Consider the following 1153433-nt stretch of genomic DNA (forward strand, 5'->3'; position numbering starts at 1 on the left):
TCATGTTATGTCAACCTCCTTTGGTAATTATAGGAGCATCCGCTACACCTCTGGCAATCCTGTGAACAGAGGCTTCGATATACATCTTAGGAGAAGTGCTTCCTTGATAGAAAATATTGATTACAGAAAGTGGAAGGATAGGGATGGCAGTCTTGGTGGAGAAGAAAGAAAGGAAAAGATGGAGTAGGAACGTAAGAGCCTAGGAAACCAAGAAAGAAGATACCTGTTGCACCTGCCACCACACAGATTGCTGCCGGGAGGTTCGTCACCAATGGATCTGAGAATGAAGATGTCCACTGATTCTACAAAATGAACTCGATCAACTCCCCTTCACCTGGCACCGAAAAGTGGTTCAAACGTCTACTATCAGTGCCTAGTGGTGATGGTAGTGACACGACACAGTATTGCCCATTTTATCGGTAAACTAAACAATTAAAACGAAAACAGTTAAATAGACTAAATCAGCCAAATCGCCCCTAAAATACTTATAAATCCAACAACGTAGTTCCACGTATCCATAGAAGGTACAAACTTTCCCTGTATCAAACACTTAACAAATAGACTTCTTATTCATTGCACTCTCTACAAAATAGTGAAAGAACCTTCCACAGCCAAGCTCAAAGAACTGGTTACTGTCTGGTCATGGAACCCAAATTTTTCAGCTAGTTATCAGGAAATACAGTCAAGAAGGTAAGGAATGACTGGGGATCAAACCAAAGACCTTTGGGTTTTTAGTCTTGCACTTTACCACCAAGCCACAACACGTAAGTGTAAGTTTGCTGTATTTTCATTATACTGTGGCTCAGCCATTATCTAGAGGAGTCTCATGCTGGGCACAACTTGCAGTGGTTTTGTTGATGAAAGAATTTTCATTATTTATCTAACATTACTTGCACCATGGTTTTCTTACAGCTCACAGATACTTGACCTTAGTATTCAATCATCAAAATTATCTACAAATTCAGGCAAGTTTTCTCTACCTGTCATATATTGACAACATAATCACTTGTATGATGTTATGCTGTTGGGAGTCATCAAGGATACTACAAGATCAGAGATACAGTGCAGAGATCTGGCAAAAGTTGTAGCGTTTAGGTTATCAGAGCTAAATAGTAACAAGAGAGCCCTGTGAATTGAGACGCTATGGGCAGAGGTCCCAGGGGAGAAGTTTTGCTTCGGAGAATTAACTGGTAACGCCATCCACCATCTAGACCTGTTGTGAGGTGTCACAGTAGAAGATGGCCATGAAAAGGCACATCTCAGTAGAGATAGCATGTTTGATACTTGCTTCAGAGAGCTGCAACCTCAGTGGGTTTACACAGATTACAGTACTACTACAGCTCAGAAAAAGACTAAGGGCAGGGCCAAGTGCAGTTGTTGCTGGCAATAACAGGAGGGGCAGTGGCGTTTAGCTTCCAGCTGGACATTAACATGGAGTCCATTAATGTAAAGTCCAGAAGCATCCCTACCTACCTGCCAAGTAGGAGAAGGGGAGGAATCTAAATCTGCTCGGCCAGAGGTGCGCTGGAGGTGCAGAGCGCCTTGTCAGATTGGCTGAAGCTTGTTAAGTGCTGGCAGATTGTTAGGTCAACTCTATGAAGGGAGATACAGTGTCTGTGTATCCAGAGACAGTTCTTAGTCAGATCGATGGGGCACCGATTCAGTGTCACTCATGTCCAGCCTTGGTAAGCTCTAAAATGTCTGTTTTTCCCACTTGGAGTGCTGCTCTCAAGTTTGGCTTAACATGCTGCTAATGTCCACTACTTCTGTTAGTGCCCACCCCCTTGGATTCATACACTGACTTCTTTTGTGCAACCAGTTGCCTCCTTTGCTTTTTCTAATGTTGAGAATTAGCCTTAGTGTAATAGTTAGTCTAATCACTAATAAATCAGACTCCTGAATTCCAAGAGTCTCCTGCTACAAAAATCCTGTCGAGTCATAAAATCTGCACCTCTCGTATGTGCCCTGTGGCACTGATCCAAGTCATCAATCTGCCTTCACTGGGAATTTGTCTTTCTCCATTTGCTCCTCACTGCTTGGAAATTGCAGGCTGACTTCAAACTCCCTGTCTATCCTCTATACTCTTTAAGACATGACATGTCTTACAACTTGGGAGTAAGCCTCAAATTCAATGGCATCCTTCCAATACACACACACAGTGTGAATCACTAAAAATTTGCATTGCAAATATTGCAGAAATGAAATGTGCTATTGACGTGCAGAAGTAGGGTAAATTTAAATGACAGTGAAGTTTGCTGCAGGATTCTAGTGCAAGTGGTTTACGATGTATTTTGAGAAGTACACACACTGACACTTCTACAATAGCTCTGGCATCACACACTAATGAACAAAAATGTGTGTGTGTGTGTGTGTGTGTGTGTGTGTGTGTGTAAGTACAATCTCACTTCTGCACCATTAGAGTGCAGTAATGTGTTCATTGTAAATAAGTATTATAGTAGTTGTATTACACATTTATTACCTTATAAATAAATAAAAAACTTTTTTATTTTAATTCAGTGCATTAGTATTTGCAAAATGACTCTTTCATATAGTGTTCATTAAGAAATGATCGTTCCACTTGGGACCTGTGGAATGGTACGTTAGCTTATTTGTTTTTAGTTGTAAATATTTGTCATGTATTGTTGTTTTTCTGACATGTTCTACATCCTGGAGGACGGATCAATTGGAATGAAAGTAAATCTAATCTAATCTAATCTGTGCATATACTAGTAATGTGGATTCTGACCAGTAACAAAACAATTGACCATCACAGGTTGTGTTCAAAATGACCACCAGCAGTGGCAGTACATGCGTCCGGTCTGGTGTGGAACGACCGCTGCACAGGTACTAGCATTTCAGTTTAGATGTCCGAGCAAGCTGCAGTAATACATCATTCCATATCATATGTAGTTGGCACGTCCTTGCAGAGCACCTTTCCACACAGAAAGAAGCCTACAGGTGTCAAATCTGGGGAATGAGTTGGCCAAGGTACAGATCCGCTCCGTCATGTCCAACAGTTTGGAAACAATCCACAAAGATGTCCTATAGTTCTTCGTGCATTATGAGTTTGACAGACATCATGTTGATACCACAGGTCCCTCCTAGCCTGCAGAGGAATGACTTCTAGCATCTGTGGAAGACGGTCTGTTAGGAGGCCGCTATACTTGTGCAAATTCTGTGTTCCATCTGTGCAAAAGGAGTCTATGAGCTGATGCTTCAGTATACCACACCATAGGTATACACTCCAAGGATGCTGACATTTCACCTGACAATGCCAACAGGTATTTTCAACAGAGCAATAGTGCATATTCTGGCAGTTTATCTGGCCATGATCGATAAATGTGCTTCATTACTAAACAAGCCTCTGGAGTATCCTGTCCTAATGTCCATGTACAGAAGTGAATATGATTCTCATAATTGTTTCCAGGCAGCTCTTGATGGAGTAAGATGTGAAAGGGATGGAATCTATGTTGTTGTAGAATGTGTACGAGTCTTGCCCAATTCATTTATTCCTCATGCAATTGCGCAAGAGCTAACATGCGGAACAACTGCAACAGCAACAAGAATATTAATTTCTCCTTCTTCTGTCATCTCTTTTGTTTCCTTCTGTTATATTGTCCAGGTGTTATACTACCACTTTCACATAACTGGTTGAAGAGATTGATAAATAATTGCCAAGACGGTTGTCATCTATTGGGATATCTTGACGCATACACTGTACAAGAATGAACGGCATTCTTCTTACACTCTCTGTAGACCATGAGCATTTTGGCTTTTTCTGCATTAGTAGATCCCATTGTCCACTCACAAATTACTGCTTGGACTGTCACACACTGCAAGTTGCAATACACTCAAGGAACACACAAGCACACTCTAAGCAAACATAAGAACATCATATCTGGAAACTACACAGGTTGAATGGCACAAACCAGTGTCAGTGTGGAAACTTCTCAAAATACGATATCTTGCAAATGACTTGCAACAGAAAACAAACACTGCTGACATTCTAATTTAACCTATTTTTAATTTTTCTAAGTATTATTTCAATCTGTTTACCAGCTAACAATATGATCTCCTGACTACCAATTTATTCTGTGGAACCGCACATCAATAGCAGTTTCCATTTCTGCAATATTTGTGGAGCATGTTTTACGGGATTCACCCTTTATATGAGTTCTGAATCTTGGTCAAGATGAGGCATGTTTTTACGTTCTTCTTCCAAACACCTACTTTTGTGAGGCAGTTCCCTCTTTTTAATACTTAAAACTGTACCTGAATTCTGAGCTTTGAAAACAACCACTTCTGAACTGTACATCCGTTATTGGATTCATAATCCCCATTTATTACTATTATTAGTTTACATACAATGTGTTTGCTGCAAATATCCCTATATATCGTAGCACCAGATGTAGGCTGCATGTTAGTGTGTCATTGCTCATATCTGTAGTGGGTGATTCGATGATGAGTTAAAAACTTTCACGGTTGATGGGGAAGGGTAAATATATCAATTTGATGTTAAATATCCTGATCCGGAAATGTCTTGAGTTGAAAGCTATACACGTAAAACATTCTCATATCACTGATAGTGGAATACATTCACCAGTTATGGTGTTGCTAAGATTGTAGGACAGGCAGCTTTTAGAGGCAGTAATACAGACCAAAATAAGAAAAATTACCCAGTAAATATGGGTTCTAAATTGCATAGCTTAAGAGCTATGAGCACTTATTTATCTTTACTACTGTGAAACACATCCCTGCTACTGAAGACATGCCCATACCTCTTATGACATTGCATTTTAGAGCCCATGTTTACCAGATTTTTTGACTTGTTTTGGTCTGTACTACCAACTCTGAAAGTTGCCTACCCTACAGCCTTAGCAAATAATGGTAGCAGTGCATGTATTCCATTGTCAGAAGTATCAGAACAATTTCCCCATATAACTTTTGACTCTGTCATTTCCAGACCAGAGTCCCTGATCTCAGATTAACACATTTACCCTTTTTTATCGTCCCAGAAAGTTTGTAACATCATCGAGGAATCACCCTGAATTTGGGTTTCCAACAATATTTTCCCCCATCAAACGTGACAATGTATCCCCTACTTTTGGCTAGTGAAACAAGAAAAGTTAAGGTCTCCAATTGTAAATCTTTTTTTCAGTGTGTTTCCTATTCTAAGCAGGTTGTGGTTAGAATTTTATTTGTTCATAAAATTCAATTGTGAGGAAGCGTTCATATCAGTAATAAGTCAGGTTCAAGAGTAACACCCCTCCCCCTCTCTATCTATCTCATCTGTCTTTATCTATCTTCTTTTGTTCGGTAGCTTTATTGTATATGCTAATATAATAATAAAACAATGGAAAATCCAGGATGGAATGTAACAATATTATGAGAAGGAAAGTTGCTACCCACCATATAGTGGAGATGCTGAGTCACAGATTGCCACAACAAAAAGATTTTCACACGTAAAGCTTTTGGCGAATGGCCTTTGTCAACAATAGGCACACATACGCACACACACACACACACACACACACTCACACAAACACAACTCACACACACGACTGCGGTCTCCGTGGTTGCCTGAGACTGCAGTCGTGTGTGTGAGTTGTGTTTATGTGAGAGTGTGTGTATGCATGTGTGTGACTATTGTTGACAAAGGCCATTTGCCAAAAGCTTTAAGTGTGAAAATCTTTTTGTTGTGCCTATCTGCGACTCAGCATCTCCACGACACGGTGAGTAGCAACTTTCCTTCTCATAATATTGCTAATATAATAATAGTTATTTTTCTCCTCTACCTTCACTGGACTAAAATCTATATTATTCATACACTTGGAATATACTATCTCGTGTGCATACTGTTGCCTCTACCGTAATCCCCACACTATAGGTACTAAACTTACATTTGTAAAAAATAATTGTCCCTAAGTTTCAGGTCCTCACTTAAGACAATGGATTGGTCTCTGCAAATTAATGTGCTCTAGGTATGCACAACTTATGAGAAACTTAACCAATAAATCGGATTTTTACTGTTGTTTATTCATCTGGCTGGAAAAAAGAGAGCAGACTTCACAAAAAAAATTTGTTCATTTATCACATTATCTTATGAGCTCTACATTTTCAGTCCCTTTTCTTTTCCATCAACTGGGTCCATCAGAAAGACTACTTTCAGATGTGGTATACTAGCTATTTTATACAGTCCCTCATATCAATGAAAGAATTTACTAGTCTTTGGCTTTTATATCTGAATGTAGATGGTATGCTCATTCCTCTAGGTGAAAATTCAGTGCTGTTCCTTTTTCATTATGTTCTTGCACTCTGCATGTGGCTTGCTTTCTCAATTGTTTGTTGACATACTGCTTCACATTGCCCACATCTGCTCTTTCTCCTACCAGACAATGGGAAACTTTTAACAAGGGTTCACCAATAAACTTCTTAACTAATACTTCCATGTGGTAATTCATTTAATATAACTTGAAATTTTGGCATTAAATGAGCACTGGTGGTATGTCTGCTAGAACTATATGTTCTACATAACCTATCAATCTCTTCCATTACCATATCAGAGGGGCTGGAGTGTGAGTGATATTTTCAAATAGTGACACACGTTACACCTTGTTATGTTAAAAATTCTTTAAAGTTATGACTTCTAAATTGAGACCCCATTGTCAGTAAGTAACCAATTTGGTTTTCCAACCTACATGTTAAAAATTCTTGAAAGTCATTTCTTATAATTTGTGATCCTTTGTCAGTAAGTGACCAATTTGTTTTTCCCACAGCCTCACAATATTCTTTTAAGTAACAGATGATGATTTAAGTGGTTACTGACTTTATTCAATAAAATATACATTTTTTAACCAGCATTCTAATAACTCCAGATTACAGATAACACCAGCTCTATCTTTTGGCAGATGGCCATAACATTCTGCAGCTGTTAAATCGTGCAGTGCTTTAGGTATAACAGGGTGCAACATACATCTTAAATGGCTATTGTGTCTTTCTGGCAAGCCATATGTTAGCAAAATTTTCTTACCAATAAAACCTAAGCTTTTCAAATAATGTTTTAATGATCCCAGACTGAAATTTTCACTTTGCAACAGAGTGTGTGCCGATATGAAACTTCTTGGCAGATTAAAAGTTTGTGCCAGACCAAGACTGAGGCTCAGGGCCTTTGCCTTCTGTGGGCAATCCCTTTACCGATTGAGCTACCCGAGCACAGCTTGTGACCCTTCCTCACAGCTTTACAGCCACCAGTAATAAGCTTTAATAATGTCTTTAATGCACTTCTGTATATAGGAGTATCCATACCTCTTATGTAGGAACCAGATTAGGTCTTCCACAACAGTCTGTGAAATGCATCTGAGGGTGTGCTGAAAAGTAATTCCTCCCAAATTTTTATTCTCTTCCCAATATCAGTTGACGAGTTACATTTCATGCGTATTACTCAGTCAACTTTCTCACTTTGCTGACAAAAGCTGCAACTCTCTGCCACTAGAGGGCTCTGGATTGTGGCATGTAACATGATGGTGTGTAGCATAACTGTGTTGATGAATGTGCAACAGCATCCCATATTCAAGTTTCTAAGTGCAACAGAGTTTGTTTGTACATAGAACATCCTCTCCTTCTGACCACACAAAAGCACTTCACACCTGCAACAATCTGATGCCTCGGGTTGACTGTGAGTGACGATCCTCGACACAGTCCCGACTAGGCCCCATCCAGCTTTCATTTGTTTCCAAATCTTAAAAAACACTGTCGAGGACCTCACTTTGATACTGATGAAATGGTGCAAGCAGAGGTCAGGTTGTGGTCATTTCTACAGTGACAATATCAACAAACTGACCTCCATGCCTCCATTGGGAGAACTGTGTGGGTGACAATGTTGAGAAATGAATATATAGACATGAAAAACAAAGATGTAGAATGTTAATGAAGTCTGTTTTAGTTAAAAATCTTCAAGATTTCTTACAATAACAATTTGCTTTTCAGTATGCCATTGTAGTTTTCAATACTGTAAATCCAGATCTCAGTCATCATAACAAGACACCTTAATATATATTAACAATTTGTTCTTTAGAATGAGATTTTCACTCTGCAGCAGAGTGTGCGCTGAAATGGAACTTCCTGGCACATTAAAACTGTGTGCCAGACCGAGACTCGAACTCGGGACCTTTGCATTAAGGCACACAGTTTTAATCTGCCAGGAAGTTTCAATTTGTTCTTTCCTTCTCAGATAATGTATCTTGTTCACATGAGGTAAATATGTTTGAAATTAATTGTCTGTCTTCATTCTTTCTTTAATTTTTCCTGCTAGGGTGACTATTGACAGAAAATTAATTGTGAATCTAACCCTGGGACTTTCAATTCAGGTCATTAAATTCATACCTAATGGTAGGTAACCTGGATATAGCATCTGGCCACTACATTCTGCAAATACTTCTCACAGTTTATCCCCATTTGAAATAAAGATGTACCTTAATAGCCACCCCTAAAAATCTGAATTTAACGATTAAGAGTGTGGCAAGTAGTAGTGGGCAATGTAAAGCGTAATGACTAGTAGTGTCATGCTGTAAGCAGCTCCCTGCCATTGCAGTACGGGTGACTATTCTATATGAAAAATAACAAAGTAAATGTTAAGCTACCAACAGAGACAAACAACAGTTATTTACTATTATTCAGGATGTAGCAGTATTTTGAAAAATAGTAGCTGTGCTTCTAGTTTACTAGGCTACATTTAACTAACACTACCTTTTCAGCCATATATATAGTGTATGTATTTGTAGCAAATTTAGTCCTGCAGTTCCATCTCAACCATGATGAAACTTCTAATTCTTCCTTGGTAAGAAGTGCACAAAAAGTTTTAGATAAAGGTTTATGTGTCAAAATGGAAGATACACATTTTACAGTTGTTATGAGCTTTGAACATTGTTGAGAAAATGCTTTGATACTGAGGAAACCATGTACAAATGAGAGAATAATGGCCCTGAAGGTGTTGAGAGTGGTGGCAGACAGGTGTCCACAGGGGAGTAGCACACAGCCGAATGAGCGAGGTGGCGCAGTGGTTAGCACTCTGGACTCTCATTCGGGAGGATGACAGTTCATACCCGTCTCCAGCCATCCCGATTTAGGTTTTCCGTGATTCCCCTAAATCGTTTCAGGCAAATGTTGGAATGGTCCCTTTGAAAGGGCATGGCCGATTTCCTTCCCAATGTTTCCGTAATCCGAGCTCATGCTCTGTCTCTAACGGCTTCATTGTCGACGGGACGTTAAACACTAATCTCCCCTTCATCCTCCTCTTCCTCCACACAACCAAAACCTCACCTTAATAGACAGCGCTTACGTACTTGATCCACTTCACCTGTCACTCTTCTTTTATTTTTGCTGTAATATGTGCTTGGATCATAATGATCCTCTTGAAATTACTGCAAGCGGGTAACTGGTTGCAATAATTTCAAGAAACTTTTATTCGGCACAATTGCAGTGCTCCCTATCCATAATGGATAAAAGTGTTATAATGATCCTCATTTCATTATTCATTTCCTTATCCCTTGTAAGTAACATTCATGCCGAAACTTCCGGGGAGATTAAAACTGTGTGCCGGACTGAGACTCGAACTCGGGACCTTTGCCTTACGCGGGCAAGTGTTCTACCAACTGAGCTACCCAAGCACGACTCACAGCTTTACTTCTGCCAGTACCTCGTCTCCTACCTTCCAAACTTAACAGAAGCTCTCCCGGAAACATTCATGCCGTACCTCAGATTCACCAGCCTGCAATATGATGGCATGCTCCCTGATTCCTTGTAAGTAGTTTTCATGAAGGCATGTTAACGTGTCTGGCATTTAGCCAGATATCACCACATCTGTGCACAGTATTTGACAATCTCATCATTGTCTTCAGCAGGTGCTATCTGAGACTGCTACTTGAGTGGAATGGGTCAAGTGTTGGTGGCTGTTACCTCCCGCTCTGTCTGTGGGGCACTCTCACAAATGTGTTGAGACATTCCATCCTCAGCCTGCTGCACCTGGCCACAAATTGGCATTCTGTTTTCAGTTCAGTGTGCTTGACAGCAATCTGGGGTTCTGACATCGGCACATGCACTGTCTGGGGTTTGTTCCCCACATACACAGTCTCAGTTCCTATTTTTGTCAAGTTCTAATGCCGCTCCCACTGTGTCTTTGCCTTTCTAGCAACTGCAGTGCAGGATCCCCGGTTCTGCTGAGTGTCACAATTCGTGAGGTTTCCTGCCACCTTTATCTCTCAGCTTTCTTGAAACACTGTAACACTAACTGGGAACCTGTGCTAGAACCCATGTTTTATCATATATTGCCACACGATTAAGTTCCGGATAGTGCTCAGTGATGGCCAGTTTAATTTTCTGCCCCAGATGAATGTGCTTCTAATGCTCAGTGTCTGATGCTTATGTCTCAGTTGTTTGGCTGATGTACAATATGCCACACTGGCAAAGTATATTATACATTCCTGGTTTTCATAAGCCCAGGTCATCTTTAACTTGTCCCAGTAGTACTGTTATTTTGGTAGGTGGACAGAACACACTCGATGTTATGCTGATGTTGCTCTTTTCTCTGACGTGTAAAAGAGTAGCTGGCTGGAAGGCCTTCTGAGTCTGTTTGCCTCTGTATCCATTTTTACAGAAGACAGCATAAATACATATTTCTGACGTGAAACAATCTTGGTGTGATAAGGTGTGTGCCCCGTGGAACAATGTCTTCAGTACTCCATTCTCCTGTGCTGTGTGATGAAAGCTGCTAGCTTGCAGGTATAAATCAGTGTGCACTGGAGAAACATGTAAGTTTGTGTCTAACCATCTCTGATACTTGCTCCTCAAATTTCTCCCAGATGGCAGCCACTGGAGACAAGAGGTGGCCCACAGTTTCTCTTCGTGTGCTCGTAATATCGGGCGAATGCAGAATATATGGTGAATCAGTATATGCCTGAAAAAATCCATCATATCATCACATTTGTCTGTAATCAGTTCCTGTGAGTCTTTGGGTGGTACCTTGGTAGACAGGGAGACAATATCAAAACTGACCATTAGAGCAATACTGCAAAACGGGACAGACAGTGTGGGCTTAGGAAAACCATGAATTTTTTATATATCTTGCCATTTTGGCAGGTTATATGTTGGCCAAATAATTAGGACACTGGACATCAGATACCAGAACATCAGTGGCACACCCGGCTGAGACAGACAACTTAATCAGCCACTGCCGAGCATTGTCAGTGTCTTAATCGATATGTGAACTGTGAAGAATCGAGGATTCTGGCACAGACCCCCGGATATTTGACAATGTTATAAGAGAGTCAATGGAGATAAAGGTGGTGGAAAATCTCTTGAAAAATGGGGAGTGGGGGGAAGAGCTGCAGCAGACCTCAACATAAGGAAGAATTGAGAATGTGGGCACGACATGGGGAGCGAACCCCAGACAGACTGCCAGCTCCATGTACTGAGAACAAAACCCCAGATCGCAATCTGGAGCACTGGACCAAAGACAGAATGTCTCAGGATTCTTCTAGTTGGAGCTGTCCACATACGGAATTCCCGGAACTAACTGTGATGGGCAACTGTCAAAATTGCTCGACCTGTTCCTGAGTTATGTCACATTTCTGAGTCCCCTCCCCTCCCACCACAGTTTTTCTTTCCAGAGAGTAAGTGATATGTCTACCAAGCTTGATAGAAATCGATCCAATTGTTGTGAAATGTATATACATACAATTTTTTTTCTTTTTTTTTTTTAAATGTAGAGAATATAGGCACCGTATAGAGAGAGAGATTATTTTCAGTACAGTTTCTACCAAAAAGTTGTCCTAAGCCTGAAGGTGAGTTGATGAAACATATACACTAAAACAAAACTGGTCTCCATATGCATAAGCATATGCATATATGTATTAGCAGTTTATCCTTGGTCGCAGCTGTGGCTTGTTATAGTGGTGTTTGCAGCATGTGTCTTATTGTACTTTCATTAATTTGTAGTTTGTCACTGAGTTGATGCCTGTGTACGGGAAATCAAAAACAGTATCTTGATGAATGCTTTTAATTTTGTTTTTTGCAGATTTATCTTCTTATGTTCTTATTCTATAGGTAGGAATCGTTTGAAACTATGCCAAGTTTTCAACTCATGTTTTGATGAGAAAGTAGTTAACTTGATTGTGACTGAGACCAATAGATGTGGTGTAGAGTTTTGAAATAAATAGGAAATATGTATGTAAAATTGTACAGATGAAGTGTTAAACTAACTGTGAAGTTTGTAATTTTTTTAACATTATTATGTACATTGGACTGATAATGAATCCAGCAATAGAATATTGTTGGAGCACAAATTCTCTGTTCAAATTTAACACTTTGTCTAAAATAATAAGCAGAAATCGCATTCACTTATTGCTCCATTGCATTCATTTTCCAGACAATAAACCACCTAAGAACATGATAAAACCAATACGTTCAGGCAACTATGAAATATATTGGACAGAAAAATTTTCCCAGAATATATATCAGATGAAGCCATTATTATAAATTAAAGCATGGCATCAACTGAGGATGACTTTTGTTTTTACAGTATATTCCAGAGAAAAGTCATAAATGTGGTATTAAGATTTTTTAAATTATGTGGTAGTATTGGATATACTTGCGCATTTATAAAAAGAATGCACAAACATTGTGTCTCAAATCCTGGTAGAAAGTACCATCCTGGAGCTTCTCAGTAATGTTTTGGAGAGGACCAACCAGTCCTTACAAATAACTATTACACATTTACTCCTCTTGCGAACTGCTGTACAGAAAAAATTTGGTGGGGACAATGAGAAAGAGTATAAGGCATTGTTCACCAATTATGAAAGAGGGTAAAGTGGTAGTTATCATCTTATGGTGCCGTAGTTGGAAAATCAAAGGACAGAAGGCAAATGGTTTTTTTTCTTTCAGCAGAACACGTGTTAGATATCATTCCATCAGGCAAAGATTGCACTCTCAGGCAGTGTGGTTTCAGTTCCCTGAGACTGCAGTCAAGTGTATGAGTTTCATTTGTGTGTGTGTGTGTGTGTGTGTGTGTGTGTGTGTGTGTGTGTGTGTGCGCGCGCGCGCGGAGTTTTCCAGTCACATCAATTTGAATTGATGCGGCTGGAAAACAGAGAACATTTCATTCATGTATGCCGTCTCAAAAGACACCGACTCGCATTCGGGAGGACGACGGTTCAATCCCGCGTCCGGCCATCCTGATTTAGGTTTTCCGTGATTTCCCTAAATCACTCCAGGCAAATGCCGGGACGGTTCCTCTGAAAGGGCACGGCTGACTTCCTTCCCCATTCTTCCCTAATCCGATGAGACCGATGACAACGCTGTCTGGTCTCCTTCCCCAAACCAACCAACCAACCATCAAAAGACACCGAGGACACGTGTGTCTATTGTTGACAAAGGCCTTAATGACTGAAAGCTATAATTGTGAGAGTCTGTTTGTTGTGCCCATCTGCGACTCAGCATCTTCACTATATGGTGAGTAGCAAGTTTCCTTCTCATAATATTGTTACATTCCATCCTGGATTTTCCATTGTTTAATTAACATTTAACTTACTTTAGCAAGGTAATACATTGGATAAAGAGGGAGAGGACATTTAAGTAGAGACTTTGGTTGTGTCTTCATTAATTTTATTTTATTAAATACCAGAATTTCTGGTGTCATATACACTATATTCTTTCAAGTTTCATTTATTAGGTATCCTAGACAAAACATTATTCTCTATGAAATGCGACTTAACTAATTTTGTACAAAAATCTACATATTAATCATGAGCTATACACATAGTTTAACTGAAACATAAAGGGCCATTCATGACATTCTCACACAAAACATTGCCATCTAATGAATCTTTGAAAAGGCTACTCAACCAATCCCTAAGCATAATTTGACTGCTATGAAATAATTCTTGACTTAAAAGTATTAACTTTTTTTTCCCCATTTCAATTGTCAAATGGATTTTTCAGAGAGAACGCTTTTCAATTTATGTGCTAAAAACCAATAAGTGTATTTGTGAATAATATGAAGCTGGCTGAATATTGCTTTATTTTGGGACCTTTGTTATAAAATTCTGTAGCATGAATATAACAAACATGTAGGTATTATATTCATATCAGTCTTGTCCCCTCTTATTAACCTATTTATAACAAGTGAGCTTTATCTGCATGTGGATATACAAACATTTATTTTATTGTAGTCACAATGTTATTTGATATTATCCACAAATACAGGAATATGGAGCAATCTTTTCCTTTTTTTTAGAAAAGATGTAATGGGATAATGATACAAGCATTCAACTTGGACACTTTCAAACAACAACATTATCAGCTGTATTACTGGATGTATTTCAACCAGGTTTGTTATTTCAGTTGAAGAAACATGACGACAAAAACAAATTATTAGACGAGTTCCAAAATTATTAAGAGAAGTCAGTTAGTAGTGGCCAACTTTAATATTCAGGGTACCAGATTAATTACAGTTTCTTCTTCCTCTTCTCCTTCTTGTTCTTTCTTCCCAAGAACAGTATCACAGTATTGGAAAGAAATGATTTCAACGCAAAAGGTGTACCTGAATTCATCACTCATTTAAAAGAAACATTCCAGCAGTTTGAGATTCTGTTGTCTGAAACCCCATTTACTATGAAAGAAATAAGTAAACAAAAGACCTGATTGAGAAAAAATAGGACCTCAATTTCCAATGTGAACCAGTGAATACTTAAAGTTCTGAAAGATGATGCACCATCAAACTTCTCTGTCTTGCAACTACACAAATTGTTTATGAGGTTATTTCACAACTTTTTGCAGTCGTTTTTATGTGTTACACTGCAAGGCACTACTGACGGTAAATTTTTAAATTTCAATTAACTTCCTTTTACTTAGTCTTCATGCAAAATATTGTTTAATAGGGGGTGTTCTTAAAGTGAGAGTAAAACATGCTATCAGTTATAGCATTTGTCATTTATTTCTTCTACCATAATTATGGGATGACTTATCTCTCTATTCTTCGACATACAACTTTTTCCTCAGCAGAAACTACACTTTGCACTTTTTCAAGGGAACTTGATCACTTTTATGGTTATCTTTAAAGCTAATTTAGTTGCTAATAAACAACTAGCAAATTATTTTACATTAATTAGTGTGTGGGAAAAGACATATGCACAAACCAGTCAAAAAAATTTTGTCAGCCTTTTTCATATTGCCAAGAACAAGGCATTGTCGCAGTAGCATAGGACTTTTGCCCCTCGGAGTTCTCCTTCTTTTTCTTAAATACGGCCATTAAAATTAAATAAATGATAATGTCAAGTGAATAAAATTTGTATCTTTAAGCAGTTGTACAAACTACAACTACTGATCTCTTTCAGGTTTGTGGAACTCAAAAGTTATTAAGTTCACGCACACTCACATTTAATAAAATGGAATAGAACCTACCCCACAACTTCATTAATAATCATTTATGTTTGATAAAAAATTAAATTCTTATCATGTATGGACAGTTTCAGCTATGTCCCAAAGACATATAAGATTACTCCATATCACACATTTTTAGTTCAAATTTTAAATGAGGTAAACAATGCTTTTGGATGAGCTCTACCAGTTCAGCTTATGAACAGTGACAGCTGAGCTATAAAACAACGTCAGTTTGGAATTTTTTTATTCCTACACTAGGAACTTAAGCACAAATGTACATTCACTGATTTAATCCTTGCCGCTTCTCTTCTTCAAGCATAGCATCCAATTCATCAGTTAAATTGGCGAGCATATTTCCAATATCATTCAAAACATCAGCAGGTTCTTGTGATGCTGATCTGTAATCACAACAATAATTAAAAAGATGTCATAGAAATAAATATACAAAGTACAGCAATATATAACAGAGAAACCTGTAGCAGTTGTGTATGAGTCACTGGGTAATATGACAATATGCGATGGAATAAAATTGTGTGTGTGTTTTACATTGCAGTGACATATTATAAATAATAACTCCTCAGTATATCATAGTACATGCCACAAGCTTCATATGAATTCATATCTCACTAGTCATTATTTGTTACAGGGTTCATGTTAAGAGAATTTCCTGTCTGATACATGTCTGCCTGCTACATTGAAGAAGTAGTTTTAAGTTCACCAGATGTCTGTATAGATACATACTTTGCAGGATTCAAAACCCCTGTTAACTTTTATATTTCCAGTTCTACTGCTGGTACTTTCAGAGTCTGTTCATTGATGTCCCTACACTACTCTCATTGCCATCACTCATTTATCACTGTTAAGTAAACTCACTGTTAAGTAGCTCCTAATGAACTATGTTATATATGCAAGATTGTCACCAAACTTTCTATACTAGCGATGATCTGTCAACAGTGTGACAAACAATGTAAATTTGAAGTGTGTGCAAGCTGCAAATTCAACATCAGAATTCCATGTCAGTTATTCACAACATACTTGAATCCTATGTTAAGCTTACATCATTTTTTTATGATCATATGGTAAAGCTAAAAGATATCGGAAATAAATTGAGTAGGAGTTTAACAAAGTGTGTGAATGTCCTGTTTAACTGACATATTTTTACAAAAATGAAATAAAATTCTTCAAAGTCTGCAGTGCTTACCGGTCTCTTAGTGCCTTCTGACTAGCTGCTAGATCACTTTGTGGATTTTGGACCCTCTTAGAAGGAGTAAACTCTGAAAATTACACAATTTTTTAATGTATCAGTTAACTTCATGAACAAATAAAAAGGAATATATTACAGTCAGTAGATGAATTTGGGTGGGCTATAATGGTTCAAATGGCTCTGAGCACTATGGGACTCAACTGCTGAGGTCATTAGTCCCCTAGAACTTAGAACTAGTTAAACCTAACTAACCTAAGGACATCACAAACATCCATGCCCGAGGCAGGATTCGAACCTGCGACCGTAGCGGTCTTGCGGTTCCAGACTGCAGCGCCTTTAACCGCACGGCCACTTCGGCCGGCGGGTGGGCTATAAGAAGAGGATACAGAGTCACCAGTGGATCAGACAATACAAGAGGACACTGAAGATCTTGGAAACAGAGAGTGAGAGATGAAGAGAGAGGATGAAGAAGATATGGACGAAAAGAAAATGCTCTCCTCGAAAGGTCTACTGGTCGTCGTATAGAAGTCGTAATAGAAGAAGAAAAGGAGGAGGCTAAGATGAAGATGAAAAAGAAGAGGGTTTGGAGTTTTTCATAGCATTACCATACTTAAAAATAATTAACTGATGCAATGCATTCCAAAATGTTACAAAAAACTGAACTGAACTTGAACTCTTTGATCAGGAAAGAAAGGAAGAGGGAAAGATAAGGGATGTTCAACGGTTGTAGAAGAAAGATTAAAGCTTAACACTCCATTGACAGCTAAGTAATCAGAGGTGAAGCACAACTTGTGAACTGGGAAAGTAATTGCCTGTGCCCTTTCCACGGAGCCATCCGTAATCTACACGGTAAACGGCATTTTTGATCTTATTTGTTGTGTGGGCATCTGGGAGTCACTTCAGATCTTATCACATTTGTGTCAATAGTTCAGTTATTTTAAGCACAGCAAATGTAATACTGAACTATTTCAGCACACCAAATGTAAAACGACATTTCTGAAATGAAAATAGTGATTGGAGGATGACACACAGAAAATCTAAACATGACAACAATTTCAAATAAATGAATGGTTCTGGCTGACATTGAGCTTCTTTAGATAATAACTGCATGCCACAGTTCACTATCTCAAACGTGGAATCCAGACTGTTATTGTGGCCTTTATTTGAAATTATTGTGATTGTGCCAGTCAATAAACTATTTTCATAACAGTCAATTACTGTACATCTTCAGCTCAACCAAAATGTCATTTTTTCCTAAACATGTCAGCCTTTATTTGTCAGCAGGTACTAATTACAAAGAAATTTTGATAACAGGACACAATGCAGCCTAGCACAAACATTTGTGCACTTCACAGTGACACAGCTGCTGCATATCTGAGGAACATCCCTGTGCGCTGTATGACCACTATGCACACTCTCCACAAAGTCAATTGACATGATGACTTATGGGGGTAGGATACCAACTGGCAGACAGGTTCCTCGTCAGTCGACGTAGCTTGCCTTTATTAGCAGACATCGCTAAATTTAGAATGTCACCTGCGTCTGTATGTGAAATGCATAGTGTTCACTGTATCTTAAGCTGCCACATCACTCATTCCTACCATAACTCAAAATCCACTAATATGCAATATAACATGAAACAATACACAGCATGGCAAAGACAACACAATATGGTGACAATAATGATAGTATACAGGGCTACGCTTAGTAGTGGTAGTGACTTAAAACGAGTGAATCTTTTGACTTGAAGTAGGACTGTTGATAAGGCATCAATATAGCTGTATTTTTCCCAAAAAATATCTATATCCATAGGCAGTATTTTTTCCCCCAATAAAATTGAAATCAAAATGTCAATACTGAGTGCCGATATTTTTGTTTTATATTACTTTTTTTCATGATTTTTGGTAAATATTTGACGTTCATTTAAAATTCCAGTAGAATATAATTTTACTTTCATTGTCTGAAGGCGCTTTCATCATGTTCAATCTTTCTTTTTGACTGTGTGAAGCAAGTACATGTGGCACATAAGAAGAAGTCTGACTGCACTAGCGGGTGGTGATGCAAATGGAATAACAAGATTTGTGATGTGAAGAAGCAGCACACCAGTTGCATTAAATAATAATTTTTAACACAACTAGTGTGCTATTTCTTCACATCAGAAAATGATGAACAAAAATCTAAATGACAAGATTGTGAGGGGAAACGCTGACGTAATCGGCACTCGGTGCTACCGACAGAAACTGCAACGTTTAGCTTCACCACGCAATTTTGACACTACAACTGCTAGGTCTCTGGTATTAGAAGAAATGAAAAAACCAGGGAAGTCAACATTAAGTGTTTTCGAGAAATCCAATATGTGATGAAATTGAATGACAGACCCGTCGAACACCTTTTATTGTGCCACTTACATGCAGTTACCATTGTAAGCAAAGTGGTTATTGCCAAGCGTAAATGTGCATCGTTTTCATGTCAGTTCTTGCTCTAAGGGGGATAGGCAGGCTGCTAGCTTGTTGATGTACAGAATATCTAATAATAAATCAATACTTAAATAACAGGCTGTACATTTACAATGTGCAGCCAATATTTTTATAAGCAGGTATGTTGATATTTTTTCCGTCAATATACAGATACTTTTCTTTGATATACTGAAGGCCGACAATAATATACTTTTTTTAAATATCGATTATTGGATTTCTGATATTTGTAGAAATATAAACAGTCCCAGTTTGAAGGCAGACCACCATGACACTCTGGTCTACTCTGCCACTAACATGAGCCACTGCATGACTGCTGTGTCTTTGTGGAGTGTGCAAAGTAATTAACTATCTAGTGAAATACTTATTTTTGCTTGAGTGCAAAAATGACAGCTGGTTTTTAAAAAAAAAACAGTACATCCATTAAGTCACTTACCTTGTTTGGGATAATCCATTGTCGTAAGTGTCGGATGCGGTCTTGTCACCCTTTGCTTTATAGTTCCTGCATTCTCATTAGCAAAAGGGAGGGAATCTGATTCTGTGCTTGAACTTGACTGTAAAATGAAAATATTTTTTTTAAATCTTGGCCTTTCCCATCTGCAGATAAATTAAATATACAGAGAAATAAGATTAAAAGCTCAGAACATATGATGTAATAAGAAGCAGTCACAAAGTATTTGACAGTTGAGACAGTAAATGACAACCTAGTTTCAGCCAAATAGTGACTGCACAACAACGAGATGACGAAGTAAAAAAAAATTCTGTCTAAAGATGACAATTTTTCTGTCATTAACAGAGCACAGACTGTGATGACGAGCTCCGACTGCGTGCTCGATTCGGATTTGCACCGGATCGCTGCCCGCACGCCTCACTGACTGACCAGAAGTTTTCTCGTAAAAGTTTTCTCATAAAAGATGTCCAGGTCAGAGGATGAGAGGTGTGTACAGATCATGCAGCTCCCATGAAATGTAGCAATCCAGATGTCAGTCACAGTCAAGTGCAGAATTTCAACCTTTCAAAAATCTTTTATTTTCATCCAGATTTTGCCTTCTTGTCTAAGATTCAAACTGGGATTTTATGTTTTGGTGTGGGGGTCGTTAATAAGTTCCACTCTGATATGATGCAAAAACTGAAAATCACTATAAATTCAAAAATAATTTAAAAGCACCCCACATTAGCCACTCCCAAAAATTATCCAGATTCAAGAACTGAATATATCTGTTACCTGTGAGAGAAGTAACAACACCTATTATAAACAGGCCTCTGTTAATACAACACACAGATAATTATTTCTGAATCAGTGTGAGTGAGACAAGCAGCAGAGGATAGTAGCAGCAGCCCAGAACTCGACGTGTACCTTTACAGTGAGTAGCAATTTATTCTTTTCATAATTGTTCATTTTTGTAGTTCATAGACATAACTGGCCATGGCTTTGAGTGAGGTACCACTGCAGTATTCACCTGAGAAGTTTGAAACATCATGGATAGCTTAAGTGAGGATTGTGGGACTCAGAATTGAAGCCTGATCCTACCAGCATAAACGCAACAACCCAATCATTTTAAGATACCTGCCCATCTATTTGTGAACAAGAGGGAGTACTGTTTAGCACTACTAAGTACTGCTAAGTGGTGCAACATTCATCCTTTAGTTTGAAAAGTAGTTCCTGTTAATTTAAACTGGACTAGTTTTACTGTGGAGGGCCAACAGTGTTTATTAAACTCTCAGAAATGAACGAGTTGATCGAACTGCCAATACCGACCAGCATCCCAAACTATGACCTGCAGACACTATCGTAAAGTGACTAGTCATGAAAGCAAAAATGAACTGTATAAGTGGGCAGCCATTCTAATATCACCAACAGAAACTGATATAAAGGGATATGTGTGACTGTTTGGTTGGACCTTCCTTAGAGGATAAAAGAGCTGTGTGTGCTCTGATATAGAATTATGGCTCCTCTGATGTATGGAGATGACACAAACTGTATAATACCACATTATACAGTTTTTAAAAGAATGAGGAATGGGGTGCTTTATGTCGCCTCTTAGAAAGATTTCCAACTGTCCACTAAAAATAAACAATCTGTAAAATTCTGTACTAAGGCAAGTGATGACAGACACCGATTGACATCACCATGGATATACAGCATGCAGCACTGCACAAACTCCCCCCCCCCCCCTCCCCCCCAAAAAAGAAAAAAAACTCTTCATAGATCAGCTTTGTAAATTAGTATGTCTGTAGGACATTTTATTTGATTTCACAATTTATTTTCAGTTCCCTATTACACACAACATTATTCAGTTAGAACTAAAGAAAGCACATCAATTTGCTGATTTTTTATTGCGTATATCAGTTTCCATTATTTCTTTTATTTATGATAAACAATGTTCTAAAATTATTTCCTTCAACCATCCTAAAGTGTGAGCAGCTCCATGCTCTTATGCAGTCATTTAATTTCACTACCAAGATAGGACTACTTAGAGCTTATTTTGCATTACAAAGAATGGTGATGGTCAACAGTGATGGTCACGTTCTCTCTCTCTCTCTCTCTCTCTCTCTCTCTCTCTCTCACACACACACACACACATATACACACTTCTATGGCGAAGTGATAAAACTGTTAAAAGCAGTTAACTTAATGACATGGTAAGCATCCACATTCAGGAACAGACTTGTACTTATTTCTGTTCATCTCTACCATTTGTAGAAAGAAAACCCTGCCACTCAAATTGCTGCAAAGGCAGTACAATAATCAAATACCGAAATTGTGCAGTGCCATGTGTCACTCTTTATCTGCAGTTTCACGTATTGCAACTATTTTTGCGGTATAAAAATGAGAAATGTTTGAGGCACATCATTTTAAATAGTTCAGTAGCAGTTGTCTAGTCCGTAACTTAACACAGATATTACAGATGTAATAGTTGTTATGAAAATAGAGAAGGCATTAAACATTCAGTAGAGCTCAGAGTCTTACTTTAAAACTGGCATCAGAGCCGTTACGCCCCTGCTGCATCGCGAGACTGGCTATAAGCTCCTGCTCGACACTGGCAGCGTGTGCTTCAGAAGTTGTAGGCATGTTACTCCAGGATCGACTCATGGTCGACAACTCTCGCAGCCCCGGTGGTGAGGGCGGGGCTGGCGGAGGTGGGAGGGGCAGGTCGGGCTCTGCCAGATCGTCGCCAGTCCCGCTCGGGTATGCCGGCAGTGACAAGGGTGACACTGACGTACCCCGGTCGGTCGAATGGAGATCCACAGTTACTACAGTAGTTCGTCCACCACTACCAGGAACATCTGCAGTAGCTCTCGGCACTGGCCCACTACAGTCTATTACGACGTCCGCTTCTCCGGTCCTCGACGACTGCCTCTTCGGCGGTGACGGTGGCCGTTTCTTTTGCGCCATCCTCGGGCTTTCGTTGCCGGTGCCACCCGAATACCGATCCAGGTCATACTTGCTAACATCTATGAGGTCTCTCGGTAAGCTTTTGTAGTACGTGCTGCCGGGCTTCTCAAAATCGGGGACGGCAAATGTCGACCCGTCGTTACGTGTCTTTGCGACTATTTTTGCGACGGGTCTCGGACGGACCAGTCCCCTGGGTCTCGGCAGTGTGCCACCTCCCTCGTGCAGGGCAACGGCTTCATTTGTCGGAGTAATATCTCCGTCGTCATAACTGCGTGGTCGCCATCCTCCGGGCCCGTGGACGGCGTGCTGGTAGTAGAAAGTCTGTGTGTTATCTGCACTAAATGTGTGGTGAGTCCTCTCACTGCCATCTTCTAAACTTTCCAGTGACTTTCCTCGACCGCCACGAATCTGTAAACAATACAGATTGATATGTCGATATTAACAAATCGTCTATAACCTGATGAACTTGAACATTTAATAAACTTTACTCATTATGGGAAAAGGTAAGTTAACATTTTGTTTTGTGCTATCTAAAATCCAAAAAACACTCAAAATGTAGTCTATTCTGAACAACAGATCAGTGAAATCAACACAAAGACACTAATTTTGTTTTTCTCATTGCTCTAGCTCCTTTATCATATTTCCTATTAATCATGCACAGTTAAAAGCATGCATATGTTATGATAAATATGACAAATCTCACTTAATTTATGAAATAAGAACTTAAAACATACACAGCCTTTTCTATGCACATATGTTTAAGCACAGTTAGCAGTAACATCATATTAATATGCAAAAAGGCTCACAAACAGGAATTGTGCGATTCTAAGAACATGTGCAGTTGGGTGTGGCATAACACATTTTGTGCTGAAAATGACACATTAATTTATCTATAGGAAAGTAAAGAGTCTGGATAAAATACACACAAAACTGACCTCTTTGGTGTTCCCTTAGCTGTTAGAGTACGCTTTCCTTATTGTAGTATTAGGTGTTTCTCCTGTGCTATTTGATAGTTATTGCTTTTACTGAAATGTCCTGTATAACAATTTGATTCGGGTAGATGAGGCATAGAGCAGCAGACAGGCACCTTTAAAAGTAGACAGTTGGAAAAGACCAGCTTCTGGACAAAGTCCTCCATCTTTTGAGAGACAAACACAAACATATTCACATCTCACACGGGCATGGCTTCTATCAACTCCAGCACAGTGTGTGTGTGTGTGTGTGTGTGTGTGTGTGTGTGTGAGAGAGAGAGAGAGAGAGAGAGAGAGAGAGAGAGAGAGAGAGAGAGAGAGAGAGAGCCTCATCCGATAAAGGGGTTTCTCATAAAGCCGATATTTACCAGTAGTCTATTTTTAAATGTGTCTGCCTGGCACTTAACGGCTTCTCTATGTGGTTAGCAGCAATCCATCTAAGATTGATGTTTTATAGAAACTCTGTCTGAGAATCTAGCACAAAATCTGAACAAATTCCAGTCATATGTTAAGTGCACGAGCAGCAACACACAACTTCATTGTGTGATAGTGATGGTAATGTTACTTATGACAGTGCCACTAAAGCTGAGTAACTGCAAGTGGTTTCCAGAAATTTCTTCACCAGCAAAGGTGCAGTAAATATTCCAGAATTCAAATTGAAAACTGCTGTCAATATGAGAAACTTATAAATAGATACCATCAGTGTAATGAAGCAACTTAAGCCACTTAATAAGGCAAGTCTTTCAGTTCAGATTGTATACCAATTAAGTTCCTTTCAGAATATGCTGATGTAATAGCTCCATATTTAACTATCATATACAACTGCTCACGCAGCTAAAGATCCATTCCTAAAGATTGAAAAGTTGCACAGGTCACATCAATATTCTAGAAAGGAAACAGGGTAATCCTCTGAATTATAGACCAACATAAGATTCTGGAACATATACGGTGTTTTAACATTATGAAATATCTCAAAGAAAATTGTCTATTGATGCATAGTCAGCATGGATTCAGAAAATATCATTCTTGTGAAACACGACTGGCCCTTTATTCACACGAAGTAGTGAGTTCTGTTGACAGGGGATCTCAAGTTATTTCTTTACTTCGAGAAGGCATCTCACATTGTCCATTACAAGCAGCTCATAGTCAAATTGCAAATCTATGAAATATCATCTCAGTTATGCAACTAGATCCACGATTTCTTGTCTGAAATGACGCAGTTCATAGTAATTAATGGGAAGCCATCAAGTGAAATATGAATGATACCTGACATTCGACAAGGAAGTGTTATAGGCCCACTGATCTATATAAACTATTTGGGAGGCAAAGTGAACAGTTGTCTCAGATTGTTTGCAGATGATCCTGTCATTTACCACTGAGTAAAGTCATCAGAAGACCAGTACAAATTAAAAAAAAAATACTTATACAAGATATCTGTACAGTGCGAAATGTGACAGGTTACCCTGAACAATAAAAAGTGTGAGGTCACTCACATGAGTACTAAATAGAATCCATTAAAATTTGGTTACATGATGAACAACACAAATTTGAAGGTTGTCCATTCAACTAAATATCTAGGAATCGCAATTACAAACAACTTAAATTGAAACTGTGAAACAGATAATGCTGAGGGGAAGGTGAACCAAAGACTGTTTTATTAGCAGAACTCTCAGAAGATGCAACAAGATTACTGAATAGACTGCCTACTCTACACTTGCTAGAGCACTGCTGTCAGTATTGGATCCTTACTGGATAGGACCGTGGAGGACATCAAAAAAGGTTCAGAGAAGGGCAAATGAGGAGAGAGACTGTCCAAGATACCATAGGCGAGCTGGGGTGGCAATTATTAAAACAAAAGGCATCTTTCTTTGTGAGATCTTTTCACAAAATTCAACCACAAAATTTCTCCCCAAATGCTGAAAAGATTTTGTGAACTCCCACCTACATAAGAAGAAATTACCACTGTAGTAGAATCAGAGCTCACACCGAGCGAGGTGGTGCATTGGTTAGCACACTGGACTTGCATTCGGGAGGACAACAGTTCAAACGTGCTTCCGGCCATCCCGATTTAGGTTTTCCACGATTTCCATAAATTGCTTCATGCAGATGCTGGGATGATTCCTTTGAAAACTTCCTTTCCCATCCTTCCCTCACCCAAGGGGACTGATGACCTAGCTGTCCTCCTCCGAATCGATCAACCGACCAAACAACCAGAGCTTGCACAGAAAGATTTAGGTGTTCATTTTTCCTGTGTACTTTAGCGGAGAGTGTAATGGTCAAGAAACAGTCTGAAAGTGGTTCTGTGAACACCCTACCAAGGACTCGTATGTAAATTGCAGAGTATGCACTCGGATGTAAATTGAGGAGTATTGACATAGATGTGAATCACAGATTGCACTAATAGTTTTCTGTTGAGGGCAACTGCATATTTCTGAAACAAACCGAAGGAAGGAGAGGGACTTAACCTTCTCAAAATAAAATACTGTTACTAGCAGAAAGCAGGGCATCATAGCTCAGATTGACCAGTTGTGAAACTGACATGTTGAAAGGACGTAAAGTGGTGTACGGCAACACTCCAATCACCTCGCAGGGAAGTTTGAGAAGGCTGAGTCACCCTCCTTCCTGTATATTTTACTGACAAATGTACATCTGAAGATGTAATCTGAAATAATGAAACCTGTCATGTTCCTGTAAAAGTTCATACACAGCTGAAAGCGGTTTAATTCAGAAACATAAATCAGATCATACTGTTATTCCATTCTAGATTTTCCGTTGTTTCTTCTGTTTTGTTCATACGCTGTTTTGGATTAAGAAATTTTGTAAATTTGTAAACTGGAAACAAACTGAACTTTTGTGCATTTTGCAGACAAAAGACTATGAGGTGCTCCATCACAGAATTTTAACAGATCATGAGGGCCCCTCCAGATTTTCCACAGAAATAATTTCCATATAGTATTATTATATAGAGAATGTTTAATGAAGCATGAACATGAAGGTAATAAATAAAGAGAAGATAGAAGTCATACCAGTTCTTCGAAACAAGACATTCAAAATGGAACTTATCTTCAAAGTCATATTTATCTTAGCGTGTTCATGAAAGCCTATTAGTGTAGACTGTTTGTGATAACATTTTTCCTAGATGCTCCCATTGTAAATGCCAGTGAACTCCCCCTGTGCACATACCAGTGTGGTCTGTCCTAACTACATTCACAGTTTTTCTGTCTCCATGCACAATTCCTCTTCCATATCATCAACATCCATATCACTGCATACCACTGTTGGCTGTCAGGTTCCAGCATGCAAGAGAGCAGGGGGAGGGGGTGGGGCTCCTCACTCGGGATTTAGAGCATTCTCGAAGAATGGTTGTTCCCGTGTAGGAAGCAGAGCGGTAAACACGTGCCAGCACCCTAAACAATGGAAGTAGTTTTACATGTTGCCCTGCTTTCAATTTTGTACAATTTTTATGTGATTGGATAATAATAAGTGGCAGTGGATGAGTGCATGCACCAGCTTCTGTAACAACAAATATACAACATTAATCGCAGGGCCACATGTGAAACAATTCACGTGATTTGTCAGCTGGTGGGTTCAGTGCACAGCATTCTGTACAACTATTACTACCAACAAACTTGCAGAACACACAAATTAGCTTATTATTTACTTATATACTCTCCACACCTCCCACTTCTCCCACCCACAACCAATCACCTTTTGTTTCTTCTCTGTCTCTACCTGTTGTTCTGTCTATTTTGCTCTCATTCCTTCTATTCCTTAATTTCTTTATTATTTTTACTTGTAATTGTCTCTTCCTTTTCTAATTTCACATAAAATCCACAATTCTGTGGATCAAGGCAATCAGGTAGATGTAGAATTTCTCAACTGCCTAAGAGCATTTGACCGAATATTGCACTGAAGCTTGTTAACAGAAGTATGTTTGTATGAGGTACCAAACAAATTTTTATGAGTAGGCTGAGGATTTCTTGGTAAGGAGAGTACAGTGTCATATCTTGGGTGGGAGAGCCATTAACATATATAAAAGTAACTTGAGGTGTGCCTAAGGGAAGTGTACTGGGACACTTTTATTCTGCTGTATATCAGTGACCTGGGAGGCCACATTTACAGTAACCTCAGGCTTTTTGAAGATGATGCAGTTCTCTGTAATGAAGCACTATCGGAAAAAGGTTGCAAAAATACTGCCTCATATCTCAGCAAGATTTCAAAGTGCTGAAAAGAACAGCAACTTACTTTAAAATGTTTAGAAATATAAAATTCAGCACCTCACAAAAGACAGAAACACAGTAGCATAAAATATCGAGTAACAGTCAGAAACAGTCAACTCACACAAATACCTGGTTGTTACAATTTGTGGAGACTTCAAATTGAATAATCACATAGGCCCAGGGGCAGGTAAAGCAGATCCCAAACTTTAGTTCGTCAGTAGGATACTGGGAGAATATAGTAAGTCAACAAAGGAGACTGATACACAATATGCCACAGTACATTGCTCGAGCGTGTGGGACCATTGTCAGTAGAACTAAACGGGAATATTGAACATGTACAAATGAGGGTGCAGTGACACAGAAAAGCTGAAAAACTCGATACAGCAGATTCGCAAAGACGGATGCTGGCTATGCCTACCCTACAAAAGCCTACTGAAGTAGTATTGAGAACCGTTATTATGTGAGGAGTGTATGAATATGGTACAGTCTCCTATGTATTTCTCCCAAAATGACCGAAAAGAGACAGTTGATCTAATTACTGTGCACACAGAGACATTTTAGGTGTAATTCTTCCTGCAAGCCATATGTGAATGGAATAGAATGTGGAAAAATGGGAAGTACCCTCTGAGATGCACCACAACAATTTTCAGAACACGAATGTACAGTAGACAACTACTCACTTTTTCTCTTCTATCACACACGAACTAAATGTGGCACCAGCTCACTAATGTATTATCTTTGATGTGTTACTTTCTCTGCGACAGCTTCTCCTTCAGCTTTCAGTCCCTTCCTTGTCATAACAAATTGGTCCTTCATAATCTAGGACTAAGTGATTTTCTCCCCCCCCCCCCCCCTACCATCCTGCCACTTTCCAATCCACCACAATAAATTCCTCTTTCTTCCCAGAAGAAGGACCTACGGTTCTAAAAGCTACAAGTTTTGTGTTCAATACCATCAGTATCAGGAGTTGCACCTCCTGAAGGTACGTCCTGGCTCTTTGTGAAAGTAATAGTTCCTTAAATTTATACGCCCTCCCTGTTACTAGTTTCCTTGCTGGTTTGCTATTCTGTCTCTCCCTTGCATTCCTGTTCCAACTTACTCTATTTCCATCTTCTCCACTTTCTCTCTCTCCCTCCCTTTCTTCCCCCCCCCCCCCCCCCATCCCCCCCCACCACTACTGATACTTTAATATTTACACACTTTTCCTAGACACCCCTCATTATTTCGAGTGAGTTTGGACCAGTCATCAGCATAGTGCACAGAGGGACTCACATCACCTTCCTCATTTTACCTTTCTACCTCCTTGGTCATTTGTCACATTTTTTAAAACTATTTTTCTGTCATCAGTACCCCCAGAAGTTTCCTCCTCCCCTCACTTCACCTGATGTTTACCTCACTTTAGAGACCGATGACCTCGCAGTTTGGTCTCCTCCCCCAACACAACCAACCAACCAACCTCACTTTAAATTGCAGAAGTAGGGAACTATGAAGGAATGTGTCCACAATCCAAATTCATACAATACTTTTCCAACTTGAAATAAGTTGTGGGGTTAAAAAACAAAGCAATCAATAGTTACATAATTTTACACGTATGTACCTTTCTTTGGAAAATTTATTCAGGTCATTTGGTTGGAATGTGAGGATGTAGAAATGCAAAACAAAAAACAATTGTAGTCAGCGACTAGTGAAAAAAAGGAAAAGACTGAAAAACAAGTAGCTCACCATAAGATATTGTTAATAGGCTGGCAGAAATTAAAATCACAAAATATGTTTAAAAACAATGGATTACAAAACATTATTACATCAAGTATTTTACTGACGAAGTTTTATTTATGAATCTAAACAACTTGACACAGTTCTTGGAATCGCACAAACACTGTCGTTAATTGAGGTCAAGGTTAACTGAGTGCATGACTACCTTAATGGGGACAATATCTGGACAGTACATGGGTTGGAAGTACGGTGTTGTGATTGTGCTAAACATGAGATGGCTGCCCTCAATCTCCCAGGGCTGATGAAATGTGTGGAACGTCCTGTGCACGCCAGGCGGGTAACAATCACCCTCGTCCGGAGAATGCAAGCCGCTGGGCGATCCGATCAACACCTCCTTGAAGAATCGGGACAAAAACAAAATCGCAACACGTGCAGAAGAAACTAAAAAAATAACATGTAAAGTTGCCTCCTAACAGCATGGCAGGACAATTATGCATCTCAGCTGTGGTGCAAAAAAGATATTGAGCATGTTTACTTCAATTGGTAGAACTGTTTGTCTACAGCAATCGTCTACAATAACTGTGAAATCTCTTGACACTTTTTGTCTTTACCTTAACGACATATTAATTGTGATACTTTTTAGTCTTTGCACCAGCTGAAGACTATGGAAATAAGACATGCATAATCAGTCTGTCAGTGAGGTGTATCTAAAGGCTATACAATAAACAAAAATTAATCTGTTAACATTCATTAACATATGAGTTTATGTCTATGAGGAAAGAACTTCAAATAACACATAAAACATAAGCAACGAATAGGCAAGCATACTGTGCAAAAAAATTAATGACAGATAAAAAGTTTGGGAGTCACATGCATGTTAACATACTTGCCATCTACGATGCAAAACAGCTTCTTTACAATTCAAGTGTGGGTTATAAAACAGAATACAATATACTAAGTTAATGCTGACTGTTTAATGGATTTTTCAACTTTTAGTTCCACAGCTAATATTATTACGGATTCTCTAATTTTTTCTATAATATGAATGAAGCCACATCTTCAACATTTTCTTTATAGTACATGTCTGTTACATATTTATGAGGATCCATCAATAATTTTCTTGATCTTTTTACAGGCAAAGTCTTCATAACTTTTCTTCTCTGAATGTGCAAAGCAGCTAAAAGTAGCAGCTATAATTAGAACTGTTTAATGTGTCTTAATCCATATTATCCATATTTCTCATTGCAATATTAAAAATAACATCTGTGAAAAATTTTTCACTTCATCATTGCATAATCAGAGATTCGTAGGATTTTAGTTGAGAAGGGGCTGTCCTCAAGCAGGTCATTACGAACACCACAGTGCTTTACTAGGAGTGGTTCTGTTGCAAGTGGTATGCCGTTGCTTCCTCTGGCCTTCGGAATGAGGCCTTCGGAATGATTTATTTAGTCTGTACTAGCTTTAGTGTGGACTCAGCATACTACTAGTAATAAAAGAATTTGTTACATTGTTTATGATTACTACAGTATGTCTGTAGATTTTTGCATGGAAGGGTGCGGATCTTTGCTCAATCCCTTATTCTTCTTCTGAAACTTTATATTGTGAACAATCTAATAGTAAGCAGAAACTAAATCTTGAGTGGCATACATTTGTAGTTATCTAACTAGTTTCACCACTGAAGCACTCTATGTGTAACTGCTAGACAGCATTCTTTACTTTATAATCATAATGATTTAAAATGCAGTGAAAAACTTAAATATTAATGAACAGATACACAGTGAAAAGCTTTGCTCTCAACACTAGTTCCTAGTAGACTCTCCCTACCTGGGATGGCCCAGCAAGGGATGGCTGTGGAGGAAATCTCTTTCCAGCTCTTATGTCCTTCACACGTTTAATTGCCAGGAGAATCTTCTTTTGGTGACCCAGTTTCACAATGCCGATGTCCTCCAGGTCCTCCCATGTGAGTTGAGTGACATCTTCAACAGTTTTATAACACTGTTGATGCAGTGCCGGACCATATTCTTCCAAACGTAGCAGTCGCAACCATTCGTCTAGTGAACCCTACAGTTAACACCGAGATAGAGCATTAGTGTTTCTTTGGTTGACATGAAAGCGTACTGAATAGATTCAATATCAATGAATAATATTTTAAAACATGGTTGCAACTGATAAATGAGAGACGAGATATAAAACTTGAGAAAAAGAAAAAAGGAACACCAGAGTAAATACAAAATAAGCAAAGAAAAAAACGGAAAGTCATATTTCAGGAAATAAGGCTGAAAAAAAGGAAAGAGCATAGAATGTCGTGTAAGAGGGTCGAGATGGCAAAAACCCTGAAGATGTGTCAACTTTTGTGATTTTGCCACATATTTTGAACAAAACTCTGTTTTATATGGTCCCTGCTTAAAAGTTTACATCAGTTACAGAGTTACGACTACCACTCTGCTTCTTGCTAAGTTGCACTAACAAATGTCCATTCTATAATTGTTTTGAGATTGCAAGAATCATATCACGTATACTTTAAAAAATCAAAACTAAATCGAAAGGATCAAAAGGATGAAAATGTCAAACATATCCATAAATAATGATTTTCTTTAGTTTCTGCCTTCAGCCTGAATCAAAAACAGCCCAAATTGCTATTTTCTGCTGCTAGAGGAGCCGACACAGATGTAAAAAACCACACTGAGGGTGCGAGAAGGAAGCAGCGCCACTGGAGACAATTGTGCCCGAGCTACAGTTACGGCACGATTTGACGAGAAAAAGAATCACACCAGCAATACGAGATGAGTACGGCAACCGTCTGGTACGGTACCAACACCACTAAGTACATGCACATTACATAATCTAACTGTATTAATTGTGAATAACTTACAGGAATATAGTCTGGCAGTCCATCAGAAATATTAAGTTGAGCAATTTCAGCCTTTAGTTTCTTCCTATGGTTTGGTTTCTTGATTCCAATGGCCGTGAGATCCTATAAAAAGGCAAACATCATTCATTTTTCATTCTTCTTATATAATATCTTTAGTTTCAACAAAATTAATTAGGGGAGATTGCTAGCTGTCATACAAAGGAGATGTCGATTGGGAGACAGGTACATTTAAGAGTAGACTAACGTCTCAGACACAGTCCTCCACTTTCATACACGTCTAACTGCACACTTTGTGTCCTCTGTCATCTCTCAACTGAGGTGAGTAGTGATGTCCGCCGGGACAGGTAGTGAGGGTGCGTGTGAGGCTGGGAAGGAGATAGGAGCAGGTGGAGGGCCCCTGTTTCCACCCCATCTCACTCGTTTCCTGTCCCCCTGTGCACCTGAATAGACCTTTCCCCTTTTCTTCTCCTCCCCTCTCCACCAGCAGAACTGCACCTAGCAGCCAACCGTCTCATATTCTCCCGGAAAGCACTTCGGTGTCTGTCCCCCACCGATACTCTGCTGTCCGTCACCTTCCCCACCGCACTTCTAGTGTACCCTCTGCTACGAAATCTGGCAGAGATTGTCACTCACGTCAGTGGGGCCTTGCTGCCCGGTGATGACAGAGGTAAATGTGCAAGTTGCAGATGTATGAATGCGTGTTTTTGCTAAATCTGAAAGACTCTATCAAACAGCTTAGTCTACTTTTAAATATACCTGTCTGCCACTCGGCACCTCCTCAGTGTGGTGGTATCAACTCATCCCACTTCATATCACTGTTATTCCATCCGGGGTTTTCTGTTGTTCTTAGTTTCAAAACTTACAAACAAAATTTTATGAAGATTCATAAGTACTCACACAAGTAATGATTCCACACCACTATGACAATAACTGACAAATAGAACTGGCAAAGCATTACCAAATATCTTATACTACATAAAAATATAGAAAAATTATTTTCTCCAGCATTTGCTGTTAAGAATTATTGTAGCTGTAACCCAATATTATGGTGTTCACATACAAAAAAAGAAGTAAAATGTACGGATTAAGCAACTCGCAACAACAAAAATAATCAATTTTTGACAGTATAAGATCTACTCACTGAGTGGTGGCAGGAGAGCACTTATAAAAAAAGAGGTTTTACGTATTCAAGCTTTTGGAGCCAGTGGCCACTTCTTCTGGCAGAGGGGTTGAAGGGAAAGGAAGAGGGGTGAAGGAAAAGGACTGAAGAGATTTAGAAAAAGGGGAAGAGTTTGGAAAAGTCAGCCAGAATCCCAGGTCAGGGGAGACTTATCGGACAGGACGTAAGTACTGTAAGCCTCCCGTGACCTGGGGTTCCGGGTCACATTTCTGGAATGTGCCCCTTTTCCTAAACCTCTTTAGTCCTTTTCATTCTCCACTCTTCCTTTCGTTTCAACCTTTCTACCAGAAGAAGGAGTCACTGGTTCCAAAGGCTTACATGTGTAAAACATCTTTTTTGTTTATATTTGTGCTCTCCTGCCATTACTTGGTGAGTAGACTTTTTTATCTATGCAATTAAATTGCAGAGTAAGCAGCTTATATCTCTAGAAATCCTGTCTGATGCTGAATATTATGTTATATCAAAGAGCTACTACATTAATTATACTGACTATATCCCCACACAAATAAAACTTCTTTGAAAAATGTGTGCTTTTATTTCCGAGAAGCCGAATAATGGACTGTTAACCAATTTTGAAATCACATTGTCAGTCTCGGAACCTGATTATGTGATTGTATTCATCATCGGTTATATGACACACGACGTGTGTGAGACTGGCGACACTGCAAGTGTTCTGGCGATGCTGTGCTGTTCTACTCGTGCTTCAGAGTGCTCGGCCTGAGTTTCACCTACATACAGCCGTCGTGAGATTTTTACAAATTCAGAGCAATATTATTGCCACCAGGGTTTGTGTAAAGCTTGAGGAATCTGCACGTATGACCTTTAAAAATTGAAACAGGCATACAGGGAATATTTCTCATCAATAGCACAGATTCATCCCAAGTGAATTTTGCATCATCACAATGCCCCATCTCACATGGCCATTCCCATTACAGAATTTTTGTCCTCAAAAGGCATTTCTGTTGTCTCACAGTTCCCCTGTTCACCTGATCTTAATCCTTGTGACTTTTCTTTTTCGTTTGAAAAATGTTTTAAAAGTTCAGCATTTTTGGACTCTGGAGAACATTCGAAAGAATGTGACCTACATGTTAAAGGCCCTACCAGTTGTAGTCTTTCAGCACTGTCACCAAGGCTGGGAATGATGACTCTGTTGGTGTAAGGGAACTACCATGTAGTGGACAATATTTTAGTTTGAAAAAAAATAAATAAATAAATAAAAAATAAAAAAAGCTTTGGTAGATAAAAAATCAGTCTCGTTACTTTTCTCACATATCTCAAAAACATTCTTGACATCCACCAACTGCATCTAATCCAGAATGAATATTTGCCCCTTCCCACAGCAAATTACCCGTACTTATACCAAAGTGTCACATACCAGACAGTCACAAAACTATTGATGTGTAATATGGTCCTTGTAACTTGTCTGTAATAATTCAACTTACTCTCTGTACAGGCATTTTAACCACACCAACACACACCGCTATTCTCTATTAACAGTTTACTTCAAACTTACCTCTGGTGTCATTTTGCATATTGTGGGCATATCATAACCAGCTGAAGCAAACAGGGGAAAATATTCTTCAAAATGAAGATCCATAAGCCAAGCATGTAGGACATCCTGATCCTGCAGTGCACAAAAAGGGTATTATCATTATTCCAATAATGATCTTGAACAAATGACAGAATAATGCATTGCCTCAGCCTAGAGAACAATTGTATCCTATAAACAAAAATTCATAAGAAAGTAGAATTTGTTCACAAATTTTATTATTCAACAGAATTAGGCATCAGAAACAGTTTCGTTAGGTAGGTTTAGGTGTTGTTTCTTAACAATATTACTTCTGCTTATGCTGTACGAGTGAAGCACATGGGTTTCTCTAGATTTATATCCATTTTCTCCTAATCAGGATCACAAACATTAAATTTAATTTTTGTGCCTAGTTTCAATTCTCTTCAAAAACTGTCATCAAATCTTGTAGCTCTTGTATCAAGTGAATTTATACTAAAGGTTTAGTTTTGAAATAAAACATTAATTTAACAGTTCACAATAGAACATGCCACGAGAGCTGATAACGGCTTCTGAAGAGAACAGAACCTGTTTCGTGTTTCGAGTGGTGTAGAAACTGATACAAATTATAAAGATTGTGGGTCCCCAGACACTATGCCACAGTTTTACAAAATCTCTATAGTAAGTGTAGGCCTGCACAACAAGAAAATTATCATTCTTAGCTTTACACAATGATATCAAAGTCTTTACAGCCTGCAGAATTGAACAGTTTTTACTGAAGCAGTTTTGGATTAAGCAAATAAATAGATCTTTCTTACATGCTGCACTTACGAAAGTGGGTAAAAATACAGGGTGGTCCATCTGAAGTTTCGGATGAGATTATCTCGAAAACTATACATCAGGTAAAAATAGTGGGCAAGATAAGTTTGTAAGCTCAAAGGGGGACATCAAATGATTCTACACATGACCACCACCCCCACCCCCTTGGGTGGGGGGCTCAACTTTTAAATCTTAAATGGAAACACCCATTTTTATTGCAGATTCGGATTCTCCGTAAAAAAGTAATTAAGTTTTGTCTGAAACATTTTTAAACCATAGACAGATGGTGCGGAAGTCGAGAAGAAAGTAAAATTAGGAAAGAACTCGGATTTATTTAGAACTATGTAAGACACATGAAATTGATAAAAAATTTGACCCATTCTTTTGTTACATCAAATTAAGCTATTTTTGTACAAAATGTACTGTATCCTATTTTTAGCGTCACCCAGGAACAACGACATGTACGTAGTAGAAAGATGTTCCCATGGTGTGGTTCATTAGTGAGAGTCCCCGTGCCTCTCACATGATGGGGTGCTTCATTAGTGTGAGTCCCCTTGCCTCTCACAATTTGGGGTGCTTAATTAATGAAATTAGCCATGAATAAATTGTTCAAAATTATCCTCATTTGTTTCAATGCTTTAAGTCAATCATCTGCAAAAGTTGTCCACAGTTTTGAGCAGCACATCCTGCGGTATGGCTGCACACACTCTTTGAATGTGTTGCTCCATATTGTTTCGAGTTGTGGGCTGTCTCTTATAAATAATATTTTTTAAATAACCCCACAAGAAAAAATCAGGAGATGTTAGGTCTGGTGAACGTGGAGGCCACTGAATTGCTCCACCATGTCCTGTTCACCGACCAGGGTACTGTAAATTTAAAACGTTCCGCACATTTTTAGCAGAATGGGGAGCTACTCCATCCAGTTGGAACCACATTCATTGTCTGGTTTCTAAATCAACATCTTCCATTAGTTCCAACAAATCATCATGGAGAAGTTGTAAATAAGATTCCCCAGTAACATTTCAGTCAAAAAGATACGGTCCTATCAAGTAAGCATTTAAAATTCCACGCCAGACCATTAACAACCATTTGTGTTGATTGTCAATGGGTCTGTGCCAGAGTGGATTAACAGGGGACCAATGACAATCATGACTATTTAATTCACCATTGTTTTTGTGTGTGGCTTCATTGGTGAACATAATGTATCTAAAAAAAAATCCTTGTTATCTCTTATCATTTCCAAGGCCCATTGGCAGAAATGCACGCTGTAACTTTGCGAGTAAGTATGCAATAGCATTTTATTGCAGTAAGCTACTCTGAAGTACAGGCTCGTAGCTTTGGAGCTGTTGATGGTGGCAATATACAGCCGCTGGTATCTTAGCATGACTCTCTCGCACCTGTCACTAGCCTAGCTGTGGGAAGCGCAACCTATGTTAGTTCGACAACAGAATATTCAAGCCTCCAAGAATGTAAATAAACAGTATTAAATATTACTCAATTTTGTTAATAGTCAATATACAGCCCTTTGTTATTAAAAGGAAGGTTGTGTTAAAATCTCATATGCCTAGCTGAGATACTTCCAGATTTAGAGACAGTTAACTAAAACACCCCCCCCCCCCCACCCCATGAACCATGGACCTTGCGGTTGGTGGGGAGGCTTGCGTGCCTCAGCGATACAGATGGCCGTACCGTAGGTGCAACCACAACGGAGGGGTATCTGTTGAGAGGCCAGACAAACATGTGGTTCCTGAAGAGGGGCAGCAGCCTTTTCAGTAGTTGCAGGGGCAACAGTCTGGATGATTGACTGATCTGGCCTTGTAACATTAACCAAAACGGCCTTGCTGTGCTGGTACTGCGAACGGCTGAAAGCAAGGGGAAACTACAGCCGTAATTTTTCCCGAGGACATGCAGCTTTACTGTATGATTAAATGATGATGGCGTCCTCTTGGGTAAAATATTCCGGAGGTAAAATAGTCCCCCATTCGGATCTCCGGGCGGGGACTACTCAAGAGGACGTCGTTATCAGGAGAAAGAAAACTGGCGTTCTACGGATCGGAGCGTGGAATGTCAGATCCCTTAATCGGGCAGGTAGGTTAGAAAATTTAAAAAGGGAACTGGATAGGTTAAAGTTAGATATAGTGGGAATTAGTGAAGTTCGGTGGCAGGAGGAACAAGACTTTTGGTCAGGTGATTACAGGGTTATAAATACAAAATCAAATAGAGGTAATGCAGGAGTAGGTTTAATAATGAATAAAAAAATAGGAGTGCGGGTTAGCTACTACAAACAGCATAGTGAATGCATTATTGTGGCCAAGATAGACACAAAGCCCATGCCTACTACAGTAGTACAAGTTTATATGCCAACTAGCTCTGCACATGATGAAGAAATTGATGAAATGTATAACGAGATAAAAGAAATTATTCAGGTAGTGAAGGGAGACGAAATTTTAATAGTCATGGGTGACTGGAATTCGTCAGTAGGAAAAGGGGGAGAAGGAAACATAGTAGGTGAATATGGATTGGGGGGAAGAAATGAAAGAGGAAGCCGCCTTGTAGAATTTTGCACAGAGCATAACTTAATCATGGCTAACACTTGGTTCAAGAATCATAAAAGAAGGTTGTATACCTGGAAGAATCCTGGAGATACTAAAAGGTATCAGACAGATTATATAATGGTAAGACAGAGATTTAGGAACCAGGTTTTAAATTGGAAGACATTTCCAGGGGCAGATATGGATTCTGACCACAATCTCTTGGTTATGAACTGCAGATTGAAACTGAAGAAACTACAAAAAGGTGGGAATTTAAGGAGATGGGACCTGGATAAACTGAAAGAACGAGAGGTTGTAGAGAGTTTCAGGGAGAGCATAAGGGCACAATTGTCAGGAATGGGGGAAAGAAATACAGTAGAAGAAGAACGGGTAGCTCTGAGGGATGAAGTAGTGAAAGCAGCAGAAGATCAAGTAGGTAAAAAGACGAGGGCTAATAGAAATCCTTGGGTAACAGAAGAAATATTGAATTTAATTGATGAAAGGAGAAAATATAAAAATGCAGTAAATGAAGCAGGCATAAAGGAATACAAACGTCTCAAAAATGAGATCGACAGGAAGTGCAAAATGGCTAAGCAGGGACAGCTAGAGGACAAATGTAAGGATGTAGAGGCTTGTCTCACTAAGAGTAAGATAGATACTGCCTACAGGAAAATTAAAGAGACCTTTGGAGAAAAGAGAACCACTTGTATGAATATCAAGAGCTCAGATGGCAACCCAGTTCTAAGCAAAGAAGGGAAGGCAGAAAGGTGGAAGGAGTATATAGAGGGTTTATAGAAGGGCGATGTACTTGAGGACAATATTATGGAAATGGAAGAGGATGTAGATGAAGATGAAATGGGAGATATGATACTGCGTGAAGAGTCTGACAGAGCACTGAAAGACCTGAGTCAAAACAAGGCCCCGGGAGTAGACAACATTCCATTGGAACTACTGACGGCCTTGGGAGAGCCAGTCCTGACAAAACTCTACCATCTGGTGAGCAAGATGTATGAGACAGGTGAAATACCCTCAGACTTCAAGAAGAATATAATAATTCCAATCCCAAAGAAAGCAGGTGTTGACAGATGTGAAAATTACTGAACTATCAGTTTAATAAGTCACAGCTGCAAAATACTAACGCAAATTCTTTACAGACGAATGGAAAAACTGGTAGAAGCGGACCTCGGGGAAGATCAGTTTGGATTCCGTAGAAATGTTGGAACACGTGTGGCAATACTAACCTTACGACTTATCTTAGAAGAAACATTAAGAAAAGGCAAACCTACGTTTCTAGCATTTGTAGACTTAGAGAAAACTTTTGACAATGTTGACTGGAATACTCTCTTTCACATTCTAAAGGTGGCAGGGGTAAAATACCGGGAGCGAAAGGCTATTTACAATTTGTACAGAAACCAGATGGCAGTTATAAGAGTCGAGGGGCATGAAAGGGAAGCAGTGGTTGGGAAAGGAGTGAGACAGGGTTGTAGCCTCTCCCCGACGTTATTCAATCTGTATATTGAGCAAGCAGTAAAGGAAACAAAAGAAAAATTCAGAGTAGGTATTAAAATTCATGGAGAAGAAGTAAAAACTTTGAGGTTCGCCGATGACATTGTAATTCTGTCAGAGACAGCAAAGGACTTGGAAGAGCAGCTGAACGGAATGGACAGGGTCTTGAAAGGAGGGTATAAGATGAACATCAACAAAAGCAAAATGAGGATAATGGAATGTAGTCGAATTAAGTCGGGTGATGCTGAGGGAATTAGATTAGGAAATGAGACACTTAAAGCAGTAAAGGAGTTTTGCTATTCAGGGAGTAAAATAACTGATGATGGTCGAAGTAGAGAGGATATAAAATGTAGACTGGCAATGGCAAGGAAATCGTTTCTGAAGAATAGAAATTTGTTAACATCGAGTATAGATTTAAGTGGCAGGAAGTCGTTTCTGAAAGTATTTGTATGGAGTGTAGCCATGTATGGAAGTGAAACATGGACGATAACTAGTATGGACAAGAAGAGAATAGAAGCTTTCTAAATGTGGTGCTACAGAAGAATGCTGAAGATAAGGTGGGTAGATCACATAACTAATGAGGAGGTATTGAATAGGATTGGGGAGAAGAGAAGTTTGTGGCACAACTTGACTAGAAGAAGGGATTGGTTGGTAGGACATGTTTTGAGGCATCAAGGGATCACAAATTTAGCATTGGTGGGCAGCGTGGAGGGTAAAAATCGTAGAGGGAGACCAAGAGATGAATACACTAAGCAGATTCAGAAGGATGTAGGTTGCAGCAGGTACTGGGAGATGAGGAAGCTTGCACAGGATAGAGTAGCATGGAGAGCTGCATCAAACGAGTCTCTGGACTGAAGACTACAACAACAACAACAACTACTAAAACACCAAAAACCAACACTTATTTGATTAAAGTCAGTTAGGATTCATAGCAGTTTGTCTTTTAGTATCATTTGGAATTATTTTTCATTTTTGTAACATAGAATTCAGAAAGGGTTAATATTTATTTAATAGCTATTTGTTTTGGTTGTGTGAATAAATGAGAGTGAGTGAGAGTCTGTATGTGGGATATACATAAAGATTCAATATTATCTGATGTTAAACATTATGTAACTATGTCACGGGAAAGTGTGAAGCAAGCAGTTGCAATGAAAGCTGTAATTTCCCTACCTTGCTGATGACTTATGTCCAAGTGCACTTGCTTTTGTAAGAAGGCAGCCAGAATAGCCATTTGCAGAGTAATGATTTTCTAAAGTCAATTCAAGATTAGTTTTCTTTTCGTTTGGTTTTGTTAAACAATTCATTAAGATTTGCATGATGAAGTGACGTAAATGCATCTGTGAATATTGATTGGCATAGGACAGTTTTGGTGCGAGAAGAACTCGAATGATTGTTTTGATTGGCTGGTCATTTTGAACTACTAATCAGAGTTAAGCATTTCCAGGGCTTATCAAGTAGTTATAGGCCCTGGAAGGAGCGGCAGGTGGTGAGTCGTTGGCTAGCTATCGGACGCACAGATCATGTTGGACGTATCCGTCTACATTATGAGTAAAATGAAGAAGTTACTGGTATTTCGCGTCCAGATGGTATTGCCGAGAAAGCAGGTGCATTTACGGAGCTTTGTGAATTGTTTAGTTGGAAAGATAAACACGTATGAACTTTCGGTCTTTGTAGAATTCTGCTTGGCATGTTTTATATTCATCGATGGAACAGTTGGCGAGCAGTTTCTTTATTAGAAATCCACTAAAAATAAGACCAAATATGAAACTCACAAATTGTAGCAGAGCATCGACTGTAGGTCACGTAATAATTCGGGTTGGACTTAAGTATATTTCTGGCTGTCTTGCTTGTATACTGGGTTGTATGAACTGTTAGATGAGGACAGACTAATGACCTCAGCAGTTAAGTCCCATAGTGCTCAGAGCCAGATGAGGACATTTAAATAAATACGGGCTGATGACTAATTCTTTAATTTTGAGCCTAAAGAAATAAAGAACGTGTTGCGGAATTTTGACATTTTTTCTAAAAGAATGAAGCAGTCGTCCTCCACCCGAAAATCGTTATTTTACAGGATAGCTTCCTACCAGGGTTTAGGCGGACTTTGCAAACGTAAGTATTGACGATGTTTCTCTTCAACGCGGCTTTTAACATCGTCTGAACGGTATCTACGCATGCAGGGAATCGGGTTGGTGACCAGACGCTGTACTGAGGTAGGTGGAACTTATTGTAGTGCACAGTACGACGAAAGACAGTGGTCAAACAATTACGCAACGAAGGGCAACTTTTAACTCGCCCCGCCGCAACGCATATCTTTCAGCGTTAATGCCTGTGTCAGTGTGATATAACACGCATGATATTTATGTGCCTTCAAAATCCTCTAAACAGTTGATTTTGGTATTCCAGTTTGTCTCCGAGTCATTTGGGAGGGTACGAGCGTCATTTTCATTGTATTCGCGATGGCGAGGTGGATGGTGCATGTATCCATTTCGAGCTCGTTGAGTGCAATTTAGAATAATGTTTTCGCTTGGATGTCGTCTGTTTGGGAAACGATCCGCATGCAGTTGCGCAGCTGCAGCGTAATAATTATGGCATTCACCTAAAATTAACATCATATCAACAATCTCTGTACGAGGACAGTGAGCCATATTTCGCTACAGAATAATTTACTTTCGTCAATTCAAGTTTACGTTCACAATCTGAAAGTGAAGTGACGTCTGATCGCATTGCACCGACCTTTATACTGAGCCATAGTTCGCAGTTTGGCCACAGTAGCGCCCCAGTCGGGTGAGTAATGCAATTGTGAAGAGTACCCTAACGAGATTTTAATACCATTCCGCCTCCCTCCATCAAAAACTGTAGCAGGTAGGATACATTCTACAAAAAAAAAAAAAAAAAAAAAAAAATAGCTTAATTTCGCGTAATGGAAGAATCGGTGCACATTTTGTATCGATTTGATGCGACCTTTCTCGGATCATTCTAAATAAATCGGAGTTCTAATCCAATTTTAATTTTTCTCGATTTCAGCGTCACGTGTCAATGGTTTAAAAAAATGTTTCAGGCAAAACTTGATTACTTTTTTATGGAGAATCCGAATCTACAATAACAAATGGGAGTTTCCATTTAAGATTTAAAAGTTGCCCCCCACCCCACCCAAGGGGGCGGGGGCTGCGGGTCACGTGTAGTATCATTTGATGTCCCCCTTTGAGCTTATGAACTTGTCATATCCACTATTTTTACCGGATGTATAGTTTTCGAGAATCTCATCCGAAACTTCAGATGGACCACCCTGTATTGTGCATTTCAGGGAGTACCCTTTGCACCAATGAATAGTAGCAAACGACCAAACACAGACAATAACAGAAGTAGTGTGTGTGTGTGTGTGTGTGTGTGTGTGTGAGAGACAATACCTTCTTTAGGTACCTAATGGCCAGAAATTCTGTCTCATAATTTTATAGTTAGTTAGTTTCATGTTCCGTGGATCATTTTGCGCAATGAATTGTAATGATGTTAAATGAGTCATTATACGGTCACATGACAAATTAATTTGTAAATATGGCTTACATGCTGAACATTTGTAATATTTTATTTTTAACATACAGATGTGCGTTAATAATTCCTACCCATCACATTTTACAAGTTAAAATAATATAAATTCTTCTATGGAACAGTAAGAGTTGTCAAGGAGAAACTTTTTGGTTTCTTTTCAAATTTTACTTTGCAGTGTGTCAAGACATTTTATATCACTGAGTAAATGATCAAAGATTGTTGTTCCAACCTTTTTTACTGTGAAGTAGTAGTTAGGACTTCTTCAAAGATGCCTACAAGAAGAGCTTTGGTGAGCATCACATATCATTATTACAGCACATTTTTCAGCAATAAAGACCTTCCTTCTTAAAAATGAGTTACCCCAAAATATTATTCCATATCACATTATTGAAAGAAAATATGAAGAACATATCAGCTTACTGATTTGTCTCTCCCAAAGATTTGCAGCGATTCTAAATGCAAATGTGTCTGAATTAAGTTGTTTTAGGAGTTCCAAAATGTGCTTTCTCCAGTTTAAATTCTCATTGATACACACACTTAAGAATTTTGAAGTTTCCACCCTACACGTTATTTCCTCATCATGTGTTACACTTATCATTGGTTTAGTAAACCTAGGTGTGCATGCTGTGACTTCTTAAAATTGAGGATGAGACTACTTGCAAAAAACTAGTTAATGATATTTTTAAGAACACTGTTTACCATTTTCTTCTGCTTCTATATGTATGCTTGGACTGATTACAACACTTGTGTCATCTGCAGAAAGTTGTAATTCTGCTTTGGTGAAAATATTTCCCCTCCGCTGTGAGGACTTTGCTTGTGTAGAAGTGATCTGCAGGTAGTACATTTTCGCTAGGCGACGGAATACAGCGTATTGAGTGAAAGTGTTTTGAGTGAAATGGTGAATTACAAGATCCTATTCACTAAAGAGTATTCATGTATGATTCATTCACATGTGCTGGATAAGGACGTGCAGTAATGAGATTATTTTGAGAGGAATTTCCTGATGTTCGTGTTCCTAATCAGAGTACGATTCATAGATTGAAAAATAAATTTCGTGAAATGGGAAGTGTTCTTGACAGGAAATGTAGACAACCACATCCAGTACTCATAGAAGTGACACTTGATAACATTGGGCATACTCTGGAAAGGTCTCCTAGAAAATGAGTTTGATTCTTTCTCAGCAAATGGGAATTTCCTATGGCTCTGTTGAAAGAGGAACAAGTTACAGCCCAATAAAATAACTGCAGTGCAAGAACTTAAACAGGGTGACTCTACAAAAATGTTGCAGTTTTCTGAACAGAGTTTGAATAGGGCGCATGACAGAGAAATTGACCCCTCCTTTTTCAGACGAATCACGGTTCTACCTAAGTGGCTACATTAGTTCACAAAATAATCATTACTGGCGTTTTGAAAAGCCTAACAAAAGGCATGAGGCACCTGTGCACGATCAGAAAATAGGAATTTGGTGTGCTATTAGTGGTGAGAGACTAACAGACCTATTTTTTTTTCCTCGAAAAAATATTTTGGCCAATTAACTGAGGGGAAACATGTTTTCATGACCTTTCAACAGGACCCTGCAATGGCACATATACAGGAGATTCACGACGTGTTTCAAGATAGAATTATCACGAACAACATATGGCCTCCTCATTACTCTCATTTAATACTGTGATTTTTATCTCTGGGTCAGGAGCACTAAAAAGTGTACAAATCAAATCCACACACTTTAGATGAACTTGAAACTAGCAACTGCCTTCAGTTTGTATTTGTATATTTATTGATCCACTCAATCATTCAGTGTACAGAAGTGTACAACATGATATGGGAGAAGTCAAACACATGATATGAGAAGATATGAATATAATAGAGGGAAACATTCCACGTGGGAAAAATATATCTAAACACAAAGATGATGTAATCCAGAATGAGATTTTCGCTCTGCAGTGGAGTGTGCGCTGATATGAATCTTCCTGGCAGATTAAAACTGTGTGCCCGACCGAGACTCGAACTTGGCACCATTGCCTTTCGTGGCTCTCCTGCGAACCTTGCAGAACTAGCACTCCTGAAAGAAAGGATACAGCGGAGACATGGCTTAGCCACAGCCTGGGGGATGTTTCCAGAATGAGATTTTCACTCTGCAGCAGAGTGTGCGCTGATATGAAACTTCCTGGCAGATGAAAACTGTGTGCCCAACCGAGACTCAAACTCGGGACCTTTGCCTTTCGCGGGCAAGTGCTCTACCAACTGAGCTACCGAAGCACGACTCACGCCCGGTACTCACAGCTTTACTTCTGCCAGTATCTCGTCTTCAGGAGAGCTTCTGTAAAGTTTGGAAGGTAGGAGAGCTTCTGTAAAGTTTGGAAGGTAGGAGACGTGATACTGGCAGAAGTAAAGCTGTGAGTACCGGGCGTGAGTCGTGCTTCGGTAGCTCAGTTGGTAGAGCACTTGCCCGCGAAAGGCAAAGGTCCCGAGTTCGAGTCTCGGTCGGGCACACAGTTTTAATCTGCCAGGAAGTTTCAAAGATGATGTAACTTACCAAACGAAAGCATTGGTATGTTGATAGACACACAAATAGACACAAACACACACACAAAATTCAAGCTTTCACAACCAACGGTTGCTTCATCAGGAAAGAGGGAAGGAGAGGGAAACACCAAAGGATGTGGGTTTTTAGGGAGAGGGTAAGGAGTCACCTTCCCTTTTTACTGTAATCTACCATACAATTTTATCCTGCCTATATAAATGACTCCTTACCCTCTCCCTTAAAACCCACATCCTTTCGTCATTCCCTCTCCTTCCCTCTTTCCTGATGAAGCAACCGTGGGTTGCGAAAGCTTGAATTTTGTGTGTGTGTTTGTGTTTATTTGTGTGTCTATCAACATACCAATGCTTTCGTTTGGTACGTTACATCATCTTTGTTCTAAAAACAAAGATGATGTGACTTACCAAACGAAAGCGCTGGCACGTCGATGGACACACAAGCAAACACAAACATACACACAAAATTCAAGCTTTCACAACAAACTGTTGCCTCATCAGGAAAGAGGGAAGGAGAGGGAAAGACGAAAGGAAGTGGGTTTTAAGGGGGAGGGTAAGAAGTCATTCCAATCCTGGGAGCGGAAAGACTTACCTTAGGGGGAAAAAAGGACGGGTATACACTCGCACACACACACATGTCCATCCACACATATACCAAGTATTCGTCTTTCCCTCTCCTTCCCTCTTTCCTGATGAGGCAGCAGTTTGTTGCGAAAGCTTGAATTTTGTGTGTGTGTTTGTGTTTGCTTGTGTGTCTATCGACGTGCCAGCGCTTTCGTTTGGTAAGTCACATCATCTTTGTTTTTAGATATATTTTTCCCATGTGGAATGTTTCCCTCTATTAATTTACATCATCTTTGTTTTTAGATATAAATGATATGAGAACATATATAGATATAGCACTGTTTCTTGTTGTGTATATCTCAGTGAAGATATATTACCTATGTATTCATAGTAATACCAGAGTAAGAATAAGTTCAAATAATAATGTTGGTCATAATGAAAAAGCAAAAGTTCATTAAGGACTGTAGGTTATTTCTAATGAAAGAGTTTACTTTTTAAACATAATAAATATAAGACAAGATGGTGTCACATATTGGTTAGTGGTAAATCACTCCAGTTCAAATTACGAAAATAATGGTGTTAAGTGTTATGTATGTGGAGAAAATGTAACACAGGGACTCCGTATGTGTGAAGAAGCTCAACAGTGGGTTCATCCAAATTGTGTTGTCGCAGTCAGTTTAAGTTACACTCCAATCAATAAAATGTGTTTGTGTAGTGATCAGTGCAACGCCATTAACAAACTTTTCGTGGCATACGATGCAGGAGAGGGAAACACCAAAGGATGTGGGTTTTAAGGGAGAGGGTAAGGAGTCACCTTCCCTTTTTACTGTAATCTACCATACAATTTTATCCTGTCTATATAAATGACTCCTTACCCTCTCCCTTAAAACCCACACCCTTTCGTCATTCCCTCTCCTTCCCTCTTTCCTGATGAAGCAACCGTGGGTTGCGAAAGCTTGAATTTTGTGTGTGTGTGTTTGTGTTTATTTGTGTGTCTATCAACATACCAATGCTTTCGTTTGGTACGTTACATCATCTTTGTTCTAAAAACAAAGATGATGTGACTTACCAAACGAAAGCGCTGGCACGTCGATAGACACACAAGCAAACACAAACATACACACAAAATTCAAGCTTTCACAACAAACTGTTGCCTCATCAGGAAAGAGGGAAGGAGAGGGAAAGATGAAAGGAAGTGGGTTTTAAGGGGGAGGGTAAGAAGTCATTCCAATCCTGGGAGCGGAAAGACTTACCTTAGGGGGAAAAAAGGACGGGTATACACTCGCACACACACACATGTCCATCCACACATATACCAAGTATTCGTCTTTCCCTCTCCTTCCCTCTTTCCTGATGAGGCAACAGTTTGTTGCGAAAGCTTGAATTTTGTGTGTATGTTTGTGTTTGTTTGTGTGTCTATCGACGTGCCAGCGCTTTCGTTTGGTAAGTCACATCATCTTTGTTTTTAGATATATTTTTCCCATGTGGAATGTTTCCCTCTATTAATTTACATCATCTTTGTTTTTAGATATAAATGATATGAGAACATATATAGATATAGCACTGTTTCTTGTTGTGTATATCTCAGTGAAGATATATTACCTATGTATTCATAGTAATACCAGAGTAAGAATAAGTTCAAATAATAATGTTGGTCATAATGAAAAAGCAAAATTTCATTAAGGACTGTAGGTTATTTCTAATGAAACAGTTTACTTTTTAAACATAATAAATATAAGACAAGATGGTGTCACATATTGGTTAGTGGTAAATCACTCCAGTTCAAATTACGAAAATAATGGTGTTAAGTGTTATGTATGTGGAGAAAATGTAACACAGGGACTCCGTATGTGTGAAGAAGCTCAACAGTGGGTTCATCCAAATTGTGTTGTCGCAGTCAGTTTAAGTTACACTCCAATCAATAAAATGTGTTTGTGTAGTGATCAGTGCAGCGCCATTAACAAACTTTTCGTGGCATACGATACAGGCATTGAACAATGTGTTGTTACAACATTAATGAATGATGTGTGCTGGCTAAAATCTGAAGTAAACAAACTAAAAAATGCCTTCTCAGTAGAAAAAAACCAAGTCAGCGAACGTAAAAGCAGCAGACACTCACTTTGACCTACTTTGTAACATGTCCTACACACCTAAAAAGGCTGATCAGGCAAAAGTTTCTACAGATAATTTTCATATCAAATTAAGTAATAGATATCAGGTATTATCAGACAGTACTGTAGTGCAAAAAGAGAAGTCATTGCGAATTCTCATGAATACCTTACAGCAAAAGGTCTCAATGAGAAACATTTAACTCATTCTGGCAGCAAAAAAAGTACTAATAGATTATATATTAGAAACAAATGTGATGATAAGGTGAACACTTTATTGCTGGGGAAAAATAACAGGGCTGAAAATCGGAAAGTAAATCGAGAAAATATTTACTTATTCTCATACAGTCATGGAAGAGGGCTAGCTGAAACACTGAAAGAAAAAATGGAAAAGGTAAATGTTATGGGTCTAGTGAAACAAGTTGCGCCTCTGTATTTTGTTATGAAAGATATCCACAAATACAAAGACTCGGGTTCAAATAACTCATTTATAATAATAGCTGGAGCAAATGATGTTTACAAAAATGAAGCGAAACATGCAATAAGAGATCTGAAGAAAATGCTTCAGTGTGTGCCAGCACTCAAAATAACTATCGTCAGTGTTCCTGAGCGACATGACCTAACAAAAACATCTTGTGTAAATAAATAAATAGAAATTATAAATCGTAAAATTGAGAACGTGTGCAAACTGTTCTGCAACATTAGCTTTCTTAAAGCTGCCAATCTAAGAGAAGACTTCACAACGCATGGAATGCACAGGAACAGCAGTGGCAAATCTAGATTGTGTGACTTAATACTGGAAAACCTACATCAATTCAATGAATCGCAGTATCCACCAATAGCAGTAAGTACGGTGGAGCCTAATCTAGGATCACAGAGTGGTACAACTGCAGTGACTTCGGATAAACTGAGAAACAATTCAAGTAAAGAAATTGACATAGATGATTTGTCAAGCTCAGCTTCTACTACATCAACTGTCCCGTCAACAGTGCAAGTGTCATTAACTCCAGCTACAGCGACTACAGCACCGGAAACATTAACATTAACTGCAGCAGGATCAACAACTAGACCACAGTGCTCCATCAAAGCTACTGTAGTGTCACCAAGGCCTGCTGCAGTCTGCAATCAAAAGAGTGCAAGTGTCAACAACTCAGTGAAAGTGTCATCAATCAAAGGAGTGGAAGTGTCATCAACTTCAGATACTTCAACTACAGCACCTGAAACATTAACTGCAGCAGGATCAACAATTAGATCACAGTGTTCCATCAAAACTACTGTAGTGTCACCACGGACTGCAGCAGTCTACAATCAAAAGAGGAGCTCGAGGCCTACAAAACTTGCTCTACTAAACAAGATTTTTTATGGTTTCGCAACAAAAAGGGGAAAACCGTGACTTAGGTAAGTCAGTTAGAAATGACACTCAGCAAAAGATCAATTATCTAACGAGCGTGTGCAAAAACTCGCCCATCTTGAAACCTAGCAAGTAAACTAGAACTGTTGACAATGAATATTAGTGACAGTAATACTATTGGTAATGCCGATATCCTTTGTTTTACTGAACACCGTGAAAGGAGTGTATCAATATGCTGAATCTAGATGGCTGTCGTATTGCCTCTCACTTTTGTAGAAACAGTGTGCAGAAGGGTGGTGTATTAATATATGTAAAAAAGAATATAATGTATAGATCTCTAGAGCTCACAAGGTACTGTTTTGATCAGCATTTTGAAGCTTGTGGCATAGAAATTAGCACCAATTACATTATAGTAACAGTGTATAGCGACACATCAGGGGGAAAATGTATGTTCTTTAAGCAACTCGAATCTCTTCTATCTTATATATATTCAGAAAATAAAAATACTGTAGTCTTAGGAGACTTTAACATTAACTTTCCAGATTACGATAGTAGTGTGCACACTGTTTCTACATATAATGAACACATACAACCTCACACCCAGGGTAGACTTCCCCACAAGGGTTACGAACTACTGTTCAAATCTTATAGATAATATTTTCATTGATGAGAATAGAAACACCAATGCAACAGTAAAACAAGTCCTAAATGGTCTTTCAGACCGTGACGGCCGATTGCTAACTATCAATGATATATGCCCACATGAGAAGGACAAAGTCTGTAAAAGGTCATTTAGGGTACTTAATAATGAAAATCTCATGATCTTCAACAGTTATCTTCAACTCATTGACTGGAGCCCAATTTATAGAGCACTGAAAGTCTATGACAAATTTAACCTATTGACAAATTTAACCTATTTATAAATGAATTTATGTGGCACTTTGAAGGTGTCTTCCCTCTAAGAACTGCAGAGAACAAGTACCAGAGCCATATCAGCAAACAGGAATAAAGACATCATGTAGGACTAAAAGACTGCTTTATGTTTCTCTCAGAAATACAAATGATCCTGAAAAGGAGCTCATTATAAAAGGTACTGCAGGATCTTAAATGAAGTTCTGATAAAGGCAAAAAGTATGTTCATCAAATCAGAAATAGATAATTCTGGCAACAAAATAAAAACCATCTGGGGTATTATTAAAAGAGAAACTGCTAGTTATTCGAACAATGCAGGAAATATTGAAGTTAGACATAATGGGAATATCACTGATAAAGGTGAAAATGTTGCAAAAATTTTCAACAAGCATTTTTTGACTGCAGCGCATAAGATAGGGTGTAAAGGTTCTATAAATGACCCTCTGAATCTTTTACAAAGAAGTGGACTTAGTGCAACACCGGAAATTAGCATGCCTCCTGTCACTGTTGAGGAAATTGGCTCTGAGCACTATGGGACTTAACAGCTACGGTCATCAGTCTGAGGAAATTAAGAAGATAATAAGGACAATGAAAAACAAAAACTCAACTGCTATTGATGGTATTTGCTCAAAGTGTTGAAACACACACACATTTTCATTTGTGAAGTCCTGTGCCACATCTTTAACGAATCACTGACACTAGGAATTGTCCCTGATAGACTTACATATGCAGTTGTGAAACCATTGTACAAGAAGGGTGACAGAAATGAAGCAACCAATTATCATCCTATGTAACTCTTAACTTGTTTCTCCAAGATTCTCGAGAAACTTGTACACAGAAGGATTCTTGAAAATCTTAGTAAATACGATTTTCTCAATAAAACTCAATTTGGTTTCCAGAAAAACATCTCAACAGAAGATGCAATATATTCTTTCACCAATGCAATTCTTGACTCAATCAATAGTAAAATGTCTGCATCTGGAATTTTTTGTGACTTTTCTAAGGCGTTCGATTGCGTGAACCGTGAGATTTTTCTGAGAAAGGCAGAATTTTATGGGTTAACTGGCGAAGCAGGGACATGGCTTGCCTCCTATTTAAAGGATCGGAAACAGAAAGTCATGGTAAACGACACTAATGGGGAACCAGTGTCCTCTACTTGGGGCACAATAAACTGTGGAGTCCCACAGGGCTCTATTCTGGGTCCTCTACTTTTCCTTATTTTCATAAATGACCTTCCAGTGTGTACAAGGGCTAAGGTAAAATTTCCTTTGTTTGCCGATGACATGACAATTCTGGTACACAATTCAACAAATACTAATCTTGAGATCACTGTAAATGCAATTTTTCAGGAGACCTTTAACTGGTTTACCTCTAATGGACTATCACTAAATTTTGAAAAAACTCAATTGATTCAATTCCATGTGTTGTTGTTGTTGTGGTCTTCAGTCCTGAGACTCATTTGATGCAGCTCTCCATGCTACTCTATCCTGTGCAAGCTTCTTCATCTCCCAAAACTTACTGCAACCTACATCCTGAATCTGCTTAGTGTATTCATCTCTTGGTCTCCCTCTACGATTTTTACCCTCCACGCTGTCCTCCAATGCTAAATTTGTGATCCCCTGATGCCTCAGAACATGTCCTACCAACTGGTCCCTTCTTCTGGTCAAGTTGAGCCACAAACTCCTCCCCAATTCTATTCAATACCTCCTCATTAGTTACATGATTTAGCCATCTAATCTTCAGCATTCTTCTGTAGCACCACATTTCGAAAGCTCCTATTCTCTTCTTGTCTAAACTGTTTATCATCCATGTTTCACTTCCATACATGGCTACACTCCATACAAATACTTTCAGAAGTGACTTCCTGACACTTAAATCTATACTCGATGTTAACAAATTTCTTTTCGGGGAAGCATTTTCCTTGCCATTATTGCTAGTCTACATTTTATATCCTCTCTACTTCGACCATCATCAGTTATTTTGCTCCCCAAATAGCAAAACTCCTTCACTACTTTAACTGTCCCATTTCCTAATCTAATTCCCTCAGCATCACCCGACTTAATTCGACTACATTCCATTATCCTTGTTTTGCTTTTGTAGATGTTCATCTTATATCCTCCTTTCAAGACACTGTCCATTCCGTTCAGCTGCTCTTCCAAGTCCTTTGCTGTCTCTGACAGAATTACAATGTCATCGGCGAACCTCAAAGTTTTTACTTCTTCTCCATGAATTTTAATACCTACTCTGAATTTTTCTTTTGTTTCCTTTACTGCTTGCTCAATATACAGATTGAATAACGTCGGGGAGAGGCTACAACCCTGTCTCACTCCCTTCCCAACCACTGCTTCCCTTTCATGCCCCTCGACTCTTACAATTGCCATCTGGTTTCTGAACAAATTGTAAATACCCTTTTGCTCCCTGAATTTTACCCCTGCCACCTTTAGAATTTGAAAGAGAATATTCCAGTCAAAAGCTTTCTCTAAGTCTACAAATGCTAGAAATGTAGGTTTGCCTTTCCTTAATCTTTCTTCTAAGATAAGTCGTAGAGTCAGTATTGCCTCATGTGTTCCAATATTTCTACGGAATCCAAACTGATCTTCGCCAAGGTCCGCTTCTACCAGTTTTTCCATTCGTCTGTAAAGAATTTGCGTCAGTATTTTGCAGCTGTGACTTATTAAACTGTTAGTTCGGTAATTTTCACATCTGTCAACACCTACTTTCTTTGGGATTGGAATTATTATATTCTTCTTGAAGTCTGAGGGTATTTCGCCTGTCTCATACATCTTGCTCACAAGATGGTAGAGTTTTGTCAGGCCGTCAGTAGTTCTAATGGAATGTTGTCTACTCCCGGGGCCTTGTTTCGACTCAGGTCTTTCAGAGCTCTGTCAGACTCTTCACGCAGTATCGTATCTCCCATTTCATCTGCATCTACATCCTCTTCCATTTCCATAATATTGTCCTCAAGTACATCACCTTTGTATAGACCCTCTATATACTCCCTCCACCTTTCTGCTTTCCCTTCTATGCTTAGAACTGGGTTTCCATCTGAGCTCGATATTCATACAAGTGGTTCTATTTTCTCCAAAGGTCTCTTTAATTTTCCTGTAGGCAGTATCTATCTTACCCCTCGTGAAATAAGCCTCTACATCCTTACATTTGTCCTCTAACCATGCCTCCTTAGCTATTTTGCACTTCCTGTCGATCACAGTTTTGAGACTTTTGTATTCCTTTTTGCCTGCTTCATTTACTGCATTTTTATATTTTCTCCTTTCATCAATGAAATTCAATATTTCTTCTGTTACCCAAGGATTTCTACTAGCCCTCGTCTTTTTACCTACTTGATCGTCTGCTGCCTTCACTACTTCATCCCTCAGAGTTACCCACTCTTCTTCTACAGTATTTCTTTCCCCCATTCGTGACAATTGTTCCCTTATGGTCTCCCTGAACCTCTGTACAGCCTCTGATTTAGTCAGTTTATCAAGGTCCCATCTCCTTAAATTCCCACCTTTTTGCAGTTTCTTCAGTTTTAATCTACAGTTCCTGGAAATGTCTTACAATTTAATACCTGGTTCCTAAATCTCTGTCTTACCATTATATAATCTATCTGATACATTCTAGTATCAATTCCATACAAGCCACAATATCAAAGGTGAGATTAATGTTAAATATAATGATGGGAATTTAGCAAGAGTGGTGTCAACAAAGTTCTTGGGTCTGCTTGTTAATAGCAATCTAAACAGGTCCTTACACGTTCCTTACCTGTATAAAAAACTAAGCTCAGCAATTTATGCTATTCGTGTGATTGCTTCCTTCAGTGATTTAAATACTTTGACAGCTACGTATTTTGGTTATTTTCATGCCCTGATGACCTATGGAATGATATTCTGGGGAAACCAGTGAAAGGCAAACAAAATCAATCCTCTTAGCCCAGAAAAGAGTCAGGATTCTGTATGGTGTCAATTACAGACATTCCTGCAGGAAACTGTTCCAAGAGCTGAGAATACTCACAACAGTATCTCAATACATTTTCTCTATCATGTGTTTCTTGTGTAAAAACCATTCCCTTTTTGAAATGAACAGCATGTATCATAACTATGACACTAGGGTAAAAAATGATCTACATCTTGCACAAAAGAATCCAAGTATGGTACAAAAAGGAGTACACTACTCTTGCATAAAAATATTTAATGCTCTCCCTCAGGCAATAAAAATGTCAGTTACCGATCCACCTACTTTTAAAGATCAACTTAAACAATATCTTCTAAGTTATACCATTTACTCACTGGACGAATTTATGTATAAGAGTATGTGAATTGATTTTGATCTATTGTAAGTATGTTCAACGTAATTTGTAACTTTTTACAAAAAACAATTCTTGTAAACATTTTTTCTATGAAATATATTATTCATTGTACAGTCTATTACTATAAACAAATGTCTATAAATCTATGTACACAACATGTTCTACATCAAAGCGATTTATCGCTAATGGGTCTACAGAACACGAATGAAATAAATAAATAAATTTCTGAGAGGGTACTGAAGAGTGTAATGAACAATTTCCTATGCAGGTGTTAGAAATGCTTGAACAATGCATGGAGGCAGTTCCAGGATCTTCTTGCTTAGTATAAATGAGCAATTTACTTCTTTATTATTTTAGAAATAAGTTACGCACGAAACCATACTGTACTTCCTGCAGGCCTCCTGCCATCTGTGCCGAGGGCACAGCGACTGGCCTCGCCAGCACCGCACGCTGCATTCGCAACTGATCGCCCTGTACGAGGAACAGTAGTGAACCTAAGAATGAGCCTTGGGGACCCCATATGTGACTTCTCCCCTTTCAGAATAATGTCCCTAGGCTACATTGTTTGAATTACTAAGTACAATGTTCTGCATTCTTTTGGTTAGACATGGCATTATCCACAGGTTGGCTGTACCATCAATCCCATAAAACTTCAATTTCTCTATAGGAATACTGTGATTCACAGTCAAATGCCTTAGGTAGGTCACAGAAAATACCAATTGTATTATTTTATTATTTAATGTTTGTAAAATTTGACGAGTGAATGTGTAAACTGCATTTTCAGTAGAGCATGTCCTCTGAAACTCAAACTGTGATTTTCTGATGATATTAGTGTTTCTCAGGTGAGATACTAATTTAAAATATATCACCTTCTCAAAAATTATGGAAAATGATGGCGGTAGTGAAACAGGTTAGTAGTTATTGACATCTCTCCTATCACCTTTGTTACATAGGGGTTTGACAATGACATATTTCAGTTTCTCTGGAAAAATGCCTCGAGTAGTGATGCATTAAGTATTTCATATAAGACTGGGCTTATTGTATGGGAACTAATCTGCATTTTTCTATTGTAAATACCGTAAAAAACAGATGAGCTTTTACTTCTGAAAGAATGTATAATTTTCTTAATTACAAAAGAGAAGTTGGTGATACAATCATATGATTAAGTTTTATGGTTGTTGCTTTTTCTATTGAACTGATGGTCCCTATAATTTCTACTAGATTTTTGAAATGACTATTGAATATATTTACTAGCTATGACTCATAATTTATAGCCCATATATTCAATTCAACAGTGGTGTTATTCTTTTTCGTGGCTGACTGTCCTGTCTCTCATTTCACTACAGTCCACATAGGCTTAAATCTATTGTTGGAAGTATCAATTTGTGGCATTACGAGTAAGTGCACGTTCCTTGACTTTTTAATAATTTTTCGTAGAAATTTTGAATAGTTTTTGTAGTGTGTGGCTACCTCAGGATCTCTATTTGTTGTTGCCAACAGACATATTTTCCCTTTTTCTTTCACAAGTTACTTTACTCCCTTTAGTGATCCACCTGGCCGTTTAATGTCCTCTGCGATTAGCTTATGCGGAAAGCTATTTTCAAATAATGATATGAATTTGTAATGGAATAGATTAAATTTTATGTTAGCATTTGGTTCATCCCAGGGCATCTCTTGTAAACTATTCCTAAAAACTGGAGTCATTAATTATTCTAACTGATTTCCACTAATGAGTATCCAAACAATAAAGCACTATGTTATTTATCCTAACTAACTGTTGATCACGATCAGAGAGAGCATCTGAATAAACAGTTACTGTCTCGCTTTGTGATTAAATGTGCATCATGATCAGAGAGAGTATTTGTTACTGAGTAAACATTTATTTTCTTGCTTTCAGCCAATAAAACATTATGAGTTAGGATTCAGTTGTTAATTACTGAGATCAAATTGTAGGTTCCAAATAATTTTTGCTTTATAAAACGTACAGTAAAGTCGCCATAGACCGATTGCTGCTCTCAGACACAAAGCACGGTAAGGAATGCAGATTCGTTAAAAACACATCAAACTTTCCCTTCAGGGATCTGTTGCAGTTACAATTAAAAATGAACTATTTTTCAGTATTAATTCACAAACACACAATTCTATGTGCTTACTTATCACTACAAAATCTGCTCATCTCAATGTTTTTGAGCTCGTGTACTGTCTTAATATGTGTAACAGTTTCTACATTTCCCATATCAGTTCTGCACGAGCAAGCTGCTAGAGTGTAATCTTTTCTATCAAAGTTGTCTAACCCAGTGGCTACTCGATGCTCAGATAGGCACAGGTAGTCTATCCCTTCAGAGCTCTCAAAATTTTCCAGATGTATAAGATGCTCTTCTACCTGACGATTCAGTTCTCTAATACTTTGACGGAATAAGCTAGCCTTATTTTTCTGTGCATTTTTAAGCATTTTGTGTATTTCTTCCGTATTTTTTCTTATTTCAAAATAGTGTGCTCAAATTACAATTCTAAGCTAAAAACCCATAATACTTCAATTTATCTAGCAGAATACTGTGATTCACACAGTCAAATGCCTTAGGTAGATCACAGAAAAGCCCTCCTGTATATTTTCTGCAAGACGTTCAGCCAGCCTGTCTTTCTCCATCTCTCAATTGCAGCAACAGGCACTGCACTCACATTAGATTTTATTTCAGTCAGCAACAGCCTCCTCAACTCAGTGTTCACACAGCTCACAGCCTAAAGACAGTGTTAACCCAGAGCTGGTCGTGACACTGTACAAACTCAAACTTTTGTGTGCAGCTCATCTCTGTCTTCATGCAGGCTGTTTCCTTTTAATAATTCTGATAATCACTTTAATGGCTGCTTTCTGAAAGTTTAGACCTGCAGTTTATATTTCAGTGTTAAACAAACCTTACTACCATAACTGAAAAATGCACTGAGCAATGTTGAATACCCGTGATGGAAGGATGTGAGGTAAGTAAATGAGGTTTTTTTATAATATTAGAAAATATTTCTTTTAATATATAAGTGGCTTATGAACAAAGGAAACAAGAATGTGTTTCCAAATGTTTTGCATATTCCTGACACAAAAGTGACTGGTGTCCATTTTTATGTAAGCAGAGTAGGTCGAGGTTTCTCGAGTAGTGGAAACTTGTGAGTTACAAACGTGAATAAAGCATAAAATATTAAAGCTGTGAGTCCAACATGCTATTTCTTGATCACTCCTTTATGCTAATTCTCTACCGTTTTCAGATGAAGTATTAGTAGTGTCCTGCTTGACCCAGTCAAGTCATTTAAATACCTGGGCATCATGTTTCAAAGTGATATGAAATGAAACAAGCATGTGAGAACTGTGGTAGGAAAGGTGAATGGACAGTTTAAGTTTACTGGCAGAATTTTAGGAAAATGTGGTTCACATTTAAAGGAGACTGCCAGAAGAAGCAGCCACTGGCTCCGAAAGCTTGCGTAAGTAAAAACCCATTTTTATGTGGGTGTTCTCTTGCTGTCGCTTGGTGGGTATATTTTTTTTATCTATCCCGTTACACTGTATTATACAAATCAGTAGTTAAAGATAATAATTAAAGTTAAACATTCAAAATGCTGTACAAATAACACCACTGGTCAGAATGACATCAAATTGCAACGGAATATTATCAGAGACGGGGGGGAAAAGTATGGCGGAAGAAAACAAATAGTGTGAAAATTGATCAATAGATGGTGCTGTGTGTGTCAGAATATGTAAATGAAAATGCCTGTCACACGGGCCATTGAAGTTGGTACAAAAATGCCGGGTACACGGCTTTTCCTCCTTTCGCATCTGCATCGTCTGCCATGACTGCCTCAATGCAGGATCGCGCTCTGCTTGTAAAGCTGTATTACAAGAATGATGACTGTGCACATGTTGCTCTGCAGAAATTCCGGACACTGAAGTGTTTGAAAAAAGGCATTGGTCCAATGACTGCCATGGATCTGGAGAAAATGAAATTGGAAAAGATTGGTAGAGGTAGGAAACAAACTGATTCGACATCCGTGGGAGCAGTGGCCACAGCAGTACAGGAGTATAGTGCACGGAGAATTGCCTGAACACTGGACATACCCGTGAGCACGGTGTGGAAAATACTACGAAGCATCTTTCTTTGTTATTCATTCAAAATTACCCATATGCGTGAGTTGCTTCCTGTTGACCTGCCAGCAAGGGAGACGTTTGCTTTAGAATTTCTTGTGCTCACAGAAGTGGACAATGACTGACCGTGGAAGATTTTGTGGACAGACGAAGCCCTGACAGGATATGTCAATACACAGAATTGTAGAATATGCGCAATGGAAAATCCACACGCATATCAACCGGTACCACATCATCCTGAAATGGTCACTGTATGGTGAGGGTTTACGGCATCACTTATCGTAGTGCCATATTTTTTTGAAGAGACAGGTGCTTCGGGTCCTGTTACCTGTACCGTCACTGGTAAGCGCTACAAGTGTCCTTTGTGCAACCACGTCATTCCAGCTCTCCGACGGCACGGACGTGCGGATGGGATCACTTTTATGCAAGATAGCGCACCTCTGCACATTGCAAATCCAGTTAAGCAGCTGCTGAAGTGCCATTTCAGAAATGCTAGAATTATCAGCCACCACTTCCCTACAGCCTGGCCGTCCCGATCACCTGACCTTAATCTGTGTGACATCTGGCTGTGGGGCTATCTGAAAGACGTTGTGTTCAGTATTCCGATTGCAAACATGGATCCACTGAAGGCACACATTGTGCAACACATTCTGAACATGACCCCAGAAACATTTCGATCGATTGGGGAACGTGCTCTTTCTCAATTTCAACTTTTTGCAGAAAACTGTGGACAGCGTAGTGAACATGTTTTGTGCCAGTCACACGGAAATTAATAATCTGATCTGATTTTGATTGATGCTTTTTATGTGGCTTTAGGACTCAGGATAATTAAAAACCAATGTGATTGACGCTTTTTACACAGTTTTTCGCCTCAGGACAATTAAAAACCAATGTGAGTAATGTTTTTTATGAGGTTTTTGGCCTCAGGCCAATTAAAAATCGATTTTCCCATCCAATGTGATACAACCTTGCCGTGGTGAATCTTGTCGTAACTAACAGTATCACACCTGTACACCCATGCACACTGGGTAGTACAGTTTGTTTAACATCAAACATACACCTCAGGCATCGTTGTATGATTCATTTATTATCTGTAGTCGACCACTACTAATTTTGAAGCTTACAGCACCATTTATTGCTACATTTTGTAGCTATTTATTTTTCTTGTAACATACGTTTTCCCCCTTCTCCGATAATATTCCGTTTCAATTTGACATCATTCTGACCAGTGTTGTTATTTCTACAGTGGTTTGAAAGTTTAACTTTAATTATCATCACCCTGTATTTTCCAGTGCGAAAAGTCTACAAGAATCAGTTGTGAAGATTAGAGAGACATGATCAAATATAATAAATAAAGCTAGCCCAATGTTCTCCCTCTCTCTTTCTCTCCATGTGTGTGTGTGTGTGTGTGTGTGTGTGTGTGTGTGTGTGTGTGTGTGTGTGTTTGAATTATACAAGACTGAGGAAAAAAACAACAAATCAGGTATACCAACACCAAAACTTTCCATTACCATATCTGTGCGTGCAAAAATTTAAATCCAGATTTAGGAACTTCACTGTCTCCCCTTCCCTCCTTCAAAAATAGACCACTTCAAATCAATGTTGGGACCATTCTTTCAACATCACTACAGTTGAGTTCTACCATTATCACCATCATCGTCGTCATTATAACAATAATATTTCACTGTTCAAGGACATCAGTGTACACAAGAGAGTGTCACACAAGTAAAGTATATTAAAACTAATACAGTTCCTACTGTGAGGCAAGAATGAATGACAATGAGGAGAGAGTTCTCTAGGCACAGTGTGCGCCTCGGCACTCACCGGCACTCCCTGCTGCAGCAGCCTCTCGGCTCGGGCAGCGGGACCGCCTAGCTCCGAGGAGGCGAGCGAGGACGAGGAGAGGGAGCACCGCGGGCTGGACGAGAGCGGCCCCGGCCCCCGCACTCCCGTACCGCCGCTGCTCGGCCCCAGCAGGTGGTAGCCGGATGCCCGCCCGCTGTCCAGGCTCGCAGTGCTGTGGCGCGACCCGGAGCCCGACCCGGAACCCGAAGAACCCGGACTGTCTCTCCCGGGACTCTGCAACGTGTGCTCCAAATTACCATTCTCCGAACAGCACGACACTACTTATATATTTAGGTTAACACCCTAGGAGGCTCATTAAGAGTAGCTCTACATAATTTCTCTGTATTCTAATAAAAACATTTCATTGTTTTCCTCTAATTTTTTAAAAGAAATTGCCAAATTTACCAAGCCAAGTTAGCCTCCTCCTCCTCATTATTACTACTATTATTATTTTAAAAAGAAGAAAATGATTCATTCGTAGGAATTGCAGTCTTTATCTTACCTGTGTCATATCAATTCCTTGATCTTCCTGAAGAGACATCTGGTGGTAGTAGGCTGCACTCTTGCCAGAATGCATTAACTGTGTGTACTGAACACCCTGCAGATGTCACAAAAAACACAACTACAGTCATATTTGTCGAAATTTCAGCAAATGAAACAGTACAATTTAATGATACCTTTGAAGTAAATAATTGGTTGTCATATGCTCTGAATTATTCATGAAAGTGAATACTGAGCTGTGAATAAGCTGTTACATGATATTTGTGTGTTCTACTTCTCTCTCAACAACAGCAGTATAACATTTTTATACTGTCATAAGTGTACTTTGGCACATAAATATATATCATTTAACTTCAGCTGCAATCTGCTCTCATGAAACGTTGTTGGTCAGAAATGTAAATGTGTTGGAACTAGTTTATATCAAATGTGACTCACCTGTGGACCTGGGAATGTGAAGGCGGGGTACGAGAACTGTGCTCCGGGTGATTTTCCTGTCAGTTCGTATACTTCACTATGGTCACATGCCTCTGAAAATAAAGATTCTAATTAGAAACAGTTAAACTTAATTAGAAATAGCTATCGGTACATCGAAATAAAATCATCTGAAACACACTGGGTGAAAGAGTAGTGACACACACGAAAAATACTGTTCAGTCATTAAATTTTTGATTAAGATACCCACACTGTGGTTGTTTTCAAGTTTAATGAAGTCAGAGACTGTCACAAATAAATCTTTGTCAAAAATATACACACACACACACACACACAGAGCTCATTTTGTGTGTTAGAGTGTGTGTGTGTGTGTGTGTGTGTGTGTGTGTGTGTGTGTCATCTATCTTTGATGAAGGCCTTACTGGTTAAAAGCTTTATTTGTGACAGTCTTTTTGTAGTGCCTATCTGCGATTCAGCATATGGTGACTGGCAACTTTCCTTTTCATAATACTGCTACATTCCATCCTGGATTTTCCATTGATTAAATGAACTTTGAAGAATACTAATACTGTGGCTTACACATGTGAGCAAATAATGTTTCATTTCATAAAGGAACAATTATTATTTTTGGTAATGGCTAACTATGGAAAACACCTCATCTACACGACAGTTCACTGAATGATTTCTTCCTGCAGAATGTGTTGTGACTGCTTGCACATTCGTCAATGTGGGGAACCTGAAGTACTTCCTCTCATTATTTATTCAAACATACGCATTACATCTACATAAATACTCCTTTTAAGTACTGTGAAGTGCACGGCAGTGAGTACCAGTTATTAGAGCTTTTTCCTGTTACATTCACATATGGAATACAGGGGGAATCATTGCTTAAACTGCTCTGTGTGTGCTATAATTAATTTAATTTTTTCTTTGCTTTCGCTACGGGAGTGATGCGTAGGGAGGTTGTGGTATATTCCTGGATTCGTCATTTAAAACCACCTTCTTTGCATATGTTCAATATCTCTTGTTAGGCCTATTTGTTATGTAAGCAATCTCCTCTGCACCCTGACTGCAACTGGTTAACTGAAGACTGCCATCCATTTACCTGTAACAGCGTCTATCCGAATAGTCAATTTTATATCCCTCATAATTCATTGATAATGTAGCCATAAGATACTACATTTTTTGGTTTTACGAAGTACACAATTTTACATTTTTGAACATTTAAAACAAGTTGCCAATCTTTTCACCACTTCCAAGTTTTATGAAGATCTGACTGAATATTTGTGCAGTTTTTTAAGACAGTGGTTCATTATAAATGACAGATTCATGTGTAAAAAGTCTGAGGTTGCTATTATTGTTGTTTGGAAGGCCATTAATATTTGAGAACATAAATAGCAAGGGTCTTAACATATTTTCCTACGGCACATCTCAAGTTGCTTCTACGTGTGCCAACGAGTCTCCGTGCTTGATAACAGAGTGTGTCCTATTTCCTTTGTGACTGGAAATCCTTAGTCCAGTGATTTGACTCACCATATGATCGTACTTTTGACAATAAGCGTAGGTGTGGTACTGAGTCAAATGCATTTTGGAAGTTAAAAAATACTGCATTTATTCAGCTGCCTTGATCTGTGGCTTTCTTATCATTTGAAAAAAAAGTACAAGTGGGTTTCAAACTATCAGTGTTTTCAGAATCCATGCTGGTTGGCATAGAGGAAGTCTTCTGTTTGAGACACCTCAGGATTTTACAAGAAACAGATGTACAGGTAGTTTTGTGAATCGTGCCTGGTACTCTTCTTGTAGACGGCTGTAACCTGTGCTTCCTTCCAACAACTGGGAGCTGCTTTATCTTTGAGAGATATATAGAATATTATTGTTAAAGACAGGGCTAATTCAACCGCAAATCCGTTGTGAAATCTGATAGGGATACCATCGGGTCCTGGAACCTTGTTCAGTTTTAGTGATTTCAGCTGTTTCTCAACACCACTGACACTAATATCTATACCACTGATCTTTGGAGTGATGCGAGAATTAAAAAGGAAGAATACTTTTGAATTTCCTTTTGTAAAGGAACATTTGAAAACAGAGTTAAGCATTCCTGCTTTTGTTTTGCTGCCCTCAATTTCAGTTCCTGTCTCGTCCATGAGAGTTCGACAACTAACTTAGCTGCCACTAACAGCCTTTATATATGACCATTATTTTTTAAGTTTTCTGAGAGATCTGGATAATATTAGTCACTGAAGGTTTCATGCATTGCCCTCTTGACAACCAAATGTGTTTAATTCAGCATATCTCTATGCGTAGTAGTATGTTTTGTGCAGTAGTCTTCATTTATTAAGCATTTGCTTTACCGTGACTGTATACAGGGTGGTCCATTGATCGTGACCGGGTCAAATATCTCACGAAATAAGCGTCAAACGAAAAAACTACAAAGAACGATACTTGTCTAGCTTGAAGGGGGGAAACCAGATGGCGCTATGGTTGGCCCGCTAGATGGCGCTGTCATAGGTCACACGGATATCAACTGCGTTTTTTAAAATAGGAACCCCCATTTTTATTACATATTTGTGTAGTACGTAAAGAAATATGAATGTTTCAGTTGGACCACTTTTTTCGCTTTGTGATAGATGGCGCTGTAATAGTCACAAACATATGGCTCACAATTTTAGACGAACAGTTGGTAACAGGTAGGTTTTTTAAATTAAAGTACAGAACGTAGGTACGTTTGAATATTTTATTTCGGTTGTTCCAATGTGATATATCATATCATTTCTGAAAACGCATGCTGTTATAGCGTGATTACCTGTAAATACCACATTAATACAATAAATGCTCAAAATGATGTCCGTCAACCTCAATGCATTTGGCAATACGTGTAACGACATTCCTCTCAACAGCGAGTAGTTCGCCTTCCGTAATGTTCGCACATACATTGACAATGCGCTGACGCATGTTGTCAGGCGTTGTCAGTGGATCACGATAGCAAATATCCTTCAACTTTCCCCACAGAAAGAAATCCGGGGACGTCAGATCCGGTGAACGTGCGGGCCATAGCATGGGGCTTCGACGACCAATCCACCTGTCACGAAATATGCTATTCAATACCGCTTTAACCGCACGCGACCGAGCGAGGTGGCGCAGTGGTTAGACACTGGACTCGCATTCGGGAGGACGACGGTTCAAGCCCGCGTCCGGCCATCCTGATTTACGTTTTCCGTGATTTCCCTAAATCACTCCAGGGAAATGCCGGGATGGTTCCTCTGAAAGGGCACAGCCGACTTCCTTCCCTAATCCGGTGAGACCGATGACTTCGCTGTCTGGTCTCTTTCCCCCAAACAACCCAACCCAACCGCACGCGAGCTATGAGCCGGACATCCATCATGTTGGAAGTACATCGCCATTCTGTCATGGAGTGAAACATCTAGTAGTAACATCGGTAGGACATTACGTAGGAAATCAGTATACATTGCACCATTTAGATTGCCATTGATAAAATGGGGGCCAATTATCCTTCCTCCCATAATACCGCACCATACGTTAACCCGCCAAGGTCGCCGATGTTCCACTTGTCGCAGCCATCGTGGATTTTCCGTTGCCCAATAGCGCATATTATGCCGATTTACGTTACCGCTGTTGGTGAATGACGCTTCGTCGCTAAATAGAGCGCGGGCAAAAAATCTGTCATCGTCCCGTAATTTCTCTTGTGCCCAGTGGCAGAACTGTACACGAAGTTCAAAGTCATCGCCATGCAATTCCTGGTGCATAGAAATACGGTACGGGTGCAATCGATGTTGATGTAGCATTCTCAACACCGACGTTTTTGAGATTCCCGATTCTGGCGCAATTTGTCTGCTACCGATGTGCGGATTAGCCACGACAGCAGCTGAAACACCTACTTGGGCATCATCATTTGTTGCAGGTTGTGGTTGATGTTTCACATGTGGCTGAACACTTCCTGTTTCCTTAAATAACACAACTATCCGGCGAACGGTCCGGACACTTGGATGATGTCGTCCAGGATACCGTGCAGCAAACACAGCACACGGCCGTTGGGCATTTTGATCAGAATTGCCATACATCAACACGATATCGATGCTTACCGCAATTGGTAAACGGTCCATTTTAACACGAAGCAAATACCGTCCGCACTGATGGAATGTTACGTGATACCACGTACTTATACGTTTGTGAGTATTACAGCGCCATCTATCACAAAGCGAAAAAAGTGGTCCAACTAAAACATTCATATTTCTTTACGTACTACACGAATACGTAATAAAAAAATGGGAGCTCCTACTTAAAAAAAAAAAAAAAACACAGTTGATATCCGTTTGACCTATTGCAGCGCCACCTAGCGGGCCAACCATAGCGCCATCTGGTTTCCCCCTTCAAGCTAGACGAGTTTCGTTCTTTGTAGTTTTTTCGTTTGACGCTTATTTCGTGAGATATTTTGGCCCGGTCACGGTCAATGGACCACCCTGTATAATGGAGGATCCCTCGGATCATGACCTGTTCTACTGCATACATATCAATCAGCTTCATGTTCAAATAGTCTTTCGAACTTCTTTCATTCTTCTACTTTCTCCTGTCCTGAGCTAAATGTATCAAGTTCCAAACTAAGATATTACATCTTGATTATCCAGTATGCCGAACATTTGGATCCTTCTGCTTGTTTTAGTTGCCATTTGCACTTTGGTAATCAGTTACTAGAAGTGCATCATTTGTCGCTGATACCATTTTGAATGAGAACATTCAAAAAGAGGTCACATCTATTCCGGCGTAAATGCAAAAGCCGGCACGGCAGGCGAGAAGGTTAGAGCAGAGTGGGCTGTGAAGAAGCCGACAGCCAACTGCACGCGGAAAACCTGACGGCAGCGCCCGCGCCCTCCACACGAAGAGCACGTAAAAGCCACCGCCTACAGTAGTTGAAGGCGACTTCCTCAGCGGCATCAAGAATGGGCACTAGTATAGCAGCGACCTACCAACTGTATTCCTTCACTTGTACTGGATTTGTATATACTGAAGGGATTTCTTGTTTGTCCGTCGCCCTTTGCTCGCGACATATCTGTATATCACTGGGATCATTTCCTTTTGTAATAAACTTCATTAATACGATTTGCTCGAATTGTTGTCTGGCGATCCGAGAAAGCAGAATCACCAGTAAAGAGAGGGCGGCCATTCGTGATCTTACCGGCTGACAAAGGCAATCCTACAGTTCTTGTCTCCTATAAGGACTACACTGATAAGATGCAGAGCCTGCTAAATGACGATTCCTACCAGAAGATCAACGTTGACCCTACAAAGAAGGTGGAGAACAAGACGAGGTCGTTTCTCAAGGACGCAGATTTACCGGAGGGCGACGCTAAGAAATTGTTACACCAAGTTCCGGTACCGCCTAGACTATATGGACTACCGAAGGTTCACAAAGACAGGGTACCATTACGCCCCATTGTCAGCAACATCAGGGCACCTACATATTTGTTCGCCAAATACCTGACGGGAATATTAAGTCCTTATGTGGGTAAATGCCCTCATCACATCCGTAATTCCGTGGATTTTGTTCAACGCCCTGACAGCTTCAGGTTGGATGAGTCAGATATCATGGTGAGTTTTGACGTCGTTTCCTTGCTTATGAGGGTACCCCTGCGAGTGTCACTAGAATTGATTAGTCAGAAGTTTGACGAGAAGACCACTGAACTTTTTAGGCATGTCTTGACTTCCACGTATTTTCTATTTAATGGAGAATACTACGAACAAACGGAGGGAGTCACCACGGGTAGCCCACTCTCACCGGTGGTAGCGAATTTGTACATGGAGAACTTCGACGAGGAAGCCCTCTCGTCATCCGAATGGAAACCTTCTTGCTTTTTCCGTTACGTGGACGACACGTTCGTCATCTGGCCACATGGTATGGATAAACTCCTTCACTTCCTTACACATCTAAACTCCATACACCCCAACATCAAATTCACTATGGAGACTGAAACGGAGGGTAAATTACCTTTCCTTGACGTCTTGGTCAAGAGAAGGGCCGACGGCACCCTAGGTCATGGGGTGTATCGGAAGACAACGCACACTGATCTGTATTTGCACGCAGACAGCTGCCACCACCCTTCACAGAGAAATGGGGTACTTAAAACTCTAATACATAGGGCGCGCACTATCTCTGACGCTGAGAGTCTACCCCAGGAATTGGAACATCTGAGAACTGTATTCCGAAAAAATGGGTACTCAGAGTGGCAGATTCAACGTGCTCTCCGCCCAACCACTGCAGCACAACCTGTTGAGATGGATGAAGTCACGAGGGAGGAGGTAGGCACTGCGTTTATTCCATATACAGGCGCACTCTCGGGGAATATCGCCCGCATGTTGAAGAAACACCTGGTCGGAACTGTGTTTTGTCCTCCGAATAAAACTCGTGCGCTGGTGGGGAGCGCCAAAGATGACCTCGGTTTGAGGAAGGCCGGCGTGTACCAGATTCCGTGTCAATGTAGCAAGTCGTATATTGGTCAGACGATGCGTACCGTCGAGGATCGATGCCGGGAACACCAGAGGTACACTCGACTGATGTATCCGAGCAAGTCGGCGGTCGCTGAACATTGTTTGTCGGAAAATCACGCTATGGAGTATGAACGCACGAAGATTCTGGTACAGACGTCGAGATACTGGGACAGGGTTGTTAGAGAGGCCATCGAAATTCGCGCCAATGACGACCTCATAAACCGTGACTGTGGCTATAACCTTAGCGAGGCTTGGGACCCAGCGATTTCGTTAATCGAGAGTAAATCGAGCAAACTTATAGTTGTGACGACCACGGCGGACAGAGCCATCACACCGACGTCATCTCAGACGGCGTCGCAATCTGCTCCACCGCGCGACCGTGGCGCGGGGCGCGGGGCGCGGATGGCGGAGGGAGTGCGCCGTGGGCGGAGGGTATTTAAATCGGCCGCCGCCGCGACCGAACCCAGTTCCCCCTGAGCAGCCATAGCGTACGGATCTCCCTACCGGCACGTTCACAGGAGCTCAGTCCGTCAGTTCACCTGATGATGGCGACATGTATGATCGCCGAAATATTGTGCCCGTTGGACACTGCAGACCGGCAGTACACCCGTGGATATTTTGAAGATCTTGTTGTATCCTGCCTACTCGTCAAATATGGGGTGCCTAGGAAACTTGCTTTCTCGGATCGCTAGACTACAATTCAAGCAAATCGTATTAATGAAGTTTATTACAAAAGGTTCAAATGGCTCTGAGCACTATGGGACTCAACTGCTGAGGTCATTAGTCCCCTAGAACTTAGAACTAGTTAAACCTAACTAACCTAAGGACATCACAAACATCCATGCCCGAGGCAGGATTCGAACCTGCGACCGTAGCGGTCTTGCGGTTCCAGACTGCAGCGCCTTTAACCGCACGGTATTACAAAAGGAAATGATCCCAGTGATATACAGATATGTCGCGAGCAAAGGGCGACGGACAAACAAGAAATCCCTTCAGTATATACAACTCCAATACAAGTGAAGGAATACAGTTCGTAGGTCGCTGCTATACTCAAAAATCACACAACAAGAACTATTTGTTGCCTTTAGATCCAATGTGCGAGTATTTCCATCGTTAGTGGGGTCCCAAATTATCTGTTGTAGGTGGTTTCGAGAAGGCATTCAGCGAAGTGGCACGGGGCGTTTTCTCACGCTCACTACTTACGATTGTCGGGTGCTTAAGGCCGCCTCCGATGATGACATGTCATGTACTAGCACACATGTTACTGAAACTTCCTGGCAGATTAAAACTGTGTGCCCGACCGAGACTCGAACTCGGGACCTTTGCCTTGCGCCGGCAAGTGCTCTACCAACTGAGCTACCGAAGCACGACTCACGCCCGGTACTCACAGCTTTACTTCTGCCAGTATCTCGTCTCCAGGAGAGCTTCTGTAAAGTTTGGAAGGTAGGAGACGAGATACTGGCAGAAGTAAAGCTGTGAGTACCGGGCGTGAGTCGTGCTTCGGTAGCTCAGTACTCAGTCAGCCTTCGGCGGCGCAGCGGTTCGGACGGTGTTTACGTCCCTGCCGCACGTCTGCGCGAGAGGTGTTTACGTTACGTGTGTAGCGGTGTGTCGCGGTAATACATAGAACGAATCATGGCCTTGTCCTTCCGCAAATCGACACTGAAATTTAGTTTTGTTAACGAATATGCTCGACCGAAGGCTTACGAGATCAAACGTTATTTACGGGACGAGGTGAAAATCGAACCTGACGTTCTAGTTGGAATCCACTTATCTATAGTCAGCAGCGTGGTTTATGTCAAGCTTATAAATGAAGCGGCATGTGACGAACTACTACTTCGACACAGACAAGGACTTCGTTTCTGTCATTCGGACGGGAATGTTGGAGCGGTAACAGTTGAACACGCCGGCATGGGACTCAGAACGATCCGCGTCTTTGAGCTTCCATTCGAAGTGCCAGAAGAATTGGTGACAGACGCCCTGCGTCCTTACGGAACGGTCCTATCCCACGTGGCTGAAAAATGGGCGAGCTTCAAGACGTATCCTGTCCTCAATGGCGTCAGACAAATACGCATTGAACTCCGAAAACACGTCCCGTCATACTTGTACATCGCCGGTTGTAGGGCGATTGTCATTTACGACGGACAACCAAGGACGTGCTCTGGATGTGGGAAGGAGGGACACATACGTTCTGAGTGTGCTCAACGAAGGTTATTACAGCTGCCACGGGATGATCCACCCCTCACGCCGCATCCGACTGTGCTCCCCATGACTTACGTCGCCGCATTACGCGATGACGTGGGCCGCGAGACAGACGCGTACCAGAACACACAGACAGCGGCGGACCGTGGCGAGCCACAGAAAGACGACGTTGCGCTGGACCGCCTGCAGCAGTCACAGGACGCCCTCTCTTCGGTGCCGCTTGAGGCCCCTTCAGATAAGGCACTTGGAGACGTCGAAAATACGATGGCGCACGATTCTGACGTCCCCCACGAACAACTGGAGACCATGCTGACCTCTGATTCCGAGGCCCGGCAACGTAAACAGCGCTCACCAAAACGCCGGAAGAAGCGCCGCCTCACGGTGGAGAACGATCACTCTGATCTAGTAGATAATTGTGAGAAGTTTACGGGTACAGAACAGACGACCATGGATACAGAAGAACTACCTCGCGTGGATGCAACGGTGGCCAGCGGGACGGCGGCACGACCTACTGCTGACGATGCTCCAGACACAGCGAAGGAGCTCGATAGACGGCAACAGGCTACTGAGGAGGCTACGGCGCCTGCATCGCACGACAACGATGGGACACTAGGGGACTGGTCAGAAGAGCCACCCCCTTGGGGAACAGATGATGCCGGAGGAACTGCTCCCACGCACTCTCCCGGTGTAAGACCGGCAGGGTGCACGGAATAATGGCAGACTATATGAGGGGACGGCGGGGGACGTTAGTCCGACAGCAGCCTATGTACGGCAAAATTAGCGACCGCACAGTACCCTATCTACGTTGACCGCCATGCACCAAGCTTATAGGATAGGGTCTGTTAACATCAATCGCATTGGGACGCCGGTGAAAATCAAGATGCTCAGTGACATGATAAAGGCTGCGGATTTAGACATCGCACTATTACAAGAAGTTCGGGTACTTCCCCCCTCGGACTTTTACGGTTACGACATTTACTGTTCCCCGTGTGACGAGAGAGGCGTTGGTACAGCTATACTATTAAAGGAAGGGATACGTGCAGACGAAGTAGAGTATTTGCCTTCTGCCCGTGGTACGGCCGTGACCATAGGAGGAATACGTTTGATCAACATATACGCACCGTCAGGTTCGGATAAGAGAAGGGACAGAGCAGATTTTTACGCTCATGAGGTTGCACCGTTGTTCCAGGGACGATACGATGGTTGCATACTCGGCGGAGATTTTAATTGTGTGCTTGACAGAAAGGACCAACAACCTAACTATACTACTAGCCAAGAACTTAGGGAGCTGGTCAACGGGATGGAATTAGTCGATACATGGGACCTGAAGTATCGCAACCAACCAGGATATACATTTTTTACTAGCCACTCCGCGGGCCGTTTGGATCGAATCTACGTTTCAAGGGCGTTAGCAGTGTTGACGGTAGACGCAGAAATATGGCCGACAGCGTTTACAGACCACGAGGCATATATTTGTACAGTTAACCTTGATAGACAGCAGGTGTGGAGACGGAGGGGTAATTGGAAGATGAACGTCTCACACCTGCGAGATGCAGAATGCCGACGCATGGTGGAGGACGCGTGGCATGGCTGCCTCCGTCGACGAAATTCTTTCGGTTCTATCCTGCAGTGGTGGATCGAGTGCGCGAAGCCAGCTTTACGGAGGACGTTAATAGGTTATGGGAAGGAGGTTTCTCAATGGCAGCGCACGACCACTGAGTTTTACTTTACGGCTCTCCGGGAACTGTTAGCTCAACCACCTACACCAGAACGCCAGACGGCCGTCCACCGAGTTAAGGCGAAGCTGGTACAACTTGCGACGCAGAGGATGGCAGGTACGATGATACGCGCGAGGTCGCAGGATTTCCTGCCCAACGAGGTTCCCTCGATGCATTACGTGATAAAGGAAAGACGAAGAAGACGCAGGAATTTAATACATGAGATCGATCTCGGCGATGGACGTCGTTATACAACACAAAGGGGCATAGCACAGGCGTTCACGGATCATTTTAGCAGATTCTATGCGAGCATCGGGGAGGGTCAGAGGGAGCAGGGGAACGTCCTGGAAGAGATCCCTGACGCGACGACTGTGAACGGGGAAGCAGACGGGTTATCCGAAATTACGTGTGAAGAGCTGGAAGAAGCGATTACACGAGGTGCTTGCAACAAGTCCCCAGGTCCAGATGGATTCCCGTTGGAATTTTACCGTGCCTTCGTGACCATTATGACACCGATGTGGCTATGTATGTTTAATGAGCTTCTGCGGCAAGAAGTACCGGTTCACATTCAGTTCACGGAAGGACTCATGATACCGATACCGAAGCCCCGTGGTGGCAAACGGCCTTGTGATTATCGCCCCTTGACCCTCCTTAATAGTGACTACAAGATCTTCATGCGCATCCTGGGAAGTCGTATCAAAAAGTCGCTGAAGCATCGAATACATGCCGATCAGACTTGTCTTGGCGGCATCAGTAATATCCACACAGCCTTGGGAGACTATCGTGACGTCGTCGCCCTCGCGGCTGCATGCCGCCTCCGGGGGGCGATGGTTGCTGTAGATTTCGATCATGCTTTTGATCGCGTGGATCATGTGTACCTCGCGGCGGTGATGAACAGGATGGGTGTCTCGCCATTACTGACAAATGCTGTGATGCGGCTGTTGCACGGCGCCAGATCAGCGATGGTGGTCAACGGAGGAAGAACTGAGTATTTTAAGATCTTAAGATCAGTGAGACAGGGTTGCCCCTCGTCGATCCTCCTTTATGCGATTGCCTTAGAACCGTGCCTCGCAGGCCTTCGCCGCCGTCTTACCGGGATCTCCCTACGGCATTTATCATTCAAATGCAGAGCATATGCGGATGATATTGTGTTCCTCGTACGGAATGAGAGGGAGACTCAAACAGCACTGGATTGGCTACAGACGTATGGGATGGCAGCTGGAAGTGTGGTCAACTACCGAAAATCACAATCCATGCATGTGGGGCGTGGCCTAGAACCGGGAACGGAAGGACCCTTACCTGCGGTGGAAACCCTTCGCTGTTTGGGTATCACCTTTCATAAAGAGACAGCGGGAACGGCTGCGGACAACTATCGAAGATTGTTACTCAGAGTCCGCACGGCAGTACGACTAAACGCCCTACGGTCGATGGATATGCTGCAGCGAGTGTTACTCGTCAACCTTTATCTCGCGCCCATGATGTGCCACCTGACACACCTTCTCCCCTTGACGCGTACGATGGCTATGAGGATTCAGGCGGCTTTTGGGTACTATGTGTGCCTGGGACAACTCTTTAAGGTACAGTACAACACGCTTACCCTCCCAGCGCGAGAGGGGGGCGTTGGTTTAGTGAACGTGCACGAGAAGGCGCGTGCCATGTTTATTAATACTATGCTCAAACGGTGGCGCAACAGGAACCACTCGCTTACGGGGACGATCATCGAAGAACTCGTACCAACATCGCATCTTCCTCCAGTCAGTGTCGGCCATATATCGCCCCCTTTAACGTATGTGCGCACGTTCATCGTGGAACACAGTTACGTACGAGAGCGTTTACCGACGACCCGACAGTCGACATCGAAGGACGTGTACCATCTGCTCCTCCGACAGATCGCCCGGAATAGGGTGGAACGCAAACATCCAGCTGTTAATTGGCACGTGGTGTGGCGCACGGTCCACCACCCCCACCTACCTACATCAGTCAGATCAACATGGTACCTTGTCGTCAACCGAAAATACCCTACAAATGATAAAAAGTACGCAATACATTTGGCGGATTCGCCCTTGTGTCAGCAATGCGGCGTGCTGGATACGGACGACCATCGGCTGGTCTGCGGCGAGGCATTGGCTGTCTGGACTCTCGCAAGAAAGATAATAGCGTTCATGCGGCGCACTATCTATACAGAAGTCTCTTCTGACATAGTATTTTTTCCAGAGGAAACGTATTTTCCGCGTCATAAGACGAACGCGGTGGCGTGGATCACAGGTATGACGGTCCATTACATCTATAGAGACACACGTACGAACTTACTGAACGTCCTGGATTACTGGCAATACTTGCAAGATGGACACACAAAACTATTACGGCTACAAAAGTACAAGGATTGGTATGCCAATTTCCTAGTAACGGTTTTTGCGGACCCGCCATATACCTGGGGTGTGCCGGGTGCGCAAAGATGAGCGGCGGTGCTGTCTTGTGAAACCGACCAAGTTAAAGTGATCGACTAAGAACACTATGCGAGTATGCGACTTGCGAAAAACTCACGCTTGAACAGTTTTCAAATGGATGTATTTCAAATTTTGTTTTCATATCCAAAATACTTTTCTTTAGGGTGCCGGAGGTGGCCCCACTTCGATTTTGTTGTTATTCATGCTGCATGGTAGGACGGCAGCAAGGATCCTTCCAGAACAGTTATCATGTGACAGGACGTACTATGTTTCTTTTGTGAATAATAAAGGTTTCTGTTTCTCCTACCTTCCTTCATATAAATAAATTAAAAAAAAAAATCCTCACTCAAAAAAAAAAAAAAAAAAGGCGGTAAAAAAAATAGTTGGTAGAGCACTTGCCCGCGAAAGGCAAAGGTCCCGAGTTCGAGTCTCGGTCGGGCACACAGTTTTAATCTGCCAGGAAGTTTCATATCAGCGCACACTCCGCTGCAGAGTGAAAATCTCATTCTGGACACATGTTACTGCAAAGCCCTACTTTATGGAAAACAGGTTTTTCTGGTTTACAACTACAATTAAAATTTTTTCGTTTGCATCTGCTGCATATGAGTTTGCTATTCAACAAGTTTTTACAACTACAGCCACTTCATATAATAATAAAAACAGTAATAACAACAATAATGAAATGTATAACTTATCTGAAAAAAGCAAGAATTGTTTTGTGCAATTTTGATGTTTTGCACATAATTAAGTACAGTTTAGGGCAATATCAAAATAATGTGTAAGGTTTTGCAACTTTCCGTTTCACAGTTTTGTGTGAGTGGGACTTTTCGTGCTTTTCCATTTTTTTCGGACGGATGTATAAGATCCCTAACACACGTATTAGATCACGGATTTAATTCCGTGCTGAAAATCAGATAGCTATTCTTAAGCTGCATCCATACAACTTGTTCTAACTGTAAACTTCCTTGTTAAATGTTCGCTTATAGTCACCCTTATTTGATTTTGTCACTCTCTCAATCAAAGGATCTGTTCCAGCAGGCCCCAGTTCCTTTGCGGCTAACGTTTCCTGGTAAATTACGTTTCTGTTTGCAGCATGAGATTTTCACTCTGCAGCGGAGCGTGCGCTGAAATGAAACCACCTGGCAGGTTAAAGCTGTGTGTCGGACCGAGACTCGAACGCGGGACCTTTCCCTATCGCGGGCAAGCGCTGTCCCGACTGAGCTACCCAAGCACGACTTACGCTCCGACCTCGCAGCTTTACTTTTTTGTTAGCATTTAAAATAGCTTCAACACTGCACAGGAAAGCCGATACTGAACAGTAAACAACCAACTCCAAACACAAAGTGCCGTTGGTGGAAATGGTTAAACTCACTTAATAATGCCTACCAACAAGGTCAGTTGACTAGAATACAAATGAGGCGCTGAGATCCACGAGGGCCTAACACACACCACCGTCGATCTCACATTTGAAAGAATATCAGAGAAACCATTGCTACAGCTTTTCGTGAATTTTCATATATGCAATGTGGGCCTATAGTACAGATAAACCTGACTCACCATAAGAACAACAGATTTCAAAAGCACGAATAAACGCTACAGCCTCCCGATCGACGGTGATGTGCCTCATGCCCCTTATGATTCTTAGCGCCACAAATGAATTACTGCATGATAAAATTCGTAACTTAATATACTACGGTTCATTCAGAAATCTACAAAATAGGTTTACTGTCAGTACAACTTTAACATATACTGACGTCCCATCTGATTTTACTAGAGTATATAGTGAGTGAATTAGCATATCTAAGGAGTGTGCTTATCCTCGAGCACGATTTATGCCGAACGAACGGGAATAAAAGTGTGCCGCCAGCTGGTGGCACTGACGTAAATTTCTTGCTGAATGGCACATGCACATCGCGAGCCGTGCACAATGTTTATCAAGTGCCGTATCTTTCCCATTGCAGATTACGTTTAACAGCGTTCAAAGAAAAATAACGAATAAATCCGCAAGGTGTCGAAAGTTAGGGTGCTCTTTACACAGCAGCCGCCACTGCTCGTTTGTTTATTCAAACAATACAACTCAAAATGATGAAGGCGAAATATTTCATATTGAATGCTGTTTATCAGTATTTATTCGATTGTGAAAACGCTCTCAGATTGTGGCTCTGTTACCTTCTGCGATGTCGTTTCCCGCTGTCCGACACAATATGCTGGAGGGCCTTTGTCGAATTTGGAAAATAGAGTAGATGTAGAGGCATCTTGAAACCATAAGTACGTCCAGATGCGGCTGGATTTTTCAGCTGATAAGAACACTGACTAACAACTGTTAAACAGTATGTACGAGTCTAGGCACAAAAGATGCATCTGTAGCACTTTTACATTTTTGATTGCTTTGCATATTTTCTCCTGAACTTATCATGCCGCTGTACTTACACGATGTGTAAATTATACGCCACATGTAACGAAGAGTTCAATGCGCTTGCCTGCTCTTTTAGACGAATTTGGATATGAAATCAGAAACCTTAAATACAATTTTCGCGTGTGAAGTGCACTTTCAGTTGACGAATGTAGCACATACGTCTCGATCAATATTGTTGCATAGTGTTAAACAGTTCTGTTAGTATTTATACTGCGAAAGTTTCAGATCAGGATAACTCCTCTTACGTCCCTCGAAGTTGGCAGATTAAAACAGTACGCCGTACGGAGACTCGAGCTCGGGACCTTTATCAAGTGTTATACCAACTGAGCTACCCACGCACCACTCACGACCCGTCATTACAGCTTTACTTCCGCCAGTACCTCGTCTCTTACCTTCCGACTTCTCCCTAAGTTGTAGGTATATTTGTCTGCCAATCAAATCACATTCGCAAACTAAATTACACGATTCTTGCAGAAAAAATTACGCTTTTAATTTCATTTTTTGAAGGAAAAGCGTCAAAATGTGCCACACTAGCATTCCAAAGTGCCCTCCCGCACATGTGAGCTGCCTTCTCCAATGACGATGTAAGACTTCCAACTAAGGAACCGAAGAGGGAGGAAAAATACTGCGGAGGTAAGGACCGGCTAGGTCGTTAATCAGTGCGTCCGCCCGCCGGAGGGATGCCGCGGTTTCCGAGAGCAAACTAAAATATGGGCGCAGCACAGGGCGCTTCAGGAGGGATGTGGAGGGAGAGGGGCAGGGAGAGGGGGGACGAATGTGGGCGCCGCAGCTCACCGACCACTTCCACCGCCTCCCACAAATATGCGAGTACTTCCTCAGTTGTCAACAATAGGAAACGAATTTCTGTATCCTTGACTGCAGCAAATGACCGTAGAATGTAAGTGGCCACTGCAGCACAGTTCACGAAGCCTGCCTGTGACAGCCAGCATTACGAGACACGCTTTGTCCACGAACCACTTACTTACTGGGGTGCTGCGTTTCTCGATGAGTACGGCGTAAGTGTTGGTCGAGTTCTCCGGCGCAGAGGAGTGGCATCGAGGAACGTGGTAACGGTATCGAGGAGAAGCGGAGTCTAAATCTTCTTCTGGTCAGCCTGTTCCTTTTTATTATTTTTTGCACGTTGTTTCCCTACATGCGTTAGGGTGAATGCACGGATGGATCGCCTTTAACGGGTACAGCCGATGCCTCTACCCGTCCTCTTCCAATCGGAGCTCGTGTCCAGGTCCAAATGACCACGTCGTCGACGGAAAATTAAACCTTATCTTCCTTTCTTCCTCAAAGTATTCGTCGTGACTGTCTCCGAGCATTCATTTTTTCGCCAAGTTCAGCAGGACAAGGATTCACAGGGTTTATGACTAATAAAAGACGGCGAAAGTGTAACTTTCACACCGAAAATTTATGTGGAAGACAAAAAAAATATAATCTACATGTGTGGGAATTTCTTGCAACTCATAATGTCAATTTTTAACTGGAAACGCTGAAACTGATGAAAGGGACAGTATACTTGCGAACTGTAAGAACAATGTTAGCTGTAAAATTGAAAAACTAATATTGACCGCCAACAAGTATACCGTGGTCTGAGAGAACATCTGAATTGTAAACTACTGTTTAGGAAACCTACAGTTGTGATGTACGAAGTCTTAGAGGCCGGCGCTGAAACGTGGATATTAACGAAATTCAATGACAAGCAGTATTCCATATTTGAAACAAAGATGTCGAGATAAATTCTTGGGGCTGCGGAAGAATATGGTACTGGTGGAAGGTGTTCAACTACGAATTATATACTCAATATAATTTACTAGACACGGTTACATTAGGATTAAAAGGCTGAAATGGGAAGGAGATATACTGAGACCTAAATGATTCAGAAGATATTCAACGCAGTACCTGAAGGGACGAGGAGAGTTGGAAGACCAAAGCTGAGGTGGAAGGAAGATGTTAGGGAGGACGTAAGGAAAATTGGAATTCAGAATTGTAGGAGTTTGGCAGTAAACGGCAAAGAACTGAATACTGTTCTACAGAGGGGTAGGGCTCTTCAAAGATGATGATGGTAACGAATGGACAGAGCAGAGCCGTGCTTCCCGGTAGGAGCCCACGCTGCGGCGTTGCCATCAAGAGAAACAGCGAACGGTGACGAGAGAGGCCACCGCGGCAGCTGTATGAATTAATAAACACAGCGACTAGCGAGGATGCGTCAGCTGACCTCCACAGGAGTAAATGCCGCTGTGCAATGCTGCCAACTCTAAAATATATTTTATGCCAAATCTACGTTTAGAAAATGCCAATAATATGCTGAAGTTTACGGAATATGCTAACACAAATACCTTGGAAAACGGAAATGATGTTCCACGCTTCTTGACAGAGCTTAGGGCAACGATGCGGGAGACCCGCACCGCTGTACTAGTCGAGGTACTAATGAGGCGGTTTGCCGTTGCCTTCCTCCGACATATACCTTATCTACTGAAAAATAAGTGAGCCAGTACATAATTCTACCGAATGTTACTACAGTCCATAAACATCTCTACCATTCACAGGCCCTACCGAATGCAAACTCGAACGTAACTATGCATCTCTTCCATGAATATAACTACCATTTCACAAGCCTATCATTAATGGTAGCATGCTTTGCCCGGACTGGATTTCATTTGCACGAACACGATCTTTGACGAGGGCAGAGATTTTGTACTATCGCGAAATAGGGGAAGATACGTGAATTGCGGTGGTAATCGTTAAAACGAAGGCATTCTTTGCTGTTGCAGGATCTTCTCATCAAGTTTCAATCGCCAACTTTCTCCTCCGATTGCGAAAATATTTTGTTGGCGCCCACCTACACAGGGAGAATAATCGTCACAATGAAATAAGGTAAATCAGAGCTCACACAGAAACACTGAAGTGCTCATTTTTCCGTGCGCCGTTAACTGAGTGGAACGGTAGAGAAATAACATACGTAGATTTGATGATAATTGGATCTTCGTGAAGTTTTTAAATGAATGCATTCCGCTTTTGGCTTTATTTATGGAACTGATATTTCCACACTTTGTCATTTTCAACCATTCTCACACCAATCAGTCGTCAAATGTAATAAACGTAATCATAATTTTTTCGAAATTTTTTTCGACATCCACTTCTTTCATTTTCCATTGCTGAATTATGTCATTTTTGTTCTTCTAATTCTTTATCATAATTTTTCTTGTTTATTACTGCATTTGTGACTGCTGAAGACCCACCAGAAAGGGTTTCTAGTAGTTGCTAGATATGTTAGTGCAGCTAATAGTAATGGTAAAAATCCACCTTCATATTTTGTTAATTCAGTACCTTCTTTCCTTTTTGTTAGATATTCGATAATCTTTTTCACAATGGGAATACCTAATGTAACAAATTAATTTCCACCAGTTTTTTATGTCTCTTTCTTTATTGTGTCAGTTAAAAATTGGTCAATACTATGTAACCGTTCATTAAATAATTTAATTTTAATTGATTTTGGTTTAGTATTGAAACTTGGTAGCAAAGTACAATCAATACTAAAGTTATTGATTTATATAGATTAAGTATTTAAAATAGAAATAACTTTTTAAAGGATTTTGTTTTACACTGTTGAAATTTTTATAAACCCCAACCATTTTCATCAACAGCTAAACATATCCCTAATTTACATTTCCCATACATTATTCCTCTAACTGCAGTTGCAACTACTTCCCCACCTGATGAAGCATCACTTTCATGCATTCTTTCTTTCACAGCTAATTGAAGTTCTTTATCAGCTTGATGTCTGGATTCTAAATATTTATGATCAAAGTAGGCGATGTCATGTTGTTTACAAGCTTCATCTCGTGGATTAATTCCTTTATCTCCATGTGTTAGACTTTCTTCAAGCTTAGTGAATGGTCCACAATAATTATATCCTAGTAGATGCATCTGTAGCATTGATAAATTATTTAAAGCCCAATTTACTAGATCTTTTCCATGTTTTACACTTGTCCAAAATGTCTGAGGAAAATTATTCAAAATGGTTCAAATGGCTCTGAGCACTATGGGACTTAACTTCTAAGGTCATCAGTCCCCTAGAACTTAGACCTACTTAAACCTAACTAACCTAAGGACGTCACACACAACCATGCCCGAGGCAGGATTCGAACCTGCAACCGTAGCGGTCACCCAGCTCCAGACTGTAGCGCCTAGAACCGCACGGCCATTCCGGCCGGCAGAAAAGGTCTGGCCTTTGAGATAGTCTTGTCGGCCTTCATTAGGTAATATTTTAGAAATTTCAAGAGACATTTACCCGACTGTGTCGTTTCCAGAGAACAACACGAGGACGTAGTCTCTTTCTGTCCCCCACAAAATTTACAGTATTTGCAAGATTGCCAATTATTGCATTGAACTACTTTTAAATATTTAAAAATTTTTAAATGATTCTGACGTTTTCTTTGTCATTGTAACTTCTGTGCGTAGGCCACAGAAGTCAGAAATGATTTTAAGTTCCCATTGTTTCGTCAGTCTTCAGTGCTGACTTTTTTCCTTCTTTTCCGATGAAAGATTTAAATTAGCCATCAAAACTGGTGGCTGTGGTGTTCTGCATCTTCATGAATATTTTCACTAATGAGTAAACAGTCACATGAACTTTTGATAGTAACGTGTTTATTCTTCGGTTGCATCCTCCTGAGGCGCTGCTACTGTGATGCCACCTTCCAATGCAGTTCCACAGCTCTCTTAGCAAATGTTCGTTATTGAGCCACTGGTCCAAAAAATAGTTACAAAAGTCCTGAAGCTTTTCTTTTTCAGGTGTGCTCTCCTGAATACAAAGTCCGCAATCTTTCAACATATCCAGGGAAGATGTGCTAGAGCAGACCACATTCTTATGTGAAGGCGTATTTCCTCGTTTTCCTTATCCCTGGAACGAGGCAGCGACACTGAACGTGTTTTCACAAACATGAAATAGAACAACAATTGCAACCAGTAGTCTCTGTTCCAGGAACGAACTGTTAGCTGCTTGAGCGATGACAATTTCAAAGTCTCACAAGCTGCGACATGGTCGCGAACTGAACAGCGACCCAAAACTGCAGAATAAATTTCTCGTATTTCACGCCTATGGTCACAAACCTGTAGTTCCTCATAGCACCGGTCTCGGTCATTAATGACCATCTTCAAATCTGCAGAAAAATACGGGAAAATACACAGATACAACTAGCAGTCTGTCTACAGCGTAAAACAGTAAAACAGGCCATGATGAAAAGTATTACTGACACACATGTGCATTTAAGCGCTTTAAATATGATGAGGCACACCTGTTTTATAAAAACGCGTCCTAATGCACTGGAGCCGTAGTAGCATCTTCAAACGATAAACACAAAATCAGTGCCAGCTTCGTCACACAAATATACACATATAGTATACACAATAGTCGTCTCGTCAGCAGCACTGCTGTTCAAAACAAACTGCCGCACGTACAGTAGCCACAAAGTGTTTTGTTTTGCAAGTTCGTCAGATGTCGCTACTGTAGGTGTACAAATATATTCAGTGATAATTGTACGATGTAAAATAAAAAGACGAAAACAATCATTAAAGTCTGCTGTGTGCGAATAAGGTATACCTTTTTTCTTTCTTTTTTCCTTTATTGAGTTTCGATTGCCCCGAAGGGGGCCTACAGAATTTTTTTTAAAAAGATGAAGATAATAAATAATAAAAGCTGGCGATAAAATTGGTGACTTAAATGGTAAAATGGCGGAAAATTGTGGAACTTAAAACTTAAAACAAAGGGTTAATGAGGCTAATAAAATACACTGGAAGCAGAAAAATAATAGACAATTAAAAAACTCTGCTACAGTCTGGTATCTGTTCGCAAGAGATATCAAATTCACACCCAGCGACAGCACGATTTCTGTTCACAACACTTTGGAAAGACACACAACAATGAACACTCACTTGAACACTGCACTAAAAACCTGGCGCAAATATGAGATACCACAGCCGAGAGCAGGTGGGGGGAACATGGACAGATGATGGCAAAGAAAAGGGGGGGGGAAGGAGAGGAAGAAACGAAGTGCGGGGGAGGGGGGAAGGAGGGGGGCAGACAGGACAGAGAGTGGGGAAAGGCAGAGGAGGGGAATGCAAAAGGACTCGAGGGGGGGGAGGGGGGCAGAGACAGGTTAGGTGGGGAGAAGACAGGATGGAAGGGGGGCAAGAGGGAGCCCAGGGAAAGGACAGAGGAAAAGAGGGGGAGATGAGGATCAGAGTTGATAGGAGGGATAAATGGAGGGAAAGAGGGCATCATCCAGGAGGGGCAGTTGACAGAAGCCACCTTGGGAAAGGAGATGTAGGGTGTAGAGATGGAGGGTAGGGGGGACATAACAGCGAAGGTGTTGGGAGAGGGGTTGGGGGAGGAGAGGAGCAACCACGGGGTGAGGGAGATCGAGGCAGTGGGAGGTGTAGAGATTGCGGATATGTTCGAGGAACAGCAGCAAATGGGGTAAAGGATCCGTGTGGGGGACGGGAGGCGTATATGGAGGGACTTATAGAATTTGGGGGAGGGATATGCTATTTTTTTTTCTTTATTGTCATTTTAACACCTGAACAATCAGGTAGGCTGGCAGCGGCATGCTACGCCGCTCTTCAGCCATAGTGTTGACAATAACAGTACAATAATGGAGAATTAAAATAAACACAGTGACGGGCAAAAAATAGTGGTCACAGATACACAAAAAACACGGAGCCGTTCACACTCGACGATAACGACACTGAAAATACGTTGACACGGCGCACGTAACACTGATGAATCCGACGGCACAAGTGAACATAGAAGCGTGACGGCGGACACTAAAAACACAAAATGACGTCACACACACGAGATACTGATGGCGATGATCTCCGGCGCGCGAAAGTCCACGTGGCGTGTGCGAGTCCGGGGACCTGCCAAGAGGGGAAGAAGGGTGAGGGGGGTGGAGAGGGAAAAACAAAGATGCCAATGGCTGAGGAGATGGGGGGAGGAGTAGAGGGACAGAGGAGGGGAGGCCCAGGGGAGGAGTGAGGAGAAGGGGAGGAGGGACGGAGGGTGCCCAAAGGAACAGACACAGGAAGAGGGAGGGAGGATCAAAGTTGGTAGGAGGGGTAGATGGAGGGGAGGAGGACATCATCAGGGAGGGGGAGCTGGCGGAAGCCACCTTGGGAGAGGGTAAGGAGGGTGGAGAGATGGAGACCGGGTGGGACGTGGGAATACAGGCGCGGCTGCGGGCGGGGGTGGGAGAGGACGGGTGAGACAAGCGGGTGAGGAGGATCGAGTTTGCGGGAGATGTACAGGATCCGTATCCTTTCAAGGAAAAGGAGGAGGTGGGGGAAGGGGATGAGATCGTACAGGATCCGTGTGGGGGAGGGGAGACGGATGCGATAGGTGAGGCGGAGAGCATGGCGTTCAAGGATTTGTAGGGATTTATAAAAGGTAGGGGGGGGGGCGGAGATCCAGGCCGGATGGGCGTAACAAAGGATAGGGCGGATGAGGGATTTATAGGTGTGGAGGAGCTTGAGGAGACGGATAGGAGCTTGAGGAGACGGAGTCGGGAGCGTACCTCGGCTTGGATTGTCCGGAGATGGGGAGTCCAGGAGAGGCGACGGTCGAGGGTGACGCCAAGGTACTTAAGGGTGGGAGTGAGGGCGATAGGACGGCCATAGATGATGAGATAGAAATCAAGGAGGCGGAAGGAAGGGGTGGTTTTGCCTACAATGATCGCCTGGGTTTTGGAGGGATTGACCTTGAGGAACCACTGGCTGCACCAAGCGGTGAACCGGTCAAGATGGGATTGGAGAAGGTGTTGGGAGCGCTGCAGGGTGGGGGCAAGGGCAAGGAAGGCGGTGTCATCGGCAAACTGGAGGAGGTGAACGGGGGGTGACGGCGGCGGCATGTCCGCCGTGTACAAAGGGTACAGAAGGGGGGAGAGGACGGACCCTTGGGGCACACCGGCGGAGGGGAAAAAGGTGTAGGAATCCGTGTAATGGATGGTGACGTAGGAAGGACGGTGGGAGAGAAAGGAACCGATCAGACGGACGTAGTTAATGGGAAGGGCGAAGGTTTGGAGCTTGAAGAGGAGATATATGGTATAATAGTCATTACAGTAATTAAGTGCAATGAAGTAAAACATGACGAAAGTGAGATGGTTGAAAAGGAAAAAGTTAAGAGACGGTAATTGAGATACGCTCGAGTCCCGATATTTTACATAACGACATAAATAAAAAACAGCTTTCAGAGTACGCAGAAAAATATAAAAATTACAAATCAAATACGTAAAGAAGCCCAATGCATGAAAACAAGACTGTCGCACATAATCAGCGCCCTCTGTTGGCGTTAACGCCAGAATGCCGCATAGGCGAGAAGTGGTTAGAGGAATGTGACTGCCAGGGGCCCCGTTCCAACAAAGGAATGATAAAACCCCGTGCCAGAGCATGAGTGAGAGTATCTAGTAAATAAAGTACATTATATAAACAGAAAAGCGACAAGAAAACGAAGTAATTATGTAAATCACTCTATACTAGTTGAAACTATAAGCAAGATATATAAAACAGAGGTGTCCATTGATTAAGGTTGAACATTGTCAAACAAAGCAAAGAAAGCATTGGGCACAAAATCGCTGTGCCAATTAAGTACTTCTGCTGGCTCTTGTTTCTTCGCTTTACAAACTTCAAACTCTACTAACAAGTTAAGAGCACGGCCTCGTTCCACACTGTGGACGATACACGCACTATTCTCAATCATAGCTATAGAATGACAAGTTTCCGATAAATGCTGTCTCAAAGCAGTTTTGTTACGTGGCTGTGAAAGTCCCTTAAACCTTACGTTAAATGAGTGGTCACTTTGACCGACATAATATTTGTCTCAGTTAATACAATCGATCATGTATACTGCAGAGCCATCAAATTTGTCATATGTCATACGTCCTGAAAAGTTTATGTTTTACTCGCAGTTCGAGAGTGTTGTTAACCTGAAAGCCATATCTAACGTCAGATTTCCTTAAACACTTTTCTATTTCCAGGGACATTTTACCATTAAAATTCACACAAATGGTTTTCGATCTTTCTTTTCTCTAGGTTAGTATCTGTCTGACTGCTGTTTATTGTACATTTCTTTAGCCTAATGCACCGGCGCGTGACGACATTTACAGAAATGCCGTAGGCTACTGCAATCCGTTTTAAAATGCTGAGTTCTTTACGTAATCAGCTTTTGGCCAACGGTTTTCATTTTTTTGGCTTTTTCAGATATTTGTTTTGTAATTCTTATATTATTCCGCGTAATGGGGGAGCTTTTTATTATTTATGTCATTATCTAAAATATCTTCACTTGAGAGTCTCCTGACTTTTTCCTGTTTAACAATCTAACTTCGGCGTGTTGTACTTCATTGCAGTTTGCTACTGCAGTTATTATTATACCTTTTAAGCCCACTACAGACTTTACAGATTGTATAACTCTTTTTGTTTTACATCGTACATTAATCACTGAAGAATATTTGAACGCCTACAGTAGCGACATCTGGCGAACTTGCAACACAAAACGCTTTGTGGCTGCTGTACGTGCGGCAGTTTGTTTTGAACAGCAGTGCTGCTGACGAGACGACTATTGTGTATACTATATGTGTATATATATGTGTGTGTGTGTGACGATGCTGGCGCTGATTTTATGCTTAGCATTTGACGATGCCACTACCACTCCAGTATATTACGGCGTGTTTTTATAAAAGAGGTGTGCCTTATCATATTTATAGCACTTAAATGCATATGTATGTCAGTAATACTTTTCACCATGGCCTGTTTTACTGTTTTAAGCTGCAGTCAGTCTGCTAGTTGTATCTGAGTATTTTCCCACATTTTTCTGCAGATCTGAAGATGGTCATTGATGACTGAGACCGATGCTATGAGGAACTACAAGTTTGTGACCGTAGGCGTGAAACACAAGAAATTTCGAAAAGATGCAGCGTTCCATCCGGGCACGTTAGTTGCAATAGCTTTAAAAAACGATCATATATTTCTCGCTTTTCAATTGGGAACAAAGCGTGAACGACTGGAATGAAGGTTTTTTTTCCCACTCTCCCAAGAACTATTGAGGTTGGCGTGGAGTATAAACAACTGTCCAGACTGCTTGGTCGAACTCACGAACGCTTCATTAACAGAGAACGATCTGTAGGTGGGTAAACACACGTTCCCCTTTTCGCTGGCAAACACTAGTATTCTGTCATTCGGTTCCCTGTTACCACCTGCAAGTAAAACATTGCTGCCATCATTCGTCAGTAAATTATTTTCTTGTTAAGAATATGCCTCCAAAATGGGAGGGATCTTGTGCTGTTCCCATATATTTTCACCTAATGCGACGTAACGGTTGTTTCGCATTTCTGTGTGATGGTAATGATGTTATGAAGCCTCAGCCTCGACTGAAGAGCTCCCTTTGTCTACAACATGAACTGAAGAACGTGTAGCGTCTGTTTCTTTTGCTCGCTTTTTTGCGCTGACAATAAGTTTTCACAGTTATTTGTCGGTTCATCTGGAATACAAACACGGCTATCTTCCCCTAAAACTATGTTATTTATTGTGGATAACCTTCGTTTGCACTTAGTCTTTTTAAAGTTTACACAACGGCAGTGAGTGTTTTCTTGTTTGTTAGCATAGTCCACTATACCGGGTGGTCCACTGCTCGTGACCGTGCCAAATATCTCACGAAATACGCGTCAAACTAAAAAACTACAAAGAACGAAACTCGTCTAGCTTGAAGGGGGAAACCAGATGGCGCTATGGTTGACTCGCTAGATGGCGCTGCCATAGGTCAAACGGATTTCAACTGCGTTTTTTTTTAAAATAGGAACCCCCATTTTTTATTACATATTTGTGTACTTCGTGAAGAAATATGAATGTTTCAGTTGGACCACTTTTTTCGCTTTGTGATAGTTGGCGCTGTAATAGTTGTAAACATATGGCTCACAATTTTAGACGAACACTTGGTAACAGGTAGTTTTTTTAAATTAAAATACAGAACGTAGGTACGTTTCAACATTTTATTTCGGTTGTTCCAATGTGATACACGTACCTTTGTGAACTTATCATTTCTGAGAACGCATGATGTTACAGCGTGATTACCTGTAAATAGCGCCGGCCGCGGTGGTCTAGCGGTTCTAGGCGCGCAGTCCGGAACCGCACGAGGGCTACGATCGCAGGTTCGAATCCTGCCTCGGGCATGGATGTGTGTGATGTCCTTAGGTTAGTTAGGTTTAAGTAGTTCTAAGTTCTAGGGGACTGATGCTCAGAGCCATTTGAACCATTTTTTTGTAAATAGCACATTAATGCAATAAATGCTCAAAATGATGTCCGTCAACCTCAGTGCATTTGGCAATACGTGTAACGACATTCCTCTCAACAGCGAGTAGTTCGCCTTCCGTAATGTTCGCACATACATTGACAATGCGCTGACGCATGTTGTCAGGCGTTGTCGGTGGATCACGATAGCAAATATCCTCCAACTTTCCCCACAGAAAGAAATCCGGGGACGTCAGATCCGGTGAACGTGCGGGCCACGGCAAGGTGCTTCGACGACCAGTCCACCTGTCACGAAATATGCTATTCAATACCGCTTTAACCGCACGCGAGCTATGTGCCGGACATCCATCATATTGGAAGTACATCGCCATTGTGTCATGCAGTGAAACATCTTATAGTAACATAGGTAGGACATTACGTAGGAAATCAGCATATATTGCACCATTTAGATTGCCATCGATAAAATGGGGGCCAGTTATCCTTCCTCCCATAATTCCGCACGATACATTAACCCGCCAAGGTCGCTGATGTTCCACTTGTCGCACTGGCGGGATGTTACGTGATACAACGTACTTGTACGTTTGTGACTATTACAGCGCCATCTATCACAAAGCGAAAAAAAGTGGTCCAACTAAAACATTCATATTTCTTTACGTACTACACAAATATGTAATAAAAACTAGGGGTTCCTATTTTTAAAAACGCCGCTGATATCCGTTTGACCTATGGCAGCGCCATCTAGCCGGGCAACCATAGCGCCATCTGGTTTCCCCCTTCAAGCTAGACGAGTTTCGTGCTTTGTAGTTTTTTCGCCCGATGCTTATTTCGTGAGATATTTGGCCCGGTCACTATCAATGGACCACCCTGTATACGGATGCCCGTTGCAAATCAGTGAGTTTGTACTCTCGGTGAGCTCGATCAGCTCAGCACTAAAGTACGGGACACTGCTCGCCAGTCAGATGTCAGCTGAAAGCCAGGCACACTACGGACTGATGCGCGGACAGGCAATTTTGTGCAGAAATGGGGCCCTGCGGAATGGCTGCGCGGTTAAAGGCGTCATGCGGCCATTCCCACCGGAGGTTCGAGTCCTCGCTCGGGCACGGGTGTGTGTGTTGTTCTTAGAGTAAGTTGGTTTAAGTAGTGTGTAAGTCTAGGGACCGATGACCTCTGAAGTTTGGTCCCTTAGGATTTCATACACATGTGAACATTTGCAGAAATGGGCTTTTGTCTTCACCCGAATACGTCTACGGTAGCGGCGGACAGGCCGGTATATCGCTGTGCACTACCTACGGTACAGTGTCCTGGGCTCCGTGAAAATGTCAACACACTGCCTGCACGTACAAGTGGCACTCCGCGCAAGCGTCACAAATTCGTGGCAGTCAGCCCGGAAAGCTGCACACCGCAGCCAGGGAGCCGCGAAGACGAGTCACGTTTCCTCGCCGAACCATTAGTGCGTGTTGTCACCGCTGCACAACGACGCGCATTCGGGGCGACAGACGCCGAAAGAGCGTTCTGGCTGGTACTGTACGCACAGTGTACAGCTGATCTGTCCCGCAAGTCTCACCCCCGAGACAACGAGAGCATTACGGAGAGCTGTTTTCTCACAGCTTGCTGAGAAGCTGCCCACGGAATCGCCGTGACGTGTGCTGGATCACTGAAGAAAGCTGCACAAATATCGGCGCAGATCTCGAGAAACACTCGGAAAGATGCAAAGGTTTCAAACTCGCTTTCAATCTACAGTATTCAGAAATGCTTGTGCAGTTCATAAAACGTGAAAACGTACTATCCCATGACTGCGATGTCAACGAGTCACAAGTGGAACGGGCTATTTCGTACAAGCACTCGGTTGTGACGTCTGTTGATGTGGAAGCACACAGGCTCAGTAAGTAGGCAATGCAAGCTACATTAACACATTAGCGGGAAGCCGGGAGAACGCAGTCAATTCTAGAAAGCGATCGCACGCGCCTTCCCTTACGACGTTGCCGGAGCGTGTGCGACCCATACCGAACAGGAGGTTATTTGGTATAAGGTCCGCCTGTTGCGCAAAACACTGTTTTTTCAAGTGACCCAAACACGTTTCGGCACCTCTGAGCCTTCACCAGAGGGTTTTCCTCATTCAAATCTGTGAAATACGAACATATTTTAAATAATAATTACTCTACGAAAATTAGGCCTAAAACAGTTTTTGCTTTATACGTTATCGTGTACAGGTAGTCCGTCACGTGCAAGCATACGACGTCGGTGAGAGTTAACACGCGTAATTTTGTCGTGTCAATATATTTCGCACATACAGCTGCTACTACTTACGTTTTGCTGCGGCGCGTCCTTTTTCTTTTGCGTTCTCACGAGTTATTGAGACCCACACACAAATACTATTTTGCAGACTTTTATTTGTGACGAACAAAATGGCTCTGAGCACTATGGGACTCAACTGCTGTGGTCATAAGTCCCCTAGAACTTAGAACTACTTAAACCTAACTAACCTAAGGACATCACACACATCCATGCCCGAGGCAGGATTCGAACCTGCGACCGTAGTGTGACGAACACTTTTTCATTTCGCCGAAAGACAGTGTAGACGTTGTTACTGTGTATCCCACATTAATAGCAAATATATGCTCGAAATACCTCGATAGGACAAAATCACGTTTAAACTTGATATAATGTGTTAACTCGCCAACTAAATTCACATTAACATCGTTTCGTTCCAGATGACAAGCTACACGATAATGTACAAATGGTACCGCATAGCTGTATAATGTGAAATGAAAGTAACGTCAAAAACACCCAAAAAGTGTTCATAATTTTCGTACAGTAGTAACCACTGATAATATGCTCATATTTCACACATTTGAATAAAGACCCGCTAATGATGGCACAGAGGTGCTGACACGTGTATACGTGTGGGTGTGTAGTGGAGCTGGCTGGGTTGCATAAAATACTATACGTCAGGTGAAGTAGGACTCGATAAAGAACAGTGTTTTGCATAACAGGATGACCTTATGTCCAATAATTCTATCTGCTAACACGGCAAATACAAGAGCAACCAGTCCAAATGACAAGCGAGAGATACTGAATTTGTACAAGGAATGGCAACACGAAAAATCACAACCGTGTCCGACTCACGCAAGAGCGTCACAGAGCTGAACTGGCAGGTCCCAGGAAGGCCTGCTTACGGAGCTTCGAGACGCAGCGTCAAGTGGAAAATAGCGCAGCGTCCTGCAAATCGCTCCGTAGACGAGAGGAACTAGTCAGAGCGCGCAGTCCTCCTTGCCAGGCAGTCCAGACATTTTCTAGCGCTCGTTCTCGGCCGACTGTGCACGGATACGTCGGTCTGTCAGCAAACCGAAAGGCGAACAGCGCGCTGCCCCTGCCGGAAAAACGCAACAGCAGCGGCGTACGGTCATTTACGTTCATTCTCCTCGTGTTCGTTTCTTTCGTATGTTATAGCAGAATAACGTAACTAACGCCTTCGTTCGACGTTAACGTGCGATAATCATCCTCAGACGGCAGGTGGCAGGGTATACAGGGTGTTAACAAAAAGGTACGGCCAAACTTTCAGGAAACATTCCTCACACACAAATAAAGAAAAGATGTTATCTGGACATGTGTCCGGAAACGCTTAATTTCCATGTTAGAGCTCATTTTAGTTTCGTCAGTATGTACTGTTCTTCCTCGATTCACCGCCAGTTGGCCCAATTGAAGGAAGGTAATGTTGACTTCGGTGCTTGTGTTGACATGCGACTCATTGCTCTACAGTACTAGCATCAAGCACATCAGTACGTAGCATCAACAGGTTAGTGTTCATCACGAACGTGGTTTTGCAGTCAGTGCAATGTTCACAAATGCGGAGTTGGCAGATGCCCATTTGATGTATGGATTAGCACGGGGCAATAGCCGTGGCGCGGTACGTTTGTATCGAGACAGATTTCCAGAACGAAGGTGTCCCGACAGGAAGACGTTCGAAGCAATTGATCGGCGTCTTAGGGAGCACGGAACATTCCAGCCTATGACTCGCGACTGGGGAAGACCTACAACGACGAGGACACCTGCAATGGACGAGGCAATTGTTCGTGCAGTTGACGATAACCCTAATGTCAGCGTCAGAGAAGTTGCAGCTGTAGAAGGTAACGTTGACCACATCACTGTATGGAGAGTGCTACGGGAGAACCAGTTGTTTCCCTACCATGTACAGCGTGTGCAGGCACTATCAGCAGCTGATTGGCCTAAACGAGTACACTTCTGCGAATGGTTCATCCAACAATATGTCAATCCTCATTTCAGTGCAAATGTTCTCTTTACGGATGAGGCTTCATTCCAACGTGATCAAATTGTAAATTTTCACAATCAACACGTGTGGGCTGACGAGAATCCGGACGTAATTGTGCAATCACGTCATCAACACAGATTTTCTCTGAACGTTTGGGCAGGCATTGTTTGTGATGTCTTGATTGGGCCCCGTGTTCTTCCACCTACGCTCAATGGAGCACGTTATCGTGATTTCATACGGGATACTCTACCTGTGCTACTAGAACATGTGCCTTTACAAGTACGACACAACATGTGGTTCATGCACGATGGAGCTCCTGCACATTTCAGTCGAAGCGTTCGTACGCTTCTCAACAACAGATTCGGTGACCGACGGATTGGTAGAGGCGGACCAATTCCATGGCCTCCACGCTCTCCTGACCTCAACCCTCTTGACTTTCATTTATGGGGGCATTTGAAAGCTCTTGTCTACGCAACCCCGGTACCAAATGTAGAGACTCTTCGTGCTCGTATTGTGGACGACTGTGATACAATACGCCATTCTCCAGGGCTGCATCAGCGCATCAGGGATTCCATCCGACGAAGGGTGGACGCATGTACCCTCGCTAACGGAGGACATTTTGAACATTTTCTGTAACAAAGTGTTTGAAGTCACGCTGGTACGTTCTGTTGCTGTGTGTTTCCATTCCACGATTAATGTGATTTGAAGAGAAGTAATAAAATGAGCTCTAACATGGAAAGTAAGCGTTTGCGGACACATGTCCACATGACATATTTTCTTCCTTTGTGTGTGAGGAATGTTTCCTGAAAGTTTGGCCGTACCTTTTTGTAACACCCTGTATAAAGCATGTCGTGGGGACGCGGCTAGCTGTGTAGTCGCTGCCGTAATGCGGAAATGATGCGGTGTACCTGACGTCCAAAAGTCACCACCATTGGCTTTCTAGCGAGCACTCGATAAATTTCCGAAACGGCTAAGTTTGTCAAGTGTTGGCGTGCCGCCGTGGTTAAAGTACACCGTGCAGGGCAAAACGGCTCTATCCGAGGCGACTGCGACGTGACAGACGTGCAACTGCTGACCAACTGACCCGAAGGACTACCGACACTGTTTCCTCGGCGAACGTCGCTGCATTTGAGCCTCCACAACAGGTGCCTCGTTCGTAAAGCCAACCTGACTGCTGCCGCAGCTGGGCGGCAGGTGACCCTGTCAAATGAATCGCGTTTTACGCTACATCGTTCAGACGGCCGTCGGTGTGTATTGCCCCGCAACAATCGTCGTAAGGGTCTGGCAAAGGGAGACAGCGTTACGGTGTGGGGAATGGTTTCGTGGCATTATCCGGTCGATATCGTCATTCTGGAATGCACACCGGATCGACACAAGTACTCATCTGGCGCTGGCAGCCACGTGCACCCCTGCACGAACTTTGTCGTTCTCTCGGCACGAGGTCGCAGCGAACGCGCGCGGTTCGAAGAGCAGGCGGTCGAGTCTACGGTACTCCCCCGGCCAATTAACTCCCCGATTTAAACTCGGTCGAAATGTGGCCCAGTGTAGGTGCACGTGGGTGGGGCCCCTCGACAGCACTGCAGTCGGCACACGTCTTCACATCCCTGTCGGCAGGTCGCGCGCTGCAGGGGGTGGCTACTCGGGCTTCTCACGACTCGTCGCATTAATGTGACTGTACCGCGTGATTACTACTTCTGTAGTTTGCGCTGTGTGAAGCCATGTACTGGAAAACAAATGCCCTTGGCGCGTGTCTGCGCTCTGCGTCGCCATCGATTCAAAATGCGCGCTACGGAAGCGTAGGTGCTCCCGTGGCCGACGGACCGTGGACCCGCCTGCAGACAGGAGTCAACATCACTCTAGTCGTCTGGTAGCGTGGCAGGCTGCATCGCCGTGCTGCTCAGTTTTCACGTTCGGTGTAAGACTTTTTCGTTGAAGTACTCTCCTGCCCTTACAGCTAATTTACTTTAACTGGAACTGCCTCGTACCTCCGGCCCTCGGCTGCTGGCACAGTGTTCGGCTTGGTCGCCGCCAGGCTCGGCTCGCTCTTCCCCCTCGGCCGCTATCTTTAGAGCTGTTGCCAGCCTGTTTTTGTAAATCACGACACGCCGCACACACCACGTGTCTGACAGAGCGAACATTTGGATGTAACGCGCTGTGTATACAGCCCCTCGAGACGGGGTTTCGCGTTTTGTTAGCGCTAGCCGTGTATAAACAGACGGCGCCGAGATCTATTCGTGGCAGCAGTCTCGGTCTCGGTGTCAGCAGCGCGCCACACCGCTCCAGTCGCTGGCACGTCACTCCGGTTTCCGGAACCATTCCGAGACCAGTTGGCGACGTCACAGTGCAGTCCGAGGGCTGCCACAGGCAGCTGGTACAGGGCGTGCGAGTTAATTCTTTCGCACTCTACAGTGGACCGGCCGTCGAGAAAAAACCAAATGAACCTGCGGAGCGGCGGTGTCGGCACGCTCGTTCTGCACGCCCTTCGCGGAGTCGGGTTCATTATGCATGTTGTTACGTTGCACGGTTTATGTTGTGGGCATCTTGTACATTTTGACTTGTAAAACTCTGGCCTCTGGCGGTTCCCCTTCGCTCCAGCTAGCAATTTGCGTCTTCTTAATACTCGTAAAATGTAAGCCGGTTTGGCGGCTGCGCATCAGGGCACGAATATACACTCCTGGAAATGGAAAAAAGAACACATTGACACCGGTGTGTCAGACCCACCATACTTGCTCCGGACACTGCGAGAGGGCTGTACAAGCAATGATCACACGCACGGCACAGCGGACACACCAGGAACCGCGGTGTTGGCCGTCGAATGGCGCTAGCTGCGCAGCATTTGTGCACCGCCGCCGTCAGTGTCAGCCAGTTTGCCGTGGCATACGGAGCTCCATCGCAGTCTTTAACACTGGTAGCATGCCGCGACAGCGTGGACGTGAACAGTATGTGCAGTTGACGGACTTTGAGCGAGGGCGTATAGTGGGCATGCGGGAGGCCGGGTGGACGTACCGCCGAATTGCTCAACACGTGGGGCGTGAGGTCTCCACAGTACATCGATGTTGTCGCCAGTGGTCGGCGGAAGGTGCACGTGCCCGTCGACCTGGGACCGGACCGCAGCGACGCACGGATGCACGCCAAGACCGTAGGATCCTACGCAGTGCCGTAGGGGACCGCACCGCCACTTCCCAGCAAATTAGGGACACTGTTGCTCCTGGGATATCGGCGAGGACCATTCGCAACCGTCTCCATGAAGCTGGGCTACGGTCCCGCACACCGTTAGGCCGTCTTCCGCTCACGCCCCAACATCGTGCAGCCCGCCTCCAGTGGTGTCGCGACAGGCGTGAATGGAGGGACGAATGGAGACGTGTCGTCTTCAGCGATGAGAGTCGCTTCTGCCTTGGTGCCAATGATGGTCGTATGCGTGTTTGGCGCCGTGCAGGTGAGCGCCACAATCAGGACTGCATACGACCGAGGCACACAGGGTCAACACCCGGCATCATGGTGTGGGGAGCGATCTCCTACACTGGCCGTACACCACTGGTGATCGTCGAGGGGACACTGAACAGTGCACGGTACATCCAAACCGTCATCGAACCCATCGTTCTACCATTCCTAGACCGGCAAGGGAACTTGCTGTTCCAACAGGACAATGCACGTCCGCATGTATCCCGTGCCACCCAACGTGCTCTAGAAGGTGTAAGTCAACTACCCTGGCCAGCAAGATCTCCGGATCTGTCCCCCATTGAGCATGTTTGGGACTGGATGAAGCGTCGTCTCACGCGGTCTGCACGTCCAGCACGAACGCTGGTCCAACTGAGGCGCCAGGTGGAAATGGCATGGCAAGCCGTTCCACAGGACTACATCCAGCATCTCTACGATCGTCTCCATGGGAGAATAGCAGCCTGCATTGCTGCGAAAGGTGGATATACACTGTACTAGTGCCGACATTGTGCATGCTCTGTTGCCTGTGTCTATGTGCCTGTGGTTCTGTCAGTGTGATCATGTGATGTATCTGACCCCAGGAATGTGTCAATAAAGTTTCCCCTTCCTGGGACAATGAATTCACGGTGTTCTTATTTCAATTTCCAGGAGTGTATTTTGATTTCTCACTTTGTATCGCATTTTAGCTGTCACATAGAAAAATATTTTACCAATGTTTCCTACAAAATATTTTAGTTGCGCACTGTAACGTGTTTCACAGTCGAGCGGCCCATGACGGTACACTTGGTACCCCGTAGACACTGTTCCTTAGACAAAACACTACACTAAACCAAACAAATGTTTATTCTGCTGTGCTTGTCCCGAATACGTGGAACAGTAGCGTCTGCACACAGACACACACACACACACACACACACACACACACACACACACACACCGTGCGGTCACACACACACACACACAGCCGCACACACACACACACACACACACACACACACACACACCGTGCGGTCCGCTTATACACAGTCAAGTTCGTTCGAAATAAAAGCAGAATATTGAGAAAAAACGTTATTCCTAAAACCCAATCAGTCACTAACACCTTGTGCGATAGATGACGTGACTCACACCAGATGAACAGAATTTTGTCGTGGGACAAAATCTAAACAATAGACTTAACCTTGTCTTTCCGTGCACTCTTCAGTCGCAAACTGCATAGTCCAAACTTTCAGCTGAATCTGTCCGAGGTGCGTTTCTACGGTGATAATGGAAAACCTCCCAGTCTCTATCAACAGCGCGCACGACGACAGAAATGTCTGTAGCGAACGGCGCAAATTGTGTGAAACTGTGAATGACGATGTGCGACAGCCTCGAAGAGGTTCCGATTCTCTGTGTCGGATGTTCACTTCTGCGATGATAATCGTAAACGTGACAGAGAATCGCATCCTCTGCAAACTTATCTATGCCGGTATTCAGGTTATCCGTACAACGTTTTCACCTAGGGCTTTTAAGTTTCGATGTTGCTTCAGATTTATTTTCTTTCTCGGACGTTCCCTCGGCAATCTTCAGAACAGCGTTTTCGGCTGTACCGAAAGCTGCGGCAGTCCGTCGATTACACCAGTAACGGAGAGCGACGGCTGCCCGTCGAGTGCTTCACTCTCGCGTCAGAGCGTCCACGTAACGTGCAGACCGTCTGCAATCTCCTGCCGGAGAAAACGTCGTCCAACTTTTCCACTCACAACTTTCGACCAACTTCCTACAGACGTTGCCCAGTAGCACACAGGAGATAGCAGTAACTACGAGTCAAACAAATGCTCTTACAACCGGGAAAAGGGACACAAACAGAGTCGTGCGGTGCAAAAGTCTCACGGGACAGCGAGCCCACTGGAAGTGAAGCATAGTGCCGGCGGGAAGCGTAGTGAGGTGGTGCGCTGGGGTGGAGTGAAGGTTCGGCAAGTTGTGTGGTTTGCCGCGCGGGACTGTGCTTCTCGCGTGGCCTTTAGCCCCCACTAATCACGTCGCAGCTGTCAGCGCTGCTAAGTAATGCCGAACAGACGACAGCAGAGAGACGACAGAGCTGCGAAACCCTGTGGAGACCAGTGAAGGTGGAGTGGCGGTGGCTGGGGTCGGCGCTGCCGGTCGCCGCGCACCGCAGCCCCACAGCACAGCCGTACCCCGCTCCGCGACCAGCCTCGTGTGCCAGCTGTTACTTCTATAATGTCACAGTGTTTCTAGTCTGTGCGCTGAAACGTGGTTGTCCGAGGTTTTCTAAGCACTTCCCCGCGACGTGCTCGGCGACTTTTCTCCTAACGATGGCCGCTTACGACTAAGTGTTCATTATCTGGCATTTTCATTTAATCGGATCGATTATTCCACAAATCGTTACGTTATGTATTTCTGGGTCTAAACTGAATACCCCAAAAACTATTTTTTTATTAAAAAAATCGATGCTACCACACTTTCTATGATTAACAACACATGCTCAATTTTATGAAATACATTACAACACTGGTTAACAGAATTAAAGGGGGGAAGCTATTTCCGATTTAACATGTACTACAGCATTTTGCACCGTATTTTTGTACAGTATTTTGTACCCTAATTACAGTATGTAATTTTTAAAACTTTTGAAGGTGAAACGAATTCCGAAATCTCTTTGTAGCCTGCACGTATGTTATTTATCAAAGTTAAAATTACTTTTGTTGCCGGCCGCGGTGGTCGAGCGGTTCTAGCCGCTTCGCGACTGCAACGGTCGCAGGTTCGAATCCTGCTTCGGGCATGGGTGTGTGTGTTGGCCTTAGGTTTAAGTAGTTCTAAGTCTAGGGGACTGATGACCTTAGATGTTAAGTCCCATAGTGCTCAGAGCCATTTTTGCTTTGTTTTTTCAGAAAGCAAAGGATTTTGTAGGCAACATCTCGAAATTAACTCCTGTTTCATCGGCACTGTAAGTTTGGTCTTTAGTGTACCCTCGGGCGCAATCTTCAAACTCTGTTTCGAAAACATCAACTGCGTCTAGGACTGCAGACAACTATTCTCCGGCCGGCCGCGGTGGTCTAGCGGTTCAGGCGTTCAGTCCGGAACCGCGCGACTGCTACGGTCGCAGGTTCGAATCCTGCCTCGGGCATGGATGTGTGTGATGTCCTTAGGTTGGTTAGGTTTAAGTAGTTCTAAGTTCTAGGGGACTGATGACCACAGATGTTAAGTCCCATACTGCTCAGAGCCACAACTTTTCTCCACATACATTCAGTTGCTGAATGTCGTATTTGTTTCTGAACCTGTGTACCCCCCTCCTCGCCCGAGCTTGGAAAAAAATATTTTCCTTCCTCACCTAATAACTGAGCGAACATTTTATCTTTCTCTTGCAGCAATGCGGCATTCAGATGCACTCCTTTTCTCGCTGTTGGTGAACCACAGATGAGAGCTTCGCCAACTTTTTCAAACTCGGACGTTTTCACTGTTCTTTATGAGCATTCTTCGTAGTTTCATAGCTTCATAGTTTAGATTTCGACTTGACCCATTCTGAAACGGTAGGAACACGAATTCCGTAACTAGCCGCAACAGTTTCCTTTTTCAACTTCATTGATAACAGCTACTTTATCAGTGACAGTAGTCACAACAGGTTACGCTTAGACGCCATAGCACAAAAATCCGCACGCAACAGAAAGAAGTAAGTCGAACGCACTACTGCTAACAGAGTAGCCTTGTGCACGCTAGTGAGTCCGTGGATCGAGAAACAACTTAAATGGTATGCGTACGTCTCTCCCTCCTCACCGCAGCCAAAACACACCCTAGCCAAGGATTATTTCCGCGATTTTTCCTTTTTTTGTTTTTTGGTATTGCGTTTTTCGGAAGACCCAGATCTCGGTTGACCCGCATTCGGATAACTGGGTTTTACTCTATGTAGATAATCACCATTTTTTATTTTTTGCAGAAATATATACCTATTTAACATTTATTAGTAAACCTAAGGTCATTGTTTTTGACAGAGATACCGAGTGAATATGCTTGTGAAACCAAAATTTTTCAGTAACTGCCCTTAGGAAGACTCTCGGGCTCTCTCCTTGTACCAATCAGCAACTGCGGTACAGACTACGACAGAAGGAACAAGGTTTCGTTACAGCCCATTCTACAGGCGTTCATGTTCAGACACACTTGTAACGTCAGCTATTTCTGAACTGACACACAGTACAGAATTATCTACGTCTCCTGGCATCGGCGTTTGCAATTAATCGCCGAAAATCCCGCGCGTCCACACGGCGGAGTTCCGGTCTACTGAATATTCGCATCTTCCCGTCATCATTTGCGAATAATTTCGCCAGTCTTCGGGTTTGCCGTACAACTCACTAAGTAAATTAATACCTTACGTGAAAATACCGTCGCTTAAGGAGCAGCGGCTCCCTTCATTATTTAGATCGTTATTTCCGTCTCTGACGCTTTGTTAGCTTTTTTTAAGCCTAGTTGCCAACACAGCCCGTAGCAGACTTCGTGTCCTGATGTGAAGTATCCTTTGCGTGAGGGTAGTCGGTCGCCGCAGTCGAGCTTTGCGGGGACGTGTCGCACGCGCAGGCGTCTGCGCAGTCGCGTGGACTGCAACTGCTGGGGCTGGGGCGCTGACGTCGACACCAAATCTTTCGACTTTTCCTTGTCGTAATACACAGAAAGTCACACTCACTAGGCTTTACTTAAAATAGAACATAAGAAACTGAATAAAGATAAGCGGTTGTTGCCAGAACGATGACGATTAATCGATTAACTGCGATTAATGGTCCATCGCTAATTTCTACGGATGCCTCCCGCAGCAGAGATGTGTCAGTATTTCCCCAGGTGACAAGGTGACAAGGCCCTCGGTTGCACATGCTGCCAGTTCAACGCCGCTGCCGTGGCCTGGGAGCTGTAAGGACTGTCGTAACTAACGTTCTGTAAATACAAGTGTTGCGTATGTGAACTCTTTTGCAGATAACCGCAGTTTCTCGCTATCTGCCTGTGACCCACTTATCCTGTAGTCGAAGGATACCTCGGTTTTACACCTCGTCAGGTCCACAATTTTGCACTTCCTAAGAGCTTTAAGAGCTACTGCAGTCGCCAGTGTTCGCACCAGGTTTTTCTCTATTCGTGGAGTACACGGATATTACTGCAACTTTTACCGGATACAATTTACACGCCGGTTACTGTACCGGCTGCGAAAAGTCCGAGATTGCCACTGATACTGTCCATTAAGCCTTTACGTATGACTAGGATTTATTTGGATCTGGTGAAATGTCTTTGAATAACATTCTGTTACGGTAAGTCGTGGAAGGCTTAACGCACTGCCTTTTTCATAGACGAATGCGTTTTGATCAGTATCTCTCATGTGTGACAAACTTTTTTTTCACACCTCGTGTGCAATTTTATACAGTTCTTCAGAACTTTCTTTACAGAAAAAGTGAATACCGTGGAGGGTCCCTCCCATAAGGAACAGTGATATCCTGTACATATGTACAGAGCACTTGGTGATAAATTGTTTTTCTAAAACTGAGTCAAAGTTACTCCTCACGATCCTGTCCAGAGCTAAACATTTCGAGTTCATCCTCGAGATACACCACTTCTTCCTGTTTTTATAGTTTACCGAGCATATATAACTTCCTACTTGCTATAATATAGTGCTCTGTTCTTTGGTAATCGTTGTCGATTCAACTGCCTCACTGTCAGAGATGGGGCTCGTGACGTGACAGCAATCAGAAACAAGCTCGACTGCGCTTCAAAAACTTTTTTCATTCAGTATCACCTAGATGCGTTCTTAAGAAAACACTTCCCTATGAGACATCTAACCCGGTTGGCGTCTCGATCGAAATTTTCCTGGTACGCATGACGCAGAACCTTATAACAAACCGACAGTGGTGTGTAAACACTGAAATTACGTCTCGTATTCCCCGTCGGACTCTAGTAGGGTCGTAGCCGTACGAAATCGATTTGCTTTGGAAACACTCTTGCGACCCGTCGTAGAATATTGCTGAAGCGTATGAGGTCCACGCTGAATAGTAAATACTGAACGCAGCAGCAAAGGCGACAGGTCAGACGAGAGCGTCACAGAAACCTCGAGGGCCCGCAGTTCCGCAAAAGTCCAGCTGCGTGTCGCTATCGTAGAGGCAGTGAAGAACAGATTAGACCAAGTCCAGCGCGCACGTCGTCACTTAACCTGCCATTGGACACGCTCTAATACGACAGCTATACGCGTCCACGTTACTAGGTTGTATTTTTTTTTCCGGGACTATATTTCCTGTACTGACTGCATGTACGAAGCTTAACGAAGTTTGAGATGACTCATGTTGGCCATTTATGTAAAGAAATAAGTTTAGCATTATTTTAACGTAAAACATCACATGGAGATTTTGTATGGTATTTATAAATGTAGGTTCACTTGTAACGAAAGTACAGTAAGGCAGTAAAAAATGTTCTACACTGGAGAAACGTTGTAAACAGCACCTATTTCGCGTATGGTCAATAGGGCAGTAAAACATCTTTGAAACGACGACACGCTACAGTAGAGGGATGTGTCACTATGAGTAACATCCGATAACTTGACCCTTTAGATTTTTTATGAATTGATTAATCTCCAGAATGAGATTTTCACTCTGCAGTGGAGTGTGCGCTGATATGAAACTTCCTGGCAGATTAAAACTGTGTGCCCAACCGAGACTCGAACTCGGGACCTTTGCCTTTCGCGGGCAAGTGCTCTACCAACTGAGCTACCGAAGCACGACTCACGCCCGGTACTCACAGCTTTACTTCTGCCAGTACCTCGTCTCCTACCTTCCAAACTTTACAGAAGCTCTCCTGCGAACCTTGCAGAAGGTAGGAGACGAGGTACTGGCAGAAGTAAAGCTGTGAGTACCGGGCGTGAGTCCTGCTTCGGTAGCTCAGTTGGTAGAGCACTTGCCCGCGAAAGGCAAAGGTCCCGAGTTTGAGTCTCGGTCGGGCACACAGTTTTAATCTGCCAGGAAGTTTCATATCAGCGCACACTCCGCTGCAGAGTGAAAATCTCATTCTAGAAACATCCCCCAGGCTGTGGCTAAGCCATGTCTCCGCAGTATCCTTTCTTTCAGGAGTGCTAGTTCTGCAAGGTTCGCAGGAGAGCTTCTGTAAAGTTTGGAACGTAGGAGACGAGGTACTGACAGAAGTACAGCTGTGAGGACAGGGCGAGAGTCGTGCTTAGGTAGCTCAGTTGGTAGAGCACTTGCCCGCGAAAGGCAAAGGTCCCGAGTTCGAGTCTCGGTCGGGCACACAGTTTTAATCTGCCAGGAAGTTTCATATCAGCGCACACTCCACTGCAGAGTGAAAATCTCATTCTGGAAACATCCCCCAGGCTGTGGCTAAGCCATGTCTCCGCAGTATCCTTTCTTTCAGGAGTGCTAGTTCTGCAAGGTTCGCAGGAGAGCTTCTGTAAAGTTTGGAAGGTAGGAGACGAGATACTGGCATAAGTAAAGCTGTGAGTACCGGGTGTGAGTCGTGCTTCGGTAGCTCAGTTGGTAGAGCACTTGCCCGCGAAAAGCAAAGGTCCCGAGTTCGAGTCTCGGTCGGGCACACAGTTTTAATCTGCCAGGAAGTTTCATATCAGCGCACACTCCGCTGCAGAGTGAAAATCTCATTCTGGAAACATCCTCCAGGCTGTGGCTAAGCCATGTCTCCGCAGTATCCTTTCTTTCAGGAGTGCTAGTTCTGCAAGGTTCGCAGGAGAGCTTCTGTAAAGTTTGGAAGGTAGGAGACGAGGTACTGGCAGAAGTAAAGCTGTGAGTACCGGGCGTGAGTCGTGCTTAGGTAGCTCAGTTGGTAGAGCACTTGCCCGCGAAAGGCAAAGGTCCCGAGTTCGAGTCTCGGTCGGGCACACAGTTTTAATCTGCCAGGAAGTTTCATATCAGCGCACACTCCACTGCAGAGTGAAAATCTCATTCTGGAAACATCCCCCAGGCTGTGGCTAAGCCATGTCTCCGCAGTATCCTTTCTTTCAGGAGTGCTAGTTCTGCAAGGTTCGCAGGAGAGCTTCTGTAAAGTTTGGAAGGTAGGAGACGAGATACTGGCATAAGTAAAGCTGTGAGTACCGGGTGTGAGTCGTGCTTCGGTAGCTCAGTTGGTAGAGCACTTGCCCGCGAAAAGCAAAGGTCCCGAGTTCGAGTCTCGGTCGGGCACACAGTTTTAATCTGCCAGGAAGTTTCATATCAGCGCACACTCCGCTGCAGAGTGAAAATCTCATTCTGGAAACATCCTCCAGGCTGTGGCTAAGCCATGTCTCCGCAGTATCCTTTCTTTCAGGAGTGCTAGTTCTGCAAGGTTCGCAGGAGAGCTTCTGTAAAGTTTGGAAGGTAGGAGACGAGGTACTGGCAGAAGTAAAGCTGTGAGTACCGGGCGTGAGTCGTGCTTCGGTAGCTCAGATGGTAGAGCACTTGCCCGCGAAAGGCAAAGGTCCCGAGTTCGAGTCTCGCTCGGGCACACAGTTTTAATCTGCCAGGAGGTTTTTTACGGCCGCAATTTTTCTATGGTATGCTTAAATGGTGATGAAGTAAAATATTCCGGAGTACCCCGTCCGGATCTCAATGGTCACGGGGACGTCGTTATCAGCAGAAACAAAACTGGCGTTCTACGGATCGGAGCGTGGAATGTCAGATCCCTTAACCGGGCAGGTATGTCATAAAATTTAAAAAGGTAAATAGATACGATGAAATTAGAAATAGTGGGAATTAGTGAAGTCCGGTGAAAGGATGAACAGGACTTCAGGGCGGATGAATACAGGGTTATAAATACAAAATCAAATAGGGGTGATGCAGGAATAGGTTTAATAATGAATAAAAAAATAGGAATCAGGTTAAGCAACTCTGAACAGTATAGCGAGGGAATAATCGTAGGCAACAGAGACACGAAGCCCACACCTACCACAGCAGTGAACGTTTGTAAGCCAATTAGCTCCGATGATGATGGTGAAATTGCGGAAATATGCGATGGGATAAAAGAAATAATCAGATGGTTAAGGCGGACGAAATTTACTTCTGATGAGCGACTGTTATTCCATAGTAGGAAAAGGAAGAGAAGGAAAAATAGGTGAATATGGACTGGGGAAAAGGAAAGAAAGAGGAAGCCGCCTGATAGAACTTCGCACAGAGCGTAATTTAATCATCCCTACGATTTGGTTTAAGAACAATGGCATAATTTAATCATCGCTAACATTTGGTTTAAGAAGCAAGAAAGAGGACTGTATACCTGGAAGAAACCTGGAGACACTGGAAGCTTTCAGAGTGATTATGTAATAGAAAGACAGAGATTTCGGGACCATATTTTAAATTGTGAGGCTTTCCGAGGGCAGATGTAGATTCTGGCCACAATTTATTGCTTATGAACTGTAAACTGACACTAAAGAAATTGCTCAAAGGTAGGAAATTAAGGAGATGGGAGCTGAATAATTTGAAACAACCAGAGGTTGTTGACAACTGGAGAGGGAGAAGTAAGCGACAGTTGACTGCAACCGTGGAAAAGAATACAGTAGGAGACGAATGCGTACGATGTAATAGTGAAGGCAGCACAGGATTAAATAGGTAAAAAGGCAAGGCCAATTAGAAATCCTTGGATAACACAGGAGATATCGAAATTAACTGACGAAAGGAGTACATATAAAAACGCAGCAAATGAAGCAGGCAAAAGGCAATAGAAACATCTAAAAAATGAAATTGACAGGAAGTGCAAAACAGTTAAACAGGAATGGCTAGGGGACAAATATAAGGATTTAAATGGATGTTTCTCTAGTGGAAAGATACTGCCTACGGGAAAGCTAAAAAGGTATCTGCAGAAAAGAGAAGCAGCTGCACGAACATGAAGAGCTCAGATGGAGGAGGAGACAGATTTGAAGGCAATATTGTGGGAGTAGGTGAAGATGAGATGGGAGAGAAGAATTCGACAGAGCACTGAAAGATCCAAGTCGAAAAAAGGCTCCGTCAGGGAGTAGACGACATTCCCTCAGAAGTACTGACAGCCTTGGAGAGTCAGTATTGACCAAAGCTCTTCCACCTGCTGTACAAGATGTATGGCAAAGGCGAAATACCCTCAGAATTCAAGAAGAATGTAACAATTCCCATTCCAGAGGAACTTTGTGCTGACAGGCGTGAATATTACCGGTTAAATAAGTCACGGTTCAAAAATACTAACACGAAATCCTTACAGAAGAATAGAAAAATTGGTAGAAGCTGACTTTGGGGAAGTTCAGTTTGGATTCCGGAGAAATGCAGGAACTCACGAGACAACATTGACCCAATTACTTATCTTAGAAGAAAGGTTAAGGAAAGGCAAAAGCGCGTTTATAGCATTTGTAAACGTAGAGAAAGCTTTTGACAAGATTGACAGGAATACTCTCTTTACAATTCTGAAGGTATAAGGGATAAAAATATAGGGAGCCGAAGGCTATTTACAACTTGTCCAGAAACGAGACCGCAATTATAACAGTCGAGGGCGATGAAAGGGAGGAATGAGTGAGAATGGAGTGAGACCGGGTTGTAGCCTATTCCTGGCGTTAATCAATCTGTACATTGAGCAAGCAGTAAAGGAAACAAAAGAAAAGTGTGGAGCAAGAATTAAAGTTCAGTGATAAGAAATCAAAACTTTGAGGTTTGCCGACGACGCTGTAATTCTATCAAGAGACAGCAAAGGCCCTGGAAGGGCAGTTGAACAGAATGGACAGTGTCTTGAAAGGAGGGTATAAGATGAACATCGACAAAAGCGGAAAAGGATAATGCAATGCAGTCAAATTAAATCTGATGATGCTGAGGAAATTAGATCAGGAAAAGAGACACTTAAAGTTGTAGATCAGTTTTGCTATTTGGGCATCAAAATAACTGACAGTGGTGAATTAGTGAGGATAAAATGTAGAATGGCAATGGCGAGAAAAGCGTTTTTGAAGAAGAGGAATTTGTTAACATCAGATATAGACCTAAGTGTTAGGATGTCTTTTCTGAAGGTATCTGTGTGGACTGTAGCTGTGTAGTGAAATATACACGATAAAAAAATTTAGATACGACGAAACTGCAAACTTTTGCACTTTTTTTGATGCTACAGAATACTGAAGATTAGAAGTGTAGATAACGTAACTAATGAGGAGGTACTGAATAGAATTAGGAGACAAGAAATTTGTTGCAAAACTTGATTACAATAAGGTATCGATCGATTTGACACATTCTGAGACATCTAGGGATCGCCAATTTGGTATTGGAGGAAAGTGTGGGGCTGCGGGCAAAAATCGTAGATGGAGACCGAGAGATAAATACAGTACGCAGATTCAGAAGGATGGAGGGGGCAGTAGTTATTCGGCGGCGGCGAGCCTCGTAGCGGGAAGAATACAAGCACGGAGAGCTGCATCGCGCTCAAGGCCACAACAACACTGCGACGTGGTGCTGAGCACGTGTAAACGGGGAGTATCGAGCAGGTGGTCTGCGTGCAGCTGACGCCTACACCATTACTCGAGGGGCGGGCACGGATTTGTTCGTTAACGAAGCAAGAGGCGCTGCAAAATCTTTTTACGTGTCGACAGATTTTGTAACGTGCTGGAAGCTACTATACCTTATTTAGGTCCGATTCAGTTTTGTAGGCTGACGACTCACAAACTCGGTACTCATTTCAACCGAAAATATGGTGCTTTAAATGAACTTCACCTGTGTCTTTGTTTACGTGTAATATTTTACCTGAGACTAAAATGTATTACTCCATACTGAATTGTAATCACATAGCTACCCGCTCAAAATAATATTGCATAGTTGCATTGCAGCTTGCAAGCTGTACAGTGGAATTAGAACATTTTTTTCGCCCCCTACATTGCACTGTTGTAATTAATTGAGCATAGAAATCGAATACCACTCATTGTGCTGATACGAATGTCAGATCACGTGTAAGTCGGTGTTGTGAATCGGCGCTGTTGTTTTATTTTCGTACGTTTTTGTGTAGTTCTATAACGACGATTTTTCTGCCTGGGTCAGCATAGGAGGCTCGCACTGGATAGAGCAGCTCGGAGAGCGTACGTGGAACACAGTTTACGACAGCTCGTGCGGTCGGTTCTGAGGTAAACGACAACAGTGAGAGTATCATAGAAATGAGCTTATACAGTAGCAACATCGTCTCGAGCCAGAACAACAATCGAATCGAAATCAGAAACGTAGCTCAGGCAGGGTGGAACGTCGAACTGTGGGAAGGCGCACAGTAGAGGGCTCGCCGGACTGGGAGCGGCGGGGCGGCGGCAGCCGACGCGTCGCTCCTGCCGACATTCGGGCCAGGGTGCGGAGGCGACGGCCAGGGCCACAATCTGTCTGGTAACACCCGATAGACAACTTTTGTTTATCTGGGTGAGAACTAGGAGAATGAAGTGTGTGCCGCTCCACTCCGACGACTGGAATTTTCGGCGATAGCTGACTACGTGTGGTTTTGCAGCAGCTCTCGCCTGCTGCTCATCGGTGAGGCCTCTTTGAAAGGTCGGATTAATAAAAGGCACAGAAAAGAAACGAGCGACAGCGGCGCACTCGATAACGGCAGCGCTCAGCTTAGTCGAGGCGAGAGCGGGCGTGCGTCGCGTAACACGGTAAGCGTACTTTCCGGTTCAAATGGCTCTGAGCACTATGGGACTTAACATCTGTGGTCATCAGTCCCCTAGCACTTAGAATTACTTAAACCTAACTAACCCAAGGACATCACACACATCCATGCCCGAGGCAGGATTCGAACTTGCGACCGTAGCGGTCTAGAACCGCACGGCCACACCGGCCGGCGTACTTTCCGGGAAGAGTCGGCAACGTATTACTCACTTCCACACGTGTCGGGAAATGACCACGATGAGAAAATGGGAGTTTTATAGAGAGCCGTTGTTGCAGGAAGCACACACCGTACGGTGCAGGCGCCACGCAGGCTGGATGGCGTACTCACGCTGCGCGGCCTGCTGCTGGGGCGTGACGTCGGCGGGCGTGAGCAGCCCGTCGTCCGAGCTGGAGGAGTAGCCGGCCGAGCCGAAGGAGGAGCCGGACAGGCGGTACTGCTGGCCCTGCTGCTGCTGCTGCTGCTGCGCCTGGTACTGGTCGGGCACCGCGGGCGGCGCCACCTTCTTCACCTGCGGCGCCGGCTTGGGCGGCCGGCTCATACCGCCCACTGCCAACACAACAACGTCGCCGCGTCAGGCGCCGCTCTGCCCCGCACAACAGCGCAAAAACTACAACGTGCACACAAAAATGATGTATTTCAGTGGACAGAGCATATCAGCAACTTTCTATTCGTAATATGAGCCGTGGCATAGCCAGTGCATGTCTGTGTGTGTGTGTGTGTGTGAGGGCCCGCGCGTGCCAGAAAGTGTAAACAATCCATCAAGTCCGCACTGTTGCACAGAAGTGGTCTGCACCTGCAGATAGGCAACACAGTTAACAGACTTGCCAAGTGGGCTGCCGCAGACGCGACCTCTTCTGGCCGTACTCGCGCTCCGTACGTCACAAACGCTGCACAGACTCGACACCTGCAATGTGAGCGGAGACTGCTCTGTCCTCTGACGTCTGTCTCTACTCTGTATATCTCGCGAAACCCCGGAGCTGCCTGCGAATGACCCCGTACGGTGTATTCGGGAATTCCCCGTACGAACTTCTGAGATCTGTAGAGAGGAGTGAGTACGTAATATTTCGAAAACGAACCCAGAGGATATGAACTGTACGTTTACTACATCGACACAGTAGGTGGTGATATATTGCTGGGTCGGAGATCGGTATCCCGCTCTAATATACGAGGTGCACAGCAGTGTAATTGAGTAAGAGTGTTTCCGTTTTTGGCGACCTGTAGGCTACTTTGCAAGGTTTAATTGTTGGTGCACATGCTGCTGCTTGAACGTAAAGGTACTGTGGCTTATGTTCTGACATACGTTTGTGGGAAGTAGTGAAACTACTATTCACGTAAAAAAACAAAAAAAAATTATTTATATCTAGTCGTAATGGAAGGATAGATTGGACGCAGTGAATTGTGATTTCAATGCAGAGGACTATATCCGAATGTAAGTGGTGACAGATTCATTTCGAGAACACAGCTGCAAAATATGGCAATGCGAGTCTTCAGTTGGACCTGCTATAGTGTACAAACAGGATGGGCAATATGGCCGTAACAATACGTAACAATACGTTCCCTCATCGGCACCCCTAAGTGTACCCTCACATGTTCCTTGTTCTATCAACAGTGATGTCGATTACAGTACACGAACTCACGTCGGTGATGTCTTTCCGAGCATTGCGTCTGTGGGTGCGGTATTCGTTATCGCATAGTACCGGATGCCTGTCCTTCGTAACACTTGTTTGAGAGAATCTTGGAAGGACGCAGCACCTTCCAGAAGCGCTGATTCGAAGACTATGTCGACAATTTCCTAAGGCTGAGGAGAATCGAGACATATAGGCAGTGTGAGTATAGGTAACCCATAACTTCTGTAGATATACCATAACTTTTTCGGGCATTGTACAGATAACTGCACTGTTTGTGTAAAAAGTGTGTATATTGTAGTGTAATGTTACTGTGGCTTATTTCTTACACAACCAGAGAAAAAGAGTGTATGTCCTATCGTGATGGACACATAGATTCACCACAACGATAACCGTGGGGGTATGAGAGACATTTCTACGTGGAAAATTGTGTGTGCCACAGATACTGAGATTCATTCCAGAACCACAGCCGTCAATAGGAGACATTACACGTACATCGATCGGTGTCAGACTGAAGCAGCAATCGTAATATTTAATTGTTGTTACACTGGTAAATATGTTCCTGGCTCCCAATATTATTGTGAATCTTGTATGTATTTGATGATCTGTAGACAACTTTTGCGGGGTTTAACTGCCACTGCAATATGGCGATGTGTACAAAATAGTTTTTGCCACTGAAAGTGTCATCTGCAGAAAACAATGGCGGACAGTGCTCCCACACTGACAGCAGCAGCAGTTTGGCGGGTAAATTCAGTGACAGATGGGCTGTCCCGTTAGGATTGCTATTCTGAGAAGCATTGGAACATCTCTCTCGGCACTGGACCCGCACCGCAGCTATGCATCATCGCGCCAGCAAAGGTGCCCAGCTGAACACGTATTTCGACAGGAATTTCGCGGGCGTCATGTACGAAAGAGATGCCACTGGCTGATGTTTGTGGGACCCGAACGGACACCTACGCAGAGTCGGCGGCGTTGGCGTCGGGCGTCGATTGGCGGGATGTGTTTTTTTATTAGCGATCTTTTGTTTAAACAGTATTCCATCGATTTCACCGACCAATCGGATGCTGCAAATTGAAAAGAAACTACCGCATACAAGTGAAGAATATCGAATTAATTAATTTGCATAAATTTTTTATATCAAAGTGGTGTTAGTGGTACAAAAGTTTACGGGAGGGTGTGCGTAAGTGGGTGACATGAAGCAGAACAGGATGTTAAGTACAGAACACTACGTCAATTTTCATAATTTTTATGTAAAACGCAGTGAATAGTTTAAGGGGGTGGGTGACAAAGAAGAATGCGCGAGAAATGGCATTCAAAAGCATGTAGAATTCGAAAAGTGTACCAGAAAATGGTGGGAGGACATAACTAATTACCTGATTTGGTATCACAGGCGGTACAATAAGAAAATGGGGGAAACGTGGAAAACCACTAAATACAACTATAGGTTAAGTGCCGACAAGGGGCCGAACATTAGGTTAGGCAACATGTTTGCCCCATGTAATTACTTGTTACAAGAACGTTTCCAAACAGCAGAGAATGATGAGCAAGAGAAATTCAGCTCCCACAAACCGATTTTATAAACAATATATCTTTGAATTTCCTGTTATGAGATCATCACTCTGCACCGATTTTCATATATTCCGTACATAGCAATCGATTTCTGGACAAATTTTTTAACTAAATAAATAAACTATATTCCATTCACTGCCATAAATAAGCACACAATATTCTATACAGTGTTTAAACAATATTCCACACACTGCAACCGAATTCCCTCCAAATGACCGATCGACTGAGTCTTTTCCTGCCAATTTCTGGGAGAGAGGATGGGAGGAGAGGGGGTTTACCATAGGGGGAGACATTAAATAATTGATCAATTTCATTAAGTAGTGAATCAAAGGGTGAGTGGGGCTATCCAATAACTCAGACCTGAAAGTGCACCTGTAGCCATGAGGTGAGAGGTTTCCTGAGGGGGCATGGGAGCAATACGTTGAGTGCTTCTCAATCAAAAGGAAGGATCCTTTTAGCAGAACAATAGGTTAAGGACCTGTCAATGGGAGGATAACAATAGGTTAAGCACGTGTCAATCAAAATAGTCAATAGATTTGGCCCTGAGTGCATACCTGCCCCTGATGTAGGCAACCCTAACTAACAAAATGGACTGGTGCCCCCCTTGTCCCATTACTGATGCTTGTACAGCTGTTAGGTTGCAATTGGGAAGAAAACAGTAGGAAACATCCATTTATCAGATAAACACATTTGTTTGTATAACACATAAAGCATTACATGTTTACATTGTTCCAAAACAAAAAAGAGCCCAGCATACTATTAGTACAGAACAGTACTGATCCAGTACAATGGCGTCTATATTGGGCGACGACAAACGTTATCACATACACTGCACCTACGAAGTGTGTTCTGGTGCACACTCTCCAGCCCACCCGGTGTCTCTTCAGTTTCTAGTGCAGTGGGCAGAACTCTTCTGTCTGCATAGGAATCTCTTAAATCAAACTTAGGTGAGATCGGCTGATCGTCTTACGTCCTACACGCCATCCTGTCTACCCTACTGCGTGCAACTGTGCGACTCTTCTCTTTCCCTGAGCAGACGTGGACGCATTACGCATCTGATTTGAAACTGTCGCACAATGGGAACGGTACGTTACCGGACACGGGTTCGTGTTCAATATACTATGTACTCACTTCGCTCTACAGGTCCTATAAGTTTGTAATGGGAACTTCTGAACATCTTATATATTAAATGAATCAGGGCTCCACGTTAGCCAAGTTTTTCATATACTCAATGTAAAAAAGAACTGCACACTCAAAGTTTTACAGTATTTACACGAGAAAAAACAAACATTGTTTTATCTGATAAAAATATAACAGATGCACCATTTTCCGGCTAGAGGTCCACTGTTGTAAATGGGTAACTTTGCAGCAACATTTCAAAAAATCTAAATCAATGTTCATCACGCGGCCGTTTGGACACCGTTGTCGAACGTGAATTGCGTCAGAGCTTCGGTGAACCCCAAGCGGGGAAGCGACGCACGTGTGACATTTTAGTGCCTCTTTGTATCTCATCTACACACTCTGAGTTACTGCGTGCGCGGCTCTGTCCACACCGCGTGTGTGGCCGCCGGCGACACGGGGCAGCCGCTGCCCTTCTCTCACTCTGTCCTTGTGTACTCTGTTCAGAAGTTTACTGCCAATGTTAAGAATAATTTACAGTTTAGTATTCCAGCGGACGCCCAAGTGCAAATAAGGCATAGGGATCGATCGACGGATTTTTGTTTGGATTGGGCGACATCTCGGTCATTACCACCACAACTATTCATCTACCGTGCCGGTATCGTTGGACAATATTACACGATTCAGACGTACAAGTGCAGGTGCACATCCAGCTGCTAAACAGTATATGAAGACTACGCGTTGTTTAAACACCTTGTAAGTGTAAAAAAAAAAAAATCAAAAGTGCAAAGAAAAATCTAAAATATATTCACCGTTTATGGGTGTGTATTAGTGTGAAACACCTAAAGACATAAAAGTATTCCAATTGTTGGTAATTGAGTAAGAGTCCACATAAGATGCAAACCTTTAAGCGTTATTGCACAGGTAGGAACAGGTGGTAGGCACATGCGGGCTCTCTTTTCTGTGTGTAATTCAATCAGCCGATACGTGGCGCACATAAGCCGACCATTATCTGTTGTAGTGGGGCGGCGGGGTTGGGCGAGGGGTCTCGCACAGTTCCTTGAGAGTCGAAGCTATTGGAAAACCGCGTTTACTGATCGCTTTACAACGCTACCTAGCTCGGGGAGCATTGGTTGTATGCGAAAACGTCGGTTCGGCCCTTGTCGCTAGTTTTCACGGAGCCGTGTAAGAGCACAGGGAATGACGACCACTCTACGGAGCGCCTCTTCCTCGGTTTGGATATTGCTCGTTTCTGCCACGTCTGAACTGATTTTAACAGTCCGATCCCGGCTCTGCGAAACACGATCGTCGTTTTGTTTCTTTGTCGCTCTCTCCTGTGTAACTCACGAACGACCGCGGGTACACAGAATCGTCCACCGCCTCCAGATGCTGTAAGCATCCTACGACGTGGATTTGTTCCACACCTCGGCGATTAACAACCACTTGCTTTTTTTTTTTTAATTTCCTTCACGTTTATCTCTAGACCGAAACATAAAAGGTGTGGAGAGCAGATCGCTAAACATCCGCTCACATTGCGAAATGAATGACCGCCGCCGCGTTACCGTGGCGCAGTGCACAGAGCGATGACCGGACGAGAAAGGACGCGGCACTTTTCCAACTAGCACCACCACCTAGTCGTATTCTCGCCGATCACCAACATATCGCTATGCTCAAAATGTGATTCTTCGACTCTTTTATGCTCGAGAGGTAGCGACGGATTTGTTTTTGCGGTACCTCAGTCATCGCCGAATGTGAATGGTGCTTCCTGAAAACGCTACAATTCAGAATGACCTGGAGTGGATGGACGAAGTGGAGACTGGCAGTTGAGATGTAGCTGGTAACGTCCGTTATCGTTTGATTACACGACTGTCGAATAATTAGTGGAAAAAGTCACACGTGTTAAATACTTACCAGTAAGCGTACAGAGCGATTTAAAGTGGGACGATCGCATAAAATCGATGGCAGCGGGAGCAGGTATAGTGAATGGCAGGCGCTATAAGACAGCCGTTGTGGGCCACTGTACGGTATACTGTCAGAATTCAGAGCGTACGTTCCAACACTCTCCTCCCCGCTACCGACATCTCGCGACGAGCCCGAGGAGGTCAAACTGTAGAGGTGTGAGCCAGCACCGGGCATCTGAGGGCCGTTGCTTTCCACGATCGTACAAGAGTTAACGATCTGCTCGTCACGAATCGTCGACAGAATCAGCAAAAAGAACCGAAGACGTTGCATCATTCTTCTTCATTCGACAGTACGTAAAACAATTTTTTGACGGAGATAAATGTGGAAAAAACGTATCGTCGCTCCTACCACGGCACTTGCTGCCTGACGATTTCATTTTGTTCCCTAAACATACTGAGTTCGCGGCGACTTTGATCGACCCGTTAAGCTGACGAATGTTTCTAAAATCAGTTTTTAAAGACCCTCCCACCATCAGAGCGGAGAAAATGTTACCTGTACGAACTTCCGTGTGTCTAATTTTTTCGATTGTCTTCCAGAGAGGTCGAAAAATTAAAAACGTCCACTCGTGGCAGCACTGGCCGCTACTGCTCAGCACGCGCGCCTCACGGCAAACGCAGGCGCCGCGCACAAGACGCGACGGGCTCGCACGCGTGGTCGCGTCAACCCGTAGAGAGCGGTCCATTCGGCGAGCTTCTCACGCAGTGGTCAGCACAGGTCAAACAGCGTCGGATGCGCGGCGGCAAAGCACAACGGGCGCACCAGTCCGCCGTCCGATTCTGGAAGCGACGCTGGAAAGAGAGTGGGACAGAGTGTGTGGTAGGGGGGCAGCCGGCCTCGCCCACTCGGCGCCCGCGGACTGCCGTGTGTGACTCAGCTGCTTCCAGCAGGAGCTACTGGCCTCCGCGGAGGTCACTTCTGGTTCCGGAGAAACGTACAAACACGCGACCCAAAACTGACAATACGTGTACATTTGCAGCATTCGTAGATCGAGAGAAAGCTTTTCCCAATGTTAACTGGAATAAAATCTTTGAAATTCTTGAAGCAGCAGAAATTAATCAGAGCGACAAGTTATCCGCAGATGGTACAGAAACCACACTGTACTTGCAAGGGCATCGAAGGGAAAGACGTGAGACACGGTTATAAACTACCCTCCCCTCTCCAGCCACATGTTACTAGACGCCATTGATCAGTCAGTAAAGGAAGGCAAATAATAAAAACAGTGAGTGATCCTTCAGTTGTTTTGTAGCCGTCGCAGCTGACGGCACCTCAGCAGTACTGGGACAACATATGTATCGGGTCACTCTGCATTGTTGCCAGACGTATTCAAATGGCGGAGATGACGTCATCCGAGATGGCATTGTGTAGACTTGGCAGCATCGCATGATGCCATCCGAGATGGTGGCCGTGACATCATTCAAGATGGCTGATTTTGGCGGGAATGTGTCACACCCTCCTCCCCTCACCCGGAAAAATGGCGCGAAGTTGAAATTCCGGCACAATAATGGACCACACCACGATTATCTCTACTAAGCAATGAAAATGGCTGGAAGAAAGGTCACATCCTCCTACGAACTGGCGCTAAGTTTGAATTCCAACAGAATAATGCACCACCACACAACAGTTATCTGTACTAAGCAAAGAAAATTCCTGGAAGATATCTCACTAACCTTCTCTAACCTAAGTTAACCGACCGCCACTTCATCCTACGAACTTGCGCCAAGTTTGAATTTTGGTGGGAAGATAGGTCACTCGGGGTTCGCTGCTGGTGCAAAAGAAAGGACACGTGTACTAACCTCAGTCGACTCCTCCACCTAAGGATTCGTCGGGAAAAAGGACTTGTCTCTATTGTTTAACCAATTTCATGCAGGTGTGTTCGCTACTGTGTCTGGACTCCAAATGGCTTAGTTCAGTTCGTCGCCACAAGATGGCACTACCGTGACATCAGGTGGTGACGAAAGTACCGTTATTCGAGATGGCTGAATACATTTTCTTCAGCATGTGCTCTAGGACACACACAGCCACTGCTTGGTCCCAAGATCGTCTGCTCCTGCTCTCTCTCTCTCTCTGTCTCTCTGTCTCTCTCTCTGTCTCACGTGTTTATAACTGCATACGCGTCGCGTCAGCAGTCCGACAGCGCACGACCTCTGACGCCACAGCCTCCAGCCTGCACCTTCATACTCGTGCCGGAGATAGTCTTCTGTAAATATCCTAATTAAATTAACATCCATATCGCTCATCTAACGTATCAATTACCTAAGTACTTCATTCCATTCCAATTTTAATGTACCACCTGGATATTCAATGAACAAATGAGACATTTCACATTTTCCCACTAGGGGTGCAGTGTTCCTTCATGACTTAGCACACCCCACCCCTAGAATGCTGCTCTCCTATTGGCTACTCCAATAGTCACTTGACTCTACGTCATTGAACCTATATAAACCAAACCACAACCCAGCTCACCCTCACTCTGCTCCTGTGCTCGGTGCAGTACGTGTGTGCGTGTCGTCGTGGTCGTCGGTGTACTTTCGTTCAATATGAAGCGTACAGGCAGCTCCAACCAACAGCAGCGGCAGTGCCAGTTGACTACTGCACCCTTTAAGTGGTTGCACTTGTACTACAGAGATTTTCTTCCATACTCGATATTATACTCAGCCTTTTTCATCTTTCTAGATGACATCCCACAAATGCTGGAAGAGCTTGATCAGCAGCTAGAGTTCGCGATGGCTCAAGCACAGCTCGAATGTAAGTACAATAGTAATAAAAACGTAGTTCTTAGATGAAATAATATATAATCGTTTTCCAACTATCTAGATTGAGCTTTCTCAGACATATTCTTTTCTTTTCCTTCTAGATGACGATCATTCCGCGCATAGGGAGGGGGGGGGGGTGCAGTGCACCGAGGACGGCGTGCGAGGCGGGGGCGAAAGGGCGGCCGATGCAGGGAGCTCCATCTGCCTGAGTGAGTGCGAGACCTGACCGAATGTGGCAATTAATTGCTCAAACCGTGGGGCCAGAGCAGAGAAGGTGAACAGTTTTGAATATTATTATTACAGCAAGTAATTACCATTATTTGGTCTTATTGTTATTAATATTTATTGCTGTTTTAAGTCTACATCATTAAACTCATATTTTTCTTATTTATGTTACAGGTATATGACACGGCATATGCCATATACCTAGAGAGGTGGTTTCGGGGACAGGAATCCGGTGCACACAGCCACAGAGACACGCTCCGCCGCGTGTAGCCGCCATCAGAGCAGCGTGGGCGACAGAAGACGCCCGCGCACCAGGCAGACCCTCTGGCGACCACGGGCAATGCAGGAAGAACAGCACGACCGACAGTCTGCCGCCCCACCGGCCAGTAGCGGGGGCATCGCACCCCAGGGGCCGTCGCCGCAGCCCGGTCCATCCAGTCAGCTATCACCGCCTCCACCTCCTCCTCAGGCACTTCACCCCCACCGCCAACGCAAGGTTCGTGTGCCTACCCGCATACCCCTCCCTCCAGATGACGCACCATCGCCAGCCCCATCTTCGACCGGCTGGACCCCTAGTTGTAGTGCCAATAGTAATAGTGATTATCCTGTGGCTAGTGGTACAGCTCTCCCCTGTCCTATTCATACTGAATTGGATCAGAATAATGGCGCAATGACCTCCCTAGAATACTCAGCAGTTGCTAGGGCTTTTGAGGGCGCATCTCTTTCACCAGAATTGAGAATCCGGGAGGGAGGTACCGCGACCCTGTCCAGTTTTTAGAGGCGTGCCTCCCTGCCTTGGAGACTGACCTCTTCAAAGTCCTAGAGGATCCTAGATTTAACGCCATTAACTGCAGTACAATATTATTCTACGAATTGAATCTTCCCCCCCCCCCCCCCCTAAACATCAAAGTGACGCAGAGACAACGAGTCTGCACTATATATGGGGTGATAATCACGTTATTTCTCGGAGCACATCCATTGCTGAGTGGTATCGAGAATCCACCCGATTTTCCGAGATGGAAGTACGCGGGTCCGCTAAAGCGCTCAGCTGTATACCACACCTCGATATCCATATACGTGTCTATGATCCAATAAATGTAGGGTCCAGTTATATTAAACTCCCTAAGGATATTGAGAACAAGCGGGCATGCATTGATGTCCAAAATAGAAAAGATCAAGCTTGCTTTGCATGGTCAGTCCTACCTTATAAGAGAAATTACAATTACAAAGATAGTCCTAGATGTCCAGGCAGTTACAAAGTCAGTGATGTTGAGACATATTAAAACTTTGACGGTATAGAGTCCCCCGTCAAGATCCAGGACATAGCTAAATTTGAGGTGCAGAATACCGGAATATCGGTTCACGTTTATGGCCTGGAGAAGAAGAAGAATAACGACAAGTCAGCTGAGCAAGACAAGCACACCGTTGTGGGTCCCCTCCCTTTCTCAAAATTGGCAGGTGAGCGAGAGCTGCACGTAAACATGCTGCTCTCCTCTGAAGGTGATAATTGTCACTATGTCTGGATCAGAGATAAGTCCCATCTCCTTTGCTCCCAGTTAAGTAACAAGCGATGTAAACAGCAAATTTGTTTAAGGTCTCATCTGAAGAGTTGTACATCTATTAGATTGTGCTTCCAAGGACCCGGTACATGTCATGTGTTGTGTATGCCGAATTTGAATGCCTGCTGGCCCATACTACTCTTTGTGAAGGGAATCCCTTAGCCTCACATACGGCTTTCACACAAAAACACGTACCTTATGCGGCAGCATTCCAACTTGTATGTGCATATGATTCTAAACTTAACCGCTAACAGTGTTATGTAGGGGACGATCCTGCAGTTTGGCTCCTCACTGAGCTTGAAAAACTTTCATGGCAAGTTCATCGGCTCTACAGCACCAACATTCCCATGACCAAATCAAAGGAAGATGATGAATTGTATGAAAAGGCGGTTAATTGTCATATTTGCGGGCTATCCTTAGAGACAAAAGCGGAGACTCCTAGTAGAGAACACTGTCATCTTAAGCGTAAGTTCCACAGTGCAGCTCACAACGCATGCAATTTGAAGTACCAGTTACCTAGACACATGATGATAAAAAGAGTCATTTGTGAGGATGGGGTGGAAACCATCCCATACTCACACTATTTACTTGAATTGAAAGTAGGGGTGGGAGACTCTGGTTGATTGATAGAGAGAGAATGAGCGTGTGAATGCGGTGATGGGGGGTTCTGCATCGAATAGTATGGCTCTTTTGTTGTTGTTGTCGTGGTCTTCAGTCCTGACACTGGTTTGATGCAGCTCTCCACGCTACTCTATCCTGTGCAAGCTTCTTCATCTCCCAGTACCTACTGCAACCTACATCCTTCTGAATCTGCTTAGTGTATTGATCTCTTGGTCTCCCCCTACGATTTTTACCCTCCACGCTGCCCTCCAATACTAAATTGGTGATCCCTTGATGCCTCAGAACATGTCCTACCAACCGATCCCTTCTTCTGGTCAAGTTGTGCCACAAACTCCTCTTCTCCCCAATCCTATTCAGTACCTCCTCATTAGTTACGTGATCTACCCATCTAATCTTCAGCATTCTTCTGTAGCACCACATTTCGAAAGCTTCTATTCTCTTCTTGTCCAAACTATTTACCGTTCACGTTTCACTTCCATACGTGGCTACACTCCATACAAATACTTTCAGAAACGACTTCCTGACATTTAAATCTATACCCTATGTTAGCAAATTTTTCTTCTTCAGAAACGCTTTCCTTGCCATTGGCAGTCTACATTTTATATCCTCTCTACTTCGACCATCATCACTTATTTTGCTCCCCAAATAGCAAAACTCCTTTACTACTTCAAGTGTCTCATTTCCTAATCTAATATCCTCAACATCACCCGACTTAATTCGACTACATTCCATTATCCTCGTTTTGCTTTTGTTGATGTTCATTTTATATCCTCCCTTCAAGACACCATCCATTCCGTTCAACTGCTCTTCCAAGTCCTTTGATGTCTCCGACAGAATTACAATGTCATCGGCGAACCTCAAAGTTTTTATTTCTTCTCCATGGGTTTTAATACCTACTCCGAACTTTTCTGTTGTTTCCTTTACTGCTTGCTCAATATACAGATTGAATAACATCGGGGAGAGGCTACAACCCTGTCTTACTCCCTTCCCAACCACTGCTTCCCTTTCATGTCCCTCGACTCTTGTAACTGCCATCTGGTTTCTGTATAAATTGTAAATAGCCTTTCGCTCCCTGTATTTTACCCCTGCCACCTTTAGAATTTGAAAGAGACTATTCCAGTCAACATTGTCAAAAGCTTTCTCTATGTCTACAAATGCTAGAAACGTAGGTTTGCCTTTCCTTAATCTTTCTTCTAAGATAAGTCGTAAGGTCAGTATTGCCTCACGTGTTCCAACATTTCTACGGAATCCAAACTGATCTTCTCCGAGGTCGGCTTCTACAAGTTTTTCCATTCGTCTGTAAAGAATTCGTGTTAGTATTTTCCAGCTGTGGCTTATTAAACTGATTGTTCGGTAATTCTCACATCTGTCAACACCTGCTTTCTTTGGGATTGGAATTATTATATTCTTCTTGAAGTCTGAGGGTATTTCGCCTGTTTCATACATCTTGCTCACCAGATGGTAGAGTTTTGTCAGGACTGGCTCTCCCAAGGCCGTCAGTAGTTCCAATGGAATGTTGTCTACTCCGGGGGCCTTGTTTCGACTCATGTCTTTCAGTGCTCTGTCAAACTATTCACGCAGTATCGTATCTCCCATTTCATCTTCATCTACATCCTCTTCCATTTCCATAATATTGTCCTCAAGTACATCGACCTTGTATATACCCTCTATACACTCCCTCCACCCTTCTGCTTTCCCTTCTTTGCTTAGAACTGGGTTTCCATCTGAGCTCTTGATGTTCATACAAGTGGTTCTCTTATCTCCAAAGGTCTCTAATTTTCCTGTAGGCAGTATCTATCTTACCGCTAGTGAGATAAGCCTCTACATCCTTACATTTGTCCTCTAGCCATCCCTGCTTAGCCATTTTGCACTTCCTGTCGATCTCATTTTTGAGACGTTTGTATTCCTTTTTGCCTGCTTCATTTACTGCATTTTTACATTTTCTCCTTTCATCAATCAAATTCAATATTTCTTCTGTTACCGTCCATTCTTCTTCTACTGTATTTCTTTCCCCCCATTCCTGTGAACTGTTCCCTTATGCTCTCCCTGAAACTCTGTACAACCTCTGGTTCTTTCAGGTCCCATCTCCTTAAATTCCCACCTTTTTGCAGTTTCTTCAGTTTTAATCTACAGGTCATAACCAATAGATTGTGGTCAGTCCACATCTGCCCCTGGATATGTGTTACAATTTAAAACCTAGTTCCTAAATCTCTGTCTTACCAATATATAATCTATCTGATACCTTTTAGTATCTCCAGGGTCTTTTATCATAGTGTAAATATTGGATGAGTGTGTTGCGTGGTATGTATGAGCCTGTGTGCTTCCGTGTATGTCTGAGTATGCGAATGAGTGCCTGTGGTAAGTGTATATCTGTGTAAATATATATTCATTATTTTGCCAAAGAAAATGATAAAAACGCAAAAAATCTTGAAACTCAAAAATTATTTAGAAAAGCATGTAATTTGTCCGTCTGCAGAAAGTGGCAGGCATTGCTCGCACACAGGCAGCAGCAGTTTTCCAGGTAAATTCAGTAACAACCAATCAGAATGCTCTATTCACAACAAGTTCCATGACGTCTGATAGCCACAAGACATTCTTTGTTTGGGGCATAGGAGCCTCTACAGACTGGTCGGAACAAAACAGGGGTGGCATCTGAGAGTGACGTGACGTCTTCTTTGTTGGACTGTTCAGAGCAGACCAGCCACCAGCCTCCTGTGGTTCACGCTGCCCCCCCCCCCCCCCCCTCATCACACCAAACTTTGTCGCTTTAGAGCAGGGCTTAACAACTGGCCGGGTATGAGCGCGAGTACTCGCGTCTGCTCAGGCACGTGCTCGTGAGCAGGTGCAAGGTCCCGGAGTAGGGTGGGAGGGGAAATGATGTGCGCACACGTTTGAATGTGATCTCGCGTTCTTAGCAGATTTAACTAGCCATCTGAAGGCTTTGAACATTTTACTACAAGGTAAAGATCTGCTAAGTGCTCATTTTATAGATCGAATACGAGCTTTTAAAATGAAATTGACACTTTGGGTGAGTCAGCTGGAAACAGAAAACCTAGCTCAAAAAAAATGGTTCAAATGGCTCTGAGCACTATGGGACTCAACTGCTGTGGTCATAAGTCCCCTAGAACTTAGAACTAGTTAAACCTAACTAACCTAAGGACAGCACACAACACCCAGCCATCACGAGGCAGAGAAAATCTCTAACCCCGCCGGGAATCGAACCCGGGAACCCGGGCGTGGGAAGCGAGAACGCTACCGCACGACCACGAGATGCGGGCAAAACCTAGCTCATTTTCCTAAATTATCATCCATGCAAGATGTTCACAAAGACGGTGAACGTTATTCACATAGTTTAGTTGATCAGCGCTTTCAAGATTTGACAGCACTAGACAGTGATTTTGATCTGTTCTCTCCATATTCAGCGAATATTTAAGAGATTCGTCCTGAGCTGCAGCAAGAAATTATTGACCTGCAGTGTGACAGAGAATACAGAGACAAATTTCAGAACAAGAAAAACATTTTGGAATTCTACAGACACTTCCCTCAGGATAGATTTCCTCGTTTGCACAAACTGGCGGCTACAATAATATCACTGTTCGGTTCCACGTATGTTTGTGAACAACTGTTCTCTGCAATGAAATGTAACAAGACGCGCCTGAGAAACGCATTGTCTGATCGAAATTTAAACTGCTGAAATGCACAAGAACAATTACCCCGAACATAGACGCAATTGTAAAGTGCAAGAAGTACAAGATAACCGAGAATCCCACACTTCAGTGACACCTTTTATTGTGTTACAGTTCACAAATTAATGCGAATGTAGAGGCATACACTAAGCTAATAAAACTATGTGGCATGAGTACGTTCTCCTTTATTTGTTTCATTTGTCGCAGTAATAATTCGTGAGTGATATCCCTGCAGGTGGCCGCGGGTTTACATTGACTGGCGGCAGCTGTTGTGTGCCCCACGTGACTCTCCCCACTCTCCGCTCTGGTCCGGTAGTGGGGGTAGCGTGCTCGCGCTGCTCCGTGCTCGCGCCTTGCTGCTCACAGCTTGCTCCGCGAGCACCAAGGTCCGTAAAAAAATAAGGTTGAGCAGTAAGCGTTCTGTCCTGCCATTGGCTGAGGCTGTGACGTCACGAAGGAACCGCCGCTGCCTCTGAACAGCGCTACAAGACGCAGTCCGCGCATTTAAGCGAAGTATTTGTGAAATGTTTCAGTTTCTACAGAAATAGTAAAAGGTAAATTGTTATTCTGCTATTTCTAGAAAGTTACTGCTATATTCTGTAACTTGTCCAGCTTTTAAACAGACACTGCTGAGTGGTGACTTTAATAAAATCAAGCGTCTATAGATCAAACTATACAAAAATAAGTGCAAAGTACAGTCTGTTTTGCAGTTCTCTACGAAGTAAACGTTCGAAATGAGCATTTGATTTTCTAACTTTGGCTCTGGGAAAAGTGTTAACTTGTAGACAAGCTCTATGTAACGCTCATTTATATTCTGTTTACATCATGTCTACAAAAACACTTTCATTTTCACTCAAGAAATTATGCAATTGCCTTATTTGTAGGAAGCATTTGAATTACCTACCTGAACTGACACACACACACACACACACACACACACACACACACACACACACACGCGCGCGCGCGCGCGCGCGCGCGCGCGCGCGCGCATACACACATTCTTAATTTTCTCACACCTCAAACCTTGGCTTATATTTTTATCAAGGTGGCTGTATAATGTTTGCCCTAGTTGTTAAAATTCACTTATATAAAAGAGCATTGAATCAAAAAAAGTGCTGCAAAATACGATTTACAGGAAATAGTGGTAAATTAACTTACCGAGTCCGCCGTTCAGCAAAGTTGGTATGTAGTGTGGGAAACAATAAGCCAATCCTTGACACTGTCAGTGTAGAGTCTTGCTTGTTGTGAAACACACAGTCAGAGGACCTTCACTTCTATCACTAAGTTTATATATTATTTAACTTTCACAAATAATGTTTATTTCCATTCTAAAGCGATGACAAATACCACTTCCTTGCTTTCCGTTGCTGAGCGGCAACTGCTTTCTTCGACTTGTCCTTTGCAGACAGCCAACGCAGTCGGATAAAGGTTCTCGTCCTAGCATAAATCTTAATGATTTCTGGGTGAATAGTGGGGAATCGCTCGGTAAGTATAGCACACAGGTTCTTGATGACACCAGTTTCCCTGGACAAACTGTCGTGTCCATGGATCTGGGCAAAAATTAACTCAAATCTGCTAATTGTTTCGAGCCACGTTTCTGAAGGCACAAGCAAACCCCCACGAGAAACCATGCCCAGCCATCCTCTCGATGTCTCCTCAGGCAGTGTCAGTAACTCTCCAGTGGGTGTGGCCAGTGATCTGTCATACTGTCTGCATCGATAAGCTACATATCCAGCAAGATATTTAAATCCTTCAGTGCTGCAATCAGAAGCCAGTGACATTGGAGGCACATCGGATTCTCCTACTCCAAAATCTAAATCTTCTATCTCCTTCTCTCCTTCAACCATTGGCAACGCCTCAGACATATCAGGCAGGATATTGCCAAAAACAGTTGCAGTCACGAATCTTCCTTCTTCATCTGGCTCAACAGACGATGCATTTGAAAGTGGAATATCATGAGCGTTTGCTCCCAACAACAACAGTCTTATTCGGCTCTTTACTTCGACTGGCGATGGGTGATCATAAAAACGTCCAAGGCCTCTTATAAGAGAAAAAAAGTTCTCCAAGCAGTCTTGATTTAATCTTGCTGTAAGAATATATTCAATATTATAAACAGCTAAGTCACTGAACAGACCCAAAAGTGACCGAACAGTTTTCAAAAATCCTTTCTGGAAGGGTAGGAGATGTTTTGAGTTGCCAACACGCATCTTCTCACAACACTTCGAAAATTTACGTAGGCACTGTTCTTGGGCTTGAAAATTGACACCAAATCCACAGGCTAGTGATTTATTACTTTCTTTTGTCCTTGAATTAAGTGCATCGAAAGTCTCATCCACCATCTGTATGAAATCACTGGCGTGTTCTTCTTCAGGCATCAAATACCGAATCGCCTGTGCAGTTGTATTTGATAGCAGCTGAGCTGCTAAGCGTACTCGCTGTCGCTCTCTGCCCTTCACTATAATGTGTTGCTGAGATAACTTGGGACATATTTTCATCTCGCCACTGTCCAGAACTAACAGTTTCTCGAACACAGTTTTTGTCACAGCCTTGTTTTCCAACATTATTCCTTGATCCAGCACGTGGTTCCTTAAGAGTTTGAGCAAATGGGGAACGTCAGCAAACACCCACACACGTCTCAGAGAATCACACGGGTGTGGAAAACAAGTATTTTCATGAGTAATGCCAAGCTCCTTCCAGACAGAACTATTCTTTGCACCCATGTCTGCTACTGCAGCCACAACATTGTAGCAAATGCTGGCCAGGGAAACAATTACTTCGTTCAAGAGTGCTGCTGTCATCTGAACGTCAAAATTGAAATAGATAGGTTGCTTCCACGTTGCAAACAAGCCTCGGACCATGACAACAAGGACATTACTGTGAGGTCCAAGAATCCTGTCATCTTGCTGATCGTAACAAATTCTACTGTCAATGTTCATTTCATCAAATGACAAAACGCAAATACGTTCCCTGTCAGTCAGTGTTGCAGCCTGCATTTTCATCATCACTAAAACATCCTTCAAAATTCCTGGTTGGCAACTGAAACTGCGATTAACCCAAGAACGCAAGGTTGACACTGCAGGTAGAGGATATCCGAGTTTTTCTCTGAGGAAATTGTAACTCTTCTGCGACAGAGCACGTAAAGTAATAGACCTACAAATGTCCTCTCTGCCCCATCGAACCCGTTTTGAGCCATGCAACAAGCTTCTAATTTGATTGGGTGAAAATATTTTGCCCAGTATTTGATTAGTTTCACGAGACACAAGTTCCTTTTTATTAAATTCTTCTTCGTGCAGACGTCGTTTCATTGAGGACAGCTGACCTCTAAGATATTTATTACGTGCTCGCAATTTCATGCACATGTTCCTTAGATGAGCATTTCTCTGTAGTGACGCTACAGAATTCTGTAAAGTGACTTTATGTGGATCACTACAAAGAACTTCATCTGTAAATGTATACTTGTCAACATTCCTCTTCAATGGTGAGAGCTTCTTTAAAGTCTCTAGGCTTCTTCTACGAATTTCACGTTTGTTAAAACGTTCTTTCCTTTCTTCTATTGCAATCGGTGTGTTATCACTGGCGTTACTACCACAAGGCAAATTGCAAGACGGATACGCATCACTCTTAAGGATCAGTTTCCGCGGTAAATTTAACAGCTCTGAACGTAAGTCCCGGATATAATCCGTTTCCTTGAAATGACGAGAGCATATTCTAGCGTTCCCTACGTTCACAGGATCTTTCCTAAAGCATTTTGAAAGCCAAACCTTTTGCAGACTTTCATCACGTGGGAAACAATGCAACACTATTTCAGTCCCTTTTGTATTGCGATTGTGAGAGTTACAGCCAACAACAGCACAACCTGGCATTGCTTCCACACACTCTAATACTTCGGACAAACACTCACTGCACAAAGATAACCAAACGGAAACGACAACACGCACGAAACACAACACGAACGAATCACGGCAACACAAAGCTCAGACGTACACTTCGCGCGCGCCAAGAGCTGTTCCTTAGTGACGTCATGCGCAGAACGTCAGAAATGGGTTTGCTTCTGCGCAGCAGTTACTGCTCCCTCGTGCGCGAGCACTATGTCGTGAAGCCCTGCTTTAGAGCATCTCCAGACTAGGAATAGGACATCGCAAAACTCGCCGACAATTACGGCCATTTTTCTCGTCTGTAGGACAGCGCTTCGAATTCTGTTTGTGTTTCTTTTTTTCACGAGCTATTCTGGGTTTCGAAATAACTTTTAGGTATGTAATTGTTCTGATTTTCCTGTCTGTGCTTAGACACCAGAGAGGATAATAAAAACTAAGAGCCGTAACATCCCAGATTCCAGTAGCAAATATAAACTATGGCCACTCACCATTCCAGAAAAGTAATGAACCCCACAGTAATGAACGATGGCAAAGTGACTGGAATTTGAAAGAGTAGGAAAAGGGAGAGAAGGAAACATAGTAGGTGAATATGGATTGGGGCTAACAAGGGAACCTCCCCATCGCACCCCCCTCAGATTTAGTTATAAGTTGGCACAGTGGGTAGGCCTTGAAAAACTGAACACAGATCAATCGAGAAAACAGGAAGAAGTTGTGTGGAACTACGAAAAAAATTAGTAAAATATACAAACTGAGCAGTCCATGCGAAGGTAAGCAACATCAAGGTAGACGTTGGCTTCGGAGCGCCGTGGTCCCGTGGTTAGCGTGAATAACTGCGGAACGAGAGGTCCTTGGTTCAAGTCTTCCCTCCGCTGAAAATTTTACTTTCTTTATTTTCGCAAAGTTATGATCTGTCCGTTTGTTCATTGATGTCTCTGTTCACTGTAATAAGTTTAGTGTCTGTGTTTTTCGACCGCACCGCAAAACCGTGCGATTAGTAGACGAAAGGACGCGCCTATCCAATGGGAACCGAAAACATTTGATCGCAAGGTCATAGGTCAACCGATTCATCCACAGGAAAACACGTCTGATATATTCTATACGACACTGTGACGGCATGTGCGTCACATGACAGGAATATGTTGTCGACCCTCCTAACTTGTACACTTAGCGAATGGGTAAAAAGATTCTTCTACCTTGTCCGATTTAGGTTTTCTTGTGGATGTGATAATCACTCCAAAAAAAGTGATGTAAACATAAGAGTTTGTCACATAAACTGAAAACAAAAAATTAAACTTTTCACTCGAGGGAAGACTTGAACCTAGGACCTCTCGTTCCGCAGCTGCTCTCGCTAACCACGGGACCACGGCACTCCTTGACACGCGTTCTCCTTGATGTTGCCTATGTCGCCCATGGACTACTCAGTTTGTATATTTAGCTTATTTTTTCACAGTTCCACACAACTTCTTCCTGTTTTCTCAATTGATCTGTGTTCAGTTTATCAAGGCCTATCCACTGTGCCAACTTATAACTAAATCTGAGGGGGGTGCGATTGGGAGGTTCCCTTGTAAGAAATGAAAGAGGAAGCCGCCTGGTAGAATTTTGCGCAGAGCATAACTTACTCATAGCTAACACTTGGTTCAAGAATCATGAAAGAAGGTTGTATACATGGAAGAACCCTGGAGATACCAAAAGGTATCAGATAGATTATATAATGGTAAGACAGAGATTTAGGAACCAGGTTTTAAATTATAAGACATTTCCAGGGGCAGATGTGGACCCTGACCACAATCTATTGGTTATGACCTGTAGATTAAAAGTGAAGAAACTGCAAAAAGGTGGGATTTAAGGATATGGGACCTGGATAAACTGAAAGAACCAGGGGTTGTAGAGAGCTTCAGGGAGAGCATTAGGGAACGATTGACAAGAATGGGGGAAGGAAATAGAGTAGAAGAAGAATGAGTAGCTTTGAGGGATTAAATAGTGAAGGCAGCAAAGGATAAAGTACGTAAAAAGATAAGGGCTGCTACAAATCCTTCGGTAACAAAAGAGATAATGAAGTTGATTGATGAAAGGAGAAAATACAAAAATGCAGTAAATGAAGCAGGCAAAAAAGAATACAAACGTCTCAAAAATGAGATCGACAGGAAGTGCAAAACTGCTGAGCAGGGATGGCTAGAGGACAAATGTAAGGATGTAGAGGCATTTCTCACCAGGGGTAAGATAGATACTGCCTACAGGAAAATTAAAGAGACCTTTGGAGAAAAGAGAACCACTTGTATGAATATCAAGAGCTTTGATGGAAACCCAGTTCTAACCAAAGAAGGGAAAGCAGAAAGGTGGAAGGAGTACATAGAGGGCCTACACAAGGGCGATGTTGTTGAGACCAATATTATGGAAATGGAAGAGGATGTAGATGAAGATGAAATGGGAGATACGATACTGCGTGAAGAGTTTGACAGAGCACTGAAAGACCTGAGTCGAAACAAGGCCCCCGGAGTAGACACCATTCCATTAGAACTACTGATGGCCTCGGGAAAGCCAGTCATGACAAAGCTCTACCATCTGGTGAGGAAGATGTATGAGACAGGCGAAGTGCCCTCAGACTTCAAGAAGGATATAATAATTCCAATCTCAAAGAAAGCAGGTGTTGACAGATGTGAGAATTACCGAACAATCAGTTTAATAAGCCACAGCTGGAAAATACTAACACGAATTCTTTACAGACGAATGGAAAAACTGATAGAAGCCGACCTCGGGGAAGATCAGTTTCGATTCCGTAGAAATGTTGGAACACGTGAGGCAATACTGACCCTATGACTTATCTTAGAAAATAGATTAAGGAAAGGCAAACCTACGTTTCTAGCATTTGTAGACTTAGAGAAAGATTTTGACAATGTTGACTGGAATACTCTCTTTCAGATTCTGAAGGTGGCAGGGGTAAAATACAGGGAGCAAAACGCTATTTACAATTTGTACAGAAACCAGATGGCAGTTGTAAGAGTCGAGGGGTATGAAAGGAAGCAGTGGTTGGGAAGGGAGTGAGACAGGGTTGTAGCCTATCCCCGATGTTATTAAATTTGTATATTGAGTAAGCAATAAAGAAAACAAAAGAAAAGTTCGGAGTAGGTATTAAAATCCAGGGAGAAGATATAAAAACTATGAGGTTCGCAGATGACACTGTAATTCTGTCAGAGACATCAAAGGACTTGGAAGAGCAGCTGAACGGAATGGACAGTGTCTTGAAAGGAGGGTATAAGATGAACATCAACAAAAGCAAAACGAGGATAATGGAATGTAGTCGAATTAAGTCGGGTGATGCTGAGGGTATTAGATTAGGAAATGAGACACTTGAAGTAGTAAAGGAGTTTTGTTATTTGGGGAGCAAAATAACTGATGATGGTCGAAGTAGAGAGGATATAAAATGTAGACTGCCAATGGCAAGGAAAGCGTTTCTGAAGAAGAAAAATTTGCTGACATAGGGTATAGATTTAAATGTCAGGAAGTCGTTTCTGAAAGTATTTGTATGGAGTGTAGCCACGTATGGAAGTGAAACGTGGACGATAAATAGTTTAGACAAGAAGAGAATAGAAGCTTTCGAAATGTGGAGCTACAGAAGAATGCTGCAGATTAGATGGGTAGATCACATAACTAATGAGGAGGTATTGAATAGAATTGGGGAGAAGAGGAGCTTGTGGCACAACTTGACTAGAAGAAGGGACCGGTTGGTAGGACATGTTCTGAGACATCGAGGGATCACCAATTGAGTATTGGAGGGCAGCGTGGAGGGTATAAATCGTAGAGGGAGACTAAGAGATGACTACACTAAGCAGATTAAGAAGGATGCAGGCTGCAGTAGGTCCTGGGAGATGAAGAAGCTTGCACAGGATGGAGTAGCATTGAGAGCTGCATCAAACCAGTCTCAGGACTGAAGACCACAACAACAACAACAACAACAACGACGACGTCATTTCAATTCCTCCGCGACAGTGCTGATTACAACACCCACACTCTTGATGAAAACAACATTTCCACGTAATGGGTGGAATCCAGTGTACCACGCCACACGAAGGTAAGCCATATTTCACTTTGTTCTTATTACAGATTCCCTTTGTGAAATCTCATGACCTCAATACTGTAACAAACACCGAACATTATTTTCAGCTCTAATTATTTTCCTATTATCTGGTATGAACTAAAATGTAAATGTCGTGTGACTAGGACCTCCCGCCAGGCACACCGTTCGCCGTGCAAGCCTTTCAATTTGACGCCACTTCGGCGACTTGCGCGTCAGTGGGGATGAAATGATGATGATTGGGACAACACAACACCCAGTCCCTGAGCGGAGAAAATCTCCGACCCAGCCGGGATTCAAAGTTAGGATTGACATTCTGTGGCGCTGCCACTCAGCTACCGGGGGCGGGGAGGTATGAACTGATTTTAGTCGTTTTATTATCTTACCTAGCTGCACTATAGCTATATACGCTATGTAATCAAAAGTATCCGGACGCCCACACAAACATACGTTATTCATATTAGGTGCATTGTGCTGACACCAACTGCCAGGTTATCAGCGACCTCAGTAGTCAGTAGACATCGTGAGAACGGAGATTGGTTAATGGAGCGATCCGCGTAACTCACGGACTTCGAACGTGGTCAGGTGACTGGGTGTCACTTGCGTCATACGTCTGTACGCGAGATTTCCATACTCCGAAAAATCCCTAGGTCCACTGTTTCCGATGTGATAGTGAAGTGGAAACGTACAGGCCGACCTCGCCTGTTGACTGACAAAAACCGCCGCAAGCTGAAAACGGTCGTACAGTGTAATAGGCAGACATCCATCCAGACCATCACACAGGAATTCCGAAACTGCATCAGGATCCACTGCAAGTACTATGACAGACGGGAGGTGAGAAAACTTGGATGTCATGGTCGAGCGGCTGCTCTTACGCCACACATCACGCCGGTAAATCCCAAACGACGCCTCGCTTGGTGTAAGGAGCGTAAACACCGGACGATTGAATAGTGAAAAAACGTTGTGCGGAGTGACGAATCACGGTACACAATGTGTCGATCGATGGCAGCGTGTGGATATGGCGAATGCCCGGTGAACGTCATCTGCCAGCGTGTGTAGTGCCAACAGTAAAATTCGGAGGCGGTGGTGTTATGGCGTGGTCGTGTTTTCCATGGAGGGGGCTTGCAGCCCTTGTCCTTTTGCGTGGAACTATCACAGCACAGGCCTATACTGATGTTTTATGCACCTTCTTGCTTCCCACTGTTGAAGAGCAATTTGGGGATGGCGATTGCATCTTTCAACACGATCGAGCACCTGTTCATTATGCACGACCTGTGGCGGAGTGGTTACACGACAATAACATCACTGTAATGGACTGGCCTGCACAGAGTCCTGGCCTGAATCCGATAGAATACCTTTGCGATGTTTTGGAACACCGACTTCGTGCCAGGCCTCACCGACCGATATCGGTACCTCTCCTCAGTGCAGCACTCTGTGAAGAATGGGCCGCCATTCCCCAACAACCCTTCTAGCACCTAATGCAACGTATGCCTACGAGAGTGGGAGCTGTCATCAAGGCTAAGGGTGTGCCAACACCATATTGAATCCGAGCATCACCAATGGAGGGCGCCACGAACTAGTAAGTCATTTTCAGCCAGGTGTCCGGATACTTTTGATCACATAGCGTATATTGTCGTTTTTATGTCGGATCAAGAGGCAGTCGTACAGGAACCGCGTAGGGGAAGAAATTTCTTTGAAATTTCTTTAAAATTATTATTTTAATAATATAATGTTACGATGATTATTATTATTGTTGTTGTTGCGAAATGCAGACTAAAGCATAATCATTTTGTCTTTTAAATGAGTTATTTGAACACTTTTTAACTGTGGAAGTGGTGAAAGCTTTGACTTTGCTGTTTCAATGAACATCATAGCACGCTTAGAGATGAGGAATTGGGTTAGGCAATGTTCGTTAGTACATGCTTGCTTGTCTAGCCACGGAGCGTGCTCGGACGTAAAGCGACAAACGGGGTTTGAGTGCCGGCCGGGTACAGATTTTCTCTGTCGTCATTCCATGATACAACTGACGGTTACATTTCATGCACGAGATACGGTTAGTCTGACGAGAAATGGCACGGGAACCTATTCTGTCGAGAACTGTACACCCTTTAGTTTCGTTTCGGAGATACTAGCGGAAACCTTAAAAAGGCCGATTTTTTCTTATTTTTACGTTTTGGACCCCCATCCGGACCGAAACTGTATTTGGACTTTACCAATTAGGATTCAGGACCCTCTACAAACATATTGTACAAAACTTTCCTCTAAGAATCAGCATTTGACTGGTCAAATGGGACATTTGAAAAAAAAAAAGAAGGGACACGTTATCTGAACAGTGTAGGAAGGTCTAAAATGTCCGACCCACGAGCTCCTCTCTCCGTTTATATAGATCACATGCCACATATTAGACTACAACCGAATGTCAGTCCCGGTTGTACTCGTAGAACTGGAAATCACGGCAGTGCGACATCAGCCACGTTAATGCGCCCACCCCCACGCAGAATGTAGCCGGCAGAGCGCCGCTTGCGGCGGCCGCAGCAGCTCGCCGGCGGGGCCCGCCCCTCCCCTGCCAGCTGCTAGAATGACTGACCACGTTCACAAACATAGCGAACGAAAGCCCGCTTGCTCCAGGTGTGGGGCCGAAGACCGTACAAGGAAAACCTGCGGCAGAACTGGGATACGTATCCCATGCACGCGGAGAGGCGAGAAAAGCTGCAACAGCACGGGAAGAAACTGCCATACCTACAGGATGCTAGAGCAAAGGCTCATCGCAAGAGCTGATTATGGCTGAGGCCATATCTGTACACAGCAAGCCTAAGAGAAAGTCCCCGATCTAACGCTTGAGGGATGCACTGAGAGTCAGCAGAGTTAGGGAATTCGTACAAAAGTTCACAGAGATGCAAACTGAAAAAATGGAAATGAGAGATGCATGTATGCAAACGGAACCTTGTGGTCAGAAAGATGCTCCCTCTCCTTCAAGCCGGGGGCTAAGGTCGCCTGAAGATCACGAACAACCGAAAGGGCATCCTGTGGCAGGGAGTCTTCCGATGGCAAAACACAAGATACGGTCACTGAAGAGAGAGTCCGGGTGAACACTGTGAGCAGTACGAGTTCGCCTATATATGCATCTTTCCAGGGAGGTTTGGGTGTAGACCCCGAACATAGAACACGCAATGCAATTAGCACGCCTGGAGGAGCCGGCTGTCCTCACTACAGCTCTGAGACTCGTGGTGCGTGTCGGTCACGAGTGCAAGAGGGACGCCACCTTCTCGGTGACGGAGGCTGTGGGGAGGGTACAGCTGAAGACGATGAATCTCCCCACCGACTACGGAGCCCTGCGAGACTTAGTTAAAAAACGTTTTGAAAGACGAAACGAAAAATCTGATTTAGATGAGTTGTACAATCAATCTGTTATCACAAATGGGAGACTAGCGCACGACTGGAGCAAGAACAGGCCGGAATACCAGATTAGAACATATCTTCCACGTGAGCCTTTTAAACGTAGGACAGATAAACGCACATAATAGTAAACTGGTCATGCAGGAACTCCGAATAGTGGTGGACGAGAGGAGACTGTATGTCCTGTGTCTGCAGGAACTATACTCCCAAGCTGGGCGAATCGCCTTCGCAGCAGCAACACCCAGTGAAGTAGAATCGAGAGCTGCAGTTTTGGTCACCAACAGGGCGCTGAGAGCTACGGTTCGTGCACAGTTTTAATTACAGTCACCTGTCGGAGTGCCGTACATTATCAACACGTACTTCCAGTACGGTACAGGAATTGACGAATTTTTGGTCAAATTAACTCAAGGGGCGCGTATCTGTCGTCACAGCAGATATAAACGCCAGGTCCCCCCTCGGTTCAGCGGCAGCCGAGACGACCGAGGAGAAAAATCCGAAGATACCCCCATGGCATTACAACTAATGGTCGCCAATAAGCAAGGGCAGCCACCTACCTACACAGACACAGGTGGTGGGGCTGAAGGCACGCCTGATCTCGTAACCGAGGTGACACGATGGATGGTCTGGGATCGCATCGTGACCAGCGACCACAATCTAATTACATTCTCACTGGGAGACAGGGAGTGCCGCTGGGACATGGGGTTGAAAGTACAGTTTAACTATAACAAGACTGACTGGGATCGCTTGGCCAGGGAGTGTGACATACCGACATTGGCAGAAGGTGATGAGAATTTGGAGGAATACGCCGAGGAACTCGTAAAAGCAGTCGTCAGGGCGGTGAAAGCAGCTGCACCGTCCAGGAGGGGAGCCGCCGCGGCTTCCCCGTCACCGTGGTCAGCCGAATTGGGACAGTGGGGCAAAAGAACAGTTTCAGCAGGAGCTAAGGACAGCAAGGCTGGAAAGCTGCGAGAAGTACGTTCAAAGCCAATTGGCTACGGACGCATGGGGCATCCCGTACAAGCTAGTACGGGAAAAGATAAGATGACCTACGGTGTTGTCTACCGTCAGGGACGGGGGCTGGATGACGGAAACGTGGCAGGATACTGCCGAGGTCCTCCTCCGGGTCCTGTTGCCTGACACAGAGAGGAAGATGATTCAGAAGTACAACAACGAATCAGAAGAGAAGACCAACAGGACTGAAGAGGAGGTGGGCGCCCAGGTAAAGGCAAAGCTCCTGGCTCAGACGTCATTACAGTGGAAGTGGTGCAATTGCTGCCCCAGTTGGTAGCACCTCTCACTAAGTTATACAATGAGTGCCTAAGGCTCGGGAAATTCCGCTCCATTTGAAAAAAGGCAAACTTAAGGGACAACTCGTAAGGAACCCACCAGTAAGAATAGACGGCTCACCAGATCTTCGGCGCCGTGAGGCCCGACATGTAGGTGTAGTCGTCGATGAGAGGTGCAACTATACACCACGTACTGACACTGTGATAGACGTTTCCAACTGCCACCAGACTTGATAAAATTATACCATAATAGTATTCTGAGATCATTTGTAGGATACGGGTCAGGAGTCTGAGCTCATAGGCCATGCCCGCCACGGCCGTAAGAAGAGTGCAGCGAAATACGCTCTTGCGTTCTGCAGGGGGAACATTACTAGTACTAATGTGACTCTGTCCTCTTGAGATAAAAATCAGAGAACAGGCGGCACAGTACTCGGTAAAAAAAGGAGGAGAGGGACAAAATAGTCGAACTAATGGGGATTCCCATAGGGAATAAGTGTGAAATTAAACGTAAGGGGGACGAGCTATGGCAGGAACAGAGGGTTAGTGACGAAACGGGTCGTAGAAGACACGAATTGCTGCCTAACATTACGGAGCGATTACAGCTCAAATACTTCAAGGCACCGCGAGGACTGCTGCACTTTCTTACCGGACACGGACCCTACCCGGCGTACACCAAGCGGGAAGCGGGCTACACCACGTGTGGCTGTGGGGGCACACAGGGCACCCCACACCGTGTGGTGGACGGGCGCACCTCTTGGACGATGTAGCGGCACAACCAAGACACCAACTACGAAATCACGACACGTACCACCTGCTCAGGCAAGAAGACCATTTTCAAATCCTAAATAAACTTGCCAATGAAAGAATTCTTAAGGAACAGCCAATAACAGGTGAAGCCCGATTTAGACTCCATGCACCTGTCCCGTTCTGCCGAGGCGTGGACTCGGCCAGCCGCTTCACGGCAGGGATCCGCCACTTGCCGGACTAGGGGGACGGTGCACATTTAAACTGATCGAGACACTCACCAGATATCACAGTAGGAATTAGTATGAGGTTGGACGGAGGATAATGCCATTAGCACAAAACTGCAGTGATTCAAATACTGTGGGCCAGCCCGGTGCCAGGGGACGCCCACTGCGATTAGCTCGGTGGGCACGGCCGACAACGTAGCTTTATAACACGCTGCAGGTAGACTAGATTAGTTAATGAAGCAAGGCATCAGTAACTCTAAGAACATGGCAATAAAAGAAACCTGTACAACAACACACCAGTACAACTTAGAAATGCCCATAGTGAAATAGAAGTAACGCTAACATTCTGAAAAAAAAAAAAGATCCGTCTGCAGATTGCCGAAATTTGCGACCTGCAATAAACAGCATCCGACGGTATTATGTTGGCTATTTAGAGTTATTGCGGCGGAACGTAGACGTGGCCTGGCCTGGCCTGGCTGCGGTGTGTTGGGACAGACTACAACAAATTGTTCAAAATGAGAATATATACAACATACAGGGAAGCGTGGACTACAGAGCACACAAACTGACACAAATCATCCAAACAGCACAAGAAACAGCAATACCTACGCACACACACAGCAAACAACGGGAAACACCATGGTCAGACGAATTAACCAGACTCAAACGTGACATGACAAGGAAACGAAAACTATACCAGAGGACATGGATACAAAGAGACAAACTACTGAGACTAGCTGCATATAGGGAAGCCAAAGAACTCTTCAAAAAGACATTATTTCAGACCAGGAAACAACATTGGGAGAGCTACTTGACCACACACACACAACAGAATATCTGGGGGGAACAATACAAGATCCTGACAGAAAAAATAAAGACCCCATTGGCATTAAGCACGCTACGGCAGGAAGACGGCACAATGACAGTGGGATGGAGAAACACAGCACAATATCTGCTGAACAAACTCCTCCCGGAAGATGCCACAGACTCAGACACACAGGAACAGATCACACTCAGACAAGAACTTCATGAACAGTATAACACCGACGCCGTCACCTGTCCCTTTGCGCACGAGGAAGTTGCGGTAGCGATAAGAGAGCTAAAGAATAAAAAAGCACCTGGACCCGACAGGATCCATGCAGAAGTGCTTAAGAGGCTAGCACCACAGATCACCCCATACTTAACAGAACTACTAAACGACGCCTTAAGGCTAGGCCGTGTACCGACAGTCTGGAAAACCTCAAATGCAGTCATCATACGAAAATCATCAGACAGAGACCAATCAGATCCGAAATCCTACAGACCAATATGCCTCATAAACACCATGGCAAAAATCCAAGAGAGGCTACTGTGTGACCGCTTGCAGGCTCACAGAACCCTACTTGGAATGAATCCCCACCAGTTTGGATTTCGGAAAGGGAAAAGCATCGATGATGCAATAAACAGAGCTTTAGAAATCACACAAAACACAGATAAAACATACTCTTTGGCAATCATGATAGACATCGCAGGAGCATTTGACAACCTGTGGTGGCCAGCACTGTTTCTGAGGTTACGCCAGATGGAAGTACCCGCAGCCCTATACAACAGTCTTTTAGACTACTGCAGAGACAGAATAGTGGAATGGCGCGTGGGCAACCGGAAGGTAATAAGGAAAATTACCAAGGGATGTCCGCAGGGATCGATCTGTGGACCCATCTTCTGGGACATAATTTTTGAACCTCTCCTGCAACTGCTGGAGGAGGATATGAGGACAGACGGTGCTGTCGCCTATGCAGATGACCTACTGGTGGTCATCTCAGCAAATACAAGAGCCCAGCTAGAGGAGAAGGCGAGTGGCACACTGCAGACAATAACACAATGGTGCAACACAAACAAACTCAAGATAGCGGGCAACAAAACAACATACACACTGCTCAAAGGGCAACTCAGACGCAATCCATCTATTAAAATACAGAACAACAACATAAAGAGAATGACGGTAACCCGCTACTTGGGCGTATACATAGATGAGAAGCTGAACTTCCATGAACATATCAGAATAACAACAAACAAGGCAGAAAAATTACTACATAAACTGGCAAGGATTAATTCAGGACAATACAGACTTCCTCTGTCAGTCACACGAACTTACCACTGCGCACTCTTCGAATCAGTGCTAAGCTTTGCGGCCAGTACATGGGCGCACAGACTCAACCTCGTCACAAACAGAACAGCGGTTAGGCGAGGGCAGAGAAGCGTCCTTCTGCGACTATCGGGAGCCTTCGGCACTACATCAGTTGAAGCACTGTGTGTCGTGCTAGGAATTTTCCCGATAGATATCACAATCAAATATCGGGCCGCTCTGTACTGGTTAAAGATGGGTAGACTAGACCAGGTCAACATATTGACTGGTTCCTCGCTGAACAATAAGCGGGACCTCAAAAAATGGAAAATCGACACATGGCAACAGGAATGGGGCACAAGTGATAAGGGACGGAGAGTCTATACATTTTTTCCGAACATAACGGAAAGATTAAGAATGAAACATGCCGATCCTAGCCGCGGCATGGTGCATTTCTTGACTGGCCACGGACCTTATCCCACGCACTTAAATCGCGTGAGTCTTAGAGACACATCAACGTGTACATGTGGAGGTATGGGAACCCCCGAACACACAATCCTATTCTGCGGGAAATACAGACAGCACAGGAACACACCTGGGATACAACACTTACAGACAGAGGAACACATATACGACGCGATCAGAACACCTGAACTTTGGGACATACTGAACGCACTAACAGACAAAATTTCTGACGAATGCCACAAAGAATACAGGAACAGAAGACCACACAGACAATAAACCTATATGCAGCACCCAGACAGACACCATAGTGTGGAAGAACTAAACTAAGTCTCAATATAAAACAACTGACATGCAATAGACTTACATAAGTAGACCTAAAACTGACAATAGATTAATGTATAAAATTAGACATAAACAGTGTCGGCGCACCGTCGCAATTGCCATCAGCTACCACGGCACTCTAAACCTGTATACAAGTAACCAGATAGAACATAAATAGAGATATCAAACGCCACAACTAGAATAGAATAGAACTTCCTAGGCTAAGGTTAGGGGACTGAGGATCAGAGGCTTGAAGATAAATCCCAAGACGCTCATCCTCAGTCCCCTACGGTGGTGGGACTATCATCTCTTCCTTTCCTATCGTCTTTTCTCCTCTTCAGACTAAACTATTCCTTGTATTTCCTTCTTCCAATTCAAAATTAATTTTTGTAAAATTTTTGTTAAATCGGTTTTGGGAAAGCTGCCAAAGTAAAGAAAAAAAAAAAGAAAAAAAAAAAAAAAAAAAAAAAAGCACAGACCCGCCTCCACGTGGCGGGACACGGGCAACGGTGCGACCGGATGCGGGAACTGGTGTGAGTTTCATCAACTACATCAGAGTCCGCACACCGGTCGTAGCGGCCAAGTGGTCAAAATAGACCCACCTTAAGCACTTAGGTGGTGGGTCGTAAAATCAGGGCGGCAAGTGAAAAAAAAAAAAAAAAAAAAAAAAAAAAAAAAAAAAAAAAAAGTGTCTGGCGTGTCCCTGCCGGCGGACTCCACGGGTGCTGCTGTGGACAGCGCCGCGGACCAGGCCGCTGCCGCTCGCCCTCGGCTGCACAGCCCGACACACGTCAGCTGTGGTCACAAAAGGCCGAGTTCCAGCCAGCTGCCAACCCACGACGACGGAGCGCTCTGCTCGCAGCGGGGCCCGACTCGCTTGGCGGCGTTTCCATTGTCCTACCGGACTTTTTCCCTTTATTATGTGGCCCCCATATTCGGTTCGTTACTTAGCATCGGAGTTGTCGATCGCGCACTAAACGAAGTGAAGAAATTCTGCTGCCTAAGTAAAATAAGGGGGGCGGGGGGCGGACAAAGCTGGAAGGATATAAGGAGCAAACGCGGAGAGGCGAAGATGACATTCTTCGCTACAATAAACTTGCTTTCATGAAACACGAGCCTCCACACGAGTGAGAAAGTCGCCGCAGCCTCTGCTGCTGACAGCTGCGCCGCGGTTTGCCAGGCTGCTGCCTTATTACTACCTTATCCAGTTCCACACACGTTACGTCATTCGAGTTCTCTTCGAAGGCTCATTCCAATGCTAAGAGGGAAGTATAAGAACCCACTGAAACGAGATAAAGCCGACGTCGCAGTTGGGCAGTTACTGACTCGCTGACGTGGCGAGGTCCGCCGCGCCGCACTGCCCTCTACAATTTAGTGGAAGCTGTAGCTGCAGCCACCCGTCCTGTCGCGGCTGCCACCGTACAGTGAGCCGGTAGGCCCCGAATCTCGGTGCGTCGTGGTGGTCGCTGCCGGTTCGCCTCGCCTTGCCAGCCCTCTCCCTCCATACACATATACACACACCTCCAGCAGATATGCCCGCCCCCTCACCGGGCTGTTTGCCTTCCGAAGAGCCACTCTGGCGGCGCGATCCGCTGTTTGCAGGTAAACACGGCGCAGGCCGGCCGGATAAGGCCACGAACGCCGCTGATAAGTGCGCCCGGGCGGAGAGCATTCCGCTGTAGCCGCAGCCCCTGGCCTGGCGGGGCACGGACGGCCTTCTCTGGTCCGGCAGTGGCTGCAGAGTAACATATACACAGAGAGCAAGCTCCCCCTAAACCACTGTCCCGGGGCTGTGCTCGTAGTTCCGTTAGACGGCATGCTTGGTTTCGAGGGATCACACTAGAGGCGCTTCGGCAATGGCCTCCCTGACGACGGAGGGCGGCGTGCTGGGGTGACACAGGGGCGAGACCGAGAGAGCGTGGCCGCATCGGTACAGGCACCAACAAGGCTATTACATAGAAAATTCGGGCCAAAGCGTTCGGCAGCGAGCGCTTCCGCGTCACGTCACTGTCGAGAAGAGACGAATTTTCACGTTTGCGTTTGGCAGTATTCTTCTTAAGCCACCATTAATTTACGAATCTGAAGGGCGATGTAATGAGTTCCATTGAAGCTTACCTACACAGGGACTTAACGTTACTGCTTCCTACGGCAATGAAACTCTCGTATTGTCTTTCTACTAATGACAGATGTATAACTACGTATTATGGATCATCTTGACATATACATTCTATTATTCAACATTTTCTACGTGATAAGTTATAACTTGGCATCCTTCAGTCGTTATTATTACACATTTTTAATAGTACAGATAACGCAACAATCATAAGAGCTTCCAGTTGCTAAACGCAATATCTTCGTCACAATCGGCAATAGTGTATAACATTTTTTTCGTGCAACTATTAAGTAGGAAGGAAACGCTATAATTTCATTTACTTGTTGAGCCGTAGTAAAATTTGCTGTTTTGAAGAGCGCGCCGCAGCGCGTAGTGTAAAGCAGTCGCCTTCCGTTTCTGGCGGTGGCGCCGCTGTGGCAATCGCAGCTTTGGTGTCTCCCTCTGGTGGGAAAGGGGAAAAGTTACTTGTTGACGTGTATTTAAGGGGCGCTATGAGCTCGCCAGTCGGAGAGTCTTAGTCACTCAGTCGGAGGCAGTCGGTCAGCCAGACCAGTCAGTCAGTCTGAGAAGTGTCTGGTTAGTTGGTCAGCCGGATCAGTGTGGGGCAGTCGGTGTCTGTCGGTTGTCCGGAGTGCTGGTATGTTTTAGGCCGCCAGTCTGCTCGAGTTGTTCAGGGCAATGGTCATTGGCGGTCGGATCGCTCGGTTGGTCGGTGGCGCACTGAGACACAGCATCACTTGTCCGTCTCGAGCGTCGGCCCATGTGAGGTCCCCACGTCAGTCCAGTGGGCCGCGCCGTATAGAAAGGGGTAGTGGCTTCGCGGCCGACCAGAGCAACAGGAGTCAACCCACGACGTCGGTCTGGCCGGGCCGAGCTGCGGCGCCGTGAGACGGGAGATCGGCGCGCCTTCCTGCGCCCGTTGAAGCGGCTGGCAGCGGACAGTTCGGGAGAGCGTTTTGGGGGTGCTGCGCCAGGTCTTCGCCAGAAATCGCAGTTTCTTAGAAGTTAAGTGATCCGTGATATGCTGTTTCAGTCACTTGTTAAATTCTACTTGTTTTCTTGGTCAGTCTCTCGTCCCCAGCTTGCTCCTATTGTTAGGCAGTTAGTGTCTATCTATCTGTCTGTCTGTCTGTCGGTCTGCCGTACGTTAATAGCTGCCTCTGTCATGTTTGTCGGATTCGGTGTTAACGAATTTATAGAATCAAGGTAAGGGCCGAATTCCTGTCTTGCCTATCATCTTGCGAGGCGGTATATGTGTAATGTAGAGCATGTTGTACACTTTATGTAAGTGTGAATTTCATGGGTTTTATTTAAACACTTATTTTTATAAATTTGCCACCCTTCCACCGTAAGAGCCCTTTTAAAAACAAATTGCACTTTTGGTGGAAAATAATTTCTTAGTGTGAGTGTCTGTACCATTTCCATCCCTCTTACGGGGTGCATAGTTAATGTGTTTGTGTGACTTGTTAAAATTTTTTAGTTTAAGGTAATCTGGTGTGTTGCAGATTTGCACCAGTGTAGTCTTTCAGAGGTCGTTGTGAGCGGTCGTGACTACGGTCGTGTTGAAAGGGCGCGGAAGCTTCTCAGCCCGACGGCTCCTACTGAAACAAAAAAAAATTTTATTCTGCCTCTGAATAATTGTAACTTGATATTTCGAGGGTGCTTTTCTGCTTATAATTTTAAAACTGTTTTGAAAAAGCTTTTAGGAATAAAATTCGCGTCTGTTAAATTGTAACTTGATATTTCGAGGCTGCTTTTCTGCTTATAAATTTTAAATCTGTTTTTGAAAAGGCTTTATGAATAAAATTTCCATTACAAAATTGTTAAGGCTTTCGTGGCCACATATTGACAAACTGCCTGTTGGCTTCTGTCTCGGGTTCTTCGGCCGACGTTCGTCTAATGATTTTTCTGACGTTTCGCCAGCACGAGTGGCTGGCACTGACAAAGCTTCACCCTCCATTGCCGGTGGTGAACTGGAGCCGAGCTCGCTGGCGCAGACTATATGTACCTGGCGCGCCAACGTCCGAGGACTCCTCCGCGGTCATTTCCGGTGCGGTTCTCCTCTTGCTACCTGCAACAGTCAACTGACTGACACTGGCAACTAAGATCCCACGAACAGAAGCGACGTATATCACTGCACGCCGAACTACACCGCGAGACAGGTAACGGGCAACTGCTTTTGGGTGGCCCTGTAGGCCAGCGGCAGGGTTCTTCCGGGAGAGGACACTTCCCCCACCAGAAGCGCCGCTCGCTCTTGAGTTTACAGACAGACTGTGCCTGCTGCCCGCTGTCCGGCCAGTTTCCCACCTCAGCGTCATCTGACAGAACTGCTGTAAACACCCCGTCCCCCGTCGACAGGCCCCTACGGAGGTTGCCCGTCTGTGACAGCGGCTTCCAGCACGGACGGAGCTGGCAGACGCGAACGCACTACAGCGCAGCGAGGCATTCGAACCTCGGCAGTCGGACCGAGGCAGACTGACGCTGCCAGAGCCGCAAACTAATACGTGAGGTCAAATCTCCCCCACAATTCGAACGAGACCGACACGTCAAAACCTCTCGTCGCGAACGGTTCGCCGGACGTCGTCCCTGCCGAGGTTATTTTCTCAAAACGTTTGGCACGGGAGACTGTGGAGCACGAGCGGAGAGCGAAGCGGCCCGGCCAAAGGAGCACTCGCGGAACGAATACGCCAACTCGAGATAACCACCAAACGTCACTAACAACCTACACTAAAAGAAATGTCTTTCGCACGACGTCAGCTTACGTCGTTACGCAACGGATGTTACAGCGAGGAAACCGAAACTTCCGAGATAACAGAATTCCTTCACTCCGTTTAGTGTGTGATCGCAAATTTGGATGGTAAGTAAGAAGCCGAATACGGGAGTCACATATTGAGCACTGTACAAAGGGAGAAAGTGCACCAGGAAAACCGGAAACGCCGGCAGATGTTAATCACTCAAATATGTAACGTAGATAAACGTATTGGCGAAATTTCATTTCTCTACATTAATAATATCTCGGTGTTACGATTTTTTCGTCAGTTTATATCGATTATTCGAGTGAACGCGGAGGCAAGAACAGAGCTTTCGTGACGTAAATTCGCCTCAAGCTGAAAACCGAAAAAACAGAATTCAGAAACGCGCAGAGTCAAGCTACACGCTGGACAGGATAGGAAAAGTGACGAGAATGTCACATGGCAGACGACGCAAAGAGACTACGGTGAGGGTGTGCCGTACGGAGAAGGAAAAATGACGAAATGAAGTGAGAACGCGCGGCCGACCGTAGCGGGAGCTTCCGAAGGCACCTGGGAGGCGTACGCGGCTTCACAGTGTGCTACGCCGCTGCAGGGTCTGCTGGGTTCCACGCGTGACCCGGGACAAGCGCTCACCAGTCGGAGGGCGGAGGGAGGGAAATGGCCCGACAACAAAAACAAAAGTTTCGGAATTAGCGCAATGTTAATAAAAGTGATTGTGGCTGCTACTAGTGGACAAGCGTCCCTCGGCTGTACAGTGGCTGCGCTGGGGCTGGAGCTGGAGGGCCCGCTAATACCTGCTGCCGGGGACGGAGGCTGACGGCGCAGGCGCAGCGAGCGCAGGTCGCCGACCTCGCGCGTCTCTCTCTCTCTCTCTCTCTCTCTCTCTCCCCCTAGCCCGCGTCGCTCCACATGGCCTGCAGCGCCGCCAGCTGCGTGTCTCCGCAAGTTGCCCTGCGCTTCATCGGGGAACCTTCACAATGAATTTCAAATCCGTCATTAAGCTGAATATTTCATCTTACTTTGCGAGGCGTAGCCAATCCTAAAAGCAAAGTGGTCTTTTATGCCCTTCACTCTCCGGAGATATCTGATGCGGTTTAAAAACAAACACAGGAAAGAGGAAGATGGTGACGATTACTAGAAAGGAAAATAGGGACCAAAAAATACGTAAAATGTAGAACAGTGGAGGAAGTGTTTTCCCGTTTACGGAAACGGACGCAAGAGGGATACCGACAGTAGGCTGGCACAGACGGAGAAACGTTTCTCCGGCAAAAGAAGGCGCGGGAGCCTGGGAAGCCGTGGCACTCACCATCTGCTGGAGAGCGGACCGACGCTTGCCGACCCACTGGCCGCCGAGCACACGGAGCAAATAGTTTTGGGTCATCAGTACTCTTAACTGGTTCGATGCGGCCCGCCAACAACTTCCCTCCTGTGGCAACCTCTTCATCTCAGAGTAACACTAGCAGCCTACGTCTTCAGTTATCTGCTGGATGTATTCCGATCTCTGTCTTCCTCTACGGTTTCTACCCTCTACAGCTCCCTCTAGTACCGAGTGAGTCATTCGCTGATGTCGTAACAGACGTACAATCATCCTATCCCTTCTCTTTGTCACGGTTTTCCACACATTCCATTCCTCTCCAGTTCTGCACAGAACCTTCTGATTCCTTGCCTTCTCAGTTTCAACATTCGTCTGTAGCACCCCATCTCAGATGATTAAATTCCCTTCTGCTCCGGTTTTCCCATACTCCATGTTTTACTACCATACTCCAAACGTACATTCTCAGAAATTTCTTCCTCAAATTAAGACCCGTGTTTGATACTAGTAGACTTCTCTTGGCCAGGAATGCCCTTTTTCCCAGTGCTAGTCTGCTTTTCATGTCGTCCTTTCTCCGTCCGTCATTGGTTATTTTGCTGCCTCGGCAGCAGAATTCCTTAACTTCATCTACTTCGTGACCGTCTCAATACTTTCGTCTTTCTTGGATTTACTCTCAGTCCGTATTCTGTACCCGTTAGACTGTTCGTTCCACTCGGTAGGTCCTGTAATTATTCTTCACTTTGACTCAGGATAGCATTATCATCAGCGAATCGTATCATCGATATCGTTTCATCTTGTACTTTAATCCCGCTTGAACCATTCTTTTAGTTCCATAATTGCTTCTTCGATGCACAGACTGAACAATAGGGGCGAAAAACTACATCCCAGTCTTACACCCTTCTTAATCCGAGCACTTCGTTTTAGGTCGCCCACTGTCATTGTTCCCTTGTATGTTATCCGTCTCTCCCTATAGCTTACCCCTGTTTCTCTCAGAATTGCGAACATCTTGCACCATTTTACATTGTCGAACGCCTTTTCCAGGTCGACGACTCGTGTCTTGATTTTTCTTTAGTCTTGCTTCCATTATCAACCGCAACGTCACAATTGCCTCTCAGGTGCCTTTACCTTTCCTAAAGCCAAACTGATCGTCATGTAACTCGTCCTCAATTTTCTTTTCCATTCTTCTGTATATTATTATCAGCAACTTGGGATGCATGAGCTGTTAAGCTCGTACTTGTCAGCTGTTTCAGTCTTCGGAATTGTGTGGATGATATTTTTCCGAAAGTCAGATGCTATGTCGCCAGACTCATACATTCTACACATCAACGTCAATAGCCGTTTTCTTGCCACTTCTCCCGAGGACTAAAAATTCAGAATGTTATCTACCTCTTCTGCCTTATTTGATCTTAAATCCTCCAAAGCTCTTTTAAATTCTGATTCTATTACTGGAAGCCCTATCTTTTCGAAATAGAGTCCTGTTTCTTCTTCTATCACGTCGGACAGATCTTCCCTCTCGTAGAGAACTTCAATGTACTCTTTCCACTTATCGGTCTCTCCTCTGCATTTAACAGCGGAATTCCCATTGCACTCTTAATGTTACCACCCTTGCTTCTAATTTCACCGAAGATAGTTTTGATTTTTCTATAAGCTGAGTCAGTCCTTGTGAAGAAATCGAAAAAGAAATGATTGTCTTAAGGACAATCATTTCTTTTTCGATTTCTTCGCGTTTTTTGCAGCCATTTTGTGTTAGCTTCCCTGCACTTCCTATTTCTTTATTTCCTAAGTGACTTGTAGTTCTATATTCCTGAATTTCCCTAAACATTTTTGTACTTTCTTCTTTGTTCTATCGACTGAAGTATTTCTTCTGTTATCCACGATTTCTTCGGAGTTACCATCTTTGTACCTACGTTTTTCTTTCCACCGGCCGGCCGAAGTGGCCGCGCGGTTCTGGCGCTGCAGTCTGGAGCCGCGAGACCGCTTCGGTCGCAGGTTCGAATCCTGCCTCGGGCATGGATGTGTGTGATGTCCTTAGGTTAGTTAGGTTTAACTAGTTCTAAGTTCTAGGGGACTAATGACCTCAGCAGTTGAGTCCCATAGTGCTCAGAGCCATTTGCATCATTTGAGCCATTTTCTTTCCACCTTTTGTGATTGCCCTTTTCAGAGATGAGCATTCCTCTTCAACTGTACTGACTGCTGAGCTATTTATAGCTTTAGAGATCTTCAAGGGTGCCTCGTCATTCCTTAGCAGTTCTGTATCCCACTTCTTTGCGTATTAATTCTTCCTGACTAATCTCTTAAACTTGAGGCTACTCTTCATCACTACTACATTGTAATCCGAGCCTATATCTGCACCTGGCTACGTCTTGCAACCAGTATCTGATTTCGGAATCTCTGTCTGACCACGATGTAATGTAACTGAAATCTTCCCGTAGCACCCGGCCTTTTCCAAGTATACCTTCTCCTCTTGTGGTTCTTGAACAGAGTATTCGCTATTACTAGCTGAAATTTACTGCAGAACTCAGTCTTTCTCCTCTCTCACTGCTTGTCGCAACCCCATGTTCTCGTGTAACCGTTTCTTCTGATCCTTCCGCTGGAACTGCATTGCAGCCCCAATGACTATTAAATTTTCGTGTCCGTTTAGCCTTTCAATATTCTCATATACTTTCTCTCTCTTCACCGTCCGCGTGCGATATAGGCAAGTATACTTGAGCCATCATTGTCAATGTTGGCTTGGTGTCGATTTTCATAAGAAGAACCTATCACTCTTCACAGCAACACATTCTCTGCCCTACTTTGCTATTCGTAATGAATCTTATTGCCTAGAAAAGAAAGCCGGCCGCTGTGGCCGAGCGCTTCTGGACGCTTCAGTCCGGAACCGCGCTGCAGCGACGGTCGCAGGTTCGAATCCTGCCTCCGGCACGGATGTGTGTGATGTCCTTAGGTTAGTTAGGTTTAAGTACTAAGTCTAGGGGACTGATGACCTCAGATGTTAAGTCCCATAGTGCTCAGAGCCATTTTGTAAAAGGAAATTTGTTCTCGCCGGGCGGAAGGCAGGGCACTGGTGTGTCGTTCTGCTTGCAAAGAAGGGCGGTCCAGCAGATGGTCGACGGCACGGTACGCAGAAGGCAGCCGGTGAGCCTACGGACACGTAGAAAGGGAGGCATAACGACGGGAAATGAAGGCAGCGAGGAACCGGCGTAAGGCACCGATACGCCTGCGAGGAAGAAGTACGTCTAGAGTGCAGGACTGCACGGCAGCGAACCGTCGACCGTCGCTGGAGAGTGGACCGCCACCGCCACAGGAAGACGCGGCGCTGTCTGCGAGGGACGGGCCGGGGCCAGAGCACTTGACTGCTTACTGCCCAACTCAACGAAGTTGATAGATACGTAGCAGGAAGAAGTAGAATGAAATGCAGCTACTCTCCACCGAGTCCCAGAGACCACGCATCGCCCGTACCAAAACACTCACAAAAACTCCGTCAACGACCGCCGATATCGGGTCGGTGGAGCTGCAGAAAATACTGGGTGTAATCGTCACTCATGGGTGAAGTGATTAGCGAAAGGTGGACACCACTAAACCCGCCGAAACGCCTGCCGATAAATTAAAAAAGAAAGAGAGAGAGAGAGAGAGAGAGAGAGAGAGAGAGAGAGAGAGAGAACTGAAGCTCGCTTTGTGCCATGGTAGCGGCCAGCTATATTTAGGGAATGGAGTGTGTAGTGTTGTGAGTAAGAGGAGAGGAGACTTCCGCGGCCTGCCTTTGTGTCGCGGCGCGCGCCGCCGGCTGCCGGCGCACAAACAAACGGCGAGCGCAGAATAACCACAGCTCCGAAGTGCACAGTCCTGGAGCTACGGGCAGAAAACGACAGCCAATCGGCGGCGAGCGATTACAAGTTTGTGGATTCGAACAGACTTGCCGCAGCTAACAGCTCTTAACGCTGAAGAGCTCAGCTGGTAAATGAATTACCTGTTTCAGCTGCACAGTCAAAGCTACGCAACCGCATAACATCTACCCACGGCTGGCTACGTCGGACGCCGAGTTTCTGCGGTACAAATTACCAAATGGAAAGTCGGAATCGCTCTCGTCCGAGTCCGCAGCCAGAGTTCACATTAGCGCAGCAACAACGTGGCCCAGCAGACGACTCCCCTTCCGTGGGGCTGCATCCCCACTGGCTCCGCCGACTCCGCCGGTACGACTGGTGCATCTACTGTGGCGCCGCCGCTCTCAGCACTCTGAAGTACGCCGCGCGTCTGACACCACCGTACGAACGCACACCACAACAGAGTTAACAGGTTGCAGCTCGACTACTGAATCAGCTACTCTAAACACACCGATGTGCCATAGATTTCTTAAGGTAGTAAACTGAACTGCAGAAAGAGCACAGCACTGAGACAGTCGACATGTACTACTGAAAGGTGTCATGTTATTAAGACGTTCCATCCGAAACTTTCCTTCCTCGGCGTCCGCAGGCCGTACTGGGTCGAACAACGACATATTACATAAATTGTTCCAAGTTTTTGCTGCTTTTTTATTGACACGTTATTAATTCCCTACATGCCTATCACGACAAACTCGTTTCCGCATTTCTGCGTTGTCGATTGATCCTACAATGATGGCACACTTTTTGTAAAAATGAATCATAAAATTATGTTGTTTACTTGTATAGTATAATACAGAATTATACATGTTGAATCACCACGGTCTAAGGCGATGCAGTCATGGACAGTGCCGCTGGTCCCGACGGAGGTTCGAGTCCTCCCTCGGGCATGGGTGTGTGCGTTTGTCCTTAGGATAATTTATGTTAAGTAGTGAGTAAGCTTAGGGACTGATGACCTTAACAGTTAAGTCCCATAAGATTTCACACACATTTGAATCGCTAGTAAATAAAGTAAATTCTTTAAGAAAAGATTTTGAAAGTAAATTTTCAACGGTTCATTAATGATAGCAGAGCGTGGTTAGCGTTCGTGCTACTACTCTTTGAGTAACTGATGGAATCGTACTTATTTTATAATTTAGTAATATTTCGCTTTGGCCAAGTGACTGTTTAGTGGCACGTTTCAGGTTCTCATGGGGGCCAGAGAATTTCCAGGATTCGGCCTGTTGTGCTGTGTGTTCGTAATATAAACTAACAAGGCACTTCCTGAGTTGCTTGCGGATTTAAAAGATGCCTTGCTCAATCCGATCCAAATTTCCCCGAGGTGAGCTGTATAAAATAGTCTGCGTGAAAATACGACCACCAACAGTCTTATCCACTCTCAGAAGGAACGATGCGACGTTAACAGAAAGCTGGGAACAGTAAGCTGCCCTGCTTGTGGAAACACTTCCTGGCGATGTAGAAGAAGGCGAGACGGATGACCAGCGTAGGTTATTCGGAGAACATAGCAACAATAAACTTGTGTAGTCCTTCGCACAAGAAGAAATTATGCATGCAATTTTAAGACTGAAAAAGAAATAATCTCCAGGACCGGACGTGATCCCTGCCGAAGTAATACAAGCCTAATATGACCAATTAGTAGTTACTTTTGCGATCTGCATCTCGCGCTGGAAGGGCCCCTGCACTGTGCAAGAACGCTGAGGTGGTAATAATTAGGAAAGATAAAGGTCGAATGATACCCAAATTCTACAGACCAATTTGTCTTTTAAACGTTCTCGTCAAGACATTTGAAAAACTATTATGCAAAAGATTACAAGATCACAGACTGCTACACGGGATGAGGCCTCACCAGTACGGGTCTAGAAGAGGCAAGTCAACTGAAGGCGAAACTAATCAGGCGATTTCGCTAGCGACAGACAGGTGCTCATCCCGCGTACGCAGGCTCTAGCGATGGTGACTGATATTGCTGGCGCTTTCGACAACCTATGGTGGCCGTCTTTTCTTTGGTCGCCTTAGGGATTTGCAGTGTACAGAAGCCCTGTGTAATTGCCTGAGAGATTACTGTCAAGGGCGACAGTCTTCTTTAACATGCCCAGGAAAGAAAATAACGAAGACAATAACAAAAGGCTGTTCGCAGATATCGGTGTGTGGTCCGGAGTTTTAGAATGTACCACTGGAGTCCATACTACAGAAGTTACGTGACAGCGGTAACATAAGCGGACTGGTGGCATTTGCGGATGACGTGCGGTTCGTTGTAAGTGGTGACTCGAGAAGATTTATAGAAAACAAATGTAATTCTCACTAGCACCTCACGAAAGAATGTACCTAATAAGAAGCCCTAAAATAAAATTAAATGATGTAACGATTACGAGAAGCGAGTAACGAGATATCTCGGGGTATTTGTGGACGAACGTTGTAACTTTGCACATCATACAGCAGGTAGCGTGATGAATGAAGTTACAACCATTGCAGATAGAACATTTCGGCTTCCCTCGAAGACAATCAGATTATATCAGCAATCTATATTAGCGTAAGACGTAGGGTACGGTGCGAGAGTCTGGGCTCATAGACTGCAGCTAGTGCAGCCAGCCTCAACAGGGAGAAGAGTTCAACGAGGCGTGCTACTAAGATTGACGGGCGCCTACCGCACTACCCCGAATGGTCCTTTGTTTGTAATTCTAGGAATATGCCCACGGGACTTGGAAATAAGGAGAAGGGGAGCCTTTTACTGGTTAAAGAAAGGCTATCAAATGGAAGCAAACAGGGTGCTCGGAACTGAGGCAAAAAAAGATCTCACGCTACAACTCTGGCAAAATGAATGGGACACTTCCGGCACAGGCAGGAGAACATACGAATTTCTCCCTAACATCAGGGAGAGATTAAAAATGAGATTTCTTAATCCATCGAGTGGACCTGATACAATAGCTGACTGGCTATGGCCCTTATACCACATATCTGTACAAAATCAGAAGACAGATGAATGACAGCTGCGCCTGTAGCAGTGTGGGCACACCAGAAGACAGTGTGGGACTGCACGCTGTATGATGATGCTGCGGGTAATGGACGTCGCGTATTAAGGATGCTGCATCCCAAAGCAGCGCTAAGGAGCGAGTCGACCTGGCGCATCTTGGACGACCCTGCAGAGGCAGTGTCCAGAACCGGCCGCTGTGGCCGAGCGGTTCTAGGCGCTTCAGACCGGAACAGCGCTGCTGCTACGGTCGCAGGTTAGAATCCTGCCTCGGACATGGATGTGCGTGATGTCCTTACGGTAGGTTTAAGTAGTTCTAAGTCTAGGGCACTGGTGACCTCAGATGTTAAGTCCCGCAGTGCTTAGAGCCAGTTGAGCAGGATCCAGGAAGGCCAAGGAAGACTTCAAGAGGCATTCAGCCGTTAGCCATCAAGCTTGCGTCCAGGCTAGACAGCACACTTTGCAGATGGAGAGAAGATAACTGAGGTCGGCGACCACCGAATCAAATACTGTCCCAAGAATCTACAATTCGCTGGTGCAAGCCATCACGGAAAAGTGGTCATTAAGGAGTAACACTGCAGTGGAAACGCTGCTGGCGCCCGAGGAATCCAGCAGGCTACGGCTGTCGACCGGGATAGTACGAGGGCCGATCTAGTAGCGGAAACAGCCGTCTACAACTTAAATGAGGAACAGAGAACGAATTCTATAGTGTTTGCAGTAGATCAGTGGATAGGTAATTGGTTAATGTTTTTCGTGTAGTTTTCTTACAGTAGAAGTATTTGTAGTATCTCTTATCTCTTTTCCTTCTTTTAAATTAAGTATTGGAAATAAATAAATAATACATAATTTATAACTATCCAAGGAAATGTGATTTGTAGGGCCTATTTTACCTTTCCAGATAATAGGCTGTAATTACGAAGAATAAATAAATAAATGCGTCGCATACAGTCTGTACAGGGTTTCCAGTAAACGGATGTCGCGATACTAGGAGCAGGGTGTTACCCGTGTGTAGTCTCACTTTCCCCTTCAAAGGTCCCAATAAATACAGTCGACGGTAGCTTTCAGTGGCCACGAGTGCGACAGCCTGCATCGGTTAAAGCAGAAAAACCTGGACATGTGTCGTACTGCAGTAGATCAGTGGCTAGGTAATTGGTTTAGGTTTTTCGTGTAGTTTTGTTACAGTAGAAGTATTTGTAAAATACAGACGTCAATGACACCAACACGTAAACATGTCCGCCGAAGACGCGGTCGTACTGTCGATGCGTCGTGTGTCCGTTTATTACGGCATAACGTCGAGACTCGTCGCAATGGCGCATGGCGCAGTCCGTCAGTCAGATACACCGTCCACACACTCCGGACTCGAATAGGACGCCGAAGCCAGCGAATGAAACCGGAACGAAAAGCGACACGTGTAATGGCCGCGTAGATGTAAACACGGACGAGAAGGGGACGTGGCTCATTGTGTTGTGTGGCAGGTGGAGGAACGCCCGAGTGGCGTGGGTGGCGGCGCCGCCGCGCTCCTGCCTCGCACGCACGCACGCACGCACGCACGCCGTGCCACGCCCTTCCCGAAACTCGGCGTCCGTGCCGAGCGGCGGTCACGCGACCCCGCGCACACACCCACAGACACACACACACACACACACACACACACACACACACACAACACGCGGTGGGATTCCGGATGACTCGACCACGATTCGCAACAGGCGCGGTGGACGGTAGCACCCTGTAAGTGTCAAAAAAATGCCGATGAGCAGAAGACACATTCCTGAAACATTCGGAAACTCTGTCGACTCAGGAATGACGCTCTGACACAGTCACACGGATAATGTACCTCGGCATAGCGGTCCGGAAATACGTGAAATAGAAGAATCGCGTAATGTCGATTGTTGGGAACGTGGAGGGCCGAATACAGCAGTCGGTAGAGTTTAGCGAATCTACACTGTCCGATAAAAACTACGAGACAGGCCTGCGGGATGCGGAATTAACGAGTAGGTGCTACGAGTGGCGGAGGAGACCAAGTACTGTGTCGTCAGCAGAGGTAACGGTAGGCTGGACCGGCTGGGAGACTCGACGAATTCCAACGCGGACTAGACTAGGCCGTCAGCTGAGTAACAAATCTAGAGCGACAGTCGGACCTTCCTACAGCCGTTCGAGTCGAGTCCTGGTGATGTGACTGTGAACTGGAAATGAGAAGGAATCATCACAGCTAAACCGAAATCGGGGAGATCTCAGGTATTGACGGACGAAAAGTAGTTGTTAAATAGCCGTATTGCTACCGGCATTCCAGCTAGCACAACGCGTATGCGTACGGAATTACAGAGAATGGGGCATCGCCAGTGGACAGAGGATGACCGGAAACGATGAACTACACGCTGTAGTCCGTGCCAGGCCGACGGGAGGGTCTCGGTCTGTCGCAAATGCCTGGACAACGCTGCCGGCCGACCGTCACGTGTAGTACAGCAGTGAAGTACGGAAGAGGTGTGGGGCTGGCCGGCCCCTGTCGTGCGTTAAATGCTAAATGATAGGAACACGTTTTCCAGCACTGCGTGCCGCGTACAGTGGCGGTGACGACAGCGACGATAATATTCCGTGTCACATAGGAGCAACTGCAAAGGGAGGGTTTGTGGAGAATAACTTCCGTCAAACAGAATGCGTTGCCCAGAGTCCTGACCTCAACCCAGTGGGATAGCTTTGAAAATAGTTCGAATGTCGACCCCAGCGCAAAACATCACCACATTCCCCGGTTTCGCCTCTCGACAATGAGTAGCCTAAACATATATTCGGACACCTCACCGAACGTATCCCCAGCAGAGTTAGGCCCGTTACGAAGCCCGAGGGTGGACAGACCACTAACGCGTGCGCCAATGCTTTCGATCAGCTAGTGTACGAAGCAGACCGCGCGGAGAGCGTTCTTAAGGAGCTATCAAAGTAATTAAGAAGCCTACTGATAGATGTCTTACCCGCCAGTTCGCTGAGTACAGGGAGGGAATGCTTTTGAAGGTAAATCGATTTAGGCAAAGCACAGAACGGTTCGGACTCGAACGGCTGCTCTGTCGAATGTGACACCGTTGACCGCCTTCTCACTGCGCCACCGCGCCCGCTGTCAAGTTGCAGAGAAGCAAACCACCTACGCTTGCTACTGTGTATGTCAGTGAGTGTTACCGAAATGCTCCGTGTGCCTAGATGCCATTCGTCGGACTGAAAAGACACACATTTTCTAAAAGAAGGATACTCGCGATGTTTAGAGAACCAGGATTTGAGACATACTGCAGAATGATTCTGCTGCCTGCGAAGTTCATCTCGCGTCAGCAGCGCGAGGACACGACGAGTGAGTTTAGGACCGGTTCACAGGCACGCAGCCGGCCGCGGTGGTCTAGCGGTTCTGGCGCTGCACTCCGGAACCGCGGGACTGCTACGGTCGCAGGTTCGAATCCTGCCTGTGTGATGTCCTTAGGTTAGTTAGGTTTAAGTAGTTCTAAGTTCTAGGGGACTTATGACCTAAGATGTTGAGTCCCATAGTGCTCAGAGCCATTTGAACCATTTTGAACAGGCACGCAGGAAGTCACTTCCCTCGCTCGCATTGCGCAGTGACAGAGGAAAGTGAACGACCCCCCACGACACACCGTACAAGATGGACGGAGGTCTGGATAACTTGTAAATCTAGGAACAAGGTGCACTTCGTCGTGCGCTTTTACGAGCTTTTCTTGTAAATGTAGCTGCGTAACAATTATGCGCTTCTTTTACTGCTAAATACAGCTCTGTATCACGTAACGTGTATCCACAGGACATGTGGCCTGTAATTGAAGAAGTGTCATGATGATCTCTCCATTGGCAAAAGATTCCGGAATAGTCCCCCATTCGGATCTCCGGGAGGGGACAGCCAAGGCGGAGGTTACCATGAGAAAAAGATTGAATAATCAACGAAAGGATAACGTTCTACGAGTCGGGGCGTGGAATGTCAGAAGCTTGAACGTGGTATGGAAACTAGAAAATTTGAAAAGGGAAATGCAAAGGCTCAATCTAGATATAGTAGGGATCAGTGAAGTGAAGTGGAAGGAAGACAAGGATTTCTGGTCAGATGAGTATCGAGTAATATCAACAGCAGCAGAAAATGGTATAACAGGTGTAGGATTCGTTATGAATAGGAAGGTAGGGCAGAGGGTGTGTTACTGTGAACAGTTCAGTGACCGGTTTGTTCTAATCAGAATCGACAGCAGACCAACACCGACAACGATAGTTCAGGTATACATGCTGACGTCGCAAGCTGAAGATGAACAGATAGAGAAAGTGTATGAGGGTATTGAAAGGGTAATGCAGTATGTAAAGGGGGACGAAAATCTAATAGTCATGGGCGACTGGAATGCAGTTGTAGGGGAAGGGGTAGAAGTAAAGCTTACAGGAGAATATGGGCTTGGGACAAGGAAGGAAAGAGGAGAAAGACTAATTGAGTTCTGTAACAAGTTTCAGCTAGTAATAGCGAATACCCTGTTCAAGAATCACAAGAGGAGGAGGTATACTTGGAAAAGGCCGGGAGATAAGGGAAGATTTCAATTAGATTACATCATGACAGAGATTCCGAAATCAGATACAGGATTGTGAGGCGTACCCAGGAGCAGATATAGACTCAGATCGCAATATAGTAGTGATGAAGAGTAGGCTGAACTTCAAGACATTAGTCAGGAAGAATCAATACGCAAAGAAGTGGGATACGGAAGTACTAAGGAATGACGAGATACGTTTGAAGTTCTCTAACGCTATAGATACAGCAATAAGGAATAGCGCAGTAGGCAGTACAGTTGAAGAGGAATGGACATTCTAAAAAGGCCCATCACAGAAGTTGGGAAGGAAAACATAGGAACAAAGAAGGTAGCTGCGAAGAAACCATGGGTAACAGAAGAAATACTTCAGTTGATTGATGAAAGGAGGAAGTACAAATATGTTCCGGGAAAATCAGGAATACAGAAATACAAGTCGCTGAGGAATGAAATAAATAGGAAGTGCAGGGAAGCTAAGACGAAATGGCTGCAGGAAAAATGTGAAGACATCGAAAAAGATATGATTGTCGGAAGGACAGACTCAGCATACAGGAAAGTCAAAACAACCTTTGGTGACATTAAAAGCAGCGGTGGTAACATTAAGAGTGCAACGGGAATTCCACTGTTAAATGCAGAGGAGAGAGCAGATAGGTGGAAAGAATACATTGAAATCCTCTATGAGGGTGAAGATTTGTCTGATGTGATAGAAGAAGAAACAGGAGTCGATTTAGAAGAGATAGGGGATCCAGTATTAGAATCGGAATTTAAAAGAGCTTTGGAGGACTTACGGTCAAATAAGGCTGAAGGGATAGATAACATCCCATCAGAATTTCTAAAATCATTGGGGGAAGTGGCAACAAAACGACTATTCGCGTTGGTGTGTAGAATATATGAGTCTAGCGACATACCATCTGACTTTCAGAAAAGCATCACCCACACAATTCCGAAGACGGTAAGAGCTGACAAGTGCGAGAATTATCGCACAATCAGCTTAACAGCTCATGCTTCGAAGCTGCTTACAAGAATAATATACAGAAGAATGGAAAAGAAAATTGAGAATGCGCTAGGTGACGATCAGTTTGGCTTTAGGAAAAGTAAAGGGACGAGAGAGGCAATTCTGACGTTACGGCTAATAATGGAAGCAAGACTAAAGAAAAATCAGGATACTTTCATAGGATTTGTCGACCTGGAAAAAGCGTTCGACAGTATAAAATGGTGCAAGCTGTTCGAGATTCTGAAAAAAGTAGGGGTAAGCTATAGGGAGAGACGGGTCATATACAATATGTACAACAACCAAGAGGGAATAATAAGAGTGGATGATCAAGAACGAAGTGCTCGTATTAAGAAGGGTGTAAGACAAGGCTGTAGCCTTTCGCCCCTACTCTTCAATCTGTACATAGAGGAAGCAATGATGGAAATAAAAGAAAGGTTCAGGAGTGGAATTAAAATACAAGGTGAAAGGATATCAATGATACGATTCGCTGATGACATTGCTATCCTGAGTGAAAGTGAAGAAGAATTAAATGATCTGCTGAACGGAATGAACAGTCTAATAAGTACACAGTATGGTTTGAGAATAAATCGGAGAAAGACGAAGGTAATGAGAAGTAGTAGAAATGAGAACAGCGAGAAACTTAACATCAGGATTGATGGTCACCAAGTCAATGAAGTTAAGGAATTCTGCTACCTAGGCAGTAAAATAACCAATGACGGACGGAGCAAGGAGGGCATCAAAAGCAGACTCGCTATGGCAAAAAAGGCATTTCTGGCCAAGAGAAGTCTACTAATATCAAATACCGGCCTTAATTTGAGGAAGAAATTTCTGAGGATGTACGTCTGGAATACAGCATTGTATGGTAGTGAAACATGGACTGTGGGAAAACCGGAACAGAAGAGAATCGAAGCATTTGAGATGTGGTGCTATAGACGAATGTTGAAAATTAGGTGGACTGATAACGTGAGGAATGAGGAGGTTCTACGCAGAATCGGAGAGGAAAGGAATATGTGGAAAACACTGGTAAGGAGAAGGTACCGCATGATAGGACATCTGCTAAGACATGAGGGAATGACTTCCATGGTACTAGAGGGAGCTGTAGAGGGCAAAAACTGTAGAGGAAGATAGAGATTGGAATACGTCAAGCAAATAATTGAGGACGTAGGTTGCAAGTGCTACTCTAAGTTGAAGAGGTTGGCAGAGGAGAGGAATTCGTGGCGGGCCGCATCAAACCAGTCAGTAGACTGATGACCCAAAAAAAAAAAAAAAAAAAAAAAAAAAAAAAAAAAAAAAAAAAAAAAAAAAAAAGAGTGAATTCCGAACGTGGCATTCTTTTATATGTCAAACTTTGCGAAGAACTTGGTCACCTTAGGCAGACGTCGAGACAGGAAATATCGCCGATTACGGAGACCGGGAGAGGCAATCTGGGCCGTGCCGCCTGCAGCTGTCCTCGCGTGGGACGGAGCAGGGGGAGGGGGGGGGGGGGCTCTGATCCGGCCCGCGACGCCGCTAAAGACACGTGCGACCAACACGAAATCAGGTCCGTAACAAGAATCCGATGCTGGCGGCCAGTGGGTACGGAACACGGCGCCGACTGGGTGGAGGACCATTAGCCTCTTCCGTCCCCGCCTACTGGGACTCTCTTCACGGAGGAGGTGGGCGTGCACCGCAGAGAAACGGATTCTGCGGCGATGTTGCGCCGCCGCGCCGCCGCGCCGCACGCAGTGAACTCGCTCACTCCCTGCACATGTCGTCTCGCCACAGCCGCACATCAAGACGAGCACTCGCCTCGTTAGAACATTGTGCAGACTCCCCGGCACCACGCGCCCCAGGACCGTTCGGGCGTTTATCGAGTCTGCAAAGCCTCAAATACCGCAGCGGAACTTAGTCTGAAGCCGTTTTGTTTGGCTCTCACATTTTCTGCTTGTTTTATTTTACCTCTAACAGATGTTTATACAACACTCTCGTTTTATGTTTGCTCTGTTACCATAAAATCTGCGAAACGCCTAACGCTGATCGACAAGTAAAACCAGGGAAGACTGACGAATGTCTTAAATGTCTCAGATATAAAGAGCAACAATGTCCGACAGGAGAGAAGGCCAGCTGTTTGCGGCGAAAATGGGTACGGCCTAAATTTCGCATATTTATTTTCAGCTGCACAGTGGACACTTAGTTACAGCATTCCTTTCAGACAAGAGGATGGGCACACGGAACGAGGCTGACGAAGAGCAGATGCCGAAAGGCGAAGGCCAGCGCGGTGACACGCTGCGACCGAGTCAGTGGCGCAGAGAGAGAGAGAGAGAGAGAGAGAGAGAGAGAGAGAGCAGGGTAGCCGCGTGCCTTTCCGCCGCGTGGGACGGCGTCGCGCCACTCACTCCTCCAGAGCAAAAGCGGGCTGCAGGGGAAACACGCCACAAGCCACACACCAAACTCTTCCCACTGCCTCAGGATCGAGCGCCAGGCCTGAGCACCTCGCACAAGTAATCCCTAGCCCTACACACGCATTGGCTCTGAGCACTATGGGACTTAACGTCTATGGTCATCAGTCCCCTAGAACTCACAACTACTTAAACCTAACTAACCTAAGGACATCACACAACACCCAGTCATCACGAGGCAGAGAAAATCCCTGACCCCGCCGGGAATAGAACCCGGGCGCGGGAAGCGAGAACGCTACCGCACGACCACGAGCTGCGGACTACACACGCATTCTATGTACCTGAAGATGAACCGTGAAAATGCAGATTAACGTTTTCCGTTTCAACAGCAACGAGCTTAAACGTGCACTGGAACTGTGCCCAACTTGCACTAAACCAAACTCGTGGCTTTCTCACGTGGCGATCTATGGATAAAGTCAGTCACACAGATTTTTCGATATCTTAAAAACACTGTTATACGCCTACATGTACAAAGATAGTCCGCAAGGCACAGTACGCGGGGCTGGAGGGTACCCTGTAACACTACTACTCATTTTCTTTCCTGTTCCACTCGCAAACATAGCGAGCGAAAGACGTCACCGTATCAGCCTTACTTTCTCGTATCTTATTTTCGTGGTCCTTACGCGCAATGTATGTTGACCGCAGTAGAATCGTTCGACAGTCGTCTTCAAATGCCGGTTCTCTAAATTTCCTTAATAGTTTTTCTCGAAAAGCATTTCCCATTTGAGTTCCCCAAGTACCTCCGTAACGCTTACGTGTTGTTCGGACCTACCGGTAACAAATCTAGCAGCCCGCCTCTGAATAGCTTCGATGTCCTGCAATCCGACCTCGTACGGTTCCCAAACACTAGAGCAGTACCCGGCACTAGGTCGCACCAACGCCCTATATGCACTTACAGGTGAACCACTCCGTCGTAAAATTCTTCCAATAAAGCCGAGTCGACTATTCGCTCTCCGTACCACAGCTCTGACACGCTCGTTCCATCTCACATCGCTTTGCACCGACTCGACTGTGTCAAGCAGGACTTTATTTAGTAACACTGTACCCGAACATTGCACGTTTCCTCTTCCTACTGATCCTCATTAACTGTAGGGTTAGCTACCTGAGCCGCACTTCGTGTCAGGCTAGTAGGCGCTTCGTTGGCTAGCGCCCTGTGGCTCGCGGGGCAGTGGGGAGCCTAGGTCTGGGCAGTGACGGACACTCGGCTGGCAACAGGACAGGGGCTGCTGAGCCAAGGCGGCGCACGGGCCACTGAGAGCAGTCGGTCGGCGCGAGGCGGCGGGCGCAACTGCACTGCGGACACACACACCGGTCGACATAGGCTCTGTTTAAGAGACGTGTCCGTCTCCAATCCTGAGGAGTTTACCCTGGCGTGCATGTTAACGGCCAGCTCCCGGACTAACTTTAAATGGTGAGCCATTTTGTGGTGGATCTTTGGGATGGCATTGCGGCGTGTAGCCACCTCGATTTCGCTACTTATTCCTTAAATCACTTGGACCTGGGTCGGGGATGCTCGGTATTCCAAGTCCTTGTAAGTGCTCTGTGTCCCTGTTCTGTTGCATTACAAGTGTGACCGAAATTCTGCGATTCCTTTTTGATTGTTATTGTCAATATGTTAAAAAAAGTTTATTCTCTGTATAAAACTTCAGCCGCCAATTTAAATTGGAATAGCCAACGTCATTTCGGTTTGCAACTATAATAGTAAAAATTTTGCGCCGTCATATAGTGCTTTGGTATTTAAGATTGTGTGCGTATTGTCTGGTCATTATCACATTGAACCTGTTGTGGTTTATAAATGTATCGAGTGAAATTTCACGTCATTCGAGATTGTGTAATGAACTACTGCTTTAATAGTAACTGCGGTTGTCACACTAGAACGTGTAACATGTCTTCCTGCATTTAGCGCTACCCAGTGTTTGGTTGTTGGTTTTAGCGAACTGTGTACTAATAGTGGGTTTGTGTTTCTAGAAGCAGTTATTGGTGTGCGCAGGCCCTCCTGCCTGTTGTTGTCACTTGAGCTCTCCAGTAAGGAATTTAGACCCGCGGGCGATGTGAACGCCAAACGTCGAGAATTTGCTGATTGCTGTGTAGATCTTCCAGGCTATCGTAACATCATATTTACGAATGTTTTCCATAATAGTTAATTTACGTATTTACGAGATCTCGCTATCTGAGTATTTTTGTAAACCTACTAGCTTTTACAAATTGTTATTTTTCTTATTCACAGGGCCTGATAATTGACTAGTGAGCTCACATCTCTACTTACGTTAAAGCTGTATTCGTGTAAAGTAATTTTTTATTAATTTAAAGTCGGGGCCATACGCTGTTTTTCATTCAAAATTTCATCTGAATTAACTTGTAGTTTTCCTAAATTCATTATTATTATTATTATTATTACTATTGTTTTGTTTAGTGAGTAAAAATAGTCATACAGTAGGATTTTTTAGCAATTCGCCCACTTAGGATTTTACGTTGGGGCGATTTATGAGCTAGCGATTCCGTCGTGCAATCAAAACTTTATGTCGCGTCTTAAGGGGCAAGTGACGGAGTGCGGGCAGTTGCAACACTCCTGCCGTGGGAGCCCGCTTACAGAGCCGGCCGGCGTTAAGGGTGCGCCCACACTCGAGTTTTTTGAAGCTGGACGCTCAGCGTCAAAGGACGGCACAATTATAGGCAGGCTGGAGAGGGCCGGTAGTGGCCGGCCGCACACGGCGTCTCTTTCTGCCAACGTCCGACGGGAGCGCGCATCCTCGAGGGCACACGCCAGTCGGGTGGGCCGGGGCGGGGCCCATTCCCTGCGTCAAAAGACGCTTCTCACATTGCGTTCCCACGTGGACTCGGGGGTAACTTTGCAGTATGTCGACACAAAGTAGCGTGTGCAGTCAAGTGTTTTTTACAGTCTCTTCGATGTGTGAGATGGAAAAACTTCAACTTGACAGCGAACGTCTTATTTTGCAAGTTTTTTATACGACATTCAAAATGCGGATTATAAAAGCAGATAAAAAAGAAGAGATAGTTGGCTAGCTGTGACATCTAATGTTGTTGGAGAAGGTTGGGACAACATGGACAAAGAAACAAAAGAAGCCTTAGGTAAGTGTAGTAGAAACATTTAATTTGGGAAGTATAAAAGATCAAAAATACAATAAAATAGTTAAAATTTTTGGAAGGCATCTGGTGAATTACATTTGTTAAATTAAGTAAGTACAACAAGTCACAATATATTAGAGGTGTCTTGTTATGCCAGCTGTCTTTTTCACTCAGCACTGTTTGCGTATCGCTTTTGCCAGGGTACAGAACCTGCGGTAGAACAGAAATATTCAGCAAACTGATCTCTTGTGTGTATTCCTTTCACGGTCCCTCTTGTCCCCTGGGCCGGAATGCTGCCCAAAGGACACGATAACGTGTCTTCAAAGTTGTGCCCATCGTTTTCCCTCACAAAGTTGTGCAGTACACGAGTGGCTTTAACAATGACGTCAACCAAATCGATACTGAAGTCAATCGGACGGTGGAATATACGCCGTTTACCGGCTAAAATACCTAATGCACATTCGACGGCCGGCCGGGGTGGCTGAGCGGTTCTAGGCGCTACAGTCTGGAACCGCGCTACTGCTACGGTCTCAGGTTCGAATCCTGCTTCGGGCGTGGATGTGTGTGATGTCGTGTGTGTGTGTGTGTGTGTGTGTGTGTGTTTTCTTAATGTTGTGTTTGCTTTGTATGTGGGTATGATATTTTTGTTGATGTCTTTCTAGGCGAGCTTCGGTTCTTTTAGGAAGTTCCCGTGTGGTAAGTTCAGTTTCCCATTATTTTCTTTGTATGTGGGTATGATATTTTTGTTGATGTCTTTCTAGGCGAGCTTCGGTTCTTTTAGGAAGTTCCCGTGTGGTAAGTTCAGTTTCCCATTATTTTCTTTTACTGCATTTCACTATTTTGATGTATTTGATTGTTGTAGTACGCCAGTACGTATGTTTTCGTGTACTCCAGTACGTAACAGAAATTTCGCACCTGTCGTTCTTCTTTCGTTTCCCAGCACTAGTATCAGTACGATTTTTTCGAATCTGTGCTAGCAATATTGAAGGCGAAACAGCCGACACAACTGAAATTTGTATCCCATCCTTCAGTTGACTTTTACAGTGACACTACCTATTCGAAAAGTATGACATACGTAACATTGGTGAGATTTACCTATGTATGTCAACTGGAGAGCAGCGTGCCCGACAATATTTTACCCGAGCCAGGCACGTAGGGTAACAGAAATGCACAGACACGCAGGCTTCGTTTCTTCTGCACATACTATATTTGGTTGTAGAGCTACAGCGAAATGAAACGCACTGGCCGGCGCCGTCGTAAAAAGGGCAGCGAACAAAAGCCTTCCCTCCGCTGTCCTGGCGCATTCACGGCAGCGACCGCCTGACGTGAAAGCGGAAGACAAACGAATCCGACGCCGCGTAACGACTGCTTACTCGTTTGATGTCTTCCGCTCAGGCCTGCCACCGTATTGTGCGGCGTTCACTGTGATACAGAGGCTGGCCGTCACTACTGTCCCGCCCCTGTTTCTGGTAAAAGCTACCTCCAGCGACTCACCTGTTAACACTCGACTAATAGGTTTCTCGGGCAGTGTACAAATTCGTGTTTGTGCGAGAGACTGCCATCTTATTTAATTACACATCCCGCTGCTCTGAGTTTCTCTTCTGAAAGTATAATCGGAAATATTTCCTTAGTATGCTCTCACTGGTAGGTGAGAAATTAAAATCATAACTGCAAACTAATTGTTTGCCTGTACTAGCGACAAATGACAGCAACAGAGAACAGTGGAGGCCCGCTACCGCCGCTCTCTTTCTACCTTTCTACACCTATCTAAATTTCCTATAACAACCGTAGAATGTCTCCCGGCCGCTGTGGCCGAGCGGTCCTTGGCGCTCCAATCCGGAACGGCGCTGGTGTTACGGTCGCAGGTTCGAAACCTGCCTCGGGCATGGGTGTGTGTGATGTCCCAGGTTAGTTAGGTTTAAGTAGTTCTACGTCTAGAGGACTGATGACCTCAGATGTTAAGTCCCATAGTGTTTAGAGCCATTTGAACCATTTTTTTCGTAGAATGTTTGCTTCTGCGTTCCGTGCGTTTAAGGTAGTTCAGAAAGACGATTTGGCAATGTCCCTTGTTAACACAGAAGCGAGGAGGATCTGAGAAGCAGAGGTGAGGAGAGTATCGCTCGCTATAAGAAGACGTATCAAATGTCGGCCTTCGTACGTCTTGAGCACAGGAAAACTGATACTCGGGGAAAAGACAGAGGCTGGAATATATCCGACAAACGATCGAGGACGCCTGGAAGAAGTGCAGCCTGAGACGATTAGGTTGGGCGCAGGAGGGGAATCGTTGCCGAGCGCTTGGAACTAGTCATCCCTTGCGACTAGCGTAAGCAGACGAAATACGAATCAGTGTCGTTCACTCTGGAACTGTATCTGTGGCGGCGCCAGCAATAAATGTCGTCGTTGTCTTTGTTAAACTAGTGGTGGCCAGCGGGCAGCCAGCGCTCCGCAGCGCCGCGGTCCAGGGGTAAGGGGGGGGGGGGGGGCAGACACTCCCTACAATGTCGCTGAGTAGCTCGTGTTCACTTCCATACGTCACGGTCACGTCTCATTCACTTTTGCTTATTGTTAATATTATCGATCACCGACGACGAGCCGGCCGTTGTGGTCGTGCGGTTCTAGGCGCTTCAGTCCGGGACGGCGCTGCTGCTACGGTCGCAGCTCCGAATCCTGCCTCGGGCACTGATGTGTGTCATGTCTTTAGGTTAGTTAGGTTTAAGTAGTTCTAAATCTAGGGGACTGATGACCGCGCAGCAGTATTCCGGCAGAGGATGGACAAGTGTAATGTATGGTCTCTTTAGTGGGTTTGGCGCATAGTGGATTTGGCCCATCTTCTAAGTGTTCTGCCAACAAAGCGCAGTCTTTGTTTCGCCTTCCTCACAATATTATCTATGTGGTCTTTCCAATTTAAGTTGCTTGTAATTGTAATTCCTAGGTATTTAGTCGAATTGACAGCCCTCAGATTTGTGCGATTTATCGTATAAACCACAATTTATCGGACTACCCATGTTCATGACCCCGCACTTTTCGTTGTTTAGTGCCAATTGCCACTTTTCGCACCATACAGAAATTCTCTCAGATCATTTTGTAATTGGAATTTCTCGTCTGATGATTTTACTAGACGGTAAATTACAGCATCATCTGCTAACAATCTAAGGGGGCTGCTCAGATTATCACAAAGATCATTTATATAAATCAGGAACAGCAGAGGGCCTATGAGATTACCTTGCGGAACGCCAGATATCACTTTTATTCTACTCGATGATTTACCGTCTATCACTACGATCTGTGACTTCTCTGACAGGAAATCACGAATCCAGTCACACAACTGAGACGATACTCCATATGCACGCAATTTGATTAATAGTCGCTTGTTAGGAACAGTATCAAAAGCCTTCTGGAAATCTAGGAATATGGAATGGATGTGGGATCCCTTGTCGACAGCACTCACTACTTCGCGGGGGTAGAGACCTAGCTGTGTTGCACAAGAACGATATTTTCTGAATCCGTGTTGGTTATGTATCAATAAGTCATTTTCTTCAACGTGATTCACAATGTTCGAGTACAGTATATGCTCCAAATTCCTACTGCAAATTGAGGTCAGTGATATGGGTCTGTAATTCAATGGGTTACTCCTATTTCCTTCCTCGAATATTGGTGTAACCTGTGCTACTTTAGTCTTTAGGAACAGACCTTTCGTCAAGTGAGCGGTTTTATATGATTGCTAAGAAAGGCGCTATTGTGTCTGCACGCACACTGAAAGGAAGCTGATTGGTATACCATCTGGAGCGGAAGACTCGCCTTTCTTAAGTGATTTGAATTTTTTCGCAACACCTAACATATCTACTTTTATTTTGTCACTCGTGCTAACAGCTGTTCTGGTTTCGAATTCTGGAATATTTACTTCATCTTCTTTCTCGAAGGAATTACGGAAAACTGTATTTAGTAACTCCGCTTTAGTGGCACCATCATCGGTAACATTTCCATCGCTATCGCGGAGTGACGGTACTGAGTGTTTTTTGCCACTGGTGTACTTTACATGCGACCCGAATCTCTTTGGGTTTTCTACCATATTTTGAGACAATGTTTCATTGAGGAAACTATTAAAAGCATCTCGCATTAACGTCCGCACTAAATTTCAATCTTCAGTGAAACTTAGCCAGTCTTAGGGATTTTGCGTTCTTCTTAATTTGGTATGCTTTTTTCGTTGCTTCTGCAAGAGTGTTCTGACGTGTTTTGTGTACCATGGTGGATCAGTCCCGTCTCTTATTAACTGGGAATCTCTCTATTGCTGTCAATACTGTATCTTTGAATCTGAGACATAATTAGCTTGGAAGGAATGGAGACTCTCTCTTAGGAAGGTACCAAGCGAATTTTTATCTGCTGTTTTAAGTAGATTTTCCGTTTATTTTTAGTGGCTTTGTTTGAGATGGTTTCGAGCCTCGCTACAGTGACAATAACGCTGTCCTCAGTCCAGACAAATGTTTGAGCGGCACAGTACTTTACTGCAGGTGCGTGGTTCTGCCGTAGTGTTCATCCTACATGTGCGCTGAATTACGCTCGTGGGCTGCGGACCGAGATAGAATTTTTGGTTTTTCGCGAATACGCGTTGCTGCTAGAGGTGAAAGGAGCGGTAAGCGACAGTAAAAGTTTTAGGGGTGTCGCAATCGGCCAGGCTGCGCACGTCTCCCACTGTGGCTCTCGAGTGTGCCACACGCAACACGCCGTGTGGGGCGCAGCGCCCTCTGCCAGCCGGTCTCGTCCTCAGATACGCATTTCTGCGACTGCGAAGAGTGTGTCTCGTGCATCGCGTGCAGGTCCTGTGATCGAATACTAGTTGAGTTTCTGAGCGTCAGTTTTAATTCGCCACCTTCTCTCTTTATTGATACGATAATGCAGCTCATCCACGGTCAGTACACGACACAAGGAAGTTGTTCCATTGGCCTACAAGACCGAGCTTCCCTTCTTTCCTGTCCACATTTCAGTTCTACAACACAGGAGAGGGGGCTCCACGCCATGCTACATCTGCCTCTGTGAAAAATGGTTCGGAGAGGGCTCCATTCACACGTATCCCAGATAGTGAGCTGTCCAGGGGGACTGTGCTAAAGACATCTGGGTGTAACTTCCATGATACTAGAGACAGTTGTAGAGGGTAAAAAACTGAATGGGAAGACAGGGATCAGAGTACGATACGTCCACTGAACAAGAAGATTTCGAACGACCGACTCGCCGTCGCACGCCGCACGCCGCCGCTGCCGGCGCCCACCGCGCGGTAACGCCCTCCTGTACGGTGGGTGCCTCTCTCTGAGCTAATGGCACTTACAGCTGACAAGCATGCCCCCGTAACTTGGAACGCTCCATATAAACTGATAGCACACTTCTCGAGGCAGGCAGGGGAGGGGAGGGTGCGAGGCGGGAGTGGGTGTTTAAGGGCCTCTTTTTTTCTCCAATAACTCGAAAACCGGGGGTGCTAGCGAAAATTTACCCCTAAAAATGTCCCATCATAATAGGACGCGTTGCAGTGGATGAAACTTCTTGGCAGATTAAAACTGTGTACCTTACCCGAGACCTGAACTCGGACCTTTGCCAGGCAAGTGCTCTACTAGCTGTGAGGGCGGGTCGTGACTCGTGCTCCGGTAGCTCAGATAGTAGACTTGCCCGCGAAAGGCAAAGGTCCCGAGTTCGGGTCTCGATCCGGCACACAGTTTTAACCTGCCAGGAAGTTTTATATTAGCCCACACTCCGCTGCAGAGTAAAAATTTCATTCTGGAAGTAAAAGTCCCGTTTCAGTGCTATACAGTTACTCTTCACTGTTAAATGAAGCAAGTTAAGAACAAATACTAACGTTTGTACCGCGCCTAAGAGCGGTAAAACGCAGTGAAGGATAAATTGTGTTCCAGGGGTGAACTGTGTCGGTGCACTCCCCTCCTCAACAGGTCTGCAAACTGAAGAGCAGCAGCCGATTCCACACTGTGCCTACCCCACTACGTCACAACAAGCAACTAGAGGCTTGTCGTCCGCAGCTCGTGGTCGTGCGGTAGCGTTCTCGCTTCCCACGCCCGGTTTCCCGGGGTCGATTCCCGGCGGTGTCAGGGATTTTCTCTGCCTCGTGATGACTGGGTGTTGTGTCATGTCCTTAGGTTAGTCAGGTTTCAGTAGTTGTAAGTTCTAGGGACTGATGACCGTAGATGTTAAGTCCCATAGTGCTCAGAGCCATTTAAACCATTTTGCACCAAAGGCTTGTCTTAGCAAACCTTCCTTCTGCAGCTCGCCTTGCGAATGACTCACGCCCGCTCTGTGTTAACACGACACGTCACTCTGAAATGACTTACTATACTAATGGTGCTGAAGCAAGAAAAGTATATGGGCGGATCCTACGTAAATCTGTGCACACTGTGAGAGGGGAGACAGACGGTAGGTGTCGCATTGTTCCGGTGAAGGCGGCTGTGCAGACCGCGAGCGCCCCTCGCTTCTCACTTTGCAGACACGCTACATCTCACCAGTATTTCCTGTCCAGCGCACTTACACGAGTGGAGCACGTATTTATAAAGTGCACTTGTTGTTACTTTATTGAGTATGTATTCGCAGTTGATCTTTTACGTAAAATACGTTCCTACAAACGATGGCTGGGACGTGTTTATGTGTGCTGTGGTGGGTGACTTACGTAGTTTTGGTGGGACTGTATCGGTAATTGTGATACCTTTCTGCTGCCTATCGTTGACAGGGTACCGTACACTCGTGTAATTGTCTTGCAGTCATTTGGTGCTGAATTAATGAGTGACCAGAAAGCTAATGCACTTCTCTTGTGTTACTGGTAGTCTACATAAATCTTTTCCATTCAGATATTGGTGGGACTTGTACGGTGGGCTGCACTGGGCGCTCCGTCCAGGACACAGTAAGCATTCCACGTTGGGTGCCAATGCTATGTCTAATGCAGTGAGACTGCTTGTATTCAGATCTACAGTAGTAATCTGCTGTAATGCAGTGCTGAAATATATCAAATACCACAAGACATACGTGACCAACTTATGTTGCCGAGGGAGAAAACTTAAGCCTCCGAGCCTGTTCATACGTCGCGACAGAGCCGGAGACCTCTCATGCTCTGACAAGTATTCCGGACAGTGATAGTGGAGACAATGAAGTCAACACTGTCAGTAATAGGTCGTACTGCGCTTTCCCAAAAACAACCTCTGCAAACCTTACGTCGAGTTTGCGGACGACCTGGCGATACTTACAGAGGAAGAAGAGATTGCGTTCTAACCGGTCGAGATACCAAAAAATGTGCTGAAAAAAGAGTGATACAAATCTCATTCGAGAAAATTGAAATCTTATGTTCAAAGAACAGAAATGGCGAGTCTGAAAACAAAGTAAGGTGAAATCAGCAGGGGCTCGTACTTTAAAATACGTCGGAGATTTCATCGAAGTGACTGCTCTCGAAAAAAAGTGTCACAGCAAAATCGCCTCCAAAAAGTAAGGGTCGGTCCTAAACTTCTCCAACAAAAAATACGTGCCAAGAGAGACAAAAATTTGGCACTTCAACCCAGTCACGAAAGCGACAGTCCTCTACGGGAGCGAAAACCTGACACTTAACAGAAAACACGAGCTTGCGGACTCGAAGAAATCAAAAAACACGAGCTTGCGGACTCGAAGAAATCAAAAAAAAAGGAGTGAGAAGATCATTAGCAAAATTTTAGGAGGAAGACACACCCCAGACCGTTACAGCCTACAGTTAATCAGAACAACAGAAAAGTCTTCAAACATCGAAACTGACATTGGGAAAACGCGACTGAAATTCTTTTTCATGACCTCAACAGACTACCAGAAAAGCGAATGACAAAAATAGACTACGGAACATCACTTAGGAACCCAAAACCCTGGCTGGACGAAATTGGAAAGGACCTCAAAAACGCAAACATATGACCAAGTGACATTTTACACAGACACATACACGTTTAGACACAAAGAGACGAAAGGCAACCTGCACCAGAGCAACCAAAACAAAAACGGTAGAGACCAAAGGGATGGCCTTCCACGCGCTCAGCCTTGTGGCCACCGCTTCCTGCTCACGCGGCTCGCAAGGCTGTGCTGCGCTGCGCTGCGCTGCAAGGTCGCACCGCACACCGCTACTGCCACTGCTACTGCTACTGGTACTGGTACTGGTAGTGGTAACGGCCCTGCCCTGGCTACACGGTCGCGTTAAACAGCGTTTTGGTTTCAGGATGGAAGCAACAAAAGGGCACTGCTAGGAAACTGGTGAGGTGCGGCAAGGCCTGCAGAGGACGGCCGGTGCGGGCAGCGGCTGACAGTCGCCCCTGGACGAGGGTGAGTGCAACGAGCTAGCGGCCACTGGCGACAGATCGCTGCAAACGAACGTAACCTCGTTACGTAATTCCGACTAACCGTTCGGCGCGACCTAAGGTGGCGGGACAGCATAAAAATACTTGTACGTGAAGGAGATGGGAAAACTCTCGAGGAAATGTAGTTCACCCACGAGACTAGTGTGGGGCTGATATCAGGCTGTAAGACTAGAAGAGACAGAGCGGACTGAGCGAAGAGCATCGTGTTTCGTCACGAAAAAAAGAAAGAAAGAACATTAGAGTTTCGACAACGAGGTCACTGGAGACGGATGACACGCTCTGTTCAGCTAAGTAAGGACGGCAGACGCTACAAGAGAGGCGCCGTGCGTCAGAGAAGCGGTTACTGCTGAGATTCCCACAGCGGGCAGCACGCTACCTCTTCCCAGATGCGTCTCGCGAAACGACCACGACGCCGAGATCAGATGACGCGGAACTATGCCGGCAGTCATTCTTCCCGCGAGGCATCCGCGAATGGAGAAGGGGCGGGAGTAGCAGAAGTAATGTCCTCCACACACCTTAAGATGGCTGCCGGCTTACAGGGATACGTGAAAACACTCAATAGAAGCCGAACCGAGCAAAAATCTGGGAGTGCAAGCTGTCTAGCCTTAGACAATGCGAGGTCAGGTCGGAAGTTGACGCCGATTTGGCGAGCGATTGCGTCTGAAATACACCAGATCAGTAAGCTGCAACATACACAATACCTGAGTGGCGGTAACAAGAGTTGAACGCTGTCGAGAACGGTGTGAAGGCAGGGTTGCAGTTTATCACAGCTCTCTCTTGTCGGGTGTTGCGAGAAAATTTCCGAAGGGAAATCGCAGTGCTAGGCTAGCAGATATACACCTCCTGGACAGATTAAGACACTTACGGAAAGGGACGTAGGACTTACTTAAGCACGCAGTGCGACTTTAGGACCAACGAAGCAAAGCCGAAGACGGTGGAGAGTAGCAGAGTGGCGAACAGGGACTCGTTTAATATCGAGGCTGGGACAACTGAAGTGAAAGGAGTCTCCAGTCCAGGAAATGAGACCACTCGGGGTGGGTCGCCGAAGCGAGGAAGTAGAAACAGTCCTCCCACAAACCGGCACTGACAGTAGCACACATCGATGCGCGAATCGGGGAGTTGCCGAGTGCGCACCCCTGCAGCACGGCACTGTACTGGAGTGAAACGCAGGTCTTCAGGAGAAGAAAATTGAAGCATTTGAGATCTGATGCTATAGAAAATTGTCAAAAATTAAGCACAAAGTGAACAAGTTTTAAAAGTAATGCTCGAGGAGAGACATGTGTAGGAGACGTTTGAGATAAGGAAGGACAGTATGTACTGCGACTTGCCAGGAGTTGCCGACATGGCGCTGGACCGAGCTGCGGAGGGGTGACAGAGTACAGTAGCGAAATACCGCCACACAAAACCTCAACGTTTCCCTCGCAACTTTTCGATTAGATAGCTGTTGCGATGGTTAACGCGGAAGGGAACGACAGCGGCCGTCGCGCAGCACTCGACAACGTCATCTGTAAATATGTTTTTTTTGTGAAAATGTTAATATTGTTATTAATCTGTATATATCACTGTACACAAATAGTATTTAGAATTCGCGATAGATAATTTACAGAAATTGTGGACGGCTGCATCGTGACGAAACCAAAAGCTGATGACAGACAGGAAAGAGATGTGATACACGCCTACGCTGTATGGGACAGCTATCGAGCAGCCCAGTTTGCGGGCACGTCCGACGCCGTCTGAGGTGACGGCAAGCTCTGGGGCCCGTAGCGAAGCCTATAGCAGTCGGTAGTAGGAGTCGCAGAGATGTGCCGAATACAAAGCAGTGACGGCTGATGTGGCCTTCCGCTCGACAGTAAACATTACGACCGCGGTCTCTCATTAACAGGTCACGCGCACGTATATCGTACGCATCGTTCGGGCAGTCTATCCGCGCCATTTGCGTATCTTGCCGGATCAGGTCGGCTTAACGAAATAAGACGCATTACTTCCCGATTATGGGCTACACTTGGAACATCGGTCAGGTAGCACAAGTGTTTCACAGTAGCTGAGATGTGCTTATTCGGAAATAAATATGGATGGAGAAACGCGTGACGCTGTTGCCGACTCGCCGTCGGTTCCGGCACAGCCTGCCGGCCTGCCTCTGCCCACGGCCAGGTGGTCGCTGCCAGCGGCCGCCGCCTGCGCGCACACCTAAACACATCTCGTGAACCACACTCCACTTCACGACACCGACTGAAAACCTAGCTACAACCTTACAAAACACGTTTCTTGAGGACCGCGTGCGTGCGAGAAACCCCACGTCCTGTTCCTCGTCACACGATCTCACGTTATACGGCGCTACCGCGGCTAGCGTTCGACATGGCCTGCGTGTTCTGACCACCTCCACAGCGAATCGGAGCGCCTGCTCGGTCGGGAGCGGCAGGTAGAACTGCCTCTGCCCGCCCCTCGCTGGGTACGCCCCACAAGTTACCACGCTCATCTACCGAGGTACTGCACACTCACCGAACAGGAACTTCAGAAGCACAGTGGGAGAAGAATTTTAACAGCCGATAGTGAGAAACAAAATTACGTAAAACTGCGCTGCTGTTCGAGTCCGCGATCTCGACAGCTCCCTACGCCTGTCCATCTCGTGGAAGCCTCTTCGTCTCTGCGCAACTACTCGAGCCTAAACTGCGCAGTGTATTCCTGCTATGGCCTCCCTCTCCTCACTCGCCAGCAACTACTTCCTGGTGGCTGGCAAGTCTCCACTTAGTTAGCTTTAGCCATAGAACTCGTTTCTTTTCGATCGATTTAGCAACATTTCACTCGCTATCAAAATAACCTTCAGCGTTCTTCTGTAACAATGTGTTTCGTAAGCTTCTACTTCTCGCCTCTACTATTTATCGCCCACCTACCACTATCTTTTGACACAATAAACCGAAAAACGGCATTTCACGAAAATGTCCTACCTTTAAATTTATATTAAACGTTAATAAATTTCTCTCCGTTTCTTTTCTTTTTGATCTGTCTTTGCAAACAACGCGAAACAAATTATGTAAAATTGAGCTGTCTCCATCACTTCGCTTACTAGCCTCCGACTAGTGGTGTTTACCTGGTACAGTGACGGGGCGATGACGTAAGCGACGGACGTGGGTGTCGCCTGACACACTCGCCCGCGTAACATCACTCAGCACGGTGGCCGTCGCCGATGACGTGACGTTAGTGCGCAAACGTGAGCGACGGCCGAGTCTGAGCACGCGGGTCGCGCATCAGAAACACGGTGGGCGACTAAACGGTAGCGACACCTCAGCGAGAGACTACTTCTGAGGTCGAAAAATTTCTCTACTTCGAAAGAAAAATACACAGAGTAGGAAGGTGCAGGATACGCAGCGATAGCGGGCACTGCACGAGGCAGGACGACTTTCTCTAAAAAAGGTAACAACTGCAAACTTCCATAAATGTACGGCTACAGACGAGAGAAGGCTTCTTAAAAGGACGGCTCTGTATCTCAAACACAGCACGTGGACAGTGGAAAACGCACAAGTCGTCTCATCATACGATTTTTAAAAATAGGGTGTCACGCGAGACAGTCGAATATCAGAAGTTGTTCAATTCAGGAGAGAAGAAATCAACGCAGCGAGAACAAAAGTCTAAAAATGAACCGAAAGAGAAGAGCGGAGGCAATGGCTGGACACACATTACGACACGAATCGTCGCTCAGAAACCGTAGTCGAAGGCAGGGGAAGTACCTTGTGGCCGGCGAGGCATCTCAAGTGAAGGGAACAGCAGCAAGCCGCGCAAATGGACGCTCGTATCAAACTTACTTCACGGATGATAACCAAAACAGCATCAACGACTACGAAGTACATGGAGTCTAAATTTTATACTTCGGACAGTCCTCTTGATAGATTTCCAGAGTGGATCGTCAACGACTAAATTTTTTGCCTGTCGGTGTTACAACTGTCTTGGGAATGGTCCAGTCCAACATGTCGAAACCTGCCCTGAAATATTTTATACAGCAAGAATACGCAGATTGAAACACAATGTCAAAATTTTACAATGCTGGTAGTTTTTAAAGAATGTTAAAAATAGTCAAATTCGCATCCCTCCAGGCGACTGGAGAACTGTACACCCGTGCCGTAGCTGTAGCAGATAGCGCATGCGCAACAGGGCAGCCACATACCCTTCGTTGACGGCACATCGGCAAACAGACAGCACAACGCCACCGTAATTTGTAAAGTGAATTTCGGTTTCCCTTGATAGTTTCCTGACACAATAAATTTTTCACTGTTACTATTCGCTCTAATGTGCAACGCATTTAATTTGCAGTATCGCTAAGTCTTAACTATGGAGATAAAACTGAATGACCGTTGTTTGTGTCTTCTTCCTCAGTATGCAGAAATGCAGACCATTACGTAAGTGACAATATAGTGGGGAAAATAAGCTGGAAATGTGAATTTGCGTTGGGGGGGGGGGGGGGGGGGGCATTCGACTTGGGTAGCTCGTGCAGCAATGTCGACCATAATGCTGGGGTCAGCATTTTTACCTCGTAAATAAGGAGACCTAGGTTGAAGTCCCCGGCGGTGGCAGAAATTTTAATTCATTTCTTCAGCATCCATCACTGTCGCGGTTTTCAGTTTCGTTACACGAAGGAGAGAGAAACATACGTAGTGTGTTTTGTTTCGTAAAATCTGACCAAGAATTGTATTAATGGAAGAAAGATTTACACGAAGTGCGAAATATGCACCAAAATTAAACTCACGGAAATGTGAAAGATACACTATTGGAAACGTTAGAACTGCTCGTGAAAGTCAGTGCACTGAAGTATCTACGAGACTGGACACTCTAGAATCCAAGAGATACGACGATTACCAATTTCCAGGCTTGTTCGACCTTATTACAAAGATTCAGGTAATTATACGGAAAAGGAAGCCGAAAAATTACGAAGCGTACCTAAAGAAAACCTGTAGAGGCGATGTCATTACTAGGTAATACTGTAAAGAGATTCTTAACTGACGTGAAGAGGAAGCTTCTTGTTATTCTGTAAAATGTTGTGTATAAAGCGAATCAGTCAGGTTTTGTGTACGAACTGTGTGCAAAACGCACTTTTATCATTTCCAACGATAAAAAGGGCAGAGTCGCTTGTGCAGTCGAAGAATGCTATGACACTCTCTTATACCACAGTGCCAGTGATAAGTATCCGCACGTTTATGCCTGTCTTGAAGAGCAACAGTCCGAATTAAGATTAAAAAGATCTGTGGAAACTGCAAAGAATAATTTTCAGCGGTACAATGGAGAACAATGTTCACAACCATTTCTTACAGCTTTCCAGTTGTGTATCAATAAAACTACCAATTACTGAGAAGTGCCCGATCGAATTGACATTTTGTCAGATGTGCCTGGTGCAAAAACGAATCGTCATCCAAAAGACACTTCACATTTTTGCGACGATTACAGGGAATAAACAAGAAAATATTTGATTGTCAGCAAAATGTACATTATTCAAAAATTATCATAAGAACTGTGCTACAGAATTCTTATAAAATATTTAATGTCAACAAATTAAAGTCGCAATTGATGGAAGACATCTGTAACGTAACTTTATAAAATGCCTCGATTGTGTTTCCTCTGTGAGTCACTTCTGTTATAATTACATGTGCAACAGTTTCGCTGTTATTAAAAAACTACTGATTCGAGACATTTTGGGGCAGTTTAAGTGATTAAAATTCGTGTGTGGACTTTGGATTTCGCGTTACGTGGCGCTACGTTTGCTTGTCACGGATGCATCCGCTTAATTCGCCGACTCGAGCAATAGGCAGAGAGTGCTGTACGAACCGCTGTTGCAAGCGGCTGAAGTGAGTAACTTCAACATAAAAAAAAAAAAAAAAAATACTTGCAGTGCACCTTGGCAGCTAAAATTTTTTGATAATGCCTTTCTTTCGGAGCATTCTTCGAGTGTGAAAAATTTCATGGCAGGTTTCCACATGCCTGGACTATTCCTCTGTATGAAGTCGCCTGAGGGACATACTCACCGCGCCGCCCACCCTTACAAAGCCTGAAGAAGGTCGGTCGAGGGTCTGAGATAGGTGCTCATTGCCCAGGGAGGCAAGAGTGCTGATTTCATCTTATCACACACGATCAACACCGAAGCCAAGTTGGATGTTTCTTTACTGTATTGCCTTTTGGGTGTAAGGCAGTCAGAATGGATGCCTCGGCTGGCGACCGCTGGGAAATCAAGCGCGGCCGTGTTTGTGCGTGACACGCGGCCTTTGAGCGCCCGCAGCTGCATCGCGCGCTCACCTCCCGCAGCCCGCACTGCGACGCTTGCTGCGCGGCTGCTGCCCGTACTCACCTGCAACAAAAGAAAACACACCACGTGTAGCCGTCGCACACAACACGTACAGCGCTGCAACTGGGCAACCGGTAAAGCGAGAAACGGCACGTAACGCGTTATACGAGCCAACCACGAGCCGCATCTTCCGACATCGAGACGTCATATCCCAGTGTCGGGGTGGACAGGACAGAAGTACTTATCTAGGGCCGGTACGAGCACAGGTAAACATTGGGCGCCGCATCACTTCCAGTGAGTGACGATCAGCAGGATAGCACGGCCAGTTCAATGACACATAACGAAATGCACATCACTCGGTCTCTAGCTCAAATGGTTCAAATGGCTCTGAGCACTATGGGACTTAACTTCTGAGGTCATCAGTCGCCTAGAACTTACAATTAGAACTAATTAAACCTAGATAACCTAAGGACATCACACACATCCATGCCCGAGGCAGGATTCGAACCTGCGACCGTAGCGGTCGCTCGGTTCCAGACTGTAGCGCCTAGAACCGCACGGCCACTACGGCCGGCGCCCGAGGCAGGATTCCAACCGACGACCGTAGCGGTAGCGCGGTTCCAGACTGTAGCGCCTAGAACCGCTCGGTCACTCCGGCCGGCGGTCTTTAGCTATAATTAGTGTTAGCCAGGAAGTAAAAGATGAACTCCCAGAGCAATCTCCGCTAGAAGATTTGCACGAAGCTGGCCGCGGTGGCCAAGCGGTCCCAGGCGCTTCAGTCCGGAACCACGTGAGTGCTACGGTCGCAGGTTCGAATCCTGCCTCGGGCATGGATGTGCGTGACATCCTTAGCTTAGTTAGGCGTAAGTAGTTCTAAGTTCTAGGGGACTGATGACCTCGGATGATAAGTCCCATAGTGCTCAGAGCCATTTGCACGAACGAACGGAACTAATTCAAAATGGTTCAAATGGCTCTGAGCACTATGGGACTCAACTGCTGTGGTCATAAGTCCCCTAGAACTTAGAACTACTTAAACCTAACTAACCTAAGGACAGCACACAACACCCAGCCATCACGAGGCAGAGAAAATCCCTGACCCCGCCGGGAATCGAACCCGGGAACCCGGGCGTGGGAAGCGAGAACGCTACCGCACGACCACGAGATGCGGGCACGGAACTAATTGTGAAAGCCGTAAAATGTACATTTTACAACAAAAAATTAGATGCACATAGGAATTCGAGAATATAAATTCTTCGTACGTGACAAGTTCCAGGATGTAGAAGGAATTTGAAGATTACAATTATAAGCCAAAATTAAGCCGCATGTTATTGGAACTAAATCAAACAAACAGAAAGAAAGGGTTGTTTCCCGTGTGTAAATATGAATGTAGAAATTAACAAAATTTTGTACGAGTGTTTTCTTGTCTTATTTGCCGTCGTACTAAACATCCTAAGTATTTCCCTGTGTACGATGATCTACGTCCATGAACCCAAGCGATTACTAAACGGTTGCGAAAACACACTTGACCTCATAGCAACAAATAATCCTGAGCTAATAACGAACATCAAGAAGTATACAGGGATTGCTGAGCACTGGATGTCGTAGCGAGACTGAATATTGTAACCCCCAAATCCTCCAAAAATAAACGAAAAATATAACTAATCAAAAAAGCAGATAAAAATTCACTTGATGCCTTCCTGAGAATCGTTTAAAATTAATAATATAAGTGTAACCAGGTGTGGCTTGAATTCAAGGAAACAGTATCTGCAGCAACTGAGAGATTTGTACCAAATAAATTAACAAACGACGTGGCTAATCTCCCGTCGTGCACAAAACGGGTCAGAACACTGTTGCAGAGACAGAAACAAACATGCCACATTTAAACAGGCACAAAATCCTCAAGTTCTTTCAGAGAAGCTCGAAATTTAGCGCGGATGCGAGATGCTTATAAATGGTAAAAAATCCCAAGAGATTCCGGTCACATATGAAGTATGCTAGGCTAGCAGCAAGACACAGTCAATGCCTTCTCTGCGTGATAGCAATGGAGATACTATCGAAGACAGTGCTGTCAAAGCAGAGTTACTAAACACAGCCTTCCGAAATACCTTCACAAAAGAAGACGAAGTAAATATTCCAGAATGCGAATCAAGAGCAGCTACCAACATGAGTAACGTAGAAGTGAATATCCTTGGAATATTCAAGCACCTTAAATCACTAAGCAAGTCTTCTGGTTCAGACTGTATGCCAGTTACGTTCCTTCCAGGGTATGCTGATGCATTAGCTCCATACTTAAGAATCATATACAACCGTTCGTTCGACGTAAGACCCGTACCTAAATACTGGAAAGTTGCACAAGTCACACCAATTCACACCAATATTCAAGAAAGGTAGTAGGAGTAACCACTAAATTACGGCCCATATAGTTGACGTCGATATGCAGCAGGATTTTTGAACATATATTGACGCAAACCAACGTTTCTAGCTTTTGACAATGTTGACTGGAATACTCTGTTACAAATTCTGAAGGTGGGAGGCGTCTAACACAGGGAGCGAAAGGCTATTTACAATTTGTACGGAAACCAGATGGCAGTTATAAGAGTCGAGGGGCATGAAAGGGAAGCAGGGGTTGGGAAGGGAGTGAGACTGGGTTGTAGCCTATCCCCGATGTTCTTCAACCTGTATACTGAGCAAGCAGTAAAGGAAACAAAAGAAAAATTCGGAGTAGGAATTAAAATCCATGGAGAAGAAATTAAAACTTCGAGGTTTGCCGATGACATTGTAATTCTGTCAGAGACAGCAAAACACCTGGAACAGCAGTTGAACGGAATGGACAGGGTCTTCAAAGGAGGATGTAAGATGAACATCAACAAAAACAAAACAAGGATAATGGAATGTAGTCGAATTAAATCGTGTGATGCAGTGGGAATTAGATTAGGAAATAAGTCACTTAAAGTAGTAGATGAGTTTTGCTATTTGGGGAGCAAAATAACTGATGATTGTCGAAGAAGGGAGGATATAAAATGTAGACTGGCAATGGCAAGGAACGCGTTTCTGAAGAAGAGAAATTTGTTAACATCGAGTATAGATTTAAGCGTCAGGAAGTCTCTTCTGGAAGTATGTGTATGGAGTGTAGCCATGTATGGAAGTGAAATATGGACGATAAATAGTTTAGACAAAAAGAGAATAGAAGCTTTCGAAATGTGGTGCTACAGAAGAATGCTGAAGATTAGATGGGTAGATCACATAACTAATGAGGAGGTACTGAATAGAATTGGGGGAGAAGAGGAATTTGTGGAACAAGTTGACTAGAAGAGGGGATCGGTTGGTAGAACATGTTTGAGGCATCAAGGGATCACCAATTTAGTATTGGAGGGCAGCGTGGAGGGTAAAAATCGTAGAGGGAAATCAAGAGATGAATACACTAAGCAGATTCAGAAGGATGTAGGTTGCAGTAGTTACTTGGCGATGAAGAAGCTTGCGCAGGATAGAGTAGCATCGAGAGCTGCATCAAACCAGTCTGTGGACTGAAGACAACAACAACAACACTGAGTTCGAACATTATGAATTACCTCGAAGAAAACGGTCTATTGACACACAGTCAACATGGGTTTAGAAAACATCGTTCTAGTGAAACACAACTTGCTCTTTCTATGTATTGCGAATACATAGAAAGAAGGATCCTTTATTGTGTGATTATATGATAGCGGAACAAACACTGGCAGCAGTTACTTCTGTAAAATATCTGGGAGTATGCGTGCGAAACGATTTGAAGTGGAATGATCATATAAAATTAATTGTTGGTAAGGCTGGTACCAGGTTGAGATACATTGGGAGAGTCCTTAGAAAATGTAGGTGGCTTACAAAACACTCGTTCGACCTATACTTGAGTATTGCTCATCAGTGTGGGATCCGTGCCAGATCGGGTTGACGGAGGAGATAGAGAAGATCCAAAGAAGAGCGGCGCGTTTCGTCACAGGGTTATTTGGTAACCGTGATAGCGTTACGGAGATGTTTAACAAACTCAAGTGGCAGACTCTGCAAGAGAGGCGCTCTGCATCGCGGTGTAGCTTGCTCGCCAGGTTTCGAGAGGGTGCGTTTCTGGATGAGGTATCGAATATATTGCTTCCCCCTACTTATACCTCCCGAGGAGATCACGAATGTAAAATTAGAGAGATTAGAGCGCGCACGGAGGCATTCAGATAGTCGTTCTTCCCGCGAACCATACGCGACTGGAACAGGAAAGGGAGGTAATGACAGTGGCACGTAAAGTGCCCTCCGCCACACACCGTTGGGTGGCTTGCGGAGTATAAATGTAGATGTAGATGTAGATTCGCATGAAGTGTTGAGTGCTATTGATAAGGGATTTCAGATCGATTCCGTATATCGGGATTTCCGGAAGGTTTTTGACACTGTACTACACAAGCGGCTCGTAGTGAAATTGCGTTCGTATGCGTGGTCTCAGTTATGTGACTGGATTTGAGATTTCCTGTGAGAGAGGTAACAGTTCGTAGTTAACTGACGGAAAGTCATCGAGTAAAACAGAAGTGATTTCTGGCGTTCCCCAAGGTAGTGTTATAGGGCCTTTGCAGTTCCTTATCTACATAAACGATTTGGGAGACAATCTGAGCAGCCGTCTTAGGTTGTCTGCAGATGACGCTGTCGTTTATCGACTAATAAAGTCATCAGAAGATCAAAACAAATTGCAAAACGATTTAGAAAAGATATCTGAATGGTGTGTAAATTGGCAGTCGACCCTAAATAACGAAAAGTGTGAGGTGATCCACATGAGTGCTAAAAGAAATCGTTACACGATAAATCAGTCAAATGTAAAGGCCATCGTTTCGTGTAGCCCTTACCCTGGCTGTGACCTTAAGATAAAATCGTCAGCTGTCTGTGAACCGGCCGTGCTACCCTACTGCGTATTAGTTGCGGTGTCGCCGGAAGCAGGGCGTCGCTCGATGTCGGGGCAGGAGGGGGCTCTGCAGGCACGGGGTGTCTGGCCGACGACTGCACTTCATACTCCGCTTGGGGCCGCGCGTGTCCGAGAACAACTTCCTGTCCTGGCGGCTCCTGCTGCGGAAGTCCGCGTCGGTAAAGAGCAGCCTCACAACCACATCACTTCCGTCGAGTGAACTTGGCAACAGCGTGTGAGGTTCGCAAAACGTTCCTTTCTATTGCGTTTCCCAGTGCATCGGAATCTGCTTATGCACTTTGCGGCTGTTTCAACTCTAAAAAAAAATTGGTTCAAATGGCTCTGAGCACTATGGGGCTTAACATCCGAGGTCATCAGTCCCCTAGAACTTAGAACTACTTAAACACACACCCGTGGCCTAGGCAGGATTCGAATCTGCGACCGTAGCGGTCGCGCGGTTCCAGACTGAAGCGCCTAGAACCGCTCGACCACAGCGGCCGGCAGAACTCTAAAAATGCCGGCACAATCTTCCCCGCTCGAAGCCCCGGTCGCGGGTTGGAGAGGCCTGCACGTGTCTGTACCGACTGCTTATTACACCGGCGTAAATTTGTGATTTTCTGTAATTAAGACACACTGATTTTTTCACCTTCACTTACTCTGGTTTAAGTTACCGCATTTATTGCTGGGAGTGGCTTTTATGCTTGCGAAGTTAACTTGTTAATCTTGGTAGCAAAGCGTTCGTGCCAATTTCTTGATGTTTACGATACTTTCTGCTAATGTAATTAACGGTGGATGCCGACCGCGTGCATCCATTCAAATCTTGCTTATCCTCCGTCCCGCGTGGCGGCCCCTTGCTACCATTACGCCCTTGGGTGTTTTTGAAACTAAACTGCGGTTAGCGGACGAATCTTCTTATCTCCTTGTTGAGATTTTGGTGTGTGTTCAGTAATAAGGGCCGACTGTTTTTATGCTGTTAATACTGGAGGGCTCGGTGTCTGCCAGTTGAGTGATGTGTTGGTATGCAATTACGCTCATAGCCATGTTTGTGTTCAGTTCCATGACTGAGGAGTAAAGGTGCTTAATGATTTGATAATTTGTTGAACTTGAAGATCCTTTTCCTTCGCAGGTAATACCAGCAGTTACCAGCGCCATGGCCAGAACTGTCTTTGTTATCCGGCAGATTTCTACATCCGCCCTACGCACAGTGCAGCCGCTTGTATTCCGAGGTCGCGGGTCGCGGGCTGCCCTGCCTCTCGATCGCTAGCACCCGCGCGGCCGAGAAAATTGCTTCACGCAACACTATACCTCTATTAGTTTGTTTTAATTATATATTTTTGGAAATGTGTGTGTCCTTTTGGGAAACTGATTGTAAATTTTCAGGTCATTGTTTTAGTAAGTTTTCATTCCTTTGGTCAGTAATGTTGTGGAACACTCTGTGATACCAAGCAACTGTAAATCAGTAAACAGCCTATCAGAAAATACGACAAGGTGAATTGCCAATTTGATTGTGACACAAATTCTTCTTGTTGTAGCTGTCGGTTTGAAACAGATACTTTATCAAATTTTTTCATCGCACTTCCGTGACGTAAAACTGTACTAAAAATTTTCTTTGTCTTAATAATTACCTCATTACAGGAATTCTCGACGAAGTGTAAGAAATATCTTTGGCTCTATGATGTGGGTTGTTGAAAGCATTTGCTTGCGTAACTGTGATAGTTAAGTGCGAAGCTCGTCTTTTAATACATGTGTACAACATTTTGGGTTTCCTATGTTTTTAACAGTGTAATGCGGGTCAGTGTGACAGTGTATTAAAGTGTTACTCGAATGCAAAGTATGCAATGCAGCACATGTTCGGGAATGTGCACATCTATGAAACTGAATCACCTTCGACACTTTTTGTTATTGTTCTTAACGCGTTTTTAATTAACTGCCGAAAACTTGCAAGTAATATTTATTCATAGGTTTGATTGATCTTATAAGCATACGTTGTTCAGTAAATATTTTGGTCACGAGAAGATGTTCAGCCCTTAATCTCCCTCCCACACAACCGACTGATGACATCGCCGTTTAGTCCCGTTAACCCCCCACCCCACAATCAATATGTCCCAGACAACCCTACGCAGTAGCTGTGTACCATTTGGAATGCTTGTAGAAAGGAACATACTCCGCGAGTGACTGTTTCCTTTAGTACGAAGAAGAAGGCATTACGAGACAGCAGTGAAAGTTTCTGACAACTAAGTCGATTGGTGAGGCGGAGAATCCGAGCTGTGAGGAACGCTGGCAGCGCCGTGCTGCACGCCGACGTTCGCAGGAATGTCTAGCTCAGGCTAATGCCTGCGTCTGATAACTCTGGGTTTCGTCTAGCGAGGAGTGTCCTCGCTGCCTGTGCGAGTCTGCACGCGAGACGGCCCACGCTCCGCCCATAACGCGACCCGGCGGTTGCGCAACCACGGCGCTCCTTCCCCTCTGCGCTTAACTGGCGCCAATTGCCTCAATCGTCCGGCTTCGAGTTTCGTTTCTGACTCTGCTCTGGATTCCGAGAAACGAGCTCGGACGGCGGCTAAAAGTAGCACCGCCGCTCATTACTTGCTCTTCTTCTTCGCGTGACCGGCCACCCGACAACATCCGACACATTCGTTTTAAAAGCGACTAACATTCGGATATCCAACAACCGGTATCTTTTTTCTCATCTGCATAAAACGTTCTTGCACTTATTCTATTGGTTTACCGCCTTCGCGAGTAAAGTACGAAATTATTAGCGACGTCCTCCGCAGTAACAGTCGTACGACACTTGATAAGTTGTTTTGATACCGACCCTTAAGAGTAGCGGGACAAAGTACGTGTCACCCCACTCTCCATTGTTGCCAGATGTAACCACGATGGCGGCGATGACTTCATCCAAAATAGTGGCATGTAGACTTGGCATCAGTGCATGACGTCATCCAAGATAGCGGCCGTGACGTCATCCAAGATGGCGGATTTTGGCGGGAAGACAGGTCAATTAGGCTACCTCCACCAACCTATCCCTCTCCTCACCCCCCACCAGAAAAATGGCGAGAAGTTCAAATTCCATCAGCACAATCCAACACACCTCTACCAACCTAACAAAATGGCGGAAAGGAAGGTAACCTCCACTAACCTAACCCCTTCCCCTCCCACAGGAAAATAACGGGAAGTTCAAATTCCATCAGGACAATGCAACACACCTCTACTACCCTAACAAAATTCCTGGAAAGAAAGGTCACCTCCACTAACTAGTCACGCGACTGCCACGTCCACCAAAAAATGGCAGGAAGATCAAATTCCAACAGGATACTGCATCACACCATGGTTACATCTACTAACCTAAGAAAATAGCGGGAAGATAGGTCACTTGGACTACCCCCACTAACCTAAGTAACCCAACCGCCATCTCATCCTAGGAAATGGCTGGGAGAGGACTCAACCTGTGCTGGGCTGCTGGAGAGAGGATGGAATGTACTTTATTTACTTATTTTCCAACAATTTATTTAGGGATGGAGCATATTTATCACAGTGATACCGAACACTCGCTCCGACACGCTTGGGGTCACAGCACACAGACCTGCAAACTACTCCTAAATAAACCATGTATAATACTCTGCACAGGCGCTAATCGTAAACACCCAAAATAATGCATTGCACAGCCTGCTACACAAAATGCTGAAGATTATATGGGTAGGTCACGTAACTAATGAGCAGATACTGAACAGGACTGGGAAGACAAGAAATTTGTGGCACCACTTGACGAAAAGAAGGAATCAGTTGGTAGGACACATTCTGAGACATCGAGGAATCAGCAGTTTAGTACTGGAGGGAAGTGTGTGTGTGTGTGTGTGTGTGTGTGTGTGTGTGTGTGTGGCGAGGGGGGTGTGTGTAAAAATTGCGGAGGGATACCCAAGAGATGAACACAGTAAGCAGATTCAAAAGGCTGTAGGCTGCAGTAGTTATTCGGAGATGAAGGAGGTCGCACAGAAGAGAGTAGCATGGAGAGTTGCATCAAACGAGAACAACAACAACATAGAATAATGGAGAAGATTATACGAACAGATCGAATAACGAATTGGGTGGTGCTGAACCGAACTGCGGAGAAAAGAAATGCGCGGCATGACTTGACTAAACATTGTAGAGAGAGAGAGAGAGAGAGAGAGAGAGAGAGAGAGAGCGCAAGCTTGGAATACAGTGACGGGGCTGAAGAGGATATGGTCTGCAGAGGCGATGTGGCTCGCACGGCATGGAAAGATGCATCAGCTGGAGGGCACGACTGTAACGGCTGTCTTCTCCTGTATATAGACAATACTGTGTATTTGTTTACGTCGTGGGTGAACTGCAATCCCGGCGACGGAAGTGCAGGTTATTTTCGCTACAGTGGTCTGGCTTTGCAGCCCTACTTCCCTTGTTCCCGTTAGGACGACGTTTAGCGGGGCCTAGAAAGTCCCGCATCGAGTCACAAATCCGGTGCGATACTCGGGAAGATGGTATGCCGGTCACTGGATAGCCGAGACATGCGGTGTTGAGTATAGGACGGCTGCAGGTCGTGTGCACAGGGTGTGTAGCGACCGTGTGACTGGCTTTGCCGGCTATCTGGGCCGGCTGGCCGCGGGCACAGGGGCGCTCTGTGTGCGGCCTCAGGAGGAGGGGGAGGAGGCGGCGGCCTCATTTCCTCTCCCGACACCGCCGCAGAGAGACGACGTGGTCCACACAGGCCGCAGCTGGTAAGCACGTTTCACTAAACCGCGTACACCACCTGTGAAAATATTCCGCCGTCTAGACGGAGGGACAGGTAATACGACATCAGAAAGAAACATCTGCGGCACTAGAGGGCAGAGATTGGTTTACGTGCAACAAATAACCGAGGGCGCTAGTCGCAAACGTAGTCCGGCGATAGGGCGCGCTACCCGGAAGAGGCACTGCAGGACTGGGCTCTTTCCAGCCGTGTCCCGACGGGAGACTGCCAGTTCGTGACGAGAGACGGAAGGTAGGTGGGGCGTGGCGAGGCCCTCAGCCTCTCCGGACACCGACCACTCGCACGGGGCGGTCCGCCAGAGGGTAAACGGCTGCCGCGTCCGTCGTCCGTCAGTGCTTCGTGATCGTCGATTCCCACGTATTTGCTGCGTCGTTTTAAAGGATTCTGTGCACTGTCCCGCTGCAGAAGTAACGTGGAACGTTCCGTCACTCGATTAGGACGACGTGCAGTAACTTGGGATTCGGGAAATGAAGATTACGGCAACAGCATCGAAAAACGAAAAGATTGTTGCCGACTTGGAAAATACAATACTTTCGTCGACGTCAGTGTGTTCTTTTCAATAAGAAAACGAAAAGCAATATTTACGCATCCGAACACATGGCGTAACTGGCTGGCACAAGGGCGCGCGGTCGAGTTGCCTGGCCGGCGGCGGCGCAGTCGGGGCAGCCAGAGGCGGGCACGCGACCACGTGCCTCCACCAGCTCCGGGAGCCCACGACCGCCGTCCTCAGTTACCGGGGAGTGCGTGGGACGGGATCGGCAATCCCTGCATTTGTCTTTTCCCCCTGAAAATCGTGATCCGAATTAGGGAACTGCCGGACTACTTTTTGATAACTCTAGAACAATGTGAAGGCCTATAAAGCCTCTACAGCGCGCGCGCTCGTGTGTTTGTGTGTATGAGGCAATACAGTTGACAACTTGGTCAACACTGGAGAGGCACCTACCGTCACAGGTATCTTTTACATCTCCAGTTTTCTCGCAATCGTCGTCGATTGACGTGAGTAATTATTCGACGACACTCCCACTGTGGTTATTTAAAAAGATAATACGCGTGTCGAAAAGTGACCCGGCAGAGGTTCGCCAAACCGGCGGCCTTGCTCCTGTCCACGCCCTGCCTGTGCGTCGGCCTCCTTCGGTCCGCTCCGCCAGCTACTCGCACCGCGTGCCGCCGTAACGTCGGTCGGCTGTGCGAACGAACTCGTCTGCTCGTGCAAAAAGCTAACAGCACGTAGAAACGGATGCAAACTCCTCCAGTGAAACCCAATGTACACGCGGCATTCCACAAGCGACTTTGCTGCAATCTTTGCTGTTCTGGTTGTGTGTAAGTTATTTAGGAGACAACCGGAGCACCCCTCCTAGTTAACGACACTGTCGTTTAGCAAAGTGAACAGATGTTGAAACAAAATTCTAAATGATTTCAACAGCGTATCTTAATAAAAAGTGTAAAGCCCACCACACGGCTACTACGCGGATTCCACTGAATTTAAATAACACGACGAACGACACAATTTTGAATTTGTGTTACACGATTCGTCACGCAATATTAGCGATCGACGGTTCGTCTAAATATCTCGAGATTACAGTTAGGAACAACTTACTTTGGCCGGCCGTGGTGGCCAAGCGGTTAAAGGCGCTACAGTCTGGAACCGCGCGGCCGCTACGGTCGCAGGTTCGAATCCTGCCTCGGGCATGGATGTGTGTGATGTCCTTAGGTTAGTTAGGTTTAAGTAGTTCTAAGTTCTAGGGGACTGATGACCTTAGAAGTTAAGTCCAATAGTGCTCAGAGCCATTTGAACCATTTGAACTTACTTTGGCGGACGGTAAGGCGAAGCAAAGGCTGCGACTGACTGCCACAGCAAATGCGAGGTACAACAAACACGTTGGAGGGACCGGCCGTACTAGGCCTCTCTGTCCTGCTGTAAGGTACTGCTGCGCGCGTAGCACTGGCAGACGACGTCGGAAGGGCCAAATAAGAGCGAGTTATTATGCCTTACCACGACAGAGTAGACAGTGTCACGGGTACGATAAGCGAATGCTGATGGGAACCATTAAAACAGAGGCGTTTGTCGTCGCATAGAAATATTTACACGAAATTTCAGTCGACAACTTGCTCTTCCAATTGGAGGAACCACGCGGTACTCGAGAGTGGAAGGGCGTCCTCAGCGGTGGCCAGCCGCCTCTGCTGCCCCGTAGGTGCAAATGCTGACGTACCAACCGACCACAACCACATCACTATAACGAACGCGTGAAAACTTTGAGGCTAGACCAACTGACACCAGCGAACGAGTGTGCAGAACCGGAAAAGTAGGTGGTGGGCGCGAACAGCACGGCAAACCGCAGCCGTGCCCCCTCGTCCCGGAATCCGGCTCCAGTCGACGCAGCTGTCGAGTGGTTAGACGGATGAGCTTCGGTAATGACCAGCACGTCGACGGAATGCAAACGTCGGAAGCAAAAATGAAGCAGATGCTGTAGTGAGAACGAAGCTAAAAACTGGGGAGGAGAAACACGAGACGGAGAGTGGGGCACGGATGCGAGCGAAGAGCGCGGGGTCGCGGGTGACGTCAGCCGCGCGCACAAACATGCGGCGCGCGCCCCGCCCGCAAAAACGGCGCGCTCCCACGCGACAGCGGCCCGGCTCCACGGCGTCTCCACCGCTGCAGCGATGTTCACACGGCGCGCCGGGCACAAACGAACTGTGTCGACATTCGGCACGGGCTCTGCCGCCGACACGGAAATGTCGGCAGCCGCCGCCACCGGCTACTGACGCAGCGGCTTCCCCGCTGCTCCGCCGCCACGCTCACACGACGCGCAGAACCCCTCTTCAGACCAAAGCGTAACGCTGTAGAGTCTGAGTGACTCGTAAACAGCGTACGTCGCGACAGACGTAACGCCTCAAACAGAGTTGCAGGTGGCGGTACGCGCAGATGCACGACATTTTGTTACACGGTCAACTTTGTTGAGACTTGCATTAAATGTATTCGCAGTTGCGAATATGGACAATCATCAGCTGTATAATGGAATGACGATGTTGAACATTTGTGCCCGACCGGGCCTCGAACCCCGATTTTCCGCTTATCCTGAGCGTTCGTCATTTCGCTACCCGAGCACGACTCACGGCCCGACGCAAACTTCTGTATATCGTCGGTTATGCATCTACGACTTGTACAATTCCCGTACAGGGGAGACAGTTTACTTCTGAGTGTACGAATGTACGTCGCAAGAACCCTGCATCGTAAATCGGAATAACACAGACACTGCGTTTCTAGCCGCTACAGTCTGGAACCGTGAGACCGCTACGATCGCAGGTTCGAATCCTGCCTCAGGCATGGATGTGTGTGTGATGTTCTTAGGTTAGTTAGGTTTAAGTAGTTCTAAGTTCTAGGGGACTGATGACCTCAGCAGTTAAGTCCCATAGTGCTCAGAGCCATTTGAACCATTTGAGCCATACCGTATTTATCCGCCGACACGAGGCGAGCGACTTTCAAATACAGTGTCTGCCCTATACGGGAATATACATAATGCATGTACGAGTACGGGGTGTAGACACACGGTTGACGACATACGGAAGTATGCGTCCGCTAGGATAGCCAAATGGTAAGGCGATCGCCCGCGATAAGCGGAGAACCCGGCTCGGAGTCCCGGTCCGGCACACATTTGCGCTGTCATCATTCCATGGTACAGCTGACGGTAGTCCATACTCGCAACTGCGGACGCATTTCACGTATTTCGTGCATGCATATCCGAAGGAACTTTGCATCGTAAATCGGACTAGCACGGGCAGCGCAATCTGCTATCGTATTGTTGAGGCTTGTCCAGTACGGTATTCCTGCAAAGTTGCTCGTAACAGCCAGGCTGTCTCTCGGTGCTGAGCTGCTGTCGTGGACAGTCGAATGGGTCGCCGGCACTTGCCACGTGGCAGCGCTTCTGATCTGCCTGCCGCGCCGCGCCTTACAAGACGCGCAGACGCCGTACTCCTTGACATAGCGGCATGCTTCCTCGGCGAAACTGGACGTTTGGAAAATAAATAAGAGATAACTGTTTAAGAAGGAGCTGCATACGTTTACTGAGCATTTGAAATTAGACGCCGGCCGCGGTGGTCTAGCGGTTCTGGCGCTGCAGTCCGGAACCGCGGGACTGCTGCGGTCGCAGGTTCGAATCCTGCCTCGGGCATGGGTGTGTGTGGTGTCCTTAGGTTAGTTAGGTTTAAGTAGTTCTAAGTTATGACCTAAGATGTTGAGTCCCATAGTGCTCAGAGCCACTTGAACCATTTTTTGAAATTAGACAGTTATTTCATAGCAAGAGCAGAAATACAGGGCGTCGAACAGTTCGCAACGTTAACGCGGAGGATGGCCTTCAGTGTCGCGTCCTGAAGAAAAGACCGTTCCTTTGTTTTTATTCTTTTCATTGCTGAAAAAAGCTGCTGTTAAGAATACAGAGATCCAAACTTGCACACGACCTGCGCGGCAGTTTTGTGGAGCTTGGGAAATGTTTCTTGCTGTAGTGAACGATACCACCGTGGCAAGTTAAGCGTACTGTAGTATCTGTCTTTCAGCAAATTTGAATTTTTCAAATGAACAATTTTCAACTAGAATGGCGATGGGAAATCATCGGTTGAAACCGAGAAACGAGAGCTGAACAATTGCACTTCCATTTCAGTAAAGGCGGCCCCTCTGAATCTTGTTTCAAAAGATACGATGAGCTGCATTATCTTCGCTCGATAATCGCCGAAACTGATATGTTCAGGCAATTTGGAAGGTGCCAGACGATTGAAGAATGCCAACATTCCATCACCCATCTGCCTCTCAAACTAAATGTAACCTTTCCACGGTCGCTCTGATTTAGTCGTGCATGTCAACTATTAGCTGCTCCTTGTCCTCCAACGTCATTTAAATTATTCACATGCATAGTTACATCAGATAAGAACGTTAGGTCCAATGTTCATTTAAAATCTTTCAGACAACGCATTTCTTGCCCTTTCATTTCGAGAAAGAGAGTTATTTCCTCGTGAATGACAAAGAAAACATCAACAATTTTCCCCGACTAAGCGAACGAACAGCGCTATGGTAAGGTATGTACCCATGCTCCACTTCCAATATTTCACGAATCCTTTGAGATGACGGTGATTCATATCGTGCCGCCTCACAAAAGTCACGCACTTGACCACAGCTTTCAGTTCATCACCCAGTTTCACTGTTTCAGCACTCAGTGAGTGTTGGTGAATGAAAAACATGAACAGCCAAAGTGTCTTCCCCGAATTCTTTCATTAATTTATTTTTTAAAAACAGAAACCTCGATGACGTCGAATCATTTGTGGTGCACCATCTGTATCTACAGAAATGAGATTATCCCACGGTAAATTCAAATTGTCCACTGGTTCACAAACAGCTTCAAAAACATCAAGTCCTGTAGCGGTGTAATCGAACGGTACCACACTCAAAGAGTTCCTCAGATAATTCCAGCTCCATAGCGACACCACACACAACTACCTAAAGTTGAGGACAGTCACATTTATCTGTGCTTTCGTCAAGTACTAAGGAAAATCCAAGAGACCTCTCGACCTCTTTCCTGAGCTCTGTCTCTAAATCCGTTTCGACGTCCAGGATTCGACGAGACACTGTTTACTTCGAAAGGCAAAGCCTTTCAATTGCCTGTAGGTCCCTAGGGTACGAACATTATGCAACTGTCACACTGCACGATTTTACGAGAAGTCCCAAAGAAAATGGCTTGCCACTCGTCCCTATAATGTGAGCAACTTTGTAGCTCGCTCGAATTGTTGCTTCAGTTCCGTTTTCTTCACTGTCATTCACCTGAAAAGTATAAACGCATTACAGTAGAGGAACTGTGCTGCATATTTCTGTAACTTGTGTCCTAAGAATTCTTTTCTAAACTAACGTCCCGCGGTTCGTCGCTACACCGTGCCTCAGAGCCACAAACCACGAACTCTTGGCGACGTACGGCGCTCGAGACGGATTACGCCACGTACTGCCCGCGGGTTTCACGGAAAACGCCCCTGGAGGACCGTCGTAAGTTCTCTGCAGTGGTACACACGCAAAATCAGTTTAAGTTAGGACCACCAGCCACGCTGTAATCCGTGAGCCAGGGGCAAACATCTCGCAACTTGAAAGTTAGTAGTTAAAAGCCCTACCAGCAACTCCCGTCGATATTCATCACGAGAACGTAACAGGAATATAGTTCAAATCCAGTTGGGAAAAGTCGTTCAAAACATCGCTCTCGAGGATTTACCGGTACGAATTACCCCTGGACAAATCCGCCAGTTAACAGGTGCACGTTCTGCCGTCAGCGCTGCATATTTACCGAACAAGTAAAGTAAACGGCCGCTGACAAACACGGACTGGTACCTGAGCAGAATACCACGCCGCGCCTTTCGGATCGCAATGAGTGGCTCGCTTCACCAGAAAACTCCCCAGAGCGCACGCCGCTTCCACATCCTAACACGGTTCTCAGCCGACTCACTCATTTCCTCAGCCCACAAAGTGCTCCACTGAATTATTCGACGTGTAGACCCAAAGCTAGTCAGAGTCAGAAGCAGCGCTTCTCTTACCTGCTGTCTCCTGTTGGACGCAAGGACTTCTTTCTTTCTTTTTTTTTAAACTGAGACGCATGTTGAAAACAGAGGCCGTCATTAATAAACAAATGTCCTATGATCCAGCCGTGTAGGTTCCAGTCGCGACCCATCGCTTCCACGCTTAAAAAGCCTCTTTCCTCCAGAACCCGACCCTCTCGTACGCAGTGGTCAAAGGGGGCTCACACAGGGCGACCGGAAAATGACATATTACATACTTTTATTTACGACATTGGCAAGGTCCTGAAAACCCAAGTACAATAATGTAACACTTAGTAATATTGTCGCTGACGTATCAAAGAGGCGAGGCGACCCCGTAAGCGCACACGTGCCGGACTACTAGATTAGACAGTGCGCCTCTGATACGCTGGGCGAGTACCCCTGTGGTATAGTATAAAGTGGGACGTAGGGCAGGGTTAGAGGTCATTCGGGCTACCTGCAAGCGGCTCTGCCGGCAGCCACCTATAGCGCTCGCTGTCGCGTGTTTCGGCAGCACGGCGTCTTCAGGAGAGCAGAACACTGGCCGGGGCTGCCGAATTACTTGTGCAGTATGTTACGAAAAACTGACACGCAGCCGTCTTTCCTCCTACAGTTTAATGCCGACGCTTTACGAAGACACGGGAAGACGTGCCGGCTTCACATAAATCCGAAATCGATTGTGACCACTCAGTACATTCTAAATCGATACCTTCTGATAAAAACTGCTTTCTTCTTCGTGAGTAAATTTCTGTGTAATAAATGTTTCCTCGCCTTTTCATATCGACGTTTTTACTCGGATTTACTTTAGCAGATTGAAGGTTTACGTTTTAGATCTTTAGTTTGTCGTTTAGAAATTGTTCTGAGCTTCACTCACACATACGTAATCCAGCAACAAATCTTGCGAATCGGGACACGAGTACGGTGCTCACCTTAATGCGACACTTATCGTTTACGAGAGGCTTTTGAAGCGAGTGGTCGAAGGGCGTCAAAATACCTCTCTTCTGATCACTAACTTCACTTAAAAAACGATGTTTTAATTCTTGTTAGTTATTTACATCTATAAAGACATATAAATGAATTTTATGCGACTTTGTCTAGTGATTATAGTATTTTTTATGTTTTTAGCCCTTTGGTTCCGGTTCAGTCGAAACACAATCTGCGTACGGGCAGAACCGCCAATGTCAGCGTCATTAGGATGCAATGAAATATCTACGTAATTAGCCATCAATGTAACACAATACTTTAAGTCACAATTCACATTGTGATTCACAGGTCTTGTCTGCCTCCATGGGGTTGGCGTCAATACCGAGCAAAATAAGTGTAGGAAGGAGGACGCGGGGGAAAGGGGAGGGGGGGGCTACGCCGCCGTCTCCGTCTGTCTTCCGTCCAGCACCTCCCTCTGCACACGTTGGCTGCCCTGGTTAGCTGGCGCTGCATTCGGCTTCTGACTCTGCGTAGGGAAACTCTGAAGCTCGGACAACTAGCGCTGTCGCTTTTTAACGTGATACTTGCGTTCGTCTTACGCCACCCACAACGAACGCTACAGTGACTACGTAGCCCCATCGTATCTAAAAAGACGTGAAAACACGGGCAAAGTTTAAACGGGGTGTAAATCGTGCTCTGGACAACTATGTGCCTAGTAAGTGGATTAAGTACGGAAAACCACCGTAGTGTAACAGCGAAATTCGGAAAATGCTGAGTAAGCAAAGGCTGTTGCACTCTCGGTTCAAAAGAGAACGTGCAAATGACGATAGGCAGAGGTTAGCAGTGATTCGTGCATCTGTGAAAAGATGGATGCGCGAAGCCTATAATTAGAGCGTCTTACCTTAGGAAAGGATCTGCCTGAGAGCATCAGGTTACTCCTGTATATAAGAAAGGTAAAAGAACGACGCAGCAAAATTAAAGACCAACGTCGTTAATATGGGAGTGCTGCAGAATTCTAGGAGGGGAGGAGATTAGTGTTTAACGTCCCGTTGACAACGAGGGCATTAGAGACGGAGCAAAGTTCGAATTAGGGAAGGATGGGGAAGGAAATCGGCCGTGCCCTTTCGAAGGAACCATCCCGGCATTTGCCTGAAGTGATCTAGGGAAATCACGGAAAACCTAAATCAGGATGGCCGGACGCGGGATTGAACCGTCGTCCTCCCGAATGCGAGTCCAGCGTGCTAACCACTGCGCCACCTCGCTCGATGCAGAATTCTAGAATATGCCTTGAGTTCGGATAAAATAAATTTCCTAGAATCTAGATGGTTTTTGAAAGCATCGCTCGTGCGAAACTCAGCTCGCCCTTTTGCCATACATTTTCTCACATGATTTATTATGAACTACGGGTGATGGGCAACAGGCAGATTGCATATTCCTACATTTCCGAAAAGCATTTGACACGGTGCGAGCATAGCGAATAGATTGCAGATATGACAGTGGATCTAAGATTTCTTAAGTAATGAAAGCGAGTGTTTATCAACGTCAAGGGTTGCGTGAGGAGTGTGATAGCACCGCTGTTATTTCTATATACATACATGATGACAGAGAGAAATGTGACATTAGGATTAATAGTCACAAAGAACACGAAGTTAAAGATTTCTGCTGCCTAGGCAGCAAACTAATCAACGAGGCACGGTGCAAGGACGACATCAAAAGCAGACTAGCACTGGCAAAGAGGGCATTCCTGGCCAAGAGAAGTCTCCTAGTATCAAACATAGGCCTCAATTTGAGGAAGGCATTTCTGAGAATGTACGTTTTCAGCACATCATTCTATGGTAGTGAAACATGGAGTGTGGGAATACTGGAACAGACGAGAATCGAAGCATTTGAGATGTGGTGTTGCAGACGAATGGTGAAAATTAGGTGGAGGGATAAGGTAACGAATGAGGAGGTTCTGCGCAGAATCGGGGAGTAAAGGGATATGTGGAAAACACTGGCAAGGATAAGGGACAGAATGATAGGGCATCTGTTAAGGCATGAGGGAGTGACTTCCATGGTACTAGAGGGAGCTGCAGAGGGCAAAAACTGTAGAGGAAGACAGAGCTTGGAATACATCCAGCAAATAATTGAGGACGTCGGTTGCAAGTGCTACTCTGAGATGAAGAGGTTGGCACACTAGAGGAATTCTTGGCGGGCCGCATCAAACCAGTCCTGGTGATTGGGAGAAAAAAAAAAAAAAAAAAAAAAAAGGCGTCGGCGGACTGGGTGTGCAGGCATCAGTCTACGATGCTGTGGTGTACAAGATGAGTGGCCGTAGGAAGGCACAAGGCGACTCGGACAACGTTTCTAAATGCTGTGATGGACGGTAGTCAGCTCTAAACGTGGGAAAAACCCGTCGTGTTCGGATACAGCACTGGTAGTGTACTGATCGACACTGTCAAGTCGTTTAAATATCTGGGCGCAACGTTGCGAAGCGATATGAGGTGCAACGAACGTGTGAGAACTGTGGTAGGGAGGGCGGATGACTGGCTTCCTTTTGCTGGGGGAATTTTAGGAAAGAGTGGTTCTTCTAAAAAGGATACCGCGTATAGGACGCCAGTGCGACCTAGTCTTCAGTAATGCTCGAGGCTTTGGGATCCGTACCCGGTCGGATTGAAGAAAGACATCGAAGCAATTCAGAGGCGGGCTCTTAGATTTGTTATCGGTAAGTTCGAACAACACGCAAGTGTTACGGAGATGCTTTCAAATGGCTCTAAGCACTACGGAACTTAACATATGGGGTCATCAGTTCCCTGGGCTTAGAACTACTTAAACCTAACCAACGTAAGGACGTCACACACATCCGTACCCGAGGCAGGATTCGAACCTGCGACCGTAGCAGCAGCGCGGTTCCGGACTGAAGCGGCTAGAGCCGCTTGACCACGGCGGCCGGCTGGAGACGCTTTGGAAAGTCAAATAGGAATCCCTGGAGGAATGGCGACGGACGCTATTGAGAGAATTAGAGAACCGGAATTTCAAGCTGACTGCCGAACGATTCTACTGCCACCGACGTAGATTTCGCGTAGGGATCACGAAGATCAGACACGAGAAACTTGGGCTCGTACAGAGCCAGACAGATAATCGTTTTCTCTCGCCTTACTTGCCAAAATGGTTCAAATGGCTCTGAGCACTATGCGACTTAACTTCTGAGGTCATCAGTCGCCTAGAACTTAGAACTAATTAAACCTAACTAACCTAAGGACATCACACACATCCATGCCCGAGGCAGGATTCGAACCTGCGACCGTAGCGGTCGCTCGGTTCCAGACTGTAGCGCCTAGAACCGCACGGGCCTTACTTGCCAGTGGAACTGGAAAAGAAATTAGTGGTAGTGCCATGGGCGGCACGGTTGCTCGTGGAGCATGTATGTATGCAGATGTAGACGTAGATGTGAAGCCGGCGCTGCGCACTGGCTGACGCGTGGTGTCGTGGCCGTGGACCACCCCTCTGCTATGCCCCGTCCAGTGGTGCACGGAGTATGTACTAAAACACGGTAGGTGTTGACCAGTACGGCTTTACGATACCGCAGCAATGTGAGTGTTTCAAAGCGGCGCCTCAAGTGGTGTGTAGGTGCGAGGGGAGGAACAGAGAGCGGACTGCCGGCCGTGCAGGGCACGAACGCCCAGCTAAACGAGCGCCGCAGAGCGCTTCGGCTGGACGTTTAGAGCTGCCACCGCCGACGGGAAGGACTCCGGCGATAAAGCCACGTAACGAGGCTGTTCGCCGTCTCGAAGGAAAAGTTTTTGTCACGAACGCCGACGTAACTGCTCGTTATAGGCAGGTTTTGTTTAGTCAGCGATTCCTCCACACAGCAATCTAGTCGGACGTGCTGCTCAATGCGAGAAATCAAATTGTATGTGCAGCAACTTTTCAAACGTTACTCCTGTGCTTTCTTCCCTTCCACTAAAAGTTTTTCCTCACACGCAAAAATATAAAGAAGTAGTACAATAGCTGCGTAGCGGTTAGTCATTACACACACACACACACACACACACACACACACACACACACACACACAACCTCTCCTGCGTCAAATCTCGTAACTGGGGATGTTCGTCACTTTGCGAATACGCCCTGGTCTGTTTTCTGTGAGTTTAGCAAAGCAACACGAAGGAAGAGGCATTCGACATTGATGTGAAGTGGTACCCTTCTACAGAAATTCAGTCTGTTAATTTAATTACTAGAAAGTGACTGAAACTGAAAACAGTGCGTAACATCTTCTAATTTCTGAAACAGTCACGGAAACCTCCACTTCAAGAACGTAGAACGTTAAAAAAGTTGCCAGCAGCTCGCACTTTTCTTGTGCCCACAATCGTTACAGCTCATCGTCTTCATTATCACCATTACTTACTTTATTTTATTTTACTTTCGTCGGTATCTTTAGCGCGTGTCTCTCTCCCGTCTCTTACCGGTTTGATAGTACAGTGACGTTCTAGCCGCTAGCACCAAATCGATTGTGCCCGCATGACGGAGAACAATCCTAAATTGCTTTACAGCTGAGTATATCAGTACGTACACATTATGATTCAGCTGCTGCACTTCTTATTAGAGCTCTTTTTCAGGGAGCTAGAGCCGGCCGGAGTGGCCGTGCGGTTCTAGGCGCTGCAGTCTGGAGCCGAGCGACCGCTACGGTCGCAGGTTCGAATCCTGCCTCGGGCATGGATGTGTGTGATGTCCTTAGGTTAGTTAGGTTTAATTAGTTCTAAGTTCTAGGCGACTGATGACCTCAGAAGTTAAGTCGCATAGAACCAACCGGGAGCTAGTTGCAAAACAGAAAGGGACTACGTTTGAAGACGAGCACCTAGCAGGAAGCCCCGGGGCAGTACCGACGTGACGCGACCGGCGTAACGACTGCTCCTCGTTCAAGCATTTCGTCCCGCAGTAAGACTGGCACAGTTTGGTTTCTCGGTTGTTGTTACAGTCGTAGGCCTATCTACAGGATAGTTAGTGGAAGTCGCGTTAAATATGTAGGGCACGGTACAATTGTAAAATACGTAACAGGCGAGTAAAGTTAGCTGCAAAAAGGGGAGATGGCCTTCCAAAAATTAGTAAAAGTTTGGAAACTGTTTAAATCACTCGAGTAGGGCTCTAATATAAATAATCTTAGTTTGCCCCGATTTCTTAGTGGATGAAAAGAAAACCACAGAGCTTTTAGTTTTTCCCTGAGGTTCTTTTTTCAAACTCCTCCGAAACTAACCGTTTTATCGAAAAAGACAATGTTAACAAAAATATAGAGCATTACATCTTTGCTATAAAGCGTGTTGCATCTGAGAATTGACCAATCTGAAGCCAAATTTTGTAGGAGAAAAGTTGTAGACCACCAAAAAATCAAAGAGAGACACACAAAACCTAGCTGCTAAGTACATATCGCCATTAATGAGTTGCACGTAAATCACATGATTTATCACTAACATCGACGTTCTACTTTCCATGCAATGAAAGTTAACATCCACTTGTTTTAACTCTCTTCTGCTACACAATCACTATTATATACATTACCAAGATAATAGTTTTTAAGACTGTACGTAATTAATAGAATAATCTTCGGTAAAGGGCAAAAAATTGTGTTACGAGGGTATTAAAGGGAAAGAAAGATTTCTTACTGTTTTATTATGAATAAAGAACTTAATTGAATTAACAATAAATTGAATTAGATATGGTTCTATTAAACTGCGTTAATGTAATACAATAAAGAAGTTATTTTCAGAGAGAGTAAAAGATTAATGTATGGCTAGGCAATGGTTTCTCTTAATTTTACAGTATTACTCCTTTACGCGCTTGGATGATGAGAGTCCAAGGAAGACTATCTCTAATTCTTCAGTATTCACATGCTCAGTGGGATTTCTTCTTCCTTTTTCCAAATTTCATTATCTGTGTCACAGTCATAAATGTAAATTTCAGCTGGATGATTGGTGCAGGATTAGGCTTAGCGTGGTTTGCAAACGGTGGTACACTTAATGTTGTTTTCTCCGCCGGAACGATTTCCACGGCTCACTGAACTGCACGTGCAGTAACTCGAAATGTTTTACAACAGTTCCGCGAGGTCTTTAGTAGAGGGACATGGCAAGAGGTCAAATTCTGGAGCCTTCCAACCCCACTGCAGTGGATCTGGTTGGTTGTTTTTACGAACCTCCACTTGTAGAGAATGCTTTCGGGCAGATACTTCTTAGGAGGCAAAGACGTGAGGTGCGACAATGTCTCTGATGTACAGTTTTCAAAGATTTGATAGCGAAGCTCATTTAATGGCATTGTTTCTTTCATCTTGGCTTTACGTGGCTGCTATAAGTTTACGTCTGAAGGCCGTACAGCCCGGAGTCGGTGTACCAGTGAGGCGTCGAGGCAGCCGTACCACCGACAGCCCAGGTGTGACGCACCCGTCTGGTACAAGGCCGTGTCCCGTTGCCTGACTGCCTGCTACCTCGTCCGACACCGAGGCCTCTTTTAAAGGACCGGGCAAGAAAAGAATAACAGCGCGTCGGTCTGGTTGGGAAGCATTTGGAAACAACGTCGATACAGATCACGCTTCCGCATTCGCCACACTGCGCGTGGCGGAGGGCAGCCTGTACCACTGCCAGCCACTTCCCTCCCTGTTCCACTCGCGAACAGAGCGAGGGAAAGACGACTGTCCGCGTGCCGCCGTATGAGATCTAATTTCTCGTATCTTACGTCGGTGGTCCTCAAGCGCAACGTATGTTCGCAGCAGTTGCAGTCAGCTTCAAATGACGGTTCTCTAAATTTTCTCCACTGTGTTCTTCAAAAAGAACGTCGCCTTCACTCCAGGGATTCCCATTTGAGTTCGCGAAGCGTCACCGTAACATTTGCGGCTCTAGATTGCTTCGATGTCCTCCTTCAATCCGACCTGGTACGGATCCCAAACGCTCGAGCAGTATTCGAGAATAGGTCGCACTAGCGTCCTACATGCGACCTCCCTTACAGGTGAATCACACTTTCCTAAACTTCTTCCAGTAAGTCCAAGTTGACCATTTGCCTTCACTACCACAGTTGTCACGTGCTCGTTCCACTTGGTACCGCTTTGCAACGTTACGTCCAGCTACCTAAACGACCTGACCGTGTCAAGCAGTACGCTACTAACGCTGTATCCAACATTACGCCTTTGTTTTCCCCACTCACCGGCATTAACTTACATTTACCCACATTTCATCACACCAACTATAATACTTGTCTAAGTATCTGCTACAGTGGCGTAGCGTGAGAAGAGACTTGGATACTTAGTCTCCCCTGTATTCGTGCTTAAAAAAGATGCAATAGTAAGTCATAACAAAACTATAAACAAGTTTCTACTAAGAGCACTAAATGTAGCCCGCGCCGCCGCAGCCTGAGTATTGGTGTATCTGCCTGCTGTCAGCGTCTGCCTCCCTCCCTTACCTGGCATTCTCGGCTCCCCTCCACTTCCCCTCCTCCCAGGAAGGCCGGTGCGCTGCACTTGCCAGCAGGTATCGAGACTAGTCCCTGCCGCTTCTATGCTGGCTTTCAACACGGAAGTGGACAGTCGCGCGGTTTGTGTTCGTAGTCATTCTTGTGTGATTTTAGTGCATATTTTCGTAGTGTCGCCAACATGAGTGAGCTAGCAACTGAACACCTTATAGAATTTTTATTAAAAACGCCTTTTTCTACATTAACGTACGAAAAAAATTGCGAATTGAAGGACAAACGACCTACTCCTATACTGAGTGTAGTTTTAAGTGAAGCCAAACAAAAACGCACTTTTCAGACAGCCTGGTACGAAAAGTATGCTTGGCTGACTGCGATTGCAGGTAATAACACATTATATTGTTATATACCACATGTCTTTCGTTTGGTGGTGAAAAGGAATGATGCAATTAGGGCATTTGTACAATAAAGAACTTTGACAGGAAAGCAGAAAAGCATCAGATATCAAAACGTCACCTGCAGAACAAAGAATGATTTCAGTTATTGGGCAAAAGTAGAATTGAGCACGCCCTTTCTGAAGCTGCTCGTCTGACAGCAATAAAATACAACAAACAAGTTGCATCCAGCAGGAGAGTATTGGCTCGTCTTATTCAGGCAATTCTATTTCTTTGTAAACAAGAACCAGCCTTTCGCGGCCATCGAGAAGACGAATCCTCCAGCAACAAAGGTAACTATCTGGAATCGTTGGATTCTGCTCAAGGAGAGCAGTTATTCCGAGACCATCTGTCATCATCTTCAACTTTTAAAGGAACTTCTCCATATATACAGAATGATTTAATAGAAATGACAACTCTGGTAGTTAACGAGAAAATAAAATATGAAATTCAGAACTGCAATTTCATTTAGATTCAGGCTGATGAAACTTTAGACGTGTCATGCAAGAGTCAAATGAGTATAATATTCAGGTACTGTATTGCAGACAAAATTGAGGAAAGATTCGTTGGATTTTACGACGTTCCTGGAGATAAAACTGCTGAAGGTTTGTCAAACATTATTAATGCAGTATTGAAAGAATGGAATGTGGAAGGAAAAGTGGTTAGTCAAACATATGATGGCGCTTCAGTAATGGCGGGCAGAGAAAGAGGACCACAACAATTGCTGCAGCAGTTCTGTCTCTATGCGCTGTTTATTCATTGTTAACGCACACCAACTGAATTTGGTACTGTTACATGCCTCCAAAATTATACGACAAGTACGCATGTTTGTAAGTGATCTTACTGCATTCCATTCGTTTTTCAGCAAATCATCAAAACGAACTGTATTGCTAACTGGGAAAGGATTTAAACTGCCACATTCAAGCAACACTCGCTGGAACTTTCTTTCCAGTGCAGTTTAACCACATCTAGTCATTTCTCAGGGCTATATAGTGTTTTTAAATGGATGAGCCTACGTTTGTTTACTTGCTTTGTTTCTACCGAGGGTGCTTTGTTTACGTTGATCATCTCTTTAATGTTCTTTAGTCGAAATCTGTCAGTGTAACTACTTGCCACGACGAAATAGGAAGTGTTTTGAGAAACTTATGACAGTTAAGAACGGAACATTCGTTGATGAATGCATTAAATGCAGCTTGTGTTTGAATGGCAACTTATCATTCTGCGTCAGTCAAAAGACATCTCTCAGGGCACTAACTTACGCGATACTCGATTTGCAAATTGTTCAGATGGAAAGAAGGTTTCAAGACTTTCCCCAAATTCAGTTTGTTGAACTTTTGAACGAAAAGTGTTTCCCGAGCTATCAAAAAGAATTCCCGAAGTTGAAACTGCTAAAATTATTAGAACAGTACCCTCTTTTCAAACAAGAACAACTTGAAAATGAACTGTGTAACATATACGCTGATGAGAAAAAATACTTATCTCCAAGAATCCTCTTAAAGTACATTGTCAACAATGATTTAGACTCCGTTTACGAAGAAACAACGAAGTTCCTGCGTTTGGTGGTGGTGGTGGTGGTTAGTGTTTAACGTCCCGTCGAGAACGAGGTCATTAGAGACGGAGCGCAAGCTCGGGTTAGGGAAGGATTGGGAAGGAAATCGGCCGTGTCCTTTCAAAGGAACCATCCCGGCATTTGCCTGAAACGATTTAGGGAAATCACGGAAAACCTAAATCAGGATGGCCGGAGACGGGATTGAACCGTCGTCCTCCCGAATGCGAGTCCAGTGTGCTAACCACTGCGCCACCTCGCTCGGTCCTGCGTTTGGTTTTGACCCTACCCGCAACTACAGCAAGCAGTAAACGAAGCATGAGTCATCTAAAACGAGTGAAGAATTATTTAAGGAATTCAGTGTCCAACATCCGGCTGTCGTGTTTGAGCACGTTAGCAATAGAAAAGACACTACTTGGAGAGCTATCCAGTGATCAGATCTTTGTAGACCGAGTTATAGACTTATTCGTGGAAAGAAAAGACAGCATTGCACTTGTGTACAAGAAAATATAAGTGCTTCTTCTCTTGCTGCTGGAGTTCTACAAATTTGTCATCGTTTCTTGAACTAGTTAGTTATTATTATTATTGCTTTACTTTCTCAGACGTTAAGTCTGGTTAAAAATGGAAAGTGACGTGGACCTTGATCATGCGTCACTTCCTTTTAACTGTATGGTATGTCTTATATTGCATTTAGGAACTTTCGGGTAGCTGAACATGTATCAATAATTACAGATTTCTGTAGTTGTACATATAAGTTTGGATGTAGCTGTATTGCATTGATGTACTGGTGGATATTGTGTGGTATGACTCCTGTAGTTGATAGTATAATTGGTATAATGTCAACTTTATCCTGATGCCACATGTCCTTGACTTCCTCAGCCAGTTCGATGTATTTTTCAATTTTTTCTCCTGTTTTCTTTTGTATATTTGTTGTATTGGGTATGGATATTTCGATTAGTTGTGTTGATTTCTTCATTTTATTGGTGAGTATGATGTCAGGTTTGTTATACGGTGTTGTTTTATCTGTTATAATGGTTCTGTTCCAGTATAATTTGTATTCATCATTCTCCAGTACACTTTGTGGTGCATACTTGTATGTGGGAACATGTTGTTTTATAAGTTTATGTTGTAAGGCAAGCTGTTGATGTATTATTTTTGCTACATTGCCATGTCTTCTGGGGTATTCTGTATTTGCTAGTATTGTACATCCGCTTGTTATGTGATCTACTGTTTCTATTTGTTGTATGCAAAGTCTGCATTTATTTGTTGTGGTATTGGGATCTTTAATAATATGCTTGCTGTAATATCTGGTGTTTATTGTTTGATCCTGTATTGCAATCATGAATCCTTCCGTCTCACTGTATATATTGCCTTTTCTTAGCCATGTGTTTGATGCATCTTGATCGATGTGAGGCTGTGTTAGATGATACGGGTGCTTGCCATGTAGTGTTTTCTTTTTCCAATTTACTTTCTCTGTATCTGTTGATGTTATGTGATCTAAAGGGTTGTAGAAGTGGTTATGAAATTGCAGTGGTGTAGCCGATGTATTTATATGAGTGATTGCTTTGTGTATTTTGCTAGTTTCTGCTCGTTCTACAAAGAATTTTCTTAAATTGTCTACCTGTTCATAATGTAGGTTTTTTATATCGATAAATCCCCTCCCTCCTTCCTTTCTGCTTAATGTGAATCTTTCTGTTGCTGAATGTATGTGATGTATTCTATATTTGTGGCATTGTGATCGTGTAAGTGTATTGAGTGCTTCTAGGTCTGTGTTACTCCATTTCACTACTCCAAATAAGTAGGTCAGTATTGGAATAGCGTAAGTATTTATAGCTTTTGTCTTGTTTCTTGCTGTCAATTCTGTTTTCAGTATTGTTGTTAGTCTTTGTCTATATTTTTATTTTAGTTCTTCTTTAATATTTGTATTATCTATTCCTATTTTTTGTCTCTATCCTAGATATTTATAGGCATCTGTTTTTTCCATCGATTCTATGCAGTTGCTGTGTTTATCCAATATGTAATCTTCTTGTTTAGTGTGTTTTCCCTTGACAATGCTGTTTTTCTTACATTTGTCTGTTCCAAAAGCCATATTTATAACATTGCTGAATTTTTCTGTTATCTTTAGTAATTGGTTGAGTTGTTGATTTGTTGCTGCCAGTAGTTTTAGATCATCCATGTATAGCAAATGTGTGATTTTGTGTTGGTATGTTCCAGTAATATTGTATCCATAATTTGTATTATTTAGCATGTTGGATAGTGGGTTCAGAGCAAGGCAGAACCAGAAAGGACTTAATGAGTCTCCTTGGTATATTCCACGCCTAATCTGTATTGGTTGTGATGTGATATTATTTGAATTTGCTTGGGTATTAAGTGTGGTTTTCCAATTTTTCATTACTATGTTTAGGAACTGTATCAATTTAGGATCTACTTTGTATATTTCCAATATTTGTAGTAACTATGAGTGGGGTACACTATCAAATGCTTTTTGGTAATCAATGTATGCGTAGTGTAGCGACCTTTGTTTAGTTTTAGCTTGATATGTCACTTCTCCATCTATTATCAGTTGATCTTTACATCCTCGTGCTCCTTTGCAACAGGCTTTTTGTTCTTCATTATTATTATTATTATTATTATTAGTGGCGGTGGTAGTGGTAGTAGTAGTAGTTGTTGTTGTTGTATCTGATGCATTTTCTTTCATTTGTTTAAATTATTGTTTATTGCACTACTTTGTCTCCCTATAATAACTGCTATCTTACTGTAGTCAGTCAACTTCGACACCTTTTTAAAAAAAAAAAAAAAAAAAAAAAAAAAAAACACACAGATTGCTGCCCACCCCGTCCGCCTGATCACTTACGTATACAGAAAATAACAGCCTTCCCCACTTTCCTCGGGCACTCCTTACGATAGCCTTGTCTGGTTGCATTGTATAATGCCACACTAATCCCTTGTACGAGCTTCGGTGCTTATATACCCGTATCGAAGTCGCACGCTGCAACAAAGCCCTCAAACGGAGACTTTCTGACGAGCCCAGCCCACTCGTGTGCAGCGCCATCTGCCTTAGCAGCGGCGCCGTGACTGCTCAACACCCGCGTCTCTGTCGCTTTCTGCAGGGTCTAGCTGGTCTCCAGTGCCGCGACGAGTTCCAGATTTCCTTCGCCGGAACTGACCGAGAAGCTGGAGGCACGCGGGCGACTGGAACTGCGGGGGGCCGCCTCGCCCCTCTCTGACAGCCCCGGCAGCGAAATGGGGTCAGCCGGTCACAACCAGAGCGACGTCGGCCTCCCTCCGTCACATTCAGAGGGCTGGACAATGTCAGCAGCATTGCTACTGACGGCAGCGCTGCTAAACGAGCTTCCGAAATTCCTTTACTAAAGAAGACCAAGTAAAAATTCCAGAATTCGTTCGAGAACAGCTGTCGACATGAGTAACTTAGAAGCACATATCCTCGGTGTAGAAAACCAGCTTAAAATACCACCAGTCGAACATCGGCACCTGGGCACGAGTGATGTCGGTACCAGAGAAAGGAAACTGGAGTAATCCTTTGAATTAAAGTTCGATTTGCAGTACAGTTTTGGAACGTATGCTGTGTTCGAACATTTATCATTTGCCTCGAAGAAAACTGTTTATTTACAAACACCCAACACGGATTCAGAAAATAACGTTCCCGTGAAACTCAACTAGCTCTCTACTCTCACGAAGAGTTCTGTCGACAGCGGGCGTCAAACATTTCCAGAAGCACTCGATAGCTTTCGTCATAAGCTGCTTCTAATCAAACTGCGTGCCTGTGGACTACCGTTTCAACTGAGCGACTCGATTCGTGATTTCCCGTCAGAAAGGTCACAGTTCGTAGCAACTGACGAAAAGGAGGAAGTTCTGTAGCTCCTCTGCTGTTCCTGCTCAACATAAACGATTCTGCGACAATCTGTGCAGCTCTCTTAGACTGATTTCAGATGATGCTGTCATTTACCGTCTTGTAAACTTTTCAGATGATCAAAATCAATTGCAAAAGATTTAGCCAACATATGTACGTGGTACAAAATGTGGCAATTGAATGACAGCAGTGAAAAGTGTGAGGTCATCCACACGGATAATACACTGAGGCGCCAAAGAAACTGGTACGGGCTTGCTAATTCAAATGCAAATGTATGCAAACAGGCATAATACGGCGCTGCTGTCGGCAACGCCTATATAAGACGACAAGTGTCTGGCGCAGTTGCTAGATCGGCAGCTGCTGCTACGACGGCTCGTTATCAAGATGTTAAGTGAGTCTGGATGTGGCGTTATAGTCGGCGCACGATCGATGGGGCACAGCATCTCCGAGGAAGCGATGAAGTGGGGATTTTCCCGTACGAACATTCCAAGAGTGTACCGTGAATATCACGAATCCGGTAAAACGTCAAATTTCCGACATCGCTGCGGCTGGAAAGAGATCTGCAAGAACGAGATCAACGACGACTGAAGAGACTCGTTGAACCCTTCTGCAAATTGCTGCGAATTTCAAGGCTGGACCATCAACAGGTGTCAGCGTGCGAACCGTTCAGCGTAACACCATCGATAGGGGCTTTCGGAGCCTTGGCTTTTTCACTAAAACGCTTAGTTTCGGAAGAAACTGAAAAAAGTCCATAATTTTGGTGGTTTTTTTTACATCCACTCAGAAATCGGGGCGAACTCAGATTATTCATATCAGAAGCTTACACGAGTGATTCCCCGAATTCCACTAATTTCTGGAAGGCAGAACTTTACCTTTCTAGGCCTATGGGAACGACCGTCCGAATGACCTACAATGCAAAGATCACATAAAGCTAGTTCTACGAATCGCAGAAACGGGGCTGAGCACTATTAGGAGAATGCCACGGAAATGGTATTCATCGCACAGAAGACTCGCTCGACCAATTCTTGAATGCTGCCCGCTATTGTAAGTCGCATCTCGGGTCGTTAATAGAGGGTGCTCGGAGACAGAGCCAAGAGTTGTGTGATTCGTGACGGGTTCATTCAGAGTGCACATTTCAAGAACAGTCAGGCGACGTGTCACTTCCTCTGACGTACCACGAAGGGAAAATCTTGCTCACAAGGACTGCCACTCAGTCGTGAAAGGAACGGGAAATTGCGGCAGCGCCGCAACACTCCGTCAGCTGCCGTTGTGGTATAAGTAAGTTCTGAGGACTCGGCGCCCTCAGCTGCTTTAGTGCGCGGACCCCGGCCGGCCCCGCTCTCTGCAGGCTGTGTCACGTGACTGCCGCGTCCTTCGACTGCTGCCACTCGGCAGTTCCTGCCTGCCCTGAACCAAGGGACGGACCGGCGCCCCCTAATGCAGCTGTAAGACCTGGGCTGGACTGTCCGCCACGTTTCCCCCACACTACAGGATATTCATACTTGTTTGTATACGAGTCACGATGCGAGTGGAGATTTCTAATTAAATGTATTGAAGAATTCGCCGTAAATATGGGTGGCCGCTCAGCTGTGAACAGAACTAACCACTGCAGAAATGGTTTTGGTTGTGTTTGGATTTCCAAGCGACCCCGAATATTGGCCACAAACTGCCGGAGAGGCGACTGGGAACCAGGAGCTGGCGCTCAGCTGTGTAGTGTACGTACACGTTAGCAGAAGCAGTTGTAAACACGAGACCAGTTGCATACATCTCCGTTTCATTCCCCAGTCGAAAACTATACTCAAGCAGTTCATCTCAAAAGTTTTCGATTCCTCAGATATTTTCGCAGTTGGGAAAGTGGAGATGAATATTTATGATCCAAAACTTACATACACACGCTGAACAATACGGGGTACGACGAGAGATAATTAAGATATTTTTATAGCGAATTGTTGATTTTGAGGGATCCTGCACGGGTCACATTACCTTCAAACAATAAAGATTTTTACCACAACTCAATAAACAACAAACCTCTAACCAAGTTCAAAAAATGAAGACCGATTTCATAATGGATGCAACTATCAGTAAAAATTCGTTTCGCTGTAACATGGAACTATATACTCTTCCCCCGTGTGTACAATGCTTGTGATTAAGAAATAAACACCACTTTTACAAGTCCCTATATAAAATAAACACCACTTTTTTGTGTCTTCATATGGGCAAAACTAATAAATAAGCAGAGGTTGTTACTGCATAACACCCATATTTGAAGACATTAGTACCGAGTTCTGAACATTTAATATTTACGAACTACCACACAAGTTCCGAGTTTACTTTTCCATAATCACGTAACACTACATTTGAATCATTCTGTTATATGAAAAGAGCATTCTAAATATCTCTACACACATTAATTACTGTTCAGAATTCATCATACGTGCAATATAAAATATTTTATAAGAAATATTGCAGAAATCAGCGTGGATAGGTTAATGGCGGACGATTCAGCCTATTATACAGGTTGTTCCTGTTAACTGAATACACTGAAATATCTCAAAAACTACACATCGGACCAAAAATGTTATAATTCCAGTTTCTTTGTCACGCAGGTAGACATCCAACGATACGACACGCGACCCGGCATCCAACCTCATGCGTGGGTGGCGGCGGCAACTTTGAACTTCAATGGGAACCCCCGTTTTTTTATTGCAGATTTCGACTCTACGGTACAATTTACATACGTATTGTCTGGAGCATTTTATTTTGTTTCACCACAGGCGGCGCTGTAATCGGGGGAATAGAAATTGGTACACAATCGTATTTTACGACATGCTACTCAACGATTCTCGAATGTCCAATAGCACGTGGGAGGCCAGCTCTAAGTTACACGGATAGGACACTCCAGTATTTCCTAACTTGTAGTTGGGGACCTCATTCACATAGTTGTAACGCTGCGGCTCTAAACATTACAATACTTGCTCAATCCTTACTGCCTGCACACCTACCTATCATTTGGAAAACAGCCGTGCAAGTGGACGATGAATGATGCAACCACAGAAGAAAAATTTGAAATGATCGTGAGTTACGGATAATGTAGGAGAAATGTTGAGGCTGGTGTTGTATACCGAGCGTTTTCCAGAGAAACCTCGCTCTACTTCGTCCTTTTACAAGATTGTGAACGCCTTTATGTCCGAGGGCAGCGTACGAACCGGCAAAAGGAAAGAAACCAAAACGTGTTACAGGAGAAATTGATGGAATAGCAGTACTAGCGGCAGAGCACCACACGCCACGGGTAGGCGGCATTCCGGTATGTACGTACGTAGTATTGTGACAGTGCTGCATCGTCAAAAGTACCGTCCATACCACGTGTCACTGCAGCAAGAACTTCAGGACGCCGACTTCCATAACCGAGTAGTGTTTTGAAAATGGTACGTCTAGAAATGAAATCGACCCCCACGTCCTTTGCTGAGTCTACGTCCAGAAACCACGGTAGCGTTAGCCGGCATAAGATGTGTAGACAGCCTCCACTGGTTACGGCAAGTCGACCGTCGACGTCTTTGGCCGGTTAACGCATCGTGAGGAGCAAACTGATTGGTCTGTATGTTATCGACGACACATTGAATGGACGCAAATATCGAACGTTTTTGGGACAGGAACTTCCCGTACTAGTGCAGGATGTTGCCCTCGACGTTCGACAGCGTACGTGGTTTCAGCATGACGATCGCTTATCGCATTATGCTACTGAAGCACGGGACGTATCAGACCGTGTTTACTCTGGTCAGTGGATTTGCAGAGGAGGCACTGTTAACTGGCCCGCTACGTCACGGATTTCCTTCCGTGGGGACATTTAAAAGGTAAGGTCTACCAGCCATTGCCGGCAGCTGGTGTGAAGACACGGTCGACCGCTTCAGAAACGCCTGCGCCGACATTCTCGTGGAAATGCTTCTGTCCTGTGTACGGTCATTTGAAACACTAAGTGTATTGAAGTTGGGAGTACTACGTTTGAACATTATTCTACTTGGAAAAGTAGAGTAACGTTCGCTTCGAGCCACGGTCTCAGTGGTGCGTCCAGTAGTCCCCTGTTCAATATGTCTGCGGAATACAACACTGCGAATGGGGTTTCCAATTAGAAGTTTTGAAATACTGGCATGTGCTACCCTCGCAGCACGGAGGTGGGGTTCCACGTGCCACTGGATGGTCGAGGGCCATTGAGAAGCATGTCGCAAATTACGATTGAGTATCCATTTCTATTCCTCCGATAACAGCGCCATCTGTCGCAAAACGGAGAAATTTCTTCGGACAAAACTTGCGTAGATTTTGCTGTGGAATCGTAATCTGCAACAAAAATGAGGGGTTCCAACAGAAGATTTCAAAGTTGACCCTCGCCACGGACGGACGGGCTGAGGTGGAGTGAAGGAGGCTCGAGTATGGTATCGTCGGAGGCAAACAAACTGGAATTATTACTTTTTTTGGTCCGATTTGTAGTATTCGAGATATTTCAATGCCTTCAGTTAAAATGAACGCCTTGGGTTTGAGCTCTACCGTAGGCAGTCAATAATATTGCGCAATATTTCCCGAAGCGCAATAACACTGAAAGTGTACGAGTGAAATCGACAGATTGCGGAGCAATATCGAGAACGTTAATAACTTTTGAACTATTTTGCGGTGCCCGGAAATACTGTGGCGTCTGTGGGCAGTACTGTGCAATATCCTTGACAGTATCTTCCACGTTATATAAACCCTTTGGACATTTTCTTATTCTAAGCTTAATGTTCTTGTCAACTTGGCTGAGCGGGGGAATCTGAAATGTGTGCGAAGCACGACGAGCAGCATTTTTATTGCAATTCGCAGAGCTGTTACCCCGCACTGTAAGACGAAAAAGCAGACTGTCACAGCCGATCTTCAGTGAAGTTATTTTGTCTTTTCACGCAATGGATGTACAGCGTGTCCGTAAATTGAAAGGCGAGCAGCGCTCGTGGTGGAGGAATTTGGCTCTCCGGCAAGAAAGCTGTGGCTGAGGTGCAGGACCGCTGAGGATCAGCGCCGCCTCTAGCAGCGCACGTGTGAGCGCCGCGTCGCCGGCGATTCGTGAGGCGCGCTGCAACTTTGTAAAACACCCTGGAGTCGCATCTTGTGACGTAGTAGGGCGCGGAAGGTAGAGTGGGGAACCAGCCCACACCTGTGGACGTCCACAGTCCATCCACCTGCCTTCCCCCGCACTTCTACCCCCTCCAGCCTGCTACACCCCAAGAACACAACTTATCCGATATTACGGCTGTACTGCACTATGGCGTCGTACGCACGTTTAATATTTGTTCTTAACCCACTTCATTTAGCAGTGATCACTATACCACTAAAACACTGCTTTTAATAGTTGTGCTTTTCCACCTCCACTAGTCCTAGAGAAAAAAAATGAATGGGACTTTTTCTTAGGAAATTTAATGGAGTTTAATTTTCTCCACCGGAGGAGATTTTTAGTACGCTGTTGACGACACTCCCCTCTACCAACGCACAAAAATTTGCGACTGCACGATTTTTTCCGCTATTCGACCTGTTTCGGTGTTCGTTGACAGGGCTAGCAGGGGAGGGCGTGTCTTCTTATGTCTAATAACATACTGCGCAAAAAAATCGAGTTTTCATTACAAATATAAATTCGTAATTGTCAGTCTTTTATAAAAGATTGTTTCAGTGTTGCATCGAACTGTTTATGGAGTATCGATGTCTGAGTTCTGAACTTCACTTACCACAAATATTTTTAAAAAAACGTAAAAATGCGATTGCATTCTGTGATCTCCTTGTAAGTAAATGGGACACCCACTCATGAGCTGACTAATTCAGTAAGTAAGTCAGTATGCACAAATATGCTGGTAACTAATACCACTGCGACAGGAAACGCAAAGGAAGAAAATCTACACAACTTGCAGCATGCTGCACTGCACAGTCAAACGCGAAACTAATTCTTTGTGTTCCTGTACGGTAGTCAAAGGGGGCCAGAACAGCCACTTAAAATCCCTCGTGTGGTTCTGCCACGTACATGACGCCTTTAGAAAACATCAAGTACGTGAAGATGTTTGGGCAAATCGCAGATCTCGGCACGAAACCACCGCAACGAACGGCACGGCTCAACTGCGCGTAGAACAGCGTGCGCTGTAATCCGTTCATCACAGGAATAAGCCGGGTGTAAACAAAGACAAACGCGACCACTGGTCACAAGCCGTCAAAAATGGGTCAAATGGCTCTGAGCACTATGGGACTCAACTGCTGAGGTCATTAGTCCCCTAGAACTTAGAACTACTTAAACCTAACTAACCTAAGGACATCACAAACATCCATGCCCGAGGCAGGATTCGAACCTGCGACCGTAGCGGTCTTGCGGATCCAGACTGCAGCGCCTTTAACCGCACGGCCACTTCGGCCGGCCACAAGCCGTACACTGGTGTTGTTAAGTAAGCTCTTGGAAATAGGTCCTACTTATGTATTAGATAGGTGTTATTACTAATTTACATTAAATGAAACGTTAAGTTATTCAGATGTATTAACAGCCATCGATGTTTTTTCTTAATCGAGCTTTAGTTCCGTAGTTTTTATTTCAAAAATCGTGTACAGTCATAGCCTCTGCAGCGTTGTGCTCTGATTGTCGCGCTGTTAATGCGCAGTATGAAAATGGCTGAGGCTGCTTTCTGTTCAGTAGTGGAACACGCGCGTGGAACACGGTTAAAAAGTGCCCTGAAACAGGCTGTTCTTCATGTTTTTCATACATTTGCGGAGATAATCGGCTTTAAAGATTTCCGAGGGACTGTATCTTTAATAGAATGGTAACCAAATACAGTTAATGGTTCGTTGGTTCAAATCTACCCAGTACTGTTTTTTTTCTCGTTTCATTTGAGATACGCACATCTCGTAATTATAAAACTCATCGTCATTTATTATGAATAATGCACGTCTTCTTGTTTCTAATTACACATTGGACGCGAAATTCGTGTTTGTATTTCAAATACAAATCCTTAATTATCGATGTTTTATGAAAGACTATTCATAAAAGTTACTTAAATTAAGAAAACATAAGAATTTAATTTTTAAGGCAAAAATGAGAAACCCAATCCTCTTTATTTGGACTATGTGCATCGTTTTATACCACAGAGGTAGGTAAGTATCGTAGAAACATTAAAAATCATTTTCACAGCATCGAGCACATCATACAAATGCTGCAATTTTACATTTGCTATTGCACCATTACAATATGAACCCAACAGAGCTGATCTGGAGCCAATTTAAGGGATTTGGCCCGAGAAGTAACAGGACTGTTCAGCTGCCAGTCGTACTGGAACTGACGCACGCAGCTTTTTCACGTGTCACTGCCGAAAGCTGGCGGGGTATAGAATGGCTCGTCATAAAAGAAGAAGACAAAATGCGGCGCCTGGTTTGCTTCGTGGATTCTGTTGTTGGCAGGCTCTTTATCAAGGTAGCACATGACACTTCCAGAACTTAAATGTATTTCTCGGATTCGGATAAGGAAGGAGCCAAGAGATTGCCAGACGACTGACTAATTAATACCTCCAGTGGCTTCAGTATTCAACAGTACGGTGAAATAAGTGCACTATGCTCTTGCATTACACACAACTCTGTCTGAAAAATTGCCTTATGTTTAAATTAGAAATATTCATCACTCTTGTTTGTAATTAGAACACCTGTGTCAGCTGAGAACGAGTGCATTTTATGCTTTCCGTCTGGTCCCCTAAGAAGCGCGCGGTGGTCCTGGAGTTTCTCCGAATACTATTTCATTCTCTTTAAAAATTAAATGGCATTCGAAGCTATGTTCTTTCTTTGCTCGTCTCTTTTTACGTCTGAACTCCAACTGCTCACATCATTGCAGGTTAGTTGGGCCACTGGCTGGACAGCGTTGTCCAAGTTTAGTGCGCCGGTAAACCTGTTGTCCCGCATTATTGCTCAGTCTATGTGCGTGTGACACAGCATAAAACGTATCTTTATCATCGTACTTGACTGTACTGGTCACTGCTTGGCTTCCGCTCCACGTGAAACGAAATCCAACGAGAATGAAGCAAACGCGGAACCGTACACGGCGTAATGTTTACATCAGGTTTATTCTTACGGTGCGCGCGCTGTCTGCAGCTCTGCTGTCTGCTCTCATCTGAAGCGAGCATATTCCAGCTGCGTATGAGCCAGCCGCGGCAGAAAGCGAGAGAAACGCGCTTTTTCGCGGCGGACGTCCCGTAGCAAGAAAGGTACTCGGACGCAGCTGACACGTCCCTCCAGCGAGAGAGCCGCCCGTGGCTCGCCGGTACGTAAATCCCAAAGTAACGCCGCTCAGTCCTCCTGTCGTCCTTAAGGTTTCACCTGTCAGCTGTTGTTGCTTAGTTTGCTCACCTGCTACCTAGCGAGGTGTGCCGTGGATGGGATTCCGTGTGCAAGTGCAGGTCAGCTGGCTCTGAAGATCCGTCGAAGGGGCCGACGCGCCTACTGCTGTGTTTGTTTTACACGTACACAGTGTCTCCGAAGAGGTGAACGTATCGATACAGGACATAAGAAAACCTTGCTCACCGACTGGGTACCAGCTCTGCAAATGTACTATAATAGTCTGTTAAGTATCCATTCAGCCGGCAACAACTATCGCTGAGCAAATTTAATAAATAAATCAAATGAGTTTAGCTACGCAAATTTACGCGGTAAATACGGCTACCAAAAACGCTCGGACTAAACGACTGTATACTGTGAATCGGCTCGCTTGCACACGTTCCACCACGCCGACGTTCAGTACGACTCGCCGTGGTAAGGCGAGTACTGAAGGCGAGCCCGGAACAGATTTTCGTTTGAACTGGATTTGGATCGTAGTACTGGCGCGCAGTCTGTCTGGAGCGGGTGCTGAACGTACGCAAGATTTGTCGGTTTCGGCCCCGGCAGTAGAAAACTGAGCCCAGCTTACCACAGCAGCTTACCACTCGGCAGCTGCAGCGCCTACGCTTTCTGTGACGAGTGTGTGCTCTGGTAGAGACACGTGGCCGCGGAGTGCAGCTGGGGTGCAGGCGGGCGGCCAGCTGCCGGTGGTGGTGAACACTCCCACACCAGGCTTTCGTCTCTCGAGTTACAAGTAGTTCCCATCGGCCCGTGCGGACCGAGGTTTTCGGCACGTTCCCTTCATTGTACGCTGGGATAAACCTTACGGACTCGGACCTGCATTTTCCACTACCGTGTCCCCTAGAATTTCGCTGCACAGTAAAGCACTGCGTGAGAGTTCCTATTTCTCTCATCGTTCCGCCACGGTCAATTATTAGTTTGTGGACGAAGTAATATCTCTCACTCTCTCTCGTCATCCAACAACGAGAAGGTCGCTGCAGACCACTATAGGTGTCAACACCAGACATTAATAGCAGAGCTTATAGAGAATATGAGTCCTTTCTTTCGTTTTAGTTAATTAGACGTGACACACAAAAAGTTCTTAAAGTTTTAGCAGGTTGGAAGTGCTTTCGATTTCTGACGGCACTGTGCCGGAACCTTGACAAGATTCTCTTTGTGTATTCTCTACATGAAAATTCGATGGAATTAAGTTCCAACCACATAACAGGCAGAATAGAGAAAATTGTAGCTGAACCTCTGGCCTGAGTCAATCAGACGTGGAACTGCCCGCTGCGCGGCTCGTCTTCCCGCCATCATGTATTTTACACCCTGTTTTTAACGTACTTCCACCTCGCTACGTTAATTTAAATTACTGCTGCCACTGAGTTGCTGCTTTGCCTGACCGTGAGCGGCGCTAGCAGCGCGTATCGATATATCCCCTCTCGTAGTATCTCTGCGCGACGACTTCCCGGTCGTTGTCTGTCGTAAGCCAGTTCGGGTCGCGAGTTCGGGTGGCCAGTCAGTTGGAACGCGTCTGGAGCTCAGTCCGGACCTGCCAGTCGGGGAGTTGCAATGCAGACTAGTGCAGTCGGGTTGGATCTGTGAGGTCTGCGTCGACGTGGCTCGCCCGACCACTGCCGCCGCGCATCACTTGAGCCGGGCCACGGTCTTGGATCGTCGGTCGGTCGTCCAACTGGATGACGAGTTTTGGCTCCCCGATCGTTCGTGAGTCGGCTGTGTGTGTGTGTGTGTGTGTGTGTGTGTGGGCGCGCATCGATTTGTCTTCATGTGTGCTTGGTTGCTGTTGTATCGTTCAGGTCTTCGTGCAAGTGTTTGTCAGGTTGTGTGTGTTCAAATGGTTCAAATGGCTCTGAGCACTATGGGACTCAACTGCTGTGGTCATAAGTCCCCTAGAACTTAGAACTACTTAAACCTAACTAACCTAAGGACAGCACACAACACCCAGCCATCACGAGGCAGAGAAAATCCCTGACCCCGCCGGGAATCGAACCCGGGAACCCGGGCGTGGGAAGCGAGAACGCTACCGCACGACCACGAGATGCGGGCGGTTGTGTGTGTAGTTGGCGTTAGTTCCACTGACGATTATTTTAAATGTTGTCGGCGTACTGGCTCTGAGAGGTCGGCCGTCTCATCGGGTGACGTGTAAACTGGTGCTCTGAGCGCTCCTGGGCCCCTCCAGTTACCATCTTGTGGAACTTGGGTCGGTCCTTTCCCGGTGCAGGGATGTCGCTTAGCCAATTGGCGTGTTTCCCCTGCACCATTGGGTTCGAGCCAGTGTTTCCGCCGTCTGGGAGAGGCACCAGCAGTGCAGCCGCGACGGAGCAGCAGTCGCCAACGGACCAGTTGGTCGGCTGGTGCGGACCAGGGAGGATATCTCCGCGCGGTGCAGTCGCTGGGTCCGCTGCCTGTCCTTGCGCAGTGTCGGAGTGTGTGTGGAGTTGGTCGATCGCTACGAGCTTCGTGGTTCACCGACCCAGGACGTCAAAGTTGAGTGCTGTTTTAAGTGCCCAAGCCTCGTCCATTCGTGTTTGTGCTTCTTTTCGGCGGTTCGCTGTTGGGGATGTTTTCCTGTGAGCAACACCGAGTGTTTGTACATATTTGATTGTGGATAATTACGTCCGTAACATTTGGTGTTTGAGTTCTCATGTACCGATTGGTGGCAAGAAAGTCCCCGGTCGGTCCGTGGCTGTCCCCTGGTTGGGTTCCCACGGATCAGGTGTAGTTGGGCTCACCACCTGTCTCACCTAAGTGAACGAGGGCAGACCGACCTCCCTGGAGGCTTCTGAGTGCCGTTTTCTTTATTGTTCTTCTCACCGGCGTTTAATTGTCTGTTTATAATCTATCACAGCCAACGATTTAAAAAAAATTTCTTAGTCTTACTCTGTTTTATGTAAAAAGGTTTGAATTCCGGAAAGTGAATATTTCCTTAAAGGTTATTGCCGTTGTGTTGTCTTTCTTTTAGTCCGGTTTCAGCTACTTAAAACTTAAGGCTTATGGTTGCATTGTTTTAAAATTTTTGGAAAATATATTGCGGGCCTTCAGCCGTTTGTATTGCGCCTTGCGTATGTTTGTTCTATCTACTTTTTCTTTTAGGCTTTTTGTATTTTAATTATTTTATTTGCTATTTTAACTGCATTTTAATCTTGTTGACTTTTAAGATTTTTTGTTTGGAGGCCTTCAGCCGTGAAAGATTTGCATTTTGAATCTCGTAGTTGTAAAGGTTCGGCTATGTGCCTCTTTGTTTCTAAATGTTTAATTAGATTATAATAAATTACAATTTTAAAGTGAAATTGACCCCAACCTTATTTGGCCCTTTCCACAATCCTAGTCACCTGTTCTGGCCAGAGGGTTTAGCGGGCGTCTCATCGCCACAGTGAAACGGATTGTAATCAAACGTGAAACAGCCTGCCACAGTGAAATGGATCGTAGTCAGCCGTGGAACTGGCCACCAGGTGCAAACCCGTTGTAATCAGACCACGGTCTAACCGACTGTGCAATCCGAAGTCTGCTTCATAGCTCGTTTGGAAGTTCGAGGCAGGGCAGGGCGTCTACATACGCGGTTTCTGATGTATCACTGGAACAGTAATACTCCGTACGAGAATACATACACTACGTGATCAAAAGTATCGAGAACCCCCCAATAACATACGTTTTTCGTATTAAGTACGTTGCGCTGCCACCTACTGCCAGATGCTTCATATCAGCGACCTCAGTAGTCATTAGACATCGAGAGAGAGCACAATGGGGCGCTCCATGGAACTCACGGACTTCGAACGTGGTCAGGTGATTGGGTGTCACTTGTGTCGTACGCCTGTACGCGACATTTCCACACTCCTCAACATCCCTAGGTCCACTGTTTCCGATGTGAAAATAAAGAGTAAACGTGAAGGGACACCTATAGCACAAAAGCGTACAGGCCGACCTCGTCTGTTGACAGACAGAGACCGCCGACAGTTGAAGAGGGTCGTAATGTGTAATAGGCAGACATCTATCCAGACCATCACACAGGAATTCCAAACTGCGTCAGGGTGCACGGGAAGTACAATGACCGTTAGGCGGGAGGTGGCAAAACTTGGGAGTTAATGGTTGAGCGGCTGCTCATAAGCCACACATCACGCTGGTAAACGGAAACGATGTCTCGCTTGGTGTAAGAAGCGTAAATATTGGACGATTGAACAGTGGATAAACGTTGTGCCGAGTGACGAATCACGGTAGACAAAGTGGAGATGCGATGCGAGGGTGTGGGTATGGCGAATGTCCGGTGAACGTCATCCGCCAACGTGTGTAGTGCCAACAGTAAAATTCGGAGGCGGTGGTGTTATGGAGTGGTCGTGTTTTTCATGGAGAGGGTTTGAAAACCTTGTTGTTTTGCGTGGCACTATCACAGCACAGGCCTATACTGATGTTTTAAGCACCTTCTTGCTTCCCACTGTTGGAGAGCAATTCGGGGATGGCGATTGCATCTTTCAACACGATCGAGCACCTCCTCATAATGCACGGCCCGTGGCGGAGTGGTTACACGACAATAACGTCACTGTAATGGACTGGCCTCCTCAGAGTCCTGACCTGAATCCTACAGAACACCTTTGGGATGGTTTAGAACGCCGGCTTCATCCCAGGCCTCACCGACAGACATGGATACCTGTCCTAAGTGCAGCACTCCGTTAACTATGGGCTGCCATTCCCCAAGAAACATTCCAGCACCAGATTGAACGTATGACTGCGAGAGTCATCAAGGTTAAGGGTGGGACAACACCATACTGAAATCCAGCATTACGGATGGAGGACGCCACGAACTTGTCAGTCATTTTCAGCCAGGTGTCCGGATACTTTTGATCACATGGTGTATAACGCAGTCATATTTATGTAGCACCAAGACCTGCTGACAAAATCGATACCTATTTCCTCCCTGCGTGAATCGAAACAACTTTCAGCAGGGAACCTGTTGAGCACCTAAAAAGAACATATTGAAATTTCCTAGCCAAATCTGATACACCATCCTACAAATCTATTTCCCACCGAAATTGCACTGGCTACGTGTCAAACGATTCATAAACAGTAAAGTTCATACACCATCGTGAACGGCAGTAAATCGTATGAAATCGCAGTCATTTCCACACGTTTAGCACCTACGCGTGGGTAAAAACTAGAAAAGAAGTTTTTAGAGGGAAATTAGTTGCGCAGAGCCCGTTACACACAGGCTGGGGGACTGCGCTTGTAGATGAGCCGCAGCGGCCGGGGGGTCGACGGTGAGCTGCCTACCGTGCCGAGCGTGCAGCTCTCATATCTCGAACACGCTGCAAGTCTCTTTCTCGTCGCCTGCTGACATCGCAAGCGAAGTCGCTCTCGCCGAGATGGCTGCCGTTACAGTAACGCATACTGTACTGTTTTCATTTCGCATTCTTAATTTTGTCGTTTGCTTTGTTTTCTTGATACATTCCAAAGCTTGCTCGGCGGCCTGGTATTTTCGTACCAGTCTTCTCTCGAGAGAGAGAGAGAGAGAGAGAGAGACGGAATATTTGATAATCACAACGTGTCCTATTTACTTTTTGAAATATAGTGGCAGAAAAAGTATGTACCGTACAAAAATAACAAATTAAATACACTCCTGGAAATGGAAAAAAGAACACATTGACACCGGTGTGTCAGACCCACCATACCTGCTCCGGACACTGCGAAAGGGCTGTACAAGCAATGATCACACGCACGGCACAGCGGACACACCAGGAACCGCGGTGTTGGCCGTCGAATGGCGCTAGCTGCGCAGCATTTGTGCACAGCCGCCGTCAGTGTCAGCCAGTTTGCCGTGGCATACGGAGCTCCATCGCAGTCTTTAACACTGGTAGCATGCCGCGACAGCGTGGACGTGAACCGTATGTGCAGCTGACGGACTTTGAGCGAGGGCGTATAGTGGGCATGCGGAAGGCCGGGTGGACGTACCGCCGAATTGCTCAACACGTGGAGCGTGAGGTCTCCACAGTACATCGATGTTGTCGCCAGTGGTCGGCGGAAGGTGCACGTGCCCGTCGACCTGGGACCGGACCGCAGTGACGCACGGATCCACGCCAAGACCGTAGGATCCTACACAGTGCCGTAGGGGACCGCACCGCCACTTCCCAGCAAATTAGGGACACTGTTGCTCCTGGGGTATCGGCGAGGACCATTCGCAACCGTCTCCATGAAGCTGGGCTACGGTCCCGCACACCGTTAGGCCGTCTTCCGCTCAGGCCCCAACATCGTGCAGCCCGCCTCCAGTGGTGTCGCGACAGGCGTGAATGGAGGGACGAATGGAGACGTGTCGTCTTCAGCGATGAGAGTCGCTTCTGCCTTGGTGCCAATGATGGTCGTATGCGTGTTTGGCGCCGTGCAGGTGAGCGCCACAATCAGGACTGCATACCACCGAGGCACACAGGGCCAACACCCGGTATCATGGTGTGGGGAGCGATCTCCTACACTGGCCGTACACCACTGGTGATCGTCGAGGGGACACTGAATAGTGCACGGTACATCCAAACCGTCATCGAACCCATCGTTCTACCATTCCTAGACCGGCAAGGGAACTTGCTGTTCCAACAGGACAATGCACGTCCGCATGTATCCCGTGCCACCCAACGTGCTCTAGAAGGTGTAAGTCAACTACCCTGGCCAGCAAGATCTCCGGATCTGTTCCCCATTAAGCATGTTTGGGACTGGATGAAGCGTCGTCTCACGCGGTCTGCACGTCCAGCACGAACGCTGGTCCAACTGAGGCGCCAGGTGGAAATGGCATGGCAAGCCGTTCCACAGGACTACATCCAGCATCTCTACGATCGTCTCCATGGGAGAATAGCAGCCTGCATTGCTGCGAAAGGTGGATATACACTGTACTAGTGCCGACATTGTGCATGCTCTGTTGCCTGTGTCTATGTGCCTGTGGTTCTGTCAGTGTGATCATGTGATGTATCTGACCCCAGGAATGTGTCAATAAAGTTTCCCCTTCCTGGGACAATGAATTCACGGTGTTCTTATTTCAATTTCCAGGAGTGTATTTTTAATAGAAATTGTTTCGACCATGAAATAAATCCGATCTATGTAATGAAAACGTTATTTTCAGTGTTGTCTGACACTTGGAAAGAGAGAGGACACAGTCAATAAAGTAAAAGACCTCTATTTATTGCGTTGTAAATATTGTTCGATAGGGGTAATGCAGAAGTAGGTTTAATAATGAATAGGAAAATAGAAAAGCGGGTAAACTACTACAAACAGCATAGTGAACACAATATTGCGGCCAAGATAGATACGAAGCCCATGTCTACCACAGTAGTACAAGTTTATATGGCATCTAGCTCCGCAGATCAGGAAGAGACTGATGAAATGTGTGATGAGATAAAAGAAATTATTCAGATAGTGAAGGGAGACGAAAATTTAATAGTCATGGGTGACTCGATATGGATTGGGGGAAGAAATGAAAGAGGAAGCCGCCTGGTAGAATTTTGCACTGAGCATAACTTAATCATAGCTAACACTTGGTTCAAGAATCATAAAAGAAGGTTGTATACATGGAAGGAGCCAGGAGATACTAAAAGGTATCAGCTAGATTATATAATGGTAAGACAGAGATTTAGGAACCAGGTTTTAAATTGTAAGACATTTCCAGGGGCAGATGTGGACTCTGACCACAATCTATTGGTTATGAACTGTGGACTAAACTGAAGAAACTGCAAAAAGGTGGGATTTAAGCATATGGGACCTGGATAAACTGAAAGAACCAGAGGTTATAGAGAGCTTCGGGGAGAGCATTAGGGAACGATTGACAAGAATGGGGGAAGGAAATAGAGTAGAAGAAGAATGGGTAGCTTTGAGAGACGAAATAGTGAAGGTAGCACAGGATCAAGAGGGATATTAGAAATCCTTGGGTAACAGAAGAGATACTGAAATTAATTGATGAAAGGAGAAAATATAAAAATGCAGTAAATGGAGCAGGCAGAAAGGAATACCAACGTCTCAAAAATGAGATTGACAGAAAGTGGAAAATGGCAAAGCAGGGATGGCTAGAGGACAAATGTAAGGATGTAGAGGCCTATATCACTAGGGGTAAGACAAATACTGCCTACAGGAAAATTAAAGAGACCTTTGGAGAAAAGAAAACCACTTGCATGAATATCAAGAGCTCAGATGGAAACCCAGTTCTAAGCAAAGAAGGGATACCACAAAGGTGGAAGGAGTATATAGAGGGTCCATACAAGGGCGATGTTCTTAAGGACTATATTATAGAAATTGAAGAGAATGTAGATAAAGATGAAATGGGAAATACGATACCGTGTGAAGAGTTTGACAGAGCATTGAAAGAATTAAGTCGAATGAAGGCCCCGAGAGTAGACAACATTCCATTAGAACTGCTGACGGTCTTGGGAGAGCCAGTCCTGACAAAACTCTACCATCTGGTGAGCATGATGTATGAGACATGCGAAATACCCTCAGACTTCAAGAAGAATATAATAAATCCAATCCCAAAGAAAGCAGGTGTTGACAGATGTGAAAATTACCGACCTATCAGTTTAATAAGCCACTGCTGCAAAATACTAACACGAATTCTTTACAGACAAGTGGAAAAACTGGTAGAAGCCGACCTCGGGAAAGATCAGTTTCGATTTCGTAGAAATGTTGGAACACGTGAGGCAGTACTGACCCTACTGTTTATCTTAGAAAATAGATTAAGGAAAGGCAAACCTATGTTTATAGTATTTGTAGACTTAGAGAAAGCTTTTGACAATGTTGACTGGAATACTCTCTCTCAAATTCTGAAGGTGGCAGGGGTAAAATACAGGGAGCGAAAGGCTATTTACAATTTGTACACAAACCAGATGGCAGTTATAAGAGTCGAGGGACATGAAAGGGAAGCAGTGGTTGGGAAGGGAGTGAGACATGGTTGTAGCCTCTCCCCGATGTTATTCAATCTGTATATTGAGCAAATAGTAAAGGAAACAAAAGAAAAATTTGTAGTAGGAATTAAAATCCATGGAGAAGAAATAAAAACTTTGAAGTTCGCCGATGACATTGTAATTCTGTCAGAGACAGCAAAGGACCTGGAAGAGCAGCTGAACGGAATGAACATTATTTTGAAAGGAGGTATAAGATGAACAAGAAAAAAAAAATACTAGGATAATGGAATGTAGTCGAATTAAATCAGGTGATTGTGAGGGAATTAGATTAGGAAATGAGACACTTAAAGTAGTAAAGGAGTTTTGCTATTTGGGGAGTAAAATAACTGATGATGGTCGGAGTAGAGAGGATATAAAATGTAGACTGGCAATGGCAAGGAAAGCATTTCTGAAGAAGAGAAATTTGTTAACATCAAGTGTAGATTTTAGTGTGAGGAAGTCGTTTCTGAAACCCATGTATGGAAGTGAAACATGGACGATAAATAGTTTAGACAAAAAGAGAACAGAAGGTTTCGAAATGTGGTGCTACAGAAGAATGCTGAAGACTAGATGGGTAGATCGGATAACTAATGAGGAGGTATTGAAAAGAATTGGATAGAAGAGAAATTTGTGGCACAACTTGACGAGAAGAAGGGATCGGTTGGTAGGGCATGTTCTGAGGCATCAAGGGATCACCAATTTACTATTGGGGGGGCAGTGTAGAGGGTAAAAATCGCAGAGGGAGACCAAGAGATGAATAGACTAAACAGATTCACAAGGATGTCGGTTGCAGTAGGTACTGGGAGATGAAGAAGCTTGCACAGGATAGCGTGGAGAGCTGCATCAAACCAGTCTCTGGAGTGAAGACCACAAAAATAACATATCTCTAATCACTTATTTTTTCGAGTCAGTAATCGTCAATGCTTTGGAATGTTTGGAAGATGATTTCCCTTTTGTTCCGAGTTGTCTGGGACATGGAGACTTTAGCACACGACTTTTGTCAATAACGTCGACCATCGGTTTTGCTCTGCTCGTTAATAAACTCAACTATAATTGCTCGTTCCTACATTCTGTAATTACATTTAGATTTTTTTGCAAAATATGTAGTACATCATAGCGCTTCGCCGTCGAGGTACCACACACGCACATTTCAGAATACCCGCAACTTTGGCGGTGACGTGGCATGCGGGACTGTATACGGGAATAAAACGCTAGGAGGAAGTCGCTCTCGTAAATGTGACTCGACTGAGAGGGTTTGTTGGCAAAGATAGGGCGCAACTGGGGCTGTCCGCGGCAGGCGGCACACTCACGTTGCAGGAGGTTCTTCCAGCTGTTGCCGAGCAGCCGCAGGCACCTGCCGAGGCGGCCGGGCCGCGGCGGCGGCGCGCGCAGGTTGCCGTCCGACGCGCTGCGGCTCAGCAGCGACAGCGGGATGGCCGCGTCGTCGCCGTCGTCGTCGGCGCGCTGCAGCGGCCGGCTGAGCGAACCGTAGCCGTAGCCGCCGCCGCGGCCGCGCCGTTCCCGCTCGCGCTCCTGCTCCTTGAAGCTGAGGTAGGCGCTGGCCTGCCGGCGCCGCCGCGACGACGACGTGGACGGCGCCTGCGGGAGGCCCGGCCCCGGGCCCGGCCCCAGGCACGCGCCCGACATGGCTGCGCGTCGCGCCCCTCACTCGTTGCTAGTAGCTCGCTGCGCCCGCCACCTCTCTGGCATTTGTCAGTACACCACGTCTCCGGCGAGAGTCACGACCTTCGACGGCTGTTCTACGAGATAGTGTTTCGCACTGTTCACAGACGTATCACAAAACACTGGTCGGCTTTGCAGTTTCGAGTGGCTGGCAGCGGCTGCCCGTCGGGCGTACGTCGGCCACAGCCGAGAGGCACGGCTCTCGTAGGCGACGCGTGTGCCGCTTTCGCTGCGTGACCTGCCACCCGTCGTTCGGTGGGCAATAAAGGCGGTGCCCGTAAAGAGCGCTACACGCGAACGCCGCGGCAACGGCCTAGAAGCGAGTCCACGGTAGACGGCTCCGCCCTGTCGCGGGGTCAGCTGCGGAAGAACCGACTGAGTGCGCGCGCGACGCAGACGCCACTGGCCGGAAGGACTCGACCCGACAAATTACAGCCCAGGCGGCGGCAGTGGTGGGGGGCGCGGCCCGCGGGTGGGGGCAGCGGCGGCGGCGGCGCAGCCACTCTGCTCTCCACTGCAGCCTATCCGGCCAGCTGTGCCCGTGTCTGTGTCTGGAGACAGCGCTATTCAGTGCAACACACGTCACCACCACCCGTCCTCGATACAGAAAATCAAAACACTGTAACGACATCGAATGGCAAAAGCACTATTAACAGTGCACAATTTTGACTTGCTCGAGGAAACGTATGCATTTATATACATTGAACAATGAAAATCTTAATAATAAAATCCACTTTCCTGTCTCACCAAAAGCTCTCTCGTTTCGCAAATGCGCATTTCCGAAGACACTTTCCTCATAAGAAAGGCGCTTGTTGTGGGACGACATTCACTGCCGTGTCAACGCGGGATATGCGCGAAAATTGGAGAAGTGAAAACAATACCGACAAAAAAGAAGACGGATTTTGCTAGTGAGATCTCTATTGATTTTGGTCTCTCCGTTTCGCCAGGAGTAGCCGTTATGACAACCGTGTGATCAAACAATATTTAAGAGGCACTAGACATCGCCTTTCTGCTTTATCCTTTCCGTCTCGATTTCTTTCCAAGTGCCAAATAGTATCCGAAATAATTTTTCTCCATCGACAGGCTACACTTCCTCACAGACGAATAATTTTTATCGACTAAGCTGCTTCAGCTCACAGCGCAGGTTTTATATTTGTCCAGGTATTTTATAATATAGACAACTTCCATTTTTGGACATGTGGGCTATCTTGTGGCAAAATATCTCTAGGTAAAACTCCAAATCGTCACGCAACATTTGCCAAACGTCACGAAAATTTTAAAATAAAAACGTTGACATGTGTGTGAATTCGTAAGGGACCAAACTGCTGAGGTCATCGGTCCCTAGACTTACACACTGCCTTAAACTGAATTATGCTAAGAACAGCGGACACTGCCACGCCCGAAGGAGGACTAGAACCTCCGGCAGTCCGTGACATTGCGCCTCAAACCGCGTGGCAACAAATTAAAGATTAAGATGATACAGATGAATAAAATCGATTATATTAAGTCGTCCTTCACAGAACGTGAAAACGATTCTGGATACATTGCCAAGCGTGGAAGGAAGAACATTCTGTGCCTCGTGCAGCGTCGGCTTCCCCCCACGAGCACAGCTCTGGAGACGCCACACTGTATGGGGCCGACACGGAGTTGAATTACGCCACAGGTGGTTCATTTGTTGCAACGTAAGTGCTAGTAATGTAAGCTGTTTAACAGCACCGGCACACGGAGGATCTCTGGCAAACACGTCGTTTCCGTTGCGATTTGCTACAATAAAATGACGGCTAACTAATCTACGTACCGGCACTCGTGTGACTACAGCCTTCAGACGTTTCTGTCAGTTATATAGCAAGTAGGTCAATTACCACGGACGTATTAAAAGCATAACGTGATTGGTAGCGTTGCAAACTGCCAGGCGAAAGTTAGTAGGTCCACGTCTGCCTGGCGACATTTAGTTTTCCCCGACTTATCTTCTCTAATTGATATGTTCTTATTAATTTAATGCAAGTATTATCTGCTATACTCCATGTTATTTATTACGAGTAATGCATTTTCTCCAATTCCCGATGCATAAACGACCGACTGGATTTTCTGCCCAGTGGCCAGAAATCTTTAACGTGACTGCCAGTAGGTCAGAAAGAAACCAAAACTCACACACTACAAGTTTTTGCTATTACGAAAGTGTCTGTAAAAACTGTATACCTATCTGTTGGTTTTCTTCTATGTTCTCGTATTTATATGTCGTCGCTAAATATTTTTTCTGTGGTGGTCAGTATCTTGGGAAAAAAACTCCTCTTCCATTCGAATGAAATTACGAAACGGATGTCGATGTGGAAACCTGTGTGACGAGGTGAGTGGGTGACTCGCCTGTGACGCCGTGGTCAGCGTGGCGTCGAGGATGTGGCTGAGCCACCTGGAACTACTCATGTGCGGTTTTCGCGGAATGGATTGTTAGTCAGGCGCTCGTGGCTGTGCTGTTAGCCAATCAAGAGATAATAATATTCAGGAAATGTATCTTCTGTGCAAACATACACATTTCTGAATCGAACAATACCTATCGATATTAACAAACTAAAAGTAGGGTAAATCAGGATGTCAGCTGGTGTTCTTTGTTTCTGGATTCAACCTGCATAGTTGCTAGATACGATGTTTTTATGTTCCTTAGAGTGCGCTTCTGTCTTCCTCGAGTGCAACGCGGGTTGCTAGTCAGTCTCCTAACAGATCATCTTCCAATAATGGCAGAAGACTAGGAAGAATGTGGGCACGAACATGACGGTAGTCCAGCCCACAGCGCAAGTGGTACAGCACGTCTTCACGAGTTGTTCGCAAGCCGTTGGATGGGATGGAGAGGACCTGTACCTCGGTCGGCCCGTTCCCTGGATTTGACACACGCGGAGTTTTTTCTGTGGAGAAAGCTGAAAGACACTGCCTACAATGGCATACCGACTGCAGCCGGTCATATGCAAAGACGCACTACTAGGACTTTCCCGCAGAAATGCTAGCACGTGTGCGGCATTCGTTCCGTACGAGAGTGGGGGCGTGTACTGGCGCTGCCGGCGGTCATCGTGCGACGGCCAGTCGCCTAGTGTAGTGTGTGTGTGTGTGTGCCGGTTCTTCAGTGTGTAGCTATTGTAGGGGTGTCGGTGAGCGCGACGTTTTGAAAAGACCATATTTCCTAAATTACTTACACTAGAATCCTGCAACAAACTGCACCTTCTTTGTAGTTTACCCTACTTTTAGTTTGTTAATGTCAATAGGTATTGTTCCATTAAAAAGTGTGTGTGTGTACACTTTCTTAGTATTACTACAATCTGTTTGTCGACTAACAATAAGAGCCCCTGAATACCAATCCATTCTGTGAAAACCGCAGATCAATAGCACTTTCGATTTCCGCAATATTTGCGGTGGAAGTATTTAGTGATTCATCCTGCATGTGCGGAAATTGACACTGAGACACTATAGCTTAACTGTACTCAATTGCAAACTGAAAATGTAATGGGGATTCAACTGAGCTGGCGAGTAAAACCTCTACTGGTAGTTATCTCAGATCGTTGTATACCATATCTACATCTACATCTACATCGATACACTGAAAATCACATTTAAGTGCCTGGCAGAGGGTTCATGGAACCACCTTTACAATTCTATATTATTCCAATCTCGTATAGCGCGCGGGAAGAATGAATGTAGTGTTCCTCAAGAGCAATTAACAGGTCGAGCTGTCGACGAGTCCAGAATCTTCCTCTCAATTTTCTCCGCCCTTCTTCGACGAACGGTAACAGAGTTGAAGTAACTGTATCTCGCGCGTCCATTTTCGTGTAGAAATTGTGTGATTAGTGCGGCAGGTGCAGTAGAGTGCCCCAGGAGCCGGAGCGTCCCCAGGTTGTGCGCTCGGGCGGTGCCTCGCTTTCAGTGGGCACTGCCAAGTGCCGCTGGGCTCAGTGAGGTGAGTGTGGACGTGGGCAGCGCGCCGCCCACCGCAGCCGCACTGCAGGCGAGTTTAAAGAGCGCGCCGCGCCCTTCCCCTGGCCGGCGAACTGGCAACCGCTGGCCACAGCCGCCGCCACCGCCGCCGCCGCCGCCTCACGCCAGCAGTCACAACGCTGTCGAGGCGGGCAGCTGGGGAGGGGAGGGGAGGGGACGCGCCTGCCCGTCCGCGGGACGTCCGCGCCAGCCAACACAACACAAGGGCGCGCAAGAATTATTAGGAGGAGGAGGAGGAGGAGGGAAGGGCGTGGCCCGGGACGCAGGCGTCGGCGCTTTACGGCCCCAGATTTAGGGCGAGACGGCTGCCGGCAGCGGCGGCCACGGCGCTGGACTGACCGCGAGCCAGCGGCGGCAGCCCGCTTGCACGGCTCGCCCTCCGTGTTGGCAGCAGCGCCGCAGCAGTTGCTGGAGGCGGAAGCCAGGCTGAGGAGGCTGGCCGGCGGCACGCGGGCCTCCTACGTTAAGAAGAACGAGGCCGAGGCGCCGAGTAACGCACACACAGCCACACGCGCGCCGCCCCTCACACTATTACGTTCCTAGTAGTCCTGAGGTTCACACAGGACCAGCCGGAAGAGCTTCGTGAAAATCGGCAACGTCTCGCAGACGAGTTCATTCTGGGCAAAACACAAATTGCGGCCTCGGCCTTCAGAAAATGCGTATACACTGTAGCCGTAGCTGCCAGCGAGAACGCCACGCACTCACCCAGCGCGGAGGCAGGCCTAGCCCAGGAGGCCACAGGGCTGTCCGGCAGGAATGCCGGACATTCGCCACACTTGTCCCTTCGCCAGGTAGCTTGAGCAGCGATCCCTCAGGTAAGGGACGCCCTTCCCCGTACTACTCCTGTCCGCTTTCAGACCGCCGTCTCCACATCTTACTCGATACAACCAGTACGTAAGGGACCTTCTTCTTCTACATCTTGCCGAAATACAGAGCTTCTTTTCCGAAATCGAAATATTTATAACTTTTGGGAAACGAAAGCAATACCGACGATTATGTCAGTATGTAATTAGTCCTGCCAAGTATAAATATAGATTCCTCTGTCTGTACGGTAGCTTCCTTTCACGCTTACTGATTGCGATAGAAACAGTCCAGCGGCATGGGAGCAACAAGAAAGGAACGATGTAAAGAGAATGCGAATGTAAGCTAATCATTTCTTTTTTATCACTGCATTTGTGCCTACTTTAATTACTACAACTGCATGCCCAAAAGACAAGGAAAGAAGAAATTGGAATGGAAATGTTTGAAAAGAAGAACGACATACTGCATATTAATTTACTCTCTAAAATCCGATATCCCTTGCGGCGAAACATTAGTTAATAAAGTGTAGCGTGACAATGTTCAAAACATGACTGAAAATACGTTCACTTAATAGACATAAGAACATATATGATTGACATGTCATCTAAAGTCGACGTACAATTTCAAAATGTTAGAAATAGGGAAATGAAGTATACAGAATGCTATGCTTGTAACGTACGTTGTTGTTCTACATTGTTTAGCTCTGCTGTTTACAGGGTCACAGAGAAACCATCCTAGGTTTTGGAGGGAAAAGCCGTAATTGTAATTATCTGCACTACAACAGAAAAAAGGACAACTTAAGGAAAAAATAACGTAATGTGTGTTTCAGCTCACAAGTGACACTCAAGCAGATAGTTCCTGTGATTTAGTATGGGTCGACATTATATTCGACAACCGGAATAAATTAATAAAAAATGGTTCAAATGGCTCTGAGCACTATTGGACTCAACATCTTAGGTCATAAGTCCCCTAGAACTTAGAACTACTTAAACCTAACTAACCTAAGGACATCACACACACCCATGCCCGAGGCAGGATTCGAACCTGCGACCGTAGCAGTCCCGCGGTTCCGGACTGCAGCGCCAGAACCGCTAGACCACCGCGACCGGCAATAAATTAATAACTGGCTCCTTTTACTGACCCTGGGTCTCAGATCAAACAGTTTCTGAACAGTTCAAAGAAAAGAAAACTTGAGTCTCATCACAAATAGGTACTCTACTCATACAATTATAGTTGGTAGTGACTTCAATCTACCTTCCGTATGTTGACAAAAGCACATTTTCAGACCCTATTGTAGATAGAAAACAACTTCCGTAATTGTTCTAAATGCTTTTTCTAAAATTATTTTGAACAGTTAATTCACGAGGCCATTCAAATTGTAAATGGTTACGAAAACACACTTGACCTCTTAGCCACAAATAATCCTGAGTATCACGACGGATATAGGGATTCGTGAACACACAGTCGAGCGAGGCTCAATTCCGTAACAAAGAAATTCACCAAACCTAAACGAGAAAGCTATATATTTATAAAAGCAGCTAAAAAATCGGTTGGCGTCTTTCTAAGACACAGTCTCCAATCCTTCCAAACTATGTAAGTGAAGGCCATATGTGGCTTAAGTTCAAAGAAATAGTATCAAGAGCGCTCCAGAGATTCATAGCAAATAAATTAATAACAGACGAAACTGATACCCCACGGTACACAAAACACGGCAGAAAGCTGCTGCAGGAGCACCGAAAAAGGCACGTATAATTTAGACGAACGGAAAATCTCCAAGATTGGCGAAGTTTTACTAAGGCTCTTAATTTGGAGCGGATTTCAATGCGAGATGCATTTAATAGTTTCCACAACGAAATTCTCTCTAAAAAAGTGGCAGAAAACCCAAAGAGATTCTGGTCCTATGTTAAGTAAACCAGCGGAAAGGCTCAGTAAGTAACTTTACTGCACGACAGCGATGAGGAGGAGGAGGGGCAGACAAGGGACACAACCCTTCGGGGCAGGTAAGGTCGTGGCAAGTGTCCGCAAACCGTCCGCCAGTTTAATCCCCTCCACACGGCCACTTTAACTCACTCGTGTTTTGTAAATTCCTTTTCGTGTTTCTTTTGGTTCAAATGGCTCTGAGCACTATGGGACTCAACTGCTGAGGTCATTAGTCCCCTAGAACTTAGAACTAGTTAAACCTAACTAACCTAAGGACATCACAAACATCCATGCCCGAGGCAGGATTCGAACCTGCGACCGTAGCGGTCTTGCGGTTCCAGACTGCAGCGCCTTTAACCGCACGGCCACTTCGGCCGGCGGTGTTTCTTTTAACCGATGCTTCTGAAGCGTACAGAAAACAGACGGCCCACTTATTACGGTACTTGCTGGTTCCCTAGTAGTGCAGTAATGTCGTGCTGGAACCTCACTGCACCCTTGTTAATATGTTTTGGTGGGGGAATCTACACACTTAGGATCGGCTCTCACCAGACTGTCGTTCTCCACGTTACGCACATGTCGCGTCGGCAGCGGACTTTGGGCACTAGCACGATGTATTCGGAAGACGGTTCGCAAAGTGTTTTCGCAAAGTTCCGGCTTAGTGGTGGGAAATTCTTTCACGTCTCTCTTATCCGTAACCCTTTCTATTCTAATGATGTATCTTTCGAAAAGCTGTTTCGGTGTGACGAAGCGAGACCATTCGCCGACAGACGTGAACTGATAACCAAAATGCTCTTCTTTTTTAACTTTGCGAGTCGTAATTGGGAACAAAATCTGACAACGCTACTTCCGTGTCACATTTTACACTTCACCAAACTTACAACACAAAATAATTAACGCCTTACCTCCAAGTATCCGTCACATTGAACTCCTAAACGTCCGTACTTGACGGTAGAAAATGCGCTGCTGCTGGAAAATCGTTCTAAAATATGGATTCTAGAGTCTACGCACCCTGCTCACAGAAGTTCAGGACGAAAATCGAGAAGCCAGTAACGACGATGTATATAAAGAGGTAAATGCTACACAACTTTCTTTAAGATACACAACACGAAAATCTGTTAGACACGCACGGACGAGATGTGTGGGTGGGTGAGTGCTCAGTCAGACATCCGGAAGGCGGCAGACGCGGCTCTGCTCCGCTCTGCGGCTCGGCCAACGAGACAACAAATTACCGGAGAGGGCAGCAGCTGCGCTGCGACTGCGCACGGGACGCGACCCGTCATTCTAGGCGGCAGGCAGCTGCGGGAACACCTCGGAGGTAGGAAGCGCCGCACGCACCGCGGCATGTCGAAGGAATGTAGTTGCATCAACGGCTGATACCAGGCCGAGGCCAACTGGACGGAACTACAGTTCACGCACAAAAGAGAAGGCTGACAAAACGTCCACGCCGCCGATACTCGAGTAGTGCTCACCAGCCAGCGGTCTTCACTGCCGGCTGTGTGGACAGCTGGTGGGCGACATACGACGACGTGCGCTTCTTTTGGTCAGACGCCAGTGGCAGACCAGCACAGGGTTTGCGTATCATCGAGAGCGTAACTGGTAAAACTCCTTCCCAGCGACTGCTTCTTTTCCTCGCACGACTTTCATTAGGGCCCGGCTGTTGACGACATGTCAGCTTTTCTCCTGATCTTTACGGTTAACTTTACAACAATTTATGCACGAATCTAGGCATTGCAGTGTAGAAACTGTATTGCTATTGTGCCTATAAAGTCATATTTACCCTTTTTTTTTTAGTAATAAGCATATTTTTGCTGAAAGTGCGTGTAATTCTCGTATCTTTAAAGGCGCAAGAATAAAAACATCAAAATGTTACTTACGTGACAATGTTTCAGGTGATATTGTCACTAATAAACACAACATTTACTACAAAGCTCTACTTATGAGGACCATAACACACACTAATCAAATGGTTCTGAGGCCATCAGTCCCCTAGAACTTACAACTACTTAAACCTAACTAACCTAAGGACATCAACACACACCCAAGCCCGAGGCAGGATTCGAACCTGCGACCGTAGCGGTCACGCGGTTCCAGACTGTAGCGCCTAGAACCGCTCGGCCACCCCGGCCGGCGGAAAACAACATTACTTACAGAAAATGTTGGCAGGGCCCTAGCGTTGATGGCATTATGGACAATGTTAGCGGAAGCAATAGGATTATAGTGGCCAATATTGGAACAAATCTCTAATCTACTTTTATACAAAACAAATAATAGTTGATGCTACCAAAACACATATAACCTTTTTGACAGCTGACAACAAGGTAATATCCAATATGCAAAATATGCACAGATACTTTTCAGACATTTTTACGAAGACAGTGACAAAAAAAGCAGTGCAAATGGAACTAATACAACACACGAAATTATAAATTTCTGGCTATTTTTTAAACACTGTTCGTGTTGCAACAATTGTTAAGTTTCAATGCAGCCCTTTAAAGAAAAGTTCCACCTTTTAGTAGAAACACAAAGTAAAAACAAGCCTTGAATTCTACAGATTGATTGCACTATACAGGGTGTTACAAAAAGGTACGGCCAAACTTTCAGGAAACATTCCTCACACACAAGGAAAGAAAATATGTTATGTGGACATGTGTCCGGAAATGCTTACTTTCCATGTTAAAGCTCATTTTATTACTTCTCTTCAAATCACATTAATCGTGGAATGGAAACACACAGCAACAGAACGTACCAGCGTGATTTCAAACACTTTGTTACAGGAAATGTTCAAAATTTCCTCCGTTAGCGAGGATACATGCATCCACCCTCCGTCGCATGGAATCCCTGATGCGCTGATGAGGCCCTGGAGAATGGCGTATTGTATCACAGCCGTCCACAATACGAGCACGAAGGGTCTCTTCATTTGATACCGGGTTTGCGTAGACAAGAGCTTTCAAATGCCCCCATAAATGAAAGTCAAGAGGGTTGAGGTCAGGAGAGCGTGGAGGCCATGGAATTGGTCCGCCTCTACTAATCCATCAGTCACCGAATCTGTTGTTGAGAAGCGTACGAACATTTCGACTGAAATGTGCAGGAGCTCCATCGTGCATGAAGTACATGTTGTGTCATACTTGTAAAGGCACATGTTCTAGCAGCACAGGTATGAAATCATGATAACGTGCTCCATTGAGGGTAGGTGGAAGAACATGGGGCCCAATCAAGACATCACCAACAATGCCTGCCCAAACGTTCACAGAAAATCTGTGTTGATGACGTGACTGCACAATTGCGTGCGGATTCTCGTCAGCCCACACATGTTGTTTGTGAAAATTTACAATTTGATCACGTTGGAATGAAGCTTCATACGTAAAGAGAACATTTGCACTGAAATGAGGCTTGACACATTGTTGGAGGAACCATTCGCAGAAGTGTACCCTTGGAGGCCTATCAGCTGCTGATAGTGCCTGCACACGCTGTACATGGTAGGGAAACAACTGGTTCTCCCGTAGCACTCTCCAACGTTACCTTCTACAGCTGCAACTTCTCTGACGCTGACATTAGGGTTATCGTCAACTGCACGAAGAATTGCCTCGTCCATTGCACGTGTCCTCGTCGTTCTAGGTCTTCCCCAGTCGCGAGTCATAGGCTGGAATGTTCCGTGCTCCCTAAGACGCCGATCAATTGCTTCGAACGTCTTCCTGTCGGGACACCTTCATTCTGGAAATCTGTCTCGATACAAACGTACCGCGCCACGGCTATTGCCCCGTGCTAATCCATACATCAAACGGGCATCTGCCAACTCCGCATTTGTAAACATTGCACTGACTGCAAAACCACGTTCGTGATGAACGCTAACCTGTTGATGCTACGTACTGATGTGCTTGATGCTAGTACTGTAGAGCAATGAGTCGCATGTCAACACAAGCACCGAAGTCAACATTACCTTCTTTCGATTGGGCCAACTAGCGGTGAATCGAGGAAGTACAGTACATACTGACGAAACTAAAATGAGCTCTAACATGGAAATTAAGCGTTTCCGGACACATGTCCAGATAACATCTTTTCTTTATTTGTGTGTGAGGAATGTTTTCTGAAAGTTTGGCCGTACCTTTTTGTAAGACCCTGTATATGGTTCGTCTTACGAATAGAGGAACATACATTCACATGAATAGACATTCGGTTCTACGTTTGTAGTAGAATCCTGACTTCCGTTCTTATGTAAATAATATCACTCTATTGTGTTTTGTTTCGAAGACGCTATCGTCTTTTGTTTTCCTTATACTCTTAACGCATTTGTCTAAAAATAAAGGCAGCCGCGACGTATCTGTACACGGCGGCGCGGGGCGCGGCAGGGCCGCTACTACGTTGTGAAACAGCCTGTAGAAGCGCCCTGTGACGTACCAAGGTAGGCAGAGTGGGGACTCGCTTGCTCGCTCTTCACTTTATCACAAGCTACGCTGCCAGCCGAGTCGGCCACTGCAAGTCTGTCAGGCGCTGAAAGTTTCGAGTGGGCACAAACGTGACGCGGGGCCGGTGCGCCACTTGTGCCACTCGCAGTGCCTTCGTTTGCGGCCACAAAACGCGACACGCAGCATACTCGTGCTGCGGCACACGACACAAGGCGAGACATAAATAGTTCCAATTCCGTGGTCCAGTTGACGTTAACGGCGGGTTTTCCTTGGGTGGCAGGCGAGTTTGGGCCCCGGAAAGCCGCTGTCATTAATCCCCCTCCCTCTGCCCCACCAACAAGGCGCCCGGTATTTGGCTCGAAACTACCTGACTCGAGAATGTTCCATAGCCCGCTCTACTTACATGAGAAAAATCAGTTAAAAATACTTAAGCAGTCTCTCGGTATCAATGCATTGGCGAGTGTGTAGTCCGTATTGTTTGTGGTTAACACAAAAGTCGCAAACACGTGGAACCCTGAAGCTACGACTCTCCCTCTGAAGACGTGAGATTTTTCCGATTTTGTTCGGCGGTCGATGTGACGGCCATTTAGTGAGACGAGTTTGTCCGCTGGCGCCGCCGTCACCTCTGGCCGCAGCGCTCGCAGCCTACATGCCGGTCATTACGGTACTCGGTCCGCAGTGGGCTGCTTTCCTGACGAAGGCGATGCCGGAATCTAGTCGGAAGCGCGGATTTTCACAGAGAAAGGACCGCCGACAGCTGACAGACAGTGACCGGCGCGGCGGCCTCCTGCAGGCTCGCCTCGAGGTGGCCAGCGAGGCAGCTGTGGGCGGCGTCCGGCGCGTGGGCCGGCGGCCGTGGGCGGCGGGCAGCCGCTTCCTCTGCCCTGGCACAGCTACGCGCCCACGGCCAGCGCCACCAGGCTGGTGCAGCGCCATGTCTCAGAGGCGCTGCGGTCCCTGACGTCGGCACCACATCGCAAATGTCGGCCTCCACAACCTCCTCAAAAGTTCCTTCGGACAGTGAAGTATAGAGGTGCAAGTAGCTTCGTGCGTGCCCCGAGGCACTGTGACGGTACCCTGTCACACTGCAATAATAGTATCTTCAGACTTTTTCGAGATGATACAGTAATGCCGTAAGCTGCACAGGTATCCCATCAGATCCTGACAAAATTTAAAACTGGCGCAGAGGCTGGCAGCTTACTTTGCACGTACAGATGTGTATCACTGTGCACTTCAGGCAACTTGGAACAGTAATATCCTGTGGCCTCAATACCAGCGAGTCACGACTGGAATCAGTTAAATTAAACAAATAAACGGGAGTGACAATTCGTGGACGTAAGAAATGGAATGATCACACAGGCTCGGTCGTAGGAAATTTACTGGCAGACTTGGCTTTTTGGGAGGATAGACACATGCTATAAAACCTTGCAAAACATTTTGCGGCCCACCTTACAATACGGCTCTAGTGTGCAGAATCTTTACCAAATACAAGTGACTATACAAAGACGGACAGCGCTAATGATCGTTAGTTTCACTGAAACACAAGTAACCCAAACAGAAATGCTGACAAACGTTTACTGGCAGACGCTTCAGACGGCAGCCGTAACGCGAAAGCCTTCGTATAAAGTTTGCAAACAAAACTTGTAACGTGTTACAGCCGAGTACTCACAGTTCTGTAAGGCCTGCCCAGACAAATTACAGTGCGCACCGACATATTTCACTTGTCACTATTGCCGCATAGTGCAGTGCACTATGTCACGCGTATCACACAGTGTATAGCAGTGTGAATCCAGAGAGGCCGTGAGCTACGTATGACGTTAGCTCAGCAAACACTGAGGTTACACGAGTGTGTTTGTTGGCCGACAGTGCGTGTATGCGTCTCTAGTCGACCGGCATCCAGCGCTGCACTCGAGTGCCGGAGGCATTCGCCAGTCGCAGTACTGTCTCCTCCGGCGCCACGCAGAACGAGCCACTTGTAAGTACGACACCAACTCTGCGTCCCGACACTGCAATCTTGCCACTCACGAAAATCATTTTATTCCGGCAACACTCCAGGGTCAACGCAGCACAGAAGGTACTGGGGATCACCTATCTTCCCGTACTGCTCAGCTCACTGGGGCCTCGTTGCAGGAATTCGCACCGCTTTACTCGTCCAGATCTCGTAATCTCAACACGACACATCGCTCTTACGGCGGTGAGATCGGAGAGTTTGAAACGAGGGCGTGTTACGGTGAGTATGTTCACGAAACCATCTAGCAAATCAGTGATTTGCGACAGGTGGATGCCAGATGGCAGCTCTAGGAAACTGTGGCCGACTGGCAACTCCGTGTGTTCCTACGACGTTGTGGCCAAAACATAATTCGGCGGAGTGTCTACGTCCTGCCGCTGCTGCAGCCGACAGCTTAACAGGCTCAGAAAACTCACCTCGGCCACGCTCCAGCCTCGTGCGTCGTGTCGACCGTGGACTGCTGCGCTCTGGCAGCTCAGTACCCCAGCTTCGGCAACCTCAGGGCTGACATCCCGTTCCAGACTATGTTGTTGATTTGCTCGTCGGTTACCTCCCATACCGCGACGGAAGCAGAAGCAGCCTCGCACCACGGCACTATTCGTCTACATCCACGCTACCCATACTCGCCATTTTGTGATCTAGCGTACTGAGCGAAGCTAAAATGACTGCCTACCGGCCTCACTGTGTCTCTCTTGTCTCATTCTCACAATCCATACGCGAGGAAGACTACACCGGCGGCACAACTGTCACACAGGTCTCCTAGAATGCAGAATTTATCCGACAGGGTCACGTGCATTCCAGAGAATGCCATCCAAGTTAACGAACATCTTTAACTTTCTTGTGGGTTACGCCCACTTGCTATGATGGAAATTCGTGTTTTCTGCCACGATGGCCACTTAATAATGACTCCAAACACTGGAACGGTGCTCTAGAATTGATCGCATAGGCGTCTCGTATGCGATTTCCTTCACTGACACACTGAACGTTGTCAGAATAATTCCAAAAAACCTGAGTCTGCTATTTGCCTTCCATACCACGGATTTTACAGGCTCGTATCAGTTCATCTCTCTTTTTACAAGGAACGCCTCGAGTGCCAAGTCGCAAGAGACCGATGTTTACGGCATTTGACACTTTGCTTATTGTCCACCAGGCGACCACAATATTTGTCTGCTAACGGCAACAGCGGACTGGACTGAAGGTGTCCACCGGTGTGCTCAGCGTGACGCTGTGGACCGTCGTTGAACTCCGACTCACAACAGTGCTACAGATCTAGAGCAGAGCAATGACAGCGATTAACAAAGCAAGCATGGCATTATATCTACAACGCAGTTGCCGAAGTTGCCATTTCGCCAGAAAGGAACCCGAGGAATTTCGCAAGCGAGAAACAAGTGACAGATGAAATATTGGCGTTTCTGCAAGATGAGTCAGTGGTACGTGCGGTGTCGTATACGCTCGACTGTGCGGGCAACGAACATGTGTTTGTAAGTGATACTAAAGCAGGTGTCGAGCAATGGCGCACAGGGAGCCACAAATCCCTTTTGCTGTCAAACATAGCCTTTTGGCTTCTGTCTCGGGTTCTTCGGCCGACGTACATCTGATGATTTTACTGACGTTTCCCCAGCACGAGGGGCTGGCATTGTCGAAGCTCCACCCTCCATTGCCGGTGGTGAACTGGAGCCGAGCTCGCTGGCGCAGACTATATGTACCTGGCGCGCCAACGTCCGAGGGCTTCTCCGCGGTCATTTCCGGTGCGGTTCTCCTCTTGCTACCTGCGACTGTCGTTCGCTGCAGTACGGGAAGCCAGGATCCGTTTACCTTAAGGCTTTCCTCTTTCTTGTTGAAGCTGTTGGCGTGTTTTTGTATTTCTACAGCTTCTCTGAAGAAGCGGGTGTGATAATGCTTTTCTACTGCCAGAACTTCCGTGTGGGCGAATTTTATTACGTGCTCGGTCTCACTCAGTGCGTGCTCTGCCACGGCCGATTTCTCCACCTACCTCGACCTGAAATGTCGCTTACGTTCTGTGATCCTGGTGTTGATTGATCGTCCAGTCATTCCGACATAAACTTTTCCGCACGTGCATGGTATATGGTATATTCCCGACATTGGAAGTGGGTCCCTTTTCTCCATTACCTATCTAAGACACTCTTTGATCTTCCTTGTCGGTTGGAAAATCGTCTTTACGCCGTGTTTGCGCAATATACGGCCGATTCTGTCCGTCACTCTGGGAATGTAGGGCAGAAAGGCCGTACCCGACATTTCTTATTCTGATTCCTTACTTAGTCGAGTGTTTGGCTCTGTTACACTCCTAATATAATTTGTGGAGCAGCTATTGCTCCTCATAACCCTTTCCAGGTGTTGCATTTCGCGTCTGAGGTGCTGAGCCTCACATATTCGTCCTGCTCGCGCTACGAGCGTACTAATCGTGCCTCTTCTCTGGCTCGGGTGTTGGTTTGATACTTTGTGCAGGTATCGGTCAGTGTATTTAGATACACGCTGTGTCCCAGGTTTTCGCCATCCCTTGTGACCAGCACATCTACAAATGGCATTTTTTGTCCTTTTCTACTTCGATGGTTAATTTTATGTTGGCGTCGAGGCTGTTCAAGTGTCTTAGGAAGTCACCGAGCTGTTCTTCCCCACGGCTCGGACGTCGGCGCGCCAGGTACATACTGTATAGTCTGCGGCCGCGAGCTCGGCTCCAGTTCACCACCGGCAATGGAGGGTGAAGCTTTGGCAATGCCAGCCACTCGTGCTGGCGAAGCGTCAGTAAAATCATCAGGTGAACGTCGGCCGAAGAACCCGAGCCAGAAGCCAATAGGCAGTTTGTCAACAAGTGGCCACGAAAACCTTAACAATTTTGTATAGTAAAGGACAATTGTTGTCCAAGGAGCGGGTACTTAACATAATTACGTACACGGAAGATCTTGTGCAGCATAGTAAAAAGACCATTATCAACGGATTCCGGATAAGCCGACAGCAACGTGACCGAATGGTGCATATGAAAAACTAAGGATGTTGAAAGGAGAAGGCACTTTTTTATATAGAAAAACTGGCGTTTGCGTGTTTCGAGAAGGCTCGATAAATCTGAAGGACGTGCACGGCGGTGGCCCGCTACGTTATGCACACCAAACTGCGCGTGGCTTAGATTACAGGGGAAGCAGCGGATGGCTGCACAAGTTCAAACAGTGCTACAGAATTGGAAGACGTAAGATAACGAAATCTGAAACAAAGCGTCAACTTGACGATGCAAACTGCGGAATCGGCCAGTAAATTAGTAGATTAGATAAAGAAACTTATCCCATCGTTCAGTAAGCGATTTATTTTGAGCTCCGACCAATCGGGATTTGAAGCGTAATTGCATGTGAAAGAAACTCTGGAAAGGTAGGAAGAGAGCTGTATCAAAATCAACTAACATCAGTGCCTCAACGCACTCGTATACAATTATGCTGACAGTTAATTGGGATGGTAAACTGACTGGTAAGTTAGTTATTGTCTTCCGAGAAGCGGAAGGTGCTCTGCCCCCTTCACATCTTTCTCTTGTGCATAATAATGCAACGACGGTAGCGACTATTTACGTCACAATAAGCAAGAATGGGAAAATGGGCGTAACAGAACTATAACTATGGTATGAGCAATGCTTTTAGGCAATAGCATTTTCTTGATTCCTGTTCTGCATGTAAATAATGATACTCCTTTAGAGCAAACTATTCCTGCTGAGAAATGTGTCACATTGTAGTTCATACCACCTACAACCACTGGACAAATTCAGCCTCTGGATGTTTGTTTTTTCTGTGCCTATAAAACACATTACCGCACTAACTGCAGCTACGCCTTAACGGATAGCCAGTTTCACCAGAGATACGCTCCACGACAGACTGTTTCGCATTCGGTTGCAAGCCGCCACATTCCATCAGTTCTCATCACTCCGTTACACCAGTACGATTTTGTATGCAATGTTTGAGAGTGGACACCTAGCTGAACGAACTGCACTGTAACTCCCAAGGAGTTCTCCTTAAATGTGGATGGTGCGAACCTTTGAGGTCACTGTGGCGCGCCTTCATACGGTGTTCGCGGTGCAAGTTGATGGTTTGTTCTTAACATTTCTCGAATGTCGACGGTGCCCATTTAGTGAAGAGTAATACATGGATCGCATAGGAGGCTGATCTCTGCACCATCCGGACACTCATTTTCCGCCGTGCTAACAATGCACATGGTGAGTCATCAGCAAGTATTATTTTTCCTGTCGTAATTGTTAAGAGTTTCAAATGAATCTTACTAAAGATTGAACTCACGACGTCGCACTCAGCGGGTTCCTCGTTAGTATACTGCTAAATATTTGAACGACACGTGGAGCTCCAAATGTTCTAATCGCATAGTCGTTGTTTCTTTTTGTTGTGACTATTATGTTACCTTTGCTCGTTTCTACACAAAGCTATTCTTCAGTACAACGAGTGTAAATTTCGTGTAAGTCTTTCTGCAATTCCTTACGATTGGCCAATTACTACACCCCTGCAGCGAACGGCATCGTCTGCTGAAGTGATGTAGTAACAGAGGTTATTTTACGTTTCCTTACGGCACATCGAAGAAGTTAGGTGTTTTTCGAACGTTCGCAGCACAGTATAATCTCGAGGCTTGTCGTAGTCAAGAATTGTTTGCGCCAACCGCATACCTGTGGAGACACCACGTGCGGTCGCGCTCGGCTTCCTGCCAGCCGGATGGCCACGCGCCTGCGCAGGTTCGGGGCCTGCGGCCTCGCTAAAGGGATTAATTAACGGCGCCCCTCGACCCGAGCCAGCGGATCCAGCCGCCTGGCCGCCTCTACACTCATTACCGTCTTTGCTTTCGCTGTGCGCGCCTCATCTTTAATTACGGCGCAGACGAAACACAACAGACCCGCGAGCATCAAGAGAGAGAGAGAGAGAGAGAGAGAGAGAGAGAGAGAGGCGCCTGAGCTAGCTGGGCAAAGCTTGGAGCGCGCCGCCGCCTCCGCTAGCAGGTAAGCACACGGGCCATTCCGGTCGCCCCTCGAGCACTGGGCGACTGCCTTCCTCCCTCTCTGTCCTCTCCCGTCCTCCACGGATGGCCCGCTATGCCAGTCTGGCTCGTTCGTGAGGCCTCCGAAAGTGTAGACTCCGGGCGAAAACGAATTTGCTCGAAAAGGTGGCAAATACAACACACCGTGAGATGCAGTTATGGGATGGATCGTAATTAAATTCACGAAAAGGAGAAGCTCCTCGCTGCACTGTCGGACTAAGGCGTGCATACAGCAACAGAGTCGCAGTAATGGCGACTTGGAAACGCCAATACTGGAGCGGCGTCGTGACCATGTGGTGTAGCTGCTGGCTGGGAAACCGCCAACTCTCTAGGAAGAAGACGACCGAGTCGATCAGGTGGTGGCGCTCCTTTGCTCGAGAGCTGAGCTGCAGGGACAGCCGAATGGCGTCCTCTCCGGGGTGCAACGGTGTTGCGCAGAACAAATTAACCACACCCTCACAGAAACTACATATATAATCCTATAAGGTCAGCTTTCACTGCGTACAAATCCTTGTTAAATTACAAAACATCTCCATCACCAAACAAGCACACAGAATGAAGTTTTTCTTTCGCTTCCGGGAATGGAGTACAAGCTGTCCCTCAAAACATGTCTTGCACCTCAGCTGCAAGTTCATACAGATTTATGCATATGAAGCCTCTATAAGTAGTCAGTTGTGGTTTCTTTCTTTCATATGTTTGCCAGGTACGAATTACTCTCTTTAGGGATTTCGCTGGAAATGTATATCTGAGAGTGTGACTGCTGGTCGTGTGACGGATAGGCGCAAGCTGCAGTAGCGTCAGATTTTAAGAAAAAAGCATACCATTCCACAATGAAGCGACTGTCGTGTAGAAAATTTTACTTGGTGTCACCACAGATAACTATATGCTCGCATGTTGATTCGAGACTTGAAAAGGCAGTTTCAGTACAGGCCGAGCCGCCAACTTTAGGAGGTTTATAGAGGACACACAGTCGACAGGTCCTGTTAGGGGCTGAGATCTGTACGAACACATATTCCAGTCGTTTTTCTTCGTTCAGATGGTATGTCCGTCCCTACTTCATCGCTTCGTTTGTTACATTTGTCGTGTCTTGGAAAGATATACCCGTCAATATTTATGGAACTGGTGGGAATGCTTGTACTAAGCCAGGTGTCCCACAGAAGCATTGCACGGATGTCTTTGTCTCGAAATATATGACGGAAGTCGTCGAGATGAGCCGGTAGGAAATGGCAATTTGCGTGTGCAGCGTGGAGCTTGGTGCAGTCAGGTGTAGCACTGTGAGAATATCGTTGGTACAGGGAATCCACTCGGTAGACATTACAGTAAGTCAATACTTTAGAATTGATAGCGCAGTTGATTAAGTAAAATGCTTCAAACTCTGTCCGCCTGGGGCTCCATCATGCATAAAAACCAACTATTTCTTCTTCTTCTTAACTGTCTGCTGTTACATCACGACATTTTAATGTCTACTACTAGGGGCACACAACTCCTCGACATGGACATATGGAGAAACCTTGTGCACCAGGATGGGTACCGTGAGCACTTGCCGACTCGGCTCGCTCTAGTTCTTCGCAAGACCCAGAGCGACTTCCATCCGCACAGTGAAAGATCGTAAAATACGCACTATGATCCAACTGCTAGAAATATGTAGATCTGTCTGGTATACTTTGATGTATATGTTCAAGAATTAACAATGGATCGTCGTACTGCAGAGTCATCTTTCTACATTCACAATCAAGTATACGGTCCCTGTAAAGTAGTGGGGGGGCACTTTACTGATGATAAAGAAATTTGAAATTACAATAAAATTGCTAAAATTGATCACACTATCAACTGTGATGCTTATTATTACAGCACATCGATGGCATCTTTTCCATTTCATCCATCTACAGGTACACTATTGATTACGACATAATGAGTGACTGACATCACTTGTTGGAGATGGAGAAGCCGGCCGCTGTGGCCGAGCGGTTCCTGGCGCTTCAGTCAGGAACTGCGCTGCCTCTACGGTCGCAGGTTCGAATCCTGCCTCGGGAATGATTGTGTGTGATGTGCTTAGGTTTGTTAGGTTTAAGTAGTTTTAAGTCTAGGGGACTGACGATCTCAGGTGTTAAGACCCATAGTGCTCAGAGCCATTTGAACCATTTTTGAGATGGAGAAAGAGTCTCGGAGGAGAGGCAACAGCTTCCGAGGATGGCTAGCACCGAAACAGTGATCGCATATATGACTGCTGTATGAGGATTAAATCGAAACTGACCATTGAACCATCAGCCATTCCGTCACTGTGAAAGGTGAGTTTAAATGTAGAGGCAATCAGTCACCACAAAGCCGCAAAACTCTTCCAGTTTCCATATGTTGTGACTGTCTTTTATTTAAAATCATCCAGTGTGTGTGTTGTGCAGCAGGGAGTGGCCACGCGGTTTGAGGCGCCACGTCACAGATTGCACGGCCCCTCCCGCAGGATGTTCGACCCCTGCCTCGGGCATGGGTGTAGTAGCAGCAACAAGATAATCTGCACCATTTGATGTTCAGTTTCTGTGAGGGCCAGTGGGTTAGTTTAGTACCTCACACAGACTTCGAAGTCATGGTGGAAAAAACATATAATGTATGGTGGTGCACAAAGCTGCGTCATTCGCAGATTGGACGTGTTACAGCAGAAAAAAACACTGACAGAGGGAGTCTCTCTTGCGACTGACAGTATAGCCTGTGGTATACGGTCCTCCCCCCACAATACCTTTACACTGGTCTGTGCAGGCGACTGAGTGGATCAATACCCGTATACTTAATGGGAGTCGGCGCATATGCTCGGTGGCAGCACATACACGGTATTTGTTTCTGATAGATGTACTGAGTTCTCTGTCCTGTCGCACGTAGTTAGCGGAACTTTTATGGTTCATAGTTTTTTTCCTCTGTTAGGTGGTACACGATAGAGAGAATGTTTGAATGACAGACGTGGATGCACCCTAAGAAATGTAGATCTCCTTCGGACTGCAGTACCTGTATGTAGTTTGGAGGCACACTGCAATGCAACAGAAAAATCGTCGTCCTCCTCGCAGTTATTGCAACTGCTTGTACTGTCCTTTATACTACCTCGTGTTGCAGGAGCAGGTTTCGTCTGGCGCTGACCTTACACATCGTACACGGTTAGCAGAACTACATCAACATGTTCCCATTCCCACCGAGTGGTCAAAATACGGCCCTGTCGCTTTACTTCAGCTCGACGTGTTTATGCACGGTTTGCAGAAGGTGGTAGATACAAGGCTCTCCGACTTCTGCTCAGTTCCGATTAAAATTGGATCACATGAACAAAGCTGTAGGGAGGACAGAGTCTGAGGAACAGCTACAGGACACATGGGGACTGTGTAGAACCACATTGGTATTTTACTGTAGGAGATAGGTTACAAAATGGTGAATTGTTTCGAGACACGAGAATACCAGAGGACAGTGCTTCGAATTCTGTTGGTATAATTGTTCTGGTTTTCCCATCTGTGCTTAGACAGTGCTTCGAGAAACGAGGATAAACCAATGTCCCTGACTGCAGTAGCCGCAGCAAATATAAACTAAGCCCGCTCCACGTTTCAGAAAAGTGATGCCCACCACAGCAGCTGTAGGACTCAAGAAATTTTTGTCTCTCTCTCGCAGCGCCTCGAAACAAGCAGCTAAAACTCGAAAAGTGGAGAGCGCCCTGTTTAGAGTTACAGGGATATTTTTGGTGCGTAAAGTCACTACTGCAGCTGATGGTTTCGGGATCTGTTTCCCACAAAAGTGTGTGAAATGTCTCAGAGAGGTTTCACAAGTGTGCAGCGACCTTTTATAGAGTCAGTGTTGAAGTGTGGCGGTATACATTTCAAAATTGAGGCAAACAACTGTGCAGCGGTCTTTTCGAAAATGCGTTTAGAGACATATTCCATTGGATTTAGTAGTTCCTGAAGTAGTTCGTGCTCGAAGACAAGGCTATTCCCAAAAAAGCGCGCCAAGTGTCTCTGGGACGGATTCATAACTGTGTCGCAATCTTTTCCTTATACAGGGCGCGGGTGGCGGTATTCCCCGGAATGAAATGTGTAAGTGTTTAAATATTCTCGTGTCATCAGCAAAGTTCTCTCTGTCTCTGTCTCTGTGTCTCTTGGTGCAGTGGTACATTTAGTTCCTGTGAGATCTTCAAGTTGTTTACGTGAAGATATTGAGCAACACCAGTTGTAGTAACTCGTGAAGCAGTTCCTGTTGAACGACAAAGGGTACCCGTGAGCCGGGGATGTGGAGGAGGATGGCCGAGGGTGTTTGCAACACGACGGAAAGTGCTGAGCGGCTACCGCGTGCCTGCGCTGTAAGCTGGCGCGGCCCGATGCCTCTCTCTGAGCGGGGCGCGGAGACCCTGGGCTCAAGGTTCTCACTTACTGGACTGTCATCGAATGATCTACGCTTAAAGGACACACATTTACCAGCATGAGTTGCGAAGTGTAACTTAGCCCCATTTGCATTATTTTATGAAGTGGGTTCGTCTTCACCAAACATCATTGCTATCGACACCGTCTTCAGATACTAATATACTCCTCCTTGTCCGGCACTCACATCTTGTCCAATGAACACAGTAAACAATTACCTTTGTTCTCCAAGTCCAGCACCTAACTTAGACTGAGTGCTTCTCTCGCCATATTCCCCCCCCCCCCAGGCCACCATCTTGGGTTGCGTTACGGGGGGGAGGGGGGGAGTGTGGGAGGGACGCCAGCGCACTCTGGTGCCGTACTGTGGACTGGCTCAGTTGGACTCCAGACCTCACGGCGAACACAGTGCCTACGACAACTCAAATTGTTTAGACAAACAAAGCATACAAAATAGAGACTTACGTCCATTCTATCTGGGAGCTGAGCACGGACTGAGTCTTTTTCCCGCGAATTTCCAGATGGATGAGGAAGGGGGGGGGGGGGGGAGAGAGGAGGCGTTAGGTTAGTTGAGGTAGCGCAACTGAACTATTTCCTCGCCAAAATTTGAACTTCCCGCCATGACGTCACTGCGACGTTGCCGCATCTATGGACGTCATCTCGAATACATGTGGCAACAATCCAACATCGGACGATGGCGCCCTTGTTTGGCCATTTTGTCTACACGATGTAACTTTAGTATCTTCCAGTCTGCTCTTTACAGAAATCCGAACCTCGTTGTCTTCATTACGAATGTGGTGAGCCCATGTGCCTGCTGTAGTCGAGTGTACAAACCTACTTTCTGCTTCCCGGAGTCCCGTGTTTTATTTTCGTGTGTGAGTCCAACACTCCGCCCTGTGAACGGTTGTAGCAGCTGCCGAAGTTGTATAATGGGAAGCCGGACGCTGGCTGTCAGAAGCCGGTACACAGTGGGCAGAGAGAGAGGAGCGTCACGAGCTCAGAACAGCGGCATGGGCGGGACGCGGCGGGGGCGTCTGCCGGAATCTTGTAGGGGCGCAAAAATTAAAAATGGGACGAGCGAAGCGATTGCAGGGCGCAACGTGGGGGCGGGCGACACGGCACTGCTGGACACTGGCAGCGGAGCGGCGCTCGTGCACACACAGACTCCGGCTGCCTCTGAAGGCCGCGGGGGAGAGCGGCGGCGGCGGCGGCGGCGGCGGCGGCAGGTCGCGTTGCAGGGCGGGGCTGCGGCGGCTGGCGGCCGTGTCGGGTTGCGCGTCACGCCGGATAGTTTTGCGCGTCCTTGTGTCGCGAAACTGATAGAGCCGGCCACCACTCTCCACACAGGCACACCTCTGCACTCGTCACGGTCGAAAAGTAGGCACTGCTGAGAGCGGAAAACGAAAGAACAAGTCCGTCTGTGACGCCACTGCCCCAGTCTCCGATCCAGAGGCAGCAAGTCAAACGCTGAGTAAAATGTGTCGAATAAAGCCATCCCATACTACAACAGCGTCTCCCTATTCATCAACATTTACTCGTATTTAACACTCATGTGCACACGAAAATAAAGCAACCCTGTTTTGACACTTGACGATTCGAACGTTGCAGAAGGAAGCCCGCCGGGAAAAATCAAAGCTGGCGTACACGATCTGTTCCCTAAACATTAGACAAGAGAGAGAGAGAGAGAGAGAGAGAGAGAGAGAGAGAGAGTCATTTCAACCGAACTTGCTACATTTACGACCTACTACCTAGAAAACGTGTCAAAGGGTCACACGTAACAGTAACCGACCCGTGTCTGCTGTGTACCGCTGTCGAATCCGTAGTTTTCCGACGTTGCTCTACCTATTTAGTCGTATTTACGACTTTTGCATTGACTGTTTTATCGTGTAACCCAACTTTAACGGATTCCTTTCAGCACTCATGTGGACGACCTCGCACTTTTCATTATTTAGAGTCAGTTAACAATTTTCGCATCATACAGACATCTTTTCTATATCGGTTTGCAGTATGTTTTGATTTTCTCTTGACTTTACTAGTCGATAAACGACAGCATCATCTGCAAAACGACCTAAGACGACTGCTCAGATCATTTATATAGATAAGGATCAGCAGAGGGCCTATAACATTATCTTGGGGAACGCCAGGAATCACTTTAGTTTCACTCGATGACTTTCCGTCAATTATTTCGAACTGTGACCTCTCTTACTGTGTTCCAAAATCCTGCTGCATATCGACGTCACTAATGTGGGCGTGTAATTTAGTGGATTCCTCCTACCATATTTCTTGAATATTCGTGTGACCTGTGCAACTCTCCAGTCTTTGAGTCGGATCTTTTCTCCAGCGAGCGGTTCTGTACGACTGACAAGCATACTCTGAAAGGAACCCAACTGGTATACAGTGTGGATCGGAAGAGCAGCTTTTATTATGTGATTTAACCAGCTTCACTACTGCCAGGTTACTTACTTTGATCGGTAGTAGGCACGATTGTCTCGGTGCACCAAGTTACTCAACACGTGGGCCTTCTGCCCGGCGAGTCGCTTCCGTTAGGCGCCGGCACTTCCGTGGAAGAGCTTCTTCAAGTTCGCCGCGCATATTGGGAATCATCAATTGCTGAGTTCCATAACTCACTTGCCACTGTAAGAGCCATGTAACGGCAGATTGAAAACTGGGCCGAGCAGACTGTCCGGTGTAATTTGCTCCCTTTCGGGAACCTATGTGTGTGCGGAAGTAGACTTCCCAGGTCCTTTACGCGCGCAGGTAAGCTGGTCGGCCGTTGTAAGGGACCAGCAGGTAAAAATGGTTCAAATGGCTCTGAGCGCTATGGGACTCAACTGCTGTGGTCATAAGTCCCCTAGAACTTAGAACTACTTAAACCTAACTAACCTAAGGACATCACACACATCCATGCCCGAGGCAGGATTCGAACCTGCGACCGTAGCGGTCGTGCGGTTCCAGACTGTAGCGCCTTTAACCGCTCGGCCACTCCGGCCGGCACCAGCAGGTAACACGGAGACTCTGCAGCGAGCAGACGTATACTATCTGATCAAAAGTATCCGGACACCTGGATAAAAATGACTTACAAGTTCGTGCCGCTCTCCACGGATCATGCTGGAATTCAGTATGGTGTTGGCTCACCCTTAGCCTTGATGACAGCTACCTCTCTCGCAGTCATACGTTCAATCGGGTGCTGGAATGTTTCTTGGGGAACGACAGTCCATTCTTCACGGAGTTCTGCACTTAGGACAGGTATCGATGACTGTCGGTGAGGCCTGGGATGAAGTCGGCGTTCCAAAACATCCCAAAGGTGTTCTATAGGATTCAGGTCAGGACTCTGTACAGGCCAGTCCATTACAGCGATGTTATAGTCTTGTAACCACTGCCTCACAGGCCGTGCATTATGAAGAGGTGCTCGAACGTGTTGAAAGATGCAATCGCCATCCCCGAATTGTTATTCAACAGTGGAAAGCAAAAAGATGCTTAAAACATCAACGTAGGCCTGTGCTGTTATACTGCCGCGCAAAACAACAAGGGGTGCAAGCCCCCTCCACGAAAAACACGAGCACGCCACAACACCGCCGCCTCCGATTTTACTGTCGGCACTACACGTGCTGGCAGATGACGTCCACCGGGCATTCGCCATACCGACACCCTGGCATCGCATCTCCACTTTGTGTACCGTGATTCGTCACTCCACACAACGTTTATGCACTGTTCAATCGTCCAATATTTACGCTCCTTACACCAAGCGAGGCATCGTTTCGCATTTACCGGCGTGGTGTGTTGCTTATGAGCAGCTGCTTGACTATGAAATCCAAGTTTTTTCACCTTCCGCCTAACTGTGATAGTATTCGGAGTGGATCCTGACTCAGTTTGGAATTCGTGAGTGATGCTCTGTGAGCCAAGCTTACTTGGAACTATGCGTTTCCTTGAACTTGGCTGTCTATCTGTGTTTGGTTTCCACCCATTTTTGCGGTTATGCCGTGGTTCTTACTCCTCCTACGTGTGGCAGAAGCGATGTGTATCGATATTTGCACCGTGTACCATCTTTGGTCCTGTGCACATAGTTTCCGGCTAGGGGGCATGCCGGCAGTCGGTCGGCTGGTGCGGACCAGGGAGGATGTCTCCGTGCGGCGCAGTCGGCTGGGTCCGCTGGCGGTCCCTGCGCAGTGTCTCAGCGTGTGTGCATGTGGAGCTGTCCGATCGCTACGTGTTTCGTGGCTCACCGACCCACGACGCCAAAGTTGAGTGGTGTCTTAAGTACCCAAGCCACGTGTGTTCATGTTGTGTCGTTCGTTTTGGTTGTTCGCTGTTGGGGAGCTTTTCATGTGAGCAACACCGAGTGTTTGTAGTGGTGAAATCGAGCCGCCGTGCGGTGGAATTAACTGTATCGGTTCACTACAATGCAAGTGGACCAACGAAATTTTCTGCCTTGTGGCCGTTAGTGTTCTGGTTACCTGCCCTGGACACTGACGTAAATTCAGGCAGTGTTCTTGTTGAGTTACCTTATTTCAAATTCAAGTGTACCGGCGGAATTTTCTGCCTTGTGGCCGCCACTGTTCCTGTTAGCTGCCATGGCCACTAACGTAATTTCAGGCAGCGTCCTGTCCTCACCTGTTGTCGCTGTCCAACACGGTCTGTAGTTTTGACAGTTTAATATATATTTCATTGTGAATAATCACGTCCGTAACAGTTTAGTGTTTGAGTTTTCATGTACCGATCGGTGGCTAGCAAGTCTGGTTGGTCGGTCCGTGACTGTCTCTTGGTTGGGTTACCGACGGATCGAGTGTGGATGGGCCCACCACCTGTCTCACCTAAGTGAACGTTAATGTTTCGAGGGCACCGCCCCCCCCCCTCCCCCCCCCCCCCCCCGGAGGCGTCCGAGTGCCGTTGTGTATATTGTCCATTTCATGGTTGGTAATCTATTATAGGCAATGCTTTAAAGGAAACAAAAATTATTCTGTTTTATGTAAACCAAGGGCCTTCAGCTCGTATAAGTAAGTTGAATTCTGGCAAGTGGATATTTTGCTGAAAGTTACTGTTGTGTGCTATCTTTACATTTAGTGCGCTGTCAGCCACTTAAAACTTTAAGGTTTAAGGTATTTTGAATTTTTGGAAAATCAGTTGTGGGCCTTCAGGTGCTTAAAACGTTACTCTTAAATTTAGTTATTGTCGTTGCTTTGCTTTTTCATTTAGTGTGCTTTCGGCCACTTAAAACTTGAAGGTTTAAGCTATTTTTTGAATTTTTGGAAAATCAACTGTGGGCCTTCAGCCACATAAAGCCTTATTCTTAATTTTCCTCTTAAAAGATTATGGTAATATATTTTAAAATTTTGAAATTTAATTGTGGCCTTCAGCCGTTGGTATTGCAACTTGTTTATGTTTGTTCTATCCGCTTTTCCCTTGAGGCTTTCAGCCTAGCTGTGATATAAACATATATTTTATTTGCAATTTTAACTGCGTGTCTTCAGTCACTTGAAATTTATCTTGTTGATTTTTAAGATTTCTTGTTTGGAGGCCTTCAGCCGTGAAAGAATTGGATTTTGAAACTCGTAGTTGTAAAGGTTCGGCTATGCGCCGTTTTGGTTTAAATGTGTTATTAAATTACAATAAATTAAAATTTTGAAGTGAAACTGACCGCCACCTTATTTGGCCCTTTCCACAATCCTAATCACATGTTGTGCCCTGCGGGTTTAGCGGGCGTCTCAGTGTGGGTAGATGTCTGCCTATTACACATTACGTACGACCTTCCTCAAGTGTCGACGGCCTATGTTAGTCGAGAGACGAAGTCGGCCAGTACGCTTTTCTGCTGTACGTGTCCCTTCACGTTCCCGCATCACTATCACATCGGAAACAGTGGTGCTAGGGATGTTGTGGAGTGTGGAAATCTCGCGTACAGGCGTACGACGCAAGTGACACCCGATCACCTGACCACGCTCGAAGTTCGTGAATTCCACGGAGCGCCCCATTCTTCTCTCTCACGGTGTCTAATGACTACTGAGGTCGCTGATTACCTGGCAGTAGGTGGCAGCACAATGCACCTAATATGAAGAACGTAGATTTTTGGCGGTGTCCGGATACTTTTGATCACACAGTGTATGTGTCGTCCAGCCCGCGGGCACATCGTGCACTCGTTAGCACGTGTAAAGTAATACGGAATAAAACGTTTATACATCACAGAGGTTGTCTTCCGCCTAACTATTGTGAGTGGAAACGAGGGGAGGACAGTGAGTCCTCTCGCTATGCACGCTCAAACCTTAAATGTGCTAACGCAGGACCAGTGAACTGCGTACACCGGCCTTCGCGGGGAAATTACTTGTCCTTCAAATCTCGTAATCGGCTACGAGAACGGTGCATTTCGGAGGATTAGGGAAAGGCCAGCCCAGCAACTTACGACCGAAGGAAAACCCCGCCGTCCACGAGCTGAACCTGGACTACGCGACTACGGTAACGAACAGGACTAGCACACAGGAGTCGCGGGCGAACGATACAAACGTGCAGAGAATGTGGAAAGGAAGAAAACAAAAAGCTCACTGACGCTAGCGAGTTGTTAGTGAAACTAGCTTGTGAACGACAAACACTGCGTCCTTCGTTGTCCTGCAAAGTGAGGACAGAGTTTTAATGCGTGACGGGTGCGCGCGCACTGCTGGCTGGCACGGCAGAGGCGTGCGGCCGACGGCCGACCGGCCAGCCTGCCAGGCGGCGGTTTCGCAAGCAGCTGGCAGCAGCGGGCCCCCCAGCAAGCCGGCCGTAAACCGCTTCCCACAGACACTTGCAGCAAGGCGCCACCACATCACCTTCCTCTCTCGATACCTGCCGACACCCACAACATTCCGCAGCCACGCGCCGCACCTCCGCGTGAGCACACACTGCGACCCCACAAACAGCTGGCCGCCTCTCAAGCGCACGCATGCTGATCGCCGAGACGGGCCCGGCCGCCAAACCGTTGTTTACGACCGCGAGACCTGCGAGCGTGCGTCGCTGTCAGCGACGTTCGGACCACACCACACCGACCTACTGTGCACGCGATGTGCCGTGCACTACGAGGTAGCCAGCCATCTAAACCGTGAAACGTACCGACTGGCTACCGTGCAGACACCCTTATTGTTAAGAATTGAAGTATTAGAAACAGAATTAGTACTGATTGTGGAAGGCGTAGACATCACGAAATTAATGATGGTATTTGCACCGACAACTACACAGCTCTCAAAACTTGCACAGGCACCCGACGATACACGCAAAACGCACACATAAGAAAAAGCACCGCGACACAACAGGGCATACAACACCGAAAAGTGCAAAACCTACATCAAACCAGTGACGTTCATCTCAGGGGGGTTCACACATACAAATAATACAGCGCACAGTATCAGATGAGGAACAGCTGGATGGACAAAAGGTGATTCCAAAAGAACACAAACGAACAGAAAACCCAACACGGCTTCAACCACATTAACGAGAATACGACACAAAACAGGAACTATACACACCCACAACACACTCGCGGCCCGAGCAGACGGCTACAGAACCATCAGACCGAGACAAAGAACGCAGAACTTTGAGAACAGACGACATTTTAAACCTGGAAGAAAATGTACGGCTTTCGAGTGTACAAAACAGAGACACCTTTCGAACAGCACTGGGACTCGTGACTAGAATCGGCAACTCAAAAGCTGCCACAATCTGCTGTCCGACCACCTAGCAGACAAACGGACTTTTGCTGAAATCGGGTGATATACCGACTGCGCTGCTACTCAAAACCTGCACTAGAAGGGGCAAAAAGCTCATTCTAGAAAATGTACACAAAGACCTTGGCGGATCCCACGGACGAGTGTACTTGGATTACAATGAAGAGGGATCTAAATGTTTTTTACATGCCCGGCATCCATGAAACTCTAACAACTGAATGGAAACAACCAGACGCTAATTAATACGGACCTAATGGATGAAGTGCACGCAGAACGTGGTCTACTCGCAGGAACGACAAGCCAGTTGGTTTTGACCACAAACAAAGCATCGTAACAGGTACGTCCAATGCTATGGCTCCGATCGTTGTCCCAAATCGAATCTCGACAGTTACAAAGATATGTCACTAATGTACCGAACACCTCGCAACGGGGGAAATAGTGCACGATCGCAAGAAGTAGATTATTGCGTCGTTATACGTGCAGTACTGGCACGACAGAGTCGATGTCGAATACGCCGATAACAGAAACTTAGGAATAGCTGCAGACGTAAATGCTAGGTCGACTGTGTGGCACTGTGACACAACGGACAACCGAGTCCACGAGGTGATAACCGAACACAACCTGTACAACGTCAACACCCCGAATGAGCCACCGCCAGGCAGCACCACCATCGATACGACAATTGCAAATGCGAATGCACTGCCGCGTAGTCACAGCGACCACAACGCTATCATCTTCAACACCGACACACAGGACACACATCAGAGATTATTTCACAAGGCGAACTGGGCAAAACAGACAGATGACTCTTCCGCATTCCACAGTGCTGTGAGATAATGCAAATGGCCGGATCTATACGGATTGCAATGCTCGAAAGGCACAGTGATTATTACTATAGAATAGAAGAACGAGTTGACTGTTGCCGAACGTAATTCGTTTATTTGGAAAACGCGTTTCGGAGGCAGGACGAAAGAAAAAGAAGCCTCCCAAAATGCGCCGTGCAAATAAATAACTTGTGGCCCATAAACAGTCGACGTGTTGTGTACCGATGGCTGGCACTAGTGCAAACTACAGCGGCTGTGCGAAAGATATCGCGAGGCCGGTTGGCCTCTTTGACACGTTATCTGAAGGGCGTGAACCGACGGACAGCCGGCGAAAGACGTTGAACGTTCTGTGTGTGTGTGTGTGTGTGTGTGTGTGTGAGTTCTTCAGGGACCAAGCTGCAGAGGTCATCGGTCCCTAGGCTTACACACTTCAACTAACCCATGCTAAGAACAACACACACACCCATGACCGAGGGAGGAGCCGAGCCTCCGGCGGGCCATGGCGCCTCTAACCGCGCGGCCGCTCCGCTCGGCAAGGTGAACGCTCCGCTTAGGCGGAAACGCTGCCGAGGGCAGGCCGGCAGCTCTCGGGGGACGGCTCAAGGTTGCTGCACCTCCGCGTTCAGCTGCCAGCCCTCTCCCGATTCACATTCGCTGGTGTTGCAGCGGCGCTCCAGCGCTGTCAGAGCGGGAGCAACACTTTCCAGACAGGCACCGAGTCTGGCTGTATAGGTGCGTTCACGACGAAGTAACGGCCGCATTCGACAATCAGTGGTGTGCTGCAGACTCTCTCACGTCGTGCTCCTAGGGCCACTTCGTAATTGGACAGTGTTATGACGTTGGGCCCGGGTTCGGAGGCTGTTTTATGGTTCTTTATGGTCACGTTATTATGATTTGTTTGAACTATTCATCCTCACCTTCAAAGATTTTGTCACCTTTCCGGACGTGATTTAAAAGTTACTGTCGCGCAGAAAGCGCTAGTTTTAGTTCTCGATTGTGTACGATCTACCGTTAGCCTGTGTCCAAAGTATGCACGTTTCAGAAACGTGCTCAGAGGCGAAGCTGGGTTACGTCACGTCAATAGCCGTACTGGTAGTTAGGTGTTGCCCGGCACAGGTGAAACGTACGACGCAAACCGTGGTGCGTCTTCGACACATCACATACCTTCCGACCAGCCCGCTTTTTTGTAAACTTGTTATTCTTTCACCACACGGTTTTGTGTTTCTATTAACAGGATTAAACGGTCTTTACCTAATATGTTTGAATTTTTAAGTAATAGTTTTATGCTTATTGTTTTACTACTTGTGTTGCCAGTCTGTACTAATTATATTCGGGGAAACTGTTTTAATGATGCTGCTGTGAACTGCAGTGTTACACTGACGTTAAAAACTTTTCGGTTCGATATTGTGTGAGTAATGTTTTTGTATTCTGAAGAATATACAGATGTTTGTTAATCTGGAAGGGCGTTTGCTTTTGGAATGAATAAAGTATTTGATATACATGTCAAATAAAATGGATTCTACGAGTGACTTTTGATTATATTTGCGTCCCAACGTCCAGATGGGGCGCGGTAATTTGGACAGGGTCCTTAAATTGACAAACGGCACAGTTGTTTCTCTGGTTATCGGTAACAGCCACGGTGACGGCTGAGCAAACAGCGCGCTAGCGTTGCTTCCGTGGGACGAGTGAGCCGGCAGCCTTCTTTGTCTGGGGGCCGCACAAGGCCGGCCGGCAGGGCAGAGTGGAGGCGCGGTGGGCGGCGCCGCCCTCGCGTGGGCCCAAGGCGATCCGCCAGCCGGCCACCGGCAGCGGCAGCGGCGCCGGGCCTTTAACACCGGCGCTCCAGCTCGCGACAACAGCGCCGCCACGCAGCCGGACGTACGCCTACCGATGACGTAAGGAACACGTTTTGCTCCGACAAATGATGTCCTTTTCTGGAAAAGCTCTCTTCGTCCGTGAGAGCCACTTAACTGTCAGCACGGTGTCCTTCGACTTGCGGAACGCAATCGACGCAGTTGCAGGCTGCCGTTTAGCGTCCAAACGCGAGGTTACCGAGGTTTCATCTTTCTTTTCTTTTAGAAAAAATTTGTGGTAAGGTCTTACGGGACCAGACTACTGAGCTCATCGGTCCCAAGTTTGTGGTAAGATGACTATACACGTTTAAACGAGGAATTAAATTCGACTTGTCGCTGTTACCGCTTTTCGCGAAAGTTCCTCGATGTGGTGGTACGCATAAGAAAAACGATGTGAAGAGAAGAACTACTGTTTATCTGCGACAGTAGACGGTTCCAGAGTTGGCCGTCGGGTAAGGCGGGACGCGTGCGTCGCACCCGCATCGAGCGTGCCGCGGGGAGAACAGCTCCGAGGGCAAGTCCCGCAGTGCTGCCAACATCACCCTCAAAAACTGGTACAGCGATACTTCGTGTCTAGCGGCACCTTAATGCTGGCAGCACTCGCAGACTAACGAATATTTTTCAACTAGTGCCAATTTTCTCCGCTTCTGGCAGCTCTAGTAAAATCGTCAAATTATCGTGGACAGTTTCTTATATTAGACAGTACTTTCAGTTCGTCGTTAGGTCGAATTACAGTAAACTAATCCTTTTCCTGACATTATTTCTTTGCTGTAACAATAAGGAACTTTTGCGACAATGAGAAGCGGGCAACATTGGTTGTACACTATTGTTCAGAAAAGAACAACGACTAGAGATTGGACGTTCATATTCCCAGAAATTGGACATTAGTGCGTTCTGCAGAAATGAGTAGCATTTCAGTCACCTCGGTGCAGCATATGCCCTGTCGCCTACTGGGCACAGTGTCCGTCAGACGACCGGACCACTTGTTCTGTGCGCGACGGAATAGACGCGTGTAAGGCGCGAATAGCACCCTCTGCATTCACCTGTTCACGTGTGGTGGCTGGCACTGTGACAGCGCTTCACCCGTCGTCACGCCGCATCCCACACATTTCCGATTGGCGACAAGTCTGGTGATATGGCGGACCAGGGCAACAGGCCGACACCCTGTGAAACCGAGAAGGCACGTGTTCGTGCAACGACATACGGCCGTGCATTGTCTTGCTGCAAACTGGCGTCCTGGAGGTGGTGCAGGAAGAGTACGGCTACGGGTGGCAGGGCGTCCCCGTCACACAGGTAGCACTGCCCTGCACACGCAGCGGCCCCCCCTAGCAGCCCACACCGCGAGCTCTCGTGCAGGTGCACTCACTGTCATACCGCTAACCTTGTCTGCGGCCATCATTTCTAAACAAACAGGACCTGGGCTCGTCCTAAAACAGTGTCTGACGCCATTCTTGTCGCCAGTAACGTTTTCCCATTCACCACTGCCGCCGAGCAACTTTCTGCAAATTTGTCAAAGGTAGGGAAGAAACGGACGACGCGCACGTAAAACATGGCGTAATAAACGGCGGCGGACTGCCGCCCCTGATGCAGTACGATGTGTTACGCTGTTCCACTGTTGCGCCACAGCCGAGCAGGGCGCACACCTGTCCTGCAGTGCCATTCGGATGAACTTCCGACCTTCTCTCTCGCGGTCCTCTTTCAAGCTCACTGATTTGGCTGTACAGTTTGCGTATACGTCTGTGAGGTATTCTGCACAAGTCACACTGACCCATTACCTTCGGTTTATAGAGACAACAAGAGCCGTAGGCACATTTTATCGGTAGGTGGTGTTGCGTCGTGATCTTGATGTTGACCTTGAATCTACGAGACGACATGGGCCAAATGCTAACCATTTCTGCAGAACATACTAATCTATATGTCCTGTGAATATGAACGTCGTATTTCTAGCTGTTCAAGGTGTTGAGTTTTTTTTCTGAACACGAATGTACACCCCTAGGCATATATCTTTGGAACCTGTGTTCTTAATAAACTGCAACATTGTCAGTGGCTTGTTCCTGTTTAAACTTTTTGCAAGAATCATCGTAATTTGTCTTAACTAATGAACTTATATGTTGTCAAATTGTAACACTTCATTTTGTATGCACAATCACGTAACAAGATGACAAGTCAGTTATAGCTGCGATGACAGAGAGAGAGAGAGAGAGAGAGAGAGCAATGTGAACATGGTACGTGATTTTGTAAACGGACTCGCTGGCACGAAAACAAGCATTAGCCGGCATTAGTCTCCATTAGGAGGACCCGGCTGCACGAGCATTAACAGGCTGTCATTTGTCCATTTGTGCCGGCTGCTGCTCCCCTGCACACGTGGCGCTGTTGTTCTTTTGTCGCTGCGGCCATGTGTCTCCGTTACGCTCAGAGTAAATCACACAGTTACGGCCTGTTGGCTTCTTCTCACTCCTGCGTCCGTTGCACGTAGCGGCGATATTAAGGCACGATGTAGGCACGACGCCGCGCCGTCTGCTGGCGCCAGCGACTGCGGCCCTGCAGCGGTGCGGCGCCGCTCCGGCACACGCCGCCGCCAGATCCCGCAGTGCAGCGTTCGGAAACACCAGCCACGACGAAACTGTAAATCGGGCCAGCTCCAACAGAGGCGGCTTCTCCCCTGGCCATGGCCAGGGACCGGGTTCGAGTCCTGATCAGGCATAGATTCTGAGTCGTCTCAGAGGAGACGAGAACTGCGCTGATTCGCGAGGAGTAGCGGCTGGAGGGGCCTTCTGGCAGCCTCAGGCACGGTGTCGAGGGGGAGCTCACAGGTCGTAAATCTGTCCTCGGACGCTTCTCTTGCAGATTACAGGCTAGCCTCTGTGGAAGTGTTCAGACGTACATGACTTTACTTGCCGAAAAAAAGCTGAAAGTGTCTATCCTCATTTTCCTTGTTGCTTTTGCGTGCCTTACTTTTCACTGCGTTCCAAACAGTTGTTACCCCTTTACTGGAGAGGTCCAGGTTCTGTCGGAAATTCGTACAGTTCGATTCTATGACGATGCCGTTTACAACTGTGCAAAGTGCTTTGTGATGTAATTTAACGTTCAATGCACCTAACCAATTACAAAGTTACTGACTGACATATTTTTCATTAATGCCGAATGCACGGTATACAATTTTCTACTTTGTATTTCGGGAATATACCTTAAACTCGTTAGTTCCTTTCTCATGTGTTAATATTATGGTCCTGCAGGCAGCTTTGCGATCTCAATGTGTCTATAAAAATGCTACGAACAGCAGAACTAGTGGCTACTACAAATCTTGTACATTGTGCGAAGGGGAGCTCAGATTATTGTATGAAATGCGAAGTGAATTATAGTTCTAGACTACCTAGACACGTCATAAAAATTTAAACTAAATTCTCAGCTCCTTTTACAGGCTAAAATATTTAATCGTGCTTTCACGTTATTTCATCAGCGACACAAAATAATTAATTGAAGCCTAGCGTATTGTGACTATTACAGTATTAAGTGAGGAATCTGCGTATGGCGATGGCGAAGACGAGATTAGACTAATTGCTGCAGTCGTTCTTGCCGCGTGCCACACTCGATGAGCGCGAAGCCCCCGCCGTGCACTCGGACGTCGTTTACCGACAGACTGCGCGTGCAGGGGTACACCTTCCCAGAGGATGTAGAACTCCCCGTGAACATTACTTCCACTGCACCAACTTTAAAATATTGCTCGCAGTGAAACCGAACAGTACGAATCTTTTTCGATGTGTATTCCTTTTCAACAGAAAAGAGAACGCCTCCTTCGACTTCATTTTTTTGAGTCGTTCGTGCCTACCGAATAACTATACATTCTAACACCGAGTCCTCACTACGCGTGGCCACAGCAAAAGGAAACACAACTACAGATTTACGGCTGGCATATAGACAGAAACGTGGCAGCCACTAATCTCTGTCGGTTCGGGCGATTCGTCGCTTGCGATTCATCGAACTGCTCGGAAATTCCCATCGATTGGCACGTGTGGTACGCGAACAGATACGGACCTTTTACGTTCGTCGACTGCACGCAGGAGACGCTCAAACAAAGGAATGCGCGTAAGAAGAACGGCAACGGAGTGTGACGAGTGAGGGACCTGCCGAACACGCAGCGCATGCCTAACGACGGTACAGTGCACGTCTATCTGTCGCTAAGGACACTGGCGGAACAGGCAGTCGCTAGCAGCCCACACAGCGGCTGAGCCAGCGCCGGTCCAAGCCGTTTTTGTTGGCGACCCTGCGGCCGGCGAGTTGCGGACAGGTGGCAGCAGTGCTGGCAGTGGGAGCGAGGCTCGCTGGCTGGAAGGTCGACACGTTCACAACTCGGAGCTCGCCGGGAAGGGTCGGGCTGGGAGGCGTGTCGCCGATCCGGTGTCGTTCAATCAGTGCTGGATAAAGTTATTCTGTCGGTACTGAAAGCTTCGGAGAGTTCGCACACGCCTCCTCGTGCGGGGGTGTGGAAATTCCGTAGTTCCAATTTTCCGGAGTATTGTATTTTCGGTTGGAACGAGTCAACTAAGAAGTAGTGGAATGTTTAGCTTGTTGGAAGAGATGTTTGCTAAAAGAAACGGCTTGCCGATGTTTCTGTGAAATATATTTGTACGAGACTTGTTTCCCCGGCGATTTTGCCGCGCTGTTTCCCTGTTTTATGTTTGTTACAAGCCGCCAGTATCCCGAAGCCGACGGTGTACCCTTTCTACCCTAGTGGTCAAATCTCGGGATGTTTCTGAAACTAGTTAGATAAGTGAAGGGCCTTTGCAGCTGTGGTAAGTGCGGTCCAGTCACGTGCTGTTAACGCGAGGCTGACAGGGAGTTTGTGGACGCCGGTCCGACGTCTGCAGTGGCTCAATGGTGCCGCGTACTGTTCTTCCGCCTACCGTCTTTTCCCTGACAGCTCACTTGCTCATCAGCGGTCCCTGGACCGTAATAGGCGTCGGACTTGTTCTCTCTGCAGGTGTTTCCTCGCCTGATTCGTAGCTTCTTTAATGGCAAAATCAGAGCGGGAAAGTTACAGAACGCGAGAGGTTCAAATGGTTCAAATGGCTCTGAGCACTATGGGACTTAACTTCTGAGGTCATCAGTCCCCTAGAATTTAGAACTGCTTAAACCTAACTAACCTGAAGACATCACACACATCCATGCCCGAGTCAGGATTCGAACCTGCGACCGTAGCGTCGCGCGCTTCCAGACTGAAGCACCTAGAACCGCTCGGCCACACCGGCCGGCTCGCGAGAGGCAGTAAACACTTTTAAAATAGGCATATACGGCGTGTCCCAGAAGGAAGTCTACATTTGAAGAATCTGTCTGAGTGCACGCGAGAAACCGGAGGGGGACAGCCTTCGTCCGTTGCCTCGCTTAGCCTCTAGGAACTGAGCCGAGATGGAGCGCTTCTGGGCAGCGGACTGCGCGTTGTGCGTGGAAGAGTTTTACAAGAACGGTTATTCGGCGACGGCAGCACGCAGGAAATTTTGCACTGATCGTGCATCGCATAACGTAAGTGATCCTCCAGGTGTTCCCCTTATCCGGGAATGGAGGAAAACGTTTGAGGAGTCCGGTTCGACGCAGGCTGAGCCGAAACCCAGGCAACGGAGGTGACCGAGAACGGGCGAATCCGGTCTGTTCGTGAAAATCTTGACTATTCGTAAGCGTGCGAGTTCTTTAAATGTGTCGGAGGTCACCAGTACAACACTACACAATACAAATGGCGCACGAGTTAAAGCCTCCGGGTGCCAGAATTGGGCTGCAGTTCCTTAAGGACGTCACTCAGTGCCCTTCTTTAACACCCTTCATTTAACAACATCCCGACCCGACCTGTCACGGCCGGCGGATGTGGCCGAGCGCTTCTAGGCGCTACAGTCTGGAACCGCGCGACCGATACGGCCTCAGGTTCGAATCCTGCCTCGGGCATGGATGTGTGTGATGTCCTTACGTTAGTTAGGTTTAAGTAGTTCTAAGTTCTAGGGGACTGATGATCACAGCAATTAAGTCCCATAGTGCTCAGAGCCATTTGAGCAATTTTGACCTGTCATGTCACTAAGCAACTACTGTTTGGTTCGACGAATAATTGGCCCGTACTTTTACGAGCACGAGAGCAGTCGAGCAGTTACATGGAATTCGGGTTATGTGACGATGTTAAATGACTCGTTGGTTCCTAAATTGTAAATTTTTTGTGGTTTTAAGCAAAGGCCGCGCGGGATTAGCCGAGCGATGAGAGGCGCTGCAGTCATGGACTGTGCGGCTGGTCCCCGCGGAGGTTGGAGTCCTGCCTCGGGCATGGGTGTTTGTCCTTAGGATAATTTAGGTTAACTAGTGTGTAAGCTTAGGGACTGATGACCTTAGCAGTTAAGTCCCATAAGATTTCACACACATTTGAACATTTAACCAAAGAATTCGGTTTCGTCGAGACGGGGTCACAGCACTCAGGTCCAAAGAATCTGTAACGGCCAGATGGTAAAATCTTCCCTGACAAACTGTTTTCCAGAAGGGTGACAGATAGATTGGCCGTCACGCAGTCCAGATTTGAGGCTGGCGGATTTTTTTTTCTTACGGAGACATGTCAAATCTAAAGTATATGCGAATAATGCGACTGCTGTGTAGCAGCTGAGAGAAAACGTCTGTAGCGCAGCGGCAGCCGTCCCAGTGTCTATGTGCCGAGCAGACACGAAACATTTTGTTTATCGTTTAAGTCAGTGGCGCAGACGCGCTGGATTGCATTTAACTGAATTATCTTCGAAAAGGAAATTCCTAACCTGTATATTTCAATAATGAGTAAAGATTTTGTCGATAGACTTAAGCTCTGTTTCACCTCGACACATCAAATTCGAACTTTGTTTCGAGATCTCCTGTTGCAGTAAAACAGACGAATGTGAGATAGCCCTATCAAAATTTTTATGACGTGCACTCACAAATGGCACTTGCTTGGCAGGAAGCTACCTTAAAACAAGAAAATTCGTGAAAACGTATCGAAGTTGAACGAAATTACGTCCGGTGGCTAGACAGCGAGGAAGAGTTGGACGAGAGTTGGATAAGACCCCAGCCACCAGAGCGGGAGCAGCGGCCCAACGACGGAGCTGGCCGCGGCGGCGGCTGCCGTCGCTGCGCCGCACCGGCCTGGCGCACGACCACCGCGGTGGCGGGCGGGGGCGGGCGGCAGCACCGAAGCGTCACGGCCGGCAACTGGCGAGGAAATGCGTCACTTTCTGCATTTTCTCCATGACGTATGACGTCACTTCAACGTTTTTTTTAAAAAGTTAAGGACTATTTCCTAATTTTAAGCTACAGCTGGGACTATGGATGAATATCGGATCACTTTCGTAACACATTTTACGCCAGTCACATGGAAGAAGACGATTTCTCAATTTGCGCGTTCCTTTCCGACATTCTCACTGCCTAGCTGCCGGCGCCACCTCGGTTTACCTGAGAGCCCGCGGCGCACCGAACGTAGGCTGGGGTGACGAAGCACGCTTCTGACGTTTGAGCTAAGTACAGCTATTGACATCGTACACACGTACCGTTTATTTTACATTTTATGCGAGTATTTTGCCCTTTTGGGCGTTGTGTATTAATGTTGGACTATGGCTCTTTGGGCAGTTTGTTTTAGTGCGTTCCGAAGAAGGCGTGGTTATCCGCGCCGAAACCTAGGTCAACACCCGGTTTCTACTTGCAGTCGAGGCGGATTCTTTATAATCATTAATGTCTTTCTGGTGTCGGTGATTCTACAGTTGTGGCCGAGTCCCTTACATCGCCACCACTTCAGACGTTAGGTGAGTCCGTGGCACGTCGTGGTGCCGCTCTTCTGCACGCTCGCGGGGGCTCTACACGTTGTGAGATTGTTTATACACTGTTCTACGTCCATTCTTAATAAGCAGTTGATTTTTTTAAATAACACACCTGCCAGTGTATAAAAAGGCTTCAGACTTCCGGTTAGTGTGCAGATGAGTTAATATGTTAAATATTCGACGCTAAGCGTGTAAGCGGAAATAATTTGGGCTAAGCGCTCTGACGCCTGCCCTCTCCATTTGATACTCCTCCACGTATGCAATCATTCGGTGATGTCTCCAGAATGAGATTTTCACTCTGCAGCGGAGTCTGCGCTGATACGAAACTTCCTTTGAAGTCTGGAAGGTAGGAGACGAGGTACTGGCAGAAGTAAAGCTGTGAGAGGACGGGGCGTGAGTCATGCTTGGGTAGCTCGTCGGCAGAGCACTTTCCTGCGAAAGGCAAAGCTCCCGAGTTCGAGTCTCGGTCCGGCACACACTTTCAATCTGCCAGGAAGTTTCATTCGGTGATGTCGTCGGCTGCGGAAAATTATTGTAATTACATAAAATGACCGATTTAGTTTTGTGATTACAGATCCGTCCGGTCTCAGACTGTTTCCGATGAGTTTGAAATTTTGTAGGCAACTGGAATCTGCGGTCGCATTTGTTACGTTAAATGTATGTGGGTCTCTCTGTTTGCGATGGGAAGTGGCCGGTAGCGCCCTCGGCGTGGTATGCCCTCAGCGTGACGAGCGCACTCGTGCAGTAGCGCAGAGGAACCACCTCTCGCGGTCGGCCCGTCGAGAAGAATGGGTGGAGCCTGGCTGCGACCACGACCACGACCACGACCCACACCTGGCGCACGGCGGCGGCAGGGAGGGAGGGAGGGAGGAGGTTGCCGCGCAGTTACTCCTCCTCACCAGTACTTTTTCTACGTCTCAATCAACCCCAGCGAAACAGGAACAACGATAAGAGGACGACGAAAAAGCGCGTTCGATTCGCGTTAAGTCGCCAACGCTGCCTCCTCGAGAAATATACAGGGTGGTTATAATCAAAACTTTCGCAACTCGAGCCAGTCTAGACGGAAAATTATTTACCGTATTCCTACCGAACTTTGTAGGAATGATGTTCAGACTGTAGGCTACAGAATTTGCGTTTTTGATAGTGTTAACGTCGCGACTTGCCGTTAGGCGCCGGTACCGGTTCGGCGACGGAGGGCCGAAAGACATCGCTGTGCATCACAGCTGCAGACTGTCGGAGCGGCTCTCGAAGAGGCGAGCACCGCCTTACCCCTGAAGCTATTTTATCGAAACAACAACAACAGTGGGGCCGCTCTTCGCGGGGATTGGGGCAGCAACCCAATACGGAGAGGTCATTTTCCTCAGCGGGGTTGAAGGAGACGAATCGAGAATAAGAATTAACTGGCGACTTGGGGATTGCCCCTCGGAGAGGCCGACGACTAATTGTGCCACAAAGTGTGGAAGAAGTCAGTGCCGCCGGCGCCGCGGTGTGTGACCTCGGAGCAGGGTGCGCGCTGTGTCGCGACGGTCGCAGGCTCTCGACGACGCAAGTACGGAGCGTAAAGGTGTCAGCAAGCTGTTTACAAATATTAATTAGCCTCTCGTGTGGAAAAGAAAATGTGTCCTTTAAGCGCTTTATTCGTTATTTCGCTTCGGCACGACTTTACGAGTCTTCCCACGAAGTTTCATTGTCCTACGATCACTCGATTCTCACGGAGTCCTAATTACAGCCAGCCTCCAAAAGTTTTAGGGCTCTCGTGGCCACTTGTTGACAAACTGCCTGCTGCTTTCTGTGTCGGGTTCTCTGCCCGACGTTTGCCGAACGATTTTTCTGACGTTACGGCACCACGAGTGGCTGGCATTGTCACAGCTTCACACTGCACTGCTGTTCAAAATGGTTCAAATGGCTCTGAGCACTATGGGACTTAACATCTGAGGTCATCAGTCCCCTAGAACTTAGAACTACTTCAACCTACGTGCGGTAGCGTTCTCGCTTCCCGCGCCCGGGTTCCCGGGTTCGATCCCGGCGGGGTCAGGGAGTTTCTCTGCCTCGTGATGACTGGGTGTTGTGTGATGTCCTTAGGTTAGTTAGGTTTAAGTAGTTCTAAGTTCTAGGGGACTGATGACCATAGATGCTAAGTGCCATAGTGCTCAGAGCCATTTGAACCATTTGAACTTAAACCTAACTGACCTAAGGACATCACACACATCCATGCCCGAGGCAGGATTCTAAGGTGCGACCGTAGCGGTGGCGCGGTTCCAGACTGAAGCGCCTAGAACCGCTCGGCCACACCGGGCGGCGTGCACTGCTGTGCTGGACTGGAGTGTAGCGCGCGGCCGCAGAATACACGGCAGACGCATCTGGTGCGCCGCGTGCGACGGCTTTTCCGCGGCCATTTCCGGCGCGCTGCTGCCCTCGCTACGTGGGCACAGGGCCGGGGGCGACTGCAGCGCGGCACTCGCCGCCTCCGCAAGGGCAGTGTGACGGAGTGCGGCCGTCGAGTTGGGCAGCGCCGGCTAGGCGCAGCAGCGGCAGGGGGTGCCGGCCCGCGCCGCCAGCTGCCAGCCGCCATCCGTGACACACACACTTGCCGCCTGCGCGGCCACGTCCGGCCACGCGGACGCCAGAGAGCTCCCGCTCTCATTCAGCTCATTTCGTCTTCCATTCGCGAATGCTGCGTGCCAACGGCGCCTGCTCGTATGCTCGTATGCTCAGCTCTTCCGATTTAGGCGCCGTTCCTTACAAAGACTACTTTGAAAGTTTAAAACCTTTCGTTTCAAAGTAATCACGCGATAAAATCAAGTCCTGCTAGTAACCGACACAATAATAAGGCGAAACTCGGCACCGGGAGATGGGACGCACAAAATAAAAGGCCAGCAGCGGGAACCTCCAGCGTGTTCGTAAGTCAGACCACACGTCGTTCCTGGAGGAAAACGAGCTTCTCTCAAACTCGAGCAGACATTCGGGAAAAACTGTCCGCGTGTAGCGAGGCTGGGATATCCAGGAATCGGCGACACGGTTCCGCTAATACACAGCCCCACCGCGCCCACTGCAATCGTAATCCACGGTGCCGCGGGACGACACGGCCATCGTCCAGTGCGGAGTCGCGACGTGCGCCGCCGCACAGCCCACCGCACTGCACACAGCGGGCCGACCTCCGACACGAGGCGCGGCCGTCCTCGAACCCCTTGCCGCCCGCCCTGCCGGCGCCCCCGGAATGATCCCGCACTCGCCCCTGGCCGCCTCCTCTGCATCCCCCGCCATAATCCGGCCGTGGCTCCTCGCACCGTTCCGGCACTTCCACAAGGCACTGCATAACGGGTGAGCTATTTCAGACTTTCGTCAGCAAGACACAGAAAGACCCACAGTGATTCTCGTCGCAGACTACGTCGCTCACGAACAGCTACATTTTCGAAAGGGCAGCCGACTGCAAACCTTTTTTTGTCGCCACGTATCGCAGGTAATTTCGACCTACAACGGTCGACGTCTGCTGTACAGTGGCCGCCGCTGGGCCAGAACGGGGCAGTGGCTACGGGTTTACGCACGCACTGTCACTGCCATTTGTTATCGTTGCACCGTGTTCCGTAGGTGATTTCACGAATAATTATTTACTTTATACGCAGACAGAGAATACTACTTGGTTTGTGACACCTTTCTCTAGCTGTTGCAATTATAAGTTGAAATCTGGGAACTGACTTGCAGCGCCCAAGGCCCACTGCTGCCGGTTTCTGGTAGTAACTTGCTAGAAGTTTTGTCGAGCTTCTACGAAGCCATCGTGCACCCATGAATCGATGGTACAATATTTATCAAATTTATAAGTTTATGGTGGAAGCTGAATAACTCAATTAAAATTTGTGCCACGGCTAGGACTCGAACCTGGGTCTCCTCGCTCGGCATTTAGGGGGACAATAAGCCGAAGGTACGAACTGAAGCTTGTGTTGGGGAGGGCACTCGATTTGGGTAGTCCGTGCGGCAATATTAGACATAGTGCTGCGGTGGTGTAATGGTCAGCATTTCTGTCTAGTAAGCAAGGACACCTGGGTTCGAGACCCGGCCGTGGCAAAAATATTAATACGTTTATTCAGATTCCACCATTATCGCACGGTACTAAAACTGCTGCAAGTACGCGTTAACTATGTGACGTTTAACGTACGGATGAGGCCGCTTACTAAGAGTTGCACGATTTCGCATGTGCTGCACGAAATGTACTGCCAACCGTTCCAGCACTGCTAACAGGAATTTCTTACGTTTTAATGTCTAATAGAGGGTACACACACACACACACACACTCAGATAGTACGAAGAGAATATCTGCCTACACGAAGCGTTCATCACGTACGACAGAGCGCACGATACGAAACGAATACCTTTCATTCGGAGCGACATTCACTTTGTCAGTATAGCTGAGATAGCTACCTACGATTATACATAGCGGGCAGCTGCGCAACATACGCGTTGCCCGCATAGAGGTGTTTACGTCCTAGTCTCGCCGTTCATCGTCAGAACACGGACTTTAGGGGAAGTTAGTGTCTGATCTGGAATACTTATCTGCAGATGTGAGTGAGAGGTAACAGGTGCTTCCCGTACTCGATGTCCCAGCAGAATTCGTCGTTTCCAAGGAAACCAATCGAGCGAATATCCCAGGACCTGGTTGCCGGTGCGCTAGCTAACGGCTTTCGCGAGCAACAGCGATTTCGTTTTCACGGAGAAAGAGAAAGTGCGACGTCAGCTGCTATTTGGCTCTAAAATAAATCAAACGGCGACAAGTGAAAATTTGTGCCGGATCGGGACGTTCCCCCTAGTGCGAGTGGTGGCCGCGTGCACACGGTCCTCCCTGCGCGGAGGTCTCACTAAGGCACATACGTGTGCCGTCTATTCTTTCGGATAATTCCGACGTGTAAATTTCATTTCGAACGTTTCGCGTAATTATTGACCGAATTAAAAAATTTTAAATGCTGACATAATCGAGTCACTAAGAGGTCTAATCTTACGTCAAATGTTAGACATAGTAAGACAAGTTTTGCACTTACGAACTGTGTTTACTTCAGGCTGCGTGATTTACCACGGGCGGATACCGAGACCACATTCATCCAGCATTTGAGAATCAGAGCGCTTAGCCCAAATTATTCCCGCTTACACGTTTAGCGTCGAATATTTAACATATTAGCTCATCTGTACACTAACCGGAAGTCTGAAGCCTTTTTATACACTGGCAGGTGTGTTATTTTAAAAAATCAACTGCTTATTAAGAATGGACGTAGAACAGTGTATAAACAATCTCACAACGTGTAGAGCCCCCGCGAGCGTGCAGAAGAGCGGCACCACGGACTCGCCTAACGTCTGAAGTGATGGCGATGTAAGGGACTCGGCCACAACTGTAGAATCACCGACACCAGAAAGACATTAATGATTATAAAGAATCCGCCTCGACTGCAAGTAGAAACCGGGTGTTGACCTAGGTTTCGGCGCGGATAACCACGCCTTCTTCGGAACGCACTAAAACTACAAACTGCCTGAAGAGGCACGGTCCAACATTAATACACAACGCCCAAAAGGGCAAAATACTCGCATAAAATGTAAAATAAACGGTACGTGTGTACGATGTCAATAGCTCAAACGTCAGAAGCGTGTTTCCTCACCCCAGCCGCGGGCTCTCAGGTAAACCGAGGTGGCGCCGGCAGCTAGGCTGTGAGAATATCAGAAAGGAACGCGCTACGGTCAAAAATGGTTCAAATGGCTCTGAGCACTACGGGACTTAACATCTGTGGTCATCAGTCCCCTAGAACTTAGAACTATTTAAACCTAACTAACATAAGGACATCACACACATCCATGCCCGAGGCAGGATTCGAAACTGCGACCGTAGCGGTCGCACGGTTCCAAACTGAAGCGCCTAGAACAGCACGGCCACACCGGCCGGCCACGCTGCGGTCGGCAATCCCTATACAAGACAAGTGACTGTCGCCCTTGGCCGGCCGAAGTGGCCGTGCGGTTAAAGGCGCTGCAGTCTGGAACCGCAAGACCGCTACGGTCGCAGGTTCGAATCCTGCCTCGGGCAAGGATGTTTGTGATGTCCTTAGGTTAGTTAGGTTTAACTAGTTCTATGTTCTAGGGGACTGATGACCTCAGCAGTTGAGTCCCATAGTGCTCAGAACCATTTGAACTGTCGCCCTTGTTAGGTTACTACTGCTACAATGGCAGCTTATTAAGATTTAAGTGAGTCTGAACGTGGTGTTGTAGTGGGCGCACGACCGATGGGACACAGCATCTCCGAGGTAGCGATGAAGTGGGGATTTTCCCGTACGACCATTCGACGAGTGTACCGTGAATATCAGGAATCTGGTTAAATATCAAATCTCCGTCATCGCTGCAACCGGAAAAAGATCCTGGAAGGATGGCACCAACGACGACTGAAAAGAATCGTTCAATGTGTCAGAAGTGCAGGCCTTCCGCAAATTGCTGCAGATTTCAATGCTGCACCATCAAAAAGTGTCAGCGTGCGAACCTTTCAACGAAGTATCATCGATGTGGGCTATCGGAGCCGAAGGTCCACTCGCGTACCCTCGATGACTGCACGACACAAAGCTTTACTCCTCGCCTGGGCCCGTCAAGACCGACACTGGACTGTTGATGAGTCGAAATATGTTGCCTGGTCGGACGAGTCTCGTTTCAAATTGTGTCGGGCGGATGCACGTGTACCGGTATGGAGACAGCCTCATGAATCCACGGACCTTGCATGTCAGCAGGGGAGGCTGGTGGAGGCTCTGTAAAGGTGTGGGGCGTGTGCAGTTAGACTGATATGGGACCCCTGATACGTCTAAGTACGACTCTGACACGTGACACCTAAGTAAACCTCCTGTCTGATCACCTGCATCAACTGATGTCCATTGTGCATTCCAACGGACTTGAGAAATTCCAGTAGGACAATGCCGGAATCTGGATAGCAATTATCTGAAACTGGTGTCTTCACATCATAAATCTGTTTTTATGTGTATCAGCAATTGCTTCGTGTCCTAAATCCCGAGTAAAACCGCTATTAATATTTACGTTGGAACAAGATTTCGAGGGAACAAGACATTTTGCAACGGACGGCGCGTTTGTGTCTTTCGGATCCTCATCACACGGCAGTGAAAAAGTTTTTAATTTTCCTATATGAGGTAAGTTTGGAAAAAATTGGAAATGAACGTGTGGCGTCGTTGGCCGGGAGACCCCATCCGGGAAAGTTGGGCCGCCAAGCGCCGGTATTATGGAGACTTGGAGGAATGGCGTAGCTGTGTTGCTGGTGTAGCCGGTGGGTCATTTCTCGCGCGTTGCGTAACTGACGACACCTGGACGTGTCTCGTTGAGGAGCGATCCCTTAAGCGCCGTACCGAGGCTGTGTAGCTGGAAAATGGAGATTACGCATTCCGTGCACTGTCACAAACTGGTATCATTCTATGCGGAAAATCAAACAAAGGAAAATCCGGGCTGGAATGTAAGAATATTATGAAAAGGAAAGATACTACTGACCATATAGGGGAGATGCTGAGTCGCAGATAGGCACAACAGAAAGACCGTCACAATATAAGCTTTCAGCCAGTAAGGTCTTCGTCAAAAATAGATACAGACACAAACACACACAGGCGTGCGCGCGCGCGAACGCAGCTCACTTATACATGACTGCACTCACTGGCAACTCAAGCGAATTGACGAAGGCCTTACTGGCCGAAAGCTTATTTGTGACAGTCTTTTTGTTGTGCCTACGCGAAACTCCGCGTCTCCGCTCTATGCGAAAACTTGCAGATATGTTACTCCTCTGCGGTTTAAATTAATCGAAGGCGTACAGCGAGCAGCCAGTTTCTACGTAGGCGTGTCTGTCTTTTCTTACGTCAAGACACGTTTCGGGATTACATTAATGTTCAGTTGGCGAAATACGTACCCTTATATGCAGAACATTTTTACGCATTGCATTTTGAACACTGCAACTGCCTTTTGTTCTGTAACACGTAGTAATCTCCTCGAATTTGTACACTGGTCACACATTCTTTTAACTTGAATGATGTAACGCAGCATTCCATTTGATACAGTTTTTCGCCCAATTACAAGGTACAGATAATGACGCCCCGTAGTGTAAAGTCACGAACGGTAGTAACAGCAACACGTAAAATGAATTTTCTTCATAATCCGAAAAATTTACGAATGACATAACATTTTTTATTCTACAAACGATCTTCAGTGTAATTTGTGAAGCGGAATTAGCGCGTAGTGAAACCCTGTCCATAAGTTTCTGTGGAAACCATCCTCATATTAAGACAACGCGTAAGAAAAGACTGTCGCAAACAGAGTCTAATTCGTACGCGTGCGCCGACGTTGGAGGAGCGCGTCGACGCCGTTTAAGCGAGCATTACGGCGCTACCCGCAGCCCGCTTCCGAAGAGTTCTGCGCACCATTTTCTTTACGTCAGGTCTTCCGTCAGTGGTGCCGTAGCCACGACAAAGTGGCACGCTGTCTTCCAGCGTCCCCCCGTCGGCAATACACACACTAACGACACGCCAGCCGAACCTCACGATCGCGAGCTGATATTGTACACAGTTCGTTCAGAAGATACACATTCCGCGAATAATGTCATTTGCAGTGAAAGAACCGACGTAGCGGAAAGGTGAACGTATTTTTCGGCACGCCTTCGTGCCAGGACGCGATGTACTGCGGCGGGCCCAGAGGGGGAGAGAGGCGCGGTCTGGGGGCAGCGGCCGCGCGTACAGTGGAGGCGCGATCAATATAGGCCGGGCGCGGCGCGCGGGGGCCAGCAACCACAGCACAGCCTGGCCGGCGCGCTTCTGGAGGAAAGGCCGCGGACACAGAGCGAACGTTCGTCTACAAGTCTCAACTGAAACCGGCCTCCAGCCACAAGACACAGAACAAAGAGTTGTGCCACATAAAAATGAAAGTTGGTAGGCGTGTTTCTACATCTGAAACATTCAGACTTGGAACCAGTCGTATAAAATGATGCTAGTACCGTCACCGTGAGGACGCAAATCAGGTTTTCTTTAAATAGACGCTGGAACGGTCGTGAGCGTCAGTTACCTTTGAGACTGGTCGTGGTGAGCGGATGTTAGTCAAGAATGCCTTTAATGCGACAAAGATGCCGTTATCAACCCCTCACTGATTTGGAGAAGCTGTGTGTCCTTTCTGCGATACTGCAGGAATGTCGGGTCTCCGAACGGCCATGCGCTTCTCTCGAGAGGGAAGACCATCGCGTACTATGTCTGCAACAGCACTTGGCCTCACAGAGATACGACCAACTGTTACAAACCGTTACTTCGAGGACAGCTCCAAGCCAGACGCCCTGTAGCCTGGATTCCAGCGGCTCAAAACCACTGCCATTTGGGACCCACTGAAGGGCAGGGTCAAGGCCTGTCATGTTTCCTGGTGAAAGCTGGCCCTGCCAACTGCGAGTGGTTACAAGGAAGCACGTTCAGGGCCTGCTGGAGTTCCGGTCTGGCGTGCGGTTTCGTATGAACAGGAGGCCCCGACACACCTTCACTGCAAATTTGTAAGTCAGTCTGGTGATTCGACCTGTTGTCCTGCCATTCGTGGATGCTAATCCCAGCGAGTGTTTTGGCGCAGGATAACGCCCGCCCACACGCTCGACGTGTTCTACACGAGCCTCGGCCTGCTCCATCAGCACATGTGTCTCCAGTCGAGTACACACGGCACAACACGCAGAGGACCCCATCTCACGAACTGAAACCCCCCACATTGCATGCTCGCATTTAACATTCTGCTGGCTACAGAGGGTATTAATGTACCAGCATTTCACACGTGCAATGCCTCATCTCGCCATCTTGCACTGTTAATCACTTAATTATGCTACACAGACAAACATATTTCCTAAATTTCATTACTCTATATTAATCAATTTTTGGTGCTGCCACCTTTTCCTCACCAGTGTATAAGTAGAACAACGTCAAAAGAAGGCAGCGATTCAAAAGCGAGTGACACAGAGATTTGTACAAACCCCAAGTTACTCATCTGCACAAAGCGTAAGCTGTAATGGGAACCGAGAAGAAATGCGGAAACGAGTTAAATGTCAGGCAGATGAAATAGTTTGCCGATGACAGTGTAATTCTGATACACACGACACCCTTCCACCCGTGCACTGCCACGTACAGTGACTCCAGATCTGTTTTGAAAGTTTCATTCGGTTAAGCGGGTTACCTTTTTTTAGTGGGATCAATATTCTGTTCCGCATTCCTCGAATTACATATCCCATCGGAATTTCTAACAATGAGATACCCGCTAATACCACAAAACAGATGATGCGGAAAATATAAGAAAAGATTAATTTGCAAATGCATCGAATATGTTAACTTTGACAGTCAAATGACTTCTACTTAACATATTTTGCGCGATCGTCTCCAGAGTTTCGACGCGGTGTATTTGCATTCGTTTATTTTAGCGTAGTATTTTTTTGAGTGTCTTTTGCCGCAATGTATTGCCGTTGCACGTGTACCTGGGGAGACAGTGCAGTGTTTTGCGGGCTAGCGTATTTCAAACAAATTGTTTAAAGCAACATTTGCAAATGTATTGAGACTTTACCTAATTTGTTTGCGTAGGTAAATGATAAGGAGTAGTGGACGAAGACTGAAAGGTTTCACAAGTGTGCCACAATCATTTTTTAGAGTCAGTGGCGGTACACATAGGAAAATTGACTCAAGCTACTGTGCAGCGATAATTTTGAAAATGCGTTTGGAGCCATATTCAGTTGGATTTTGTAGCTCCTGAAGAAGGTCGTGCTCGTAGGCAAGGGGATTTAACGCAAAAGCGCGCGAATTGTCTCAGGAACGGTTTCACAAATGTGTCGCAATCTTTTCTTTGAGAGTGTGTGTTCAAGTGTGGCGGTGGAAGTATTCCTGGGAATTTTTTAAATATTCTCACATCACTTGCGAAGCTCTCTCTCTCTCTCTCTCTCTCTCTCTCTCTCTCTCTCTCTCTCTCTGTGTGTGTGTGTGTGTGTGTGTGTGTGTGTCTCTCTCGCTGTTTGTGCAGTGGTACATTTAATTCCTGTGCTATATTCAAGTTGTGTGTGACGGTATCCCGCAACACCGGATGTAATAACTGCCGAATCATTTAGTGAAATGCAACGCAAGAAAGTGCAGCAGGATGGCTGGGGCAGTTTAGAGCCCATGGCGGAATCCATTCTCAGCCAGGATTTTTTCTCGGAAGGAAGGCACCTCGCATGTGTCGGTATTCCGCAGGGGTTTTCCGTGTAAACGCTGCTTCGCTTGCAGTTCGGTCTGAGTGCGAGCGACGGCGTGTGCAGGCCCGACAAACACGAGGAGAAACAGAGAAAGAGCACGCGTTTCGACAGGAATTTGTCGGATGCTTCTGTTCGGGGATTAGCGCGACATCCGGTTTGTCAGTGGCGGGCCACGGGGGCGGCTGCGCGTGGCGCGTCGCTCTGCGGAACCCGAGCGAGCTGCGTTGCGGTGGTGCGCGCCGGCAGCGCGGTCCACTGGCCAGGGAGCGGCGGGTAGTGCGTCCTTCGCGATGGATAATCAGGTGTGACGGGTGTTTCATGACGGTATTACTTCCCCGATCGGAACATAAAAAGAGCGATCGATGTAATTACTTCTTTACAGAACCTGCATCTTCCCAAACAGCAGAGAATGATGAGCAACAGAAATCTAACCTCTGCAAACTGAATTTTTGGTGAATAAACAATATACCCTGTGCTATGCAATTGAATTTCCTATCATGAGATCCTGCCTCTCCACCATAGAGGCGCCAATTTCCAGGTAGGGTGGGGAGGGGGGGGTGAGGGTTGGGGGATTTACTAGAGAGGGTGGGGTTAGTTAATTAATCAATTTAATTAAGTAGTCAATAAAACTGATAAGAGAGGAGGCTCTCCGAATAACTCAGGACTGCAAGTGTACCTGTATCAGAGAGTGGGAGGGGAGAGGGTTGGAGGTTTCCTGAGGGGTTAGGAGGAGGAGGAGGAGGACGGGGGGGGGGGGGGGGGGAGAGCAATAGGTTACGGACCTGTCAATCTAAAGGAAGCATTATCCCGAGGGTATCACAACTTGTCAATCAAAAGGGAACAATAGCTTTTCTCCTAATTGCATACTTGCCCCTGATATAAGCAACGCACACGAACAGACTGTCTGAGAACATACTTTGCCTTACTACTTCCGCCCTCCCGGACACGAGTGTGAGACGTGCCTCTTGCTAGGGAAGAGCGTCGAAAATACGCGTTATGGCGTTACCTAATGTGTATTAAAGCGAATGTAGAGACGGTTCCTTCGTCACTTTGTCGCTAAGAAAAGACAGAAATAACGAAGGAAGAATCGTGAGGCACTGCTCACTTTTAGACGATGACGGATCGGTTCAGCCACCTCGTCGGAAAGGCCACGCTGACCTCTCGCGAGTCGTGTGAAGTGTGTGTGTGTGTGTGGGGGGGGGGGGGGGGGGGGTGTAGGTGCCTGTAACAAGGGTGTGTGGCGTCCTGCTGGCGAGAGAACACAGCGGGGGACCGCCGAGCTGAACGCACGCACCTGTCCGGCGTGCCGGCCCCCTTAGACAGCGCCACGTCTCCTCATTCTGTGACGCTCTGCGGACGGGGTTTTGCATTAATCCGAGACATTGGTTCGATGTCTCGTTGTCAGAAACTTCACGTCACCCTCTCTGCTCCCGATGCCCGCGAAATAGAGTCGGTGAAAGTGACTTCCACTGCCAGCATTCAAACCAGCTCGGCTCCGAGTACAGTGGAATCCCAGAGGCATGCGAGTTGCTACTAAGTGTCGGACGGCGATCGGGCGCACACTGAGTATGTTTTGCTCGCGTGCGGAGGGTGGGAGAGTGTGCCACAACACGCTCGCTCGCTGCCTGACGGGCAGGCTCCACTGCCGGCTGTGCGGTCGAGATTTTGTGGGGGACGTGCGGCGACGGCGGCGGCAGCTAATTACGGGCGCATCGACCGCGCGTCGCCACGGCGACGCCCCTGCGGCGCTGGGGCTGGGGCTGGGGCTGGGGTAGGTGGCGCGCGCGCCCGCGGCCGCGGCCGCTCCTCGGCAGTCCTGCTCGCCTCGGGACAAGTGCCGGTGCTCGGGTCCAGGCCACGACAGAGCCGTCTACACAGTGTTCACGACGAGGAAATGGAGCGGTCTACAGTCGAAGCTTAAATATTCCGTTAACATCTTGCCCACATCGCACGTTTCAGTTCCACCTGCGAAAACAGAGTCGATTATTTTTACGCGTCGATCTCTTACTGTATTGCCAACCATCTTTCTATTTCCCGACTAAAGAAACAGCCGTTTTGTTTTACTGACGTGGGGCTCCGCGTGAGACGCATTTTTATCTTTAGCGCACGTACCTCAGTCTTTCCCGTAGTGTTCCAATTACTCTGTTTAATGCTACGTAGCTTAAATGTCACTTACACCACGCGTGAGCAGCAATAGAAAGACAAGAGGAACAAATGGCAAAACCCTTAATACGTCAGGCAAACGTGGTCAAACGGCAAGTACCAGCTACGATTTTGCAAAGAGATGTTGCCTGACAGAACGGGGAATGAGTTCGAGAGTAGGGCGAGTGGAGCTCGGGCCGCCCCGGAGAGACTGGGCTGGGAAGAAATGGCCGCCCCTACCCGGGATCGAACTCGGCACGTCCGGGGCCTCAGCCCCGTGCTCCACCCGCTGCACCGGCACGGGGACAAGTTCCGAGCGCTTGACAATTTTCGTTCACTGTGCGCACCTTACGTCAGCACAGCTGGTCATTCGCGCTGCCTCCAGCAGGACTCGGAAGACAGAAATCGCAAACAGGCGCCACAGAGCCGAGTGTCAGCGATACGTCGGGCAGTGGAGCTGCAGGCAGCAGCACAGACCTCAAAACGGTTCTACTCAAACTACGCCTGCACCACTCTGCACTGTAACAAATTTTCCCAACATATGACTAACCGTATTTCTTGTCAAAGTTCTTTTCTTACGTAGACCTGAAAATCTTAAGCAGTGTACAGACTTGTCGATATAACAATAAGTCTGTACAGATATTTTTGTGTATTGTGAAACATAGTTTTTAAAGTAATATGAAAGTGAAATGTACGGCTTTGAGAAAAAATAGCTGCGTATTTTAGTCTACAAATTAGTAACTCTGTATATTTATTCTTATCACGCAATTTGCGTAAAAATGAAACATAGACGTATAGATTTTGTATAAAAATGAAACTTAAACATGTAGTGTTGCACCCCAGGTACAAACTACCAAACGGAAAGTCGGAATTAATCACTAGTTACAAAATGTATACTGAAAACAAGACGAAACGTAAGTCGGCGTGATCAGTAGTGTCCAGACCCGCAGCCAAGGTTGATCTCCCGTAAACACTGCCACCGTAGCGGAACACAGAGGAGACTTGCTGCGTGCGCCAGCCGACTCTGCTTGCGGGTCCCGGAATGGCGTGTGGCTGCCACCTCACTGGCTGCATCTGCTGTGTCAGCCGCGCCGCTCACACCGGAGCTGGACACGGCGGCGGCCGCTGCCAACCATCACCTGCTACTTTGTCAACTGACTGCTTGTGGATTGAATGATGGCTACACAGGCTAATGCGGCAGCTGCAGACTCGAGACCACGTTGGCAGAAGTTTAACACCAGTCTGAGCACGCTGGCCGTTCTTCTCGGATTGGCCACCCCCCCCCCCTCCCTCCGCCCCCGTCTTTATACTTCCAGTGTTCCTCCTCCATGTGTCGTCGGTCTTCATCGACAGACCGGCGCCATGCTTGCCGATTTGTCGTGTAGCCTCCCAATTTTCAATACCGATCGTGCATTTTCGCGTTTCAAGTCGGCTTTATGCCGTATTCGTTACCCTCCTTGCGATGTTAAGCATTCACTATTTCTTTGGGGAGATGCGAGTCTCTGTAGGGAACGATACCGAAAGTTCATCGAACCTGATGTCACATTATTGTCGTCCCTATGCTACTGTCAGTAGCTTCATAGAAGCTATTTTATTCGAAATATCCTCCTCAGGCCACGATGTTAAAGGCACTGCAGAGTCCGACGCGTTACCAAAGCCCAATCATAGTTGGACGGTGGCCGCGACAGGGCGGCGGGCGTCGCCGTCGGCGCGGCGCGGCGCGGCCTCACGGAGCGGCTGTGGCCCGGCCGCCAGCAGGCCAGCAGGCGTTCACGCTCGGTTCCAGTGTATCGTCGTCCGCCCTGGTCGTTTTTCCAGCACCTTCTGTTTCGGACCGCAATGGTATTACAACTACTTCTGCACAAGTGGCACGGAAGTGACCGTTAACGCACGCCTCGGACTGTTCTAGTTTCTCCAGACCTTACGCAAGACGACGCCGGACTGACAGGATGGAAGTACGTCCGGACCTGCCCCGACAGACGGCTCACCGAATCGAAACAAATTTGCACACTTTAGCAAAGTTGAGCGGAAAGTACCTTTTTGGGATGTGTCTTAAATGGTTCTTTTCTTAAATGGTTAATACCTTTCGTAACTCAAAAAAATCTTGTTCCTTCCTTAACTGAAAGCAATTATAAGATTCTTTTAGGTATGGTGGACACAACGAGCCCAAAGTTTTAAAAGAAAATTATATACATTTCGAAAGGTGGGTTGAACGCACATTTTCGAGATTTTCTTATATGATTGGTCTCTTAAACGGTTAATACCTTTAAAAAAATTCCCGTTGCTTGTTTAACTCAGAGAAATATGTAACATTTTGCTAAATATTGTGGACTTATTGGGAATTTAATATCTTAAAGGATTTGATGCATATTAGCAAAGTTGAACTGAAAACACACTATTGGGGTCTCTCTTAATTTGTTTTGTATTTTAAACGATTAATGCTTCCTCTAAAAATTGGGTAATAGTAAATCCTCCTCCAACGCAGGAGTAGGACTGTAGTTTACGCTACGTGTTTCTTTAATTAAATGCTTTAAACTTTTTTGTTATATTTCTTAAAACACCGGCGATATTTCCTTATTAAAAATTTTTGGTTTTGTTTAAATACAATTTGTAAACTAAAGGCGTAAACTAAACGGCGAAAGATGTTTTCCCTGAATCTTGCCTAGCCGTTGCAGGCTCCCTCGGCCTTGTTTCTAAAACTGTTCTTACGTTTTGGAAAAGAAAAAAGAAAAAAAAACCATAGAAAGACATTATCAGCCCTAAGACGGGGCAGAAAAATCATTGCCATTCAGAACGGCCTCCAGTCATCTCGCAATGATACGTGTCGTCGTCACTGTGGTCTCCAGCCCGAAGACTGGTTCCAAGCAGCTCTCCACGTTGCTCTACCCTACCCTGTGCGAGCTTCTTCATCTCCCAGTATGTACTGCAACCTACATCCTTCTGAATTCGCCGATGACACTCTAATTCTGTCAGAGACAGCAAAGAACCTGGAAGAGGAACTGAACGGGATGGGCAGTCTCTTGAAAGGAGGATACAAGATGAACATCAACAAAAGCAAGACGAGGATAATGGAATGTAGTCGAATTAAGTCTGGTGATGCTGAGGGAATTAGATTAGGAAATGAGACACTTAAAGTAGTAAAGGACTTCTGCTATTTAGGGAGTAAAATAACTGATGATGGTCGAAGTAGAAAGGATATAAAATGTAGACTGGCAATGGCAAGGAAAGCGTTTCTGAAGAAGAGAAATTTGTTAACATCGAGCATAGATTTAAGTGTCAGGAAGTCGTTTATGAAAGTATTTGTTTGGAGTGTAGCCATGTATGGAAGTGAAACGTGGACGATAAATAGTTTGGACAAGAAGAGAATAGAAGCTTTCGAATAGAAGCTACAGAAGAATGCTGAAGATTAGATGGATAGATCACACAACTAATGAGGAGGTATCGAATAGAATTGGTGAGAAGAGGAGTTTGTGGCACTACTTGACAAGGAGAAGGGACCGGTTGGTAGGACATGTTCTGAGGCATCAAGGGATCACAAATTTAGCATTGGAGGGCAGTGTGGAGGGCAAAAAATCGTAGAGGGAGACCAAGAGATGAATACACTAAGCAAATTCAGAAGGATGTAGGTTGCAGTAGGTACTGGGAGATGAAGGAGCTTGCACAGGATAGAGTAGCATGGAGAGCTCCATCATACCAGTCTCAGGACTGAGGACCAGAACAACAACAACAATGTTCAGAAATTCAGATACGGTTTTCATGGCAATTTTGTACCATTCTTCGCTCAAAATAGTCGTTATTTGTAGGTAACGATGAAGTAGGTGGATAGCGATCACGCAACCTTGCCTTCAAAGTACACCACAAAAGCTCAATAACATTGTGAGTGCTGACTGCGGTGGCCGAGGGAGGCGCGAGCTCAAAGAGCCGGCCGCGCCGGCGAAAGCGAGGAGAGGAGCGAGCACTGCACCGTGGCGTAGTAGCGATCCTCGGCAGTTATGCGATCTCGCAGAGTAAACACGGAGACTGCGGGGTACCACGAGGCCGTCCAAATCAGCACCGAACGCCCGTCAAGTTCCACTCTTGAGACGTAAACTCGTGCTCGTCCAGAAGTTGGAAAGACTGTCAGACGAGACTGATCCAACCAAACGACTTTGTTCAGTTGTTCCATTACTCACATATTACGGCTTAGGCATCAAATTTTCCTGTTACGTGTGTTTCCATCAGTGACGAGTGGCTCTGGAGTTCCAGCTCACCCTGCAAGACGCTGCTTCTGGAGCTGCCTTCGTGCTGTTTTGGTACTGCCGGGGTTCGCTGGTTGTGTATTCAGTTCGCAGTGACTTTTGCAGTTGTCGTCCGCTCAGTGGTCGACAGTCGCGCACTCGACACACACTTTTATCCGCGTTGCGACTTATGGAATGATGTTTTCCCGGTATCCACGTATACGGTACGTATCTTCGATACGGCGCCTCTCGAAACGCCAAAGAGTTGGGCCACGTTTGTTACAGAATCGGCCACCACACGAGCACCAACAGTTTGCCCACGTTCGAACTCACCGAGCTCCGTCATACGAAATGCACTCAGAACCGGACAGTACGGAGGGCGCTGCACAGGTGCCACGCCCGCTCAAATACATCTACATCTACATCCATACACCGCGAGCCACCTGACAGTGTGTGGCGAAGGGTACCTTGAGTACCTCTATCGGTTCTCCGTTCTATTCCAGTCTCGTATTGTTCGTGAAAAGAAGGATTGTCGGTATGCCTCTGTGGTGGGCTCTAATCTCTCTGATGTTATCCTCATGGTCTCTTCGCGAGATATACGTAGGAGGGAGCAATATACTGGTTGACTCCTCGGTGAAGGTATGTTCTCGAAACTTTAACAAAAGCCTGTACCGAGCTACAGAGCGTCTCTCCTGCAGAGTCTTCCACTGGAGTTTATCTATCATCTCCGTAACGCTTTCGCGATTACTAAATGATCCTGTAACGAAGCGCGCTGCTCTCCGTTGGATCTTCTCTATATCTTCTATCAACCCTATCTGGTACGGATCCCACACTGCTGAGCATTACTCAAGCAGTGGGCGAACAAGCGTACTGTAACCTATTTCCTTTGTTTTTGGGTTGCATTTCCTTAGGATTCTACCAATGAATCTCAGTCTGGCATCTGCTTCACCGACGATCAACTTTATATGATCATTCCATTTTAAATCACTCCTAATGCGTACTGCCAGATAATTTATGGAATTAACTGCTTCGAGTTGCTGACCTGCTATATTGTAGCTAAATGATAAAGGATCTTTCTTTCTATGTATTCGCAGCACATTACACTTGTTTACATTGAGATTCATTTGCCATTCCCTGCACCATGCGTCAATTCGCTGCAGATCCTCCTGCATTTCAGTACAATTTTCCATCGTTACAACCTCTCGGTATACCACAGCATCATCCGCAAAAAGCCTCAGTGAACTTCCGATGTTATCCACAAGGTCATTTATATATACTGTGAGGAGCAACGGTCCTACGACACTCCCCTGCGGCACACCTGAAATCACTCTTACTTCGGAAGACTTCTCTCCATTGAGAATGACATGCTGCGTTCTGTCGGCTAGCGTCTGCATTTACGTTCGAAGATGCATTTCTCGCGATGTTCTGATGTTTTCGGCCAACCTCTGTAGGTGGTTCAAATTTCACTATGGTAGGTTAGGCTCGGTTTTACAGTGGAATGTTTGGTAAGAGAGCTGTTGCTGTAGTTATGGAAAACCCTTTCCGTTCTCCGAGAGGGCAATACACTTTGTGTCAAAGACACTGTCGTCACGAGTTCTTGGGGTGAAAAATATAAACGAAATGTAAACAGACCCAGATATAATTTGTAATTAAAAGAGACATTACTTCCCAAGAACTATGAGAGGCTGGCATTCCTATAACTATGCTGAAGAAGAGCGACACATTATCGCAGCTCGCAGATCAGAGGTATAGCCGGCGACTACTCGCGACAGAGGGCTGGGAGCTGCTGCGTGCCGATTGGCTGCCTCGGCGCCTCACGTTCAACTTACGGAGCCTATTGCGTTTACTATGGCACGCAACTTCCCGTGGCGGCAGAGGCGCCGAGTGCCGAAGCGTTGTTCGCTGCGCGGGCTGTGAAACGGCGTAACTGCAGCGGCAGAGGGAACACTAAAGCACAGCGCGGGCTGGCCGAGCTGCTGCTGCTGCTGCTGCTGCGACCCGCCAGCCCAGCCTAGCCTAGTTGTGCCGGCTGCGGCTTACCGCCCACCAGCGGCCAGCCCCCGCAACTTTCCACCGCGCACCTACCAGCAACACAAACAACACACCGCCACGCTCTCTCCGAGGCCGTCTACTCGGCGAAACGTCAAGATCCCTCTAAGAATATAAGAGGCTGTCTATTTTAAAACACTACACTTCTTCTAAACGTCTGTAACATTTCACTTCCTGGAGGCGTACATGCGGGAGATTTTCTCCAGACTGGAGGTGACGGGCTGGTCTTTCGGTAATCGTCCTAAACGGGTTGTGCCGGAGGCCGGCTCCAGGGCGAACCAGCTTCCCAAGTTGGCAGCTGTTTCCCAGCACCTGCTCAACATGAACTTTTGAAGCGACAGGACGGAAAGCACAATCTTTCAGCGCGAGGTCGGACTCGAGAAGGGAAGTGCCTGGCTGCAGCTGCCGGGTCTGATCGGCCGAATGTCCAGAGCGTATACAAAGAGTTGGAGTCGCTGGCAGCTCGCGCGGCCCAGGCGGGGCTGCTGGCTTAACGTGGCTAAACGAAGACGTCAAAATAAAGTTGCTAAAACGTAAAGTAAAAAAAGACTGCAAAACTCCTAAGGTGTTTCTGTGCGCGAGCGTCGAATTCTGGTTAGTACTTTCCGAGCTCCTAGGCGAGTGTTACACGAACGTGCTCCATAGTACGACATGTCGATATCTCTGAGAGCAGTGTCGAGCCGTTCCCTAGCTCCAAGTAGTGCTCACTGAACGAAGCAAACATAGTGAGGCAAAAACATCCCACCTCTTACTGTGGATATTAGAGTGCGGTGTTTTTGTGTGAGACTCTGAACCGTATTTCTGTTTTGTTGTTGTGGAGATATTGGCGAATGTAGCAAGAAACCAGCTGGAGGCAGTGTATGAACTGTCAGCGGCTTACATGTACCAGCCGTGTACTGGTCGCATCTCTGAAACTTCCTGAAGGTAGTTAACACTGCCGAAAAGTGACAAGTTCGAATTGATCGCTGGGGGGGGGGGGGGGGGGGGGGCATCGATTTTTCCACGAAGTAACGGTGAATTTTACAACAATTTATGCACGAATTCGAGTATTGTGGTGTAGAATAATGTGTTTTCATTGCGCAAATGAAGTCATATTTACAACTTTCTTAGTAACAGGTCATATTTCGGCCAAGTTTTGCCAAAAATGTACTTATTGGGCGCATCTTTAAGGTCACAAGAATAAAAAAATGAAAATGATTGCCACACGACAATGTTTCAAGTGATGTTGTCACAAATAAACAACAATTATTACAAAGCTTCATTTATCGTTACTGTAGTGGACAAGCTGCGTCACACGCCAGTCGGCTCGCGGACGAGACATTGTTGCGCGGGGTCGACAGAAGGCTCTCGAAGCCGACAGGGGTGGCTTCCGGCGTAATTTGCGTCGCACACGTGGCCACAGAATTCAGTCTGAATTCAAACGCAATATGATTCAACATGCCCAAACCAAAGTGCTCCAAAACCACGAAGTTGTGAGGTTTTGCCCGTCGTTTTGAAGACTGGTCTGCGGTACTGACGTGGAAATATTACTTTGTAAACTACGTAAAGCTAAACTTAGTGCAAAAAAGCGCTTTAATGTGCAACGACAGCGTAATACCACTAAAGACAGCAATTGTGTGAAGACAAGTTCTGAAAATGAAACGAGACTTGAGAAGGCAAGTCCATCTTCAACTGTGCAGGCACTTGTCTGAGACGATGGTGTCTTGCAACATGTCATAGGAGAAGCTGACGAATCCAGCCTTCAAACAGTTCTTGCACGCAACACATTCAGTTCCAAATGAATCTACAGTGAGAAAGAATAATTTATCCCTGTGCTACGAGGAGGTGCTCAACAAGACACGAATTAGTGTTCCTGACAAAATGTTCATAGAAGAAACCACCCATGTAGGTGGCCGTTATGTTGCAAATGTTGTTATAAAAGTTGACGCGTGAAGAAATGTTGCTCCTAACGTGTGAAGTTCTGGAGAGAGTAAAAAGCTCTACGTAGCTACTGTGACCAGATGGTGTGAGCAGACGGTGTTTCATACGTGGCTTAAGCAGTCGAGAGCATCTCCATTGCCCGTTCTCCTCCACCTGATCTTACACGGTGGCGTTTCTGAGTATTACTGCACCAAATACATCAAAGTAAAGACAGTTTGTGAACTTGATCAAGTGCTATCAAAACTCGTCTAGAGACTTGGCATATATCGACGACAACTTTTCTACGGCATCAGAACCCACAACAGGACTGGAAGCTACAGCTACTCAAGTGTGTGCCGCCCTGGATATGACATCGTGCAACATAAAGTCGAGCTCGTGGTCATGTGGCTCAAAAAGCCAACTTCAGAGTCCTACAATGTTTCGGCTGCCGTCGAGTCAGCACCCACAGGAACAAGGAAGGAGAGAAATTGCGCTGAATCTGTATATTAAACCTTAAGATTAATATACCACTTTATTTCTAAAACGGAAGCAAACGTAACTTCTGTTTATGAAGTGGCTTCATGTGCCTCCTATTTGCAAGTACCACTCGCTAAGTATTGTCTTCCTATCACTCAGTACTGATGCTCTCCAAGTCTGTGACCGAACGAGGACCGACCAGCAACGGGCGGCTGGTTAAATCAGCGTTGACAGGGGGCTCTGAACACTATCGATGCTTTAGTACTGCACAAAATTAGTGACAGTCTTTCTGGGAGTAGCACAACGTTCGAAGACAATGCACCGAACCTGGCCTGCAGTGACCTCGCCACCTTAAAATACTACCCTGTGACGTCCTGTGATGTGGAGAGGAGTTTTAGCAGGTACAAAATTATCCCCAGTGTCAAAAGTAGATATTTGAAATTGGAAAACCCGAAAATGCAGCTTGTGATCGAGTGCGACTTTGCACGAACTGAAGATTTAAAGGATTATTCTAACTCTTCAAACAAGTAGTGTACAGTATTAAAAACATGGTTTCATTATTTGGATAGGTATTATTGTTTTCACTGTCCTTCGTGTTTTTTTTTTTTCAGATATGTAGACAAATTTGAAAAGTAACTGCTAGCTATTCTCAAACACTGTGAAAAAGTAAGTACTATACTCCCAGTTTGTTCAAAAGTGAATTTTGTGTTGCATGGCATGTAAAAAAATCAACGAGAATGTTCTTAAAGAAACTTACATGAAGCCATATTTTATTTTTGAGTTTAGATTTATGTCTGATTTAGGTTATAAATGCTCGCAAACTTAACTGTTTTTTAGGTCATTAAAATTCGGACCGTACTCATTGCGTAGGTGAAGTACTCCATCGCCTACGTCTGTCCTCTTGTTATTCTCTTTGTAAATAAGCTGCACTTGAATCAAACTTTGCACAGGTTTAGCGCACAATACGCATACGCATGCCTTTTTATCATCAGCAGCTGCTTTTTGTGGATTTTTCGTTCAGGTTAGAAAAAAAGTCTGATGAGTTTTTTGGAAACGTCAGGTACAGCTAGATTAGGGTCACCTATAAAATCAGTTTCCATTGTTCGACTAAATAGCTGCATTGTCATGAAATTTATTTCAAATTTACGAACGTATTAGCGGTCTTTTTCAGTGACGTCTTTCGCTACTTTGTGATATGTCTCTTTTGGTGGTACGCCTCTGAAAGTGACACTGGCAGGTTGTTTCACAGTGATAGTTTGTAATGCAGTGTGACAACTTGCTCATCCTTTTATACTCGATTACAGAGAGATTCCTAAAAGTCAGCGCTGTGCACGGTATTCCTGTTCTTCTGTATTTCTGATGTTCTTGCGTAGCCCTCCACACAAGTTGTACAGTAATCCAGTAAGAGCTGCACACTGCAGTTATACCCACTGATAATAGTCAGTTTTGAAACTTCTCTGCAGTATTTGTGTGTAATGAGGCACTACGTTACAATTTTGGGGCACTATGTTGCGATTCTGGGGCAATTTCTTAGTTCGGGGGGAATTTGTTGCACTTTGGAGGCAGTATTTTATAGTTTGGAAGCTAATTTGTTGTAGTTTGGGGTAATCTGTTGCAGTTTTTGGGCAATTTATTACAATTTTTCTGTAAGATGTACACGTGTGCGGTAAGTGTTATGAAGTGACCAATGTGCAGCCACAAATTGTTCAAATTCCCACCATGTTTCCGTGTGTCCACAATCTACACACGTTATTGTACAGAAGCTGCACGGTGATGAATGGTATCGGCCACTGCAGATCGCCGTCTCGTCACGATACCATATCAGCCGTCTCGGATCGCCACCTCGAATTTTTTGAATTACACACCAACAGGTCAATGCAAGATCTCGGATTTTTAAAATTTCGTGGCAATTTGTATTTAGGACAACAGCCGTACTTCCACATTTATGTTACGAGGATGTGCACCATTCGGACTATTTTGTATTTGATACCACGTTTCGAATTTCTCGCCATTTTATGCGTGCGGAAATTGGAAGAAATCTGTCAACAGTGCACTTTGTCCAGAACTCGTCCATCTGCCTTTCTCAGTTCCGATTTTACACGATATTCCCATTTCATATCACTTACGGTGCTTTGAACTCACCATACTCACCTTCGACTTTGCATCAGTACTACAAGGATACTTTTTTTTTGTCACGAACATTATCTCACATATAACTACATTTAGTGAGAGAAGGTGGAAATTTTTGTCGACGATTTTTTTACATGTGACTATGGCCGACCAAAGACGGAACATTCTTGTGGACGACAGCATCGACAGGTGCCAAACTCGTAGGGAACGCCCCGTCGGAGCGCGGGCAGGGCCGCGCTCTCCTAACAGGGCGCGGACACGGGTACGCGAGGGGAACGTGTTCCGACGGTGGAGGCAGGCTGCCGTCGCACAAATTTGCGTAGCTCTAGTTTGAGTGGACGGCTAATATTTTGGAGGTAGCGGGCGGCGACGGCCGACTGGCAGTGTCCGGCAGGTGGGCGGCGCCAGTTTGCGGCTCGTCCGCCTGCGCTGCCTTCCTCGGTGGCGACCACTCCGTCTGGGAGGCGCAGAGAGCGCACGCGAGCGCTAGCAGGGTGGCGGCAGCCAGTGGCCGCCGTACGGCTGCTCGCTGCCGGCACGCCGCTGCACTCGCCGTACGCCTGACCAGCACTCCGAGTCCTGTGTCCGAGGAGGATCATTCGGAAAATCACGTCACCACGTAAGGTACACCTCACTTTTCCAGCCTCCTGCGCACACAGTGGCGACCAGCTCTGTCTTCCCGTACCCGTCCGAATTTGTGTGACTCGCTTGCTGAAGGGTGACGCGACACAGTGGACTGGCTGAGGCGCAGAGCGACCGAGTCTCGTCTGCCAGAGGCTGCCGGCCGCCCCCCCCCCCACCCCCACCCACCCCCGCTCCTCGGCAGCACGCTCATCCACAGCAGCTGCCTACCACCCAGTGCCGCCGACCAACTGGAAAATGACTAGTGCCCCAGTACAGAGTCCACTGACCAACCTACACAGGCCGGAGACCATATATGACAATACCTGCCGAACATAATATTGAGGGCCGCGAGTTGCTGTACATTGTAAACAGCACGCGCTTGCCATTTACTTCCAGTTGGAGTACTTCCGTGGCAGATAGGGAAGTCGGAAGGCAGGCTTAGAGAACGCAACACACACACACACACACACACGGTGCGAGTGTGAGTGGAAGTGAATGAGGGCAGGTGCTACGTGCAGCAGACAGACTCGAGGCTGTGGCCGTCACCTCCTCCGCGTCGAGACGTGGCACCGGCGGCCACGGCCAGTGTGGCGGCTGCTACGTCGACGTTCACGTCACTGCTAATAACGCGTTAAGCGGCAGTTTCTTTTTTTTACTGTAGCGATAGTATTAATGTACGACAGCGGTTTCTCTGGTTATAAGATACGAGCAACGTAAAGTACGTAGTACTTAGACACCGTTCACGAATAACGCCGATACCGGTGGCAGTACAAGTACTCATTCCAAACCATATGCTATCGCTGCTACTAGGACTACGAATCATCAGAGTTGTGTAGCTTAGCCTTATTTTCCTTTACGGTGGAATTTCTTTTTATTGTCCAATTTGATTTTCTGTTTTTGTTTCTCGATTCCGTTTTGTTAATCCTTAACACAACAAGGTGTTTACAGACGTGTAAACTGATTAAAAGGACATTCACACAACCGGGAAAGCCCCTGTTACCGTACTTGCCGGGCGACTGGTCTATTTTTTTTTTTTTAAGAACAGCACGCTCAGCCGCGCTCCTCGACGAATGGAACGCCCTGCTGCAGGCTTGCCATCACACACGCTGCGAAAAACCGTCACCCACCCGTCCAGGGCAACATCGTCAATCGCAATGACTTAAATGTAATTATTTTGTTTTAATACACGTGGCTTTTCCGATCGTCCCATTGCCTATTTGTACCGTACTGTACTATAGGACTTTTTCTATGTATGTATACTGGCTATCTTCCTTGGCAGTAACACAAGATGCGGAAGTAGACAGATAAGAGCCATTCCCACTTTGACAGACCACAGGTGGGACAATTGTCGCCATCACTACGAGTACAAAGGCCGGTTGTCGGCTACACAGAACGGCTGCACTTCTCACAAATCTTTCATTTTGTAAGCCGAATAAGGTGGTGAAGTGCTGGACTCAAATTCGTTTGGACCAGGGTTGAAGTCGCCGTAAACGCATCTGAAAGCAGATATACAGGGTCGTTTTTCCACCGTGCACAAACTCTAGGGACTGATCGATGAGAGGTTGCGGAACGAAAAAGCTCTAATGAACATTTATTGAGTCATACTTTGTTACGCAGACTGCGGCCTAATTTTACAGAAACCACGGTTTCCTCCTACAGGGTGGTACGGTTCCTAGCGGCCTCTCCTGCCACAGTAATTGGTAATGTCGTGTCCGATTCAGTCCTCTTGCCGACTCACCTTGTACTGGACGTCATACAGTGTTGTACACAATGGTTCGGTATTCCAATCGAGAGCTTACCGAGGTGGTGTTTAGTTACGGAAGGGCAAATGGCAGCGGGCGGCGGGCAGCCAGGAGACCTATCCCCGTCGCTAACAACCACAGCATTCAATGTTTGCTAAAGTGTTTCGGCGTTTGTCTCAAACAGGAAATCGTGAAACACGGACCAGAAATGTTCGGTCTCCAGACTTGGAGGAAAATGTGTTTAACACATTGGAAGGTGACCGCCGTGTCAGTGGCGGGCAGTTGGCCAGCCAGTACAGGTAACATTCCCCACGACAGTTGTTACTACCCTTATTACTTACAGCGTGTGCAGGGCTTACTGGCGACAAACTTTCCACATCCGGAGCAGTCTTGTCACTGGATTCGTCACCAGGCAATCACGATTCTGGGACTTGTCTCATCCGTCCTATTCACAGATGAGGCGGAGTGATTTCTTTTAACTTTCGTCGGTGCAGCCGGAATGTGTGGGTCGGGATATTTGGCGACCGTATTTTGGCACCAGTCTTCCTTCCACGTCGCCTAACAGGCCGCAACTATCGGCGATTCTTGCCGGTGACTTTTGCCTTCCCTCCTGGAAGAAGTGCCGTTGATGATTCGAAGGGTTATCTGGCTGCTGCTGCAGCCCACTTTTCCCGTAACGTCCGGACGCATCTCAATCGTGTCTTCCTGGTCGACAAATCGGACGAGGTGGTCCAGTTGCATGGCCTGCTCGTTCACCGGGTCTGAACCCTCAAGATTTTCGGTTGTGGGGCCGTGTCAAAAGTATCGTGTATGCGGAGTTTATTCCAGATGTGGAGCCACTGGCGGCAGCGTATTCGTGCTGCCTTTGACACTGTTCAGATGCAGCCCGGGCGATGTGAACGTGTCAGACAGAACATACTACGACGCTGACACGAATTTTGTTGAGGCACGTGGAAATCATTTTCAACACATACTGTAACTGTGAGTGTATGGTATAGCGCTTATTAGACTGCAGTCTCTGTAACAATGTATGATTGAATAAATGATCTTCAGCATGGAAACCTAGATTTTTCTTGTTCCGTATCCTGTCATTGAGAATCCCTAGAGTTGCTACACCATAGAAAAATCACCCCGCAGATCAAGTGTGCTTTCCCCACATCGTTCGCCTAAAGAAGTCGCGGCGTATGCTCTTCTCCACCTGTGTCCAGCGCGACCGCCGATTCCGTCTCTAATAGGGCTGCTCTATCTTCCTTTCCCGCTTTCTGCAGCCGGATCTTCGTTCTCATCAAAGAACGTTGTCCTGCGTGACTTATACCGGGATATAAAGGCAGAAGAGCTGCTGCTGAAATAGGGAATGAGATGCTCATAAAAAGGACGAAGATTTGTGGAACTTATATGCCGGTCTCTTGACAATCTCGACTTGTGACTTTACAACACGACTACGTCGTAAGAAGCCGTAAGGAGGCCTGTTTCGCTTCTGAAGTGCACTTCGCACCTGCTCGCTGGTCTTAACAATTGAGAAAGTACGACGCGACGTGAACGTCCTTTTTATACTAACTCAGACAAACCAGCTCTCATTTTATTTTTCTCTTCCGAGGACGCAACATTTGCATGCGGCACGTGCGGAAGTCAAATGCACTCTTATCTTCATGTGTGGAAATACATTCAGATTTTAGAAAACCTTTGCTTATATATAATGGACCCTTTTTCAAAAAGTTAAACTTTTTCTTCTCTAGACGCAGGAATGTGGTGATTAAGCCGAACAGTGGGTCTGAATCGTTCAGTTAATAGAAAGAAAGGTTACCCCTTACAAGGCCATGAAAGTCCCACAACGAAACGCCTCATAGAAATCTTTGTGTCATGTGTGTTGAACTGTGAAACAGGAACGCTGACTCCAATAAAATGTGAAGAAACTGAAGCTCGATCGTACTATCCTTCTAAGGACGAGTGTGCGTTGCCTCTAACTACGGATAAGAAACTCATCGTAGAGAGTGGTGCTAGCTGGAAAGAAAGAGCGGTCAGGAATTCGCGTCCCGTCGGCGACAGTGTCGCCAGAGACTGAAGACGCGTGTGCTCGGGTAGAGAGGACAGGGACGACTGCACTCGATGATTGGAGCCGGGGGCTGCTCACCTCTGCCACAGCCCGCGAACAGCTGGAAGCGAGAATTCCTTAGTACAGCGAGAACAGAAATGTGTACTTACTGGTAATTTGCCGTAGATATGATTTCTCTAGTTTAAAACGGACGATGTATCGAATGAATTTGGTTTTAAAGCAGTAGAATAACGACAAAGTCTTAGATGACGCTTTTGCTGTATTACATGTCCTCGGTGCACTTGCCACGTCAATTTGTTAGACAAGTTCGAGATTTCGGCAACATCAAACACTGTATGGGTCAAACAGGCCACCGACTGATCTTGTGCTGTGTTCAACAACGGCTGGCTTTTTTACTTTTGTGTAGTCGGATGTGTCGCTACAAACCACTACGACTCACTCACCTCAGAGGCTGATTAAACCGCTGGAGGCTGTACAGCCTCTGGTCGAAGAGGACGGAGTTTACGGTAGTAGCGGGGAGATGGGGTTCCGAGCGCAGTTGTCACATCAAATTAATATACAAATTAATTAAACTTATCAATTAATTACCCCCACCTCCCCCAGATGATGTCATGTGCTTTCTCCAGCGGGTACATGTGTCCCCACGGCCTCTGTCTCTCCATACCCATTCCCCACCCCCGTCTAACCTCCAAATTTCCAACTTTGGAGGGAATTGCGAATTTTGGTGGAAATTTCAAAAATGGTGGGAATTTCTTTATTGCAGGACTGTGTCGACGTCCCACCCTATCCCCTCCCACAGAAATAGCCTGGGATTTTTTTTTTCACCGCTCACGTGACCAGAATTGGTGGGAGAGGTTCAGTCTATGTTGAGCTGTCATTGTGGAAGCATCGCAATGTGTTCAGTCAATGAGGTGAATCTGAAGGGTAGAGCGGCTTTCCATAGCTGTATTACATACACGCATTCGGAGGAGGACCGTACCCACAGTTCACTACACAGGGAACTGAACACTATGATAATGGAAGGATGTAGGAGAAAGCAGCAAAAGAAATCCGTTCAGCAGATTATGACAATGCAGAGGGAAGGAGCCAAGTTGCACGTTGCAGCCGATAAGCGGTCACGTGCGAGCGAAAACTGCCGAGATATTCCACATTAACCACTCACTTTTCCAAAACAGAGGAGGCAGCCAGTTGATGCTAATTCGCTTCAGTGGAAGCATATTCCCATACGTGATATACACCACTGAAGAGCTGCGACTGCTCATTCCATCCACTTCACCCTCCACCAACCCATCGTCTCATCCCGTCATCAGTTGCTCGTGATCCTCGGTGCCGTGTGGACTGTGTTCTATTGAAGACCTGTCGGTGTCCAACCAGGAGTAGTTTAACAGGTGTGTTGCCCGTAAGAAAACGGCCGAGGACTTTGCCCTTAGCCTCCTACATGCATAACGCAAAGGAGTTACACTGGATGGGTACCTGAAGAAGAAAACGAATACTGTCCAGCAGATAATGACTATGCAGCAGGATGTATTCTGCAAGTCAGGCAGACCGATGCTTTTCTTATAACTGCCTGCCACTTTTGAAATTCAGTTTTCCAGGACACAAGAGACGACATCCTCCGATCCAGAGGACCAAGAAAAAATGGTTCAAATGGCTCTGAGCACTATGGGATTTAACATTTGAGATCATCAGTCCCCTAAAACTTAGAACTACGTAAACCTAACTAACGTAAGGACATCACACACATCCATGCCCGAGGCAGGATTCGAACCTGCGACCGTAGCCGTCGCGCGGTTCCGGACTGAAGCGCCTAGAACCGCTCGGTCACAGCGGCCGGCAGAGGACCAAGAAACTGGTCTAGTTCACAATCGTGCCACCAGACGCGCTAGAAATTGGCAGCAGCCAATAGGAACGCAGCACCTGATCACGGCGGGCCCAGCAGCTCTGCAGTCAGCACGAAACGCCAGCCGGCATGGTCCAGCGCTGCGCAGCCGCAGCCGCAGCAGAACAGGGAGAAGCCACGCAAGAGTTAAGTTCCCCCTGCTTAATGCCTGTGTTTACTGTCGTATGAGGAAGACCAAGTATTCGTGCTGCTGTCATCGCTTGTAACGGTTTTTCTTGTTTGCTCATCAGTGGATGCGACGTCCTGCAGGCTGTCGGAGTCTGCAGCAGCGACGTGTCCCTGCACATCGGGACCCGCAGCAGCGGCTGCATCCTGGGACCCTATCGCACACCTGGTCACCTTGTCGGAGCAGGACAGTCAGCTGTTGTTGTCAGCTGAAGACACACAGCCAGCCCCTGATGCGCAGAAGTGCACCGGGGGCCCTAATCTGCAAGACGCAGGTCGGTACTGGGCCCAATCGTACGGCCCACTGCACAATATTCCAGTGACACTGCGTGGACAAAAGGGGGATATAGTGGATGAGAAGATACCAATTAAACCGTGTGCGCCACTACTGTTCGCTTCAGTGTATAATTTAAACGATAGTGATTCGAAGCGTTTACGTATTGGTATAGGAGCAATGTCGGCCCCGGTAGCTGAGTGGTCAGCGTGACGGATTGCCGTCCTACGGGCCCGGGTTCGATTGCCGGCTCGGTCGGGGATTTTCTCCGCTCAGGAACTGGGTGTTGTGTTGTGTTCATCATCATTTCATCCCCACCCGGCGGGCAGGTCGCCCAGTGTGGCGTCGGATGAAATAAGGCCTGCACCGAGGCGGCCGGGCCTGCCCCGCGAGGGGCCCGCCGGCCAATCACGCCAAACGCTCATTTCCATTTCTCCACAGAAGCAATCACAGGCAGAGAGTGGCGTACTGTCATAGAGATCGAGAATGCAGCTAAGAGTGCCAAAGTGCGGTTTACGCAGATGGAATGGGATGGACTCTGTCGTGCAAAAGCCTTCACCGAGCAGCAGGTGACCGCCGAGTATCACCCGAGCCGTCCTCCTCCGGACATTTACTGTGCTGCTCCAACTCTGTCCGTCACAACAGTGCGGGTGACACATCCGTTTTTCTACAGCACTCCACCGTTACAGACTTCTTCGGTCTATCCATTGTCTTGGAAAGACTGAACAGATGGCTGCCTTGTGTTAAAGCTGTGCATAGGGGCACTGCAGAGTCTCTTAGTATGAACAGTGCACATGTAGACGACTTCCAGCAGTGAATCAATATGGTGCCAACGGAAACTAATGTACTGACAATACGTCTGACAGAAAAACGTGCTCAATTCAGTGCTTACAAGAAGGCTTTATTTCCCGTATCCTGTACTGGTGTTAAGATAAAGAAAGAACCTGTTGATGTAGTGCACCCCCTGTATAATGTATTTTATCTCTTACCTCTCATTATATTGCAAGAACTAAATCTATTGCTACCAGCATTTTCACTACAAACGTACAACAGTAGAAAAATATGTCATTTAACTAAATTCTCTGCAAAAGCCCATTGCACGCCAGTGCCATACATAATCGATACGATGGCAAGGCATAGAGTTCATTATTTTCTATAAAACACCATTACACACCAATACGTGACGTAGCAGGTATTATGACAGGGTGGGTACAGTATCGAGACTGTGTTGTAAGCGACTGGAGTCGTGATGGCGTGCAAGAAGACCGGCATAATCGTTCCTGACAATACACGTGCAATAATTGTATGTGCACCCAACTGCGGCAAGATGAATGTTCTCATGTCGCTGCTAACACATCCGGATGGTACTCGCTTTGACCGAGCACGTGTGTTTTCATAAACACAGTCGCTGTGAGCCGGCCGCTCGCAGGTCGGCGAAAGGGCCCGCTTCCGGTGAACTACTGCGACACGGATACGTACCGTGTCTTCGTGCTGCACATATTGCTGTCTCATATGAGCCTCACTGAAACTTCACACTGGCACAAACCTGACGAGTGACGAAGGAAGGTGCGGCAGGGACCAGTGCGAATGGTAAGTAAAGCACTGGAACAGTTTCAGCCAAATGTAGTACAAAGGACAAAATGCTGCGGGCTGAAACACTCCAAGCACGGACAGCAATGGAGGACAGGGCGGGACGGAGGCGACACGAAAAAGAAAACGGGCAACCTCATTTGCGTCAGAGCAAAGATGTCGATGTTTGTAGGCTGATTGGTGACGCTCGTGATGTCAGTTCATGCCTCCTGGAGTAAAGCAGAGGTATGTAAAAATAATCGGAAGAGAGTATGTGTAAGATTTGTACAGACAGTCGCGGCTGGTCTTGGTGTGAGGTGCAGCTGACTGCTGTGCAGTGAGCGACAGGTGATCGAGAATAAAGCAGGTGCTTACTTAACCAGTACAAAATCACCTTGTAATGGGACACCCTCCTCTAACATTACCTTTTTGTCATAGAAACAACCGATACAATTTATACTATCGATTCTTGTATTGGTGAACATTATCTCAGTTCTTTGCTAAAATAATTTCATATGATTCTCTATAAGATGTATTATATTTCAGGCTGAAACATCTAACAAGAAATTAATGTGTTACAATCGATATGTACTAACAGTTAAAATTACTCTTCTTTTAAAAGTATTTGAAATTAAGAAATATCTGGCATACTTAAAATTCTTATTGTTTATTTCACTATCTCACGATAATTATAAAATTTAATTCTGGCTCATTTACAAAATAATGATATTTTTAGCGATGATTCTTGTTTTGTCAAGAAAGTTTGTAAACTCTTTTGCTTTGTAAACGCTTTGGAATATTGTGAGTACCGCAGGATGTAAGTAGTAGTGCGCACGCCTATGATGAAATTTTTATGTTATGCTGTAACACTGTCAATTTGAGTCTTCAAGTGGAAATTGTAAAGACGGTGTGTTACGGAAAAATGTGACAAAGAATAAAATTGAAGAGTAGTACAAGTAAATCTACAACATTTATTTAATCATCGGGAACCCTCTACGTCAAAATTTCAGGCGCAAGAATGTATCCCTAGACGCAAGAACTGAAGCCAACAAGAACAAGAGAAAATGATAAGTAAAATGTTTTTCTTTTGTATATCTTACGTCTCACGAAGCTTTCAAAATTTGTGCAGAGACAGAGAATTTTAGTAGTGATGTGTAGGAGAGTAAGATTGCAACCTCCACGAGCTACACAGACAGAAAGCAGTACCCAATGAGGGACCCACGCTGCAAAATTTTTCTACTACTATTACTTAAAAAAATGCGTCCTGATTACCCTCTAGTCTAGTCATTTAATACTTTGAGCTCTATTTTTAAATCTTGTTAGGATGAAGTATTGTAATAGTTATAACGAAGTTTTCGTGTTAAAGTGATAGATCCCATCTTCCCTCTTCAATCTCGAGAAAGTGGATGGAGTTGAAAACTCCAGGACCTGTCGGAGAATACTTGAATACGTTATTTATAGTAACAGTAATTTCAGACGTTTCGTTCGACACAAATAGGCCTGCATATTGCCGTAGCAGCACTAACATCAGTAGTAATACCAAGTGCGATGACAAAATCGAGGGCAAAATTAAGGAAGACTGATTTACCTCCGCAGTTGCACTGTCCCTTTCACGTAACAATTTCCCTTTTGCAAAGCACATTTGAGGTGTCGGTATGTGAAACTATACCAAAACGAATTATAGCGTTTAGGGAAATAATGTGTGGACGATTGTAAAAAACTGAAAGTGGTGTGGAATTTTGTAGCCAGAAGGAGCAGAGGGAAAAGTCTCCTCCTTCCATCAAAAGCGGTGGTAGCGCGTGCGGACAGTCGGGCACACACGTGCCGCCCACACGTGTCGCGCACCCCATATGCTGCTCCCGCGGGGTCACGCGCTGCAGAGGCTGCCGGAATGTGCGGACCGGCCTCGCCGAGTACGGCGCGGCGGCGTGGTGACGTCAGCCGGCGCGCCAGCAAGCAGTGCTCGCGGCCGCCGACACCTGTGGACGAGTGCGGCGCACCGTGTACCGGCAGCTGCCTGACCAACCCGCGTTTCCCGGGCATCCGTGTGGCCAACTTTCTATTACAGGCGAAAACAAAAAATCACCTTCTTTGTAGTGAAGTGTCGAACAAATTCCATTTCCACGTATTCGAGAGAACACCTCTGAAATTATGAAACAGTCGTACAAATGTATACGTGCCGTGTCCAAATGATGAAACACGATCCCGGACAGGCGCAGCGCCTTCGCGCCTCTACAACCTGATTCTGCCAACACGTCTGAGGCCACGCGTCTTCGCGGCTCTGCAGACGGCTACTGTTTCCGTTTGCGCTCGGCAGCTGAAAGCTGTCAAAAGCGCTGCTGCCGGGTGTCAGAGATTTCCTTAAGTTGACTTAGCTGTGGGAGTGTCTCAGTAGTAAAGAATAAATCCATTAAAACTTGGTGCATCATTCAGCATTTTTTCACGCATCTCTGTATTTATGACGTCAGAAATCTCTCGAACTATGTGTCGTAAAATTATGTATTTGTGTAAATACATTCAGCGGCACATATTGCGAATAAAGGTAGTACCGCGAAGTAATACATTTAAACGTCACGCATGATGCAGCTGCTTTTCCCGCGTCTCATTGTTACTGACAGCATATCTCGTGAACTATGTTAGGTAGGTGGTTCTTATCCCCATTGCGATTGTTGCCCGACAGTAATGGACGTGTCTAGCAAGTGGCTTAGGAGGAGATGTGGAACCACCACACACACACACACACACACACACACACACACACAAAGAGAAAATGTCAAAAAAATTCAGATTCGGCGATAAACTCACTCGTGGACAAATTAACACTGAATGGGCTGGGACACACGTGTGTTTTGGTGAAGTGCAAAGTGCTCTTACGACCATATTTGCGAAAATGTGTGTTATATTTACGTGTGCTTCACAACACTTTATGAAGATGCTGAGAAAAAAGAGCTTGCCAGAAAAAACTTAAGTAAAACAAATATAGGCGCGAAATATCGCGGCAAACTAAATTACGTTTTATAGCATAAAATGACAGGTTAATTCCCAACAAAATTTCACATCAACATTGTTTCGTTGCAGATGACATGCTACCTGTAATAAATAATACACTAGTGGTCTTGAAAACCCATGCAAACCGAGTATAAAGATATTAACTAAAAGAAAGAAATTGTTGTTTGAGCTATATATTCCCGTGGTTTTGTAATAATTTAGTAAAACAGAAGCCCACTGATGATGGCACGGAGGTGCCGAAACCTGTTTGGGAACTTGGAAACCGCCGTGTTTTGCATAACTGGCGGACCTTACATCCAACAATAATAACGATAGATTTTCCGATTGTGGTAGACCTTCGCGAAATTCACCGCTAGCGGAAGGACGACCGTGACGAAATTATGCGAACCATTTGTAAACAGTCCGTGCTGGAGGTAGTGGTTCGACAAAAGATGTACGATTAGATTAACCCTGTCTATAGCAAGTGCCATTAATCAATTAGTATAAGCTGCTTGTTTAAGTATAGTACTTGGACCCACTAATTATATAAGGTGGTGAGTTAGTGTGTATAATACAATGTTTGTTGTTTATGAATCATCTGTATCACAATACTTGTTTTTCAATCGTGTTATAATCTTGTTGTATCAATAAAGATTTTTTTTTTAAAAAAAAAGGATGTACGAAGCGGTTCGAGGGTTGGTTGTTGAGTTACGGTCATCCGAAAATCGTAACACCAAAAAAAAAAAAAAAAAAAAAAAAGCTTTGTTTGAAATTTCCTTTCTTTCGCGACACCGCTTCTTTAAATACTCAAACTAGACAAACCGTACCGCTAAACAGTCATTATTTTAACAGTAACAAATGACAAATTATGAAACAGTAGTAACGTCAGTACGCCAACGTTGCCATCGAGTGGGCGTCTGCAAGGACGGCTGTCGTACGTGCGCAACGTTTCCGAACAGTCAAGTTTACGCTAGTGCGCTATCGTCAGCTTACCTGCCAGCAAGTGCAGGAAGTTTGCAAATCCCGCGAGAGTGCGTTTCGAGCGCCCGCCTCGGCCTGCAGTGACCTGCTGGGCACGCGCACGCACACGCGGAAGCACGCGGCGCTCGCTCACCGCGTGCTGGCCTAGGTGGCGCGCGGCTGACACGCGTGCTGTGACAGGCCAGCGGTGCGACACGTGGCGCGCCAGACACGTGGCACTGGCGCGTCACGCTCGTCCCTCGACGTTGGTAGAGGTCAGTACAGTCAGGTGGCAGCGCGCCTCCTTGGGACGGTCTGGTTTCCCTGGCTTCAGTCACAGCAACAGATGTCCAAAATACGTTCTTACGTTTAATAGTTTTATTGACATTGGCGATTTTTGTGGCTGCAACAGTGATTGGGAAGTATTAGAAGAGACCGTTGTGAGCCTGTATTACGGTATCAGTTACGAAAATATGACGCACCAGCTGGAAAGGTGTAATATAAAAAGACACAACGTGTTTTGGAAAGACTTGACACCACTATCAGGTTCTTAAAAATGTTATGCCATGTTATAATTATAGCGCAATCATGTTTTCCGAAACGTGTTTTTTTTTAATTAAATACAGTACACATTTGAACAACTTGTGCGTCATTTTCTTCATACTGATAAAGTTCTTTCGGTAAAGTGTCACGTTGTGTTCCCGTTGCTCTATTCAGCAGTGCTGTGAGCGTGAACACATTAGAATCCTCCACAACATCTCCTCCGTACAGCGCCGGCCGGTAGGGTCACGTGAGTGCGGCAGGCGCTGCCCCTTTAGACCGAGTGCGTGCGTGACAGAGACTGCTGCGAAACTGAAGTTGCACTGTCCATAACTGGGCTTGACCAACTGCAGACAGCTGGACAGATCGGTCGAGAAATTTAAACAAACAACTTGAAGAACATAATTACAGATTACTTTCTGAGTCAGTCGGGTCCTTAAACTGGCAGCTTTGTAAAACATAAGTATATAACAGATCCTATAGGGAAAAAATTTTTTAATAAATCAAGGCGAGAGACAAAGGTTACTTTATTGCTTACTCTCTTTTGATAATTGTGTAGGCGAAGCCATCCGCAAATGGTGAAGAAAGAGCGCCATAAGGGGTGCACATGAGAATAATAAATAATTAATATGGTATGATATTCCGATAATTCTGATAACGGCAAATTCGGAAGACGAACTAGAAAACTTAATCATTGTTTTAAACTTTATTGGAAAGCATTATAATTTTAAGTTGGCGCTAAATAAAACTGAGACACTGGTATTCCACGGGAAATACCCAGTACGAAATAGAATTGTAACTGAAGATGATATTTAAGTTCAATACAGCAGTTACCTGGCGAGCTACATCACTTGAACGAAGATAATGGTGTGGATGTTAAATTAGAGATATGACAGCGGGTGTGGCGCTACAAGCAAAGCATTAAAAAAAATATACAAAGCACCACAAAAATTACAACCTGTAAATTGATCGCTGTGCACGTTCTACCCTATGGCAGTGAAACCAGGGACATGGAGGGGAAAAATTCTAAGCAGGATGAGGCGGCTGAAATGAAATTCTTAGAGCAGTCAAAGGTTGCCGTAAGTGGGGCAGGATTCCTAATGAAAACGTAAGACAAGAACGTAGCAGCAGCTGAAGGGCACAGAAGTCGCGGCAGGTCACGGGCCAGTCTGACCTGTCGAAGCATGGCCTGAAATTTTTTATACACGAAGAATACACCAAAACAAATACAGTGCCCGAATCTTAGCTGCTAAGAAGCACTGCAAAAACTTTTTATTTAATGCTGAAAATTGCCAAATTCTCGGGGCATCAGATGGCTGCAGAAACGCAGATCGGTACCGGTGCTGTAGCAGCCCACGGTTGATGGCGCACAGCGGTAAACGGATGACACGACTAACTGCAAGCGCAATTTGTAAAGCGAATTTCAGTTTTCGTTCATATTTTCTCTGCAATAAGTTTCCGCAGTTACTGTTCGCTGAAATTTGCAACTCATTTGCTATTAATAAAATCATCAGACGTTTTTGCAGTATCACGAGCGTTAACAATAGAGTTTGTATTGAATTAATATTCATTGTGTTTAATGCTAACGCTAAACAGTGTGCGAACCCGGTTTTGCTTCGCAATATCTGAATGTGTACTGCATAAATGGAAGAAGTATTCACACAAAGTAATAAACATACGACAAGATGGAACTCACAAAAAGGTGAAAGAAAAACCTTTCGAAAGATGTACAAATGTCGTGAGAGGCAATGCACCGTCGCCGATGGGGGTCTACGAGATGTGGCCCTCCTAATGGCAAGTGAGACGAACCGTTCCGACTGCGAGGCTTCTTCGACCCGGTTAAACAGATTCAAGAAATCAGAAATTAAAGGAAGTCGCAGAACTACTAAGTTTCCTGCAAGTAAACGTGCAGAGGAGATGGCAGTAACTGCGAGATAGCACGAACAAGTTTGCTATTACCCCTGCATCGTCTGTGTCTAATGCCGACGAATCACGTTTCGTGAAGTAACTGCGAAAAAAACCGCACTTTATCATTTCTGAGCGAAAAAAAGGCAGTCGCTGGTGCGGCCGCTTCGTGCTACGACACGTTCGTGTACAGTACAAAGATGTCATTGGTGCGTGTGAGTGGATCACTGTTTCTGCGGTTTTATATCTGTTTCGTAGACGTCAGGGCAAATTATGATCAAAAATATAAAAGGGACAGTTTCGTGGCAAAAAAATTATAATCGAAATATCTAAATCTGGAACAATGGCAAAAGAACTATTTTTTCGACAGTGGAAATTATTTTTAAGCAAACTGGCGGACAATATAATTTCCGATATCTCTTTGTCATTCGAGGATTGTCAGGAGAACGGTATTCTTAAACGTCACTGATTTTTGCATTAGCAGTTTGCCGTGGCACGTTTTATGAATTACATTAAGTATGCCTGGTATGCAGAACTATAAGCGGAAGAACAGCCGGGACCATTCCTCGCACCATTCCAATTATTCCTAAATTACACTAGTAGTTACTGTGAAGTCGCTAACTTTTCGTTTCTAAGGTGTGCCTGATGTAAGGAAACTGTTTTGTCATTCAAATGACACTCGGCTCTACTGTGACGACTGTGGGCGATAAACAAAGAACTATTTCACTGTCAGTAAAACATACGTTATTCAAAAATTATCGTAGAAAATGTGCCAGAGAAGTTGTTAAAAATGATATATGTGTATGAAATATTTCATTTCAAATCCACACTGATGAAAGTCCTCTGTACTTATTTATTTTTCTCTGCTAGTTATCTTTGAAAGGACTTCATAACAACAGTTTAGCTGTCGATACCTATTGCTTCTCAGTCAAAATCTTGATGATACGCGACATTTTGTGTACGGTTTCTAAGTCCACGCTCTCTTGCCGCGGCCGATTCCCGCGCTAGGGGGGAAGAGCTGTGCGGACTGCTGTCACAAAGGGTTCTTCGTGCGGTACAAAGGAGGAACTTCAGCAATTTAAAAAAAGTGCAAAGCATCTTAGCAACTAAAATTTGGACAGTGCACTCCTTTCAGGGTGGCTGTCGTCGTGTCAACCTGGATCAATCCACGAAGGCTTTAGCGACCGGATGTTTCAGCTGCTGAGAATTTTTCCGGGTTGTATGGCCGTGGTCCACGGAACTCTGCAATCCCTGACGTGTCGTCCAAGGCTACATTGCACATTTTCAGAAATACTGCCGGTTGTGCTGAGTCGGCGGACTCCGTAATCTGAGCTCTCATTGTCTCACTTCCAATTTTCCCACCGTATCCGTCATCATTTCACAACACAGACCTGTTTTGGCAAATACGACTTGTGCGTACGGCTACAATCGAAGGTATAAAGGCATATTTTACGTAGCTTAAGAAGCCAATGACGGCCGACAATACGGTCTTTGGGGGCGCTATAGCCGCCATGACGTCACCCCCTCCCGCGGCAGACGGAGCCGTGGCGTCCGCGCAGCCTAGGTCTGTATACGAGTTACGCTGTACTAGCTGCAAACCCAGCACTGCACCCGTATCTACTCGTTCCAGTCTTCTATTAGTCCATCTGCTCCTTCCCCCCTTTCTCTGTCCATCGCCTCCACCTCCTCTCTCTCTTCTCTCTCCCCCCCCCCCCCCCACCTTCTCCATCCTCTTTCACTCTCCCCCTTCTGTCCCCATGTTATCATTGCCATTCCGACAGCAGATTGGTTCCAGAATGAGATTTCCGCTCTGCAGCGGAGTGTGCGCTGATATGAAACTTCCTGGCAGATTAAAACTGTGTGCCGGACCGAGACTCGAACTCGGGACCTTTGCCTATCGCGGGCAAGTGCTCTACCAACTGAGCTACCCGAGCACGTCTCACGCCCCGTCCTCACAGCCTTACTTCTGCCAGTACCTCGTCTCCTACCTTCCAAACTTTACAGAAGCTCTCCCGCGAACCTGTCCTGAGTTCGAGTCTCGGTCCGGCCAGGAAGTTTCATATCAGCGCACACTCCGCTGCAGAGTGAAAATCTCATTCTGGAAACATCCCCCAGGCTGTGGCGAAGCCATGTCTCCGCAATATCCTTTCTTTCAGGAGTGCTAGTTCTGCAAGGCTCGCAAGAGAGCTTCTGTAAAGTTTGGAAGGTAGGAGACGAGGTACTGGCAGAAGTAAGGCTGTAAGGAGGGGGCGTGAGTCGTGCTTGGGTAGCTCAGTCGGTAGAGCACTTGCCCGCGAAAGGCAAAGGTTCCGAGTTCGAGTCTCGATCCGGCACACAGTTTTAATCTGCCAGGAAGTTTCAGCAGATTGGTTGTTTTAACCCCCACAGTATTTCTTTCCAGACTGTAAGTAATATGTGTGTCAAATTTGTTTCAAATCGTGTCATGGGTTTCGTATGAGCCTTCTGACCTGTGGTTTGGCCCACGTATACACATATCAAATATTGCACACGTATTTGTACACATATTTCACCTGTATTCTAGCGAATTTCGCCCTGCAATTTCATTCACACACATCTCAGAGTTTTTGACGCTGTATCTCCTGAACTAAGAGTTGTTCAATGATACAATTTTTGTGGTGCATTTAGTAGTATATGTGAATACTGACTACAAAACGTGTCGTAAATACAGTTAGTAATACAGAATTAAGAAACTTAAACTTAACGTTTCAAGTGGCAGTTTTACTGCACGAACAGCGAAAATGTAGTGATTGATAAATATTTTCCCTTTTCTTCATTTTGTAGGGATCGTCGGTGAAAAAAATTTTCTTAAGGATTTGAAATAATGTGTGAAGCTGGTTGCAAGTTTCTAAGCGCTCTCATTCTCAAATACTCGACGGCTAAAGTATGTGTGTTTTCGTGGGCTACGCTGCTTTTTCGCGCCACCGACACCCCTTTTGACAGGTAGGTGTCTCTTACCCCCCAAAGTGACATGTGTACCACGTTTTGTTGAAATTGGTCCAGTGGTTTAGCAAGAGACGTGGAACATACATACATACATACATATGTATACACGTACATCGATTTTTCTAATATGCGTACATTATAATTATCAATCATTAGCAATGTCACTATTTTCAGCGGTGGGCGCACAACAGGATATTCATTGCTACAGCCATGTACTACATGCAAAAAGTGTCAGAGAAGCTGTTTATAGAAGTGAAGCACAGAAACAGCCGGGGATAAGTTGCACGCTGCGTCACGAGTCAGAACGCTGTGAAGGCGACGATAATTCGACGTACTGGCGGCGTGCTGGCGCCTCGTCTGTCCCAGCACCGTGCTGCACTCGCCCCGAACTCCGCAACATTCGGGCGTCACACAAAGCACATCCTCAAATGGGACGTTCCCGACCACGACTTTTCAGTTTATAGCATTATTAATGCACAGAGCCGTGATAGATGACCCGACCCGTGTGCTGACTTCAGTTTTGTGTGTCTCTGCGGTAGTTTGGTAAGCCACGGTGGTCGACGACCACCATCGCCGGTAAATTAATGTTAATAATTCAATTTGACGCACTCTCTAGGGAGGCGCTAACGCAAACTATGATAATAAGTAAGGCGGTCAAACTGTGACGAGCCTGTGCTTGTAACGATGACACGTTCCTTAGTTTGCCATGGGTAATGTATTACAGAGGTGTATCACTTTCTTTTTACATGTTCTACACTGTCACAGTATCGAACACTCTCACGACTGAGTTACTGTTAGGGGCGCAGCGTTGTACTTAACAGTTAATGTCCCGCTGCTCAAGTTGTTCGGCAAAAGCTTCCAGAGAATGTAGAGCTCGCGAAATTCCCGAGCATTCCGACGTGAAATGTTCGTGGAGAGAATGCGACCCAGGTTTTCGGCAGGTCGCTCGACCATAATTTGGGCGCGGGTACGCGCCACATTCCAGCCTTCCCCGCGCATACCCCCCGTACGAACGGTCGCGGATAAATAGGAAGGCGAACCGTCGTACGTGAAGCCACGGCAGACACCCCGAATTACTGCGGCAGTGCGGACACCCTGGTGCCGAACGACGGCGCGCTAGACGATTCGCGAGGCCCGCCTGCCTCGCTAGATTCCTCTGTCCAGAGTCTGCGACGCAAAGAATTCGCAAAATAAGGCACAGCAAGGGAACGAAGATTAGAGTGCAAGATCATCAGAGACGAAGCAGAAGCTCATGTTGAACACGGATGGGAAAGAAAACAGAGCGTAACCTTTCCAGAGGAACCACCTACACGTTTTCCTAATACGAATGGGTTGTCAGTCCTAAATCTGTGTGAAAGAACCGGGTTCGAATCTCGCTCCAACCGAAGGGGAGTACAGCCTGTCGGTGTTGGTGGAAAAGACGCAGTGTCAGCTGCTGCGACACATTTGTTAGTTAGTGCAGATTTACACTAAAGTGCACGAGATGTGGCGGGAGAGTCGGGGTAGTGGACGCAGTTCAGACCTCCGGATTTAGCACTTCCGTGATTTCCCCGTGAGTGTCGGGCTGGGTCATCTGGAGGTGAAGCCCGCTCAGCCCTCCTCTGCTCCTCTTCTCCAGCGAAGTGACAGCGCGTGCATACTGGCAGACGCCCCCCCGCCCCCGGTGCATCCCCATTACGAAATCTTCTCGACATTTCAGTGAGCCTAACTCTCATCATCTCCCGACCGTGTCAGACGTTTCCCATAAACAAAATCCTCCAATATCCGTTGCGCAGACTGGATACAACACGGCCACGTCTATACTTTACGGACGTAAAATCGGTGATAATGATACGCCGGAGTCATCAGATGCCACGTGTGGCCCAGTTATAAAGTAATAGAACCTTCGCCGCCTGCGCCACAACTAATCGTGTCGACTACTGGAGCTGGAATGCGTCGTTCGTGGAGAGCGCGACAAGTCGGAGACGTTTCCGGGAGCAGCAGACCCGCAGGCCGTTTAGCGTCCGTGCCACACGGGCCGCCACCTGCGCTGTCCTGGCGATACCGAGTACCTACCACGTGATCCACGTCTACACGTTAGCTTCCTCACCCAGCACACATTACAGTTGTCAACAAATCGGCTGGCTTTTCAGGTCACCTCCGTGGTGAGCGAGGTCCGCGTAAACAGTTTATCATTTTTTAAAGACGTCACTCGCGTATGGCGGCCTCTGAAGACGCACAGTGAATCTTATATGCGAGACACTAACTTTCCTAATTTGTTTACTACAAGTCAAAATACGCCGGTCGAGAAAGTTTTAAAATTACGATCAAAAAGCAATTTTCTCTGTCGAGTCACAGAAATACTTTTCTTATTTCCTCGGGCATCACATCCGAGGAGGAGGGTATTTTCCAGAAACCACCTCTTAAATGTTGATAACCTGGTTCTAGGACAAAAGTTACTCACGAAATATTGAAGCTGCGGCCCATACAGATTCGCCAGGGCAAGTGGCAAGCTGCTCAATGAAATCGTTACACCTAGAAATTTTTACCAAAAAACTCATTTTAATAGTGAATCACGGATATTATACTCATATGATGGAAGGAATCAGAGACTTAACAGCGCAAAACTGTATAGTTAGTAAAGAAGCCGTTTCACAGTCCGCTCATAAATACCTAATACTCATAACAAACAAAAAACAGATTACTTATTTACCTGTGGAAATGGCTGTAACTACAAATCTTTTTCCTCAAAAAATGTCGAAATAGGAAATAGGAAATGCTATAGCATGATGCTACCATTTTTTGATAATGCCCACGAGGTCACGACGCGTATGTTTAGGCTCATAGCTATATCAAAAACAGAAAATATAGCAAACTAAGAATGTCCTTTCATAGTTGGTCTTGGTAAAAAACTATTTCACCTTTCTAGCCGCCCGCCTTCCGTATATAGAAAACGAACTACCTTTTGGCAATGGTGTAAATATGTCCGACGTCATGTAGACTTCCGTAGGAAGCCCTCTAATTGTACTATTTAATTAAAATTATTTCAGTAAAAACGGTGGACCGCGGGTCAAAGTATGTGGCGTGGGGAAAGACGAGAAATGTGATTGGAGGAGTTGATATGGCAGTCCATATTCAGCTATGACTGGGACAGCTAAATGCTGTGACAAGGCACTTCACTTACAAGCTGTCTGCTTGGCCTACTCACAAAAAAGTAAATAGAAACGGGGAGAAGGGCTAAAAAGGGCGCAAGGAAGGGGGAGGGCTTTACTAAGGGAGGGAGGGGATACGGAGGGGTGAGAGGCGAGGAACGAGAGGGGAGGGAAAGGGGTGACGGGGATAGCGGGAAGTCCAAAGTCAGATTTCATCCAAAATGACTGCCGCTCTCCTCCCACGGAGGCCTCCTGCATATTCCTGTTCTCATCTTGAACCACGCGTTTCCCTTCGGCTTTACTCGTTCCGCTGTTGATCACTAACAGGTACTTCTACCACACCAGCCGTCGTTATGTCAGTGTAATTCGCGTATGTAGCTGCGTATTAGATTAAAATATGCATGCCGCAAAAGGAATGCAGACGACCGGAGAGCGTGGTCTCACTCCAGAAGCGAAAAGAGAACACCTGAGATGGCGTGGATTCAAGTGACAGTATCCCCCTTTAATGTCTCTTACTTTCTGTATAAATCTACAGCGCTGCTACAAAGTGCACTAAACGTCACACTCTTCCGTAGAGCGCAACATTTTTGTAAGAGAGACGTGCTCATCTAAGGAAAGCCGATGCCTGCCAACACACGAGCCCCTGTGCGAGGAGGCAACCCGCCTTATACATGTGCTCTGCGGGCAGCACACGCTGACTTGCCGTTGCTAACACTCGCATTGCACTAGATATGGCCAATCGTCTTTCATAGTGCCACGTGACAGAAAATTCTTGGCGGTGTGCTTTTATCACATGACGGTTTGCTTGTGTCGCACATTTCATAAAAGTTCGAGGGTAATTCCATCTTTTACGGAAGATTCGTCAAAGACCGGTGTAACAGGACCCTAACGCACCATTTTCCGTATCACAGATCAGTCACAGGAAACTGCAGTCAGTTAACAAAAATGCCGCGATGCCATTTGACGCAGAACAGTCATTAGTGCGTGAAAGCAACGACAATGGTGCCAGCTGCACAAGTACCCTCCCTTGTGATGCTTTTCCAGAAATCTCGCACAAATTTCACGGTTTTCTGACTTTCGAGGCACGTCTTTGAAGGGTATCTGTCACTTTTGTAATGAGTCGAAACTAGTACGTATTCAGGACGGTAGGGCGCGAACCTACAACCAGATAGGTCGCGGGACCCAATGCCGGCCGAACCACAGGTTTTTTCGTCTGCCTGTTAACGTAGTATCCACCTCTCCACGATGTAGAGGTTCGCCAGAAAAGGGATTAGGATCCACTTTGAAGTGTAGGGAAAGGTTAGTCGGCCGAGTGGCGTCCGATTTGCACCGGAGCACTGCGCCACACGAGGTGGTTGTTGCCCTACTGCTGACAGCTGCAGGTGGCGTGTTGCGGCGCTCGTCTTTGTCAGCATCGAGTCCGCACGTTGCAGGCGAGGAGCGCAGGGTGTCCATCCTTATTGGATGCTTGGCTGTTCCCACAGCGATCTGGAGACGTTTACCACTGCGCCACTGATACCTCAGTAGCTGTAAGTTTTAATTTTTGAAATAATAAAGCCAGTATAACACTTTTCCTCCAGTTCCACGACAGTTAATAAGCTACATAAATTGCAGTCTTCCTCCGACTTAATCTGTGCAGATCTCGATCCAGCACAGGTGAGTTGCCAGGTTACATGTGCGAGCAGTCACTACCCAATTCGGTTGGCCTTGTCACTGTTTCACACTTTAAGCAGGCGACACAGTCGTTCCTACTAGAAATGTGAGCTGCTTTTGCTGTACGTTATCAACGTCGACATGTCCGCCCCCGGTAGCTGAGTGGTCGGCGCGACAGAATGTCGATCCTCAGGGCCCGGGTTCGATTCCCGGCAGGGTCGGAGATTTTCTCCGCTCAGGGACTGGGTGTCGTCCTAATCATCATCATTTCATCCCCATCGACGCGCAAGTCGCCGAAGTGGCGTCAAATCTTGCAGCTGGCGAACGGTCTACCCGACGGGAGGCCCTAGTCACAAGGCATTTACATTCCACCGTCGAGATGATATTGCGTGGCGTCGAGCTGCCGCGTCCCGTTCCCTGGAGGCGCGCCGCGCCGCACCGCCTCCAGCTCCAGGCGGGGACGTGCTGCCTCTCGTGTCGAGGCCACCTTCTGGTTGCGGCTAAGCCGTCTACTTATAACCTATAGTCGAATGCAACAAAATGAAGAAAACGTGTGACATTTATTTTAACGCTAAAACACCTTTGCCGTGTACAAATTACGAATAAAATCTGTCACCGTGTCCTTAATCGAATACTCTGATACGTCGCAATAGGGATTAACTCGAGAAAACCGCAGTATTCGACGACTCCATCACGTGCAAATGAAGTTCCGTATATCGGCCCCTCGTACGGAATACCGCAAAAGCGATCCGCGAGAACAGCGCCGCCCGTTAAGCGAGCACAGCCGGCGGCGGCGGCGTCGCACGTGGAGGCGGCCTCGTGACTCGCGGCAGCCGCCTAGCCGCGGGCGTGCGCGGCTGCCGCTCTCCGCTCTGTTGGTACAGTGATAGGTATGGGCAGTTCTCACTGTGACAGGTAAGGTCAGACAAAAGTCTTGTCTTCAGTGAGGGGGACACGGGATGAGCACTTTACACACACTCCACCGTCTCCCGGGCAATGGTTGAAATTTCCCTCAACCGTTCTTTCCAATACAGAAGGTCTTCCTGAAGACCAAATTTGACGATAATGACCATAAACACTCAAGGCTCATCAGCCAGGTAAGAATAACTTCTACAAACTACGTGCAACATATTAATTGTGATGTTTTGTGCATGCGAGAAACGCACACAGGTATTATTCGACCCGAGAGCAAAAATAGCAGGCATGCAGATTGCCACTGAGACACCGCACAGCCAGTACGGTAGTGCCATTTATGTGAGGCCCAGTCTAGCAGTGCTCTGTTTCTCTAACAGCTGAGAAAAATAATGAAATCTTAATAACTGAGCTGAGCAGTTGTACGAGCCTCATGGTCAAAAATTTAACTTCAGCCCCCAGTGGGCTACCTCGACAGCCACAGTAGCGCCTGGGATACGGGGATGATGACGAGGAAGTGAACTGGGCTGACTGCGGAAGATTAACTCTCTTGCACGACTGCAAGTTACCACCTTCATTTAACAGCAGCCGCTGGAAAAGGGGATGTAACCCCGACCTCCTTTTTGTCAGCGACACCGTTTCGCACCATTGTGTGACACAGACCAGCCTTCCGTCAGGTGTTTGCAGTCATCAAAACACAAGTGATCCCGTTCCGCAGGCGGTTTAACTTTAAGAAGGCCAAATGCAGCAGTTTTACGGAAACTCTGGGTGAGGCAATACTGAGCATCGAACTCGTGCCAGACTCCTACTATCGTTCTGTAGATCCTGTGAGGAGGTAATCTCACGCTTCGATTCGCAGAAGCTGCCGTATAACACGTATTCCGCATATAAATTAAGAATTAACGTCAGAACTGCAAGAATAACTTACACTGATGACCATCCGTTCACTATGGACACAAGAAAATAACGACAGACACTGCCCCAGGAACTGGCGAAAGCCGCACAAAATCGACGGATTGAAACAGTAGAGTATTGATGTGTCTTAAGAGTAGCAGAAAAGCTTAGCAGCTGCTCAAACGACACAATAATGACTCTACCACAACCAAACTAAGACTCAACGTTATCCCAAACGAAGTCGCCCACCAGGTGCTGCTGAATGAGAAAACTGAAGGAAGAAAGAAACAAATAGTGGTAACCCAGCAATATCCAGAAAGTGCTGTTCGCCAAGTTTACTTTGGAAGGACTGAAAGCACCTATTAAAAAGTGTAAATCGGGCAAGGCGCCAGGACTTGACGATTTACTGGTAACCCAGCAATATCCAGAAAGTGCTGTGCGCCAAGTTTACTTTGGAAGGACTGAAAGCACCTATTAAAAAGTGTAAATCCGGCAAGGCGCCAGGACTTGACGATTTACTGGTGCAGCAGATGAAGCGTTTTGGGTCTACCACAATGGGTTGGGTAGTGCAACTATGTAACAAGCGCCTAACAGGATGGCAAATTCACAAAATCTGGAGAAAGACAAGGATCATCGCCGTACTGAAACTCGGCAAGCCAGCTTGCGATGCCAACAACTTTCACCCTGTATCTCTTTTGTGCCGTCTTTACAAAATCATCGAAATAGTGTTGCTTAATCACTTCTGTCACGAAGCCACAACTGATCCCACAGAAAGATCCTCAGTCTGCCGCAGAACACTGAGGATGGATTTGAGCGGGTTTTGGTTACAGGAGCAGTATTCGTGGATCTCTCCACAGCTTCTGATACCGTGCACCACAACATCGCGCTGCACAAACTATAACAACTAACGAGACATTGTGGCTTTACCACCTTCGCAGGAAGTCTCATACAGAACTGTAGATTTTACGTCGAACTAGACAGCAAGAAAAGCAGATGGGGAATACAAAAAAGTGGCCTGCCCCAAGCACCTATAGGAACGATCAGCCACCTCTGAACACAAAAAACTTCATCTGTGCTAATATCTCAAGCCAAATACTTCGAAACAGTAGAGAGACATTTAGAAATGGACTTGACACTGTCGCGCCATACAGCCAAAGCAACTACCTGAAACCGAACGCGAGCAAAACTCAAGTATACGCTGTTCATCTACCAAACAAAGACGCCAACAGAAAATTTAAAGTCGTATGGGATGGCACGGAGCTGGAGCGGTATCATAATCCAAAGTATCGGGGGTCTCTGACATTTAGGGAGCACTGCCTAAATACAAAACAAAAAGTATCCGACCGCAGTAACATCATCAGAAATCTCACAAGTGGCGGGTGGCGACCGTACTCTGGAGATCGGTCACTCTGCCGCTGAACGCGCCTGGCCTGTTTGGTGCAGTTCTGTACATGCCAGGCACGCGGATGTTGACCTCAGCGAGACACGTCGAATAACATCAGGTTGCCTGAGGGCAGCGCCTACTTACAAACTCTACAGCATGGGGGGGTGGAGGGTGGGGGGCTGATAGCCCCACCAGATATAAGGTGGCAAGTTGCCGCGAGCACAAAGTGGAACCAAACGCTGCTCACCCTTTACGTTGACGCCAACCTCCGGTAAGCAGGCTGGAATCCGTGAAGAGCTTTCTAGAAACTTTCGCCAATGACAGTACATCACCGTCAATGGCACGACTAAACCCGTGGACAACCGAAAACGCAGATATCGCACTATGCAGCCCACCATCGGAGGCCATGCCCCCAGGGGAAAACCTGCCATGAAAAACGTGAAAGTCCGCCCACAGACTAAGAAGTGTGTGTGTGTGTGGGGGGGGGGGGGGGGGATGGTTTATAACAAAGGATAACATGGTCAAATGGAACTATCTTGGAAACACGTAGCCGGCCGCTGTGGCCGGGCGGTTCTAGGCGCTTTAGTCTGGAGCCGCGCTGTTATTACGGTCGCACGTTCGAATCCTGCCTCGGGCATGGATGTGTGTGATGTCCTTAGGTTAGTTAGGTTTAAGTAGTTCTAAGTCTTCGGGGCTGATGACCTCAACAATGAAAATGTGGAGCCGAACCAGCTGCCCTCAGTTCCCAGCTTCCTGCACGGGGCTGGAGGGCGTATTGTGGGGCAGGGACAATGCCGTGCGAGGTCGCTAATTTTTGGTCCGATTACATTCAGAGTTTTAGTCTCTTTATTTATAAGTGTTATTGTATGCCTGAAATTGCGTCACATTGTGTCTAAATTTCCTTCGCATGTACTAATTTAATATATTGAATCTGTTTTTCTCTTTTTGTCTATTTTCTATGCACCGCTTTTGCCACGAAGAAACAGAATCTTTAATGAGTTATTTGGTACAATAGAGAGGATACATTCGGTGGCGATTTACTGTAGCCGCCGTCAGTTGGTGCCACCTTATATGCAGTTCGCATAGAGGATTCAGTTTTTAGCCATTTACTTGTATTTCAAACAAATATTTACGTATCCTTTCTGTTCTCCTCCTGAGAATGTGTACTGGCTTCACCGAGATGTGGCAGCCACCTATATTTCTCTGGCCGTCTAAACGGAGAAATGTTACATCATGTGCAGGTCAGCTGTAACGGTCAATGTGACCAAGTGCCTTTTCGCTTTGCTCTTACGAGTCAACAGCATATGGAGGTGAAAGGAAGACTGAGGAACTAATACAAGATGTGATAACTGCAAACAGTCACTATGCCATGTAGCCTTGCTTTGAAAAACATCATAGATATTCATTTTTAAGGAGTTTAAGCTTACTGACACATCACCGCTGCTATATTCTTCACAAAATGTTTCTCTAAATTTATTCAAGCTAGACTCTAGCAGGACATACAGGGCCGACTTAAAGAAACGACACAGTTATAGATTTTTGTGCCGAACTACAAAGATTAGCTCCCTTACTAGTATCAGAAATGAGTTCCACCGCAGCCGGCGGCCGGACACGAGACGCACGGCAGCTGAAGCACAGCGCCAGCCAGCTCCCACTCACCTGCAACAACAGAAAACCAAGCTTACTCTAGGCAGCCGGCCACCTTCACAGCCCTTTCATCAATCGTAAATTGCCAAAATGTCGCAACTTTTACAGGGTTCTTTCTGTCAAGGATTACTTCGTTTTCAAACATAGCATTCTACATAAAAAAATAAAAACAAAAATAAAAGAGGTAGAGAGAGAGAGAGAGAGAGAGAGAGAGAGAGAGACGTAAACTCCGTAAGTAGGTCATAACATATCAGCAAAATCAGTGACACACTACTTGTACATCGAGCTCCCTACTGGTTTATAATGGAACTTCCCACACTGTAACATGTACTAACGGACCAGCTTAATGTACAAAAAAAACTGTTGCAATGAAAATTAATCAGGCATTCATCAAAACAATTACTAGCATACGGGGACCTTAGAATTGCGGTATGATACAACAACACTTTTAACAGCAGTTTTCAGACACAGAAATGCATACGGCATACGCTAAATTTTGTAGCACTAATTTACACAAAAGTAATTTCGAGCTAGTACGAAAATTTAAAGCAACTATTTTCTGCACCAATTTGATTTTTTGATCACATTGAGCAATTTACAAACGACATCACATTTAATAATTTCACTCGTGTCTATAAACACTATAATTATTAATATTAACTCGAATAAATATCGACGGATCAGGTGACACAACCGCGATACAGTTTACGTGAGTTAGTTCAGTGCTGTTCTCGTTACATATCAACATCGAATTTTACAAGTATATCGACACACTGCAATGAAACGAGCAGTCCATGCAGTGAGACAAGTCTAAGTACTCTGGAGATGTACGCTTGCGGTGATGATACTGACAACTATTGTGCAGCTGTGGCTTTTGGTACGAATTGCTCAGTTAAATTTCTTCTCGTCAATGTCGGGCATTTCAGAGCACTCCACATTATGCCGTGTCGTGATACGCTGAAACCACTTGCAGTTTTACGACAATGTGGAAGTAAGTTTGCTTCATTTCCCACTCCAGGATGTTCACACTTCGGCGGCGAGCTACTGACTGCGATGTTCATGGAAATTGAAGAAACGCACTGAAATTTGTGCGACAGCTGGGACCCGAACCCAGGTCTGCTCCCCTACTAGACAGGAAATGAGAGCTGTTACACCACCGCTGAAGGCACCGGAGTTGGGCAGTCGGTGCAGCGCTGTGGTGGCCTCGACGGCCGGCAGCCGGCTGTGGGCCGCGCTCGCGTGCGCACCGGCTCCGCGCGCCCGACAGCGCACCGCGCTTGTCCAACTTGCACGTCGCGCTACTTGGTGTTGTGTTGTGTTGCGTCCAACACTCCTGCACCTCGTGGCGCGCGCTGTCACCGCCGAGTGACATTCCAGCCCGAACGTGCACGGCCACGCGCTTATGACATTCAACAATCCATTCGCGAAGAGCTACGTCTAGACCCCCAGGAAGTGATAGGTATTCACTTCTCTATCTCTGGCACTATCGTCTATATTAAAATGACGACGGAGGAAGCATGTGCTAAGGTAGTTCGACAACACGCACACGGACTCGAGTTCAAGAATTCTGACGGGTATATTGGAGAGCTAACAGTAGATGACGCTGGTTTCGGTCTTCCAACAATTCGGGTCTTTGAGCTCCCTTTCAAAGTGCCACAAGACGCAGTCCTCGAAGCCTTCCGACCCTACGCCAATGCTGTGGCGCACATCGCAGAAAAATGGCAGACGTTCACGACATACCACGTGTCGAATGGTGTCCACCAAATCATAATCGAACTCTCCAAACATGTACCATCCTATCCTCTGATAGGTGGCGTGCGAGCCTTCGTTATGTACGATGGCCAGCCGCGAACGTGTGCCGGTTGCGGACAATGGGGCCATCTCGGGTCAAACTGCCTCCGTCGACGTTTGCTCCAGGTCCCGACCAGTGACTCAGCTCACAAAGCGACGGTCACTTCTTTACCAGACAGCTGCGCCCCGATGCCTCACTTCAGGGAGCGCCTGTTCTCCCCCCGGCACGCCCTCACCGGCACCGGCACCATCTGCTCCGACAGCTACGAGACCACAACCTCTCCAGAGCTCGATGGCAAGCCCGCCCGCTGCGAGGGACAGCGTCCACATTCTGATACAGAACAGCACTTCCGAAAGCAGCGGTCGCCCCGAAAGCGGAAGAACTCAAGACGCCATCCGACGACACACTTCTTCGTGTGGCATCACAAGCAGTGGAGCGGATACGAGCCAGTGATCTCCCTTCGAGCACCCTGCCGACAGGACTGGCCGCTCCTGATGGAACGGTCCCACCCGACAACGATGGATCCCGTGGAGGGAGAGACCCTGGAGCCCGCTTCAGCACAGCCACCACAACTCGCCTTCGATGAGTGCGACAGTAGGTTGCCACCTGTTCGAGTCTCCTGGGCTGATGATGTCGACGGTGGGGCAGATCGCGATGGTGGCCCTCCCGTCAAGCAGTGCCCCTTGGAGTGCGTCCGATGTTACACGCCGGCCGGGCATCTCTGCCGGAACATCTGTGCCGGAACATCTGTGCCGGAACATCTGTGCCAATGGTGGGAGCTCGCCCACAACACTACTGCATCGCGACGATGAATCTGTCCACCATTCGGGTTTATCACAAACTGGCAATGTTCCGAGAGCCCATTTACGCTGGTGATGTCGACATCGCCCTCCTCCAAGAAGTGATCGTCGCTGATTTCTACTCCCCCACGGCACACATCTCCCATGCTTCTGTCAACGGTAGTGGAGTCGCCATCCTCCTGCGTCCTGGACTCCCTGATGAAGATGTAGTGTACCTTCTTTGCTGACGAGGTAAGGCCGCTTTCTGGGGGTGCTCTGGATGAAATGGTCCTCGGTGGCGATTTCAACTCCACACAAGGGCCTGATGACCAACTTCCACATCACTCACAATGTGCAGCCCTCTCTGTCATCGTCGACAGACTTCAGCTTCTTGACTCATTGACAAAGGTTCATGGCACCCGTGCAGGTTTTACATACTATACGGCGCATTAGTCCAGTTGCCTAGACTGTATATACTTCACACCTTCCCTTGCTGCCGAAGTATGGCCTCTGGCTTTCTCTGACCACGACGCCTACACTGCTATGTCGTCCTCGCCCGCCAACAGGTGTGGCACAGCCATGGCCTGTGGAAATTAAACGTTTCCCAGCTGACTGTCCCCGATTGCCGACGGATCGTTGAGGATACGTGGGCCGTCTGTCGTCGACGTCGCCCCCCATACACATCCACCTTATCCTGGTGGCTATCCTGCGCGAAACCGTCTCTACGCAGGGCACTGATGGGATATCGCAAGGACTTCAAAGCTTGGCAAGCGAGCACCGTGGACTTTTATTACGCGGTGCTTCGTGACTGCACTTCGATGGCATTCTCTCCTATCCGTCAGACGATAGTGCATCGTGCTAAAACGCAGATCACTTCACTCGCGCGACGACGCTTGGAAGGGGCCTTTGTCAGATCCTGCACCTGTTACCATATGCCTCACGAAACGCCATCGGTGTACCACCTCTTCCGAGAACGCCGACGTCGTCATCGAGCTCACCGATGCGGAAGGACGACGATAGACTATGCAATGCGCCATTGGTCCCGCTTTCTATTCTCATTTCCGCCGGCTCTACGCTGACGTCCCACATCCCCTCACCTTAATTGCGGGGGTAGCACCACTGGCTGTCAACACCAGGCCAGAGGATATAGCTCAAGAACTTCAGGAACAAGTGACCTCCGATAAAGTCCTAGATGCTATCAAGGTGGGAGCTGCCAGCAACTCCCCTGGACCTGACGGCCGCCCCCTCGAATTTTACAACTGTTTTAGTTATCTTTTGGTACCTACTTGGACGTCCATCAGTCGTGAAGTGATGTCAGCCACGACGACGATCCCAGCCACCTTCCTCGATGGGGTCACCATCGTGGTCCCTACGCTACATGGGGGATCACAGATCTCAGGTTACCGGCCCATCACTCTGCTCAACAGTGACATGAAACTTTTTACCCGTTTGTTGGCCTCTCGACTCAAGAAGGCAGCAAGATACGTCACCTCCCTCGATCAGACTTCGCTGGCCGGTGACAACAACATGCATACGGCCCTTTGCCGTTACAGAGACACGATCGCGATCGTGCGGTCGCAACATTTACCTGGCGCATTAGCATCGCTTGATTTCAGTCAGGCATTCGACCGTGTCAACGATACCTTTCTGAAATCGGTCCTCCAACACATTGGCTTTCCGGCTCGTACAGTAACAGTGGTAATACGACTCTTGAGCGGCGCGACTGCAAGAATACTCTGTAATGATAGTAATGACCTTACCGCACCTCTAGCGATCGAGCGCTCTGTCCGATAAGGTTGGCCACTTTCCACGATACTGTATGCTTTGGCATCAGAGCCGCTAGTCCAGGGGCTTTGCCAACGCCTGGTTGGCCTCACGCTGCACGGGCACCGCTTCTGGTACAGCCTATGCTGACGATCTAGTCCTCTACCTCCGCAATGAAGACGATGTTCGCGTGGCTCTTACTTGGGTGGCAACATATGGGGAGGCATTGGGCAGTTCTCCTAACATTTACAAATCGAAGGTTCTTCTCATTGGTGAGGGTCTACGCGAGAGATATGTCGCTCCTCTAAATGTGGCCACCAGCGTCCGCTGTCTGGGCACTGATTTTATGAGTGACCTCCGTCGTTCAGCGGCAACCGACGGTAGACGTCTCCTCCAAACGATCAGGGCTGGCCTTGTGGAGCACCGGCTTAGATCCCTCGACAGTGTACAGCGTGCGCAATACGTGAATGTTTACCAAGCCTCGCGCATCTCCCGTGTGGCACAAGTGTTCCCGGTCCCGATTACCCTCGCACCTCTTATGTTGATGGCGATGGGATGCTTCGTCTGTACCGGGATGTTATTTAAAGTTCAGTAATCCTCCGTTGCTCTCCCGCGGGAGCGTGCTGGAGTGCGCCTATTCCACGTGCCAGGCAGAGCTACGGTGCTTCTTGTCGGCTCCCGACTGAAAGTCTGGCGTGGCTGCCCGGCGAGCCTGAGAGCACTGCTTCTACGCGCCAGTCTCCGAGTCAGCCCCAGTCTTGTCATCAGACATTCCACCCCTTTTTTATGACTTTAGGCACTTCTTTCTTGAAATAAGTTACATCCTGCACTCCTTACCCCTTCCACGTATATTCCGGACAAAAACGTGCATGACACATTACAAATGATTCGAACCCACAACCCCATAGAGCACGAGTTTCCCCAGATCATATGGCGTCGCGTGTGGAAAGCGGTGCGTGCTGGTTATCTCGACACCAGCGTCCAGTCCACCTGGTGTATCACCGTCAGTGGCAAACAGGCCAACTAGTTTCGTTTGCCCCGCCTCCGCCTCGCTGGCACACCCCTCTGTGTTCACCTTGGTGTAGAGGACACGGACGCTCACCGATTCTCATGTGGTCCGTCGTCTGACGTCTGGAGGCCCGCGCAGCATACCTTGGCTTTCGTTACCCGACAGACACCTGCTCAGATCACTTTCCAGGCGCTTTTATTCCCAGATGTGATTCATTACCCAGCAACAAAAAGTAACGCTGTGAATTGGACACGCGGTCATACGGTCCGCTACCTTTTTGGCCCCGACGAGGAATCAGAACTAAGCTATTGGACGCACCTTGACGATCGACACTGTGGACTTGTTCGCAACCCCAGATACAAGCAATTCTTTTTCAGTTTTCTACGAAACGCCTTTCGTGACCCGACTTCCAGCTCGAACGTCCAAGATGATACTTTTTATGCCCTCATAATTTTCTGAACGCACTACAAACGGAATCTCCATTAAATTTTCGAGAAGACGTTTTTGGATGTTCTGCCAATCGGAAGGCGCTAGCGACTCCTGGAATTCTGGTAGATAGACTAATTTAAATGAAAAATTTAAAAAAATAAAAGAATATAAAACTATATATAGGAAAACGCAAAAAAATACAATAAAAAAGTAAAAGAAGAAAGCCCATTCACAAGTATTTTAATTTTCATCGCTATTCTCTATGTTCTTCCAACCTACATTCTTCCTTTCCCAACCCTTCTAGTAATAGGTTAGTTGTTTTGGGATAGGCCTAGATAGGCGCCAACGCCTGAAGATGTGCATTTATTTTTTTGTTAGGACACAAGTGGCGGTGGCAAGTAGATTTTTTTATTGTAGTTTTTCCTACCATGTCCATGGGCAGAAAAAACAAGTAGTAGAGGAGAAAACCTCTCGCGACAGGAAAAAAAAGAAAAAAGAAGAAAAGTGGAGATGGAGACCTGTGTTCGAGCCCTCGCTGTGGCATAAATTTTGGATTCATTTCTTCACCTTCCATCGTTATTGTAATAAAGATGAGACTCGAATGTTACGAGAACAATGTAATTATAAGGTCAATAGATAAGCTGCTGACTGGCTGAAGCCTCTGGACGTGCCAGCTACCCGCCCCCGCGCCTTCTCCTTTGGCGCTCTAACTCCTCCCGTTACTATTCGAAAATATGGACTTCGTTTCCACGAATCAACGAAATGAAATTTTTTACATATGAGTTATAAAAGAAATATACTTCTTAATTACATTCAATTAAAACAGTACACGCATTAGAAAACGGACAGTAGTAATAATCCGTAGTAATATTATAAATAGGAAAGTGTGTTGTAAGATTCGACCCATTTAGGGTCGCAACCTTTTTTGCTACACCGAGTAATCGGATCAGTTTGGAAGAACAAAAACTGAACGCTAAGCTAATCGGCGTTTGCCTTGCTGCGAGACAGACACCGGTGAGCTGCGTGCTCGGCACTACGGAAGTCCGTCCCCGCAGTCCGCAGAGGCAGAAGGTGCTATCACCGGCCACATCACGCCACGGTCTGCCGCGCCGGCGGCTAGCGACTGCCCCCCCCCCCCCCCCGCCCTCCCACACACACACCAGAATCTCGGGTCGCCGCTGCCGTACGCTACGCGTGATAGGTCGAAGACGGCCCGTACACAAATTCGGCGCTGTGGCCGCCACAGAAAGCAAACTGTCGGACGTCTTTTTCACAACGGCAGCAACCTTTCGTGCTCCCCGCGCCCTGCCGCGACGAAGGGAGTGACGGTCGCGCAGCTGGTCGAGTCTGCCGACCGGGAAGTGCAGGTCAGAGGAGATCCCCTCTGTACGTCAAGTGCAGAGGCGCGTGGACAGCGCTGTTCGACTCGACGGCGAGCTGGAAAGAGCGCGAGGTGGCCTACGGGTGTGTGGAGCGGATTCAGGCGCGACGACGTGCGTGGGGCAGGGAACGGGGCCGACCGCGGCCGATCGACAACGCAGTGGCCGCCCGTACTGCCGGCGCGAGGGGAGACCACTGCTGCGAGGCGCGCGAGGACTGCTGCGCGTAGGGCTCCTAACGCGGCTGTACGGCTGCGTGGCAACAGGAGGCCGCCGCTGTCGCGCGCCGCAGTGCGAGCGGTCGACTGCGCTAGCGGCGCCTTCTCGTCGCGGAAAGAGTCGGCCTTCCCTGCGACGACAGAGCCTTTCCCGTCCGACACAGAGTGTGAGGGCGAGGACGACGTAGCGAAGCAGCGCGGAGCCCCGAGCTCACGCCGACCTGTGCCCGGTGCGGCCAGCCGTCCGCCTTTATCGAGCCCAAGCTGGGCCGAAAGCGACGTGGCGCCCGCGGCGGCCGCACCGAGGCAGCGGAGGAGGAGGAGGAGGAGGAGAGGGTGAGAGCGCGGAGGACAACAGCGGGGACGCAGGAGAGCGCGCCGTCGTGGCAGCAGGAGGGCCGACCTGGCTGCGGTGGGGGAAGGGGAGGGGGAGGAGGCTGGAGGCAACCGCGTGCAGTCCTGCGGTCAGCTGCAGGGCTCCGTACCGCGGCGAAAGCTCCCGCATCCCCGCAGAGGAGCAGAAGGTTGCAAGGTTGCCTGCCGCGCCACGGAGACGTCCACCGCAAAGCCGAAAGCCGCGGGGGTGACCGGCGTCCAGACGGAAGGAAAGGAGGCAGCGGGAGAGACCTGCCTGCAGCTCTCCCAAGAATCGCCAGCGCAGCTCGTCGAGCGATCACAACTGCTCGAGAATCGACTACAGAAAAACTGCGCCGCACGACAGCGAGCTGCCGCCGTTCCGCCTCAGTCACGGCACAGCAGAAGCTTCACAGCAGCGCACTGGTTCGCTCTCACTGTAACCTTTGACGCGGTCTCGATGCGTGCTACCCACTTCTAACAAACAGTCCCTTGCATGACCTGTCGCAGACAGCAAGAAATCCGCTATTGCTCTCACCACCCGTCTACGCTCTCGCAGAGGCAATTTTCCCTCGGCTCCAGCTCCTCCCTTTGCACTTTTTTTCCTCTGCCCTTCGAAACGCTACCTTTCGTTAATTTTCGACCCAATCCTATTAATGGTTAATCACAACCAGACGTACGCAGACATCAAACTAGCCACATCCTCCATACACCTCACTTCGTGAACTCTTACGCAGAGATGGCGGTAGACCCGCAGTCCTCTTGTAGCAACTGCCTTTTGTGCCAAGGGGGTTAACAGGTCCAGTCGGCCGGAGTGGCCTTGCGGTTCTAGGCGCTACAGTCTGGAGTCGAGCGTCCGCTACGGTCGCAGGTTCGAATCCTGCCTCAGGCATGGATGTGTGTGATGTCCTTAGTTAGGTTTAATTAGTTCTAAGTTCTAGGCGACTGATGACCTCAGGAGTTAAGTCCCATAGTGCTCAGAGCCATTTTTAACAGGCACACATAAAATGGTTCCACACATTGTCAAATATCTCCAGTTTCAGCGATTGACTCAGTCGCACACCGACGCTTACTACGGAAAGAACGATCGATCTGTTATCGAAAGTCATCTACATATAAACAAGTAACTCTAGATGCGCCCCAGGGAAGGGTGTCGGGGCCCTAGCTGCCCATATCGTATGTTAACGACCACTATTAACGGTAAGCTCAGACTTTTGCGAGATAAGGCAGTAATATCTAAATAGATCAACACAAATATTTAGTCACATATCGTTAAGATTTCAACACGATGCAAACATGGGCGACTTGCCATATATGTTGAAAAATGTAAAATTGATCACTTGACAACACACGGAAACATACAATCACATAAATACACTACCAATTGGTCACAAATTAAATCAATTAACTTAAACAATACCTGCGTATAATAATTCGTCAGGATATGAAATGGAATGATTACATAAGCTTCATCACATGTAAACCAAGCGGGAGACTTTAGTTCATTCATAGGATACGGGACAAATTCAATCAGTCTACACAGGAGATCGTTTATAAAACACTCGTGCGACTCATCCTAGAATACTGACAAAGTATGTGGAACACACAACACGTACGCCTAGCAGGGAATACTAGAGAATACTGAATGTATCCGAGGGACGGCAGCACGAGGGGTCACGGGATTCTCTGAGTTGTTCGAGATCGAACAGGAAATTTTTAAAATCACGAGTTGCCAGCGGTTGAAGATTAAAACCAAAAGCACCCAATGCTATGTACTACAAAGTGGTTTGTGCAGTACAATTGTATGAAAGTAGGTTAGTACATATGCTCTGGTACTCTCCATAAACAATAAGTCGTACGGTAGGGAACGATTTAAAAGCGAACTACCGGACCACACACTATGTTTCCGTCGGCTGCGAGTCAGGTTAGAAATTGCAGGAACGAAACGTGTCCTTTGTCACTTGATTTACGGCGGGATTTCCAACAGTAACTTCACCACGATATTTTGACCAAGCAGTTTCCGTTACACTGTTTTTATGGCGCCGTATGCATTAGGCTCGTATTAAATTCAGTAGTCGGTTTTGTGACGGTGGTCCTCTCAATAAATGCGACGATCCTCTTGGAAGCCGTCCTGCCTCCGCAACTGACTTTAGTACTCATTTCCCTATTGTGTTTAGCACATAAAATTTGGACGCGTTTACTTCGCGATAAAACTCAATACAAAAATCAACAAGAATAGCATTTCATTCTCTCTGGATCGTCACTCACATGTACGCCAATGCCTGCAGTGTATGCAACCCATCGCTCTCTCGGACTTCGCGGATTGCATACAATGAGGCCGGCAGGCGCTCGCTGGTTCCCGCACTAGCAACTACATCGACGCAAGCTGTACTACATCGACGCAAGCTGTACGTTACCGAAATAACTCGTGTTCTTGTGTTTTTCGTGAAGCACACGACATTTCCACACTTCCCAACTACTAAAAATACTTTGCTTTGCCATTATTATATTTTGGAAGTGAAAGACAAGGGGAAGATTCACGGTTGTCATGAAAACGCGAGGGTCGTGAGAGGCGTATCTCAACCTCCCGCAGGACAGAGAAACAAATCGTCCGCGAGCTTTCTTAAAGGAACCTACCGCGCATTCGCCTCAATAGATTTAGGAAATTCTAAACCTGTTTGGCGTTGTGGATGCTTATGCTCGTGGTCGTCGTCTTCCGGCTCCTCTGTGCTTTCTCCTGACAAGTTTACCGTCCACTGTATCCTCGGTCGACCCATATCCAATCTTTCTGATGACAGGTCAAGATATCGTCGTCAGAATGAGATTTTCACTCTGCATCGGAGTGTGCGCTGATGTGAAACTTCCTGGCAGGTTAAAACCGTGTGCCGGACCGAGACTCGAAGTCGGGTCCTTTGCCTTTCGCGGGCAAGTGCTCTACCAGCTGAGCTACCCGAGCACGACTCACGCCTGGTACTCACAGCTTTACTTCTGCCAGTTCGTCGTCTCCTACCTTCCAGGAGTGCTAGTTTTGCAAGGTTTGCTGGAGAGCTTCTGTAAAGTTTGGAAGAAGTGAAAAACTGGTGAGGCTTTTTGCAGATCAATCGCGAAATTAAAACGGAGTGAAAAATACCGCGGAGTGACCGGATGCAGAGACCTGAACTGTAATGAGCGCACAGAAGTACTTTTAGGAGAAGTTTATACTGGGCTGAGATTGTATGGTAAAATCTTAAGGAAATGTAAAATAATTCACAAAAGAAGTCGCTTAAAAACGCTTGTTGGGCAAATTATTAAGTACTGCTCATCAACTTGGGACAGTTACCAGGTTAGATTAATTGGAGAGAGAGAAAGAGAGAGAGAGAGAGAGAGAGAGAGTCCGACGAAGGGCGGCGCGTTTTCCACCGGGTCGTTTAATCCACGCGAGACCGCATGGGAATTGTCGAGAAGCTGCCGTGGCAGACGCTCGTCCCTTATGAGAGATTTACGTGTGCGCATGTTGCACGAAGAGTCCCTGAACGTAAGTCTCGCGAAATTAGCGCAACGGTAAGAATGAAAGAAATTTCAGCTCAAAACGGAGATTATCAGAAATCGTTCTCACCAAGAGCATTCGCGAAGGAACAAGAAAGGGCGGGGGGGGGGGGGAGGGGGAGGAAAGGATAGGGGGAAGGGGAGGGGTGATGCAGAAGTAAGCGTAGGAGGGAAGAGTGTTGCGGGCGGCTGCTCCGGCGGCGGCGCGGCTCGGTACCTGCGACCGGACAAAGGGCACGCCACACACGTGGGTCGGGGGCGGGGGGGCGGGGGGGGGGGGGGGGGGGGAGCAGAGCGGCCTAGCGCGCGGCCGGCCGCGGCTCCAGCCTCTCCAGCTACTCCGAGCGCTGCTGTCAGTCGTCTGCCAACCGGCTCGTCCAGTTCTGCTACCCAAGTCCGGATGTGAGAACGCTAACTCGTCCTCTAACTGCGCTCCTCCTCCTCGAACCGGAAGCTGGTATACACCTCAACAGCCGCTGCGGGTGTTGACGTCAGGCTCAGCGGACGCGACGTGACGCCGTTGCCCAGGTAATAACACCAGTAGCGAGCCGGATTCCCCCAGCGGTTCCCACAGCAACGGCAGCGGTAAGCGTTTCCCGCTTTGTCGCGCCGGCTCGCCGAATTGGCGTTCCCATCTGGAAGCGGCAGACGCTAGCGGTGGCCAATGACTGACCGACACTGAGGTACGGGGCGGGACCCACCGAAACGCCCGGTGCGTTTGATTAACTATATTTTACACCTACAGGAAGGAAAGACGAAGCTAGGCGAAGATACGGCAATTTTTAATTTTTCTTACGATGTCCTCTTTCATATATTTCGTTACTCGTGTTTTCCTATTTCACCTTCAACAGATTTTATGACTACCGTACATGATTGTTCACTATCTCATTTTAAAAACCGATCGCTCCAAAACAGAATAAGCTTTTAGTATGGCAAATTGCAGTACCTAAGCGCAGTTTACTATAATGATAGTACATTACCTGTTATCCGATAGTCACTTTTTTATAACTCAAAATGTATGACAGTTGCTATGTTAAGATCATGTATTTTAACCACTCTGTGAGTGTTAGCTATCGAAACTATCAATGAACTAGTATCACAACACTCAGCTCCATCTGTAAACTGCCATTAATATTATAGATTACCAAGATAGACAAAACGCTAACACAAACACCACAGTTTACATGCCTACCTTCACCACAGGTGATGAACAGATTGAAACAATGTACGATAAAAGAGATTATTCAGATAGTTAAGCGAGACAAAAATTTAAAATGTGATGAGAGCTTAGCCGAGCTGTCTAAGGCGCTGCAGTCATGGACTGTGCGGCTGATCCCGGCGGTGGTTCGAGTCCTCCCTCGGGCATCGGTGTGTGTGTGTGTTTGATCTTAGGATTATTTAGGTTAAGTAGTGTGTAAGCTTAGGGACTGATGAACTCAGCAGTTATGTCCCATAAGATTTCACACACATTTGAACATTTTTTTGTGATGAGAGCCTGAAATACGGTAGCAGGTATAGGAAGAGAAAATGTAGGAAAACATAGGCTTGGGGGAAGTGATGAAAGGGAAAGCCATCGGATCGAATTTTGCACAGAGCATAATTAATCAACGCTAACTCGTTCCTTAAGAATCGTGAAAGAATAGTACATATTTGGAACTGAGTTTTCTAAACCAGATTTTAAACTGTAAGACATTTCCCGATGCAGACGTAGGCCGACAATAATTTATTGGTTACGAACTGCAGTTTACAACTAAAGGGTCAGGAAACGGCAGCAAATTAAGGAGATGGAACCTGAATAAGTTAAGACCCAGAGTTTTCCGATAATCTTAAAGGTACCGTGAGGCGACGACTGACAAACAGAGGAAGGAATCCGCTACAATACGAATGAATATGTTTGAGAATGCAGCACAGGATGTAAATGCGAAAGAGGTACAGTAGAAATCCTTGTACAAAACATGATATATTACTTTTAATTCACAACGAGGGAAAATATAAAAATCCAGCAAATAAAGTAGGCAATCGGCAATAGAGATGTATAAAATGGACGTTTACAGAGTGTCCAAAATCGCAACAGTTATTTTGCTCTTGGGAAACATAGGTGCCGACGTTAAATAAGAAAGGAAACTCTGTTCAAAGGAGAAGCAATTGTCAAGAGTTCATTTGGCAAGCAAGAACTAAGCAAATAAGAGAAGGCTAGAAGATGGAAGGAATATGTAGAGAGGAGAAGGGGACCAGCTATACAAACTAACATGAGCACTATGTTAGAGTCCTGTGAAATGTGAGAACACGCAAGGCTGTACTGATTCTAGCAATTAGATAAGCAGACTGACTGAAGAAAGGCAATCCTGTGTTTATAGCACTTGCATTTGGAGAAAGGTTTTGACAATCCTGACTGAAAGACATTCCTTCAAGTTCTGGAGGCATCAGCGATAAAACGCAGGGACACAAGATTATCAACAAATGTAAAGAAGCCACACTGCAGTTCTAAGACTTCAATGACTTAAAAGGGAAGCAGTAATTGAGAAGGCAGAAGTAGAGAGGATATAAAATGCAGACTGTCAATAGCAACAAAAGCATTTCCGAAAAAGAAAATTTGTTCACATCGATTGGTTGGGTAGTATTTCACAAGGGTGTTTGTGTGGAGTGTAGCCTTGTATGTAACTGAAACGTGGACGATGAACAGTTCTGTCAAGAAGACAATGGACGCTTTCAAAAGGTGGTGCTAAAGTAGAATGCTGAAGATTAGATACGAAGATTGTGTAACTAAAGGAGAGGTACTGAATTAAATAGAGGAGGAAGAGGAAATTATGGCACAACTTGTCTAAAAGAGCGGTTAGTTGACAGGACACATTATGATGCACCAAGGAATCGTCAGCCTGGCAATGGAGGCTAAATTGTAGAGACACATCAAGGTTTGCCAGCGGTAAGCAGATTGGATGTAGGCTGCAGTAGTTACGTAGAGATGAAGAGGCCTACTGAGGATATATTGCTGTGGAACAAATTTAAATTTGTGTTAAGGACTGTGGGACCAAAATGGCTTACACAATAATCAAATTAATGTAAACTAACTTACGCCAAGGACAACATGGCCGAGGCAGGACTCGAACGTCCGACGGGGCGAGCCGTGCGAACCGTGGCAAGGCGCCGAAGACCGCACGGCTACCCCGCGCGGCAACTGTGTCAACACACAGACCAACTGCATTTCTTGTTAATGCAGCCCAGCAGCAAATAACATCACTTTTCATTTGGTAGGTCAGTTGCGTATTTATTACCACAATATTTGTTTAATATTGACTGAGATTTTCACCCTGCAGCGGAGTGTGCGCTGATATGAAACTTCCTGGCAGATTAAAACTGTGTGCCGGACCGAGACTCGAACGCGTGCAAATGCTCCACCTGCCTTTTTTTTTTTTTTTTTTTTTAAATGTGTAGTAGAAGAAGGGGCTGAGTGGGCAGGGGTCGTACTTGGAAGCCCGGCCACGGTGTCCTTGTGTCCTGACAGGTTAAGGGAGAGGCAGCAGGAAGGAAACATTGTACATGTATGTAATTCTTTTTTTATTATTCCCAATATAATTTTTTTATTTATTTAATTTTAATGTCCCAGATGAAAAATCATATATGAAAAAGAAAGGAAAGAAATATAGGGCCGAAGTGACATCGTCACTTGACTGTGAGTAATATCCTATCCCTCGAAACAACGTAAACCTGAGACTCCCCACTGCTTCGGGGTGTCATCAAACATGCTGCATAGAAAGTTCGCAAAGTGCGTTTTATATTTAGAGTGGCGTCGGATGATTTTGTTTTGTTCTAGTAGATAATGCCAATAGTCCATGCCCGATATCAAGGTCCGCGACAGCACGCAGTGCGATGCGTGTCCTCCGATCCAGCGGATTGCCGATGTTTTATGCGAGGGGAAAAAGACAGCGTCATAAAGCGTCCGTCGTGATCGAGGATTCGTCGGTGCGTCGGAGTAGTGACATGATGCGTTGCGTCAGCCGCCAAACATCCTTTGCTCACCGCACTGCAGAGAATGTTCGTCGGTGTCCTGCATGCCACATATAAGGCAGAGCGGGGAATCTACCATGCGAATGTCGTACAATCGTTGTCGGTTGATTAATGTATACCATGACGATCTCGCTGTCGCGCAGAGGAGAGGCGTACGGACAGCTCGCCGAAGCTGTCGCCAGTCTCGCGTTGGGTATTTAAGTTCGACAGCATTGCTGCCATGATGACGCTGCAAGTAGCGATATATCTCACGGGCAGTGGGGATTCTTGTAGAAGGTATCTGTAACTGAACATAACTAGAATCAACAAAGAATCGCACCACCGGCGGTTCAAAGGAGGGGGCAAGAAGCACATCCAGGACTGCCGACGTGATGGCGTGTTGCCGTTGGTTCTAAGTTCGTAGCGTCGCTCGCAGGTATAGAGCCAGAGCCTTGTTCCGCACATTCGTGAGATTAGGTCCTCCAGAATGGCGTGGGAGAGTTAAAGTCTCGTATTTGATCTTAAACAACATTCCTTGGCTGACGTAGTATCCAAAGGCCGCCATCAATCGGTCAGCAATACCATGTGGCATTGGCAGCACCTGTGACAGGTGCGGCAGTCGCATGAACATTAGTATACTCCACCTTTTGGAGCAGGTCGTGCGTTCGGGGTGAACAGTTGAGTATGTGCAGCCGGACGTGCTGGAGGAGACGTCGATAGCTCGCCGCCGTTGATTGCCGTAGCAATCGGCTGAACAATACAACTAAGCATCGCAAGATGTCCACCGTCGTAAACGGACTGTGCACAGCGTCCAGCCCTCGTCCGATGTGCATAATCTTGGTTTTATTCATGTTGACCCTGCTTCCCGCAGCTACTCCGTACTTCGTTCTCCGACCGGACGAGTATCATCCATATGCACGGCACATGAAGGAGCTCGCACGGAGTCTGACGCCTGTTAGAGGCCGTCTAAGAGCCTGTATCAATGGTTCGAGCGCTATTGCAAACAGCATCATCGACAAGGGACATCCTTGCCTGACAGCTGCAAACAGGAATCGTTCCTACCCCCCTGCCATTGACTCTCGCCGTGGAAGAAGCGCCGCGGAGGAGGCGCATCAGGACGGTCGAGTCAAGGAAATCACGGTTGATCCTGTCAAAGCCACGATCAAAATCCACCGATACGAATGCCGCTCGCATGCGACAAGCTTCCGTCACGGAAATTGTCACAGTATTCGCCTAGGATAGAATGGATGTTGCTCCGAACCCCTAGACAAGCCTGGTCTGGCGGTATTGTCTTGGATATTACAGTCTTGAACCTTGCCGCCAACATTCGCGTAAAGATCTTATAGTCAGTATTGAGCATTGTGAGCGGTCTAAATTGATGGGCGCTGACACTCGCTGTCGATTTCGGTATTGGTATAAGCAGTCCCGCCACGAACTGCGACAGATACAGCTTTAATCTGCCAGGAAGTTTCATATCAGCGTACACTCTGCTACCGAGTGAAAATCTCATTGTGGACCATGTCTCCACAGTATCCTTTCTTCCAGGAGCGTTAGTTCTGCAAGGTTCGCAGGACATCTTCTATGAAGTTTGGAAAGTAGGAGACGAGGTACTGGCGGAAGTAAAGCTGTGAGAACGGGGCGTGAGTCGTGCTTGGGTAGCTCAGATGGTAGAGCACTTGCCCGCGAAAGGCAAAGGTCCCGAGTTCGAGTCTCGGTCCGGCACACAGTTTTAATCTGCCAGGAAGTTTCACATATATTTGTGATGTATTTGTGTATACATCTCTATTAGTCTCTACAAACAGCCTTATATTAGGGAAAAGTTACAACTTGAATGCAGTTTTCTTATGGTGACTGTCACCAAACGATGAAGTTTAATTACTGTTATGGCCACTCTGCCATTTGTATCATTTTCCATAAGACATGTATTCCTTCATTAAACAACAACCAAGGACCAGTTTCGTATTATCCATGAATTTCGAATGCACTGGCAGTTCTCAAACTGTGTAGAAGTTATCAGTGGCAAATGTATCGTTATGCTCTTTTACATATGCCGCCATACTTTTTTGTGCAGTGGAGGCTTTTCCGCTGACTTCAGGTATCATGTGACCATTCTCAGGCATATTAAAGAATGCACTAACGACGTACGAAACTATTTTGAATTACCCTTTGTGTCGGGAAAAGCAGTGTAATCAAAAAATCAATACAGCATTTTGGCAACCAAATATGGAATCGGCAATTGGATTATAACGCCTAAAGTGGTAACTGTGAAACCAATTATTAGGACTCGTCCTACTAGCAAGACTGGGATCAGTGAGACTTTATGGATATTGAAGACGATTCACTCAGTATTATATTTGGTACTTCATGCAAAGATTCGATCAGGGATGTAAAATCTTTTGGTAAAAGAAATCGACTTATTAAAGGCTACATATCCTGCTTGTTAAGACTGTTTCAGAGGTGGTGGAAAGAGTAATTGGCAATCTGGTGCTATTACATGTAATTATAAAGTACTCTAAACGTTGCAGTGTCTTAAGGTAAAACGAGATAATTAATAAGAAGTTTGTTTACGTGGCCATCACCTGCAGCAAGCACGGAAATATTCGTTTCGTAAATAGTAAACGCCATTTTCCTGCTGTGATGCATTGTATTTGTTCTAGACGCTTTTCGCCTTTTGCTTTCCAGTGGAATCTTTCCGATATTTGTAGATTGTAAAACAGTTCACGTCTTATTTTTTTTACGTGAATAAGTGACTACTTACAGATAATCGAGTATTTGTCTGGCATCTGCGCTTCCTTTCATTTGGTCGTGGCTGTAGGTCGCACTGTAACTTCACTTACGACACGGCACATAAACACATTTTCACATTAGAAACTTTTTCTTCACAATTTTCCTGTTCTTTGCGCTAATTGGCCTGGCCACCAAGAGCTGTTGCAGGTCGATTGATTCACGGATCCAGTTATATGGCTCCTTCCGTGTATAGCGATTTTACGACTATGACGAGTGGGGCCTGACGGTAGCATCAATGTAATGCCGAAACTGGTAGCACATAGAAGTTCATAAAATAAAATAAACTTCTACAGATCATAGCGCTGTTGGTAAATTATTGCATCAAGAAACTGAGTAAGTATCCCAGAGCTTCGAACGATTATTCGAGAACTCTCGGGTCTAGCCTTTTGTGAACGATCTCTGCCGTACTCGGCTTACGCGTCCTTAACGTAAATTTGAACTTGGTATCGGCTTTTCTGAAGGACAAATTTGTGTTCGTTCCGCGTTTATAAATTTCTCACGACAGAAACTCCCCGACAGTTGAGGATTGCGACCGATTTCAGTGTTCGATCGGCGACCGCCTAGTCTTACAATACGAGACCTTTCCGACTGTGTGCGCGCATCGCATTACCTTTGTGTTAAATTTACGGTCAGCTGTCAGTTTTCGTTCCAGCAACTCATCACCTATGCGCGTCTCTGTGCATGTTCTCACGAGTTGCTATCGGCATTACGTGACACGACTGGCGTACACCGAACCAAAGTCACCTCCGCTCGCGACGACACGATCGGGTTGTCCCCTGCCTGTTTCGCGAGGCGCTGCACGCGTATTGTTTTCCGGACGGGACTGTGTGAGAGGCTTCCGGGAAGTGGCCTTCCGTACGTTACACGGGTGTACCCTCGCAGCTGACGGAGACTTAATGGCCCGTCTTACACGAGGTGATTAAGCTGCCCCTAACCGTGGCGTTTTATACAATCCGTACTGCGCCTGTGTCAGGACCGCTACCTAGGGCTTTGGGCGACTGCTAGCAAACGGAGTCGTACCGAATTTTTTGACCAAGGTATACCTTATTTCTCCCATACTTAGCCTAGTGTCTCCAATCTTTCTTTATGTTACTAGCGATGTAATCATATAGGTTTCGAATGTCTGCTTGTGGTACTTAACCTTCTTTACTTCTTCCATACTTATCCAATCATCTTCAATATTTCTTTTTTCGATCAGCAGTGTATTCGTACAGGTTGTGGATGTGTCTGTAAGTTTATTCCGCTTGTTCTTTCGTAAATGATTCAGAAACACTGCCTTATGTGTTTCGCGATGAGAAACAACGAAATTAACAGCAGGTATCAAAATGGGAAAGGTTGAAGAAAACAACTTTCCGGTATACAAACCAACGAAAAGATTAATAACTGATTCGCCGCATTAATATGCTAAAGTAGTTTCATAATAATTTGTGCGACAAGTCCAAGATGTTCAAAATGGCTCTGAGCACTATGCGACTTAACTTCTGAGGTCATCAGTCGCCTAGAACTTAGAACTAATTAAACCTAACTAACCTAAGGACATCACACACATCCATGCCCGAGGCAGGATTCGAACCTGCGACCGTAGCGGTCACGCGGTTCCAGACTGGTCCAAGATGTCTTCGCATACTTTACCAGTTACTGTGTCACAGTTTGGCAATGTGCTTCACATCTCTGAGGCGAACTAGTCAACAACATTATTTTCTTATGTGGGGTTGCGTAAAAGGAATCGGCAGGGGCAGCTGAATGACCCCGTGTAACAGACAACTGCCGAGCGAACGGAACACTTTTGTGCATCTTAGCAACTGTGAAGACACCAGGCAGCAGTACACAACAGTGCCGTCCCTCTGTTAGCTTTATCCTCTTTATTACTTGTGTTGTCGATGGTAAAAGGCTGTATGATCGCGTCTGACTACATGTTTTAAACCCTACGCTCTGGCGCTTAGTGGGCTTCCGCTGTCGCCCTCTAAAGTATTGCTGTGGTTACTGTAGCGGGGCGTCCGCTCAGGAATACTTTATTTGGCAACAGTCGTGAGCTGCTGGCGGCTTAAACGATTGCTCTGCAGCTGTCACAACGCCAGAGTTACAAGATGGAACAGAACCTAGGCAGTATCCCGCTGCCGTATACAATATGTGATCAAAATTAATTAGATTCCCTTCTCTAAAGCGGAATTTACCACGATATGTGACGAGGGTGCGGCCAGCCAGTACAAAAGGAGACGGGGACTACTGCGTTGTCAGAAAGGACGCGCTGCCGGCAGAATGGATCTGTCAGGACCTGGACGTGGAGCAGTCAGTACATATCACTTCGTCCTTATAAAGCTGCCCAGTTAGACTGCCGGTGATGAGAATTAATGTGTTGTGAAGGAAGGAGCACAGCTGAAGAGATATCTTTTCCGATTCTTCTCGAAAAGTACTCTCTCGGAATTTCAACAGTAAACTACTGTGCGATGCACGATTCCACTTTTGTAGCATCTGCAACTGGCGTTTGTCGAGCACGCTCTTGTGCCGACTAAATGACCCTCTGACGAAACACAGTGCTCCTTTGTCGGGTCTTCCGTACCTCTTCTGTCCCAAATTGCCGAACAATACTCCAGAATCGGTGAAACAAGCGCTCTTCTACGGATGAGTTACGCTTCCCTCGTAGCTCTGGCCAGTCAGTCCTACACATTTTACGGTGTTTAGTGTTTCCACAAAATTGTCATCAAAAATGTTGTCGTACAGCATTGCATTTCTTTTACTACGTACACGCAGTATGTTACATTTCCTTACGTTCAGGCTAAATTGCCAGAGTCTGCGCCATTCGTGCATCCTCTGTCGGTTCTTCCGCTAAGTGTTACTCTTTTCACGGATCGCTACCCTCTTGTAGACAAGCGCGTCATCTGCGAAGAGCGTTAAAAGAGCTTCCGACTCATTCTGTTAGATTATTTATATACGTCTGAAACAATTAACGGTCCTATCTCAGTTTCTCTGGGTACTCCCCAAATTACCCTTACACCTGTCAATTTGTTCCCCTAGTACCTGCACAGGAGTCACACCGACGCTACACTATACTGTCGGCGTTGGTACTTGGTAGGGTGGCGGTGGTTCGATCGTAACCGGGGAACAGAGTGAGAGCAAACGACGCTCGGCGTGTGAGCCAGTCTACGAGAAGCAGAAAATACGGAACGACGTCTGCCCGGCCGCCCCCCGCGGCACGTTTCCTGAGTAGGCTACACCGCTGCTCGTCTGCCTCCGCTGGCGGGGATAGTCAAGTTGCTCTAAGAGCGACGCTTTGAGGTCTATCTGCTAGGGTGCCTCAAATCCAGTGGCAAATCTGGTCCGATACTCGGTAAGGTCGTGTTTATTTATTCTTTCACTAAAAGGCACTGCCAAAGCCTCCTTTCGAGGACACGGCGTCAGCCTCAGAGCCGATGTCCACTGCACTGTGGACGTTACGGAGGAACGGAGCGATCTGAATTTCGCAATATCTCTGTTTGCGTAATCCTAATTAAATGGAGACCAGGTAGATGTCGTACGCTGACGGACACGGTTGCTGTAACAAAGTCGCACGAAATCGGCGGAAGGAACGACTCGCGGATGATGACTAGAAAGGAGCGATTTGGAGTGACTCACCTGCCCTGCCCTGTGGCAATCAGACGGATGTGTTTCCGTTTGGCGAACGCCGTCAGAACGTTACCTGCCTTCGTGTATTGAGCCAACAGTGAAATACCTAGGAGGTGGTTTTAGGGTATGTTGGTTCTTTTCTTGCTTAAGGTGCGGTCGTCTTTCAGAGTTTAAGAAAACACTAGACGCGAAAGGATAGGAGCACAGCACTGTGTACCGTGGACAGTAGAGCAACAGTGAGGAGACGGCGGCTGTCTGCACCAGCAGGGCAGCGCACCGTGAATCTGGGAGGCAACACTCACCTGCAGCCGATGGAACATCATCGGGACGAAATGAGCGCCGACGTCCCTGCAGACCGATGCGACGTAACATTCTGCCTTCTGTGTTTCCCGCTCTCGAAGAACAATGGATTGCCGTTACTTCACACATTCAGACACCGTACTGGAAGTGACCTCGAGTGAGTTCAAACCGTCATAAAGTCGATGTGTGGACACGTCTCATACTGGATGTCCGACACTTACCATCAGGATGTCTAAAGAGAGGCTGCCCGCAGGTGGGCCGTAATCGGAGACCTCATCACGTCTTGTTCTCATGTCAACTCACACCATAAGCAGAATGCAGCAGACGCATCAGAAATTTTGTTGCGATTGTCAGCTATCAAGAAAGGAACATTGCTGACCGATTCTGTGGCTGCCTTCTCGAAGGATTTGTGAAGATTCTTAGTAGTCTGGCCCAACCGCGCACGAGGGAGGCCTTACGGCTCGGATTCACTCGGACAAATATGAGCAGAACGGCAAAGAATGGTAGACACCGTCCAAAGCTTGAGGTGTGTGGGTGCGGTAGACAGCAGCAGCAGGTGGCGGACCAGACTGCGCACACGTGGCCGCCAGATGTCGCGCCGCCTCCGCACGCCGCACATCGCCTCACAACTGACTCATCTCTCACACACACACAGCTGCCTGCGCTCGTCCGCTTTCTCGTACCATTTTGAAGCACATTTTCTTTCAGCTTGGTGTTCTGGTAGTACCTAGACGGTTTGTCATATAGTCAGCAGGAAAGGACCGTCGCTGTACGAGTTTTTAAGGAAATACAAAAAGACAATTTGCACCTGCTACAGTGTTCAATGCGGATGATACAATACAATCTCGATAACAGAGAGGAGGAACCCGATAGTAAATATGTAGTACGCGCATCGTGTAAATGATTAGCAGTGATAGTAGGAAGCCTAATGATACTGGAGGAAGGGAAGGTGAATCGGACACAAGGAATTGTTGCAAGGGTCGTAGCAAAATTGAAAGAAATTCGCGAACGAGACCCTAGTGCGACCAACTGTACTGAACAACGGCGTCCTTACCGAGGAGTCTTGACGGCGGAAACCGTACGACTCCAGGGCGGCGATGCTACGATCGTCAGTGTAGTGTTGTGACCACTGGAAGGAAGGAGGCGGCGCTCTCGCTGCAGGCCACAGAATACGATGGAGCGGAACACCGAACCGTAGTGCGCCACGTGTAAGGCCTGAGGGAACGAGGCGGCAGGCACTGCGGCTCGCGGTAAGCAATGCACGCGAGTGCGAGGGGGCAGCGAGTCGCTAACACTGCTGCCAAGTGTGCTGCACCGAGCACTTGCAACAGTTTACCCTGTGTGTTACGTAAATGTGGTGCATCGTACACGTTAGCGAACCGTTCACAAGGAGCAGGTGAAGAGGAACGTGTGGTACGACCAGTAATGATACGAATCCCCTGACCGCACTGGACAGCTGTGAACCGCGGTGTCGGGCGACGGCGCCTCCGTGCTGCTCGCCGAAGCAGCTGTGCGCAGTACCGACGGACGAGCAGCCGGCGTCTCTCAGGCTGTGGTCCGCCACTCCGACCTCAGGCGGATCTAACTCGGAGCAGCCGCAAACGACGGACACTGGCCTCGAAGGGGTGTCAGCTAGTGTCTGTCGAATTTCACTGTGCTGCCGCTCCGAGTAGGCGCACTGTATACGGAGGTGCTTCCTCAGACGCACTACTCTCCAGGGGTGCAGGTGGACTGCGGTCTGAAACTGTGGCCGCACACAGAGCAACGTTACGTGGTCGTCGCATCCTTCTGACCGGTAGCTCTGTAAATGTTACAAGAGGCACGGCCGCGATTTTGAAAACTTCTGCCGTTCTTTTTCTTGTTGCCGGAAAGACGGATTATTTACGGCCCGCATATTACTCGACGTAAAAGCGAGTCGATATCTGTTCGGTTTTTCTATTGCGGAGAGTGGCCGACTGCTCCCTTCGTCGGCGGCTATGCAGACCGCGCTGGCACAACCTGTTCGGCCGCACCCTGCCGGTACGAGCGCGCCGCAGCGGCGTCACGCCAGCTTCACACTCGTTCGTCCCTCGCCAGCGTCGGCAGCGTCGGCGCTGCCCAGTTAGCCAGACGGAACGCGACGGCTGCCGGAGTGGTCGGGTGGCAGCGCGCGACGCCGGAGAGGGCGAGCGGAGCGACCGGCAGGCGCTGCAGAGCGGCGAGGCCGGACACCCTGCCACGTCCCCGCTGTGGCGCCTCTCGGGCTCAGGGGCCTGTGCGGACTAATTAACGTGCACCTCTTCTAGCACTCGGTCGAGACATTCTGAGATCATCTGGAGCAGCTGTTCGATTTTCTTGTTGTAATATGCACTCACTGGGAAAGCTCCCAACACCAAAAAATAATGAACTTCCGGGACTACATTTGTCTAGGTAACGTATTTCTGATTAACTTTGCAAGTTCGTAGGTTAATGAAGCGCGAGAATAGCCGTTGCAAAAGTGCTGCTACGTTAATAACCTGCGTAATCGCCAGGCAGGCAAGTGCGTGGTGTACAGGTGGCTGGTATCAGTTCCGTGCTCGCTGCACTCGGGCGGCCAACACGGGGCAGTTAACGCTCTCTGAGGGTGACGTTGCAGCCGCCGTCCGACGATGTCGAGTATGTGCCCGACTGACAGCAGGCCAGAGTGACATTTCGACACGTCGGCTTACAACAGCGACACGTGGGCGAGCGTTACCTGTCGGAAAACGACCCCTGGAACGCTGTTCGCAGACGACAGCACAGCAGGTCGAATCACCAGACTGACGTACAGTTTTGCAGTTACGGTGCGCGGGACGACTACGAGAGTGCTGCCGCGGTCCTACGAATTCGCGCCCCAGACCACCACTGCAGGTCCAGCGTGCCCGGCACACAATCAGATCGGTTGCAGGTCTTCAAGCGGCCTCCTCCTAGCCGATAAGCAGCCACCGCCGGCATCGACGCACAACCAGTTTTGGTCAGAAAAAACGACAGATCGACACTCGGCCCTCCAGCGACCTCCCGCTCGACATCACTGGAACAGAAAAGGCCGTTGCTTTGGAGTCGGTGGAATGCACGTTGCAGGGCGTGTGGCTCGGTGCTGCCCTCGAAGCGACCGACTCTTTGACTGACTACGATGCCTTTTTGCAATAACACGGAAGGTCATCCACATTCTCGTAGCCACGTTACACGACTCGGTTCAAGCTCAGTGACTTGTCGATAACGGAGTCTCGGTCGTCTTCGAGGCATTCTGGGTTCACGACGTCCGGTCTCAGAGGTGACTGACGCCAACACCGACTCACAGGAAGGCCTCGGCGCTTGTTGGCGACGTCACGTCAGCTAGGCACGGCGAACGCCAGCTCTGTTGCAGGCATACTCATAATGGTGGTGTCTCCCTCTCTGACACAGGAAAATGTGAAACTATTGGTGGTAGTCGACCAAAACACATTGTTCTGAGAGATTTCTGCAATCAATTAATTCTGCAATTGATTACACAAATAGGGTACTCCTGAACTTAAATTTCCACCTGTTTTAAGGATTGACATACAAAAACAGCCTCACGGTCCAGCAGCAACAGAATTCCTGCTTCTTTACCTTATTTGTAAATCTGAGGAAGTTACGTTTGTACTGGGTTGCATTTACAAGAAATTGTGAACATATTGGTGCTCTTCTTTAGGTATCTTGGTTGACTATGGGGTGAGGAGCACTGAATGTTAATGAAATATCTTGCGATTGTACACGTTGGGGGAGGGGGTGGGGGACAGAAGAAGAGGCAAAAGAGAGATACTTGTTTTGTCAAATAAAATTTTTTTATCTCATAAAGTTTCTCCTTTCAATTGCAAGACGGGAATATTTATTTTCTCTAATGTGCATGTTTAAAAAGTTTAAGCTCGGCAGTATTTTCGATGTATGAAGCTATTTTGCTTCCTGTTTAGAATTCCTTTCGTTGAAAACGACTGTAATCTAATGACTGGTAACAGTTGGACATTTATACATGTAAATTAGTTCACATTTCCAGTGACGATCTCAAACTAAAATAAATAAATAAAAGAAACGAGTTCATTGTTAGGGGGTTGCGGTAAGTTTGGATAACGAAATGGATCAAGTAAATATAGTTTGTTGAATGTAAAATTTCCGAAGCTTGCAATGGGGCAAAGCATCTTCTCATATTGATCTACGTTTGTTTCGACAGGATTCAGTAATACAGAACTATGATCTTCATTTGTAGCTTTACGATAGTAAGAAAATCTTTCATCTAAATAAAACTGCAGAATCCAAAACAATACCAAACAGTTTGTCCAAAAATAAGAGATTTGTTGTGATAAGCACGCCCAGGCGTTTCTGCCTGCAACAGACCTGGAGTTCGCCGTTCCTAGCGTCATCAACAAGCGCCGAGGTCTTCCTTTGAGTCGGTGTTGCTGACGGTCGCGGCCGTTGCAGTCTGTGTTTAAACAGACGCGGTTTGGATGCTCACGGTAGCACTTACGCGACCGACGCGTAATTTGAACTTACGTCATCATTCAGATGCAGGCACGCGCCTGCCAAGTTTCGTTTATCTCGTACAACTCCCTCTCGGTGTTAGGATTTCGTTTTTCCAGCAGTGTAGGTGGGTCCACGTTATCCGCTTTTTCTTTACGTCTGTTCCCTACTCTACAAATTTGATCTCTGTCAGTCTAGCGTAGTGTATCTGGCGCTCAAAGGGAATTATACGGCAGACGGGAAGTGAGGGTGACGACACAACCTGGCGCGCAGCAGAGCCCACCACCGCCGTGCACTCCGGTTGCCGGCACCTCTGCTGCACTTTTTTGCGAGGAAAATAATGACGCGCTGTACGCCCTGCCCTCGTTTACAAACGTGTCAAACCCCGTGTCAGTCCGACCGCATATAGATTCCACATTGTTCATCAGAATTACAGGATGCGTCGTGCAGCCGAGGGTAAATGTTTCCCGTAGTGAAGAGACAGCTTTCCAGTAATGGTATAAGGTACAACTGTCGCCAATCTGAAGGTCGGTTTCGAGACAGCAGTTGTTTATTATTCACGGTTTACGCACTAAGTGACAGACGTTTGAACGTGATCGGATGGACCTTCCGATTCGTGATGCGACACTCAAAAACTGAGATGCTACCGGCAGATCAAAGAGCAGCGTCCATTTTCCGCAACTCGGGAAACTAGCGTGGAGGAGACGCCGCGGACTGGCGGGGGGTGCGGCCGGTGGCGGCGCGGGCTGACAGCAGAAGCACGGGGCTGGGTCCAGGGCACGCCCACTGGGGCGCCTGCCTCGCAACTCAGTCTCACCCACCGACAGCTGGACCCCACCGACAGCTACAGCGCCACCTAATCCTACTTACTTGACACTCAGTCTTCAGCATTCTGACAGCCGAGCACCGCTGCGGACTAACTGGCGTTCCGAAGCCTGCACAAGCATTGTACCAAATGGTTCAAATGGCTCTGAGCACTATGGGACTCAACTGCTGAGGTCATTAGTCCCCTAGAACTTAGAACTAGTTAAACCTAACTAACCTAAGGACATCACAAACATCCATGCCCGAGGCAGGATTCGAACCTGCCACCGTAGCGGTCTTGCGGTTCCAGACTGCAGCGCCTTTAACCGCACGGCCACTTCGGCCGGTCCAAGCATTGTACCAGACACACACACACACGAACACTGGAATCCGCATCTGCATCTACATCCACACTCTGCAAACCACTCTGGAGTAAACGACAGGGGGTGATTCCCATTGTACAACTAATTTGACAATTTTCCCGATCCAATCACATGTGATTCCTGACAAAAAAAGTCCGCTTAAGACGCCGCTGTGCGTGGTGTAATTATTCTTGCTTCCGGCATTCCTAGGCGGGCAGTGCGTCAGGATTCTTGTGTACTTCTCGATTCCTCACTTAATACTGGTTGTTCTGTCTGCAGAAGTAAAGTGTTCTTACCGTAACTGAACCCTCTACTTTGTACTCACCTCCAGCTCATTTTGCTAGGGGATTTGCATACCGCACAAAACGTCTCACATCCGCGTGAGTCACTTTCTGGAGCCTTTCCAGTTATTGGGGTGCAACCTAGTATCTTTAAATGAGAAGCGCTGAACCGTAAGAAGTAGACCTGAATATCTGTAGCAAACACCACCAACGAAATGAGCGAACAGGGAAAAAAGAGCTAGTACAACGGTATCGTTTCCACTGTTACTCGAACAACGCTGCGGACGATTCGAGTGATGAAGAAAAGATTGTAACAACGAACGTAGTGACGCGTGCTTATTGGCGCCGGCGGCCGCTAGTGGGGCCGTGAGAGCGGCGCGCACAATGGGGCGGCGCCGCTGCACGGTCCCACGACGCCGCCGCCAGCACTTCCCCACACTCGGCGGTCTGGCCGCCACTCGGTCGCTGCCATTACTTCACCGTAGGAGCTGTCTAGCTGCGGACACTCCTAATCATTTAGCCTCCCAAAGAAAATTAAAAATAAAGACAATAAAGGGGGATCCGGTTTTATCGCACAACCCCGGTGATGTTGTCGGCTTCTGCGCGCTACAACGGTAAATGCAGCAAGATGTTGCTTCGAGATTTGGAGTGTTGTGTGGAAAAAACAGCAGGGTACCCATCGAACAACAGTAGATCCGAAGCTCACGTCTGACTAGCTGAGACACACCGGCCAGCTTATGGCGACAGCCGGCGACATGAGTATACTCTGCAACAATTCGACTCTCCGGCACGAGTGAGACTGTTACTGCGTCGAGTAACACCTAATTCTGCACCCATCAAAACCACCATTCATGTGACTGTACTTTTACTTTAGCTACAGTCGGAAACTTTAAGCTCTACCGCTTTGACTTGTACGAGTCTTTCGTGTCAATTTCTGATTCGTTTTGCAGTTCGCTTTTCTTATAGGTGACCTTTTTCTCGCAGTACAGCAGTATAACCGTTTTTCCTTTCAGAGTACAGACTAGAATTAACAGTCTGCGACGCTTACGAAGTACGCGAATAGTCTGCTGAAGACGCTATTGAGATAGGAAACATTTCGGGAAGGGTTACGATCACCTAAGCTACGGAGATTGTCGTATCTCCCTTTCCTGACACAAACTGCTCGTGGAAAGAACCAGCTCAGTCATCATATGTTAACCGCAGCGTCAGTCACCTTCAAAAACATCGCTGCTGTTTCATTTATAAAATGAGAAAGCAGTTCACCACCATGGAATATACGAAACATCGAGGGGAAAAAATACAAAATTAATTTCTGCACATGATCCGCTCTGTCTAGACACGACAAGCTTTTTTTCTGCCTATCCTCTGTACAAATTCACGTAACCGTCTGACGAGAATTTTGCAGAAACCGAGAGCTTCTAGGGAGGAGTACGTTGTGCGCCGTTGCTTACAGACGACTGGCTCAGATCTGGACGGAGGCAACTAAGCAGGTGGAACGCCTTAACGTGTCGCCGCTCCGGCCCATCCCACCGTTCTGCTCGTACACCCGCCACCTACAACGCGTTTTGCTACTCTTTTAACACAGTTTCAAGACGTGACGCCGCACGAAGCTTTTATGTCCTCTTCAGTACTGAATGTCGAATAACAAATGAAAACCATGTGCGAGAGAAACTTTTATACGGTGTACTTTTGCGGCCTTTCGGCGAGTGTAAAAAGAAAACCAGTATTCTGTATGTAGCTGTGCACAGAAGAAACGAGAGCGAGTTCAACATTTAAAAAAATGAAGGGAACGCTCCAAAATTGGCCGAAGTACAAGCTTCCCCGCGAGCAAGTTTAATGCGCTGCGAAAGCCCACATTAGTTGGAAGGTTTAGCACATCACAGTGATGGGAGTTTATGTGCAGCCTGCTAACCACGATTACATCAGTAACACCACTGGCAGCTCCGCTGACTCGAAGTATTACCTCACCCTTTCTACGTTCATCTTGGCTGGAACACCTCGCTTATCGATGAGCTGAGTTTCCCGGCTGGAACTGCCATCTGTAAGCACCGAAGAGATTGTATACGTTTTCACCTACATAAATCAAAATGCTTTCAAAACGCATTGGCGTAGTCCTGAACCGTTCTACGTTATAGTTTCCCGTTTGCATCGCAAACAGAGGCGTTAGTTTATCCAAGTTCCACCCTTTACATCCGACTCCAGATCGGCCGATCCACAGTCTCCGGTGTGAAGCAAACGGCTGCTGGACGCTACTTTGGGATTATTTCCAGAGCCGTTATTTTTACAATCAGGATACTGCTGTGTGAGAGAAACTGGCCTATGTCTTAGTGCGTAATATTTGCTACCGACAAAATTACGCCCAAGTTTTGGTACGATATTTTGCACCGTCACATCGAACAGTGTGATGTAGTGACTAGGAAAGAGTTTAACCATTTCCTGTTAATGGAAGCTCGTGTTTCTTTTATTGTGGTGCTCGATATTAGCGGCCCTGTAGCGAACAAATGACTCCGCTACCCTATCAGCAGTGCAAGCACTGCCACGTGCACCGTGCTGGAGGCAGAGCGACTAGGGTTCCGAACAAGGATAGGCAGCCAACACAGGGCCACGTAGGCCTACTTTAAAAGAAGCTACTACACTGTTAATTTGTTTTTGTTTTGTAGGCCCAGTACCACAAAACTAATGGCATTATTATTAGAAAGACTCACCAGTACAGCTGCTTATCGTAATTAATCTCTGTTAGCGACAGACTGTTTTGGCATTTATCTGCATTGCCGAGTACGTGCAGAATGATGTGACGGCCATGTCACATGACTAGTGTACTACCTTGTACATATAACGTTCTAAGAAAAGAACTGTACAACTACTGTCAAACCATAACTGACGTTTAATTTTCAGTTATGTCACTTACCACCTAATCAAAACACTGACAGTTAAGAGACACTTCATTAGCGAAGTAATACGAACGTGACATTCTTCTCAACGTTCTGGACAACGGCGATAAAAACCGAAAGAGTCTGTCGTGAATAAGGATTAATTATTATGAGCGCAACTCTGTCATCGCACTTTTGGTGTGGTTTATGCTGCACAGATCTGCGTGACGCGAGGGAGCACGCGCAGGCACCTGCCGGCTGGACTCCAGCCACTGTGGCGCCGCCCACGCCCACGCCCACGCCCACACGCTGCACAGCAGCCGGTGCTCTGCCAGAAGCCCGCCCCCACCTCCCGCGACAGCTGCGGTGTGGTCGCACGCAACCCGCGCCTTCACAACGACCGTTTCGCTTACGGACACCAAAACGGACCAACGAAGCCTCGTTTGCGGTTCCGTCTGGTGGCGGTAACGTCAAAGCGTCGGTACTTCTCCCCTGGAAACAAATATGCACGACGTGGAGAAGAAAAGGGAGTCTCTGTTGACATTTTTTCATCGTGAACTAAACAGAGAAAAAAATCAAAAAGGGAGTGATCAATAATCTTTCTGCTACACGAGCACCTCTTCTAAGAGTAGCGTCTCTTTGGAAATTTTAGGGCCTACACAAGCCAATAACAGTTTGAAATCTGTAGCTTTCATTCGGAGAAAATTATGACACAGCTCATATTCTAATACTGCTTTAAGGTAGACACTAATTTTGTCCCACCACACAGCTCCCTATTTTTCTTCTTTTCCTGGTGATCAGCTTTCTGCAGCGAAATAAATGTCGCACATGCGACTATCGCTAAATCCTATTCTTCACTCAAAACATCCGCCGGTGAAACCATAATTAAACCACTGCTTACAACAAAAACAACGGCAGCACGTCGGCAAGTTATCAGAGCCAGCTGCGATACCACACGGCCGAATCCCTTGGCCGCCAGCGCTTCGTTTCGTGAGGATGACAAGCGGAGCGAGCGGAAATGCATTTACGAGCGACGTTCGGCCGAATCGAATGTCTGTCGTTCGCTGGCTTACGAATAACCCATTGAGTGCGAGGCGACAAGTTCATCTTTAGTAAGGCTCATATGAAACTGCTGTGGTCACAATTATCACACAAAAAATAATTATCTACTAATGAGTCAACGTGTGCATGACAAGGGCGACAGAAAATGAGTGACTGGGAGGTACAGAGATCAGCCTCCTATGCGATCCATGTATTACTCTTCACTAAATGGGCATCGTCGACATTCGAGAAATGTTAAAAAGAAACCATCAACTTGCACCGCGCCACAGTGACCTCAAAAGTTCGCACCATCCAGATTTAAGGAGAACTCCTTAGGAGTTACAAACAGTGGAGGGCGTTCAGCTAGGTGCCCACTCTTAAGGGATGCATACAAAATCGTACTGACGTAACGGAGTGATGAGAACTGATGGAATGTGACGGCTTGCAACCGAATGCGAAATAGTCTGTCGTGGAGCTTATCTGTCGTGAAACTGGCTATCCGTTATGGGGTAGCTGGAAATGGTGCGATAACACACTATGTGATCAAAAGTATCCGGACACCCCCAAAAACATACGTTTTTCATATTAGCTGCATAGTTCTGAAACCTACCCCAGGTACTCCATATCAGCGACCCCAGTAGTCATTTGATTTCGTGAGAGAGCAGAATGGAGTGCACCACAGAACTCACGGACTTCCGACGTGGTCAAATGATTGGGTGTCATTTGTGTCATACGTCTGTACACGAGATTAACACACTGCTAAACATCCCTAGGTCCACTGTTGCCGATGTGTTAGTGAAGTGGAAACGTGAAGGGACAGGTACAGCACAAAAGCGTACAGGCCGACCTCGTCTGTTGACTGACAGAGACCGCCGACAGTTGAAGAGGCTCGTAATACGTAATAGGCAGACATCTATCCAGACCATCATACAGGAATTCCAAACTGCATCAGGATCCACTGCAAGTACTATGACCGTTAGGCGGGAGGTGGCAAAACTTGGATTTCATTGCCGAGTGGCTGCTCATAAGCCACACATCACGCCGGTGAATGCCAAGCGACGCCTCGCTTGGTGTAAGCAGCGTAAATTTTGGACGATTGAACAGTGGAAAAACGTTGTGTGGAGTGACGAATCACGGTACACAATGTAGCGATCCGATAGCAGGGTGTAAGTATGGTGAATGCCCGGCGAGCGTCATCTGCCAGCGTGTGTAGTGTCAATAGTAAAAATCAGAGGCGGTGGTGTTATGGTGTGGTCGTGTTTTTCATGGAGGGGCTTGTCGGCCTTGTTGTTTTGCGTAGTACTATCACAGCTTCACTGAATGGTTAAATGATTATGGCGTCTCTTTGGGTAAAATATTCCGGAGGTAAAATAGTCCCCCAGTCGGAACTCTGGGGGGGGGGGGGGGGGGGGGACGACGACGACGACGACGACGACGACGACGACTACTCAGGAGAACGTAGTTATCAGGAGGAATAAAACTGGTGTTCTACGTATCGGAGCTTGGAATGTCCGATCCCTTAATCGGGCAGGCAAGTTAGAAAATTTAAAAAGAGAAATGGATAGGTTTAAGTTAGGTATAGTGGGAATTAGTGAATTTCTGTGGCAGAAGGAACACGAATTCTGATCAGGTGAATACAGGTTTATAAATACAAAATCAAATAAGGGTACTGCAGGACTAGGTTTAATAATGAATAAAAAAAATAGGAGCGCAGGTAAGCTACTACAAACAGCAGATAGACACGAAGCCCACGCCTACCACAGTAGTACAAGTTTACATGCCAACTAGTTCCGCAGATGACGAAGAGATAGATGAAATGTATGATAAAAGAAATTATTCAGATAGTGAAGGGAGACTAAAATTTAATAGCCATGGGTGACTGGAATTCTATCGTAGGAAAAGGAAAACAAGGAAAAATAGTAGGTGAATATGGAATGGGGGTAAGGAATGAAAGAGGAAGCCGCCTGGTAGAATTTTGCACAGAGCACAACTTACTCATAGCTAACACTTGGTTTAAGAATCATGAAAGAAGGCTGTATACATGGAAGAAGCCTGGAGATACTGACAGGTTTCAGATAGATTACATAATGCTAAGACAGAGATTTATACAGAGATTTAGGTTTTAAATTGTAAGACATTTCCAGCGGCAGATGTGGACTCTGACCCAATCTATTGGTTATGAACTGTAGATTAAAACTGAAGAAACTGCAAAAAGGTGGGAATTTAAGGAGATGGGACCTGGATAAACTGACAGAACCAGAGTTTGTAGAGAGTTTGAGGGAGAGCATTAGGGAACGATTGACAAGAATGGGGGAAAGAAATTCAGTAGAAGAAGAATGGGTAGCTTTGAGAGATGAAATAGTGAAGTCAGCAGAGGATCACGTAGGTAAAAAGATGAGGGCTAGTAGAAATCCTTGGGTAACAGAAGATATATTGAATTTAATTGATGAAAGGAGAAAATATAAAAACGCAGTAAATGAAGCAGGTAAAAAGGAGTAGAAACGACTAAGAATGAGATCGACAGGAAGTGCAAAAAGGCTAATCAGGGATGGCTAGAGGACAAATGTAAGGATGTAGAGGCATATATCACTAGGGGTAAGATAGATACTGCCCCTTTCGAGAAAGAGAACCACTTGTATGAATATCAAGAGCTCAGATGGAAACATAGTTCTAAGCAAAGAAGGGAAAGCAGAGAAGTGGAAGGAGTATATAGAGGGTCTATACAAGGGCCCCCCCCCATGAACCATGGACCTTGCCGTTGGTGGGGAGGCTTGCGTGCCTCAGCGATACAGATAGCCGTACCGTAGGTGCAACCACAACGGAGGGGTATCTGTTGAGAGGCCAGACAAACGTGTGGTTCCTGAAGAGGGGCAGCAGCCTTTTCAGTAGTTGCAAGGGCAACAGTCTGGATGATTGACTGATCTGGCCTTGTAACAATAACCAAAACGGCCTTGCTGTGCTGGTACTGCGAACGGCTGAAAGCAAGGGGAAACTACAGCCGTAATTTTTCCCGAGGGCATGCAGCTTTACTGTATGATTACATGATGATGGCGTCCTCTTGGGTAAAATATTCCGGAGGTAAAATAGTCCCCCATTCGGATCTCCGGGCGGGGACTACTCAAGAGGATGTCGTTATCAGGAGAAAGAAAACTGGCGTTCTACGGATCGGAGCGTGGAATGTCAGATCCCTTAATCGGGCAGGTAGGTTAGAAAATTTAAAAAGGGAAATGGATAGGTTGAAGTTAGATATAGTGGGAATTAGTGAAGTTCGGTGGCAGGAGGAACAAGACTTCTGGTCAGGTGACTACAGGGTTATAAACACAAAATCAAATAGGGGTAATGCAGGAGTAGGTTTAATAATGAATAGGAAAATAGGAATGCGGGTAAGCTACTACAAACAGCATAGTGAACGCATTATTGTGGCCAAGATAGATACGAAGCCCACACCTACTACAGTAGTACAAGTTTATATGCCAACTAGCTCTGCAGATGACGAAGAAATTGAAGAAATGTATGATGAAATAAAAGAAATTATTCAGATTGTGAAGGGAGACGAAAATTTAATAGTCATGGGTGACTGGAATTCGAGTGTAGGAAAAGGGAGAGAAGGAAACATAGTAGGTGAATATGGATTGGGGGACAGAAATGAAAGAGGAAGCCGCCTGGTAGAATTTTGCACAGAGCACAACATAATCATAGCTAACACTTGGTTTAAGAATCATGAAAGAAGGTTGTATACATGGAAGAACCCTGGAGATACTAAAAGGTATCAGATAGATTATATAATGGTAAGACAGAGATTTAGGAACCAGGTTTTAAATTGTAAGACATTTCCAGGGGCAGATGTGGACTCTGACCACAATCTATTGGTTATGACCTGTAGATTAAAACTGAAGAAACTGCAAAAAGGTGGGAATTTAAGGAGATGGGACCTGGATAAACTAAAAGAACCAGAGGTTGTACAGAGATTCAGGGAGAGCATAAGGAAACAATTTACAGGAATGGGGGAAATAAATACAGTAGAAGAAGAATGGGTAGCTTTGAGGGATGAAGTAGTGAAGGCAGCAGAGGATCATGTAGGTAAAAAGACTAGGGCTAGTAGAAATCCTTGGGTAACAGAAGAAATATTGAATTTAATTGATGAAAGGAGAAAATATAAAAATGCAGTAAGTGAAACAGGCAAAAAGGAATACAAACGTCTCAAAAATGAGATCGACAGGAAGTGCAAAATGGCTAAGCAGGGATGGCTAGAGGACAAATGTAAGGACGTAGAGGCCTATCTCACTGGGGGTAAGATAGATACCGCCTACAGGAAAATTAAAGAGACCTTTGGAGATAAGAGAACGACTTGTATGAATATCAAGAGCTCAGATGGAAACCCAGTTCTAAGCAAAGAAGGGAAAGCAGAAAGGTGGAAGGAGTATATAGAGGGTCTATACAAGGGCGATGTACTTGAGGACAATATTATGGAAATGGAAGAGGATGTAGATGAAGATGAAATGGGAGATATGATACTGCGTGAAGAGTTTGACAGAGCACTGAAAGACCTGAGTCGAAACAAGGCCCCTGGAGTAGACAACATTCCATTGGAACTACTGACGGCCTTGGGAGAGCCAGTCCTGACAAAACTCTACCATCTGGTGAGCAAGATGTATGAAACAGGCGAAATACCCTCAGACTTCAAGAAGAATATAATAATTCCAATCCCAAAGAAAGCAGGTGTTGACAGATGTGAAAATTACCGAACTATCAGCTTAATAAGTCACAGCTGCAAAATACTAACACGAATTCTTTACAGACGAATGGAAAAGCTAGTAGAAGCCAACCTCGGGGAAGATCAGTTTGGATTCCGTAGAAACACTGGAACACGTGAGGCAATACTGACCTTACGACTTATCTCAGAAGAAAGATTAAGGAAAGGCAAACCTACGTTTCTAGCATTTGTAGACTTAGAGAAAGCTTTTGACAATGTTGACTGGAATACTCTCTTTCAAATTCTAAAGGTGGCAGGGGTAAAATACAGGGAGCGAAAGGCTATTTACAATTTGTACAGAAACCAGATGGCAGTTATAAGAGTCGAGGGACATGAAAGGGAAGCAGTGGTTGGGAAGGGAGTAAGACAGGGTTGTAGCCTCTCCCCGATGTTGTTCAATCTGTATATTGAGCAAGCAGTAAAGGAAACAAAAGAAAAATTCGGAGTAGGTATTAAAATTCATGGAGAAGAAATAAAAACTTTGAGGTTCGCCGATGACATTGTAATTCTGTCAGAGACAGCAAAGGACTTGGAAGAGCAGTTGAATGGAATGGACAGTGTCTTGAAAGGAGGATATAAGATGAACATCAACAAAAGCAAAACAAGGATAATGGAATGTAGTCTAATTAAGTCGGGTGATGCTGAGGGAATTAGATTAGGAAATGAGGCACTTAAAGTAGTAAAGGAGTTTTGCTATTTGGGGAGCAAAATAACTGATGATGGTCGAAGTAGAGAGGATATAAAATGTAGGCTGGCAATGGCAAGGAAAGCGTTTCTGAAGAAGAGAAATTTGTTAACATCCAGTATTGATTTAAGTGTCAGGAAGTCATTTCTGAAAGTATTCGTATGGAGTGTAGCCATGTATGGAAGTGAAACATGGACGATAAATAGTTTGGACAAGAAGAGAATAGAAGCTTTCGAAATGTGGTGCTACAGAAGAATGCTGAAGATTAGATGGGTAGATCACATAACTAATGAGGAAGTATTGAACAGGATTGGGGAGAAGAGAAGTTTGTGGCACAACTTGACCAGAAGAAGGGATCGGTTGGTAGGACATGTTCTGAGGCATCAAGGGATCACCAATTTAGTATTGGAGGGCAGCGTGGAGGGTAAAAATCGTAGAGGGAGACCAAGAGATGAATACACTAAGCAGATTCAGAAGGATGTAGGTTGCAGTAGGTACTGGGAGATGAAAAAGCTTGCACAGGATAGAGTAGCATGGAGAGCTGCATCAGACCAGTCTCAGGACTGAAGACCACAACAACAACATATACAAGGGCGATGTACTTGAGGACAATATTATTGAAATGGAAGAGGATGTAGATGAAGATGAAATGGGAGATATGATACTGCGTGAAGAGTTTGACACAGCAATGAAAGATCTAAGTCGAAACAAGGCCCCGGGAGTAGACAACATTCCATTATATATACTGATAGCCTTGGGAGAGCCAGCCCTGACAAATCTCTACCATCTGGTGAGCAATATGTATGAGACAGACGAAATACGGTCAGACTTCAAGAAGAATATAATATTTCCAATCCCGAAGAAATCAGGTGTTGACAGATGCGAAAATTCCCAAACTATGAGTTTAATAAGCCACGGCTGCAAAATACTAACATGAATTCTTCACAGACGAATGGAAGATTTGGTAGAAGCCGACCTCAGGGAAGATCAGTTTGGATTCCGTAGAAATATTGGAAAACGTGCGGCAATTCTGACCCTACGACGTAGCTTAGAAGATAGATTAAGGAAAGGCAAACCTACGTTTATAGTATTTGTAGACTTAGAGAAAGCTTTTGACAGAGTTGACTGGAATACTCTGTTTCAAATTCTGAAGGTGGCAGGGGTAAAATACAGGGAGCGAAACGCTATATACAATTTGTACAGAAACCAGATTGCAGTTATAAGAGTGAGGGGCAAAGGAACGCCAGTGCACCGGCTGGAGAATTCACGTAGTGCTGCAGGACGTCGGTACTGCAAGTGGGCCTTCCAGTCTCTGCGTGACCCTATGTTTCGTCCCGTCCTTGTTTTAGACGATGTGTGGCTTTATTTATCACGATAAGAGAACTCTCAGAACGATCGACTTTGGAGGTCTGAAAATGCTCATTAGTCACGTCGAGAACCCCTATACGTAATACGAAAGCAGGAGGGAACTAACAACTGTGGGAAAGAGCTAGGGTTACCGTACGCAGGGCAGTGCAGGAGCACGTGCCGACAATCCGGCTGGAGAGCGTGCAGCCAAGGGCAGACCGTCCGGAACTGACTCGTGTTCACCTACACGACGCCGGGACGTTGGCACAGAGATTCCTGAAGCAGCCAGTCGCTCGCCTCGCCAGATGATGTACATTCGGCACGCGAGAGCAGCCAAGAGCGCTGTGCGGACTTGGGCCTGGTTTCATTCAGACGTGTTACCGCAGTTACGGCCGAGTCGATGCAATATCATTCGATCTTCGACAATAACGTCCGACAGTCGGCAACACAAACCAAAACATTGCATCAGAACAAGTGTTCAGTTCCTAGCGCTATGAAAACAAAAACCCCAAATGGCGATTATAAGAAGAAGAACAGCGCCAAAAGTGGAACAGAAACGCAATATGTAGAGAATCGTCCACGCGACCTGTAAGTAGAATTTAACAAATTACTACGTCATAGCAAAAACCAACCATCAGAACTGCTCATTGACCCAAAATATAAAGTAAATAGTAAAAATATGTACATATTCCAGGCAACTGAACATGCCTTGCGGAGAATAAAGGCGAAACGCGTATCGCACGAAAATTGTGTTTCATTCAGTTACAGTTAGACGGTCCAAATATAAAAATTATCAATATATTACACGCAAATGAGAAAGACAGGACAACAAAAGTTGAAGATTGTCTTAAAGTAGCATTCGTATTTTCCGTGGACAGTTTATAACGCATTCCAGTTTGAGTGTCGTTTGGCTAATGGTTTAATCTGCTGGCATCACGTTTCACGACACATTGCACCATCAAGTATTACGAAAGTAACTAGTTTTGAGAGATCTCAGATGCACGCTTACATCCAAAGAACGTAATTCACAGCACACGAGTTTCGACACAGAGAACACCACAACTTCTTCAGTAGGCTGCATGCAGTGCACCACGGCGCGTCTGAGCCAACCAGTGCAGGAGGCGCCTTGACCTCACACAAAAGACATTTCTGGCGTCAACCACACAACACTCACAATGTTAGTTTCATTATCTTATGGAATTAAGTTTGCAGTGACTGATTCGTGGCGCAAACCGACAGCTGTAAGACCTGCGTAGAAGACGATAGTTCGGTTGTGGATTGCCGAAACCGACGAATTTGATTTGATTGCATCAATGACTTGCGTCAGTAAAGTGTGAATGTCATTATGAGTCCTGAGCCGTGATTAGGTGATAGAAACAAAGCAAGCATACACAGCGGCTTACAGCTTGTGAGGTTACAGAGCCACTTTGTAGCTGTCTCTCTGAAGTGCACCGTGTTTGGTACAGTCTGTAAAAGGAAAACTTTGTGGAATGTGACGCCAGCAGACGAAATCCCCACCTTCCGCTTACATTCCAAATCTCCCTGTTACCCTTCATTATGAAAACACGTGCCATTTGAAAGACAACAAAGATTACAGAAGACATTTTGCGGAGTGAAATGTAAATGGTAATCAATCAACAAATAAATGCACTGCGTACAACAGCGAATCTTGCAGAGCAATTGCAAATCGCAGTTGTTTCGTTTTCACGTATTACACGTTTCCACATCACATTCGAAGCGTCTTAAGTTGCTGACACGGAGACGTAATTCGCACCGAAAATTCACCGTTATATACATATAGTGAAAGATACGTAGAGTATGTGTGTCACTAACTAGCGGCTTCAACCTCAAAAGCTACTTGGACACATTTACCAGTAATTCGACAGTGATACAGGCCTCCGTGCAATACTGAATGCTCGCTAACAGCAGGAAGCATATTGAAGACAGGTACAAGAACGGCTGTCATTGGGGCTGCATGGTGTGGCCGGGGGCGGTCAGAGGCTGACTGCTGACTGACGTTCCCCTCCACCTCTCTGCCGCGGTTGTCCTTCTCGCACCGTATAGACACAGGACAGCACAAGCAAACTCTCGAGACATCCTGGTGCGACTGGTTCAGCAAGCAGCATCGGAGAGCCACAACGGAAAGTTTACGATTTCGCCTCGGGTTGAGGATAAGTTCAGTAGCAATAAACCCGAAGAATTAACTGTAAATTTCATAGTAATCGAGTAGACCTATAACATATACAGAAAACAGCAGCAACGTAGGCTGCGCAGTGGTCGGAAGGTTAGTTATCCGGTCTGAAACGTAACGGAGTTTGTAGATTACATTACGCACTAGGTATTCGCATTTTCATTCGCCGAATCAGAGGGGAGCAACACTATGCAGGTATACTTACGTTACCGCTACGGTGGGTCCGCCCTGATGTAAAGGCCTCCGTTTGCTACCCCAAAATAGCAGTTTCAGCGAGAATTCGTTGTATCAGCTCTTTTTTAAAAAAGTGTTAAACAGATGAAACGCGCAGTGGAAAACGTTTAGTTTTTGCGTTGTATAGACGACCCGAGAAATAACAAGGCCTCGCAGACCTCGTACTGTTTTCCTACACATACGAATCCACCAGGAAAAAAGCTTAAGTGTACAACGATTGTGCCCAATTGTTTGCTGTACGGTTCGAGCTGTCGATTTACTCGTTCCGTAGCAAACATCGCGAAGAGGTTATCTATCTGCAGGACAGGCGGCTAGTTGAGAAGACGGTTCGACAGACGTCCGCGGAGGTACAGTAGATGGGCCAGCTAGGAGGAGGCGAGGAGAGAGGGCGAGTGGTGGACTTACCTGGGCAGGCAGTCGGCCGGTACAGCACCTGGTGGTCGCGCTGCTGCGGCCGGTGGTGGCGCGGTGCCAGCGCGGCCGTCACCCACGACCAGAAGCACATGGCGGCGGTCGCCAGTGTGGAGCACCTGTGCGCGTCACAGCAGAGCACAGTAGCGGAGCACAGACAGAGCAGAGCAGAGCAGCGCCCGCCACCGCCGCCTGCCGCAGTCACACAGTGCGCGCCACGCGCTTGCCAACTCGCTCGCTCGGGCCGTCCCGCTTTTTTGCGCGGCCGCGGTCCACAGTCCGACAGGCGAGTCACGTCCTCCGAGCCGCAAAGAGCGCGGCCGGCCGGCTGCGCATTCCACCCGCGAAAAACTTCCTGCCGCGAAGGACGCCGGGCTCAGAGGCGCACAGGGGGATAACGGAGCGCAGCGCACAGTGGCGGAGCCGTCTGCCGACCTCGGCAGTTCCGGTGCGGCGGCGGCGGCACGCACCTGCCCGGCAACCAGGCAACGCCGCGCAGTGGCGTGGCGTGATCTACCTGCGCCTTCTAGCCGACGTGTCCTGCGCCCCCCCCCCCCCCCCCCCCCTGCACTACCCCGAGCGAGAGCTTCCCGTTTTACACGAGTGACTTTCTGGTCAAAATGACAGCTCCAAGTGCGTGCGCTTTCCACGCCTGCGTGTAAACCGGCAACCGAACGCGTCGCGAGGTGACGTCAATCGTCTATAGATTGTGTCGAGTGTGGACTTGTAAATGTCAGAGTACGCTGCACACTGTACGTGTCCAGGGACGAGGAACTAGAGCGGCGTCTGGTAACGTCTTCCTGTTACCTTAATCTTTCATCGTCTTCTTTGCTTTGTTTTCGTGGCACACTGAAAAGCCACACGGGGTACTGGTATTTTTTCCTACCAGTGTTCTTCTACTCCACAAAAGAGACGAAATATATGAAGGCAAAAAATATTTACGTTTTACAGAAAAAAACCTACACTAAGTGTAAATAGCAACGTGAATAGATACACGTGTTTAATGAGAATTATTCCGACAGTGAAAATATGATTTTCGTCGTTATTTGGGGCTTAGGCGAGGCGGGTCAAATATGTGAAAGCGACAAGTAATATAATTTTTGCAACAAGTGCGCAACTAAGAAACCTGCACTGTCCATAAATAAGAACTTAAGTAGATCAAAAACTTTTCTGGTTAACACTGTTGTACAAGAGAAAAACCCCACTCTGTAGAAGGAGGAAAACAGCCATCGATGTTACTCAGCACTCAAGGACAAAAGACGCAAAGGTCGAGGCGGGAAATCGCCGTGTGCTGCACACTGGCCCGTCACACTACTGTCACCACCTGACAGGGCCACAGAAGACTGCGCGACGAACAGCAAGACAGTAACTGAGGTTTGCAAGGCACCGACACGGATGTTCTCCTTTTATTGACAGGTCGTTACCCCATTGTTCTGCTAAGAGGATTGTGACACCTCTCACCCTCCCCCTCTTGACCACAATCCATCAGGAAACCTTCAACCCTCCCCTATCCCCTTCGCCGATACAGCTACAGTTTCAGGTCTGAGTTACTCAAATAGACTCCAGTCACTCTATCAATTCGACTGACTACTTAATTAAATTGACGAATTAACCAACCTCTCCCATATGGCAAACCACCAGCCCTCCCCTCCCCTACCTGGAAACTGGTGGCTCTGTGCTGCAGAGGGAGGATCTCCTCGCAAGAAATCTAATTACATACCAATTGTTTATTTATAAAAAATTTACAATCAATAAAATTTTTCTGGATTTGTGCCTGCACTGTCAATACGTAAAACTACCGACATTTCAGTCAGTGTTGCAACTGACCATCTTCAGGGTGTTTAGTACACAAAAACACCCTGAACAAGGTCACTTGCAACAGTGACTGAAATGTCGGTAGTTTTACGTATTGACAATGCCACCACATACACAGAAAACTTTTACTGAGCGTGACAAGGGCCGTGGATGCCTTTGTTCATATACAAAAAAATTAGTTTCATGGGCTGGATTTCTCTTCTCATCATTCTCTGCCGTTTGGGAAAAGGTGCACGTCTCGTAAACAAGTAGGTAAATCGACAGCTTCTTTTTAGTCCGATAGCGCAAGGAATACCGTCATGAAACAGTCATCACACGTAATTACACGGTTAAGAATCTGTCGACCGTGAAGCACGCACCGCCCGCCATTCGCTCCACCCGCACAGGCTGTGCGGAGTCGGGCTGCACCGGCGGTCGAGTGCATCTGAGGCCGCGTGGGTGCCACCACTGACAAAAGCACCCGAGAAATTCACGTCGAAACTCGTGCCCCTGTAGAATACCGACGCACGCTGTAGCTCCTTCCTGCAGAATACCGACGCACGCGGTAACCTTTTTCCAAGGCAATTCCTGACTCAGAACGGATTCCGCCATGGGCTCTAAGCCGGCGTCTGTGCTGAGCAAAAAGAATCTCACGACCAGAAATTCAACTACACTGCACAGGACAGACATACTGTTTACTTATGAAGTTCAGTTTGCAAGGGGTGGATCCAACTTTTATTTGGTGGGAAAGCATCAAATGCAGCAACTTCATGTCCAAATTACGTAATCACACTGCTGCAGATTGAAGGTGACGTGTTACTGGAAAATTTTCCTGTTTGCGCTCACCTCGACGTGCAGGGATCGACTGAGCTAGTGCGCAGTGGCGCCACCACAGGACGTTCCACCCCTCTACCCCTCACGCCGTCACTCCCCACCCGGCCAAGAAAAGATTGGTAGGAAAAAGACTCACTCTGTGCTTGAGAAGAAGGATCTGACGACACGAAATTCACATCAAAGTCAATAACATATTCATACATATTGTTTATTTAATCAGTTTGCAGGAGACGGGGTTCCCCCACTTGGGTGGACGTTATGACTGCACCCCCCACCTTTGTTCCGCATGACATAATAACTGTAATGAGAAGCGAATGGAATGAAATGCGATGTAATAGCCAGCGTTCGAGGTCTCCCGTGTGTGCGTGTGTCTATCGTCAGGGCGCCGCCACGAATAGCAAAACAGCCCAGTGTCCTAATTAGACATCACGTTAGTAAATACCACCGACCACGGACCGTGTATCGACCTCGTTTCACCTCGTGGGCCTCTTACAAAGCATCAGGTGGCAGCATTCTGTGGATCGGCCAATTCCGTACTCACTTCCTGTCTCTGCCACTCTCAAGAAGCCACTCCCTGGTTCTCTGTGTGAATCAACATCTTCTGAAACGAAGATGGAGGTTTCCACCTGTCATCAGAATACTGTTTCCCGTTGGCTAATGCTAGGGACAAAGCAAAAGTTGACGTAACTTCCACTACAAAAAAAGAGTAAAATAACCCATCTGCATTACCCTGTCAAATTAATTGTTTAGCGAATCACAGGAGTCAAATAGATCGCTTAAGACACACACTTCCAACATACGAGGGCTATCCACAAAGTACATTACGTTTTGGAATTAAAAATAAATAAAGTATTGGAAATTTTTTTTATTATATACAGATGAAAGCTACACTTAAATACTACTTTTCTACATAGTTGTCATTTTAATTAAGGCACTTATCGTAGCGATGGACGAACTTGGAAATTCCTTCGTCGTAAAATTCGGCCGCCTGCGCCTTCAACCACGTGGTTACCTCTTCTTTTGGGACAGAAAAGTTGTGATTTTTGTGGATTTCCTGGAAAGAGGCACTACAATAAACTCTCAAAGGTATTGTCAAACTCTGCACAACCTCAGAAGAGCAATACAAAACAAGCGCGGGGGAAAGTTGGGCTCAAAGATCTTGCTGATTCACGACAACGCCCGGGCCCACACGGCAAATGCCACTCGTGAAGTTCTCGAATCTTTTAAGTGGGAGTTGTTTCCTCATCCGCCGTACAGTCCCGACCTGGCACCGAGCGACTTCCACCTATTCCCAGCAATGACGAAGTGGTTGGCTATGCCGGCCGCGGTGGTCTCGCGGTTCTAGGCGCGCAGTCCGGAACCGCGCGACTGCTACGGTCGCAGGTTCGAATCCTGCCTCGGGCATGGATGTGTGTGATGTCCTTAGGTTGGTTAGGTTTAAGTAGTTCTAAGTTCTAGGGGACTGATGACCACAGCTGTTAAGTCCCATAGTGCTCAGAGCCATTTGAACCATTTTTGGTTGGCTATGCAGCGTTTTGTTGACGACAGACAGCTTCAAGAAGAGGTAACCACGTGATTGAAGACGCAGGCGGCCGAATTTTACGACGAAGGAATTTCCGAGCTCGTCCATCGCTACGATAAGTGCCTTAATTTAAATGGCAACAATGTAAAAAAGTAGTATTTAAGTGTGGCTTTCATCTGCATATAATAAAAAAAATTTCCAATACTTTATTTATTTTTAATTCCAAAACGTAATGTACTTTGTGGATAGCCCTCGTACAATGATCCTTTTCCCAAATAAAATATTTTTTCAGCGTTTGAGTATCAGACGCAAACATTGTGCAAATCAAGTAGCGATCGTAGCGCTAAACTGCACGTGTAAGCTACACACTGGCGCCGCCCACACACCCGCACTCAATACTCCTGAGCGGTTCAAGTTGCTGCCTTACACTACGCTTCCCGCACTAGTATGGTAACGGAAAGTTTGCCTAGGGGTACGGTGCACGGTGGAGGGTTGCAGCCATTGGCGACACACGAGCAGTTTACTCGTCCGGTGAAACGCAGACGACCAGAAAACACGCGGCACGGCGCCTGCGCGACCTCACCGAAGGCGCTGCGCGCAAATATTTTGAGAAGTGTGAGAAGCAAACGCAGACGTGTGCTGACTCGAACGGATACAGTCGCCTCTAGCAAAACACACTACTCAGACTGACAGCGTCTACCTGGTTCTTTCGCCTGACAATCGTTACAAATTATTTTTCCGACGCGCAGGAGGACGGCCGTAGCGAGCCGTTCGCGGCCTGTCGGCAGGCGGCAGGTGCAGCGCCCTGGTTCCGGCCCGGGGAGGGCCTGCAGACAGCCGCGCCCCCGCGCCTCGTGTCGCGAGGTGGGGGCGGGGGCGCGCCGTTCTCGCCCCCTGCCAGCCGCCACGCCCAGCTGCACGGGGACGCCACCGTCAGTTGCGTACAGCGGCAGTTCGCTGACCAAAAATATCACCACGTACATATCGTAAAAACGTTGAACGCTCGGGGCTCCGCAACTCGTAAATGTATTTTAAGGACCGTCAGCTGCACTCGATATTTTAATGAGCGCAGCCGGTATTCGTGTGTACAGCCTACCGTCAGTGGCGTGTTACCTGTCTCGATATGAGTGACGTGCACGACAGCCTGCGTGCTGTGAGATGAACATAGAGCTGAACATGTGGAAGAATTTACAACTAACACGCGTGTCACTGGTGTAGGGACTCGTAGTACGCCATGACGACGGGGTCTGTATCCGGATACCGATTTGGCTATCAAACATTTCAAGTGCGGCTGATGGTTTTCGAGGGTTCCTTTAACAGATACAAATTGCTCACGCCATCGCAACGTGCGACCTCGGTTTAACGTGTGATATTCTAAACGCGCTCTCCGTCCTGCAATAGCGTCTTAGGCGTCCACATGCCCATCGGACAATTCTCGATACACTGACGCCTTGTCCCAGTGTTTCGCTACAACCAAATTGCTAAATTACTTCACCCCGAAAGCATCTGTATCGTGTGCACTGAGCAACTCGGCACCGCTTACGTTCCAAGTTCCACAGAGGAAAAAAAAAAAAAGTAGACAACTGATGGGAGACGGTTCCCCGTTTACACATACGTCGTTATGACGTATTAGTTGGTGCGGTGTTTCAACAATTCGTTAAGTGTAGAAAACATACGGCACTCAATTACTCTTTACTTCGTTTATTTACAGTGTCATCCCCGATCAGTAGACAAATAATTGCTATTTAATTACGATTGAATTTCACTGCAGAAACAAATCTTGCGTGCAATAAAACGTGCTCTCCTGACGTTTCACTGTTACCTTTTGCTACTGGGCATCGCACACCGTAACAGCATGAGCTTTTCGGAAACAGTAAATTAAAACAGATGCAGTCCGGTACGGAATTTGCCCGTGCAGCGCCCACTGCCACACACGTCCTGATAAGCTCTGTGCTGAGTGAGCGACACGCAGTCGCTGAAACGAGGTCGTGCCCCCGAGATAAGCGAATAGGCGAGTCGCGGGCAACAACAGTCGGCCAGCCGGCTGTGCAGCCAGCTAGCTGTACGCAGCGCGTGTGCTCCGTCGCTCACCAAATACGGCGCCCCAAACGTTCCTCCGGCTTTCCGCGTCACAATCGCGTTGTTTTGAGCTAACATGTCCGCCTGGTGTTGAAAGGTTGGGCGATAAGCTTATCCTGCAGTTGCGCGCCGTTCTATTCCCGCGCGCAGCTCAGCGCTTATGTAATGAGTCGCCGCAAGAGTTCCTGGCCACGGCTGCGTCGAGCAGAGCGTCCACTAGTACGTGCCAGGGAACCACGGCGGCACACACTCAGCGTCGGCGGTTACAGCCAGACCACCTCTAAAAGTATTGAGTGTTCTCGTAGCTGGAGTGACTGTGCACTTGTGTCGAGGTAGCACGAGGAGCGGCGGACAGTGCACAATGTGTCGCTGACTGTGTGTGTGTGTGTGTGTGTGTGTGTGTGTGTGTGTGTGTGTGTGTGACAGTAGGAGGGCTGCAGAAACTGCCCCACGTGCCTTACTGAAGGAAACATCCCGCCGTTCCACGAAATGACTAACCCGCCAAACTGGGTGTGAGTCAAGAGTTGATACTGTTTCCAAACCAAACACGTTTCATCCAGTTACTCTGAGCGCCTTTAGGAGTTTTTAACAGAAAACACTACAACAAATATTTCCGTACGCAAAATATTTATGGCATCAAACTAATTCATATATTACTAACCATGCGACATCAGGATTGCTGTACAAGGAGGCGGTCTTCCCCGTGTGTCTTTGAAGAAAGTCATCTGAGCATAAAAAAAGACAATGAGCGTCGAAGAAGAAGAAGAAGAAGAAGAAGAGAAAGAAGAAGAACAACAACAACGACGACGACGACGACAGGAAGAAACTGATCAACAGTTCAGAGTGGCTCTTAAGCTCAGAGCTATGTATCTTGATTGCCTATCTGGTATTTTCCGATGACATTCCTATCGCCAATAACAAACTGCGTCAGCAACAAAAAAGTTCAGTCGGCTAAATAAAGTACCTGAAACAAGTGTCTACAGGTTTCTTTCCATAAAACAATATATAGAAAAACTTCAATGATCGATCAAAATGGATGAGCATAGGGTTTGGAAAGATGGAACGGGGCAAGGAACTTACTCATGTAGGTGAGGTGAACCAGCAGAATGGTTTAGAATAGTAAGTAATCAATATTAGCATCTTAAAATTATAATTGATCTGCGATGAAAGCCTTGCAACATGAGGGTACTGCACGGTTTACACGCATAAGAAACAATGACTACATGGACAAAGAGACGAGTCGAGCAGTTGGTAAATGTGGCATCCGCGATCCCGAGGTACACATCGGCCAGCAGACTGGACTGCACACAGAGCACTGTCAACTAGATGGAGGAGGCTGCAGCTCGACGACCAAGGTACGCAGAATGGACAGCGAACAGTTGGCTCAGGACGAGACCGAAACAAAGACAAAAAGGAACTGTAATAAAAACTTGTACTGCACACTACATACGTTGCGAAACAACTTTGGTTAAGAAACGATATCAATTCTATTTCCACCCGACGAGTAATGTCTACAACACTATTATTGTACAAAACACGCACAGCATCTTCCACGTCAGAGTGCGACACTGGATAGCTTTACGACTAGTCTACAATGCACGGGGTAAGCGACGCCGCGCCCCAAAACGATACGCAGGGAGCTTTCGAATGATGCCTAGTTTCGTCCACCAGTCGTGAATACGTTTAACGCGAGGCCGCAAGAAGAGGAAAGCCACATCCACAGACAAGACAAACCTATCAGACTCCGGTGAAGTGCAATTGTGAAAGATGGACTCGAGTGCTGTGCAGCAGAGGCGGGCTGACGTCCACGCGGGCATACTGTGAAAACATTTTCGTCCGGTCATATTAGTTTTGGTCGCCTGACACGTTTAACTGTGTGAACCGTGACATTATGTTACAAAAATTACAATTCTATGGCATAAATGGAATAGCATATGACTTGTTTAAGTCATACCTACAGAACAGGAAGCAAAAAGTTTCCTTATATGGGTCAAGTTATGTAAATAAGTTTGCCGCTACATCTAACGGGTGAAATTACATTAGGTGTTCCACAGGGTTCAATCATGAGTCCCCTTCTGTTCTTGATGTATGTGAACGACCTCCCTTCCTATCTGAAACAGGAAGCTGAACTGACACTGTTTGCTGATGATATGAGCATCATTATTAATCCAGTAAAAGAAACTCCAATTAAAAACGATACAAATAAGGTCTTTGGTAAAGTCATTAACATGTTTTATGTAAATGGGCTTGCTCTAAACCTGTTGTAGACATTACTCGTCGGGTGGAAATAGAATTTTCTGCTGCAAAAAGAACAGTTCCTTCAATAAATATAACAGATCAACAGAAGTGAGTAGACAGGGTAGAGCATACTAAGTTTTTCAGTGTACATATACCGAGCGGGGTGGCGCAGTGGTTAGACACTGGACTCGCATTCGGGAGGACGACGGTTCAATCCCGCGTCCGGCCATCCTGATTTAGGTTTTCCGTGATTTCCCTAAATCGCTCTAGGCAAATGCCGGGATGGTTCCTCTGAAAGGGCACGGCCGACTTCCTTCCCCATCCTTTCCTAATCCGATGAGACCGATGACCACGCTGTCTGGTCTCCTTCCCCAAAACCAACCAGTGTACATATAGATGAGAATCTTAATTGGAAAATGCATATTTCGGATCTTCTAAAGCGATTAGGTTCAGCAACTTCTGCAATCAGAATAATAGCCAATTTTGAGAATATAGAAGTTAGTAAGCTCACATACTTTGCATACTTTCACTCTCTGATGTCATACGGAATAATGTTTTGGGGTAACTCAACGTTTGACAAAAAGTATTCACTGCTCAAAAGAAAGTGGTAAGAATAATGTGTGCGGTTCATAGTAGTACATTTTGTAGGCATCTTTTTAAAAGATTGAGAATTCTTACAAAAGCCTCACAGTACATTTACTCACTAATGAAATTTGTTCTCAACAACATGGACCAGTTTAAAAACAACAGTGACGTTAATGATTATAATATCAGAAAAAATAAAGACTTACACTATCCTTCACTCAACCTATATTTGCCACAGAAAGGGGTAAAATATGCTGCTATAAAAATTTTCGACAAATTACCAGATCAAATAACAAGTCTGACAGACAGCAGTAATAGCTTCAAAAATAAATTGAAATCATATCTCCTTGACAACTCCTTCTATATCATAGACGAATTCGTGAATACGAATAAATAAGTCTATAAATACACTATATGCATTTTGTGCCATTTAAAGGAATGGGGTAAATAATAGAAATATTAATCTTTAACACTGTATTGTAATATATATGTATTAAAAAATCTTGTTTCATATGTGCATTTCTTGTGCACTTGACGCGTTCCACATCGTAACGGCTACCGTACAGTGCGATTGATCAATGGAACATGCAACTAACTAACTAACCAGAAAAAAATTAGTGATTCAACGATTTCTGATTCCATTATATACCGTGTAATACAGTCCTCGGACAAGTTTCAAAATAAGTGCGGTGTGGCAAAGTGAACCTTGATGCCAGTGATAATATTCAGTAAAAGTGGAACCTACACAGAAATGACCCGGCTGCGAGGTGTGTCGCAGGGTGCGCACGACGCCACAGCACCGTTCTCGGCGGCGGCGACGTCACACTCGGTGTGAAGGAGAAACACGAATCGTCTCAAACACGAGACGGCGAGAGTACAAATCTTCAATACACTTCGAATTAAGCGTCTGTCATAATAATGGTCGCTTGTGATACTAGTGAACCGCCGAGTGGCCGGCCGCTGTGGCCGTGCGGTTCTAGGCGCTTCAGTCCGGAACCGAGCTGCTGCTATGGTCGCAGCCTCGGACGTGGATGTGTGTGATGTCCTTAGGTTACTTAGGTTTAAGTAGTTCTAAGTCTAGGGGACAGATGTCAAGTCCCATAGTGCTTAGAGCCATTTGAATTTTTGAACTTCCGACTCAAACTATTGCATTATTTCACATGTGGACATCAGCAAGGATACCTGGCGGGCACTGTCCTTATTTTTTTTCGTTCGTTCTTAATATGCGACTATCGCCAACAGCAACTTTGCCAAAGACGGAGCGGGAAGTCAGTTGTGAGAGGAACCGAGTAACGTCGAAATGCGTCCCTTCCGTTAAGTATTTTGAGGCTCGCAGTCCCTGGAACGGCTAGGTCACCGCTGCACTAGGCTTCGAAATCATTAGAGGATCGAGTTAAATGGGGCAACGTTGGGGATACTCCCAAAAGAGGTCTGACCCGACTTATGCTAGGGTCGGCTTCACTTAACTGTGTTCTTTTTTACAAGGGCAAGTTACGGCGAAGTGTTTTAAGCTTGCTGTCGATGTCAGTAGATGTAAACTTCACATAGAACAGGCGATGACAAGTGTGAAGCAGGATGAACACGATAAGACGTAAAAATAATGTGAAGCAATAGAAATACGGGGTAGACGGGGACGCCATGTAAGGTTCACGTAGCTGGTGTGGGTATCAAAGAACGATAGAACGTCGCACCCCGCTGGTGGCCATGCCCTACCGAAAGGAGTGGTCCCTTGCCTTCCTCCATGTTCCGTACCAATTGACTCTCAGAGAGTACGATGAAGTTCCAGTTAAGGTACTGTTACGTATTCTCGACTGTGACACACAGAAAATTGAACAAGCGTCACAAAAGCACTTAGGCCAATGTGGGTTTTAATCCCCCCTCCTCTGAGTTAGTGCTGTGACAACAACTGCCCAGACACGACAGAGCGAAAGAAGTCAGAAGACGTGGGTAACATTTCCGACGAACAGAATCGGGCAGCCCGGCTCTCCGACGAACCAGAAGAAAGCTTAGCAGGGACCCACCGTTCCCAACTGGAACAGTTTTAGCGGCCGTCGACTAGCGCTACACAGTACCCCCGTCACAAATATCGGTTTCTGTCGCATTCGTCCGGCTTCAGGTCTCTGGAAACTGAAAGTACAACACAACCTGGCGACGATACTGGACAGCTGAACAATCAACTTCGTCGATTTCGGTGTAAATAAAAAAAGAGTTAAGAGGGAAAATCGGAGGTTTCGAGCAAAGTGCAAGTTAAGAGACGGAACGCCGGCTAGGAGCGACGCGAGGTTGGACGGGATATCGGGAGAGAACATTCCAGACGAACCTTCCCGTTTTTGGCCGTAAATGATGTGGGTGAAACTGGGAAAACCTGCATCCGGAGTGCTCGTCCACTGCGAACTCTGCGAGCAACGGCAATCGGTGACGTCAGCGGTGGCGGGTGACGCCAGCCGCACGGTGGCGTCACGCTGACGTCACCACCGCGGCTGCCGGCGCACCCAACCACCGCAACACTACTACACGTGCACCGACCACCAGGAACACTACGAACGTCGGGGGCCGCCTGGAGCCGTTGCGGGCGCGCGTCGCCCAAACAAAAACATGTAAGCGGAGCACACACGGCGTAGACACGTGTGGGGAAATCCACTGAGATAAGGGACGTCGACATTCGGCGGATTATCAGTACGCTGCGCCTGCGAACTAACATCTCGAAAAGGGCGAGGCTGGTCGAATGTTCGCGTGCTACTGCCGTGAGCATCTGCGGAAAGGGGTAGAAGGGCATTAGGCGCTAAATAATTGGACATGCACGACTCTTCACATAAGGTGAGTCTCTGAGACTTGTCTGCTCTGTAAAGTAGGAAAAATGGTGATCTGCGGCACCTCTGCCGGAAGAGCACATCTGTTTCACAGCAAGCCGTCGATCGTACATTGTTGAACGTGGAGCTCCGCAGCAGACCACCCCTACGTGTTCACACGTAGGTCCGACGACATCGTCAATTGCGATTGCAGCGGGCACGGGACCATCGCGATTCGACCGCCGATCGATGGAAACGTGTCGGCACGTCGGGTGAATCACATTTTTGGTGCACTAGTTGGACGGCCGTCTCCACAAATGCCGTCACTGAGGTGGGCGCGGTATTGTGCTACGGGAGACAACTCTGCTGCGCTTGCAAGGGACCTGTGGTAGTGATCGACGACATGCTGACAGCTGCAAACCACCGCATCTCTTCGTGCTAGTCGTCTTTCCCGACGGCGATGTCATCCTCACCAGTATAAATGCCCGTGTCTCGGAGCAAGAACCGTGCAACAGTGGTTTCAGGAGCATTACTGAGAACTCACGTTGATGTCTCGGCGACCAAATTCGCCCGATGTAAATCCTACGGAACCCATCTGGGTCGGTATCGGGCGCCATCACCGCGCACCCAAATCGGCGGCCCTTCATTTACACGAATTACATGACCTGTGGCTAGACATGTAATGCCACATACGTCCACAAACCTACAACAGACTGGCGGATCCCTGATACGCAGAACCAGACACGTATTCTGTTCTAAAGGCGGGCAAACAAGCTGTTAAGCAGGTGGTCATAATGTTTCGGCTCCTCAGCGTACATCTGTGCTCTGCAAGGCACGGTACTTGGTGCACCACTTTTCCCTTTACCCCTTTTTCTAGTTCCAGACACGTACGGTAGACGGGAAGAATGACAGCCGGGAAGCCTGTCTGTGGGCTCGGCTCGACTCTCTCTAATTTTGTGTCCACGGTCTTTTCTCGACATCTGTGTAGGGGAAAGCAATAAGTCAGTTGACTCTCGCAGGAATTCTCTGGGAATTTTGACGGTGATGCAGAACGCCTCTCCTGCAGCGTGTGCCACTGGAGCAGGCTGGTGCTGGCGCTCGCTCCAGAAACCTGCAACCAAACGTGCTGCTCCATTTCCTCTACGAATCTCCGACTGACGAGCAGTATTCGAGTGTTGGTCGAGAGAGTGTTATGTAAGCTACTTCCTTTGTTGATGGGCTGCATTTCCTGTGGATTCTTCCGATAAAGATTTATTTTGTGTAGTCGTTCCATTTCAGATCGCTCCACGCGCATACTCAGAGACATTTTATGGAAGTAACTGCACCCACTCGCTATTCTTTTTATGTACAATATTTCGTCAAATGACTTGAGGTTGAGACTCCTCACGTCGGCGAACTACACACATACGCACTGTCACGTAATAAAACGATAATCGTTGCGTCCGCTCGACACCGCTTTGACACTGCTGCCGTTCTGTTAAAAAGGACGTGGCGATACCGATAGTAGAATTGATGAAAACTTGTGCCCGACCTCCGATTCCCGATTAATACGGACGTTTAGCTTTACCTGCCAATTTTCTGCTGCCTCGACCGCCGCTAGCATCGGACCCCATCTCGTCTAATAGTGATTTCTGATAGCGATATGAATAGTTGTAAGAGGCAACAGGGGAATTTATCAGACCAGAAGTTCAAAAGATCTGATGAAAACTTGTATACATTGTAAAAAACACGTGGAACGAGGTAGTTAATTACAACTGCTCCAAACACCTGAAAAGTGAAAAGCCTGAAAAGTCTCGGCGCCGAACTAGACAAAAGAAACAAATAATTGCAACATAAAGGAACGTTCGGACAAGTAGTCCAGCCTCCGATCAAAGAGAGCGAGAGCACTTTGGACGGTTCGTCAAGTGATTAATAGTCACGAGAATCGAACAGACTGAAGGCCACGAGCGGGCAGTGCAGAGTACTATCGCGAAGACGCGGCTACCTTCCTCGCGCCCACCTGCTCAGGTGCAACCGCCGCATTTCTACGAATTCACGACCGAAATCTTCGCGGCTGCCGTACACCGAATGCGGAAATAGCGCTGACCCCAGCAGTGAGTAGCACGGCTACGACTGAAGAACGTGTGCAAATTGCGCCAACACTTGCACCGTTAAATGAGACGAACCGAGGACTACAAAGGGCCGAGCGCGGGAGGCGCTCTCTCGTCAGTTTTGTTGCACCTCAGTGTGCTTACGCCGGCAGAAAGAGGCGTCCGCAGCCGACCTAAACAGGTCCAATTTTGTAGTGTACTTATGGACGAAAGCCGTTCGTACTTTGTGCAATGTATGTATGTGTGTGTCACCAACCATACTAGTACTGTGTGGCAGGTTGTGGCCACAAAGATAGTGCGACGCCTACGCGAATTGCTCGAAACGACTGTGAATTGGAAGGGCGCAGTCCTTTTGTGGCGCCACTACAGTGGACCGCCACCCCCCAGTACGCCTGTGACGCCACCTGGTGAGCGCCAGTGGCGCCCTCCAGCCGACAGGCCGCTGCCCGCTGCCACAGTCCAGCCCTCGCCACTCGCCGCGCCCCTACGTACGTCCTAAACTTAGAGATCGCGGCGCCCTGCTGCCGGCCCCTACAGTTTCACGACATTTCAGTGTGCAATGTTCCGCCACCTACGGCTTACGCCTGATTTACAGACCTGGACATTTTTCAGAGTATATTTAATACTACGGCGGTGATAATTGAATGTCTCGTGAAGGGCGGCATGCCCTCCCTCCATTATAACTGTCTCGCCTACGTGGCTTTTATACATAACTACCTTCTGTACCCTGAGTGTGTCGTTTCGAAAAACCGCCGTCAATAAATCGTTGATCCATACAAGTCTGGTAATAACCCAGAGAGGCAACTGCTCGTCGCCGAACCGTGTTTTGTTGGTAAAGTTTTTCACCAAATTCACACCAATCAAAACTGAAACCGACATTTAACTTATCGAAACCGATAGCAGAGGACGTCTCGAGCCGTCCGCCGCAGCACAGAAGTATTGGTTCGGCCGTGTGAAGCTTCCCTCGTATCAAACAGAAATGAGTAGTCTCAAACAAATGGCAGTAACCAGTGGATTCAAAAGAGATTTACTCAGATTCTCAAAAAATACAGAGGCAACAAAAACCCACATGAGGATAAAAAGTTGAATTGGTTCAAGAACCACGACCTATTACCGAAAAGATGGCGCACGCTTTCCCTAAGTAGTCAAAAGCAGGGTTTCGCACAGCAAACAAATGAGATTTAAGCTATGGTTCAAATGGCTCTGAGCACTATGGGACTTAACATCTCAGGTCATCAGTCCCCTAGAACTTAGAACTACTTAAACGTAACTAACCTAAGGACATCACACACATCCATGCCCGAGGCAGGATTCTAACCCGCGACCGTAGCGGTCGCGCGGTTCCAGACTGAAGGGCCTAGAACCGCTCGGTCACCGATTTAAGCTATAACACACCGAGCATTTGCCGTGTGTAGCTTACAATGCGGATGACATGATCGCTGTTATATAGACCACAAACTGGTAGTAACTTTGGTACTAGATTTAAGGAACAATGAGACTGCTTTTGGCCGTTATTTACGACGGATAAAACACGCAGCACGTAGTACTGAAAATATTTTGAAATTTCTACACGTAGCACCTTAGGGGATGAAATCAGCCATACTAGAGGAATGAGAGACATCTAAGTGGAAGGTAAAGGAGCCGGACAATTCAGTGAATTAGTGGTCCAAGTTAAAGAACGACAGATTCTTGCGTCATTTAACGAAACGACGTGACAGAGGACAGCAGTCAGCTGACGAGGCTCACCCTGTATAGAAGAGATACAATGGAAGTATAGAAAGGGAAGAGATTCTTGGCTTATTTACTCATGACGAAACCGTTCTACCTGGTGTGGAAGAAGGCAGGTGTTGACTGATGTGAATATTGCCACACTGCGATTTTAATAAATGCCTGCGCAATAATGACACGAATTGTTTATAGAAGGATGGAAAAGCTCGTCGAAGGCGAACTCGGGGAAGATCATTCTCGGTCCACGAGAAATGGAGGAACATGCGATTAAATACTGACCCTAAAACTTATTTTAAAAGATAGACTGAAAAAAAGGCAAACCTACATTTATACAATTTATAGATTTACGGGGAGCTCTTCACAGCGTTAACTGGAATATACTATTCGAAATTCTAAAGTTACCAGGCATAAAATACGGGCAGTGAAACTTCATTTCAAACTTTTCCCCAATATTATTTGGTCTGGACACTGAGCACGCAGCGAAGGAAACTGAGGACAAACTTGGAGAGGGAGAAAAAAAGTAAAGCGTTTTGAGGTTTGTCGTTCTAATAAAGACACTAAAGGACTTGGAAAAACGGTTAAACGGAATGGATACTATCCTGAGGAGACGTTATTCGATGACCATCAACAAAAATAAGGCAAGGATAATAGAATGTAGCCCAGTTAAATAAGGTGATGGTAAAGAAGTAGATTAGAAAATGAGACAGTAATGGCATTTGGGCATCAGAATACCTGATGATGTCTAGAGCAAACAGAATATAAAACGGAGACTGGCTGTGTCGAGAAAAGCATTTCTAAAGAAAGGAGGGAGGGAGGGAGGGAGGGAGGGAGAGAGAGAGAGAGAGAGAGAGAGAGAGAGAGAGAGAGAGAGGCCGGCCGCTGTGGCCTAGCGGTTCTAGGCGCTTCAGTCCGAAACCGCGCTGCTGCTACGGTCGCAGGTTCGAATCCTGCCTCGGTCATGGATGAGGGTTTTCGTACGGCGTTAGCAGTGTACGGAAGTCAAAGATGGACGATAAGCAATTTAAACAAGAAGGGAATAGAAGCGTTTGAAATGTGGTGCTACACAAGGATACTGAAGATTAGATGGGTAGATGGAGTAAATAGTGGGGAGGTACTTGGTCGAATTGGGGGAAAAGGAAATTTATGGCACAGTTGGCTAAAAGAAAGGATAGCTCGATACGGCACATACTGAGGCATCAGAAAATTGTCGATATGGGAACAGAGAGAAGTGTGGGCGGTAAAACGTGTAGAGCGTGACGAAGGGATGAATGCAGCAAACAGTCTGAAATGGGTGCGCGCTGCGGTAGTTATTGACAGGTGAAGGGTCCCATCGAACCACTCTTCTTCTTGGAGAGCATAACAACCGTAACAACAACAACAACGACACTGTGTTCGCACATTGCGACTTTTCTGTATACCGAAGAACAGCTGTATGATTGTTCGGCTATTACGAACGCAGCTATTTTATGTTCTAGCCAAGCAAAATCCCTGGGGCAGTGCAGAGTGACGCAGAAGGTGACAGTGGAGGCGACGAGTGGAGGAGTCGGGAGGCGCAGCCGCGCTATCCGCAGAGGTGACTTCAGCCGGCCGGCCGGCCGGCCAGCTGCCGCGTATGCACGCCGGTGGCCCCGTTCCGCTCTTATCTCTCGTCGTATCAGTACTTTGCGACTCGATGAGACCGCTGTCGTTACAGGTAAACATTCCAACAGCGAGTGACGGGTGGAAACCTCTTTGCGTGTATCGACAGTGGGAGGAGGAGGAGGAGGAGATTAGTGTTTAACGCCCCGTCGACAACGAGGTCATTAGAGACGGAGCACAAGCTCGGGTGAGGAAAGGATGGGGAAGGAAATCGGCCGTGCCCTTTCACAGGAACCATCCCGGCATTTGCCTGAAGCGATTTAGGGAAATCACGGAAAACCTAAATCAGGATGGCCGGAGACGGGATTGAACCGTCGTCCTCCCGAATACGAGTCCAGTGTGCTAACCACTGCGCCACCTCGCTCGGTATATCGACAGTGGGAACAACAGTAACAGAGTACAAATTCGAAACGAGAAATAACGTTACACTAAAACTGTTCCACACTTCCTGGGCAGCTTCAGCTCAAACCGAACCTAACACTTCAAAATATGAAACAAATGTACACGCAGAAGCTGAATATCACTGCAGCTGTCACGTGTGATATAACGTACACAACGGCACGATGTTTTCCCCTGCTCTTTGTCATGGCTGAAGTAGTGCGACCGTTATCTCCAGAAGACGGGCAACTGCCGACATTCAGCAATTTCGAATACGTCACTCCTTTAACACAGTAGTACTCAGCATCTTCAATATGTCGAATGAAAATCATTTTTTCGTACAGTAATTAATATCAACTGCATTTTGTTAATACGAGTACTTATTTACAGACTGTCGGAACTACCATCTGATATTGTATGCACCTTCAGCGAGATTAAGAACAGTAATACTGCTTAAGATGTTGTACACACTCGGCGTAAACACAACAATGGCACGGTCACAAAAACTCGCAACTGAATCTCGACTATTTTCAATTTGCTACTTTTGTTGCTGCGTTTGTGGTTGAGCACTGTCCGGATGTTATTTTTCACGGCATATGATAAAATACGGATCGGTATTGCAAATAACCTTTTTAAAGTCAGTGAAGATGCACGCAGTACACGATACGAGTTGGACTAGAGTGTAAATCGATATTTATGTTACGCTGCTCGATACAAAAATATCTAGCGTTTTCAATAAGATTCGCTGTCAGTCAGAAATGGAGGTGATTTACTTAAAACACGACCTGTTTCGGGCTTGTGGCCATCTTCCCGTGATCATACATTCATTTATATTTTTCTGCATTTAATGTTGGACTGCACTGTTTACGTAAAAGTGAAATTACGTGATGCTGACTCAATAACAGAAGTGGCCAAGTGACACGTGTTGAAAATTTAGTGTACTTACGTATAGCTGGAGTATCTAAATCGTACTGCACATTTCTCACACTTCTTACAAACACGTTGTCGATTTTCACACATTAACTTGACAGTTCTTTCCATGGTAATTATTTAACTTGCATGTTACTCCTTTAACACAGTAATACCATATTGAATGTTAACGACAAGAGCTCTCATCATCCAGCGTATATACGTTGGAATACGGAGCATAAAAATATTCCACATTCACGTGACAGTTTTCGTTTTCGTAAATTGTAACATCTGCAGCATTTGTCTGTATTATCAACTGTGTGCTACTACGGTCCAAGTTCCTTCTCTGCACTCCAATGTTAACAGGTCGTCTCATCTACAGCTCTTATCATCTAAAGTGCCATTACTGTGCTAAAGACGTAATATGGCAGTTTAAGTAATTACCGTGATGACAAGTGTCAAGTTAATGTGTGAAAATGGACAATTCGCTTGTAAAGAGTGCGATTTGGATGCTCCAGCTGTATGTCAGAACACTCGTATTTCCAACACGTGTCACTTCACCACTCGCAGTTCTTTTATTTGCGTTACTGAGTCAGCATAACGCACTTTGCGTTTTACGTAAACAGTGGTAAATGAACATATTATCACGTGAAGATGGGCAAAAGCCCGAAACGAGCCGTCCCTTAAATAAATCACCTCGAATTGTGACTGAAAGCGAAACTTATTGGAAACAGGCTATACAGGAACAGTGACGGAGATGGACGCCATCTATTACGGATAAAATTCGCAACATTATCTTATCGAAACCCGGATGTCACTGCAGCTGCCAGTAATGTGTACAGCTGTCGGTGCGCCCGCGGACGCCACCGTGCAGGATGGAGTGCGCCACTGAGGCCTGCGCTGAACTGGAGTCTGGGTAGTTGCAGACTGCTCTTACCAGGACTTAGTGAGGGCTCGTGAGCGCCGTCCGGGCTAAAGGACCACTTCGATATAAACAGGCGCCGCATCTGTGTGCTCGGGGAAGGCGCCGGTTCACAATACACGACGATGTCACGGGGGCTGTGGCGGCGGTGGCGGGCTGTGCGCGAGGCAGGCGGCGCTGCGCCGTGCTTACAGCCTGGAGGTGTCGCGATGTGGTCGCGGCGCGGCGGCTGACGCCAGACTGGCTGGCCGGCCCGTGGCCGCCTCGTGATAGCGCTATCGCCGCGCCGACCTCTGCGCTGCTCTGCCCGCTGCGTTGCGCAAGACTCGCGCAGCCAGCGTGTCGGCAGAGGCGAGCCTAGCTGGCTAGCCGTGTCCCTCACTCAGACGCCATACCTGAGGCTAAGGTTCGCGGACGACTCGAGCCTTCTGGCCGGAGCTCAGAGGCCGGCTGTTGTGCCGCTAGTGCGAGGCCTACTAAGGGCCGAGACACTGGACCACCCGGCGCTCTGCTCGCTCTTTACTCGACCAGTGTGACTACTCGAATCGGCCAAGTCAAATGGGTCTTTTCTTGCGAGCGTTCTTTTCGGAAACATTTCTAAATGGTTTCAAAACTGTCCAAGTGACATCCAAATTTGTCCGAGACTACAAAACATAAGAATTTTTGTGCGTCTTCAAACAGCTGCAACAAAAACAAAAATATTGGGAACAATGGTTGTCTAAAATTGGTACTACTGAGGAAAGTACACGATTCCCTAAGTAGTAGGGCAAAGGGGGTGTCGCCCGACATTGCGGGTTGCCTGCGTCGGGGACGACTGTACGTTCGGGGGGAAACCTACTGTTCTGATTGACGAGTCCTTAACTTATTGTTCTGCTAAGTGGATTATGACCCCGTGCGGATAATCTGTCCTTCAGAGAAATCCCCCCTCTACCCCTCCCTCTACACCACTTTTCTGGGAAATCCCTTTGCCAATACAAGTACACTTTTGATATCAATTTGATTGAGTTATTAATTAATTCGTTCAATTAATTAGCCCCTCCCTCTCTGGGAAACCCCACAGCCCTACCCCTACCCCTCCCCCGACCCGGAAATTGGGGGTAAAAGACTGTCGATTGACCATTTAGCAGGAAGTCGATTGCAGTGTATGTAATATTGTTTAACCAATTTCTGGTAGACAAGGTAATCCCTGGAACACTCTTTATTTAAAAAATTTATGCGATACAAGGCACTATTTGGAATATAGTTCATTTGAAAACACGTGCAGAAAAATGGCCTAACCCTCAAATTTAAAATCTTAGAGATAAGTGTCGCCATCTATTGCCAGATACAGGAACTATCAGAACTGACTATGTCTCGTCCCTAAATATGACATTAGCTTATTTAGGGGTGAGGCCAATGTCAATTTTGATAGTTCCTGTACCCAGCAACAGGCGGCAACACTTGTCTCTAGGATTTTACATTTGAGGGTTTGCCTCTTCTTACTCGCACGTTTTCATTTGTTTAATTAAAGTGTGTCAGAAAACTGTGCACGGAATATTGTTTGTTTACACGATCTGAGGTTGACACGGCAGTACGGAATATTTAAACAATTGCGGCGCTTTTTTATTCTAGTTGCGCATGGAAACACTGAGTGGGCTTAGTTAATATTTGCTGCTGGACTCAGGGATTTTAAGGCATTTGTCTTTTATTTTCCTCATTTTTGTAAGCACACTCGCATCTAGGCATAGGGAGGAAAATCAGAACAATTACACATTTAAAAGTTCACGACATATTTCGGAAGCCACAATAGATCGTGAAACAAAAAGAAAAAAAGAAACAGATTTCGAAGCACTGTCCTAGAGACGACGAAAACGTCTGGAATTTTCCGTGACTTTTCGATGTCCTACAAATGTCGGTCTGGAGATGCTGTAAAGAAAGCCACAATGGCCGTTGGGGGGGGGGGGGGGGGGGGGCAGCATACCTCCTGTCCGAAACACAGGAGGCTAGTCTGCTTGGACTTACTTCTGAACACTCGAACGTATGAGTCTCTAGAGACTCTGGAACTTCCTGTGAATGCATCATTCTTATTCAGTTTACCCACCAAATTGCTGCTGCTTGTGTGGGATCACTGTTCGCCAATTTCTGCAGAAACACAAAGTACGAGAATTTCAGCTGCAAACTATTTTGTACAGATCGAGAAACATACAGCACTCATATTGCACTGACAGTTAAAGCCTGGAAAAGTGATCTACAGATCGTGAATGGAATGAAGTGCGATATAGGAGCCACCGTTTGGGGTGTCCCGCGTGTGTGTCTATCTTCGCGGCGCCGCCACGAAACAGTCGAAATGTCCTGATTAGAGCTCGCGTTACTCAATACCACAGACCACGGACCACATATCGGCCTCCTTTGACCTCGTGGCCCCCAAACAAAGCGGCAAGTGATGGCATTCTGTTGATCGGCAAATTCCAGAGTCACTTCCTGTCTCTGTCTCTCCCTGTTTGTCTGTGTGAACCAATGTTTCCAAACACGAAGATGGAGGTTTTCATCTCTCCTCAGAATACTGTGTTCCTATTGACTAATGCTGGAGACAAAAGGAAAGCTGACACGATTTCGGTGTCAAAAATAGACTGAAATAATCCATTTGCAGTATCCTGCCAAATTAATTGTTTAACAATTTATAGGAGTCAAACATATCGCTTAAATCACTCACTTCCAGCTTAGAATGAGTTTTTGTTCATAATAAAACAGATTTTCAACGTTTGAGTATTACACGCAAACATTATGCAAACTAAATAATGAAATTTCCGTCAGAAACAGATCGTAGCGCCAAATGCATTTGAGGTCTTCTACGCACCGACGTTTGAGAGAACAAATACCCTCTACCACCACAACGTTTAAACTAAAGTTATTTGGTGAGAAAAATGCGAGCGACCACACAAACTGGCGCTCGGCCGGGCCCAGGGACGAGGAGGGGGAAGCTCACCGCACAGCTGCCGTACCGCACGCTCGCAGAGAGACGTCCCCGAGCAGGCAAGTGATCGATTTACATGGCTGGTCTAATCGTACAGCGCAAACACCCGCCACTTTGAATCTTCTCACGTAACACACAGCAGCAGGCTAGAGCAGGCGGGTCGCCACTTTCTTTGTATCTAACCGCCCGCCACTGGCACTACGTCTTTGTGCCGGGTGGGGGTGGGGCGGAGTTTACATACGAGTCTCTACAGACTGTTTCGATCAAGACGGCGGCAGAGCAATGTCGTCTACAGAAAGTTCCGTGACGTCAGAGAGTGTCTATGTTCGAGTGTTCAGAGACAAGGCCAAGCAGAGGAGCGTCCTCTGGTTCCGACAAGTGGGATGCTGTCCCGCCAGCGACCACTGTGGCTTTGAGGCATCTCCAGACCGACATTTGTACGACATCGAAAATTCACCGAAAATTCCAGCCGTTTTTGTCGTCTCTAGGAGAGTGATTCGAATTCTGTTCTTTTTTTTTTCTTTTTTCCCCACACGATCTATTGTGGGTTTGGAAATATGTCATGAACTTTTAAATATGAAATTGTTCTGATCGTCCTACCTATGCTTCGACACCAGTGTGCTTCAAAAGTGAGGAAAATAAAAAATAAAAGCCTTAACATCACTGACTCCAGCAGCAAATATTAACTGAGCCCACTCTGCGTTTCCATGCGCGATCAGAATAAAAATGCGCCGCAACTGTTTAAATGTTCCATACTACATTGTCAACCACAGATTGTTTACATAAACAGTATTCCATACATTGCACTCAATTCCCGACAAATTCTTTAACTAAATAAATAAACTATATTTCAAACACTGCCTTCCATCCCATAAACTGTTTAAAAAATAATATTCCAAAAACTGCCTTGTCTACCGAAATTGTTTAAACAATAATCCATACACTGCAATCTATTTCTCGCCAAATGGCTAGTCAACCGAGTCTTTTTCTCGCCTATTTCCAGGTGCTTGAGTGGAGGGAAAGGGCTCAGGTTTCTCAGTCAATCAAATTGATATCAAAAGCGTGCTTGTATCGGGGTGGGGAGTTCCCACAGGAGTGGGGAAGCAGGGGAGGGGGCGATATGGGTGTTTTCTCTGAAGGACAGGTTATCCCCGTCCACCCATAATCCACTTAGCAGAACAGTAGCTTAGTGATCTGTCAGTCACAAGACAACAATAAGTTTGACCCTGAATGTATGCAACTGGCAATGTGTTCTGATATACCCCTTGCCCTCCTACTTTGCTGTGCTGGTTGTAAAAAATAAAATTAAAAATTTGCGAGCTACATTATATGTGTTACATCGAGGAACAAAGATGAGGATTCTAAACAGTCAAATAGCGGACCTAATTCAGTTTATGTGTCTAATTTGAAAAGGAACAAGGAAGTGGAACCTACCCTGAACAAAAACAGGAGATAAATTTTCTAATCGCTGGTTGAAACATTTTGACACGAATTTTTGTAAAACTGATAAGTAGCTTCTGTTGCAAGAAACCATAAAATCACTTGTAATTTAATTTCTGCTGAAATAACCGCAAAAATATACTGATTTTTTTAATTTTTGGACTTAGCAGCGTCTGCTCTAATTCCAGCCTCACGACAGAGCTGGCCTACATTCTGTCAGACCTTTGTTTCCCAATTATCTTGTTGCAGTTCCTCTCCTGGTACCACCACGTAGTAGGTGCACTCGTCTCCACAATCGTTTTCCAGTACTGCTGCCTTTGTCTTCAGTTTCCCGGATCGTGGCAGGTACGATCAAGTTACTACAGAGTTTCCTGATATTGCCTCGTCGTGAAACCACATTTCGAATCCGAACTGAGCGTGTCTTCAAAGATAAACCGAATGGCTCTTCCACTCCTTCCTTCGAATGTAACCACAACACTGGCCTGTAAGGTCGCACAGCAGGTGTAAGGCGGCCCGCGGCCCCGAGGCAGAGGCGGGAACCTAGCCAATAATGCTGTGAATGCAGCTAGCAGTTAAGTTGTCAGTCACTGGAGCGGTTTCTTGTTCTCACTTCACTTGACCGGTACATATATGTTAGTATCAATCAAATAATACGCTCGCTGTGGTACGGTGCCTTCCCAGTTTCCAAAGCTGTGCCCACTTCTTGGCAATATTTTGCGACATCTACATAGATTTTCCGGCTGTGGAGCGAGGCCTGTGAGACATCTGGGTAGAGTTCCACTGCTGCCTTATGGATATTTTAGGTTGTCGGCTGGTCTATCGGGAACGGCTGGGCAGCATACTTTTCGTAATAGAGAGGAATCAAAAAACTCACTCAGTGCAAATGGGTACGGTAACAATATGTCGTCACCATTACTGACTTTTTATTACGTCGAACAAGCTTTTTTCTACCTGAATACCATGGTACTTTAGAAAACGGCGTTTGAATGAAAGTTAAGTGCCCTCGTCTCGTCATCTGAGATCTTTCAGAGAATCGGTAGTGGTCACGAAATGCCCCTGTTTTTAAGGCAGCAGACGTACTAAGAATTACAACCCCTTCCTGACTGGTCGGCTATTAGGTTGTCCAAGATTCCTGAATTTTCACCGACTTGGGTGTGTTGTTCGATACACCGATGAATTAGTTCCTCTCCTTTAAACAGGTAATAGTGCGATTTCCCGTACTATCATTTACGTTATAATTTTTCGACAGTGGAACTGATTCCAAAAAATTGTGGGAGATATCCCAGGGAAGACAGAACGCTGTGGATTGCTTGGCAGGCTGTAATAACTGGCAGTTCTTAAGTCCATTCTGAACGTCAAGTGTCTGCCTGATGTGAGCACACACGGGCTGGGCTACTTGCCTCTGCAGAATCCGAGCGGCGCGTCGCCTACCCGCGTAGAACGCGCGCGAGAGGGCGGGCCTATACCCGTCGCGGACGTTGGCGGAAGTTGCCGAAGATGACCGATGCTATCTCGGCTGATAACGCAGCCGCGTGAGCGCTCCTCGCCAGGCACGGATTTGTCACACGCCTGTCTCACCATGCACTTGCACTGGCTGTGAATTTGCAGTGTGTACATGCACAATACGCTAGCTTGCCACTACACCTTATGCTTCCTTCCTCTTTCCAGTCAGTGCTGTTAACATCATCGAATTTTAACATGTCAAATCAATTCAACTGCTCAGTTTAGTTGCAGGGTGAGCGAATAACAGCAGAACGTCGGTGAAGGACAATCGTTCTTTAGGGAAAACTAAAAAAAGGGGGAAATGGAATAATTACAGAAACAAAATGCCCAGGAAAAAGTTTTGTCGATTGAAAGGGTGGTGTGAGTCAAAGCAGGTAGGCGCATAACGAGTACAGGCTGGGAACAACTTGGAGAAATATTCAAAAAGAGCACAAACAGGTACACGGGGTTTCGTACAATGTCTTTCATGTTCCAACGAAAAAAACATGAGTGTGTCAGTGCAAACACGCATATGGAGTTATGGACTGACGTGCAACAGAAAACACTGTCTAAATGAAGACTAGGTTTTGGGGTGCTTGTGTTAATACGAGTGCAGGTGACATTCGGCCATTCGCCACATTCGCAGACGCTATTTTATGGATCGAGTGAAAGTACGTATTGAGTTGGGAGCAAAGCATGGGTGTGTCAACGCCTCTCAGTTAGTCTGTAATCCTACAACAGTCTCACGTCCAGTTGCATCATGTGCAATTTCTACTGAAAACGACATACTGTCAGAAGTTTCGGAAGCTTTACAGAAAGAAAACGTCATGCATCCAACCGACTCTTCATTGCGAACTTAACAAAAATTATTCTTTGACTCTATAATAGTCCATTATACAGACCAGAACTGAAATGTTAGCATTCTATTGGTAATAGAACAACAAGGACACTGGTGCATTTTGTTAGTGCAGATTGCATACATCAGGGGAAACCATACATTCGGAGGCAAACCTATTACTTTCTTCTGATTGATAGGTCCTAAACCTATTGTTCTGCTAAGAGGAATATGAATCCCTGGGGATAATCTGTCCTTCTGAAAAACCTCCCCCACCTGCCCCCAAACCCCTCATCCTCCCAATCCCTCAAGAAATTTCAAACCTCTCCGTCTCCCTCGCTGACACAGGTACACTTTTAGGTCTGCATTATTCAAATATCAATTTGACTGACTACTGAATTAAATAAATCAAATAATCAGCCCTCCCTCTCTGGTAAACCTTCAACCTTCCCTTTCCCTCTCCTGCCCCGCTACCTGGAAATTGACAGCTCTGTGCTGAAGAGGAAGGATCTCATGACACGAAATTCAGTTGCATAGCAGAGAGTATATTGTTTATCTATAAAAAGTTTAGTTTGCAGAAGTTGGATCTCTTTTGCTCGTCATTCGCTGCAGTTTGGGAAAATGCAGTTCTTGCAAAGAAGTAATTAAATCGATCGTTTTTTAATTCTGATCACACAAGGAATACGATTTAAGGTGGCTATAATTTCTCACCTTACTACGAACACAATTAGGCATCGTGTGATAGGTTGTACATCGTATGTATGAAAATATAAAGAAGACTGACTTTGTCACGTACGCCTTGTAAATAATTGTTAACGCTTGTTGCACGAAAGGTGACGGAGTGTCTTTATTATCATATCAGTAGAGGTTGGAACGACAGCGGAAATGAAACGGCAGATGGACTTCGAGCCCTGGGTGGAAGGCCCACACAGGTGTGTTGGTCCTGCTGAAGCACAGGAAACAGCAAGACCGACGTCGTAGCACAATAGAGTCGCGACCGGCCGTTATTGCAGCCGAACTGGAAGGATTATACTTCGGAAACTACGAAAATCTTGGACGCAGGTGAGAGGAACGAAGAAGTGGCACCTCGAAAACCGCACAGGCTGGTTTATTTCCAAGGAGTTTTACTCGGAAGCGTACCATTGTACTCGGACAGACCAGATGTCACGCTAATCCCTGGACAAAAGCACCCAGGAAATGGCCATCGAAACACGCTCTCTCTCTCTCTCTCTCTCTCTCTCTCTCTCTCTGACGTGTGTGTTGCCGTCACTGCTGGTCCTGCATGCGGCGATGGTCGCGGTCACACCGAACTGCAAACAAAGCAGTGCTTACCCAGCAAACGCCGACCAGTGACATGACAGCATGCTTCTCAATTTCTGTATCATTGCTAATCCGCCCCTCCTCTACTTTGCAAGTACCATTGCGAATGTAGATAGATGACTGTGCAGTATGTCATCTCAAACATATACACCAAAGTATACCAGACAGTGATCCACATATTTCTAGCACTTCGATCATAGTGCGTAATTTACCATTACGATTGCCCCTGTTTCCCTATGCAAAAGGGAGTCACAGAGCATTCTCGCCTCTTATAAAGAGAGACAAACGCATAGCAGCGGTGGTTGACGTGCCGCCACTAACTCTATAAACAGGACATCTGCCAAGCAGATGTATGCACGGGGATTGCAGTACCTCACAAATACCTGCCACTAACTTAAAATCAACATGGTTATGAAACTGAAGATTCGATTTTATGCCCAAGATGAAGCAGGGAAATGGAGTACGTTGCATAAATCTTCGTTCATCTATAGGAATATGTTGAAACAGGATGGACATCTTTCATCACACATGAGATGGTAGTCCTCTTATGACTAAGAGGTTTGCTGTTAACGATCGCAAGTAGACAGTGCTCTAAGTCACACACAGGACACGCAATTGTGTATGAGTCGAATCCAGGTTCTCTGTTGGTGGCACTGTTCACTAGGTCAGTCGATACACGAATGTGAAGGTGAGCGCAAACAGGAAAATTATCCAATAAGACAACACCTTCAATCTGCAGTAGTGTAATCATATAATTAAGACATGTAGTTGCTGTATGTGAACTTGTCCCACCAAAGAAAAGTGAGATCCAGCCACTGCGAATTGAATTTTATAAATAAACAGTATATACTGTGCTATATAACTGAATTTCTGGTCACGAGATCCTTTCTCTTCAACATAGGCGGCAGCTTAGATCCCGTGGAGGAATCGATACTCCGACAGGCATTTGCCTTGGAAGGACTTCTTGCTCGCATCGGTATTCTGCAGAGATTTACCGGGTAAATGCTGCTCTGTTTGTGGTTCGGGCTGACCGTGACCGGTGGCACGTGCCAACATCGTAAAAGCGTTGTCCCCTTGCGAGGCTAAAGTGACTGCATTGCTCCGCTCATTGCCTTAACGTTTTTCTGAAGGCCGTATTCATTCTGAAACTGGAAAATCTAAATCCCTTTGGCGTACTAGTTTGTTCTTTTTTTGTAGGTAAGTAGTACTTCGGAGATTCATCACAACACCATTTAATTCTCTCGTCGTCGTAACAAAACACACAGTCCTTGAATTACTCAGTTTTTTCTTTTTTTTTACTATTTCCCAAGCAGGCAGAGACAAAATGGAAGCCGGAAGAGCACCGACAGCTCAGTACATTTTGCTTTCATTCGCTAGGCTTGTGAAACATTGCGAACACAAGGACAGCGAAAGTCTGACAATGAGAAATCTCAAACATAAATCCCGATCTCTGTTGGGTCGAAAGTTTGTGCCGCATACTTGCAAAAAAAAAGTGGTGTTTTTATGGCCACAATTCCGACGACTTAAAATGCTGACACAAGAGGAGAGAAATGAGGAATGCAAGCTTTTTATCTCATATGTTCTGTGTGAACCAAAGGACAGCAAAGTAGAAGGTGATTTAACACCGTGCCAGGGTCACGCTGAAACTATAAATCTCTGGGCCACGGTTACGTTCGAGAATAATGTGACCGAGCCAGCTGTCTGATCATCCCAGAAGCGATCACGTGCCGAAGGCTATGACGAATGGCGTGACAGTGACGAAGACGGTGAAATTGAAGCCTACCTAAGGGTCCGCCCTGGAGATGACCAATATCTGCGTAAAAAGGGGAAGCTAAGGTAAATATTTCTACTTTCGGTACGACCAGAAAATTCATATTTACAAATATTATCCACTTTCGGCAACGATTTGTTTGTGTAGGAATGTGGTTAACTTAAACTGGCCAACGTGGTCTGAAAACTCTTGGGAATATCACTTACCAGCGCTTCATCTGAACATGTGTTCAGCACAAATCGACAATTACTTTCGGCAAGGAGGTCAGCATTTCCACTACAAATGTCGACAAGCTCTTGTTTCTCAACACTTACATGCGAAATCTCCAACAGAGGAGAAATCAGACACGAAGTGCTGTATCTGCTGGAGACTACCGTGTAGCTAGATGCAAATGTTTTGTTCATTACAAATATATTGGACAATTATGACCAGTTGTCACTTGTCAACGTAAATCTTTTGGGTTTATTCTGTCCAACGTTTACAGTTCCACAGCTGAATCAGTGCCCTTCAGTAATAATCAGTATCAGAGTTATACATGATCATACTCAGTGTTTTGCTAATTTAATACGTGGTGAAACTGTTTCTCCATTTAAAAGGCGGTAACTCCACAGGTAAAGGGAGACTCCACTTTTAACAGCCATTGGGGCCACTGTGTTACGATTTAGCTTAAGGCCCATTTCACACACAAAAACATGTTTATGTTCTCCTCTTTGTTTGTCTTTCACAGACCTGTTCTACGTTAAGTTTACTCTTCTTACTGCCCATTCTGTGTTGCTCTCCCCTTTGGACTTGTACTGTAAGCTCTTCCTTGGAATCCCCTTTTGTTTCATTCATTCCAGACGTTCCATCTACGTTTGTTTATGCTGTTCTATTTTGTCATTTACTGCAAAAATATTCAGTTCTTGTCTTTTGTTTTCGTTGTGAATCATGCCCAACTTATTTCAATCTTTGATACGTAGTAAAAATTTCATTTCGGCCGCCTGATCGTGGCTAGAATCTTTTTCTCTTCACAGCACGGGTTTCACTATCATACAGTAAAACTGGTACGGCCATAGACACAGAATTTAGTTTTTACGGTTCTTCGAGTATATTTTTTTTTATGTTTTGCTTATAGTGCCAAACATCTAGATCCTTATCTTTGATAAAAGCGACATAGCTCGCTAGGTAACTGAAGTGCTGAACTTGTTACAATATGTGATCTTTAATTAGAATTTCGCTTCGTACTGGATATTTCCCATGGGATGCCAAGCTTCATGCAGTGCTATTTTAAAATTACAATAATTTCCTATAAAGTTCAAAAGATGTATTGATTATTGTAGTTTGTCTTCAGAATTTGCCATTAATACAATGTCATCAGATATAATAGTACGCAAATATATTATTTATTCTTGTTTATATGGATCCTTCCTGGAGCTGTTTCTTCCCACTTTCTGATGGCGTCATCTGTATAAATATTAAAAAGACTAAGCAATAAAGTATACATTTGCTCACACCTTGGTTCATTAAAATATTTTTCTCCTGTGTAATCCGTTATACAATTATACTTTTGAGAAGTACCAGTTTAAAGACCCAGCTGAAGTAAAAAGTAATCTATCAGTAAAATCTTCACGTTATTTTTGGAAACTTGTCGACGTATCAGTCCAGCTGCCTGTACTTGTTCAAGCACAGTTATCGAAAATGTATCTTCAGTTTCACAGCTGTCACTCTCAAGCATAACGTTATGCAAAGCAAAACAGGCCTTTAGATAATCTACAGAAAACAGCTGAATACAGTTTAGTCTCCATGTTGTCAATCGACATTAAGCTGAAACTCACGCAAGGATTAACGGTTCACATTTTTCCACTGGCGGACTGTGTTGAGAGATGGGAGCTCACAGCAGAAGCGCACAGAACACGCGGAAAGGCTGCCTACCGGCCGTGTGTGCGACGCCCTTGAAACAGACAGCTGCCGAACAGCTGCACCGCCCGCTCTGTAGCTCCAGCTGGCTGGAACGCAGTCGCACGCAGTCTAGCCGGACTGACTGGAAGCACTTCGCGACGATACACGACCGTGGTCTACAGTGACAATGCATCTACGAAACTTTCTCCTTTTGTTGTGCGCCTGTCTCTGTACCTTGTATTGTATTGAACTGGGGACCTGGAAACGACGGAGAGGCTCCGTCCCCGCCGTAGCCCGCAGTGGTCGGCTACCGCAGTCCACTTCACCCCACACCGAACCCAGGGTTATTGTACGGTTCGGCCCCCAGTGGACCCCCGGGAACGTCTCACACCAGACGAGTGTAACCCCAATGTTTGCGTGGTAGAGTAATTATAGTGCGCGCATACGTGGAGAAAGTGTTTGCGCGGTAATCGCCTGCATAGTGCAACTGAGGCGGAATAAGGGGAACCAGCCCGCATTTGCCGAGGCAGATGGAAAACCGCCTAAAAACCATCCACAGGCCGGCCGGCACACAGGACTTGGACACTGATCCGCCGGGCGGATTCGTGCCGGGGCCGGCGCGCCTTCCCGCCCGGAAAGCAGTGCGTACGTCGCCAGTATTCGTTCTATTGGTCTTTCGCAGTATTTATTTACGATCAGAGCAGTACCGAATACAGCAACAGGAGCAGAGGTCATAAAGGGTGAGACATTATTACAAGGCAAAGGTCATTGACATGTACAGTAGTCGAAATTAATTTCAGGAATTTGTGCAAAAGAAAGAAGATATAGAACCAAATGCCCTCATCTCGTGGTCGTGCGGTAGCGTTCTCGCTTCCCACGCCCGGGTTCCCGGGTTCGATTCCCGGCTGGGTCAGGGATTTTCTCTGCCTCGTGATGGCTGGGTGTTGTGTGATGTCCTTAGGTTAGTTAGGTTTAAGTAGTTCTAAGTTCTAGGGGACTGATGAGCATAGATGTTAAGTCCCATAGTGCTCAGAGCCATTTGAACCATAGAACCAAATAAAAATATGCAGTGTGGTTTCCTATGACCCGGACGTTCAGCACTGACACATCGAAAGAGCATACTACTTACCTCCTTCCCCTAACTAATCTGTTATTAGAGATGCACCTTTCATCAGTTTATTTTCTACGAGGATCTGACGTCACTGTGTGTTTTGTGAGAGCAAAAGCTCTGTGCGCAGTCTTCTCGCACAACAGTTTACAAAAAGAACTTTGTCAGTACGAACAACGTGATGTACAAGTTGTCCACATGTGTGCTGCACTTAAATAAAAAACACTTCATATTTTGGGAAGAGACGATTGCATTATGGCTATAGCATGGTATAAAATTTTTAAGAAGTTGATCATGTGATTGTGTGTTCCCAGAACATATTTTGTTTTTAAATTAAATGAAGCTCACATCTGGAAAACTGGTGCGTCTATTTTCCGTACTGATGTCATAATACAGATGTACCGTGGCTTCACAACAGTTTTCTTTCAATACTGCCACCCCTGAATGTTGCAGCTATACCCCTCAGCACCAATAAAAGATTATAACTAGGAACGTATTTTAGACAGCAGTAAAGGCAGGAGAAGTACACCGCACCGCTGGTTTGTCACGACGAGTGGGGCGAGAGCCGGCTGCGTGTCTAGCGAGTCGCGGGTAGGCCCTACCGGGCGGATGCACGGGTTCTGAACCCACGCCCCACAGCCCTGGAAGCACCGCGCACGTGAACCGTGTCAGTACAAGTCTGGCATGCTTCCGTCCTTACACACAGCTGTGTCGTTCTCGGCTCCAGCCTAGCACAGGACGAGCGTGTGCCTGTGTCCCAGTTTGGCACCGGCTTCCTCTCCGCTCTCTTGTCTCCGTGTCTCCGTGCTGCGGCTCAGTTTGCACGGCTTGGGAAGCAGTATTCGTTTTCGACGTCTAGATGTGGGCCACCACGTGCTGCTGCTGCTCACACAGGGTCCTGCAAACAACCGCCCTAACCCCCGCCCCCTCCCCTCCTCCCACACCTTTTACGAAACTGACCACGCATGCGAGGCGGTGGCGGTCAGGAAGTCGCCGTCTGCGGCCCACGTGCTACACGCGGCCGGCTCCCACTGCAAGGCGAGGCGGTATGAAATTCGTGCGCGGTGCTTTCACGTGTCTGACAACGGCGGTACACCGTGTTTCGTCAGCGGTACTGAAGGCAACGATACGAGATCGGAAATCTCGATACCGTGGTACAATGTCGTGATGAATGGCGAACACGGAAATGAAGAAGATTAAGACTACGAGACGAAGTCTCGGTAAACCAATTGCTTACACAACGACTCTTCTTCTGGCATATTGCTGCGTCGTGTTGGATCCTTACCAGTGAGGATTGACAGAAAACATCGAAGAAATTCAGTCGAGGGGACCTCGTTTCGCGTTACAGCAAAATAGTGGAGACTGTCTCAAGGATGCGATGAGTTGCAGTGGTAATTATTGAAGCAAAGGCGTTATTCATTGCGGAGAAATCCATTCACGAAAATTCTGTGTACAACTTTCTACACAGAATGCCAAAAGGTTTTGTTGACTCCCACCCACACAGGAACAAATGACAATTGCGATGGTCAGAACTCTGACGGATGTATTTAGGTGCTAATTTCGAGCAGGGGCGGCTCCCGAGAGGGGCAGCAGCTAACTGTGAACGCAGAGCACGTAGCAAAATGGTTCAAATGGCTCTGAGCACTATGGGACTCAACTGCTGAGGTCATCAGTCGCCTAGAACTTCGAACTACTTAAACCTAACTAACCTAAGGACATCACACACATCCATACCCGAGGCAGGATTCGAACCTGCGACCGTAGCGGTCTCGCGGTTCCAGACTGCAGCGACTAGAACCGCATGGCCACTTCGGCCGGCAGCACGTAGCAACGCGGACGCAGATGTAGACGTTCAGCGGCGGCGCGCCCTCTCGGTGTAGGTACAGTAGGGCTGTTGGCAGCTCGATGCGGGTGTCTTATACGATAAAGCAGCAACGCCAGAGGACAGTACAGACCTGCCGAGGACCAATGAATGCTTCAGCTCTGGCAGTTGATACCGAGCGTAAATAAATGTAACATATTGCGCATACGTAGGGAAAGAAATCCACTACTGCGCTACTGACGAGACACTACTGGAAAGTCTACCGTAAAATATCTAGGAGTAACTATCCACGAAAGACTGCATAAAACCAATAGTACGGAAAGCGGATGCCAGACAGAGATTCATGTTGCTGTTGTGGTGTCCATTCCAGAGACTGATTAAATGCAGCTCACCACGCTACTCTATCCTGTGCAAGCTTCTTTATCTCCGAGTAACTACTGCGACCCTCATTCTTCTGAACCTGCTTAGTGTATTCATCTCTTACTCTCCCTCTACGATTTTCACCCTGCAAGCTTCCCCTCAATACTAAATCGGTGATCTCTTCATGCCTCGGAACGTGTCCTATTAACCGATCTCATCTTCTAGTCAAGTTGTGCCACAAATTCCTCTTCTTCCCAATTCTATTCAGTAGCTCTAATCTTCAGCAGTATTTTGTCGCACCCCTTTTGAAAAGCTTCTAATCTCTTCCTGTGGCTCTGAGCACTATGGGACTTAACATCTGAGGTCATCAGTCCGCTAGAACGTAGAACTACTTAAACCTAAATAAACCTAAGGACATCACACACATCCGTGCCCGAGGCAGGATTCGAACCCGCGACCGTAACGGTCGCGCGGTTCCAGACTGAAGCGCCTAAAACCGCTCGGCCGCACTGGCCGGCTCTCTTCCTGTCTAAGTTGTTTATCGTCCATCTTTCACTTCCATGCAGATGCTTTCAAAAAACACTTCCTGACACTTAAATCTATACTGGATGTTAAAAATATATCTTGTTCAGAAATGCTTTCGCTGTCATCGCCTGTCTACATTTTATACCCTCTCCACTCCGACCATCATCAGTTATTCTGCTGCTAAAATAGAAAAACTCATCTACTACTTTAAGTGTCTCATCTCATTTCCTAATCTAATTCCCTCAGCATCAGCAGATTTAACTCGGCTACATTCGATTATCATTGCTTTGCTTTCGTTGACCTATATCTTATATCCTCCTGTCCATTCCGTTCAACTGTTCTTCTAGGACGCGTCCGGTTGAGAAGTGAGTTCATAATAATTTTGCTTCGTTAGAAATATGGTTAGGTTAGGTTGTTACTGTGAATGATTACAGCAAAAAAATAAGTTTTCTGTCAATATTTTCTCAATTAAGAGTTTAGAGAACATTAAATTTCAAGACATCAGCTCTGCTTCCGTATATTACATGAGCGTTAGCTGAAATTACTAGTGACTTCGCGTACTCTTTTCGGCAAATGATTTACTTATTGAGCGGTGCGCGGCTCGTGTTCATTCTGTTGTTTCTCATTTTCTCTTACGGTACTGCCGCCCCGTTTTCTTATTCCTTCTACTGGCGTCACTAACTTCCTGCCTTACCAGCCCGGAGTGGCAGCAGCAGCGCTTATCGATAAGTGCAATGTCGTACTATCTCTGGAGCGACCGATAGTATTTAAGGCTCGTCGTGTGTCGGCAGTTCAGTCGGGGACTTGAGTTGGGATGGAGTTCCAGTAAGGCGTGCACAGCAAGTACTCGCCCGACCGTTTCCGGGCCCCTTCAGTTGGTCATCTAGCGGGACGTGGGTCGATTCCTTGCTTGTGCGGAGATGTGGGGCGGCCAACGGCCAAGTGTTCCCTGTGCACGGTCGGGTCCGAGCCAGTGTCCCCGGGACGTCGTCCGTCCGAAGGGAGTCGGAGGCGCGGGCAGCCAGGACTTGCCCACCGCTGGCCACACACCTCAACTGTCCGACGGAAGGAGACTGAAGGCGGAACGACCGGTGGCTGGTCGTTCGGTCGGTCATCTCATCGGGCGGCGTGTATTTGGTCTTTTGACCGTTTCTGCGCCTCGTCAGTTGTTTATCTTGCCGGACGTTGGTCGGTTCCTTCCTCGTGCAGAGATGTCGTCGCCGATGGGCAAGAATTACCTCTGCATGGTTGGGTCCGAGCCAGTGTGCGCGGGTCGCCGTGTCTCCGAGCTCCGAACGGACACCGAGTTGAGTCGGGTTGGAGCTGCAGTGAGCTCCGGACAGCCAAGACTCGCCCGACCGTTGCCCACACATATAACTTGAGTGGGGGACGACCTCGGTTGGTCGTTCCGTCGGTCGTCTCATCGCACGACGTGTATTTGGTCGCCGACCGCTTGTGGAAACTCTTTCTGTGTGTGGCTTGTCATTTCTCCTTGTTGTTCCACGGCGATTGGTTTTAGGATTGTCGGAGTTCTTGGTGCCAGTGTTTACGTGGAACTGTGTGTAGCTTCTGTGATTTCCGCTGAGCTGATGAGTGCTGCCTACGTACTGCAGTAGCCAGTCGGTCGGCTGCGGCGGGCCAGCGAGGAAGTCCGTGCGGCGTGAGGCCAGGCGGGGGCATGCGCTGTCAGAGTTGTGCGGCACTAGCTGCGAGAACTGCGAAGTTCGTCGCCCAGCGCACCTGCTTACTGGAGTTGAGTAATCTGTGAACCTGTGATGAAAGCTCGACTGCTGTGACGTCTCTTCCTTGATTGGCGGTTGTTGCTTCCTGGGCTGTTCCCGCAAGAAGCAACCTGATGGTGTGCTGGAGTCGGCAAAATTTTGCAGCCGTCTTCCTGTGTGATGTTTAACATTGAAATGATTATAATTTATTAGTGAAGTGCACCAGCGGTGTCTTCTGCCTTGCGGCCGTTAACGTTCTGGTTAGCTGCCCTGGACGTTGATGTAGTTTTCCGGCAGTGTGTTGATGCTGTCCGGCACGGCGTGTAGTTCGACTCCTTCATGTTGTTCTCCCTTTTCTTTGAGTGGTTATTGTGCCTTGACTGTGTTTAGACGCCAATTATTAAGACATAGTCCAGCTGGGATCCTCTTCATCGCTGATATTTTTGGTTGTCGTGTCGTTGGTCGGGTGGAAGGGAATTGATTAGGTTGTCGGTTGGTTCTTCAGGCGCCCCTAGGTCGTGCTGCCAGCCGATTATTTAGTGTTACGTTTGGCTGCCTGTCGCACCTAACCTGTGGTTAGAGTTTCCTCTCCAGGCCGACCCTTGAAACACTTCTGAGCGCCACTGTTTGTTGCTTGTGATTGTCATTTTGTTTGGACGCAGGTACCGTGTCAGGCCTTCAGCCGTGTGTTAATATTGTCAATTTAATGTTGAGTATATGGCCTTCAGCCAAACTTCATAACAACTTTAAGATTGGGCCTTCAGCCGTGTTTCATTTAAAATTCTTGTTGCTCTGTATTTAGGCCTTCAGCCACGTTTGTTTCAGAATCTGTGGCCTTAATATGTGAATCCTTGTATGTAAGCTTTCTCTTTAATTATCTTGAATTCTTTGAATTCTGTAAATTTTAATCTTAAGGTTGTCTTTAATTATTCTCGAGTAATTGTTTGGACCTTCAGCCGACAAGGTACTTCAAGTTTTCTTAAGATGTTTTTCTGTTGTATTGTGTTAAAGCTTATCTTTAAAGTCTCTCTTTTATTATGTAAAGAAAATTTTTTTAATTGGGCTTTCAGCCGAAGAATTAACTTGAATTTTCCTTAATATGGCCATTAGCCGGAATTCGTAAATGTTTGTCTTTAAAGAATTTCCTTGGCTGATCTGACATATTATTTAGGCCTTAAGCCGAGAGGATACTGTAATTGTACTTAAGTAAGGCCTTCAGCCGTTACTCTAAATCCTGGTGTTTTAAAAGCAACCATTTACACTTATTCTGGAGAAGTTACTTGGGCCCTCAGCCGTGAATTGACCTTTGTTGTTTTAAAGAGAAAACTGTGCATTGGTTTGAGGAATAAAGTTGTGTGTGTTCTTGTATAACAAACAGTAATTGACCTTGGTCCCTTTCCACAACCTGATATGCTCTGTCCTGCGAAACTAGATTTCACTTATTAGCTACGGAAACGCGTTTAAAACTTTTAAGTAACAATGCAAAGGAATTTTGTGAATTCTGATAGAGGAAACCATCCAAAATGTCATGCATTTACGTCTTACGCCCGCATCATTCGGCAACGTAGTCAGTCTGCGTCTCTCTCTAATGCAATTACTACTCCCGCGAACAAAGTTGACACTCGGCGCGCTTGCAGACGGGAGCGACTTTAAAGGTATTTCCCACTTGAAGTCGCTCCCATAAAACACAGCACCGACAGCGTGCGTGTTGAAGACGCAGAGTTAGTAAGGCTTCCAGCCGTGATACAGTGCGCAGGGCAGCGCTCGCCAGGCGTTGCTGTTTAGCCGCTAGCGCGGCCGTGCGTCGTTGTATTGACTTACAGCACCGGTACCGACCCGCCATGGCGTTCTCATATCGACACGCTACAATCAAACTAACGTTCAGCGCACTGTACACGAGACCCAAGGCCCACGAAATTGAACGGTTTCTTCGAGACATCGTGCACATAGAACCGCAGGAACTGATAGGCATTCATTTGTCTGTTGTATCTAGCACACTGACGAAGCGGCCTGCGACAGACTCCTCCAACGATCTGCAAACGTCTTTCGCTTCTGCCACGCAGACAGTAATGTGAGCGTGGTAGCAGATGACCACGCTGGTCTGGGGATGCGTACTGTGCACATCTTTGAACTACCGTTCCGAGTTCCCGCCAGCCTTGTCGTTGATGCGCAGCAGCCATACGGCACTGTTATGAGCCACACAGAGGAGAAATGAAATACATTCGAAACGTAGCCTGTCCTTAAAGGGGTACGAATTTAAGGAGCACGTTCCATAATATGTTTTCGTTGTCGCGCAATTGTTATATGTGTTGGCCAAAAGAGGACCTGCTCGGGCTGCGGCCAGGAGGGCCACGTTAGAACCGAGTGTCTGCAGCGCCGCCTCGTTCCAGTGCCCCGCAATGAACTTCCCGCTAACGTATGTGGAGGCGGTACGACACAGTGTGACGGCCGCTCACAACCTGCTACCACCTCAAGCTGCTGCGAGCTCCGTCGGAGAGTCAGCGCCGACGACGACGACGACGACGCCACCGCAGGCAAACGGTGCAGAGGTTCCTGCAGCCTCTGCCACCGTGGCCCCCAGCCGCCGTCACTGTCGGGATCGGCCACAGGGATTCCAGATGACCGAGACCGTGTCGAGCGCCGACCTCCAGTGGATGTCGAATCTCGGACCCGCGAGCAAAAATCACTCGAGCGACACAAGAAGAGGCGGTTGTCAGCTGAAGGACGGGACAGGGATGTGAGAACGGCGGAAGGTATCGACTCCATTGACGTGCCGACAGTTGCAACGGATTGGAGCAGTCTCATTCAGCAGAAGGCACCTGTCCATAAGGAAGACTCTCCTACATCCGGTGGACCCGAAAACGAGGCGCATCGGGTCGACTCCCAAAGTGTGGGATACTGTGAAAGTGGCCAGCCACCACTGACCTCCCGATCCTTTCTCGGTGATTGGGCAGACGACATGGAGGCCGATGATACACAGCACACATCGATACCTCCTCCAGAGCCCACGGCTGACACTGAGCCCAGAGGGCTCTGCCAGTCGGGGGATCATACGGTGCAGTAATGCACGGCATGCGGCTAGATGGCTCTGTGGTGTGTGAGATCACTGTGGGCTTGCACCAGGACACTGCCTTCGCCACTTGATATGTCTCAGTCATACCGCATGGAAACAGTCAATGGCAATGGTTTCCACTCCAGTGTCAAGATCCACATGTTACGCGACATCATCAGAGCGGCAGACTTGGACACTGCCCTGCTCCAGGAGGTCCGTCTCGAGATGCGTTTGGACCTATATGGCTACACCACCCTCTGGCGATGGCGCAGGAGGAACGGCCATCCTTCTCCGAGATGGCACGGAAGCGACGGACGTGACGTACTTGCCGAACGGGTGAGGCATCGCCCTCAGACTTGGCGCAGTCCGCCTCGTTAACGTCTACGCTCGCCTCCGGCACTTCGCGCTACGGTGACAGGCATGTCGTCTATTCGGAGGAAATATGGACCTTTGCATAATGGGCGGAGTTCTGCGGCCCAAGGACCAGATTACGTGCCGTGCCAGGCTCTACAAGCACAGGTACGTGACCTCGCGCTCCACGACACGTGGCTGTTACATCGTGGGAGCCAGCGCGGGCATACGCACTTTACCGGCCACTCTGCCAGTCATCTGGACGGATATACGTCTCGCGTGCGCTCCACGTGGACAGCAACCCGCGATGCAGAACTCTGGCCGACGGCCTTCGCAGCTCGTCTCGCGTATACCTGCACTACCACCTTACCCCGACAACTGACAAGACGCAGCAGATGCCCGTGGACGTCGAACGTCACCCTCCTTCACGAGGAACCGTGTCGGCAAGCAGTTACTGACACGTGGCGTCGTTGTTTCAGACGCCTGCCCATGTACACTTCCACGTTGCTGGGGTGGCTGGGATGTGCCAAACCTGCACTCTGAAAGACCCTGATGACCTAAAGGAGTGACAGATCGAACTGGCAAAGGACAACATCGGTATTTTACTATTCAGCGCTACGTGAGCTGGCGACACAACCGCCGTCTCCCGAACGTCAGATGTCCGTACAACGCATCAAAGCTCGTCTACTTCGCATCAGGGCAGAGCAGCTAGAATGTGTCCGCATCGGCGCGCGTGTGCAAGACTCAATCCCCAATGAAACGGCATCAGTTTATCACATTGTGCGCGAGAGGCGCCAGAGCATACGTCAGCTCCTTACGGCGGTAAACACGGAGGAGGGCGGCCGCGCAGTGGCGCAAACGGACGTAGCGCACACGTTCGCCCGACACTGTGGGACCTTGTACATGGAAGATCCGCGAAACGTACGTGATTATGACGAGCTGCTGCACGATTTTGCCGCCCCTAGGGACGTGGTACCGGATGATACTCTGCTGTTGCCCATTACATCCGTCGAGCTGACATCGGCCTTGGCACGTGGAGCCCCGAACAAATCGCCTGGGCCGGACGGTTTACCCCTGGAATTGTAGCGCACTTTTTATGACCTTATGCACGAAAAGTGGCTCCAGATGTTTCAAGAACTGATCCGCCCTGATTTCACTGTCCCCACGGAATTCACAGACGGCATCTCGACCCCAGTACCGAAACTGAATGGTGGTTGTAGGTAACACGACTTTTGCCCACGCACACTCCTCGACAACGCCTACAAGATCTTCGCCCGCATCCTCAGCGCGCGTCTCCACACCGCTATCGGGAAAGCCATCCACACCGATCAGACATGTTTAAGTGGTGTCAGCAACATTCATACAGCGTTAGGAGCATACCGCGACGTAATTGCTTTGACGTCGGCCTGCAAAATACGACGCGCCCTTGCCTCGATTTCGACCACGCATTCGACCGCGTCGAACACGGCTTCCTACGCGCAGTTTTGGAACACATGGGCCTCTCTCTAGAGTCTGCACAGGTGGTCCTTCGACTGGTCCACGGAGTGCGCTCCCGCATGATGGTCAACGGTTACCAGTCTGGTCACATTGTTGTTGGACGGTCAGTGCGACAAGTGTGCCCTTTGTCGGGTATATTATTTGCGGCAGCGCTCGAAGCAGCTTTACACGATCTACGGCAGCGATTAACAGGCATTTACCTGCGGGACGTGACCTTCCGTTGTGGTGCGTTCGCCGATGATGTGATGTTCCTGGCCAGATCAGATAATGAAATGCATATCGCGCTTCAGTGGCTACGCAACGGCGGCGCCCTTCGACAACGTGTCCCTACTCAAATGTTTTAGGGGTTGGGTTGTTTTGCGGAAGGAGACCAGACAGCGAGGTCATCGGTCTCATCGGATTAGCGAAGGATAGGGAAGGAAGTCGGCCGTGCCCTTTGAAAGGAACCATCCCGGCATTTGGCTGGAGCGAAATCACGGAAAACCTAAATCAGGATGGCCGGACGCGGGATTGAACCGTCGTCCTCCCGAATGCGAGTCCAGTGTTTAACCATCAAATGTTTTAGGAGTGCAGTTGTACAGCAGTGTTCGCTGCACGGCGGCGGCTACTTACCGCCGACTCCTACACGAGACACGTGCTCTGACACGTGACACCAAATTGCGTCGCATGGACATGGTCCTCAAGACACGTTGTGTCAACACCCATCTTGGCTCCAAACTGAACGATTTTGCGCATGTCCTTCCCTTGCCGGTTACGATCGGCGACATATTTTAAGCAGCATATGGACATTTCGTGAGCGCCGGCCTTGTATTTAAGTCCGATACACCACCCTGACACTGTCGCAGCGGGCGGGCGGTATCGGTTTAATTCGTGTCAATAACCGTGCGCGATCGCTTTCTCTCAACACTATGCGTCGCACGTGGACCTCTGCCCACGCTACTCTGACGAGAAGCCTGATAGCTGAAGTGGCACCACACTCTCTGCAACCCCTCGGTTTCTGTAGGACACATTTCACCGGCACTCGCCCACATCAGAGAACTCTCGATTGACCTCAGCTACTTACGGTCAGACCTTCCGACGACACGGATGGCCAGCACGCAAGACTATTATCGCTTCTGTCAACAGCAGCGACCTATCAATACGGTCGCACACAGACATCCTGAAGCTTCCTGGAACACGGTGTGGCGAGCAGTGCACACGCCTTTTCCACCTACGATTGTGCGTTCGTTGTGGTACTTGGTTGTGAACGGGAAGTTCGCTACTCGTCAGGGGCTACATTCCATTCACCTGACGGACGACCCCTTGTGTCTCAGATGCACACCGCCTGGTTTGTGCCGCGACCAGCGAGTGCTGGCTACTCACGCAGCGCATTCTGGCATTGCTCTTGCGGCGATTGCCGGAGGCTATCTCCCCTGATGATATATCGCGCCCCGACGGCGTAAATTTTCCATCGACCAGGACGAGCGCCGTTAACTGGCTAAAAGGCATGGCCATTTACTGCATATTTTGCGATGCTCACAAGGGCACACTCGACTTTTGGTGCCTACTGATGAGAACACATGCAGCTTTCAGAACCCGTTTCGCAAATTATGCTCCTGCTCAATGGGGCGTACCGGGTATGAGGCGCTGAAAATTAAGAGGAATCCTCGAGCATATTGATCCTCTACGGGCAGAACAGCTCCCAACAGACGAGAAGACGACTCGGATGCCGGGCTACGGCAGTTGTAGGATCTTTTCTTTTAATGAAACAGAAATAAATCCATAAATACAATTTACAAAAGTAAAAATAAAAACAATTAAAAATTATAAAAATTGAACAAATAAATAACTAAAACAACATAGACAATCCCTCTACATCCCCTCCCCGAGCCTCCGGCATGGCGGCGGGATGGCCGGGCCTCGGGTGTCGACCCCTGCCCCATCAGTCCTCCTGCTCCTGAGAAACTGCCGTGCCAAAGGGCGCAGGTTCCTATACAGCTGGATACGAAAATATTTTATTTCCTCTTCGTGTTTGAAACACATTCTGAGACTTCCTTAATCGTCAAAGCTAAGCATTTTTCTGAAATATTCGTTGTAATTTACACGTAAGAGCGCACTTTCTCAGTAACGAGTAACCGATTTCGAGACTTCCATATGTTTAAGAAATGAAATATGAAATTACTGTGCGTGAAACAACTGTCACTGGCATTTATACTACTTCTCGTCGCAAATAATTCACCATTTTTTCAGAATACGTAGCACAACGTAAATTACTGCGAATGAAACTAGCAGCAATCGTCTTTATAGTCTAGCTCGTCACAAGTATTTATCTGCGATCGAATCCTTAACAGCAGTAGACAGAGATGAAAGGTTCTCGCCACAATACTTTCAGACTATACCACCATATACGAAACATTTTGATTCATCACATGCAGGTTATTACTTCAACGAACTTCTATAGCTGCACTCGCCACACGCTCTCGAAACGGAGATTTATTAAATTTTGTTTCTATGAATCAAATCGTTGATGTATCGTATAGGGAAGTAGGCTACTTCATCATTTGGATCTCTTGGAGCGAGCTGCAACCACATTGTATGCATCTTCTTATTCTTTTACAATCTCTTAAATAATTTTTCGGGTTCGTGGAGATGTGTTCCGTCTATGCAACTAATTGAAGGGCAGTTTAGTTACATACGCGTTTTGCTTCTTTTATTTGTGAAGCATCATCACGAATAAAGGAAGCGAAACGCCTATGGCAATAAACAAACTGCCTTCAATTAGTTGCATAGACGGAACGTACCTCCATGAATTTTGAAGCAACTAAGGAACGACGGAAAACAGAAAAAAAGTGATACATTTTTAGGGTGTTTCTATAGATATATTTGTACAATGTGGTACTACACTCCATTCCTAACTCATATTCCGAAACGTAAAATCCAAAACGAGACATCGATGTGAATGAGAATAAAATGACACAATGTGATTTTTACAACACTTTCTAGAACACAGTCAATATTCTATCGATAACATGCATTCATGGATGCCGGTGGTCGGCGTAATTTGAAAAGTGTTACGTAGTCTAACCACACTTTTCGGTACAGTGAAGAATGGTATGCCTGTGTCGACTACTAGCCGCTGAGGCAGATTGCTTTTCACTGGTTGGCGCGAGGAGAACTGACAACAGCGTTTCGATTCGCTAGGACCGTTCGGCGATTAATGTTGGGGCTCTGCTTCAAAACAAGACCGTTCCGTGCGCTCGCACACCGAAAGGATCGGCAAAATGGCGGACAGACACAGAAGAAGGACCCTGGCCGCCGCGGGCGGTGGCTGCCCTGTAGACGGCGAATGGCGAGCGCCTCGCGACCGCAAGTTCGTCTAATCGGTACGATTTTTTTTTCCTCGGCTATGTTTAGTGAAACACTGTGTCGAGGAGGGTGTTTGTGCTCTCAAATGATGGTGCATAAAATACCTCAGATATGTTTAGTGCTACCATCCATTTGTGGGGGAAATTTCATTACTTGATTTGCATAATGTTTGTGTGTGATACTCAAAGGTTGACAATATGTTTTACTACGATCTTAAGGTGGAGGTGAGTGTTTCAAACCATCTATTTGACTGCTGCAAAATGTTAAACAATTAATTTGAAAGGGTAGTGCAAATGGCTTATTTCACTCTATTTTCGATATAGAAATTGCATCAACTTCCCCTTTGTCTCTAGCATTAGCCAATAGGAACACTATATTCTGTGGAGGGATAGAAAACTCTGTCTGCATGTTTCGGGACGTTGGTTCACACCGACAATCAGGGCGTGGCCTCTTGAGAAAGACAGAGACAGGAAGCGACTGTGGAACATACGAGTCAACAGAATGCCGCCACTTGATGCTTTGTCTGGGGGCCGACGTGCACTCCGTGGTCGGTGGTACTTGGTAATGTGATCTGTAATTAGTACACTGGGCGGTTTTGACCTTCGTGGAAGCGCCCACACAATGGACACACGCACTGGAGTCCCCAGACGGGTGGCTACGATACGGCAATTAATTTCATTCGTGATCTGTAGGCTCCTTTTACAGAATTTAACTGTCAGTCCAATATGACTGCTGTATGTTTCTCGATCTTTACAGAATAGATCGTCACTGAGATTCTAGTAATTTGTCCATATGCAGAAAGTGGCGGTGGATTTGTAAATGTTTCATGAACTTTTAGATACGTAATTGTTCTGATCATGAAGTTTTGCATATGTAATTGTTCTGATATTCCTGTCTATACTTAGACATCAGTGCACTTCGAAAAGTGAGGAAAATAAAAAATTAGAGCCTTAACATTCCTCATTCCGGCGGCAAATACAGACTAAGTCTACTCAGCATTTCCATGAGCGATCAGAACAAAAAAAGAAGGGCAACTGTTTACATATTCCACAGCGCAATCGATTTTGTGACAAATTCTTTAAATAAACTATATTCCATACACCACCTTTTATCCTCTAAAATGTTTAAATCAACATTATTCCATACACTGCAGTCAATTTCCCGACAAATTCTTTAACTAAATAGATAAACTATATTCTAATCACTGCCTTGCATGACATAAATTGTTTAAATAAATAATATTCCACACACTGTCTAAATTGCTTAAACAATATTCCATACACTGTAACTGATTATCCGCCACATGGCCAATAGACAGTCTTTTTCCTGCCAATTTCCAGGTGGGGGAGAGCTAAGAGGTTTCCCAGAAGGGGGTAATTGATTGATCGATTTAATTAATTAGCTAAACTGATATCAAAAGTGTGCTTGTATCGGTGAGCGGAGTTGCCAAAGGGATGGGAAAGAGGTGGGGGAGGAGATGGAAGGGAATATGTGAGAGCTTCTCGGAAAACCACTTAAGTAAACAACAGGTTAAGGACCAGTGAATCAAAAGCAACGACGATCCCTAAGGGATCATAGTCCTCTTAGCAGAACAGTAGATTAGGTACCTCTCAATCAAAGAACAGTAACTTGCCTTTTAATGTATACCCCGAATGTACGCAACCGGTACTAACGAATTACACCGACGCCAAGCTTGTCCCCCTGCTTCTAACTCTGTGCAGGTTTCGCTGTACACGATTGATCTGACTATACGAATGGTTTCAGTCAAATGGTTCAAATGGCTCTAAGCACTATGGGAGGTCATCGGTCCCCGAAACTTTGAACAACTTAAACCTAACTAACCTAAGGACATCACACACATCCGTGCCCGAGGCAGGATTCGAACCTGTGATCGTAGCAGCAGCGAGGTTCCGGACTGAAGCGCCTAGAACCGCTCGGCCACAGCGGCCGGCTTCAGCCAGTACTACGAAAATCGAATGCAGGATTTCAATCGGATTGCGCAAGTGAGATCACAATGTACAGCTGATAGTGCCGAGCAGCGGGAATAAGCTTTACAGGATTAAACTTGCAGGTGTTTCGCACGCACAGCAGACGTAAATGTACCATTGGAAACGGCTCGCCACGCTGGAAGCCGATTCCAGCAGACGTGGTGCCTGCATCTGCCGGCGACGCGCATGCTCACTGAAGCGAGACACGATGAACCGACAAACATTAGCACCTGTTCTTGCACGCGGTTCGCACACCAATCAAATTCGAAACGTATTCCCAAACGCTTAACATGCGTCGTTTGTCAAATCAGTCACAATGCAGCCAACACGTTTGAGAACGCGCGATTCGCGACCGATTAGTAACAGAAAATGAAATCAGCGTACGGCATTGGGGGCCGGGAATCCCGCATCCGGGAAAGTTCGGCCGCCGACGGCAAGGACTTATTGCATTCGACGCCACATTGGGCGACTTGCGTGTCGGAGATGGGGATGAAATGATGAAGAGGCCAACACAACAGCCAGTCTGTGAGCGGAGAAAACCTCCTGCTCCAGCCAGGAATCGAACCCGGGCCGCTCGGCGTGGCATTCCGCCGCTCTGACCACTCACCTAACGGGGGCGGACTAGGAACAGAAATAAACGCTACACTCGTCGCGAAACGACGGAGACGTCAGCTTGCCGGTCTCCACGGGAAAGGCCACTCGCTACAGCTGGCAGAAAGGAAGAATTCTATGCAAAGCTTCCAACATTCGGCAAATGACTAACAACTGGACAAGATATCTGAAGGACTCGAGCTACTCGGAAGAATAGTGGAACTGCACTGTACCGCCCGCGAAGGCGCGATGGAAAGCTCGCCACATCGACACCTAAGTACACGGTTAACGACGAGGCTGCCCAGTTGCGCACTCCTGCAGGCTGCTGGCCACTGGAAGCACCACGCTGGCGGGGCAGAAAATGGCATTTGTTTCAATACGTCCGACATTCTGTTAGGACTCAATATTTTTCAACTATTCTGCGTATCCTGATAGAAAATATACCGACAATGACATATGCCAAATTACTTTGTTAGGGGTTCAACACGATAGCTCGGATTTCCCGCCGATAACCAATGTTTCGACTGCAAGAGGGTCCTCGCACCTAGTGCAGCGCTTACAGGTAGCGCGTGATGAGGATACAAAAATGATTTCTTTAAGACGAAAGTGTGAGGAATAAAGCTGTGTCATTAGATTTATCGTTGGTTTACATTTAACTCGAAAATGTCACGAAAGTCACCTGTTTGTAACGCGTGTAACAAGTGTTACGCGAACAGCCTGACTACAAGGCGGTTGAAAGGAGGTGGCCCTCGTCGGAATGAGGAGATACGAAAGTAAAGAGGCCGGGTCGGTACAGTGGAGGACACGTGACTGACGTGTGACGCCGCGCAGCCGCGCCCCGCTGCCGTAATGGCCGCGCTGCATGCTGCCAGTCACGGAAGACGCCACAAATCACCCCACTCTGACATCGTCAGCAGCGTCCATGCGAGCCGACGCGAGCGTTTTGTGTCGTAGCGTGAGACAAGCACAACAGGTCGAATCTCCGCGGTTGTTAGTCTGTCCGACATTCTTTGAAACCTCTCGAGGTTTTGTACTGTGCTACACAGAAGCGCCTTAATCAAATTTTGAACCCTATTCAGATGAATTCACACCACGGACTACACGGTTTGGCGATCGCCTGTGACGATCTCAAACCGTGATAAGCGAACCGTTGCGAGTGTTCTGCATCACGAGTCGTCGTAGCTAGTAAAAGAGTGTAAGTTGTGTGGGTCTCGCAAATACCCGAGTCGTGTTGCACGCAAACTCTGTGGGTTATTATTTATTAGTTGCTCCACTTGAGCGAACATTTGGATTTCTGTACTTGTGTCAGTTCACCGAACAAGGTCGGGCCGGCGTAGCAGCAAATAAAAACAAATGGTCGTTCGCCGACAGCATTCAGAGGGTCGGCAACGCGGCGCGCTCCCGCTGCAGAGTAGCTGCCTCCACTGCTGTACAGCTGCACTGCTGCTGACTGACGGCTGGAGACAGCGTCCGCCGTAAAACATCTAGGCGTAGCTATCCACAGCGACCTTAAGTGGAACACCCATATAAAACAGATAGTGGGAAAAGCAGACACCAAACTCCAGATTCATCGGAAGAATCTTAAGGAAATGTTACTCATCCAAGAAAGAAGTGGCTTATAAGGCGCTTGTTCGCCCGATTCTTGAGTATTGTTCATCCATCTTGGATCCCTGTCAGGCAGGACTGATAGAGGAGATAGAGAACGTCCAACGAAGAGCGGCGCGTTTTGTCACTGGATCGTTTAGCTGGCGAGAGACGTCACGGAGCTGCTGAACAAACTCCACTGGCAGACGTTACAAGAGAGACGTTATGCATCACGGAGACGTTCACTATTGAAATTTCGGGCCAGCACTTTTGACGAGGAGTTGGACTATGGACTATATATTACTTCCCCCCCCCCCCCCCCCCAGAATTAGAGCCAGTACAGAGGCTTACCGACAATCACTCGTTTGGAGGGATCAGGCAGTGACACCGAAAGTACCCTCCGCCACAGACCACCGAGACCCTGCGGACAGTGTGGGAAGGCAGGCAGGGGCGACGCTCCACTCACTGCCCCTCAGCTGCCGACGAAGGCAATGTAAACCATTTCTTATTACCATATGTGTACTTCGGTTATTTCTTTTCTCTGTTTCCTATTTTCTTTCACTGTAAACTCTTCCAAGTCCTCTTTATTCCATCTATTTCGTAATTGGCGTCGTTGAGCTCTTCTCTGAAATCCCTTAATGTTTTCCACGTAGGCCGAAAGTTGTCCTTTGCTTTCGTGCATCATTTTCTTCATCATGAGCAGTATATTTTATAAGTGTCGGTCTCGTATATTATTTGGTGCTAACCGTCAGAGATACGCCTCCTTTGTTTCCTCTATCAACCAGCATTTGTTTGAACCCTGCATTTTATAATTATTTCTGCTAGAGTTCTCTTTCTTACCTGTTATCGGTAGTCACTAACAGGCTGTTCACTTCATTTGTGAAACCATTCAGCGGACATTTCATTCTTTCTGTTAATCTCGATTGGTAGAGGAATGTAGATGATTCGTGTTCCTGAAATTTGTCCAGCTGACCGTGTACTATGAGTCTTCAGCTCGAGAAAAAAAAGGCCTTTCGCGGAATAGTGGTCCGATCAACTACCTAGCAGCACACTCAAGTTAAGAAAAACACGTGCTCCACAAATTGTAACAAGCAGAAGCAATAATAAGCCAGCTTAACTCTACCTTGTCGGACAGGCGAAAAAGGCGAGTGTTGCGACCACACTGAACTAGAGTCGTTCAGTCGTAACTGTGTGTTCTTTGATGGGGATGGTTCATTTTTAACTACAACAGACGCAATATTAGTTCACTTCACTACACGAACGAATACAAACATTTAGTTAACTATATACAGTTCTCTGCCACAGGAGTCACTGACCAAGAAAGCATTACTGGATGCGTACAATCACAAACTGTTCTCTCGGAGTACAATGTTCCGCATTAACACGAGTAAATATGCCACCGAGACAGTGGTCTGCTAGATTACTGCTGAAGCTGAGGTCACAAACCGGATCAGAGCTCTTCGTAGCTCGGTCCTACATTGCGGACTCCTGGAGCGCCCGCCTGCGGTATCGATTCTCGTCGCCGACTCGCGTGCGGCACCGCGGTCTGCGGAAGATACCACAGCGAATACTCACGGACGAGCATGTCCACGGCATTCGTGGCAAGTACTGTCAGCCACGGACGGAAAATACGCGTTTTCAAAAATACACATCACCAGTAAAGAATGGAGGAAACGGCTTTTTCTAAGCTATGATGCAGAGGTAGTTTAAAATTACATAAATTTGTGCCGGCCGCTGGTGGCCGAGCGGTTCTGGCGCTACAGTCTGGAACCGCGCGACCGCTACGGTCGCAGGTTCGAATCCTGCCTCGGGCATGGATGTGTGTGATGTCCTTAGGTTAGTTAGGTTTAAGTAGTTCTAAGTTCTAGGGGACTGATGACCTCAGCAGTTGAGTCCCATAGTGCTCAGAGCGATTTGAACCATTTGAACATAAATTTGTTCTCAACCGGAACCTCGGTTTCAGAACGGCAGCGTTCCAGTACACACGACCCTATCGGCCTTTAACTGACTTACCCGGCCATTGGCACCGAACCACTGACCAGTTTGACATCTGTTAATGTAATAAACTAGCGACAAAAAGGATCCCACGAGAGTATGGAGATCAACTCCGAGCCTGTTGCTTACCCTCTCAGCACCGAGTAAACATACGGGATAAGAGCAAGATCACGGAAAGCAACGGAAAAACAGAAGAAAAATTTTGTGACGATAGAGAGGAGGAGCAGTCGTGGAAGCCTGAGGTCGCTGCCACAAATAATTTGGAAATGGATGGATGCGAAAGATAATGTAGACGAAGCAAAAGAGTAAAGGTGCCACAAAATGATTTTAGTGCTAGAAAAAAAGTACATTTGTAGTGTTTCTCCAACAACTGTGGAGCCTATAAGATGTACACGGTAGCGTTTATGGTGCCATTAAACTTTCCACCGAAATTCAAGTTATATTGTCCATACCTTTCGACGCTTTTCTAGCAACACATTGTTGTGTGTTACGCAGATACACTCGCCAGTCCGTAGTTGAGCGTCGTAACATCGAACAACTTACAGAGGCAGTGTTTCGCAAGGCGCCAACTTGCACGGGGATAGACGGTGCACGGGATCTCACAGTCGACATGCGGCACGGAGTGAGAACGAAGCTTCGGCGGCAAAACAGGGCTCGCTTTGTGGCCGTTAGTTCTGGGGGAAGGCAGGCTGCAGATGCAGCAGGACGGGCGGCGGCATAAAGCGGGCAGCTTGACCGTAACAACCCGCCGTAGCAAAACATCCGCAGCCGCTGCCGGTGCCCGGTCCAGCGCAATAACCTTCTCGCCTGGACGAGGCGCTAATTTCAATCGGAGCGCTTCCGACGAACAAGAAACAGTAAGATGCGACGGCTGTAAATAAACACCTCACGAGTCCTTTACTAGCTACGAACCTGTCTTTAATTTGATCCAGAATTTTTATCAGCCGCGGTGTGCTCTGTTCTCGCACTCGTAACAAGAAATGCAAGGGAAGATACGGAGCTTACGAGATTCGTTGTGCGAGGCGAAGGCGTGCGAGTGCGCGCCGCTCGGCAGGTGAGACGGACTGCAACGTGGCGCCGATAGCGTGGTCGTTATAGTCTGTCGGCAAACTGAAGAGAGAGCGAGCGAGCGAGTGCCCACTCTGTCCCAGGTTTTCGCCGTCCTGGGACACAGCGTGTATCGAAAACCGACACACACGGACCGATACCTGCACAAACTGTCAAACCACCACCCGAGCCAGAAAAGAGGCGTGATTAGGACGCTTGTAACGAGAGCAGGACGAATATGTGAGCCGCAACACCTCAAACGAGAAATGCAACACCTGGAAACTGTCCTGAGGAGCAATGGGTACTCCAAAAATTATATTAGAAGTGTAACAGAGCCAAACACTCGGCGAAGTAAGGAACCAGAAAAAGAAATGTCGGGTACGGCCTTTCTGCCATACATTCCCAGAGTGACGGACAGAATCGGCCGTATATTGCGCAAACATGGCGTGAAGACGATTTTCAAACCGACAAGGAAGATCAAAGAGTGTCTTAGATCGGCGAAGGTGAAAAGAGACCCACTTGCAATGTCGGGAATATACCGTATACCATGCACATGCGGAAAAGTTTATGTCGGAATGACTGGACGATCCATCAACACCAGGATCAACGAGCATAAGCGACATTGTAGGTTGGGGCAGGTGGAGAAATCGGCCGTGGCAGAGCACGCACTGAATGAGACCGACCACGTAATAAAATTCGCCGACACGGAAGTTCTGGCTGTAGAGAAGCACTATCACACGCGCTTGTTCAGAGAAGCTGTAGAAATACAAAAACACGCGAACAGTTTGAACAAGAAAGAGGAAAGCCTTAAGGTCGACGGATCCTGGCTTCCCGTACTGCAGCGAACGACAGTCGCAGGTAGCAAGAGGAGAACCGCACCGGAAATGACCGCGGAGAAGCCCTCGGACGTTGGCGCGCCAGGTACATATAGTCTGCGCCCGCGAGCTCGACTCCAGTTCACCACCGGCAATGGAGGGTGAAGCTTTGACAATGCCAGCCACTCGTGCTGGCGAAACGTCAGAAAAATCATTAGATGAACGTCGGCCGAAGAACCCGAGACAGAAGCCAATAGGCAGTTTGTCAACAAGTGGCCACGATAGCCTTAACAATTTTGAAATAATATTAACATAATAACGGAAGTCAGGATTCTACTACAAACATAGAACCAAATACTTGTTCATCTGAATGTATGTTCCTCTATTGCTATTCGTAAAACGAACCCCATATAATTTAATCAGTCTGTAGATTTTAAGGCTTGTTCTTACATTGTGTTCCTATTAAAAGGTAGAAGTTTTCTTTGAAGGACTGCATTGAAACTTAAAAATTCTTGCAACACGAAGAGTGTTTAAAAAGTAAGCAGAAATTTACAATTTTATGTGTTGTATTAGTCAGATTTGTACTACTTTTTTGTCACTGTCTTCATAAACATGCCTCAAAAGTATGTGTAGAATGTCATCCATATTGGGTAGTTAGTCTGTTGTCAGCTGTCAGAAAGGTTACATGTGTTTTGGTAGCATCAACGTTTATTTGTTTTGTATAAAATTAAATTAGAGAATCTTTACTGCATTTTGTTATAAGAACGGAATAAAATGTATGAAATTTTTAGAAATGTTAAATATTGCTTTTGGTAAGCCTGTTACGGATAAACCAAGGGAAGACAAGTGGTACAAACATTTCAAACGAGGCCTTTTAAGGACAGCTGTTTTACAAGCATGGATGAGATTAAAAATGCACAGCTAAGAGACCTATAAACTATCCTGAAGAAACAATTCCTAAAGTGTTTCGGGAATTGGAAAAAGCACTGGCATAAGTGTATAGTATGTAATGAGGAATATTTTGAAGAGGATAACATTGCTGTAGATTAAGAAATAAATTTCTAAGCAAAAACTAAAAATTAATATGCGAACGTACCTCGTATGTCAAGCTTTTTGCTTAGAAGTCCAGAATCAGTGTACTTGTTTCGAAGGAAATTTCACCAGTGTTTAGAATAGCTACTGCGCACATGTTTTAAGCACTGTGTCTTAGAATCAGGTGAATAGTGACCGAGATAGAGATTTAATGTTCCATAAGCATCAAAGGTTTTACGTGATTTTGAAACTGTCTATATTTAGGGGTTTCCTCCCAAAATTATTAGTTTTACTTCGTGGCGATTCCAGTAAACCATGCGGCTTATTTTTGCGTTCCTACCTCATGCGTCCTATTGGGCAAGGCTGACGTTTGCATAAATTACAGCCCTTTGATTGGGTCTGGTAATATTAGCCAACAGTTCTTTTTGGGTCGCCTCTTTAATACACGCTGTAATAACATTAGAAACGATCGAACGCTCGTTACTCCGCAAATACCACCTCTTCTTAGTATTCTGCACATTTTCTTGCAATGCTAGACTATTATCCATCACTTTCGGATATCGAAGTATATCAATAAGTACAGAAAGTTAACTCACTGACACTGGCAACTAAGATCCCGCGAACAGAAACGATGTATATCAGAGCACGCCGATCCACACCGCTAGACAGATAACAGGCAACAGATTTTTGGTGTCCCTGTAGGCCGGTGGCAGCGTTCTTCCGGGAAAGGCCACTTTCCCCACCAAAAGCGCTGCTCGCTCTTTGAGTTTACAGATTTTTTTTTTTTTTTTAAGGATTGCCATACCCTTTCGGGTAATGGCGGCTGCTGAGGACTCGGGTCCTTCTCAGCCTGGGGTTGTTTGATGCTGTTGGGACTCTGTTTATTAGTTTCAGTGGGGAAACCTGCCTACTTGGTATTTCTGTATGTTTTGGCTCATGCCATTTTGTAGTCAGTTTTCTTATGTCTAAATGGTAGAATTCCACATACCGGCATTCGCCTTACAACTGGGGGAAACCACCAAAACCCCAGTCGGGATGGCACTGGGTTATCGTCTGTTGAAATGTGTTTATTATGCTAGGTTTTTATACTAAATAATCATCTATTGGTAGATTGTTTCATCTCTGTTTAGAGTTTTGTTGTAGAGTTATTTATATCGTCTAACCTACTGCTCTATTTTAGAATGTGTCTGGCTAATAGTTTAATTGGTGGATTCTATTCCTAACTTATTCTAACTTATTATGAGTTATGAGTTCGACGGTTTGTGGAGGTCGTTGCACTTCACTTCACTGGGGTGGTTGGAGAGAGTTGGAGGGAGATAATGGGCCACTTCACTTCACTGTATTTACTACACTCTTCTTTTTCTAATTTTATCTGTGAGTTCTTTGTTGTTTGGGTATGTACGTTGAATGGCATGGGCAATGAAGTCTGGGGGGTAGGGGTATCGAAATAGGGTGATCCTGTATTCGTGGATTGGGTTGCATATTATGTCTTTCATTATCCCATCCGTTCTCACTCTGTTCCGGCCGTAATTGGCTACCTCAGGAGTGATCTTGTCTAATATAGGGCAGGTGTTGGTGCCCGCGTAGACTAAGTCGTTGGCGGTTGTGTAGTGCAGCTTTCCCGCTCGTCTCAAGTTGTGGCGGTCAAATGCGGCAACTCTTTCATACTGCGCCCTGGAGGCTGTCCACAGACAGGCACCGTACTCTAGGATAGGTCGGACAAATGTTCTGTAGGTGTGTAGCACTGCATCTGGGCTGGCGCCCCCGAATTTTGAGCTGATTAGCTTCACAAGGTTCATTCTTTGTTTGCATTTGCTGATGATGTTTTCGGTGTGGTGCTTCCATGATAGAGTAGAGTCGAGAGTCATCCCTAGATATTTTGCACTCTGGACAGGACTGACTCTCTTTTGCCATAGGGTTATGTGGAGGTCGTCTTGTTTTAGTCTGGCACTTTGCGTTTGGTTGCGGTGTCTGAAAAGTAGCAGCTGGCTCTTTGTTGGATTGGGTTTGATGCGCCATTTGGCCATCCACTGTTCTAGCTGGGGTGTGTAGGAGGCTATTACATTCTTCGCTTCCTCTACCGAGTGCGCCGTGCACCAGTAGGCGGTGTCGTCCGCGTAGAGGGCGAAGTGTTCGTTCCACTTGTTGGGGCGAGGGATGTCGGCGGTGTATAAGCTGTAGAGCGTGGGTGAGAGGACAGCACCTTGCGCTACTCCAGCAGCAGGAGAGAATTTTTTGGAGAGTTGGTTACCGACCGATACTGTTGCTGTTCTCTTGGTAATTATGTCGAGAATGAGGCGAACATAGTGAGGTGGGAAGCTTTGCTTGGCCATTTTATACGCCAGCCCGCAGTGCCATACCTTGTCGAAAGCTCGCTCGATGTCTAGGAACAGTGCCAATACGCAGTCACCTCTGTTTAGGGCTTCTGTTGGTGTGCTGACTAGTCTGATGATAGGGTCCATGGTTGAATGTTCCTGTCTAAAGCCGGCTTGTTCTGGGGGGGAGGATCTTTAATTTGTTTATGAATTTGTGGGTCCTGTTGTTTAGAATGGATTCAAATGTTTTGCCTATTACTGGTAGAAGCGAGATTGGGCGATATGAAGTGGGTTTATTAATCGGCTTTCCAGGCTTGTGTATCATGATAACGTTTGCGTTTTTCCATTGCTTTGGCACTATCCCTAGACGGAGCGCAGCGTTGTAGAGACGGCTTAGAGTTGGAAGGAGCATGTGGCGAGGCGTGGCCGAGAGCATTTTTCTTGTAATTTTGTCCCTGCCAGGTGCAGTAGTTTGTTTGCCGGATGAGAGGGCTAGTGTAATTTCCTCTTCGGAAATTGGTACCAGGAGTTTTGCCTGATCCTCTGTGAGGGCTGACTGGGTGTTGATTAAGTCCTCCAGACCTTCTTCTATTTCTTCTGCGAATGTGTCGTCAAATAGAGGGTCTGAGGGGTGACTGTGGATTTCTTTTAGGACCTCACTAAACACTTGCGCTTTATGGTGGTCGTCAGCTGTGATGCCTTGTGGGGTAACGAGAGCAGCACTGGGGGAATTGTTACCCAGGGCTCCTGTTATCTGTTTGAACGTCTTCCAAAACTTAGCCGGTTCCCTGGGGTTAAGCTTATTGCATTCTTTTTGCCAACATTCCGCCCTCCATCGTTTTAGGTTCTCTTTGACTGTGGTGTTCAGTCTATTCCACTCTGTTTTTAAGGTGGGGTCGCCTGTCCTCTTATATTGCCGTAATAATTGTCTTTTGAGTTTTATTGTGGAGAGGATGCTTTGTGGAATTGTCTCCGTTCTATTACGGATTGTTCTGGTGGGGACGGCTTCTTTTATGGCCAGGTCGTATGCTGCGACTATTTGGTCATTGTAATTGTCTAGTTCGGCTGCTGAGCTGATGTTTGCGGATGGGAGTTTTTCGTGCAGGATATTGGCAAATTTTTCCCAGTTTGTTTTCTTGTAAAGCTTGATGCTCTTTGGGGGTCCTGGGGTGTATTTTTTGGGGCCAAGTGCCGTGGTGTCGAAGAGAAGGGGGATGTGGTCACTCCCTATACTTGGGCCAACTCTGCAGGCGGTGCAGTGTATCGCCAGGGTGTCACTGCAGAAGATGTGGTCCGGAATGGAAGAGCCGACATGGTTAATAAAAGTAGGGGTGTCGTTTTGTAGCCAGACTAGGGGTGAATCGTCTATGAGGTCTTCCAGAGCTCTGCCTTTTGTTGTTGTAAGTCTGTCTCCAAAAGCTCGGCTTCTGGCGTTAAAGTCGCCCATTATGACGCAATTACCGCGAGATATTAGGTGTCTCATGAGGTCTTCTGGGAGGTGATCATGAGGGGGGCAGTATATGGTTGCTACAGTTATTGTGCCCATTTTTGGGGAGTCTATTTCTATTGCCACCACGTGCAGGTGCTGGAAGTTCTGCGGGAGTTCTAGGCGCACTGCTGGGACGTCCTTGTGGTGAAAGATTGCGGCTCCTCCAATGCTTGGATCGGTTTGTTGCGATCTGTGGCAGATCATGTTCTTTAATTGTTGGATCTGCTGGCCTGCTCTGACCTCTGTGATTCCTAATATATCCACCCTTTCTTCGTCCACCAGGCTTTGTAATAGGGGTTGCTTCCTGTTAAACCCACAGGCATTCGCGACCGCCACTGTGGCTGCTGCGGATCTTGTGCTAGTCGCCATCTTGTCTAACCGGTCCTAGGCTGGTGGGGGCTAGGGGCGTCGCATTACGGTAGATTTTAGTGAACAGTATATGCGACTTGTTGTTCGTGACGCTTACGACCATTTTTCTGGCAAAGAATTGTTCAGTGACTGTGGCCATGGCTTTCGTTATAATCTCGCGTCTATCTGGGAGGATATTGTGGAGAGCAGTTGTTATCGCTCGCACCACATCCTCCACATGGATTGGCTCTTCCTCCGAGGTTTCTGGGCCGTTGGTCATTGGCTCTTCTATTTTGGGGGCTTCTACGCATTTGATCGGCTCAGTTGTTTCCAGGGACAGCGGCTGCTTTGGCCGTTGGGGGCATGAGTGTGAGACTGAGGGGTGATTGTCCCCACAGTTGGCACATTTAGCTTCCTCTGCAGTGCAATCTTTTGCTAGGTGGGGACCGGCGCATTTGCTGCATTTAGGTGGTTTCTTGCAGGTGTCCGTGGGGTGATCAAACTCGTAACAGCGAGTGCACTGGGTCGGTTGAGCTGCTTTAGGCCTTGATGGTTCAACCGTATAGACGTAGTAATTGAAACAGAAGTGGTGGAGGAGCAGGTCGTCATGGGTGTGTTGATCGTGTGTGAACACACGGATCATACTTGTTGGTTTGTTGTCGCTTCGGCCGACTACTCTGGTCACCTTGATGACTGAGTAGCCTTGTTGCCTCAGCTCTTCAGCGATCTCGGCGCCAGAGACGTCGTCCTCGACGTTTTTGATGACAACCGTTAGAATTGGGGACCTTGGTTCCCTGGGTGGTCTAGGTTGGCTCGGTCTGCGTGGAGGGAGAAGTCTTAAGTGGGCCCCTGGGAAGCTGTTAATAAGGAATCTTTGTTCTAGATACTCCTTTAGGTCGCCGCGCGAAGAATTCTGTCCACATTCTGAGCCACGATTTCTCTCTCGGACCTTGTTGGCCTCGAATAATTTTTAATAAATAAATTATCTCTGTGACCGGTCGCGTTTTACGCAGCTCATTTCTCTCGTTCTTCCAACCACCGCGATATTGTTTTCCTCGCTATCCTGAAATTCTAAACCTAAGCCAACGGCCGTCAGTCGTTCTCAGTGTAAGACACGCCTGTACAACAGCCCTGCTTGCTTCCTGACCGACGAGGTTGTCGTTTGTATAACTCTAAAATTGGTGTACGCACCGAAATGGCTGCAGTAAGCAGAACTGCGAACACCTTTTACGAAAATTTCGCTTCCATTTGTTTTCAGATTTGGCTGAACAGTTTCATCCAGGAAAGGATAAATATAAGTACGAATCATCGCCAGTCAGCCAGGTAAGGACGGTTTGCTGTCGTTTTATTTCAGCAAAAATTAGGAAACTGCACTGGTCATGACATATTATTGCACGCTCATTGTTAGATTTCCTAGCAGAATAATAAAATCTGCCTGTGATGTTCGTGTAAAATTTACTATAGCTTTTCTAGAAGGATTTAAAAATGTGGGATGCTAAATAGCGTGGTTTTCAGCGACTTTTCTCAGTATCGTGTACTTTGTTTTACTTACTTCATTTTTCCGTGTACTCTTTGCGTACTTATTTTATAATAGTAAACGCAGGACTCAAGAGTGAAGAAATGCGTTCACACGTACAGCTGGTGGTTCGTACTTACTTATCTCTGGCAGCCAGCGGCCGCTGCCCGCCCGAGTGCCGACTTACCTTCCCAGCGGTCAATGGCAAACGTTCCCCTGCTGCCCAGGGATGTCGTGTGGACTGTCTCGCTTACCTGCAACAACAGAGAGAACACTGCGTTAGACAAGCACCTCGCGATCGGATCAGAAACTTTGAACAAGACAATTAAATGGTTTGCTCTTAGAGAAATAGTCTAATTCAATATTAGCTCAATCTACACTGAGCACACTTAGTAGTCATAAAGTTTCAATAATGTATTCAACATCCTCATTCTGGCTGTATCATACAAGCAGAAATTATAAAGAAAACGAAAAACGAGCGGAAGCAGTCCACAATAGGAACGCATAGAAAACAACAATCTGTGTGGAGATATATACAGGGTGGTCCATTGATAGTGGCCGGGCAAAATATCTCACGAAATAAGCATCAAACGAAAAAACTACAAAGAACGAAACTCGTATCGTCTAGCTTGAAGGGGGAAAACCAGATGGCGCTATGGTTGGCCCACTAGATGGCGCTGCCATAGGTCAAATGGATATCAACTGCGTTATTTTTTCAATAGGAACCCCTATTTTTATTACACATTCGTGTAGTACGTAAACAAATATGAATGTTTTAGTTGGACCACTATTTTCGCTTTGTGATAGATGGCGCTGTAATAGTCACAAACGTATAAGTACGTGGTATCACGTAACATTCCGGCAGTGCGGACGGTATTTGCTTCGTGATACATTACCCGTGTTAAAATGGACAGTTTACCAACTGCGGAAAAGGTCGATACCGTGTTGAGGTATGGCTATTGTGATCAAAACGCCCAACTGGCGGGTGCTGTGTATGCTGCTCGGTATCCTGGACGACATCATCCAAGTGTGTGGACCGTTCGCCGGATAGTTACGTTATTTAAGGAAACAGGAAGGGTTCAGCCACATGTGAAACGTAAACCACGACCTGCAACACATGATGATGCCCAAGTAGGTGTTTTAGCTGCTGTCACGGCTAATCCGCACACCAGTAGCGCTGCATCTTTGCCGACCGGCGTGCTGGCGACAGCTCACGGCGGCACAGTAATTCTTATTCGAGAATCTGGCCGATCTTCTTAGTGACAATGGTACTACAAATCACAGCGAAAATGGCACCCTCCTTAGCAAGAAGAATTTAAGTATGTTTCATCCATTACAGGACCGTTTTGCAATAACAATATGGTTGTTAAAGTCTATGAGCAAGTGAGTATTGGGGCAAGGATGATTCTGCACCACTCTGCATTGTTGCCACATGTATCCAAGACGGTGGCGATGACGTCATTCAAGATGGCGGCATGCAGACGTGGCAACAGCGCACGACATCATACAAGATGGCGGCCATGACGTCATTCAGGATGGCGCATTTTGGCGGAAAGTTTGAATTTTGGCACGAAAATGCCATGCCCCCCTCCCCCAGAAAAATGCGGGAAGTTCAAATGCCAAGAGGATAATGCACCACACGAAGGTTATCTCTAGTAAGCAAAGAAAATCGCGGGAAGATAGGTTACTTGGGCTAACCCAAGTCACTCGACCGCCACATCTTCTTATGAACTGGCACCTCAGCGGAAGAAGAAGAAGAATCACCATGAAGTGTCAACAACAGTAGCACTCCAGCACAGTCATGAACAAGATTAAATGCAAAAATAAGTATTTAGCCTTATTACTATTATTATTCAAAGTTTTCACCTATTGCCATATGTAACGCTTGCTCGTCTTTTTTTCAACACGGTCGAGCGCCAACATGCCTAGCTCTGTTGACACGTCTGGACCTGTAGAAACCTCAACTGCCATCTCGTAGAGACCTACAGCAACAGCCTCCAGCACATCTGAACTAGTAGTGGTCACACGGGATCTTGTAGCGCACTTAGATCACTTGCTGGATCAGGACAAGGAGTTGCTGCTGTCCGTCCCACTCATCGATTTATGTGATGAGGACACACAATCAACCCCCGGCACATCAAATGCTGTCGCTGGCGGTGTTAAACAACAAGATGGAGGTCAGTACTGGTCATCAACATATGACCCATCCCAGCAGAACATCCCTATGATAGCGCACCACAGAATGCAGATACTGTGGACAAGAAGAAGGCGTCGAGTGCACCTACGCTTTTCACCTCACAATACAATTTAACTCCAAGTGGATCCAAACGTGTGAACATTTCTATAGAAGCGCATCATGTCTGGGGGTTGCATGCTAGAATGGAGATTGAACATGTATCCAAATGTGTTAAAGTGATAATTCCCGAGTTCGACTGGGATGAAATAGGTGGTGCAGAGCGCTACATCAATCAGCAGATGGCTATGGAATATTATGAAACTCATTCTCCCCCAGACATTCGCCTTACTGATGTGACACTTTCTATTACAACAGTGCATGATGACTGTGCATTATGCGTGAAATTGGGTGACAACTGTGTTCATCTAAGACATCCCTCAGTTATGAAGTTATACAATCTGGACTCTGCCATATACCTGTAACGTACCTGGAGATTCTTAACACCCACTCCGGTAAAGATGACATAAATATTACATATAAATGCTACATTAAAGTGGGTGAAACAGATTTCTCTCAATCCAGGAGATAATTCTCCACCATACCGTCAGATAAGGATACCGTCGAATTATGACTGGTACCTCGTAACAATATTATCGCACAAGTCCTAAGACAAAGAGTAAATGTATCTAACGGACTTAAGTCATTCCCCATTAAAGCACTTACGCCTTTAAGTGCAGGTAATATGTTGTGTGTACGGAAAGAAAACTGGAAAGGTAAGAGATCAAAGGCAAAAAACGAAAACTGGAATATATAGCAAAGACAGTTTCTACAAAGGACGAATATAAACTGCAACTGGAAAAAGAAGCTATTGCAGATATGCAAGCAAGGTTTAGACAGTGCTTTAAACACAGTGTATGGTCAAATCTGGCTATGACTGGGAAATGTAAAATATCTGAATTTACCGTAAACAGCAATGGAAATCAAACACTTGTCCGAACACTGACCAAAACTTTGGACTCCAGTATGCTTACTACATTAAAGAATACACGAATTATTTTTTATAAACTACCGATCTCATTTGGATCTGCTTAAAAAGAATGATTATAGTGTATCCAACTGTGACGGCCTGGATGTTGTGCAACTAACAAGAGAATAACCATTTATAAAGTTTGAAACCGATGACATAATACAACATTTCATGGACGCACTTTTGCAAAAATTGTAAACTTCAAGTTCTATACAGACATTCCGTAATAATGTGGGGAGGAGTGCTTGCCGATGTACACCCAGGAAGACGTGGAGGGTTGGAACAGCAGTTTTATGCAGAGATAAGAGGCAAAAGTAAACTCCCCAAATGCTCTCGCCTACAAAAACTGCAAGGAGGAACTGAGCTAATTATTAAAGAGCCATAAGACAGATAGCCATAAAACAAATAGTCATAGCCTAGATAGACCTCAAGAGACGTGACCTAACGTAGTTTGTTATATTAACGAGCGTACAACCTCTCCCTATACTGCTGAGCTCTAGAGCGACCCACACCGACTGAAGAGTCCCAGTTATAAAAGACGGAGTTGGGGAGGGCAGCTTGAATCTTATTGGTCCGTTGGGTTTTCCGCCATTTCATTGTATTCCCATTGGCTGAGAGACATAGGGAAGAGCTTCCCGCCAATTTTAGGTCAAGTGACCGGTATTGAGTTAAATCATGATCTCGAACACTACTCGCACAATTGCCTAGAGCTTGTGGACGGGGGAAAGTTGCCCTGGGTGACTTTGATCTACTCGCGATACTTCCACAGACGGGGCAGGGGGCGCACTCCTTGCTATCCTGTTGTCGCTTACAATAGCATCCGTTTACATACTGTTGTCTCGAGCTGCTTGCTTCTTTAAACCTGCCATCTTGAGATGCGTGTCCCTGGCGTACGTTTTTAAACAAAGGTACGTGTCTACGAGCATTTCTGTGAAGTCTGAAATACGTCAAGATGAAAAACATTAATTTGTAATGTTTTCTGTATTTTACACCATCTTGGTTAACAACCTTACAGATCTGTAATTACGAATTTATATTTGCAATGAAAACTGGATTTTTGCGTGCAGTATGTATTTACAAATAAGAAGATGTGCAGTTTTCATAAAAGCGACAGTTAGACATTTTTTACTTAGCATACTAAGTGATAAACTTTACGTTTACAGTGCGTGAGTACCCGGTGTTGCACTGGTATGCGTGTATCCGAGTCTTTTATTACTTTAACTTCTGCTTCCCTATGTCTCTGTCAATCTCCCCCCGTTGTCGCACCACCTTATAACCTCCAACCCAATACCTGGTTGCTGAGTCTTACCCCCCCCCCCCCCCCCCTCTACGATTTCATTCGAGATATTAATATGTAGTAAATTGCCTGTGTATGCACTTGCCACATGTATTTCATATCATTTGTTGAACATATTTCACACATACTCTGTACACTGAACGCTACCACCACCTACGTAATAGCCGGGATAACAGCGGCGACATGTCGATCGGGTTGAGATCCGGCCAGCTGGGGGCGCCAGCACAGCAATTGGAAGTCGCCACTGTGTTCCTCGAACCACTCCGTCTCACTCCTGACTTTGTGCCGTGGCGCGTAGTGTTGTCGAAAGACGCCACTGCCGTCGGGGAACGTGGCTGTCATGAAGGGGTGTACGTGGTCTGCTGCCCCTCGGCCGTCGTGGCGCCTTGCACGACCTCCAGTGGCGCCACGGATGATAGCCGCCGCCAGCTCGTCTCTGTGGGCATCGAGGAGCTGTTGCCCTGCCCTGGAAGAAGGATTCGCGTCCTCCCATCGGAATGACGGAGGAAGTTCGCGATTCATCAGACCGTGCGACGCTGTGCAACGTAAAGTGCCGGTGGTGACGTGCCTACTTGAGTCGCAGTTGCCGATGTCGCGGTGTTAACGTTGGCACACGCACGGGCCGTCGTTACAACAGTGTGTGTTCAGTCACACTTTTGCTCTGCCCAGTTGGCAGCCTGTCCTGTTTTACCAGCCTACGACGCCCCATATCGCAGTAAGGGTCGGCCACGCAAACCCCGCAACGCCTGGACGTGGTTTCGCCACGGCACTCCTCGAACATCGGGCAAGTGGCGCAGCTGCTGGAGCGCCTCGGCCACACCCACACAGACGGCGGGCCGTCAGCTCGCCAGTACTGCGTGTGTCTGACCAGCAGTCGCTCCCCGCCAGGCGACGCTGCTGTCGCCTGGACGGGTTTCTGTCGAAAGGAGGTCGGTGGTCATGATCAGTGCACCTGTACACATATCGAAATTCCAACTCCTGTTTCGTTTTCGTGCAGCTCAATGTCTATCGTGTCGTATATCCTTAACTCTTTGCCGTACAACTACATAACTTTGGACGTACATGCAGTGGTGTACGTGGATACCGCCTGCTAAATGTGTCGCGAACAGAGTTAGCAAAACAGTAATAAATTAAAATATCACGCACGATTCAGTAGTTTTCCACGCATCTCAGTATTTGACTTGAGAACTTCTAAACCGTATGTCGTACAGCGATACATTTTTGTAGGTGCATTCCGTGGCATATGTGGATGGTGCCTGTGAAAAGTGTAGCGAATAGAGTTAGTAGCAAAGAAGCAAAAAAATTTAAACGGTACTTACGATGCTGGACACTGTCACGCATTCCAGTGTTCGTGACGTCATTTCTCCAGAACTATACATCGCGCAGTAGTGTAAGTATCGTGTTACCGATACATTCAGTTGTATGTGTGAATGCTGTCTGCAAAATGGTTGCCGGCGGGAGTGGCCGTGCGGTTCTGGGCATTACAGTCTGGAACCGAGCGACTGCTACGGTCGCAGGTTCGAATCCTGCCTCGGGCATGGATGTGTGTGATGTCCTTAGGTTAGTTAGGTTTAATTAGTTCTAAGTTCTAGGCGACTGATAACCTCAGAAGTTATGTCGCATGGTGCTCAGAGCCATTTTGCAAAATGGTTGCGAACACAGTTATTACTATAGAAGTAATAAATTAAAAAGGCGTGCGTAATACAACAGTTTTGCTGCACGAACAGCGAAAATGTAATAAGAGACATTCGTAATGGTTTCGAATTATGTGTAGAGTTTGTTGTGAATCACTGAAAACAACCCGGTTAGCCGCGCGTCGTCGCCACGCTACTGGATAGGTGGCCCGCTCCTAGGCCCACAGCTATTCTTTCCAAACAGTAAGTGATGTGCGTATACAATGCGGTGTAGGAGGAGATGTGGAACATACGTACATCCATTTCTATAATATGTATGGATTTGTGGATAACGTAAATATTCGAACTGAACGAAACAAAAAATTTAGGAAAATAATAACCGAAACGAGACACGAAGAGGCGATATAGCGTTTACCAGTCTCCATCGCTAGTGATTTTCCCTGTCATTGTAAAGGATACTTTGTACAGAAATGATTGTAGAACACGCACATTTGGCTGGCGCCACAAGCCAGACGAGCATTCTTCTACAGAGCCACACCGCCTTGCTTTAGGGCATTAAAGTGACTCGCAAAACTTGGAAGTCTATTTTACGAATTTGATGAGAGTTGTGTCGAACGGCTTTGGTTGGTTGATAATTGAGGCTTGAACCTCGGGCACCACAAATATAAAACAATGACAAGAATCCGATATCAGTCCGGTGCCCTTATTAAATTTTAACGTAAGATTATAATTTTTGACGAGCAGACTGAAATACCATTTTAAATTTCTGTCATTAACTATACGAAATAGTGATAGTTAAATTCTTGTTGCCCCTGGGAACAACCCGTAACTGGCAGCGCGCGCCGCTTTATCCGTTTAGCAGTGTTACGGGCGGTAGTCGGAAGGGGCGAACACAACTCTTGTGGCTCGCCTTCGTTATTGGGTCCCGCTCCTATAAAACGTTATAATCAACGGAACAGGAACAGGAGGCAGAGAGGAACAAACTGTGTGTTGGGCACGGCAGTTCTCGACGAGAATTGCGCCTGCGGTTGCAAGTTAAATTAGCAGTGCGGACCGCGCCTTTACAGACAGCAAGTGCCGGGGGAAATACGGCGCGATCCGAGGAACGTGGTGAGGGCAATGCATACAGATGCCGGCGCCGGCGCCGCCGCCGATGAAGCAGGGCGGCGGCGGCGGCGGCTGCGCGACTGCGCCACGCGCCGCTCAGCCAGGAAGTGACGCGTTGCGCCGATCGCATTTTGGTACGCTCTCGGAACTCGGGCAGCAAACCTTTTTCGCGACCTGATCGTCTTTCAGTAGCTTCTGTGACTGTGACGAAACATTCGAGAACGTGACAAACGAGTGGCCCATACAATGTTGTCCCTGTGAATCACTCTTCGCATCAGCTTTCCCGGGGATTAATTTTATGTGGCGATTCCACTTTAGGCGGCTCCGATGGCTACTCTTAGATGATTCATCGCCATCAGAGACATCGAACAGTAACGGTCCTCCTCGCCTATTTGTGTGAAACACGTTACACTTATTTACGTAACGATAGCTGGTGGCCGGCCTGTGTGACCGAGCGGTTCTAGGCGCTACAGTCTGGAACCTTGCGACCGCTGCGGTCGCAGGTTCGAATCCTGTCGCGGGCATGGATGTGTGTGTGATGTCCATAGGTTAGATATGTGTAAGTAGTTGTAAGTTCTAGGGGACTGATGACCTCAGAAGTTAAGTCCCATAGTGCTCAGAGCCATTTGACCCCTTTGATAGCTGGTGTGCTCGTGTGCGGATCTTCCTGCACATCGCTCCGGCCTACTACAGACGACAGCAGCGTCCAGGAATACCTGACGGACGTTATCGACTAGATCGTGTGTACGATTACATAACGGCCCTGCCTAAGACACTCTCTTTATATCTGTCGACTTCGTTGTGTTAAGAACAATCAGTGCAGGTCTATCTGCAAGGACGTGCACAAATCTGGCCGGGTACTCGGTAACCTTATATGTCGATCACTTTTAAGGTTCCGTACCTCAATCGCGGCCCTTGTACGGTCTGCCTGTCCGCCTTTCCCTCGGGAACTGATAAGAGGCATCGAGCTGAAACTTGCAGCAGTTCCGCATACTTCAAAGACCACGCGGTAGTCGAGGAATGGAATGCTCCGCCACAAAAACTGCTTACGAACCTTGTGGCCAGTATGCGAGCGCGTTCCAGAACATAGGTTGCCGTTCGTGGTGATCACACACCTTATTAACACTTAGGTTCCGCCTTTTGCGATGACCATCGTAAATTGCGATCACTTCAGTGTAATTATTGTCTCTGAATAATAAAGTCACTTCTGTACGTTTCATTCCGTATTTCTTTCAGTCCTTCTGTGTCATATTGCAGCAGTTCTACATATGTACGGTCCAAGTTTCAGCGAGCAACGATACTTGGCAGTGACAATGCAAAAGTTAATTTGCTCGCTAGAGTAGGTTCTTCTTTTTCTTCTTCTTCTTTTCATTATGTCCTGGCAAGAAAATACCCCGGGAACGATCCTTTCCCATCTTACAACTTTCGTGTCAGAATTGCAGAACGTGACCGTGAAATTTTGCAGTTGTTTCGAGATGCTGAACAGAATCTTGCGCCATTCTCTGTCCGTTCTCAAGCACAGAGAAGTAATCACGATTACGACTCGCCGGAGTGAAGACGACGCCACGACATCGCGTCGTCTCTCTCTCGTCGCAGAACACACATTCCGCTTTGTCTTATTTGGAAAGACACAGCTGCTCAGAGTAAACTTCTCGAGCAGAAGAGTGGCGCAGCGGGTACGGGGACTCGTTCAAACAACATAACGGAGATTGACGGCGATAGTCAAAAAATTTTCTTCCGCTGTTGATTGACTTGGGTCTTTTCTTACTTACGATCAACTGTCTCTTTACAGTTTCATTTCTTCTGTCCTCTGTGACCGAGAACAGAAATCTTTCACGGGTCTGCGTGCCACAGCAATGTGAGATGCCTGCTGGACCTTGACAGAAGTTTGAAATATCGTAGAGTTTACTACAGTGACTTCTTATAGGCTTGTACAATTCCTTATTAACAAAATAAACATGATTGCTTCCTTCTGAAAACAGGATAGTTTTGGTTAGTTACAAAAAAATCATTGCAAAACAAAACAGGCTCTCGCCAGAGAGTACATCTTAAAAAAAAAAAAAAAAAACAAAAAAAAAACAAAAAAAAAAAAGAAACGGTGAAAACCTTGGTGACACGATAGTGATTATGAGTCTCTAGTAGTGAGCATGGCCTCCCCACATGCCAGCCAGACGGGCGCTTGCTCTGTATGAGACTAGCAAGTCTATCTTGGGGTACGAGGTCGCACTCCTCAATGGCAGCTTCAATGGTGTCCCGGAGATTGTCTGCTGTCGCATCATTATGCTGACCTTCCTAGCACTCCTCCAACCCCTAAGACCTCTAGTGTCCGGTCGCAAGGCAATCCTGGTCTCGTCAGCAAACATGGCATTACCCCATTCTGCAACGGCACAGTGTCGACTTGCAGGACTCCAGGTCATTCGATTAGATCGGTTCCGTCGATTCAACGCTAAACATCTCATTGGTCTTCTGGAATGAGGACCATCCAGATGCATTCTCCTACGCACTGTTTGGTCTGTGTTACTAATCCTTGTTGGCCGAGAAAAGTCATTTCCAGTATTCCTGGCAGTTGATGTCGGTCGTATGTGAGTCGACAGTTGGACCAAACGATCCTGCATTGGTGTTGTCATACGAGGGCGACCACTGCGAGGTTTATCGTTCACATTTCCCGAGTCTCTGTACTTTCCCCACGCGTTTGATACAACACTTCGAGTGACACGTAACCTCTTGCTGTGTGTGAAAGTAAAGCCACCGTCCTGACTCTGTCCAAGTGTTGTATGCCTCTACGCGACATGTTACTGCAGCGCTGAACACAAACTGAGCGAAGCTGTTGTCGATGCTGTAGTGCTCGCGGAAGCGGTATGTTCAGATGACTGGGAAACGGCCACAAAGCCCGCCAGCATGTGGGCTCTAACTGGGTAATGCTCCAAGCGTCTAGGTCCCTGAGACCTCTAGCATCGTCGACTACATTTTACTATACTACTCCAGACTTTTTCAGCAGTGTATATTCTCGACTCTTTCAGTTACTAAACGGATGTGTATCCGCGGCGGCCCCACGTTTGAAATCGTTAATTTCATCTAGGGAATTTCAACAGAGGGGCGCACGCAGCGCCGCGAGGCGTCTGCTGCCTGTTGTAAAAACTGAGGAAGAAGGCATGGGTGGCAGTCAACGAAAACAAACGTTCGCGCCCGTGCATCTAGCACCCCCCACGTTACAGCTTATTTATGGGCGACAGGTCTCCGTAATATTTGCACAAATTTTATTACAATTATGAGGGCGAAAAATAATGTGTAGGATAGTAAGAGCAAAATGAGAATTTGTGTGTGTGTGTGTGTGTGTGTGTGTGCGTGCAAAGGCCACACATCCTACTGGCCGCCACGTGACACACGTCGAGTTTCGCAGAGCTACTTGCGTTCGCTCTGTCTGATGAACTCTGGCGTTTGGCATCGCCCTGCGCTCCTCGCTGCTGCCCCCCCCCCCCCCCCCGCCCCTCCCCACCCCCTCGCCACAGTCCGCTCGCGGCCCTCTGTTTTCTATTCTTTTTCGGCTCGGCCGCATAATTGGCAGCCCGACGCAGCCTACAATGAACGGCGCGTTTGCTCGCGTAATGGCGGCAAACATTGATTCTGGCAGAGTGCACACGCCGCGCGCAAAGTGGGCGGCGTGCGGTGCGCCACTGTGGGCAGCCACTGTGCAGTCGGCCGCCACCGGTCTCCTGCCACTAGTACATGTGTTCCGAGATTCCGGGCACTGTGCACTTCATGTCGTCTCCCAAATGAGGCGTACCTGCAGAAAAACAATACGCAACTTTTTGTGGAACCGCCTTCTTTGTTCTCCCCGAACTCGTTTCCACGATAGCTCGCCATTATCGGTGGATTTTGCTGTAAAAAAACTCGTAAAATGTCAAATTGTTACATTTAGGAATAAGTCAAAGTTTCGATGTCACTCTGATTTTCTATTTCGTGGCAGCCGTAACGGCTATAGTGGGCAAACCAGAGACAGTGGCGCAAGTGGAAAACTTGACAACAGAATCCGCCTGCCTGTCTTCTCAGGAACGATTCTTCTTCGCCAGTGTAAAATTTGAAGCACAGTTTTGGCACGAGGACTACAGTTCTTATTGAAAGACCTTCACTGCGACCTCAACACGCCAGAAACGCCTGTTTGTTGCAGCTGCAGTGAGTTCTTAAGTGGAATTTGCGAAACTGTGGTGCAACGTATACAGAATTACGACAATAATATATTCACATTTTTGTTAAAAATTGTAGTACACTTCCGAATTTTGCCGATTTCTCTTTGCTGACATCTGAAAGGAGTAATTTTGACAGTAGAGCGTCCGGCTGCTGATGGTGATTCGTCCGACCACAAAAGCCGCACCCCCTCCGGTGTAGGTCATGTGACGGCACCGGGCGTCATTCTCACTACGCTCAACAAACATTCATCGTAACCTCTTGTACTTAAACACAAAACACTGAAGAAGGGTGCCTATACGAACCAGATCTAGGCTACTCAACTCCTGCGGAATGTTGCAGTCAATGACGCCCTTTGACGGTCGTATTTGCTGAAATGAACGAAGATGGGAAGTGTGGAAGTAGAAGATGCGAGGCCCAGACGTTAAGCTCTGAGGGAGAGAGTTTTCATCTGCTGGGAAGGTATAGAAGACCGCAGCCCATCCTGTGGAGTGTACGACCCACTCTGGAAAGAGGGAAAATCAGCGATGTGTGGCCTAGGTGATGGGGCACACCTTTATATAACTTTCACCCCCAATATACTTCAAAAACTGTTTTGTATTTACCATTCTTTCCCTATTCTTCATTAGCCCACGGAAGTCTACTTCCGATGCATTATTCGCTTCGGGCATCGTGTGCAGCCTTACGTCCTTTCGCTTCTTCCAATTCTACATTTTTCACAGTTCTCGTGTTTTCAAAAACTCTTTACCTTCTTCTTCGCTTTGTCTACCCTTCAGTCGTACTCCGGGTCAAGTGCGCCGTGTACTGCCCGTCGCGATCGCATGGGGCAGTCACACGTGCAACAAGACGCTGATCCACATCTCGACACCGCGACGTTGAGAAGAACATCGCAGCGTAAATATCCGCAGCCCCGGCCGTATTCGAATCGCTCTTGCCGAGATGGGTACAGAAGGGCTAGTTGCGGCACGTATATGTAGTGAACTGAGTGCTCGAAGCGTAGTTTCTTATGTGCGTCAATAAAGCTCATAACTAGAACCTCACGCGCTCTGTCAGTGATAGGAGGGCTGCTAACCCATTGAAAACTCAAAAAGAATACTACTTCTGTAGTAGTTGTCATTTTTATGTACACACAATGTGCCATAATTAATCGTGAGGTATAACCTAATCGTGCATTTTGAGAAGTTAATGTAAAAACCTATGTAATAAAAACGTGTTTCATTCTGCACAGTCATTCTTTTGGGGGATTATTTTTGTGTTTTTATTAAATTGATTGTTATTATACTGTATGTGGGGCGTGCATCTTCACCTGGCTCGAATTTTCAACAGGGGCAAGGAATTACGAGTAAAAGTCAGATACTGCATATAGGAATCATGTCAGGGGGATTCTCTGTAGAATTACGAGTTAGTATAATGCACGATCTGCAGACTGCGTCACTCGGAGGACGCCTCCCAACCTTGCCTTACTCCCTTCTTCACACACACTCGTCTGTCTTAACTTTCAACGTGCATTGCAGCCACTCGACTTCGTAATATTATTTTTGTCCCTCTGTGCTTTTCTTCTGGTGTTTTAAGGATCGATGCACAAAAGTTTTCAAGTGCCCCCCATAACTACAAAGTCTATCAGATTAAGCCACAGAGAACGTTGAGGACAGTTAAGTGGTACTACACGCTTCGTTCTCCATTAGTTACGAATTTAGAAGCCGCGGACCTGCCAGGCAGCCAGCGCTCAGTATGTAATGTATACGGCGATCAGCCGACGCATTACGGCCACTGCTCAACGCGACCTCGGATGCCGCCTGGTGGCGTTCCGGGCACGTGGGGCGGTGACAAAGTACCGTAAACTGAGCACACACGGACGGGGGATCACCCTAGCGAAGATATGGGCTGCAAATGGGGAAATGCATTCAGATAAGCGATGTCGACAAAGGGCAGATTATTACTACGCACAGTCGGCGAATGAGTATCTCGAAAACGGCGAAGCTGGTCGAATGTTGGCGTGCTGCTGTCGTGAGCATCTACGGAAAGAGGTAGGAGGACAGCGAAACTACCACTAGGTGCTAAGCAGTTGCAAGTTGACGACTCTTCGCAGACTTGTCTGCTACGTAAAGTAGGCTAGGTGGCAAGCTGTGGCATCTCTGCCGAAAGAGCACAGTGCTGGCGCAGACAGAGGTGTGGGAGCACGACGTTCGCCGCACTCTGTCCGACGCGGAGCTCCGCAGCAGACCACCCGCACGTTGTGTTCACATGTTGACCGAACGACGTAGTCAGTACGATTCCAGCGGGCACGGGACCGTAGGGATTCGACGATCGACGAATGGAAACGAGTCGGCCCTTCGGGCGAATCAAATTTTTGCCACACTTTTTCGACAATCGTCTCCACAAACGCTGTCGTCGAGGTGAACGGCAGCTGGAAACGCGCAGGATGGTGGGAGAAGTATTACGCTGTGGCCGACACTCTCCTGCGCTCGCGTGGGGCCTGTGGTGGTAATCGAAGACACGCTCACAGCTGTGAACCACCTGCATCCCTCCAAGCTTGACGCCTTCCCCGACGGCGCTGTCATCTCTCAGCAATTGTAACGCCCTCGACGCGGAGGCAGAACCGTGCTACAGTGGTTTGAGGAGCATTATAGTGAACTCACGTCGATGTCTCGGCATGCCTGACGTCCAGCCTATTGAACCTACCTGGGTTGTTATCGGGCGCCATCACGTAAATCAGCGGCCCGATATTTATGCGAATTACGTAACCTGTGAGTGGACATCTAACGTCACACACCTCCACAAACCTACCAACAAACTTTCAGATGTGTCAGACGTAGAATCGGCGATGCATTGAGATCCAAAGAAGGACAGACAAGCTGTCGTAATGTTGTCGCTCATCAGCGTACGTACAGGGTGTTCCGTTTAGCTGAAGGCATTGGACTACCTCGAAATGAACACGTCCAGTGGTAACAAACTCGACCGCCCAGCTTAACCCGTGTGAGGAGGCGGTGGGCAACTTTAAAATCTTAAATGGGAACCCCGATTTTTAATTAGACGTTCGAATTCTATGGACAAAAATACATAGGTTTCGTCTGAAACATATTTTTCGTTGCGGTATAGCCGGAAAAATATGATGGGTAGAAAACCGTACGTTTTGAACTGCTGTCCAATGGCAGTCGAATTAACGCCCCATCTGCCCGGTGTGAGGGTAGGAAAGGCAATTATCTGGCAACTTTTAATGCGACTGCAGTGACTGTGCCCACTGCCGCATCCAGCAGTCCCCTCTTCCTTCCATCGGAGGAATGCTACGTTGAGAATGCGGTTTCCCAGTAAAAGTTATGAAATTATTGCCCGTACTGTACTCGCACCGTGGGGGAGGGGCGTTAATTCAAGTACCACTGGACAGCACAAACGTTTCTACCCATCTGGGTTTTTCCGATTACAGCGTCACCTGTCGCGAAACGGGAAAAATGTTTCAGACAAAAGCTATGTATTTTTGCCCGTAGAATTCAAGCCTGCAGTTAAAAATGTGCAACATTTCAATTGTTCCGGTCCGCTGTGTAGTTTTCGAGGTATTTGAAGTGAGCAGCGTGCACGTACGCCCGTGGCCTGCCCTCGTTGCGGCTGCCTGCTGCACGCGCGCCCTCCTCCGCTGATCTCGTCGCCGCCCGCCTGCACACTACAAGCTGGGCTGCTGTCCACTCCTGAGCTGCTGCCTCGTCTCCATTAGCACGATAACTTGGCTATTACACCTCCTAACGGGAATAACGTGCAGGTTGCTTCGCGACCTTACCACTATGCGGTGTTGGCGTTGTGGCGCGTGAGCTACGGGAGAGGCAGGAAGACCGGCGCACGCCTCGTGGACGCGCCGTCGCCACCACCACGTCACTGTACCACCGACCGCGGAGCAGTTTTATAAAGCTCCAGGGAGACAACCGGGGCCGACCGACCACCTGGCGAGCTTTGCGTGGGCGACATCGCGGAACTGCCACAGCCCGCATATCTTTTGTCCTTCTTTAGGGTAACGAGGCGTAATTGATAAAGAAGGCAAGTTTTACAAAAATTTTTACACGTTTTACAAGCGGCTTAGTTCACGAAAAGGTCTCCTTCAGACATTGTAGGAGAGAGGTTTTATTCTCTTTTTCGATCCATTCTGATCCAAAAGCTAAACTAAATACAAGCAGTGTATTTACATAAATGTAAAACTTGCCAAGAAATAAACGCTACCGTCTGATGACGGGCTCAGATCTGAAACTACTAAAGGTACAATAAAGTCATTTTCAAGAAACTTGTAGTATTTCCTGCAGAGTAGTTTATGAACAGAGCTGCGGTGCTCTGTCACCGTAACGAGGGAAATAACTGCGGTAAGTTAGGGATGTACGTATCGTCCAAGTGACGCCCGATAGAGAAACTAGCACCAGGTCACCGAGCCACGCCAGACTGTTCTTATCTCGTATTGTCCTTCCTGTAAACGCAATCGAGTCTCCAAGGAACACTCAGAGCACCAGCTGTACCCTCACTCGAGATATACCCGTGATTACTTCGTCAATTTATCACACGAAATTTTGTAACGAAAAATTAAAAATTTTTAATTTTTAAGAACAGAATAAAAAGAGGGTGTCGGAGACAGATGTCCCTTCGCCGGCGCTGTACAGGGAGGTGGCCCTCCGTGGGCAGTGTACCACACTACACGTCTAGAGCGTCGCCAGTCGTAATTAGCTAGATTTTCTTGCGTTGCAATTGTTGTGTGTTAATGTAATGTAATTACAGGTTTAACCTGGCGCACAGTACGACAGCCGGCCACGACCTATCCTCCTCGACCTGCTCTACCTCACGTGTGTATCAGTATTGCTACGTTTAGAGCCGTTTATGCTGCACGCGCCTCGATCAGCCGCGGACGAGACTGCGGCGAGGCGGCGTCTGCCGGCGCCGCTGTGTCCACACGGACACGAGGCCGCCAGCTGCCCGGCCGCCCAGCTGTCTGCCCTCTTTATAAGCAGCGCGCGTCACCCGCTATTGAGATTTACGGACACAGCCGCAATTCTGCGAAACCCGTTCGCAATTGCACTCGTGGAAAGTTTCTCGCTTCGCGCCCAGAAACGCGACAGACACCGCCCGAGATGCTTCCGTTCCGTAACGCAACGACGCCAGAGTCGTTCACAGAAGCGAGACAGCCGGCTGCCGTCTCGCACTCGTGGAGTCAGTTACAGACGGAAACGGAATTTCCCACGTGCTCTGCAAATTATCGGATAACATCCGCAACAAATCACGTCTGACAACAAACAACATCTGTTTAACTACTGCTTCTCGTTCGCTGCACTAGCATCTTTCAATACTTACTCGGGCTATGCCAGTGTACGTTCGAGATTACAGCACTAGTAATGGCCGCCACGTGTCATCGAAATAACTGTGCCCACCGTGCAGTGCGCCCGGCGTTTATCGATGCAGGAGATGTAACGCGAAGCAACTGACACCGAAGTGGAGCACGCTGTTACTGCTGCAGAGCCCCGTAGTGTTACTACCCCTGGCTCAGTACAGCGACAAAAAGCTCGGCTCCGCGGACTGGGGACCCAGGCGTCCAGACACTCGCAGCCCACATCGCTCGCTGCCACTATGGACCAAGTTGGCCCAAGCTCGCCCTCTCGTGATTCGCCCGGTCGGCACAGACTGTACGCTTTCGGGGCCGTGCGACTGCGACCTCGTCTCCGCCAGTGCTATCGTAGCGCGACATTTTCAAGGCTGAAAGGCCGGCTGTTTGCAGGCGCAATGATGCCAACTTGGAGCAGCGACTCCACGTTCCCTTCGACTGTAAAGCCCATGTTACACGATGCGCATAAACCGCACACCAGTGCGCCAGCGCCCCAAGCGTGCATATCTGTAACTAAGTGCTGGCGGGATATACTGGCACAAACGCAGTGAGTAGACGGTGATAACGCGCGAAACGCAAATAGAACCGTCTGCTCTCCTGTACAGTCGTTCGTTCTACCGCGCGAAACACTTTGTGACGTACTGAAACGTCATTCCTTCAAATTATTTATGTGAGCTCAATGTTCATATTTAATAGGAAATTGCTTTTATCATTATTTATGAACTAATTGCTATTCTATTATGTAGGTTACTACTCTTCTCAATTACAGACTCGACAGTTAGTTTTCTAGTGCGACACTTGGTTACACAGGTACACGTAGGCTATATCTGAATTTACATTCCGCACATCGACGACCCACCTGTTTTTCGAGCTACTGCCCTAACAGTGACAATACATCTTCGGATTAGGGCAGAACGACAACGAAAACGAAAAGCCAGACGTCGTCGAGTCCGACCCTCGGAAACAACGTAGACAGAGGATTATATTGCTTATGAAAGAAACGGGCCCGAAGATCTACAAGAACTTCCTGAGGAAGGACATGGCCTGTTTCGAAAAGCTGCTGTCTATGATAGAAGATGGAATTACCCAGTGTGACACAGTCATGAGCGAGACTATCTCACCTTCTCGAAAGTAAGAATTAAATCATATGTTTATATGTTTTGTGATGATACCAGCCTAGATCCCTGATAATAGGTACCTGCCCTGTTAAGTTGCAGACTGGTTGTGACATTACGTTTCCTGGCGACTGGGGAATCTTTTACGAGTGTGGCTTTTAGCCACACAACAGCACAGCCTACCGTTTCAAAAGTTGTTGCGGGTGTATGCACAACAATCTGCAACACTTTAAAGGAACAATACTTAAAGGTGGACTTGTGTTATTTTTCCAAGTGTGGAAAATGGAATGCAATGTGCATTACGCTACTCAGTCTTGCAGTCCTCGTCTGTCGCGCTGGGCGAAACTGGCGGACCTTCTCGCCATAGCTGCCCGTTTCTCTTTTCTGACACGCCGAAATAAGCAAGAGGTGCAATCAAATCAAACACGAACTTTCCTAAGACGAGCCATTACGATAAAAATCGAAAATCAACGTGTAATGTTATATGAATATTACTAAGAAAGAAGCGGTTGCCAACGTATCGTACTATGATACAGCGAGTACATACATACACCTTTGCTCGCTGTATGTCTGGATTTAGACGCTTAACGCCTCTTTGCTCCATTTCATTTCTATAACACGAAGTAATCAAAAGGAAAAAAAAAATGCTTTCACAAACAGCTAGTATAAAAGAAAGTCTACAGGCAAAAAATGTTTATTTTTTTGCAATTGTGAAAACTAACTTACTAAAAAAACGCGGAAAATCTGAAATTAGTTACTAGCCACCCAACAATAGGCGAATAACAAGCACAAAGCACTGCGGTACCCCTTCAGCGCGAGTTGTCACGATGTAGTGCGTATGCTCGGACTGACGGCAGTTTAGAACTATTCTCTATCCTGGCGTGCGGATGAAGTGTCTGCTAATTTTCGTAGTTTCACCCGTTCTACCGCTAGATGGGTGTCGCGCTAGACCAGTAAAGTTCGCGGCGGATCGTCTTGAAGTACCCCCTCGAAGCTCACCGACGCCCCTGTAGACTTCCGGCGAGGCCGCTGCGCTCGGTCTAATGGGCCGGCTTTTGCTGGAGCACATAAAGCGAAGACCCACAACGTCCGCTGTACGTCGTGGTCGGAACTTGGTAGGCTCGTTCAGGGATTCGAGACTTGCTGTCTGCGTCGGGCGTTCCCGGAGTCCCGTCAAAAGGGGCACCAATGTCCCACCCCCGTGACCAGGCCGCACTTGGCTACCGGCGAGGCAGCAGGCGTGCTTGCGCCTCGGACAGGCTTTGCGACAAGAGCCGATGGCCCTCTCGCGTGGTGTCTGCAAACTCTTTCTGATTCCTGATGTGGCACCTCGGTGACCCACAGCGATCGACAAGCTTTCTGTTGCAGCCCGGGAACACCCGTCGCTTACGCGGGCCGGTAATTCTCGTCGCTTTGTGCGGTTTTTGCAGTCGCGTGAGGCGCCCCGGTGGGTGTGGGTTCCGCTGGACCCAGCGGCCAGGCTGGGGCTGGGCCTCCCGTCTGCTGGACCCGCCAGAAAACTGCGTCTCGTGTCTGTGTGCAAGTCTGAACCTATGTGGCAGCGACGATTTCTTCCTCAGGACGGTTTGCGATACAGTTACGAAATTAAAGCATTATGTCTCTGACTTTTGTTAAACGTATATACAGTGGTTTTCCTACAGGGACTGTGACAATATAGCAGCATCAGAGAACGCTCTCCTCCTCAGAAAAAGTTGTAATTTCTTCATCGGACTATGCGCCACGGTTGGCGCAACCCTGAAACCAGTAGTACGCCATACTAAGACACTAATAACAGGTAATTTCTTATACTCTCCAGCCTAGGGCTGGGATGGTACAAAATGAGTGGCTCAAAAAGAAAGTATTCCTGTGACTTGAGCAATGACTTTATTTCAGAAATACACGTATAGACTGAAAGGTTAACTCTCAGTGCTTAGATTGGCAGCAATGAAAGAACGGAAAGTCGCCGCTGTCGTTCATCGCCACCGTTAGCGTTCAAAATGTTGGCATCCACGCTAGGAAAGGTATATAGTATCGTAGAAAATGCAAAACTAACAGCAACAATAACTGTCCAAAGACATTTTGGGAACAAGTTTGCAAAACTGGCACCAGACCGTCAAAACATTGCTACACGGGCTAATCAACTCGAGGAGACGGGATGCACATACGAGAAGAATAACTCAGGACGGCCATCCGTCGAGAATGAAAAGATGGAAAACATTTGTACGTCCTGGAAAAGAAACCAAGGGAAAACCACGCATACTGCGAGCAGAGAAGTGCGGCGTGTGTTCCGAAAGCCACTACAGTTACCCGCTTACAGAACTCAAATGTTGCAGGAACCACAAACAGTTGAAAAACAAAACTGAGACAGTTAAAACGTTGAATTTGAAGTAAAGTTGGAGGTGGGCGGTTTACGAGACAGGCCTGTTTACCCTGACGAAGCAACATTTCAGTTAAGTGATTAAGTGAAGAGGCATAATTTGAGAATGTGGGATACATAGGAGCCGCGTGCCTCTCTGAAACAGGAACCTGATTCTCCGAAACTTACTGTTTCCTGCTCCATAATGAAACGCAGACTCTTCGGTCCTTTCTCCTCCGCAGGCAGAGTCTGTGCCTCGACACGCTTTCTCTGTGTGAGTTGCTTCAGGGAGCGCAGCCGCAACGCCTCGTGTGGCGCTCTGGCCCCTCCGGCTCCCTTTGGGGATGCGTGCAGGACGTGGTCTGCGCACCGCACACTTGCAGCGAGCGGCCACGGCGCGGCCGGCTGCGCTGGTCGCCGGCACCCACCTGTGTGGCAGGAAACACGGGGCAGGGCCGTGGCCCGCGTGGAGCGTGCGTCAAGCTCCACAGGGGCTGTCCCACTGTCTACATGTGTGTATGTCAAAGAAACTCATTACTGTACGCACAGCTACAATTTGCTTTTGGATGATTCGCTAAGTCCTTGAAGCACGTTTACTAGTTGCTGTACATCGTCATAAGAGTGTACGATTTAGGACAAAGGAATGGTTGAAAGTGAATTAAGTCTGGATACGAATTTTTCATTTTATTGCGCAGGTTAACAGTTACTTGTTTGGAAGGAATTGTGATTGTACTGGTACGGTATCAGAATATTTCCTGTACGGGTTGTGGCCGCACGGTGTCGCGCGATATAGAAGAATAAATCCTTGTAGGGCTTGCAGATACGTCAAGCGGTCAAATTCCCCCTCGTCTCGCCCGTCCATTGTCAGGAGCTGGTGGGCGGCCTTGCATTAAGCGTGAAACACGCTTCAACTCCGTATCCGACATCGCTATCCGTGTTAGCTGCTGCAGACAAGTCTTCACGTGGAACTCGGATCACCCATTTTTCGGCTGCACTCCCCTTTGACAGCCACTTACTTCAAAGCAATTTCACACAACAGAGAAGAGGGAGTCGATGAATCCGTAAGGAGAAATGAGAATGGATCAAAACCGAACTATCCTGGAACAACGTACGACTTATAGTTTTTGGGTTACCAATCGAACACGTATGCAAAATTCTTGTAGCTGCTGGTGTGAATGTGAATGTACTACGTGTAAGACCACTGCAGTGGAAACGTGAAATCTGTAACATGCCGTGGCGGTGCTTCCCACAAGCAATACACGTCGAGGAAAGCCAGTGTCGGTAGTGTGTACTGCGGCTGGCTGCGCATCACAGGAAAACGGCGAAAGTATGCCGCCTGGATGTACCATCGTGGTGCTACAAACAGATTAATTGTCCTCGTTGTTTTTAGCAGCAACTGAGAGAAAGTCACTCAGCAATGTTTGTAGGGGGTTGAAATCTTGCCACCGCATTTTATGTGTGTGTGTGTGTGTGTGTGTGTGAGAGAGAGAGAGAGAGAGAGAGAGAGAGAGAGAGAGAGAGAGACAGGTGTGGTAGGTGCTGCTTCCGCCAGCCACGGCCTCCGTGGTACACCCTGGAGTCCTGATGGCTGCAAAACAGTGGTGCGGGAGGTGATGGGGGGAGAGGGTGGTAGCAGCCGTGACCAGCCGGTAAAGCCGCCTAGTGGTAAACGAACAATGTGTACGTTGTTTCGGACGTATTTGATCCCGTAGCCTTAATATGAAAATTAATCGCATTAATAATGGCGTTAGCTGCTATTGGAAGCTGAATTAAAGGAATGAGGAAAGCTGAACATTTATACTGGGCCGCGGCTCGAAAGAAATGAGCGAACGGACACGGTATGCGTACAACCGGGGCGAGACGGCAAATGATCCTTTCTGTGTAGACGCACAAACGAGCCCGAATTGCTAAGGGAACAAAGCGTCGCTGCGGGTAGCGAAGGTAATGAGTACGGACAGCAGGTCGCGTCAGTGCTGTGTGGATGGGTTGGTCCGTGAGGGACCGTGCCCGCATAGCCGAGGAGACCGTCGGCGAGACACGGAAAAGTCCGGGTTCGAGTGTTTGAAGGCCGTGAAGGGGTCGGCTGTTGGCGGAGGGCAGCAGAGCCCTGGGCCTCCACCACCTGCCGCCCCTGGCCCGCGACACTATCTTCGGAGAACGACCGATCCCATATGTTTTCGTAAAATTCTATGATTTTTTGTACGAATCTATTACGATAGTAAATCTCGATACCATTTATAATTCCTTGACTCATTAGCAGTGGCAGTTTCTGCGGCAGTTGGGTTAAAATAGGTTTCCATTAATGAACTTATTAGTAATGGAAGTGCTTGCAACAAGATTGCAGTTCTGGGCTGGGGTCCATTAAACGGCGGTCGGAGTACAAATTCGCTTGTAACGCGCCCCGCTAGACAGGCCAGGTGGGGAGCAGGTGTCGATCTAGGGGGGCGACAGGCTGCTCAGCCGGCGGACAACGTCGCGAGTTGTTTCCTACACACACAGAGGCAAACACTGCACCTGGCTTTTGCTCGTTTGAGCGACGCGTCGAGTGTTTCCAGTGCTTAGAGTTTCCGAAAGAGGAAAGACTGCCACGGTACTGTACTATGTCTGTGTCCTCTGGTCACATCGTCTCGCAGTATTCTGGCCAATGTTTATATCTTATCGTGAGAACTGGATCATCCGTTCAAATGGTTCAAATGGCTCTGAGTACTATGGGACTCAACTGTTGTGGTCATAAGTCCCCTAGAACTTAGAACTACTTAAACCTAACTAACCTAAGGACATCACACACATCCATGCCCGAGGCAGGATTCGAACCTGCGACCGTAGCGGTCGTGCGGTTCCAGACTGTAGCGCCTTTAACCGCTCTGCCACTCCGGCCGGCTGGATCATCCGTGCCGCTACGTATTTTTGGTACTCTTCTGGAGTTAATATTCCTGGCAACGCTTTAATTAAAGAAAATATAGTTGGTAGAAGTACAAATCCAGATGTCTCGAGACGAACATACCACATTACTTACACCTTATGTCAATAATCATGAGCCCTCTCGTTTAACATGTGCTTGCACGGTAACGTACGAGTTTCAGTTATTAATGTTCGTTTCAAGATGGGCAGAGAGAATGCGTGAGAACCGCGAGCGAAGAATTTTATCTGAACGTGGAATATTTAATGGTGTGGACGAGTAAGTACTTTTTTGTACTGTACAACGGTAAAATAGTTTGTTTCGATTGCCGCGAATCAATTGCAGCTACATAATAATAGCCCCACAAATCAGCAATAGATACAAAGTTTACAAGAACTTGGCCAAAAGACAGCAACGAGGAAATCTCTCATAAACGAAACCTAAATGGGGGACTTTACAAAGTCTCTGAGCTCTCGCAAATGTTAGCCACATATGGAAAATACGGCTCCCTCTTCCTGTACCTACTTTAAAAATTCGAGATGTACAGAGGACAAGAAGTAGCCACATCACTCATTTGTAACTCGTAGGTGTGACGGACAGCAGAGCTGCCACTGTGGAGACCAGGAACCTCGGACAGAGGCGCTCATTTTTAGTACTGTCGAGACGCATGCGTCCAAGAATTTATCACAGGTACTGAGACTACTGATGACGAGCGAGGTTGAAAACCCCACGCAATAGATACATAGGAAGTTATACAGCAGCACTCTTTTGAAGTCCTGTTTCTGGAAGACGGTTATTCAGATCTGGAAGTATCTCGGAATTATGCCCGCTCGACAGTTGGCACTAGCTTCGCTGAGCGAGGGCACGGAAGGCATTTCTTTGTGGCCTCTTTGGAGAAACTGTGTTACCAGTTGGCTACAGTGATTTCAGGGAAACAGAGGGGTACAGCTGGAGGAGGTTCTGGACGCGCAGGAGGGTCTGAGGCGGCGCGGCAGCTCGACCCTCTGCTGCCCACTGCCGGCTGACCGCAGGTGGGCAGGAGGCGCGCCAGCGCCAGCGGCGGCGGCAGTCAAAACTATTTCTCTCCTTCATACCTCGTCTCCGGTACCACAGAGGACGTGCCACTGATCTCATTTGCATTACAAGCGAGGTGTCTATTTGTTTCCACCGCCCTAAGTGGATCACACAAGTGTTCACCGACCGGCAGTCTTCTACAGTTGTTGTCCCCTGCACAGAAAATAGCACGTAGGTCGTGAATCCGTTACCTTGAGACTGTAACAAACTCTAAGCGAGGAACTCTTATTTTACAAATAATTAAATTTCCAATCAGGTCGTTTATACGGGATACCACACGCTTTTTTTTTTTATCAGAACCCGAGAAACTGACAAACGATTTCTGTCTTTCAACAAATTAATGAACTCCACATTTCTGTTATTAGCGCCACATTGTTCTCAAGTATATGCTCCAATTAAACATACATTGCTGATAAAGTCGTAACTAACACCGAGCGCAGAAGGCAACATCTCTGTCCTCCGACACCGCCAAACCAGCTCTACTCACAAACTAAACATTCCAAACCAAATCTTAAATGATATCACAGCGAACAACATGTCTGCCTTTGACACTGCCGAACAAGCTCTCTTAACAAACATACAGTACTAACAAAGATATAGCTAACACCGACCGCAACAGACAACATGCCTGTTCTCTGACACTCCCGAACCAGGTCTGATCCTACAGCCGAACCACTTCGTCCGCCATCCAAGTTGGATTCGATCCGAAGATCACCCAAGTGCTAGGTCTGGCTTTTCGTTTTGGAGTAGTTTATTATTCTACTGGCTATTAATATTTCTAAAGTAACAGAATAAAAGCACGCTACTGAGAGATGCTTCAAATATTAAACGCAAGTAAATACTCTGTTTCGTTTCTCTAATATTAATAATAGAAGATAATAGTTTTGGCGCGCAACTTCGGAACGCAGCAGCCAACCGCGAAGAAGTACCATTTTCTCACGATACCCGTATCTTACAAACCATCTGTCATCGATACCTCACATCGCGTTACGCTATCTTACCACAGTTGCTTTCTAAACTGCTCTGAAAAGAGCTTCTCGTAGCCGAATATGTTGGCTGCAAAGCGTCAAATAGCACAAAAGGAACTGTCCGAAATATGTGTTGTGTAATGCAATGCCTGCGGACAACAGTCGAGTCTGCCGAAACTCTCGGAAGCAGGCCCCTCATAACACTTTTATATCGTAGTCACTACACGAGAGTCACTACTGTGTGTTACAGTACATTCGGCCAGCTTCAAAAAGAAACAAAGTATTCCGTCGACGGCGAGCACATTAGAGGCGGAGCGCGAGCTGTGACTGGGGACGGTATCAGCCCCTCACAGGAACCATCCCGGTATTCCCCTCGACTCAACTGCGGGAAACCTAACTAGATGGCCGGGCGGAGACTGGAATGGCCGCCTCCGCTCCAGTCCCCGGCCGCTGCGCCACTCCGCTCGCGGCGTCTTCGCTCCAGTTACACCGATCGAGATCCTAGCCGAGACGAGGAATGGAACGAAACGGCGCGCCACGGTTTATCGGCAAAGAGTTCGGAGCAAGTGCAGGCCCAGTTACAAAGGAGCGACCCGTACTTCGGTACTGGTCGGACGAAAGGAACGCACTGGAGCAACTGGAGACTCTTGCTGCTTTTTTTTATTAACGGCTCATTACTTCAGTGCGAGTGTGTCACGGGAATGCTCCGCGAGGCCAGAGGGGAATCCCGTACGTATTTTCGCAGAATGCTGTTGGCGATTTTTAGAGAACCACAATCTGACTGACTGCAGATAAATATTACCGCGTACAAGGGTACTCTCGCGCAAAGACCTCGAGTAAAAAGCAGATAAGGGCGCGTGCAGGCGGCCGCTCCTTCCGTCACAAGCCAAGACCGCCAGCAGCCTTCTGGCCACGCGCTGCTCTCCGACTAGTGGAGAATGCACAGGGGGATTGGAAAGTCACGTCCCTAGGAGAAACAGCGTCAACCAGACCGCCACGGACAAACTTTCAGGGTGACTGGCTTCCGCCTCCTCGAAGCACAGCGAGTCGCGTTCCCGCAGCCTAGCGACCGCATATGCTTCTGTGCTACCTTTGTAAGTCCGTTTCCGTCTCTGCCGCAAAGCAATTGGGACGTGTCATCATCATCAGCCAATTCAGTCATTAAATGATGTGGCCTCTTCGAGTCGTGGATTCAGGTGGAACGGTCTTGGGCAGTTCTCTGCCAGGTGCTACCAGCGATCTTCTTCACTTCTTTGTCCCATCTGTCCGGTGGTCTTCCTCTAGGCCTCCGATGCTCTCTCGGACTCCACTCCAGTACTAGCTTCCTCCATCTGCTGTCTTTTCTTCTCACGACGTGGCCAGCCCACTGACATTTTAGGGAGCCTACTGTCTCTAAGATGTCATTAACCTTCGTCACAGACCGGATGTCATCTGCCCTTTTCCTGTCCTTTCTTGTACAGCCCAGCACTGATCTTTACGTGGCTCTCTGTGCTCTCGTAAGTTTCACTTTTGTAAATGAGATCTCGCAACCATACGTCAGCACAGGAAGAATGCATTGATCAAATACTGATTTCTTCAGATTTACTGGCAGTTTTCATCTGAATACTGTTGAATTCCTTCCAAATGCTTGCCGTCCAAGCTTGATGCGGCGATAGATTTCTGGCCTTACATCTTCCTTCATATTTATAATCTGGCCAAGGTCCACTGATCTCTTCTAATGGACTGTCCTTGACGTTCACATCTCCAGCTGTGACACGTTTGTTGGACATTACTTTTGTTTTGGAAGGGTTCATGTTCAAGCTAACCAATTGACATTCCGATGCAAGATCTGTAACTAAGTTTTGAAGTTCTGCGAAGTCGGTGGCCAGTAAGGCAATATCATCAGCAAATCTCAAGCTGGTAAGCCTTCTTCCATTAATTCTAATTTCCATACCTTCCCAGCTCAGCATTGACATGGCCATTTCCAGTACAGCCGACAACAGTTTTGGGGAGATTGGATCGCCTTGCTTCACACCCCTCATGACGCGGAATTCTTGAGTTGATTCGCCGATAGTAACATAAGTTGAAGAAGTCTCTTAGATATTGCTGAGCACTTCAATGTACGCTGTTCCCATTCCTTGGTCGCTCAAAGCTTGGAGGACAGCTAAATGACTAACAGAGTCAAACGCCTTTTCAAAATCAACAAAAGCAATGCAAAGAGGCAGTTGGTATTCATTTGCTTTGCTTATCACTTCACTAACGGTCAGAATGTGGTCAAATTACTTCGGTATCCTTCTTATTGGGCCGAGTCAAGAGTCGGACTAATTCGATTTAACAGGATCTTTGTAGAAATTTTGCGCAAAATTGAGAGCAAGCTAATAGGACGATAGTTTCTGATATTACAAACACTTCCTTTCTTGTGTGTCAGTATAATCTTTGCCCTGTTCAACGATAGTGGGATTGAAGCATAGCGCAGGCAGGAAATGAATACTTTTGCCAAGTGATTTATTGCTGCCTGTCCTGCCACTTTCAGGACGTCAACACTGAGCTCATCATCACCCGGCACTGTTCTTTTCTTCATGCTATCTAGAGCACACCTGACCTCCGATGGCAACACCAGGTAAGTGCTGGAACAAAGTGGTTTCTGCTCCAAGATGGCGACGATGACGTCATCCGAGATGGCGGTCATGACGTCAGCTGATGACGCAAGTGCCGTTATCAAACTTGGCGGATTTTGGTGGGAAGTTTGAATTTTGGCGGGTAGGTGCCACACCCCCCTCCCCCACAAAAAAGGGAGGAAGTTCAAATTCTAAGAGGATAATGCGCCACACAATGGTTATCTCTAGTAAGCAAACAACATCGCGGGAAGATAGCTCACTTGGGCTACCTCCACTAACATAAGTCACCACACTGCCACTTCCTCCTATGAACAGCCACCATGTTTGAATTTTGGCAGTAAGAAATCTCACTTGGCGTTATCTCTACTAAGCTAAGAAAATCGGGGGAAGATAGCTCACTTGGCCTACCTCCACTAAGCTAAGTCACCCGACCGCCATCTCCTCCTAACGATTTGTGGGGAAAAAAAGGACTCGGAGATAAGTATGTAGCTACGTGCGGCGAAGCGTCAACCACACGTCAGGTGTGGTCCGTTAGAATGGCTAAGGAGAAATCAGCTTGTGCTATTCTGGAGTGGATTTCTGCAGTGCCTTCGCCAGGTATTAGTTAGAGCGAGGGTAGCGACGAACCCAGGCGCGAGGCCAAGCTTGGAGCGCCTGCGGTATGTAAATGAGTCGTCGCTCCCATCCAGACACGTCATCAACGGTGCCAAGGTGCACCTTTCACCTGGGTTCGGCAGCAGCTCGTGACTGGACAGCGTGCGCGTCTCTATGTCTAGGTGAACTCGTATTTGGATAGGTACAGCTCCTAAATCGAGTATGAAAGGGATGTGGCCGCCTCAGGCTGTGCGTGGTTTGAGAGCTGATGGCCGCGTCACTTCGCGGTCCGGTGGACGGGATGTGGCGGAGGGTGCTTGTGCGCGTTGATTGCATTATTTTGCGAGCGGGCCTGTAGGCTGTGGCATCCGCTATTTGGATAGTTTACGAGTACTGAGTGTGTCTACACACCCCTGTGCTGCGTTATTTAGGAGTTGTCTGCAAGTGTGTACTGCAATTATTTCGTTAATTTAGGATTGTTTGCGTGTCAGGAGAGCGTTATTTAGAAGTAGTTTGCAGGTCTGTGGGCTGTGTGAGATGGCCCCAAGCATGTGAGAGCGTGTGTGCTTTGTATGTGTGTGATAAATGTACTCCATCCCTAAATCAAACGTACAAAAATAAATAGAGTGCACTTCTTCCCTACACTCCCCAGTAGCCCAGTGCAGCCTGTGTCATTTTCGCGCCATTTTCCCGCTACTGACCACCATCTGGGGTTCTATGACGTAGAATCACGTGAATAATGCAGTAGCCAATAGGAATGCAGCATTCTAGGGGTGGAGAGTGCTATGTCATGAATGAACACTGTCCTTCTAGTGAGAAAATGTCAAAATTCTGATTTGATAATTTGATGTCAAAATCATACATTCATTTACGGAATATCATTAAAATTGAATTGGAATTAAGTACTTAGGTAACGATACGTTAGATGAACAATGTGGGTGTCACATGTGTTCAGTTACATTCGCTAGCATACTTCCAGAAGGCTCTCTGTGGCGCCCGCAGGCTCTACACGCGCGGCACACTCCATTATAGACGCGTGAGAGAGAAAGCATTACACCATCTCCCTCCCTCAGCCCTTGACTACAGGGGTGACGTGTGTTTGACGTAAAGCGAGCGACCATCTTGGATTACGTAATGGGATGGTGCAGTGGCTGTGTCCTAGAGCACGTGGCGAACAAAATGTATGCAGCCATCTTGAATAACGGTACTTGCCTCATCAGCTGATGTCACGGTAGCGCCCTCTGGTGGCGACGATCTGTACTAAGTCAGTTGGAGTACCGCGCTCGTGGTGAACACACTGAGTGCCGCCATCTCGGATTACGGTGCTTGCGTCATCACCTGACTTGACGATAGCGCCCTCTGCTGGTGGCGATGTGTACTAAGTCAGTTGGGCTCTGGACCCTGTGCCGAACACACCTGCATGAAATTGTTTAAGTAATAAACACAAGTCCTTTTCTCCCACGAATCCTTAGGAGGAGGCAGCGGTCGGGTGCCTGAGGTTAGTACAAGTGTCCTTTCATTGGCGCCATTTTCTTAGCTGACATCACGGTAGCGGCCTCTGGAGGCGACGAAATGTACTAAGGCAGTTGGGCTGTGGACCTCGTGGCGAGCACATCTGCACGAAATCGGTTAAATAATAAAGACTCGGAATTTGAACTTACCTCCATTTTTTGTGGGGGAGGGGGTGTGGCACTTTCCAGCCAAAATCCGCACTCTCGGATAACGGTACCTGCGTCATCAGCTCACGTGATGACCGCCATCTTTGGTAACGGTACTTGGGGCAGAAACGCTTTGTTCCAATACTTAGGTACATCATTTAACTTAGATACACTCAAATTTTTCCTCGGTTTGCTATAAAAATTGCTATAAAAGTCTCTGATGAAAACCTCATCCTTTTCAGTGATTCGACTGTCATTTCCATCAATTGTGGTCATCTGCTTTTTACCAACTGTGAGTTTGCGTTTGGCTGACTTTAAACTTTTCTTGTTCTCTAAGCTTGCTTGTAAGGTGTCTCCACTGAACTTTTGTATGTCAGTTTTCGTTTGTCTTCGCACTGCCTTACACAGTTCGGAACAGGCTACCGTGCCACGATACGTACTAACAGGAAGGACTAACACGAAGGACAGAACAGCAGTCCAGCAGGGCGTGCTCACCGGCAGCGGCAGCGGCCGTCCGTGTTCACACGTATCTATAATAGAAATATCGCACTACACTAATCTGGGACCGCTCTATCGAATAGGCACGTAAAATTCCCGCTTTAGAAATCATTTTGTTTGTAATGCGAAACAAACCGACGTTTTCTGAGGACACTGGGCGTCGCAAGAAAGACACGAGCAGTATTTGTTTGGCTTGACTCCAGCTACACAACGCAAAAACAAAATTACAAATATACGCCCGAAGAGCAGAGAAAATGCGCTTGACGACTCTTGGGAGAGACATCCTGTACAAGGAATACGAGGCCCAAACTGTACCACGGGACGGGACAACAGGTTTTCGGCGCCATCACGGACTTGGATTCGCTTCAACACGTGGTGAATGGTTGTACATGTATGTTCTGTAACTAAAGTCTCTACGCGTGCAAATGTTGTAGAACAAAGAGTGTCCTCGCGCCGGCTGCAACAGACATCGGCTGTCTGAGCTGGACGCTATTCTCGTGACGAAGGCCGCCGGTGAATTTACGTTTCATTGTTAAAAGCGGTGGAATTGTGAAGCGATTGTCTAAAATGGTTTTCCTATTGTTTCTGGGACTTAGAAGTTCAGTTCTGCTTTGAGTCTTGCTAGTGAATTCTGCGCTACAGCTGGTACGTGCAAGCTCTAGTTATTTATTATGTCTAACATTCACCGGAAAAGACAATAGATTGCGAATGTAGATGGGATCCCGCTTAATACGTTTTGTGAGAATATCGTCAAGATGGAGTAAGCAAATGTTCGGTCGGTGTTGTCGGTCAGAGCTTAGTGTGACCGAGTGTCGATGTGTTTAGCAATGTATCTGCTTCACTTTATATCGTTCCGCGAGAGAGAGTAGGGTATATTAAACTAAGCGATCTGCGTTTAATTTGGGTCGTAGCGCTGCAGAGTTTTTGCTATGATCGTATTGGGGCATTGGCTAGCTGACGCTGCAGTACTGTGGATAAAGTCTATTAGTGTTCATGTGGTTTAGGAAGAAACGGGCTAGCGTGCTGTTTTAAAGTTAGGGCCAATTCCGGGAAACTGTTAACTATATTCGGAGAAGTTGATGTTGGAAGGGGTTAGTCAGTCATTATACTGGACTTAGACTGCTATTTGTGGTGTCCCTGGTGCGCACAAGAATCTAGAAGTTGTTGTGGTTTAAGTTGGTGGATGTTGTATTCACGCATGCTCTAAGATAATTGAGCACTCGCGGTATTTGTATGATTTTGGACGCCCACTCTAAGGTAGTTGAATGTTGAGCGGTTCATGTTGCTCTATATATTTAGTACACACTACAGGGTTAGTGGCGTAGTAATTACGATTTTGTGTGCTACCGAGTTTAAGTCTCACTTGGTGTTTTATAAATCCAGGAACCAGGAACGGCACGACTTATGTAAAAGAGGACACACTTATTGTTGCCCGTAAAATTTGTGACACTAATTTTTAAAGATAGACTTCATGCCCTAGCTGAACTAATTAATAGTATTAGACGATATTCCATTTCCATTGCTTGATATGGTGAGGAGAGGCAAATTTAACTTAGGGACTGTCACAGATAACGCGATTCCCAACTCCTTAAGTGTGAGCTTTGATTGCCGTAGAATTTTTGATTGAGTTCTTGTTTTGTCTATCCTATCCCGATTTCTGTGGGGTGAACATTTTTTGTATGCCACTCATTCACATGAAAGTTGTATGTGAGATACTAATTCGATTACAATAAAGAAAAGTTAAAACTTAATTCTGAGTTTGGAATCTAATTTTACAGCGAAATGGATTGTACCCCACTGAAAGATACGCAAGTGGCGTAAATAAAAAAAATAGCGCTACATTGATGCTAAGTAATTACGAACCAATCTTGCAAAGATAAGTCAGTTATTCCAAGTAAAAGAGCCACATTCAAAGAATCAGCTTCTTATTCAGATTTTGTTACGATTTAAAAATCAGTAATTAGATAAGAAAAGATTGAATTAGATTTCATAAAGAAAAGGCAAGGGTGTTACCTTCTTAATTATACTTAACAGCTGTTTCAAGGATTTAAAGAGGAAGAAATAAGGAAAAGGGACTGCAAGAAATGTTTACAGGTGGCACGAGAATTAATGCTATCGCAGAGATAGCTATCGTTATATCGCTGGTTTGCAATGAAATTATAACTTAGGTTGCTACGTTCGGAATTATCGTAATAAGAAACGGTTTATTAAATTCAACTTAAAAAGGGTGTACTAAATTGAGATTTACCGTAAGTAAGGGAAACGGTGGTCATGATAATTATTTATTACTAATTTTTAGGTGGTTTTTGTTTTGTAGTAGTGAGCGAAAGATTTTCGCGCGGTAAACTATACTGATCGTTAGCGCCAATAAGTCAATAAGGAGCGATAGCTACAGTTATTTCGTGTTATAAAGTTATTTGATGTCTGTAAGAGGAATCAGTCATTTAAATAATTAATGATAATGCCATATTGGGGCAAGTTACGAATTATATGTACGCAATTTTTCTGAGAACTGCTGAATTATTGTCAATAGAACGAGTGTATTAATAGTGTGTGTACGATGTAATACGGATAGCTATCCTATTTATTTTTGTTGTATTGGGATACGTAGTTTGTGCGCAGTTCTACATTCGCTCAATTAAACATCTTGGACAAAAGTTTATAATAGTACCGGGACGAATCGTGTCTACTCTCGAAGGCAGGGCTATTGTTAGTATTGAGAGTAGAGTGCAGGCAGCAGGCAGGAAGTCAGCACCGTACGCTCAGGAAGTGCTACCGCGGACTTCAGCTCATCCAGAAATTGGAACCAGTGTGAAGCGAGACTCATTCGATGAAAAGACTTTTTTCTCCCATTGCTCCAGACTCTGCGTTTTACGGTATCGGCACCACGTTTTTCTGTTACGGACATTTGCATCGCCGACGAGTGGTTTCGAAATTCCAGCTCGCCCTACATATCCACGCTTCCGGATCTCCCTTCGTGTCGTTTTGGTGCCGACAGAGTTTGCGAGTGCGACTTTCAGTTCTGGATTGACTTTGGCAGCTTTCCTCCGCTTATTTTTCTTCACAGTGCTCTCGAGTGACCGTCCGACACGATCCACCGACACGAACTTCCGTCCGCGTTTCGACTATGCCGGCTTTCCTTGTACGTGGTACAAAACTTGGATACAGTGCGTCTCGAAACATCAGACATTTCGGCTACGGAAGCACCAGGGATAAGAGCACAACAATTCGCCCACGTTCGAACCCACTTGCCTCCGACGTAATGCACTCGCAGCTACACAGGACGCTGCTGTGCCACGCACCGAGGACATTGCGCAGGTGCCGTTCGTGGTCAACACGTGAGATGTATCGGCAGGCTGGGCTAGCACCTGCGTTTATGTTCCAGCGTGCATTTATCGCGGTGTTTCCACAATTTCGTCCAACTGCTGTACAAAGTGTTGAAAATAGTTTGAACTGCGTCATGGTCCAGGGAACACCGGTCCCAATTTTTTTCCGGCGTGAGTCTACGAGCGCTCGTCGAGCGTTCCCACGAGAAGGCTGGGGAGAATGCGTCAACACGGTAACTTGTTCTGCTCATCCTTCTTCTTTTCTCTGGTATTTACGTGAACTTAATGTAAAAGAGGAAAGGCGAGTGCGCCAGCTGTGTGTAAAGCGTGTAAGCTATGTTCTGTGTTTTAACTGTCGGCGTACTGTGTTCTCTACATCTACATCTACATCCATACTCCGCAAGCCACCTGTCGGTGTGTGGCGGAGGGTACCCTGAGTACCTCTATCGGTTCTCCCTTCTATTCCAGTCTCGTATTGTTCGTGGAAAGAAGGATTGTCGGTATGCTTCTGTGTGGGCTCTAATCTCTCTGATTTTATCCTCATGGTTTCTTCGCGAGATATACGTGGGAGGGAGCAATGTACTGCTTGACTCCTCGGTGAAGATATGTTCCCGAAACATTAACAAAGGCCCATACCGAGCTACTGAGCGTCTCTCCTGCAGAGCCTTCCACTGGAGTTTATCTATCATCTCCGTAACGCTTTCGCTATTACTAAATGATCCTGTAACGAAGCGCGCTGCTCTCCGTTGGATCTTCTCTATCTCTTCTATCAACCCTATCTGGTACGGATCCCACACTGCTGAGCAGTATTCGAGCAGTGGGAGAACAAGCGTACTGTAACCTACTTCTTTTGTTTTCCGATTGCATTTCCTTAGGATTCTTCCAATGAATCTGTCTGGCATCTGCTTTACCGACGATCAACTTTATATGATCATTCCATTTTAAATCACTCCTAATTCGTACTCCCAGATAATTTATGGAATTAACTGCTTCCAGTTGCTGACCTGCTATTTTGTAGCTAAATGATAAGGGATCTATCTTTCTATGTATTCGCAGCACATTACACTTGTCTACATTGAGATCAATTGCCATTCCCTGGACCATGCGTCAATTCGCTCCTGCATTTCAGTACAATTTTCCATTGTTACAACCTCTCGATACACCACATCATCATCCTCAAAAAGCCTCAGTGAACTTCCGATGTCATCCGCAAGGTCATTTATGTATATTGTGAATAGCAACGGTCCTATGACACTCCCTTGCGGCACACCTGAAATCACTCTTACTTCGGAAGACTTCTCTCCATTGAGAATGACATGCTGCGTTCTGTTATTTAGGAACTCTTCAATCCAATCACACAATTGGTCTGATAGCCCATATGCTCTTACTTTGTTCATTAAACGACTGTGGGGAACTGTATCGAACGCCTTGCGGAAGTCAAGAAACACGGCATCTACCTGTGAACCCGTGTCTATGGCCCTCTGAGTCTCGTGGACGAATAGCGCGGGCTGGGTTTCACACGACCGTCTTTTTCGAAACCCATGCTGATTCCTACAGAGTAGATTTCTAGTCTCCAGAAAAGTCATTATACTCGAGCATAATACGTGTTCCAAAATTCTAAAACTGATTGATGTTAGAGATATAGGCCTATAGTTCTGCACATCTGTTCGACGTCCCTTCTTGAAAACGGGGATGACCTGTGTCCTTTTCCAATCCTTTGGAACCCTATCCTCTTCTATAGACCTACGGTACACCGCTTCAAGAAGGGGGGCAAGTTCCTTCGCGTACTCTGTGTAAAATCGAACTGGTATCCCATCAGGTCCAGCGGCCATTCCTCCTTTGAGCGATTTTAATTGTTTCTCTATCCCTCTGTCGTCTATTTCGATATCCACCATTTTTTCATCTGTGTGACAATCTAGAGAAGGAACTACAGTGCAGTCTTCCTCTGTGAAACAGCTGTGGAAAAAGACATTTAGTATTTCGGCCTTTAGTCTGTCTGTTTCAGTACCATTTTGGTCACAGAGTGTCTGGACATTTTGGTTTGATCCACCTACCGCTTTGACATAAGACCAAAATTTCTTAGGATTTTCTGCCAAGTCAGTGCATAGAACTTTACTTTCGAATTCATTGAACGCCTCCCTCCTCACACTACATTTCGCTTCGCGTAATTTTTTTTTGTCTGCAAGGCTTTGGCTATTTTTATGTTTGCTGTGAAGTTCCCTTTGCTTCCGTAGCAGTTTTCTAACTCGGTTGTTGTACCACGGTGGCTCTTTTCCATCTCTTACGATATTGCTTGGCACATACTCATCTAACGCATATTGTACGATGGTTTTGAACTTTGTACACTGATCCTCAACACTATCTGTACTTGAGACAAAACTTTTGTGTTGAGCCGTCAGGTACTCTGTAATCTGCTTTTTGTCACTTTTGCTAAACAGAAAAATCTTCCTACCTTTTTTAATATTTCTATTTACGGCTGAAATCATCGATGCAGTAACCGATTTATGATCGCTGATTCCCTGTTCTGCGTTAACTGTTTCAAATAGTTGTCACCAGAAGGTCTAATAAGTTATCGCCAACGAGTCGGTTCCCTGTTTAACTGCTCAAGGTAGTTTTCAGATAAAGCACTTAAAAAAATTCCACTGGATTCTTTGTCCCTGCCACCCGTTACGAAAGTTTGAGTCTCCCAGTCTACATCTGGTAAATTAAAATCTCCACGCAGAACTATAACATGGTGGGGAAATCTACTCTAAATATTATCCAAATTATCCTTCAGGTGCTCAGCCACAACAGCTGCTGAGCCAGGGGGCCTATAGAGACATCCAATTACCATGTCTGAGCCTGCTTTAACCGTGACCTCCACCCAAATTATTTCACATTTCGGATCTCCGTTAATTTCCTTCGATACTATTGCACTTCTTATCGCTATTAACACGCCTCCCCCTTCACTGTCCAGCCTGTCTCTGCGGTATACATTCCAATCTGAGTTTAGGGTTTCATTACTGTTTACGTCTGGTTTCAGCCAACTTTCTGTCCCTAGTACTATATGGGCGTTGTGACCGTTTATTAATGAGAGCAGTTGTGGGACCTTTCTATAGACGCTCCTGCAGTTTACTATTAGCACATTAATATTGTTATTCCCTGTTACACTTTGCCTACTCCTACCTTGCGACGTCTCAGGAGGCGTCTTGTCGGGCCTAGGGAGGGAATTCTCTAACCTAAAAAACCCCCATGTGCACTCCACACGTACTCCGCTACCCTTGTAGCTTCCGGCGTGTAGTGCACGCCTGACCTATTCAGGGGGACCCTACATTTTCTACCCGATAGCGGAGGTCGAGAAATTTGCACCCCAGATCTCCGCAGAATCGTCTGAGCCTCTGGTTTAAGCCTTCCACTCGCCTCCAAACCAGAGGACCGCGATCGGTTCTGGGTACGATACTACAAATAATTAGCTCAGATTCGTCCCCGCGAGCGAGGCTTTCCGCCTTCACCACCTCCGCCAACCGCCTGTACGAACTGAGGATGACCTCTGAACCCAGACGGCAGGAGTCATTGGTGCCGACATGAGCAACAATTTGCAGTCGGGTGCACCCAGTGCTCTCTATCGCCGCCGGCAGGGCCTCCTCCACATCTCGGATGAGACCCCCTGGCAAGCAGACAGAGTGAACACTGGCCTTCTTCCCCGACCTTTCCGCTATTTCCCTAAGGGGCTCCATCACCCGGCTAACGTTGGAGCTCCCAATAACTAACAAACCCCTCCCCCCGTGTGCCTGCTCGGACGTTGCTGAAGGAGCGGCCACATGTCTACCCACAGGCAGAGCGGGCGATGCCACACGGCCAGCCTCCACATTGACCCTCCGCCTCGTGCGCCGCGAACGCCGCTGAACCCGCCACTCCCCTTGGGGAGAGGGTGGCCCAACCGCGCCCGGTGCCCGCGAAGATGTCTCGACAGCAGGGACAGTGGGTGAAGCATGTAACACGTGGGCTGTACCACGCGACGCACCAGACTCCCCACTGCCGCTACACTCCGAGGCAGCAGCCTGAAGACGGCTGACCGCGGCCATCAACACGCTCAGCTGTTTGCGAACAGTGGCCAGCTCCTCCTGCGTCCGTACACAGCAATCACACATCCTATCCATCCTAAGAAATCAATTTACTGTAGAGAGTTAATCAACTTTTAACTAGACTGCAAATTCACTAAACTGCGGTTGCTAGCCACTTCTTGTAGAAAAAAATGAAAATAGCACTACCTGTGTCTGGACTGTATTCAAAACAAACACTAGCACTACTGGCACTATGGCTGACTAAAGGGACTCTCTCTGACTGTATTCAAAACAAACACGAAATCTATGGAACACTATTGCTAGCACTCGACAATTAAAGCTTCCTAAAAACAAATACACACGGAAGAAAAAGTGACCAGTAAGAAAAATACAGTTAATACTCAAATTAAGGTAGCTCGCTGCACAGCAGACGTGAAGCAGACGGCAGTTACGACGCGGCGAAATTTGGAGACCGACCCGACATTCCCCTAAAGGAGCGCGGGACAGCGGCTGTAAAGCAGAGCGAGACTGGCCGCTGCAGGAGGCCAGGGTGGAGTTGGGGTCGGCCACCTCCCTGTCCCACAGGCTGGCACCCCGCCGTCACGCTAGCCATCACCGTTCAGAAGCTTCTCCAGCGCGGACCGCGGGGATGTGGGGCCACGTCGACTCCAGTGCGCTACATTTCTCTTTTGAGGATTCGTGGCCCCGACAGCTCCACCGTAGTGCTTAAATCCGGGGAGTTTGGTGGTCAGACGTGTACGGTCAAGTCACCTGCGCGCTCTCCGAACCGCGCACGTACAATGCGAGCTGCGTGCGACGTCGCATTGTCCTGCCGGCACATGTCATCGTGCCGAGGAAAAATAAACTACGTGTAGGGGTCGACACGGTCTCCACGGATATAAGAGTAGTTGTGTGGATCGTTTGTGCCCTCCAGAATGATGGGATCGCCCAGGGAATGCCGCGTTACGAGCGCTTCCTCCTTCCGACGACTGCCACAGGTGTTCCCTTCAGTCCCACGGAGCATAAAACGTGACGCCTCTGAAGAGGCCACGTGTGGACGTCTAGTTGCTGCACTCGCGTGCAGATTGCAGCCTTCGCCGCCGATGAACTGCAGTCACCGTTCGCTGGACGCTGGGTGACAGACACTTACTGTTGGCAGCCCCTTACGAGTAGTTCATCTGAGCTGCCAGTCGCTCAACACCTGCGCGTGTTTTCGCCCGTACACATCACCACAGCCGTTGTTGAACCCTGTCATCTACGGCCCGTGGTGCAGCACGGTTGCCTTGCCACCTGCTTTGGATTGCTCCATTTTGCCGTGCACCGTATACTTTAACCACGGAAGCACGCCAACAGTTGACAGCCGTTTCGGAAATCCTTCCACCCTCGGTCCGAAAGCCAATGATCACGCCTTTCTGGTGGTCACACAAATGGCTCCGTTTCCAGAGTAGGAGCAGGCCTGACCGGTTACCCACGTCCCGCCGACACGTTCACACCTGCCGCCTGTGAGTGATTACGGCACGTCGACACGGAACACAGGCGCCGGTGACCGGTCTGTGAGGCGCGACACCGGCCAGCAGCTTCTGCGGCCCCCTGGTTGCTGCCTCTGAGTGTCCCGCTCCTATGGAGGTCAGGGCCGCTCTTGCAGGGACATCTACCGTGATCAAACGTACGAATGTGTACGGAACAATCACATTACTTGTTACAGTGCGACTGTAGATATCTTATTAATCTATTGTGCTGCTGTCGTCAAAAGTGAATTTAGTAAAAAAAATAGCTTGAGTTGAAAGATAACTGACTTTTATTGTTAATCGTAGGTAGATAAGGAAATACGAGTCTCAAAAGTTTTGAAACTTCCTGGCAGATTAAAACTGCGTGCCCGACCGAGACTCGAACTCGGGACCGTTGCCTTTCGCGGGCAAGTGCTCTACCATCTGAGCTACCGAAGCACGACTCACGCCCGGTACTCACAGCTTTACTTCTGCCAGTACCTCGCCTCCTACCCTCCAAACTTTACAGAAGCTCTCCTGCGAACCTTGCAGAACTAGCACTCCTGAAAGAAAGGATATAGCGGAGACATGGCTCAGCAACAGCCTGGGGGATGTTTCCAGAATGAGATTTTCACTCTGCAGCGGAGTGTGCGCTGATATGAAACTTCCTCGGTCGGGCACACAATTTTAATCTGCCAGGAAGTTTCATATCAGCGCACACTCCGCTGCAGAGTGAAAATCTCATTCTCAAAAGTTTTGTTTTTTGTCAAATATAATATTTCCTCCTGCTGATGAGCATCGTAGAGGTGGAGTGGAAAAATTAACATCTCGGACACAGCCTCGACTTGCCGTTGTGAACTGGAATCGCGTCCGGAAACGAATCGAACAGTCGTCGAGTCTGCAGTCTGACTTACCGCCTCGATAACAGTAGCAGTCGACTGGCTGAAGGAATGCGGTTTCCCGCAGTCGAGCTCGCCACGTGTGTGCCACCTCCCCCGTAACGTGTATCGAACTCCCAACCTACACGAGCTGTTAATTCCGGCCTTTTCTTTCTTACGTTTTTGGCTTTACTGACGTCTGGGAAAACACGAACTAAGTAACAGAAATTGATGATCTTATCTTAAAAAAGGCGAGTATTTTTTAGTAAGCGATGTGACGCTCCTCATTTTGAAACAATACGCTAGAGCGCACAGAGAAGGGCCGTTACACATTTGGGCTGCACCGAGTGTTTGTCACCAGGATCTTTCCGACAATGCGGCGCAATGGGTGTGCGCTCACGAACAGCGGGGTTGGAATTCCAGTCCGAGGCCACGGTCTCTGAAACTGAGCGGTTCCGCTAGATCTGTTGACGGCTGTCGCCTGCACGCCGGAAGTGGGACGCTACCTCGTACGAGACTGCGCGAATCTCCTCACTGCAATAGAATATTTACAACTTGGCAATCTGTTTTGAACGTGAAAACGATCGGTGTCTCATGCAGGAGCTGCTGATTTCGTACACAGGTAAGGAAACACGTTTGGTGGGCAGTTTCTCACAATTCATCTGGCTGAATTACTATGTCTGAAACGGTTTGTGAAACGCCTGAGGCGTGGACGAGAGAGCGCTCACGTCTCATAGCGGGGCACCGCACCGAGTGGTGCGGCAGGACTGACTTTCGGGAACGGATTTTGCAGAGCACGGCCGCTAACCTATACCTCGCGTCTTCTTTTATCGGAAAGATTACGATCAGATGAAAATGCCAGAGAGAGAAAACTTGTAATAACCACGAATTAAGAGCAGCTGTCGGTGATTATTTTCGTTTAGAGATTGTTCGCAACGTTTTAGACGTGCCGTTAAGAGTGAGTGTGAATGTGAGTGTAGAAAGAAAGGAAAGGGCAGGGCAGGCGCGACGGGCAGCTCGGCCGGCGACGTCAGCTCGGCCTCGGCCTTGGCAGCAGTGCACTGCAGTGGGGACGGACAGCTTATCGCGCGGTAGGGGCGCGGCGCGCGCCGCCATGCCGCCGCGGCCGGCGGGCACGTAGCCACTGGCTCGGCTGGCGCACTCTGCACGCGCTCGCTTCCTCCGCGGCTGTTCCACGTCCCCCACGAGTCCAGGCAGAGCTGCGGCAGCGCCGGGAGAGGGCTGGGGCGGCCACGTCTGGGGTGGCAGTTTGTGCAGAGAAGACTGTCTCTTCCCACGTGCGATACGATAGAGTAAAAAGTGGCTCGGACCACTATGGCACTTTACGTCTGAGGTCATCAGCCCCCGAGACTTGAACTACTTAAACCTAACCAACCTAAGGACATCACACACATCCGTGCCCTAGGCAGGATTCGAACCTGCGACCGTAGCAGCAGCGCAGTTCCGGACTGAAGCGCCTAGAACCGCTCGGCTGCGATTGAGTCATCGGTGTGAGGCGTGTGTTGTGGCTGTAGCGCCACAGTGGACGGGGCAGGTTCTGAGGCTTCCGCAGCCTGCTGCAGCGCTGTGGGACCAGTCTCCAGCTACCAGCGGCCGCGCCACCCGCCGCTCTGCGTGCCGTGTTGCTGCTGCTCGGCGTTTTCTTGGCTCTACCACGGTGACACACACACACACACACACACACACACACACACACACACGCGCGCGCGCGCGCGCGCGCGCGCGCGGATGCGCACGGACGCACGCACTCGCACTCACACACACGCCTCCTACCTTTCAAGTAACTTTTAAGTTTTGGTCGTAATTTATGTTACGACACCGTGTTCTCATAGTCTTCCTCGTTCTCCCTCTTTTGAACGAAGCACCTTCTGTTTGACAAATAATCTTTCGAGATATCGCTGTTGTACCACTTTTAATCTTTCGAGATATCGCTGTTGTAGGACTTTCCCTCGAGTCGTGGAAACCGACATACAAACAATTCGGTAGCTTTTCACACCTGTGCCATGTTTTCACTGCCCTGCAACTGACACATGGAACATCACGTGCACGGTGACCCGAGTTCGTAAAGTGTATTAAAACTTGCAAAAAATGGTTCAAATGGCTCTGAGCACTATGGGACTGAACTGCTGCGGTCATTAGTCCCCTAGAACTTAGAACTAGTTAAACCTAACTAACCTAAAGACATCACAAACATCCATGCGCGAGGCAGGATTCGAACCTGCGACCGTAGCGGTCTTGCGGTTCCAGACTGCAGCGCCTTTAACCGCACGGCCACTTCGGCCGGCTAAAACTTGCAGAAAAGTACTGTATCAGGATCAAAGCGCTCGGTGCAAGCTGAATTTAGCGGGAGAAAGGTAACAAAAGAGGAAACTGGGCGTGCTACAGTAGGAGGCTAGCGCGAGAGCACGGAAATGTAGTGGGGAACTAACACGACGAAAACGCGGCCCGCACTCAGCACACACGTTCCGTTTCATAGATTTCCCGGTTACATCGGCAAGTGTCGTCTCCATGCACACTTGTCAGCTTTCATTCCTGTTTTTGTACTCGCCTCCTTCGCGTATTTACACTTCGACTATAGTCGAGACGGGGTAAGTAGATTCCTGACAGGTCGTAGCGCCGTTGCCGCCATTTAACCGCGCGCCGCTACCGGCTGCAGGCGAAAACGGTGGCAGTGTGCGGAGCTGTGAGTACACTCGGGCCTCGCCTCCCCACACAGACGTTAAAGTTGTCGGGTGTTGGGTGCAGTCGGCGCAGGGCCAGTCCGTTGCAGCTGTCGCGGATCAACTCGGCGATAGCTGCAGTACACTTTCGCTGGGCACGTTTTAAATCGATAGAACGGTAGGCTTGTCGTGAGATAGGTTCGCACATTTACCACTCTCGGACAGATTTGAAATACGTAAAATAATTGTGCAACAATGAGACACACTGCGGCCATACAAATCGCCTCGGAAAGACGCGTGTAGGACACCGTCAGGAAAACGAGGAACGGTTGACGGGACGTGTGTTGAGACGTGGCGGCAGATGGAGGAGTGAGGCCGCTACGCTGCAGCGAGCGGTCGCAGCTGGAGACGCTGACACGCGACAGAGCAGAGCTGTGAGACGAGACGCGGGCTGACGCGCACTTTCGCCGCGCCGCGCGCCTGCGGGCCTGTCGAGCGTGAAGGTGGCCGGCCAGCCGCCTGCGTGGACACGTCACGTGAGCAGCACACTGGCGACACCCAAAGTCCAGCCACGGCCCCATCCGACGAATTCACTCGTCCAGTGTGTGCGATTCGATACGATTAAACCGAAATACAGTATTACCGTAGCATCCACGGTCTGTCTAAAGTTCCAAAGCTCGGGAAAGTTCACAAGACACGGATACCTGCACTCGGTGTGCCCGCGCTTCTCATTCAGACAGTGCTCGTTAATAGTGACCCCGTAAGCACAGATGATGACACAGAGAAGGCGCGCAGTCATTAAAGAAATAGGTGAAACAGGGTCATTAGGAGAAACATGCGCGGCAGGTGCGAAAGAATTAACTGTGCTACACGGGTGGCACATTGTTTTAATGCCAACCAAATTCGAGAGTGAAAATGTATGTTTGTATATGCGTCTCATCAGACCGTATACCGTCATACTGTTGTCTGCCTTGTCACTGCCGCTGCCACGGTTCACGTCAAAATGTATTGGAAACTTTATGAGTTTCTGTTAGTTTGGTATCGAGTGAAGTTGGATTATACAGACTCCAGAGGGCAGCGGCAGCCACCACTCGTGAACAGAAGACGCCGTGTGGCAGGCTGCGAGGCCGGCCGCCGCCGCCGCCGCCGCTGCCTCGTCACCGCACTTCTTGAGTGAGTACGAATACGAGGGAGTTGGCGCGATTCTGAATTTGACGATTACGTGCGGAATTACGCTGCAGTTACTGTAACGGCGGTTCCCACGGTCAACTGCATTCAGTGAAAAATAATGCTTTGCTGTGTGGTCGCGCGTTGTGCTAACCACAGGACACGACGAAAAAAGTTAGGAATTACGCTTAATACACTTCCTAAGAACACTCCACCTGGGCTCGCAACAGCCACCGTCGTATCCGAGTGACGGCGCTGGCAACCTCGACAACCACCACCAAAGAAACACACACGAAGAAGCAGGATGGATACGAAGGAAGACGAAAGGTTCGAAGGAAAAGTACCCTATTATTTCGCAACTTAAATCTTGGATCTGGGAATGTTCAAAGCCTATGTAGACCAGGAACCATCCAGACTATGCTCTGCGATGTAAACTAGACTTGGAGGCACCTCAAGAGACAAGGATACTCACAAAGAAGATGGAGGAAGTGCTGATAAACACCAATTTGGCGCTCATTTTGTGATGTACGACAAAGTAGTATATTCGGTTAATGAATTTAAAGCTGTTAACAACAGAATTTTCTACACCGTACTCGAAAACCGAGTGTCAGACATCACACTTATCAATATTCACGCCCCGACAAAAGATAAAACAGAAGACGGAAAGGACCAGTTCTATGATCAACTGAGAGCACACCTACTACAAATGTCACGACAACTCTTGGAGATTTTAATGCATAATCATGAAGAGAGGTCTATGTACAACTATAGGAAGGCCAATGGTAACGGTGAGAGCATGATCAACTCAGCCATCTCAAATAACCTGAGAGTAAGGTGGACTTAGTTCCAACACAAGGGAATACGTGGTGCTAACCGGATGGAACAGCTAGCGACCAGGTAGATCACGTCTCGGTGGAACGGCGCTGTTGCCATGGAGTCGCACAGAGGAGCCGCTTCCTCGTTGTGTGTGGACTTACACTGAGGTTCACCTAAGTGTATAGGAAGAAGAGGGAGGCACTAGAACAGCTTAGAATGTCGGCAAACTGCGTGCAAGTGCAATTAAAGAATAACTGCTTTAGAAATCAAAAACCGTTTAGAGACCCTAGAAAACCCATAAGCAAGAGAGAATAAATAAAAGGCACGGTATTAAGTGTAGCGGAGGATACGTCGGGGAGAAAGAAGAGAACGAAGAAGAGAGACGTGCCAGGAGGCCACAGAACAGAGAAGGAAGATGAGGGAGTATTGGCTGCCTGGCAGCGACAGTCAGCAGAGTAGGGAACATCGGAAGGGAGACAAGGCGAATACTCAGAACAGAGAACAGAATACATGTAACCAGTTTATCAGAACAAGCTGAGGCAGAGAACTCGAGACAATTTTTCCAATGTATCAAAAATCGCAAACGTGGATTTAGAGCCGAACCTATTTTATTAAAGGTAATAACGGCAACTTGATAAACGATAAGGAAATAATTATTGTAGAAAGATAGTGAGAATTTTTTTCAGAACACTTGAATCGTACTGACACAGATCACACGCTACCTGTAGACGCCACAGAGGAAAGGAAAGCTGAACAAGAATGGAAAGTGGCTCAGACGACGTGAAGATTGCAATCAAAAAAACTTTGAAACAGCAGGACCCTACGGGTGGACAGAATAACAGATGAATTAATCAAAGAGAGACGTGAAAGTTTCCACTTCGAAATATATAAACTGATCCAGTTTGTATGGAAGAATGAGACATTGCCAGAAGAATGGAAATTGGCCGTAATGCGCCCGATATACAAGAAGGGAAGCAAATGGAATGTGGCAACTACAGAGGTGTCAGCTTGCTGGCTGTAACCTACATGATACTGTCTATCAATATCCTCAGAAAATTACAACCATTCATAGAGGATAACATACAGGAATACGAAGCTAACATCGACCAAACCATAGAACACATTTTCGTCTTACGAAAACTGTTCCAAAAGCACTAGGAATATGATAAAAATAACTATAGTCTGTTCGTCGATTTTCAACGTGCATACGACAGCATCCACAGGAATAGCCTGTACAATCCAGATTCCCTGAGAAGCTAGTGACAATGGTGGATCGAAGCAACAGTGCACTTCCGAGGGTCACGTCGCAAAGATGCGTTTTATTCAATGTTATCGATGGGAAAGTAATAAGGGAATGTAGGCAACAGGGTCGTCATTTCAATTGTCTCACAAATGCAAACTATACAGAAATGACAAGTGAACCAATCCGTGAGGCGAAAAAAATGTACCAGAAAAATGGAAAACTACGCACAGAAGATTGGGCCAAAGGTGAAACAAGACAAAACGAATTTCTTGCAATTAGGAAGAAGACAAGAGCAGCAACAATTTCTTGAGATAGACGGCATGACGTCCAAAAGAGTTCACCATTTCAAATATAGAAATGGACAGCAAGGAAGGAATGGCAGTGAGTGAAATGCACGTATTCCATCAGGGAGACGCTCAGCTCAAAATCAGTTATCAGCGAATACTAAGATGACATGTCCTGCAGTGATGTACGGTTCAGAAACCTGGAGCATGACAAACTGCGGAATCGAGAAATTATTAATATTTGAAAGAAGAGTAGTGAGGAAGATCTCTTAGACATCTTTGATAAAGGAGAACGGAGAAGACGGAGGAATGAGGAAATCTACCTCTTGATGCAACGACCTACAACACTACAGGAGCTGAAGAGCAAAAGAATCCAGTGGGCAGACGATGTAGCCCGTACGTCAGAAGAGACATAAGAAAAGGAACACACACACACAAAAACATATACACAATATTTTAATGCACACGTAGTGTGCAGTTATGTACGTGGTACACATTATACACTGTCAAGTATTGATGATGACGTATGCACAGAGAACTACTAACCACTCTGGACACAATCACACACTGAGGCACTGCAGTGAGTGCGGTAGGGCGCCTGTCCCGTCCCCACGGGTGAACCGTTTGTCGTCCTGGCAAGACAGCCATACTTTCAGCTGCAGTGCAGAATGTACATCGTGGTCTCTCGATCGAAAGATTACCTGTCATACCATGTGTGGAGCACAGCGACATCATCCTCTAACAGACACCTCTCGAAACCTGCAATCGCTACAGTCTTTGGTGCAGCCCGCCTCTGGGTGCCACTGCATCTGTGTGGTATGGCTATAACTTTGATCTGGGTTCCTCAAACTCCACAATCTGCGACACATTCTCTTTCATCAGACCGATAACCTTCTTGTTTTGAGGTGTTGAGGTTTTGAGGTGTTATTCCAACAGGATTATCGGGCGCTTGTCCAGATTTGTCGAATGTTTCTGGATTGTATCTAATTACTTCATACGGATCGCAGCCAGTAGATATAAAGTAACTTGGGGTCGGTGAAGTTTGGCTTTGCCAAGTCCTAGTGAAAGCTGTACATTTGGAGTTTCGAGTGGGCCGGAGCACACATACCAATACAGACATGCTTCCTTAACTGCAATATAAACTCGGCCATTGTCCACAGCGGCTAGTCTTTCATTGGTGACCTGATTGAAATTTGGTCTGGCGATGTAATCTCTTCGACCATAATGGCCACCCCACTGGTAAAATAAATGAATTTCGCTACGTTTTCTAACATTTTTCACGGTTCTCCCGAAAACTGAACTGTTCAATAACCTGTAAAAATCTTTTTCAGGTCGCTGTTCGGTGTTTACGTCAATATACTCCTTCACAATTTCCGTTCCCAATCTGAGGCTTGGCTAGAGGTTTCTGTAGTGCAGTTGCTTGTTCCCAGCATTGTCAACAACTTCGGGATGGAAACATTTCGTGGGACAAGGAACTGCGGACACGTTGGCAAGTGTCGCATGTGGATAGGATATGCCAGTTCTGCCTCACCAGCATCCGCAAACACATCCTGGATCATTTCCTTCAATCTGACGATTTTCCCTTTGAAAACCCATCAGAACCTTCCAAATGTTAGATTCCCGTACAGGTTATACACATCCAAGTAGAGGATGCCCTATTCAAATGGTTCTGAGCACTATGGGACTTAACATCAAGGGGTCATCAGTCCCCTATACCTAGAACTACTTAAACCTAACTAACGTAAGGACATCACACACATCTATGCCCGAGGCAGGATGCGAACCTGCGGCCGTAGCAGCGGCGCGGTTCCGGACTTAAGCGCCCAGAACCGCTAGGCCAAAGCGGCCAGCACAGGATGCACTGTACTCGTCCTCACTCATTCATGGGTTAGGCAAGATCGAGATGCTATGTGGCCAAGTATACTTCAGAACTCCTCGAAAACGCCCGCGATCGCTCCTGGATTGTACCTGATTACTTGGTGTGGATCGCGGTCCTTCACCCAATAGGTGAAACTGTCCGTAAAGTAACTTGGGGTCGGTGAAGGTGCTAGTGTTCATGTAGAATCTAGCAGATTCTACTAAATAAGAGATGCTGAACACCTGAGAAACATACAACGCGTGCTCGTACTTCGTATCTGTTACGACAGTGCCTGTTTACTGGAAAATGTGGGTACGTCAGGCAATGTGGTTTGGTGGAGTCTCTCCATCGAATGCAGGTACTGATACGGAAAAACTCCCTTTTTCGTCACAAGCTCAAACTTTGCGTCACGAGGATATACGACGCTAGTGATGTGCAGAACGTTTCTGAAGAGACTCGTGAGCGAAACGTAGGAAATCCAGGAATCTGAGCGTTATTCCCTAGGAAAAAGAAACGCACTTTTTAACGGCACCAGGGACGGCACTGTCCTTACCGCCAAATTGCTGAACGAGAAAGTGAGGCTGATAGCTGTTCAAATCATGAAAGAGGACAGGCATGTCCCGTGACAGTTGGCTGACTTGATCGTCAGTTGACAACACTGTCCAGGTAGAATTGCTGCTTCTCTGTCTTTAGCGCCAGCCCCAGGATTTACTGTTTCGTCACACACGCAGAATTATAGATCAGTGACAGTGTAGTCGTGTCACAACGTCTGTACCTCAAGAATGCAGCGTCTGCAAATACTGTCCATGTCATGGTGCGGTGGCTAAGGTTCACTTCTCGATATGGCTATCTCAGGGTCATCCCGTATCCTTATCCGTCAGTCAGTGACCTCCTGACGCCATCCTCTGCTCAACATACACTATTATCATTTAAATAAGCAGTTACAGTGGCTATATACAGAGGAGCTAGATAACGATGAAAAGATTTCCCTTCAGTGGTATGTATTTGGAGTGACGCTATACATATAAAAAAAGTCATCTACGATCTATCCTTGGCCCTGGGGGTATCCACGTGACATCACACACACACACACACACACACACACACACACACACACACACACACAAATAATGTTGTTACCCGTACTTAGAGGGTATAACGGCAAGTGCCGTCATCTGAGGATCTTTACTCATATGTTTCTGTTACTAATACGGATAATCGACTAAACTGTCTAAAGCAAAATATAGTCCATGGATGTACAATTTTAATTATTTAACGTGGAAATGGCCTACATAAACTCGTGCTAGTGTAAAGTACCACAGAAAAAATTATGAACGCCACCTGCAAAATGCTACTTGTAAGAGACTTCAGGTTTTTATCACGTTCTCCAGTGACACACGGCGGCGATCCCCTGTCTCCATACAGAAGCCATCGGGCACGCAGGCGTCCTCTGGGCGACACCGGCTGCCCGAAGTCTCTGGGCTGAGTAGAACAATTAATCTTACTACTTGCCACTACTATTATTAATATCATTGAGGAAGCGGCGCGTGAGTGACTTCCATAATAGCGAATGCCTGCAAAGGCATATTACTGCAATACGTGTGGTATTCCGGGTAGCGGCGTGCGATGTGTGTTTCGAGGTCCCGTCGTTCTCTCATAATTAACACACTGACCTCCACGAACAGTGGTCGACGCAGCCGTCAGTACAGGAGAGCTCCAGGTCGGGCGCCTCAGTTTGCCTGGAGCGATTCCTGGGCCGTTTGCGGTGTGCTCGCGCGACCAGCTGATTCCGCTCCGCCACGGCAGCTGCGGCTGACTGCAGACAACACCACCTACGTCACGAGGCCTTACCGCTCTCTGCCAATAGGCGAGGGCGACGAGAAAGGAAGGCCCCGGCGCGTCAACGTGACGTCACACGCGGCGTCTTGTTTTGCTAGTGGAAGCAACGTGTGTGAAAGAGGATTGCTACTTGCTGCGTTTGTTTTTCGTACTACAAAAGTGGAGTTTAACTAAGTGCATCAACAGAACACGTGTGTATACGTGTATGTGTGGTGGTGATACATCCACAATTTGTTATATTTATGGTGTTGTGTGCGGAACATTGATAATTGTAAGCAAGGTATGTCAACCCCAAATGCATCTTCGTTTACTACTTTAGAAGATCCTAACCGTTTGTGTGTGTTTATCCTGACGTGATTTCGAGATCTTACATCTCTCTGTAACTTCGAGGTAATGTACTGAAATATGGTTTCATTTTATTTCTAGATCTGGAACTCTTGAAATGCCACGTCGATGTAGTGTGTTCGGCTGTCGGTCGAATTATGATTCCGAAACACAGAGAACGACTACATTTTCTTTGCCATCTGACGAGAGTCGACGTGCACTGTGGCTTTGAAATATCCCAACAGACTCGACCAAACTAAAACGGCCAAATATTTGTGTAAAACACTTCGATGAATCGTGTGTAATTCGAGTGGACATAATTATGGACAGAGGACAACTGAAAAAATTTCCCAGAATAATCCCAAAACTCACCGAAAATGCTGTGCCAACTATTTTTCCCAACACTCCCTCATACTGTTCTAAATCAACTACAAAAGTGAGACGTTTTGCTGATGTGGAAGACGATAATCTTAAAAAACCTGTTCAAGACAGTATTGAGTCAAACAACTTACACATCCAACAAAATTTACTTTCGTGTCTCAATGACATTTCTGTATTTCTAGAAGGTCAGAAAATTTGCAGCAACAAGTGGTCTGTGATTAGAGATGATGGAAAACTGCATATCTGTCTTTTGGGATTAGACAGGGGAAAACCTTGTGTTACTGCATTCATCACTGTTAACAGTGATTTGAGCTTTAGAGTATATGTTAGTGAAGGAATTAATTTTGCAATTAATGCATCCATCAATGATGTGAAGAAATTAACTTCCATAAACGTATTAGAAAATGTAATATCAATGGTTGAGAAGGGGGAAATTTTGCCTAGTGTTACAGATAAATTAAACTGTGGTGTCAGTTGGTTGCACACTATCCCAAATTATGATGAAAATGCACAACTGAAATTTATCGTAGAACAACTCCAGGTATCACAAATCTCGAAAAACAACAGACATTATTGGCAACAACACCATGATAGTGGCATGCTGCTTGTATGTACATTCTGTCAGCGCATACAATGCCTTGAGGAAATGTGATTTAATGTTTTTACCTCACGCACGAACCCTGCAAAAACTAATTTGTAATTACCAGTTAGTCACTTCATCAGTTCAAACAAGTCCTTATTTAGAAAACAGGGTGAAATATTTATAAAAACATGAGTTGTTAGTGTCTCTGTTGTTAAATGAGATTTATGTGCAACCACAACTTTCATTTAAATCCGGCTCAATACATGGGGGTAGCTTTTTTGATCCCGAGACGTGTGCCAAAACAGAACAGGTTTTTATGGTCTCTTCTCTTTTGTCTAAACATGTTGATGTTATCAAGTAGTGCTTGTTGCTGATTTGTGGAAACGATCTGTAGTACGCTGTTTGATGATAGTTTATCTCAGGTGTTGCAGATGTAATCGTATGAGGAAAACACACCTACTGAAAGCAAAGGCGGTCTACCTATATTTCTCTGCACCTTGCATGAATATAATCTAGAACGGAAATGCCTATGACACGTCCGTCTTTTAATTTGTTTCGATCACTGTGATATGAATATTTCGCTGTCTGTAAGAAATGTTCATACACTTACAAATAATGTTATGAATGAAATTCTATGTGAGAGCCTTTCGAAAATTAGTTGTCTGTAACTGCATTTTAGAAAAAATTCTGATCACATTCTTTCCTTTCGTTCGTGCAATTATTGTGTGGTGTAATTACTTTACCGGTTACTGGAGACAAAAATGAACCACAAGCAAAAAATGTCTAAAACCACATACATCTAGACGTAAACTGTGCTTGGTTAGTAAGCAAACAAATTGAATAAACTCTTAATTGGGATGCATATGTTTTATTTGTCATGCCAGATCTGCTGTTTTTCAGCTATTAAATACATATGCCTACAACTGTGTTCTTGATTGCTAGGTTTCTAAGTATATCTTGCATCGAAGTTTACCAGTATTCAGAAATCCAGTATATGTGTATCCAGCACAATTTTAATTCATATAGAACTTTCACGGACGCATTTTAGACAGAGATGCTATCTGTTCTGAATTGACAAGATGTTGGGACGCTGCCGGTCACGTGACATCCTCTGTGTGACGTAGGCGGCGCGGCCTGTCTTTCTCGTTGGCCTCGGCCAATAGGCGACTGAAGAAGCTTGATTGTATTGTACTGAAAAGTGGTCAAAAGCGGTGAATGATTCAAATATATTGTTTTTTATATAGACACTGAAAGAACACCACAACATATTTTGTACATAATTATTAATCAGGAACTGAGTGTAAGCATTCATGTTAAGGGTTTTGAAAACACTTCCAAGAAAGTTGAAAAAACTGTAAGTAATATCCACGACCTAGACAATATTATAATATTTCTTGCAAATTTAGTGTGCAAAAAGGAAGAGAAACATCTTTAAGACATCATTCTTGAGTTGTCAGACAACTTAGAATATGAGGGGAAAACTAAACCTGCAGCTGAATTCATAAGAAGCCAGTTTCAGTTAAGCTTTTCGCCTCCTGAGACATGGGTTTCCTCCCCATGTTTTAGTATTTGCTTCTTTGTTGTTTTTTATTTCAAGTCATGCTTACAGATTCATACAGAGCACTGGAAATATTATTGTGCCTCATCCTAATACTATTAGAAACATCTGTGCAAATTCTGATGTTGATCCCAACAGTCCAAACTTTCAAGAATACATTTGGGAGAAAGTATCGAATCTGAATCATCATGATTGTTTTGTGACACTCATGTACGATAAAATACATATTAAGCCAGCCATGGACTACAAAGGAGGAAATTTAGTTGGTATGGCACATGATACCACTACTCTTGTAACAACTGCTCATGTGTTTATGGTGCAAGGTCTAATTTCACCATTTGAAGATGTTGTCCACATCCTGCCTGTAAATAAAATGACTGCTGACCAGTTGTTCAATGTAATAAAAAAAGTATTGATTGGGTTGGAAGACATAGGTTGAAAGGTTATTTGCATTTCGTCTGACAATAACTCAATTAATAGGAAAGCTGTTAGCATTTTGCAAATCCACCACAACTTAGTACTGCCTACCCACACCCTTCCGATCATTCCAGGCCCTTGTTTTGTGTTATAGACCCAGTACACATTTATTAACGCATCAGATATAACTGGGTGAATTTGAAAGATGAACTTCTGACATGTTGCTTCCCCAGCTTTGAAAATATATCCATGAGAATGCAAGCTTCATTTTCTGCAGTTAGGTCCATATTCGACATTGTAATGAACACATTATCTAAATTTGGATGTGGTTTACATATGAAAGCTGTGTGGCCCTTTTCGTTAGAAACACAAAATGTAAAGCTTGTTCGTCAACATCACGTGTATGTTTACTGGAGTTGGGGCCTACAAATAACATTAAAAATTATGAAAGAACTGCTGAATTTATTAAAATAACAAGCACATTGGGGAAAATTGTGAATCTTAAGTCCCCTTTGAAAGGCCTTAGACTTAGAGAAGAAATGCAAAAGCCTCTAACAAGCCACAAGGATGATGAGAGGTGTAAATTTCTAGAAAATTTTCTAAATTCTCTACACAACTGGAGCTCCATGAATTTGCCGCTCAGCAAGGAAAGACTCTCCACTGAAGCATACAACATTTGCATCATTATAACTGGGAACGTACTGTCTGTCAGAACTTAAAATGCCTGGAAAATTTCACACTGATGCCTTGGATCCAGGTTTGAATTGTATCGACAGCTGTCTGGATCCCAGTACTATGTATCAATGAGGCAAATATTTGAGGCCGAGAAAAAGCTGAGATTATCAACTTTGTTAGAGCTTCCTTTACGAGGTGACTAAGCTAAGAAAATTATAAGTTAGATCTCTACAGTCTGAATGTCTTACTGTTGCCTGTGACAGCTCAGCATCAGGTATTTGTAAATTAAGTGTCAGTCAACGTGATGTGGAACTTATCGGTCCAGTATTAGTAGTTCATTGCTGGATACTGTTGCTACAGCACAATAAAGAAGTTAAAGTGTGGTAACTGTGCTCAGTTTTTAACAATAGATAATCAGCTGGCATGTGGTGCTGAGCACAAACTAATTAAAGATCTTGATAGAGGTGGCTTGGGATATCCACAGAAAATGCCATTGCTGACAGTGATGTATTCTTTTTGGTTCATGCGGAAACTATTATCAGATGAACACTGTGATTCCTTTCTCAGGCTTCAGAAGCAACAGCAAACAGCATGTAAACTAATTCCCGATTGTGTCATGGCCAATGATGATTGTGCAGCAGACGTCTGTGACAAAGTTCAGCACATGAATTGTGTAAATTCAGCTATTAGGTATTTTTACGTAATTCGACGGTAATACGGAACACCATTACATCCTGATCTTTCCGCTGCTGTGTGAAGCTTATAACGTAATGTTTGTCCGTAATTGCTCGATAATGCGCAAGGAGGCGTATTAGGTAATTATAAAAGTGTTTAATTAAAATAATGATAGACCTCACGCTGGCAAATGACGGCTTTCACGAAATTTAATGCATAGAGCCATAAAAAAGACAATTAAAGTGCACAAACATGAAATAGTGGCTGTTGTGGCGCTTCCTCCGCTGCAAACTAGTGGAGATGAGCGGACACACGGGCGTAGTGAGCAGCTCACCTGGGGTCAGGGTTAGGGTTAGGGTTAGGCGTCGGCGAGGCAGAGGCGTGGAGGGGTGTGGCCGCGAGGCGACGCGCAGTGGGTAAGGGCGCCGGCAAATGGAGTCGTCCGCCGCTAAGCAGTGGATGTCTTCGGCGAACAGGCGAATACGAGAAAGATTACTTACCTAGTTCCACGTACTGCAACTAACGGTAACTATTGTTTCATTTCAGAGAGAATTAACCGACTTCAAGTTCTCTTACTGGAATATTGGTCACTGAAGTTAGTTGCCACTAAGTTGCCGTGTTCGCGCAAAATGTTTTGTCTGGTTCAAAAATGGTTCAAATGGCTCTGAGCACTATGGGACTTAACAGCTATGGTCATCAGTCCCCCAGAACTTACAACTACTTAAACCTAACTAACCTAAGGACAGCACAGAACACCCAGCCATCACGAGGCAGAGAAAATCCCTAACCCCGCCGGGAATCGAACCAGGGAACCCGGGCGTGGGAAGCGAGAACGCTACCGCACGACCACGAGATGCGGGCTTTTATGTCTGGCTCTAATCTTGTACTGAGGTCAATAGGCCGTTTTCTTCCAGTTACGTTTCGAATCAGTAACCTATTTAAAAATCTTTGTCAGTATGTCGGTGGCAAACAGAAAGGACGGCTGCAACTAATACTACTGCAACGTGACGGTTTGTCAAGAAAATCTTGTACTCCCGGTTTTCCGCAGTTTGTACGTATTTGCACACCGTGAAAATATTCAACTGCAGACCGGAGTTGGGGCATACAGCCCATCGCCGGTGGCATTATTTTGTGTGTCAAGCACGAAATCTTCACGATGTGAAAACTAATGTGAATCTGTGTGGTAGGCACATTGTCTTGTGTACGTCCTAGAGCTGTGCGACGTTCAAGGCCCACACTTCTCGCCCGCATTTGACACCATCTTCCCTTCTCCCCACTGTCACTATGTACTCGTACAATGTAACGTTCTCCATGACGTTATCTGTACACTGATAATCTTGAGCTCTCCTCTTGTGTTATCGACAGGTGATGAGAGCTTAGACTGATTACAGAAAGTTGGAGTGTTGATGCATTCTTTAGGATCGTTCACCGAAGGCAGTCTGCACAGACGAGAGCATCTTCAGTGAGCAGCGGCGTCCGTAGCTTGCACGAGCCCTCTACCTGCACTCACAACACTACATCTTCTCCTACTACACTCGATGAAACCTTCGCTTCTGTTCGCCGTTCGCCGTCTAGTATGAGGTTCTGGGTTATGGCGGACGGAAATCTTTGGAGCGAACCGCTAACGTGTGAAGGCACTCCGCATACTTAGGTGACGGCGTGGTTACGTGTCGAGCGCAGTTGGGTAACCGGTAGTCCGGCGTTTGCTGTTCGCGGTGCGTCGTGTACGAACGAATCGCGCTGTCGGTTCCCCGAACTCGCACCGATTCTTTGAGGGACTTCGCAGCGGTAAAGCCGAGCTGCAGCGTGCGGGCGTGCGCCACCGGTGCCGGCCCTCCTTCTGAGCGCGAACCATCTGCTCTGTTGTCAAAATTAGTGGGATTGTTCGCCGCGCAAAGCAATTCCCGATTAACGCGACCGAAGAAACGACTAATTTCGCTCGATACTGAAAGCAAAATGCGCCATGCAGTACGGCGGACGCTTCCTTGAGTATCGGTGGTGCGTGACAATGATGGTCCTCTGTTCTCCAGCCGCAGCTGCCGCTGAAACGCGAGCCACGCTGTCAGCCGACACCGCCCACCCGCCACCTGCGTCAGCACTCCCGACTTGCAGGCAGAGGAATCACTGTCCCTCCTATGCTGCTTTAAGTATTGGTACAATTACCGCTGCAAGCCACTTTCGCTTCATTGTCGGTTACTTACAACTCGTAACCACTCAAGTTTCTCTTATACAGGGTGGGGCAGATAAAAGTAGCCCTTGTAAGTATAGAGCAAATGCCCTGAAATTACGGAAACGAAGAGCTGACTTACCAATTATTTACAATGAGAAATACAGTGAAAAATACGTTTATAGAAAATGCTGAAAGAGACCTTGTGCAACATCGATACATAGCTGTACGCGTTGGCGGACATTCAGATGCACCCGGCGTAAAGTTCGGATATCGATGGTGGCAACTTCACGACTGATGTTGTCTTTGAGGCCTGTATTGTGCGTAAATTTGTTTCATAGACGTTGCTCTTTAAGTGCCCCACGCGAATAAAATCCGGAGAAGGTGGTGGTGGTGGTTTTGGGGGAGGAGACCAGACAGCGAGGTCATCGGTCTCATCGGATTAGGGAAGGATGGGGAAGGAAGTCGGCCGTGCCCTTTCAAACGAGCCATCCCGACATTTGCCTGGAGCGATTTAGGGAAATCACGGAAAACCTAAATCAGGATGGCCGGACGCGGGATTGAATCGTCGTCCTCCCGAATGCGAGTCCAGTGTGCTAACAAAACCCGGAGAACGTGGTGGCCATAAATGTTTGTTGACACTCAGTCAAGACATCGTGGACTCGTTACAGGGACATCTCAGACGTGTGGCATGTTGCCCCATCTTCCTGGAACCAGCGTGTTTTCTTTAACATTCAGTGAGTCGAGCACAAAATGTATCAAAAATTTCCATATACGCAATCGTGTCGGCACACAGTGTTAGGATCCTCCGTTGCCCAGTACCACGTTTTCTGTGGATTCTCACAATCGAAGACATGAAACCACGCTTCATCACTCGTGATGTAATGGAAAGGCTTTAACAAGCTATCGTTGGCGTTACTCAGATGCCTCGTGCAGTAATCTACACGTGTCTGACTGCCATCCTCCCGTAAATGCTGCACAACCATTACACAGTGTTCCGTTAACTTAAAACTTTTCAATCCGTTGCCAACTTCTCCGACTTACATGCGCCTCTTCGACCAATTCACGTGTAGACTTCTTTGGGATTTGAATAAGTCTTCCGTGAATTTCTGCAATAACTTCTGGTGTGTTAACTGAAGGAATTCCTTGTCGTTTGACACTCTGCACAGATCCGTAGATGGGTCAATTTTTATGCGCCTCGGTATTGCTCTCTCTGCTGGTAGTTCTCTATCTGGATCCTGACCTCCAAAATTTCGCGAGTTTTCTTCTCCGAGCCTGTTTTCACACGCGCTTCCCAATTTCGATACATTCTTCTATTGAGAATGTAATGTTGCAGACCGCAAAGACAAACGACTAACTTCGCTGATGAAACAGAAATTCTGACAGAAGAATGCTAGCAATCGATGACTGCATAAACCTGTCAATTGTTGTAGCTGTTTATTCCATTCCGGAAGTCAAAATATTTGACTCGCATTCACAGGGGATGCGGGCTGCGCCACGCCGCCGCGGCTCACTCGTAGCAGCCGCGCCAGCCTCACTGTGCCAACACAAGACGCGGACCACTCGTGGTACGAGTTCAAGAAATATTATCGACGGCAAAAAAATTAATAAGAGATGCTGCAGATCCCCCATGGTTCACAAAACGGGTCAAAACGCTGATGCAGAGGCAGCGACTGTAGCACGCCAAAATTCGGAGTATGCTGATGCATGAGGTCCATACTTAACAATCATATACAACCGTTCGCTCGACGAAAGATCCATACCCAAGGACTGGAAAGTTGCACAGGTCACACCAATATTCAAGAAAGGTAGTAGGAGTAATCCACTAAATTAAAGGCCCATATCGTTAACGTCGATATGCAGCAGGATTTTAGAACAAATATTGTGTTCGAACATTACAAATTACCTCGAAGGAAACGGTCTGTTGACACACAGTCAACATGGGTTTAGAAAACATCGTTCCTGTGAAACACAACTAGCTCCTTATTCACGTGAAGTGCTGAGTGGTATTGACAAGAGATTTCAGATCGATTCCGTATTCCTAGGTTTCCGGAAGGCTTTTGACACTGTACCACACAAGCGGCAAGTAGTAAAATTGCGTGCTTATGGAATATCGTCTCAGTTATGTGACTGGATTTGCGATTTCCTGTCAGAGAGGTCACAGTTCGTAGTAACTGACGGAAAGACATCGACTAAAACAGAAATGATTTCAGGCGTTCCCCAAGGTAGTGTTGTCGACCCTTTGCTGTTTCTTATCTATATAAACGATTTGGAAGACAATCTTAGCAGCCGTCTTCGGTTGTTTGCAGATGAGGCTGTCGTTTATCGACTACTAAAGTCATCAGAAGATCAAGACAAACTGCAAAAGGCTTTAGAAAGATATATCTGAATGGTGCGAAAAGTGGCAGTTGACCCTAAATAACGAAAAGTGTGACGTCATCCACACGAGTGCGAAAAGGAACTCGTTAAACTTCTGTTACACGACAAATCAGTCTAATCTAAAAGCCGTAAATTCAACTAAATACCTAGGTATTACAATTACGAACAACTTAAGTTGGGAAGAACACATTGAAAATGTTGTGGGGAAGGCTAATCAAAGGCTGCGTTTTATTGGCAGGACACTTAGAAAATGTAACAGACCTACTAAGGAGACTGCCTACACTACGCTTGTCCGTCCTCTTTTAGAATACTGCTGCGCGGTGTGGGATCCTTACCAGGTAGGACTGACGGAGTACATCGAAAAAGTTCAATGGAAGGCAGCACGTTTTGTGTTATCGCGAAATATGGAAGAGAGTGTCACAGAAACGATACAGGATTTGGGCTGGAAATCATTAAAAGAAAGGTGTTTTTCGTTGCGACGGAATCTTCTCACGAAATTCCAATCACCAACTTTCTCCTCCGAATGCGAAAATATTTTGTTGACACCGACCTACGTAGGGTGGAACGATCACCACGATAAAATAAGGGAAATCAGAGCTCGTACGGAAAGATATAGGTGTTCATTCTTTCCGCGCGCTATACGAGATTGGAATAATAGAGAAATGTGGAGGTGATTCGATGAACCCTCTGCCAGGCACTTGAATGTGATTTGCAGAGTATCCATGTAGATGTGAATTTCAAAGAATGCGAAACCACGAGGATTGGCATAGTTTTACAGAAGCTCGAAATTTAGCGCAAACTTCATTGCGAGATGCTTTTAATGATTTCCACAACAAGTCTGACAGAAAACGCAAAGAAACCCTGGTCCTATGTAAAGTATAGCACTTACGAGGTAATGGCGATTATCGACGCGGGGCGTCAAATTTATTCCATATACTTAGATTTCCAGAAGATTTTTGACACCGTTCCTCAAAAGTAACTTGTAATGAAATTGCGTGCCTGTGAAGTCCCGTCTCAATTTTACGAGTGGATTCGGGATTTCCTGTCAGAAAGGTCACAGTTCGTACTAACTGACGGAAAGGCAGAAGTAAGATCTGGCGTTCCCCAAGAAAGCGTTATAGGCCCGCTGCTGTCCCTTCTCTACATAAACGGTCTAAGAGAAAATCCGAGCGGCCCTCTTAGACTGTTTGCAGATGATGCTGTCATTTACCGTATTGTAAAGCCGTCAGATGATCAAAACCAACTGCAAAATGATTTAGACAAGATGTCTGAAAGCTGCCAAAAGTGGCATTTGACTCTAAATAATGAAAAGTGTGAAGTCATCTATACGAATACTAAAAGGAATCCGCTAAATTGTGGTTAAACGATAAATCACACAAATTTAAACGCTGTGAATTCAACTGCATACTTAAACTAAACAACTAAACTCCTTCCGAACAGGCTATGAAGGCCCAAAGGTACCGACCGGCCGCCGTGTTATCCTCAGACCACAGGCGTCACTGGATGCCGACATGGAGGGGCATGTGGTCAGCACACCGCTCTCCCGGCCGTATGTCAGTTTCCGACACCAGAGCCACTACTTCTCAACCGAGTAGCTCCTCAGTTTGCCTCACAAGGGCTGAGTGCATGCCGCTTGCCAACAGCGCCCGGCAGACTGGATGGTCACCCATCCAAGTGCTAGCCCAGCCCGACAGCGCTTAACTTCGCTGATCTGACGGGAACCGGTGTTACCACTGCGGCAAGGCCGTTGGCAACTAAATACTCAGGGATTACAAATGCGAAAGAGCACACGGATAACGTGGTGGGGTAAAGCAAACCTAAGACTGCGATTTACTCGCAGAACACTTAGAAAACGCAACAGGATTACAGAAGAGACTGCTTACACTACGTTTGTCCAGCTTATTTTGGAGTGTTGCTGTGCGGTGTGGGGTCCGTATCAGATAGGACGGATGGAGACATCGAAAAAGTTCAATGAAGGGCAACTCGTTTTGTATTATCGCGAAATGCGGAAGAGAGCGCCACGAAAATGATTCGCAAATTGAGGTGGGAATCATTTAAACAAAGCCGTTTTTCGTTTCGGTAGGACCTTCTGACAACATTTTAATCACCAACTTTCTCCTCAGAGTGTGAAAATATTATGCTGGCGCCTACTTACAAAAGGATAAATAATCATCGTAATAAAATAAGGTAAATCAGCGATGACACGGAAAGATTTAAGTGCTCATTTTCCTTGCGCGCTGTTCGAGAGTGGAGAAACAGTTTGAAGGAGGTTCAGTGAACCTCCTACCAGGCTCATGCGGTAATTATGGATTGCAGAGTAATCATGTAGACGTATATTATTAATGTCATTTTCATCTGCAGGCTGTCTTTCACAGTTACCCCCCTAAATATATCTGCTCACTCCGTCTGCAGGCCACGAGTGGCCTACCGGGACCATCCGACCGCCGTGTCATCCTCCGTGGAGGATGCGGATAGGAGGTGCGTGGGGTCAGCATACCGCTCTCCCGGTCGTTATGATGGTATTCTTGACCGAAGCCGCTACTATTCGGTCGAGTAGCTCCTCAATTGGCATCACGAGGCTGAGTGCACCCCGAAAATATATCTGCTGCACCTACCAATTAATTACAGACACACGCTTATTAAAGACCATTGATGAATTTCGTGAAACAGTAATTCGTGTTAAAATAGGCAGTAACCTGATTGCAGTTACTCACGAACTTGAGGATTCATGATTTATTTAGAAAATCAAATTTCGTTTTGATACTTCATCATGTACACTAACCTACATAAAGTTAAAAAATACTCAGTTTATGATACACTCACGTTAAATAATTATTAGATTTTATTTATCACTTCGTATATTTGAAGGCAAGTTTCACAAATAAATGTGAAACCAAATAGCTACAACCATACAGGCCTATCAGACTCCTTTTACCGTTGTGATCTCGCCCTGAACACTGCCAATATACAGCAACTCGCTGATTAGAAACGCACAAGAAGTTTACAGTAGTGGGTAGCGAGTAGAATCCAAGTCTTCACATAACTTGACGAAGCAGCACAAGAGCTACCGTCACACGGTTTAGTTGTGCCATTGCTTCGGACAATTTGCTTTGTTGAATTACTGGCTTTAAGAAAATTAAAAAAATAAAAATAAAAAAGAACGTCCTGCCATAAGGGCAGTGCACGCCACCTTGTTCCGACGTATCATTTTCTCATTTGTTTTACAGTGATGTCACACACATTTTAATATCGTAACTAGAGAACACACACACACACACACACACACACACACACACACACACACACACACACACACGCACGCATACACACAAGCGCCACATTTAATGCTTTCCTGCCCAGTAAAGGAAAAACTGGATCAAACGATTAAATACTTTGGAGAATACTACCAAAGCAATTAAAAACAGAAAAGCGTACTTGTTTTAATTTATATATAGCAAGTGGGACTTCTGAGTCCCTTCATCGGACCTGACCGGGTTCTTTGCTTATTCATTAGTAATATTAGTGTAAAATAATTAAAACGAAACAAAATCAATTATTAACATGAAAATTCTCATAATAACGCCCCTTCACGTCCTATGATCCGTACACTCTTATGGCGAAATGAACAATGCACTGGTACGACGGTCTGTTATTTCTTTCCTGCCATCTGCGGACAGAGATATTGAACTACGACAGCCAATGAGTGTCGTGTGCTACACAACGTCCCGGCAGGCCACCGGTGCACGCATTCATCTTGAGCCTCTTATCATTCTAAGAGGTGGGCGGGACTTCTAAATACGTTGGGCCGATCGAGCCCGTGACCTCCGCTTTACGAGCCGCTGACGCTAACCCATACCACGGAGGACGTTGCCTGCCTAAACCTGATATGCGCGGTTTTCTTTATCACTTCTTTGTGATATTGCAATATGCTTAGTCCATCAACGTTATCGTACATTTACCATGGGGATAATGGTACCATCTTTTTTTTGGCGAGACACGAAAGTGAGTAAGATGGGAACCTTATTATTTAGGTGAGTTGTAACACTGCAGTATCTAGCTTGAGCAGTCTTCTACCCGTGAGTAAAGCTCTGCTGCTGTAACAGCCAAGGAACAAACAGAAAACATGGGCTCTGTGGTTTACAGCACAGAGCAATTCATCTCTCGACAAGCGTCGAGTAAACAACTCGGCACAAAGAAACCTCAAGGGCAGCAAGATTTGGTGCGTCTCAAGTTTCCTGTGGCGCTCTGTTTGCAGCGACAAAAACACTCGTCTCCTACGCCAACACAGGCGTAAGACGAGAGAGAGTGAGAGAGGGGGGGGGGGGGAAGGGAGGGTTTGCTTGGCGTTGACAACTGTTACATGCCTTAGGCGGCTATTTCTCAAGCTTGAGGGCGACGCTAAAAGTTGCATGCTACGATCCGCATCACTCGTTTGTGTAATTTTACGACGGAACGAGAAGAATAACATTTCTCTGCTGTCCTCCGTTGAGAACCCTATTTAATTTTTGTGGCCATTAGTACGTTGGAGAAAGTAATGTTTTTCTAAGACTTTTTTGTTGGATGACTGTCCAGACAAAACTATACAGATTTCCTTAACCGCTCTCCCAGCTAAGTGAATGGCGCATCGCACAAAATATATTTGTACTGTTTAAGCAACCCAGTCAAAAATAATTTAAGATGTTTTTGCCAATATTTTCCAGTCTTGCTGATAGGCAAGGGACACATAAAATCGGAGGTTTGTCTAAGAATATGCGCAATAGTTTTGTAAATATAGTCAGAGAACAGTTTTACTTCGACACAAGTTTCAGTAACTGGCAGCCAGCAGTTCCATTTGCATTCCAGCATGCTCCAGTTACTTCTGGAAGCGCATTATTTTGTAGAGCGAAATAAACAATCCACGGGACTGGGTGTAACACGACACATCTTTACAACCAATACCCCTACAGGACATGATGTGCACTTGATTTCCTCCGACGCTAAATCGACCTTTCCGCGGCTAGTCATAGAAGCATCGAGGAATATTTGACTAGAAGGACCCTGAAAGTTATACTAGACGACGAATGCCCCACAGAAATGAAAATAAGATGGAGCGTGCACCATGGAAGCATAACAGCCCCTCTAATGTCACCGACACTACAAGATTGTCCGCTGAAGATGCCGTTTTCTTCGGTAAGTTGTCGTCGTTACACTGTCGCAAGGAACCACAGAAAGACTTGGACTGAATTAAATGTGGGCAAATGTGAGATAATGCCTTATCACTGAGAGAAGGTTTAGTGGTAACACCGAGACGGTGACGTAAAATCAGTACTGTATTAGGTAAAATTGTTTGGAGTGTTGTCGGGAAATGTGGTGCGTCTCTGAAGGAGATCGCATTCGACACTCTAGTGCGGCCGATTCTAGAATGATGTTCAGAGATGGGAGTCGCCAGGAAGCAGGCGTGTCTAGAGACACGGAACGAGCTCAGTCAGAGGCACATACTCGGTGTAACGCATACCAAAGTGCAACAGAAATGCTCGCTGAAAAAATGTGATGTAGTTGTTGCTAAACGCTGTTCGGTAAATTTATAGAACCTCTTTTCGAAAAGGAATTTGCGACCATTCTGTTGCAAGACGTGTACATCGCGCAGGGGTCATAAGAAAAAGTTACGAGACAGAGATCTGGGCGAGTAAATAGGCTTTCCCGTTGCTCGCTGTGAGAAAAAAGTACTAAAGGCGACTAACCGTTTGTTGTTTTAACGGTTAAGCACCGAGCTGCACCGTTCCACCTAGCGATGTCAGTGGTTCAAATGGCTCGGAGCACTATGCGACTTAACTTCTGAGGTCATCAGTCGCCTAGAACTTAGAACTAATTAAACCCAACTAACCCAAGGACATCACACACATCCATGCCCGAGGCAGGATTCGAACCTGCGACCGTAGCGGTCGCTCGGCACCAGACTGTAGCGCCTAGAACCGCACGGCCACTCCGGCCGGCCTAGTGATGTCAGTACTTGCCGACTAAAGTGCTGAGTGGTCAGAAGGTTTCCGGACTTGGCGGCTGGCAAACAGTATCTGACGTAAACTGTGATTGCGGTGGAGCTGTCCTCTGTTAGGTCTGAACAAATGCAGACCGTGGAGTAAGTTTAGCTCAAGTGTAATAGATGTCATCTAGACTGCTGTGAGCGCTTGTCATTATAATTTCGACCGAATATGAGTTTTGATTGTCTAACTGGTAAGACAGAAGCAGAGAGACTATTTCAGCAATATTACTGACAGCGACGAAATATTGTTGAAGGAAACATCACTAAAGCGATAAAGTCGAAAAGAAACGCAGTTCTTTAGAAAGACAACTCTGGTGACACTTATCTTTAATTTGTTCGCTAAAAAGCAGTGAAGAGGAGCTACAGACCAGAAACGAGCGTCAAAATGGAGTAACGAAGTTAGCTGTCCAGTCCATGCAAACGGGTACTAAAGTTAACTACAATGTGGGTTAGAGAGAGAGAGAGAGACAGAGAGAGAGAGAGAGGCTTGTGCTGGGTGAACGCTGACGCACAGCAAGAGCACGTGCGGCTGCTACGCCACTGTCTGAGGCAACTTCTGCTGGCTGCAGCTCGCGGCCTACCGAGTGGGATCTGACGTAACGGAACGCTACGGTCACAGCACAGCGTCGACAACAGCTTAAACGTATTAGCGGTCGTAGCGAAGCAGAGTAAAGTTTCCTCCAGCAGCAGAAACACAAACGCAAGCTAGCGGATGACAATAAAGTTTTCTCCAGCAACAGAAAGATTATACGATGAAATATATTAACGTGGGTATAAACTAGCTTCCTAAGTTACACAAACAAAGTGTGAACAACTTGCTTAACACCGCCTTCGCCCTCCTTTGTAAAGCAGTACGGCGGCTATTTTGTGTGGCACCGAGTCAGCGAGTTGTCGCCGCAGACGTGTGGCACGGAGAACAACACCCTCCTGGAACCGCTGTTGTACTGCTGGAAGGTGCGATCGCCGGCACGAAGGGACGCAGACGGTCCTCGGATATCACTGTGCCTTCGACTCCGTGGGGGCCCGTGCGAATGTTCCCCTTAGCGTAACAGGGGCCGCGACCGACTTGCGGCCGTGGCGCGCTGCTCGTTTCCGGCAGCAGTTGTCCCGGACGGCGGCGCACCTCGGCCGGGTGTGACGAGAATCGTGGTGGACAGCCTACAAGGCGACACGCTTCCATTCTACTGCGGTCGGACCTCGGTGACAGTGTGTACCCAGCCACTGCAGTCCAAACTGATGACGTCGCCGGGTCAGTACGCTGCGTGCTGCGGGGGCCCGTGTTGTGCACTCGCACTGCCCGCCTAACCCGCTTTACGGAGCGGCAAGCCTCCGACATCGCACGCTGTCCTCCGACCACTTGGCACACGGAAGATCGCGACAGCCAGTCTGACGTTCGTTGCCGTCACTCCCCGGCAGCCCCGCACCGCACCTCAGTCAGCGGGTGTCTCCTTTTGCGTCTCGTGGAGCCGCCAGGTCGTCATTCGCCTCCGCCCCACTTTTACACGTTCTTGCCCGCAACGCCATTAGTTCACGAGTAATGGTCGTACTGTTTTGGTTTATCGACGCACATTCTGAGGAAAGCGTAATCTGAGAAAAGAAATGCAGGTTACAGGAAAAGTGCGAAATGCTGAGAGCATTGGAAAAGTAATGTCACAGTAGCTTGTTAAGAGTATTTGCCTGGATAAGATATGACGTACGGAAGTTGTACACACAGCAGGCCAGGAGGAAGTGTACGGAACGACGAACTGATAGGTCGTACCAGAAACAATCTACGATTAGCTAAGTGACAGTACAGAGGAATAAAAGTGAAAATTGTTCCGGATACACTGTACAACACAATTAAAGGGTAACTCTTTCGAAACGCAGTAACTGTCTCTCACTAGATTAAAAATCTCGAAATTCTGCTCAACGGTGTCCACACGGTTCCTCTGAACGGTGCAAGAAAAGCGTGGCGGTCCGCAGCCTCAGCCTCGGGCTCGGCGTCGCTTCGAACATCGAGGTGTCCACAAATGCGAAAAACAGAGAGGTGTAAGGTGTGTTACCGAGGTCACATTGGCACCGAACTTGACGACAGTTCTTCCCAACTCTATCATGATGGGTCGACACACTCCCTCTTACCCACATGACACCCCTCCTTTCGATTACTCTGTGTCGAGATGAGAACCACGACGACAAGCGTTAAAATACAGCAACTTCATTTGTTACGGGTGGGTGACGAAAACATTTCACACACGTCGCTATTCAGAGATGTCACGAAAACAGGTGAGGGCGTGCGAAAGTAGGTGAGTGGAAGCAGCCCCCTGCTCGGGACGTCGACTCACAGACCCAGCGACAGTTGGCTGCAGTGTGACGACCGACAGCTGGGCTCTGCCACTCTGCTGGCGCCACATCGTGGGCCAGCAATCGCACTAAACGTGACGGCGCCCCTGTCGGGTGCTGTGCGACCACAGTTCTTGGTGTGGTGTACAGTGGGAATGACCCGGGACCGCTCAGAACCTCCGGATGGATTCTGAACGTGATGCTTATGCTTCTTCAGCCATCGTGTTCCGCGCCCTTCTGTGGTGTGGTCACGACGGGTGCGGTTGCGACATTTACACATACCGTACATAAATAAAATACCAATGAGTCCCTTTACTTTAAGACCTGCCAGTTCGGTAGCACTGTCGGTACCACCCAGCCAGATTTGTTGAGCATTCTGAAGATGTTTCTGCACGGAGGCAACTTGTGAGTGAATCTTACTCGCCGGCAGTCTGGCATCTCCCTCACACGCCTGCGATACCAGCGGCTATCGCAGAAGCTAAAACTCTGTAGGAGATTGTTGAGGTATACTTTTAAAGTGGTCGAAAAAGCTCGAGGGGTAGCACCGAGGATGTTGTCGAACTGCCGTGTCACAGGAGGGCGCGAAACACGAGGTCTGAAAGAGCAAATGCACCCACCGATCCTTCTAGCGACGTCCACATTTCGTAGAATGGTTTTCAATGGTCCCTAGGGGTTCCACAATGTATACCACAGCAAAGAAATTGCGGTCCCACTGTGTTCCAAAGAGGTGCGGTCACGTCCAGTAAGATGTCACTAGAGTCAAAAGTTGCCAAGACCGTCGTCCCGTCGCTCATGCGAGTGCGAACTGTCGTTTTCCACCGCACAATGTGTGGGAATCGACGCCGTGAGGTAAGGGGCGCTTTCACTGCGGCCCTTTGTGCCACCCCAGAGGCCTTTCCGTGTCGATTCTGAGCGGCCGAGTCTACAACCGGTCGCCACCTTTGCCAGAGTGAACACGAACGACATCACGCCAACAGCCAACCGGCTGCTCCGCTCCAAACATCTTCGACGGGCCCACGCACAAACCACGCAAAAACACTCTGACCGGACAACGTTTTGATCGCTGCTACCTAAACCAGTTAAGCAGTATCTCGGTGGTCCCACAGCCCAGCTCGAAACAAATAAACAAATTATCCGTTCATTATGTTTGGTGAATGTACTATATTATTCGTGTGGTGAGACGCAAGCCAGTGCGACGAGGTCGGGAGCGAGGTTGTGGGTGCGCGAGCGGCCCTGGTTCCAGAGCCGGCTGCTGGCTGCAGGCGCGTCTCTTATCTGCCGACCGCCCGGCCTGGCCGCTTCCTCGCCGCACGCCGCACTATCTGGGCCGGCGAGAGAGCAGTGTGTGCGTGCGCTCCAGCCGGCGATAGGCGCGCCGCGCGCCAGCCTCCAGTCCTGGCGTGGTACGCGCTCTCGCCTCACACCGCGTCTTCCGACCTCCTCCACTGCAGCTAAACCGTCACCTCCTCCACCTACTACCAAACTTGACACGCTATCTGTTTGTTATACGTAAATGTTTCCACCGCATTTCATACGTAAATTACTGTTAACTGTTTTGGATTTACAACTGAGAACAGAGAAAAGACAAAAATGCAAGTTTACTGTAAAATATAAACAGTTACAAAAATCTTAATATTATATGCTTCCCAAGAAATAATACGTTTGTTTTGTGTCGTCACACAAATGTTTCCCTTTTTATTTTTCTTTCAATGCCATAAATTGTTGAATACATTTCAAAAAATGAAAATATACGACTGCTATACACTTTTTTTCACATTGTAAATGTGTCTAAAGTAATCCAAGCATTCTGACGCGCCCCCTACGAAGGTAACCGCTCCAGTTTGACTGGCGGCGCTCGAGCAGATCACGAGAGCAGTTCTCGGCTTAAGTGAGCTGAGCGAGTGGATCGTGCCAGCCCGACGTCTCACAACATAAACGCCTTCTGTTTACCTTAACTTTGCACTTATTAATATCTTTGTACATTGCCGAGATCCTCACTGCACACACTGGTTCGGTGCAGCTTTCTACGCCGGTCTACCCTGCAAAAGCTACTTCACTTCTAAATAATTAATGCACCGTATATCCGTTTAAGCCTATGTTCATTCGCCCCTTGACCTGCCTCTTTAGTTTTCTAGCTCCACACATTACCAAACTGACGATTTCTTACCTACTCAGTTCTGTTCTTTTCAACTTCAGTCAAGTTCCGGCTTAAATGTCTTTTTTTTTTTTTTCTACCAGTCAAATTCAGTTGCTCTTTGTAGTTATCCGCTCTACTTACCCAATCTTCAGAATTTTCTCTAGTATGACATTTCAAAAACTTGTCTTCTCCTTTTGTCAGAACTGCTTATCGTTCACATCCATACAAGGCTACTCTCCATAACAATAACTTAACAAAATGCTTCCTTACATTTAAAATTACACACATCAAAAAAACACTTTGCATCACCCCAGTTCCCAGTCCTCCTGAAGACAGATATTGTATCACAGACACAGTCCTTTTGACTGCTCGGGGATTGTTCAGAGATGTCACTAAACCCGCCCAGAGCTGTAAACAAACATCAATGAGCAGCGCCTATTACACGGAGGGGGTCCGACAGCCGATCAGTTCCAGTCACTCCACCAGGAAGCAGGTATATGGGCTCGTCTCTAGTACAATCATGCCTAGACGGTAAGTACCGCGGTTCGATAGCGTCCGCATTGTTACCTTGTGACAGGAAGGGCTCTCTACAAGGGAAGTGTCCAGGTGACTCAGAGTGAACCAAAGCGATGTTGCCGGCCGAAGTGGCCGCGCGGTTCTGGCGCTGCAGTCTGGAACCGCGAGACCGCTACGGTCGCAGGTTCGAATCCTGCCTCGGGCATGGATGTGTGTGTTGTTCTTAGGTTAGTTAGGTTTAACTAGTTCTAAGTTCTAGGGGACTAATGACCTCAGCAGTTGAGTCCCATAGTGCTCAGAGCCATTTGAACCATTTGAGCCAAAGCGATGTTGTTCGGACATGGAGCAGACACAGAGAGACAGGAACTGCCGATGACATGCCTCGCTCAAGCCGCCCAAGGGCTACTACTGCAGTGGATGACCGCTACCTACGGATTATGGCTCGGAGGAACCCTGACAGCAACGTCACCATGCTGAATCATACTTTTCGTGCAGCCACAAGACGTCGTGTTACGACTGAAACTGTGCGCAATAGGCCGCACGATGCGCAGCTTCACTCCCGACGTCCATGGCGAGGTCCATCATTGCAACCACGACACCCTGCAGCGCGGAACAGATGGGCCGAACAACATGCCGAATGGACCTCTCAGGATTCGCATCTCTTTCTCTTCACCGATGAGTGCCGCATATGTCTTCAACGAGACAATCGTCGGAGACGTGTTTGGAGGCAGCCCGGTCAGGCAGAATGTCTTAGACACACTGCCCTGCGAGTGCAGCAAGGTGGAGGTTCTCTGTTTTGGGGTGGCTTTATTTGGAGCTGACGTACGCCGTTGGTGGTCGCGGAAGGCACCGTAACGGCTGTACGATACGTGAATCCCATCCTCCGACCGATAGTGCAACCATATCGGCAGCATATTGTCGAGGCATTCGTCTTCATGGACGGCAATTCGAGCCCTCTCCGTGCACATCTTGTGAATGGCGTCCCTCAGGATAACTAAATCGCTCTACTAGAGTGGCCAGCATGTTCTCCAGACATGAACCCTGGGATGGATTGGAAATCGCTGTTTATGGCATCAATGCAAGAGGACGTACCACTGGATATTAGAGGTACCAGTGTGTACAGCAATCTGGACCAACACCTCTGAAGGTCTCGCTGTATGGTGGTACAACATGCAATATGGGAAACACCGCTGCAGAGCGAAAATCTCATTCTGGATGCAATATGTGGTTTTCATGAGCAATAAAAAGGGCAGAAATGATGTTTATGTTGATCTCTATTCTAATTTAGTGTACAGGTTCCGGAACTCTCGGAACCGAGGTGATGTAAGACTTTTTTTGATGTGCGTATATTCGGCGTTACTATTTGTTCTCCAGTGTGGAACCGCGCGACCGCTACGGTCGCAGGTTCGAATCCTGCCTCGGGCATGGACGTGTGTGATGTCCTTAGGTTAGTTAGGTTTAAGTAGTTCTAAGTTCTAGGGGACTGATGACCTCAGAAGTTAAGTCCCATAGTGCTCAGAGCCATTTTTGAACTATTTGTTTTTCAGAAACGCTCTATTCGCTGTTGTGAGGCAGCATTTAATATCCTACCCTGGCAATCGACAGTTATTTCGCTGCCAAATAGCGGAAGTCATCGATTATTTTCAGTGTCTCATTTCCTCATCTGATGTTCCCAACACCGCTCGATTTAATTGCACTACCTTTCATTATTTTTCTTTTGCTTTTGTTGGCGTTCAATTTTTGAAGCTGTTTTCAAGTCATTACCGCTGAATTAATCGGACAGCTTCCTTAATTGTTCGGTCCTTCCAGTGTTATCTCGCATTTATCGACACTTAAAGGAGCGTATCATTAAGTACGTGAAGCAACATTCCAGTCCAGGTGTCGTTGCATCAAACAACGGTGATGTCTCGAAGAGAACAATCTGACTGCTGGTGACGCCATCGGGTAAATCCTGTATCTAGGCGCGCGCCGAGGACAAGTCTCGTGCAGCTAATGCAGTGTCACGTTCGTTTCTGTTGAACACTGGCCGTGCACTGGGTTCTGTTAACACGAAAATTTGTGGACTCAGTCGCAGTCTGTCAAGATACTTGGTAACGCAATATCTCCGTTACTAGCCGACGTCGTTGTACAGTGTCGATGGCTAAGAACACAGATTCTACGTACTGACGTGCACCTTCCATTTGGGAGATGTCGCGTGTAGACAAAGCAGACAGTCACATCAGAGGCTTTTCTAGAATCCGTGCTGAATCTTTGCGAAAACTGTCTTTTTCCGCAAAAACATCACAAAATATTGGCCCAGAGTGTGCTCTAGCAGCCCGCAGCAGACGGATAGTGGAGGCAGCGCTCAGTAATATTCTCCTTCCGTTCTTTGACCCTTTTTGTGAACAAGAGTGATCTGCGCTGTTTTCATGTAATGCCGGACGTTCTCCACGAACACAAACTGGTCGTATTCAAAGTACGGCCCAGCGAATTCCGTCAGGGCCGGGTGGAACGTTGGCCTTCAGGAGTCCTCTCTGGTTTTCATTGGTGTTGACAGATCTGTAACGAACGGCCGACAATGGCTTTCACATACACCCAAAATTATTGTTTTTTTTTTCTTTTTCTATCGACTGCAGCGCTTCGTCTCGTCCCATGCCGGCAATGGGGAGGGCTAGGTGTCGGCGCACGCGCTTGTGCTGCAGTGTCCTGCGGTTGCAGACCAGGAATCCCGCGCTCTCGGCTGCCTGCAGAATATCTCCCCGTACTTACTGCAACCTATATCCTTCTGAATCTGCTTATTGTATTCATCTCTTGGTCTCCCTCTACGATTTTTACCCTCCACGCTGCCCTCCAATGCTAAATTTTTGATCCCTTGATGCCTCAAAACATGTCCTACCAACCGATCCCTTCTTCTAGCCAAGTTGTGCCACAAATTTCTTTTCTCGCCAGTTCTATTCAATACCTGCTCATTAGTTATGTGATCTACCCATTTAATCTTCAGCATTCTTCTGTAGCACCACATTTCGAAAGCTTCTATTCTCTTCTTGTCCAAACTATTTACCGTCCATGTTTCACTTCCATACATGGCTACACTCCATACAAATACTTTCAGAAACGACTTCCTGACACTTAAATCTATACTCGATGTTAACAAATTTCTCTTCTTCAGAAACGCTTTCCTTGCCATTGCCAGTCTACATTTTATATCCTCTCTACTTCGACCATCATCAGTTATTTTGCTCCCCAAATAGCAAAACTCCTTTACTACTTTAAGTGTCTCATTTCCTAATCTAATTCCTTCAGCATCACCCGACTTAATTCGACTACATTCAATTATCCTCGTTTTGCTTTTGTTGATGTTCACCTTATATCCTTTCAAAACACTGTCCATTCCGGTGACATAAACGTCCACAAATCTCTATGCAACAGAAACTGAACATCATTTTGCCATTTTCATCGCGAAATTGCCGACTTATTCATGTCTGGAGTAATAATAGAGGGTTGTTTGCCTGGGTTGTCTGCTACCGTAGTGATAGGTGTTTGCTACTGCAGGGGAGGTGGAGGGCTGGTCTGCTTTCGGTTCTAATCTCGATGGAGACAAATAGACCATCAGCAAAGAAATTTTAAGAAACTCTCGCGCTCCCAATACGTTTTGTTGCTACCTTTATTCTGTACCGGCGCCCTGTGGATGTCAATATGAAACTCTTGTAGAATTTCATACTTGTTACTGCCTACTTTTTCCGCTTCTGTCAACTGAATTTCGTTATGAATCTTCACGCATTGCTAAATTTACACACTTTCATGGTGGGTCAACAACGGTAATCCAGTATGACTGGTCTGAACGTTGACACAGACCGTTTCGCGGCTGAATGCGCATAATATTTTGCTAATTCGTAACGATCCGGGGTACTTTGTCTTACTAAAACGGTTATGTTATCTCTATTAGATGAAATTCATTTTTATTAGTACAGTTCATACTAATTAGCGTTTCTTTTTTCATTTATATCTTATATTTACGTGTTGTGTTTAACACACTAATCAGCATTAATATAGTCTTACACATGATTGAAAACCGTCTCACAAAGTTCGGATACTTTTTCAATTTCACGCCTGTGCATAGTATGTTGGTAGCACTTCGTCGTCTTGCCTGTTATGCTGTGCAGCAGACTTTAAAGCTGTGCCGATCACGACTGTCCACGACTGTACCCACAAAATCAGTGAAATGAAAATTTTGCTGTGAGTACGAAAAGTTGGTTTTCAGGAATATCATTAAAATCATATTAAAAATTCAGTACTCGAAAACCAGTGGAGTTATGGACTTCTAGACTTACATATTGCCACATCTTTACATAATAGACAGAATTTTAAAATTTGATTGCTATGGGTAAGGGACTTGGAAGAGCAGTTGAACGGAATGGACAGTGTCTTGAAAGGAGGGTATAAGATGAACATCAACAAAAGCAAAACGAGGATAATGGAATGTAGTCAAATTAAGTCGGGTGATGCTGAGGGAATTAGATTAGGAAATGAGACACTTAAAGTAGTAAAGGAGTTTTGCTATTTGGGGAGCAAAATAACTGATGATGGTCGAAGTAGACAGGATATAAACTGTAGACTGGCAATGGCAAGGAAAGCGTTTCTGAAGAAGAGAAATTTGTTAACATCGAGCATAGATTTAAGTGTCAGGAAGTCGTTTCTGAAAGTATTTGTATGGAGTGTAGCCATGTATGGCAGTGAAACGTGGACGATAAATAGTTTAGACAAGAAGAGAATAGAAGCTTTCGAAATGTGGTGCTACAGAAGAATGCTGAAGATTTGATGGGTAGATCACATAACTAATGAGGAGGTATTGAATAGAACTGGGGAGAAGAGGAGCTTGTGGCACAACTTGACTTGAAGAGGAGATCGGTTGGTAGGACATGTTCTGAGACATCGAGGGATCATCAATTTAGTATTCGAGAGCAGCGAGGAGGGTAAAAATCGTAGAGGGAGGCCAAGAGATGAATACACTAAGCAGATTCAGAAGGATGTAGCTTGCAGTAGGTACTGGGAGATGAAGAAGCTTGCACAGGATAGAGTAGCATGGAGAGCTGCATCAAACCAGTCTCAGGACTGAAGTCCACAACAACAACAACAACAACAACAACATCGGCACAGTAGAAGAAACTTTAAATTTTCGGGTGGAACTCCCCCTTAAGCGCTGCGCCGTATATCCTGCTATGTTCGTATCTAAGGCTACGCCGAACCTAGTTACGGTCATTCCTCTGAAGACAGCACACAGTTAGCATTGCCAGTCGGCCGCGCTGCGCCAAGTGGCGACGCCAGCCGCCCCATTTGACTGCGAGCGGCGAACGACGGAGACCGCATCCTCAACAGGCCTGCTGTAGTCATGTGTCATTAGAAATCAGTTTCAACAGAATTATGTTGATAGGTTGCAAAACTGCGAACAATCACTTTGTTATAATAATTTATTTTGTCTTTGCTAGTTTCATTCTTCTTTGCTCATCTTCTAATGGAGGGAGGAAGTATGGATTTCATTACATGAGATTTGCCTGCGTTTCCGCTGCAGAGGTCTTGTATTCGGTGTCCGCCTACACACATTTTGATTCTAAGAACCTCTCAAGGAGAATCCTGCGATTGTTCCATTACAATATTAATAAGACTGCCAATGATTACATTACAGTACTTTTCAGTATTTACAAATGTTTGAATGATTCTGACTTTTCTTCGTCATCGTAATTTCTGTGAGCAGGTCACTCAAGTCAGAAATGATTTTTAAGTTCCCATCAGTTTGGAGTTTCGTTAAAGCCTTTGCAATCCTTTCGTCAGGCTTCATTGCTGACTTTTTTCTTCTGTTCCCATCAAGGTTTAAAATTAGTCGGTCGCGCTGGTGGCTGTAGTACTCTGCATCTTCACAAAGATTTTTCACTAAAGAGTAAACATTGGGACGAACTTTTGATATTCATGGGTATATTTTTCGGTTCCGTCCTTCTGCGACTTTATTTGTGCGGTGGCGCCTTCCACTACAGTCCCATATCTCTTCGAAAAGTTCGTTATCGACCCATTGGTCCACAAAGTAATCATAAAAGTCCGGAAGGTTCTGGCTTTCAGGCGTGCTTTCCTGAATACGCAGCCAACCATCATCCAAGAGAAGATGTGCTAGAGCAGGACACATATCTTATGTGGCGGAGTACTTCATCGTTCTCCTTGTAGGCTGGAGCGAGGCCGCAACACTAAATTTGTTTTCACAGTCATTGATTAAAATGATAATTGCAACCCGTAATCTCCGTTCCAGGCAACAAACTGTTAGCTGCCTGGACGAAGGTGTTTCGAAGTCCATCATCAGAGATGCAGGGTTCCATCCAGGCACGCTAGTTTTAATAGTTAAAAAAGACGTTCATATGTTTCTCTCTTTTTATTTGGCGACACAGCGCAGACGACTGGAACGGTGTTAGATTCCCCCCAAGAGTATAAGCAACTGCCCAAACTGCTTGCTAGATGACTCGAACGTTCCATGCATACAAAACGATTCGCGATTTGATAGACATGCTTTTCCCTTTTAGCTGGCAAACAGCGGTATTCTGTCGCTCGGTTCACTCTAAGAATATTCCTCCAGAATCGGTGAGATCTTGTGTACTTCCCATACATTTTCGCCTAATGTCGTGTAACGATTGTTTCGCACTTCTGTGTGATGGGCAACTACGTTAACAAGTCGTACCCTCGATTGAAGAACTGCCCCGCTTCTTCAACGCAACCAGTGGAACTGTAGCGTCTGTTTCTTTTGACTGCTTCTTTGTGATGACAAAACGCTTCCGCACTTCATTTGCTGCTTCATCTGGAATACAAACGTGGTTGCTGCTTTCTCCTAAAACTGTGTTACTTTTTGTGGATAGTCTTCCTTTGTATTTATTCTTTTTAAAGTTTACACAACGCCAGTAAGTCCTTATTTGTTTGTATAGTCCACTATACACTGGTACCTGTTGTAAATTAGTAAAGGCTTCCTTTTGATGGTCTCGGTGAACTCCATTACCTCAGCACTGAAATACCAAACACTGCTTGCCACTCAGAGGACAGCTGCAGTGCTGATCTCTGGAAGAAAGCCACGCACACCAAGAAGTGTTGCGGGGAAAGGGAACTTTGCGCCCGAAATGGGCTTTGGCCTTCCCCAGAATACGTCTCCACGAACTCGGCAATTGAGCGGTGTGGCCGTGGTGGGGGGTCAGCACAGCGAGGCGCCGGCGTACACCACACCACACCACACTACACTACACTACACTACTGTACTCTACACAACGCCGTAGCAACGAGGATGCGACTGTACCTGCCCCGTGTCGTAAAATGGATTTCATACTGAACGCGGACGAATTGGATTCACCGTGAAACACGGGCGACGAGTATTTCTGGTACTGTTACTTGACACGCTCAAATTCGAGATACGCGATCTGCAATTATTTAATGGATTTAGAAAAATTTTGTTGATTGAGATAGTAATATAATTATTTTTATTTGCCACACGTTTCGCCTAAAGTTGTTAGCCATCTTCTCTTCGGATCTGAAATTACACGGAAAAATTCTGAAATTACGCAGAAAATTTCTTGTTCGGAAAAATGGCGTAGTACTAACTGCCAATACAATGTTCCACGATTTAGCTACATATCACATAATAAAAAAATTATATGTCAGTCATCAATGATATTTTTTCGGCCACATGCTGCCACAGGCAGACACAATGATGTTACTTCCCACCTACTTCCTTTTTACTGTTTTGCCCAATTGTTCGCAAGGATCTGATTCTTGTACCTTTCAGATATTACTAACGAACCAGATTTGTATCTTATTATGTATATGTTCATTGTTTCGACGGTGTATTTTCCTTCTTTACACGTATGTGTACCATGTATAATAAAAAATGTCATTATTTTCATTCCAATGTCAATCGTTGTGACGTCTCGTTCAGTGCTGTGTAGGCCTTTTGTCTGCTTAGCTGATATACTTTTCATTAAATACGAACAGACTGCGTAAGGTTTACAAAACGTTTATCATTGCGCACTGCTGCTAACAACGCTGATGTAAAACCGTCCCGAATTGCTTGTGACATATTCTTGCCATGGGACGAGTTGCTTTGGGGTTCACGTTAATTTTACACGTTCGTATGATTCTGTAATTTTCTATTGTTGAATTTGTTGGCTACTTTTACTCTGTTACATGGTATCGTACATAATACAAATGTAAATACTGCTCTTTCAAATATATTTACACAACACTGAGTGGCAATTGGGAAATATTATTTTTTAGGTGTACGAAGTTTTTGTATTGGTCTCTTTATCGGGATAATTTTTATTCCTTTTGCTACAGTATGTAAACTGTTCAACAGTTTCTCCGCTTAACGAGTGCCATCTGGCGGAACGTTGCTTCCCTGTAAGCCATGACGCTTAACATCGTTTACTGTCCCGCCTGATATGAAATGCGCAGTTCCTTGTTGTTCACCGATGCTGCCTGTCATGGCTAGCTCATTCTGTTGCTCACGCTACACATGTGGCGTCTATGCAATATTGTAGTTGCAAAGTGGATACGACATTTGGAATGTTAATACACAGTGGACCACACGATCTCTCAGTCTTGGGTAGGAATTAAATAGTCTCAATTTTTATTTTGTTGTCACGACACAAATGGGTCAAATGGCTCTGAGCACTATGGGACTTAACATCTCTGGTCATCAGTCCCCTAGAACTTAGAACTACTTAAACCTAACTAACCTAAGGACATCACACACATCCATGCCCGAGGCAGGATTCGAACCTGCGACCGTCGCAGTCGCGCGGTTCCGGACTGAGCGCCTAGAACCGCTAGACCACCGCGGCCGGCTGGCATGACACACTCCGTCATAACACTTGTTCCTGATGTAAATATATATTTTTAGGTAATTTTCTATTAATATTTCCTCGACCTGTATAACATTTTTGACGATGTTTCCTCATCATCATCATATATTCTTCTACTTTTCCTCGTTCTTTTTCCGTATTGTTGCGACCATTCTTCTGTGTATTGTGCTGTCATTTTTGCTCCAGTAGTTCCTTCACTATTTTCTGTCTCTGGGTATTCTTGGCTTTCACTCTGTTTTTACTTTAATAAATTACTTAAAAAATTTATTGTGCCTAAATAAAAGGATAACGTTTCGTTCACGTGGCCTCTACGCGCTGTCTCAGTCCGGCTTTCCCAGCAGTACGTAAGCACAACACACATGACTGTCCTCGTAGTTATTTCTTCCTTTCTGTACCAAACGACTTGTTCACTAAAGATGCGTTTTCTGTTGCAATTTTTTTCTGGTTTCCGTGCTATATCTCTTGTCTTCTATAAGTAAGATGCTTAAATAAGGTAATTTACAGTTTTTTTTCTATTCTGTTTCTTTTGTGTCAGGTACTGTCTCAATTTTTTATTTGTCTGCTGTCAAAATTTTGGGTTTTTCTGCTGATAAAAGTTCAAACAATATCATCTTTAAGTGTTTTTGCTTTGAAGATCTTCATAGATATCCTTGTATTGTCCCTGCCTGCTTTTAGTCTTTACTATATTTAGACTTTGCTTGTTGTGTGTGTGTAATGCAGTTCGTCTACCTTCGGAATGTGGGCGTGTGTCTGCTGCAGAAGACCTCTGAAGGCCACATTCCAAGCTTCTGCTTCTGTTTGCCAGTTGCTCGGTGCTACGATACTCCCTATTTTTGGTCTAAAAAAATACCCTCGTCAACATTTGGTGCTAAATTGCATTAATCCAATTTTTTTAATAATACATCAGAGTATATTTGTTGCTCGCTTATCGTACTGCAATTAGAGGCATCTGTTTTTTCAAGAATGAGTATTTTTACCAGCAATGAGTATTTTTAGCAAATCCTCTAGAAGAGTGCTGTAATAACAAGAGTTTATAACTTAGGAAACTTTATCTTTAGCTGTTTATCGACAGATCCTCCCATTAAGCAACAGAGAATGGTTCCGAGCACACGACTACATCTATATCTACACGATCACTCTGGAATTCACAATCAAGTGCGTGGCAGAGGGTTCATCGTAGCACCTTCAAGCTATTTCTCTACGACTCCACTCTCCAACAGCGCGCCGGAAAAACGAGCACTTAAATCTTTCTGTGCGATCTCTAATTTCTCTTATTTTATCACGCTGATCATTTCTCACTATACAAGTGGAAGCCAACAGAATATTTCCGAATGCGGAGGAGAAAGTTGGTGAATGGAATTTCACGAGAAGATTCTGCCGCGTATAAAAACTTGTCTGTTTTAATGACTGGCAACCTAATTCACGTATTATGCCCGTTGCACTCTCTTCCCTATTTCGCGATAATAGAAAAAGAGCTGCCCTTCTTGAGATTTTCCGGTGTCCTCCGTCAGTCCCGTCTGACGAGGATCCCTCACGCACAGCAGCACTCCAGAGGAGGGCGGGCAAGCGTGCTGTACGCAGGCTCTTTGGTCGATACGTTGCATTTATAAGAGATCTTTGGTTTGCTTTATGCACAACATTAGCTTATCATCGTTCCATCTGAAGTTATTCGTAATTGTAATCCCTAAGTATTTAGTTGAATTTTGAGTCTTTAGATTTGTGTGATTTCCGTTAGTACTCGAGTAGATAAGATCACACTTTTCATTATTTAGAGTCAACTGGCACTTTTTGCACCATAGAGGTATCTTGCCTAAATCATCTTGCAATTGGTGTTGACCATCTGACAACCTTACGAGACGGCGAATGACAGCATCATCCGCAAACAATCTAAGAGGGCTGTTCAGGTCGTCTCCTATGTCGATTTTGTAGATCAGGAACAGCAGAGGGCCTTTAACACTTTTTTGGGGAACGCCAGATATTACTTCTGTTTCACTCGATGACTTTCCGCGAACTCTATGTGACAAGAACTCAGGAATCCAGTCGCACAACTGAGTCGATACTCCAAAGACAATCAATTTGATCAGAAAACGCTTGCGAGGAACGGTGTCGAAAGCCTCGCGGAAATCTAAAAATACGGAGTCAATTTGACAACTCCTGTCGATAGCACTCTTTACTTCGTGAGAACAGAGAGCTACTTTTGTGTTTCTCGAGAGCGATTTTTCCTGAATCCGCGCTGACTGGACCCTACTATTGCAGAACATTCACTCTGGGAAGATATTAGTGTGTGAACCATTGTTCGGGAGAGAATGGCTGGGTGTCGCGTCGTGTTGGCGCCACTGGTGCTCCCGTCTCCTCCCCGTCGCTGGCCGTCTCCTCCTCCCCTCGTCAGCTGGAGGGCCCGAGTGCACACTGGAGAGCTGCTGGCGCAGCAACAGCCAGAGTCCGGCCGGCGCTTCCAGTCTGGGGCCTCACTTTGCCTCGCCTCGAAACTGGGTGCCTCTGGAAACCTTCCTACCAATCGACGTTCTTTCTTTTTGACGTGCACGCGTCTGTTCGCTTGTCGGTCTAACTTGAACCTACAACGGATAGACCACATCTGTACGTGCTTGTATTTCCCGTGACGTCATAGTACCGGCGTAGTCGAGTGTGCGTGATGTTAGGAATTACGTTCGCGTACAGTTACGACTCGACGTTCAGCCACCACCACATTGGTTCCGGTGTCGCTGTAAACAGTTTGCGCAGCACTGCTAGTAAGCACAGTGGCACAAAAACATCACCCTAAACAGGTAATAAAAAGAAAATTAATAAATGATGAAAGAGCTCGTCTCATGAGACACGTAAACTTGTTCGAATTTATACATTAAAGAAATCGAGTCAGAAGGAAGATCACGTTGCGTTGCCGAGCGAATGCGAGAGCTACGGCAGCGTCGGAAAGGAAGCGAAGAAACGGCGCGAAGCGATCACCTAGCTACTGCACCGCTCGTGGCGTAACCAGCTAGTCTCCGTGTCCGCCCCGATAGCTGAATGGTCAGCGTGACGGATTGCCGCTCTGAGGGGCCCGTGTTCGATTCCCGGCTCGCTCGGGGATTTTATCCGCTCAGGGACTGGGTGTTGTGTTGCCTTTATCATCATTTCACCCCCATCCGGTGCGCATTTAAATATGCAAATTACCAACATCCTTGACGGACTAGAAGATGTTTGTGGTGGAAAAGTACAATCCTTCATTTTGCTTAGGGATAGGGAACAAAACATGGTATTCTAGATGCTGTTAATTTTTTTCATATTTCTCAAATTACTGAAATAGAGAAATCAAATCCGTTGTCCAGTTTCAGCCCACATAATTTTTTATTAGATATACACTGGGATACAGGTTCTGGCGAAGTTTCAACAGAAGTAGCGATTTATTTTCCCCAGACTTATCATTACCTACATTTTTCTTGAGAGAAATTAGTGACGAATTTGGAGTAATATGTAAGTTTTCTCGTTGCCACGTTCAAATGTGCTTGTTTCAGCAAAACACAGCACAGTTTATAAATATTCATGTCACTAACCTTATAACGCAGTTGAAATTGCGACAGAAGCGTGACACAGCAATTGATGGAAAGACAATGAATAGTTAAGGAAAATGTTAATTATCGGTACAAAAATAAACTGTGATTTCTTCATATGTGTTGTTTCAAACCAACAACAATTCTCGTTTCCCTAGCTATCGATGGTGCTTAAATATTACATTATTTCACTGAAAAATTCTGTAGTCGCTCGAACATCGCGTTAGATTAGGAAGTATATCATATTAATCACACGGCAAAATAATCTGCACTTCGTGTTCTATCATTTGCTAAAATCTTGTTTCGATATCTGAAACCATTTACGAGATACGACGAATCTTGTGAATATTCCTTGTGGCTCTTTCGCTGACGCACGAGTTCGGGACAAACCACTTTACTTACAATCCACTTTCTCGAGATTCGTGACAGATAGTAATATCCTTCCAAGTCAAAGAATAATTCAATAACTTTGCTGCATTTCATATAAAGCAACATATGAGAAACGCCCGGCTTTACCCACAGGACAGGACAGATTTTATAAATTGTGGAATGGGGCCAAAATAAGGGGCTGTCAGTTACAATCGAACATACAACTTCATTATTTGATCAAACATTACAAGATGCCCAAATTTTTTTTTTTAAGCACATAGCCTTAATCTTTGGGACTTAATTACTGGCTGAAAGCCACTTTAATTTAAAAACGGCTGGAGACTAATAACTTAAAACTCAAGCATAATGAGAAATTTAAAAGTCAAGCCTTATCTTAAAACAGTTCTGTAGTTACGCTGAAGTAAACAAGTTAAATTCAAATCGGCTGAACGCCTAACACTTAAAACTCCATAACATTAATTTTTCTTAAATACCAAAGGCCTTACGTGAAACAGTTCTTTAATTTAGGATGAAAGCCTTAAGAGCAAAACAACTCAAACTCAAAATCGGCTGAAGGCCCAACATTCAAAATTCAACAACATTAAAACCTTTAAAATGCGAAAGGTCTTACGGGAAACAGTTCTTTAAATTAGGCTGAAGGCCTAAAGAATGTTTTGCCTTAAGGGCAAAACAACCCTAATTTAAAAAAGAAATCGGCTAGAAGTCATACAGGTACAAACATGAAGAACAAATAAAAAAAGGTACACCCAAGGGCGCTCAGATGTTCGAGGGTCGGCCTGGAATTCAGACACTAACGCTCGCTTAGGTCAGACATGCTGTCGGGCCAACCAATCACGATGCGACGACAACTCAGCCGACCGACAGTCAGCGGACCCACCGACAAGATAACCCCCACTTGACCAGACCAGGGCACAACAGGGAGTTGAACGGAGCGACGTAGAAGATATTGGCGCCCGCAACCAATCATACACAGAGCTGTCCTGCTGCAAGTCGCCGAGCATTAAAAGGACGCGCGTGGTGTGCAGCAGTGTTCGACCGGTCCACAGGTGTCGCGGTGCCTTCCATTACAACCACAGGCCCACGGAAGGCGAGCTCATTTTATCCGTAGTGTAATACTGCTGTCCTCACCGAACTGTTCCCGTGTCGCGATCCGCGTTTCGGGTATCCGTTCGGCCGGATGCCTGCGCATACCCGTGTGGCCGTCGGCCCGGTGCAACGAGAGACGTCATTCGCCCGACCTGGACTATTCTGTGGCCAGTGCGAGCGCGACTCGCGACGTCGTTCGGTCGGCAGACAAACGTGCACGGGGAGTCTGGTGCGGGTAGCGTGCGCGGAACGGCGCGCTGCCGAGCAGTCGCACAGCGTCGGCAGTCAAACTGCGACACGTGGCGCAGGCTTCGGACCGCTTTCCACAGACGCCACAACACCGCGGCCTCCCCGGTCCCCGAGTGTGGGTTGCCAGTGGCCGGGCCCGTAACACTCTGGCCCCAATGAGACTCGCTTACGCCACTAGTTCTGCCCACTGTCGGTCCGCGTCACGTGACGGTCCTGCCCGTGCTCGCGTTTCCGCCTCTCACTGTGCCTCCGCAGGAGGGTCTCTTCCGAACTGTGTTCCGCCAAAAACTATTAATTAGCACTGCGTTTTTTCACGACCATCTGACGATACTATCTACTTCTTTAAAAATACGACGATAATTTACGATTTAAAATTGAAGCAACCACGGAATAAATCAAGTTTTTGTCCGTTTTAAAAACGGAGATAAATGAGGTGTTCCATCAAAGTACCACGATACTGAAAGTGTCCCGTCAGAGTAAAAAGTTGGGAGCCGCTACTGCGGAGCCACCTACACTCACAGTTCCTGCATTTATCGCAGCTAAGATGACCGTAGAAATTCTTCGCAAGAATGGCTACAGGTAGATGCGTCTATGTCCGCTGCTGCTAAATCTCATAGTGTGAAACTATCCCCGTCTAACTTGTCTCTACTGTCCTACTCGTCAACGATTGTAAGCTGTGCTTTCTTGCCTCTTTCTGCACTACTCTAATTACTAAATGTTTTATAATGTTCTGTTTTTGATATAGCTTGAGATTTATCGTGCTGAACATAATGCGAAATAGATACAGCGCCTGGTAAGCTGTGAAAGACGGCCTCAGCGCTCTAATCTTGCCGGGTTAAACAAGTGAATCGAGAAATAAATCAATATCTGAAAGAAACAGTGTTCCCCAGGTGACCCCAATGAACACAGAAGAGTGGCGCCTCACTGCTTGACGTAAGCCACAACTCATTATTTAAAAGTTCATTGTACACTAAGACAGTGACGCCATAGTCACACTGTATAATGTTTTTTCTTTGAAAAGAAGGGGTTACATTACAGCTTTCAACGAACTATGTCGTCATTTTCAAATGTAAAAACGTCACTTGGAGGAAATATAATGGGAATTATATATATTCGCATTACCTATCCTCCAACCGATGTTTTTACATTTGAAAATGACGACATAGTTCGTTGAAAGCTGTAATGTAACCCCTTCTTTTCAAAGAAAAAACATTATACAGTGTGACTATGGCGTCACTATCTAAGTGTACAATGAACTTTAAAATTATATTTTACTCTGACTCGTTATGACAGTCAAGTAAGAATATGGAAATGCAACTTATTGAGCTGTAAATAAATTTCGAACCACATATATAAATTTTGCTCTTAGAAATTCTGATGTGACAAGCAGTGTGAGTGTTGTCACGCTTCCTCGGAAATCAGTGCCGGTGCAATTCGTACTGTGTACAGCTACGTCGGTAGTAGTAGCGAAATTTTCCATGCGGGCATACGACACATTAATTAGAGTACCCCACTAGCAGACAGCTTTCTTACCGAGACCTACTACCGCACTGAGACCTCCATCGCTGTAGCGCAAGAGAGGCGGCGCATACAGCGGCGACCGCGTCACGTTCCGCTCTCTCGAGTTCGCTTATGGCACTGACGTAGGGCGCAGCCTGCAGCCTGCTGCCGTAACACAGCGACTTCACCAGTTCGCACTGGTGTGGTGTTAGTGGCGGCGGGGGAAACGGGGGGGGGGGGGGGGGAGCGGAGCACTGAAAGCGAGCAGGAGCGCCTCTCACAGACTGCCACCTCCACCTCCTGCCTGCTGGCTCCTGGCTGCTCGACCCCAGAACTCGCTCTTCTGATGGAACGTAACAGCGCGAGCCGGCCGCGGTGGTCTAGCGGTTCTAGGCGCGCAGTCCGGAACCGCGCGACTGCTACGGTCGCAGGTTCCAATCCTGCCTCGGGCATGGATGTGTGTGATGTCCTTAGGTTAGGTAGGTTTAAGTAGTTCTAAGTTCTAGGGGACTGATGACCACACATGTTAAGTCCCATAGTGCTCAGAGCCATTTGAACCATTTTTTTTAACAGCGCGACTCCGCAGCTGTGGCCACGGTTTCAGGAGGAATCCCTGACGTAAGGCGCCTACCAGAGCTGTCCGCGCCACCAACTTCCCAGTTGGGTTACGTAATGCCGCCCCCTGTTTACGCACCTATTAGAGAGGCAATAACGAAGGTGCAAAACAGAATTCCCGAGGAGCACCCCAGCCACGCTGCCAGACAGCTCGCTCGCACGCCTGGGGTTCCCGACCCGAGCGCGCCCGCCACACACGGACCGCTACGACGCTACAGGCCTGTTCCCACTAGAGCGCGGCAGCGCGTCCTACGGAAACGGCAGCGGCAAGCGTTTTCTGCTTTGACGCGGCGGCTCGCGGAACTGGCGTTCCCATCTGGAAGCGGCAGACGCTAGCGGTGGCCAATGACGGACAGCCACTGAGGTACGGGGCGGGACCCACTGAAACGCCCGGTGCGTTTGGTTAACTATATCTTACACCTACATGAAGGAAAGACGAAGTTGGTGAAGACATACCAATTTTCCATTTTCTGTACGATGTACTCTTTCACATATTCCATTATTCGTGTTTTCTCATTTCAACATAAACAGATTTCGTGACTATCGTTCATGATTGTTCACTATCTCCTAACACATTGAAACAATGTACGACAAAAGAAATTATTCAGATAGATAGGCGAGACAAAAATTTAAAATGTGATACGGTAGCAGGTACACGAAAACAGTAAGAACACAAAGGCTAGGGGGAAGGCATGAAAGTGGAAGCCACCTGATAGAATTTCCCACAGAGCATAATGTAATCATCGCCAGCACCTTGCTTAAGAATCACGAAAGAATAATATATATTTGGAACAAAGTTTTCGAAACCAGATTTTAAATTGTAAGGCATTTCCTGGTGCAGACGCAAACCTGACTGAAGAGTGTCAATAGCAAGAAAAGCGTCCTGAAAAAGAAAATTTGTTCACATCGAATATAAATTCTAATGGTTGGATACTATTTTACAAAGGTATTTGTGTGGAGTGCAGCCTTGTATGTAAGTGAAACGCTTTCAAAAAGTGGTGATCAATAAGAATTCTGAAGATTAGATACGAGGATCTTGTGACTAAAGAAGAGGTACGGAATTAAATAGAGGAGGAAGAGGAAATTACGGCACAACTGTGACAACAATAGGGGTTAGTTGACAGGACGTATTATGGGGCGTCAAAGAGTGAGGACAAAGGGGTTGGGTGATACTATTCTGATAATAATCATCTGTTGAAATACTATTCTACTATTTTATCTATTAATGTAAGCAGTGAATTTACTCTTCCATGCACTCCTCCACAAAACATTTAAACCAAAACTGAAATCAGCTGAACACCAAATTTTTCAACCACTGTCTGACAACTACTGCAGTCACTTTCAACTTTCTATAACTATCACTAGCACATATACAGATATAAGGAGAACAGAAATAAACAAATGTTAGTTTTCAGCACATAATTCTTTATGTTGGCACCATGTACGTAAACAAATCAAACAGGAAGGGACATAAGGTGAACACATTGTAGTTAAGACTTCAAATCAAAGTTTTCGGTAAAACGTCTACTGCTAGTGACAGAAGAAAAAAGAGCGAACATGAAAATGTGCTTATGTTCCATAATCTAAGTTTTAGTTAAACCTCCAGCATGAGACCAGGTGAGGGGAAACGTATATGTCCGCCAAAAACTCGATTCACTGTAAGTAATCAGTTATTCACGTAAAAAAAGAAGTGAACTGTTTTACAATCTGCAAGTATCACATATCAAAACAAAACTGAATCATTCTAGATTCCACCGAAGATGCCTTAAAGTAAAAGGCGAAACGCGTCTTGAATCAGTAAAGTACAGTGGATAAAGAAAAAAAAGTTTGTTACTTACTGAACGAAATAATCAATAGCTGTAGATATTTACTAAATTACATCTTATGACATACCAGCAAATTAGTTTCGGTTTAACTTCTCATTCCACATGCTATTAAATGCTGTTTAAAAAAATTCATCTATCCCTTCTGAAAAACTGTAGTTACTTTCATATCTCGGTAGATAAACACATTTAGGATATTTATCATGCGACGAAATACATGACTTTTCACAAGTTATCGTTTGCAAAAGAACACGTTTGATTTCTTGAACCGTTTACGAAATTTGCGGTTGACACAACCACATGGTTTACGACGAGCAGGACGAAGTATCGGTTGCGTCGCGAGCAACCCGCGCGCGGTCACCGCACAGCCCGTCCGCCGACAAATCATTCAATATCTCGAGAACGGTGATAGCTATCGTTCTGCTCTCAGCTTTAAAAACAATTTCGATATGTTGGCTAAATTTCATACGCAATAATGTATTACCTAAAATGAACTGTACGCAAAGTCCACACAATGCGTTTTTACCTCTGCACACTCATTAAAATTGCGCGTAAAGGTTTATGTAAATGCGATACAGCAAGTAACCACGACAAATAACGAAAAGAAATTCGGTCCTTTATCGAGAGAAGATATTTGGCTGTAACATGTACAAGAATCAAATTTTTCTACCGAATAGTTTCCTTGGAATCGGATGATAAGTATTTCATAGCTGCCGCCGCGTCCGCGCCAGCAGTTCGGCGAAAGTTCGTGTGGCCCGGGGTTCCGTACCTGACGTCACGCTCAGCGCGTTCTGTGATTGGCGGCGCGAACCTGGAGCGCGGCACGCGGCAGCGGAAGCAGTTCGACATGGTCAAACCGCGACGCAGACCCCGCCGCGCCGTGCCGCTGACGCCGTTTCCATGGCAAACAAGCCGCTGACGCGCGGTTTTGACGCGCGGCAGCCCTAGTGGGAACCAGCCTGCAGCGAGGTTCGTCAAGGGTCACTCCTGTGCGGCGACAGTTCTCCAGCGGCCTCGCGCCTTCCCTGGCTCCAGGAGAGCCGGACACACACGCACACGCACACACACACACACACACACACACACACTGTACTCGGTAAGCTGGCCGGTGGCCACGATGAAACGCGGGGAGCGGCGACGCGAGAGGGGGGACGTTTCCTCGCTTTCGTTTCGGTGCGGTCAACGCCAGAGGGCTCGCACCTCCTACCCACCAGTAGATCAGCAGATAACCTTTACACACGAGACGTAGTAATCTGCGGCGAGGACCATGAACGTAAAGTAAGTCAGTTTTAATGCAGGTCAGTGAGTAGAAGGCGAATGACACTTAAAACATTCAGTCTTCTGGCGGTCAGGGCGGCGTCGCGGTTTATGCGATCGCCCACTGTCGGTGACTTTACACTGCCTCGACAAAGAAGTACGGAAAGTTTCCGTAGGAAGTTCCAAAATTACCTGCTTAAATTCGATCACACTAAAACACAGTTCATATTTTTTAGACACAAATTCTGGACACATTAAAAAATTCTGATATTGCAAAAAAATCTTAATTAAACACAAGAAATGCAAACTATCACTTTAATTTGTTATGAAAAGTACATTAATGTGTATTTTGTTAGTGCCTTCTAGGTAAGGATGTTGATTAAATAACGATATATCGATATTTTCCCAAAAATTATTGATGTCCATCGCTGATATTCTTTCACCCTATATATCGATATCAAAATGGCTGCATCGAGTGCCGATATTTTTATATTATATTTTATTCACAGTTTTCGGCAAATGTTTGAAGTTTGATACAGTAGTAGAACATTATTTTAATTTCACTGTGTGAAGGTGTGTTGCTGCTCGTACTTCTTGAGCTTCCATCATGTCTAATCTTTCTCTTTAACTGTGTGAAGAAAGTATAAGTGGCACAAAAGAAGTCCGATTGCACTGGGGGTGAATGGAATAACAAGATTTCCGACGTGAAGAAACAGCACACCAAGTACTGTTCTTCACATCGGCGTTCTTCAGAAACAGTTGTCGATGAACAAACGTCCATGTGATAAGACTGGCCTTTACGGTGGGCGGAGACGTGCGGGGGGAGATACAGACGTAATCGGCGCTCGCGGCTACCAACAGAAACTGCAACTGCTGGCGCTGGCAGAAACGAAAAACCGCGGAAGTCTTCCGGACAAATCCGATATGTGACGAAGAAACTGAACGACGGACCCATAGGGCACCTTTTACTGTGCCACTTACATGCAGTCACCATTCTTAGCAAAGTGTTTTTCGCTGAGTGTGGACGTGCATCGTTTTCCTTTTACTTCTTGCTGTACGGGGGATGGGCAGACTTGTTGATGTACAGAATATCTAACAATAAATCAACTTCTAAATATAAAACACTAAAACCGGCAGGACATTTTATCCGCAGCTCGTGGTGTAGTGGGTAGCGTTGCTGCCTCTGGATCACGGGGTTCCGGGTTCCATTCCCGGCCGGGGTGGGGATTTTTCTCTGCCCGCGGACTAGCTGTTGTGTCGTCCTCATCATTTCATCATCATCATCATCATCATCATTTGTGACAGTGGGTAGAATGGATTGTGAAAAAACTGGACCTTATAAAACTTGGGACTTTGTACCGGCGCTGATGTGAGCGCAGTTGAGCGTCCCACAAACCAAACAGCATCACCACCGGCAGCATATACAGCGTGTTACAAAAAGGAAACATTCCTCACACACAAGGAAAGACAATATGTTATGTGGACATGTGTCCGGAAACGCTTACTTTCCATGTTAGAGCTCATTTTATTACTTCTCTTCAAATCACATTAATCATGGAATGGAAACACACAGCAACAGAACGTACCAGCCTGACTTCAAACACTTTGTCACAGGAAATGTTCAAAATGTCCTCCGTTAGCGAGGATACATGCATCCACCCTCCGTCGCATGGAATCCCTGATGCGTTAATGCAGCCCTGGAGAATGGCGTATTGTATCACAGCCGTCCACAATACGAGCACGAGGAGTCTCTACATTTGGTACCAGGGCTGCGTAGACAAGAGCTTTCAAATGCCCCCATAAATGAAAGTCAAGAGGGTTGAGGTCAGGAGAGCGTGGAGGCCATGAAATTGGTCCGCCTCTACCAATCCATCGGTCACCGAATCTGTTGTTGGGAAGCGTACGAACACTTGGACTGAAATGTGCAGGAGCTCCATCGTGCATGAAGCACATGTTGTGTCGTACTTGTAAAGGCACGTGTTCTAGCAGCACAGATAGAGTATCCCCTATGAAATCATGGCGGTGAATCGAGGAAGTACAGTACATACTGACGAAACTAAAATGAGCTCTAACAAGGAAATTAAGCGTTTCCGGACACATGTCCACATAACATATTTTCTTTATTTGTGTGTGAGGAATGTTCCCTGAAAGTTTGGCCGTACCTTTTTGTAACACCCTGTATATACTAAGTGCTGCCGATATTTTTATGCCGGCCGAAGTGGCCGTGCGGTTAAAGGCGCTGCAGTCTGGAACCGCAAGACCGCTACGGTCGCAGGTTCGAATCCTGCCTCGGGCATGGATGTTTGTGATGTCCTTAGGTTAGTTAGGTTTAACTAGTTCTAAGTTCTAGGGGACTAATGACCTCAGCTGTTGAGTCCCATAGTGCTCAGAGCCATTTGAACCATTTTTTTTTTTGATATTTTTATAGTCAGATACGTCGATATTTTTCCGCCAATATAGCGATATTATTTCCATAAATTTCGAGCCAATGTGATAATTTTTTAAATAATTATATATAGGATTTCCGATATTTTTAAAAATCCTGAATGGGGGGGAGGGGGGGGGGCTCCATATGGTTCCGAATTTGTGCAGCGACAGTAAACCATAAAATTACCAAATAAGCAGCAACCAGTCGCAAGATCATGTTTTCTTTATTTAATTTTGCATATCGATTGTTAATCAATTGAAATCGATATGCAAAATTAAATAAAGAAAACATGATCTTGCGACTGGTTGCTGCTTATTTGGTAATTTTTAAAAATATCAACAGTCCTACTTCTAAGCTGAATGAGTGCGAGCAGACGTAGAGTATTTATTAATAATTTTGTCTGCATTCTTCAACAGCACATGAAAACATTCAACTCAAGCGTCATCATAATTCACTGTGGTCACTAACATTGCTTTCGTAGTTTCTACAAAAAACTATTTTTGTCGCTGCTCCACACATTACTTATTTGGGAAAATAGCTTTCAGTACCAGCATACTGATACAGCTAAACTGAACATTTAATTGGGGATAAATCATTTCATAATTGATACGTCCGAAACAAATAGGTCCTGAATTACTTCTGAAAAAATTGGGACAAAGTTAAAAAAATCGTGACTGTCACGAAAAAAAGCAGGGGGCGGATGGTCAGTTTAAGTGTGTGGGCCATTTGAAGCACACTGGATGCCTAAGCGACATTCCAGTTCCACGTCCGACCTTCCGTGCCCTCCTCGTCAGCACGTGCTTCTGCCGTTCACAGTCTCTGCAGGTCCCACAAAAAAAGAAAGAAAGGCCTCCGCAGGACCTGGGTTTCAGATCTGACCACACACTGTGCCAAGTGCTGGTGGGTGACCAGTCAATAACTAACATACGAAAACAAGAAAAAAGAAAACAGCTTTCGGCGTGTGTGAACATTATGCCGCAAACCGCACCTTCTTACCTATTCCCATTTCGGAAATATACGTCGTCAAAGCTGTAAAGATCATTTTGCAATGTCGTGCATGTGTGTAGGACAGCATTTAAGCATGCTTGCCTCTGGGTTTTTAATTCAGTGAAACAAAGAAACTAATTCGAGCCGTTTTAATGACTTTTAACTAAGATTTATTACAATCTATTTATTTCCAAGCAATCGAATTTTCCCACACACGAAACACGTCCTGGTCTGCCCGGGATAGTAGTACAAGAATCAGTCGAGTACGCCTATGGACGTCCTCAAAACTAGGACAAATCCGGGAAAACTCAATCCTGCAAAATTCTAACTTTCTCCTAAGCTAATTAACCCAAATATATTTGTGCTTCTAGTAACACTGAGCGAGTACGCTCGTAGGTCATTTCAACATTGGTACAATGTAATTCAGCTAATCAGTTATAAGGTGCTATCTTAAAAATGGGTCTGCTTGCTGTGTGCCAGACTTGGAAAGGCCACAGCCGAATCGATTTGATTCCCCGTCGTTAAGAATCGCTCTTGCCAGCCAATCCAAGTGTGGTCTTTTACAGGTTTCTCGGCACTCGCCTCGGCGAGTTCTTAGCTCGTTTCAGCCTCATTTTCACGATCTAAAACGATTTCAACACGAGACTCATATCTACATATTAACACTGTTATGCTGACACATTTCAACTCACATAAGACTTCCTTTTGAGGTAACCTTGGGTTGCATCCTCAAGATTATTGTGTTTCGAATGTTGTAAGAAACTGCAAGGTTTGAAATTTATAAATGTATTTTGTTTGTTTGTACCGCTTAAATGGAAACAAGTAATAGGGTGTTTCAGAAGTGACGGTCAATATTCAGGGATACGACAGGAATGATCATTTGAAACAAAAAAGTCAAGTAAACATGGGCACTAAAGCGCATACCTTAAGAGCTAAGAGCAATTCTTGATCTTCCATACTGTGAAACAAATCACTTCTACTGCAAGCTCTTTGTTTTCCATATTTTGGGAAGTGGCAGTATAGACGAAAACAGGAAAAAATGTCCAGTGAACGTGTGCTCTAAAATGCATACCTTAAAATTTATGAGCACGTGTTCATCTTCGCTACTTTGAAAGACATCTCTTCTAATGAACTAGTGTTCATAACTTTTAAGGTACGCATTTTAGAGTACACGTTTATTGGACATTTTTTCCTTGTTTTGGCACTCACTGCCAGTTCGCAAAATTAAGAAAGCAAAGCGCTTGCATTAGAAGAGATTTGTTTCACATTATCTAAGATAAAGAATTGCTCATAGCTCTTAAGATATGCGCTTTAGTGCCCATGTTTACTTCACGTTTTTGTTTTGAATGATCATTTCTGTCATATCCCTGAATATTGACCATAAGTTCTGGAGCACCCTGTGTGCATCAGAGTGATAATATATGAAATGGAGGTATCGTATGACTGAGTAAGACGTGATCCTCAAGATAAATTCAGTGCGATGTACATCTGTAAGTATGATTCATGTTATAAAAGTATATCAAGCAAAGAAATTCACAGGAAATTAACGTTACGGTTAATAATGGAAGTAAGACTAAAGAAAAATCAAGACACGTTCATATAATTTGTCGACGTGGAAAAAGCGTTCTACAATGTAAAATGTTGCAATATGTTCGAAATTCTGAAAAAAGTAGGGGTAACCTGTGGGGATAGACAGGTCATAGAGAACATGTATAACAGCCAAGAGGGAATAATAAGAGTGGACGACAGAGAGCGAAGTGCTCGTATTAAAAAGGATGTAAGACCCTACTGTTCAGTCTGTACATCGAGGAATCAATGATGGAAATAAAAGAAAGGTTCAGGAGTGTAATTAAAATACAAGGTGAAAGGATATCAGTGATACGATTCGCTGATGACATTGCTATCCTGAGTGAAAGTGAAGAAGAATTAAATGATCTGCTGAACGGAATGAACAGTCTAATGAGTACACAGTATGGTTTGAGAGTAAATCGGAGAAAGACGAAGGTAATGAGAAGTAGTAGAAATGAGAACAGCGAGAAACTTAACATCAGGATTGATGGTCACGAAGTCAATGAAGTCAATGAAGTTAAGGAATTCTGCTACCTAGGCAGTAAAACAACCAATGACGGACGGAGCAAGGAGGACATCAAAAGCAGACTCGCTATGGCAAAAAAAGGCATTTCTGGCCAAGAGAAGTCTACTAATATCAAATACCGGCCTTAATTTGAGGAAGAAATTTCTGAGGATGTACATCTGGAGTATAGCATTGTATGGTAGTGAAACATGGACTGTGGGAAAACCGGAACAAAAGAGAATCGAAGCATTTGAGATGTGGTGCTATAGACGAATGTTGAAAATTAGGTGGACTGATAAGGTAAGGAATGAGGTGATTCTACACAGAATCGGAGAGGAAAGGAATATGTGGAAAACACTGATAAGGAGAGGGGACAGGATGATAGGACATTTGTTAAGACATGAGGGAATGACTTCCACGGTAGTGGAGGGAGCTGTAGAGGGCAAAAACTGTAGAGGAAGATAGAGGTTGGAATACATCCAGCAGGTAACTGAGGAAGTCGGTTGCAAGTGCTACTCTGAGATGCAGAGGTTGGCAGGGGAGAGGAATCAAACCAGTCAGAAGACTGTGCCTATGTGCCACGTTTAGCGAACTTGCGAAAGGAGCAAGCGTCAGGCCTCTGCTACTAATCCATTAGCATCAAAATGCACAAACTGTTATGTCTTGTGCGATCCACATGCATAGTAAATTATAACAGCGAAAATAAAAAAAATAAATAAAACTCAAGGTGATTCATTTCTACTGGTAATCTCCGCCTGTGTAAATTCGAATTCTGATACTGTTTTCTATAATAAATCTGCGACGGTGTGGAGTATATTTGCACTGCGGCACTATTTTGTTTGGTGAGCTTATGGCGCTGCAGTTACGAAACTGATCCACGCAAAAGGAGGAGTACTTGTGACGGATTAGTACTGGATACGGTAAGCAAACCTCCATATTTTCACTGACAACATTCCTCACATTATATGACAAGTATCATGTTAGTATTGTTAATAATATCGGTTCTGGTACTGAAACACAAATGTATTGTTTCAGGTTAAATTTTGAAAGCAGGTTTTATTGCCGAGCATCCCAATCGGATGCAGGAAGGCTAATAGTGACAGATCCGAAGGTGGTCGGAAACTGTGCACTGCTAAATACGACAGTATAGAATACAGGATACGCGACGTTATACAGTGAGAAAAGTCGCGGGATAGCGATACGCACATATACACATTGCGACAGTATCGCGTACACGAGGTGTAAGAAGGCGGAGCTGTCATCTGTACTCAGGTGGTTCACGTGGAGAGATCTCCGACGTGGCTGTGGTCGCACGCCGGGAGTTAACACACTTTGAACGTGGAATGGTAGCTGGAGCTTATCGCACGAGACTTTCCATTTCGAAAATCAGTGCCAACACACAAGTAATACTGCGTGAAATAACAGCAGAAACCAATGTGGGACGTACTGCGGACGTATCTTTAGTACAGTGCGGCGAAATTTGGCGTTAATGGGCTGTGGCAGCAGGCGACCGACGCGAGAGCCTTTGCTAACAGCCGACACGGCCTGCAGCGCCTCTTGTGGGCTCGTGACCGTCATATCGGTTGGATCCCAGGCGACTGGAAAATCGTGGCCTGGTCCGATGACTCCCGATTTCAGTTGGTAAGGGCTGGCGGTAGCGTTCGAGTGTGGCGAACACCCCACGAAAGCCACGAACCCAAGTTGTTATGCCCCGTATGTACACTGAATGGACTGGGTTCTTTGCTGGCTAAGTTCGGCTACTTGGAAACTATTTGCAGCCAAACAACGATGGGATGTTTATGGATGGCAGTCTGTCATGTCAGAACATTCTGGACACTTTCGAGCGAATGATTTGGCCGCCCACATCGCCCGGCACGGGACACGATCGAAAGGTCAGTTGGTGCACAAAATCCTGCATCGGCTACGCTTTGGCAATTATGGACGGCTACAGAGTTGGCAGGGGTCAATATTTGTGCAGGGTCCGAGTGCATGCCGAGTCGAGTTGCTGCACCACGAGGAGGAGGAGGAGGAGGAGGATGACGTCAGTGTTTAACGTCCCGTCGACAACGAGGTCGTTAGAGACGGAGCTCGGGGTAGGGAAGCATGGTGAAGGAAAGCGGTCGTGCGCCTTCGAAGGAACCGTCCCGGAATTTGCCTTAAGCGACTTGGGGAAATCACGGAAAACCTAAATCACGATGATTGGACGCAGGTGTGCACCGTCGTCGTCCCGAATGTGAGTCCTGTGTGGTAACCTCTGCGCTATCCCGCTCGGCCGGGCAAAAAGAGGTCCGACATCGTATGAGGAGATATCGTGTGACTCTAGTGTGGTATACACAATCAGAACATTCTAGAATATAGGATATAAGACATTACAGAATACAGGGTGGAGCCAGACGTCGCCAATACCCGCTCAACTCTGTGGTTCGAATCTTGGCGGAGGAAGGAAGTTTCTGCAGCAGTATTTAGCGTGAAAACGCGAGAGACACTTTTTGACGTCCCTGATGGGCATTTCAGCGAGACTGTGATGAGGTGCCTCCACGAATGTATTACAGTTCCGTGCGGAGTTGACAGTTTCGCTTTGAGAACGGCTACAGCCGCGAAGCTGTGGGGCCGAGGTTCCTGCATAGCGCTGGAAAGTCTCCTCAGGGCCACCACATCAGCAGACCTACCCACAACCGAGAACCTCTGGGGACCACAGAAATACCAGCTACAATACCGGCTACATCATCTCAGACGTGATTTCCATGCGGAGGCGGTACTTCCGCAAAGAATGACAGCATTATGCTTGAGTCGTGTTATGTAGTAAGTGATGAAACACTGAAAAGCGACGGCACAGAATCAGCGTTAGATAAATGTATTACCGTATAATATGTGCAGACTTATTCCATGACTCTGGGCCCCTAACATTTCGGAACATTTATGTACAAAGAGTCTTCAAAATAAGTCCAACTGCAACTGTAAAGAAAAAAAGACTACGGTACCTTTGTGCTCGGCTGCTTTCTTATTTCCGCACAAGTTGGCAAACATCCCGGATGGCGCCTTCACAGCTCGATGGAATTATTCCTTACCTGGAACAACGAAAACCACGCGTTAGGTGCACAGCATCTTTATTACAAGATGTCTAAAGAAAGATGTGTGAATGTTACCGCAGAAGAAACAAATGTACGAATGATACGTCTTTATTCGCCTTTAAAGCAGCCTGCCTGTATTATTTGGCAACTAAACACCTTTGGCCCATCATCAAGAATTCAGTTTCCGCCCCCACACTGCTTGTGTTAGTTACAAACGTATATTATGCTGCCAAAATTATGCCGGAATTAGCCGCAGCATGCGTGACTTACGATAGCATCCTGAACACCAGACTAAAGTAATATCAGAGGGGTGAGTGAGTAAGTAAAAAAGGAAATCGGTTTCCGAAAGGAAGATCCACAACAGATGCGGTATTTATGGTGAAACATCATTCAAGAACATGCAGATCTTAGTCGACAGACGTACTTGACATTCTCCTTATCTCGAAAAAGCCTTCGATAAGTTACAGGGAAAAAATGTGTAGCATAATGAAGAAAAGAGTGCGCCTACTGCGTGTGGGTGTAGCAGGGCGGAACGGTCAGTATTCAGGGGTAGGACAAGACAAGTCCAGTAGACATGGACAGGAGTTGGAGCACTTGTTCATCTTCGGTACTGTGAAACATATCTCTCATATCGCAAGCTTTTTGCTTTCTATACTTGGATAGAAAAGTCCAGAAGTAATGGGCTCTGTGAAACATAAGCACTAATTCATATTCACTTCTACTGAACAAGTGCTTATAACTCGTAAGGTACGCGTTTTATAGCGGAAGTTTATTGACAACTTCAGCTTTACTTAGTCCATACTGTCTCCTCACAAAATATGGAAAACAAACATATTGCAGGAGAAGTGATTTGTTTCAGAGTGTAGTAGATGAACGAGTGCTCACAGTTTTGGCGGTATAAATTTCAGAACCCATGTTTGCTGGACATTTTTGCCTCCTAAACATTGACCATTCCTCTTGGTTCATCCTGTATGAATACTGCAGTTCTAAGAAACGGCGTCTGGAAAGTGCAGTACGACAAACAAACCCTTAACAACCGCCATTACGTACTACATTACTACAGGCCGTGCTCGTGTGTGGTTCACAGTAAAAAAAAAAAAAAAAATTTCAGCGAAAGTGCAGCAGAAGTACGGAGCAATAAGAGTAGACAATCTTCGTTTTTGTCTCATCCTCATAGCGTTTACAACTCTGTCAGCAAAAAAATGATAAGAGGTCGAAAGAAATTAACTCGAGCATTCTACACTCCTGGAAATTGAAATAAGAACACCGTGAATTCATTGTCCCAGGAAGGGGAAACTTTATTGACACATTCCTGGGGTCAGATACATCACATGATCACACTGACAGAACCACAGGCACATAGACACAGGCAACAGAGCATGCACAATGTCGGCACTAGTACAGTGTATATCCACCTTTCGCAGCAATGCAGGCTGCAATTCTCCCATGGAGACGATCGTAGAGATGCTGGATGTAGTCCTGTGGAACGGCTTGCCATGCCATTTCCACCTGGCGCCTCAGTTGGACCAGCGTTCGTGCTGGACGTGCAGACCGCGTGAGACGACGCTTCATCCAGTCCCAAACATGCTCAATGGGGGACAGATCCGGAGATCTTGCTGGCCAGGGTAGTTGACTTACACCTTCTAGAGCACGTTGGGTGGCACGGGATACATGCGGACGTGCATTGTCCTGTTGGAACAGCAGGTTCCCTTGCCGGTCTAGGAATGGTAGAACGATGGGTTCGATGACGGTTTGGATGTACCGTGCACTATTCAGTGTCCCCTCGACGATCACCAGTGGTGTACGGCCAGTGTAGGAGATCGCTCCCCACACCATGATGCCGGGTGTTGGCCCTGTGTGCCTCGGTCGTATGCAGTCCTGATTGTGGCGCTCACCTGCACGGCGCCAAACACGCATACGACCATCATTGGCACCAAGGCAGAAGCGACTCTCATCGCTGAAGACGACACGTCTCCATTCGTCCCTCCATTCACGCCTGTCGCGACACCACTGGAGGCGGGCTGCACGATGTTGGGGCGTGAGCGGAAGACGGCCTAACGGTGTGCGGGACCGTAGCCCAGCTTCATGGAGACGGTTGCGAATGGTCCTCGCCGATACCCCAGGAGCAACAGTGTCCCTAATTTGCTGGGAAGTGGCGGTGCGGTCCCCTACGGCACTGCGTAGGATCCTACTGTCTTGGCGTGCATCCGTGCGTCGCTGCTGTCCGGTCCCAGGTCGACGGGCACGTGCACCTTCCGCCGACCACTGGCGACAACATCGATGTACTGTGGAGACCTCACGCCCCACGTGTTGAGCAATTCGGCGGTACGTCCACCCAGCCTCCCGCATGCCCACTATACGCCCTCGCTCAAAGTCCGTCAACTGCACATACTGTTCACGTCCACGCTGTCGCGGCATGCTACCAGTGTTTAAGACTTTTTTTTTCCACTTGCTGCTCTTTATTTATTGACCCACCTTCTAATTGCTTATGGTGGGTCGTATTAAGCCTCTTAGCCACTGTGACTGGGCTCGGGCCCAGGAGTGGTTATGTGAGTTACCTCCCCTGTTCCCGATCCCACTCACACTGTTGCCCAAGTCTTGCCACGTGGAGGCGGGCGTTTACGTTATTTGTTCGTTTTTGTTCGTTGTGCAGCTTTTAGATACATTACAAATAATATAAATAATACGGAAATGGAAAACAATTTCATTTTGAATTTAAGAAGGAGTAAACAGAAAGATAGGAAAGAAAAGGATAGAGAAATTACCACCACCTATGTGTGGGTTGCGGTCAGGGTCTTGGAATGACCTTCAAGACGCTGGCCGCCACTCACAGTTCACATATGTACTTGTATACTTCATTAGCTTATTACTACTTACATAGTGCAAAATTAAATATTAACTAGTCTAGATGTGATGGAGTGATTTTATTGAATTTGTTTAGGTCTGTGTTTGTGTCATTATGTGTGGTTGTGGGTGTGTGTGTGTGCTTGTCAGACAAGTTCTCGCTTGATGAATGATTGGCACCTCCCGGCTATATGGCAACTCAGCCTGGACGGTGGTTTTCCCCGATCTACATTGTGTATCTGTCGGGTTGGGCCCAGCTAAGGGGAACCACAATTAAGATCCTTCCATCCAGGCTGGGTGTTGCTTCTCGCCAGGATGCGTAGGTCCCTGGGGTAAGTGCCTGGCTTTAGACTATTACTCATTTGTGATTTTGTGTGCATGTGTGTGTTCTTTAGTGTTGGATGTTGTTCAGGTACCTAGACTAGTCATACGCAGGTTGCCACAATGGGTCGTCGACATGGCTTATCTCAACATCTGTGTCTTCGCCCGAGGTGTTTGTACTGCTATCCATCTCATGGGCACTCTGTGGTCTGCGTCCCCGGCCTTGCCTTCTGAATGGTCTATTGTTTAGATATTCGGTATACAGGGACCTGGATATTTCGTCAGTTAGTGTATTAAGTTTGTCACATAGGTCTGGGTCTCGTAGAATGGTGTATATTTCATCTTGGGTATTCTGCCGGGTAATGTGTAGTGTGCGTCTAATGTTTGTGCGTTGCCCGCAGAATAGGACAGTGTGTTCTGGGGAGCCTTCTTCCCCACATGTGCATCTGGTAGTCTGCTGCAGACTCATGCGGCTCAGGTGCGTGGGATAAGGGCCGTGGCCTGTCAGAAAATGTACCATACCGCGGCTAGGATCGATATGCTTCAGTCTTAATCGTTCTTTGATGTCAGGGAAGAAGCTATAGACTCGTCGGCCCTTATCGCTGTTAGCCCACTCGCTCTGCCAGGTATCCACTCGCCATGCTTTGAGTTGACGTGATGTAGCATATGGTACACCAGTGATCTGCCGAACCTGGTCTAGTTTCCCCATCTTTAGCCAGTACCTTGCCGCACGGTATCTTATGGTTACGTCTATTGGGAAGATTCCCATCACGACGCAAAGTGCGTCGACTGAGGTTGTGTTGAAGGCCCCTGTTAGTCGAAGCAGAATGCTTCTTTGCCCCCGCCGTACGGCGGTTCTGTTAGTGGATAGGCTGAGTCTATGGGCCCACGTGCTGGCAGCAAAACATAGTACCGACTCGAAGAGAGCGCAATGATATGTTCGTATGACTGACAGTGGTAGTCTGTATTGTTTCGAGTTTAGCCTTGCCAGTTTGTGCAGTATTTTTTCTGCTTTGTCCGTGGATATTCGTATGTGCTCGTGGAAGTTCAACTGTTCGTCTATGTAGACTCCAAGGTAGCGTGTTACTTTTGATCTTTTAATGTTTGTGTCCCCGATTTTGACTGCTGGGTTCCTATGCAGGATGCCCTTTAGTAGTGTGTAAGTTGTTTTATTTTCTGCTACCTTGAGCTTGTTGTCTGTGCACCATTGTGTAATTGTTTTGAGTGTATCATTGGCTCTGTCTTCTAGCTGGGCACGGTTGTTTGCTGACACTGCCACAAGCAGGTCGTCAGCGTAAGCGACAACTCCATCTGTCGCATTGTGCTCCTCAAGTAATTCTAGGAGCGGTTCTAACATTATGTCCCAGAAGATGGGGCCGCAGATCGATCCTTGTGGACAACCTTTGGTAATGCGTTTGATTACTTTCTTGTCGTCCATGTGCCAAGCGACTGTTCTGTCCCTGCAGTAGTCTACAAGACTGTTGTACAGGGATTCCGGTACCTGCAGGTGTCTGAGCCTCTTGAAGAGGGCCGGCCACCATAGATTGTCAAATGCACCCGAGATGTCAATCATAATGGCTAGTGTGTACTTTGTAGGTGTGTTGTGTACAATTTGAAGTGCTTTGTTGATTGCATCGTCAATAGACTTTCCTTCCCGAAAGCCATATTGGTGTGGTGTCAGTCCCCGAAGTGTGCGATGTGTTTGTAATCTTTTGCAAAGGAGTTTTTCTTGTGTTTTAGCGAGTGTATTGATGAGGCATATGGGTCTGTATGATTTGCGTTCTGAGGGGTCTTTGTCTGGTGCTTTTTTGATGATGACCGCCCTAGAGGCTTTCCACACTGCAGGCACACGGCCTAGCCTTAATGCGTCGTTCAGCAGTGTTGTGAGGTATGGGGTGATCTGCGGTGTCATCTGTTTTAGTACCTCAGAGTGGATACCATCTGGTCCAGGCGCTTTCTTATTTTTAAGTTCTGAGATCGCTATCGCCACCTCTTCCTGCGCAAACGGACAGGTGACGGTTGGTGTGGTGTAGGCTGTGGTAAGTTCTCGTCTCAATGCTGCTTGTTCAGGTGTGTCTGTGGTGGCGATGTCGTCAGGAAGGAGTTTGCCTAGCAGGTACTCCGCTGTGCCTCTCCATCCTTTAGTCATCACCCCGTCATCCTGTCGTAGCGTTCCCAGAACCAGTGGGATCTTGATTTTTTCGGTCACGATCTTGTAAGGTTCCCCCCATATGTTAAGTTGTGTTTGTCTTGCTACGTAGTCATTCCATTGGTCTTTTCTAGTCTTATTTAGTTCTTGTTTGTATCTGTCCTTGGCAAGCCGGTATTCATGTAGTCTTACTTGTCTTTCTCTGTCTGAGATTGCCCTTTGGTAGAGTCTGCGTCTACGTCTGGTGTCCTGCTTGAGTTGTGTTAGGTGTGCTGTCCAAGGGCTGGTCTGCTGTTTTGTTTTGCGTGATGTGGGGATGCAGGTGTTTTGTATGTGTGTAATGATTTCTGTTAACTTGTGTGCTCTGTAGTCAACACTGCCTCTGATGTTCTGCAGTGATTGTTCCTGTATCTTGTGTCTTACTGTGTCCCAGTCTGTCCTATGAAAGAGCAGTCTTCTGGGTTGTGTTGCAGTGTTGTTGTTTGCTGTCTTCTGTAGAGTTAGTGTGATAACATTATGGTCACTCGTGGTAATGTGGTCGTGTACCGTCCAGTCTAGTATGTAGGTAGTCGCGGCGTTATTTGCAAGGGTGATGTCTATGTTGGATGAGGAGCCGTCATGCCCTGTGAATGTAGGATGGTGTCCTTCCTCGTTGATGACGTTCAGTCCATTTTCATGTATTACGTCATTGATTATTCGTCCTCTGTCATCTGTTCTGTTGGAGTGCTATAGAGTGGATTTTGCATTAATATCTGCACAGATTAATAATTTTTTATTGCCGGCGTATTGTGCAATTTTTCTGATAGCATTTGCATAGGGATTAATGCAAAGACTGCGATGGAGCTCCGTACGCCACGGCAAACTGGCTGACACTGACGGCGGCGGTGCACAAATGCTGCGCAGCTAGCGCCATTCGACGGCCAACACCGCGGTTCCTGGTGTGTCCGCTGTGCCGTGCGTGTGATCATTGCTTGTACAGCCCTCTCGCAGTGTCCGGAGCAAGTATGGTGAGTCTGACACACCGGTGTCAATGTGTTCTTTTTTCCATTTCCAGGAGTGTATATAAAGAGTGGAGTTACAGGTATTGGTTTGTCAGAGCAAGAGGTAGGCACACTTAATGCGGTTGGAACACATTTTTGAAAAAAAAAAAAAAAAAAAAGGAATGTAGTGCTAAAACTTTAATATGTTACACTCTCCAAGTAATAAAGGACGTAAAACGTCCGTTTAATGAACAGAAACATTTGACGTTAAGTGGAGAGTCTGTATAAATAAGTTTAAATGTCCCGATGCACTGAGTATTCCCTGAAATTGCTGCTGCAGAACGTAAACTGCCATTACGGCGGACGTTGCCAGCTGCTGTCAGTGTACACAGTATAAGCAGCTCTCTCTCTCTCACCACTTGTACCAGTACGAGGTACGAGTACAGCAGCGAACGGCAGGCCTCCAAAGAGGAGCACGCGGACCGGCGCCGGTCGTCTTCCACGTGCGGTGCGCGGGGTTAGCGTGGCAGCACTTCCCTCTAATCTGTTCCGTAATACAGTAACTAAACGTCGTTTATTTGATCCTTCACTTCGGAGACTTCTAGAAAGTGTTTAAAAAAAACTACTCAAGGCGTATCTTAGAGCAAGAGATGGTATATCCCCCTTTTGTTCCACTGTGTTCTTCACAAAGTGATCTCAGAATGGAAGAACTCCAGAGTCTGGAGAAAATGACCAGGTGCAACTGGGCCACAAAAACAAACCTCTCAGAACTCAGTGTTTGGCCTTTGAAGACGATGTTGCAACACTGGCCGGACACATAGCAATGACAACACGAAAAATCATTTTGAAAACAACTGTAAAACAAAATTGCGTCTCTAAAAATCTTACGCTAAAATAGAACATATGACAAACTTCATGAACACAGATTATGACAAATTGCAAGTCAATAAACTTAAATAGCTTGGTGATGTAATACAGAAGTGCGGCCTCGACGGGGAGTTCAATACAGGACAAGTAAACTGGAAATGGCCTCTCAGTCGACTACAGGTATCTACGTACAATAAGCCGAGTTTTTTTTTTTTTGTCATCAGTCTACTGACTGGTTTGATGCGGCCCGCCACGAATTCCTTTCCTGTGCTAACCTCTTCATCTCAGAGTAGCACTTGCAACCGACGTCCTCAATTATTTGCTTGACGTATTCCAATCTCTGTCTTCCTCTACAGTTTTTGCCATCTACAGCTCCCTCTAGTACCATGGAAGTCATTCCCTCATGTCTTAGCAGATGTCCTATCATCCTGTCCCTTCTCCTTATCAGTGTTTTCCACATGTTCCTTTCCTCTCCGATTCTGCGTAGAACCTCCTCATTCCTTACCTTATCAGTCCACCTAATTTTCAACATTCGTCTATAGCACCACATCTCAAATGCTTCGATTCTCTTCTGTTCCGGTTTTCCCACAGTCCATGTTTCACTACCATACAATGCTGTACTCCAGACGTACATCCTCAGAAATTTCTTCCTCAAATTAAGGCCGGTATTTGATATTAGTAGACTTCTCTTGGCCAGAAATGCCTTTTTTGCCATAGCCAGTCTGCTTTTGATGTCCTCCTTGCTCCATCCGTCATTGGTTATTTTACTGCCTAGGTAGCAGAATTCCTTAACTTCATTGACTTGGTGACCATCAATCCTGATGTTGTTTCTCGCTGTTCTCATTTCTACTACTTCTCATTACCTTCGTCTTTCTCCGATTTACTCTCAAGCCGTACTGTGTACTCTTCAGACTGTTCATTCCGATCAGCAGATCATTTAATTCTTCTTCACTTTCACTCAGGATAGCAATGTCATCACCGAATTCTATCATTGATATCCTTTCACCTTGTATTTTAATTCCACTCCTGAACCTTTCTTTTATTTCCATCATTGCTTCCTCTATGTACAGATTGAAGAGTAGGGGCGAAAGGCTACAGCCTTGTCTTACACCCTTCTTAATACGAGCACTTCGTCCTTGATCGTCCACTCTTATTATTCCCTCTTGGTTGTTGTACATATTGCATATGACCCGTCTCTCCCTATAGCTTACCCCTACTTTTTTCAGAATCTCGAACAGCTTGCGCCATTTTATACTGTCGAACGCTTTTTCCAGGTTGACAAATCCTGTGAAAGTGTCTTGATTTTTCTTTAGCCTTGCTTCCATTATTAGCCGTAACGTCAGAATTGCCTCTCTCGTCCCTTTACTTTTCTTAAAGCCAAACTGATCGTCACCTAGCGCATTCTCAATTTTCTTTTCCATTCTTCTGTATATTATTCTTCTAAGCAAGGTCGATGCATGAGCTGTTAAACTGATTGTGCGATAATTCTCGCACTTGTCAGCTCTTGCCGTCTTCGGAATTGTGTGGATGATGCTTTTCCGAAAGTCAGATGGTATATCGCCAGACTCACATATTCTACACACCAACGTGAATAGTCGTTTTGTTGCCACTTCCCCCAATGATTTTAGAAATTCTGATGGAATGTTATCTATCCCTTCTGGTTTATTTGACCGTAAGTCCCCCAAAGCTCTTTTAAATTCCGATTCTAATACTGGATCCCCTATCTCTTCTAAATCGACTCCTGTTTCTTCTTCTATCACATCAGACAAATCTTCACCCTCATAGAGGCTTTCAATGTATTCTTTCCACCTATCTGCTCTCTCCTCTGCATTTAACAGTGGAATTCCCGTTGCACTCTTAATGTTACCACCGCTGCTTTTAATGTCACCAAAGGTTGTTTCGACTTTCCTGTATGCTGAGTCTGTCCTTCCGACAATCATATCTTTTTCGATGTCTTCACATTTTTCCTGCAGCCATTTCGTCTTAGCTTCCCTGCACTTCCTATTTATTTCATTCCTCAGCGACTTGTACACTCCTGGAAATGGAAAAAAGAACACATTGACACCGGTGTGTCAGACCCACCATACTTGCTCCTGACACTGCGAGAGGGCTGTACAAGCAATGATCACACGCACGGCACAGCGGACACACCAGGAACCGCGGTGTTGGCCGTCGAATGGCGCTAGCTGCGCAGCATTTGTGCACCGCCGCCGTCAGTGTCAGCCAGTTTGCCGTGGCATACGGAGCTCCATCGCAGTCTTTAACACTGGTAGCATGCCGCGACAGCGTGGACGTGAACAGTATGTGCAGTTGACGGACTTTGAGCGAGGGCGTATAGTGGGCATGCGGGAGGCTGGGTGGACGTACCGCCGAATTGCTCAACACGTGGGGCGTGAGGTCTCCACAGTACATCGATGTTGTCGCCAGTGGTCGGCGGAAGGTGCACGTGCCCGTCGACCTGGGACCGGACAGCAGCGACGCACGGATGCACGCCAAGACAGTAGGATCCTACGCAGTGCCGTAGGGGACCGCACCGCCACTTCCCAGCAAATTAGGGACACTGTTGCTCCTGGGGTATCGGCGAGGACCATTCGCAACCGTCTCCATGAAGCTGGGCTACGGTCCCGCACACCGTTAGGCCGTCTTCCGCTCACGCCCCAACATCGTGCAGCCCGCCTCCAGTGGTGTCGCGACAGGCGTGAATGGAGGGACGAATGGAGACGTGTCGTCTTCAGCGATGAGAGTCGCTTCTGCCTTGGTGCCAATGATGGTCGTATGCGTGTTTGGCGCCGTGCAGGTGAGCGCCACAATCAGGACTGCATACGACCGAGGCACACAGGGCCAACACCCGGCATCATGGTGTGGGGAGCGATCTCCTACACTGGCCGTACACCACTGGTGATCGTCGAGGGGACACTGAATAGTGCACGGTACATCCAAACCGTCATCGAACCCATCGTTCTACCATTCCTAGACCGGCAAGGGAACCTGCTGTTCCAACAGGACAATGCACGTCCGCATGTATCCCGTGCCACCCAACGTGCTCTAGAAGGTGTAAGTCAACTACCCTGGCCAGCAAGATCTCCGGATCTGTCCCCCATTGAGCATGTTTGGGACTGGATGAAGCGTCGTCTCACGCGGTCTGCACGTCCAGCACGAACGCTGGTCCAACTGAGGCGCCAGGTGGAAATGGCATGGCAAGCCGTTCCACAGGACTACATCCAGCATCTCTACGATCGTCTCCATGGGAGAATTGCAGCCTGCATTGCTGCGAAAGGTGGATATACACTGTACTAGTGCCGACATTGTGCATGCTCTGTTGCCTGTGTCTATGTGCCTGTGGTTCTGTCAGTGTGATCATGTGATGTATCTGACCCCAGGAATGTGTCAATAAAGTTTCCCCTTCCTGGGACAATGAATTCACGGTGTTCTTATTTCAATTTCCAGGAGTGTATTTCTGTATTCCTGATTTTCCCGGAACATGTTTGTACTTCCTCCTTTCTTCAATCAACTGAAGTATTTCTTCTGTTGCCCATGGTTTCTTCGCAGCTACCTTCTTTGTACCTATGTTTTCCTTCCCAACTTCTGTGATGGCCCTTTTTAGAGATGTCCATTCCTCTTCAACTGTACTGCCTACTGCGCGATTCCTTATTGCTGTATCTATAGCGTTAGAGAACTTCAAACGTATCTCGTCATTCCTTAGTACTTCCGTATCCCACTTCTTTGCGTATTGATTCTTCCTGACTAATGTCTTGAACTTCAGCCTACTCTTCATCACTACTATATTGTGATCTGAGTCTATATCTGCTCTTGGGTACGCCTTACAATCCAGTATCTGATTTCGGAATCTCTGTCTGACCATGATGTAATCTAATTGAAATCTTTCCGTATCTCCCGGCCTTTTCCAAGTATACCTCCTTCTCTTGTGATTCTTGAACAGGGTATTCGCTATTACTAGCTGAAACTTGTTACAGAACTCGATTAGTCTTTCTCCTCTTTCATTCCTTGTCCCAAGGCCATATTATCCTGTAACCTTTTTTTCTACTCCTTCCCCTACAACTGCATTCCAGTCGCCCATGACTATTAGATTTTCGTCCCCCTTTACATACTGCATTACCCTTTCAATATTCTCATACACTTTCTCTATCTGTTCATCTTCAGCTTGCGACGTCGGCATGTATACCTGAACTATCGTTGTCGGTGTTGGTCTGCTGTCGATTCTGATTAGAACAACTCGGTCACTGAACTGTTCACAGTAACACACCCTCTGCCCTACCTTCCTACACCTCTTACACCATTTTCTGCTGCTGTTGATATTACCCGATACTCATCTGACCAGAAATCCTTGTCTTCCTTCCACTTCACTTCACTGACCCCTACTATATCTAGATTGAGCCTTTGCATTTCCCTTTTCAGATTTTCTAGTTTCCCTACCACGTTCAAGCTTCTGACATTTCACGCCCCGACTCGTAGAACGTTATCCTTTCGTTGATTATCCAATCTTTTTCTCATGGTAACCTCCCCCTTGGCACTCCCCTCCCGGAGATCCGAATGGGGGACTATTCCGGAATCTTTTGCCAATGGAGAGATCATCATGACACTTCTTCAATTACAGGCCAAATGTCCTGTGGATACACGTTACGTGTCTTTAATGCAGTGGTTTCCATTGCCTTCTGCATCCTCATGTCGTTGATCATTGCTGATTCTTCCGCCCTCTTTGACAAGGCCGTTGGCAGAATGAGGCTGGCTTCTTATGCCGGAAGTCTTCGGCCGCCAATGCTGATTATTTATCAAAATTTAGGCAGTGGCAGGGATCGAACCCGGGACCGAAGACGTTTTGATTATGAATCAAAGACGCTACCACTAGACCACGGGTACGGTCAGCAGAGTTACGGCACAACAAAACTGGACAACTAAATGTAACGATCAGAAAACGTAGAATGATGTCTTATGCCCATCTGGTTAGAACATTCGCTCCAAGAAATCAGATGTCATGTGAAAGAGACTAAGAGTGGAGACCAGAGACCCAGTTCAAAAAAATGGTTTACCATCTCGCGTCCAGAGGAAACCAAACAGGAAACTGGATCATAGTAATCACAAATCAAAATTATTAGAAAAACCGGAAATTGGATCAGAAGTAGTTAACTACGTAGTCCACATGAGTCCCGAACTGAGTAAGAAAACGGGTATTAATAAACGCCGTGCTGTCTTCCTATCGCGTGTACCGTGCGTGATGGTGGTGCTCCTTCATTCGGCGGCTACTTCATTTCGGTTCCCATGGCTGAGTCGGCATCTTTGCATCCAAAAACATTGTGTAGTAGTCGTCTGGAGTGCAACGCTTGAAACCCGACACGCCGGCCAGTAACAGCACCCCGGACAGACACAGCCCCCACACGTCACTAGTTATACAGGTAGCGAGCAGGTATTAGTCGGAAGTTTCTAGTATCATCCATCAGCCGATGAAGAAGAAGAACAAGAACGGAAGCCCTTTCTTTCGCGTGTCACATTTAATATACGCACTCTACCGTGATCTCGGGGTAACGTCCTTGATTAGTGATCAAAATGTCCTTAATCCCGGATTCGAACCTCGCCACATTTTGAATAAAATTCACCAGGAATGTCGGTCGAAGACTTCCAGCATAAGAAGTCACCCTCATTCAGCCAACGGTCTTGTCAAAGAGGGCGGAGGAGCGGACAGAGGTTCAGGGCACTCTCCTACCCTACCACTAAAGGCGGAAGAACTAGCAATCGCCAATGGCGTGAGGGTGCAGAAGGCAACGGAAATCACTGCACTGAAGACACATGTGGCCTGTAACTAAAAAAGTGTTACGATGATCTCTCCATTGGCAAAATATTACGGACTAGTTCCCGATTCGGATCTCCGGGACTGGATTTCCAAGCCAAGGGGGAGGCGACCATCAGAAAAGGGTAGGATAACCAACGTACGACGAGTCGAGGCACTGAATGTCAGAAGTTTTCAACGTGGTAGGTTCAAATGGCTCTGAGCACTATAGGACTTAACATCTGTGGTCATCGGTCCCCTAGAACTACTTAAACCTAACTAACCTAAGGACATCACACACATCCACGCCCGAGGCAGGATTCAAACCTGCGACCGTAGCGGTCAAGCGGAACGTGGTAGGGAAGTTATAAGATCTGAAAAAAGAAATGCTGAGTCAGTGAAGTGAAATTGAAAGAAGACACTGATTTCTGGTCAGATGAGTACAGGGTAACGTCAACAGCAGCAGGAAAAAGGATAGTGAGAGTAGGAATCTTTATGAATAGGTCTGAGAGTGAGTTACTGAGAACAGTTTAGTGACAGGATTATTCTCATCAGACTCTATAGCAAACCAACACCGACAACGATAGTTGCGGTATATATGCCGACGTCGCAAGCCAAAGATGAGCAGATAGAGAAAGTATACGACGATATTGAACGGGTAATTCGGTACGTCGAGGGAGATGAGAATGTGAGTCACGGGCATTCGAAGGTGGTTGTAGGGTAAGGAGCAGATGTGGGTGTTACAGGAGAATATGGGCCTGATCCTAGGAATGAGAGAAGAGGAAGACTGAGTTCTGCAACAAATTTCAACTACTCATAACGAAAAATCTGTTCAAGAAGAGGAGGAGGAGGTATATTTGGAAGAGGCCTGGAGATGCCAGAAGATTTCAGCTGATTACTTCGTGGTCGGGCAGAAGTTCCGAAATCAGACGCAGGGTTGTAAGGCGTACCCAGGAGCAGGTATAGACTCGGATCAAAACTGATTAGTGTTGAAGACAACTCTGAAGTTTAAGAGACTAGTCAGGAAGAATCATTGCGTAAAAGAGGGGGATACGGAAGTATTAAGGAATGAAAACGTACGCTTGAAGTTCTATGGGGCTACAAATACTGGGATAAGAATCACAGACGTTGGGAAGAAACACATAAGTAAAAAGAAGGTCACTGCGAAGAAACCATGGGTAACACAAGAAATACACTACTGGCCATTAAAATTGCTACACCACGAAGATGACATGCTACAGACGCGAAATTTAACCGACAGGAAGAAGATGGTGTGATATGCAAATGATTAGCTTTTCAGAGCATTCACACAAGGTTGGCGCCGGTGGCGACACCTACAACGTGCTGACATGAGGAAAGTTTCCAACCGATTTCTCATACACAAACAGCAGTTGACCGGCGTTGCCCCGTGAAACGTTGTTGTAATGCCTCGTGTAAGGAGGAGAAATGCGTATCATCACGTTTCCGACTTTGATAAAAGTCGGATTGTAGCCTATCGCGATTGCGGTTTATCGTATCGCGACACTGCTGCTCGCGTTGGTCGAGATCCAATGACTGTTAGCAGAATATGGAATTGGTGGGTTCAGGAGGGTAATACGGAACGCCGTGCTGCGTCCCAATGGCCTCGTATCACTAGCAGTCGAGATGACAGGCATCTTATCCGCATGGCTGTAACAGATCGTGCAGCCACGTCTCGATCCCTGAGTCAACAGATGGGGACGTTTGCAAGAGAACAACCATCTGCACGAACAGTTCGTCGACGTTTGCAGCAGCACGGACTATCAGCTCGGAGACCATGGCTGCGGTTACCCTTGACGCTGCGTCACAGACAGGAGCGCCTGCGATGGTGTACTCAACTACAAATCTGGGTGCACGAATGGTAAAAAGTCATTTTTTCGGATGAATCCAGGTTCTGTTTACAGCATCATGATGGTCGCATCCGTGTTTGGCGACATCGTGGTGAACGCACGTTGGAAGCGTGTATTCGTCATCGCCATACTGGCGTATCACCCGGCGTGATGGTACGGGGTGCCATTGGTTACAGGTCTCGGTCACCTCTTTTTCGCATTGATGGAACTTTGAACAGTGGACGTTACATTTCAGATGTGTTACGACCCGTGGCTCTACCCTTCATTCGATCCCTGCGAAACCCTACATTTCAGCAGGATAATGCACGACCGCTTGTTGCAGGTCATGTACGAGACTTTCTGGATACAGAAAATGATCGACTGCTGCCCTGGCCAGCACATTCTCCAGATCTCTCACCAATTTAAAACGTCTGTCAATGGTGGCCGAGCAACTGGCTCGCCACAATACGCCAGTCACTACTCTTGATGACCTGTGGTATCATGTTGAAGCTGCAAGGGCAGCTGTACCTGTACACGCCATCCAAGCTCTGTTTGACTCAATGCCCAGGCGTATCAAGGCCGCTATTACGGCCAGAGGTGGTTGTTCTGGGTACTGATTTCTCAGGATCTATGCACCCAAATTGCGTGAAAATGTAATCACATGTCAGTTCTAGTATAATACATTTGTGCAATGAATACCCGTTTGTCATTTGCATTTCTTCTTGGTGTAGCAATTTTAATGGCCAGTAGTGTACTTCAGATGACCGATTAAAGAAGGAAGTACAAAGATGTTCAGGAAAATTCAGGAACACAGAATTATAATTCAGTTAGGAATGAAATAAATAGGAAGAACGGGGGATCTGATGCGAAACGGGTGCATCAAGAATGTGGAGAAATTTAAAAATAAATAATTGTCGGAAGGACTGACTCAGTCAAAACAGCCTTCGTGGAAATCAAAAGCAGGAGTGGCGACATTAAAGTTCAGTGGGTGTTCCACTGCTGAACGCAAGGGGGAGAGCGGACAGGTGGGGAGAGTACGCTGAAGGCCTCTATGAGGGGAAAGACTTGTCTGATGGCGTGATACAAGAAGAAACAGAAGTGGACAGAAAAGAGATCGAGTATTAAAATTAGAGTTTAAAGGAGCTTTGGAAGAATTAAGAGCAAATGAGGCGGATGGATAGATAACATTCCATCAGAATTTCTAAAATCATTGTGGGAGGTGCTAAAAAACGACTATTCGCGTTGGTGTTTAGAATGTATGCGACTGGCGATATACCATCAGACTCTCGGAAAAACATCATTTACACAATTCTGAAGATTGCGAGAGCCGACGCGTGCGATAATTATCGCGACACATGCGAGAATTATCGTACAATCAGCTTAACAAGTCATGCAGCCAAGATGATGACAATAATACTATACAGGAGAATGAAAAAGAAAATTGAGGAAGTGTTAGATGCCGATAAGTTTGGCTTTGTGAATGGTAAAGGCACCAGAGAGGTAGTTCTGACGTTGCGGCTGATAATGGAAGCAAGATTAAAGAAAAATCAAGACCCGTTCATAGGATTTGTCGACCTGGAGAAAGCGTCCGACAATGTAAAATAGCGAACGATGTTCGACATTCTGAGAATATCAGGGGTAAGCTACAGGGAGAGAAGGGTAATACACAATATGTGCAAGAGCCGAAAGACAATGGTAAGAATGGACGACCAAGAACGAAGTGCTGGGATTAAAAAGGGTGTAAGGCAGGGATGTAGTCTTTCGCCCATACTGTTCAATCTGTAGGCTGAAGAAGCAATGATGGAAATAAAAGAAATGATCAGGACTGGAATTAAGATTCATAGTGAAAGGATATCAATGACATTGCTATCCCGAGTGGAAGTGAAGAATTATACGATCTGCTGCTTGGAATAAACAGTGTAATGAGTACAGAATATGGATTGAGTAAGTCGAAGAAGTCCAAGGTACTAAGAAGTAGCAGAAATGAGAACAGAGGGAAACTTGACATCAGGATTGACGGTCACGAAGTAGATGATGTTTAGGAAATCTGCTAGCTAGGCAGCAAAGTAACCAGAGACGGACGGAGCAAAGATGACATCAAAGGTAGACTAGCACTGCCAAAAAGGTCATTCCTGACCAAGAGAAGGCTATTAGTATTACACATAGGTCTTTATTCGGGGAAGAAATTTCTGAGAATGTACGTTTGGAGCACACCATTGTATGGTAGCGAAACATGGACTGTGGGAAAACCGGAACAGAAGAGGATCGAAGCATTTGATATGTGGTGGTACAGACGAATGTTGAAAATTAGGTAGACTGATAAGGTAAGGAATGAGGAGGTTGTGCGCCGAATCGGAGAGGAAAGGAATATGTGGAAAACAATGACAAGGAGAACGGATAGAATGATAGAACATGTTTTAAGACGTCAGGGAATGACGTAGAGCTGTAGAGGGTAAAAACTGTAGAGGAAGACAGAGAGGTTGTTATATACGCAACAAATAATTGAGGGGATAGGAATTCGTGCCGGACCGCGTCAAACGAGTCAGAAGACTGATGACTGAACAAAAAGGAAACGCACACTGACAGACTGAGTGTTTTCCATTTGGGAAATGTTTCGTTGTGGAAGAGAGGGCAGACACGCGGCTCGCCGTATTACGGTTGAACGTTTCCACACATTTCCGACGGTGTGGCGTTTACCTTTGTGGGCAAACAGTAGTTACGTCGTCGCGTTTAGCTTTACGGGAAGGTACAGTACTCGCTGAAGCAGCCGCGAGATAAGTTTTGCGCAGTCTCCAGTGTCGTCATTTTTCCCACAACGTCACTGATTCAGGGAGTTACGGTGTAAATAGCAGTAAATGGAGTTCGTGCAGAACAGAAAGTCATTGTAAATGACGTCAGGGGAGTGGTCGGTTCTAAGTCAAATGCCAATCGTAGGGTAAACGATGTGCCGGCAGGTTGAAAGAACGATAAACACTGTAAATAAACACGACGTAACTTGTCACTTCACTTCAGCTGTTCACCTACGACTGTGTTTGGTGGCTTTGTTCCGTCATCAGATGACGGTAAGTTTTGGTTTTCCGCTCAACAGCACTACTACCGGGAAAGCGAGGATACTGACCTATCTGGTAGTTATAAGAATTCATCATTTTTACTGCAGACGCATTTGGCAGATTAGTAAATTGAAACCATTTTCAGACAGGAAGTCGGGTCCATGACCATTGCGTACTTTCCCCAAGAAACCTGCATCTGCGTTTTACGCACCCACTGTTTACTAGCTGTTGGAGATGTTAGAGGGACTTGGCGTCTTCTAGGTTTCTGGTATCTATAGCGTCTTGTGCGGTAGAGATTATTGCAAAGTTGTAAATCGGTAAAAACTCTTTTTAAGTATTTAAATAAAGTACGTTTCTACATAAACGAGACCTACGCTCTGTTTATTTTATTGCTCACGTTCTGTTCACTTCTTCGTAGTTTAATTACGCAGTCGCGGAAGCAGCCTATACAAGGTATACACGTATAAAATAAAACAACAGTGTTTCGGAGTTTCGCTGCATCCGTCGGCCCGAGAACTCGATTGTGGCTTCCCGCAGAATACAGCCGTGTGAGCGCGACGCGAGGCCGGCAGTTTCGCTGTTAACGCGGGAAGGCCGCCTGCACCTAACTTACGGTACGTTCGCGTACTGGCTCGAGGTTTCAGAGTGGTGGTCCGTGCCCCTGCGAGAGGCAGTAGGCTGGCTGGCTGCAGCAAATAACCTGTTTCCTCTTCGAATACTGAATGATAATGAACATAACTGCAGTAGCAACAGAGGAAGAATAGCTGGATGTGTTAACAGCATTAACGCGCTTCCATTTCGGTCGTCTGTTACGGGGAACGATTCTGCCACGAGATTCGGCGGTGTTTTCATTGAGGGCGAGTGAAGCAAGCAGACGGGGCTTCCCCGGCAGCGGCGGCCGGGCCGGCTCTCGTCGACCCCAGCAGCGGGACCGTGGCGGGCGGGCGGCGTCCAGCTCAGGGAATGGAGCGTGCCGGGCACCCGTCGACCAGCTGCAGTGGATGTAGGCGTCCCTCGTTTGACCACGTGAACCAAAGGATTGTTTGACGACACTTTATTTTTCCTTCGCTCTCTTCGCAGATGAAAGTGTACGTGCAGACCTTACAGCTACACGTGCAGCTTTACACTGAGATGTTGCCGGCAGAGGGCCTCCCTGCCGTAGCACGCACTGCGCGGCAACAGTGATCGAACGCACTCGTCAGTGCGAGCTGTTACTACTCCGATTTCACCTGCACCGTCTCTGATTGGCTGACACGTAGGGCGCTCGAAAATATTTCCAGCTTCTGCCACGAAAGACAGCTCTCGTAAGCAGTTTTTCAGGAGGTCAAACGGACTCTTTCTCCTACAGTCCCCGTCAGTTGGACTTTCCCACATCTGTGTTACACTCTCTCGATGGCCGACCGGCATTCGCATGGCAGTCCTGTGGAGACTCCCCGCGACCCCTGTCGGTGCAACAGGACACGGCTTCCAAGTGCCCGACTATCCTACCGACGAGTCGAAGCCTGTCATTTGTTTCGTCAACACCTGAGCCCACGTGATGGTTACAGATCGTGCCTCACAAGTACGTGTGTTACGTCCTGATTCTAGTTATCTGGGGTAGTGTAAATATACCACGTTTGCATATTTCGCTGCATTTAAAGCTACACACACACACACACTAGCGCGCGCGCGCGCGCGCGTGAGAGAGAGAGAAAGAGAGAGAGAGAGAAGTTGTTCTTGGATGACGAACAATTGCAGAAATACACTCCTGGAAATGGAAAAAAGAACACATTGACACCGGTGTGTCAGACCCACCATACTTGCTCCAAACACTGCGAGAGGGCTGTACAAGCAATGATCACACGCACGGCACAGCGGACACACCAGGAACCGCGGTGTTGGCCGTCGAATGGCGCTAGCTGCGCAGCATTTGTGCACCGCCGCCGTCAGTGTCAGCCAGTTTGCCGTGGCATACGGAGCTCCATCGCAGTCTTTAACACTGGTAGCATGCCGCGACAGCGTGGACGTGAACCGTATGTGCAGTTGACGGACTTTGAGCGAGGGCGTATAGTGGGCATGCGGGAGGCCGGGTGGACGTACCGCCGAATTGCTCAACACGTGGGGCGTGAGGTCTCCACAGTACATCGATGTTGTCGCCAGTGGTCGGCGGAAGGTGCACGTGCCCGTCGACCTGGGACCGGACCGCAGCGACGCACGGATGCACGCCAAGACCGTAGGATCCTACGCAGTGCCGTAGGGGACCGCACCGCCACTTCCCAGCAAATTAGGGACACTGTTGCTCCTGGGGTATCGGCGAGGACCATTCGCAACCGTCTCCATGAAGCTGGGCTACGGTCCCGCACACCGTTAGGCCGTCTTCCGCTCACGCCCCAACATCGTGCAGCCCGCCTCCAGTGGTGTCGCGACAGGCGTGAGTGGAGGGACGAATGGAGACGTGTCGTCTTCAGCGATGAGAGTCGCTTCTGCCTTGGTGCCAATGATGGTCGTATGCGTGTTTGGCGCCGTGCAGGTGAGCGCCACAATCAGGACTGCATACGACCGAGGCACACAGAGCCAACACCCGGCATCATGGTGTGGGGAGCGATCTCCTACACTGGCAGTACACCACTGGTGATCGTCGAGGGGACACTGAATAGTGCACGGTACATCCAAACCGTCATCGAACCCATCGTTCTACCATTCCTAGACCGGCAAGGGAACTTGCTGTTCCAACAGGACAATGCACGTCCGCATGTATCCCGTGCCACCCAACGTGCTCTAGAAGGCGTAAGTCAGCTACCCTGGCCAGCAAGATCTCCGGATCTGTCCCCCATTGAGCATGTTTGGGACTGGATGAAGCGTCGTCTCACGCGGTCTGCACGTCCAGCACGAACGCTGGTCCAACTGAGGCGCCAGGTGGAAATGGCATGGCAAGCCGTTCCACAGGACTACATCCAGCATCTCTACGATCGTCTCCATGGGAGAATAGCAGCCTGCATTGCTGCGAAAGGCGGATATACACTGTACTAGTGCCGACATTGTGCATGCTCTGTTGCCTGTGTCTATGTGCCTGTGGTTCTGTCAGTGTGATCATGTGATGTATCTGACCCCAGGAATGTGTCAATAAAGTTTCCCCTCGTGGGACAATGAATTCACGGTGTTCTTTTTTCCATTTCCAGGACTGTGCATCGGGACCTGTAGCTGGAACGTAAGAGCAATGCGCGAAACGGGAGTCGCTGGCCGCTGTTGCCAGCCGCGCCACCAGCGGGTGGAGGGCGGGTGGGATGAGGAGCGGCCGGCCTACCCGCGGTGGAGGGGGCGCGTGTGGCACAGCGGCGTGGCCCGCCCGACCACAAGTGGCCGCCCTCACCTGCTGACTGGCGCCCAGGGGCCCGACTCGGACGACGAGGAAGTTTTGCGGTGCACGCATTCGGATTCAGACAACTTTTCACAGTGTGCGGGAACCGATAACCAGTAACCGGCACCCAGTAACGACGACCGGTAAGCACTAACCGACAACCGGTAACTAGCAGGTAGCAGCGGGCAGGCACGGGCTCTGGCCCCTTCCTCGGACCTTTGCAGGTGGCGGTTAACCGAGTAGACGACCCAGCTGCGGCCTCGGGAACCGCCGCGCCAGTCAGCAGCTGCGCAGGGCAGAGTAACGGCGGCGCTCCGGCTGTGTCCACTGCCTGCCACTGCTGTCCGGCTTTGGGGCTGCTGCGCCTGTCGCGCACGTGGCCGGGCCACACCCTGGCGCCGCGAGCGAACGTAAAACCTGTGACGAGCAGTGTCGCGCAAAACTGGTACGAAAACAGTTCTAACAGAAACGACAACACTGACCACTGTGTGGAGGCCGTGTGGTGGTCTGCGCTCACGCACGACGAGCACCGCTCGACAAAGGCCTCCGTCGATCGAGATATAAGAACGCAAAAAAACTGGCACTGTCGGAAGAAGACTCGAGTCGCTACGGAACGCACGTAGAGCGGGTAGTACGTGGGCGTGCGACCCTGCACGCTGACCCGAGTGGTGTGCACGTGCCACGCAGTCGTAGGAAGTCGCGGCAGGTAGACGAGTCGACGCGACACGGCGGCGGAAAGGGCGTTCCGCATTTGGGCGTGGCCGCAGCCGCAGCCGCACCGCGAACGGAGCTGCACGGTCCGTTCACGTGAGGACGCGGACTGCTCGACTGACAGGGAGCAGGCTCGAGTGTCGCGCCTCGTCAGCGACAGCAGCGTCCACAGCCGTCTCCATCTTGTCTGAAGAACACCCGCCTCGTCGACAGGCCGGCTACACCGCTAGATCGTAATACAATGGTAATTTGGCAGCTCGTAGATCAGTGACTCGATGTGGAACTTGTATACCCGATGTAACTTGTGGACACTATCCCCCCGTCCCAGATGAGGCTACTATCAACACTCTCAGCAGACTTTCACTGTATTTCCGTCGTGTCTCCTGGTGGCAGAAACAGATAAATGAAATGAAATGATCGTATGGCATTGTTGGTCGGGAGGCCCCATGCGGGGAAGTTCGGTCGCCGTATTGCAAGTCCTTTTTAGAGAGAGAGAGACAGGAGTTTGAATAAACGACACTGTATAGCGGCGAGGGAAACGTGACCGACAGTGATACCGGCCACAAGCGTTACACAACGAGAACACTCATTGGATGTACACAGACGTGCACTTGGCGGGTGTTCGAGAAGGATGGTGGCTGTGGCACTGACAACATGGACCGTCACCGTACTGCAGAAGAAAACTGTGTCGTGGTGGGCAGAGCGTCGGACTGGAGCCACGGCCAGGGACGGACGCGGCACCTCTGGTTCTGCTTCCAGGGGACACGGCCACTGAGTGACCGCTCTGGCGAGCTCGTACCGTGGTTCTGCATACCGAGTGTCGAGCTCTACCTAGGGGACGAGTATTGCAGCAACTACTCTTAGAACACCGAGAGGCCGATATGAACAGACTTGCCGTATCACACGTGTCAGTGTCTTCGGCTGCTTCTTTGTATACTCGACAATCGAGAAACGTAGCTGTTTACTTCAGTCACAGCAGAGGAGAGCTACAAAGGTGCGTGTAATTCAGCTTTAATCAAAGTCATATGTGACTGTGTGTGTTACTTCAAGAGACTGTTGCCTCTGGCCACTTGCGTGTACGACAGGAGAACACAACAGACATAGTCAAACTGTGCGCTAAAATGGTGTTCGTCACAATTTGTCGTCATCCGGACTGATTTCTCACCCTGCAGCTGACTGTACACTTGCTGTCAGGTTAAGGGTCCGGTCACACACGATCGGACCGTGTCCCTACCGAGACACGGCCCAACACCGGTCTTCAGTGGGAGGGCGAAATCTGCCACTGAAAGGAACAAATGCAACGTCAGCGAGCATAGAGCGTGCCGGCCGCCATTTGTCGTGTTTAATGTTCAATGTTCAAATGTGCGTGAATTCCTGTGGGACCAAACGGCTGAGCTCATCGTTGCCTAGACGACTCACACACTACTTAAACTAACTTGTGCTAAGGACAACACACAAACACCGTGCCCGAGGGGCGACTCGAACCTCCGGCGGCAGTCCGTGACACGGCGCCTCAAACCGCGCGGCCAGTCCGTGAGGGGCGAGGCGGCGGTCCAACTGTTCTGTAGACTGTGCAACCGTGCGAGACTGTTTTCTCTTAACGAAATGGATATGGACAGACTAGTACAAGTGCTTTACGACCAGATAAACGAGAAATACCGGAATGCCGAGCACAAAGACAGAGTCTGGAAGAAAACTGCAACAATTTTGCAAGCCACTTCTTAATACCCGAAAGCGATTTATTTGCTTTTTATTTTGTAAACAAATAAAACTTTTTGCTTCGTGTCATCTCTGTGTCAGCGAGTCGAGGTATTCTTCTTGCCATTCCACACTCCCTTGTGGAGATTTGAGGAAGTTTTTTAGTCGGTCTCGTACAGCAGATACAGCCCCTGCTGATTTCACACGAATTCGACGTAGGTTTCGAAGACTTTCACAAATAGAAACAGAGACGGCGAGTTCCGAGTCACTACGAGGAACGACAGAAGCGCGGGCAACCCTCGGTTACGCCCGCACGTGTGTCACCGCACCTTAAAATCGAGAACCGGACAGAGACTCGAACACGGGACCTCCTACCTCGCGGCCACTGTAGGAAGTGAAGCTACGAGGGCGGGTGGTGGGCCGAGCTCAGCCGCCAGCGCCGTTTTAGTGTCGGAGGAAATCTCAATACATCGTCGTGTTTCATAATGTTAATGACACAAAGTGATCTGGAAGAAAACCCTAAATGCACCCCCTACACAAAATAGCCAGCAGCAGCGAGAACACGCCACACAGTAGGAAATGGCGAACGTGTTTCGGTCAGCACGAGCCCGTACGGACGGCTTTCGGCGAAGGACGGCGGCTGTTAGGTGGCGGCGTCTGCGCAGCAACAGCCCTGCTCACCGGAAGCGTGCGCTGGCTGCCGACAGAGGCGTGCGTGGCCGGCTGGCGTGGCGCGCCGACAGCCCTCGGTCCTGGCAGCTGCGGCCCCCGGCACAGGCGACCAAAACTAAACTTTGTTTTTGCTTATACTCGTGTAAGGCGGCCGTCACACCGCCACGTCATGCCGTGCTCGTAGACATATAGTTTAGACCAGTACATTCTAATCTGCATGCAGTCGCTTTCGGGAAAGCATTCAGTACAGCTAACTGCAGTACAGAAATTTATTTCCGTTTAAGAGATTAGGGCACAGTGTTTCTTTATTCTCGTCCTAATATTTTGCGTACATACTAACTTGTGATCTTGTATCTATTTTGCACACTGTAATACGGCAAGGGACTGCGCTTGTCGTAAGCGGACACAAGGAGAATTGGTTGCTGGAAGCAGCGTTGGCTACCGTCTACATGCTTCTGGCCTATGCTCCAATTTGCGGCAACATCGGGGCACTGGGCAGGAGAGCTGCGACGCCTCTGGTGATCGGGCTGTCGCTGCATCTGACAGGACGTCCTCACTCGAGAGTGGGTGGCAGACAGTGGCGCGAGCGCGTGTCACCGGGCGGAGCAAGTTCCGCGGCTGGCTCCCTACGCCTTAGCAAAAGGTACGAGGTGCTATCCCGTGTCTGAGCCGGCACGGGATGCCCGTCCTGTTGCGCTGATTTCCCTGCCCAGTCCGGACGAGGGTCTGGGGTCTCCGGTGTCACGCAGGTGACGGAGCCCCTCGGGGAAATAGCTGGGAAGAGAGAGAATGCCAGTGCGTACCCACGTAGTGGCACACGCCGGCACGAATGACGTCTGCCGCTTGGGTTCTGAGCGCATCCTCGGCTCCTTTCCACTGGTGACTGATTTGGTGGAGGCAACTAGCGTCGTGCGCGGGGTGCAGGCTAAGGTGAATGCATCTGTAGCGGTCCTCTGGTTTGGAGCAGAGTGGAAGGTCTAAACCACAGAGACAGACGGCTCTGGGAATTTCTCGACCTCCGCTATGGGTTACACAACTGCAAGTGCTGCCTTAACGTGTGGGGTGTGCACTGCACACAGAAAGCGGCTACCAGGCTAGCGGAGTACGTGTGGCGTGCACGTGGAAATTCTTTAGATTAGAGAAACCCTCCCTTCGGATTAAAGGCGATTTCCCTGATAAATTAGTCACAAAGTCCTCAGAGAACGTTCGCCGTCGCAGATCAGAGATAGAAAAGATTAATATGATATTAGTAAACTGCACGAACATCCAAGTAAATGTCCCATAATAATTACTGCTTACTGAAGATTATAATCCACATATAGTATTAGGAACAGAAAGTTGGTTGGAACCAGGCGTTAATGACAACGAAATCCCAAGTTCATTAAGTTCTTACTGCAATATTTATCGCACGGATAAGTTAGGCGCTAATGGTGGCGGAGTGTTTACTGCAGTACAGACTTCGATAGAATCCAGCGAGGTTATAACCGATTCCGCTGGTGAATTAATCTGGGTAAAGCTAAGTATCAAAGAGCGGCCAAAAATGGTAATCGGGTGCTTCTACTGACGGCCTGGGTCAGGAGCTATAGTGGTAGAGCGCTTCAGACAGAACTTGCAGAATATCGTTAGTAATTTTCCTGATCGTGCTGTTGCAATAAGGGACGACTTTAACTTGCCAGGTGTAGATTGGGAGTGTCCTGGTGCCAGAGACAGGGATTCGAGTGACAGTCTTCTGGATGCCTTGCCCGAAAATTACTTTGAGCAGATAGTTATAGAACCAACTCGCGAGGGTCCTGGCAACAGACACACCTGAACATATCGAATCAATTAAGGCAGACGAAGGTGATCATAAGGCTATGATAGCATCTATGACAAAGGCTCTGACACAGAATGTTTTGCTTATCAACAGCGACAGGATACAAATTTCAGAGTATCTGAGTAGTCAGCATCAAATGGGGGACGAAGATACGGAAAACAATTGGAAAGAATTCAAAGGGATCGTGCAACATGTCGTAGACAAGTATGTTCCGAGTAATGTACCGTTGACGTCAATCTGTTGTAGAATTATGAAACATGGTTTATGCTCAAGAATTATGACGTTCTACGAAACTCAGCTCGCTCTGTTTCTCCGTGAGATTGTGCAAATTTATATAAAAATATATAATATAATTAATTAAACAAATTGATTTTTTCGCTCTTTTATCATGTTGATTCCTTATAGGTTTTTAAGCGAATTCAACGTCTTTCACTTTTAACTTACAGCGATTCCTGTATTCGCTTTGGTGTTGAGATTTACACAATTTGGTTAAATGGTTCTCCTTCCGCCATAATTAGTTCTCATTCTTGACAGTGTGTACAATACTGATTCTTAATCAGACTTCTGATGCAGGCAGCTACAGTGACATGACATTGGGATAATGCGCGGAAGAAAAGAAAACTTTCGTGGTTTTGCACAAAAACAAACTCTCAGACTTCATATTTTCACAAAATTATTATTCAGACAACATACTGTACCACAAGAAATACGTCTTCTTGCCACGAGAACTAAAGACAGAGTCTCTCTCATAAATGTCAAAAAAAAAAAAAAAAAAAACCTTTCCATAATTTGTAGCAAAATATCTCTCTGCCGACGCTTACAGTGGCCGCGCTAGCGTTTATTGTCATTGGCAATAACTTTTATCGTAGCGTGTCGGGGCTTTCCCTTTATGTACCCATACAAGATCCGCAGTACGGCAGGCAATGGCGCTCAGGTTGGCGCCGTGTTCCTTGTTTCAGGAAGGCACTTGACGCAGTTCCGCACTGCCGTTTAGTGAAAAAAATAGGAGCTTATCGAGTATCGGAGCAGAATTGCGAGTGGATTCAAAACTTTCTTGCAGGCAGAACTCAACAGGTAGCTCTTAACGGAACAAAATCGACAGACGTAAAGGTAATTTCCAGAGTATCCCTAAGGAAGTGTGACAGGACCGTAACTACTTACAATATATATATATATATATATATATATATATATATATATATATATATATATATATATATATATATATATATGATCTAGTAGAGAGCGTCGGATGCTCTCTAAGGCTGTTCGCAGATGATGCAGTAATCTGTAACAAAGTAGCAACGCCACAAGATTGTAAGACAAGTCCGAAAGAACAGACACAATATCCATATACGTATATAAATGGTTCAAATGGCTCTGAGCACTGTGGGATTTAACTTCTGAGGTCATCAGTCCCCTAGAACTTAGAACTACGTAAACCTAACTAACCTAAGGACATCACACAACACCCAGTCATCACGTATACGTATATACGTATATAGTTCTGGCAACACCGGCCATGACCTCCTTCTTCTGTGCGGATGCACACATATTCCCCGCCCTCTTACGGGACTTGGTGAGAATGCCTTCCACGAGTAATGAGTGTGTTGGTGTTGGACCCTACGAATGCAGTGTGTGGAAGGTGAGAATATGGGTCTCGCGGGAGGCGTGCCAGAGATAAATCCCTGCAGTCGCGCTATCCTCTGTGCCCTCGGTGGCTCAGATGGATAGAGCGTCTGCCCTGTAAGCAGGAGATCCCGGGTTCGAGTCCCGGAGCTGAAGGTATTAATACAATTCTAATCTCGTTCTAGACGGCTGTAGGTCATCAATGGTGTCTGTTCTTTCGGACATGTCCGAAAGAACAGACACCATATCCATATGAGTATAAACTTATTATATCTCCAGAGCTTATTCGTTAGTTGGAACGCTGGCACACGAATTCTATGCTGCAAGATTTTAACGCCTTGTCGAGCGATGGGATAAGTGTTCAAATTTACAATGGGAGTATGTTGAAAAGGAAAATAAATTTCAGGCTGGTACACCTGGCTCTATGCCAGTTTGCGAGCTGTTTGTCGACCCACCCTCGTAGCGATGTCAGCACTGGTTGGTCGATGTGCTTTGTATCTTCTCAGCGCATTAATCACGCTCTCCGAGGTCGTGAATCGAGACTGAAGCAGCTTCTGCTCAGACTGTGAATGCCCCCTGTGATGATATAGCTGAGTGGCCCCTCACAGCTCTGTCAAGGCTCCTTTGCGCCCGGCACTGCTTCCTTGTGCTGGAGTCTTGTTAGGACCGCGCAGCTTCATTGGTAAGAGACACGTTTCGTTGCTGAATGATTTATTCAATAATAAATCCTGAGTTTCAGGTAGCTGGGCAACGACATAACTGATCCTTATCCTTTCAGGCAGTAGCAGACGCAGCAACAGGGAAGTAACCGCTTTTGTGGCATTTACGAGTTCCTAACCAGGAGCTAATTTTATTATATCATCTGTGTTCTTTAATAGTCTTCTTTCTTGAGTTTCTGCATGTAAATTTTATATCTAATAGCCACTGTTCTCACGTTTTCGTTTGCGTCGGAAAGTACACCGATTTTGTGACATATTACAAGTTCTTAATCACGGTCGAATTATTTAGTTTCACCTGAGTGCTTCGGTAGTTAGGTTTTTCAATCTCTGTGTATTATTAGACACAGTTCCTGCGTTTTCGTCAGGGTCTACAGTAGAGTTGCGCAGCACGTGCCGATAGTCCGTTTATTGCATTGCTTAGTTTTCCACGGTCTTTAGAATGGACAGGGACTGCGATTTTTGTGTGCCGATGCGAGCCGAGTTGGTGGCACTTCGCTCTCAGCTTCAGGCTGTGATGGCTTCGGTTACACAGCTTGAGGCTGCAGTGGATGGGCACCACTGTAGCGGGCCGGCCGTGAAGATCCAACGGACGTCCAGCACTGCCGAGTCCTGCGAGCGGCGGCCAGCCCAGTTACTGCTCGGACTGAGGCTCACCCCTCACCCGTGGTCGAGTGGGAGGTCGGCCCTGGGCGAAGCAGCTGGCGAAAGACTTCCCAGGCGGCTGCACGTAAGGCCTCCCCGGTTTGTCTGACAAACAGGTTCCAGGTGCTGTCTGTGGCTGACACTGTCGCTGAGCCACATGCTGTCGCCTGTCCTGTTTCAGAGGAAACCTCTCAGCCTCCAAGATCCGGGCAGTCGCAGAGGGTGGGATTATTGGTAGTTGGGAGCTCCAGCGGTAGGCGCGTTATGGTGCCCCTTAGGGACATGGCTGACAAGAAGGGTAAGAAAACCAATGTGCACTCCGTGTGCATACCGGGTGGAGTCATTCCAGATGTGGAACGGGTCCTCCCGGACGCCATGAAGAGCACCGGGTGCAGCCAACTGCAGGTGGTAGCTCACGTCGGTACCAATGATGTGTGTGTGTGTGTGTGTGTGTGTGTCACTTTGGATCAGAAGACATTCTCTCTGGCTTCGAGCGGCTAACAGAAGTGGTAAAGGCTGCCAGTCTTGCTTGCGAGATGAAAGCAGAGCTGACCATTTGCAGCATAGTGGAAAGGACAGATTGCGGACCTCTGGTACAGAGCCGAGTGGTCTGAATCAGAGGCTCAGACTGTTCTGTGACCGTGTAGGCTGCGGATTCCTCGACTTGCGCCAAAGGGTGGTTGGGTTTCGGGTTCCGCTGAATAGGTCAGGTGTCCACTATACGCAGGAGGCGGCTACACGGGTAGCAGGGGCTGTGTGGCGTGGACTGGGCGGTTTTTCAGGTTAGAGGGTCTCGGAAAAACACAAGAAGGGCTTCAGTCTCAAACGGTGGAGACTGAACACAGGAAGAACGTAGACACAGGAACCACTGGTATAACAGTTGTAAAATGTCGTAGCTGTGTTGGGAAAGTACCAGAGCTCCAAGCTCTAATAGAAAGTACTGATGCTCAAATCGTTATAGGCACTGAAAGCTGGCTAAAGCCGGATATAAGCTCAGCCGAAATTTTTGCGAAGAAGGATAGGCTACACACGGATGGCGGTGGCGTACTTGTTGCTATTAGTAGTAGTTTAACTTGTCGCGAAATTGAAGTGGATACTTCCTGTGAGTTAGTATGGGCAGAGGTCATTGCTGCCAACAGGAATAAAATAATAATTGGATTCTTTTACCGACCTCCCAATTCAGATAATACAGTTGCTGACAGGTTCAAAGAAAACTTGAGTTTGATTTCAAACACGTCCCCGACTCATACAATAATAGTTGGTGGTGACTTTAATTTACCCTCGATATGTTGGCGAAAATACATGTTTAATTCCGGAGGTACGCAAAAAATATCATCAGAAATTGTGCTAAACTCATTCTCTGAAAATTATTTCCAGCAGTTAGTTCATCAGCCCACGCGAATAGTAAACGGTTGTGGAAACACACTTGACCTCTTAACAACAAATAATCCTGAGTTAATACCGAGCATCCAAACCGACTCAGGGATTAGTGAACACAGGGTTATCGTAGCGAGATTGAATATTGTAATCCCCAAATTCTAGAAAAATAAGCGAAAAATATACCTATTCAAAAAAGAAGATAAAAAATTCACTTGCAGCCTTCCTAAGAAACAATCTCCACTCATTCCAAATTAATAATATAAGTGTAGACAAGATGTGGCTTACATTCAAAGAAATAGTATCGGCAGCAATTGAGAGATTTATACGAAATAAATTAACAAACGACGGAGGTGATCCTCCTTGGTACACAAAACGGGTTTGAACACTGTTGCAGAAACAACGAAACAAACATGACAAATTTAAACAGACGCAAAATCCCCAACATTGGCGATGTTTTAAAGCAGCTCGAGATATAGCGCGGACTTCAATGCGAGATGCTTATAACAGTTTCCACAACGAAACTTTGTCTCGAAACCTGGCAGAAAATCCAAAGAGATTCTGGTCGTATGTGAAGTATGCTAGCGGCAAGAAACAATCAATGCCTTCTCTGCGCGATAGCAATGGAGATACTATCGAAGACAGTGCTACCAAAGCAGAGTTACTAAACACAGCCTTCCGAAACGCCTTCACAAAAGAAGTAAATATTCCAGAATTCGAATCGAGAACAGCTGCCAACATGAGTTCAAAAATGGTTCAAATGGCTCTGAGAACTATGGGACTTAACATCTATGGTCATCAGTACCCTAGAGCTTAGAACCACTTAAACCCAACTAACCTAAGGACATCACACAACACCCAGTCATCACGAGGCATAGAAAACCCCTGACCCCGCCGGGAATCGAACCCGAGAACCCGAGCGTGGGAAGCGAGAACGCTACCGCACGACCACGAGCTGCGGACCCAACATGAGTAACGTAGAAGTAAATATCCTCGGAGTAGTGAAGCAACTTAAATCACTTAATGAAAGCAAGTCTTCTGGTCCAGACTGTATACCAATTAAGTTCCTTTCGGAGTATGCTGATGCATTAGCTCCATATTTAACAATCATATACAACCATTCGCTCGACGAAAGATCCGTGTCCAAAGACTGTAAAGTTGCACAGGTCACACCAACATTCAAGAAAGGTAGTAGGAGTAATCCACTACATTAAAGGCCCATATCGTTAACGTCGATATGCAGCAGGATTTTGGAACATATATTGTGTTCGAACTGTTATAGGCCTTTTGCTGTTCCTAATCAATATAAACGATTTGGGAGACAATCTGTGCAGTGGTCTTCGGTTGCTTGCAGATGACGTTTATTGACTAATAAAATCATCAGAAGATCAAAACAAACTGCAAAACGATTAGAAAAAATATCTGAATGGTGGGAATAGTGGCAGTTGACCTTAAATAACGAAAAGTGTGAGGTCATCCACATGAGTGTTGAAAGGAACTCGTTAAACTTGGGTTACAGGATAAATCATTATAATCTAAAAGCCGTAAATTCAGCAAAATACATAGGTATTACAATTACGAAGAACTTACATTGGAAGGAACACATAGAAAATGTTGTGGGGAAGGCTAACCAAAGGCTGCGTTTTATTGGCTGTACACTTAGAAAATGTAACAGAGCTGCTAAGGAGACTGCTTACACTACGCTTGTCCGTCCTCTTTTAGAAGACTGCTGCGCGGTGTGCGATCCTTACCAGGTAGGACTGACGGAGTACATCGAAAAAGTTCAAAGAAAGGCAGCACGTTTTGTATTATCGCGAAATATGGGAGAGAGTGTCACAGAAATGATACAGGATTTGGGCTGGACATCATTAAGAGAAAAGCGGTTTTCGTTGCGACGGAATCTTCTCACGAAATTCCAATCACCAACTTTCTCCTCCGAATGCGAAAACAATTTGTTGACATTGACCTACATAGGGAGGAACGATCACAGATATAGGTGTTCATTCTTTTCGCGCTATGTGAGATTGGAATAATAGAGAACTGTGAAGGTGGTTCGTCCGCAGCTCGCGGTCGTGCGGTCGCTTCCCACGCCCGGGTTCCCGGGTTCGATCCCCGGCGGGATCACTACTTACAAAGCTAGTATACCAAACTCGGGAGTACGTGACACTTGTACTGAATGTTAAGAAAATCGCAATAGGGCTGCTGCCCGGACTCTAGCGAGACACGAAAGTAAAGACGTCTGCAGTCCCTCAGTTAGCGGAGACGCGCGCTGGACACGCCGGGCAAGTAACCACGGCTCCGTACGGCTGCACCCGCGGCCCGTCAGTAGAGCTAGCTATTGCGGCTGCGGCTTGTAATTTCTGTGTCCTCGATCTACGTCTGCCTTTGCGTCACTTTGTGCTGTGGGCGTCAGAGATACAGAACGACCTTGTCGGAAACTGCCTGATGCTTTAAACTTTGTCTTTATTGTCGAAATGGGCTTTACGTGTTATTTTATACTGAAGAATGTAAAGAGCACTGGACAGAGGCAGCTCGTGAAAGAGCCACCGCACGACGCCCCACATTTACTGTTGCCTTAAAAGGTCATACAGCCCACGGCGGTATCTCAAAAGCATTGCGGTATTATTTTACAGAATTGCTTGTTTGGTATGTTCAAGCTGTAAATGAAACTTTCCTTTTATAACACAGAAATAGAATTAAAGGCACCGCAATATTCAGACAATTTGAATTAAGGCATCGCAATATTCAGACAATTTGAAGTTGGCTTTTAGTGAGAAAACTGCATTCCATCCGTATACATATAATAAGTTAGAAGCAATTAATAACACAAAATGTAAATAACAGGCCCCATGTTTTGTGACTGTAATTTTTTTGCCCTTTCCGTGCGGCGCACTCCTGTGCCAACTCTTCGTCCAAGAGCAGCACGTAAGTCCAACGTCCTCAGTTATTCGTTGTATGTACTCCGGTCTCCGGCTTCCCTTACAGGTTTCATCCCCTTCAGCCCCCTGTCGTATCACGTCATTCTCTGACCCTCCTTCTCGTCACAGTTTTTTACACATTTCTTTCCTCGCCGATTCTGCTGATAAACACTGTAAGGGAACACCTTTTCACCCGTAGTTTTTATGCGATTTCCTTCGCAAGCGTTATCTTTTTCGTCTCCTAGGTAATCCTGATAGTTTCTCGTAGCACACAAATGAAATATAATTTAAGTAAAATATTTTCGAACAATGTTGGTAAAGTGTAAGCACTATTAAAATGGATTTTGTTTCGTTTTTCGTGCCGCAAGATTAGCAGATTGGCGACGTTTTACTGAAGCTCGGTACTTTGTGCAGACTCCAGTGTCTCGAAATACAATAGAAAATCCAAAGAGATTCTCGTCGCACGTAAAGTACACCAGCCCAAGACACGACCAGCGTATTCACTGCGCGATATCTACGGTAATATTACCGACGAGAGCGTCACTAAAGCGGAGTAACTAAACTTAGTTTTCCGAAATTCTTTCGCCAAAGAAAACGACGTAAATACTTCAGAATTCGAACCAAGAACAGCTACAAACATGAGTAACTTACATGTAGATGTCCAAGCTGTAGCGAAGCAGCTTAAATAACTCAATAAAAACATGTCTTCCGGTCCAGATAGTACACCGTTTAGGTTCCTTTCAAGAGTATGCTGATGCAATAGCCCCGTAGTTAGCAAATGTATAAAACCGGTCGCTCGAAGGAAGACCCGTACTCAGAGACTGGAAAGTTGCACGGGTCACACCGACACTCAAGAAAAGAAGTAGAAGTAACTCTACGAACGAAATTACTGTCGTCAATTTGCAACAGGATTCATCGAACATACACGGTGTTTCAACATTATGAATCACCTTCAAGAAAACGTTCTATTGACAGATAGCACGTATTTTGAAAATATCGTTGTTGTGATAAACACAAGCAGCTGTCTATTCGCAGCAAATCTAGAAGTATGGAATCGATGTGATATCCGGTGTAGGTGGCACTCTTTATTCGCAGTAATGAGTGCTACCTGTAACGGACATCACATTGATTCCATATTTCCAGATAAATTGCTTGCCTATGGAGCATCGCCTCAGTTTTGCGACTGGATTCGTGAATTTCTTTCACACAGGTCACAGTTGGTATTAACTGACGATTGCCATCGAGTAACAGTGACACGTAGTGTTCCCCAAGAAAATGTTATATCAGCTCTTTCTGAACCATACACATGATTTTGGAGAGAATGTGAGCACTCTTCTTGGACAGTTTGAGATTACAGTCATTTACCGTATGGTAAAGCCACCAAAAGTTAAAACCAATTCAAAAATGATTTAGGCTAAATATCAGTTAAGTGGCAAAAGTGGCAATCGTCTTTGAATAAGTAAGACTGTGAGGTCATCCACATTATATTTCGGTTACACAATAAATCACACAAATTTAAAAGCTTTCATTCAACTAAATACCTAGGAAGTACAATTATGAAGAACGTAAATTGGAACGATCAGATGGATAAAGACTGTGTTTTACAGGCAGAACATTTAGAAGACGCCATAGATCTACTAAAGAGACTGCCTACACTACGCTTGTCCGTCCCCTGTGCGGCGTGGGATCCTTACCAGATAGGACTGACAGAGTGCATAGAGGAAGTTCAAAGAAGTGAACTCGGTTTGTATGACCACAAAATAGAGAAGAGAGCGTCGCGAATATATTAAGCGAGTTGTGGTGGCAACCATTAAAATAAAGGCGTACTTCGTTGCGGTGAGATCTTTCGACGAATTTCAGTCACCAACTTGCTTCTCTTAACGTAAAAATATTTTAGTGTCGCCAACGTACATGGGGAGAATGACCATCGTATTAAAATAAGAGAAATCAGAGCTCGTACAAAAATATTTAAGCGTTTATTTTTCCCAAGCGCTGTTCGTGAGTGGAACGGTGGAGAAATTGTCTGAAGGTGGTTTCAAGAAGACTCTGCGAAGCACTTAAGTGTGAATTACAGAATAGTTGTGTGGCTATAGAGGAAGTCTGATACACACTAACAACTCTCTTCTTTTATCTTATCAGTCCATCTAATTTTTTACATCCTTCTATGCACTAGAGTTGAAATGCTTTGAGATTTCATACAATGGATGACTCGCCGCCATCCAATGCTGCGCTCGACACGAACATTCTCAGAAATTTCTCGCTCAAATACGTGATACGTGGGTGTGACTCGTTGTGTCCAGGACTGCCCTCACTGGCGCACGTGCTGGTCTCGCTTCGTCCGGCACGCGCAGTTCTCCTTCCTTCAACGAGCCTACTTCGTGGTCCCCAGTTTTGACGTATCGCATCTGCTACTCCTAGTTACTGTCGCTTTTTCTTCTGTTTGCATTGTGTGCTCACTAAAGTTAGTGTTGATTGCTTTTAGTAGGCCCTGCAACTGTCCCTCGCTTTCACTGGCGGTTGCAATGTCGCCGGCGACTCGTAACACTGGCGTCCGACAACAACGGCCGAGTGCCGGCCACTTCTGTGGCGCCGGGCCTGCGACGCCGAGGAAAACAAACCGACAGCCAAGCGAGCCCGACATTGTCGACGAGACACGCTTACTTAGTGGCGGCCTCTCGAAGCACGAAAGCGGGACATTCAGACACGAGTCTTAGAGCTAGGAGCAAATCGTAGTAGAACGCGTGGCCAAATAGTTTCCACTAAATGAGCTTTCCACCTGTACACTTTGGTGTCTTTAACGTGTTCAAAAAGGGTTCAAATGGCTCTGAGCACTATGGGACTTAACTGCTGAGGTCTTCAGTCCCCTAGACTTACAACTACTTAAGCCTAACTAACCTAAGGACATGACACACATCCATGCCCGAGGTAGGATTCGAACCAGCGCCCGTAGCGGTCGCACGGTTCCAGACTGTAGCGCCTAGAACCGCTCGGCCACACTGGCCTGCCTTTAACGTGTCTGTCTCGCACTTGCGGTAATTCACATTTGGTAACTTCCAAACGGTTAGCACGCACTTACTTGGCATTTTTAACTGAAAAGAGCGACGTCATGTAGCAGTTACAGGAGTGTAGGAAAATTGATGGCACCCTAACATCGAGCGAGGTGGCGCAGTGGCTAGCACACTGGACTCCCATTCGGGAGGACGACGGTTCAATCCCGCGTCCGACCATCCTGATTTAGGTTTTCCGTGATTTCCCTAAATCGCTCCAGGCTAATGCCGGGATGGATCCCACGAAAGGGCACGGCCGACTTCGTACCGCAGCCTTCCCCAATCCGATAAGACCGATGACCGCACTGTCTGGTCTCCTCCCCCAAACAACCCACCAACCCTACGGATCTCCGGCAGCCTAACAGCCAATGAACGTAGGCAATCGAGATGACGTGAGCGCGTTCTTTAAAATTACACGACTTTGGTAGCTCCCTCATTATTCATTCTTAGGTACGCTATACGTAAAAATGTGGTCTGCGAAACTACTCACACGGGACGAGATGGTGGCTGCGACCGGCTGTGGAGCCGGCGAGCGTGCGCCGCGGCGCGGCGGCCCGATTGGTGCACTGCCACTCACCTCTCGCGGCCCGCAACGTTGGCAGCACTGAGCGACAGGTGGCTCGGCTCGCACTGCTTATCTGCCGCCTTATCTGCGCAGATGCCGGCGACGCCCAGTTCCGCGTACCGGTCGATTGGACAGCACCCTATGGCCACGCTCGCAAATTGCTTTGTAACGGCAGAAGTCTAGCCACCGTTTTTCCTGTTCCAAAACGCTTCTTCATTCTTGTCAAAAGTCTACCAAAAGTCACTCATCACATCAAATGTATAAATGGAACACAGTACTAGATGTGTGCACAAGCTTTTGTGTAATCCTGACGCAAACACGGCACGTGACTGAAGAGAGCCGCACGCCGTGTGGGTGGTACGTCCCGCCGATAGCACTCGACTGTCTTGTTACGCCTCTGCGCCAGTCCTGCCCACTTCTGATGCAGCAAAAGAGGGCCAGTTCTCGGTTCGATGGGGAAGAGACTTTTGTTCGGCCTGATTCTAGGTTAGGTTAGGTTAGTGTTGTTTAACGTCCCGTCGACAACGAGGTCATTAGAGACGGAGCACTAGCTCGGGTTAGGGAAGGATGGGGAAGGAAATCGGCCGTGCCCTTTGAAAGGAACCATCCCGGCATTTGCCTGAAACGATTTAGGGAAATCACGGAAAACCTAAATCAGGATGGCTGGAGACGGGATTGAACCGTCGTCCTCCCGAATGCGAGTCCAGTGTGCTAACCACTGCGCCACCTCGCTCGGTCAGGCCTGATTCTATTATCCTCTTAAACGTGTGGCGGGCAGAGGCGACTAGACTAACTTCGAGGGTCAGTAATTTTCGAGTAGCGATCTGTGTCATTCAACAACCGTTGCATGGTAACTTCTGAAAGTGAAGCAGTAGTAGAGCGAGCATTAAACAGCCAGTAAAAAAAGCTGATATAAATGCTCTTATCCCTTTTTAACAGATTAGTTTCCACACTGTCCTATCTGATCATGTAAGCGTAGGAAAAGATGTGGAATGATTTCAAAGTGACGGTATCGACGGCAATTCACAAATTAATAAGTGATGGTACTGATCCCCAATGGTATACGAAAAGCGTCAGATCACTGTTGCAGAGGTTTGTGACTTGGCAATCTACCACAACCAATCCACTGTGACGGGTAGCCGAAAGGCACGCGTTTAAGCTCAAGCAGGCTGGCGTGAGGTCTGAAACAGTTAAAGGAGTTGAGTCTAATAAAAAAGTACGTAGCTTTTGGAATACTTAACTTTAATCCATAATTGGTGAACATCGGTCTGACGGTACATGCATCACAAGATAAATGGCAAATGATAATGGCGCCTTGTTAGGTCGTAGCAAATGACGTAGCTGAAGGCTATGCTAACTATCGTCTCGGCAAATGACAGCGTAATTTGTCAGTGAACCATCGCTAGCAAAGTCGGCTGTACAACTGGGGCGAGTGCTAGGTAGTGTCTCTAGACCTGCCGTGTGGCGGCGCTCGGTCTGCTATCACTGATAGTGGCGACACGCGGGTCCGACGTATACTAACGGACCGCGGCCGATTTAAAGGCTACCACCTAGCAAGTGTGGTGTCTGGCGGTGACAACACACAGGGTCAACGAAAAAAGCGTGCCAAATTTAAAAGAACGCAAAATCCTTAAGATTGGCAAAGTTATGCAGAAGTTCGAAATATAGGGCGCATTTCAAAGCGAGATGCTTTTCATAATTTCCACAACGAAACTCTGTCTCGGAATCAGGCAGAAAACCCAAAGAGATTCTGGTCGTACATAAAGCACACCAGTGGCAAGACGCAGTCAATACCTCCACTGCGCGATAACAACGCTGAAGTCACTGATGACAGTGCCACTAAAGCAGAGTTATTAAACACAGTTTTCCGAAACTCCTATACCAAAGGAGACGAAGTAAATATTCCTGAAATCCAATCAAGAACAACTGCCAAGATGAGAATCATAGAAGTAGATATCCTCGGTGTAGCAAAGCACCTTAAATTACTTGATAAAGGCAAGGACTCCGGTCCAGACTGTATATGGTAAAGGGACATATATTCGTGACAAATTTGATATTTTGCTAATTACTTCTGATGTTTCCAGAATGAGATTTTCACTCTGCAGCGGAGTGTGCGCTGTTATGAAACTTCCTGGCAGATTAAAACTGTGTGCCCGACCGAGACTCGAACTCGGGACCTTTGCCTTTCGCGGGCAAGTGCTCTACCATCTGAGCTACCGAAGCACGACTCACGCCCGGTACTCACAGCCTTAATTCTGCCAGTATCTCGTCTGCTACCTTCCAAACTTTACAGAACCTCTCCTGCGACCCTTGCAGAACTAGCACTCCTGAAAGAAAGGGTACTGCGGAGACACTCCGCTGCAGAGTGAAAATCTCATTCTAGAAACATCCCCCAGGCTGTGGCTAAGCCATGTCTCCGCAGTATCCTTTCTTTCAGGAGTGCTAGTTCTGCAAGGTTCGCAGGAGAGCTTCTGTAAAGTTTGGAAGGTAGCAGACGAGAAACTGGCAGAAGTGAGGCTGTGAGGACCACCGTGCTTCCGTAGCTCAGTTGGTAGATCACTTGCCCGCGAAAGGCAAAGGTCCCGAGTTCGAGTCTCGGTCCGGCACACAGTTTTAATCTGCCAGGAAGTTTCGTCTTCATTATTGTTATAACATACTGCTAGGCATTGTTGCTTACGATGTCTGAATGCTCAAACAGTTGTCGCACATATAAACTTCCTCCTCTGCGCCGGAATGCTGGCAGAGCACATGGTATGGTGTTAAGCAAAACGAGCATTGGATCCATTTAGGTCCATTCTTTTTGCGAACATCACCTGAGTGAGATTCATGGCATGTACCCAAAAGCCGATCATCTTCTGTCTCATCTTGCTTGCGTGTGGGTTTTCCGATCTCTGATTTCGATGTGCAGGCTTTTAGTTGCAGTTCTTCATTGAAACACTTCGCTCCTGAATCTTTCTTTATTCTTTCCTGATTCACACTAGGCCTTTTGGATTTTATCGTTGCTGTTGGCAGTGTCAACAAATCGTTTTCCACGTCTTATGCCATAGGCCTATTTTGTGTGGGTTGAACAGGCTTTATTTGTTAGCTGTGAAGGAGCAACAGTCTATCTAGAAATAGCATTTCCGTTGAGGGGATAAATTCCAGTTTTTCTGAAGGCGTTTTGGATATTCTTCGCACAAAAACTCTCAATAAATGTTGAATTTAAAATTCTATGAAAGTTGCTTCTGTTCGGCTTATCAGCCGGATTCTCTTTCATGTATTGGTTCAGTCTTTTGGCCCGAACCTTCAGTGAATTACACACACACACACACACACACACACACACACACACACACACACACATCAAGTGGCTGCAGCGGATGTGATGTGTGGGCAGGAAATGTCAACAAGAAAATTTGATTGGCATTAGCCACTGCTATGACAGCAGTGACAATATGTAATTCGTGGGAATCCATCAGAAGGATGACAGGACGGTGGTATCCACAAAAAAATTGAACCATTCTAGAAACAAATCACTGTTAATCAGCTTTGTGGAAAGAGTTTTCCTAATGAATTTGGAAGACTGTCATGCTTTAGCACATCGCTCCACCGAAATCCTTTGATTGTAATTATAGGTGGAATCCATATTCCATTGGCACAGATACACCCTAAACGTGTATGCGGCTCTCCACGGTCTGCGTTAAGTTCTCTTGTAAACGTATCGCTTTCCTACTGACGCTATGATTTTATTTGCTTTCAGGACATACGATAAACCAATTTCGTCGCAATTCCATAATCGATCAGGCAAGTTCTGAATTTTTAAATCTTCCACCAATTTCTTTAATTTGGAAAAGAAATCACAAATCATCTCTTTGTTTGCCATAGAATCCTTGTAGGTTCTCAAGAATTCGTAAAGTACGAGTGTACCTCGTCTTGTAGCTCAACCACCGCCATTTGTTGGCACTTCCTTTTTCGGAGTTTAAGAAATTTCCACGACCAGCTCGTTTCGCTAATTCGTATGCCACTTTTCTCACCATCATAGCCGGCCGGAGTGGCCGTGCGGTTCTAGGCGCTACAGTCTGGAACCGCGTGACCGCTACGGTCGCAGGTTCGAATCCTGCCTCGGGCATGGATGTGTGTGATGTCCTTAGGTTAGTTAGGTTTAAGTAGTTCTAAGTTCTAGGGGACTGATGACCATAGCAGTTAAATCCCATAGTGCTCAGAGCCATTTGAACCATTTGAGCCATTTCACCATCATAACTGTCAACCCGAAACTGAGTTCTTGCATCTTTATAATGTAGTTTTATAGTTCTGTCTCCAGATCTGGCTGTAGAGCAAATGGTCTTCCTCATTTAGGAGGATCTCGACTGTCTTTCACATTTCTGTTGAGGTAGTCTTTTAATGTGATCCACGGAACATCCATTTGTTTGATGCTTGGTATACAGACACATTATTAACTTTCACTAATTCAGCAGTGGCTAGAAGTTGCTGAATAGTATACCTGTGATATTTGAAGTCTCCTTTGGCATTTTGTACATGACCTGCAATAAATGTAGGCAAGTAATTTCGTAATAATGTAATCGTAGATAGGTAATTAAGTACAGACGTGTAGAACACACTATTACCAATATCATGGCTTTAGTACACTAAGCTGATATCTGGCTTACAATTCATACCATTGCGCAAAATAATGAGAGCATGCAAAAGACACCATCCTGTTGAGTGGAATTTGCTAAGAAATTCATTGTTCCCCTTAAGCATTATCACGCGCAACTTAATCCGCACGAGTACTTGCAATACATTCTTCCGTTCACTGTGTCACTGACAACAACATACCGTAAAATAAATCGCATACCTTCAATAGTTTCCACGCAGTATAAAAAATACACAGACAATGCAATAACCACCACAGTATTTCACGAAACGGCGCGAAGAATGAGAAAAAGGTTTGTATTGCTGACTTTAAGCGTGGTGGGATAGAAACAAGCATATGGTGTCATCTGGTGGGAAGCACAGAACTACCACAATACGGGCCAACCTTCTCCTTACAAAGGGATGTCCGCTGCACACAAGCAAAAAATCATCACGAAAATATCTCCCTTACCCCTACCAGTCAGGCAGGCCCCTTTCAGCGTATGCTATTACAATAGCTCCTTATTTTGCAAATATACACAACCGCTCGCTCATAGAAAGATCCGTACCTAAAAACTGGTTCAAATGGCTCTAAGCACTATGGGACTTAACAGGCAATCATCGTAGGTCGTACCACTCGCTCCTTCCGGCTCCTGGATTTCTCCCTTACCGTCTGCGCCTGTCCTGTCCGCCTCTCCCCCACCCTCACCTACCTTGGCCTCACCATTGACCGTCACCTCACCTGAATCCCTCATCTCCACTCCATCCAATCCAAAGCCCACAACCGCCTCCACAAAGACTCCTCAAACTCCTCTCTGGCCAGACATGGGGGTTGCACCTCTCTGCCATCCTCCACACCTACAAATCCTTAATCCGTCCCATCCTCTGTTATGCCAGTCCTGCCTGGATATCTGCCCCCCCCCCCCCCAAATTCTATAAGTCCCTCCAGATCCTCGAGCGTCATGCACTCCGCCTCGCCTTCCGTGTATGCTTCCCGTCCCCCACGCGGATCCTCTATGATCTCATTCCTTTCCCCCATCTGCTCCTATTCCTCGAACATATCCGCATCCTCTACACCTCCCGCCGTCTTGAACCCCCTCACCCCCTGGTTGCTCCTCTCCTCTCCCATCCCCGCCCCCTGCCACGCCTCCACTGCTGTGTCTCCCCTACCCTCCATCTCTACACCCAACATCTCCTTTCCCAAGGTGCCTTCCATCAACTCCCCCTCCCAGATGATGCCCTCTCTCCCTCCATTTATCCCTCATATCAACTCTGATCCTCACTCCCCCTCCTTTCCTCTGTTCTTTTCCTGGGCTCCCTCTCCCCCCTTCCATCCTCTTTCTTCCCCACCTCCCCTCTCGTTGCCCCCTTCTCACCCCTGAGTCCTTTTACATTTCCCTCTTATGCCGCCTCTCATGCCCTCTCGCCCCTCATTCCCTCGCATCTGCCCTTCTCCCCCTTTATTAGTCCTCTCCCTCCTTGGCCCCCCCCTTTTTTTCGTTTTTTTCCTTCCTCCCTCCTTGTTCTTCCCCCTCCTCCAGGTCCTCACCCCCCCCCCCCCCCATCTGCCTTTGGCTTGGGAGTGTCATCTTTGTGCCGCCACTTTCGTGCAGTGTTCTACAGTGAGTGTTCTACAGTGAGTGTTCTGTGTTGTGTTTTTTGGGAAGTGTAGCGAACGGCCATCATACTGTCGCTGGGTGTGCCTTTTATCTCTTGTGAACAGAAACCAGACTGTCGCCGTGTTTTTTAATTGTGTGTGTTACTTGTCTGATTCCTGTGTCTTTTATTAACGTTGCCAACCCCTTTTGCTTTCTGTTTTAACTTTCCGCATTTTTCCGCCATTTTACATTTGACGTCACCGTTTTATCGCCTGTTTTTCTCGTTTCTTTTCTTCTTCCATTTTTTAAAATAAAAGTCTGTAGGCTGTAGAGCAGCGTACTAATCTGCTGCCAGCCCGCCCCCTTCGGGGGGAATTGAAAATCAATAAAGGAAAAAAATGGGACTTAACATCTGAGGTTTAAGTCCCCTAGACTTAGAACTAATTAATCCTAACTAACCTAAGGACATCACACACATCCATACCCGAGGCAGGACTCGAACCTGCGACCGTAGGAGCACCGCGGTTCCGGACTGGAGCGCCTAGAACCGCTCGGCCACAGCGACCGGCTCTTAAGGACTGGAAAATTGGCCAACTCACACCAATATCCAAAAAGGGAAATAGGAGTAATCCGTTGAATTACAGGCCCATATCACTGACGTCGATTTGCAGTAGGGTTTTGGAAAATATAATGTGTTCGAACATTATAAATTACCTCGAAGAAAACGATTTTTTAACACACAGCACGGATTCAGAAAACATCGTTCTTGTGAAAGACAAGTAGCCCTCTATACTCATGAAGTAATGAGTGCTATTGACAGGGGATGTCAAACTGATTCCATATTTTCAGATTTACAGAAGGCCTTCGACACCGTACCTGACAAGCATCTTCTAATGAGACTGCGTGCCTATGGAACATCACCTCAGTTGTGCGACTGGATTCGTGATTTCCTGTCAGAAAGGTCATAGTTAGTAGTAATAGACGGAAAGTCATCGAGTAAAACAGAAGTAATATCCGGCGATCCCCAAGGAAGTGTTATAGGCTCTCTATTGTTCTTGGTCTATGGTAACGACATAGGAGACAATGTGAGCAGCTCTCTTAGATGAGCTGTCATTTACCGTCTAGTAAAGTCATCAGATAACCAAAACGAATTGCAAAATGATTTAGGTATTTGTATGGTGCGAAAAGTGGTAATTGACCCTGAATAAAGTGTGAAGTTCTTCTCATAAGCACTAAAAGGAATCCGCTAAATTTCGATTACGCGATAAGTCACACAAATCTGAAGGCTACAAATTCAACTAAATACTTAGAGATTACAATTACAAATAACCTAAATTGGAAAGATCACATACATAATGTTGTGGGTAGAGCCAGCCAAAGACTGCGATTTATTGGCAGAACACTTAGAATGTGCAACAGGTCTACTAAAGAGACTGTTTACACCACGCTTGTCCGCCCTATTCTGGAGTATTGCTGTGCGGTGTGGAATATGTATAAGCTGACTGATAACATCTAAAAAGTTCAAAGAACGGCAACACGTTTTTATTTGTCGTGAAATAGGGGAGATAGTGTCACAGACAATTGGAGTGGCACTCATTAAAACAAAGGCGTTTTTCGCTGCGACGGGATCTTCTCATGACATTTCAATCACCAATTTTCTCCTCCGATTGGGAACACATTCTTTTGGTACCCACCCACATAGGGAGAAATCATCATCACGATAAAATAAGAGAAATTAGGGCTAGCACAGAAAAACTTAAGTGTTCGTTTTTCCTGCGCGCCGTTCGAGAGTGGAACAGTAGAGACACAGCTTCAAGGCGGTCCATTGAACCCTCTGCCAGCCACTTTATTGTGAGTAGCAGAGTAATCACGTAGATGTAGATGTAGAAAACATTTGCATTCTGTCCCCGAGCCCGTTTGGCTGCTAGGCTGAACCACAACTAATGCCACATACAGACTACTAAGAACTTTGTAACACCTAAAGTTGGCTAGTTAATGAACACAAAACTAGTTATTGTATAAAATCAGGAGAAGGCGATGCTTCGTGATTAAACGCAGAACTTCTTGCAACGTGGAACTGACAGAACGCGTAAGGACATTGCTGTGCACGTCCGTTCGTTTCAAGTTGCGTTATTCCAGGTTTCGAGACAAGCGTTGCTGTTCAGCGAATGTGTACAATGAAAATAGACGGAGATTGGGGAGTCAAGTAGCCAGCTGGGTCATGGTGTTACGTTGTTGTTGCTGTGGTCTTCAGTCCTGAGACTGGTTTGATGCAGCTCTCCAAGCTACTCTATCCTGTGCAAGCTTCTTCATCTCCCAGCACTTACTGCAACCTACGTCCTTCTGAATCTGCTTAGTGTATTCATCTCTTGGTCTCCCTCTATGATTTTTACCCTCCACACTGCCCTCCAATGCTAAATTTGTGATCCCTTGATGCCTCAGAACATGTCCTAGGCGTGCATAAGGCGTTGTTTAAACCACTCGTTTAAGTATATTGTTTATTTTTTTCTGATATTTCAGTACACCTCGTAATTGACGCTGGTGTTTAAACAATTTCAGACGACGTTAAAGAACTGCGGTACTTTGGTTTTATTCCAACAGCAATAGGAACCGTGTAAATTGACTCTCAGAGGTCGCGCTAAATATACTAGGCGAGTCACAAACTGTTGCCACCAGGAATAACTCCGAAAGTACGATAGGAGCTGAAAAGTTTGTGGCACAAAAGTTGTATGGGACAACGGGGGCCATAATATGACATTTGTTTTTTGTTGCTTGGTGGAGTCGCTCCAGAGATATGAAAGCCAACTTTGCTTTTTAAATAGGATGCTATTGTTATGCACTTCTTTTCTGATAGCGGCTATCGAGACGAATCCAACGATGTATAACAGTAAGATCTTTGAAGGTCAACGAAGGTCACAAAGGTGGCACGAACGTCCATTTACGGAAGGTGTTCGAAGTGATGACAATTGGTATCAAGGCAGTGCTGCAATCTTTTATCATTGATTGAGTGGTATTCCTTATGACATCGCCTGCCGCGGTGGTCTAGCGGTTCTAGGCGCTCAGTCCGGAACCGCGCGACTGCTACGGTCGCAGGTTCGAATCCTGCCTCGGGCATGGGTGTGTGTGATGTCCTTGGGTTAGTTAGGTTCAAGTAGTTCTAAGTTCTAGGGGACTGATGACCAAAGATGTTAAGTCCCATAGTGCTCAGAGCCATTTGCACCTTATGACATCGGCACTTATCGAAGCACATGCTCTGACAATTCTCGCATATCTTCAGGTGTAGTTGCAACGTCTTTATAAACAATGTCTTTTATGAATCCCTCAAGAAAAAGTCAGAGGCGTCAAGTCTGGCGAACGAGCGGCCACGACACATCTCCTACGCGTCCAATCCAACGATTTCGGAATTCTCTCTGCAACTCATTTCTATCCATCAGCGAAAAATGTGGCGAACACCCATCGTGTTGATACCACTTTCTGTTCCTTGTTCCTAAATGTACTTCTTCCAATAACAGACCTAATGTTTCTTGCAGGAATATGGCATACTTCGTACCATTAAGATTTCCTTTGATGAAATAGGGACCTACAGTTCTGCCCTCCAGAATCCCACACCATAATACATTTACCGACTACGGTTTTTGGTGTGCAACTTGCCGCAGCCAAATTGCATGTTATTCAAATTAACATTTCCATAATTCGTGAATGTAGCCTCGCCAGTAAATAAAATGAAATTAATAAATGTGGCATCCCTCTCAATTTCAAGTAGAGCCCTTCGGCAGAACTCAATGCGACGCATACAATCCGTAACAGTTAATTCTTGGTGGAGACCGATATGGTAAGGGTGATATTTATGCCGATGCATAACACGAACAACACTACTCTGGCTCATGCCAGACTCCCTTGAGATTTGACGAGAACTAACACAAGGATCTCGAACCACAGTGGCAAGAGTACTAATTTACATTTCCTCGTTTGTAACTTTCCTTTGCCAGATATGATTCCCATGCGTTAAAGATACAATTGTTCTCAATTTATGGCATACATATTTAGATGTACGGCGTATAGTGTGACTAAGTTGAGGATATCTTTTAGCGTATAAGACTAGCTCTCACTGAATTTTGTTGGCATTCTCCATAAATGAGAAGCATATCGACTTGTTCTTCGAAGGAAGACGTCATTCACACTCGCTTGATTCGACGCTACTAGTCTTACAGTTCCTATTAGTGTTGTATTGCGAAACCGTCGAATGGTGTTTACATGTCAGTGGTACGTAAGATGGATACGCTGTATTCGGCGAATATTTACTATTTGGACGATATGCGAGAGAGAACTGTCAGAGCATGTGCTTCTTTAAGTGCCGAAGTGATAAGGAATAAAACTCAATCCGTGATAAGAAGATTGCAGCACTGCACTGATACCAATGGTCATCACTTCGAACACCTTCTGTAAATAGATGTTTGTGCCACCTTTGTGACCTTCGTTGATCTTGAAAGATCTTACTGTTACACATCATTGGATTTGGCTCGATAGCCGCTATCAGAAAATAAGAATCAAACTACAGCACCCCATAAAAAAAAACCATTTGGCCTTGATATTTCTGACGGGACCCCACCTAGCAACAGAAAAACCAACTTCATAGTATGGCCTCCGTTGTCCCAAGCAACACTCGTCCCACAAACGTTGCAGCTACTATCATAGTTTCGGAGTTACTCTAAATGGGAGGCAACAGTTAGCGACTCACCCCGTACGTGGCGACTGCCGGGATGCGCTACGCGTCTGTTGCAGGGCCCCTCCACACGTGGCAGCGACAGCCCTTCCCGGTCGCCGTCCACCTCCCTGGCGCACTTTCTTTCTTTGTGGCACACAGAGACCTGTTTTCATTGGACACTACCTGCTTCAGCAGTTATTAAAGCTGGTGTTTAAGCGATGTACGGATACTGTTACAGAAGTATGTTGTAGATGTTACAAAATTATGCAAATGCTGCTGCTTCAGAAGGTGTGTCACAGCAAATATTCAGTAACAATTCGGTTCACAAACGGAATACATATCACAAAAGTACTGCTCCAAACACACTGGCACTCTAAGCACTGTGAGACCTATAGTTGGAGCTGCGACCATCTCCAGACTCTGAATTACGTGAAGATTTGCTTTGTAAGCGATGTCAATGAGAAACGATCCATCAGCCCCATATTACTTTACCGATCCCGAATCCGGTATCAGATGCAATTCCGATTTCACACACCAAAATGACATTTGGAAGTCGAAATAAAAATCTCTGTAACTCTGAATAGGACGCTCACCACTTGTCGAGTTTTAACTGCTTGCTTGAAGCTGAGTCCAACAGCTGCTGTGGTGTTTATCACTTTGATGAAACGCTGCGTGGGCTTAGTTTATATTTGCTGCTGGAGTCAGGGATGTTAAGGCCCTTAGTCTTCCTCACGTTTTGAAGCACACTGATGTATTAAAAAACACACACAAACAGAATTCGAAGCACAGTCCTGCAGACGAGCAAAGTGGCTGCAAGTTTCGGTGAATTTGCAATGTCCTGTAACCGCAGGTCTGGAGAAGCTCTGAAGCCACAGCGGCAGGTGGGGAAGAGCACCCCACCCGTCTGTCTCGGACAGAGGAGGCTGGTCTGCTTGGACTGGTCACGTGACTCTCAGACGTCAGGGACTCTCCTTAGATACCTTGTCCCTGTTTAGTTCGAACCAGTCTTTAGAGGCTCCTGCGTTCCACACAAAGGATGTCTTCTTACTCGAGCTTCCTGTGAATGGAGCATTGTGTTTGGTTCTTGTTTAATTTACACGCCAAATTGCTACTGGTGGTGTGGGAACAATGTCCACTAGTTTCTGCAGATGGACAAATTACTAGAATTTTAGCCATACTATATTTTGTACAGATCGAAAAACATAGATCAGTCATGTTACACTGACAGTACAGCCTGCGAAAGTGGTCTACAGGTCACGAAATACGGAAACTCTCGCCAAAGACCCTTTCTCAGTTACACTAGTCTGCTACTGACGAGGAAATTCGAATTTTTCGGCGTGAAACCGATCTCCATCCAGGCTATATCACCAGAAGCACTTGTACCACAATACCATATTGATGTAGTAAACACAATTCGTGTCGTGCAGCATACAAGATCATCGCTTTTGCTTCCCTCATATAGCTGTCGATCACCAGACTCACATACGTATACTGCAAAGACTGACAGATCCCAAGAAACATAAGTACATGCAGCGTATATAGTGGCAGCACTAGATATTCCCTGCGAGGTCGGTCAGCCATCCACCACAGCCGGCAGTCACGAGGCAACTGCCCCACACGTGCTGGCTTGGTGCGCGATCACAGCGCCCTCCCGCCCTCCGCGGACGGAGGCCACTCTCTGAAGGCTGGGCTGGGACCCCCCGGCACAGCTGGAAAGTTTCCGGCCTGGCCTGCTTGCTGCCGTGGTTTGTGCCTCCAGCTGCGATCATCTCCAGACTCAGCGATTACAAAGACATATGTATTTGCACGTGGTTTGCTAGAATATCATACTGTAGTGTCACTGCCAGACACCACACTTGCTAGGTGGTAGCCTTTAAATCGGCCGCGGTCCGCTAGTATACGTCGGACCCGCGTGTCACCACTGTCAGTGATTGCAGAACGAGCGCCACCACACGGTAGGTCTAGAGAGACGTACTGGCACTCGCCCCAGTTGTACAGCCGACTTTGCTATTGATATTGACATTATAACATGTACCGTCAAGAGCGATGTACACCAATTGTGGATTAAAGTTAAGTATTATATCAACTAAGTACTTTATTTGCTACTATTAATTCCCTTAACTGTTCCAGACCTCGCGCCAGTCAGCGTGTAATTAAACGCGTGCATTTCGGTCTCCTCTAGCAACACAGTGTTGGCTCTTCTGCCAACACTTCACATACCACTGACACGATAGCTGTCAATATCAACCACGTACGAGCATGTTACCGATCGCTTGCAAAGTATAATTCTGAAGATATTTTAACAAATACCGATGTCAATTATATAACAAATTCTAGATCATCCTCGTACTTTAAAAAGTCAACTAAGGCTTTTATACATATAACTGCATGTCTTTCGTATGTCTGAAGAACCAGGAGAAAACGTTCAATAGAGTGTCCGTCGGGTGGCCTGTGGAGGGGGCGGCGGCGCCACGGCCAGGGGGCAGAGGTGACCGGGATGCGACGACACGCCGGCGCCCCTGCTATAATCCCGCCCGTTTCTCGGCACGGCCGTCGCGCCGGCTCACGTTTTCCGAAACACGAAAGGCGCTGCCGCCGTTAAACGAGCCCGTAAATTCAGCCCCGCGGGGGCTGCAGCTGGGGAAACAAACGGCGACGGTGGCAGCGTTGACAAACAAACACGCCGGCCGCCGCCCGTAAAACAGCACAGCACCCGGGCATAGGGAGCGCGCTCCGCCGCCCCCGCTCACGTCTCCCCTGGCCACTGATACCGCTGCCTCGCACTTGCTACTTGCGCGTACCGCCGTCCACTATCTTATGCTCGAATGTAATTAAATGCCTCTTATAGGAGCACAGTTAAAAAGCAACCACGTCTGCGGGCAGGCGTGGCGTGCAGTGAAGGGCAGAACGCAGAGGGTCGCCTCGTAAGGTGATGTGGCGCCATCTAGAGCGTAACTGCGGCGCCAGCGTTCCTGCCTCCTGGAAATTAAGCGCTAATGCAGCAAAAACACGGGAAGGTAAAAGTGCCAGACAGACTGATACGTCGCTGCAATCGCTTTCTGGGCCTAAACACAGCGCAAGCAAGTGTTTGTACTCGATCCCCGTCACCGGAGAATTACGAGACAATCATTTTGTCGCTAAAACGTATCCGGCAATTACAGTGAGAAGCCGCACAGTTTCGGCAGCACTTACTACATGTCCTTGAATGACAGAGAGAGGGAGACACAGAGAGAGAGACAGAGAGATGTGAGTGAATGGTTTTGACATCTGAAACGCCGGACTACGGAATCAACTGCCAACACTGAACAGTATGTGTCACTTGTCACGCACGCAAGTAAATTTAGCACGTCGGCCAATGTACACCGATTCTCAGATATCTCTGAGAGAAAATCTGATGCAGACTCACAAGTTGAGACTAGTAGAGACAAGTTACCGTCGCCAGGTCACTGAACGGTCGAGAGACGTCAGTAGGGGAGTTCCAGGAGGTGCGGACGAGGTCTGCAGACAGCAGCGGTCGCTGACTGATCAGAATCCCTCCCCCCTGCCTCCCACTGCCCAGTAGCCAAGTACTGCTAGCAGCGGTAGCGGGGAACCGCCTGACGTCCTCTGCATCCGCGCTCCCTGCCCGCAGTACTTGTTTGACACTGGGATCCGACACGCAGGAACGCCTGCCTGTGGACCGATCGGGACTCCCGAACACCAGTTCCACATACAGTAGACATCACGGACCAAATTACTTCTCAACTTTCATAGCCAGAGAACACAACTGCATAGAAAATCCTGCCCACCGTCGCCTCTGCGCCTCTTTCACGTTTCCGACGACAATTTAAAATGCACTTTTATTGCTTCGAGGACAGGTTTCCAGTCCTGTTTTTGTTTATGTGCTGGAAACTGAAAATAAACAAATGAATGACACCACACACTAGTCATGACAGCACCATATAACCACAACTGCATCAGGTTACCTTAACAGCTCCTCAACTGCTCGAACAGTCCACGGGTATACTGCCGGTTCATAGTGGCCAACGGGCACAATATTCCGGCGATCAGGCATGTCGCCATCGTCAGGTGCGCTGACAAACCGAGCTCCTGAGGGCGGATGGCCGATTCAAATCCCCTCCCCCCGCGGGCCGCTCTCTTCGCCGTCCGCGCCCGCGCGCCGGCGGTCGCGAAGACGTGGGCGTCGGAATCCGTCGTAGCGTCGATGTGCTTGCTACGTCCGCCCTGGTCGCCAGTTCGTACTTCTTGCCGAGAGTCTTCTTAATTACATTCAGTGCCGGGTCCCAAGCCTTGCTGAGCTTGTAGCCGCAGTCTCGGTTGATAAGATCTTCCCTGGTGCGAATTTCGATAGCCTCCCTTATAACGCTGTCCCAATATTTAGAGGTCTGAGCCAGGATCTTGGTACGCTCATAATCCATCTCGTGATTCTCGGACAAATAGTGCTCTCCTACCGCCGACTTATTTGGATATTTCAGTCGAGTGTGCCTTCGATGTTCTTGGCAACGATCTTCGATGGTGCGTACTGTTTGTCCGATATAAGTCTTCCCGCACTCACAGGGAATTTGGTATATGCCGGCCTTCCTCAAACCGAGGTCATCTTTCACACTTCCCAGTAATGCCCGTGTTTTATTGGGCGGGCAAAAGACGGTTTTAACTCGGTGTTTCTTTAATATACGGCCGATTTTCTCCGATAGTGCGCCACTGTACGGAATAAAGGCAGTGGCTACCTCTTCTTCCGTGACTTCATCCGTCTCCACAGGTTGTGCTGTGGTGGTGAGACGGAGAGCGCGTCTGACCTGCCAATCCGAGTACCAGTTTTTTCGGGACACGGTCTCGAGGTGTCTGAACAAATCCAGGACATGTAACGGAGTGTAGGACACTGTCTGACAGCACGTGTACCAGAGGCTGTTTGTTTTGAAAGCTCAAAACTATTCAGTAGTTGTACGCCGCACCGCGCCGCTACCTCTGTCTCTACTTACATCCTGCGTACGTTCTCGAATAGACTATCTACCTCAGTATGTTGTATCAAGAAACTCGAGCATATTGTTAATTGAAACTGGCGCGCAGCGACAGGCCGAGTTGGTCGGGAGGCACAATTTCGCTGTCGGAGCACGCAGAGTAGCAGGGAGCGGCCAGGGCACGTCTTTTACTGACGTGAGTAACTGATGCGCCGACGGAAGCAGCCATCACCTCACCACCTCTTCTTCGGCGGCACTAGCGTTCTCTTCTGAGGTACGTGTGCTTAGTCCGACCGGCCCTTTAAAGCCACTCGGTGCACTCGAGAGTTCAATCTTTACAGTCTGGCTGTTCCCGGAAGTATATAGGGCCCCTGTCTGCAATGGACAAATTTGTAACGAAGCGTTTAGCTTCTGGACGCCGTGCACTAACTTCACCATAAACACCGAGTGCTTGCTATTTGGGATGACGCTGACGGAAGCTACGTAAAACACCGCTACATGTAGGATACGTAGATTTGTCGTGCGCATAGTGTTACATTGCCGGCAACAGTGAGCTCTCGAAAGTTTTGCAGTTTCGAATTCCAGCGATTTTCCCGTGCTACTTCCATCTACGGCTTCCAGCGACAAACGGCCCAGCTGCTACGGCTTTCCACCCAGCAGGTGGGAGCACACCCGCCCCCACGCACAGGCCGTCTGTTGCAGAAACTACCGAAGCCTGCATACTCTGGGTTCACTGCGCCTCCTGTCGCACCGCTGTCACACTCTTGTACTTCTTTATATGTGTTCCACGTCAAGTTTACAACTCGAATACACCTCTCCAAAACCAGTTCGACGCAACTCTCAAAAGTTCTCCAAAATATTTACTTCGAAATTTTCCAGCTGTGTTTAATATTCTAAAGTAAGGAACATCATTTTCGAGTAGTGTGGCTCTGTGGCAGACTACGTGCTCGATGTATGAGGGGGCCTGGGTTCGATTCTAGGTGGAACCAATTCTAAACGAAGGTGCACTTCTACGAGCATTTCCCTAAAGCGTAGGATACATGAGACGCACGATCCTGGTATTCGCTACGTCGAATCTCGTTTCTTCGTTATTTTTTTCTCTCAGTTCGAATACGTACGTCATTTACATATAAAATTCATCAAATGTAGACAAAGTAATACTTGTAATTAACATTTCTGTGAACAATGCTGAACCGTGTCGTTTGGCACGGTTCCTGTTTTTCCCTCGGTTTACTCCCGTTCGGAGTTTCCGCGCGCGCTGGCAGGATGCGCTGTGTGCCGGGAGGAGGCAGCTGAGGCGAGTGTTTGGCACTGGACGACCGTTCTGCAGCGGGGCGCCCGGCTCCTCCATGCTAAGTCTGGATGGACCCAAAAACCCGGGGCGTGAGGACACAAGACGTTTGGTTTCCGTCCACCAGCTGGGAAAGCTATGAAGTCCGTCTGCGGCTGCCAGTAACCTCCGGAAGGTGGTGTCGTCACTGAAAGTAAGATTTTTCATCCAGTTAGTGCAACGGCCGTCGTCTGGCGGGGCCAATCTCCCGGTGTTGTGGGAGCTATTAATAACTGTGTGGCAACGTTTCTCTGCTTCGTGTTTGTGATCGGAAATTGCCTTGCGTGTGTGTTACTGCCCCCTTGCATGATGGTGCATTTGAACGCCATGCTGACTTAGGGCCAATTAATTTTATGGATGTCTGAAATGCGAGGTTATGTTAATGTTCACCAATATCTGTTGTGTATTAGTATGTAGACATATTTAACTTTAGTCGTTATTGTGTATATATTTTTGTGTTAAGGAGTTTAGACCCCGTGGCATTTAAGTGTTCTATTTAAGGTAGTGCTAGAGTTGTGACTCGGCTGTCAACCCGAGAAGGTTTTATCATCGAAATTCGCCGAGAAAGCCTGCATTCTCATATACTAGAGTTTCTGTTTGGTAATCCGCCTAGCCACGACTGATGTCGGTTGGTCGGTCTGTCTGAAATGTTGGGCCTATTGGGTAGAGACCATTCTTGACTTGCTCTCCTCAGCTCCAAAATCCCGCATTGATACTACGTCGGTAGTTCTGCTGGAATCTCATTTGCAGAAGTTATCAATTCTTGTGAGCACAAATAAAGCTACCGTTGCCTCTGTAATTTTCGTCCGCTGGCCAGCAAGCTTCCCTTAATGATTAAAAATCGCCAACTGTTCTTCGTCCAACCTAGTGGCTCGTGTTAGACGAGTTCCCTTTCCAGTTGGGGTAAATGTTTCCTCCTCCTGGTGGAGCCGTCCTCTTTCCCGAGCCACGCTGGGGTAAGAGTTGCCCGAGTGTCTATTGCCGCTCAGTGTTCCAAGACAACGAAATAAGAGCTTAATTATCCACTCCACCGTTATGCCCAAGAAAAGCGAATTCGAGTTCTGGATAACCTGAGTATTGTACACTTTTAAGATAGTTCTAGGCTTGGAGAAATAGCTGTTTGGTAAAATTTAGCCTTCTGTGTCGATAATCCGGCGTATTCCACGATCCAATATAGTTATAGAACTGAAAGATTTGGTTTTGATACGTTGCTGAGACGTGACTTAATTATTTGCTATTGATGTTAATTGCTTTAAATGAATCTTCTTTAATTTGCCGTTATAATTCTTAATGAGCGATCGTCCTTAATGGTGTAACATTTAATGTACGTCTGATTGCCCCTATGTCACCCACGGACTTCATTCACAGACTGAAAAGGTGATGCTTGCTCAACTTAATGGGGCTTCATTAACTGTTGATCTTTATTGTTTATGGCCTTAAAAATATGTTTGTTAAAAAAATGGTTCAAATGGCTCTGAGCACTATGGGACATAACATCTATGGTCATCAGTCCCCTAGAACTTAGAACTACTTACACCTAACTAACCTAAGGACATCACACAACACCCAGTCATCACGAGGCACAGAAAATCCACACCCCCGCCGGGAATCGAACTCGGGAACCCGGGCGTGGGAAGTGAGAACTCTACCGCACGACCACGAGCTGCGGACACACGGAACAAACGTTTTCCGTAATCTAATGTTCGGCACTATACTCTAGGTGTCTTAACCTAATGTTTGGCCCTTTGTCAGCACTTAACCTATTCTCCTGTTAAGTGGTTTTCCGTGCCACCCCCATTTCCGTAAACTATTCTACCGCCTTTGATACCAAACTAAGTAATTAGTTATTTTCTCCCACCATTTCCTGGTACACTTCTCGAATTTCACATTGCTTTGAACGCCATTTCTGATGCATACTTCTTTGTCACCCACCCCTTTAAACTTTTGTACTACATTTTACATAAAAATTATACAAATTAACCTAGTGTTCTGCACTTAACCTGATGTTCTGCTCCGTGTCACACACTCAAGCACAACATTCCCTTAACTATTGTACCACTAACACCATGTTGATATAAAATATTTATACAAATTAATGAAATCGTTATTTTTCACAGGTATGGCGTATTTAATTTTAATTCACAGCATCCTGTTGGTCAGTAAAATCGATGGAATACAGTTTAAACAAAAGATCTCTAATAACAAAACACATCCCACCGGTCGACAGCTGAGGCCGCCGCCGCCGCCCCCGGCCCCCACACCGACCCGGCCGCAGCCGCCGCAGCATCGCCGCCCTGCCTCAGGCCAGCGGGCTGAGAAGCCCCAGTCCGGTGCCTCCTCCTCCGCCGTCCCGCCCTCGCCGATCACGGGAGCTACAGCACACACCCCTGCCCAACTCACCACCGTTGGGGGTGTTGAGCAGAAGTATCTCACGAGTCTTCCACTTTATGCTGTGCGCAAGCGATGAGCCGAGGCGAGCTTCCCTCTGTCAGTAGGTTTCCGAGCCCGGGGTAATCACGACCTCTGATGGAATTCTCTCGTAGAAGATGTGCACTGATACACGAGAGCGAATAAAATGAGTTCGAGATGTGATCTGCGAGATTCTCTTCGTTCTAGCTTTAGTCTTATCTTTCTGAGTCATTTGTTTTAGTGCCCGTAGAAGTCCGGCGAGAAGAGCAGTAGGTTCCGCCCCTGGATGTCCCCGGTTCAGTCACAGATAGGGGCGGGCAGTTTTCCTCGTTCCAGACTCTCAAGGACGATTGCATGCCGACTCAGTCTGCCGTCAAATGGGAACGTTTAGTCACCCCCACCCCCCGCCCTGTCCCCCACCACTACCGACAGTGCCGCCGCTGGACTCTGCCTGCGGTTACGCTGTACCTCATCAGCGCTTACTTTTAACACGACTCCTCCCAGCAAGCTTGCCCGTACACTTTTGTAATTTCTGAGTTCGTAATGTGGAGTATAAACTTGTGGCAGCTGCCCGCAGCACACACAACCGACGGGTTGCTCTGCAACTACAACTTTTCTGGTACGTACTTTTGTACTTATCGTATGGGGGTTTCAGGTCGGGTATGTAAAATCAAACCTAGCATGTCTTGTTTCGCTGTATCTCTTATCTTTCAGTGGCTACAAACCTGACTAGCGATATAAAAAATCGTAACAGAAATTTAGACTAGCGAATTGTATCTAAATAAATCGCCAACTGCTTTAACACATCTGCAGCCGTTGCAAATTTGAACGAAACCGGTAATCATCATTGAGACAAATGCTTGGTGAATGAATAAAAATGTTAGAATCATCGGCAATGGGGCAATAGCAGTCGAGCAGCAAATATTGCAAGTGAAAAAAAGTGACAGAAGAAGACATTCGTGAAAAGAAATAACGACAATGTTCGCAACGTGGACACGAAGGACAACGGAACGACATTTATTGCAGCTTTAGATTTATTTCAATGTGGTAGCACCGTTATGAGGAACACTATTGAGTAGGCGTTACAACTTACGCTTACGTGCAAGCCTGAGAGAACAGAGGTGTTGACCATCCACGAGTACTTGCAGTGCGAGTCCCCGACACTGCCCGTGTCACCTGTACTCGTACTAGCAGCCACGTGAGAGAGTTTGTGCCGGACCGACACTCGAACGCGGATTCTGCGGTTATCGCGAGCAGCCGCCTCGACAACTTGGCACATACGCGCTCGCTTCACAGACCGAACAAAACTTTCGTACGTCACAACTGGCTACTATTTTTACACCTGCAAGAGCTGATGTCGAGGAATCAGGGGTAAGGGCAAGATGGCCGCCGAGTCGGTTGCCCTGTGATGTGGCTCCGCATTCGGCTGCAGTTTTTCTCGGTAAAAATTTGACTGTGGACAGTGATGTTTAATTGTCGGGTACCGGGAGTGTCATCTTACATAGTCCGTTCTCGTTTACTCATTAGCTACTGTAAAGACAGCAGAGAGAGCGATTAGAGTACTTGTAGTGCAACGCGCGGCAGGCCGAGCGCGTGTCGGCAGTGGCGGCCAGCGGCTGCCTCGACGTCAGCGGCGGCGGCCAGCGGCTGCCTCGACGTCAGCGGTGGCGGCCACAGCTGGTGATGAGCAGCCGCCTGCCTGCGCTCGGCCCTGCATTCCAGCCGACGAAGCAGCGGCACCAGAGGCCGACGGAAGAAGAGGGAAAGCGTGGGGTAAGGCGCTGGCTCGAGCCGTCGACGCCACACCCGGAATGGAACACACGGAGGGAGAACTTGCGCCCATGTCCCCCACTCAAAAGATAGCAGCCGTAGATAAAGTATTCGGCGAAATAGGAGTAGAGTTAAAAGCTAAGCATGCTTCATCTGCTCTGTTAACCGTCATTAGAGATAAAGTCTTTCCCTTAGCTTTTCAAATAACTAGCCTCGAAGCTAAACTGTCCTGCCTAATTGCGATTGAGACTTGTACTACAGAGAGCATCGAATACAGTCACAGACTTACAAATAAAAACTTTCCAAGAGAGGGCTGAGAACTTAGAGGACGAAAATACGGAACTCAGTGTAGCGAACCGAGACCTGCGACAACAAATTAGCCAATTAACTAACAAACTCACACAACAAGCGCAAACACAAGCACACACTGATATATGCTGCCGCCTTAACGACAGACCACAAAACCGAAGAGGCCCGGAGAATAGGAGACGCTAAAACAAAACAGGCCGCAACCCTATATACCAAATCGACAGCAAATCGAAACGCCAAAGCTGTTCGACAGACAATCACCGAGAACATACAGTAAATCCCAGGAAAGAGAATATACGTATCAATTTAATCAGAACCACTCAGACTGCAGTATAGTAGAAGAGGAAACACAGGAGTAGTGTCGAAAAAATAAATAATAGAAAAGACTAAAGACCCGCACACCATTGTCTGTGGAAGACCGCGAAAACGCGAGCCACTGGTGGCAGTATGTGACGTGCCAGATACACTTACCGACGAGGAGCTTCTAGAAAGCCTTTACGAGCAGAATCTATGCGGTGACAACACGAGAGAAGACTTGGACGGAGAAGTCAAAAGAAGGTTTAAAACAGGCCCTAAGGGAAGGGGTTTCAGTCACCAGATACCGGAGGTCAGCCCACACCTGTAGAGAGTAATTCTGAGTAATGCACGTGTACAGAATGTACGCAGATCTCTGCACAGTGTTCTACACTGCTAGGTGAGAAATTAATTCTTAGCAATCGTATACGGCACTTGTAGTGGTCTGGCAACTTGGCACACCACGAGCGCAGTCTACAACAGACTGCATCTGCCGACCATTTACTGTCCGCTTCTCTTATGTGAGCAGGCAAAAAATCTGCGCTCGTCTTTATATAGTTCAGTTACTTTCAGTACGTCAAGTGACTACGTATTTGCAGTTTTGAGTGAGCCATTTCATAAAATACATTCCTGGAGACAATGGCCGAGAAGCGTGTAATTCGTAACTGTGACGCTGTCAGCGACCGTTGTACTGGTGGTGGGAAACGGACTGAACTGACGAATGCGGTGCGGGCTCTCGCTGCCGTCTATAGCTGACACCGCGATGTAAGGCCGCATAATTGTGCCGCAATCAAACTTACTGCACGTCCCTCACTTTTAACTGCGTTATTCGTATGCTGCATAAATTTCTTTCATTCAGGAATTTCTCGCGCTCTAATAGTGAGCTGCACTGAGCGTATTCACTGTATATGCGATTTATTCTCCCAATCGGCATGATCGTTGACTGGGCTAAGAGCACTGAATGAGCAGCTCCGACGCCTGTTGTGCTGAGAACTTGCTACTCTTACCGGTTTTCATGTTTTGAACGTTGTTTTCTGCTCGGTTGCGCTAGTATTACGACGTTAAATACCAATTTTCTTACGTTTTTATGTCAGCAATGACTTATGCTTCCTTGGTCAAACAGCATGTACGCCATGTGAAGTTTTTACAATAGATATTTTCCCATTGTGAATATGATATATGATCGACGGTGGAAACCGGATGTGAATGAATATGTTATACGACAGCACAGTGTGTACCTTTTTTTTTTTTTCATGTATGAGCATTCAAAGGAAGCCGCCATTCGAACAAGTTGTAAGCTGCGTGTGGGTGTGTGTTGCCACAGGTGAGACGTCCTCTTTGTCACAGTTTGAGCTCGACAACAACGTAATACAGGCTACTAACAACACCAGGCAAACGATGACGACTGAGAAAGAAATGGCGGAGTCTTAAAACTGAACTACGCGAACTTGTGACATGTGCCCTGTTGCCGAGACTTCCGGAGGATCTGCCTCAGCAGGCAGCAACATCGCTCGCCCTCTCTAGATGAACGACCCTAGGAGAGGGTGCAACTGTTTTTGGAATTGTTTATGTACAGTGTTCAGGCAGAAGTAGCCAAAAAGCGTGTGGAAGAGCACGAATGACCGCACTGTCGTTCATATAGAGAGGGCGGCCGATGTTGCTGCCTGCTGAGGCAGTGGTGAAATGTGCAAATATCTATGCAAGAACTCGAAACAGAGAAGGTTACATATTTCCGGCAATTTCAAACGTCGTGCAGCAGACAGAAAGGGACCGGCGCGCGCGCTCTGCGGCACGAGTTGCCGCGCGGGCACCCTCGGATTACCGTTGCGCGGCGCGCTCTTCCCGCGGCGGGCAGCCGACGCCCGGAACCTACGCTAACAGAAACGGCTCGCGCCTCGCCCGACCAGCACCGGAAATCCCGCTGTTTCTAACAAGGGAACCTCCCCATCGCACCCCCCTCCGATTTAGTTATAAGTTGGCACAGTGGATAGGCCTTGATAAACTGAACACAGATCAATTGAGAAAACAGGAAGAAGTTGTGTGGAACTGTGAAAAAATAAGCAAAATATACAAACTGAGTAGTCCAAGGGCGACATAGGCCACATGTTGCAGAATGTGAGCTCAGGAGCGCTGTGGTCCCGTGGAAGCGTGAGCAGCTGCTGAACGAGAGGTCCTTGGTTCAAGTCCTCCCTGGAGTGAAAATTTTACTTTATTTATTTTTGCATAGTTATTATCTGTCCGTTCGTTCATTGACGTCTCTGTTCACTGTAATAAGTTTAGTGTCTGTGTTTTGCGACCGCATCGCAAAACCGTGCGATTAGTAGACGAAAGGACGTGCCTCTCCAATGGGAACCGAAAACATTTGATCGCAAGGTCATAGGTCAACCTATTCGTCCACAGGAAAACACATCTGATATATTCTATACGACACTGGTGACGGCATGTGCACCACATGACAGGAGTATGTTGTCGACCCACCTAACTTGTACACTTGGCGATTCTTCTACCTTGCCCGATTTAGGTTTTCTTGTGGATGTGATAATCACTCCCAAAAAAGTGATGAAAACATAAGAGTTTGTCACATAAACTGAAAATAAAAAATAAAAATTTTCACTCAAAGGAAGATTTGAACCAAGGACCTTTCGTTTCGCAACCGCCCACTTTACCACGACACCATGGCGCTCCTGCCATCCTACTATCCTTAATGTTCTATATGTTACCATGAACTACTCAGTTTGTATATTTAGCTTATTTTTTCACAGTTCGACACAACTTCTTCCTGTTTTCTCAATTGATCTGTGTTCAGTTTTCCAAGGCCTATCCACAGTGCCAATTTATAACTAAATCTGAGGGGGGTGCGATGGGGAGGTTCCCTTGTAAGAAGCGCTGGGCCATCTAGAGCCCCCACTTCAGTCGCTTCCGTTTGTGGCCGAGCCGCGCACGAACCGCGAACGTGGACGTAATCGGTGACGAGGAGTCTGGCTAGAGCAGTGCCAACCAGGCTGCTGCACCCGCCTCGCCTCCCCTTCCCCCCACTCTATTCCACTCCTCCCCTCCGCCCCCCCCCCTCCTTCCCTTCCCACCAGCCACTGCACTCCCCACCCCAAACCAGAGGCTGCGCCGGCGGCTGCAGCACGACTGTGTAGCGGGGAAAGTGCCGCACACCGAGCGACCGCAACCAATGGAACTGATATTAATAGGCGGACACGTATCACTCCTGCCGCCCACGAAGGTTACGTCTTCAACGCCCGCAATTCGTACACAATACGTAGTTGGAGGTTACAGAAGCACAGGTGGGTCACGAGACAATAGTACGGTCGCGTTTCAGGTACTGCGGGGATGGGCACAATTCATATTTCCCGAAATAGAAGTCATAGTGTTGTACATATTCGTCATAGAAGTAGAAACGTGGCATTTCGACAAAGCGATCAGAAGACAGGAGCGTGGCAAGTATGCCGAGGGCACGACGAGCGTGGCTTCTGTTAACAGACCCGCCGCGTCCGCCGACACGCCACTGTTCCTTCAGACGTCTCTCCTCCTCTAGTCTTTCCACATTCGTCGGTCTTCAAACACCGACTCTTGACAAATGGAGACTTTTAGCTCGACGAGCGGGTCCAACAATAGACACATCCCCGTATTTTTTATTTGTCGTTCGGGTAGGGCAGCTCGGCTCGTGCTAGGCAGATCTGGACGGCGGGCGCAGAGCCGCCAGCGAAGGCAGCGGCACCGCGACCAACGAACGCCGGGCCGGGATGGGCTGGGACGGTGTCAGAGTGTTTTCTCTGGTGAGTGCTTTCTACAGGCTAAGAGAGCTTATTTCACGGTATCATTCACCCTTCAACTAAAAGAGCATATAACAGATACGAATAGATTAGCAGCTTCCTGCTCTCATATACTCACACACACACAGCACGCGTCCAGGGTGAACCAAGTACGTACCTGAAAAAGACGAAAATGTTTTACGTTAAAAATATGGTAACTGTTGTTAAGATGCTTATACGACAGACATATTATACAAAAATTATTCTAGTACTACTAATCACTGCACCCAACAACTGTTCACTCAAAGTCGCGCCAGGTCGTTCTGCTACGTTCCATTAGGTAAGGTGAGCATATTTCTGGGAGTAGAAGCTGCGACGAGTTTCGCCGTCCGCTGTGGCCGCGGGGTCAGAGGCGCCATGTCACGGATTCCGCGCCCCCTTCCCGCCGGAAGTTCGAGTCCTCCCTCGGGCATGGATGTATGTCATGCCCTTAGGTTAGTTAGGTTTAAGTGGTTCTAAGTTCTAGGGGACTGATCACCTCAGATCTTAAGTCCCATAGTGCTCAGAGCCATTTGAACCAATTCCGTGGAACTGTATTTCAAAATAAGTTTCACCATAAATATTGCTTTCAGAGTCTCTACTTTCATTTGAGTTTCCTCGGGTGCCCGCATCTTATTCTTCGAACAACTGACGTACTCGACTGCTGCATGCGTACCGGGAAGATATAAGACAAATTCCATAGTCAGAAATATTTTCGTAAGTTGTATGTTTGGATGTAGGTTGCAGTAGGTACTGGGAGATGAAGAAGCTTGCACAGGATAGAGTAGCATGGAGAGCTGCATCAAACCAGTCTCAGGACTGAAGACCACAACAACAACAACATTTGTTTGGATGTGGAGTTCAAATTGTTCAAATGGCTCTGAGCACTATGGGACTTAACATCCGAGGTCATCAGTCCCCTAGAACTTGGAACTACTTAAACCTAACTAACCTAGGGCCATCACACACATCCATGCCCGAGGCACTATTCGAACCTGTGACCGTAGCAGTCGCGCGGTTCCACACTGAAGCGCCCTGAGCCGGCCGAACTGGCCGTGCGGTTAAAGGCGCTGCAGTCTGGAACCGCAAGACCGCTACGTTCGCAGGTTCGAATCCTGCCTCGGGCATGGATGTTTGTGATGTCCTTAGGTTAGTTAGGTTTAACTAGTTCTAAGTTCTAGGGGACTGATGACCTCAGCAGTTGAGTTCCATAGTGCTCAGAGCCATTTGAACCATTTTGAAGCGCCTAGAACCGCTCGGCCACCCCGGCCGGAGATGTGGAGTTCATTTGTATCCAACGCACATCAGTTACAGGTTTTTCTATGTTCCACTTCTCTACTTCCTGATGACAAACTGCTGCACATTAAAACACTCTAGCAACAAGCCATCATCATTAAGAGACTCGTAGCATTTTTGTACCTCATTCCATATGTGTACACAGTTCAAAAGAACCCATTCGTACTCTGGAAAGGCACTAAAATGGTCGGTCCATTGCTCACTGTATATTTTCATTGAAATAAAGTATACATTCTTTTTCGGTGCTAGAAATACGAACAGTTACTATTATTGGTAATTCACATGACCTAGAATTAGATTTGATTTCTAAAAGGCCGCTGGGGACAAGCGGCCAAATCGTGCAGTCTGCTCACTTAACATCACGCTGCCCTCACCACACCCACCAGATACTTACCGTGCCTGACATGGGACGACCACGACAAATCTGGTAAACTAAAATACAGAAAACTGAATAATTTCCTCTCACACCTTCGTCATTCCACCTGAAATGGTGGTCTGAACGGAAAACGCAGCGCAGACTTTAAAATACGATGTGCTGCTCAAACTACCAACAGTAAGATTCCTTTTCTTCTACAACCGCTTATTAACCGCAATCGTACTAAAATCATTCCTTCTCTAAAAACGATAATGGATATTTCATACTGTGTGAACGCCTCGAAAGATGTGGACTGTCAGGCTCCATACAAGCTGGACAGCGACGTCACAGCCAGAGACGCTGATTTATTTCCCGGCCGCACTTCTCAATACAGTTAATCTACAACATCACCGTTTGGCCATGGGTGAACGCGCAAATTCGTCCAAGAGCGAGCGGAGCAAGCTTATAGAACTGCCATTTATCATAGAACTGATTGTGCCAGTTAGAGAACGTGTACCCCAGAACTACGAGGTACATTATACGTATGACATTTCAATCGATTCATACTTTCAATAGAATATTCCTTCAAGGAAAATTACTTTGATGCCAGAAACGAGCAAGCAGCCTCACTGGTAAATGCATAGTACCTTCTTATGTTTATAAACATCAATGCAGATTCCAAGTTTTCGATGTAACAATATAGAATTACATTCGCCATATGACTGAACACTAATTAATTCTCTTAAGTGTGGAGAAATTCTAAAGTTTAAAAACTTTGATGCCACCTACAACATTTTGTTTGCTTATAAAACCTCACAACATGCCATCTTAACGGATTTATTCAGTCACTTTCGTGCCTCGACTGGAGTAAGAGTTTAATGTAATCATTTCTGTTCCCTGGGTGAACGGTAACGAGGTCAGCATTCGAAGAGATTAATGTGGGAAACCTCTCAAAGCAAACTCAAATTGGTCGGTACAACCGACTCTTAAGGGGGAAACCACATTAGGAGGTTCAAAAAATCCGATTTTAATTGCATAAGTCGTTAGATTAGCTATCCAAGAATACGCTGTCAAAACTTCAAAGCAAAATTCGCATTCGTTCAGATTTTATGAGCATAGAACCGAGTGCGCATCGGCTACAGGCTAGAGCGCAGATGAAGCGGAGCACTACCTCAGCAGAGATGCTCAGGTGGACGCACACAGAAGGGGAATCAAAGTTTTAATTCCACTACTTGGCGATTACCTCCGGAACACTTGAATTGGCATCGTATTTAGCAGCGGGATTATTCAGTGAAGGAAATTCGTACCTTCTGATTGTCACGAACGGGGCAGGAATTGTAGCAGGCACGTAAAGCTTCTACTATGAGGAACAAATGGATAACAAACGCATGAGCCGGCAGAATCGACGTAGTTCATTGGAATGGAAGGAACGTCGGAAAGCCTAGAAAGCACTGCTACAAGAGGAAAACTTCCTCGAATTTGTAGTTTCCGAGAATCATTTCTTCAAACGCGTTTAACTCGAAATGACTTTTTTTTTACATTTGCGTGCTGTCTAACTCAAAAAGTATAGAGCCTATCATTATGAAAATTGATAGTATGATTCTTTATATAATTACGAATTATATGAACCAACTTATGAGATGATATAACGATTTTAAGGGTAATTTTTTTTTGCATAATTAGAGAAAAAATCGTGAGAATCGAAATAAATTGTTCCAACTCCTGCAAAATTTTTAATGTTAATTATTTTCACCTGCATTGAGGTTCACATTCTTAGAAAACGTTATTAATGTAAAATGAAAACGGCTTTGATATCAGATGAGAATCGGAATGTCTAAACTGGACGCAACTGGAGAAGTATACTCAAAACCTTCAGCGGACATCACAGCGTAACTTTGTCATGTTTGGCTGAAATTATTCAAACAAATTCAGAAAAACTGTTCGAAATATGAATGAAATAATCTCAAAATTTGATTAAATTCTAATTAATTCTTCCCACCGAAAAAACACCAATAAATCAGTATCAAACAGCCCCTTTAACAAAGATGGTTCCCGTGTTCCCCGCTTTCTGCAGCCACGGAAACTGGCCGCCGATTCTGTAATTCTGCAACTTGCTCTTCAGCTGCACTGCATTCCATGCAGTTTGAGCAGTGCAAGAGATTTCTCATTTTTTTCTGTCTTCTAGCGCAGAAAACGGTTTTTTCTTTTTTAGATCGACGAATCTGCGACCGTAGATGAAGTGAAGACGAAGACACGAACGGTATTGAAAAACCGTGCTTTTCAGAGCCTAGTGCAATCGCTGTGCGCGTGTAAAACACGACGCGGTGTCACGAAGCCGTGACGGCTGCTCTTTGACGACAGACAAACGGCAAACCACCGTCGTGCAGCAACAGGAAGGGGCTGCTCTGTGGACGCACGAATACTGCAGCCGTGTTTATCTTGCGCTGGGAGTGTCACTTCGGTCAGGCCCGTAAGAGGAGGCGTTTTGGCAATGTTCTGTAAGCCACGACTGCAGGACTGCGCCGAAACGACCGCCACGCACAGTGAAAGCCATAATTCCCCTAGATCGAATCAACAAATCGACAAACAAATCCGAGTTGTACAGTCACCGCTGAAGGTACAGTACTTAGCGCCGCACTCGACACTGTCAGAAGTACGGTACTGTACGTGAGAAATGTGTGACGGTTAGCAAGTCATAAAGACTTTCTAAAGGCCGAAACAGTGCGAACGCGTGCTTACCGGCGCGTGTACCGGCCTCTGGCAGGAAGCAGAGGGGCGACCGTGCGCGCCACGGGTTGCAGCAGTGCTCGGCAGGTAACTCGCACTGTGGTCGGGTCGACACGGCCTACGTAGGGGTCGTCTGCTCCGACGAACGGCGTGCCCCGAAACACTCGTGCTCTGACGTCAGACAAGCTGGCTTTGGCGCGCACCGGCGCACGTGCCGCTAGAGGAGTGGCTGAGGCCTCACACTCTGCCCCACGAACCAGGGACACACAGCGCACACTGCGGTATTGTTTGTACAGCGTCCTAAGCGAATACTATCCGTCGCCATCGCTAGTTCAGCGGAGGGAGCAAACGGCAGCATTACTTTCTCCTTTCCCCAAATCCCAATCCGTGTCATTCGTATGTCCCAGCTCGAGTGCAACGCTGCAGCTATGGCTACAAATGGATAAATCGTTGAAGGGCTCCCGATGTACGATAGCCTCTGGCACAATCGTTTCACTCTATTGGAGCGGGCTGAACTTTACCACGACGTAACAAATTCTCTGTCTCAATTACTACCTCAAATTCAGCTCTGATGCAATGAGTACCAATACTGACGCGTTGACACCCACAATCTTGCAAATGAAACGTACTGGTGAAGAGCAGCAGGGCACTGACAACCAGGCGAACACGTGACTCTATACACTCGCGCGCCCTCCCATTCCAGTCGCCACAGACTACGTACCACTGCAGCGCTGGAGACGGTTATCGAGTTGAAATCAATTTGAACGCTGAGAAACGTGCGTTTCAACATATTTCATTCGACGTAATCACACTTTCTTTATACACTGACGAAAAATAATCGTAACACCCAGAAGGAGTTCTGCGACATAAACGAAAGTCGGTAGGCGTGTTTCGTGCCAGTCGCATAAGATTGGCGCTAGCAGCGCCTCTGTGAAGATTCACATCAGGTTTGCTTTAAATACACGCTGGAACGGTAGTGACATGGCAAGTGGTGAGATGATGTTAGCCTAGAATGCCTTTAAGGCGACATAGACACCATTAGACTGAGTTTGAACGAGCTCGTGTGATAGGGCTACGAAAAGCTGTGCGCTCCTTCCGCGTTACTGCAGAAATGAATCTAATGTAGACAATTGCTGGTAGCCGTGGTTACCAGAAACTACGACTGCAAGACGACCGGGCGGCCACGTCCCTACAGCAGAGGCAGCAGCTGGCCCCACAGTGGCACAAGAAACTGCTGCAGGACAGCTCGCAGCTCGCAGCGTGCACCCCACTGACTCCGGACCACCGTCATTTGCCACTCGACCAGTGTCCGGCGACAGCTCGTTGGAGTGCAGGTGGGGGTCTCTCGCGTTTTCTGATCAAAGCTGCCAGCCATAGCCGTGTGTTAGTTGGGGGCCTGTAACCGACCCGCCTACATGCTACACACACTGCACCTACATCTGGACCTCGTATGACACCAGGCGCACTCTCCTGGTTATACTGCGCTCCCTGACGGCAGATCTGAACGTCAATCTGCTGATTGAACCTGACGTCCGGTAATTCCAGAGGGTGTTTTCCAACAGGACAGCGCTGTTGCAACGCGACACAGTGCCGACACGCTGCCTCGGCCTGCTCCGTGTCCGCACTCGGGCGCATACGGCGTCACCCTCGACCAGCGTCAGCCGCCCACAAACTGACATCCGACACCTGCACAAAACAATGCTCCCGCGGTTACACCGCCTATTAATGTACAAGCATTGTACATTGGCAGTGGGTCATCTTCCAGTGTTAATCACTTACATATGTAACCTAGAAAAACATATTCACAACATTTTATCACACTACATTAAGTGTTTTTTGGTGTTGCTACTTTTTTCAGTCAATATATTTCCTTAAAAGAATTACCCCGTTATTTTTTTCCCCCCGATGTGGCCATTGCTGACGCAGCATAGCCCTTGTGTAGGGGAACACTCCAGTTTCGTCTTGAAACCACGTGTCTACAATGTTTCATCTTTTCACAGTTGACACATCTTTCAGTCGTACAATCCATCTCCTATATATAGTGGATAAGCTTAAATCCTCCTACAGTTTCTACTCCCTAGGTATAACAGTTTTTTTCTATGTGTGGTGTCGTCCATATCCTACGTATGTAGTGCTTATGCCACAGATCAATAAATACAAACGTGTGAATATAGATACCACACATTCGAATTCAGTATCGGGATTTTTACCATAATTTTCCATATTTTCCCCCATACTCTATGTGTAAATGTACTTACTGCTTACCGTATTTATTTAGGATTTTGGATTCTCCCACAAAGCCAGGAGAAATCTACGAAAGCATCTGCAAGATGACTGCTTCCTATTCTTCCAAATGTCAGCCTCCAAAACATCTCCATCATCACTCACAATGCTAATTGCCAAAGACAAGCTTTATATACGCTAAAAGACACACACGGATTGTCGGGGAGGTGGAGTGCTGACTTCAGCTATCTTAAAACCGGCTTTATACCTACCGACTCTTCCAAAATATAACTCTATAAGCACCTAACAACGGCGACAGCCATTTGTACTTCCTCGTATGTTAATAACGCTGAATACAGTCCTACTACGGCAGTCAGAGCTTCCTCTGTACTCTAAAGATACACGACGGAAATAATGTTCGGAATTCATCGACTGCAGTTGTCGAAGCTTCTACAGTGACGTGACAAAAGCCCTGGGATAACGATACGCACAGATAGAAATCGCGTACACCAGGAATAAAAGGGCACTGAATTGCCGGAGCTGTCATTTGTACTCAGGTGGCAGGGTTTCCGACGTGACTGTGGCGCCACAACGGGTATTGACAGACTTCGAATGCGGAATGGTAGCTGGAGCTAGACGCGCGGGACATTCCATTTCGCAAATCGTTAGGGAATTCAATATTTCGAGATCCACAATGTCAAGACTATCTTGAGAATATCAAGTTTCAGGCTAAACCTCTCACTACGGACAATGCAGTGGCCGATGCCTTTCACTTAACGACCGAGAGTTGTCGGTGCTGACAGACAAGCAACACTGTGTGAAATAACCGCGAAATCAATGGGACGCGTACGACGAATGTATCCGTTAGGACAGTGCGGCGAAATCCGGCGTCAACGAGCCATGGCAGTGGGCGGCCGGCGCGAGTGCCTTTGGTCACGTCACGTCACCTGCAGCGTCCCTCCTGGGTTCGTCACCAAAAAGGTTGGATCCTAGGCGAGTGAAAAACCTTGGCCTGCTCAGATGAGTCCCGATTTCTGTCGGTAAGAGCCTACGGTACGGTTAGAGTGTGGCGAAGCCACGGACCCAATTTATCTACAACGCACAGCGCAAGCTGGAGGTGGCTTCATAATAAGCTGTGTTAACGTGGAATGAACTGAATTTTCTGGTCCAATTGAACGGATCGTTGACTGGACACTTATGTTCGGCTACTTGGAGAACATCCGCACCCATTCGTGAACTTCACGTTTCCCAAACAACGATGGCATTTTTGTGGCTGACAAATGCGGCGCGATACCGGGACACGGTTTGACGAACATTCTGGACAATTCGAGCGACTTATTTGCCCACCCAGATCACCCGACACGAATTCTATCGAACATTTCTGGGACATACTCGTGAAGTCAGTTTGTGCACAAAATACTTCACCGGCAGCACTTTCGCAATTACGGACGGCTGTAGAAACAGCACGGTTCAGTATTTCTGCAGGGCACTTACGACGACTTGCCGAGTCCGTGCCACGTCGAACTGCAGCACTGCGCCGGGAAAAAGCGGGTCCGACACGATATCGGGACGTATCCGATGACATTTATAACCTCCGGGTTTGCAGTCTGACCACTACCGTAAATGAAAATCTGACGCTACGCAGGTGGATGCGAAACGTTGGCACGCATTCGAAACAAATGAAGAACGCAGTCCTTCGCAGTCGTAATCAGCCAATGGGAGGGTAATTCGCTTAGGCTGCCCCTCACATCACGTCCAACAACGGCCGAGAAACTGAGTTCAGATGGAACAGTCAACTGGACACTTAAACCTGTGTGCCCGAAACGGTACAAAACTGGATGCAACGAAGTAATATAAGTGAAGCGAAAATAATCATTTTGCACTACCGTATTATTCTCATTCTTTATGCCACTACGTTCTTCGTTATTCCCAAGATATCACTGTTTCGTACAGACTGCATTACGTTTGCCGACGACATGTAACTTGACACTGAAAGATAATAGTTACTGCTTTATTTTAAGTTGTTGCCGAGTACCCGAATAACGCAGCGAATCACAGCTCTGTGCTACACGTAACGCATCCTCGCATCACGGACTCGCCATGTTATTCTTCGGCGGTAGCCCCGAGATCGTCAGTTGAGGAATTGAATGTTGGTTTCGTGTACGACAACCACGTAATTTCTTCTTCTTTAACGAGGAATCCGAAGTCAGATCTCTGTATTTTACCCCTGCTAAACATATTTCGTGACAAAAATATTTCCTAACTTCAACTGGATGTGAACTGTATGTCTATCACAGGCGCGACAGCCAACAGATTTTCGAGACGGTCAGGGTGACAGCGTCAGCAGCAGCAGTTGAAAATGCTTTTCAACATAGGCGACTCGACTACGTTATTTAATAATATTTATACTACTAACATTAATTTATTCTACTAATAATACTACATTAACACACTACAAAAATAATATTTACATAAAATATTCTCGATGTGCTCACAGACGCTGCCATCATATAGTAGCCGGATATCAACACGACTCGGTCCACCGTCGGCTTCATTTCATTTTAGAACCAATCAAAGTCAGTGTAATACCGTCGGGTAAGGGGTAATATTGTCGTAGCGCTTCTGAAGAAGATCAGTTCGCCAGTAAAGTGTGGCAAGTACGCGAGTGAGACAAGGTGCAGTGGGAGAATAGTGAAGCGTGATGTGGCGCGGCCCCAGACACGCGCTCGGGCTGCAGAGCTGTGTGTGTGTGGCGCCATATGGGCTGGGGCGGGGTCAGTGCTCTGGGAAGCGGCCTCAAGGCCGGCGCTGCTTCCGCGTCGTGAGCCGCACAGCGGCCCGCGGTCCACCGGGTCCCCCACCTGCCGCCTTCTGTGGGCTCTGCCAGCAGCTCCGTCTGCTGGCGCAGCTGCACTGGCGCCCGCCCAAAACAGTCCACCAGCGTCCGTTACTACGGTCATATTGACGGTATTCATGGACGTGTTGGTGTGCTCTTCAGTCCGAATACTGGTTTCAGGCAGCTCTCCGTGCTGCTCTAACCCGTACAACCCTCTTCGACTCCGAATAACTACTACAGCCCACGACCTTCTTAATCTGCATACTGTCTCGGCCCCCTCTACAATTCTTACTCTCCCCCCCCCCCCCCCCCCCCACACACACACTTCCCTCCACTACTACTTAACTGGTGATCCCTTGATGTCTCAGAATGTGTCCTACCAACTTATCCCTTCTTTTAATCAGGTTGTGTCACAAATTTCTTGCCTCCCCAATTGTATTCAGTACCTCCTCACTACTTATGCGATCTACCCATCAAATCTTCAGCATTGTAATCTACATCCATACTCCGCAAGCCACCTGACGGTGTGTGGCGGAGGGTAACTTGAGTACCTCTATCGGTTCTACCTTCTATTTCAGTCTCGCATTGTTTGTGGAAAGGGGGATTGTCGGTATGCCTCTGTGTGGGCTCTAATCGCTCTGATTTTATCCTCACGGTCTCTTCGCGAGATATACGTAGGAGAAAGCAATATACTGCTTCACTCCTCGATGAAGGTATGTTCTCGAAACTTCAACAAAAGCCCGTACCGAGCTACTGAGCGTCTCTCCTGCAGAGTCTTCCACTGGAGTTTATCTATGATCTCCGTAACGTTTTTGCGATTACTAAATGATCCCGTAACGAAGCGCGCTGCTCTCCATTGGATCTTCTCTATCTCCCCTATCAACCCTATCTGGTACGGATCCCACACTGCTGAGCAGTATTCAAGCGGTAGGCGAACAAGCGTACTGTAACCTACTTCCTTTGTTTTCGGATTGCATTTCCTTAGGATTATTCCAATGAATCTCAGTCTGGCATCTGCTTTATCGACGATCAACTTTATATGATCATTCCATTTTAAATCACTCCTAATGCGTACTCCTGGATTATTTATGGAATTAACTGCTTCCAGTTGCTGACCTGCTATTTTGTAGCCAAATGTTAAGGGATCTTTCTTTCTATGTATTCACAGCACATTACACTTGTCTACATTGAGATTCAATTGCCATTCCCTGCACCATGCGTCAATTCGTTGTAGATCCTCCTGCATTTCAGTACAATTTTCCAGTGTTACAATCTCTCGACATACCACAGCTTCATCCGCAAAAAGCCTCAGTGAACTTCCGATGTCATCTACAAGGTCATTTATGTGTATTGTGAATAGCAACGGTCCTACGACACTCCCCAGCGGCACGCCTGAAATCACTCTTACTTCGGAAGACTTCTCTCCGTTGAGAATGACATGCTGCGTTCTGTTATCTAGGAACTCTTCAATCCAACCACACAATTGGTCTGATACTCCATATGCTCTTACTTTGTTCATTAAACGACTGTGGGGAACTGTATCGAACGCCTTGCGGAAGTCAAGAAACACGGCATCTACCTGGGAACCCGTGTCTACGGCCCTCTGAGTCTCGTGGACGAATAGCGCGAGCTGGGTTTCACACGACCGTCTTTTTCGAAACCCATGCTGATTCCTACAGAGTAGATTTCTAGTCTCCAGAAAAGTCATTATACTAGAACATATACGTGTTCCAAAATTCTACAAGTGATCGATGTTAGAGATATAGGCCTATAGTTCTGCACATCTGTTCGACGTCCCTTCTTGAAAACGGGGATGACCTGTGTCCTTTTCCAATCCTTTGGAACCCTACCCTCTTCTATAGACCTACGGTACACCGCTGCAAGAAGGGGGGAAAGTTCCTTCGCGTACCCTGTGTAAAATCGAACTGGTATCCCATCAGGTCCAGCGGCCTTTCCTCTTTTGAGGGATTTTAATTGTTTCTCTATCCCTCCGTCGTCTATTTCGATATTTACCATTTTGTCATCTGTGCGACAATCTAGAGAAGGAACTACAGTGCAGTCTTCCTCTGTGAAACAGCTTTGGAAAAAGACATTTAGTATTTCGGCCTCTGTTTCAGTACCATTTTGGTCACAGAGTGTCTGGACATTTTGTTTTGATCCACCTACCGCTTTGACATAAGACCAAAATTTCTTAGGATTTTCTGCCAAGTCAGTGCATAGAACTTTACTTTCGAATTCATTGAACGCCTTCCTCCTCACACTACATTTCGCTTCGCGTAATTTTTTTTTTTGTCTGCAAGGCTTTGGCTATGTTTATGTTTGCTGTGAAGTTCCCTTTGCTTCCGTAGCAGTTTTCTAACTCGGTTGTTGTACCACGGTGGCCCTTTTTCATCTCTTACGATCTTGCTTGGCACATATTCATCTAACACATATTGTACGATGATTTTGAACTTTGTCCACTGATCCTCAACACTATCTGCACTTGAGACAAAACTTTTGTGTTGAGCCATCAGGTACTCTGAAATCTGCTTTTTGTCACTTTTGCTAAACAGAAAAATCTTCCTACCTCTTTTAATATTTCTATTTACGGCTGAAATCATCGATGCAGTAAACGATTTATGATCGCTGATTCCCTGTTCTGCGTTAACTGTTTCAAATAGTTCGGGTCTGTTTGTCAGCAGAAGGTCTAATATGTTATCGCCACGAGTCGGTTCTCTGTTTTACTGCTCAAGGTAGTTTTCAGATAAAGCACTTTAAAAAAATTCACTGGATTCTTTGTCCCTGCCACCCGTTACGAACGTTTGAGTCTCCCAGTCTATATCTGGTAAATTAAAATCTCCACCCAGAATGGTGGGGAAATCTACTCTAAATATTTTCCAAATTATCCTTCTGGTGCTCAGCCACAACAGCTGCTGAGCCAGGGCGCCTATAGAGACATCCAATTACCATGTCTGAGCCTGCTTTAACCGTGACCTTCACCCAAATCATTTCACATTTCGGATCTCCGTCAATTTCCTTCGATACTATTGCACTTCTTATCACTATAAACACGCCTTCCCCTTCACTGTCCAGCCTGTCTCTGTGGTATACATTCCAATCTGAGTTTAGAATTTCATTACTGTTTATATCTGGTTTCAGCCAACTTTCCGTTTCTAGTACTATGTGGGCATTGTGACCGTTTATTAATGAGAGCAGTTGTGGGACCTTTCTATAGACGCTCCTGCAGTTTACTATTAGCAGATTAATATTGTTATTCCCTGTTGAATTTTGCCTGCTCCTACCTTGCCGCGTCTCAGGAGGCGTCTTGTTGGGCCTAGGGAGCGAATTCTCTAAAGAACCCACATGTGCACTCCACACGTACTCCGCTACCCTTGTAGCTGCTTCCTGCGTGTAGTGCACGCCTGACCTATTCAGGGGGACCCTATATTTCTTCTCCCGATAGCGGAGGTCGAGAAACTTGCACCCCAGATCTCCGCAGAATCGTCTGAGCCTCTGGTTTAAGCCTTCCACTCGGCTCCAAACCAGAGGACCGCGATCGGTTCTGGGAACGATACTACAAATAGTTACCTCTGATTCCACCCCGCGAGCGAGGCTTTCCGCCTTCACCAATTCTGCCAGCCGCCTGTACGAACTGAGGATAACCTCTGAACCCAGACGGCAGGAGTCGTTGGTGCCGACATGAGCAACAATTTGCAGTCGGGTGCACCCAGTGCTCTCTATCGCTGCCGGCAGATCCTCCTCCACATCTCGGATGAGACCCCCCGGCAAGCAGACATAGTGAACACTGGCCTTCTTCCCCGACCTTTCCGCTATTTCCCTAAGGGGCTCCATCACCCGCCTAACGTTGGAGCTCCCAATCATTTATAAACCCCTCCCCCCGTGTGCCTGCTCGGACGTTGCTGAAGGAGCGGCCACATGTCCACCCACAGGCAGAGCGGGCGATGCCACACGGCCAGCCTCCACATTGACCCTCCGCCTCGTGCGCCGCGAACGCCGCTGAACCCGCCACTCCCCTTGGGGAGAGGGTGGCCCAACCGCGCTCGGTACCCGCGCAGATGTCTCGACAGCAGGGGCAGTGGGTGAAGCATGTAACGCCTGGGGTGTACCACGCGACGCACCAGACTCCCCACTGCCGCTACACTCCGAGGCAGCAGCCTGAAGACGGCTGACCGCGGCCATCAACACGTTCAGCTGTTCGCGAACAGTAGCCAGCTCCTCCTGCGTCCGTACACAGCATTCACACATCCTATCAATTTACTGTAGAGAGTTATTCAACTTTTAACTAGACTGCTAATTTACCAAAGGCGGGTGATAGTTCACTAACCTGTGGTTACTAGACACTTCTTGTAGAAAACAATGAAAATAGCACTACCTGTCTCTGGACTGTATTCAAAACGAAAACTAGCGCTACTGGCACTGTGGCTGACTAATGGGACTCTCTCTGACTGTATTCAAAACAAACAAGAAATCTATGGAACACTATTACTAGCACTCGACAATTAACGATTCCTAAAAGCAAAAACACACGGTAGAAGAAGTGACAAGTAAGAAAAATACAGTTAGTACTTAAATTAACGTAGCTCGCTGCACAGCAGACGTGACACAAACGGAAGTTACGACGACACTGACACTAGCATCAGATTTCGAAAGCTTCCAATCTCTTCTTGTCTAAACTGTTTATCGTATATGGCTGAATTCCATACATGGCTACACTCCGGACAAACACTTTCACACCTAAATCTATATCCTAGTCTATACTTTATATCATCTCTACTTCGGCCATAATCAGTTAATTGTACTGCTCGGATAACAGACTTCATCTACTACTTAACGTGCCTCGTTTCCTAACGAAATTACCTGATTTAATATCACATTCCACCGTCCTTGCTTTGTTTTTGTACTTTTTGTTGATGTTCACTTTATATCCTCCTTTCATGACACAGTTCATCCCGTTCACTTGCTCTTCCAAAACCTTTCCTGTGTCTGACGTAATTACGACATCACCTGCAAAGCACAAACTTTTTATTCCTTCTCCCTGTACCTGAATTCCTACACCAAATTTTTCTTTGCTTTCCTTTGTTGCCTGCTCAATGTACACATCAAATAACATCAGGGATAGACTACAACCCTGCCTCACTCCCTTCTCAACCACTGACTCCATTTCATGTCCGTCGACTCTTATGACTGCTGTCTTGTTCCTGTACAAGTTGTAAATAGGTTTTCGCTCCGTGTATTTTACCCCTACTACCTTCAGAATTTCAAGGACAGTATTCAAACCGACACTGTCATAAGCTTTTACTAAGTCTGCAAATGCTATAAAAGTAGGTTTGCCTTTACTTAACCTATCTTATACGAGAAGTCGTAGGGTCAAGTATTGCCTCACGTATTCCAACATTTCTACGGAATCCAAACTGATCTTTCCCAATGTCGGCTTCTACCAGTTTTTCGACTCTTCTGTATGGAATTCATATTATTTTGCAACCATGCTTATTAAACTAATAGTCTGCTAATATTCACTCCTCTCAGCATCTTTCTTTGGTATTGGAATTATTATATCCTTTTCGAAGCCTGAGTATATTTCGCCTGCGTCATGTATCTTACGTACCAGGTGGAAGAGTACGTATCCCAAGGCTATCAGTAGCTCTGACAGAATGTCGTCTACCCCCGGGGCCTTGTCTCGACATAAGTCTTTAGTGTTCTCTCAAACTCTTCTCGCAGCACCATATTCCCTCATATTCATCTAAGCCCTCTTTCACTTCTATAATGTTGCTCTCAATTACATCACCCACGTGTAGATCCTCTATATACTCATTCCGCCTTCATCTTTCCCTTTTTCGCTTTGGACTGTGTTTCCTATCTGAGCTCGCGATATTAATACAGCTGCTTCTGTTTTTTCCATATGCCTCTTTGATTTTCCCCTAGTGGTATGTGCTTCTAACTACATTTCGGCCTGGTCATTCCTGATTAACCATTTTGAACTTCTTGTCAACCTAATTTTTTAGACATTTGTATTGCCTTCTGCCGTTTTCATTTATTGCTTCATTTGTGTGGCGATAGTGTCCGTAGTTGCTTTATAATTCATGAGGGTATTTTTGATCCGTCGTTGCAACCACAAAAATGCGTGATTTTTTCACCAGACGCGTTTCGCTTTATTGAGGTAAAGCATCATCAGTGGTCTGTAATTAAGTTTATTTACATTTTGATTTGCTCTTTAGATCGAAAAACAGTTCGTTAAGAATAGGTTGCTTTGTACTTACGGTTATTTTTCGGCTGCTTTCTCGCTTACGTCGGGAAATGCCGTCTGCTTGCACATCGTTGTTTTTCTGTGTTAGACACTGACAATTTTCCTCTACTTTTTTGGTGTTCTACAGTAATCGCGTATGGGACCAGAGTGAGCGCGCCTTGCAGTTCTGTGACGTCAGTATAACATTCGAAGAATTCTAACTGTACACACGAAAACAGACCCAACTTTCACCTGCAGCGGTGTGACAGCGATGGCTCGCACTGGCTTGCACCCCGCGATGGCTCGCGGCGGCGTCGGCGTCGAGCGTCGAGTCGCGGGGTGTGTCTTTTATTAGCAATCTTTTGTTTAAACTATATTCCATCGATTTCACTCACCAACAGGATTTTGCGAATTAAGAAAAACTACTCTATACATGTGAAGAATACCGATTTAATTAATTTGCATAATTTTTTATATCAATATGGTGTTACCAGTACAGTTGTTAATGGTAGGGAGTGCGTGAGTGGGTGATTTGGAGCAGAAGAACAGGTTATGTGCAGAACAGTACGTTAATTTGCATAATTTTTATGTAAAACGCAGTACAATAGTTTAAGGGGCTGTGTGACAAAGAAGAATGCGCCAGAAATGGCGTTGAAAAGTATGTGAAATTCGAAAAGTGTACCAGAAAATGGTGGGAGGACATAACTGATTACTTAATTTGGTATCAAAGGCGGTACAATAGTTTAAGTGCGGTGACATGGAAAACCACTTTACAGAACAGGTTAAGTGGCGAGTAAGGCCCAAACATTAGATCAAGACACCCAGAGTACCGTGCGTAACATTAGGTTATGCAACATGATTGCCCCATGTAACTGCTTCTTGCAAGACCGACATGCTTCCAAACAGTCGAGAATGATGAACTAGAAAAATCTAACCCCCACAAACTGATTTTACAATAAATAAAGAATATACCATTTCGATATATTCGATACATTGTCTAAATTGTTTAAACAATATTCCACACAGAGCAACCGAATTCCCTCCAAATGATGGATCAACTGAGTCTTTTTCCCACCAATTCCTAGGAAGAGGTGGCGGTCGGATGACGTGGGTTAGTGGAGGTAGCCAAACTGCCCTTTTTTCCCGCCATAATCAAACTTCCAATCAGAGGGATGTGGCACTTGCGTCATCAACTGACGTCACGGCCGCCATCTTGGATGAGGTCGTACGCTGTGCACGTTAGTACACGTTAGCCCGCCAACTTGGGTTGGTAAGGGGACATGACAGTCCGATGAGCATCGTGGTGGAGACTTTTATCTATTTTATTCCATGTCCAGGTGGGTGTGGCACTCACTAAAAGCTGAGAAAATTTGAATTTCCTCCCTGGGAGGGGGGTGTGGTGGGGCTGTCGTGGCACTTTCCCACCAGAGAGCTTAATTAACTGATCAATTTTATTAAGTAGTCAATCAAATTGATATGAGTGAGGGGGGGCCTATTCCAATAACTCAGACCTGAAAGTGTACCTGTAACAGCGGAGGGGGGTGGTTGGGGGGGGGGGGGGGAGACGGGGACAATAGGTTAAGTGCCTGTCAATGAAAAGGAAATGCGATAATGGAAACTACTTAACAAAAGAATAGGCTAAGGACCTGTGAATCAAAGGAGAACAGTAGGTCTGTCCCAGCCCGCATCTCGTGGTCGTGCGGTAGCGTTCTCGCTTCCCACGCCCGGGTTCCCGGGTTCGATTCCCGGCGGGGTCAGTGATTTTCTCTGCCTCGTGATGGCTGGGTGTTGTGTGCTGTCCTTAGGTTAGTTAGGTTTAAGTAGTTCTAAGTTCTAGGGGACTGATGACCGTAGCAGTTAAGTCCCATAGTGCTCAGAGCCATTTTTGAGGTCTGTCCCAGAGTGCATACCTGCCCCTGATGTAGGCAGCCTACACTAACAAAATGCACTTGTAGGAGCTTAGCCCCTCTACTACCGTAGGGGAAATGACGTAACCGACACTAACAAAATGCGCTCGTAGGAACATAGCCCCTGTACTACCGTAGGCGAAACAATTTAGACAATCACTTGAAAATTCCGTTGCTTTTAAGAGTTCATCGGCGGCCTTCGTCTCGTGGATTAGTGTCGAGCTCGATGCGATGGTACCTCTGGCTCGGACAGCCGACGTCTGCCGCTGCCAGCGCGAGGACACTCTTTTAGCCGCAACTTGCTCGTTCTGTCGAGCTCGCTTTCCTACAACATTGCTCACTTGGAGGCTGTAGATGTTCGCGGTTTGAGCGTCGGAAACAATCAGTGAGTGTGTCGTCGCCGGCGCCTTAATCTCTGTCCTCTCACTCTCGTGTGCGATAGTGGCACGAGGGTCGCGCAGTCCTCCTCCATTAGAGGTTCTCCAAATCACCAGCTGGGAAGTTTGTACAAGAGTTTCCAAATACAGGCGACATTACTTTGGTAGCAGCTGAGAATTCGGCGGGCACGGGTGAGCGGAGCGCGGCACGCGGCGCGGTGTGCCCACAGCACGCCCTACGTCGGCGCGCAAGTGCGACCGCGGCGCACAGGTGAGAGCCGGTCCTTCTGCCCTACGTGAGCTGTCAGCTGCGCGGCGAATCACACCACTTCCAGAGAATAAAGTGCACTAAAAACCCTATAGCTAGTTTTTCGGTACATTGTTCCTTTAACAAATTAAAAACAGCTTCTTTCGGTTTTGCAAGTTTTCTTCACTACATCACACTTCTCATTGGATTGTAGCGAGACTAATTGTTGCAAAGAACTGATTTTTTCCGTACCTTACAGTATCGTATCGCAGCTTGACGATCAAGTGTCAAATTTGCCCATATTTGTCGTACTCATTGTGATAATCAATTTCTACGTAAGCTATGGCATCAAATTTAGAGTGATCACGTTGAAAAATGTGGTCGCTGGCTACTTTAGGTTTAGTTAATTTTAGGTGATATGTTCCTGCACATAAAATGTAGCTGACATATCGAAATTGTTTTTAAAGCTGAAACAAAAGCCATATCTCAGTAGAGAACGGAGAAAGATGCTGAAGTATTTTTATTGGAGGGCGCGGGTGCCTGCGAGTAGGCTGCAGCTCAGTCGTGAACAGTTGTGCAAGCAGACGCGTTATTAACCTGGCAGCACACACGCCCTGCATTCATTGTGGGCAGAAGGGAGACAATTTTAATCGAAAATTCGTATCTCCACTATCAAATACTGAAGAAATATTGTCTACGACAAAGGAGTGAAATTAATATTAAATATTTGGAAAGGCATATTCGTGGAGAATTTCACCATTTGTACGGAGAATTGAAATGTCAACCTTTGCTATTCGAGGAGTATGCTCGAACGTTATCTACAGCGTTTGATTATATCGTGGACGCTATAAAACCTGTTCTGCCATTGAATTCAACTAATTTCCACCGACCTATTTCAGTTGAAGAACCGTTGATGGTTACTTTAAGGTAAAAACACAAACAAGTAATAAATCAGTCCTTTTACTTCTTTATTCACTTAACTGTATGTACTTAATATTATATATTTCTCAAACATTACTAAGATCTGAACTATCAACTTGTTGCACCTGTGGCGTATTTAGCTTCGACAACTGCTTCAATAACAACTCCTGCATTTGTGTTCTAAAATGTAATTTATTTAATGTTGGCAACTCTTTCATATATGGCAATACTGTCTTGAACCACAGAACGTCTTCATCATTGTTATCTTTTTGGTCCTGACCCATTATTTTAATTTTCTCTGTCTCTACTTGGAGAAATGCATATAGCCCATCTTCTTTTTGCTTACGTTTTTTTCTCGTTGCAGCCGGTGGAAGCCGAGCCCGAAAGGCCGCGCGGGATTAGCCGAGCGGTCTAAGGCGTTGCAGTCGTGGACTGTGCCGCTGGGCCCGGCGGAGGTTCGAGTCCTCCCTCGGGCATGGGTGTCTGTGTTTGTCCTTAGGATAATTTAGGTTAAGTAGTGTGTGAGCTTAGGGACTGATGACCTTAGCAGTCAAGTCCCATCAGATTTCACCCACATTTGAACGTTTTTGAGCCTGAAGGGATGCTGTCATTGCGGGTAGTTTCCGTTGCTTGGGGCATGCCCTGCTCTGGCTCTTCAACTACAGGAACCTCAAGTTCGGGCTCGTCGTTGTCGTCAACACTACTGCCACTGAGAGTCTCATTACTTTCTAAGGCATTTTCTGTGTCCCTCACATCCATTTCGTCTTCCAGAGTAGTAGCACATGTAGAGTCCAAAAGATCCGAAGACGTGCTGAGTGTTCTGGCCGAATGTCCCCTTCTGCTTTTCGTTGTGCCAAAATATTTTTTAAACTTAGCATGGACTCAAAATATGGCCAAGTGCCTGTATATGCCGGTTCACTGTCGCTGTCAGCCCCAGAACGAGGCTTAGGTATTTTTTTCAATTCTTTTGCAAACATGTCCCTTATATTTTTCCAATATTTCTTAAAAACCGTTTCGAAATGTTGACTCGATTGTTTAGAATTAATGGCGACTGGTATATTCGCGCTCAATGAAAATGGAACTTTCCATACGCTATATGATCTGAGCGAACATGAGACAAATTTAGTATCAAACTCTCCATATTAGTGATTCATTCTTGCACATCAAAGCGTAGGAAATTAATGCGATTCGTTAATGACATAATAACTGATTAGATGCTGCAGACGTTTACTCCACAGTTAACCGTGTTCTTCTGGCAAATTTGACCTACGTGATTTATAATTGCTTTTCCACTGAATCGCTCTATATCATAACAACTGACTGCTTGTTGACGATCCATTTCAAAAGATGTTAAAGGCACACAATAATAATGTCGTGTGACGAAGGCCTCCCGCCGGGTAGACCGTACGCCTGGTGCAAGTCTTTCGATTTGACGCCACTTCGGCGACTTGCGCGTCGATGGGGATGAAATGATGACGATTAGGACAACACAACACCCAGTCCCTGAGCGGAGAAAATCTCCGACCCAGCCGGGAATCGAACCCGGGCCCTTTGGATTGACATTCTGTTGCGCTGACCACACAGCTACCGGGGGCGGACAAGGCAGATAATGGCAGGGTATCACTATAGTGACTATACTCTCGAGCTCGTTAGCGTGTAAACAAAGACTGTGTCACCATTCTGTTGTCAGCAATTGTGAAAGGGACAGGTACTACAAATAGTTATGTTATTTGTTAACGTTCCATTATCGCATTACATACGTAAAAAGGAAAAAATAGTATTGTCCAATTTTGAACCTACCCCCATTTTTAAACAAATTTAAAGAATATAAGAAATCCACATAGATTCTTCATCATTCCAGGTACTTAGCCACGGGCCTATCTTTCCATCAACTCGGTTTTTTATTCACAATTTCTAAAACGGCTATTTCCACAATCGTTAGAGAAGTTTGCAAACCTATCTGGACAACACTCTGAGCCAACAGAAGAAGAAGAAGAAGAAGAAGAAGAAAAAGAGGTTCAAATGGCTCTGAGCGCTATGGGAGTTAACATCTGAGGTCATCAGTCCGCTAAAACTTAGAACTACTTAAACCTAACTAACGTAAGGACATCACGCAGATCCATGCCCGAGGCAGGATTCGAACCTGCGACCGTAGCAGCAGCGCGGTTCCGGACTGAAGGGCCTAGAACCGCTCGGCCACAACGGCCGGCCAGCAGAAGATGATTTTTAAAAAATAGGACAATGTTTTTGGAACAGATGGCAATTGCCTGTCTTAGAAGTATAGATGCTAAACACATTCGTATTAAAAGACCCAGTAAATCTGGTTCCATGTATTACTCCTACAAATCTTCCTTTTCCACTGGATTACTAGCCGTCACCGACGCAAATTATAGGTTTGTCGTGGTGAATGTAGGCTCCTACGGCAAAAACAATGACGCAGGTATGTGCGATGAATGCCCCTTCCGACAAGCAATACAAAAGGGAAGAGTAAAACTACCTAAAGAAGAACTTTTACCAGGATCCAGTATCAAGTGACCATATGTTTTTAAAGACGATGCAGCATTTCCACAAAAGGAATATTTAATGAGGGATTTTCCAGAAAGAACGGCGGCAGTAGGTGACGGTAAAGAAATATACACGTATCGGTTATCTTGGGCAAGAATGGTGCTAGGATGTTCATTTGGTTCTATAGCATCTACATTTAAATTTTGCATAAACCTATCAAACCCAGTGTGGAAAATGCAGCACATGTTGTTAAAGTTATAACTTTATTATACATCATCATCTGTGATCTTGAATCAATAAATGAGCCATTTTTCCAAGATGTATACCGAAATATACTAAATACGGTACAAGACAATTTACAAAAGAGAAACAATGCATCATCACGAGCAGCTGTGCAAGAGAGGGATAATTTTAAACTGAATTTTGAACAAAATCCTGTACAAAGAATGTAGAGCACTCTGCTTAAAAATGTGTTATGTGCTGTTACTTGTAGTATTATTTATATCGGCAATGAAGAAAAATTTTATATTGTACGTTGAATAAAATCCTGCACTCAGAAAGTAAACAACACTGCTTAATAAATCTATGTTACACATGTACTATATTGTACTACCATTTATTTTCGCAATTTCCTCCCATTCGCGGTATGATATTAAACGGTTACGATAATTTTTATTTCTGTTGTTCCACAATACATGCCGTTCTCGAAGAGCGCTGATCAAAATTTCAGCCACTTTAAGATGAATAACACAGTGCAAACCGCGTCCACTTGGCGCGCAAATATCAAACAACTTGATCGCGCCGCACACCGCCCCACAGTTACACGCTGACGTAGGACAGTTTGACCGTTGGCCACTGTCTGGTAATTCCGCGCTGTCGCCGCACCGCAGAGCGTTCCCAACAGGTCGCTCACGTAGGACGCCGCTTAAGGGGCTCCGGAAAGGCTCAAAATCATGAAAAGTTCAATTTTTACTTTTTTGCGTTTTCTGAATCTGCAGACTATTACCTTTTAATAGATATATAATCTATTAAATTCCGAGGACTACAACTATTTTTAAATTTTTTTTGAAATGTGTTCTACTTGGGCGTGACCCACTGTGCCGCTGTTAAACTGCTGTCAAATGGTGTTATTATTAACGTCCGTGTTCATCAGGTACATTTTAGTGATGTGAGATAAAGTATGTGTTGTGGCTAACCTGTGATGATTCAATATATATCGCTGGTGTGATTGTCGATTGTTTCATGTTTATTTACTCTGTCGTTATCTCGAAAATATTCGTAATTAATTCTGTTTCTTGAGTCTCTGTTTTGTTGAAGTATAATAATGAGTAAAAGTAAAGTTATTAGAAATCCTCTGAAGGCTTTTAAGAAAAGGAGAAATGTTGGAAAGCCAAAGGTATGTGTTATTACTGTAAACAATAAAGACGATAACCAAGTGAGTGAACCTAACCTCTCAAGTACACCTGCCCATAGCAGTCAAAGTGGGAAAGAAAATACTTCACAGAAGAAGCTTGGTTCAATGAGTGAAAACTATGAATGTTTTATGGGCGAATCGGATGTGAATGAAATATTTGATATGTCGGTTCTCAAAGGAATTTTTTCAAACTGTGTAAGATGTATTCATTGTAGTGAAGTTGGTCTGGAACTCTCCATAATAAAGCACGTAGGACTAGCTAGTGAAATACAACTGAAATGTGATAAGTGTTCATACATGACCACCTTTTGGAACAGTGTTGCAGTAACTGCAACTGAAGAAAATGGTAGCAAAATCTACGAACACAACAACGAGCGATGCTTGCTTTAGACAAGGAACGCCTTCGGGCTGCAGACAGGGCTGTAAAGAGTCTAGAAATACAAGCAAGAGTAAACAGGAGGAGGAACAAGAGGAAGCTGGAGGAGGAGTTTGCAGAGGATGAAGATAATCCATCCTATGGACCTGGAATGCACTTTCAGTAAATGTTACACAGTACCTTCTGCATAATTTAACACAGCCTTTTTCCAAAAAACTGTATATTTTTGAATATATAAATAAAAAATTGCAAAAAAATGTTGTGAATTTTCATTACAATTGAAAAAAAAAATCATCTTCAATAACTGAACCAAAATTTTGTAAAATCCCTGTGTTAAGTTGTAGCCCATATTCCAATAAATAATCTGTAAAAAGTTCAACTTCCTACCTCAAATACTTTGTGAGGAAAGATGTAATTTATAAGCGTTATTTTAACATTGCAAGTATAGGGCGTTCCGGAGCCCCTTAAAAGCGAGTGGGCGCGTAGCCGCGGTACGTGTGTGGCAGCTGGCGGCGGAGGCTGAGGTGAAGGGCTGCTCGCAGGACCACACAGCTCCAGCTCCCTCCGACCTCCGACTGCTTCCTTTGTCGGGGGGGGGGGGGGGGGGAGCAGAGTCTTGCCTGCCGGAAATTAAAAACGGGAGCCGGCCGCGGCCCGCCATGTCGGCAGCGGCAGCTGGGGCAGAGGAGGGGGCTGCGCCACAGCTGTTATCCCAACAAACTGTTTCCGCACCAACTCCTAAATAAAAGAATACAAAAGCACCCCACTCACCAGATGTGTTCGACAGACGGGGCGTTTCGCGAGTCCGGCGCTCTGTCAAAGGCGAACTCACGCCGAAAGCGGACACTTCCTGACAAGACTCATACGAGGTGCTCACTCGCTACGCCGTACTTTACCTTTGCAAAAAAGCTATTTTCTAGAAACTTGTATCGAGCTGCAACTCGTCGTAGCTCGTTAGCTTTCTTCGTTTAAATTTAATTTTATCACATACAGAGACGAGGAATAACAGGTTATTTTGCATTACGGTAAAATCGCATCTAGCGAATTCTCTGTGGGATTGTAAGGCTGTTCACTTCGGCCGGCGTACGGACTTGTATAAGTTGTTACTGCCAGCGCAAATACTGCTGAAATGGGAAGGTGCTTTACGTATGTCTACGTAAGCAGTGGAACAAAGAGAGCACCACTCCACAATGCGTAGTTGCCAAATTTATTCAATATGAGGATCCGAGACGGCGGTCATCACACTGACGTTCTCGCGGGATATTCAAATTCGGGCGAGAAAATAGGTCAAGGGAGCTACAACAGTAATCCAACTCCGCTCTTGTGGGAAATAGATCCAGAATCCGATATCACCTGTAATATCCGATTTTACACGACAAAACGACGTTATTTGGAAGTCGAATCAAACATTTGCATAACTCTAAACAAGAGTCCCAGCACTTTTCGACTTTTAGCTACTTGGTTGCAGCCACTGCCAGAGATAAAAAAAAAAAAAATCATTCCTATAGATCCTGCTGTGTTCATCACTTTTCTCAAACGCTGCGTGGGATCAATTTATATTTGCTAATGAAGTCTGTGATATTAAGGGACTTATTTCTTACTTTTCTCACTCCTCAAAGCGCACCGGTGTCTAAGCATAGACGGCAAAATCAGAACAATTACGTATCTAAAAGTTCGTGACATATTTCAAGTCTCACAATAGATCGTGAAAAAAAAGAAAAAAAAACACACACACAAACAGAATTCCAAGCGCTGTCCTACAGACGAGAAAAATGGCTGGAATTTTGGGTGAATGTCGATGTCATACAACTTCTGGTCTGGAGATGCTCCAAAGCCAGAATGGCGAGTGGGGCACAGCATCCCGCCTGTCCGAGCGCTGAACTGCTCGGACTTGTCTCTGAACACTGGAACGAAGAAGACATCAAGTTAGTGTGAGTCGTCACGGAACTTTCCGTATATTCCTTGCACCTGTCTCGTAGAGACTGCTTTGCCCTACACAAAGCATGTCTGACACCGTCGAACTTCTGCAAAACGATACTCCGGGCTCTTTTATTTTATTGAAACAGTCAGTTGGAGGAGATAAAGGAGATCCGGTCATTATCGATGACGTAAGTCAATTCGGAAGAAATTTCATTGAGACTGAACCCAAGGAACTGTCAGTGTAAGGTCAAATCCGGTTGGTGTGAAACATTGTCTAATTTGTTGCTTTTATTGCAGAAGAAAACTGGCTCTTGAATCTACACAATGGTAAGTGTGAAGTCATCCACGTGAGTACTAAAAGGAATCCGCTAAATTTCAGATATACGAGAAATCATACAAATCTAGAGGCTGTCAATTCAACTAAGTACTTCGTAATTACAAATAACTTAAACTGGTACAATCAGATCGATAGGGAACGCCAACCAAAGACTGGGATTTGTTGACAAGGCACTTAGAAAATGCAACACATCTACTAAGGTCACTGTTTACACTACGCTTGTCCGCCCTCTTCTGAAGTATTTTTTTAATAAAATAGCATTTTTCTAAAAAATTCTTTATTAATACAATTCAATAATAATTATACAATAATAACCTTAACTAACTAGTGGGTCTTTAATTAATACAAGGCCGGCCGCGGTGGCCGAACGGTTCTAGGCGCTTCAGTCCGGAATCGCGCGTCTGCTACGGTCACAGGTTCGAATCCAGCCTCGGGCATGGATGTGTGTGATGTCCTTAGGTTATTCAGGTTTAAGTAGCTCCAAGTTCTAGGGGACTGATGACCTCAGGTATTAAGTCCCACAGTGCTCAGAGTCATTTAATTAATACAATAACAAAAAATGCAGCTTCTACTTAATTAATTTTTTACTGGCATAATTCTGTGGACAAGGTTAATCTACTCTATTAAGCTACGCTAATGCTAATCTACTCTGCAGCGTTACAGGTGTGTCAGTTGGGCTACAAACCTCCTACTGTTCATGACCTGCCCACCGAGCTAACCCCAGTGGGCGTGCCCTGGCACTGGTCTTGTGGAGTGGGATCCGCATCAGACAGGATTGACGGTGGACATCGAAAATGTTAAAGACGGGCAGCTCGTTTTCTATTATTGCGAAATTGAGGAGGTGGCAATCATTAAATGGAATCGTTAAATGGCGACCATTAAAACAAAGGCGATATTTCGTTCTAGCTGGATTTTCTAATGTTCTTTCAATCACCAACTTTCTCTTGTGAAAATATATTGTCAGCGCACACGTACATAGGAAGAAATGATGATCATAATAAAATAAGAGGAATCAGAGCTCGCACGGGAAGCTTTATGTGCTCGCTTTTACCGCGCGCTGTTCGCGAGTAGTACGGTAGAAAAATATCTTCAGGCTGGTTCGATGAACACTCTGCCAGCCAGTTAACTGCGAAATACAGAACAGCCATGCAGATGCAGAAGAAGCGCTTCTATTTACTTCTGCAATATACTTCGAATACGTTGTTTGCAGTACCTTGCTCCGTATTTTCAGACCGTAGTTTTCTCACATCAGCAATTATCTCTCAGTTTTTAATCTGTCTATTTCCTAAGAAGTAAAGCTGTGAGTACCGGACGTGAGTCGTGCTTCGGTAGCTCAGATGGTAGAGCACTTGCCCGCGAAAGGCAAAGGTCCCGAGTTCGAGTCTCGGTCGGGCACACAGTTTTAATCTGCCAGGAAGTTTCATATCAGCGCACACTCCGCTGCAGAGTGAAAATCTCATTCTGTCTATTTCCTGTTTAGCAGTAACATCTGGATCAAGAACTACCTCTGTGCTGGTCATCTGATGTAATTTATTTTTATCTACGAGTGCTATTTGGAAAGTAAGGAACGATTGGTCGCGGGATGGAAACCAAAGCGAAAATCAAAACTGCAACTGTTTGCTACCTACACATACCAGATACTCCCCTACACAGGCGCCGCTCCGACTTAGACATCTGTCCTAGCGTTGTAGCACCTTTTTAGCAGCTCGTTGTCTGTGCCAAAATGTTGTATTCATAGCCAGCGGTTCATCTGAGCAGAGATGAACATCAGAGGCTGTACGGTGTGCGACTAAACATTTCCAGTCGAAAACGCTGTAGGAGCTTCCGAGCTCCCTCATTGCCCCTGCGGTGTGGTGCCGAGAGCTGTCACGACGCCACACTTGAGACACTGCCCAACAACTGTGCAAAGCTTCGCCGGATTTTCACTGGGGGTTTCCATTTCGCGACCGATCGTTCCTTACTATCCGAACACTCGTGGTACTTTAATTTTCTTCGGAGATAAAGCTTCTAAAGCAGACAGCGTACACTTCTCTTTTCACATGTTACTTCTTAAAAAAAAAAAAATCTATTTTAGAATGGCGTTACTGTTGCTGCTGTTATGGAAATGAAACGTTTGTAAATGCTATAAAAAAAATCCGTGAATAATTCCGAGCCGATAATACATAGAAAGGGTCTGTAAAGAGGATGAATATGTGGCATTTAAATGTACGATGTCCTTGCTGGTGCTTGCGGCAACACCGCATGCATTTCCACGCCAATTTGGAATTTCTTGTGTTGGCAAAAAGTCATTCTTCAAGTATCTTTTCAAAAGAGACCCCAAAAGCTCATTTTTACGTCCCGTTCATAATCTTTGGGAAGGAAATGTCAACAAAATCCTTGCACAATTCACGTTAACCGGATCTGTTCTTTTATAGCGTGATAGGCATATGCGCTGAAGTGCTCTAATCTTTTTGAAGTTCATATCAAACGACATCCACAGTTTTATATAAAGCAATAGAACAATGATATCTACTTCTGTTCACGGTACTACAAAACGACCAGCAATAAGAATTTATTCAGTTTGTTTTAATTTGGTAATTCGCTTGCATTAGTAATCCGCGCGTAGTGTTTTCACATACGGTTGCTCACTTCCCATATTCCTGATGACATGACGCCTTTTCGCCAGCGGTGTGCAAGCCTGCCTCTTAAAGCGGTGAGGTTTAAAAAGACAGCTGCGTCAACACCTGCTGCGCCACGCCACGCGCTGTGGACCTCCAGGTGGAAAGCCTACGCTCTCGCACGCAGTGTAACGGGGCGGGACAGCGCCGGCAGCAGCGACGCGACGTGACGTAGCCGCGCCGTCCGGCGCCACACGTCACTGGCAGCAGAGCGTGGCCGGCGGCACGACACACTCTGCACATGGAGCACTAGCAGCGAGACCAACTCATTTTGTCCTGCGATTCTCTCTTTACCTACAAGACTAATAAATGATCCCGAGTGCAATACTCGTTCTTTGATCTTGTCGGGTACTTATTTACGATGGCAGCAGAGAAACGGGAACGCAGAACACGAGGAGTGAGAATCCACTGCAAGTGAAATGTCAGGGGCAGCTGCAGTGATCGAAATTAATGTCAGCAATTCGTAAAAGAAAGAAGATACGTGATTAAACATAATATGCTCTGTGACTTCCTACGACCTAACACGCGGAACTTCGGCACTAACACAACGAAAGAGCATGCTACAAACCACATTGCCCTAGATAATCTATAGTTAAATATGCATCTTTCATGAGTTTATTTTTATGAGGATCTGACCTCATTATGTCGCTCATCGGCAAGAAAAGTGACACAATTCAGAAACACTAAATTTTACAAGACACGCAAAAGAAAGATCGACTTTCTGGTGCCGCAGCATAAAGCCATGTAATTTAACACCTCTGTAGCTGTAATAGCGTACATAAAAGAGTAAAATCTGTAAAAACCAAGAGGTTAAAAACATTCTGAGGACTGAGTAAATTGAACCCCCCCCCCCCTTCAAACGCAGTGATGTAATCGCATTTATGAAATTTTTCTTGTGGCATAATTTATTAAATTCCAGTTCTCTCTCAAAATAGTACATACAATGATGTGAATTTAGCTCACTCACAATATTTTAAACTTTACTATAACTTGCATAAAAGCAAATTCAGATTCAAAGCAGAGTTTCTGAGAAATTAAATGTAAGAAAAAATAAACCTTTTCGTAATCTTTGATATCTTTAACAACATTAAAAAGAATTTTTAACCTCACAATTAAATTTCAGCAAAAAATACTTCTGAAACACGTGTATGAAAAGAAGCTATTATCCTAAAAATAAATCACATTGTCTTAATTATATCACAATATTGTCGGTAACGATGGGAAATGGAATTAGGCGAGTTACTTTACAAAATTCAGTATTACAATAACTATTTACTAGCACTAAACACTGTAAACTGCACTGTCATAAAAACAAAAGCTTTATAACACAACAAAAATAGAATTATTTTATCGATTCTTTTTATATTACAAATAAATTAATTATTCTGCATTATAAAGAAATTTCACAAATTGGAACATCGTTTACAACAATTTTGTACGAGTATAAGAGTACAGCCTACTCTCCATGTTGCGAATGGTACAAGTTAGAGGAATATGCTGGTAAGCAACCAGGGACAGACGCTCTTGTGTCTTGCGTTCACTCACAGCACGAGAATACTGTTCAACGTCCCGTCGACCACGAGGTCCTTACAGACGGAGCACAAGCTCGGAGTAGGCAAGGATGGGGAAGGGGATCGGCCGCGTACTTTCAAGGGAACCATCCCGGCATTTGCCTTCAGCGATTTGGGGAAATCACGGAAAACCTAAATCAGGATGGCCGAACGCGAGTTTCAATCATAGTCCTCCAGAATGCTAGTCCATTGTGCCATCTCGATCGGCTTCACTCAAAGGATGTAGTCTCGAATATGCTTTGTGTAAAGAAAGAAAATCTCTCTTCCATCTAGTTGTGATTTCAACTTCAGAAAAATCAAACTAATCAATAAGAGCACTTAAACCTGAATGTAGATGGTTTTGATTTATTAAATCTCAAAATTTTGATTCTGGAAATCTCAAGACCATTACTTTCATTATCTTTTAGAACCTGAGCACTACCTATTTCTCCACTGAGTCGTCTCATATCTAAAAAGTCAGAGTGAACCAACTCGCTCACATTAAAAGGACGCCTCTTCTTATCGGCGGTTCTAGTTAAGGTCGTGCACTATTGTGGAATGTAAATAAGGCCAGTTTTCTTTGCTTTTTTTAATTTTTTTTCTACTACTGAATCAACGACATCGCCTTCATTCTGCGTGTGTCCATAGTTGTTCTGTTCATTTTTAAGGTTTTCTCGGCATGCATGAATAATGACAAATGTATATATTTTTGCTTTGTCCGCCGCAATTATCGCAGTAAACAGTGAACTGCAAATTTTCATCGTTAACGAGCCAAGAAAGTTTTTGCAGATACATCCGCAAGCAAGCATCTATCTCATTTGAACCATGCTGACCCCAACAATCATTCCAAGATGGCGATATCACTATCAAGCTGATAAATACTCCTTGATTTGTAGAAAAAAAAGAGATTTTACCAGCAGGACACGACATTACGGTCCGAAAATCCAAGGTAGACATGATGACGTTGTTATTAATTTGACGTTTATCGTGATATTTGGCTTGGCGACTTAGAACCTTCTCTCTTTCATGTTCCTGGAACTTCGCTTTCAGTTCTTCATCGTTTGGTGCACTTTTCCACGCCTCTCACAAATTACACAAGTCTTTTTTCGGTACAAAGAATGAAGCGTTGTATTCGTTATTAAAAATTATGGAATACATCATTAGTTTGGTGGCTGACTGACCCTTCTTTTCTTGCATATATACGTTGTCTTGGTGGTGCGCTGCCCAACTTTTATCCCCCAGAAAAACGTCACGATTGGTCTTAGCTCGTGTATAATGGCTGTCGACTCTGGGTACAGAATTCGTGTGTTGTCTTACAGGGTCTTTAATTAACGTGTCGACTTGTCTCTAATGCCCCTGTTTTCCCCTCCTTTCAGTGCCTGTGAAACCGTTGATTTTCTTGCTGAGAATCGCACGGATGGAAGCATGTCCTTAATACCCAACGTGTTTAGAAGAAACTGTTTACACACACGTAGCCTGGAATCTTTATTATAAAGATAAAATGTGTGGCTCACTTGACGATAGTTATTTGGGTTATTGTATCTACACTTGGAAGCATTGCCTCAACGTGTCCAGCTACGGAAGGATGTTGTTTCCCCGAATCATCTAACCCCCAGCAATCATCGAAAATAACTCTTCGTTCTTCGTCAGTGAACAATGTACTGCACTGGAGCCTACACTTTGACGTACAAGTTGGAAGTAATTTCCTTTCAGAAAACTTTTTTTGTCTTAAAAGAGGAAGAAATATATTCTTTGCCTGAGTTGCGCTGGCGTTTTTATATTTGTTTAATCCGAGCAGTACTTTTAGAGGTCTTTTTTGTTGCGCCTAGTTGTGGACGATTATATGTTTGGCGAAGTGTTTTTTTGATCAGTCGGTTGAGAAGGTGGCGGTAGTGGAGAGAAACTAGCCCCCCGCTATATGTGAAGCAAGGGCTTTCGTCTCATTACGTTTTTGTGATTCCATATCACAGTCTTTTTCACTTTAGTGAAAGAACTTTCACACAGCTAAATGTAAATCTCAAATTAAAGCCTGTTAAGCAATAATTACATTATTACTTAGTAACGAGCCGCCGGAGACAGAGGTTCCTTATACCAGAATACCCTCAAAACATCCCCGAACAAGCTCTGAAATGTTACCTGTGGAACCCTGGGTGACACGAGTCGCACGTACCGCACCGCTAGCGCTACCAGCGCGCTTTCGCTGTATGTGACTCAAAGAGTGGAAGCAATTTTCTTCCTACACCCATACTGTGCAAACAACTGTGAAGTGCACGGAAGAGGCTACTTCCCACTGTACCATCTGTTAAGGTTTCTCATCTCTGCAGCCACCTACGGAGCGCGAAAGAGAGGAGTGCTTAAACGGCTCTGTGTCGGCTGTAATTTTGTTAATCGTTCTCGCGGCCTCTACGGGAACGGCACGTTAAGGTCTTGTAGTATATTCCCAGATTCGTCATTTCCAGCTGATTCTCGAAGTTTATTAACTAGGCTTTCCCTTGATATTTTGCGTCCGTCTCGAAGCACTGGCCAGTTCAGTTGATCCACACCTTGGTGGCACTCTCTCCCCTTCCCCTGTCAGATCTCACGCGCCCGGGCAGGCTTGACGAGTGTTTTGTACGCAGTCTCCTTTGTATACTGACTGCATTTCCCTAGTATCCTGCCCCTGTGTGAGACTTCCTTTTCATATCCCTGCCAAGTGTTACACACAGTATTCCTACGAGTTGGCCGATTCTAACTGTGACTCGTTGATATTGTAGTCATAGGATACCATTTGTGAAGTGCACTACTTTACATTCCCGAACATTCGAAAGAAGTTTTCAGTCTTCTTGCCACTTTAAAACTTATCAAGATCTAATTGAATATTTGTGCAATTTTTCTCAGATAACACCTCATTATACATAACTTGGTCATCTGTGAAAAGTCTCAGGTTACTAAAATACTGACCGAAAGGTCATTACTATACTACGTAACAACAGGGGTCCGAACACACTTCCCTGGAGCAACCTCTAAGCTACTTCTCAATCTGTCGTTGACTCTGTGTCGAAGATAATTGCTGCGTCCTCCCTACCAATAACTCCTCAATCCACTCACGAATCTTGCTAGATACCACAGACTATTGTGCTCTCGATAGTGAGCATAGATGTACATCGGAGTCAAATTCTTCTTGGAAATGGACAAATATTACCTCTACCTGACTGCCTCGATCCATAGCTTTAAGCATATCACGTGAAGAAACTCCAGGTTTGGTTTCAGATGGTCCATATTTTCGGAATACGTGCTCTTTCGTACGGAGGAGATGCCGCATTACGTCTGACCTCAGAACAGATTCTAACACAAAAGAACGACGCGCACGGACCGTCTCCACACTTGTGTTGGGCTTGGAATCTCACTACCTGGAGTAGAGAAATGAGCCCCGATGACCAGTGGAGACGTGTCTACAGTGGTCCCGGACAGCAGCGACGTAGCGACCTGATAGTCGGCCACCTCACGGCCTCACACGGGGCCCTTTTGTTCAATCAGCTCCGCACACCGGTACCTCAACGATATTCTACGCCACCTTTGTATTGCCCTTCGTGGCAAATCATCCTGGGCTCACATTTCAGCGAGATAAGCCCGCCCACACGCGGCCAGAGTTTCAGCTGCCAAACCCTGCCTCGGTCGGCAGAGTCATCGAATCTCTTCCCAACGCAGAACGTTTGGAGCATTATGGACAGGGCCTCCAACATGGTCTGGACTGTGGCGATATGGCGGGCAAGCTGCATATCCCTCAGGAGGACATCCAACAATTCTGTCAATCAACGCAAAGTCGAATAACTGCTCGCATAAGAGCCAGAGGAGGACTAACGCGTTACTGACTTGCTGAATTTGAGGATCTCTTTCTCTCGAATAAATGATCCAATATTTCTGAAGCAGCAATCATTTGTTTGTCCGTGCATCTACCGAGTTCCTCTCATCCCAAAAGTTCCTTCGTGGTCCGTCGTCTTTTTTTTTTTTTTTTTTTGCTTTATTGAAGTGATGTAAAATTCTACAACAAATTTATATCACAAACGTACTGGACGTTAGTTTTATGGTTCATTTCTGATACGCACCTTGTACGTAGGTGTGACCTGTTCTTTATTCCAAACACTGCGCACCGATTTTTGTTCAAGGGATATATGATAGATAAGGTTAAAAGGGACCTAACTCAGACGAAAATCTGCTATAGGCTCTGATAGGGATTCCATTGGATGCTGCAGCTTTGTTAAATTTTAGCGGTTGCAGCTGTTTCCCAAAACCACTGACACAAATATCTGTATCACGTCTCCGTGCAGTGGTGCTAAGATAATGAAGCAGAAAGAGTCCTGGATAATTGTGCATCACATCACTGTCGTATTGCTGAGTTACCGTCGTAAAATGGTATACTGAGTAACAGATTGCACATCAGACCTCACGTAACAAGAACGTTTCAAGGTGACAAAACATAACAATTTTTCGTATTAGGACACAGTATGCACGGTAATGTTACCAATGGCACTGCAAGTAAAGGAGAGTTACTAAATCCGGTTTTGAGAAATTCCTTCACCAAGGAAAAAAGTTAAGGATGTGTGCGACTGGAATCGTGATTTACTGTCAGAAAGGTCACACTTCGTAGCATTTGATGGTGGGTCATCGAATAAAATAGGAGTGATGTGTGTCGTTCCGCAAGGAAGTGACCTTTGGTGTTTCTAATCTGCATGAATGATTTGGGAGACAATATGACCAGTCGTCTTAGATTGTTTGCAGATGATGATTTCACTTATCGCCTAGTAAACTAACGAGAATATCAAAACCAGTTGCAAAACTATTTACACGAAATATCATTATTGTGCCAAACGTGGTAATTATGGCCATAAATAATAAAAAGCGTGAGGTCATCCAGATAAGTTCTAAAAGGAATCCATTAAATTTCGGTTACACGATATACCACACAAAACAACAGGCAGCCAGTTGAACTAATTATCTAGGCATAAGTGCTACGAACAACTTTCATTGGAGCACTCACACAGATAACGTTGTAGGGAAATGAAACCAAAGACTGCACTTAATTGGCAGAACAAGTAGAAGATGCGACAGGTCCACTAAAGAGACTCCCTACACTACGCTTGTCTGTCCTAGAGTATTGTTGTAGGGTACGGGTTCCTTACCAGATAGGATTGACGGAGGGCACAGGAAAAGTCCAAAGGATGGAAGCTCGTTTTGTATTATCGCGAAATAGAGAAGATAGTGCGACGAGTACGATATGCGAGTTGGTATGACAACCATTAAAAGAAAGGCGCTTTACGTTGCGGCGAGACCTTTGCACAAAATTTCAACCTCCAACTTGGTCTGTGGAGTGCGAAAACGTTTCGTTGACGCTCGCCTACGAAGGAAGAAATGAACATGTTAATAAAATAAGAAAAATCAGAGCTCGTAGGAAAAACTTAGATGCTTTACGTCGGTCATTCGCAAGGCGAGGGGGAGGGAAGGTGGTGGCGCACTGGGCAGGTGAGCCGGCTGCAGGTTTCACAGCTTCCGCAGGTCCGCGCGGAGGCAGGAGCGGTCGCGGTGGCGCCACCACTGCGGCCGGATAGCTCACTTATTACTGGTGTTACTCACGCCACTAATCCAAGATCTCTTAACGACAATTTTTTGTAGTAGACGTTACACGTGCGATGTTTTACTGTCTCGAGCTTCATCTAGTTAAAGGCACCTTATTCGCTTTCTGTGTCGTGCGTGTGAAGTACGATCCTGAGATGCCAGGGCTGGACACCACAATGCACCCTGTCGCGAAATGATACGCTTTGCGTCACTCGCTTGCTACACTGCTATCCCTGCCAGCTGTCAGCGTGAAGACCACGGTGAGACACTCCCCCCCGCCATGTCGGCCAGCGGCGTAGGGAGAGCGCAGGAAAGCCAACCTGTCTCTTGCAGTGTACACAATGCACTAACTAAGTGTAGCAAAAATAGGCACGTCAGCGGACGACGTGGCCGAAGCTCCACCTTTCTCACCAACATTATTTCAAAGTACCACGCCCCTTTAATCAGATTCAGCTTAATACAGCTTAAATCTGTATGGGAGTACCCGAGAAATCTTCTTGCAACTACCTTTCCTCTTACGTCAGCCCGAGATGGGCAAGGCACCCTAACACACTTTCACAAGGTAACATACATAGCAGGAGGTCCGCTGTAACGATAATTATTAAACCATTAACTGCTACAGAAAGCGACTATAAGGTCAAATACGTCAATTATGTTTTATAGACTGATCATCCGGAACAGCAGCGTCAGCGGGCGAGCAGTGACTGCTGGTCAGACACACGTATCAGTGAACGTGCTGTCCGGGGAAGGCGCGCAATCTGTCAGAGGCTGACCGAGGGCAGGCTGCGAATGCGCGGACACTGGGCGCGAGACTTTCAGAAACTGTCAGACTGGTCGGGTGTTGGGCGAGTGCTGTGGTGAGTGCCCTCAGCTCGTGGCGGCCAGGCGGCCACCCCTCACTGCAGACATCGGACATCGTCGACTGGCCGCACTGATAACACAGGGCAGGTGGCCAACCGTGGCGGAACCAACATCGGACGTTAATGCTGGGCAGAGTACAAGTGCGCACCGACACACTCGTAACGACGGGCCTCCGCAGCCGGCGACCCGTGCGCCTGCCAGTGCTAAATGCACGCGACCACCGGCACTGGATGCTGGCGCAGAGCCAGAGCGTTGCAAGGTGCGATCTGCTTCATCGTCGTGCCGATGCGAGGGCGCCAAACCGTCACACGTGTACTGCGGGATGCTCTGGGGAACATTCACGTGGCCATCCGTGGCTCCAGTGGAGGTCGTACAACGAACGCTCCGTAACGACCGAGGAGTATCGCACACTGGTTGCAGACCACATACACCTCTACGTGACAATCGTGTGTCCCGATGGCAGCGGCATTTTTCAAGAAGATAATGCTCTGTGCTACAAAGTCAGGAGTGTGATGGAGTGGTTCGAGGAACACAGTTGCGAGTTCCAATTGATGCGCCGGTCTCCCAACTCACGAAATCTGGAGCCGACCGAATACACGTGTGACGTGACTGAGCGTGGCGTCAGAGCTGATCGGCCCGCTGCCCGGAACTTCCCACAGTTGGGCGTCTCGTGTGTGCAGACGCGGTGCCGCCTGCCTCCAGCGGCCTGCCCAGGCCTCACTGCTTCCGTGCCGCCGCTGTTGTCCGTACCGAGCGTCGACTTACCGGTTCTTACGAGGTGGTCATCATACTCTGGCGTATAGTAGAGCAACTGAACACGAGTGCACTATTCGGCTGCGTGAACTATTCGGTATTTAGTCAGATCCTCTGATCACTTTTATTGATATAATAATATGTTGGAGTCGATGCAGCTCTATCCTAGTCGATTATCCTACATGTAAACGTAATTCTTATTTGTACTGTCATGTCCGGTGAGTGTCTCGATCAGTTGGAATGTGCACCCTCCCCCTAGTCCGGGAAGTGGCGGGTCCCTGCCGTGAAGCGGCTGGTCGAGTCCACGCCTCGCCGGAACGTGTGTACGGAGTCTAACTTGGCTTTTATTTAGTATCGATTGTTCCTTTCAAATTCTTTCAAAACTTTACTCGATATTTCGTTTAACAGTTTGTTTACAATGTGAAACGAGTCCTCTTCCCTGAGCAGGTGGTGCGTGTCGTGACTGGGAAGTTGTTGTCCAAGTTCAGCTGGTTCAAAATGCCGCTAAGCACTATGCGACTTAACATCTGAGGTCATCAGACCCCTAGACTTAGAACTACTTAAAACTAACTAACCTAAGGAGCTCTCACACATCCGTGCCCGAGGCAGGATTCGAACCTGCGACCGCAGCAGCAGCGCAGTTCCGGACTGAAGCGCCTAGAACCTCTCGGTTTACGTTGTGCTGCAACGTCGTGGAAGACGGGGCACTCAGATACACCACACGGTCCGGGGTGCCCCTTACTGCAACATAGTCGCACGTTGGTATGCCGGGGAGGGTCCACGTCCGGTAAGAAAGTGCACCAGTCGTCTTGATGGCTTCAAGTATCTAAGCTGTAGCGCTCCTTCATGTATGTTCTTCGCCCCTTTTCCTCATTATCCCACTGCTCCTGTCATACTTTCTCTATCCTCCTTTTAATTCCACATTTGTCCCCTACGTAAATCGCCATTATTTCAAACTATTTTTTCCCTTTGTAATACAGATATAAATTTAGGACCCAGTAAAGTGTTCGAGTAGTGGGCTAAATGTTTATGATGTAGTTTTCTGAATAAAAATTTAAAAAGAAGTCTGAATATATATCTATATCTTCTCCCCCCCCCCTACTCCCCCCTCCCAGTCTGCTTATGTCGATTACACTTTTGCCAGATTTATCAATTCAAACTGTTTGCACATGTCATTGACAAAGAAAACGTGGTGCCGAATACTGATTTGTAACAACACACTCTGAAGTCGCTGTTAATAAACTGAATTCGGGTGTAATTTAATTACAATCGAGACTATGGCGTGTTAGCGCCACAGGGGAACACTTTGCGACAGCGCAGTGGAGAAACAGATTCTCTAAATGCCGTAGTGCGCAGCCCGTCTGGGACGTCCTCGAGATCGGTGTGGAGGACAGGGCTGGAGCGAGCGAGCGACGCGCTGCAGGCCTCGAGTTCCGCGGCTGGTGTGCAGGAGCCGTTCCATTATTAACGCCGCCATTAGCGCCGCAGGCTCGCCCTCCCCCGCTCCTGCCCCCGCTGCATCGCACACAGCCTCCCGCGCCGCCTCTTCCGCAGCCGTGTACCGGCAGCGGAGGAGTAGGCTACAGCCTACATCACAGGGGGAGCGACGCACGGGTCCTCCACTCTTCAAACATCCTCACCTACCGGCCAAGAAATACCCTTCCTTCTCCACACATCTACCAGTCGAAATTCAGTTCGCGTCGTTCACACGCGCTGTCCTCAGTGCTGCGCAGGGCCGAATCCAGTTGATTAAGGGTTTCTACCGCGTCGAAAGGCATTTCGTACAGTACCACACCGACAGATGTCTCCTTCAGAAAACGTGTATCCGACAAGGTCTTCGAGTGGATGGAAAACTTGCTGACAGCCGGGACGCATCACTTTATCCTGAGTGGAGAAGTGATCGAACCAGTGCTGTTCGTGTTGTACGTTAATGACTTACCGGATAATTTCGTTTCTAATACGAGACTTTTCGCACGTGATGCGGTTATTTAAGAGGAATTTTTATTCGGTGAAAATTGCAGTAATATCCCATTATGTTTCGTCAGAATATTCCCGTAGATGTGAATGTAGAGACACGCAAAGTTATACGTTTCTCGAAACACAAACCCGTGGAACGCTTTCAGTGCAGAATTAACGAGTTACAACTTCAGTCCGTCATGCGACTGTTCGAGGTTCTCAGCCCTAATGAGTATTTCGGGATGCGTCGGGTTTGCTGCCAGATGACGACGACATCTTGGAATAGATTTCGGTCGTCAACCGTTCAGCCGTCTTCAGCGTAAAACTCACCCGAAGGTGTCCCAGTGGTTGTCATCCGAAACATCGTGGCAAGATGTCGACGTCATCCGGCTGACTTCCGAAACGTCTCGGAAAAGTCAATCGTATCCTATTGATACGTGTAGCGATGGCGAGAGCATCGGCGATACAGGCTCAGTTGTGGGTAGATAAAATAGCGAGCTACGATTCTTCGGTAAGTTTGAGGGAAGCGGCAGTTGGTATACAAAATGGCTGTACGGCCCCTAGCTAGAACTACCCCGTCCTACGGCACCTTTTTCAGGTCAACTAACAATGGGCACGGAGTGCACAGGAAGACGGGGGCCGTGAACGTTGGCATTCTCGCCTCGCCGCCGAAGGAGAGTCACCCAAGTGTTCGGAAAATCGTAGCTGCCGTACACTGAAACAAAGACGACGTACGTCACGAGATGCATAGATTCGTGCGATGTCTATAACCTTCCGAGGCTCTTCAAGCTCTACGGATCTGTTCTGTGACGTCTCCCCGATAAAACTGGGCGAGCAACACCGTTAAAACTATCCTCCGTCATTCTCTGAGAATAGATTAAGAAGAACAGGCCTACGCACTTCAGTACGCAGGAAGGACAAGGAGGCGAAACATTATCCGTTACTAACACGGATGACGAACAGAGAGCGTCAGGCGAGACGAGAATGTTTCATTAACAGGCGAAGGGGCCCACTACTGTTCAATGAGGCTATCGCCGGTAAAGTACTATAACAGCAACCAACGGAAAATGTCTCGCAGTAACCGTTCGTAGTGGCCTAGAGCGGAATGACCACATGAAACTAATTACAGGAAAATCAGATGGAAAGCTGAGATGCAAAGTGAAAATATTAAGGAAATGTAATTCATCCACGAAATATTTGGCTTACGGAACACTCATTCGACGTGTGATCAGTGAGGGACGTTCAGCTGGTTGGATTAACAGAAGACAGACCAGCTGCAGCGTCTAGTGGGAGCGAGGGCGTTACGGAGGCGTCCGACTAGCTACGGTGGCAGAGGCTGCTCGAGAGGCGCTACGGCTGTGCGTTACACACGAGTTCACTGCTGAGCAGGCGCTCCAACAAGAGTGCGGCAGCCTATCAGTTCTCCCGACATACCCCTCGACAAAAAGAATACGGCGAGACAGCGAGGCGACCCACACCCGGCACGGACGTTTGCCGCCTGTCGCTCTTCCGACACTCCGTTTGCTAATCGTCAGTCGTCAGTCGGCTTGTCGAGTGCAGAGGCAGGTGCACCGCCGGACGCGATCTCTGGCAGCGAGCGGCGGTGTTACCGAGCTGAGTTCCGCTGCTGCAGTTTGTCATTTGAACACTGGTCGCGCAGTGTTCGTCCGACGCGTTTCCACACTGAACGAAGAAATATCGGAATATCGGGGTTTAACGCTCCCACACCGCCAGGCCGACATTTGCATCTCCAACAAGACAAAGAATGGGATCCATCGACAAAGACTATTCGCAAAAAGCAGCAGCCGAAATATTCAAAATACTTTTTTCTGATGCACTGTCGTTTGCAAGTTTGAGCGCATCACCTGTTTGCAATACGGCTCCATTATACACGTTACTTGCCTAACAGCCAGTTTTGGAGACGGAGATATCGCTGTGCCCCAGGTAACAATCTGGTCGACGTTAATCCGTGTCAGCGTTGGCACGAGATACTCCCCAGGCAGGGAACGGATGTTAACACTCCCACAACAAACGTTCTCCAATAACTGAATTTCATTCGATGGAACAAATGAATAGATAATGGGGATGAAATTAACGAACACGCGATGACTGAAATGATATCGACGAAAACTTATGTCAAATACGTGTTTCAGTTCCGGTCTGACACACAGATTCTTGTTGGCTATTCACACCGTATTCACCAAACCAACTATTGACAATAGAGTGGTCCTGAAATTTTGACTACCTTCCTGTAAAACGTAAAAGCTCTGTCCACGAAAGGTGGCGGCGGTGTCGTTCTGCCGTACATATTCAACCTTCACTGTAACACGATGGGCGCCTCGAGTGTGACGTAGCTTTTGCATTTTGGCTTTCGAGTAAACGTCGACCCTCAGAAATGAGCGCACCGTGTGCAGAGTGGAGCGAGACGTCTCGTCTCGGCGGCCTCTCGTAATCTGGTCAGCAGTGTGCTCCTGACACGTCCGAGAACAATCTGTTAGCGTCGCCCGAGAAACCACTAAGCACCAGCTACCAGCTCGCCCGCACCAACGCTTCGACTCCACTTGCCTCGCGGTTCCCGGTTCCTCACAGAGAGACGATCTGACAGTTGGTTCTTCGGCACTGAGACGTGCCTCGACGCGTTATACGGCAGAACACGGTTTTCTGCCTAACTTGGCCGGCTGGGCGCCCGCTGTCGCAGCGGCCCTGCCCCCAGACACAGCAAGCGAGACTCCACCCCACCGACGGGCTGTGCCGTCCTGCGTCGGCTCCTCCAACGACACGCAACGCTATTTTGGCGAGGGGATTTGTTCCTGCGTACAAACTAACATGAATCACATTCAACTTCATCGTTGGAAAGCGATGGTTAAAATTGGTCGCTTCAAAATAATGAGACACCCTTCCCTCCCCGCTATCTCGGAAGTCGACTAGGATCCATTTAGACACTCGGATAAACCGTTGCGTGATCCTATGGTCGTCCTCACACGCGACATGTTTCCGGTCGCGAAGCCCGCCAGAAGTGCTGTCTGCCGTGGTTGCTGCTCGCTCTGAAACGATCACACCATCCCAGCAGTTCCCGGCTGCACCTGGCGCGCTAATCTCACAGTGCCTTTACGAAAGTGGAAGCGCATAAAATCGTTGCGTTAACTTTGTTAGCGGCCTTCGGAGGAGGGCCGAGAAAATCGTGACGGAGGTTCTGGACTTTCCGATGGGTCGAACAGCGAATTGCTGATACAGCAACACTACATATACTGCGCTACGATTTGAGATACGTGCTAGTACAAATTATTCTTTAACTGAATTGAATCTCCGACACATTTTCGGTTTCAAATTTTATACAGTTTAATTATAGTGTGTAATATCAGTCTGCGCAAGAATAACATCTCTTTTCAAGTGTTATATTGACTACCATCACTCCGAAATTACAAACGTCACCATATAGCTTTCAAGATCGACATTCGACTGTTAATTTCGTTTGAATGGAAGAATAGATTTTTCCGAAGCTGCTCACCACGATCGAAAGAGATATCAGTCGCAAGCCACAAACATGAGACAATCCGCAGAACTATCATGTAGGAATATAACTATTACGTCAACTTGGACAATAGCAAAAGCTTCCAGTTTACTTTCTGACATAGACTGTTAGTCACATTAAAATTTCTGTGAAACCTGGTAGTGAAATGAAATATCGTATGGCATTGTTGGCCGGGAGACCCACGCGGGGAAGTTCGGTCGCCGTATCGCAACTCCTTTTTAGTTGACGCCACTTCGGCGACTTGCGAGTCAATGATGATGAAGACACACAACACCCAGTCATCACGAGGCAGAGAAAATCCCTGACCCCGCCGGGAATCGAACCCGGGACCCCGTGCGCGGGAAGCGAGAACGCTACCGCAAGACCACGAGCTGCGAGGGAAGGCACGATTCGGTTACGATTGTGGACGGGGCCGTAATAAGTTACTATTGGTTGCCTTTTACAATTACACACAATTTATTTTAACCAGTTTACTATCTGTCTGAACACCTAGAAATTTGAACTGTTCAGTTTCACTAATGATATGCCCATTCAGTCAAATTAAAACGTCAGTTTTTTTTTAATTGTGAGTTCAAAACTGTAAAAATTGAGTCTTACTGTGATTTAGCGTTAGTTTATTTTCTACAAGCCACGAACTTAGGTCATGTACTGCACTATTTGAAACCGAGCCAATGTTGCACACAACATCCTAAATAAGGAACAGGAGTGGCTCCAACACTGATTCCTGGGGTACCCCCCACCCCCTTGACCGTACCCCACTCAGACCCTACATCACAACCATTCTCAACATTCTGAATAATGACCTTTTGCTGCCTGTTGCTGAAGTAAGAGGTGAACCAATTCCGTAATGGTCCAACTTCTGGAGCAATATTTTGTATTCTGTGCTGTCACCGCCAGACACCACACTTGCTAGGTGGTAGCCTTTAAATCGGCCGCGGTCCGTTAGTATACGTCGGACCCGCGTGTCGCCACCCTCAGTGATAGCAGACCGAGCGCCGCCACACGGCAGGTCTAGTCTAGAGAGACTCCCTAGCACTCGCGCCAGTTGTACAACCGACTTTGCTAGCGATGGTTCACTGACGACATGCGCTCTCATTTGCCGAGACGGCAGTTTAGCATAGCCTTCAGCTACGTCATTTGCTACGACCTAGCAAGGCGCCATATTCAGTTACTATAATAATATTGTGACTCATGTACCGTCAAAAGCGACGGTCATCATTAATGGATTAAAGTTAAGTATCAAACTAATTACGTCCGCTTTCTGAATTCTAATTCCTTGTTACGTTCCAGACCTCACGTCAGTATAGTTCTTTCCTCCTCACGCCAGCCTGCGTGAGCTAAACGCGTGCATTTCGGCCCCCACTAGTAACACGGTGTTGGCTCTTCTGCCAACACAATATAATCAACACAATCAAATGCCTTAGTTAAATCAAAAAATATGCCAAGAGTTCGAAACCTTTTGTTTAACCCATCCTGTACCTCACAGAGAAAAGAGAATATAGCATTTTCAGTTGTTAAACGACTTCTAAAGCCGAACTGTACATTTAATAGGAAATCGTGTGATATAAAATGATCAATTATCTATACATACACAGTCTTTTCAATAGCTTTTGCAAACACTGATGGCATAGAAATAGGTCTAAAATTATCTACATTATCCCCTTCTCCCTTTTTATAAAGCGGCCTTGCTACTGAGTAGTTTAATCGTTCAGGAAACTGACCATTCCTAAAGGAAAAATTACAAATATTGCTAAATACAGGGCTAAAATGTGCAGCACAGTACTTTAATATTCTGCTAGACACTCCATCATAACCATGAGAGTCCTTAGTCTTCAGTGATTTAATTATTGACCGAATCTCCCCCTTGTCTGTATCACAGACGAGTATTTCAGACATCAATCTCGGAAAGGTATTTGAAAAGAAAGTTATATGATTCCCTGTAGAAACTAAATTTTTATTTAATTCACCAGCAATGCTCAGAAAATGATTGCTAAATACTGTACATACATCTGATTTATCAGTAACAGGAATATTTTTACTGCGAACTGACTTTAAATCGTCGGCCTTGCGTTGTTGACCAGACACTTCCTTCACAACTGACCACATGGTTTTAATTTTATCCTGTGAATTAGCTATTCTATTTGCATACCACATACTCTTTGCCTTTCTAATAACTTTTTAAGCACCTTACAATACTGTTTGTAATGGGTTACTGTAGCTTGATTGTGACTACTTCTAACATTTTGATATAATTCCCACTTTGTTCTACATGATATTCTTATCCCACTGGTCAGCCACACAGACTGCCTATTACTGCTAGTACCCCGTTTAGAACGTTCTAATGGAAAGCAACTCTCAAAGAGCATGAGCAACGTGTTAAGGAAAGCGTTATATTTATCATCTCTGTTATCGGCACTATAAACACCCTGCCCCTCCTGTTCCTTGACAAGGTTCAAAAAACTCTCTATTGCTGTTGTATTAACTTTCCTACATAGTTTGTAATTAAATATGACATTTGTTTGAGTACTAAAGCCTTTTAGTGTTAAAATTTGTGCATCATGGTCTGAAAGGCCATTCACCCTTTTACTGACAGAATGCCCATCTAGTAATGTAGAATGAATAAAAATATTGTCTATGGCTGTGCTACTGTTCCCCTACACCCTAGTTGGAAAAAACACAATCTGCATCAGATCATATGAATTTAGCAGATCTACAAACATCCTTTTTCTTGCACCATCACATACAAAATTTATATTGAAGTCACCACATATAACTAATTTCTGGTGCTTCCCACAAAGTGAATCAAGAACCCTATCTACCTTGAGCAGAAATGCTCTGAAGTCAGAGTTAGGGGACATATAAAAAACAAAAATTAGTAGTTTTTGTTTCACTAAATTAAACTGCCCCTGCACAACATTCAGATATCTGAATGTGCAGTGTCGTGATACGTTTGCGGACTCAAATGGAATACTGGGTTTTACGTACACAGCCATTCCCCCACCCAGCAAGAAACTCCTTGAAAAGCAGCCATCTAATCTGTATCCTGGTAAAGGAAGCCTCTGAATTGTCAAATTATTTAAGTAGTGCTCTGATATACCAATAATTCCAGAGTCAACATCTATAAGCAGTTTACTAATTTTATCTCTAATGCCTCTTATATTTTGATCAAATATTCTAACTCCTTCTCTACTTGGAAATATTACATCCTCAGAAGGTGAGCCCTTAGTTAGAGGGACTTCCTTTAAGCAGGTATACCTATCAGCTGACTTCAATCTAAAAAAGGTGCAGCTCTAACACCAACTACCACAGGAATTTTTCCATGAGTGATCCCACCACCACCTATAAACTTTGCCAGCCTCCGCTTCCCACACCTATTGAGTTGCAGGCCATGCCTAGTGAATCCCGATCTACTGATAGACCCTACTGGCACCACTGAGATGTGACCCACGCACTCTACTATCAGCGCCCTCCCCATCCCCACGTTAACGCACCTAACAGCAGCATTAAGGTGAGGCCGATCATGACGCTGTAAGAGGTGCACGAAATGCACATTAGTGCCACCAGTTTGAGTAGCTATCTTTACCAGGTCACCACCTACATCACACTACCCGACCCTATCAAGACTGTTCCCTGCTCCTCCCACTATCACTACCTGATCCTCTTTCGTGAAATTCCTGCATAACTCCCCTATGCTGTCAGTCACCTGAGCCAACCCTGCACTATGCCTCACAATGCTGGTGACCTGGTACTCACTCCCCGACACTTCCTGCAACTGCTGGCCCACGCCTCTACCGTGAGAACTACCTAGCAGCAGAACCTTCTTTCTGTTGGACTTTGCAATTGACCTAGGCCTCCTAACTGCTGAGAACTGATGCATCTTCCCTACATCTACAGCTACACGAAGCTCCTCTCCACTCATCTCTGACAGTTGGTCAAATCTACTTCATATACGCAAAGTATAAGTGAGTTATCGATAGCTACGACGCCACGGCGCAGGTGCAAGTTCTTAGGTTGGCACTACGACACCGACACCGACGACAGCGCCCTCTAGCCGGCGCTCTGCAGCTCTACCAGCGGCGCTCCAGATTCAGCGCATCTGATGCCGAGCAGACGACCAACCAACATTGTTTGTATTTCACAGAGGGCGAGCCACTACTTGTAACTTGATGTACAGCTTCGCACCTACGTGCTCGTCTCAGCCAATGTTAAGTACACAGTAAAACCACTTTCAACTGCAGTACCATCTGTTCTACCTCACCTGGTCCTCTTCCTACATTCGGCCTACCCCCAGTTTTCAGGAGCAGACCCAGGCGCCGCCTATCCAGGCGGGATACAAAAATAGCTGTCTGAGTAGCTCCTCCTCCCGGATGCCTTCTTGCCAACTGCCAGTCCCCACTCCCCACCACCCTTCACCCTCCTCAACCTATCTAGTTCCTCCTCTCCGCATTGCACCTGAAGGTCACAGACCTCAGGCTCCTGCTCCTCTATCAACTCATTTCTACTACAGATTCTGCGTTCCCAGGAGAGGATCTCGCTAGAATGACCACTGGCTTCCCCACTGCATTCTCCGCCCCCCTCCCCTGATAATATTTTGAACAAATCCCAGACCGTAACCCACTACTCACAAACCTACGACAGAGCCCACGCTTCTCACTCATGGAAAAATTTTACAGTTATTGAAACAAACTATACGTCTACGTTACCAAAGTTCAGTTACACCAGTAAAACTATTTATAGAACTAACAATAGCGGTCTCGAAATTCTCTATCTACCAGGAAAGCAACTACTTGTATTAATACTACTACACCACAGCTAATACCAACAAAACTTCACAAAATTATTAGCTGAAACCAAAAAATTCAAACGGCCACTGGAACACTAAACGACGTTAAAACACTGAATGGAAATTTTACTGAAAGAATAAGAAACGCCAGTTGGAAACTAAAGCACCAAATTTACTAAACGATTTCAACGCACAGCAAACTCCAAAAAACACAGCGAGCGAACATTTTCAAAAGTTTATTAAATCGTTATTTCGCCACAAACGGCACGAAACACCGCTGAAAACTATTAAATTTAATAACTGCATAGCAGTGCACAACTAAGTTTGTCAGTACTTAGCTTTATTACCGCTACAGCTGCAGTGCACGCCGCAAAATGTAAACACACTACTCAAGCAAATCCCACACCGTAACAAACTACTCAAAAACCTACGACAGAGCCCACACTTCTCACTCACCGACGAGGGGGTGTAAGAGGGGAGTTCACATTCCCTGATTTGTCACCTGCCGCGCTACACACATCCAACAATAATGAAGACAATCGAGCGGAATGTATGATCGTAGAGCTGAAATCCCTTAACAGAAAGCATTCTCTACAAACCTTCTAAGGTAGATGGGACTGCATGCTTCGAAGAGCATTACAAGCATAGCTGGCGGCACTAACATCAATTTCCTATACAAGACTTCTTACAATGTGAAATATCATCGGATTCTTTCTTCTTCAAACGTCTCGTTACTTCAGCTTGCTCGTATCAACCACTCGAACACTAGTCACACTCTCATTCACATATTTGCAACGAAACCCACAAACACAGCACTTTGTACTCTCAAATACCTGAACCTGACATGTCCATCTATGACATAATTTTCATGACCTACTCGCTAGAAAGTTCCAGACAGAAACTGCAGCTGACTACATACCGAGACTTCAAATGCATTAATTGATCTGAACTGGCATCTGAGGCCTAAGAAAGACTATGGGGGAATCTTCTATTCCCTTCTGGGACATAAACAAAAAATTCGTGGAGTTACTAACAAAATTACTCAACTAGATGACAAATACGCTCCCCTAAAGCATTCACATCTACATCTACGTGATTACTCTGCTATTCACAATAAAGTGCCTGGCAGAGGGTTCAATTAACCACCTTCAAGCTGTCTCTCTACCGTTCCACTCTCGAACGGCACGCGGGAAAAACGAGCACTTAAATTTTTCTGTGCGAGCCCTGATTTCTCTTATTTTGTCGTGATGATCATTCCTCCCTATGTAGGTGGGTGCCGACAGAATGTTTTCGCAATCGGAGGAGAAAACTGGTGATTGAAATTTCATGAGAAGATCACGTCGCAACGAAAAACGCCTTTGTTTTAATGATTGCCACTGCAATTCACCTATCATGTCTGTGACACTATCTCCCCTATTTCGCGACAATACAAAACGAGCTGCCCTTCTTTGTACTTTTTCGCTGTCATCCGTCAGTCCTATCTGATGCGTGGCGTAAGCAGTCTTTTTAGTAGACCTGTTGCACCTTTTAAGGGTTCTGCCAAAGAACCGCAGTGTTTGGTTTGCTGTACCCACAATATTATCTATGTGATCTTTCTAATTTAGGTTATTTGTAATCTTAATCCCTCAGTATTTAGTTGAATTTACAGCCTTCTGATTTGTGTGACTTATCGCGTAATCGAAATTTAGCTGATTTCTTTTAGTACTCATGTGAATAACTTCACACTTCTCTTTACTAAGGGTCAATTGCCACTTTTCTCACCATACAGATATCTTATTTAAATCACTTTGCAAGTCGTTTTATTTATCTGATGACTTTACAAGACAGTAAATGACAGTATCATCTGGAAGCAATCTGAGACGGCTGCTCAGATTGTCTCCTATGCCGTTAATATAGATCAGGAACAACAGGGAGCCTACAACACTTCCTTGGGGAACACCGGATATTACTTCTGTTTCACTCGATGACTTTCCGTCTATTACTAAGAACTGTGACCTCTTTGACAGGCCTCGAAAATTGAGAAGGAAACCTGCACCTTGCCTAACTGAAGGACTAAAACAGCTCACGAATCTCAAAGATGCTGCGCCTCGGGAATACAAACAGCCCCCCACACCTGACAATCGTATTACATACAAGCAGAAGCCGAACAGAAACAGCCAGGTTCAGAGAAGTGCTATACTGAGGCTTGCCCATACATTAACCGCTGACAGAAATAGACCTGCTGTCCTGTGGTAAAACCCGCGCGCCTGTGGTATACGAAAGTAGAAGCTGCAGCCGAATCCATTGTCTCAGCCGAAGGAACTGAACCGGTACTTTAAATTTTCTACAACCACAACTGAAACACAAACGAAACGGAGACTCTTTGGTTAATTCCTGGGGGTCTAAAGTATAGCACCTGCAATATGCAAGTGATGACGCGTATTATTGGCGCCCTACGCTACCACCTGCCGCGGCACCCGTATTTCCAGTCTTCCTGCAGCGTCTGAGGCCTCGGAGTATACAGCCCACAACCAGCTAACGACAAACAACCTACTAGGCGACTACTAACCAGGGTTCCGTGAAAATCGCAGCACGACATCTGCCTTAATAAAGATATCGGGTTAGCTGAAGCTTGTCATGGATGCACAGTGGGCAACTATCGCATATTTCTTAGGCTTCTGCAAAGCCTGTGACACTGTCGGTTTCGAAATTTTGCTCGACAAACTTGCCAGCCTAAAGCTGTCGCCAAGTGCAGTGGCATTATTTCGCTCATACCTGACGCCTGACCAGCATTATAAAGTCACAACGGAGAAAGGTAGTGTTAGGTGTCCCCAAGGGTTCGGTATTGTGTCCTATACTCTTTTCATTGTACTTAAATGATGAGTCATTGTTTTGCCATTCTGCGAATACCACATGTAAGCTGATACAAGTCGTATTTAACTGTAAAAAAAAAAAAACCATGAAGACACATCTGTCGAGAATCTCAGTACCGAAGTGTACGCACTGTGGAAATTGGCGAAGGATGCAGCGTTAAAGCGCAATCCGTACAACACCTAAGCAGTAATCGTTGGTCTTTCTAGGCTCATTAGCTCGAAATATCGGGAATCCCTACCATCTTTAACCCTAATGGGACAAATATCATCATCTCTCCTTCAACAACGTGTCTAGGAGTAATAGTCAAAGAAAATCTAAATTGGACGGAGCACGAAACTGCAATGTGCAAGAAGGCCTCAGCGTCTCCTTATGCCAAAGAAAGTTTACGCCTTCAGTTATCGATTAAAGCGACGTTTCCCTGCTGGGCCTTCCGCTGGAAAGCTCTCGGTGCCTGCGACTGTCTGTGTACCTCTGACGTTCGACTCTTTGATCACATTTCATGCATAGTTATCCTGGCTGCATGCACACAGACACACAGACTCCCACACCTTTTTTTTCCGTCTTGCCAAAGAACACTGTCCCTGACATCTCTCTTCGACAATGACGCTCTTGTCTGAACACCACAGCAGAAATACCCCTTCCCATCAGAGCGAAATCGTTTGTGTCCCACAATAACCTCCCGGATTATATTAGAGGACTGAATAACATCTTCAGCTTCAGAAGGCAGTTAATGACACGTCTACTAAAGCAAGAATAAGAATTACCATTTTCCCTGTACGCACTGGTTACCGAGACAAATCCTTCTTTACAACGAAATCTTCCTTTTTTCCAAGTATTCTTAGCTGATGTAGTCTTTTCGATTTCGTTTCCGCAGAACTCGCTATTTCAGAAAACATCTATTTTGTACACCTATAAATTCTTTTTACAACTGCCACTATCATTAATGTAATTATTGTCATTATCATTATCACTAAACATCATGTAAAAAAGAGGTAGTGTATGCGTGAAACCATGATCCGATGTAAGATGTAATCTGATCAGTTTAAATAAATGAAATAAATAAACAGATGTGTAGATCGAATACTGAGCCCTCGGTGCGAACTCATGCTCTGACACGAATAGTCCAGCTAGGACTATGTGCACATACAAGTGTTTTTGATGTTTTAAGTTTAACTTACATTTCTGGACTGGAGGCGGCTACACAGCGACCGAAATCTAGGTACGAATTGCGACTGCTCGCTGCACCCTTTACTACTTGAAATGAACACAGTCGCTGGGCACAGTTGTTCCGCCATGGAATCGAACCTGTCGTTTCAAAAATCTTAGTGCTACTAGGAGACAAAATACTCGCCGCTGGCGCGAGTGTCGTTTGCTGAAAATAGCTATTCAACGGGACAGTGTTCAAACACGACTTTCTTTTACCAGTCAAGTCACAGACTTTGAGAAAATATTGAAAATGTTACGTGTTCAACTACTGTTTGCAGAAGGCTGTACGGCTTGCTGTTGGCACACAGAGCGACGTGCGTTGTTTCGTGAGGACTCTAGTAGCTAACTGGCTGTGAGCACACGTACTGGCGAACAGTTGTGAAAACTGTAATTACATACAGGCGTCGCGTCAAGGGTTTGGACAAAAATATGCAAACGCAGCGAGAAACGCGTGCTCGAACAGAAGTAGCGGTGCCAGCCAGAGGTGGCAACGAACGGCGCCTGTGGAGTGCCCTCAGTACGCTGGGAGTCCACACGCGCTCGACCGTTGGGAGTCTGTTGCTGCTCTCAGCTGTGATGCTTCCGTAGCCGAAGTGGACGCGCCGCACACAGGGAGAGCGGAAACACGTCGTCCGCTAAGTCACAGCTCGCACGGAAGTGTAGCCGGCCGCGGTGGCCGTGCGGTTCTACGCGCTCCAGTCCGGAGCCGCGCTGCTGCTACGGTCGCAGGTTCGAATCCTGCCTCGGGCACGGGTGTGTGTGATGTCCTTAGGTTAGTTAGGTTTAAGTAGTTCTAAGTTCTAGGGGACTGATGACCTCAGCAGTTGAGTCCCATAGTGCTGAGCCATTTGAACAATTTTTTGAACGGAAGTGTATGTTGGGTCATCGTGACGGACTGAGATTGAAGAAAACTGTGACGAAAAATAAAAGGACGATAGCTGCAAAAGTGACTGCAGAACTGAGTGTTACACTTGAGAACCCTTTCAGCACCAAAACAAGGAAGTGCAGGGGAGCTGGAATTCCAGAAGCACTCAGCAGTGTCCGTCACAGGAGAACGTGGTGCCGATGCCATAAAACACGGGCTGTGCTGCGGAGTAGCGGAGAAATGTTGTCTGGTCGGGTCAGTATCGTCTCTCGTTGTATCGGATGTCTTGCCAAGTTTGCGTACCCAAGAGTCACACGTGGCGTGGGTTCGGTGGTGATTTGGGCAACCACGGGCCCCACGGTTACTCTGCAAGTCGCGTTACTGCCAAAAATCGTGTGACCATTTCGGCGGCCAGGCCCACGGCGGAATGTCTGTTCCCCAACTGTGATTGTGTGTTCGAAGATGAAGGGGCCCGCGTCCGCGCAGGACTGCTGCTTTTGCGAGCACAGCGAGAAGTTGTCGCATCTGCTCTGGCGCTGCAGCAACCACATCCCAATAGTGGTGAGCCTTTGTGGTCCACAGAAGGGCGCGTCATCAGTACCCACCTCAGCTACCGTTACCTTAACTTGGCATTATTTTGCAGGGAGAGCAGTATGAGAGTCTCTCGAAAACTATGCAAAAACCGTGTATATCCATTCTGACACGAGTGAACGTTGTTTTGAATGCCAAAGTCTTTCCTACGCCGTATCAGGCATGTTAAAGTGTCGTGCTTTTTGTGTCTCTCTCTCTACATCTGCTGTTTCTAGCATTTGACAGCATTAGAAAAGCGACTGAGAGGTGTTTACAAACATCCCTCACAATTTCCTACCGGTAATTGTTTTTTATGATCGTACAGATCAAGGCGGGTACGACAATTAAGAAACTCAGTCATCACCTGTCGCCGTGTTTCCGAACACGACTTTCATAAAACTCTCCTTTTCGTCTAAAATCACATTTTACCAGCACCTCGCATGCCAAAACCATTTCATGATGATGTTCACAACTATCCACTTAAGAACTGCATAGCGTTTAGTCAATTACAATGGCACCTCGATGCCGCTCCAGCAGATCCATTAGTCCCACCGTAAAGTCAAGCCGATTACGTTTGTCCTTCCTTGCCACCTTCCACCCCAACCCCCCCTCCCCCCCCCCCCATGGTGTGGTGGTATATCGGTACTTATGCGACAACATGCGTTCCTATTATGTTCCAAAACATAGCACATACAAACGGGATTTTCCAGCGCTCATATCTCGGGATATATTGGGGATAAAAAGGTAGTGTGAAGATTTTTGGATAGCTATTGGGTTAGGGACCATTCGTACACACAACAGAAGAGTGGTCCTACACTACAGGGTCAAATTACGAATAATAGACACTTCCTTCTACTTAGGAAAATGGAGCAAATCGGTTGCTTATTGTTGCATTAGATGTCGTTTACGGTGGGCTTGATGGGCCTTATGCAGACACGATTAGTCGATGGCCGACTCGTCGGAAAACTCAGCGAAAAGGGATTTTTCTTTTTCAGTATTTTTCGCCGTCACGAGCGGGACAAAACCGAGCCGAGGTTTCCAATACAGCCCTGCACAGCAAATGGTTAAATTTTTACTCCATATTCCTAAGATTCAAATGTCGAACAGCCTTGAAAAATTTCTCGATATCTCAATCCGCTTCCGAGATACAGAGGTTCAAAGTTATACTACTTCTACACCTAAAATACACACGTCCAGTCCGGCGTGAAGCGAAATTTTGAATAATAAATAACAGCAGTATGCTCAAATTTTAACAGTACATTCTCTACGCATTTGTGTAGAACAACCGTCTCCACGTTTTGAAAAAACTTTATACGTTATCGAAAAACACCCCAAAAACTTGGTATTCAAAATGGCTGTAAGTTTCATGGTGTTTTTCTAAGATCCCGATCTCGAACAGACTTGAAAATTTTCTTCGTATCTTTATCCGTTTTGGGGATACAGAGGTTCACACGTAAAATGGAGCGTGAGGCGAAAACGTAATTTATTAAGTGACGCAGCACGAAGAAATATGGTGTAAAGTGTCTCCGTTTTCATCTGGGAGCCCCATGTTGTAGTACTAAACACATGCAAATTTTTTTGTACGTAAAATCCAGTCTGAGGTGTAAAATTACTTTTGCGTTATTTCAGTTTCACATAAGTAAATTATCTAAATTTTTACTAATCAATACATTTATTTTCGTGAGTTACATGCCCTGCTGCAGAGGGAAAAGAAGGAAACCATCGGAAAATGCTCCCATCAGAGCATAAAAAATGCGAATATGTTCTTGTTTATTTAAAAGACTATGACTGAAAAGTAGTGTACCAGCTGCCTCGTTCTGCCTTCCTGAGCACTTTCCCAAACATTCTGGTAAGCAGACATATTTGCGCATTTTTATTCTGAGGGTCAAGAAGATAGCGACAGTGGTGAAGAGACGGAAAAGTAATAAATACTGGGAGATGGCGGACGGTGGCGGTATTATAGAAAGCACGAAGGCCACCATGGCAGTGTGAGAGAAATAGTGGCAAAGGACCGTAGCTGACAGCTCTAGGAGGCAGTGCCAGTGGAGGGAAGCGGGTAAGAGCCAGTGATAATGGGGGACACGTGGCAACAAGGAAGAGAGACATATTGACAGTGAGAAGAGACAGCAGCAGTAGGAAGGAGTGGGTGATACAGCAGCAGTAAGAGGGAGGGAGGGAGGGAGGGGCGCTCAGAGGAGACTGTAGGGACTGTGGCTGTGGCTGGCAGGCAATGGGTGTGAGCGACCTGCTGGCACGGGCACTACCCAAGTCAGAGCGCGAACACGTTCGCAAGCGAAAATTTTTAAGGTGCTCGGGAAGGTACCATGACGTAGCTGGTACCCTCTTTTCAGTCAGTCTCTTGTAAATAAATTGGAACATATTCGCATTTTTAGTGTTGCGACAAGAGCATTTTTGCACTGGTACGTTTATACGCCTCTTCCTGTCGCTTTAGTTCCTGTTTTGTGCATCTTCAAATTGCACTACCCCCCCCCCTCCCCCCCCCCCGCAATCTTTCCATGATTTCCCTTTTCCCTTTCCTTCACAAGTGTTAAGAATAGAGGACAACATCATTGATGGTTTGATGATACAAGAATTGTATTCAGTTATATTAAAAAATGAAAAGTAACCAAAATATTGTTCATATATTTCGTACAGTAGTAACACCGAATGAAAAATGCTCCTATCGCAGCACAAAAACGGCAAGTACGTCCCCGAACAGAGTAAGGGATATAAAAGAAGGTAACCATCTTTCCGACTACTTGCTACATCAAACAAATTTGAATCGAAATAACTCGAATAATTCGCGCTTTTTTACTTGTTAGTGTTAGTAATATAATGTCGTGCAATACAATGCATCGTGACAAGTAAATTAACACGCTACATAATGTCACTGCGAGCAAGACAACATTAAAGTTTAGAATGTTTACTTGGTATTGCAAATGCGCCTCCACTAAGGGATACTTTCTGCTGCAGCTGCCAGCACGAACACGTGTGTTTACTTGTTCTTTCGGCCCTCAGGTAGTGAGTGGATCCAAGACAGCACGCGGCCCGGCCTAGACCAGCACCTCCATGTCGCGTCCGCTCAACAAGTCGTCGCAGGTACCATGCAGAAATATTGAGCCATTTTGCCTCTATAGCCGTCCATAATGGCGAAAGTGTTCCCGGTGCAGCATTTTTTTTGTCAGCTGACCTCTCGATTAGCGCTGCTGCTACGGTCGCAGGTTCGAATCCTGCCTCGGGCATGGGTGTGTGTGATTTCCTTAGGTTGGTTAGGTTTACGTAGTTCTAAGTTCTAGGGGACTGATGACCACAGCAGTTGAGTCCCATAGTGCTCGGAGCCATTTGAACCATTTGAGCCTCTCGATTATGCCCCGTAATTGTTCGATGGGACTCATGTCAGGCGATCTGAATGGCTACATCATTCGCTCAAATTGTCCAGGATGTGTGCCTCCAGGGAGTGTCGTAGGACCGTTGCTATTCACAATATACATAAATGACCTTGTGGATGACATCGGAAGTTCACTGAGACTTTTTGCGGATGATGCTCTGGTATATCGAGAGGTTGTAACAATGGAAAATTGTACTGAAATGCAGGAGTATCTGCAGCGAATTGACGCATGGTGCAGGGAATGGCAATTCAATCTCAATGTAGACAAGTGTAATGTGCTGTGAATACATAGAAAGAAAGATCCCTTAACATTTGGCTACAAAATAGCAGGTCAGCAACTGGAAGCAGTTAATTCCATAAATTATCTGGGAGTGCGCATTAGGAGTGATTTAAAATGGAATGATCATATAAAGTTGATCGTCGGTAAAGCAGATGCCAGACTGAGATTCATTGGAAGAATCCTAAGGAAATGCAATCCGAAAACAAAGGAAGTAGGTTACAGTACGCTTGTTCGCCTACCGCTTGAATACTGCTCAGCAGTGTGGGATCCGTACCAGATAGGGTTGATAGAGGAGATAGAGAAGATCCAACGGAGAGCAGCACGCTTCGTTACAGGATCAGCGAAAACGTTACGGAAATGGTAGATAAACTCCAGTGGAAGACTCTCCAAGAGAGACGCTCAGTAGCTCGGTACGGGCTTTTGTTGAACTTTCGAGAACATACCTTCATCGAGGAGTCAAGCAGTATATTGCTCCCTCCTACGCATAACTCGCGAAGAGACCAGGAGGATAAAATCAGAGCGATTAGAGCCCACACAGTGGCATAGCGACAATCTTTCTTTCCACGAACAGTACGAGACTGGAATAGAAGGTAGAAAAATGGTTCAAATGGCTCTGAGCACTATGGGACTTAACATCTATGGTCATCAGAACTTAGAACTACTTAAACATAACTAACCTAAGGACATCACACAACACCCAGTTATCGCGAGGCAGAGAAAATCCCTGACCCCGCCGGGAATCGAACCCGGGAATATAGAAGGTAGAACCGATAGAGGTACTCAGGGTACCCTCCGCCACACACCGTCCGGTGGCTTGCGGAGTATGGATGTAGATGTAGATGTAGAATGTTCATCAAACCAGTCGCGAACAACTGTGACCCAGTGTCATGGCGCATTGTCATTCATAAAAGCTCAATTGTTTTTTGGGGACATGAGGCCCACGAATGGTCTCCAAGTAGACAAACGTAATCAGAGAACTCAGTCCATTCCATGTAAACACAGCTCGTACCATTACGGCTTGCACAGTGCCATGCCGGCCGGAGTGGCCGAGCGGTTCTAAGCGCTACAGTCTGGAACCGCGCGACCGCTACGGTCGCAGGTTCGAATCCTGCCTCGGGCATGGATGTGTGTGATGTCCTTAGGTTGGTTAGGTTTAAGTAGTTCTAAGTTCTAGGGGACTGATGACCTTAGCAGTTGAGTCCCATAGTGCTCAGAGCCATTTGAACCATTTTTTGCACAGTGCATTGTTCTCAACTTGGGTTCATGACTTCTTGGGGTGTAGGCCACGCTCGAGCCCTACCATCAGCTCTTACCAGTTGAAATCGCGACTCATCTGACCAGGTCACGATTTTCCACTCGTCTAGGATCCAGCCGATACGATCACGAACCCAGGAAGACCCCGCGTCGGTCGTCAGCTGCCATAGCCCATTAACGCCAAATTCCGCCGCGTTTTTCCTAACCGATACGTTCGTCGTACATCCCTCATTGACTTCTGCGGTTATTTCGCGCTTGTCTACTAACACAGACAACTGTACGCTAGCGCCGCTGCCCTCGATCGTCAGGTGAACGCCGTCGGCCACCGCGTTATAACGCCTGAGAGATTTGTGCGTCTAGCTGCAGTTGCCATTCCGCGCTCTTACCTGAGTGTACGTATCGTGTTACTTTACATGATATGCATCATATTGCGTGAGATGAGTACTGAAACTAACTAGTAAAAGAACGCGAATATGTCCAGGTGTTTTGATCTGAATGTTTCTGAAGCTGCCAGATACGTCGAAAAGCTACTTCTCTTCTTTTACATCTCCAACTCTGTCCAGGACACATTCGCCTTTTTTGTGCGACGATAGGACCACCTTTTATTGTGGTTCCCAACTTTTACTCCACCATAACTTTTCACATTAGACCGCCAAGGATCATTCACATAGTTAAAGGAGACGAAAATTTAATTGTGATGGGGGACCAGAATTCGATGATAGGAAAAGGAATAGAAAGAAATAGAACAAATTAAACATCGTAACACTTGGTTTAAGAATCATGAAAGAAGGCTGTATACGTGGAAGACGCCTGGAAGCACTGAAAGGTATCGAATTGATTATAGAATGGTAAGACAGATATTTAGGAAACAGGTTTTAAATTGTAAGACATGTGCAGGGGCAGATATAGACTCCGACCACAATTTATTGTTTGGCACTGACGATTAAAACAGAAGAAATTGGAAAAAGGTAGGAAAATTGAGGAGGTAGGACCAGGATAAGTTAAGAAAAACCAGGGATTGCTGAGAGTCTTAGAGATAGCATTAGACAATGGTTGAATAGAACAAGGGAGATGAATACAGCAGAAGACGAATGGGTAGAGAGGAAATAATGAAGGCAGCAGAGGATCAAGTAGGTAAAATGACAAGATCTAGCAGAAATCCTTGGATAACACAAGATATACTGAATTTAATTGATTAAAGGAGAAAATATAAAAAAGGAGCAAATGAAGCAGACGAAAGGGAATACAAACATTTAAAAATGAGATTGACAGGAAGTGCAAAATGGATAAGCACGAATGGCTAGAGGACAAATGTAAGGATTTAGCAGCATATTTCAATAGGGGAAAGATAGGTACTGCCTACAGGGAAAATAAAGAGACCTTTGAGGAAAGAGAAACAGCTGTATGAATATCAAAGCTTAATGTAAAATCAGTCCTAACCACAGAAGGTGAAAGGTGGAAGGAGTGGACAGAGGGTGTATACAGGGGAGATATACTTGAGATTCATATTACAGAAATGCAAGAGGAGGTAGATGACAATGAGATGGGAAATACGATACTGCAAGAAGAACTGGACAGAGCTCTGGAAGATCTAGGTCGAGACAAGACCCCGGAAATAGACGAGTTTCCGTCAGAATCCATGACAAAACTGTTCCATCTGGTGTGCAAGATGTATGAGACACGCGTAATACACTCAGACTTCAAGAAGAATGTAATAATTTCAATTCCAAAGAAAGCAGTCGCTGACAGATGTGGAAACTACCGAACTATCAGTTTAATAAGTCATGGTTGCAAAATACTAACACGAATTCCTTAAAGGAAAATGGAAAATCTGGTACAAGCCGACCTCGGGAAAGATCAGTTTGGATTTCGTAGAAATTCTGGAACACGTGAGGCAATACTGAACCTGCGACATACCTTAGAGGATAGGTTAAGGGAAGGATTTGTGGTTTTAGAGAAAGCTTTCGACTGTGTTGACTGGAATACACTCTTTGAAATTGTGAAGGTAACAGGGGTGAAACACAAGGAGCGAAAGGCTTCAACTTGTACAGAAAACAGACCGCAGTTATAAGAATCGAGGGACATGAAAGGGAAGCATTGGTTGAGAAGGGAGTGAGACAGTGTTGTAGCCTATCCCCGATGCTATTCAATCTGCACATTGAACAAGCTGTGAACAAAACCAAATAAAATCCTGCAGGTTCGCTGATGACATTGCAATTCTGTCAGAGACAGCAAAGGACATGAAAGATCAGTTAAACGCGATGGACGCTATAAGGTGAATACGAACAAAAGCAAAACAAGGGTAATGGAACGTAGCCGAATTAAAGCAGGTGAAGCTAAGGAAAGTAGATTAGAAAACTGGACATTCAAAAGAAGTAGATGAGTTTTGCTATTTAGCCATCAAAATAACTGATGATGGTCGACGTAGAGAGGATATAAAATGCAAACTAGCTATGGCAAGAAAAGCATTTCTGAAGAAGAGAAATATAAATTCAAGTGTTAGGAATTCTTTTCTGAAAATAATTGTCTGGTGTGTAGCCATGTATGGAAGTTAGATATGGGCAATAAACAGTTCATACAAAAAGAGAATAGAAGCTTTCGAAATATAGTGTTAGGTACAGAAGAATTTGAGTATCAGATGAGTAGATCACATAATGAGACAAGAAATTTTTGGCACAGCTCGCCCAAAATAAGGAATCGGTTTGATTGGTCACATTCTGAGATATCAAGGGATCATAAATTTAGTACTGGAGGGAAGTGTGATGGGTAAAAACGGTAGAGGGAGACCAAGAGATGAATACAATAAGCAGATTCAAAAGCGTGTAGGTTGCCGTAGTTATTCGGAGATGAAGAGGCTGGCACAGACTAAAGTAGCACGTAGAGCTGTATCAAAAAGTCTTCGGACTGAAGACCGCACTGACCACAACAACAACAGATTGGCGACCGATGTAGAATTGGGGTGACTCGGGTGGCGACTCACCTGGTATAGGATTTTTTATTGTCTTTCGAACCATGTTGCTTGTATCGTGGCAACGGATAAAGCTTTCACAAAACAATACGACGACCATTAATTATATGTGTTTGTGTACCTTCTTACAAAATTTGAACCGATTCGCACAAGTTTGAAACGCGGAAGTGGCGCGAATATAAAAATAAAAAAACTCACAACAAGAGCCTTTTTTGGATGGAGCTAGATTCTTGAAAGCTAGTTTTCAATATTATCGTCAGAATGCATTTTTTTATTGATCTGGTTTAGTTTAAACCGTTTCCGCGTAATGATTTCACGTAAAAATTAATTTTACGTTCTACATTTAACTCGACTTTAAACCACAGTATCCCGACAACGGATACAGATTATTGGGTAAAAAACTTGGTTTTGACTTTATCCATTTATATACGTTCGTGCAAAGTTTAAACCGATTCGTACGAGTTTAAAGTATAGAAGTGGGGCGCTTGAAAGGCTTCCCAGAAAAAACGTGCTTTTCGCACGTAAAATCCGAACGAAGCAAGATTTTTTCAAACGGTTAAAACTTATCTCGGACCAAGATCCGATACATCGGCGGATCAAATCTGAACCATCAGTCTCGCTGCAGTCCAGAGTTATTTGAGGGTGACTGTTTTAGTACGTAAAATCCGAACAGTGCACGTACAAATGGTGCAATAGTTGAGTATTAAATTCAGCCCAGTTAAAATCGTATGCAAATGTTGTTAATCAATTCGCAAAATTTGCGTGGATGGCAGCTGCGGTTGCACGTCAAACCTTGCTCGATACATTGTAACGTAGGTACAGTATGGCAATGCAAATGGCCGCTGGTCCTGCTAAGCCAAAAACCTTTTACCCCGTGCTCCTAGGTCAAACACATTCTTGGAAAATGGAAGACGAACAGCACGTATTCGCCGCCCCAGCAGGGGGAAATTTTACTGACACGCTCTTGAGGACAGACGCACGCGACGCACGATCTCACAGGCAGCGCCGTACGCACGTGAGCGCAGCCATCAGAGCGCGCACACTGTCATCGCAAGCGCCGTGTGTAGCCTCCTTTTGGAGCAATGCAGGCTGAAATTCCGCCTCGGAAACGATCGTAGAGGTGCCGAATGAAGCCTTAGGAATGGCCTGCCTCGGCAGTTTCCACCTGGTGCCTCCGTTGCCGGACGTGCAGACCGCGCAAGATGACGTTTCGTCCGGCCCCAGACGTGCTCAGTGGGGACCGTGCTGGCCGGGCTGGCTGACGTACACCTTCGAGAGCACGTCGGGTGGCACGGGACACACGCGGACGCGCACTGTCCTGCTGGAAAAGCACATCACTTGCCGGTGGACGAGCGTTAGCACGATGGGTGGAATGGCGATTTCAATGTACCGTTCACTGTTCAATGTTCTCTCGACGATTACCTGAGGAATACGGCCAGTGTAGGATATTGCTCCCCACACCACGATGCCGGGTTTTGGCCCTTTGTGCCTCCGTGGTACACACGCCCGATTCTGGCGCTCACCTGCACGACGCCACACACGCGTACGACCATCATTGTGACCTAGGCAGAAGCGACTCTCATCACTGAGGACGACACGTCTCCATTCGTCCTTCCACAAACGCCTATCGTGACACCAGTGGAGGTGTGCCGAACGATGCTGCGGCCCGAGCAGAAGGCGCCCTAACGGTAGGCGGGACCGGGGCCCTGCTTCGCGGATACGGTTGCGAACGGTTCTCGATGATACCCCTCGAGCAACGGCGCCGCTAGGTTGTTGTGAAGTGTCTGCAGTCGGTAGGACGCGACAGTCTCGGCCGCTGTCCGGACCCGGGTCGGTGGGCACGTGCACCTCCTGCTGACCGCTGGCGACATCATCGGTGCACTGTGGGGACCTCGCACGCCACCCCGCCTCCTGCAGGCCCACTGCACGCCCTCGCTCGAACCCCGTCAGCTGCAGAAACGGTCCACGTACGCGCTGCCGTGGCACGCAGACGCAGGCGGAGCTCCGTACGCCAGTGGCCCCGGCGGCGACCGACCGCGGCGGCCGAAAACGCGCCTCCCGGTGCGTCCGCAGCGCTGCGCGATTCGCCGTCGCACGCACCGCTCTCCCTCTCGTAGTGTCCGGTGCAAGTATGGCGGCTCTTACTTATTTTCCAGGAACGTACCAACCGAGCACAGACACCCTCCCGAACCGAGATTCTGCGTGCAGCTTTTTCACAGTCATTTGTTACTGCACTCGCGCACTCTAACGAATTGCCGGTTTTTTGTAGGAAGGTATGCTGGCTGCCCTATATAGTCCGCATAAGAAGCTACCGATGCAATAACGTAGTTGTCCACTGTCGTTTGCGCCCGATCGTCTGTGCGGAAGAGAGCATAATGTCACGCGAAATCGACGTATGCGTAAGAGGAGAGGTGCCGGCGGGACGGCAGTCAACTCGGTTTGCACGCGGTCAGCCTCCTCTTGTACGGAGCAACGTGAAGAGCGGCGGCCACTCTGCGTAGCTGCCACACAAGTTTTTCTGCGAGTCGGTCCATGTGTGTGACGGTGCAGCTTCTCTGAAATTAGATTGCTGGCATGCACTCCGAGTGTCTGAAAATGGGGCAAATGCCGAAACTAGCAGTCACAGGTAAGAACCGATAAAAAGGAAAGGACGCACGGCAACGGCGAGGGCAGCAAGAGCGCCCCCTGCCGGCAGGCGAAAAGTTCCACTTGTGTAGGGCGCCCAAATCCACCTTCGGTGCAGCACAATCGAGGTGAGTGCGTTGCCCAGTTGCCTAATGGTAAATTGGTTTGCCGACGCGTTACCGTGAAGACTTAAACTGCCGTACCGCAGCATGCGAGCCGTACGAAGACGACGAATGCTCGAATTCGAAACCCGATGCGGTGTTTTTTCACTAAAGTAAACCAAAACCGAACTGTGTGTGTTGACTGTGACGGCCATTCGCAGCCACTTCCGCCCGACGTTTTCAAACTACTCCGTTTCTACATTAATCTTCAGACTGGCAAAACTACAGGCAGTTGAACGATTTCTAAACTGTTAGCGGTCGTTGCTATTCGTTACTTCCATGTTTAGAAACCGTTACTAAGGTAACTGTAGTACACTGTGATTCCGTGATGACGTTATATGCTCTCAGAGATTACGGAGAAGGGTGAGTGAACCACTTTGAGTTAAGGAATCCTCGTTCGGAAACGACCGGGTCGAAAGTTACAAGCGAAAACCATTCTGACACGTCCGACACTGGAATACGTATACTCGGTATTTTTGTTGCTAGAACTGCAGGATAGTCAACTTTCAGAGGCTCAACCAAAACGAGAAAAAAAGTCCAGTACGGACTCTGCAATGCGTACCTCGAAGGCTCCTGGCACTTTATCAGTTTGAGACGTGTCTTTCACAGTAACGAAGATGAACAAGTGCTCTAAAATGTATACCTTAAGAGGTGCTGGCCCTTACTCATCTTCGCTACTGTGAAAGACACCTCTCGTACTGATATAGTGCTTTTAGCTCACGAGGTACGCATTTCAAAGCCCATACTTATTGGACTTGTTTTCATCTCAAAATATGGAAAACAAGGAGTTTGCAGTATAAATGATTTGTTTCACGGTATCGAAGATTAATCGATCCCTACTGCTGTTAAGGTACGCATTTCTTGTTTCGGTCCATACTACATCTGAAAGTTACCTACCCTGCAGCAACGGTAGCGGTACTTCCATTCCACTGTCAGAGGTGTCAGAACAAATTTCGCTCGTAACTTTCGACTCGGCCGTTTCCGGACCAGCGTCCCTGACCTCGAACTTACATATAATCCCTGAAACTTTGCAACACCATGGCCGAATCAACCTGTATTTTGTTTTCTGTGAATTATCGGCAAAGTACTTGGAATTAATATACAGCACAAAATTTTCTACGTTCTCTGCGAGGACATTCTCTTGCAGGCACTTACCGAGTCACCAGCAAATGTCGAAACAACAGACACAGAATGTTGGCATTAAAAGAGTCGACACTTGTCGGCTGGTTCGTTCTCCATCATTTCCACCGTGTACCTCCAGTGGTTACAAGACATCGGCTGAGTGGTGACGGGGGAAGGGGTGGGTAAGTGGCTGGTCGTAGGGAAACACGGCTGCCTTCGCCTGCCGCCAAGTGGCTGGTGGGTGCTCCTCAAAGACACGTGCGCTGCGCACACACGCGTTCCTTCCCCTCTGTGCGCACACCTGCCCACCGTGGCGTCGAACCAGCGCGCCTCGCACACTGCGCCGCATCCCACGTCCAGGGAATGCAGGGGGGGGGGTCACAGCTGCTAACCCACCCTTCACCCCCTCCGCCCCCCCCCCCCCCCACATACACACAGACCATTTTCCTATCAAACCGGCCGGCCAGAGAAGTAAGCTGGCGATGCATTCTGCAAACACGACTGACTGCAGCTGTTCCTGCGAGGGCTTGTGCGCTTGCGACTTGCCCGAGCGGCTCCAAAAACCATTCGAGAGGGGGAAAAGGCGCCTGTTCATTCACACACTGATCGCAGCTCATGCCAACAACTAATGCGACACATTTCGGAGAGGGCGGGCAGAACCGGCAAACCTCAACAAGGTGATTACAGAACACAGAAAGACGCCACACTAAGAAAATAAAAAATTCCCGAACGGAAGCACAAAAGGCCGAAACAATGAACATCACCTCCACTTACACGATCGCCCGGGCACAGTCACCCGGAAACACTGACGCTGCCAAAGTTGTGGGAGTTTGCTACTGTTACAGTTCTCTGATATTGTGCGAAATCGTTAATCTTTTTAATTACAGTTTCGTATGAGTTATTCTAAAGCGAAGTCGTAAGCACTAATGCAAACAAATAATTATTATTGTACGTATTAAAATATTTTGTATCACACATATGTATAGTTATTAAAATCTTACGCATGTGGGGCACATTAGAAGTGGGAGGACCAATTTATATTTCAGTGGTGGTAGTTGGACAGTAGGGAGGGGGGGGGGACTAACAATTCCCCCCCCCCCTGTTCCTCCCCTCTAGAACGCAGCAGAGGATCTGCGACTACTGCAGTCTGACGTCTCGCAACGGAAGAAAACCGAATGTGTACGCGTCGCTCTAGACACTATACGAGATTTATAAGAAGGACAAGTTAGACACATATAACTGAAGCAGTAGCGCAATATCTTACTCACTTACACGGTACAGGCCCAGTGCGAAAGAGAGACGTACCTGAAACAAAGGAAAACGTTTTACGTTAAGAAGCTGTTTACTGTTGAGATACTCACTGTAGGACATACAGTATATTACACACAAGTCTGCCGAAACGACGTGCAGTGCGCGCGTCCTTCCCTCCACACTTGGTGTCTGATGCGAGACCTGGCTGCTGGTAGCTGCTGCTGTTGCCACCACTCTGCGTAACTTACTTGCGGACAGTTCGCCAAACGACATGTGCTCGCCAGCCAACCGCGGGCTGACAACTGCAGCTGCCGATTGGCTGCCTACCCGCGACCATCTGCGCACATTCCTCAATTCGTCACTGATCCGCGTACAGCCCCAAAAAAGGAACTCGTCCAAACGCTTATAATTCCAATTACTGATTACAGCGATGTTATGCTGCAAGGCCTTCCTCAGGAAAACTCTGGGTGGCTGGACTCGTGAGGAACGCCTGCTTTCGCCGTATCGGCTGCTCGACCACAATCCACCGTCTCACATGCTGCCGTCCTGGGTGCCCGCAGACAGGCCAGATACTTCCGTACCCCGTGTCTTCTGTACTGTCCTATCAACGAACACCGCCCCTCAGCTCTCTCACCGCCCTTAACACTCTTGTCCGAACAGCACAGCAGAAACACCTCTTACTATCAGAGCACAATCCTTTCACTCCCACCCCATCTTTCAGCCCTTTGTCCAAGTTCTTTTCAGTAGCACGAACTCGACTCTGGAATGACTTCCCTCAACGTGTCACAAAAAGGAAAATCATATGCAGCTTCAGAAGACAGCTAATGAGATATCTACTGAAGCACAAATGTGTCTCATTCTCAGTAATGTCAGGTGGAGCAGACTATCACAATTTCTTTCCCTCAGAACACGCTATGTCAGAAGTGACCTTTGTACACCCATGAGAACCTTTTGTGTCTGCCAATATAGTAATAATAATAATAATAATAATAATTATTATTATTATTATATTACTCTTATTGCAGCGGCAGAGCAGCAGCAGTTGTACTAGTACTACTATTATTAACTTTATTAATGTTAGAGCGATTTACTGACATACTCTCTACATATAGCCGGATTACTTTTAATTATATTGATGCTACTTTATTATTGGCTTTCATACTGAAATCGTCGTTTTTTTTTCTTACGTAAGTATGATGTGAAAGAAAAGTACTGTGTATGTGGACCCTGATGCGATGTAAGAGTCAGGTCAGGTTAAATAAATGAATGGATCGCTGCCTTTGGTGCACCGTGCTCTACGGTGCAGTTCCTGCCGTTACGCAGAATTGCAGATGACTCCACTCGTGTAACCAACTCGACAATAAAATTCAACGCCTTGCGAGAGGACAGTTCATCTTCGTTCCTTAAACACTTATTAATCGTAATATTATTTATCAAGAAAGAGTTACAGTGTGGTCCACGAAAATGAATGTAACAGCAGACCTGTCTAAAGGATATTAATTTATAGGTGTGCTAGGAGTGATGCAGCGTCCGTCTTCCATGTATTTACAGAAAGAGTGGTGATAGAAAACACTTTTTTTTGTACGTACAGTTTTACTGTTTCTAAAACTATTCACCCTTAAAATGTATGTAGTTTTGCTTGTGTTACAACAGAGCGCCGAAACATTTCCTTCGCTACGATCTCGATACCTTAGAAACATACTTTTGGGAAAGTAGTTACTTAGTTTGGTGTTCCATGTATAATTTACACGACAAACCATAATGATGTGGAACGAGTAATTTTATATTCAGATTACAATTTTTATGTAAATATGGGTACATGCTGATTATTTACAAAGAGTTTCTTTCTTTAAAAACAAAAAACTTATCTGTCTGTCGGTCATTTTACATCAGTGATCAAAATTTTCTGTTTCAGCACTGTGCATCCCTTTTTGCGGTAGAGACAACCTTAACGTGGCATTCAGCTTCTTCCTGGGGTGACGTAACCCTTGAGCACGCATCTTTCGTTCAAATGGCTGTGAGCACTAGGCGACTTAACTTCTGAGGTCATCATTCGCCTAGAACTTAGAACTAATTAAACCTAACCAACCTAAGGACATCACACACATCCATGCCCGAGGCAGGATTCGAACCTGCGACCGTAGCGGTCGCTCGGTTCCAGACTGTAGCGCCTAGAACCGCACGGCCACCCCGGCCGGCACGCATCTTTCATTTTGCTTCAGGCATAAAAATAAATCATTAGGCTATGAGCCTGGAGAGCAAGGGCAGTGAGTCACGTATCCGATACTTTTCTTCGCGAACGAAACTCGCTGCTTTCTGTTGACACTGCAACATCCAAAACAGCCGATTGGTGCCTAGTCTTGGGCTCGTAGGAATGCATCCAAGTTTTGCCTGGTGTTACGATGTCGTACACGGATTTTGCATACCCTAGGTCAAATTATTTGAGTATTTATTTACAGCACTTGACATGTGCTTTCGACATCTGAAAAATATCGTGTGACACCGAATTTTGTATTGTCTGGCTGAAATTTAGTGAGCATTCCGGTTTGGCTAAAGGCTTCTGTGTCTGACACGGCGACGTTCTTCTTTCACGCTGCTTATTGCATCGATATTTGTTGGATAGTGAACAACACACTGATTAACAGAAGCTGAACGAAGCGATTCGAGACACTGTAGTTGGGTTATGTCTTTGCGAAAATCGTAAAAAGTAGTCCGAAGAAATCCTTAACGTCGAAGTTCCACGTTCACGCGACGCTCTCTCTTTCAAGCACTCACTGTAAGGTTCTTGTCGACGAATTTTAAAACGTTGGAAATGCCACCTATACGAGAGTGGCATCCAGCGGCCGGGTGTAAAATATCTGATAAAGCTGAGCCGCGTGTGGCGGAGAGGGTGCAGCCGGCGACGTACGTAATTCCTACGTTTAATGGTATAAACATATTCCAGTATTTGTTTGGAAACATGATGTCTTAGCACTTTAACGTCATTCTTTTTCCATAATTTCCTTGATACTGAAAGCAAAAAGCAAGCAGTATGCGACCCGGGATGGTTAAAGTCTATTTGTTCTGCGTGAGGTAAACAACATGCTCGAGCGAAACCTTTTAGATGTGGTGTACAGTGAGCCGGATGACAGCGCCGCGCCGTGCCCAAACTACACACGGCAAAAACGCTGGCGTCACCTCACCTCAGCTCACGTCACGTCACGTCACGTGTGCTCTCTCTCTCTCGCCGCTGCCTGTAAACAAGCATGCGCGCAAACAAAGCCGGCCGGCTGTGCTTATTATGGGGAGTGCTGCGCCACGCCGCCCGCAGGCGCGCGCACACAAAAACCAGGCCAGGCGGCTGGCAGGGGAGGGGAGAGGGGTGACCGCCCTGCCCCCTATCCCTCTCCCCCCTCTCCGGGCGACTGACAGCTCACTTGCGTCAGCGACGCCTCTGGAACTAACAAGTGAGCCAGACGGCAAACGTCACGCGGCAAACTGCATTAACTGCCGGCAACTTCACGTCTGTCATCAGCCACAGGCGGAATCGTCAGAGGTCTCCGGCGGCCGAACTGAATCGGTGCTAGCAGGCAAAGACGTAACGGACAAGAAAGTATTTTTTCTGCGAATTTAATTGTTAGCAGCGAAGTGTCCTCGGTAATGGCGAAAGCGTCACCTCCAGTGACGCGGAAAGAACGGGAAGGGTGCCCTTTCCTCATCTTGCTACGCCATGTAGTCACTCCCTGCCACTCTTTACTTCCCTTTCACGGTCCGTGGATTCGAATAACCGGCAGCTACACTGCTCTTGCCGACTGACGGTGAGCCGTCCACGCGCGACGACCATCTTCGTGCCACATCGGCCTACGCCAATAGCAGGAGAGCTATTGCCCAGGAGCGCCTGTTGCTGTGTGTACGCAGATAAGGGGTGTCTTGATCATAAAATGTTTGTGTAGGCCACGGCAAGTCCTGACTCACCGTAAAATCCTTAATACACAAGCGACATCGATGTTCTGCTCCGGTAACCTTGTACTTGCGTAGCGGATCTGCACACAGCGCTGAAGCGAGCGACTTGTTCTGCCGCGCGGGCAGAGTTCGCCGCGACGCCTCGGTCACAGCGTTCGTCCTACAGAAGGTGTGTCTACCCATTCTTCCCTGATATTTTCTTCCGCAGTCCAGTCCACGAGAATGACCCGTCAGAAACTGAATGGTGTTCTCCGGCTACAGGAAGCTGTTGCGGAGACAAGCCGCGCTGAGTGCATCAAAACATCTTTTGGATCACGCTAACAGAGCCGTTAAACGACAGATACTCTATGAACGAAAACTACTTGATACAAAAACATCGACAAGCCCGTGAAAAACTTAAGTTACAGCTTCCATACTCACAATCATTCTCAAGCGTAATAATAAGCTTCATGGTGTCCAACCGAACGAGTTACCAAAAATATTATAAAATGGATTCTCTGCGACAGAATGCTCACTCAAATATTACACAACTCGATCCATTTGAACGTTCAATTATCGGTCCCCATTTGCACAATACGCGAGGCAGATTTTAGTTAATTCAGAAGTCACGGTGTACACATAAAAACTGGAATTGTATTAATTTTTCACACTTCAGCGTTAACTTCGCGGCACTCCACGACGAAATTTTACTCGTTACTCCGCAAAATTATTATATCTATTCAAAGCTCCTAACTAACGTGTTCGAGCATGATGATGACTGAACTCCGAACTGAACCACACATTCACAAAGCAGGTGAAATCAGAACAAACGTCCGCTCTTCTCATTGGCTGGGAAACATCATAGACAATTCAAAATTAGCATTAAGCCACGCAGTGCTCGGTTTTTTACATTTCACCAACTACAACTTTACGACCAGTTTATTAAATGAACTTAAAAACCCATAAATATGAAAATAACTATCTCTTTAAATAACGGAATTATCATAAAATGTTTCTTGTTTTCCAGTAGCGTAATCTGGGTAGGCGGACTTGTTAAATTTCCCCTGAGAATAAGACTCTTTCTCTCTGCACAGTCATACTTCTCACACTGCTGCATACTCAGTTAATATACATCAAAATATTCAGTTATTATATTACTTTTGCTTTACACCACCGTCCACACTAACAAATAAATATACTGAATCGTAAATAATTAAGAGCAGAAATAATATAACGAGGGACAGAGTATTGTTTCCGAAACATTCTCTTTTGGCTACTGGATTCCATAGTCCAGAAGATGCTGACTACCGGCAGTGTATTACAAGACATCCACGTCCTTTCTCTGCTGGAAGTTGCTCGCAGCAGTTGGATGGTACAGTTCCGGGTGCAATTCTGATATCAAATTGATAAGCAAATTAACTAAATTGATCAATTAATTACACCTCACCCCCATCTCCGGATGATGTCATATCTTCCCCAGTCGGCATGTGGGTCACCGCCCCCCGCCCCCCCCCCCCCATTCACCAACCTCCTAACCAATTTGTGGGAATTTCAAATTTTCGCGGGAAATTAAAAAACTGGGGGGAATTTCAAAATGGCGGGAATGTAGTTTATCGAAAGGCTTTGCTGACGTCCCACCTCCAACCCCCACCTGGGAATTGGCAGGAAATTACAAATGGCAGTGCCCTTGCTTGTACTCGAACCCTGGTCCTTGAAGATAGAAAGCCCGAGTGTACCCCTTCCCCAATACATTAAAACTGCCGTGATGTAGGAGAGGAAGGTTAGGTTAGTGTACCTTATTTATTTTGGTTGGGAGACTCAACAACAGATCTTCGATGCAACTTACATTGCCAATATTTCGTGCAAGAGATACTCATTTTGGCACGATTTCAGCTTTATTGTCCCTAGTACAGGTCAGTAGCACGACTGTTTACTTCAGATGGTTCAAATGGCTCTGAGCGCTAGGGGACTTAACTTCTAAGGTTATCAGTTCCCTAGAACTTAGAACTACTTAAACCTAACTAACCTTAGGACATCACACACATCCATGCCCGAGGCAGGATTCGAACCTGCGACCGTAGCGGTCGCGCGGTTCCAGACTGTAGCGCCTTTAACCGCTTGGCCACCCCGGCCGGCTTGCCTTTATTCTCCAGTAATAACAACAGACCGAGGTAGCGTGCTGCGCCTATCACACCTCTTAAAGAACCACGATAGCGGCACCTGATCATCCCAATTCTGCTATTTTGTGTACCAGATGTCCGAAGCGTGGAGGCACCCCTTTGTGACTATTATTCTTATGCATAAGATTGAACAGCGCATTAGTCGGACGCTATAGTATATCACTGCACTCAAATGCACCCAGTCACTCAGTGCCAAATATTCTACAGCTGCATTGCATTTGCTGTTTGCCTATATCTATGCATGTGTTGCAGATAGGCCTAAGTTAAGGTTAGAATGTGGATTCACCCCATGTTATACCCGAAATGGTTCTAGATGTGGATCCACAACGCGCTACGTCCGAGGCAGGGTTCGAAGGTGGATGGTTCAAATGGTTCAAATGGCTCTAAGCACTATGGGGCTTAACATCTGAGGTCCTCAGTCCCCTAGACTTAGAACTACTTAAACCTAACCAACCTTAGGACATGACACACGTCCATACCTGAGGCAGGATTGGAACCTGCGGCCGTAGCAGCAGCGCGGTTCCGGACTGAAGCGCCCAGAAGGTGGCTGCACTCCGCATTATATCCGGAACGGCGTCTAGAGGACGATCCGCAATGCGGTATGTCTGGGGCGGGATTCTAAGGTCAATCCACCAGCGAGAGGACTTTTCTGGGTTCTTCGACACTCAATATGGAGAATGAACGGCGTCTGAGAAAAAGCTTCATTACCAAAAATCTGTTTTCACATATGGTGTATAGAATATATTATTGCCAATTAGAATTCTATTATTAGAAAAATACATAAATAAACTGATGGAAATCGGTAAGAGCGCTGCGAATAAGAAAAGATGTCTTGACGAGTAGCTGTCTTGTAACACAGGAGGTCGAAGATGAAGACGTACGGCAGCTGGACAAGGGAAATCACCAACTCGGCGTCATATTTCAAGAAGAAAACAGCACACTTGCAAGATACAAGTCCCAGTAATCGGTACTGCGAGAAAGTCTGGGCCGTAATTGTGATACGTGGCAGTTACGACCTTCTGAAAGGTCGTTTTTGAACGTGTACGAGCGCCAGTTGCCACTCGGTCCGCTCCACTGCCGCCGTTTGTGTCCGAGCGCCACGCACCGTACACTGGTAAAAATGTTTACGTCACTGTGTCAAAGTGCCTCAGACCTATCTGCTTTGAACAGGTGTAGTGAAAACAAATGAAACGAACTGGTGCGTTACCAAAGAACAAGCGGCACGCTGTTCACTTATTAACCTCGCCGTTGTGCGTTATTTTCTTTGGAATTTAAAACTGGCATTGTTAAAGTGAATTACATTTGCAGGAGATGAGCTTTCTTCAACGTGACGGGTATGATTAAATTGTAATATGAGGCGTATATACAGCAGCTGAATGTCATTAGGAGAACATTGTTAAAATAATATTGAACGGATATGTGCGTGAGTTTGATATATAATTTACCGTCCTCTTAGTCCCGCCTGCCCTCAAGTATTTGGAGTATACCTCTTAAAATCTCTAATTGAACTTGATATTATCCAACTTTCTTAGAACTATATTACGTACATACAGTTTTGATCCCTTATCCTTACTTAGTGCATTTTAATTAGACATACATGTTTTCAGATTTTAAATTTCCATACGGAGGCGTTCAGTTGTCGAGTTATTAACCCCCAGCACGTTCCACCGCCGGTCGCGCACGATACGTTTACGTTTAGTCGCGGTACGATGCGCGAGCTGCGCTGCCGCACACACTGCACGAGGTGCAGAGAAAGATAAGCCTGGCCAGTGAGCATTCTGTGCTGCTACTGGCTGAGCGGACTTGTGACGTCATATTTCGTGAACGCTCGGCTCCGTGAAGGGCCCACGGCAGTTATGGTCGCTGCCCGCCGGAGACGGCTGCTGGCGCTCGGAACACGTGCAGAGCCACGTGCTGTGACGTGCGGGAAGCAGTGCGTAGGCCTCAGCTCGGCACACCAACTGTGATCGCCTCGAGGCTGAGTATTTACGTACGAGCGAGATACTATCTGCTGCTGTGCAGTCCTACTGCTTACTAGTTCGACAACGACTGAAGTAAACAGGCCGGCCAGTGTGGCCGCGCGGTTCTACGCGCTACGGTCTGGAACCGCGCGACCGCTACGGTAGCAGTTTCGAATCCTGCCTCGGGCATGGATGTGTGTGATGTCCTTAGGTTAGTTAGGTTTAAGTAGTTCTAAGTTCTAGGGGACAGGTGACCTCAGCAGTTAAGTCCCATAGTGCCCAGAGCCATTTGAACCATTTGATGAAGTAAACAGTCCTGCTACTGACCTGTACTAGGAACAATAAAGCTGAAATCGTGCCTAAATGAGTATCTCTCGCACGAGGCACACGAAGTGAATCCTGTTAAGCAGAAGAGGCTGGATGCTACACCTGTAGACAAGCCGTCATATCATTTACACCAAAGACAGTTATAAAATAACAGCATACTGCGAAGTAGTGTGTTTCGTTGTAATACCAGTAATCAGTAAGATTCCAGAACAGCGGATTCCTGTGGAACATTCTATTCTCGTTTGTACGTAAATACACAGTGATGAGTTAACAGGGCTAGAACCACAGTTGGTGTTACGAACTGAGCTGACGTGAGCTGGCGACCTCTGGCGCAGGCGCTGCGTCCTGTCTGTCTCGTGGTCCTCAGGAACCAGAGCTATCACGTGTGGTCGGTGCACCGATGCCCTGTATTTGCGGTACGTTTCAGTTTCTACTGAAATAACAAAATGAAAATTCACATTCTGCTACTGCTAGAGAGTTACCTCTACAGCCAGTAACTACGTTAGCACAAGAGCAGTCTGTCTTAAATGGCTCCCTCCACCTATTTTCGGTCAACTCATCGTCTTCGTGACGGTCTGTCGCCCGGTCCAGGTAAAATGTTTTGCCAAGTGGCGCCCTCCTGGGAAGAGGGGAGTGCGACGGCCAAAGCCCCTCTCCAGAGTGTTGCATCCCAGAGTCGCTCTCACAGCCAGGTCGCCAGACACAGCATTTACGGCCCGCAACGCAACTTTCTCCCTGTTCTGCGTCACCTAGACTACGGTCCCTCGGGTACAAGTTCTCTAGAGGCTCCTCGTGTACTTATACGAACATTCTGCCCACAATTTCTCGGTGTAAAAAGTCATAAACTACACATACCAAATGTAGTACTGGCAACACCGAGATCGTGGCCTAAAAGATGTATATCAATCCGTCTGGCAGCATTGTTGTAGCGAGAGAGTGGCGCGCCATCTCTCAGTACCACAGCCCAAGTAGCAGGAGAACGGAGCAATCTGAGATTCACAGAGGACCGAGCGAGGTGGCGCAGTGGTTAGCACGCTGGACTCGCATTCGGGAGGACGACGGTTCAGTCCCGCGTCCGGACATCCTGATTTAGGTTTTCCGTGATTTCCCTAAATCGCTCCAGGCAAATGCCGGGAAGGTTCCTCTGAAAGGGCACAGCCGACTCCCGACTTCCTTCCCCAGCCTTCCCTAACCCGATGAGACGTCATCCCAGACATATAGTGTGTCACGAGGGTGAACTTATTCGTCCCGACTCGGCCGTCTCACGTTCGACGATTGCAGCACGCACCACTGCGCCTGACACGCGCCGCGTTACAGGGAAGTACCCCGCAGATCGTAGGGCCGGGGACACGTCGGAGCATTACGGCCGCTGCTCGCCCACAGCGCGCTGTCTTTTGCTGCCGCCAGGATCAACGAGAAACGGTAAAGTATTGCTCCATTGGTAAATGACATTCGTAGCTGTCTGTTCTCCGTCAACCGTAGTTTGTGATGTACTCGGTCGTAGTTGATTCCATTTGAATAGAATTTGGCCTCACAGTCGATTCATGTCAAGGAAGTCAGATTGCGTAGTAAGAGGGATTAATTGGTGCAAGAATTTGTGTAGCTTCCACCCCAGTGAGTGCACCACTCATTTTCTGATCTGTTTTGTCATTTTCTTTGTAAGATTTATCGGACGCAGGCATTGGCAGTACATTCACTAATTTCATATATAAAAGTTAAGCGTGTAGCTCAAAATTTGAAGGTTGTTGAGAACATGGTACTTTTCTTTATGTAAAGACAATAACATTAGATGGACGGATGGATATGAAAATGCAGTCGAGACCAGGAGGAAAACATGAAAGAAACGGCAATCCTGTAAAAAGCAAGAAGACTGGTCGAACTTCCAGAATGCGAGAAAAATTGCTAGCAAAACGATCGGAAATGCCAAGAGAAGTAGATGGAGTGAGAAACTTGAAGAAGCAAACACAGCCATCAAGAAACAAAAATCACGAGTCTTTTTCAGAGAAATGAAGAGCAGAATTAAAGGCTTCGAGACAAAAGAACAATTCGTAATAGGACAAGATGGCACAATAAAAACTGGCGAGAAAGAGATGTTCGGGGAAATGTCTAGGTATTTTAGAGATTTGCTGAATGCAGAAGCAGCGATAGTAAAGTGGACACACTTACGCTCTTGGGGCGGAAGTCAGGATAGTCTACACTCTACAGAATGCATTCACCAGGGCAGAGGTAGCAGAGGCAGTTAAAAACCTAAAAAAAACACGGCATCAGGCAATGATGGTAACTGTTCTGAAGAGATGAAGTGGGGTGGGCCTGAAGTAGAAAGAATATGTACAATATAATGATGGATATCTGGAGAAATAAGAAAATACCCGTAAACTGAAAAGAAGCCATTATAATACCACTACACAAGAAAGGGGACAAGAAAGCACTGGATAACTAAAGGGACATCTCTCTCTTTAAACGTAGGGTACAAGGTTTTGTCGAGAATCTTGCTGAACAACAGGAGAGTACCAGTGTGGCCTTAACTGTACAGAACAGATATTTGGAATAAAAAGCTTGATAGGACACAGACACAGGAAGGAAAAAAGATAACAGTGATATTTGTGGACTTCCGAAAGGCCTACGATTAAGTTGACAGAAGTACTCTGCTTGATGCGTTAGAAGATAGACGACTGGATGCTGCAACACACGCAATAATAAAGGAAGCGTTAAGCGGCTCTACTGCGAGGATCAGGCAGCGCAGTAAGCTGTCAGATAGCAGTCCGGCAGTTATAGTTAACCTGGTTTTGGACGAACTAGTGAGACAGCGGAGACAACTAAACAGTAACATGAAGGTCGAAGGTGTGCAAATAGGGTACAAGGCAACAGTGGACTGCCTGGCATTCGCAGACAGAAGAAGAGGCAAAGACAGCACTAAAAAATCTAGCCGAAACAGCAGAAAAGGTCGGACTGGACACTGCATATAACAAGACCGAGACATGAACACTGAGTCTGACTGGAAGATAGATGGCCAGTGGTTGAGAAAGTCAACAGTTTCCGTTATTTGGGGGAGAAGATGGCTCTGAGCAGTATGGGACTCAACTGCTGAGGTCATTAGTCCCCTAGAACTTAGAACTGGTTAAACCTAACTAACCTAAGGACATCACAAACATCCATGCCCGAGGTAGGATTCGAACCTGCGACCGTAGCGGTCTTGCGGTTCCAGACTGCAGCGCCTTTAACCGCACGGCCACTTCGGCCGGCTTGGGAAAGAAGATTACTGGTGGCATACAGAGTAACAGTAGCGCATTAGACAGGGCACAGCTTTTGCAGAAGCTTCGATACGCGGTGAAAACAACATACGATAAGAAAAATCTGTCACGGAATGCCAAGTTGCGACATTACACGGCAACCGTAAGAGCTGCTGCTCTGTACGCGTCAGAAACGATCACACTCGGCAAGACAGCTTGTATACAGCTGGAGAAGGAAGAGCGGAAAATTTTGAGACACGTATGGGGCACCAAAAAAACATGGGGATATCTGGATGAACAGAACACGACAGGAACTGTATGAAAATACTGAACCCACATCGAACGAGATACGGAGTAGGAGGTTACGATTTGTTGGGCACATCGTGGGGATGGACGAGGAGAGGTCGACTACGACGATATGGAATGCATCACGTCATACGGGAAACAACTGGGTGAAGGAAGTCAGAGCTGACTGGAAGGCTGTACGAATAAAAGAAAGGAATCTGCAGGCAGTAATACAGGTCAGAGAAAAGTATAAAGGGTTGGTGCATGGTCACAGGTGGCCGGACACCAAAATCAAAGTTGCCCTAACAGAAGAATAAAGAAACAGAAGAAGCGAGAGAATGAAGAGGTATTAGGATGAACGAAGACGTGCAAAATATGCCACAGTGATCCTGAAGGGTCCAAACGAAGCTGAATAAGAAGAAGAAGAATAACATCTAGCATCACTTGGACATATATTTATGATTAAAGCAAGCGACGGCTTGCAGTAGCATTACACGAAGGAGATAACCCGCTCTCAACCAGTCGTTTCCGTGGTAAATTCATCAGCTCCGAACGCTTGTCTCTAACATAATCAGTTCCTTTGAAATGACGAGAGCATGCTCTAGCGTTTGCAACATTCGTGGCGTCTTTTCCACAGTATTTCGACAGCCAAATCCTTTGCAGACTTCCATCGCGGGGAAAGGACGAAGTACTAAATCCCTTTAGCGCTGCGATTATAAGCCAATAACAGCACAACCTGGCATTGCTTGCGCACACCGAAAACACCTTAACTTGCAAATACCCACAACACAAAAGCAACTAAGCGAAAATAACAACGTTAAGGAAACCAGACAGCCTCCAACATACAAATTAGGCGCGATGTGTTCCTCTCTGACGACACGGGCACAATGGCAGAAACCACCGCTGGAGCACAAATTTGTTTGCTTCTGCACCCCCCCCCCCCGCATTATATGGAAACTACAGTATAACTTGGCAAGCGTAGCGTACTGTTAGCTGGCGTCGAATGCTTTGGCGTTTGTGTTCTGTTGCACTATTTTGTCGTTATTTAACATGTCATTTACAAACAGTGATCTCAATTTCGCTAGCGCAAACTATTTAATTGACGAGTACATGCTTCTTCGTGGCTGATCAGAACACGTGTGCGTACTTGACAGGCGCCGAGTTGTAGCTCGGGTTCACGTACGGTTTGTCGAGACAACGGAAAGCGCTGTTGGAGTGTTTTTTTTAATTGGTACGCTGCGTGGTTTGAAAAAAATACATCTTTACTACAAAGAACCGAGTGAAGTGGCGCAGTGGTTAGCACAATGGACTCGCATCCGGGAGGACGACGGTTAAAGGTTTTCAGTGATTTCCCTAAACTGCTAGAGGCAAATGCCGGGATGGCACGGCCGATATCCTCCTCCATATTTCCCTAATCTGGGCTTGTGCTCCAATGACCTCGATGTCGGGGGGACGTTAAACACTAGACCACCACCTCTTCCTCCTGGAAAAAAAAGAGGGCGAACCGAGCGAAAATCAGGTAGGCCTACAGCCTCCTGACTGTTTTGTATGTATGATTACTTAAATGAAATTCGTATAAACGCGATAAGTCGAGTCTGTGACTTTGTGTTTGCTTGCGTTGGTTGACCTTTCGGTCGATGTGGTGTGGGGCGCTGCGAACTGGTCTCTGGGCACCCCTCTCTGCATGCCCTACAAGAGGAAGCAGAAAGTAATATTTATCGTACGAATGCACGAGACAGCTTCCATTATCCCAACTAAGCGGGGGACATGGATGTTCAGAAAAGCGGCTTATTAGGAAACTCCAACTGTATTATTTTATTTACCAATAAAAACTACATGTATTTACAACACCCTGAATCTGTTACCCTTACAAAAAAATGGTTCAAATGGCTCTGAGCACTATGCGACTTAACTTCTGAGGTCATCAGTCGCCTAGAACTTAGAACTAATTAAACCTAACTAACCTAAGGACATCACACACATCCATGCCCGAGGCAGGATTCGAACCTGCGACCGTAGTGGTCACTCGGTTTCAGACTGTAGCGCCTAGAACCCTACGGCCACTCCGGCCGGCTTACCCTTACAATGGAAAGTACAGTACGAATGTATGCTGTAAAGCTTAGTAAACACAATATATGTAATGCATATCTGCTTGTGAGCAGCTAAGTCACGCACCTTTTTTCAAGACACATACCCGATACTGGTCGCTTTCAAATGGTTCAAATGGCTATGAGCACCATGGGACTTAACATCTGAGGCCATCAGTCCCCCATAACTTACAACTACTTAAACCTAACTAACCTAAGGACATCACACACATCCATTCCCGAGGCAGGATTTGAACCTGCGACCGTAGCGGTCGCGCGGTTCCGGACGGAAGCGCCTAGAGCCGCTCGGTCACAGCGGCCGGCGGTCGCTTTCATCTTGAGCTTGAAAGAGTCGCAAGACATTCTAATTGTTTCAGAAGCAGCCGGTACTTTCATCTTTATTTTCTGGACAAGTAGCTGACGGGATGCTAGCGGCGCCAGATGTATCAGCGACGAGGTTTACAATTTCGTTATCCTGCATGATTTGGTATATCTCGACACTCGTCTGTTCTTGAACCTCTTCTTCGACAAATTCATGGCAACTGAGTTCTTTTAGCATACTGAGCAATTCGGATATATCATTCTGTTCCTCATTTTCAATTAGAACTTTTCACAATACCCAAAATTTTATTCCAGGCTTTTTTTCTCAAATTCTGTTCCTCCTCCCCGTCCAGTGCTGTTCCCATCAGGTAGGACGCATATTTCAAACCAAAATTTTTGGGATTTCTTAGCGGATTTTCTTCTTCCTCCTCTTTTTAACAATAACTTACGTAACAATTATTTTCTGTTATACTGTTAGAAAGTCTCAGTAACACCTTGATCCATGGGCTATAATAAAAAGGTTACGTTACGTGCAAGAAATATTTCGTTTGAGACGGATGTGTTGATGCGTTGTGAAGGAGTAGTAACGTTTTCTCTCTTTTGCCATTCTTTAATTGGTGAGCTTTTACAGAGAGTACAAAAGTCCACGAACCACTCCGTGAAAATAGTACTATCCATCTGGGTGTTCAGGTTCAAACTAGAGCCATTGTAGACATATTAACGTTTTCGGAACAACGCTGATTCTTACTTTTCCCAATGACGAGCACTGACAGTCGGTAGCTATATACCAGCAGCTTTAGCCAAGCTAAAGCACTAACACTATCCTGCTTATTCTACGACCAGGAGCTGCTAATTCACGACGTGAAAACATAATTTTTCTTGGCAAAAATTTCCATTCGGACGCAGTTTCGTCAGTATTGGAAACGTTTTCGAGAGCGTAAACTCCTCATTAGAATCGACAGCTAACCGAACAGGTGAACATGCCAACGTTGCAAGCAGATGATGAAGAAATAGATAACGTATATGAGGATATTGAACAGATCAGTCATTACATAAAGGAGACAAAAATATAAGTCATGGGGGATTGGAAGATGGTTGTTTCGGAAGGAGTAGAACAAACGGCTACGAGAAAATATGAGCTTGGTAGTAGCAACGAGATAGGAGATAGACCAACTGAGTTCAGCAATGAATTTCAGCTAATAACAGTGAATACTATGTTCAAGAATCACAAGGGGGGGGGGGGGATAGGGAAGATTCCAGTTAGGTTACATCACCTCACGCAGAGATTCCGAAATCAGATACTGGATTACAATCCAATATCAGATCACAATTTAGTAATGATGAAGAGTAGGCTAAAGTTTAAGCCAGGAAGAATCAAAGAGCAAAAAAGTGGGTTACGAAAATGCTAAGGAATGAAGAGATATGCTCGAAGATCTGTGAGGCTACAGATACTGCGATAGTGAACAGCACAGTAGGCAGTTCAGTTGAAGAGGAGTGGACCTCTCTAAAATGAGAAATCGCAGATGTTAGAAAGAAAAACACAGGTAGAAGGAAAATAACGGCGAAGAAACCTGAGTAACGCACGAAATACTTCAGTTGATCAATGAAAGAAGAAGTACAAAAATGGTCAGCGGTATTCAGAACTACGGAAATACAAGTCACTTAGGAATGAAATAAATAGGAAGTGTAGGGCAGCTAATGGGTGCATCAAAAATGCGAAGAAATCGAAAAAGGAATGATAGTCGGAAGGACTGACTCAGTCTATAGAAAAGTCAAAACAACGTTCCGTAAAACTGAAAGCAAGGCCGGTAACATTAAGAGAGCAATGGGAAATCCACCGTTAAATGAAGAGCACAGAGCAGATAGATGGAAAGAGGACACTGAAGGCCTCTGGGAGGGGGGAAATTTTCTGAGGACGTGACAGAAAAGGAAACAGGAGTCGACAGGGAAGAGATACGTGATCCAGTATTATAATCAGAATTTAGAAGAGCTTCGGAAGACTTATGATCCAAATAAGGCGGATGGGATAGATAACATTCCATCGGAATTTCTAAAATCATTGCGGGAAGACTATTCACGTTGGCGTTTGGAATATGACACTGACGAAATATCATCAGACTTTCGGAAAAACATCATCCACACAATTGCGGAGATTGCAAGAGCCGACGCGTGCGAGAATTATCGCGCAAACAGTTTTGCAGCTCATCCATCCAAGTTGCTGACAAGAAAAAAAATACAGAAGAATGGCAAAGAAAACTAAGGATGTGTCAGATGGCTAGCAGGTTCGCTTCAGGAAACATGAAGGCACCAGATAGGTAGTTCTGACGCGGTTGATAATGAAAGCGAGACTGAATAGAAATGAAGGCACGGCAACAGGATTAGTCGACGTGGAAAAAGAGTTCAGCAATGTAAAATGGTGCAACATGTTCGAAATTCTGAGATACACAGTGGTAAGTTATAGGGAGAAATAGGTAATATGCATATACAGGGTGTTACAAAAAGGTACGCCCAAACTTTCAGGAAACATTCCTCACACACAAATAAAGAAAAGATGTTATCTGGACATGTGTCCGGAAACGCTTAATATCCATGTTAGAACTCATTTTAGATTCGTCAGTATGTACTGTACTTCCTCGATTCACCGCCAGTTGGCCCAATTGAAGGAAGGTAATGTTGACTTCGGTGCTTGTGTTGACATGCGACTCATTGCTCTACAGTACTAGCATCAAGCACATCAGTACGTAGCATCAACAGGTCAGTGTTCATCACGAACGTGGTTTTGCAGTCAGTGCAATGTTTACAAATGCGGAGTTGGCAGATGCCCATTTGATGTATGGATTAGCACGGGGCAACAGCCGTGGCGCGGTACGTTTGTACCGAGACAGATTTCCAGAACGAAGGTGTCCCGACAGATTTCCAGAACGAAGGTGTCCCGACAGGAAGACGTTCGAAGCAATTGATCTGCGTCTTAGGGAGCACGGAACATTCCAGCCTATGACTCGCGACTAGGGAAGACCTAGAACGACGAGGACACCTGCAATGGACGAGGCAATTCTTCGTGCAGTTGACGATAACCCTAATGTCAGCGTCAGAGAAGTTGCTGCTGTACAAGGTAACGTTAACCAAGTCACTGTATGGAGAGTGCTACGGGAGAACCAGTTATTTCCGTACTATGTACAGCGTGTGCAGGCACTATCAGCAGCTGATTGGCCTCCAAGGGTACACTTCTGCGAATGGTTCCTCCAAGAATGTGTCAATCTTCATTTCAGTGCAAATGTTCTCTTTACGGATGAGGCTTCATTCCAACGTGATCAAATTGTAAATTTTCACAATCAACATGAGTGGGCTGACGAGAATCCGCACGCAATTGTGCAATCACGTCATCAACACAGATTTTCTGTGAACGTTTGGGCAGGCATTGTTGGTGATGTCTTGATTGGGCCCCGTGTTCTTCCACCTGCGCTCAATGGAGCACGTTATCATGAATTCATACGGGATACTCTACCTGTGCTGCTAGAACATGTGCCTTTACAAGTACGACACAACATGTGGTTCATGCACGATGGAGCTCCTGCACATTTCAGTCCAAGTGTTTGTACGCTTCTCAACAACAGGTTTGGTGACCGATGGATTGGTAGAGGCGGACCAATCCCATGGCCTCCACGCTCTCCTGACCGCAACCCTCTTGACTTTCATTTATGGGGGCATTTGAAAGCTCTTGTCTACGCAACCCCGGTACCAAATGTAGAGACTCTTCGTGCTCGTATTGTGGACGGCTGTGATACAATACGCCATTCTCCAGGGCTGCATCAGCGCATCAGGGATTCCGTGCGACGGAGGGTGGATGCATGTATCCTCGCTAACGGAGTACATTTTGAACATTTCCTGTAACAAAATGTTTGAAGTGAAGCTGATACGTTCTGTTGCTGTGTGTTTCATTTCCATGATTAATGTGATTTGAAGAGAAGTAATAAAATGAGCTATAACATGGAAAGTAAGCGTTTCCGGACACATGTCCACATAACATATTTTCTTTCTTTGTGTGTGAGGAATGTTTCCTGAAAGTTTGGCTGTACCTTTTTGTAACACCCTGTATATATATACAATATGTGCAGGAACCAAGAGGAAACAGTAAAAATGGGAGACCAAGAATTCCTCCCTAGTGTTCAATACATCGAAGAAACAATGGGGAAAATAAAACAACAGTTCGAAAATGGAAATAAAACGCAAGATGAAAAGATATCAATGATAAGATCCGCTGATGACACTGCTACATTCAGTCAAAGTGAAAGATAATTACAGGATCTGTAGAGTGGAATGAAGAGTGTAACGAGTAGAGTGTACGGTTTGAGAGTAAATCGAAAAATGACGAAAGTAATTAGAGGTAGCTGAAATGAGAACAGCGAGAAACTCAATATCAGAACTGGAGACCTGGAACTAGATGAAAGTAAGGAATTCTGCCACGTAACCAGAAAAATACCACGTGACGGACGGAGCAAGGAGGACACAAAAAAGCAGACTAGCTCTGTCAAAAATGGGATTCCTGGCCAAGGGAAGCCTACTAGTATCAAAAATAGGCCTTAATTTGAGGAAGAAATGTCTAAGGATGTACCTTTGGAACACAGCAGTGTATGGCAGTGAAACACGAACTGTGGGGAAACCGGAACGTGAGAGAATCGAAGCATTTGATATTTTCTGCTACAGAAGAATGTTGAAAATGAGGTAGACCTATAAGGTAAGGATTGAGGATGTTGTCCACAGAATCGGCGAGGAAAGGAATACGTGGAAAACGGTGAAAAGAGGAAGGGACAGGATGATAGGGCATCTGTTTAAGACATGAGGGAATGACTTCCACGGTAGTGGACGGAGCTGTAGAGGGTAAAAACTGTAGAGGAAGACAGAGATTGGAATACGTCCAGCAAATATTTGAGGACGTAAGTTGCAAGTGCTACTCTGAGATGAAAAGTTTGGCACAGGAGAGGAATTCGTGGCGGGCCGTATGAAAATAGTCACAAGCCTGACGAATCAAAAATTTTTTTTTTCCTTCAATACGCACCTTTGTTTGATTTCGAAAGAATCAGCAGACCTTCCTTATCCTTGTATTTGAATCTCACAAATGCCGTGTCTTACTTTAGAGCGTTTTTACCAGCCAGTGCTTGCTTTAAAATTCGATGGCTCACAAAGACTTCCATTAAATTGAATTGCGTTTTAACTGGTGATAGATTCTCCATGTTATCTTTTTTTGTAAACAGAATCACCTAGGCCTGTGTTCGTGGTGAGTTTCATTGTTTAACGACTTGTCAATCATCAGTTCAAATGGTTCAAATGGCTCTGAGCACTATGGGACTCAACATCTTAGCTCATAAGTCCCCTAGAACTTAGAACTACCCAAACCTAACCAACCTAAGGACATCACACACACCCATGCCCGAGGCAGGATTCGAACCTGCGACCGTAGCAGCCTCGCGGTTCCGGACTGCAGCGCCAGAACCGCACGGCCACCGCGGCCGGCCAGTCATCAGTAGAACAAGCTTAAATATAACATTTGTGAGTCTCGCCTTTTTCTTAAATATTGTCGACATAGCAACCTTGTACGTATTAGATAACTTTGTTGCAGATTCACTTTCGAAGAGTTTTGATAATCTCGTCTTTATCTCTCACAAAAAGGACAACACGTTTACATTTAGGAATTGTATATCGCAACTGTGCTTTAAGTGGAGAAGTTGGCACAAGTGATGATAGAGAGGTCAGGGGCACGGCTGCCACTGCCGCCGCCCCGCCACTCGTGCTGTGCTCTCCCCCCCGACCGTTGCTGGCCATCGGGGCAGTGCGCTGGCACACAGACTTCGCCTTCCCGCCGGCCCATTTGACTAACCTGCGCCATCGCTGCTCGCTGCGACCCTCGCCGATCCACTTCTCTACGCCTGTCTACACCCGCACTCTGTAAATCATTGTGAAGTACACGGCACACAGGGTACTTCCCACTGTATTGTGGTGTCGTCCTGTTCCATTCGCGTTCGGAGTCTGGGTAAAAAGACATCTTAAATGCCTCTCTGCAAGCTGTGATCAGTGTAACCCTGTCTTTGCGATTACTATAGGAGCGACATACGACACACAGTACCATATTGCTAGATTCCTCACTCGGTACTGTCTTGATATTATGTTACGACAAATAGATTACGTATCTACGTCTAGCACCTACCAGCTCAGGTTTTTCTGCATTTCCGTGGCGCTGTCTCGTCGATCAAACAAACGTGCGATTACTGGTGCTGCCGTTCTTTTTAAACGTGTAATATCCCCAGATACTACTGTTTCGTATCGACGCCAAATACTTGAGCGATATTCTAAGATGCCGTCTGGTAAGCGATGTCCTTTACATACTGAAAGCATTTTGCAGAATCGTATCATTAAAACTAGCATACACACATACTAATGTTTGTTGTGAGCTCACGAGGTAAAATATTAACCTATTCATGTTGTGAGTTAATAGTAAGGTGTGAAACATCCCCTTTGAAAAATTGTACAGGACTGTGCTTAAAACTGACACAATATTTTTTAGCGCAACGCAATCTGACTTTCAAAGATCCCTACAAAAGAATGGCCCTGACTAACATTAACCTATACGTTTCACAAATCACTTACCTCACAAAAATCTTCGCTGCTCAAGCTACTGCAATACAGCGAGCGCCACTACTGCCAGCTAAGTAAAAGATTCAAACTACGGAAGGCACTAACTACTGATAGGGATAGTTAGCAAATGAAAGATATTAATAGAGAACAAACAATGTATTTACCTTAATATCATCATAATATATATAGCAGTTCATGACAAATTACAAAACTCCGCCATCTCTCTCCCCACATCCACCACTGCTGGCGGCTCACCTCCAACTGCGCAACGCTACGCGCTGTTCACATCCAGCTGCCGCTGCCCAACACTACAATGGCAGACAACAATGCAAACTAGCCACAGACTGCACACAGCACAGCCAGTGATTTTCATACAGAGGTGGCGTTACCAATAAAAAAACATAAACAGCCTACTTACAGGTGGGTACGTGCGCCGCACCGCCGTGCCACCACTTGCTCTCTTTAGCGGAAAAGTTTGACGGCCACTGGGTTAACCTGTCGTCCGATTGACCTACGTTCGGATAACAGAAGCTCTGATGCAATATACCATCAACCACCGGCTTTTTTGAGTTTCCAATTCTTTTAAAAACCAGCTTTCTTCACGCCGTGAATTTTGTAGTTTTATACCGCGTTAAAAAATCGGTGATTTAAAGTACTCATCAATAATGGCAAATTTTACTATAGAACCAAGTTCGAAATCGCTAAAAAATCTGCCGTCTCTTAGATTTTTGTCGAGTTGTTTAGTAGGTACGTAAAGTTTATATAGAACAGATCGCATTTTTTCCGTGGTTTCGATGTCGATACACTGGGCTCGCATTCGGGAAGATGACTGTTCAAATCCCCGCCCGGCCATCCAGAATGGGGTTTTCTGTGATTTCGCTAAATCGCTTCAGGCAATGTCGGGATGGTCCCTTTGAAAGGGCCGGCCGGAGTGGCCGCGCGGTTCTACGCGCTACAGTCCGGAACCGCGCGACCACTACGTCGCAGGTTCGAATCCTACCTCGGGCATGGATGTGTCTGATGTCCTTAGGTTAGTTAGGTTTAAGTAGTTCTAAGTTCTAGGGGACTGATGACCTCAGTAGTTAAGTCCCATAGTGCTCAGAGCTATTTTCTTTTTTTTTTTTTACTGTTCGTAAATATTCGGTCCAGAGTGGATTTGCTTCGTATTTCATCGACAACGAGATCATAATGGATATAGGCAGATAGCTACTACATCTGGTCAAGGGCGCAAATAGCTGGCGTCATCTTACTGTAGCATCATGGCAGTATTTGCTTAACGTGAACTAGGGAAATCTTAGCATGTGTAAATATGAATACACTGAGGTTTGGCGTGTGAAATTACTATAGTCATTTCTTGGTACTATTAACTGCGCATATGTACATTATTTATGTCCAGCACCTCATTGGGTGCTCTACTTTGGAAATTGTGTTTACTAGTCACGACCTAATGACACTGTATTGTCCACTTTTTGATCTGGCTTCAGTGTAGCACTACGGGTTTCGAGATGACACACTGGTTGAACTCTGCCAAGCGCCGTATGGTGGCTTGCCGAGTACATATACAGGTATAAATGTACTGCCTGGCTTTTGCCTTGGATTCCTTCTCTGTTACAAAAAACTTGTAACAGATGTTATAAGATAATACTTGTAACAGATATTGAGCATACCCATTATTTTAAAATAGCTTCAATGTTAAAAGAAATGTTATGAGTTAATTATGAATGAAACACACACAACACTGTTGTAATATTGCATAATATTTATTATTTGTTACACGAACTGGTTTTCGGTTGTTACGCCATAACCGTGTGCAAAGATAAGCATGTGGTGCAGAGATATTTAGTCAGATCAAAGATTTTAAGCTAGTGCATGTACAGAGTATAAGCATTTCTACAGTTGAAAAATGTTAATGTTAGAATTAGATACAAAACAAAAGAGATTATTCATTGTAAATGTGATGTAAGATTATTTAACTAAGATAGAATATGTGACAGAGTAACTAATGAACTATAGACAAATTACGGCAGTTGTACATAGAAGAAAAGAAACATTTGTGACACATTCCAAAAATGTGACTGAACAAAATAATCTTGTCTTAATAGGTCCTAAATTACAAAGAGATGCAATATAACAGGGATATTAAGCAGGTGAGTGAAGCAGCATAATACGAAGCAGAAACTTTTTTGACACAATGAGAATGATTACAGTAACTGAAATGAAGGAAACGAGGTATGCGAGTAAGAGGGGTAATTCACAACATGGCCTGGACGGGACTACAAGCGCTGTCTGCAGTAAGAAGTGGCGAGCAAGGGAAATATGCCTGGTCATTCAGCACTAAGGTTGGTCTGACAGACATGTGTTTACTCAAATGCCTCATTTCCTTCATTGCAGTTTATTTTCTCTTGTTTTATTCCTGATTCTAACAGTGAGATTTTTCACCTCTGGAAATGGACATATTCTGTACATGCACTAGTTTAAAATCACTGATCTGACAAAATCTGAGTACACCACATGACGATGTAACACTCAAGAAGTGGTTCGTGTAACAAATAATAAATACTGTTGCATATGAGTGTGCATTTCATTCATAATGTTACGAGTTAATGTATCATAAAGTTATTTTCAAGACAGTTTGTTTTTCACACTGTTACAAAGGGTTACTGTAATCATTACAGTGCTCTGTAATGAGGCTTTCTGAAAGTATCAGGAGACACATTTCCTTCAGCGTTTTTGGATTCACGATGAAATAAACGACTTTCGCTGTGGCCAGCCGCTTGCTTCACGGGTGAAAATTTGTCGTTTCCTTTTCCTCGTTTCACATTGATTTTTTCAGGTACTATAAAACTCTTCTTAGTGAAGCGAGTCGCGTTTCAGCAAAGAACAAGCTGTAAACAAATGTCAAGATAAGCGCATAGCGGCGAGCAGAGCGGTTGCAGAGCAGCATGCAATCACGCCGCTCGGCGCAAGTAAGGCAACACGCTCAGACAGCACGCGTGTCCGGCCACGCTCGCGAGCACTGCTGTCTGCTCAGACTGGGCTCGCGAGCTGTGCGGCTCACAGAACGCTCGGGCGTGTGCCAGCGGCGTTGCTCCTCCGTGCACAGAGCACCCGTAACACACGGTGCGGTCACAGTAACGTGACCACCACCTGTGTTGGGTGTCACCAAGCAATAGTGTCTCACATACGGTAGGTGGCAGCAATAGTTGAGGAAGATATATAAAGCGTGTCGGCGGGATACACAAAGCTGTCCTGTCGACATAATCCTGAAATGGAGACACTAATCTGACGTCCGTGAGATCATGATCGTTGGCTTTTGGGCCCAGGGTGGAAGCACTTCTGAAACAACGTTACAAGTTTGTGAATTGCTAGGGTTAAAGTGTACTGTCAGTGCCAAGTGTCGCTACCCAGAACCGGCGCCGAGGCACTTGTGGTGCACAGACGGCTGCGGCGAACGGCAGCTGTGGAGAGAGCGTAGAGGCGCGACCGTCGACCCACTCACCGACCGACTACCCTCTGTTCGGCAAAGTGTCGCCTCCACAGCACCGGCGCCGCCTGCCATTCGTCACTGACGGAGGCTGCAAGCTGCGTGTCAGTATAGAAACTGGACGTCCAGTGATTGGCGACGCGTGGCTGAAGAATCACACGTTCGGGCAGATAGCTATCGGCACGCACGGCGCGAAACGTCTGAAAGCGAAGGGTTCGAGCCGGAGGAGGGTGTGATACCGACAGGAGAATATCCTCGCGCCATTCATCTCGTCATTCTATAAGGCGCAGTGGACCGACACAAGGACTCGTCCAACCTCGGGGATTGTACCCACCCCCAGCAAGCATCTCGTATTTCCTCGGCACGACGACGTCTGCCAGGAGGACAGTGCAACGCTTCACACGGCTCGCACTGTACGTGCGTGGATCGAAGAGCACTCGGACCATTTTACTGCTCCGGCTGTACGCACCACTGATCCTCAGTCGAGAAATCTGTCCAGGGCGCTGGAGTCGGCAAGGCTTCCATCCAGAGCCACACTGGCTGCCTTGCCGCACGACGCTTATCCACGCTGCTGGCAGGTGGTCACATTAACGTGGCTCGTTATGACCATTGTATTGGCAAGCGGCTTTAAAAAGGATTCAAATACACTTGGTAACGTTTAATTTACTACGTATGGTTAAAAGTGTGGTGCTACTTCCGAGACTGCAAAATCGCGGAAGTACGAAATTTATTTTCTTTGTACAAGCTTTTTAGAGTTCCGTAACTCAGTAGCTGAAAACGCAACCGTTACAGAGCTACCTCGTTGCCCGCCTGTTTATCTCGCTGTTCGACTGTCAAAAACGCTTTTTCTCGAGAATGGGTAGATGTGTCAAGTTGAGAGTTATGTCACGTACCGAAGGCTACCGCGGCTTGGACGTGTAAACAGTTTAAGATTCTAAGACAATGCAATCAAAAAATACGGTAATTTATGTCACAAATTCATATTATACTTTTAGATTTCCAAAAAGCTTTTAACACCGTTCCTGACAAGCGAAATCTAGTGAACCTGCGTGCATGTGGATTATCGTCTCAGTTGTGCGAGTGGATTCGTAATTTCCTGTCAGAAAGGTTACAGTTCTTAGTAACTGACGGAAAGTCGTCGAGTAAAACAAAAATTATATCTAGCTATCCCCAAGGAAGTCTTATATGCCCTCTGCTCTTTCTTATCTACATAAACGATTTAGGAGACAATCAGAGCAGTTCTCTTAGGTTGTTTGCAGAAGATGCAGTCATTTACCGTCTTATAAAGTCATCAGGGGATCTAAACAAATTGCAAAACAATTTGGCAAGGTTCAAAAATGGTTCACATGGTGCTGAGCATTATGGGACTTAACATCTTTGGTCATCAGCCCCTAGAACTTAGAACAAACCTAACTAACCTAAGGACATCACACACATCCATGCCCGAGGCAGGATTCGAACCTGCGACAGTAGCGGTCACGCGGTTCCAGACTGAAGCGCCTACAACCGCACGGCCACACCGGCCGGCAATTTGGCAAGGTATGGTGCGAAAAGTGGAAGCAGAGTCTTATTAATGAGAAATGTGTAGGCATCCACACGAGTACCAAAGAGGATCCGTTGAAACACGGTTACACAAAAAAAAACACACAAATCTTATGGCTGTAAACTCAACCAAATACTCGATTACAAGAACTTGAATTAGATAGTAAACTAAAGACTGCGATCTATTGGCAGAGAACTTGGAAAATGCAACAGGTCTACTTAAAGAGACTGCTGACAGTACGCTTGTTCGGCCTGTTTTGAGTATTAGTGTGCGGCGTGCCATCCGTATGAGATAGGATTGACGGCGGACATCGAAAACCATCAAAAAAGTTCAGACAAGGGCAGCTGGTTTTGTATTATAACGAAGTGGAGAGAGAGAGAGAGAGAGACAGCCACGGATATGGTACGAGAACTGGCAGTCATTAAAATAAACGCATTTTTCGTTCTCATACAATTTAAATTATCAGCTTTCTGGTCAGAGAACTACTTAAACCTAAGGACATCACACACATCCACGCCCGAGGCAGGATTCGAGCCTGCGACCGTAGCGGTCGCGCGGTTCCACACGGTAGCGCCTAGAGCCGCTCGGCCACCCCGGCCGGCTAGAACGGAAGAGAATTAGTTTGAACCCTCTGCCGTGAACTTAACTGCAGACGTGGACCTTCTGAGACTCGTCGCAACCTGCACGGTACTTCCCGTCAGCCCACAATCATGAAATTTGGCAAGGAGCAAGGTTTAACAGTACACGTAAAGGAAAAATTCCGAAGAGTGTCAACTTTTTAATCATACAACACGATAAAAATATTTTTTGTCATTGTCATGAGCTTTCAGATCTACAATTAAAACATCCTCGAAAGCCTCGGAATTCCTGGGACCGATGCCCGTATAAATGTGGAGGCAAAAGTCGTCCAGCTTCTCGATTCCCGGGAGGGGTGAACTGTTTGTTTATGCACATAACGAAGTTTGTACGGAACCTTCCGGCCAGTTCTTTTTTTTAAATAGCAACTCCGGTTTCGAAATGTGCAGCTGTACAAATGTGGGAGGCGTGCGCTGACTCCGCGCTGCCTGCCGCCTCTCGTTGCCAGTGGGAGAGGGGCGCAGTGGGGGGAGCTTACCGACCCGTTGGCGGAGAGGTGACTACAAGGAGCGCACAGTTTCGGCTTTGTAAAAAATGAGGAAGCAAATGGGCTGCAAACTGTTCGAGGGAATTCGCCCTAACGGTTTAGCGAAACCACAAAAATCGTGTCTGGATCGCCGGACGAGCCTTTGAACCAGCGTTTATTTTTATTATCCATCTTTAAGCATTAAAAAATGCAATTGATGTCGTCATTTGTGTACATATACAGTTTACATAACTAACAGAAATGGTGTAATATATTGTAGATCATTATTGTCTAATAAGATACAAAAAATTGTCCTTGATGCTGCACAAGGTATTTGCATTATACTTACATGTATAACTTTAATCCAAGTGAAACTATATTAGTACCGGTACTTAAGATCATCTTTAGTGCACATTATAAACTCTTCTATTGTATAAAAAGCTTCTTCTCTAAGCCATTTCTTTGCGACACTTTTAAACTCATTCAGTGACACATTATGTGCCTCTATTGGCAACATGTTAAATAGTTTTACTCCCACGTACCTGTAACTATCTCGAGTTTTCTTTAGACTAGCAGCTGGGATGTCAATTTGCTGTTTTATACGTGTGTCACGGTGATGGATAGGTTGTCGTAGTTTGTGACTGTGTTGGTTTTCTTATGTGTGTATCAGACAACTTAGTATAAAGAGGGCTGCAACTGTTAGTACTTTTAGATTTTTGAAATATGTTCTACAAGACTCGTTATTTCTGACTCCACGGATGCATCTGACTGCCTTCTTTTGCCAAATGAAAACTTGTTTTGCTAGTGCAGTGCCTTACCATATTACGGAAAGTGAAATTTCGTATTTCGAAACAGGACGTGCAATGAAAAAGAATAAATGACAGCTGGTGCGAGGAAAGTACTTTTTTAGTAATTTCTCCAAAATCGACAGTGGTGACTGTTTATCCCCGGACAAAGGCGAGGAAGCGAGTGGAGAGGAGCTCCAGCAAGACTGCGCCACGAATAACTGGAGAGGAGCACAACGCGGCGCGTGGATCTGGCGAGAGCGACAGGTGGCGGCGTGCGGGAGTCGAAGCGAGGACGGTGCGCGAGGCGTGTGCGTGCCGCTGGAGCTGGAACAAAGGCGCGGCCTTGGGAGGCGGCGGTAACAGCCAGCAGCCAGCAGCCAGCAGGTGGGCGCGCCGCCGCAGGGGCGCACAAACGCCAGCACCACAGCGTCGCCCTCGCGTACGGTGACCATAGGTCCCGATTAATCGGGATTGTCCCGTTTTTTGAGGCTCAAAAATTTGTCCCGACTGTTTTTTTAAAAACCAGCGATTTGTCCCGATTTTCAAGGATTATTTTCAGACATTTACAAAGTGGTTAAAATATTTTCTGAGTGTCGAATTTATAAACTACCAATTGAAAGTGACATTCCGTACGTTGGTACCCCCTGATAATGTACAGCTTAAGCACTATAATTGTTGCGTACTCTTATTGTCTTTGCTTTTGCCATTGTTGTCAGCACTCAGTATCAGTTTCGTGAAGTGCTAGCACGTCGTGGTGATGCCGAAACGAAAATCAAAGTTTTCGGAAGAGCTTCAGAGGAAACTTCCTCGCTTCACTGCTACAGACAATGACTATTCAGCAAAATGTAACGTACGTAGCTGTGCTGTATCCGTGTCTCATGGTGGTGCTGCAGATCTCAAGCATCATATGGAATCAGAGAAACACAGGAAGAATCTTCGATCGGCAGGTTCCTCGCAAAAAATGACGAGATATTTTGTAACTTCAAAACACAGGAACAGAAAAACGTAGCCTCAGCAGAAGGAACCCTGTCATTCCATGTTGTTAAACACCACCAAAGCTATCGCTCTATGACTGCAGTGTTCAACTAAACAAAAACAAAAAAAAATTCCTGATTCTAAGATTGCAGAAAATGTTTCGTGTGGAAGAACAAAGTGTGAAGCAATTATCAACAATGTTATAGTTCCGCATTCCCAGAAACAGGTAATAGCTGCTTTAAACAGTGCAAGATACTTTTCAATATCTACTGATGCTAGCAACCATGAATTAAAATAGAAATTTGAGCCAAGCAACCATGAGCATCAGAAATTTTTTCCTGTGATAATTCAGTATTTTTCTGTAAGTGAGGGTGGACTGCAGACGAAATTGCTTGATCTCAATGAATTGCAGAACGAAAAGTCCGAAACAATTTCCAATTATCTTTCTCGTGTTATACAGTCATTCAGTATCATCTCAAACTGTGTTGCATTTGGCCCAGACAATACTAACTGTAATTCTGGGGGGTTAACGATGAAAGAGGGTAATAATTTTTTCACAAATCTGAACGAAAAATTAAAAAACTTGTTGGCATAGGTTGTCCAGCACATGTTGTTCATAACACACTTCAAAGTGCTTGTGTTGTTTTACCTGTTGACATTGACTGCATTGTCATGAAGTTGTACAACCATTTTCATATTTTTTCTATTCGTGTTGCAGAACTCACTGAATTCTGTGAATGTGTTGGTGTCACTTACAAAAATTTACTTTCCTTTTCCAAAACAAGGTGGCTTTCATTGTTGCCAGCCATAGAAAGGATGTACGAACCTTTGAAATCTTACTTTTTGTCACAGTCTAACTCAGAGTGCCCTGCAATCTTAAAGAGTTTTTTCAGTGATCCTATAAATGAATGTTATTTACTTTTTGTACATTCACAAATGAGTGTTTTCCAACAATCCATTCTGAGCATTGAGAAACAGAATAATTCCATATGTGAAGTATTAGCAGTCTTAAATAAAGCTTTGACAAGTCTAAATTCATGGAAACATGAACATTTTGTACCACTAAGTGTAAAAAAACTGCCGAATGATTGTGGTGACCAATCCGTTAAGAAATTTGACATAGCAGTATCGACGTTTTATGATGCTTCAGTAGACTCTTTATCCTCACGGTTACAGGGAATAGCTGAGTTTTCTGTATTATCATGGATGATGCTCACGGAACCACCAGAATGGTCAGTAGTTGAAAATACTTTAATGTAGCTAAATGAAAAGGGCATTCTAGTACATGACAGCCTCTTATTTGATGAAATAGTTCATATACAGTCATTTGTAAAACAACAAGTGGAAACAGACAGTGAACAGTGGAATCAGTTGATCGCACATGAAAAATGGTGTTTTTCAGATCTTGCCAGTGTAATGAACAGTTCAGACAATCGCTTAATATAGCGCAGTACTTCTTTTCAGTCCTTGCCAACAATGCAAATGTTGAAAGAGTTTCAGCTTGCTATCGTCACAGTGGACAGACGAGAGGAATAGATTTACGGTGAGGAGCGTTAAGTGTATTTTACTGACCTGTTTCAACTTCAGTAAATACAGTTGCACTGACTTCTATTCATACCTATTAGGCAAACCTGAGTTGCTGAATGAAATTTCATCTTCGAAGAAATATGATTGCAGTGTGGAATCCACAAAACCATAAATTCCTTGTGTTCACTAAGAACTTTTTTTGTAGTAATTGTTACTCTATGTCTTTCTTCATTCTGTATTATAAATGTTACATTTCTTAATAAGTAAATTTCTGAAAACTTGAAATGTACTTCTTTCCAGTCTTTCCAATCTTTGTTTGGTTTTGTACACACACACACACACACACACACACACACACACACACACACACACACAAATATCCGTGAAAGCTATATTTGCAGAGGAAGAAGAAATGTTAGCATTAAAAGTGATATTTAACGAGAAATAAAAGTTATCCCACTTTTTGGCCAAGAAAATGTATGAAAGTCCCACTTTTGTCTGAAGAAAATATGGCTACCCTACCCTCGCTGCTCGGCTGCCCTTCGGCTTCAGAAGAACGCGACCCAACGTGAAGTCATGGACACGATCAAAATATTCTGCTGGTACATCCAGATTCGATTCGTCCGCTACTTGTGCTCCTTCAATGCTTTCATCATCTGCCCCATTTTATAAGTTGCGCGAGAGCGTACGTATTCCAGTCTCCACAGCCTCCCCCCCGCCTCCTTTTGCCCTTCTGTTCGTCCCCCTCTCACTGCCCACACCCTCTTTGACCCTTCTAAGTCTAGCCCCTTTTCACGCCTCTCCGTTCCCTAACCGCCCTAACCCAGCCTCCTCCTCCGGCCGTTCTCTGTCCATCTCCTCCTGCCCTTCTCTCCGTCTGTCTTCTTCCCTTCGTCCGTTTCCTGCTCCCCACTATCAGTATCCGTATCTCCCTTCCCTCTCTCTGCCCCACCTTCTATCTGCAAGTTATCACCTAGTAGTAGACTAACGGTCCCTACTCCCTGAGTATTTCTTTTGACATAGTAAGGAATGTGTGTACCGAGCTTTAAAATCTTGAACGCGGCCGGATGCAGCAACTGTACAATGGAAGCTTCGTAAGGATAAAATGAAACCCTTCTAACTAGGTGTCGACGTCTTCTTCGGAACGATGACTAGCTACACTGTTTATATTGTGTAGTGGAGGTTCGTTAGAATTGTAGCCGTAACGCACTAACTTTGAGGGTTTTAAATGAGCTTTTTACTGAGATGAGCTTTTTACTAGCGGCTGTGCCAGAGAAAGCACGTGACAAAGTAAAACACATATTTCAGCGGTACCTGTAGAGTATTTCGCCCTGCACTTTCCTTTTCACGTAGCTCAAACTTTTATGACGTCATATCAGCTGAAAAATGTGTCGTGCAGACACGTAATTTTATAAATACGTTCTGTGGCATCTGCACATTTCGTCTGCGAAATGTGTTGCGAATACAGCTAGTCATATACGAGGATTGGCCAGAAAGTAACGCACCGCATTTTTCTTCTCAGCCGAAAACAATGCGGGGGGAGGGGTTAAATAAGTGTAGCGCGCGACCTGCGAATATCCACACTTTCATCAAGCATTTGAGAAACAGAGCGTTAATGACTCGCAACAAACATTAAGCATAATTTCAATCCATTAAGAGACTATTTCCCGCAGACAACCCTCACAAACTGATGAAAGGAAAAATGTTTGTCGGTTACTACATTTTCCCTGTTCGTGCAGTAAAACTGCCACATGAAGCGTGACATTTTAATTTATAACTTCTACGATGGTTGCTCAGATAGTAATCCACCGCATTTTTTTTCTTCAACAGTTCTTTACTGAACATAACGGGAATTATACTCACGAAAGAATGGTGTTTTATCTGCACATCCCATTTTTCCACCATTCTTTCGTGTGTATAATTCCCGTTATCTTCAGTAAAGAACTGTTGAAGAAAAAAAATGCGGTGGATTACTATCTGGGCAACCATCGTAGAAGTTATAAATTAAAATGTCACGCTTCATGTGGCAGTTTTACTGCACGAACAGGGAAAATGTAGTAACCGACAAACATTTTTCCTTTCATCAGTTTGTGGGGGTTGTCTGCGGGAAATAGTCTCTTAATGGATTGAAATTATATTTAATGTTTGTTGCGAGTCATTAACGCTCTGTTTCTCAAATACTTGATGAAAGTGTGAATATTCGCAGGTCGTGCGCTACACATTTTTAACCCCTCCCCCCGCCTATTCCTTTGATAGGTAGGGGTTCTTACCGACACCCCTGTGATTGGTTGGTGGTTCTTAGCACCACAGCGATTCTTTCCAGACAGTAGGTGATACGTATACCACGTTTGGTGGAAATCGATACAATGGTTTAAGAGGAGATGTGAGACATACAAACATACATTTTCATAATATGTATGCAAGTGTTGGTGTGACAATGTAATTTTCCTTCGGTCGGTCAGTCTTACTTTTGTGCTTTTTATAATTTAATTCTTCGGCACTGGATTCAGGGTGGCAGTCCCCATTTCCGAGCGGCCAGTCTCGCTGAAATTAGCCGAGCTGTGACGGTCAAAGCTGCCCGCAGCCTGGAACTGGAGCCTGCGGTGGCAGCTTCGGGAGATGGGAGGGCGAGCCGCGGAGTGGCAGCAGGCCGGTGTTTGGCTGCGGCGCGCCGGTGCGTCCTTCCTGCTTCCAGTCTCCAACTCTGAGGACGACCGTTACGTGCACGTGAGTTTGCATTCACACTAAGGCAAATACGTTCGTTTTTCCACGAACGAAACAGTTAAACTTTGCAAACCACTTAGTGCTACCTCAATACAGTACAATGCTCAGACTGCTGAACCGTCCAACTGCCACCGTCACACCCACATCGCTACGGTCCAGTTGACCTACACCGTTAAATGACAAGTAAAATCGTGAAACAGACAAATTTAAAAATTAAATGCGGAAGAAAACGAGTGTCTACCCGACCGGCCGTTGGCTGTATTGCACGGCGAAAGAGTAAGGAACTCTCGTCAAAATGACACGTCTGATTTGTAGGATGAGGAAACTGTCAGAATCTACTCTTTCTTGTAACAAAGAACTACCGCAATGCAGGACGTTTTTCAAATGTTCGAGTGTGTGTGAATTCCTAAGGAACCACACTGCTGAGGTCACTTACACACTTCTTAAACTAACTTATACCACGAACAACTCACGCACCCCTGCCCGAGGGGGGACTCGAACCTCCAGCGGGAGGGGCTGCGCAGTCCCGTGACGTGGCGCCTAAACCCGCGCGTCCACTCGGCGCAGCCAGGACGTTTTTAATTTCGCTACGATAGACGAGCAAACAGGTACACCCCACTTTAGCAACAGAAGGCGGTTTTGCAGGCTGTCTATTTCTTCTCGAAGGCTGCACACAATGGGACCTGCTTCCCACTGAAGAACCACATTTTGCATTTCTATTTGGCGGGTAAAATTGATGTTACGAGAAGGAGGTATTCGTACGCCTGAGTAATAGGGAAGGAAAACAGGACACTTGGACTTCCTCCACTAACCTAAGTCATCCGACCACCACCTGTTTCTCGGAATTGTTGTGAAAAGGACTTGGCCTGTGCCGGGCTGCCGGATACGATGGACGTAAGTCTTTATTTTGCGTGCAGTGTTTATTCAAACAATTTGAGTTGTCATAGGCAATAGTTCTATCCAGTGTGTTCACCGTGAGGTCGAGAGTCCAACTCACCTAGTACACAGTACTGCCACCAGAGGACATTGTCGTCCCGTGGCGGTCTGGAGAAAAATGTCGGCAAAGGACACAGCCTGTACTGGGCTGCTGGAGAGGAAGGAGACTTTCGGCAGCAAAACTATTTTCTACAGTTCACCTCATTGCACTGGAGGTTAAACCTTCCAAAAATAATCTACAGATTGACAAATACAGAAAGACACCTCCTCAATCACACTGCTCCGCCACTGACAACGGAAACCGATCTCCACATACCACATCCGTGTAGTAAACACACACAACTCGTACCTTGCCCGATACAAAATCGCCACTTCTGCATCCTGCATATAGCTATCAACCACCACACACTCAAACATATACCGCAAAGAGACAACATAAGCATCTGCAGCGTATAGAAGCCGTGCGAGGCTCACGGTCGTGCCATTTATTGCTCGCCATCTTGTTTTTGTGGTTTTGTCGTCTCGTTTTATCTTCTAATTCGATTTACTGGCGTCACTGAGTTGCCGGTTTGCTAGCCTGTGAGTGGCAGCAGCAGCGATTAGCGGTATGTCAACTGTCGTGCCGTCTCTGGAGCGACCACTAGTATTTCAAGGTCCTCGCCTGTGAGAGTTCAGTCCGGACGCAGCAGCAGTGAAGTCGGGGACGGGGCACGAGTGGGGGTTCAGTCGGGGTGCAGCAGCAGTGAAGTCGGGACGCAGGAGCAGTAAGTCGGCGATGGAACGCCAGCGAGGTGCGGAGAGCCAGTGCTCGCCGACCGCTGGATACACACATTAACTGTCCAAAGGAAGGAGATTGGAATGGGACGACTGTTGGTTGGTCGCCTCATCAGGCGACGTGTATTGGGTCGTTTGACCGTTTCTGGGTCTCGTCACGTGGTCTTCGTACCGGACGTGGGTCGGTCCCTTCCTTGCGCGGAGATGTCGTGGCCAATGGGCAAGAGTTACCTCTGCATGGATGGGTTCGAGCCATTGTGCCAGGGTCGCCGTGTCTCCGAGTTCTGAACGGACATGGAGTTGATACGGGTTGGAGCTGCAGTCAGCTTCAGACAGCCAAGACTCGCCCAACCGTCGCCGACACACGTAACTTGAGTTGGAACGACCTGGGTTGGTCGTTCGGTCGGTCATCTCGTGGGACGATGTGTATTTTGGTCGCTGACCGCTTGTGGAAACTCTCTGTGTGTCGAATTGACTGCTTTTCCGACTGTTTGAGTTCTTGTGCAAGTGTGTTTACGTCGAATTGTGTGTAGCTTCTGTGATATCCACTGAGCAGATGAATGCTGTCTGTGTACTGGAATAGGCAGTTGGTCCGTTGCGACAGAGGGAATTGATTAGGTTGTCAGTTGGTTCTTCAGCTGTCCCTAGCTGGTGTTGCGACCCGATTGGTTAGTGGTACGCTTGGCTGCCTGTCTCACCTAAACGTGGTTAGAGTTTCCTCCCCAGGCCGACCCTTGGAACACTTCTGAGCACCACTGTTTGTCGTTTGTGATTGTCATTTTATTTGGTCGCAGGTACTGTGCCAGGCCTTCAGCCGTGTATTAATATTGTCTGTTTTATGTTTAGTTCATGGCCTTCATCCAAACTTCATGACAACTATTTTAAGATTTCGCCTACAGCCATGTTTTTATTTAAAATTCTTGTTGCTCTGTATTTAGGCCTTCAGCGGCGTTTGTGTCAGAATCTGTGGGTTTAATATGTAAATCCTTGTCTGTAAGGTTCCTCATTAATTATCTCGAATTCTTGAAACGGCGTTCAGCCTTGTTCTGTAAGGGTTTATCTTATGGTTGTCTTTAATTATTCTTGAGTAATTGTGTGGGCCATCAGCCGACAAGATACTTCAAAGTTTTCTTAAGATGTTTTTCTGTTGTACTGTGTAAAAGCTTATCTTTTATGATGTAAAAAAGATATTTTTTTGGGCTTTCAGCCGAAGAACTAACTTAATTTTCCTTAATATGGTCTTTAGCCGGAATTTGTAAAGAATTTCCTTAGCTGATCTGAAATATTATTTCGGCCTTTAGCCAAGAAGATATTCTAATTTTACTTAAGTAAGGTTTCAGTCGTTACTCTACATCCTGGTGTTTTAAAAGCAATCATTGAAACTGACTCTGGAGAAGTTACTTGGGCCCTGACCTGTGAATTGATCTCTGTTGTTGTAAAGAGAAAACAGTGCAGTGGTTTGAGGAATAAAGGTGTGTGTGTTCTTGTATAGCTAACAGTAACTGACCTTGGCCCCTTTCCACACCCTGATCCGCTGTGTCCTGCGAATCCGGATTTCAGTCTGTATACTCCTCACAGCACGCGAGGTCGGGCGGCCATCCATCGCAGCCGACGGTCGCGCGTCACCAGAGCGCCCTCAGTCCACCGAGGTGACTCTCCAAGCTGCCGTACAAAGGCTGGGTCGGTTCCCATCGGCACTACGGCTGGACCCTCGTGCTTGCTTGCTTGCTTGCTTTCTACACCCATCTCCAGACACGAGGATTACAAGAACATATGTATTTTCACATTGTTTTCCAGAATATCACACCATACTTCTCGATATCAAGCACATAGCAGTATGCTACCGATCGCTTGTACGCTATAATTCCGAAGATATAGATTGGAAATTATTTCTCTAGAAACCTGAAACTTTAGCGAGGGGGAGCGTACTGTAAACCACTAAGTAACTAGAAGCTTATCTCATCTTCGAAGATATTTACGTGAAAACTCGAAAAAAAAAAATTCGAGGAAACTGATATTTCCACTCGCCAATACCGATGTCGGTGATATAACAGATTCCAAATCATCGTTACAATTTACAAAGTCAACTAAGGTGTTTCTCATGTCTAGAGAACCAACAAACGTGTCTTGCGCCCGTCTCTGACCTGCTGGATGCACACAACACACACCACAATCGATGTTCTCTAAACCAAATAAAGACGGGAAATGTGCAGAAGCAGTCAAACGGACAACTTTCATGGGAGGAAATCTTCTCGAATTCCCACCGGCAACACATGCCATCACGAAGGCTGCCCAACACATAGCGAGTGTTAGTCCGCTGTTCATATAGGTAAGGAAAGCGAGTCGCAACGATTTCACCTACCTTGTTTCGACTACTTTTCAAGGTTATCCAATCACCCACTTCCTCCGAGCCGGCCGGTGTGGCCGTGCGGTTAAAGGCGCTTCAGTCTGGAACCGCGTGACCGCTACGGTCGCAGGTTCGAATCCTGCCTCGGGCATGGATGTGTGTGATGTCCTTAGGTTAGTTAGGTTTAATTAGTCCTAAGTTCTAGGCGACTGATGACCTCAGAAGTTAAGTCGCGTAGTGCTCAGAGCCATTTGAGCCATCTTCCTCCGACCGTAATACGGATGACCTTGAAAAGTAATTGAAACTAGGTAGCTGAAAGCGTAGCGACCACCTTTTCTTGCCTATAAGAAGATCCGGAGCGCTGTTGGGATACAGATCCACAATATACCACATCCGAGTTAGCGTTCGAACGTGGATCATCAGCGCATCATATATGCAAAACGATGTTCAGAGGCGGACCCACCACACGTCACATCTGGGACAGGGCTCCCAGGTGGACCGACCACGCGTTATGTCCGAAGATGTGTTCTACGTTCCAAGTTGGGTCCACCAGCGGGAAGACCCTGGGAGCGATTTGCGACACACGCACGGACACAGACATACAGAAAACACAGCAAGCGCACTGCAACTGTAGAGTACGTGGGTGGAGGTGACTGGATGCATTCAAGTAGAGTGCTATATTATGCCACTCGACGAGAAAAATAGTCCATTTACACTGAGTGTTGGCTGCTGTACTACATTTACAAGCAATTTTAGAACATGGAACGAGACGTGATGTCATGATCGCTTGGATAGAAGTGACACAAAATGTAAAGTTACGAAAAATGTCGGAAAATACGTATAAATTGAGGGAAAATACACAGAAATGCGCGGAAATTGAGAAAGTAATTGCGCGTCTTCTGGTTGGTGCAAAAGAATTCTTCTATTTGGAAACGAGTATGTGGCAGCAAGAGGAAAACGAGAAAACGCTGACATGGAAGCATCGGAACCAGGAAAACATTCATTTTTTTCGTTGGGGCAGCATTCTACTGAATGTCTATAGGGGTTATAGTGATACACCCGAGTTGACAACTGTATTTGACGCTTTTCAGGAAAACAGAGAACCATCCGCCTCTAAACTTACATACATCTGCGTTAAAGGATAGCAGACAGTGGATGCAGTGATAGGTTAAGATGGAGCTGTAACGAGGTACGATTTAATAGCAGGCCGATGATACATCCTTGAGAGGGAGGGAGCTGTTGCTGCAAGTCATTTGAAACATTTTTCCGTTATTCTGTAAGGATGCATCAGTCGCGTGACATAGTCCGCGTTCGAGTCGTATACAACCACGTGTTCTGTATTTCACTTAGAGCACTATCTACTTGCGATCGTTAACAGCAAACCTCTCAGTCATCAGAGGACTTCCATCCTCTTTCTACACATTCCTCTAGACGAACGAAGATTTATGCAACGTACTCCATTCCACTGTCGCATCTCGGGTATAAAATGGAGACTTGAGTTTCATAACTATGATGATTCTAAGTTAGCGATAGGTGTTTGTGAGGCACTGCAATCCCCGTGTATACATCTGCTTCACAGATGACTTGTTTACAGAGTTAGTGGTGGCATGACATGTAATTTCACTTTTCAGACGCCCCTAAGAGGTATTCTCCATTACTGACAATCATTTTACACAGGACTGATACGGTCATAGTATAATTTCTGAACCGCAATGCGATGTGAACAGTGGACGCTATACATCTCTGGGAAGATATATTGTGCATGTATCACACAGAGCCGATTTTATAAGGAAGTAGTTTCTTCATTTTCCAGTTTCTGTACATAGTTTATCGTAGAGCGCTGGAAATATATTTGTTACATTGGAATATTAACAACCCTGCATTCCACACGACTAATAGGTTGGAAACTGAAGCAGAACCGTGTAGCCTTAGGAGTGCATGCGTTCACGTTCTCCCGTACCAATACGCTCCTGGTGCTGATCCCAGACACTAAAACAGTACATTAGAATTTATTGCCGGCCGCTGTGGCAGATCGGTTCTAGGCGCTTCAGTCCGGAACCGCACTGCTGCTACAGTCGCAGGTTCGAATCCTGCCTCGGGCACGGATGTGTGTGATGTCCTTAGGTTAGTTAGGTTTAAGTAGTTCTAAGTTCTAGGGGACTGATGACCTCAGAAGTTAAGTCCCATAGTGCTCAGAGTCATTTGAACCATTTTTGGACGAGGAGTAGGCAGCCGGAAGTACCGGATTAACTCAGCTTTCGATGTCTAGAAGACCGTGTCAAGGATTGCGCGGCCCCTCCAGCCGGAGGTTCGAGTCCTCCCTCGGGCATGGGTGTGTGTGTGTGTGTGTGTGTGTTGTTCTTAGCAGTAGTTAGTTGGTTTAAGTAGTGTGTAAGTCTAGGGACCGATGACCTCAGCAGCTTGGTCCCTTAGGAATTCACACACATTTGTACATTTTGATGTGTACAAAGAGTGCGCCTACCTGTGTGATTTCGGCAGCGAGAGCTGGCGAAGTGTCCAGTGTGCCGGGTGAGAGCGACAGAAGTGGATGTGTGTGTGTTACGCGAGACGGACGTTTCCGCTGGAGGTATTGACAACATCCGAATTGCCACCGCTCCAATCGTCCCCGGACGCTCTCAATGGCCGAGGCTGGTGCACTCTGGGATACACGCGTGTCGGCGGCCAGTGACGCAGTGTACGAGGGGGATATGCATGTGGGTCTCGGGACAGGAGCGTGTGTGTAACTGTTGTTTTTATTCTATCATGCAGCAGAATCTTCCTCTCTCCTTCCGAATGTAGTGGACAAAACCACTTTAGGAATCCTACAGTACTCTTCAAAGCCCCATCGTGTTTCCGATAGTTGTATTCCGCGCAAGCGTGCTTTCAGGTATGAGTCTGCCTCCCAGCCGTCGTGGACGGGGGCTGCGCTGTAGACAGCGAACAGTGCGCGAATCGCGATCGCTCGTTTGTGTGGTCTGTAGGATACGATCTATTTGTGGTGGAAATATCATTACTTCATTTGCATAATGTTTGTGTGTCATTCTCAGAGGTTGACAATATGTTTTATTACGATGAAGGGTCGTCGTAATGTGGAGGTGAGTGATTTAAGCGATCGGTCTGACTGCTGTAAATTGTTAAACAATTAATTTCAAAGGTTAGTGCAAATGGCTGATTTCAGTCTATTTTTCATATCGAAATTGTGTCAGCTCTCCCTTTGTCTCCAGCATTAGCCAATAGGAACAATGTATTCTGAGGAGAGATGCAAACCTCTGTCCGCATGTTTGAGGACATTGGTTCACACAATCAGGGACAGGCCTCTTGAGAAAGACAGACACAGAATATCAGTCTGGAATTTCCCCATCAACAAAATGCAGCCACCTGATGCTTTGTTGGGGGCCGCGAGATCAGAGGAGGCCGATGCTTGGTCCGTGGTCGTTAGTATTTAGTAACGTGATCTGTAATTATGACACTGGGCGTTTGTTGCGGTGTCTTGACGATACATACACGCACGGGAGACCCCAAACGGCGGCTACTATACCGCACTTCATTCCATTCTTGATCTGTAGATCACTTATGCAGAGTTTAAGTGTCAGTGCCATATGACTGCTGTATGTATCTCATTCTGTAGACAATAGTTTTCCGCTGAGTTCCTATTAATTTGCCTAATTGCAGGAAGTGACTGAGGGGTTTCTAAATATGTCACGAACTTTCAGATATGTAATTGTTCTCATTTTCCTGTCTGTGCTTAGCCACCAGTGTGCTTCTAAAAGTGAGGAAACTAAATAAAAAGAGCCTTAACATCCCTGACTCGGGTAGCAAATATAAACTAATCCTACTCAGCGTTTCCAAGCGTGATTAGAATAAAATAGCACTTCAACTGTTTAAATATTCCATGCTGCGATCGATTTCCTAACAAATTCTTTAAATAACCTGTACTCATACACCATCCTGTATCCTGTAAATTGTTTAAATAAACAGTACTTCACACACTGCAGACAATTTCCCGACAGATTCTTTAACTAAATAGATAAACTATATTCCAAACACTGCCTTCAATCGTCAAACAACATTTCACACGTTGTCTAAATTGTGTAAACAATATTCCATACATTGCAATCCATTTCCCGACAAATTCTTTAACTAAACAAATAAACTATATTTCGTACACAACCTTGAATCCCACAAATTGTTTAAATAAATAATATTCCACAAAATGTCTAAATTATTTAACGATATTCCAACCGCTGCAATCGATTTCCTGACAAATTCTATAGCAAAATAAATAAACTATACTCCATACACCACCTTGAATCGCATAAATAAATAGACAATATTCCACATACTGTCGAAATTGTTTTAACAATATTCCACACATTGCAATCGAATTACCTCCAAATGACCGATTAACTGAGTCGTCTTCCTGCCAATTTATGGGAGGGGGATGGGGTTTTTAAGGTGATAGATTTAATTGATTAGTCAATCAAACTGATATCAAAAGTGTTCTTGTATTGGAGGGGGAGTTCCCTGAGGGAAGGGGGAGGAGAAGTTGGAAGGGAAGAAGGATGACGGGGAGGGCTGGGAACAATAGGTTAAGGACCTGTCAAGCAAATGGACATGAGTATAAAGCATATCTCTAACTAGGCGGGGTGACGTGTGGTTACGCTGAAGAGCAGAGCTGGTAAGTGGCGCCAGAGGAGGGCAACGGCAGACACTGCTCCGAAGGGCCCCGGGGTCGGCCGGTGTGAGTGGCAGAACTAAACTACTGGCTGGATGTCACTGCACGTCGAAAACAGTCACGTAATGGTCAACGTAATTACAACCGCCTTTTCATTAATGCGTTTACAAACTCGGGTGAAACCTCTGTGTCCATTATTAATTGTTAAGCCCAGATTAAGGCTGGTTGCAGATCTCGGATCGCTGTTGCAGTATTTGTAGGACTGGCGCCATAATATAATTATGTCGGCGTTAGAAGTGAACTTTACAAGGGGGCTGTGTAAAGAGGTTATAGAAGTTGTCTGCCGATGGGACTAACTGTCTCACAACTTGTCGGATAGATAATCACAACTTGTCGGATAGATAACCGTATTCCGTAAATCAGCGACCGAGAAATGGTATTTATTGGCTATATATTGAGTTCTGTCACATCCGGCTCTGTATTTACGGCGAGACAGTCCGTTGTTGTTCACCGTTATTAATCAGCTGCGGCGTAACTGACCGGCTGTTATGCTACACACAAGGAAAGGTTGTCAGCAGAACGGGTGCCAAACGCCGCTGACGAACGCCACCAGTACTCTTGTCAACACAAGTGCATTGGATCACAGCAACACAGCATGAAAATCGTGTAGAGATACTAGTTGACCGTTTGCCCGTGAAAAGAAGACTTGGAGGTGAGAATAGCTTGGCGGTTTTGTGGGGACACGGCACGGTGTGTGTGGCGCCCACACGGCGGCTGCTGCGGCCCCGGCATCGGCAGCACGGCAGGCGCTGGAGCGGGTGACGCGCCTCCACCGCCCCCTCCCGGAACCTTTCTTCCGTCATTTTATCACTTTCCAAAAGCACCACTGACGACACTTTCTCAAGAGCAGAGTCGGTTCTGCTCGCGCAGCCGGCAGCCCGCCGGCCCTTCCCCCTCCCCACTCTGTCACTGCAGTGACTGCTCTGCCGAGTCGACGCGGCCGCGCGGCCCGTTAACACTGCCCTCGCCGGGCCAAAATACCCGACAGTGCCGGGCACTGAACCCCGTGCCTTCCACGTAGTAGGCAGGTACTCTGGCGACACTGGATTGCGAAAAAGAACCCAATAAGGTATGTTATATTTAAATACGATATAGTGAAATGCACATACGTTAGGAAATAGTCTGTACGGCGCTTATATCGATAATGAAACAAAGACAAGCATTAATTTTAAGGTTTTGTGTAAAGGTATTCTTCAGCGGCGTAGAAGTAATAATCGAAAGAGAAACTTGTTTACTTCACTCTTAAACCTAACTACATAACCGACGATAACTACAGTCACAATGAGCGGTATTTGTCGACTGTTACTACAGTCGTGAGCGAGCGACAGGGCACGTGCGTGGGCCGTTCTCTGCAGATGCCAGATAGTAAGGGGGAACCGCCTCCCTGCAGGCGTCGGCTGCCCCGGTTACCTGGCAACGCCGGGGTGCGCTCCACCCGCAGAGCAGAGGCGCGGCTGGAAGCCCACCCCTACACACTGCGCGTCTGCCTGACGGCCGCCTGCCTACGTCCGCAGCGCTGCACAACTCGTTACGGAGAAATTGAAATTCTTCACGGCTCAACTCTCCACTCTGCACACACAAATATTGCACCGCAATGTATCATTCATTAAAGACAAGATTTTATTGTACCCTAACGTATGATTTAACAGCGAATAATTACGCTGTGGTTTCCGTGTGAGTACGAATCGTCCACACACGAGTCACTGAACGGACATATTATCTCATTCTTTTCTGCGATAAGTTCAAACTACAGTGGGCTTTTGGATACCTCTCGAATAATGTGTCGAAACTGTGGGGAAAAAAAGCAGTCCTGCACAGCCACAAAAATACGAAGACGTTGCTCGACAACATAAAGTCTCTGAATCTCGCTGTTCGTCGGAAAGAACGATCGGCGTTAAAGGTCACCGAAAACTTCCAAAACTACAAGTGTTTCACACTCTGGCTTGGCGGCAAGCGAGGCGGCTCTCCATACGACGCGGTAGCGGCCGCACTGCCGGAGCGCTCACAACACACACACACACACACACACACACACACACACACACACTGGGACTACGGTGACCGACGCTGGCACGCAGCTCTGTCGCGGCGCCCGAACTTCTGCGGATTATGTCGTACGACGGAAAGTTCAGGTCATGCGACGTAGGAAAAAAAAAAAAAAAAACTTTTATGTGGACGAAGCAAAGCTGCATTCCTCTCTGTAGTTACTTTCTCACTAAAACTTAAAACTTTTCGCGTAAAAAATTGAAAACCAGTTTTGGGATCCACGCGTTTACTCCGCTATGGAGTCTTTCTCATTTGATCTTAAGGAAACCATGCTGTAAAAAAGAAAAAAAGAAAAGAAAGGATTTTTCCGCATCTGATGGTCAGAATCACAGGTCGATAATGAATAACCACAATACCGGGTTTAGTTTGAAAATCTTGCAACGAATAACGTAGTCACTAGGCAATTTACGCCATACACAGCTGCGTACAATAAAAGGCTAACGTATCGAAATTGTTTCATCCTCGATAAAACACGAGAGACGTAGCGGAGATGGGCTGCGGCGAGGCCTGCCGGCTGCCTCTGCGCTCTGCTGCGGCGCTCAAACCCGTGTCCCTCCTTTTTCTATGCCGCCCATACAAGCCGGAGCTGGAAATGAAAAGACAGCGCGAATCGTCAGCTGGGGACGGTGCTGACTGGCTGCCTGATCCCACGAAACACTGTGGCAGGCGTGAACGAGATCTGCAAGTTAAACGGCTCTCAGTCTCAATGAGCGGCTGGACGGAGACGAGAAGAACACGTCCGGATATTTACCATTATCACGGGCTTCTTCCATTTCTGTCTACACACACAGAGCGCAGATACACAACACAGTACCACAAAGTCATACAAAAAATAAACCTTTTACGGTGGAATTTTTATCGTGATTCACACACTTTCATCAACTTGTAATGAGTACCTCAGGGCGGAAATTTCTGTCCTACTTTGTCAGAAGAGCTGATAATGATTGCTCCGAAAATCGGAAAGTGTCTGGACTGATTCTGTAGAATTTGCGGAATTTTTCGTGTTCGGAGAGCTGACGGGAAACCGTACCCGACCTGTGTTTGACCTAGTGCACGGCTGCCCCCCGTACTTGTCTTCCTTTTTCAGTTTTCCGGGCTTTGAACAGTGATGAGCTAGAAGCCGTCCTCATCCGACGCGCTCGTGACTGCAGAGGCGTGAGTGGCGGGCGCCTGTACGAGGCCCGCCAGCGCCGCCTGCTGGCTGCTGCCTGCTCGTCCAAACAAACCCTGCGGCTCGGTCGATGAAAGTCGCCACCGCGTGCGGCACGACTCCACTCCCACGCTCGCGCGTACCAATGTAAACCGAGCGCTTAATAAACTCACAGCCGGAATCCGATGTGTGTGCTACACTGGTATACAAATATGCACCGACAGATTGTCCTTCAGTGGACAGCGTGCGGGCGCTCAGTTAGTGCCGTAGCACGGAACAGAAAACACGACCCACGTCCAAAACGATAGCAGCTAGTTCTCGCAGCCTGCTCGCTCGTAGACGCGACCGTAAAAAAGCAGCAGACGCCATTCAGTGGACTCCGATTGTCAACAGTTCAAGTCAACTGTACGTTACGCATGGCTATCTTTTTTGAAAAGGAAAGCTCGTTTTTGCCCTGTTCTACACGGACCTCCATTCAGACAAAAAGTTGACAGCTTTTGTAGGTTTTAAGAGCGTTTGCCTCTCCGAAAATACGTTAACGTTACTGTATGAGCAATACGTGTGAACGAAATCGTTATGTAAGTGGAACCTACACGAGCAGTGACGCCGGCGAACGCGACGGCAAGGGAAGCCCCGGCCTAGCGCCCTGCTGGCTGCCTGCCTGCACTACCCGGTGCTCGAGAGCGGCTGCCGAACCGCTCGCCGAGGGCAGTGGAGGAGGCGGCTGAGCGCCACTCGACGGGCCATCCTCCAGGCGCGCTGTACGCCGCCGCTTCCGTCGACCCGGCCTTCGGGTGCAGCGAAACGCCCAGTTCCCGTCCACTCGAAGCAGGGCGCAGCTGTCCGCGTGAAAGAACTGACAGCCGAACGTTAAATTCACCTGCTGCTCGCGCCCATGTCCACACTTCCACTGCCGGCTACCTTAGACAGATCGGTCGCGTGCCGGAGACGCTGCTGTGACGTCGTGTGGATCCGACTGGGCGGCAGCTGGTGGCCAGCCAGCCGGCAGAGGCCTACTCGTCCGGACTCTATCCGAGGCGTACGACTGGGCGCGTTACCTTATTACAACCGTAAGACTCGTTACTGGATGCCTCAAACCGGGAGAGGCCGGGCCGAGAACGTCGGTTTCGCTATGACCATTTTCTGTGTTCTATAACTTCTCGCAAGAGAAGTAGATACGATGCGCACGTATTTCGTCATATCTGTTGTGCCAGCAACGACAAGTTCAAAATGCCCTCCGAAAGCCAAACTTGGCCTCATATTTTAAGAAGAAAGCCGATGTTTCGAACTTTAGCGCGCACGGGCGGTTCGTCGCTCACTCGGTCCCGCCGTAGCCGCCTGATGCCCGGGACAGCCGAGTCGTCAGTAAGAGGTCTTCGGACATTGGTAAAATGCTTTCTTCATTGTTTGTAGCCTGTAGCTGGTGTCAGAGACCTCTTTTCTTTGAAAATTTTGAGGCTGCGATTCACAAGTGCAATGCCAATGAATGAAACGAAGGAGTGTGTCATTAGCTATATTTAATTATTAACATAGCGGAATCTTCCTTATACCAGTTTTTCGTGATGAGCTGTTACGTTATCTCAAGTCTTCCTCACTTTCTTCGTAGTCCTACCTGATGCAGTAGCCGGTGACGCTCGGTGGCTTCGTGTCCACTGATTCCCTGCTTCCGATAAGACGCCTACTATTTTCCGTGTCGCAGCACAGTATTTGGAGACATCTGCGCCCTGCTCCTCGCTCTGCTTACGGCGTTAGGCGGCCGCCCTGGCGCCGAGCCTGCACTGCTGCACTCCCTCAACGTCGCAGCTGCCTGCTGTCACAATTACAGCCGGGAAGGCGACTGCTGGGGCTGCTATCTCCAAACAGTGGTTTCTTCTACTTAAAATATGAGGTGACATGTGAGGTAAGGCTACAAATCGCGACACGTGCTTTGGATCAACCAGAGATGGCCGAAGTCGGCTTTAGTGAAATCCTGCCGCTTCTTTTCCGTGTGATATAGTTTGAGCTCTGCACTCAGAGCAAGATCTGCGCCCTCCGATCCTTTAACGCTTCTCACTGTGTGCCGTACTAGCGCCGCCACTGGGATAGAAGCAGTGTTTTGCAGAGGCTTATCGTGGCCCACCGAACTCCTCGCACACACAACATCGACACCACTTACAGTACCGTCGTCTGAAGGTGACAGTTCTCTCCGAGTCGGTAGACAGTAGCAGATAGCCGATTTTTCATTCACCAAAAGAGCGCGAACAATTTCTTAATGACATTCGGCACAGTTTGTTCTCATCCGTAGCCCGAAGTAAATGACTATCTATAAAACTGTAAGGCTTATGGAGAAAAAAAAAGAAACCTGAATGTAATTCAGTGACACGAATATCGAGTGTGGTTTTGAAAAACGCGAACGAGTATCTCGCTGTAACAGGGATGCTTGAGGAAGGAACCAGAAGTGTGTGGGGCTGGCACACTGGCAGACGCCTCTCACTGGCCAATCAGTGTAGCGTTTTAAAGTTTTAGCGCGCGCAGTGTTCCAGTTTACCAGCCATAAACTGCACTATTTAAGAATGTCCTTTGTTCACGAGCTTTTACATCGCGATCGTTTACAGTACATCTGGACAAATACTGCAGTGGGCGCCAACAGTATTGAAGCCCAAATCGGCATTATTTAGACGCGTGCCTGATAAGCGGGTAAAGTCCGGTTCTTTCCAAGAGAAAACGTAATACATTTGTGTAAAAATGTCCTGCTCGAAGCCGTTTACAAATGGTACGCGCAGAGTTTTATGCGCCGCGAGATGAGAGGGACTGACACGTGCCTGACATAGGCAGCTGCGAGGCCGCGCCGAGTAAGCCGCTGCCAGCCGTATCTTTAATCTGCATCGAGCTTAACCTTTCGGCCGCTCGCCTAGGAGAAACGTGGCCGCCAAGTTGCGTAAATGCGTCCAAGTTATTACGGCCGTTGATTTATTGCCGCCATCTCCGCCTTAATTAAACTGCTATCGGGGAAGTGGCAGGCGCTCAGAGCAGCGTGCGTCCACACACTCAGTCGAGGGCGCGACGCCCACTGCCGCACTCTTCGTTTCGTCTTCAATTTCAGCTTACTTGAGCCCATTTATTTTCGTCGCGTATTCCGCACCTCTGAAGGGATTTAAATTAATTTTCGCCAGCGCCCGGTGCTATCGATGCTCCTCGCGCCGAGCTTCCTCTCGGCCTCTCCATCACTGGCAGGCGGGCGCCACCTCCCGTGGCCCTGCCTGGCTTCGCGCCCACGTCTCCCCGATGGTACATCCGTCGCTCTCGCCAGCCTCGTCGCCGGTCTCATGCCGCCACTCCCGTCTCTCGACTGCTGCTCCTGGACACTACCACACGCACACGCCTTCGCCGCAGCCAACTTCCCTTGGCCGCAGTGTGTCACTGTCAGTTCAAGAGTACTGCACACATTCTACGATCACACGAGCGTGTTCGAGGGTCTGGACGAAATGAGGGTTTCTGAATGCAGCGCGTATCAATCTCAGTCTTTGGAAACTTTCAGCTTTTTAGTTTGTTTACGCGGGCTGAACTACTGTATACGCCCGACGGCCAGCTCAGTAAGTTTACGGGCATTACTGCCTGGGCGGATGTCTGGGCTCTGAACTTGAGATACGGCGAGACTCGTCTCCACACAGACTGCCAGTTCTCGAATCGTAGTCGACACGTGGCCGAGGTACTGGGATCCCGCTGCACACGCCGCGCGTCGGCACATCTACATTCACATCTACGTGGATAATCTGCAATTTACATTCAAGTGCCTGGCAGAGGGTTCATCGAAGCACCTTCACATTTCTCTATTATTCTAAACTCGAATAGTGCGCGAAAAGAGCAAACACCTATATTTTTCCGTACGAGCTCTGATTTCACTCATTTTATCGTGGTGATCGTTCCTCCTTATGTAGGTCGGTGTCGACAAAATATTTTCGCATTCGGAGGAGAAAGCTGGTGATTGGAATTTCGTGAGAAAATTCCGTCGCAACGAAAAACGCCTTTCTTTGAATGATTTCCAGCCCAAATCCTGTATCATTTCTGTGACACTCTCTCCCATATTTCTCGATAATACAAAACGTGCAGCCTTCTTTGAAGTTTTTCGATGCTCTCCGTCAGTCCTATCTGGTAAGGATCCCACACCGCGCAGCAGTATTCTAAAAGAGGACGGACAAGCGTAGTGTAGGCAGTCTCCTTACTACATCTGTTACATTTTCTAAGTGCCCTGCCAATAAAACGCAGTCTTTGGTTAGCCTTCCCCACAACATTTTCTATGTGTTCCTTCCAATTCAAGTTGTTCGTAATTGTAATTGCTAGGTATTTAGTTCAACTTACGGTTTTCAGATTTGACTGATTTATCGTGTAACCGAAAATTAACGAATTCCTTTTAGCACTCATGTGGATGACCTCACACTTTTCGTGATTTAGGGTCAGCTGCCACTTTTTGCATCATTCAGATATCTTTTCTAAATCGTTTTGCAGTTTGTTTGGACCTTCTGATGACATTATTAGCCGATAAACCACAGCGTCATCTGCAAACAACCGAAGACGGCACGGCTGCTCAGATTGTCTCCAAGATGGTTTGTATAGATAAGAAACAGCAAAGGGTCTACAACACTACCTTGGGAAACGCCGGAAATCACTTCTGTTTTACTCCATGACTTTCTTTAATTACCACGAACTGTGACCTCTCTGCCAGGAAATGAGACGATATTCCATAAGCACGCAATTTCAGTACGAGCCGCTTGTGTGGTACAGTGTGAAAAGCCTCAGCACTTGATGTGGGCCGGCCGCGGTGGTCTAGCGGTTCTAAGCGCTCAGTCCGGAACTGCGCGACTGCTACGGTCGCAGGTTCGAATCCTGCCTCGGGCATGGATGTGTGTGATGTTCTTAGGTTAGTTAGGTTTAAGTAGTTCTAAGTTCTAGGGGACTGATGACCAAAGCTGTTAAGTCCCATAGTGCTCAGAGCCATTTGAACCATTTCTTTGAACTTGATGTGGTTAAAGAGCTACCTGGTGGCGCGGCTGCCGGCTCCCGCTGGCGCCACGCACGCGCAGCAAACACCCCGGCATCACACGGCTCTTCCCCACCCGTCTTTATAAACCCATTACAACAAATTACGTTACGGAGCTCAGGACCAGCTGAGAAAGGGAAGAAAACTCTTGCTGGGGCAGCGGGCGAACCGCACAGCCAGAGACGCGACGAACGGCTCAGCTGCGTGCCAACTGTTGAATATTATTCCTAACTATCGAATGTGTGTGTGTGTGTGTGTGTGTGTGTGTGTTTGAATGAATTTCTATTTGTTACAATATGATTAGGTTTAAAATGATACCTTTTTTCGGCGTATATTTTATTAAGGTTAGCAGAGACTTTGTGTTAACATGTGCCTGGCCTTTTATCACTTGTTTGTTCTCTGCAACGGCTTTCCCAAAACGGTAGTATTCCTCAGTTCGTATGAAGCATTTCTTGTGATGTTTATTCTGATGGTTTTTATATCTCGTTCTAACTAGGTGAAGACCTATCGATTCGCCTCATGTTTGGCAGGTAGCTTGTGTACAACCTAAAATAAATGACTCTTGAGATATTGTGACTCAACAGACACCCCCCACCCCCTCACCCCCCACCCCACGCTCCTTGCCGGTACAGATTTTTAGAAAACCGACGCTAAAGTTCATAACCCGCAATCGACGCAAAACAGAAGGGATCCATACATAACTGAAAACTGAGACATTTTCGTTACCATACATGGCGTCGGTTAACGCGTATTTTCCTAGAACTAGAGGAAACAAACTGTTATGTACCCCTTTGGTAAGCGAATGTCTGCGAATGCTACGCTGGCGGAGCGACCGAGACATTTCGCTGGGGAGAGGAGGACCCAGGTTCGATTCCCAACTGCATTTCGCAGATTTTTACTATTTTGTTCATATTGTCACTGCTAGGAGTACGAGGGTTAATAAGGAAAGCGTCGACAAGAACATCGGATGTTCGCAAACGACAAAATATTTTTACATACTGTATCACTTGCACTCTCGTAGAAATCGTACGTTACATTAAGTAGCGGAAAAAATGCTCCTATTGGAGCACAAAAAAGGTGAATGTGCTCCTGTTTATTTGAAAGACTGACTGAAAAGCGATGTACCAACTGCCTAATTCTACCTTCCTCAGGATCTTTAAAAATTCCCCACAAAACGTGGCACGGGAACACATCGGCGCTCTTTCCAACACGCGACCGCCCCTCGTGTTTCTCTTCGCTGTCGTTACCTCGCACACTGTCACTGTCACTGGCTCGCGACCATTTCCACTTTCTCCTTCTCTTTACTCCTGTCCCACTGTCACTGCCTCCTTCACTTCTGTCACTGTCAACTACGTTCCACTGTCACTGTGTCCCTCTCTTTCTCTCACAATGCTACTGTCTTCTTCGCTCGTTCTATACTACAATCACTGTCTATTACCTTCCAGTAGTTATTACCCATCTGTCTATTTGCTATTGCGATTGCCTGCCTCTCTCTTCACATAAAAACGCGCGAATATCTCAGCACGCCAAAATTTTTGGGGAAGGTGCAGAGGAAGGTAGAATGAGGCAGCTGGTGATCCACTTTTCAATCTTTTTATAAACAGGGGCATACTCGCCTTCTCGTGTTCCGACGTTTTCCCACAGCAGGGCATGTCATTCATAAAAAGAGAACTTCATGGGTCAGTAAAATTTTGATAGTTTACTTATGCGAAATTGAAATAACGCAAAACTAAATAATTTTATACTTCAGATCGCATGTTATGTGCACATAAATTTTGCTTGTGCCTCAGTACTACAGGAACATGCGGTACCCAGAACCCTTCTGATGAACACGGAGATACCTTACTGCACATTTCTTCGTGCTACCTCACTTTATAAACTACATTTTCGCCTCAGACCGGATTATACGTGCGTATTTTACGTGTACAAGCAGGGTAACTTTGATCCCCTGTATATCGGAAACAGGAAACGGTATCAAAAGAATTTTGAAGGTTGCTCGAGATCGGGATCTTATGAATATAGGGTGAATCACTAACTATTGCCACCTAGAATAACTCCGAAAGTATGATAGTAGCTGAAAAGTTTGTGGGATAAATCTTGCTTGGAACAATGGGATCATAATACGACGTTGCCTTTTTGTTGCTAGGTGGGGTCGCGTCAGAGATATGAAGGTCAACTTTGTTTTCTAAATGGAATACTATAGTTTTGTACTTATTTTCTGATAGCGGATATCGAGCCAAATCCAATGATGTGTAACAGTAAGATCTTTCAAGATCAACGAAGGTCACAAAGGTGGCATGAACGTCCATTTACAGAAGGTGTTCGAAGTGATGACCCATCAATGCAGTGCTGCAATCTTCTGATCATGGATTGAGTGGTATTCCTTCTCACTTATGCACTTTAGAAGCACATCTCTGACAATTCTCTCTCTCGCATATCGTGCAAATAGTAAATATTCGCCGAATACGGCGTACCCATCTAACGTGCCACTGACATGTAAACACCATTCTACAGTTTCGTAATATAACACTAACAGGAACTGTAAGACTACTATCGTCGAATCAAGCGAATTTGAATGATCTATTCCTTCGAAGAACATGTCGATATGCTTCTCATTTACGCAGAATGCCAACGAAATTCAGTGAGGCACTTATGCGCTGACAGATATCCTCAACGTACACATCCTACACGTCGTACATTTAAATATGTGTATGATAAACTGAGAATAGCTGGATCTTAAACTCATCGGAAACATATCCGGCAAAGGAAAGTTACTAACGAGGAAACGGAAATTATTACTCTTGCCACTGTGGTTCGAGATCCTTGTGTTGGTTCGCGTCAAATCGCACGGGAATCTGGCATGAGCCGGAGTTCAAACTAAGGATTATGGGACTTGACATCTCAAGTCATCATTCCCCTAGAGTTAGAACTACTTAAACATAACTAACCTAACGACATCACACACATGTGTGCCCGAGGCAGGATTCGAACCTGCGAGCGTAGCAGCAGCGCGGTTCCAGACTGAAGCGCCTATAACCGCTCGGCCACAGCTGCCGGCGAGCCGAAGTAGTGTTGTTCGTGTTCTGCATCGCCATAAATATCATCCTTACCATATCAGTCTCCACCAAGAATTAACTCTATGCATCGCATTGAATTCTGACGATGGGCTCAACTTCAGATTCAGAGGGATGACAGACTTATTAATTTGATGTTATTTACTGACGAGGCTACATTCACGAACCATGGAAATGATAATCTGCATAACATGCATTATTGGACAACTGAAAATCCATGTTGGCTGTGGCAAGTTGCACACCAGAAAACGTGCTCGGTGAATGTATGGAATGGGATTCTTGAGGACAGAATTATAGGCCCCTATTTCATCGAAGGAAATCTTAATGGTAGCAAGTACACCACATTCCTGCAAGAAACATGAGGTCTGTTATTGGAAGAAATACCTTTAGGAACAAGGAACAGTATGTGGTATCAACACGGTGGGTGTCCGGCACATTTTTCGCTGATGGCTAGAAATGAGTATCAGAGACAACTCCCAACTCGTTGGATTGGACGCGGAGGAGATGTGTCGTGGCCGGCTCGTTCGCCAGACTTGACACCTCTGGATTTTTTCTTGTGGGGATTCGTAAAAGACGTTTTTTATAAAGACGTTCCAATTACAACTGAAGATAAGCAAGAGAGAATTTTCACAGCATGTGCTTCGATAAGTGCCGATGTGATAAGAAACACCACTCAATCCACGATAAGAAGATTGCAGCATTGCATTGATGGGTCGTCACTTCGAACACCATCTGTAAATGGACGTTCATGCCACCTTTGTGACCTTCGTTGACCTTCAAAGACCTTACTGTTACATATCATTGGATTCGTCTCGTTAGCCGCCATCAGAAAATAAGTACCAAACTATGGCACCCCATTTAAAAAAACTAAGTTGATCTTCATATCTCTGAAGCGGCCCCACCTAGAAACAAAAAACCAGTGTCATATTATGGCCCCCGTTGTCCAATACAACTTTTGTCTCACAAACTTTTCAGCTCCTATCATACTTGGTGGCAATAGTTAGTGACTCACCCTGTATATCGTAAAAAATTACAGCCAGTTGCTATGCATAGCTGCTGGAATCCGCCGCTCGGCTTTGGTACTCAGAAACCATGTTTGTCGCTTTTGCTCAGGAACCACCCACATCATAAGCCCCTTATGACGGACAGTAGACCAGACCTAGTTCAGAAAGAACCAACCGGTTTGCTCTTTTTGCCTAAGCTGGAGGAAGAGTGTAATATTCATACTTTGACCCCGCACTGTAGGAAGCTACAGTAAGAAGTTCCTTCTGTACGGTATAGAAGTGCCCCCTCGCCCAAGGACTATCCGAAGCATGTGACCCTATCTGTCTGTCAGCACGAGAACCACAGGTATGAGCCCCGCAAAAGTACCGTTCTTATAAGCCCAGCTGCATGAAAACAGTTCGAGTGGCACTGCTGCGGATTCGTCACAAGGGGCCACGGACTACCGAGGCGCGGCGCATGTTTACAGCAGGGCCTGCGGCAGTGGCTTCAGAAGGACTGTGTTTCTGGAAACCGAGCGGGGATTTCCCAACCCTGCGGATACAACTATTGATAGTAGAATTCATAATCAACTGTCAGCACGCATTTTTCAGACTATGTTATCGTATGTGTGGTACGCAACACAATTAGTTCCCGAAAAAGAAATATTTTAAATGAAAACCGAGTCTGTTTAACGCAGAATAGTCCGGAGAAAGAATGTAGTTGCTTGAAGATTTATTCATTAGATGCTCTTGATGCCGCAACTAAATTTGCTTCGAGTACTATGTGGCAAGAACCAGTAGGCTATCAAATAAAATTAAAGTCCAGACAACACACTTGGTAAACACATTTGGCCGACTTATGTTCAGCATCATCGTTTCGGGTAGCACCGGGAGTTTCAAATATGGTTAAAATGGCTCTGAGCACTATGGGACTTAACATCAATGGTCATCAGTCCCCTAGAAGTTAGAACTAGTTAAACCTAACTAACCTAAGGACATCACACAACACCCAGTCATCACGAGGCAGAGAAAATCCCTGACCCCGCCGGGAATCGAACCCGGGAACCCGGGCGTGGGAAGCGAGAACGCTACCGCACGACCACGAGCTGCGTATACCGGGAGTTTGTCAAGGTCACACAGGTGACATCTTACGCAACTGAGCCAGTTATATTCATGGTTATGACATAGCCCGACGGTGGTGACGTGTTATAAAATCGGCGGTAAAAACTTCCCTATCTCTCTCAACGAAGGAGGTGTAGTGGCATTTGCTATATGTTTCCTAACAGGAATAAGTAAGATAAAAGGGGAAGCGACGCGCTGCAGTAGAGATGCTGTTACATCAGTGAAATACGACTCTCAATTTTTTTTTTAAGTCGGCAGAAACAGATGAGTATGTTGTGAGTCCTTGAGGAAAAGAAACCGCAACCATTTTGATCGCTCTTCATGTTTAACAGTTTTCTGAACAAGACAGTATTTTGGGTTAATACCAAAGTGAAGCGACACACAGTGGCTGCTATTTATTTGCCAAACAGTTCACCTCACCGCATCGAAATGAAAGTTTCTTTCATTAAGCGACACGGTCAACAATTAGGCCAGTCGATGTGGCGCTTCAGTCTGGACCGCTATGGTCGCACGTTCGAATCCTGCCTCGGGCATGGATGTGTGTGATGTCCTTAGATTAGTTAGGTTTCAATAGTTCTAAGTTCTAGGGGACTGATGACGTCAGATGTGAAGTCCCATAGTGCTCAGAGCCATTTTTCAACAATTAGCAACTAACAAACTTGCTTTGAACCGTGTTTGATGGGAACTGTAGATTACTATACGGAGTTGACGCCAAATCTATTGTGTACATCTTTTCTGAGTGCCAATACGATTCGTTTTACATTCATTAGGTCTCAATTCCTTTTTTTATTAATTTTATTCATTTAACTCGAAGTGTTTACACCTCTATAGAGAGGTTGTCAGCTGCAGGACTACTCATTAGTGTAACTCTTGTTATCATTTTGCACGAAGAAGAGTTAGGTTATATGAATGACTGTATGATAGATTTGCCCTGAACATTTAAATTAAAATGTGCTCTGAACACTACAATAGGCACGTACGAGTTCGTCATTCTGGTTAGAAGTTAAAATCTTTAGTAATGCGAATAATTATTTAATAAATAACTGAAAATCGTAAGAGGGAACCCGTTGCATCGCGCCTGCTACTATGAACTTCTCATTAATTCTGCTTCTATAGCACACGCTCCAAAATACTAATCAGTGCCAAATCGGAGGCTTTGTCTCGTATTATTTCTTAGTATAAACGGCGACTCCGGCTTTCACATCGCTTCTCAGACTAGTTCGTGGTCCCTGGATAATAGTAAATTCTAACGTAAATTTCTTACACAACGTGAGCAAAGCAAAACGGAGGAAAACTGTATAACCACTCTCAACAAATAGAGAATCGAGTCGCAGCCATATTACCACAGGCCGCCGCTGACAGCCAGGCAGCCATATTGCGTACGCGAATCGCACGCGATCCATCAGGTTTCCCGGGATTTCCGTGCGAGCAGCGTTCAGCGACGGATCGCTGCGATTTGCCCACACACGTGGAATCTACGAAGCGAGCGGTGACCCGTGCGACGGATCGCTTCCATCCGTCTTCCGTGTGAGACGCCCTTTACTGCCTAGTGGCGTAGCGCCACCTACCCACGAACCGCAGATCCCCGACTCCCGTAAGAGGTCGGGCACGGTGTGCGTCCGCAATGAAAGAAAGTGTCGTTAGTCGCGGTCCCATTATTGTCATATACACAGTGAGGAACACAATAAACCGAGCATTTTTTTGAAAGTCCTTAATTCCCAGCCATTGCGACGCGTAAGTTTGAAATGATGCCTACGGCCTTCCTGTGTAACGGTGCTCGATTACGCCTCAGACACCTTGGTTTCGTCGACACGTGCGAAAAATTAGGACGGTTTTCTTACGACCGGTCGGGGAAAACATCCAAAAAGAAAGACCTCTGCTCAAAATGTGCGACGAGCAACAGGAACAGATTTCGGAAACTTTGCTCACCGCCTTTGCTGACGCCCTTCGGCGTTGCAACCCTTCTCCGAGGACAGTGTGGGGCTGAATCCTCACTGAACGTGCTGGCACTAGCTTCCAGCGCTGTGCCCTCCTGAACAGGGAGCAACCACCGGGGACCGACCAAAACCGTTCGGCGAAACTTATTTTTTCTTTTTTTTTTTTCAGCGGTCCACTTCCTGTGGCGTGTTGACGGGGAATGCGACACTAACACACTGGCGAATAAAGCGGCAAAGGGTCCGTCTGGGAGGCCTCAGTTTGGCAAAACCCTCCGGCGCCACCTCTATTGAGAATTTTAAAAACGTACCTCTACGGAGAGAACAGAGTCGAAGCGCTTGCAAACCGGCAGCACCTTGGAAACTCACTGATGTCGGATGACCTGCTACCAGGTGCAAGAGCACCGGCGTAACCACGTATACGAGTGTATTGTGTGTGTTCTTTCGGACATGTCGGAACAAAATTACACCGACCAACTTGGGGAGTACGTAGATGTCTCGAGGAACAGAATGGCGACTGGAAGCCGTGTCCGACGACGCCAGGGAGCGGCCCAGTTAGAAGCTGGCGCCCGCACGTCTCTTCTACAGCAACCTCTCTAACTTTCCACGTTTTTGGACGAGCTTGTGTGTACCGAAACGAGAAATAAATGTCCAGTAAATGGGGCCGTAAAACGTATACTTTAAAAGCTACGAGTACTTGTTCGATAGACGAGATGTGTCTCACAGTAGCGAAGATAAACAAGTCCTCGTAGCTTTTCAGGGCCCACGTTTACAGAACTTTTTTTCGCGTTCTAGACCATACTACCACCTCTGAAAGTTGCCTATCGCACACCATCAGAAACAACAATACCAGTAACTTAATGTGTTCCCTGTCAGAAATATCAGCATAATTTTCGCTTAGAAATTTAGACTCGTTCGTTTCCGTACCAGGGTCCCTGACCTCAAATCGATACATTTATCCTTCTCCAACATCCCCGAAATTTTGTAGCGTCACCTCGGAATCGCCCTGCATATACACACATATAGAGTCGCCGGAGCCTGTAACTTAGACGCTCTGTAGCGCCGTTGGATGATGTTTTCGGACAGGGGTTCATTTTGTTCCTCGCGAGACGTTCTACGTTCACGACGATGTATGTACGTAACAAGAGTGTTGAAACTCGAACGAGTGAAACGGATGAAATTTTGAAATTATAACAAGCGTGTCGGTGAATACGCAACACTGAAGCGTTGGCGCCCGGTGTGCAGGTTGTGGAAGGCTGGCGGGGCCTGGCTGCACTCGCGCATTAAGGCGGGGGCGGCCACGAGTTACGTGTGGGGCGGCAGCCAGCTGCCTCACCGCCGCCGACGCGACACATGTACTGTGTGATCAAAAGAATCCGGACACCGGGCTGAAAATGACTTAAAGTGTGTTTCGCCATACATCGGTAATGCTGGAATTCAGTATGGTGTTGTCTCACCCTTAGCCTTGATGGCAGCTCCCACTCTCGCAGCCATACGTTCAAACAGGTGCTGGAAGCTTTCTCGGGGAATGGCAGCCCATTCTTCACGGCGTCCTACACTGAGGAGAGGTATCGATGTCGGTCGGTGACGCCTGGCACGAAGTCACCGTTCCAAAACATCCCAAAGGTGTTTATAGGGTTCAGGTCAGGACTCTGTACAGGCCAGTCCATTACAGGGATGTTATTGTCGTGTAACCACTCCGCCACAGGCCGCGCATAATCAACAGATGCAGTCGCCATCCCCGAATTGCTCTTCAACAGTGGGAAGAAAGAAAGTGCTTTAGACATCAATGTAGGCCTGTGCTCTGAGAGTGCCACGCAAAACAACAAAGGATACATATCCCCTCCATGAAAAACATGACCACACCATAACACCACCTCCTCCGAATTTTACTGTTGGCACTAAACAATGGCAGATAAAGTTCACAGGGCATTCGCCATACCCACACCCTACCATCGGATCCGCCACATTGTGCACCATGATTTATCACTCCACACAACGTTTTTCCACTGTTCAATTGTCCAATGTTCACGCTCCTTACAACAAGCGATGCATCGTTTGGTATTTACCGGCGTAATGTGTGGCTCATGAGCAGCGGCTCGACCATGAAACCTAAGTTTTCTCACTTCCCGCCTAACTGTCATAGTACTTGCAGCGGATCCTGACACAGTTTGGAATTCCTTTGTGATGGTCTGGATAGATGTCTGCGTTTTGCATATTACGCCTTTCTTCAACTGTCGGCGGTCTCTGTCACTGAACAGACGAGGTAGGCTTTTCTGCTGTACGTGTCTCTTCACGTTCCCGCATCACTATCACATCGGAAACAATGGACCTAGGGATGTTTAGGAGTGTGGAAATCTCGCGTACAGACATATGGCACAAGTGACACACAATCACCTGACCACGTTCGAAGTGCGTGAGTTCCGCGGAGCGCCCCATTCTGCTCTCTCACGATGTCTAATAACTACTGAGGTCGTTGATATGGAGTGCCTGGCGGTAGGTGGCAGCAGAAAGCACGTAGTATGGAAAACGGGTGTCCGGACAAATTTTGCACCACCTGGGTTCCCAGAGTTCCGGAATATGTGCAGAAAATTGGAATAGAGATGATCAACGTAAACATTTCTGCCCTTTTTATTGCTCACGAAAACCACACATTGCATGTTGTACCACCATATAGCGAGACCTTCACAGGTGGTGGTCCAGATTGCTGTACACACCAGTACCTCTAATACTCAGTAACACCTCCTCTTGCATTGATGCATGCCCGTATTCGTCGTGGCATACTATCCACAAGTTCATCAGGGCACTGTTGGTCCAGATTGTCCCATTCCTCAACGGCGATTCGCCTAGATCCCTCAGAGTGGTTGGTGGGTCACGTCGTCCATAAACAGCCCTTTTCAAACTATCCCACTCATGTTAGATAGCGTTCATGTCTGGAGAACATGCTGGACACTCTAGTCGAGCGATGTCGTTATCCAGAACGAAATGAATCACAAGAGCCGGCCGCGGTGGCCGTGAGGTTCTGGCACTGCAGTCCGGAACCGCGGGACTGCTACGGTCGCAGGTTCGAATCCTGCCTCGGGCATGGGTGTGTGTGATGTCCTTAGGTTAGTTAGGTTTAAGTAGTTCTAAATTCTAGGGGACTTATGACCTAAGATGTTGAGTCCCATAGTGCTCAGAGCCATTTTTGAATCACAAGATGTGCACTATAGAGGCGCGAATTGTCGTCCATGAAGACGAATGCCTCGTCAATTTGCAGCCGATATGGTTGCACTATCGGCAGGAGGATGCCATTCACGTACCGTACAGCCGTTACGGCGCCTTCCGTGACCACATGCGGCGACGGCGGCCCCACATAACGCCACCTCAAAACAGCAGGGAACCTCCACCTTTCTGCACTCGCTGGACAGTGTGTCTAAGGCATTGAGCCTGACCGGGTTGCCTCCAAATACATAACCGACGATTGTCTGTTGAAGGCATATGCGACACTCATCGGTGAAGAGAATGTGATGGCAAACCTGAGCGGTCCATTCGGCATGTTGTTGGGGCCATCTGTACCGCGCTGCATAGTGACGTGGTTGCAAAGATGGACCTCGTCGTGGACGTCGGCAGTGACGTTGCACATCATGCAGCCTATTGTGCACAGTTTGAGTCGTAACACGACGTCTTGTGGCTGCACGAAAAGCAGTTTGAAGGTTCCTCCGACGCATAATCCGTAGGCAGCGGCCATCCACTGCAGTAGTACCCCTTGAGCAGCCTGAGCGAGGTATGTCATCGACAGTTCCTGTCGCCCTGTACCTCCTCCATGTCCGAACAACATCGCTTTGGTTCGTTCCGAGACGCCTGGACACTTCCCTTGTTGAGAGCCTTTTCTGGCACAAAGTAACAATGTGGACGCGGTCGAACCGCCGCATTGACCGTCTAGGCATGGTTGAACTACAGACAACACGAGCCGTGTACCTCCTCCCTGGTGGAGTGACTGGAACTGATCGGCTATCAGACCGCCACTGTCTAATAGGCGCTGCTCATGCACGGTTGTTTACATCTTTGGGCGGGTTTAGTGACATCTCTGAACAGTCAAAGGGACTGTGTCTGTGATGCAATACTCGGAATCGACGTCAATCTTCAGGAGTTCTGGGAACCGGGGTGATGCAAACCCACCTTCGGAGAAGCTAGGGCGACGACGTTCGCGGAGTTTAGGTGGAGGTGGTGGTGGTGGTTAGTGTTTAACGTCCCGTCGACAACGAGGTCATTAGAGACGGAGCGCAAGCTCGGGTTAGGGAAGGATTGGGAAGGAAATCGGCCGTGCCCTTTCAAAGGAACCATCCCGGCATTTGCCTGAAACGATGTAGGGAAATCACGGAAAACCTAAATCAGGATGGTTGGAGACGGGATTGAACCGTCGTCCTCCCGAATGCGAGACCAGTGTGCTAACCACTGCGCTACCTCGCTCGGTGAGCTTAGGTGGAAAACTGAGTTGCAGTCAGGGCTGAAGTGAGGCCTGACAGGCGACTGCCGGCGATTTGCTGAGCAGCGAGTGTGGGATGGACTGCAGCTTTCAGTCGCCACGACACACTCAGCAACGACTCGAGCGGAGGTGCAGAGACTACTGGGACGGCGTCGTGCCTACCACCGCTGTGGGTCGCTCCAAATTAGTCAGACTGTCTCTTACATGGCAACTGCCCCAGCTCGAGCGACTGTAATCGAATTAAAAACCATTTTAAAATACGGAGACGCGTACGTCCTGACATCCAACTAACACTGTGCAACATTTTATACTCGATGTGTGAACTTTAACGAAGTCGAAGATGCAGAAACACAAATGGCTGGAGAAACAATCCCACATTGTGATACACACTTTCGCCAGGCGAGAAATAAGAAACATTAAGTGACTTATCGTGTCACAAAACAGAACACGCGGTGCCTAAAGAGTCGTATTTCCGACACGGAAATTCTTCCCTTATTAGTCGTCCAAGTGCAGCTGTGGAATTTGAGTGAAGTGGAGTGTAACACGTTGCGGCAAAGGTGCGGATACGTGACCAGCGTGGAGCGCGGCTCTGGCTCGCGGCTACCCCGTAAATGACGGAGCAGGTGGGCGTGCCGGCCTCGCCGAGCACACGCGCCGCTGCTTGCCGCTTCTAGTCGCCCCGTCGAAACTACTCGTTCCCAACTGGATAACGGACAAGTGAAGAACGTATAAAACGGGAACTCGTAGTTTGGAAAATATGACCGTGTAAGTTACGAATGTGTCGACTGACACTGATTGTTTCAGACAAACCTCGAGTTTTGCTCGGTAATACTTCATTTAGGAATCTCGCGAGTAGGCTGTCTGCGGGCTGTACCGTTCGGCACGCACAGCACCAGTGCACACGGACCGAGTACAAAACACCCTCTCCCCCATCTGATTTCTCTGGCAGAAACGTGTTCGCAAAACTACTGACCGTACCCTCCTACGACGGCATCTGTGGCTTACGAATCGTCGTACATTGGCAAGGAGTCTCTTTGAAGTTGTTCGTCACGTTTCCGGCAAGCAGTCGACGTATCTCGCGTTCGAACGAAGCGATTAGAACCGTCGCGTCCCCGTTTTTTATGGCTTGCCCGCCAGAGACTTTTCCGCTGTCTTCACTATCGGTAGGAATGTTAATAGGCGACACACGCATCTCTCACAAAGTGCTCCGAGCAAGTGAAAAAAGTATAAACGTCGCTTTGTCTAAGTTGTGTGTATGCCGTGCCGACGTGGCGGCCGCTTCCGCTCTGCCACCAGCGAGTGGGGAGCCTGTGGGCGGCCGCGGGGCTGCAGCTGCGCCTCCCTCACCCCCCACCCCCTTCCCACGACACCGCATCCATTGCTGTAATAATGCTCAGCAATGGACACGATAGTCGAGGATGTGTTACATGACCATCAGATAGCCTTTAGGAAAGCTATATTCACCGGAGAGGCAATTATGACATTGCGGTCGATTGCGGAAGCAAGGCTAAAGAAAAATCGAGACACGTTCACAGGACTTGTCGCCCTGGAAAAAGCTTTCGACAGTGTAAAATGGTGCAAGATGTTCGAAATTCTGAGAAGAATAAGGGGAAGCTAGAGGGAGAGGCGGGTAATATACAATACTTACGAGAGCGGAGACGGAACAATGAGAGTGCTCGGATCGAAAAACATGTAAGATAGGAATGTAGTCTTTCGCCGCTACTATTCAATCTGCACATCGAAGAAGGAATGAATGAAATAAAAGAAAGGTTCGAGAATGGAATTAAAATTCCAGTCGAAAGGATGTCAATGATAACATTCGCTGATGACATTGCCACGCTGACGACTTTGGTATCCTCAGGCTGTGGTGAAGGGAATGAACAGTCTAATGAGTACACAATATGGATTGAGGAGAATCAAAGAAAGACGAAGGTAATGAGAAGCAGCGGAAATGAGAGCATCGAGAGACTTGACATCAAAATTGGTGATTACGAAGTACACGGAGTTAAGAAATTCTGCTACCTAGGCAGCAAAGTAACGTGTGACGCACAGAGCGAGAAGGACATAAAAAGCAGACCAGCACTGGCAAAAAGGCCACTGCTGGCCACGAGAAGTCTGCTAGTATCGAACGTAGAACTTGCGGAAGAAATTTCTGAGAATTTGCGTCCAGACGGCAGCATCGTGTGGGGATGAAACACGGACTGTTGGACAACCGGAGAAGAAGAGAAAAGGAGCATTTCAAATGTGGTGCTGCAGAAGAAGGTTGACTATTAGGTCGACTAATAAGGTATAGAATGAGGAAGTTCTCGGAGAGGGGAGGGGTACACGGAAACCACTGAGAAGAAGGAGCGACATCTGTCAAGACATCGAGGAGTAACTCCCAAGCCACTACAGGGAGCTGCAGAGGGTAACAAGTGTAGACGCAAAAAGAGATTGGAATACATCCAGCAAATAATTAAGTACGTAGATTGCAAGTGCTGCTGTGAGATGAAGAGGTTGCCACAGGACAGGAATTCGCAGCGGGCTCCTTTTATGCACGACATACAGCCTAAGAAAAAAAAAAAAAAAAAGACTCAACATGAAGGAATTGTCGGAATGGGCAGAAATCTGTAGATGCGATGTACGTGTAGGGGCAGAAAAAATATTACAGTTTCAGAAAAAATTTGATAGTTTTTTCGAATGAATGAGCTTGACTGACAGCGCTGCTGGCTGTCCTCAGGGATATCTCGCGCCACATTCTCTCCAATTGTCAACAGCCCGATCTGGTAGGACGGTCCCAGTTGTGGAGAGATCCGGCCGCCTCGCTGGCAAACGCGAAGACAGGCAGTACAAAATTGCGCTGTGTGAGAGTGGGCGTTACCATTCTGCAAGTTATACCCGGGACTGCTCGCCACGGAGGGCGACAACACGAGGCGCAGCGCGTCGCTGTAAGGACAGACAAAGCCACGGCTGTCCGGGCAGCCTCCAGACTCGTGGAATCTCACTCACTGGAGTGTCTCCAGCGACGAGTCCCTCTCGGAACTGAGAGCCGCTGACCGGCCAAGGCACGTCTGGAGGCGCCTCGGACAGCGGTATACTCAAAGATAAAAACAAAGCAATACCATTTTACCACAAATATTCACCCTTAGACAATGTGTCTAATAGCGTATTTTAAATACGGCAGTATGCCATCTTAGGCACTGTATAGCATTAAAACACTCGATAAAGGCATTTTAAGCCGAAATCGTTATCGACTAAATGTAACACTGCAAATTATAAACAGTCTAATGGCGGTATTGGCTTTAAAGAAATATATTAAGACTGCGGTTAAACCGTGCGGTTAAAGGCGCTGCAGTCTGGAACCGCAAGACCGCTACGGTCGCAGGTTCGAATCCTGCCTCGGGCATGGATGTTTGTGATGTCCTTAGGTTAGTTAGGTTTAACTAGTTCTAAGTTCTAGGGGACTAATGACCTCGGCAGTTGAGTCCCATAGTGCTCAGAGCCATTTGAACCATTTTTGAACTGCGGTTAAAGGCGCTGCAGTCTGGAACCGCAAGACCGCTACGGTCGCAGGTTCGAATCCTGCCTCGGGCATGGATGTTTGTGATGTCCTTAGGTTAGTTAGGTTTAACTAGTTCTAAGTTCTAGGGGACTAATGACCTCAGCAGTTGAGTCCCATAGTGCTCAGAGCCATTTGAACCATATTATGACTGCGGCCCCACATTACGAAAAAATTATTATACAAGAGTGAATGTCTGGAGCGCCATTTCCTTCCGAGGCAGGTACTCTTTGGTTGTCATCAGTGCCACCTTTACAACACAGCGGTACGTCAACGATATTCTACGGCCTGTTTTGTTGCGCTTCGTGGCAAGCGATCCTAGGCTTACATTTCAGAATGGTAATTGCTGCCGGCACAAAGGGCGCGATCTTCACTAACTTCTAGTTTCAACTGAAAACGAAATACACCCCAGACCAATTAGTCAAAACACACAAATGGGGGAAATAATTTATAAAGCTCTGAAACTTCGAGGAAATAGAAACAACGGAAGGTTGAGGCTCGTACTTCCGTCAATGAGTAATTCTTCTAGCTTTTGTTGCTTAGTCAGTTATTTAAAAGTATTTCGTATATTTTCAACTCGATGGAATCTTTTGCGTGGTCAGTAGCGTTGAAACCAGACTAAATGTCCGACAGTGAGAACGGGGTCCCCCATCCGTTCACTCACTGGGGCTGGAAAACTTCCGCGGAGCGACGCTTGCTATATGGAGCCCGGGGCCAACCGGCTTTCCACAAGCACGGACACACTTTAACGAGTCCAGCGGTTCAGCGCAGCTGCTCGTACGAGCTGGCCGCCGCTCACACCACACCCGTGAACAAACGCGCATCGCTTCAGGACGCCTCAGTGGCAAATTTATTTTTAAGACTGTCGTATTAAGGAGAGCTTGCAATGAAGTTCAACATAATGAGAAATGCCAATGAAATTCTACATCTCTTTTAATTTTGATGATGCAAAGAACGGCGGAAAGGGGGGGGGGGGGACAGCTGCGTAAGAAACAAGGTATTTCATACGACTATTGGACCCTTGTGACGACTGCTATTTTAGGAGAAAACTTAAACTGAGAAACTTACATTTCATTACAATTTTTCCGGCCGCAGTGGCCGTGCGGTTAAAGGCGCTGCAGTCTGGAACCGCAAGACCGCTACGGTCGCAGGTTCGAATCCTGCCTCGGGCATGGATGTTTGTGATGTCCTTAGGTTAGTTAGGTTTAACTAGTTCTAAGTTCTAGGGGACTAATGACCTCAGCAGTTGAGTCCCATAGTGCTCAGAGCCATTTGAACCATTACAATTTTATTTAAATGTTAAACATAAAACTACAGAATGTCAATCAGTATTACTTATTTTACTTTTCACTAACGGATCAAGGTCTGGTACCATTTTTGGAGTAATGCTAATTCGAAGCCAAGCTCTTAAGTCTGCCAGTGAGCTTCTGTGGGCGCATTTCGTTCTCTTTATTAAGCAAAAATGCAGGATGTGCATATAAGTCTAAATATCGACATAATCGTAACTGGAGACTTCTAAGGTCGAGAAAACTTACATCGGGGAAACAGTAGTCGACGAGACTAATCTTGCTAAGAAGTTGCAATCAGCCAAACGTCACAGTGCAGGTGTATAAGTTCTAGCTGCAGCCGAGTCTCCACGACCCGAGAGCCGGCGGCCCTCTGCAAGCTGTACAGCACTCGGCGGTAACGTCATCTAACTGCACACCCATTCGTTCAGTGGTCCTCCACAAGAAAAAAAAGCATTTCTGTAGTCACAATTGAAAAATTAATGAGATCTTTATTTTTCCGCTCCCCATGGCGTTCATCAGCCATATCGCTTAAAAGCGTTTTTTCCCCTTCTTTATTTTCCGCGTCAGCTTCTCGCTGTTGTCTTTCCAAGTGTTCGTGAACTTTTGCATGGAAGCTTTTGTAATGTTACTGTAACCTGAATTTTTTCGTTGTGTCCAAGGTTTTGAAGCAACACTAAGCTTATGAAGATACCATTACATACAATAAACATACAGAGTAGGCATCTTGCAGTAATACACCGATGTTCATGTGTCTGCTTTCAAGTTCCTAACCCGACCATTATGCTACTTTTCACCCCTTTAAAAACGTCTATACTCTATTTTAAGGGGAGACTCCACCCCAAAACTTCATTTTTTTTTCAAAAGAAATTTAAGTAATATTTTCCATCTTTGGAGTGTTTACTCTTAGATGCCAAAGCGATTTGGCTGTATTTGAATTACATGTATGTCCAAGAAGTGTTTGAAACACGGACTGCATAAGGATGTGTGGCACACGGAGAGCTGCTAAAGGTAATTTTTGATTTCTATCCCCATCAAACAGAACCAGCTTTACACCGAACTTGGAATAACTTCAAACTGGGAAAAACAAGTTGTAAGATTTTTAGGAAAACTGAAGAGAAACAAGCGGCAGTCTGCCGTTCGAAAACATTTCTTTTGCCTGTTGAACGTGTAAATGTAAATTTACGGCATACAGGAACTCGGCACTGGGTTACGATCAGTTACCCTACCACTACACCTCCACAGGAAGACTGTCAGTAGGTTTCTACTCAGAAAATTCAAGATAAAGCCCACCTTGATCTTGAAATTACAAGAAGAAGCCTCATATAAGCAGGGAAGGAAAACGTTATGGTGCCGGAGAATTCTAATGGGTGTGTGTCATTCAGTTTTTGATAAAATGTTAAAATCCGTTTTACGATAAGTTTGTTGCTCTAAGTACAGTGCCAACTTTTTTATCACAAATATTAACCAATTTGAATGGAATTTTCGCAGGAAGTAGTCTTGATGTCTTTCCGTACTTCTATGCACTGATATTATCGAAAATGTAATTTGTTTATTTTATCATCATAGTTATCTACCGATAATTAAAGAAAATTTGAAATAAACACTGAATTCAAAATTATTATTATTTCTCATAAAATCAACGCACAGACCCATTGAACTGTGTCTTGAGAACGTACCTACAAAATCTGTGAACTGAAAATTTTGCTGTGAGTACCAAAAGTTGGTTTTCAAGAATACCATTAAAATCATACTAAAAATTTAGTACTCGAAAACGAGTGAAGTTATGGACTTCTAAACTTAGATATTGCCACATCTTTACATAATAGACAGGATTTTAAAATTTGGTTGCTATCGGCAACGTAGAAGAAACTTTAAATTTTCGGGTGGAACTTCCCCTTAAGCGCTGCGCCATATATCCTGCTATGTTCGTATCTAAGGCTACGCCGAAGCTAGTTCCTGTCATTCCTCTGAAGACAGCACACTGTTGGCATTGCCAGTCTGCCGCGCTGCGCCAAGTGGCGACGCCTGCCGCCCCATTTGACTGCGAGCGGCGAACGACGGAGACCGCATCCTCAACAGGCCTGCTGTAGTCATGTGTCACTAGAAATCAGTTTCAACAGAATTATGTTGATAGGTTGCAAAACTGCGAACAATCACTTTGTTATAATAATTTATTTTGTCTTTGCTAGTTTCATTCTTCTTTGCTCATCTTCTAATGGAGGGAGGGAGTATGGATTTCATTACATGAGATTTGCCTGCGTTTCCGCTGCAAAGGTCTTGCATTCGGTGTCCGCCCACACACATTTTGATTCTAAGAACCTCTCCAGGAGAATCCTGCGATTGTTCCATAGAAAAAGCTTAGTCTTTGAGACGGTCTTGTCAGCCTTCATTAGGGACGAGCTTACAAATTTCAAGAGACATTTAGCAGACTTTTTGTCGTTTCCAGGGAACATCACAAGAAGGTAGTCTCTTTTCGTCCTCCATTAAATCTGTTTACAATATTAATAAGACTGCCAATGATTACATTAGAGTACTTTTCAGTATCTACAAATGTTTAAATGATTCTGACGTTTTCTTCGTCATCGTAATTTCTTTGAGCAGGCCACTCAAGTCGGAAATGATTTTTAAGTTCCCATCAGTTTGGAGTTTCGTTAAAGCCTTTGCAATCCCTTCGTCAGGCTTCACTGCTGACTTTTTACTTCTGTTCCCATCAAGGTTTAAAATTAGTCGGTCGCACTGGTGGCTGTAGTACTCTGCATCTTCACAAAGATTCTTCACTAAAGAGTAAACATTCGGACGAACTTTTGATATTCACGGGTATATTGTTCGGTTCCGTCCTTCTGCGACGGTATTAGTGCGGTCGCGCCTTCCAATACAGTTCCATATCTCCTCGAAAAGTTCTTTATCGACCCATTGGTCCATAAATTATTCATAAAAGTCCTGAAGGTTCTGGCTTTCAGGCGTGCTTTCCTGAATACGCAGCCAACCATCATCCAAGAGAAGATGTGCTAGAGCAGAACACATTTCTTATGTGGCGGCGTACTTCATCTTTCTCCTTGTAGGCTGGAGCGAGGCCGCAACACTAAATTTGTTTTCACAGTCATTGATTAAAATGATAATTGCAACCCGTAATCTCCGTTCCAGGGAACAAACTGTTAGCTGCCTGGACGAAGGCATTTCGAAGTCCATCATCAGAGATGCAGGGTTCCATCCAGGCACGCTAGTTTTAATAGTTAAAAAAGACGTTCATATGTTTCTCTCTTTTTATTTGCCAACAAAGCGTAAACAACTGGGACGATGTTAGATCGCTCCCAAGAACTATTAAGGTAGGGTGGAGTATAAACAACTGTCCAAACTCCTTGCTCGATGTCTCTAACGTTCCATCCACATTAAACGATTCGTAACTTGATGAACATGTTGGTCCCTTTTTTCTGGCAAACACCGGTATTCGTCCCCTGTTCTCATATGCAAGTAAAAAATTGCTACCATCATTCATCGGGAAATTATTTTCTGGGAAGAACATTCCTCCATAATCGGTGGGATCTTGTATACTTCCCATATATTTTCACCTAATGTGATGTAACGATTGTTTCGCACTTCTGTGTGATGGGTAACGACGTTACCAAGTCGCAGCTTCGATTGTAAAATGGTTCAAATGGCTTTAAGCACTATGGTACTTAACATGTGAGGTCACCAGTCCCCTTGACTTGGAACTACTTAAACCTGACTAACCTAAGGACATCACACACATCCACGCCCGAGGCAGGATTCGAACCTTCGATCGTAGCAGCAGCACGCTTCCGGACTGAAGCGCCTAGAACCGCTCGACCACAACGGCCGGCTGATAAATATTACACGAAATGAAAGGTTTACGTTTCGCAAACTCATAGCCTAACTGATTTTTAATCTTCCCGGCACAGTGTCTCGAAACCGGTTTATATTGCTTGAAACACGTATATGACCTCCTTTGAGCAGAATTTCACTAGAAATATTTTTTGTCGTAACATATCTCTTCGAAAAATGAACTATTTTTCGCAATAATTAAAGAAATGTAAAAGAAACTGAATTAAGAGCTGGGGGAGAGGATGATCAGCCGCTATGGGAGGAAACTTTTCCATTTCTTACCACTGCAGCCCTCTGTTTCCCCAAAGTTTCACAACGTTACTTCCTCCATCTTTTCTAATTTGCGTGGGGCGATGCCGAAGCTATAGGAGAAGATACTGGCCGTCGTTGTCACACTTCCACAGGGTGAAACTACTTACTCTTCAGACATGTAAGAGAAAATTTTAAAAAAGTCTGTTCCGTACTGTTGTATCTACATCGGCAACACGGCAGAACCGTGTCGCCCCTTGCAGAGTAATATATCTCTGGACACATTGGCACGTACAGCAAGTAACGCAGTAAAGGCGAGAAACAGCTGCTCGAGCAACACGGCAGGGGTAGTACTCACTTTGTTTTCCGGAAGCAAGAGGCGGCCGTGAGCTGAGCGACGCGACGGCCAAACAGCCAGCGAGGCGGGGGTACCGGCTATCGCGCCCACATCTGCAGCGGCCGCACGCGACGCTCGATCGGCAGTGCTGTCGGCTATTACAGGCGATCCGTCAAGCTGTCATCACGTGACTGCTGGTGCACCTCGGCTACATTAACGGACGCCCGGAGCGCGCTGCCCCCGTTCTGCACCGCACCGCGCTGTCCGTTTCAAAAGCTGCCGTTCGTCGTTGTGGAAACGATTGCGTCTCACAAAGGGAATGGTCAGACTTGTCGTGCCGAAACATGTATTGCTTTGTTTAGCACCGTTATTTAACTGTGCAAAAGGTCCGTATGCAAAATTGTAGCTTGTGGAATAATCGGGTCTACTGCCGGATGTTTGTGTCGCTCTGGCACAATATTTCAGCCACGTAACTCGTTGCCCTCTTCAGGTGCTACCTGAGACTGCCGTGCTGGAGGATCTCGTCCAGTATTTACGCCCAGAGGGCGCTGGGTGCTCTCTTTGCCGTCCGCGCCCGTCTGGCACTGCTTGTAAGCTGTCGTTTCTTCCTCGGTGCTCCCTCGGACGTCCGTGCCCGACTTGGTCTCCATCTGTGGCAGCTCTCTGAGGCCAGTCCTTTGTCGGGCGCTCCGTTCGCCGCCCGCGTCCGCCTGGCGCTGCTCCTGCGGTGTTACTACTTCTTGAGGAGTCTCTTGGTTCCTTTCGTTGGCCCCTGATAAGCTCCAGAGCCGGACTCCACGCCGGGCTGAGTTGGTAACCGCTGTCCGGTTTATTAGGTTGTCTGTGACCTTGATCTCGGTGGCCTCCTTTATGACACTGTCCCAAAATCTTGGCGTCTGTGTCGCAACTTTGGTGAAAATATTCAGTAAATATGCTAATTGTTATTTTTCCAATCAGAAGACATGTAGTTTCTTGTGACTGATTACGAACAGACAGCCTCAAGAGGACATTTCGACTGTTATGTATCAAGTGTTTAACCACAATGGTCGTCTATTGTAATTTAATATGAAAAGGTACGTAGCATGAAAAAACGTGTGTTAAAGATAAGTGTGCTTATTTTAGTAAATTAACTTCGATCATTTCCATCTCCTCATTTACTTGAATGTTAATTATTTTGTGTTAGTTCGCGACCAGAAATCACGATCACGCTGATGGGCCGAACGCAGCGTGATGCAGAAGAAACATTATCGTTTTCCTATTATTTCTGGATCAACTCTTTTTTTAATTGTGCTGTGTTGCATTTCTTTTAAGGTCTGTAAATCTCCTGGTCCCTTAGTGTTGTTCCGGGTATGACTACATCGCGACTTTAAAAATGCACAGAAATAATAATGTTTCTTCCGAACGATCTCAAATAAATCAATCTGCTGCTCTTGTTCAAAATAATCCAACCAGGTATTTAATGCTCAAAGTATGTTATTATAATAGTGTAATCAATCCCTGATTCTGTTGCCAAGTGGCCCACCAAAATATTCACTTTTTCGACATTTTTCAAAAAATATAAAATGACAATTCTTTTTCTTTTCGCCCCCCCGAGAGCAACGCTACAAGGTGTATTATCGACGACTGCCGACTATGGGGCGCAGTCTGTAACTTGAGCGTACAATCGGTACACATCGTGTAAGATCGCACATCTTCGGTTATGTCAAAGTTACTCATTCATTTATATCAACGTTTCCTGGCATTGTAAAGTTACTGAAAGACAGTATTTACGACCTGTAGGCCCCTCCTCATGCCTAAGTGGAAAAAGGCAACTTACTTACCGGTATTAATAACAATTACTCGATTCGCGCCAGAGCCCACCGCTCGCTCCTCACTCCGTATGTACTGCAGCGCTGATCATTCACTTCGCGTACTTGGAATAGCAAAGCCGTAAGTACAGTGAAATGTGCTTTTATCTTCAAACAAGGGGTACCTCACAAGTGGCAGGGGAGCATAGTTATAGTTGACGACAGTGCTAGGGAAACAGTAAACGAGACAGTGGCAGCGGGTCAGGAATAAAGAGAATGAAAAAGTGGAAATGGGTGAGAGCCAGTGATAATGACGATGACAACGAGGATGAGAGAGGTAGTGACAGCGAGAAGAGACTGGAGCAGTGGGAAGGAATGACTGATACAGTAGCAGAGAGAAGAAACAACGGGACTCCGGCTGTGAGTCAGGAGACAGTGACAGAGATAATGACAACGGCTTGGGCCGAGTGAAGGAGTGGATGGGTACGAGTTTGTTTCAGCGATGCACTAGTGGGTGCGAGCAAGTTATTGTGATTTACCATTGTTACGAGAGAGCAAATGACACAATATGTAAAGAAACGAAAGAAATAATTAGATTTTCATTTAAGATAATAAATTTTACAGCGCAAATTCGTAAAGTTTTTGCATTTGCGAACATCTGGTGCTCTCGGACCACTTATTGAGCATTGTGGAAGTTAATTGTCTCACCTTAATGCCGGCTGAATCACTTTCCAGCGATATATCATTTCATTTCGTGCAACACATGTCTAAACCTTCGTGAAGGATAACGCTGACGTACACTGGCGTAAGCTTCCCGGTTCGTGGCCCGCAACAACAGCACAGAAACAATTCTTACACTCAGTGTACTTTTACTCCGTGATTTCTTGTTAGATCCACAGACGACTTATACCAGTGAGATTAAGGTCTGCTATTCTTGAGTCAGAAACAGCACAAAAAAAAGTCGGTGGCCGTACGTCAGTGGTAATGAAGATACGCGTACGCATTACTGTTTGTTTCATTATTTTCTGGCTTCTGTTTTTCTACGTGAAAACTGACTGCAAAGTCAGAAGTAATTTGAGGTAAAAAAGTAAGCCGCCCCAGTCGGTGCTGTCAACATCTATAAGAAACGTGCCTGTCGCTGAACAGGCTGGAGGCTACAGTGTCAAACCGCTGACAGTCAGGCGTATCCGTGGCATCATCTAGCCATCAAGAAAAGTTTTCTGTGTACCAACATGTAGGTAAGTAATTTTACGTGAATTTTCTTGTATTTTCGAAAATGCTCGCTAACATTAAATGTACGCAAGTTTCTTTTGAACCAAAAACTAGTGTGTTGTTATAAAAACGAATTTAAAAAAAACGAGATAAGTTCAAAGTTTTAACCTTCGAACGGCCGCGCCGATTTTTTTTTCCGTGATTACGAGCGTGGTGTATTCAGTACCCCCAACTCCTACGACAAGTCATAATTTCTTTAGCAAACAGTTAACTATTTATATTTTGCTGCCATATTATTATACACTCCTGGAAATTGAAATAAGAACACCGTGAATTAATTGTCCCAGGAAGGGGAAACTTTATTGACACATTCCTGGGGTCAGATACATCACATGATCACACTAAATGGTTCAAATGGCTCTGAGCACTATGGGACTCAACATCTTAGGTCATAAGTCCCCTAGAACTTAGAACTACTTAAACCTAACTAACCTGAGGACATCACACACACCCATGCCCGAGGCAGGATTCGAACCTGCGACCGTAGCAGCCTCGCGGTTCCGGACTGCAGCGCCAGAACCGCACGGCCACCGCGGCCGGCCATGATCACACTGACAGAACCACAGGCACATAGACACAGGCAACAGAGCATGCACAATGTCGGCACTAGTACAGTGTATATCCACCTTTCGCAGCAATGCAGGCTGCTATTCTCCCATGGAGACGATCGTAGAGATGCTGGATGTAGTCCTGTGGAACGGCTTGCCATGCCATTTCCACCTGGCGCCTCAGCTGGACCAGCGTTCGTGCTGGACGTGCAGACCGCGTGAGACGACGCTTCATCCAGTCCCAAACATGCTCAATGGGGGACAGATCCGGAGATCTTGCTGGCCAGGGTAGTTGACTTACACCTTCTAGAGCACGTTGGGTGGCACGGGATACATGCGGACGTGCATTGTCCTGTTGGAACAGCAAGTTCCCTTGCCGGTCTAGGAATGGTAGAACGATGGGTTCGATGACGGTTTGGATGTACCGTGCACTATTCAGTGTCCCCTCGACGATCACCGGTGGTGTACGGCCAGTAGGAGATCGCTCCCCACACCATGATGCCGGGTGTTGGCCCTGTGTGCCTCGGTCGTATGCAGTCCTGATTGTGGCGCTCACCTGCACGGCGCCAAACACGCATACGACCATCATTGGCACCAAGGCAGAAGCGACTCTCATCGCTGAAGACGACACGTCTCCATTCGTCCCTCCATTCACGCCTGTCGCGACACCACTGGAGGCGGGCTGCACGATGTTGGGGCGTGAGCGGAAGACGGCCTAACGGTGTGCGGGACCGTAGCCCAGCTTCATGGAGACGGTTGTGAATGGTCCTCGCCGATACCCCAGGAGCAACAGTGTCCCTAATTTGCTGGGAAGTGGCGGTGTGGTCCCCTACGGCACTGCGTAGGATCCTACGGTCTTGGCGTGCATCCGTGCGTCGCTGCGGTCCGGTCCCAGGTCGACGGGCACGTGCACCTTCCGCCGACCACTGGCGACAACATCGATGTACTGTGGAGACCTCACGCCCCACGTGTTGAGCAATTCGGCGGTACGTCCACCCGGCCTCCCGCATGCCCACTATACGCTCTCGCTCAAAGTCCGTCAACTGCACATACGGTTCACGTCCACGCTGTCGCGGCATGCTACCAGTGTTAAAGACTGCGATGGAGCTCCGTATGCCACGGCAAACTGGCTGACACTGACGGCGGCGGTACACAAATGCTGCGCAGCTAGGGCCATTCGACGGCCAACACCGCGGTTCCTGGTGTGTCCGCTGTGCCGTGCGTGTGATCATTGCTTCTACAGCCCTCTCGCAGTGTCCAGAGCAAGTATGGTGGGTCTGACACACCGGTGTCAATGTGTTCTTTTTTCCATTTCCAGGAGTGTATATTTGTTTCAATAAGTTTTAATCAGCACCTGAATGAAGGATTTGATGATAGAAATGCACAATAAAGAAATAAATATGTTATTTAATTTATATATGTGAGATAATTTATCTTCTTTTTCCCTTCCACACACGTGGCAACGCCCTTTCTTCCTCTTCCATGACGGCCCTACTATATCAATGACTTCTTCGGAAGGGAATCTCCTTCTTGGAAACTGCGAAACATTGGTCGGCACTGATATGATTTTCTATCTATCTTTAAAGTGTTCATTTATCAGGTTCCTTCTGATGTGTAAAGTGAACGTAAAATTTGGCAGTTTATCCCAGGTGTATCTAGCATATTAACACCGTATGCCACGTCCTCGTAATTCTGTGACCAGAATATCCTGCTACTATTCTGTCCACAGTATCCACTTCTCCTTTAGTGCGATCGTAATCAATGGTTGGCTTTCCTGTTTCGGGGTCGATATCATCCACACCGTGCGTTTTGGACAGGAGTATCACTAAGCGATTTCTTTTTGTTGAGTATGAGGTAAGAGATTTATTACCTCGAAATATAGGTTTTTAAATTCCGACAGCTTAGTTTTGAGTGGAGAAAATAAAGGCGCGATCTCCCTTTTGTTCTTCGTAAGAGTGCCTACATTGGTGAGTTTTTTTTCTAACATGTCTTCCGCTAATTGGCAGCTCGTGTGCCAATAATCAGTGGTCATATTTGTATGTGTACCTTCGATATCGCGGACGAGGGTTTTTACTGTTTCAGCTGGGCTGTTTTAATACTTCAAATGGTCCATCTGGCTCCTTTCGCACATATACTTCAATGTTATTGACGTAAAAGTTCTCTGCGTAGCACATGGCAAATGTCTTTATCCCATATCTGGTGCGTTTGGATGCTTTGTATACTGGATCTTGGAGCAGTGGCCTCTAAATCCAATCAACATTTCATCGATCGTCACATATTCAATAGGATTGTAGGATCGTTTCAGGTTGATTGTAAAGAAATGCAAAATCTTTCTGACGACAGCTAACATGTCAAGCTTTATTTTTTCCTTTCATTTCGAGTGGAAACGTCATCAAACCTCATACAACGTCTTACATTTATATGTTGATCTCTCTTTATTCCCGTCATAAATAAAACGGCGAATAGTGCCATAATTTCACGTCTATCCGCAACATGGCAATCCCCTGTACGTTTGTAGTTGTTCTAAGTTTGTTAATATACACTGAAGCGCCAAATAAACTGGTATAGAAATGCGTATTCAAACAGAGAGGTGGATAACTGCACGACACAAAGCTTTACGCCTCGCCTGGGCCCGTCAACGCCGATACTGGACTGTTGGTGAGTGGAGACGTGTTGGCAGGGCGGAAGAGTCTCGTCTCAAATTGCATCGAACGGGTGGACGTGTACGAGTACGGAGACAACGTCACGAATGCACGCACCCTGCATGTTAGCAGCAGACTGGTCAAGCTGGCGGAGGCTCTGTAATGGCATGGGGCGTATGCACTTGGAGTGATGTGGGACCCCTGATACGTTTAGATACGACTCTGGCACGTGACACGTGTGTAAAAATCCAGTCTGATCACCAACATCCATTGAGGTTCATTGTGCATTGTAACGGACTTGGGCAAATCCAGCAGGACAATCCGATACCCGACCCGTCCAGACTTACCATAGAGTGGCTCCAGGAACACCCTTCTGAGTTTAAACACTTGCGCTGGCCACCAACCTCCCCAGACACGAACATTACTGAGCAGATGTGGGATGCCTTGCAACGTGCTGTTCAGAAGAGACCTCCACGCACTCGTATTACGGATTTGTGGACAGCCTCGCAGGAACCGTGGTGTCAATTCCCTCCAGCAGTGCTTCAGACATTAGTCGTGTCCGCGTCACGTCGTGCTGCGGCACTTGTGCCGCGCTCGCGAGGGACCAGCACCACATTAGGCAGGTGCACCCGCATCTTTGGCTCTTCAGTGTATTTGTTAGTCTCTTTATTTCAGTGGAAAATTTAGCATAGCAAGCTGAATACAAGCTGCTGGAGAGCAGCCTGTCGCCGTAGTGAAAGTGGCTCCGCTGTGGACCTTGGCGAGTGGAAGTCCTCGGTACGTGTGCAAGGTGGCCGGACACAGCGCCGGCTGACACACTATTCGTGCCCTCACCCACACCCGTACTCCGCCAGTTAGCGAGCGGTGTGTGGGGCGCCGTACAACTCTCATCGTTCCACGCTTCCTACTCTGCTCCCGTCTTCCCTGTCACCCACTGCAATCCGTCGGGCAGCTCCGTGGCTCTCCCACGACGGCTCAACAATCCCCATCACCAGCTCTCGTTTCAATCATCTCCATCGCTTCCTTTAATACGACATAATAAGTAAACCAGTAATAAGTAACAAGTAAACCGATATACACGGATTAGTCGAACAGAGTTTCTGCGAGCGACCTCCTCCGCCGGATTTTCCCTACAAGTCACAGCGTAGCATCTGCCATGTCCAGGGCCGGATTTATGTGGCTGTTCCACATTTAATCATTGCACAGGGGCGCTCCTACATCTTCGAAGCCTATCGTTGGATCCACTAGTTGACAACTCATCGGACGGTCACGAGATATCGGATCTTTCCACACACACACACACACACACACACACACACACACACACACACACACACGTCGACTGCCAACCTTTGAGCACGCTGCAAATGGCCGCCGTTTACGTACAGTACGGTGACGCTTGCACACTGCCTCGAGTTACGCTGGACGCAACCCTCCCTCCTGGCGATGGCAAGTCGTCGATCCGATGCGGATGTTCGGTATTCGTGTAGTTCGTTTAGCTGGCGACGGTGAGTGAGTGTGTGGAAGGTTCCCGCCCCTGCCCCTGCCAGCAGCTGGCGCCCGCAGCCAGCCAGCCAGCCCCGCTGCCCCCACTTGCCTTCCCCCTACCTCCTGCCACGAACCCGAAGCTACTGCCGTCCCTGCTCTGGCCTGTTTCACATTCCTCAGTAAACGACACAGAAACTGTGGGACACCAACCTAGCTGTGCAGTGACGAAGCGCCGCCTTACGACCTACGAAACGCGCAGGCGAAAGCTACTTAAAAAACCACGCTTAACGCCGTTAAAGCGAAACAGCAAAGGCGTACACAAACTGTAATTTATTAAATCGAACAAAAGACCGCCTGAATTTATAAAATGAATATTTACGTAGTTGCTGCGCAAAATGACCACATCAGCAAACTTTGTTACCTCAAGTATTTTCGCAAATTAGATAAACATACTTCCGAAGAGCAACTTTCGAATGTCCCTGAAACGGACAGTTTTGTTAGTTATGTAGTTTAGTTATGTAGTAAGACAGAGACGTTTTTCAGCTTGAAATACATTCGGAGACTGGACTCGTGTGTAGATAGCAGTGGAGAATACGCAGGGACAGAACGTGTGTGGGTTTCTCGATTTTTCTGAAAGGGAAATCATTGTAACAGGTGCAGATCGGTGTACTCCGGATTGAGTCCTCTCTCAATTTTCTACGTTCTCGCTGAGATCACACGGTGGAGATATCGCCGGGCGGTCGACTAACAGTTTTCCATTTGCATAGCATTTGCATTCGTTACGTGCAGGCGCCGGAGAGAGCGAAGCCGCGGCGCGCGAAACAGCAGAGGCTGCGGTACCGGTCACCTCGCGGGGTTCCACTGGGGCGCCTGCCAGCCAGCCACTGGTCGCGGCAGTGGTTTGGTGCTGCCATTTCCTGCCACTCTACTGCCTGCTCTCGCTCTCCGCCAATATACACTCCACACACGCGATACACGTATTACGTCTCACTGCCCACTATCACTAAGGCGTTCTCGCTCACAATTTACATGACATCCCATCCTAGTTAAAAATATAGTGCGAACGTGTGACGCCGGTTGATCCAGCGCAGCCGCACTCCTAGAGAGCCCTGATGGTACTCACCAGCTACGGCGCTACTGAAGTATGCAGCAGTGTCTGATAGTCTTCCTTTCTCTGCCCCCCCCCCCCTTACCCCTAACTGCACCTTCCGTAGATTGATTTTCACGTCCCACGTCGGTCTGACACTGTTTTTAGTTGATTTTATTACTCCTGTGACGTCAGCCGAAAAAATGTTTTAAAAAAGGTCGTTATTTCACATATGGTGTTCTAAAACTTTTTAGTAATTCTGAACTACGAATGAGAGCACCAAAACTGCACATGCTAGAAATACGAGTTGAGCACAACCACGCGTGGGACGAGGCACCTGCGTCTTGACGGCCCTCTCCTGTTTCCTTCCCGAACGGCGCGCCGGAAGAATAATTGTCGCCACGAGATTCAGTTTCCCTAGTTTTCGGTACAAGTGCACTGGAGAGTCCTCCTGGAAAGTACGCAGAGACGTCCATGCCGCACGCTGCCTGCGCTGCAGCGCCTGCCGCTGTCGCTGTCGCGCCGACTGGGGGATCCCGCCACCGAGCGCGCCGCTTTTCGCTGCATCTGCTGCGCCTCTCCTGCTAATCCACCCTGCCACTGCTCTCACCAATGAATTATATTTCGTTAAGGTTCCCCCGTGAACCTCAGTCTGCTATCTGCTCTCCGTACAATTACGTGGTCGTTCCACTTCAGGTGGTTGGGGATGGCTATTCCTATGTGTTATACGGTTGTTACTGTTTTCAGTCATTTGCTGTAAATAGCTTCATCGAATAGATGAAACTCTTCGCTCGTTTATGCGAGATATGACGGTTTTAAAAGTAAGGTCCAATCGGTCGCAAAATGGAAACCACAGTGAAAAAAGAAAGTTTTTCCTGTAATAGTTGGGTGCACCTTCCAGCTAGTTCTGTACATAGTCGCTGCTCCGATGTAGACGTGGTGCCCTCGTAACAGAAGCTAGGCAGGCAGTTCTCTGCAGCCAGAGCGCTGTCCTCGTGTGAGTACAGGTGAAGGCCAGAGCGAGCCGAGCCGAGTCCGGTGATCAATCACTTGTCATCGAAAACGCTGCACGAACATCCTCCTTCTCCCGCAGTGTGCGGTCGAGAACTGTCGCGAACTGCGTGTGCCGCAGACACGTTATGTGGGGCTGCAAGAAATCGGGTAAAAAACCCCCAGCAAGCACTTCACACCTTTACCCGCTCACTGTGTCGTCACAACTGACAAGAGCGACGTCACGCGATCGACGGCCATGCTAGGGACACTGTCCAACACATCTGCGCAAAGCTTCATCGGATGTCTTAGGTTGTTTGTTTTTCATTTCGCGATCGATCGGACCTTACTTTGCAAGTAGCCCTCGCCGCGGCCCCCCCTGCAGCTGTTGCTGCATGCTGCATTCCTCACGCTGCAGTCTCCGCGCACACAACAGGACCCTCCTCAAACAGCCGTGCGGAGTTTCCAACATTGTCCGTACATCTTTAACTTGAATAATTATAAACAGCGACAGCCGTATACACTCTATTAGGGTAGTCCCGAAAGTACTTTACCACCTACAGTATACTGAACAGAAAAGGCGTACCGTGTGAGAGATACGCACGCATTAATTTGCTAACAGGTAGGTAGCAATCAGCTGCCTGCTAAAATTTTCTGTATTTACATTTCAGTAGTTTTTGAGATCGTCTTGTAACACGAGCAAGACTGACTCTGAGCACTGAATACGCAGTACACGTTACGGTTTTGTTCGGACTGATGGGCCCTCTGAAGTATGCTCCGCTGAGTCCAGCGAGCGGCCGCGTGCTGCAGCGCCACGTGCACCATCTCTTGTCCTCCTCCTTTGTGTAAATGGCAGCTGTGTTGTACTTGTTTAACCGTTATGAGTGACATTGGAAATGGGAAATTATAAGAGAGAAAAACCGGTTCAAGCAGACAGATAAGAGAAGGTAGAACAGATGGAACAGCAGATGTACCCTCACATGCGCTGTCCACGGACCAGCTCTCGGAATGTGATCTCCAACTCGACCAATCAGTGCTTCCCTAGGTTACTTACAAAGCTACGTTAACACGCTAGTCCACTTAGTTCTAGGTTAGTGTTTTATAGGTTTACCGTGGCGCCTAGTCCAACAACCGGCGCCGCGCGGTTTGAGGCGCCATGTCACGGACTGCGCAGTCCCTCCCGCCGGAAGTTCGAGTCCTCCCTCGGGCGTGGATGTGTGTGTTGTTCTTAAAATAAGTTAATTCTAAGTTAGTTTAATAGTGTGTAAGTCTAGGGACCGATGACCTCAGCTGTTCGGTCCCGTAGGAATTCACACACATTTGAATAACCGGCCACACTATCTTACGCATTCGTGTCTACATACCGTGCGTTATTGATCCGTGTTGTGCACACTACGTATTGTGCCCCGCCGTGTCTTTTATCATGTGTGTACTCTTATCCTAACTTACGCTAAGCGCTACAAGTCTACGTTATTATTGCAACACGTTTAACTTGGAGCCTGGTACAATAAACGACCAGTACAACACGTATCTCTCTGGTTTCATCTACGTTTAATCCATACATATTATAAAAATGTACGCACGTATGTTCCACATCTCCTCCTAAACTGCTGGCCCGATTTCACCCGGACTTGGAACGTACAACAGTTAGCGTCTGGAAATCGTCGCTGTGCGGATACGAAACACCTATTATCAAAGCGACGGGGATGAAAAGGCAGACATACGACAAACCTTATACATAATTTCACATCTGTACAAAACTTTTCTCGCTGACGACCCCTAATACGATGAAAGTTTATTGCTCGCTACATTTTCGCTGTTCGTGCAGTAAAACTGCCGCATGAAGCGTGAAGTTTCAATTTATGAATTCTTCACTACAAACTGTATCTGCGACACACTTTGCTGACAGTATTCACATACGCCAGTGAATGTACCAGAAAAATTATATCATAGCACTAAACATATTAATAACTTTAATATTCCCCAATGATGCTGTGTATTCAACTTGTTAATACGTCAATGACCCTGCAACAACGGGCGGAGTATTCCATAAACAGTACGACACATACGACTTCATGAATACTTAGATGCGTAAAAAACTTCCGCATCATGCAAAACGTTTAAATTTATTACTTCGTTGCTACCATCTCTATTCGCAACACTTTTTGCAGGCAGTACCCACATCTTAATCTGAACGTACCAACAAAAATGTATCATTACTTGTTTTGTAAATAAAACTCCTTTTTCTTGCTGCTAGTTACTTTATTGATCCCATATGCGTTTCGCCTTTTCCTGTTCTAAGGCATCATCAGTGGGATATGTAACGATACAGTTTTGTTAGTTTTAGATTATCAAACAGTTCACTTCGCGATTTTTTTGTAAAAGAAGTAATTACTTACGGTTTGCTGATCTGCGATTCCTCACATCTGGTCTGGAGGTCGCACTACCACTTTTATCACTGCCAAATAATCACAACTTTGTGTTCTGGCTTTCCTCACACAGTTCGCCATGTTTCTCACTCTTTTTGGTGGTGTACTATTTTTCTTTTGTCACTCGATACAACTACTTTGTCGTACACTGTTTTTCACAACGTAAATATTGCGACTCCATTACGTGTTTCATCCTCTTTGGTATGTTTACCATTTGTTGCCAACCTAACGAAGTATATGTTCGAGACTAACTTCTGTTTATGATGTTTGTACCGTGTGTGTGAGAGGAGGATACAGCCGACGAGTCCGGGGGGGGGGGGGGGCGGTGTATTAGCTGTTTGCGAGTGGTTAAAAACTTTGGTGACAACTGATTTGACTTTTCGTTTCAGTATTATGTGGACGGGTTCATGGATCAATGAGTGTAAAGATGTTGGGTTCTATTACTATTATATTGGACAGTATTATTATATTAATCCTTTTTGCGAACGTTATTCTATTATTTTATCTAGTAGAGTAAATAATGAATTTCTTGGCATGTGTACATGGTCATTCAACAGCATTTTCCTTCTGCTTTGGTTTTCTGTATGAGGTAACTTTCTTGTATGGTTAGGAGGTGTTTTTTATTGTTGATTTTAATTGTTTTCATGTGTTCCTCTCTAGTGGCTGGTTTGTGGTCATGTTCTCTTAGGTATTCTGCAAATGTGGAGTGGTTTGTCCCATATTTCCAGTCTGGCTCTGAGCACTATGGGACTCAACTGCTGTGGTCATAAGTCCCCTAGAACTTAGAACTACTTAAACCTAACTAACCTAAGGACAGCACACAACACCCAGCCATCACGAGGCAGAGAAAATCCCTGACCCCGCCGGGAATCGAACCCGGGAACCCGGGCGTGGGAAGCGAGAACGCTACCGCACGACCACGAGATGCGGGCAAATTTCCAGTCTCTCAAGTGTTCTTTGTACCTGACATCGAATGTTCTACCTGTTTGTCCTATGTATGTGCCTTCACAAGTGATACACTGTAGTTTATATATACCTGCTTTCTGGTATATGTCTGTTTTTTGTCAGTTTTGAGGTGTATTTTTGTATAGAATTGTCTGCTGTGTATGCTATGTTTACTCCCTGTCTTTTGAAAAATGTTGGTGATTTTATGGGTCAGTTTGTGTTTGTATGTCATTGTGTACCATCTTGTGTTTTCTTTCATCTTTTTCTGATTATCCTGTGTAGTCGTTGTGGGACTGCGTGTTTGTGTTTGGTTCTGTTGTGTTGTTGTCTGTGGTTTTGAGGTTTCTGCTTTTATGCCTGATAATGCCTTAGAACAGGAAAATGCGAAACGCGAATGGGATAAATAAAGGCAGTTTTATTTACAAAACAAGTATTTATATGCTTTCTGCGGAGGATGGCCACACAAACGAACTTGTTAAAAATATATCATTGTATGACACATAGCTGAGCAAATGTGACATCAAATACAGCAATGTGTGAAAAACTGCCGTATCATGTAAGACGTTTTAGTTTATTGCTTCTTTACTACTACACTGCAGCGGCAAAGAAACTAGTATTCAAACACAGAGATGTTAAACAGACAGAATACACCACCTATACAACAAGTGCCTGGCGCAGTTCTTCGATCGGTTATTGCTGCTACAATGGCAAATTATCAAGGTTTAAGTGTGGTTGAACGTGGCGTTAAGGTCGTCGTACAAGCGATGGCACACCATCCCCCAGATAGCAATGAAGTGGGGATTTTCCCGTACGACCATTTCACGAGTGCACAGTGAATATCAGGAATCCGGTAAAACATCAAATCTCCGACACCGCTGCGGCCGGAAAAAGATGCTGCAAGAACGGAACCAACGACGACTGAAGAGAACAGTTCATCGTGACAGAAATTCGACCCTTTCGCAAACTGCTGCTGTTAGGCCGTCAACAAGTGTCAGCGTGCGAACCATTCAACGAAACATCATCGATACGTGATTTCGGAGCCGAAGGTCCACTCGTATACCCTCGATGACTGCACGACACAACGCTTTACGCCTCGCCTGGTACCATCAGCACCGACGTTGGGGTGTTGATGACTGGAAACACGTTGCCTGGTCGGACGAGTCTCGTTTCCAACTGTATCGAGCGGATGGACGTGTACCGGTATGGAGACAGCCTCATGAATCCACGGACCTTGCATGTCAGCAGGGGAGGCTGGTGGAGGCTCTGTAAAGGTGTGGGGCGTGTGCAGTTGGAGTGATGTGGGACCCCCGATACGTCGAGATACGACTCTGACAGGCGACACGTACGTAAGCATCCTGTCTAATCACCTGCACCCACTCACGTCCATTGTGCGTTCCGAAGGTCTTGATCAATTCCAGCAGGACAATGCGACACCCCACACGTCCAGAATTACTACAGAGTGCCTCCAAGAACACTCTTTTGAGTTTAAACACTTCCGCTGGCCACCAAAATCCCCAGACATGATGAACATTAATGAGCATATGTGGGACGCCTTGCAACGTGCTGTTCACAAGAGAATTCCAACCCCTCAAGCTCATATGGATTTATGGACAACCCTGCAGCGTTAATGGTGTCAGTTCCCTCCAGTACTAGTTCAGACGACATTAGTCGACTCCATGCAATGTTGTGCTGCGGCACATCTGAGTGTTCGGGGCTACACGATATTAGGCAGGAGTACTAGTTTCTTTTGCTCTTCAGTATGTTTCGCTGACAGAAGCAACATATAACACTGGATATACACGCAAAAATTGCATGATTGTACTTCACATAGTTCAGGAGACACGACGAAACTGCGAAATCCGTTGGAGGTACAGGTGAAACACGTGTACAAGTACATGTGAAATATGTTACATATATCTGTGTATACGGCCACAGCCATCAGCAAAAAACTTATCGTAAACTGCTGGAACGATTTCAGTGTAATTTGGTGTATATATTAGTTACAATGCGCGAAGAAATAGTATGGGGGCAACAACCATCAGCCTAGTATTGGAGTGACCGTGATGACAAGGAGAGAAAAGGGGAAGCAGGAGAGGAGGTGATAGACAGTGAAAAGAAAGAGAAGTAGGTGGAAAGGGAGAGAGGGAGAGGAGATGGACAGAGACAGGGGCGAGGAGAAGGTGGACAGAGAGAGGGATGAGGAGGAGATGGACAGACCAGAGGTTGGAGGAGATGAACGGGGTAGGGGCTGGAGGAGGTCGATAGAGGTGTGGGGGGTGGAGGAGACAGACAGAGTGGGGGTGAAGGAGGAGGTAGGTAGAGTGGTCGAGGAGGAGATGGACCAATAGAAGGCTGGAATAAGTACACAGCAGGGCGTGGCAGATACTAAGCTAGCATTCCTATATTTGGGTATCTATACGGTCTTCTACGCGTGTTATGTCCTCAGTGTCGATGCTGGAGGAGTCAGTAGTATTGTGTCCTCATCAGATCACCCAGTCGTCTCTTTGACGTCTGCTACGATGTAACGTCTCATTTGTTTACAGATGTGGTCGGCCAGTTGATTTAAATGTCCGCACGCGTATGAGTTGTTTCTCAGAGCACCATGTGTTCAGGAGGTCCGTGAAGTTGCAGTCTACAGAATGTGAGACACACGGAGCGACTGGCCCGCTTCTGACGTGTGAGACATAGCGGGGCGCCGCGCCGTCAGCCGCTGCACTCTTTTAAACGAGCGACCGACCACCACCTAGCCGCAGGGCTGCCAACTTGTGAACAGTAATCGAGACATTTTTTCGGGTCCTCAGGTTTTGTATGCCCCGCCTATCAGCTCCTATAATTAGAATGCGGGGGCGGTGAGTAGGTATCGGGCGTGTAAACACAGAGGCGGCGCGCGTTAATCGGCTCTGCCCGCCTTTGACGTCAGCTGGTGCGAGGACCGCGGACGTAATTAAACGAGGGAACGCACCTCGAGGCCAGCTGTCGACCAGCCCTGGGGCTCGAGTCATCAGCCGACACGCCGGCAGGTCGGCTCGCGCCCGCCAGCCCCGCACGTGACCGCGTACTGCCGCACTCTGGGCCACAACATCCCGTCACGCCTACCGATCTCAGTCGTACTAGTGCCTGCAAAAAGTCGAACCAACACTCAGAGGTCGGCGTTCAATTGCCGTCCTCAGTACGAACTCACCACCTCGTAACTTTTGTCTCCTCAGGGTGAAACTAAGCTTCTAGAGGGGGAAAGAAACAGAAAGGTTCCATTATGATTCACTAGTCAATTTAAAAAAGTCTCTGTTTTGAATAATCTGTTTGATTCATTTGCATCAAGTCCCTATTATGTGAGTTAATGCGGAATCGATTCCGCACTGATAGTCTGAAACACGGATAATACCAGATACATGTGTATTCGTGAAACATACCACATGTCGCCTCTGAGAGCCCACCGCATTACTTACGCGTTACTCGAGTCAAACAGACTTTTCTCCCTACGAAACTACACTTAGAATACACTGCAGGGTAAGGTGCCCTATTTCCGGATACCTAATGCAGTCTAAGGCTATGGTTGGTTAAAAATGAAAATGACTCAAATATGTAACACGTAATAGATTTTGGTTACACGTAACCACTTATAGCGAAAGTCGACATTGCATAATTGACGTCAAACGAACTTGTGCATTTTGGAGAGTGAACTAAAAGGGTGCGCACTTTCAGACAGTGTTCTTCCTATGTCGGATAGTGTTATTTCATAAGCAAAATTCGAGATTGCGTACCTAAAGGAATATTCTTTTATTACAAAAATTAATGCCTACATATTCCAATTTCGTTACAATAATGATGCAGTTGTAACTGCAGTGAGGCTGTCATTTGTCTCGCAGGCACGGCCCTCACTCGGCGCACGCAAGTCGTGTACTCAATGCAAACATCCCAAAGGGCTTATCCACTGCTCTCCCGATTTATTTTCTCGGTATGGCACGGAACAACAGATGCATTCCTCAAGTGTGCCGCCTCTCGTTTGGTAGTTTAACACCGTGACTCAGCTCGGGCCGTGTCCTACTAATATCTCTCTTATTATAGTTCAGTCTATTCCACAACTCACTGAGTACCTCTCTGATCGTCATCCTGAAATTTTTGGGGATTTGTTGTAAGATCCTATGGGAGCAAACTGCTGAGGTCATCATTCCCTAGGCTTACAGGCTACTACACTACTTAATCTAACTTAAGCTAACTTACTCCAAGGACAACACACACACACACACACACACACACACACACACACACACACACACACACACCCATGCCCGACAGGGGACTCGGACCTCCGACGGAGGGAGGCGTTACAAGACGCCTGAGACCGCACGGCTACCCCGCGCGCCTGATCGTTATGCGACCTAACCTTTGCTTTCATACTGTCCGTTACGCCACATTTCAAAAGCTGATGTTCTCCTTTCATGCGAACTATGTGGCGTCCACGTTTCGCTTTCGTACTCCAGACGTGCACAAAGGAGTTCCCAACACTCGTACTTATATAATCTAGGTAAACGTGTCTCTTTTTCAGAAAAATTTTGACTGTTTCAGTAACTCTGTATTTTAGGCGTACAGGGGCCACTTGCGCTGTGCCTCGCACAGAACATTCCTGACGCCTCGAACTGAGTCGGCCAGGTACCGGACGCAGTGTGACCGAGTGATATTTCGAAAGGACGCCTCTGCTGGCGAGGTCCCGGCACTGGATAGATTCGCCGACCTCGACACATCTGGGCCTCTAGTTTGAGGGTCACTAGTCCGTGGCGACGTCTCTCCAAACAGTCCTCTGTGTGGTGTTCCGGCTCTCGCAGGCGCCACTTGGTCAGCGACAGACGTGCGCCCTAGGTACATGACAGCCCGCCTTTAGAACGCCACAAACTAACTGATGACTACCAAGCCAGAGACACATTTGCATTTTCTTAAAGTAACTGTACCGCACTGGCGGCAAATAAACACCGAACAAGAAAAAATAAACGTAACGGCAACGACGAGACAAGAGCTTAATGAATTCGGAACGGAGATCGTGGCGACAGACTTGTCAGAAAACACCACATTAGTTTCTTTATTCCCGATGCTCGTTGTTCTTTGTGACACAGAATTGTGGGCCCGCATCTCGTGGTCGTGCGGTAGCGTTCTCGCTTCCCACGCCCGGGTTCCCGGGTTCGATTCCCGGCGGGGTCAGGGATTTTCTCTGCCTCGTGATGGCTGGGTGTTGTGTGCTGTCCTTAGGTTAGTTAGGTTTAAGTAGTTCTAAGTTCTAGGGGACTGATGACCATAGATGTTAAGTCCCATAGTGCTCAGAGCCATTTTTGAACAGAATTGTGGGGGAGGGGGAGGCGCGTAATGAAGACTAAAATACTGAATTCTGAAGAATATGTAAATCGAGTTCCTACTTTCAAATGTCTCACGAATGCAGAAACAACGGATCTAGTACCGAGTCAGCGCAGAATTTTATAGTTTTCCTCGATTTAACTGTAAACTGATTTTCGCTGACGTGTTTCTTTTTGTGTGTGTGCACGTGTGCCAGTGAAAGGTATTGCTGACCAGCTCCCGAGCGACAGGAGGTCGACGACATCACACATCTGACTTGGACTTGAGCTTCGCCGTTGCCGCCTCGGCTTGCTGCCGCGCCAATGACTCGATTCTTACTCTCAGTGTCGATCAACTCCAGTTCTTGATTTACCGTAGCAGATCTCGCGAGATACGCAATGCTACAAACACTAACACGATACGAGTCCTTCGTCAGACCTAAAAAGACACCTGTACAGTCTGAACAACGCAGCTCCACTAACGTAACGGATACGAAAAGGACGCCACAAGTGCCCGTAAAGTGACGCACAAACGCGGGTAATCGCTTTCCCTACTCTGCCACTTTGTCAACAGGCGAGTAAAAAATTAAAGCGAAGAACTGGAAAGGCGCACCTGTGACACCGTGAAGAGGGGACGCATCTCGCTACTGCGTTCGTCACCACGTTCGTCTGTAATCTCTGCAAAATTACTAAGAGGCATACCGAGGACGGCAGCCCGCATATTTAATGACGCCCAAAAGTAGGCGAGTACTCGAGGGATGCTATTGCACATCTCTCGCTTTTCGATTCATTACCGAACACACACGCACACACACACACATACACACACAGAGACGAATGCGCTGTCGCACTTGGAGATACATATGTTTTTATTTTATAATCAAACAGAGGCTAGATCAAGATTCCCTTATATTGCAGAAATAGGTCAGCCCCTGGTCTAAAATACAGCACAGCACCGAGTACCCGTCATCGACGTCGGCTGAACCGCACTGTTACAGTTCGTGTCCCGAACTTTAGAGTCGGCACAAATTGCTTTCATCGATTAACAAAACGTGACGTGGCCTATCTTTCGTCTATACAAGAACGCGAAATTAATTTGAAACGGCTGCCTGCGAGGGCGCGGTAGTCCCACCGCCAGCTCGGAGCGCACGAGAGCTGGCCGGTCCTCCACAACAGACGCCGAGTCCCCGCCGTAATGGAGGCGGAATCTGACCCTCCTAATAAACAATGTCGCATGTTAATGCGGCACGAAGGCACAATAGGCTCTTTGTTCGTTACTCAAATTTAATTTACATTTACACACGGCGGTATTGTGATACATATTCAGGTACAAAATCGAGCAGCACCCACTCTCATAAAGTAACGACGGACGTTCCGCTTGATGCCACCCAGTGCACGTACAATGCACGTGTTCGCGACGGGAACGGAGACCAAGTTCTGCGGACCGGACTGCGGGCGTCACCCCCTGGGCTTCCGGGGCACCGAAGTCCAGTCCGCTCACGCGCAACGCTACTTTACTTAAATGTTCCCAAGTGCTCCGACCTGGACCAAATGACGAGCAGTCAACTTTGCCTTCGCGTTCATTTAATGCTCGACTTTTAAAACGTCGCTACAGGTTCGAGCATAAATTCGAGTTCAACTTCGTCACAGCGTCTCCACAAATTTCGAACTTTATCCGCTCGCTACTCTCATTTCTACCATACGTATCAAGTTTTTGAGCTTCCATCCGAATGGTTAATGAGGTTTGCATAATCGAAGCTATATTCGACTGCTGACGGGAAAAACAAATCCTCTGTCATTCAATCAACATGAAGCGTATGTTTTTGCGAATTTTCAGGAACACGTGACAATTTCGTCCTCTGCCAGAATGCTGACCGTGGAGTATTTCGTCAGCTAACCCACAAAAAGTGGTTGTAACACTGCTTTGTAACCGATAAATGTCCACGAAGCTCGAAGGAAACCGTGACTGGGAGAAAATAATACGTTCGATAAGCACGTTTTCCGATGCGTGCGTCCTACACTCCCTGGCGATATCGCAGGAGAGATCGGACAGCAGTTTTCGTGCAGGGCAGCCGCAGTTCACGTAACAGCGGAACTGCCAGTTTCCACCTGGTCTGGCGGACCCACGCCCTCTGCCGCTACGGTACTGTGTGGGGCGGCCGGACCCCGGAGCCAGCCACTCCCACCTCTGTTTGCAACGAGTCTTCGTCCGCTGGGAGAAATACGAGTTAAGTAGGTCGTCTGTTTGCAGTACTAACCGTTCTGGTCGTGTAGAGCTTTGCTAGCACGGCAGTTGCCACACCACTCCGTATCCCCCCCCCCCTTTAGCGTCGTGTGCCGAGCCGTGAAGATTCTACTCGATCTTCTGATTCAGTATCTGGAAGGGCTGTACTTCCCCATATTTCGAAGGTGACGCACATTGGTCTTGCGAATTACTGTACTCTAGTCAAAGGCTACCAAGTTTACCCAAAAGTGCAACTTTTTTAAATATGTCTATATTTAGCAGCAATTGCATGTGTATTTTGTGGATACCTCAATTCATTACTGCACTTTTTTGTGGTTTCGCGGGCACACGAAATGTGGAAGGAATGAGATGGCTCTGAGCACTATGGGACTTAACATCTGAGGTCATCAGTCCCCTAGAACTTAGAACTACTTAAACCTAACTAACCTAAGGACATCACACACATCCACGCCCGAGGCAGGATTCGAACCTGCGACCGTAGCGGTCGCGCGGTTCCATACTGAAGCGCCTAGAACCGCTCGGCCACACCGGCCGGAGAAGGAATGAGATCATAAAAAAAAGTCAATTGAATGTTACACACGTACTCCATAATGTACCACTGTGCCTGCTGACAGCTCCTCAGACACAACAGCGTAGGTACGTACGTCGCAAAGCCAACTGAAGGCCCGTACGCGCACGCTAAGGACAAACTTAACAGAACGGGGCCGACGTTCTGCCGTGCGAGCGACGTCTTTCGACGACGCCTCGGACGTCACCTGCTCACAGGGCAATGCGTGTAGCGGCGCATCGAGCCCAAATCAGTTGTAGTTTCGATCCTGATGCTTCTTCTTCTGAAAAAATGACACGTAATACGCCTTTTCGAAAGTAAACACGGTCCTTCACACGTGTTCAACTTTTTAATACCAAATCTCGAGGATATGACGATTTTGCGAAGAGCTCCTCCGTTTGGCGATACGCGTCGCAAAAGCTGTGACGTTTCCACGGCTAGTAGGGAATGCACACACGCAGCTGGAGGATTCCGTATTGTAAACAGGCCGCTCGTTCGCAGTCGAATGCCCCCCTCCTCTGGCGTGGCGGTTCACTCCGCTTTAGCTATTTTTCTCTAAAACCGCGCGCGAAAACTGTCCAAGAATTCGGTGCAATGTATTACCACAGACAAAAACAGTTGGCGAATCTGTTTCCTACTTGTGACGGAATTCTTTTTACTTTCAGTAAACATTTCGCCATTTCAAAAGCTCTGTGAGTTACAGGCATTCTACTTGCTACTTCTTCTACACAGCTGCCGGCCGGTGTGACCGAGCGGTTCTGGGCGCTACAGTCTGGAACCGCGTGACGGCTACGGTCGCAGGTTCGAATCCTCCCTCAGTCATGGATGTGTGTGATGTCCTTAGGTTAGTTAGGTTTAAGTAGTTCTAAGTTCTAGGGGACTGATGACCTCAGATGTTAAGTCCCATAGTGCTCAGAGCCATTTGAACCATTTTTTTCTTCTACACAGCTCTGAATTTCTGCCACCAAACGAGCTGAGAACTAATAATATTTTACTCGTTAGAAGGTATTTCCTTGAAATGACGTCTGCACGGAAGTATCTCGTCACTTCGGCCATTCCTACAGGCAGTTATTGCTCGTCAGCGTAGCTACTGAAAAGCGCTGGCGTAGCAGGGCGCCCCAGAGGCAGTGGCGCGGCCTCCGCTTCGCTTGCGGCGCCACCCCTCCGGCCCCCCGCCCACAACTCGGCGCCAACTCCTCCAACCGCTCTGCGCAGCTGCGGGGGCGTCGCTTTACGCGGCCGTATTATTTTATCTGGTGGCCTCTTCCCCTTTTATGCGGGATAAAACTGTTTACGGCACCTGCCCCCCCCCCCCCCCCCCCCCTTCAGCGAGTGTCGCTACGCGCTGGCGCGGCTGCTGCCGCCTCTTCACACTCCAGTTATTCGCTGTTTTCGTGCTCAATTCGCCTGGGAGCCTTCGACTCAGCATCGCGTAAACCGTAATTACCAAAAACTTGATCGTGTGCAGTTAAAACACAAACTCCGACTGCACTGAGGAGGACGCAGCCCGTTGTCTTGCAAGGACATGTACGAAAGGGTGCTGAAAAGTAATGCCTCCAAATTTTTTTATGCGAAACCTCTTAAATCTTTTTAAATAAAGGGAACTTTATTAACATTCCACACCTTTATCCTTCGTGTCTACATATTTTCAGCCCTGTGCAGCTACAGGGTGTAACGGAACTAAGCCCGTGCACGAGAGCCAGCGCGCTGTAAGGTCTCCTTCGGCACACACGAGCGCTGCACCGTCTGCACCAGTCTGGCGCCCTGCATCCACTGTCAGCGCTCAGTCTCCGTACAGCCGCGACTTGCGTCTGCTTCCAAAGCCTAAAGGAACACCTTCGAGGGCTTCACTTTCAAAGTGATGAAGCGGTCAAATCAGAGGCTGTAGGTCCATCAAACATTTTACAGTGACGGAATCGACAAACTGGCGTCTAGCTGCGAGAAACGTGTTCGTTGCCACGCCGACTAAGATTACAAATAAGTATGTAAACATGAAGAATAAATACGTAGAATGATAGTAAGGTTTGTATTATTTTAATAAGGTTTAACAGTTTTCACGTTCAAAGTTCGGCGGCGTTACATTTTAGCACGCCCTCGTTCAAATCCAAACGCGTTTATAAAGTGGTTATCAACAGCAACTAAATATTTCATACAGTTGAGAGTACGCAGGACGTGTGAAAATATATCTTTATTTCACGGCCAGCTTAAATCTCAGAACATCATCGCGGCGTTGTGCACATACGAACAGAACAGCAAGGCGCACGGGTGTACAGAATGGGCCAAGAGCTTACGGTACTTGCAATACTTTCAGTTTTGGGAGTGCGTCAGAACTTAATAAAGTACAGCTGTAAACCACAGTATAAACCTGAAAAAGGGGCTTAAAAAACGAATTATGTCATGTATTTAAAATATCCTGTACATCAGTAATGTATATCACTTTTAACTCTACATTTTACAACGGAAGAACAACCGGGGACAGCAAATCGTGTTTACGCACGCAACCACAATAACGTGCACAACAGTACAAATATACAGCGTACTCTCTACAAGTCATGGATGCTATATGTGACGCTCTCTTCATAAATTAATACTTACTTTACTTTACTTTATATGTGGCAAGGGCCTTATCGACTGTACGCCTGCTCTAAGAGCCTCTTCCGCTTCTGTCTGTCCAATGCGCTGTTTGTCCAGTTCATGTTCCTGTTCATCCTAGTTGTGTCCTCACGAATGTTATCCCGCCATCCACCTATTGTTCTGCTGAATGCCATTCTAGGTAGACTGTTCTCTGTCATTCTTGCTATATGACCTGCCCAATTCAACCTTCTCCTCTTGAGCACTTCGACGATGTTACGGTGTTTGTACAGCCCTCTTAATTCTTCATTTCTTCTTATTCTCTGTTCCATGTTATTTTCGTCGTATACAGGTCCAAAAATTTTCCTTTGTACTTTTCTTTCGAATGTTAACAGTTTTTCTTCATCTTTCTTTCTAAATATTAATGTTTCACATCCAAATAATATCACAGCTATAATGGTCGATTGATATAAGCGGATTTTGAAGTTACTGCCAAGTGATCGTTTTCTTAGAATTTTGATGAACTAAAACTAAAAAGTGACTCGTTTGCTGTTGCTAAACGGGCATCTATTTTTATATCTGTTGTGTTATCACTAAAAGGGCTTCCTAGGTACCTGAAGTGGTCAACAGTCTTGAAACTGAACTTATTAAATTGAAATTGAATTAATAATTAATATTGAATTAATAATTAATTGAATTAATAATAATAATTCAGTTCATAATAATTCCATTAATAATAATAATTCAGAAATAACTCAAAGATTCATAGTCAAAATCTCACAATAAAAACCTAATGCAGCTACCAAAATTTCTAACTTATGCCCAGCACCATATAGTTTACACTGTCATTTAGAAAAAAACTTTATACAGGGTATATCAAAAAGATTTATCCGATTTGGCACGTCTATATATTTCTGAAACTAATAAACATATACAATGAATTTTGTTTTTCGATGAACGGGAAACTCGGAAAGTTTTTTCGTACGTTTCCATAGGTGTTCAATACGCCGCCCTTGAGCCGGCCGATGTGGCCGAGCGGTTTTTCACGTTATTGATTGCATAAGAAATAAAAAGGGGTGTCCATTTAAAAAAAAAACGTAAGTTTGCGTTGAAAATAATATTTGCTCACATTAGCATGTGTCACAGTATCACTTTCATGAGCCTCTGCCTTAAAATGACACCCGCCAACGCCGTTTTTCAATATTTATAGTTGTCCTACATGTATTTTCTGTGAAACGTGTAAGTAAGCCACCCTGTATGCCTGCGCTTTGCAGAACGACAGGTGCATGCGACACTTTTCGTTCTAATTTTAACTCTTTGTTCGAATCGGCTCACACTGCTATGTATATTATAGACAATTCTGAGAAGGGAGGGAACATTTGGCTAAATGCTGCCGGTTCTGGTTCAGGGCAGTGCGAGAAACCGACAAGGAAACCGGGGGAGAGGAAGACAACGTTCGTCAGCAACAAGTGTTGTGCAATGGTAAAACGTTCAAATGGACTGATCGCACCTACTGAAGAGAGTTTCGTACCAAGAATAAATTTTATCAGTATCTCAAAAATAATTACTAAATAAAAGTACCTGCAAGCACTATAATGCCCCGGTTAACCGAAACCCGGATCATCCAAAACGCCTACGAAACTTGCAAAAACCGTACTGCACGGGAATAGTACGAGGCGTGAGTGTGCCGGCGCGGCTGGAGCAGAGTCGTCGGCGCCCAAAGAGCGCAGAAGTAAGCAGAGGAGGGCGTGCGAGGTGTGTGAGGCTTCGCCCACCCCCATTCCGCCTGGGTATCCACAACCACTAAGCAGCTGGTGGCTCCACGCAACACACGGACAGTCAAACTCCGTGTCGTACGATTTGCCTTTAAAAAATGTTTTACGTAGATGAAACAAAGTACATCCGTTTCCGTAGTTACATTCTCAGTAAAACTTTCAGTTTCTGCGTAAAAAAATACAAGAAACTGGTTTGGGATTCGCACGTGTTCTTCGCTGTGCAGTCTTTCTCATTCGATTTTTAGGAACCAATTCGGTAAAAGAAATATTATTTTTCCACAAACTATAACCGCACATTGCAGCTTCATAATGAACTGGTTTTCTTTTCGTTACGGTTCATAGTTATTGTGATACTTCGAAGTAATGCGAAACACCGTACATATTCTGAAAAGTTTGAAGTGATAAATGTAGTCGCTAGCCGCTTTACGGTTGGTGCGTTTTAGGATAGAAGTTACTGTATAAGAAATATCGCTAAAATATCTAAAATGTTTTTAACGGTGGACGGAAGGTCACGTGTGCATCCATTCTCGAGGAAGCACGTGAGATATATTGGAGACTGTAAGCGGCGAGGTCGGCAGCTGGCCGTGACGCACGCGGCTATTGCCGCCTGCTGCGCGGCGTGGAGCAGCTGCCTCGTCTCTCTCCCCCCTCGGTGCGCTGCCGATACAAACCGAAGCAGGAAGTCAAAGAAAAGCTTAATGACACGAAAAGCCGCCGGGAGGCATCGGCTCGTGACGCTGACTGTATGTGTTTGAACACCGTGCTGCCTGGTTTCAGGAAACAATATGTTATTGGGTTTATTCGCTCATTTATTCCAACCCGTTCACTTTACAGTTGCCGTTTTAGTTGAGCGCGCTGCATACTGCTAACACGTTCTGCCATTGGTTGGGCGCACGACTGATCTAACAGCGCTCAATCAAAGTGTTAGTTCGCTTCCTGAACTGTACTTTCTATGAGTCCAACGATAAAAACAAACGTACATTCCATTATCTCACAGCTACAGAAAAGCAACCGAAACGAACGGGAAATTAAAACCTTTTTAGGGTCGTAGTATGTAACTGTGCGTGTAGGAGACAACGCTAATTTCGGTTTTAATATATTCTAGGCGAAAGCGCAAGAAATGAAAAAAATAAAATGAAATTTGTGTCACTGTCTAATCTACATCTACATCTACATGGATACATGGATTTCGTGAGAAGATTCCGTCGCAACGAAAAAGCCCAAAATCTGTATCATTTCTGTGACAGTCTCTCCCATATTTCGCGATAATACAAAACGTGCTGCCTTTCTTTGAACTTTTTCGATGTGCTTCGTCAGTCCTATCTGGTAAGGATCGCCCACCGCGCAGCAGTATTCTAAAAGAGGGCGGAGAAGCGTAGTGTAGGTAGTCTCCTTAGTAGGTCTGTTACATTTTCTAAGTGTCCTGCCAACAAAACGCGCCGGCCGGAGTGGCCGTGCGGTTCTGGGCGCTACAGTCTGCAGCCGAGCGACCGCTACGGTCGCAGGTTCGAATCCAGCCTCGGACATGGATGTGTGTGATGTCCTTAGGTTAGTTAGGTTTAATTAGTTCTAAGTTCTAGGCGACTGATGGCCTCAGAAGTTAAGTCGCATAGTGCTCAGAGCCATTTGAACCATTTGAACAAAACGCAGTCTTTTCTTAGCCTTACCCACAACTTTTCTATGTGTTCCTTCCAATTTAAGTTGTTCGTAATTGTAATACCTAGGTATTTAGTTGAATTTACGGGTTTTAGATTTGATTTATCGTGTGACCGAAGTTTAGTTAGTTCCTTTTAGCACTCATGTGGATGACTTCTCACTTTTCGTTATTTAGGGTCAACCTACACTTTTTGAACCATTCAGATATCTTTCCTAAATCGTTTTGCAGTTTGTTTTGATCTTCCGATGACTTTATTGGTCGATAAACGACAGCGTCATCTGCATACAACCGAAGACGGCTGCTCAGATTGTCTCCCAAATCATTTATATAGATAAGGAACAGCAAAGGGCCTATAACACTACGTTGGTGAACGCCAGAAATCACTTCTGTTTTACTGGATGACTTTCTGTCAATTACTACGAACTGTGACCTCTCTGACAGGAAATCGCAAATCCAGTCACGTAACTGAGACCACGCATACGAACGCAATTTCACTACGAGCCGCTTGTATGGTACAGTGTCAAAAGCCTTCCGTAAATCCAGAAATACGAAATCGATCTGAAATCCCTTGTCAATAGCACTCAACACTTCGTGTCAATAAAGAGCTAGTTGTGTTTCACAGGAATGATGTTTTCTAAACCCATGTTGACTGTGTGTCAACAGACTGTTTTCTTCGGCTTAATTTATAATGTTCGAACGCAACATATGTTCCAAAATACTGCTGCATACCGACGTTAACGATATGGGCCTGTAATTTAGTGGATTGCTGCTACTAACTTTCTTGAATACTGGTGTGACCTGTGCAACTTTACAGTCTTTGGGTCAGATCTTCCGTCGAGCGAACGGTTGTATATGATTGTTAAGTATGGAGCTAATGCATTAACATACTCCGGAAGGAACCTAATTGGTATAAGGTCTGGACCAGAAGACTTCTTTTATTAAGTGATTTAAGTTACTTCACTACTGACTGAAGCGAGCGTGTAATGTAATATTAAGACATTCTTCTAGAGGGAAGTGCACGAAATTAAGATGAAGTTGTTATTTTACGACCTAACAGTTGGAGTTGGGTTCAGATAAGAGCTCTTTTTTTCTTTTTCTCTCCATGTTCTAAGGAAGTGTGCACGCCGTGCTAGAATGTCCTCGCTCTAGACAAGAGACGTCCTATTTTACTGTTTTATAAAATGAAGCAAACCGTTCCGTTTTTCCTCTCGATAAAACTGAACTATTTGCTTATCAACGCTTTTCAATATCAGGATACTCTACGATAAAGGCATATTGGTGCGATGACTATTCATTTCAGCAGACGCTAAGAATATGAAGAAGTAGTAACGCGCTGTAAGCGACTGCACAATGCCTACTCATGCGTGTCGATTGTGTACTGCCAGACTACAGCGGACGCCTTTGCTGCTGCCTGCAGCCGGCCGGAGTGGCCGAGCGATTCCAGGCGCTACAGTCTGGCCTCGGGCATGGATGTGTGTGATGTCCTTAGGTTAGTTAGGTTTAAGTAGTTCTAAGCTTAGGGGACTGATGACCTCAGATGTTAAGTCCCATAATGCTCAGAGCCATTTTTGAACATTTTCAGGGAACGCATAATCTCCCCTGCCTCAAGAATATTTAAGTGTTGCCATTACTTAACGTAAATAAAATCTGAAGATTTCTGGCCAGGCTAATGACAGTACGACTGTGTTCTGGCAGTTGCGAATTTAAGGTCGATTTCGACATTCCCAGGTTATGGTGCTCTTCGAATTCAACTTCAAAACTTCTATCTGTCTGGGCGATGTATCTTATTGGACGGCCATCACAACATATACAATATACGCCAGTAGTTTTAAATTTATCGGAAAACTGTTGTTTATGCCTGTAAACTGGACTCACACTTTTGGGAGTCAGGTAAGCTGGTTGAGTGTTGTTTGAGCACAATCGCCAAGCGATTTCGTCAGAAATTCTGCCAAGGTAACATGCTGTGGTATGCGTACTTGGAAAACGTATCCTGACTTGCATTTGTAAGAGTTAGGAAGTGCAAGGAAGTTTTACAAGTCGAATCGTTTTTATGAAGACCTCTTTCGATATGATGTTGACAAACTCTTCGTCATAGCCATTCGAATAGCCAATGTAATAATGGATAGTTTGGTACTCGCGGTCAGCAGGTGTTTTAGACAGAGGCACGTTCAGCATTCTACTCAAAGTGATCTGAGGGCTGTCTTCTTAGTAGGACAGTTGGTGGTTGGAGGAGCGATGAATGGCATCTGTCGTCGCGGCCTTCCGATAAGCTCAGTGTTGGAGTCCTAGCAGGTGCAAAGAGGCCGTTCACCGTGTTGAAGAGTGAACTAAACTGATCGGTGTGACTGACTCAATTCAACTACGAATCGGTGGCAGTCATCTCGCGTACCTTCTTATAGCAAAAGGATATTCATTTCCTGTATTTACATCATGTCAGTTGCGTGCTATGTCTTCGAGTAGTATTGACCAGGGTACTTTTGGGAGTATTAAGTACAACTGAAGATAATGTAACAGGGTTCTTAGCAATATGGTTCTTAATCTCTTTCAGGCAAGTGGGTGACCGGTAGCCGTTACGTTATTCTGTAGATGATGAAATACGGCCTGGGCTTCCGATCAGCAATTCGGCATATGGGGACTCGGCTACTCACGGTGAGTGGAATTAGTATTTCACCTACCTGCAGTCCGTCAACAGGAATTTCTTCTCAGTCTCATCCTTTGTAGGTAGCACGGGAGCGTTCTGTGTAGTTTTATTTTTGACGTCCGCTCCTCAGCGAAAATTTCCCGATTACGAACTCTGGGTCATCGCATTCTCTTTTTTAAATATGAAAATGATTCGATTTCGTGAGTACGATCACCCCATATGTACTTTCTCACTTTAGTTATGTTTTGTTTCTACCTCACACGAGTCGACCCTGACGATGCAGCTGAAATACTGCGCAGCCTGTCGCGCTTATAAATCAAGGGCTAACGCAGTCTTCTCTCTTCAGAATGACATACCCGCGCCGTGGCTGCGCAGACCCTGGAGCCTGTCGTGTCAACGTTGTAACAGTTTTCCCCCAGTCTCGGGAAAACAGCGTGGAGGCCGAGCACTGCAGCAGACGTGTGTCCGTCGGACTGTGTTACGAGAGCAGGAACAGATGCTAAGGGTTGCGATTTGGGCGTGGCAGCAGTTGACAGTGCTTTGTATTTAATGGCCGACGTCCGCGTACGGCGTGGTGACAGCACGGCTAACCGGAGAGTGAGGTCGTCCCCGGCGGGTGAGGATAGGTGACAGACTGCAGCTGCAGTTGCAGTGCAGCCAGCTGCCGCGAGGCCGCGCTCCGAGCCGTGCGGCTGCTCTGGCCGGGGTGGGCCACGACACAGAACACCGGGCCGGGCGCACACTGCCTCCTCGGACAGCAGGTAGGTTCCGTCAGCGTCGGGCTCTCGGAACCGCGTGGTCCCCCGTTCCCGCCTTTCCGACACCTACTGCGTATCCTGGACTGCTCCTCCTTTGAGGTAAGTTTATTATCGGTCTGGCAGGCAGCTACTGCTCTATACGTGTCTCAGTAACCCGGTCTCAGGGACCCGTGTTCCCTTCGTAGTGGAGCGGTTTAAGAGATCCCTCTTCTTTACGTAAATTTTGGAAAATTTTGTTTCTACTGTTTGTTTTATTAGTATTCATCTTTTCTATCAAATTCGTATAATCTGTATCATTTGTTTCAGATTGTCAGACACGATTAGAGCACGCAGTGAAGTCTCTACGTGCAGCAGAATAATTGTTCAAGTTGCCTCAGCTGCAGGTTCAGATGAGGAGGCAGATATCGACCTCGGCTCAGAAGACGCTTACATTCTTCCGGAAAATGATCTGTAAATGTCACAATACGAGTCTGACAGCCTACTGCTGCGGGGTGTCGACGGTCGAACCCCGGACTCCAGATGGCCGAGCTGAAGCCGGGACCTAGCGCGCCGTATTTCGTCAGGAGGCCGAGAGAGTTCGACAGCGTCGAGGGGCAGTGCGGAGTCATACGGCGGTATTTGGAAGCGTATCTTTATTCACATACTTTACAGTACTACGACGGGTGCATCGTAGTGTGGGCGTGACGCGCACAGCGCTGTGGAACTCCCGGTATGCCGACGCAGCTGCTCCGTCGTCGAGGCCGCTCAGCTGGGAGTGGGCCGCGCTCTGCCCGGTCGCCGCCCACCGATGTGCCGCATCTTAGGTCGCGTGCCTGCCAGCGATTCCGGAGACTGCTGCAGTCGCCGGTCCTCGCTGCCCTCCGCCCCGTTTGGCCTGCTCTGTCTGACCGTGGGACGGAGCTGGAAGCACTGGTCACCCGTGGCCCTCGGGACACTCCTGCTCCCGTGACAGGCCCGGACTCGAACCCGCGCCCTCCTGCATGCGGTGCCGCAACTCGCAGCTAGTGACGCTTGCCGGTCGGCAATACCCGCCGCCATCTCTGACGCTGCTTCGGCACTGCCGTGCCCCCTGCAGCGCACGCTTCGCCCGGACCCCGGTACGCCAGTTGGGAAGCGATCGTGGTCCGCCCTGGACCCGCTGCAGGCCACTGTCACTGCCCTCCTTCAGGAAGACCGTGCAGTCTCCAAGTACACGGCTGCCGTTTCATCCCATCCCGGTGTTGTGTCCCCGGAGGTGGAATACAGCCCGAACAAGTACATAGAAATAAAGAACAGGTTTACACAAAATATTTACAACATCGCTGTCAGAATGGCACACCCTCAAGCTAAAAGTGTCTGACTATTTATACTGCTTTTCCCCTCGCTTCTGCCATAGTGTCACAGGGCGACAGAAACTGTGGCAGGTGCAAATTCCCATATGTCAGCCATTTACACATCGCTACTCCCGGCTCTGGCCTACATTGCAATAACTTAAAAGCAACGCTGCAGTTCCCTGCCTCGCTGTTGCTTCATTCCGAACAAATCGTACGTGCAATATGCCGCTACAGCTCCGTACCATCTTACTCTGTCTGGCCTGCTGGCTGCCGATTATTACCATACACTACCCGCGGTCTCAGACTTCATCTCCCAACCGCGCCTTTACTGAATTTTAAGAAAATTCCCCTTTTCTACGACTAAGACTAATACTAGTGCAGCACAACTCCCTCCTTTCAACAAGATTCGTCCCAAATCGAAATATAACAGACGTGGCCTGCGACTGCGTAAACATACCTTGTTCACCTCCTCTACTGGCGCACGTTTCCACACTCTCCACAAAGTTATACTCAAGAAAAGTAGGAAAACGGGACACCCTGTGGCTGAAATCCTCACTGTCATTATTCTGTCGGTGCGATGCTGTTGTAACTTTCGAACGTGTTCCAATACTTTATTAACTGTGATAGATCACACCTGTGCATTAATAAAGGAATGCAACATTTCCAAAAACCCTGAACTTCACATGGAGTTTAAATATGTCAGATTTGGTAATACCTCCAGAAACCCTTCGACCCTACAAGTCACTACAACATCGTATGACATCCTCAAAAATTTCCGATAGTTCACTCTGCCCCTATCGAAATCTCTGAACAAAATAAATAAATAGTCTCCCCCACACAATGACAAAACTAAAACAACAAACAAGAAAAACGCAACTATTTCTGACCCACCAAAACACAAAAAACGCAAATTATCCCTTGATACAAAAACACAAAATGTAAACATGCCATACTATATTACACGTATAATAATTTATTCCCTCCGTGAGCGTAACGCATACGGAACGCTATGCGTCTGCTGTTGTCCCTCCGCCGCAACCTTCTTCTTCCGCTTGCTTCGCCTAGCCTCTGCAATTAGGTCACTGCCTTGTAATTGGGGTAATCCGTCCATCATTACTTTAATAGGCTTTACTCCACTTACGTGGATAACGGATGTTTTTGTTGGCAGCTGCACTTTAACATTCACAGGCGAAGTCATCTCCACGACCTGGTATGGTGCGTGGTACTTCGTCAAGAATTTTTTCGTCTTTCCCTTAGGTGTATATGGATTCGTGATGAGTACCCATTGACCTACCCTGTACTATGGTAAAGGTCCCAACCACTTATTCTGTTCTTCCTGCCTTTCCAACGCTTGCGCATTGGCCTTCTGTACCCTCTTCCAGACTTCCCATATTGTCCGTGCAAATTTCCTCACTGCGTCCCCTTTAGCTCCCAATTTCGGACATAGAACGTCAAACGGTGATGGCATCTTTCTTCCATAGACCACCTCGAACGGTGACATTCTGACCCCCGAATGTATTTTGGTGTTGTAACTCGATACCACGTACGAAAAAATGGCTCTGAGCACTATGGGACTCAACATCTTAGGTCATAAGTCCCCTAGAACTTAGAACTACTTAAACCTAACTAACCTAAGGACATCACACACACCCATGCCCGAGGCAGGATTAGAACCTGCGACCGTAGCAGTCCCGCGGTTCCGGACTGCAGCGCCAGAACCGCTAGACCACCACGGCCGGCCCACGTACGAAAGATAAACGTCCCAGTTATCATGGTTTCCATTAACATAATAACTTAGCATTTTTTAAACTGTCTTATGTACTCGCTCCGTTATGCCATTTGCCTGCGGATGAAATGGACTGGTCCGTAATCTTTAAATTCCCAATAACCGACAAAACTGTGACATTAATTCGGACATGAAGTTCGTTCCCTGATCCGTAATTATGGTATTAGGCACCCCAAACTTCGATAACCAGTTATTGACTAAAGCTTGTGCTACTGTACTTGCCTGTTGGTATGGTATCGCGAGCATAGCTAGAAGCCGCGAGAAGTGGTAATTATAGTCAAAACGTAACGATTCGCTGCCGGTGTTTTGTTATATGGCCTGCAGATATCTAGCCCAATAAACTCGAAAGGTTTCGAAGCCTCTGGTAACCGTTGCAATGGAATTCTTGCGCGCGTACACAATTGTTCCACATCCCTTCTCCGAGTGCGCCACCAAAATCGTTCTGCTACTCGTCTTTGCGTTGCTCGACGACCCCCGTGCCCTGAAAGCACATGATCATAGGTCTGCTTTAAGACTTCCTCTCTCAAACTCTTTGGTACCACTAGCCGTGGTCCACACTTGGTAACTTTACACAACAAATTTCCCTCCACAATGAAATGTGGTTGAGTTCTAAAACCCTGGCACTCCTCGTCCTCTGCTTGCGCTCTTCACCATTCCGCGTTACTCTTACCGATTACTTCTAATGCGTCGAACTTGTGACTTAATGCATCTGCATTCCCGTACTTCTTCCCTGGCTTATGAATTACTTCCAAGTGAAACTCACTTAATTTTAGAGCCCACCGTGTTAACCGACTCGAAGGATCCTTGAGTCCCAATAACCATCTCAACACTGCCTGATCTGTCACGACCTTAAACTTCCTACCATAAAGGTAACAAAGAAAATACGTTACTCCATATATTAAAGCCAACATCTCCTTCTCCATTGTGGAATAATTCCGCTTTGCCCTATTAAACTGTCTGGAAGTTACACCACCGGATGCTCCTGTCCCTCTACCATTAGCCCCAGAACACATCCTACTGCGCCATTTGAAGCGTCGCATGATAAGTCTTCTTCAAAATTGGGAAACGCCAACACCGGACCAGAAACTAATCTCATTTTTAATTCATCGAAAGCTTGCTGGCATTCCTCTATCCATTGAAATTTAACCCCTTTCTTTAAAAGCTTTGTTAATGGCTCGGCTATTTTAGCAAAATCCTTTACAAATTTACGGTAATATGAACATAACCCAGTATACGATTGTAATTGCTTCGTCGTACTTGGTGTCGGAAAATTTGAACTGCCTCTGTTAACCGAGGATAGGTTTGAACCCCTTATTCACTGATTACATGCCCGAAATATTTGATCTGCTTCTGCGCAAAATTACATTTTTCTAAACTCAATGTTAACCGTGCCGACCGCAATGTTCAGGACTTCTCTCAAACGCGTACATGTTATGGTATATCCTTCGAAAATACTACAATGTCATCTAAGTAAACCATACATGTCTTTGATTTCAATCCCCTTAAAATCCCATCTAATAATCGCTGAAAATTGGCCGGTGCATTCTTCAGCCCGAACGGCTTAGGTATATACTGATAGTGTCCCCCAGGAACAGGAAAAGCTATCTTTGCCCTATACCCTGGCGCTACTTCCAACTGATGGTATCTACGTCATAAATGCATCGTCGTAAAATACTTACATTGCCCCAGATTATCCAACGTGTCCGTGATATTCGGAATCGAATATGCGTCCGAAATGGTTTTTGCATTCAGAAAGATATAATGACAACGAAACCTATATATCCTTGTACCATCCACCGACTTCTTAGGTACGAGAACTACATTGCTTCTATACGGACTATCGCTATGCTCTATGATTCCATCCCGTAGTTGTTGTACTATAAACTCCACTAGTAGCGGTTGCATATGACGTGATATCCTATATGGCTTCCTAAACACTGGCGTATTATCCTCCGTTGGTATGTAATGCTTCGTAATCAGTGTTGCTGGTAGCCTACCCTCCGTTCCGAATAAACCGCTAAATGTCAATAACAATTCCTCCAACGCGACCCTGTCGTCTCCCTGCAAATGCTGTAATTTTCCCCTCAATTGCGCTGCATCGACGTTTTGCTTATGGCCCGCCTCTAAATCCTCCCTATCGAGGTCATCTTCATCAAAAAAAACCCAACGTGGCCAATAACAACCTTTTCGACAACCTAAAATCCGCTCTGCCGAAGTTATCTATACTTACAGTAACTCTATAATCACCTTCCACATAACTTGCATGAGCTAAACTCCTCCGCACAAGACAGTGTGCATTATCCAACACCTCTTTACTCGAGAGTGGCTCCACCGTGTACAACGTTTGCTTCGGTAAGTCCGACTGCCTTCCCTGTACCTGCCGGTATGTTATCCTGCTAATCGACCTTTAATGTATCCGTTCGCAGTTTAGCTGGCGTCACCTTAGAGTTAAGTGCGCCGTGCGACAGTCGTCCATTTGCAACCGTTTCCCCCGTGCAAAACATAGTTCCACTGTTTGTTGCCAAAGATCTATCTTCGCACGATGTTTGCCAAAGAAGTCCAGTCCGAGAATCACAGAATATCCCTTACCCACAGATGGTAACACCTATACCTGCTCACTAAACGTAGTTCCTGCGATCACAAATTGAAGTATCGTCGTACTCAATGACGCCACTTTATTAACCCCCAACCCACGTAACCTATAACGTGCTGGCTCAAGCCTTCTCCTGCTAACCAGGTCCAGACTAATAACAGACACGTGTGCCCCCGCGTCAACCAGAAACCTCTGTTCCCTTCCGTTCACCAAGCCGGATTAGCAGCATTCCGCCTGTGCACCTACAAGCGCATTACCTAACTTCACTGGGACTGCTCTCCGACGGTTGAACCAGTCCCGTTCTCGTTTAACGGCTGCTGTCGCCGAGGTTCCGCCCTACTTTTCCTCCTGCAGTTCACTGCCCGGTGACCCATTTTCCCACACGAGTAACACCGCAGCTGACGTTGACACTGCCTCCTAATATGCCCTACCTGGCCACAACCAAAACACTTAATTTCCGCTGCCAAATCTTTGTGCTCCACCCTTTGCTTCGTCGCATAATCTACCTCCTCTTGGCATCTCCTATCAGGTGTAACTTCGCCACTGTCAACATTACAACATCCGACCACCCATTGGCCTCAGCCATTGTGATAATGTCATTCAGGAATAGCCACACATCCTCCATTGTTTAACACGAAAAGGGGTTAATAAATACCGCGATTGCCGGGTCAAACAGTCAATGACACTCCCCGACCTGCAATTTACTTTCACCCGACGTCCCTTCCCCTACTCGCCTTGCCTCAAATCTCCCTGCTAATCCTTCATATTCTTCTCTGTCCCTTATGCTTGCCTCCGACAATACCCGAATTTGCTCAGTTAGAGTGGCTACAGCTTCTGCTGTAGTCACTGCTGCAGCCTCGGCTGCTTGCCGTGTTTCCACCATTCTTGCTTACAGCTCTACTGTTAGTATTAATCCCACTCTGCTACTCCTAAACTTTAGTTCTTCCGGCGAATCATCGCCCATCTACATTTTGAACAACTGAGCGCCAAATGTCCAAATCTGTTACAAATAAAATATCTCTTTGGCACCCACTTTCTACACAGTAATCCGTGATCTGACAGGTTACAAAAATTCCATCGCTTAGGCGCTATGTCATCATGTCCCCCATTTTACCTGAATTCAGATAAAGGTACAGGCTCCTCCGCCCTTACAAAAGACACCTTCAAAGAGTCCATCCTAATTGGCACTTAACCCTTTAAAACACAAAAGAATGGCACATAAACAATAAATCAAACGTCACTCACCCATCCCCATCGTGCTCGTGCGCAGGTGACAGTGCTGCTTTCCTCCCTATACTGGTATGGACGAAGACTTCCCAAACAACAAGACATAACATGAAGTGTACGACCACCCGTCACGAACGCATCCAAACACCTCACCCACCCCTCTACACAGGCACACCTCAACGCTACTTGCTCGACATAAGATTTGGGAGTGAAAATCCGGTACCAGCGTTGTAACCGGCACCATTGTTGTGGCCCGTCGATGATCAAACCCAGCGCTCCAGGTGGCCGAGCTGGAGCCGGGACCTACCGCGCTATATTCGTCAGGATGCTAAGCAAGTTCAATAGCATCGAGGGGCAGTGCGGAACGATACAGTGGTATTCGGAAGCGTTTCTTTATTCACATACTTTACGGTACTACGACGGGAGCATCGTAGTGTGGGCGTGCCGCCCGCAGCGCTGTTCCGCGAGTCCAGCTGGCTCGGCAACTCCCGGTATGCCGACGCCCCTGCTCCGTCATCGAGGCCACTCAGCTGGGAGTCGGCCGCGCTCTGCCCGGTCGCCGCCCACCAACGTGTCGCTTCTCGCGTCGCGTAGCTGCCCGCCATTCCGGAGACTGTTACAGTCCCTGCTCCTCACTGCCATCCGCCCCGTTTGGCCTGCTCTGTCCGACCTCGGGTCACCCGTGGCCCTCGGGCCGCCGCTCCTCCCAGGTCAGGCTCGGACTCGAACCCGCGCCCTCCAGGATGCAGTGCCGCAACTTACCACTACCGATGCTTGCCGGTCGGCAACACCCGCCACCGTCTCTGACGCTGCTTCGGCACTGCCGTGCCCCCTGCAGCGCACGCTTCGCCCGGACCCCGGTACGCCAGATGGGAAGCGAACGTGGTCCGCCCTGGACCCGCTGCAGACCGCTGTCACTGCCCTCCTTCAGGCAGACCGTGCAGTCTCCAAGTACACGGCTGCCGTTCCACCCCGCCCTGGTATTGTGTGCCCGCAGGCGGAATACAGCCCGAACAAGTACATAGAAATAAAGAACAGGTTTACACAAAATATTTACAACATCGCTGCCAGACTGGCCCCTATAAGCATAGACCCAACTCTCGACTGACCTGGCACAGCCTCAAGTTAAAAGTGTCTGACTATTTATACTGCTTTTCCCCACACTTCTGACGTAGTGACAGAGGGAGACAGGAACAATAGCAGGGGCAAATTCCCATACGTCAGCCATTTACATCGCCACTCATGGCCCTGGCCTACTGCCTCGCCTCATACATCGCAATAACGTAAGGTAACCTGCCTCGCTGTTGCTTCATTCCAAACAAATCGTACGTGCAATACACCGCTACAGCTCCGCGCCATGTTTACCCTCCCTGGCCTACTGGCTGCCGATTATTACCAGACACTGCCAGCAGCCCCAGACTTCATTGCCCATCCGCGCCTTTACTGAGTTTTAGCAAAATTCCCCTTTTCTAGGACTAAGACTAATACTGGCGTCGCACTACTCTCGTGTCGTGAAAGCGAATCCGCAAGAACAGCGACAGAACGTGAGGTGGGATCACCTGCCAATGCACAGGGCCACCGCGACATTAGCCAGTGCCATTCCATCGAGGGGAGATTTTAGAGGAAGAAATCTTGTTTGGCAAAAAGACAGCGTCCAGACCAGAAACACCTGTTCCAGCAAAAATATTATAAAATTTAAAACATGCACAACCGAATGGATCTCGTAAAATTTACTTTATCCCAGCTCTGAAGACGTTTCGGGACTCCTTTTTACTCCTATGTTGTCGAGGACATTGTCACACGGACAAACGTGAAATTGTATTCCACGCGCGTCAATACCAGACTGAATGGGAACTGATATCGCCTGACAGACCTAGATGAAATAAATGCGCTAGTAGATCTGTCTGTTTTGAGCTGTATTATGAAATCGGCTTGATAATCACTACAATCGCTTTTTTCCACAGGGTGCACAGTCAGGCCAATGTACTGCGCTGCGCTGTCCCGAAAACGCTCCAATATCGTTGTCAAAGGATTACGATTTGATGACTCTTAGTACCCACCGTACCATGGGCAACTCCGAGTTCTTAAGTAGTCAATAGGTTCATAAACTGCCAGCAAATTACGGAATCGGAGACTTTACTTGTGCCGATGATACACTTGTACGTTACGAAGACGATGGCAATTTAGGATATACATGGCGAACAAACCAACTATATATGGCATAAAGTTAGTTTGCACCTTCAAAAGCCAACATTTACCTCGGGAAAGACAGTGGCGGAATGGCTCTCATGTCAGTACTGAAGAAGCCCGACGCAAGCAGTGGTACAATTAGCCGGGCTTTTGCGTGATATCAGCGGGAACACCGCCTTAGGTAACTCGGCTATGAGTACGGAGATGGCAAATGTTCGTGAGGCAAGTCCTCATCAATGCACCACGACGTGTAGGTCGACAGTAACAACCTGGAGACAATTGCATTTTATTACTGCAAGAAGTCTGGAGTCGACATTTTGAGTATGAGGTACAGCGTGAATTCGACCACCGAAACACCGGCAGATGAACTGCGCCAAGTTATCATTTCATATAGATTAGCTGTAGGAACGAACGCTTACGTCATCTACAAAACGTTCAATGGTTGAAACGGCTCTAAGCACTATGGGACTTAACTGCTGAGGTCATCAGTCCCCTAGAACTTTTTTTGCGTAGACGACACCTGTATGCAATTTTTCGTCGAGTCGAAGTGTGGTTAATTACCTACATGAAAATATTTCTAACATCATAAAATAGCATCAGTTCCTAATTTGTGTTTCTTGAAATGTATAGATATGACTGGCACAATGAAGCACACTAAGCTGTGAATTTTTCTTCAAAAAAGCTGTTAATTTGATGCAATTTAAAGCGCAAAATGGCTAAGAAAATTACAGCGGTGTTCGGGAGCGGTGTAGGGTTGCAGAGGGCTGGCCGTCGCCCCCCCGCCCCCATCCCCCTCCGTGCGGCCGCGACGCGTCGCTCCGGCGTCGCCGTCGCCTCTGCCGCCGCCTGTCCTACCCTCCACGTTCGGCATCTGTTTCAGTCAGCCAGCACGCTGGCCGACGCGAGTCCCCACTTGGCTAACTTAAAGTCATTTCTGCCCTGTAATTGCGTGGAATTTGTAATGTGTGTGTGTGGGGGGCGGGGGGGGGGGCTGTTACGGCCCTTTATCTAGCAGCAATTCTGAAATAATGCTTCGCTGTGGTCAGAATGCACAGTAAGCTAGTAAGCTGTACCCAAAACATCCGCACTAACATTCAGAACGTTGTTTTGTAGCCACCCTTAATCAACAGACTGCCTGAAAAAAACAGTGGAAGCCCACGAGATTGGGTCGAATGCCAGTGTAACTCGGTCGTCGGCAGGTGTGTACACGGTTAGAGTTGCAATTATCCGTGACGGGCAGAAAAGCTTCACACGTCGAGGACGCGAACTCCTGTGAAACAGTACCAGCACCGGGCAGAATGTGACCCTCTGTGGCTCTCCATCTGGTCCTTTGCTCGAGTCGCGCAGTACCCAAGGCTTCTGGGGCGCTCTAATATTATAGTGGCACGAGTTTCGGCTGCATGGGAACGCGAGGTCAGCCATACTCGGCGTCAAGGTTGACGCCGACCACGACAAGGGAGGTCTGCCGAAATCCGCACCGAGCGCGGAACAGGTAACGGACTGCCTGCAACACGAGCGGCAGCCGGGCTAAACAGTACTGCCGCTGTCATCACAACGCAGTCGGCTGCGTCTGGAATGGTGTCGTGGACTGCTGACGAATGAATTCTGCGGTGGTGATTCACTATTCTGCACCATCCCGAATGATGGTCGTCGACACTACGGCGAGAGGTGGCACTCTTGCAATGTTTTGCAGAGGCACGCCGTGTTACCCCTGCCTTCGAGGTGCCTGTGACCTCAAGTCACGGCCGGTACTGACATCCCGCGTCGTCGTGAGTTGCGACAGTATCGTGGTGCCTTTTTTTCAGCACGACAATGCTCGTCCTCGCGGGGAATGTGTCTCTACGGACGGTCGGGGTTGACGGTGAGGTACTTCCGCGCTCAGGGAGACCTCCGGATCAGACCCCGATAGAGTATGTGCGTACCTAGATGGGACTTGAACTCCGTCCCGGTATCCAGCAGTTGTGGGGCACCTTCTAGCGGGAGAGTTCGCGACGGGCTTACGACACCATGCTGGAAAGTTTCATAGCAAATTTGACTCAATTTTGTATGCGCTACAATAACATCACGTATCCTCTCAAACCACGTACAGTTTTTCCTTTCCTCCTCCGTCTGTGGGTGCTTCAGATTTCTCAGCTGCCTAAATGAAATGACTTCATTCAGCGAGGAAGGAAAATCAGGAAAGAGCTGGACCAGTGTGGATTTCACGCACTTCATTCGCTGGTACAACACAAATTTATTTTACATAATTTCAATCGTGTAGCAGTCAATTAAGCTTCTTTTTCAATTATAAACTCATTTAGAATTCAACGCCAGTTTAAATAATTTACACAAAAATTTAAAGTTAATTTTAACACAAAAACATACAAGGCACAGAATGTAATAAGGCTAAAGGCGTAATAAAGGCAGCTGTAACTCCTAAGAACTGTACCCGAACAGACTAGCACGGCCTTAATTATAAAATGGTGAGAATAATACATAATTTAAACTTGGCTGATTAAAAAAAAAACTAAAACCATACTCCAGAAAAATGAAAAACAATTTAAGACCAATACCTAGGCAAGATATTTAAGCTAAGGAAAACACATCAATTAAAGATGTAACACCTTTTTCCGATAAAACAAGAATAAGCTATAACAGATTACGTTATATGTTGGGATCCGAACATACATCAAAATTTCCTTAAGGTGAAGGCCGCAAGTTGACGGATACAAATTCAGAATTTCTACAAATATAAAGTTAACTTGAACAGGAACATTAAGTAATGTGACTGCGGTTCGAGGAAGCAGCGCACGAGGCAGCCACAACACCTGCCGAGCGTGGGCACCCCGAATAGCGTAAGCGGCCGGCTAACCAAACACACGTACCAGAGATTATTAACGACGGTTTGACGGTTTCCTGCAGCACAAGTAATTTTAATTACAACTCCAACACACAGCCATGCATCACATAAATACTCTTAGGGTAGAACTGATTAATCTGAGCTCTTATGGAAACCATCACAACCTAACTGTCTTAACAAGTTAACCAATGGATTTAATAATTTCACATTAGAAAATTTTTTCTTTCTACCAAATCATTAAAGCAGCCGCAAGGACACTCGCATTACATCCAAATCTCATCAGTGCACACATTAGTCCAAAGCAGTTCGGAGAAAACAAAATCTGTCCTGGAAAAAGCAAAGTTATCTGAGCCACTTAAACAGAACATAAGCACTACAGGATTTCTTAAACAACGTAGGCTTTGGTATTAGCTTCAGAGAACCAGAACAGAAAAGCAAATTATAAATAGGCCAATAAAACACCAAAATAGACACACATTCTGAATGGTTCAAATGGCTCTGAGCACTATGGGACTTAACATCTATGGTCATCAGTCCCCTAGAACTTAGAACTACTTAAACCTAACTAACCTAAGGACAGCACACAACACCCAGCCATCACGAGGCAGAGAAAATCCCTGACCCCGCCGGGAATCGAACGCGGGAACCCGGGCGTGGGAAGCGAGAACGCTACCGCACGACCACGAGATGCGGGCGCACACACATTCTGACACAAACTTTTTATCAACCGTGGTAAGTGGTAATACTAAACATTTCACTGCGCCTCCAATTGAAAATTACACGACCAATCATTTACTTTTAAAATCGGAGGAATTAAAGGAAGGCGCACAAGAACAGGTAACGCTTATACTAAAGCACTCCCCCAATAGTCAAAAATAAGCTTTCTTCTGGAACACGGCCCTTAACAGTGGCTAAAGATTCGCAAGCCCCAGCGACGCATAAGGCGAACGCATAAAACAAATTATAATGAGATATCAGCGCCAATGAATCTGTTTAAAATGCTAACCAGACATTGCAATCAGACTGCCCTTCGAATACACGGGCATCCACATGCAACAAACAGAAGGAAGACAGTCGACACTGCCCCGATAGCTCGGCGCACAGCGCGAGGCACGTCGGGGCTCGATAGTAACTCACACGTGTCGCCCGCCAACGGCGAAGGGGCCCCGTGGAGAGCTCGGCCGCCACGCCAGAGGGCGCTGCGCTCCGACGGCAACGAGTTGGTCAAAAATCATACACATAGTGATATCGATACGTGGCGAGAAACGCGTCACGACTCACAACAAATTTTTTGGCTGCGTAGGGAAACGGTAGTCAAAGGGTACTTACAGCTCGGCGCAGCTACTGCGAGTACAGCGGCGGCACTTACCTGAAAAGGAGAAAAACACGAAATGAATGCAGGGAGCTGTAGCGGGTACTTTGCGTCGAGTGTCGTGACCAATTTGCGCTTCATGGTGAGCTGCTAAGTACAAGCTTACTGTTGTCCGTCTCAATGAAGTCAGAGACTATGTTACGAATTTTGTAAGGAACGCTCTGTTTTGCTTCAGATAACAAGGGTCATTTTCTGGCGTGACACCGGTTACTGGCTAAATGGCTCTGAGCACTATGGGACTTAACAGCTGTGGTCATCAGTCCCCTAGAACTTATAGCTACTTAAACCTAACTAACCTAAGGACATCACACACATGCATGCCCGAGGCAGGATTCGAACCTGCGACCGTAGCAGTCGCGCGGTTCCAGACTGAAGCGCCTAGAACCGCTCGGCCACCCCGGCCGGCACCGGTAACTGTAGTCCTACAAAAGTAACACATACTTAGTAAATGGGCACGTGATACTGACAGCTAATGTCAAAACGAGGCTGACGTAGAAAAAACGTTGTTTATAAAAAAAAAGTCAGGTAAGTTGTAAGTTGCGGAAAGACGAAAATTACAATAAACAATACAAATATGGTAGACACGGCCGGAATTTATTTCCATTATTGACGGAACTATAGTAGATTATCGCATTAACTTAACAGCTTTTTGCTGTAGCGTGTTGTTTGTAAATGATACCGCAAATTCCCTATTTTCGCGTTCATTTATTTTGTTTTTTTGTTTTTACGCCTGTGAATTATGTACGTACTAAATCGGTTCACGACGAAACAACGTGCCCTCAGAATGTCCCATCTAACGTAAAAAAACAAACAAAAAAGAAAAGAACAACGCAAATGGGTGATGGTAACAATTATTTCCTCAGATACGGCCACACAACAAACTTTTGCGATACTTCGAACTTGATTTCTGCCCGATTCCCATTCTTCACAGCACTAAAATTCACGACTGAGCTTATAACCAGACTTATTAACCTAAATAAAAAAAAAGGTTAAAAGGAGAAAAAAGTGGGAGACTTGCACTTTACTTCGAATTTGAGCAGGCAATTCTTTGGAGTTATTGCTCTTTCATATAGGTTATATGAAGATAAATCTTTGAAGAACATTGTGTTAGCTGAAACACAAAATCAACGAAGTGCCTAGAAATAGGACACAGCAAGTCCTCCACTGAATGAAGGGTAAAAAGAGAGCGACACAAGCACATTTTCTCAAAATGTCTGACACACCAAATTTTTAACATCGATATTATTGTTTAGAAATGTATACTGTTCTTGCGTCATACAGAAGCAACATGTTGACCGTCTCTCGGAGACGCCACGCGTTTAAAACCACACTGAACCGGGCTTCGTCACGTGGGATGGCCGCAGTGGAGAACACGTGTCCCGTTTTACTCGAGCAGGTAACTTTGTCAGTCGAGTGCAGAAACCAGAGAGTTTTTACAAGAAATTCCGAACACCTTGAGCGAACGTACCTGTGTCCGGCTGTAATATGTTGCCACCACAATGGGACATACGTGGAGGAATACAGGAGCCGTCTAAATTCCTCGTCAAAGAGCGACTCGGTAAGACGAAATACATTTGTGCTGTGGGATAACATCTAAGGAAAAGAGTTACTAAAATGTTCCTCGTTCACGTTCGGAGTAGATGAGAAAATATAAAACAGGTAGCAGTCGAATGCAAGATGGAGCCACTGAGTGACGTGCGTTTCTCCGGCTGGCGAGTTTTTCCGCTCACTGAAGGTGTTACAGAGCAGTGCATCCGACTGAACAAGTGTTACCTGCCGTGGTGTATCGTTCTCCGTTGATTACCACAAGTGATAAGTGAGTGAAAATGGGAAGGGCACGAGTAAACGGCGGCAGGCGAGGCCACAGGGGCGCAGGCAGGTGGGGCCTCGCTGCCCGACACCGGGCACCTCCTCCGGTCCCAGGTGCACAGTAGAGACACGCTACGCGTAATCGTGCAATAGCTCCAAAATCCAGTCTCTTACAAAGTCCCTGGCCGCACAAGAGACAAAAGCCGCCGACCTAGAAGGTAAATTGAGCAGTACCAGCGAAGGAACAGCTTGCGCTAGTTCGGGGTAGCCGGAAACACCGACGGGCTGGTCATTAGCCTCGTGCGTGAGAAACTCGGCGTGTAGGTCAACGTGGCCGGTATCGACAGAAGCCACCGTGTTGGGCGCAGGATACCAGGTGCCATAAAACCCAGGCCCGTAATAATTAAATTTGAGCTGAAGTGTCTGCTCAGAAAAGAAAACTCGCCAAGAGTGGGGTTACCCTGAGGGAAGACCTGACGCGCGAAATACTAAAAGTTTTGAACGCTGCGATCACACAGTTCAGCCTTCAAAATGTATGGACCCAGGATGGCAGGATGGAAGGAGGGAGGAAAACGGTGACGAACATGTTCGAACTGAAAGACTGAGCGAAATCTCGTGAGACACAGTCTATATTGTACTCTGTCTAATATAAGTTAATGTTTACTATTTTTCTTTCATTTTTAACGTAAATATTGCTTCGTTATTTCTCAAAGTTCCATAAGTACTCTGTTTAAAATAAGTCAATTGTTTCACATAAATATTTCTTCTTTATTTCTGTATCATAAGTGCTCATGTACATTCATATTGTCAGTCAAAAGGAAATTAACATTCTCCGTTAACAGGAATCTCCTTAAATCCGCCTTTCTATATCTATTATTTTCATCCTCGTCACTACCACTACTACTACTCTTATCATCTTTTTCGTAACCACTACTGCCACTTTCCATCTTTCTTTTCGCTCCCTTCTCCGATACTTTGTTTTTCACCTTTAACCCACAGACGCTCGAGTCAGCCACGACCTTGGCCATACCTGCAAATATGTCTTCCCCCGCGAATTCCAGCTCTGTCCCTCTTCCAGGCAGCAGGTAGACGGAGCGCGCTCGGTCCTACAGGCAGCCGCAATGGGACGGACCGGTTCCGGCGGCGGGCTCTTTGTGGCCCACGCGAACGCGCAGTCGCTAACGGCTCACTTCCACGAGTTCTGTGACCTGTTCTGCCAGTCGCTGTTCCATATTATCCTCGTCTCTGAAACTTGGTTCAAACCAAACAGTTCTTCCGACGCTATCCGAATCACTGGTTACTCTCTCCTAAGGGCAGATCGTGAAACACGACGCGGGGGTGGTGTGGGCGCCCATGTTCGCTCTGATCTGACACCTACTATACTCTGCACGTCGGATGCAAAGGGCGAAGAAGAAGCAGAGTTCTTGTTTTTCGAAATAAATACATCAAATCAGAAACTGCTAACTGGAGTAATCTATAAACCTCCAAACGTCGGTGCCATGTCCTCCTTTCAGTCTGCCCTGTCCTCGCTCGTGACACGGTCTTCTTCTTCTTAAGTTGCCAATCCTAAGATTGATTTGCAGCAGCTCTCCATTCAGTGCGATTGTCGGCCAGCCTCTTCAATTCCGTGAAACTTCCGCATCCTAGGTCCTGCATTATCTGGCTTATGTACTTTCTTCTAGGTCTGCCTCTTGCCCTTTTGCCCTCCACAAGGCCTTCCGTTAAAGTGTGGAGAAGACTTTCATGTCTCAGAATGTGTCCCATCCATATATCTCTCCTCTTCTTGACCGTCTTCCAAAGAACTGGAACTTCCTCCGCTCTCTGCAGGACTTCTTCATTTGTCATCCTGGCCGTCCATGGAATTTTTAACATCCTTCGCAGACACCACATTTCGAATCCTTCAATCCTTCTTCTTTCGTCCTCTCCAAGTGTCCAGGTTTCGCTGTCGTAGAGAAGCAAATTCCCGACAAAGGTCTTTATTAACCGCTTCCTTAACGACAGACTTATCATATTTGATGTGAGGAGTCCTTTCCTTTTATAGAATGCAATCTTTGCCTGATCTATTCTACTTATTACATCTTTCCTACTACGACCATCTGATGTTATTCTGCTTCCCAAGTAGACAAAGTCTTGTATTTCTTTCAGCTTCTCTCCATTCAGCCTTATATTCGTAATTGCTTGATTATTTTGTTTGCTTGCAACTAAGATTTTTGTTTTTGACTTATTAATTTTCATGTTGTACCGTGTAGCAAGAGTGTTTTCCATTTCCTCCAACACTACTTGTAATTCTTCCTCATATTCCGCTAGGACAGCAATGTCATCCGCAAAACGCAGCATATCAACTATTTTTCCCTGGATCCTGATTCCATTAGCTTGTCCTAACTTTTCTCTGACCTCGTCCATTGCTTTCTGTATGTACATATTAAAGAGGACAGGGGAGAGTGCACATCCCTGTCTCACACCCTGTTTAATTTTTGCTTGTTGTTGATGTTCCCCACATCTCACTATTGCCACCTCTTCTTTGTATATGTCCCATATCGTTCTCCTGTCCTTGTACTTAGCTCCAGTTTCCCTCAATATCTGGAATAGTTTTTTCCATTCAGCCTTATCAAAGGCTTTTTCGAGGTCAATAAATGCTATGTAGGTGTCCTTTCCTTTTTCCATTCTTTTTTCTATTATGAGCCTTAGGGCCATAATGGCTTCTCGCGTACCTCTCCCTCTTCTAAAGCCAAACTGGTCTTCTGTGAGCATGCATTCCACGTTCCCTTCAATTCTTCTGAGGAGGATGGTCGTCAAAATTTTTGATGCATGTGATGTTAGGCTGAGGGTTCTGTATTGTGCACGCGATTTTGCTGGCATTTTCTTTGGTAATGGAACAATAATACACTTTTTGAAGTCCTCAGGCAGCTCTCCAGTATCATATATTTGGCAGATTAATTTATACAATTTATCTTTTATTTCTGTTCCAGCTGCTTTGATGATTTCTGCAGGCAATGAGTCAATTCCTGGTGCTTTTCCGTGCTTAAGTGCCTGTAGTGCCTGATCAAATTCAGACCTTAGTATGCTGTCTCCTAGTTCATCTTTATCTACTTCGTCCTCACTTTCAATCATGTCATCTTGTACGTTGCCTCCATATAATTTCTCTAGGTATTCCTTCCACGTAAGTGCTATATCTTCATGATTATACACCATCTTATTATCCTCTCTTATTAGGGCATTACATCTAATCCTTTGTCCTCCTGAGAAGAAGCGTTTCACTGTTTTGTATGCTAATTCAAGGTTCCCTTTCTTCAGAAGGTCTTCAACTTCTTTGCATCTGTCTTCAAGGAATCTTTCTTTTACTTGCTTCAACTTCCTGTTGATTTTGTTCCTAAGCACTCGGTATGCCGTTTTCCCTTCTTCCGTTTCATTATTTTTGAGCTTCCTTCTTTCCTCAAACATAAGTATTATTTCATCAGTTATCCACTCCTTCCTCTTTTCAGGTTTTTGTTTTCCAATTATCTCTTCAGCTGCTTTTATTAGGCCATCTCTCAAATTTTCCCAATGTTGTTCTACATTCTCTATAGGATGCTGTTGAATTAGATCCTTAGCCCTTTCTTGGAACTCCTTCTGCGTCTCACGGTTTCCAAGCTTCCCTATATCCAATTTTCCATTTCCTATTTTCTTCCTTATGCATTTGAACTTGAGTCGGCATTCCGCAACAACCATGTTGTGATCACTCACAATATCTGGGCTTGCGTATGCTCTAGAGTCTTTTAGTTGATTTCTAAATCTATTTTTGACTAGAATGTAATCAATTTGGTATCGTTCTCTATCCCCTGGTGACTTCCAGGTGTATCTTCTACGGGGGTGATGTTGAAACCACGTGTTCGATATTATCAGTTGATTCCTGTTACAAAATTCTATAAGTCGGTCTCCTCTATCATTCCTTTTACCAAGGCCGTAGCGTCCAACAGCTGGCTGTACCTCTTTATCTTCTTCTATTGCGTTCCAGTCTCCCATGATTATTAAATTTGTTTCTCCTTTGATTCCTCTCAAGGCTCCATTTAACTCTTCATATACAGCTTCAACTTCCTCATCCTCCTGGTTTGTGGTAGGCATATAGACCTGGATCACAACCGTCTCTGTAGGTTTGGTATCCAGACTGACAAGTATTATCCTTCCTCCATATTGTATATATCCCTTCACTCTCTGCCCCAATTTTCGACTCATAACTACTCCAACCCCACCTGCTCCAGGTCTATCTTCTATCGTTCCTGTGTGAATTATCCTGTACTCATCACTCCAGAAATCTTCGCAGTTAGGTCATCTCATTTCAGACACTCCTAGTATATCCAACTTCATTTTCTTCATTTCTTGTTTTTTGAGCTTCCCCATCTGCAGTAAGGTGCAGACGTTCCACGTTCCAATTCTACTATAGCTCTTTTTATTTCCTTTCACGGTATGAACACATAATCGTTATGGCCGACACAAACATCGACTTACAGTTAAAATCTTCCTCTGCAGAAAAACTAAGGAGACTGTTCCACTCCAATGATATAACACCGCTGGACCCAACCTATCACACGCCACACAGCCATACACTCATAGATCTAATAGCAACAAAGCGACCAGACAATAAATAATTCGCGCCAATCAGACATCCGCTCCGGGACTCTCTGCTCGTGACGTGATATTCTTAAATTACTCCATGCATACTACCAAAGAAAAATTTCACCTAGTAACCTACAGAAATCTAAAAATTGTTAACCATGAGGCTCTTCAAAAGGATTACTCAGACATCCTTGGCATGATATAAGCAATGAACCGACTTTGGACGGAAAAATTCGGGAATTATGTCGCAAAATTATTGCACTGTATGACAAACATGCTCCTCAACGCACTGTCAAGGTAAGGAGAGCTCCCGGTCCGTGGCTCACCACTGCATTACGCCAGTTAATGAACAAACGTGATGCTGCACATAGCGCCTTCAAGCGTAACCCAACTCCCGAGGCGTACGAAGCTTATAGGAAACTCCGAAACAGAACCAAGCAAAGCGTGAGGAATGCCAAAATCAGACATGCCCGCTCTGTCGTATGCGGCATATCAAAACCTGCTGCACTGTGGAAAAAGCGGCGCACTTTCGGTATAGGGAAGCGAAGATCTGACTCTGTTTATCAGAAGAATTAAACCATTTCTTCTCAACAGCTGTAAACTGTCACGCAGCGACAAATTACCAGCCCCGAGATATCAATCTCTCGAGAGACAAGTTTTATTTCAAATGTGTGTGAAATCTTATGAGACTTAACTGATAGGGTCATCAGTCCCTAAGATTATACACTACTTAACCTAAATTATCCTAAGGACAAACACACACACCCATGCCCGAGGGAGGACTCGAACCTCCGCCGCGACCAGCCGCACAGTTCATGACCGCTCGGCGACAATTTTTTCCTAAAACATGTCACTACAGGCACAGTACACAAGGCAATTATGAGAATCTCTTCCGAGTCAGTAGGAATTGATGGAGTGAGCATTGGCATGATTAAGAACGTTGTCGACACTATTATTCCAGTTATCACAGACATCTTGAACCTGTCTTTTGTCAGTAGTACATATCCTACTGAGTACACGCAAAGTTTAATTGAACCTATACCCAAGACTGTCAACCCAAAGCCGCCAGGTGACTACAGGTCGATCAGCATACTGACTGCAATATCTAAAGCCCTAGAATACATCGTCCATGAACAGCTGACGGATTACCGCAAAACTCATAACACCCATGATAAATATCAGTCAGGTTTCCGAAAGCACCATAGCACAGCATCTGCATTAATCAAAGTAACTGATGACATTAAACATGCTATGGACAGACGTGAAGCTACCATCCTAACACTGCTTGACTTCACAAGGCTTTTGCTACAGTTGACTTTGATATATTACTAATTAAAATGAAATAGCTGAATTTCTCAAACAGCGCAATACACTAGTTCGACAGCTCCCTCAAAAACAGAAGTCAACAAGTCATTTGTGGGTCGGAGAAGTCATCATGGGAAAACGTGCGCTCTGGAGTTCCCCAAGGCTCCGTCCTTCGTCCATTACTCTTCTCACTGTACATTAATGATATTTCTTCAGTGATTCACTGCTGCAACTACCATCTCGATGGGCACAGAACCTAGGTCTGAAACTAAACCCCAAGAAATCCCAGGTCATTCTTATATCTCATCCAAAGTTAATCAGCCGGTACTTTGGCGAAACAGTCCCTCAAATACTCGTCAATGGTACCCAACTACCATACTACAAAACAGTGAAAGACCTTGGAATAATCTTGGATGAACACCTAAACTAGGAAGAACAAACAGTCACAGCTTGCCGGAAATCGCTCTCCTCCCTACATGCAATCCAAAAGTTTATAAAAATATTTCCAACCCATGTTAAACAAAAATTAGTCCAAACGCTAGTCTTGCCTAATCTTTACTACTGTGATGTAGTTCAACACGGCACAAATAGTGAAAATTCGAGATGCCTCGAGCTAGTGATGAATGCTTGCGTTAGATACGGTTGTATGATCATATCAGTCCTTCATACTCCCAGCTAGGCTGGATACGCCCACATAAGGCACGCGATCTCCACACGATGTGCTTACTTCATCGATTTCTTAGCCGCTGGTGCCCCCAATACTTATCTTCTCACATTAAACACCTATCATGATTCCACAACCGCAATACCAGATCGGATACGTCTAGCATCTTGGCTGTACCTTTACATAACACAAAATCTTTCTCCGTGTCATTCTCCATCTCAGTCATAAGACTATGGAACGCGCTCCCCTGTGATCTGCGTCTTATCCAGAATCACTCAACATGCAAGAGGGAACTCAAGACTTACATATTAGGAATGGTATAGCCACCATTGTTGTGCCCCTCTCATCTCTTTCTTTCTCCTCTCCATCATAGCTTCGAATTTTACCATTCTATTTCTCTTCCTCTAACCTAGATACCTCTTCTATATCTCTTTCACCCCATTATATCGTCTTATGTCTCTGCTCGATGTGAATAACTCACAAGCTGCAAGAACATAACGAGAAAATTCCCAACTAGCAATAGGACTGACAATCATAAAAGAAAAATATGTTTACTTTCATATACATAGTGATTACTATTAGTATTCTTATTATTGATTGTTATAATTATGTTTTTGATTGTTATAATTATCCTTGTACTACTGTTATAATCTCTATTTTTTTCTTTAACATTAATACTGTATAACACGTGGTATGTCCATAATGTTCTGTACAAACGGAAATTCGTTCAATCTGAGTATGCCTGGTTAGGTGTAAGATAGGGCCTGAAGGCCCTAATCTTGCCAGGTAAAATAAATGCATAAATAAATAAATATCGTCTAAAAATATGAAATAGATAGTAGATGAATAGCATCTGTCTTAAACCGCAGCTCTAGCAACGAGTTTGTGCGTTCACGACGCGCAGAACAGTTCGCCATTAGTGAGAAATTTCAGACTGCTCGTATATGAAAATTGACAGACTGGCTTCGAGGAAACTATAAAGTAGAAGACGTGGCGGAAAACAAGAATTGCCGAAGAAAAGAATAAGGTTCAGAAAAGTCGACATAGCGACGCCAAAATGCAACTAGTTCTCGACAGAGGAAGTCCATTCCTGAGTCAATTCCAGAGAGCAGTGAGATTTAACAGCCGTACTGACACGGCGCAGAAATTCAGCGAGACGAAGCGGAGTAGCACACAGCTGGTACGGTAAGTAGCGAGGATTACACTCGGGCACCCGCGCAGCCGAGTGTGTGTCGCAGCTCTCGTTCGGTTTCTGTCCATCCGTCGCTTAGCCGGGCCGCCAACTTTCGGTTGTTCTCCCGTGACGAGCACACACTCACCACAGATCTGTGAGTAGCCGCGAGAAAGGCACGCGAGAGATGTGCAGCCGGCGCCTCGCCTTCCGTCTCCGACAAAGGAGGACCTCGAGTTGTGAAATAGTCCCTGCTGTGCAGAACGATGACAAGAAAGATGAATGTCGCGTTCGTTGCCCGAGTCAGGGTAATATAGGACAGCTGCTAACTGCGTGTGTAAGGTACAGCGGCCGACAAAACAGAGCCAGTACAAGAAAGAGAGACTGTTCAGAAGAGCTGTTTCGGTACACGAGAGAGAGGAGTGCGGGTTCCTCGGCAGAGCTCTTCAGCGAGTGTGGCATCGCTGAAGGCGGCCCGCCGTCGCCGCCGCCGCCGCCCTCGGACCCCAGAACCACCAGCTGAACGAAACCTTGCATTTACCACACACAGAACGCTTTGCTCGAGTTTAAAGTCACGACTAGTGACAGGGCAAATCCTAGTATCAGACAACGTTTCACGAACCTAACTGTCGTTCTGCGGAACGAATATCTAATATCGTTCGACGACTCGAAGCATCACTGCCTCCGATTGCACCGGAAACAATGGATACGTGCAAACGTGACGGGAACTGCCCTTTCAGTAACTGGAGATTTTCAGACCTTGTCTACACTGTCGTTTTCCTTCATTACCTTCTCTATTAAGGTAATAAGGCGGTGATGTCGATCTTCACTTCATCCACTCCCTGACCACTACCGACGCGTTGCCAGTTTTTTGGCGTTATTATCTTTAGGATCTCTTAGCTCCCTCTTTTCTCCGTAACGTTGTGCGAGTTGTTCAGTTCGTCAGCGAGTCCCCCACAGTGACCAGCCTGTTAACTCTGTGACAACGCTGTCATCGTAGAACCCATATCCTCGCGCTTCCTGAAACGGCGCGCCCGCGAACCATTCCCTCCGGCGCAGTGGATCGTGGACCTCCACACGGCACTCCCGCCTCCAAGAATGGCGACGTCTCGCTCTTTTCCGTCGTCCGAGCTATAGACGCCCCGGCCTACGCTCGCCACAGTGTTTAGTCGGGTAGGATGGCAAATTGCGTTTCGACGAAGGAGGCGCCGCTGCTGCCTTTTCCGACCTTCAGCACAGCCCTGGGCAGCTGCGGCGATCGCCCAGCCGGCGACGTTTTATTGCCCGTCTCCAGCGGGGTGGTTGGTAGCACTGTGCAAGGTGAGGTGACAGCACGGGGCGCACACCCAAATGAGGCGGCTCGGCCGGCGTGCCCGTGACGTCACGGCACACGCTGAACGCATCGACCCGGCACGCCCTCGTCGGCCGCCCCGCCTTGCTGCGTCGCCGCACTGCCTGCCAGCGTTCCGTCCTCACGTGCCACTCGTACGGACATTAAGGGACGCAGTGGCTGAGGAGGGAGTGAGAAGGGGTTATTCAGTATGTACCTGGAACACGCAGTAGAGGAAACCGAGAAGAAACCGGGAATGGGAACTGACTTTCAGGAGAACAGATAAGGCCGTTAATGCTCGCCCACGAGTAGCAGGGACGACAAACTGACATGGAAGAGCAGTTGAACAGTGACTTGAAAACGACCGTATTGGAATGCAATCGATAAAACTCCGCTGAAGCTGGGGTAAAAACGACTGGGAAATGTACCAGACGAGCTTTACTATTTCTGCAGCAAAATAAGCGACGACAGAAGAGGTACAGAGAACAATTATTAAATGCGAACTGGCCATAAGAAGAAAAGTTTTTCAGAAAGAGGAATTTTTTATCAGAGAATGTAAAATTTAGTGTAAGGAAGTATTTATTTGGAGTGTAGCCCTTTACAGGAGTTAAATGTGGATCATATACGGTACAGTACAAATTAATTTTTGAAATTGAATGGTACTGAAGCATGTCGATGGATAGTTCGTATACCTAATGAAGAGGGACTCAACTACAATGGGCACAAGCGAAATTTATGGCGCAACTTGAGTAAAGAAAGGTGCAAGGTGCAGGTTGATATGACACATTGTCAGGCAACGAAGGATAGTTGATTTAGTGACGCGGCGAACCGAGGCGACGACAGACTGCAGAGTAAGACCAGGCCTCGAATACGGTAAGCAGGCGCGGATGGACGTAGTTGGCTACAACGGGGATGCAGACGACGGACTGGCAAAGGGAGCTGCAAACAACAAAAACAACAACTGATGCAGGTGGAAATTTCGACGTTTCGTTTTAAAACAACAGATTTTTTAAAAGCGCTTAACAAAGTGTCATCGGAGAAAGACTTGAGGCCAGTGGATCGGTTTCCGCTATGCAATGTTTAAACATCGCAAAGCAAATGACAGCATACTGCGGTTCCTAATACAGCGAAGACAGATGCGAGGCACTGCTAGGGATGACACCATCCCACCGATACGCAAACGGGCAAACAGACTATGCAAATTACTTAATCAATTATTCCAAAAATTAATCTCTTATATAACTGACCAATGAAATTAATGAATATGAATCCGCCAGAAAAATGTATACACACTTTAAGGAACGAAAAGTATTACTTATGTGTTTATTTTACATTTAATAATTGAACACACATGTTCTACAACCTTCAGTATAGCACACGGTTACTTTAAATGTTGAAAATGTTCACCGTTGGCGGCTACACACGTAACAGAAGAACGAGCGGTCGCCGCAACTACGTGAGTCAGTGTTACAGTGGAGATCGATGCACACGTCGCTGTAATCTCCTGGACAAGTTTCTCCAGCGTGCGTCGCTTACGTCGATAGACGTTATCTTTCACAGTTCTCCACAAGTAAAAGTCCACAGGTATTATATTTGATGACTGCGGGAGAAGCTCGATCGGCCCTTTTCGTCCAATCCGATGCCCCCGGAAATTGTCATCCGGGAAAGCTCGTACGGCTAGGTGGTAGGCAGTATGGTGGCGCCCCGTCCTGTTGGTAGAAGACCTCTTCGACAGCTCCATAAAGCGCACGTATACCTGGCAACATTGACGTAGGTAACATATCCAGGTACACTGCTCCAGTGACGGTAGCATCAAAATGGTTCAAATGGCTCTGAGCACTATGGGACTTAACATCTGTGGTCATCAGTCCCCTAGAACTTAGAACTACTTAAACCTAACTAACCTAAGGACATCACACACATCCATGCGCGAGGCAGGATTCGAACCTACGACCGTAGCAGTCGCGCGGTTCCGGACTGAGCGCCTAGAACCGCTAGGCCACCGCGGCCGGCGGTAGCATCAAAGAAAAGGGATCCTACTAAGCCCCTAGATGAGAGTCCACAACACACGTGAACCCCTGGTAGATTGACAGCTCTGTCCACACAAACATGCTGATTTTCCGGTGCCCAGTAAACACTGTGTGCCGATTCAGTGTTTCATTAAGTTTAAATTGTACCTCGTCACTCCAGACTACCTTCGTCACTAATTGTTCGCCATCAGTTACCATTTGCTGATACCATTCGCAAAATTGCATTCGTCGATCAGGATCGTCATCATTAATCGCGTGCAGTAATCGTGGAATGTAAGCTTTCCATTTTGCAGCTTTCATAGCTCTTCGTACACTTGTTCTGCTAACCCCGACTTCACGTGCACATTGAGTATCAGGCTTGTGTGGAGCATTAGCAACCGTTTCGAACACGAGAGCCGATGAAGCAGGACTTGTAGCTGACGCTGTATTCTGATCTTCCTTTGTGAATATCACAAATCGTTCCGTGCAATTCAAACTTGTCGATGATGCCTTTAATTGTAGGCGGGTTCGCGGTCCTGTTTCAAACTACCGCCTCCACTAACGTTGCGCTTCAACGGCATTATCGAACTTCACAATACATTTTCGTTGCTGGAATTTCAAGTGTGCTCCAGCCCTCTCATTTTCTCAATACCGAGATGAAAGTACTAACATCTGTTGAGCCAAGGACCATACTACATCACACTCGTAACTCAAATCAAACGATAGTATCGATATCTCGATACAACCTGAGAAAGACTGTATATATTTTTCTGGCGGACTGTGTATTTCGGTACGGACTGCATTCGGATATGTAAGTACCGTAATGTGGAAATTCTAGATGACATAAAATGCTAAGCAGCTCGCGAACATTCAACAGTTAAATTATCGAGACAATATATCGATTTGTATCCTGGCATCTTGCGCCATGTAAAGATGAGAAATAAATGTTCACTCCCTTAATTAAAGTACATTAACCTGAAAACACCTCGAATCTCGATGGAGCTGCACGTCGCTGCGCGGCACGAGAGCGAATGCAGTAGAGGGCCAAGAGGCCGTCGACTGAGGCGGGAAGTTGGCGTACTGCAAACGCCACCAAACGGTCTACCTATACGAGGAATGCCATCCAACGAAATGGCATATAAGGCGTACAGTGACAGTTTTTCTGACTGTGCCAGGATTGAAACTCGAATGCTGCTCAGTGTGTGATCAGAGGATGGGGACGTAAACGGAACTCGATAGGGAGGCGAATAGGCGTCAGACAAATTGAGAGGGTCGCTGCGACAGCGGCGGCTGCGCTGCCCGCGGACGCTCGCCTACTGCTGCGCCGGTGGCCGCGTCAAAGGCCGGCTGCCACCACAGGTCGGCGTGCGGCAACGGCAGCGGCAGCGGCAGCGGCAAGCGTTTTCCGCTTTGACGCGGCGGCTCTCGGAACTGGCGTTCCCACCTGGAAGCGGCAGACGCTAGCGGTAGCCAATGACGGACAGCCACTGAGGTAAGGGGCGGGACCCACCGAAACGACCGGTGTGTTTGAATAACTATATCTTACACCTACATGAAGGAAAGACGAAGTTGGGTGAAGACATACCAATATTTCATTTTCTGTACTATGTACTCTTTCACATATTTCATTATTCGTGTCTTCTCATTTCACCATAAACAGATTCCGTGACTACCGTTCACGATTGTTCACTATCTTGAAACACATTGAAACAATGTACGACAAAAGAGATTATTCTGATAGATAGGCGAGACAAAAATTTAAAATGTGATACGGTAGCAGGTACAGCAAAACAGTAAGAACACAAAGGCTAGGGGGAAGGGATGAAAGTGGAAGCCACCTGATAGAATTTCCCACAGAGCAAAATGTAATCATCGCCAGCGCCTTGCTTAAGAACCACGAAAGAATAATATATATTTGGAACAGAGTTTTCGAAACCAGATTTTAAATTGTAAGACATTTCCCGGTGCAGACGCAAATCTACAATAATTTATTGGTTACGAGCTGCAGTTTACAACTAAAGAGACAATAAATGTTAGCAAATTAAGGAGGTGTAACTTGAATAAGTCAAGACCCACAGTTTTTCGATAATCTTAAAGTTACCGTAATGCAACGACTGATTGAAACTGAGGAAGGAATCCACTAGAAGACGAATGGATATCTTTGACAGAAGAAGTGGTAAATGCAGCAGAGTTTGTGAACGGGAAGAAAGTACAGTAGAAATCGTTAGATAAAATGTGATATATTAAATATGACAATGGGGAAAAATATAAAAATGCAGCAAATAAAGTAGGCCATGGGAAATAGAAATGTCTAAATATGACGTTGACATAAAGTCCAAAATCGCAACGCAATTTTGCACTTGGAAAACATAGGAGAATGAAAATGAGAAAGAAGAAAGGAAACTTTGCTCAAAGGAGAAGCAACTGTCAAGAACTCATTTCGCAAGCCAGAAGTAAGAAAATAAGAGAAGGCTAGAAAGTGGAAGGAATATGCACAGAGGAGAGGGGGAGGGGTTGTACAAACTAACATCAGCACAATGTTAAATTCTTCTGAAATGTCTGAACACGCAAGGAAATACTGATCCTACCACTTAGCTAAGTAGATAGACTGAAGAACTGCGAAACTATGTTCATAGCATTTGCATGTTTAGAGAAAGGTTTTGACAATCTTAATTAAAATATTCTTTGAAGCTCTGGAGATGTCATCGATAAAACACGGGGACACAAGACTATCTACAACTTGTACAGAAACCAAACTGCATTTCTAAGACTTCAATGACTTGAAAGGGAAGCAGTAATTGAGAAGGCAGAAGTAGAGAGGATATAAAATGAAGAATCAATAGTAAGAAAAGCGTTCTGAAAAAGAAAATTTGTTCACATCGAATATAAATTCTAATGGTTAGGTACTATTTTACAAAGGTATTTGTGTGGAGTGCAGCCTTGTATGTAAGTGAAACGTGGATGATGAACAGTTCTCTCAAGAAGACAATGGACGCTTTCAAAACGTGCTGATCAATAAGAATCCTGAAGATTAGATACGAGGATCGTGTGACTAAAGAAGAGGTACAGAATTAAATAGAGGAGGAAGAGGAAATTACGACACAACTTTGACTACAAGAGGGGTTTGTTGACAGGACATATTATGAGGCATCAAAGAGTTGGGTGACAGTATTCTGATAATAATCATCTGCTGATATGCTATTCTACTATTTTATCTATTAATGTAAGCAGTGAATTTACTCTTCCATGCACTCCTCCACAAAACATTTAAACCAAAACTGAAATCAGCTGAACACCAAATCTTTCAACCACTGTCTGACAACTACTGCAGTCACTTTCAACTTTCTATAACTATCACTAGCTAGCCACACACATATACAATATAAGGAGAACAGAAATAAACAAATGTTAGTTTTCAGCATATAATTCTTTATGTTGGCACCATGTACATAAACAAACCAAACAGGAAGGGACATAAGGTGAACACATTGTAGTTAAGACTTCAAATCAAAGTTTTCGGTAAAATGTATACAGCTAGTGACACAAGAAAAAAGAGCAAACATGAAAATGTGCTTATGTTCCATAATCTAAGTTTTAGTTAAACCTCCAGCATGAGACCAGGTGAGGGGAAACGTATATGTCCGCCAAAAACTCGATTCACTGTAAGTAATCAGTTATTCATGTAAAAAAAGAAGTGAACTGTTTTATAATCTGCAAGTTTCACACATCAAAACAAAACTGGATCATTCTAGATTCCACCGAAGATGCCTTAAAGTAAAAGGCGAAACGCGTCTTGAACCAATAATGTACACTGGATCAAAAAAAACGTTTGTTACTTACCAAAGGGAATAATCAATAGCTGTAGATACTTAGTAAATTACATCTTATGACATACCAGCAAATTAGTTTCGGTTTAACTTCATATACCACATGTAATTAAACGCTGTTAAAAAAAATTCATCTATCCCTTTTGAAAAACTGTAGTTACTTTCATATCTCGGTAGATAAATAGATTTTGGATATTTATCATACGACGGAATACACGACTTTTTACAAGTTATCGTTTGCAAAAGAACAAATTTGATTTCTTGAACCGTTTACGAAATTTGCGGTTGACACAACCACATGGTTTACGACGAGCAGGACGAAGTATCGGTCGCGTCGCGAGCAACCCGCGCGCGATCACCGCACAGCCCATCCGCTGACAAATCATTCAATATCTCGAGAACGGTGATAGCTATCGTTCTGCTCTCAGCTTTAAAAACAATTTCGATATGTTGACTAAATTTCATACGCAATAATGTATTACCTAAAATGAACTGTACGCAAAGTCCACGCAATGCGTTTTTACCTCTGCACACTCATTAAAATCGCGTGTAAAGGTTTATGTAAATGCGATACAGCAAGTAACCACGACAAATAACGAAAAGAAATTCGGTCCTTTATCGAGAGAAGATATTTGGCTGTAACATGCACAAGAATCAAATTTTTCTACCGAATAGTTTCCTTGGAATCGGATGATAAGTATTTCATAGCTGCCGCCGCGTCCGCGCCAGCGGTTCGGCGAAAGTTCGTGTGGCCCGGGGTTCCGTACCTGACGTCACGCTCAGCGCGTTCTGTGATTGGCGGCGCGGACCTGGAGCGCGGCACGCGGCAGCGGCGGCAGTTCGACACGGGCAAACCACAACGCAGACCCCGCCGCGCCGCTGATGGCGTTTCCATGACAACTACACCACTGCCGCGAGGTTTTGACCCGCGGCAGCCCTAGTGGGAACCGGCCTTCGAAGGCCGCTTGCCACTACAGCGCGGCGCGCGGCAGCGGCAAGCGTTTTCCGCTTTGACGCGGCGGCTCGCGGAACTGGCATTCCCGTCTGGAAGCAGAAGACGCTAGCGGTAGCCAATGACGGACAGCCACTGAGGTAAGGGGCGGAACCCACTGAAACGCCCGCTGCGTTTGATTAACTATATGATACTCTTACATGAAGTATCACTATCAAAGTAAAGTCCTCGAAGACGTTCCTTAACTTTTCGGAACAGACGAAAATCAGACGGGGCCAAGACGGCGGGCGGGCGATCGATGACAGAGAACCCGTGGCGTCGGCTGGCAGCGCTCGTGTGTCGTGCTGGAGGAGATGTTGCTACGTGTGGGCCAGCTCTCCAGACCTGAAACTCTATTACGGCACCCTGCCGCTCGTGCACCGACAGAGTTACGTTACTCGCCAACGCTACAATTCGAGGCTTCCAGCTGGATGGATTGCAAATATGTAGACACAAAGAATAAAGAAATAGAATGTTAGTCTGGAGGCAGTACTTTTCAGCTTGTCCTCGTGCTCTGCTTGCCACGTCATATGACCCGACGTCATTACGAGCTATTCACTCTTGCTGGGTTCAGTGGTGGTTACTTTCTTGCTCATCACTGTGTTTCCTTGTGGTCAGGATACATATAACAACTAGTGTTAAAAACTGTGGCTAATGGTCTAAAACATCTATCTGCAACACGCATCCACTTTCAGTAATAGTTTATAGATAGCACAGATAACCTGCGTTGTATTTCGGGACTCTATATACGTTCTGTGCAGGAAGGACATAGGGCAGTTGTTAACGCAGGGCCAGGCGAGTGGCGGCGTTAACGGTGGGGGGACAGACCTACAGGTACTGCCAACAGGACGGAGCAGCCGGCCGTACGCCCGGCCGAGGCCGAACCGTGGAGCACATTTAGGCGGTCTTCACGGCTGACTGAGCTGTTAGCACAGGCCTGTGTGGTCGCGGCCCCAGCTGAGCACCCTGCTCGCCTCATCTGTCAGTGTGTCAGGAGGCGTCAAGTCTAAAGCGTACCTCAAAACTTCAGCAACTGCAGCACAACATTTCGGATGAGCCTGCAGCAAATCCAGCCGTGCAGCTCCGATCCGCCTCCAGCAATGTGCTGGCCAGGGCCCAAAAAACATCTGTATTTCCTTCCCTGTACTGTGTTCCTTTGTACCCTGGAACTCTGTTCTCCGGGCCAATTATATTTGCCTTACCCGACCCGTGCTGCCAGTCGGTAGGCTAAGTCACGTCCGCACCAACGCCGTGCTCTTACTTCGTTCCGTGGTCGTCCGTGGCAACGCAAGGATATTGACAAACGTATATTTACAAACACACTTTGTATGGGAGATGGCAGATCCAGTACTAGCTGCTTCCTATCCTAATGCAGTTGTCGGTGGTCTTAGTCTGGCGTTATTTACGAGAGAGAGAGCGCAAGGCACGAAAGACGTCGGGCAGTCTTTAGGGAAAAAGACGTAACCGGCAGAGGTCCCCGACGCCGAGGTGGCGGTTTTTGGTAAGGCGCACAAATTCAAGTTAAACGAGCACCACTGTTACTCACATACCGACTCATCTCCGTTCTAGTAGCGTTCCTGTCAATCAGTACGATTTTTGCTGTCATCCTCGTTCTAAAGTTATTCACACGATAAGGGTTGCTGTGTACGTTACCAGGTCACAAACTTGATATCTGGGGTCTGTTAACTCGCTTCTGAGGTTTTTCGGTCACTTACGGCAATGTTTCTTTCTGGCTGCGGTTAGTTCGTACGAAAATTCTAACGTGTTTCAGAATCCACGTTACACTGTAGGTCCCTGTAAAATTGGTTGGTTACGTCATTTCGAAGGAAGCCCAGGGTATACCGCTTTCACTGGCGCCTCGTCTGCTACTTCCCTGGTCAACTATTTAACCTAATCATCTTCATTGTCATCCTGATCAGGTACGTGACCAGGTAACCCAGCACAGACCAGGCACACGACTCGTGCCAATCTCGTAGCACGTGGCAACCGAGATCGAGGCTACGTGGATGGCCGAAAATATCTGAAGGAGATAAAGCTGTCAGCGCAGGTAAGGTGACCTCGAACCACTGCCGCGCACAATGCGAGGTAACAGTTGCAACCGATAGTCGACGAAAGGACACTTCGGTAGCTGTATGCCAGCTCCTGATCTTCTTATCTCTTGCAGAACGGTAGCGGCCATCGCGATGTGGCTTCCCGCCACGAGCGGAACCGCGTGCTACACAGACGCCGTCGCCACTAACCACTCTCTCCACGTCGCTGGAGTGTCCGAATATTGCATCGCCACGTGACTACCAGTGCAGGGTGCAGGTCGAGAGCGGGTCGCGGTGAGCACGTGCATTCGGTGCCGGGCAATTTCTGTGTGGGAGCGGAGGCAGAGCAGGGGCAGCCGGGCGCGCTCCACGACCGTGTGCTCTGCGTGCTGCACCAGGAATGGCCGTGAAGTACACAGCTCTGCAGGCTTTCGCGGCCGACGCCGCTGTAGCGACAACCTTCTGGCTGATTACGCCGTGTAGTGCTTTCTATCCAGACGCCTCCAACAACAAACGTTTCCACTCTTCTGCTGGCACTGCCTTCAGCAGTTCTTCAGTATCCCCTTTGGCTGAACACTGTCGAAAAGCACGTCGTGTTGACTGATAAAATGATGTTCTCGTATTCTTCTTCCAAAGAAGTGTTGTTATTGGTGAAAGCCGGCCGTGGTGGCCGAGAGGTTCTAGGCGCTCAGTCTGGAACCGCGCGACTGCTACGGTCGCAGGTTCGAATCCTGCCTCGGGCATGGATGTATGTGATGTCCTTAGGTTAGTTAGGTTTATGTAGTTCTAAGTGCTAGGGGACTGATGACCACAGACGTTAAGTCTCATAGTGCTCAGAGCCATTTGAACCATTGGTGAAGTTTTCCGGCCTACTACTCGTGGACTATTCTCGTCGGGTAGGTCGTGATAGCCGGTCTGGAAGGGAGGCGGGGAATGCTTACCAAAATATTATGTAAGGTCACCGTAGTTCGTACACCTCCTATATCGCGGTTGGGTAATTACTTCCTCGATGGTGGGGAGTCACGAACCCAGAAAGCTCTATGACTTTGATCTCCTACTTATGACTTTCCTTCTATTAATTGTTGCATTCTGGGCTAGCACTCATGTGCCGTTAAAGACCATATCGTGGCGACATTCCCCTCGATGTTCCCCTATTGCAGATAGCACACTTTGCTTTAAGCGCGTGTATCTTCGTGTTCTTTAACCTGTCCTTTTATTGCCTTGCCAATTACGCCTTTATGTAAGGGGCAGTCAAATAAAAACGAGGCGCATGGAAAAAAAGTCTATTATACAGTATGAGAAGTAGTTGTCATATCCGTTAATGCATTTATCCCCTGTCAGCCAAGATGGCAAATGCCTTCGTGGAAATATATTTGCGGTTGCTTACGGAACCACGATTGTACCCATGTGTGGACCTCTTCGTTCTAAGCAAATGGAGGAGCGAGGATGTCTCTCTTCAGGGCTCCAAAAATACGGAAATCGTATGCGAAGAGATCGAGACTGCACGCAGGATGTGTAAGGGCTCCCAGGGAAACTTCATCAGCATAGTCGAAACAAGCTGGCAACAAAATGTCATTTTTCGATAAAGGTATAGAACATACTGTTTCATCGTGGCACAAATGTATTAACATTTATGGCGATTACTTTTCAAATGACAAACAGTTTACTTACTTCTTTCCATCCGTCTCGTTTTCATTTTTCTGACCCTTACACATTTTCCCACAGCGACACTTCAGTTCAGAGTGGAAGCGATTACAGAAGTCCTCGGTAGGTCGGAAAGATCTTTTATTTTCTCCACCCACCCAAAAGCAGAAGCGTTGAGCCGTCCACAGGCACACACAGAAAAGAAAGAAAAATTACTAACTTTCGGAATATTCCTTTTTGGAGCTATTTATTACATTGTAACAGAACTTTAGTACAACATTTTATTTTTCCCACTCAGTTACAGCCTTTAACTACACGAGTTGGACATTTTTCAACAATCGAATGTGAAGAAGTTGTCGGTGACGTGCGCTGGTGTCGATTTGATTTCGGTAACAGCGAGAGCGCTACCTGACTCGGTAGCCAGATTCGTCCAGAGCTGTGGCAGGGCTCGCCTTTGGTAGAGTGTGAGACCGCTGCAGCCTCCCAGAGTGTAGTTTCGCGACGGTGAACTCGGTTTCAAGCAACGGCGGCATTTCGAAGAATATGGGGCGATGTCGGGAAGATGTGGCTGTCAGCTTTCACTTCAAATGGTTCAAATGGCTCTGAGCACTATGGGACTCAACTGCTGAGGTCATCAGTCCCCTAGAACTTAGAACTAGTTAAACCTAACTAACCTAAGGACATCACAAACATCCATGCCCGAGGCAGGATTCGAACCTGCGACCGTAGCGGTCTTGCGGTTCCAGACTGCAGCGCCTTTAACCGCACGGCCACTTCGGGGCTTTCACTCCAAGTCCCGTGGAATTGACGGTGCTGAGTTCCACGAACGAGAAAACCCAAAGTGTGTGTCGTCGTCGTCTTCGTGGCAATGGCGCGGTATACCTCTGGAAACTAGCACGGACCTCTACGTGAGCAGCTGCAGGTCCAGGGACGATTTGCTTCCACCGCTGGGAGGTTCGTATGAGGCGTCAGTATGAGGCCGGCACCGAGCGCCGCTCACCCACAAACACCTCGACACGAGGACCGGCAGGACACTGGTCCCATTCCTGCCGCCCGTGGTGTCGCTAAATGGCTGTGGAGGCTCCCTCTGAGAAGAACGCGGCGGGTTCCCTGCCCGACCACCTGCTCCGGAGCTTTGGCTAGTGACCTCGTCGCCGACAGTGCGTTAAACCTTTATCTTTCATTTCCTCGATGCGGAGCAATTTCTAAACAAAGTTACAACTCCTTCATTACGATTTTTATATTGTACGACCTCCAATTTTCTGGTCAGTTTCGAAGCTTATTTGCAGCTCCTAAGTGTCACCGAACTGTCCTCACTGTATTATTATAACAGCCGAAATTTGGGATAAATCCTTCTCCGGACAACTTGACGCGGCGTTTCTGTTTGCAGGTTTAGCGTCTCACCGCCCACGATATTGACAGCAGGCACTGTACACACGCCGGCACTGTGGGAGCTCCGCAGCGAACATTCCAGGCGAGGCAGCAGCAGGGAGCTCGCAGCCGGCCCGCCACCCTCTCTCGCGGTTCGTCGCGTTTCACCAGGATGGCTGCTACCGTTTCGAAAGACACAGGGGCACCGGCTGCTGCTCATTCGGCAATTAGGTAGCAACCCGGCGCTGGAAAGCCTTTTTAAGATCTTCGCAACACGAATACGAGCCAAAATGGGGCAAAATAACACAGTCGATAAATTCAGGGCTGCTACTAAAGTAAATTCCACGCGCAATAAAATGGCCGAGTTTTGAGAAACTGTTCGGAAATACCATACTTCATGGGGATAAAGACAGTGATAAAATATGCGAATTCTGTTTTAATTACTTTAGACGAATCACAGAACACATTTAAAATCGTTAGGTTTTTCGATCTGACATTGTCTGTCTTCAAAATGTAACATAGGAAAAGCAGCAACAGTCTGGAGGTACGCATTCACTCTTCTAAAACAAAAACATTTAAGGTCAAGTAGTTCCTGATGGGAGAGGAGGAGACGGGGAGGGGGGGGGGGGAAGGCGGAGAACTTGTGAGTGTATGTTATTAACATTTGAGCCATTTTTGAAGTCGCTATCACGGATGTAGTCGTAATTTTCAAGTGGGGAAGGTGTCATGTGACATGTCAAACAGGCAGAGAATTACAGGACAAAAAGAAAGGCGTCTTTCAGGGTAGTGTAACTTTATTAACACTCGAGCTATGACACCTTTTGTACAGAAATAGACAAATAGTTTCGATAACACACGAACGTAGTTATTGGCTTCACCTGTATGTGATACACTTAACTCAACACCTGGAATAACAGCACAGACATCGACGATACGCTCCCTGAGGTGTGCAAGGTTTGTGATCGCCTCATACACAGCTGCCTCCATATGTACCCCACCACTAGAAAGCTGGTGGATTTAAATCCGGACCTGTACAGTTTATCCGTCTCTGGGGAAACTGGTACCGAGGAATGCCGGGACACAGAGCCTGTAACGAGGTGCGCACCACCGCGCAGGAAGACATCTGGAAATGTCCCGTCTCCAGACAACAGCGACAGCATATAACAGCCTGTCGCCAGTGTTACGTGAATGAAGAAGCGCCCAACAATGCGAGAACCCTATATCTGACGACAAACCGTCACTTTCGATGTGGAAGCTACATTAGATATATCCATCCAGAGAGGGTTGACACTCACCAATACCTGTGATTCTGTTTGTCGTGTCTCCGTTGAGCTGGGAGTCAGCTCGACGTGCAAGCACTGCCTCACAGTGTGCAGACGGTGGTTTTCGCCCAGCTGGCACGTCATCCACTCTGCAAACTGAGCCAGCCGATGTAAACGAACACTTTATGAGAGTGCCGCTTACGTGCGGCAGTATCGTTACCCCGGGTAGCGCGCTCTGGACCTTCACCGTGGCCGCCTGGAGGACGCCGTTGCCAGACCAGGTGCACGGCCGTCGCCGGAGACGCCAACGGATGCTCCAAACTCGCAGTACGCCGGCAGGGCAGTGCTGTTGCGCTGCGAGGCACTTTCGCCTGGACTCGCACGGCGGCTGCTCCAGTAATGGGAGGCACCTCGACACCTGTGGACTACGTGAACGTAAATGCGGCCCACGTGCACCCCGTCGTGTTCGATGTCTTCCCTGACGGCGATGGCATCCTCCGGCACGACTAGAGACGTACTAAAATGTTTTGAGGAGCACGACAGTAATCTCGCATTATGTCTCCTCCGGCAAGTTCGCCTCACCACATCCTGATGGGACGCTATCGGGCGCCAGCAAACCACCGACCTGTGAGTAGACACCTGCAGAGGTCTCGTCGGTGCTCCACTCCGACGAAGCGGAACGTCACCACAGTTTTGCTCGCTACACGCTATTCCGACACATGTCAGTGGGCAGTGTCGGCTCGAAGGCTGCTGGAAAACTTTCAGTGTGAAAGTACCCTCCGCCACACACCGTTAGGTGGCTCGCGGAGTACGATGTAGATGCAGATGTTCAGTAGCATTAGCTATTCAATAGCATTATATTCATCTGTTCGCCTCTATCGTGACGGACCCTGGACTCTTCCCGCGAGAGCCTTATAATTATCAGTTATTACCCTCGACACGGTTATTTTCGCTCGTTAAAGATACAATAAGAAAACTTGTCATTTCTAGTGTTATCGGAAGTGACAGAATGTAATTAAGACGGACAGAGGAAGTGTGGATACGTCAGTGTAAACATACAAAATCGAGCAAGCTGGCGCAGTGGTTAGCACATTGGACTCGCATTCGGGAGGACTAGGGTTCAGACCCGCGTCCGGCCCTCCTGATTTACGTTTTCCACGGTTTCCTTAAATCGCTTGAGGCAAATGCCGGGACGGTTCATTTGAAAGGGCACAGACGATTTCGTTCCCCATCTTTCCCTAATACGATGGAACCGATGAGCTCGCTGTTTGGTCCCCTCCGACCAGCCAGACATATAAGAGAGCTGCGGGCCACGTGGGCAGCCGCGCCCTGCACACAGAGGCAGCGCCCCGCCCCGCCCCGCCCCACCCCACCACTAATGGCTGCAGCTTCCTTCCGCCGACAACTTTGATCGCGCCTCCCGCACGCCACGGCCTTTCTTCGGAGGCGCTTTAATCACTCGATTGATGGAAACTTCCGTAATCAATATCCATTAGGCGACCAAACCCTGTGCTAAAACAGCGGGCACACGGAAAATTGGCCGCCACTGTGACGCAGCAGCGCATTCGGGCGCACGCGTCAGCCACCAGCCGGCGCCGGTGCCGGTGCCGATGGTCCATTGAACGCGGATGCCTCGCCTTCCTTTCTTCCGATGAAGACAAAGTCAGTCCCCTCCCCTACTCGGTAAACCTATGCTCTATTCCAAAAATATACTCGTGCTAAATAAAGGTTCGTTCCGTTGTGCCCTCCGCTTTATGGTGCAAGTCACGTCATTTGTTAAACATTCTACGAAAACCAGCAGATAAACAGTAGTCAGTACGCTGCCGCAGAACGCATATCGGAGCGCGACGGCGAAATGTTCGAGTCTTCGCTACTCGGTATAAGAGCCCCTAACAAGTACATTGCCACCTACCCCAAAATATTTGTTGACAATACATTACGCAGTGTACAACATATGTATACACTACAGCCAAGTGACTGGTAAACGCGGTAGTTCCCGTTGTAGGCCTGATAATCGTTAGGCCTTCTTCTCCTTCCTTCAGCGCACTGATAACGAGAAGACTACTATCTTTAGAGCGTTCTCAATCACTGTAGGACCAATTCGTAGGACGTTGTCGTCTGTTCCTCAGTTAAAGCTGGTGTTCACAATTTGCTACGTAGGCTTCCTCGGCATCGTCTGTATCCACTTACACGCGGCTTCGGCTCAGCTTCTCAGCAACTGCGTTACTCTCTCACGTGGCTCAAACAAATCTGTCGCCATCCGTGGTGCTTTCAATAGTCCCACTTGCTTCTGGTCTCATACAAGTGCGCAGTTCCCGCGCCCGGGTTCCCGGGTTCGATTCCCGGCGGGGTCAGGGATTTTCTCTGCCTCGTGATGACTGGGTGTTGTGTGATGTCCTTAGGTTAGTTAAGTTTAAGTAGTTCTAAGTTCTAGGGGACTGATGACCATAGCTGTTAAGTCCCATAGTGCTCAGAGCCATTTGAACCAAGTGCGCAGTATTGCAGGGCGGATTTCTACGGATATTTCGTAAGCAATCTCCTTTGTAGGCTGACTGCATTTTCCTAGTGTTCTTCTAACGAACCAAAACTTACCGCTGCCTCGCCTGAGCTTATGTGATCCTTCCATTTTATATCCCTACAAATTGCTACAATCAGGTGACTTTATGAGTCCCCGATATCACTTCTGACTCGTTGACATTGTCGTTACAGGATATCTGGTTTTTCTGTTTTGTGAACTGCGCAATTTTACATTTACGAGCATTTTAAGGCAGTTGCCAGTCTCTACACCACCATGAAATCTTCTCAAGAACTGACTGCATATTCGTGCATCTTTCTTCTGACTGTACTTCATTATAGACAACCGTCTGCAAAAATCTGCCGGTGTGGCCGTGCGGTTCTAGGCGCTTCAGTCTGGAACTGCGTGACTGCTACGGTCGCAGGTTCGAATCCTGCCTCGGACATGAATGTGTGTGATGTCCTTAGGTTAGTTAGGTTTAAGTAGTTCTAAGTTCTAGGGGACTGATGAGCACAAATGTTAAGTCCCATAGTGCTCAGAGCCATTTGAACCATTTTGAATCAGGGTGTCACGTGAGACAAGCGCGAGACGCATGCAAGCAGGCGTTCCGTACGCGGAACGGCTAAGAACTTTTAATATACGTATATTTCGTCAATACACAGCGACGTAGTTGACAGTGAGCCGCCAAGCGTGGCTGTAAATGTAGGTGTCGCACGTTGATGTGCAGTGATGTCGGGCCTTAGAGATGTCCGACCAGCGTAAGCTTAGCGGCCGGTGAGGAAGCAGACTCGCGGCAGCTGTCGCACCTCGCCTCCAGGCACACTAACGGACTTCTTGGGCGAAAAATAAGGCTGCTGAAGACGGTCGCAGGATAACCCAACTTACGTACCGTGCCACTTTTCCACGCGTTAGTTCTATGTAACGAGAAGACGGTGTCACAAAAATTACTGTTGCACCTAGAGAACACTTTTCCAATAAAAGCAATACGATAGGGAGCTGCCGAAGCAATACCTCCGTGCAGTCACCATCAAGTCGAAATTCCCAAACCACTCCTAAATGCAAATAAGCTTCACTACTGCAAGGAGCACAAAATCCGGTCTACAGACCAGAAAAATCGAGGTAATTACTAACGGGACCGACCGAGGTGGCGCAGTGGCCTTCCTGATTTAGGGAAACCACGGAAACCTAAGTCAATTCAGCAAATGCTAGGATGGTTTCTTTGAAGGGGCACGGCTGACTTCCTCCTCCATCCTTCCCTATTCCGATGGGACCGATGACCTCGCTGTTTGGTCCCTTACCCCAAATCAAGCAACCAACTAAAAGGTCCGTCTGCGAGCAAAACACGGTATGTTTTTACACAAACATGTTTCGCTACAGCTTGGATATTCTCAGTTGACGTTTATTTACTTTCTCTCGAAATATAAATGATAGACACTGTTTGTATTCCTATGTACACACTAGGTGACTCCTACTGTTTATTTCATGTTTACGTTCAGTTGTATCTTACCACTCCATCATATTATTTCCTTTCTTGTGACTGCCTCCATTTTTCAGACATAAAGGTATACTTACTGTAATATACTATCTGCAACACAGGGCTGTTCAGAGAGTATATCTTCCGGAAAATTAGGACTGAAATTGTGACCTGAAGGAGGACGTAGTGGAAGAAGAAACGTCAACTGTGACACTTAGTGTTGTTGTGGGCCTGCACTGCACGAGTCGTTTTAGTACTCTTGTCTTATTGCAGCTTTTTTTATCCCGGCAACATATGGGTGTCAGTGGATTTCGCGAATGAGAGTTGAGCGTAGCGTCCCGGACATTATTCTGTTCTGCTGTGCCGCGGAGCAGGCAGGCAGGCAGTCTCCCCCCCCCCCCTCCTCCCCCCCTTTTCCTCCTCAATCACTTTTTTTGCAACACGGTTTTACAGGCCACTTCACTGATCTTTCTGTTATTAGCCTAAGCTGAGCTGTTTTTCGTGCTAATGTGCCGTTACAGAGGTTGTAGTGAACACAGTGATGGAGGACGTAATAAACAGAGGGCTGTTTCAGCTTAGGCAAGGCGAAACCTCAGAGTCGGCTGGACAGTGTATCTAACACACGCTGAACTATGAGTGAACCCGCTACCGACGATAGCGAAGAGCAACATCTACATCATACTCCGCAAGCCGGTATGAGGCAGAGGGTACTTTTGGAACCACCAACTCATCCCTCCTTCCCTGTTCCACTTGCGATTGGCGCGTGGGAAGAATGACTGTTGCTAATCGTCTGCAATAGTTCTAAATTCTCCACTTTTCTCGCCGTCATCATTTCGCGATACGTAACATGACGTCCGACTCTGCCCGGAGAGTGATCTCCCGAAGTTTCAGTAGCAGACCTCTCAGCAACCTCTGTCTCTGCAGTCTGTAGCGATCCCGCGGCCAAAGGCTCCGCTCTCCGTTCGGTCTTCTATATCTCTTGTATCACAGTATGGGATGGTGGGTGCGCCCTGATGCAAAACACTTTTTCGCGTTTATCTGATAGTAAATATGCAACCAGTCGCTTTTTTGCGAATGGTTGCTTATTTATGACCAGATAAACACCAATTTAAATCACAGTCGCAGTAGTCATCCACAATGGATATAATAAAAAAAAAACAGACTTTTGTTGTTTATTTATTCCCCAAACTAGTTTCAACGACAAATATCGCCATAACAGTGAGTTCTTTGATTCTAAAACATGCCGAAATAGCATACTTACAAAACACTGTAAAACATTCTTATATGTGTACTGTTTTTTGTTCCAAATATTGAATGTATCAGTACCATCTGGTTCAAATGGCTCTGAGCACTATGGGACTCAACTGCTGAGGTCATTAGTCCCCTAGAACTTAGAACTAGTTAAACCTAACTAACCTAAGGACATCACAAACATCCATGCCCGAGGCAGGATTTGAACCTGCGACCGTAGCGGTCTTGCGGTTCCAGACTGCAGCGCCTTTAACCGCACGGCCACTTCGGCCGGCTAGTACCATCTGGCAAGAATTCTAGATAGACGAACAATATTCAAGAATCGGTCGAACAAGTGCCTTGTACGCCAAATTCTTCGTGGATGAATTACGGTTCCTTAAGGTTCTTCTTACTGATCTCGGTGTGGCATCTGCTTTGCCTACTATTTGCCTTATGTGCTCATTCCACTTGAGGTCGCTCTGGATAGTTAGCCCTAGATGTTTTGCTGTAAATACTGTTTCCAGGAGTTTTCCACCAACAGTAGTGGATTTCTTTTGCCACGTTACGTTTATCTACATTCAGGGCCGACTGCCAGACCCAGCACCATTCATCATCGCCCTGCCTCTCATTATGCAAATCGATGCTTTCTTCCGGCGTTGCAATTTCTTTTTATAAACAACCGCATCATCTGTGAACAGTCTTAAGGAGCTTCCGACGCTTTCTATTCGACTATTTACACGCATTGTAAACAGTAACGGTCCTATCTCAGTTTCTTCAGGTTTCCGGAAATTAGCTTTACGTCTGTTCATATTGTTCGGTTAAGAGCCAAGTCGCAAATCTGGTCCGGTATTCGGTAAGACCGTACTTGTCTCGCTTAACGGCAGTGCGGAACGGTGCCAGGTCAGGGAACACGGCATCAGCCTGAGCGTCGTCGTATACAGCACCGTGGACTCCGTGGAGGAACAGCGAGAGCTGAGTTTCGTAACATCTCTGTTTGTGGAATCCACGTCTATTTTCACAGAGGAGAATTTCGTTCTAGAAAACGCCGTAATTCAAACGCGCAGCAGCCAAAGAGCGACTGATGGGAGAGCGACCGGGCGTTCAACGGAACGGCGGTGAACCTGGGGCTTGAGGCGAGGCGCTGGGCGGAGACCCGAGTCCTCACGAGGTGGACGCACTGCGCAAATACCGACAGCGTGAGCGGCCACGCAGCTGTAACATCCTTTAGTGAATACTTACTGCGCAGCGACGGTGACTGCCTGCAGCAATAACTCGGATACTGACCTGTAACAAAGAGCAGAAGGGAATGTCAAACGTAGTCAAATAACCACCAGCGATTCCTAAAAATTTACAGTTAGTTTCTGTTGGCGAGTATAATACTCTCAAATTATGTTTTTACATCTATTTACTAATCGTCAGACGATGGAAACAAAAAAAACGAGTTTAGTCATTCGATGTACATTGTTGATCGACTTTCCAGTAGGGAGCGCCACAAACGAACAAAGGGAGATTGGGTTTAACGTCCCGTCGACAATGAGGTCATTAGAGACGGAGTACAAGCTCGAATTGTGTCAGGGTTGGGGAAGGAAATCGATCGTGCCCTTTCAAAGGAACCATCACGGCATACGCCTGGAGTGATTTAGGAAAATCACGGAAAACCTACATCGTAATGGCCGGAGTTGGGTTTGAACCGTCTTCCTCCCCAATGCGACGCCAGTGTGCAAAGCACTGCGCTACCCCGCAGCACAAAACGGGAATGTGATTCTGCTAATGTCGCAAGTGTGGCACTTTGTTTTACGTAATTGTTGCAATAAAACCGTTTAAGCAGTTTGAGCTGTTTGCGGAACTGCCACGAAGATGGCTATTTTCCTTAGTAGACGAACTACTTGGCTCCGTACAGAAGAAAAGTTGTTGGCGGACTACTCCAGCTACACGACGGAGGTGACGGATGCAGGGTGGCCCACGAAGAGTAGTCCCTATTCAGGAATATGGCAGGAACGATTATGCGAAACAATAAGGCTTAGTAGACGTGATCTCCAAAACGCATATATTAACAGCTACGAGCACGTCTTCAATCTTCGATATTGCGAAACGCATTTCTTCTACTGAACTAGTGCTCAGAGCTCTTAAGGTAAGCACTGGGCAACTTTTTCCTGTTTTGGTCCATACTGACATCTCTCAAGCTAGGAAAAGCAAAGAGCTTGCAGTACACGAGATTTGTTTCACAGTATCGATGATGAAGAAGTGCTCATTGCTCTTAATGTATGCATTTTAGAGCCATGTTTAGCAGACTTTCTTGCTTCTATTGGTCATTCCTGTCGCACCCCTGAATACTGACCATTCCTGCTGGGTCACTTTGTACTTTGCGTGGCCTCTGAAGTACGAGCACTCACTAGGTCGTGAAGTTCGCGATGTGTCACTGCACATCGCAGTATGACGGACTAAATGCCGCTTTTGGCCGGTGACAGGTCCCGTTATGTGCGTGCTCTTCACCCGCCGTTAAACGTGCGCTACAGCTGGCCGTTTATTTTCCTAACGGATCGATCGGGTCCTCATTACGATCAACATCCAAATAAAAAAGAAATATTCGAAAAATACTGAAAAATGACATTGCCGTTTACTAGTGTACAAGTGCTTAACGTTCGGCACACCACTGCTTCACCATCGCTCCCTGGAAGTCACTTTCGCCAGCAGTGCTCGGTCGGCAGTGGAGGGCAGCTGGTGGGGTAAGGCTGGCGGTCCGCAGCCTCTCGTGGCCAGAGGCTGACACTTCAGTTGTAAACTACTTTAATTTCACACGACCGGTTTCGGACTTTTATAAGCCCATCATCAGGTGCCGGAGAACAGACTCCCTGTTCTGCGCTCATAGGCAGCACACCGCGCCCGGTACACGCGGCGCTCGGGTACCACAGCACAGCTGAGGATGGGCTTATAACAGTCCGAAACCGGTCGTGTGAAAATAAAGCAATTTACAACTGAAGCGGCGTTTTGAACCTCTGCTATAACGGTGAGTTGTGGTCTGTAGTGTCTCGTGGAGTGCAGCGCAACTCGTGGTCAGAGGTCTGCGCAGATTCTCATATCCGCAGATAGAAATCTGTATAGTGATGCACGGATATCCACGCTTTTCGCCGCAGCAGTAATTACTTTGTTGTTAAGAATTAAAGAAAAGCATCGTTGTTGCGGTTTTCGCTGATTTTGCGCTATAAGCGATGGGTACTAATGGCAACTAACGTTCGGGTTATTACTAAAAGCCTTTCTGGGCATAACCTCGCAATATTAGTTTGAATCTGGATTTTCCTGGATACCATCGCCGCATTGTTGATATCTGCAAGGTCCAAAAATGGCCAAGAAGCGATCTCCCTGATTTTTCTCACAAGTACAGATAAACACCGCGTACGTCGTATCAGAAGCCGCTCTTATTCCTGTTTCGTTTACGTTAACACAGAACACTTACGTAATTACCGAAAGCTACCACGAAGGGACATAAAAGCTGTTTTAGGGTGCTCCACCTTTGCTTCATCGTCTGACTCTTGTTTGGGTATCACGTACGACACAAATCGTGTCGATTATAACATCATTGAAGATATCAGCTAAATTATCTGCGTTACGAGAATAGAAATTCGGAAAACACGAGTCCGAAAACAATTTATTGGACTCACCAAAACAAAACAAAAGACTCGATCCCAAATGCGGACCGTCACCAATATAAATTAACAAACAATAACAGAAAAGACCCGACTCTTCACGGTGAGAGATCACAATAAAACAATTCTGCAATGTGAAGATGTCCGTCGACTATACCAAGTCAATCTGCAAGATATCGGCCAGCTAGAAGAGGCGTTTGCCCTGTATACTTCCGAGCGGTGTGTTGAACTGCCCATCACCGGCAGTGCGCCGCCCTATAATCGTGTTCCTGGCGTAACAAAGTAGTTCCTGGGCTAGCTGCGACCTCTGGTGAAGCTGTTCTGCAGGCTCCGCGAACGGGTAGCGGTCCCTGGTGTTGTGTTGCGGCCGCCGGTAAATATTTGTAATGACAACACAGACGACGTAGGGCTTCCTGGTGAATATACCCCCTGTGATGCAGGCATCCCGTGTCGGTTAGACGTGAAGTGGGATGCCGATGCAGTAGGCGCTACGATGTACCAAGTGAGCGGCTACAGTATCAACGACCCCCTTAAAAATCTGTATACATATATAGATTCTACGCAAGCCACCGTTTGGTGCATTGCGAACGGTATCTTGTGCCACTTTCCTGTTCCAATCGCAAATAGAGTGGAGGGAAACGTGACTCTATATACCTCCGTAATAGCCCTAATTACTCTTACCTTCGTGGGCCTTTCGCGAAATGTACATTGGCGGCAGTAGAACTGTTATGCTGTCATCTTCAAATGAGGCTTTTCTAAATTTTATCAATTTTGTGCCGCGTCTTCTCTCCAGAGATACCAATATGAATTCACGAAGCATTTCCGTAATACTCGCGTGTTGACCGTAACTACCAGTGAAAAATTCAGCAGCCGGTGTCTGAATTGCTTGAATCTCTTCCCTTATTAGAACCTGGTGGGGATTCCAAAGACTCGAACAGTATTCAAGAATGCGTCGCACTGGTGTTCTGTTGGGGTTGGGTTGTTGTGGGGGAGGAGACCAGACAGCGAGGTCATCGGTCTCATCGGATTAGGGAAGGACGGATAAGGAAGTCGGCCGTGCTCTTTCAAAGGAACCATCCCGGCATTGGCCTGGAGCGATTTAGGGAAATCACGGAAAACCTAAATCAGGATGGCCGGACGCGGGACTGAACCGTCGTCCTCCAGAACGCGAGTCCAGTGTGCTAGCCACTGCGCCACCCCGCTCGGTGGTGTTCTGTACGCTGTGCCCATTACATATGAATCACAACCTCCTACAATTCTTCCAATATACCGGTTGAGTATTCACCTTCTCTATTACACTTCTTACGCGCTCTTTTCATATCGCTTTCCACCGTTACGTGACTGTGTCGAACAGCACACAACTAATACTGTATTCCAACATTACGAAATTGTTTCTCCAACGCATCAGCATTAACTTACCTTTTTTTTACATTTACAGCAAGCTGCCATTGATCACTAAAAATTTTACGCAAGTCGTCTTATGTGCTGCATCAGTCATTCAACAACGATACCTTCCCGTAGACCTCAACATCACGAGCAAACAGCCACAAGTCCTCGGTCGCCACGTCCGTGTCCACAGTCTGCAGGGGGCACCACGTCAAACTCTTTCCGGAAATCTGGGCGTATCGGATCTGCCTGTTGCCCTTCACGCACGGTTCGCAGAACATCGTGTGCGAAAAGCGCAAGCAGAGGTTAGCACGAGCGATGTTTTCGAAATCGGTGCTGGTAATTAAATTCAAACTGAGAATATGTTCAAGAATTGAACATAAAAGAGTCTGTAATTTTGCGGGTCGGTTTTTTAGCATTCACCTGCGCTTCTTCCAGTCGCTTCGGACTTTACGCCGGGCGACATAGTTGGTCAGTTACGAGGTCGGACGTGACGCCACGGCGAGTCTAGCGTCACAGCTCCCGCACACTTAAAATGAATGCTTTACAGTCTACATCTATCGGTCAACTGGCTTCAGTTTGCCGAGAATCCATTCCGTCGCTTCGGCTTGCTGACGATTAGTGGGCTTCTCCAACTCCGGAAGTGTCAAGCCATCGAGCTTGGGTCCAGCGATCGAATCCGCAGACGATCCACAGATCTGTCCCTCACAACGGCCTCCCGCAGCTCGGATTACAGGAAATACGCCAACACTTCCAGCAGTACTGCAAAAGTCGCGGATACGGGATTTGTGGATGTCCCACGACATTTGTTTCGTCCGCGGAAGGTGGCGTTAAGCTCGGCAACTCGAGAGAGACAGGCAGCCTGCCGGCAGCAGGTTTCAGCGCAGGCGTGACTCCACAGCCCACGCTCAACAGGGACATTTAAGACAGAGTCCTGACATACGCTGTGAAAAACCAGGTGCTGGTGCGTGGAGGCATAAAAACGTTTCCGATTAGCTGGCTAAGCCTACTCCTCGAGGCTTCCCAGCCAACAATGACATACGATTTGCTCTTTGTTCGCCCCGTGTTACTCCAACCCAGAGAGTGAAAACTGGCGCAAGCTTACGGTCGCGCTTAGCCGTGTGCTCAGGAGTGCTGAACGTGGCCGGTGTGGGAGGAGTGGAGAGGACGGCCGAGAGACGGGCGCCGCCTTCGGCCTTCCGCCTTCCGCCTCGGCAGACACGCGCCACCGCCGAGCTGCTCGTCACCACGGCAGGCGACGCAGTGCAACGTGAGCGGAGCCGCGTGTAGCTCTACACGCCTCCCAAGACGTGCCCGAGTGCCTCAAGCTACAAACATCAGCCGTTCCCGTGCCGAGTACTAAAGGTGCCCCCACACAGGACGTGATGCTAAACGCTGGGCAAGACGAGTCTTGTGACATCACACAGCGAAATTTCGCGTTACCGAGAATTCTAGAGGCAACAACTCACTAGTTCCGACTTATGTGGCTATGTCATTCGACACGGTGAAAGATATGCTTCTACGGCACAAGCTGGACCGAGGAGATATCTTACTGGAATACAGCTCACTAAATTTAAAATTCCTTACTTGGCAGTTTTTGTAGGCTATTACTGCTTGAAAACTATAAAAATAAGCTTTTCAACGTCAGCGAGATTTATCAAAAATGTAATGTTTTTGGTACGATGTGTTCGATAAAATATTCGAAAATACTACCGCTCCTCTAAACGTAAAGCTACAGTTGGAGAAAAGAACTCTCCGTGTGCCTCTGCACATTTTCAGAACTCGTGCTGCAATGAAATCTTCATGTCAGATGAATTTGAACTTCATGGGAACAAGACAGATATACAAATTGCGAAAACACTCGTCTTACATGCACACACAAAACATAGGGTGTTGCCAAGACATTGTAGCATTTATTACACTCAGTTTATAATTATAAATAATACATTAAATGACAGAGCCACTCAAACAGTTTTTCTTATAGTTGTTCAACAGGAACACTATTTGTAAGACATGAAGTAGATAGGCGGGATTTTCCCAAACCTCGATCACTGTGTCTGGAGTAACTGTTGCAGCAATGCTATTCCTAAAGCCGGGTAGATCACCAGTTAGCGGAGGCACATACACGTCACCCTTTATGAACACCCAAAGATAACAACTGCAGCGCGCCAGATCGTGTGTGAACGCGTAAGTCGTGCAAAAGAATGCAATGGCCGAAATCCTTCATTCACCGACCGAGAGCTGCGGCGTCTGTGCAGAGTCGTCAGTGCTGACAGACAAGCAACACTGTGTGAAAGAACCGCAGAAATCAACGACGACGCATCCGTGAGGACACTGCTGCCCAGTTCGGCAGCAGACGAGCGACGCGACTGCCTTTGCTGACAGCACTACCTGGCCTGCAGCGCCGCTCCTGACACGTGGCCGCATCCTTTGGATCCTAGACGGGTGAAGAACTGTCGCCTGGCTAGCCGAGTACCGGTAAGAACTGATGTTCGGGTTCGAGCGCGGCGCACACCCCACGAAGCCGCGGACGCAAATTGTCCACAAGGCACCGTGCGAGCTGGTCATGGCTGCACAATTGCGTGGCCTGTGTTTATACGGAATGGACTGCATGGGAACCGGTCATTGACTGGAACAGGGTATGTTCGGCCACTGGAGACCATTTGCTGCCATTCATAAGCTGCCAAACAATGATCGAATTTTTATGGATGAATTTGAATTTGATTTATTGCTCACTGACAGACGTTTCGCCTTACATTTTATAACACGTCGTTCATTTTACAGCTTTTCATGTACATTACAAAACACATTCGATATTACAAACAGCAATTACTGTTTTCAGGAATTACAACGGAAATAATAATTTATTAAAAATACATCAGAAATTCAAAGAAAGAACACGAAAAATATTCAGATATTAAGAAGATATGATGATCTGAAAGACTTTGACAGAAAGAGAGAGGGAAATGTTACCGTATCCGAGCCAGCCTGGTCTGAAAGCCTCGGAAGTAGTTCACGCCTTACAGTCCCGGTTCGCTGCAGTTTAATTTACGAATTAATATTTCTAAACACTATTTACAAAAACCTTATAATTATTATGTACACTACGGAGTGTGCACTGGAGTGTGAGTGTAAAGTATGTAATTTCTAGGGGTTACTAATTAACCTTCAGTACCTATATTATGTGTCTCTATTATATTGCTTATGTAGCAAGTGTTTATCACAATTGTCACATCCCCGCAACGGTACAATGACCGCGAGATGGATATGCGTGCTGCTACAACAGATTCACAGGGTTGATTGGATTACACTGCTTAATCTAATACAGTTTAATTATTCTAGATGTTGCGTAAGGTTGTCTGCGGTACGTTTCGGTGAAAGTGTTCGGTGTGTGAGTGAGCGTGAGCTTCGGTACTGCTGCCTGTGTTGCGGTACTACGTGGAACTGCTGTATTACGTGCTTCGTGTGTGTTGCAGTGCTCTGTTGTGCGGCGGTGTCCGTCTGTATTCACCACGTAATGTCCTCGAGACATCATCGGCGATGTTATTTATTGTCTCCGAGGCTTTCTTATCTCTTATCGCCCGTAACATGTCACGGTCGTACTGCGCTGGTGACAGTGAAAAAGTACGTGTTCTGAGGATCCGTGTTCCCACATGCACAAGTGGCACTCTGCCTGCGGCTTTCACAGTGCAAGAGCGCAGGGCAGGGGCCGTGACCCGCCAGCAAGTGAGCCGTACTCCAGCTGGGACCGATACGGCACAGTCTCAGGCGTTCCTGGGAACAAATCCTATATCCTACAGCCATTTTCGATTAACTCCCATTCCCTCTGCCAGGTCGCCACCCGCCATTTAACGAGTAGGTGCTTTTCGGTGATGTCCTGTCCGGTAACCTCGATTACCTTAACCTGTCTCCGCCTACCCAGCCAATGCTTTGCAGCCCGAAACCGAACGGTTATGTCGATAGGGAAGGTTCCAAGCACCACGCAGAGTGGTTTCACTGACGTGGCGTTGAGAGCTCCTGACAACCTTACCGGGACACTCCGCTGTCCTCGCCGTACGATGTTCCGATTCGTCACCAGACGTACTCAGCGGCCCCACGAACTGGCTGCAAAACAGACCACAGACTCAAAGAGCGCACAATGGTGAGTTCTCAGTGTATGTAATGGTACCCTCAAACGTGTTATGTCGAGTCTGGCCAGCTAGTGCAGCTTGTCTGATGTCTACGTCAAGGGACAGTCATTTGTCGAGTTGCACACCAAGATGTCGTGGTTTAGTTGTCGTGCTGTTTTATGGTTGGGTTCCTTTGGGTATTATCTGAGCTGTTTTGTTCAGAGCCATCCGACGGTTACTGGATGGTGCCTGTGAGTAGCAGTGTTGACCCGTGTCCGAGTTGCAAAAAATGGTTCAAATGGCTCTGAGCACTATGGGACTCAACTGCTGAGGTCATTAGTCCCCTAGAACTTGGAACTAGTTAAACCTAACTAACCTAAGGACATCACAAACATCCATGCCCGAGGCAGGATTCGAACCTGCGACCGTAGCGGTCTTGCGGTTCCAGACTGCAGCGCCACTTCGGCCGGCTCCGAGTTGCACCCTCGAGTCCGCGTAGACCACCACTAGGAGGACACCAGCGTACGCCATCGCCCCGTTCACACAGTTATCCCCATCCAGCTGATGTAGGAGGGGTTCAAAGGGGATGTTCCAAAACTCAGGACCTCAAGGTTGTAGAAAGAAGCAAGAAATAAACGGCAAATTTATCAAAGAGCGACGACGGCAAGGGACAGAGATGTCAGACTCACACAGCTCAGGAAAGCAAAACAACGCTACAAACAAGAGTTACAAAAAACACGAGAGGTGGTATGCAGGGGTATGCGCTGAGGATGATGACCAGGAGTCATCACTTGTACCTGGTATGAACTTACCTTTCTTTCGTGGTTATGTATAATCTATACCTCGTTGTAAACAAATTAATTACCGACTTTTTTGTTATTTCTTATTATCTATATATTGTTGTACATGACTTCCGTGAGATGGATCAATGGCACCACAACAATTCTGGGGAATGTAAAACGCCGGAGTGGGTGTATGAGATGGTGGCTGCTAAAAGGTAATGCCATGTCACCCTTGTCGATGAGGAGGAGGAAATATATGATTGGGTGAGAGAATTACCGGAAAGGTCACCCGAACTGCTCAGTCCTGGGATCCAAAGTGTAAAAGATGATTATAATGCAACCATCTATGTTTCAGCAGATAATTATTATTAACGAATGCTGCTGTACTTAATTGTTGTTATTTCTTTAGAGCATATATTTCAAAAAATTCTTGAGTGCTCTACTTCATTTTTTCTGTTACTCATATTTTACCGACGTGTCAGCAACATCGCCAAAACAACAAAGGGGAGCACTCCATCCACTTCGACTTCCATTCAGCTTGTCTCTACCGCGTGGCCATATGACAAAGGTGTCGTCAACATAGAGCTACAAACAAGTAAGTTTCCACTGCGCTGAATCCACAGTTTCCTCCTCGGAATGTTCCACGAACAAGTCGGCGACCACTGGTACGAATTGCGAAGCCTTTCACGAAACTTCGGAACTCCGAGAAAGATCAACAAAGGCTATGTATTTACCCATCCTAACATTAATTTAACTAAACTATCTAAACACGTAAATTAAAATCAGAGGGCCAAGTAATACTGCGATGATTCACGTTCGCTAGCCGGCCCCGAAGTTGCCACAAACGCAGTGGCCGCACTTTTGGAGGTGAGGCAAGGCGGCTTCGTCCTGTCTACGATCCGAAAGGTGAGGCCCTAGTGCTTAAAGCCTGGGCTGCGCTATACAAGTCACCGTGTGACTGTGACTGTGTTAAGCCGGTCCGCCATTTCGAACGCCACCGTCGACCTTGCCGAGTTCCACGTGCTGCTGAGCGCTCGAAAGCGGCGACGCCCGTGCGTGTGGTTACGTGTGTCACAGCGGCAGTTGTCCGCTGTCTCTGGCTCGAGCGGAAGACTCCTGTATCAGCTCTGTTGCGGTACACTTCGTCCTTTTTACATACGCTAGTCGTACTGTTCTGCCTGTAGTGCAGCTGAATAAAAACATCAGTATCAGTGAACTTCGAGGGAAAAAGTCGTGTGTCCACTCAACAATGACATCGGCTTCTAAAAGTCGTATTACAATTCTTGCGATACGTATTTACAACAATTCTCTTAAATAGAACCACTGCAACTTATACAGGAGTGCAATACCTCAACCAGAACGGAATACGGGGACAACTAAAATGTGAAGAATTGCGCACACTGGGCGACAAAAAAAGCTTTCAAAATAGGCATTCCGTTTGAAGCTCTACAAATCACTCAAGAACCAGAATTCTGGCCTGAAAACATAAAATTACGTCGATTTTATTTCCCAAGAAGATCAAAGGAAGAGCGAGCAGACGTCAACTAAACCAAGAAGAAAAACAGAAGAACAAGAAATACAAGTGTCTTGTGCAATACAGAGGGAATAAAAAGTGCTCTTACTCTAACACCAACAGACTCGGATCTTGCCGTTCTAACGAAACCTTCTCCATAAACAACTGGCAACATAAAGATTTCTACAATTTTCACCTAATGGCAAAGAAGGGAGAAACAGGACGACCCAAGGGAGGAATACCTAGCCTACTGAAACCCTGGACGACCCCCACCAAAAAAAGTCATGAAACAAGAAAATAGTATGCCAGTAGCAGCATCAAACATAAATATAATTGCAGCCTGTTTCCAACCGCACACAAATGTAGCAGAAATAAATGAAGAAATAGTCACACTCATCAAACAATGTGACAGCAAAGCCACCATTATTGCAGGCGATCTCAACTGCAGAATAGACAAGGAGAACTATGAAACAAGACTAGTCATTCGAACCCTAGAAGAAGCCGGTTCCACACTACTGAACGATAGACAAATACCTACATACACTACTGGCCATTAAAATTGCTACACCACGAAGATGACGTGCCACAGAATCGAAATTTAACAGACAGGAAGAAGATGTTGTGATATGCAAATGATTAGCTTTTCAGAGCATTCATACAAAGTTGGCGCCGGTGGCGACACCTACAACGTGCTGACATGAGGAAAGTTTCCAACCGATTTCTCATACACAAACAGCAGTTGACCGGCGTTGCCTGGTGGAACGTTGTTCTAATGCCTCGTGTAAGGAGGAGAAATGTGTACCATTACGTTTCCAACTTTGATAAAGGATTGTAGCCTATCGCGATTGCTGTTTATCGTATCGCGACATTGCTGCTCGCGTTGGTCGAGATCCAATGACTGTTAGCAGAATATGGAAACGATGGGTTCAGGAGGGTAATACGGAACGCCGTGCTGGATCCCAGCGGCCTCGTATCACTAGCAGTCGAGATGACAGGCGTTTTATCCGCATGGCTGTAACGGATCGTGCAGCCACGTCTCGATCCCTGAGTCAATAGATGGGGACGTTTGCAAGAGAACAACCATCTGCACGAACAGTTCGACGACGTTTGCAGCAGCACGGACTATCAGCTCGGAGACCATGGCTGCGGTTACCCTCGACGCTGCGTCACAGACGGGAGCGCCTGCGATGGTGTACTCAACGACGAACCTGGGTGCACGAATGGTAAAACGTCATTTTTTCGGATGAATCCAGGTTCTGTTTACTGCATCATGATGGTCGCATCCGTGTTTGGCGACATCGCGGTGAACGCACATTGGAAACGTGTATTCGTCATCGCCGTATTGGCGTATCACCCGGCGTGATGGTATGGGGTGACATTAGTTACACGCCTCGGTCACCTCTTGTACGCACTGACGGCACTTTGAACAGTGGACGTTACATTTCAGATGTGTTACGACCTGTGGCTCTACCCATCATTCGATCCCTGCGAAATCCTACATTTCAGCAGGATACTGCACGACTGCATGTTGCTGGTCCTGTACTGGCCTTTCTGGATACAGAAAATGTTCGACTGCTGCCCTGGCCAGCACATTCTCCAGATCTCTCACCAACTGAAAACGTCTGGTCAATGGAGGCCGAGCAGCTGGCTCGCCACAATACGCCAGTCACTACTCTTGATGAACTGTGGTATTGTGTTGAAGCTGCATGGGCAGTTGTACCTGTACACACCATCCAAGCTCTGCTTGACTCAATGCCCAGGCGTATCAAGGCCGTTATTACGGCCAGAGGTGGTTGTTCTGGGTATTGATTTCTCAGGATCTATGCACCCAAATTGCGTGAAAATGTAATCACATCTCAGTTCTAGTAGAAAATATTTGTCCAATGAATACCTGTTTATCATCTCCATTTCTTCTTGGTATAACAATTTTAATGGCGAATAGTGTATATATGCCATAATGGAAAAAGCACCATTGACATCGCATTAGCAAGAGGAGAAATAAAAGGATTCGAACCTGCGACCGTATCGGTCGCGCGGTTACAGATTGAAGCGCCTAGAACCGCTCGGCCACAACGGTCCGGCCCTTCTCGAAAGAAAATACTGATCTAGATAAGTAGAAGGAGAGGCGTTTCACGCAGACACAGTGCATCTGCCATCCACCTAATTTTGTGTGATTGGACTTACGCACGTGTTTGTCAGTTTGTCGGGACAGACACGTACTGCCAGCAAGGTGTTCCGCCGGCCCATGGCAGAAGCGAGGTGTGCCGTCGGTCCTAGCTGGCCGAGTCTTCACTGCGTGGCCGTCGTGTCTGTCCGCCTGCAGTTCGCGTGAGCCAGCGGCAATCACAGCCACCTGGTTTCTTTCTTTTCTTCAGAAAGCCGATTTATTGCCCTACAACTGGCTTCGTTTTTCGTCCCACGTTGTGAGCCCGTATTGGCATACATAACGCGTCCCACGTCGAGATAACACGAATTGTTCATTTTCGTTACAAATCGTGTGAGCCTCGGTTCACACAATTAGTCATAACCGCATAGGACTTGTTGCAAACGTATCATCAGATGGTACGAGTACATTAAACAGTTGTCACGTAACCTCTTCAAATCGTGCGAAATACGTAACGTATTAAATGCATCAGAAGCGCAAGTCGAAACCGGGTACGGCCACGTGTGACTCGAGGCCGAGGAATACAACAGACAGCCGGTGAACTAGTGGGCGCGGCCAGCGGCCAGCTGCCAGCTGCGCAGCTGCAGCTGTTGCAGTCCGTGCACCGGTGGGCAGCTGCGGCGTCGGCCCGCCGCTCCAGCGCACCCGTCGACCTGCAGTAGGGAGTCGCCGGAGGTACCCTGCACACGTCGACGACAGCTACTTTTCAGCGACGATTCAGAGCTTCGCTGCGCGACATTTACTTCGGATATTTTGGATAAAATGATTCTGGGTATCGGACCACGTCACTGTAACTACTAAAACAGATAAATTGCGGACGTTTCTACCGACACGCTGCAGCCCTCTTCAGCGTGGCATTACGAAATTTGTGACTAATTTTCAAGCTGTGGTGCACAAGACATGGATGTGACAGTAGCCGGGAGGCTGCGGCTAAACGCAACTGGTTTCGCCGGCGTAGCAGTTGACAGGGATTTTAACGTCGGCCGAGGATAATTTCGAGACCGCGTGCACAAAAAACAGAAACTCCCCTTATCGACTTAGTTAACAAGACGCTAGAAAGAAAAGAAAACATTACCAGAAAGCAAAAACAGCACGAGAGAGGGAAAGAAGACTGGAATTACTCCGTGACGAAAGCAAAAATACAGAAACGAACTGTACAAAACCAGACAGGATCACTGGAAGAATTGTGTCAAAACTGAACTACAGAACTGTAGAGTGCGGGAACCATTTAAACTTGAAACAGATGAGGTAAGGACGGCGACTGTGCTGTCAACTCTTAGGCGCGCAGCCAGTGTTGCGAGGGAAAGGAGACACTCAGCAGAGTACTTGTTGGACGAGCCTCTCCACGACTGACCGCCACCATCACACGCACTTGCGTACACACATGGACGACACCTACACAAATGTGCTGTCTGCTCAAATATAAGAGGTAGCATTAGTAAGTATAGAAGATGGCATACATTTCCACAGACCACCTCTTTTCTAAGAAGCATTGGTGCAAGGTAGGGTCCCTGCTAGACGGAAAATAGCGAACGTAGTAATCACTAAAACATGTGAGGATCGGGACCCGACAGACCCAAAGGCTTACGGGCCCATCTGCCTGTCGAACACTGGCTAAGCGGCAGAAGTAGCCCCTGCAGTCACACAGAAGGTTCTTCGGCCTTGTTCCACGTCGGTACGGCACTAGGCGCAAACGGTCAATGCGCGACGAAGTTGACGAAACGTGAAAAATACACAGTAGCAGCAGCAATAGATAAAGCCGGCGCCTGCTTTGTTCGCAGGGGTACGAGAGGTATAGGCACCAACAGTCCTTTACAATAGTTTACTCGATTACTGCAAAGATAGCATGGCTCAAAGACAATCTGGAACGCAAAATTTATCAAGAATGTAACTAAAGGGTGACCCTGCGATCTGAGTTGGGGTTGGGTTGTTTGGGGAAGGAGACCAGACAGCGAGGTCATCGGTCTCATCGGATGAGGGAAGGACAGAGAAGGAAGTCGGCCGTGCCCTTTCAAAGGAACCATCCCGGCAGTTGCCTGGAGCGATTTAGGGAAATCACGGAAAACCTAAATGAGGATGGCCGGACGCGGGATTGAACCGTCGTCCTCCCGAATGCGAGTCCAGTGTGCCACCTCGCTGGGTGTGCGGTCTGAGTTTCTGGGATATTGCCATACAACCGCTCTTAAACAATCTGGACGGCGATGACAGGGTTAAGCCGTATGATACGACTCGCTCGTGCAAACTCGAGAGAGCAACTCGAAGGCGAGGGCACACAACAGAAATGACTGGTGCAGCCGTAACAAGCTCAAGATTGCGGTAAACAACTGTACTTACTGATCAAAGGGGCACTGCAGAGAAATTCCATAATTATGCTGAACAACACTACCTCACAGAGAAAAACCACAACATACAGGAATACTGCCTTGCCGAACGACTGACATTCAACGAGTACAGAAGACATATAACTGAAAAAGCGGTAAGACTAGTGCACAAACTTTACTACGCTAAACTAGACTCACTACTGCCTACCATAACAGACACTTGGAGCGTATGATGCGACCCTCTTTGGGTCTATTGTGTTCCTCGCAGCAAGCGCTTGGGCACTTGGACTGTCTCTCATAATCGACAAAACTAAGCTTACACACTATTTAATGGACAACACACACACACATGCCCGAGGGAGGACTCGAACCTCCGCACTGACCGTAACAAGGCGCCCTAGACCGCGCGGCTACCCCGCACGGCAAAGCATCATGAGGCGTGAAGAACGTCAGGGGCATCTGGCACCACGTCCGTACAAACTCTGTGCGTTGCATTTGCAAGATACGCCGCTATCAGACACGGGGCAGCAGACTGGACAAGGTAGGCGAGATAACACGGGGTCGTACTACAGAAAAACATCAATTAAATCTTCGGAAGGTTGACACGTGGCGAAAAGAATGGGAGACATGTGAGAAGGGCCGCCTGCCGCTCTTCCCGAACATCCGGGAACGGCAGAGGAGACGTTGAGACACGTCGGTGTGGTGCGACGCTGCCCTCACCCGACACACCCGCAGCGCTTTGGTCTTAGCCGTGGATCCCCCGAGCACGTAACACTGCAATGTGGCATACTAAGATCGATGACAGAAATCGAAGGCATAGGGTAGTCTTTAAGCGACAAATATAAATGCAGCATGCTTAGCCGCATCATTTTTGAGTAGCAACGGCCATATAGAAGATATCGAGCACACATACAGACATGACCGACGCCACAACACGATTCGTGGGATAACAGAGTCAGACACTGATCTGGTAACAGATGAACATGCAGGCACAGATGAGGGACGACATGAACACGTGCAGATGCACATATGGCGCAGTAACAGACCATACGACTGCAACAACATTGCAAGTAATATGTATACACAATTAGAAATGAGTTAGTAACAAGAATTAAGGCAACAAAATTTCTTGTCTGTGCAAAGTAGAACAAACATTTAACTGTGTACTATGTAAACTGTACAAGATGGAAACTGTGAACATTATATTCTATATAATAGCACATACGTAGTATAATAAGACTGAACCACACAAAGAGTAACGCACACACTGATATAACAACTGCTGCTCCCCTGCTTATGGCACGGGCAAATGGAGAAAGTAATTGCACGTTATCGTACCTCATGCACAAACCACAAACAACCAATCTCATGACAAACATGTATACAGAAGAAACCATAGTGTAATATAACATGCTAATTCAGGTGGGACAGGCTAGAAGTGTTTACCGAAGCCCTGCCACTCGAAACAGCCAGGAAAGGGAGCTCTTTTTCTACCCAAGCCTTTCCAATCGTCTATTATTTCCTTCTTAAGAACAAGGTAAAATGTGTTTTCCTATTCCAAAATTTATTTTGTGTACCACACGAGTTTTTTTTAAAACAACAATACAATTATGTAAATTGTATTCGGAGAGGATGGATCAGGCAGATGTCAGATTCATTTTCATTAGACGTCAGCTGTACTAGGTACAGATGTTCAATCTACTGGTGAGACACGAAAATTTGTGCCGGACGGGGATACGCAGCCTTAAGCACTCGCTCTATCCGTGCCGATCCCAATCTCCGTACGGCAATTATGTAATGGAGAGGATAAATGCGAGTACAGACAGAGACGAGCAGAGTAGCTGTCTCTGTAGCTTCGTCACCAGTTTTCAGCAGCAAACGACGCCCCACTCTGTAACGTTAAGAAACAGTGAGCAACTCGCGTCTTATGACAGCAGCAGCGCGTTACAGATTCATCACAAACGCGTCACTCTGTTACAGTGAAATGTCAGTTGAAAGCACATCCGCTGCAACGGCCTTTAGGCGACTGTAAGGTGAACGATAATAACGGTCAAATGGTTAGAGGCGTGCAGTTACGGCGTCGAAAGAAGTGCGTGCGCATCGCGGTAGATGCTACTTTTTTGCACTTTCGCGTCTGTAGCACATTCTGGGACATACTTACTCCCGTTAACAAAGTATGTTCCGCAATATTGGTAATGTTTTACATCTTTGAGCGTGCTACATCAGACGTAAATTTCTTGGATTTCCTGAATCCAGTCTGATTAAAAAACGATAGATGAAGTTCCTGGGTGTGAAACAACCAGCACTGACGATATTCTTTCTTGTCACAACTACTTGACCGTTTTTTTTTCGAATATGCCCCGATTTCCGAGTGTGCGGTTAAGTACGAATCTAAGGGTACAGGTTAAATCGCTACAAATGAAACGAGGAGCTCTCTTATTTATAGTCTCGCTTATCACAAACATTTAGCTGCGATGGAATTCCTAACAACGCTTTCATAAATTTGGGGGTCAAGGGCGAGATGGTACCACACAGCGCGTGACGGGTGTCACGTGACCCATTCGGAAGTCCGGGCGAGCGCCAGTTGTGCGCCGTTGTGCTCCCCCTCTCGGCCACTCGCGCAGAACGGCTTCGGATAAGACGTCGGGTGGCGGCAGCAGGGACCGCGCGCCGCCGCGGCTGCAGCCTGCCGTCCGCGCAACGACTCACCAGCTCTCGCCACAGCAAATCTCGCGTCCACGACCTCCCCATACACCCGAGTTCTGCGTACCAGACAACAGTGTTCTCCCTCCCATTTCGAAGAGTCTGGAAGAGCCAGCAAAATGTCCGAATCTCCCTAGGGCGTACTTTCGATGCTGCCGAGCTGTATGTGACAAAATGCGTGGTCAGCGAAAGTTGCGGAGTGACTGAGGCAAGAGCGCCTCGGTGTTGCCTTACTTCGGTGTTCCAGGTAACGGTGCACGGAGGAGGGGAGGGAGACGAAGAGCCGTGGGAGCGGGAGGGGGGGGGGCGGACAGACAGACGGAGGGGGGAGGGGAGGTGTCCCTGTGGCGGCCTTGGGCGGTCGCTGACCTGGCGCCGCGGCCTGCAGCCTGCAGCCTGCAGCCGCCAGCCTCCCTGCGCCCGCGTCACGAGAGGCAGCGGCCGACACGGCGAGGGCCACGACGCCACGGCCGGCTTCCGACCCATTCGACGCCAGCTGCACCAGAAACAGGTACGCAGTACACTGGTGGGACGCCAAACGTATCCGCGCACTCTCCAGCAGCGTGCCGTACGGAGATTGGGATCGGCACGGATAGAGCGAGTGCTTAAGGCTGCGTATCCCCGTCCGGCACAATATTTCGTGTCTCACCAGTAGATTGAACATCTGTACCTAGTACAGCTGACGTCTAATGAAAATGAATCTGACATCTGCCTGATCCATCCTCTCCGAATACAATTTACACCGAGTTCCAGGCGTGCAGCAGTCTACTACTTCGAGGGTGAGTCAAATGAAAACCTTAAATTTGTGAAAACAAATCGAAATTTCGCTCCTTTATCCTGTAAGTTGGTAAGCGTGCTACAAACAGCGTGCAGAATGGGCTGTAGGTGGCAGCACAGTGCAGATGCACCCATACCGTCGCAGTATCAGTATAAAAATGGCCGCCCCACTTGCGACTTGCACTAGGGAAGAACAGCGCTACATTATTCGGTTTTTGTGTGGTGAATGTGTGAAACCTATTGAAATTCATCGACGAATGAAGGTTCAGTACGGTGATGGATGTTTGCCACAGCAGCAAGTCTACGAATGGAGTAGGAAGTTCGCAAATGGTGTGACTTCAGTGGAAGATGCTCCTCGTCCAGGTCAGGCCCAACTAGTTGTGACTCCACAGAACATTGCAGCAGTTGAAGCCGTAGCGAATGAAAACCGCCGAGTGACACTGAATGACATTGCAGCACGTTTACAGATTAGTCCCGGGTCAGCACACCACATTGTGCATGATGTGCTCCAGTTTCACAAACTGTGTGCAAGATGGGTACCGCGGCAGCTGACTCCTGAAATCAGAGAACGACGTGTGGACGCTCGTAAAGAACTTCTCCGGCGCTTTGGACGAGAAAGTGATGGCTTCCTTGCAAGAATCGTTACTGGGGACGTAACCTGGGTTCACTGCCACCGACCGGAAACGAAGAGAGCGACCGAGGAATGGCGCCATTCCACATCACCAAAACCGAAGAAGTTTCGAACAGAACCGTGAGCAGGGAAGGTTATGCTGACTCTTTTGGGGCAAAAAAAGGCGTCATTTTGCAGCGTTACATGCCTAGAGGCACCACTGTCGACAGTGCATCATACACAGATCTTCTAAAAAATCATCTGCGGCCTGCAATCAAATCAAAGCGACGTGGATCGCTGTCAGCAGGTGTCCTTTTGCCACGTGACAATGCAAGGCCCCACACTGCCCGTACAACAGTTGCAACAATCACAGACCTGCATTTTGAGTGTCTTCCTCATCCGCCATACTCACCAGACCTTGCACCGAGTGATTTCCATATGTTTGGACCACTCAGAGACGCGATGGGAGGTAAGAAGTTCCGTTCTGATGAAGAGGTACGCCACGCGGTGCACGAGTGGTTGCGCGGACTACCAAAGGAATTTTTTTCTAAAGGAATTCATGCACTTTGTAAGCGCAGGAGGCCTTGCATTGAGCGTGAAAAGTGATACAGCTTTGTACCACTTTTGTACAATAAATTATATTTAAAAAATACTCGAGCTTTTCATTTGACTCAGCCTCGTACTTGTAAAATCCGTTGCTAGGGCACGAGTCGGATATAATAGGGCGAAGCAGCGTGGCTCCGAGGCGAGTGGTGCGCCGCTGCTCCGATCAGCTACAGAGCTCCCTGCGATTCAGCGTCGGCTCACAGCCGCACGCCGACTCGGGGCGCGCCCGTGGCTCTGTCGCTCACCTAGCCGCCATTGCCGGCCACGTGGCGTGGGGTGGGGGACTCGGCCGCCTCTGCTCCAGCGCCACTTCCCCGTCCGACAGTTCACGACAGGTGCCAGGTACGTTCCTCTAGAAGGGAGGCGGCCATTCCTTCTCCTTCCTCGCAGTGCCAGCTTTTCCTTCGTCTCTAGTCACCTGGCGGTCGGCGGGACGTCCGAGTCTAACGTCCTATCCATTACTGTCAGTAACTTACTTTCAGAAATGCCAGTGTTACCTTTTTCATTGTGAAATCATTTCTGAAGCGTCTAAGACCTTTCGAGCACTGGAGTAACACTGAACATTACTGCGAATCACACTGAAGCCACGATGATGGCGACTTAGATTTGGCCGCAGCCCATCGTACGTCGTGTCTCGCAGCAGCGGAACTTCTGTACCAGAGTCGAGGAAATGTGGGCGCCACAGCAGACGAGCACACCGACAGCACTGAGGGCTTGTATCGACATAAATCTCTTACAACGGTCCGAGTTCCTCATATTCGTGCCGGCCGAAGTGGCCGTGCGGTTAAAGGCGCTGCAGTCTGGAACCGCATGACCGCTACGGTCGCAGGTTCGAATCCTGCCTCGGGCATGGATGTTTGTGATGTCCTTAGGTTAGTTAGGTTTAACTAGTTCTAAGTTCTAGGGGACTAACGACCTCAGCAGTTGAGTCCCATAGTGCTCAGAGCCATTTTTTGAATCTCATATTCGTCGGAAGAGGTTAATTCTGGGTCATCCTGAAGACTCAGAATCCGAGGGAAATAACATACTATTTACTCATAAATAACAACGTAGTAATTCGTTATTAAGAAAATATTTAAATGTGACGAATGCAGCTGTCACGAAATTACGAGCACGAATTAAGTTACACCCTACTGTCAATAATACCAGCTATCAACTTCTTATCCAGACTAAAGGCATTGACATACCTCCAGACACGATACTGGCTTCACTATATCTTACAACTTTATACACAAATTTACCTTTTAAGGAAACTTTTCCGATACTTAAAAAAATAACTTATTAAATACAAAAAGATCAGTATATCCGAAACGACAAAATTAACATAACTTGTGGAGTTGACGTTTACATTTAATTTATTCACTATTAATAACAAGATATATCAGGAAATTGAGGGTACGGCTGTGTGGAACAGTCTGGCTGACACTGTTGTGGACTTGACTTCAAAGGAAAAACTGCACTAAACAATTTTTCAACACGTAACCATAAAACCACAGGTGTCGACAATAAGATGGAGATTTTGCGCAGATCCAATAACAAGCAGTAGCGCGATGAGCTAGATGAGCTGGAAATTTATGCTGCCAAAAGGGAGCAACCTCTCAACAATCTTAATGAAGAAAATGGATTTACCTTCTGAACATGTAGCAGTATTACTTACAAGTTGCGGCTCTTTTTCCAACAAGATTATTTTTATCTTTTTTTTTTAAATCAACGCAATTTCTTCAAGTTATGTTTTAGCACATGGGCGCCAGAAATAATGCTAATTGGACGTGCTTGTTAATGTCTCATTTCCTTTCTCACGAATTGTATAAGCACCAGACGAAAAGTGAAATGCAGATGCAATTTGTTTTAATGTTGTTTACTACATTTTTATTTTTAGGTTTTATTCTAAGACACGATCTTTATTAGGTGTTTTCAATGTTATTGATTTTCTGTATTTTATTACGGAATAATGTTCTTTACACTGTGTCAGTGAACTGGTCGTCGCAGCCTATTCCATTGCGCCATCTGTACTTATTTACTTCTTACAATCTTACTACTGGTGACAAACTGCACCTTGCAGCACTAGGTATGAATTAGTGAAACGAACTTTAATTTTATAATAATAATTTCGTCTGAGTGAATGGCCTGGTGCAAATATTTCACTTGCACGCCCCTTCGGCAACTTGTGTGTCCCTAACCTAAGCCCGCTCGTCTAACCGGGGAAAGGAGACGTACACTTTAATGTGGAATGCGAACCACGTCGTTGACAGGTGAAGGTTACGCTGAACGGCGGACTGAAAAATCTGTGGTGCAGTCCCTCACTTTCCGGAAAACGCACCTGTTCCGATCGACCGCCGTCTCGTCCTCAGCCGACAGGCGTCACTGAGTGCGGATGTGGAGGGGCACGTGGCCAGCACACCGCTGTCCCTGCCTTGTCAGTTTTTGCGATAGGACTCCTGGTTATACAAGAGTCGATAAAGAAAGGACGTCCTAATGCCACCGCCTCTTTGACCTTAAAAACAACTTCAGGCGTTGGCCCCTAACTAAGCCTACCCCAACAGTCCCACCTACACTAAGAAAGGGTGAAAGGAAAGGAGGAGGTGGCAACAAATGTATGTAACAGACAAAAATTTCTATGTTTATTTTTCTATTTTTTCTTTTCTTCTTTTTCTTTTTTCTTTTGTATTTTATCTTTTACCTCGGAACTGTGGATTGAAGGCCACAAAAGAAGCCGGTGGCTGTGGAATAATCCGTGTACATACGTCTTCTAGAAATAAAGGGGAATACCGTTGCGGTTCGTAGTATCAAAAAATCACAACAGCGCATCAGATCAGCTGCTCATTGCAAATACATTCCAATTGCGCGGCGGTTAGCAGAAATCACCCCATAGGAAGTTGCAAAAGTAATGTCCGTATTTCGGATTACGGACAATGGCGGAATGCCGGTCGTTCACATGTCCAAAAATCGAAAACGCTCTTCTCGGCAGTGACAAAATAATATCGAACTGCAGAACCGCGGAACAAATTCCCGTTTGCGTTGCTCTTAGGTCAGGAGTAGCACGTGTGAGGAACGCCAGAATTGGCTGGACCGAGAGCCAGATGTCTGCCGCTGAACCACAAGCGAAACGGTGATGATGCCTGGTTTGTCGGGCGCACAGCTGCGACGTCACCAGCGCCCGTACAAAGTCCCAAATTCTGCACAGTCAAATTTGTTCGATATGAGGAGGACAACACAAACAAACAAAACGGTGATCGTCCGTGTCCGGTACCCCTTAAGCGATTCAAAGCGCGGGGAGGGGGCGAGGTGAATTCGGTGGGGACGGAAACGACCGCGTGTGAAGCGCCACGCGGAACGTGCAGCAGTGTGGAGGGAAGGAGCTTCCACCGCCCCCCGCGTATTGCGGCTCCTGTAGTGCGGGTACCTCCGTTCCGTGACACTGGGGCCGTTGGCCAGTCGCGTCTCAGTGTAGACCGCCTCCGTCGACAACGAGCGCTCAGGCTGCAAACAGGCAGAGGGGTAGGTGTGCCCCAGATAAGAAGAGTCCGATGTGACAGAAAGGCGCTGCGGAGGAGCCGGCGAGCCACGTGGGCCGGCGCTCCAGCAGAGGAACCCTTCGCAGCGAACACGTGGTATGCGAGGGTGTGAGTTTGTGGCACGTGAGGTATCCGACATGCTACGTGAGTGTTGACATAGCAGGAGGGCAAGGCAGCGCAGGCGATGTACGACGGGTCGAAACCTGATGCGTCTGCAGCCGAGGGCGGCAGAGCGCCAGGTCCAGGCGTAAAATTCACGGCGAGGCAGAGTACGGTATCAGTGATGTCGGCGGTTCAACGCTCCCCTCTGCAGGCCTGTACCGATGTGCACAGCTCGCGATTTGGATACATTAAGCGAGCTGCCTGACGCCTCGCCAGAAGCCGCCAGCCACGCAAGCGCTGCCTGGGTGTCGTCGGCACTTCGAAGACAGAGGCGGTGCAGCAAATTCGTCCTAGCGATATCCCCATTAGTCGTGGTCGTAGTCAACACGACAATGGCTGGGCGATAGCACACAGTGGGCAGCCCCGTCGCACCAAACGTCCGGTCGGGATCGGTCGTGTGGGCCTACCATTATACGGCACTCAGGATGCCGGGTCGTAAAGAAACCTTATGACCCCCTCTACAATAGTTTCTGGGTTTTGCGTATGACGGAGCAAAACAGTGATCGGCCCGATCAAACGCCTGGTTTAACTCTTAGGATGCGAAAGCCGCGTGTAGATGTTGGATTCCACAGAGGGCAATCACAACCCTGTACTGGCAGAGCGCTGTCCGAATGTTGTACGCTCCACCTAGCGGCGCATCATAATTGGACACAAAATGACGGGCCTTCCTCTAACTCGCACAGCCAGAAGGCGTGTAAAGCCCTTCCTGTCACTATTTAGCAGGTTCTAGGCGGTGATAGAATTGCGGCAACCTATGTTCTGAGCCACTCTGTACTGTTGCCAGATGTATCCAAGATGGCGGTGATGACGCCATCCGCGATGGCGGCCGTGACGTCTTTCAACGTGGTGGATTTTGGCGGGGAAGTTTGAATATTGGTAGTAAGATAGGTCAGTTGCACTACCTCTACTAACCTAAACCCCCTCCACTCCACTCCCCCAGAAAATGGCGGGAAGTTCAAATTCCATCACGATAATGCAACACAACTCTACTAACCTAAGCAAATCGCAGGAAGATAGGTCACTTGGGCTACCTCCAGTAACATGTCATCTGTCCTAGGAACTGGCGTCAAGTTTGAATTTTGGTGGTAAAGAAAGGCCACTTGGACTACTTCTACTAACCTAAAAAAAATGGAGGCAAAGAAAGGGTCACCTGTATCACCCAACCACCACCTCTTCCTACGGACCGGCGGGGTGAAGACTCGATCTGTGCTTGACATAAGTCTTTACTATTTTGCATGCACTATTTTATTTAAGCAATTAGAGGCAGTAACACCATCCAGTGAGTTCGCCACGAGGTCCAGAGCCTAACAGATCTAGTACACAGTACCACCACCAGAGCCCACTGTCGTCCGTTCCGTGACGTAATCCGAGATGACGGCCGTGAAGTCAGCTGATGACGCAAGTACCGTCATACGAGATGACAGCAAACAGTGTGTTCACCACGAGGTCTGAACCTAATACACAGTACTGCTACCAGAGATAGCTGTCGTCCGTTCTTTGATATAATCCAGGATGGTGGGGAGGGGGGAGGGCGGAAATGGTGGCAAACAGTTTGGTTGCCTTGGGGTCTGGAACTAGTACACAGTACCACAACCAGAGAGCGCTCTCATCTGTGATGTAACTCAAGATGGCCGTCTGGGGTGGGAGAAAATGGCGGGAAAACGACCCTTCCTATGCTGGACAAGTCATTATTTTGCAGGCAGTGTCTCCATCATGCAATCTAGACTCCAACTGACCTAGTACACAGTATATCCACCAGAGGGTGCTGTCATCACTCCTGTGATGTAATCCAAGAGGGTGGTCTGGAGGGGGGAAAAGGCGCGAAAATGACTCAGCCTGCAGCAGTTTGCTGGAGATAGCAAGGAAGGAGTGTGCTTTATTTATTTTGGAACATTTTATTTAGGGATGGAGTATATTTATCACACTGATACACAACGCATGCTTGTGGTCACGCCACACAGCCCACAGACCTGTAAACTACTCCTAAATAACGCTCTGCAGGCACGCAAACAACTCCTAATTTACCAAAATAAGTTCAGTACAGACATGCAGACCCCTCCTAAATAATGCAGTAGACTGATGTGTAAACACGACCAGTACTTGTTAACTGTCCAAATAATGCACGGTGCAGCCTAGAGACCTGCTCACAAAATAATGCAACAGACACGCAAACAACATACACCACCCGCCACCGCCTGTCCGTCGGACCGCACAGGAGGCTACCGCACAAGCTCCCTCAAGTTGGGATTCACCGACAACCCCTGCAAAGTGACGCACAAATGCCCATTTGGGTTCCACACGTTTGAGGGGGCGAAATCCCTTTCATACTTGCTTCCTGAGAAATTCCTCTCGAAATACGTGTTCACCTAGGCACCGTTGCAAACGCAACCAGACGGGAGCGAAGACCTATTTACAGAGCGCAGACACTCCGAGGTCGGCCGCATGCACTTGTGTTCGCAGCTGCTGGCGTCAACCCTCCCTCTACCTGCGGTCTGGCGAAGATCTAATTGCCGAGCGACGCTGCAGAAATCCGTTCCAGAATAGCACATACTGCTTTCTCCCTAGCGATTGTAACAGACCGTGCGTGACGTGTGGCTGATGCATCACCGCGCATAGCTACATACTGTTGCAAAAGCATCTAGTGACATTCTCAGTGTTGTACTGAAGTACTATCTAAAATAATAACCAAGTCGAACTCTAATAAAATGCATAGGATCACAGAAATACTTAATGTGCGCTTTTGTAGGAGTTTTCGTGATGTGTCAGTTTGCATGCACGGAAATTCTTCCCCTAACAGAAACAGGTTTACGAAAATAGCGCAGAGTAGCATCGAATGCAGTCTTCCTAGAGGTCCTAACGTGATACCCCATCCATCACATATTACCCCTCCTGCTTTCAACATACACAAACGTTCTCACCGCAGCACGAAGGATCTCTTGTGAATGAATAGGATATTATTACTGGCTCTTATCGAATTTACCCGCCAAATTACTGATGCTGTTGGTGTGGAAGCACTGTCTGCCTTTTCTTTTTCTTTATATAGACGAGACTTTCAGTGCCAAAACACTATTATACACTGATTGCCATATTGCACCAACAACTAAACCTCCCAATGTGCCCTACATATTGTCAAATATGGAAAGACTCTTACTCAATTACACTGCCCTCCCACTGAGGACAGGAGCTTGAATATTAGAGTATGAAACCGATCTCCAACCAGCAATATATCACCACGTACTGTGTTGATGTAGTAAATATACAATTCGTATCCTACGCTATAAAAAAATCGCCCCTTTTACATCATTCATAAATATACTGCAGAGACAGACAACAAATGGTTCAAATAGCTCTGAGCAACTTCTGAGGTCATCAGCCCCTAGGACTCAGAACTACTTAAACCTAACTAACCTAAGGACATCACACACGTCCATGCCCAAGGCAGGATTCGAACCTGCGACCGTAGCAGTCGCGCGGTTCCAGACTGTAGTACCTAGAACTGCTCAGCCACGCCGACTGACGACAGACAACACCATAGATATACTCGCGACACTAGATAGTTCCCTGCGAGGTCGGTGGTCATCCACTCTCGACGTGTGACCAGAGCGCCCTCAGTGGGCCGAAGTCACTCTTGGAATTGTTCAACAAATTCAGGCTCGATTCCCCTTGACACAAACGTGTTACTGTGTCTGTTCTGGACCTGCTTCCCTGCTTGTTTTTTTCTACACTTATCTCCAGGTTCTGGGATTACAAGAACAAATATATTTTCACATGGTTTGCACACAACAGCATCCTATCGATCGGTTACATAAAATAATTCCGAAGATGCAGACTGGGTATTATTTCTCAACAAACCCGAAACTTTAACTAGGTGGAGAATGCTCTAGACCACTGAGTAACTAGAAACTATGTTACTGTCACAAGCGGTCTTGGTTCTACAGGTGCACACAACTATCCATGTTAAAAGCTATAGTGGCTTTACAAATCGAGGTACGAGGTACCACGAATGAGGTGGTTTTTCCGGACAAATACCGAGACAGTGATCGAAGCAATGTGTATTATCAGACCAGCACTCCGGTTATACGTCACCGACGGTGCATCCTCGTAATAAAATCGCTGAATTTTGAAAGTAATTCGGCTAAGGAATGTGGTATGTAAGCGGTATTTGCGACTCCTTCACCCCGCGCCAGCTAGATATTTCTATAGTACTTGTAATGTTTTCTGTCTCGATACCACGTCAGACGTTCTGCGATATACCCACTGTGCTACAGGCGATGACTGATTGAGAAGGATCACAAACAGTGGTAGTAGTTGATGTGCTGATTGATGTCGTAAGAAAATGTACAGTAGCTTCTCAGATCTCTAGTGTTACGCTATCTGCTAGAAATGATGTCCATAATGTGGCCTCAGGTCTTTCCATTCAAGCACGTACTTGTGTTGGATCCTATTCACAAGTCCTTTAATGATTACAACGACTACTCAATCATATTTCTGGCACTCCCATACCTTGAAAAGAGTCACCTTTCTCCAACCCGGCTGCTACAGTAAAATTCCAACGTGGTTTTTGGCACCCCCTACGCATCTTGCAACTGCTCCCATTTCTACAGCTTTGTGCATGTAATCATTTCAATTTAAGTCAGAACTGAGCAAAAGTCTGAGAAAGACATATCCACCACCTTCTGCAACCCATGTAGAAACAGAACGACATGAGTTAGTGCTACAGGACCGTGTCTTGACTATTTGGTGGAAGTGCACGCAATGTGGTACGTTTCCAAACTAGGTACAGACAGACACTACATTCCAAAGCATATCCACGTCCATTCACATCTATCAGTCCAACATGCTATCATCTTTATTCTGTACCATCCAACAGAGAAAAATTACGAACTATAAGAGCTCCACTAACTTAATCCGATATAGAACTCACCTAGGTACCGTTGAAGGCGTGATGACACATAGCTGTGATGTGCATCCGGCATATTTACCTGTCAAACTGCTGCTGCTGCCTATGCAGGACAATCCTATTAAATATACAGCTTTTGATCAATTGTAGAGGGCAGTTTAAGGTTTCATCACCCAGACTGTAGGATGGTGACCATATCCCACAGACTATACTGTAAGTCGCAAGAGACGCTCCCTGTGGCGCTGTGTCGTCGTTTGAAACATTGTTTTCTAACATGCTTTGTGCACTGCCATATATTTCCTTTTTCTGTCACGACTTCGAGGTCTGTGTCAGGTCCTAAACTGACATTAAGACGCTCTGACGCTCGCGGAAAACTAGACATCGCACAGTGTAAATCATTTTGTTGCTGTGGCTGCCATAACACACGACACATGGTGGATAATTTTAAATAAAAGACAGTTGCAACATAAGGAAACTAGAAGAGTTTGACTGTGTTGTGGAGAGTTTCCAAACTGATGTCCGAAAGTAACTGACGACATCTACATTTAAACTCATCTGTCACAGTGACAGAATAGATGATGGCTCAGAAGATGTGGATACAGCCGAGCACAGTGCTGTATTACGCCTCCCAATCAGTGCATTTAGGCTACGTGTTGGCAGTTCTGCTACATTTTCGAGCAATTTTAGAACACAGAACGAGAAGTTATATCATGATCGATGGATAGATCTGCCATAAAATCGATAGAATTGCGAAAAATAACATGGAATAGGTATAAATTGATTAAATATACACAGAAATGTGGGGAAATTGAGGATGTACTTGGGTATCTTCTGGTTCGCGCCGAGAACTTTGTACGTGGGAACAAGTATGTGGCATCAAGAGGAATCCGAGAAAACGTCGAAATCGAAACGAAGGCAATCAGGGAGGCAGTCAATTTTTCTCCGTCGAGGCAGCATTATACTGTATGTCTATTGAGGTACCAGTGACACACGCGAGTTGACTACCGTATTTGATGGCTTTCAGGAAGACAGAGAACCGTCCACCTCTAAATTTACTTGCATCTGCGTTAAAGGATAAGAGAGAGTGGATGGGGTGATCGATTGAGATGGAGCTGTAACGAGGTACGATTTAATGGTTGACTGATGCATTCTAGAGCGGAAGAAGTTGCTGGAGGTCAATTTTTCCACTCTTCAGTCAGGATGCATGAGTCGCGAGGCATAGCCTGTGTTCTACTCATAGAGAGCCACGTGTTCTACATGTGGTTTAAAGCCCTGTCTACTTGCGATCGTTAACGGTAATCCTGTCGGTCATCAGAGGACTTCCATGTCATGTGTGATGAGGCGTGACACATTCCTCTAAACGAACTTCGATTTGTGCGATGTACTCCATACCCCCTGTCGCATCTCAATCTAAAATCGAGACTTCAGCATCATAACTAAGTTAGCGAGAGGTGCTTGCGAGGCACTGCAATCCCTGTGCACACATTTGCCTGACAAGTGTGCTGTTTACAGAGTTAGTGACGCAATGATCTGTAATTTTCACATGTCGGACGCTGCTGCTATGCCTTTCTCTCTTTCCTTGTAAGAGGTATTCACCATTACTAACGATCATTTTATACAGGGCGGATGCAAGTAGAGTGTAATTTCTGAACCGTGATCTGCTGTGAACAGTGCACACTATACGTGTTCGGAAAGCTGTATTGTACCCGTATCACACAACGCCAATGTTTTAAGGAAGTAGTTTCTTCGTTTTACAGTTCAATAACATAGTTTATCATAGAGAAACCGGCAAGAAGGATGTATGTCTTGCCCTTGAAATATATTTCTTATATTGGAATATTAAGAGCGCTACATTCCATATGACTCATACGTTGGAAACGCAGGCGGTCTAACATTATAGCCCATTTTAAGTGCAGAACATTGTAGCCTTAGGAGAGCATGTGTTTATGTTCTCTCTTACCAGTACCTTCCAGGTACGGATCCTAAAAATGGTTCAAATGGTTCTGAGCACTATGGGACTTAACTTCTGAGGTCATCAGTCCCCCCAGAATTTAGAACTACTTAAAGCTAACTAACCTAAGGACATCACACACATCCATGCCCGAGGCAGGAATCGAACCTGCGACCGTAGGGGTCGCGCGGTTCCAGACTGAAGCGCCTAGAACCACTCGGCCACAACGGCCGGCGTACCGATCCTAGACTCTAGAACAATACTTTAGAGTTGATAGCTTGGCTGATTTACGTACTAATGCGTCGAACTTTATCCGTCTCTAGGTCCATTGCACATAAAAATCATTCGTTTCTTGTTCTTATTAACTGTCTGCTATTATATCACGACACTTTGAAATCTGTTACTATACATCTATAAGGAGTGCTAAGCTCCTCGACATAGGTGCATCTCGAGAAATCTCGTGCACTTGGATGGGTGAGGACTTGGAAAGCTCCATTCATTCACGAGACATGGAGTGCAGCGGTCTACTTCTGACGGGTTGCAGATTATTTCGGTTACGATGCTGGGCGGCGGGTTGCTCAGTGACATTGTGATGAGGGTCGTTCACTCGCTAATGTTACCCTAAGACAGCTAGAATGCTCTGTGACTCTCATACGCAGAGAGACAGATCGTAAATTAAGCACTGTGCTCGAGGTGTGAGAAATATGTAGAGTGCTGTCTGGTATACTTGGATGATTTACACTCCTGGAAATTGAAATAAGAACACCGTGAATTCATTGTCCCAGGAAGGGGAAACTTTATTGACACATTCCTGGGGTCAGATACATCACATGATCACACTGACAGAACCACAGGCACATAGACACAGGCAACAGAGCATGCACAATGTCGGCACTAGTACAGTGTATATCCACCTTTCGCAGCAATGCAGGCTGCTATTCTCCCATGGAGACGATCGTAGAGATGCTGGATGTAGTCCTGTGGAACGGCTTGCCATGCCATTTCCACCTGGCGCCTCAGTTGGACCAGCGTTCGTGCTGGACGTGCAGACCGCGTGAGATGACGCTTCATCCAGTCCCAAACATGCTCAATGGGGGACAGATCCGGAGATCTTGCTGGCCAGGGTAGTTGACTTACACCTTCTAGAGCACGTTGGGTGGCATGCGGACGTGCATTGTCCTGTTGGAACAGCAAGTTCCCTTGCCGGTCTAGGAATGGTAGAACGATGGGTTCGATGACGGTTTGGATGTACCGTGCACTATTCAGTGTCCCCTCGACGATCACCAGTGGTGTACGGCCAGTGTAGGAGATCGCTCCCCACACCATGATGCCGGGTGTTGGCCCTGTGTGCCTCGGTCGTATGCAGTCCTGATTGTGGCGCTCACCTGCACGGCGCCAAACACGCATACGACCATCATTGGCACCAAGGCAGAAGCGACTCTCATCGCTGAAGACGACACGTCTCCATTCGTCCCTCCATTCACGCCTGTCGCGACACCACTGGAGGCGGGCTGCACGATGTTGGGGCGTGAGCGGAAGACGGCCTAACGGTGTGCGGGACCGTAGCCCAGCTTCATGGAGACGGTTGCGAATGGTCCTCGCCGATACCCCAGGAGCAACAGTGTCCCTAATTTGCTGGGAAGTGGCGGTGCGGTCCCCTACGGCACTGCGTAGGATCCTACTGTCTTGGCGTGCATCCGTGCGTCGCTGCGGTCCGGTCCCAGGTCGACGGGCACGTGCACCTTCCGCCGACCACTGGCGACAACATCGATGTACTGTGGAGACCTCACGCCCCACGTGTTGAGCAATTCGGCGGTACGTCCACCCGGCCTCCCGCATGTCCACTATACGTCCTCGCTCAAAGTGTGTCAACTGCACATACGGTTCACGTCCACGCTGCCGCGGCATGCTACCAGTGTTAAAGACTGCGATGGAGCTCCGTATGCCACGGCAAACTGGCTGACACTGACGGCGGCGGTGCACAAATGCTGCGCAGCTAGCGCCATTCGACGGCCAACACCGCGGTTCCTGGTGTGTCCGCTGTGCCGTGCGTGTGATCATTGCTTGTACAGCCCTCTCGCAGTGTCCGGAGCAAGTATGGTGGGTCTGACACACCGGTGTCAATGTGTTCTTTTTTCCATTTCCAGGAGTGTATGTGCACTATAGATACTGAGATTCGTTCCAGAACCACGGCTGTCAAGAGCAGACATTTGAAGTACATTGCTCGGTGTCAGACAACGGCAGCAAGCCTAATATTTAATTGTAGTTACACTGAATAATATGTGTCAGGTTCCCAATAATCTTGTGAATCTGGAGATGGCTGTAGAAAGCGTGGCAGCAAGCAAACAGGTCGGAAAAGGAAACAGTAACGCCTTTGTCCTGAGATGGAGCTTGCCCATCCCTTGTACATCAGTTCAGAGAGTCCGAGAAAGCTTACGGCTTATGACGATTTGGCTCGTGGCTCCCCCTGGGAGGGTGAATAGTGAACTAATACCCAGTTTACGTTGAGCTGCCTTGAGCTGTGTCACGTGTATCCTCGGAGGAAATTTGAGAAGCTTCAATATGACGAGTGATGCACTGGGAGCGCTGACAGCGTTCTCCCAGGCTGTGGGGTCGCCCACGGCTGGATGGCCTCTCTCTCTGGCTGACGAGGCCTTCAGCGGCGGCGGTCATGGGCCGCACTTACACTCGTAGTCTACCCCGTCGGCGCTGCACAGCGGCACGGCCAATACGTGCGATGTACCTGACGAACTGTACATCACTTTTGCAGCCAATATGGCGATCTGGGCAAAATAGTTTTTTGCTCTGTGTGGACATCGCCCCCCCCCCCCCCCCCGCCCGTTCCCGCCTCCCGTCACTTACGCCGGGCCTGACTTTTGGTGGATTGTCGGTCGGTCGGTTGGTCCGAGGCTATCTCCGTGCGGCGTGGTCGACTGGGCGGCTGGCGGTCTCTGCGCTGTGTCGGAGTCTGTCTGGAGCTGTCCGATCGGTACGAGCATCGGCGCTCGCCCACCCAGGACGTGGAGGCCGAGTCGTTTGGGGCATTACGTTGTTGGTTCCGGCGTTGCTGCTGTGGAGGTTTTCCTGTGAGCAACAACGAGTGAAGTGTTCGAGATAGCCGCCGTCAGGTGGAATTGTCAAATTAATTTACCCATAGTCAAGTGCACCAGCGGAATTTCCTGCCTTGTGGCCGTTAGTGTTCTGGTTACCTGCCCTGGCCGCTAACGTAGTTTTTAGGCAGTGTCTTTTCACCTGTTGTTACTGCCCAACACTGTGTGTAGTTTTGGCAGCTCAGTTCAGATATGCATTCGTTTAGGAATAGTGATACTTGTAATATTTTTTTCGGGCTTTGAATTCTCGTCTACTCCGTCCTGGCAAGCAAGCGGTTGGTCGGTCCATCCGTGACTGTCTCGTGGTTGGGTTCGCACGAATTAAGTGTAGCTGGACTCTCCACCTGTCTCGCCTAAGTGAACGAGGGCGGACCGACCCACTGGAGACTCCTGAGTGCCGTATGGCAGTCTTAATGTTGTTGTAATTTAACTGTATTCTATATTTTTAATTTGGCAAGGTTAGTTGTGCGCCTTCAGCCTTGTAGACATGTTTCCAGAGTTTCCTTCAAGTCCAAACATTATCGCCTTCTGCTCTTGAAAGGTTATTGTAATTTCCTCTGGAAGATTTTACAAGTTATTGTGGGCCTTCCGCTGTTGGTGTTGCAAAAGGGAAATTTTTAAACTTAATTTATTGTTTTACCGATTGTTGCAATATATATTTCCTTAATTCGCAGAATTTAACTTTGTGGCCTTCAGCCATCTTATTGCGTTTGTTTATCTCTTTCTGTGCACCTTGTGGGCCATCAGCTCCGTTAGCATTTTAAAACATTGTGCCCTTCTGCCACCATCATAGTATATTTGGAATTTTGAAGATTTAATCCGGCGGCCTTCAGCCGCTCCCCATGCTGGTCTCATATATGTATACGATTTATCTTATTCGTAAATTTAACAGTGTGTCACGTCTTTTCAAAATTGAACTTATTCTAAAGCATCTGTTTGGAGGCCTTCAGCCGTGAAGCAAATTTAATTCTTTCAAAAGTGTATTTATGAACTAAATGATAATAAATTACAATTGTGAAATGAATCCGACAGCAACTCCTTGGCTCTTTCCACAACCCTAATTACCTGTTCGTGATTTAGCAGTCGTTTCACTTTCGCCTTATATCCCTTTATCCATAACTGTAGGTTTCAACTTGTTGCGACAGAGGTATGCAGTCATCATCAGATCTTATGCTTTTGAATTTTCACATCACATTATCCACATTATCTAAGCTGGTCGTAGGTAGTGTTCCAAAAATGAACAGCACAGAGACAGAAGTGATGACACTTTCTGCAGGACCTGACCATCATTTTGCACGACAATGTTCAAGCACGTACAGTGCAAGCTGTTACTGATTCGTTTGACTCATGGGGCTCTTAAGTGCTATACCATCTATTGCACTCCCCTGACTTGAGCCCTCGTGAGTTCAACGCGATTTCTAAACTGAAGGATACACTGCAGGGCATTGGCTTCAGAACTGCTGCAAATTCTTCGGGCAACAGACCGTACCGCTCGAACTGTCAACACAACTGGCACTGCTAAGAGTATCCGACGACTTCCACATCGCTGGCAACGGGTTATACACAATGCTGGTGACTACTCTGAAGGTCAGTAAAACTTTGAAACACGTATCTATTTTGTACGAGCTGTAAATAAATAGTTGCCACTATTAAAGTTCCAACCCTCGTAGTGATCCAGCGAGTCAATATTTTTGCAATCTCCCGTATATACCCGACGCGACAAAAATGCAGGTGTGCTTTTCTCAGACAACCTGAGGCTTTCAGAATGCACAACCAGTTAATTCAGTCTTTCCGCTGCCTGCCTGCTTATCTCGTGGAACTTGACAACAATTACGTGTGAAAAACAAGTATTTGCGATTCGTTCGAATTCTGAAGTATGCAAATGCTGCTTTACGTAATTATTTTGGTGAATACTTTTGAATACGGTGCAAAAAGGGCTTTCCTATGCTTTTGAACATCCTGTAATGTACTGTGAAATACTACAAGTTACACCATTTATGTAACTTTTTGATTAATACGTGAATGTGCAGAAGAAAATAGAGCTTTCCACACAGAATTACTGGATTGACTTGAAAGAAAGATATCATGTGCACGGAGAAGTTTTTAGATTTGTTTACTGAAATACTGTTGTGGTTGGTGTAGGCTACCTCATTTTGATGCTACGCTGTAGTTGCCTTCATAGGAGGGGAGGAAAGGGCTACAAAGCTCAACTCGGTAGTTACGCCGACTTTTTAAAATTTATTTTCTTTATTGAAACTACATTCCGACTGGACTGCCTGATTCTAATATTACGCTGTGATTGGATGGTGAGGGAGGAGCAGGGATGGGGGAAGGGGGATGAAATGAATGTTCAAGGCCACGGTTCAGTACCGGGTCCAAGGTCATTCCTCGCCCACTGTGTGTAGAGAGTCCAAGAGGCCACGGTGAACGTCATCCCGGAATCCCCACGGGCAATACCACTTAGGAGTTCCGTTTCTACCGAACGAACTGCGTTCTATCCGACCCCCTGTATTCCTAATGAGTAGAGTGGTAATGCATATACAACACCCAGTCTTCACAAATGTATAATGTGAAAAATTTCCGAACCTCGAGTAAATTCTAAAACATTCTGCGAAGGCGTTGCGCCATCAGTTGGTTTATATTTGAAGGAGGTCATACTTAGGAGCCAGCCAGAGCTTCTGATGAAGTACACCACCCTTTCCGATTAAATTATTTACGGTGTCGTCGTTAGTTTTGTCGCCACAGTCAAAACGGCGCTATGCAGGCTGACGTACATAATTCTGCGACGGTCGATTGATGTAACTCGGTTGTGAATAATGGCGTATTTCATCAGTAGCTCTGTGTGGGTCTTAAATACGACATTGTCGAGTCAGCTGTCGTTTCTCGAAGCGGAGCAGAGACACACGCCACGTCACGTGGAGGGGGGTAACGCCGCCCCCGCTGCCGGTCACATTGTCAACTCTCGTACGTTTTCCATCTGTCAATAAGCACGTAAGTGAGAACGCGTACTCACTTTCTGAGCGTCCCTAATCGTTAAGTGATTACGTCACGAGGGGCTGACCGACGACTATGGATGGGGACGGGAAGGATGGCGCCATCAGGGGAGAAGTGGCGTCGGCACAAGGGGCGGGTCGCGGTGGCCTCGGACGCGAGCTGGTCAGCGGACGTCGGCTACGTAACAAGTCCCTTCGACTGTCGGCAGTGCAGCTGTGGAGTCGAAACGCCAAGTAGCGACCGCAGCTGAACCGAGCAGGGACAGAAAGCACCGAGGAGGTCGGTTGTAACAAACCACACGAAATGAGCAGAAGGAACATGTGGTCAGTTCCTCTGTGTTAAAGTAATCCGGCTAGCACAACGACTGTGCGTCACGTTACAAAAGTGACGGTTGAAGTGGTGTAAAGCAATGAACGGAAACGTGTGCCGAATCGCGTTATGCCGTTTGGCAGTTGGATGGAAGCGGTAGGGTTCGACAAATGCCTGGAGAACGTAACGTGCCGTGGTGTGTGAGTGAACTTGGAGAGAAGTGGTGATGGTCGTGGTTAGGCTGTCGTTCACTTTCTGCGCTTAACGCTGAATACGGAAGGACGGGAACACGCCTGACAGCGAGGTCGACGCCGTACAGCTCGGAGCACGGCGGCAGTGGTGTGTGGACAGTATAACACTGCTGAGGTGGCCTCACCGGAACAGCTGTGCGACTCTGCAGCTGCGACGTGGCCTCGGTGTCCAGCATCGGTGCGCCTCCTCCGGTTTCGGCTCTGGGGGAAGAACGGGCTGCCTGCCACTCCTCGACAGATTTTCAGACGCCTCGTCCAGCACAGTCGACGTCGTCACAAAGGCGGCGGAGTATTACTTGCTTCAGTTATCGTCGGCATTCCTTCGTTTCTAGTATTTAACTGCGACGGATCAGATGTTTCGTAAACTTTAAAAGTCGAAAAGTACTTTTATTAAGTTTCCTATAATGTCAGTCGTAGTGCAAAGTGAACTTTATTTCAAGTACCAATCCGCCGTTGTTTCTCTGCCCTTCGTTTCCTTCGAGAAATTCCTTTTGAACTTCCTGGGGCACGACGCTACATTCCTACCGTTGTAGTTGTTTGTGACGACACGATACAGGTTTCCACGGTTACGCTTGTAAAAGAAATATCAAGTACAGCCGCTGGTGCACATTAAACCGGCGCCGCGACGGCCAGAATCTTGAAAACGTGGCCACAAAGGAAAAAGAAAATTTGCTGATGGCTACTTTGGACTATCACGTCGGCTGTAGCAATGATGGGACAACTGAATATCGGCTGTGCGGACGACCACATGTTCATTTGCTCGGTTATATCTCAGGTCAAATGCGGCAGTTCATTGTTAGCGTGAGTGCAGCTGGCCAGGCTACAAAAACAGTCTTGTTGATGAACACAGTCGTTTGTGTTTTGTGCAAGTGAAGCCAACACTTTCAATGTGGAAGGTATTCCAGGAGGTATGAGCTAATGAAAAACATTTTTATCACCAATTATGCATGTTTATTTTTCAATTAACGTACAACAGGAAAATGGACGAGAAAATTGTAAAATGCACTTAAAAAATAGAGTTAAGTTATACATTCCACGACATTCCGCTTCCTTTTGCGCTGTGTCCGCAACTATGTATTATTACCTTTGTAAATTAAGCTTCAAATCCTGCTACCAGTCCCTACTCCGGCTTTCAGCCGCGTTCTAAACGACACTTCCAAATTTCACTGTTGAGATATCTGCAAAAATTACAATAGGATTAATTAATTGCGAGCTGTAATTGTACAATTTAAATTATAATCGACGCGTAGAAGCCTAGTAAAGACTAAAATAATTAGAAAAATGACGGAAAGTGTAACGCAGATTTTTTTTTAATTTTACTTTTGTCTGATCCAGCCTATTCCAGAATTGGATTTTCGACGAAGGGTATTTCTCTAATAACAAAAGAGTATTTGTCAAACGATTTGGAGGTGGTCATAGAACATTTGGAAAAGTCGTTGACAGAAAAAAGTGGACATACAATCACAGTTCTCGATGATGTGAGGCCTACCATTTCGATTCTGTTGACAAAGTTAGGGCCGGCCGAAGTGGCCGAGCGGTTCTAGGCGCTACAGTCTGGAACCGCGCGACCGCTACGGTCGCAGGTTCGAATCCTGCCTCGGGCATGGTTGTGTGTGATGTCCTTAGGTTAGTTAGGTTTAAGTAGTTCTAAGTTCTAGGGGACTGATGACCTCAGAAGTTAAGTCCCATAGTGCTCAGAGCCATTTGAACCATTTTTGAACAAAGTTAGGAAGCAAATACAAGGAAGCAACTGGGCGACAAGATTATTTTTTTCAAGAAAAACGAAATCTAGTTAAATACAATAGTATATATTCCTATTGATACGAAACCTGCGAGTGTGACTAAATCCAAAGCCCGACCTGCTAAAAATTTGAAGCATTATCTGATAGGTCCAAAAGAAGGAGAACTGAGGAGATTTGACGAAGTTCAGTCCTGTCTAATTATCGTTCGCTGCGCAAACGAGTCTTCCATCTTCGGGGCACCCAGACGCTGCGAAGACACAAGGCTGTGAACGACGTCACAGCCTCAAGTCCACCCTAAAGGAAAAAAAGGGGGGGGGGGCTCGCGAGTCTCAACATCGCCGCCATCCTGGTCTAGCACTTCTTTTAGACTTGAAATAGTCAAAAGAATCTTACCAGCATTTGAGAAATGGGACTACAGGAAAAGGCTTAAACACACTTTATGCACTGTAGTCAGCTGTAGTGGCAGCAAAACAAGCTTGCTGCCCTCCACACGAATCCCTTACTTTTACCGAATCAAAAGCTGGTACGTTTGCACGCTTTGTTAGAGCACACCGTTCAACGTGTTCTACAGCTGAAACGAGACGATATTGTACATGTGAGTGATTCAGAAATGTCTAATATGACTTTTATTTGTAAGTGGGGTTTTGACGGAACTTCCGGACAAAGGATGTATAAGATGAAGTTTTCACATTCGAGTGTTTCAGATGCAACTTTATTTTTCACTTCACTTGTTCAGCTGAAACTTGCTGGGGTAAACGAAGAAACGAAAGAAGAAAAGATTTTATGTATTAATCCGAAGCCGTCTTCAACCTCTTTTGCAGAGCACTCAACTTGGAATATCAAAAATGGTTCAAATGGCTCTGAGCACTATGGGACTCAACATTGAGGTCATCAGTCCCCTAGAACTTAGAACTACTTAAACCTAACTAACCTAAGGACATCACACACATCCATGCCCGAGGCAGGATTCGAACCTGCGACCGTAGCGGTCGCGCGGTTCCGGACTGTAGCGACTAGAACCGCTCGGCCATTTTACCCATTGATCAACTGTCAGAGGATGCTCAGGAATCAACCAATAAGCTGATAAATCAATATCGCCAGAGTTTTTCTCGAAAGTTTTCAAGCGTTAAGACTATGGAAAATTGTTGGCAACGACAGACCCCTACATTTCTTCCCACTAAAGAAAGTGAAGAGTTTGTCGCCAGAAGCCGTTGCCTCTTATTTCCTGTGGCGGAAGATTATGAAGATTCAGATGCAGATGAGGAGGAAACAGTGTTTCAAGATGATGACGATTTAGCTGAAGCAGGAAAAGATAATGAAGATGAAAAAGAATAATAAAATGAAAACTTGTAATGTTAGTTATAAAAAATTTACAAAAGAAATAATTGTAGTTGAAATTAAATAAGTTTTTGTAATATTTTACACCGTCTTCTATCCTCTATTTGCCTCTTTCTTCGAGCTTTCGACTTTTTTTGGTCTATATTTTTAACCATTAAGTACAACAACCCCTAAATACTGATTTTTATATAAATATATAAATAAAAAGCCTTATCAATTTTCGACAGCCATCTCGGATCCACCATTTTTTTTAAATTTTTGAACTGAGTGCTCATCAGCAACGACGATAATTCCCTAAAAATTACTTTTATATGAATAACGTGACAGTAGTGTACATACAGCCCGCCATTTTGTTTTTTTTTCACTTTTTGACATACTCTTAATCAGAAGGGTGGTTAATCCTTACGTAGTAACTTTGGTACAAATCCGACAACTGCTCGTATTCTGACGAACCGTGCGGCGCCGCCAGCTGCACGGCGCGACCGCCTCTGGCTCTGGCGGGCTTAAGGCCGCTGGCTGAGCCGTTCTTCCACGTCTCCGTGACGTGGAAGATAACGCCAGATCGCACGTGCGGCTGTCGCCTGGCCAGCGTGTTCTGCAGCTCTCTCGTCGACTGTAAACAAGCGGTTTACTATTCTGGCGTCGAGCTGAAGCAGGACGTAACGACGCACACACACGTGCCACACTGTGGCCGCCGAATCGCCTGTAAACTTAATCGAGAGTCGCCCTTATTGTACTGACGCGAACAGTAAGTAGAAGCTGGTTTTTTTCCTGTTTGGAGCGCGCCGATGCCTGCTACCGACGAGCACTGCAGCCTACACCCTGCCACTGAGCGAACGCTCAGCTCGAGATGCAAATCCACGCCAACCACACCTACGTTTTGTTATTATTATTATTTAATGTACGATTGTTATGCTTTCGTGCGAATAGGTAGGATAATGTGCACCAAAGGCTCTCTATACCACTGTGGAATCGGTAATTGTATGACATTTCGGATTCTTTATGCTCAGTAATCGCTTTCCCTGTTTCTGGTATGTGAGCGGCTGAAGCAGACGTAGCCTTCGCCTTTACCTTTAAGGCTGCGTCGTTTACTTTAGGAGCGAACGCGTACATTCGAAATGTAGCAAATGACGAAGTACGGTTCCTTTTCACCTCCCCGTACATTTCAGCACTAGGGATAACAGACAAATCGAGGGAACAGCTCAACCGACTTCTCGAAAGTACCTGCAGAATTTGTGAGTACATACTGCTGCAGATACAATTAATGTGAGCCGGGAGTGTAATGAATCGGGGGAATGGAGCCAGTGGAACGGTATCAGAAGTGCTGAGCTCCGGCGTGCCGCTCAGCGCCTGCCCACGGCCGCTCGCCTGCGGACGCTGCGGCCGCGGCGGTGGCGGCGCATCCCAGCGTTCCGCGACGTCACGCCACGCCGGCGACACGCGGCCGCAGGCGGCGCGGCACCGGGAGCCGGGGCGGCCGCCACACGCCGCGCCCTGCGGCAGGCGCGCCAGCGGGAGCTGAACCCTGCCACCCGCTCGGCGTCGCGCCGCGGGCGGGCGGCTCGCGACGAAGCCGTGTGCAGGCGCCGCGGCGCCCAGCACGACCGCGTACGCGCAGCACGTCGCCAGAGCGACTTGGCCGGCCGCTCCGGTCTCCTCTGTGTCCGGCCCTCGTCGGCGAGCAGACCAAAGTCCCCTCCGGTTCCCGATTCTCCGAGGTTTACGAGTAACGACCTCTCGGGGACAGGTTTGCCGGCCACTGCTTTCTCCCGCAGCGGCAGCAGCCTTAATAACTTCCGCGGCAGCTGTAATTACAAATGAGCGATTCCGTTAACTCCCCGAACACGTGCTTTCCAGTGTGGAGGGAGCACGCAGAGCACAGTGCAGCGCCCAAGCACACCCACGCACAGCCGTCACTTTTTAACCGCGGGCTCGTGTTTCTTACGAATGCCAGTGAACGCTTCCACAGGAGGACCGTTTTATTGTTCGAGAAAACGTGTTTCAAAATCTTGGATGGAAAGTAAGGCACGACGGACCGAGCAAGCAGGACCGCAGACAGACTAGATCGGACAAAGAGGGCATTCCTGGCCAAATGGAACGAGTTTCTGTGAACGTACGTTTCGAGTGCAGTATTGTATGGAAGTTAATCGCGGACCGTGGAGAGTCCGAGAGCGTGAATTGTGGTACTACAGAAGGACGTTCCAAATTAGATGCACTCATAACTCCTGAAGAAAGGCACGTACGGGAAGCACTTACGAGCAAGAGGGACAGGATAACGAGACATGTGGTAGGACATCGGGAATGACTAGAGGAAGCTGTAGACTCTAAAAGTGAAGGGGAAGACGGAAACTGGAAAATATCCGACAAATAATTGAGGACGCAGGGAGCAATTGCTACACTGAGAGGGAGAGAGGAATTCGTGGCGGCCTGCATCAAGCCAGTCACGAGACCAGTGGAAAAAATAAAACAATGAAATGACTGTTTAGTAATAATTCTTTTAGTCAGATCGTCCCATAAGTTATTTTTCCCCAATTCCATGCAGTACCTTCTCATTAGTTATTCGATTTCCGCATCTAAACTTCAGGATTCTTCTGTAGCACCACATTTTAATAGTGTCTTCTCCCTTCTTACCTGTATTGTTTCGGTCAATGTTTAACTTTCGTAAAAGCCTATATCCAGACAAATACCTTCAGAAAACACTTCTTAAGATTTAGGTTTATAACCTCCCTTAGCAAATTTCTCTCTTTCACAAACGTTTTCTCGCTGTTGACAGTTTGCTTTTCATATACTTCCTACTTCCGCATCGTCACTTTGTTTACTGTCCAAATAACAAAACTCGTCTACCTCTTTTAGTATTTATTCCCTCAGCATCATCTGATTTAACTCGACTTCATTCCATTACCCTTGTTTTACTTTTGTCGGTGTTCGTCTTACATCTTCTTTTCGAGACATTACCCGTCTTTTTCAACTGCTCTGCCAAGTTTTTTGCTGTCTCTGACAGAATTACACTGTCATCGGCAGACATCAAAGTTTTCACAATACGAATCTTGCAGGAGTTCTGCAAGGTTCGCTGAAGACCTTCTGTGAAGTTGTAAGGTACGACACGAGGTACTGGCAGAATTGAAGTTCTGAGGACGGGGCGTAAGTCGTTGCCGGCACGGTAGCTCAGCGTGTTAGGTCAAAGTGCTAGTTGGCCTCTGAGTGGAAGGGTCAACAAACGAACTTTACCGGATGTCATGTGACGTCCGCAACAGACAAACACAACTATCAAAGAAAAAAAAGGTCGGTAGAGCGTTTGCCCGCGAACGGCAAACGCCCTGAGTTCGAGTCTCGGTCCGGCGCCCAGTTTTAATCTGGCAGGAAATTTTCATTTCTTCTCCCTGAACTTTAATTCCGACTCGAAATTTTTCTTTGGTTTCCTTAACTGCGTGCTGTATCTACAAATCGAATAACATCGGGGACAGGCTACAACCCTCTCATTTCCTTCTCAAGCACAGTTTCCCTTTCATGCCCCTCCAATCTTATAACTCCCATCTGGTTTCTGCGCAAGTTGTAAATAGCTTTTCGCTGCGTGTATTTCACCCCCTCCTACCTTCAAGCTTTTCCTACACATCCTATAAACGGAGGTTTGCCTTCCCCTAACTTGTCTTAACCTGTAGGATCAGTACTGTCTCGCGTGTTCCTACACTTCTTCGGAATCCGAGCTGGTCTTCCTCGAGGTCGGCTTCTACTTGCTTTCCATTTTTCTGTAAGGAATTCGTGTTAATATTTTTCAACCATCACTTACTGATAGTTCGGTAATATTCACACCCGTCAACAACTGCTTCCTTTGGAATTGAAATTATTACGTTCTTCTGGCAATCTGAGATTATTTCGCCTGTTTCATACATCCTGCACATCAGATAGAAGAGTTTTGTCAAAACTGGCTCCCACAAGGCTATGCTGACGGAATGTCGTCTACTGCAGGTGCCTTCTTTCAACTTACATCTTTCAGTGTTCTCTCAAATGCTTCTCGCAGTATCATATGTCCCATCTGATCTTCACCCTACGTCTTACTACATTTCTGTAATATTGCCTTCAAGTTCATCTCCCTTGCACAGACCCTCTATACACCAATTTCACCTTTCAGTTTTCATTGGTTTTCCATCTGAACATTTTATGCTCATACAACTGCTTCTCTCTGTAACTTTACTGTACGCGTTATCTACCTGTCCCCTAGTTACGCATGTTACTATAGTGCTGCATTTTTCCTCTAGCCGGTTTTGCTTAGACCTGTTGCAGTTTACGTCAATTTCGCATTTAAAATGTCTGTATTCGTTTTTGCTTGGTTTAGTTGCCGAATTTTTATACTTTTTTTTCTTTCGTCACTTAAATTCTATATGTACTTTGCTATCCAAGCTTCATAGTAGGCATTTACTTTTATTTAATCGGTTCTCTGCTGCCTTCACTACTTCATCCTTCAAAGCTAAGCAATAATTTTCTATTGTATTCATTTGCCCTGTCTCAGATAGGTGTTGCCTAATGTAGCCCCTGAACGTTCAACAACCTCTGGTTCTTTGAGTTGGTCCAGATCCCAAAAATTCTACCGCTCGGGTTCCTGTTTCATTTCTCTCCCCCAGACCATATACTCCAATTATTTTTCCTTGTCTTCCTTTTCCTACAAACGAAATCAAGTGCCCCATCACAATTATTATCCTAATAAATTATTTTATTTTATCAAACATTCATTCAGTCCTTTTATGATTTGCTGTGCTCACGTAAGAAAGTCCTGTTCATCCTGCCACAGAACTTCATTAATTTCACCGTATCTAACTTCAACCTATTCATTTTTCTTTTTAAATGTAGTGACCTTCCTGGAGGATTAAAAGATCTTCCGTGCTCCGACCCGTAGAATTCCAGTTTTGTTTTTCGTTATTTGGACATCTCCCTGAGCAGTATCCACCCGGAGATGCGAATGGGGGACTACTTTACCTCAAGAATGTTTCGCATCGTCATTTGACCATATAGAAGAGCTGCATGGCCTCGGAGAAAATAACGGCTGTTCGAAAGTAGAAGCTCAGCGACAGCGGACCTGCCAACCGTCCATACTGTTGCCCCTGCAGGTCATTGTTCCTCTTCGGAAACCACGGGTTAGTGTGGCCTCTCCAGACAGCCCTCCGCTAACGTGGGACCTTCGGTAGGGGTATGCGTGTCGTCGACGCGTGCAGGCCGGCCTGCCTCAGCGTGCACGCTGGTGGCTCGCCTCGTCCAGAAAGGAGCTCGCAGGCTCGGCTGACAACGCCACCAGCCCAACGCACTGTGCGTAACGGCTTCGGACAGTAATTTACGTAAATCGTCTCTCGTTTAAACCGTTGCGCTAGAAGAGTTACGCACTATCAGAAGGGAGTTGTAAGGAGTGTGTCAGAACTCTCCTTTACAGAAAGCAATATATCCAACTTAATGCTATTCTTTGCATTGTGTAAGCACTCAGATACAGATAGTAACAATCTGAGGGCGAAATATGGCAACGCGATTCTAAGCATTGATGTGACACGAGGTGTGTCTGCGAGAGTGGAAGTAGTAGTTTCGGTCGAGAGCTCGGAGACAGAAGACGTGTCACGCTGCCCTCAACACACTCGAGACCTCGTTTCATTCATATAGCCAGGACAGATTTAGATGGCTTAACTACGCTCCAAGATGGAATTCGAGGTAAAATTCGCAAGCATAGCGCAAAAGCTATTGCAGGGTTAGGCTCGTGATTGTTAGTCCGAGTTTGCAATAGTCCCATGTTTTGCTTGTCAGTTAAAGAAGCCTCCTTATCCTGCAAATAAGTCCCATAGTGCTCAGAGCCACCTGAACCATTTGTTTCCTTAAGGAAAGAATTTCGCTGGAAGTGTTTACGCTTTATCGACTAACTGTATCACTGTTGTTTGGTTGTCAGCGGACAAGTCGGTGCGACCTGGTGACCTTTTGCAGCGTGTCGCAGTTACCTGTTGCGCGGTACCCTGCACCGACATTCCTGACCGTGTGTGCTTGACGGCGCGCCTCCCCACGCGATATCGGTATTTACTGAAGAAAGGCATTCGTGGCCGTCGCTTTGCTTCGGAGGAAGAGCCGCACGCCTGGGTACAGTCGCGGTTTCTCACGCCACAGCGAAAATTCTTCCACGACGACATGCCCGTCTTCTCTCACAGTGCGAAAAATTTATTTCCAGTTACGGCGATTACTTTTGGATCTATAAACAGTTTAGTTACTTTTTTCCAACGGCCTCGTTTTCATTTGACTGCGCCTTATAGTTCTGGCTTATTTTCTACCTCTAAGTTCCGACCATCTCGGTTTCCGAGGAACGGAATTCGTATCTTGCGCTTTTACACACCTAATGCCCGAAGTGTACATCGCCATCGGAGGAATTCGCCGCAAGTTATAATGGGGAATACAGCGACACGACGGATCGGCGGTGCAGATCCATAATCGTGTTATGTATTGTACGCTTCCGGTTTATGCGAGCCCGTTGTCACAGTGCCTTTCTTAAGAGAGGCGCTCTCGGTCCCCGGAGCGCAGCGCGGCAGCGGCACGTCGCAGCTGCCACCTCAAACTGGAGAGCACGTCACAGCAGCGAGGACGTGTCGTCTTCCAGGCGAACACCGACAGCTTCGAACCATCTCGAGTGGGACATTTGCCTATCTCTAAAACGGTCCACCTCTGGTCGGGATGCACCTTTCTAAAATCGTAACCTCGGAACAACTGTTACCAGCTGTTCAGAACTACACTCCTGGAAATTGAAATAAGAACACCGTGAATTCATTGTCCCAGGAAGGGGAAACTTTATTGACACATTCCTGGGGTCAGATACATCACATGATCACACTGACAGAACCACAGGCACATAGACACAGACAACAGAGCATGCACAATGTCGGCACTAGTACTGTGTATATCCACCTTTCGCAGCAATGCAGGCTGCTATTCTCCCATGGAGACGATCGTAGAGATGCTGGATGTAGTCCTGTGGAACGGCTTGCCATGCCATTTCCACCTGGCGCCTCAGTTGGACCAGCGTTCGTGCTGGACGTGCAGACCGCGTGAGACGACGCTTCATCCAGTCCCAAACATGCTCAATGGGGGACAGATCCGGAGATCTTGCTGGCCAGGGTAGTTGACTTACACCTTCTAGAGCACGTTGGGTGGCACGGGATACATGCGGACGTGCATTGTCCTGTTGGAACAGCAAGTTCCCTTGCCGGTCTAGGAATGGTAGAACGATGGGTTCGATGACGGTTTGGATGTACCGTGCACTATTCAGTGTCCCCTCGACGATCACCAGTGGTGTACGGCCAGTGTAGGAGATCGCTCCCCACACCATGATGCCGGGTGTTGGCCCTGTGTGCCTCGGTCGTATGCAGTCCTGATTGTGGCGCTCACCTGCACGGCGCCAAACACGCATACGACCATCATTGGCACCAAGGCAGAAGCGACTCTCATCGCTGAAGACGACACGTCTCCATTCGTCCCTCCATTCACGCCTGTCGCGACACCACTGGAGGCGGGCTGCACGATGTTGGGGCGTGAGCGGAAGACGGCCTAACGGTGTGCGGGACCGTAGCCCAGCTTCATGGAGACGGTTGCGAATGGTCCTCGCCGATACCCCAGGAGCAACAGTGTCCCTAATTTGCTGGGAAGTGGCGGTGCGGTCCCCTACGGCACTGCGTAGGATCCTACGGTCTTGGCGTGCATCCGTGCGTCGCTGCGGTCCGGTTCCAGGTCGACGGGCACGTGCATCTTCCACCGACCACTGGCGACAACATCGATGTACTGTGGAGACCTCACGCCCCACGTGTTGAGCAATTCGGCGGTCCGTCCACCCGACCTCCCGCATGCCCACTATACGCCCTCGCTCAAAGTCCGTCAACTGCACATACGGTTCACGTCCACGCTGTCGCGGCATGCTACCAGTGTTAAAGACTGCGATGGAGCTCCGTATGCCACGGCAAACTGGCTGACACTGACGGCGGCGGTGCACAAATGCTGCGCAGCTAGCGCCATTCGACGGCCAACACCGCGGTTCCTGGTGTGTCCGCTGTGCCGTGTGTGTGATCATTGCTTGTACAGCCCTCTCGCAGTGTCCGGAGCAAGTATGGTGGGTCTGACACACCGGTGTCAATTTGTTCTTTTTTCCATTTCCAGGAGTGTATTTGCGATAGCGATTATCCCCGACGGCTCGTGCCAGATGTGAAGAAACTGGCAAAGGTCCAGAGAGAAAGCAGAAAGTTTTAAAGACGCTACCTTTTTTTTATTAAAGGTAGCGTCTGCACACAACAAAATGAAAATAATCAATATATCAAATTAACCTGTAGAGACAGCAACGTAGCCACTTTTTTTTATGGATAAAGGAATGCCGCTCCTCTTCGGCTACATAACCAGAATAATGAAAGTCGTCCCGTTACGACATAACGGTCTCCATGCTATAGCCCGCTGCGGACTTTGCGATTACTGTCGTCTCGATGCTGTGTTGTTTCCGTTGTTTCTTCAATCTCGTTAAAAAAGAAACTGGAAAAAAGTTCGAAGGTTATCTTCTCATGTCACGGATAATCCAGCTGCGAGGCGGGTTATGGAATGCGCTCCAAAGAAAATTAGAAAAATGTTGTCTGCATTTAGGGTTCTTGGCGATCGTACAATGTCGTTCGCTGACATCATAACAACAATTGGGTGCTGTCTTTTCGCCATTACCGAATAGGCAGTGAACAGCGTGGCCGCTAATCCACGTAACAGAGTTCGTGTTTGCTCTTGGGAAATACACCCCATCTTGGAAAAGAAGTGATCGAGTAGTTATCGTGTCGGGAGTCGTGCGTGTGAGAAAAGCCAATATCTGACGCACCAAATACCAAACGTCCTTTGCCGACCCGCATTCGAAACGATGTTCATCCGTGTCAGTGGTGGATGTGGTGTAGGCGGGGCTGGAACATCTGTTTCCCGTTAACTGTTATACACCATGCAGATTGCACGTCAGTAGCATGGGTGGTGGCATTCATTGCCTGCCACACAGCGGGCCACTTCGTAGTGGGGTGTTTGCTTTCAATCACATTCGGCGTCCTCTTCATTTGCATGGCAGCATATATCGCCCTCGTCATCATCAAGCGTGTGGGTAGTAGTGCGGTGCGGATGTAGCTTACTTCAAGGAAGAATTGGCTAATGTAGAAGAAAGGTGCTGGGATGCCCGATATCATCACTGGGTGTGTGAGTGAGGTTGGTCGTAAGGCCTCCAGTGAGACACGTCGGGCTTTGTCGCCACAGTTGCAGGTGACAGCTGGCGAACAGGGCCTTCGCTCTGTTCTGAACATGACAAAGGCCTAAACCCCCTCTGCTCCTCGGGAGGGTTAGGGACTCGTAACGAATCTCAAATAACATGCCCGTACTAACGAAGGATCCCAAAACCGCCAACATGCGGTGAGCCAGGGTAGGTGGTATCGGGAGTATCTGCGCAAAATGGGGGATACGCGCCGCCAAATAGACGTTAGCATATCGCGTCCGTTGCAGGAGGTCTAGATGTCTCAGACGGTGGTCACTTATTCCTGTTCTCATCTGATTCAAGAAACGCCTGTAGTTAAGGGCTGTGGAGCGCTGCATGTCAGATGTGAACTCAATGCCAAGACAGCGGATTGTGTCGCTGACTCGTGGCGGTGCGACGCTCTCGCCTCACGGGCCTCTGCCTGTAGACAGGGCGTGCGACTTGTGGACACTGAGACTGCTGCCCGATGCCGCGCAGTAGGTCGCCACCCACGCCAGTGCTGCACGAACATCGTCATTACTGCGAAGGAGGAGTACCAGATCATCCGCATAGGCAGTGCAGCAAAAAGTGTGTCCACCAAGGGACATCCCAGTCAGGCGTTGTCGGAGGCAGGAGGAATGGTTACAAGACGATGGCGTACAATATCGCCGAAAGAGGGCAGCCTTGTCGCACCGATCGCTGGATCCGTATCGGCGGCGTGAGAAGGCCGTTATATAACACCTTGGTCGTCGCACCGCACAGGAGACGCATCACTACCTCAACTATGATATCCGGATACCCCATGTGCCGCAGTACCTCCATCAAAAATGTGTGTCAAAGGCCTGGCTAAAGTCGAGTGAGGCCAAAACTGCTGGCATTTGGCGAGCTTTGGCTAGCGCGGTCATATCTCGATATCGGCGCAGTGCAGTGCGAATACTGTGTTCACCTGCAAACGATGCCTGGTCCTGCGAGACAACACAATCGACCGATCGCTTTACGCGTGCTGCCAGAAGCCGGGTGAAAATCTTCGTGTCTGTCGAGTAAGGTCAGGGGGCGATAATCACTGATCCTCGATCCGCCTCGGAAATTCGTCCGGGTCACACATCCGAAGCAGGCAGTCATCGGATGGCGTATGGCGCCGCTTGTTGCGTTGTCGAGGGGGCCGTTGTTTTCGGACATGTTGTTCTGTGTCAGAGTGCGGGCAGCAATGGTCTGACGCGGTCTCTATTGGTAGGAAGGCAGAAGTCGGGACCATTTCTGTTTCTACTTCTACCTTCTCTTTAGGCTCCTGTCGCTGGCACAAGTGATGACCGTCTTGAGGTGAGTCTGGTGGGAGATGTGGTGTCCCCCACACCGTCACCGACCACTGACTGCGATACGGTGTTTCGATCCTGGGCAGGAACAGCTGTGGCGGTTGCGGCCGCTACGTACGCCCGCAGGTGTCGCTGGGAATGGAGCTTCACCAATCGGTGTCTGAGTCAGCCGGCATTGAATACAGACCGACCGGCCATGTCCTTCCTGGTCACAGCCGGCTCCAGTACGTACAATGGCTCTGCAGCCTCCAATTACTAGATACAATGGCACATGCTTCGTCAGTGTAGTCCTTTTAAGACGGGATACGTCTCACACGTTTTCCATTTTTCAGCCAGGTGGCTTAACACGTTACCGTACAGTTTGAAAGCTTTCATCACAACATCTTGCGGAACTTGGGATGGCAACTCGAAGACCCTCAGAGTGCGAAGGCCTAACCCAGCGGGGTCGACGTTACTGTTCCTATGTGGCCACCAGGATGCTTAAATTTAAGTCCACGAGTGTGTGTGCACACATCAGTGCACGCCTCTTCATTGACCAGTTTCATGGATACGACACTGTTTGTTATAGAAAAGTGGATCCCAATGATGTCTTGAGGAGCAATATGAAGTACTTCTCGGATGAAACGTTCAATTTCAGGTGCTCGAGATCTTGCAAAGTGCGCTCGAAATGTGATCTTGGATTGGATTGGATTGTTTGGGAGAGGAGACCAGACAGCGAGGTCATCGGTCTCACCGGATTAGGGAAGGACAGGGAAGGAACCCGGCCGTGCCCTTTCAGAGGAACAATCCCGGCATTTGCCTGGAGCGATTTAGGGAAATCACGGAAAACCTAAATCAGGATGGTCGGACGCGGGATTGAACCGTCGTCCTCCCGAATGCGCGCGGCACTCAGCTAACGGGGCGCACACAGCTTATGCAAAAGCTTCGGCTTCGAGTCCCACATTTGAAAGATTGGCTTCAAGTTATTGAAAGTACTACGGGTCAAGTAGCGAAGTGCAAATTTTGTCGTACAGTTTCAAGGGGTCACTATAAAGATATGAAGTCTCATGGGATGTCAAAGAAGCATATACAAAATAAAAAGGTAAGCAACCTTTTTTTTATAAATTTATTAGTCATTCATTGCTCGGTTTTACGTCTTTGCCCACTCTTCGACTATCGACTATTTGAGAGAGGTACTTCATCAGAATCATGAAAAGGATAACGAGAAAGTTCAGCTGCACCGAACTAAGCGCAACTCAGTTATAAAAACGTGGTAGCATCTCATTTCACTGACGTTCTAAAACAAGATTGCAAAGATAAACCATTTAGCTTATTAACTGGCGACTCTACAGATACTGCAGTATATAAACACTAGGGATTGATTATAGTTTATTACAGTAAATTACACCAAAAATAGTATCTACATACCTTGACCTTGCTGAACCGCATGAGTGTAATGCTGAAGCTATGGTCTCTCCTGTAAAGAAGACACTTCAAAGATTCGGTTTCTGACTTGCAAATTTAATGGGGACTGGTACAGATAATGCCTCTGTCATGGTTGCAGTAAATAACGGAATATTTACCGAGTCACCACACTTGATTTTAGTATGTTGCTTCTGCCATTCCTTGCTACTGGCTGTTTCAGTTGCTGCAAAAGAACTTCTACCGAGAAATTTTACAATCTCTTTATAAGGATGGACAGAAACCGTTAAAAACAGTTCAATCGTGCCAGACAAGGTGGTTATCAATAGAATCTGCTGTATCAACAATATACACGCAATGGTCAGAGCTAAAAACAAATTTTCCAGTAGCTAAAGTGCGCGAAAGGTGTCACGTGGCAGTTTTATTGCACGTTATGTACGCGAACGATGTTAATTATGCATATGCAATATTAATTCAAATAAACAGAGACAATAAAATGTTCGAGTCGAAAGATACAGATCACACCAAACTCTTTGATGAGGAGTTCAACCTGATAGATATGCTTGTCAACAAAGTTACTTTAACTGCAAATAAAGTTAACGTTTTTATTCAAAGTATTCGTGATTTATTCGGCCGAAGATGGTATCTGGGATTCCGCTTTGAAAAGCAGTTGCTTGGAATGAGAGGAAAAGGATTATCACTAGAAGACATGTTGTCTTAATTGGTCGGTACCCGTTAAGAATCTAGTTGCCAATCTCTGGCTTTTTAGATATGTAATTGAAAACAATCTGATAGTAACTACGCGAATACGCGGTTTATTGTTTTGTTTATTTTTTATGAACGTGTGAAGAATGGATTTTACTTGTCATTCATAAATTGGAATATAATTATGCAGTTTCTCGTATTTTACTAATAAAAAGCGAGTGGCATCCCGTTTAAACAAACTAATTGAAAATTTAATTATTCCTACAGTATCAGTTCCGCGATAACACTTTACTACAGCCTCAAGAAGATGTGGCCGAGCGGTTCTAGGCACTTCGGTCCGGAACCGCGCTGCTGCTACGGTCGCAGGCTCGAATCCTGCCTCGGGCATGGATGTGAGTGATGTCCTTAGGTTAGTCAGGTTTAAATAGTTCTCAGTCTAGGGGACTGGTGACCTCAGATGTTAAGTCCGATAGTGCTTAGAGCCATTTGAACCACTTTTGGACAGCCTCAAGATAACGGATTCACGACCTGTTTTCTGCGCAGGGCACAACAACTGTAGAAGACTGCAGGTTGGTTAACATCAGTTAGAGCTTATGCACTCCACTGAGAGCGGTGGAAGGCACTAGGCACCTCCCGTGGCAAATAAGTCAGTGACACGTTATCTGTGTTAACACACAGGAGGTATGCAGAAGTTAAATTTCCAAGGGAAGGGGTTTATCATACGCACATAAAATCCCTCTCACTACCACACATAACTGTCTCTTCCACTCGTCGAAATCCCTCACTCAGTTACCAAACTGATTTTTCCTTTATGTCTCAACATCAGTCCCATCAGTCATACCTTATTTTAGTGTGATTATGTCATAACTTATTTTCTGCATAATCCGACTCACTACCTCCTCACCTGTTACTCGGTTTGCCCATTCTCCTGCAGCACATTTCCGAAATTTCTGTTCTCCTTTTGTCTTCCGTACACGACCACACTAAATATAGCCACTTCCAAAAAAGGTTTCCTAAAAATGACGTTTCTTTTGCGGAAGCACTGTTCTTTTTAGTGTTTCTCCATTAATTATATGAGGCGATTTTGGCATTTTTTCATCCCCCCCCCCACCCACCCTTCCGCCTTGGTGACACGTCGGAGATTTGCCTCCATCCCCCCCCCCCCCCGCCTCCCACCCACTATCTCACGTGAGATTTTTCAAAATGTGTATTTTTACCGTAAATACGTTAATCTGTGCTTAACTGCGTTGAATTTAACTAAAATTAGTTGTTTCTGTTATTTTAAGGCTGGTATTTAAGACAGAACTTAGTCTAGCATCACAGTGAAAAAATCGATCAATAAAATACTTAAATAAAAGGAACTACTAAAATTCGTAAAAGAATATTCATTCTAAGTAAGTCTACTGGAACTCATGGGTGGTCTCAAGAGTAACTACTGGAACCATCATCCTCTGAAAAGTAAATGTTTTAACATAAAATATACAACACAAAACTTAAAAATACTGACCGCGTTGATATCCCTTCGCTGCGATAGTAGTCCATGAACGTTTAGCATGCAGAGTCTCGCGCGAGGACTAGCGCCGCATATGTTTCGCCGCCGATGGTACATGAAACTCAATTAACTAGTGCGTCACACCAAATCGGTCTAGAAATACGCTGATACGTTGTAGGAGTGTTTTCAGCATATCTCAGTCAAGAATTTCACCGCTGCGTTTTATTTTTGCCTATGCCGATTGAAAAAAAAAAAAAAAAAAAAAAAAAAAAAAAAAAAAAAAAAAAAAAGACTGCAGGCGACCCATACACAGCTCGCTCATGTTCAAACGTGGAGTTGTTGCTGCCGCTCCGCTACACAGTAATGCAGGAATAACGCAGCCCTGAGGCACTATCATTAAATAATTCAGGTCAGTCGCGCCTTTCGTTAGTGCGTTAACACTTCCAGTTGAGTTACCAATCGCGTGTTTCTGTACGAGTATTGCGGTGTAAAATTAGGATTGAAATTTTTTTTTAACGAAATGTTTGACTGCGGATGCCAGAAAGATGAAGAAATAGGCAAGAGAGAAAGCTGTGCAAGTCCGAAAAAAATAGGGGCAAAAGCTCAACGAAACCACTACCCAGAAGCCAGAAGTACCGGAAAGAATGGGAAGAAAGTCCGGAATTGGGTTGGTCCCGTTACAGACGATGTTTTTTGTGAGCAGTGTGTGTTGAGCAGATCTGTTTTCACAGCAGAACTGTCGGTGGTGAAAACGCACGCAAAAGGTGCTCGAGTATTCCGCCTTCACATCGCGATCTCGAGATGTGTTGTGCTTAAAATAGAAGGAGAGGTGTCTGGCCTAAGGAATGGCAGAGTTGTGTGGGCCTCCCTCTCCGTCGCTCGCGTGACGAACTGTTCGATCTCACGCTGAACGTGCGAACGTGCGGCGCCGAGTCTCCCTCGTTCCGTAACTCTGCCACTTGTCCGTCTCTTCACGTACGCGACACGATAGCCGCGACAACTCATTCTGAACGAGCGGCAGCGCCGACTGAGCAGCCGAGACAGCGGCGGCCTTCCTCGACGCGGCAGGCGTGGCCCGGCCCGCCACCCTGGTCGGCTCAACGGTCCAGCGTTCGTGGTGGCCGCGTAACCGCAGGATTTACCCACACTTCAGCGGACAAACGTCTTTTACGTAATTTGACACAGTTTCTTCGCAGTTCCACACTTTTTCTTGTGGACAAATAAAATTACTTGATAATTGTAGTGTTGGCAGAAGAGCCAACACTGTGTTGCTAGAGGAGGCCGAAATGCACGCGTCTAATTACAAGCTGACTGGCGCGAGGTCTGGAACAGGACAATATATTGAGAATTGCAAATAAAGTAAGTAGGTGATATAATACTTAACTTTAATCCACAATTGTAGAACATCTCTCTTCATGATACATGCTTCACATAATAAATATCAATTGAATACTAGTTAAACCTAACTAACCTAAGGACATCACAAACATCCATGCCCGAGGCAGGATTCGAACCTGCGACCGTAGCGGTCTGGCGGTTCCAGACTGCAGCGCCTTTAACCGCACGGCCACTTCGGCCGGCGCTGTACAACTGGAGCGAGTGCTAGTACGTCTCTCTAGACCTGCCGTGTGGTGGCGCTCGGTCTGCTATCACTGACAGTGGCGACACGCGGGTCCGGCGTATAAGTGTGGTGTCTGGCGGTGACACCACAATAATTGCCGAACACCCCCCCCCCCCCCCCCGCGCGACACTTTCCCATGTCAGCTGGGTGAGTTTCGGCTCGACCCCCGAACCCCTCCAAAGCGCCTCACGTAATTAATGGACGTCCCCACCTTACTGCCAATCAGAATTTCCTATCCTCTCTGCGTCGAATATCATCAGTTATTTTCCTGTCCAAATAGGAAATTGATCAGCTACTTCTTAGTGTGTCATTTCTTAATCTAATTCCATTAGCATCGCCTTATGTAATTTGACTACATTCCGTAACCCTCGTTTCACTTTTGCTGATCCTCACCTTATAACCTATTTTCAGTGCACTACCCACGCCGTTCAGCACTTCTTACAAGTCCTTCCCTGTGTTTGGCGGCATTGCAGTGTCACTGGCAAACCTCAATTTTTTCCCCCTTCTTCCTCAAGTTTGATTCCCTTTCCAAATTCCTTCACGATTGCTTTTACTGCTTCCTCAAAGGAGAGATTCAGTAATACCGGGGATAAGCCGCAGACCTGCCCAACTCCTCTCTCACGTATTATGCTTACACTAATTTCCCTTACAAGTTGTAGATAGCATTTGGAATTCCCTATTTATCCCTGCTACCTTCATACTTTCAAAGTGTGTAGTCTTGACAACACTGTCAAAAGCTTTCTCTAAATCTACAAATACTATAAATGTGGGTGTTCCCTTCTTCAATATATCTTCTACAGTAGCATTATGTTCACTATGGCGTTCAAAATGGCTCTGAGCACTATGGGACTTAACATTTGACGTCATCAGTCCCCTAGAACTTAGAACTACTTAAACCTAACTAACCTAAGAACATCACACAAATCCATGCCCGACGCAGGATTCGAACCTGTGACCGTTCCAGACGGTACCGCGGTTCCAGACTGAAGCGCCTAGAACCGCTCGCCACAACGGACGGCCACTATGGCGTCTCTGTTCCCACAGTTCTGTGAAACCCGAACTGATCTTCACCAAACTCGGGTCCGACCACTTTTTCCATTCCACAGTAGATGCGGAGCCAGCGCGAGGCTACCAAACTTCGCTACCCGGTCTGCGTTTAAACAACGGCGCAAGCAATACATACTAACGTGTAATACAGTAGCACGCAGAATCCATAAGACACTCCAAACAAAAGATATTTTAAAGTTTTCCACTTCGGCTGTTCTCTTGCACGACTGCAGGCCATTTTGAAGCGCCTGTACGGTTACTCTCCTGCACTGTGTCTTATCAACTCACCACCGCCTCTTCAACGCCACACCTCCTTCCTCGAATGGATCACAATATCAAGAGACAAACTACGCAATTTAAGTGCTGCGATGTTACGTTTTGTTTTATTGTCTCGCTAGCTGTAACCGGCGCCGCTTTGGGGTGACTCAGTCTGCTTAAACGGAACAGAAGGGGAAGAGAAAGCGCACGTTTCTGATACGTGGGGGAGTTGGATATACGTCCTAATCTCCACCTGTTCACACCTCCTCCCCCTCCTTCCCTCTCTCTCAGTCCCTCGCCTCCTCCCACGTTTCCCAGCTCATCTTCTCCCGCTCCCCTCTCTCAGTCTCCTTCGTTCCCCTGTACCTGTCCACCCCTCCTCATACATCTCTCCTCCTTCCCTCTCCATCTCCCCCTCTCTCACTCCATTCCTCGCCTCCTCCCACATTTCCCTGCTCATCTTCTCCCTCTCCTCTCTCTCAATCTCCTCCCGCCTCCTCTCTCCTTCGCGCTTTCCATGTCAGTTTCATCCCACCCCTCTGTCCATCTCCTCCTCACCTCTCTATCTCACCCTCAGCCTTGTTTATTGTTACTCCAAATTCAGATTTCGTGGTAGTATTTCAATCACAAGCCAATAAACCATTAACTTTCCTGTTTTCTAACAACGTTTATATGTATTCTACATATATTTTCATACGAAAAGTATATAGTCTACATGTTTCGAAACGTTTATTACAGTGAAATCTAAAAATCAGAAATAAATCGGAAAGGTACAATTTGAAATTTTTGGTAAAAATGTTTCCCTATATGTACTACGTAATATTAAGCTTATCCATTATGCATGTTTAACAACCTGTGACTGTTTATTCGATGTAAATACATAAAACTCCAACCAGCCTTTTTTAATAGTTATTTATGCATTCCATGAAACAGTTTTAGAACCTGTTCAGGCTCGTCTTCAGATGGAGCACACAAAGTTACATAGCTATTTCAAGCGTAATGTTGCGTGCTGGCTCCGTGAAAAGAAGATGGAAGCTGCTTTAATGCATTGCCATGAGTATTGTTTATCTGTCGATTGGGATCCAAGTGTTAGTTTTCCCCTTATTGTGACCGTATGGGCGGCTTTTGTTGTTAATATCCACTGTCTGCCACCATTGTGATGGCCAGCTGGCTGGTACCACATCATTCACTTTTACAGAATATTTATGCATATACATTGTGATGACGGAACTTTGCCACCATCCAGTGTGCTATACAACTTTTACTTGTTACAAAGATCTTCACACAAGGATATGACATAGACCTACTTTGCTCAGAGATATTATTTGTTAGTGTCTGCGCGTATTAAAGTCGATGTACGGCCAAATACTTTAATCAAAACAGACGTTTACATGAAAGCCCAAAATACAATAAATAAATAAATTGCCACAAAAACAAACTTCAGATGATCTGGTGCCTTATTTCTACCCTTATATTAACATGTAATACAGGAAGTGGATGATCACATACGGTAAGCAAGATTGGCATTAACATGAATGCCCACAAATAAAATAATACAGATTTGTATTATTTGCAATGAACTGCAGCTGTTTGTATGGCCATGTATTTTATATTTAAGTTTAAAAACGAGGAAGAAACTTAAAATGAACTGATGACTTATTTCTCTTCTTACACTGACATCATCTGGAATATTAATAAAGGCAGATTCTGTCTGTTTCATCTAGAGGCAATAGTATAAAAGTTATAGTACTTACATTGAGCTGAAGCTGTTTGTTTCAACATGAACGTTATGTTTAAAAGAAACGCGGAGCTTCAAATGAAGTGCTGACTTATTTCTGTTCCTACATTGACATGATCTGAAATATTAGTAAAGGCAGGTTCTGTTTATTTCAGCTAAAGGTAATATGTATAAAAGTATTGATTATCTTAACAGCGGTGGGCTTCGACACTTAGGTATATCGTACAGGAGCTATTCTGTGGTAGGATAGTTTCATTGACTCCACAGTAGTTAGGATGTAAAGGGAGGGATAGAGAGCGGGGCAGATGGTTAGGGGGGGGGGGGGGGGCAGGGTTGCTCCATTGCTCACCTGTTCTGAACTACCAAGTCTTCGAGGTTTACTTCGCAGTTCAGTTTGGTCATTGGATAGCTGCATTTGCGTTGATAAGGATTTCGATTTCTTCAAGAAGGTAAAGTATCATGCCTTCTTTGGGAAAATGGAGGATTTGGAGATTTTTCCTTCTATGTTATTTACAGAATGATTGTGTTCCGCAGGTTGTGACGCAAAGCTGGACTTGTTCAGGTTGGTAGGACGGAGTGCATCCATGTGCTCAATATCTACCAGTTTGTCCAATTCAAATGGGTTGTGAATTTCTATACAGATGACTTTTGATACTGTTGTATAGTGGTTTTGGCGATATGCATGATTTTATTCTGTGTTTTATTGTTGGCGAAGGAGCTTGTTTCTATGTTGTATGTCCTGAAAAGGTTGGTAAATTGGTCAGAAATCGTCCCCAGGAAAGGCAGGCTTACAAATGTGGTGTTCTTGTTTGTGGGTGGTTGTTCAGATGGTTGAGGCAACTGATTTAATAATTTATGTTTCTTTTTGTCTTTTACTTGTATCCATTGGGATTTTAATCATGCAGTTAACTATTGTTTTGAAGAATGCCCTTATGTTGGATGGATGGCAAGAGGAGTTATGTATGGATACTGGTGGCTGTTGGCATCCTGAAAATTTGAAAACTACGCTTTTGATTTTTATATGAAATTGTTAAATTAAGGTTATGCCTTCTGCTGTTTTATGTTCAACAGTGAATTTAATGTTTTAGTGTAATTTATTAAGTTCTTTGGCTAGATTTTCTGTTCTTTTGTTGTTCCATTGAACAGAACGAGATTGTCATCAGCGCACTGTTTGTAATAAAGTAACTTATCTTTCAGTTAGGTTTGATATCTAAAAAAGTTGTTTTCACGATAGTTAATATATATGTCTGCAAGAAAGTCTGAAAGACACATTGCCAGTACATATTCCTGAATGCAAAACTTATGGAACACGAAGTAGCTGTGTGATCCAGGATCTCTATGAGTTCATAGATTTCAGCTCTACCCATTTTTCCCTGTTTGAGTAAGTTACTTCTTCTTATACTGAGATTTCCTTGAGAGGTCGATTTATATATAAGTTGACTATGTCAAGAGACGCAAATCTAGCTGTAGCTGGGATGGGGATATCTTACATTTTGGGAAAATGAACTTAAACTAACGAAAACCATCCTTGCAGTAAGATTTAAAAAAATTGTCTCTGAGGAAACTTGGCTCCAAAATATATCAGAATAAAATTAACGAGTGAAAGCATGTCAGCAAAGATAGCAAAAACAAGATGCGAAATTATTTCATTAAAAACTTAAATCAGGCCTCTTTACAAAAAGAAAGATCTTCTCAAGTCACAGCTGTACAATATGCACCTAGAACTAAGCCATAACTTTCTTGCTTATGTATTCATGCTCTTTCTAGACTATGTCAATTATATGTCAATAAAGAATATACCATCATCTCACTTAGACATGAGAAAAAGACAAGAATGCAGTTATGTTCCCCAGTATTCTTCTCAAATAGAACATAAGTTTTTTGACAAATGATTAATACTACAGAAATATGCTTCAGCAGTAATAAATTACAGTTGTCAAACAAGGGCCTTAAGCACAACACCATCCCCATACTACATGAAAAACTATCGAGGATCTACTAACGAACACAAAAATTGCGTTCACAGTTAAATTAAAACACAATGAACAATGTGCTACAGCCCATCAGGCTAAAAACATTGATATGAGAAATACTGACCAGAAGAAAAAGAGCAATAAGATAAATAATGAGCATAGAACATTATGTGGCATAAACAAGAATCTTGTTCCCGCTGTCAGTGCAGACAAGGGCAGCACAGCTGTTGTCATGGATGAATCAGAGTATATTAAACAACTCGTGAATTATTCATAAATAATAACGTAAAAGAAATATCATATGACATTAGTCCCAAATCCGAAGACGAAATTAGTGAATTACTTAGAAACTGCAGTATTCTGTTGATACCAACAGAAGCAAAACATTATATAGTGATGAAACCATCAGCACAAAATTGAGGTCACAACCTAAGCTCCATAAACCAAAAGTCCAATATGTCCCATTGTAAACACCACCGATAATCCAAACTATAAAATCACCAGGAACTCTGCCAAAAACCGTTACCAACAGCTTCAGTTCATTACAAATACTATAACTTTTTTACACATTCCCACTAACTGAAATAGACACAAGCTGCCTTTACTAATATTCCAGACCATGTTAAGTTAAGAAGAGAAATTAGTCAGTAGTTGATTTGAAGTTTTTTACTTGTTTTAAATTTAAATATAAAGTTCATGGTAATACAAACAGCTGCAGTTCATTGCAAATACTATAAATCTGTATTATTTTGCTCCTGGGCATTCATGTTAATGTGAATCTTAATTAGCGCATTTGCTCATCCACTTCCTGTATTACATGTTAATATAAGAGTAGAAATAAGACACCAGATCATTTGAAGTTTGTCCTTGTGGTAATTTATTTATTTATAGTATTTTGGGCTTTCATGTTAACGTCAGTTTTGATTAAAGTATTTTGCCATACTTTAATACATGCAAACAAAAACAAATAATATCTCTGAACAAAGTAAGCCTATGTCACATCCTTGTGTGAAGATCTTTGTAACAAGTAGAAGTTGTATAGCACACGCTGGATGCTGGCAAATTTCCGTTATCACAATGTATATGCATAAATATTCTGTGAAAGTGAATGATGTGGTACCAGCGAGCTGGCCATCACAATGGTGGCAGACAGTGGATATTAATAACAAAAGCCGCCCATACTGTCGCAATAACGGGAAAACTAACACTTGGATCCCAATCGACAGCCGGCCGGAGTGGCCGAGCGGTTCTAGGCGCTACAGTCTGGAGCCGCGCGACCGCTGCGGTCGCAGGTTCGAATCCTGCCTCGGGCATGGATGTGTGTGATGTCCTTAGGTTAGTTAGGTTTAAGTAGTTCTAAGTTGTAGGGGACTAATGACCTCAGCAGTTAAGTCCCATAGTGCTCAGAGCCATCTGAACCCAATCGACAGATAAACAATAGCGGTACGCACGGCATGTTCCACCTTCTTTTCACAGAGCCAGCACGCAACATTACGCTTGAAATAGCTCTGTAACTTCCTGTACACCGTCTGAAGATGAGCCTGAAAAGGTTCGAAAACCGGTTCCTGGAATGAATGAATAAGTGCTTCAAAAAAGTGACTGCTTGCTGCTTTATACACGAGCTGTCAGACAGGCACAACTTGCTTTCTTCGGAAAACACTGCTCTCCAACGAGCTCCTTGCTTGACACCACTGAAGTCAAAAATGGCGGTGGTTTGGGGTGAGTGACAGGGCCCTGACACGTGGCTGTCACTGAAGCAACCGGACTGTAACAGTCGGTTGTGTCGCTGCTGCGCTGCGCCAGAGCCGTCCGCCGAACACGATGGTCTTCCCTTTCGGTAGTGCCACGTGGCCGTCCGGAGTGGGGTCTCATTCAAACTCGGTGAGGTGCTGTTAATGCCGTCTTTGTCGCCTTAAATGCATTCGTCACTAACATTAACTCTGCACGACCTATCTCTACGATAACTACTGTTCACGACCGTTACAGTGTGTACTTAAAGCAAACCTGATTTGCATTCTCATAGTGGCACTACTAGCGCAACTCTTAGACGAGTGGATCGAAATTTGAACAGACATCATTTTTCAGATGTGGAAACACGCCTGCCAACTTACGTGTATGTCGCACTACTACTTCTTGCTGCTGAGATTTTTTTCCCGTCAGTGTCTACTAAAAATATACATATATTAGAGCGAATGAGCACGTAAAAATACGCTCGTATCAGAATACAATGTTGTGTCAAAATTTCAAAGAAATCGGTCAAGAAGTTTTGAGGTACGCAATTTTGAACAAACGTCTACGTTTTTATTTATACCCAGAAGTGTATTCCTGGCGGCTTGGCCCGCGTATGCTTTTGACACATATACTGAACTCTCGTCGTCCTCTCCCTCTCTCTGCACGTAGTCGTGCTGCTCTCTGTCCACCTCACCCTCTCACCTCTATCTGTCCAACTGCTCCTCCCCACTCTGTCTTGTCCCCACCTCTTTGTCTATTGCCTTCAAGTCCGTGGCTGTGAAGATCGCCTAGCGGGGTGCAGTTCCAGAGGAGCAGAGTTCGTATCCCGTCTGAATACACAGACTTAGGCTTCAGCCGGTTTCGTAAAATCTTTCCAGGAGAATGCCGAGATGATTCCTGTTCAATCGTTGCCAATTCGAGTTTTGTCCAGTATCGAAACGCCGTAGAGTGGAATAAAAAACGCGAAACGTGGACACTCGGAGCAGACCGTCCACCACTACTGCTTTCGCGTATCGCTTCCTGCTACGCAAACGTTCGCTAGGTCCAAATTTCTTGCACGAAGACGCATCAATCGCACTGGATATGTCGTATGCACAGATACGGGGTAAGGCGCCAAACGTTTCCATCCAATCTGTTATTGATCCTTCGAGGTATCTGTAATACGTTTTCACAGCGAGCGGAAACAAACAGCAGTGCGTTCACAGTTTCGTCAGTGACTGAGGTGCAGCCACGAATTCGGTTTCTTAAACGGAACTGCGCTATTTCGCGCTGCCAGAATGAGGCAAGTTCGGTGACGTGACTGTTTTGTAGACCGTGCAGCAAATGACGGCGTGAAATGAGACTCTGCGCCGCCAGCCGCCAGTCTGGTCGGCTCCGCGGCTGCGCTCACACGTGTCCCGCAGCCGAGATCAGCCAGTCGGCCGGAGCCTCTCAGCTGAGAGCGCCGCGCCCTCATCTCGTATCGTATCGTATCGCATCCGTCGAGTGATGCGAAACCACTCACTTTTACTCCGACAGACGACAACGCGTTCCGACGAGGGCGGCTGTAACTGCAGTGCCTCCGGCCTGCCGGCCGAGAAGAGGGAGACGGGCGGGACGCAGCGCACGAGTGCAGTTCGACAGCTCCCCTCGCACAGCAGGCACCTGTGGGTGCACGTACAGAGACTGAGTGAGTTACGTACCGGTGCAGCTCGCAAACGCCAGTCACAGAGCTCATCGTGCGAAGACGAGGCGGCAAACAAACTGACAGATATCCGTTAGTATAAACGACGCTCGCAGAGGAATGAGTGTTAGTGACAAAATTATTAGAATTTGCATTTTAGAATGTATTACTTTAAATGACAAATTATTTCTTCCATTTCTTAGATATCATGTGTCATCTGCACACTGCTGAAAATCGTACATTAAAATAATGCAGGAAATACGAGCTAAATATTGTGAAGAAAATATAATGAACATATTATCTGAGCCGTTACATTGCTGTAGCCGAATTGTTCAAAGAGTACGTCCAGAATGAGAACCGTCTGCATGAGTACACTTACGTACACGCTGGACCACTCACGCATTGTCGGCTGTCGACATATCTGGACTGACCTCCCACGTTCTCCACAGCCGTCGGCCGTCGTCGCGCTGGGACCACATCGCGTGACGAGTCCGCGAGGCCACATTTTCTAATATCGAGCGCAAAGATTTTTCAGCTTTATCCTTTTCGTTGTCGAACATACTATCGACGAAATAAAGAAATATCGCGCACTTTCGGATTACGCCGCACCACATATTCACAATTCACAGTCGTTACTCCATCACCCGAGCTAGGCAATGGCGATTTTCCTCCCACGTAGTGCGTATTTCCCACATTTACATTCGAGCGATTTGTTAACGTAACCTAATTAATACACAATATTTTCTGCAGAGAATTATTGTTTTGCTGGAGAACTCACCGACAGCATTCAAACGGACGTTCAAAATTAGTGGCATTCAGCTCTCCGTGTCCAGAAATCCGGAACGGCTGATACTTACGTCTACGCCGATTACGCGGTAGGCTTCTTTCGCTGATACCGGCCCCCCTTTGTATCCGACGAGGGGTTGCTACCCCGAGGACGCGGTTCTGCAGCGTTACACCGCCACGCCGCGCACCTCTCGCCTCGCCTCGGCAGTGCAAATTCCCCGCAGCGCGGCAACAACACCACAAAAGTCCCTCCCTGTATCTTTACTCCGTTATTTCTTGTCCGACCTACGAAAGAGTAATGCCACTGAATTTGTCTCTTCGAGATCTGCTATTACGGAGGAAAAATCAGCGTAGTCCCATAAAACACAGTAGCGAGAAGTGAGTGCTGCTTTCTTCGTGACTCCCAGCCTGGGTGGGTGTAGGTGAAAACAGATTACAAACGCCGTTAACGGGTCAAAGCTGATCTGAAGCGGCTCGGCCTGTCCGGTGGTTGGCGCCGCCAGTATACGGCAGCGGCACACAACCCAGCACTGGCAGTCCTCCCCAAATCGATTGAGACGAATGCTGGGCCGGTTCCTCCCCCGGCCCGGTGTGAGCTTGGCGTGCACGACAGCCCCCAGTTCCCCCACCACCGTGGTTCCGTCGGAGCCACGTGTGACGCGGGGGCGGCGGCGGCGGGCTGAGTGATGGGGTGGCTGCGGAAAGACTCGGCTGCTGCGTTGTCAGCTCGTGCCATGCGTGCGCTGCCGAGCCGAGAGGTTAGGCGAGCGCCGTGGGCGGCGGTGGTGGTGCACGCCAGCACCTCGCAAGCGGCTCAGCGCCAGTACAGTGCGGAGGGCGGCGACAAAGCACGGCCCACTCCTCTGCTAAACGAACGCACCCGCCTAATTACACACGAATGTCCTTAACGTCGGTTTGCTGCAAAATCCTCCAAGACATTCACAGTTCGAATATAATGTATTTCTTTGAGACACAAAACCTCGTATCCAGACATCACCGCTTGTGCGAAACTGATGGCATGCTGTAACTCTGTTCCCATCGTCTTCCTACTGAGACACATTCATTTCATCGCCTTTACAATAGGACAGTCATTTTCTCACACGATACCTTAACCACCCGTGGAGGGAGTGCAACAAGCAGATTCCACGTTACTAGATTTCTGGGTAGCGTCATACACGGGGCTCCACTGTAGGCTGTTGACGAAGGTGCGATCGTACTGTTCAGTTTCCCAGAGAAGCGAGTGCCCCGAAGACGTTTTAAGCAATGGAAACCAGTACGTCGTCCTGGACGGAAACTGTCGCGCAGAGACGAGGCTACCGAGCGAGGTGGCGCAGTGGTTAGACACTGGACTCGCAATCGCGAGGACGACGGTTCAATCCCGCGTCCGACCATCCTGATTTAGGTTTTCCGTGATTTCCTTAAATCGCTCCAGGCAAATGCCGGGATGGTTCGTTTGAAAGGGCACGGCCGACTTCCTTCCCCGTCCTTCCCTAATCCAATGAGAGCGATGACTTCGCTCACCCAAGACGAGGCTATGCTCAGGAGTGTGACAGGACCGCCATCAGTCGGTACACACCGTACACGAATGGTCCGACAGACACCACGAGCGGCACTTTGCGGCCGTCTGCTGACGACGGTGTCGTCTACGAGGAGGTTTCGCCGTCGGGTAACTGTAGGAAGATACGAGATCGTTTAGACAAAATTTCTCATCGGTGTGACGAATGGCCTAAACGCAACTTAACGCGGATGACTAGGAAAAATGCTCCTGTAACGTTAGGAACGTGCTGCTGGACACAGTGTCAGCCGTTGAATATCTAAGCGTAACGTCGCAAAGCGCTACGAAATGGAATACGCACGTGGATCGTTATAAGGGAAGGCGAATACTCGACTCGGTTTTTGTGGGGCAATTCTGCGAAAGTGTGGCTCATCTACAAAGGAGACAGCCTATACGACACTAGTGCGACCCATTCTCGAGTACTGTTCCAGTGTTTGGGGTTTCCGACCGAGTCCGATTAAACGAAGACATCGAAACAATTCACAGGCGTGCTTCTAGATTTGTTACTGGTACATTCGAACTAGACGCAAGTATTACGGACACGCTTCGCAAACTCAAATAGGAGCCCCTGGAAGAAGGCTGACGCTCTTTTCACGAAACACTATAGCGGATATTTAGAGAACCGGCATTTGAGGCACACCACAGAGCAAGTCGACTGCCGCCAACGTACGTTTCGCGTAAGGATCGCGAAGATGAGATGCGCGGCTTTAGGGCTCCTACGGAGGCTTGTAGACGGTAGTTTTTCTCTGGTGGTACCCACCCCACGCCTGCGCAGTACGCACGTGCACGAAGACGCAGACGTCCTCGCAGAGCGACCTGCAGCGGCTCAGACTGCTGCGGCTCAGCGCGCCTGCCGGACGCGGCCCCCGCTGTCCACGAACCGAACGTGTTCCTGTATTGACGCAACAACATCGTCGGTTACGATTGCAGTGGGCTTCGGGTCATCGAAATTCGACCGCCTATCTACGGGAACCGAATGAATTACGCTTACGACAGGTGGATAGGCTGTCAGCCAGTGAAACCGGTGCTCGCAGACCAGCGCGGCTCCGCTGTGGCCTGCGGCGGTAACCCGAGCCGCAGGCTGTGGCACCTACAGCTGGGTCCCTCCGTGTCGGCTACGGTAGCTGTCCGTGTCACAGTGCTACAGTAGTCTGAGGAACGACACAGTGAATGCACGTCGGTGTTTCGCTTAATCTGGACCCTGTCGCAGACGCCTGAGACGCTAGCGGGTGCAGTCTCCGCTCCGCGTCCAGACCTCAGTGTAGTGGCCTGTCGGTAGACACGTGCTCCCGGAAGCTCGTCACATCCACGTCACGCCGTCGACCGACACTCAGTCGTGTCATGTTGGCACCCATTTTTCGAGAAATATACTTTTTTTCACAGGTCTTGATAGATGTACCATAGCTCTAGAGTTATCTGTACAAAATTTGAACAGTTATGCAGAATTTAACGAAGAAAACAACAGTACTCGAAAAAGTTTAGTATCAAAAACATTCTACGTCAAATTTCGCAAAATGTAAATTCGCACAACAGTTCTGAGGACAGTTCGGAACAGAACACCAAGAGTTCTATCCAAAATCCTAATAACATTTTTTGTGCAGCTAATAGTTCACGAGATAATTGCAATTTAAGGAGCAAACCTTTTCACTCACTGAGAAGTTAGCACCCTTTTCTATTCAGAAATATATACTTATTTCAGAGTTCTTGATGCCGTAGTTCTAGAGTTCTTTGTACAAAATTTGAATAGTTCTGCGGTATTTAGCGATGAAAACAGCAATGTATAAGTTAGCTGCTTCAGGAACCCTTTCCTTCCGATACAATTCTTACTGTTGCCACAATAAGTCACTTTTGCGGGTGGTTAGGTTAGTGTTGTTTAACGTCCCGTCGACAACGAGGTCATTAGAGACGGAGCGTGAGCTCGGGTTAGGGAAGGATATCGGCCGTGCCCTTTGAGAGGAACCAACCCGACATTTGCCTGAAACGATTTAGGGAAATCACGGAAAACCTAAATCAGGATGGCTGGAGACGGGATTGAACCGTCGTCCTCCCGAATGCGAGTCCAGTGTGCTAACCACTGCGCCACCTCGCTCGGTACTTGTGCGTAGATTCCAACCGTACTGATTACAAAAATATAACCACGGACCAACGACGCACATTTCTTGCAGCGTTGCACAAATCATTCAGCTTATCCCTTGTGAAAATACCACACTTGACGCTATTATAAAATTTACAATGCAAATTCAAATATGCTATCTACAACTTGAAGGGAACGTGAGGTTTCGATTCTTTGATGACCTTATTCGTGCAGGCTATTTCACTCAGCGATTATTTCAAAAGTACCATTCAATTTGTGAGCCATCCATTTTTGGATCTGGCTTTGGATGTTTTGGACAAAAAAAATCATAAACTCCCATCATTTTAAGCAGAGATTTGATATTTTATATGCGGTACCGTTCCTAAAAAACAGGAGTATTCTCTAAAAAAAGTATGGTCTCTGAATGCAGAGTCGAATGTTTGGGAATTATACGAGACAATATTAAAAGATATCCCGATTTGGAACAAAAAGGTATCGTGTCTGACGTGCCTAAATTCACGCTATGTGAAACTACAAAAAAAGGCTCTGAGCACTATGGGACTTAACATCTGTGGTCATCAGTCCCCTAGAACTTAGAACTACTTAAACCTAACTAACCTAAGGATACCACACACATCCATGCCCGAGGCAGGATTCGAACCTGCGACCGTAGCAGTCGCGCGATTCCGGACTGAGCGCCTAGAATCGCGAGACCACCGCGGCCGGCTGTGAAACTACATTATATTTCCGTTGATACCTATGTGCTTTTCAGACTTGGTTATAACTGCATGCAACGGGCTGTTGATGCAACAAATGGAGATCTAAAGACTGTCATAAAATTCAAGAAATCTAAAGGAGAAGCAGTTGAAGAAAAGGAATTCGGATACTGCTTGATGATGGATACTAGTATAACACCTTGTCCACTAACTGAAGATAGTTTCCTCCGAATCAAGGAAGAAATGAGTGTTGCAAACGATCACGAAAGAAATCGTAGTCGACAATCAAGAGTACACTCTCGTTGGTGCCATTCATTACAATAGCTCCATCAAACACCAAACGGCATATGTCTTCGATGGAACCTACTGGAAGCAGTGCGATGACCTGTATGAAGATGTACAGAGAGTTTCACAAGAAACGATAATTTCTCCACACCTGTTCATGAGTGTCAAGACAGAAAAGTTTTCAAATGACAGCTACAAGACTGACGAGGCGAAACAAGTGGTTCCTACATAGGAACTTTGCTTTATAAGGTCATGCAAAGGTCATGCAAAAACTTGATCTCTAAATATTACAAATACAGCTTATATGTTAATTCTTAGTATCTTTGTTTCTGGAACCACAGTCTTCCTGGTTTAGTTACTAGAATATGAGCTTTTATGCCCTAAATTTCACGTATATATTTTTGTACCTATTTTTCTTAGTTGTTTCACACCTCATAAGTTCTATGCTTATTTATTACTGAATTCCCTACATATGTATTTCCTTAGCGTTTCCTGAAGAAGAGCTGTTAGGGGGACCTGTACATCAAGGCCTGTAGCTTTTACTTGTACTTTGGAATTTAATAATGCAAGACTGCCAATAGATTCAAGAATGAAACTTTTATCAAACAGTTAGTATATTGTGAGCTCTAAGTGAAAAAAAATTGTAAATCTGTGGAATACATTGTGCAGTGAATATTGATGTTTTTCTTACATACTGAATTACATGTAATTGCTATTTTAGGTTCAGTGTACTTACCACACTATTCAAATAAAAGATAAAAAAAGTTATTCTTTGAATTATTACCTTGTTTTAACAGTAAACCAGTAATATTACTAGTTTCATGTTCTGATTAAAAAAAAAGTATTTTAAGAGTCAATTTTTCCTACTAATAATTTAAGAACGTAATATGACATACTCCAGCTTAAAATATATTATCAGTTGTTGAATAATGTGGTTCACTGTGTAGGCAAGCACTATATTATTATTCATCCATAACTTTGTTCATGTAGCTTTAATAGTGGATGAGATACCGGTAACAATATCTCTGTATGCAAACACGTTGATTACAGAAAATTGAAACTGAAAATTTGTATGACATTTTCTTCCCAATGACGACATTTCAAACCATTCCTGCTCCATAATCTTGTTGATTCTTCTCGTGTCCTTTTCGTTTTCTTTAGTTTTACTTATTTTCTTTGTTATGATGGCCTCCTTTCTCATGCTTTCAGCAGCTTCTTCAATTTCTGTGACATGTTGCCCGTCCGCTCATAGCAGCACAATTTCCATGTTATTCCTAGTTTTGATGCCTGGTCTGCTCATTGTTTTTAATCTGCTTTTTACTCCATCATTAAAACATATGAAAACCATTCCACCAATGTGAAAATCTGAAATGCCCCCCCCCCCAAAAAAAAACAAAAAAAAAAAAATTCGACAAGAATTCCCAAATGTAACTGTTGAAACGCATTCTGATTTTGTTTTATGCCATGTAAACATTTTTCCTGCGCATACGACGGTCGACAGGTTCTTCAAGGATATTACACAAACGAGTTTCTACGGAAACTGCGGCGCCCAAATTAAACAAAATGACATTTAACCACCAGAATGACGAGATACTGTACATGAAGTGTATATTTTCAGAATCGGGAAGAACCAGAAGAATTTTATTATGTAAAACAGTGATTTTTTTTTTTAGATCTCATGACATCCAGGACCTACTAACAGCTAAAAATATGCCCCGACCCTCATGGATGAAAGTTAGAATATAAAAAAAAACATGTGCTGTGGGTAACGAGTAAATTTGAAGTTGCCTTCGTTAATATTGTCGCAAACATTTGTTCTAGGTTATCTGCCAGCAAATTTCACATCGGCGCACACCCACTCCAGAGTGAACACACAATCTACACTCCTGGAAATTGAAATAAGAACACCGTGAATGCATTGTCCCAGGAAGGGGAAACTTTATTGACACATTCCTGGGGTCAGATACATCACATGATCACACTGACAGAACCACAGGCACATAGACACAGGCAACAGAGCATGCACAATGTCGGCACTAGTACAGTGTATATCCACCTTTCGCAGCAATGCAGGCTGCTATTCTCCCATGCAGACGATCGTAGAGATGCTGGATGTAGTCCTGTGGAACGGCTTGCCATACCATTTCCACCTGGCGCCTCAGTTGGACCAGCGTTCGTGCTGGACGTGCAGACCGCGTGAGACGACGCTTCATCCAGTCCCAAACATGCTCAATGGGGGACAGATCCGGAGATCTTGCTGGCCAGGGTAGTTGACTTACACCCTCTAGAGCACGTTGGGTGGCACGGGATACATGCGGACGTGCATTGTCCTGTTGGAACAGCAAGTTCCCTTGCCGGTCTAGGAATGGTAGAACGATGGGTTCGATGACGGTTTGGATGTACCGTGCACAATTCAGTGTCCCCTCGACGATCACCAGTGGTGTACGGCCAGTGTAGGAGATCGCTCCCCACACCATGATGCCGGGTGTTGGCCCTGTGTGCCTCGGTCGTATGCAGTCCTGATTGTGGCGCTCACCTGCACGGCGCCAAACACGCATACGACCATCATTGGCACCAAGGCAGAAGCGACTCTCATCGCTGAAGACGACACGTCTCCATTCGTCCCTCCATTCACGCCTGTCGCGACACCACAGGAGGCGGGCTGCACGATGTTGGGGCGTGAGCGGAAGACGGCCTAACGGTGCGCGGGACCGTAGCCCAGCTTCATGGAGACGGTTGCGAATGGTCCTCGCCGATACCCCAGGAGCAACAGTGTCCCTAATTTGCTGGGAAGTGGCGGTGCGGTCCCCTACGGCACTGCGTAGGATCCTACGGTCTTGGCGTGCATCCGTGCGTCGCTGCGGTCCGGTCCCAGGTCGACGGGCACGTGCACCTTCCGCCGACCACTGGCGACAACATCGATGTACTGTGGAGACCTCACGCCCCACGTGTTGAGCAATTCGGCGGTACGTCCACCCGGCCTCCCGCATGCCCACTATACGCCCTCGCTCAAAGTCCGTCAACTGCACATACGGTTCACGTCCACGCTGTCGCGGCATGCTACCGGTGTTAAAGACTGCGATGGAGCTCCGTATGGCACGGCAAACTGGCTGACACTGACGGCGGCGGTGCACAAATGCTGCGCAGCTAGCGCCATTCGACGGCCAACACCGCGGTTCCTGGTGTGTCCGCTGTGCCGTGCGTGTGATCATTGCTTGTACAGCCCTCTCGCAGTGTCCGGAGCAAGTATGGTGGGTCTGACACACCGGTGTCAATGTGTTCTTTTTTCCATTTCCAGTAGTGTATTTCATAAACTATTGGCACCATAAAAATGTTATGAGAGTTTTTTAAAGAACTCTGCCGGTGTTATCCAGAACTGTCAACGAAAGGGTTAGGCCAATTTATTATAACGTAGACCAAGTGGGTCTCTCGTAAATGATATCATCTCATTAAAAATGTTATTACAGTTTTCAGTAGAACTCTTAGGGTCCTATTAAGAAATGCCATCACACCTTTTGTACGAATTTATTACTTTTACATAACAAATACAATGTTATCGTCACAAAAAATGTTGTTATACTTTTCGGTAGAACTGTGGGTGCTATTCAAAACTGTCATCAGAACTGTTATACGAATTTTGTTTTCGTAGAGAAAGTGAGTATCATATTAAAACTATTATCGCCACAAAGATGTTCTTAACATTTTGAATGCAACTCTTCGGGTGCTATCCAGAACTGCCAACAGAGCTGTTATACATTTTTTTTTTCTAACTGACAAAAATTTTTTTCCTATACAAAAATTTTGCCGAGTTATTATTTTCTTCCCGAAATTCTGCAGAACTATTCGTGTTGTGAGCAGGGAACTGTAGAACTATGAAAAAAATGTATATTTCTCGTAAAAGGGGAGCAAACTTCACGGTAAACCCTCATAAGCATTCCCTATTAAATGCAGTTACTTCGTAAGCAATTACCTGCACAAAATATGTTACTAGCATTTTCGATAGAACTCTTACAATGCTATCCAGAGTGGTCATCAGAACTGTTGTACGAATAGATATATTTTTATCTTGTAGCGTAAATGAGCCCAGAATTAATTATCTTACAAACTATCATCACCACAAAAAAAATTATTATGATTATCGATAGACGTCTTGGGGTGTTATGCAGAATTGTTCATAAGAACTGTTGTACTAATTTATTTTTTTCTGTGTACAAAGTGGATCTAACATTAAAGCAATTATCATACAAACTATCTTCGCTACAAAACGATATTATTAGGATTTTCGGTGGAACTCTTGGTGTTGTGTTCAGAACTGTCCTCCGACTTCTTGTACGAATTCACTTTCTGCGAAAATCGACAAAGAATGGTTTCGATACCAAAATTGTTTCGAGTATTATTGTTTTCTTCGCTAAATTCTGCAGAACTATTCAAATTTTGTACAAAGAACTGTAGAACTATGGCACATCTATCAAGAACTATGAAAAAAATGTCTATTTCTCGAAAAACGGGTGCTAACTTCACACGACTCCGACACTGTTGATTTACACGCGGAAACACCGGCCGATATGGTCGAACTGTTCTGGGCGCTTCAGTCTGGAACCACGCTGCTGCTACGGTCGTAGGTTCGAATCCTGCCTCGGGCATGGATGTGTGTGATGTCCTTAGGTTAGTTAGGTTCAAGTAGTTCAAAGTTCCAGGGGAGTGATGACCTCAGGTGCTGAGTCCCACAGTGCTCAGAGCCGTCTGAACCATCTGAACCCGCAGTGAGCGACGCAGCCGCGTCGAGGCGGAGACCCTGTCCGCAGTGGGCACGAAATCCGCGTCCCACCACCGGCACGACGCAGATTTTAAGCTGTTCAAAAATTGTTCAAATGGCTCTGAGCACTATGCGACTTAACTGCTGAGGTCATCAGTCCCCTAGGCCTTAGAACTAATTAAACCTAACCAACCTAAGGACATCACACACATCTATGCCCGAGGCAGGATTCGAACCTACGACCGTAGCAGCAGCGTGGTTCCAGACTGAAGCGCCCAGAACAGTTCGGCCACATCGGCCGGCTTTTAAGCTGTCGCCGTGTGTTGTCAGAACTGCAGTTAAGCCTGGAAACAGTGGAAGCGGATACTAGCCCTGTTGCTACCTGCTTGGACCTACTGTAACCGTTAGTATGCTGCTACACCACCTGAGCCAAAGCGACCTACACGTCTGAATGAACTGTTACAGCACATTTTCCTATACAAGCTCCCTCACAGTTCATCCAAAATAAAGAGATGCGATGTGCAGTTTTCGGTGCGTGTTGTGTTAAAGTATGTGATTGGCTGCTTCGCGGAGACGCGTTGCTAGTCCATCCCTTTTGCTGTTCCATTTGCATACGGAGCAATGGGAGAACGAAGATGTCCGTTAAAGTGTGGTGAACCTGTACGACCTGTACTCTGCAATACGGATCGCTAGGAGAGACTCAATCGATGGTGGATATATCTTGACTGCTCTTCGATTATGTCGTCAAGTATGTGTTGGAACATGAAGTTGGTGACTTGTGACTGGTGTTAAATGTAGCGTGCACTGCCGCCCGGTGTCTGACACTGTCGGCTGCTTTTCGTGTTGTAATGTCGTGGATATTAAGGTAAAGGACTATTACTCTCGTAATATGTCGCTGTTTCTTCACGTACATTTGCCCTCGGTTACGCTCACTTTATAGGAATAATACGAACATACTATAATTTCGTGTCTGAGGCAGAAATGCGAATACCTTAACGTGATAACGCAGTCGACAGTACTACGATGTGTCAAAACTACACCTGGTTGCAAACACCAAGTTACAGAAGAAGTGTAAAATGTATTGTATGATCGACTTGATGCAAACAACCGAAAGTCTGTAACGCTAGTGTACTGTTACGTCTCGGACCCTTTCTGGGGATTAACACTATGTATTCGGCAGATATTGACTGTGTGGAACTAAGCTTACGCTGTTCGTCCAAATGGTTCAAATGGTTCTGAGCACTATGGGACTTAACATCCGAGGTCATCAGTCCCCTAAAACTTAGAACTACGTAAACCTAACTAACGTAAGGACATCACACACATCCATGCCCGAGGCAGGATTCGAACCTGCGACCGTATCGATCGCGCGGATCCAGACTGTAGCGCCTAGAACCGCTCGGCCACCCTAGCCGGCCCTGTTCGTCCACCCGAAAGGTAGTATAACACCACGGCAGTTGTGTGTGTGTGTGTGTGTGTGTGTGTGTGTGTGTGTGCGTGCGTGTGTCAGAGACAGACAGATTGTGGCGATGTAAAGTTCTGTTCACATTAGTGCAGGGTGCTGATTCAGTTCGTACGCAAAACGCCGACATTTCCAGAGAACGGAAAGGTGTATTAGTAGCTACATACGTAAACATCATTTACTTAAGAGATGTAATAACGCTTAACATGTGAAACTGCTCGAAACATATCCCTCCATAGTTGGAGATAAGTTGTTCTTCGGCTTCGTAAAGTACAATACAGAACTGCACGGATGAACATTTCTTGGAAATATTGACAAGCCTTTATACGACTAGCTTCAGTATTCGTCAGAAATGTATTTGGAACTCTTTCCTAGTTGTCGGTACTGAATTCGCTATTTTCAACGCGAAATTCAGTGTTGTCGATACACCTGGAAAGGGACTTGCCAGTTCTTTAGCTGGACATTCCACTGATTTCGATACGTTATTCGTTGGTTTCAACCATAAAACTGATGTGGAAATTCAATGGCATGCTGTTTGTATGTCACCTGCTGCCTCTTAGAAATCCTATGGAAACGTCTACCGTTAAGTATCTGACATGAAAGTTTTCCGATTTAGGTGGATAGTTAATTCGTAGATTCGTCAATGTCGACGCTGTATTCGATGTGAAGGGGGGCGGCGCTGTGAAGTGGGCTGCTATTCCGCCTGTCACACCACGTCCAGGCACGACGGCGGGGATCCGCCTGTCCCCCCCCCCCCCCCCGCCCCCCCCCCGCCACGTTACTCACCACTAGAGACGCTCTCGAGGCACAGCATCCACACTCCCTCCACCAGGTGGAGGTGTGCTGTGTCACTGGCGGTGCTACACTTATCTGCCGTCAGTTCGTGCTGCACTCTGTTACCAAGGTACTTCATCTTTCGTCTTGAAATGTCTTTTACAAGTGCGATATTGACGACTATTCTCGTACCAAGTATCACACTTACCAGTCACACGAATTTGCCACAATTTTTATGGGTACGGTTCTACTTGAAGAAAGTATAAACGAGTTTCATTCCTAAATGTTGCTGCTACATGCCAACATATGGAGTTCGCATGTTTGATGACTCTGTGATTGTTGGTTATGCTACTGTCGGTAAACAGCCATCATCCATCACCCACATATTTTTTCGTGGTGGATTTTACGAACATAATACTTCAATTTTTTTCTTGCTAAGTTAGTTTCAGATTACATGGATTCTGACATCTACATCTGCAAGGATACTCCGCGAACCACCGTGGCTATCCTGTACCGCTACTCGTCATTCCCTTTCCTGTTCCAATCCCAAAGACAGCGAGGGGAAAACGACTGTCTGTATGTCACCGTATGAGCCCTAATTTGTCGTACGTTATATTCCTGGCCCTTACGCGCAATGTATGTTGGAGGCAGTAGAATCGTTCGGCAGTCAGCTTCAAATGCCGGTTCTCCAAGTTTCCTCAATAGCGTTTCTCGAAAAGAACGTCGGCTTCCCCCAGGGATTCGCATCTGATTTCCCGAACCACTTCTGTAACACTTATGCCTAAAGGTAATGAATCCAGCAGCCCGCCTCTGAATTGCTTTGATGTCTTCTAATCCAACCTGGTACGGATCCCCAATACTAGAACAATACCAAGAATAGGTCGCACCAGCTTCCTATATGTGGTCTCCTTGACAGGTGAACCACTCGTCCCTAAAATTCTCCCAATAAACCCAAGTCAACCATTCGCCTTCCTTGCCTCAGCTCTCCCACGTGCTCGTTCCATTTCATCTCGCTTTACAACGTCACGCACAGATATTTAAACGACAGGGCATTAGTATCCGAACATTACAGGTTTCATCTTCCTACTGATCCGCATTAACTTAAATTTCCCCACATTTAGGGCTACCTACCATTCATCACACCAGCTATACATTTTGTCTAAGTCATCTTGTACCTTTCTACAGTCACTCGACTAGGACGCCTTACCGTAGATCACGGCATCATGGCCAAACAACCGTATGTTGCTGCCCACCCCAAATCATCTATGTACACTACTGGCCATTAAAATTGCTACACCACGAGGATGACGTGCTACAGACGCGAAATTTAACAGATAGGAAGAAGATGCTGTGATATGCAAATGATTAGCTTTTCAGAACAAAGTTGGCGCCGGTGGTGACACCTACAACGTGCCCGCATCTCGTGGTCGTGCGGTAGCGTTCTCGCTTCCCACGCTCGGGTTCCCGGGTTCGATTCCCGGCGGGGTCAGGGATTTTCTCTGCCTCGTGATGGCTGGGTGTTGTGTGCTGTCCTTAGGTTAGTTAGGTTTAAGTAGTTCTAAGTTCTAGGGGACTGATGACCGTAGCAGTTAAGTCCCATAGTGCTCAGAGCCATTTGAACCATTTGAACCAGCCTACAACGTGCTGACATGAGGAAAGTTTCCAACCGATTTCTCATACAGTTGACCGGCGTTGCCTGGTGAAACGTTGTTCTGATGCCTCGTGTAAGGAGGAGAAATGTGTACCATCGCGTTTCCGACTTAGATAAAGGATTGTAGCCTATCGCGATTGCTGTTTATCGTATCGCGACATTGCTGCTCGTGTTGGTCGAGATCCAATGACTGTTAGCAGAATATGGAAACGATGGGTTCAGGAGGGTAATACGGAACGCCGTGCTGGATCCCAGCGGCCTCGTATCACTAGCAGTCGAGATGACAGGCATCTTATCCGTATGGCTGTAACGGATCGTGCAGCCACGTCTCGATACCTGAGTCAACAGATGGGGACGTTTGCAAGACAACAACCATCTGCACGAACAGTTCGACGACGTTTGCAGCAGCGTGGACTATCAGCTCGGAGTCCATGGCTGCGGTTATCCTTGACGCTGCATCACAGACAGGAGCGCCTGCGATGGTGTACTCAACGACGAACCTGGGTGCACGAATGACAAAACGTCATTTTTTCGGATGAATCCAGGTTCTGTTTACAGCATCATGATGGTCGCATCCCTGTTTGGCGACATCGCGGTGAACACACACTGGAAGCGTATATTCGTCATCGCCATACTGGCGTATCACCCGGCGTGATGGTATGAGGTGCTGTTGGTTACACGTCTCGGTCACCTCTTGTTCGCCTTGGCGGCACTTTGAACAGTGGACGTTACATTTCAGATGTGTTACGACCCGTGGCTCTACCCTTCATTCGATCCCTGCGAAACCCAACATTTCAGCAGGTTAATGCACGACCGCCTGTTGCAAGTCCTGTACTGGCCTTTCTGGATACAGAAAATGTTCGACTGCTGCCCTGGCCAGCACATTCTCCAGATCTCTCACCAATTGAAAACGTCTGGTCAATGGTGGCCGAGCAAGTGGCTCGTCACAACACGCCAGGCACTACTCTTGATGACCTGTGGTATCGTGTTGAAGCTGCATAGACAGCTGTACCTGTACACACCATCCAAGCTTTGTTTCACTCAATGCCCAGGCGTATCAAGGCCGTTATTACGGTCGGAAGTGGTTGTTCTGGGTACTGATTTCTCAGGGTCTATGCACCCAAATTGCGTGAAAATGTAATCACATGTCAGTTCTAGTATAATATATTTGTCCAATGAATACCCGTTTGTCATCTGCATTTCTTCTTGGTGTAGCAATTTTAATGGCCAGTAGTGTATACAGAGCCCAAAAGCGGTGCTACCACACTTCCCTAGGGTACTCCTGACGACAGCCTTGTCTCTGATGCACACTGGGTTCTGTTATTTAAGAAGTCTTCGAGCCACTCACATATCTGTGATCTTATTCCATATGCTCGTACCTTCGTTATCAGCCTGCAATGAGGCACCGTGTAAAACACTTTCCGGAAATTTAGAAATATGAAACTGCCTTTTTATCCTTCATCCATAGTTCTCAGTACGTCATGTGACAAAACGGCAAGCTGAGTTTCACACGAGCGATGCTTTCTAAAACTGTACCGATTCGCGGACATAAGCTTCTCAGCCTCAAGAAAGTTTATTGTATTGGAACTGAAAGTATGTTGAAGGACTCTGCAGTAAACAGAAGTCAGGCATATTGGTCTGTAATTGTGCGGGTCTGTTCTTTTAGCTTTCTTATATACTGGGGTCAGGTGCGCTTTTTTCCAGTCGCTTGGGAATTTGCGCTGGGCGAGAGTCTGACGATAAATGCAAGGGGCCGGTACCACAGAGTACTCATTGTGAAACCAAATTGGAATTCCATGCCGGCAGGTGTGGCCGTGCTGTTCTAGGCGCTTGAGTCTGGAACCGCATGACCGTTACGGTCGCAGGTTCGAATCCTGCATCGAACATGGATGTGTGTGATGTCCTTAGGTTAGTTAGGTTTAAGTAGTTCTAAGTTCTAGGGGACTGATGACCACAGATGTTAAGTCCCGTAGTGCTCAGAGCCATTTGAACCAATTTGGAACTCCATCCGGACTTGGTGATTTATTTGGTTTGAAATCTTTCAGTTGTTCTCTACGCCAGGGATGCGTACTAGTATGTCGTCCACACGGAGGTCTGTCCGACGGTCAGATGACGGTACGTCTGTACAACCTGCCTGTGTGAACGATTTCTCGAACGTGAAATTTAAAACTTGAACTTTCGTTTCGCTGTCTTCAGCTGCCACACCAGACTGGTGAACAAGGACCTTAGTGGAAGACTTAGACCCGCTTAGCGATTTCACGTACGACCAGAATTCTCTCGGGTTCTCTGCCAGATGTTTCGCTAAGGTGTGACGGTGGTATTTGTTGTGTGCTTCGCGCATAGATCTTTTCACAGACGGACAAATCTCTGCTAACTTTCGCTTGTCGTCATCCGTGCGTTCCCTTTTGAACCGAGAGTGCAACAGCCTCTGCCTCGTCAGCAGCCGTCGAATTTCGTTATTAAACCGTGGTGGATTTTTTTCACCTTTTACCCACTTGCTGGGCACGTCTCCCTGTCATTCAGGTTAGTGTACAAGTGTGTGCTTCCTGAATTTTTTATGCTCGGCTGCAGAGGTTTCGGGTGACGGCACGGGCAACCGGTTCGCGCCGCTGCGTCACACGCTCGCCTGCGACGCACTTTCGCGTCACGCCGCTTTCTGTTTCTACGGCACTCTCCCTCGGACAGCTTCATACACTGCTGTCCACTAAGCAATGTTGTCCATAAGAGGCTTCCAGCTGTCGCCATGACAGTAACTAACGTCTCATGGATACTGACTTTATAACATACTTACAGGAACGCACGTGGCAATATCTCAACAGTGAGACACTGGGCAACAGGTTACCAGCAAGACTGGTTCTTCGTGCCTGGAAAATTCCTACTTCGAGGCAGTCCTGTGGGAAAAGAATCCGCAAATGTGTAGTTGGTTTGCAGAGCCTCTGGATCGAATGTTTGCCCGTTTATAGGGTAAACCCACAGCAGAGTGGTTGTCCGTGACGTGAGCGTCTCGCTAGCTCAACGGCGGGGGCAAGGGGGGACTGGCCATATTTCTCAGAGGCGATTTGCGTTTCAGCCGAGGGAAACTCCCCGGAAACCTATATCTGATTCAACTGTGGGGCAATTCAAAAGTGAGAGCCTTGTGTACGTGGAGGTACACTTGCTGACGCGTGCAGTGAGTAAAGTGCCGCACAGAACACCTACGGCAGATCGCCAGCGTGTACCGGCATCGACTCTGACCATGTTTCAAATTACGTCTACTCGCAAAGTGTGCCGTACTTCCTGCGAGAATGGACTCCGTCACTCCCAGAACAACAGTTACGAGTCACCAGCAACCACTGACGTGCGTTTTCCCGGCACACGGGCGTGACTTCAGACAGGAAAGGAGCGTTGTCGATTGAGCTTTATTTCATTCTCAACACAGTCCTAAGATATTTCGAACAGTTCCTTCATTTTAACTGAACAGCAAAAACGAACTGTACGTAGATTTCAGCTGATCATTTGTTGTTGTTGTTGTTGTTGTGGTCTTCAGTCCTGAGACTGGTTTGATGCAGCTCTCCACGCTACTCTATCCTGTGCAAGCTCCTTCATCCCCAGTACCTACTGCAACCTACATCCTTCTGAATCTGCTTAGTGTATTCATCTCTTGGTCTCCCTCTACGATTTTTACCCTCCACGCTGCCCTCCAATACTAAATTTGTGATCCCTTGATGCCTCAGAACATGTCCTACCAACCGATCCCTTCTTCTAGTCAAGTTGTGCCACAAACTTCTCTTCTCCCCAATCCTATTCAGTACCTCCTCATTAGTTACGTGATCTACCCATCTAATCTTCAGCATTCTTCTGTAGCACCACATTTCGAAAGCTTCTATTCTCTTCTTGTCCAAACTATTTATCGTCCATGTTTCACTTCCATACATGGCTACACTCCATACATATACTTTCAGAAACGACTTCCTGACACTTAAATCTATACTACATGTTAACAAATTTCTCTTCTACAGAAACGCTTTCCTTGCCATTGCCAGTCTTCATTTTATATCCTCTCTACTTCGACCATCATCAGTTATTTTGCTCCCCAAATAGCAAAACTCCTTTACTGCTTTAAGAGTCTCATTTCCTAATCTAATTCCCTCAGCATCACCCGACTTAATTCGACTACACTCCATTACTCTCGTTTTGCTTTTGTTGATGTTCATCTTATACCCTCCTCTCAAGACACTGTCCATTCCGTCCAGCTGCTCTTCCAAATCCTTTGATGTCTCTGATAGAATTACAATGTCATCGGCGAACATCAAAGTTTTTATTTCTTCTCCATGGATTTTAATACATACTCCGAACTTTTCTTTTGTTTCCTTTACTGCTTGCTGAATATAGAGATTGAATAACATCGGGGACAGGCTACAACCCTGTCTCACTCCCTTCCCAACCCCTGCTTCCCTTTCATGCCCCTCGACTCTTATAACTGCCATCTGGGTTCTGTACAAATTGGGCCGACCGCGGTGGTCTCGCGGTTCTAGGCGCGCGGTCCGGAATCGCGCGACTGCTACGGTCGCAGGTTCGAATCCTGCCTCGGGCATGGATGTGTGTGATGTCCTTAGGTTAGTTAGGTTTAAGTAGTTCTAAGTTCTAGGGCACTGATGACCACAGCTGTTAAGTCCCATAGTGCTGAGAGCCATTTTGAATTTTCTGTACAAATTGCAAATAGCCTTTCGCTCCCTGTATTTTACTCCTGCCACCTTCAGAATTTGAAAGAGAGTATTCCAGTCAAAAGCTTTCTCTAAGTCTACAAATGCTAGAAACGTAGGTTTGCCTTTCCTTAATCTAGCTTCTAAGATAAGCCGTAGAGTCAGTATTGCCTCACGTGTCCCCATATTTCTACGGAATCCAAACTGATCTTCCCCAAGGTCGGCTTCTACCAGTTTTTCCATTCGTCTGTAAAGAATTCGCGTTAGTATTTTGCAGCCGTGACTTATTAAACTGATAGTTCGGTAATTTTCACACCTGTCAACGCCTGCTTTCTTTGGGATTGGAATTATTATATTCTTCTTGAAGTCTGAGGGTATTTCGCCTGTCTCATGCATTTTGCTCACCAGATGGTAGAGTTTAGTCAGGACTGGCTCTCCCAAGGCTGTCAGTAGTTCTAATGGAATGTTGTATACTCCCGGGGCCTTGTTTCGACTCAGGTCTTTCAGTGCTCTGTCAAACTCTTCACGCAGTATCATATTTCCCATTTGATCTTCATCTACATCCTCTTCCATTTCCATAATATTGTCCTCAAGTACATCGCCCCTGTTTAGACCCTCTATATACTCTTTCCACCTTTCTGTTTTCCCTTCTTTGCTTAGAACTGGGTTTCCATCTGAGTTCTTGATATTCATACAATTGGTTCTCTTTTCTCCATTTCTTACATGTATGAAACGATGATACTTTGGGTCTTTCGAAATACATTTCGTACACCTGTTGGCAACAACCAGTCGATACGACTCTGTTCTTTGTAGTCGTAGTTATGACAATACTCTGTTTTTCTTGGAAAGTGTGTGTCTGGTTTAATATTTGTCGAATCAATTCTTTGTTTTCGTAATTTCAAAATGTGTTGGAAACAGGGACGGAGCATATCTTTTTATTTTTATTTCGGCATTGCTGAATGATAAACTGAATGTAAGAATGCAGCATCTGAAGAGATACGGCAAAGAAAGAAAGGTGTTATTCCTTCGAGGTGGATATTGCCGTAAATCTGATATAGAATAACACTTGACAGGGAAAACACGACAAAAAACCCAGAAACTGAACGGACGGTAGGTGACAAAAGAGAAATGAAGACAAAACCAAAGGAAGAATAAGTGCAGCCAGCACTGGCCAAAATCTATAAATGCACTTTCCGCATACCAGAAGCGTACACTAAAGAAACAGCAGGTTGGCGGCCAACTAGCCGAGATGTTCAGCAATAGCAGGTGCTGCCTGTTGTGATCGTGAAGCTGTTTCGCCTTACCTCTTTAAGAAAACGTTTTAACAAGTTTCACCCTAAATTGTAATTTTTTATTTGTATGTCAACTTTTGTAACTTTCATATTTTAGAATGTTTGTTAACATTTTGTATCAGTCATTATACATAGCTGTGTGTTATACAGCAAACACTTTCTGCTGGGTTAATAAAGTAAAGCAAAGTACGTGTGCCATTTTGTACCGTTACCATCATGGCGTGGAACAGTGTGTACGCATCACAAGAAAATTATTGATGACTGATTAAGCATTAGTGGTGTTAAGTGTCTCATAATAGGTTGTTTGCTTAAGTTTACTTTATACATTTGATTTGGCTTGTCTGGGAGATGAGGGTCACCAAGTGCTCGGTGGTATACCTTCAAATGCTAGGGAATATAGCGGCTGGAGACGTTGATTCACTTACGGGGAATACGGTACGTCAAAATCGAGACTAGCGTCATAACAGTGGCAGTAATAATCGGAAATGGTAGCAAAGGTGGTCGGTGGTAGTAGCGAAACAACGTGGTGATGCTGCTCGCTATAACTTTAACAAACTTAACCATTTGTAGAACTGCCGGTAGTATATTGGCGATAAAATGAACGTCCCTTTTAACCACCAGGAGCAGGAATTTGGATGTGATGCCGACGAATACCAGATCTCTTTTCTCTCGATTAGTAACATTAGTCGCTCATCAGTTTCCCCTTTATTTATTTAACCTGACCTGATTAGGGACATCGGGCCCCGTCTTACATTGCACCAGTGTTTCACACACAGTACTTTTTTTACATCGAAGGTACCTAAGAGGGAATAAATTTAGTGTGACAAATAGTGCTGAAGTGATCTGAGTGTCTACAGAGACAGTGAAAGTAAATGTAGTGACTACGAGGTAATGAAGTTAGTACTGCTGCTACTGCTCCTCTTGTCACCTATAATGGTGATGATAGTAATAATAACAAGTATGATAGTGGAAGATATAAAGAGAACTTACAGGTGTACCAAACAGATGTTTTCCGACACTGCGAGTTGTGAGGAAAAGAAATTTAAGGAGATTTCACCAGCTAAGAATACTGCGAAACGAGAAAGATCTGGGTGGAAAGAAGGACGTACAGCAGTGACGAAAGAGTACAGGGGCAATGGCAGTCGTTACTGTTGCTTCAGTAGATACGGTATTAACTGTGATCTGTTACTCCGTTCTCTAACATAAGGCGGGGGCTGTTCCTGATACTGAGAAGGGCGTGAAGAAAGTGGCTCAACGATGCAGTGGGGCAGCCAGGATTTGGCTCTGGTGGGAACGGCTGTTTCTGCCGTGTTACTCACATAAAAGCGTTAGGGTCGAGGAGACGTTGAAAGACACTACAGAAGACACACAGAGGGTACTGAGATCCCAAAGCTTGTCTCCACGCAGCCAGTATAGCTGTGCCTGTGATGGAGTAATACGATCAAAGAGTCAATCTATCACAGACACATGGAACACACGGATTCCTAACTAGTCCCAGGCGCCGTGAGAGACCTTGTAAGGTAACATCGGTGTAATCAGCAATTGGAAGTACAAGTGCTTGTATAACTTTCTTTTCAGATCATAATTTTTTTTGGAGGGCACGAAAAGATGCTGATGCCTTCTAGGACTGCGCTCAGTCCAATTTATATTTCAGCTATTGTTACTCTTAGACTCTTTGCTGAAGGAGAGAAGTTGATATTTGTTCCATTTAGGATTAGAGACGGTAATGAGCCCAGAACGAGCAACCTGTACGGCTCCAGCTTTAACGCTATATTCTGGCCCATTTTGATAGTGCGAACAGGTCGGTATTGACGTTGTCTTCAGGTTCATTGGTTTTGCACTTAGATACAACTGGAGATCAGCAGCGTACATGTTGTACTTGTAGTAGGACATGCCGTACAACGATAAGAGTGAAGGAGGAAATACTCATCCTTGGGGGACGCCACAGATACCTGGCTCCATTATGATGTTACGACGAATCGCTAGCGAGATGTCAGGTAAGAGAGAAACCACTGCACTGCACGTAGCGAGAAAATAAAGCTGCTACGTTTGACAAGTAAAATGTCGAAGTGGACTAAGTCAGAGCGTTAGAAGCACACGACAGCTGCCTGTCGCGCACCATGGCAAGCTTCAGGTAATCTCTTGCCCTTACTAAGGAAGATGTTGCCCGGTGATGTTTACAGAAACCTGATTGGTATTCGGCTAGTAGGCTGTTTGTAGTTGGGTAGTGGACTATATATTCTAAGGCCTCGGGCAGTGCGTGAAGTATGCAAACAGGTCGGTAATGACCGTCCTGTGGCAACGTCCTCTTTACGTAGTGGATTAACTAGTCCCTGTTACCATGCGAGGGGGAAACACTTGTGGCCGAATGTATCTGTAAGGCTTATTTCACATCTACCCGGCACCGGCTAGCCGGTTGTGAGGTTGGGGCGCTTACGGGACGACAGCCGACAGCCGACAGCCGGGCCGAGGCTGTGAGATGCCGGCGGCCCCCACTGTGTCGGTGTGCGGAAACACCGGCTCAGGTGGGCAGTGGAGCGCTACACATCTACCCGACAATTATCGTGTGCCGGCCACTTGTGTTTTGCTTTGTTGCTGGTTCAGTCTGTTCTGGACATTTCTAGTCTACTGTGTCATGGCGGAAATTGATATCGAAATCCTTATTCATTCAGGAACGACCAGTTTTGTGGGACAAGACTTTACAAGGTACTTTATACGGACACAATACAAACAAGGAATGCACGGATCGCAGTTTGCAAAGAGCTGAACGAAGACTTGAACGGATGTGTGACAAAGACGGAGACGACTATGGTAAATACAAATCTTAAATTCAAAAAAAATTTTTTTACGTCAGTGGCACATTAAATTTTATATAATTGCCATTTCACAGATCCCTCAGGTGTCATAAAATAATCCATCATTTTTCGTACATTATTGGCAGAAATTCCCCCACGTAGACATTCACTTCTTGTTATACTTTCAAGTCCAGTTATGGACAGAGTATCCTCGGGGTTGTAGCCTTCTTTTTTTTAAGAATCGTATTGTGGGAAACAATACACACCTTGACAATGTCAAGAGCAAAAATGGGTTTTAAATTTACAGCTCTGTGGAAAATCACTATCCGAAACGAACATTCTAGGTACCTCCGAGCTCTTGACAGGCGATAATTGAACGCTCTTTTAGCAGCTGTTAATTGGTGTCCAGTGTATGGTCGTAGATGGTACTACGGTCACAGGTTAGAATCCTGCCTGGGCATAGATGTGTGTGATGTCCTTAGATTAGTTAGGTTTAAGTAGCTGTAAGTTCTAGGGGACTGATGACCTCAGATGTTAAGTCCCATAGTGCTCAGAGCGAAGGGAAGAGTATGTCTAGTCGTAAGGAAGGTAGAGGTATTTCCAGAGCGACAGCGGTCAACAGAGTGTATTTCCGATACTTCGCTCATTGCCTAATACCGTTCTGATGAGACGGCGATCGTAACATTTAATTGTAAGTATAATGGTGAGCGTTAACTATTTCTGGAGCACTAGAAAATTACGAAGAGCTGGACTCGGCTGAATTGATTTTTCCACAAAGCCACGTGACGTAAGAATAACATTGAGAATGTTTCAGATGGCGAGGCGTCAGTCACGCTGGGGGCAGGTACGTGCGGCTGAACGCGCGTGTCAACACGTTCTGTGATATTCTGCTTTCAGTGGCGCCTGGAGGTGCCTCGGATATGAGACTGGCGTGAACGCGCTTCGGACTGCTATGATGTGAGTAATACCGTGACTGTATGGAGGCGTGCGACTTTCACCAGTGTTGGACGACGCCGGCTCGGGGGCGGGAGAGAGCACGGCACGCGGGAGCAGAGGTGCGGCCGCCTCAGCCTGTGTCTGCTCTGACAGCTGACGGCCGCGCCACGTCGCTGGGCTCCACTGGACAGCGGCTGCTGGAGGGTGCTTGCAGGCGTTCACTCAATTATTGTGCGAGGAGGTGTGTAGGCTGTGCTATGAGTTACTTGGACAGTTTACGAGTACTTAGCGTGTCTGGACATACCTGTGCTGAATTATTTAGGAGGAGTATGAATGTCTGTAATTAAATTATTTGCGTAAATTAGGAGTTGTTTGCGTGTCTGCAGACTGCGTATTGTGAGCGCAAGCATCAGATTGGGAGCGTTTTGCCTCAGTGTGATAAATATATTCGATTTAAATGTTCGAAAGTAAATAGAGTGGACTCCTTCGTTACTCTCCCCAGCAACGTAGCGCAGCCGGAGTAATTTTAGCAAAACTCTCGGCCCTACAGGCCACCATCTGCGTACTGTGTCAGCTGGACAGTTAACCTCGTGGTGGAGACACCGCCTGCAAAATAAAGACTTGTGTTCAGATCTGTTTTCCCGTCATTTCGTCCCACCATCTAGGATGACGTCATGCACTTTGCACGTTAGTACAGGTTACTGCACATTAGTGCAGCTTAGTGTCCGTTAGTGCACGTTAGCTCGCCAAGATGGGTCGGTAAGGGGTCGTATTGTTGGATTGAGGATCGTGGCGAAGTCCAGTTGATTCCAAGTCCAGGTGAGTGTGGCACTGGTGAGAACTGATTCCAAGTCCTGGGTTCTATGAAGTCGAATCACGTGACTAATGCAGCAGCCAATAGGAGTGCAGTATTCTATTTGCGGGTGGGGGGGGGGGGGGGAAGATCATGAATGAATACGGCGCTGATAGTGGGGAAAATGTGGAACTTCTCATTTGATCATTGAATATTGAACTTGTAAATTGACTTATTGAACATGATTAAAATTGAAATGAAATTAAGTACTTAGGTAATTGATAAACCTATCAATGGGCGATGTGTGTGTAACTTTAGTGAGCATATTTACAGAAGACTATGTCCGGCGCGAGTATAAAGGTGCGGGCTTGAGGCTGTGATGTAAGCGGTCGCGTGTCTGGTTATAAAGCGCGCGCGCCCGTGCGCGAGAGAGAGAGCAGACGATCTTGTGTCATCATGGTGACTTCACGGTAGCGCCCTCTGGTGGCCACGATATGGACTAAGTCAGTTGGGCTCTGGAGCTCGCGGTGTAAACAGTGGGTGCCGTCATCTCGAATACCGGTACTTGCCTCATGATCTGACGTCAGAAGAGCCCCCTCTGGTGGCACCGATATGAACTGAGCCACTTAGGCTCTGGAGCTCGTGGTGGATACACCGGGTGCAGCCATCTTGAATGACGGTACTGGCGTCATGAGCTGACGTCACGATGGTGCCCTCTGGTGGCACCGATAGGAACAAAGCGAGTTGGAGTCTAATCCCAGTGTAGAACACACGTGCTTGAAATTGGTTAAATAATAAAGACAAGGCCTTTTTTCCCACCATTTTCTTTGCTTAGTAGAGATAATCGGGGTGTGAGGCATAATCATGTTGGAACTTGAAATTCGCGCCATTTTTCTGGTGGATGGGGGCGTGGCACTTTCCCGCCAAAATTCAAACTTCCCGCCAAAAACCGCCATCTTGATTGACGTCACAGCAGACATCTAGGATGATGTCATCGCCGCCATCTTCGATAACGGTACTTTGGGGTAGAAGGCAGGTTGTTCCAATACTCCCACCCCCTCTCCAACACCCTCAAAATCCAATGGGGCAACAATGCATTTCTCCTACTACACTTTTAATCATTAAACCAACTTGACCAGGCGTCCTTTTTTTCTAGGAAGTCCTCAATTCACATGCTTTGTTTTCGATTCCTCTAAATTGACTGGAACAACTCCATGTCTTATTTTCTGTTCCAAATTTTTGAAATTTCACAAAATAATCGAAACACATAGAATGTACTGAACATTTTAAAGTAGAGCTCGACTGAATATACCAGTGCAACCAAACTGGGCACCATTAACTTCATTTGGCTGTAAGAAAATGGACTAATAAAGTTGTGGAACTATTTCCTGGTCCGAATGAATTTCTCCTTGAATTAAAAAATACGAGACATACAGAAGTATCAGTCTAGGTCATCTAGTTACAGAACCATCAGACGAGGTCATCTAGATAACCGTTGTGTTACTTCGTTTCTGTTTTAACTGAAATACTTTTAGAACGAGAAATAAATTTCATCTTTTTTAGCACCCACGTTCTTGTAATAAATAAATAAATGACGTCTAGTTAGTATTTTCTGTTGAAAGGCCTACAAGTTTTATCAGCCGTTTCGGTCGCGTGGTGTGTAAGTTTACTTCCGACGAAGTAACCAAAGAGTTATTAAGTAGCGTGCGTTAGAAAGTAATTTGTGTTTTAATTTTTCCTCTTTTCTATTTTAATTTATTCAATTCCTTTCGCTGTTTGATTTGAAATTAATTTTTTCCCCTCTTGCCGCCCCAACAGTTTCGCCACCCTAGGCAGGGCCTAGTGTGACCTTCAACCCCTGACCACTTAAGAAAGGTAACACAAAAATTGTCTGTATATACATATTACCATTTTATTGATGTAAAATGAGAGGTCGTGAACTATTTAAAATCGACGAACAGAATTAGTAAGATTATTACCATCCAGACCACCCACAGCAGAAACCCTTCCTGTTGTTGTGGTCATCATTCCAGAGACTGGTTCGATGCAGCTCTCCATGCTACTCTATCCTGTGCAAGCTGCTTCATCTCCCAGTACCTACTGCAACCTACATCCTTGTGAATCTGCTTAGTGTATTCATCTCTTGGTCTCCCTCTACGATTTTTACCTTCCATGCTGCCCTCCAATACTAAATTGGTGATCCCTTGATGCCTCAGAACGTAGCCTACCAACCGGTCCCTTCTTCTTGCCAAGTTGTACCACAAATTTCTCGTCTCCCCAATTCTATTCAATACTTCCTCCTTAGTTATGTGATCTACTCATCTAATCTTCAGTATTCTTCTGTAGCACCACATTTCGAAAGCTTCTATTCTCTTCTTGTCTAAACTATTTATCGTCCACGTTTCACTTCCATACATGGCTACACTCCATACAAATACTTTCAGAAACGATTTCCTGACACTTCATTCTACATTCGATATTAACAAATTTCTCTTCTTCAGAAATGCTTTCCTTGTCATTGCCAGTCTACATTTTATATCCTCTCTACTTCGACCGTCATCAGTTGTTTTGCTCCCCAAATAGCAACACTCATCCACTACTTTAAATGTCTCATTTCCTAATCTAATTCCCTCAGCATCACCAGATTTAATGCGACTTCATTCCATTATTCTCGTTTTGCTTTTGTTGATGTTCATCTTATATCCGCCTTTCAAGACACTGTCCAATTCGTTCAACTGCTGTTCCAAGTCCTTTGCTGTCTCTACAGAATTACAATGTCATCGACGAACCTCAAAGTTTTTATTTCTTCTCCATGGATTTTAATTCCTACTCCAAATTTTTCTTTTGTTTCCTTTTCTGCTTGCTCAATATAAAGATAGACTCACATTGGGGAGAGGCTACAACCCTGTCTTACTCCCTTCCCAACCACTGCTTCCCTTTCATGTCCCTCGACTCTCATAACTGCCGTCTGGTTTCTGTACAAATTGTAAATAGCCTTTAGCTCCCTGTATTTTACCCCTGCCAGCTTCAGAATTTGAAAGAGAGTATTCCAGTCAATATTGTCAAAAACTTTCTCTAAGTCTACAAATGCTAGAAACGTACGTTTACCTTTCCTTAATCTAAGATAAGCCGTAGGGTCAGTACTCCCTCACGTGTTCCAATATTTCTGCGGAATCCATACTGATCTTCCCCGAGGTCGGCTTCTACCAGTTTTTCCATTCGTCTGTAAAGACTTCGCGTTAGTATTCTGCAGCCGTGACTTATTAAACTGATAGTCCGGTAATTTTCACATCTGTCAACACCTGCTTTCTTTGGGATTGGAATTATTATATTCTTCTTGATGTCTGAGGGTATTTCGCCTGCCTCATACATGTTGCTCACCAAATGGTAGAGTTTTGTCAGGGCTGGGTCACTCAAGGCTGTCAGTAGCTCTAATGGAATGTTGTCTATTCCTGGGGCCTTGTTTCGACTTAGGTCTTTCAGTGCTCTGTTAAACTCTTCACGCAGTATCGTATCTCCCATTTCAACTTCATCTACATCCTCTTCCACTTCCATAATATTGTCCTCAAGTACACCGCCCTTGTATATACCCTCTATATAATCTTAGCTATTTTGCACTTCCTGTCGATCTCATTCTTAATCGTTTCTACTCCTTTTTGCTTGCTTCATTTACTGCATTTTTATATTTTCTCCTTTCAGCAATTAAATTCAATATATCTTCTGTTACCCAAAGACTTGTACTAGCCCTCGTCTTTTTACCTACTGCTGCCTTTACTATTTTATGCCTCAAAGCTACCCATTCTTCTTCTACAGTATTTCTTTCGCCCATTCCTGTCTTTCGTACTCTAATTCTCTCCCTGACATTCTCTACAACCTCCGGTTCTTTATGTTTATCCAGGTCCCACTTCCTTAAATTCCCGCCTTTTTGCAGTTTCTTCTGTTTTAATCTACAGTTCATAACCAATAGATTGTGGTCAGAGTCCACATCTGCCCCTGGAAATGTCTTACAATTTAAAACCTGGTTCCTAAATCTCTGTCTTACCAACATATAATCTATCTAAAACCTGTCAGTATCTCCCGGCTTCTTCCATGTATACAATCTTCTTTTATGATTCTTGAACCAAGTGTTAGCTATGATTAAGTTGTGCTCCGTGCAAAATTCTACCAGGCGGCTTCCTCTTTCATTTCTTAGCCGCATTCCGTATTCACCTACAACGTTTCCTTCTCTTCCTTGTCCTACTATCGAATTCCAGTCACCCATGACTATTAAATTTTAGTCTCCCTTCACTATCTGAATAGTTTCTTTTATCTCATCATACATTTCTTCGAATTCTTCATCATCTGCAGAGCTAGTTGGCATATAACCTTGTACGACTGTGGTAGGCGCGGGTTTCGTGTCTATCTGGGCCACAACAATGCGTTCACTATGCTGTTTGCAGTGTGTTACCCGCATTCCTATTTTCCTATTGATTATTAATCCTACTCCCGCATTACCGCTATTTGATTTTGTATTTATAACCCTGTATTCACCTGACCAGAAGTCTTATTCCTCCTGCCACCGAACTTCACTAATTTCCACTATATCTAACTTTAACCTATCCATTTCCCTTTTTAAATTTTCTAACCTACCTGATCGATTAATGGATCTGACATTCCACGCTAAGATCCACAGAACGCCAGTTTTCTTTCTCCTTATAACACTTCCTATTAAAGACAAAATGCGTCCGGGTAACTTGACTGCTATTACTGCAGCGATAAAAAAGAATTTTTTATGGGAACCAATATTTAGGTCGCTACAGTAAAGCTGTACTTGCACTAAAGCCAGGTGGTTCTCCTTGCAGGTAGTTTTGGGGTTTGTAAATGCGACACAGCGTCCTGCGAAGAAAAACCTACAAAACGGCACGGTGGTCCTACAGCTGCCATACTGGGCCACCGTCGCTGCGGTGCTTGCATATTTGCAGAAGTGACGGTTCCACGATTCACCGGAACGGTTCGGCTTGTACTTCGTATGTAAAGCAATGTCGTGTTTTATAGTCTAAAGAAATATTTCTGTACCAAATAACTGCAACGAGTTGCCACTTACGGTATCAGTTGAGCTTCAGCTCTTGTAGGGATTTTGAGACGCCACTCACCTGAAACACACAAAAAAAGAAGTGAGTTACACAGATCGTAATGCTGACGCATAAAGGTATTACACCTGCAGTAATAGCACTACTCAACTTCTTCGGTGCTGTTCGTACATAGCCGGCCGGAGTGGCCGAGCGGTTCGAGCCGCTACAGTCTGCAACCGCACGACCGCTACGGTCCCAGGTTCGAATCCTGCCTCGGGCACGGATGTGTGTGATGTCCTTAGGTTAGTTAGGTTTAAGTAGTTCTAAGTTCTGGGGGACTGATGACCTCAGAAGTTAAGTCCCATTGTGCTCAGAGCCATTGTTTTGTTCGTACATAGTTGACAGCCTTGACAACACTGGTTTACGAAAACGCACAGTGCCTTGGAAATACGTATTAACTGGGGGACGAGAAACATAGACTATGCACGAACCGACGGCCCGAATAGTCACACACTCGTTAGCCCCGCGGCTGAGAGTTGAGAAGCGCCGGACCACACGTGTAGCACACGGCTAGAGAAGCGGCGCTGAGGGATCCGCGACGCGCCGACAGCTCGTGCAGGGGCGTCGTTTCCTCCACGCTACACCTGCAAATTACACAGCGCAAAAAGACTAACTTCCGCGGCGTACCTAACAACTATTTATAGAGTCAAATTTAGTTATGCAAGTCGTCTCTAGAACAGATTTTTTTACCATTCAACGAGCTATTCTTTACACAGTAAATATAGAAGTCGACAAATTGCTGATATGTACTCACTCGTAACTCTCACGCGAGGCCAATGAGAAATACAGGCCAGGCGCGTGAACGTAACGTCACACTCAGCGTCTTTTGCTTTGCTAGTGGAAGCAACGTGTGTATTGCATTGCTATTTGCTGCGTTTGTTTTTGGTAATACAAAGGTAAATTCTAACTAAGTGCATCAACAGAATACGTGTGTATACGTGTATGTGTGGTGGTGATACATCCACAATTTGTTATATTTACGGTGTTGTGTGCGAAACATTGATAATTATAAGCAAGGTATGTTAACATCAAATGCATCTTCGTTTACTATTTTAGAAGATTGCAACCGTTTGCGTGTGTTTATCCTGACGTGATTTCGAGATCTTACACCTCTCTGTAACTTCGAGGTAATGTACTGAAATATGGTTTCATTTTATTTCTAGATCTGGAACTCTTGAAATGCCACGTCGATGTAGTGTGTTCGGCTGTCGGTCGAATTATGATTCCGAAACAGAGAGAACGACTACATTTTCTTTGGCATCTGACGAGAGTCGACGTGCACTGTGGCTTCGAAATATCCCAACAGACTCGACCAAACTAAAACGGCCAAATATTTGTGTAAAACACTTAGATGAATCATATGCAATTCGAGTGGACATAATTATGGACAGAGGACAACTGAAAGAATTTCCCAGAATAATCCCAAAACCCACCGAAAATGGTGTGCCAACTATTTTTCCCAACACTCCCTCACACTTTCTAAATCAATTACAAAAGTGAGGTGTCTTGCTGATGTGGAAGACGATAATCTTCAAAAAGCTATTCAGGACAGTATTGAGTCAAACAACTTACACCTCCAACAAAATTAACTTTCGTGTCTCAATGACATTTCTGTGTTTCTAGAAGGCCAGGGTATTTGCAGCAACAAGTGGTCTGTGATTAGAGATGATGGAAAACTGCATATCTGTCTTTTGGGATTAGACAGGGGAATACCTTGTGTTACTGCATTCATCACTGTTAACAGTGATTTGAGCCTTATGGTAAATATTAGTGAAGGAATTCATTTCGTAATTAATACATCCATCAATGATGTGAAAAAAATAACTTCTATAAACGTTTTAGAAAATGTAATGTCAGTGGTTGAGATAGGGGAAATTTTGCCTATGTTACATATAAATTAAACTGTGCTGTCAATTGCCTGCAGACTATCCCAAATTATGATAAAAATGCACAACTGAAATTTATTGTAGAACAACTCCCTGTATCACAAATCCCAAAAAACAAGAGACAATATGGCAACAACACCATGCTGCTTGTATGTACATTCTGTCAGTGCATACAACGCCTTGTGGAAATGTGATTTAATGTTTTTACCCCACCCACGAACCATGCAGAAACTAATTTGTAATTAACATTTAGTCACTTCATCAGTTCAAACGAGTCCTTATTTGGAAAAGAGGGTAAAATATTAAAAAAAAAAAACATGAGTTGTTGGTGTCTCTGTTGTTGTATGAGATTTATGTGCAGCCACAGCTTTCATTTAAATACATATAGGAGTAGCTTTTTTTCCATCCTGAGACGTGTGCCAAAACAGTACAGGTTTTATGGTCTCTTCTCTTTTGTCTAAATATGATGATGTTGTAGCAATTATACCAGTAGCTAATATGACAAGTGAAGAGCTGAAATTTTCGATCAGTAATGTTGTGTGCATGGTGGAAAGAGTGGGCTTCAAAGTTCTTGGCCTGATAGCAGATAACAACAGTGTGAACAGGAAGGCATATTAACTGTTCACCCCAGTAGAATTCTCCATCCTAGTATTGAACACCATCTAGAATCTTCGTTTATGTTTGATACTGTGCATATTCTGATATGTGTCAGGAACAATTGGCAGAAAAAGAAGTGTTAGTGAAGTGTTACAGTTTCCTGACACGACTGACCATTCAGTAATGTTGACACATTTGGAGTTGGTATATGAGAAAGAAAGAAACTCTTTAGTCAAATATGGCCACGCACTATCAGCTTGAGTGCTGTATCCATTGCCTATTCAGAAACAAAATGTGAAATTAGCTTTGAAAATTTTCAATGATAATAACATAGTAGCTTTGAAAGATGCAACAAAGGACTTGCCTAATGTTACTGAGCAAATAAATCAGACAGTGACTTTCTTTCAGGTGATTGTGAACTGGTGGAAGCTTGTGAATGTTAGAAGTGTATTTGAAGGCCACAGATTCAATTATCCTTACAGAGAAGCCATCAGGAAGACAACAGACAATCAGGTGACATTTCTAAATAATCTGTGCCATTGGCTTAAAGTTTGGAGAGCATCTGTTCCAATAAGTGATGCTTTAACATCACAGACATTCCAGTCTTTAATATTAACAACTGAATCTTTTCTGCAGATAATTCCATACTTATTTGAGAAATATGACATTGATTACATATTGCTGGGGAAATTTCAAAGTGATGATTTAGAGGGCCGCTCTGGGTGCTACCGACAGTTGAGTGCGGCAAATTAGCTACATCCAAGTTTTAGAAAATGAAAGAAAATTAAGACTGAAAAATGATGTAGTGTTTGCAGCTCAAAATGATGATATACACTTGAAACGCATGATTCCTGCCCAACAGCAGCTAGACTGTGATACTGACATTTTCATTTTTTCTGGTATTATGGACATCACCTTCGGTATGGATGATGTTCCTATTTCGACATACATAGGAGGTCATGCAGCTAGGAAAGCCCTTCAGAAATTTAAGTGTGACAAATGTACTGACTGGTTGCAGCTGAACAAAGAAGTTGAGATAGATTCTTCTTATAACTTTGTGAAGGAACTGGACAGGGGAAAACTGACTTTGCCTACAGAGACAGTAGTGCTCACTGTTGGAATAGTGTGGTAAACAGTCTCTCTGCTTGTGAATGATTATATTCAGCAATTTATATTATGTGGCAAACAGCTTTCCATTCCTCAGAAGATTTGCGTGTCAAAAGTAGTGAAAGCAGTGGGTAATGCTGAATGTATGTTTTTGCTTTGCTTCACAACACATTTTTAAGCAAACTAGAATATGTATCTCTGTGCCAACAGAATACCCATTAACAATTTTGAGAAAATGCATAATGATAAGGTAATTAAATCCAAACTAGATTCAAGGAAAGTGGAGAAACTTAGGACTGACACATAAGTTTGAAGCCCTCTACAAAGATACCATTCCTTTTTATTCTTTCTCATGTTATCAAGTTTCACAGATATCTCACTGTTCTTAGTGTACAATTATATTTCATTATGTACCACACTATCCTTGATTTTTACTTGTTTTTCTTGTGGAGGTGTAGGTAGTAGCTGCATCTGGTTCCATGTTCATCAAAGCAACTGTTGGTTGGGTACTGGTCAATATTTTTCTTTATGTATCTCACTGTTTTGAAAATTGTATTCACATGGAACTGTCAGGATACCCAAGTGAGCTCTCTTGCTACTGTTTAATATAACATGTATAGCCCTTTGCTGTAGTTGTGTTTCTATATTTACCCCCAGAAGGTTATACCATAACTGATTATAGAATGTACATGCACTGCATCAGCTGCTACACACTGCTGCTTTTAATCAGAATGTACAACATGATGTTCACAATTTACGTATTTTGCTTGGGTGACAAATTATGTTTAAAACCTGTATCAATTTTGCGATGAAAATTTCCATATCACTGCTAGTAGAATGGTGTATACGGTTCAAATGGCTCTGAGCACTATGGGACTTAACTTCTGAGGTCATCAGTCCCCTAGAACTTAGAACTACTTAAGCCTAACTAACCGAAGGACATCACACACATCCATGCCCGAGGCAGGATTGGAACCTGCGACCGTAGCGGTCGCGCGGTTCCAGACTGTAGCGCCTAGAACCGCTCCGCCACGCCGGCCAGCAGAATGGTGTATACATAATATGGTCAGGCTTTCGAACATGTTTGTGTCCCATACTTTTATGGCTGATATTCCTATATGTGACACACACAGTGGTTACGGTTACTACAAACTACACGACAAGTGGGGAAACGGGGCCAAATTTCTAGTAGTTTACTGTCGAGTTGAGATTTTCACAAATGTTTTATTCGTATCTTACAGAAACTAGTAGTCCGGCAATAAACAGCCTTTTAAACACGCCGCTAACGGCAATCAAGTAATTCATAGCAATACAACAATTTCAAAAAAATTTAAAAAAACATAGAAGCTAGCAGTACCGCAAATAACTACCTTTTAAAACACACCGCTAACGCCGATCTAAGTAATTTACAGCATTACAACAATTTAAAAAAATTAAAGAACATAAGTAAACAGGCTACTAAAGTGATTACAGAACTTTGTTAATAAAGTACGGTGAGGTAGTGAAGCTACCAACACCGCCATTAAAAAAAATTAAACAGGTCTCAGCAAACACACGACTAATGGCAATTAAAGGAATTTACAAACTTGGAGGAATTAAAAAATTTTTTAAGCAAAAATGTCCTGGAATATCATTAGAACATAACAGATATGACGGACCCGTGTAAGGCGGCCACAAATCACCCACTCAGGAATGCTCAGGCTAGACAGAATGCTGACCAATTTAAATACGCCCGTAAACACAATTGCCACTCTCAGGCTGGTCACTGCACCGGCTTTTAGCCAGTGAAAACTTGTTATGAGATGGCTTAACTTGCTGACAGAATTAGAGCTTATCTCGTGCAAGGAAACATTACACCACACAGTCCTAAATGAGCGACCACATGATCAACCAACAAGAAGCATGAATTTGCTCATAACCCACGACAGAATAGCGAAACAATTAAACTGCCAAAATTACACCCCACATCGGACAGTAACGAGAGGAGGAGGAAAGATCACTGTCTTCAATTACACAAGTGCCAGGGACAGGAAACCCGGTCGCCGGAGGCCACAAGGCAGAAGAGACGCTGGTTAAACAGGCAGTACACGACCACCAATGGCAAGGATCCACACATCCGACCGCGCACGCGTCGCCAGCGTACCCAACACGCCACGGTCTCGCGACAACAGGCTCTGTCACCGGAGTTCACGACTTCTCTGCAACGTTGAAGGGTAGTGACCGCTCCTTCATGTTAGGTGCCTCCTTTTGAACCCCAGTGTTGAAACGGAGGATTTAAAGCAGCTTGTTAAAGACCCACCAAGGCGGAAATGAACAGCAACAACTCGTGGGGCGATTCTGTGTACAACCAACACGCGGGCAGCTCTTCCGTCAACTCGACCCGCTCGTTACACACAACCGACATACATCACGTGGCGACTCGGTACGACCGACCACGCCTGCTTCGCGCTGGAGAGCCACATTGCCCTCCCGTGTCCACCACACTCTCTGCGGGCAACCCCCTACTTCTGCGCCACCACACGAGGTTACAACCGGTCAAACATCTCACTTCTTCCATAGCAGTTTCCCGGAAGCAAAAACGCAAATATCGACAGTAGAGGGAAAAGACAACCAAGCAGCCACTTAATGACAGACAACATATCAAACAAAGATGCCAGGAGAAGAAAAGGAAACCCAATGCAATCTAAACACAGGGTGTAGCACGAGTCGATACGCGGCTCAATATGTTTTTCTCCACTTAATGAAATAATTTCATTTCTGACTTCATACATAATCCCTTCCTTAACATACATGCATGACCCACCATCCCACATAAACGTTCTGCTTACTGACATGCTAGACCGTAAGAGTTTAAACCATTATGGCTTATTTAAGGTGCTCTACACCAATGTTTTGTGATGCAAACGGGTAACTTGTCTGTAGTTCCACTTGTAGCTGCTGGACTTTATTTCCCATGGACTGAATATTTTTGTGGAGGATTAAGAAGCCTTACATTGAAAGTTTCTACCTTTTTGTCCTTGACTAAAAAATCCTTTGGATGAAGAGCACGCATGATTTTCCGTTTGCTCACAGTACTACACAATGTTGCTTCTATTGACTTCTCATCCTTCAAAAGTGCTGTTGATGTTGTTACTGATGCTGATGCTGCAGCTTCTGATGTTGTTGAGAATGATGTTTTCAGTAACTTACAGATAATACCATGGCAACACCATGGATTGTCAGGAATTTGTTTATTTCCTCTGTGAAGTACGTTTATTTTGCTTCTTTTGTCATACTTGCATCCCCACCCTCCCATTCTGTTCATTTCACATAGTAGGAAATAGAATGTAACATATTCAATTCCTGCTGTTAGATTTCTTGTGTCTGTTCATGCTTTACTGATAGTGAAAAGTGCAACATGACACCCGTGTACCCCATTTGATTGCTTGAGTTTTCATTTCTTTATTTTTGTTCAGACTGCATACATTACACAGATAATCTATAAATACATCAATGCATTAATGCTTATACATATTTTGGTTCTCTGGCTGGTGTGTTTACATCAAAATTACATTGAACACAGAGGTGGCATGATGATGTAGCATGCAAAGGTAAACATAGAGTGGACCAGAAAATAAATCTTGGTACAAATGTTCCCATGTCTCAACACTTGGCACCTATACCTGCGATTGCATATATATATATATAATCATGAGAAAGCAAATACTACCGCAAATAAAGTAGTGATACTGCAAATAGGATTGTAAAGCATTTTCAGAGAACTTTGTGTATAATTTCTTTTATAGTGTCAGGTATTTCGTCTAATATAAGCATATATTTTTGTTTTTCTTGGTGTCACATCCATGGCAGCAACAGATTTTGTAATCATTTGGCTAATTCTGTCATATTTTCTACAATGCCTGTAAAGAATTTATTAGAAGTGTAAACTGCCTCTAAATTTTTGAGAATGGTATCATTAAATGAATAATAATTTGACCTAGTGCAGTATCATATTGCCATGAAATGTATAGCACCAATATGTAGGAACATCTTATTTCATTAAAACGTTCAAAGGGGCAAATAGGGTCACTTTTATTGGAAACTTGAAAGCTCACAGTAAGATGTAAAATTATGTTCACAAATTTATCACACTACTGCAGTGAGTTTAAAACATGCCACAAATTTGCCTGCCTAATGTTTATGAACTAACCTACCAACCTATTATCTTACCTCAATTAATATGAACTGTTATGAGTAACGAAAATGTCTGTTTTTGAAAGCATTACAAAGTTGTTAAAATAAAATATGTATTTTAAATGTTTGTTCTTGTTCACTATTGTCTTGCTACCTGATTCTTGCTATATTACTCTTCAGTTAGGAATGAAGTGAAAAGTGCAAAACATCTACTGATGTTTATTCTTGGTATATTCAAGTCTCTGTCTCTCTCTATCTCTCTCTCTCTCTCTCTCTCTCTCTCTCTCTTCTCTCTGTGTGTGTGGGGGGGGGGGGGAAGGGAGGGGGGTTATTAGGAGAGAGATACTGTGGTATAAATTCGTGTTGTACAGAAAGCATAAAGCTAAAGAGATTTTAATGTTTATCAAATAGTGCTTGTTGCTGATTTGTGGAAACTACCTGTAGAACGCTGTTTGATGATAGTTTATCTCAGGTGTTGCAGATGTAAACAGACAAAAACATGTGGGTACATTCAAAAAAGTTCTTTCAATCTGGAAAATCATTTCCTTCTATTCAGTTCCTTCTCCATCAGTTCTTTCTGTTTGTAAATTTAGGTGCTGCTTTGACTGTTAGGGGGTCAGAAGAGAAGTAAACTGGTAATCCAAAATGATAAATGTTCAATTTTATATTGGAGCTACTTAGAATATACAGTGAGCATAAAATGGAAAAAAAATACAGAACTTAGGTAATGCATTTTGTAATGTCATCTTCAGACACTGACCAATATGTATCTTGACAAAGTGTACTCTTTTGACTTCTTACCCTTGTGAATGTCTATTAAAATTACTACACAGTCAGTACTCCAAATAGAAATTGTGGTGTCACCGCCAGACACCACACTTGCTAGGTGGTAGCCTTTAAATCGGCCGCGGTCCGGTAGTATACGTCGGACCCGCGTGTCGCCACTATCAGTCATTGCAGACCGAGCGCCGCCACACGGCAGGTCTAGAGAGACTTACTAGCACTCGCCCCAGTTGTACAGCCGACTTTGCTAGCGATGGTTCACTGACAAATTACGCTCTCATTTGCCGAGACGATAGTTAGCATAGCCTTCAGCTACGTCATTTGCTACGACCTAGCAAGGCGCCATTATCATTTGCTATTTATCTTGTGATGCATGTACCGTCACACCGATGTTCACCAATTATGGATTAATGTTAAGTATTCCAGAAGCTACGTACTTTTTTTACTAGACTGAATTCCTTTACCTGTTCCAGACCTCACGCCAGCCTGCGTGAGCTTAAACGCGTGCCTTTCGGCTATCTCCTAGTGGCTTGGCTGTCTTGCCAAGTCACAACAGAAATATTTCCATTGCGGAAAACACTGAAATGATGTAGCAGTTCTTCCAAAAAAACTAATAGCCCTTATTCCATAAACATAATATCTGCATCAACGCTGACTTCCTCAAGACACAGGTAAGTGACAAGTTCTTGTCAAACTACAGGTGAGATTTTTGTTTTTGGCAGAACTGACCGCTAAACAACTGCATAAATATGTTACAAGTTAGTTTATTTTGCACAACCTGTTTCGAGGAAACCTCTTCCTCATTATCAGGTGCCTTTTCCTAATTGCAATGAATAAAATATGCAAAAAAAATACAGGTGAGAATTTGCTTCTGACAATTCGATACATCAGGTTTGTTCAAATCGAAGAACTTCATAATACCTGTCTTAAAGTATTTAATAGAAGCAATTTCATTATGCCTCGTAGAGACAACGTGGCATTTGTGCAAAACAGGAAATAATGTACATCTGTTACGTTCAGCTGATCGGCCCACTAGACCTGTCAAAACTGTGGCATAGTGCACAACTTCGTCGAAATCATTCTGCAGAGATGAGCATCTACTGTAATTAAATTTTCACTCATTAAAAATGAAACACCTTGGAGAAAAATCGGCGAAATATACCAGGAAAAATATCGGCTGCTGACGTTTTCTTTCGTATGAGGAAAACACACCTACTGAAAGCAAAGGCGGTCTACATATATTTCTCTGCGCCTTTCGTGAATATAAACTAGTACGGAAATGCCTACGACACGTTATCTTTTAACTTGTTTGGATCACAGTGATTTGAATATTTCGCTGTCTGTTAGAAATGTTCATATACTTACAAATAATATTATGAATGGGATTCTATGTGGGGGGCCTGTCGAAAATTAGTTATTTGTAACCCCATTTTAGAAAAATTGTGATCACATTCTTTCCTTTCGTTCATGCAGTTATTGTGTGGTGAAATTACTTTACCGGTTACTGGGAGACAAAAATGAACCACAAACAAAAGATGTCTAAAACCACATACATCTAGACGTAAACTGTGCTTGGTTAGTGAGCTAATAAATTGAATAAACTCTTTTAATTGGGATACATATGTTTTGTATGTCATTCCAGACCTGCTGTTTTTCAGATATTAGATATGTATGCCTACAACTGTGTTCTTGATTGCTAGGTTTCTAAGTATGTCTTGCATCGAAGTTTACCATTATCCAGAAATCCAGTATATATGTACCCTGAACAACTTTATTTAATATAAAACTTTCACGCAAGCATTTTAGACAGAGGCGCTATCTGTTCTGAAGTGACAAGATGCGAGGACGCTGCCGGTCACGTGACATCTTCTGTGTGTGTGTGTGTGTGTGTGTGTGTGTGTGACGCGGCGGGGTCCGTCTTTCTCGTTGGCCTCGCTCTTACGAGTTACGACGACATCCGAAGGGGAAACTATAAATTTCTGGGGTGCGGTAATTCTCGGAAGTCTCAAAAAGAGAGAAATAGAGCTGATCGTATTGCGAGCAAAGAACGTTCAGACCAACTAGCAACAAACTACCCTACTGCGCCCACCCAGTGCTACAAGCCAAAACGAAGTGCACAGTGTTTGTGGATTTGGACTGTTATCATCGAAGCCAGCGTGGCCGTGCAGCAACAGATCCCACGTTAACTTCGGTTTCTTTACTCGTAGCGACGACAAAACAAAATCCTACCAATAAAGGGCTGAGAGCAGGTCACGTGACTAATACTATACAATACGAGCCATTTGTTGACATTGGTATGGTTTCTAAACTGCGATTCCTGTCTCATCGAAGATGTCCTTCTCTACACGTTGATACAATGTGATACGTGCAAGTGATACGTATATAAAATAACCACCCAAGAACGATTACATTGTGTAATCTTTTGAAAGATAAGATTAGTTTTTTCTTTCAATATCTATTGGCCCCACGAACAGATTCGTTCGAAATGTATTTGGCATTTCAAAAATGGCTCTGAGCACTATGGGACTTAACATCTGTGGTCATCAGTCCCCTAGAACTTAGAACTACTTAAACCTAACTAACCTAAGGACATCACACACATCCATGCCCGAGGCAGGATTCGAACCTGCGACCGTAGCAGTCGCGCGGTTCCGGACTGCGCGCCTAGAACCGCTAGACCACCGCGGCCGGCATTTGCCATTTCACTAGTCTTTCTAAAAGGCGACTTGCAAACATACATTAAGAATCATGTCTTTATTATAATGCCGAATTGAGACTAGTGTAATTTTTAGACTCGTTGTATTACATAATTTTCTGTTATCTTTAAATAATAGGATTTTATGCACCGCAAGATGCTCTATGTTTTTCGAGATCACCACCTAGGCGGCTGTCATCGCCTTCGCCTTTTCGTATCTCTCGGAATACAGCAGGGACTATCATATCATCACATCCGAGACGCTGCAAAAGGCATTCAGAAAAACTGAGAAGGCAGTAACAATCCGCTTCAGCAAAAAATAAACAGAATCTACCTGAAGTACAGAAGTATCTCTAACCAGTCTATTTCTTTGTGATTCCACTGCAAGTTGTTCCACTTAAAAAAGTCTTTAAGCTGACAGCAGACGTTGATTATTACGAGTGATGCGTGGCGTTGCCTTCCGGAATACCATCCACACTCGACCGCTCAGTTTTCATAGTGTGTGAAGTCAGGCACCTGGGCGCCCTCTTCCAGCCACGCCACCGCAGCCATCACTCGCTGTTCGGGCAGCCTGCTTTCCTCGCACACTTTTCTGCGCACTACTTCATTTGCTTCAGTATGTCTAGTGAACTGCAGAGTGTCACTGTGGAAAGGAGTGAAACTGCAGACACGACAAAAGGAAAAAAATCATGAAGCTGGAAGAATCACTGAAAGAATGCCACAAATTACTGGACACACAAGTGAATGCCGAAGATTTCATTTGCGCAGTTGAACAACATCCCGCAATTTGGTACACCAGTTCTGAAGCTTACAGTAATACGCAGTTAAAACTAATTGTTTTGAATGAAATTATTTGTTCACTCCTACCGGATTTTGAACAGCGGTTGGGAGGAATAACCTTTGTAAGTAATTAGCATTATATTTATTCGTAAATCCTCGCAAGTATAATGTTATTATGACTACAGAGAAAACTGAATGCTTGCACTTCTACTTTTTTAAATCATAGCATTATCCTTCTACATTATGTTTGGGAGGATATCCTTCGTTTTTCTCTATAATAGGAAAAAATTTCAAAATGTTATGAATTTTTAAAATAGCTGCCGTTTATTTATCTTTTGCTAATATTCACATGGGTGTTAAAAAACCAATCAGACTACATCCACTAAACTATAATTATGATAAATAGTAGCTACATGTTCTCGCTTCAGCGGTCCTGCCGTTGAGCTCATTTACTTAGATGCTGTCCTTTTGCCAAGTTACAGCTCCTTCTTCACTGTCAAAATAATCACAAAACTTGTCTCTGAGCTGTTATTGTTGGTGGTTCACGGTCTTCACTCCATTCATATAAGCCTTCGACTGACAAGGTATCTTCAACTTTGAAACCATCACATTCTCTGTCAATGTTACGCAAAACACAGCAACTTCGTATTATGAATCCACCCAAACGAAGGTCAACATTCAATGGTCGATGGAAAATACTCAATTTATTGGCCAAGATTCCAAACGTACACTCTATATTCCTTCCTGCTCTGATAAGTCGGTAGTTATACACACGTTTTCCTACGGTCAAATATTTACCTGCACACGGTCTAAGTAGCTTTGTTGTCAAACCGAAACCTTCATCTCCAGCAGTCACAAAGGGCATAGGCTCATCGAAACGCTGGAGAGAAGATGGAGTTTCAGGTATATTTAAGCAGCCCTCATAGAGCTTTTTTCTTAAAAACATTGTCCATAAATATTATGGAATCAGCAAACCTACCATTAGCACCCACTTCCACGGCAAATGAATTTGTAGTTGAATGACACACAGCGAGTAGCACGACAGAGAAAAAGTTTTTGTAATTATGATACAATGAACCACTTCCAGTTGGCTTGATCACTCGTACATGTTTTCCGTCAATGGCTCCAATATGGTGTGGGAAGATGGTTTTTTCGTAAAAAACCAACAGCTGTCTTAAGCCAAAAATCTGTGCTGAGGTCTAGAAGACATTTTCGTCTAACGTTTTTCCAGATGGCATCTAAAACCTGTCTTAGAAACATTGAAATTGTGGGTGACTTATTCTGTACTGGTAATGTAGAGCTTGCATCGAAGTTCCCGTTGCAGATATCTGAAACAAAATTAAAAAAGCAGTTCAATCACTTTCACATCTCTAATATACGTATGTCTGTCGTCAACGCGTTCCTAAACCATCCATGCGATTGCGATGAAATTTTGGTGAGTTGTTCTCCGTACGCCCGCGAAGGTTCCTAGCCACGACACATTGCTGAGGAAATATGACGTCATAAACAATGAGATGCCAGCGCGTGAAAATATCCCCAGGTTTACGCACACGATATTTGAGAGTGAGAGCACCTGGCGACTATTCTCTCTTTCACCCTCTAATGAAATTTTTGTTTTGTTTAGTGCTCTCGTTCAGAAGAAGTGGAGATCCATCCGCTCATGTTACACGAGAGAACTACTTCGGGTAAAGGGTGACAAAAGTGGTTCAGTTGCAACTACGTAAAAACAGTACACCTATTTTGAACAACTACATTTTGTAGAAACTGCGGTGGAATAATGTACAACAAACTTGGACGAAGAAGACATTGTGAATGAAGAAGAAAATGAATCTTCTCTTTCGTTTCATAATGGACCTACATATAGGATCTGTCAGCACAGATCTAAAAATAGAACCAGCAACGATGATGAGCTAATTGAAGTTCTACAGAAAAAGATTGCATCGGAAGAGAAATCTCGCACTGTCGATGAAACAGATGAGGATAAGCTGTTTTTCCTCTCTTTGGTAACAGATTCATAAAGTATCTGCTCAAAACAAATTAAAACTCCGCGATTGTTTCGTCGCTGCTGCCCGAAAGCCTGTACAGCGAGGATGGCAGCAAGTGGGTTACGGTGGACCCTCCGCTCCTCTGCCACCAGCGTCAGCACTACACTATCCTACACGACGATAGCCTATGCAAATAAGGCGCATAGAACAACATCCTACGCAACAGAAAACACTCTCTCAGCCAGGACTAGTGGATCAACAACCACAAGTTCAATTTTTCCAGACTCAATTTCAACAATGCCCAAATGCAAACGTGCCCTTACAATCTCCTCCATGTGCAGATAGCTCAGTCACATCAAAAGAAGCTTCTCATAGTCAAATAAGTGAACCTTTGCTCTTCAATATGTAGGAAATAAATGTTCTTTTTAATGTTCTACTTTTACTGATATTTTTAATCAATCTCCTTTTGATATGATACGATAAATACACTGAACTACAATACACATATTTTTTAAAGGCTCTGAGCACTATGGGACTGAACATCTATGGTCATCAGTCCCCTAGAACTGAGAACTACTTAAACCTAACTAACCTAAGGACAGCACACAAAACCCAGTCATCACGAGGCAGAGAAAATCCCTGACCCCGCCGGGAATCGAACCCGCGAACCCGGGCGCGGGAAGCGAGAACGCTACCGCGCGACCACGAGCTACGGACTATTTTTTTTTTTTAAGTGTTAACCGTTTTCTAAAGTAATTAATATTTCCTAAAGCAAAAACTTGAATGACTTTCAGTAGAGTTTTTCTACCGTGAGATACACTTTCTCATTTTCGTTTCTTTCCCGGTAATATCAGCCTTTATTAACGACAATAACTCAAAGAAAGACGATTTGGACATTCGTAGGTAATTCAGGGTGTCGTCGAAACATATACCATAAAAAAGAGTGTAATACAAGCCTTTAGATTCTCTTTACAAGCATCTCCCTGTCACCTCGCCTTAGTTGTTTTCCGCCACGTTCGCCGGTCACCAGCGGACAGCGAACTGACGACGCGGCGGCAGGACTGTCTGCCCTGCTCCAACGAGCTCCGTGACCGTCTGCTCACAATGGCGAGCGGCGTGGAGGCCAGGCCGTACACCCAGAATGCAAGTGTCCACGTAACGTGTCCCCTGCACCAACTCGCCACTGCTCTCCTGACGTCTCGACAAGTGCTCGGGAGGCAGCTTTTATCTTCACTCAGCTCTGTAGCAATCGTGGAACACCGCCTTAACCTTTCCTTATTTTACAAACGGTAGCAGAGAAAAGAAAACTTTTAAACACACGTAATACATACACCGAGGTGAGATAAGTCACGGCATAGCGATTTGCGTATGTACAGACGGAGGTCGTATCGCGTACACAGGCTACAAAAGGGCAGTGCGTTGGAGCAGCTGTCATTTGTATTGGGGTGTTTCATGGGAAAAGGTTTCCGACGTGACGATGGGCGCAGGACGGGAATAAACAGACGTTGAACACGGAATGGTAGTCGGAGCTAGATGCGTGGGACATTCCCTTCGGAAATCGTTAAGGAATTCAATATTGCGAGATCCAGAGTGTCTTTTAAGACTGTGCCGAGATTATCAAATTTCAGGCATTGACACTTACTACGGACGACGCAATGGCCGACGGCCTTCGCTTACCGGCCGAGAGGAGCGGCGATTGCGCAGAGTTCTCAGTGCTAACAGAGAACCGTCAACGCGTGAAATAACCGCAGAAATCAAAGTGGCACGTACGACCGACGTATCCATGACGACAGTGCTGCGAAATTTGGCGCTAAGGGGCTGTGGCACCCGAGCGACGCGAGTGCCTTTGCTGATAGCAGCGCCTGTCCTCAGATCGTCACTATATCGGTTGGACTCTAGACAACGGGAAAACCGTGGGCCGTGGTAGGAGCTGATGGTAGGATTCGAGTGTCGCGCAGATCCCAGGAAGCCACGGACCTAAGCTGTCCACAAGCTGTTTTTACACGGAATGAACAGGGTCCCGTGAACCGACCATTCACTGGAAATGGCTACGTTCGCTTACTTGGAGACCACTTGATGCAATTTTTGTGGATGGCAGTGCGCCATGTCACCGTGCCACAATTGTTCGCGATTGGCTCGAAGAACGTTCTGGACAGTTCGACTGAACCGTTCACCTATCCAGATCGCCCGACACGAATGCCGTCGAACGTTCGTGGGACATAAACGAGAGGTCAGTCGGTGCACAAAATCCTCTACCGGCAACACTTTGGCAACTATGGACGGCTCAGTACTTGTGCAGGGGACTTGCAACACCTTGCCCACTCCACGCTGCACTAAGCCGTGCAAAAGCAGGTCCCACACGATATCGAGACTTTTGTCAGCTCTGTGGTCAAAAAAATCAATGAAACATTTTGTCTAGGTGAAAATAAAACAGGTTAAAGCTCTTTCTTCAGAGCCTCCTACGAGCCTTTGAAGGCAGTGCCACCTTCTAGACGTTCTCCGCCATTTTCTCCCGACGATAAAACGAAACGTCACTGGTACTTGGCAACAGCTACCAACTTCACTCCATAATATTCAAACAGCCTGGAATGTCTCACATTAACGCGAACAGAGAGTCTCCATAATTAAAGTTCCAGTTTCAAAACGCTCTAGAAAGAGAACCATTGCTCACAATGACGTAAAAATTCAAACAGCATATTACTGACACGGGGGAAACGTCACGGAACAAAAAACAAAAAAATTAACGAGAATTGAGAGGAACCTACCCCGGAATTGACATTATATGTTGACTGTCCGTATGTCTCTGTTATCAGAGACTCGTCAGAATACGCACACCGACAGGTGCGCAGTACGCGGCTGTTCCCAGTTTGTGATGGATGGCGCGCTGCTGGTAAAGCTGGTCTACAAGAACAGCGGCTGAGCGCCACTAGCCACTAGCCCGGCAGTACATCTGGACACTCGAGGAAACGGACATTAGTCCAATGTGTGACAAGTGTCTGTAGAGGTTCTTTGGAATTGCAACGCGGCAGAGGGAGGAAAGCGACTGATCGGACCTCTAACGAAGATGTGGCCACCACATCGGTGGAGGGGTGCAGCGGTGCAGGGCAGTGCGCGGCTGCGAGCTCGCTGCGCAACATCTGCATTGCTGTCCGTACAAAAATCAGCTTCCTGCTGACCTGCCAGCAAGACAAACGTTGGCCGCGGAATTTCTTGCTCGCGTGGGACTGGACAATAAAGGGCAACGACAAATTCTGTGGACAGACGAAGCCCATTTCCACCTCCTAGGACACTGCAGAATATGAACGACAGAAAATCTGCACGCAACCGATGCAACTGCATTCTGCACTGGTGCGGACTGACGGCATCGTTTATCGTAGGGCTGTATTTCTTAGACGAGGTGAGTAAACGCTATAAGAGTGTTGCGCACGAACGTCATTGATACTCTTTCAGCAGCGTTTCTATTCGAGGTGGCGCTCCCCCGCCCATTGCCCAGCCAGTGGAGCGGCTGTCGCAGAGGCATTACGCAAATCCTACACTTATCGCCAGCCATCTGGCTACGGTCTGGCCGTCCGTGTCACCTGACTTTAACACGTGTGACTTCTCGGCTGTCGGGGTATCCGCAAGATGTTGTGTTCAGTGCCTGAACTGAGGGCACACATTCTGAACGTTATGCTCGACACACTCCGAACATGCTGTTTCTCGATTTCAATCGGTGGCCGAGAACGGTTGCCGGCACGCCTTGCGCCTGCTTCGCGACAGTAAGAAATCCAAGTAATTATGCTTTTTACGCGGTTTTTGTACCGGAGGCAATTAAAAACCGATGTTATTTTGCTTGTCATGCGGTTTTTGGTCCCAGGACGTTTGAAACCAATGTCATTTTGCTTTTTAAACTGTTTTTCGCCCCAGGACAATTAGAAAACCAATTCTTGCCATCCGACGTGGTACGACCTCGCCGTGGTGGATGGACTTACCTAACTAACAGTGCCACAATTGTTGACTGCCCAGCCTGAACAGTACGGATGGTGTAATGTGCCACTCAAACCAAAAATGTTTTTGTTACTTTTTTTTGTTTCGCGGCGATTTCCGGTGCGTCAACAGTATTCTGTTCAAATTTGACTTCATTCTGAGCAGCGGTTCTCTTTCTACAGCATTTTGAAACCAGAAATGGTTCAAAGCCCCACCCAATCTTACCGGGTCATCTGGCTCACGCTCTGAAATGTGGGCGACGGCAGTGTTTCTCCGCCCGGATTACACACTCGTCCGCGACAGAACAGAACTACGTGTACGCGCTTTGTTGGAGAGAGAAAGTTCGTTTCACTGCGGCGATGGCAATTGTTGAGCGTGTGACGTGAATGCGATGCCGTCACAGCGTCGACCTACCTCCTTGGACGTTCTGAGTTTGTTCGCGTTCAATACACGTACAGACTGCGGAAAGCACGACTTGTTGACTGGGGAAAGGATGAGAAGAGTGAGATGCGGTGAGAAGTGGAAGGGATATCGTCGTTGAGGGGACGGTAGGAGAAAATAGGGGAGAGACTGGAAAAATAGAGGACAGGTGGAGAGGGCACCTGTCTTCAACGGTCCAGCATTTCGCTGGCGCTCCATCTTACGTCAAACAAACCTGTGACCTCCGTGGCGCCCTCCTTTATATACGTTCAATGTGTGCGTCGGACACACTTTATTAGTATTCTAGGATGGATGGCACAAATGCTCTGGAAGCAAGCTGGTCTGCAGACTGACTGCACTTTCCCAGTACCGTACCGAGGAGCCCAAGTCTGCTGCCTGCCTAACCTACGACGTGCCCATGTCATCGTCATAACGTTACGACAACAGTTCTCACTCCTAGCAGACGGCCCTCCTACATACTCTCAGGATTTCAAAGATATTAGTTGAGCATTCCGGTTGTGCCTACATCAACTTCCTGGCTCTTAGGATTGTGAGCGCCACCGTATCCGCGTGCCGCACACCGTGAAGGATATTCCACAATCATTGTAGAATAACTCTTTCATTACGGACAGCAAAATTTGGCAAATAAGAATATCTTAGAATGCCGAAGGTGTGAAATTTTCGTATTTATTGTAATTTGTTTGCAGCGCTGTTTTGCGGAGGACCTGGCAACCTGCAGCCAGCCGTCTCGCCGCTGGGAGCAGTCCCTGCACCCCAGCCACCGTAGTATTCACGTGTTCTCTTCCCGCGAATTTCCTTTTCCCAGCTACGTACATAGACTTTAACAAGCACAAACTCGTGCGGTAACTGGGACTTCACAGTGAGACAGTACTTGACAGTAACTTATATCCTAAACAAAGTGAATATGAGTCAGTGAACGGCGAGATTTTTATTTATGCGAAAATTCCGCAGTTAGCGAGTGGCACGTGGTCTTATATTACCCTTCCATGTGACAGACCCACAATTTGTTATACACAGGCACTTGTACGAGATATGACAGCCCCACAAACTGTTATTCACCGGCACTTACTCGACTTATGTTATCATTCCATTTATAGCCCCACACACTGTTACACACACGCACTTGTACGAGTAATATTATCATTCCATTTGACAGCCCACAATTTGTCATACACAGACACTTATACGAATTATATTACCATTCCATTTGATAGCCCCACAAACTGTTAGGCACAGACACTTGTACAATTTATAATACCATCCCATTTGATAACCCTACAAACTGTTACACACCGGCAGTTGTATGTATTATATTATCCTTCCATTTGATAGACCCAGAAATTGTTATAAACAGACAGTTGTATAAGTTTTATCATCACTCCATTTGATACCCCCACAAACTGTTTTACATGGCACTTGTACGAGTAACTGCAGTTGTGGCTCGCAAGTAGACCACACAGCTATGGGATTTTGTTATCTTTTTATAGTTATGGTACGTGAAGTCAAGAACTCAACCATCGATCCTCCTCCGTTAGATGCAAATCTCAATAATTTTCGAGAAAATCGACGTTGGAGATTTCTGAGGAACTGTAATTCACTAAGCTTGACGGGCTGTAAGGCTGACGCAGTAGCGACATAGAATATTAATGGAGTGCTCAAGGAATCGCTGGTTCTTCTTATTTTATTTTTTCTTCGTCTATGTTGAACACCTGCATCATTGAAATATAAGGCTCATGAAATATATGCTATTTAACACATATCTATTCATAATTCTTTATGAAAAATCGATGTCTTCTTTTTTCTAATTACCCATCGGGCACACTGCAAATATAATTTTTGAACTGCGGATATTTCATAAAAGATCGTTAATAAATTTGTAAGGTTTCTTAATTTTAACAATCTTTACTAACAATAGTTCATAAATTATCGATAATTACCAATTTATTTTGGCATTTTGTATAATATGCAATTAGGAGCAATAAGAGGCATATTTTTCATAAAAAACTGATTAGGTATGCATTAATTAGCATATATTTGACGAATTTTTTATTTAAATGATGTAGGTATTTTAACTAAACGATAATAATAAAACGAAAAAATGACTATTGCAAGCGTCGAGCTATGGATCCAGTGATTACGGAGCGACAATTCTCCGACGTTACGGAATGAGCTACGTCGACCGACATGAAGAATCGCCTCGAAAATCTTCCAAATCGATTTTCTCGAGAATTTTTGAGAGTTACACCTAGATCTACATCTAGAATTATACAGTAGTCTGCAAAGTATTGTGAGGTACTTGGGAGAGGGGATGTTCCACTGTACCAGATAATAGGGGTTCTTGTCGTTCCATTCACGTATGGAGCGCGGCATGATTGATTGTTTGAATGTCTCTGTGTCTGCAGTTATTGTTCTAATCTTATCGTCACGATTCGTATGTGAACGATACGCAGAAGGTTGTAGTATATTCCTACAGTCATAATTTAAAATCGGTTCTCGAAAATTTGTTAATGAATTTTCTCGGAGTGAAGTTTGTAGGTGCAGTACTTGTTGATTTCCGAAAAGTATTTGAATCAGTCCCACACCTACGCTTATTGGGAAAAAATACGATCATTTGGGGTATCAAGTGAAATTTATAACTGAATTGCGCTGTTTTTGGTATGGAGGATGTAACCTGTTATCTCGGATGCAGAGTCATTCTCAGATGTAGAAGTAACTTTAGGTGTGGCCCAGGAACGTGTGTTCGGACCCTTGCTGTCCATGTTGTATACGAATGACATCGCAAACAACATTAACAGTAACCACAGAATTTTTGGAGATGATGCAGTTACCTATGATGAAGTACTGTCTGAAAGAAGCTGCATAAATATTCTCTCAAATCTTGGTAGGATTTCAAAGCGATACAAAGACTGGTAACTCGCTTTAAATGTTCGGTAATGTAAAATTGTGCACTTGACAATTACAAACCGAGAAAACTTAATATCCTATGACTATGACTGTTGGAAGCGGCCAACTCGTACGAATACGTCTACATAGGAGAATGTTTACAAATCGGGTTCTAGAATACTGTTCGAGCGTTTGAGCCTGTATCAAATAGGACTAACAGGGGATTCCGAACGTATACAGAGAAGAGCAGCACGAATGGTGACAGGTTTGTCTGATCCGTTGGTGAGCGTCAGAGGATGAACTGAACTGGAAGACTCTTTGAAGATTGACGTAACTTAAGGTACCGTGAATACAGAAAATCATATTGCCGGGTGGTGGTGTCGTCAGAGGTTTTGTAGCAATAGCATAGTAGGACAGTACGTTACTCGTGTTGGTATTTGCGCAAAACGCGCGCCACCTGCGAGTAGGCGAGGCGCGTGGCAGCCTCCCGGCCGACGCACGTGTCGGCGCCGGCGCCGAGGGAGTGCGCTGGTGGGTACGGCAGGGTGGGGGAGCTGTCGTTAGCTGCTCCAGAGCAAGTTCTCACATCCGTCAACTGCACGAGAAGCTGTAAGTACAACGTACTCGTTTTGCTGGTGGCATTCTTTTCCTCTAGCGCAAACAAATGTCGACAACAAAAGACACGAACTAACGGAGTGTGACTGGAAACGACGCAGACACCGCGTACGAGCGACACACGCGCCGTCGCCCCACGAACGCGCCTCCCCCCGCGCCCCCAGCCGGCACATCCAGTCCCGACGCAGCCGACGCCCGGGACGGCTCAGCCGACGTCGATGCGGCGTTGTGCAACTTTGGTGACGTCACTTCCTGCTACTTGACGTTGAGGCCAGCTGTCACGATTTCCACACGTACCGTCCCTTCCCTGCGTGTCACGCTTACACGTGCCCCACAGAACAGACAGCACTCAGATATAAAGGGTGTACATTTTAAGTCGACTAACCAGAATAACTCGAAAAATAAGCTTCACACGAAAAAATGTGTAGGATCCAAAGTTGATTATTTTCGAGAAGGATATCTGCTGGTGCTAAAATTAACCCGCTACTCCAGCCCACTAGGGGTGCAGCGGGAGGCAACATTCAAATTTCAAATGGGAACCCCCATTTTTTATTGCAGAATCAGATTCTAAATAAAAAACTACGTACATTTTGTCTTAAACATTTGATTTGATTCTTGGTAGTTGGCGCTGTAATTCAAGAAAACCCATTTTCTCATTTTTGCGTGGAAAATGGTTACCGATACATAAAAAATACTTATTTACTGGCCGGCCGCTGTGGCCTAGCGGTTCTAGGCGCTTCAGTCTGGAACCGCGCGACTGCTACGGTCGCAGGTTCGAATCCTGTGTCGGGCATCGATGTGTGTGATATACTTAAGTTAGTTAGGTTTAAGTAGTTCTAAGTTCTAGGGGACTGATGACCTCAGATGTTAAGTCCCATAGTGCTCACAGCCATTTGAACCATTTTTTTCTTTCCTGGTCATGAGGCCACACAATTTTTAATTATCAAACAAATCATCTGACTAGCTAACTAACGAAACATCCTACCTACTAACGAGTGAACCCATTAACTAAAGAACTAACTGACCCACGAAACTAATAAGGTCAGCCAGATCGCCTGACCGTACCTCGCCAGATTTTTTCTTATGGGGTTATCTAAACGATATCGTTTATCAGGAAACGCCTACCACTCGCAAAAACATGATGCAAAGAATAAGAGGTGCTTGCGCTGCAATTAGACATGTTATCAAGATGTGTGCAGGGATTTACAAATGGTTCAAATGGCTCTGAGCACTATGAGACTTAACATCTGAGGTCATCAGTCCGCTAGAACTTAGAACTACTTAAACCTAACTAACCTAAGGACATCACACACATCCATGCCCGAGGCAGGATTTGAACCTGCGACCGTAGCAGCCTACAACAGCTCGGCCACCGCGGGGATTTACAGCACGAGTCAATAAATGCATCGAAGTTGTAGGCCATCACTTTGAACATTTGATTTCATAAAACGGTGAGATGCAAGGGATTTACGGACAACAAGCAGGCCGAAATTGAGACGCGAGGGGACTCACTGGAAACAAGCACCCCGACGTTCATTTACTTGCAAGTATTTACAAATAATGAACAATAAAACGAAACTAATCGTTCTTTTTCAGGACCACCAGATCTTAAACGAGAATACGTTGATCTTTAGTTGGGAGACACCATACTGTATTGTCGTGCTCAGTCGAACAAAGTATTTGGTGGCTTTTACGTTCTACAGTGTTTCTAGGCACCAGCATGTTCATTCTCTCGAGAGCGTGTTAGTATTGATACGATATGTTGCATTAAAATGGCGGGAAACGTCATATAAATAATTAAGGAATCCTCGTATTTAGCTGGCCGGGGTGGCCGAGCGGTTCTAGACGCTACAAAAAAATGGCTCTGAGCACTATGGGACTCAACTGCTGAGGTCATTAGTCCCCTAGAACTTAGAACTAGTTAAACCTAACTAACCTAAGGACATCACAAACATCCATGCCCGAGGCAGGATTCGAACCTGCGACCGTAGCGGTCTTGCGGTTCCAGACTGCAGCGCCTTTAACCGCACGGCCACTTCGGCCGGCTAGACGCTACAGTCTGATGTGTGTGATGTCCTTAGGATAGTTAGGTTTAAGTAGTTCTAAGTTCTAGGGGACTGGTGACCTCAGAAGTTAAGTCCCATAGTGCTCAGAGCTACTTGAACAATTTTGAACCTCGCATTTACTGCTAGTTATTTTCGTGTTACAGCTCGCCTGTTCTCAACGTACGCTAAGACAACTATATTTTTAAAAAAAACGTGTCGTTCTTTGGTAGGATTTGTTATAGTTAAAAGGTTGGAATTAAATTGTCAGTTAATAACATATCGCCGAGTAAAGCCTTCAGAAGACTGCAACATAAAATACAAGATCGCTCAAACCAGTACTTGAGCGTAGCATAGTTGGTAAATGCACCACTTTATTAAACAGTGGATAGTGGCCTGGTGATTTAGCCTGCCGCTGTACCCCATGCTTTTCCCCCCTTCGCGTTTACTAAAAGGCTCTAGGATTTGCTCATTAAACACAATTATTGTTCGTAAAATTTGATGTTATGTATTATAAGTGCCCTGTCTATTGGGACTGAGTCTGCTGGATTTTGTGAACTTCTATAAGCTGATGTCTCCACTAACTGGACATAGAACTTTCTTTTCCGTCTCGTTACATGTTCACGAATATTGAAGTTTCGATTTATGTATATTATAGACAGACGACATGGGTAGCATACTGACAAGGGGGGGGGGGGGGGGATGTGTGTCACGGGAATTGCACGCGCGTACAGTTTCGTGAACCAACTGTGTGCTTTGCAAGCCATACGGAGCTGACAACTGCCGCTGGAGAGCACAGCGGCGTCAAGTAACCGGCTGCATCCCGCGCGCCGTCCGCGCCGCGCCTCGCCTCGCGACACGACGGATCTCCCGCCCCCGCCCCCCGCCCCCCGACCCCGCCCGCGTCCACGTGCACGTGCACGTGGTGCCTCGCGGCGACGGCTTCGCGGAGTGTTTGGTCGCTCCTCTGCTGCGACCTCTTACCAACTGTCAAAGGTGTGGCCGCGCTAGGAGTGGATGCACGGGAGGGAGGCTGTGCGGGCACGCAGCATGTCGGGGCAAGACGACGTTCGGCCTAACATCCCCGTCAGATGGGCGCGACACCACCAGCGGTGTTTCGTGAAATGCTACGGAAGCGTTTCTAATTTCATCCCGGACATTGGCGTAAAGTCTCTTCCCTGGGAACTTTACCCGCTCTCCTGCCACGGTCGACTACATATTGGCGGATAAAATTTCTTGCAGCACCTCCGAGACGAGAACTAGCGAACACGCAGAAAACACAATAGTGCAGATTAACAATGAAGCTAGTGAACCGATTGATCAGTCAAAGGGTAGACGATCCAGAACGTCGTTTGCTGGATCTCGCGTGCTCAGAATATTCGCACCGAGAAAACTACCTAATGGAAGCAAGGCGGGTAGGGGCCTTAGACAACTTTCACGCGTTTAGCTCGTGCATAGAAAAGTCTAGAGGAGGCCTTTATCTAGCCTTCGATCTCACACAGCAGACGATGATCGTGACGCCATATCTCCTGACAAGCCAAAGTCTGGAACAGTGTGAACGTAAGCCGAGAGACGCTAGAGGACTTGTAAGATTGACACGAAACTGTTAAGCATTAAGGTTGGGCAAGAATATGAGGAAAGCAGCTTACAGCTGTAACATGTGCTGGTGGCTTAATTAGTAAGCGGTGAGCGATAATGCAAACTGTTTTAACTTTGTGAATGTTACTAGAACAGCTCTGCACGATACTGAAAGCTGGACTTATGCACTGGGAGAAATGAAGTGAGAGAACGTGTCTTTTGTAATAGAGTTGCAACAGGTAATTATCTTCTCCTGATACACAAGTAGACGTCAGAGGACCTGTTCTAGAATGCAACCTTTGTCATTTCTAATACGGTACGGCGTCCTCTGTCAGCAATATAAACACGGGTTCTTCCGCGACCCACAAGAGAACGGTATGGAGGCCGCTCTCGGACTTGGAACAGTCGTTACGCTCGGCACACCGCCACTGTCAACGAGACAGTTTGTGAGGAACAGTCATCCAGCTTACGTCGGCTGGACTTCATAGCTAGACACAGAATTAGCTGACGAGCTCTCACCCTTGGAGCGACACCTGGAGTAGCGTTCCTGTATTTATTTACTCATTTGCTGTTTTCTTTTAGTTTGTTATCTATATAAAAGAATAGACTGAATGTTGCACATGAATTGGCACGAATAAAGCACGTAATATTTTAACACGATTACAAATCTCTTAGTAATAACTAAGCATTATTCTATTTAAGTGGGGGGGGGGGGGCTACATAGAATAACTACATTAAAACGTCGTGAAGCCATTCTTTGATTTCCATCCCGCTCCCTTGAGATTTACACCGAGTGGCGTACTTGGAAACACTTTCAGCTTGTCGCCCAGCCGCTGTCCAAGTGCCACAACCAGCCCGCTCTACTTTCTCCCGTCAGCTGTTTCGACTGAGCTAAGATTCCCTGTCTTATGTAAGGTCTGCCTCTACCTCCCTCTCGGGACGCGAAAGTTTCGTGGTACTTTGCTGTAACTAAGTGACGTCTGAATAACATGTAAGCGACTTCGTTCCAAAACGTTCGGTTAGCAGCCGGCCGTTGTGGCCGAGCGGTACTAGGCGCTCGAGTCCGGAACTGCGCTACTGCTACTGTCGCACGTTCGAATCCTGGCTCGGGCACGGATGTGTGTCACGTCCTTAGGTTAGTTAGGTTTAAGTAGTTGTAAGTCTAGGGGACTGATGACCTCAGATGTTTAAAGTCGCATAGTGCTTAGAGCCATTTGAACCATTCGGTTAGTAACGAGCCGACGGTGTAAGCGCAATATGAACACCTTTCAGAAAATCAAGCTGGGCGCACCTGAAACCCACAGTGCGTCTATTGCACTCGAGTCGAATCCTCCGAAGGGTGACGAGGAAACGAATACACATCTCTTTATTTCGGCGAAACAGTTTATCGGCGAAGATGGCACGAACTTCCGACAGTGGCACCGTTCAGACCGCTACAAGGACTTACTTTCAAATCGATTTTTAATCCGTAATTGTTTAGTCGTGTGTGACAAGGAAGTAGTTACATTACTTAATTTCCCTCGCCCCGATACCTGTATGTCGCTGACTAGCGAGCTGTTTCGGCAGCCATTTTACGAGCCCGTGAGGAGTGCTGGTCCACGAGGAAACACTAACGAGGTGCCGCGCGTCTCCTTCACCGTCCCGAGTTACGTCAGCGAAAAGCGAGCGCAGAATCACAGAGCAGACAAACTTGTGTCAGACGACGCACGTTAGCGGAGCCTCACGCGCGGCGTCCCGCAGTTTACAGCTCGCCGAAGGGAGCATTAATGATGCCACGGTTTCTCCGGAACTGGGGCTGACGAGGCAATGAACGATACTGGCAACTCACAGAGTACCGTCTGTAGCACAGCGAGCGAATACTGGGTGGCGAAACCTGCGAGTGGTCCACTCGCGCTACAGGTGCAGCAGCGCGAGGCGACGCTCGTGCTCTCCTCCGCACACTTCACGGACGCTGTACAGCCCGCATTGCCAAAACAGTCTATAAGTACACTACCTCTTCCGAGATAACAGTCTCCGCCGTCCGCGAAGTGAAGAAGAATTTACGCGCGAGCGACGTTTCGCACGAGAAGTACCGCTGCACTCTGTGGGCGCCCCCGTGTTTACTGGGGCGAGGGGCGGGCTGCCTGCCCGGTCGCCACGGGCCGCGTGCCACCGCCGCCTCGTCAAAAGTATCGATCCGGCGACGAGCCGCGGCCCTCCTAAAGCCGTCGGCACACGGACCGTGCTGCCGAACCTCAACGTTGAGCGTGCCAAGTTCAACGTGCTGCTGAACGCACAGGAACGACGCGACTTGTGCATGCGGTACGCGGGCCGCAACGTGGTATACGCTATCGCAACGCACTCCAGCGGCAGTTGAGGGATGTTTCTAGTTCGTAAAGATCACCGTTTACTCAACGGGCGCGCGTAAAATTCGCACGTCAGCTGTATTAAAACGCACATTTCCTCCATCGTCCACGAAAAGGAAAGTACCATATCCAATCAATAAGCACACAGGGTTATAACAGTTCCATTACAAACAGCGCGGGACAAATTTGGAATACTTCTCCGCATACGATAAGCATTATTTCATCATGCCCACATTTTAGTAAAACCCCAAGGTCAGTCTTACTTGATCACTGTTCCTACCCAGTAGCATAATCTTTGCAAGATGTGAATTGTTGTTATGGTCTTCAGTCCTGAGACTGGTTTGATGCAGCTCTCCATGCTACTCTATCCTGTGCAACCTTCTTCATCTCCCAGTACCTACTACAACCTACATCCTTCTGAATCTGCTTAGTGTATTCATCTCTTGGTCTCCCTCTACGATTTTTACCCTCCATGCTGCCCTCCAATACTAAATTGGTGATCCCTTGATGCCTCAGAACATGTCCTGCTAACCGATCCCTTCTTCTTGTCAAGTTGTGCCACAAACTCCTCTTCTCCCCAATCCTGTTTAATACTTCCTCATTAGTTACGTGATTTACCCATCTAACCTTTAGCATTCTTCTGTAGCACCACATTTCGAAGGCTTCTATTCTCTTCTTGTCCAAACTATTTATCGTCCATGTTTCACTTCCATACATGGCTACACTCCATATAAATACTTTCAGAAACGGCTTCCTGACATTTAAATATATACTCGATGTTAACAAATTTTTCTTCTTTAGAAACGCTTTCCTTGCCATTGCTAGTCTACATTTTACAGGGTGTTTCAAAAATGACCGGTATATTTGAAACGGCAATAAAAACTAAACGAGCAGCGATGGAATTACTCCGTTTGTTGCAATATGCTTGGGACAACAGTACATTTTCAGGCGGACAAACTTTCGAAATTACAGTAGTTACAATTTTCAACAACAGATGGCGCTGCAAGTGATGTGAAAGATATAGAAGACAACGCAGTCTGTGGGTGCGCCATTCTGTACGTCGTCTTTCTGCTGTAAGCGTGTGCTGTTCACAACGTGCAAGTGTGCTGTAGACAACATGGTTTATTCCTTAGAACAGAGGATTTTTCTGGTGTTGGAATTCCACCGCCTAGAACACAGTGTTGTTGCAACAAGATGAAGTTTTCAACAGAGGTTTAATGTAACCAAAGGACCGAAAAGCGATACAATAAAGGATCTGTTTGAAAAATTTCAACGGACTGGGAACGTGACGGATGAACGTGCTGGAAAGGTAGGGCGACCGCGTACGGCAACCACAGAGGGCAACGCACAGCTAGTGCAGCAGGTGATCCAACAGCGGCCTCGGGTTTCCGTTCGCCGTGTTGCAGCTGCGGTCCAAATGACGCCAACGTCCACGTATCGTCTCATGCGCCAGAGTTTACACCTCTATCCATACAAAATTCAAACGCGGCAACCCCTCAGCGCCGCTACCATTGCTGCACGAGAGACATTCGCTAGCCATATAGTGCACAGGATTGATGACGGCGATATGCATGTGGGCAGCATTTGGTTTACTGACGAAGCTTATTTTTACCTGGACGGCTTCGTCAATAAACAGAACTGGCGCATATGGGGAACCGAAAAGCCCCATGTTGCAGTCCCATCGTCCCTGCATCCTCAAAAAGTACTGGTCTGGGCCGCCATTTCTTCCAAAGCAATCATTGGCCCATTTTTCAGATCCGAAACGATTACTGCATCACGCTATCTGGACATTCTTCGTGAATTTGTGGCGGTACAAACTGCCTTAGACGACACTGCGAACACCTCGTGGTTTATGCAAGATGGTGCCCGGCCACATCGCACGGCCGACGTCTTTAATTTCCTGAATGAATATTTCGATGATCGTGTGATTGCTTTGGGTTATCCGAAACATACAGGAGGCGGCGTGGATTGGCCTCCCTATTCGCCAGACATGAACCCCTGTGACTTCTTTCTGTGGGGACACTTGAAAGACCAGGTGTACCGCCAGAATCCAGAAACAATTGAACAGCTGAAGCAGTACATCTCATCTGCATGTGAAGCCATTCCGCCAGACACGTTGTCAAAGGTTTCGGGTAATTTCATTCAGAGACTACGCCATATTATTGCTACGCATGGTGGATATGTGGAAAATATCGTACTATAGAGTTTCCCAGACCGCAGCGCCATCTGTTGTTGAAAATTGTAACTACTGTAATTTCGAAAGTTTGTCTGCCTGAAAATGTACTGTTGTCCCAAGCATATTGCAACAAACGGTGTATTTCTATCGTTGCTCGTTTAGTTTTTATTGCCGTTTCAAATATACCGGTCATTTTTGAAACACCCTGTATATCCTCTCTACTTCGACCATCATCAGTTATTTTGCTCCCCAAACACCTAAACTCCTTTACTACTTTAAGTGTTTCATTTCCTAATGTAATTCCCTCAGCATCGCCAGACTTAATTCGACTACATTTCATTATCCTCGTTTTGCTTTTGTTGATGTTCATCTTATATCCACCATTCAAGACACTGTCCATTCCGTTCAACTGCTCTTCCAAGTCCTTTGCTGTCTCTGACAGAATTACAATGTCATCGGCGAACCTCAAAGTTTTTATTTCTTCTCCATGGATTTTAATATCTACTCCGAATTTTTCATGTGAATTAAGAAGCGTAAAAGAAAAAGGAGCAAAATAGCTTTATACAAGTAGCGCAAGCTGTGCTGTAGATTAAGCCAATCGAACAAAGTCACCCTCCAAAAAAAGGTGAACTTATATTTACGTAACATCAAATATTATAGCATATACTTCTATTAAACTAAAAATAAAGTATCAGAACTAAATAAAAACGCGAATGTTAAGAAAAAAATTTGGGAGTAATGAGACGCGAACCACCGCCCCAACAAAGACAGAGACGCTACTCATTACGTTTTTTTTTTTTTTTTTTTTTTTTTTGCCATTATTGCCCTCGTACGGGGCCTAAAAATTTAAATTTATGCTGTTTTTTTTTTTTGCTACCGCTTTTTTTTCTGTCTGAATTTTTTTTTTTTTTTACTTAAATGTCATACATCTATACAAATACATAAATAAGATTTACATACAACTTAAATGAAAGTGAAAATAAAAAATAAAAATCCGTATTCCAAGCGGATGTTTTTATCTTTTTTTTTTTTGGAGCAGGAAGGAAGGGTAAACAAACAATATTTATTCGTACAATTGTACTATCTTAGGGATAAGAAAAGGATCGAGACAGCAAAAACAAAGCAAAAACAATTTGGAAACCAGAAAATCAACGTAAAGGCCGCCTTTTTTTTTGTGTAACGTGAAGAAAGTAAATGACAAACCTAGTCACGGGCGGGAGTGAAAATGAAGTTATCATCTGCATCACAATCCCTGCAGCACGCGGTGTCGCATCATAAATCTGGCAGACAGCCATATAATCTTGACCATTTCTGCCTTTGTGGGCGGCATATATTCATGTATTTCTCCTGCGTCGACCATGTAGGGGCCCGTTGTCTTCTCAGTGTGCTGTATGCCAATATAACTGAACCGCGCAGTATTGTCTCTAGTCGTTCTGGTGCAGGAGTCTTCTCAGTTCTGGGACACCCCAGCTGTCGGGCGGATTGTGAAAAACACTTCCTAAAAAATTGGAAAAGTAAGTCCTGTATTTCGTATGACTCCGTATGAGCTCGTGTTGTTCTTGCAAATACATCCAATAATCCATCACGGACTTATTATCGTACGAATACAAATATTTCGTCGCATGTCCAGCGATCCAATTGACCGCACACGTCTTTTGTTTGGGAAAAAAGGTCTTGTCCGGTAGAAAAAGTACATCCGATGTGATTTCTGTGTAGTTAGTGCGCCGAAGGAAGGCCAATATTCGACGCGTCAGCATCCAGACGTCCCTCGCTGCGCCACACACTAAACCATGTTCTTCCGTTGCTAACAGGCCACAGTTTGTGCAAAGAGGAGAATCGACCATATGAATTGTATGTAATCGACTCCTGGTCACAAGTTTACGGTTTATAAGAATGTACCACATCGATCTCGCTGCTGTTGACAGTAATGGAGTATGCACTGCACACCAAATGTGGTTCCACGTTCTCGACGGGTATTTGAATTCCATTACGTTGCGGGCATGGTGATCCATCAAGCACCTATAGATCTCCCGAGTCGTGGGTAGTCTCGTCGAAGGTACTTTCAGACGAACATAACTGTAATCAACCAGAAATGAGGCAATGCGTGCAAGAGAAGGCGAAATATTGCCCACCGCAATAGGGGGTTCGTACGAAGGCGGAACAAGTACTTCTATCAAAGCTGACGTAATTGTGTGCTTTCGTTGTTGCCAATTTCGTATCATCGCTCGCATGTAAAGCGCCAGAGCTTTGTTTCGCACGTTTGTGAGGTTGAGGCCACCGTTCCGGAAGTGTAGCGTTAACGTGTCATATGTGATCTTAAACAACATCCCAGTACTAACATAGTAACCAAAGGCAGCCATGAGGCGGTCTGCAATACCCTTCGGTATTGGTAGGATCTGCGCTAAATGGGGCAGTCGTGACGCTATGTGAACGTTAGTGTATGCCACACGCTGGATCATGTCAAAGGCTCTCAGTGAGTTGTTCCGTATCGCCAGACGAACATTTTGCAGAAGCCGCCGAGAACTCGCCGCCGCTGACCGCCGTAGTGAGCGGGTAAATGTGATCCCCAGACATCTCAGCGATTCCACCGTCTGAAACGGTCCCGGTATGTCTTCCAGACCCCGTCCAATGTGCATAATTTTGGATTTCGTCATGTTAATGACACTGCCTGCTGCCGTCCCATAAGAGTCTAGATATTCAACAGCCTGATGCACTTCATGACCTGATCTGACAAGAAGGATCAGGTCGTTCGCATATGCGCGACAAACGAAAGAGTTCTCATTAAGCGCTATCCCAGTAAGTGAGCGCCTCATAACACACATCAGCGGCTCAAGCGCTATCGCAAACAGCATCATGGAGAGTGGGCACCCTTGTCGGACGGAGCTGTTAATAGGAACCGAGCCCGCTTCCCGACCGTTTACAATCACCTTCGATGAAGCCCCTCGTATTAGCCTCATAATGATGGAGATGAAAACAGGTGGAATCTCCATTCGGCTCATGACTGACGCCAAGAAGTCATGGTTTATCCTGTCGAACGCACGGTCGAAGTCCACAGATATCATCGCTGCTCGCATTTTACAAGTTTCCGCAAGGGCGATAACGTCACGGTATTCACTTAACGCCGAGGAGATGTTGCTTCGCACCCCTAGGCAAGCCTGATCAGGGGATATTGTCCTGGATATCGCCAGCTTGAGACGAGACGCTAGTAGCCGTGCAAAAATTTTATAATCGGTGTTTAGCATAGTGAGAGGCCGATATTGAGTAACACTACGACTCCTCTCCATCTTCGGGATGGGAAGAAGAAAGCCCGTCACAAAATCCGACGGTAGGCGCATGTTCGGACTCATCGCCTCATTGTACATCGACACCAACTGTGGCATCATCATGTCCACGAATTCTCGATAAAACTCTAGCGTAATCCCATCTGGCCCCGGTGATTTATGGGCCGCTCCTTTTGTGAGTGCCACCTTTATATCATCTTTTGTGAGTGGCTCCATAAGCGCTGCCTTATCCGTCTCTGTCAGTGTCGTTTGCAGATGTTGCAGTATCTCTTCCCCTACCTGACGGTCCGTCGGTGTACCGGCATATAGATGGCGGAAATGCTCTAAAAATTCATTTGCAATGTCCTGTTGTGTTGTCAGTTGACGGCCATCTAAACCGTGGAGCACTGTTACCAACGCCCGGCGGTAACGCTTATGTTCCCGCGACACATGGTGCATCGAGGTACGTTCCCCAGTGATGGTGTCAAGACATCTTGCCCGTATTGGGATGCCACCCAGTCGTCGTCGCGTGATCGATAGGATTTGTGCCTTGACACGATGAACTTCCGCATGATGTTCTGCAGACGGCACCTGGTAGGACAGCTCACGAAGCATGGTGTAATAATAATCAAGAGTGTCTCTCTGCCATCTCGCCTTATCCCGACCATACTGTATTAGAGCTCTTCTTATTGCCGGCTTAGTGCACTCGAGCCACCATTGAAGCACGGAGGTATACGTTGGTAGACGGCGTTGACATGTGGTCCATACCTCCTCGACTCTCTGACGACATTCGGGGTCCGCCAAAAGGGACGAATTGAGCTTCCATGTCCCGCGGCTTCTCCACACACTTTGCCTAGGGAGTGACATGGTACAAATGTAAGCCAGATGATCAGTAAATGCCGCAGGCCATCGTTCCGCGTCGACCACCTTATCCTGTAGGCCAACCGAAACATATATTCGATCGAGTCTGCTCGCCGAGTGACTGGTAAAAAAAGTATATCCCTCACGGTTCCTATGAATCATGTCCCAGGTGTCGCTTAACTCCAGATCCCGGCATAGCACATGCAATTCACGACAGGTATTGTAATGTGGTGTCTGGTCTTTTTGGGCTAAAACACAATTGAAGTCACCACCTATAATGAAATGATCGAATCTGCCGGTAAATAAGGGCACAATCTCTTCCGAATAATATCTAGCACGCGCCCGTCTGTTGTCTGTGCCGGAAGGGGCATAAACATTGAGAATGCGAATTCCATTAACAGTTATCGCCAGTCCTCGTGCCGAAGGTAGATAAGCCAGGTCTCGGACCGGAATCCCGTCCCGGACCAATATCGCCGTTCCACTGTCGTTGTTCGAGTGCGGCGAGGTGTAGGAGATGTATCCATGTACGTCCTGGAACTCAGGAATGTAAATTTCCTGCACCATCAGTATATCCACATCCGACGCGTATATCATGTCCCTAAACAACTGCTGTTTTACGGGCGATCTAATGGTATTTACATTCACTGTCCCTATTCTGTATGCCTGGGGTCGAGTAGCTGTCATCTCCACATGATGTTAAGATGACAAAGTTTCACCGTGTCGATAGTCCCGTTGCACATCCGCCGAGGGTCGCCCGAGGAACGTGTCCCTGCGGCATTAGGTTTCTTGAGATGCGGACGGATGCAAGGCCCCACCAATAGAATGGTCCGCATCGGTGATGTCGTCGTCCTGCTCATACCAGCTGATACTATTGGTGTGCTCCAAATTTTCCTGTGCGGCATTGATGTGTGACATCTGTTGTTCTTTCGCAGCTGTAGACTCCACCGCCGAAGGGGTAGCAGGCCCCTGAGCGGATGCGTCGTCTGAACGATTTGACATCATTTCACTGTCCGAATTCATATGATCTGCGACATCCGAAGCTTTTGGTTCCATGTCAGACAGGCCCATAGTGTTAGACTCGTCTGGGCTCCCTAGAAAAGAAGGGAGCGTCTCCGCAGAGTTTAGTCGGCGCTTCTTGCGGCGCTTCGGCGAGCGTTGTTTGCGGGCCCTAACCTCGGCCTCTGGTGTTGGCGGATCTTGCATCTCCTGCGTTCCCGCCGCCGCCACAATCCCCTGGGGCCGTTCCACTTCAGCTTCCATGCCTATTGTGATGCTCTCATCCTCTTTCTGCGCCACCTGTAGTGTCTGAGATTGGAGGTTGGTCGGAGCCATTCCTTCTTCAGTGGCGTCCGAAGGCGCCTCAATCAACTGCGGCGTCGGTTCGATGGTGCGCTCCGACCTCGGCGTCACCTCCCCGCGAAGTGCCGTCACGTAAGTCATCGGCAGTGACGTTGGTGTGGTCGGATTTTGGAAGTCTCCGCTGGGGAGTTGCACGAGTCTCCTCTGCATACACGCTGATCGAAGATGTCCTTCACCACCACACCCGGAGCATGTCCTGGGCTGTCCATCATAGATGACAATAGCTCTACAGCCGCCGATGTTTATGTACGATGGCACATGTTTTGTAAGGGCAATTCGCACCTGTCGGACACCATTGAGCACTGGATACGTGCTAAAACTTGCCCAGCGTTCGGCCGTGTGACTAATAACTCTGCCATATGGCTGGAGTGATTCAGTGACCAATGATTCGGGTACCTCGAAAGGCAGCTCGAAGATTCGAATCGTACGCACGCCCAGGCCCGAATGAGAGACTAAAACTTCGCCAATATGACCATCGGAGTGTCGGAACTGGAATCCTCGTTTGGCGGCTTCAATGATGCTATCACATGCTGCGTCGTCAATCATCTTTACGTAAAGAGTGCTGCTCACGATTGATAAATGAATTCCAATAATCTCCATGTAATTAAGATGCACTTCGTCCCTCAAGAAACGTTCGATTTCGAAAGCCTTCGGTCTTGCATACTCGTTACAGAACGTGAACTGTATCGTGGTTTTTCGGAAATTGTGTGCCATTCCGTTCGATTTAAACAGTAACACACGCGAGTGACGACGGTGTAAACACCGCTTCTTCCGCGACCGTTCGCAGCCGAGACGTAAACAAGTCCGAGCTGCTCCGCGGCGAAAGGCGGACTGAAACCAACAACAGGCTCGTACTCCTTAAAAGTATTGTTTTACCCGTTGCTAAAAACGTTAATCGTAGATAATTATGTTACTAATTGAAATTTAATTATAACAAGTTGTATCAAGAACAATGCGTTTTGGGTGGATCTTCAGTGTGTCGCTGCCTTCAAATAGCCTACTCTCATAATAAGCAGGTTACAATAATTCTTTTGCCACGAATATGATGTTTCTCATAATTTTATTGGAACGAATCACAGAACTAACAACGGGTTTTCCAGTGATTCTCAATTTGCTGGTGTTCAAAAACGGCATATATACACATAGGCTTGAAATGAACGCCAATATGGCGCCTCACAACTCTGTACTGAAGGAAGACGGCGTGCGTGTGACGTAGGTGGCGTTGTGCCATCTCATTGGTCAACGCTCAGACGAACGTTCAGAATATCTGACGTGCCAGATATTCCTCTGCACTTTCGGAAAGACTCCCGAACGTGCTATTCCACGCTATGACGTAAGAAACTGGGCACGCTCAACGCTGAACGTTCATTTGCACGGTCGGTTTGCCGACGTCTTAGCCCCTCGCACTGGCCACACACCTCCTAGGAGTGGCAGCGAGGGCGCGCCACACTCAAACTCGGTTGCTGATCGCCAACGCCTAGCTTTCCCCCTTCCGCACAGCTCGCCGAAAAATCCCCACATTACGGCCTTATCGAGTGCGCACACACGCGAGTAACTGCCACAGTTCGAGTATAATAGCCGCAACCTCCAGCTGACTAAAGTAGCGTGGTTACAGTTCCGCCAGCAGACGACAACTCGCACTGTACCGCCCCTCGGCACGCCAGCCGGTGCCGTCCGAGGCCTCTGCTGCGCGCACTACTTACACCCACTCGGGCGTACGTCTCACTGTACGTTTCAGCTCCACGGCCCTTCCTAGAGAGGACGTGTTATATCACACGATTCTTTCTTTTAGTCGGGTTGAATCGTAAACTCCGCAGAGTTTAGTTATCCGACCTACGTTTCTAATCGCCAGCACATTTCGAAACATTCAAATCTCTTCTCGTCGAACTGTGTATTGTCCAGACTGGAGACGGCCGCCCTCCCACACACTCCGGCCACCAGCTCGGACCTCGGCTCCCCCGCAGATCCACCGGCCGGGCTACCGGAGACCCGTAGGCCGGCTCACACCACGCTCTGTGGCAGCCTTCCCGTCCAGTCGGAGCGTGCGTCCGGGCCGTGCGGACGAGTCGACTCACGCTGCCAAACTATTTCTCATTCCACTTTCTAATCCATGAAATAACTTCACGTACCCTCTCATTTCGTTTTCTTTTCTTCTTCTGTGCGATTCCACTTCTTTGTCAGGCAGTTAATTTTCAGAAAACGCTTCTTAACACTTACATTTTGCTGCCCGGGGAACGACAACCCGCCTGCTGTTCCCACTGTCTCATTCACTGACGTCATTCCCTCACAATAGCTCGCTCTATCATCCTCGTTTTACTTTTGTAAACACACTACCCATTTCTTCTAATAGATCATCTCAGTCTTTCGCTCACTGTGACAGAATTACAAGCTAATCGGCACCTTAGATTAATTTCTAATCGCCTCTGTGAAACTGACGGTAAGATTTTTCGTGTGATTTCTGAGCTTTCCTCCCCGTTTTCGTGCATAATAGACACCTGAGCACGTTGCCTTCTTCAGGACCTCCGACCTCTGGTCTTCCGTCTGGCTCAAGTTGACTCGACCACGTCACGTAAGAGCACAGATGGCAGCCGAGAACGTAACAGCTCTGAGTTGCGACGGGGGAACAGCCGACGCGCCCGGACGCCGTTTCTCCGCTTTTACGTTGCCATCCGACAGTACGATCGGCTCGCCCGTAGAGTCCGCCACTACACTAGTACTGTGTAGGTGCTCGCAGTGCCTGTTCCGTGGAGGTTCGCGTCCTCCCTCGGGCATGTGTGTGTGTGTGTGTGTGTGTGTGTGTGTGTGTGTGTGTTTGTGTTGTCTTTACCGTAAGTTAGTTTAAGTTAGATTAAGTAGTGTGTAACCTTAGAGACCGATGACCTAAGCAGTTTGGTCCCATAACACCTTACGACAAATTTACAATTTTTTTAGTGCCTGTTCCTGGTCACACCGCCTGCTAGCTGCAGACTACACGTCTCCCCTCGCTACCGACAACGAATTAAGAGGCTGTCGTAGAGCTGACGGTCAGTCGACGTCGACTTGAGATGATCTGTCGAATAATGTACTGAACGTGGATCTCGATCACATTGTTCATTGTTCCGCAGAGCTGGCAGTCGATACGTGCAACAGTAGCAGTCAATAAGGAAACCTGTAAGACGGGGGCCGCTTAATGTAAACGGCACGCCTCTGAGGTCAAAATGCGAGGTCGTCCTCCACGAGAGAGCTCCAAATACCGAAGACTCGTTCCACGGGAGGTCCGAATTCTCTACAGCGTCGAGCGGTCTTAGTTTCTTATGATGGCAGCTGCAACAGTGGAATCGCCTGCTTGTGCACATCGTATCCGTCTTCTTCTACCACAACTTTGTGACAAGTACTTTGTACAGTAGTCGGCAAATTCCGCATATTAAACAGTCAACGTCACCGCCATCCAAATACCCTGAATATCCAACGAAAGACGTACGTTAAAGACTGAAATTACAGGTGACTGGATAAAATTCACGACACAAATTGTACGAGCAATACGTATACGACTTAACGCCTGCGTCATAAAATAACGCTAATCGTGGTAATAAATTAGAGTAAGCAATTTGCAGAAAATGAGGGAAAGTCTTGTACCGAAACAATGCCCCGATGGCGAAAAATACGTAAAGATAGATTCGTAGTTGACCGTTGGCGGCTTTGAGAACACGTTTCTTGCTGTCCTGGCACTGTACGAGTGGTCGAGGGCCGGCGCAGCCCCTACTCCCAGCACGCCTTGCCCAGCCCACGGGACCCAGCACTTTAATCCTCCAGCTGTTACATACTTGCCCGTGGGAAGACTACGTTCTGGTCTATCAGACAAAGCTTCGTCATAGTTCGTCTACATTTCCCCGTGTAAATGATAAGCAACGACTAAATAGGAGACGGAAGCATTAAACCTGACCCAAAATTAAACCATATTAGGCAGTAGTCCTGTTTATTGTTATCAGTGTTTATTTGTATCCACAATGCGTTTCAGTGGTTTAGACATACATCATCAGGTCGATTTGTATGTCTTAACACGATATGTGTGTGTGTTGCGTTACGACTCTGGGGTAACCTGTGGCACCGTGTAGTGGAGAAATAAAACGTTGTTTCAGAACATGGCTCTGTGGAGTTCTTTCAGTAAACACTATACCTAAATGTAAATGTGAAAATAAAACAACTAAAATAGAATTCCTCCAGTGGTCACACGCTCCTGTCTCCGTCGTAATACATCACATACAAACTCTCACACATTCTAAACAAAGATGGTGAGTATGAACTACTAGGTCCAAAGAACATATAGCAAAAACAGAAGCACTGTTTCAAAGTACAAATAAAATATAGGAAAACAAAACCATTATCTCAAAGTAAGAGCGTTATGGACATCTTTGGCTGCGTTAATATATACATGTTTCATTTGTAGTGTGGTACACAAATACTTTTCTATAAAGTTTATATAGCTTAAACTTTGTACTCATTTATCTAATCTGGTAACACATTTAAAACATTGTTGTTGTTGTGGTCTTCAGTCCAGAGCCTGGTTTGATGCAGCTCTCCGTTCTACTCTATCCTGTGCAAGCTTCTTCATCTCCCAGTACCTACTGCAACCTACATCCTTCTGAATCTGCTTAGTGTATTCATCTCTTCGTCTCCCTCTACGATTTTTACCCTCCACGCTCCCGACCAATACTAAACTGGTGATCCCTCGATGCCTCAGAACACGCCCTACCAACCGATCCCTTCTTCCAGTCAAGATGCGCCACAAATACCTCTTCTCTCCAATTCTATTCAATACCTCCTCATTAGTTATGTGATTTAGCCATCTAATCTTCAGCATTCTTCTGTAGCACCACATTTCGAAAGCTTCTATTCTCTTCTTCTCTAAGCTATTTATCGTCCACGTTTCACTTCCATACATGGCTACACTCCATACGAATACTTTCAGAAACGACTTCCTGACACTTAAATCTATGCTCGATGTTAACAAATTTCTCTTCTTCAGAAACGCATCTACATTTTATATCCTCTCTACTTCGACCATCCTCAGTTATTTTGTTCCCCAAATAGCAAAACTCCTTTACTACTTTAAGTGTCTCATTTTCTAATCTAATTTCCTGCACCATATTAAGCATCACCTGAATCATACTGATGCTCTTTTCTGCTCCTAGTCCCCCTTCTTTTCTGTCTGGCTTCTTTTGTGGATTTTAAATTAGCAATATCTGCTTTGAGGATTCTCTCTTTATCTATTTGCACCAAGGATTCTGCAGTATTTCCACTAGATTTTATGCCCAATACCTCAAAACATTCCGTTTTCTAATTACACAATCATTGAAGCATAATATAGCATCATAAACACCAAATTTGAGGGTTGTAAGCTGAACAAAGACAGTTTTCAGTAACCGGTTCCAAATGACAGAATTCACACATTCATTTAAATTTTGGGTTTCCCATGAAGACATTTCTTCAACAAAGTGTCTTTACAAAGGTCTCTAAACATGGGTTCATTACTGATGCAGGTAAAGAATGTTTGTGGTCCTCCTGTACTTGTACCAAGTGTCAGGGTCATTCGGGCCAAGACCGTGCACTGGATTTTCATTTGTGGAAAGCTTATGGAAAAAGATAGCCCGTACAGCTTTTTTCGTGTTTTCTAAATTCCCTTCACTTCTTATGGCCCAGCCATAATAATTCTGTAATCTATTTCAAAATTTTTCAGGCGGCCTTTCCCACCTATATTCTCACCATATTCCAATACTATTTTAGAATTTTCTTTCAATAATCTTCTCAACCTGGGCCCCATTCTCTTTTGGACATGCCCAATACACTCTAATTTAGAAAATGTGACATTAGGACCATAGGGTAGTTCAGCACATACCTGGTCATAAGCCTTGCTGTCACCGTCCCCTAAATACGAGTATTGTGTGTATCAGACACCTATGTTTGCCACAGAACGATTAAAAATCCTGAGAACTCCTGCTACTTCCATCCCACCACTTGGACCAGTATAATTCATCTGACAGTTATGTTCATGCTCTTTCTCAGTTCCACTGCCACTAGTTTTACATACTTGCTTAGAATCTCAACATCAGTTAACCTTCCGGTATGAAATGATGTAGCTGTCACGACACCATTTAGCGAAGCGTGTCCACGTTTTACCAGCTACCATCAAATCGTGCACAAATATCACAACTTTCATTGTCATCCCTTTCATTGAGTGCTTCTTCAGCTGCTTCCTTCATTGAGATGTTACAAATTTCAGCAACAGCAGTACCAATAGCATCGTTGTAAGTCACTAATTTTGCAGGAGGATTTGGAATGTCAAGTAATGCACATAAGAGTTTGCCTGCCTCCATCCCGTTGCCAATAGATCTGAGACCATAAACTAGCCTTATATTGTTCCCATATAAATTATTATTTGCCATTTTTGATGTCACTGTTGTAGCAACTGCACCACATTTTGTACAGCTCCATGTCAGGTTTGACACAATCCCTTTACGAAGACGCTGATTCTCACCCAAAGATACGTCAATGGTTCAAATGGTTCAAATGGCTCTGAGCACTATGGGACTCAACTGCTGTGGTCATCAGTCCCCTAGAACTTAGAACTACTTAAACCTAACTAACCTAAGGACATCACACACATCCATGCCCGAGGCAGGATTCGAACCTGCGACCGTAGCAGCAGGGCGGCTCCGGACTGGAGCGCCTAGAACCGCACGGCCACCGCGGCCAGCAAAGATACGTCACCACCACATATTCTGCACACAGTATTTTTGGAAATTTCCAAACGAATGTTCATCTCCACAAGCTGACTGGGAGGAAATGCCTTGAAGACACTGCAGTTTCTTTCCTTTATGTCTAACGTTCTTGGGTCCTTTGACCCACTAACCTCATTTACCTTTACGTATTTATTTGCTCTGAATTTTAATTTAGGCGAGAATTTCTTTATTGCGGCATTTTTATCAAAACACGCGGAACCAAAGAAAATACAAATCAACACGTACTTCCCTCACAACAAACTTCACTAAGTATAACCATCAACGCTCGAAAACAATAACAAAGGCGATCGGGAAAACGAGTATCGATAGTAGATACAGGGTAGGAAACACTGAAGCGATAAAAACAACAGAAGCATGAAATAATATACAAAGAGTAAAAGAATGCTGTGCATTATCTTTGCATGGCGCGAAAAGGAAGGCGTGGCATTTAAATGCCAGATTGCACAGAGCGTCAGGAAAACCATCATCTCTCACGAAAAAATTGTCGTATTTCTAAAACTAAAACTGTTTTACGCAGGAAAGACCAGGCATTTCAAATATGCTAAAATCTAAAAATCGAATTTTTTAAGCCCACTTGCCTTCCGTCTCCCCTTAAACCAGAAAAGTTTGATCTATTTGCTACGCTGTATGTTTGTTCGTAGAGTATATTGTTGAATTTGAAAGAGCTGTTTGAGAGTGTGAGTTCCAACCGGTCCACTAGTTCGGCAGTCTGAATGGAAGGGATTTTTTTTATTTATTATTGGTTCAAAAGAAAATCAGTAAGCGAAATGAGGCGAGCGTGACTCCATCATCATAAACTTTTAAGTTTTTGACATGTGTAAATTCTGCTGTGTTTCTAAGTGTCCTATTATCACTGAATGTACATGTTTCTTTAAAAACTTTGAAGAGATTTTTGTTGAGTTTCAAGAGTGAAACCAAGTCTATGGTGAATAACTGTATCTGAAGTTTTCATTTCAGTAAAAAAAAAAAAAAAAACAAAAAAAAAAAACATGTGTCATTTAAATAAACATAACATTGAATTGACAGGGTATTTGTCTTCTGTTACGGAGTGTGTATTCCTGCACATTGTGGGAGCCCCTGACATATGAGTGCGCCCCTGACATCTACATTCGTGACCAATTGCGTTTTTCACCCTTTGTTTCATTTCAGAAACTTGAGATCGCAGAGTTAGATGGGTCATCCTTTATATTCTAGTGCTAGAACACTAGATGACCAAAAACCATTTGCCAAATATGTACTTGGTCTTTTACCAAGTTACAATAATATTCGACGGTCTCGAACTAGATGATAGTTTCAAAATTCAAACTCTGTATTTACTAAGAAAAAATTCAAAATATATTGTTGCTTTACGCAACCAGTAGTCGCATTTCGAATAGAAGTGTTGACCATGACTGAAGAAGGGACAACATAAAAACAAATGTTATGGAATCCACAGTGATTTCACGTGGCAAACAGAGAGAGTGAAAGATATATGTTTTATAATTAAAAGTGCGTGGACTGTCTATAATTCCATTTACGAAGTTTTCATTTTGGATAAATGCTTGGGATCGGGTCAGATGATCGGAGACTGTAGCTTTCCGCCATGACCTGTTGGAGAGCTCGCCCCTGCGTACAGAGAGAAGGTGTTTCACTTGACCCGACGAGCAGCACACGCCCGCTCCTCCGCCTCATTCCTGTCGTCCACATCCCTCCAACACGCCCAACTTTGCTACCTTTGTCCTTCTACTCGCTTGTATCATCATCATCAACATAATTTAAGACTGATTATGCCTTTCAGCGTTCAGTCTGGAGCATAGAACCCTTATAAAATACCTCCACGATCCCCTATTCAGTGCTAACATTGGTGCCTCTTCTGATGTTAAACCTATTACTTCAAAATCATTCTTAACCGAATCCAGGTACCTTCTCCTTGGTCTGCCCCGACTCCTCCTACCCTCTACTGCTGAACCCATGAGTCTCTTGGGTAACCTTGCTTCTCCCGTGCGTGTAACATGACCCCACCATCTAAGCCTGTTCGCCCTGACTGCTACATCTATAGAGTTCAATCCCAGTTTTTCTTTGATTTCCTCATTGTGAACACCCTCCTGCCATTGTTCCCATCTACTAGTACCTGCAATCATCCTAGCTACTTTCATATCCGTAACCTCAACCTTGTTGATAAGGTAACCTGAATCCACCCAGCTTTCGCTCCCATACAACAAAGTTGGTCGAAAGATTGAACGGTGCACAGATAACTTAGCCTTGGTACCGACTTCCTTCTTGCAGAAGAGAGTAGATCGTAGCTGAGCGCTCAATGAATTAGCTTTGCTACACCTCGCTTCCAGTTCTTTCACTATGTTGCCATCTCATATTTCTTTCCCACTGACATTACTTTCGTTTTGGAGATGCTAATCTTCCTACCATAGTCCTTACATTTCTGATCTAGCTCTGAGATATTACTTTGCAAACTTTCAATCGAATCTGCCATCACAACTAAGTTATCCGCATATGCGAGACTGCTTATTTTGCGTTCACATATCTTGATCTCGCCCAGCCAGTCTATTGTTTTCAACATATGATTCATAAATAATATGAACAACAGTGGAGACAGGTGTCTTACCCCTGAAACTACTCTGAACCATGAACTCAATTTACCGTCAACTCTAACTGCTGCCTGACTATCCATGTAAAGACCTTTAATTGCTTGCAAAAGTTTGCCTCCTATTCCATAATCTCGTAGAACAGACAATAACTTCCTCCTAGGAACCCGGTCATATGCCTTTTCTAGATCTATAAAGCATAGATACAATTCCCTGTTCCACTCATAACACTTCTCCATTATTTGCCGCAAGCTAAAGATCTGGTCCTGACAACCTCTAAGAGGCCTAAACCCACACTGATTTTCATCCAATTGGTCCTCAACTAATAATCGCACTTTCCTTTCAACAATACCTGACAAGATTTTACCCACAACGCTGATTAAAGAGATACCTCTGTAGTTGTTACAATCTTTTCTGTTTCCATGTTTAAAGATTGGTGTGATTACTGCTTTTGTCCAGTCTGATGGAACCTGTCCCGACTCCCAGGCCATTTCAATTATCCTGTGTAGCCATTTAAGACCTGACATTCCGACTTAATTTCATCCACCCCAGCTGCTTTATTGCACTGCAATCTATTGACCATTTTCTCCACTTCCTTAAATGTGATCCTATTTCCATCATCATTCCTATCCCATTGTACCTCGAAATTTGAAACATTACTGATCGTATTTTCAGCTACATTGAGCAACTCTTCAAAATATTCCCTCCATCTGCCCAAGGCATCCACAGGATTCACCAGCAGTTTTCCTGACCTGTCCAAAATACTTGTCATTTCCTTCTTACCTCCCTTTCGAAGACTGCTAATTACACTCCAGAATGGTTTTCCAGCAGCTTGACCCATAGTCTCCAACCTGTTTCCAAAGTCTTCCCAAAGTCTTCTCGCTTGTACTCACAACTATTTCTTTCCTCGCTGATTTGCTGACGATCTCTTCATTATCTTACTGGTTCACTTAATCCTCTGTAACACGGTATTTCAAACGCTTGGAAGTTCTTCCTTTCCGGGTTTTCCAGAGTCCGTAATTCACTTCAGTACAGACGCACATTATGAGGTACTTCTTTGTCATATTAAGACCTACGTTTGATAATAGTGTTGTTTTTGTTGTTGTTCTTGTGGTCTTCAGTCCTGAGACTGATTTGATGCAGCTCTTCATGCTACCCTATCCTGTGCAAGCTTCTTCATCTCCCAGTACCTACTGCAACCTATATCCTTCCTAATTTGCTTAGTGTATTCATCTCCTAGTCTCCGTCTACAATTTTTACCTTCCACGCTGCCCTACAATACTAAATTGGTGATCCATTGATCCTCAGAACATGTCCTACCAACCGATCCCCTCTTCTAGTTAAGTTGTGCCACAAATTTCCTCATTGGGTATATGATCTACCCATCCAATATTCAGTATTCTTCTGTAGCACCACATTTCGAAAGCTTCTATTCTCTTCTTGTCTAAAACTATTTATCGTCCACGTTTCACTTCCATACATGGCTACACTCCACACAAATACTTTCAGAAACGACTTTCTGACACTTAAATCTGTACTCGATGTTAACAAATTTGTCTTCTTCAGAAACGCTTTCTTTGCCATTGCCAGTCTATATTTTATATCCTCCCTACTTCGACCATCATCACTTATTTTGCTCCCCAAATAGCAAAACTTATTTACTACTTTCTCATTTCCTAATCCAATTCCCTCAGCATCACCCGATTTAATTCGACTACTTTCCATTATCCTCGTTTGGCTTTTGTTGATGTTCATCTTATACCCTCCTTTCAAGACACTGTCCATTCCGTTCAACTGCTCTTCGCCCTTTGCTGTCTGTGACAGAATTACAATGTCATCGGCAAACCTAAACGTTTTTATTTCTTCTCCATGGATTTTAATTCCTACTCCGAAATTTTCTTTTGTTTCCTTCACTGATTGCTCGATGTACAGATTGAATAACATCAGGTATAAGCTACAACCCTGTCTCACTCCTTTCCCAACCACTGCATCCCTTTCATGCCTCTCGACTCCTTATAACTGCCATCTGGTTTCTGTACTAACTGTAAATAGTCTTTAGCTCCCTGTATTTTACCTCTGCCACCTTCAGAAATGGAAAGAGAGCATTCCAGTCAACATTGTCAAAAGCTTTTTCTAAGTCTACAAATTCTAGAAACGTAGGTTTGCCTTTCCTTAATCTATCTTCTAAGATAAGTCGTAGGGTCGGTATTGCCTCACGTGTTCCAACATTTCTACGGAATCCAAACTGATCTTCCCCGAGGTCGGCTTCTATAAGTTTTTCCATTCGTCTTCGTTGATAGTAGTATACTTCTGTTATCTGTGGCTGCGTTAGCGTACTTTTAACGACTTTATCCGTTCGTCCGACATGAATTACATTTTCTTTGGCAGCAGATTTCGTTCACTTTCTCTACGATGCGGCAGTCTGTCCCATTGAGATGTGCAGTCTTTGGCGTCCCTGAGCACTTTCAGGTGTCTTTAATTAAAATGAAAGCCTCGGTGTACTCAACCTGCGTGACGCAACTTCCATAGTCCCTCTTTGCAATGGCAATTATCCAACAGGAAGCCGCTCATAATGTGGAAATGCTGAAACATTTGGGCAAAATTTCTGCTTGGTGCAATGAACGGCAGCTCCCATTAAATTCAGATAAAACCAAAATAAAAATGGTTCAAATGGCTCTAAGCACTATGGGACTTAACATATGAGGTCATCAGTCCCCTAGATTTAGAACTACTTAAACCTAACTAACCTAAGGACATCAGACACATCCATGCCCGAGGCAGGATTCGAACCTGCGACTGCAGCAGGATAAAACCAGATAATGCCAATAATCAAGATTAAACATCCGACAATATCCGACTACAAGTATGGAGCACGTCACATCGTGGAAGTGTTTAATGGTAACACTGGGTGTTTCACAGTCAATATCGGATCTGTAGCACATATTACATCAATTTAAAATTATTAATCATACACCGAATGAAAGAGCGACTCCAGCACTTTTTCTTGCACGTGTTCAACTTGAGCACAATTCGTCACATGGCGGACATCGAATCGATAGGCGAGTTCTTCCCAAAACTTAATCAGTGTGTGTGGAGTAATTGTTGCAACAAGTGCTTCGATACTGTTTCTTACGTAGGGCGAATCACTTGGTAGCAGAGGCTTGTTGCTAATGGCCTCTGCTTTGTGGTCTTAGTGACTAAGAAATTCTTCCTTGCAAATGCTACAAATGTAGTAACAAAATGAATTCTCACGTTATTTACAGGTACTCCAAACAATACAGTTCAACAGAAATCAATGTACTTGAACTATCTTCTTATTTAAACGAAAATTTAAAAGCATATAACACACATTCTCGTGCTTTCATCGTTGAAACTCCTAGTTAATTCTGTGTCTTTGATAGGCGCACCGGTATACAGCGCCACCACTTGGGCCTAGTATCCCAGTTCTTGGTGGCTGACGCGGTCGAGCTGTTCAGACACACTCTTACGTGTTCTTATTTTCTGTACAACAGCCAGCGTTAAGAACAGGCGGACAATGTTAGCAGTAGGTAGGTCATACGCTCCAGCTATTGCAAATCTCTTCGTGGAGAATTTAGAGGATACGCCGCCATTAAAGCCTTGTTCTTTCCTTCCACGCGTTGACGACCCGCTCGTCACTTGGCGCCACGTACGTGAGAAGCGTGACGAGCTCGTGGAACATCCAGTTCACCACGGAGAGAAAAACGAAAATGCATTGCCCTTCCTCGGCGTCGTCCGCCAGAAACGAAATGGCTGCGGTGGCTACAGCGTCTACAGCAAATCAACCCACACCGATCCGTACTTGCACGCCATCAGCCATCACAACCCGGCACAGAGGCACACTGTCTTACAACGATATGAGACGGTGATAATCTGCTCCACCACCTGCCGAGGTCTCCAGCAACAACAGCTATAACGTTCTCCAAATAACTCAAGTGATTTCAAGCAACAATAAAACCACCGGTGAGGAGCAGGAAAAGAAACTTGGTTTCTTGCCTTTCTGTGGCTCAGTATCTGGCGAGATAAGCCTTCTGGTGAAAAGGCATAATATCAAATCGATCTTTAGGCCTCCGACAAAAATTGAGATTCGTTAAAGAAGCAGCACGTTTCTAAACACCTGGGGGTCTACGAGGTCCCTCGCTGGTGCGCAGTGACGGTACGCACTGCTGAACGAAGCACGCAGGACAGGACATTGAGAGGTTTTGTCGCCTACGCTACCTCGAGATATCTGTTTTAGCTGAGCATGCTTTAGAAAACGGACACCGGATAAAATCTGGCGAAACATCCGCCATGGCTCACACTAACGGCTTCTCGGGTTGACGAATTAGAAATCACCGATAACTCCCTTCATAGAGGCGTGCCCAGCGCCAGTCGTACCGCTAGACAATGGTCAGGCAGTGCTTGGTCGAAAGCTCGTGTAACTTAAATCACCTGACGAGCCTGGAGACCCGATAACTTTTTGTTGCTTTTAAATTAGTTTTTAGAAGAACTATTTTCTCAAACATCTCATCAGAAAGCTTATCTAACTTTCAAAGACTTTTCATTGTGAAACGCTAAAGGAGATACGCTCTACACACGCAAAGAGGATATCAGTGTGTCGTATCTCCTGCAAGCGTCTGTGTTTGGGGATAGCGATGTAAGACTTTCAAATAACGATCTTCTGCAGCAAAAACTGAAAAATAATCAACTCTGCTATAGTTTTTGGCTAATAACTTCGTTGTGATTTTGTGTTGGTTTCAGTTTGTTTAAATTTTGTTGTTGCGTCATAACATCATACGAAACTCGTGACTCGATTTCGACGGCATTTCTTTGACTACTATAATTACATCCGTAGTTTGTTGTAAGGCTCGCTTGGTCAAGGAGAGCAATAAGGGCGAACTATTTGTTTGTGTATTGTGGGTGACGCATTGCTGCAGTAACTGTAGTTGGTGTAGCCGAAAAAAAGTCTTCGAATTGTCTCTTGAAACTTTCTCGACAAAAAAAATGTTTGTGTGCTGCAGTATTATGAAATCAAATCCAGTGTCAGAAAAAAAAAGTCCCACATCTTAATCCTAAAAGACAACTTAGAGTTAATCATATGACTCTGGACATCCAGCAGCTGTAGGCAAACGCTTGAGTTCTTTAAACTGCGTCGACGTTAGTCACTAGGAGCCTCTGAATTCTCGCTTCGTTCCCTCATTTTGTATCACTGAAAAAACGAATGAATTTTGTAATTACACTCAAAGAAAAAATATCGCAACATGAAGAAGGAGTTATGCGAGATAAAGGAAAGCTGGTAGGCCTTTCTCTATACCTGAAAGATGAGGATACAAATCAGGTTTGCTGTGAGTAGCCGCTGTAACGGTCGTTAGCATTAGTCGCCTTTGAGATGGGCAAGTGGTGAGCTGAATGTCTTTTATTATAGGTGACAAAGGCGTCGTTAACGCACACTGAGTCTGAACGAGGCTACGAGAAGCTGGACGTTCCTTCTGCGATACTGCAGGAATGTACCCACTGTATACGAATGGGGCAGCAGCGATCAGGAGAACGTGCGGTCGCCAGAGCACGGGGCTCCGGACGGCCACGTGCAACTACCCACAGGGGTCTGACGCATCCTAATGCATCTGCAGCGGTCGGCATCTCAGTGACGCAGCGAACTGTCACACATCACATACTTCAAGAAAAGCTCCGAGCCAGGCGCCCTGAAGCGTACATTCCACCGACTCCACAGCGGCGCCGTTTGCGAGTCCAGAGAGAGCTGACTGGAGGGCAGAGTTTTCTGCTGAAAGCTGGTTGTGCCTCGGTGCGAGTGACGGACGTGTGTCGGCTGAAGGCCTGCCTGCACGCTGGAGTCACGGTCTGGGGTGTGCAGGGGCGCCCTCGTGGCAATCCCACGCATTCTGATTGTCAACTTGTACGTCAGTTTTGTGATTCGGCGGGTTGTGCGAAGAAAATTCCACGGGGTGTTTTGCAGCAGGACAAGGTGCGCCCACACGCCGGCACGGTGCGCACAGCGTCGACACGTTGCCCTGGCCCGCTCGGTCTCCAGCCGACGACATACGGGACATCGCCGGACCACAACTCCAGCGTCGTGATCGAACAGCAACAGGCCTGGAACTCCGTCCCACAAACTGACAACTCCATGTATACAGGTTCGGATGTTTGCATTCAATATTCTGGCGGTTACGCCTGTTATTACTGTATCAGCAGTGGCTTGCCTCGCACTTACATTAATCCCCTATGTCAACCACTTAATATGTTATCTAGATAAACGCATTCCCGAGATTTCATCGCACTGCATCGATTATCCTTTCCTGTTGCTATTTTGTTCCGTCAGTGTATAGCCAACAACTTTAAAAATCTTCGTACAATGCTGCAGATTAAGAGTTTGTGTTGACCGCATTCTCGTCTTCGGCTCCTTACGTGGATCTCTTCCGCATGTTAGCAGGGGGACGAAAGTGCAGAGTGCGTGGACTTTGGCCGCGTCGCTGGTGACGACATCTGCCTACGACACATTTCTATGTTGCGCTGTAATGCAGGGCCCAACCTGAAGATTTGTCTCGAACGTGACCGTTTGTGTGCCTGTGTCACATCTCTCAGAGGGCAGCCTACAGTGAAACACGGTGCAACTCGAATTGGTACCTTCTTCACTTATGGAGGCGAAAGGTGCGCTACGTCAATAAAAGCCACCGAGCCACCGAGGGAAATTTGTGTACGAACCATTAACAAGTCATTTGACAAATAAAAACAGCACTGAGCAAAGGCAACAGACACTACCTATAATCGTGTAAAAAAAGTAAACAAAGAAAATCCAGTGGCATGCTATGTTACTTGTTGCTTAAGTTACGAATAATAATTAACAAATAATTATTTGTATTCGAAGGGAGGAATAATCCCTTTACCCGTGAGTATTTTATTAGCGAATACATTTGTACATCTACTTATTCGGGTAATTATCCACACGTAATTTTATTCGTATAATACCCATCTCTGCATACGACTACGCCCCGCGCAGTGCAGTCAATGTTTTGAACTTTAACGAGTGCTGTTAATTCACTTGTCCGATTTACTCGCTAGTGTCTACACTATTAATAGACTGAAGGGTTTTTCCCCTAATTGTAAACAACCTTCACAATTACAGTCAGTTGTCGCGCTCCTCAGCATAAATCTGTTTCATTTCTTCTGTGGAAAACAACTCTCCATATCAGTGCGGCTTAGCTGCAGGCTGAATGTCAGCATTATCTCATCAGCTATTCACTCATGTTCATTCACAGCTAAAGAAATGGCCCTCAATAACATTCATTATTCGTTTGTCGCTGTGGCAACACCTGCAAATGTCAAGTACACTGCATAAGCGTTGTACGTGGAAAACCGACAGCTAAAAAGGAATTCTAGTTTCAAGTGCGTTCCGACGCTCGCCACGTTTTGACGAGGCAGCAGAGAGGGCGGGGGCGCGTCCCGCCCGCTGCCTCCTCCCCCCCCCCCCCCCAAATGCGGTATTTCAGCAGCCTGTGCCTCCCACCTGCTGCAGACACCAGTAAGGAACGAGAGCGCGCCCTACGTAACAAGCATAACTTACGAGACCGAGACGCCATATTGTGTTCGTCGAGTTCAGTTGACGCCCATAACTTACACCCTACCAACATGTGTATGCCTTTTCTAACACCAGAATACTGAATTTCTCGAGAACGTACCGTTACTGGTACGACTCGTTGTAATAAAATGACAGGATATGTCGTGGTGGTGGTTAAAGAATTTTCGTATTTAGTTATTTTTGTGTTACGAAAGTACGCTGTTTTAAGGCAGCGGCATATCGAGGATACATCAGAAACATGTTGTTTTTCATAGGATTTGTTATAATTAAAGGTTTATAATAACGTAATGGAGGGTAAGGCCTTTAGAGGACCGTGGTACAAAATTTCAAGGTAGCTCATTAGAGAATTTCACTGTAGCGTAGTTGGTAGGGGCACCACATTACGAAACTGGAGGGTAGCAGGTTCGCATCCCGCAATTTCCGGACTTTTATCCCCCCCCCCCCCCCCCCCGCGCCCCCCTGACTTAGGTTTTCCGTGATTTACCTAAATCGCTCCAAGCTAATGGCGGGATGGTTCCTTTGAAAGGACAGGGCCGACTTCCTTCCGCGTCCTTCCCTAATCCGATGAGACCGATGACCTCGCTGTCTGATATCCTCCCCTAAACAACGCAACCAACCCTCCCCCCCCCCCTTTCGCATTTTCTTAAAGGTTGTTATTTAAATATGGCTTCACTATATGTCAGGAGTAAGTTTGTTCTATTTTGTGAACTTTCATATGCTGACGTCCTTACTGTCTGGACACGTATCTTTCCTTTTTGTCTTATTACGTGTTCATGGGTACTGAACTTTTTGTTTATGTATATTACAGACAGAACAACACGAGCAGTACATGGACAAGGAGGAAATACACGTTTTAATAGAGATAACGCAGGGAATTTTGCGCGTGTCCATTTTCCTATTACATACTGTGTGGTTTGCGAGCGAAATAAAGCCGACAACTGCCGCTGGAACGCAGAATGACGTCAACCAGCTCGTCCCGACACCACGTTGGCACCGCCCCGTGTCTCGTGACGTTGGATTTCCCGTCCATGTTCACGCCAACGTTAACTGCCTCCTCCCGTGTGACGACAGCTTAGCCTCCTGCGCTAAGCGAATCACGATTTGACTGCATTTAACTGAATTTTCTTGGGAGAACATACATCTGAAAAAAGATTATAAGCCATAGCAGTGCAAGTTTGAAGTCTCTAGCAGAAATGGACTTTTCGATTTGCAAATACAAACTATAAAGACAAAAGATAAACTAAAGTTTCTTCGTCAGTTAAACTGTTTATTTTAATCCATTTACTGCATAAACTGCTTCCCCTGTATTTCACATATTTATAATCGCAACGCATGCCCCTTTGCCGGTGAATCGACTTCATCAGAGCGACAACAAACTGTCCGGAGATTTCAGACTCTTTCTAATTCTCCAATCTACGGGCTTCCCAAGGCAAGCAAAAATATTCATTCATAACATAAGCAGAAGAACTTCCTTTTCAAGCTTGTTAATATGATTAATGTTACTTTTACCTTGATTTAAAGGTCTCTCATATTTAGAATTGATCATTACGGTTACACGGGGTAAATAAAATATACATACTTACAAATTATTAACCAACCCTTTGCAGATGTTAAGAATCTAGCAATCGAACAAACCGACTCCTGAAGGGACAGCGCTCTTGTTGAGACATCGAAGATTAAAAGATCATCACTGGCAAGTCTCAGAACCCTTTAGAAAACATTCTTTTCTGTGACTTTATTCTCTTTTAAATTTACATAATTGATTTACCAACTTCTGTGTCCCACTTGATGTGCAAGATATATGAGGCACAAAACATATCCTCGTATTTCAAGAAGAATGTAATAATTCCTATTCTATAGGAAGCCAGTTTAATAAATCACGCTTACAATATGCTGACTCAGATTATTTACAGAATCCAAAAGCCGGGAGAAGGCCGGGTCTGGAATGAACAGTCTGGAGTTTGGAGAAATTTAGCAATACCTGATGCAATAAGAAAAAGGTTTTTACAAAAAAAATGGTTCAAATGGCTCTGAGCACTACGGGACTTAACATCTGTGGTCATCAGTCCCCTAGAACTTAGAACTACTTAAACCTAACTAACCTAAGGACATCACACACATCCATGCCCGAGGCTGGATTCGAACCTGCGACCGTAGCGGCCACGCGGTCCCAGACTGAAGCGCCTAGAACCGCACGACCACACAAGGTTTTTACAGTGTTGCGTGGAATACACTCCGAAATTTTGAAGGTAGCGGGGATAAGATACGGGGAACAAAATATTAGTTACTATTTCAACAGAATCCAGAATGGAGTTGAGTGGAAGAACATGAAAGGGAAATAGTGGCTGAGACAGAAACATCAAACCTGACCACGGTCCCGAGAACAAGACATGCAGAAACTTCTAACCAGACCACAGTCCCAAGAACAAGAGATATTACCAGTAAAAGAATAAAATTGTCACTCTCCATCGGAGAGTGCGCTGACATGCAACCACTGACAGATTAAAACTGTGTGCCGGATCGAGGCTGGAACTCGGGACTCGTGCCTTTGGCGAGCAAGTGCTGTGCAGTACATCCCGCAAGTTCCGCGGGAGAAATTCTGTGAAGTTTGGAAGGTAGGAGATGAGGCAGTGTGGACGGGTTGTGAGGCGTGTTTGGATAGTTGAGCTCTTGCTCACAAGAGGCAAACGTCCAGAGTTCGAGTCTCGGTCTGGCACAGTTTTAATCTGCCAGGAAGTTTCAGTACTGGTACTTTCCTTCTTTATTCAAATCTCTTTCGTTTCTACGAAAAACAATTACATATTTTACTTTGCGGTAGCGTTAATCACGATGAGCAAATAATAAATAGGAAAAATGTACATTAAGATTACGCTGTATTAAGAAGTTGCGAAGACAGCTTCATATACACTAATGTTTAGGTTTTCGAGAAATTACCACTGGTACCGAGAGGCTACATCCCTGCAAGTAAAGAAGTCTATAATTAATAAACGTATGTGTAAGATGAAATATTCGGTATTAGTATCCACAAAGTTCAAAGATTTATTTGTAACTCTGGTGAACTGGGTCCACAGCCATCACGTAATTATTTTATATGGTTGTTATTTACTGAAATTATAATTTCGAGTATAACACATTGTTCGAAAACTTTAATTAATTATTAAGTCAAATCGCGAAGTCACGTTAACACGATCAACATGTTCTCACACCTCTCTCGTGGAAAACGCAATTGTCGAGGACTTTGTTCGCATTTCTTTCGTTTTCATTCCTAATCGACAACAAGCGTATCGAGGTATATAATGTCGAGATGCGGTTTTCCAAAGTGTATTTTGTAGTAACAACATGTCTCGTACGCTGAAAAACTTGATATGTTTTAATCTTTTGGAAGTGGAAACAAAAAAAATTTGAACAAAGTTCTCGACAAGTGGATTGTTGCGCGAGAGACCTGTAAAAGTATGTTGATCGTGCTGGGATAAAATGAGGATCTGGTTTCCTAAATAATCTATTCTCGACAACGTGTGCTACATGAAAATGAAAAATTATAAATAAGAAATCAAATAATATTCGACTGTTTACCAGTTATTTGCTAAGTGCGTCTTGCTCCAGTTCTGCAGCCGGCCGGTATGGCCGAGCGGTTAAAGGCGCTACAGCCTGGAACCGCACGACCGCTACGGTCGCAGGTTCGAATCCTGCCTCGGGCATGGATGTGTATGATGTCCTTAGGTTAGTTAGGTTTAAGTAGTTCTAAGTTCTAGGGGACTTATGAGCACAGCAGTTGAGTCCCATAGTGCTCAGAGCCATTTGAACCATTTGAACCAGTTCTGTAGTGTGTATTCTTGAATTCCATCGACGGGAGGTGATTACCGACTGAGAAGATGCTCGGAGTTTCGACATCGGCCGCTGCAATATCTGAACGTCGTTTTCGGACAAACCGTGCCCCAGGAGTTACTTCTAGCCACCTCAGCCGCTCCGCCCATTTGAAACGTGACCAAGTGTAACTTTAACATGTTTTGTCTAACGACGAACAAATGCATTCTATGTTTTTCTTCCAACATTGAAAAGAGAAGCGCAGGCACGGCTGTGAGATTTCGATACCCACGTTTCAGCACTGCCACCTTCATCTAATGGCTGCATCGTATCTGACTCTGGTCGAATTTTGCTTCAAGTGTGTCGATTTATTTATTTATTTTTGAAGTGAAACAGGGAACTGAACCGAGTTGAAGCCCGTCTCCGTGCTTGTAGCGGAAGCCGCTCGTTGTGGTCGCTCGCGGAGGTTGCCAGGCTCTTACGTGCTGTCGGATATTGTCGCTTGTCAAACGACGGAGGAAATGAGGTAGCGGGGAAAAAAATAACGTATCGCTTAGAAATCAGAGTGACTGACAAGCCGCAGTTCCCACAAAAACAATTTGCAGCGTGCGGCTCCGGTTTCAGTGACAACTGGAAGACACAGGAAGCAAGTAGCAACTAAGAGAAATTTTGCATTTGGTTTTGACGCGACAGCAGCGTTGATGCACACATTATGTGCAGTAGTTGTGCTCCATCGGAAGACTGGTTGGATGCAGCCCCCCGTGCTATTGTGATGCTGGGTGAGCCGGCAGCCAGGCTGGTGCTAGGCGTGCGGGCCTGGCCGCCCCTTGCCAGGGAAGCGCCGCCGGCTGCTTCCTGTCTCGAGTGATCGTGGTGAGAGCGCAGCGTGACTGCCTCACCACGCGCCGCACCTGGCTGCCTTGCTCCTTATTTAAACTCAACTGGATGTCACCTGCCTGTTGTTGTTGTTGTCGTCTTCAGTCCAGAGACTGGTTTGATGCAGCTCTCCACGCTACTCTATCCTGTGCAAGCTTCTTCATCTCCCAGTACTTCATCTCCCAGTACTACTGCAGCCTACATCCTTCTGAAGCTGTTTAGTGTATTCATCTCTTCGTCTCCCTCTACGATTTTTACCCTCCACGCTGCCCTCTCAATACTAAATTGGTAGTAAATGAGTTATGCTATTTGGGGAGTAAAATAACTGAGGATGGTCGGAGTAGAGGAGATATAAAATGTAGACTGGCAATGGCAAGGAAATCGTTTCTGAAGAAGAGAAATTTGTTAACATCGAGTATAGATTTAAGTGTCAGGAAGTCGTTTATGAAAGTATTTGTATGGAAGTGAAACGTAAACGATAAATAGTTTAGACGAAAAGACAATAGAAGCTTCCGAAATGTGGTGCTACAGTCAGATTCTGAAGATTAGGTGGGTAGTCACATAACTAATGAGGAGGTATTGAATAGAACTGGGGAGAAGAGGAGCTTGTGGCACAACTTGACTAGAAGAAGGGACCGGTTGGTAGGACACATTCTGAGACCTCCTTGTTAATCTGTAGAATTAATGGCGGCTCCTAACTGGCCTCTTTACTGTGTGGCTGTCCTACGAATGAATAAAAGTTCCTAGCAGTTATACAAGGGTCAGGCTAAGCAACACGGGTCACGCCGACTTTTGCAGTTAAAGATGCTTCGATAAGCTACCGTTCGTGCGGATTTAAATCTGTGTCACGCACGGTGAAGCTCTGGTCGTTTTAGCCTGTAGTGTTGTTTTTTGAATGGTGAGAGTAAATATGAACGATTTAATGTAACGTTTGCCATCCGGGCGCTGGGTTGGACACACGCAGGTGGTTTCGAGTGCCTGCGGCCGTACCGGCCAGCCCGCTCTCCGGCCTGCCCGGCCAGCTGGTAGCTGGCCCGCCAACGCTCGTGTCGGCTGCCGGCCTAGTCTGCTGTACATGTGGCTCCTTGGATTTCTGCTGCCAGTGGTACACTGGAGACCAGAGTGATTGGGCTGCCTTACTGGCGAGGCCACGGCCTACATTTGTATATTTCGTGATGTTTTACTAATTTTTTTTAAAATTCGATAGTAGTAATTTAAGTCTAAAGGGACAAATTAATATGTCTTAATTATATAATCATCTTGTGGTTGAGGCTCTTTTTTCCGTGTTCGCTTTAACAATACGTATGTTTTTGAATAGGGTCTGCCTTTAGGAAAACACAATTTTGTTTTTTAATACACTGAACACAGAAGAGCATTAAAAAGTAACAGTTGTCATTCTACATTTGCTGAACACCTCATGGACAAGAAACATAACCCAACAAATATCAAAACTGATCTGAAATTTCTCAAATGCAGCAACAGCCCCCCACAAAAACTAATAACTGAACAAAATGATCAGATACAAAAAGCCATAGTCGAAGGGGAACAAGTGATAAATGAATACACAGCTCTCTGCAATGGAACTCTGTTCGCTGCCCTCAAAGAATTATTAGACAAGACCAACCTATAGAGCTCTCACCCAACCCGCCCCCCCACCCCGCCCACCACCACCGCCATCACAGCACCCCAACCCACACACACACACACACACAAAAATCCTAAAACCTATTGTCACTCTCTCTCTCTCTCGCTCGCTCTCCCTCTTCACACACACACACACACACACACACACACACACACAAAATAAATAAATAAATTCACAGACACCTCTGAAAGATTCGGAACAACCGCCAGGAAGAACACCACTGCCCGCCATGTTTGTTTTTACAGCTGGTAAACAGTGACAGTGACAACTCAATACTCTGTATAGTGTTTGACAGTGATGGAGATGAGGAAAAAGGAAACGTATGTGAAACATTATGTAAATAGACACACACACACACACACACACACACACACACACAGAGAGAGAGAGAGAGAGAGAGAGAGAGAGAGAGAATTAATTAATTTCAGGCACAGAAATGACAATTTCACATCTTAATTTTGGCTAAAACAATTTATCTACTTTAAGGTGTAAGTGGTTACAGATGACAAACTGTGGAAGAAAATAGTCACTGTAGAAACACAACACATCAGAAAAACCACACCATGTGGTGAAAAGGTACGAATTCATAATTTATGGGTTTTTTCAAATATCTGTAGTTACGATTTAAAAACTAATAGTTACATGTATACAAACAGTAAAGAACATTCTTTATCGTTAACAGATGAGAAATAAAAGCCCACTGAAGATGCTGCAACCGCAGTGAAACACGTTTGGGTTAATAAACAAAATTGTGTTTTGCTAAAGGCGGATCCTGTCCAAAAACATACATAATGTCTTAATCACAGCCTAATTCAACCTCACATTGAATATTTCAATAATTTGCTTATTCATTGCCCTGGCCTGGAAACTTTTATAATCTAGTGTTTATATTCATTTAGACACAATAATCGTTTGCCTTCGGCATTGTCTGCTTCTGGTGTTAACGTTTGTTACTTCTATTATTTCTGTATTTCCACTTACCCTAAATTCTGAAAGCGGAGGCTGTGTGGAAGGGACTGGGCGGTTTTTTAGGTTAGAGGGCCTCAGGGAACCACAGAAAGGGCGTCTGTCTAAAAGTGGGCAGGTAAAACACAGTAAGTTAGAAGTAGAAACGATCGGTATTGTAGTTCTAAATTGTCATAGCTGTGTTGCGATCTAACAGTGTTAAGAAAGGATAGATTAAATACAATTGGTGGTGGAGTATTTATTGCTGTCACATGTAGTTTGCCTTGTAGTGGAATTGTAGTACATAGTTCCTGCCAAATAGTATGGGTAGAGACTATACTTGACAATCGAGCTAAACTATTAATAATTGGGTCCTTTTACCGACCCCCCTCTCCCCCCCCCCCCCCCCCCAACTCAGAAGATATAGTTGCTGAACAGTTCAAAGAAAACTTGAGTCTTATTTCAAATAGGTACCCCACTCATACAATTATAGTCGGTGGTGACTTCAATCTACCCTCGATACGCTGAAAAAGTTACACGTTTAAAGCCGGCGGCAGGCATAAAACGTCATCCGAAATTGTACTGAATGATTTCTCAGAAAATTGTTTGAACAATTGTCAAATTGATTCCACAGTTTTAGATTTCCAGAAGGCTTTTGACACCGTTCCTCACAAGCGTCAGCGTGCCTACGGAGTATCGCCTCAGCTGTGCGACTTGACTCGTGATTTCCTGTCAGGAAGGTCACAGTTCGTAGTAATAGACGGAAAGTCAGCAAGTAAAACAGAAGTAATATCCGGCGTTCCCCAAGGAAGTGTTATAGGCCCTCTATTGTTCCTGATCTACATTAACGACTTAGGAGACAATCTGAGTAGCCGTCTTAGATTATTTGCAGATGATGCTGTCATATACCGTCCTGTAAAGTCATCGGATGAACAAAACGAATTGCAAAATGATTTAGGTAAGATATCTGTATGGTGCGAAAAGTGGCAATTGACGCTGAATAAGGAAAAGTGCGAAGTTATTCACATGAGTACTAGAAGAAATCAGCTAAATTTCGATTACACGATAAGTCACACAAATCTGGAGGCTGTAAATTCAACTAAATACTTAGGTATTACAAATACCCTAAATTGGAACGAACACATAGGTAACGCTGTGATTCATTGGCAGAATACTTAGAAGGTGCAACAGGTGCACTAAAGAGGCTGCCTACACCGCGCTTGTCCGCCCTATTCTGGAGCATTGCTGTGCGGTGTGGGATCCCCATCAGGTGGGACTGACGGATGACATCGAAAAAGTACAAAGGAGGTCAGCTCGTTTTGTATTATCCTCAAGTAGGGGAGATAGTGCCACAGACATGATACGTGAATTGGAGTGGCAATCATTAAAATAAAGGCGTTTTTCGTTGCGACAGGATCGTCTCATGAAATTCCAATCACCAGTTTTCTCCTCCGATTGCGAAAACATTCTATTGGCACCCACCTACATATGGAGAAATGATCGATAATATAAGAGAAATCAGGGCTCGCATAGAGATATTGAAGTGCTCGTTTTTGCCGCGCGCCGTTCGAGAGTGGAACGGTAGGGAGACAGCTTGAAGGTGGTTCATCGAACCCCTGCCAGGCACTTTATTGTGAATAGCAGAGTAATCACGTAGATGTAGATGTAACTGCCTTGCAGGAACAAAACTGTTTTGAAATTGATCCTGTATGACTCGGTCATAGGGATGCGCAAATTAGGAACTACTTGGTCCCGCCGTTCAGGTGTACTTAATTATTTTATTGTTCTGTCATATAACTGTTTTAAAATTTTAGAGGACTTTTACGAACTTTAATTAATTGTAGAAGGAGAAGGTTCATTATCTGAATCCCTGCAGTTAGCTCTCTCTCTCTTATAGAGTCTGTCGGCTCTTTAAGCACTAAGTCATCATCAGTTTCGTAGTTTTTAAACTGCATGAAATCTGTAAATAAGTTGCGCATATTTTCCATTTTTGGACTGTGTGGTTTTGTAATTTAACAATAATTTGTTACAAGGGACGCTATGAACTTTTCGATAAATACTTTCCGCCATTATAATACCGTTATATCTTTCTCCATTTCATAAGGCGAATGTTTTACTAAACTACTGTTTTTCAGTAAAGTGTCCGAACTTGAATAAAAAGTGTGTAACTACGAATGCTGCTGCCCCTGTATATTTTTGGGTTCCCCCTTTCACTCCACAGCCATTCGTGCTGCACCTCGCGTCGAGCTGGCTCGGTAGCGGATCGACGGTAAGTCGGAGAAATCTCATTGTAACGTTGCGGAGGGACAAAAGTTCAGTGCAATTTTAAACCGTGACAAATCGCGGCCGAAAATCACACTTACCAAAACATGGCATCAGTAAAATGAGCGAACAGGGAAGTGTCCGTTTGTCCGGTTCCCTGCAAGCGGGTGCGGCCAGCTGCAGAGAGGCAGCCGGCAGCGGCAGAGATCAGGCAACGCCGCGGCGCGGCGCGGCAAGCAGCGGCAGCGGCCTCGACCTGCGACGCCAGCCAGCCAGCCAGCCAGCCAGCCCGCCCTCGCCGCTGCAACAGCTGCGCTCTGCTGCGTCGCCTGCACTGCGCGCGGCAACACTTCAACCACAGTACGGCAGCCACCACAATCTGCGTCGCTTCCGAAAACGTCCGCCATCGCCGTGCGGTGCCACCACCACATCGCCGCCTTTTCAAGGACCCGGGCGTCGGAATTAATCGAAAACTTGCTCGTCGGGAAGACGCACGACGTTCTCCTCGGGATAGAGAGTCGTCGGACCCGGCGCACTGTCAGAGGGCTGTTGCTCTCCGTGATGTACGACGACGATTTATCGGTTACCGTTTCCACTCCCTGCTCTTTCGCAAATAATTCGCATTCCTACGAGGGTTTCCGCCGAATAACAACTGCACAAGTACGCGCATCTCCACGACACATCAGCCTGTAGACAACTGCAAAAAAGCTGAGCACTCCACGGGGCGCAAGAGCGTGCCATCATTTCGGCACCTGATTCGTCGCGACACAGTGTAGACATATCGTCTCGAACAATATAGAGTTAGAGATAGCCACTATAGGGTTGCAGACAGAGAAATTGTGAATTGCGCGCATTTGGCTGTCGAGAGCGCAACGAGTGAAACCTTCGACGACTACCGCAACAGAATCGTATCGAAAGACCTGTCATAAAACCCTGAGAAATTCTGGTCGTATGTAAAGGCCGCTGCTGACATCAAAGTCAGTTTCTGGTCACTAACGAATGCCATACGAATACAAATCGTCAGTACCAAATCAAAAGCAGGAACGCGGAACTCAATTTGCAAACATTGTTTTAAAAACTAAAATGCACGCTCACTGCAACATTTCGATTCTCGCACAGCCGCAAAGACGAGTGACACAGATAAAAGTGTCGGTGGTGTTGAGAAACAGCTGCAATCAGTCATAACAGAGCTCTAGGGCCCGATGCAATTTCTATAGGATTCTGGATTTGTGGCTATTATCCCCTCAGGGTTTTATGAAAGGTCTTTCGATACGATTCTGTTGCGGTAGTCGTCGAAGGTTTCACTCGTTGCGCTCTCGACAGCCAAATGCGCGCAATTCACATTTTCTCTGTCTGCAACCCTATAGTGAACGCATTATTGTGGCCAAGATAGACACAAAGCCCCTGCCTACTACAGTAGTACAAGTTTATATGCCAACTAGCTCTGCAGATGAAGAAATTGATGAAATGTATGACGAGATAAAAGAAATTATTCAGGTAGTGAAGGGAGACGAAAATTTAATAGTCATGGGTGACTGGAATTCGTCAGTAGGAAAAGGGAGAGAAGGAAACATAGTAGATGAATATGGATTGGGGGGAAGATATGAAAGAGGAAGCCGCCTTGTAGAATTTTGCACAGAGCATAACTTAATCATAGCTAACACTTGGTTCATGAATCATAAAAGAACGTTGTATACCTGGAAGAATCCTGGAGATACTAAGAGGTATCAGATAGATTATTTAATGGTAAGACAGAGATTTAGGAACCAGGTTTTAAATTGTAAGACATTTCCAGGGGCAGATGTGGATTCTGACCACAAACAATTGGTTATGAGCTGCAGATTGAAACTGAAGAAACTGCAAAAAGGTGAGAATTTAAGGAGATGGGACCTGGATAAACTGAAAGAACCAGAAGTTGTTGAGAGATTCAGGGAGAGCATAAGGGAACAATTGACAGGAATGGGGGAAAGAAATAGAGTAGAAGAAGAATGGGTAGCTCTGAGGGATGAAGTAGTGAAGGCAGCAGACGATCAAGTAGGTAAAAAGACGAGGGCTAATAGAAATCCTTGGATAACAGAAGAAATATTGAATTTAATTGATGAAAGGAGAAAATATAAAAATGCAGTAAATGAAGCAGGCAAAAAGGAATACAAACGTCTCAAAAATGAGATCGACAGGAAGTGCAAAATGGCTAAGCAGGCATGGCTAGAGGACAAATGTAAGGATGTAGAGGCTTATCTCACTAGGGGTAAGATAGATACAGCCTACAGGAAAATAAAGAGACCTTTGGAGAGAAGAGAACCACTTGTATGAATATCAAGAGCTCAGATGGCAACCCAGTTCTAAGCAAAGAAGGGAAGGCAGAAAGGTGGAAGGAGTATATAGAGGGTTTATACAAGGGCGATGTACTTGAGGACAATTTATGGAAATGGAAGAGGATGTAGATGAAGACGAAATGGGAGATAAGATACTGCGTGAAGAGTTTGACAGAGCACTGAAAGACCTAAGTCGAAACAAGGCCCCGGGAGTAGACAACATTCCATTAGAACTACTGATGGCCTTGGGAGAGCCAGTCATGACAAAACTCTACCATCTGGTGAGCAAGATGTATGAGACAGGCGAAATACCCTCAGACTTCAAGAAGAATATAATAATTCCAATCCCAAAGAAAGCAGGTGTTGACAGATGTGAAAATTACCGAACTATCAGTTTAATAAGTCACAGTTGCAAAATACCAACGCGAATTCTTTACAGACGAATGGAAAAACTGGTAGAAGCGTACCTCGGGGAAGATCAGTTTGGATTCTGTAGAAATGTTGGAACACGTGAGGCAATACTAACCTTACGACTTATCTTAGAAGAAAGATTAAGAAAAGGCAAACCTACGTTTCTAGCATTTGTAGACTTAGTGAAAGCTTTTGACAATGTTAACTGGAATACTCTCTTTCAAATTCTGAAGGTGGCAGGGGTAAAATACAGGGAGCGGAAGGATATTTACAATTTGTACAGAAACCAGATGGCAGTTATAAGAGTCGAGGGGCATGAAAGGGAAGCAGTGGTTGGGAAAGGAGTGAGACAGGGTTGTAGCCTCTCCCCGATGCTATTCAATCTGTATATTGAGCAAGCAGTAAAGGAAACAAAAGAAAAATTCGGAGTAGGTATTAAAATTCATGGAGAAGAAATAAAAACTTTGAGGTTCGCCGATGACATTGTAATTCTGTCAGAGATAGCAAAGGACTTGGAAGAACAGTTGAACGGAATGGACAGTGTCTTGAAAGGAGGATATAAGATGAACATCAACAAAAGCAAAACGAGGATAATGGAATGTAGTCAAATTAAATCTGGTGATGCTGAGGGAATTAGATTAGGAAATGAGACACTTAAAGTAGTAAAGGAGTTTTGCTATTTAGGGAGTAAAATAACCGATGATGGTGGAAGTAGAGAGGATATAAAATGTAGACTGGCAATGGCAAGGAAATCGTTTCTGAAGAAGAGAAATTTGTTAACATCGAGTATAGATTTAAGTGTCAGGAAGTCGTTTCTGAAAGTATTTGTATGGAGTGTAGCCATGTACGGAAGTGAAACATGGACGATAACTAGTTTGGTCAAGAAGAGAATAGAAGCTTTCGAAATGTGGTGCTACAGAAGAATGCTGAAGATAAGGTGGGTAGATCACGTAACTAATGAGGAGGTACTGAATAGGATTGTGGAGAAGAGAAGTTTGTGGCACAACTTGAGTAGAAGAAGGGATCGGTTGGTAGGACATGTTTTGAGGCATCAAGGGATCACAAATTTAGCATTGGAGGGCAGCGTGGAGGGTAAAAATCGTAGAGGGAGACCAAGAGATGAATACACTAAGCAGATTCAGAAGGATGTAGGTTGCAGTAGGTACTGGGAGATGAAGAAGCTTGCACATGATAGAGTAGCATGGAGAGCTGCATCAAACCAGTCTCAGGACTGAAGACCACAACAACAACAATCCCCTCGTTTAACTACAGGATGGTTTTTTCCACCGTGCAAAAACTCTAGGGACTGATCGATGAGAGGATCCGGAACTTGCTTCCCGAAACGCACGGTTTCCATCCTAGAGATCATTTATTGAGTCATAACTTTCTTACAGAGACTGCGGTCTAAAACGCGCTGTACCGTGCAGGCAGCCACAGTCTCAGAAACCACGGTTTCCTCCTACAGGGTGGTACGGTTCCTAGCGGCCTCTCCTGCCACAGTAATTGGTAATGTCGTGTCCGATTCAGTCCTCTTGCCGACTCACCTTGTACTGGACGTGATACAGCGTTGTATACAATGGTTCGGTATTCGAATTGAGAGCTTGCCGAGATGGTGTTTAGTTACGAAAAGGGAAATGGCAACCGGCGGCAGGTGGCGAGTGGCAAGGTTGTATCAGGAGACCTATCCCCGCCTGCAACAACCACAGCATTCAATGTTTGCTAAAGTGTTTCGGCGTTTGTCTCAAACAGGAAATCGTGAAATACGGACCAGAAATGTTCGGTCTCCAGACTTGGAGGAAAATGTGTTTAACACAGTGGAAGGTGACCGGCGTGTCAGTAGCGAGCAGTTGTCCCGCCAGTACAGGTAACATTCCCCACGACACTTGTTACTACCCTCATCACTCACAGTGTGTGCAGGGCTTACTGGCGACAGACTCTCCACATCCGGAGCAGTCTTGTCACTGGTTTCGTCACAGTTTCGGGATTTGTGTCATCCATCCCATTCACAGATGGGGCCACCTTTACGCGGAGTGGTGTGTTCAACTTTCGTAACAGTCACCTGTGGGATAGTATGCAGAACACACGTTGTATGCTGATACCGAATCATGAGCATCAGTGCAGCACGCCGGAATGTGTGGGCACGGATATTTGGCGACCGTGTTTTGCGACTAGTCTTCCTTTCACGTCGCAGCAATCGGCGTTTCTTGCGGGTGACTTAGCCTCCCCTGCCGTAAGAAGTGCCACTGACGATGTGGCAGCTACACGATGGTGCTCAAACCCACTTCAGCCTTAAAGTCCGGACTCACCTCAATTGTGTCTTCCCTGGTCGGTGGACGGAACGAGGCGGTCCAGTCGCATGGCCTGCTCCTTCACTGGATCTCAACCCGTCCGATTTCTGGTTACGGGCCCACCTCAAAAGTATCGTGTATGCAGAGTCCATTCGAGACGTGGAGACACTGGAGCAGCGTATTCGAGCAGCCTGGCCGATGTGAACGTGTGACACAGAACATGCTTCGGCGTACACGCATGTTTTAAGGGACGTGGAAACCATTTTCAACACACACCATAAGTGTAGCTGCATGGTACATCGCGTATTAGACGGCAGTCTCTGTAACGGTGTATGATTGAATAAATGGCCTCTAGCATGGAAACCGTACATTTCCGGACGTAAGTTCACTAGACCTGTTTTGTTCGGCATCCTCACATCGATCAGTGCCTAGAGTTTGTACACGATGAAAAAAATCACCATGTTTAATTTACCGTACAGTACTCCAATGGTTGGAAGAAAGCCCGTCACACCCGTATGCGAAACAGATATAAGACCGCACAAATAGAAAATGCAGACATCTATAATCAACTACCGTACTGTGTAAATGATAGTTCAAATGGCTCTGAGCACTATGGGACTTAACTTCTGAGGTCATCAGTCCCCTAGAACTTAGAACTACTTAAACCTAACTAACCTAAGGACATCACACACATCCATGCCCGAAGCAGGATTCGAACCTGCGACCGTAGCAGTCGCGCGGTTCCAGACTGAAGCGCCTAGAACCGCACGGCCACACCGGCCGGCGGACCGAGACTCCTGGAACACACGATACTGCAGAGACACGGCTTAACCAAAGCCTGGGGGATGTTTCCAGAACGAATGTGTTGTCCGCGAAAGTCAAATGTTCGTGGATCGAGTATCGATCCGGCAGGCAGTTTTGATCTGCCAGGAGGTTTCATATCGGCGCAGAGTCTGCTGCAGAGTGGAAATTCATTCTGGAAACAACCCGCAGACTTTGGCTAAGCCGCGTCCCCGATATATCCTTTCCTGCACGAGTACTAGTCCCGCAACTGAAACGGTAGAGCGGCACGTGAAGGAGACGAGATACTGGCGGAGGTGAGGTGCGAGGCCGGGTCGCGGGTTGAGCCCACGCCTACCACAGTGGCACAAGTTTATATTCCAACTAGACGACGAAGAGATTGATGAAATGTATAACGATATAAAAGAACTTATTCAGATAGTGAAGGGAGACGAAAATTTAATAGTCATGGGTGACTGGAATTCCATAGTAGGAAAAGGGAGAGAAGGAAATGTAGTGGGTGGATATGGATTGGGGTGAACAAATGAAAGAGGAAGCCTCCTGGTAGAATTTTGCACAGAGCATAACTTAATCATAGCTAACACTTGGTTCAGGAATCATAAAAGAAGGTTGTATACATGGAAGACGCCTGGAGATACTGGAAGGTGTCAGATAGATTATATAATGGTAAGACAGAGATTTAGGAACCAGGTTTTAAATTGTAAGATGTTTCTAGAGGCAGATGTGGACTCTGACCACAATCTATTGGTTATGAACTGTAGATTAAAACTGAAGAAACTGCAAAAAAGTGGGAAATTGAGGAGATGGGACCTGGATAAACTGAAAAATCCGGAGGTTGTATAGAGCTTCAGGGAGAGCATTAGGGAACGATTGACAAGAATGGGGCAAAGAAATACAGTAGAAGAAGAATGGGTAGCTTTGAGAGACGAAATAGTGAAGGTAGCAGAGGATCAAGTAGGTAAAAAGACGAGGGCTAATAGAAATCCTTGGGTAACAGAAGAGATATTGAATTTAATTGATAAAAGGAGAAAATATAACAATGCAGTAAATGAAGCAGGCAAAAAGGAATACAAACGTCTCAAAAATGAGATGAACAGCAAGTACAAAATGGCTAAGCAGGGATGTTCGTCAATGTTGAGCATGTTCGTCAACACCGCCAAACAAGAAACAAATTGTTATTTCTGTACCCGAAATTAATTAATTCTCTCTCTCTCTCTCTCTCTCTCTCTCTCTCTCTCTCTCTCTCTGTGTGTGTGTGTGTGTGTGTGTGTGTGTGTGTGTGTGTATGTATGTATGTATGTGTGTGTCTATTTACATAATGTTTCACATACGTTTCCTTTTTCCTCATCTCCATCACTGTCAAACACTATACAGAGTATTGAGTTGTCACTGTCACTGTTTACCAGCTGTAAAAACAAACATGGCGGGCAGTGGTGTTCTTCCTGGCGGTTGTTCCGAATCTTCCAGCGCCACCCATCGCAACAGGCGGAGAACTGCGAGCAATGTAAGAAGTCTCCCTCTGCGCTCTTTCTTTATCAACTGCGTGCTTCCATGCATTGATGAGTGCATATCCGGAGTCTCTGTTGAAATTATTTTCACAGAGAGTAGTTTCAACTGCTTCCCTGATGACAGAGTCCCAATAGTTTGAAGTGAGAGCAGGTATTCTTGTTTCATCGAATAAAATCTTATGTTTATTTAACAAACTGTGCTCAGCCACCGCTGATTTTTCCAGGTACCTGTATTTCAGGTGACGCTGATGTTCCACACAGCGATCGGCAACAGTTCTTACAGACTGGCCCACATAATTTTTGCCGCACTCGTAAGGAATGCTATAAATTCTCGGTACTCTCAGGCCGAGATTATCTTTCACGGGTCGCAACATTTCCTTAATCTTCCTGGGTGGCTCAGGACTCTGCCGATCGTGTTGGTCGTTGCACCGCAGAATGGTAGCCGCGCGAAGTGTTCGTCCTCGTGATCTGTTCGAACAGTGTCCTTCCTTGGTTTCTTCGCCAGAGTAGATCTGACATCACGTTCAGAATAACCATTTTTTCTGAATACCGTCGTCAGATGGTTAATCTCGGAGACGAGATGATCCTTGTCCGAAATAGTCCTTGCTCTGTGTACCAAGGTATTCAGCATAGCTCTCTTCCCAGCTGGGTAGTGAAAACTATGTGCGTTTAGACATAAATCTGTATGCGTCGGTTTTCTGTACACAGAATGTCCGAGACGTCCAACTGATTTTCGCTCCACCAGCACATCTAAGAAGGGTAGCTCCCCATCCTTCTCCACCTCCACTGTAAATCTTATGTTCTGGTGTACAGCATTCGAATGATCAACAAACTGCTGCAGTGCCTCATTTCCATGTGGCCAGATTAAAAATGTATCGTCAACATACCTGAAGAAGCAGAATGGGCGTAAGGGAGCACTGTTAAACGCTCGTTCTTCGAAATCCGCCATGAAAAAGTTAGCTATGGCTGGTGACAGTGGCGAACCCATGGCTGTTCCGTCAGTAATTTCATAATATTTTCCACCATACAAAAGATAGGTGGTCGTCAAAGTGTGTCGAGATAACTTCAGTATTTCAGGAGAGAAATGAGCAGCCAACAGTTTTAACGTATCTTCCACCGGTACCTTTGTAAACAAAGAGACCGCATGTAGGCTATCATGATGTCATTCGGACCTATCCTCATCTGCTTTATGATGTCAACAAACATTTTTGAGTTATTAATATGATGGCTACAGGTGCTAATAATGTGGATAAGTATTTTGCCAACCGATATGTAGGAGACCCAATAGCACTAACAATATAATCTCAATGGGATCCCATCCTTATGGACCTTGGGTAGACCGTATAACCTGGCTGGCCTTCGTGCTCTTGCACTTGATTGTGTACGATACAACAAAATTCCACAAAACAATTCTTTCTTTTGTCAAATAAATTATGTTTCTTCTTCTTATTACTATTATTATTGGCAGTGGCTGTAGTTGTATAAACATGTTGATAAGCGTAACTGCTAAACGTCAGATGCTATTAATTTCATACTGTCAAATTTATATGAATCTAAAAATTTGTGAACGCCCGGAACGTATAGTGACGAGCGGCCACTGTTGCTGCCTCTTAACTGTTAGGATGCTCGATGCACTGTATTTATTGTTGTAGGTGTTTACAGGTATGTTGGTGCACAAGTTACCCAGCATTTTTCACGACGTTACGTGCTCACCACGGCCTTACCGCTCTCGAAGCAGCAAGCGATCTACGAGTACAGATACCACAAATATTACATACAGCTCGTGTAATCCACGCACTACTAAGTACAGGCGAGATTCTGTTCAGAACAGCTTTCCTCCGGACATTTGTGTGTTTATTTCGTCGTTTGTTCCCTATCTCAATCTTGCGTTTCACATTGGGCTGTTCTATATCTAGTGGATTCGAAGGCAACATTTTCGTACAATGCGTCCGATATTCTCCCCTGCGCCCTATTCTCGTCCAGACTGCTGCACCGGAGCATTCGCAAAGGCGCCAGGGCAGCAGCCAGGTAGCCAGGTCCGTGTCCACGTGTCAGGCAGGCGCTAGCGGAGTGCACAGTCAGACAACTAAACAGCTGTGGCTGGAAGTGACGTTCGGCGGAGGAGGCAGCCGGCCCCCGCGTACGACACGGCGACGTCATCGACAGTAAACGACGTGGCAGCGCAAGTCGAAAGGGCTGTGGGCAACTCAGGAGGGCTCAGACGTGGACGTAAAACGGGAGCAACTAGGCAGGAGGCCTGCAGCCGATAAAAGACCGGCGTTAGGTGACGATGAGGTAGGACAGGAAATGCGAATCGTGACATACGTAAATCAGTGAGACATAAACCAAATAGACAAAGCTGTAGTACGAGGTATAGAACAGAGAGCGATTGTGCAGACTCCTACTCCGAGTAAAGATAGCAAAACGTGGCTTCAAACAATAACAGATCCAGGTCCTTACGTTGCATTCATCGAAGCGAAAACTGACAACATAGGTAAGTTCCATGCTATGGCCATTGCCAAATTGTTTCACGAACATATGCTGGAAGTCAGAGGGCAGGTTTGAAACACCGCAGCAGTAATAAGGAACAGGTTAAAGGTGGGAGTGAGAACGGCCAACGCGGCGAACAGAATAATGAGGTCGCAGACATTAGTCGATCGCTAGCTAGAATTGTATACACGACACCACCTGGTCTATAAACAGGGAGTGATACCAGGGGTGGATGTAGATCCTGACACAGACGAGCTAATGCACGAAATAAAATCGTTAGTGGAAGTGAGACTGAATAAAATGGTCTTACAAAATAATACTAAAGGTGACCTGAAACATGAAACACGTGTTCAAACTACCTCAGAATGTGTGAGTACATTTACTGTACGCGATGCTCAGTGGAACCTTGCAACCCGTGCGCGTATGTTACTTACGAAGACAATGCCGCAGCAAACCCACGTGTGACGTGAGTGCTGCTGTTCACCGAACGTCTCTGAATCGGATTCGATGTCCTAAGTGAATCGAAAGGAGAGTACGTCACTAATACATTTCAGTTCAAGAAGCACTGGACATACTAAAAAACAGATCTTACGCTCAAGTCGCTGCACATCACTGGAACTCCTCGCCCACACTCAACAACAGATCGAATGTACTCCCTGACGTGGCTCTATAGGAAGCGACACTGCGAACGAGTCATTGGGTGGGACGCACGCGCCGCGCACCTGCAGAACAGGAGTAGAGGAGAAAATGCCTGAGCTACGTGACAGCTGAGTGCGGACTCTGTGGTGATACGCCGACACAGGGACTAGCCGAGGGTGCAGTAGCGATCAATCCGTAAGTTCCCAACCAAACGATAAGCAATGGCTGCGAGGGAGTAAACTTCTAATACGAATAGTGGAGCGGATAAAAACACGCGATTGAACTAATAAACATCCGGGAGCTACTTGAGGAACAGGAAATCCGGCGTATGAATATTGAAACCTTTACAAAAACCTAAGTACACAATGGAACGACATTAAATTACATGCCGTTACCGAAATATGAAAACTGCCTCCCCTGAAAACTTCACCTTTTCCAAGCTATCAAGTTGTAGGAGCTGACAGAGAGGCTCAGCAATCTTGATCCGTGATTACGTAACTTACAAATGGGTCGAAGTCAACAACACAGTCGGGGAACTGGAGGCAAGAAGCACTGGACATATTAAAAAACAGCAACTGCTATTGAAGTAACCATTGCGATTAAAAATATATCATTTCATTCAGAGCTCAAAATGTACAGACAAATAAGGAGATTACAGCAAGCGGATGCCCCTAAAGCGATTTTCAGAGATGTCAGAACACGCCACCCTACGTGGGGTTGTAGACGGGTTGACGGAGGGGGAAAATGATTCTGGAAATAATCGATGAAGAGAATTTAGTAATGTCGAGTGATGGCTGGGCGAGTCGCACCAGTGTTGCTAGTCAAGGAAAATCAGCGGCCGACCTAGCGTTACTGGACCAGTCTACCTGGCTTCTGCCCGCTGCCAGACCCACTCGTATCATCGGATAGCCTGCCTACCGCTTGCACGGTCACGAATGGCTCGTTTTGATATTCGTATGGGGATAGGGGGTACTCGGAAAGGTGACTGGGAGGCGTGCAAGAAATGCGTGCCGTGCGATACAACACAGAAGCGCTGACATGCGGCTGCAGGGGGCTCTCGCACAGCTTGTACAAGGGCCTTGTCTGCGCTGCGACACCGGCCTCCGGGGGCACGGTGCGACGCGGAATGCCACGACGTACATGTGATACGGACGGAGGCATTAAGGCGCTACAACGAACTCACCACATTACTAAATTACCTCGCCTTCAAAGGTGCGATAGCGAAAGCCGAACGTACTTTGGAACAAAAGCGAAGAATAAGTTGAGAGGACTTCCGTTTGACTTTCACTAAAGAAACAGCGGTCACAGAAATCTGGCACGGAGGACCACGCAACGGGGCGCTCGTACATCGGAGGACGTGTTGGAGGGAATACTGCAGAGACTGGCTCACACTACGATGGATCCCAGACCTCAGTAAAAGGTGCGCGGGTTCGGCCGATGAGCTTTTGCAATCGTATAGCCTGACAAAGACGGGCAAAGCAGCAGTAAATGGGGAACGTACAGCACCGGGCCCTGACCATAACAGCTACGAAGTGCTCTGCCACCTCCCACGACTGGCAAAACAACTCCTGCTTCATAACCTGAAGAGAGTATGGGATCCGTCCACGAAACTATCAACAACAGTGGCGAGTAAGAAACGAGACGACGAAAGAAATAACGTCGAATCGTATAGACCGACAACGTTATTAACGTGGAAATACAAAACATTAGAAAGGTTGATTAAGTATAGATTGAAGTCGTGGGCGGACAGGCGTTTTGGCGCCGTAACAATTTGGGTTTGAAAGAGCAATGGGCACAAACCAAATTCTAATGCTTTTAATACCCGACATTCACATATCCGCAAGTGAAAGTAAATACTTATTGGCAACTTTCTTGGAGTTAACAACAGCCTACGACTTTGGTTCGATACCGATATTAACACATAAGCTAAATAACTAAGGTATGCCCAAAAGATTTGCTCACCGTCTACAAGAGGTATTATCGCACCGACAAATCGCCACTAGAAATGGCCCACAAACAATCGGACTGCAGATGACGAGTGCGGCTTGTCGCAAGATTCTAATTTGTGCCCACCGCTTTCCAACCTCTACAGCAGGGCTATCATGACCTGGTGCGGGATAACAATAACGTCTTGCAATCTGCTGCCCATCTCTGCACATATGCAACCGGGAAGACATTAAATCAGACCACTGAGACATTAGGACAGCTAATGAACAATTTCCAGTGTTGGCTGTTAAATAACTCACTCGAAACATCTCCTAGTAACACCTCCGTCTGTGTATTCACTAGACACAGATGTACCGTCTCGAATCAAATAAAAGTAGCGTCATGTACGTTTCCAGTCAAGAAAATTGTCAAATATTTAGGCCTGGAAATAGACCGCAAACTAACATGGTGCGTACATGTTAAAAGAGTAAACAGAAAAGTGCGAAAGAGCAGTAAATATGCGAATATCCTAGGGGAGCAGTTTCGGATATTGCCTGGGTTGGGGGGGGGGGGGGCACCCCAATGTGCATCTACAGGGGACTTATTCGTCCCTCCCTGGATTATGCATGCATCCGCAAGCCAGTCCACCCTACTTAAACTGGACAAAATACAGTGTAAAGCGCTCCGCACCTGCGTCACTGCGATTAAAGTGGCGCCAACGAACGTACTGCTATGGGATACACCAGAACCACCACTACACCTCTGACGGCTTCATCTCGCGCCTAAGTTCATGTTAGAACGTAGCCAGCTTACGAGAGCGTCGTTTACGCAGAATATCCGGAACGCGGCAATCCACTATTTTACCAGATGCTACTGGGTCAATAGACAAGCGTCGACATAATTATGTTCTACATTACTTTGAAACAGAATAGCTGCAGCACAAAGTGACGCACGCTGCACCTCTGCCGTTATCATACATCCCTCGCTCAAATCAAACAACTCAATGATATCTGTGATAACGCTTCGACAACGTGATGGCGGTACGAGACTTAGAACACGTAACGGATGCCAAAAATGCAAATAGCACCGGATGTGCGTTCGTAGACAACGTAAGCTCGGGATGTTATAAATTACCGGAAGATCTGTCTATTACGACGCCGGAGGCAGTGGCCACTTTAGCAGCACTTTACGTACTCAGAAAAATGCATTGAGAGCAAAATTATCATCTTAGCCGACTCCCGAGCAGCAGTCAGATCTGGCAGAAAGAATTTACACAGTGACACAAGACTCCAGTCATTCGTGAAATTATCCAGCAATCGAGTGGGCTACAAAATCAACAGAGAGAAGTAACAAAGGCCGCAGCGGGATGCGCCGACCAGCCCAGCCGGCTAAAAGCAGGCGCGGCTCGTGGACCGGCGTGTCCGCACGCGGGCGTCACACGTCGATGGCGGCTGGGTGCACGAGCCGGCGGCGGAGGGGGGCGTCACACCGCGACACAGCCCGTGCTCCCGGCGGCAGCATTTTCTGTATACCACCAATGCAAGAACGAAATTCAGTAGAGCTCGTTTTAAAAAAAACATTTGCACGTCCAGGGACTGATCGACAGGCCTCTTCGTACTTGTGGAAATGAAGGAGACGCGAACTGTATAATATATTAGGACGTCCTGAACACACAGACAGGGCAGACGAGACACTAAATCAACTGAGTGCTATGGGGTACAAAGGCCCCCCCCCTCCCACTGCGTTATCACTATTTAGGTGGCAACAGACGTCAGGGTGTACGATACGAAACCGCGTACTGAGCGCCCTGGGAGTGTTCGTGAGATCAGTCACATCGAAATGTAGGTCCCGCGAGTACGGAGGAGGAGGCGAGAGCGGAAGCGAAAAAATTGCTGCTCCGCCTGCAAGGAGAACCCCACTCACCCAACACGTCAAGTCAATTCTAGTTGTACACAATGATTTATTTAAAATAATACACCTGACGTTGTAACTGCCTCATATATATTAAATTCTGCAACAGATAAGCGGAGTGTATACACACCAATTTTATGAAATTTATACTTCTTTTGCTATAACTGCGTTGAAATTTGTACATAGGTAATAATCATAAGTCATAGTCGTTGCTGATGTGCTTAGTTGTTTGTAATGTCATTAAACCAAAAGCGAAAGCAAACAAATAAAAGAAAAACTTGTGTCGGTGGCACCGAGGGTGTTCCCGAACTGGGGGCGGGGGGGTTCTGAGAGGGACAGTTGCCCATTCACTTCGCGCACGCGCACGCGCTAATGTTGCACTCCCGCGTGATCACGCCACAGGAGGGTGGAAAAGAGGAGGGCCGAAAAAGCGTACGTTCAAATTTCGTCGAGTGTTTTGGACGGTACCTTGTAGTTCCAACCAGTACTTACGTTCGAAAGGTATGCAGCCGCATAATATCGTTAGAGACGGGTCGTAACGTCTTATGGTGCCACATTTCTGTTGCGCATCGCACGGCGATCTATCGTTTTCGACCGACAATGTGCGGGAATCGATGCCCCAGGGAAAGGGGTGGTTTCGTTCGGCCCCTTTTGCCACTTTCCGAGGCTTTTTCGCGTCGGTTCTGAACGGCGGAGTGTGTCAAATGTTTTCCACGCCCAGTCGTAAGTGCAATGCGTGATTTAAACGCTGGGTGTCGCGGTTCTGACCTCCATAGCAGAGACCTCAAAAGAAGTAGTGAACGGCGTGTGCGAGCGGCTGCGACGCCCTTTCGTCATCTGACAGGTCCGCGGTGGCACGACATTGGGTGGCAGTGTGCGCCGTTACAGCTGGGCTGTCGCCCAGTCCTCCGCACGTGTGGACACCCGTCATCCAGCCCGAGGACGACGTCGCAGGGCGGCACGCTTGTGCAGCGTCACACGGGAAGGTCCAGCCAAATTTCCACCTCACGCGTCGCAATGGCACAACATTACGGGGTGATCCTTTAATTTTGTTACGCAGTGTAATTATCAGCTACTACTTGCTCTGTATGTGGTACCACAAATCCAGTCCCACCATCAGATACATGTTTAACGTTATACAGTGCTGTGTACACAAAACTCGACGGCAGGAATCCGGCTCCAGTAAGACGCGGTACGCGTGCGGCGGCCTCGCCGGCGGCTGGCTGTGTTCTGCCTGCAGCTGCACTGGCGGCTGCTCCAGCTACAAGAGGCGTGGCGTGTCGGGAGCGGCGCACAACTGCCAGCAGCGGCTACCGCCGGCCACTCCAGCTATCACACACTTTCAAAATAACGATTCACCTGCATTCTTCGCCAGAGAATCACCTTCCTTTTTTGTTTCTTAGCGACAATTATCGCCACAATTTCACACACGGATCGGAGTCACAATTTTATCGATGACCGAGGCTCCAGAGGAAGGGAGAAGGTCCCGTCGACGCTGAGATCGTCGCCGCGTCGCCTTAAGCTACTTCAGGGAAACCACGGGACGAGCGACACGGGAAAGATATTTGGACGGCCGTTTCCAGTCTCTCGACAACTGCGTCATTTCTCTCGGTCGACAATTCGACCGTAATTATGTCTGTCTGTCAGACACAAACATACTGGTACCATTGTAAGTGCGCGAAATAACCTCGCACCGACTAAAGCCTGGTCGCCAGTGCGTGACATTTCATTACTGTCTGCTGTTCCCATACTGCGAGGGTACTCCGCCTATTTTTCCTCTACTTCTTCAAATCAAATGAACCAAATCAAATAAATGCTTCGTTTTAAGATTTTTTAAAAATTTATTTAATAACACGACGAACAGATACGAATCTGAGAGGCACTAGTGTAATCTTTCGATTACGGTCGCTGTACACAAGAAAATGCCCGGCGAGCAGTGAGGAAGTGTGTTGGTACGTAGGAAGAGCCGAGGATAACCGCTGTAAGCGCCCACAAAAGATGAGGCAAGAGCAAATGATAAAGACCTCAGTCAATGTTTTGTCACCTTATGTCTTGAGTTCTAGTGGAGAGACGACGTGTTTAGATATGAGATGCGTGTTGTAGGTTTCACGGTATCTGAATAATAATTTCTCTCAGTGCAAAAATATGAGGCCTTTTTATTTTCTTCCGCGCACCACGAAAAGGTCATGTCACCTCCTACGGCCTGCAAATTAGGAACAAGTCCGATGCAAATGAAAATTACATTACCTACACGGTCAATCGTAAGTTTTGCGTCTTCGGAAGAAGGAGAAGCACCTAACAGGAGTGTATAGATCTTGACTACATGAAAGTAAGTTCACCTTAAAACGGACTCAACGGAAACAAAGCATAAAATTCCAAAATTTGGGCATTAATTGAAAATAATTGATTTCTATTAATTTCTTTATTTATGTACCCTTCCTTCTTATTATTGTTATATATGCACAGGAGTTCTGAACGAGAAGTGAGAAGCCGAGAAAAGAGCGACGTTAACGGGTTATGTTAGACGCACTATGAGAAAATGGTGAGCTCACGAGATGGCATAACGATTAACTGCACTTGAATGCAGGTAAGGCGGCAGACACGATGCACGAAAGGAATATTACTTTCTATGGGCAACAAGACCGAAAGGATTTCTGCCTGTTTGCGTTCCTGGTTCACTGACAAGGGAACCTCCCCATCGCACCCCTCTCAGATTTAGTTATAAGTTGGCACAGTGGATAGGCCTTGAAAAACTGAACACAGATCAATCGAGAAAACAGGAAGAAGTTGTGTGGAACTATGAAAAAATAAGCAAAATATACAAACTGAGTAGTCCATGCAAAGATAGGCAACATCAAGGATAATCTGAACTCAGGAGCGCCGTGGTCTCGTGGTTAGCGTGAGCAGCTGCGGAACGAGAGGTCCTTGGTTCAAATCTCCCCTCAAGTGAAAAGTTGTTCCTTATTTTCGCAAAGTTATGATCTGTCCATTCGTTCATTGACGTCTCTGTTCATTGTAATAAGTTTAGAGTGTGTTTTGCGACTGCACCGCAAAACCGTGCGATTAGTAGACGAAAGGACGTGCCTCTCCAATGGGAACCGAAAACATTTGATCGCAAGGTCATAGGTCAACCGATTCCTCCACAGGAAAACACGTCTGATATATTCTATACGACACTGGTGAGGGCATGTGCGTCACATGACAGGAATATGTTGTCGACCCACCTTACTTGTACACTTGGCGAATGGGTAAAAAGATTCTACATTGCCTGATTTAGGTTTTCTTGTGGGTGTGAGAATTACTCCCAAAAAAGTGATGAAAACATAAGAGTTTGTCACATAAAGTGCAACAAATGAATCCAACAGTTTCACAGTCGCACACTTTTGCCTGTACTCTGTCAAAACATATGTTTTTAACGTTTTCAAATTTTTCCTTGTGTAGACTGTCAAATCCTGCATATGTCCAAGCAAATCTGAACATGTCTTGGAATTTTGGAGAGCGAAGTTGAATATGTCTGAGTGCCTGAACATTGATAATTGTCTGAAAATAAAAAATAAAATTTTACGCTCGAAGGAAGGACCTCTCGTTCCGCAGCTGCTCAAGCTAACCACGGGACCACGGCGCTCCTGGGCTCAGATTGTCCTTGATGTTGCAGATGTTCGCCTGGACTACTCAGTTTGTATATTTTGCTTTTTTTTTCATAGTTCCACACAACTTCTTCCTGTTTTGTCGATTGATCTGTGTTCAGTTTTTCAAGGCCTATCCACTGTGCCAACTTATAACTATATCTGAGGGGGGTGCGATGGGGAGGCTCCCTTGTCAGAACTAATTAAACCTAGCTAACCTAAGGACATCACACACATCCGTGCCCGAGGCAGAATTCGAACCTGCGACCGTAGCGGTCGCGCAATTCCAGACTGTAGCGCCTAGAACCACTCGGCCACCCCAGCCGGCTCACTGAGATTGAACGGGGTCTTCAGGAAGTAATGGGTCACAAACGAAAAGATCGAGGAAAGTGACCATTTGTGAAGAAGAAACCTGCAACGCATACGCGTTTCCCAGAAATGTGAAAATGTGAGGCGCGGAAGACGTGGACAGGAGGAAGAGAAGAGGACCACAGAAGTGGGACGCAAGACTGCTGGTTACATTTTGGGAGTCGAGAGGAACACGACCGGGACGATGCCGTCCAGAGCTGCCCGAGCACAACGGCTGAGTACGTTTGAGTCCACGTTACACAGACGGACGGCGACAGCTCTTTCGAATGACGCACACCTCGAATTGTAAGGTCCAGAAACTTAACTCCTCCTACAACTGAAAGCGATATCGTCACGAAGATGCGGTTTTCCTGATCTATTCTCGTCATTTGTTCACGAAACCCGTCCAGGAGATTTACTTTCATCACGGACAAATACTGCTTACACTTTATTACAATGAAACTAATATTTCAGATCATACTCTGCGTTCTTTACGTGTTCCTCGTGTTATTTACTTGCTAAGATTGCGAGAGCCGCTACAGTTTCGCGAGAAACGCCGAGTCGCGGCAGCGTTCACTAATCCCGCCCCTGCTGCTGCGACAGGGGGCGAGTTGGTCGTTTCCGTGATTCTACTTCCACCCCTGCATTCGTCTATTGGCGAAATCAAAGAGAGCAGCAAAAATAAAGCCCGAAAGAAGAATTTCGGTCTAAGCTTCTGTCGGCAATTAATTTTGACAAAACCAGAAACTACATTTCTTTATTTTACAACGGCCTCTAAAAACGAACAAGAGAAATAAGTTAAAAACTGTTCATCGTTTACTCTACAAAAAACCCAGAAAATTAGTTTTATGAAAACCAAACACTAGGCCGACAAAATTTGGAGCAACGTTAAGGAAATGAGCGCGTGACAAAACACTGGTTGGAGTGACCCTTCAGTAGTGACCGCCGACCTGGGAAGAGCGGCTCGCTTCGTCGTGACCCGTTTAGAAAGCACGGGGGCGCGCGCTGCGGCGCCACGGAGCGCGGCCGACGCCTGCCGGTTACAGGTAGTCCTGCTGTAGACAGGCGGTGTTGCCTGGCATCGCCAGAGGACCGTACGGGAATTTAGAAATACTGGACACAAAATCTGCACTCGGTATAGTGACTGGTAGCAGGATGAATCGAAGAGACGAGGGGAAATAATCCGATAGCGGCCGATTACAAGAGTAATGGCGAACATCCGAAGAACGCTGCGTAGTATAACTAGTATAGAGTGTGAGGATAGCGTGGTCATTTGCGCACACAGCGCAGTACAGTCGGTGTTAGGGATGTGGGCTGGAGCAGCTTCCTGCGGCCGCGGCGTACCCAGCTGCCGTGCCGTGCGCCGCGGGTCGCGGACTTCGACAACAGGCGAGGGTCTGACTCTGATGACGTGTCTTGCACCGGCTTCTTAATAGCTCAGCAACAGCTGCCGTACCACACTCAAGTAATGTTCGATTTTTTTAATGACCTATCATTCGGTAGCGTGTGGGTCCGCGATGAAAGGAGAAAGATAACGAGAGCCCTCCGCACCCATCACATCCGACGCCTGATCTCTGCCGCCACCGGCAAGACGTTGGGGAGCTCACGTGAAAACGGATACAAGGATTAGCAGACACAGAGCTGTCGTATCGAGACTGAATATTGCAACACCCACATCCTCCAAAAATAAACGACAATGTATCTATTTAAAAAAGCAGGTAAAAACTAGCTTCACGTCTTCCTGAGAATGAAACTGACTGCAGCGGAGCAAAGTCACTTGTAGAAATCAAACACACAGTGAAACTTTTTTCGGGGAAGAATGCGTGGCAGGGTAGAAAATACAGTCTTATCAACCTGCTACAGATCAGCACTGACATGCTCTTCACCTTCGTGACTGTCGAAAGTGGGACAATGGGTTCCGACGAGCGACACATCATTGGTGTTGCCGTCAATTCCTCGTGTGGTGCACTCCCCAGTCACGCAGGCATCGGCTCTTGCGCCGTTCTTCTCTGCAGTTCACCGTTGTCAGACCGCGAAAAGAAGGGAGTCGCTCCACTAGGCAACACTCACGCACACGACTGTCAGAGCTCTCCTTACACCCACCACACGTGTCACCTGCCAGTGAGGACTGCTCCACACACCAAGTACAACCACAACTACAGTCGAGGACAAGCTTTTTGAAAAATGCCCAGGAGCGTGCGCAAGCGCCAGAAAAAACTCGTCTGGACCAAAGAAAAGGAAGGGGGGGAGTGAATCAACCCCACTGATGATATTACTCCTGTATGTCAGTACGGTTCGACTGCCTCAAGTACCCTTATAGACAAATGGTGGAAATTGGCATATCCACAGTCAGTTTAGTTAAGGGGGGCAGGACGTCAAACTGGCCGACTAGAGCAGGAGAGGTACCACAGGACATTTCATTGCCACTATCTATACTTTCACAAATAAATTCACAAACGCCTGTCAGCATGACCAGGAAGGATTCAGGATGCACACTCATAGCAGTGCAAGTTCAAAAACATAACAAAACAATGTTTTTACATGTGAAATTTCATCTTTTTTCACTTACTATTGGCTGCATTTGTTGCTATAGGTACACTTTTCTCCATAAGTAAGAGAGATTCTTCGATGAATTTTGCACAGCATACAAACCATACTTACAACTGTATGAAACTCCAGAGTATTTAATTTGCGAAAAAATGAATTAGCTGTTACACTTTAAACTTTATGTTTAGAAAAAGCTCAAATTTTATAGTTAATTATGTCAATTTTTACCACACTTTTTAATAAGTTTGGAAAAATCTAGAGTTTTGCATTAAGCAGTTTGTGTGGAAAATTCATCGAATAATCTCTATTAGTTATGAAGAAAAGGCCGGCCGCTGTGGCCGAGCGGTTCTAGGCGCTTCAGTCCGGAACCGCGCTGCTGCTACGGTCGCAGGTTCGAATCCTGCCTCGGGCATGGATGTGTGTGATGTCCTTAGGTTAGTTAGGTTTAAGTAGTTCTAAGTTCTAGGGGACTGTTGACCTCAGATGTTAAGTCCCATAGTGCTCAGAGCCATTTGAACCATTTTTTTATGAAGAAAAGTGTACCTATAGCAACAAATGCAGGCAATAGTAAGTGACAAAAATTATGAAATTTCACATGTAAAAACATTATTTTGTTACGTTTTTGAACTTACACTGCTATGAGTGTGCATCCTAAGTTCTTCCTGGTCGTGGTGACAGTCTTGTGAATATATTTGTGAAAGTGAATATATTTGTGAAAGTATAGATAGTGGAAAGTAAAACGTCCCGTGGTGCCTCTGCTGCTCCGAATCGGCCCGCTTGACGTCCTGTCCCCCTTACATGAATAGCTGGAGTGAATACTGAACACTCAGTCAGCGTCTTATACTCGAACCCGTCTACAAAAAGCGTGCCGGCCGACGTGGCGGGCCTACTGCTACAGCGACGGACACGGCAGTAACAGGCTGTACACCGTGTTGTTAAACAGTGTGTAAAGTATAACATTTAATAAAATTTAGCACGATTTTTTCTTAGGTTGTACAGACTGTGTTTCTTGTGACACACACTAACTGAAATGAGCAGCCACACGTCTGTAGGCATTCCGGCGTTCACGCCCTACCCTCTGGTGTAATACGGTTCCACACCGTACGTGTCAGACCAGCCTGTTGCCGTAACACACGCACGCACTGACGCAACAGCACGACACAAAACACCGCGGTGACTGCAGCATCCGCGCTCCAAACCCAGCACGTCGCTTTTCTACAGCTGCTGTACACGCGCCTGCACTCCGCAAGCGAGTGCAGTGTGCGTGGCAGTGGGTACATACCTCGTGGCTGTCCGAGCTTAGCTGCTTTACTCGATTCGTTGCGATGCCAGTGTCAAAGCCCTAATACGACGACTCCTGTACGTTATTCCTCTCCGCGACCCTGACTGCCGCGGCAATAGAATCGTGTCGCACAGTCTTCCCGGTATAACAGTTTTCTAAATTTATGGAACAAGATCTCGCGAGAAATGCATAATTTGTCTTCTAAAGGTTGCTGCATAATCTTCTTAATTACAAGTGTTATACTGTTGTAGGGACTGTATTAACTCGTTTGTAGTATCTTAAGGAAATCCTGAGTAAAGTTAAAAACAAACTAAAATCTAAGCCCTGCTTTCATAATCGTCTTTGTGTGGTTTTAACTCACGGAGGAGAATTAATTTCAAGATGAATTACCGCTACGGACTTGACGCCGACGAAACGTCTCGAAACAGATTAAGTTTCGGATATCGCGCAGCTGCTGCGTATTGGCAATTAACGACCTGTGCTAATTTTTCTGTTTCCACGGAAACTGTTTTAACGAAGCGAAGAAAGCTGCTAGCGACGTGGCTGCGAGTTCGTTCCATCTGTGCTTTCCTCTTGTTAAGGATTCTCTAGGACGTCCCCGAAAGTCTGACCCGAGGGCTTCGATCAAAGGCCTGTCACGGTGTTGCACGACGTTTACGCGAGCGGCGCGGCGCGGCGCGGCGCAGCTGCGGCCGGCCCTGGTGCACGTAGCTGCAGCTGTAGCTGCGTGCGCCCGCCAGCTGCTGTGCTTCTGAAGCGCCCCTGCCGACTGCGTGCCGGCGACCTACTCGCAGACTCAACTCGCGCCTGTTTCTCTGCTACCTGGTCCGCCGCCTTTGTCACGAGACGCTGGCTGTTCCGGAACAGCCGCTGTGCCTCACCTGTTTCAATTGCGCAATGCCTCGCGGCTTTCACTCAGCAGGAATGGCTGCCAACCGCCTTTAAAGCATTGGCAAGCAATCTACTGCGCCCGTACCGCTACGAAATCAGAGGATTCTTTTCTTTTTTTCTGCAAATCTTTAAGTTGTTTTGGATATTAATATAATTACGTAACCAGTAATTGTTTATTTACAGTGCACGTTCAGATATTCGGAATACATTTCTTTTTACGTTTGTCTGTCCAAACGACTCGTGCTAACAGCCACCCGCTGTCGGTATCTGGAGAAATTGTGCAAATTCGACACGTCAATATCGCAGTCAGCAATACGGACCTCCACGAAATATGCCACGGATATAACAATGGCCGACGTTTTTCACTCCCTAAACGTATCTGAACGACTTTCCTCGATGAAATTTTGGACAAAAGCCGTCAACGATCCAGTCAGCCTCTTCTGACACTCGTAAGAGCATCAGATGGCTCCGTGTGCCCATTTGCGAGCACCAAGCCGAGGTGGTGGAGTGATCGGTTACTGACAACGGTACAGTTAAGTTGTTAGAGGAGGATCTGTTTGACAACGAATGACAAGTGCTTCGTACAACGACAGCAGCGCTTGGCTCTCGCTAATGAGGGAAACGTGTATGAGCACACGCCCTCACTGACGCCGCGTCGAAGCACCCACCAGAAAGATTCGGCGAGCGCACGCGGCGGCGGGCTTGGCTGGCGGCGCGCGCCACACACCAGCAGCCACTTACCGCTTATTCTCCGCATAGCAGCGCCGGCCGGTGTCCGCTCCTCGAGGTACGTATCCACACTCGGCTGTTTCTTTTCCCCTGGTGGTGCACAACGAGGAAATGGAAGCAGCGGTTCGCTACACACACCACACGCTCAGCACTGCACAGTCGGCTGCAATCAGCCGGGGCCCGTCTCCATGCCGGCACACACTCGCACTTATACACACCCGCACACACGCGCGCGCACAGCACCCGCGACCGCACACCGCGCCGCGCCGCGTCCCGTAACGTCGCGCCGCGTCACGTCCGCCGCTGCTCAGCCGAGCGACCACGGCGACGCGCTGCGTGGCGACTGGCGGAAGGCGGCGGAGAGCCAGCAGGCGAGGCAGCCATGGGCTAGCGGGGGGGGGGGGGCGGTTGGTCGGGCGGCGAGTGGAGGGGAGGGGAGCCCCGCTGCTCGATAAGAGAGGCGAGCGCCCCACCGGCTGCCTGCGCATGCGCCGTGCGTCACCTCCGCTTCCACCTGGTCCTCGCGCAGCGAATTCTCAGGTGCTCTCGTTCTTGTTTACATGTGGCGTACAGAAACAGGGGAACTGCAACACCCCCTATTTCCAGTCGACATTACCGTAGCGACTCCTTTCTACTTTAATTCTTTCTCTGTACTTGTAGAATACACGACCGTTCAGCCGCCCTCACAAATTTGTCCGCCGTGGCTGCCGGTCGCTCTCAAACGACCACGGAACACGATTTGCGAGCGCAGCGCTCTCCAGCTGCAGTTCGTGACTGCACCTAATGTGTAAATCACACAGTTTCTTTACCACAATTGACGCGCTTAAAACAGGTGCGTTAACTCTATGAGCCATTGTCGAAGAAGATTCTGGACTCGTCAACGGTGCAGCAAGAGTACATAACTCTGTACAGCCACCTCGGATGCATACTAATGCAAGTTATTCTTTAACCCGACTGAGCTGTCATCCCATTTTCGGTTTCAAAGTCACTGTACTTAAAGTATACTGTCTAATGTCGGTTTCTATGCCGCCGTCAGCCCCCGTCCACCTTCTCCAGTTTGCCGATGACACCGCCTTCCTTGCCCTTGCCCCCACCCTACAGCGCTCCCAACACCTTCTCCAATCCCATCTTGACCGGTCCACCGCTTGGTGCAACCAGTGGTTGCTCAAGGTCAATCCCTCCACAACCCAGGCGATCATTGTAGGCAAAACCACCCCTTCCTTCCGCCTCCTTGATTTCTATCTCACCGTCTATGGCCGTCCTATCGCCCTCACTCCCACCCTTAAGTGCCTTGGCGTCACCCTCGACCGTCGCCTCTCCTGGACTCCCCACCTCCGGACAATCCAAGCCAAGGCACGCTCCCGACTCAGTCTCCTCAAGCTCCTCTCCGGTCGTACGTGGGGTCTGGACCCCTCCACCATCCTCCACACCTATAAATCCCTCATCCGCCCTATCCTTTGTTATGCCCATCTGGCTTGGATCTCCGCCCCCCCTCCCTTTTATAAATCCCTCCAAATCCTTGAACGCCATGCTCTCCGCCTCGCCTATCGCATCCGTCTCCCCTCCCCCACGCGGATCCTGTATGATCTCATCCCCTTCCCCCACCTCCTACTTTTCCTTGAAAGGATACGGATCCTGTACACCTCCCGTAAACTCGACCCTCCTCACCTGCTCGTCTCCCCGATCCTCACCCACCCCATGTCCCACCCGGTCTCCATCTCTCAACCCTCCTTACCCTCTCCCAAGGTGGCTTCCGCCAGCTCCCCCTCCCTGATGATGTCCTCCTCCCCTGCATCTACCCCTCCTATCAACTTTGATCCTCCCCCCCCCACCTCCTGTGTCCTTTCCTTTAGGCACCCTCCCTCCCCCCTTTCCCTTCCCTTCCCTTTCCTTTCCCCCCTCCCTCCTACCCTCTCCCCCGGGCTTCCCCTCCCTCTTCCTCCCTCCCCCTCTCTCCTTTGCCCATGGCATCTCTGCTCTCCCCTCTCCCATTTCCCCTTCCTCCTCCTCCACCTCCTCTCTTGGCAGGTCCCCGGACTCGTACACGCTCAGTGAACATTCGCGCGCCGGAGATCATCGCCATCAGTGTTTAGTGTGTGTGCATCGTTTTGTGTTTCGTGCAGTTACAACTCAAGTGTTCACATGTGCCGTCGCCCTTCTCAGTGTTTTGTGCGCCGCGTCTCCAAGTGTTAGTGTTTTTTTTTCATCCAACGTGAACGGCTTCTTGTTTATTGTTTTTTTTTTTTGTATCTCCATTTTTTTCCCGCCGTTTTTTGTATTGTATATATCACCTCTCTGTCCTGTTTATTGTTCCACTTAAGGCTGAAGAGCAGCGTACTATGCTGCTGACAGCCCGCCTGTATAGGTGTTTAAAATTACAATAAAGGAAAAAAAAAAGGTCGGTTTGTACCTGCATAATACCCATATTCTCGATGTTGCATTGACTAGCGTCACTCTCAGGTAACGTACTTCATCACACAGATTTCAAGATCGAGATTCGTTTCGTAATTTGGTTTGAACGCAAAAGGTTTTCTTTTTTTCCCAAAGTTGCTCGCGTCATCGAATGAGACAGGAGGAGTATTTACCGGCAAGGTACAAATATGAACGAATCTATAAAACCGAGAGATAAGTACCGAGTCGTTATAATTATTAAAGTGTAGCTGCTTACAGAGGTCCAGTGTGGGCTATAATTACCGTACGGCACGGAAGCTGGGAGATATGCTAATGCATTAAAGCGGAACCGATTTACGCTCCAAAAAAATTATTTCCTAGTTTGGCCAGCAGTTGAAGGTGTGAACACAACGAAGACGTATAGAAATTTTTCCGTGTGTAATGGATTAGGAACGGGGTGCGGGCAGAAAAGGTGAAACAATTTAGAAAGACGTAATGTGGATTCAAATATTAAGCGCCGCTTAGACAGTTTCTTCGGTACGATCACCGGAGACGTCGACGAGATGGTGCATCCGTGAAACGCTGTGATCGACAGTCTCTCGCAGAATTTCCGGCGGAATCTGAGCAATGTGTCCCTTTATACTGGCCGTCACATCAGTTGTCCCTGGTAAAGGAGTTCTTTTGTATTTCCTCAGAGCCTACCTAAAGTCGCACAGATTCAGATCAGCTGATGTTGCGGGCCGCTCATCTGGGAAACGTCCCATCTCTAGACGTTCGTTGAAGGTTGCATTAAGCAGACCTTCCACTAATGACGTGTTGTCCCATCTTGCACGAAAACAGCGTTTCCACGCAACAGCAGCCACGTGGAGATCCCGATAACGCGCAGACGTCACGGAGCCCGTGGCTCTTCGAGGAAGCACGCACCGAGTCCACAGTGCAGCGGCTCTCGGTGCACAAGACGCCGTCCCACAGCATCCGAACATCGCACCGCAGCCCGTAGTGCAAAACGTGCGGCGTCACCCCACAGACTGTTGTCCGGCGACATGTCGGGCGCGTCCCGTGTCCGAAAAAGAACGTAAAATTGACGACGCTGCTGCGGACTATGAGGTTTGAGGATCTTGTACGCGTGCTAGTGTAATAGACAGCACAAAAGTTTCCTTTGGACGCGCAGTGCTCGGGCACCGACACTAGCGACCTAGCAGAGTAGCAGCTCCCACCAGGACTGGACGCCGGCCTCCTCCGCGGGCCGCACCGCGCCCACCCTGCGGTCAGTCTGTACACCAGCATCTCTTCTCGCTCACCTTAAGACTTGTCAAACGACACCGGCATAAAAGCAGTGCACAGTGCCACCAGAGCTGCACTTGGTCACCAAAATCGGAACCAATTTTTTCCAGCATAAGTCAGCTCCACATTAACCTGTTAGCACATCTACCAAGTTTCCGCTGCCGTACGATAATGACAGCCCACACTGGATCTCCGTGAGTAGCTGCATTTAATTATAACCACCCGGTACCTGTACTTTACACAAAGTTTCGTCATAGGAAACGCTTCCAGGGCGTGACTCGTGTTTACCTGCCGACATAGGCTGGCAGTCACGTTGAGTTTTCTGGTCACTGGAGAAACGTTCCAGCCATTCGCCTCTGCAACAAGAACTGTTGCATATACATAATTTATAATAAATAATATTCACTACTGCAGATAGTACTTCTACTGAATTAATAAGAAGCTTTTAGAAAACAAAAGGTGAAAAAATTTGGAAGGAGGTGGACGCAAACCTGCTACCCCTCTCTGAACAGTTCACGACGCTATAATCGACAGCACAGCGTCGATATGGCAGCTAGGTCTACGTATTCGCATCTACAAATGTCATTACTTCCTGTTCATCTGTGACAGATTGAAACAAAACGACGCGCTTTTTGTAGATCATCATTCTGTCGTACACATTCATTGCTCACGAGTTATAAGACTAAAAGCATCAAACACGGGAAGCCTTTAACTACAGATAATCAGTTTCCTGTCATTTTTTTATAACAAAGCTTAGCTGACACGAAGCGTTTTCGACGGGGATCTCGATTTCGTGCTGCTTTGAAACAAGTTGTACTACTACGACGTACGCCTTCTTCTTCTTTTTCTGCTTTTACGGACTCATTGGACCACTTCAGTCTGCCATTTTCTTTCCGAACTGCCCAGTATCTTTCCATTCGTTTGATGTTTTCTATCGTTCCACATCTGTATAGCTTTAAATCCCCTTCTTATTCTTTGCCGTTGGTCTATTTTTTGTTTAAGTCTTAGTTTCCTGTTTCTCAGTTTCTTTAAATTTTATGTTATCTTTTGCAGATAGTCGAGAGTTAATTCTAGCTTTTTCACATCCGCCCTTATTTCCTTTATCTAACCTACATGTTGCTTCACGTTCCAAAGTTTCTCTACGATTTTTCTTGCTAGTCTGCTTTTTGGTGTCCCTATGACGTGACAATAGAAAGAGACCCCTTTTTCCGTATTTTGTATGCAGTGGCTCCAGTTCGCCGTACACCACTTCATTTAGCACTGTCATCCTTTTACATCTTTTTGATATTTCTTATTAATGCTTGTTATAGTTATTTTTCTCTCTACTTTTGGGGTTTTCGCGATTCCATTTTTCCGAGGGACTTTGAGATTTACTTCCGTATCTCGCCTCTTGTTGAACAGCCGTCTTGTCTTGTAATGTCTTAATTTAGTTTTGATTGTTACACATGTGGACATGTAGACCACGTTAATTTTTGAACTTTTAACATTTTGGTACTTCTTTCTTGCATGCGGGTTTCTCGTCCAAGTTTTGTAATTAAAATTTCTCCTACGTATTTAAATAGTTTCACTATTTTTACTTTCCTGTTGCTTGCCGTTATGTGGTTGATTACTAGAGGAGTTGCTTGCACTATCCCACTCTTACGAATATCTGGACCCCTATTTTTGTGCTATATTTTGTAGGCTTGTTATATAATTTCTGGCATCTCGATGTTATTAGCTAATGATGATAAATCATCTGCAAATTCCAAACAATTTAAGTTTATTTCGTCTTTCCCGGTTTCAAATTTTATGTTTTTGGGATATTCTTTGTACCACTCCTTCATCACGTATTCCAGACCACAGCTGAAAAGTAATGGCGATGAACCATCTCCCCTGTCTTAACCCTCCTCTGAACTTCACCTTAGATTTGGTGTTTGTTAGAGTTAACTTCATAATAGTTTAAGTTGGGATGGAGATTGAAATTCCTTAGTATCTTCATCTTTGAAGATTTGTGGATACAATCATAAGCTTTTTTGGAGTTTACAAAGGTTATGACTTGTTTTTGTTTTCTTCTGTAGTAATCCATTCCCAATATCAAAGTGCTTATCCTTTCTTGGGAGCTTCTCCAGGGTCTAAATCCTCCTTGGTGTTTTCTTAGTTCCTTCTCAAGATGATCCTCACAACGATTGCACAGAATTGTTGACACGACTTTACATGTTATATACAAAAGGTAAAGTCCTCTATAATTGTCTGGATTTGATTTGTTCCCTTTTTAAACAATGGATGGATTACAGCTGTAGTCCATTATTCTGGTATTTCTTCTTTGCTCCAGACTTTTACTGTGTATTGGTGTTATGATATCTTCACTGGTTCTGCTGCATATTTCCAAAGTTTCGCAAATGTTTGATGTTCTGCACTTGCTTTCAAGCTTTTGAGCTCTTTCAAAGCTTTGTAAACTTCACGGATTGTGGGCGGGTTTATATTCTCTGATGGTGTTCTAATAGGAGTATATACGAGAAACGTTTCTGTTGAAATTTCTGTATTTTTCTACCGCTGGGGGCCATCTTATTATTTTCATTCTTTGACATTAATGTCGGAGGATCATATCTTTCTAGTTGTCTGCTAAATATTTTCTACTAATCCCCTCAGTTTGTTTTCTCGCTATTTTTCCCTATCATTAGAAGTGTACAGTACGTTTTGCATACGGCATATAAACCGTTTTATTATTTTTCGGGTTATATTTCTTTGTTCTGTGAATTCTAAGTCCGATTCTTCTGTTTTATCACTCTGATGCCTTAACAACGCTTGGTGTCTATCTACCAGTGTTGTATTACAATCATCGTTCCACTATTGGTGTTTCTTTCTTGGGTTTATCGGAGCTACCTGTTCAGCTATTTGTTTCAACTGGGGAACTATTTCCACTGGATCATCTGTTATTTTTATCTTACTTGTTTGTTCTCCGTATTACTTGTTACTTCTGAATTCCTGAGGGTCGTAACTTCTCTTTCTTATGGGGTAGATTTTTTTATTTGTCAGAGATATGAATTTAATGTTTGTTTTTGTCATGCAATGATCTTATCCAATATCTCTCCCTCTGAGAACTTTCTCATTATGGATTTCCTTGTGGTAATTTTTATCCATACAGACATGATCCAGATGACACTCTTGTTTTTCCAGGCTGAATGTCTCAAAGTTTTGAGCTTATTTTGTCTTCTCTCGAAGTACGTTGACTGTGAGATCATGTCATAGTTTCTGATGAATTTCACCAGTCTCATGCCATTCTTATTTGCTCGTCTTTGTGCTGGCCATTTTCCTATTGTGTCTCTATATCTCTTTTCCCTTCTTAACACGGCATTGAAATCTCCAATTACAATCACGGTGTGATTTCTACACTCCTGGAAATTGAAATAAGAACACCGTGAATTCATTGTCCCAGGAAGGGGAAACTTTATTGACACATTCCTGGGGTCAGATACATCACATGATCACACTGGCAGAACCACAGGCACATAGACACAGGCAACAGAGCATGCACAATGTCGGCACTAGTACAGTGTATATCCACCTTTCGCAGCAATGCAGGCTGCTATTCTCCCATGGAGACGATCGTAGAGATGCTGGATGTAGTCCTGTGGAACGGCTTGCCATGCCATTTCCACCTGGCGCCTCAGTTCGATCAGCGTTCGTGCTGGACGTGCAGACCGCGTGAGACGACGCTTCATCCAGTCCCAAACATGCTCAATGGGGGACAGATCCGGAGATCTTGCTGGCCAGGGTAGTTGACTTACACCTTCTAGAGCACGTTGGGTGGCACGGGATACATGCGGACGTGCATTGTCCTGTTGGAACAGCAAGTTCCCTTGCCGGTCTAGGAATGGTAGAACGATGGGTTCGATGACGGTTTGGATGTACCGTGCACTATTCAGTGTCCCCTCGACGATCACCAGTGGTGTACGGCCAGTGTAGGAGATGGCTCCCCACACCATGATGCCGGGTGTTGGCCCTGTGTGCCTCGGTTGTATGCAGTCCTGATTGTGGCGCTCACCTGCACGGCGCCAAACACGCATACGACCATCATTGGCACCAAGGCAGAAGCGACTCTCATCGCTGAAGACGACACGTCTCCATTCGTCCCTCCATTCACGTCTGTCGCGACACCACTGGAGGCGGGCTGCACGATGTTGGGGTGTGAGCGGAAGACGGCCTAACGGTGCGCAAGACCGTAGCCCAGCTTCATGGAGACGGTTGCGAATGGTCCTCGCCGATACCCCAGGAGCAACAGTGTCCCTAATTTGCTGGGAAGTGGCGGTGCGGTCCCCTACGGCACTGCGTAGGATCCTACGGTCTTGTCGTGCATCCGTGCGTCGCTGCGGTCCGGTCCCAGGTCGACGGGCACGTGCACCTTCCGCCGACCACTGGCGACAACATCGATGTACTGTGGAGACCTCACGCCCCACGTGTTGAGCAATTCGGCGGTACGTCCACCCGGCCTCCCGCATGCCCACTATACGCCCTCGCTCAAAGTCCGTCAACTGCACATACGGTTCACGTCCACGCTGTCGCGGCATGCTACCAGTGTTAAAGACTGCGATGGAGCTCCGTATGCCACGGCAAACTGGCCGACACTGACAGCGGCGGTGCACAAATGCTGCGCAGCTAGCGCCATTCGACGGCCAACACCGCGGTTCCTGGTGTGTCCGCTGTGCCGTGCGTGTGATCATTGCTTGTACAGCCCTCTCGCAGTGTCCGGAGCAAGTATGGTGGCTCTGACACACCGGTGTCAATGTGTTCTTTTTTCCATTTCCAGGAGTGTATTTGTGTGTGTTTTCGTCTGATCTAAAAGCTTCCAAAATTCATTCACATCTTCTCTGTGTTCTTTCTTATTATATCATTAGTTGGCCTATGGGCATTTATTATTGTGTACATTCTGGTAGCAGCTTTTATAGCCTTTAAATCGGCCGCGGTCCATTAGTATACGTCGGACCCGCGTGTCGCCACTGTCAGTGATCGCAGACCGAGCGCCACCGCACGGCAGGTCTAGAGAGACGTCCTGGCACTCGCCCCAGTTGTACAGCCGACGTTCATAGCAATGGTTCACTGACAATTACGCTGTCAATTGCCGGGACGATAGTTAGCATAGCCTTCAGCTACGTCATTTGCTACGACCTAGCAAGGCGTCATAGCATTTGATAATTAATATTGTGAAGCATGTACAGTAACGAGAGATGTTCTACAATTGCGGATTAAAGTTAAGTATTATATCAACTACGTGCTTTATTTGCTACTATTAATTCCCTTAATTGTTCCAGACCTCGCGCCAGTCAGCGTGTAATTAAACACGTGCATTTCGGCCTCTTCTAGCAACACAGTGTTGGCTCTTCTGCCAACACTACATTTATAGCTCGGGAGATTCTATTACGGATTCAATTATTTTCAGACTGACCACAATTTCCGTTCCGAACTGTGTGTGACCATTGCTTAGTTATTCTTTTTCCTGGTTTTCCCCAATCAGTGTTTCTCATTTCTTGGACTCGAGTTACTAGAAACCCTCTGTGATCCATTTAGTGTGTCAAAACTTTGAGTTTCCCTGGTACGTTGGCATTTATGTTGTGTTGCTACGTAGTTTGTCTGTCCTGTCTCGAGTCTAAATTTTGATCTTCTGTCAGCCTCGGGTCAACCCTGTATGGAGCAAGCTCCGAGTTATAACTAGGGTGGTTAAGGATAGAGGTTGTCGTGTGTTCGCTCCGCGGGAGCTATTTCATTTCGCTCGAGTCCACCGGCAATGAGACCCCCCCCCCCCCCCCCCCCCCCCGTGTAGCTCTTACAGCACGGCGTCTGCCTCTCCTCTCCTCGAGGCAGAGATGCGACTCCCTGCCTCACTCCGCGCGCTGTCCACCAGCTCCTCGTCCACGTGCGTTTTCACGTCCCGTGAGAGGAGAGGACGGCAACAGCCATCTCCCACATTGTGAAAAAAAAGTCGCTGTACGGAACTGAGTGCTTCACTGTTTCAGCGGCATCGTGTTTGGCTGTTACGCTCAAGCGCACACAGGGAGCAGCAAGGAAAGGGTGCTGGATGAAGTTTGGTAGTTTCTTCTCTTTTCTTTTCTTTTTTTTTTTAAAAAAAAGAAATTGTACAGTGCCATTTTCTTTCTTTTTCCAGCTATTCTGATTCTTTTTTTTCGTTTGTTTTACTTTCTTCGGTCACAATCGTGATTTTGTTTCAACGCACGATACATTTCGAGACTTGGGAGCTTATCTTCAGGTGCTTTGAAAGTTTAGATCGATTATTTTTCCAGATTTTGGTCGATTCTGGTCTTGATAAGATTAAAATGGTGTATTACAAAGCGGGAACATTCTGAATACAAGGTTACAAAACTAACACAAACTGAAAAATAACTTACTGTTTCTAGCGGTGGATACACAGTTTTTGAAACACACTATGAGTAAACGCGATTATATACATATTCGTACTTTTCGTTCATCAGTACATTTTGTAAACACAAATCAAAACAAATCAAAGAATTTCGTAAGCTTAGATGCTGCAATTTCTACATATACACATGTGTTATTATTTCTAAGGAGAATATTTAAAAAGAGCAAAGACAATACATTATCAGTTATACGGGATATAATTTACAAAACAAATATTTGTGAATATGTCAGATGTGCACTATGCTATCAAATGGCTGCACTATTAAATAACTTTTTCTTAAGGAAAAAATAAAGATTTAAAATTAGTGAAAAAACTCTGAGTGCTAAACTATGTTTATTTAACATGTTTACAGACGATTTCACCTTGTGTAACATAGTTTCTAGTTGTTCTACTAGATCAACTTTCTTACCACGGTTTTTCTTGCGGACTGCAGTTAGGCTGTCGCCGACGATACTTAGACCACGTACATGTGGTTGGCTATTGTGGATTTATCGAAGTGGTTAAGTCCAAAAGCATCGACGTGTTCTTTATATCATGTCTGGGAAGTTTTTTCCTGTTTTGATTATGTAAAATGCAGGGCAGCTCTAACATTCTAATTTATATACGCCACAATGTTCTGTTACTGGGATGTTTGTTTTACTGTCAGAGGTAAATAGTTTCAAGTCAGTGCTAGTAGGGGCGCTACACCGATGTCACCTCACATTCCATTGTTGCAGATGTATCCAAGAGGGCGGCGATGGCGTCATCCAAGATGGTGGATTTTGTCGGGAAGTTTGAATTTTGCAGGGAAGATAGGTTATTTTATTTTACGAAATTCTATGTGCTACCAGTTTCGGCATTATATTGATGCCATCTTCAGGCCCCAGTCGTCATAGTCGTAAAACCGCTATACACGGAAGGAGCCATATAACTGGATTCGTGAATCAATTCATCTTGGAACAGCTCTTGGTGGCCAGGCGACACAGACTCAGAACTTAAACGCGTGCACTCCTAAGACCACAACGTTCTGCACTGAAAAATGGGCTACAATATTAGGTGGAATACCTTTCCCACCTATCAGACATACATCCTTCTTAACACTTTCTCTATGCTGAACTATCTTATCGAATGGCAAAACATTCCATTTGCACAATAGGAGCGCAATATAGCTTTGTGGAGACGTATAGTGTCCACTGTTCACATGTGCCCACGGTTCAGAAATTATATGATGCCTGCTGAAGGCCTACATAAAATGATAGTTACTAGCAGTGGATACATCCTACAAGGAAACAGATAAAAGCAAAGCAGCAGTGTCCGACATGTGGAAATTACAAGTCATTCCGACACTAACTCTGTAAACAGTGCATCAGTCGGGCAAATGTGTACACAGTGATTGCAGCACCTCATAAGCTCTTACCGCTTAGTTAGTTATGACCCTGAAGTCTCGATTTTACACCCAAAATGCGACAGGGGCGATCGCATAAATGAAAGCTCCGTTAGAGGAGTGTGTCGAGTTTCTTCACACATGAGATGGAAGTCCTCTGATGAACGTCAGGTTTACCATTAACGATCGCAAGTAGGCAGTGCTTTAAAACACATACGGAACATGTAGCTGTATACGACTAGAATGCAGGCTATGTCACGTGACTGATGCATCCGGAATCACTTGTGCGCCAATAGACATACAGTATAATCTAACCTCAATCGGAAAAAATTCACTGCCTCCCTAGTTTGCTATTGCGTGCTGAAGTTAGGAGTTGTTTGCGCGCCTGTGGGCTGTGCAACATGACCCCAGGCACATCTGGGTGGGTGTTCTGAGATAGTGTGATAAATATAATCGATGCCTAAATAAAATGTTCGAAAATAAATAGAGAGCAGTCATTCCTTACTCTCCCCAGCAGCTCAGAGCAGGCTGAGTCGTTTTCCCTAACCATCTTGGTTTACGTCCTCTGCTGGTGATACTGAGTACTAGGCCTCGTGGAGAACATACATCACGGATAACTGTACTTGCGTCATCAATTGGTGTCACGGTGGCGTCCTCTGACGGCGAGGAAATGTACTAAACCAGTTGGGGTCTGCAGCTCGTGGTGAACACACTAGGTGGCGCCATCTTAGATTATGGTACTTGCGTCACTACAGCGCCTTCTAGTGACATCGATGTGAACTAAGTCAGCTGGGCTGTGGACTGAGTGGCGAATACACTTGGTGGTGCTGCTGCCTCTAATTATTTAAATAAAGGCTGGTGTATGATTTAGACAGTTGACGATTAGCAAGTAGAGTATTTTAGTTCGATTATTATTTTGAGAATTTAAGAGTTGTTGGCTATCTGGACGTAAATGTATTGCATTATTTATGAGTGGTTCGGATGTCTGTAGGTTGTGCAATGTGTTATTTTTGACTATCTACAATTAGCAAGAGTGTGTGTAGAGCCTTATACATGAGTTATGTAGGACTAGTTTGCATGTCTGTATGCTGTGGGGCATGTCAGAGCGTGTGTTCTGTGATAGATATACTCGATACGTAAATAAATTGCCCCCAAAATAAATAAAGTACACTCATTCCTCTCACCATCAGCCTAGTGGGGGTTAAGTCCATTTACCACCCGCGCCTAGGAAGAGGTGGCAGTCCGGCGACTTAGGTTAGTGGTGGTGGTGAGCTTTGTTTGCAGCAAATTTCTTACATTTGTAGCGAAAACGCAAGTGAGCTTCGTTTACTGGCAGAAGTCAAAGTTGACACTGGTTCCTAGGAGGAAGTGGCTGTCGGGTGGCTGAGCTTAGTACAAATGTCCTTTCTTTCCCACAATTTTCTTAGGTTGGTAGAGAAAGCGCAAGTGACCTTTCTTTACTGCCAGAATTCAAACTCGACGCCGGTTCCTAGGAAGAGGTGGCGGTCTGGACTTTGAAAACTAGTTGAAATTAGACAGTTAAACGCCTTTTCATACTTATATGAAATTGTAAATTGAATTAATTAATGTGAATAAAATTGAAATGCAATTAAGTACTTAGGTAATTGATAGGTTAGATGCACGATTGGGGTGTTAGCATAGTTACAGAAGACTATGTCTGGCGCGTGTATGGAGGCGGCGGCCGAGGGTGTGTGACGTAAGCGGTCGGACGCCCACGGGGCGGCGTCGCGTCGCGTCTCCAGTTATAACGCACACGCGCGCGAGAGAGAGAGAGAGAGAGCAGACGATCTTCTGTCAGTTAACTTAGCGAGAGTGTTCTTTGTCGAGCAAGCCAAGTGGTGGACCGGCGGCTGTGTGACGTCAGGGCAGATCCCACTGTCCAGCAAACAACTTCGGCGCCAGCCGACCTAAGGCTGTGACGTGAGCGGCCAGATGGTTGCGGGCCAGTGAGGTGGCGCGAGAGAAACCGGACGTGGCGGTGGCGTCCTCTGGTGCAGGCGATATGAAGTAGACTCTGGACCTCGTGGTGTTGGACACAGTGGGTGCAGCCATCTTGAATTACGGTGCACGCATCATGTTCTGACGTAAGGGTGGCACCCTATGCTGACGAGAATATGAACTAAGACAGTTGGAGGCCGGACCTCGTGGTGAATACACCTACATGATATTGCTTAAATAATAATAAAGACAAGTCCGTTTTTCCCGCCATTATTGTAGGTGTGCCGCATTATTATGTTCCCGCCATTTCCTGGGGGGTAGGGGTTAGCTTAGTGGAGGTAGGCCAAGTGTACAATATTACACCACGTGGTGGGTACACTGGGTTTAGCCATCTCGGATTACGTCACAGATGAGAGCGCCCTTTGGTGGTGGCGATGTGTACTAAGTCACTTGGAGTCCTGACCTTGTGGTGAATACACCTGCATGGGATTGTTTAAATATCCAAGTCCTTTTCCCACGAATACTTAGGAGGTGGTGGCAGTCTGGTGACTGAGGTTAGTAAAGTGTCTTTTCTTTCGCACCATTTTGTTAGCTTAGTACACGTATGGGAATTGCATTTTGTTTACCGCAAAAATTAAAAGTTGGTGCCAGTTCGTAGGAAGAAGTGGCGGTCGGGTGACTTAGGTTAGTGGAGGTAGGCCAAGTGAGATATTTTCCTGCGATTTTCTTTGTTTAGTAGAGATAAGAGTGGTGTGGTGCATTAATCTGTTGGAATTTGAACTGCCGCCATTTTCTAGGGGTTAGTGGACATAGACCAATTGGTCTATTTTCCTGCCATTTTCGCGGTGTGACGCATTATACTGCTGGAATTTGAATTTCCCACCAATTTTTTCTGGAGGGTTACATTAGTGGAGGTAGCCTCATTGACCTATCTTCCCACCAAAATTCAAACTTCCCGCCAAGATCCGCCATCTTGGATGACGTCATTCGCTGTTGACAAGTCTACAGGCCGCCATTTTGGATGACGTCATCGCCGCCATCATAGATACATCTGGCAACAATGGAATGTGGGATGACATCGGTGTAAACCCCCCCCCCCCCCACTAGTGCTTTGCGAAGAATGATATTTTAATATTGTGGTTTCTAAATAAGTTAGCAATTTTTTGCGATGCTGTACCTAAGTAGGGAATGTTTGTGAAGATATTTGTTGTGTCAGTTGTTTTCACTGCAGTCCGCCTGTTACTGATGTTGGCCTGTATTTTGTTGGATAGTTGGCAATTGATTTTTCTGAATACCCATTATTTACTGCAATTGCTTTGATCATATGAATTCCTTGCATTAATGGTTTGGGTTTCAAAGGTTATGTGTGTGCCCTGTTCAACATGGATTTAAGTGTGTAATACTTGTGATATCAGTGTAGGTTAGTCTCCTGTAAATGTAAAAATTATGTTCTCGTTGTTCGTTAACAGTTGTAAGGGCTTAGAAATTTACGGACTCATTTGTTTCATGTTCAGCTGTCAACTTCATTTTATTGTGGAGTGAACTGAATAACATAAGAAGTTCATCAAGTTCATCTTTTGTGCCCTCAAATAGGAGTAGAGTGTCATCCACATATCTTCTGTATTATATATAATTTTTTTTAACTTTATTTTTCACTTCAAAAAAATTATTTTATCTGTAGTTTATGAACACGTCAGCCAGGATACTTTACCTGTTCTTACCCGTAGCTAAGCCTTCTTTCTGTTGATAGATTCCATCATTAAAAGAGAAGTAGTTATGGGAGAGCACTAGTTCAAGCAGATCGACCAATTCCTGAAATCTCTGGCATCGTTAATTTTGTTGTTTTTGATATGGTTTTCTCTAATAATTTCGCTTGTCTCTTTGAAAGTACATTTGTGAATAAATTAACAATATCAAATGGGGCCAACCTAGCTTCTCTCATCTTTAATGAGTGTTGTTAACTCACGTGTATATATATATATATATATATATATATATATATATATATATATATATATATACATATTATGTGATTTCGAAGCTGTAAAACTCCCTTAGGTTATTATTTAATTGCTGGGTTTCGTTGTGCTCTAAGTTTGCGGACAGTGGGGTTCATTGATGTTCAGATTTTTACTTGTTTGTCAGACAGCGGGAAATTACATTGGTTAAGCATTTTCTTTAATTTTTTCTGCAATTTAGTGGTTGGGTCACGGTTCTACCCAGCGATGTTGTCTCCTGAGGAAAAAACCTTTGTGCATACTGGTTTAGTTCCATAACCATGTTACCATCACAAAAAATGTCGTTCATAAGCAGCCAAAATAGTCAGAAGAAAATTTGAGAATCCTGGATACATACAAAAATTGGGATGCAGCACAAACGGAAACAAGAATATATATACCATTACCACGTGTATCTGAACTAACATGCTACATCCATTAGAAATGAATAATGTAGATGAATATGTAGATGAATATGTTACAGTCTCATGCACAAAAAGTAGACCTGCTCTAGCTAATAAACATGCAAAACAACGTGAGTGCCTTAGAGAGAAATTCCCCAGTGTCCACAATAGTGTAACTTTCAAAATACGGAATTCCTATGAAAGAGCTATAAACAAAACCAACATTAGCTTTACAAACAGAGAACAAACCTTACTGAACAAACGTCTTAAAGACAATATCAGACCAGAGCTTAATCAGCACAAGTTAAAAAAACTCTACGAAAGCTCCACATATCACCAACCTGAACCACAATGAAGAGATTTTCTTAGCACATAATATTAATGAAATTATTCAACAAGACGAGGAAAAAGTCAAATAATGCTACAACACAATCTTTGAAGAAATCGAAGAGTTAAAACAGTTGAAACACAGATTCAATGAACATGATGCCAACGTTGTTAAGGCGGATATACGAAACTCTGCTGTTGTCATTTACAAAGATGGTAGAAAAGAACTTCCCACACACAAGACACAGAGCACGCTGATGCTTTCAGACCTAACCACTTAAATCTATCTTAACAGATATCGACTAAGTGTCATCCAGAGCAACCTAACTGCATTCCACGCAGAAAACCATGGTAAAAAATTTGATCTACTACAACAAGTAGAAATAATGTTACAGAAAGCAACTGCGTATTTTTCATTTTTCTTAGTCTTGTAAAATTGTATTTGATAAATAATCAGCATTGGCGGCCGAAGACTTCCGGCATAAGAAGTCAGCCTCATTCTGCCAACAGCCTTGTCAAAGAGGGCGGAGGAGCGGATAGAGGTTCAGGGCACTCTCTTGTCCTAGGGGTGGGAAATTGCCCCTAACGGCGGAAGAATCAGCAATGATCAACGACATGAGGGTGCAGAAGGCAATGGAAACCACTGCATTAAAGACACGTAACGTGTATCCACAGGACATGTGGCCTGTAATTGAAGAAGTGTCATGATGATCTCTCCACTGGCAAAAGATTCCGGAATAGTCCCCCATTCGGATCTCCGGGAGGGGACTGCCAAGGGGAAGGTCACCATGAGATAAAGATTGAATAATCAACGAAAGGATAACGTTCTACGAGTCGGGGCGTGGAATGTCAGAAGCTTGAACGTGGTAGGGAAACTAGAAAATCTGAAAAGGAAAATGCAAAGGCTCAATCTAGATATAGTAGGGGTCAGTGAAGTGAAGTGGAAGGAAGACAAGGATTTCTGGTCAGATGAGCATCGGGTAATATCAACAGCAGCAGAAAATGGTATAACAGGTGTAGGATTCGTTATGAATAGGAAGGTAGGGCAGAGGGTGTGTTACTGTGAACAGTTCAGTGACCGGGTTGTTCTAATCAGAATCGACAGCAGACCAACACCGACAACGATAGTTCAGGTATACATGCCGACGTCGCAAGCTGAAGATGAACAGATAGAGAAAGTGTATGACGATATTGAAAGGGTAATGCAGTATGTAAAGGGGGACGAAAAGCTAATAGTCATGGGCGACTGGAATGCAGTCGTAGGGGAAGGAGTAGAAGAAAAAGTTACAGGAGAATATGGGCTTGGGACAAGGAATGAAAGAGGAGAAAGACTAATTAAGTTCTGTAACAAGTTTCAGCTAGTAATAGCGAATACCCTGTTCAAGAATCACAAGAGGAGGAGGTATACTTGGAAAAGGCCGGGAGATACGGAAAGATTTCAATTAGATTACATCATGGTCAGACAGAGATTCCGAAATCAGATACTGAATTGTAAGGCATACCCAGGAGCAGATATAGACTCAGATCACAATATAGTAGTGATGAAGAGTAGGCTGAAGTTCAAGACATTAGTCAGGAAGAATCAATACGAAAAGAGGTGGGATACGGAAGTACTAAGGAATGACGAGATACGTTTGAAGTTCTCTAACGCTATAGATACAGCAATAAGGAATAGCGCAGTAGGCAGTACAGTTGAAGAGGAACGGACATCTCTAAAAAGGCCCATCACAAAAGTTGGGAAGGAAAACATAGGTACAAAGAAGGTAGCTGCCAAGAAACCACGGGTAACAGAAGAAATACTTCAGTTGATTGATGAAAGGAGGAAGTACGAACATGTTCCGGGAAAATCAGGAATATAGAAATACAAGTCGCTGAGGAATGAAATATATAGGAAGTGCAGCGAAGCTAAGACACAATGGCTGCAGGAAAAATGTGAAGACATCGAAAAAGATATGATTGTCGGAAGGATAGACTCAGCATACAGGAAAGTCAAAACAACCTTTCGTGACATTAAAAGCAACAGTGGTAACATTAAGAGTGCAACGGGAATTCCACTGTTAAATGCAGAGGAGAGAGCAGATAGGTGGAAAGAATACACTGAAAGCCTCTATGAGGGTTAAGATTTGTCTGATGTGATAGAAGAAGAAACAGGAGTCGATTTAGAAGAGATAGGGGATCCAGTATTAGAATCGGAATTTAAAAGAGCTTTGGAGGACTTACGGTCAAATAAGGCAGAAGGGATAGATGACATTCCATCAGAATTTCTAAAATCATTGGGGGAAGTGGCAACAAAACGACTATTCACGTTGGTGTGTAGAATATATGAGTCTGGCGATATACCATCTGACTTTCGGAAAAGCATCATCCACACAATTCCGAAGACGGCAAGAGCTGACAAGTGCGAGAATTATCGCACATTCAGCTTAATAGCTTATGCATCGAAGCTGCTTATAAGAATAATATACAGAAGAATGGAAAAGAAAACTGAGAATGCGCTAGGTGACGATCAGTATGGCTTTAGGAAAAGTAAAGGGACGAGAGAGGCAATTCTGACGTTACGGCTAATTATGGAAGCAAGGCTAAAGAAAAATCAAGACACTTTCATAGGATTTGTCGACCTTGAAAAAGAGTTCGACAATATAAAATGGTGCAAGCTGTTCGAGATTCTGAAAAAAGTTGGGATAAGCTATAGGGAGAGACGGGTCATATACAATATGTACAACAACCAAGAGGGAATAATAAGAGTGGACGATCAAGAACGAAGTGCTCGTATTAAGAAGGGTGTAAGACAAGGCTGTAGCCTTTCGCCCCTACTCTTCAATCTGTACATCGAGGAAGCAATGATGGAAATAAAAGAATGGTTCAGGAGTGGAATTAAAATACAAGGTGAAAGGATATCAATGATACGATTCGCTGATGACATTGCTATCCTGAGTGAAAGTGAAGAAGAATTAAATGATCTGCTGAACGGAATGAACAGTCTAATGAGTACACAGTATGGTTTGAGAGTAAATCGGAGAAAGACGAAGGTAATGAGAAGTAGTAGAAATGAGAACAGCGAGAAACTTAACATCAGGATTGATGGCCACGAAGTCAATTAAGTTAAGGAATTCTGCTACCTAGGCAGTAAAATAACCAATGACGGACGGAGCAAGGAGGACGTCAAAAGCAGACTCGCTATAGCAAAAAAGGCATTTCTGGCCAAGAGAAGTCTACTAATATCAAATACCGGCCTTAATTTGAGGAAGAAATTACTGAGGTTGTACGTCTGGAGTACAGCATTGTATGGTAGTGAAACATGGACTGTGGGAAAACCGGAACAGAAGAGAATCGAAGCATTTGAGATGTGATGCTATAGACGAATGTTGAAAATTAGGTGGACTGATAAGGTAAGGAATGAGGAGGTTCTACGCAGAATCGGAGAGGAAAGGAATATGTGGAAAACACTGGTAAGGAGAAGGGACAGGATGATAGGACATCTGCTAAGACATGAGGGAATGACTTCCATGGTACTAGAGGGAGCTGTAGAGGGCAAAAACTGTAGAGGAAGCAGAGATTGGAATACGTCAAGCAAATAATTGAGGACGTAGGTTGCAAGTGCTACTCTGAGATGAAGAGTTTAGCACAGGAAAGGAATTCGTGGCGGGCAGCATCAAACCAGTCAGTAGACTGATGACCAAAAAAAAACTTATATTCACAATGCGCTCGCTTTGTCATATACCATTGTAATGTCACTGAGACCATAGTTAACCTAAATCTGAAAAAACAATCGACGTCGAATGTGAAAGCACCTGGAGATGAGCCTCCAGGGCTAGGAATGCATCTTGCGTTGAAATAAAATCACGATTGTGACTGAACGCGGCTGTTCTTTACTCTACGTAAGCAGAAACACTGACGGAAATGGATAAAATTAAGGTATTTTACAAAAAATGTAAACTACGGTCTTGCGTCCCCAAGAAATGAGTTCTGTGACTGTAAATGAAATTTGGCAGCATAAGTTTTCCAAGCTGTCTCCCCGAGACAAAGTTACAGTAAAGAAAAGAGACGCTTCGAAACTTGATTTTGTAATATCTCAGTCAGTCATGTGGAACAACAAGAAATATGGTCGTAGTTTTAATCCTGGCTTTGCAGCTGTGAAGTTAAAACATGTATTGTTTTGATTGCCGTGTTTGCTGTTTGTAGCTGACGTAAGGTGAACAACAGATGAAAGAAAAAAACCGAAAAGCATAAGAAGTCGAAGAAGAACGTTGCTAATGTAGTTTAGCTGTAACTTTTAGATACCGTTAGTATTAATGATAAACTTAGTGAGGCCTTATTCAATGCTCGTAATACGAGGGGTAAATCATGCAACACATTTTTTTTTCTGAAAGCAGGATTCCGATACATCATACTATTTCCCACTCTTTCGGTTACAAAACCGTATTTTTCAACATGACCTCCGTTCAATTGTATGTCCTTACACCACCTTACTGGAACGGCCTGCACGTCTGCAAAGCGTCACCCTACGGGCGTAGGTCGGCGCCAGCGTCTTGCTGGATCAGCAACCTGCCCGTCATTCACGTCCATCATTCATTGGGCCAAACAGATGGAAGTCGGAAAGAGCGACACCCGCGCTGGAGGGCGGATGAGGGAGGACAGTCCAGTGGAGCCCTGTGCGCGCCGACGCCTCGTACTGTCGACTTGGTCTGCATTTTCCGAGTGTCTGCAGGTTCATACATTACAGCTGTGTGCGACCGACCGGCGCGCGGCAGATAGGACAAGACTGCGCGACTCGGTTGCGATGATTACAGACGCCTCGCCCAACCACTCACCATGCCAGATATCCGTATACATTCTGCAAATGCCTACGAAAATCTGTGACGATCTGGTTTTCCGCCTCTCTGCTCGGAACGGTCCTCATCTTGAAGGTTACGTGAGGCGCCGACATGTCTTGGGACCTCCTGAAAGTGCCCGAGGCAGGAATATTCCACCATGTCCCACAACAAACTACATTTTTTCAACCGAAATTAGCTTAGATAAAATACGTTGCATTACTTATTGGACGCCTCTCGTATAACTGTTAAGAAGAAGTCTTAAGTTTTGTCCGAGACAATAGATTGCAGTTTCTTTCGTGGAAATTTTGATCTCCCTGTCGTGGACACGATGAAAAAGACGGTTCGGTAAATTCAGGTGTATTTAGAATTAGTAATTTTTGCATCTAAATTAGATTCACGTTTGAAGAATCATTTAGAATCAGCTCAGTGTTCAAAGGTGTGTCTAGGACAGTTGATAATGACTGGCTGCTACACAAGAAATAAGGACAGAATTTATAAAAGCTTCCTTGTATAATAAAATGGAACACCTGCAGCCATCCTATCGATGTTGTTTATTATACAGCTACAAGTTTCGGTAGTTCAGTACACCATCTTCAGGCCTTAGCTGACGCTGAGAGCGTTAACTCCAATTGTATACACGATCACGTCAGTTATTTGAACTGGTTTCTGTATTAACTAGTAACTGATAGTTGGAGACACAACATCGTTATGACAGTCTACAGAAACCAGTTTACAGATACTGGCCAATCATGGAACCTTCTGTACTATTGGAGGCTCTGAGGCTCTGAGCACTATGGGACTTAACATCTATGGTCATCAGTCCCCTAGAACTTAGAACTACTTAAACCTAACTAACCTAAGGACATCACACAACACCCAGTCATCACGAGGCAGAGAAAATCCCTGACCCCGCCGGGAATCGAACCCGGGAACCCGGGCGCGAGAAGCGAGAACGCTACCGCACGACCACGAGCTGCGGACTGTACTATTGGAGTTAACCCCATCAGCGCCAGTTAAGATGGTGTATCAAATCACCCAAACTGGTAGTTATATAATAAAAACATAGAGTGGACAGTTTATCATTTTATTACATAAGTTAGTACCAAAGTCCCTCACGCCTTCAGTCAGAAGGATGGACATACAAAGCTTCCTTTGTAGCTCCCATGGCTGGTACCAGAGCACACATCTCAGAAGACACTTAAATGGCTCCCATTCTACGGTATGCGAAGAGTGGACAAATATTTGAGCGTTATTGAGGATTCTTCACTCAAGAAAATCAAACTGAAGATGGCATACGAAAAAGTATTTTACAATAACAGGACATAACCCTTCAAGAAGATGGACAAAAACCAATTGATGGTGCAAATGTACAGAGAGACAAAAACCAGGAGTTCTAGGAAAACTGAATGCAGTTTGTAGTAATGCGCATTTCGTTCACTGCTCTGCACATCAGTTTCAGTAGTGGGACAAAGAGAGCACCGCCCCACTTTGCATTGTTGCCAAATTTATTCGAGATGGCGGATCCAACACGGCAGCAATGGATGTGGCAATGTCGCAATGATGTCGTGGTGGGAAGTTCAAGTTTTGGCAGGAAAATAGGTCAACTGGACTACCTCCACTAGCCTAACCCCTTTCCCCCCACAAGAAAATAGCAGGAAAATTTTGGCGGGAAAAAAGGTCATTTGAGCTACATCCACTAACATAAGTCATCCAATCGACACGTCTTCCTTAGAATTGGCAGGCGAGGGACTTAGCCTGTGCTGGGCTGCTGGAGAGGAAAGAGTGCACTTTATTTTCAGTGAGAAATTGGAGCAATTTATTTAGGGATGGATTTCACATAGTTTATTTATTACACTGATACAAAACACTGACTCTGACGTGCTTGGCGTCACAATACACAGCCTACAGACCTACTCGTAAATCACCAAAATAACACAGTACACTGATGTACAGGCACGCAGACAACTCATAAGTTTTCTAAACAATGCATATAAAACGCTCTGCAGCCAACCTCACCAATTATGAACTGTTAACATAATGCACTGGACAGCCTACAGACATCTTCATAAAATAATGCAATAGACATGTCCACTACATGTAAAACTGGCAAAATAATGCCTTTGTAATGCTCTGCACATACGGTCACAACGCTTAAAAATCCGACAATAATGTACTGCACAAACACTCAATACACTTAAAAACGCTTTCGAACTATCATTAAGAAATCTGATCGCAACGTAACAGCGAACTCTTCTCTACAGAGCCTCCGAGCTGGTCCTACGTACGAGACACATCCAGGTGCACACATATTCACTGTTGCCGATGCACAGTTTGTGTACTTGCGCAGGCCTAATTGCTGAGCGAGAGATGTCAGCCTAGTGCCTCAGCATCATGACCACAGCTAAAACGTTATCAGAGGTATACTGGCGTTACACGTCTATGTAATTAACAGCCAAGTCTCCCTCTGGACGCACTATAGAAATCGGTTTTGATGCTTCCCAGAATAACACAGGGTGCTTTCTCCCTAGCGATCCTATCTAACACCCCGTCCCACACGCAGGACACGTCGGTCAAACACACGTGTCTGCCTGCCCATTGTGGCCGACACACAGACGCCAGGTCTTTGTGTAGCGTGTCGTTTACAGCTACTGGTCTGGAAATGTCCTAATGCCACAATGACGGACGAGGGACAGCATCACGCCAGAAATGGATGGTCCACTCGAACTAATCTTTGAACACTTGAACAAAGAATATATCACCTTACTCTCAGAACTTTCAGTATGTACCTGTCCCCATCTTGTTCGAACAAGTCTGTAGAGGCTCCTGTGTCCTAGCACAAAGGATGCCTTGTGAGCGAATGGAGCATTCTGAATGGCTCTTACTAAATTTACCTGCCAATGCGCTGATGCTGCTGCCAATATGAGAGCACTGTCTGTCATTTTCTCCCTGCAGATGAGACTTTCAGCAGCAAAACTATTTTGTACAGATCGCCATATTGCACTGACAGTGAAAGGGTACAGTACCGCCCGACACTGAAAATAGGTACACCATACTTCATTATTCTTGTCAGAACAACACATTTTTTGTAAAAATAACTCAATTTCAATTAATACAGCAAAGCCGGATACCAGTGTAGGAAAGAATGACAGTTTATTTAATTGATCACATGTGCACTCCCACAAAATAAATCCCTACATCCAGTTTGGTGAGATCTGTGAAATGAATGAATGTATGGTCGTCTGCTAACCGCAGATAGTGAATGTGAATATATCATCATCTTTGAGACGATCCTTTGGCCACCTTTGGTGGGACCAAAGAGATGAAATTTACCTGAGCATTGAGCGCCTGAAATGTGGCTGACCAATACGGTAGCAAGGTGCTCCTCCACTTTGGTAGAGGTGCGAGTGAAAAGCGTGAGGGGTAGTGGCTGCCCTCGTGCGAGGACTGCAGCGGCTCCACTCGCTGGTGGACAGAGGGGGAGGGCGCGGGCTGAGGCGGGCCGTTACGCAACGGACGAGTGCGCGGCCGTCCGCTTTCCACGTGTATCGCTTACAGTCGGCAGCAAACTGCCGCGCGCAAAAACGTCCGGATGTCGCGGCCGGCATCTGGCTGCGGATGCGGATGCGGCCGCTGTCGGCCGTCGCAAAAAACCGGCCAGGGCCGCGGGAGGGGAGCGAGGGCCGCGCCTCTCAGAGGCAGCGAATCGTGCCGCACGTCCGAAGGAGCCAGCAAGTCCGATTCTGCGCACCGCCCGTGGCCCGTGTGCGCCGTGCGGCAAAGGGGCCAGAGGAGCAGGCCACGGGCCGGCCGCGTAGAGGCAGGGCGAACGACAGCTCGAGGGGGGGAGGGGGCTGGCCGACGCGTGCGAGCGCGGCAGGCCGGCCGGTAGCGCGCGGGGCGGCGCCGTCCGCCCACGATTCGCTCTCAGTTGGCAAACAGGTCGCTCACTCATTTCTGTCCGCAAACCTTTAACCTGGGCTAACCCTAAACGAGCCGTACTCGAGCCCACACTTACTGCGAGACACACCGAGTTCCTCTTCCGAGAGTCGCGAGGCGCATTTTCTCTGGTGTTTCGGCACGTATCTGCGACTTGGCTTTTGCAGTGTGTGGCTGGAATCGTCCGAAACAGAAACTGCTCTCGGCACCTTTCGTGCGACACCCAGTATCAACGGGTATCTTTCTCTGTACGTTTCCGTTACAAACAAAATCATTTCTAAAGCGCAATTTCAGGTGCCCATTCTACGGAGCGACCCCAGATCAGTGTAATGCTGCGTTCGCTTCAGCGGTACGAACCTACAGCGACAGTAGGAGAGGAGGAGGAGCAGGAATGTCCGCCGCCATCGTGTCGGTCCCTGGCGCCGCTCACTCGCAGCCGCTACCGGGCCAGACAAGCTGCAGATATTCACCGAAACACCGGACAAAATTCCTCTCACGACTATTAGGAGAGACACGGTGTGTATATACAGACAGGTGTTCAGCTGATCTGTAGACATTGAAATACCTCGAAAACAATACATCGGATCAAAAAAAAAAAAAAAAAGTGTAATTAAAACTTGCCCTTCTCGGAGAGGCACATCCAATGAAGCCGGGCTCGACTCCCGCAACACCTCAACACCTCCCCACACCCTCCTTCCGCGTGTGCGGGAGAGAGCAAATTTCAAATTATAAATGAGAACCTTCATTTTTCGTTGCATCTTAGGATTGTACGGATAAAAAATTCGTAAGTTTTGTCTGAAACTTTTCTCTCGTTTCGCGATAGATGCCGCTGTCATCGGAAAAACTAAAATGGGTTGAAAATCGTATGCTATCCAATGACACTCTGATTAACTACGAATCTCCACGCTGCGAGGGCAGCACAGGCAATTATTTGACAACTTTTAACAGGTAACCCCACTCTTAACGCTGTGTTCCTCCCACAAAACGAAAAGCGGGCTGCTCGACGCGCCGCTTCGGCTGTGCACCTAAGTACGATTTACCGTAAAAGGCAGTGCGGCGCGAGCAGAAGCAGGTTCACTGATTCGTTTAACAATACGTCAGAAACTACGTTTACCGTTATCCGCGACCAACGAATCGGTCATCATACTTTCCTGTTCACTTCATTAATGTGGCTGCCCTTGCCACTCACACCTCGGAGTGTATTTTGCAATCAGAGTAAGCGTTCAAACGTTCCACCTTCAACTTCAATACACTTACTGATCCTTTCTTCAAATGACTTTTTACGTCACAGAAGCATATCTGCGGGAATTTTAGTGAAAGTGTTTGTTATGCGTTCCACCACGATTTCACAGTCTGTTGGCACTCGATTATAAACCTTGTCTTTTAAATAACCCAGCAGAAAGAAATCCGACCGAGTCAAATCAGGCGACCTAGCAGGGACACCTCAAGCAGTCCACACGTGCTAGAGTTGCGTAACGCGCTGAGCGACAGTCGTAACAGTCACGCTGAAGCCAAATACATTGTCCACCGTCCGAGGCAACATCCTGAATTAGTATCGACAGACAGTTCCCGGTCCATAAAAATTTCGATATTTCACTCCACTGAAAGTGCATTCAAGAAAATAAGGGCCAATGAGTTTGTTCGCTACGATTCCACACCGACGTTAACGAACCGAGGGCGCTGATGTTCACCTTTCCTGCATTCCTGCACTCCAGTAATGCGTGTTATGGCGACCAATACGTGGAGACATCTGGAAATAGTACGTTACCAAAGAAATTAGGGTTAATTTGAATTTGTTGAAGTGCCCATTCACAAAATACAACGCCATTATCAAAATCGTAGCCACGAAGTTGTTAATGCAGTGAAATGTGATGTGGATGATATTTATAACGGTGGAATATGTTAACAACACCGCCTAGAGAAATTCCGGAATAGCATTTAATTGCACGGTGCCAATCTGTGGGTTTTGGTGACCAGCTGCTAGCTGCGTCTACAGCTATTTCGTTAGTCTCTCCATGGTGCGCCTTTTGTCACGCCAGCTCTTTGGACGACTATCGATTGCCCGGCTGTACCACGATCTTTGCCCCTGTTGTGATCTGGCGGCGGGCATTCGCGGTCAGGGCGCCAGCACGTGCTCGAGGGGACGAAGGAGCGAAACACGCGGGCTGGGCCTACAGCGGTCGCGAGTTTTTGGTGAGAGGTGCGTGATGTCAGGTCCGGGCGCTGTTCGCCGCCTTGCTTTAGTACCTGTTTCCTCGGACAGACCACTTCCTCGACACCATCTCCAACAACGCTCTCCATCGGAGGTGTAAGTAGCTTTGGTGCCTTCGTTTCCTGGAACCATTTGCGTTGTAGCGACTGTCACTTGTTGGTTGCCCTAATGTGTGTTGTTGAAGTAAGAGCAGCCAGCAAGGTGTGTGATCATAAGGAGACCAGCAGTCACTACTTCCTTTAAGGAAATCAACGTCCCCAAAAGATGTAGTAACTGTAAGCTACTGAAGATATTAGGTCATAGTCTAGCTGTAATTTTCTGCATACCAAGCTTACACTATTGGCAGTAAATTGCAGACCTATGCAAGGAAATTAAAGTGCACAAAATCTAGTTTGTGCTGCAGTTGTGCATTTGAATAACGTAATATTACCTTGAAATGATTTCCATTTCATCTTTGTACACATTGTCGGCCTTAATGATGTGTGTGCAAATATTCTTTGCCTATGAGAGTGTAAAAGTCTGATATTTCAAACGTTTTATTGAAAGCACTTATTGGTTTTCTTAGAATTATTATTTATTGGTTCTTAACTTGCTCGGTGTATGCCGTGTTTCCTGCGGTCTGTTTGTGTTCCAGTTTTTCTGCGTGGGGGCGGCGCCACGTCCCGCCCCGCCCCGATGCACAGAAGTGACTCCCGGTTGGGCCCCGGCGTTCAGGCGTTGTTTGGAGGGCTGGTCTGCTGCTTCCGGCATTTTAAGTCACCTTTTGCCCAGGAGAGCCTAGCGTCACTGCCCGTTAGATAAACTGGCATCGATAATTTAGAAAATTTGAAATTTACTTGCCAGTGAATTATATTAACTGTAACGTCTTACTTGTGTTATTGCTCATATATATATATATATATATGGTGCCACATTCTACATTTCTTTGAATCACTTGTGATGTAATTTACTGTTTGCAAAGTAATTGTAATTTCCTGCTTGCTTAAGAAGGAAGCTATCATTTTTCGATATTGTCTTAATGATGGCCACTTGTTGGTTGTAGGTTAGCTGTTTTTATAAATGTGGTCTTGAATAAATTATTCATCTACTAGTTGTTGTGTTTAAGAAGTGACATTATAGGGGCCTTGACCTTCGATGCTAATCCCGACTCCCTAAGTCACAACAGTTTTTCTTCGTTTCCTTTTCTCGGAGTTTACGATGCCATCAATCGTGAAGGAATTGGCAACATAAAAAAAAGAAAAAAAAAAGAAAAAAAACGAGAGGAAACATTATCTGGCAAACGTTGAGAATACAAGACAACAGGGTCGTCAACATTTCTCCTACATTCATCGCAAATGAGATTCATTTCAATTTTTTCCAGTGCACTCGCGCCGGCCGGGGTGGCCGTGCGGTTCTAGGCGCTTTAGTCCGGAACTCCGCGACTGCTACGGTCGCAGGTTCGTATCCTGCCTCGAGCATGGATGTGTGTGATGTTCTTAGGGTAGTTAGGTTTAAGTAGTTCTAAGTTCTAGGGGACTGATGACCTCAGATGTTAAGTCCCATAGTGCTCAGAGCCATTTGAACCATTTTGAACCAGTGCACTTGCAACAGTGATTGTCCATTTGCAATTCTGTTCTAGAAATGCACAGCAGCAGTGCAGGCAATAAAAACTACTGACGTAATGAAATGTTAGACATGTTTTAGTTGTGCGTCCGAGCGCACTGCACTTCCTGTTACGATGAGCTGCAGTTCGCTACGCTACGAGGGCCAGAGCCACGTCCATCCGTCCTCTTTTCGGCTTGTCGCCAAGAATGCAACGTTAAGAATAGGGTTTCCCATTAAAAGTTATGAAATAGTTCCTTGTTCTACGCTCACAGCGTGGATGTCAGTTAATTCGAGTGTCACCGGATACCATTTGGAAAATAGTATTTCCTACCCATTCTGCTTTTTGCTATTGTATTCGCGAAACGAAAAAAATGTTTCTGACAAAACGTGTGTATTTTTGTCACTAGAATCCTAATCTGCAATAAAACAACGGGTATCCTCATTTAAGCTTTCACAGGTATCCCCTCCCCGACACACGGGGTGCGCAGTCGGCTGTACAGGCGCGGCCCGCAGAGGGCCTGGCCTCCAGCCGCGACTTCGTTGAAGCACGTTCCTAGGGACTCCTCAACGACGCAATCATCACGTTCCAAATATTTTCGCTTCTTATTTGCCACACACTGTCTTGCCCTTTCCGCGGACTTTCCCGCTCAGTTTCTGGCGACTGTGTACAGCGTTCGTGCTACGGTTACTCATCTCCAGTGTGTAAAAGAGCTAATTATTACGTCGCTTGTAGTGTACTATTCCCCGTATAGAATACTTTGTAATAAATTACAATAACAGTTACAGCTCTTTCACTTTAGATGAACCCCTCGATCCCTCCTAGCACCATGAAATTCAGCAACAGCTGCACCCTTTACTTACTATGGCCAGCCTCTAGCTCACAGCTAACTGAATACGTGAGAGGCAGCCCGACCATCACTCCATCCAGATCAAAGACACCGTACATGTCGCGGGATTAGCCGAGGCGGTCTGAGGCGCTGTACGGCTGATCCCGGCGGAGGTTCGAGTTCTCCCTCGGGCATGGGTGTTTGTGTTTGTCCTTAGTATAAGTAGTGTGTAATCTTAGGGACTGATGACCTTAGCAGTTAAGTCCCATAAGATTTGACACACATTTGAACATTGTCGAGCGTTAGCCGAGTGCCGTTCCGCACTGTTGCATCTGGCTATGCTGGATGTGGACAGCTGCCTACACGGCATTCACACGTCCACGGCAGCACTATTGGCACACTCGACCGTGAACCGCCGCCCGTACACGCCGGCCGACGGGTGCCTCTAGCTGAGAGGTTACCATACTTTCTTTCCTAGACCAACTACCTTTTTTTCTGTTTTAGGTAGACCCCTTGTCTTTCAAATATTGATTTTTCTACAAATTCATTATCTTCAAACGTGTTTTTGACAGCTGATACAGTGCTATTCACTTTGATAGGTTTAACTGTACAAGTGCAGAGTGAAAAATATAAAGTTTTATACATTAACAAATTTAAAGGATGCAAAATGCAAATCTCTGGTACAATTAATACGTAAATACTTTTAACGGGAGGGATGAGCCTCTGACTGTATTAGCAAATTTTTAGTATTCGGCTTCAGTTTGGTTAGCTTTAGCCTTAAGTGAAACCCAAACTGTCTCCCTTCTTTTAATATACTTACGGAAAATAATCGCAACACCAAAAATAATTAATGTCGAGTAATGAAATTTCGGGAGCATATTGCAAGATCTGCAAGTAACCACAAGATAAGCCATCGAAACTGTGAAATGCTGGTACGTTAATAACCGGTGTAACCGCCAGAGTGTCGAACGCAAGCGTGCAAACGTGCATGCGTTGCCCTGTAAGTGTACCGCGTGTGAGCGGGAAGTGGGCGACCGTTATCCTTTTGGAAAACACCCGATGGAATGCTGTTCGTGACTGGCAGCACAACAGGTCGACTAGTTTGCAGTCAGGGTGTGTGCGAGGGCGCGTGGAATAACAGCGAGACTGCTCCTGACGTCATAAGAGATCGCGCCCCAGAGCGTCTGCTAACCCACACACGGCCATTACTCGCACACTGCAGAATCGGCTTTCATCAGAAAAAAAACAGACTGTGCCCTGTGATGAGCTCTCGCTGGACGCCACTGAAATCGCAAACGGCAGTGATTTGCGGCAGGCGGAGTGCGCGCTCCAGGGCGTCCGGCTGTGACCTGTTCTGGAAGTAACCGACTTCTGACAGTTCGTCGTTTCTCTGTGGTGCCAACCGCTCCTCCAACTGCTGCTGCAGATGCAGGACCGAATACGACGGGCTTCCCTCTCGGTAGTGCCACGTGGCCGTCCTCTCGGGACCGTACGTTCTCGTGCCCGCCGCTACCGGCAGTAATGTGCGGTGGCTACGTTCTTGCCAAGCCTTTCTGCAATGTCCCAGAAGGAACCTGCAGCTTCTAGTAGCCCTATTGCGCGACCTTCTTCAGACTCGGCGAGATGTTGACGATGGCGTCTGTGTCGCCTTACAGCATTCTTGAAAAACATCCGCTCACCACGACCAGTCTCAGAGGTAACCGACACTCACGGCCGTTACACCGTATATCTAAAGCAAACCTGGCTCGCATCCCCACAGTGCCGTTACTACCACCACTCCTGCACGGCTGGCGCGAAAATTGAACACACATTGTCTCTCAAACACTACTACCAACTTTCGTTTATGTCGCACAAGTCCTTCTTGGTGTTGCGCTTTTTTTCCGTTAGTATACATACACACATAAGTTTGGCGACCGCACTAAAATCCCTTTCCAGGAGGTATGAAAATAGAAAAGCTATCAAAAACTTCCTCGTGGTAGTTCATAATACAGAATACGTAACAGATAGGTCTCAGTCGAGCCAGAATTGTTGGTATCTGTTTCTAAACTGAACTATAAGTTGTTCGTTAGTGATTAATGCTGTATGACGTCACACTTTAAACCACTGTGCTACTTCTATAGCCGAAACATGTTTCAAAGTCTGTGTGGAAGAAATTTGGAGGTCGAAAAGTCACCATCCCGCCAGTTCGTCTGTGACAAGATAGCAACTGGGAGAATTTGCACCGTCCATAGTTTTGCTTCATTAGGTTAATTCTGGCAAGAAAATCTGGAATGGCGGACATAGTTTTGTCGATTTTGGGCTGTCGTCAGTGACATTGCAAACTTAACCGCACTGAATATAGTAAAAAAAGCTAGCAAATAAGCAATGACTGGTTTCCAATTGAATAAATTTTCTTTAAAATTGTATTTTCAACATACAAAAACTTGGAAACTGTCTCAAAAAGTCAGAAAAATCGTCTCAATCATCAGCCTCTTGAGAGTCTGCCTACTTCAGTGTGAAGGAATAATCTATCAAAGGTCTCGTCACTTTGCTCACATAACTGCTAAAATAACCCGGAATTCAACGTGTTGTTGCGAATTTTCTTTCTTGATTCATTGACACATTGGAGAGACTGATGCAATGTAGCATTCAGATTTCTAGCTAGTAAATGTCGTTGACGGAAGCCGCAGGATATCGTAAACACGTCGGGTACATTTTGTTTCAAATAGGTTATACGGTGTCTGTTTGCTGTCGCAGAAGTCTTTCAAATAGTGGTTTAAAGCAATTGTTACACTTTGTGAACTTGACAGTGTTACAGTGTGCTTCTCGAGAGTCGCTGTCGAGCAGAGGGCTCGGCTGCGACCTCATGTCGCGAATACCGAAGCCACGAGCATGCGCACAAATGGACGCGCTGTTGAAACTTCCGCGACCGATTCGTATCAACATGCACCGGCTGCTCCAGCAAACAGCAATCTTCTGTTTCTACCGAAAACGTAATCTCACCAGAAAAAACTGTCATCATCGAGAATGTTCGCAGTGCCATAAAAAAATAAACGATTGTAAAATCGGTAAGTGGAGTAACATCCGACATCAATATTACGCATTGCTTTCGCTTATACATTTCTACTTTTACAAGAGCTGTTGAAAATGTAGATCCATTAGTGCAAGAGGGTAATTTATGGGTTAAAGACATAATGACGTCAGTAAGGCGTTTTAAAAATGCCAGTACTCTAGTTGACTTTCCTAATGTATTTCCATTTTTAGTAATGCTGCAACAGTTAGCAAACTGCGGCCGCATACTAGGCCATGTCAGGGCTCCAGGGTTCAGCGAAGCTCTCATACAAAATCATTTCGTCGCACTGCTTAATACATATCCGACGATTTAAGCAAAGGACCATCCAAAATACAGATCCCATATGAAGGAAATTGTCAGTGTGTGTATATTACCGTGGATGACGTTATCATTTCAAAGGTTTTGTTCATACGAAGAGAGATTACTTCCCAGTGGTGGAAGAGAATTTCCTGCTCTCGTACATAATGCTGCTACACAAGAGTCTGCACCAATGGTACACGAAGCAGCTCCAAAATTTCCTCAGCTTCTCACACAGCCTGGAAAAGAACATAACATCTGACTCTTCTACGACAGCACTAGAAATATCACCATTGGTAAAAGAAGTAGTTCCTAAAATTCCTCGTCCTTTCACACGAGCTGGAGAAGAGCAGCATACATGTGACTCAGGTGCAACCGTTCTAGAAATATCACCTAAACACACTAAAAAATGTCGACCTGATATCGATTTTAATAAGGATACTGTCAACACTTCAGTCCTTACTAATAACATTTCTTCCAATGAACACCAGATTAAAAATCTGTCAAAGGAAACTGTCAATGTCCTTCCTTTGGAAACTAACGACTTGATGTGAATTTAGCGAGACTGAAGAACCTAATACTGAAGCTCACATAGTCTCAAGCGCAGCAACTACTACTAACACGCTACCTCCATCTGGTGCTAGACAGCGAAACGATGACGTGACAGACACCGAATGTGGTTCGTCAGAAACGGAATCCTCAACGAGAGGTGCGCCACTGGCGGAAGATATCCGTAAAGATAACCTCATGTATTCAAAAGAATACAAAGCGTTTTTAAAAGCGACCAGAAATCAGAAAATAATACTTCCGATTTCAAAACAGTACAGTAAAGATTTGGTAGCTTTACAACAGCTAATTAGTAAACAACTTGCAAAAACCAAAGCAACCGACGAACGTCGCCACGTACGGCGATTGTTAAGTGCGATTAAAAGAGATACGACCGCCGTTAAATGAGGCGGGAGTAGCGTGGGTGCGTCCGAAGTAGATAAATACACTCCTGGAAATGGAAAACAGAACACATTGACACCGGTGTGTCAGACCCATTATACTTGCTCCGGACACTGCGAGAGGGCTGTACAAGCAATGATTACACGCACGGCACAGCGGACACACCAGGAACCGCGGTGTTGGCCGTCGAATGGCGCTAGCTGCGCAGCATTTGTGCACCGCCGCCGTCAGTGTCAGCCAGTTTGCCGTGGCATACGGAGCTCCATCGCAGTCTTTAACACTGGTAGCATGCCGCGACAGCGTGGACGTGAACCGTATGTGCAGCTGACGGACTTTGAGCGAGGGTGTATAGTGGGCATGCGGGAGGCCGGGTGGACGTACCGCCGAATTGCTCAACACGTGGGGCGTGAGGTCTCCACAGTACATCGATGTTGTCGCCAGTGGTCGGCGGAAGGTGCACGTGCCCGTCGACCTGGGACCGGACCGCAGCGACGCACGGATGCACGCCAAGACCGTAGGATCCTACGCAGTGCCGTAGGGGACCGCACCGCCACTTCCCAGCAAATTAGGGACACTGTTGCTCCTGGGGTATCGGCGAGGACCATTCGCAACCGTCTCCATGAAGCTGGGCTACGGTCCCGCACACCGTTAGGCCGTCTTCCGCTCACGCCCCAACATCGTGCAGCCCGCCTCCAGTGGTGTCGCCACAGGCGTGAATGGAGGGACGAATGGAGACGTGTCGTCTTCAGCGATGAGAGTCGCTTCTGCCTTGGTGCCAATGATGGTCGTATGCGTGTTTGGCGCCGTGCAGGTGAGCGCCACAATCAGGACTGCATACGACCGAGGCACACAGGGCCAACACCCGGCATCATGGTGTGGGGAGCGATCTCCTACGCTGGCTGTACACCACTGGTGATCGTCGAGGGGACACTGAATAGTGCACGGTACATCCAAACCGTCATCGAACCCATCGTTCTACCATTCCTAGACCGGCAAGGGAACTTGCTGTTCCAACAGGACAATGCACGTCCGCATGTATCCCGTGCCACCCAACGTGCTCTAGAAGGTGTAAGTCAACTACCCTGGCCAGCAAGATCTCCGGATCTGTCCCCCATTGAGCATGTTTGGGACTGGATGAAGCGTCGTCTCACGCGGTCTGCACGTCCAGCACGAACGCTGGTCCAACTGAGGCGCCAGGTGGAAATGGCATGGCAAGCCGTTCCACAGGACTACATCCAGCATCTCTACGATCGTCTCCATGGGAGAACAGCAGCCTGCATTGCTGCGAAAGGTGGATATACACTGTACTAGTGCCGACATTGTGCATGCTCTGTTGCCTGTGTCTATGTGCCTGTGGTTCTGTCAGTGTGATCATGTGATGTATCTGACCCCAGGAATGTGTCAATAAAGTTTCCCCTTCCTGGGACAATGAATTCACGGTGTTCTTATTTCAATTTCCAGGAGTGTAGTACGTAACGCAAACACAACACTGATTATCACTAATGGCAACAGCAAATACAAGCCAAACAGCCTGGTCTCTTCAAGAACAAATCAAGTGCATACAGATAAATCTACAGCGCTCTACAGCTGCAACAGATAACCTAATGGAGATTATTATACAATATCAGATTCACATTGCTTTTCTACAAGAACCATATCGTTATTAACAAAACGTAGGTGGAATTACCACAGCATACAAGATATTTAGCGCAGGTGACATAAGAAAAAGGGTAAAACATAAGTAGAAACAGTGAACGGTCGAAGAACAAGAAGTGCAATATCGATCAGCCTCCAGTAACTGTCGCGTCGTGCTTAACTGCTCGAGGCCTACGACGCGAGTAAGCAGTGTTCACACCTCCCCCACGCCAATGCTTTTTTTCCCCCCTTCCTTTTCGCTGTATTCAGATTTGTGTCTGTGCCGTGGTGTAACGGCTGGCTGGCTGGCTCTGAGCACTATGGGACTCAACTGCTGAGGTCATTAGTCCCCTAGAACTTAGAACTACTTAAACCTAACTAACCTAAGGACATCACAAACATCCATGCCCGAGGCAGGATTTGAACCTGCGACCGTAGCGGTCTTGCGGTTCCAGACTGCAGCGCCTTTAACCGCACGGCCACTTCGGCCGGCGTGGTGTAACGCCCCTTTGCAACAGCGAGGTATAAGGAAGGGACCAATAATGACAGTTGATTCTGCACAACTACTTTATTAACAGCCGACAGGAAATGGCCTTCGAATGGGAACTGCAAACATTTGATGAGAAGGCGAAAAGTCAACCGAATCCTCAAGCGGAAAACAGGTCTGGTTTTTCACACACGGCATTACTGACAGTACGTGCATCATTTAATAGGAATCTCTTATCTATGCACCTAATTTTTACGACTGGTAAGTGAGTGAGATATGCCTCCTTCCCCGATTTAGGTGTTCGTATGAATGTGAATGTGATCACTCCCAAGTAAATGAAGAAAACATAATAGTTTGTCACATAAGCTGCAACAAATAAACGCAACAGTTTCACAGTTACACAGTTTCTCTGTGGTCTGGAAAACAAATCTTTTTAACGTTTTTGAAGTTGCGTTCCGTTTTGGCTCTTCAATTCCTTTGTTGTAACATAGTTCACTCCCATTTATTTTTTGTTTTCATGTCACATATTCTATAACCAGTGTATAGTATAACAACTGCCAAGATTACAGAAAGAGATGACGTGACGGGCAATTCATAAAGTTGTGATAAAAAAATGCTTCGAACGAGATTAGAACACGGTTCGTTCGCTTCAAAGTCCAACACCGTGATCACTTATCTTCGCTCAGTATTGCACCTCTTAATCTCGGACCGTTCACCGTTTCTATTTTGCTTGTTTTTTCACAGTTCAGTACACCTTCTTACTGTTCTCGTGCTGTCCACTGGGCCATCTCACCACTAAATCTGACGGGCGTGAGACGAGGAATGGTTCAAATGGCTCTGAGCACTATGGGACTCAACTGCTGAGGTCATTAGTCCCCTAGAACTTAGAACTAGTTAAACCTAACTAACCTAAGGACATCACACACATCCATGCCCGAGGCAGGATTCGAACCTGCGACCGTAGCGATCTCGCGGTTCCAGACTGCAGCGCCAGAACCGCGCGGCCACTTCGGCCGGCCGTGAGACGAGGAGTTTCCCTAGTTGGACATAACAAAATCCATCAAAGGCGACGTGAGGAAAACTGATGACACGATAAACTACAACAAACGAGTTGGTTTAGTAATTGCTGTGGACAGTAATAGAAGCTCAAGCACAGATAAAGATACAGAAACAAACTCAAGAGGAAAAGAGGTAGAAGAATTTCTCGCTTCCACTTATTTGTACTTACTGAACGAGGGGAATCACGGGCCATCTTTTGAAACAGTAAAGGAAAGAACAATACTGATTTAACTATGGTCATCTATCATCTACTGTTGATTCTAAGCCACTGGACGTGTCGTGAAAAAGAGGGTTGCTCCGGCGGCAGCGCAGAAGTGCGCGCGACTGCGCAATTCAAACTACAAAAAATCATTGTTAGAGACGAAAACGCGAAAGACTTTGATGGGTGCTTGTTGGAAGAACTTAGGCACAAATACTTCCCAAACTATGACTTATACAACTAGACTAGACTATAATTTGGTAGTAAAAGTTCAGGCGGAAACAAATACTGAAACAGTTACCACAGAATTTGAAGAGTTCTAGATATCTCATACGTTCAAGATACACAAAACTGGGAGAAAATCTATCCCCTGGTGGACAACTGCAATGCGAAAAAAACAACGCATTAGGACGAATTTATCAAAGGACAAACGACAACGAACAGCTGAGGAAGCTACGAAGGCTGCAATATTGTCAAGAGAAGCAGGAATACAGCACAATTATCTCGGAAGCAAAAAATAAAATTAAAAAAATAAAAAATATCTGTCCAGCAATACTGTAGCTTGACCCCAACAAATAATGCCTGGTGTGCAGTCTATCGAATCGCATCAGGGAAAATCAGAACTAATACTCCCGTGACAACAACGAATTTAAAGGAAACCGCCGCCTATATGCTCGAATATTTTGTGCCCGAGGACACAGAATACCACAAACCCATAGATCTCAAGCACTGCGACCCAACGGAACGGTAAATGATGCAGTTTTTACACAGCCAGATATAAATAATAATGAATTTGCCGGAAAACAACATCCCAGGCGAAAATGGTGTTGCCAGTAAGGTCCTTCGTCGACTGTTAGCGTTTTTCGCAATTATCTTACCGCTTTATATAACAGTTGCTTAAAGAACGCTTACTTTCCGAAATTGTGGAAAAAGCCAATTTAACACCCACATCAAACGTAGCAAAGAAAACGGTATGGAACGTTCCAAATTTCGTCCCTTCAGCCTTCTGTATACGGAGAGAATGTGTTGGAAAAGCTATTAATTAACACAATTACGCCCCATGTCTTCTCTAAGGATCTCCTAAGCAACAGTCAGTATGGATTTACTCCGCAGAAAGGGACAGTTGACTGTTAAGAACTTTGTAGGCAAAAGCATATCACAAGGACAATACGTAATAATGATTAGTCTTGACGATCAAGGGGCTTTTGACGCAGCTTGGTGGCCCAGCATCCGAAAAGCGCTGCTAGAATATGAATGCCCTAGGAACTATTTCAACGACAGAACAGTAGTGTTGCCGTTTAACGGCTTGAAATATCAAGTATAGTTCTTTGCTTGCCTCGGATTACACAGCAGACATAAAGACGGTAGCATTTGCAGATGACTTAATCGTGCTGACCAAAGCAGATACTGTCTTTATTGCTGAAGAGCTCTGCAATACAGAAGCGGAAAAAAATCACAGCTTGGGCTCAAAACAACAAAATCCGTTTTAATGAGGAAAAATGGAAACTGATAGCAATAACAAGGAAAAGGAGTAAAGACAAAACAATAAATGGTTCAAATGGCTCTAAGCACTATGGGACTTAACATCTGAGGTTATCAGTCCCCTAGACTTAGAATTACTTAAACCTAACTAACCTAAAAACACCACACACATCCAAGTCCGAGGCAGGATTCGAATCTGCGACCGCAGCAGCAGCGCCGTTCCGGACTGAAGCGCCTAGAACCACTCGGCTACAGCACAAAGCAACAGTCAGTATCGTTATAAACAATAATGTTTAATGAACAAATACAGTACATTACTAAGAAATGGACCAAGGCTGCACTGGGGACGTGGTTCAGAAGCAAAGAAAATAATTTGCAAAGGACAACCAATATTAGCATATGAAAGTCCTGTTTGGATTCACACACTAAGAAGAAAGTATAACTTTTTGAAGATTTGAAGCCTACAGCGCTTGATTGACATAAATACGTCTACTGAAGCACTGTGCACTCTAACAAGCCTTACACCAATTAAACTACACGCAGTAGCTAAAGAATGTAAAATTACAAAAATTGAACAGGCGGCCTAGTCCTTTACATTGCGAGCAGTGACCCCATCCAGCAATTTTAGAAGAAAATGATGGAGTGAAGGAATAGCCTATAGAGATTTATGCCGACGGTACTTATTCAGAGATCGGGTCAGGTTCAGGCGCGGTAATAATCATTAATGGCACACCTTCCTGTCAGTTCAAGTACAGTCTAAAGAATGGGTGCACTATTAACCGAGCAAAACACTTAACAATCTCACGAGCCTTAGTAAAACTAGAGAACTTACGAGATAAAATGTTAAAAAGGCAGCTGTATGCGCAAAGACAGTAGAATTACGCTGGAGTCATTAAAAACTTACAGGAATCGTAAATATTTGATAGAAGAGACCAGAAACAAAATTAGGGGATTGCGGCAGAGGAGAGGTTCAGTAACTTGGAATGGACGAAAGCACACGTAGGAACCGGTACGTCTGGGTGCCAAACAAGCAGCTCGAGTGAACACAGCAGGAAGCTACCACGCAATCCCTCCGACTGTGGTCGCAACAAAGTTAAGGCGCACTTGGAAAGGAAAATGGGAAAGAGGACGGGCTGGTACTACTGTGCGATTACAAAGGATTTTTTCCGATTGTTCAATATCGTTTGGAGAGATTTGTGGTATGGTCTTACGGAACCAAACTGCTGCGGTCATCGGTCCCTAAGCTTACACACTATTTAATCTAACTTAAACTAATTTACGCTAAGCCATGCCCGAGGAAGGACTCGAACCTCCGACGGGGGGGTGCCGCGTGAACCGTGACAAGGCGCCCCAGACCGCTCGGCTGCCCCGCGCGGCGTTCAACATCGTCTTTCCACAAAGTTACCGCAGTCATCTAATCTTACAACAACGTTAACCGGGCACGGAAAATTAGTGCCTCACCACCATCGGTTGAGGCTGGCCCCCTGTGATCAAACACCTCCGGCTACGATGGTTGCATAGCGTCGATGTTTAACACTTCATTGTATAAAATGGGTGTTAGTAATCGTTTGTCCGACAGTGACGGAATGAAGTCAAACTTAAAATAATCAACATTCCACTGTTTACATTTCTTTTCAAAATCTGACGTATTTTGCATCAGTTATCTGTGGACAAAAATTAAGCTAGTTTCGGAAATACTATAAGCTATAGTAGCAATCAAAATCAACCCTCTCAACTTCAAGTCACGATCTTAGCGTCTCTGCGCAACTGAAGCATGTACAAAACATTGGTAAAAATAAGTTATTTACTTTTTTCCGAAACCCTGAAACAACATGACATTGATTAACTTTTACGTTCCTGACTGCAGTCTGTTCACAAAGTGATGAACGAGTACTTGCTAGTTAGGGACCGGCTGTCGTCGACTTTGAGCCGCCCTGCGACCCTCGGCGACGTAACGCGGAACGTTCCGTGTGCGCTGTGTCGCGACCAGCACGTTCCGTGGCGCACCCCGGGCCCGCCCGACGCTCCTTCCTCCCCTCCGAGAAGTGCTTTACGGAGTGGAATATTGCTGCGAGCAGCAGAGTGAGAATAAAAAGTTGCTCCATGCCAGGGCTTCATTTTGACCACAATGCCTCCCAGGTATTTATTATTATTATTTTATATATTTTAACTCGTGGGAACACTTAAGACTACAGTGCACGTGTATTAAATCGCAACGCAACGGCAGAACGCCGCTGCGCTGGCACCACTCAGCGTGACAGGGGTCACCAACGTGATTATGTTTTAGAAACCTGAGTTTCAGAACACTAAAATGCAAAAAAATGATTTCTCATTGTTTAGTCACAAGTTTCCAAAAAACTAAGTTGTGAACTTACATTGTTGTGGAACGGGGAGGGGAAGGGAGAGGAAGATATGCAATTCTAGCAACGTTACTGACGAGACAAACAGAAGGAATTTCAACGAAAGCAGTTTCAATTAATTTTCTTCTTGATTTAATGGTGTACCACCGCCTCAAAGTGCACCCGAGAATGCATATAAAGTGTCAGATTGGACACGTGTCAGAAATTCCATGTGTGAGAATTATACGTGTATAAAAAGATGAATGTCTATGTGTTTTCTTCCACGAGAAAAGAGCCTATGAGCTCTGGACAATAACTTGAGACGACAAAGATGGTGCTTATGAACTCTGTAAAAAGGAATATAATGATCATAATGTATAATCTCGATGTATACTTTGTAGATTTACTGTCATAGTTCTTAAACTTTTTCTATGTATCTTTACCTTAAGAATTGTTTTTTGTCTCAGAATGAGAGTTCACCAAATTTTGTGTAATCCTAATAATCAAATGACAGAAATACTATGTTTGATCCATATAAATCCGTAAAGTACTCAATCCCACAATGTTAACGGCGACGTGTGAATCTTGGTATCTCCTCGATTTACAAGATTCCCATGGAAGGCAATGTAACATTATGTGATTGCCCTACCATTTTAAATCATTCACTAACCGATCAGTCGCTCGGCAACAGCTACAGTTAGCAAATAACGTTGCGAGAATGTAAAAAACGAAAGTCCTGTGACGTGTTTATTGTGGAGGCGCTGTCAGGGATGCAGTTAGCTATTGACTTTGAAAGCCGCTGCGCGAAAGGCGGACAAAAGAAGAACACTTTTACACGTTTTTCTTTGATGTTCGAGATATTCTCGATGAACAGTTACTCACTCTTCTGTCTCTTGTAGTTTGTGTCGGACACGCATGTCTTGCCACCGTATTACCATTGTTTGAAAATATTATTTTAGTGTAATGTGAAGTGCCATACTGCACAGCCGTAGATTTATGTGAGAAGCAATATTGTACGACGTGTATCTGGAAATGTCAAAGGATTTATTTTCATTATGAGAAGATAAGTGCCGATCAAAACGGCATCCATGTTAAATCCTTCAGATCATTGTAAGTTCGTTGTCTATTCATTACCATAAATTCAAAGTTAAATGGAATTTGTGTATGTACTACTTATTTTGTATAGAACCTATGTCTCACTACTTCATGACCATATGTATTTGATTTTCTTTTATGTTTCTGCAAAGTTTGATGGTTCACAGTCACGAATTATTTGTTGCATACGGCGAAATATTTATTCTACTGGTAAATGCATGATAAACTTAGGTCCCTTAGGAAATTCAGGTTGAGCTATCCAAAAACAATTACATTTTCAATAGTCATTTAGCCTCCTCTGCAAAGCAACTTCCGAATGATCAGACGATTCAACAAGGAACAGTCGCACACAGTCGGCGTAAAATTCCTGACCAGTAAAGGTATTCAAAACCACGACAATAACTAGTTATGTCTATTGGCCTAAAATACAGTATATATCATTATGTGCTTTTCTCTGCAAATATATTTCCACGGCCGATTATAGCTGTATGTTAGTGTACAAAAGTAAACATATTGTTAAAAGTGTCTAATACATTTTGACCACCGCTGTCTCAAAAACGGACAATTATCTACGGATAAGCCGAGACACGTGTTCGCTTATTTCGATCCCTCTTCTAGTAAGTGAGGATTCTGCGAAACAGGGTTATGGTAGTTGCCGTGTTCTCCTCGCAAGCAAAGATGGGGAAGCTAAAAGGTGGAAGGAAACGGACGTGAAGGATCTGTTAAAAAATGGAAGCGGAAGTCATGAGATGAAATGGAAGATAAAATAGTACGAGAACAGTTGAGAGAGCAGTGAAGGACCTAATTCCAAACAAGGTCCCTCATAAATGTCAAGAATCCTGGAAGAACTTTAACGTGACAAAACTATTTCAGCTGTTATACAAGAAATACGAAACACATTTCATGGAGAACCTGATAATTCCAATTACAAAGAAGGCACGTGCTGACAGCTGTGAATAAAATCAGTGGAACGATATTTCAACGCAAGAACGAAAAACTGGTAGAAGCCGACCGTGGGCTAGATCAGCTTGGCTTCTGGAGAAATAAACAATTGGGGCAAAAATATTATACGAGTAATTTTAGATTGATCGAAGACAGGCACACCTGTAAGAAGGCTTTTAGGTTCTTATGTTGGTAACGCCATGTAGCGCTCTATATGAAAATCACTGACTGTGCTGTGTGCAGTCCGTGGCTGGTTTGCATTGCTGGAATTTGCTATTGTATTGTTGGGCAGTTGGCTGTTAACAGCGTGTAGCGTTGCGCAGTTGGAGGTGAGCCGCCAGCAGTGGTGGATGTGGGGAGTGAGATGGCGGAGTTTTGAGAGCGGATAATCTGGACGTGTGTCCATCAGAGAGAATAAATTTGTAAGACTGGATGTCATGAACTGAGGTATATATATATATATATATATATATATATATATATATATATATATATATATATATATATATATATACTATTAAGGTAAATACATTGTTTGTTCTCTATCAAAATCTTTCATTTGCTGACTATGCCTATCAGTAGTTAGTGACTTCAGTAGTTAGAATCCTTTATTTAGCTGGCAGTATTGGCGCTCGCTGTATTGCAGTAGTTCGTGTAACGAAGATTTTTGTGAGGTAAGTGATTCATGAAAGGTATAGGTTACTGTTAGTCAGGGCCATTCTTTTGTAGAGATTATTGAAAGTCAGATTGCGTTGCGCTAAAAATAGTGTTTCAGTTTAGTGTTGATCAGAATAGGTAAAGAGCGAAATGTCTGAGTATGTTCAGTTCTGCTCAGCTGTTTGAAAATCAAATAATGTAAGAGGTTTATCAGCACAATCATTCATAAATTTTTGTAAGGGGACGTTTCACACCTACATTCACAGCTTTATTCCGTTTAAAGCAAACTTTCAACAAGGTCGACTTGACCACAGTGAAATCATGAAGGGTATAGGGATAAAAATACTGTGAACAAAAAGTCATTAACAACAAGTGCAGAAAATTGATTTCAGGTATTAGAGTCCAATCATATCAAAAGGAAGGGATAGAGACAGAGTTGTAGAATATCTATATACTGAGCAAGCAGTAAAGGAAACGAAGAAGAACTTTGGAAAGGGAGAAGAAATAAAATCCTTGGGATTTGCTAGTGACACTGTAATTCTGCCAGTGACAGCAAATGACTTGTGACAGCAGTTGAATGGAACGGATAGTGTCTTAAAAACAGGTTATGACATGAGTATCAACAAAAATAAAACAAGCATATTGCAGTGCAGTCATATCAAATCAGATGATACTGGGGGAATTAGATTACGAAATGAGACGCTTGAAGACAAGTTTTGCTATTTGAGCGGCTAAATAACTGACGATTGCCACAGTAGAAAAGATGTAAATGTAGTCTGGCTTTAAGAAGAAAATAATTTTTGAAAAAGAAGAATTTCTTAACATCTACTATAAATTTTAGTGTCACGATGTCTTTTCTGACAGATTAGATTAGATGGATAGACCAAATAATTAATGACGAGAACTGTATCGAGTTAGATAGAAATTTATTGCACAATTTGACCGAAAGAAAGGATCAGTTGATAGCACACGTTCTAAGCCATCAAGGTATATCAGTGTGCTAAAGACGGAAAGTGTGGACGATAAATACTCGTATTGCTGAGGGAGACCAAGGGGTAAATGCGCTAAAAAGGTTCGAAAGGATGCGGGCTGCAGTAGGTATTCGGAGACGTAGAGGTCTGCACGGGATGGAGTAGTGTGATCATACCAGCCTTCAGACACACGATCTGAACAACAACCACCTCTTAGTCAAGTTTTAAGGCTCACTGACAATAAATTTTCATAATTTTATTTTTTCTGACAACAAATTCGATAAATGGTAACCACAGATGAATACACATACACCAACTTCAATTTTCTTTTCGAAGTCGATTGTACAGGAGTACTTCCCAGTTGCAGTAAGTATAAGAAAGGCAATCACGAAAATAGTGTGATAGGAAACGTTCTTACATCTCGGTTGAGACATTAATGATCCCTGATTCTGATTATATAATCCATGTCGCTCTTTCAAAGAAAATGCCATCATTAAAAAAAAATGATATGGCATACATTGTTTAATTACGGAATTCATGATGAAAATATTGACATACGTATATTAGCTATTGAATATTGGGTGTGAAACTTTGTTATATCTGAATATTTCGCCCATAAAGGACGGCATCGTGTCCATTGACAAATACAAATAAAGTTTTGTGCAACAGTCACTTATTTATTTTGCCACTGCGCGCTTCAGTGGTTCACATCATCAACTTCAGGTGCAGAATTAACGTCACCTTCAGGTGGAGAATAACTACGCATTTCAGTGGTTAACACAACCATCTCCAACATGGAAAATTAACACCATTATCTTCAGATGGAGAATAAACTATGCTCTTCAGGAAGAGAATAAACAATTCTACTAAGAATTAACACCATTATCTTTAGATGGAGCATAAATAAGATGATGGTGTGAACCACTGAAAAGCGCAATGGCAAAATAATTAACTGACTGACGCAAAAACTGTTATTTATATTTTTATTTTTGTTAAAAAAGCGTTACGAGTAAGTACTATACCTACTATTGTGTTTTACAACAACGAATCAATCAATGGTAGACGAAAAACCATTCATAACTTCATGTCTGTTTCAGGAAAATTTTTCCACATTGGCATCCCTCTCTCCCCCCCTTCATCATGTACTCTTTCATCTATGTTAGTTTTCGCATTTAATTGTGATCTGCACTGCATATAAAAATCTTATCTCTACTCATCCAAGGATCATGATATAGGAGTTGTCAAGGTAATGCTACGAAAATCAGTTGCTCACAATATACAACAAACAGAATGCCTTGTGAGGATAGGACACTCGGTCTAGGAGAATAGGTGGTCGGCCGTGGCCTTGCCTAAGCGGTTTAAGGAAAGAACGGAAAACCAAAATCTACAGGACTGAACGCATAAACTCCATCCTGGCGAACACGAGGACGGTGGCTTAACAGCTACACTACCTCATTTGGTAGGTCACTATTGCGCAATGTTCATTGATTTACGGGCAATTTGTTTCAGGTAACACAGTTTAGTTCTTCACTGACCCACACCCTTGGGACACCCCCTGATGACTAGAAGACTGCGAAGATGTCGCTGTGCCTCTTGCACCAACTTCAAACTGTTCAGAAAGCTGACTCCATCCCCATAAATATTCACCTATGCTCCTCAGTCCGCCAGAAAAAGCTGCGTCAGCATGCCCCCTCCCCCTCCCCCCATGATGTGTGACACGTCTTGACACATGATTTTCTTCTGAAAGCAGCGAACCACTATCACACACTGAAACGTGACAGAGTGTTGTGCTACCCGCTACTCTAAGTAATCTTCATGTTTGAAGTTATATTCGGTATGAAGAACTTTCTAGTTGCCTTTTTGAGCAGATGTATTTTAGTAATGTTTTTCAAGTTGTTATTCCCTGATATAAAATGCCGTTTTCTGTTTGTTTTTCCTGGGCAAATGCAAATCCATACTGGCTCTTCTTCCGTGATTATGTATATGACTACGTTTCGCCTGATGTGTACCACAGATGGCAGGTGTACTCGCTTGGTGCACAAAAGATGCCCATTTTCTTTAAATGTCTCTTTACAATGAGCCTAACTACTTACTATTTTTGATCATGACTCTTACAGCGCATTTGCGCAGCTAAAAACTGTGTCAATGTTTTGTTCGGAGTTGTCGAGCACACCGCTTAGATGCTACAGGTCCGATACCCGGCGACCTACAGGGAACAGAATCCCACGTAAGACCGCGCAGATTTAAGAGAATCTGTGTTGTACGACAGATAATGTCTTATTAAATGAAAATTAATAGGGATGGCCGAAATAAGCACGAATGTACGGGTACCGCGCATCACATAGGTATATTAATGAAAGGATCCATCAAACTACGAATGGAAACTGGCAGTTACTATAACAGTTCGGCTTATTGACATACGACATCAAGCATAACGATTTACTCGCTGAATCAAACATATAAGCATTTAATAAATGGACAAGACTTTGCATATACCTCGACAAAGGTGGGACACATGCAAGCTCAGTACGAAGCCGTATCACGGATACAGCTAATATCCAATGGCGTCTCCGGGGAATGAGCGGGTCGTGTGCCATAGTCTGAACAAAATTAGGAAATTATGATATCATTGTTAATCAGTATGAAGTACGTTACGTCTGCCAAATGCTTCAGCCTGGCTCCTGGCTGTGTGTGAGGCGCTGGCACGAGCAAAGGCAGCCGCCAAAGTGTCCGCGGGTGCCACTGCGCATACCTCAGCTGCGTCCACGCTCTTCTTTTTGTCAACGGCTCGGCCCGTTGCTGCCTGTGTGACTGTTGTGTTTCTTGCGTACGTGAAGGTCGCGGTAGTTCTGAAATGGCTAGCAAAGCACTGTGCAAAAACTGTTACACAGTCCTGTTTCATTACCATCTTGCACAGAGAAGAAACAAATTATTGACAAGGGCAGGCCATGGACCAACTTAACAGAATCAGTGTGCGTAGAGGCGAAATGTGGTCTACTGGAAAAGGCTGCGAGAGTCATTTTCGTAAGGAGTTGTACAAGTTGTCAAACCGGCTTTGCAGCTGTGGTGTAAGGAATAGATTTTATTGTTGGACCTGTGTTATTTGTTACAAAGAAAACTATTTGGAATAAGCAAAGGTGTCACGATTTAAATCATTTAATACTGCGATGAAGAAACACGGTGAATCTGAAATTCAGCTTTCTATTTACTTAACATACAACAGATTTATTGCATGCTCTGCTACAATTGGCGATCTTGTGACTTGTCAACGAAGGGTAGAAATAGAACTGCACAACGAGAAAGAAAGAAAGAACAGGGAAATACTGAACAGGTTAATTAATGCAGACAGGAACTATCCTGCCGAGTTTGATCCTCCGTAGCAAGAACATTTAGTAACGTCTATGGTTTTCCGCGGCACATCCGCAAGTATTCAAAATGATTTAGTAAATGCAGTAGCTGACGTTTTGAGAGACGAAGTCTGTAACGAAATTAAGAATGCGGATTTTGTGGTTACTATGCTTGATGACATGTCATATATAAGCCATAATTCATAGTTGTCAACTGTATTGTTTACATTTTAGTTCCACAGAAGAAAAAAAGTTGAACGATTTCTTAGGTTTCGCGATGTGAGCGCTGACAGAACTGCAACAGTTCTTTTTAACTGTGGCGATGAAATAATGGCACAATATAACTGTGGGGATAAACTAATTTGCCCAAGCCTGTGGCGGTGTTGTCCACTTCAATGGCCTCCAAAGTAAAGTGGGGGAAAAATGTGCTAAGGCTGCGTTTACGCACTGCTATGCTCGTGATAGCTGGTACTTCAACAATCATTAGAATGTAACAACGAACTCACAGCACTTTTTTTTTTTTTTGTCGTCGCATCCGCCTTAGAGGACGACGCACATCGTGTAGCCGGTGCAGTATCCAAAGTGAAATTGAAGTGACGTTCACGTGAACCGACAATACCTGCTGAGACGGATACACGTTCAGTATTAAAGTAGTGAAAAAGGTTTATTTACGCCATTTCGTTGTGTTCACAAATGGAGCAACGGCACTCGCAATGAAAAGATGGGGTGATGTCGAGAAAGCGGCTGTGTCGGTCGCAGCCATTCCCGAGAGCTCAGCGCAAGAAGAGCATGCCGCTGCAGTTCCCTCGCCTTCAAGTGAATAAGGTAGCCCTGTTTGCAGAGCCGAGAATTCACATTTGTCAAACGGCTTTACGTCTTTGTCTGCACTTCTTTTAAACAGTCTGTCGGTTATGTAAAATCATCTTTTTTAAATAATAATTTGTTGGGAGTTCAACTGTTTTCAGTATTTATTTATCGCAAGAGAGAGAGAGGAAGAGAAACAGGGAGAAAAGGTGTCGATTTCCCTACTATATGTTTGTTGAATGGAATGAAGAGTTCATATCACTCACCCACCAAATACAAATAGTTTTCGTAGTCTTCCTATAGATATAAGTTTAGATCTAACAGCAATAGCCTTGTTTTGCAGTGTTGCAAAACTCTGGCATCTAAGAAGGTTTAGTTGTTTTTATTATTTTATTTTATTTTATTTATTTATTTGTACTGAGAGTATGTCCTCGATACATATTATTCCATTTTCAGGGAGCCCATCATGTAGGCTCAACTATGCTACAAAACGTTTCGTTTTTGTTTTATTTTATTAAGTATACAGCGACGATCTACGTCAGTGGACTAAAAGGGCCAGACACATGGTTTTCTTGGCTAAACTCATTGTTCTTTGTACATGTGGTTGTTTGCGCTGCAATTTTCGGGTTACAATGGGTCACAACTAGGAAAAAAGTCTTACAGTTGACGACACGGCCCTGAGAGCCTCCCAACATTTAACGCTATTTAGCCTCACAAAAGAGATTCCTCCGATTGTCACAAAAAGAGGGCTAAGGTGTAAAGCATGATAGAGTATTTTTTTCTTTGCCAACGACTTAAGATCCAAATTACGAGACGCCATTGCCAATGACTGCAAAAAAAGTTAGTAATTTGAAGAGAGATCCGCGGGAAAGCAAGAACAAACACCAGTACTTTCACCAAGGCACAACTAGCTGTCTGACAATTTTAAATCCGCGGAAGCATTAACGCAAATCGGCCAGCATCACGTCCCAGTCGCCTCAGCGCGTGCCTGGACAGTGTGTGTGGGAGGCGGCTGCAGCAGCGGCGTCTATACTACATGTCTCTGTGCGTCCTCCACGGCGTCCCTGAAGCGAGTGCCTTTCTCGATCTTTCTGCTGCAACTGTCTTCTGACTTTACTGCACAAAACATATCTTGCTCTGCCAGCATCAGAACATTGCCGCCCAATCGCAGCAGTCTTATGAGTTCTGGTTAGTAATAATTTTATAGCCGGCCGGTGTGGCCGTGCGGTTAAAGGCGCTTCAGTCTGGAACCGCGCGACCGCTACGGTCGCAGGTTGGAATCCTGCCTCGGGCATGGATGTGTGTGATGTCCTTAGGTTAGTTAGGTTTAAGTAGTTCTAAGTTCTACGGGACTGATGACCTCAGATGTTAAGTCCCACAGTGCTCAGAGCCATTTGAACCAATAATTTTATACACGAGTTGAACAATTTCCTACTCTCACAGATGTCACAGTTGACAAATAAAGTTCAGTGCCGAGAAGAAGGCAGAACTTCTCCCCCAGCCACGGCCACCGTAAAGCTTAGCACGAACTCGACCCTTCTAGTAATTACTGTGAGCCCATCACCGACCCCATACTCGACTGGAACAAACATTCCTGCTCGGCACGGCGGTGATAGACGGCAAGCGGCACGTTCTCAAGCTCTATATTTACCCCTCTTATCTATGTGAAAGAGATTCCCTTTCATTCCTCGCACAATGCAGATTTTACGGTACGCAGCCCCGTCTCTTCGGCGTTCCTACGGTGTGGACGTGGCAGATTCCTACCCGACATTCCGTGTCTGCGACTTTCGGCACCGAACGACTTTACGACACTCCTGTTCTCCTAAGTTAACTCCCCTTTCCTGAGCCAGCTAAAAAAGGCCGTGAGTCTGCAGAAATAATAAGTCTCCCTCACCGTATTGACAGGAAAAGCGACGAAGAAGTAAATTAGCACTGCAATGATTGGCATTAGTATTTGCAGTTTTTGTACAGCATTAAGAAAACGACACTGCCGACTGTTGCGATCCTTTAAGTTAAAAAAAATAACCCTAATGAAATAGGAGACATACCAGTCCAGCAATGGAAAACAAATCTGCTAAATTAAACAGAAACGTTAAATAAATATATGGAGGTTGAGTAACAAACACAAAGTTATGGAATCTTCACGGGTTATCTGCCGAGTGGCGTCGTCTTCTAGTCGCAACGTTTCAATGAATTGCGTATCTATGATCTTCGCCTGAAGATGATGGATACCCAATCCATTGAAACGTTACGACTAGAAGACGAAGCCAGTCGGCAGATAACCCGTGAAGATTTCATAGCTGAAATACGCCGAGAAAGCCTGCAATCGCATAAAACACAAAGTTTTTATGGATGAACATTGTCAGCTAACATGGAATGAACACACAAAGATACTGACAAACAGAGTCTCATCAGCATGTTACGCTCTTAGTGTTTTAGTATCAGTTTGTAACAGCCAATCACTTGTGGTGACATACTATACCAGTGTGAAGGTGTTACATAACTGATGCATTCTCCCACCGACTAATAAGTATGATGGTAACGGGAAATAACAGTGACTGCAAGAACTAAGCCAATATCTCTTGTCTAAAACGTTCCTCTAGCCTGGTGGTGGTGTGAATGTTGCAGTTCCACATTTTGCTGGTTCATGACGCACCGAGAGGACCTTGTGCAGAATTTTCGAGTTTTGCATGCCGACCTATTTCGTTAAAGCACAGTTCTAAGCAATGTATTTTTCTGCGACTGCGAGCTTCCTGGGACGAAAGCCCGTGCGATCTTTATTAGCTCGTGGAAGCAGATGCAGTTTGGGGACATCTGCGTCGCGCAGTGCGAAGAGCTTCGCGTCCACAAAACGACAGGAACAGTAGGCAGGAAATCACATCTGACAACTTCAAGAGCGGTAGGGAGGATGTTGGCTGTAGTTAACATTTCCACTCCGTTGTTTGCAAATCGAATATGTGGAAAGGCAGCCAACTGACTGTTATAACACTATTACAACGTGGGGAGATAGTTTGTTAAGAGCGTTTAGCGAAAATTTTTCATTATATAATGAACCTAGCCTCTCGGAACTTTAATACAGGTTAACGGAAATGTCCGATTCCGTTTAAATTTGGACGAGACTTGGGTTAATTTTCCTACTTACATTATATATTTCTCATCTGTATATATTTATGACCATATTTAATTGCCAAGAAACTATTTTTGCGATTATATGCTTTTACGATTCATATCAATCCATTTCGTAATATTCATCTTATACCACGAAAATTAGTAATCAAATTTATCAACCTAAATGATGAAAATAGACTGTAAAGCACATGTAGTTTGTTATGCTTCAGTTTTCATCCAAACAAAATTTCTATCTTCGTTTATATTTTTTCTAATTTTACTACCATTACTGAAATCGTTGAGTACAGTATGTAAACAAAAGTCAGACACAGTAAACGACCTTAGAAAAATTCAATGTACAGGCAAGTACTATAATAGCTCTTCTCATTCGGCTGCCACCTTTCTAAAGATGGCGTCCATCTCAACTAGTGCCCAAAGTGGGCGCCCTGTACAGAAATCTTACAGCTGTGGCGCCCCTTGAGAGGGACCCTAGGGGTGGCTTGTATTGCTCTGCATACCTGCATAGATTGTAATGCTACGAAGACATGAAATGCGTGAAGTGCAAATAGGAGTAAAGTCGCAGGCAAATTATCGTATGGACTTTCTAACACAGCAGACGAAATATGTTCAACCGTCGAATTATTATAAATTCGATGTTTCATGTAATAACCAGCATCGAATTTTGACTTAGTTGATCGAAAGTGCAACCAGGTGTTATTGTTATAAGATTAGTTGTGAACTTGTGCAAAGTTTTTTGAGCGTATCATAGTTATCTGTGGTTTCTTTTCAGTCAGTTAGACGCTAGTCTCCATTTCATTCCTTCGCTGAGAAGCTCACGTGTAAGTTAACGCTTACGCTCAGTTCCCGGCATGGCAAAGTTGGTAAGGGGAGCCTGTAGTGTTACTAAGATGAACTAGGGCTCTCTTACTTCTGCCTCTTTCGCAACATCGTAATCAGAGCGATGAATGTCTATGTGGTATATTACAGGTACTAATTGTTCAAAGGTGAGAGTGGGGTTCTCGTTTTGTGATTTTCCATGTTTCATAGTTCACAGACCGACACAATCGAAGGTAGTCCATCCAATGGAAACATTCGGCGTGGAGATGGTGCTACGTGACTGTAGGCGATTGTGAGGCGTGGTTTTTGTATAGTGTAGACTGACATACAGTACATCTCGAGTTACTGTGACATACATTTGAGTTTGTACTACTGCTTTCATGAGTGGTTTCGAAATCAAACCACTGGGCTAGTACGTACTTCAATTTTAGGCCCATTTTTGTTTGTTATTTAGGACTATAATTTGTTTTGGGCATTATGAGATCATGGATGTTTCGAGATGTGGGAATTTGTCTGGGAAAAATGCGATATTGCTTGAAAAATGTAGGCCTGCGCGTGTACCAGGGGTTACAAAGCGAAATCATCTCCCTAAAACAAACGGCCTTTTACTTTCACCAATTTCTTCTTGCATTCGTTGTTTATTACGATAATAAAGGTTAATTTTGTGAAAAAATTTAATATTATATCACAAAGTGAAAACACCTCCTTAGAACAATAGATCATTTACTTTCTGGCGATTTCTTCTTGCATTTGTTGCTCATTATGACACTAATACAGATGTACTAACAGAGAGAAAGATATTTTGGGATTATGCGAAACGAAGTGGAAGGGAAAAGGTGAGAAGAATTTGAGAGCAGGACGAAAACTGTGCTGGAGTGGGAATAACAGGTTTGGAAGAAATGGTGTGGTAATGATGGTGAATAAGAATGTACAAAGCTGTATTGAAAGTATGAGATATATATCAGACAAGATCATAATCTTAAACCTGGGAGCCGGCCGCGGTGGTCTCGCGGTTCTAGGCGCTCAGTCCGGAGCCGCGTGACTGCTACGGTCGCAGGTTTGAATCCTGCCTCGGGCATGGATGTGTGTGGTGTCCTTAGGTTAGTTAGGTTTAAGTAGTTCTAAGTTCTAGGGGACTGATGACCACAGATGTTAAGTCCCATAATGCTCAGAGCCATTTGAACCATTTTTTAAACCTGGGATACCAAAAAGAAACACTAAAAGTTATCCAAATTTATCCACCTCAATTGAGATGTAGCGAAGGAGAGAAGATAGACTTTGAAAATGAGTTAGAGAACCATATAGAGAGTGCTTATATACTGATGGGATATGAGTTGTAACGGCGACCGGAACGGTCGCGGGGTTGAGGTGACGGAAAACGCGTCGGGACCCGCGAAGCGGTGCGCGAGCAACAACACAACGGAATAGGACGGACACGACCAACGCAGGACAGAACGAACAACAACAAGATCGAAACAACGGAGTCACAAGAAAACCTAACAACGACGTCCATTCGTACACAGAACAAGAAAGCAAATAACCTGTCTAAGACGAGGCGATGTGTCCAGGGACGGACGTACGCAAGGCTAGACTGGCTGGCTGAGCTTTCTTTTATCCTTTATTGTTATTTTCACACCTGATACAGGTAGGCCAGCAGCGGCATACTACGCCGCTCTTCGGCCACAGATAAGACTAATGATACAAAAGGAGCAATCGCAGAACAGACATGGTGGATATACAATCGTAGACATACAAAATTAAAACACACGGAGCCGTTCCCGGGCGCAGTGTCGAAAATAAAAATGTTCAGAAACGTGGACGACAGAGATAATACACGCGAACGTTGGAGCACAAACACTGGAACACTAGAACACGAACGCAACGGCACACACAAGCACTAGGCGACGATTTCCGAAGCGCGAAAGTTCACTATACATGTACCAGTTCGGGGACCTGCCAGAAAGGGGAAAAGGTGGGAGAGGAGGGAGGGGGAGAGTAGATGCCAGTGGCAGGAGAGATGGGAGGGGGAGGAAAGAAGGTAAGGGGGTTAGGGGTGGCCCGGGGGAGAGGAGGGAGGGAGGAGGGAGGAGGGAGAGAAGGGAGAGAGGGTGCCCTTGGGAAAAAACACAAGGGGTGGATGGGGAGGGTCAGAGTTGGTAGGACGGGTAGATGGAGGGGAGGAGGGCATCATCAGGCAGGGGGAGTTGGTGGAAGCCACCTTGGGCGAGGGTATGGAGAGTGGAGAGATGGAGAGCAGATGGGATGTGGGAATGGAGGCGCGGCAGCGGCCGGGGGTGGGAGAGGATGGGAGAACCGAGCGAGTGACGGGGATCGAGTTTGTGGGAGGTCTAGGGAATCTGTACCCGTTCATGGAAAGGAGGAGGTGCGGGAACGGAATAAGGTCATATACGATCCGCGTGGGGGAGGGGAGACGGATGCGATAGGCAAGGAGGAGCTCACGGCATTCGAGGATTTGAAGGAATTTGTAAAAGGTAAGAGGGGTGGAGGTCCAGACAGGATGAGCGTAGCCGATGACAGGGCAGATAAGGGATTTATAGGTGTGGAGGACAGTGGAGGGGTCCAGACCCCATGTGCGGCCAGAGAGGAGCTCGAGGAGTCGGGAGCGTGCCTCGGCTTGGATAGTCTGGAGATGGGGGGTCAAGGAGAGGCGACGGCCACGGGTGACGCCAAGGTACTTAAAGGTGGGGGTGAGAGCGATAGGACGGCCATAAATGGTGAGATGGAATTCGAGGAGACAGAAGAAAGGAGTGGTTTTGCCTACAGTGATCGCCTGGGTCTCGGAAGGATTGACCTTGAGCGGTGAACCGGTCAAGATGGGATTGGCGAAGGTGTTGGGAGCGTTGTAGGATGGGGGCGAGGGCAAGGAAGGCAGTGTCATCAGTGTACTGGAGAAGGTGGATGGGGGTGAGGGCGGCAGCACGTCTGCCGTATACAGAAGGTATAGAAGAGGGGAGAGGACGGAACCTTGGGGCACACCGGCGAAGGGGTAGAAGGTGTAGGAATCCGCCTTATGGATGGTGACATGGGAAGGACGTTGGGAAAGAAAGGACCCGATCAGATGGACGTTGTTGATAGGAAGGGCGAAGGTTTTGAGCTCGAAGAGGAGACCGGAATGCCACACACGTTCGTAGGCGCGTTCAAGGTAGAGGGAGAGGAAAATGGCAGAGCGACGAGAGAGGAGATGAGTGAGGTGAAGGAGAAGGTCATCGGTAGAGAAGGACGGTCGAAAGCCACACTGGGTAACGGGAAGGAGGCGGTGCTGGCAGAGATGCTGGTGAATGCGTCAGGTAAGGATGGATTCCAGGACCTTGCTGAAGACCGAGGTAAGGCTGATGAGACAGTTGGAGGAGACAGCGGATGGCGGTTTGTCGGGTTTGAGGAACATCAGGATAAGGGAGGTTTTCTACAGGCCGGGGTAGTAGCTGGTGGACAAGACCACATTATATAGCCTGGCCAGGGTGGAGAGGAAGGAGGCGGGAGCTTCACAGAGGTGGCAATAGGTAACACGATCGTGACCGGGAGCGGTGTTGCGTTTCATGCGGAGTGTAGTAATGATATCCTGAGTAGTGACAGGGGCATTGAGTTCCGTGTGTGCAATGTGGTCCAAGTACTGGAAACCGAGAGTGAGGGGTGGGACAGAGGTGTCAGTTCGATCGCGGACATCCGGGAAGAGGGAGTAATCGAACTGGGGATCATCAGGGATGGAAAACACATCGGAGAGGTAGGAGGCAAAGTGATTGGCCTTACTAAGGGTGTCAGGGAAGGGTTGGTTATCGTGAGGGAGAGGGTAGTAGGGGGGGGATTTAGATCCGGTAAGGCGGCGGAAGGCAGACCAGTACTTTAACGAGTTGATAGGAAGTGTAGCATTAAGACGGGTGCATGTCTGTCGCCAGTCCCGGCGTTTCTTAGCCGCGAGCAAGTTTCTGACGTGTCGTTGTAGTTGCCGGTGGCTTCGTAGTGTGTCCAGGTCACGCGTGTGAAGGAAGGCACGGTAGAGACGGTGGGATTCACGGAGGAGGAGGACGGCCTGTGGGGGTAAAGTGGGACGGTGCGGGTGGATGGCGACGGTAGGGTCGTGGGCCTCCACGGCCTCAGACAAGGTCTGCTGGAGAAAGGAGGCAGCACTGGTAACATCATTAGGGTGGTTGTAGGTGAGGGGTGGCTATCGACCTGGGTAGAGAGGGTATCCCGGTAGGGATTCCAGTCGACACAGGAATAATCATGGACGTATTTCGGGGGAGGGTCGATGCGAGGATCGCGATGGGAGCGCCGACCGTCTGAAACGGTGAGGACAGGGAGATAGTCACTACCAATAGGGTCAAGGACGTCCACCGCTATGCGGCCAAGGAGGTTAGGGGAGGAGAGGACGACATCTGGAGTAGTATGGGATGCAGGGTGGGTGTGCTGGGGAATGGGAACCAGGTCGCCTTGGAGGGACGAGAGGAACCGATGCCACCGCCGTAACTGGGCGGCGGAACGACTATGGATGTTCAGGTCGGCGGTGATCACGTAGGACAAGGTGCGGTCGATGTGGGAAAGGAAGGCAAAAGGAATAGGGGCGTTAGGGCGGACATAGTAGGTGGCGCAGGTAACGGTAAGGCCGGGCTGGCTGAGCGAGAGGCACGCGCTTAAATACTCTATCAGAGGCGCCCCGTGTTCCACTGTGGCACCTTCACACTAAATGCGGGCCAGGAGGCGCGTGCTTCGACGTCCATGACGTCTGGCGGGGATTCGAATTCCGCGGTGCGCGGTAGCAGAATTTGAGCAAGTGTTGGGATGTTTTGGATATGGAGGCAGAAATGGAGAAGGGGAAAGACTCCTGGATTTGTGCCAGAGGAATGGAATGAAAATAGCGAACAACTGGTTTATGAAAAGAGAAAGTCATGTTATAACCAGATACAGTTGGGATTGAAGAACCAAGAGTGTAATTGATTATATTCTAATAGATAGGGAATGGGGAGAGAAAGCAACAAATGTGAAGGTAATTCCAAATGTGAGTACAGATGGAGACCATAGATTACTGATGGGACAATGGAAAATGAATCAGTGTGTGAAAAATAGAAAACAGAAGAAAGTGATGAGGATACGGGATTGGAAACTGAAGGAGAGTGAAAGTGCTCAGAAGTATAGAGAATTAATCACACAAAAATTTCCAAAAGAATGAAGTTTATTCAAAGATACTTTAGTCGAAGCAGCACAAAAAGTATGAGGTAGAACATTTGGAAAGGAAGAAGAAAGACAGATAAGTTGGTGGGATGATACCACAATCCAAGCAGTTAGAAGAAAAAATGGAGCATGGAGAAAGTGGTGGAAAACTAAAAATGACGAGGACCAAAAAAGATATATAGAGGAAAAGAAAAAAATGCAAAGAAATAGTGGAAACAGCAAAGAAAAGGCATGGGAAGAGTTTACAAAAAAAGCTTGAAGAAGATGTGAAGAGCAATAAGAAAATGTTCTATAAAATGATGAAAAATAAAAGGAAGGCTTCTGAAGTACCAGTAAAGATGGAAACAGAGGATGGTACTGTGATTGAGATCCAGGGAATATAGAAGATGTCTAGAAAGGACATTTTAAGAAACTGTTATACGCTGAGGGACAGGTACATCTACATACATACTCCGCAATCCACCATACGATGCGTGGCGGAGGGTACCTCGTACCACAATTAGCATTTTCTCTCCCTGTTCCACTCCCAAACAGAACGACGGAAAAATGACTGCCTATATGCCTCTGTACCAGCCCTAATCTCTCTTATATTTGTGGTCTTTCCGCGAAATTTAAGTTGGCGGCAGTAAAATTGTACTGCAGTCAGCCTCAAATGCTGGTTCTCTAAATTTCCTCAGTAGCGATTCACGAAAAGAATGCCTCCTTTCCTCTAGAGACTTCCACCGTAGTTCCTGAAGCATTTCCGTAACACTCGAATGATGATCAAACCTACCAGTAACAAATCTAGCAGCCTACCTCTGATTTGCTTCTATGTCCTCCCTCAATCCGGCCTGATAGGAATCCCAAACGCTCGAGCAGTACTCAAGAATAGGTCGTATTAGTGTTTCATAAGCGGTCTCCTTTACAGATGAACCACATCTTCCCAAAATTCTACCAATGAACCGAAGACGACTATCCGTCTTCCCCACAACTGCCATTACATGCTTGTCCCACTTCATATCGCTCTGCAATGTTACGCCCAAATATTTAATAGACGTGACTGTGTCAAGCGCTACACTACTAATGGAGTAGTCAAACATTATGGCATTCTTTTTTCTATTCATCTGCATTAATTTACATTTATCTATATTTAGAGTTAGTTGCCATTCTTTACACCAATCACAAATCCAGTCCAAGTCATCTTGTATCCTCCTACAGTCACTCAACGACGACACCTTCCCGTACACCACAGCATCATCAGCAAACAGCCGCACATTGCTATCCACCCTACCCAAAAGATCATTTATGTACATAGAAAACAACAGCGGACCTACCACACTTTCTTGGGTCACTCCAGATGATACCCTCATCTCCGATGAACACTCACCATCGAGGACAACGTACTGGGTTCTATTACTTAAGAAGTCTTCGAGCCACTCACATATTTGGGAACCAATCCCATATGCTCGTACCTTAGTTAGGAGTCTGCAGTGGGGCACCGGAGTCAAACGCTTTCCGGAAGTCAAGGAATATGGCATCCGTCTGATAGCCTTCATCCATGTTTCGCAAGATATCATGTGAAAAAAGGGCGATTTGCGTTTCGCAGGAGCGATGCTTTCTAAAGCCGTGCTGATGCATGGACAGCAACTTCTCTGTGTCAAGGAAATTCATTATATTCGTACTGAGAATATGTTCGAGAATCCTGCAACAAACCGATGTTAAGGATATTTGTAATTTTGAGGATCCGTCCTTCTACCCTTCTTATATACAGGCGTCACCTGCGCTTTTTTTCAGTCGCTTGGGTCTTTACATTGGGCAAGAGATTCGCGATAAATGCAAGCTAAGTAAGGAGCCAATGCAGTAGAGTACTCTCTGTAAAACCGAATTTGAATCCGATCAGGACCTGGCGATTTATTTGTTTTCAACCCATTCAGCTGCTTCACAACCCCAGGGATGTCTATCACTATGTCCTCCATACGGGAATCTGTAGAGACTCAAACGGCGGTATGTTTGTACGATCCTCCTGCGGGAAAGATTTCTCAAATGCTAAATTTAAAATTTAAGCTTTCGTTTGCTGTCTTCCGTTGCCAGGCCAGACTGATCAGTGAGTGACTGGATGGAAGCCAAGAAAACAAGAAATAATGGAGAAATTGAGAGAAGTTGAGAAGCAGTATTAGGACAAATTATATATGGAAATAGCTGTGAAGAAGAAATGGGGAGAAAGCCCCAGGACCTGATGAAGTATCAGTGGACATGATAAAAGCAGCAGCCCAGTGGGAATGCAGTGGCTGCATAGAGTACTATCAAGTGTGTGGAGAAATAGTACGATACCTGACGACTGGAGAAGAGGAGACATTGTTCCCATCTTCAAAAAAGGCAATAAAAGACTTTGTAAAAACTACAGAGGAATAACCCTTACGAGACATACAGCCAAGAGTTTTCAAAGAATTTCACTAAATCGGATAAGTGAAAAGATAGAAAAGGAGCTGAGTATAGAACAGCATGGGTTAAGGAAAGAAAGAAGCACAATCGACCTGATATTTTCTATTTGTCAACTGATGGAAAAAAGTTGGGAGTATAACAAAAGGGTGATAATGGATTTCATAGACATAGAAAAGGCATATGACTCAGTTAACAGGTAAAGACTCTGGGAAGAAGTCAAGAAAATAGATACAGAAGATGGGTACATTAATGTAATAAACACAATGTACACAGGACGCAGATGCAGAATTAGAACATCATTGGGGAACTCTGAATACTTCGAAATAAGACAAGGACTTAAACAAGGAAGTATTCTATCTCCTGCACTTTTTAATGTTGTGATGGAGGGAATGAATAGGGCAGTTAAAGATATAGTAAAAGAAAAGACAAAAAGATGATTTTTGCAGATGATATGGTAATATGGGGCGATAAAGAGGTAGATGTACATTTACAACTCGATGTGTGGAAGGAAATAATGAAAAGGTACGGATTAAAAATAAATAAAGATAAGAGTGAAGTAATGGTATTTGGAAGAGACAAAGGGATTACCGGAAATATTACTTTGAATGGAGAACCCCTCAAAGTGGTAGACAGTTTCACTTATTCAGGGAGTGAAATATCTACACTCCTGGAAATGGAAAAAAGAACACATTGACACCGGTGTGTCAGACCCACCATACTTGCTCCGGACACTGCGAGAGGGCTGTACAAGCAATGATCACACGCACGGCACAGCGGACACACCAGGAACCGCGGTGTTGGCCGTCGAATGGCGCTAGCTGCGCAGCATTTGTGCACCGCCGCCGTCAGTGTCAGCCAGTTTGCCGTGGCATACGGAGCTCCATCGCAGTCTTTAACACTGGTAGCATGCCGCGACAGCGTGGACGTGAACCGTATGTGCAGTTGACGGACTTTGAGCGAGGGCGTATAGTGGGCATGCGGGAGGCCGGGTGGACGTACCGCCGAATTGCTCAACACATGGGGCGTGAGGTCTCCACAGTACATCGATGTTGTCGCCAGTGGTCGGCGGAAGGTGCACGTGCCCGTCGATCTGGGACCGGACCGCAGCGACGCACGGATGCACGCCAAGACCGTAGGATCCTACGCAGTGCCGTAGGGGACCGCACCGCCACTTCCCAGCAAATTAGGGACACTGTTGCTCCTGGGGTATCGGCGAGGACCATTCGCAACCGTCTCCATGAAGCTGGGCTACAGTCCCGCACACCGTTAGGCCGTCTTCCGCTCACGCCCCAACATCGTGCAGCCCGCCTCCAGTGGTGTCGCGACAGGCGTGAATGGAGGGACGAATGGAGACGTGTCGTCTTCAGCGATGAGAGTCGCTTCTGCCTTGGTGCCAATGATGGTCGTATGCGTGTTTGGCGCCGTGCAGGTGAGCGCCACAATCAGGACTGCATACGACCGAGGCACACAGGGCCAACACCCGGCATCATGGTGTGGGGAGCGATCTCCTACACTGGCCGTACACCACTGGTGATCGTCAAGGGGACACTGAATAGTGCACGGTACATCCAAACCGTCATCGAACCCATCGTTCTACCATTCCTAGAACGGCAAGGGAACTTGCTGTTCCAACAGGACAATGCACGTCCGCATGTATCCCGTGCCACCCAACGTGCTCTAGAAGGTGTAAGTCAACTACCCTGGCCAGCAAGATCTCCGGATCTGTCCCCCATTGAGCATGTTTGGGACTGGATGAAGCGTCGTCTCACGCGGTCTGCACGTCCAGCACGAACGCTGGTCCAACTGAGGCGCCAGGTGGAAATGGCATGGCAAGCCGTTCCACAGGACTACATCCAGCATCTCTACGATCGTCTCCATGGGAGAATAGCAGCCTGCATTGCTGCGAAAGGTGGATATACACTGTACTAGTGCCGACATTGTGCATGCTCTGTTGCCTGTGTCTATGTGCCTGTGGTTCTGTCAGTGTGATCATGTGATGTATCTGACCCCAGGAGTGTGTCAATAAAGTTTCCCCTTCCTGGGACAATGAATTCACGGTGTTCTTATTTCAATTTCCAGGAGTGTATTAATGGAAGAGTAACCAACGAAATTAACAGGAGGTTACAAAAGAGAAGCAATTTCTACCAAACAATAACGGAAGTTCCAGAAAAACCAAAACTCCTTATGTATAAGAGTTATTACTTCCCTATTGTGACCTATGGAGGAGAAACATGGACAATGACAGAAAGGGACTCGAGCAGACTGCAAGCAGGGGAAATGAAATTTCTCAGAGCAGTTAAGGGAAAAACAAGACTAAGGAAGGTAGATATCAGAAAGGACCTTAAACAAGAAAGTATGAAAGAAGAAATTGAAAAAAATAGACTAAGATGGTACGGGCATGTTAAGAGGAGGTGTGGGCAGAGACTCCCCAAAATAATGGAAGAACTAAAGATGGATGGTAAAAGACCTAGAGGGCGCCCAAGAACACGGTGGAAAACGGGAGTGAGAATATCTGTGGGAAGGATATGTGTGACCTGGCAGCAAGTGGAGGAAGAAAAGTGGTGGGAGGACCGAGCCAAATGGAGAGGACTCGTCAGCACCCAGACCCGGCAGTAATTGGAGCGGAATCCGGATATAGATAGATAGATATGATACTAAAGGTTAATTTTGTGAACAATTATAAAATTATTTTATTTCATATTGTTGGGACTCAAAAGGTTAACAACCAGTTTTTCAAGAATAACTGTGTTAACTGAAATTCTGTTAATACCGTCCTTTTATTCCAGCGTTCCAGATCGATCGTGCACAAATATATAATAGGAAATGAAAGTTATCGCTCAAAGAAAAAAAAGTCATTTAAAGAAAACCGACGGATTCCAAATAATCATTGTCAAAATTGCTTTTTTTGTTAATTGTGGCCACGGTGGCTTTAAGGAACATATAGATTGCTAGTGAGTGGAGAAATATATGAAATTAGCAGCAGCAACACACATTAAAGACACAGGCAACCGTTTGAAAAGTAAAGACAACTTTGAAACTGTGCACAAAATCGTAAAAAATGAAAGAATGGATATCGTGGAAGAAATGGAAATTTTCATTCTTAATACAAAAAATTGAGCTAATATTCTTAACGAGATAACCAGTTCGAGAACTGGAATACCTCTAGTAGCTTTAGGCCAGTTCTAATGCAACAGATTTGAGGGGTCCCAGTGCAAAACATGCCACTGGTAGAGTGTCGGTGTCGCAGGTGTCCCTGTGAAGAAGAGATAGTCGATACTCGTCCGCACGCTTCAAGGCTGCCGTATTGTATTAAGAATATGTCGTTTACACCTGCGAAGAAACGTTTGGGCAGTGAATTACGTCCAAATCAGTGTCAGATGAAGCACTGCAATAGTGTAGTGTTAGACAACAGCTTCGCCAGTGTGCCAACGACGGAAAGTAGGCTTTGGGACGTCAGACTCGCAGGTAAATAACTGACACACGAAACGCGTACCAATCGATTATCGCACCATGACAAGTGACGCACAACTATCTGCATCCCGTACGTGCTGTCGTGTCAGTCACAACAAAGAACGAGGCGCGGCTCCACATCGGCAGAAGATACCACTGGACATCGCTTTCTGACCACTCACTGACCCCCCCCCCCCCCTACCTTCCCGAAATAGTCGAACAGTGACTCCGAAGAGAACAGTGTTCTATGTTAATTTTTTCTGTACGCATCTACGCCTGATGATGTCCAAAACACGTCCGACACGCGTCGCAATAATTTAAATTAAATAAAAATAAATAAATTTATCTCGCAGTAGAAAATAAAAAAAAATTACTTTTTTCGTTACATAGATACACTCTGAGTGAATACACCATTCACTTATTTGAAGAAGAAAGAGAAAAAAAGAAAACACACAAAGTACAATTTGAGTGAGAACCACTGTACCCGCGCTCGACAGTTTTTAATTAAACCAGCGTGTAAGAGTGAGGAATTGCGCGCTTCAGGCACCTCAGCCGCCGCGCACTGCACTGCCCATCCTCCAGGCGTCCGTGCGTTGTCTTCAAATGGCTCTGAGCACTATGGGACTTAACTTCTGAGGTCATCAGTCCCTTAGAACTTAGAACTACTTAAACCTAACTAACCTAAGGACAACACACACACCCATGCCCGAGGCAGGATTCGAACCTGCGGCCGTAGCAGCCCCGCGGTTCCTATTGTTGGCTGTTTTTGGGGGAGGAGACCAGACAGCGAGGTCATCGGTCTCATCGGATTAGGAAAGGATGGGGGAAGGAAGTCGGCCGTGCCCTTTCGAAGGAACCATCCCGGCATTTGCCTGGAGCGATTTAGGGAAATCACGGAAAACCTAAATCAGGATGGCCGGACGCGGGATTGAACCATCGTCCTCCCGAATGCGAGTCCAGTGTGCGCGATTCCACGCTGAAGCGCCTAGAACCGCTCGGCCACACCGGCCGGCTGCTGTCTTCAAATAAAAGCTTCAAGTTCTTCTTCCGGTTTTTTTTTTCCTGGTAAGTGCGGAAGTGATACTTCCAAACAGTAATGATAACCATTTCCGTCAAACCTTTGTAACACTTCCCGACTTCTCTTCCCGAAAACGGTTCAAGTTCCACAATAGCGGAGCAAAAAGTCACTCAACGGGAAACTGCAAGTTGACAGCGTCATTTGTTAGGGGTTTCTAATTGGCTTCTACAGTAAGTACATCAACGGGGACGGGCGCACAGTGCGAACTTCGATCTGTGAGTCACTGCACTGCGGAAGTGTGGACCGACTGTCAACAGGTGGCACGTGTCCGCCCGCGTAAGAGCCATTCGGCGTGCTACTAAGGGTAAAAGGGCCGCCACAATAGCACCGCGGGACTGCAGCAGTTAGAGCACATCCGACGCGACTTCTGCCGGCTCGCCAGTGCTCTGCATCTCGCCCACAGCTCTTGCGGCACCTCGGCCTGCTGGCCTGGTTTCGCCGGCACACTCTCCTGGCTGGGCACCAGTAACTTCCAGAGCCCGCCCCCACGCACTGGCGACAGAACAGAGCTGACGATAAAATGCAATATACAGGGTGTCCGTAAAGTCCCTCTACAACTTCAAAATTTTATTACAACGGCACTTGTTGAAATATTTTAAGAACACTTCTTTTATTGTAATCAGTCTTTATAAAAGTTTTTTTGACAGTGTTTAGTAGACCTCTATATGGGCGCCTTCAGTTGCACGAAGCACATCAATACGGTACTCCATTTCTTGCCGTGTTCGCTGAAGCGTAGCGTCATCAGTGGTGGCGGCGGCATTACGAGTCCTTTGCGTCAAGTCAGCAGTGTCCCGTGTCTGTGTTTCATACACGATATCTTTTACATATCCCCATAAAAAAGTCCGAGGTAGTGATATTTGGCGAACGCGGTGGCCGAGGAATTGGCCCATCCGTCCCAATCCATCTGCCTGGAAATGATTCATTGAGGAACCGACGAACATGCAGTCCCCAATGCGGTGGTGCACCATCTTGCTGGAAAATGATAGTTGGCTATAAGTCAATCAATTGTGGTGCTGCGTAATCGGTCGAGGTAAACATCTGCAGTAATTGTTGACTCGTGGAAGAAAAATGGACCAATTATTCGGTTGCACATGATTCCACACCACACATTCGCTTTTGGACTATCCCGGTGAAGCTCCCTCGTCACACTCTCACATTGTGTCTCTTTAATATACCAGAAACATGAAAAGTAGCCTCGTCACTGAAACAAACTCGCTCGAGGAATGCTTCATCCTGCTAAAGGCGTTCCAGAATGTTGAGTGCAAACTCTGTCCGTTTTGGCTTGTAATTTGGTCCAAGTGTCTGTAACAGTGGCACTTTGTAACGGTACAGCCGCGAGTTCTTGTGGAGGGCGTTATGCACAGTCGAACGTGGTAGTGGCAACTGCGTGGCGGCAGTGCGGACGGACTTGGCAGGTGAACGAGTGAAGACGTTTAAAACGCCAAGTTCTTGGTCGCCCGCTCCTCCCTTTATCCAACTCTGTCCCTGACTCTATAAATTTTTTGTGCCATGCACGGATTGAAGGGCGCGGTCGTGGATCTATTCCATATTTCGTTCTGAAGTTTCGTTGAGTCTGAACACCCGATTTTGTCTCAATAATCTAGGACACACATTGTGCCTTCTCTTGAGGAGTCGCCATTTTATAGAGGTTCACTTCCTTCCGTCAACACAGTATCTGAAACACAAAATTTTAGTATATATAACAACTTTAGTAAACAGTGATTACAATAAAAGAAATTTTGTTAAAATATTTCAACAACTGCCGTTGTAATAAAATTTTGAAGTCCCAAAGGGAATTTATGGACATACTGTATAAAGGATGGTCGCTGTATTATGAAAGCTGACTTCTTCGCGGCGAAATTCACGTACCGTGACTCTTGTGCATGTACGAGGGTTAATCCAAACATAAAGTCTCCTATTTTTTTATAAGTACATAGACCTGTTTATTTCTACAATGGTTTACATCAGTTTACAGCTTGAACATTTAGCTATTTTTCGACATAATCACCATTGCTGTCGATGGATTTTTGTAGGCACTGTGGCAGTTTCTGTATGCCCGTGTCATACCAGCTCGCCGTCATGCTGTATGGATATGCTATATGGATACAGATAGCTTCATTATTTGGTGAAGAAATGCGATCCATGTGAAGTAATGATGTGCCACAGTAATGAATTCGACACGTCCTCATACACGGCCGATAATCCTTATGGTATTATTCCACAGAATAAGAAGATTTTGGTGTTATGAAGGATGAGCTCAATGGATTGCCGATTGTGGAGTTTGTAGGTGTACACTCAAAAATGTATGCATATCGCACACTGGAAGGTGCCACCCAGAGGCGGGCTAAGGGTGTGCATCACATGGCATCAACAGCTCTCTCTATCGAAGACTATTTGCAGTGTCTGTGAAGTGGTGTTCATGGTGCGGCACAGCAGCAACCCGAATCTGGTACGGCAGACCAGTATTCGATAGAGAGGACATGTGCTGCAGTCTAAAATAGGTCTGTCGCCTCATGATGATAAAAGGGTCATTTGTGATGATGGGATTGAAACTCTCCCATACTCACACTACTCTCTTGTAACGAGAGAAGGTGTGGAGGACTGTGATTGAGTGATAGTGAGAGTGAGTGAGAGAGAGAGAGAGAGAGAGAGAGAGAGAGTCTGCGGAGCCTTTTATCATAGTGTAAGTAATTTTGTGTGTGTGTGTGTCATATAAATATTTTTGTGTACTATGTATACATGTATATACATACATAGAGAGAGAGAATGTGTGGAAAAGAAAGGGTAAAAAAAAGAACATCATTTATATATACATGCCCACCATGTGTGTGAAAGAAAGAATAACCATAAACAAAAAAATATTAAAAAGCAAAAAATAAAAAAAAATTTATATATTGATTTATTTGTTCATACGCATTTTATGTGTAGCCTGTAAACCATGTACGTGTTGTAGATAGAATAACTTTTAAATTTTTCACCTGCTGCTCGCCATCCAAGTCAGAATAGTTTTTAAGTGTATATAGCTCTCAGTCCAACAGAATTGTTGTTGTAAAAACCTTTGCTAATGTGGACTGCTGAAATTAGATTCTATGTGTGCACAGTCCATCAGAATTAGTGTAAAAGCTATGCTACTGGGGCCATGGAATTTAGTTGTAGTAGTAAAGAGAGTGTCTCCGCATTACTTTTTAGCGTAGATTTATAAAAAAATTCGTACCACTGTTACTGTCGCAGCATGTAAGTTAAAAGTATCTCTGCATTGGAATAGCAGAGTCAGTTTTTACCTCAAGAATACTACATTGTACCTCAAGAATTATATTGTACCTCAAGAACTATATTGTACTTGTGTGGACTGAATAAACCAAGAAAAAAAAATCAGTCACTATACATCTTTGTTGTTGTTATTTACAAGAAACCCTATCTCTTATTGCATTATGTATGTATACGTATATAAAGGTTGTGCATGTCTCAAATGACATTAGCTTTGGTGAAGATGAGTGCTATTAAAGAGGTGAAGTTTGAGATGGAAGATGACAAAATGTGTGTGATGATTGCATGGCGTTTCGCCTACCGTGCTGCACGTACAGGTTTTTGGGAACAGGCGGCGAGTGATCGTGTCCGCTTCCAAAGACATGTAGCAAACATGGCTGAAATTATACCTGCTGTGCTTGAACAAAGCCACAGACATAGGATCTGGACAAAGCTACGTGCTATCTAAGTAGCAGCTAGAAAAACACAGAATGTAAGGTAAAAATTCATTTATTTTCATTAATCAAACTTAAAAGTAATTTTACATTTTCAGAAGCAGACGCAACACTATTTTCACATAACTTCTTCTTCTTGCGCTTCTTGGATAGCAGGACACCCGTAGAATTTCAGGTGCAAACACTTAGATTCACTGCATCCAGGCGATCTTCTCCTTGCCTTTGCCGTACATGACGGTCTTAGGATGAGCGAACACTCCAAGTGACGTCATCATTTTCTTATAAGGTATACCAGGATCGTCCCAGCGGAGTCCATGAAAGAAACGTGTTAGCCACTTTGCCCTTCTCCGTGGTTTCACGCACTTCACATCCTCGAAAGGTTTCGGTGATGCAATGCTTGCTGTGAATGTTTGTATTATTCCATCACTTTGTGTGAAGCCTATTATTGCACAGTCTTTAATTATGAATCGCTTGCAGTCGTTGTAATAGAACCCTTGAACGTCAGCTACAATCCTTCCACCCTGGGGTAACATCGCGAACTGTGCTGGAGCCGGCAGAGTACCTGTTAATTTACACAACTCGCTGCACAACGCCTCTGAGTGGGCAGTACTTAACAACACGATCATGCAGAACTGGAGCACACGCTGCAGTGTGATCTGGGGAGTTTGTTGAAATTTCAAATTCAATCCGTACATCTACCGGCCCTGATTGAATTATCTCATTCTGTTTTGAGCAGTCCATCACGATTATTGGTGCCAGCTTCTTGAAATTCTGTGGACTGAGCAGACATCCCTCATTTTCAACTCCTTCATAGTAAGACGCACGGAATCTCGCATATATGTCAAATGCTAGACTGTATACGTTGCTGTCCCACTGTAGATGTAAATTCTCGTATGGATAGTATTCCGAATTCAAGTAGACTCTCGCGTTATTTAACTTGCAGTCTTTTGATACATTCCCTAACCTTTGAGTCTGATGAATCGAGATGCTTCCAATTGAACTGATGTTTTAATAGCCCACGTATGTGTTGATGCTGTAGGTAAGACAGGGTATTCAAAAATCTCCCACGATCGGAAGGTTAGCCGCCGGCATTCAGAACTTTTAAAAATTTCAAGCGTTCCTCGCCAGCAACAGTGATGTGGGGCATTTTCGATAGTACACTGTTAATCTTAATTTCGACTTCCTCTCCCTCTGTTTGAGTGTATGAACTGGCATCACTTGCAGTCCGCACCAAAATAAGTTCATGTTTGGCGTTCATAATAATTGTTTGCATGTCCTCAAAGTAACCCATAAGCATTTTTTGAGGCACGCAAGCAGTAGATCGAGTGTATCCGACATCTATGAACCACCCCGTATTTTCCAAGCTGTTCGAATCGGAGGTCGAGGCTGAAACGTACACCTTAACCCATCAGTTTTCTTAAATGTGCAGTCCAGATATAAGAAGCTCTTGCAAGGTAGTGTTAAAGCGTCCTGGTGCTGAATAACAATCCCAATTCGATCATTTTTGTTAAATGTGGTTGAAGCGTAGGGGTTATGTGAGTGGAATTCATGACGTATGATTCGATAATCATACTCCACTGACTGCATTACTTGGAGTGACGTCATCACACGGCTTGAGACCAATTGAAACAAGGAACTCGTGATTAAGGCGTGTTATCACCTTGCGCCTCTGTGGCGCACTGACTGTGAGCTCTGCGTGCTGGCTTTTTACCTCACCCCCATCTTGTTTTAGATGCACACGTACAATGATTTCTTCACCCTGAAAGTCAACAAATCGATTATTTTGATCCACAATACGTATCTCCAGGTAGTTTCAATGCCTTAACTGTCACCGGGAAGTATATCGCGTTTGTGGGGGTCTGAACTATCTTATACCCTATGCCAAATGTAGGGAAGAATCCGTAAATAGGGTGAATCAACTTATCGTTGAGATTTGAGATTGTAGCTATATTACACTGAACGTGGATTGTGCTGACTGGTAGTATATCCACAGCCTGATCTGATGCGTAAAATTCACTGGAATCCTTCACCAAAACACGGTCTTTCGCAAAACCTAGCAGTGAACCTATTGAACCTTTTGTGCCTAGGGTCTATCGTTGCATTTTCTGTTTGTCTTTCAGATTTAAGCGTATTGAAGTTTGCCCGTAGTTCAATTCCTTTTCCAGAGTGTTTTAAGACTTTGTTTAAATCATCTGTGTCGTAGGCACCATTTCTAGAATCTGCTTCTGACCGTCAGTTTCCAAATGGAGTTTATGGTTGGCCTTTGTGATATTTGGGATGCTGTTATACGTCTCCAGAACAATCAGCGCAGTACTCCAATCACCAGAACTTAAATCAATCGGTGGAAAGTAATTTGCACGTAATACAGACGCTCGTTCTTTTAACGTCAGAGTGTACGACATCACATCTAAACCTCAACTGATGGAGGGGGGGGGGGGGGGACAGGTTCAGTGATGGCTCTTACATACATCAACCATCCTCGATGTTGAGCGTGCACTTATCTTTGGTGTAGTTTTACACGCTGTTTCATGAAGGATGTGAGGAGGAATAAAATGCAGAGATGTCCACACAAATATGTGTTAAAGCCCTGATATCGCTGAAAATTGTAGAAGACTCGTCTTTTGCTGGTAAAGTATCGTTGCAATTCTTCAGGTGGCTGTAAATTTCCAAATGAATCAAAATAATAAACTGTATTTGCATTTTTCTTGACATATGACACCCAGTACATTCCTGGGCCTCCTGCAACATCTAAATTCACATTTCCGCATTCATTAGTTCGCCACATTGTATTCGGTATTATATCTCACAAAAAGACACCACGGAATCCTGGAATGTGGAGTTTTTCTTTAACAACCTTAAGCAGGTGGAGCGCTCGATCACGTAGAATAGCTAACGGGCTTTTTTTTTTATTTATGGTTCAAATGGCTCTGTGCACTATGCGACTTAACTTCTGAGGTCATCAGTCGCCTAGAACTTAGAACTAATTAAACCTAACTAACCTAAGGACATCACACACATCCATGCCCGAGGCAGGATTCGAACCTGCGACCGGAGCGGTCGCTCGGTTCCAGACTCTAGCGCCTAGAACCGCACGGCCACTCCGGCCGGCCTTTTGTTTATGAAGAGGCCTAGTCCTTTCTTGTACGGTTTCAGTACAGACCCTTTCCAATGGCTGCAGCTTCCAGGACACGATTATGCCTTCGTGACTCCTCTAGCTGCGCTTGGGCGTTTTGAGCATTCTTGACTGTTTTCGCTACAGCCGCAGCCCCTCCTGTGAGTGAGCCTACTGCTGATAGAGCCGCAAGGGCTGGAACGAGGAACGGGATAATGCCACTCGATGTCTTGGGTAAAGGTAGAACGCGAGGTGATTTAATTGTACCCATCATGTTTTTGTTCTTCTTACTCATCATTGTATGCTTAGCTGCACACCTCGAGGTGAGAATGCAGCTTTTCAGGCAGCCTGATTTCTTCTTCTTCTTCCCCAAAGCGGACCGCGCTGCCTTCATAATTCGTTTGAAATTCATCACTCCTTAGCCTAACTTAATTTTACCACGAACGGTTTTATCAACAACAAATGCAGCCACGCGTTCACCTATACCAAAACCTTTTCTTCGTCTTATTTCCCTGGTTCTATCAGCTAAAATTCCGTCTGCGACGTGACGTGCTGGGAGATCTTTATTTGCGGCATAGGCTAGGTCGTGCTCCAGGCAGGCTTCGTCGAGTAAATTAATACCTCTACCGCCACGTGCCAAGCGCTTCTGAAGCTTTGTTCCTGGTCCACAGTAGTTATATCCCGGAATGTGTAATTCAACTGATAATTTGTGGAGAATACCACCTCCACCTCTTATTATCGTGTGTCTCCTATTGTACGTTACTGAGGTGACTGAGGTCTACACATCCTGTTATATACCAATTCGTCAGCATCAATGCAGCTGTTTTCTGATTAAGGAAATCCCAACCATTTAACTAGCGCTCTATTCCCACGACGTCTTATTACACGTTCGATGAGGAATATGTCTGGTACAGAGCTCTTCTGCAATTCCTCTGAGTAAAAGCATCCTGCAGTTTCTTCAGCCTTACTATCCTTTAAGATATATGTTCGGGGCTTCGTCCTCAGCACTTTGGATACTGTGAATATTTCAGCTGACCAGTTTCGTAAGTACGTTTTCTCAAATGCAGTCTTGTGCTTTGAAATACGTACTAAGTCACCTGCATTAAACCTCTGTTTGCCTGGATCCAGCATTTTAATGCGGAAATATAACGACTCCATGAGTGAATTGTCACGAACATCAATCGGTCTCTTTTTTATTGTACTATGTTTGGTTCGATTATACCCTGCTATTATCTGCGGTAGGATATCCGTCCACTTGTACGACCCACGAAGATTAAATCGCTTCCACATTTGAGCTTTTACTGCTCCGTTCAGACGCTCGACAATACTCGCTTTCAGGTGGGTAAACGTTGAGTAGTGTTGTATTCCGTACCGCTCCATCGCAGTCTTGGTGTGTTCATTGTAAAACTCTCCACCGTGATCGGTTTGATGGCTGTCTGGACATCGATTCGTTCCTGTTTGCAGCAAACGCTCGAACACCTCAGCAACATCTGTCCCTGTCTTTGTTTTCACAGGTAATGGCCATGCGAATTTAATGTATCAATGATCATTAAAATATACTTGAAACCTTTATTATCACGGTTGTACAGACCCATATCCACAAGATCCGCGTGCCAAAAGTCATCCAGTCCTTTAATCATCACATGTCTGAGAGGGTATGTTCTGCGTGCTGATTTGTGCAGCTCCTGAACTACTGTTTCCATACCTGCTGTTATTATTTGATGATTTCTCTTTATCTAAGCTGGTAATTATTGAGACAACCTCATTCGAATATACTGTAATACCCGCTGCAGCTGAAGCCATCAACAGCCGAAGTCTATTTATTACACTACTGGCCTTTAAATTGCTACACCAAGAAGAAATGCAGATGATAAACGGTTATTCATTGGACAAATATATTATACTAGAACTGAGATGTGATTACATTTTCACGCAATTTGGGTGCATAGATCCTGAGAAATCAGTACCCAGAACAACCACTTCCGACCGTAATAACGGCCTTGATACGCCTGGGCATTGAGTCAAACAGAGCTTGGATGGCGTGTACAGGTACAGCTGCCCATGCAGCTTCAACATGATACCACAGTTCATCAAGAGTAGTGACTGGCGTATTGTGACGAGCCAGTTGCTCGGCCACCATTGACTAGACGTTTTCAATTGGTGAGAGATCTGGAGAATGTGCTGGCCAGGGCAGCAGTCGAACATTTTCTGTATCCAGAAAGGCCCGTACAGGACCTGCAACATGCGGTCGTGCATTATCCTGCTGAAATGTATGGTTTCGCAGGGATCGAATGAAGGGTAGAGCCACGGGTCGTAACACATCTGAAATGTAACGTCCACTGTTCAAAGTGCCGCTAAGGCGAACAAGAGGTGACCGAGACGTGTAACCAACGGCACCCCATACCATCACGCCGGGTGATACGCCAGTATGGCGATGACGAATACACGAATACACGCTTCAATTGTGCGTTCACCGCGATGCCGCCAAACACGGATGCGACCATCATGCTGCTGTAAACAGAACCTGGATTCATCCAAAAAAATGGCGTTTCGCCATTCGCGCACCCAGGTTCGTCGTTGAGTACACCATCGCAGGCGCTTCTGTCTGTGACCCAGCGTCAAGGGTAACCGCAGCCATGGTCTCCGAGCTGATAGTCCGTGCTGCTGCAAACGTCGTCGAACTGTTCGTGCAGATGGTTGTTCTCTTGCAAACGTCCCCATCTATTGACTCAGGGATCGAGACGTGGCTGCACGATCCGTTACAGCCATGCGGATAAAACGCCTGTCATCTCGACTGCTAGTGATACGAGGCCGTTGGGATCCAGCACGGCGTTCCGTATTACCCTCCTGAACCCATCGTTTCCATATTCTGCTAACAGTCATTGGATCTCGACCAACGCGAGCAGCAATGTCGCGATACGATAAACCGCAATCGCGATAGGCTACAATCTGACCATTATCAAAATCGGGAACGTGATGGTACGCATTTCTCCTCCTTACACGAAGCATCACAACAACGTTTCACCAGGCAACGCCGGTGAACTGCTATTGTGTATGAGAAATCGGTTGGAAACTTTCCTCATGTCAGCACGTTGTAGGTGTCGCCACCGGCGCCAACCTTGTGTGAATGCTCTGAAGAGCTAATCATTTGCATATCACAGCATCTTCTTCCAGTCGGTTAAATTTCGCGTCTGTAGCACGTCATCTTCGTGGTGTAGCAATTTTAATGGCCAATAGTGTAGTTCATCTGCCTGCATTCTTATATACTTCAGTCAACTATAGTATTTCTCCATACGCCTTGCGATGACTGGCGGAGTATTTTACGTTTTTTGAGGCCCTTAGGAAGATGAGTTTCATTAAGCCAGGTGTTCTTTTAAACTCTTTATCCCCGATCTGTATTGTGTTATCGGTTAAACTTATAGATTGAGAGTCAAGTATGTACAGTCTCTCCTTGCTGACACCGAATGTTCTATCTATCCTAGTCATGTACTGAACTCAGCAAATGGATCGTTCTCAACATTGTTATCATCTCGTGATGCTAGCTTTCTAATAGATTTAGCAACAGGTTTAAATGTCTCTCTTAGTGTTTGCTCCCGCTCCATATGTCCTATACTCAACAAACGTAATTTCTCTCGAACAGCTTTATGCGCCTGATGACTTTATGCTTAGTCGACATCTTGATGCATACTAATCTGAGCTCTATATATCGCGAGACTTTTTATATGCTTTGTTCTATCTTCTTCTTCTTTCCCCGATCCTCCGCCACATCAGTAATAAGAACCTCAGCTTCTATTTTCTCCTCAACTGCACTAATTCTTTTCTCTAGCCGGTGTTGGCCAAGTGCAAAAACTTTCTGATTGTCCTTTAATTCCCCTACAGCCTTACCGAGTACGATGAGTCTTCCCTCAAGAATTTGAAATTTCATATCAGTATACATGCGAGCATTTTGTCTATGTGAACCTAACATCTCAGACTGAGAGTTCGACATGTGTGCGAACTTGTCCACGGTGTAGAGTAAACTGATGCATTCACATATTTTGTACGATTGTATATGTAGGAACTCCTGGAATTTCCGACTGTGCCTACCATCATTCAGTTTTCGAGTTTTATCAATAACGAGACACCCGTACTGTGAGTGATTCCAGCAATCTCAGCATGTTGCTGCGAATACATAGAAAGATATATCCCTTATCATTTAGCTACAAGATAGCCGGTCAGCAACTGGAAGCAGTTAACTCCATAAATTATCTGGGAGTACGCATCAGGAGTGATTTAAAATGGAATGATCATATAAAGTTAATCGTTGGTAAAGCAGATGCCAAACTGAGACTCATTGGAAGAATCATAACGAAATGCAATCTGAAAACAAAGGAAGTAGGTTACAGTACGCTTGTTCGCCCACTGCTTGAATACAGCTCAGCAGTGTGGGATCCGTAGCAGGTAGGGTTGATAGAAGAGAGAGAGAAGATCCAACGGAGAGCAGCGCGCTTCGTTACAGGATCATTTAGTAATCGCGAAAGCGTTACGGAGATGACAGATAAACTCCAGTGGAAAACTCTGCAGGAGAGACGCTCAGTAGCTGGATACGGGCTTTTGTTTAAGTTTCGAGAACATACCTTCACCGAGGAGTCAAGCAGTATATTGCTCCCTCCTACGTATATCTCGCGAAAAGACCATGAGGATAAAATCAGAGAGATTAGAGCCCACACAGAAGCATACCGACAATCCTTCTTTCCACGAACAATACGAGACTGGAATAGAAGGGAGAACCGATAGAGGTACTCAAGGTACCCTCTGCCACACACAGCCAGTGGCTTGCGGAGTATGGATGTGGATGTACATGTAGATGTTGTTGTTGTGGTCTTCAGCCGTGAGACTGGTTTGATGCAGCTCTCCATGCTACTCTATCCTGTGCAAGCCTCTCCATCTCCCAGTACCTACTGCAACCTATATCGTTCTGAATCTGCTTAGCATATTCATCTCTTGGTTTCCCTCTACGATTTTTACCCCCCACGCTGCCCTCCAATACTAAATTGGTGATCCCTTGATGCCTCAGAACTTGTCCTACCAACCAATCCCTTCTTCTAGTCAAGTTGTGCCACAAGCTCCTCTTCTCCCCAGTTCTATTCAGTACCTTCTCATTAGTTATATTAGTTATGTGATCTACCCATCTAGTCTTCAGCATTCTTCTGTAGCACCACATTTCGGAAGCTTCTATTCTCTTCTTGTCCAAACTATTTATCCTCCATGTTTCATAGATGGCTACACTCCATACAAATACTTTCAGAAACGAGTTCTTGACAAATGGCTCTGAGCACTATGGGACTTAACTTCTGAGGTCATCAGTCTCCTAGAACTTAGAACTACACTCCTGGAAATGGAAAAAAGAACACATTGGCACCGGTGTGTCAGACCCACCATACGTGCTCCGGACACTGCGAGAGGGCTGTACAAGCAATGATCACACGCACGGCACAGCGGACACACCAGGAACCGCGGTGTTGGCCGTCGAATGGCGCTAGCTGCGCAGCATTTGTGCACCGCCGCCGTCAGTGTCAGGCAGTTTGCCGTGGCATACGGAGCTCCATCGCAGTCTTTAACACTGGTAGCATGCCGCGACAGCGTGGACGTGAACCGTATGTGCAGTTGACGGACTTTGAGCGAGGGCGTATAGTGGGCATGCGGGAGGCCGGGTGGACATACCGCCGAATTGCTCAACACGTGGGGCGTGAGGTCTCCACAGTACATCGATGTTGTCGCCAGTGGTCGGCGGAAGGTGCACGTGCCCGTCGACCTGGGACCGGACCGCAGCGACGCACGGGTGCACGCCAAGAAGGTAGGATCCTACGCAGTGCCGTAGGGGACCGCACCGCCACTTCCCAGCAAATTAGGGACACTGTTGCTCCTGGGGTATCGGCGAGGACCATTCGCAACCGTCTCCATGAAGCTGAGCTACGGTCCCGCACACCGTTAGGCCGTCTTCCGCTCACGCGCCAACATCGTGCAGCCCGCCTCCAGTGGTGTCGAGACAGGCGTGAATGGAGGGACGAATGGAGACGTGTCGTCTTCAGCGATGAGAGTCGCTTCTGCCTTGGTGCCAATGATGGTCGTATGCGTGTTTGGCGCCGTGCAGGTGAGCGCCACAATCAGGACTGCATACGACCGAGGCATACAGGGCCAACACCCGGCATCATGGTGTGGGGAGCGATCTCCTACACTGGCCGTACACCACTGGTGATCGTCGAGGGGATACTGAATAGTGCACGGTACATCCAAACCGTCATCGAACCCATCGTTCTACCATTCCTAGACCGGCAAGGGAACTTGCTGTTCCAACAGGACAATGCACGTCCGCATGTATCCCGTGCCACCCAACGTGCTCTAGAAGGTGTAAGTCAACTACCCTGGCCAGCAAGATCTCCGGATCTGTCCCCCATTGAGCATGTTTGGGACTGGATGAAGCGTCGTCTCACGCGGTCTGCACGTCCAGCACGAACGCTGGTCCAACTGAGGCGCCAGGTGGAAATGGCATGGCAAGCCGTTCTACAGGACTACATCCAGCATCTCTACGATCGTCTCCATGGGAGAATAGCAGCCTGCATTGCTGCGAAAGGTGGATATACACTGTACTAGTGCCGACATTGTGCATGCTCTGTTGCCTGTGTCTATGTGCCTGTGGTTCTGTCAGTGTGATCATGTGATGTATCTGACCCCAGGAATGTGTCAATAAAGTTTCCCCTTCCTGGGACAATGAATTCACGGTGTTCTTCTTTCAATTTCCAGGAGTGTATATATGAGGGTGCTTTCTTAGCATGATGATTCTGTCTGTGTGTGCAGCGTGGATGACCTGTGCGTGAGTGATTCACGTTTCCTGTTAATGGTAGGAGCCGTGTGAATTTTGATGACTTAACTGTGTTATCCTCTAGACGATCGAATAGCAAACTAATAGTTAGTATGTGTTGGATAGCTTTCGTGATTGCGTGGAAAACTGAGAAGATGGAAAATGGAGGTGTGCTTGTGCTGGACCATCATTCCCGGCTATGTAAATTGTTTGGTTCATTGCCTCTACACATTTCACGGCCTTATTTAGTTGAGGGAACACGGATTGTGGGGTGTGCATCTTGCAGATGAAAGACATGTTTGCTGGTTCTCTAGACATGAGAAACACGATATTTGGTTTTGTAAATTACAGGGCTGATTTGGCACTTGTTACAGCACCGACATTGGTATTAGCCAGTGGAAATATCAGTTTCCTCTATTTTTCTTTTGTCTAGTTTTTTCACATAAAGGTCCTCACACATGGAATAAGTTTCCAGTAACTCAGTGGTCTAGAGCACGCTCCACCTCGCTAAAGTTTGGGGTTTGCAGAGAAATAATTTCCAGTCTATATCTCGGGAATTATGTTGCGTGAGCGATCGGTAGGATGCTGCCATGTGCTTGATATCGAGAAGTACCGCGAAAATGGCCATAATATTATCGCAAACCAGGCGAAAATACATCTGTTCTTGTAATCCCAGAGTCCGGAGATAGGTGTAGAAGAGCAAGCAAGCAATCAGGTCGGGATCAAAAACAGTAATGAGTTTGTGCGGAGGGGAAGTGAGCCCAAATTTGTAGAACAGTTCTGAGAGTGACTTCGATCTGCTGAAGGCGCCCTGGACACATGTTGGGGGTGGATGCCTGCCCGACCTCGCAATAAATATACACTGCTGTGAGGGGTATATATGGCACTGTCTGTCTTCGTAGTATATGTACAAGTGATGTAAAAGGGCTGATTACGTATGGTGCAGGATACGAATTGTATGTTTACTGCATCGAGACGGTAGGTGGTGATACATTGCTGGGTTGGAGATCGGTTTCACGTTCTAACGTCCAAACACCTTGCTCGGTGGGAGAGCAGTTTAATAGATTAGGAGTCTTTCCATATTTGACAATATGCAGGGTATGTGGTGATATATTGTTGGGTCACAGGTCGGTTTCACATTCTAATATTCAGGCTCCTCTCCTCGGTGGGAGAGCAGTGTAATTGAGTAGGAGTCTTTCCATATTTGACGATATGTAGGGTACCCGGTGACACATTGATAGGTTGCAGGTCGATTTCATATTATAATATTCAAGCTCCTGTCCTCGGTGGGAGAGCAGTGTAACTGAGTAAGTCTTTCCGTATTTGATGATATATGGGGGCACTCTGCAGGGTTTAATTGTCGGTGCAATATGGCGATCTGTGTAAAAAGGTTTTTACCTCTGAAAGTGTCGTCTGCAGAAAGAAAGAAAAGGTGGATGATACTACAATGCCAGTGGAATCAGTAATTCTGCGGTTAAATTCGATAAGAGCCAATCGTAATGCTCGATTCATTCACAAGACATCCTTTGTGCTGGGATATAGGAATCTCTATATAGCGGTGGGAACATTTGTGTGTGTTGAAAGCAGGAAAGGTAATACGTGATAGACAGGGTATCACATTAGGACCACTAGGAAGACTGAATTCGATGTTATTCTGCGCTATTTTCGTAAACAGGTTCTGTTGCGGAATAATTTCCATGCATACAAGCTGAGACATCAAGAAAACTCCTACAAAAGCACATGTTAAGTACTTTTGGGACACTATGCAATTTACTAGAGTTCGACTTGGTTATTATTTTAGATAGCCATGTGACTTCAGTATAACACCGAGAATGTTGATAGATGCACTTGTGATGGCACGTAGCTATGTGCGGCGATGTGTCAGCCACATATCACGCTCGGTCCATTAGAAGCCCTAGGGAGAAAGCAGCTTGTGCTATTCTGGAGCCGATTTCTGCAGCGCAGTGGCGAACACGCACGCATACTGCCCACCTAGGAGCGTCTGCACTCTGTAAATAGGTCTTCGCTCCCGTCCGGTTGTGTCATCAATGGTGGCTAGGTGATCTCATATTTTGAGAGGAATTTCACAGGTGTCAAGTATGAAGGGGATGCCACCACATCATTCTTGAGGGACCCGAACGGGCACCCGTGTGTGGCTTTGCAGTTGACAGCCGCATCACTTTGTGGGGGCTGCCTAGTGGCAGTTCCAGTGGATAGGGGGTGGCGGGCAGTGCCTGCCTACGTTGTTTGTGTGTCTGTAGCATTATTTTACGCACAGGTCTGGAGGCTGAGATATGCGTTATTTGGACAGTTCAAGAGTTGATTTCGTGTCTGCACATCTGTGTACTGCATTGTTTAGGAGGAGTTTGTATGTCTGTTCTGGAATTATTTCGTTAATTTAGGAGTTGTTTGCATGTTTGCAGAGAGTTCTTTAGGAGTAGTTTACAGGTCTATGGGCTGTGTGGCGAAACCCCAAGCATGTCAGAGCGTGTGTTTCGTATCAGTGTGGTAAATATAATATGTCCAAACAGTCCCTAAATAAATTATTCCAAAATAAATAATGTACACTCCTTCCTCTCTACAAAAGCGAGTCTTTTAGATGGATTATTATTTTGACGATTTTCGAGTCGTTTGGCGCTCTGGGCATAAATGTACTGCATTATTTACTAGTGGTTTGCAGGTCTGTATTCTGTGTGGCATGTCAGATCGTGTGTTCTGTATCACTATGATAAATATACTATCTTTCAAAATCCATCCCTAAATAAATTGTTCCAAAATAAATGAAATACACTCCTTCGTCTCTCCATCAGTTGAGCAGAGGCTGAGACAATTTCCCACCAATCCCTAGGGAGAGGTGGCGGTAGGGTGACTTAGGCTAGTGGAGATAGTCCAAATGCCCTTTCTTTCCCGCCATTTTCTTAGGTTAGTAGAGATAGCCGAAGTGACCTTTCCTTACTGCCAAAATTCAAGGTTCCCGCAAATCCCTAGAAGGAGGTGGTGGTCGGGTGACATACATTAGTGGAGGTGACCTTTCTCTCATCATTTTCTTAGGTTAGCAGAGATACACCAATTGATCTATCTTCCCACCAAAATTGAAATTTCCCAGCAATCCCTAGGACGAAGTGGTGGTCGAATGACAAGTTAGTGGAGGTAGCCGAATTGACCTACTTCCCGCGATTTTCTTAGGTAAGTAGAGGCAACTGTGGTGTAATGCATCATCCTGTTGGAATTAGAACTTCCCGCCATTTTTCTGCGGGAGGGGAGGGGGATTAGGTTTGTGGAGGTAGCCCAATTGACCTTCTTCCCGCCAAAATTCAATCTTCCCACCAAAATCCCCCATCTTGGATGACGTCACGGCCGCCATATTGGATGACGTCATCCGCTGTTGCGAAGTCTACAGGCCACCATCTTGTATGACGTCATCGGCGCCCTCTCGGATACGTCTGACAACAATGGAAGGTGGCGCAGAATGGAGGTTGTCCCAGTACTATCCTGGACCACACGGTCTGCTTTCCTAACCTGATGGGGCGACTGGCTGTGTACGACCTCGGTGACACACGAGCGGCCGAGGCCTTGCCGTTTCCACACTGCCGCCGGCAGAACGAACGATCGCAGCTCACTGACCGCGTCACAGCCTCTACCGGCTGCGTCGGCACTCGATCGCAGTTCGGGCTTACGCCGAGCAGCCGCGTTACTCACCTCTGTAAACTGCGTCCAGAAGACGAACTCTGTTACAGACAATGCTGCGTCACCAGCACCAGCGGACGTGTTGTGGACCACTCACCCAACCACCGTGTCTGGCTGGCTTCCTACACGAATCGCGACCCTAATTCTCTGGGTCGCATTAACATACATACTGGGATGGTGTCTGAGCGCCAAAAATATTACAACAAATGTTTAATGTTTCAGCACTGTTTTAGTATTATTTTGTAATACCTCCAGTACTTCCACTGAAGATTTTACTTCTTGCATCATCTGGTCTGTGTGAAGATCTACATCCACACCCTATTTATTGAGTAGATAGTTTGGTATACGAAGACACAATACGAAAACAGGAATTTATTGTTACTACTTACATTATGTCTACTTATGTCTACTTCTTCTTGTTTCAGATGACATTTCTGCTCGCTGTGAGTGTAATCATTTCAGTCACAGTTCTATAATGAAGACGACCGAAGGTTGTTTAACAGTTTGTATTTAAATTATGTTACACCTAGTATGTACTTGAGACTCAGCTGAAAAGTTACAGAGCCGAATGTGTGCAGTACTGATGACTGCGAAACGAAATGATACTTCAGTGTAACCGATGAGAGGCAGTGCGACCAGCTGTTTTCGCTTTGAGCGCGCAAGCTGCTGCACGAGAGCGGGGGCCATTCCGGCACACGGACACACAACCCGCGCCGGCGGTCGATTCGGGAACGCGGAAAGACACAGACACACACACACACACACACACACACACACACACACATTATGCGTCCGCGTTTTGCCCGAGCACGAGCAAGGCCACACGTCGGCGCCCAAAGCGGGAACAATCGTTATTCATTAAGATGGAGCGACAGCGGGAAGCGTCGCCGTATGTGCTACTCTACGACTGTTCTTTCATTGACACTCAGAATTTACGAAGTAAGGAGTTCAACAGGACGCCACAAGCAGGGGACGGGGTCACTGCCCGCCTCGTAGCGTGACGCAACAAAATCGATAACAGATGTTTCGATTACATAACTAGTCTAAAACGTTCACTTCTGTTTGCGTCTCCGTCCTAAGTAGCAGTTGTTTCAGACTACTCAGTACATTCGAATGTTGCTCTCTACGTCCTAGTTGTTATCTTACTGATGCCTTCAATTATTTTAAATCGAGATGATTTAACGCTGTTGTTTATATGCACCGTTTGAGCAGCGCATCTCGGAAATGGTACTGACTGAAAGACGCAGAAAATGTGGGCCGCCAGTCGATACGAGACACGTAATCACGACCGGCGCATACTGAGAGAACCGTTACACCGTGCAGTTTGAGAGCTCGAGGAACGCCACTCTTCCAGGCGACACTGGAGGACGTCAGCCAGCGAGGCTTTCCTGGCAAACCGTTCGTCCCAGGCGTCGTCCGGCGACCGCGCGGTCAGAGCAGCTCGCCACGACTGCGCTCTCTCTCCGCCGCCGCTCCGACTCGCTCGTCTTACAGCCTACTGCGCTCTTTCGTTTTGTAAAAGGCACACTTTTACATTTCTGAACATCTCGAGCAAGTTGCCAGGTTTTGCTGCACCTCTTTCCACATCTTATCCAAATCTGACTGAAAACTTACGAAGCTTCTTTCATTTTAGATTACGGCGTCGTCTGCAACATTAACGTACAACAAGAACAGCAACGGTCTCGACGTACTTCCCTGGGTAACACACTAAGTTACTTCTACATCTGACAATGACTCTCCATCGAGAATAACGTGTTGCGTCCTCCCTACCAAAAAATCGTCACTCCAGTCACAAATTTCGTACTTTTGATAAAAAGCTTAGACGTGGTATAGAATCAAGTGCTTTTCAGAAATTAAGAAACACTGTATCTGGAATAGTGTTTAGAATACTGACCGACTGTAGCTGTCAAATCTTAGAAGCAGCACGTGTACGTGTATGTAATATAATAGGGGACTCTTTCCTCCTGTTATAAACACACACAGCTCAGCTCCCCACGGCTGCCCCCACACCCTGGATCGTGCGACCTCATCCACCTCGTTGTATTTCACGGCCTCCCCTGAACCGTTCTCATACTGCACACACCCGTTGCACTGCCGAAACACTTAGCCCAACACGAGCAGCAGTTTCCCGGATGCGCGCCTCACACTCTCTCGTGCCAATAAAGCGCCCGCTTTCAAACTCACTGATTTGACGGTACGTTTCCCGCATGTGTCTGCACAAGTCACACTGACCCTTCGATTTATAGCGAAGAGAGCCGCAAGCACTTTTACGGTAGGTGGTGTTGCGCCGCAATACCGACGTTCACCTCGAACCCGAGGGCCCATATGATTCAAATGCTAATCATTTGTGCACAACACACTAACGTACATGTCCTCTGAATATGAACGTCCTGTCTCTAGTCGTTGAAGGTGTTCTGGTTGTTTCCTAACGTGAGTGTGGGAAATCAATAAACTTGAAAGCACCAGCGCTTTCTTCTTCCCCTGGATATTCTTGCGTTTTTTTACACCTGTTGCGTGTGAAATTCTCTTAGTTTTCAGCCGGTTTCGACTGTTCCTTGTCCGTTACTCTGTTTTCAGTTACGAGGACCCTCTGGGCTGTTACGGTAAGTAACGTCTTTCCCGCTCATTTTAATCAGTTTTGCCTGTAATGCTCTGCGCGATCCCGAGACCACGTGGCGGGTGGATATTTCTTTCGTATTGCGGAGTCAGCTGATAAATGTTTGTGTTCGCGTTGACAATGGTAACTTTGCTATTAAGTGATCTGAGAATCGCGTCAAGAATTTGCACGCAAGTTACGTAAAGATGCGGCCGGGAGGCCGCTTACTTCTTTTAACCTTCCTATAGCGAGTTCTCCAATCGATGTACTTTGCATGCTTTTATTCTCACTATCGTAATTTGTTTCCGCAACGTTCAAGCTCCCGGATACACTTCCGTTTTCCGTTTAATCATTTTGCCTCTTTCTCTATCGAGCGACATGCCGCTGCAGGCTAGTTAGGTCAGATTAAATTGTGAGAGGATACAGTGAATTCCAATAAGTAGTTATTCTTGTCTTTTGTTTTCAAAAGTGAGACACTCTGCGTAATAAATTTGATGTTCACCTATGAAATCTGCTTTTGAATCACCGTATAACCACCAACGCCCTCCCACCAGATTCCCTCCCCCCCCCCCCCCCCCCCCCAACCCGCAACCTCCTCCCGAGAGACAGTTCACGTAAGAGAATTTGCAAAGCACCTTGTTAAGAATTTCATAACATTTGTAAAGAAAATAATGACGTCGTAGTACGGTCGCTCGCCTCTTGCATTACCACAGCGTATTGTTTGATGAATTATATTCATGATAGGGCTTAATTTCTCTCCGATCCGGCACGACCATTGCACGTGCGACAGACTGGACTTGGCGTTCTTACGCAGAGAAAATTGACGTCTCTCATTTGTTGGCGCTAAACCAAAATCCATTTGACGTGGTGAAAGAGAGTGGGTTATTAGGAGTGCTATAGTGACAGAGACTAATTATAGACATCTTACACAGGTATTGTAACCTTCTCGTAAAATTTGGTATCAGTTCCATGGAGTCCTTGTTTACTGTGCAAAATGGCTCTGAGCACTATGCGACTTAACTTCTGAGGTCATCAGTCGCCTAGAACTTAGAACTAATTAAACCTAACTAACCTGAGGACATCACACACATCCATTCCCGAGGCAGGATTCGAACCTGCGACCGTAGCGGTCGTTCGGTTCCAGACTGTAGCGCCTAGAACCGCACGGCCACTCCGGCCCGCTTTACTGTGCGTATTTACTGTGAATATAGGGAACCAGAGCTGGATTTACACATGCATGTCTCTGAACAACTATGAGGCTGAACTGTGAAACAGACAGACACGCGCAAATTCTAGAGGCACGTCGTAGATTCTCCAAAATTTTTAATGTCTCTGTTAAAACATGTACTCCGTACAAGTTGATCCGGTGATAATGTCGTCACTTTGTGTCACGACTACTAAGTTTTCAGATCACATCTACCCCGCTTGTCCGTGCCCACATACCGTACTTTGTCGAAATATCAGTGAAATTAATTCTAATCACGAAAGCCAGCTCAATTACGTCGAAACACATGGACTGCTGTGGAGTGCTCACCTTAGCCATACATTAATAATATAAATTACAGTAAAGATACATAAAAATTACTGTTAAGATAGACAATGGAAATAGTGAGCAGAGTACCGACCAACAGTAGCTGTGAGAGTTTAAATTTAGAACATGTGTAATGGTTGAATAAAAGAATGTTAATAACGCTCTAGTAACTGATTTATTCCTGTTATAAATACGCATCTCTGAGTTACGCTATTTTTTTAGTGCAGGTTCTCGACGTAAAGAAACAGGTTCACCTGCTGATGTCTCCACCTGCTGAGCAGTCTGGCTTTCGCAGCCGTGCATTGCGGACGCGCTGTTGTTTTCAGCGCGCCATCGCGTTTGTTTACTTTCAGCGGCCGTCACTTACGTGTCGGTTACGTGTAGAAGAACCGCGGCCAACCGTTTAAGAAAGTAAACACTACGATTCAGCTTCTGCAACGACTACGCACGACCAAAGGCCTCGGAAGTGGAACGCTTCCTACGCGACGCTGCTAAGATCCCAGCCTCCGACATCTCGGGCACCCAGACCAGTACGGCACACGTCAGAGTCGGCGTGCGAAAGAATACTTCGTGACACCAAACGCGGACTACGCTTTTGCCACGCCGACGGAAACCTCGGTGCGGTCACTGTCGACCACGCTGGCTTGGGAATGCGCACCGTACGAGTTTTCCAACTCCCGTTCCACCTCCCGGCGGATGACGTTATAGCGGCTTTCCACCCCTATGGAATACCAAACGTACCCCTTTCTTAACGGTGTACGGCAGATCACCGTCGATCTCCACCGCCACGTGCCCTCTTACCTGCAAATTAGCGCGTGCCGCGCGGTCGTCATATACGACGGCCGACCCTGGACCTGTTCCGGGTGCGGCAAAGAAGGCTACCTCAGGTCCGAGTGTCTTCAGCGACGAATCACCCAATTGCCAGCCACTACCGTGGCGCCTCCGATCAGCTACGCATCGGCGCTCTCTTCTCCTCCCACAGGCCGCCGTGCAGCGGTAACCCTTCCTGCTGCTGCGGATATCGCCAGGGCCAACGCGTCACGCTCACTGCCGCCGCCACTGCCGACAGCGACGACTTCCGATCCCCTCCCGGCTGAGGATACCAACCCCCACTCACTTATCGTCCCCGGCACGGCCTTCCTCCCAGACCGCCGCGAGTCCCTCCCGTCTTCCGACTCCTAAGGACGGGCACGCAAACAACGTTCGCCTAAAAGGCGCAAAAGGAGGCGCCGTACGGTGTCGTAACGAGACAGATCACCTCCCCCTGAGGCCTCGGAGAATCTGCACGACGACACGAATGACGACAACACGACACCGGCTGTGGCTGTGCCTACCTACTCTGCTGATTCACCCGGGTGCACCTGAACCGATGGACTCCACAGTTGCGACTGCCGCCGAGACGTCCTCCGCTCCTACGGCACAACGACCGCGCCCTCTTACCCCGGACGGAGACCTAGTTATGCCGCCGATGACGCCATCGGGTGGCGTACGGCGCGGCTCGCCATTGCCTCGCCCCTCTTCACCCTCCGTCGATGGAGTTCCCTCCGCGGCGGGGCACGATTCCAAACCTACCGAGTGGCGACGATCGACACTAACACCATTAACTTCGACTGCTGCGAGAGATGATACGGGCACCGGACGTCGACACCGCACTATTACAGGAAGTACACTTGGTCACACTTCCAGACGTCGTGCGATATAACACTTATCCTTCTCTTGGTGACCACCTGGGATGTGGCACAGCCATCTTCCGCCCGAGAGGGCATTCCGGTGGCTGATATCACATACCTTCCCTCCGCCAGAGGCATGGCCGTCACCGTCACGGGGACGCGTATTGTCAACATACGCCCCGCCCCGTCAGGCTCCACTCACACACGCGACAGGGCACACTTCTATTCAAAAGAAATCACCCCTTTGTTTCTGGGGATGATTTTAATTGTGTCCTGCACACTAAGGACCAAATGCCAACCGCAACACCTGTCAGGAACTGCGCCTTGTCGTCCGTGATCTGTTGCTCCGCGACACTTGGGAAGTTCGGCACGGTGACGCACCTGAACATACTTACCAGATGAGTCACTCCGCGACCCGCCTCGATAGGATTTACGTCTCTCGGGAACTCACGCCTGCAGTCCAAGGTGCAGAACTTTGGCCCTTGGCCTTTTCAGACTGTGCCTACATCTGCAAAATTCTCCTTCCACAATAACTGGTCTGCCGCAGTTGTGCACCGTCCAAACTAAACAACTCCCATCCTCATGATACCGAATGTCTTCAGTGCATTACCGAAACATGGGCCACCTGTGAACGACACTTACTAAGTACTGCACAACCTTGACTTGGTGGCAAACCTGCCATTTGACGTACCTTGATTGAGTATGGCAAGGAAGTAGCTTAGTGGCACTGGCACACTACTGGCAACAGTAGGGAATTGGGGGCACGACTCAACTTTTGATATCAAATTGATATCCAAATTAATTAAATTGATCAATCAATGACTCCTGCCCCCACCCAAGCCCGCCCCCGACCACGCCAACCCCCACCCCTGTGGATGTAACGTGTTTTTCTCAGCTGCACGTGTACCCCAACTCCCTCCTCCCCTTCCCCCTCCCCCTCTACTCCACGGCCCCCCACCCCGAACCTACCCTATTACCGGAAATTATGAATTTTGGCGGGAATTTCTTTGCCCTAGGGCTGTACTGACATCCCCCTACCCCCCGCCCACATGGGAATTGATAAGAAATTAACATTGGCAGTACCATTTCTGGGACTTAAACCCGTGTCCTCCTGTCCACAAAGCCCAAGTGTACCGTCCTAACACAATTAAACCACTAGAGGCGCTTGTAATTGACAGGAAATTAAAAATGGCTGTGCCCTATCTGGGACGAGAACTCTGATTCTACTGGATCAAAAACCAAAGTGCACTTCCTAACACATGGAAACTATCCAGATTCGGGAGACAAAGGTTAGGTTAGTGAACTTTATTTATTTTGGTCGGAGAACTGACGCAAAGATCGATCGTAATTATGTAAGTAATCACAAAGATCGGGTCTATTTACACAACTGTACGCCTAGCGCTACACAAGGACGGTATAAAAGCGCAATACAGTTCAAAAACTGACGGTACCATACAAATGGTCTTATACTGCTGGGAAAAAGTTCGCAATACCATTCAAACTAGCGACAGACAAACTCAAACTTTACCCTACACCTACATACTGGTCGGAGAAAGGCAGGGGTGTAAGATACTATCTTTATTGTGTATAACAGAAACAATGTTCAACAGACGAGATTCTGGTGTTAGACAGAGAGAAGTTTAATACGTGTATTACGAGTAACCATACAGCTGAGTCCTGTATTTATAGTTGTTTGACGTCATAGTTCGCCACAGACGTCTGCTCAAAACTAACCCTGCAACCCAGGTAACCGATACCAATACACGATACCAAAAATGACGGAAAAATGCATCACATTTGTAATTACAGGTCGAAATTGTAAAAAAAAAAAAAAAAAAAAAAAAAAAAAAATCAGCACTCGTATTGAATGGGTCATAATGCAGCACACGCACTGGGGAAAATCGTCGTCCTAAAGACTGCAGAGAGGTTGGTAGTTGAACGTGCATTCTCCTCGATAGGCGTCCACAAACTGCCGTAAATCGAGGCCCTCTTCCTCCCCCCTGCAATCGCATCTCATTTTTTGTGACGTCCAACGACGTCCACCACCACCGATGACAAATGATCAGCAGAGACATGTCCACCATCATGTGTAAAATCAGGAAAAAACAGAATTCGACTATTTAGCTGCGATAATCACCGATCACCGCAGTATGTCCTCGTTATCTCGAAACAATCATCGGAGTGAAGAAAAATTTAATCGAAAAAGAAAAAAAATAGTAATCTATACTAAGCAATTTCTTCCAGATCGTTGAACAAATTACACGATCTGAGAGCGTCTCTTGCGTTCAGTGTCTGTAAATAAAATGTCATGCACGTGAAATAACATCAGAGAATACAATCACTCATGCCATTGGTTCACATGTCAGAAAAAAACACAATCATTTTACGTTTGACAACAGAAAGTTATAATTCAAGAGAACGTAGCTGTTTTGTACACTATGACAGGTTCTCCTTTACCAACGCGATGCTATATTACACTACCGTTTACGAAACATCGTGAGAGCCTGTATCGCCCTGTGTAGGTGGGATTGAAATTTCGTTAAAAGATAACGCCGCAACGAAAAAAAAAGAAACGATTGTCAGGAATCATTCCGTAGCAATAGCCATCTCTTCAACCTGCCAAGCCGGCCGAAGTGGCCGTGCGGTTAAAGGCGCTGCAGTCTGGAACCGCAAGACCGCTGCGGTCGCAGGTTCGAATCCTGCCTCGGGCATGGATGTTTGTGATGTCCTTAGGTTAGTTAGGTTTAACTAGTTCTAAGTTCTAGGGGACTAATGACCTCAGCAGTTGAGTCCCATAGTGCTCAGAGCCATTTGAACCATTTTTCAACCTGCCAAGCGGCACGTCATTGGTCATTGATACCAGTTTGACAGGCTAATTAATTAAATTCATCATGAGAGTCACTTTGTATGGCGAGTAATTTTTTTTTCTTCAGCAGTCGGATTACATTCGCCAAGTACGACAACTGGGAATCCATGGAGGGAACACAATGTTCTTTTCGAGGAATGACATCTGAAGCTGACCACAGAGGGATTCTACAACCCACAACATACATTTCGCGTAAGGACAGCGCTGTTGAAGATACGATCACACAGCCTGGGTGTCGAGTCTACAGAGGCACACACGAGGCACTGGCAGCGTTTCGCTTTCAGGCAGAAATGCTGTCAGCAATTTGGATCAAGTCTATCCACTCAACCACATATTTGCGTTGGATCCTGTAGAAACGTCTTTCAATTATTACAGCCACTGGTTAATCATATTCGTACCACTCTTGTCTCTCGAAGCGAGTCATCATTTTTTGTTGAACCTATCTGCTAAGGATCCCATACGCCAAGAACTCCAGTGCTGTTCTTAAGACAGTCCCTCTGCATCCTGCAACTGCTCCTAAGTCTCTGCCCTGCCCTCCCTGCAGTTTAGTCTATGTGATTAAAATTAAAATTTAAAACAGTCTTGATCGCAATCTTGTTAAAATGTCTTCTATTGAAGTGATCATCACAGTTTAAGTCTGACCTGTATGGAAGTCGGAGAGCTCTATGTCTAAGATCTTTTGCATCCTGTGGGGAAACAAGACGAGCGAGTTAATGCGACAGGAGTGCGTTTTGATCACTCGGTGGAAATGGGAACACGGTGTCACGGCTCCGCCAACCGTGCACAATGTGTAAGGCCAGCGCCAAACGAAGCTGACCCGTGTTCGTGCCATTTACTGTTTGTCATCTTCTATTAAGGTACTTCTTATTCTATTTACTGGCGTCACTAACTTCCTGCCTTACTTGCCCACGAGCGGCAGCAGCAGCGCATATTGATAAGTGCTCTGTCGTACCATCTCTGGAGCGACTGACGGTATGACCTGATCGTCGTGTATCTGAGTCAGTTGGAGACGGGCCAGGACTGCAGCCAGGACTCAGCAGCAGTGAAGTCGAGGATGGAGCGCCGGTGAGGCGCAGACAGCCCTGGTGCTCGCCGACACACGTGAACTGTCCGACGGAGAGAGACTGGAGCAGGACGACCGTTGGTTGGTCGTCTCATCGGCCGACGTACATTTGGTCCTTTCACCGTTTCCGGGCCTGGCCAGTCGCTCGGTTGGCCTGGAGCAGCGAGGAAGTCTCGGACGCGCGGACTCTGGCGATGTGCATGCGCGGTTGGAGTGTGAGGTGCTGCTTTGACTGCTACGATGTTCGTCGCCCACCTTGGACACGAAAGCTGAGTCCTCACTTAATCTACTATCGAGCCTCAACTGTCTACAATTTCTTCGTTTGATCCTGGTTGTCGCTTTTGGGACATTCCCGCGAGCAACAACGTGTGTGTATTCAAGTCGACTACGATTCCAGCCGTCTTCCTGGGGAGTTTAACTTAACTTAATTTATTCCTTGTTATTGAAGTTGACCAGCGGCATCTTTTGCCTTGTGGCCGTTGACGTTCTGGTTACCTGCCCTCGTCGTTGACGTAATTTTCGGCAGTGTATTTTCCTCGTCGTGTTGTTGCTGTTCAGCACGGCGTGTAGTTCGACAGCTGAGGTGTTGTTGGTCGTTGTAGGCGACAATATTCTGTGTATCGTTGTATTGAAATCTTGTGGTCCTTTTGCTGGTTGCATGGAGCAGAACTGATTTATTGATCGATCGGTCGGCTGTCTGTCGGTTTGGTTGCCTTCAGATTAAGAAGTCGTTGGACAGGCTGCCTGTCTCACCTAAACGGGCTTTAGTGTTACAATCCCAGCTCGATCGCTGAAAACTTCTGGGTGCTGTTCCTTGTGTGTTACATAGTAATTTCCCTGTCTGGGTTTTAGTTATATGGTTGATGTGCGGCCTTCAGCCAAGCATCAGTATCTCTTAAATTAACGTTCTTGTCTTGCCCTTAAGGCATGAGATTGTTTTTCTTTTATATGGGGCCTTCAGCCGAATTTTACATGAGATGTTTTAAGATAAGGCCTTCTGGCTTTTAAATTGAAACTCTTTTTCTAGGCCTTAAGCGGTTAAACATATTTTGTTGATATGTAGCCTTCAGCCGAGTATTAATATCTCTTGAATTAATGTTCTTGTCTTGCCCTTAAGGCATGAGATTGTTTTTCTTTACAGGAGCCATCAACGGAATTTTCTATGAAATGCTGAGATACGGCCTTCTGCCTTTTAAAATTGAAACTCTTCATTCTAGGGCCTAAGCTGTTAAATTAATTGCTGATGTGCGGCCTTCAGCCGAGTTTTAAAATCTCTCAAATTAATGTTCTTGTCTTACCCTTAAGGCATACGATTGTTATGCTTTTGTATGGGGACTTCAGCCGAATTTTGCATGAAATGTTTTAAGATACGGCCTTCTGCTTATTGATTGTAATAACTCTTCTTATTGCTTAATATATGGCCTCCAGCCAAGTTCTATTAAAATTAAATTGCCAAGGCCTTCAACCTGTTTAGATTGAAGATTTAGAAAATATTTTTGGGTGAAATCTCCAGAAGAACCTTGTATTTCAATTTCTTGTTTAGGCCTTGTGTCTTGGATTTTGACTGTGGTCTTCAGCCAATCTAAAGTTAATCAAGGGAGGTCAATTAAAGTTTTGAGTGTTTTGCAAAAAAAATCAAATGTGTGTGAAATATTATGGTACTTAACTGCTAAGGTCATCAAAAAATGGTTCAAATGGCTCTGAGCACTATAGGACTTAACATCTATGGTCATCAGTCCCCTAGAACTTAGAACTACTTAAACCTAACTAACCTAAGGACAGCACACAACACCCAGCCATCACGAGGCAGATAAAATCCCTGACCCCGCCGGGAATCGTACCCGGGAACGCTAAGGTCATCAGTCCCTAAGCTTACACACTACTTAACCTAAATTATCCTACGGACAAACACACACACACACACACACACACACACACACACACACACACACACACACACCCATGCCCAAGGGAGAATTCGAACCTCGACCGGGATCAGCCGCACAATCCGTGACAGTGTTTTGCATCCTTGTTGTAATACTGTGTATTGACAAATAAAGATTGTACGCTAACTGCAACAGACAGCAACTTACTTTTGCCCCTTTCCACAACGTAATCCGCTCATTCCTTCTAGCCCAGGCATTTCTGAAGCTTTCCCCTGCAACACGAGGTAGTAGAAGACATAGTACAAGCAGTTACAATGGTGTTTCTTGTTAGAAAAATTATGCAGACTACACTTCATACATGGCATGGAAGAAGGACAAAGATTTTGCTACTGCACTGCAACACATCTCCAAACCACATACAGGTAGTGTGAAGGAGATCTGTGTCTCTCAGGGTGCATTCATGTCTAACACCCAAACATATCTAGTGATCCTATTAAATATACAGATATTGGTGTATTGGAGCAGGTGGTTTGTGATCGACGTCGCTTCCACAGACCGGTGTGAAGTTTCATCACCTGTACTGTAGGATGACCATACCCAACACACTATCAATCACACGAACGTCTTCCTGTATTGCTCCTTCATAAGCAGTTTAATACATCGGTTTTTTCGGTTGTAACACACCCAATCAGTGTACACCACCAAACACTTTGTTTTTTTTTTCTACCATGCTGCCAGTAAACCGACATTAACATATTTCGATACTCTGGCTCTCACAGAAAACTAAACATCGCATGACAAACTATGCAGCTACCACAGCAAAGGATGGTAGAAGTAAAACACAGACGCGATGTTTCTCATTGACAAAAAAGTGGAAGATATTGCAACGTATGTAAACTGGACGAATTTGCGGTTCTGTAGGACGCTTCCAACAGCTACCCGGAAGTGATTACCCGTGCAGTTAATCTCACCTTCCCATCGAGAGGGCAGCAGCTGTCTCTGTGCTTCATTTCGAAAAGCATTCTTCCTTCATTTTGCAGTCATGTACTTGATCACTGTTACCGTATTGACCATCGCCAGAAGGTACTGTTCACAACACGCTTGAGGTAGCACAAATAAAAAGAGGTACTGTTATCTTATTGGTGAAAAAAAATTAAAAAAGTAAAAATAAAAACATGTTGACGGCATCACAGCATATGGAAAAAGGTCGAGTCTGTAGCAATGAGGAATGTTTCCGAATAGTTGTATTAAGGTGATGACCTCTACATTCAATCCCATGTTCCACAGCGACAAGTAGCAGATATCATCCAATGTTCCGCCAAGCTTCCCTCCATCTCAGTCATTATGCGGTATTCAACAGCGTACCCAGTGGACGGTCAGGATACGAAATACACCACTGATATCGAGCGATCTACTGTAATACACACCGCAATTGATAACGAGACCAGTTTTAGCAATTTTACCCAGTAGTCGGAGAGAGCAGTATCTACCGCATTCTGCAACCCGTGTAGAGACAGCGTGAGCGTGGTTTGACCATTCAGTGGAAGTGGGAACATGTTGCCATAGCTCTGCCACCTGTGTATAATGGGTAAGGTCAGCGTTAACTGAAGCCTGCTCCTGCAACACAACAACGGTACGAATAGTTGCGGAGGTGTATCTTATCGTGAAAATTAGGAAGACTAAAAATTATACAAGTACTGCACTCCAAATCAGATCCGTATCCCTCAGGGTCCATTCACATCCATCATCGTTATTCTGTACCATCCAACAGAGAAAAATTACGAACTATAAAAGCTCCGCTAACTTTATCCGATAGATTTTTACAGCATCTCTTTCTTCCGACATATCGAACACGAATACCGTCACTGTCGATGTACTGTATTAATAAGCATCATAGTTAAAAGTGAGATCAATTTCAGCAATTTTATCGTAATTTCAGCACCGACCAATGACGCGGCAGCATGCTTACCAATTTCTGTATCATCGCTAAACGACCCCTCCACTACTTTGCGAATACCGTCAGGAATTTAAGTAGATGACTGTGTAGTATGATAATTCAGTGTTAATGCTCGAATGTATACACAAAAGTATACCAGACAGAAAGCTACATATCTGTAGCACTTGCATCATACGAGGTGCATTCAAGTTCTAAGGCCTCTGATTTTTTTCTCTGGACTGGAAAGAGATAGAAACATGCGCATTGTTTTAAAATGAGGCCGCGTTCATTGTCAATACGTCCCAGAGATGGCAGCACCGTACGGCAGATGGAATTTTACCGCCAGCGGCGAGAATGAGAACTGTTTTAAATGCTTAAAATGGCGACGTTTTCCTTACTTGAACAACGCGCAATCATTCGTTTTCTGAATTTGCGTGGTGTGAAACCAATTGAAATTCATCGACAGTTGAAGGAGACATGTGGTGATGGAGTTATGGATGTGTCGAAAGTGCGTTCGTGGGTGCGACAGTTTAATGAAGGCAGAACATCGTGTGACAACAAACCGAAGCAACCTCGGGCTCGCACAAGCCGGTCTGACGACATGATCGAGAAAGTGGAGAGAATTGTTTTGGGAGATCGCCGAATGACTGTTGAACAGATCGCCTCCAGAGTTGGCATTTCTGTGGGTTCTGTGCACACAATCCTGCATGACGACCTGAAAATGCGAAAAGTGTCATCCAGGTGGGTGCCACGAATGCTGACGGATGACCACATGGCTGCCCGTGTGGCATGTTGCCAAGCAATGTTGACGCGCAACGACAGCATGAATGGGACTTTCTTTTCGTCAGTTGTGACAATGGATGAGACGTGGATGCCCTTTATCAATCCAGAAACAAAGCGCCAGTCAGCTCAACGGAAGCACACAGATTCACCGCCACCAAAAAAATTTCGGGTAACCGCCAGTGCTGAAAAAATGATGGTGTCCATATTCTGGGACAGCGAGGGCGTAATCCTTACCCATTGTGTTCCAAAGGGCACTACGGTAACAGGTGCATCCTACGAAAATGTTTTGAAGAACAAATTCCTTCCTGCACTGCAACAAAAACGTCCGGGAAGGGCTGCGCGTGCGCTGTTTCACCAAGACAACGCACCCGCACATCGAGCTAACGTTACGGAACAGTTTCTTCGTGATAACAACTTTGAAGTGATTCCTCATGCTCCCTACTCACCTGACCTGGCTCCTAGTGACTTTTGGCTTTTTCCAACAATGAAAGACACTCTCCGTGGCCGCACATTCACCAGCCGTGCTGCTATTGCCTCAGCGATTTTCAAGTGGTCAAAACAGACTCCTAAAGAAGCCTTCGCCGCTGCCATGGAATCATGGCGTCAGCGTTGTGAAAAATGTGTACGTCTGCAGGGCGATTACGTCGAGAAGTAACGCCAGTTTCATCGATTTCGGGTGAGTAGTTAATTAGAAAAAAAATCGGGGGCCTTAGAACTTTAATGCACCTCGTAGTGCATAACTTACGACCTTTGTCTATGTGAATGGGAGTCAAAGGGCATTCTCGCATTCTTAGGATAAAGTTAGAGACCGAAAGATCTCCTCGCATTGTCTTTGATCAACACTCCCTGCAGATGACCAGAAGTAGGCCGCTACATTCCACGTTTCGTATAGGGACTGTGCGAACCGAGGCTGTAATTGCTGTCCCGCACCCATCCAAGGCACAAGATTTCTCCAGATGCGCGAATGTCGAGGAGGCTAGCATTCCTTATGGGTGTGCAGTAGATATGAAACTGTTGTGATGATATAACAGACGGTTAAGAACAAGAAACGGGTGGTTTTTATGCATGATGGAGCTCCAGACGGACGGAGTTTGCTACGTTTTATGTAAATCAACTGCGCTAGCAATTCTAAAGTGTTGTTCTAGTGTCTGGCGTCATTAACAAGAAGGTATTGGTAAGAGAGAACATAAACACATGCACCGCTAAGGCTACAAAATTCTGCACTTAAAATACGCTATAATGTTAGATCGTTGCGGTTTCTGACCTATTAGTCATATGGAATGCAACACTGTTACTATCACAATGTAAGAAATATATTTCCAGGGTATGATATACATTCTCCTTGCAGATTTCGCTACGATAAACTATGGCGATAAACTGTAATATGAAAACCCACTTCTTTGTAGTATCAATTCCTTGTTATACACATACAATATAACTTTCCAGAGCTGTATAGCCCCCACAACTCACATCCGATCACGGTTCATAAATTATTCTATGCTCGCATCAGTCCTATATAAAATGATCTTTAGTCACGGGGAACGCCTCTTACAAAGGAAGGGACAAACGCATAGTAGTGGTGTTTGACTTGTGAAATTACACGTCATTCCGCCACTAACTCCGTAAACAGAACATCTGTCAAGCAGATGTATACCTAAGAAACACCTGTCGCTAACTTAGAATCACCATAGTTATGAAACTGAGGACTAGTTTTTATGCCCAAGATGCGGCACGGAAATGGGGTACGTCGCATAAATCTTCGTTCGTTCAGAGGAATGTGTAGAAAGAGGATGGAAGTCCTCTGATGACCGAGAGGTTTGCTGTTAACGATCGCAAGTAGACAGTCACACACAGAACAAGCAGTTGTATGCGAGTCGAACGCAGGTTATGCCACACGACTGTTGCTTCCCGACAGAGCAACGGAAAAAAATGGTCAAATGACCTGCAACAACATGTCCGTCTCTCTCTAGAATGCATCATCAGTCTACCGTTAAATCCTATCTCGTTACAGCTCCATCTCAATCGCTCACTCCATCCACTCTCTGTCATCCTTTAACGCATAAGCAAGTAAGTTTATAAGCAGATGGATCTCTTTTTTCCAGGAAAGCATCAAAGACAGCGGACAACTCGCGCGTCTCGCTATTACCTAAATAGACATACAGCAGAATGCTGCCTCGACGAAGAATAAAAAATTGTTTCCTCGGTTCCCCGTGCTTCCATCTCAACGTTTTTCCGTGTTGCTCTTGCTTTCGTATGCTCGTTCCCATGTTCAAGAATTGCTCTGTACTAATCAGAAAACATGGAAGTACTCCCTCAATTTCCCCGCATTTCGGCGTATTCTCCCTCAATTTATACGTATTTTCCGTCATTTTATCGATTTTATGCACTTTTATCCGTGCGATTGCGACGTCACTTATCGTTCCGTTTTCCAGAATTGCTTGTAAATGTATTACAGCTGCCAACACCTAGCACAAACGCACTATTTCTCTGGTCAGGCGGCATAGTTACAGCACTGTAATGGAGTGCAACCAGTCACCTCCAACCGCATATTCTACAGCTGCAGCACGTATCTGTGCATGGGCCGCGGATGGCTCCCAGGTCTCACAGGTTAACGTTCGAGGGTGGATCCGCCGAGGGCTATACCGGGAGTGATGTCGGGATGCGAATCCCCAATACATCGCGTTCACAACAGGATTTGAAGGTGGATCACATTGTATCCGGAGCTATGTTGGAATGCGGATCCACAACACGTCACTTGCGGAACAGGGCTCGAAGGTGGATCAATCAGCCGTTACGTTGAAAGGTGGCTACACTGAGTCACAGAGCCAGAGATTGCGCCAAAGATTATTATTCCACCACTTGCACTTGGGAGTAGTAGTTCAGAGGATGTGGAGAGCAGTCGTTGTTCTGTTGGGCGAGAGAGTAGACGATCAGAGTGTTGACTGAAATGTCGTACTGTTCGGTTAGTGTAATGTATAGATGGAAGAAGATGCAATTTTCAAAATATATTTGAGAAAGGAGATGGGCTTTTGATTTATGTGCTGGTGTTCAAATGGCTCTGAGCACTGTGGGACTTAACTTCTGAGGTCATCAGTCCCCTAGAACTTAGAACCACTTAAACCTAACTAACCTAAGGACATCACACACATCCATGCCCGAGGCAGGATTCGAACCTGCGACCGTAGCGGTCGCGCGGTTCCAGACTGTAGCGCCTGGAACCGCTCGGCACTACGGCCGGCGATGCTGGTATAATGGAATATTTTCGTCAACATATAATGAGGTAAAAAGGTATTACAGTTTTGTTTAGTAACAATGCCTCTTGCTCACAGGTACAGTCACAAAGCATCTGTCTCGTGTTCATTTATTAGACTTGTAATTCTGGTTTCTATGTGCAACTATAGTATTTCTGGTTTTTCAATTAGTTCATTGTAAATGGTGTTTAAAATATTTTGCCGTATTGAGGAGAACCGAGCCAGATACATGTACATTGAGTCAGACTACCACACACAGAACAGTTACACTAGTGCTTTGTTGCTTCGTAACTTTTATACTTGCAGGGGACTTAATTAATCAATTGTGTTAATGGAAATTCCTTGTCATTCTTTATTTTTATTTTGTGCAGTCAGATTGCGTGCTAATAATAGTCAGGGCCAACCGGTTACGAGACTTCGTAACCGGTCACACTACCAGTAAAATTATTGCATTTATTCATTAATATTAGTCTTTTCTTTTTAATTAAGCCCCCATGCAACGTCCGGAGTCTTCTGCGACACAGCGTGGACGATTGAGATGGAGCTGTAACGAGGTAGGATTTAACGGTAGACTGATGATGCAATGTGATCCACCTTCAAATCCTGTTGTGAACGCGATGTATTGGGGATTCGCATCCCGACATCACTCCCGGTATAGCCCTCGGCGGATCCACCCTCGAACGTTAACCTGTGAGACCTGGGAGCCATCCGCGGCCCATGCACAGATACGTGCTGCAGCTGTAGAATATGCGGTTGGAGGTGACTGGTTGCACTCCATTACAGTGCTGTAACTATGCCGCCTGACCAGAGAAATAGTGCGTTTGTGCTAGGTGTTGGCAGCTGTAATACATTTACAAGCAATTCTGGAAAACGGAACGATAAGTGACGTCGCAATCGCACGGATAAAAGTGCATAAAATCGATAAAATGACGGAAAATACGTATAAATTGAGGGAGAATACGCCGAAATGCGGGGAAATTGAGGGAGTACTTCCATGTTTTCTGATTAGTACAGAGCAATTCTTGAACATGGGAACGAGCATACGAAAGCAAGAGCAACACGGAAAAACGTTGAGATGGAAGCACGGGGAACCGAGGAAACAATTTTTTATTCTTCGTCGAGGCAGCATTCTGCTGTATGTCTATTTAGGTAATAGCGAGACGCGCGAGTTGTCCGCTGTCTTTGATGCTTTCCTGGAAAAAAAGAGATCCATCTGCTTATAAACTTACTTGCTTATGCGTTAAAGGATGACAGAGAGTGGATGGAGTGAGCGATTGAGATGGAGCTGTAACGAGATAGGATTTAACGGTAGACTGATGATGCATTCTAGAGAGAGACGGACATGTTGTTGCAGGTCATTTGACCATTTTTTTCCGTTGCTCTGTCGGGAAGCAACAGTCGTGTGGCATAACCTGCGTTCGACTCGCATACAACTGCTTGTTCTGTGTGTGACTGTCTACTTGCGATCGTTAACAGCAAACCTCTCGGTCATCAGAGGACTTCCATCCTCTTTCTACACATTCCTCTGAACGAACGAAGATTTATGTGACGTACTCCATTCCCCTGCGCATCTTGGGCATAAAATGGCGTCTTCGGTTTCATAAATATGGTGATTCTAAGTTAGCGACAGATGTTTGTTAGGTATTACAATCCCCGTGTATACATCAGCTTGACAGACGTCCTGTTTACGGAGTTAGTGGCGGAATGACTTGTAATTTCACATTTCAAACACCGCTGCTATGTGTTTGTCCCTTTCTTTGTTACTAAAAATAATTTTATATAATTTATGAACCGTGAACGGATGTGAATAGTGGGAGCTATACACTTCTGGAAAGTTATATCGTATATGTATAACAAGGAATCGAAGTTTTAAGGAAGAAGTTTTTCATATTACAGTTTATGACCGTAGTTTGTCGTAGAGAAATCTGTAAGGAGAATGTATGTCACAGGCTGTAAATATATTTCTTACACTGTGATAGTAACAGCGTTGCATTGCATATGACTAATATTTCAGAAACCGCAACGATCTAACATTATAGCGTTTTTTAAGTGCAGAATATTGTAGCCTCTTACCAATACCTTCTCTGTAATGACCCCAGACACTAGAACAATACTTTAGAATTGCTAGCACAGTTGATTTACATAAAACGTAGCAAACTCCGTCCGTCTGGAGCTCCATCATGCATAAAAACCACCCGTTACTTGTTCTTAACCGTCTGTTACATCATCACAACAGTTTCATATCTACTGTACACCCATAAGGGATGCTAACCTTCTCGACATTCGCGCATATGAAGAAATCTTGTGGCTTGGATGGATGCGGGACAGCAATTACAGCCTCGGTTCGCACAGTCCCTATACAACGTGGAATGTAGCGGTCTACTTCTGGTCATCTGCAGGGAGTGTTGATCAAAGACAATGCGAGGAGATCTTTCGGTCTCTAACTTTATCCTAAGAATGCGAGAATGCGCTGTGACTCCCATTGACATAGACAAAGATCGTAAGGTATGCACTATGATGCAAGTGCTACAGATATGTAGCTCGCTGACTGGTTTACTTTGGAATATACATTCGAGCATTAACACTAAACGATCATACTGCACAGTCATCTACTTACATTCCTGATGGTACTCGCAAACTAGTGGAGGGGTTGTTTAGCGATGATACAGAAATTGGTAAGCATGTTGCCGTATCATTGGTCGGTGTTGAAATTACGATAAAATTGCTAAAATTGAGTTCACTTTGCTGGATCGTAATAACCTAGTCGCTTGACAAACGCGCTCCTGTGTATTAACTGACAATGAGATGCGTAGATGTGACACTCTCAAAAGAAGTTGACGAAGCACTGAAAGGGCCAAGTCGAAAAATAGCCCTTCGAGAAGGCGATATTCGCTCATCTAGTAAAAGCTTGCGAGAACCGACCACAACAACACTATTCCTCCTAGTATGCAAAACACGCTGCCAAACCAAAAAAGGGAAGCTGCCAGCACACACGGTCGCACCCCAGTCTAACTTTGTACACCGTCCTCTGCTATTAAATCGTTAAGGCTGGCAGCCATGGACAGACACCACAGTGCGTCACTGTTGTTCGTGTTTAGTGTTGTCACCAGCTCTCGAAGGTATACACTGAGCTGGCGAAAGTCCTGGCACACCGTGGCAGTATTGATTACACAGGCTACAAAAGGGCGCAGCTGCTACTTGTACTCAGGTGCTTCGTGTTTGTTTACAGCTTTCCGATGACATTATGGCCGCACGGCGGCAATTAACTAGGAACACGGAATGGTAGTCGGAGCTAGATGCGTGGCACATTCCTTTCGGAAATCGTTAAGGAATTCAATATTGCGAGATCCAGAGTGTCACGAGTGTGGCGAGATTATCAAATTTCAAGCATTGACACTCACTACGGACGACGCAATGGCCGACGGCCTTCGCTTACCGGCCGAGAGGAGCGACGATTGCGCAGAGTTGTCAGTGCTAACAGAGAACCATCAGTGCGTGAAATAACAGCAGAAATCAAAGTGGCACGTACGACCGACGTATCCATGACGACAGTGCCGCGAAATTTGGCGTTAAGGGGCTGTGGCACCCGAGCGACGCGAGTGCCTTTGCTGACAGCACGACGTCCCCACAGCGCCTTCGTTGGGCTCGTGACCCTGTCGGTTGGACCCCAGACGACTGGAAAACCGCGGTACGGTCAGACGTGTCCCGCTCTTAGTTGGTAAGATCTGTTGATAGGGTTCGAGTTTCGCCCACACGCCACTGTGCAAGGTGGTGGTGGTGGCTCCGTAGTGGTGTGCAGCGTTTACATGGAACGGACTGGATCCTCTGCTCCAGCTGACCTGATCGTTCACTGGAAACGGTCACGTTTGCTTACACGGAGACCATTTGCAGCCAAACAGCGACGCAATTTTTATGGATGGCAATGCGTCATGTCACTGTACCGCAGTTGTTCGCGATTGGTTTGAAGTACATTCTGGACAACTGAGTCGGGTGGTTGGCGATTCGGATCGTCCAACACGAATCCCGTCGAGTATTTACGGGACGCAGTCGAGAGGACAGTCTTCCACTGGCAACACTTTCGCACTTCTGGACGGCTGCAGACGCAGCACGACTCACTGTTTCCACGACTTGTCGAGTCCGTCCCATGTCGAGTTGAGTTGCTGCACTGTGCCCAGCAAGAGAAGCTACGACACGATATTAGCAGATACCCGATGACTTTCGTCACCTCTGTGTGTAAAGGGCGTGAACAGTGTCAGATAGAGACCGATTGCTGCCAAGGGCACAGATACACTGACAGTCTGGAAGTGGCCTCATAGTGGCTTTCCTTTTGGCTTGCTGGTAGAATCCTGAAATATCCAGACGTGTGGGGCCTTTCGATGTGACAGTGGACCAGAATTTGACTGTTTAGAAACGTGAGGGCAGACATACTGGTCGTCAAGATTCCAGTCGCCCAGGTCTGACAGCCACAGGCGAGCATCGCTATACTGTGCACCGAGCACGTCGTTACCCCTTTACATTGTGCTTGCATACGAGAACAAGTAATGGATTCCCTGTGACATCCCACACTCGTTCCTGCAATGATTTCGTCAGGCATAGCGGTGTTACTCCCGGCATCTATGACCCCGTGTCACAGCTGCTAGTGACTGAGGGAAATCTGACGGCGCAGTGGAACACTCGAAAACACAAAAAGCAGACCACCCCAGATTTCAAATATGTAGGCTGGGTCCCAGGTTTTCTAAACACTCAGCAGTACAGCCGTTTGACTGTACACAATGCATACCACAAGAGACCAATAGGGAACACTGCTCTTTATGGCAGTCAGCCCGGAATATACACCAATACCATCACACAACAAATATTAGAAAACACGTTATTAGAGATGAGACAGTTCTTAACGCTTCATTACAATACAGTTTCAGAAGACTTGTCACACTCTTTAAATGACATGACGAGCTGTTGCGTGTGACTCGAATCTGAACCCACTGTCAATCAAACAAAGTTTACCTGTCTGATCGAGACTCGACTAGGCGTAAAGAGACGTGTCCACCAGTATCAGTTTACAAGGCTGATTGTCGGAACCTCGACATAAATGACACTATGCCGACCACTGCGCAGGGAAGCACAAGAAGCCCCTGCGAAGAAAACGTGAAGAATTTGTAATAAACTTGTGATGATGGATGGGGAGTAGAACCCAGCACCCACAGGAATTGTTAACTAAGTTCAGTCAGATATCTCGTATTAAATATGTTTACCAGCAGCGTAATATTAGAACCTGAAACGACCATGCAAATGATTTTTGCCTGCCAGTGATTCGAAGCCGGCACCTTTCGCTATTTCTTACAGCTACGAATAGACAAGAAATATTTATTGTTTCTTCACCAGCCGTGAGAAGTGCACGTGTTTGACTACAGGAAATGCAGTGGACAGTTTTGTGCTGCCTGGGAAAAGGAAACGCACCCGATGAAATAACGGAATGATGGGGCAGTATCACCTCGAGCGGTTCAAGTCCAGAGAAAAATTGGAATCGTAGCTCGAATCCCAGTCCAGTGCCAATAATTTCGAAATCTCAGTGTCGCCTAAAATAGGAAATGAAAGTCTTATGACCTTAAATGACGATTGGTTCATTAACTAAAATAACATTACTAGTGTAAAAAGCTTACTACAGATAGAGTTTCTGCAAGCAGCAACTTCCGCCTCTGACAGCCAAACTCTGTTCCAGTCAGTAGCGAATGCATATGTTTAAAATTGATTTGGAACCACGGCATGAGTTTTTTACTTGGCGTTACTGGAGGTGAAAGGGTATGTTTGCGGCTGTGAAAAACTAGTACCTCCAACACGAAGCGAACCCACACCCTAGCCGCTGCAAGCTAGCTTTAGTCCAACCAACCACCGAATTTCACATGTGTTAGCATCACACGTTTTTGTCTCAGTGGGGTACACGGGACACCGTACGAGAAGCATTTTTACGAATAACCTTTTCTTGGTCTAATAGTCAACGTCATGCAGTGCTTCTTGATACAGACCGGCGTCCGCCCAAGTGATGGTGACGCATTGGCCATAGAGCCTATGATCTCTGACGGACTTTTCTGTTCTCGAATTAGCAAGTATAACATTGCTAACGTTGCGTATGATATAATAGTACGTTTCAGCATGCTCCGTAGCGTTTTATATGGCATCTTGTTACAGTCGTATTAACTATGCTCTTATTCTGTTCGAGTTTGTAGTGTATCTCGTGCCATGTCAGCTTGAATGTTTCTCTTTTTTGACGTTATGAGAGGCGTCGTTTATGCTTTAGAAAATGGAGTCTAACATGGAGTAAAGCCTAACATCTGTGACATTGTGTTCTGTTTGTGTTTAATAAAAGTGGAGGCAATTGAGAACACCTGCGCCCTGTGTGGAGCGAGTGTTATTGAGAAAGTCAAGTTGCATCGTTTCAAGTACGATCGTTTTGAGATAAATTAAGCATCACATTGAGGAAGCCAAAGAGGCAGTGATGAAGGACATTTCTGCGATTTACTACTGTGGTCAGTAACAGCAACTGGAAAGTGAGACGACCAATTAATCTTGCTGCGACACTTGTCATCGGCAGTCATACCGAGGTTAAAAGAAAGGAAGGAGCGTTAAAGTGCAACGTCTCGTCGAAAACGAGATTAGATGCGAAACATATTCTCAAACTAGGAAGGATAGGGAAGGGAATCGTCTGTGCCTTTTCAAAGGACTGATTCTGGCATTCGCCATAATAGATTTAAGGAGGTCACCATATCTAAATCAGTGCGGCCTGATGGCGATTTGAAGTAGCGTATGGTAATTCCACAAGGAGAAAATAGTGGGTAAGCCATAAATAACATTATCTGAAACAGTGACCTGTACACGTCCACAAAAAGTATTGTTATTGACATACATCTTGTGGCACAAAGAAGGTGTTTTGTGTTACAAGACAGTTCAGATGGCTCTAAGCACTATGGGACTTAACATCTGAGAACATCAGTCCCCTAGACTTAGAAGTACTTAAGCCTAACTAACCTAAGGACATCACACACATCCATGCCCGAGGCAGGATTCGAACCTGTGGCCGGAGCAGCAGCGCGGTTCCGGACTGAAGCGCCTAGAACCGCTCGTCCACAGCGGCCGGCTTGTGTTACAAACTGCTTGACAGTTGATACTTGTTGCCAACAAACGTGAAGCCTTGCAGTCGCACAGTTAGATATGCGACCAGGAAGACAGCACCGAGGAGCTTAGTTGGCAAACACGCCTACCGCACGTCTTCTGATCTGGCACCTGCATGTGTTTACCTTGGTTTTTGTTTCTTTTGTTTTGGCGATTTCACTTCAAACGTGACTTAACTCAGAATCAGCATGATGCGCACATAGCTTTTCGATCCCACGAATGTTCCGACTTGCAGTTTATGGTTATCGATGACGAGGTGGAATTTATTATTGACTACTTTTCTGATAGTTGCGTGTAATTTATTCATTAACCTACCGGGATCCACCACACGGCTATACTACTATACTAATAAAACTGGTGTCTTGTCGTAATACCGTACAAAAATGGCTATCTTAATTAAACACGAAATCCTTTGTTATACTCAAGTAGCTTTACTCGACTACAATGTAAATACGACAATGTGGCTGTGAAACTAGTTGCTGAATGAAATAAAGTTAACAGAGTATCCAGTGATACGATTTCATTAATAGATTTGTGTATCATTTTAATTGAATCAACTGTGGTTTCTTGGTGAAACATTGTAAATTAACTAAACAAATACTGTTTTTTACCTTATATTTTAATATTGTTACTGAACAACCTAAGTTTCGGGTTATAAGTCCATTTAGAAGTACATTACTGATTCTCAAAGATGATAACGCAAAGATAGTCATCTCAACTTCTGAATGTATGGATACATGGCTCTATGTAAAATTACCTCAATGACCATTTCTTAACAAATTACATATGGAATAACACACTTCAGCAATTACACTAACATAACTAAACATACCTGAGGATAAAGCTATGCATCAGCCAAGAACTTTTTGTCTACTGATGGACTGAGGCCAAAAGTTTTACTTCTATCCAGGAGTTGTGATATCATCTAAAAGAAGTGAATAACTGAATTGAGTTTGCTCGTTTAATAATATGTGTGGGGATGTACACATTTGTTTTTTAATTTCCAAAATTTGTGATTGAGACTAGGGGATATAGAGGAGGGACCGTAGACGCTGTTAAAACAGTAATGTGATTATGACTAGGGAAAATGAAGGAGGGACTATAGTGCTGTTAAATAGAACAGGTTATACAAGCAAACTAGAAGATTTCTTCCAGCCACTGCAGAAAGATGCAACATCTAGTTCCAATGATCAGGCTAAGAGGATAGAAAACAAGTGCTTCAACATCTGTTCTGTATACGCATGTAAGAGCATTCTGCAAATGAATCCTAGGGCACCACAGCTGTATGGTTTACCGAAGCTCAACAAACCTGAATTGCCAATCCGTCCTGTGGTGTAGCATTAAAAAGAGTTTAGATTTAGTCAACAAGTTAGCAGATGTTAAAGTTCCAACAAATGCTAAATTAGTCTCTTTTTATGTGCATACCATGTTCACAAGTATTCCAGTGAAAGACTGTGTAGATATTGTGTCATAACCATTGTATTCGCGAAACATTAACTCAGAAGAACAGCGGAGCACTGTTAGTATAATGGAATGTTGTTTAAATCAAAATTATTTCTGTTTTCAAGGGAGCCATTATCAGAAAGCAGATGGTCTGGTAACGGGCTCACCTTTATCCCTCTTACTAGCAGAAATGTTCATGGACAAATGGGAACCATTGGCAAAAAAGTTTGTGTATTGGTACAGATATGTGGATGATATTCTTTTCATGTGGAAAGGCTACAATAGACAACTCCACAAATTTGTGGAAAATAGGAGCCAGTGGCACACTAACATAAGGTGAGCATGGAGTAAGGAGGTGGTTAGTAGTGAAGGGCGGGAGGGGGGGGGGGGGGTGGGAGGGGATCCAGCGTAAATTTCCTGGAAATTAGCTTAAGAACAGAAGAAAGCCACCATTAATTTAAAATTTATCGAAAAGACTTCTTCACTGACAAATTCATCCCAGCTTCCTCCCACCATCCTACAGTCTATAAACATGCACCATTCACCACATGATCCGCTGTCTCCTTTCTGTCTCTATGTCCCAAGAAGACTTTTACCAGGAACTTAATATAATAAAAACAATAGCCACAAATTATGAATTTGACCCCAGCGTCATCGACAAAATTCTACGTAAAAAGATGAAGAAGCAAGCCAGGTCCCTGTTGTTCTCAATGCAAAATACAAAAATACAGACCAACTGCGAAAGAAATGGTGCAGATCGCCTATTATAGAGAACAGTCAAACAGAATAAATAACATTTTCAAGGCAAAGGGTTTCTCTGTTTTTTTTCTATGTCCCTCAGACAATAGGTAGTTGTTTGTTCAATGAAAAGACAAAACTGGGTTTTACATTAACACACGCCGCGAGTTTCAGTCTTCCTACATTGGTTGGACGGGGAGGTCCAGGCCTAAGGAGCATCACAGAAGCTGGAGACTGAAGAAGTCTGATTCAGCCTTTGCGGAACATTGCCTTAACAATAACCGCAAATACATAATTGATGTATTCGTCTTACACACAGAGAAAAAGGGGGCTACACTCAAGCAGCTAGAAATTTTAGAAATTACAAAAACAGAAGTGTGCATCCCCACACCTGTTGAAGTAATTTTACATTAAGGCACGGTTAGATACATTAAGACATTGAGATGACTATCTTTACGTTATCATCATGTTTATCTTGGCATTGTCATTTACGGGAATCAGTAATGTACTTGAAAATGGGCTTATAACCCGAAACCTACGTCGTGCAGTAACAACAGAAACTGTGAAACAAGGCAAAAACAGTGTTTGTTTGGACTTGTGTATTTTCAGTAGCAGTTCCGGGACATTTTATGTTTCATACCCCTACATTTACTGGTTACTGAATGTAGCGAGACTCTTACGATGACAAAATTTCTAAAAATGTCGTTCTGAGTCACAGAGGAGGTAAAATGTTACTCTAGCGCCAGTTTGAAACTGAGAGCTACTGCCTCTTACTCTTTAGAGTGGGTCGGCATTTTCATGGGGCAAGCGACCAACTGCAGCGTTCGTCGCCTCCTCAGTGCTCTTGTGATGGCTGACGCAGATAATTGGCAACGTAGGCAACGAGATTATTTGTAATTTCTGCATGAAAGTAATCCCCCCTGTCTGTAAACATACATTTGATGAGTCGATGACACAACGGAGTGAAATTCGTTCAGAATCTTTGATTGCTACGCCAGGAACATATGAAGTGATTCTTCAAGATAATTTTCTGTAATTACGGAAAGTAACAAAACTATGACAGAGTCACCAGACGTGTTCCACTATGTTGTCACGACCCTGTCATAGCCGTAGCAGGACCATTATGTTTCTACAGGCAATGTCTTTCTTGAGTGGGCTAAGAGGTTAGGAGTGCACCTTGTGCATCAATGATGCAGAGATTTAATTACTTTTCTTACGACGTCAAAAGGAGCATTCTAGTATTTATGGCGAGCGAGAAGAACAGAAAGTTGCACAGACCACCCTAACACACACGAAAGAAAACAAACGTAATACACTGAGTTATAGAGCCATTTCATTACACAGACATGTAGCAGGGCGTGTGAACAAATACTTTATCCAGAGTGTAAAATACACCGAAATACATTAATACTGACATCACACAAGCATCGATTTGGAAAGCATCATTCTTGTGAGACACGGCTGGCACTTTATTGGCACGACATACTGCGTACAGGGCCTCGCAAATTGATTCCGGGTTCACAGAATCCCAAAAAGGCTTTTGATGTTATTCTAGGTGCGATCACACTGCTTTCCTACGGACTATCGTCTCAGCCGTGCGACTGGATTCGTGATTTCCCCGATGAAATGTCGCAGTTCACAGTAACTGACGGGGCGTCACCTAGTGAAATGGACGTGATAACTGTGATTCCGCTAGTAAAGTGATGTCGACCTTCTGCTGTTTCTAATACGTAATTTCTAATACGTGATTCAGCAGACAATCAAAACATCTCTCTTAGATTTTAGGCGGGTAATGCTGTCGCCTAGGTAAGTCCTCAGAAGGGCAAAGCGAATTGCAAGATGATGTTGAAACTATATCTTCCACGTGCAAAACGTGGCAGTTGACATTACACGATAAAAAGTATGAGGTTCTGCACATGAATACAAAAACTATTCCGTGAAAGTTCGCTTACACGGTACATCAGTCACATCCAAAGGTTGACAGTTCAACTAAGTATCCAGGCACCACGGTCATGAACAACTTGAATTCGAACCGTCAGATGGAAAATATTGTGGGAAAGGAGATACAAAGACAGCGTTTTATTGATAGAATGCATACAAGAGGCGACAAAGCATTTTACGTGACCGCCTACTATACACTTGTGCGTCCTCTTCGTGGGTATTCGTGCGCGGCATGGGATCCCTACGAGGTAAGACTGACGGAAGGGTACTTGAGTTAGTATTATAACTAAATAGGGGAGATCGTTTCATGTATATTGTAAACGAGATAGGAATGAAATGATTGAAACGTAGGCGTTTTACATTATCAATCGCCAATCTCCTCTATTGAACGCCCCGATACTTTGTTTATGCCGACGTACTAGGAGAGATGACCATTGTGATGAGGTTTGGTTGTTCATTATTTCCGCGCGCTTTTTGAGAGAGTGACAGTGGTTCAAAGAACCCTCTGCCAAGCACTTAATTGTGAATTACAGAGTATTCGTGTAGATGTGGATGCAGATGCCCAGGGAGGAGCAGGAGGAAGGCGGGAGGGATCTAAGAGATCTATAGGCTATATACAAAAACAACTCACTTTAGCCGGCCATAGTGGCCGTGCGGTTCTAGGCGCTAGAGTCTGGAACCGCGTCACCACTACGGTCGCAAGTTCGAATCCTGCCTCGGGCATGGATGTGTGTGATGTTCTTAGGTTAGTTATGTTTAAGTAGTTCTAAGTTCTAGGAGACTGATGATCTCAGAAGTTAAGTCCCATAGTTCTCAGAGCCATTTGAACCATTTTTTTGAACTCACTTTAATTAAAAATGCAACTCAAAGGAATACTAACTCAAATATTATTTTATTTGTTGCCACATGATCTTACTATTGGCTCTCAATGACGAAAAATTAAGAAAAAGACGACATAATAAAACGTTTTAAGGAGACTAATACTTTATCCAAAATCCCACATCATTTTGTACTTCTATCGTGCGTCTTGGCACAGAATCTATAAGCCGTCAGATGTAACAACCTGAAGAAGCAACTTTCACCCTGGCTTCGAGAACGCAGCATCAGCTGTATTTTGTCGGTTTCGTGACCAGTTCTCTGTTGACGTTCTGGCGACCTGAGCCCACACGTTTCCTATAGGGTTGACATCAGCAGCCCGTGGCGGCCAATTCCACGACGTCGGAAAGCTGCTGCTGGACCAGTGCAGACTTGTGAACTGGAGAAGTCCCCTTCTCCGCACAGAATTCCCACTGGCGGAAGCGTCACATTTTCCAATATGTGGGCCGTACTGCTCGTTGTCGAGAGTTCCTTCTATCCTGTGAAGAATTCCTGCTCCTCTCACAGAAGATCGTCCCCAGCAGGAAACACAAAGCCGCCCACTTCTTCTCGTCGCGGTTACATATTCGTGTCGATGGCGAGTCCCTTGCGACTCTCGGAAAGTCGTTAATGGTGGAAAACGACGGCGGATCGTCAGCCTTTGGTGAATCACGTCACTGGAACCAGGGAAGTCGGTCTCGCGTTCAGAAGGGGATTTTCTCAGCTCTTAGACACCAGCTTGCCGTCCTGCTCCTGTGAGCTCAGTCTCTTCCTGCCTCAGCCAGGAGCTCTGCTGGAAGTGCCTCTTTCCACCATCTCGTTGCAGTGGTACGTGGAACGCCATAGCTTCTGCCAGCTTCTCCAATGGGACGTCCACCTTCTTCAGTAACAGCGACGACTCTCTCGAGTTGCTCTCTCGCACTCTCCATTGCAACAGGCGACCGGCCTCTCGTCTCCTCTCCTCGCCCACGCTGGCTGCCCGGCGGCTAGTTCTCGTCCAGGGTTACCCCTCCAGGGATCAAACGTTCCATCGACCCTGCCCCAGGGTGTAGTGCAAACTAATGGAGCTACAGCTTTTTTGTTACAGCACGAGCAGGACATTTACTTTTGACGTTTCATTCAAATATTTCACAAAACGTAAGTTGGAGAAGACACTCGTGATGAACGTAGCTACCACAAAATATTTCAATTAGCTAGCAGTCGCAGGAAACTATTCGTTCTTGCAATCGCTCTCCATTAGATGTTGCCTTAAGAAAATATGTATTCTACCTAGATAACTAAGCAGATTGTAAAAGTAAGTAGTTCTGGCAGCAATCCTGCCAAATAATTGTGCTCATGTTGAGCGCTTATAAAGTGTACTTAATGTTTCTGAAACAATAACTACTGCACGACGGAAATTACGTTCTGCTGATGCACTTCATTTGCATCACAATCATACACAATTACTCTGTAATTCGCAGATACGTGTTTCGTGAAGAGTTCACAGAATCGCTTTAATTTCTCGGCCATTTCACTCACGTACGAAGCTCGAGAAAAACCGACACCAAAATCTTTGTGTGTGAGTTCTAATTTCACTTATGTTATTAAAGTTGTGATGTCTTCCTTTGTGTGTCGGTGGCAACAAAAACTGTTTGCATTCGGAGGAGAAGGATGGTGGTGGAAGTAATGAGAAGTGAAGGGCGTTTATTTTAATACTGCGCCCTCAACTCGCCCCCTTCCCTCTCACCTCTCCATCCTCAAGGAAAAAAAGAAAAGATTCGCGACGCTCTCTCCCGTAATTCGCTACACTACAAAATCAGCTGCCTTCTTTCAATGTCTTCGATGTCGTCCGTCAATCCCGTAAGGTGAGGATCGCACAGTGCTCAGCAATGCACGAAAGGCCGAACAGCCGTAGTGCTGGCAGTCTCCTTACTGCACTTGTCGGGTCTCCTGCGGGTTGTGTCAATAACATTTGTTTCTCACCTTTGCCATAACATGTGATGTTTCACAGTTTCGTTGTTTTTTTTTTTTTTTTTTTTTTTTTTTTTTTTTGCAACTCTCAGGACTTACGCTACATATACAACCGTCAAATTTGTTTTACTTATCGTTTTCTCGAAGCACGACGAAACCTTCTTGGTAATCACGCGGAGAACCTCACACATTTTATTGTATAAGGTCAACTTCATGTTGTGCACCGTGATGATATACACTCCTGGAAATTGAAATAAGAACACCGTGAATTCATTGTCCCAGGAAGGGGAAACTTTATTGACACATTCCTGGGATCAGATACATCACATGATCACACTGACAGAACCACAGGCACATAGACACAGGCAACAGAGCATGCACAATGTCGGCACTAGTACAGTGTATATCCACCTTTCGCAGCAATGCAGGCTGCTATTCTCCCATGGAGACGATCGTAGAGATGCTGGATGTAGTCCTGTGGAACGGCTTGCCATGCCATTTCCACCTGGCGCCTCAGTTGGACCAGCGTTCGTGCTGGACGTGCAGACCGCGTGAGACGACGCTTCATCCAGTCCCAAACATGCTCAATGGGGGACAGATCCGGAGATCTTGCTGGCCAGGGTAGTTGACTTACACCTTCTAGAGCACGTTGGGTGGCACGGGATACATGCGGACGTGCATTGTCCTGTTGGAACAGCAAGTTCCCTTGCCGGTCTAGGAATGGTAGAACGATGGGTTCGATGACGGTTTGAATGTACCGTGCACTATTCAGTGTCCCCTCGACGATCACCAGTGGTGTACGGCCAGTGTAGGAGATCGCTCCCCACACCATGATGCCGGGTGTTGGCCCTGTGTGCCTCGGTCGTATGCAGTCCTGATTGTGGCGCTCACCTGCACGGCGCCAAACACGCATACGACCATCATTGGCACCAAGGCAGAAGCGACTCTCATCGCTGAAGACGACACGTCTCCATTCGTCCCTCCATTCACGCCTGTCGCGACACCACTGGAGGCGGGCTGCACAATGTTGGGGCGTGAGCGGAAGACGGCCTAACGGTGTGCGGGACCGTAGCCCAGCTTCATGGAGACGGTTGCGAATGGTCCTCGCCGATACCCCAGGAGCCACAGTGTCCCTAATTTGCTGGGAAGTGGCGGTGCGGTCCCCTACGGCACTGCGTAGAATCCTATGGTCTTGGCGTGCATCCGTGCGTCGCTGCGGTCCGGTCCCAGGTCGACGGGCACGTGCACCTTCCGCCGACCACTGGCGACAACATCGATGTACTGTGGAGACCTCACGCCCCACGTGTTGAGCAATTCGGCGGTACGTCCACCCGGCCTCCCGCATGCCCACTATACGCCCTCGCTCAAAGTCCGTCAACTGCACATACGGTTCACGTCCACGCTGTCGCGGCATGCTACCAGTGTTAAAGACTGCGATGGAGCTCCGTATGCCACGGCAAACTGGCTGACACTGACGGCGGCGGTGGACAAATGCTGCGCAGCTAGCGCCATTCGACGGTCAACACCGCGGTTCCTGGTGTGTCCGCTGTGCCGTGCGTGTGATCATTGCTTGTACAGCCCTCTGGCAGTGTCCGGAGCAAGTATGGTGGGTCTGACACACCGGTGACAATGTGTTCTTTTTTCCATTGCCAGGAGTGTATTTTCAACATCATTTTGCAATTCGCTTTGCTCTTCTGAGGAGTTTACTAGAAGGCAGCATTACACGCCACAAATCTAAGAGAAATGTTCTGATTGTCTGCTGTTAGTTTATATACATTAGAAATGGAAGAAGGCTACATCACTAGGTGACACCCCGTCAGTTACAACTGAGACGGTTCAAATGGTTCAAATGGCTCTGAGCACTACGGCACTTAACATCTATGGTCATCAGTCCCCTAGAACGTAGAACTACTTAAACCTAACTAACCTAAGGAAAGCACACAACACCCAGTCATCACGAGGCAGAGAAAATCACTGACCCCGCCGGGAATCGAACCCGGGAACCCGGGCGCGGGAAGCGAGAACGCTACCGCACGACCACGAGATGCGGACAACTGAGACGGTAGTCCGTAGGAAAGCAATGTCTCTTATGAGGAATGGTATCACAACCTTTTTGGAATTGTATAAACACGGAATCAATTTGAGAGCCCCTGTACACAGTACGTCATGTGAATAACAAGAGTTGTGCTTTACAAATCCGTGCTAGTTTGATGTCAATCAGTAATATATTTCGAGGAATTTCATGACGTTGTAACAAAGTATTTGTTCACACGTCCTGTTACATGTTGATGTCAATGAAATGGATTACTCAGAGGATTGCATTTATTTTCTTTCAAACGTATTGCCGTGGTCTGTGCAATTTTCTATTCTTCTGGCTCACAATAATTACTAGAATACTCCTCATCACGTTGTAGGAAAAGTAAGTAGTAGGGCAAAGGGGCATGACGCCACTCTCCATTGTTGCCAAATTACTCAGATGGTGGATCCAAGATGGCGGCCGGAGATGTGGCAATGTCATAGAAGGAAATTCAAATATGGTGGGAAAATAGGTCAATTGGGCTGCCTCCAGTAACCTAACCCCACACATCCCCAGCCCTATAAAAGGCAGGAAATTAAAAAAAGGAAGCAAATTCAAATTTATCGGTGTGTGGTCCGGAGACCAGCTGACCTAGCTCACGAGACCACCGCCGGCGGATGCTGCGGACCCTCCCCCAACCCCCTTCCCGCTCCCCTCCCCACCCCTCCCCCATCGGGAAATTCGCTCAGTCTGTGCTGAGCTTCTGGACTGGAAGGACCCCACAACCACAGCTTAAAACAGCCTGCATAAGCATTTGTTTTAACAATTTGTTTAAGGATATTGTTTATTTACTTTCGAAACAACAACCCACCACGAAATTGACGCTGGTGTTTAAGCAATTTAGACGATGTTAAACAATTGCCATACTTTTTTTTCATTCTGATAACGAAAGGAACCACGTAATTACAATGTCACAGATCGAGCTAAATTCTGCATATGTTTCTTCAGAAGATTTGCTACAGAAAATTTTAATTAAACAATTCGCTTCACAAACTGAACAAATATTACAAAATTACTAGAAATATGCTTGCACACAAAACATTGTGAGATATGTAGTTGGAATATTTAAACAATTTGCGATGATATCGTATATTGTTTAAACAATTTGGAAATTTTGTTGGAACATTTCACACATTTTATAAATCGAAGATGTCACAAACTAAATGTGACTTCTGACTTCGGACAAAAAGAGAGAGAGAGAGAGAGAGAGAGAGAGAGAGAGAGAGAGAGAGAGAGGGGGGGGGGGGGGAGGCAGGGAGGGAGGGAGGGAGACGAGAGAGCTTTGCAGATGACCAAAGAATGTTTAAAGAATTTCCGACGTAATTGCACTTTTTATTCCGAGGCTCCAGAAAGATCGTGGCGGGTTCTGGTACACTTCCCAGTCTTCACCCAGTGTTCCTCCCTGAGACAACTCGCGCGCTTTTGTGGGAAATACCAGTGTCTGCCTTGTCTTTGAGCACGAGCTGCTTCAATAGCTGTTAAATCCAACTGAATCTTAATGCACTTTCAAAATTATCTCTGCACAGTAGTTTGCTTCAAGGCGTGTCTTAAATAAATCGGTAAACAATTTCACAAACTGATTATACGCTAGCACAGTAGGAAATATTAATTAAAATTACAGATCGATACTGCTTTGGAATATTTGCACACATAAACAAATTAGGCAAAGTATTTGACACCTCAATACATATACAAATGTCGCTTCACACAATTTATTTGAAATACACGTGCACACAAAACTATGCACTGTCTTCTCAGGTGCACACGGAATGATGGAAATAACATCGCACAAAAATAAATGAAAATACGCGGGAATATTGTTTATAAATTGAAACCTAAAGAAATGACCACAAATTCATCGCATCGTAACTCTGAAGACGATCCTACACCACGAAAAAAATTGACAACTACACTATGACAGAACTTTGCTGTACAAGGCACGGCTGTATCCCGGGACGCGCGATGCGCCGCGGCTCGCCTCAGAATGAACCGGCGACCACAACTGGGCTGTCGAGCCGGATGGATGAAAGGCTTCCAGCACGAAGAACGAGTTGGAGTAACGATTTGGTATTTCGAGAGCGCGCCAGGACCCACATACAAAAGCGTGCGACCTCCGTGGCCGGCACACCAGCACCAACATGCTCTGCCTGCTCAGACCAGCTCTCATGAGCAAGTCGGGAGAATGCCGCACTGCCGGCCAGAGTGGCCGACCGGTTCTAGGCGCTTCAGTCTGGAACCGCGCCACCGCTACGGTCGCAGGTTCGAAGCCTGCCTCGGGCATGGGTGTGTGTGTTGTCCTTAGGTTAGTTAGGTTTAAGTGGTTCTAAGTTCTAGGGGACTGATGACCTCAGATGTTAAGTCCCATAGTGCTCAGAGCCATTTGAACCATTTTTTCTCTACCAAATCTGTGTATATGCCTTTTTGTTGTCGTCGTCGTTGTAGGCGAGAGGGATCGGTGGCACCGTGTCGATTCTAATGAGGATGAGATACCTGAATGGATCAGGGAAATGGCTCTAGATAAAGAGCTGCAAAGGCAACACGGCCTGGCCGCTTTTAGAGGGGCACGACTTAAGTGGAGATACCTGATAATGCCGACGAAATGCTCACGTCGTCGACCCAGAGCGGGAAACGTAATTACTCAGTCTGCTTACATAACAATGTGATCATACGTATTCTCTCTTTCCTTGCAGCAGCAGGCAATGTCTGGAAGGTTTTACTTAATGTTTTTCGTCGTTCTCTCTCTCTCTCTTGTACAGCAGCCTCATCCCCGCAGTGGGTACCGGTGGCGGTTAAACGTCTCTCGCCAAAGCGGGATCCAGTGAGACACTCAGCACGGCCGCGGCGCCGCCCCAGCAGCGCCCTGACGCCTGTGGACCGAGCAGCGAGCCCCCAGCCCCCAGCCCAGCAGCAGCAGCCACGCTGTTCCCACGCCTCACCCAGTACTGCCGATTCGTCCTCGTCAGAATCATCGCCAGCAACGAAATGTACGTGTGGCTCGGCGGTTACCCCTGTGCACCTTGCCGATTCCATCACCAACAGGGCGGACCTCATCACGCCCCCCCCCCCCCCCTACTAGCTGTACCACTAGTAATAGATGTGATTCTGTGGCTAACGGCAGTTCCCTCTCCCGCCCTTTCAGTGAAGGCCGTAAGGTCAGTGACACCATACTGCAGTTACAATACTCGGAGATTCTGGGCGCCTTTGAGGAGCGAATCTCGTTCACGACGGTCGAGAAACCGGCAGGAGGATACCAAGTATCCTGCCATTGAATATGGTGTGGTACTGTGCATCCAACAGTCGGACCCCCTCCCTCCCCTCCACCAAAACCTTGCCTCTGGTATCGCAAAGTCTTTATTATCTGTGGGGGATAATGGCTTGATAACGTGGAGCACGTTAATCGTCAAGAGTTTTTGCGAATCCACCCTGAGAGCCGTACTGGCTCAGTTTTCCGAGATTGAAGTTAGAGGGTCAACTGATGCACTCAGCAGAACACCTGGTCGTCCGTACATGTGTCTATGATCCGGTAAATGGAGGGTCCAGCTATATCGAGCTTCCTTGGTTCAAATGGCTCTGAGCACTATGAGGCTTAACTTCTGAGGTCATCAGTCCCCTAGAACTTAGAACTACTTAAACCTTACTAACCTAAGGACATCACACATATCCGTGCCCGAGGCAGGATACGAACCTACGACCGTAGCGGTCGCGCGGTTCCAGAGTGCAGCGCCTAGAACCACTCGGCCACCCCGGCCGGCTATCGAGCTTCCTAAGGATATAGCTAAAAGAGGGCATGCATTAAATGTCGAAAATAAAACAGATCAGGCTTGTTTTGCACGGCCAGTCCTAGCTTGCGACACAAATTACAATTACAGACATCATCCTGAGCGTCCTGTTACATACCATATAGTTGATAGTATTTGTGGGTTTTATAACTTTGTCGGTATTGAGTTTCCCATCAAGATCCAGGACGTACCTAAATTTGAGCCACAGAATACTGAAATATCGGTTCATGTTTACAGCCTGGAGAAATGCAAGTCATATGATCAGGACAAGCATAAAGTCGTCGACCTCCTCAATTTCTCAAAATTTGTCGGTGACTGTAAGATGCATGTAAACATTCTGCTCTTCTCTGAAGGTGATAATGATCAATACGTATGGATCAAAGACATGTCCTGACTTGTGTTCTCTCAACTGAGTAACCACAAGTGGAAATAGCATACTTGCCTAAGGTGCCTCAGTGTCTTTTCCACAGACAAGTTATTCACACCACATCTAGTAGTTTGGGCTTCCAAGGACCCGGTACGTGTTATTATGCCTACTGTGGAAAACAAATTCATAAAGTTTAAGAATGCTCCCCATCAGGAGTGATGCTCTTTTAGTGTACGGCGACTTGGAATGTCTCCTAGCTCCTGTCACCCACTGCGTAGGTGACCCTACCACTTCACATACCACCTCTACAGGGAAACGCATACCACATGTGGCAGCGTACCAAACTGTATCTTCCTATGATTCAAGTCTTAACCATTACAAATCTTATGTGAGGGATAATCCTGCGGATTGGCTGCTCACGGAACCCGAGAAACTTTGACGGGAGGCCGATATGCTTTACAGCGATAACGTTCACTTGGCCAAATCGAAGGGCTGAGTTGTGTCATACTTGTGGTCCGCCGTTACACAGAACAGTGGAAACTCCTTGTAGGGGTCTTACGAGCAAGTTCCGTGGCACAGCTCACAATACGTACAATTTAAAGTACCGGCTACCAAAACACACAGTCACTTTCCTCCATAATTTACGCGAGTATTATGCTCACTTTCTTTTTCTGAGCACTGATTTTGGTGGGAGAAAATTCAGGTCAGTGTCCTCCCTGAGAGGGTTGAGAAATATATTGCCATCTCACCAGCATTTCCTCAATTGTACACATGGGTGCTTGTGCCAGAGAGGGTGAGCATCTTGTCTCTTGCACTTTGGAAGACTGACTGGACTTTTATCGAGTGATCTACAGTTACAGTGTGTGTGTGGTTTGAGGTTTTCGGGCGCTAAACAGCGTGGTCATCAGCGCCCACTACAGTTACAGTACATGCATTTATCAACATGAGTTGTGAAGGCTAACTTAGCCCCTGCCTGCTGCATCTTAATTATTTGACCAAATATGTTCATCTTATTCATACATTCACCAAATACCATCACTTTCCAAGCATCATAAAAGTGGCTATGGGCAAAGTTCTGACCTGCATCATTACAACTAATATACCCATTAAACTCCTCATTCTCCAGCAGACACATCTCACTCACTGAGCACATAGTACCAGTAATTAAATACATAGGTCATCTCGGGAAACTGGGCACAGACCGAGTCCTTTTCCCGCCAATTTACAGATGGTGGTGGTGAGGGGAGGGGAGAGGGGAGTGAGGGAGGACAAACAGCACCCTCTGGTGGTGGTGTTTTGAACTAGGTCAGCTGATCGCTGGACCTCAAGGTTAGTACACAAAATTTAATGTGTTGTGGTCTTCAGTCCAGAGATTGGTTCGATGCAGCTCTCCGTGCTACTCTATCCTGTGCAAACTTCTTCATCTCCCAGTAGCTACTGCAACCTACATCCTTCAGAATTTGTTTAGTGTATTCATCTCTTGGTCTCCCTCTACGATTTTTACCCACCACACTGCCCTCCAATACCAAATTGGTGATCCCTTGATGCCTCAGAATATGCCCTATCCCTTCTTCTCGTCAAGTTGTGCAACAAATTTCTCTTCTCTCCAATTCTACTCAATACCTCCTCATTAGTTATGTGATCTAGCCATCTAATCTTCAGCATTCTTCTGTAGCACCACATTTCGAAAGTTTCTATTCTCTTCTTGTATGAGCTATTTATCGTCCACATTTCACTTCCATACATGGCTAAATCTATACTCGATGTGAAAATTTAATATTCCTGGCAATAAAATAGAAATTCCAACTACTTTTTTTTAATTTCCCGTCGTTTACAAGGGTGGGATGGGTGGAGTTAGGTCACTGGAGATAGTCCAATTTACCTATTTTCCACCAAAATTTTAATTTCCTGCCATGATGTCAGTGTGACATTGCCCCAACCACAGCCTCCATCTTGGATAAATCTGGTAACAATGCAAAGTGGAGTGATGCTCACTTCGCCCTACTACTGAAGAAATTAAGCTGCTGAACCGTTCATCCACAAGATGCACAAACGTTCTGCTACGACTATGATAGGGTCATGACAACATAGTGGACCACATCTGGTGACGCTGTGATAGTTTTGTTACTTTCTGTAATCACAGAGAATTATCTTGAAGAACCATGTGATAGATTCGTGGTATACCAATCAAAGATTCTGAATGAATTCCACTTCGGTGTGTCATTGACTTATCAAATGTACGAGGGTAAGTCAATTATTATCCACAAAGTAGTAATAAAATTTTATTGTAATCAAATACGAGACTTACAAGATCATAATTTTTCGACATAGTCTCCTTGCGTTTCAACGCACTTGGTCCATCGTTGCACAAGTTTCATGATGCCCTCATAAAAGGAGGTTCTCGGTTAAGCTGAGAGCCAGGAATGCACCGCCACTGTTTAGTCCGAGGCAAATCGACGTCCCCTTAATGCCTGTTGGAGTGGACCAAACATGTGATAGTCAGAAATGGCAAGATCGAGACGATATGGAGGATGAGCCAGTACTTCAAATTTGAGTTTCTGGAGCGTTTCAGCAGTGTGACCACCAATATGCGGACGGGCATTGTCGTGCAACAACACGACACCTTTTGACAGAAATCCTCGGCGTTTGCTTCGAATAGCAGGCTTTAGCCTGGCAGTAAGTATCTCACTGTAAAGTACACTGTTTATTGTTGTGCCCCTTTCCCCATAATGCTCCAATACTTGATCTTGTGCCCCCCAAAAACCGTAAGGGTCAGTTTCGTCTTGAACTTTTTCTTGCACGGCGAATTTGGATGTTTCCATTCCATACTCTGCCGTTTACTCTCCGGCTCGTAATGATGGGTCCATGTTTCGTCACCAGTAATGATCCTGTCTAAGGAGTTGTCCCCTTCAATACCATAGCGATCCACATGTTTCTTACAGATGTCCAAGCGCGTTTTTTTATGCAACTGTGTGAGTTGTTTTGGGACCCATTTTGCACAACTTCGACAATAGTTAATCGTCTGTCTAAGATAATCATTTTACCTGAACGCTCAATGGTTTCTTCATTTGTGGCGGTAAACAGTCTTCCGGCCCCTCCATCGTGCGTAACACTTGTGCAAGCATTTCGGAATTTTTCAATCCATTCGTAGACACCCCGGTGTGGTAAAACACAGTTCTCGTACTGCATCGCAAGTCCTCAATGAATTTCGGCCCCTGATACGCCTTCCGATCACAAAAAAAAACAAACGGATCACTTGAACGTTGCTCTTCCTTAGACAGCGGAGCAGCCATGATTAACAACACAACAGCTTCAAAATTGCAAAGATATATCAACAAATAAACAAAGCATGCGCCACCAACGTAAAACGACAGTACTACCAAAATAAACAAAAATATAACTAAATTGCGGATAATAATTGACTTACCCTCGTATGTTTACCGATAGGGGAGATTACTTTCACGCAGAAACTACAAATAATCTCGTTGTCTACATTGCCAATCATCTGTGTCAGCCATCACAAGGGCACTGAGGAGGCGATGAACGATGCAGTTGGTCGCTTGCTTCATGAAAATGTCGACGCACTGTAAAGCGTTCCAAACAAGTGCGAGGGAAACATTTTACCTCCTCTATGACAGAGCTACTAACAACTGTATTTAAAAATTTTGTCATTATATCTCGCTACATTCAGCAACCAGTGGATCTAGAGGTAAGTAACGTAAAATACTGTGGAACTGTTACTGAAAATAGACAAATCTGTTAATGAAATCGTATCAATGAATATTCTGTTAATTGCATTTCATTCGGCAACTACTCTCACAGCCACATTGTCGTATGTATTTCGTAGTCCAGTAAAGCTACCACAATAGGACGTTTAACTACGATAGCCATTTGTTTTACGGTATTATGATGAGACACCAGTTGTATTAGTGCAGTAGTGTAATAGACCCGTTAGGTTGAATAAATTAGACGCAAATATCAGAAAAATAATCGACAATAAATTCAACCTCGTTATCGATAACAATCTGATAATACATATATAGCTTTTCGATCCCACACGTGTAGCAATTAGCTGATTCTGAGTTAAGCCACGTTTGAAGTGCAATCGCCAAAACAAAACAAGCAGAAACAAAGGTAAACAAATGCAGATGCCAGATCAGAAGACGTGCGGTAGGCGTGTTTGCCAACTAAGCTCCTTAGTGCTGTGTTCCTGGTCGCGTAAGTAATTCTGCGACTGCAACGCATCACATTTATTGGCAACAAATGTGAGTCGACAAGCAGTTTGTAACACAAAACACATTCCTTGTACAACCAGATGGATGTCGATTACAATACGTTTTGTGGACGTATACATGCCATTGTTTGAGATAAGGTTTTTACGGCTTACCCACTATTTTCTCCTTGTGAATATACCATACGGTACTATAAATCGCTATCAGGCCGCACTGATTTAGGTTTATGGTGACCTACTTAAATCTTAGTAGGTTAATTTTTCGCCTGCCTTGCTAGTTACCGGATACACTGTTACTGACCACAGTAGTAAACCGCAGAAATGTCCTTCATCACCGCCTCTTTGGCTTCCTCAATGTGATGCTTAATTTATCTCAAAACGATCGTACTTGAAACGATGCAACTTGAATTTCTCGATAACACTCGCTCCATACAGGGCGTAGGTGTTCTGAATTTTCTCCACTTTTATTAAACACAAACAGAACACAATGTCACAGATGTTAGGCTTTACTCCATGTTAGACTCCATTTTCTAATGCATAAACGACGCCTCTCATAACGTCAAAAAAGAGAAACATTCAAGCTGACATGGCACGAGCTACACTACACACTCGAACAGAATAAGAGCATAGTTAATACGACTGTAACAAGATGCCATATAAAACGCTACGGAGCATTCTGAAACGTAGTATTATATCATACGCAACGTTAGCAATGTTATACTTGCTAATTCGAGAACAGAAAAGTCCGTCAGAGATCATAGGCTCTATGGCCAATGCGTCACCATCACTTGGACGGACGCCGGTCTGTATCAAGAAGCACTGCATGACGTTGACTATTAGACCAAGAAAAGGTTATTCGTAAAAACGCTTCTCGTACGGTGTCCCGTGTACCCCACTGAGACAAAAACGTGTGATGCTAACACATGTGAAATTCGGTGGTTGGTTGGACTAAAGCTAGCTTGCAGCGGCTAGGGTGTGGGTTCGCTTCGTGTTGGAGGTACCAGTTTTTCACAGCCGCAAGCATACCCTTTCACCTCCAGTAACGCCAAGTAAAAAACTCATGCCGTGGTTCCAAATCAATTTTAAACATATGCATTCGCTACTGACTGGAACAGAGTTTGGCTATCAGAGGCGGAAGTTGCTGCTTGCAGAAACTCTATCTGTAGTAAGCTTTTTACACTAGTAATGTTATTTTAGTTCATGAACCAATCGTCATTTAAGGTCATAAGACTTTCATTTCTTATTTTAGGCGACACTGAGATTTCGAAATTACTGGTACTGGACTGGGATTCGAGCTACGATTCCAATTTTTTTCTGGATTTGAACGCTTCGAGGTGATACTGTCCCATCATTGTGTTACTCGCTCACGATGCCAAACTCGTCCAGGTCTCTACGAAAGGCACGATCCTAACTAGTAGTAAAGAGAATTTTACAGTTGAGATATCCTCATGTAGGGTAAACAACGATGATATGCATGGAGTCGGAGTCCCTGGTAGCATAGAACTATTCACTACATTTCCTCTAGCTGAACACATGCAAATCTCGCACTAATGATAAAACAATAAATATTTAATATCTATTTTTAGCTATATCCCTGGCAGGCAAAAATCATTTGTATCATCGTTTCAGGTTCCAGTGTCACGCTATTTATGAACTTACATAGTATTGCTTAGTTAACAATTCATGTAGGTACTGGTCTCTACTACCCATCCGTCACCACAAGTTTACTTCATGGCTTTTCACACTTGATGCTTCAGTTTATTACATACCTTTAACGTTTTCTTCTCAGGGTCGATAATCATGGGGTTCCCGAAGCAGTGCCAGATGTAATGTCATTTATTTCCAGATTTATACATTCGACCTTGTGTATTGATACTGGTGGACACTTCGATATTTTACGTTTGTTTATGCCTAGTCTAGTCTCAGTCAGACACACAGGCCTTGTTTGATTAACTGTGGGTTCAAAATCGGATCAGGAACAACAATTCGTCATGTCATTTTAATGAGGGTGATAAGACTTCAGCAATGTCGCTTATTGTAATGAAGTTTAATTTACAAGCATTAAGAACTGTCTCATCTCCAATAACACGTCTTCCAATATTTGTTGTATCGCAGTATTAGTTTACATGTGGACTGGCTCCCATAGAGAGCAGTGTTCTCTAGTAGTCTCTTGCGGTAACCACTGTATAAAATCAAACGACTATACCCTATAGGGTTTCAGCGTTTATAGGACCTGTGACACAGTTATGCTTGCGAGGTGCCGGGGCTAGCAGTGTATTTAACACTAAATTCTTCTAGAATCTTCATATATAAATAATGCTCTAAGCCCCCCCCCCCTATTCTAACTCCGACTTTTGCTGTTGCACATGGATCAAAAAGAAACGCGAACTGACTGTAATCGACCCTGCAAGTGGAGTCGAAAAGAGTTTGGCACCTGCAATAATTTAATTTGATAAATAAGTTAAATAAAGGAAAGTTTCATTAATGTAGTGAGAAATGAATGGGTTGCTCTACCGATTAACAGAATGAAAGTTCTGTCCAAAATAACAACATCATGTATTATGACTAATGTCAAAATAATAAACAAAACACATGAAACATTTACAATACATCAAATTGGCTCAAATTGGATACTCCAATAAATGCTGTGAAGGTGAAGTCTCTAAACTAGATTGTGACATTTATGACGAAGTGGTATGTGCAGCCAATTCCTTGCAACTCAAATCTTAAGAGAAACACACAGCCAACCCAGCATTAATTGCTGCTACAGTAGTGAGAACTCAGACAATGAACACCCAAGACAGAACACAGTTAGAAAAAGACGAAGAGGCGCGCTCTGCTGAGCTCTGATTATCACCTAGGAAAATCCCTATCTGCCGGTGCTGCGGACATACATTACCAAACTGTCTTCTTAACTGCCAGAACACGATTTGGCGTACCGGAGGCGATGGCTGGTTCCTTCGACGTCCGTCGTGGTGATGATAATGTCGCGAGTATAGACCGAAACAAATTATACTGGTCTGGTTGTTCCAGACTAAAGACTTCCTAGCAATACAAATGCGCCTCTGAGGGAGACGAAGAAGGCTCGCCACACAATCACTGATGGTACAGTGATTGATTTTAACAAGCGAAGTCACACAGTAACTCCGATACAGTCAACTTTAGCCAAAACTGCCCAAGACAGACAACATAGGCCACTTGTACGCAGAACCCTCAATTGCCAACTGTACTCGGAAAGTTACATTGAAGTCGAAACTTCAGCAACTTCGTTAAACAGTTACAATCAAATAAAAGTATATTAGACAGCCAAAGGAAGGCAGGCTGTCCAGAGCAGCAAGAGCTCAGTCTTGTAACCTACTCCGACTGAAAGGCGAGAGCCGACTACCACAAGAGCACCCGTACAAACTGAACACAGAACATTCCCGCCCCCACGACAGTGGCCGTGGTTAATCGTTCCAATCAGCAACTCGAAAACCGGCGGAAAATTCTACTCTATTGCCGAAGCACTACCATTCCACCAATGGAGATTCTTGGCGCCAATTTCCTACGCTCTAATGTGTTACCGCTCATGTGAGAGAATTGTGATGCCCTTTTCCAAATAAACACTGCCCATCTACACATGGCATGTGTGTCTATGAACTCTCTGTTTATTGTTGAGGTACTTCCTTGGCCAGCAAGATCCACTGATATATCCCCAGTAACACATGTGTGGATCCAGTTCGGACATCAACTGCTCCCCAGCATCATTGTTCAGGATATCAAGAATCATTTAGAACAGTTTGGGTCATTTGGTCTCAGATAAGGATACAAAGACTTGACGAGAACTATAACATTACAACACAATGCCTCATAATTATCACTTCATATATTTCTACCACATTAATATTATTTTATGAATATAAAAATATATATTTCCTTATTGTGTTTGTAATGATCATGAACTGAATAGTTATAAGATACAGGGTGTTTCAGAAGTGAAGGTCGATATTCAGGGATATGATAGGAATGAGCATCCGAAACCAAAGTGTCAAGTAAATGTGAGCTCTAGAACGCATACCTTAAGAGCTATTAGCTATTCTTGATCTTCGATACTGTAAAACAAGTCTCTTTTACTGCAAGCTCTTTGCTTTCCATATTTTGGGAAGTGGTAGTACGGACCAAAACAAGAAAAAAAGTTCAGTAAAAATATGCTCTAAAATGCATATCCTAAAAGAAGAGTTGTGTTTCAAAGTAGCGAAGATGAACTCAGTTCTTAAGGTATACATTTTCGAGCACATGTTTACTACGCTTTTTTCTTGTTTTGGTTATTACTACCACTTCCCAAGACATGGAAAGCAAAGAGCTTGGAGTAGAAGAGATTTATGTTATAGTATTGAGCATCAAGAATTGCTCATAGCTCTTAAGGGATGCGTTTTAGAGCCAACGTTTACTTCACTTTCTTGTTTCGAATGATCATTCCAGTCATATCCCTAAATATTGACCATCCTGTATATTTATAAAGAAGTATTTAAAAACAATGTCACAAAATTCTGTAGTAGAAAAGCTGGTCAAGCCAGAGACTTTACACTGTAAAATCCAAAGAGTTTATTCAGAGTACGGCACTAGCATCTTTAAGGCATGAGCACACACAAAGAGAGTAGAGTGTGGCAATCCTACAGATGACTAACATGAATGGAAAGTGCATTCTAGCAATTCTAATTCACTGCACAACATGAAAGAAACTTCAGTAAGAATATAACTCAGTACATGTAGCATTACATGTTGCAGGCGGCTAATCAGTTTTGGTTTTAACTGGTTCTATAGCAGACTGTTACAGTAATAATAAACTATCGTTTATGTTTTTTATACCTGGTATTTGCAACTGAGCTTCTATGCATGTAGTTACTGTTCGTGCTCAAAAACATCTCAGTATTTGTTACATAACATTAGCTTCAAATGGACACAGATAAATTCATATCTATTGCTGAACAACGAGCAGACAACCATGTTTATTATACAGTAATTAATATTTGAACCAATATCCAGTAAATAGATAATTTCCAAATTAGCTAATAGTGCTAAATAACTTAGCATTATTACAATCTTTCTTTTGAACATTTTTCGACCCTTGAAGTATCATTCTGTTTCCTCCTCTACTTGTGGCTCGTGCAGTGTATTAGGCCAACATAAATAAACCTGCTTTCTCTGGAGAGAAACAAATCCTCCCAAATGTGAAACCGACTAGAAACATTTCTCAGTTTTCTGACCAGCATCGTAGCTACCCAGTTTTTGCATGTGCCTGAGAGAAAATGTCCTTGGTATTCCAAAATTCACACGTCTTCCCGATCCTTGGTATTCTAAAATACATTACGTTTACATTCAATATACTCGATCAGGCGAACGAAGCGCCTTAACAGTCCTCTCATAAGAAAGTCGCCAAAAACCACAGTATCCAACCATAGGAAGTGGTTCACACACGCCATTCTCCCTTGATGTTAATTAATCATGGATACCACAGACGCAGAAAGGTTTGCCTAAGCAGAACAGTAATTGGGATTCCAGAGAAGAGACACTGCTAAGTGTAAGTCCAACATTTGAAAACAAACACTTTACAGCTATAACTGGTCCTACAGATTGTTGCTAGAAACCATGCTTGTTGCAGGAAGGGTGCTGGGTTTAAGTCCTGAGCTCAAGAAAGGAGTTTGTGTACCATAATGATTGTCCATGACGAAAATAATACGCACAAGGGCCAAGGCATATTAATTATCTGCTTCAAGGCTATTAACAAATGGCAGCTAATTCATTAACAACACATAATGCACCAATTCATGCTTCACAACTTTAGTATTACACAAATGCTATCATATCTTTAACTATCATAAAGGACAATGAATATAATGGATAGCATACATTATGTTCATTTAAACCTATGTTATAGACTAATACATCTTTATAATTGCATTATTCATAATACAAATGTTCAAATGTATGTCCACCTTGTTGGATGCATTGATGAAAGTGTCTCTCAATATTAGTATGGACACCTCTTTACATTTCTGCAGATACTGAACTGCAAGCATGATGTATAGGTTCTTTTAACACATTTGGATTTTCTGGTACCATTGTGCAAACCTTGACTTTGATATAACCCCATAAGAAAAAATCCAAGGGCGTTAAATCAGGCGATATCGCTAGCCGTAAAATGCCACAACTATGGCATATCCACCATTTGGGGTACACATTGTTGAGATATTTCCTAACCTCTCTAGAATAATGGGACAGTGCACTACTGTGCTGAAACCTGTGCCTTATAGCTAACTGCACTGGGATCTTTTCTAGGAGATGCCCAAGAATATATTCTATCTACCAGCTGTGGAGAAATTAAACAAAATGTAATTTTTTTAATTTTTCAATATAAAACCATAATTTGAAAATTTCGACCCTAATGCTGTAATACCAAGACATTTAAAATTAAGAGATACCAAACAGCTAAATTAAGAATTAAAGTAATTAAAAACTAATGAATTATAATAATTAAAAATTAATGAATAAAAAATGAAAATTTACAAATAAAAATAATTAAAAAAATAAAAATTAACAAATAAAAAATGGAAATTAATTAATTATAACAATTAAAAAAGTAACAAAAAAATTAAAAACAAGCACTAAAAGACTTTGAAATTCAGTAATATGTAGATAATAATCTTTAATTTTTTTATGATGATATATAAATTTTAAAGCAATAAGGTTCTTTGGTTTATCTTCATCACCCATAAAGATTTTAGTATAACCATCAGGAAGAATAATTTTAAATTTGGCTTCTAAAACTAACAAAACCTTTTGACCAAATTTGGTCGGTATAAGTTCAGCCTCTGAAATATTGTAGGATATTTATTTATTGTATTAATTTATTAAAGCTTTTAGAGACATTGGGCCCATTTACGATTTCATTTATGTTGTGGCTCTAAGGTTGTTTGTATTCTCTTTATATATATGTAAATTATATTTACATTTTTTAAAACGAAAATTGTTACGAAGTGTACACAAGAATATTATTTACACAAAAAATAAATTTAATTTTTTAAATCCAACTTTAATTAAGTTTAAACAAATACACTATTTTTCTTTTAGTTACATCCCAATTTTTATACGTCAATTAAACCAAAAAAACCTGCAAAACAATCTGCACACTGACTACACACAAGTCGTGTATTTTGGACTCCTCTGCATCTATGTATGCTGTGCTACATGAAGACTCGCTTCTGAGACGGTTCATTTATTCAGGCCACTACGAAATACTCAGGTGATGGTGTTGGTTGCTTTAACCAAATGGCTAGCTCTCTCCACAAATTACATTGTACTGACCTCTGGTGATGTGCATTCCCTTTGGTCAATATGCTTGGGTGAAGTTTGGTTAATGTAGCTACATCTAAATCCACATTTATACTCCGCAAGCCACGCAACGGTGTGTGGCGGAGGGCACTTTATGTGCCACTGTCATTACCACCCATTCCGGTTCCAGTCGCGTATGGTTCGCAGGAAGAACAACTGCCGGAAAGCCTCCATGCGCGCTCGAATCTCTCTAATTTTACATTCGTGATCTTCACGGGAGGTATAAGTAGGGGGAAGCAATATATTTGATACCTCATCCAGAAATGCACCCTCTCCAAACCTGGACAGCAAGCTACACCGCAATGCAGACCGCCTCTCTTGCAGAATCTGTCACTTGAGTTTGCTAAACATCTCTGTAACGCTATCACGCTTACCTAATAACCCTGTGACGAAACGCGCCGCTATTCTTTGGATCTTCTCTATCTCCGCCGTCAACCCGATCTGGTACGGATCCCACACTGATGAGCAATAGGTCGAACGAGTATTTTGTATGCCACCTCCTTTGCTGATGGACAACCTTTTCTAAGGACTCTCCCAATGAATCTCAACCTGGTACCTGCCTTACCAACAATTAATTTTATATGATCATTCCACTTCAAATCGTTCTGCACACATACTCCCAGATATTTTACAGAAGTAACTGCTACCAGTGTGTGTTCCACTATCATATAATAATACAATAAAGAATCCGTCTTTCTATGTATTCACAATTCATTACATTTGTCTATGTTAAGTGTCAGTTGCGACTCCCTGCACCAAGTGCCTATCCGCTGCAGATCTTCCTGCATTTCGCTACAATTTTCTAACGCTGCAACTTCTCTGCATACTACAGCATCATCCGCAAAAGCCGCATGGAACTTCCAGCACTATCTACTAGGTCATTTATGCATATTGTAAAAACAATGGTCCCATAACACTCCCCTGTGGCATGCCAGAAGTCACTTTAACATCTGTAGACGTCTCTCCATTGAAAACAACATGCTGAGTTCTGTTTGCTAAAACTCTTCAATCCAGCCACACAGCTGGTCAGATTTTCCGTAGGCTCTTACTTTGTTTATCAGGCGACAGTGCGGAACTGTATCGAACGCCTTCTGGAAGTCAAGGAAAATAGCATCTACCTGGGATCCCATATCTAATATTTTCTGGGTCTCATGAACAAATAAAGTGAGTTGGGTCTCACACGATCACTGTTTCCAGAATCCATGTTGATTCCTACAGAGTAGATTCTGGGTTTCCAGAAACGACATGATACGCGAGCAAAAAACATGTTCTAAAATTCTACCACGGATCGACGTCAGAGATATAGGTCTATAGTTTTGCGCATCTGCTCGACGGCCCTTCTTGAAGACTGGGACTACCTGCACTCTTTTCCAATCATTGGGAACCTTCCATTCCTCTAGAGACTTAAGGTACACGGCTGTTTGAAACTTAGCTTTTTTTATATAGTTGGTATTTGAGTTACAAAGTTGAATCAAATTAAGTAATTTCCAAAATTTTATTCTGAATGCAAATAAATTATTTTTTCACATTCTTATATTTTATTAGAGTAGATGAAATGTAATTACATGTAATATTAATCACAATACTCAAATTAATGTTAAAATACATAATTTGTATTTAAAATCAGGAGTTTCCTTATAAATATAAATGGATCTTACATCAGCGCCATTGCTGACGAATTTTCACAATACTGTAGCTCAGAGGCACCAGGTTTAGTAGGTACTAAATTTTTTTATAATAACATCTTTATTTTTAGAGATAATTTAGTTTTTACCTCGTTTCTCGATAGGACCATTACCCTCGGAAAACCACTACACAGAAGTAAGTAACTCACACAAACAAGGTGTAAAATGTGTTTTAATAACTTCTCAGCCAAATATTAACCAATTTTAAGAATTTAAATCTCTAATATAATGTAAATGAAAAGAGCTATCCAGAAAAAATATAATGAATAAAATCTGATCTCATTTAATAAGTAAGAGCCTCAATTAATATCCTATGTTGAGCATCATAACTTAAATTCTTTTTTCCATAACAAATTATTTAAGATACAAAATCATCAGGAATTTTATCACTGAAAGTAGCAAATAATTTTGTTGTACTTTTTTGGTCACAACACTAATTTTTCTTTCAGTCATACTTACAACATAAATAGGATATTTCATAATGAAATATATGGATTTGTTCAACATACCCTACTAATTGTGTTGCTTATTTAAAATCTCAAAATGAATTGTGAGCTTTTAAATAATTATTTTGTAATTTAATATTATCAAATAATGACAAATGAAACATTTGGTTACTTTTCTATTGTTGGAAAACAACAAAAATAAAATTAGGCATATCAAATACTTCTGAATTATAATAATTTGTTACATATAAACACAAATTATTTTTGTTACCCAATCCAGAAATTTCTACTGTTTGTATTTCAAAGAAAGTTGTTGCTATTTTAGGATTTTTTAATCTTTACTGTTATAATTCGAGTTCATAACTGATATCATGTATAACTATTGGTATTCGAATTTCTACATTTTTACCAGAATTTTATCTTCTTTTGGAAGTGTAATAGCGTCATCAGTACCATGGTTCTTTCTACTAACATGTCTAAAAATACAATCATTTGCAGTTGAACTCCATATGAAATTAACAGTAATGATACCTTCTCATATAACTTCTTTGTAATATTTAAAAATCCACGAAGCATTTCCAGTGGGTATAATATTAGATCATCTTAATCTTTAATTTAACAAATTTAACTATGTGTCCTTCCACGGTTATTTTATCGGTAAGAGATGAAGTCATATTATACAAAACTGATGATGATCTAAATGGATGTTCAATTCTACATAAAACATTATTTATCTTTTTTATGGTTATAAAGTAAAATACTTGGGCTACATAATTATGAATTAGTGCAACATCTGGTTTACCTTCATATGCTATAAAATCTGATTCATATATATTTCAGAATGATTTGGATAAATAGAACCATCTCCAATACTTATATTAATTTCTGTGTCTTTATTAGGAGCATATAGGTTATTTTTAGCCTTCTCATCAACAGGGAATGAGTAAAGCTTAAAACTTTCAGTTTTATTCATTTACTATAGAAAAAATTTATTAAGAGATTTCTAAAATAACTGTTAAAGCATCACCATTGAGATCAATCAAATTATTATTTTCATCAGTTACAGGAATTACCAAATTTTGTAAAGTATTGAAAATTAGAAAGTATATAGGATAATTTGGTTCATTAATTAGTGGACCAGAATTTTCTTCGACTCAGAAGCAGTTTATAATGAAAATAACCCAAATAAAATACAATGAAGTAAAAGAATTAAATACAATAATTTGATAATTCATTTGTTAATATATCTAAAAATATTAAAAATATACAGAAAAAACAGTCGAATATATTTGGATGAATTGATGGAGTAGCAATTATTCATGGAGAAGAATTATTGTAATGAAAAAGTAAGAATAACGAAAATGTTAACAAATAAATTTAACGATTTTGTTATTAATAATCCAAAAGGTATGCTTTGTTCCGATTTTTGAAAAATTTACCTCACACAGTTTGAAAACTGGAAAAATATGGGAAAGGATTAGTTAATTTATTTTATTTGTTAATTCCCTTAACACCTTATATGGAGCAAAGGGCTACAACAAAGGATCGCCATCTTGTTTTGTCTTCTGCTAGGATTTTCACTTCTTCCCATCCTACTCCTTGCTATTGACCTGCCTCAACTGATCGTCTCCAAGTCATTTTGGGTCTGAGGGATACAGTAAAGTGCGTCCTTCATTTGTTCTCCTAACTCTATGACCTAACCATCTCCACTTCCTGCTTCTTATTTGCAGTTCAATTGGCTTCTGGCTGATTCTTTCCCAGAGTGTTTCATTAGAGATGACATTTGGCCACTGTATCCCCAGGATTTCCCTCAGACATCCGTTGTTGAGTGGCTGCAGCTTTCCACGTTTCACATCCATATAGAAGCACAGATTTTACATTACTTTCAAATATCCGCAATTTGGTCATTATTGTTATTTCCTTCGATCTCCAAATGGACTGGAGAATGGTACATGCAGCTTTGGCTTTTTGATGCGGCTGTTAATGTTCTCTGTTGGACCACCATGTGGTATAACCATGCTTTCAACGTAGCAAAACTTATCCAACCTTTCATATCTTTTAGTTTGTCTTTCATGTCGTTGACACTGTAGGGATAGAAGGCAAAAGTCATCTGTAAAATCTAGGCCTTCTAGGTGTGTTCCATTGCTCCATTTTATTTCTCTCACTTTATGCATTGCTTGCGCTATTACAAGATTCAGTATTACATTAAATAGTACCAATGACAGCATGCAGCTTTGCTTAACTCCTCTTATCACTACTATTGGATCTAAAAGCAGATGTTGATGTTGAACCTTGCAGGTGTAGTTTTTTTCATACATCCATTTGACAAGAGCAATTATTTTCTTGGGGATTTCAAAAATTTGAACTCAGCTCCATATTTTTGTTCTTAGATACATTCTTCTACATTATAAGGCCTTTTCAAAGTCTACAAACAGCATGTTACGCAATGATTGGTATTCATATGAATGTTCAGCTATTATACTCAAGGTATTTATCTGGTTAGTGCAAGGGCGACCTACCCTGAAACCTGCTTGTTCTGTTCTTATTTTCTTGTCTACATGTGCTTGTATTGTATTTAGGGTTATTCACGAGATGATCTTGCTTCTGACTGGCAGCAGAGTTACGGTTCTCCAATTATCACAAACCGATAGGTCTCATTTCTTGGGGAAATTGATGAGTGAGCCTCTGTTAAAGGTCTTTCAGTACTTTATCAATTATCCATATGGTTGTCAGGATGTAAACTTCTACTGTTGTAGAGGGATCTACTTTAAGTAACTCTGGACTGATGTTATTCACGCCTGGAGCTTTTCCATTCATTATTTGATGGACTGCTTTAGCGATTTCTGACTTGGATGACAGTTCTATGTTAGTTGTGTATCTTGTGGGAGTCCTTCCTCATCGATTTCAGTAGAGTTACATTGTCATCTGTAGGTTCACAGTTCAGAACGTTCTCAAAATGTTGTTTCCACCTGTGCACTTGGTCTCCTCCAAATGTGGTAGTTTTCCTTGCTTGTCCTTGACTGGCATATCACCCCTAAATTTCTTATTCGACAGTTTCCTTGTGATGCCATATAGTATCTTGTTATCGCCTCTGTTAGCTGCTAACTTTGCCTTAGCTGAGGGATTATTGATGAAGGTTCTCTCATCTTTTCTGAAGCTCCTCTTCACCATCTTCCTCGTGGATTTCTTCTTTCACTTTCCTTGTCTGTGCGAAATTTAGCTGGAATTTTGCCTTCCTCCTCTGCTCTGTTGCATACCAAGTATGGTCAGAGATCCAGTCTTATCCGCTGTGGTCCTTTGTTCCAAGAATTTATTCATCAGTCTGTGAATAGGTGGTTTTCACTGCATCACATTGACCCTCAATGTTATTCTCTTCGATTCCTCTGCTAAGCACTTTAAAACGATTTCTCTGTTGGATCAAGAACTCTTCTGAGACTTTAGTATTGTCCATCTTTCCAAAATTAAACTTAATTCTCTTTTGTGCAGCTATTTTTACACGTATTGTTGGTAGCATAAGGTGGCTGTCACTACCAACATCTGCTCCTCGTTTATTCCTCAAACCTGGGACTGATTTTCGCCAGGTCCTGCTAATTGCATAGTGGTCTAACCGGTTCTCTGTTCTGCTGTCTGGTGAAATCCACGACACTTCGTGACACCGTTTATAGGGGTAAATGAAACCACCAATTATCAGGATAAACATGTTGCACAAGTCTATGAGGCATATATGAAGTCTTCAGGGGTTGTCAGCCGAGTAGCATCGTCGTCTCGTAGCAACGTTTCGATGGAATGCATCTCCATCACCTTCGCCTGAAGATGATGGAGACGCATTCCACCAAAACGTTGCTACGATACGACGATGCTACTCGGCTGACAACCCGTGAAGACTTCATATATGAAATTCGACGAGAAAGCTTGCACTCGCATAAGTCTATGAGACGTTCTCCATTGTCATTCTGCGTGCTCAACCCACGTTGCCCGATAATCTGCTCCATCCCATAGTTGTCATTCCCAGTTTTTGGATTAAAGTCATCCATCAGCAGGAGGATATCTCTTTCTCGACACTTCTGTAGCGTTTTTTGGAATTTGTTATAAAACTTGTTTTTTTCTTCATCCTAAGACACTTCTGTTGGTGCATGACGTTGAACAATAGTCACTGATCTTACTCTCATTGTGTATACTATTGATTCCACTATGGGTTCCATTCTTTCTTCCAAAACAGAGGAGGATATGCCTTCCTCCAAATCCAGTTATTCTTGTTTCACTTAATCGTAAAATTTTTAATCTGTATCGTTCCATTTTGTGCGCCATTTTCGTGTGTTTACCTGTTTGCCACACTGTTGTCACGTTCCAGAACCCTATGCATCTCACCTTTTTCGTCGTCAAGGTTGTCATCTTTAAATCCATCCGATTGTTGGTATTCTCTGTTGCAGTTTCTGTGATATGCTGGTTTCAGGTACACAGGTTATCGGACCATACATCCTATCTCGATGGGAGGGCTGCTCCCTCGACTGCAATCGAGCTCACAGGGGTTTTCTGTCGGGGTTCTCTCCCTTAGCCTTTGAGGATCCTCTCTCTGAAAGTCACAGTTACGGGTTTTGTTCCTTCCATGTATTTTATTTCCCCAGTGCCACCATATCTGGTAAGCATTCTGCTATTTGCCTCATGCGGGACCAGTAACCCTTCACCACTTTAATTAATGCATCTACCTGGTTATAATTACTTTGGACTGGGGACCAAGCTAGATGAAAGATTAGCATGTGGTGATCTGGGGATAAATAAATTAGATGAAGCTTATAAGAAACATGATACTGTAAATAATAAAGATTTTTAAAAACGGCATGAAGCAGATAAAGAACTTCAACTATCTGTAAAAAGATGTATGCTGAAGATGGTTCATTTGGCGAAAAACTAGCCACAACTGCTGCTAGAGGAATACTGTATGGAAAACGAAAATTAGGTATGGGTTTAGATGATTATGATTTAGGTTTATAAAATTCTTTATTTAACGAATTATTTTACAACTGCAGTTTACTTTCAAGTGGTAATACTAAACCTAAAGCAATTACAATTAAACTAAATAATGAACAATTAAGAGGTACTGATAATTTTGTAAATGATGCTCAGAAAAGAAAGATAAAAAACTGGTGGAAATTTACTTATTATAACAGGTATTTCAATTGTGAAAGAAGTAATTGAATATCTTAGAAAAAAGAAGAAACATGTTCTGGATTGACAAAACAGGAAGGTGGATTTTTACCAGTACTACTGGCTGCATGAAGTGCAATTACATCATATTTGGGTACTATTACTACATTCTGAAAGATGGCTGTATAACAGGTTTTATTTTATAATCTAGGTTTTGGCCTTAGGCCATTATCAATTGTTGCAAGTATTATAAATCATTAGACTTGAGTAGAACACAGGTCATAGTTCAAAACATGTATCTTCGGTTATATAAACCCATTTTGTCAAAAGTAAGTGTGAGAACATTTACATAATATGCTAATTTCCTGGCAATTAGCATGGCACAGTTGATATGATTGTGAAATAAAATAGACGACCAATATCATAGGTTTTAAAGTGTAGAAAAGTTTAAAACCCAATACAGCAGAGTCCCACTAATCTGAACCCCGGTAATCCGAACGTTCGGTTAATCCAGACGTCAAAAATGTAAGTCAAAGTATGGAAAACTGTGCGGTAAACTGCTGTACTTACACACAATTTTAATTTATACAATACACTAAACATGTAATAGAAAAATTGGTAAGAAAACATTAGGTTTCAACAATGCATAACAATGAAAGAAAAGCTGTCAAACTTACTAAAATACAGCAGACTTTTATCCCTACTTTTTAGATGACAAAAACTCAGTCATTGTTTTCTGGCGTAATGAAGAGAGTCTGCTATATGACGCATAGTTCCGCCATCGTCTCATAAACATCAAATCAGCAGGTGTAGCAGAGGGCTGTTGCTCCAAATAACGTAGCGCGAGGTCAAGGTCTTCTGCTGCATCACTCTCTGACACCACTCTCCTTTGTCGCTTTCGGGCTCATTGTCACTTCCGCCAGAGCAGTCCACTTCTTCCTGGTCTCGAGTCACAGCAGAAATTAAATCAGCATCAGTAAGGTTCCCCACAAATGCCCCATCCGCTGCCATCCGCTCATTAACGTCTCCTTCACTAGCTTATTCACACCCAGGGATTGTCTGCATCATTTTCAACTAGGTTGTCCTGAAATTCAAGAGATGTCAACAGTTTTCTCCACGACTTTCTCAGAGTATTTTCTGAAATATTCTGCCATGCCATAGCGGCCCAATAAACAGCATCCTTCACAGTCGTCTTTTTTATTTTGTCCACTAAAGGAATGTTATCAACCTGGATCAGAATTCTTAAAAATTTTCTGCAAATCAGTTTTAATGTTTGTAGTACGCCCTGGTCCATGGGCTGTAGAAGTGGTGTAACATTCGGCGGCGAAAACTTCGTCACAATTTCTCTATCACATAATTCCTCAGTGCTGGGGTGAGATGGCGCGTTATCAATCAAAAGGATTGCACGGGGAGACAAATGATTTTCCTTAGAAAACCCTTAAACAGAGGGAACAAATTGGCCGTGAAACCATTCTTTGAACAGTTAACCATCCATCCATGCTTTTTTCTGGTTGCGATAATACATGGGCAGGGACTTCGCGCTGCAGTTTTTAAAACCTCTGGGCCTAGCAGATTTGCCGATCAGCATTAAAGGCAGCTTGTGATTACCAGCAGTGTTGCTGCACACTAATAAAGTCACACGATCTTTGCACATTTTAAAAACAGGAGCATGGTCTTCTGCTTTTGACGCCAGGCTTTTTGTTGGCAATGCTCTAAAATTAAGGCGAGTCTCGTCAGCGTTATAAATTTGTTGGGGAGGATACTTTCCCTCTCTTATCATTTTTTCAAACTGACCAAAGTATTCCTTTACTGCATCACGGTCAGAAGAAAGCTAGCTTCTCTCCAGTAATAGCTAGCTGACGGATTCTATGACATTTTTGAATCCGTCCAACCAACCCGTACTCGCACTAAAAGACTCATTAACATTCATTAACTTGTTCATGTAAACAGCCTTCTCCTGAACCAGTGCTCCACTCAAAGGAGTTCCCCTGTCTCTTTCTTGCGTAAACCAAAGGAAAAGAGCTTCATCCACTTTATCGTACTGGGACTGTTTCAACGAAAATACTTACACCACTACGCCTGAACGAGTACAATACAACTGTTACGTGTGCCAGAGATCGATAACTAACATAACCAAGCGCTTTGCGAGCCTACTGGCACTGCACTGACTACTCAGACACTACAAAGGTCTCAACAACGCACAACAACAAGGGCACGGAGTGAGAGTGAGTTATTGTTCCCACACTTGTTCCCATTTGTTACCATGGTGTACCTACTTATCTGCTTGGTATACTTCATTCCATAAACTCGTCACCGTAATTCCGGCTAATCCGAACAAATCGGTAATCCGACCAAGGTCCAGTCCCAATTAATTCGGATTAAGGGGACTCTACTGCATATCCAGGTCTGCTGCATCTCTTCTTTCTCCTAATTACGATGATAAATGGGAATTACTCGGGGAGATCTAATGACTTCCTTATTATTATTATTATTATTATCATTATAGGTACAAATAATACTGCTACCTAAATGCAATAGACACTTTCATTTATACTACACTGTACACACGCATTATTTTCAATCAAGCTATGCTTACCATGTGTGGGAAGTGCTCCAAAATACTCAATAATGTTCCAGGCACCATTGGTCTTTCCACCACACATTCTACCTGGAAAGCTCCCTAGGTTCACTTTGGGCTGTAGCGACACGGCAATCCTTCTTGCATTAACGTATGCCAGAAACATAAAACTACAGAGGACAACTTGTGTAGGCACCTGGTGCAATGTCATGGAGTTTTCAATATGCAGCAGAGTGTGTGCCGAATTAAATTTCGTGACAGATTAAAACTGTGTGCTGGACTCGGACTCAATCCTGGGATTTTGGCTCTTCGTGTACAAGTGACTTACTGACTTAGTTATCTTGTTTCTTACAAAATTTTTATTGAACTAAAATGCAAGAATTAGGAGTCTTAAAAACGCTGGTGCATAGCTTAGCCATTATCAGTATATCGTTCAAATTATTTAAACTAAAGGTGGAATTAATAATATACTTTTGTCACAACATAAATTGCTTGTAGTCCTTCAGCGTGATTTGACCTACCATCACATCTTCAGTTCTGCAAGTACCTCTTCTCCTATTTTCCAAACTACACATTTGCTGCTTATCTTTCGGAAATAGCAGATCTGGAAGAAAGATTACTACGCAGAAATAACTTAGCTAGAGCCCAGGTCCGCATCCCACTCTGGCACACAGTTTTAATCCTCTACGAATGTTCAGCACAATGGCTATATGCACCTGGTGATTTCTTGAGTAGTAGTTTCTCATTTAAAGACTGTTTTTCTGATCCATAACGTATGAAATTTCGTATCTGATACACCCACTACTTCTATGAGGTGTAAATCGAAAAAACACTAATTCAACAAAGGTGCATGGATCGTTTCGACAAATGCTGAGCCTGTTTTTTTGCAATAATCATCCAAATCTATGTGCGATTTGGCAGGTTCAGAATTTCTTCACTTCTTCCCATCAATGCTGAGTGTTGTCATGTGAGATACACAGTATGTGACCTTATGCTTCTACATCTACATCTATACTCCGCAAGCCACCTGACGGAGTGTGGTGAAGGGTATCTTGAGTACCTCTATCGTTTCTCCCTTCTATTCCAGTCTCGTATTGTTCGTGGAAAGAAAGATTGTCGGTATGCCTCTGTGTGGGCTCTAATCTCTCTGATTTTATCCCCATGTTCTCTTCGCGAGATATACGTAGGAGGGAGCAATATACTGCTTGACTCTTCGGTGAAGGTATGTTCTCGAAACTTCAACAAAAGCCCGTACCGAGCTACTGAGCGTCTCTCTTGCAGAGTCTTTCACTGGAGTCTCTCCATCATCTCCGTAACGCTTTCGCAATTACTAAATGATCCTGTAACGATGCGCGCTGCTCTCCGTTGGATCTTCTCTATCTCTTCTATCAACCCCATCTGGTACGGATCCCACACCGGTGAGCAGTATTCAAGCAGTGGGCGAACAAGTGTACTGTAACCTACTTCCTTTGTTTTCAGATTGCATTTCCTGAGGATTCTTCCAATGAATCTCAGTATGGCATCTGCTTTACCGACGATTAATTTTATATGGTCATTCCATTTTAGATACTCCTAATACCTACTTCCAGATAATTTATGGAATTAACTGCTTCCAGTTACTGACCTGCTATATTGTAGCTAAATGCTTAAGGATCTTTCTTTCTATGTGTTCGCAGCATATTACACTTGTCTACATTCAGATTCAATTGCCATTCCCTGCACCATGCGTCAATTCATTGCAGATCCTCCTGCATTTCAGTACATCGTTTCTGAAAGTGTTTGTATGGAGGGTAGCCATGTATGGAAGTGAAACATGGACGATAAATAGTTAGGACAAGAAGAGAATAGAAGCTTTCGAAATGTGGTGCTACAGAAGAATGCTGAAGACTAGATGGGTAGATCACATAACTAATGAGGAGGTATTGAATAGAATTGTGGCACAACTTGACAAGAAGAAGGGATCGGTTGGTAGGACATGTTCTGAGGCATCAAGGGATCACAAATTTAGCATTGGAGGGCAGCGTGGAGGGTAAAAATCGTAGAGGGAGACCAAGAGATGAATACACTAAGCAGATTCAGAAGGATGTAGGTTGCAGTAAGTACTGGGAGATGAAGAAGCTTGCACAGGATAGAGTAGCATGGAGAGCTGCATCAAACCAGTCTCAGGACTGAAGACAACAACAACCCTTGATATACTACAGCACCATCCGCAAAAAGCATCAGTGAACTTCTGATGTTATACACAAGGTCATTTATATATATTGTGAATAGCAACGGTCCTACGACACTCCCCTGCGGCACACCTGAAATCACTCTTACTTCGGAAGACTTCTCTCCATTGAGAATGACATGCTGCGTTCTGTTATTTAGGAACTCTTCAATCCAACCACACAATTGGTCTGATAGTCCATATGCTCTTACTTTTTTCCTTAAACGACTGTGGGGAACTGTATCAAACGCCTTGCGGAAGTCAAGAAACACGGCATCTACCTGGGAACTCATGTCTATGGGCCTCTGAGTCTCGTGGACGAATAACGCGAGCTGGGTTTCACCCGATCGTCTTTTTCGAAACCCATGATGATTCCTACAGAGTAGATTTCTGGTCTCCAGAAAAGTCATTATACTCTAACGTGTGTGGTTCATGGTGTGGGTTCCTGTACTCATGTCCTAGTTCATGAACCACGGGCAACGTATGAGTGGCCAAGTAAGTGGTCCCGACAGTCGGGATACCAGTTACTTTTGAAGAAAGCTGGGCATCTCGGACATATTCTGAGTCGTGGTCACCTTTGTGCTCATACGGCAAAGACTACCAAATCCACCGGTTAGTCCCTCAACCGTTAGGGGTAAAACTCAATGGGACCCTGGGCAAGTAAGGCTAGCAACCTGCTTCTCTGGTACTTTAAATATGATGCTGGCAACAATCAGAGCAAAATGCCTCGGACCTTTGGAGGTGACTGAGTCCCACCTCTGACAAACCAGGGACTCCTAAGATACGATTTGGCAAACAAATGGTAATGAGATGGGGAGCTATTAATATCACTGGGGGCTACTCTGGGAAGAAGGGAGAGCTGGCAGAGACTGCAAGTAAGATGGGGCTGGACGTTTTAGCTGTTAGTGACATTTGGGTAAGGGGTGAGAAAGAAGAGGAAGTGGGAGAATACAGGGTCTACCTGTCAGGAGTCAAAGCAGGAATAGCACAATGGGGTGTAGGGCTTTACATCAGGAAAGAAATGGAACCCAGCGTAGTTGCAATAAGGTATGTAAACGAACGACTGACGTGGATAGATTTGACAGTGTCTAGCAAGAAAATTAGGATTGTGTCAGTATATTCGCATTGTGAAGGGACAGATCAAGATAAGATGGATAGTTTTTATGAGGCACTCAGTGATGTAGTTGTAAGAGTAAAGGACAAGGACAGTGTCCTGCTCATGGGGGTTTGTAATGCCAGGATTGGAAATCGAACAGGAGGGTATGAAAAGGTTATGGGTAAATTTGGAGAGGATATGGAGGCCAACAGGAATGAGAAACAACTCTTGGATTTCTGTGCCAGTATGGGCTTAGTAATCACAAACTCCTTTTTTAAACATAAGAACATTCACCGGTATACTTGGGAAGACAGGGGAAACAGATCTGTCATTGACTATATAATAACAGATCAGGAATTCAGGAAGGCTGTGAGGGACACACGTGTATTCAGGGGATTGTTTGATGACACTGATCATTATTTAATCTGCAGTGAAATTGGGATTGTGAGGCCAAAAGTGCAGGAGGTCAGGTCCATATGTAGGAGGATAAGAGTGGAGAAACTTCAGGATAAGGAAATCAGGCACAAGTACATAACAGCGATCTCAGAATGGTACCAGTTAGTTGAAAGTAGTCAATTACAGTCATTGGAAAAGGAATGGACAAGGTACAGGGACACAGTACTAGAAGTGGCTAAAGTATGTCTTGGAACAGTAGTGTGTAAAAGTAGGATGAAGCAAACAGCTTGGTGGAATGACACAGTCAAGGCAGCCTGTAAAAGGAAAAAGAAGGCGTATCAAAAATGGCTACATACTAGAACTCAGGTAGACAGAGAAAATGTTGAAGAAAGAAACAAAGCCAAACAGATAATTGCAGCATCCAAGAAGAAGTCTTGGGAAGACTTTGGAAACAGGTTGGAGACTATGGGTCAAGCTGCCTGAAAACCATTATGGAGTGTAATTAGCAGTCTTCGAAATGGAGGTAAGAAGGAAATGACAAGTATTTTGGACAGGTCAGGAAAACTGCTGGTGAATCCTGTGGATGCCTTGGGCAGATGGAGGGAATATTTTGAAGAGTTGCTCAATGTAGGTGAAAATACGATCAGTAATGTTTCAGATTTCGGGGTACAATGGGATAGGGATGATGATGGAAATAGGATCACATTTGAGGAAGTGGAGAAAATGGTCAATAGATTGCAGTGCAATAAAGCAGCTGGGGTTGAATGAAATTAAGTCGGAACTCATCAAATACAGTGGAATGTCGGGTCTTAAATGGCTACACAGGATAATTGAAATGGCCTGGGAGTCGGGACAGGTTCCATCAGACTGGACAAAAGCAGTATTCACACCAATCTTTAAACATGGAAACAGAAAGATTGTAACAACTACAGAGGTATCTCTTTAATCAGCGTTGTGGGTAAAATCTTCTCAGGTATTGTTGAAAGGAAAGTGCGAGTATTAGCTGAGGACCAATTGGATGAAAATCAGTGTGGGTTTAGGCCTCTTAGAGGTTGTCAGGACCAGATCTTTAGATTACGGCAAATAATGGAGAAGTGTTATGAGTGGAACAGGGAATTGTATCTATGCTTTATAGATCTAGAAAAGGCATATGACCGGGTTCCTAGGAGGAAGTTATTGTCTGTTCTACGAGATTATGGAATAGGAGGCAAACTTTTGCAAGCAATTAAAGGTCTTTACATGGATAGTCAGGCAGCAGTTAGAGTTGACGGTAAATTGAGTTCATGGTTCAGAGTAGTTTCAGGGGTAAGACACCTGTCTCCACTGTTGTTCATATTATTTATGGATCATATGTTTAAAACAATAGACTGGCTGGGTGAGATTAAGATATGTGAACGCAAAATAAGCAGTCTTGCATATGCAGATGACTTAGTTGTGATGGCAGATTCGATTGAAAGTTTGCAGAGTAATATTTCAGAGCTAGATCAGAAATGTAAGGTCTATGGTATGAAGATTAGCATCTCCAAAACGAAAGTAATGTCAGTGGGAAAGAAATATAAACGGATTGAGTGCCAAATAGGAGGAACAAAGTTAGAACAGGTGGACGGTTTCAAGTACTTAGGATGCATATTCTCACAGGATGGCAAGATAGTGAAAGAACTGGAAGCAAGGTGTAGCGAAGCTAATGCAGTGAGCGCTCAGCTACGATCTACTCTCTTCTGTAAGAAGGAAGTCAGTACCAAGACTTAAGTTATCTGTGCACCGTTCAATCTTTCGACCAACTTTGTTGTATGGGAGCGAAAGCTGGGTGGATTCAGGTTACCTTATCAACAAGGTTGGGGTTACGGATATGAAAGTAGCTAGGATGATTGCAGGTACTAGTAGATGGGAACAATGGCAGGAGGGTGTTCACAATGAGGTAATCAAAGAAAAACTGGGAATGAACTCGATAGATGTAGCAGTCAGGGCGAACAGGCTTAGATGGTGGGGTCATGTTACACGCAAGGGAGAAGCAAGGTTACCCAAGAGACTCATGGGTTCAGCAGTAGAGGGTAGGAGGAGTCGGGGCAGACCAAGGAGAAGGTACCTGGATTCGGTTAAGAATGATTTTGAAGTAATAGGTTTACCATCAGAAGAGGTACCAATGTTAGCACTGAATGGGGGATCATGGAGGAATTTTATAAGGGCGCTATGCTCCAGACTGAACGCTGAAAGGCATAATCAGTCTTAAATGATGATGATGATGACACGTGTTCCAAAATTCTACAACTGATCGACTTTAGAGATATAGGTTTATAGTTCTGCACATCTGTTCGACGTTCCTTCTTGAAAATGGGGATGACCTGTGCCGTTTTCCAATATTTTGGAACGCTACGCTCTTCTAGAGACCTACGGTACACCGCCGCAAGGAGGGGGGAAAGTTCCTTCGCGTACTCTGTGTAAAATCGAACTGATATCCCATCAGGTCTAGCGGCCTTTCCTCTTTTGAGCGATTTTAATTGTTTGTTCTATCCCTTTGTCATCTATTTCGATATCTCCCATTTTGTTAACTGTGCGACAATCTAGAGAAGGAACTACAGTGCAGTCTTCCTCTGTGAAACAGCTTTGGAAAAAGACATTTAGTACTTCGGCCTTTAGTCTGTCATCTTCTGTTTCAGTACCACTTTGGTCATAGAGTGTCTGGACATTTTGTTTGATCCACCTACCGCTTTGACGTAAGACCAAAATTTCTTAGGATTTTCTGCCAAGTCAGTACACAGAACTTTACTTTCGAATTTGTTGAACGTCTCTCGCATAGCCCTCCTCACACTACATTTCGCTTCGTGCAATTTTTGTTTGTCTGCAAGGCTTTGGCTATGTTTATGTTCACTGTGAAGTTCCCTTTGCTTCCGCTGCAGTTTTCTGACTCGTTTGTTGTACCACGGTGGCTCTTTTCCATCTCTTACGATCTTGCTTGGCACATAACTCATCTAATGCATATTGTACAATGGTTCTGAACTTCGTCCACTGATCCTGAACACTATCTGTACTTGAGATAAAACTTTTGTGTTGAGGCGTCAAGTACTCTGAAATCTTCCTTTTTGTCACTTTTGCTAAACAGAAATATCTTCCTATCTTTTTTAATATTTCTATTTACGGCTGAAATCATTGATGCTGTAATCGCTTTATGATCGCTGATTCCCTGTTCTGCGTTAACTGTTTCAAATAGTTCGGGTCTGTTTGTCACCAGAAGGTCTAATATGTTATCGCCTGGAGTCGGTTCTCTGTTTAACTGCTCAGATAATGCACTTAAAAAATTTCACTGGATTCTTTGTTCCTGCCACCCGTTATAAACGTTTGAGACTCCCAGTCTATATCTGGTAAATTAAAATCTCCACCCAGAACTATAACATGGTCGGGAAATCTACTCGAAATGTTTTCCAAATTTTCCTTCAGGTGTTCTGCCACAACAGCTACTGAACCAGGGGGCCTATAGAGACATCCAATTACCATGTTAGAGCCTGCTATAACCGTGACCTTCACCCAAATTATTTCACATTTCGGATCTCCGTCAATTTCCTTCGATACTATTGCTATAAATCGCTATAAACACGCCTCCCCCTTCACTGACCAGCCTGTCTCTGCAGTATACATTCCAATCTGAGTTTAGAATTTCATTACTTTTTACATCTGGTTTCAGCCAACTTTCCGTCCCTAGTACTATGTGGGCATTGTGACCGTTTATTAATGAGAGCAGTTCTGGGACCTTTCTATAGATGCTCCTGCAGTTTACTATTAGCAAATTAATATTGTTATTCCCTGTTGCGTTTTGCCTACTGCTACCTTGCCGCGTCTCAGGAGGCGTCTTGTTGGGCCTAGGGAGGGAATTCTCTAAAGAACCCACATGTGCACTCCACACGTACTCCGCTACCCTTGTAGCTGCTTCCTGCGTGTAGTACACGCCTGACCTATTCAGGGGGACCCTATATTTCTTCTCCCGATAGCGGAGGTAGAGAAATTTGCACCCCAGATCTCCGCAGAATCGTCTGAGCCTCTGGTTTAAGCCTTCCACTCGGCTCCAAACCAGAGGACCGCCATCGGTTCTGGGAACGACGCTATAAATAGTTAGCTCAGATTCCACCCCGTGAGCGAGGCTTTCCGCCTTCTCCGCCAACCGCCTGTACGAACTGAGGATGACCTCTGAACCCAGACGGCAGGAATCATTGGTGCCGACATGAGCAACAATTTGCAGTCGGGTGCACCCAGTGCTCTCTATCGCCGCCGGCAGGGCGTCCTCCACATCTCGGACAGACCTCCCGGCAAGCAGACAGAGTGAACACTGACCTCCTTCCCCGACCTTTCCGCTATTTCCCTAAGGGGCTCCATCACCCGCCTAACACTGGAGCTCCCAATCACTAATAAATCCCTCCCCCCGTGTGCCTGCTAGGACCTTGCTGAAGGAGCGGGCACATGTCCTCTTAACAGGCAGAGCGGGCGATGCCACACGGCCAGCCTCCACATTTACCCTCCGCCTCGTGCGACGCGAACGCCGCTGAGCTCGCCACTCCCCTTGGGGAATGGGTGGCCCAAACGCGCAGATGTCTCGACAGCGGGGACCGTGGGTGAAGCATGTAACACGTGGGGTGTAGCATGCGGTGCACCAGACTGCCCACTGCCGCTACACTCCGAGGCAGCAGCCTGAAGACGGCTGACCGCGGCCATCAGCACGTTCAGCTGTTCGCGAACAGTGGCCAGCTCCTCCTGCGTCAGTACACAGCAGTCACACATCCTATCCATCCTAAGAAATCAACAATTTACTATAGAGAGTTTAGTAATGAACTTTTAACTAGACTGCTAATTCACTAAAGGTGACTGATAGCTGACTAAACTGTGGTTACTAGACACTTTTTGCTGGAAACAAAGAAGGTAAGCACTAAGTGTCTCTGGGCTGTATTTAAAACAAACACGAAATCTATGGAACACTGTTACTAATACTCGAAAATTAAAGCTTCCTAAAAGCAAAAACACACGGAAAAATAAGTGACAATTAAGAAAACACTGTCAATACTTAAATTTACGTAGCTCGCTGCACACTTGCTGCTTACTTTGGTTAGTGAACCGCTGGATTAGCCTGCCGGGTTTTCTGGGCGTGTAGAGCCGCTGGACTACCCTACAGTGTTTTCCGTGCGTCTAATTGCGAACAAGAGAAATTGGGAATCGTCTCGGAGAACAGAACCCACACCAACATAGGCAATAAGATGAGGAGGAAGCTCCAGAGTGTGCACGGTGTCTTCTTTTGTCTATCTGGAAACTAAACATCATATCAACGTAATCTGTGTTACCTGTTGTTGAAAATATACATCTGAGCCAGCACGAGACGTCTCATGTGTGGAGTATGGCCAATCTCCCTGGAAAGTAGGAAGTATTACAAAGGTTGAGCATGCTGGTCTTTGAGTGTTGAGATAAACTCATACAGTACTCTAACAAACAACACTGACACATCTTGGATATTCGGGAATCCAGCCGGATGTTCGCGTCGTCCTCGCACGATTGTTCAACAGCGTGCCTCGCTGTCTTCTTCAGATGCGAGAACCTAGGTGCAGAAAACAGAACTCCACGCAGCCCCATATCCACGTGGCGCTGCATGGGCAACTGTACCCATGGCCTCAACTGCGTAGCACGATTTTGCTGTGCGGTGATGGCCGTGGCTACTGGCTAAGGGGTTGTGTGTAGTACTACGGCTTGCATAAAGTAATAAGATAGCAGGCCCTAGTAGTCATAATGCAGCTTGAAAGGCTCTGAGCACTATGGGACTTAACATCTGAGGTCATCAGTCCCCTGGAACTCAGAACTACTTAAACCTAACTAACCTAGGGACATCACACACATCCATGCCCGAGGCAGAATTCGAACCTGCGACCGAAAATGCAGTTTAGATTATGTGGTTAATTATGCCTTTCAGCGAAAGTGTGTCGATCAAAAAGGGAGTACGGTACGCATCCGTTACGTTTGTCACGCAGTCTTTTGGGAGATGTGGACGAGGTTGTGTAGGTGGATATTGAGCGCAGTGAGCACAGAGCACTACGACAATCGTCAGCGAATTAAAAAAAAATCATCCGTCGAAACTTTAATAGCCTTTACGAAAAGTCAGTCAACTGACCAAAGTGATATCCAATGTCGTTCATTGACGATCCTGCAGATGACACAGAGAAGGCCTGGAGAATGCAGTCAATTTTCAGAAACATTCACTGAAAAAGATCGTTTTACAGTTCATCGTTTCAGCCGTTGTGTGGACTCTGGAACGACAGAATTAGACATAAATGGTATGTGCATAATTTTCGCAATGTTGCACGGTAGATAGTAATAGGGTTATACAATACGAATTTTATCACACGTTCTGCAACAGCTCTGGCGGTTCTACTTCCATGACATTAGCCGTTTTCACCTAATTCGTTAACACAGTCCGACAGTATTCTCACATTGCGTTAGGAATTTGTTTTGGAAATAGATGTCCCACAGCTACATTAACAATGCAAATTCGTATTATATTCTGACGAAACTTGCCCCTTGTAAAAGCTAAGTTTTATTTCGTAGACGTTCGCCTTTTCCTTCCACTAAATTCACCGATTTTTCCACTTCTTTGGGGTATCCTACACAAGATAGCTAGAATCACATAGTGTTGTGTATTATTTGAAGTGGTCTGTAAGTTTCTAGCCGACGTTAATATCCTAACACTGGTATCAGATGCTTTTCAATTGTCCAGCTGCAAAATGCTGCATCAGAAAGAAAAAAAAAAGCACACACACACACACACACACACACACACACACACACATCAGCCACTAAGAGACGTTGACCACTACTTTTACACCTCGGCTCTACAGCCCTTGAAGGGCCTTGGCCTGCATCACAATATTCTGCGATTGTATCCGATCCATCGCTTTCGCCTCCATCCTCTGACACCCAGCTTTTTCATGTCTTCTTCAACTCCATCCACCCATCTCTTTCCAGGGCGTCCCCTCCGCCGTCTGCCTCCAGCCTTGCCATCAAAAATCCTCTGGCATGCTCTGTGTTCTTCCATTCTGACCAAGTGCCCTGCCCAACGCAGTCTTCTTATTTTAATGGTAGTGACAATGTCAGGTTCTTCAAAATGGTGTTGTACGAATGCGCCATCCTTCTTGATCATATATTGGACCACATATTTTACGTAGCACCTTTCTCTCTCAAATGCTAATGATCCTTCCCTCATTTACAGTCACGGTCCACGTTTCGGCACCATACATAACAACTGGTCTTATAATTGTTTTGTAAAGGATGATATTGGATTTTCGTGATAGCAGCGAACTCATAAGCACGGGTAATGCGGCAAAGTAGCATCTGTTGCCTGCTGCTATTCTGGCTTTCACCTCACTGCCAATGTCATTTGTCTCAAGGTACCTGAAGTCTCTCACCCTTCCAAACTCCTGTGTGGGTTTTATTGGTTGGTCATTGCCATTGAGTGTCAGGCCAAGTTCCCTTGCACCTTTCTCCAGTTGTTGATAGGCTTCGCCTAGCACAGCAGTGTTCGTGCGAGTAATGCCACATCGTCGGCGTAGGCTAGGTACTGCAGAGAAGGATTATAGAAGGTTCCTCCTTTATTTCACTCTATTTGACTTGTGACTTTCTCTGTGGCAAAGGTTGAATAGCAATGAGGAAATATTGTCACCCTCTCTAAGTGCATTGTTCACTTCCACTTTTCTGGAGATTTCACCCTGTATTTTTACTTTACAGTTGGTTTCGCTGAGGGTCATCATAGGAAGAAAGGCCAGATATTCACATTGCGCATAATACTTGAAAAATGTTACGAACATCAAATTAACATACAACAGCTTTATATCGACTTTAAACAAGCCTGTGATAGCATCTCAAGAGTGGCACTGCGGAGTGTAACGAAAGAGGCTGGATACCTAAGAAGCTCATTAAGAGACGTCAGTGGTGAACTATAAATTGACGTTGTCCGCAGTTTTTTTTTCTGTTTCTTAGCGCCAGAAACCACACGTCTCCTGCAGGCCCAGACGAATGTCCCCATACAGTGCCACCACTGGCCTGTGTGGAACGGAAGTCCTCCCGGAAGATGTAATAGTAAGGATGATTAATACCACGTTTCATTACCCGCACGTTGTTTCCATTCCCTGCCACAGTCGAGTGGCCCATCTGCTGCAGAGCCCCACTGCCCCACGACTCCAGCGCCTTGCTCAGAACCCTCCCTGGAGTGTCGAGTGCTGACTGTCGGTGTCGCCAGCTGCCGTGACGTGCAGGAGGCGGCGGCGGCAATCGATAAACACTGTCCGGCGGCGCGCCGCCCAGTCTCGTGCGCCGCTTTCTGCTTGTGGGGGGCAGTCTACCTGCTGTTCGGCGCTCTTTCCCCATTCGAGTCTTAATTATTCGACGTGCACCTATTCCGTGGCAGCGTTCTTCCCATTTGGGGGTGGGTGCCCTCCGAATGCGTGCATGTACGCCTACATGCCAGGCCGTGAATTACTTGTACGCGATGCATACGCGGCCGACAGGGCCGCGCGAGCGACTCTCGCCACTCGGCGGGTTCTCGCTCCCCCGCTCCCCCCCCCCCCCCCCCCCTCTCCCCACACTTCCCTCGGACACTTCCAGTCGTGTAAGGCTTATTACGACACGCTCTGGTGCGCCGTGTGCAGAAATCTTTGAAGAGTTATGGCACCTCTGGCGCCTTGGGCCTAGAATCGGCCCCGGAGGCAGAAGGGAAGTCCACCACACGAAAACTTTAAAAGCTGATTGGTCCAGAAGGACAGTTAACTCCCAAACAGCAACAAAAACAGTTGGAAATAACGAGAAAGGAAGATTAATTTAAGGTCCCGCCGATATCATCATTAGCGACGCACTTCGCGTTCTGAGTGGGCAGGAGATTGGCCGCGGACTTTTCTAAGGAACCGTTCTGGCATCGGCGTTTTCAATGTCGGCCTGGAGAAACCACAGAGCACTGAATTCGGCAGGGCAGGACGGGGATATGCACCCCCTCCTCCCGGATGTGACTTTGGTGCCTAAGCCACTGTGGCAGATCACTCCGCGATAATAACGAAATAGCAAAAGGCAAAATGCACTCGGGTAAACACACCCATCTAACAGATCTTGCACATCACGATTCTCAAATCAAACGTCGACACGTCATATGCGAACTGTCTTCGAGCGAGACCATTACACGTTTCTGTGGCGATCGCAGCTTTGACGTTTATCGTGCTTCATCTGATGACGATGCTTTCACTAATGTCGGGCTGTATGCACTCTTTCATGATATACCGGGGATAACTAAACATTTGTTTCCGTGGAACCGGCTGCTGCTGGTGGAAACTTTCCGCAACCAATTTAAGTAGGAGAAGTACCACTATAGTGTCAAATGAGTACGCATTACGTACGTATTCATCCGCTGTCTACACTATCGCCTGGAAGGATGCGCGTTGTTACGATCCTAGTGAGAATGCCTCGCGGAAACCTCGAATCCAGACGTTCCACCTACTAGCTCCTGCAACGGCGTCGGACCGCCACGTCTGCAGCTCTTGTGAGACCTGGAGGCGGCCGAGCTTCCGCGGCTCGACCAGAGGGCCACTCGCACACGCAAGTCGTGCGGGGCTCGGTTAAGACCGCGACCGCCCGTGCCGGCAAAGCGCCGCCGACGCCGGCCCACGGGACCTGTACACGCGATGAGGCCGGCAGCACTGCAGCTACAGTAGAGTCTCGATGGTTCCAGGTGAACGGGACCCGAACCACCTCGAACTATCGAAAACTTCGACTATCGAAATTTAAATGGGAAAAACAAATATTACGATATTGTAAGTAATACAGGTCAAAATATGAACTTTATTAAAATAAAAGTATTTTCACATGCATTTGCATTGGCAGAATAACAATAATTATTTGTTTAGACAGGTAATAGTGAAGTGTCTTTTGTTTGGCGAAGCTGCAACGTTTCCTCGCGGCAATGTCACGCCACCGTCTCAGGAGCAGTAGGTAAGCTGGTGTCGCCACGTAGCATGTGGCGGCCTCGAGAGCAGCGTAGCCATCGCTGTGACGCATCACCGGTGCAGCCTCTGCCTCGTCACACTCACATTGCGATGGAAAGTTAACAGTGTCAATTAGAGAAGAGTCTGTCACTTCCAACTGTTTGTCCGAATTTAACCACTCGCCTACTTCCACCTCTTCTGCCTCTTCACACCCTGGCAATCTTCTGATTAAATTACACAATGGTTGATCGTCCTCATCTGCTAATTTCTGTGTCTGGCATACTTTCCTGTACAATTTTCCTTCATGACTTAGAAATTGTGGCCGGCCGGAGTGGCCGTGCGTTTCTAGGCGCTTCAGTCTGGAACCGCGTGACCGCTACGGTCGCAGGTTCGAATCCTGCCTCGGGCATGGATGTGTGTGATGTCCTTAGGTTAGTTAGGTTTAAGTAGTTCTAAGTTCTAGGGGACTGATGACCATAGATGTTAAGTCCCATAGTGCTCAGAGCCATTTGAACCATTTAGAAATTGTGTCTGACTATTTCGCTCCAAGATTCGCTAATCCAGTACACGACGTCCTTCAAAGTCTCTTTCTTCAAAGCTCCTACAATGCTTTCGTCGTCTTCGGAATGCAGGATTGACTGTAGCAATCGCCGTCGATACTTTTTTTTAGACATTCCAGAACGCCCTGATCCGTGGGCTGAATGCGACAGGTAACGTTTGGTGGGAAAAACAAGGCGCGGATACCGTCGCACTGCAGTTCTCCTGCACTCGGATGTGAGGACGCATTATCGGTGAGCAAAATTGCTTTGCATGGCAGTCCCCTTTGTTTAAAAAATTCTTGCAGTCAGGTACAAATGAGTTAAAAAACCAGTTCTTGAAGATTTCCCGATTCATCCAGGCATTATTTTGATGTGTATAGACAACCGAAGAGCTGAGATGGATGCATTCTTCAAATGCTCTTGGCTTGGCAAACTTCCCAATCACAACTAGTTTTAGTTTGTGGTTTCCAGTTGTATTTGAAGTTGTGATAACTGTGAGCCGCTCTTTGCTTTTTTGTGGCCAGGAGCACTTTTTTCTTCACAAGAAGCAAGTGTTCTCGCTGGTAACATTTTAAAATTTAGCCCAGTTTCGTCACAGTTAATATATTTGTTCATTACACAAATTTTCGTCAGTTATGATTTTTTTAAACTCGACGATAAATTTTGAAACGGCCTGAGCGTCACCAGAGTTTTTCTCCACATACGTCTAGTTGACGCACTCCGTACCTCTTCTTCCACTTGTCGAGCCAGCCCACACTAGCGGCGAAATTGTCATCTCCTTCCTGCAGCTGGTTTCTGAAAAACAAAGCTTTTTCTTGCAAGATTGGGCCAGAAATCGGAGCACCCTTCTGTCTCTGTTGGGTAAACCACATGAACAATGCCTCACTTGTTTTTTCGAAGTCTGACTTCTTTATACTACTTCGACTGAGAGATTCTTGTGAGCATTTCTGTGAAGAAAACTGTTTCAATTTAAGTCGGTTTCTTCGCTAGTCACCAACAATAACTTCACCGACACCATATTCGAGAACTAGTTTTTTTATTGTTTCTCCTTTGTCAAGTCGTCTTAGTGCTTCTAAAATTCCTCTTTCTTGTTACAGCACTCACCTTTGTAAGGTGTACAACGGAACACACAGTCAACAAACAAAACGACACACAACGCTGTACAGTACAGGTACTGGGAACTACAGCAGCGTATGAACTACCCAGTTTTGATCGGTGGCAGCCGGCAGCAGTCGGGGTATTTCGTGCCATACTGACAACAGATGTTTGTGCAACAGGGCAGCGAGCTAATCGTCGTTGTTGATTGCATTGTTGTCTGCTTTGTCATTGAGCTGTACTCTCCCTATCTATCTTTTGCAATGATGTTTTCCTTATTTGAGCTGCTCGGGGGAACACAATGGTAAGCGCCATCGCCGTGTATTTTGCGGTAGATGGCTAATGACTCCACCTGTGGGATGCACAATGCAGTAAACTTACTAGTAGTTCCAAATTCACTCGACAGATGTCATGGAGGAGCTTAATAGTAAGCGCCACTGTCCGTCTGTTGAGGAAACATAATGGTAAGTGATAGAAAGAATGGCGGCAAGTAAAAACATCTCTGAGATTATGGCAATAGTGAACATGGCACAAGACGAGGAATATACTTCCAATGATACTAATATCTTCGAGAGGGGTCCAGAATACATTCCTAACGATTCAGATGACTCAGAGGTATGTTATTTTGTAAATATACTGTCTTTAATACGTTTCACGAACATAATGGCAAGTGCATGCACATACCATTATGTTTCTGAAGTACAATTGAAAATTACGTTCGCCGACAAGTACAAGATGTGTACAGTCCAGATCAGTGGTGCGAGATCATCAACAAGTCGGCTTGTATATAATACGAAAAGAGAGGATTTCTATCAAATACGACACTCTAAAGAAGCGTTTGTCTTCAGAAAGAAGACAGTTGATGATCGAGCTGTCAACCTAAGGAAAATATGTAGGTGGAAGGTGACCTGCGAATATCCATCATCTTTATTCATCAGTGAGACATTTTGTCATGACATTTGGCATGAAATAAACTTCAGGAAACGTGGAAGGCAAGGACCAGTTCCTACGCTTCGACTTAAATACAATGGGCCAAGGCTTATTGAAAAGAAGAAAGTTGCTGACGTCCTGTCGCTCCTAAATTACATACCTCCTGTCCACAATGGATTTTTCCTGTCACTAAAGCTAACATCTACATCTACATCCATACTCCGCAAGCCACCTTACGGTGTGTGGCGGAGGGTACCCTGAGTACCTCTATCGGTTCTCCCTTCTATTCCAGTCTCGTATTGTTCGTGGAAAGGAGGATTGTCGGTATGCTTCTGTGTGGGCTCTAATCTCTCTGATTTTATCCCCATGTTCTCTTCGCGAGATATACGTAGGAGGGAGCAATATACTGCTTGACTCTTCGGTGAAGGTATGTTCTCGAAACTTCAACAAAAGCCCGCACCGAGCTACTGAGCGTCTCTCTTGCAGAGTCTTTCACTGGAGTCTCTCCATCATCTCCGTAACGCTTTCGCAATTACTAAATGATCCTGTAACGAAGCGCGCTGCTCTCCGTTGGATCTTCTCTCTCTCTTCTATCAACCCTATCTGGTACGGATTCCACACTGCTGAGCAGTATTCAAGCAGTGGGCGAACAAGCGTACTGTAACCTACTTCCTTTGTTTTCGGATTGCATTTCCTGCTGTGGTGTGTCGGTGGGGTTGTAACGATGGAGGATTGTACTGAAATTCAGGTGGATCTGCAGCGAATTGACGCATGGTGCGGCGAATGGCAATTGAATCTCAATGTAGACAAGTGTAATGTGCTGTGAATACATAGAAAGAAGTTTTAGATGAATAAGACATTAGTAATGGGAGTGATGAATGATTTTGCAGTTTCAGTAAAGTGTTGAAGACTTACTGTAAAATTTAATATGTAATGTTCTATCACTATGTGTTGTTAATGGTGTATGGTAATGTAATAATTTTTTTATATTTCATTTGTTTTAGTCAGTTCTGATTTTCATTTATGTCTGTATAGTAGAAGATAGATGTTAGAATCACTACAGAATAAAAGGCCTGTTCAAAAAAAATTATTCAGATTTGCAGATCAATTGAAACTTTAGATGCGCTGTATCTCGAAACTGTGATTTTGGCGCTTACCATTTTGTTCCCCCGAGAAGCTCATTTATCATGTCAGTAAAAAAAAAAAGTAGATGGTTGCAACATTTTTTTTAAGAGCTCGGATTATTGGAAACTCGAGCTATCGAGACTCTACTGTACTCACCGGCCAGCAAAGTGCTCGACGCGAGAGCCAGTAAAGACAGCGTTCTCGGCGACACGGCTGTTCGGACATGATGAGAACACAGCTCAAAGCTTCAGTCAGTCAGCAGCTCTCTCCTCGTTCCCAAAACACAAGTCGAGGATGGACTGACGATCCGCCAGTCTTACTCTACCGGGATGTAGCACTGGCACTCTGTTACAGAGCACAAGTTGCTCTCCGGAAATAATGCATCAGTAGTTTCTCCGCTAGGTCATTCGTCCCAAAAATGCTGGCTTATCGTGCCGTGCGAGAGCACCTCTGGACAGTGGGGTCAACGTGAATGTGATCTTTACACAGGTAGCGCTACCCGGCAAGCAAAGCTGGCAATTTCGGGTCGGTCTGGCGCCCAGCTTGATCAATCCATCACTTAGTCCCATAGCAGCAGCAGAACAGGTCCAAGTTTCAATCTTTACTGCACTCTCCACTAAAAATCTAATAACTAGGCTCCCAGTCTATTTTACGAGCTCCTGTCTCTGCCTACTGTGAGCGAGAGGATAACAAGTAGAATTATATTGACATTTAACAAGAGTCGGCTAGCAACAAAACTCATAATAATATATGACAGGCAGCTGTACGTAATAAATATCAGCACGACAACTCCAGACCCTAATTAAGTGCTACGACTGCGTCAGCGTTTCCTTGCTTTATATGATCGTGTTCTGCTGTGGGAAAAATAGCGCTGTGATACGCTAGATCATATGTTAAAATGTTGTTTCTGCAATTTATTCTGCGTTTAGATACTAGATGCTTCGTCAATACTTGTACATTTCTTTTTACTACAACAAAAACATACAAAGGCTATTAAATAATTTCGTCTAAGCCTATATTGTGTCTGCAGGCGGCACAGTATATTTCGTACAAACACTGTCAAGACAATATTCTATGCAAAGAAAACTTCTTGCGAAAATAATGAAATCGTTATAAGGTGGTACAGTGCAAAAAAAATTCCTCAGTATTTTCCAATGGTTTGTGAAGGACTGAATCTATCCAAAAAACTGTGTTATATAAGAAGACCTCGTAAGTACGACTGTATACCGCAGACAAGGTCTGTGGGCGGGAGTCACACCCAAACCTAGGAAGAGGCGACAGAGGCGGAAACGTTCAGTGTCCCGTACCGGAGCTACCACACCTGGACCGTTTTATCAGAATACCGAGGTGACTGACGGCGAAACACAGCTGAGCGCCGTAGGGGGAGATGTCAGCGTGCAGGCGTGTGCGCGCAGAGTTGCTTTCAGCAGCTTTCAGGTGTCTCCTGGCGCCGCCTTATAGCGTGCGTCACTGGGTTCGCTTTGCTGGGTCGTAATAACCTAGTCGCTTGACGAACGCGCTCCTGTGTATTAACTGACAATGAGATGCGTAGATGTGACACTCTGAAAAGAAGTTGACGAAGCACTGAAAGAACCAAGTCGAAAAATAGCCCCTCGAGAAGGTGATATTCACTCATCTAGTAAAAGCTTGCGAGAACCGACCACAACAACACTATTCCTCCTAGTATGCAAAACACGCTGCCAAACCAAAAAAGGGAAGCTGCCAGCACACACGGTCGCACCCCAGTCTAACTTTGTACACCGTCCTCTGCTATTAAATCGTTAAGGCTGGCAGCCATGGACAGACACCACAGTGCGTCACTGTTGTTCGTGTTTAGTGTTGTCACCAGCTCTCGAAGGTATACACTGAGCTGGCGAAAGTCCTGGCACACCGTGGCAGTATTGATTACACAGGCTACAAAAGGGCGCAGCTGCTACTTGTACTCAGGTGCTTCGTGTTTGTTTACAGCTTTCCGATGACATTATGGCCGCACGGCGGCAATTAACTAGGAACACGGAATGGTAGTCGGAGCTAGATGCGTGGCACATTCCTTTCGGAAATCGTTAAGGAATTCAATATTGCGAGATCCAGAGTGTCACGAGTGTGGCGAGATTATCAAATTTCAAGCATTGACACTCACTACGGACGACGCAATGGCCGACGGCCTTCGCTTACCGGCCGAGAGGAGCGACGATTGCGCAGAGTTGTCAGTGCTAACAGAGAACCATCAGTGCGTGAAATAACAGCAGAAATCAAAGTGGCACGTACGACCGACGTATCCATGACGACAGTGCCGCGAAATTTGGCGTTAAGGGGCTGTGGCACCCGAGCGACGCGAGTGCCTTTGCTGACAGCACGACGTCCCCACAGCGCCTTCGTTGGGCTCGTGACCCTGTCGGTTGGACCCCAGACGACTGGAAAACCGCGGTACGGTCAGACGTGTCCCGCTCTTAGTTGGTAAGATCTGTTGATAGGGTTCGAGTTTCGCCCACACGCCACTGTGCAAGGTGGTGGTGGTGGCTCCGTAGTGGTGTGCAGCGTTTACATGGAACGGACTGGATCCTCTGCTCCAGCTGACCTGATCGTTCACTGGAAACGGTCACGTTTGCTTACACGGAGACCATTTGCAGCCAAACAGCGACGCAATTTTTATGGATGGCAATGCGTCATGTCACTGTGCCGCAGTTGTTCGCGATTGGTTTGAAGTACATTCTGGACAACTGTGTCGGGTGGTTTGGCGATCCAGATCGTCCAACACGAATCCCGTCGAGTATTTACGGGACGCAGTCGAGAGGACAGTTGGTGCACAAAATCTTCCACTGGCAACACTTTCGCACTTCTGGACGGCTGCAGACGCAGCACGACTCACTGCTTCCACGACTTGTTGAGTCCGTCCCATGTCGAGTTGCTGCGCTGTGCCCAGCAAGAGAAGATACGACACGATATTAGCAGATACCCGATGGCTTTCGTCACCTCACTGTACTAACAGTGTATTTAAATCGAACCGTTCACACACGTATTCCTAAGCAGTAACAAATAGACACGAGTCCACAGAATACTATGCGACAAAGCAGCTTCTGTTTCATATGAAATCAAAAAAATAAGCAAATTACCCTATCCAATATTACGAAAGAGAGCAAAAGTTAAACAGAATACGAGTGCAATTCAAACAATGCCATACACAGACGATGATCGTAATCCGAAACATAATTTCCACTCGATTACAGGCACGCGGTCGAAATTGCTATATTGGTTTTTACTAGTAAATACATTTTTCCAGCAGACTACCATACGCACCCATAAAATATAGGAAAAAAATATTATCATCTAGTACTCGTACTTCTCGAACCAAGAGTACTGACTATCGTGTCGCATTTTGCCGAATTCGGAGTACTGTGATATTTCGGTGTTTTGTGAGTCCAGCTGGACAGCACTGGGATCAGCAGCCGTGCTTCACGTGCAGACGACGGTCGAAGAGGTAGGTCTGCGGTAATCGCAAAAATCCAAAGTTCTTACGGCCAAGTAGTCTGCCCCCGATTACTAGCCTAGAGTATCGAGCACTACATACACACAGCACGTGGTTCGGTACGTCTACAGGATGTTTCGACAGACAGCAGAATCACTGGCAGTGTTTCACTGATGAGGACACGTGCCTGCCTGTCCAGAGTTGTCGGCTGCATGACCCAGGAGCGACCGGTAGTTCGGTGTGGCAGAGCGAGCCGGCTCCGTTCAGGTATTATTGTTTGCTATTCACGGCCGCCGGCTCCAACCTGTCGTTTTAATTATCTCATACGTTATTCACACGAACAATGGAAAGCTCTCAGATCACCCAAGGCCTGCAATAGTTTATGTCGTCCACAATACACGCTCTCAGGGACTCTAAAAATTCTACGCTCCGAGAGAAATTGGTAGTTAACGTACGTCATCAAGTTACTCACAAGTCAGTAAACTGTTTCTGAGAGTTAAATAATCGTTCGGAATAATTTATAATTTTTTTAAATACTGTAATTGTTCCAAACTCACTGGATTAAAATTTGGCACGTAGCCCATTTGCAAAAATGTTTCACAATTCGGTTATTCATAACCACATTTTTTATGAAATGATAATTAAATGGACACCCTAGCTGCAAACAGGCGTTGATACACTTCATTGGGGACATGTTGAAAATGTGTGCCCCGACCGCGACTCGAACCCGGGATCTCCTGCTTACATGGCAGACGCTCTATCCATCTGAGCCACCGCGGGCACAGAGGATAGTGCGTCTGCAGGGACTTATCCCTTGCACGCTCCCCGTGAGATCCACATTCCCAACATGTCCACAACACTACATTCGTAGTGCGCCTAATAGATGTTTGCCCATCATACTCATTACTCGTGGCAGATTAATCTACCAAGTCCCGTACGAGTTCGGGCATAGCGTGTGCGTTCGCACAAGAATGTCAAATTTCAACACAGTTAAATGCTATGTCATTAAACAATCTGTGGAGGGGTTAGATTGATGTGTGTGCTCGCAGTAAAACTATTGGAAACAATAAATTGATAAATCCGGAATTTGACGTTGCGATTGTGTTTTTAAAGCACTAGAGAATTCCTAAATTGGTTGTCCCCATTACATTCTGGACGACCTATTGCATGATAGGAGAGAGACAACAACTTAAGAGCCACTACAAGACAGTCCGCTCCAGTGTACTGAGAAGCACTAAACAAGACAGACTTAAACAATATTCCAATCCGTAGTAGTAGTTCTCAAGGCTAGATGTCGGACATCCCACTCGTTCATATCCCGATATCGTCCCAGGCTACTTGCCGCCGTGGACGCACGTCTCAGCGACCGTGCCCGGCCTGCAGCCACACTCGGCCCGCTGGCGAGGACCGCCCGGTCGTGGGGAGTGTCCAGGATGACCAAAATGGTTGGGATTCGGACGTTATCAACATGTCCGACGCCAACATTCGACATATCCAATTTTCTCCAATTTCCACACACAAATCTGAGAATACCCGTAACACACGCAATCACGAAGGCTGCCCAACAACTGTTCAGTAGTTCGCTGTTGCCGGCCGCTGTGGCCGAGCGGTTCTAGGCGCTTCGGTCTGGAACCGCGCGACCCCTACGTCGCAGGTTCGACTCCTGTGTGATGTCCTTAGGTTAGTTAGGTTTGAGTAGTTCTAAGTTCTAGGGGAATGATGACCTCAGATGTTAAGTCCCATAGTGCTCAGAACCATTTGAACCACTTTTGAGTTCGCTGGTCACCCGACCAGGAGGCCGACAGGTTCCAATGGCGCTGTGAACAAGAACTGGCTAGCCAGCCAGTTGGAACTTTTCTTTGTACCCACCGCCCGCGACTGTCTTAAGTGCAAACGTCATTGCATTCTGGCTACCTCCGCTGTGCGTACCGCGTGCCAAACGACGTCGTCCTAGGAAATCGGCCACATGTCAGAACACTGACCACAGTAACTTTACAACCCAACACATACTTTATAAACCTGCTGATCACAACGAAACTATCACACATCCCCTAACAAGTATAATACTTCGCAAATAACTAAATTCTGGTGATATCAAACAATACTGAGTGAAAATCCGCAATCGACGGACATGATCCATTTGTTTTTCTTGCGAGTGGCACCAGTGTGTCTTGGGAAGAAGACGTAATCGTTTACAAGGGACCACTTATTAAAAGTAGAATCACAACGATCCTGTTACTGGCACCCCGGATAAAGAGTGGTCTCGATTCTACAGGCAAACACTAGCGTCGCCAATGACGGCCTTGTTAAAAACTATTCAGGCCTCATTTATCGAGGTGTGGTACTGCTTCCGAATTAAGTGGTCTTCCATGCAACTACTGCGACGTTGTATACACGCGTAGGTGGCGAACGCGGGGTGCGTATGTGGTCACCGGTGTAAGCTCGCAATAAAATTACCCTTCTCACCGAATGTAGAAAGTGATTCGGCTAAGGAACGTGGTATTAAGCCGATATTTGCAACTCCATCAAGCCACTGTCATTTACCACGCTGATAAACAACATTTATAATGCATTCTATCTTGACACCACGTAGTCAGTGTAACAGACATTCTGCAATATATCCACGGGCTTATAGGCGACAGGGATGATGGTTTATTGAGACTGATCACATACAGTAGATGGTATGCTATGTGAGGAATCACTTAAAAATGCAATGCTAGATTCAAATCGTAAGAAATGTACAAAATCCTTTGTCCAATACACTGGTTTTTCAGATCTACAGTGTTTCGCTTTCTGGTAGAAATTCCGTGTGTGGTTTGCAATCAAGTCTTTCCGTTTAACCACATGAACTGTTTGAATCCCATGGAGATGTGTTTTAATGATTACAGCCACTGGTGAAACATATTCGTGGCACTCTCATATCTCATCGTCACAATTCATCGTTTCCGAACCTATCTGCTAAGGACACCATGCAGCAAAACTCCAGGGTGGTTGTAGTCTCTCTGCACCTTGTAACTATTTCTCAGTATCTGCCCAGCCCTCCCTGAAGCTTTTGTCCACGTGAAGTTGCAGCTGAGCGGAAGTCAGAGAGCGCATCTGCATCCTGAGGAGAAACAGGGCGAGCTGAGTTAATGCGACAGGACCATGTTTTGACAACTTTTTGTAAATGGGAACGTGTTCTCGCTGCTCTGTCGACCGTGTACACTGTGTAAGACCAGCGCCAAACGAAGCCTTCTCCTCAACACGAGGTTGTGAGGAGGGCATCACGAGTAGTTATGGTGGAGTATGTTATCAGGGAAATTAGGAAAACTTCACATTATACGGGAACTGGAAGAAGGACGAGCATTTTGCTACTGCATTACAGTGCGTTTCCAAACTACATACCATGCGAGGTAGTTAGCACACTGGACTCGCATTCGGGAGGACGACGGTTCAGTCCTTCACTGGGCCATCCTGATTTAGGTTTTCCGTGATTTCGCTAAACCAGGGAAATGCCAGGATTGTTCCTTCGAAAGGGCACAGCCGACTTCTTTCCCCATCCTTCAATAATTTGATGGGACCGATGACCTCGATTTTTGGTCCCCCTACCCGAATCACCCAACCAACAAAACTACTTATAGATACTGCAGTCTGAAGCGTCTCTCAGAGCGCATTCATGTCCGTTACTCAAACATTACTCAAGGACTGTGGACGATCAGCATTTTTGTTTTGAAGCTATTCATATAAGCATCCGTCTCAAAACAAAAAGATTAACAAGAAACGCAAATTGACTAACAGCACTATTTAAGAGTGTGAGATGGCGTGCCACTTACATCCTCTTATATTTTGCAAAGGGAGAGAAAGCTGTGTCTTTAAATCAAACTACTGAGTTGTGCCTTTATATCCATCGGGTTTAGCACAATAAAACAAGTTTCTTTTTCTTTTGCTCTGGACAACCTTCATAAATCGTTGATTTCAATATTTCTGTTCTTTGGGCTGACAAATGAAAAAAACCGCAGACTTCTTTTATGACACCCATACAGTTTCCTAAATGAGGTATTTGTGTTAGCCATCCCTGATTTTGAAAGTTTGCTCATCTACGTAACGTACACAGAGAGAAAATTGTTCGATTTGACGGATGTCAGTGGTTTCATCTGCTAAAACATAATAAAAACCTGACTTGCTGACGTTTTCTACAATTTTTAATTGTATTAAGTGACCAAACGTGTTAATAAGTTCGTATTGAATGAAAGAACTTCTATACATCGTCTTCCCACCACTGATCGTTAATTCGTTTTTAAGAATGTTATTCCCACTGTTGGCTCCGTACCTTAATAACGTCCGGTTCTTCAAGGTCCAGAATCACGATGACCCCTTAGAGCTATTTGCTGTCTCCCACAAAATCGAATTGTTTGTATTATGGGCGGATAAGCAATTTTCTGTTATTCTCAATCTCCAGTCATCCTTGGGCATATACTTGATTGATAACACTTTCAGTTTTCTTCTTAATTATAGCTTTTGTGTTTTCAGCAATCGAAACACATTCCTTATGAGGTGGTAAGTTCTCATGCTTGCTAAACATTTTATAGGCCTTTTTTTTTAAATTGGAGGTATTTGTGTAGTAGCCAATGCCCCTGCAACTCCTTTCCCTACATTTTCGGTATGGGAAAATAACACGCAGTACTTGCAAAAACATCGATTTTTTCAGCTGAATAAGCTAACCACGTAAATTCGACTAGAGACTTCGTTTGAAAATATCTAATATGATTTGAACTAGTAATTGGGTGAAATTTGTACCCAGGCACGGGTTTCCAAATTTTTTCTAGCTAAGAAATTATTTTTTTGTTTGTGACAGACTGAACGGAATTGTTCTGACAATAGTTTCCAATATCATACATATTTTTCCTTACTTGATCAGGCCCACTATCCTCCGTAACTGAGCTCGGAGTAGCGACGTCACAAGAAACAACTCTACCAACGCAGCTGACTTCAGAACTGACACCGTCAAGCCCATAAAACTACCGACTTCAGGAGTGTCTCCAGCGGGCGTATAGACATTTGGTTTGTTGGCGAAAAGGTTTTGAACAGAAGCTTGTCTTTTCATTACGATTGTGGCTCACTTACGGCCAACTTCATTACACTACAAAGTACATAAATATTAACACTTAAAACACCACCATAATTCAGTGCAAGTACAACGGGTGTCGAACGAACAATAGCCTACAACAACGAAATATAGATTGTATTATCGGTGTCCGGTCGGAAAATCTTGGCTCCTGGCGCCGTTCGGTAATTGTCGGTAACCGTCGTCGGCGAGACTAACGCCAAAGTACACTATGTGATCGAAAGTATCCGGACGCCTGGCTGAAAATGACTTGCAAGTTCGTGGGGCCTCCATCGGTAATGCTGGAATTCAGTATGGTGTTGGCCCACCCTTAGCCTTGATGACAGTTTCCACTCTCGGAGGTAAACGTTCCATCAGGTGCTCGAAGGTTTATTGGGGAATGGCAGCCCATTCTTCACGGAGCACTGCATTGAGGAAAGGTACTGATGTCGGTCAGAAAGGCCTGGGATGAAGCCGGCGTTTCAAACCATCCCAAAGGTGTTCTGTAGGATTCAGGTCAGGACTCTGAGCAGGCCAGTCCATTACAGGTATGTTATTGTCGTGTAATCACTCCGCCACAGGCCGTGCATTATGAGCAGGTGCTCAATCGTGTTGAAAGATGTAATCGCCATCCTCGATCGCTCTTCAACAGTGAGAAGCAAGAAGGTGCTTAAAACATCGATGTAGGCCTGTGCTGTGATACTGCTACGCCCCCAAACACGACCACACCATAACACCTCCGAATTTTGCTGTTGGCACTACACACGCTGGCAATTGACGTTCACCGAGCTTTCGCCATACCCACACCCTGCCATCGAATCGCCACATTGTGTAACGTGATTCGTCACTCCACACAATGTTTTTCCACTGTTCAATCGTCCAATGTTTACGCTCCTTACACCAAGCGAGACGTCGTTTGCCATTTAGTGGCGCGTGATGTGTGGCTTATGAGCAGCCGCTCGACCATGAAATCCAAGTTTTCTCACCTCCCGCCTATCTGTCATAGTACTTGCAGTGGATTCTGTTGCAGTTTGTAACTCCTGTGTGATGGTCTGGATAGATGTCTGCCTATTATACAGGGTGATTCAAAAAGAATACCACAACTTTAGGAATTTAAAACTCTGCAACGACAAAAGGCAGAGCTAAGCACTATCTGTCGGCGAATTAAGGGAGCTATAAAGTTTCATTTAGTAGTACATTTGTTCGCTTGAGGCGCTGTTGACTAGGCGTCAGCGTCAGTTGATGCTAAGATGGCGACCGCTCAAGAGAAAGCTTTTTGTGTTATTGAGTACGGCAGAAGTGAATCGACGACAGTTGTTCAGCGTGCATTTCGAACGAAGTATGGTGTTAAACCTCCTGATAGGTGGTGTATTAAACGTTGGTATAAACAGTTTACAGAGAATGGGTGTTTGTGCAAAGCGAAAAGTTCTGGACAGCCGAGAACGAGTGATGAAAATGTAGCACACATCCAGCAAGCATTTGTTCGCAGCCCAGGAAAATCGACTCGCAGAGCTAGCAGAGAGCTGCAAATTCCACAATCAACTGTATGGAGAGTCCTACGAAAAAGGTTAGTTATGAAACCTGAACGTCAACTACCCGAGGCGATGGATCGTCCGCCAGGCAGCCCGTGACAGAGCACTTCATCACTGGCCTCCAAGAAGCCCTGATCTTACCCCCTGCGATTTTTTCTTATGGGGGTATGTTAAGGATATGGTGTTTCGGCCACCTCTCCCAGCCACCATTGATGATTTGAAACGAGAAATAACAGCACCTATCCAAACTGTTACGCCTGATATGCTACAGAGAGTGTGGAACGAGTTGGAGTATCGGGTTGATATTGTTCGTGTGTCTGGAGGGGGCCATATTGAACATCTCTGAACTTTGAGTGAAAAAGAACCTTTTTAAATACTCTTTGTAATGATGTATAACAGAAGGTTATATTATGTTTCTTTCATTAAATACACATTTTTAAAGTTGTGGTATTCTTTTTGAATCACCCTGTACATTACGACCGTCTTCAACTGTCGGTGCACTCTGTCAGTCAACAGACGAGGTCGGCCTGTACTCTTTTGTGCTATTGGTGTCCCTTCACGTTTCCACTTCACTATCACATCGGAAACAGTTAACTTAGTGGTGTTTAGGAGTGTGGAAATCTCGCGTACAGCCGTATGACGCAAGTGACACCCAATCACCTGACCACGTTCGAAGTCCGTGAGTTCCGTGGAGCGCCCCAGTCTGCGCTCTCACAATGTCTAATGACTACTGAGGTTGTTGACATAGAGTATCTGGCAATAGGTGGCAGCACAATGCACCTAATATCAAAAACGCATCTTTTTGAGGGGGTCCGGATACTTTTGGTCACATAGTTCATGTGTAATGACAATGGATAGTCCTGCATAAAAAGAGGCTATTACATCATTATGTTTGTTGACACCATGACAATCAGTACATTTGAACATGAACGTGTTTACAATGCGCTTTTACGAAACATTACTTTCGCGGCATCCCTACTTGAGCAAATAATCGGCATGACCCGAGATGGTCGCAAGCACTGCGCAGTGCTGTCACCCCGCAGCCCGCAAACTCCTTACCTACTGCACGCTCTTACAATGCAGTTTTCTGTTCCACTATTAATTTACTTATCAAAGGTTATGTGAAATGTATTAATAGTGAACCAGTGTATCGTACATATACTACGCAATTATAAACACACTAAAACATCACACTTCAGAAGTTTTTGTAACTTTAAGCTGCTGGTGTGGACATATTTCAACTAACAGAACTTAATCATAAAACATTTTGTCTCAAGCATAGCTTCAGCTCAGACGAGGCTAAGATATGTGACATTTGAACAGGATCTCATAAAACCTCTTTCAGGAAGTTCATGTGGACAAATCAGTTACCTAAAGACAAATTACCTGCTTCGAACGGTGTATATTGATAAAAAAAATCAAGTTTGTTTTTGAAGTGGAGCAAAACGGAATCGACGCAATTTAACGAGTGTTTTGACATATTCCCTTGCGCTCACTGTATGAAATTGTTTTTTAAATCCATTATATATTCACACTCTGTAAAAAAAACAGCTGGACGATGATGGTTCAAATGGCTCAAATGGCTCTGAGCACTATCGAAATTAACATTGGAGGTCATCAGTCCCCTAGAACTTAGAATTACTTAAACCTGACTAACCTAAGGACATCACACACATCCATGCCCGAGGTAGGATTCGAACCTGCGACCGTAGCAGTCGCGCGATTCCGGACTGAAGCGCATAGAATCGCTCGACCACCGCGGCCGGCTGGACGATGAGAAACAGGAATCTGTCACGTCAACTTACGGAAGGTTGACGGAAGCTAGAAAAGGAAATTAACAGGAGAGGAGACGGATAGTGTGAATTGGCCTTTATTCCGAACGTGGTATAATTGTCCGCATACGCGCAGGGCCCCCATGAACCATCGACCGTGGACCTCGCCATTGGTGGGGAGGCCTGCGTGTCTCAGTGATACAGATACCCGTGCCGTACGTGCAACCACAACGGAGGGGTATCTGTTGAGACAAGCGTGTGGTTCCTGAAGAGGGGCAGAAGCCTTTTCAGTAGTTGCAGTGGCAACAGTCTGGACGATTGACTGATCTGGCCTTATAACACCAACCAAAACGGCCTTGCTGTGCTGGTACTGTGAACGGTTGAAAGCAAGGGGAAACTACAGCCGTAATTTTTCCCGAGGGCATGCAGCTTTAGAGTCCCCTTGGGTAAAATTTTCCGGAGGTAAAGTACCCCCTCATTCGGATCTCCTGACTGGGACTACTCAGGAGGACGTCGTTATCAGGAGAAACAGAACAGGCGTTTTACGGATCGGAGCGTGGTATGTCAGATCTCTTAACGGAGCAGAATAGGTTGAAGTTATACATAGCGGGAATTAGTGAAGTTCGGTGGCAGGAGAAACAGGATTTCAAAAGATTGTAAATTTAAAATCAAGGAGGGGTAATGCAGGTGTGGATTTAATGATGAATCAGAAAATAGGTAACCTACTATCAACAGTATAGCGGACGCACTATCGTAGTCAAGATGGACACGAAGCCCACACATACCACAGTAGTACAAGTTTATATGCCAACTAGCTCCGCAGATGATGAAGAGATTGAGGAAATGTATAATGCGAAAAAAGAAATTATTCAGATACTTAAGGGAGACGAAAATTTAATCGTCATGGGTGACTGGAATTCGATAGTAGGAAAAGAAAGAGAAGGAAAAGTAGTAGGTGAATATGGACTGAGTGGGTAAGGAATGAAAGAGGAAACTGCCTGCTAGAATTCGGCACAGAACGCTACTTGATCATAGCTAACACTGGTTTACGAAACATCAAACAAGGCTGTATACGTGGAAGAGGCCTGGAAACACTGGAAGGTTTCAGATAGATTATATAACGGTAAGACAGAGATTTAAGAACCAGGTTTTAAATTGTAAGTCATTTCCAGGGACAGTTGTGGACTCTGACCACAATTTATTGGTTATGAAGTGTAGATGAAAACTGAACAAATTGCAAAATGGAACGAATTTAAAAAGATGGGACCTGGATAAACTGAAAGAACCAGAGGTTGTAGAGAGTTTCAGACAAAGCATTGGGGAACAATTGACAACAACAGGGGAAAGAAAAACAGTAGAAGAAGAATGGGCAGCTTTGACAGATGAAATAGTGAAGGAAGCACAGGATCAAGTAGGTACAAACACAAGGGCTAGTTGAAATCCTTGGGCAACAGAAGAAATATTGAATTTAATTGATGAAAGGAGAAAATACAAAAATGCAGCGTATGAAGGAGGCGAAAAGGAATGCAATCATAAAAGAAGGTTGTATACATGGAAGAATCCTGGCGATACTCGAAGGTATCAGATATATTATATAATGGTAAGACAGAGATTTAGGAACCACGTTTTAAATTGTAAGACATTTCCAGGGGCAGATGTGGACTCCGACCACAATCTGTTGGTTATGAACTGTAGATTAAAACTGAAGAAACTGCAAAAAGGTGGGAATTTAAGGAGATGGGACCTGGATAAACTGACTAAACCAGAGGTTGTACAGAGTTTCAGGGAGAGCATAAGGGAACAATTGATAGGAATGGGGGAAAGAAATACAGTAGAAGAAGAATGGGTAGCTCTGAGGGATGAAGTAGTGAAGGCAGCAGAGGATCAAGTACGTAAAAAGACCAGGGCTAATAGAAATCCTTGGGTAACAGAAGAAATATTTAATTTAATTGATGAAAGGAGAAAATATAAAAACGCAGTAAATGAAGCAGGCAAGAGGGAATACAAACGTCTCAAAAATGAGATCGACAGGAAGTGCAAAATGGTTAAGCAGGGATGGCTAGACGAAAAATGTAAGGATGTAGAGGCTTATCGCACTAGGGGTACGATAGATACTGCCTACAGGAAAATTAAAGAGACCTCTAGAGAAAAGAGAACCACTCTTATGAATACCAAGAGCTCAGATGGAAAGCCAATCCTAAGCAAGGAAGGGGAAGCAGAAAGGTAGAAGGAGTATATAGAGGGTCTATACAAGGGCGGTGTACTTGAGGGCAATGTTATAGAAAGGGAAGATGACGTAGATGAAGATGAAATGGGAGATACGAAACTGCGTGAAGAATTTGGCAGAGCACTGAAAGACCTAAATCGAAACAAGGCACCGGGAGTAGACAACATTCCATTAGAACTACTGACAGCCTAGGGAGAGCCAGCCATCTGATGGGCAAGATGTATGAGACAGGTGAAATACCCTTAGACTTCAAGAAAAATATAATAATTTCAATCCCAAAGAAAGCAGGTGCTGACAGGTGTGAAAATTACCGAACTATCAGTTTAATAAGTCACGGTTGCAAAATACTAACACGAATTTCTTACAGACGAATGGAAAAATTTGTAGAAGCCAACCTTGGGGAATATCAGTTTGGATTCCGCAGAAATGTTGGAACACGCGGGGCAATACTGACCCTACGACTTATCTAAGAAGATATGTTAAGGAAACGCAAACCTACGTTTATAGTATTTGTAGACTTAGTGGAAGCTTTTGACAATGTTGACTGGAATACTCTCTTTCAATTTCTGAAGGTGGAAGGGGTAAAATACATGGAGCGAAAGGCTATTTACAGTTTGTACAGAAACCAGATGGTAGTTATAAAGAGTCAAGGGGTACGAAAGGGAGGCAGTGGTTGAGAAGGGAGTGAGACAGGGTTGTAGCCTATCCCCGATGTTATTCAATCTGTATATTGAGCAAGGAGTAAAGGAAACACAAGAAAAATTTGGAGTAGGAATTAAAATCCATGGTGAAGAAATACAAACTTTGAGGTTTGCCGACGAAACTGTAATTTTGTCAGAGACGGCAAAGGACCTGGAAGAGCAGCTGAACAGAATGGACAGTGTCTTAGGAGGATATAAGATGTACATCAAGAAAAGCAAAACGAGGATAATGGAATGTACTGGAATTAAATCAAGTTATGCTGATGGAATTAGATAGGAAATGAGACAAAGTAGTAGATGACTTTTGCTATTTGGGAAGAAAAATAACTGATGACTGTCGAAGTAGGGAAGATATAAAATGTAGACTAACAATGGCAAGGTAAGCTTTCCTGAAGAAGAGAAATTTGTTAACATCGAGCATAGATTTAAGCGTCAGAAAGTATTTTCCGAACGTATTTGTATAGAGTGTAGCCATGTATGGATGTGAAACAAGGACGATGCATAGTTTGGACAAGAAGAGAATAGAAGCTTTCGAAATGTAGGACTACAGAAGAATGCTGAAGATAAGATGGGTGGATCACGTAACTAATGAGGAGGTACTGAACAGAATTGGAGAGACGAGAAATTTGTGGCACAGCTTGACCAGAAGAAGGGATCGGTTGGTAGGAAACATACTGAGGCTTCAAGGGATCTCCAATTTAGTATTGGGGGACGCGTGGAGGGTAAAAATCATAGAGGGAGACCAAGAGATGAATACTGTATAGGTAAGTAAGGAAAATCCCCAACAAGCTACGACAAAAGCTTAGAAGCGGTAGTGATAAACACTAGCGCGACCTCTGTAAGCGTCGGAAAATATGTATTTTGCTACGCCGGAAAGCGAATAACAAATGATAAAAACTTCGTTCCTTTTTTTTTTTTTTTTTTTTGTAAATTATTACATACACTCTGTATTTAGTTCTCGTAGGGAGAAGACGTATTTTTTGTGAGAAGTGTGTAGTGTACATTGTGTTGTCTGAATAATAATTTGTATGGAAGTATGAAAGTTCTTTTTAATGCAAAACCACGAAAGTTTTCTTTTCTTCCGCGCATTATGCTAACGTCATGTCACTGTAGCTGCCTGCATCTGAAGAGGAAGTCCGATAAAAATTGGTACTGTATTCACGGTCAAAAATGAGAAGTACTTATGGTATTTAAATTCTGTAAATCTCAACGGGGTAAAGACAGCAAAATCGACGTAAGTTCACGCTACTACTGACTTACCATTTAAAACATTTGTAAACTAAGTCTGAAAGACAATTATTTCACGTCAAAATTTATAAAAATAGAATTTGATGGTATTGTGGTACAACTGGCGATCTGGTGACATGACATTGAGAAAGCCATGAAACCAGTTGTGTATAAAGTAAGTTATTCAAAATTATTTATGACATTGTATGAAATTTTTTGCATGTACTAATTCTTTTTAAATTTTCATGTGCAACATCATCACTGGGAGCAAAATAACCAGAACCAAAAATTCTTATGGATAAAGTAACCAATTCAAAAAGGAATCAAAAATGAAATCGGAATTTACGGAAAATTTTGGAAATACGCTGTTTGTTTCATCACAGCAAAGGTAGGACCGCTACGAAACCACTTGCTTAGCTATGCTTGCTAGCGTCTCCTGCGTAGTAATCAGACATCCCTTTCCTTAATTTCCCTTCCTAAATGTATCGTAGTGAATTTTTCAGAAATTTTACGTAATGATTAGCGAGAGAAAAGTTTGAAGTTTTTGTGTCACAACATTTCGTGCGTTATAAAAGTAGCCAATTAACGCCTGACGACAAATAAATCTTATGTTCAAATTTCCTAAAATAATATATTTCAATTTCCTATTTTTCAAAATTTTAATTTTAATATTCAGTCAAAATGGCACAAAATCAGTTTCCATTATTGTTGATAATGGCGAAAACGCAGTGAGCCAAGATGGCGTATAATTGCAAGACACAACATCTGAAGTACCAGCGCCATGTCTTCCACACTTAGACGTATTAAGCAGTCCAGAGATGAACATAACCGAAGTAACAAGTGATCGTGAGTTTTCACAGAGGTCTAACTTTGATGATACGGTGATGACAATAGATGAAACTACATCACGTATCTCCGCGAGCAACATTCTGCTCACACAAGAAAACATGGAAAGCGAAGATAACAAGATTTTTTACGACACTTTACCGTCACCCATCATACGAAATCCAAATGTCAAAGTACAGTTGTTAACAACCAAAGTACATGAAATAGCAACCAAAATAACGCACTTGCCGCCATACTTCAAAAACGCGATAGTATGAACACCAATTACACCAATTTGCGTGTAGACACAAATACAAAATTTGACAATTTGTCGCAAAACCTTACCTAGTCACACAAGACGTAAACAACATAAAACAAGAGCAGAAACAAGTTTTAAAAGATTTTCAGAATACAGTCACACAACAGATCAGTGATTTGACGATTCACGAGGAAATGAATGTAAAATTTAAAGACATGGATAAACAGCTAAAGCAAGATGTACTTTCCGAAGTAAACAATGACATTACGGAAATATAACAGAAATTAGACACTCTTAACGAGCAGAATGATACAGTAGAGCAGCAAATAAAAGCGATGAAAGACACACACACGAACCTGGAAGCTACACAAACACAATTAACTTCCACAATAAAGAACATCTCTACCGTAGTGAACAAAGCGCATAAGGATTACGAAAATATACCAATATCAATTGATGAACTCACTTTAAAAGCAGCATCACTTGTAATCGAAACAGTCTGTGCCAAAAAGGAAAGAGACAAAATTAATGAAAATTTATGTGATGTAATTACACAAGCTGAAGCAGGTACTTTGGACAAAACCAGTACCACAGCGGTAAAGGTCGTGAAGGAACGTGGATTAATCAATGATGTAGTTGAAAAAGTTATTCAGCAAAAGGAAAATGACATTATCGACAAAGTGAACACCAATTTGCAAGCTACGGAGCACAGGATAAGCAACTACTTAGGTGAGAATGTTACAGAGGCACAAGCTGTACACAAACAATGAGCCAGCCGCAGCAAACCAAAGTAATGTATGCACACAGATCATTGCAAACCCTACAAACAATGCCAGCAGTAATGAGAGAACGCAGAGTAAGTTTACAGGGCCTACGAGAAGTGTAAATAATTATGACAGCTATGTAAACACAGCACAAAATGCAAACAGTTTGTCCACTATATTTGCTTACGAAGGTCTATTAAGACAGTCAATTTCCAACATTTACGACTGAAGGTAAGAAGATGAATCCTGTTGTGTTTATTAGTGCTTTTCGACATGTGTTTCCTAGAAATTGGACGGAAACACAAAAGATCAGGTTTGATGTTGGGTACACGCAAGGCGATGTACTTTTGTGGAACGGGAATTTCTTGACAGATACTGGTCAGACGGCGTACAGGAGAGACTTAGGCGAGAGGTTTTTAACCCCGCCCCTTTTAACAGCAAATATGGTAGCTTGCGAGGGTATTGTGAGAAGTATCCCAAAAAACACGTTATTGGACGAATCCTATTTCTCATGTTAATGTTTAAAAATTTTAAAAAGTCGTTTGCCATCACACATTCGTGAACAATTAGTTACTACAACTGAGCACGACACAGAATATGTTCTATCCGTTTTATATTCAATCGACCTAATACATGAGGAGAAAGTAATAACAAATAGGGCGTCAGAAAGCCAAACACCACAAAAACATAACTCGAATGGTCAATACAAAATGCCGGACGCGCAACCGCAAGGATACATTAACCGTGGTAATGGATACGGGAATGGAAATGGCAAGAACAAAAGATTTGAACGAAACTTTCCACATAACAGCAACGGTTACCATCCGCAAGCTAATTTCAATCCGTTCTCTTAGAAACTATGCACCGCGTGTAAATAAAAAATGAGCCGCACCAATGGGCGGCGCGCGGCAACAACAATAACATGCCACACGCCGTACCGCAGCCAACCTTTGCCCAACAGAATCACAATACGGCAACATTTCACAATAGCCATATGAACATTCGAGAAAGTATGTCGCGAGCTGGTAATGATACAAACTGGAGAAACAATTACACAGTACAACGGACAGAAATTGTTCCATGCACAGAAGTAGATCAGACTACACCGCAGGAAAACCCGAATCGGTCGTAGTTGAGCCCCACACTATAGATCTTACAGCCGATGGGAGCAAATCAGATTTTCAAACATACATAAAATACTACATATACAAACATGAACTAGAATCGACGAAAAATACACTAGAAGAACAAGTGCAGGCGGTAATCAGGTAAGTACTGTTTTATAAGTAATACAAAAATTTACTATTTGTATTTTTGAATGAAATAGGTATAGACGTCAGTAATTTTCTTGTTTTGTACGCAAAGACAAACATTTGACAAGAAGAAAGTGTAAAAACACAGCTTCACGCGAAACGAAATGCGAAATGGAGCAGCGTACGACTCAGCTGTGCGCGATCTACAATGGATGCTTACGTCAGTACTAGGAAAGAGACATTGACAGTGAGCAACCGCAACAGGCTATCTCGCGGCGCAACCGAATACAAATGCGAAGCTGCAGAAGTATCAAACTCAATTTCAAAGTAAATAATAACACGTAACAACTATATTTACTATCAGGGAACTAAAGAATATTATATTATATCAACATGAGAAGTTGTGGCAATACTAAGATATATACATTGTAACTAGAATTAAAAGAAATCATTACAACGAAACATACAGGACGTGTTAGCTAACAAAAGATAAGACACCGTAGGAGATGTCAAAGTAACTTTCTTTGCAGAGTAAATGAATTAAAAAAATAATAATAATGCAAGTGAATAAATATATAACCAAATAAGAATGAAATATGAAAAACGTCTGCGAACGGATGTGAAGACAGAGTATATGAGTGGCCTATGAGCTACAAAACACCATTAGTTTTTAAGTTAGTTATAAGTTTTTTATATTGCAGCGACCAGTGCATCGACACAGCGCAGTAGAGATTTACGATGGGTGTTATAGGTACCAAATGAAAAAACGAGCCGCACCTCAAAGAAATGATTTATTTATTAGTATGTATGTGTGTGTATTTTGATCATCAAGCAAATGAATAAGAATATACATCGTCGCAGTGCAACTACAAAATATTTACCCGTACCTACTGACAACAAAGTGCACATAAACACGGAGGAGTGTGCCCTCAAATAATCCTAATCAATTCATATCGCGTCACATGTGAATATAAACGACGGCATTTCAGCGTAATTGTAAAGAGGTAAGCTTGACGTGATGCAAAAACTTCTGCGTTATGAACACAAAGCTACACGTAAATAAACTTAAGCAACTCTATGGTATATAGTACATGAGTAAATCGTTAATATGTTTCGTTTCCATGAAAAAGGAGTTCCCTGATAAGTGATTTAAGACAGGACGAACAACATTTCCTTAGTAATCCATAAACCAGTAGAATAGTAATTCCTTATCCCCCCCCCCCCCCCCAATGCAGGGGGCGGTGCCAAAGCGTAATTAATCCTTTAGTGACCAGTGGAAACTATAGTTCCCACTTCTTTGTTTTCGCTTTAAGTTCAGTGGTAATCAGTGTTCCCACTTCTAACTTGTGCTACCATCTCTGTTAGTGTGTGCTAACTATGTGTAGATTGTCAACGGTTAGGCGAAAGCTGTTGTATTTCTACCTTGTGAGTCAATCAATGCAGAAGTGCAGTTCCCGCGTGAAAACGTGTCACTGTTTCGACCGCTACAGCGTTTTTTGGATAATATGCTTTCCTTTTGCGTGTGAAGTGACTTGTGTTGTATTTATCTACTTTTATATTTATGAGGGAGATAGTATTAGTGTATATTTGCTGTATTTGACTGAAAATTACATAAATATTACAAAGTAAGTTAGTGGAAGCAGAAGTGAAGTATTCTGCCCATTGGCTGTAGCAGAGTACAATAAAATAATGGGAGGAGTGGATAGATTTGATCAGCTGCGTGAACGGTATGCTGTTGGCTGTCGTTCATAAAAGTGGTGGCACAAACTGTTTTCCTTTCTTGTGGATCTGGCAGTTGTTAATTCCTACGTTATGTGGAAGCTACAGAAGACAGAAGCAGACCAGCTAACATTTAGATTGCACTTAGCAAGGCAGCTTATCTCTGGGTTCTCAAGTCGTAAGAGAAGAGGAAGGCCTGTTCATTTTCAAACACTAAAAAGAGGGGTGTCTGGAGTACCAGATTAAGTTTGTCTGCAGAAAGTTGGAACTCATTTCCCTACAAAAGGTACAACAAACAGA

At 45.8% G+C, this 1153433-nt stretch overlaps 1 protein-coding gene, 1 non-coding gene and 1 pseudogene across 7 annotated transcripts; 1 reads left to right on the top strand and 2 right to left on the bottom strand.

Annotated features, from left to right (window-relative positions):
* Nucleotides 1-13634: 13634 nt before the first annotated feature.
* LOC126456761 (caskin-2) lies at nucleotides 13635-973647 on the bottom strand. 6 transcript variants are annotated; one of them, XM_050092514.1, is made up of 14 exons: nucleotides 973338-973647; nucleotides 519952-520038; nucleotides 109264-109482; nucleotides 62056-62147; nucleotides 61622-61717; nucleotides 61099-61353; nucleotides 34977-35087; nucleotides 32284-32385; nucleotides 31236-31472; nucleotides 29617-29805; nucleotides 22082-22915; nucleotides 19547-19664; nucleotides 16634-16706; nucleotides 13635-15830 (listed from the first exon to the last, which is right to left on the bottom strand). In XM_050092514.1, exons 2-14 carry the CDS (start codon nucleotides 519995-519997, stop codon nucleotides 15713-15715), a joined length of 2490 nt encoding a protein of 829 aa, XP_049948471.1. In that variant the 5' UTR covers nucleotides 519998-520038; nucleotides 973338-973647; the 3' UTR covers nucleotides 13635-15712. The 6 variants fall into 6 exon arrangements, with proteins under 6 accessions (XP_049948471.1, XP_049948469.1, XP_049948473.1 ...); XM_050092512.1 differs by lacking the exons at nucleotides 519952-520038; nucleotides 973338-973647 and adding exons at nucleotides 362157-362281; nucleotides 381861-381873; XM_050092516.1 differs by lacking the exons at nucleotides 519952-520038; nucleotides 973338-973647 and adding an exon at nucleotides 422036-422074.
* LOC126458957 (5S ribosomal RNA) lies at nucleotides 482796-482913 on the bottom strand (annotated as a pseudogene).
* Nucleotides 547824-547899, top strand: Trnat-ugu (transfer RNA threonine (anticodon UGU)). The gene has a single exon. It is a non-coding gene; the product is annotated as a tRNA-Thr (tRNA).
* Nucleotides 973648-1153433: the final 179786 nt, after the last annotated feature.

Source organism: Schistocerca serialis, chromosome 2 (assembly GCF_023864345.2).
Source record: "Schistocerca serialis cubense isolate TAMUIC-IGC-003099 chromosome 2, iqSchSeri2.2, whole genome shotgun sequence".
NCBI classification, from domain to species: domain Eukaryota; kingdom Metazoa; phylum Arthropoda; class Insecta; order Orthoptera; family Acrididae; genus Schistocerca; species Schistocerca serialis.

Coding starts and splice junctions, on each gene's coding strand:
- LOC126456761 (XM_050092512.1), bottom strand. CDS start 362,256: ATGTGCTTCTGGTCGTGGGTGACGGCCGCGCTGGCACCGCGCCACCAC. Junction 61,354..61,621: donor AAGGAATTGATATGACACAG/GTAAGATAAAGA, acceptor CACACGTTGCAG/AGTCCCGGGAGAGACAGTCC. Junction 15,831..16,633: donor CAGAAGGCACTAAGAGACCG/GTAAGCACTGCA, acceptor TTGTGATTACAG/ATCAGCATCACAAGAACCTG.